Raw genomic sequence first — 1,140,688 nt, forward strand, 5'->3', positions numbered from 1 at the left:
ACATCTCCAGTGAGGAGCTAAAATGAAAAAAAAACAGCTGCTGGTTAAAAATTAACTCAATTACCATCAACTTTTAGCAGCCCAGTAGGCCCCATACTCCTCTTTTTACCCAGCATTCAAAGCGCCTTCGATTTAATATCACCTGTAGGGACATTACCACACACCTGGAAACATCTACCGCCATTAAAAAAAATACAAAATTCAGGCACTTGCTCGGTATTTGCAGTCTTTATTTGTATATATATTTGTATATACATTTGTGTATATACACTTATTTACAGACTTCTGTGAAATTACAAGGAGAGTGACTTGTAAAGCCTTGACAATGCAAAATGTCAATTCATAATAATAAATAAATGGATACTCAAGCACTCAAATTATGAACCTAAAATGTCACGTGTTTAGAGTTGAACGTTTACTTTGACAATAGTGAATGAAAAGTGCATTGTTGTCAAAATTAATCATTGGAATGCAGAAAAAATATATGCAGGTAAATCAGGTGTGCCACAGTATAAACGTACAAAGGATAAAATACATATTATCAGCCTTAAGGAGCAATACAATATTTCCAATTCATACACATTATCAAAAAGATGATACATCCATCCAAATGTCTAATGAGCATTTTTACACTTAAAATATCTATTACTGCACAACATGATGTCAAGTTGTCCATGATGCACTGCACCAACTCTTCACTGTAATATGAATTGTTCACTTCTGCCCAGATTAATCAGAATTGAGCATTTTTCTCTTAAATCATAAGATTTTCCAGATTTTCTACGCAATGTATTGGCCAGTGAGTAACTTCCACATCTGGAGTGACATCAATAAGAGCTCCCCATGAAGCGGAGGACAGCCAAAGCTTTGTTTATGCTCGACAAGATGTTACCTCGTTTAGGTGGATCCTTCAGAGCACAGATATAGACCTTGAGATGCCGAAAGACCGCATCGTCAAACACGGGGTTTTCCGCCAACACGGCTTCGGCCAGTCTGTGCGGGGTGACAAACTCCACCATGAGCTCCTTCACCACCGGCGTGACGACCTTGTCCATGCTGGCCAGGTTTCGGATGTCTTTGATGTGACGGGGGGTGATCTCCTCAAAGGCCCGGTAGAGGAGTCGCTCAATGACGAGGACCAGGGCGTCTATGCGAACGCCCGTCTTCCGCTTGCTCCGCAGCCTCTTGCCCAGCTGGGTGATTAGTGTGTAGACCAGCAGGCGGGTCAACTTTTCTTGCAGCGCCGGGATGTTTTCAAACTCTGGCTCTGACATGGACTCGTCGGTGTGGGTGCGATCGTCCTCGGTGGTGCGAGTGCGCATTTCCGGCGTGGTGCCGGTGCGCAAGTCGCCCGAGGTACCCCTTCGCATTTCCGGCGTAGTGCCCGAGCGTATATCTGGCGTTTTGGTGCGAAGCTCCCCCGTGCGGGTGCGGACGTCCGGCGTGGCGGTGCGCAGCGACAAAGCCGAAGCCTCTGAGGACTGCTCCAAATCCAGTTTGGGGATCATCTGCTCTTCCACGTGAAGCTCCTCGCTAGTGCTGATCTGCGGGGTCATGGCCTTCTCCACCAGCTGATTGATGTCCGTGAGAGCGCCGGACACTTCGTCCGCGTAGGTTTCCTCATTGGCGGGCTCGACCTCCAACCAGAGGAAGAGTTGCTGCAGGAACCTCCACACGGCGTCTTCCGTCATGGCGTACAGAACCTCTGGGGAGAAGATCTGGCCATCCCAATGGATCTTTTCTAGGATTGCAAAATGGTAGGAAATGAATAATTCATTTTAAAATGAGTGGTTTTGTACTGCAAAATGTTGGCAAAACAGAGGGAGTGCCATATTGTAGTATTTTCAATTTTTTAACCTTTAGAACCATTGTTTTCATTGAACTCTTATGTGCATGACATTTCAACTAAAAATAGTTTCCATATTCAAGCATATTAGGCTGATCCCATTTTGCTTGTTGCTAATGCATACAATGAGTTCTTTGGGAAGATATAACATTCTTTAGTGTGTAAGATTTGCACATGACGTCCAATTCGCCTTGACTGAGACTCCCAGGCTAGGATGCATGGCTATTTTTTATCTACTCAAGTATTAGTCATGGATGGCTGAGTCTTTGAGGCTGAGCAACAACAAAAACTATCTGGTATGAGTTTTCAAATGACAGAGGATTCACCCCCCCCCCACCCCCCCCCCCCCACCACCACCTTCATGCAAAAACTATCTGGATTGAGTTTTCAAATGACAGAGTATTTAACCCCCCCCCCCCCCCCCTCCCACACACACACACACACACACACACCTTCATGCAAATATACTATTACTATTGGCAGGCTGGCAAGATACACTGTCCCTTCCAAATGAATTCACCCATAGAAAGATGGCCAAAGCTGGGCCAAAAGCTTACCCCGTCGTCCCCAGAGGACTGTGTCCATCAAAGGAGTCTGTGGACGTCCGGACGGCACCTCGTACACGTCACTCTGGCACGACATGACGTAGGCATACAATTGGGACGTGAGACCCTCTGAGAAACTCCCGATTTTCTCGTCGATATATCGCTTGACTTTGCCGGCTCGGTCCGGGATATCCATCTGGTTGAACTCCGTGTACAGCTTGTCCACGCTCTCCTGGATGGACTCGAAATCGAAGGTCGGGTCCTGCGACTGGCGGACGCACAGCGTGCTGGTGCGATAGGCGGGCCGCAGGTCGGGCGCCCGGCTGCCTTCGCTGGCCGCCCGCGAGGGGCTGGCACCGCCCCCGCCACCGCCGCCGTCCTCGGAGCGCGATCGACGGTCCGGCGTGAGGGACACCAGGCAGGCGTCGCGGTTCTTGAAGGCGCTCTTGAGAGAGCCCAGCATCCGGGCGAACTGCATGCGGGCGAAGCGAAAGAAGCGAGAGCGCCGGCTCCTCTTGGAACCCAGGCCACTCTGCCTCTCGACGGACTTGAAGAAGTTCTTGACTTTCTTCAAGATCAGCTTCCAGTTGAGGTTGAACCGCGTGATGCGGGCCTCACCGCGCACGCCCGCGTCCCCTGAGCCACCGTACGAGTCCTGGGTGATGGTCTTGGTGATGTCGAGCGCTGCCAGCTGCGCGTCCTCCAACGTCACCGGGTCGATCACTTCGGCGCTCTTAGACTCCTTGGGGTTGGACCACTTGAGGAGGATCCGGCGCACCGAGTCGGTCATCTCGTTCACCTTCATATCGGAGCTGCCACACAGCAGCTGGCGTGGGGTTCGAGCCCGCGAGAAAACGTGCCTGAAGTACTCCAGGGCCTTGCGGAAGATGGAGGCCAGATTGGCTACGCTCGACATGGTACCCCGGATGAGGAGCGTGGGCTCCGAGGGCCACTCGGTGGTGCTCTTGGCCACCGACAATGCCGAGTTCACCCGGTGCTTGACCTCGGACTCCATGAGCGAGGTGAGCTCCATGACGCCCTCGCATTTCTGCGGGGGGCTGTCCAGGGCCGCCGAGAAAGTCTCGGTGATGCACTCGCTCAGTCTCGGGCTGCACAGGTCGATGGCCATGTTGACCTGCGCCTGGGACGCGTGCCCCCGCAGGTGCTCGATGAAGACCGGCTGCAGGTGCTTGACCACGTCGGAGGTGATCTTTTGGATCACTTCGGTGATGGTGTCCACCAGGATGGCCTTGGTCTCCGAGTCCGGGGTGCCCGCCACCAGCAGGGCTCTCTGGGTGGCGGAGATCTGGCTGACGCGCGCCTTGACCGCTTCTACGATGGCTTCCGGTTTGATGAGGTCCATGGTTGCTTTGGCTGGCTGGCTTGGCTGACTTGGCTCTCTGCCCCCCCTTACCCCTACATCCGTCCGAACCAAAAAGAAAAAGGGGCGGTGCAGGCGGTTCCGATTCGCCCTGAAGCCATCCGCGCAAATTCCGAATCCAAACAAACCCGGACCTCAGGGACTTCTTTTAGACACGTCCTTTCCACCTGGCCAAACATGATCTTTCATCTCCTTTTTGACAAAGCCCCGGGCGGCGTAGTGGCAAAAGGCTACGTCAACCTCGAGTGCGCGACGTCATCGCGCGGACCTCTTCGCGATGACGTCATCCGGGTCGACGTAACCGTGAGACGCTCTTTCCACGGGCCGCGCACTTGCGGACCTTGACGTCAGGCTACCGTTTTACCTCCCCAGAGAACTACTTCACTACTTCAGTGCAAGACGTAACGTGGAAAAAAACGACTTTCTAAAGTGAAACTGAGTGATAGATAGGTTCCGTTTTGATTAAACCTTGTTTTTTTATAAACCATACGTTCTTCAACCATAGGGGGGTTTTATTATAAGCCACTATGAAATGAGGTACCATTTGAACATATACCCTGACTCTTGGATATAGGAAAATACAAAGATAAGTGAAAAATGAGCCTAAATGCATATTTGAAAACAAACCATTTTGATGGGGTCCATGAAAATGAATGAATGAATGCACAAGCACGTTTGGAATGTAACAGTCAATCATCCATTTGTTTACATTTTGACATAAATACAAACAATTTGTCAAAAATATTCCTTGTGGGAATTAGCGTAATATTATTTCCTCAATAGTTTTCACATAGAGGCACGTGAAGTCATCATAATGCATATAGAGCCACCCTATGATATCCTGTATATCATTTATTATGACAAATAGAACAAAATATGTGAGGCCAAACATATAAAAAGTTGTTTTAAGTATGAGTAAATGAACATAAATTTATCCACAAACAACTATGTTTCACTTTGAGTGGCCTGGTGGTTGAGTGGTTAGTCTGTTGGCCTCACAATGGGGGGGCTGGGTTCAAGTCCAAGTCACTCCAACTATGTGGAGGTTGCATTTTCTCCCTGGGCCTGTGTAGAATTTCTCCAGATACTCCAGTTTTCTTCCACATTCCAGAGACAGGCATGATAGGCTGATTGCACACAGGTCTGAGTATGAACGTGATCCGTTGTTTCTCCCCTTATACCCTGCAATTAGCTGGCCAGAAAAATATATAATAAGTAAATGATTCCAAGGATCAAATTTTAACATTAATGTCAATTGCATGTGTATCAAGCAGGGCTTTCCAAATAAAAGGTATTAGCCTATTTTAGGACAAAATATACAACCCTGTACTCGGGGGTGGGCAAACTATTCCAACCTCTAAAGAGGAATCCTTTCCACAACTCTGGAATTTTTGAAATGCAATCAGTGGATTGCGGACAGGTGCTGCTTGTTTCAGCACAACCCCCGATGGTCAAACTGCTGGAACGACTGGAACAAAAACCTACACCCACAGCAGCTCTCAACCGGTAAACCCACCCCCGACTTAACACATTTGACTTACAAGACTAGTGTATGAAATGAAAGTAAAAAAAACAAGGCCATGTTTCCCTCAAATGATTGTTTAGTCCCCATTAAAATCAGTATTTAAATATGACAACTATTTTTACAACTAGGTCAAAGTCATCTAATCTTTTAAATAACTTCTACAAGTCAGATTAGTCCAAAACAAGTTGCTTATCGTCTTCTTTTAATATGCAAGACTTGTCACTGATAAATCACACCCCCTGCCCCTCTAAAAAATAGCTTACAAGGGCAATTACAAAAATCACAAGACCCGCAAGAACATAATAGACGTCAATATGCAGAGTAGAACAATAATTGCCTGCACGCTGTAGATAACCCACTACCCCCACACCCCTTTTCATTTATAATAAATCCTCGGGTATAATGCTAGCACTGCACATCCATAAAAGTGAATGTAGCAATATTCCAACTTTGTCATTTCTTTATGTACATATATTTGGAAAGTGTAAATTGAAAGGACCTGTTGTTTTGTCCGCGTATGCTTTCTGGCCATGAAAAACGACTGTGCTCCATTCCCTTAGGCCAGCTGCAGGCTTGTGACAAAGAAGAGAAGAAAATCTTTTTACAGAATGTGTGTTGACACAATCCGTAGGTAGCCTGCCCACACGCAAACTATAAACATATACAGAACATTGACTTACTGCATTCACGGGTAGTCTTGAAGGGAAAAACTTTTATCTGTATTTTTTTGTATTTTGTACACTGCGATAGTTTGTTCAAATAGTTTGTTCTACCGTGTATTCTTACTAAAGCTATCGGTTATATAGCTTTATCAAATTTTCATAGAAAAAATTTATTGCATCTTTGTACTCTTTAACTATGTGATAGTAGAAAAGTACTGCATTCTTGTTATTCTACTCTATTTCAATGATACTTTTTCTTGCAGACACATACACATGCTTGCAATTATATTTTGATACATATTATGATTTTTTAAGAAATCCTTCATAGATGCTGTATTTAAAATTAATTCATTTTATGTACTGCCTTAAGGGTGGCAAGGGTGCCGGAGCACACCCAGCGAACTGTTGACCCTGAGTTAGTTGCTTGTCAATCGCAAGGCACCGGGAGACGACCCCACGTTCACACTCAGACTTATTTAACAATCTTGCACAAATACTTATTTAATCATATTTTTTCTTTCACACCAACTTGTTTTAAGTCTCCCTTGACACATGACCAATTTAAATATTAGTTGTCATGCCAACACATAGTACAATGTGCTTTTAATTGTTTATGATGTTGCAGAAAGTCATTGTTCTCTGTAGGTAATTGCATCCCGATGCCATTTGAAACTGTAACAAGTCATATTAAACCCCTGGTAGTTATTTATGATTTTTTTTCATTATTGTTGCTCATTCAACATCCAGTCGCACAAATGATGAAAAATGCTGCATTGCTTTAAGCTTAGAGCTGAGCTCAATGAGTTGAGCAGATGTCTGATTTTACGTGGAGAGAATGAAGGCGATGCCGGGGGAGGAAGTGTTGAATGGGCGTCGCGTCCCGTACACCCATGAAGCTTTCTTGCGGCTGACGTTGGCCCTGAGGCAAGCGTTCAAAGCCCACTGCCAATGATGAAAATGAGACGTGAAGGCTGTGCAGTTACGTGAACAACTGTAGCCATCGCACAGTCAAGTCGCATCCCAGTCTTGTGTGCTCACGTTGATCATCAATTGCAACATAATCAAAAGCTTAGGCTTTTACAGAGATGAATCATGGAGTATTACATAAACACATTTGTGGAAATGAGTTTATTAGTGTTCAGGGACTATTTGGAGGTAATACAACTGGATGAAGAGGCAAACTCATTGTTTTATATTGCTTATTTTCATTGACCCTCTCGATAAATGGATGTGTGGCTTTTCTTGCTTACACCTGAGGGCATTATAATACTGTAATGTTTTTTTTTATAGTATACTCCGAGCTAAGGCATAACTCAAATTTGAATTTTGATTCCTATCTTTAGAGTAGTAGGAGTAAATCACTTAAGGCTTTTTGTGGCTGGGGTCGGGCAGTATTATTTGTAAATAAGACTTGTTAAACCTCATTTCAAGGAGTGTTTACTATGACTAACTGTGCACTGTAGTGTGTATTATTCTTTTTTTTTTAAAGGAGAAATGCAACACAGTGATGAACTGATAAACAGTTTGAGTTCAACTGTTGTTTTCAATAAATTACACCGCAGAGTGGTTCCACACGCCTCCTTCTTACTTTTGCATATTTTAGCTCTACTTAAAATCTCATTAAGAAAGAAATATGCAAAACACATACAATCTTTTTTCCAACTAGTTTTAAGATTTTGATCAGATCTGTCCATCATTTGAGAAAAGATTGTTCATTAGAAGTAAGGAACTTTATTTTAATTTGCCTTGAGCACAAAAAATATGAAACCACATCCATCCCAAAAGAACTTGGGTGTTGAGTATCTACAATTGTATCATTTTCTGTGCACATATTTAGAACATTTGAGCAACCTTCTTTCATATAAAGTTGTTGTTTTTCTTTTTTAAATCAGCTCATATGGAGAAAAAAACTTGAACATTGTTCACCAAACCAGTAGTTTTGTCCACATCTTAATTTGGAATGTCAACAGAATGAGTAGACTCTTATTTTGAAAGTAGGCGGAGAGAAAGAACGTCAACACATGCACGTGTACGCTTCTCGCTTGCCGTACTCATTTCCGCCACCTTTGACACTCCTGGAATTTCTATACCATGTCCCTTGTTTGTTTGAAATCAAAATCAAGATCATCTTAAAAATGAAACTGTTCAATGTTCGAATGTATAATCCAGAAGAGTTGTCGAGGAGCAGATAGCATCGAAGAAGGAGCCATCGCCGCAAGGTTTGCATACTTTTATCGTTTGGCATCATTGGTGCTAACTATTAGCTTTGCCCTTACACTGCTAAAGAAGTATTTTTTATTTTAATATTTCTTTATAAGATCCAGAGATCTATAAGATTTATAATATTTCTAATTATCGTGCTGCTGTTTAGATTTTCACATTATTCATTACTAGTTTTAATAACACCCGATTAGTGAGTGTACAATAAACGAATCCATTATTACAGGCAATTGATTATGACAAAAATAAATGTTTTTATGATCTACCTATAATGTGATGTTTACTTGCTGAAGTTATGGATTGTCCGAAAAAATGCATTGTTAATGATCTTTAGGGTTTTAATAAATCAGCGTATTTTGGCCACACCAAAATAAAGAAATAAATAAATTTTATTTAGTCCATGGTATAATATATAAATAACATGGATATGCAATTGAAAATATTGAAAATAAATATTAACAGATGTGCACTATACAAAAACGGGAAACTAAGGTTAAATAAAAGATCACAACTGTTGAATATTCTGTTGGTGATAAATTATTTTATTCCTTGCTTTGAGCATTATTTGTGCTACTTGGTATTTTATAATGACAGAAAACGAGAGCAATTGGGCTTTTAGAAATGAATAAATTATAAATAAAATAAATAAATAATAAACACTTTGTTTGATACTTTATATAACACCAATTTTGTCAATCAGAAGCATTGAATTGTGGTCTTGGTAGTGGCACTTATTTGATAGTATTTTTTTGTTTTCAGCGGTCAATATTGACTTTTGTTTGTGCAAAGAGAAACCCGCCTGTTGCCAAATGTTAATCCCTTCAATGTCTGACTTCCCCTGAGCCCTCATTTGCTGAGCGCCTTTTCACCCTTTATTCATTCAAGCACAATTGTGCACAGCCACGATTCCCACAATGTGATCTAAATTCGAGTCAGGCTACCGCGGCAATCACTTATTAGCCAGTAGATTGAAGCGTTCTTTCCAATTTGTTTTTAATAGGGGGATATTTGTCATCTGCAGGTTTTCCAAGAATGTGGCAGTTTAATATTTTAGATCACGGTCTGGACACTATTGTAATGTCAGATTATTATTAAGGTGTGCTGTCTAGTGATCCAGTCCTCTACACACCTTTCCTGTCGCAATTTTCATTGCAGGTAAGTCGTTCTTTAATTACTTGAAATTACCTGGGAAGAATGGCTATGAATGTTCTGGTTTCAGCACCACAGACAGCGCCAACCGTGCAATTTATTTTAACTGGGAGTGGGGTGGGGGGACTTTTATTTGGCCTCCTTCCAGTCAAAATGAATTGAACGTTCCTTTTAAGGCAACACTTTCTCTGTCAAAAGCCTCTTATGCCTGTGCCAACTCCATCTGGATGTCGAACAGCTTGGAAAAGACTTTGTATCATTTATGCCAGCCAAAAGTCAACATGATGACTCCAATGACTGTTAGCATTTCTTTGCATCTTTTTTTTCTGGTTCAATCCAGGTGACTCAACTTTGATGCTTGAGGCGTTTAGCTAAACTTGGTTTATTTTTTCCATTTGCTTGAAACCATATATAGAATATTTGCTTTGTTTATAACCCTCTTTTTTTACACCCCCTCTGCCTGTGAGATGCGACATATGCAATGTTTTATGGAGCCCTCGGGGGATTTTCCAGGGGGGGGGGGATGCTGGATAAGCAAAGGCAGGTGTCTTGTTGATGGTGGTTTCCAAGTCATGCAGTTTGTGCAAACGAAAAGCAAACAACAGTTAAGCCATTGTATTTGACATGTTGTCTATTTTACAAATTGTAGTTTAACCATCTTATTTCAGCGGACTCCTGATGCAGAACATTTGCATTTTATCCTTTCTCATTTCTGACAAGATATCATTTTGCAGGAATTGGCTCAAAACACCTCCAAAACAGTAAAATAATTGAATTCATTAGAGTTGTGTTGTTGAAAGCTATATCTTGACACTCCATCATGTATTTGAATTGCGATAGATGTCATCAAACGTATGCATTACAATACCATTATTTTAGGTTTATTATTTATGTCATGGCGTGACTGCTTCAAAAGCACGTTTTCACGATGAAAGTGTCACTTTACACTTTTTGTCTGCTGTATTTTCTTCACCTAAAATCGGTGTTGCGTCTGAGTGTCTGGCACTTGTCGCTGATAGTTACCCTTGTTCACCACCGTGTTAAAGGTTAAAACTTTTAGTGGTTTTGATTAAAACACTTCTTTCCTCGCGCCTTCTCTTTTCGCTACTTAACTCTGCCACAGCCACGCAAGCAAAATAATTTTTTTGCCATCTTGAAGTCTGCAAGAGGGAAGCGTCAATTTTATAAGTGGGAGGGGACAGTAAAAGTTATTCTGACGTACCAAGCGTTTTGTTATGTTTTTTTGATCTTTTACTTATAACTACAACAAATTAAAATTTGATCAATGTCCATGATTTAATTGAAGAGTGCTGGATTTCTATGCTAAATGTTAAGTCCTTACATTTTCAGGGACAGACAAATGCAGCAAAAGAAAGTTAAGGGTGCTTTTAGATCTGTTTTGTTTCTTTTTAGGGGCTTAATTCAGACAGTCTGCTTTTCAATTTTTTTCCTATACATTCCTTTGCATGGCAATTTTCTGGGCATAGTTAAATTGTAAACACAGGCCATGCATGACCCAATTAAAAAAATAATAATAATAATTACGCAGCCCAGTAATTTAGAGAACCCCACTTACATTGAAAAGTATGTGAATCTGAGACCCTAAAACAGATTTGAGGTGAGTGTGTATTTATATGTCGCCATCCAAGATCACCATGTGATCTGCATTTCCTTTGTCTGCCTCTAAGAATACAGCAACTGTGGGGATTTTATCAGTACTATTCTATTTGGCAACTGAATTCTTAAGGCTTTACTTCAGTTTTGTTGCATTCAACTTTTTATCAAATAGATCATTGCATCGTAGTCGTTCACTGCTCGTCTCCCCAAGGTGCGCCTCTTTTGAATGAGATCTGACTTTCAGCAGGTAACCAACCACCTGTTTCCTCACACTGTGATTTCTTTAATGAAATTCTTCTAAACAATAGCGCTTTACGAGCAAGTGCACAACTGAAACACCTTCCAAGCACCCCCCACTTCATCCCGCCTCCACCCACCGGCTTAATCTATCCTCAGTGGAGTCACTCTGACTTTTTTTTTGATGAAAGATAGATTCTGATTTGCTGCCAATGCGTTTGAAAAGACTCCAAGCTCTAAAATCAGGATGGCTGCAGTGGGTGAGACATCTGGATGAATGTGTGAAAGGATTTGACTGCTTTTCCTGCCTCAAAGGAAATGCTGGAATCAGATGAAGCACTGTGAAAACTTGAATCCATCTGCCAGGACCAAAAACATGCTTCTTATGGTTATGTCCAATATTTTTCATAATACATGAGAATATTAACAGCATACAATTATAAAAGCATCATGTCTGGTTGATTCCTAATTAAAGTCAAAGCACCAACATTGAATGTTTTACCAACACATTCCTAAACATTATACTTGTGTATCATTGCATATCAGTCTAGGGTCAACTAGGTGCAACATAAATTAATACCTTACAAGTAGTTGAATCACAAAAAAATATATGACTGATTAAAATATACCACACATGTCAAAGTGGCGGCCCGGGGGCAAATTCTGGTCCGCCGCATCATTTTGTGTGGCCCGGGAAAGTCAATCATGAGTGCCGACTTTCTGTTTTAGGATCAAATTAAAATTAAGAGTATAGATGTATATTAAATTTCCTGATTTTCCCCCTTTTAAATCAATAATTGTAAATTTTTCTCTGTTTGCAGTTCAAAAATCATTTTGTGAAATCTAAAAATATATAAAAGAAGCTAAAATAAACATTGTTTTAGATCTATAAAAAACTGAATATTCAGGGCTTTAAATACAGTTCTTTTAATCCATTTATAAAAAAATCTAAATATTATATCTAAAATGGTCCGGCCCACATAAAATCGAGTTGGCCCTTGAAATAGACAATGTAAAAAAACTCGATAAGCAGATAAACAAAGACCAATCTAATTGATATCCAACTAACTAATCCCCTATCACCAATGAAATGCAACCATGCACTAATCTACCTCCTTAACCTTAAAGAAAACATTTAAGGGTACCATGACCTTTGTAAAAGACATGGTAAAAGCATCATGTCAAGTTGAGATCTTTTGCCTTTTTACAAACACAAATGGTCAACATAGGTCATCATCTTTTGTGGTGTGGCATGAATGAAAGGATCTGAATTTCATCTGGCCTGACCTTGTGATCAATACTTCTTTTTAGTGCCTCTGTCCTAAAGAGAGCTGTGCTCCTTTGCCAAACTAATAAAGACAACACCAAAGCTGCAATGGCACTGGGCTGTCAATACGTTTAACACCCCCATCGATTCTCATTACGGTTAATGGTTTCTTTGTTGAAAGTTTCAGGGGAAGGTGGATGTTGTGGTGCTTGGAAATTTTTCAGAAACGTGGACAGTCATCTGTATTTTGACCTGGATCGGGTGAATGATGATGTTAGACAAAAAAAACGGAAGAATGAGTTGAAATTACGAGGATCGTTTGCCAATAAACTTTAGGATTTAGAGAGAATACCATGTATTTTTATTTAAAAATATATTATCAAGATTATTTATCTTTTCAATCTTTTTTGATGACTTTTGATTTGGTTTTTGTGCTTTTCAAAAATTTTACTTGGTCAGATTCTCATTAATGTGTGGATAATACGGTTGACTGAAGCAAATTTAACTATATACAATTCAATGTTTTTTAAATGCTTCACTCTGATCGGCCATTGACAAAGTATTGGTGGGAAAGTGTGTGATATAACAACCGTGTAAATTGACCATTTAATGTGGCTTGTTGGAAGTGTTACGGCCCCTGTTTGGCAACCTTTATTGCCCAACAAGACATTTGGATCCTTTTCCCACTTAAAAAAAGGACACCACTGTTAGGGACTAAATATTTTTATACGTAAAATTAAACAGCCGTGCTGTTTACAACCGTGTTTTATTTTGTCCTTAATGTTGACGTTTAATATCCGCAATTAATCAAACAAGAAAAATTGTCTTCATAAAACCCATGAATAAAACAAATTAAACTTTTTCACCTAAACAAAAAAGAAATTAACATTATCTGAATGTATAAACTTTTATTCAAATCTACCCCAACTGAAAAGCAGATTTGGATATGCGATAAAATATCAAAGATGGAGACACGCAGGAGATCCTGTTGAAGCAAATAGGTGGACTGATAATTATATATATTTATCACTACTTGGCATACAAAATGGATCGATGGTTACCACATTTTGTCAATATCGTCATAATTTATTACATTTGGCCTTGTCACTTTAGATATTTATTCATTTTCCCCACCATTCTTCACAAAGGTTTTGAGGGTGCTGGATCTTAGCCAACTATAGGCAGTAAGTGCAGGAGTATGAGAGCCAACCCTTGAATTGCTTTTAAATATTCATATTTCCGCTGAACTTAATGATGCTCTGTCACTCTTCTGCCGTACATAAGCTTTTAATTGTATGTTGCCTTCGACTTGCTGGTACCTTATGGAGCTTCATTTATTCTTTCTAATTAGTGATCACTCCCCGGAAGCCCTGTCTCTTTGGGGTTATAGGATTCTCTTTGCACTCGTCTTAAGATTGTCTCTACGGACCGCTGTTCTCTGCTGCCTCTGCGTCTTTTTCTGCTCTGGGATTACAGCAATACAATCTGCTCATCATTCCAGCGTATAGAAGCAGTATTTAGAGGCCTTCACCGGCAATAGCGAGATGGAAAAACAACTCCGAATTCTGATGACATTTTTTAACGTTTATTCTCACCAATGTGGTGGGAGTGCGAGTCTATCCGAGTTGCCTATGACTAGGAAGCGGCAAAACACATTGAACTTGCCAAGATGAAAATACAAGAATGTGTCTCTGGGGATTTAATTACGCCATCAGTATTCATACTTCATCTCCATGCTCGAAAAGATGCTTGGACTCATTTAATATGTAACAACGTTTTGAGGTTCCCATACTTTTTTTTTTTTTTTAGAAGGACAAAGTTATGATGTGTACGTAAAGAAAGCTTTCTGAGTGCAGGGACCTTTTGTAGTTCCTATAATCGTTTTGGGGTTTATCATGGTTTTTTTTACATGTTTGAATGGATAGGAACTAGCCACTACGGTCCTTTGCAGTTCATTAACCTGTAAAAATCTGCAAATAAGCCGCACTGGACTATAAACTGTACTACCGTAGGGGTCAAAGTGGGGGAAAAGTAGTGATTTATAGTCTAAAAATTGTATTTTATTGGTTTGGCTTGGGTGTCCAAGTGTCGTTGGCTAGCTGGGTTTTGCTTTTCGCTTCGGATCCAGAGAGGTATTGTTGATTTTCTGAAACCTTATCCATATTTGTTTGTACATCAACAACGTTGCAGTGACATTATTGACACTTGACATTTTAAAATACAGCATTCCACTGTTATCTATTGATCACTAATGATTGATAACAACCTCACCTACCAAAGTGTGCAATCCGTGACGTTCTGTTGTTTTTGCTTGTGTTACTTGATATGCGCCTGACCTTATCAGGGAAATTCAAAGTTGTTGGTAGATTGCAGTAGCTTGGTTTTCACATGATTTTATGATACTAATTCATGAAAGAATCTAACAAGTTTGATCTTTGTACTTCAATGTTTACTTAGCTGTATCCAAAAATGTACAAGGGGGAATTAAGCAAACGAGATATATTGTCAGAGGAAAAAAGGACCTATTGCCATTTCGGAAGGTTATTTCGTGGGAGTGCAATTAGTAGGGTGAGTGTTCATATTTCTAATGACTACCCACACAGTTGCCTTGCTATGCAGTAACGGCTGGATTGCGTTGCGTACACAAAAAGCCCAAAGTGGATCAAGTCAAAACTGTCCTTTACTAGAGTGAAGGACATGGAGGGAAACAAACAGTTTAAGTTGGATATACTGAACCTGTTCACAGAAGTTATGCTGCTTCCCTCTCAGGCTGTTGTGGGATTCAGGAGCCATGGTGTGGCTTTAATTGCCTGTTCTCTACAAAATAACTAAAGGGGGAGGCAGATGTGAGCTGCATACCCAATCGATACCTCCAACTGCACCATGTGCCTTCATCTATTTGTGAGCTCAGATTGGTGGATCCCTCCTAAATTTAAATACGCTGCTGTTGTATTTGGCTCTACCCTTATATTTTGCAATCTTGAAAAAAAAAATGAAGATAAGAGAAAGCTAAATCCAATGTCCTTATCAGACCATTCGATCTGAAACCGGGCTTGATTACTTTCAAACGATTCTAATCAGGTTAGAAAGATCGGAATGCCTTAAAAAAACTCTGCTGTTGATATTTTAAAAGGTTTTTTTGCACTCAAGTTGAGGGTCACTGAAGAACTAACCACACTCAACAATGTATGTGCATTGAAATACAAAACACACTTTGCATCGTGTAAAAAAAAATCATAGAAAACGCATAGAAAACATTCACAGGGAAGAACATTGACAACTTTGGCAAAAATTCATCTTTGGCATACAAGCTATGTGTACATGTGAATTTGTGTTCTTTTTTTACATCATGTCCCGTTTAGGACCCACTTGAATCCCACCTTTTAGGTCTGAGCGCGGCTTTTACCGTACAAGAGAGCTCTCTGTAGCCAATCACTTGAGCAGCAATAGGAATCGAGCAGAATGTTCATCAAGGTTGCTGGGTATTATCGGAAAAGCTTTTTGACAACTCAAAGTGTGCCATCTACTTGGAAAGAGGAGGATGTCTTTTTTTCCCACTTGTGAAGACGTTTTTTATTTTAGAACAAATTGCTGTCCATTTGGAATTCACCGTCCTAATGGAGGCATTTTTTGTCAAGTGCTATGTGCATCACTCAGCCACTATTTCTACTTCCCTGTTGGCATTTCACAGCCTTTCTACTTGAATACTGTACAAGGTAATGGACGCTTACCCATTATTTGCAGAGGGAATAATAGGTTATGTTTATTGATTTGTGCCCTATATGGTGAAATATCTTGTGGAGTTTTCAGAGGTTAGTAACCGCCCTTAATCTTTTTCAACAACCTTGTTGACTGCTCTTGACCTCTGTTGGGGGATTGGAACTAAAAGCAAATAGTTTTTTTTGTGTTTTTTGACAAGGCAGGATGTGTTTTTGGGTTTGAAATAGTGGTGTAGGTCAGCCTTTTAATATTGCTTTGTCAGTATTAGAATAAATGCTTGCCCAATTTACCTTTTGGAATCATTGAAGGCATTTAATCAAACCATGTCTTAAAACTAACTTAATGACTGACAGGTTAGCTGAAAAAGCTACAGTGGAACATTCCTACATCCATTGCAAACACAATTTGAAGCCGGACAAGATGATAACTTTGAGGTTATACATTTTCTGTTAATTGTGTCCACACCAAGCCAATCCACACTGACATTTTCCAAGTTAACCAGAACAGATTCCAAATTAAACTCAGGCCAACACTTTCAGAACATGAGCAGAAGTGCTCAGCTTTTGAGACATTTGAAGAAAAGATTACGCCGAAAGTATCTGATACCACGACTTCAAATGCAAACAACGAAAATGTCTCCGTTTGACTTTTTTCCTTTTTCTGGGTCCTTTCTTTGGTTTTGGTAGCTAATTACAATACCTTGAACTTTATCTCTCACTCAAGCCTCTTGTACTTTCAAAAGAAATACTGATGAGAAGATAGTGGCTTGGCTTAGAGCACCTGCCTTCACTTTAGCACTTTATCCAATGCCAAGACACATTTTAGATACCTACAGGTTTGTTACTAACCACATTTTATTACTTTTCTTTAGTGAGCGTATGATGAAATCCAAACAAATGAGAGATCTTTCTCTTTTAATCAATCCTCTTCGCCCCACAAATGCTTAATTTCCTGATGTTGTTTGTCATAGTCTGCCTTCACTTCTGAAATACGGCTCCACATTGTATTACCTGGACCCAAAAGCCAATCCTTTTGCTTTATTTCAACCCTCGCTCCATATAACATAATAGCCGTGCCAAAGTGTGGAATCTCCTTTTATGTTGTTTTCCACTCAGTCTACTTATATTGCTTGTTCCCTAAAGTTCAAGCACTATAACAGATGTGCTTACAATGAAAATCAATGATACGTAAACAATTATTCATCAATTGTTCAAATTAATGAATGCTGTCTTACTTGACACATGATCCTTACAGAAGAATGTCATCTAAATTACGCATATTTGATTGGTTAAAACACTCCCGTCATCTTAATTTTGTCTACTGCCTTTTATTGACATTTTTCTCCACTATTATGCAGCAGGGGAAAAAAAGTTCTATTATTTTTCCAATTCACGAAAAAGATTATTTCTGATGAGATGCGCTAAATAAAAGATATTTACTATTGAATACAGCGAATAAGATCAAATACAGTTTATGCTTTAGTACTTGATTTGGTGCAATGTGTTTTCATGTGAATAAAACACATTGCACTTCATAACCATCTTCAGTGTGTGTTGAAATCGTAAAACGACATCATATTAATGTATTACGAATTTCATTTTCATTTGAAATCATCTTTAATAATAACTGCCTTTTCTTAGGCCACTCCCTCGTCCTGCCAGTACTGCATTGCAGTATTCAGTCTGGTTTGTTATTGCACTTTGCACTTTCTTCACTTGCACTTCAAGTCAACGTTAATTTTACATGTTAGCTGTCCACACTGCAAATGTTTGATGTCGAACCGTTGGAGCCCGTCATTCGTCTTCTCCCCTGAGAGACTCTAGAAAATAACTTGTTGTCTTCCCTTTGGGAACGTCCAATCGCTGTCTTTCTCCTAGCTCTGGGGGACTCTACTACTTCTGGGCAGGCCCTATATTAATTATTGTCCTGGATATAAATAGGATGACAGTCTGGCAGCCTTGGTGGTCTAATGGGGCTGTCTGTTTGGTGTCCTGTCTTCTGCATGGAGAGTTGCTGTGGCAGCAATTTGCGCCTTACATTAACATTACACTCAGAAAATGGGCACGTGACCTGGTAACATGCAGCTTGCATATTAATACGATGGTGGCATTGTTTTGTCAAATCTCTTAATCCTTGAAACCATCGATGACAAGTCCTGCACTCATATGCATTTATCTTTTAATTCTTGTTTGCTTTGCAACTAATCTCACCAACTAAATTCACGTCACAAGGATGTCTGTTCTTTTTGTGCATGTTTTGATCATTACATGAACAATAGCCTTGGACAAAGAAATTCGTTCTCCAATAAATGTAGAAGGAAAATATTTTTACCTGTCAGGTTTATGCAAACATTTCTTGTAGAAAAAAAGAAGCCCCTGGAAATTATGAGTAGAGGCTTGAGATTTTTATCTGTGTTGGCAGGCCTAGGCACCATCACCATGCTAAAGAGGCCGAGGCGCAGTGTAGATAAGACCCCCCGAGACAAAGAAGCACCACACCTCGACCACTGCTCACAACAATGTGCATATGACTAATATTACTTGGCAGTTCAACCCAGTTTGATGTTACCTTTTGCCCCAGACTTTGTGTAGTCTGTGCTAATGTCAAGGCTATGAATCATGGCAAGTCAAGACATTTCTCAAGACTAATTTATGGGGAAAATTTAGGCTTGCAAATGTTTTGTATCCTCCGATGCATTCGCATATTCTAAGTTTTTCCCCCACTAAAATATTGTAAAGTGAATACATTTGTTCATAATTAAAATCATCAACATCATTATTAAATGCACAATAGTTTTATTACACTTAAAGTTACTGTTAACAAAATATTTTAAAAAGCATATATACTGACTAATATTTGCAGTCCCCTTCCCTTAAAAAGAATCACTGTTTTATAGATAAGATAGGATGATCTGATTCATGTTTGACATTCATGAGGTTTGCTGATTAACCTTTGAAAGTCAACCATTTCAAGAAATAAGATGGCGATAAAATCGGTGATAATGTGAGGTAAATCTGATGTCTTATCAGGCCTTATCATTAACCCTGCTTACTTTGCGGTTGCTACCTTCACGTATTGCTGCTGAGAAGCAACATCCAAACAAAGTAGCCCTATAATCTGTTCATCAATAATTCTGCTCCATAGTTACAATTTCATATGTACACCAACTTCAATTGTTTGACTTTCAAATAATGCTTAATACAGTTGCAAGATAGTGTATATCCACATTCTGGAGACTTCCCACACAATGTGAGAAGATGAATCATCCATTTTGTCGCCTAGCATATAAAGTTAAGATTTATTCATTTAATCTCAGGTAGCATCAGTAATAATGTATATTTAACTCAGGAGGGGACCAGAGTGAAAGTTGAGAGGTGCCCTTTTTTGTAGCAAATAATGATTTATAGAGCCGAATGCTTATCTGTCCAAATGGACTGAGCTCAGCCATCTTCAGTAGTTCTTACTTTCTGAATAGCTCAATAGATCACGAGTGCATAGGCATTTAAGAACAGACCATTTGCGGCCAGTGACAAATAGTGTTGTCGAAAAATAAGACACCAAAGAAACAAAAACACTGAACTATTTATTTTTTGGCCTTTCCTTTTTTTGTTGTTGTATTTGTGCTTGTCTTGTTAGAAATTAACTTTGTCACAGTGGCCTCAGATAATAGCAAAAGGGAATTGCTAAGCCTGATGCTGTACAGTGGGAACAGTACAAGTCATTTCGCTTCAGCACACCACTTAATAGCTTTGGCTGATGCAGGGCGAGTTTGAAAATCCATGCGTCAATTGTGGTAGAAGTACAGGAGTCTTTTTAGTGACTGCAGGACAAGGAAGCTAATAGAGTGTCAGATCAATTGTCAAAGCCTTTTAAAGCTAGTTAAGTTTGGACGTTTGGCCATAATTGTCTAAATAATTCTATCATACACATTTTGAACACTCCACTGTCATCGTGCTGAGCCAATCACTTGACTTAAGTGCATCCATTTTTGAGGGATCATCTTTCTCTTACACTGGAACAAAAAATGTCGTAGTAAAATGTCTATTATTACCATTGCTTTTACTTAAAGTGTTGAAAATATTGCTGTGAATAATTTATTTTTGGCTGCCGTGATATGGTATATGATAAAATGATCCCAAAAGAAAAACTTTGGGGTTGACTGCATTAGGGTAAGCGGTTTATAATATGGATAAATAGATATATAAATATACATCTTTTCACTTTACTTCACTGGCAGATAGTTTTTCCTTCTAAGCAGCTCGTTATACTTATCAGGGTTGGAAGAGAAATGAGATAATCAGCTGGAGTTTGAGGATTCTGCTTTGAAGAGGCGTGTATTTAAGCACAGGGCTTGCACTCTGGTTGGGTCTTGGCAAGGTCACGCTGGATTACCGGAATTATACCAGATCATAACATAAGAGTGTTACATTTGATGGCAATCAAATTTCAGCCTTCCAATTTAGTTTGCACACTATTGCAAATGAGAAGTAGCACTTCCTCAGCATGTTCTTTCTATGTTGCTGTGTTCTTCTCATGCTTTTCCACTTGATTTAAGTACTTGTGACAGCGCTAAATGAGCTTAATCTACAATGTTTATTTGGATTTTACCCTATAATCAAACAATTGCCCCTAATTTAGACGGGTATTCATGGTAATTAATAGATAGAATAAGCTTGACTTTTACTGGAACAGAGGAGGTTGATCGTAATTATGATCGCCTTTCAGAATCAAACCTCTTTGTCTTACTTTGCCTCATGAGCATTATCCACATTAATGGAATAGACCTAATTCATTCTCTAATAACATTATGATCACCTACCTTGTTGATGCAGTTAGTTACACCAGAGTCAAACTTAAAGAATGATACTTGTTCTCTCTGTCCATATGTGAAAAATAAGGAGAAGATATTCCCCACAGTACGTTGTGGAGGGTGTGAACTTGAACGCATTTGTATTGGGTGTGATAGTGAAAGCTCAGCTCTAGCACTTATATTGCAGTACAGTGTTGTTTTGTTTTTAGCCTGGCGTGACACGTGTGAGCGAGGTGTAGCAACGATATACATGTACGTATTTTACGGCTGTAAGACATGTCGGTTTTATCAAGAGAAGACCAGGAGTAACGTTTGTTGATGGAATAGCGTCAAAGAAAATACAGCTGAATAGTTACTGTGCAGTGGAAACGCAACAATAGTGTTTATTATATTCTTGACAAATGGGTAGCAACATGTGTAATGCCTGCATTGGTTATTATAGAAACTTTTCACTTTTGTAATCCATTACCATTGCATTACTCACTGTAGACTTTCTGAAAATATTTTTTCTTTATATAATAGTATTTTTTTTCCCAAGATAAAAAAATGGTACTCCATTTGTCCTCTAGCTATGTAAAATTGTTTTTGTGCTCAGCATTTTTCCAGCTTTGCTTATACCGTGGAGGGAGCACTATTTGGCCCACTCAGCCCCTCTGGCCTTTGTGTCCTTAATATGATATATTTTGAGTAACATCCTTTGTGACATGTAGCTTTCCAGTTGCTGATTTACAAAATCTTCCACTCTCAAATTGAGTAAAACAAACTGTGAAAATGTTAGTATTTGGTCAGAGAATGTGTCTGTATTTGCAACAAATACTTCTTTATAAGCTTTTGTTGGAAGTGGACATTCATGACAAGAAATCATTTGACCAAATATCGGTCATTCACCTAGCAAGCACTTCACTGTTACTCTTTTTAACTTTGGTTTTATGTACTATTACATAAGTAAGTAGTCTCCTGTTTCGTTTGATAGTACTTACCTGATACTTTCCACACGACTCAAGTGAATTTAAAATAAAAATGATCGAAGTGCATTAATTTTAAGGCTGCACAGATATTTTTTTTCTTTTGCTAGTCAGCATTTTATGTATGCTTGTAGTATGTGGGTCTTACTCCCTTTGGCATAAGATTTCAGCATGCTTTAATGAATTAGGCCAGTGAAGAATGTGTTGGCCTTCAATAAGTAACTGAGCGCAGTGGGAAAGCAACTTCTTCAAAGGCAAAGCGATAGACTTTTCTTCAATAACCTCGTTAGTGGCCCGATCTCAACACACAAAAAGCTTTTTTATGCCAACATTTTGTGAAACATATTGTACATTTACGTTATAACGTGAATAACATTTTAGCAATTTAATTTTAAATCAATTAATATATATGAGGGAAAACCAACGATCACACTGAACAAATACTTGAACTTCAATGCACTTTTCAGACTGCCCACAGGTACCGTATTTTGCCGTTTAAAATACCCAGGTATATTGAATGATTATTGTGACTATTATATTGTTATTGATTACTATATTGTGACACCCATGTGGCCTTGGAGGACTGCAGATCAAGTACACTGCAATGCAAAGTTGTAATGTGCAAGAATGTGTCTGAACAAATGGTAGCTCATCATAAGTATGAATTTTTTGTTTTGTTTTGTTTTTGTTTTTTCAGGAACAGGTTAACGAGGCTGAAAACGAAAACTTCTCCTGAGACCGAAAGTCTGGTGCTTCAATCCCAGACTGTGACCGTCCAATGTTGAAGTAGGCAATTCTCTGAACCCTAATACGACCCCACTTAAAATGTCCACTCCTCCATTATTCAAGGCGGGTGCTAATGAATCATTCCTTGAATAAACTAGAGATGTATAATTATTGATCCTCAATGTCAGGGTTGATTAAATAAATTACCGGTTACTTTATTCAGTATTATCATTTGTACTCCGTTTAAAAAGACTGTTCAGAAGGGAATTAGATTTTCATATTCTGGGAATGTATATGTGTCAATCCAAATACCTCAAGCGTGCCTTTGTTAACCCCTGCGTGGGTGATAAGGCATTTTATCACTGAGTGAGGGAGCACTACTTTAAAGAAAAGGTATACAAGAGCTGCCTCTTAAGTCACGACGACATCTTGTGAAGTTGCTATTATTAATCCAATACTGGACTGTTTCTAAAGTTCTGCGGTTCCCATTGCAGACAGAATGATGAACTTGCCGACTGGAGCTTTTTTTTTGCTGGGCTATCGTACTATTCCATCACTATAGGAGCTGCCGACTATGACAACTCTCTTCAGAGGGAGGGCTTCTCTAATCACAGCAAGACATAAGCGTCTGGCTGCATTCCATTCATCAAGATGAGTAATATGCTCAAATATTTGGGCAAATAGACATACATGCAAAACTAAAATAGGCTCGTATTGCTGTGCAAGAAATATTACATCTCCAGACGGTAAAATTTACATCTATTGCTTGATTGATTTACCGGTGAAACTTCAACCGCCATCTATAATAACCATGCACGCACAAGTACAAAACAGAAGAAACATTCATAATAAATCATTTTGTCAAGCTTGGTCACTTTTGTTCCTCCTACAAATCCTGCATATTTCTTAATGGGGATTAAAATGTCCCCAAATTGTCAGTGTCGATGCACCTTCATTTCTCTGAAATGATGTCTGCTTGATGTACTTAGACAGTTGTGAATAAATTGCAGTCAAGTAATGCTCATTTTTTTTCCTTTAAGATGCAATTATTCTATAACACACAATTGATTAATGAAATGAAGATGCGTTTTTGCAAAAAAAAAAAGTATTTTCTTGTAACTTTTCAAAAGTGCAAAGCTCCCACTCATGGTGGCACCAGCTGTGGGACGACTGAGATGATAGTGGGGTGAGATTTAAGGATCAGTGTGACCTTCTTAGTAGGCTGAGAGCTTTGTTGGCATGGTATGTCTCAATCAGATTTATCATTGCTAGAGAGAGCCAATTACTGCGGTCATCATGTCGTCCTTCAGGAGTCCTCTTGATGAAATGAAATGCATTACAGTATTCTTTTGCCAGTGTTTTTGTATTTTCCCTTTGCTGATCCCCCCAGCTGGAGTGCTAATAGTCATGTCAATAGTAATTTTAGAGCATAGTGCTTCACAGAGTAGCTGAGGAATTACATCTCTTTGTCTTCTGAGCTATTCGAGACAAAGTCCTTTTATTGTGACACCCGTGTGGCCTTGGATGACTGCAGATCAACTACACTGCAATGCAGAGTTGTAATGTGCGAGAATGTGTCTGAAAAAATGGTGGCTCATCATCAGTATGATTTTTTTGTTTTGCTTTTGTTTTTTCAGGAACAGATTAATGAGGCTGAAAACAAACAAGATAATTCAGGTCCAGCCATGTACAAAGACTCCAGAGCAAGCAGAGTCACAAGTAAGAAGCCATGGTGCGTGTTTTTTTTCCTTCTTCTGAATGGTTCTGCATGTAAACCTCAGCTTTTTTTTATGAGTAATAGAGATAGGGGTTGTTTTATGTAAGTACCCAGTTAGGACTCCTTGTACCATGCTGACCACAGTTCACTTTTCACTAAATGTTGTGGCTTTTCCGGGCGCTCTCAAGACTATTTTTCAAAAGAATGTTATGGGGGAAAAATCTGGAAAAAATCTGGTGTCTATTTGGAATCTCCCTCCCGGAAAGGAGATGGGCAAGGCTCACAGTATTTTTTGTTTAACCGAGAAACTTCATTTATGTAGTAGTTTAAGTTTCACTTGACTTGGGTGCAAACGATGTTTGATATAATATATTATTATTGTAGTCCTTTGTAGAAAGTACTACATTACACACTTTCGTGTTTTGTGGGAGAAAAAGAAAGAAAATTGGTCTGAGACTGAGACAGATTGAAACAATGAGTATGAAGACTTTAAAGGCGCCCTTTCGTTGTTCGTTGCTAGATGACTGTGTCCTCTCCCATTACTCTTACGCAACACAATATGGTGGCGGTAATGAGTGCTCTGTCGGATTCGTGGCCTTTCCTCTTTCTCTTGCTCCTCTGCTAGTCTGCTGGACTGGCTCTCTTGTACCTCCTTGCTTTCTTCGCACTTTTATGCCATTTGCGTTCGCCGGGTCAGGTTTAATTAGCCGCCTGTCTGTTTGCACTGCTGCTAGGGAAAGGTAAGGATTTTATATTCATTTCAGGCGAGTCTACTTAATGCTGTTGAGAGTCCGTCTTGGTCGAATGTTTCTAGAATTCAGACAGTTGTTTGCACAACTAACACATTTTAGAAGGATTAAGTGTGTCATTAGTGGAAGTGCATAGGCTGACCATTTTTAATGGGATGAGACAAATTTATGTTTGTCTAACATTGACATTGACTTATGAAAGGATCCTGCATTTTATATCTCAATTGATTTAATTGTCTATCTCAATAACTATACCGGTACTATATCCCTCCTGATCCTGCTGGTCTTTTTTCTTAATGAGAATAAACTAGTTTCTTCATGTTGTTTAGCAACGACTTCCCATTCCAAAAATGACTTATTTGATGGTATCATCGCAATTTAAAACTAAATTCACATGCAGGTAGGCCTCATTTCCCCAAAACTCTAAATGGGTTATGCAGTGTAGAAAATAAATAAATGGTTAGAGCAGCTTTAAAATGTGGGCAGTTTGAGTCAGAAATAGGTTATTGCTGTTTCCATTTAGTTTTTCTGATGTGAAAATATTCCAAATATGAACACCCAACAGCCTCCTGCTATGGACTGGCACAAGTGATTTTTGCACGGCCAAATTACACAGCTGCATTTTGTTTGTGTCATAACATTTGAACAGCTTGGTTATACTGCTGCAGGAAGGTTATCCACAAAGCAATAACGCTGTCGCACATTTCTTGGGCTATGGGTTATCAGCTGTTGCGCAGTCTTCTCTGAGATCCATTTGCATCAATATTCATGCTTGGGGACAACTTCCCCAGGAAGGGCTGTCCTCCTTTTAGGATTTCGCCTAATCCTGCTTCCAGAACAGATGCTGTTGTCATCGTAGAGCTGGAGCACGTCCCTGGTCTCTTTCACCGCAAAAAGGGGGGCAAACACCGTGCCGCAGCTCAGCCTTTATGGCGCCTCGTTACTGCGCCACAAGTCATTAAATTGCACCCGGGTCGGGGCAGTGTGCCGGACACTAGGAAACCTGTTTAATGAGATGTGACTTAAACCGAGAAGTCACCTCAACCTTTTCCTCGTCTGGATGGTCTTCTCTTCGCCATCCGTCAATGTGCGGGGGACTTGAAGAGGAAAGAGTAGGCAATTAGATAAGGAAGGATTTAGGATGATAGAGGTCAAAAGGAAACAGATGTGCATTTGGCCACGGATCCTATCAGGGCAATCTCATTTTTCACAGCAACAAACACAACAGTCATCCATCTGAAAATCGGGCTACAACAAAATACCACTGCAGTTGGTTTGAAATGTGTAGAACCTTTCTCAAGGCCCACCCCCTCTTGCTCACGTAGAGTGCTTTGGCCAGCGTAACTACATATAGTATGTTTCTTCTGCTGTATTCTGTAAAGTATAGTGAGTCAGCCCTGCCATCTGTTTGTGTACTTCCATTTTCGAGCAAGCTACTTATTTATAAAACTCAAGAGTAAAACAACTCCAATCACTATTTGATGATTCAATGCAGAGGTGGAGCATATGGAGGAAGTGGAAAGGAAGGCTTTCTGAAAACAATCCATCTCATGCGTCAAGATTTCTTAACCCTTTGAAAAGTGTAAATTGCAGTACAACAAAAAGAATCCTTGGAATTAAGTCTCAAGGGTCCTGTACATTACACTCTTCAACACTCTACACTTTTCAACTCGCGGTAAGATGCATGACAAAGCAGTAACGGCGGAGGTAAGGCTGCCCAAATTTGGCAGGAGTTGCTAAGCAACCGGACAGAAATTAAACTGGCACCTTTACCTGGTTTGGAGGTGAAGTTCACTGACTTTGATTACAATGAGCTAGGAGTGAAGAAATTGTCTTTTATTTTTTCCAACATAGCTTTTCCTATTGTTAAAATGTTAAAACCTAACATCTCTAACCGGCGTGGTATATTCCAAGTATCATCTGAAACACGCTGTGCCCTCTTCACTGTCATGGTAAAGGATTTATACATTAGCGCTGCACACCAAATGCCTTTCTGTTGTCACACTGACATCACTGTGCTACTGTCTCTTCTATTAGAGTTGTTGTTAGAGAACTCAAGTCAAGCGCATCTATCGCAGCAGTAGACACTTCATCCGCGCCAAACTCCATCGTGTCACCCCACTTCTTGGCATACACAATAAATAGGTTGGCCAATGGTTAACTGGGCTGCATTAAGAGCAATGGAAAAGGAATTTGTCAAAAACTAATTGGCGGAAGGAATACTACTTTTTGTCTTGAATTTGCCATCTTGCAATGTACATTTTTTTGGCATATAGGTTCATATGTTTCTGGTATTGCACAATATCCCAGTACCAAGATCTTTGATGTTAAAAAGCATGAAGCAGCCTTTTTTTAGTGCCGTCTAAAAAAAAATTGCGACAGCTCTGTGTCATAATGAGTCATACACTCAAAAGTGACTTAACTAACATGGAGCTTATCTGCTGACAAGGGAGAAATGCTTTTTTTCAGTGAATGTGTGCAGCTGTGCCTCTCACGGAGAAGCAAAATATGCAGAATATGATGGAAAAACAACATAAAAAACACTACTAATGGCTCGTTAGAATACAACTAGGATGCTGTAAATGGCAAAGCATCTCGCTGACCAACATTCACGGTTATGTTACCAATTAAAAGAATGACAGGTTGGGTCACATTTCAAACACTTCCCTTCTAGTGGCAGTTAAATGTGAGTTTATTATTATTTTTTTTTTTTAATTATTAGCTATTTTGCCTCTAAAAGATAGTTGACAAGGTATTTGTGGCAGTGTAAAGCACAAAACAGCCTCCAGCAAGACTATATTGCATCATTAGCAATAAAATACCGACATTGGCTTGACATAATGGCACAAATGTAGTTTTTACATCATAAGAATTCAAATTGAAACAAGTAGAAGAATACAGTGGAATGCTTTCGTATTATATGCGTATGTATTATTCAGACATTCCTGTGAGTGAACGGTAATATTTGTATAGTTTTATCATTTTCTTCTGAAGGACGTCATAATATTTTCAACTCATAACAATAAAACGCAATTGACAGTTGATTTTTATACTTTTATTTGGCAGTATTTTGTCTATTTGTTTGCCATCTCTCTCTGAATTCGCTCATTCTGACTTAAACCGGGTGGCACCAACAACCTCTGATGAACCTTAAAAGGAAGCGTTTATATTCTGAGTTAAATTAGCAGCCTGTTGGACTGTTTTTGCTACATTTAACAGGCCACACAGAAGGGGCGTTTTCCCCCAAAAAATCCAGACCTCACTTCCAAAGTGCCACTAGAATTGTATGCAATGTGTTTTTGGTTCCGTGTTTGCTTTCTTCCCCTCGAGTTAATCCTTTTAAAAGTGCACGTCATACGAAAAATACACCCGCGTCCATTGAATATATTTCAAAAGCAAAGGCTGTCTCCAAATTTTGTCAACTGCGTCCTCACGTTACGTTGTGATGTCTCTGAAGTCTTTCCAGGCACTCTCTCTGTAACAGCATGAGATGAGCCTTACATTTGCTTTGATTCAGTATCCTAGGGTTGTGTAAATAAATAAAAAAACATAATAATTCCATTCATATGACATATTTGTAATCTGTAAAATGTCTAGGGCGCCAAGACGGTTAAAGATGGAGGAAGTAGGCAGTAGAATATGACAAAACAATGCTTACTCATTTAAGTAAACTTTAGTTTACATGAGTATATAATTTTTACAATTTTTTAAAATTTTATTTAACACCCTTATTCCTTCCGGTTACTTACTAAAGCCAAGCAACGGATTAATTAAATTCCCATTATTTCTTATTACGGCTGAGTGAAGTAATTGGGAAAGAAAATGGGAAGTGGACTGTTGCCAATGCTTGACTGAATGAATTCAACAGTGGGAAAGAATACTTGAGAAGGGAACTAACCACATAGTAAATAGTGAGCCAAAGCTGAAATCTGTTACTTCCTTGGGAATCATTTCTAAACCACAGATCAGCACATTTTGAGTTTTTAGACTGATCACTTTTACTAATCAATTTTACTAAATTGTACATTGCATAAATTGTTACATTAGACACGACTGACCAGTCTATTCACGGTCTTTCCCTTTTTTTTGTTGGGCAATTACCAATCATGAATGAAAATAGGTACTTTGGCATCCGCATGCTGCAGATCCCCCAGCTGGCAGCTCGAGGTACGACACGCCATTGACAGCCTGTCAAAAGTTTTTAAACACTATCGTGCGTTTGATCAACACAGACAATGGTGGAAGTTTGTATTCCTTCCAATTTTGTCCAAACAATAACAGATTTCTGTTTCCATTTGACGCAGTGAAAGACCACATCCTGGTCTTTCTCTCACACATCGGATCTAAAGAATCCAAAGAGTTCAGTTATAGGGGGAAGGGCGAGCGTCTGTGCATCCTTCCCCTCCAGTCGCGTTAAGAGCCTTGGTCGTCACTCGCCTGACTCCCCCCTCTCTCTCTCTCTCTCTCTCTCTTGTCTCTCTCTTCTCTCTCTCCCGGTGGATGAGCACGGACTGAAACCGAAGCACGTCGTAGTCGTGAGGGCGGGACGAGCGTTTAAAACCGAGAGAGAGAGAGGAGGGGAGTAAGGGGAGGAAAAAAAGAGTCCCTTTCTGTTTGCGGTGTGGCTGCTGTGCTGTCATTGCAGCCCAGCCTGCCGAGCAGCGTGGACGGGAGCGACGGGGAGACGACGACCCTACGTCTCCATCCCGGGATTTATTGGCTGCAAGAGGACGGACACTCACAAAAAAAAAAGGGGTGGAAAACAAACCGCATCTCGGAGACACTTTGGACAATGTTTCTTTTGCAGTACACAGGTACACATTGACAACTTTTCAATGGTTTTGTTCTGGCGTGTCCCCTGGGTGATGTATGCGGGGCTGTAGCCGCTCTTGACTGCACCACTTCAGGGTGCGTTGATCGCTCTCATCCGAGATAGCCATTTGGTTCATCTGGCAACCTGTCTTTATTTATTAGTGTTTTTCCTTTTTCCGTGTCGCAGATGCGTTATGTTCTGATGATCCATTTTGTTAGCGCACTACACTGTGATCCTGATTGACACTGCAGCCTTCTTTTAATGCATCAAGTCTTGGATTCTTGGTAGATTTTTTCCACACCGTCCGTGTATCAGGTGTTGGTTGTCTGGTTGCAATGTGGTGCTCGCATATTGGACTCATTATTTACTATGCATGAATTGCCCCGATTATTGTTTGGTCTCACTGGATCTCATTAGCAGTGGTACTGTTTTGAAGTGCTCCCATTAACCTGCTCTACTGTGTTCGACTTCCTGTGTTAAGACTTTAGTAGACATCCCAAAGCGATTTTGGCAGGCAAACGCTTAAGGAAAAAGTGCTTCCCATCTGTCGTTGCTTCAGTAACTCTTGAATCAAGATTTCTCTTGGTGTTTGGAGCGAACTTCTCATTATCATTGGATCACAAAACATCTGTCGTTGTTTCAGTAAGTCTTGAATCAAGATTTCTCTTGGTGTTTTGGAGTCAACCTCCCATTATCATTGGATCGCAAAACATTGTTGGGCAATTACCTTTTAAGCAGAAAATAACCTCCATGTCAGTCTCGGCAATTAAGTGACCGGATTGGCAATTTAGACTTTTGGGGAATTTTAAGATGAACATTACTGCAGGATTCTTGGCATATTTCATTTGGCCTTGGTGGATTTGCTTTGCTCTACCTCTGAGACAGACATTTTTTTTTGTTTTCATTGTAGGCCACTTTAATAATACTCATAGAAATGTCCTAAAAGAGATTCCAGCTGGGGTATTCCTTTTTCTTATTATTTTTTAATCTAACCCTAATCTACTCAAGACATCCCACAGCGTTTTGGCCTCTAGGCTTTTTGGAAAAGTTGAGTGCTGCTTTTTAATTGGTGGATGAGAGACAAACGGATCCATTAGTTATCTTTTGAATAAATATTTCAAATGCGTTAATACATTTGGATTTTATCATCACCTCTGTCATCCAATAGCATTTGAGCTCAAATAATGGGAGCTCTTGTTGAATTGTTTTACTGTCATTCACAACAATGTTTTTAACCCACATCTTTTGGAGTGAAGTGATTCAACTGTCTCCTTTGCTACCTTGAATGAACCTTTTTGTCCAAGTTTTTACAGTTACTACTTTTTATGACCTTCTGACTCTTTTCTTGGCCTGGTCTATTAGTGTGAATCTTTGCATTGCAAGTAATGATAAACTTACATAAATGTATGTTGCTTACAGGAGTAATAGCTTGAAAAGTGGTTCTTGTGTTTACAATTTTGGGGTTAATGTACACCATATGCCCCACTATCTTTTCGGTGAGGAAGGTTGTCATGCTCTGTGTTGTTTCACGGTTCTTTAACAGAACCTGGTTAGAAATGGATGGTGAAATTTCAATCACTTGGCTCAGTGTTCCTTTCCTCTTTTCAATGTAATCAAAGTGCACATTTTGACTTTATTGCTCTTACTTGTGGGAATGTCTTTGAATGTGTTCTCCTGCAATCTCGTGCAATTATACAACTGATGCTTGTCTAAGCAACCACTTGCGTGACAACACTGTGTTGTCATGTCATAGTTAATAAGAGCGGGCAAGGTACTATTTCATTAATTTTATTTTGAAACTCAAACAGATATTTTACTCTGTAGTTGCTTACAAGTTCTGATGCGCCTTATTCTGAGCACGGATTGGTGTCTTTTTGCTGCGGCGTCCGTCATAAATTGAAGCCTCACGTCCATGATTCAAAACGGAGCCACACGACAAACGCATTGAGTAGAATATGTACATTGATTCTAACATTTGAGTATTTCTCCAATCCTTAAGAGGGAATATACAGAAGCCACATTGTATATTTGACGCAACTTGCCTTGCTTTTCAATGCAATCAAAGCTCACAGTTATGTTTATTGCAGTTGCTTGCAGGAATATTTCTTTTCATCGCTACCGCTTGAATGAATAAATTCTCTGAGCGCCTTTGTGCACACAAGAGGAAGAGAAAAAGGCCCATTTTACCATCCATACTCTCTGATCCATCAGCATGCAATCAGCCGGCCTTTAATGGTACAAGGAAGAAAGTGGAGGGGGTTGTTGCTTTTTTTTTTTTTTTAAAGATGCAATGTGCTTGCTTGAGAGGGAGTGCTTAAATATTTATCTCTGGCAGAGGATGATAGTGCCGCAGAACAAATGAGGGCTGAATGCAGAGCAGACCACTTGCTCTAGCACGCTACGTCAGGAGACGTGAAAGCTTTGGGAATGTTGACAATTCTTTATTATTATTTGTTTTTTACTTGTGTTTTATGAATTGAATTGCGTCATTTACGTACGGTTATTGCCAAAACACAGTTATCCTGTTTATCAGAAATAATCTATTTTAATTCATGAAAAAAAACATGCACAATTTGATTTTTTTTCAGATGTCTAATTTTGGAGTAAATATGCTAATTAATATACACAAATATTTCCAAGAAGTCATTTTTTTCGTGCTTAAAAATTATTTTCTCCATTTCCAAAGGGATAAGACATTTTCAATTTGTGTTCTGAAGTACTAGCAACTATGTTATATGAATGCCAAGGAAAAAAATGTATAGAGAAGAGTATAACAGTAAAAGTTTGAAAGGTCCATTTTCTGTTCCACTTACCCTCCTCAGGGTCACATAGACGTGGACCGGTCACCAGCCAGTAGTAACATGCTGTCTGACTTTATGTAGTGTTAAAACACACATTCCCTATTTTATTCTTTTGGCATCGCTGTAAGAGTCATGGTGAAGCTGTTTATAGGTTGAACTGAAAAAGGAAAAAAAAACAACCCTTACCCCCTAGTGGAAATTTTAGCCATGATGTTAAATATTTACAATTGACTTGACAAAGTTGTTGAATCACATTGACTATTTGATTTGGATAAAATTATGATATATTGACAATGGGCCTTTTCGAGTGCATCACTTTTTTTGTAACCCAATTTATTGAGTTTTTAGGTCTTCATGCTTCTCGGTTTCTTTCATTAACTTCTGGTGAAAATTAATCTGGGTATTTTGAAGGACACGAGATACTGAATGGAGATAATAAATATAACTTGTTTAACTAGGCTTGTTTTTCAGAGGTTTAGAAAACTGCAGAGAACTGTTAAAATTAAATAGTTTGGTCTAATATGAGCAAATGGTCAACAGTTCAATTTAGAGTCATTCAGGAGACGCTGTTTATCCCAAAACTCTGAAGCATAAATACGACATATTCCGTGGACATGACTCACCAAGTCTCAGACTCAGTTGAGTCTCTGTGGCTACAATTAATCCAACTTAGGTATTCATAACATCCTGCACTTAAAAAAGGAATTTTATGTACTGGGATGACACCACTGCTGCACATCCTTCAGGTTGCAAGAGCGCTATAAACTCTATTTCCCTTCACACGCCAGTAGTCAAAGGCTGTTTGAGGTAATAATGTGATTGTTTTGTTTTTGCATCGCCACTCTTGAATCTCCTTAGCATGCTAATCAAAAGTAATGATTGTTTGTTCATTCCTGTGCCTATTGCTCACTCGCATATGCCCCTCAGCAAGCCTGCTTTACAATTGTTTAGCTAATGAATTGGAAGTGCTGTGCTGAAGTCTTGCAAACATCAAATGGTTGACAAAGAAGTTTAAAGTCAGAGTCGGACTCAGTGCATTCATTTGTGACAGCCGGCCGGTCCGATCTGGTTCTACCTGCTGTTGGAATCGGAATCGTTAAAAGAGCTCAGCAGCCGAATGACAAGAACTGATATTGACGATACAACTCAAGCTCGTTCATGCTTTAATCGTTTTCCTGATAAGGAACCACGCAGGGTACCTTGAAATTGGAGTTAAGAGCCCCGCATTTTTAGGGGCTTCGCAAGAGACGTAGTCAGCTGTCATCCTGATTCCCTGAAGAACTCAGGCGGGATGGCGACTGACTGCTTTCCTGGCTTGCTGAAGTAAACCTTTCTGACAGTCCTTTTGAGCGGAACACATTCGCAGCGTTCTGAAAACCCTAGCTTGTAACATTTCTGTTAAAAATTTCCTATATTTGAATGGATGCAATTGAATGGACAACAAAACTAAAGGAGGAGTTGGACTTCAGATGAGGACTGGTATACAAGTAGTTTGAATTCAAACTCAAATTTCAAATGTCTTAGAACTTTAGTCAAAAAGAAACATGTTCTTCGTTTTTAGATTAAAGGATTTGTAACTAGCTTTTGTGTGACTAGTGTAGTTAATTTGATTTAATCAATTTCTCATTCTCGACAAACCATGGCTAGATTACATAAAATCTTACATTAGTGTTAATGGTTATACAATTGCAAGAATTTTGCCTGATATTGCTCATTAATACAATTAATCTTGCTGGGAACATTTTCCTTGTAAATCAAATTTATTTTTGCTTGGAATATTGCCAAATTGAGCCGTAACAGACTGCAATCTATTTTCCTGCATCAGCTAACAACGTTTGCAAAAGATAATCAAGCAACAACTGTGGTTTATTGCTCTTGTTGTATGATATGGATTTAAAGGCAGTTCTCTTGGATCATTTGACATTTAATAGACTTGGATTGAGCGTAATTCCATAACCATATTTCATAGTAATCATGGTAATCTTTTTTGGGCGGGGGAGAAAATGAACACTGTAGTTTGTATTTAAAAACATCCTCGCATATGAACGCTTATAATTGGCATTTTTGCCATATTAGACATTTTCATGTTCTGTACAAAGATAGGTGTTCAGTGTGCAAAGGATAGAAAACAGATGGTGTTCCCCCTGTTTGACAACACTAATAAATCTTCTTGCCACTCACTTGAGGGTGGCGATCAACTTTTACAGGCTTTAAACTGACAACACCCTTCAAAACATTGAATGATGTGTCAGGTATGTCATGGATGGGGATCGTTTATTTATTTACACAGTTTGTTTTTTAAATGAAACACAAACACTTGCCTGTATAGTTTATATGTATTTTTCAGAAGTTTCTTTACCTGTCAATCATACTTCCAACATAACAACCTTCTCAGAAAAAGAGCAGCATTCTGCCTAACAAGTTATTTTAGTGTCTTTTTTATGTCACTTTGTCTTTAGGCTACTTTTTTACGTGCTGTAATCTAACGTGCAGAAACACATTTGTAGCTGCCTGTGTCCCACTTCGCTTGTAAAATTGTGCCACCTACTCGGCAGGGCGCCATTCGGGGAGATTGTTTTCCTATCCTATAGAAGTAAATATGATGGATCACTACATGAATTCAGGATTTCGCTGATGTACATTGCAAAAGAAACCAATGCATGTCACTGCTTCAAGTAATTCTTTAATGCCTTATGTCAGGTGATGAATGGACCCACTGAATTTTATTCACTGTTGGCCCCATTTTTTCACTATGAATGTAACTATAGCAATTGTTCATACTGTGGTTTTGGATAACATTAATCAATACAGCTGCCTTCTCCATAAAGGGGTATTAAAACACCCATGTTTCTGGTGTTCACAGCACCCCACCCGTGAAATACAGCAGACCTGGCTCTGGTTTTTATAACTGGCTCACTCTTTTAACTTCCTAATGAGGTGTCTAGTAGTGTACTTGGACTAGCCAATCTGGGCTGCGCTTCAGCCCACTTGACACCTAACGTCCGGTATGTTTGGCTAGTGTTCGTGTGTGGAAGAGTGCTCAAGGTAAGCATACTCCCCTTCTGTCAGGCCTGGTACATACCTATGTGCAATATAGCGGTGCTATAAAATGATTGTCATGATTTGTTTGTTACAATTCATGAAAAATTACCACCACGTTGCAAATCATGACTAAGAACTTTAAATGGAAATGCACTGTCATGACGAAGATAATCTTGCACATAGGACATCATCATACCCAGTAAATAAAGTCCACAGCAGGCTAGGCCAGTGTGCATGGGTAGTCTGGTCGTATAATGATTTCCTTCCCATTCATTTAGTCTGTTACATGCTCAGTTACAACATTTGCAACTTGGTTCTGGTGCATGGATTTGAAGCTTTTCAATCTTGTATGTTCCTTTGTATTGTGTAAATGGAAATCCGTCTGTAAAACACTGAAGACATCCTGTGGAACATGCCTCTGATACCTTGGGAAATGCTTGTCATAATATACAATTCTGAAGGACTTGCTCATTCTGGCTTCAAATCCAAGTTTCCCCCCCAAAGAGTAATAGACATTCAACATTTCTTCCATGGAGATAATTGCAATAGCAGACGCTGCGGTTCTGCGGGCTGGACCTGTAAACTTGGGGAGTCTCGAGATTTAGCTTGTTTGGAGGCCAGCCATCACTCTGCCCTAATTGAGACAGAGGGTTCCGATTTATGTAGTGCTAATTAAATGTTTCGGGTGGAAAACGATACATGGTACGGAAACAATTGACAGCGCATGTACAAAGAATGCAGTTTAACCGATGGTGCTAGTTACGTATGCAGTAAAAGGGGGGGAGGGGGGGTTGCGTTTTGTAGCAATTTTCTGTTTGTGTACTCCTAAGGGCCATACACACAGGCTCTCTGTATATCGATACTCGACTAGTTGCGACAACATCGGCTAATCAAAATAATCAAAAGTGGCCTTAAAATTAGGTATTTATACCTTAGACATGGACATTTGTTACCATGAGAAGGTTTTTGAGTTTCACTATGCAACAGAGTGAATGCTCTTTTGAGATGTACTACATGGCTCGGAGCTTGAGGTAGCCCAGCCCTGCCTAAATACATAACATTTTGCTTATTCAATGTGTCACTCCCCTCATATTTATAACCATCTGTTAGGGCCTCTGTAGAACAGATACTGGGAGATAATCCAGTATTTGAATGACACATTTGAGTAGCGATTTTGATTCTTTGTAAAGTTTACCAACAAAACTCATAACATGAGATTGTCTTTGTGAAGAAACCTGCATAACTGTAGACTAAATAAACAATCTGGAAATTTCAGGCTCAAAGGAGGCTCTGTGCAGGCATGTATGTTTACAGCACGGAGGTTTTTCACGTAACGCTCAGCACATCTTACAGTTGGCTGCTGTTAGTTTCCCCTCCCAATGCCACTCTCTCAGAAATAGCAGGTCAGCACTTAGGAGAAGATCATCCAGCGCCGGTTTGGAATGAGCCATAATTTTGTGTTCCTTTTAAATTGGAGATACAATTCAGAGCTCTGAGACGTTGCCTGAAGTCAACCTTTTTGTCAATTTATAATACCAACACATGTCTACCCTGCTTGCCTTGATGTAATGATGGAAAAAAAACATCTGTAATGGTCCTGTATTTGTTGTTCTTAGTCATCTCGTATACATTTTTACAATGTGGTGTAGTTGGTTGTTTTGCCTGATTTCTGTGCAGGCAGCGTGGGTTTGATTTCTACTCGGTGGCGGTGTAAATGTGAATACAGATGGTGGTCTGTCTCTTTTTCACTAAGACCAGTTTAGAACATAGTCTGCTTTTTGACCAAAGTTAGCTGGGTTAAGCTACAGCACCCCGCTACCTTGTCAAGGGTGAGCAGTGTTGAGAATGAATGCTAGTGTAGAGCTTTGAGCTGATACACAAAGCTTGCCACCACAGGAACAACTTACAAATTCCACAACAAAAGGACCAAGTGCCCCAGATTCATAGTTTCTTGTCATGCAAACTGCCACAGTGTTGCCCCAGTTTAAATAGCGAAACTGTGTCTGTGCCTTTCTGGGATGCTATTTTTCATTTTGACTCTATAAAGTATTTTTCCTCATTTTATTTGGTTTCAAAAAATCTTTAAATTGTGCCCAAAAGAACAAAAAATACAATCGAAATACGTGTTTTTCTTGCCAGAAATAATTTCCCCCTAGCTCAATTCCCCGCCTCACATTTCAGCATTTGATCTTTCACAGTTACACACCATTTCCACTTCTTTCTGGCAATTGTTCACATAACTGGAGGTCTTTCAATGATCCGCCTTATATGCTAAATGTCAGTCATCAGCGAGCCTGTGGCCTGAAGGACAGCAACAGCTGAATTAAGATCATGACAGTGAACACACCCATTACAGATAGCATGGTAATTGGATTTACAAACCTGTTATGCTTCGGGTTTGCAATGGCCCTGCACTGTATAGGTTATATTTCAAACACTTGCCCGCAATTCGTCACAGGAGGCTTTTGGTGATAATGAGAAAGTGCTGCAAAGCGAGTATCTCCTCTTGACTATTCTCAGCGTCAGATGACATGATATTTGCAACAGTGTTCCAGACACTAACGACTGGTCCCACGTATAAAATGACAGTCCTAATGCTACAACAACGAAAAACAAGCTTGGAACACCTCGACAAACAATTGATTACCCTCCCATTTTTTGTCCATGGACAGTTTGAGAGTTCAGTGCACCTGTAATGCATTCATCGAAATGTCAGCGGACGGTACACTACTCGGGGAAATCCAATGCAAACATGCAATGTAAATGCACTCTTGTTGGGGGAAGCAGAACCTCCATCCTGAGACAGATGTGCTACCACAATTGCCTCTGGCTCTTTTCATCAAGTAATGATAGAATGTTTCATGCGAGGCAGTAAGAATTACTATTCTTGGTTACATCACCTCAGATCATGGTCTCAAAGCTTACCATGTATGTAATATGGGCTCTATTGTGTTTGAATGTATTTCCGAACCACAGGGGTATTTATTGTATGGGCTTTAGAACAATCATTTGACTCAATTGGACTTGCACTTTTTATTCCGTTAGTACCCCATTAAATCTCAAAGCTCTTTACTTTTCGTCTATTGTATAAGGTGCCTGGACATAAGTGTAGGAAAGATGGATCAACCCTTTGCACCAACTTAATCAGTGAAATGTGAAGGAAAGGACAGGTTCTTAGTCTTGCTCCATGAGCCTGTCTCAGGAGAAGCCAGCCAGCTAGATCGATATAAAGATTAATAATTGTGCCCAGCTTGAGGGCTTTGCCACTTCAGTTACATTTTCTATCAGGTGTCCTGCAAATGTTCTTCCTCTTCCTGATGAACGTGGAACTTGTGGGCTTATTGGTGCATTCCTTGGACCAAAGCTGGTCTGTGAGGAAACTATCGGAGTTGCAGAGGCAACATGCTGAGACGTAGCGCTTAAGCAACTGGGCTCACTGTCACTTACCAATGGTCACATGCGCTCCAATTCAAGGTATTAAGTTAAGTGCTCTTAAAGGCATCAGTACAACTTCCCTCTGTATAAACAATTTCTTCGTAATGCGTGTCGTATGTGTCATAGGTGCATTTACCCGTAATTGCTCAAAGGACAGTTGATTCATTTAACCAGGCTTTTCACTGAATGATACTGGCATTTCATTTCCAATGTATTGTGTCACCATGTCCTCATTCAGTACATTCCTCAATGAAAGCCACTACCAAATAGACAAACACATTCCTTATTTCTTTCCTTAAGATTTAACTTATATGGACAATCTTTTTAGACTCTTTGTGATTTTTGTGAAATACCACTGAAAACTAAGTTGGTTAACTTTCAGGTTGTTCAGATTTTAAGGCCCTCAATATGTCTAAAATATATAAAAACAACTAAAAATGCAGTAGATTGTTACACTTGTGCTTTGTATTAAGTAGCATCTTATAAATGTAGTCCTCCATCAGTGGTGCGCTTTATACCTTGGGGCACTACAATTTTGTGCATATTATCGTCTAACAAAATCACCGTTTTGTATATGTTGTTGATGTTTGTTGTGTTATGTAATCAGGTGCTTACGCTCAATGCCCTTCCTGAATTAATCAAGATAAATGAAAGTGTGAACTGAAGCTAATGAGTGCAAAATGGAAAAGTGAACACAGCTTTTTAGCCTATCCAATATTTCGCTCTATCAGTCTTAAATTAATTTGTATGACTATGGCTTTATTTTACTTATGTCTGAATTTTGGAAGCAGATTTTACACTGGTTTTTGCTTGACCTTACGACATAAGACTATTATTTTTCATTGACTTTATTGTGTATGGATGAGCAAGGAGACAGCATGCGTTAATTTATTTGAATTTTCTTTTCATTTGGCTGAAGACATTTCACCAAATAATGCAAAAAGAATAGAGCTGACGAAGTTCTGGCTTTAGGATAGATGGCAAGTCAATTTAATAAACAAAATAATCATGTTTGGAGATAGCCTGCATCTTGAATAGGAGCTAAGGGTTTAGGTTTTGTTTGAGCACTATTAGTATTTAAAAAGGAGAGGCTCACCCAATGGATTTTCTTTGGCACGGTCCCCATCCCCCTAACTAATCCTCACAGACTGCCTAATTAATGGGGAAATGACAAGTTGGCTCGCTGTCCTAATCCTTCTAAAAATGATTTTTCTTGTTTACTTAGTTCAGCTCTTGTTTCCCTATTTCATGTCTATTATTTCTTGGTCTGAATTTTATTATGACCAGGTCACTTTGCGGTTTGTTAGTCATGTGTCAGATGTCTAATGGCACTGCGTCAGACCTGAGATGTTATTAATACCTCATTCTACTCTTGTCTCTGAATTATCCTTAAGAAAGCAGACTTATTATTAGTGCAGAATGTTCTGTCATTAGTCATGCACATCCTATCCTATTGCAGACCACCAAGTACCTAAAAATAAAACTTAGTTTTTATAGTATGGTCTGTCAAATTAGTTTCAAGTACACTTATACTAACTGAAAAATACATTCCCTTCCTGCTCACAAAATTTGCGATGGAAAAATGTGAATATATTCCCACCTAAGAAAAATGAAACGTTTTCATGCAAAATATTAGCACTTTTGATAGGTGGGCCTTGGGAGTGCAAATCATTTCATATTGATTAAACAGTATTTGCTTATTTTCCCTTATCGCTCGTTGTAGCCAATGAATATTTGTACCAAACTCTTGAAAAATGATCAATTTCCTTGGCACATTATGTGGGAATAGTTTTTTACCTCGAGTGAGACAAATGGACGAGTTTTTACAGTGCATCCTAGCATTGTAGAGTTAAGAAAACATTTGTTGTGAGTAATTGTCATCAAGGGAGGAATACACATTTGCTCATTCAGCAAGTATTTACGACAACCGTGCATTTTAATCATTACTTTGCAAGCCGTTGTGCCTGACCATGCAAACAATGCCTTTGCTAAGTACACCGTGCATTCCTTTGTATTGGCCGGCTGGATATCACATACATTATTTGGCTGTCCCATCGTGAATAAAGCAGCGGGGAAATAACAGCCTACCCCATGGCAAAGGTAAAGGTGTTACTGTGAGCAGCTAGCTCACCATATCTCTCCCGGAGCAATATTTTGACAAAGGCTTTTTGAAGCGCTTGTGCTGTCAGCCCTCTGACCAGACACTCATTAGCCAGCACCGCCTCCAAAAGAACAGGCTGGAATGAGAGACGATGCCCTTCTCGCTTTTGGGGAAAACTGTTTGTCCAGGGAGAGAAAACCAAATATTCTTTGTATTTCACATTTCCTCATTGGACCCCCGAGAGATAAATGCCCTTAACTCTTCCCATCTGAAAAACAAAAGCCATAATGACACCGTAGAGTTAAAGTTTAGACATACAAAATGAGCAAACACATCTTAGTGGATTACCAAACATTGGCTAGAAACTGTTGTAAATGGAGTGACAAACGTGTTCATGTGAGGTAATTGGTTCAAAATATCATGGATGAATGGTTAAAGGTGACTGTCAGGCACTTGGAAGACCGCTGGTTTATGCCCCTCATCCCTAACACGGAATGTGACTTAGCACTGTGGGATAGAAGTGGAATATTTTTCTGTCTCCAAAAGTAGCCGTTAGTGTCTGTAAAGTACTAGGGCAGGACAAAAAGGACTAGCGACGTTGCTCATGAGTAGTTTATAAATAGAGCCTCTTATATGATTTATACTTCTTGTCTTCCTCGGAATTCACTGTGACCCCATCGGTGCACATCTGAGAGACGAATTGGAGACCAGCTTGCCTCAGCATGACTCCTCTAATTTCAGGAGCTTTTTCTGTTTTGCCAGACTTTATGTCACAACACATTTTACCTGATATCCATAAGCCTTTAGGATGTTTTTTCATCTTTCTTGTACTATAAGTCGAAATTCTTTGATGGGCAGAGGTCACATTTAACAGTTATATAGTCTTACTACTAAATGTGCAAGCTACAAAAGGAGTCATAACAATATGTTTCTGAATTTGTGATAACTATTTATTGTTTTGGAATTACAGTGGTACCTCTACTTATGAATCGTTCCTTAATATGAAATATTTAGGTTAAAAAAAGCCTCCATGACAATCATTTTTTGAAATGTCTAATGTGTTTGTATCACTTTCAAACTTTACTTTCATACTGACAACTTTAAATACTACTTGGAAATGTTTCTTCCCCATGTCGAACAAATTCAGATGTTTCTTAAAGAGGGTTCCTGGAATAGTGTGCTTGTTGACAGCACTGTTAGAAGAGGGTGGTATTGATTGAGAAAGAAATTGAAATTGATTGGAATGGAGAGTGAAATTGGTGAATTACAGCCGTGAAAATGATGTTCCTGCGGAGCAATTGTATAGATAATGAATTCTGAGAGCTAATATCCTTTCATGGTAACATGGGGAGGTGTTTTTTTTCCCCTCGCCTTGCTAGATGTAATAGTTCGAGTAACTGCTGATGTGTGTGCCATGTACTTGAAAACAAGAACCACAGTAGATGGCGTGTCAGGAAGCTTCTTGGCATAAACTTGAATACACACATTGTGAAAGCACCACACGTCAGTTGAGTTGAGATAACGAAGGTTAATGATGCTTTCCTACATAATATATGTTTTATACAACACTGTGAATCCGCCTACACCTTTGGTATGAATCCATACTTTCATTCATAAAGAAGACCATTTTCATGCCATCTGGGTTCTGCTTTTTGTTTCGCAACAGTTCAATTGAGCTCAGTGTTTAAGTCAATAGTAACAACGTCTGTAGGTTATTCAAGTTAGACAAACAGTTTTTTGGATTGTTTCAATGCAGTGGTACCTGAAGCCTGAAGCTCTAAATTTCACGGTTTTATGGTAGTTCAATGAAAAAAACATTTTCTTTAATACTCCTATCAATGGATGTTAAGACCTTTTTTCATAGAATTGGTTTCTGCGAACAGCCACCTTCTCCATGGCCTTGATGTTTGAATTGCTTTAATTTCCTCAGTCCAGATCACTTTCATGGCTGGCCATTTACTCTGGAAAGGTCATTTCCTCTCTGTGGTACTCCCAAAGTACCCAAGAGTTCAATTCACAGCCACAGCTGAGAGTCTCCACACTCAATATAAGCATTTTTCCTCAATTTTAGCATTAACTTTTGACTGAATATGGAAAACTGTGCTCTGCCATCCTTTGGGACTTAGTCTGGAATGTGCAAACAGCTGGGAATGCACAAGTGATTTTAGACATTGACTCTATCATTCAGTGAAAATATAAAAATGTTTGCCCAGTATAAGATCCCACAAACTTAGTGCCTCTAATGTTTTCATATTTACAGTAGTTTGAATTTCAATTATGAGCAAAATTATAATACCCCCGCTGAGTCAGAGAAACAGCAATCACTACAATAACTCTGACTTGAAAAATGTAATTACTATATTTTCTCCACTATGAACTGTTTTATTTTTATAGAGTTTTTCAATATAGTAACTCTCCTATACTAAAAACACTTCTCATTCTGTTACTACTTGTCAGGAGTCGCTGGATCGCCTCTCCTGACATGACGTCATGATAGTTATCACCTGTGGCTAATTACGTGATTAGATTATTTTTGGTATTTAAGCATTGTGATTTTCTGTGGACGCGGTGGGATCGCCTGGTTTCGTCCTGGTGTAGTACTGGTTAGTTCTGGTTTCGTTTCCTGTTAATCCTCGTAGTCATTGCTGTTTCCATGACGCCCCGCCGCATGTTGTTTTCGTTTGTAATGAGTGGTCAAGCTAAGTTGTTGAAGTTATGTTACCCCGTTCAATAAATCAACCTACAAGAGCTACAGATCTGCCTCACCTCTCCATTCCTTCGGCGACTCTGCATCTGGGTTCAACTTCCCCTCCGATCGCCTCGCACTACGCGGCGGCGATCGTAACACTACTTCTTCAGCAGCATTTTTAACAGGCGACAATCTTCGGAAGGACGACCATTGGACTAAATCTCCAACAATTCAAATTACACGGAATCTATCAAGGCCCTTTTTAATAGGTGTCGGTGCAGCAGTATTAAAAAAAGCAATTTCATTCAAATGTCTCATCCCAAAATGAAAGGCAGATTTGTAGCCTTTTAAACTACGTTACCACAATAAAAACTTAATTTAAACTCTTCAAGCAGTTTGATAACCTTTTCGGAGAACAGCCCCAATGATACACATTCCAAGCGCAATCCATGATGGCTGAGTATTCGTGCCCCTTTTTCCACATGCTAACATGTGGAGCTACACTCACAAAAGACAATCTTTAGTCATACATGAGTGAGCTAATGAAGCCTGTGGCGCAAAATGTCAACTCGCATTGTTTGATGTCGCTTGTTGTTTTGTCACAGCAAAATGGAGCGAAGGTGTTTGTGGCAAAGAGGATTCACAAGTGCCAGAAGGCATTATTCAGTCAAGCAACGCCACGCTACGCCGTGACGAGGAGGGAAAGTCTGTGGGATTCTATTCCGTGAACTGCCATGTTGAAATGCTTGGCATGAATAAGGCGAATCCCAACCGGGGCGGGGAAGCACAGCACAACATCTTTGTTTGACTTCAGGGAGGCTGGCGAGTGTATGGGTCACAATAGGTTATGCTCAGTCAAGTAAATACCCACTTAGGAGCAAAATGATTTCTGTGATTTATTCAAGAAAGCCCAGGCTTTTTCACCGATGCATTCTAAAGTGCACCATTGGATCATGTAACCGAAGAGAGGGCAGAGCTAAAAGGGTAAAGTCAATCATGGCTTTAAAGTGACCTTTGGTGCTGCCTTTTCTTCCCAAAAAGGACATTAGAGAACGAATAATAGTGTTCAAATTTACATACTGTACATGAGTACATTTGACAAAGCAGAGGATGGTAACGTAATATTTATGAAGTGGCCTGCCGTGTTTCCATGCGACTCTTAAATATGTTGCCTTTTTAACCTTATGCTTCTTTCAGATTTGCAGAGAATATGCTCCAATGAATTGAAACTATTACAAGATATGCATATATCCATACAATTCACAAGGATGCAACATATGAACGAAAAAGACGAACTTGGCGTGTAAAAGATTAAGAATTGGTTAATATTGTGTTCTGCTTTGATTGACTTTTATAGTAGCAGCTTCCTTTCAAAAGACCTTATCTTAAATACAAAAAAAATGATTGATTTCTGGAAATAATTATCACCTACTAAGTAGTTAATACTGGAAATACATTTGACAGCTCGTAGCTGATGGCTTTCACTCCTTACCCTGCTGTTTAAATCAGCGGCAGCATCTCACTTAACTTCCTGCCAGACACATTTGCATGCTAAATGATGGCCGTTGGCAGACTTAAATTGTGGGAATAAAATCAAAAAATCTTGTGCATAAATGACAACCATTTTTGTTTTCCGAAGTTTGAAGCACAATGTGGCCAGTTTGAAATTTAAACCAACTACTCGTGAGTGATAATGTACTAAAACGTTTAGCCAAAGGCTTGATAGTCATCGTACAGTCTTAATATGCAATTGCTGATTTTTACATCTACCAAGGCTCGTGAGCAATAGTTTTAAATAATTGCTTTTAAAGCCTTCATCATGGAAAATGGAGTCGCATCACGTTATGCTAATGCAGCGTGTGTGGCATTGATCACATCACGTCATTACACTTCAAAGCTTCCCAAAACACAATTCAGACCTCAACCTCGTGTTTAATGACAAATAGCCATCTGTTCATTATTTCCTCCAGACCTGTGCGGGAAAATACATCCCAAAAATAGCATCAAAAGACCCGAGCTAGTCTTTGAAAGTGGGCATCTGGAGAGCTCACTCGTATCGTCACTCGGGGTTTCAGTTTGGAGAAAAATTCAGTTCCATTTCATTTCAAGGTGTGCAAAGGTGTGCGGGCGGGTTCCCCCTTTTTTTTTTAACGTGTCAGCCTATATACTCCATTCAAATCATTGGTTTTTAATATGACTTTATATCGCGCATTGATCGAATTATTTTTCAAAGGCACCCAAAGCAGAAGAGCACAGCTGGTGAGTCCCGAGACAGGGTTAGTGCAGACTCAATTGCCTCCCCTGTGTTGTTTTGAAGAATTTATAGGTCCAACTATGTCAATGAGCACAACCTCATAAGCCAACATGACCTTATCAAACCATGTGCCATCTCATTAACAGGTATCCATTTACACAGCAAATTGCAGTAACGGCATATGCCCCTGGCAGCTAAAAGTCGTTTAGGCTGCCACCACAAATATTCTAAATGAGTTTAGAGGACTAGAGATCATTGCAAATGATATATAAATGAATTAACCTTCAGTGCAGTTTCTAGGAGAATGACAAAGGTAGTTCGAATGGCATGTACTTGGGCTGGTATACATGTACATGGTGCCTACACTTCCACTTCCCTTTCTTTTTCTCAAAGATAAGTCCAAAGGTCCCCAATATGACATCATGGAGTGAAGAAAAGTCCATGTAACCATATTGTATGCAAGTGGTTAATTTGCTTAGACATTTGATTAGACACTGGCTCTCATGTTTCCTGCATACAGGCAGTGTATTGCATTGGCGGACAAAGTTGGATGTGCATGTGTTGTAACTTGATCAAAAACAAGATCAGACTAGCTGTCATATGACAGTCAAAGGTTAAATGCCTGGGATGGATGATAGGCTAAACAGGCTCTGACATTCGCCCTTCAGCTATGCTGATACAGTTAGCTGAAGGTTTTTTTTCCTGATGGCCAAATGGGAACTCTGTACTGTATGTGAGTTTCAAAAACTGTCACAATGTTTTATAGCGGGATGGGTATTATTTGAAGTAATATATGTTGTTGTCTACCCACTCTCATTGAAATCTTTCAGATCCTTTCAGCCATGATTTTTTTTCTTTTCGAATCGGTAATCTTTCAGGTGATTGGAGGCTAATTTTAGTCCTGCCAGCTGTCATACAGCTCGGCCTGTAACTGTCACCGTACTGTGATCCATGGGAGCCGGTCTTGTTATCAGAAGAAAGCATGTGGCCCACATTAGTAATGTATTTCAAATAGTTTGGCTTTTGTAGAAGATATCATAAGACTCAGATTCCATGCTGACCACATGTAATTGAGTCAGAGCATAAATTGAACCTGGATTGCCAGTATATCCCAATCCACTTTGTAACATTTTGTTGAAAGTATTGACATACAATGACTTTAAAAAGTCTACAATCTTCTGTTTTTTTATTAGCGTTGCGGGGAAAATCGAGCAGAAGTTCAAAATTCAGGGTTAAAGGTGCGTAGTTATATAAAAAAAATCAATTAAAATAATACTCCCCTTTATAAAGCAAACAAACCCAACTACTTTCCAGCCCTACATCGACGCACGCTGTTGTTAAATGTGTTTATAGGCTTTATTTGTCACAGTGGATCTGTGACCCTTACTTCTGTGCCGTTGATACATTTTCTGTAGTGTTGAAGCCTTGTTGGTGAATTGACAGCAGAAATGAAAAATACTGTAGATTTTTTTCAAGACTTATTTGCTTCCTGCAGTTATTTATGTTGTTGAACAATCAAGGTCAAATTCTGTCTAAGCGCCGCTAAACCATCTTGAATGAGTGGAAGCAATGCATGAAAGGGTTGTTTGTCCACTACATCATTTTCTGCTTAACAACATGAGTAAAAGTATTTTACAAAGGGTTAGTGCAGTTTTTTTTTTTTTTAAACTGTCTCGCATTTAACTTTTCCCAACCTCGCTATTTTTGGGTGGGGTGGTATTTTGATCTTTTGCTTTCATTCCATAACGTTGTGTTATTTATTTGTTTAATCTATGAAGAGTGTGTGTGTGTGTGTGAATCTTGAAATTAGAGAATGTAAGAAAATGTTGACGCCAGCTTGAGAGGGGTTTAACAGTCGTACAACAAAAATTCTTGTACAAAAATTAATTTGACTACTAGTACTATAGTACGTTCAATGTGCACTGCAAATTTTAATTCTGAAGTGACCTGGAAAGCAGTGAAGAGTTGGCTTTGTTAAAATTGATATGCAACCTCCAAAATGATCCTGATCAAATTGCAAACGACTCCAAGAGGTCTTTGTCAGTGTTTGGTTAATACTAATTGATAATATGCAAAGAGCAAAAACAAAAAAAATGTAAACGTGAAAGATATGGCCATGAATTTTTCATGAACCGGCTTCTGCAGGACTTGACTGTGAATTATGAATGCCTGCATTGAACTCAAAAGTGCTGATATATGGAAACATCCAAAACAAATCAAGTAAGATTCATTAGTGAGCCCCTTGTGAATTTCTTCACTCATTACTTATGGAGGCCTTCTTATTTATTACCTGCGGATGGATTTTGTCCGTGTTAAAATTAAATGGGAAATATAGAAAAGCTTCAGCTCTCAAATTGGTGGTGTCAAGGGTAGGTTTAAAAAAAAAATCTACAGGGTGGCACTCAGGGAATTTAGGATTTTCAGGACATCCATAGTTGTCTAAATAGCTTAGGTTAAAGGTCACATAGTTTACTTAAAAAAGGGTTAAAATGGTTTTCATCATCTTAAGTCACTATCTGCAAAAACCCATTATCCAGCGTCCTTAAACTTTTTCAAAATAGTATTTCAAATAGTACTCATTGAGGAATTTCACTCATTAGGGTGTGGAAAATATTATTTTTGATACAAGTGAGTACCCTAATAAAATATCTAAGTTCTGCTGTATATTAAGAGCAGTCAGTATGCTGCAAAAGAAAGTGAAGCATCATGGAGCTAGGCTCCTCTTATTAAACATAAAGAGCACATAAAGTCCATAATGTCCCTGCAGTCTTCGGCTGCATGTTATGAAATAGGAGCTTGTCAGCATAAATAGCGTCTGACAGGTCAGTTCAGTAAATGTAAACGCAGTTCAAGTAATTCGGAGATGACAGATGCACTAACTTGACTCGCCAGGATAAATCGTGACTTTCCATGCGTGTTTTCGGTCTGGCAGTCTTTCTCTTAAAGTTCTGAACTCTGTCATATTAATCTGCCAGGAAGGGTCAATGTAGGCTATAGCTGCTGTTGGCTTTCTTTAGCAGTAAATTGAGTGAATTACCAACTTTGTAGGTTGAAACAAAGTAGTGGCCTTAATCATCTCAAGCGCAAATGAATTTTAGTAAGGGGACAAATGGTACTTTTGAATAAAAATGGCCATTACATTGGGAAAGTGGATTAATGAGGCGATTAGAATTTAACATCTGCTGCAAATCTGAAACACCTGCCTTGAGTGGACTAATTTTGGCTAATAAATTCATCAAGAATCAGTCTTAGCAGGTTTTCACAATCAATTAGTAGACTAATCCTGGATTTTTCAATGTGGCACAGCATCTTGGGAAGAAAAGTTAGACTATTTTCCTTCTCAAATGGTGGCATGTACCCACCACTTGTTTACCATAACAGTGAACATGGAAGTATCAATATTTGAGTAATCTGTCCATATGTGTGATATTTCTATGTTGACTTGATGTTCAATGACTAATGCGTTTCCCCTCTATATTTGACTCTCGCAGGACTCAATGCTCTGCCCTTTGATCCGGCCGCCAACAACGACCCACTGCACTTCAACAGCTCCAGCGGATCGCTCTTGACCGAGTGTCCACCTTTGGAAAACGCATCCGAAAACGGCAAGAAGAGGAAACGAACTAGCCAGCCTCCAGGTACTGACTCAACTGTGGCGCGCTTTTGCGTCAAATGTTGCCAACCTCGTCAAATTATTCATGTGATTCGCCGTGGTTTCTGTTTCACCCTTCCCATCGTATTTCCTCTTTCGTGAAGCGAATTCACCCGAAAAAGGAATTGTTATCAAATCCGATTATTTGGCGTCACAATAACGGAAAAGAGCAGCTTAGTCTGTTTCTTGCTAGGTCTGTCCTCCGGCTCAGCTTGTCTGTCCATCTCTGAGCGCTCCGTTGAGAATGTGTCTGACTGACTGACTGACTGTCTGTTGCCATGGCAACACCAACTGCCAATCAACATGGCAGTAAACGTTTTTTTGCTCTCCTCACGCTAAGTAACCTTGCATTGAGCTTGTGTGTGGACTCACATGGCTACTTGTTTGGTATTTTGGATAGCCAAAGGTCGCTTTGCTTTTGTGCGTTAAAAGAACGAGTCCTTGAGACTGGGAACTGCCATTCTTTTTGCTTTCTGTTCCTAGCTTTGTAATGTTAATTCCTTTTCCATGTTCAGTGATAATTGGATAACGGATGATGGGTCAGAAAGACTCTAATCACCGTAATTATTCAAATATTTAAGTGGCAGAGTGCAACAATAAGACAATGTCTTCAAAGCTATGTTGTTTTTGGGATTTCCAATGGATATACATATTAATTATGGGTTCTACTCCATCGGTTGTCTGACGTTCCTGTCTTCAGTTTTCCATTTTCACCAATGTGACACTTTTAATTGGAAAAAGAAAGTTGAATTATATTACTTGAAGCATGCAGGGTGATGTTTCTACTCTTAAATAATGCAGAATGGCCCAAAAGCTTTTAGGTATAATGCAATGGATCCTTGAGTAGTTTATGTCATCCTGTCACATTATGTTCTGGTCCTGGCTTCGGTATATAGTCACTGTTTACTGTCCCTATGGAGAGTAATGAAGAGCGACATGTCGTTTTTTATATAACAGGATTTGTCTCACAGGAGACGACATAGCCCGAAGTGGTTTTATGTGAGCCTTTTTCCCCCTCTGGAATATAAGAAGGTCGGTCTTTATGTTTTATACAGGATTCCTCTTCTCCTTTACCACTATGCAAAACCTCAGTGTGAAAAGGCTAACCAATCACATTGGGTTTTTCTGCATACTTTCTTTTCATTGGATCTCTCATGCATGACACACTCAAACTGGGTGGTGTCAGGTACCAGTTGCTCTCATTAGCATCCATACTGATTTACTCTATTTTTGGGAACACGAATAGATTTTCTTTATTTTGCGCTCCATCGTGTGTTTCTGAAAACATCCTCAACAACATGCAATCTGAAATAACATGGCTCAGCTGCAATTTCATTTCATTAAACTAGGGGTAAATTTAAGAGCGTGGCAAAACAAACGACTTGTCTGGTTCAGCCCTGGAAGAATTTGACTAATTTCAGACTTAATGCTTCCCTGCTGATAGATTATTTACAACACTTCAGCTAGCCAGCCAAGAAGACACAAACACAGATGTGGGAGCAGTTTAGACTTTGACATGCAGTGTCGAACATCTTAATTAAATCTCATAAAATTCATTTTTCAAGTAGTGCCTGATGTCGGTGCAAGTCACTTGACCTCATTTTACTCCAAAAGTTTTCCCACGAAAAAGAGGGGTAGTCACAAAAGAAGCAAGTAAGCAAAAAATAAATACTTTGGTCTTCAACAAATCTGATACACACGTTCTGTTTAACCAGTTTTGAAAAATAATATACGCACAATAACTCTGTTGTGTACAGCATATTACATACAGACTGATACCGTAACCAATAACCCAGAATCACACCTGGACCAGATAACCTTCTTTCTAGCAAGATTAAACTGTGAGAGGCAAAGTGGTACCACAGAGAATTTTGCAGAAGAGTTTGACCTTGTTTCGGTATGGCGTTCATTTGTACTTCCTACGTTTATGCATTAGCAATGTCATCGTTGTTTTAAATATTTTAAATAGTGCTTTTACCCACCAAGGCTTTTTCAATGATCATACCGAGTATTGCAACGAATAATTGAGCCTTAAACTTAGCTTGTGACAGATCTGCCAGACACATTACGGCAAATACGGACATAAAGACATGTTGCAGCAAAGGCTCAACCTGTTCTAGGTGAGTAGGTTATGTGCTTCGTCGTGAATCATTAATGTACAACTGAAAGCCTTTAAAATAGCTCATTATTAGCATGAATAAATGTCAAGATGTCGACATGATCCGCTAAATGCCTTGCCTTATGCTTTGATTATGAAGTACCACAGCGACACACAATATTTTCCTTTTCTACTCTCCACATTGTTTTCCGTACACATTACCATCATCAAATAGCATGTTCAAATAAATGGTAAGTGGTTACATACTTTTCATTGCGGTAACAAGATGGAGTGGGTGGAAAAGTAGGTAAAATAGCCAACCGGCTTGAAACGGAAAAAAATGTGTGAATTGCATCTGGAGGGCCTCGTCAAGGTCTAACATTGTTTTCATAATATTGAAGACACAAATGAAAAGCCTATAGTTCATTACTATTTTTTTTTTAACATTATAGCTATCAATTTTTTTGTAGGAGTAAATGTTTCGCCATTTATAGAGGTTATTATTCTTTTTTTTTTTTTGTTAATTCTAAATGCACACTCGTACAAATCTGAGAGTCCAGATAATAAGCAATACATGGGGGGCCAACAGCCGCCAGGCAAAAGACCCTCCGCTTCAGATTTGATCACTCTCACTACAGAGCCGGAGATGCTCATTTTCCCCTGAGCCCTGCTGAGCATCAGCTTCAGGTGGCGAGCCAGAGCTGATTTTGAGATGCATAGCATACTACAAGATTGAACTCAGTATCAGTTGTATCGGTGTCAGTTTGCTAGAGTACTTTTAATGTTCGTAAAGAAGTTATCATTTATTATACAGACGTAGGTGGACAGAATGGTTATAAACAACGATTACAATTATTCGAGCCAGTCAGTGAATCTCTGGTAAATGCTCATCTGGAAATACGTGCCATTTTGGTGTAATGTCCCGTCTGACAAACATCTTTTGATTTTACGGTGAACCATTAGATCTTCTCAACATGGACCCCCAATGCGATATCGCATCACTTTTTCTGAAGCCTTATTGCCAAAGAACCTTTTTTTGGAATAGCAAAGGGGAAACAAATCAATAAATAATTAACTTATGTTGTTGACATCTTCCCTTATAATATTGCTATATTTTTTTTAAATCCGCAATTACTGCAATAGCCATAGGTGTCGTGCTAGTGATGTTCACGAAATGAGGGAGCCTGGCACAGCGGTGCCGGGTTCAACAGTTCACATGCAGAGGAAAAAAAAATGTGCAATGGTAAACAAAAGCCACTTTTCCCCATGTCATTGAAGGCTAAAATAAATCTTGATCCACAAAATAGGTTTGAAACATTTAAACCAGCATTATTTGGGGGTTTTAATTGAACCTCGCTGCACGTTGGTATTCTCCAGATTGTTATTGCTCAATAAAAAGCATGTGGGAACGTTTAAAAATAAATAAACAGAAAATTCTAGCTAGCACAAAGCACACATGGTTTGCACATCTCACAGTGACACTGACAGACACGCTCGGCAACAGCCAATAAGCAAAAAGTATACATCTAAACATTCAATATTAACATTCTATCCAGTCAGACCTCTATTAATAAGAATCTGGCTTTTTGCAGAGGCAAGCAAAAAAAGGATGAAGTAAAATAGTTTGTAAAATGTTCTCTTTCAGTCTGCTTTTTGGACCCATGACAATAGGATGTGTTTTGTATTTCTTTTTTTCTTCATTTGTTTAAATTCTGTACTGTAAATGTGGGCCACATCATAAATATGAATAGCAATAGAATGGGCAACTCACCATTACCATTGAAATGAGACATTTTCCTATGAATGTATTTCTCTGATTTTATTGTTTTTGTCTGATTGTCCAAACAAACAAAGCTGATTGTCCTTTCGCTAGGAGGCAAATGTTGCTCTTAAATCCGTGGAGCGAAATGTCAAATCAATATCTTTATTTGCATCACCAACAAAGGGACATTTATAATAATCCTACACCATTATGCTAATGCAGTTGCACCTGGGAAGCCGGTTGTGAATCTCAACTCGGGGTTGAAGTTTTGCTTCTGACTTTCTTGCAATTAAATATGCAGTTTATGAGGAAAGGCCGCCGGCATCTTGAGTGCCGTCTTAGCGGTGATGAAGAAGTGCAAGAGTGATTTGAAATGCGTAGCAGCCGGCATATAGGAGGACCCTGCCTCTCGCCGTCTTACTCACTTGGGGATTTGTGAGTGTGTGTGTGTGTGTGTGTGTTTGCGTTTGTGTGCCATGACACGAAAGTTAACTCCACTTCTGCACTGGCGGCGATAAAGACAGAAGTGCATTGACTGACTCTCCAATGCGCACTCTCTGCCCTCTACAACATTTAAGTACTTTCCTTCGTTTGGACATGTTCTTGTACAACACCCGATGTTCATTGTTAAACATGCATTTTTTTTCTTTAGTGTGAGGTCTATTCTTAAATGCAAGATGAAGCAATGGTGGCACAATGTCACATATTATGCATTGGGATTTTTACATTTTCCATGTAAAATGATGTTAAATGTACAAGAATACAGTACATTCAAATGATGTAGTTACACATTGTGTCTCCTATAGCGATGCCATAATTTCTACTATTGGTGAGAACAATTATTTTGTCAAAATAATATACATGGACAATTTTTATAAGAACTTTTTTCATGAAAGTTGCTATAAGCATGCCAAAAAAAAATGGAGCATACACAGAAACTAATCATTTACTTAAAACAAAGTGGTGGTCTGAAAAACGACAAAAGATACGACAAATATTTGTGATTTTTTTCATTAAGAGCTGTGGTCTAGCACAGCCCAAAAAATGTCCCCTCCTTGCATCAGCCGGATAAAATATAGCAACCGAACATCATAAGCGACAATGCCGTAAATGTGTCTTTTTTTTCTTTCTCTTGCTTTGTCGCTCCTGTGTGCACCGCGGCGGTCAAAGATTTATGGCCACTTCACCCCATCTTGCAGAGCCTACAAACATGTGAGAGCTAAATAATGAATGGTGCCAGAAGGCACTCGGCAGACCTTCACTGAGGCTAATGGCAAAGCCTGCAGACAGACTCCAGCTCGGTATGCTGTAACGGTCCAAAAGTGCTTTTTGCCTCAAGTTGTTTGATCACAGCCAACCCTGGATAATGTTGTCGCGCTTTGTACCTATACTACTACCTTGACTGCTACAGTGTGGAGGAGATTAGATGAGTAGAAAAATAAGACCTTGAATTATTTTTCAATTTTCCTCGCTCTGCCCTTGAGACATGACAAAGTACATATGAAAATACATTCTTCAGTTTTGTAAAATTTTGTAGTTGTCACTTGAGATTAACCACGGAAGAGCTTTTTTATAAATTGGAGTTATCGTCCCATTGTCTAGAAACAAGGACAACGTTTAGTTAGTTGTTTCAGGTCATCAGGCTGTTTGTCGGGCTACTTAACCAAATGACACTTATTTTTCTTGTGCAATTTATGACACGGATAATATTATGTTCATATCATATTATTTTTTCAAAGTCAAGAGTCGACATTTCCTTTCATTGAGGGTATGTATGAACAAAAACATCAAGATACACTGAGGCTCAGTAGGTTCAATGATAGATGAAAGAAAGTTAAAAGCTCGAGAGATGGATGATCTAATATCTGCATTTGTTAAAACACTGTTAATACAAAGAAATTTCTCATTTCAACAATTAGATTCTAACTGTATTTTCATGTCAAACTTGAACAAATCATGTCAATGATATTGACTATTACAATAACGGAAGTTTGAACTGAATTGGCTGCCAATGAAACCGATAAACATCAAATTAATTTCATCCTTGAGGGCTTTCATTAGTGAAAAATGTAGAAAAAACAGAGACCTAAAATTACAAACCTGTTGATTGGATAGGCTTACAGTGAAATATCGCATCAGTGAAGCCTGAATCATTCACAGCCATGTAAGTGAAGTTTGGTGAATAAGATAGTCCTAAGTCAGCAGAAGGATTTTTAGGCAGCCCTAACTAGCCAAAACATATGTAAAGTAATTTTAATAAAGCCTGTTTTACTTTCATGTCTGTTGTTTGCAGGGCTGCATTGCATAATCCTAATATGCCTTCTCATGGTTGGTGTTTTCATTTAGTGTATGTGTGCGTGTGTCCCTTGCAATGAACTGTCAGAGTTAAAAAAAAAAATCCATATTGTAACACATGCCAAGTCTTTCTTTTTCTCCATGCGAAATACCTGCAGCCTTTTCTTGACAGAACATTGCTCTGCAGCAGCTTTTAGTGTGACAGTAGAAAGCGGCGGGTTCCAATAAAGAACCCCGGCAAGTTCACTGAGCTGTTGACATTTCTTCACAGCAACTGCCCCGCTTCTAATTGGCTTGTGCAGATAAGACACCCATGTTGTAATTGGCAGCCGTTGATAAGATGCTGTCAGCAGCGTGGCGAGCTGACGGCGGCTCTGGCAACGGTAGGCAGAAGGGGCGGAATCCAGTGACTAGACCTCGTTTGACACCGACGCCCTGGCAAGGTTTCTCCAGTCCAATCTGTCTTGCATATTAAAGCCAAAACTGTTTTTTTCCCCCTGAATGCTCAGGAGTGGCAAACATGCGTATAGTGGGTGAGCAAGTGTATTTGATCTAGTCCGCCATGCAAATCCGCCAAGTACATACTCTATATGTTTTCTCATCTGGCACAGTTGTCGAAACATTTTGCTTCTGTATTAATCTATTGAGTTGAATTAACAAAAGGAGTATCATTGGTTTCTTTATAATTCCAGTGGACCGGTTTTGGCTTCGTGTTTTCGCTGAACTTGCTAGAACTCTTTTCTTTCTCAACAAAAAATCTCTAGATGCAGGTTGTCAAGTTGCAGGCCGTACTTAATTTAACCAATGTTTCTCAGCGGTCAATCATCTACTTGAGTCTCTTTGTGTTGTTATTTGGAACTACTGCCGGGACTTCTAGAGAAGTTGCTCTTGGCTCACCTCTCTGTCAATGAAACCCTTAATACTTTCTTATTTCGTTTTTCAATCAGATTTGAAATTCAAGGACAGGCTGTTTTGTATACTCTGTTCGACTTTTTATATACGAATTACAGCTAAACTCTAGTGGTCAATTATTTGCCCTTACTGGAAATACTTGGTCAAAATGTCCATGCTTTAGTCAAACATTTTAAAGTGTTTCCTAGTTGTCGGGAAAAATATCTATTCACTGCCAAGAAGGGTTGCACTTTCCAACGTCTCTATGTTAAGATGTATCCAAGCATTTCGGTAGAATTTATTATCATCTGAGTCGAATGTAAACTAGAGCCTATCCCAACCGACCTTGTCAGGGCTCCCAGTACTAAAAATATCCATTAATTGACACCCTTCCTTTTGAACTCATCCTTATCACAGTCCTAATATGTGCAATTTATTTTTCTACTCTGCTTTTCCTGTGTGAATTTGCATGTTCAATCTGAGGTTTTTTTTTCCTCGGGTACTCTGCCTTCATTCCGATTGGCAGAAAAGGCTTGTTAGGTTTTTTGAAGATTCTAAATTGTGCAAATGTGTGAATTTGGATGTTTTTGTACTCTACATTTGGGTAGCAGCCAGTCCAAAGGGTACCTAGCCTTTTGCTGAGTGAGATTGGATAAGATCCAGCTCGCACAACACTAATATCTACACACCATATAGAAACAAATAGATGGAGTTACTATCTTAGAAAGAGCTGAAGTAAATTCACACAGTTTTCACTGTGGAAAAAAAGTGGACTCCACTATAATCAAAACATTCTTCTCTCCTAGTTTTCACATGCTAAAGTAATAGTAGTCATTAGGATATTAAATCAATTAGGGCTGTCCACTTACATAGTGTTTTAAGTGATTGAGTCATGGTGTACCGTGTTGTTCCTTTCACAGCCTTAATTGATTAACTGTTCGCCTCAGGACATTTCCAGCTGTGGCCGTCGAAGACTCAATACGGTATAAGCTTGTCGTCAATCGGCTGTGCATACAAAAGAAAAAGTGAACAGTTTTTCCTTGTTTCATCATTTGGGGAGCTCAAAAGATAGAATGCAGGTTTTTTGGAGGATGTCAAGCTGGGCATCAATTGATGGATTAAATTGCCGTGACTGGAGTACAAAGTGGTGACAACTTGTTAAACAGCACCCCATACAAGAATGAAGAATGGCCACAAGATGCTAAAGTTTGAAAACACTAACTTGCGCTTTTCAGTAGCTGGAAGCTGAAAGTGTTCTCTTTATATAGTTTTTCATTCTTGAGACTTTTCTTACCCTTGTCATAACTTCCTATACATGGATTCAAAAGCAATAAATGAATGTTTTTTGCTTTCATATCCTCTTGCGTGGAGGGAAAATGAAGGACGTTATTACTGACAGCAGCCAGGAAGAAATTAATCAGACGCTTAGAATACTTCATACTTGGCCCCTCCAGGGAGAGGGAGAGGCAGGGAGGGGAGGTTTTTCGCCTTTAGATGACATTTTCTTCCAGGCTCTTTTTCACAAGAGTTATAAAAGAAGTTTCAGAATTATAACTCCTTTTTAAGCAACCCAGCATATGGTGTGATGTATAAAATGGTTGTGGGACAGCCAAAAATTTGTATTCCCGGCCACTAACTTTTGCCCAAATCCGTAATTTAGAGGGAACAATAGAGGACAAGTTTCCTTTATCTGACTTCTTGCTATACATTTTGACAGAGATTATTTTTACGGTCCTGCCCTCCTTAGTGTTGTTCACCAAACTGGGGAAATTGACACGTTGCCTTAAATTGCCTTGCCAATTTTAGTACTTACCACAGAGAGCAGGGCAAGTGTGGTGTTAAACTTCAGAAATCCTGTTCTGGCTTTTCAGTGTTTCTTCTTGTACGAGTCCACTAACTTCAAAAGCTGGAAAGTGGCGGGTCAGCCGAGGGTTTTTTCTTTCGCACAGAAGAGTAACGCGCAAAAAGGGTGTGGGGGAATCTATGGTCTTAAACCCCCGTTGCAGTGTTCCACAATGACCTTTCATCCAGGCAAGATCCCATCTTTTTAGACTTAGGATACTACGTATTTCCAAAGCTGGGAAAATCACCGTTACTCTGTTGCAACATTTCACAAAGAATAGCAACATAATATCTGCAAAAGAGTGTAAAACTTGACACGCCAAATATGTGAACCATCGCCTTTAATATGCTGTTCACATTTTGTCCTTGGGAGATCCAGATGACACACTATGATTTATAAATGGTACATTGTCTATGTGAAGTTTCAAATTGTATTTCTACTAGGATAATTGGGCTGAGCTTCAAATTTCATCATCAGGTTGCTCTTATGTTGAAACATATTTAAAAGTAGCCAGATATTGCAATCATCCCCGCCAGTGTAGTCGGACGACGGCCGTGGCGACGGAGTACTGGTACAAATTGCTCATGATAAGTCAAGTTGCAGACTGATGCATAATTGATGAGTCCGAGTTGATTAATATAGCATGTGCGCACACGTCTCGTTTCATTAAGATTCATGTTTATCTAAATTCACTGCCGTGTCAAGCCTGCTTCAGCATTGAGTTTTGAAGTCTCTCCAGATATGAAAGTTTTAACGTTCCTGACGATTTTCCTTTTTCCATTACTGCTAATACCGGATGTCTTCCTCAAAATGACTGCTACGGTGGGAGCGCTCAGCGCTCCGAGGAAACTTAGCAATTACTTTTTTTAACACTCGCTTCCATTCCCAATCTTATTAGTCATGCTAATACAGTACAAACAGCAGTAGGACATATGCAAATACTGACCGAAAAGGGATGAGTTCTCACCTCTGAGACGTTAATATGCACTGATTATTTAGTAACTATTATAAAGACCGCACTAGTCTACCAAATTTTGAAATATTTGCTTCAGAGATCAAAATAACTACATTCTACTTACTGTTAACCGGGATTGAACAATAGTTGGCTGGGTATTTAATGTTAAAATTTGATTTTTCATTTGATTTTGCCAGTTACTGTTATCTCCAAACTTTACTTTGTAGTGCATTTAGTGGAATATGTTGAATGTGATTGGCAAAATTTCATTTGAATTGGGGTTGTACATTTCTATAAGTGTGTTGTCATGTATTTTGCAAATAACTCGTTTTTGCAAATGAATTTCACAACTCTGACTTGTAACGATGCAATTACCTCATTAGTACACATCTCCTGTGCGGAATGCTTACCTCTACGGGAACTTTTCGCTCTCGCATCTTCACATCTGCCCGCCGTGTGTTGTGTGTGTCAGTCGGTTTGCGTCTATGGGTGAGAGCGAATAGTCCCACCGCTCTTATTTACTAATGGCATCATCATCATATTTCAAAATCCCAGTCATGCCTATTGCACTTTTACCCACTCAACTAGAGTGGAATAAATTATTTACACATACACAAAAAGGAGGTATTTCTACTTCTCTCTCTAAATGAAATCAGTGGGTTCAGTCGTTGTTTTAGAAATGTAAAATTCACTCCCGGTGGTGGCTTTTATTGGTTCATTTAATCTAATTTAAAGGAAAAAGTAATTGTTTGATATTTTCGTTTTGCTCTTCTCTCTGGGGTTGCTTTAATTGTCGAATATTTCATCATAAAGCCCAGCTAACAGCGTTGAAGTGGAGTTCATATCCAAAAATATTCGCTATCACGCGGTTGGTTCCAGAGGATTAACTTCTGAATGGTGGTACTGAGAAGTCTATTAGACTCAGAATGTCTGGGAGGTGACATATTTAGATGCAACGTGTTGTGTTTGACAGCATGCAAATCCCAAATGTTGCTGCCATTTACCCTGTGATGCTAACCCAACCTTAATCCTCAAAGGGGAAATTCTTGGCATTCTACAAATCACCTTTATTTTTGTTTCTATGATTATAGAGTGTATATAGAAATGACCTGTCACTCTCTGTTGAATATTTTTTTCAAATATATTGAAGAAAAGCTGATTTTAGTGCAGCTTTCTTTATACTGTATTAGTTAATTTTATTATTTGTAGTGGAAAACTCCCCTTAGGAGACAATACAAAAGTCTCGTAGTAGTAATTTTATTATTATTTACCTTAAACCATACTCCGCATGAAAAAAGGACATATATTTTCTCACATTTTTCTCTCACCTTTCGCCGAAACCTCATCAACTATAGCTTTATTGCATTTAATCATACTGTTGACAAAGTTTTTCTCAGACACGACATATTTGTCCTTTATCGCAACTTCATCACATTGTTTGCAATCCTTTCTTATTATCTAAAGGGTTAGGTCAAAGCTCTGCTTAACTTCATTTTCACACTCATTCTTATCCGCTGTTTTCCTTTCTGCACTCCACCTCCCTCTATCACAGTGTCACTTCCTGTCTAGCGCCTCTCGAACCTGATAAGAAACCAAAGAATCACGCTCTTGTCTGGCCATGGGTGTTCCACTGTGACAACACTGGCACCAATACAAGTGCCTCTTTTCCTAGGCTTGATAAGGCAAAAGAAAACACACATTTTCACACAGACTACACATATTATTGCATGATTTTTAATGTTGTTTTTGCTCCCCTCTTCTTTTAATAGTGCCAAATATATGCCGAGCCTTTTTTTTAGGTTTAAAGGGATACAAAAAAAAAAAACACGCATTGATCTTGTACTTTCCTGCGGAAAGAATCTCGTTTGAAACGAGAATGTCATTTTTCCGACATGCTCTATTGAAGAAAAAATAAAATAAAATCAGATGTACCTCCAGAATTAAAGCAGAATTTTAAAGATGGCAGTACTATTTTAGCAAGTCATGTGTCACACAAGCTTTAATGGATACTTTGTGCACATTTCTGTTACATGAATTCCATGTATAGTTGGTGTTGACAATTGCCTTAAAACAAGCAAATCTAAAATCTCGAAACTGGCAACTAAATGTATATTATCCCAGCAGATTTAGCACTTCCTATTATGCGAGTGACATTTCTTTTCCGTTCCATACACACACTCATGCATTTATAAGTAGATCCAGGTCAAAGGAGCCTGGTCTTTTCCCAGAGTACTGGCTTTTTAGCTTTTAACAAAAGAATGTATAAAAAATAAATAAAAAGGAGCCTGCATTGTATTGCGAACAATGACTCTGAGTGCAGCCTGCTGCAATTATAGTTTTTATTCCAGTTTTCCATTGTACACTCGCCTGTCTTCTTGGCTGCATTGTGTTCAACGGAGGCACTACATTGCGCGCTAATTAGAGATTTTTCTCGCGTCTACTTAACGATAATGACTGTCATCAAGTCCTCTCGCAAGTATCGCTTTGAAATCCAATGTGAGGTGCTTTCATGCACTCTCAATGATTGTGTTTTGTGTCTATTAACCTAGTCGTCATCCTTGGCTCTCTGTCCCCTCATCTTATAATTGACCTCCCCGGGTGTGTGGGTAAACCAGTAGTTTGCTGTTTAAACTACATGAATATTGCATTAATGGGCCTTGGCGGCCATCTGCCTACTGTTGGCGCTCGTGGCCAACGGGCCTGAAAATGACTTAATTTCCCCAACAGCCTGCCCGGGGAGCTTTCAGCCCACAACCCCAGAGACTTCATCCAAACGCTCTTAATTGTCGCGGCGAGATTGCACACTAATACGTATCAGGGCGCTGCCGAGGCAAAGGCTCGGACGGTGGGAGGTGGTGGTAATCGGCGTTAATCCGCATCCTTTACTGGAGAGATTTCATCATTTACTTTTGATGCTGGAATCGATTCCCTCCCACCAGGTTCTTTTACAGGTTTTCTGAGAGAGGTTACAAGATTCCTCTGAGTTTTGAGCCGCGCGTTTCCCATTCAGGCAGACATTGCTTCTCAGTTCAATATATTGATGACACTTATGCTGCTTAGTTCCACTGCTCTCCAGTAAAGCTCAGACTCCTCACGCTCAACCCGAGAGCCCCGACTGAACGACACACTAAGCACTCACTTTGTTCGTTTCCTCAGGTCAATCGTCTCATCTACAACCATCACTATATCCTTTAAATTTTATAAGTGATCTCTATATGAAAATCCTAAACACACTTCAGCACAGCTCAGTAGCACCAGGGTGCCCGAAAGTAGGGGCAGTCAAATTTATTAGTTTGGGATTTAGTGCAAAAACAGCTGAGGGGGGAACAAGCTATGAGGAAAGAACATACATTTAGAATGTTCATAAAATGTTTAAAGGTCTCACAGAAGTAAATATGAACATTTAGTGGCTGCCTGTCATTATATGTGCTCTGTTATAAATGTGGTGACCATTTAGGAGGATATAGTCTTTCTTTTTAGCCTTAATTCTGATGAGATGACCCCGAACAAGATAATTGGGAATAGAAAATGGATAGTTGTGACAGGAAAGCAGTGTTTCGTAGATGAGCATGTGTGTCTTTGAATTCATTGAAGCATTTATTCTTTGATGGACAATTGTGATACAGTGTGCTCTTTTTGTGTGGGCTCATGGCGTTACTAGAATTGGATAATAGTCCTCAGGCATGTGCTCTCTTTAAGGTGCACTAGAGTTAACTTATTTATTGCGTGTATGATGTTTTTTTCTCTAATAACTTCTCATTGGGAGTTTTTATCCCAGAAAAAAACTTCAATTAATAATTGTCTGTTGTGAATGCATCTAGTGTCCATCCTATTTTCCCATTTTTTCAGGGTTATATTGTACACAGCAGCTGAGCTCCTTCACCCAAGAAAAACAGAACTCCTCGCACAATGTTAGAGATCTTCAACTTATGTGTTTCAGAATCAATCACAATGAAGACCAGAATTATAGAAAATGGATGGATAGATAAAAGATCATGGGGGTTATAAATGCTATGACCATTAACCGCACTAAATTACAGTCAATAATTTTAGTCTCAAATCTGGTAAAAGCTCATAAGCAGCCCTGGGAGAGTTTTTTTCCCCCGTAAAACTCATTGTTTGCAGTACATCCTGCCTGTGTTGAACACACAGCTTTGGCAGTGCAGGATGAACAGCCGTGTGTGGTCACCTGGCGACGAGGGGGCAGTTTGGCTCTTGCGGCAATTTGCTGCTCCATCACACGGACAGAGGTCGAGCAAAGGAGAGAGTGAAAGATGCTTTAGAGGAGTGAAATGGACCGCGGCCACCAGCCGAGCACACGTGATGCGTCCGCTGTGACGTGTCTGCAGGTTTTCTATTACTATCGGACCCTATTTGTACAAGCCTTTGATTTCCTCCAGTTTTAGCTGCAAAGTGTCAGCTCTGCCCAGCACTGCCGTAATCCTATTTTGTCACTGGGTGGAGGTTGACTGTCGACATTATCGCTACATGTGTGGAACGCTGCTCATTCCCAGGTTTGGGGAACACAACACACTGAGACTGCACTGAGCTGGATCATTTGTTGAGTGTGTTCTGAGTGAGGCTGCAGGGTCACGCCAGGGCACTCAGCGCTCTTCTAAAAGAGAATATGATTGGTGACGCCATGACAACTGCCTGGCTCTGGTGTTGCAGACTGTTCTCCGGGGAAATTTGATAATTTTGACAAAAATGCCATGAAAAGTGACAACAGTCTGACATACGAAAGTAATGTGACCTGTGTAAGGTCATGCTTTGAGACATTGCCAGGATTTACAGCTAGTTTTGCTGCAAATGCATTGCGTCTTTGAATATTTCTTTTTAAATGTCTATCATCGTGCGTTTTCCCCATTTTTTTTGCATTGACCTATATTTTATTTGTCTCTTTTCAGAGGGAATCCACAACATGACCATGGAGTCCAACTCCATATCTATGCCCATGTCAGACCCCAACGCCTGGGCCACTGCTATGAATAACCTTGGAATGCCTCCAATGGGAATCACAGCACAACCTCTTTTGCCAGGTACCACAATAATACAACAATTACAATGCAAACGTCTGTTCTAGATTGCAAGATTCAGTTCCATTATTCGGGTATTGATTGGAAATGAAATAACCTTGTTCCTTTTTTTCAAATGGTCAAAGCAATGTTAAACGTAAGAAGGTGACGAGAGAGGCTTTGTTCTCCATTGTCAAAGTTGTAATGATTTTTTTCCCCCCATAGATTTGTCCTTACGTTATTTTTTATTGTGGATGAATCAATGAAGAGCCTTTTAAAATGGATTAGCATTAACATTTAGCCAAAAAAAAAAATGAATCAGATTGCCTGTCCTATTTTGTTGTTTGTTCGTGAATGTCTACTTTTGAGCAGTTTGGTAAAAGTGGGAGTTCTTTGTTGAGTTGCTCTTGAGGTCAGGCAGCTTTTATTTTCCTTTTATGGGGGGGAGAAGTGAATTCATTTCCTGTGTGGTTGCAATGGGCATGGTATGAATGTTAAACTAATGGCTAAGTCAGCTAAAATGCTGTCATTATTCTACAGTAAAACCAGTCAGCAGCTGCAGTATTTGCCTTTAACTTTTACTGTTGTCATATGTTTCAGATTTGTATTGTTTTCGTTAGTTTATTTAAACACAGCATGTTAGACACTACTTTTTAATCACAAATGGCGACCATTTGTATCGTTATTCCTCCCCGGAAGAAAAATAACAAGGAGTAGTGCTTGGCGATTCATTAATATTTCAACTATTTAATTTTTTGTTGTTGTCAGAGTTAGGGTTTAATCTTTTTATTCTTGCAATTTTAAAGTAAAGGAGACTGCTAGAAAGCAATTATAAAGTCAGCACGAGTGACCCTGCCGATAAAGTACCCGGTCATACGCTGTAAAAGAAGTAATTTATCGACGTGTTGGAAACTTTTGACCTGAGGCATGTGCTTCCAACCGACAAACGTTTTGCTGAGGTTGCCTACCTCACAAAAAAGACAATGAAAAAACTAACAGGGTGTGGAATTTATTCATTTTGTTATGTAAATTGGTCATGTTTTAAAATGTTAATTTATTAAAAGTGGAAATTTGGGGGGAGATAAACTATTTTGGTGACTTGCATTAGCAGTGCCCATGTTTTGCAATTTATGTTGCTAAATCTATTGTGTTGTTTTTATACCACAAGCTTTTTGAGTGTAAAAAAACAAAATATGAGCATGTAGGATGACATAAAAAAATATCCCCCAAAAATGTAGGATTTTATTTTTAAAAGGGTCTAAGGGTCAAATTGCTGAACTTGCTTGGAGACAAAAGCAAGAGGTAGTGCATACATATCAAAATAAATGAAGCGCAGTGGGACTTGACGTCAACCTTATAGTCAGAAGGTGTGTTGACTTCCCTTTCCCATCAACTTAAAGGGTTTTATTGTGTACTAGAAATCCTTGTAAGAGTTAATGGCCGTCCAAACAAGTGTCACTAATTGCATTAGCGATGACTCCAAAGTACATCATTAAACCGTGTCACTGCAGGAGCATGTAACGGCACGGCACACCTGAATGCATTGTAACAGTTAGCATAGTAAATGCCGACAGCTGTTTGTTTGGTCTTTTTTTGTATGTTTGCTTGTTTTGGTTTTCCAATCAAATATGGCCTCCAAATATCCAACTTGGAGCCTTAGCCACCCACCATTGTGATGGGTTGGTGACTAATTGAGGGTTGCTGGGATAAGCTCCAGTACACCGCGTGATCCTTGTGAGGATAAGCGGAATGGAAAATGAAGGAATTTTCCGGGCCTTACATGTTCAGTGTACACAAATGCAGTATTTGTTTGTGTATATAAAAACATGTAATACATATAGTAGTGTTTTACATCTAGTATGATATAAACAGAATATAATTTTGTTGGTTGTTCATACTAAGTGCAAAACAGGATATGGACAGGATTTATAAAGATGAGTAATGAAGAATCGGTTATTGTGTTTGGTTGTGAATCCAACTTGTTTTGAAATCCAGTCACAAGTCAGAAAGGGATAATTATGCTAGAGTGGAGCGTGCCGCACAAGCACATTGTGTTCACACCCACGCAATCTCAACAAGACTGCTAATCAGGCAAAATTAACAATCCTATTTTAAGTATGACATGCATTCACACACTGTCATGCCTCAAGTTGAGAACACTTCAATTGAAAGATGAAATGGGAACAAAGACTGATTTGCTCACCTGCTAAACATGTGTCACGCTTTTAAAAATAAATTATTGTGAGCTCTTAAAAATATCTCCATTCACCATGATGTTTTGAATAGAAAATACGCATCCAAATAATAAATACCCCAGAAAATTTTAGCCACTCAGGAAATAGTCACATTTTTTGGTAGGGCACAGTAAAGCACGGAAATGCACTTTGTACACAGGGTTCTTGACTATTTTAAGAATCAACAGTTGCAAGCATTACTGTATTGTGCATTTTTTAATGCAATGATGGTTACATAATGTGCAGGCATCATTTTGCTGGCATCCTCACGTTCTACTGTGATAAGTGTTGTTTTGAGTCTGTTTGCCTTTAATAGATGGGGTCTGGTCTCTGAGTTATGTGCTCCTCAGAAAAGGAGAGTGTAACTAGTAATCTACTTGTTGAGTGACTCAACATGAATTGTGGCCTTCAACAGCCAATGCATGGACGTCCTTCTGAGTTGTTTGTCAATATAGCGATTGAAAGTGCACCTGCAGCGGTGTCTAACCTTGACTATATGCAAGGTCGTTACTTTACTTTCCAACTAGCGATGTAAGGCGATGACAGAATACTTAACATCTCTATAAATTACACAGTGTCGGCAATTGGCATGTTTTCTCATCTGTGCTGCTGCTGCTCCTCTGCATTGAGAGGAGAAAGTTAATTAGGATGCCTTAGGTGAAGTGTTCTGGGCACATCCTACTGGGAGGAGGCTTTGGGGTTGGCCCAGGACTCACCGGAGAAACTATGTCTCCCGTCTGGCCACTCAAAAAGTTCACTTTATTTAAGAAAAATACATCTTGTACCAAAATCTCTTCTGGTACTTCTAAAGTCCCCAGTGAATTTAAAACGTGCCTTCAAATAGCTCAAATGGATGCCTGGAAAATCATAAATTGCAATCAATATTTATTCATTTACATTTGCCAATTTCAGGGTGGTCGATCATAGGGCATCATTTACCGCAGCATGTTGATGTTGCTCGTATCGATCCCTCCTTTAAGATGAAAATGTAATCGAGAAAACATACAATATATCCGTGCCGGTTCCATGTTTGCACACTAGTTTGCACGGGCATTGCCAACACATTTTCCCAGCAACATCTCACAGACACACACACGCGCACAGTCCCGAGCCACTGCTGTGACTTTGAACTAATCCAGGTGGATTAGCTATTGATTCTCCATGACTGAACATCATCTTTTCTTTTCACCTCTAAACACCCGTGAGACAATTCGCTGTCCTTTTCCATTTGCTCTCTTTAAAGTGCCTCATGTTTGTTTACGGCTTTCCTCGACGTATATACCTTTTAACTTCCTCTTCTCATTCGTCGTAAGAGGACTAGCCCCTTATATTATACATTTACCTTCCATTTCATCCACTATTAGTTTTTTTTTCTTTCTGTTTCTCCTTGTTCTTCTATGACGGCGTCTCTGGCCAAGCGCATGTGTCCAGTCAGACAGCTGAATAAACGGTCCATCGAGGGCAAAGCCTCCAATTCACTTCAGCATTTTATAAAGCAGGCAATGATGACAGTTTTATTCCTGCGGATGGGGCTGCCAGCGTTTGTGTCTGTTAGGAGGTTTGGAGCACATGTTTTCATGAGTGAAAGGTTTGGATAGAGGAGGAGACTGGAGCCAGGCCAGAGGCAGCAATGGATTAGGTTTAAACTCCATAATGTTGTTATATCTTGTCGGGATTAGATCAGATGTGTGAAGTTGTTTTGCAGTTTTATTACCAATAAGTAGGGGTGTTTTGCATTTAAAAAGAATTATAAAAAGGGGGTTGTGAATGTTTTTAAACTGCAACGGTTCTGAAAAGAAGAACTAAGCATTCAATTACAACGAAGCAGAAGCGTGGTTAAGACTGGGAAACTGGATAACAAGAAACTAGAAAAGGTTATAGAAATATAAAATCAATGCAAACTCTGGCTGTTGCGTCAATGGAACTAAATGGATGAGGACCCTGTGTGCAAAAAAGCCCACCTTTGCCTATATCACTTCTAGTGACTGGCTTCCTGGCGAACAGCAAAATGGGATTAAGATTTTTTTTTGCTTTTTGGTTTATTATACAAAGAAAACGACGACGGGTTGTGGCTCAGTGAAGTCCAATCTTTTTAATTCAGGCAACAGTGGGACTTTAATTAAAGGTAGCAATTTATTTTAATACGGAGTTGAAATAATTGTGACCTCATTTGGCTTTCATGCTTCTTTAATACGTTTTGAATGGAATCAATTTATATGAAGCAGAAGTACAGCACATGTTTAAAGAATTTCTCTGGCTGTAAATGAAAATACTCACATTATGTTAAATAGTTATTCGTTACAAAGTGGGAATTTTATCAGGTGAAGATAAACCTTTAAACGGGGTGACAAGGTTTAAATAGAATGTGAAACTCTATCAACAAAAGATATGGCAGAAGCTTTGTGACTTTTATATTTTTTTTTAAGTACAGTGGAATACAACTGGCGAGGTCAAAATGAAAAATGCGAGCAATGTTTGTGTCCTATTGTGTCCAGTTGAATGCAATGGCTGAGAAACGGTATTGATTGTATCCCTTACCTTCATATTTATTGCAGCTCCAATCGTCTGGCAGGGGAATATTTTCCCCTTTTCTTGTAAGAATCTCTTTGAACGGATTGGTTTTATTTGACAGGCAGTGTCTAGATACAGCACAGTACCATGATTGATCTCCATTTAAGGCATATTTTCGTATCTGAAACAAGTCAGGGTTGTTATTTCACATTTAATGCCATGTTTTTTCTTTGTTGTAGATCCAAAATTATTTGCTAACTGCTTAGCAACCCAGTTATTTTGTGACTTTCAAGAATATCACTGACACCTGTGTTTAAAATGAAGTTATCTGTTAATGCTTTGCATACAAATCTATATGTCCTAACTCGTGCAGTCAAAGCAACTGCTCTCAAAGATATTTGTTGGCATGGCAACCAGCATCTGACCCCTGCCTATGGAAGCTTGTTACGTATTGTCAAGCTTAGAAGACAGGTAAGTTAACAGGTGACCTTGTGAGTGAATGTTAATTGGAACCCAATATAATAAACTTGATGTATAATCATAGTGCAATTAATAGGCTCTTGCTTAAGGAAATATGGTAATGCAATTTCTATTACAAGTCATCCATCCCTAAAGATCAACACGAAATGTGTGAAATATCCTCGGGAATTTGAAAGTACTGCAACTCTTTGTTATGCATTACTGGCAAAAATGAGCAGCAAGACCAAACATCTGGTTCCAACATCTATGACATCTGACATTTTAAAAAAAATCCTCTTCCAGGAGCTATACACATGATTCACCCATCCATCCTTCATCTTATGTTCACCAAAGCACATCCAAACTTTAAGTGAAGCCAGATGGTGATCTTTGCTATAGATTTTAGTCTACAGTTTCGCAGGCATTGTAACCGAGGGTCATTTTCGGATCCCTATGCTTGCGAAATCTAAGCCCGCTGCCATTAGCTCTGTCAGCTTCAAAGCATACTTTGGACAACCAACCACCTTTCTCCAATGTACTTGAGGTATGGAACACCATTATTGGAGAAAATAGTGCTATTCATCCCATGTGATGTAAATTGCAGAGGTTGGAGAAACCCATTTATTTTACAATATCCTTTTTTTTAAAGGGGGCTGAGATCAAAGTACCTCAAAATGGAGACTTTGGAGCACAGTACCTTAAAATCCAGACGTAACGTACATCATCAAAGCGACGTAATGTCAGCATATGTGGTCGGAAATATCATGCCAAACTCTTTCCACAGTTTACTGTTAAAAATGTATTTGATCAAAGTCCCCCATATGAGTTTATGTTAGACTCCTGAGCTCACGTTATTTATGTGAGTTGCGGACAAGGGCAGCATGAAAACCCTGAACAAGAAGGGTACTATGACAGAGCCCTTTGGAACTCCACAAGTGACTGCTATTTGGTCTGACCAACATATCCTTACTCCAACTTAGTTCTCCTCAAGATAAGGCCTTAACGTAATTGATGCAGAACCAGCAATGCTTAGCCAGTCCTCTTAACATCAATCTAAAGTATAAATAATTTGCCGTTTTAAAATGTCTTGCATTCTCCATAGAAAGCGCCCTGATTGCTTTGAGCAACATGAGGTGTCCAATTTACCAGAAATGATGCGTTTGACATTTTCCGATGTGCAGTCTTAACAAAGTCATCCTGCACACACAAATTCTCTTTCCCTGTAGCTGAAGTTTTTTCATATTTACACAAATACATTTGCAAATTTATCAGGCTTCATTTAGATGCACATACTTATGCTCAAATGCACTGCGGAGACGAGATAAGCAGGCTCCAGGGATAAACGATTGTTCCTTGAATAAACAACTACTCCTTTGTCTGCTGCTTCCTACTCGTCCTCATCCCATCGCTAGCGTTCGGGCATACACACACACACGCAAAAGACAAACAAACAAGCACGCTCATACGTATACTGTAGTGGAATATATGTCAAATCTCACAAGACGTTATTTGACTTCCATTCCTGAAAATGAATGTGAAGCACAATGTGAGGCTTTTGTCGCTCACCTGGATTAACATCACACATTATCTGGGAGGTCATTGTATTGCCGTAAGCGTATTTCCCATCTTTGGATGGACTGCAGTGTCTCTTTCTGCTGAATGCCTGGGAGCAGCGTTGGGAAGGTGCCAAGAGGTTTAGGCAGAGTGTGGAGGCGGACAGAGTAGAGAGGCAAAGACTTTGTGAATCTCCTTGTATTTGCTGCTATATCAAAAATAGAGCATTGGGTGTAGCGATGCTAAAAATGGACTTTATGACAGCCTTTTCTTTTTGTGGATTGTGTGTTGAAGTTATTGGCATTAAGTGATGCACTTCTATCCACTTAGCTTTGTGTGTACTCTTCTTTGCGTGTTTATTGTCAAACCCAACGAGGGGCCAAAAGATTTCTTTCTGACTCATTTTTCTTGTGAGGAGCAGCTGGGAATTGTCCAGTGCTAAACCAAGTTTTAAACAAGTTAATTTGTTCCCAAGCTCAAACTGTAATATAAATCCTGTTTTGTTTTTTGATCCTATTATTCTCAGTCTCCTGGAGCCACATTAGGGGCTACACAAAAAAAAGTTAATTATCAGTCAAGGGACCTGAGCATTTCTGTCTTAAATGCAAATTGGGAAGAAAAAAAAGCTGCCTGAAAAGAAGAGTTTAACATGAGTAGCACATCCATAGCCAGAAAGCCACAAACCTATTTTTAATGGGATTGGTATTGGATCTAAAAGGCAGGTCTTCACCTGGGAAATAATTTTCTTCAGCATCTCAACCTCAAAAATAAATCAGACGAACTCACATAAATTTAATGTGCAAGTGAATCAAAACTTAGTTTGGACTTAAAGCTGGGCTTTTTTTAATATCATGATTTAAAGTAATTGTTAGTTTTAATTGTTGGTTTTGACTACATGATAAATGCTATCATAGCATGCCCTGTGTTCAAAATTGTACCCAAACCTTCTGCACTCACCGAATTGTGATAGGGGGTGGGTTTGCAATTCGTCCCTCAGGATTTACTCCTTGAGACACTCTGTCAGTGGAAGTCTCAAAATATGTGACTTTTTACAGTATCTTCACCAAATCATGGAGGCAACAAAAAAATGTCCCTCGTGGGAATTTGCCAAGAGTCTGTCAGCCTACTTTGGAAACATACTGTAAACCAGATCAGGACTTGAAGTGTCCCAGAGCGTACAATATCATACCCGAACTCTATCTTTGATGGAAAGATTTTATTTCTTAGCGAGATGGTAAAGCTGTTAGATCAGAAGGTAAAAAAAAGGTCAAGTGGGGATCCCTTTTAAATTAGATAACGACATTAAATAACTTTCTTTAGCGTATCTGTGCTGCTGATTGTGGCCAGGAGGAGAGATAATGAAGGCGAGTGTCTTCATATAGAAATTCAATGATGGTGTCACAGATTGAGGGAAGCATTATTAACAACTCTGCTGGTGGTCCAGGTGGCAGGGCCTTCTCGCCTCATTAAAGAATATTATATCGACCCGCCCATGTCATCCCCTGATTGCCACCTGTTCTGACGAGGGTTAAATCCAGAAATGCACAAGGAGAAACGAGTGGGAGGAGAGAGGAACGGTTTAACTGTGAGCCTCACACGTATCTTTTCATATTTCACATGTGATGGATGGGCTGTTCCGAGTCGTGTTATGTTGAACAAACCTCCAGAATGTAGAAGAACGGACGGTCAAAAGATGCGCATTGTCGGGCGTTTGATGAAACGTGGTCGCTCATGAGTGAGGGATATGTTGTTGGCTGGAAACAAGAGAATCCACAGTCTGAAGCGCAAAGATAAGCCAAGTAAAAAGGATCAGTCATGTATGTTGGGTTGTGGGTATATCATCAGTTTTAGTCTTCAATTTCATGTGCTTCCATCCCTGTGGACTTTCCACTATTGCAAAGATAACAAGCTTCTCTTTAGTGATTGCTTACATGCTTACAGCCTATTATGAATTGAGGAAATCCATCATACACACCAACGTGTTGGCAGGAGTCCATGTTTTGAGGGTAGGAGGACAACAAGTTTAATTGAAAATAAATGTATACCAAAGCCATGTTTCGATGAGGTTGTGACAATATTTCAATATTGTGATATATCATGATACCTTGTATTAACGATCGTATTAAGATCGTTTTAAACTGGTGTCAATGTTAAAAAAAGAAGCTAGTATTTGAGAAAGCATGTTAGTATTTTTTTTTTAAATTGCTATTTTATATTTTTTGCCACTGGAAGTTATCGATCTGGCTATGATATGCTAAAACTTTTCATCTACATATTTTTATAATTTTTTCTATACATTCTGTACGCGCATTCTTGATATCAGAGGGAATATCAACGTATTGCTTTACATATTATTGCATGAAAAATGAATAATTCAAGGTGATTATGACTTAAAATTGAGCAAATTACAACCTGCTACGACATCCAAAAGAAGAAACCCAGTGTGATGTATACATCTTAGCATACTGCATGTTCCAATAAGTCAGGAGGGAAAGACGATAATAGTACCGGTATACCGGTCGGTGTAAAGCATATGCCAGCTTTTTCATCACACAAATGTAAATGAGCAAGGCTCGTTGGGACGCATCACCTTAATTGTCCTAGATGGACGGCAGCATATGTTACGTACAGATGCTACACATCTTCCTCAAGGTGCTGTAACGTATTGGTCTGCTGGACATGTTTTTTTTTAAGTCTATACATATATTTTGTTGTATTCCTTTCATGTTCCCAGGGTCTCTTTCAATTCAATTCCAAAAGATTTATTGGCAAAGCGCCGTTGCCTGATACCATTTGCGCACCACCCTATTTCTCTCCACTCATTATTGCAGCTTGTTTTATAACTTGCGTATTTATTACATCCTCTCTGGCTCCAGGGATCTATTCCAAGTCTGCATCTTTAATGTGCTAATGCTTCTATTCTCCTACTCCCTTCATTTATATGGAATTATAGGATCTATTCCTATTTAGTGCGGTGTATGTTACTTGGCCTGTGTGAGATTTACTGCACATCCAAATGAGTCTGCTTGGAAATAGAAGGTATATATATTTGGCATTGTTATGGTACAAATACTAAATGTTGAGGCCTTGAGTATTTCTGTCACAGTAGTAGAATTAAAATACAGCATGGCAGAGAGGTTCTTTTTTTTTGTAAATGGGAATGCATTTTATTGGATTATTTATTCCTTTTAAATATTTGAAAATAGAAAAAACACCAAGCTATTTTAAGGTTGTTTCTTCCATTGGGTTTTTTTTATCTTGTATTTTAAGGATGAACAATATATTCCATTTTAGAACGAGACCATAAATGAGCAAAATGTGGAAAAGTAAAAATGCTGTGAATATGTTCCATAGTTGTTTTCTATGCTGGTGGAACGGATACTCCCAACAGTCAAAAGAGGGCAAGGTCTCACTCAAGGGATTCACCAAGCTAACTTTTTAATAATGGATTTTGTTTACGCCATTATTTAATCATGAATGAGAATAACCACACAATCAATTCTCAATGAATTTTTTAACTGTGTGGAAGGATATGATCAATATATGATGAACTGTCAGTGTGCGAGAAATTGGCACAGGAGCTCATCCCCTTGCTTTTTTTCCTCCTCCGTCGCAGATTTTGACCCCAACCTAGGGATGATGACCAGGATCACCCCCATCAACCCCTTGATGCCGGGCCTCGGCATGGTTCCCGCATCCCTGTCGCATGATGTGCCTGTCGTCAAGGAGATCATCCACTGCAAGACCTGCACCCTCTTCCCCCCTAACCCAAGTAAGTCTTGTTGGACCATGGCTGCGTATTTCAGTCATGGTTGCTACCACTTCATTATTTGAAGGTTAAAGCAATTGCCAGCGTGTTAAACGTTTCAAATAAGTATCCTTTTCATTCCCTTCTGCATTTATATATATATACTAGTTGTTCTTTCAGCATCACGTCATCCTTAATGAGGGTTCACAAAAGAAAGTACCTGATATTTTCAGGTCACATTTGTTTATTCACACTACAAGAGTGAAGCGCTATTGATCTCCTTGCCACTTTCCCAATTATTGCAAATAGCAACTGTGACACTGTAGATGGTAGAACCTTGGCTTTGTCATCAGAAAAAAGTTTTCTGTTTGGGACTTTGCTATTATAGTCTTCAAGGAGAGAAAAAAGCTTTTGAGAATGTTACATTTAAGCGTTCAAGCTAAATAAGGACACACATTGGCTTAATGGTGATTTGCCTGCTCGCAGCAGAGATGTTATTATGAACTTGGTATTTTTGCTCAAAGCACTTTAAAATCTCACTAAATCAGTTTTTGCCATAAGATGTCGTCTATTATTCACTCACCTGTGCTTGTATTTATTGCTCTTATTATGAGTATTTTTTCGATCCCGTTTTCTTATTTGGCCTCGGCTTTCCTTCTCTGCTCGCAACTCGCTTAGAACGTCGCAATATGTCATTTAAAGCACTTAATCTACCGGCAAGCCGACATCTGAGAAAACAGATGATAGGGTTGGTTTCTGTCTGGATAGCCAAGTTCTGCTATCAATTTAACTCATAAGCCAGCACGGATGTTTTGTATTTTCCATATGAGGCATGACTGATTTAGTTATTTTCTTTTTTTGGACCAGCAAAAAATTATGTTCTGTGTTGCTATCAATACTCTCTAATGTACAGTATTATATTCATGTGAGTCTAATTCAGCATTCAACCAATTCAGACGGTCTTGGGTTATATAGAGATGAAATCCTCTGTAACGATTGACAAATACAATCAGATGTGCTTTCTTCATAATGCTATTCAGTGCAAATTTAATTTCCAAGAAACTACAGTATATCACAGTCTTTCAATCTCTCAGCATTTATACATAATTTGCCTTTTGTCCATCTTTCATGTTTCCCCTTCCTCTTCACCAATGTGAAACTGGAAGGAATTCATCCAACATAAAAGCAGCCCTCCAAGTAGTACTAAAATGAGAGGGTCGCAGGGTGGTCTGCAAATATCACAAAGCGTTAAAGTAGATGATCCACGGTCACCTTGGCAAACAGCACAAACCCTCTTCTCCAGATTACTCGTTTTTTTTCTTCCTCTCTTCAAGGTGGGATTTTCAGCGTTCCGTTCTCCTTGAATATCAATGAGTAAAGTCTTGTGAATATGCAAACACGCCACACAAATCAGCAGTGGTAGTATATTGACGATAATAAAGTGTTACAGTCTTGATATATGACCTGTGGTTGAATTGTTGGGATAGATCCGTGCTTTAAATGCATACTGCGGCGTCTAGAGGTTCAATTGGATCTCCAGACCTTTTGTTGTAAGTCAATCCCATTTTCTCATTGCTCTGTTCTCAGAGCTCATGATTGAAGGTCAAGGCCAGAGTCCCAGAGTTCATTTGAGGACATTTCAAGCGCAAATGGCAGTTTCTTAACATTTGGATGAGCCGGTCGTGATATATCTCTCGAAATGCTGACCACATTCCTCCTGGAAATCCTGGATGGGTTTAGCGTTGGACCCCAGATTGAAAAGCAGGAATTCTGAGGAGGTGTCAGGGGAGTGTGACCTCTAATAGACATTGATAGACACAAACACACACATTCCAGGCTGACCCAAGGACACCTTTACATGCATGCTGGTTATAAATAATGGACAACGTATCCATTTATTTATAGAATTATAATGACTACTGCTGCTAACTAACCAGAGCACTATTTTCCTCTCCATCAACTTTACCGTTGTGTTGAAGAAAATTAGATTAACAATTTTTGGGAGTTTAGTTGAAACGTTTTTACATGTCTGACATTTCGAATTTACTGGTGAGCACTTGAAGCAAAGGAGTCTGACAGCTCTTGCTCTAAATGAAGTGTTAGATTTGAGGATTTAATAAGCAACAGTAACATTGTTGGAGGAGCTGTGTAATTATACCCCACGTGTGTCGTCAAGGGGGTTGTGTGTGAGCACAAATTTAAGCAAGCAAAATCAAATGTGAACATAAAATGAGCACACGCTACTCTCACTGCAATAGTGGGCTGAAATTTTAATTTGAAAGGTGAAGGATTATTATTGTGAAATTACTCTGCTCCCACAAATTTGCTCTGTTTAGTAAAGCTTTAGGTCTTTAGTATGCTTACAATAGTGCATATGGTTTAAATCAGAGCCCCCCTCTTAACACCACGAACAGCGTCCCCTCTGACTGACCTTTAGCTGAGTGAAAAAAACCTTCAACCCTTTCTCCTTCCTCTCCGACTCCCGTTGAAGATTTCATTTTCCCCCTCCATCTCCTTGCTGTGAATAACCTAACTGTCGGTGTGCATTACCTCTTTTCTTTTGACTTCCATCTCACCTTTGCTCAAAATACCCCACCCCCCATCCCACTTATATGCAGACCCTTTTGCCTCCTCCAGATTGGCCCGATTCCAACATGCTAGCGTGTGAGTTGATGGGTTGGTCCAGTTCAACAAGGGAAATTTCAACTGTTCAACCCAGAAATGCATTGAAACAATCAAACAGCGGCCTGGCTTGATAATGTATACGAATGGCTGAGTTTTTCCAGATACAAGCTTCAATTTATTCATTCATTTTCCGTACTGATTATCCTCACAAGAGTCGCGAGGAATTCTGGAACCAGAAAACTATGTGCTACAGACGGAGAAAACCCTAAATTGGTTGAGAACCAATCCCAGGGCACATTCAAGATCGGTCCCATACCAAGTGGAAATTTAGAGAGTTCAAGCAACATCCCTGGCATGTTTGTAATGGGTTTTTAATCTCAAACCTTAGTTTATTTTGTTCTTGTTCGCAAGCTTCCAGGAATCGAACTCTGTTTGAATGTGTACCTAATATGCTATGCAATAATGGGTACGTTTAGAGATCAACTTACCATCAAGCCTGTAAAGTAGCATATTTAAATGCCTTTCAAAGCATAGTGTCTCCTTAAGGGACTCTTTCTTGACTGCAACTGTGAATCAAGAGTTGCAGTTCTTGTCAAAAATGTTCAAATAGTAAAATCAGACTGTCTAAAACCTCGCCAAGCTTCTTCAAGAGTACAAGAAGCATCCTTGACGTGGCTTTGATGATCCCATTCTGCTGTCATCAATTTCTCCAATCATACGTATCTTCCATGGCTGATTTGTTGGAGATGAGATCAGTCAACACTCCTCTCCTTTGGATAAGTGATTGCTGTGATGGAAAGAAACCTTATACTTGGTTCATTTTCATGCACGGAATGCTTTACTAGTCGCATTAATCTTACAAATACAATCAAAAAGCTATCTCTCCCAAGACATAACCATTCATGTGCTTGCTTTTGATAACGATATGTGTTTGCTCAGGCGACACACATGAGAACCAGATAATTTAGATTACTTTCTTTCCTTTTTATTGTTCCCTCTTTGGAAATTTTGCTTGAACAACTTAATGGATTTGTATGATTCTTCACCATAACAGTCAGCTATCTCTTTTTTTCTTCCCCTTTCAGTCTGATGTATTATAGCAGTTAATCGTCTTCTTTTATTGAGCCCGACAGAACCGACATTATTCAGATGTAGGGGTTACAAGCACATATTAAATTATTTAGTATTTTTCAATTGTCGCTACTGCTCCCTCCTCTGCTTTAATAACAAAATACTGTTGTGACTTGGGCTTTATTATCTGCCAAGAAGTTGCCTCAACAATTTAATTGTCACAGAATGTTCTTGCTTTGGCTAAATATTTAATTGTTTTTTTTGTTGACGCGTTTGAATTGAAAGAATAGCATGTTGGCTTATACACCTAATTTCTTTTTTTACCAACAGATCTTCCGCCTCCGGCAACCAGAGAGCGCCCCCCAGGTTGTAAGACGGTGTTTGTCGGCGGCCTGCCCGAGAACGCCAACGAACAGCTTATCATGGAAGTCTTCGGGCAGTGTGGCGATATCACGGCTATTCGCAAAAGCAAGAAGAACTTCTGTCATATTCGATTTGCCGAAGAGTTCACGGTAGACAAGGCTCTCTTCCTGTCAGGTAAGGAACATTCTTGTTTTAATACTCTCTTATATGGGGCTGTTATTCCTTCACCCATTGACGCAAACTTGGCCCAACTTTTTGAAAATTGGTAGTGACACCTAGATAGTGGACACTTAAACCCAGAACATCCTGGGAAGGAGGGAGACAGGGAAATTGAATAAAACATGGTTTCATGGCACTTGAGTCTAGTTAGGGTGTTTTTTTCTCATTTTACAAACATGCATGGTTGTTCACTCAATTGCCCTTGGGTTGAACGTGTGTGTGATTATCATTTGTCTAATGTGATCTGCAATTGGCTGGCAACCAATCTACGGTGTCCCTCTCCAGACCACAGTCAGGAAGTTTAGTCTCCAGCTCATTCTTTAATAATAAGCACCATAGAAAATAGGCCTTATTCATGGCTTAATCCAAATAATTTTTCAACGTCAATGAACTCTTTGATAATTGAAAACTCACAATAGTTTTAGCTTGTGGGTCAATGTGAACGACAACAATGCCCTGCATTATTAACTGTGACTAAGATAATGATTTAGCAGCTGGGTCATAAACAGCCTATTTGCCGCAATGCTGAGTCACACCTGGCTTTGCACAGCGAACGGTAATCGAGTATTGTTGTAGCCCGTGCCATCTGTCTTGCAAAACTATTGGGTGGGATTCGTGGAGCATTAACTTTAGGGAGCTGAAATTATTAAAAATGGATCACCCAAGGGAGTTTTATTTAATTTTTTAGACAAACCAAGTAAAGCTCCTAATTGGATAGCTGGAATGGCGAAAAAATGCAATTGGGAATTACCAAAATAGACCGTTCAAATTCTTAACAAATCACACACTTTGAGCTTGAAACGCTATATAATATTATTGTTTCATATATACATCTTTCAGCATTACCCATAACACGACACCAGTCACTATTTTCTTGTTAGCTTGGATTTTGGCACGTTCTTGTGTCACGTATCTCAAACAGATGCCGTTTTAGATGCACAATGTGTAATTTTCTTTGTTGTATTTTCATCTTGACTGTAAATTGGCATGGAATTAAACAGTCATTTAATCATAAACACGGGCGCTGTCTTATGTGCAATGCCAATCGCCATGTTTAATGCGCCAAAACAGAGCCTCCCTATATATGCATTAATTACATTTCCCATTTGGTGTTTGTGAAGTTAAAGGAAGGTGTTTATTTTTCTAGTCGGGTTCAATACAGTTCGACTCAAGTGAGCAGGAGATCTGTAGCATGGTTGAGGGTGTGGTTATGTAACGAACTGACTGAGGGTTTGTAGTGTTGTTGTGGATCTGCAGATCATGTATTAGCCAGTAGTTTGGAAACACGTACACACATATTCCATAGACCCTAGCCTTCACACTCTGAGATTTCACCACATGAAATATTGAAGTGGTGCTCGATTGCACGTCAGAACCGACTTGGAGCCCTCGGACTCGGGCTCATTTCTTTTCCTGTTTGCACAATCCCCATGCCCATTACAAACCTCTCTCACCACCACCTCTACCGTCACTTGTGATGAGTGAGTAAAGAGTGAGTCACACACACTGGACACCGCCGCACTGTTGAGTTGTAGGGTAGCTCGACAAAAATACACTCTGTGTCATTTTGTAAAGGAGTCATTCACAAAATGAACCTTTAAATCTACTTGTTAGTTTCCATGAAAAGGAAAATGACTGTAAATGAGTAGTTCATTTAGAGTAGTTGGACCACAAACATGCACCTTTTTGGGAGAGTCCTCTATAAACAAATGCCCAATGTCAAGTGCAATATAACTAGCGTTGAGTATAACTCTCCTTACTCCTCCTGCACTCCAGTATGTAGTGATACCTTTTTATATCGTTTTAACCCATTTGTATCCCCCTTCTACAGACTCAATTTACCAAAAAACACTCTTGATACTCCATACTCCTATACAACCACTGCGTACCTGCTTACAAGGTCTACTCTGTACACCATATAGAAACAAAAGAAGCCATCAAGCAGAAAGGATGGCGACTAATGGAATTAATCAATAGTATCATATGTCCCAAACACAATTAGGGAAGATGATCTGAGGTGTATTGCATGTGGAGGAAGGTACGAGAGATGGCGAGTAAGTCTCTTAAGGCCTCTTTCATGTCTCCTTTTCCATCTTACGACTTTGTGGAATGATATTGCCGCAATGAGGAGCTGTCCGGTTCAAGATTCATATATTTGTGAATTATATGTAGGATGCAAGTCTGAATGCATGGCACTCGCTGTCCAAACCGAGGCTTCTGTCACTATCGATGTAACAATGACAGTGTCATTTTCTATCCAATTCGATTTTAGACACCCCCGCTCAACGCCGGTACTTTTCCTGCTCACAATCTTTGAGCAAATTTCCATTGTGTTCTGTAGATTACCTTGTGGTCTTTTCTGCTGTCTTTTCAAGGCTATCGTATCCGTTTGGGATCCAGCACGGATAAAAAAGACACTGGCCGCCTGCACGTGGACTTCGCCCAGGCCCGGGACGACCTCTACGAGTGGGAGTGTCGCCAGCGCATGATGGCCAGAGAGGAGCGACACCGGCGCAAGATGGAGGAGGATCGCTTCCGACCGCCCTCACCTCCTCCCATCGTGCACTTCTCAGAACATGAGTGCAGCCAGCTGGGCGATAAGATTAAAGGTTAAGTATCATATAAAATAAAAGAAAATTCCACAAACGTCGTTTTATCAAAACAAAATTCAAAAGCTATTTGAGAGGGAACGCTATATAAGTCTGCACACCCTCTACTGACCAAGCTCTGGCCGTGTTCAGACTCAAATAAACACATTCCCTTGAAAAAAAACTCCAAATTGTAATAGATTTTTTTAAATGATCCCCTCTGGAAGATCCTATCCTGAAAGGTGAAATCCATCAAGTTGGATCACGGACTAAGAGAATCCCTTTCAAGCCTGTCTCCTCCTCTTTGCACTCTCTTGAAGTGTCCTCTCTGTGTTTCAGGCTGAACAAACTTGTTTCACAAATGAGGGCCGACACGTTCAGCTCTCTTTCAGTACTAGGATACCTGATAACACAACACCCTTTTACTTGAAAGGTGCTCTCCATCATCGTGTCTTTCTTGGCTCTCAACTCTCGACCCAGGGCAAGGATTTATTTTTAATCGCTTGGCACCGGCTCTTGAAATGAAGCGTTCCCCGAGTTAGGCGGGCGAGCGCTCGCCAGGGGAATCCCTTTTTTCCCTCTTCTCCCAAAGAACAATCCCCGCTATTGATAGCAACAGGCTCACAAAGGCACTTTACAACTTGACAGTCTATAGATGAGCTCACCCCATCCTTTTTCGCTGTTTGTCTGTGTAAGGTCATTTGTCATGCGTGTGTTTTTGCTTTCATCCCCTTGGCTAGATTTCCACTCTCTTACCTTTTGGTTTTGGTTTAATTCTTCATCTTTTTCCTCCAGCCTTCCCCTCGCTCTTGTTGTCGCCGACAGCTGCAGAATTTCATCAAACTTGTTGGCCTGTATCAGAGCCAAGAACTCAGTTGATTGATTTTCTTTTTTAAGCGCAATAACTTTGACATAGGGAAGGTCGCCCGGCAGGTTTGTTTCATATTTCCTGTCGGTGCTCTTCAAACCCGCAGGGGTGTTTTGTTTCGTATTCAAGTAAGAACTGTATTGACTTTAAAGGTCAGCTTCCCCAGTAGGGCCCTTGTTAATTTCATTTTTTTATTTGTTTTTGTTTTAATGTTCTGTCTAATGGAGGTTTGGCAAGAAAAATGCTTCTCAGGTGAGCAGTGAAGACTTTTGTCATCTAATTACACCCGATTGCCTTGTCTATTACCAGATGATAGTAAGTTTGCCGAGGCGGTGCGGGTGCTGCTGACGTGGCTGGAGCGAGGCGAGGTCAACCGCCGCAACGCCAACAACTTTTACTCCATGATCCAGTCGTCCAACAGCCACATCCGCCGCCTGATGACAGAGAAGAGTCAACATGAAAAAGAAATGGAGGAAGCCAAGGACAAATTCAAGACGGCGCTGTCCGGCATATTGGCTCAGTGTGAGTGACAAACCCTTTTTGAATGATAGAAATTATTATATGTACTGCATACGGAAAAGGATTGACTAAGTTCAGTCTCTTTCTTGGTTTCCAATTTGATGTATGCGTTTGGGACAAGAGAGGCTTACATAAGGGAAGGGCATATTGGTTTAAATTTTTTTAAAAGCTTACTTGATTAAGAGGCATTTCTATCTGAAGCGCTGGATGCTGGAATAGAAGTAAGTCATTTTATTTGTGTCATTACTTGTTGTTGGGAGACGGTGACTCGACGACGGTAAGTTTGACCATCAGCAGGTAACAGCGAGCATTCTTTACAAGGATCCCAAATGCTTTTCATTTTTGGTTGACTTTAGTTTTCGCTGCATCACTTTTGAATTGACACTTTTGCCTTTAAAAGGCCTTTCCCCAAGTAGTTTCATAGCTTCTATTTTACTCCGTACAGTCTGTTTTTTTTATCTTTAGAGCTTGTTGTTTCCCGGTGTTTCCCGTGGTAACATAAATATTTTCCCCGACCGTGCTGTTGTAATGTTGTGCACTTAAACATTTACTAGATGGCCCAAAGTGTCCAGTGGTTTTGTATTACCTATATACTGTCTTTTTCTGAAGGATTGTAAAAGCCCTCCCGTAGATTCAGTTTTTTATTCAATATGTTCAGAGATACTATGGACTGGAAAACCAAATTAGCAATACTTACCAGAAAAAATAATTTCCGATTCCCATCCAGTATTAATAAGTCACATATGACATTCAGAGGACTCATTCCACCATGTTTTGATTTTTACCTTCCTTTTTTTTCTTGTATTTCTAACACATTCCCCCACACAATTATTAAAATTTTTTTTACTCAGTTTTAAACTTGACTTTCGCTTAGTACAAATTTAAATGCTAATTTAGTTTCATAGCATTCCAAAAACACATTTGTCCAAATAAAGATTGTAAGGGCGTACAAAACTCCATCTGCTCTAAATTTTTTTAATTACTTCACACAGAGCTGGTATTTGCAGCAGGGCACTAGAGCTCGTTGTTATTGTAGGTTATACAATTTGTGGTAATGAACAAGCTATGAAATGACAATTAAAAAGTCTCCAAAGCAACGTGTGTTTCCTAGAAGATAAATAGTCCTAATCAGCACGAGCTGAAAGAGTCTAACGGCCTTTCACTGGACTTGCATGAGAGGGTGAGCACACACCCACTCCTTCCGCCTTCAATATCGATCACTTCCATCAAACTCCAGAGTGCACGGGACGATGTAATTGATTTCTCTCTCGCTACTCGACGTGCACACGGGCTTCTGATCTGGTGGTCTTTTTGACTTCCCTATTGTATGCATCAGGATCTGTGGGATCCCTAGACCACCCGACGTGACAGCAAATTGTGTCGGGTTTTTTTTGTCATCTTCTCTGGTGTAGTGTAATTTAAAATCTTAGACCTGAAAGTTTCAATCTTGAATAATTCCATCATCCGATGCTATTTTAGCCACACATTTTTGATGTTCAGATTGGGGTTGTGGCTTAAAACACACATACTTATTGGACTCATTGATGTTTCCCAATTGTCCTCAAGTTCATTTGGATTTTCTAGTTAAACCAGATCCATCTACCGTAATTTACTGAGAATTACGGTAACCATCCAAATATAAAGTTAGGGGAAATTATTGATTGTCCCGATCCAGTTACCCATGTAGAATGTATCAAAATGTGCACAACAACCACAGGTGAGAAGACCAAATGCTTATACACACACTAACACATACACTCAGTCAGTTTTTAAGACCCCTATAGTTGACTCCACTCTCTCGCTCCTCTGCTCCCTCCCACCTTTCTCTCTGTCTCTCTCTCTCTGATCTCTGGATGGTCTCCGCTATCCTATCCCCCCCCCCCCCAACCCTCCTCTGCATCCCACCGCAGTTGAGCAGATTGTGTCTGTATTCCAAGCCGCTTCCAAACAAAAGGCATGGGACCATTTCTCCAAAGCGCAGCGCAAGAACCTGGACGTGTGGCGCAAGCAAGCCGAGGTTGGTGCCACATATATCATTTTATTTTTATGTATTTTTTTTTTACCGAACTGATGCAATTACTCTTCCTCATGTGCCGGAAAGATGTTTATTTTTTTTCTTGAATTGATTGTTAAATCAAGCATGACTGAAATCAGACAGGTGAGCTTTAAAGACTCCATTTGACAGTAAGTACTGGAAAAAGGCCGAGATGTCCTAGAACACTTGAGGTTTCATCACTTGCCTCCCTCCCCTATGAAGTGAACAAGTGACTAGCTGTACTCCAAAAGTGAGGTAATAAAACTTTTATTTGTTAAACTTTTTTTTTTCAGCGAATCATTTGTAGCATGACTGGATGCGGTTGCCAAATAGATAGACTAAGATCATTTCTAGCTCATTTTTTAATGGTAGTATCCGGATTTTGGTGCAGCCTGGACCTTGTAAGTTCAAATCGGTTTGGTAAGTCTTTACCTCATACATTTATTTATTGATTTAAAAATTCTCCAATTAGGGTTGTTTGGGATATATGATATGCGCTTGGGAAAAAAAAGGGCCTCAGTCACTTTTAAATATTTATTGAGAAGGGTGAATAGTTAAATACAAACAAGAACAGATGCGAGAAGCAGCTGTAGGCCTCGACTCACATCCAGCTGTTCACACGCAGACTTAATCCAACGGAATCAGATAATCGGTGTTTTAACAAAACGCCCTTTAAAGACAGACAGTCCAACCATTTTATGTCCAGATCATGTTTTTGTTTTTAATACAGATCTATTTTAATGGAGGGGGATAGATTAAATTTTACTGGCTTTCCATGGAGACTTGATTTGTTTTGTTTTGTTTTTGAAAGGAAATTATTCACAAGTACAAATGGTTTCACTGAAGCCAGATGCGGTTCCACCAGTGTTGCTTGTCACTTTTGCAGCCGACATTCCGTCACATATAAAATAAAAGGCGAGAAAATGACAGGCCACTTCCTGCTAAACGATGCAAGTTGGCGTTGTGGAAGCGTTTTGCGGGCGCTCCACAGCCAAATACTCACAAAGGGACAGACGGACTTGGCGTTTGACTGGTTTAATACATTCCGTGTCGAGAACACAGCGGCAAGGCAAGGTGAGTCAGCTGATCGTCACGCAAGTGGCCATTTTGTGGCCTTGAAAGCTGCGCTCCGTCCTCTCGGGCACAGTCAAGACTACAACTTGCCTTCCTCAGCTAGCTTTTTTTGCGGGTATGCGTGTACACAGCAGATGGTTGTGTGTGTCTGCAGGTGTTTGTGCGTGACCTCTGCCATCAGGCTCCGTCTGAAAAATGTCAGCTCACAGATGGCTCCAAGTTTATTTACTCTCAGGCACTTTGTTTTTAAGCCTCATCTGGCACTTTGGGAGAAGAGTTTTTTTCCAGTCTGTTGATTTTACGATGATGACTGCATTTGCTTTTATTATTAACCCTTGATAGAGGTTTGCTTGAGCTATACCGTAGATTGATACGCATAGCTAGGCCATGACCAATCATCCATTTCCCTGAGGCCACACCTCATCTGACTTTATGACAGCGGTATTAAAACTTAAAGCATCCTCTTGTTGCTCTCTTTTGAACAGAAAGAAGAGCAAGTGAATTGTACAAATGTGTACATTTGTGTCTGATTGTTGAGGGCATAGGATCAGTTCCCTCGCCTGTGTTGAAGATAGCTCCTTAACGGAGGGCCGTTTATCGCCACAGTTCACTGCCATTGCTCGTCATGTCACGACCCTCTAATAGCACCTTTAAGCTAGTGGGACAGGGATCGTGTCACCTTGTGTTTTGTTATTGTTTTTCAGTCATAGATGCACGTTCCCCACCGAGCAGAAGTGGAGAGCCAATGGTCCCAACATTTTAATCCAATTGCCTTGCGATTCTGTGAACAGAAATTTAATACTGTGGTGCTTAAACACAGCAAGTTGATTGCTATTGCTGCCATTGACTGGTTTTTGAATAAAACTGGTGCTGCTGACATGATAGGATAGAGACATTGAATTTTCTGACTATGCATAAAATAATATCAGTGATCCAAAATGAGCATGGTCCCTGGCAGTTTTCTGCAGAGCGGAAATAGAGTCAGCCTTTGCCATCATCACTTCTTTCCCCTGTAATGGCAGCGCTGCCAAAGCGAGACTTGACGCCGCCGTTTTTTTTGTTTTCCAGGAGATTCGAAACATGCACAACGAGCAGCTGATGGACATCCGGCGCGAGGAGGAAATGGAGATGTCCGACGACGACATGGAGGAGTCGCCAGAAAGCAAAGATTCAGAGGATTCAGGTGAACCTTTCACTGAACTCATGTGAACATTGGTCTGGATGAGTTCCATTTTTAAACTACGTTGCTAGCCAAAGCAGCAGCACCTGAGAAACCGTGTCTCTTCACTTGATTGGATTTCAGAATAGAACGAGGAGACTGTTTCTAAAGTCACTAAAATGGAACTGTGCCGCCAAACCTACCGGCCAAACCACAGTTTTCACTTCCTTCTGGCCTCATCGTTGTCCTGATTTTTCCATTTTGTGATCGTGTTGCTAGGCTAATTAACATGGTGGTTGCTACACTGTTTCATCCATTATGCAACACTTTTTTTCCTACTCCCCCCACAAACATGCTTCCTTTAACCCAAATTTGTCTCCTATCGCAGCTTTCCGGGCAACAAACTAGTTAGGCTTGCAAAATGTGTTACCAGTTTCATTTAATTATTTAATACTGTGGTTTCTTTACAAACCATTTCCAAGTTTTTCATTGCTTGCCATTAACAACGTTCACCGTCCAATCCTTTTTCACTGAGGGAGGCTATCGATCGCTGCCGGCCTCTCCCAGTCAAAATGGATTGCCTAGCCGCACCTCTTGGTCCCACTTGTTTACACCTGCGTTCACTTTCAGGCATGAAAAAAAATGTGGGCTTTCTATATGGTATGTCCTCTGCAACTCCTTCCTGCAACGTAATGGTCATTAGTTCTTTTGCCTACTGATTTGACAGCACTTGTCAGTCTGGCTAGAATCCGTGAGCTCACTAGTCAACTTTCCACCCTTGACCTTTAAACAAGCCTTCTCGTTAGGCCTCGATCAATGATGCGTCAGACCCGAGAATAAAAAAAAAAAAAAAAGAGAAAGATTGTGCCGTCTGTGCGTGTAGCGTGATTTCCCTCCATCACGGATGCCTGCGAATCCGTAAGGCCCAGCGGTTAAATATCAAACGGGCCAAATCCTATCACGTGTTTGACACCTCCGATCAATACTCCTCACCTCCAAACCTGCCAGAACACAACAGTCGTCCTCAGTGAATGTTTGTTAACAGTGCGCTAAGCAAAATTCATAAATACGCACGGCAAAGCTTGCACTTTTACTCTCACGGTGGCTCTTATCTCCCCTCAGCATGTTGCACTACTTTACCCAAAGAGCTTTGCGCCCCTTCTTCCAGTTGACTTCCCCAGAGATGGGCGCACAATAACAAGTCTTTTGGCTCTGTGCAATAGGTCAGGTCATATGTCCAGGGGAGATCTGGCGGACAAAACGCTCTGGGATTATCCCGTCTTTTCAGAAGGCGCTGATCTGCTGTTGATCATGGGTTGTGAGGGATATTGAATTAATGGTGTCTGGGATAGACTCTAGCTCACTGTGTCTTCTTTAAAAGCAAAGAAATGTACACTAGAAAGATGGTTTTTGCATAACTGTTATGAAAACATTGTGCAGATGTTCACAAAAGGGAACTTAATTGTTTCCTAATAGTTGTCTGGCGACCAGGCATTCTTAGGTATACAGCAATCCTTTGAATATTGCGATTAATGTAGACCATACATGGCCACGATAATCGAAAAATCGCAAAGTAGGATCACTTCTATTAGAACTTTTTTTTCTGTATATAAAAATGACAATGTTGAGCTTGACCACATTTTGAATACTTTGAAATTTGACCGTTTGTATTTTTCGTATTTTTCCGTTCACAGGTGTGCTGCAAGCCGAGGCCTTGAAGGAGGAGAACGACTCGCTGCGCTGTCAGCTGGACGCCTACCGTAACGAGGTGGAGCTACTCAAGCAGGAGCAGGGCAAGAATCAACCAATCAGGAGCGAGGAAGACAGCACGCACACTCAACAGCTCAGCTTCTTGCAGCAGGCGCTGCAAGGCATGCAGAAGGTAAAACCCACGCACGTTATGAAGATGTTAAGGTGTCAGGCAGGTTACGCTATGCACCGCTTTCCATAAAAACTAACGTATAGGAAGAGGTCTATGACGACAGACATCTGAAATGTCATTTGAAAGCTTTGTATCGTTCTGAACATATACAGTATATATCGTCATAATGTAAAGCACTGGGTCAGTTTGTCAGCTCTAATTGGCTCCAATTCACACATTTGCAAACCTATTTTGTGGTGGTGTTAAAAATGAGAGAAGAAAAGGCAAAAAGGCACATTATTTCATTGACGCGTCTTTTTGACTATTCAATTTAGACTCCTAATATGCTTCTTTTGAAACGATGCCAAAATGGACACAAGGAAGCGCAGCCCAGGCAAGATAATTACTACTTAATGGGGGCGATATTGAATTAATTTGAAACCACATTGTTATGGCATTGAAAGAATACCCTCAAAAGAACATCACAGGGAATATTCTAAAGCACTAGACCTTCTTATTTCTTCATCAATTGCATCTCCCATCACTGGTTTCTTAGTCTCACTGTGTTATGCCTTAAAAGCAGACACTCCATTCATGTCCTGCTGCTCATGTCCGCTCGCAGTGTAGGCAATTACCTTTTACATTGTGCAGGTGAATGGATTAATAAATGAATTAGAAGGCTGCAAAATGGTCTCCCTCGCCAGGGTGTCCACGTGCCGACTAGACTCATCTCGCTCACGTTCCTCCTGGTGAATTAGCGAGCGTACAAGAGTCTAACAAAGACCCCCCACCACATTAAACTGTTTTCAGAAACGTCTGCTCACCACAGGGGGGCCCTTTATTCTTCCGATTAGAATATTTGTTCACGATCAGGGAGGAGAAATCACTTTTTGTTTTCAATTTTCCCATGTTGCTGTAACATACTCTCAGGTTGCTCTTCAAACACATTTTGCTTCACTTTGGTTTCAAATGGAAAATATTTGTTTTGCAAATTTCCACATTGTTTCTCTTATTGTTCTCATCGCAGCAACTCCTGAAGATGCGTGATGAGTTGAAGCAACGGGAGTGCGAGTTGGAGAAAAGTCTGGAGGAGCGGCAGGCGCTCAAAAATCAAGTCCACACACTGAAAGAAGGACTGCAAAACCTACAGAAGACACAGGTAACACAAACACAGTCCAAAACTATATTTCCCTTTTGTATTCCCAACTACATGTAGAATGCGTTTGTAATAATCACCTTTAAAACATAATGTACCTGTTTCATTTGAATGAACTCACACTGACAGCATCATTTGTTGTTAAAATTAAAAAAGAAAAATCTTTTGTGTGCTGCACGACTGAAGCAAGCCCAGCAAGAGTGGCCATTTGCCGCTTGAGTCTTCTAATGTTCTTGTTTCCCTCCCAACGAGCTTGACTTGGACTTTTTTTTCTTCTTTTTCTTTTCAAAGACGCTCTATAATGGGACGTCATTTTCCCGCACTTTGCTACCAAATGAGCCGATTCATTTGGCCACATCGCATCGAGCACGTAGCTCACGTAACCAAGCGACTGTGCCATATTGAAATCCTTGTGGCCTTTTTCAACTGCTTTATTTATCCTTTTGAGCTGTTTCCTCTCCCAAAAATGCACTAAATTGAATGTCCGAATTTAGAGACCAAGGACATTTTCTGTCTACTTTCATGTATTTCATTATAGCTACATTCGGAAATGTTACACCAAAACGTGAGAGGCTTAAATGTTCTTTTCACCCATTTTGGGGCATTCTGGAATGTATCACTCAAACAAAAGGGGCTGTTGTCTGTCAAAGTTAAGATGAAATGCAAAGTAATCTTAAATTCTATCATCAGGCTGATCGTTATGTCACAAGACTTGTGCTGTTTAAACTTTCCATCTTTCACGTCATGATTATTCATCTGGAGCTCGCCATTGTTACTGGAGCGCCCGTCCTTCGGACGTGTTTATCATCCAAAGGGCTTGATATCGATCAGCCAGGGCCCGCATCGTCAGTAGAGGATGAAGCTCAATATTTTGTCCATCGATTTCAGGTGCTGCCGGCTCATATTCCCAATGTTGCCCGCTCGCTAATGCGGGCAAGAGGAATGGACTTTGTTAAAAGCGAGCCCAAGGACTGATATTATTACAGTCCATGTTTGGAAGCATACATCCACTTAGAGATGGATTTGAGCAAGTCTCCTTCTTCCAATCCTGCCTAGTGACAGACATGTCAATAGTGCATTAACGTCAATGGCTTTTATAATAAATGCAGCGCAGAGGGAGAAATATGCTAATTAAATTCCAGCGTGGAGGCAAACATGAATTGTCAGAGGCACCCTCATTAATGGGAGACAGAAAAATCCATTTCTGGGTGTGCGTCTCCCTCAAGATTAGCCACACTCATCGGGTGATTTGTCACGTTGACGAGATCTCTTCCAGCAATCGACTGACCGACTCCCACTCGCTTGCTATTCCCGCCAGTAATCATGGCGTAAGCATGCGTTAGCGCTTTCATATCATACTGCCGACCCGCTTCCATTGGGTTAACCGAGACTATTTGACCTCCAAGCGTAGGTATTCAACACCAAGAGGTTGGATACAGTCAGACTGAATAGGAAAAGCTATATTTTTTGCCATTTTATATGATAGTTTGTCTTTTTTTCATCTTTTATGTCCTACCTGCTATGCATGTACATGTGCAAACACTAGAGTACCCAGGGAATAACCACACAGACACACGGAGAACCTTAAAATTCAACACAAGAAAGGCCATAATTGAACACTTGATCTTCAAACCCGTGAGGTACAGTGCTAAGCAGCGATGTGCCGTGCAACAGATAATAACAAAATAACCATCCTTTATTTGTCCAATCCTGCCTGTCACGCTGAAAGAAATCCACAATCAACCAACGACCTATCTTATCTATATTTAGAACATTAGGTGGAAAGCTTTCTCATCAAAAGAGAAGCACTCTACCCTCCAATAAGCTCTCACGTTTTCCTCCAAGCCTATTATGGATCCCTGGAAATACTCAGGCACTCTGAACAGTCCTCATCACTATTTCCTGTTTCTTGTGTTACAGTCGGAACGAGCCATAGTCGACGACAGAGGCAGTGAGGAGGCAGCTAATCTAACCAATGTAGGTGGCAGCCTTACTTCCTTCATTCCCCTTGTGTGACATTGACACATCATTCCTACTAGCTCAACATTAGCCACAAAAATCTTACTCGTGTGTGTGTGTGTGTGTGTGTGTGTGTGTGTGTGTGTGTGTGTGTGTGTGTGTGTGTGTGTGTGTGTGTGTGTGGGTGGGTGGGTGGGTGGGCTGGTGGGTGGGTGCCTGACTGTGTGTGGTAGCGAAGGGAGGGGAGTCGAGACGACGCGATATTACGTAGGACGCTAAACAATATTTTAGAATTTACCTTGCCAGGATGTGACGTTTTATATTTTTTATATTGCTTATTTATGTTTTTTCTTACTGGGAAAACACACTTTGTGGAGTTGCACCACCAATTTCGTTATACGCAGCTTTGTATAATGGCAATCAAGGCTTTTTGATTAGATTTTTGATTTGACATAAACATTATTCCACCTGTCACTGCACCCGAACAAACGGTTTGATCATTCTTTCAAAGTATAGTACTTTGCCTGTGTGTCGCTCCGGGCAAAGTACTGCCTCATCCCCCTGGTTGATATCTCCATGTATGATGTTTTTTTTTGTTTTGCCTCCATTTATCATGCTGATTGGCTCTTTTTGTTTTGCTCTAATCCTCTTGGCTTATTTATCTCATAAGAAAATAGTATCCGAAATGCAGCATACTTTATTTCATTTAAAGCAGTTCCCCGGCGTCTCAATAACATCTTCCCGATCTGGTCAAGTCTAAATACCGCAAAGGTCAGTCCTGAAATGTGACTTTCGTTGTCAAGACGACCAGGGGAGGAGCCTAAGGCGCTGTGCCTCCGCAGGCACAATTGCATAATTTTACATAATATGGTGTATTTCAAATGTGGGTTTTTGTGCTGGTGTGTATACAGGAAAGTACGACAGCGTCTTGCAATCAGGAGAGGGAAGGTCCACCACAGAGAAGGTCACACAGTCCCGTCCACTCAGAGAGAGAAGCTCTGCTCGTGGGTAAGAACCAAGAGTCAATCTTATAATTGGGTTGTCTGACGTGACCCCAGTGTCAGAGTTTAACTAAAAGTATTGTGTTTAGCATTTTATAGTGAAAAATGCAATGATACATTTAAAATACTTTTAAAAATATATCTATTACATGCGGCCTTTAAAATAACAATTTTTGCTCATTAAGAGAAGAAAATATAACCCATGAAGACCTGTCATTCTGATATATGCACATCACATTTGGTCATTCATTCATTTACCCTCACGAGGGTGCAAGGGTGCTGGAGCCTATGCCGGCTAACTTTGAAACACCCCTAAAAGGTACCAAAACAAGTATGATAAATGGATTTAACATTATATTTTCCCTTTTTTAAAAGATATATATCATTGGAGTGCTTGAAGTTGACCTTGGAGTAGACTTGAAAAGCAGGTTTTTAGCTGTAAATCATACCGTCATTCATTCATTTTCCTTTGAAAGCCCAGTTGAATGCGCCGAGATCGTCTGAGTAACATCAATGTCTGTGTTCCCACTTGTTTGCTGGTCACAGCACATTGCTCCTGCTCAGCTATTGGCTCCAAGGGACGCTAAGTGTTTTCCTCGAGAGAGAGCGAAAAAGCCTCAAGCAATGACGGCAGCCTTGGTAGCCACCATCAGGGTCGATCTCTGGGTGCTGTGCAGGTGCTTGGTATAAGCAGAACGGGTGTATCATAGCCCTCCGGGGGCCAGTATGTGAGCAGAAAGCAGATGGTTACTTTCACTTGGGGGAGAGGTTGTCTTTGACGAGGCCTTGACTAAAAAGAAGTTAAAAAGAAACATTGTTAATACTCGCTCTAAACGGAACTTCAACTGGAGATGAAGTGGTGCCGCCTTATTACATACAACATACTGTATGAGGCCTTTTATCATTCGTATTAATGCACAATCTTTCGTGTCTTCCCTTTAGGGATCATCTCCACTTTCCTGCATGTGCATCCCTTTGGAGCTAGCATCGAGTACATCTGTTCCTACCTGCAGCGCCTCGATGCCAAGGTACCGTTTCATCTCGTCGCTTTAACACTTTAGACGTTCACAAACTGAGCGCAAAAAGGCAAGAAAACCTCAGCTAAAATTGTGTTGGATGACTGCTTTAAAAACATTTTTTACAAAATAAAAACAAGGGATTGAAAAGCCTAGATACCACAAGACAATACCCCCAAAATTGTTAACCTTCAAACGTAGGTTAGTTGACAAAAACACATGATCAGAGACGAGGTACACCTTTATGTTGTGATGGTGCTGAATTGAAGTCGAATTGACTAAGTCACAAAGCCAAAAGGCTTATTGATCTCCTTAAGAAAGCATATGCCCGATGCTGCTTACCTCTTCAGTGAACTGCTCATTAGGAAACGTCTTATAATTGCTTGTGTAAAACACTCAATGTTTCCAACGTGGTCGCTCTCTCTGAATAGATATTTATAGGAAGAACTTAAAAGGGTAACTTTTTTGGGCACTTGGTTTCTGTTTCCTAGGCGGAAATGTCATGACGTGCATATCTCGCTCTTTCTGCCCGGTCGGTCCATATTTCCCGATGCCAGAACATATTAAAAACATATCCTTCGCCGGCCAAGGCGCCGCAAGCCGAACAGCCGCATCAATCAAATGTCTGCGTCTGGTCGACTAGTTTTATTTCCGTCTGCATGTGACGTTTTAAGACATGTTATTACTCTTGCACTTACACAGGCTGGTTTTCCAAATTCTCGCCTTCTGGATTCATGGATATGGTAGTACCCCTACTTAATGATGGCGTTTTTCTTTCATAATGCCTATAATTCAATTCACTTCTTTTTAAAATCCATATTAACCATTTAAAGTCCATTGAAATGATCAATATATCTAAGACGCGAATGGCAAGAAACATTGACGTTCAATTGATGAGTTCACATCAGTCCTTCCCTGCAACAGATTTTAAATTGTTTTTTAAAATGAAATCACTATTTGGATTGTTAGTCCAAAATAGGCCACATATGATAAAAAATATTGACCCAGTCGCTCCAAGAAATGTCCTTGTAGTCTACACCATTGTTACAAACGTCAAAGAAAGAGGAAAGATGTCACGACTTGTCGTGTTCGTCGCGACGCTGGCGCCCACGTATTTTCTGGTGCACAACACTCATTAGGGTAGCATGCACCCACATTTGTCAATATGCCAGGGCTGAACAACTCCTGCAAGGACCAATAGTAGAAGGTGGACAAAAAAAACAGAAGCTAGGTCCACACTGCTTATCTTGTGACACCAGACGCCATTATCGCATGTCACACCACAGCGAGTCGACACGCAACATTGGACGAGCAATCTCATTATCCAAATGATAGTATTGCGTTGTTTTATTTTGAAACACCGCTGTGTTTTGGTAGATCAACCCTACCGAGGTGGAGGCTCTCCTTTCCCGGTTGCCCTGTACCTTCAGGCAGGAGTTGACGGGCGTGGGGGCCAGTCTGGAGAAACGTTGGAACTTCTGCGGATTCCAAGGCATTAGGAGCACGTAAGGGCGGGCGCGGAGGGAACGCCCATCCCTCCACGGCTACCAAGACGCCGTCTCCACAGTTAGAGGAATGTTTACTTGACACGGCCGCGGCTCTCCGCGAGTCGAGGAAGACCATTCACTGGATTCGTATGTGAGCGACTCACGTCGGTCAGGCCTCAAAGCTTTCTGAGCCTTTGGGGTGGGAGGGAGCAGGACCTCACGGGGGGGCTATCATTTGCGGCGTCATCAGGGTTGAACTCTCAAAAACCTCTGAAATCCTGCGGCCTCCATCCCGCCCACCTCTTCTTTTCATTTGGTTTTACGTTGTCCTTCCGTGTTTGAACACAGATTCTAAAATGATGAAAAAAGATATCATATATTTCCTCATTTGATGTAAAGCCTGTGAAGAATCGCATAGAATTGTTGTTATACGCTGTACATGCTTGAATTGTATTTTTGATTATAAAAAGGGAATTTGAATAAGCCTCTGTTTTGGTGGTTTTTCACATTCAGTTTGATGGGTTTTCACTTTGTTTTAATTTTTTCCAGGAAGAATTACCATATTTTTCCGGCCCCAACTCTCACCTGAGTATAAGTCGCACCAGACGAAGCATGCCCGATAAAAGGGAACAAAAACATGTAGCCAGCCTAACTACAAAAAAAGTATCACCTACTTATTATAGGTCATATAACTCATCGATGAATATCATATAAAACTCCATTCTAATGAACTGCCTTATTACATTTGCGTAAAAGTTGCTGCTCCTATATACGTATAATACAAAAATACAAATTTGCCGAAACAGCTTTTGATTTCTGTCTTTTTTCTTCTGGCAGGCGTTACCCACAGTGAGTCACTCGAATGAGAGGTTTGACGCTATTTGTGTATTGTATTCATTACAAAGCATCACCAGTCGTGTGCGGGGCCCTAACGAGAGGCCGCGCGCCTTGCATCACCACCGCCGTCTCCCTGGCATAAACAAGCCCACTAATGGTGTCTTCTCGTTTGGGTTGACAGCCTACGAGCCAATTTAAAGCTTTTTTTTTTTAATGCCTATCGGTGTACACCAAAGCTCCGCATTCTATGGGAATGCAGCAAATAGACTAATTAAAATTCCCTGGAACGCTGCTCTCTTCTCAGGCCATTGATGTTTGTTCATTTAGAGCCATTAAAAAGGTGTCAAGCCGCAGACAGTGCATTCCAATGTCACCATGAAGGGCACCCGTGCACTTATTTCCCTTTTCCAAATGCACACTCTCTGTGCTGAAGATGACTTTAATTGGATGCACGGGGTTCCTTTGGGTGATTGTGTGATGCGGGAGATAGCCTTAATTACCTCCCCATCTCGTGCTGTGTCTCAACGCCATTCTCATCTACTTCATTATGACCGCCTTCCTTTGGCGGCCGAATAACCGGATGGCTTGTGACACCTAAAATTCCAACAACAACAACCATCACCACAGCGCAAATGACAAGGCAGGGCTAGAAATCCTGCAAAGCTGGCAAATGTACCCAGCTGTTCAAATAAAAACAGAACCCAACCACCCATGAAAAATAGCAAAAATGCTGATTGTAAAGCATACAGCGTAGGGGGGCGCATAGAATATTTGAAATTAGTAACCAAAAATTGTATTGAATTAGTTTAAAGAAGAAAGAAAAACATTCCAAACTTGTTATGCTTATTTTCCTGTGTGTCCTGTCTGAGTGATTGATTGCCCATTGTGTTCACCTTTCGTTTCTCCGTCCCTGGTGCATCCCCTGCTTACTTTCTCTTGTTACCCGGGTGTTTCTAATTGTAATCATCTGTCTGTCTATTCAAACCCCGTGTGCTTGTGAGTCCATGTCGGATGGTCTGCATTTTTTTTAATTTTTTTTTTGCATCATCCCAAGTTACCATGCCATGTTCCTCGTTTCCCTATGTCTTCCCGTCAGGTTTGTTTTTGTTATTCGAATGTAAGTCCTTATATTATTTTCTTGATACCCTTGCCACATTTTATTAGTTTTGTTAGCACACCCCTTATTCTTAATTGCTTCCCTACATTTGAATCCAACTACGTTTCCACAACCGAGCTAGTTGTAACACATTGGCTCTAATATCCATAAGAAAAAAATGCATTATGGTAAATGAAAAATTGGCAGAAGGAGACTAGTCATTAAAAAATTACTGCAATCAAGTGGAAACAGAAAACGTAAAATTTTCCCTCCTGTCATTCAAATATTACTTAGTGAAGAAATAGCACTTAGATAGCTACAATGTCTCTTCTTTTCTTAATGTTCTTTTCAAACTACTGATTGCAACTGTGAAAAAAGGACATGCTACTGAACAACCCCCAAAAAATGATGTGACACATTTTAATTGATTAAAGGGCAAACGGCAGCAATATAGAGGTTGTATAAGCTCAAGAGGGATGACACACAGGCAGGGTAAGTATGCATTATTCCAATGTATCAACTGCAAGCAAAAGTGGATTTAATTTGATTGTAAAGTAGAAAAGTCTGACATAGTAGACAGTACACTTGTATCCCATTTTTGCCAAAAGAACAAGGATGCTAAATGACAGGGTGGTGGGTCAACAGCTCCTCCTATTGCGTTTGACTTGAAACGCACATTATTTCGACCCTTTTCTTCTATCCTCAAAAATCCATATTTTATATTTCCATATTAATCTGTAATACATACTGAACAGAAAGGCCACATCTTTCTGCAATCATCCTTTATGGGAAAAATTCCATGAATACTCACACGATCCTGTCTCATATCTCAAAAACAGTATTGTATGATGATTTATGGATTTATTTATAATTTCTCTGACAGTAAAATGGGAAAAATATTCTTACTATCTAATCAAGGTAAAAAAAAGCCCTTCTAAAGACTGCATTTTTTTCATACTTTGTACTCTAGTGGTGATTATCACTTTGATTGTATGTGAATATTATGATTATAATTTAACGATGCACTGTTTTTAATATTTGATGGCGCCACATAAACAAGCTTGACGTACTATTGGTTAAATTATTGATAGTGTCATCACAAGAGATATCATTTTGAAATTCTCATTCACACAGCTGCTGCTATGGGATGCTGCATTCTTTCAGCTTCTAAGAAATTTTGAAAGGAGAAACATTCATCTTCCAGGAAAAAAGACGTAGTACCTGAAAACGTGGATATCACACAGACTAGTACTAATGGTGAGAGAGAAAAAAAACATCAGTGTTGCCATGGTGACGCTCGATTAAGGTGGAGTGATTCACATTGTTTGCTATTGTTACAGAAACCTGAATGTTCTTACAAAATCAGTCATTTATTCATCTTTTGTGCACTTATGCTCACGAGTGCCACATGTTTTAGGTACACAGAGGTCCACGATGGGCTGGAGAATTCCTGTCTTACCCGCTCTGCAGGTTCCATACCACACTTTGACACCTATGGTGAGAGTACTTCAATACTGCCATAGTAGTAGACACACAATTGGTGTGAGGGCTTTGGCTCTCCTGAGTTTGTAGAAAAAGTTAAGGTGCATCTCAGCGTTCGTGGCCATCAAATTGGTATTTTTGACTTCTGCCCCAGAACTTTGGCGCTCCTCGGCCTTTCCGCAGAGGCATGTACTTTCTCTTGTGTATCTACCGATCTGGACTACCAATAAGAGTGTAGCCAGCGGCATAGACAGTGTTGAGATTCCTCAATATGCAATGAGGCCAGGCAGGGAGAGAATTTTTTGAGGGAGCAGTTGGCTTGCTTGAAGCCACATGGAGGGAAAGCAACTCTCATGCTAATTAGGAACCCTCTGGCCATACTCTAATCACCCAGTTGGATCACTTTCACACTTGAACTGAATACTAGCATTACCATCACAGTTAATTGGTGGAATTGGTCAAAGTGGAGGCTTTGTATGACTCTGTGTTGTGTAAACATAGGTCCATGCTGGTATTTTTCTCCATTCTGTTGTTGCTAGAATTGCGGGCTATTTGGTGGAAACTAGGAAGATGACTATTTATTACCTCAGCAGGTAGAATAAACGGCAATTGACGGACATGAACTATACTGGGGATGAACAATACTTTTTGAAAATATAGACCCTACCATCATCACCACCTATGTTATCTACCCCAAGAAATAAGGTTTTCCTCATATAGTTTCAACTTTTGCATTGTCCTAAAATCTGAATCATTAGTTTTTATCATATATCAACATAACATATTGGAGATCTTGCATCCCCAAAAATTCAGGGGTGGGCAGATTGTCATTCCAACCTATAAAAAGAGGACAACATTTCATCAATCTGGTGTCCCACAAATGCAATCAATGTCAATAGAGATGACATGTTGGGTCATGTTGGTTATTATGTGTAGACTTTAATAGTATGGCTTACATGAGGGAAAAAATGTGATGTCCACATTTAGGGAAAGCAGGTTTCTATTTTTAATAAATGACCCAAAATAGTGATGTGTTTAATGCACAAAACAAATCCCCATGTTTCTAATGATATTTAGTCATGTTAAACTTCATCACTGAATATTTATACTGACCAATTTTGCTGTGAGTGAGCCAGTGGGAAGCCAATGGGATTGCAGAATGCTACTCATGATTACGTGCCCCTCCCCTTGTCGCGACCCCGCCCCCTCTGTCTACGGCGTCCACTTCCTCATTAGCGTGACGTCGAAGAGCCGTCAGCAATTGGCTGCAACTCTGTGACGTCGGCGTGATGTAGGGAATTCCTCTCCCCGCGGAGCTCCATGAGTCGGTGAAGCGCAGCTTTGGAATGAAGCAGCACGTACTCTAGCCACGTGAGCGGGGGAGGACAAGTTGACAATGTTTTCCGGGCCGCACTTCCATCCTCTGGTCGACGCCGCATCCGCAGCAGCCACCTTCTCTGACGCTACTACCTTCATCGAGCCGGGAGATGAGTTGCAGTGTGCTCCCTTGACGTCCCTCAGCCAAAAGCTAGTAAAACAGCAAACATGGTCATCTTCATCCGCATCTGCTGTCTGTAAATAATACATCTGAGAAGTCCGAGCGAGCATCCCGACATACACGTAAGTGTATAATGTTGTGTTGACATTTTCACTCCCATTCTCTAGGATCTTTCAAATGGAAAAAAAACACGCTTGTAAGGGTTAGCTCCTTCAATGTGGGACAAGGTCGAAGTGCTTTTTTTCTCAACTAACATCTTTCATTTCCACCAAAGTGAAAGAGGAAATGCATTTAAAAAAATCAAAAACAGGTTTCATCATAAAACGACTGAAGGCAAAGTTCTATCTGACCTTTTTGTACTCTTTGGCAATAGCCTACTAAATAATACATCATTCAGTGTCCAAACCGCTTATCACCACAGGGTCGGAGGGGGTGCCGGAGCCCATCCCAGCAAACTACAGGGGTCACCCTGCATCGGTAATACATATTTCCCCACAAAATGCCACTTAAGTCCTTAGTATCATCTATCCTTTTCCATATTGCTTTTCCTATTTGCCCAGCTAAATTGATGATGATGTTTGTGGGTGAAATCATAGTACATATATAAAAATACATACTGTTGAGATTAATAGGTACATTTAGAATGTCCTGTACCTTAACAGTGTTACCACACTGTCCAATTTATTTGTTTTGATGACCATATCATGAACTTTTCTTGTTATGGCGTAAACCTATCTGCATTTTCTGACTTGGTTTTGACACAGCAAAAAAACTGCCGCGTGAGCTGTGGGGCCCTCTCAATATCTTCAGATAACATTCTTGGATTTTAAAAATAGATTTTGAGAAAATGGTTCCCAAATGGCCAGCATTCACATGATAAAGAAAACACAAAGTGTTTATTTGTGAACTTCAGTCTCCCGTATGTATTAAAGTAGTTTTTTTTCTGTGTTTGTAATTGGTATTAAGATTTTCCACCTTCTAGTGTTATTAGAACATGGTAGGTAACTAATTTGCAGACTTGTGGGTTAGGTTGAACTCCTGAGAGTATGTGATGTGACCAAAAGACACTTTTGATTACAAAAAAAATGTAAGCATCAGTTGATTTAGAGCAGGGGTCGGGAACCTTTTTAAAAGAAAGAGCCATAAACAATTCATATTTTTTTAATTATCATCTTCATTATTTACTTGCAACAATATCCCCTAATTAAGGATTTCTGTTTTTCTTGACAGATGGTAATGAAATAATTTTAAAAAACTGTTTCTTTAGCCCAAAAATAAACATTTATACTTGTAATAGTACTTTTCCACATTACATTGGGATTTAAATTGTTCCGTCATTTAAGGTAAAAGCACACCATCTCTTATACAAGGAGCTCAGTTGTCTTCTATGATCTAATGTACCGTTCTCAGGACACCTTTAAATAGATAATGGCTTAAGTTTTGTGCCAAAGAGCCTTTGTGACCCTTGTGCAAGGTGATTCCTTAAAGTCTCCAGCCTGACTCAGCACAACATTACTCAAGGCTTACAAGGAAACGCTTTTTCTATTTCCTGCCGCTAAAAAATAAGTACGTGAACAAAAAAAAGACCAAACCTCCAACAAACAATTTATTTCACACTTCTCAAAGCTTTCATTACCGTTAAAAATAATGAGCTCTTTTAATTTGGAGGCAATCGGAATCAAGAGTTTTGACTGCCCTATAATTAGTTGCGTAATGATGCAAACCAATGCCAGAAAGTCACAACTTGAATCACACAAAATATAATCAGAAAGTCACAACAGGGTAATTTAGGGCTTCTCAAAAGGAACAAGACATTCTTTTAGAAAGTGACATGGAGATGTTTTGACTTTGCCTGTCACAACTTTCCTCTCTTTTCTTAGAATCAACCATGTTTCCCGATGCCCTGGAAGCGGCTGGGCGGATGGAGGGCCTGCCCATGGCCTCCCTCCAGCCATCGTCCGAGCTGGAGGAGGAGGAAGAAGAAGCTGAGGTGTTTGTGGAGAGGGGGCCAAAGAAACGAGGCCGCTATCGGCAAAGCATACAACTACTGAAGCCCTTTAGAATAACACACAAGTAAGTGGCATCATTACATCATATATCTGTCCTTATCCCATGTACTGTTTTGTTTTTACTTACTTAACTCATTTATTCAATAGAAATCAAATGCATTGAACATCTTTTTTTGCCAATGTCAGTGAATGCATTTTAATTGTAATGCTTTTACAAAAAGAAGTTAACCATAATGAATAATTAAGGTTAAGTGTATTCATACAGTCCTTAATCTTAAATGAGTGCAAAAGGCTCCACAGGCACACTGTCACAAAAATCAATGCTATAACCAAGTATTGAGCCCCTTTCCGCAGGAAAAAGACACTTTAAGGAACACAGATGGTGTCACAAATTGGACTTTCTACTTCAATTTAACTGTTATTTTAATGCAAACAGTTCGTAATTGAACAGGAATAACATTTTGATAGTCTCATGGGATGCACCTTTTTGGCACATTTAATCACATTTCAACTCACACCAACAATCTATTCTGGCTATCTATTCTGGCTAATTGCATATTGCAAGAAGCCACAGTAGCAAATAAAATCTTATCCCCAAGTCGCAGATAACATTCCATCTGAACGTTCTGTATATTTAACTAATCTCACCCTGAGTGGCTCTTTTGTGAGAGGAGCCTGCAAACCACTGCTCAATCTTTGCCTCAAACTCAAATGCTTTCTTCAAATGCCAATATAGGTCAAAACCCCCCCCCCCCCCCCCCCCCACACACATACACACACAGTGTTCCACGTGTTCATTTAAGTGTTTGACCCAGCGCCATTGGTTTTTTTTTTCTCCCAGACACCAGCACCCAGTGGACAATGCGGGTCTCTTCTCTTTTATGACCCTGCATTGGCTCTCGCCGCTGGCCCTAAGAGCCTATAAGACTTCCAACTTGTCCATAGACGACGTGTGGGGGCTGTCCTGCCATGAAGCGTCTGAAGTCAACTGCCAAAGGTGAGCACTGGCACGGAATATGAAATACTGACACAAGGGTGCGAAGCGAGAAATGCTCTGCAGGTAAACTCAAAGAGGGCTCACTGAAGAAAAGTTACACAATGACATAATCCTACAATTATATGTACGGTCCAAAGGAAAAAAACCCTGGTTAGCACGTTGGCTTTAAAGTTAGAAGGTTCTCGGTTTGAATCTAGGCCTTTCCAGTTAAAGTGGGTGTCTTGGTCTATGGATCCATTTTCGATGGGTCCAAAATTATGAGTGATTGATGGACAGCTAAAAGCTAAAGTTCACTATTAATAATAAGTATTATTATAATTGGACATAGGCTTTGTCATCATCATTGATTCGACAAAAGCTTAGTTGGCATCACACTGAGCTGCATAAGACAAAATTGGTATAAAACATCCAATATATGGAACATCACTCCATTCTTAACACCAGTTTTGACCTAGTTGCACATTGCTGGAGAAAAATATTTGCTCACTAAAGTTCATTCGCCTTTACAGTATACCAATGGACGTAAACAGATTGAAGTTGCATGTCAGTTTTTTTTATTGGGTTAGGTTTCCGCTTTAATTTTGATGGCAGCCAATTTAGGTGTGATTTCTAACTGTATCATTATGTACAGGCTGTAATTGAAGTTATTAGTGACTGCCAAGTCAAATTATATCACTAAATATTCAATGTGAATGGCAATTTTGGGATAACTGTTTATGAGTAACAATGCCCTTGTCTGAAATGGAAAATTTGAAAAGGCCAAACTGACAGTTGTTGATTTTGGTGTTCAGTACATTTGCAATTTGTATTCTTTTTAAACTGATGTGTCATGCTGAGATCATGTGCTAGAAAATCACGAGGGTCCGGATTGCAAAAATGCCGACATTACACAATCCAGGGCTTTATTTCAAGAATAGATGGTATTGTTCAAGAATGGATAAAAGCTGCTTTACGTGAGCACCAGATTGAAGCACGAATTGGCATGGCGGGTTACAATTTAGTTGTAGAATTTACTTCCAAAATGAATACAGAAAACTGATGAGAAAAGGATTTAGTTTCCATTCCCAGTGTATCACATTTTAGGATGAAGCACCTATCCGCACCAAGATTCTCACCTCACGCCGTCAGCTCTGCAGGATTGATATTTATGTTCGTTTTTTTTTCCATTTTCAACAAATATTGAAAGATAGGGCACTGTGCGCTCTCCCAGTCGAGAGATGAAGGCGCTTGCTTGTGCTGGTCAAATATTGACAGTAGCGAGAGAGAGAGAGAGAGTGACATGGATAGCTGTAGGCTAAAAAAAAAAAAAGAACAGGTGCAAGTGGGACTTTGCAGTGGAAAGATTTCCACTCTTTGCTTCCACGCATGGCTTTGCACTCTGTGTGCTCAGTTTGACACCACCACTTTTAATCGACGGACATCCAGTCCCACTGTAGCACTTGCCTAGAGATGCCGGGCAGCTAAGAATAACAGCGATTAGAGATTAGCGCCAGAGTTAGAGGCTGACTTTGGCAGTTATGTCATTAACTACTCAGTCGACTATGCGTTGCGCCCCCAAATCAAATCCGTACGTGTTCGGCTTGCATTTTACACGTGAATCTCCGATGACTTACGACATTCCCGTGTGGAATTTGCTTGTTCTCCCCGTGCCTGTGTGGGTTTTCTTCGGATGCTCAGGCTTCCTTCAGCCATCCGTCACCCATGAGCGGAAATCGGTGGATCGTAAAATGAAGGAATTTTAAATGATGAGTCAACATAAAGTTGTAAAGTAATCACATTCCAGTTGAAGTCAATCAAAACAGTCTATAAAAGTCAGAATTTTGGAATTAGTCGCTCTAACGTGTGAGTTTAATAGAAAGGGGCTTAGAGATCTCGGGTGGTCAGGGTTGGGTGATGATGGCATGCGGGAGTGCTGGAGCATGGAAGGATTTAGTTTGTGTTGCCATAGCAGGAACAGTTATGCAACCCAGATGCTCAGCAGAGACGATGGCGAGGTGGGGGAGAAGGGGAAAAAACTCACCCTGGGAGAGTTGACACTTGCTGGTGCCCAGCGAGGTGTGAATCTTCAATGTCGCGTTCCAGCCAAAACGCCTCTCAAAACATCAGCTCAACTGGCTTTGGCCTGCCCAGAACATTTCTGTCCAATCATTCCTGTGTGGAGCCCAGCATGTCGTTGCCCCAGCGCTCTTTGGCATTCAGATTATTGTAATCTTGACTCTGATATCGTACATTTTACGTGATGATGGTAGATCAGATACATGTGATTGGGCAAACGCAGTACGTAAATCTTATGCAAATTTATTTCTCCATTTTAAGGTACATGTTGGTCCAGAAAATGTTTTATGCTTTCACTCTATTTTGACATTTTCTAAAATAATCCTATATAAATATGTAATGTGTCAATCAGCAAACATGACCGCAACACCGTTTTTGTCCTTTTGAGCCGTTTGACGTCAAGTAGTAATTATCTGTCTGCACAAGAGTCGGCTTGGTTTAATGTTCTTTATCTTTGATTGGTTTTTAATAACGTCGTTAGGGCGTAAATTACGCTCTGTGGCGGCCCAGTTGCTGCTGCCTGAGTGAGTCATTAGTAACCTGGCCAACATGATATTCCACACTTTTACAGAGCATTACACGCCAATAAAAGTGCATTAGACACGTCTTTAATATTTTACCGTGTAGCTTTCAAAGTCTAATTACATGCTTCATCACTCACAGAAGTCAGATTTTAAAGTACGGGTCAACTTTATGTTAATTTCTAGATAATTACTGTCATTTCTCTTGTGTGTGTTTTGCTTTGTGTGATTGCCTTATAACCTTAGCAAGTCCCCTATTACTTCCTCTTTTGGGAATGTTGATGATTTTAACCATCTTAACTTGTTTTACAGAAATTAAAAGGCAGACAATTAAATTGGTGGATGAACTATTAGGGTTGTGGGGCTAGTAGTAGTACAACCTACCACATTATTTCATCATCTCGACATGGAACACTGAAGACAAATACTTTAAACTATTAATATAATTATTTTGGTAATACTCATAGTCCATAATATAAAAAAGGAGCCAGATCAGCCAATATTTTCACTATCTCATGTTTTGTACTTCATCATTAACGTAAATTAGGATCAATAACTTTGTTGCTTCAGCCTCGATAGTCATTTATTGGTTCGGATGGATGGCATTTTGAGTGCTTCTATTGTCTTTTCCAGACTGGAATCCCTGTGGCACGACGAATTGAAACGATGTGGGCGTGAGGGAGCATCCCTGACAAGAGTGTTTATGCGCTTCTGCCAAACCCGAATGCTGGTGGCCATTTTTGCCCTCCTCCTCACAATGGTGGCAGGCTTTGTTGGGCCCGTAAGTACCGCTCAAATCTTCCAATCCCCCGATACTTCCCTTGATCCGGCCAGCAGGCTTTAGCGCGTTTTTTGGCTTTTGCAATTTCCCAAGTTGTTGTGTTTTCCCCCCAATTATCATTTCCTTTGCCGCCAACAGACAGCAGCACACTAGCAGGTGATCAAGCCTTTAGAAAATGAAACCACCATTTGTCATTCTTTATGGCTAATACACTTCAGGCATTTAATATGTCTATATTAGCTCCTGTATACAATGACCTTAATAGCTTATGTAGCAGGGTACCGTTATTTTCTTGGTGCTTGAAAAATGTGACCCTGAAAAGGAAAACAAGGTACTTGAACACATCAATCTTATACTGCTGTCTGTAATCGTACCATATATCAGTGTATCACAGAGTTGATCATTTTCTTTGTACTGTGCACAGAACATCCAACAGTTTTTTTCATCACAGTACATCATGTGCAAACTTGCTCCTTTTTGCTGCCGTTAACAGCTTTGTAGTTCTAAGATAAGGACTAAATTGTCTAGCTTCAAGATTGGACTAAATATGTTTGCCGTCGATTGTCAGATATTATCTTTCAATGAGAATAATATTACAAAACGGACAGTTTTCATGCCGTCATATCAGATTTTTTCCCCCCGATATCCTTGACTATGTTATCTTTGTTATTTGCACCAGGACTATCATTTGGATTTTGTATTTCCTTTTCCCAGGCGATCCTGGTTCGAGCCCTACTGGAATATTCCCAGAGTTCCGAGCGCTGCATCAAGTATGGCCTCAGTTTGGTTGGCGGGATCTTTGCCATGGAGCTGATACGTTCCTGGTCTTTGGCGCTCATGTGGGCCGTCAACTATCGCACTGCGACTCGCCTCCGCGGGGCGGCTCTCACGTTCGCCTTTAACAGGATCCTCCGCCTTCGCAGTACCAAAGACATCAGTCCCGGCGAGGTAAGGCAGAATCACCGCATTTTCTCTCTCTCTTAGTAGAGCACCAAAGGAAGATGACTGAGGCGGATTTAATTTCTTCTCATATTAGGTTCGGTCGCTAGGGAGGACGGAGGCCGTCTAAGCTTTAGATGAGTCCTCATATAACATTGACATTTGGGAATATGAATAAACCATTCTTTTTTGGGGGGAATATTACTTTGCACCGTGACCACAGCTGCTGTCATCGGCATGAATAGAACTTGAAGTGCGGAGGCCTGAATAAAAACTTTAATGAGGCAACGGTTGAATTAACATTTTACGCCATCGTTATTTCTGCTTTAAATGAGTCAATTTTCAGAGGATATTCTTCTTTACTCTTGGTCTTTCTATTCCTAGAGAATTTGCTATAGGGCTTAGCACAGTGCTTGCTCAAGTAAAGCGCACCGTGGCCTTACGTGGTGCATTATTGCAGTTGACTGTCGTAGATGCAATTCTTCACTTGAATGTCATTCCTAACCAGAATATCAAATGTTCAACTGTGTTTTTCTTCTCCAGCTGATTAACATCTGTTCCAGCGATGGCCAGCGTCTGTATGAGGCTGTTTCAGTGGGCTGCCTACTCGCTGGGGGGCCCCTGGTGGGCATCCTGGGCTTGACCTACACCACTTACTTCCTGGGTCCTACTGCTTTATTGGGATCGGCCATTTTCATCATCTTTTATCCTACCATGGTACGGCAAAGTTATCACCCCATTTCTAAATGGTCTGGTTTAACAACTCTATCTCATTTCATCCTACATACTCAACTTCAAAATAGAAAACATTAACTTTTGATGCAATAACTTCTCCACCCAATGTAGCTATGTTTGCATTTGTACTCAGACTGAGACATCACAGATATCGATGTAAAATTCACTTATCCGACTCTAGGCCCTGCAGAAGAACCTGCAGTGCAGCTTAATGTGATTGTGTCTGCTTTCATTTCCTCTCTCGCTTCTTATTTTGCTTGTCATCACCGCCTCCTCTCTTAACTCTATCCTCTTTTCTTCCCGTCTGGACAGATGCTTGCGTCAAGACTGACGGCGTATTTCCGCAAGAAGTGCGTGGCGGTGACTGACCACCGCGTGAGACTGATGAACGAAATCCTGGGCTGCATAAAGTTCATCAAGATGTATTGTTGGGAAGATGCCTTTGCGCAGAACATTCACAGTGAGTTTCCTGTCATCGTATCACAATGATTTCCTGCCCTGGCAAATGCGTGCTGTCACTTGCTAATTAAGCTTTCAAATAATTTCAGTTGCTATCCTCCAAGGTCGCAAGTAATGTTAATTTATCACCTGGAAAAGAAAGTCATACCCTCTTAAGTGAAGCGGCAAGATAATCCCAACCATAAATCCATTTTCATTAGCCCGTTTAAATCGTCCGCTATCGGAAAGGCCAGTTTGAATCCCTTGGCCTCAAGGTTAATTTGCATGGGGTTTGGAGCCTTATGATACAGCCAATGAATGTCGACGATGCCCAGCTTGCGCGTGAATTAGCGACAGCCTTTTTCCATCACGGCCTTTGCTGTAGTAGGTTATTGATAAGGATCGTTTGCCCCTTTTAAATGCTATTCTAAATTAGTTGCCGGGGCTCAGTTTAGCACTTTTTACCAGCTGGACTAATGACTCATCACCATGTGGCCTAGAAGCCACCTAACTCCACTGGGGTTCAGTGTCATGAAGTATGATAACCTTTTGCTTTTTCAATGTTTGCATAGACATTTGGAGGATTGCAGCACAGAAACAAGAAATCTTTTTCACCACCCATTTAGTGTGAAATTAAGCAACCATGGAAGATATGCCTATTACTTACCCAACTTGCCAGGCTGTTTTGAAATTTGAAAAACTAACTGTTTGAAGCTAAGCTGTGCATTAAGGGATATTACAGTTTCCCGATTAATCCGTCACATGTGCAGTTCTTTGCATGAATTAAAATCGTCCTGCTAAGGTCATAACTCCACTAGGGAAAATAATAATAATGTAACTTGTAGGCATAGCCTTATGGCTAATTCCACACTGCATTGGTAGGCAGAGAGATAGGCACTAGACAGGACTTGGAGTTAGTGTAGAAAATGAATATACTAGACTTAAACTTTACTGTGTCCTGTCAACAGAGGTGAGGTTAGAGGAGAGAGGAATACTGGAAAGAGCAGGTCTCATCCAGAGCCTCACAGTGGGCGTGGCGCCCATCGTCGTGGTGATAGCCAGTGTCTGCACATTCACCTTGCACATGACCTTGGGCTATGACCTAACTGCAGCAGAGGTATTTGCTCCAAAAGACCTTTCAAACCATTATGTTCTACTTTGCATACACCTTTACTCTCCAATGCAAGCTAACGCAAGAGTTATGGTGACAGAGTTAGAAATGACCTCGCCACTGGAGAAAATCAAGAGAATTATTTCTTTTTATTCTTTTTTCCCCCCCCACACAGGCGTTCACTGTTGTTGCCGTTTTCAACTCCATGACTTTTGCACTGAAGGTCACACCATTGGCTGTGAGGTCTCTGTCAGAAGGTGCTGTGGCAGTCAAAAGATTCCAGGTGAGAAATATACAGCTTCTTCTTCACCTGGGCAGGAGGTTCCTGATAAAAAGCAATCCACCTCTCGGCCCGTATTACAAATATTTGGAAAAAATCGCATGTTAGTGGCACATATTTTCATCCAGCCAGCAATGGTTAAGTAAGCAAACGCACTAGAAGGACATTCTATTTATCTGCAGTTTTATGATGAAGACACAATGTACCTGGAGAAAATGGACAGCAAGTTAGTCAGTTAGTTAGTTAGTGTTTCAGCTGGAGAGCTTTTACCCTTCACAAATCCAGTATAGTAGTGTTTACCGAAACTGCCTCACTGATCTGGCGCTCAGGATTCGAATCTCCTCTTACCATTTAGAATAAGCATTTTTCTCATTTTCTGGTGTTGGGTTTCTCATTGTGCTTTCTCTCATATATGAAAAATAATACATGTTGCTGTTACTGAAAAAAAAACATAATAGACGGCTTAGAATCCCATTTCTGTGGCTTCTCGTTTTCCTCCCACATCCCAAAACCTGCATAACAGCCTGCTTGAAGACCTTAGATTGACTGGTAATCGGTTCTGATTGTAGTGCTAGCTGGCATAGCCTCCAGCACCTTTTGAGAAGCGGGACAGACTGAATGAATTTAGTAATGAATGTTTCAAATATTGACCGAGATGTGTCATTTACCAAGAGCCTGGCAATTTTGCGTTTGCTTCTATCTGAATAAACAAGGTTCGCTACTCTCGTATTTCTTATTTGTATATCATCTCTACCAGTTAAAATAAAATGGAAAAAAAATGGAAAAGAACCCAGATAAGGCGATATGAAAAAAATCTTGATGCAAGAATGTGCCTGCTCTGTTCGATCTTTATAATTCAGGTCAGCAATGACATCAGCTCCGCCTCTCCCTACAGATACTTCTATTTTTACCCGGCTGATAGATGTATATTTCTTTACAAATGGATCATTTAACTCTGTTGTTTCCACAGAGGCTGTTCACAATGGATGCCCGAGAAACGGTGTTAATCAAAATGCAAGACACTCGCAACGCAGTAGAATTCCAGGACGCCACGCTGGTATGGGAGAAGGCACGACTCCCAGCCAGCAAGTCAAAGCCGCCCCTTAAAAAGCAGGGAGGGGGGATGAAACGTGTGCTACGCCGGGAGAAGCTGAATCTTCTCATCTCCACCGTGGAAAGCAAGGAATGCAAAGATGGCCCTAATGCTCAGAGTCTTCTCACTAACATGGAGCAGGAGAGCCCACAGAGTACTATCTCCTCCACCAAAAGCATTCGGCCTCCGCTGCACAAGACGCTACACCGTATCGACCTGCGTGTAAAGAGGGTATGATTACCACATCCAATTAGCTGTCTTGATTTAGTCTGGTGGTAATCTTATTTTTGCCATCAACTGCTTAGGTTTAAGTTCCTCAGTTGTACACGTGAGATGGGGCAGTCAGGAACAAAAGCAAAACCATATTAATAATAGCAGTTTAAAAAAAATATATATATATATTCATATATATATATATATATATTCTGTTGTCCTTCAATACTCTAAGACAGAAGATTATCTGCACTGTCTTCGTTAGTGACCACATTTTGCTTAGAGAATATTTATTGGAGTTATACCTTTGCGAAACATCATAATCAGCACGTCATGTTATATAATGACATTTAATTATTTTTGCATAATTGCTCCTAAGCTGAATGTATAAGGAATATTTGTGACGAGTTTTTAGGGATGCAAAAAAGGCCACAATGGGAATAATCTGGCCTTTTTTTTTGGCAAATTGAGATTTGAGTCCCGAATGTATTTCTTTTTGGCCGTGTAGGGTTCGCTGGTTGGGATCTGCGGTGGAGTAGGAAGTGGCAAGAGTTCTCTTCTCACGGCACTACTGGGACAAGTAAGAGCTTAATGCTGAAATGGTTTGATTCATAAATAGTTATTCAATGGTTTAACACCGTGACCTCCAACGTGTCTCAAAGATGACCCTCTTGGAAGGCAACGTGGCAGCCAGTGGGGGGTTTGCTTACGTGTCCCAACAAGCTTGGATCCTCAATGATTCCCTCAAGGAGAACATTCTATTTGGGAAGGAGTTTCATCAAGAAAAGTAAATTTGGAGGGCAGGCATAAAATTCAAGAGGCAGTTCAAGTGATTACAAATGGAATATCTTTGATTCATTTTCAGATACGATGCCATCTTGGAAGCCTGCTGTCTCCTACCAGATCTGACGGAGCTGCCGTATGGAGACATGACAGAGGTATTTGCCGGCTTTTCTTGTTGTGCCGCCAAATGAAATTCTCCGCTTGAGTCAGCAGTTGGAGTTCCCATTTGAAATGGAGTGCCAATGCCAGGAGAGGATTGAATTTTCTTTTACTGCAGATTGGCGAAAGAGGAGCGAATCTCAGCGGAGGCCAGCGTCAGAGAGTGAGCCTGGCTCGGGCGCTCTACAGCGAGCGCCCCATACTCCTCCTTGATGACCCTCTCAGCGCCGTCGACGCCTGCGTGGGCTCTCACATCTTCAAAAAGGCAATACAGGCGGCTACAAAAGGCAAGACGGTGCTGTTTGTGACCCACCAGCTGCAGGTGAGGAAGAAGCAACCCTGGATGGGAACCATTCCAAATTCAATTGCATTCCCGGACAGACCGGTGGCATATGGCACTTTGTTCTCCTTTTGCCTCAGGGATGATTTTAATCATCGAAATGAATGCTAAATTTACATTCTGCCTTTTTTTCAGTACCTTCCAGAATGTGATGATATTATCCTCATGAAGGACGGGCAGATAGCTGAGCATGGCACTCATGATCAACTCATGGCGAAAGAACGGGAATACGCAGCTTTGTTCAGAAGCATGCAACAAGAGGTAACACAAACCAGGAACTTTTTTTTTTGTTTTAGCACAAGTAAGACATATCCAATAGCTAGGACTCTGGCTTTCTCCTATTTAGAGCTCCATTGATTTACTAGAAGGGCTGCTAAAGATCCTGTCACTGATCTAAACCAGCAAAAGAATGTTTTTGTCACACCTGCCTTGTACACTTGTCACACGCCTCATTTCTTCCTCTGTTCTCATTCCCGTAGAATCTAGTGAGAGAGAATTTAAAAAACACACAGCACAAGGTAACAACTGTGCAAGTTTGCCATGTTGAGGAAATCGCCAAAATAACACCAAAGCCACCGAGTAAAAAAGGTGAGACACTTGGGAGACTTGAGGGCTACTGAATTAAGTTCACTCGCTCGTCGCTTCAAGTATTTGTAATTTTGTCTAGAACAACTGATGAAAGCCGAAGAAAAGGGGTCCGGTGCTGTTGCCTGTGCCGTATACGCCGCCTACATTAGGGCAGCGGGAGGTCCGGTGATTTTCGTCCTCAACACGTTCTTCTTTCTCAGCACCACGGGCACCATCGCCTTTAACAACTGGTGGCTGAGTCACTGGATACAGCAGGGCAGCGGGGTAAGTGGGGGAATAATTTACTTGGCAATGATTAACTTGACAAATTTTGCATGTAATCACAGTCATTTTCACTCCATGCCAATTCCATTTTTTTAGTTCTTTGTCATTTTTAATGCATGGTTCTAATATAAACTAAAGCTAATTATGGCCACACACGGCCCACCACCACATTTCTTCCCCTAACTTTAAAAAAATATTCATTAGTTCATTTATCATGTTAAATATTTGCAATATACAATTTAAGAGTTTTAGTCAGAAATGGTAAAAAAATGAGTTACTGTTCTCTATTTTTTTACCTTGCCACAACATTTAAAAAAAAAAGCTGCATAGAATTTGAAATATGCAAAAGAAATCCAAACTGATGCATTAAACTGATGCAACTAAATTGAACTTTAATCCGAATGCTTAAGCAGTGGCTCTGCAGTAAAAGAAGTGATAAGGCAGTGGGACCTGTTGGGCATTTGACCATTTAACTTATGGTCTTAATTTAACTTAAGGTGAACTTTAGCTTTAAAGATTTTGCATTCAATTGAAAATATTACAGAGATGTAGCTCCAATTGACACTAAAATGTTTGAAGGGCACGAATTGAATTCCCAAATTTTCCTCACCCAATGCGCTCACAATCGTAGCAACATTTGAGAATCTTTGAGGACTTATTGCATCAGTCTGATCCTAGAGTGTTAAAACATTCCAACCCAGAGATTATTAAAGCATTAACTTCTTTTCAGCATTAGTGAAAGGGAATTTGGAACGTCTGCACATGTGCAAAAAAGGGCTTTGGCATCAATTCCGCAAAAAAAGGAAACACACTTGTTGACAAATAGGCATTCATATGACATTATGAGACAAATTCATCTGCTCAACACTAAAGAAGCAATTTTAGGTATGTTAGTCATAAAAAAATCCAAAATGTCCACACCGTCATCTATTTAGCAGGATAAATATAAGAATGATGTTGGCTCAGTTAGCCAATGGAGCTTCTATAAGCTTTAACATGAACATGGGCGGGGGGGTTCAATACAATAACTGCAATTAAAAACATGTGGCAAGCAAGCAGATGGCGGCTTTTGAGAAATGCGCCCACAAATGAAAACAATGCAACGCTGAGTGATTGTAATGGGATTTTTTGACAGAACTGTGCTTTCCTCCATTAATTAAGGAGAAAATTAACATCACTGGATGAAAAAGGGATTACTTTTTCGTTTTTAATTTACTCACCCTTGTTAATTTCTTGCTCCATGTGACTTCTCTTCCACAGAATTCTTCATTAATTTCCCAGAATGAAACAATGGCCGAGGACAGCATGAGCCTCAACCCTCACATTCAGTTTTATTCAACTGTTTACGTCATCTCCATGGGTGCCGCCTTGTTCCTCAAAACCATACGAGGCCTGGTGTTTGTTAAGGTAAGACAAACCTGTGCTGCTTTTCCCAAATATTTCAGTCTGATTTAAAAAAAAAACACACAGAAAGCTCGAGATGGATGAGAAAGTGGGCTAAAAGGGCAAAAAACATTCTATATTTGCTTACTAGTTGTTCAAGCTTGACTGCACATAAGATATTAATTCATACGATTGTCATTTATAACAACTATGCATTTATATATTAAAGGCCAGGGATGGTGAAGCTATCAGCGGGAGAATAATAGAGTAGAGTGGCACTGTAGGTTTGTTCTAGCCTTGGGCTGTTTTTAATTAATAGCATCTAAAACCCAGAACAGGATATATTCTGCCTTTTTGTCTGAAATCTACTGGGATGGGCTCCAGGACCCCCGCAACTTTTAACTGGTGTGTCATAAATGGATGGATACTGCAGAGGGTGGAATCACTAAAGTAGATAGAATTCAAATTACCTGTTTATTAGAATTTACTAGCATTTTGAATTGGAGGCCCATTTTGATGCTTTTGCAAAAATGTCAATTTCTGCCCAGCAAGTGTCATTTTCTCCAAAAAAAAAAAACATTAATTTTGTCCCTGTGGAAAAAGGAATAATGCCTGTGGGCTAAATCAATTTTTCTGTCCAAAACCATGTTTCACAGCTTTTTAATAGCTGCCATTGATGTGTCAGTTTATGCACCTTTGTGCTTTTCGTCCCTTTTTTATCAGCTAACCCATCCTGACACTATTGCAAGAGGTTAAATTGCCATGTTAATCTATGCCACTTCAAATAACTCATTTTCTAAAAGCAAATTCATGTACCCGGACCTAGGGTGACTTTTTTTAGTCGTATTCCTTACTCTATTTTAAAAAAAGAATCATTTTCCACTGCCACATTCTGCTGAGATGCTGCAATGTCCCCTGATTCAAAAGTCACCAACTTTATGTCAGCATCACCTCTAGTCATTGTGGAAGAGGATTTGACAGCAATACAAATAAAATACACACACTCGCCTAACAATGACTATTTGAGGCACCCAGTAAGTCTTTACACACCAGCGCTGTGTGTGATGAATGTGATAAACAGAGTGTCAACCCAAGCCCACCGGGTTCATATGTTTCTTTAAGCTAGGCACTTTCACGCCTCGCCTTTCATGGCCACGGTGTTTGTGTTGACAGTGCACGGTGAAGGCGGCCTCTGCGCTCCACGACAAGCTGTTCATCCAACTCCTCCGCAGTCCCATGCGCTTTTTTGACACCACGCCGCTCGGACGCATCCTGACCCGTTTCTCCAGGGACATGGATGAGGGTAAGACTGGCTAGATAACTGTCCATGATTGGCTATTCACTTTAAATTTCATACGATTAAATATTTTAAAAATCTTTAGTGTTATTGAGGTTTTTCAGATAACTTTAACATTTCTTGTTTGCTTGGTTTGTTCCATTTGGTAAAGTTCAACATTGAAATACCCAATGCACTGCTTTCAAATAGGAATCTTGACTCTACCAATATGGCCACCACGGCGTAGGCTTTGTTGACCTCTGAGAAAGGGCATCATACACAGTCATGACTGAGGATGTCACTTTGAATTTAACTGTCCGCGATTGGCTATTCACTTTGAATTTCATACAATTAAATATTCTTAAAGATAATTAGGGTGTTATTGAGGTTTTTCAGGTAACTTTAGCACAAAAAACAACATAATGTGGGGGTCAGAGAGAAAAAATGACATCGCAGGTCCAGCCAAACTATGAAAAAAGTGCAATTTATAGTGTGGAAAATGCAATATTTCTCCTTTTCAATCACATCCATTTGTCTCTCCACCCATAAAGTTTTACAGGTTAGAGCTGACTTTTTTTTTTGGCTTCTGTATGCCTTACACCTCTGATGTTTTCTCTTAAAAGTGGATGTGCGCTTGACCATGCAAGCTGAAATGCTGCTGCAGAACCTCACCCTGGTGCTGTTTTGTCTGGCAATGGTCGGTATCGTCTTCCCCTGGTTTCTCATTTCCATCTTGCCCCTGGGAGCCTTCCTTTGCCTTGTCAATCGTGTCTCCAGGTCAGTCAGCCTCTCATTCTCACCTCTCTTGCTCTTACAATCTTTCAGTTTGACAATGTTAAAACCTTGTAAATCCAGCCGGCCCAAGAGTATGCGCTCATGATTATGGATTAGATAATACACATTGCTTGTACAAGCCACTTCCCTTGAGGAAGTGAAATGTGCTGTAAAGGCGTCGTTATCTGTATTTGCGAACACGCAGACTTCTGTCAGAAACTGGTTTCTGTTTTCCAAGCTTCCCCTATGTTGTAAATGATTTAAAGCATGCGGACGCTTCTCTATTTCTGCATAATTGTGTAGTTCAGGTTCATCAACAGCTTAGTGATATCTCTGGAAAGATGGAAGGGTTTGTAAAACTGATGTATGGCTGGAAATCAAAGAACATAAGAAAAGTGCCCACTATTTTTCTTTACTGTCCGTCCATAATATTTTTTTCTTCCCTACCTGGCCTGCAGTAATAAATTGACCACAGCCCAAAATAGCAGACTTATCAATTATGTAGTGAAAGGTCAAAATGTCTTTGAACTAGATGATGTCTGTATCTGATGTCATTTTTTAAAAGGTTTTGACCTGTTTTGGGCGCTTTATAATGCCATTTAAAGAGCAAATGGAAAAATTATAATCTAAAAGGGTCCAGTTTAAGATCAGCAAAAAAACTCAGAGATATTAAAGTGATGAAAAGAATAGAGGAGATAAAGGAAAATTACATTTTAACCTTGGCTGTTGGATTTGGTGTTATGGACACATTTAAGGATTTCAATCCATCCATTATTTTGCTCATTTAGACAATGTGACCATGAGATTATAATAGGTCATTAGATGCGTCAAGTCAGCCTTGTAAACAACATAAAGAAAACATTATGGTGTTACAATTTATTTATGACGCTACATGGTTGAATCTTGAAGCAGAAAATATGTATATTTAATGTAAAACAGCAATCATGTATTTTTAAGCAAAATAATCACTAAGCATGCAGTTGCTACACACTTTCTGAGTCCTTAAATAAGGCCCCTAAATAAAAGATCATCTCTAACAATTATTTTGACTAATCCAAATTGCATATTTATATTTGGTGAGGATGTGTTTAAAATGAAAATACTGCTCTGCCCCTTCTCCTAAACTTTCCTCATCAATTTGACTTAAACAGGCTGTAAAAATGTGCAACATTATTGATATTGATTCATCACTACCATCCACTGCCCTTTCTGAGTCAAAACATTATGACTCATAAGCTTATTTCTCTCTTTGTGAAACTGGAATGCTGGCCATTTGTACTAATCTACAAATGATCAATTTAATTTGTTTCTTCGGGCAATCTATGGTGATTTCCTCCCAACGCGATAGGGCAGATGTGTATTGCCTGAAATGACCGATTGCGACAGAAGGTCCCATAGGAACAAGTTTATTTTTTTTTCATTGATTGTGCCTGGCACACACAGTGATTGTAGAAAAGGCCAGTCGCGTCTCGGGTCTACAAACGAGTATGCATGCATTCATTCCTTCAAATTTACAACGTGACCTTTCATGGCACCTTGTTTTGCATCAGCAGATAAGCATCGGGCGATAAATGCCATCTTATAAGTCGACGCCGAGTTTGAATCCATGAGCTCCCAATCACTCTGCAAGCCTTTGAATAACTTGTCAAAAACCACATTTACCCCCCACGTAGGCCTGATAGAGTCATCCTTACTTCAATTAAAAATTGACGCGACGGACTGATTTCTATTTCAAGTGTGCTGCACTCAAGAGAAATCGCAACTTGTAAATAAGTAATGATTACCCTTGGCGATTTTGAAAGTGATCTTCTTCCCGGGATGAGTGGCCACGTAACATCAAACTCCCGTTGAAATTACCCACTTTTAAAGCTGCGTTTTTATGAAATTTTGAAATGAAAGTGCCCAGAGCATAAACATGTTTGTCAGGATCAACGCTTACGAGAGGCAAAGTGTCAAGTTTGTTGCTTCTCTTTTCACGGCTTTTGATGAGTAAAAGCAAATGATTCATATGTGAATTCCCATTCACACCGTCCCCTCTGGCCGCCCTCAAAAAAGTAGACAGACGCCTCCCATTTTATTCTCCAAACTATATTCATGTAATGTTCTTTTCCCTCTGGACGTCAAGAACTCAGCCATCTGGGTGTATTGATTCATCAAATAATACATGATAGTGGAAACGAACCAGCAAAACATCGAACAATACAAAAACTCCACTGCCATCACTTTAAGTTCAATTCTTTCAGTTGCCATTGGTGTGCCGACAATAAGTCTTTATTACTTTTGAGACCTGGCTAGGCAATCAGAGATTTTCCACCAGAAAGGCGTGATGTAGAGATCTTAAATATTGGTGCCATTCTGTCTTAGAAATGTAGTAATTTGAGGTTTTGACGATATATGAGAATGGAGGTGTACTTCAATATGCTGTATTTTCCGGCCAATAAGTCACACTTTTTATTTTTTTTTCATGGTTCAGCAGACTACGTTCTGACAATTTCCATCCAATTTTCTCCAATGCAACACATCTGATTTCATTCATATCCAACCTGGACTCATGTGGAGAAAAAGCGGTCACCCCAGTGCTTTTGTAGCATAAGCGCAGATACATCGGAATGTCATTAAGAAGTGAAATACTGTTCAGCAAAACAAACAACAGATGTGAACGGGCAATGGCAGACGAAAAAGCAGAAAATATCTTTATTTTTTTTCCTTTCTGAGACGGCACCTGAAGCGATCAAGTTAAAAAAAATGTTGTCTGGTAGCATGAAATCTTCAAACGAGCGTGACGATTGAGAACCCCCACAGGGACCTTGTTTACTTTCGTAAACACTGCATTGTCTTGCAGTGCGAAAACTTGCGGGTATATTACTTTCAGACTGCAATTAGCATATATGGAATGGCTACACAAAAAAAAGTGATTTATTTCAAAGTGGTTATTGCGACAAAGGCACTCTAGGCTGAAAAATGTATGGATTTTATAGTGAATCGTGTGAATGGGATTGAGAATTTGGTAAAATAGTTAACATGGTGTTGTTTAGGCTTTGTTAGTTGCAATTGGTAGCATGTTCACATTTGCCTATTTAGCCTGTTTCGCATTTGAAGGTTTTACGATATGATTATTATGGTTTCTGGCTGGGTCGTCTTATATTCAGGTGCGATTTGTAATCCGAAAACTATGTTCACACCCATTGCACATGTTATTCTTTGGTCTTATGTCACATTAGTCCAATGGTTAGGAAAGAGCATCTTAATGCCAATTCATTTAAAGTAAATGCTATCTAAATGATGTATTACTGACGGGTATGTTTTTTTTTTCTAATTAGGGTTTTGATTCGTGAGCTGAAACGACTTGAAAACATCAGCCAGTCGCCATTCACCTCCCACATCACCAGCAGCCTTCAGGGCCTCTCCACCATCCACGCCTATGGAAGAAAGCGCGACTTCCTCCAAAGGTGATCTTATTTCATAATGTCTGCCAAGCCGACACACGCTTACTTCCCTTTATCCACATCTTCCCCCAATGGAGATCATTAAAATGTTCCTTTTTATCTCAGCTGGTAGTATTTTTCTAAGGTTAGTAAAGGAACCAAATGAAAGGAGGGAGCTCCCCAAACGTGCTGATAAAAGGGGATTGGCCCACGGCGTGCAAGGATTAAAGGAGTTGTTTCTCTTGTTTGGCAGATATCAGGAATTGCTGGACAATAACCAGGCCTCCAACTACCTCTTTAGTTGCGCCATGCGTTGGCTGGCCGTGCGCCTCGACCTCATCAGCATCTCGCTCATCACCGCAGTCGCTCTCCTCATTGTCTTCATGCACCAGCAGATTCCTCCTGCCTATGCCGGCCTGGCCATATCATACGCAGTGCAGGTTTGTAAGCCCTTTTCAGAGATTGTCCATCTACAGTCAACTCAGCCATTGTACTGTGCTCCCCGATTAATTGATGGGTAGCTGGAGTGTCTTTAATTAATAATTAAATCCGCAACGAGGCAGTCGTTAACTTCCCTGCCCTCTCTTTTCTCCCTACCTCATCTCACCTACAGCTTACTGGCTTGTTTCAATTCACTGTAAGGCTCCTCACTGAAACAGAAGCTCGCTTCACGTCAGTAGAGAGGATTAATCACTATATAAAGGTAAGCGACATATGTGCTTCTATTGGATTGTTTCTATATAAAGTAGCTGAAAAGTTTTTGTAGTAATTGTATTTTTTTGTATTATAATATCTATAATAATAATGACATATAATATTTTTAGTATTTTTTGTATTTTTTTTTGTATTTAGTATTTTTAGGTTTTTTTGTATTGTTGTTTTGTTGTTGTTGTATTTTAGTATTTTAATAATTACATGATTACACACTTAATTTACATGCATTGGTCATTAAAAGATTAGTCCAAATTCTGCCCAGTGTTCAGGTAGTCACAAAAGCGGTCAGGTTTTTTTTTTACGCATTCAAGTGGGAATACGACGTCATTTAGGGTTGACCTTGACATGATGTTGGTGGGAGAATCAGGTATAATATCAATGGATGTAAAAATCCAATGGGACCGTAAATGAGTAAAACGGTATATATCATTCACAGAGTTTATTATTTTGATTGTAAACACACATGGCTATTTTTTTGCCAGTCTCTAGAAAGCGAAGCACCATGCAAAATCCAGTCCAATGCGCCTGCTCTTTCCTGGCCCGAGGAAGGAAAAATCACCTTTCACAACGCGGACATGCGTTACCGTGACGGCCTGCCGTTGGTGCTGAAGGATCTGTCTTTCACAATCCACCCCGAGGAGACCATCGGCATTGTGGGTCGCACCGGATCAGGTTGTTAACCCGCGGCTTTGGCTTTTTTTCAGTCCATCACTGCCATTGTATTGACATCTTCTCACCCACAGGGAAGTCTTCTCTGGCTCTGGCGCTGTTCAGACTAGTAGAACTGGCAAGAGGCTCCGTGACCATCGATGGAGTCGATATCGCCCGAATCGGCCTGGACGACCTGCGGAGAAAACTGGCAATCATCCCTCAAGAGCCTGTGCTCTTCATCGGGACTGTCAGGTGAGGTTCTCCCTGATATCTGCTCTTTTCTCTGTGATGAAAATAGACTCAAAGCAAGTATATTTTTGTTCATCTGAATGTTGACAGGACCAATTTAGACCCATGGGATCAGTACTCAGACTCCCAAATTTGGGAAGCCCTAGAGAAGACGCATATCAAAGAGATGGTAGGTGATGACATGGCATGCAAATGTGAGAAAAGCTCATACTGATGCCGTGTGATCTTAACTCTACTCAGGTGAGCCAGCTCCCTCACTCCCTCCATTCCGAGGTGACGGAAAACGGCGAGAACTTCTCAGTGGGCGAGCGGCAACTTCTTTGCGTGGCCAGAGCGCTGCTGCGCAATAGCAAGGTGCTGATTGTTCACTTATATTCCATTTTCCATTGCTCCACCATGGCTTGGTACAAGTAGTCAGGGAGGCTTTTTATTTTAGTGAGTCATGATTAAAAATAAATAAGTAATACTCACACACTGAGTCAGCGACAAGGCTAGAACAACATTGGCTCCTAGTGGCTGGCAATGTAGCTGCAGCTTTTCCCAATTTAAGATAGTATTTAGTCCAATTACACAACACTTCAGTCACTCTGAGGTCCAGGTTGAATCGTTTTATTGCCTCTAAAGATTGAGCATCTTCCCACAGATCCTCGTTCTGGACGAGGCGACGGCATCCATCGATACTGAGACTGACATCCTCATTCAGGAGACCATTCGCTCCGAATTCAGCAGATGCACGCGCCTCATCATCGCCCATCGTCTCAACACCGTGATGAACTGTAGCAAGGTCATGGTCATGGAGAACGGACAGGTGCGGTATTTTTTTAGAAAGCCATTAGTTTGTTAAAACAAGCCTGATGGGAATGGACGCTTCACATCTCCGTTTGGATCCTAAAATTTTGCGGATTGAGTTCAAAAGTTCATCAGAGGTTTTATGCTGCAGTGATTATATTTTGGGAAAACAAATCTCAGTCATGTTTGAGCCTTCAGCTCAGTGAACGGCTAAAAAAAATGGAGTAGATGCAGTGCTGTATAATTTTTAAAAAAGGATTACCCTATTTGGACATGCTGTACAATGTTTATGCCAGACAGTGATGAAATATTATTTAACTTAACATGAGGTCAATTGTTAAAATTGGAACATCTCCAAATTCAACTGTTGCTCAAAATTGGTTAAACTACTTCAGACAGTGAATCAATCGAATTGCTTTGTCTTTGCATGCTGCTTATAATGTTTTTTTTCTCCAAATGTTCTGTTTTATTTCCTAGATTTTGGAGTTCGACCAGCCCAGCACCTTGCTTTTAAATGAAAACTCCAGATTCAGAGCCATGATCGAGGCTTCTCAAAACCAAAGTAAATAAAAAAACTGGACAACACACCATGCTGTTACAAAGACAATGACAATAACTGAAACAAACAATAAGTAAGTAGGCCATTAGAATAGCCTTGCTTTCGTCAAAAACCAAAGATCTTGCACCCGTGTTTCTCTGGACACCATCTCATGGCCCAAAGGACGATCTCCACGACAACTGCAAGCCAAATAATTCACTGCAATTGAAACAGAGCGAATGCTCCGTCTACGGCACTTTATGAAATTCACGTCAACACGTTTCTTTTCGTGAGGACCGCTACTTATTTCTTGTCACTGTGTAGGAACCTTCCTTAAAAGGTCATGTCAATATTGATTGTTTTATTTAGAGTGGTCATATATTTAGGAACTATCATTTTATGGCATTTTTAAGATATTCAACTGTTTTATTTTTATTTTTTTAGCTGTTTTAATATGTGCCTAGAGTTGTGCAAATGTACATGAGGCAATTAGCCGTGTCATTACAACACTGCATGTGGGTACTGTACACTGAAATTCTTCCTCTTATGTAATCTAGATGCTGGAAATTGAATTATGCACCTATTTGTTTGTAAGGCAACCGGTCGGTACGTTGCCGTTTTTCTGTAGCTGAGTCAATGTGTCTTCACGAAAGCCGAGGATTGTTGTCGTATGCCTTATAATGTATGATTGCGCTTAACAATCACGGCGCGTGCAATATGTTTTGAATTACATTGCTGCATTTTCCAAGTTGCCTTTTGTACATGGAGAGTTTAAACTTCCCTTGTGTACTTTTTGTAAATTGTTGAATTTATTAAGATGACTTGTTTTGTTTGAAAATAAAAATTATAATAAGTACTTTAATGTATGTCAATATAATTGTAAGAAGGAGCTCGCTTATACCATTTACATGTAACTATATTCAACTTCTGTGGAGATGGTCATCTGTATTTAGTCAGGAGATACAAGAATCTGGAGAATGTACAGTGAGTTGAATAATCAACTTCAGGAGAATGCCTTTTATGGTTCTATCATCAATCTGTAGTGATAACAAAGCACCAGTAGGCTTTTTGCTGGCACAGAAAGTATTTATTTAACCTTTTTTTTTTACATCGCTGATTCTAATTTTGTACATTTTTCTAAACATGTATTTGGGTGGGTTGGATTATTCATGGGTTTAGGGTCAACCAGTGGAGGTCTTTGTTGTGTTTATATGTCTCAAGGCCAATGCCATTTAGGGAGTGAAGTGGGTTCTCGTAGTTCATTTTGAACTTGTTATTTATTCACTGATTCATTGATGGTGAGAAGGGAGTGGGGGGTTCTTGGGGGGTGATTCATCGTCGATGTCCCTGATCGCTGCCACGCCCACCCAGTGCAAATGGTTACGTGACGTTATTTTGTTAGTACCGCGATAACTCCTCTCTTACTTTGAAACGCCACAAGATCGCCGGAAGTATTGATCCCTCTCAGTACTGAGTTCCGACGGCACGGAAGAGGCAAGCAAAGCACTGGCTGTGATGCCGCTGGATGATGGCTGCCTTCGGAATCCTCAGTTACGAACACCGGCCGCTTAAGCGGCCCCGGCTCGGGCCTCCGGACGTCTATCCACAAGATCCCAAGCAAAAGGAGGTCAGATCGTTAACCGGGGCCTTTGCTTTGGACATACTTAGTGGTAGAAGCGGCTGTGTTAGCCGCTAGGCTAAGCCTAGTTAGCGGTGGTTAGCCCGTTCCAGCTAGCCCCTCCGTAGACGACTCGGGCCTGGGCAATAACAATGAACAACACCGCAGGAGAGTTGTCACTTCCCGATCTGGATCGCAGACATCAACGACGTGATTGTTAAAACAACACCCTTTCACTAGATCGCAATAAAAACTGCATTTTGTGGGAGAATGACGTTATTGTTTGGCAAATGAAATGCGTTGCGTTTACCGAGGGGGTTTAAAAGTTAAACATCGGCTTGTTAGTTGTCTAACTGTGCGCAGCCAAGCGTGCTGTTTAACTCTCATTTACTTTGACCGCCTCCTCGGCCTAGCTTTCAGGACTTGCATAATAGCTCCTGATCTATTATTACCCTTAGGTTATCCGTTGATGCGAAAGGAAAACACGATTGGATGTTAAGATGACGGCCGCGTTGCAACATATCAACAGATATGATTAAGATAATTAACAACTCCAACATCTCTTTGGATGCCTTTGACCAATGCATCTGGGCCGGGAGACAGCCCCTCCCTGCACAGTAATCACTTTTTTTAAATGTAGATTTTCTAACTACCACCGCACATAGCATTCGCATACCGTACATATACTTGGGCTGGCTGTGTATGAATTAAAGCAGTGGTCCTCAACCACCGGTCCGTGGACCGGTACCAGTCCGCGGGCCACTTGGTGCCGGTCCATCAGAGTAAAAAATATTAATGTTTTCAATCCCGCCCTCCCACTTGAAATGAGAAAAGATGTTATGAAAATAATAATAATACATATTTGCTATTATGCTTGGGACTTGTTTTTTTTTTTGTCGTCGTTGTTGTTGTCTGTGCACCGGCCCCACCCCCACCCAATTTTGTCTTCCCATTAGCTGGTGTGTGAGAAAATAGAAAGTGCTTTACCGGTCCGCGGTGAGAACAATATTGGGGACCGCTGAGTTAAAGGAAACATCCATTGATTTTCCACACCGCATTGCAATCGAGGCAGGGAAACCGTGGACTGGTCCTGCCCCACTGTTATAAAACAGTGTTCTTGAGTTGCTCAATAACCTCTCAATGACTCGTTGGATAATGATAATAATGTGCTTGTTTACAAGTAATCTCTCGGTGTGTGCACATTTTGTTTTGTTTGGTTGTACGTGCACTGGTAACTGTTGATCTGTAACCACTTGGAAGGACAATACCAGATGTTCTAACTGGAAATAAACATTAACCATTTACAGAGTAGAGTGGACATTGGAAATATTGTTAATATTTCCTCTTTGTGTTTCTCATAGGATGAGCTGACTGCATTGAATGTGAAACAAGGATTTAATAACCAGCCGGCCGTGTCAGGTGACGAACATGGCAGTGCCAAAAATGTCAACTTCAACCCTTCTAAGGTATGCTTTTTAAATTTTAACTCCTTAAATGCAGTCATTTAATAAATGTTCAGATTCAATGGAGCAAAAAATAATCCAACTAACATTGCTCACTTTTAAAACATAATAATATCTGGGGTTAATCATAAATCTAGCCACACACAGACAAATACTGGCTGCTCTCACTCAAGAAATAATTTTAGTAAGGCCTACCTGACAATGTGACGGTAACTAGAAGATTGACAAAAGTTGGGCATCAGGCTGAGATTTCAAGAAATTCGGGAATAGATTATAAAGTAACTGATCTCAATCAGTGTAAAAAGGTTAAAAAGCAATTTGCAAAACTTTGCGATTCAAGCGAATCACCAAAATTAAAAATTATAGTAATAATCAGAAAGACACCATCAATTTTATTCCTTACCAACGTGTATTACGCTTTTATTTTACAGATCAGTTCAAACTTCAGCAGCATCATCGCCGAGAAACTGCGCTATAACACCTTTCCCGACACGGGCAAGCGCAAGCCGCAGGTCAACCAGAAGGATAATTTCTGGTTGGTCACAGCCAGGTCACAAAGCTCTGTTAATAACTGGTTCACCGATTTGGCTGGCACAAAACCACTAACACAGTTGGCCAAAAAGGTAGGTTGACACTTAATTGGAGATCTCTGGAATACTCATTTAAGGGATCATTTTAAGAGGCACCAAACTCAGACTAAAATGTTTTGCTACTTTATCAATTGCGTCTGGTGTTCTGTAAATTTCCCTCAATTGTTCCTGATTCAGCAGGAGTAACATCTGGGTAATAAAGTACATAAATGCTTTGGCGTATAAGAGCCAATTTTCTTGTATAATGACTCATTGCATTCATTTTTGTCAACAGCAGATGAGGATGCCTTTGGTTAGGAAGATAAATGTGTGTAATAATCTTTAAGATGCTATGAAATGGTGACTATGTAAAAATGAAAATGACTGCAGGAGTTTTATTTTACATGAAGAAAAAAATGCATTTGGGAACGCCCATTCTTTCAGAAAATTCTAGTTGTGACATCACAACCAGAATTGATAGCACAAGTTGTCAGAATGATAGAATAGTCACATAGCAATCACAGATTAGAATGTCTAAGAATCACATCCTAGCAGACTGCAAAATTCTGCAGCTCATTCTGAGTGTGACATCTTGGCATTTTGTGGGTGGGCAGCTGAGAAAGAAAGACTCATTAACATCTAATTTCATTATTAAGCCTTTTCTGGATGGACGAGTCTTACCTTGAAAATATCCAATCTGTTACAGAGATCATTCAGTATTCCCTTCAACACAGCCTTGTGTGTTTTCTTTTTTTTCATATTGCTTGTTGTTTTCACAGGTGCCAATTTTCAGCAAGAAGGAGGAGGTTTTCGGGTACTTGGCCAAGTACTTGGTCCCAGTTATGCGCTCCGCGTGGATGATCAAGATGACGTGCGCTTATCATGCAGCCATCACAGAAACTAAAGTCAAAAAGAGACACGTGATCGATCCTTGTATAGGTAAGAAATGTGCTTCTTTTCTAGTGCTTTGCTTTCTCATGACATGACTATTTCTTTGACATTGGATAGAATGGACCCAGATCATTACAAAATATCTGTGGGAGCAGCTGCAGAAAGTGGCTGAGTTCTACAGACAGTTCCCCAGTCAAGGCTGTAGCTCGCCTCTCCCGGCCACCCCTGCTGATGTGGAAATGGCCATCAAGCAGTGGGAGTACAACGAAAAGTTGGCCATGTTCATGTTTCAGGTCAGTGCATTTTACTTTAATGGGATTTTTTGCTGGCTAAAAACTCTGAATTGAGATTGATTCCATTTCAAAGAGGTGAAGGCTGTTGGATTATATTTACCCTCCCCTACTTGAAAGACCACCCACAGCAAATTTTCACTTTCATGTAGTTATCTTTAGGGCCGCATGGAGGTTCAAGAGTTAGAATGTCTCCTGCAAAGTTCTGTGGTTCAGCTTTCGAATAATAGATCCAGGCTTCCTTCCAAAAACAGATGTGTGTGTGTCACTTTAGTTAGTTTAAATTGTTCTGTATTTCTGAATGCATGGCTTTGGTAAGACAAAACCACTACAAGGGAAAACTTGGTGGTGTACACTGCATCATTTCCCAACTCGATTGGGTTCCATTCTTTATAAAATTGATATTGGACAGCAGGTGGGAACTCAAAATAATGCTTCAATTTCTTAATTTCAACGAAGGACGGAATGCTGGACCGACACGAGTTTCTCACATGGGTTTTGGAGTGTTTCGAGAAGGTCCGACCTGGGGAGGATGAGCTCCTGAGACTCCTCCTGCCCCTTTTACTGCAGGTAGGCCTTTCGCACCTTCCTCTAACCGCCCAATTACACGCCCCACCCCGAGCCTTGCATCATTCTCCGTGCTGCCGCCATACACAAACACACAATGGTACACACCAATGCGGCGACCTCACAGCCTCTCACAACTTTGTCACGAAGCAGCTGTGTGTGCCTTCATCCATTGAGCCTTTCATTTTGTTTCTTTCAACTCTGTATTTCACAAGCGTATCGGGAGGTGTTTGTGTTTGACGCTCTGCATCGCTTCCTCTCTCCCACAGTACTCGGGGGAATTTGTACAGTCGGCCTACTTGTCACGCAGGCTGGCTTACTTCTGCACTCGCCGCCTCAACCTGTTGCTAAGCGACGGCAGCCCGGGCCCTGGCGCCGGCGGCGGCCACCAGGCGCATGGCATTTTGACACCGCAAGGCAACACCCTGCCCCCGACGCCAACCTCCCAGCCGGCAGGAGGGAATCAGCCCCAGACGCCGTTCACAGACTTCTACATTTGTCCCCAGCACCGTCCTTTGGTTTTTGGCCTCAGCTGCATGTTGCAGGTACATTGCTCAATCACCAGGCACAGTCATCATTTTGGATGAGTATTGAAACAATCATGATCAGAATAAGGAATCATTTTAATTTGATTTCTGTCATGTTCTTACTCCCGAAATGTGCTTTTGTCCTCAGAGCATAGTTTTGTGTTGCCCCAGTGCACTGGTCTGGCATTACTCTCTAACAGACAGCAGAAACAAAACTGGTTCTCCTTTGGACCTCTTGCCCATTGCCCCATCCAGTTTACCAATGCCAGGGGGAAACGCCGCTTTTACACAGCAGGTACCTACAGTTGTCCTCCAAAAATAAACCATGCCAACGCGCAATCTGACCAGATCTCATTTTCTGTTTTTGGAATGCTAGGTCCGTGTAAAACTGCGAGAGATCGAGGAGCAAGTGAAGGAGCGAGGCCAAGCTGTGGAGTTCCGCTGGTCCTTTGACAAGTGCCAGGAGACCACAGCAGGTTTGGGAAAAACTGCCAATCACTCTCTGTGTAGCATCTGTTTACAAGATGAGATTTGTTTTTGGAGACCTGGACTGTTGTCTTTGCTGTGTGGTCAGGATTCACTATTGGGAGAGTGCTGCACACCTTGGAGGTTTTGGACAACCACAGCTTCGAGAAGTCCGACTTTAATAATTCGCTGGATTCTTTGTACAACCGAATATTTGGCTCAGGCCAGAGCAAGGATGGACATGAGGTACGTAACTTTTTGGAATGTCTGAAGCATGCAATATGTGTGTATATTTTCAATTTGATGGCAAATCTGAAAATGTTCTATTTATTATATTGATTACAAAGTGCGCTTTGGTGCAGATGTCGCCAGATGACGACGCAGTGGTGACTCTGCTTTGTGAATGGGCTGTGTGCTGTAAGCGGTCAGGTAGACACAGGGCAATGGTGGTGGCCAAGCTACTGGAGAAGCGGCAGGCTGAAATCGAAGCAGAGGTAAGCAGCACCTTGGTTCCCTGTTCATGGATCAGCTTCCACCCGCGCTCGGATTCTTGAAGTCATTTAAGTATGGAGATGTTGTCACGTTTACATTTTAATGTGATACTGTGTGAGTCTTCACAAAACTTGGATTAAATTAGAGTTGTCGCCATTCTCACTTACAGTCGTACCTCTACTTACGATATTAATTGGTTCCAGTTTTTTTTTATAAGTTGAAAATGTCATAAGTAGAGTAGTACTTGATATGTAAATACTGTAATTTGTTCCACAGTCCCTACAAAACTACCAACACCATAGACCCTTAAAAACTAATCTATTTGTGTTGAAGTGCATGCACACAAGTGTGCAAAGCTAACATTAGGCAAGCATAACAGACAATGGCACTCAAAGAAACATGGAGGGTTGTTGTGAGACAGCCAATGAGAGCACAGTAGAATGTAGGGATTTTTTCAAGCAATAAGCAGTGCATCTGTGAAAATTTCAAAATAAAATAACGGATATTAGAAATGTAATGACGTTTTCATAACTTGGATCTTTTTTTCATATCTTGAGGCACTGGTTTGCATCTCAAATGGTTTTGTAACCTGAAAATGTCGTACCTAGAGGCTTTTGTAAGTTGAGGTATGACTTTGTTTGACTTGAAAGAGGTTAAGTTGTATATAAGGGAGCAATGATCATCCTGGTTTCTATTTTAAAGTGCCCGTTTACTTTAGCATTCAAAGGCTTCTTTCTGTACGTGTGTGTGTGTGTGGCAGCGCTGCGGCGAATCTGAGGTGGTGGATGAGAAGGGCTCGGTGTCATCGGGCTCCCTTTCCGCAGCCACGCTTCCCGTCTTTCAAGATGTTCTGCTTCAGTTCTTAGATACTCAGGCCCCAACACTTAGTGAGTCTCTGCCGCTTACTTCCTCGGCCAAAGTACATGTATCAAAGCGGATTAGGCACAGAGAGAAGCTAGTACTAAATTATTCAGAACCAATTTTTCTCCCATCTTTAGCCGAGCCCGGCAACGAGAATGAGCGAGTGGAATTCTCCAACCTGGTGCTCCTCTTCTGCGAGCTCATCCGCCACGACGTTTTCTCGCACAACATCTACATGTGCACGCTCATCTCCCGCGGCGACCTGTCGTCCGACGGTCACATGCCACGCCCACGCTCCCCCAGCGACGAAACCTTGGACGAGTCGGATCGCAAAGACCAGGATGCGGGCAGCGGGATCAAAATGGAGGACACCGGCCTGTCGGAGTCGATGGAAATCGACCACAACTCCAGTGCCAATTTTGACGAGGTGTGCTATTTGGAAATATGGCTTGGATGTCCATTGTGTTAATAGACCGTGTTATTAGATCATTGTCGGCAAAATTGACCTCCACAAAGGTCATTGTCATTTGCTCCCACTATAAGAAATTTGGAAAATTGAGTACAAAATCCCAAATCTTGTCCACAACAGTTGTCCACTGTCCACCTTGCAGATGTTCTCTCCTCCGATGCACTGCGAGTCCAAGGGCAGCCCCTCCCCTGAAAAATCTGTATCTGAGCAGGACTGCAAGAATACCTGCAAAGACAAGAACACGGACCCCGCGTTCCCCCAGCTCTACGAGCAGCCTCGGCATATTCAATATGCCACCCACTTTCCTATTCCTCAGGTGAGAAGAAAAGCACTCTAGGTTACAATTCAAAGAAAACAATCCTACATATCTGAATAAAATCCATTAGGTTTAGATTTCTTATCCCGGCACGATTCAAAAGTATTTTCAGTCTTTGGCAAACACTGCGAATGCTTCCTAGTTTTTTCCCCCCTTTCCCGTCAAGATAAATATTTTTTACACTCTATGCGGCCGCGTTTATTTACTCAGTATGAGCTTCCCCGCCCCAGGCCCGAAATATCAGATGTAGCCATAGTCGGAAAGAAATAGATTAAATTTGATGGCTGTTTGCCTCGGCTCGGTTTATCGTGGCCATCTCTTTCTCGATAAATTATTTGCCTTGCTTCAGGAGGAGAATGCCAGCCACGAGTGCAACCAGCGACTCGTGGTCCTATACGGCGTGGGCAAATTACGGGACGAGGCCCGACATACCATCAAGAAGATAACCAAAGATATCTTGAAGGTGCTCAACCGCAAAAGCACTGCAGAAACGGGTACGTGACTTAGTTGTATGACACAATATATTTTTAGACTGTGATGTACCAGGCTTATTATGCCTTTTTAGTTCATATGTTAATGACGACCAAGTTTTTTATTTATTATTAAATATGATGAACTAGGAAACATAACGATATGATGTTTAATTGAAATAGGCTTATTGTAAGGCAGTCTTTTCTCTGTCAAAGTCATGGGTATTTTTTGTTTGATTCAGTTATTGGTAGCAATATAACTATTATTCTCAGTGTTGGATAGTATAAGTGTGGTTAAGAAACAGTTAACAGACATTAACAATCACATTTTCATGCATTTTTCTCTTTTGAAAATTAAAATGTCATCAGTTTGATTGATTTGCCCTGCATGAACTTCCATCTCGTCACACATTGCTTCCTTTTTTTTTTTTTTTTAACAGGGGGCGAGGAGGGACAAAAGCGGAAGAGAAGTAAGCCAGAGGCCTTTCCCACTGCTGAAGATATCTTCTCCAAGTTCCAGCACCTTTCCCATTTTGACCAGCATCAGGTCACTTCGCTGGTTAGGCTCCTTCACACTTTGACATTTTTTGTAGAGTTAACATTTCACTGTAATTTAGGCAAGTCATTCAAAAAGAGTAGGATGTTAGAATGAGTTTTCGAAAGCCCGCGGCTATAGTTTGTAACCAGGTGGAGTGAATTTAGTTTATTTTTACCGGATAGTTAGTGATCGATTTTCTTATTTTGGTTGAAGGTGTCCCGAAATGTTTTGGAACAGATTACCAGCTTTGCCTTAGGGATGTCCTATCACTTGCCTCTAGTCCAGCACATTCAGTTCATCTTTGACCTCATGGAGTACTCCCTCAACATTAGTGGCCTCATTGACTTTGCTATTCAGGTGAATATGCAATGTGATGATGAAGACATTTTTACATTTGAGCATCAATGAACCATTTGTTTTTTAACCTAGCTTTTAAACGAGCTCAGCGTGGTGGAAGCCGAGCTTCTACTCAAGTCGTCTAGCCTGGTGGGAAGCTACACCACCAGTCTGTGTTTGTGCATTGTTGCTGTGCTCAGGAGGTACCACTCGTGCCTCATACTGAACCCCGAGCAGACTGCACAGGTTTTTGATTGGTAAGCGCCTTTTAAAGTTTTCCCTCTGCATTAAAAGCTCCCCTTGAAATCATTCAATTAGACTATGACAGCTCAAAGCACTTTTGTCAAAAGAGATCATCGAATGTGCAGTAGTAAAATAGCCTATTTAAATGATGTTTTTTTTTCTAGCCTCCTTAATTGACATTGTTGTTTGATATTCTAGGTTGCGCATTGTTGTCAAGTCAGGTGTAAACCCAGCCGACTGTTGTTCAGCCGAGCGCTGCATCTTGGCCTACTTGTACGACCTCTACATCTCTTGCAGTCATCTGAAAATCAAATTTGGGGAGATTTTCAGGTACTGAATGGACTTACTCATCTTTCAAAATATTCAACTAGAATATGCAGTTGACTGTTTTTGCAGTTCCAGGACATTTTACGTCTCAGTCGTCAATTTTTTAAATATTCCACAATGCATGAACACGTGTATTTTCTTTGTAGTGAGTTTTGCTCTAAAGTGAAGAACTCCATCTACTGCAACATTGACCCTTCGGACTCCAACATGCTGTGGGACCCTGTGTTCATGATGGAGGCCATAGCCAACCCTTCCGCGCACAACTTCAACCACTCTATGGTGGGCAAAATCCTCAACGATAGCCCGGCCAACCGCTACAGCTTTGTATGCAACGTGCTCATGGACGTGTGTGTCGACCACAGGGACCCTGAGAGGTACATTTTTAGGGATTGTGTATAAAAGCATTGAACCTGGGTTGACACAATAAAAGACAGGGATGATGACGTTCCCATAGAAAAGGATTTTAAATGCGCCTTAATATTTGGTTGAGATAAGGTGGATGTTTCTCTTTTGAAGGGTGAACGATATTGGCATCCTGTGCGCCGAACTGACGGCGTACTGTCGGTCCCTGAGTGCCGAGTGGCTTGGCATTCTCAAGGCGCTGTGCTGCTCCTCCAACAATGGCAACTGCGGCTTCAACGACCTGCTCTGCAATGTTGATGTAAGTTCACATTCAAGTCAAAATTCATTGGCAAAGTTGAATTTCAATCGGTTTTGAAGGGGTAAGTGAAGTCATAATAAAGCCTTACCCAGACTTTGATGCCCCATTTCTGGTTCAGTGTCTGTACTTCTATCTGACCAAAAAAAAAGAAAAGGAAAGCAAAACACACTATACAACAATGATTTTTCCTCACATGTAGTGCTTTAACAGACGTTGCCCCTCTCTCTTTTTTTCAAGTATTGCCCTTGTGTTCCTCAGGTTAGCGATCTGTCCTTTCATGACTCCTTGGCGACTTTTGTGGCCATTCTCATAGCGAGACAGTGTCTTCTCCTGGAGGACCTCGTTCGCTGTGTGGCCATTCCATCCCTACTCAATGCAGGTACTCTCCATAACTGTATTTCCTAAATATGGTGGCCACCTTGAAAAATGACAGACTCTAACTTGGTTCCTGAGTAGTTCTATTTAACTCTTAAATTATTCAAAGCTATGTCAAATCAATGTTCAATAGGAAAAAAATGATCCATGGTTTTAAAATTAAATGGCTGGAATTTGGAGAGGTTAATCTTGTGTTTCTGACTTCAATGATCTGATTTTGTTCATCTTTTTAGCCTGCAGTGAGCAAGACTCCGAGCCAGGAGCTCGACTCACCTGCAGGATTTTGCTGCACCTTTTTAAGACGCCACAGCGCAACCCTGTCCCCCAAGACGGCCTCAAGTCGGGTAATCACAAACACGGTAGAACTATTTTCATGTGTGATGAAAAGAAAAACAGAATCCTGCCGTCTTGTGCTCTGTAGATAAATCTTCCGTCGGTATCCGGTCGTCGTGTGACCGCCATCTCCTGGCGGCCTCGCAGAACAGTATCGTCGTGGGAGCCGTTTTCGCCGTGCTCAAAGCCGTCTTCATGTTAGGTAATGAAAACGGGAAAATGCGTTGTCAGCTCGGTTGTGCCCGTTTTACACGACTTGCCATGTCGTTGCAGGTGATGCTGAGCTAAGGGGTTCGGGACTGTCCCACTCGGCTGGCCTTGATGACTTATCGGATGGACGCAATGTCTCCATAGAAACGGCCAGCTTGGATGTGTATGCCAAGTATGTTCTGAAGACCATCTGCCAGCAGGTGAGCATATGATTCTTAAGTCTTTGAAAGACATCAAACACATGACTGTAATTGCATCTCACTTTTATTTAGCAACAAATAGGGGCCAATATATGAAGAAACACTGATTTGTTTATCCATTAATTGCTATTTGCTTGGCTGAGATAATCAATTTAGTATAAATGGAGTTATCAGAGTAGCCATAATCACTAATAAATACATAGTACTAATTGTAGTCATATGGAAACATTAGGAACAAATACAAGATCAGCGTTGAGCGGTAAATAAAAAGAAGCTAATTCAAGTGACAAGGGGGAGAGAAAAAATATATGATTGGATTGGATTGGATGTTTGCCAACCTCTTTGCAGGAATGGGTGGGAGAACGCTGCCTCAAGTCTCTGTCTGAAGACAGCAGTGCCCTCCAGGACCCAGTACTGGTAAACATTCAGGCCCAGAGGCTCCTGCAGCTCATTTGCTACCCTCACAGACAGCTGGACAGCGACGATGGAGACAACCCTCAGAGGCAGCGCATTAAACGCATCCTACAGGTTGACCTTTATTAATATATAAATGATCCTATTTATTTGAATGGAACAGCAGTGACTACATTGGTTTTCCTACAACTCTGTCCTGGTAGAATATGGACCAGTGGACGATGAGGCAGTCATCTCTGGAGCTCCAGCTGATGATCAAACAGAGCACAAACAATGCAAGTGATCCTTTAAGGGATAGTGAACCAATGTGAATTATTACAACCATCTTTGGACAGAATGTTGAAATCAAAGTGTTGGGATATCTCCTTTCAGGAGCTGTATTCTCTGTTAGAGAACATTGCCAAGGCAACGATCGAGGTGTTTCAGAAATCAGCTGAGATGAACTCCAATAACCCCTCAGGGAATGGCACAGCCCTCCAAAGCGGCTCTGCATCAAACAGCAGCAGCACTAGCAGCAAAATGAAACCCATTTTAAGGTAAGTGCAGTACTGCCACGCTCTGACATAAACAAAACACAAAAGAAACATGAAGCTTTTCTGCCCCAATCTTGTGCTTTTCGCAATGCTTAAAATTATCAATTATTTATGGTACTCTATTCCCTCGTTTTCATTATTTCCAAAGCCATTTTCCTACAATTTGTTCATTTTTCTCACCTCTTAAACTCACAAAGGACCCACTCCAAATAATCATTTTTTCAGATGACCTCCTACAAGGACCCTAAATAGCACTAGTAAAAAGTTGCAAATTTGGTAATAGTTACAGTAAACTTGCCCCTTTATGTTTACAGCTCTATTTATACATATTGATACGTGTAAGTGAAAAGGTACAAGCAGGACAATGATGTACTTTTATTGTTCTTATTTTTGTATGACGGTGACATTTGTGCATTCTTTTTTTAGTTCTTCTGAGAGGTCAGGTGTGTGGCTGGTGGCTCCATTGATAGCCAAGCTTCCCACTTCAGTTCAGGGTCACGTCCTGAAAGCAGCTGGGGAGGAGCTGGAGAAAGGACAGCACCTTGGGTCTTCATCACGAAAGGAGAGAGATCGCCAGAAGCAGAAAAGGTAATGACTATTTTTTTTCCTTTTTTTTTTCGCTTGAAGTTTGAATCATCCTTGACTACCATTTTTTTTAATCCATTTAAGTATGTCACTGCTGAGCCAGCAACCATTCCTCTCTTTGGTGCTGACCTGCCTGAAAGGTCAGGATGAGCAGCGTGAGGGTCTTCTCACCTCGCTCTACAGCCAAGTTCAGCAGATCGTCACCAACTGGCGAGACGACCAGTACCAGGATGACTGCAAAGCCAAGCAAATGATGCACGAGGCTCTGAAGCTGCGACTCAATCTTGTAAGAGAACAATTTGATCAATTCCCACCAGCCATTTTGTCACTGTTGCATGACGACCAACTGTATCTTTCCAATTTGCTCCCAAGGTGGGAGGCATGTTCGACACGGTGCAGCGCAGCACCCAGCAGACCACCGAGTGGGCCGTCCTCCTGCTCGACATCATCAGCAGCGGAACCGTGGACATGCAGTCCAACAAGTAAGCCGAGCCTCTTTCTCGGCAGTGTGAACTCGCTCTCAATGTCACCTGCTCAACAGCGAACTCTTCACTACCGTACTGGACATGCTGAGCGTGCTGATTAATGGCACGCTGGCCGCTGACATGTCCAGCATCTCTCAGGGCAGCATGGAGGAGAATAAGAGAGCCTACATGAATCTAGTCAAGAAGCTCAGGGTAAGAACAACACCCTTTGTAGTTATTTTATTTTTTGGAATTTGTCAAAAACAATACTTATTTGTGGTGTCTGCAGGGTGCACACACATTGATTAGAGGTATATGAGGTTGGGAAGGGAAGGTGACTGTCAAAAGCTTAGACAAGATAAAGAACAGTACAATAATTGACCGAGAGGGAACTATTTTTACAAGCTAGTTCTTAGAGCCATAAAAATCGTGCCCAATGGGACCTTTCCTAACATTTATATTGACATCTTTAGAAAGAGCTCGGGGATCGGCAGCTGGAGAGCTTGGAGAAGGTTCGGCAGCTGCTGCCACTACCCAAGCAAACGCGTGATGTCATCACATGCGAACCTCAGGGCTCCCTCATCGACACCAAGGGGAACAAGATAGCTGGTTTTGAAAAAGAGGTAAGATCCCAAACAATGAATAATTGGTTTCAAAATGGTTGGAAACGCTGACTGTGACTCAATATATTCTCAATTAGGGGCTTCAAGTTTCGACCAAGCAGAAGATCTCCCCCTGGGATGTTTTTGAGGGACTCAAACATTCGGCGCCTCTCTCGTGGGGCTGGTTTGGTACGGTACGCATGGACCGTAAAGTGACCAAATTTGAGGAACAGCAGCGCTTCCTGCTCTACCACACACATCTGAAGCCCAAGCCTCGTAGCTACTACCTGGAGCCACTCCCACTGCCACCCGAAGAAGAGGAGCCGTTGACACCCATCTCGCAGGAGCCCGAGAAGAAGATGATGGAAGCGGTGAAGCCGGAGAAAAACGTGCCCACCATGCCCGCAGATTCAAACAAAAAGAAGCCCAACAAGAAGAAGAAAACTCCTTCGGCCAAGACTGAGGTTTGAAAAAGCACATTCTGTTTTTAAGGATCAAGTGGTTTAAAAAAAAACGATTGAGTTATGGAGCTTTTTTTCACTTCTACTCTTCTCAAGGATTATGGGAATCGCACTTCTGGCGTGAGCTACGGGACCAACATGCCACCGGAGCTCATGCAGAATCCTTACAGTAGGATTCCCTATGGCCAGCAGGGCATGGGCATGTACACACAGAACCAGCCTCTACCTCCCGGTCAGTATTTAATACCAGCATATTAATACTAGCAGCCATCATTCGTTGTCAAAATGGATTGGATGTGTAACGCCCTCAATGGTAGCGGATAACTTAATATGATGGCTGCTTCATTATCCCGCGGCACACATTTACGTGGGTTCTCCTCCTGCAGGAGGGCCCGGTTTAGATCCCCCCTACAGGCCTACTCGCAACCCCCCAATGAACAAGATGATGAGCACGCCACGGCCCAACTATCCGGGCATGATGCCCACCATGCAGGGGAATATGCCCGGGATGATGGGTCTGGAAAAGCAGTACCAAATGGTCTACAAGCCTCAGCCTAACATGCAGCAGAACCAGATGTTGCGCCACCAGCTGCAGGTCAGACTGGTGAGTCAGGCCCCACTGACAGGTCAAACTGCTCCCCACCAGGTAGAGTTCTTTCAATGCTCTAGTAAGTTAGATCGTGTAGAAGTAGGAAATTCCCCAAAACGCTTGGATACGCTCCCTTTGTGTATTTTTTTTTTTTACACAGTGGTATACTGTGTATGTGTAATTGGTTTGATACAACATTTTTTCCCCCTCAAAATTAAAATGACCCCTTGTTTGTTTAAGAATCCCATAAGTCTAAACCGCTTTTTTTACATTGTTTAGGACTACAGACTGAAACTATTAGTGTTATGTTATTTCAGAATCACAGCATGATGGGGCAGCAGATTCGACAGATGGCACCCAACCAACCGTACACTTCAATGCAGCCATCTCAAGTTAGTTTTTTCTTTTCTGACAAACTAAATAAATCATATTATGACACTGCATTTCCTTAAATAGTGTTTTGTCCCTCTAATCCTTCGTATAACCCCAGCTATCCTCAATTTTGAACTGAAGAAAAATTAAAATCTATTCTATCCATATCACAGTATCAGCCAGAAAAATCACATCTTTCTAATATTATTTGGCCCGGTGTGTGTATTTAAGTTTGAGGCTAAACTTTGTTGAGAGATAAGCTGTATAATATACCTGTATCAGGTAAAAGCAAAGTTTTGTTGAGTCAAAATTTATGGCCACATGTGAATCCATCTTCATAAATGATTTTGTCTGTTCCATTGTCGTCTTAAAATTTTTTTTTCTCCTCACCAGAACTTATCTCAGGGCTACACATCATACGGCTCACATATGGGGATGCAGCCACACCCGTCCCAAGCTGGTGCCATCGTGCCCTCCGCCTATGGGACCCAGAACTTTCAGGGCTCCCACCCAGGGGCAAACCCGGCCGTGGTGGATCCTCTGAGGCAAATGCAGCAGAGGCCCAGCGGTTATGTTCACCAGCAGGCGCCGGGATATGCACATAATATGCAGAATGCACAGAGGTCATGCCGCTTCCATCGTAAAGTGCCTCCATTTTGAAGCGTGTTCACGCAAGTCATTTTTTCTGTGCTGTTCAACCTCAGGTTTACCCACCAGCCTATCCAGCAGAATCCCATCATGCACGGTCTTGGTCACATGGGTGCCCAGGGCGCCCATCCAGGCATGAGGCCCAATCAGTTGCTGACAGAACAACAACAGCAGCAACAACAGCAACAGCAGCAACAGCAGCAGCAGCAACAACAACAACAGCAACAAGCAGCGGCAGCACAACAGCAACAACAACAGCAGCAGTACCTCAGACAAGCAATCAGAGTATGTAACTTGCGGAATCCTATCTATTTCCATAATACAGTAAAACCTTGTTTATTGCGGCTAATAGGTCGCAAGATCTTCCGCAATAAGTAAATAAGCGCAATGTGTGGACTTGGTTTCCATGGTGTTTATTTAATATTGTTTGGACTTTCTGAAGATAGAGGCTGTCCTTCAGTAGCCAGTGAAATGCTCTCTAATTAATGTTTTTAAAAAATCCAAGTATAGGTAGTAAGTATGTGCAACTGTGTCCAAGCAGCAACAGCAGCAAGCCCAACAAGTACAACAACAACAGCAGCAGCAACAACAACAACAGGTCCAGGCCCAGCAGGTCCCTCCTCAGCAGCAGGTTCCTCAGCAACAACAACAACAACAGCAGCAACAACAACAGCAGCAGCAACAACAGCAACAGCAGCAGCAACAACAACAACAACAGCCGCAGCAGCAAGTGTCAGGTGTGCCTCCACCAGGGCAGCAACAGAACCAGGGCTTAGGCATGCAGCCGTTACCACCACAGCAACCCATGGTACGACCCAACACAGTAAGACTCGACACAAATGTGTTTTTTTTCCCTTCTTATTCTGTCAATGTTTATATTTTGCTTTTCTCCTCAAGTTCATCTTAGATTTATTCTTCTTACCTATTTTTGCCTATCTTTATTTTAGGACAATTACAATTGTTTGTTAACTTGTTATTATACTCATTTAAGAGTTGTCCAGAGTAGATAATATTACCAGTTCTCATCCCTTTATTAAAAAAAATGAAAAATTTGAAATTAATTCCAAGCAAAAAAAAATTGGGGGGAAAAAAGGAAATGCATAGATATTTGCTAAATATATTCAGATTGTATATCTAGATTTTCCCCCTTTTTAATCTCAAATGAAGTGAAAATGTTCTATTTTTAAATTAGGGGTGTATTAGAATGTGTACTGGGAATTTGCTATTTTCATTGCCAAACTTTTGGCTATTTATATGATTTGGAGCAATTGTATTAATTCAAAGTGGTATCTAGTACTTATGCAGTCAACTAAAGAGTTTGAATGTTTTTGCTCACCCATTAGTTCCCACGTCAAGGCATGCAGCAGACACAACAACAGCAGCAGACGGCCGCTCTGGTCAGACAACTCCAACAACAACTCTCAAGTAAGTCCCATTCCCCTTCACCTATCCTCCCATCTGCCTCTCACACTTAGTAGTCTTAAGCAACTTTTTGTTTGGATACAGATACACAACCCGGGCAGAGCACCAATTCATATTTCTGACCACTAATTTGCTGTTAACAAGTATGTGAAGAGGCACAAACTTGGCAGGAGGTCCGAAGCTGGCGGCGCTAAAAAATGTCTTTGCATCACTTTTTGCACTGTTGGAATAATGGAGGGCAAGATAGCTATTAAAAAGGCTGGTTAAAAATAAAAATGAATAAAAAAAAATCCTAAAAGGAGAACAATAATAACCCCTCAATCCCCAGTATTTTATTTCACTTTGTACAATTTATTTTGGGGGTTTTCTTTATTTCTCATTAAATCATGTCAAGTTCTTATGTCTTGTAATGTCTTGTTTGCTACCTGTATTCTGTATTTAAAAAAAAAAAAAGAAAAAAGACATGTGAAATGAAAACTTTTATAAAAATCCATAGAGGAAAAAAAATGCTTTCTTGTCTTAAATAGCCACATTTTTTCTACTTCTCTCATGGGTGAAGACTTTCAAAAAGCGACACGTGAGTATTTACATTACATTATTTTAATTGCACATTAGAAACTCTTCTTTTGTACAGCAATATTTTTTTCCTCCCACGTTTCAGAAGGAATGCCTGGACTAATTCATCTTCACAACTTAAAAGTTCAGAAAGGCTCAAAAGAAAACACAAGTATGTAATATTTATCATTTTGCCTTATCTATACATCATGAGATGTTTGTCAACGTACTGTAAATGTTTTCAACTGTTTTGTTTTCATGTGCTTTTTCATTAGATTTGTCTTTTCCTTGTCTCCACTAGGACTTTCCAGACGTTTGAAAAGCACCCCTGTATCTGGTCCTAGACTTCTCCCTTGGAAGGGGCATTCTTTCCCCCTGTAGCTGGGCAGAAAGTCCAGGTCGCTCCAATTCCGCTCGTCATCTCGCACGCCGAGCCTAGACAGCAGCTTGTCGGCGAGTCTCGGCACAGCAGGCTGGAGGAGGATCCCGTAAATCCTCATACATTCCAGGGAGACGTGGACGATCGCTTCCAGCCAGCGGCGGTCCCCGTCATCCGTCCTGTTCAATTTCCAAGGTGTGTGCCGTTGAACGAAACCGTTGGTTTGTCTCACGCAGGACGCGATGGCCTCCAGGGCTTTGTAGACGTTCAACTTCTCATAGTGACGCGCCACCGACGGCGGGAGGTTTTGCACGGCATCCAACATGCGGTAGTCTTCCGGCACGGTTCTCCCGCCACGCTCACTGGGAAAAGACAACGGGCAGAACTCTGGGTATGTCTGTTTGGGATTAAGCGCCGGAGCGGTGCAGCGGTTCAGTAAACCGCCCAAGGAGTCGGCTAGCTCCGCGTTGAGGAGTTTGAGGACTTTGTGGTCCGTGTAGTCGCAGTCGGAATCAGGTACGCCTTGACGCAGGAGAAAGTACCTCAAGCCGTCGGTAGTGAACGCCTGCGAACACTCGTTGGGATCGACCACGTTGCCTAGACTTTTAGACATCTTGGTCCCATTGACTGTCCAGTGTGAGTGCACGAGTATGGACCGAGGGGGTGACAATCCCGCTCCCAGGAGGAAAGATGGCCAGTAGATGGTGTGGAATTTCAAGATGTCCTTGCCAACGATATGACGAGCCGCGCTCCACCAAGAACTGTGGCCGTCGGGGTAACCGACCACCGTGAGGTAGTTGACCAAAGCATCCAGCCACACGTAGATTGTATGATGGGGATCGCCTGGGACGGGAATCCCCCACCGGAGACGGCTTCTTTGGCGCGACACGGAAAGGTCTGGAAGTTCTTCCTGGAGCCACTGGAGGACATCCTGACGGAAGCGCTCTGGTTGGATTGCGCTGGGGTTTTTGTGGAGCCAGTCCTGCAGTTGTGTCCGAAACACCGACAAACGGAACATGTAGTTTTCCTCCTTCACCCACTCCACCTGGAAAATCATTGCATAAGGTTATAAGTTATTCAGTGGAACATGGATTGTTTACCTCTATCATAAAAAAAAAATGTTTTCTTAGATCTTTGTGGACCCACCTTGTGTCCACTCTCCAGCGAAACGGTGATAGCCTGACCCGTCCCGTCAATGGCGTCAGCTACTTGCGTCGAAGTCAAGAAGCTCTCGTCAGGTGTGGAGTACCATCCCTCGTAGATGCCCTTATAGATGAGCCCTTTATCTCGTAGAGTGCACCAAAAGTGCTCCACTGCCTTCCGATGTCTTTCCTCAGTGGTCCTGATGTAGTCCGTGAAGGACACGTCGCAGCTGCCGAAGACGGACCGGAATCGCTGGGAGACGCCCGTGCAGAAGGTCAGGGGGTCTTCTCCTGCTGTGTCGGCCGCCTGTTGGATTTTTAAACCATGCTCGTCTGTGCCTGAAACACACACCACCCAACATTTAAAGGCTAAGCCCAGGTAAGCCTTATGGTTGAGTAGCAGCCTTGCAGTAATAGATTTGTTTAGAATGGGTGGGCAAACCTGTCCTCGAGGGCTACTGTCGGTGCATGTTTTTGTTCCAACTGGTCCAGCACAGATACTTTGCATAATGAGATTTCTAGAAAACAAGGAGCACCTGACTGCAATCCACTGATTGCACTGGAAGTGCACCAGATTGAAGTGTCCTCTTTATGAATTGGAATGAAAATAAGCACCTACTCCAGCCCTTTGTGGAATAGTTTGCCCAGAATGATGAAGTACCTGTTGCAAATCTTGACTTGAATCCCTGCAGAAGCTTGTACCTGTGCATGCAGTCAGCTAAAACTGCGGAATACAAGTGGCCCAGATGAGGTGAGGCGTTGACATAGAAGATCGGCGTGGTTATGTAGTAGCTTCTTTCCTCTTTGCAAGCATCGCTGCTTGTAAGATTGGCCCGGGAATTACTTGATAACCGTGATAAATATGCGATTTGTTGCCAACAGCCAACAGTTTGACACCTCCTGGTGATGAAGCTAAAAGGGGCCCTCATGTTCGATGGGGATCGCACTGGGTAAGTGCTTTGCTAAATGCTAAATGTTCTTTTATACATTGTAAACGTAATCGTTAATTGAAAATGTTGAAGAAAATTACCCACGATCTCGATCTTGTCGAAGTAAATGCCACATGAAGGTTGTGTTTTTTTTCCGGTTGTCACGTTGCATCAGTCCAATCAAATCAATAGGCGATTTCTCTCGTGACCATAAACGAACCAATCATCATTTTGTTTGTTAAACTGCGACGTATTCAAGGCCCACAGATGAATCGTAATTTTAAGACACACGAAGTCATGTTTTCTTAAAGTGGAACTTCTCCGTTTTTGTAAGTAGTAGTATTATATTTCTCGCAGTATCCCCATTTTACAGAAACAGTTGGCACAATAGATTGCAAGGTTATTCATAATAATGTTATTAGTAATAAACAGTCTTATAACGCTAGTTACCCCAGCTGTCACGAGTCACATAAACACCCACTAGTAGCGCACCGTGGTTGTGTTAAGTCACTTGCTACTTGACGTAGACGAATACGGATGGAGACGACGTGACAACCGAGGTAATAAATACTTTCATTTTGCTTCGTAAAAGTATTAACTTTTGACTTAAATCAAGTACAATCATGACGTTCTAGTCGCCATCCTAAAGGTAGTTTGAGTTGATTCGACTTGCCGGAGGAGGCTGGTTGTCATGTGATGTGGAAACACAGCTTTTGTGTTTGTCGAAGTGGAGGAAGGGAGTGTTTTCTGCTTAAACCGTTGTTTTAAACTGGTGCGTGACCGTTACTTTAACACCGCGCGATATCGACTTTTGTTTCAGATGGAAGCAGGTCGTGTAGACTTCTACATTGGGCTCTCTCTGGCCGTATCTTCCAGTCTTTTTATCGGCACCAGCTTCATTCTCAAGAAGAAAGGCCTCCTGCGATTGGCCAGCAAGGGATCCACCAGGGCAGGTAATCAAAAACTCCAGAAAATTTACATTAAAACCGAAATATGTTTAACACCTTGTAGGATAAGTGACAATTCATATACGTATATATGATAAACCTTGGGTTATGCAGACCACAATATTGTTACTTAATGCCCATCATTGACAATTATAGACGCCCAATTCGTTTAAAATAGATGGGCTGGCTCTATTTGCTCATCATCCTGTCCTCTCAAATCATCACTACCACGCCCCCTTTTCAAAATGGGTTGGACACATCTATATGATAAATTGATTCAAATTGAAAAACCTTACTTTATTCGGATGATTGCATTTTTTTTATTAAATCCCAAATAAAGTTTCTTATCCAGTTATATGAAAATAATGCCTCAGGGAAAAAAAAACAGAAAATAAGTAAAAGCCTGTGGTACAAGGGTCCATGATTACAGTTTTTTCCAAGTTATTGTTCATTGCAATTGCATAACTCACCAGCTTTTGTGCCCAGGTCAAGGTGGCTATGCTTATCTCAAAGAATGGCTCTGGTGGGCGGGACTTGTTTCAAGTAAGTCACAATGTTTAAGGTTTTATGCTTGCTAGTTTTTGCAGGAAGCTGTAAATGTAGCCATCATGACATATTAATGCAAAGTGATGATGTTTCAGTGGGAGTAGGAGAGGCGGCCAACTTTGCCGCCTACGCCTTTGCTCCGGCCACCCTCGTCACCCCACTGGGAGCTTTGAGTGTGCTCGTAAGGTACGCCAGGAGTATTTCTAAGTGCTATTTCTAAGCCAGGAGTGTTGAACAAGCCAGGTCCATGCCATCTATACCTCAGTGCTAAGCCTATGTGTGTCGATAGTGCCGTGTTGTCATCTTATTTCCTCAACGAACGCCTGAATGTTCACGGCAAGACGGGCTGCCTGCTGTGCGTGTTGGGCTCCACTGTCATGGTGGTGCATGCCCCCCAGGAGGAGGAAGTGGTGTCCCTCAGCGCCATGGCGGAAAAACTCAAAGACCCCGGTATGCCACACTTTAACCTCAGAGGGGTTTACATAGTATAAATAGTAAGAAGTAACAGCATAAAAAATTGTGTTACCATTCTAAAGTAGTTTTCAACTCAATAATTTCTTCACCGTATGAATGTTGGGCCACCCCACTGAAATGTTTTCCTCACCTGTGCCAAACATGACCAGTTTTTGTTTAATGATATCCCCTAGGTTTCATTGCGTTTGCTGTATGCATCGTGGGGAGCAGCCTGGTGCTTATCTTTGTGGCGGGGCCGCGTTTTGGCCAGAAGAACGTGCTGGTCTACATCATGATTTGCTCCGCCATTGGCTCCCTGTCCGTGTCTTGCGTCAAGGGCCTAGGCATTGGCATCAAGGAACTCGTGGCTGGGACTGCTGTACTGAAGGAGCCTCTTTTCTGGAGTTTGTTGGTCTGCCTGGCCTTGTGTGTCAGCATTCAGATCAGCTACCTCAACAAGGCCCTCGACATCTTCAACACCTCTATCGTCACGCCCATCTACTATGTGTTTTTCACCACGTCCGTCATTGCGTGTTCCGCTATCCTCTTCAAAGAATGGCTGCGTATGAGTGCCGGCGCCATCGTGGGAACCATCAGTGGCTTCCTCACCATCGTGCTGGGAATCTTCCTTCTGCATGCCTTCAAGGACATTACTTTCAGTTGGGACTCCATGCCCCTCTACCTCAGGAAGGGACCCTGAAGCCTACACTGGGGGTACTTATGCCACTGAAAGAATTGTCCCAATGAGCAAGAAAGGTAAAACCGCCATCGCCTTTCATAGGTAGATTGTTCTCGTGCAAATTGTCAGTTATAACTGATCATTTTGTGCAGCTGTTCTCCACAGTAGCTCTAAAAGTGGAGTAAGTGCCTAAACATGGTTATTTGGCACATTCTAAGAAGAACTTTTAACCTTGTACTTGCTTATATCAGCACTAATAGTTAATAGTAATGCATCATAAGACCAAAGAAATTTCTCCTATTGACAGTCTCTTTGAAAATAAAGCATCAGACCAAATCATTATACAGTAATTTATGTACAAGTCATTTTACAGTTAAGCACACATCCTCTCTCCAAATGTCTTAATAGGAAACTAACTTGCAGTGTTTGCAGGTGGTGGGCACTAATTTGTGCATCTTTACTTCCCCTGAATTGTTCTTGCAAAATCAGTTGACAGCCATGTGGTCTGAAAACTGATTTTTTTTTAAGCCAGCCAGCTACATCAGTCTCACAAGTCAGGGGGGTGGGGGTGGACATAATACCATTTATGAGGCACTTTTAACAAAACACTTATGTTTACAGGTCATATTCACATGTGGCTTAGTCAGTGTCCTTCAGTGGCAATGCTAGTCTCCCATGCTGTCCGAGAAAGGCCCTCGACTCTTCTGCGTCTGTTCCAATCTGTTAAGTATGAACTGGCTGGTGTCGATGAATCTTTCCACACAATTGACGAAACATACATCTGTCCTTGCGTCCAGTTTGGGCCCTGGTTTATCCATGCACTTCTCCTGGTAGGGAAAACAACACACATCATAGGTGTAAGTAAGGCAGTTACAGTAATATTTAAATGATAGTAATGGTGGCATCCATTCTGAACCCCTTCCAATGATTAGACTGCATGATACATGGGTAAAGGTTGATAAAACAAACGCCATTAAATCACAAGTTGAAGTCTCATCCTTGTTTGGGATGTATGTTAAAAGGGGATGGTAATTCCGCCGCGTAAACAGGTACTTGAACACACCATCATGAAAGCAGTCATCACTAGCAATAGTATTTAAAATTCATTTGATTGGGCGACTGATCACGGAGCTCAAATGCCTAGTTGAGTATATTTATTATTTGGAAAATGAACTGACTATCGTTGATTTGCCTAGATCTGTCAACTCTAAGCTGGGGAGGACACACTTACCCAGCACACTTCCGTCATTTGGTGCACCAGCTGTTGAAACTTTTGCTTTTGAGACTCAATCTCGATGAACTGCTGGAGCTGGGGGTCCGTGCTCGCGTTCTTTCCGTCCATATTTGATTAAACGCCAACGGTAGTCCGAGAAACCCCACGGTAAGGAGCGCCTTGTGATACAAATACTGACCTTCACGTGGATGTAGTATAGGCGCTAAAATAGATATCATCTCTATAAAAGCCAACTTTGCTCCGCGCTAGGAGCCAACGGACACGAGCGTGCTCTCTTGGTGGCCATTTTGCGTCGGAGCCTTTACTGAAATACGGGATAACACTTGTGTCTATGGAGCTTTGGAATATCAATACATTGTTCAACTTACACCCGCTTTTTGCGAGATTTGTTTTTTTATGTATTATTTCAAAATCACTTGCATTACTGCCGTTTTTCAATCCAAGATGGCCGCTAATTACCTAGGCTGCCGACTTCGTCTCTTGACATCTATCATGTATGGGATATCTATGGGCGTAAACCAGAAGTAAATGGGCAAATCACACGGCGCGTTTAAATGACATCACAGATACCCTGTCTCGCATGTGAATATGCAATTCAGAAAATAATAGGATTTTACATCCACTTTTCCCAGTTGATTGACAATGACAATTTATTTGGGTAATTTACATTCATACATCACACTCCCATATTTTAGTATAACAAATGCTACTGGATACCACATAAAAGCCAAATGATCAATTTCTAACTGGTGACATTCAATGGAATATTGAAACTTTTTGGAATGTGTGGGTTCTTTCTAAAGCCTGTTGCTACTGTGTATAATCTACTGAAGTTCATATAGCAAATCCTGAACAGTGAAGGCCAGCTCCTGGAAGGTGGGTCTCTCATCAGCCTTCTAAAATGAAGAGAAATAGCAAACATCAAAGAAAAAATAGTCATATGTTATTTATACTGTAAATTAACAAACCAACAAATGAATGCTTCAATTACTAGAATATAAAGTCTAGATTTTCCCATCCAGTATCGGCTGGACACACACTTTCATGCTCACATCCACACCAATGGACTGTTTAATAATCTTGATATGCATTTGTATACTCACGTCCAGCCAACAAGACGCCATAATGCCATAGACCTTCTCACAAGCCATCTGAGGACGATACAGTCGCAAACCCCGGGACACCTGAGACACGATGTCATTGTTGTTCAACCGCTCGTATGGGAGCTTCCCTAGTGTGTAAACCTCCCACATCAGCACCCCTGGAAATAAGGTCAGTGTTGGTATAGACTCATTTCTCAGCCAGCAGTTCTTAAAAACCATCATCTCTACACGACCACACACACACCGTAAGCCCAGATGTCTGACTTGCTGCTGAATCTGCAGTAGAGGAGAACTTCGGGTGGCGACCAACGGACAGGGAACTTGGAACCCGCCGAACTTGTATACTCATCGTCGAGGACGTATCTAAGAAAATGTAAGGTTAGTTTCACATTTTTTGATTATTATCCATTGCAGGCTCTGCATTTTGCAGTGGAATAACAGTAACCTGCCTCTTACTATGGCTATAAAATGATTATTATGGTTAATACATTTAAATGTAAATTTGAATGATAAGCACCTGACAATTAATTCACAATAGGAGATTATGGTGTAAATATTGGTTTGGGGTTTTAATGGTGTGAGCCCCCCACTGATTTTTTTTGTGAGGTTAATACCTTGAAAGGCCAAAGTCTGCCACTTTGACAGTACCATTGCCATCAACCAAGCAGTTCCTAGCAGCCTGCGAAGGAGAAAAAAAACACATTGTATTCAAAATGTCCAGTGAAAGAAGTCACCGGATGCAATTTGTGCCCTCTCACCAGATCTCGGTGAATGTACTGTTTGGATTCCAAATAAGCCATGCCCTCTGAGACGTCCTTGCACATTTCCAGGAGCTGCACGGAGGTGGGGTGCTGCCTGAGACCCTCCCTGAGGTAGGTGAGTAGGCAGCCGTTGGACAGAAACTCGGTGACAATGTAGATGCTGCTCGTTTTGGTACACACGCCGTACAGCTGCACCAGGTTTTCATGGTGGAGCATCCTAGTTTGAAAAAAGGACAGCTCATTATCCAGAGTACTTTACAATCCACCATAAGGAAACACAGCTAATGTACGCCAAACGGGGCATATTTTTTCCAAACTGACTGACGGCACTTACATCATAACCTTGGCTTCTTCTATGAAGTCATCCTCTGACATGGCTCCGGGTTTGATCATCTTTATAGCCACGTCATGCTGACCCTTCCATTTCCCATGCTGCACCACTCCAAACTGACCCGTTCCCAGGACTCGGATGAACGTGAGGCAGGAGGGATCGATCTCCCACATGCCTTAAGAACAAATAACACGATGGGTACGTACATTTCTTATTAATATGATCCATTAACATAGGTGGCTCAATGTCCTTACCATAGCCCAGCCCTGCTGTGGATGGAGGCCGTGCCCGATTGGACACTATATATTTAAGCCGGCTAAACATGCCTAAAAATAGAGAATCAAGATCATGAGTGACCAATGCTGGTCGGAATAATTGGGGGCAATCATAAAATTACTGCTACTTGATATTCATAGTTTTTAGGATGTAGTAGTAACCTGCAGAATTGTGCTGATGGTAATTGATGAGCTCTGGGATGGTGTTGAAGTTGTGCTTTTCTGCCAAGTAGAATTTCCCTTGTGGCGTAGTGCAAATGTTGTAATGTTTGCAGCTGCCACCGGAATCCCTGTGCAGATGGCAAAGGGACGGCAGGAAAAGGTTGTATGGATTTTAACTATCAACAGATAGGCAAATGAGAGTGTTTTGCATAGACAAATGACACACATGACACAGTCACGGTTTCTGCTTTAATGTACTTCTTGCTGGTCAGCAGATACAGCAGATATTGGATTTAATTGTGTTGTGTTACACCGAATGAAACTCACCCGCCTCCTTTACTGAACAGAGACACTGTGTACTTCCCAGGCTTGCTCGAGTCTCGGACCATGAAGCCTCCATCTTTGTTCTTTAGATGTAAAGTCAAAGTGGTTAGTTAGCATGTCTGCCCCACAGTCAAAAGGGGCACTTTACAATCAAAGCTCAGGCCATTCTCCAGTGTCAGGAGACTTTTTGACGATATTTACCTCAGTCTTAAGTAACTTCTCAGCCTGACTGCGGTTTGTGTTCTTGCAGTACCAACTTTGAAAAGAGACAAACAGTTGTCAAGAAAATTTCTTTTTTTTTCTTATACCATAGAAAAGGGCCATTGATACTCACTCATGTCTATCCAAGCCATTTCCAACTTTCACCACATAATTACTGGGTATGTAACCCTCATTTCTGGAATAGACAACATATTTACATGCAGTTTTAAGACATTTAAACTCATGGAGTTAGTGTCACCAACCCGTATTTGTCTCTGGCTTTCCACCAGTTAGGGTTGGATGTATCCAGGACGGTGTACTCTTCGTCCTTCTTCAGCTCCAGGTCATGGGACATCATGGCCGGGTGGTTGTACTGAGCTATGACTTTTGTGCCCGAGGGGTGTTTGTCGGACTCGGGAAGCTGGGGTGGGGACCACCGACTGGGCTTCTCCTTTAAAAAAATCAGCCAAACATAAAAAAGACTTTTCTCATTGATGTTTGTTTGTTCATCAGTAAATTTCATTTCATTTTCCATTCAGTATGGGTGTTTACCTCCAAAGGAGTTGGGGGCAATGGTTTGTATGATCCCCTTCCATACGCAAATCCTGTTCAAGACACGGAAATATTGTTACGTCTTGCAAAGTACTGCAACTTTTAGTCATTTTCTGCATTTTTAAAAAAAAAACATCACCCCACACACCAAACAAAAGGTGAACTCATAATAGTTCCTTTATAATAAATACTGAAATACAGATGACATTCTCTAAACAAACTCACCAATTTGCATACTCGCTGCACAAAATGGTTCATTGAGCCATCAGTCATTTAGTCAAAATTAAAAAAAATAAAGTTATTGAAGTGCTCACCGTTCTGTTTATTGAGAACCTTACATCCCATCGCCTGCTTAGCTTCCTGCTGGCAACATAACCACGTGCCGTCAATCCAGAAGCACGGGTGATACTTTTGCATCAAATCCTTGTTAGTCTGCACCACTGCAAAAACAGCACATTTGCATGAACACACATTTCCTGCACAAAGTGACGAGAATGGTGATGATATCAGTCTGCGTTGCCTTCTCACGTTCTTTTAGCTTCTTTATCCATTGAGCTCGAACTTCCTCTGTTTTCGCAAAGATGTACAGCGGCCCTTCGTCATAAATGACCTAATGGGGTAAAAAAAAAAATACCATTTGGTTTTGTAATTTCAGCTAATGCCTCATCTCTTGCTTTCCTTTGTGGTAAAACTGGAGAATTCCAATTTACACTGGCAACCACAAAAAAAGTACGCACATCTGGCCTGCTGCTTTCACTTCTTGCACTTACTAAACTACAATCAACTAAACTACAAATCGCAAACTTTGTGAAATACCTGGAATGCATACATGCGCTCCCGTGGGCAGTTGGCTTCCGTCTGGACCGTCTCCACACATTTAATCCTCTCCAAGTCCACCGAGCCCCTCAGCCCTTTACGTTTCTGTCCAACAGACGGATAAAAGGAGAACAGTATTGTCCTCACATACCTGCTAACTTAAACGTTTTACCCGTTTTTGATCATTCCAAATTGTGTACGCCATGTAACAACTTTTGCATTGGGCTCTTTAAGTAAGTTTTTTTTTGTAAAGAATCTTAAATTTAGTGCATGCTTATTTGGCAATACTATCACCTATCACACACTGTCCAATTTGGAGAAAAATAATACTTTTATTATTTAATTATTATTAAATTATTTCATTTTCAGATATGATATGATTTTTACCATGACTACATTTTTACCCAGTACCCGATTTTTTTGCATGATTCGTCTCTGCCTATGTTGAAGTTTTCACACACTTGCAGCTCACCCCTTTATCAGCATCGTAGTCATAGTAACAGAGTTTGTCCCGCGTGAGGATGAACCATCTCTCCTTGTAGTTCAAAGGTGAGGTTTTCCTCCTCTGCTGCGAGCGCTTTATAAAGATGTCTTCCAAAATACTATCACACATGCTTGATGAGGTTAACCTGAAAGGAATGGTCAACATATGACTGGCTAGATTGTAGGAGGCTATTGACTGTGGTGTATGAATGGCTAGGCTTTTTATCACGCAGCTCATCTGAGCACTTCCTTGTATCGCTCATGTGTGCCGTCAGTCTACCACAATCTTTCATGCAAACACAAAGAGCACCACTCTTCCTTCTATTGATTGTCAGGAAAGATTAGCTTCACTTGTATTGCCATTAAGGTGATTATTGTATTTTGCTATCTTTACCATTTCTTTATGTACTAGATTAAGTAAGGGATGCCTAGTTCAAAGTGTTAAGCTCTCAAACAAAACATATCAAGGATAAGCACAAATAAATTGTTCCTAGATTTTTTAGTTTTTTGTTTTCTTCTCATGCTTTTGACATTTTTTTCATATTTTTTTTGAAAAGAAGATGATTCAAAATGACTCCAAAGTGCTGACTGCGATGGGGAAGTTGCATCACGATTACAGGGCAGCGATATTGTTTGCCGCTCCACTTGAGTTCACACAGATCTAATCTGTCTTGAAATGTGACCGTGTCACATCGCATTAAATTCATGACATCTTTAATACTCGTGCACTCTTGTTGCACCCCTTTTTGCTTCATCAAGCATTTGTACCTTTTTAATATTTGTGTTGCCATGTTGTCGCGACAAAAAAAAAAAGATGCAGTCAGTGTATAATAGCAAGAATATGATACTTGTATACCTGGAGATCAATGCAGATATTATAGGTAGATAGTGTATATTTATAGCGGCAGTTATAGTATGTTTGACAATTCATTGTCAAACTTTTCTTATGATGCTTATTAAGGAAGCATTCATTTTTGTGTTGCATTTTCTTATAACTCTGACAAAACATAAACATCGTACACCAGACCATTTTCTTTCCTGTTGCTTTCTACCAGATAAGTGTGTGTTTGAGTGAGCAAATGTGTGTGTGTGTGTGTGTGTGTGTGTGTGTGTGTGAGAGAGTATCCTTATTGGCTGTCCTGTATTGTGTATGTTTGCAATATGATAGACATTAAACAACAATACAATTTAGTAAAAGCAGAAAATGTCAATTCCTCAACTCATCAAGTTTACTTTAATGAAGTATATCATTAAAACAAATAACCATTTATCCACCTATCCATACAAACATATTGTACATTAATCTACATACTGTCCATAACAAATATGTTTTGGGGAAAAAATAAATCGAGCTTATTGACTAGACAAATAAATTGAAAGTGGGCGACTTACCAAGGCGTCTGATGACCAACTGCTGGTGTCGTGGCTTAAAGCTTTATAGCATTCTATAGAAAACACGTATCTTTTGTGATGTGAGGAGCAAGAAGAAGAAGAAGAAAAAAATGGGCCTCACAGAGGAACTCACACTTACTTCCCCATTTCTTCTCTCTCTCGCTGCTCATTTTCATATCAGCCCCGTGGACAGTTTTGTCTGACAAATAAAGGCTAAACATTAACAGATTATTGCATTCCTGTCCGGATTGTGCGTTTAAGTTGTTTATTTGAAGAAAATAGCTGCTTGTGTAATTCTTTAGGGAATTAGTATTTTTTGTATTTATGTTTAATTAATTGTCTTTTGAAAATTAGGTCATATGTTAAATATTATTTAGAGGTTGAGTTTTCTGTATTATATTTGTATTTTTCAAATATATATTCATAAAAACACGCCACCACACATTTTAGTCCTTTTCAAGTAGTAATTAATGTAAAGACCGCTGTACTAATGTAACACGCTAGAGGGCACTGTAGTTACTAGGTACAATGTTTCCAATAAACTAGTGCTTCCGGTTCTGGGCTTCCTCTTTGGCTCTGCTTGAGACGCAAACATGGTACGAAAATAATACTCAGATACACTGCAAAGAATCTACGTTAATCTTATACTTAAATAAACCATCGATGCATTTTGGTTATTCACATAATGGTACCATGTTTCCATATTTGTAACGGCGCCACTTTTTTGACACGTATGTTGAGATTATGGCTAAAAAAACTGCCTTTTTCCTACCCTACTGAATTGGCTAGTCGCGCTGAACCGGCCTCTTCAGTGGAAAATATTCCCATTTCGCGTCATCGAAAAATTATAAATCGAATGAGAACAAATCAACATGTGAATTTGCTACTATTTCGCGTATGCCGATTTGTTTTGGTTATCGTGCGCTAAATGGATTGGGGCTACTTTTTCAAGCTTGCTGAACTGCTTCGTAGTAGGCCAGTGATTTGACATGCCAGTGACATAACATAATAGTAATACTCTTGTACATGATAAATATGATCGTGTCGGATTGTTGACGTTGTTTTGTCGCGATGTCTTCAGGTGAACGTCCCAAAGACCCGCAGGACTTATTGCAAGAAGTGCAAGAAGCACCAATCCCACAAAGTTACCCAGTATAAGAAGGGAAAGGATTCCCTTTACGCTCAGGGTAAGTTCCTTTATAGACATTATTTATTCTCGGATGGTTAAAAAGTATGTATAAGATTCATTTTGATACCTAGTGTAAATGGTTAACAGTGAGCTAGAATAAGATCCAGCACCCTCATGAATATAAGGTGAATGGGAAAAAAAATAAAAATATTGGGATGCCACATTGTGACATAAATTGATTTGTTCACGTCAATCACATAGGTAAGAGGAGATACGACAGGAAGCAGAGCGGTTACGGAGGTCAGACCAAGCCCATCTTCCGTAAAAAGGTAAGTTGAACACTGGTTCGAAGCGCAATGCCGCACTTCTGGGAAGTTTGGGCATTAAAATGAACTCCTTTCAAGGCTAAGACAACAAAGAAGATTGTGCTGAGGCTGGAGTGCATGGAGGCAAATTGCAGGTCCAAGAGAATGCTGGCAATCAAGCGATGCAAGCACTTTGAGTTGGGCGGAGACAAGAAGAGAAAGGTAAGATGAATGAGACTCTCGGATTGCTCATTGTGATTTAGATCGTGTAATAACACTAGCAAAAGTAAAACAAAATGCTGATTAACAGAGACAACAAGAAAAAGTGGGATTGAAAGTTTAATGACTCCCGGTTTTATAAAATTACATTATTTGTCATGCTTTAATGACGAAGACTTTGGTACTTTTGAATGTTATTCTTAAAACCATGTCTGTTTTCTTTTCCAAACAGGGCCAGGTCATCCAGTTCTAAGATGTGGTTCACTCTTCTGGGTCGAGTTGTCACAGTCACAATTTTCAATAAATGTCTTCAAATTTACCACATCTTCTCCCCAATACTCTTATTGTGGTGCTCACTATTAGTTATCCCAAAATGAGATCCCAAACAATTAGCTGAGATTTTAAAATTTATGTATCTATAGATATGTCAGTTTTTCCGACTGTAGAATCCTATAGTATCTTTTTCCACGACTACCGATGGGCTCGATGACGAGCAGGGCGGTGCCTGACGGGTTAACGGAGACCCCGTACCCCCTCTGAACACCCACTTCTTCATATTGGGGCAGGATTTGAGTGATGTTGCAAAACGGAGTGCACAACTTCCAGCCGGGAGCTTTTTCCAAGGAAAACTTCCGTATGCTTCCAATCTCCAGCGTGTTGAGTATTGCAATTGCAAGCCTGCCGTTGGACAATGGCCTCTCCCACACATCAAAATGATCCACCTGTGGAACAAATCGTTTAATGGAAACGATTATTTCCGACGTGCACTTATGGACCCACCGTGGCTGTGCGGTAGCCTTGCTTGCCCAGCTCGTCCTGGTTAATGGCAATGATTTGGCGGTTCTGAAGCAGCTCCTTGGAGCGCCCGCAGATGGACCTCAGGTCATTAGACATGAGCAGCGGGGCCGCCAAAATGGCCCACAGTGCCATCTGGGACTCCTGCTGATCCCCACTGAGTCCAAAGTTCCCGATCACTAGCTAAAGTTGATGTGAGTACAAGCCTAAAGAGGTCGCCGGGCTTAAACCGATGGCGGTCCTACCATATCTGGGTCGTTCCAACCCCCGGGACCGGCGGAGGGGACAACAATGTCCTGATGAGCCGCGGTCCAGTCCAGGATGGACTTGACACTGTTCCACGAGTCGTAGATGTCTGCAAAGTTGCGCCACTGGTTGCACGTTTGGGAAATGGCCTTGTAGTTGGGCTAGGGGTGTTGCAACATAATTTAGAACTTGAAAATACCAGTAATGGTGACATTAATAATCAGGTTGGTGTTACCGTTTGGGAGGCCCACTTGTACAAAGGCCATTCACAGGAATATAGAATGGGCCTTCCGGTTCTGTTCAGGGCTCTAGACATATTTACATAGCCTGAACAAAATAAACATGATCATTGGGGCCAACATAGTTATTATTTTGTCTTCATTGGTATCTGTTTAAACAATTGCAAGGAAAAGTGGTAGTTGGAATTTGCCTTGCAGTTATTTTTGGAAGAAAATCGGTTTGAGCACACTTTCCTTGCTCGAGCAAAGCCACATCCATGGAGCAGCCATCAAACTTGAGCAGGTCCACGTCCCACTCTGCAATTGTTTGGGCGTCTACATCGTAGTGACCCAGACTACCGGGGTATCCGGCACAAGTGCTTTGGCCCACATCTGCGTAAATGCCCAATTTCAGCCCTTTGGAATGCACCTGCAACAAACACCGTTTCCACGAGAGGACAGTGTCGCGATGACAAATTTCCATTAGTGTATGTCTTTTAAATTATATACTATGTGAACTTATTAGTGGCGAAGGAGTTGAAGTAATAACTTTTTTTAAAGCTGTCCACTGTGAGAGTTAATAGTCAAATACAACTGAACTGTATGTAACAGTTACTTTAATTTGTTACCTTTAGGAAGAGCTTATTCTCCAATAGAACATGTATTGCATAGGGAGTTAACATGTGCTGTATGACATTCACCTCACTACTCTTTTGTTTACACGTCACTCACATATTTGGCCAGTTTCTTGATGCCCCCAGGAAACCTGTGAGGGTCGGCCTGCAGGCGACCCCCAGCATCCCATTTCGGAGCCATCCAGCAGTCGTCGATGCAGATGAACTGGTATCCGGCCTCTCTCCAGCCCTCGGCAGCCATCCGATCCGCCATTTCCATGTAAAGACGCTCACTATAGAACAATAAGCAGATGTTAGATGCATTTTTTATACAATATTTCACAGTAACACTATAAAGTAAAAGCATTTTTTGGACTGTGAAGATGGTCATAATGACCATTTCCAACAGCACCACCATCAGTTTCCGTAGTGTAGTGGTTATCACGTTCGCCTCACACGCGAAAGGTCCCCGGTTCGAAACCGGGCGGAAACACTTATTTTTGGGGGTTTGTTTGGACAATTATGGGCCGATTGATATTGATTGTTATTTTTCACTTTATCGTCCCTTTCAGGCCTTAATTTTCATACCTAATGCAGTTCTGCGGATCCCCTTCGCAGTCGGTGTTACACATGAACCTCTCCCATGATAACCAACCCATCGTTGGGGTCCTGGCCAGGCCATTGTCAAGAGCCCCGGCTTGGCTCCACAAAACAACGACGACCACCACCCACGCAGCAGGATTTGGTGACATTTACGTTTAATTTATCACGCACACAAATGCCGAGGAACTGCTTTGCTTTGCTCCATTTCCTGGTGGCAGGTTTATCCAGCCTTTCCTCGTTGATTGACGTGCAGTCTACTCAATGACATTAGAGTTTGTTTTGAAATAGCCAGTCGCATTTCAGCCTAAAAAAAAACATTATACAAGGTCTTTTTCCCTAGAAAAAAGGTTTAGCCATACACGGTCTTTAAAAGTTAGTTTATTCTGTTTTTAATACGCGTTTTTATGAAACAATGTATATTTTGTGTTTCTGTTTTTAGTGCGCATGACCGAGGTCAGAGTTTAAATGCTCGCCTCCATCCTTCAAAATGGCCGATGAACCAAACGCCAGTGCTGCAGTGGACCGCGGAGCAGCTCAGAAGTGACGATTTACCGAAGAAAGACCTGTTAAAGTTCATGCAGGACAATGCAACGCATGTGGTATGTTGTCATTTGGCGATTTCGAAGCCCCAAGTCTCATTTTACGCGTGCTTTTTGACGGGAGCATGCTTCTTTGTCGTGGTGCAGCCCGAAATGTTTGTAAACAAACTGGCTACATTGCGCTACCTATAGCTCTTTATGTTTAAAAACAAATGATTTCATTGTGTTTCAGTTCTTCAACGAGCGCAGAATCCTGGGAAACATCAAGAATGTGTCCTAACTGGCCAACAAGGAGCAAGTTGTAGGGAAAGTGAGTCATTTTTTTTAAAATACGGAGTTTCTATTTTCTCTTTCCGTGTAATAATTAAATGCCAGCGTTCAGTATTCAATGATTTTTTTTCTTCAATTGGCTCTTTATTGATTATGATACGTTCAAATGTTGAATGATAACACTTATTAGTCTGATGATTTTTAACAGCGAAGATCTTTGGATAACCCACAAATGACATTAGTGGATAAACGGTAACATTTATAGAATATGCACATTTACCCTTGGCTTATTTTCCCTTCACTTTCTGAAAGGAATACCTTGGACCTTCTCATTTTTAGTTTAAAATGATTTTTAATAGCGAGGATCTGTGGATAACCCACACAAGTGGCATTAGTGGATAAACCGTACACTTATAGAATATTTACATTTACCCTTGGCTTGTTTTCCCTTTACTTTCTTAAATGAAGACCTCAGGGCTTGGACCTTTTAATTTTTAGTTTTAACGTGGGTTTGACAAAATCCAAGTGAGACATTCAACAATAGTGCAGGGATCATTTTTGATCCAAGTTTAAACATGGTAAAATATATTTATAAAGAGAAACGCAAAGCAATGAGGACTTTTTGAAATAAAAAAAAAAGGGTTTTGAAATGATTGACTAAAAAACACATCCAGGATGAACTAACATGGGAAATGAATGTGGGTCATTTGTGCACCCAAATGGTTAAATAATCATGCTGTTGTTCTTTTGTAGAGGTTTAAAGCCACGAAGATGGTGCAAGAGGTGAAAGCTGCCAAAATTGACCAGAACACCAAAAAGTCAAGGCAGAAGTTGTGGATGAGGTAAGATCCAAGTGTTTCACATTATTTTATTTTTTCCACCAAATACTAAACCTACTCATTTTGTGACTTGCTTCTTTTCAGTGTCCACCCAAGCTTACCAAATCAACGCTAGAAAAGGTGCCACGGTGAGCTGCAGCTATATGGAGACATTGAAGGACTGCAGTTTTTGACACTAACATCCCCTCAGGTACATGTCATTCTAGAGCCGGTCTCCAACTCTGGTCCTCAGGGTCCCTATCCAGTATGCTTTCCATCTCTCACCACATCTGAATCATATGATCTTGATTTAAGTGTGATGGAGGACATGGAAAATAAACTGAACAGGAGCCCTCAAGTACTACAGTTGGAGATTCCTGTTATAAAGTAAACTGGTATTTCTATTTTGTTTCCCCCCTGGAGCTTTAATATTGCTTGTGTTCTTTTGCAGGAGGATGAAAACCTTCTGACTGAGGAGAGTTGGTACCATGGCAAGAAATGCTGTTCTGATGTTGGTAAAACCTAACTTGTTTTTTTTTGTCCCCATTATATTGTGCATTGATCCTTTTTATTTTTTTCCAGAATGACAAGAACATATTCTTCATCTATGGAAGAAGTCATCAACTCATCTTTAATTGCAAAACTTCTTTTGTGGAAAAATAAAGACCTTGAAATGTATAATTGTATTTTGACATTTTTTTTATTGAGCGAAAACATTTGCACACTGAAACTTTTTTTAGCTTGTTTACTTTCCTTCATCAGTAGACAAAACAGCACTTAAAATTATTTTTAGGAAATTCTACCCTAAACACTTAGTCTTTTTTTTTTTAATATTCATCACTTATTTTAATTTTGAAAAATTCACATTTTTCAAATTCATTTTTTTTAACAAAACACTTAGATAAAAATTTCCAAAAAAGCTCATTAAACACTTAGTCATTTTTTTCCTTAAAAATACTTATAAAAAAAAATTCAACCAGAAATACTTAGTAAATTTTTTATTTTGAAACATAGAAAAAAAGACATGGTATATAAACACCAAAAAAAAAAGGAAAAAAAAGACCATTGAGGGTCTTGGGGTCTTTTTTCTCCAAGTGTTTTTACAAAGATAAATGACACTCAAATCTCTTTTATTAAAATGACTGGATGAAGAAAAAAGATGAAATCCTCCTCACCTTAGGGATTGGACTTGACCTAAAAAAAAAATAAGAGGGGAATTAGTAAATTGCAACTTTGGTCCATAAAAAAAAAAATCAGATGAATACTCTACAATAAACTAACCTAAGAAGACTGCCAGCATTCTCAAAAGTGCAGAGATAAGATATGCAGCCTGCGAGGAAGATCACCTGGTCCTCCAAAGTCTGAACATTAACCTGTGTGCAAAAAAAAGAAGCAAACATTAGCATGCATAGACACAGGAGATTAAACAGATAGGCTTACATGTTTAAGACTGCCAGTATCCTCCAAAGTGCAGAGTTAAGAGATGCCACATTTTCAAGTGGGCACCCTGCGAGGAAGATCACCTGGTCCTCCAGAGTCTGGACATAGACCTGATGTGTGCAAAAAATAAAAGAAAGTTAGCATATAGATATGAAATTCAACAGATAGGCATACTTGTTTAAGGCTACCAATATTCTTCAAAGTGCAGAATTTAGAGATGCCACAATGCAAGAGAGACATCTTCAAGTGGGCAACCTGCGATGAAGATCACCTGGTCCTCCAGAGTCTGGATGTTGACCTGATGTGTGCAAAAAAAAAAAGAAGCAAACGTTAGCATGTATAGACAGGAGATTCAACAGATAGGCTTACGTGTTTAAGAGATGCCACATTGTGCAAGAGAGACCTCATCTTCATGTGGGCAACTTGCAAGGAAGATCACCTGCTCCTCCAGTCTGGACATGGACCTAATGTATGCAAAAAATAAAAGCAAAAGTTAGCATATAGACACATGACATTCAAAAGACGGGCTTGCTTTTTTGTTGATGTTAAATCTAGTTTTATCTTGAGAAAACAAAAGATGATGCTAAAAAGGGAAAACTTCATTTAAAAAAAAGCTATTTGAGAGTTGCCAAACAACTAATAAGGGATGACAAATCTTAAAATAAATTTAATAAACGATCAAAATAAAGAATGTGAATAAGTTAGAGTCCTATGTGTTATTTTCCCTTTTTCAATCTAGGCGATTAAATATAGACTGATGTTAACAGCTAGGAGAAAGTATTCTTAAACCGTTTTTTTGTTTAAATGATTTTAGTGTGAAAGCAGAATATTTAAAATGTGGAAACGGGTGTTCGCAGTGAAAACTATTAGTACATTCAACAAACCCGGAACTAAGTCGTGCCTCTGGATGTCATTTTTGAGTGAGCCTTTACCCAATAAACTGTCCGTTAATGTCTTAACTTTGTTTGATTAAATAAAAAGTCTTCCTAGACGACTCGTCAATGGAGAAAACGGACTCGATCTCTTAGTATTGCCTCAAGACGACGCTTGAAGTAGTCAAATGGAAAGCATTGTCGTGACGCTAATGCTAAGATAGCTTGTCATATGATGCATACAGTCGGTGGTTTAAATCGTCGACGGTGTGTTCAACCTAGCATTAAACTAACAGATTTGTTGGCGTTTTAGCTCAATTGATTCCTAAGAAATCTGCCGGTAGCGTGATAAAAATGCACTTACGCCGGGCCTTACCTCGTTGACATGCTATACTTACGTCTGCATAGAAAGGGCTGCTGGAGAAGACGAGGCACTTCCCATGTGCATAATTTAACCAGCTGTGTTGATTATAGGCCACGCCCACATTGACCGCCATATTGAAAGTGGCAAAAAATGGTGGCTTGCTTGTCGTACTCCAAGAGGTGATTTGTATTCCCATCAAAATACCTATGTTTTGAAGACGTATTATGACGTATTATGTTCGTTACTTTTTGGTCTTGATCCCTTAAAACAGTATCTGTCTCATATCATTTTCTGTAAAGCCTTACTATACATGGTCTTTTTAATAAAAACCTTACTTTGCGTGGTTATTCTTTTTTAAATAAAGCCTTACTATACTACATTTAAAAAATAAACCTTATCATACATGATCATTTAAAAATAAAAAAGCCTTAGTATACATACATTGTCATTTTTTACAAAAAGTCTTACTATACATGTTCTTTTTTAAATAATAAAAAGCGACGACAGGTTTGGCGATGGATCCGTTTAATCAATGAACTTAAGTCCACGGCTCAGGATGATTAAAACTTTAAAAAAAGAACATAAAATGTGACATTTCAGTTAAATGTCGCCCAATCAAAGGCCTCCACTAGGGACGGGCTCGATGTAAACAATTTGTCATTTGCCACAGTTCATGTGAGATCCAGCGAGTGAAGACATGCGGGCTCTAAATGTCACATTGTAATTTGATATATTGGCGTCTGCGTGATGCATGGCTGGACTTCACCACGTGTGGTTGTGCACTTGTAAAACAAACAAACAAACAGAGCAGACGTGTAGCTGTTTTTCAGCACTTTTCATTTTAAGAGGGGGGGGGGGGGGGGGGTTAATTGACACACGTTTGACTTCAGGACCATGGACAGCGCTCCATCGCCTTCCCTTTCTTGAGCTCCAACCCATAATGGAAGAGAAAGTCATGGGTAGCTTGTGTAGTCAAATTTGAGATCTATTTTCACAGACAAACCGTAGCACATTCATCCTAGCATTTTCAACCTTTTTTTTTCCATAGACAATTTCACAATTGGATGGAAAAAAGAATCAAAATAATATAAAATATAATATCAATAGCAAATAATGTATCGTGTAAGCAACCGATGGAGCTTATATATTTTTTAAAAGGCTTAAATACATGCACCAATGTGCACCAACTCAGTCTTTTTTCTTTTCTTTTAAAAGATGTGGGATTTTATGACCAGTGTCACTATGGTAACAAGATCCCATGACAACATTACTATGATGCTCTACACATACACCCCACTGTTTACAGACCTGAGGGTCTTTGCTCATTACTACATGTTACACTTGAAGGCAGTGGCAGAGGAATAATTAGTTTGAACCCATTAAAAGAAGAGCATTCAATCCGGAATTTAGTGCAGACCTATTTCTTTTTCTAGCATCAAAAGTAAAAATACTGGATGTCAAACATTTTGTGCACAACTGCCACGAAGTTCATTAATTACTTGTAGTCAAGGGGGTTTTTATTCTAATCATGACACATTGTTTGGCATTAAATCTGACAAATGTGTCCTTGAGGAATTTTAATTGCTAGAATTTTTACTTTTGTCTAAGAGACTATTTTTCAAATTCATGGTCATATCCACTTTTAATTAAACAATTGCTTTTTTTGTGCAATGTCAAGTCTAAAAAGTCAGCAAATACAACTCATTTATAAAAGAAAACTATCTAATGAAGAGCACTAAAAAAATTAAGCCAGAAGTGGCTTCATCTAAAACACACTCGCATACTAAACAGTAATAAAAATAATGCCTAAATATATATATAAAAAAAACATTTTTCAGCCTGTTATTCCCAGAAGAGGCAAAAGTTTTCACATAAGAAAACTAAACTAAAAACTAAAGTTACAAACTAACCTAAAAACCAAACTTAAACCCTAAAGAACACAACCTGATAAAGGCTAATTCCCAGTTTTAAGAGGCTATACACACTTATGCATCAACATTACCTCATATTTATCCCGCTGTTTATTTTCAATTGATTTGTAGAACTTTTTGAGAAGATCTGTTTTGGTCTTCTTCTTCTTTTTTTTGAATCAATTCTCTCAGCATGGCATTTGAAGATTGAAGAGTAGACTTTTTATTTCAGCCTTATTATTATTCCAGATATGCTAGCAGATGCCGTTCACTAAAACTCAACTCCACGGTCAGAAACAAAGGCACTTCAGGGACAACCGGCAAGTATCTTCAAAAAAATCTTGTCATGCCTGATCTAACTCTCCTTGGACATCCTAAGAATCGATTCAGAAATCTTTGGACTTTTCTGTAGATTTTGCCGTTGAAACTTTTGCCAACTCAGTTGGGAAAAGACGAGAAACCCAAAGTGCAAAAAAAAAAAAACATCAGCTCGGTAAACTCTGCAGGAGGTTGTTCTTGCAGTTTTTAGAAGGAATTAATCATTGTTCAACATCCGGTAAGATGTGTACGTGCTGGCATGGTCTCCTGGGAGAAGACCGTAATACCTGCTCGGCTCGTCTCCACCGGTTGAGTCGAAGCGTCGAGGCGGGATGGCGGCTCTCGGGGGCATTAGGCTCACTACGACTCACATGCGTGATGGACAGCTGACAGGCAGGAGGAGAAAAAGCCTGTGTTTACCAAAATAGCAGCAGGAATGGATGCCGAGAATGGTGTAGAGAAGGATAAGAAGGAAGCAGAAAATTGTATGCCATATTAGAACTCATTATCAGGACTTCTGGTGCAGGCTGTTTAATTGTTTGAGTAGGCATAAAAAGGAACGTTGTGTAATGGACAACGAAAACAGCACGTGGAGATCATTACCGAGATGAGACGGCATAACATTATGCTTTTTTTTTCTAGGGTTCTGCCTCTAATTTGGTCTCAACCGAATAGTTGTGTACTGGACAAGACTTGACCCTAAACAAGTGCCATCCTTCTAAATGAGCACTTTTAAATCCAATTTGAATGGAGAAAAATTGTACCTCCTATTTACTATTAGACTTAATAAGGAAACATGAGCTTTTCCACCTTTTTGATTGGATAAGGAAGCTAAGAATGACTATCCAAATGAACCAAGTGGCCTTTCATATTCATAAAGGGTCCGACATAGAGATTTGGAAGCTTCTAACTCCTTCTTACTCTTGTCGTGTCGAGCCAAAAAGATGGACTGCAACCTCTCAAGCTGTGTTGGGAATCTCTTATGAATATAAAAATAACATGTTGTAGCGCAGCAAGGGATTGGTGGAAAGAAATCTATGTATGGATGGCTTTCTCAATCAGTTTGCGCAAGGATGCCTTTTTCAGTGATGCTTGAAATGTGGAATTTCATCTTGAAAGCTTCCAACTTTTCTTCTTTCTTCCCCACTTTGCATGTATGAACATGTCTCAAAAGGGGTGTCCAGACTTTTGTTCTACGTTGGTTGCGTTCACAAAAATAAAAGGATGCGAGGAATGAAATCAATTAAAAAAAGAAAAGACTTATTGGTTGCCATTGAGGCTGCAAAAAAAGTTCAATCCGGTTGGCGTTTTCCAACAAAGGATGACTCAGATATGCTTTTACGCCACTGAAACAAACTTTGCAGAACAAAGAAAAAATGTCCAGCAGCAGCAAAAAAATACAAGAAAATCACAATTTACCATAAACACCCACACATAAAATTGCACTTAAAAGCATGAGCTGCTAAAAATATGTGCTGATGTGCAACTAAGTGTAAGCGTTATTGATCGGCAGGTTTTAAAGGCAGATATGGACTCTGCAGGTTGTGGGACATAGAGTGGGGGGCTAGGGTGAGGGTCTGCATTGTCTTTTGATTACCCCCTAGGGACAGGATAAGGACAAAGTCTGCACACTTAGGCAAATCCAATCTGGTGACTCTGAAGTGAAGGTACGGTTCCCTTTAACATTTTGGCCCTTCCTTTTCTAAAATTTTAATTATAAACTTCCCTAAAATATACATTTTAGAACCATTCTATACACATATATATTTAAATAGTTCATCAAATGCATCAAAGCACCTCACAGGCTATAAATATTAGACCCAAGTGATGTATATTGACCATCTTCGATGTGAAAGACTTGTCATACTTGTCATTTTAATACTGGAATCCATAGCAATACGTATTTAGAGTTCTCTGCTTCCATTGGGAAATCATGGATAAGAACATATGTATTTAAGTCATCACTTTCCAAGAGGATAGTTGTGTGTCATTTAGCAAGTGGTCTCGCCTTATTGGAATCCATCAATCATCAGGCGATACATAAGATCTGACAGCTTACGCTGATTTCCAGTAAAGGCGATGGGTCGGAAATGGAGGGGCCTGCCAAAGCGGTTACGGTTGGAGGATTTAAAATAAAAAAAAATAAAAAAGCCTCTTATGTTGTCACCAATGCACCCTTGTGGTTATCATGATTGAAGGTCAACCATCTTTTGACTTTGTCGAATGGTAGGTACAGCTCCAGCTCATTCCTTAACCAATTTAAAGATAATATGAAAATAATAATCATAATGTACTGCATTGGAATGCACAATTAAATGAAACAAGATGACTTTATTGGCAGAATTTTCGATGCTGGTGGCGATTAAGTCAGCCCTTTTCAATCGGGCATTATCTTTTAATTTAGACTCTTTAGGCTTCATTAAAGATAAGAGGATCAATAGTGTTTTCCTTTGCTGGGTGTTGATTACAAGCCCCCAGGCAGCGGTCCATCAGGCAACTCTTCAAGGGTCTGACTTTTCCAAGTTGCTATTTAAAGTTCAACTGTTAAAGGATTTTACACACTATGTGATAGAATCTTGTCAAAAATAAATGATGACACTGTTCCAGATCAATACATATTGAACAATAAAAATAATTCATGTACCAGTTTGCCTTTGCATAGTAGAAACTAATGGCGTAATTGAAAGTAAGGTGAAATGCTTTGATCAAAACAACATACTTACCGACAGGTCCAATTTCTTCTATGTGCTCAATTGACTCAGCTCTTTAAAATACACAAAGTGGTCCAAATGATTTGTTGAAGAGACTATCTCATCTTTAAGGTCCTCCATGTTTTTTTTGGGGGGGTCTGCAGCTGGCAAAGAAATTAATTATAATTACAACAATCAGAAAAAGAAGAATACATCCATGTTCGGTTTTAGTGCTTTTTTTTTGCATTTATTTGCACTAGCAAGAAAGCAAACTGTGAAGAGACAGTTTGACCATAATCCCAATTTCGGATCTAAGAAGATAAATGACAGTGAACCCCTTCTTTTGGAATAAGGAAATGAGCCCTCCAAAAATGAGCAATTGCCTGCAAGTAGTTCTTTAGAATTGCCCATAAATGCCACCAGATGGCTACAAATTCCTTGGTATTAAGATGCCATGTGACGGCAAATAATTTCAGTCCAAATAAAGCCCTTCAATGCATATTGTTCTGTACCAATATTTCACAAAAAATAACATACCTTAGTTTTATTTCTCTTTGGCCGAGCACCAAAAAAATCAAACCAAAAAAAGGGAAAAAAACCACAATCGTGATTAAAAAAATGCCCTAATTTGTTTTTAACCATTACAATGTAGTTAAAATTTTCCCATGTTTCAGATATGGACCATTTAATCAAAATGAATCAAATCAGCATTTTTTTCTTGTGTATGTATATATAAAACAACAAAATTTTAAAATTAAAATAAAAACTATTTGTGCTTTGTGTAGTTTTGTCAATGGATTTTTTTTGCTGATACAATGTGTACACTGTCATGTATAATCTCATTACAAGTAGCTAAAGTCAACACTTACTGAATATTTGTAAATATCAAAGAACTTTTCTAAGTGTAGAAAAAGCCACCATTGAAGCATTCGAATTTTGTAACACATTCATCGACGCAAAGTGTTGAAATTCAAGTCTCATTAGTCCTCATTTCAGGACATAAACCATCAAGGATCCATTTTGGCAATCCAACTGGGAGCAATAGCTGCATCCTGAATCTACTCTGATAAACTTTAGATTTTTTAAAATTCTGGGCTTCGAACACTCTCGAGAACCCAGCGATGCTCCCGAGCTCAGCGAGTTTTTATCCCCAATTCCAAGGGAAACCATCTTCTCGCTACACTGGAGGCAAATCCTGGCAAAATCCCCATAGAATACTGGACTCACTGCCCTTCACAAATTGGCATGGATGTCCTCGTGTCGCAGGACTTTGTAGGTGACCCAGTAAAAGATGTTGAAGATGAGAAAGCTCAGCGGAAAGACCGCTCTGGAGATAGTGTCGATTCGCTTGGCCCGGTCCACGAAACGCTTGTGGAAGAACTCGCCGTCGTGCACCTTCACGGGAGGCCCGTAGACCGTGGGGGCCTCCACGGGTGTGCCATCTTTGGATTGAAAGCCGTGGCCCATTCCGTAGCCTCGGAAATAAAATCCGCGGCTTTCCCGCAACATCTCTTCGTCCTGCAGAGTCGAGAAGAAGGTTTACAAAAAATAAATGAGACAATATTGCTTTTTTCTGCCAAAATCATCTCATTTTTTGGGGGGTGTAAAAGGAATAGACACATAATTCTTTTGGTAATCAAGCCTTGGTTGATACTCAAATCTTTTAAATGCTCTTAAATAATGAGAAATAAGGCCTATCCACGATAACTAATTTGACGTATAACCCGATTCCCTGATGCAGCTATGTTGAACTGTCTTAAATTAGTTTAGACAATAAAATCTATAGCTTAATTGACTGATTAATTTTAGCAGGTAATTGGAATAAAGCCCACAGAGACTTGAATGTCTTTAGGATACAGATGCACAAAAAACGTTTGCTTTTCTGTCGAATGAATGACAAATAAAATCTTCTTATATTGTGGGCATTCTATATGGACGTAAAAAGAAAGTTAAGATTTAGAAAGAGGTCTACATAGTTTAATAGGTGTAATTCTCTTAAAAAAAGTGGTTTACATATCGTTGGAGAGATGGCAATCCTCACAAACAGGCAACACAATTGGATCGATCATAGGGGAAAAGCACACATTTATCAGGTTAGAAAAATAAGCATTAGGTTGAGAAAAGTCAGATTAAGAGAAAATTGCGCTCTTGCCACAATCTTTCTCCTCACAAAGTCAATGAGTCTGTTAGTGAGGGCTGAAAGTTCCACACGGGGTTGACATTTTACCCGAATACAGGCGTTGCAGTGATCAGTCACATTCCTGCAGGTGGTATCATTAGCGGGAGTCACGTTCACGTTCCGCAATGACTCGCCGTTCTCGTTCGGACAGGCGCGATCCTCCAAGACACACAGTTGGAATTATTATTTGGGAATATTTTCATCTTTCTTTTTAAGAGGAATAAAAGTAAGACCGTACTGAGTGGTGTCACAATCTGGTAAATGCGTAGTAGATCAGTTAAATTGCTCTGGAATAGTTTCCCTCTTAAATTGAGACATGACACAAATAAAACGTGCAAGGAATGTCACCTTATCATCAAAGGAATTGGAGAAAAAAAACATTACAATTAGAGTGTCACCTGCGAGACCTGCAGAGGGACACTTTGGCATACTTTAACAAGATTTATGACTCAGTGCAGCGCACATTGCTTTAGGGGAGAAAATAAATAAGTTGATTATACGCACCTCACGTGCACAGCTTCAGAGTTCAGCATGACAGGGATCAGTTTGTATTAATAGTCACTCGGGTTTGGAATGTGTTTGCCAGCAAAGTCAATAAAACGTGATCAAAACTCGCAGTCGGAAATAAATGAGGTTTTCTTTTGATGCTGAAACTGTTGGAATAATAATAGTTTGTGTTCTTTTGCAAACAGAACATACATTTCTAAGTCAAAACAGTACTGAATAAGGTTGTACGGAATCTATGTTTCATCACTACCATAAATATTCCTATCTAGAGAGGCCTTCATTTTGTAGTTATGCGCCATGTGCATGTTTCAGGGGGTCTTGGTTGAAAAGCAAATTTATTTATTGAGGGAAAACCTGCTGACTGCTTTTCTATCCTAAATCGAGTCCACATTGTGCTTTTGTGTTGTTTCTAGCCATTATGAAAAGTGACCCTAAACCATATAAAGCTAGCTGGACAATTCCCAGGTTTCGTTGTTATTAGTGTTGACTTGAGATATTTTCTCCGAGCAGGCATTGCAGAATCACTAGGATGCATTAAGTTCAATTTCTTGTTTTATAGTGAATTTTGTGGTATCGATTCAAGGGTCATCTGGGTTAGCTGCCGCTCCTTCTAAAATGAAAATGAAGGAAAAAAATCCCTTTACATGTCACTAGTCACCATGGCAACAAAGCACTCTAAAAGAGCAAATCCTCTTCACGTGTTATGAAGGCCCCATTGAAGGTAATTAATGTTGTCACTTTCTGGATATATATATCCCACTGCTCACCGTCAGAGTCGGCATAAGTTATGGAGCGTGTACTTTTTCAAGCTGTCTGAAGTTTGCATTGTTTTCCTCCTCCTACGGAAGTTTTAAAAGGGCGCTTCATTTACACTCACAATTCTTTGCTGCCGTTGCTTTTTTCTCAGCCTGATGAACTCTTTGTGCTGCCTGGAGACAAAGTTGACCGCCGCATACTCCAGCAGTGCAGCGAACACAAACAGAAGGCACACCGCCATCCAGATGTCAATGGCCTTCACGTAGGACACCTGTGGAACACATACATAGTCAAACGGGTGGTTGTAAGACCACAAGCTTTCCCTATAGGCAATCAGGGAGTTTGTTCAAGCATCATGTGCAAATTGACACACTTCTCCATCTTGGCCTAGAATGGTAATGAGTCAGTGGGATTCTAGGGCAGTTGACACATAGCCATGAGGTCGCGGTTGAATCTCGAGGAGAACCCCCGGATGAGTTGCTCACGACTGGAAGTGTCACGGCTTATCAACAACGGCCGCCGAGCACGCGAGTGAATAGATTTCATCGGATGGAGCCGCCATTTGCTGACTATTACAGACACAAAAAGGCATACTGTCATGGTTGAGATAATTGAAAACATCATTTTTTTGGTAGTTGAAGTAGTAAGAGTTGCATCAAGTTGCCATTTTGGTTCAATTTGATGCCTGTGTGGAGTATGCATGTTCTAAGAAACACAAATGAAATGAAACTCTAAATTGTGTATGGCTGCAAATGTGATGCTATTAAAACATTATCCAAATAATTTACAAAATTTATTCTACCATTGGAATTGTCTTTCAAACACAGATCCTTGCAATATTACCAGTTCAGTGTCCATCTCTCTGCTCTTACATCAATTCAATATTTCCTTTTCTGCTCTTTGTCATCACATTTAAATGTTACTGGTACTCTTATGATGACCTGACAAGAAAAAAAATATACTGTGTATCATGCAGGATGATATTTGACTTCAAAGAGGCTAAAAAGTATAAAATAAACCTCCATTCCAGCATCAATGTTTCAAGGAGTCCATAAATACATATCCACTTCTTTATTATGGTCACATTTTTATTCATGAAATTATTCAAATGTTTTTGTTTCCAAAGCGCCTTCAGAAAAACACTTTGCTTCACTGCATAATTAAGTTTGAGGCTAAATAATCTATAAACCTTTTTGAAAATCTAGCTGTAAACTGTTTTTTCATTCTCATCCTTGAGGACAAGCTTGCAGTTGTTTTTTGGAGTACAACAAATGCAAAAAAATATGTGAGTATAAAAGTGCCAGGGCAGACTTCCAGCAGCGATTAATTGTAATGGATGTAGTCATTGCATATTGAACGAAACAGGTGTCTCCATCGTGTTTGTGGTCACTAACCCTGATTACAGCCAATGGCGTGGAAGAAATGTTTTCTCCTGCCATCTGTGAGGATGTTCGACACTAGTTGAAATTTCGGTACTGTGAAGCAGGTGGCAATTAGTATTGATTTGTATTTCCTGATCCCTCAACAACACCAAATGTGCGTGAATAAAATAATGGATTATCCATTTAATTCAAACACATCGTAACACAAACTGTATTATCTGAAAGACTTACTCCACAAAATAATTTGGAGAAATATACCAAAAAAAATTGAGAGTTCAGACAAACATTGGGTAAAAAAAATATAAAATAGTGGTGGTTTGGAATTTGGTCATTTTTTTTGTTGACTCCACAAAATAATTTGGAAAAATATACCTCAAAAGTTGAGCGTTCAGACAAAAGTTTGGTTAAAAAATGTAAGATAGTGGTGGTTTGGTATTTGGTAATTTTTTTGTCGACTTACCTTTGGTAAGGAGGCCCGTGAACCAGAGCTCTGAGTGGTCATGGTCAGCACAGTGGTAATACCCAGACCAACCCTGGCAGGTGCCGCATCCATGTTGATCCAGAAGGACACCCATGAGAGGATAACAATGAGCAGCGAAGGGATGTACATCTGGATCAAATAGTAGCCCATCTGACGCTCCAGGTGGAACTTTACCTCGATACAGGTGAATTTACCTGGATTGCATAAAGGCGCAATCAGATTGTGATGCTTGAATTCATCAAAGAAATCCTTACCTGTGTTGTAATACTTAGTGCAGTATCCCAAATCCATCTCATCTTTGAGCACAAACTGGGGCAGGGTGAGGTCATCGGCTACTTGGACGGGATTCTCCGAGAGCCACTCAAAGATCAGGTCATTCATGGTGTAGCCAACTTTGGGAAGAGAAGGAAGGCGGGAAAAGACAATGATTCTAAGGAACATATACGTAACAGCAACGTATGGATGGTACGAGTCAAGATGCCTCACACTAAGTGAACCAAATGCCTAGTATATTTCATTGCGTTTCATTGTCGTGTTGGCATCAAACACTTGCCCGGGCGACATTTTGTCTCATTAGAAGCAGGGACAAATGGGAAGTGAAGAGTGTCATGTTGGCCTTCTGATGACATGACCTCCGCCAAGGCGCTTGTTACAGTTAATGTCACATGGTACAGTGACAAGAGTACTGCCGACAAACACTAATGAACAGTGAGGTGCAACAAGAGAAGCAGATCGCCTTGTGTATAAATGTAAAGGAAAATGTGCTTGGAGCAATTGAACAAAAACATGAACACTTCTACGTCTACTTTGCCTTATTATACAGTAAATGTATTAAAAATGCATGCCACATGCAACAACAATGCAGAACTCTGACCACATTTGAATAATACTGATGTCGGCGTGTACCCATAAGGCCTGACATCAATTATTCAAGTAGTTCTAGCCTCGCCAGTAGCAACTGGCTGGAAAAACAACTCGGCTAAAATCCAATATATCTTGTTCATGAAAGGACTTCTCCATCATTCCACTCCTGAGAGAAGCGATGGGAATGGCAACCAGCCTGAGATAATCAATGATTTTTTCATCCTCTCTCTCTCACTCCGTCCTCCAACTGAGAGGACGTAATTGACGTAGCGTTCAAGGTGTAATAAAAACGCTACCGGAGAGTGGCTAGAATACAGAAATAAGATATGATGACGCATTTTGTCAGAGCAGCTGTTTTTTGTTGTTGTTGTAAAAACACCTTTAGATTAAAAACCTGTGTCCACCACAAAGAGGGGATTAGTAAGGGGTTCACATACTAAGCGGCAGGTTTCTTGAATATACTGTACATGATTTGTCTTTTCCCACCTCCAAGGAATAACATCGTTTTTACACACCCAAAGGTAACGACTCTTATTACAACGGTGACCGTTTTTTTCCCCATCACTCGCTTCCATGTTGCCATGGTGACGGTAGGAGCAGTGAAGCCTCTCACGTCCTCTTGATGTCCAACCCGAGCCAAGGTGATGAATCCCTTTTGTCTAGGGAATACTACAACTAATCTCAGCAAAGTTTTGAACATTATAGGTGAATCAATTGAATTATGGTCGGCTAAATATCGAAATAAAGGAAACAGACTATTACTCTAACCCAGGGGTCGGGAACCTTATTGAGAGAGAGAGAGAGGGCCATAAACAATTAATATTTTCTTATGTTATTTCTTGAGAGCCATTCTCGGAATTGAAAAGTAAAAATACATGAAAATGTGTGATTTTCACCACTTTTAAAATACAAAATATCTGAATACTGAATACAACATTATGCTGTTGCTAATGAATCAGTATCAATGATATCATACATGCAGAAGAGTAATAAAGAACAAAATTATGATTAAAATTGTGGTACAGGTAGTGTCAATGCTCTATCACCAGTGATTTCCATATTATACCTCACAGGTTAGTATGCACCCATGAAAAGAGCCCCATCTGGCTCCCGAGCCATAGGTTCCCTACCCCTGCTCTAACCTATTGCTTTAAATATGCATCCATTGCCCTATTCCTACTGAATAATTAAGCGTCTTTCTAATTTCCAATTTTGTACAAAATATACTACCATAGATTTAAATTTTTATGATGTGTCTAAAATAAATCATGTTGTTTCCAGCATGGAAGGCACGTAACTAGCTGGGAGCAAAACAATACCTTTTGCTTGCGTAATATCAGATAAGCACTGACAGTCTGAGATAACTGCGTCCAGATTGAATTGTTTCTTTATGTGAGCGTGTGAATGCATGGGTGTGTGTTGGGGTGTGTGAGTGTGTGGCCACAGGGGAGAACAAACACCATTTGTCCTTACGACAAATGGACGGGTCACTGCCAGGCACCGATAGGGTCATGTTTCATAACAGCCAGCAAAAAATTCAATTCTCATTGTGCCAATTATTATCTATGTAGTGGAAATTGGCTCCATGGGGCAGATTATATCTGCTCCTTATATTTCTTCAGTTGGATTTATCATCAGAGCAGAAAATAGGGTTTTAAAGTAGTTAACCGACTTAATGTAAAGAGAATTCTGACTTTTTTTGCAAGTAGAAAAATTCAGACATAGCCAAAACACAGGGGAAGCAATTAAGGAAAGATCAACGACATCACTTTAAATGAATATAAGATCAATAACAAAATACATGTACTCTCCTGTGGCAATGCAGACTATCCCCAAACTCTGCTAATTGGACATATTACGGTGTATGTGAAGCAAAAAGAGGGAAAACAGAGGAAAATGACACAAAAAAAAGGGAGAGGAGAGGAGGGAGGCAAGAAGATGAAAACTCACAGCTCTCAAGCTGCATGGTGCATGTCTGAATGTCCATGGGGAAATTCTTCAAGTCCATGGGGCACGACAGGATGAGAGTCAGCCTAAGATGGAGAAGCAGATTGAAAAGCAGGAGATAGAAATGCGACAGGGGACAGTAGAAGGCAATAAGGAAGTCAGAGGAATCAGAAGGAAAACTGGGAAACCAGCCATTGGCTTACTTAAGGGCACCTTTTCATCATGCTTGTAAACAAATCGCTGGAAACAATAAAAATGTTGTATTTTGGGGTGCGATGCCAGCAAGAGCCCTTAATCGGTTTCCTTTTCTTATTTTTAAGTTTCCATTAAAATAGTCCGAATTCATAATGTACCATACCAAAGGATTTGAACCACCTGAGGATCATATCTAATTTTAATCACAGGAAACAAAAGAGCAAATATCCAAGGCTTATTGCACTGTGCATCTCCACTTAATCGTTGTGGCTTCCAAATGCCGAGGTGAGGGAGCAATTTGGGAGCGTGCCCTGACCTATGTAATTACGTGTCGAGGTACGCTGACCAAAGGTGAAACTACTGGTGACATTGGTGACGCATTTCGGGGCAGCAATTTGACAGAATGTCTCGGTCTCTGTGATAAATGTTTCCACCTCGTCATTTGTTGTTTGCTTATCTATTTGCGAAAGGTAAACATGGAACTACATGTTAAAGCAATTTTCAATCTGCTCCTTGACACATATCCATTACCTGATGCTGTAGAGAACGCTGCCATCTTGGAAAATCCTCAGCAGCTTGTTGTCGGTGGTGACCTCGTGGAAATTGGCACCCTTTTCATTGGCAAAAAATAAATCGGGCTTCCAGATGGAGTCCAGCATGGATGGATCTAGATCCAACGAGTCGTCCGGGTACTCGCTGTACGCAAGACGGGGGTCATTCCATTTCTGGCGCAGGAACACATTAAGCCTATAGTCCTAGAGGTAGGGACAGTGGTCATCATATAATTGGCATCACCATGTCACAGTAGGAATTATTATGATATTCATTTTGCAATTATGGCCAGATCGTTCAACCTTCATTTCATATCGAACTATATAAGTCTTCCAAAAAAAAACCCATCACGTTAACCATCTCAATCCAATCCCACTTTGCTTGACCATGGAAAATGGATGCTTGGGTTATTCAAAACACAGAAATAGAATAGAAAATATTCTGGCATGGTCTGCAATGGTGCCATTAGAATTGTTGTTGTCTCTTGACAGGAAATCCAAGGGTCAAGGCTCCTTGTCATACCCGTTCAAACAGTTCCCTACTCTCTTATGCTGAACTAGCAGCTAAATCACTGTGGATGCAACGCCCGAGGGCAGCCCGTTTACCATGTAGCCCTTTGCCCTGCTCCACATTCATTTTCTCAGTGTTTCATTTTAATTGCACAGTGGACACTTCATTATCCACAAACTAGTCATTCACTGGTCCTGGAACGATGTACGGCTATGCTCCAAGAAGCACAAAAATTAGGCAACTGGCTTCAAATGTTAGAAAGAAAGCAAGCAAGCATTTTTTTGCTTGATATTTAAAGATGCGACCAAAAGCGATAGTAGTCCGCAATCCTAAATGAAGTCCAGTAGAATTTAATGAGACGGCATTGACTTTCCGTTTTGAAACAAAGCATATTCTTACCATGGTGGTTTCTGTGATGGAGCCAAAGCTGTTGATAAAAATATTGCAGGTGACATTCACAGGTGGGCCTGAAAGGGGAAATGCACCGTTTTAAAAGTAGAGTTTGCACTTGAATCCTAGATAGACATGTCAAGATCTACTGTCTGTAACTTTCAACTGGAAGCATGTTGTCGATATTTAGATTAATTGCAGACATTCAGTCAATACTTGTGAGCAAAAGTAATTGAGCTATTGGCTGTAATAGCTCATACATTACCCTAACAAGTATTATGGAAATAGATGGAGGCAATATGGCCGATTAGTGCGGCTTTGTGTTGCCTCGTTAATGTTGAAATCCTTGTCTCAGCCTTCAAAGAGCGCATGTTTGAGTGTGATCCACTTTGTTTCCTCATGTCTTGGAAATGGACATGTTTTTTTTCTTTTTTTTTCGTGGTGGTTTCTTGCCATGTCTGCATTTGGCTCAAATGCTTACCTTTGAAGTTTGGTCTGATGCGGGCATCGTATCCCGATGTTCTTCCCATGAGCTTGTCTAGGAAGTCGGAAGGCGACAGCTGTGGTGCCCTACCGGGGGGCTTTATCTCCTCCTTACAGGAGCTCAGTCTGACAGGTGAATGGAACAAAGACAGAGAGAAGGAGATGGGTTGTTAATTGAGATGATGTAAATTGGCTCTACCAAGGCTTTCACATTCTGGTTCAACTGGAACGTGTTTTCTAGAGCCGGGTTCTTGCACAATGGGTTCATCCACGGGACAGTGAAAAATAAGTCCGGCTGCTCACATAGTTAAAATTAAACTTGTTGGTCAATAGGCACAGTGTTTCATTCGTAAATTTTAGAAGAAGACATGATTAGAAAGAGTCTGACGCAACTATAAAGTATATCCACTTTTGGTCTGGAGTCCAGTTTTTCTCTTCAGTTTGACGCTCAACAAATAATACCTTGACTTCCACATCACAGAGAGGGTCAATTTTCTGCCACAGACCAACAATTGACTTGTGAGCTTTATTTACACCTCCAAACACAGCACATTTTATGGCTACGTCGTAATGTTTCATGATTTTTTCTTTAATGATTGGCACAGCCTCTCTCTTCACGCTGTTGCCGAATGTAATGACCTATTAGCTTCTGCAGCCTTGTCTCTGATCAATAAGCTCAACGTGGAAAGGGCTTTGAAATACGATGTAATTTAGCACCCTCATTTGTCTTGACTGACAATCCCCGCTGAAGGCAGCTCTGTTTCTTTCGACAACAAGGCCTCTGTGTTTCTTGACAACTACAAAACTATTCACTATTGAGGCCCAAATTTTGAAAGTAAATTCACATAAAACAACTCAAAATTTATTTTCGCCAGCCTGGTTTTAATTCACAGTGCTAATTGTTTGCCATACGTCCCTTCTGAGTGACAGGCAATCAGATAATGCATTTAGCCAAGTAAGGGCTCTCTCTAGAAATGATGGATTATAGGTATATGATACGTCTTCAATTTTGGTTTTGAAGTTTATTGCTCTAGTTCATGAAGTGGAAAGTCTATCTCTGAATAGAGTGAGGCATGACCTCTGGACAAATAGGGGATGCTGGCAGTGATTTAGACATCTGGAACCTGTCAACGGATATGACAGGGGGAAAAATGGTAGCGATTTAAGTCAAAAGAATAGAATAGAAGAAATATTGCGAGGATTTTAGTAGTGACTCGATGGAAAAAAGGGTTGTTCATGTGGTTGGCTCTATCTATTCCAACAGAGAATCATTTCTGTCCTCCTTATGAATTTGGATCTTTTTATTTTTCTGCAGAAAACTAATTAGTTCGGGTTGAGCCAACAGAAAGCGATGCAATATAAATATATTATCTTGTCAAAATTCATTATTGTAGCTCTACTTTGGAAAGCGCAGGTAACTCACAGTAAATTGCAATTCTGTGTCAGGTATAATATTACAAGTGGGAAGCATATGTGTCAGTCTCACCAGAGCTTGATATCAACCCTGCACAAGAGACGTTTCCGAGTTCTATAACCGGAAAGACGCAATGCCAGCCAAGCCCAATGACCGATTTATGGTGACAATGGCTTGTTTCTTACTCTAAGTGCCAACTCACACCTCAGGCTTTTCTCTGCTCAACCCCAACTGATCATGGTCACCTTTTTTCAGCCTGGCAACTCCATGGATGTATTTGTGTGGATGTTTTGGTGATTTATCTTCTGGGGCAGCCAACACTGCATAATTAGAAAAGATCTCAACCCGACAACAACATGAGTCCATGACTTCTAATTTCTATGGAGTGATATCAAGAGGGAATGCCTGGAATGGAATGATAGCTTGTAGCTAAGATTCCAGAATGACTGAAGGCACTGTGGTTTATGACTACACTATGAGTGCCCCAAATGTAGGGCAGTCAAGCACATGCGTCTACATACTTGAGTAGGCTCTGTCACCTTTAAAATGCATTATGGATTGAATTATGAGTTTAAAAAAAGCACACAAACTCTTTAATGGGTGAATGGCCATATATGGACGAAGGTCAATAGTCAGGTTATTGCTTTTCATGAAATTGCTGTCACATGGACCCACCGATACTCTTAATTTTCTGTACACACCATCAAATAACTATTAAAACTAAAGATAGGAAGAGAAATATCTGTACATGGTGGATTAGCGTTCACCCGTAGGCCATCTTTACGATACCTCCGGAGCCAGGTCAACAGGAGATGAATCGTTCTCAGACAAAATGATCCTCCAGATGTCTCAACAAGCCTCTCTGTATTCAGACCACATTTCATCCAGGCCTAACATCTGATATCAGTGCACACCACCTCCTGTCAGCCTGAACCACACAAAGATTGTAAGATTTCTAAAAACAGAAACAGGAACTTGGCTGACAGTGAAGGACAGCTCTCATGTGGCGGCGGAGGTATTGAGACCAACAAGTGCTTTAGTATTCTCAATAATTCCTTATTATAACAAGTCTTAAAATAATATTTTTTTTGTCCTTGGGCCACATTCTAAAACCTAACTATACAGTACAGGAAAATCAATGTCAGTTGACACAAATTGACAGATTTTTGAAGCTTATTGGACTTTCAAATTTTTACTGCATGGAAACATCCTTGAATTTACCTCACCACCCATATTAAAAATATAATAAATCAAGTCTAAAAAAATCATAGCCGGCAAATATCAGCAATGCAATCACCCCTGTGGATGTAATAATGTAAGTTGAGAAGTGGCGGATGGTGATTAAATTTAGTCTGCATCCAAATGAGATTCTGCTTCAGAATTTTCTGGACACCAAAAGACAGAAATGGGCGACCGGGATCCACGTGTTCTGGTGTATGTCCACATATAACACATCTATGTCCACTTCCATGATGGTCTCAGTGTGAATCAAAACCTCTGAAAGCAGGTATGATCTTTTCCCATTCACACACACCAATTTTCAGCAGCCACAATTTTGTATGTTGATTGGCCACGTGTTAACTTTAAGCTAACTATGGGATAGTGTCTTCACTTTTTAATATATTATCCTTTGCCTGTTCATCCGCTGCACTGCTCTTCCATTAAATGCTAGGCATTGCCACTTACACTATAGAGGGAATAAGGTTAAAGATGGCATTCTCATTCTGTATGTGAGGAGTCTTCCAATGTGGTAGGACTATGCATTTGTATGATCAACATACTTTATCCTGCAACAGTTACAAAGCATTGATTAACATTGAACTGTCTTTTCATGTTTTGCTCTAACTTTTGGTTCCCTAGCGCTGACTTCAGTGTCTGCATCATCTGCATCAGTTATTTGAACCTGACCTAAACCCGTCAAGTGTGACCAAAGTCTAAGACTGCCCGTGGGTGTGAATGACCGTCTACATGTCATTCCTGTGATTGACCGGTGACTGTTTATCGGTCGTAGATGTTAAGCTGTATGGGAAATGGATGGATAGATAGAGGATTTCTGCTCAGAGGGCAAGGAGTCACACAGACACAAGCTTATGCATTGTGTATGATTCACTTTTTAACCTTGACTCTGAAGTTGTAACCAAGATTCTAGCTGGGTATGACATTGTCATCACAACAGGCTTTCTGAATCTGGCCTATGAAACAGCAGTCAAACAATGGAGAACCAAACCATCATTGGATCAGGTTTGTCTGTCAATATTCTGCTAAATTCATTGAGGTGATCAGCATTTCAATGGACATTGATTGAACGGCTGTATAGTTTGACGTGGAAACGAATTGTTCAATTTTCTGAGCAACCAGTCTTGTTTTGTCAAAAGATATTATTGTTGAAGACAAACAAGACAGGCAAACAAAAGCAACTGACCCAAGTGAAAACAAAAACTCCCATGCGAAAAGCATAATTGATTAAATGGTCCTAAACAGAGGAATGTACTTGACTATTTCAGGTATTCTGAGTAGTGATCAAGTACCAAATGTATGATTTTGGTAAGTGCTTGCAGGTGTTCACCTTGGTCCCTCACAACATAACCACCAGCATACAAATGAATAATAATATCAAGCTAAATAAACCACAACTTAATACAAACAACTGAGACTGTATGTTGACTAAATAGAAACAGATGTTCCAATATTTAATCCTCTTCGTTCCTGATAATAATTTATTCCGAGGCAATTAGCATCCAACTCACTCTATACTGGTAAATCGCCCGCAGTAGAGTCAAGTCAACGCAGATGTATTAAGCCCTCCCACCATATATTAACGTAACTAGACTACACTAGTATGGTAGATGTCAGCGTTATGATATAAAACTGTCAAAACAAATGAAGGGGAAAGACATTCTCCCCCCCCACTATGGAAAACGATGGCAAAAGAAGCCTTAACAAGAAAACGATGGACAAAACACTTTACCAACCACTTTACATATTGTTGTAAGGCTAAAACCGTCACTTGTGCTGTCATAGATCTAAACGCCGCAGTTGCGACATCTGTGGGCTTTTCACTGAGGGAAATTCATGTGACAAGTCCTGAAACAGCTCAATTTGCTTTGTGCTCTTCTTTCCCCCTGGGGTGATGTCTTTCTCGAGAGCCTCCCGGGGGGCGGAACACGCATTGCATGTCTTGCAGTTTTTCAGGAAAACAAAAGGCCGATGGCTTCATAAATCCTTGAGCTTGTTCAGGGGAGGGGAAAAAAGGCAAGACAAGCAGGCTTTAAACCACAATCTTGTTTGACATACAGTGTTGCATTTTCTGTCGGTCTCCTTGTGAGGTAGATTCAATTACACTGGAGTGATTTGATTCCAGCTTCTAGTTTGAATTGGAACCTGTTTGGATATCAAATGTTTCTCCAATATTGGATCTAAATCATATTTTCTACAAATATTCCAAGGCAACAAATACCAAACCGAGATAAGGACTAAGATATCTTTGCACCTGGAAACAGCACTTTGAAACTCCAAAGTCAAAACAAAAGACCTGTTTGTCCACTGCTTTTTTCCATTTTTATATAATTACACTTTAATACTCTGCCTGTCAAGGACAACCAGTCATCTCACTAATGTGGAGAGAAAAGACTGCCAGCAAACTGGAGGTCGGAAACAAGGTATTTACGGAAGTATATATGATCTTCAGCGTTTAATCCTTGAAATAACTTTGTACTGTGTACATAAAAGCTGTCACCAAAATACCTAGAATAAACATTACAAGCCCTAATGCAACATCCAGAAAAGGTTAAAAGACTTAACTTGTTAAGTCATTTGAAAATAATCTGGCGGGATAGCTACCTGTTGGAGTACTATGAAAAATTTCAAGTTTTTATGATCCATTCTGTGTGGAGGGGGTTGCATTTTAGCAGCTTTTAAGATTATGACTTCAGGCACATGTTTTGCTTAACAATTGCTGAGGGAGAAACCAAAACAACGATAAAAGTGGTCTTTTTCTCGGGAGGATAATGAACATGCTAACACTGAATATAAAGTATTTGGACAACAATCAACAAATGGCAGATCTGTCATTGTAGACATATTTTGCAAAGACTAACGTTTTTACCACAATTGCTGCTTTGTTATTGTTAAGATATTCCATTTTGATGGTGTGTCTGGAATAAAAAACTTGTCTTGGGATATCATTTCTTTCAAGGACACACGATAAATAACTTGTGTCCCAATATATGAAACTTTGACAATTTAGTCCTTGTTTTTAATTACTAAAGTTATTCATGTAAACCAATAATTCCCGACAAATCAACTTATGAACTTGTATTTCATTATTCAAGAAAAATTGTATCCAACGGTTCATTTACTTCATGAGCCCAATAAGGACAACAAGGATGGTTTACATCATAATGAGTTGAATTTTATTTGAGAAAAATGTGTCATACGTCCCACTTAAATGAAATTATTTTTGGGTGTCTTGATCTCCCCCATACATTACCAGTTCAGTGATAGAGAGTCAAGATGTTTCTCTCACTCTAAATGAAGTTTAATTGGCTCGAACTGCTTGGTCAGACTTAATAACATGATGTTCCATCATGCGTCCCCTCTTCATTGTCCTAATCGAAGCGAGCGCAAAAAGCACGACAGCATAAAGCCTTCCAGCCAAAGTATGCTTCTCATCGATAAGTACAAATTGCAAATTGAGATCTTTGCAAATTGCAATGCATTACCATATTTTGGCATTTTCCTTTTCTTTGCATTTGTGCTGAAAAGCCTGGACGCTTTATTGTATCAACACAAAGTCACCTTGGACGCCAGGAGACACCCTGACGTTCCATTTAGAAAAAGCAAACAAGAAGCTGATCGTTTGCTCTTTTTTTTAAAGGGGGAAAGATGATGATTGGAGTAGACGTCACTGCTTGGTTTCTTGTTAACGCTGGGATATTGCTAATCTATATCAAAGGCTAGCGAGTTTCTGCGCTTCCCATTTCCACTCTCATATACTTTTAGCGAGCGAGCTTCGGCATGTGAAATGTTTATCTTTAAGCTGACGCACATGCGATACACTTCACCATGCATTTATTATTCATGGGCTTGGCTTTTCGTTCTAGCCGGTGGTGGAGGCATGTCACAAGCTCATGGTTTTGTGCATATGGGAACGGGCGCTGGTAAAGAAGGCTATTTCCTTCCCAAGGTTGGCATATTTTGCCTTTCACAGTCAATTTGGCCTTCATTAACAGGGAAAAGACATTTTAATATCTTAGGTCAAAAGGGCGGTTTTCAATCCAGCTGCAATATGAGTCTATATCTTTACTCCATGTTGCTTTATGTCAGACCAAGTGAAATGCATGACAACAGCCCTTTGTTGTGATGGGGCCGATCCAATCAAGTCTCGGGTCCTAATATAAGTTACAGCCAAGCTGTAAAAAACAATTAAGATCCATAAAAAAAAAGTATTCACTGCCTCTCCTGCTTCGTGATCAATAAGAACAAACAAAATACAAAACCTCATCCTACTGGCGCAGGTCTTGTCGCTTGTTATTAAGATACTGGAAGAGTAAAGCTTGAAAAAAAAGCTGGTTTCTTGGTTTCACATGCACACACTATTTATACTTTATTTTCAATAATTGTATTATATTTTTGTGTTGTGTCTGAGGGGACTTTGAACGCACCTGGGTTGTAAAAAGATAGTATCTATATCAGGGTAAGAATGGGAAGCTAAGCCTCACTAGCTCTCTCTCACAATTTCCGATTTGCCACTTTCACAAGTTGTAACACTGCCTTTTTGCCACATAATGTGAAAAGAACAATGCCCTTGTGTCATGTTAAAGCAGCCATGTTCCATGTTATTGTGCTATTGATTTCTGTTAGTCTTTTCCTCTCTGCACGTGAAGCCTTTCCTAACTGTATTTGGCATGAAATGGAGCCCTGCCTGGACATTTTTCAAATAATCCAAGGCCAGAAAAAGAATCAGTCACATTCACATCTATAGACCATTTACAGTCTTGCTCCAGCCCGAAATTTTAATAAATTTATTTTGTTCAATGTACCAGTGATCAATTATGTTCTTAAGGAAGTATGTGTTCATGTTACAATTGCCTTTATTTGCAACCATAACACAACTACCACAGTGATTAATGTCATTTTAATTGGACTGTGCCATTGTGTGGATCCGAGATAGTGTAACATAAAGCAATCAAGTGGAGGCACTCATCCATATGGTTAAATGATGAACTATCTACAGGATGGATTATTTCCTTTGAGTCCAATGACAGGGCGAAGGCAAAATTCAATTTTTTATCTATTTTTTTTTTTTTTTTTAAACCATCAATGAAAAAATTAAACAGGCTTTGCTATGTGCTTTGAGGGTTTATTAACTTGTTCGCTGTGCCGGAAAGTAAGACCTGTCAAATAAATCAATAGGAAGCAAAATGGCAAGATAATAAGACTTATTTCCTGATATTTAGCCACATCTTTGACTACAGGCACAGAATAGCGTTGCTTGTCTCTTTTGACCTTTACGTCAATGCCGTTCACTTTATCACTTTCCCGTTGTCATGTGCCAGATAAACTACATCACATGACCACATGGTGCATATTCCAGATTTGTATACCATAGTTTACGAGCAGAGCCTGTGCATATTAATAGTGTGATGGCTTTGGATGCAAGTTTTTCTTTCTTACTGTGACCACACTTGGAATTTAATGCAATGCAATGCTGAATACATTTTTTTAAACAACTCTCCGCTCTCTCTTTCTTTCTCACATATGCACACTCACAGCCTCAGTCACTGATAGTAACTTCATATCACAACTCTTCATTCCATGCTCTCATTTCCTCTTGTCAGTGACCATCCAGTCCGCATCTTATCAATCAGGCTATACGATCATCCTTTCAATTTCGCTAATCTCTGACACTCTACATTCCTAACATCTCATCTTCTCATTCCTATTTCGACATTTCTCCCCATTGCTTCTAGCCAATCTAAATTACACTCTCCCTCTCCTAGCTGGCATTGGGATATTCCCCATCACAGTGTATCAGATTCTGCCACGTCTCACCCCGGCACGCATTGCCACCTTTAAGCATCTCATTTCTACTGCGACTTGACTGCTTTTGAGGGGTCAGTGTGCCCAAGTCATCCTCCTCCTCCTCGACCCTCCAGCACCCCAACTACTGTTCCTCAGTGGGATTATGTGACTCTTAATTACTCTGCCATTCTCACTTTAGAGGCTTGGCAGGCCATGAAATAGGGCCAACGGTTAAATCCAAATACAAGTTTGGAGACTGGGGATGAGAAAAGGTAAGCCACGAACACAAACATGACATCAGCCAGTGTTGAGGTGGTATTCCTGTGTAATACAAATGAGACACAGCTAAACACACCACTGGGCCAAAGACTCCTTGACACGGCTTGTGCCTTTGCCAACTTTATTGCGCCTACCCCTTGTGCGAGTCTGCTCTGCATTTAAACTTGAGCTCAACCAACACACTCCAACACCTCTAAATTTACCACCACTGAAGTTTCAGGCCAGGAGTTCGCTGACATATGATAATGTTTAGAGCTAGTGCATAAAGATGTAGGCAATTGCTCACATACTTGATTTTCAAAAGGTAGGGGCATTGGAAAACCAAGCCTAGAAAAAGCGGGTAAGTCATTACAACATGTGGCAAAAAGAAACAATCGCCAGAGATCTCTATGCAATTTGCACACGCTTGAAACATCGGACTGGCAAGCCTACAAAGGGGCTGCATGACCCCCCGACATTGGTTCTGTCAGACAAAGCAGGTGCTTTGGCTTGCACCACACAGCACAGGTGTGTAAAGACGGCTTATGGCTTTTGTTACCATGACAGCAGTAAAGTCATCTCGTGGTGAGTGCTTGTTGAGCCCAGATTTGGGAGGAAAAGTCGTGCAAAGTGTGGCAATAAATCTGGCCCTCAAAAAAAGTCTCACAAACTTTTGGAGTTAACACTGCATTTCTGTATTCTGATAAATTTACGTGGATGAAGAGTGCGCCCCTAGCTTTTAATAATGAATGCTACAATGGAATCCAAGCGCAATGTAAAATTCTATGGGCATTTTTAACAGATAATTCCATCCATTATCTATAGAGCTGGAAAAATAGCGGAAGCCATTCTTGCTACTAGGACTCAATACTGAAGAAAATATAATATAATAGGATTGACTCTACTTTGCAATTTTTTGATGATTGTGGTCATGTCTGGTCTACATTAATCACAATATTTGAGGGATTACTGTACTATGATTTTCTCAATGTGAAAATGTGCTAATCATAATTTATCATGATGCCTTAGATGGAACTTTTTAATTGTAATTTGCATTTTGTATTACTGAATGCTGTGTTAATTGCAAGACGTAGATTTGTTCCTACATAGAGATTAAAACTGCCAGAGAATCTAAACAAGTTAAAAAATATAGAGAGCTGATATATAAAATGGCATCAGTAAAAAAAAAAAAAAAAGAAGTTCACACAATAATCAAGCAAACAAAGTAGAACACATGCTCACACTTTACCTGATAAAGCCTCCCTGGAAAAAACAGAATGACAAGACGTAAAGGATCCGGATGACCTGTGGGAGCATCCTCTCAGCACGACCACGCCAAAGAACTTAAGTGGAATAATATCACCAATCAGCAAATCCAGCGAGCGTGGGGCAAGTGTGAGCGAGAATAGCCTGGCATCGTCTTTTTTTCCTACCTCGTCTCAGCGCGTCTGAGAATGAGCGCGCCTTTTGCGGGTTGAGGGGAGAAACTTCATCCTCCTCCCACACACACTCCGGGAGAGAGGGCGGGGGGCCGACCCAAGCCGAGCGCGGCCGGCTGACAGCCGGCTGTCAGTCATTTGGCGTCTCGGTGGTGTGCAGCGGCTTGGTGATGCTAAATATCTGGAAGTAAACGAAGAGAATAATTAACCAACAACCCCTTAGGAACCTCAAAAACATTGCATAATGAGTTTGAAAGAATTAGCCTTAAATAAGAGGTGTGCTTGGAGGTCAGCATGAAAAACGACACTACATACCCAAGGCTAAATATGCCTTGGAAACAGAGAAAAAAATGCAATATAACAAGCATGGAAGCAAAGATCTAGCAGTTTAGACAATTGCAGTGGGTTGGTAATGAACCAAGGAGAGGTGGTGCTGGAAGGTGGGATCCAATGATTTAATTTTCAATGTTATGACACAAATGTTTAATTCCCCTTTAGCGGTTCTGTGGTAATATGGGTTTTAGAGTGACTCAACTTCTAAATGTGAAATGTTTGGTTGTGTACTTGAGGGCAGAACATGAGCTCTGCCTGATAATAAATGAATAGAGGCTTTCAGATTTACCAGACAGGTTATAGATCAATATGTATGTGTTAGGGAAGAACACAGTGTGTAACATCACTCACGGTCAGGCCATTAAATTGCTTCCCTGTCAGTCATCTGTCTTGGGCCAGGTATTTTCTACACAGCATAGAATGGCAGATTCAGTCACTCACCTTTTTCTAGTGATTGAGGCAAGACGCAGAAGATTAACCTTTAGCCCTCAGCCTTTTTCAGACTTCTTCCCATTTTTGGTGTGCCCAGTGGTTTTAAATAGAATTGAGATTGTCTCCTTAATCCAGGTAGTGAGGTCTTCCAAGGATCCCTTGACTCATCACTGAAAGATCCAGCTGAGGCCCAGATTCACCAAACTGCCAACATAAATGGCCAGATAATTAAAAAAGGTGGGCAGGGTATTGTGTTTCTGGCCTGTGGTTGACTTCAAAGGTGGTTTTACCGACTAAAAAACTCCAATTGGAAAGTGAAATTAATATAATATAATGACCCCAAAACAGCAAGATGCATGGTTTTAATTACAATACTTTCCAATGAGTTAATAAATACAAAAATTGGCAAAACCTGGAGTTTGGTTTGGCTTCGGAGACGGATTTCCAGAAAACATCAGTTGAAGTTCAGATTGTTCCGGTCTACTATACTCATAGCCAAATGGAGCCGACATGGTTGAGAAAATTGTAACTTCAGTCCAGGATTTATCGATTTTCCACGGATGACACATTTACTGGCTTCTCTGTTGACCTATAGTATACTACTTATTTATATAGATTTTGTCTACTTGTAAAGATCTTAATACAAAATGGCCTTTTCTCTTTTATCATTCAGGTGATGCGATCATGTTCTGGTAAGGTCACAGCTCCAAATGCTACAGTTGCTATGGTGACAGTTGCAGATTTCCACTCCATCCTACTCCTGGCATGCATGTTTAACAATTGTTTTTCCATGTCGTTTTCATTTTTGCAACACTTTTCCTTTCTTTTCTCACTGGAATGCTGTTGCTAGCCAGACCACACACTCACAGTAACACACAATTGGATTCTAAAGGGTTTACTTTACACTCTTTTTTTGGTTTAATGTTGAATATTTCTGGTCAATGTTCTTAGAGTTTGATTCCTCTTTTCTTTGAGGATCTTTATTATGAATGGATAGATAAAAAGTTTGAGCATAGTTTATCCTGGTCAGCACTATCCTCCCAATTTTCACCTATGAGATTTAACCTGTGTCATCTTCGTCCTTTCCTTACTTACACTCTCTGCTGTCCGAAAATGTGCAAAAAAGGCTTTGCGCAGTAGTCCATGCTGTTTATCATCCTGGCAGATTATCCTTGAAATGTTTAAAACTAAGTATACTGAGAAGAAGTGTGGTGTTGCTGTGTGTGTCCGTTTGATAAATATTCCAGTAAATTCCTTCTCCTCTCCTTTAATCTAAATACCTGTTACATTTTTGTCAACATGTCCTCACAGTTCTTGTGTGGGTTTTCTCCAAATAATCAGATAACACACAAATTGAATTGGACCGATAATCTGCACATTTTACAATACTGAACATCATTGAATATTGCACTCTTTGGAAAAAAACTATTTTGCTTCAAGTAAAACTACGTTATGCCAGAGAAGGGAATTGATATGGATCATGGACGGTCAGAAGGAGAGCTGCAATGATATATTTGGATACAAATCCTTTGGGAGTGGGCACATGCATAAAATGAGGAAGAAAAAAAATCCCAAGCGAGCCAAGCAAGCATCCATCCTCACGCGTAACGTCTATTCAATTTGCGCGGCCGTCCAGGCTGCCAGGAACTCAGCCCGTCCAAAAGAAAAGGTTTTGACAACGAGAGACGTGCTTTGCTGTAAAGCACAAATGATAAGTCAGTCAGGCAAATCATTGGAAGATTACAATGTCACACAAGCGCAATATTGGCTCGCTGTGGTATTCGTCTTAGCGGGAGAGTCACTTGGGAATCCAAAGCACGGACGTCAGTGCCGCCAGGCTCTCGCGCAGAGACGGAGGAATGATAATAACGCCATGTTGTTGTCATTACATCTGTCTGGTTCTGTTTGTCTTGTGGCTTTTTTGTTTTGTTTGTAATGGCTTGCTATTGATTTTCTTTAACTTAGCTGGTGCTCTTACAAGATAACCCTGCAACTATCTGTGGAAAACAGATGAGGCTATGGATTCCAAATTAGGACAAGAAAACAATATAATTTAAAGAAAATTCATTTAAATCTGGTATTTCTGCTCTGAAGCCAGCTCCCGTGCAGGCCAACGTCTAAATCGATGTCTTTTTAATTTATCAATTCTCATATCAACAGTTGGTCAGGATAAATAATTTGCCGGACTGTTTTTGTGAGTTAATATCAAAAACAATTATCATCATCTCATGCTATCAATGGAGGAGTCTATTTGTTTAGCTGAAGTTAGGTAGTAGTGAGAAAAGAATAATTATGGATATAAAAAATATGGTTCATTTTGAAACGAAATTTACTGGACAAATATTTTTTTATGGAACAAGCAGGTAGGGTTGAGTGAAAAAAAAAATCAGGTACTGAAATGTTACCTCCAGTTGCTTTGGAACTAGTACCAAATTGATTCAAATTTTTGGTACCAAGCAATACTTTTGGTAGACATTATCTGCAAACATTTGCAGTCGACAGAGCAACATTTTTTGACCAAACTTTTCCAGTCACGAATAGCTGTCACTGTCTACACAACTTTTTTTCTGCTTGAAAAAGGAGGACGAGAAAAACAACACTAAAACACTAGTGGCTCCATCAACTGGACTAAAAATACATTGACTGCATTGACTTCCTGTCTGTAGATTTGTTGTAGAAAGGTATCAGTAACCCCTGTCAGAGAAAAGAGGTCAGGTCGTGATGCTTTTAAACAACTGCTCGCCACGCTCACCCGTAGCCTTGTATGTGACTTATTTGAAATGCTGGCACAGATACATGCGCAAGTTTACCCTGGCACAAATGTCAAACTTTATTGACAAACATGAATATCATCTAACTGACTTGGGTTAAATGGGCCACTGAGGGAAATGTCATCAGGGACATTGTTTCAAGGTTACTGACAAACTGCTGTGGTGCTCAGGAGTGGCCAGTAATTTTTTGTCGTCTGCCTAGAGAAGCCATTGCTGTTATTTTTTTCTTTTCCAACTATGAGACCATCAAAGTAGGATGGTATAAATCTTACAAAATGAACCTACTGAAAGTCCCCTTGTATAAACTCTTAACAATCCAATCTGTGATTCTGACTGACCTCCAATTTGATGAGAGATCCAAATAATGTTCTCTCTCTCCTTTTTCAAGAGTGCTGCTTCTTCCTCTTCTAGTAGTGGATGAACTGGAGCCCAGCACAGCTGTTCACTTTCAAGTAACATACACCCAAACAACTCCACTTACAATCACACCAATGGACATTTTATAGTATTTAATGAACTTACATGCAAATGGTTTTATGATTATCCGATACCATATTGCTGCTCAGGCTGTTAGTTTTTTTTTTTTTTAATTAGATCATTTTTATATGATTCTCAGCCCACACAATTGTGCAGGAGATATGATGGTGAATTGAAACTGCAACTGTGTGCACTTAAATGCACATTTTTACGGCAATCAGGAGCATTACAACGCCTCCACAGCAATTTGTCAATTCACCTAATTGGCTGTGGAACATTCTTCTCCATTCTATTAGTTTCGATTTGTTTAAATTTTTTTATACACGTACATTGGTTAAAAAATGTTTAAACATTCCCTGCACCATTAATTTTGATTTTATTATGATAATAAAATCTTGTACTTGAAATGACTTTTTCTGAGTAAGTTATTTTTCAAGTTGAACTATAAATCAAACAGTCCCGTAACAGTTTATATTCCCAGATTTTTAAAATTCAAATGAAAATGAAATGAAAAATGCAGTTGCTTCGACATCATCTTCACGGCACATAACTCAAAATCTACTTAAGAAAATGTAATCTTACCTTTAAAGCAAATGTTACTACTAAACTCAAAGTGGCACTACAAATGGCCTGCTGAATTTTTTACCAAGCTCTAAAAAAAAAGGAAAGAGCCGATTTGCATAGAGTTGATTGGGCCCAGAGAGGTTTGGATGCTTGAATCCTAACAGGTTTGTTTGTTTTGCTCGCATATGCTATTGATGCAACAGGGATCCGTTTATCTCTCTGAGCTATTGCTGTTACTTTTCGCAACTGTCAGCTTCACGAAAGAGAAAACCCGAGTCCTGCCATCTGCGCTATGATGCAACCTTGTGTAAAAAGGTACCTTAATATTTCTTCTCTCCCGTAAAAATGATGCTTGTAGGTGCTTGCAAGAAGCACTGCCCATTTATGGTGTTTTTACATTCCTAAGAATGACACCATCTCAGTTATAGACTGCATCAAATAAGTATTGGTAGTTAGTAAGCGGGGGAAATGAGGCCCAAAAAATTGTGGTTGATAAAGGAACATTTTTACCAATTTAAAAAAGTGGTTGCAAAATTGCATGGAAGACAATATGGTCCAATAAAATAATTCAAGTGCTAGGGTATTCAGCTCAGCTGTTAGATTGATACATTAACGTCTCCAATTCCCGTATTTTTCGGACTATAAGTCGCATCGGGCAGAGCTCACACAATGAAGAGGAAAATATATAGCATTTTTTCTTCGATCAGAGACCGAGAAGAAACATATGTTGAAGAAACAATAGTAAAATGGAGAACAACAAGCTAATCTGTTAACAGAGCAGTTATCTATAGCCTAAAAAAACAACATAAAAGGGCTATTGGTAGTCAGAGAGAAAGATAAAATATATATATACATAAGTCGCAGGCCCACCCAAACTATGACACAGGTGTGACATATAGTCTGGCAAATACAACAGAAGAACAATAATACAAGAATCTTTTTTCATTGAGTTCCACAGCTGGGTGTGGATGGTAATTGGTCAGCTGGGATGTTGAGTTATTAGAGGAGTAGGGAGTACAAACTGCTTCTCTTCTCTTTTGTATTCATACGCATCTGAATCTAATTAGAATAATAACTTACCGCATGTGGTAGCCCATGCTTATGTCCATGCCTTAAGAAATGCTTTCATTCAATAGAATGCCTTTTCCCATCAAATGTGTGCTTTGAAATATCGCATCAGTGATTTTGCTAGCTCAAAAAGAGGCCTTTGTATTTTTTTATATCACCAAAATGGAAACAGTCCCCTGGGACTTGTCTTTCTGTCACATGTGATCAAATGTTTACGTTCCGAAATAAAACCGTCCCTTCAATCAGGATATAAAAACACCTGAAACTATTTTCTGACATTCATCTTGCGGACCCTTTTCTCATTCATTCCTCCACACAACTTTCCCACATGCCTTCCGACACTTGGACAAGGCTAAACTCTAACCTTCTCCTCAGCACTCTCACTTCACTTTCCTCAACCATCTTGGTATTCTTTGCCAGGATTCACCAATTTAACCAGTGAGAAGATTTTTCTCCTATCTGGAGCTCGCCATGTTATTTTATCCAAACACTGAACAGCGCATATGGTTTCAGTATATCATCTAAGTTAAGCAAATTACTGTCCGGTTCACTCGAATCCAAAGAAAAATGATAATGTAAAACCCTCTACAAAGCCTGAGTTGTCGGCGTAATGTTGAGGACGTCATAGACATATGTACAACAACATGTGTTATATTGGATGTGTACCCTGTCTACTTTGATGGAGTAAGCGTGGCTAGATAACGACGATAATGCGCACATGGGGGTGGCGATCGATGCTGAGGTAGAGCTCCAAAAACCACTCGCTCTGTGGTTTTAGATGCCCCCAACTCCTTCCCCCCTTCGCTTCCTAATGAGTACAAATTGAAGTGCAAAATAAAATAAAATCGAAAGAGCTCAAATGGAAATTCAATGAAAAGAAATAGATGGGGCTTTTCTATGTGCCCGAGGGATATTGGTCTAATCCTTTAATTGGACATAATGTCCCCACATTTTTCCCCTTCATTTTGTGATGGCTATATCGAGATAGAAGAGAGACCAGTAGAATTCCATTGGAGTCTTATAAAGATTGTGCTATGAAGAAAAACCTTTGAAGTCTTCTGTTATCTTTTCTGCAGGTACGCAGGAATGTGGCACTTGTCCTAATATAAATTTTTTTTAACAAATGGAAATGATACATTATAATGAACTATAAAACATGTCCCTTGTCATTCTTAAAGGAGGCATAACATAGGATTTCAGTCCACTGCTAGACTGAACTGACTAATATTACATTATTCTCCCATTTCCTGATTTGTGGCATCCATTGTAATAAATGAATCACAAACCCTAAATAGAAGTGTTCCTCTTGGAATAAATAGGAAAATAAACTTCTACTATGAAGACTTGCAAGTATCCCAACAGCATGTAGAACTTAGTTGCAGATTGTGTTACATTTGGAAATTTATTCTTACTCGGTGTGAAATAAATTCAGTCAGGATAACATCATCAGAATACGAAAAAAGTATTTTCATAACTGAATAAAAAAAGAAGTCCCTGTGCTGAAAATGGTTGAAATCAATTACCAAATAGCTTTACCTGTAACAAATGTGCCGACCCCACACAGCACTGGACTGAATAAAACAGATTAAAAATGTGTTCATGATTTGTTATTGACCAAATTTTAGTTTGGGCCGAGAATAATGAAGGAATACTAAGGTCTTAAGGGAAGTCAAATTTCAACCATGAATACGTGGAAGCCTGGAGCAGAATGCCAAATGACAGCATGAAGTTTTGTTTTGTCAGAGAGCACTTGCTGCTGGCAACTTTGAAGCCCCTACCAAAAGATTGGCAGTCCGACTCCTGGTCTGGCAACCTCCCGTTACATGGAACTGTGCTTTATTTCAGTTTTGTTGGCCAACAAAACATAACAAAGCCAGCATATGGGGTGGCACAATAAAAAATACTCTACAAAGAGCAAATCCAGAAGGCGTGTGAATAATTTAACTTAAATCAAAAGGAAGAGTCTGTGTGAAGCTACTAGAGATGGGTATTTTCACTAATGAATTTCAGTTGCTCTCCTATAACACATGAGTTATAAGACATTACTCAAAAAATTAAAGATATTATATCACTGGGATAGGCTCCAGTGCTCCCTGTGATCCTTGTGAGGATAAGAAAATGTTTGCATGTATGTAAACTAGTATATTTACATGTAATAGTTACGGGACGAAGGCAATAAAAGCGGCAAAGCAACACTACTGGACTACTGTAGTAGAACACTGGCATCAGTTCCACCAATCATTTTCTATTCTTGTCGCTATAGCAACCATTGGCTTTTGAGCCCCCCGTCACAGCTGCCGGCTCACAAAATCACTGTACCGTATTATAAGGCAATATGACCACATTGGTGTTTTTAAAATATTTTCTCCCAACAGGTCAGCAAGAGCAAATAACACTGAAATGTTCAATCAAAAAATATAACAGAGTTACAAGTTGACCCAGCACCCCCACACAGCAAGCTCCACACGCATGCATGTGAGCACAGCATCTGGCAAGTGGCTCAGAATATCAACAGCAACTAAATGAAGGTAAGTGCAGGTGAAGGGAGGGTGCTGTAATGTAATCACCCTGCGATCAAATCATTTGAATTCAAATGCTGCTCTTCTGGATGTCATGATAGGGCATCCGTTTGGAGAAATGCCCAACAGAGATCCCATTATTTACGGTCATAAAATGAGATAGCTAACAATAAACAAGATGATGTCATCTGTTTACCCCCTGCAGACATCTATACATTGTTTCAGAGTAGGGGTGACCCCTCTCTACCGGCACGAGTGACCTTTATTCTCAAAGTGATGTTTGATTCATTGGCAGTCATAGAGGGAAATAGATGTCCAATTCATTTTGACTGGTAAGTATAGCAGTGATTGCTGGCAAAGGACAAATTGATGCTTGACAAGACTGAAAAGTTAAGAAATCTTTCAGAAGCATTTCTTTAAACTAGCATTCTGTGAGGCCAGTATGCAAAGTTTTTGCATTTTTTTTAGATATATTGCAAACAAATGAGTCAACTGTTTCTGTCAATGTGACTGAGGCTTTATATTATGCTCATTTTTGTTGTTGTGTTCCAGCAATTCCGATTAATAACAACTTTAGAGGGTAATAAAATAGAGAAATCACACAAGTGAAACGTTTTTTCTTTTCTCCTTTACAAAAAAAAAAAATAGATGCTGTGACTAAATTGTGCTGCCTTGCAGGATATGATGCAGTGTGCCAAGGAAACAACACAGTGAATAAAACTTTTTAATTGGAGTTTGTGGCACAACAATTCAGCCTGGGACCAAGCTTGTGTTGCCAACGAAAACCCCAGTGGGTAACTAATAATGCTTTTTTTTGCTTTTTTATTTGAATTAGTGCCTCATCAACAAGTAAACAAAATGTACACAAACTACATTATATCTTATGTTTGCCTTCCATCCATTGGGGTAATGATGTCAAAACACCTCAACTGGCACTATCTTTAAAAAAATGACTGCATTTCAAAGCAATTCCCCGAGCGACATAAAAACTATACTTTAACCTTGTCACTAACTCTAGACTCACTAAATGTTTCCAGCACCTCTGACTCACGCTGCAGCATTAAACAAGTTAATTGCATCCCTGGGCAGTATGCAGTGGTGAATAAATATCCCCCTAATTGAGTAATTCCCTTAATTCCAGCTCATTTGGAATGGCATAGGTTCCAAATCGCTCTCGGTGACATCCAGCCGAGTTGATGACAAAATTATATTTGACCAGAGGACTCCAAGCCACCGAGCGCACCAACGACACAGGGAGACAAAGTTGGAAACCTTCACGTGGTGTCTCCTGAGAGGCCGCTCGCTGCGGCCTGCGAATTCCAACAAATACCACTCAGAGCTGCCAACAAGGACCGTGGCACCCTACGTTTTTCATCCAGCCGGAGACATTTGACTGCCCCTCACCTCCGACTACCCCCCGGATGAAATAATCCGCGTTCCAGTGGCAGCTCTAGCGCTATCTGAGGGCAATCCTCAGGCGCTTGTAGTGCAAAAACAAAACAAACAAACAAACCAACGACACAGGGCTGCAATGAAATGGAGTCGTAATATCCACAAGCCCACGCAACACGTGCGAGAAATAAATGACTGAGAACATTCTACTGGACACTTGAGAAGCAAAGTGCAGAGGATGTACTGTAACCTTGAATGATTCTTTGTTGCTTCATTTCAACCTTTGGAGAGCCTACTTCAAATTGCTATTGGGCAATTAGTGTGCTATCTGTGTTTATGGTTGTTGAGTGCCAAGTGTTTGCATCCCTATATTGAATCAAGGCGAATATTTTTGGAGTAATCGGAAATTGCAAAAATGATGATCATGCTTTAGTTTGCTCACTGTTTTACTTACTTACTTACTTAAAAGTTGAACACTGAGATATTTCGCACAAATGCAGCATGTTATTGATACCTACTGGCATTGTTCTTGGTGTAAAAATAAATTGAGTGAAGTGATCCACAATTCATATAATCAAATCATATTAGTTAATCAAATCCAATATTTACAATAGCAATAATCTAGGTTAGAATCAGTTTTCTCAATTCAATCTATTTTATATCGCAACCCACAATGCAACATAACATAGAATTTGGAAGATTTATTTCTGAATTGGCAGTCGGATCAAGAGGATCTCTAGTTTATTTGTACTTTATGGTCAGTAGCTTTGCCAAATGACTGACGGAATCGCAGTCCCAAAAAAGAAGTTCCCGGGGGACGTGGGGTGAGGCAGTGATGGATGGGGGTGTCGCGAGGCGTCAGATTATTGTTAAGCATACGCCGCAACTCTCTCTTTTCCCGCTGCCCTTTAAGGAGTATCAGCACGTGCGCCATAACTCAGATACAGGGAGAGAGAAAGGTGAGGGAGGGGGGCACTGGGCATTGGTCAGTCTTGATAAAGGACTTTGTCCTTGAGAAGCGATTAAAGAGTAAACAGCCCGCTGTGATTCTCACCTTTTGTCAAGTGACAGACTTTAAGCTTGCTGGTGTGTGTTCCTCTGTGGCCTGTATTACACCTGGTGGCAACCAAAGATAGCCATTTTCTGTGGACCAAAAGAAGAGACAAAATTATATTCATGGTCATTTTCAGATTATATTAACTGGTGACAATTTGAAATTCACACTTGGGAATCCAATAAGATCCATCACAAATAATGATAAAGCAAGAGGAGAGTAATGGGATTAGTCAGTTACAAATTCATTCTTAATAAAAATCATAGTTTGAAGTCTGATCTATCAAATTGACGAAAGTACCCCCTGAGGTTTACTGTAAAATATGGACAGTTTTGTTTCAAGGAGTAATGACTTTTTTGAAGTTGTTTGAGGTTTTGCTGTTACACTTGTTTAATGCTTTTATGAATCTACACAGGGTAACCCAAATATGACTATTCATTATTTCTCCCATTGCAGATGTGGTGCATGGTTGGGCAGTGAGTCAAGAAATCATGAGAGTCTCCGTCCAAGAGGGGGACACTGGGGACTTGTTTTGGGTACGGCCAGCTGTCCTGGATAATATGGTACTGGGCCAGAATCAGCTGAAAGTCCAGCTGCCTCGCCTGCAGTTCTAAACTGCTCAAGTTGACTCCTTTTAGAAAGCAAATTAAATAAGGACCATTGAGTAAACTAAATCACCATAAAATTGTATTGATATTAATTGGAGGCGGAGAAACAACAATTCAAGTCTCATTTTTCATCAAAAAACCGGTTTCTTGCCCAACATCATGTTGGCATGTGATCTTCATTAGTGACCTTCACTGTCACACCATGATCACTTTAACTGGTCCCTCAGGTATGTCCTCTTGTACATATTTGTAGACAAATACATTATCTTTGCATGGAAATCCAAACAAAGGGAGAAATAGTGGAGAGTGCTTTAAATTGGAACACTCCCAATGTTTTGGTTCTAGGGACTGACTTTCACATTAAAAGTTTCCCTTTCAAAGCCTTTGTGAATTGCCGCAGCACCTCGGTTCAGGATTCCCAATTAACAAGTTCTCTTTCTACTCTCTGCCCTCGTGGGGGCTACTCAAAGGGGGAAGGCATTAGTCCTTTATAAAGAAAAAGGAACTTTTGACCTGGCTGATCTGTACATGTGAGAGAATAATGCTGCCTATTGTCTCCAGGGACGGAGAAAGGGTCACAGTAAGCACCTTTCTGACCAGCATCACCTTCACCGATACCTTTTCCCTGCTCTATTGCTCCTCATTCTAAGAGTGGAGAAGCACCACATCACTTTGTTAATTTGAACCTGTCACATTTGACAGCATGCATATACTGTTTTAAAAAATGTGTTTTAAATGGGAATTTAATCAGTTTTACTTTGAGAAAAAAAAATCATTTAGGAACAAAATCAATAGGATAGGAAAGTTTGGCTAGTGCGCGTGTGCGTGTGTTATGTGTTTTTCAATGTGAATTATTATTATTATTATTCACTGACATTTTTGGATGACTATGGCAATGCTTTTTTGACCAAATGCTGGGAGAAATGTCCGAATTCTACTTTAATCCTCTCCCGATAGTGTTTTAAGGAGCCATGAAAAGTCTGGAATTATGAGTTAATATGTTTCAGTACCATAAATTTACCATTTAGGGATGGTGGAAAGATTAAAATTTAACAAATTGATTAAGCGTCATTGTCTGTCAACCATTATGGATTGTGCCAGGCATCAATTTGCATTAACAATTCCAGTTGCACTTCACATTAAGTTTTCTTTCTTGAAAATTAATCAGCACAGGCGCTATGTTACAGATGAGATGCGAAAAGAGAACCGTTCCATTGTGTTCAGCTTGGAATGAGAAGAAAATCAATATGTTTGGAGTGTCTCAACTCAGATGTTGATCACAGAGTCAATTGTTCAATTAATTAAGCAAGCAGCCTCCCTGAAGGTAGAGGCAGATTTTTACACCGTACTCCCTCACCCACCTACTTTACTCACTGTGGTGTCAGCAGTCTGACAAGGGGATAACTATCTCTAAATGAAGCTGAAATCAGGGGTTGCCACTGGGAAGCTGACAGGCTGAGGTGAATTCCTCAAAGCGCTCCCATTTTGAACCTTTGTTAGGATTTCTTTCTGCATGGAGCCTGTATTTGTGAATAACTTGACAAAAAGAAGTACAATATCATTTTTCCTACATACACTTTTTTACATCTGTTGAAATGTTAATGTACCTTCAGGTACAGCAACCCAGTTTGGGGAAAAGAGTACCTAATGGTGGTCATAGGAAGTACAACCCTACAATCACCTTGACCTCATGTAACCAAGACAAATAAAAGGGAGATACTAAGTTTTTTTTTGCATCCACACTGTGTTACTATTGTAAGAAAATGAGTTCCTCACGGACCCTCGATGGGGGGTTTCAGCAGCAAAAGCAAACTGACAAATATCCCGAGTGGGAGATGGAAGGGTGATTATGGGCAGAGAGAGTAGTGAAATCTTTTAATGTTCTTTGACCGAAAGCCAAGTCACGCTTGTGTGGGGGTGTCAGAGAGGGTGTGCTAACAAGCCTGGCCGAGTGTCATTTCAGCCTTATTGGGCTGTCACTCATACTCGAAGCATGTTTGAGTGTGTTCATGTATGACCAAACTCCATTTGGCTTTTCCACCATTAAGGCGTTTAAGAGGGGTTTCCATGACAGTGGCTCTCAGGACTTCTCATATTCGCTTTCCAGTCTAGAAGAATGTCCAAGGAGCACAGCGCCTTTGAGGAAAATATTTCTGGAGGAAATGAGGAGAGACAAACAAATGTTGTCTTTATATAGAATCCCTGACATTCCAGTTATGGTAACACAAAAGTGGAGCCAAATACTCTGATTGATCAAGATGCCGTGCTAAAGTTGTTTTTCCCTCTAATGATTTATGAGCATAAAATCCTGTCAAAGATTGACACTTTGGATTCTGGTGGAGTTCCAGCATATTTCAGCAAGAAAAAATAAACACTGATCGGCAAAGGCGAAACAGGACAAAAAAAATGAAATAATTGCTCATGCAAAAGTAATTGCTGTCACACAAAAATGAAAGATACATGTAATTTAGTCAGATAAACATTTTCACCCCATTTCCCAAGATTCTCTTAGATCATCCAATAATCCTAAAGTACCTTTCCAACGTGAAAGTGACAGTTGATGATGTGAAGCGAAAAAATATCAACCTGCGCAGCATACCAATAGACAGTTAATTCATGTCTGCAAGTCATAGTGCCATCTTTGTTCACTAAAAACAAACCATACTTATTTCTATGACGGGCTACACAGAAAAAAAAGGGAAAAACACTGCAAATAAAATAGCCCTGCATATGTTTTGGATAATGTACACAAATCTAGCAAAGCCACCTGAAATAGTTGCACATTCACTATGATACAACATCACACAAAACACTGGAATTGTTGTTGTGCAGTACAGACCTTCATTTTTATTCAGGTGATCTCTTCTGAACACATTCAAATTTATTTGCCCGATTGTTAATTTCTGGTCATTTTATTAATTAAGGTCCTCCCCAGTGGCCCACTCCTCAATTGTTGTCAGAGGGTGGCAATTTCTAAGAGAGCAAATGTTTTTTTTTCTGGGTGTCAAAATATGCAGGTGGTCTTATGAATAAATAAGATGGGAGGTTGAAGGAGAAGGCAGGCACACTGGAGGACTAACCTCAGTGAACATTTCAACCTTAATGTTAATCTCTTTCATGAATTTTTCAAGACTTCATTAAGGTTTTGGCTGTTAAAAGTGCATTTCTTTCAACTCTGCCCCATCAAACCGGCGACTGATGCCTCATTCAAAGCGTTGCTTTATGTGTCTGTACACCTCATTTGCATAGTCTGATGCACCGTTTGATAAACTTAGCCACGGGTAAAACTTGGAATCATTTGTTGCCTGAATCCCCGCAAGTAGAATATAAAGTAGAGCCATCGTCATGTTGTTTTCTATAGTGTAAAAGGCTTTTCTAGAAAAAGCAAAACACAAAAGTGCGTAACAGATTTTCTTTTTGTCCTTCACTCTGCCTGCTGTTGTGATATAAATGAGATCGGTGGAGCTCCAGTGAAGAGGAAAGGTAAATATTTGCATGATGCTGGCAAACCATTGCTACATTGCATCCTTCCATTAGCCTGTGTCATCATGCACAACATACCTCCCCACCAGCTGTAATTGGCTCACAGCTCATTGCATGTCAAAGCCGCACTACCATTAGTCTTTTACCAGTCAATCTGTTCTTGTCATTCCACTGTGATTCATCATTGTGGCTTTGTATATGACCACCGGTTCCGAGTGTGTCCATCAAAAATTCTGTGGGTCGATCGCATGTAATAAATGAGCTTCTATTGATTTGATTTTACCCTGCAGAGCTGAGCGCGTACACCACCTTCCATTTCTTGGTTTGTTTTCAGGTTGGATGATTAGTATGTCTCAGTAAAATGTTGCCATATTCAGTGGAAGAATTGACAACAGTGTGTGACATTTAGCCAAATGACAGCGTGGAACAGGAATGATAACAATTGAACTGAACATCTGTTGTAAGGGGCCACCTTATATATTCATCTAGGAGATACAAATTAGACAGCAGTAAAAATGGGTTTCCCATTTTCCTTCTGGTTCTCATTCTGTATTGGTAGCTCCAACAAACAAGAATGTTTCCATTCTTAGACCATCGGGAATCTCACGACATTTAAGCAATGTGCACAGAGAGTGAAAATGACCTCTCACAAATTGGTACTTGTTAACCTATATTTTTTGAAGCATTACATATTGTCTGAAATAAATGATTCACAAGGAGTATACTGTGTGCCTGCAAAAGATACAGTTTAATTGTTGGTTTTTGAGGTGCAGCTGTAGCATTTGAGCCATTTCAGCTGTGTAGCACTGCCAAATGTTGTTGGATGTGAAATAAGAAAAACAGGCCAAAACAGTCCATTTTGTCATCCAGATTTAATCTAAGAGAGCTTTACTTAACTAAACACAAGTGAATCTGATTACATAAGGATGCTTTGCATTTCTATATACAAGAAATTCTCAAACGTCCACTTATTTCTCAATATGACTGACCTAAGGAACTTCTAATGTTATATGAAAACAAAACAAAACAAAAAAAAAACAAAAAAAAAAACAAAGCCGAAACCAAGTGAGAAGTCTCAGCTGGGATTCGAGCTGAGAAACATCTTCTATAAAATATCTCACATCGTGCAGCGAGTGTGCATTGGAAAGAGTAGTTTGAACCAACTGAAACAGCCATCATCCCTCATTTCCACACTGCTGAGCAAAGCACATTGAAGGAGCAGTTAGGTAGGAGGTCTCTATATTTTCCCTCTCCCGGCTCTATCTCTAGACATATTTGTCTTTATGTCACATGAAAAATAATTTAATATGAGCTTGAATTATGGCGATAGACATTTGCTGGCCGTCGCTACATTTTTAAAGGGATTTGTCCTATGACAGTTACGCATTAAAGATCAAAATACTAGTGGCATATCACCTAGTCCCCAAAGACCAAAAAAGGCTTGTCCACGTTTATATGGTGGACAGTCTCGGTCTATAATCTCTGATTTAACCAGTGGATGTTTCCCCACCAGAAAAAGTCAAATCAAGATTTTTCTTTATCTCTACTTGAAAAAAAAATCTACTGAAAACTTAAAATTGATTTTTCACTTGCCTGTTTTTTTGCAGCAAGATGCATCGATGGATTCCAGCTGACCTGTGACACAAAGGTGAATGGCAGAAAATATAGGTAAGTATAAACAGGAATTGGAAGAAGTGAATGTTTTAGTTCGGATCTCACTTATGGCATAATATAGCACATCTAGGACATGCCTGTTGCATGGACATCCCCTGCCAGATATTTGTTTACTATATTACCACAGGGTAAGGAGATTATCCCAGCACATTTCCATTGTGGCATTAATTGCCAAGTACTTAATTAAAATGCATGGTGATTAGAGAGCATGCACTCCCTCAGGGCATATGGTTGCTGATGTTATGAATGTTTGATTGCAAAGCCAGCATATTAAGCGCCACTATGTCTCATAGCTGTACACAGTAATACTTCTTATCCTCGTCAACTTCGAGTACTTTTGCATTTTGTCACATTTGAGAATTGGATGCTTATGATGCGCTGCTAACTAATAACAATGAGGTTACCAATCTATTTAATAAACACGAGAAGACTGGGCAGTGTTTAATATGGCAAAGTGTCATTACTATCATGTTTTATTGCTAAGGCAATAAGGTTAAATGGGCAGAATTGATGGATGGATTTAAAATGTACTGTTAAATTAAACATAAGATAGCTGCCTTAATAGTTCATTTCATCTGATCATTGTCACAACACAGATGGACATTACAATACATAGGCAAAGTCTTGATAAAAGTGACCTTGCGGAATTTATGTCATACAGCGACATCATTTTAATTAGGATAAACACATTCTTCGCATTTTACCTAAATCGTTTCTATGCTATATGTGTATATATAAAATTACATGAAGATGCTGAACAGCAGATGGTGTGGCCCTTATGAAAGCACTTTTTCTACTTTAAGTCTACTGGCAGCGTTTTTTCCCCCACCGTGGGCAAAATCAGCACATTGGTGTCCATAGCAGAACAACAGAGAATGTAAAGGGCAAATGAATAGAATGACAGCAAAATTTAAAAAAAAGAATAAAAATAAAATATGATCATACACTGACAAGGGGTTTAAATAGAAATAGGTTTACGAGACAATGAGAAACAGGTGGCTGATATGAAAGGCAGGAGATTGGCTGAGACACAAGATCACATCGGGTCAACTCAATAAAAAAATATAGTAATCAATAACCTCAAATAACCCCACCAAAAAAAAAACCCAAACCTCATAAATGTGGACTAAATTTACTAATTCCTACATCCTTTAAATACAGCAGGCATCTATTTATTGGAGCTGTGTGGTTTATTTATTCTAATGGACTAAAGTACAGCCTACTAAGCATGTTTCTGCCTTTACAAATGAATGCACAATATCTACAGTTTTACAGTGTACACTATTTGAAAGTCTACACGAATACTGTAAATGCAGAGTTGCAAACTTGGGGCAGCGTCAATGATCAAGAAAGTGTAGATAATTTGGCAAATATGATACCCTTAAAAGCTGTGTGTTGCAGAAGCAGTGCATGCGGCAAGGCTTTCTTTGAATCACAATCTTTTCCATATTGATGATGCAACCCTCTGGCTCTCCAGAGTGCTCCTCCAAACTGGATGAGACAAACTTGTGTTTTAAGCATAGCAGCAGCCAGCATGCTGCTTTAATGGTTGATTCAATGTTGCACTAATAGCTGGTGTTCTTTGTCACCCTCCTCAGGGATTTAACAAATGGACCATTCGCTGTATTGGAAAGAGATTTTCCCTTCTAATCCTATCGTGTCTATCGTAATTTGGTAGCATACTTTATTGATCTTCTGCTGTCTGCTTGTAAAAAAAATAAATGAAATGTAATACTGTAATCATGACACACTTCTAGTGGTTTATGTCGTCTTGAGTTTGTTGACTCTTCCTCCCAAACATTATTTTTTTTCCAAAAACAAACCACCTTTGAATGTATTAAAGACTAGTAGTCTAGGTTAACTTTAAAAACATCAGCTCAGCATCTTTTTTTGTTTATTTTTTAAACCTTGGAGCATCCCCTGTGGCAAAAGGCATTCTCATTAAATAACTTCCAAATCAAAAGTGAAGCAAAGAGCGCTTCATTAGCAATCTTCACTTGACCCTGGGGATCCGGTGGTTCTAAAGTCAAGTTTTGGTTATTTATTGCAGTGTTTCCCAACTATTTTTGAGCTGCATCAAGGTTTTATTAACAGGATTTAAGTAATGCCCCCCAAATGATTCCAAACACTGATGTATTGGATAAGTAAGGGAATTGAACATGTATTCTAGCTAAAATATTGCTCCAGAAACATGTTTGAGAAGTAAAAAAGGCATGAGATTAAAAATAGGGAGAGAAAAATGTAAAAAAATACTTCTTTTTGAGCTCTCTCAGTTTATGCCCAGAGGGTATTTGAGATTATTTGAATGAAAGAAGGTCAGAGGTTTTGTCACTCGGATCCTCCTCCAAATGGGCCAATTCCCATTTCTCTCTCCCTTTCTTTATACAGAAGTATATACACTATATCTGCCTGTTATGTGGACCTCTGCCCTTCATACAATTTTCTTCCCACACTTTCCCTTCCATTCATTTTGGCTCCCTTGACCTTACTTCTTTATATATATTTTTTTAATCCAAACTAAACTGCAATGTTTCCGAATAACATTTTAGGTGGATACAAACAGCCAACTTGTTTTCCTTCATTTATCAACACAGCTCAATTCAGAAATGCACGAGTTTCCCTGAAGTGCTCATTTGACCTCTATTTTTGTTTTTACAAGAATTGCCCATTTTGATTTACTGACTGCCAAGTTTAAAGTTTTAAAGTCAGAATTTGGAGAATGAGTGGTGAGCACGTCCGCCTCATAGGTCTGAGATTGAGGGTTCAATCCCAGGTGGGTTATGACATTTCTGTGTCCAGTTTGAATGTTGTCCCCGGGCTTGTGTGGGTTTTCTACGGGTACTCTAGTTTCCTCCCACATTCTAAAAAAAACACATGGTCGCCTGGTTGAACACTCTAAGTTGCACATGGGTATAAGTGTGACCATGATTGGCTGGCCACCCATTCAGGGTGTCCCCTACCTGGCGCCCATTGTTGGCTAGGATAGACTCCAGCACCCCCTGTCACCCTTGTGAAGATAAACAATGTTTCTAACATCAATAAATATTCCATCTTTGCTTCATAATTTTTTTTAAGACCTCACTTGAACATAAAATATATGATTTCAAATAGCTTTTGAAAATGCTATGCAAGTGAGTGATGAGCATAATGCTGGGTGCTCTGGAATTTTGGTCCAGGTTTATTCTGCTCTCTAGTGGCTCTAATGAAATAACACATTTCCCCCCGAAATTATGTCTATATTTTTTGTGCCTGTGTGAGGGAATTTTTATCAACAAAGTTGTTTGTATTTTACATGTGAAAGGCAATGTTCCAAAGTTTCAGGCTAGTTAGTGTACTCTTAACTAAAATCACATGGCACTGTTATGTGGAAAGACATTAATTTACATACATATTGACAATTTAGGGACATTTTGAATACTTATGAAATCATATATTTGAAAATATAATATCGGGCGAAGATGGAGTAATGATTTTAAATATTCCATGTGTGAGGACAAAACTGCGGAAGCCTGCTTTTCAATTTTATGCCCCATGAAAATGAAATAATAATCCCAATCAAATGAAACTAGATCCCCTTACACCTTTAAATAGTTTAAGGAGCGTGTTGTCATCCATTCTGTATAAATATAATTGTGAGGCATATTGTATAGTAAACATCTAGATTAAACCAATGGAGGAATGGTTGAGGTTTACCACATGATGGCATTGCGGTACAACAAATAAACAGTTCAGTATTATGGCATGCATGACCTTCAGTTTTACACTCACACTTTCACACTTAAGAATGATTTTTTTAAAGGAACCATTGGTGCACAGAGAGCAGATGAAGCAGTAACTTTTTTCTTGGGAAAAAAAAAATATATATATATATTTTAACAAGACCTCTGAAACATCACTTAACCTTCTCTGAGCCAGACAGCTTTTGACAAATTCTAAACAAACTATAAGGGGGCAAAAAAATAAACATGGCTGCATAGCTGAGCTCAAGCAGTAATGTTGCCCTGTGCACAACAGCTAGAATATTCAAGGGTACCGTCTGTGTAGGCCAATAATGTTGCAAGACAAATGCTTAGAGCCAAAGTAATTATGGTTGTGATATCATTCAGAATCTAAAAGGAACCTTAACTTTCAAACCTTTTGAGTTTATCCAACATTTTTTGGGTATTCGAAAGGCCATAAATAAATTGAATAGCTGTAGTTTTTATGATATTCTCAAAACATGAAAAGGAAATATTTCATACGTAGAAAAATTCATAAGCAAAAGTACAACTAACTGTAGAAGGCAGTGTATTTTGAGTTTTTTTTTTTTGTTCATTTGTTTTGATCCATGAGTGAGTCATGGAGGTAGGTGGAGGTAGGCATAAATATGTTACCTTCACAGTGTGCCAAACAAGCTATCACCATTACTATTAAGCACCTTGGCTGCTAACTAATAAAAAGAAAAAAAATTAAAAAAAGAAATAAAAAAACGTCAACTTTTAATATATTACAGTGATTCAAGTGCCAATTGGTCGACACAACCCAGCAAGGTGAAGAGAGAGTACGCCTATTTTCAGGGACAAACTCAGAAGGCGACTTCTATTAAAAATTGGAATTAACTGCCAGCGTCATTGTGTTTCACCCCTTGTCAGCCAAAGTGGAAATAATCAAGAGTGAGCTGAAGTACTGGCAGGTGGATTTGAATGGATTATGTTACTCAGTGTGTACATGTGCCATCATCCCTTCTGAGCCAATTGCAAGAATCACACTGTGATTAAGTTGTCATCTTCAGAAAAATGAAAACATGTCATCTCATAATGAGAATTTTCATCAAAAAAGATGGTGGGGCTTAATAAACTGTTGCAAAGTGCTTCAAGACTGAAGTGCATGAAAATAGAGATTCTTACTGATCACCCAACATGGATTTTTTAGGGGTAATTTCTGATTAAAAAAATAGATGAAACCATTCTCTTTTGATCAAGCTTTTTCCAAAGCCTGGATCAAATTAATAGTTTGGCATTTTAATGTGCATATATGCACATTTTTTTTCTATTTTACTTCATTTATTTTTCAAATGTTGTACTGCTCTGCTGTTATTTGCTAAGGAATTCACCCATTTGGCTTAACACCACATCATACAACAAAATACATAAATAAATAAGATGTACTTGCTATATAAATTGGACATATTTTTGCCCATCGGCTACCTGCTGTTTTGGATGTGTAATGAGCTTTTCAAGGACCCATTTGATTTTGTTGTTTTTTTTTCCACCCTTGTTTTTCTCTGATTGCCTTCTCTGAAAGAATTCTGTGGAGGGAGGTATTGATGCCCTTCAATTTGAGCTTTAATGGAAGCTTTCCCCTGCTGCTCGAAAGCTGTTCCTTCACATCACAATTGCGAGTAACAAGAGAAAGCATAATGAACCCCCCCCTCTGTGAACTCACCACTCCCCCCAAAAAATGACACCTGTCTCTTTCCTCACTGAGGTGGCATTTAGGTGCCTTTGGTGGTGATTTGAAAAGGCTTTAGAGTTGAAGCTATTTCTTCCAGCTTGGTTCAATGTTCTGACTCGACAAACCTGACCATTGTCATTTCCCCCTGACTGGTTTTGAAGGAAAACCAGGGAGTGTGGTTAACAACCGTCAAGGTAAAATGGTGTGATTGCACAACCATTTCACAATGAGGACCCCTACTTCGTTTCCAAAATCAGTGCAAGTACGATTCAGTAAAATTACCTACTAGGTATGAAGTGGTGATGGCTGCAGTGTCGCACAAAAATCCGGAAGGGCCCCCTGTCGTCACAAGTACACAATTGTTGATGCCCTTCCATGAAGACTTATTTCTAAAAAGGAAAAATGGAAGGAAGCAAGGTTCCCACTATTATTCTTAAAATTTTATATCTACAGTAATCCAACTCACTCCAATCCTTCAATACAAACCCTATTCGTTAGAGTAGATGCATAACAATGACTTTGTATTATATGGACAAAGCATCAAGGATGGAATGTTTAGTTTAGTTTGTATAGTAATTATTTGAAATATGGCTTCAGGAATATTATTGTGAATGAGTTCCTTTTCGTACTATTTCTTTGATTATTTTGTCTTATGGTGAAGAACGATGAAGAGAAGTGTTACAGTCACGTGATAGCCCGGTCATCAACTGGTGACACAGAACATAACCTGATGCGTTCCGACAAAGTGCAAGTAGGGAATGTTCCGGACTTGTGACTAGGACACGATTAAATTTATGGGAAACGTTCAAGTCAACTGAGCCGGCACATTGCATTCTAACATAAGTGCGACCCGGTTAAAGACTTTCACCACATGTCGGGAAGTGGTGTAGTCTTTTCATAACTGATGAAAAGGTGAAGAAGAGCATGACTGTCATGGTAGTGACTTGTAATTAAAGTTCATTGTTGATTAAGGAAATGAGCGGAAGATTTTAGACACGCAAATATGGCTTGATGACTGAGATTTTGTATGCTTATGCAAATGTAGTGCGATATAGCTAATAGGTCAAAATCCTCAACAACACATGAAAATACATTGTGGAGTTCTGAGGTGAATAGTATTTTTTTTGGTGCAAAGCCAAACTGGCTTCCAAGGTCAAACCTATCACCACCGGACATGTCCTCTGGGGTCAGCACTGTCTGACCACAGTGTTCCCGTTCCACCATAAGAACAAATAGAGTAACAAGCAGCAGTTTAAATGGTCCGTACTGATAAGCTGACAAAAATGTACTGTATGCTTGCAGGAAATAAGGTGAATGATGGGAGAGGGCTGGTAGTAGTGATATGAAAAGATCATTGCAAGGTAACACAATGGACGCTTTCTAAAGTTACAAAAGAAATATATAAATAAAATATGTGAGAAAGAGAAAAAAGAGAATACAATTGAACCTACCTGGTGAGGATAACCGGTACAGAAAATGATTGAATTAAATCAGAATAAAGACATTAAAAAGTTCAAAATACTATAACCATATTGCATTTTTCTCCTTTCTTTCCATCTTTTGATGTATTCAGTGACAATGCCAAAATGATTTACAGAAGGTAAAGCAATAATGGCCTTAAAACATATATAATAAGGTTATGGTTGTGTCTGCTCCTTGCTGCTGTTGTTTTTATAAATGTGGCTTGTTTTTATTGATCCTTAGATCCCAGAACAACCAATTCAGCGGGTCATCTATCTCCAGGATGAGGACGGAGGACATGGACAATATTAAAGCACAACAGTGCATCTGTGCAATACGCGTGTTTTAAGTTAAACTTCTGAAATCAAACCACATTATCCATCAAATTCCACTTTCACAATGGCTGAGTGTGTAGAATTGGAAGTTAGTATGGTAGAACAATATTATTAGTAAAAATATGTACATCCTAATGACTTTTAAGTATTCAAAAACATTTAGTTATCATATTTTGTATTTCGCATGGCTTGCGTGACAAATGAGAGTTCATGTAGTTCTCTTAGCAGTGACTAACTTAAACAATTCAGGATATTAGGGGATTCTGCCTAACTTTGGCTTACTGAAATGCATTGGATTCTGAGCAATTTCTTCCTACCGTATATAGTGCTATTAAATTTTATTGTGTTTGGATAAAAATAAAGGGAAAAAAGCCCAACTCTTCTATTGTGCAGTCATTGGTGGGCATATCAGATGAAATGAAATGTACATTAAAATTGAGAATCTTTCAAATGTATTACTACTAATTTTGAATCTAATATACTTTTTTAACTGGTTTTCTGCTGGTTTATAGTTACAATTCATGTTCCTTGAATTATATAACACCCAGCCCGGTGGATTGAGTTATGACGTCGGCCACACACCTGTGGGGTCCTGGGTTCAAATCCGGTCCATCTGTGTGGAGTTTCCATGTTCTCACTGGGCCTGCATGGGTTTTCTGTGGGTATGGATTCCTCCTACATTCCAAAGACATGCATGGTAGGCTGATTGGACACTCTGCCCCTAGGTAGAAGAGTGAGAGTAAATAGTTGTCCATGTCCTCGTGCCCTGCGATTGGCTGGCCACCAATTCAGGGTATACCCCGCCTCTCTGGCCTGAAGTCAGCTGGCATAGGCTCCAGCACCCCCTCGACTATAATGAGGATACAACATTTTCCGAAAATGAATGAATGAGTAAATGAATAAATGAATGATGTATGTTATGCTGCTAAGATACTTGTCTGAGTTTGATTTAGGGTAAACATATTAATGAACATATATAGATTATAGTCGAACATACATCACTGATATTGCTCAGAATTGTGAAAAAGCACCAAACAGGTCTTTTAAAACAGCAAACGCCTCAGCAGTCGATAAATCAGTACTTACTCTTGAAAGACACGTTGCACAATCATGACGCAATACAAGCACGTGTGCGGGGGAAGGGGGTGTGCGTGGACAAAAAAACACATTGCTATCAGGTGTTTCGTGGTCACGGATTCCCACGTTACTTCTAGTGTGATGTCACTCATCTCGCACAATTCCCTACAATTATAGATGCATTTTTTCCTTCAATGGGAGGGATCCACTCCCTGTGAAATCAGATTTGACTACATCGTCTACACGTTGAACGCCACACTAACATTCTAACGGACAGTAAACCCAGACAAATAGCTGCCATGTATTCCTGCTCTTAGCCCTGCCCACCAACCAATAGAGAGCAGGCAGGCGGGGCATAGTGTGGGCTTGACCATCAAGCTTGATTGCCACGCTACCTACCAGGATGGCATAATGTGAGTTTTACGGGAAACAATACTATATTTATATTTTTCATATTGTGATTATTGTTTGGATCTATCATGTCTACTCGTTTGTACTATAAGTGATGAACTATTTGACGATCTATAGCGAGGAAGTCCCATCTACGCTAACGTGGCTATATGCACAGATTTCAAAGTATTCTACAGAGAACAACGGTGATTTTATACTATTGTTACTATTGATATCGATCCATTCGGACAGATTGAATCTTAGTGTCTAACAGCCGCGATCGTAAACGCTGAAAACTACGACTAAACTATTGTTACCCGTGAATTTTTTTAATAAATGATACTGTCCGTTACTATATGTTTTCACTAACTATTATTAATATTTGAATTGGATTCGGAAATACTATGATGATCGCGGTACAATACTTGATATTAGTTGGCTTGCAGTGAATTTTGTTTCGCGGAATTTGGGTTTACTTTGATTAATAGCCAGGGAATTTAAGAAAACTCGTTTTACAGCAATCGTGTCTGAAGGAAACATTTTTGACATTTTACTAAAACAATGAAGATCATGTGTTTTTGTTGCTTTAGATTGCCACGGGAAAAAATCACTGCTGAACAGACACCACACCCCTTTTGAGGGACAGCTCATCAGCTGGATACTACTTTTCTCCACTCTTCTACTTCCATGTATATTTTTAATCTTATACTTTTTAAATCAAATGGATACTGACATCAAGAAGTGACCTGGATGGTGTTGCTGAGCGATGTGTTGACGAGAGCTGGGGAGTGAAGTTTGCCAACTTTTTTGTTGTTGTTGTTGTAGTGGCTGAGTTCTTGTCAAGTCATCCGAGAAGGGAACTTACGACCACTTTGCAGGCAAAATGGATCAAGCCAGCGGCGGGGATGATCCCAATAAATCTTCTAAAAAGAGATCCAGCGAGGATGAAGGCAGAAACAAAAAGCTGGTAGGTGTTCATTAGAAAATATTGCATGAAAAAAAAGTAACACCTCCAACTCCACACCTAACATTGGCTTCTCACAGTCATGAAAACAACCAAGAAAGATGAACTATTATGTAACAGGGTTTTTAATGCATTTACAGAAGTTATCGATGTGCTAGATTTAAGTGCAGCTAATAGATTTCGGGATTGCACTAAGGAGGTAGTGTTTTATCTTATGCTGTGCTTTGCACTTAGTGCATCAAGTGATCGTCATACTGTCAACTGGTTCCCTCTAAAAGTACTGCTGACAGCCTCCTTGTTTTGATAGTTGGCCGTCGGCGTTTTTACGGCTTATGTTGAAAATAGTTGCTTAACTGTTTGTTGACTCATTGCTTTTGTGGCGTGGCTCTCCCTACCTGTGAAGAACACAGTACATGTGTTGAATCACACTCCCTCAATGGCATTTTAATTTGCTCAAAATGGTTTAGGCACTTCTGTACTTGACTGCAGAGTACCAAGTATATGTCTAATAAGGTGACTTCAAATAATTCAAATCTTCTAATTTGCAGAGAGAGTTGAAAGTAATTGCATTCAATTGACAAACAACTTACATGAGACTTCTCAACTATGTCATATATTAATTTTGACCTGTCCTCTGCATGAAATAGTCAGGAAAAATTGGAATTCCATGATAGATCCCCTTTATTATTGGTTTTATAATTTAAAAAAAATGAATAACTTTGGCAGGGCAAATTAATCAGGCTCAACAGGATGCCTCTTACTGAAAGGTCACATGGCTGCACACTGATTTCTGGTTATTTTGTAAACCTTGTTTGTTATGACTAATGACACCCAAAACTTTCAGTAAGGTGAGGTTATTTGGAGTCTCTTGCTGTACCTTTCACGTGGAGAAATATAAAACTACCAATGCATTTTTAGTGTCTGAGCAGCCATGTGCAACACCACCACTGCACACATTAACAGCAAGTTGATGAACTTTGTGGCTTTCAAAAAAATGCTGCCATAGTGGAAAAAAGGGGGAATTTTCACTTGCTAACTAGTTTTTGACCTTCTCACCAAATTGAATTGTTTAGTGGTCAACATTGTCTTTCCGACCAAAGATTATCCACATTTTTTCTGTGAATGTAATAACCCGCAGTTGATACCATGGACTTGTTTCTATGGTATTAACTTTTCCCATAACCAAAGCCAAATACTGTGTTGCAAAGGCTTTGTAACCACTGGTTGTGTTCCAGCAACTTTTTAAAGGGAACGTGCCACCACAGTGAATGAAAGACAGGAAATCACAGTGGGAAGTGACATACCATGCACTCCTACAAACAATACTGACATTACTGTGCAACTCTGGATTATCATGACTCCAGATTTTTCACTGTGCAACTCTGAAGTATCTTGACTCTGAATAACCTCACCCTGCAAATGTTTCTGATTCCATAGAAGGGTCTCGATAGTTAAATAGCCCCATCCTTTCCCCACGTCCAAGCCTCCGAAGAATTAGTCCTAAACATGTTCACGAGTCATTGCTGAAATCTCAGAGGAAGTAATCATTCACCTCTGGGTGGGTGGGTCGATGAGCTGTCATGTTATGTTTATCCCAAACATTTTTTGCCAGCCCAAAATACACTTCCAATTCAAATATTTTAATTATCTGAAGCATTAGATGTAGATGAGGAACGCTGCCTATTTACGATTCAGAAAGGAGAGTTACATCACGTATACACCATTTCGCTCTGGAGACTGGGTGTAGATATTTAACCTAGCCAAGGACACTAGAATAACACTTCTAAAGTTAATGTTAGATTCAAGGGCCTTTCTGTTGATGTTATAGGGAAAAAAAAATTGAGAGAACGAAAGGACCTTTAAAGAGGAATTCAGGAGACCAGGTTAGACGGAATAAAAAGCTGTTTTCTTTTCACATACCACAGTGAAAGATTCCACACCAAGCTGTATGAGGGAAAAGCCATTCCCATTGGATCTGTATGAATATAGGACTTATTCCTCCCATTTTAAATTTAGACATGATCATAGCATGTGCTCTAACTAGAATTAAGTAGAACATTTATTGTATATAAAGTTAAATGGGTTCAAATCCAGGTCAGTACACCTGTGTGGAGATTACTTGTTCTCCCTTGGCCTGTGTGGGTTTTATTTGGGTATTCTGGTTTCCTCCCACATTCCAAAGACGTTCATGGTAGGCTGATTGGAGGCTCTAAATTGGTATGAGTGTGAGTGCGAATGGTTGTTTGTCTCCTAATATTATGCAATTGGCTGGTTACAAATTCAGGGTGTCCCTTGCCTCTGGCCCGAAGTCAGTTGGGATAGGCTCCAGTACCCCCCTTCCTTCCTGGTAACCCTAGTGAGGATAAAGCGGTTCAGAAAATTAGATGGGAGATGGGATAAAGTTAACAATATTGCATAATCTTCTACGAGAGTCACTTTGCTTTGTGATTAAAATGATATATTTTGAGATGTGCAGGATGAATAAACTTTAATCTAATCTAATCAAAATAAAATATTTTCAAGATTTGAACATTTCCCCCCCACCCATCAAATTAATTGAAATCATTTTTTTTTCAAGTATGCCCTATAATAAATGCTCAAATATTGCATTCCCTTTCATTCTGCCACATAAGGCTTAATAATCTGACTTGGAAATGTTAAAAACGGTCCAGTGTTAAGCATGTGAGACAGGAAATGCATCACGTGGGAGTGTGCTCATAGCATTCAGGAAGTTGGCGAGAGAGGAAGCTGTAAAGAATGCTTTTGTGACACAACGGAAGAAACCCCCTTTATATCTGATTCTCAGGCTCATTCATATTCTCATGCAGGACATCACTAAGTTGTCTCCATTCCAAAAAAATGGACTTTGCTAGGGTATATTTTGGTAAATTAATCAGTCTCTAAAGGCAAAACCCTAAAACTATGTGTCCAATACAGTATTTCTGGGCCTGACTATCACAAATTTATGCAATTGCACTCACTAAATATTATTAGTTGACAATCTCCATTCATTATAACTGAGTGACATGCAAGTATTAAGGATACATGCACAAGAGATTTACAGGACATAGACAGATATGACCCTAGGGGCTGGCTGTGCAGTCACATGGTCACAATGCCCAGTGAAAAGCCATTCAAATGTTGGCCCAGGCTGCCTTTTGTGTGCTTCCAAATGATTGCTGTTTTAGGACACTACCAACAGGACCCATGCCTGCCTGGAATAATAGAATAGCTTCCATCACTCATGCCCATTTAAAGGCATTGCATAAAAAGACAGAACATGTTTATTATTTTAAAGCAATTACTGGGCTGTATGTTTATAAAAAATATCTACATCACTCTTCGTTTTTTCCATGCAAATCGGCTGAGAACAAGTTTGCCTGTAGTTTTTTTGAAATTTTTTATTTTAATCTTGGCCTTTGCATGTTAGCTTGCAACATTCATGTGCCAAGTTGTTTACTCTGGCCTACACGCATAGTATACTCTGTGTACTCCACTAATCCGAAGGCTTCATCTTAGATTGCAGTCTGTGTTTATACACTTTTTTTTATTAAGAGACTGTTCCAAAATATTTTTGCCCCTCGGTATGAGTGAGTGAGTGAGTGAATAGTTGTTTGTCTTTTGTGCCCTGCAATTGACTGGCCACCAATTCAGGGTTTCTCCCTCCCTGGCCCAGAGTCAGCTGGGATAGGCTCCAGCACCCCCACGGGCCTAGTGAGGATGATGCGGTTCAGAAAAAAAATGCACAAATTGCAAGCAAACTCTAAATTAGGTTTCCTTGATCGAATCATTTTTCATGCTTTCAATATAGCTTTTTCTCATGTATACACCTTCTTCATGAACCTTAGACTACAGTATGAAAAATATGTGACTTGATTTCTTCAGACAGTGTGTAATTGGGTAATTCCATTGGTATTTGCAGCATTCTCATGCCAGAAACCCAAAGTGTACACTACTTTGGCATCTGTATATTCTGCCTGAGTCCACACGGACAATTATGTTAGATGGTTTTGATGGGGAATCTTGAGTCTTTGGCAATTCATTTACAGAGAGTACCATCATACATAGTTTGAGTATATACATAGTTTTTCACAGATGCAAGCTAAAAGCAGGCTGTTATTATTAGAGGACATTAAAGTCGATGTTACTTTGTTTCTAAAATCCAATCAAAGAAGCACTGTGGCCACTGACTTTATCGTTATTGTTACGATGTGTGACTTAAAATGACATCATACAGATGGCCCAGTTAAATTGGTTGGGAATAACAGTTATTGCTATCACTAAACATTAGTTGTTTCTTTTTTACGTGTAAATGTTTTCCTTTTACCACAAGGAACCAAAATAAAATGATACAATGTGATTTACTAATGCATTAATTCTATCATTACAAATTTAAACTTTTTTTTAAATAACATTTACTATATAAATTATCCTAAGTCTCTTCCAATGGACTTTCAATATGATTCAAACAAACTTTGTGTTAGATCTATGATTATGCACAAAGAACTGAGGAACATCCTTGAAATATATTATTCCATAATTTTCGATTGGAGTTAAATGAATAAAGCTTTTTAAAGATGAAGTTGAATTTTTTATTTTAACTGCAAGGTATATAGTGTGACAAAAAATCAAGCTATTTCACAATGTGTATTGAATTACACTATTAAAAAAAATCAGTGAACTGTAGCTAATGGGAACACATTGGTAGACTTATTTCCTATAATAAATACTTATTATGCATGGTGTTAAACCTATATCGGTGCATTCAACATGTATGTGGGATTCAGTTCACCTCTTGTCATTGTGTGTTGTTGTCCTGTCATTTACACTTTGCCCTCCCTCCCTTTCAACAGAACATACACATTAAAACATTGGCTGATGATATGGTAAGGTGTTGGGTTTTACTTTGGCATGTTCATTTTTTGGGTTGCTTTACTCTGACTCATCTGGCTGCATGTGATGTGACTGAATTAAACAGATGGATCAAACAAGTAATCGGTGGCAAACAGAGAAATTCAGTTTTTTTCTAATAGTTTTTGGTAAAATCATTCATTAGCACTCTGACTGTGTGACAGCTGCTTGTTTGATCCATTAAAAAATTCAGAAGGAATACATCATGCATGTGATTATCATGTTTTTTGGTTTGTTTTTATACTTACATTTATTGGATTGTTTCATTTACATGAAAATGAAATTCATGCATTACCAGTCAGTTCATTAGGACAAAGTCAAACAATGTTGTTTTGAGATTTTGATCATGGGTAGCTCTATGTTAGAAGATGCATAAATTCTAATCCCCTGCCGTGTTAGTATTCATTTTTTTTAGCTTTCCCATGAAAAAGAACATCTTTAAAATGACCAATTGTCAGCCTTAAATTGTTCTTCTGTATTGGTAGCCAAAGTCTTCTTTTCACAAGCCAGCGTGCACCTGTAAATAACTCACCTTCCAAGCATGCCTCGGGAATTTGCTAGAAATTGAAGCTAAGAGAATGTTCGACAATGCACTCACAAAGCACTGCTACATCTCAGTGTTGTCCCATAAAAAATAAAAAATAAAAAAAACATTCGCACGATGAGGTAAATACTAATCCAAAGCGGCAACGCCATCATGACCTCCTCCAGGTTGCCTGTAGACTGAAAAAGATGGTACTTTTTAGGCCAATAAACTAGAAATAGTAAAGTACTGTAAAATGGATCCAAAATAAGATGAAGGCAAGTGGTGTTTTTGTGCCAAATGTGCCAAACCATACGTTTGCTCTGCCAATCTACTGACTGGTTCAAATGAAATCATTTAAATGAAACAACACATTAAAAAGATGAGGATGGATTCACTGTTTTTAAAACCACTGTGCATGTCCTTTTTAATCTAGCACATTCACTCCATTCCATTCTATCCCATTCCATACTAATCCTCACAATTAGTTACATGTGTGTGTGTGTGTGTGTTGGGGGTCCTATTTTTTCTTGGTCCATACTATATGTAGAAGATAATGTTAATGCCAGTCACTATGTGAAGAAAATTGTGCTTCATTACTGTATAACTATTGGGTAGGGTGGTAAGTGACATTTTATGAGGTTTATACACTATTTACTTCTTCTGCATTTTTGTCCTTTGGTCACATTTGTATTAATTGGCATGCATACTTAGGTTGACGTATAGCACAACTCTATTAAATATTTTGTCAGAGTGAATTGGTATTTAAGACTGTTCATTCAGAAAGTTAATATGACATATTGTTTTCTTCTAGCGTGATCGCATCACCAGTTTCAGAAAGACGGGAATGAAGAAGGAAAAGCCCCTCATTCAGCATCCAATGGACCCTTTCTCCAACCAGACCGAATTGCCCATTCCTCAGCTGTTTTTCGACGACCGCTCCAAGAACCTTTCGGAAAAGGAGACCATTGACCTCTTTGAGAAGATGATGGTAAGTTTGCCAATCATCTTACTCTTCATCGTCTGTAGTTATTCAGCAAATGAAATTTAACGTTTAATTACATTTGAAATACGATAAGTCATTTGTCATGTAACGGCTATCACAACACTTGGGGCCAAAATTTGATTTGCAGAATAATCTTGAAGCATTTCTAATAAATGGCTGAAATAATTGCAACCTAGAAGACTGCCTTAATCTTACTTTTACCTTCTACCCGCTCTAATTTTATTAAGCGTGATATCATTGTTAACTTGTAGTGATTCATGTTTTTGATCACAGAACAGAATTTTCTTTTGTTAAAAAATAACAATGATTTAACATTGCTTTTATCCCAATCTGCAAAAATGGTGTTGTTGTCAAAGTTTTAGGACACCACTAATTCAGTCATAATTATTTTAAGACACACTAGCTTCACACAATACAAATTCTTGACCCCAAATAGACTTCATTCGTATTGGGATTAGGATTATGTTACAGAAGTAAGCCCCCCCACACACATCTAATTTCAGAACCAGCACATTGTCAAACTCCCCAGTTGCCTCAAAGCATTGTCAGTGTACTACTGACAAAGGCACATTTAGCTATAGCTTCATTGTATTGGTTGTGTTATGAATAAAACCTCTGTCTGCCATTTTCCTCCCTTTTTACACAATGCCCATTTTTACCAGGCACTACTTGAATATGATTGCTACTCCTATTTTTTAATCAGGTTCGGGCTTGAGAATTTTCCTTGCCTGGTTGCCCATCCTTGTCACTCAGTTCATTTCTTAGTGACAATGTTTGTGCTCGCAGTAGCGTGACATTAAACCCGAACTGAAATTTGCCTGCTGACAGACAAGACAGAAGGTAGGTTTTCTCGTAGGAGTTGACATTTGACAGACTCCTGAGCAGAAACATGGCATAGCAATAATTAATTTCAATCCAAAAGGGTTATTCATTTCAAGTCCTCTCTGCTCTTAGAGTAAGAAAAAAACATCTCGTATTTGCTCGTTAATATGCTCCTAAATTTCACAAAATATTCTGCTCATCATGATAGATTGAAGCCTAATTTAAGTAGCTGTTTTACACATTTATCAATTTTCACAGTGTAGCTAAAATGGAGTTAACATTTTGTTTGTCAAAAGTTGCACATTAGGAACATTTATACACTTTCATATCTTTTATGGTCATGCATACAACTCATTTTGTTGGCTTTTCTTTGAAAGCCCTTTTTGTTATTGTTTGTTTCGACATACTGCAGCCATAGCTTCCCAGCAGGACTCAAAGGGGAGTACATATTAGTTAGGACCCCTACTGTGCACTAATGACCTGGTGAAAATGAAAATGTATTTTCTTTTTGGGGAAGTGCTTTTCCTCTCACATCGTGTCTTTGTAAAGCCTCAAGAGCCTACAGTTAAAGTCAGAAGTTACAATTGACAGGACATGAAGAAATAGACAAAATTAGTGGAGTCATTAACAAAAAAAAACAGTTAAGAGTTACTACTACAGAGCGATGATGGGATATATTTAAAGACTAGTACATTGTTGCTTTCAAAAAATTGTCTCGTTTGTCTAAACTCACTTTTTTTCCCCGGATGAACCCAATGGGAAGCCAGTGCTGCTCATCAAAATGAAATACATTAAATCCACTGAACTGCTCATAAAAAGGCATCTGAAAAGGTTTCGGATTGTAATCAAAAAAGTTGGTCAATTTTCAGGATGAATCTGCCACAAAAGTCATACACTTCAAATCCCGCGAGATATCAGCTTCCTAAATCATTGAAATGAGCTGATACAATATATTTATTTACCCGTACAAAATGGATGACCCCAATTACAATTGTCACTGATATCATGGTAGAGCAATCACAAGTCAAACTGTAAGAATCAGTTTTTTTATATTGCACATTTCACCTAAAAAATACACACTTTGTAGCTATTGCACGTATATTTTATTCACTGTGTAATATTTTCCTCAATCTTAAATGAAAGGGGAACATTTCAAGCAAATTTAGTGATTTTGAATCATGCATTGAATCAAATAAGGTTAAACAAAAATGACAATAGTACTACATTCTTCTTGTGCCAATAGAGGGCAGCAAGGCTCTGGAAATAGCTGGTGAAATTTCAATGTTTTTTCATTCTCTGCTGAAACCAAGACATTTATTTATGACAGTGAGAGTGCTTTTTATAAACATTCACTTCCATTCTAATCACCATGTCATTGTGTAGCTATTAGTCCTCTGCTGAGCCTCTGCTCCATCCAGTTCCTCTTGAAATTTAAGGCACATTTTTTACAGTGTTGTGTATGAAAATAGCACAAACATACTCCATAGTGTGCATAGGCTTGCCGATCAAGGCTTTAAAACAATAATTTGATTGGTTTGTCCTCTCCGGCCAAATTTTCCAAATTCGGGATAGCCGTGTAACATTTATTTATTCAAGGAAAGATGAATTTAATAATCGCCTCATCTTGGTTTACCTTGGAAGTCCTGTCGAAATGAATTGCTGTAAAATGATCTGATCTAATTCCAAGGCTGGGAAATGAAATGAAAATATTCCTGTCACATGAGAAAACTAATCACACTTAATATGTGGTTTGACATTAATATTGATATTTTAGCATTTTTAACATTCAGAATGATATTGCTAAGGTACTTGTAGACATGATATTTTAACAATTAACTGGCATGTACAGTAAGTTTAAGGCTATGGATTTTTCTTTTTAAACTAACTTGTCCATTAATTTATCATTGCGAGCCTCTTTTACTGCAAGATGTCATACAATTGTAGTACCACAGTTGCAATGTAATATCACACACACTTTTACTACATTGTGGCGTCATATTTGAGTGTCATATAATTATATGAGAGGCACAATGTACACTACTTTCCACAAGACACCTAATTTAAATGATTGTGTTGTTCTGTTCAGCTTCATAGAACTACTTGTGGTTGCAATCAGATAAATAGCATCCATCTCATCCACAGCCTTAATGAGGATAACCTGTGCAAAAGATGTATTTGATCACACTGACTGTCAGTAATTCATTATTTACCTATATTGTGTTACAAAGCTTAGTTAATATGTAAAGAAATCATATTTTTCTTACAGTCTTTGAACATTCTGTCTTTTCCATTCTGTTAAATGTCACTCACTGCTTTCCTCATTTCATTGGCTGTCTAGGAGGACATGAATCTGAATGAAGAACGAAAAGCGCCTCTTCGCGGGAAGGATTTGAGCACCAAAAGGGAAATGGTTGTCCAATACATCTCAGCCACTGCAAAATCTGTGAGTCAGTCTTTTTTTTTTTCCTTAAAAAGAAAGCGTGGTTACCCATTGACTTTAGTTGGTCTGTTCAAGTTCCGTGATGACTCTTATTGTGAATATCCAGATTGAGTTCAAACCCTGATTCTCGTGCTTCTGCAGTATAGCTTGCTTGCACTTCCTGTCATCGCTGCACTTTTCATGCTTCACACCTCTGAATATTCTGATTGCTGTCTGATTTATTCCTCTGCCCCCCCTCATTGTTTTATTCCCATCATTCTACCATCACCACCATCACTGGGTAAACATAGGTGCTCACTTACTCACTCAATGCTCGGTGGATGGTCAGTGCTTTTCTAGTTATTTACTTGCATGCTTAATTTTTGGGTTTTTGGGTCGCTGTGTACTTGCACGGACATTTCTCGACAAATTTATTTATATTTTGCGGAAAGGACGTGCAAGGGATTGTTGGTTGAACAGCAGTCTTGCACTAAACATAAACTTAAAAAGTCATGGCAATTTTTGCATGCAAGTAAACCATAACTGAACACACATGCCTGTGTTTTTAAGACAACATTTTTGTAGATTTAATTGTTTCATTCATATTTTATATATAGTTTTAGGCTAACCATCTATTTCCGGTCAAGCTATGACTAGGAGCTGATCAGTGGGGATTTAAAGTGTTCATTTAGTGTTAATTTTACCATTTGTTGCTCACTGCATTTTTTGCATAAAAGTATGTTATATTTATTTTTTTTAAAACAGTCATACCCGTGCTGAATTGTAATTTACCGTTAATATTATTGAACATTTTTCTCAGCGCTGCCACATTTGCAGTTGCGGAAACAAACCTTGTTTTTCATTATTCATACCACCAAAACATAATCTTAGTGGCTCATCAGCCATCATCTTGGATAGAGTGATTATTTAGATTCTGCTTTCCAAACCTGTGAAGCATCATCATTTATTTGACTCCTCATTGTTATGGTAATTAAACGGTATTATTAATAATGATGATTTTTTTTCCCGAAATGATTGAACTCCTCACAGGGCCCATTATGCTTTTGTGAACAATATTTTATTCAAATGACTGACATAATGTGAGGAGTCAAAAGAGGAGAACAAAACATGTCTCACAGCACCCCGCCATTACGACGTGATGTTGAAGAGGGGGTGTTTGAATGCCACTGTTGACATATCATTGGGTGCCAAAAGTGGGGTACCCTCTGGCAATGAAAAATCTTGCCTTTATTCATGTGGATTCTCTTTAGTCGGCATTTAGAACAACTTTAGTTTAGTTTTGGTAAATTTCGTTTATTTGATCTCAGTTTATGACATGACAACGGGAGCACTTTTTTTTCGCAAAATACATTTGGCCTGATATGAATTTTCTGAAACTCAGTTAGTTTGAATAAAATACAAGTTATCCCCCCCCAGATTAAAAATTCCCTTTAATGCAATTAATTCAATTATGAACACATACCATCAATAATATGAGGCAGTTAGTGCATTTCAAGAAAGATGGATTATTTCAATGAATAATATTTTATTTGTCCAAATGTGACAGCTACTGACGTTAAAAGAAGGGTATTGAACAGATTAGAATTGGAAAATGAGCCAATAGTGGCTTCTTAAAAAAGCATTAATGCAAGAATGTTGCTGCGTTGGTTTGCTTTGCTTTGGTGCTTGGTGATTGATTGTATGTCCAGTTTGGCTTTGGTTTTTCCTTTTTGCATTTTCTTCTCAGTTGTTGATGGCTTTTCAACGTCCTGAAAGAATCTTATCATTTTTAATTGCTGTAAGATGCAGTACAAATGATCATTAAAAATATGATAAGGGGGGGGGGGGGGGGGGCTTACTGCTATATTCTGACAAACAAATACTATGCAACTTAAAAAAAAAAAAGCCCAAAGAACACTACATTTTACATATGAACTATGAATATTTTGCTTACTCTTGTAATACGTCTTTCAAAATAAATGTTTTATTTATTCCTTTCTCCATCCCCTCATGGGTGGTTATCTCAGTATCGACCGGGAGAATTCAAAACATTCCTAACTGTCTTGCGAAAAGCACCTACCAACATAAAAAAAAAATGCTTTTCCCAAAACAAAATTTGCACATACCGACTTAAAATATTCGCTCTGCTTAAAAAAACTTGGGGACACTGTTGACCATCAGCTTTGCATGAACATATCTTTCCCATGCTTTCACTATTTCCTGCAGTTTTAATGTTCTCCAACCTAAAAAAAAACCCTACCACTTTTAATGTAACCCTGTTAATTCTTTTCACTGAGATTATGCTTGTTTGGTGATTACTTGTTTGATTTTAAACTCGGCTGTACCTTAAGCTTAAGGTGTGTGTTGTGAGTGGCTTGTAAAGACAATGTATCCAACACTCCTATTGCACTCCCATGCAGATGATATTATATTGATTTCTTGGATATCTCAAGAAATTTCTTTTATTTATCTTATATACTCCCTATCACGTCATAAGGATGTATTATTTTCACTGTAATACTTAGCCATCCTTCCATCTTAAATAATGTTGCTCATAATTTTAACTTCAAGCTCCTCCCTTGGTGTGTGCATCTCAAAGGATGTATGCTTCTATAATATGCGTCTAGTATTTGTACATTTCTGGTGGCATCAACTGTGGAAAAGAGCTAAGCTACCTACAAGTAAGCCTAGTCAGCACAATAGAATATTGCTGGTCTGACGAGTGTCATGTGGGAAAGCGGCATACAAAGACCGATTGATAACAGCTATGTCACACAGCAGGTACTGAAAATTGGACTTAATGGCACCTGCGACAGGAACAATCTTTGTGAGACATGGGAAATAAGATTAGAAGAGAGTACGCTAGAGAGTAAGGCGCTATGAGAAGGAGACAAAGAAGGAGATAAAATGCTAAAGGTGCAATGTGTTACATGATTATATATAATCAATAGGCATTTCCTCCGATGCAATAAAGAGAAACTTCATTTTAATACAATTATCTGGTGGAAAGGCACACTTTCAGGCCTTCAACTGTCATTGTAAAGATGGATTGTACGTCTATCTGCATGTTTTCCTCTTGAGAAATACCATATGAAAAATATTCTCATCTCATTTATTTATTGCAAATTTTGAGTCCTATGTTAATTAGGCTCAGTCCAATATTTTTCACTATCTTGACTCAAGAAATGCACGGATGGGAACATTTAACATCAGCGAAAAAGAGGATTTTTTTCCTTTTCCACAGTTGTTGCCATGTAATTGATAGACATTTGAAGGAATACATCAAGAATGGTGCAACTAGTAATAGTTCCTTTGTAATAGCTTGACTGACACTTTCCCCTCCCCATGCTTCTATTAACAACTGAAACATCTGGAATTATTTAGCTATAAAAGAAAACATTTTGCTTTGTATGTGCTTCTATTCGTAAACATTTCCTCTTGTCCAATATTATATTTAAAGAATTCTTAGCTGTATTGTGTAAGATGGACAATTTGTAATATCACCCAAGTTAACGCTCATGCCTCAACGTGTTATTGTCTGGCCTACTTATGACTTTGCTGTTTGTGTCTTTTTGCACATTAACCTTCTCCGCTGACTGCTGCATGCAGATAACTGGGAGCAAAGTTGCGGTAAGTAGTCCATCATTTCTATTTGGCTTCTGTTTTTTTAAATAATGTGGAATCTACACTATTTGCAAAACACAATGTATAATTTGATGATACTTTATTGAGGGTTAAATTATACACAAATATTCACTCATGCAAATATCTACACAGTATTTACCTTGGTATCACTATGAAATGTTGGCGTGCAGCCCTGTTAAATAACTTTTCCCGGCAGTCAAATATATTCTAAGATTGTATCTTGAATTGTTTAATTCTAGTGTACAGACACCTTAAAAACTAGTTAAATGTGGTTATTTTTCTGGTATATATTTATGCATATTTTCCAGTTCTGTGTAGATTCTGTTTTTGCTATTGGTTATTGATTATTGGTTTTTCAACTTACCATCTGTCTTGTAGATAGTTCATGCACTTTGGTGCCATTTTGGCACAAGCATAATGTTATTTTGAGACAGTTTTGGTTTCAATGCTTTTATAAACTACATATTTGTTATGGTTTAAATCATCCTATGCCTAATATGACTGTGATTAAGGTAAAACAGTTCATGGCAACCAGGCTCTGCTTAAATCCTTGTCAAAGTTAGTATTTGAACTCAATGATATTGCAGATGAAAAATATTTGGGCCTTGTTGAATACACCATGGGTTTTCTTTCTATAATAGGGCCATGAGAGTCGAAGGAAGCTGAAAGTGTTTAGCCTGGTTAGCTGGTGGTTGGTCACAGTTAACTCCCTGCTTTGCTGGCAGATTCCCATTTTCACGCTGTCAGCGTGTGTCATTGGGATAGAGCGCTCTCACTTATGCTGGAGGGAGAGAGCTGGCTATGATTGTCTGTTGGGAATGAGTAACTGTAACTCCTCTGTCTCAGGCATGAAATTTCTCTGACATTCCTTGCTCTCCCGCTAGAGCACGAGCTAGGAATAGAGAATGTTGTGAATTGGATTTAATCCAGTTTGACCAGCGTGCAAATGTGCAACATTTCTAAGTCTCAAATGCTCTTTCCACCTCAAGATTGAGTGATGGATGAACAGAATACACAGAACCTACCTCTCTCTCTCTCTCTCTCTCTCTCTCTCTCTCTCTCTCTCTCTCTCTCTCTCTCTCTCTCTCTCTCTCTCTCCCTCTCTCTACATAGTATATAGAAAAACAGGATTTCTAGGAGATGAATTTCTGAAAAATTAATTCTAAGTACATGCTTGTTCTCAGTCCGAATGAGTTTTCAAAGTACCTTTAGAAAATGAGAAATACGGCAACTCAAAAGGTTTCTTCCTTTTGGTTCAAGCAAGCTATTTAACAGGGTGTTGAGGGTTGATCAGATTTAATGTTGCTCATGTCCTTGGTCCTTTCAAAGCGCTTCAATGAAAAATTAATCATTTGTGTGGTTCTACAAGGCCTGCGCCAGTGTGCTGCATAGATTCTATTTTAAATCAGGATCAAGGAAACCTGTTTTGGAAGGGTACAAAATGTTTTCGCTGAATGAAAGTAAAATTCATAGACTGAAAAAGTTTGTGGCATTCTTTAGGCCAGATATTGTTGAAATGTAGGGATTGAAAAACTGGACAAAATAATTGCTAGTTTCCTTCTGCAGTCATGTTCGGGACTTTCATTGCAGTCAAAAGTAATAGTACAAAAGATTAAAAAACAAATCAAAACTCAGTCACTTTATAATCATTTGTTGCAAATACTTTGCAGTGAATGATAGCCGGAGGTGCCAATCCCATATGCTGGGTTTCATCACTAGTAATACAGTGTGAGACCTTTGCTTCAACTCTATTATGAGAATATTTGGCAGAATGGGAGCAGCTCACGTTAACACTTTACCATTTACTCTAATATTTTTGGAAGTACTCGCATGATCAAAATAAACATTTCCCGTAGTAGTCATACATGCACAAGCCATAAACAGCTGAGCAGCCAATTGTCTCATTGCTTTTAGTAATACCGCCCAAATTAGTTGTTTAATTGTCTATTAACAACATCTGTACTGCTAAACATTTTGGGATTTTCTTATCTACAATGTCAAAAGTTTAGATTGACTTGTATAATATATTTTGCTATGCGAGGAACATCTTCAAGGACACAACACCACCACACTGCAAGGCTCAGCGTGACATAGTCCTGTTTGCCAAACTGGCAAATAAAAAAGACAGCATAAAAATCAGATAATGCCAGTAATCAAACACTACTGCAGGTGCGCCTTCCACCGAAATAGAACCCTGTATATTTTTAGTTGGGGACTTTTTGTAGCTGATCAGCTGTTATTAGAACTTCAACCCCTGGTGACAGGGGCAACGTTTATATGATAAAAATAATTTAATCCGATTTGCGCTCGGATTAAAATTACGATCTTTTAATAGCGACATGTATGTCTTGGATAGCTGTGAATAGGACCGATGCTGTTGTTTTTTCCAAACTTGTTTCTGATTAAGATTACCTGTAGGTGTTCATTGGAATTTTTTGGAGTTTCCATTTTTATCCCTAATATTTTTCTCTCTATCTCTCTGCGATATATCTTTTCAAATGTACTATACGCAATTGCTGCTCTTCCATCAGTTGAACTGCTTCTCTTGATGTTGAGGGGATCATAAAAAGCCAAAGTGGTCACCGCACACCAATACTGGATTGAACGAGGTCTCTCTCAATGCTTTAGATTCTGTTTATGCTTGTGTCAGTGTGTGTGCACAATCTAATGACGGGGTGTGTTGGGGTGTTTGTGAGCGACCCATTTGTTTTTCCTCCGTGCAGGTCCAACAGATGTGCCTATTACATCTTGGCTTCAGCTATTGCAGGCAGAGTGTTTGATAGGGTGGCCAATAAAAAGGGAGGGATATGAAAAATGTGAATCCGAGCACAGCCTACTGTATATCTGTATTTGATACATTTTCGGCACATCACGGATGGAAGCTGTGAATGCTCTCCGTTGTACATCTCTCCCCCACGGTTCTGTTACACACTGAGCGTCACTGTCGACATGCTTGGCCCAGCAGGAGTCTGCTGCAGGGCCGCATTAGGCGCCATAAAGTTTATTGCATATTTTTACAGCCCACCTCTCTGTATGCATCCACCATCACATCCCGTCGCATCTGCTTTAACTGTTCACACAGCTGTGAATTTCTGTGTATCCCCATGGTTTATGTATAACGGCTCCTCTGAAATTCTTTATTTGCCTCTGTTACTTTTTGATATCGCTCGCAGTATCGGCATATATTTAATCTGGATCACGTTTCTATCTTACACTCGGAGTGTTGCCGACTAAACGTGTCCGAGTGGGTTTACACGGACAATGCTGGCTGGTAGTGGGTGGTCTTGATAGAGCTGTCTGTAGTATTTCCAAACGCTTGCTACATTATGTGAAAATGGAACCCACATCACATGGGGTCGGATTGAGCCACTGCTTGTTATTTAAATCTTGCTGTTATTTGTGAATCTTGACCCACACAATGCAGGATTTGGTAGATAAACACAAGAAAAGTATTTACAGGAAGTGTAAGTGTGTGTTTTCAGGCTTATTGAGTCTTGAGGGCAAATAAGGTATTATCTCTTCCTGCCAATGGAGACAAATAAAGTCCAGTAAGTAATCAACACACATTCATTTCCTTCCTTCAAAAATCCTTCTCTTGTCACAATTGGAAACATGATTGATATGTTTCCACAAAATTTGTCAGAATAATCACCAGTCACACTCTTTGGCAAAAACTCCTTAAACACTGCATCTATCAATCTGCAAACATACTCAAAACGAACCATCTAGATTTGTTTTGCCTGAATAGCCACTGGCTTAATGCGTTATTCAACCAATTGGAAGGATTTACAGATTTTCTATTCACTTTGGCCCACTTGTTTTTACTAACCACAAGAGCTCACGTTCATAATATTTGCTTACAGAGTGGTTTGTTTTTTTCTCGGGAGATTTTTGTCTCGCCACCACGTTGTTCTCCAACTGGTAATGTAGTAATGGATGCTGGCACTTGGTGGCAGTAGGTGCTCACCCAGTTGACGGCTTTGCCTCGAAAAGTGGTGAATGCCAGGTGTTGCTATGAACTGAACGAATGCGCCCCCACACCTAACACATGACCGTTATGTGTTGCTCAGTCTTCACATTATTTCAATCCATTCAAGGGGAGAATAACTGCAAAATGGATCAAAGGCATTCATTCGGATTGTCCGACCCATTCTTTCACTAGAATAAGGAGCTTTAAGAGGAGAAGAATCCTTTCCTATTTTCTCAACATTGCTCAACAGACAACCTCACCTGGGTCCACTTGATATTTTCCTTGAGATATTTCCCTTCCTCCATCACGGCTAGTAAGCAAGCACTTGTTTGCCCTACCTGCTATTGACACAAGCACTCTTATTGACCAATTCTTTATGCAATCATGCTTGAATTATTTATTAGACTGACCTACAAAAACAAATAAATGTAATCCCTTGCCACCAGTACATTTGTTATGCTCATATAACAAAGGCTTAGGCACATTTATCTCATTTTGTTACTTTATGCTGATTTCCCTTGCAACTTTGCATTATTCACGATTAGAATCTCCAACATACATATACCATGGAAAAGTCCTACAATTAGGAATATGTCATAAAATTTCCGAAATGACAATTCATATTCACTAGATTGAGGTAGAAAGAAAAGAGTCACCCTTAAAGACAATACCAAATCTTTCAAAACTTGGACCTATCTTGCAGTTCTTTAGCAAAGCTGTCAAAACTTTTTTTTTTTGGTTGTAAGCTTCAGCCCAGCGGGCAGCTAAAGGATTACCATATCATTCTTTGTATTTTTTTTGGTGCGTAGTTTCGGGATGCCGCCACGCTAGGGGGTACCAGTAATTGCTGAAAAAGAATACTATCCACACAACCGTAAATGTTTTTTTGCTTCATAGTTCATTGGTCTTCACCATGGCTGCTAAGTACAACATAGCTGAAACGATTATGAGGTGACAATAATGAAAGACCAATGAAATACACACCGCAAAGTCAGTTGTGTTCAGTGTATCAAGAGACTTACTCTAAACAGGAGTCATTTTGTTCTCCTTTTTTCTCACTTTATTGTACTATATTGGTTGACTTAATTTAATACTTGTATGGCAGGAAAGAATGTTACAGTGGTGTCAAATTTAACACGGTCCATGACCATGTTTTTGGATTAAAAAACCCAATTTGTTGCTTTTGTCTTAGAGTTGTTTTTGGCAATTAGAGCACATTGCAGATGCTGGATTGATGAGCAATCTATAGTGTTCCAAAGAGTGATGCCCTTGAGGGTCGCCAGAGATGTAGGATGCCAGGTGATATCTAATCGTGTTGACGTGGCCGGTCCGTGTCTTTATGTTCTGAGTGGTCTTAAGAGCTTATGTTGTTTTTGCTGATTGGATGACCAGACACACACACACACACACACACACACACACACATGCATATTTTAACCTTGTAGCAAACACAGTTGGCCAATGACTGAGGTCAAATGCAAAAAATAATAATATTTCAGACACAGGCATTCATTAAACTCTTTGCAGATTGTTTTTAATGATTGCACCTTAAAGTATTTACAATGATCCCTCAATTTCCGTGGTTAATTGCGACCATTGATAAACTGCAAAGTAGGATTTTGGGCGCTAGGGGTGTGGGATCAATCCCAACTCAGTTGCAGTGTGATTGACGACGAGGATGGTTGTCTGTCTCCGTGCTCACTAATTTGAGTCTTTATAGTTATATGCTGTAATATTGTCACGAACCAAAATATTGATTTAACCTTTATCCCACACATTCAAACTCCACACAAGAAAAGCTGAGGAGCATAATTTGAGAATCTCTTCACTATTAGACAGTCATTAACCATACGCACCACTGTGCCTTCCATGGTATCATTTAATTTACTATTTGAAGATTAGAAATAAAAGAGAAGATAAAAGAAAATCTGCTTAATGAAGATGAGTGGATACAGCTTTATATCCATGTCATTCATAGGGCTACACTGATTGGACATTCTGAAAGGATTTTCATCCTGTGTGTTCGCCCCATTATATGTTACTAATGCTTTTTGTTGGACCACACACTGCTCTTTGTTCGTTGTAATTATATTTTCCCATAATGGCCAAAAACCCTATTATAAAGTTTTCTTTTACTTCACTCTTCATTATTTACTTTTTCTAAGCACAAAACTAATTGGATCCTGTTTCTTGGCTCATTCAGTGTTTTGAGGAGGAACTTTATTTTATTTATTACAATTCTGTGAAAATAGACACTTATTGTCTGTAAATTTTGCCCAACCTGCATTGAGCATTACACTCAAAAAACAGTTTATGAATTAAAATAATGAGGATATGTAATATAAAAGTAAATGATTTTAGGTATGCCATTTAGTCCCAAAAATATGCTGTATGATACCATTTATAAAATATTCAACAATGTTGTATTTTAGTGTCCAAATCTTTGATTTCTTTGTCATATTTCATTATTTAACATTACATAATGTTCTCTAATTAGCTTCTATTGCCCAACAGCTGTCTGCTATTAGGGTTCTTTGTTCCAGATGTTATCTCATTAGAATTGCATTGATCATTTTAATGACGCCGAGAAAGATTATTGGTCCAGTTTAATGTGATCCCATAGCTCCATTCCAACCCTGAGGTCAAACCTCTGTACTTTTTACCCATCCATCTGTTCAAGTTGTTGAAAGCTTTGATAGGTTATTTTTATTTTTACTTGTTGGTAGTAATTTTTTAGTGTGGGCAAGCAGTTTGCTGAATAAGTTAGCCAAAAGTGAGCTTATGTTCAGTGTCAGCAAACCCAATTCTTTATCGATGCCTATACCTTGGATAAATCCTACCGTGGACTCTCAAATCGTGCTGTTTTGTATTTTGGGTCTTAAAAGTCAGATGGTGAATTCAAATCTCATTTATCATTAGAGTATTTTTCTCCAAGGTTTCACAAAAGTTGTAATGGAAAATTGGTTACATTGTGTGCTTAAGACTGTATTGGTGACTTTCTTGTGTTATTTTTGTATGAATGCTATGATCAGCAGAATCTTGTAGGGATTTTTTCAACAATAGTGTTTTCTGTGCATGAAACATACACATGAATCGTTCTTGTGAAAAATGTACTATTGCAGAAGATTTTTAAAAATGAGAAGGAAGGAAAGGTCACTCTTTAGCCTGGCTAGTACTTTCACTAATTGTGTACACTGTAGTATACTACTGTTTGCCTTGCTTCTTGTTAATAATCACATTCTTCTCTCAATTCTTTTCTTAAGATTTTTGGGGCTTGGCCAGATAATGAAAACACAGAGGCATACTCTCATTAAAATATATGGGTCTCTTATCAGGGAGAGGTTGTTTTTATTTGGAACCATAATGAATTTCTCATCAGTCTGTTATTAACGCTGCACTTCACGAGGCTCAGTTGGGAGAAGTCAGCCAATTATGTGGCTTTGTTCTCCCTTAGTAGATGTAATGTCATGTCTATCTTATCTCGCTGTCTGTCTGTCTGTTTATTTAATTTTTTTTCGTTTTAATTTTGTTGCATTTAATTATTGCTCTGTGCCTATAACAGTTTCATGGTTACGTACCGCATATACTCATAAGGGTCGCGTGGGTTGCTGGAGCCTATCTCAGCTGATTTTGGGTGAAAGGCAGACTATACCCTAGACTGGTCCCCAATAGAACGCAGAAACAAATGACCATTTGGACTCACAATCATATCACCACCAGCGGGAAATCCAGCACTAGCCTTAAATATTATCAAAAAAAGTACTTGCGACATAAAATCAATTGAGCTCCCTATGATGTGCCTTTCAAATTTGCCAAACTATAATTTCACAAAATGCCTCCAGGTCTTGTTTGCAATTTTTTAGTATACTTTAAACCTGTGTGTGCTTTACCATATTTGTTGAAGCAGTAGATATTGTAAACATTATCAGTCACTTTGCGACGAGGGGTTTTTGTTTTACTCCATTATAACTATATCAGGAGTAAAACATCTGTTGATGGCATTGTAATTTGCTTTCACCAAGTATAGTAATTTTCAGCAAGATTCACACTCCAAAGCTAAATAATGACATTTGCCAAGAGCTTTCAAATTATTACTGAGAAGTGAGGCAGGGCGGCAGGAGGATCTGACGGCTGACGGAAGCTCATCGGGGAGTACAGCCATTTTCTCCATTGAACAATCTGCTTTCCCTTAGGTCCTTACGAAACTCAACCTGAGAATGCTGACTGTGTTAGTGCTAATTAACTCAGCCAAGATGAGATTTCTGCCGCTCTTGTCTCTGACACTACTCAGGTGTGCACGCACGCAGCACTGGTGAGATGCCAATTTGGATTGGAACAATGTTACACACTAAATCAAACACATCTCGGAATAAAAGAGTGGGTAATGTGCCGCTCCTGAAAATGGCCCTAATTCTTGCCATCTACTCATAACCAAAACAGTCGGGAGAGGGAAATTGTTGTGTTAAAATGTCTCATCGACAATATGCTATACTAATACCACTCTCTCCCTCGTGGTGAAGCGGGATTTAGCAATGCATTACTTCTAGTAACTGCTCAGCTGGTGTTTGACAGATGCAGAGTTGTGGGAACAAGACACTCACTTATAAAATATTATTCTAATGTCTGTTCAAGCGGACTTACATTTTACAGTTTGTCCTTGTTTGCACATAAATGGGGGATCAAGTTAGTATCCGTTCATTCATTTTCTGAACTACATATTCTCAAGATGGCATTGTAACAAAGCATACTGTAGAGCAGGGGTCGGGAACCTTTTTGACGGAAAGAGCCATAAACAATTCATATTTTAAAATATAAATTCTTAAGAGTCATACTCGGAAGTATAAATATATGAAAATGTGTGCATTTTTTAGTCACTTCACCACTTTTAAAGTGAGAAAAAGTATCTGAATTATTTTGACAAAAAATCGCGCTGTCAACGCCACTTCCCTATTTTACCTCACAGGTTAGCGGATAGCCAGATGCACCAATTAAGAGCTGCATGTGGTTTCCTACCCTTTCTTTAGAGCATCTCTGTGTCCAAATAACTTAGTTTCGGTATTATACCAGTGGCCTTTCATACTGTCAAGATGATTGCCTTTGTAATGACATAAGAATCTTTGATTTAACCACAAAGTCGGCAGACAGAAAACGTAATTACTTGGGAGTGGATTTTTTTTCTTCCCAAGAGAACAAGACGATAGAAACATCATCAATAAAGACAAATTTTCCTCAACCCTTTCACCACACACTCAGTAATGAAGACCTGTGCTATTGGCTTAGATGGATGAGGGCGGCTCTCTGAGACCGAATGAGAGAGAAAGGTAGATGTTTGTTTAAGACGCTATACGGCTAGATATATTGGAATGGGAATGAGTCTGTCGGATAGAGACGCATTAGGACCTGGTGATTAAAGAACAGAGTTGATGGAAAACAGCTTCATTGACAAGGCTTTGTCGTTGCCCATAGCCTTTCTTAGTGCCCACGCTGGCATTCTGTCTATTTCCTTTCAGATAAAGTTTGGATTCACACAATTTAAAAGGGCATCTATTTTCTCTGTCAAGTTTTAATTACCTGTAGTCCACACCTGGGAAACAAGTTCCAAATGAACTGCGACCACCCGACTCCCTCTACTGGCTAAGTCGGAACCCACAGACATAAGTCCCCAATTAATTGATCCGCCATGAGACAAAAACACAAGAAGAATAGCACTTTCCCACCCAACTTTTGTTCTTATTTTTCCAGAGTAGATATTTGAACTTGGAACTTAATTCATTATTTAATCAGTCTCAAGACTGAAGATTTGGTTATCATTAATGTCCATGAATTTGAAAAGGAAAATATACTTGCTTCTCATCCTAATTTGATTTCAAATATCTTTGAGGTTTTAAGATATTGAACACCTCTCCATTTTTCACACAATGAAGACAACTATTAAAACTGCCCTATTTTTGTATTAAACAAATAAGCAAACCCATTGCTCACACAAGCACCAACATTCTCCGTCCTCCCATTCCATGGTTTCTTTACGGAATACAGAATCACCGTTCGAGACCTGAAAGCCTGTGAGCTGCCTCAGATGTGACATCAGCTCTCTGCTCTTTCTTGCTCTTGCCCTCCTTCCCATAACTCCCTTTCCTCTTTCCTTGTCTCTTTTATCAGTTCAACCTATCTTCTGACACTTCAGAAGGTGTTCCTCATACATTTTCGTCATCTCCCCCCTTCCCCTACTCACCCTCATCACTGCTCTCGATCAAGAGCACGCCCACTGTCTGAAACTCATGTACTTTGTAGACTTAACACTCTGCCGTTTATATCACCTTGAAGTTGGTAAGTGGTACTAAATGGAGAGACTGTTAAAAGAGGCAAGAGCATTGAAAGACTGTTTGGGAGGCATTGAACTGAAGCGAAGGGAAGGAGTAGTAGCTTTACCTTTGTCCCTGCACTTTCCCACCACTTTGAAAAAGAGGCTGTGAATAAACCAAAGACGAGGGTGTTCTGTTTTTCAGCTTCACAGACACTGCATACAGTTTGTGTATAAAGCACAGTAAAATAAAAATACAATTAGGGTCATTTGGAAGCAGATCATGCCATATGAGATCACACAATATCTAATAGGATAAGGTCACTCTGTCCATTCTTGGTTCTGTAACCCTTTAAATAGGCATTCAGGGCTCCTTTATCCAACTATGCAATTAGTTGGGTTAGGTTTTCATTCTATTATCCTCTCTTGGTGTTTAACCACAACTTCCACTCAGTGAATTTGACTATACTGCTTCAGTGTGAAACGCATATGCTAATAAATCAGATTGCTGCTATGATTGGTAAAATATCCATGAAGACAGTCAGGATTCTATGGGAAAACAAAGCAACGTTACTATGCTTTATTATCCATAACAGATGTATAATATGTGCATGTTTATTTTTCTTCGAAATTACATTTTTCTAATTGCTTTTTGTTTTGTACATCGATGAATCCCCTGAATGATGCTATTAATCGTTGGCATCAAGCCTGACGAGAGCTGTATGAATACTATTTATTGCAAAACATTTATCTCATTTCTAGAATGTCCAAGGAATATTGATAGTCGATGACTCACATTGTATTTTACATAAAGAAAATGGAGCTTAATAGAGAAAATTATCTTGGTCTTTCCAATAATATGTTTGACGTTTTTCTTATTGATTGAGGAAGAGGAAATAATTATTTGAATGCTGCAGATCAATTTTTTTAAGATGAACCATTTTTGCTTTTGCCTGTTGCTACATGTCTTTTAAATTTCCCAATTTGAAAAGTACTGATTGTTGAACATTGGCTATGGCAGGCAGTGCGTTAAAGACGCCTTACCATTTTTTCTACAACTGTGTTGTATAGTCGACAAACCTAACTTTTGATCACTCTCAATTAGATTAGGCTGTAGTAAATTCATTCAGTCAAATTTAGATCATTTGCACTGTGTATTCTCTTGATGTTTGTTTCATTCTTCCCAAAATGGAGCACATAAACATCCTGTTTTATATGGAGAACACAGGGTTTTAATGGCATTTTCACCAAATTAAAACCACCCCAGGCCATGGGTAGGATTAATTAGATCATAAGGATTTTTTTGTCTTATAAAGATGGCTCCAAGACTAAATGCTTTCCTTTGCTTCTAGCCATGTATAAAATGGGAATCACTGTGGCAGAAAAATCTACTCATTACCTGAAGAGTTTATTTGCTTTAGCATAATTCTCAATCTGGCAGCATGGTGGGTGAATGGTTACCATGTCCGCCTCACAGAGAACCGTGGTTCAATTCTGGGTTCTGGCTTTTACTGGTCTTCCCCATGCCTGTGTGGTTTTTTTTTTCTAGATACTGCGGTAAAAGTACCAATGGAGTATTTCACACCATACACTTGAGTTGATATCCTCAAATTAGCTGATTGTGGGATGATGCGGTACTCTGGGAAATAATAAATATGGCTTGTTTTGCTCTCATCTGGCAATTCGATTGGATCTCTGTGTAATGACGCCATTTATTTACCTACAAATGAGTCAGCACATTAATTATGCTACAATAGCTGTACCTGTCTTACCCAGATATTCATTACAGAGCAAGTCCTGTTAGAAATAAGTGGCCAATATGGAAAATATTTTCCAAAGCTGATATACAGAAGGCAAGAAAGTAATCTTCGAGTGTTATGTATCAATCAGTTTGAAATGAATCCTCTTACATATATCAACATACTGTAGGTAGACAAGATTCCTTTGGGGAAAGCTGATTAACTGATACTTCACTGTCTGCTTCAATAACATCATTTCAATTACACATTGAGCTCCCCCAGGAAAGGAAAAAATGAAAATCTTGCTACTTCCTTATCATAATTCTTTTTTAATGCGCTGCAGTTTCCTCTGTGGATCTTTTAGCAGCACAGCTGCTTGTTTATTGTAAGTGTAATCCTTTCAAATTTAACGTTTTCTTCTCATCTTTATCGCCTACATCGCTTTCTCCTTTTCTGTCACCTCACTCATTTCCCGTTCACTTTCCTGGTGACAAGGAGACATCTGCATACTAGTGGAGGTCTTGTTCAAAGATTTTTATCTGCCAATTGTAAAATACTCTCTGGTTGCATCACAATTTTTGTAGAGATAGGCATTGTCACATGTTGTTCAAATCATCCATTGTGTTTACTTCGGTGAGTTGCCTGGAATTCCACAACTTTCTAATTTATAGGGCAAACGATTGAGCCATTTTATTGCTAGTCAATATCATGTTCATGATTATGGATAGGAAGTTAGTTAAGCTTGCTGTGAGATTTCTACCAATAGTGGAAGGTTTTGTATTGCTAGTCTTTGTTTCATTAGTAACCGCTCAAACCGAGAGTGCATGCTTTTGTTTGAAAAATGATTAGATTATTTAATCTTAACCTTGCAACAAAGATCAAATGCTTAATATTTGATAGTTGATTTAAGGGCTCATTATTTTTTTCTCCTGGAAATTAGGCACACCTTGCAAGTCAGTGTGCTGCAGACTAAGCGCAGTTTTTAATTTTTTTCTTGTAAAATGGCAGATTATATCATCTCGGAAATATATTGCAAATATAATTAGTGGCTTAGCCCTATTTCAGCCTGTGTCTGTTTGTTTCTGGTTTTAATCTGAAAAAAAAGATAGGAGAAACTCCAAAATAAAGTTCCTGTTGTGCAATTATAGTTCTTTTTTTAAATAACTGTTTGATATTTTTAATCATTCCAAATACAAAAATAAAAATAGAAAATGCATATGTCGATTCCCATAATGAGTAGATGAAAACTTTTGGGGACAACTGATTGCATAATATGCCAAGATGATTGTTAAAGACTCCCTCTGAGAGTGTCATTAGTTAAGATGCTTTTTTTGCCCTACATATTAAATATAATCTCTTGGACTGCTTAATGAAATGAAGCCATATCAAAGGCTTTATAAAAAGAAGCAGACTGAGTGGCACATTTGATGGTGTCTTGGAGTGACTCACTTCAGGAGCTTTGTAATTTAGTACAATTTAATGACCAAAGACTACAACATAAGTTAATTAAATTGAGTATGATTTGACGCATAATACCATTGATATTTTACCGTCATCAACAAGAATGTCAATCCGTTCAAAACCGTTTGAGGTCATTTTTCAATTTCAGGATCTTATTGACCACAATAACTTTCTATGGTGGTAGTTAAACCCACATTTGACATAACATTGAACATTTTAGACAGCAAACTGAGAAAGCTTGGATAAGAAACGCGTGTGATGGTTTCAAGCAAGTAGTCCCCATCCTTCTCAAGACACGATTAATCAACACTTTCACGCTACCGAGAGGACACTTAACAGATAAACCAAACATTATCCTTATCACTTCTCTTTCGTCTATGAATAACTGAAATCCTTCCCCCACTTTTCTGTTGTTGTACCCTTAAATAGAAAATCCCTCACAAGTTTTTCCACCCAGTTATGAATGTTTCAGCAGGTGAAAATGAAATAATTGCAAAAATGTTACATTTGCTTGCTTACTCTTACCATCTCCTCTGAGGGGCATTTAAATACACAATAAGCTTTTAGATTGAAGCGCAAGTGCTGGCTGTTGAATTAGATTGCAGCGTCGTGCGATTCGTCTGCGCTGGGAGGAACGCTGTGAGCCGGAGCTCTTAGTTTCTTAAAATTAAGCAAAGCATATTGCTACATTGGTTTATGGTAATCTCACCGGTATGTCTCGGAGGCATTGCAGACAAATTTCACCACTTGCAGGGGGAATATTAAGTAGCTGTGGTGTTTGTTATTAACTGGATTACTTTGTTGTGTGATGGAGCTGAGTAGGTGTGGGTTATTTGGGTGCTAAAGTTATTATTTTTTTTTTTTTACAAACCACCTCACAGAGAGCTTAACAACGATATCAAAGAGCTTGGCGCTGAGCTCTGTACTGGCATGTCACAATCTTGACAAATCACCCAGGATACATTTGTCAGGTTTTTTTTTCTTTTACTTTGTGATGTCTCTGCATCATTAACTACAGTGAAAATGACAATTGCAACGGTTAAAAAAGAAAAAAAAGATGGTTGACTTTTCATAAAGATTGGAAGTAGTCACACATCCACTATGACACTCCCTTAAGACACATGGCAGATTCATTTAGATCATCTAAAATATTATAAATAGACACTGAAGTCAGGACAAAAATATATTTGTTTGATGTTTACAGCTTAATCAGTTGTAATACAAGTGTAGAAATCATTAATACATCAACAAACAATGAAGGACATAATGGATATGATCTTAAATGAGAATTATGGGACATTTACACATCAATTATTCATTAAATGGCCTGAATATTTCAATAGATATTGAAGAAGCATGTTTTTCAGAGATTCTTCTACCGTGGTAAACCAGGATTTTTTCCATTTTTAAAGACGATTTACCACGTGTAAAGTTTTTGTTTTTATTTGGCATGAAGACAGGATTTTTCTGACGATTTACCGGAAGGGAATTAGCGTTCCAAATATGCACAGCTGGAATGAAACTTACTATTTGCCAGAATGGTGCATTGTGAGTTTAGAAACATTTCATTTCTTTCTTCAATTGAAGTCAATTCCCCAATGATACAGTTGGGATTAAGTAAAACAATAAAAGTTGACTTCCAGGTTGCATCTATTGTGATTTAGAATGAGCAATCAGAGCAATCTTTGTTACTTTTAATGTGAAAATAATGCAATGCTTTATCAGCAGGCAAATGTGTTGTTGTAATCAGGCTTCTCATTTCTTCTTACCTTGGGGTATGTAAAAATGAAGCCTTTAATTGATTTAATGGTTGTTGACTCCCACATGCTTGAACAGATGTACCATCAAGTGCTCCAAGAAGTGAGGGCACTGGGAAGACGCAGGTAATAAACTAAGGGGAAAAAAAGGTAATTGTATAGTGTATCCATGTCTTCCCTACTCAGGAGGATGGTTTGCGCATAAGAGTAGGATAGGGTTAGTGCCGATTTGAACAGCGGGCGCCATGCAGCCAACTTGAGATTTATTCACATTCAGAAGACCATTATTGTTGACCTTGCCTTGCCACGGAAAGCCAGAGTAAACAGTGGTCTAATAAATCAACTTTAACAAGCCTCGAAGTCCCGGCTGCTGAAGCGGACGTCCAGCCCTGACACTCGGCTGGATTAATCCACACTTCCTCTCCTCTTCAATAGCATTCCTGGAGTCTGGCTGATTGTTTGGCTGCTATGCAGACACACACTAGGACATTTAATTGCTCCACTGGATGCATCCTTCTAGCCCAGAACTTGGCTTGTGTTGGCGTGACAGCCAGGCTAGCGTGACCAATATATGTTGACTTGGACTGTGTACTTGATTCCATTTCATAGTACCGGTGCCTCATCAATGATGTTTTATACAGCAACTGACATACTACATACACATAAAGACACCGACACCCAACACTCACATTCTTTGCCTCGGGGGGATAAAATAGAGCCGCCACGATCCATTGCTTGGTATTGATGCATCAGGAAGCAGAAAACTGCGTAGTGCATATGTTTGCAGAATGAAGAGTGCATTTCACACCTGTTCAGAATTCTAACAATTTGTTGAAGGGTGCCAATGAAAGCATTTTCTGTTTCTTCACCACCATGTGTTATGTATATCGACATCAGAGTGCATACGGTAGATATATTGCTTTTTTACAATGATCAACTTCTGATTGGTTCACACTAACATTTTACTACAGTGAATAAAATTGATTTTTACTGGATTTTAAGTCGGGTGGTCCGGTTATCGAGTGGTTGATATGTCCGTTACGCAGTTCTGAGATCCAGGGTTCAATCCCTGGTGACGTTCCTGTGTGGAGTTTGCATGTTTTCCTGTGGTTGTGTTGATTTTCTCCGGGTACTCTGGTTCCCTACCACAGTCTCACAACAAGTGGATGGTAGGCTCATCAACACTTGAAATTGCCCCTCACACATTGCTTTAAATATTTTTCCTGAACATTTGAGTGGAATTGCAAATTCTCTGACTTTAAGTGTATTCACTTAAGATATTCCATCCCAATCTGGCTATGCAACAGATGTCTAAAGGTAGATCCTGCCAAATTGCATATAAATTAGGCAAAATCATCATGTACTTGAAGAAATGTCACACACCCACTTTGTTGCAGGTGTTTCTTATGAATATTTGCTTCTGTGTCCACAGATATACGACTTGGCACATTAGTACACATCTGTGCAAGTGTTCGTCCAAATTATTTATATTATAAAATTTTTATTCCCCTGGACTGACGGATTGTGTGTCTGTGTGCGTGTGGCACGGCGAAAGTAGCAAGAGTTTTTCTTCCAGTGTCATATTTTTGGCCTGGTTGTGTTGTGTCCCAATCTGCTGCACAGTTGGTGAATATCAATGCAGTGTGGCATAGTGACAGGGACTGGAGCTGACATGTTGTCACACAGAGATGAAAAGCACTCTTAGATGATGTGGCAGGAATGTTCCTCCTGTCTGCCGAGAGATGGCAAGCGGGCCCTGCTGTTTATTTATTTATTTATATACCTTTTAGTGTGTGGTTTGTTCTCTTGTGCTTTCATGCCGGTGAGTGAAAGAACATGTTAGTTATATATACTTGAGCACAGATTATTTAAGCCCTACTTGCTCAATGAATGCAAATTACTTAGCTTTGATTAGTTATGACGGAGGTTGTTTTTTTTGTCACGCAATTCAATACTGTAGATCTGACTACAAATTTGTATTTTAGCATGATGCCATTGTAGGCACGTAGATGTTGTGTATCTCATTTACCATCTGAAATGTAAAGATGTCTTGTAACTTGTAGTTAATTGTGGAACGGTGACTGTCAGTGCTGCAGCCAGTTGAACATTACATATTTTAATGGATCACTTTTTCCATGCTTATCACCTGATTGTGGTGGTGGTGTGAACTTAAATTAGTTTACATGATGATTCTGGGTCATCTTAATCGCCATTGAGTCTTTTAGTCAATACATAGACAAGTATGAATTACTAACAACAATAAATGAACTGCACTGGTAGTGAATGGGATTTATCTTTATCTGGTGGTTTTAAGGTGCAGATGCAGTGACAGATGTTCTTGTTTGTGTTTGGGAGTTCTACCACCAGTGCCGTTCCCTCAAAGTGGTTCTGCTGTTTTACTTCATGAGCATTCCATCACATCGGAGTAAACTTGAGCAGCGTCGGTGCCTCGACCACACCTGGAGAGCCTACACGAAGGGATGGGTAGTCACTGTTCCTGGACTTGTGTCCGCAGACCCAGCAAGATTTCGGATTAGTGTTTTTAGGGGGAAACGGTTGAACCGCACTTTGGCAGTTGCTGTTAAAAGATTGACTTAATGCAATGGACTTACATAGATGGATAAGAGGCAAAGCTAACCTGGCCGCCACCCGGAGTCTGTCGATTGAATTATTGAACAGAAGCTCTCCAAGGCAGCGAGTGTGCCAACATAAAAGTGCCTTTGTCACTTGCTGTTTTCGCCTTTAGCGCCGTATAGCAACAGCAATGTTTCCCAGAGGAAAACCAACATGCAAATGAGCCTCAAAGGGCAGAAGGAGCAGGGATGATATCAAAACAAAATACAGTTGTCTGATCCTTTTCTATCCGTCCATATGTTCCTGAGTTTATGAACTACTAGGGAAAGTCATAACTCATTGTTTGGGGGTTTCATATACGGAAAGGACCGACCTAGAGGATTGAAGAGAATCAGACAAAAAGTAACTCTGCTTATTAAATTTGCTAGTGTGTCTCTGAACTTTAGTGGAGAGGAAAGTTAGCAAAGTGAGCAGGATTTATCTTTTTTGTTGGTAGTGTGTTGTGTGCTTATATAAGTCTGCGTATTTGTGAAAGTCTGCTGATGGACACACTGGCGTTATTATTGTCTCCCAGCATGTTTATGATGCGTTATGGACACCCAACATTCTCTGCTAGCTGTGTGTTTGTGAATTGTCCGCTACCATCAACCAGGAAGCTGCCCACTGTCCTAATTGCATCCCCAACCCTGCATGTTTGTTAGCTCTGCTCTCATTCACAAAATATTCATTTCCACACTATCTCCCTTAGCACCCCCTGCCTTTTTTTTCTTTATACAATAGTCTCATTGAAGTGCTCATTTCCAGATGTTCTCTCCGTAGATACAGTAAATCTCCTATTCAGATCTCTATAATTGATTGTAATATGCACAATTCATGCCTGGGTTATAAAGAGAATTACTTTATTCTTGAAATTCAAAACAACAAGGCACCACACAGAACTTTTATTTTTTCATCCCCTGCCCAAGCTCCTGCATTCACATGCACGACAGTGGGGACTATTTGCATATTCTCCCACCGATTCCCAGGAAAACAACTTGAACACTTTTACGTACTTGATTAGGGATGATGATCAAACAGCCTTTTCGCAAAGTTCGCTTCCTGCCTTGCACCCTGCTGCCATTTCAAGCAAGGCAAGTGCCGAATTGCCATTTGCACATAAAAATTGTAATGGGCGCTAAATTTAATGCACTGCGGTGATTAATTATGGGGTGTGTAGGGGAGCACTTGTTGACAAATTCAGTCAGATAGCAAAGAGTCACACGGACGGACCTCATGCTGAGGCACGTAGCGACATGGCAGCAGTCATCGAATTATACATTGCAGAGCCATGATTGAGTAGGAATTTTCCATTGGAGTAGCGGTTTAATCATTAACACTGTAGAATGATTGCTGAAGGAACACAAACACTTGTTCTAGTCCTCCTCTCAGCAATGCTTCCAATTGTTAAGACACAGATTACCATAGACTATTTCATCAAGAGCTCGGCATGCTAATAGATGCCCCGTTCCTCATTAATTGCCAGGTGCTTTGTTCACACAAATAAGCCATGCAACTCAAGTAGACCCAGACAGGCAGAATCATTGATACCCACCATATATTCGAATATTTCTTCTATATATTCTATTAAGATTTTTAGGGATTTAAAATAATTCATTATTGTGGAGGGAATATAAAAAATGCTAAATAATTCACAGGAAAATGCCCATATGCAAAAATAGCCATTCTTATCCTTGATAAATACTCACTGCAGATGAGGTAATGAAGCCACAGTATTAACTACTATATTATTGTTTATGCATTTAGAATCTGCACATTAGTTTGCCAAATTTTTAATGTCTTATTTCCTCAAAACTCGTTTCTCAGTGTTATTTCAAAAATATTTTTTACATATTCGTGAAAGTCAGGGAGAGGATTACATTCATTATTTATTTACTAAACATATACTACTTAAGCAACACGGTGTACGAGTAACCATCATGTCTACTTACGAGTAACCAGCATGTCCACTACACAGTTCTGAGATCGAGTTCCTCCGGTGTGGTGTTTGCATGTTTTCCCTGGGCTTGCGTGGGTGGTCTCCATGTACTCCCACATCCCAAAAAACATGCACGGTAGACTGATAGAACACTTTAAAATGCCCCTAGGTATGAGTTTGAGCGTGAATGGTTGTTCATCTCTGTGTGCCCTGCCATTGGCTAGCAACCAATTCAGGGTGTCATCCGCCTACTGGCTACAGGTGGCTGAGATAGGCTTCAGCGCCCCTGCGACCTTTTTGGAATAAGCGGTACATAAAATGAATAAATGAATGAATAGACTCTTCATTAAAGCACATTTCTTTTCTCAGTATTTGTCGTATTGGAAACTTTTTAATGAAGTCAGCAGTTAGAAAACAAAACACCACATCTTTTTTTTTGCTCGTCAGGGGGAAATATATTAAAAAAAAACACTCCTGAGGCTGTACAGTGTGACTGTTTCATTAACTTTTACGGATGATCACTGAAACCAAATTTGTCAGAGCTCCTTGTTTTTTTAGCGTTTTCCTCCAAAGTCATATGTATATTTAATGTTTATTTTCATGCTATGACTTCACAATTCTATGTAAATGTGGCTCCAATTTTGCATGTTTAATGTCATGTACAATCTAAACATTCCCTTTTTTTCATTCAAGAGAATGACGATATCACAATTTCACCAAATAGAACTAGCCATTGCCATTATAACTTTGACTTGAATCACATTTTACATGCTGCCCCGTTACGCTGAAATTTTCAGCAGTATACGTTCTAGCTGTCCATCTCAGAGGGGGGTCTGCAAACTACTTTCTCGTAGCTTGCCAGAGGAAAGTCTTTGGCCTGTAACTCCTCTAATTGGGTTTCCAGGGTCGAGATTGGACACACAGTGACTGTTATTTGTATCTCACTCGGTGCACTCTCAAATTACAAGCTAACAATGACGTTTGGACACACAGTCACGGACCGCACATCCCTCATTTCACACTTTTCACCCATTATATCCCCACTAAACGATGCACCCCACGGGTATTTTGAATGTTAAATGTTGCAAACTGCTCCCCTGAGAGTTTAGTAGCAAATGATAGGTCCCTCATATCACAAATTGCATTACATTCTAACTGTATATGATGACCTTATTTGCAAGAAATTATCAAGTTTATCAGGTGGAACATTACATATATTGTTTTTGCAGTCTTTAATTAATAACAGTTAAAAACAATTTGCAAATTATTGTATTCTGTTTAGATTTTTTTGCCCCCCAAAACAGTTTCTTTTCATGACCAATGGCAGTACAGCTGTTAAACCTTTCATGTTGACTTTGCTGATATTATTCCCGCAAGTATTTTCAGTTAGTGTTCTTTTTTTATTGCTTGTTGCATAAAACCGGCTGTCAGAAGATTGAAACAACAAAAGTACAAAGAAGGTGCATGTTACACTTTCAGGTGGTCAAATCGTAGAAAATGTGCTGTTCTTTACACTTTTCTTTTGATTACTTCATCTCACATTGGAGAGGTGCCATGTTCAAATCTTGGCTTCCGTGTGTTTTCTACACGTACTCCGGCTTCTTCCCACATGAATGAAAAATACAGTCTAGGCTCAGGAGTAAATACTTGCATGTTGCATCACAGCACCACATTTAGATAAATCCCTAAAAATTGTCAACTTGTAAAGGCAGTCTAATTATGGGGTGTACAGCATAATCAATCCGTGTTAGCGGGAAATGCACTTCATAGCCTTATTCATTAACCTAAGACACTTTCAGGACTTTTTGGGAAGGCCCATTATTGTTCCTAGTTCTTATAGCATTTCTGCAAAAGGAACACATTGGTGTGATAGCATTTGAAATGATAAATTAGAGCGGAAATTGGAATAGGCCCAACCGATGTTTATTTTTTTTAAGAGTCCAATCCAACAAACATTTCCACACACACACACACACACAATTCTAAAGAAAGTCTATTACAGCAAAATGGCAACCAGGCCCTTATTTTCTTGTTTGTATTTTTTTTTTGGTTAGGGGTGTTGGGCTATTTTCACTGTTTGTTTTATAGAAGAAAACTCCTACTAGGCAAGACTTCTCTATAGTAACATTGATCATTTTGACTCCCATTTTATAATTATCACATTGCACAGTCATAACTTGTGTTGTATTTTTTAGTCCCACACTATTGGTTAGAGCAGCTCAGCTGCACTTTTATTTATTTTCTTATAGCTATGCTGGTCCCTGACACTGTTCAGAAAGCAGAGGATGTTGGCAAGCTTCGGGCTCGCCTACAAGCTTGTCCATCATTCCTTGTGTGCACAGCCAGTCACTCTTCAGGTTCACTGCTCAGGTCCCATTTCAAGTCTGTCAGTGGATGCAGTTTTCCTTTCACCGATGGCTGCACACACCCGCAGAGGAAATATAATACCTGCATGACTCGCCGTTTAGTAATATAGCTATTGAGGCGATTGAGTACATTGAGCTTTTAGAGGAGTTTCTCGCATTGTGGTGACATTTAGTTTCTGAGGCTAAGTTGAATTCACACTAGGTACACATACTGAGAAATGTCTATTGTAGAATACTGTCAATACAATTGTACTCAAACAATTCCATTCGTGAACAAAAATATCATTCATAGTTAAGACAGTCATGGTTAAGACTTTGGATCTGTAAGTTGTTTTGTCTGTGGTACTCTGATATAGATGCCACTGAATTAGACATCTTATTTCAGTCTTGTCCCCATTGTTGAAAACACACCTTGTATGTACATACTGACCATGTATGATATATTTTTCTATCACACACTCTCTTTCTTCCTCCCCAATCCGCCTGAGCTCTCCGTTGCTCTGAGGCAACTTTCCGACGTGAGACGAAGTGGCCAGCTCTGTTCTTTCCTTTGATAGAGGTGTGAGGTCTAATGAAAGCTCAGGCGCCATGGCTGGCCTAGAAGCATTGGGACTGTGTAAGCTGTAGGGGTCCGGGTCTTGGAATTGGATAGTTAGAATGTTGCCACAGTGCATTAGTGCAAGGAACGCAGAATGAGAACGTCAGAATAGCTTTTCCCCCCCCACTCCCCTGCCAGTGATTTGGTCCCCTGTCACCAAGCCTGCTGGTTTAAGTGATGCCTGATTAATTGAATGAGCCACATGGACAGGACTGATAAAGACTTCTTGGTAGGCGCTGTGGCTGCGTGTGCACCCAACACTGCTGGTTCTGTAGGTCCACTTTGATGATCCCCATAGTTTTTGCTATCGGACAAAGTTATGAGGTACTTTTGTTAACATTTACTGCAGAACAAACTAGACGGTGTACATTTTTCTCAAAAGACACTCAATACTTGGAAGCAATAAAGGAACACAAATATAGTACCGGTTCCTCTGCTAGTATTGACATTCCTTGCGACATGGTACTATTTCTAATTCCTAGACAGCTTGGTTTTGAGGCTTGAAAAAGCTAATCCCACTGTGTTGATATTTCACGGTTAGTCAAGCAGAAGTCTCACACTGATATCTGCGCATGCACAGCTACAAGTGAAATAACCCCAAACGCTAGCGTTCAGTGTTCTACCTGTGCTCGGTTTCATTGCGGTCCACATATCCAGACTAGAGAAGAAACAAAGGCCCTGAGCTCATTTATTCAGTTTCTACACCGCTTACTCGTGTCAGGATCACGGGGTGCCGGAGCCTACACCAGCTGACTTCGGGTGAAAGGCGGACTACGACCTAGTCTGGTCGCCAGTCTGTTGAAACGGCTCAGATCTGTAAATTAAATATAAACATTTGCATGTATATGCTTGTAGCTTATAGATGTCATGATGTATGCAATAAGGTGTAGTTTCCTGCTTTATTATTTTCGGGTGTATAACTGTTAGATTAGACCGTGAGTCATTTAAAGTTGAAGAGTGCAACATATCCGTGCAATGAAATGGCATGACAGAGCAAAATGTAGGTCGGATGTAGTACATGTGAGAGATTAACCAGGTCTTGTAATGAATTAAAAAAAAAATGAGAGGCATGACATCAAATAGGGCTTTTTCACTTTCTAAGCACATCTCAGCTCCATCCATTCATTACACATGCAATGCTGTTGAAATGGCCAGGCACAGCCCAGAGTCGTGATGTACGGAAAGGATCGATTCCTTCTTGATGCTGCCAAACGCCATTCTCTACGCCTTAGCGCCGATGCATTAGAAGATTAAATGTAGTGTCTGGATATGGCTGTTGCTTCCTAATTGATCCTAAGCTTCCCTCACGCTGCGCAGTATCTCCGCTGCCCTCCCTGTCAACTGATGAGGTGCTGCAACATATCGATCCTTAATGCCAATGTCTTGATTGCAAATTCAAATTTGTCGAAAGTGACCTAATGCCATCATCATACACGTACTTCAAAATGTAGTCCCTGAATGGAAGCATTGATGGAAGGCTATAATGGAGACGTGAGTTTCTTTTTCTCATCTTTGGTGGGAAGTGAAGATATAAGAATGAGCTGTGTGTGATTGCATCTGGAAAGAAATATGTGGACTGCCAATGGAAGGGAATCTTCCGCGGTTGCTGTTTTCATGATTAATTATTTCAAATTCCAACACTTAAAAAAAGTGTTTCTGAGTTTGGAAAACAATTTCGAAATTGGACTGAGTAGGAACCCTAAAAAAAGGTCAAATATCAGCTCACGCATGATCAAACTATTTGTAAATATTAATTGTATTAGAGTAGGACACTCAACTTGTGTTTTCACTTTGGGTTACCTCCTTTTGTGAATTATCGGCTAACTCAAAGACTAATTGATGACTCTGGCTCATAGTTATTCATAAGAAGCTGATTGGACTCTGCCATTTCAGGGCACGGACTTTGGAAACTTGAGTCGAGGTCAGCGTTAGAAGCTGACAGGGTGAAAGATGTTGTTTCCCTCCATTGACACCATCTACTGGCCCTACTATCTAATTAGCTTGATAAAACGGAAGGTGGACCGCCGACGCTTGCTCGAGCTCATTTTTAATAAGCTGATTCTTTCTTCTACCAGAACAGAGAGAGCCATAGCATCTAGCTGACCTTACATATTACAAATGTTAAGGGCCAAGGCAACCGCAAAATGGTGTGCTTGTAGAATATAGTAGTGCACACTTGCAAATGGTTAAGTTGCACTTCCCTTACCATCTTCACTCCAAAACAAATTTCCTTCCAGTTTTCATCGGGCAGGAAAATTGCAATGCAGTTCCACACAAAGGGTCACAACATATTTCCCCTTTTAGATGGAGTCCTCAAGTATTTATCGTTCCCCGCCTCACTTCTCTCAGCGCTGTGAATAATGCTAATAATTTCACCATGTATGCCATGACAAGAAACAGACTGTTTTCTTTCAAGAGCTCATTCAAAGGACTCGTGCAGTCGCAGGCTTTTTTCTTTCTTGATATGCAGCGGCAGGAAAGGCACTTCACCTGCTATTGTTTAACCTATTGGGAATAGAGAAATATGTGTCTCACTCCCTTCCATCTTCGGCGTGATAGAAACGTTCGCGTTGTGCGCGTACCGTTTCTGCAATGCTGTCAATAAGCTGAGTTCCTTGTTCGTCAACAATTTCATTTTGTGCTCACGACTTCCATTCGTGCAGTTTTGCAACAAATAGAGCAATTCAGTCAATTGCTTGGGCTGAAAGACATGCAATTTTAGTTTTGCCAGTGCCAAACAATAGCTGGCTATGAATTTGTAGTATTCCTCGCAATGATGACCTCAGTCACACGGCAGCCGCCACTTCAAAATTGATATAATTATTGTTAGGATTTAGCATCCTTCCAGTTTGACTGATTTGTTATTGGAACACATATTTGAAAATGAGATATAATGCATAGGGTTCATGAATCACTTTTCAAGGCTCCATCACAACAACAAAAATCCATTCTAGTTAATATTATATGAAACACATTTTGTTGGATCTCCAGTACACTCACTTAACATTTATTTCTGGAGTAAGACAATGGGGGTAATCATAATGGTTTATTCATAGCTATTTTGCAAGTAACTTTGTGTGTAAGGCAGGCAAGCAGTGATCAAATTCAAGTAGAATAAAATTTTCTCAGATCCTTTCTTGTTTACTTCAACTGCAAGAGGATCCATATCACACATTGTTTACAGTAGAACTAAATTTGCAATGTCTTTTCCTTAAAATGTATTATTACTATATGTTTCAATTCACTTTGTGATCCTGGACCAATCACAGGGCACACCTAAGCAAAAACACCTTCACACTCACATTCATAGCAATGACAAATCTTGTATTTTTCTTTTCTTGAGACTCCAATTTCTGTTCTCAATGTAGTTCTCCTCTAGAGGGCAGTCACTGACTAGATGAAGAAGCACTCATCAAACCATTTTCATATTATGGCTGTGCCTATACAACATCTTAAATGCTTATTTTTTTCATATATGAATATAAGCAATGCAGCCTACAATACACCACAAGTATACTTTGTTTCCAATCGTTAAATCATCTTCTCTGGCATTTGTCAGCACCAATGCTCAGTGTCACATGCATTGAACCGTGAGTGTTACGGTCATATGTTGCTTTGTGTGTCCTCTCAACCTTTATTTGCACTCCCAAACTCGATTTTTGGTACCCGCATACCTGTGCCTCCCGCGCATCTCATATATTATGATGGAGACGCGTGAATAATAAATGTGAGCAGCAGCTGAAGAGGTGGGAAAACATTGATTTATACCTACGGGCTTCTTGGGATGTATTTTTTTTTAATATATAGGATTGGCTAAATGTCATTACGCTGCAGGTGGTGAGGTGATGAAGTGTAATAAACTTTGATGTGGATGGGTGTGTGTCGCCTGTCATGAGCTCATAAACTGGAACACCGTGACAAGTCTCAAAAGATCTACTACACTGCAGCCACCTGTCTTCTTTTCCAATCCATGTAGCTCATAATGGTTTTGGGGTTTTCTTAAATTGGAATCTGTGCACAAATTGAGTATCCATCGAGCAGCAAGATGGGAGCTTACACTGTGTAGTGCCAATTAAAATCGCAGATCATATTCCATAGTTTAGTGAATCTGGAAGGAAGCATTGCTTTTATTCCCCTGCAGCCCTTCAGCTCGATTTAGGCCATAACTGAGCATGTATTGCGAAAATATCGAAGTTTTCAAGTGGCTGGCAATTTTGAGGCTTGCATTGGAGCTCTATATCGACATTTAGATCAATAGCTTGTCAAATGACTGATTCAGCCAGTGACAAAAGTTAATCGAGATGCATAGCAACATGAATTAAAAAGGCTTCCATTTTTCTATTTATTGACTTGATCAATATTCCATCCAAAGTCTCTAAAATATGAGTCGACGTACTTATGATTCACAACACATTTGACCCCCTAATATTTGTCTTGATTTGTCTAGAATGCATAATATAAGTAAAATAAATAGTTGACTCCAGAGTATGAAAAGACTTTGTTTTGTAAGTATTTTGTTCAGCCGACATTATACCATTAATTTGAACCTTTTAATCGTTTTTCATGGCCATTATTCAACAAGAGCACCACAATGTGATCCAATATTAAAAAGCCATTAATTCATACCCCAACCCTCTCATCACAAATCCATCGCACTTCTCCGTCAACAAACAATGGCGTGGTTGTGAAGGTCAAGTCCTGTTCTGTTGCTAAGTGTGACATTAATATTCATGCACTTGTTTATTTGCCATTGTAATTCCCCCCCGTTCTGTGTAAAAAAAGGAACTCTGCATAAGATTAACAGTTGCTATTGTGGGTGTTGCCACTGAGAAGTTTAGGTGGTTTGCACTTGGGAACACTTGACTCCGGTTGGGAAAATACAGAAAAGCTCCCAAATGTCAGAAATTCCTCAAAGTCTTCATTATAATTTCCAATTGTTGTTCATCAGTTTTAAAAAAAAGGTCAGGAGAGGATGATGGGATGCTTGACTTTAATTGGACAGTGTTTGGTGTTGAGTGTACGGCCTTACATTGTTTGTATTTTACCAAACACGAGCAATTGTGTGTGCATTTACAATGCTATCAAACACATTATGTCTGCCCAATAAAGAGGCGAGCATTGTCTGGAATGTTTGATGAGGCTTATATGGGTCTATGTTACCTACCACAGGACTTGCTTCTATTGTTGGCTTATGAATATGATGTTTGTTTTTGGCTTACTGAGGTAATGGTATTCCCTATTCTGAATGTGGATGCACTTTTCTTTAAAGTTTTGATTATACACCCCGTAGATGCCACTTGTGCTATTAGTTTTATAAGACAAATAGAGATTTTAAAAATAAATAACAATTAACAAAACAAATAACAAATAAGCATAAATCAACCTATGACCTCTGAACTGTAAGGCCGTTGTGCTAACCAGTCTTAAACTGCAGCATTAGAATTGTTTTTAAACTAATGAAATTAATATTAAAAAACACCCTGCAAACTCCACTAAAAGTCTTTTTGAGAGAGAAATGCATAAAATACTGTTAGTATCTTTTATAGTCAAGAAATGTCAAGCAGTGTAGCAGAACTAACTGTTGATAACAATAAAAGTTTCATTTTCTATTGTTCTGCAGATTTAAGTGTGAATTTAGCACGCAGACAGAGTTAACGGAATGTGAATGTTGCTGATAAATGATGTGAAAATACAAACTTGTTATAATAATAGAAAAATCTGTAGCATTTGGTTTTAAGCCTATTCTTTTATGCACACTAACAGCCAAGAAACAAGCAGAAAATCAATCGGATCGGAGTGTAATATTAATATTTGATAATTACTTGCCCCCGATTTGCAATAAAAGAACATATCATTGCGTCACTGACATCTTTTCACCATTTGTAGAATTAGATTTGATAATCTTCTGTCCCATTTCATATCAGTACTGACAGCTTAGCCCGTATTCCTGTTTATCTGCTTCGTCCTCCACTTCTACCACTATCCCTCCAAACAAAAATTCCATTATTGTGACAACTCTCTGAGGTATTTGTAGATGCAGCGACAGGCAAGTCATACTCGCTCGGCGCATTTGTTTGAAACCTCATCTCCGGCGCGGCCGCGTTCGCCGGCTGATGGGCAGATAGTGGCGAGGAAGGCTGCTGTCACCAGCTCCATTTGGAGCGTGTCTCCTCTCATTAATATTGACTTTGAGCTTGGCTTGTGTAGTGTGCTGCTCGTGACCCGTGAAAGATGAATTCAAAGCAGGGCGGTGGTGCTCAGTAGCCTCTGATTACATCTGGCTTGCCATTGCTTCGCCAGCTAAAGCTACAGCCGTTCTAAGTGGCATTGCTCTTTACGAAGTTACTCCCACTGGCTTGAGAGCTACTCTGTTGATTGTAACTGTTGTGATGTGTTTTCCTTTCACATTTTCCACACTATCATTTAGAGCACCACCTGACAATGTATGAGTTCAGAGCAGTAAAGTCTTTGATTGAGGACATTTTATGGCAAAATCCTTCTTTTCACTTCTATTCATTTTCAGGCAGAACAGAAAGTTTTCTCTCCCCCAAAAATCATTACTTGCCGTCACCACACAATTTGCAGAAGTAGTCATTTTCCGATCAAATTATCCATCTTCATTCATGGCCAGCTGCTAAAAGTTCATTTTGAAGATACATTTGGAAGATGTTAACCTTTTTTCGTGCTTCTTGTAGAAACCAGTTATCGCAACAATTTTTTTTCCTGACTTTCCCGATTAAATCAAACAATTTTAGGCCTTATTTTGTAGCATTACATAACCTAACAAAAGTAGGATCTTATGCAGTGTCAGAACTTTAGCATGACATTTAATGCTTACTCACTTCTTACACAACCCTTTTGTCAGAATACGAACTAAAACGTCTTCACAAAACTATATATAAATATTGCCTCAAGCCCCACACTTACTATTCCCCAATGTCATCTTTATTTTCGAGGTATCTTGGGATTGTTATGACAGGGTGTGATTAAGGCTGTTCCATATTATACCGCTAGAAATGGCAGTTTCTTTGTTCTCTTAGTTTTCCTTGCTTTTTGACAATAAAATGTAGACACTAACGTTTAAGTTTAAAATAAAAAGCTCTTAATCGGAGCAGAAATGACATTCACATTTTACAGCATTTTTATTCGGTTATCCAAGATATCATAATTGCAAATTTTATTAAAACATTTTGCTTGCGATACATTCATTTGTGTGTAATAATGCAATGGAAAGTATAGTTGGTTTCATCTTTAATTATGTATTGTCAAAACAAAACAACCTTTCTGCTTTGAGGTATCTACATCAGAACTGCATATATGCTACTAAACCCTGTTTTCAAATGAAATTTTACCCCCACTCCAAGATCTCCAGCCCTTGGGCATAACTACAGTGCTGCATGGGCTCACAACAAAGCACAAACACAATCTGCATGCCTGATGCAATGCTCAGTCATCTAAACAAGCAGATGTATTTGACACATGAAAAGCAACGTGCTTTGTTGATTCTAATTACTCATTGCACCTTTGATTTCTTCTTTTAGCTTATTCACGTAGACGAGAAAGGATGGTTGTACCGTTCTGACCGGTCATTGTTAAATGATTGCCTTATTTTCAACACATTACTTTTTGTATTCAAACTCCAGATAACAGAGGCTCGAGCAGTTCTGAGGCCATCTAAAACAGGGAAGGATGAGGATCTGACACATAGATTTGAGTAGATACATGTTGGAATTAAGGGAGGCATTGTCCTCAAGATCCACCTGAAGCCTTTGTGTTGCGGAAGTGACGTGATGTGTTTTTTGAAGTTAAGACCTAGTTATGCCCCCCTTTCCAATCTAAGCTACAGTATCATATTGGCTTCAGCATTTATACCAGCCAGGTCAAATAATGTCACAATTGGTCTAGACGCCACACCTCTACCTAACGCATAGGTATTTCTGTTTTCAGTGGTTTCTTTAGATCTTTCAAATGTATAAGAAAGTTGGCAGTGCTCGCCATGACACTATCTTTACACTGCGTTTGTGAGGCGCCAACATCTCTACTTTCCCAGGTTTGCCATATTACAATTTCTTCCAATTCTAGTGGCTGTCGCAGAATATGTGACCTTTAATCTATTGATATTTCCGTTAGCAGCCTCCTTCTAGTATTGTGCCTTCCTATCGTTGGCTCAGGTGTAATCTGAATAAGTGAAAAAATTCCAGTTTCACTTTGTTCTGCAATGTTTCAACATGAGTACACACTGATCGGCATTGCCCAACTTGAGCATCCCTGGGTAACCCAGAAAGATCAACAGAGAAGAGTAGTGGGATGGAGCCGAAGATGTGCAGGAAGATATGTCATTACCAAGCCATACCCCTGGGTGTAGCAGTTCACTGAATAGGTTAACTGGTCCGGCTGCTTTGTGGCTGGTTGGCATGGCGACTGTTTCCCAGGGTATTTTTCTGTCCCCATTCTGCTATTCTCACAGGTCTCTTTGTAATTGTCGTCCAAGAGATGGCCAATGTAAGCAAAGCTTGTATTCAACAGTTGAGCTTGTGATATCACCGTCCTAACATGAAAGCTCTAAAGTATACCAATGGTTGTAAAATGGTTAGAAACTCTTTCTGAAAAGGTGTAGGATAATTAAATTTTTACAGCGGTAATATTATAACTCTCAATCCCTCTTTTATTACACTCCAATAAGTGAGTTGTTTCTGCATCGTCATCCTGAATGGAGTCTGGAAGGGAAGTCAGCACACAAAGTATCCAAGCAAAAGGGCCCTTCTCGTGTCTTTGATGAATGGGTCTATCTTAAGGCATTAGGTGCTCTATTTTTCATAGCGGGCCTTTGGGCCATGCTGAAGAAAGCCTAACTGTGTGCACCCGTGCACGGTGCCACAATCCTCAGAGATTGTGACAAATCCAGGCCTAGCGTATGGTGACGTTAGTGGTCGCCACCAGCATTGCCAAAAGGTCATACCTGTCAAATATTGTGTAGGGGACAGTCAGGGAAGGCATCACTACCATGGCATCTCCACTCTCCCACCCAAAAAAAACAGGTTTCTGAGATCCTTTATTTCCCCGAAATATCCTATAAATAGTTTCCTCAAAATATAAGATGAATTAATTACAAAAGCAGTTGTTGCTTGAGCCCTATTTTCAAATAGATACCATGTCCAACAAGGCTGCCTGTCTCTTGATGGTGAATTGTTATTGTATCATGTTTTTTTTTTTTTTAACCTAAACGGGAATCTGCTGAAAAGTGTTTACCCCTGTGACCCTGATCTATCCGAGTTTCTGTCTAATCTCTCGGTATGGCTTTTTCAAGAGAATAGATTTATTCGATAATATTTTTTCTCTCCCGACTGTCTAGCGTCAGACAATAGGAGCCCCTATTTATTGCACCGGCAGCCAAGAAGAGAGGAAACGTGTCTATTGTTATAGGTGGTGATAAAAGTTCGGACATTAGAAGCATACGGCGACTGACCACTGAAAAGTTAATGGCCACATCAGATGATGGAATTCCTCCTTTCAATGTAGGCTTTCATGTACATATTAATATGTGGGCACATTTATTCATTTAGTTTCATTCTTGTTTACTTCCTCTCATTCGCAATACAAATTGTGGATTCGATCTTCACTCACAAGCACCCGCACAAAGCCATTATGCTCCTGGCAAGGCTTACCAGAATTCTTCAAGGACCAAACTTGTCGTAATCGTGCTTCACCGCATCATTCAAATTTCATAAAACGATCGACGGCATTGGTTGAACATCATTAACATCATTGCCTGTTTACCTGAGCCTCCTTTTTGTCCTCAGTCACCCTGCATCTTATTCCTTCTCTTTTTATTTATTGCACAATTTTGGCAGCCTTTTCTCCAATTACTGATGGTGAACACGAAACGACTGTTCGCCGGTACCCCCGGTGTCATTATTTCTTTGAATGCAAGCCCTCCTCTTTCTCCGACTTTATGTTGTCATGTCTGCTCCTGTAGTGGAGCGACGTTGGTGCTGGGAATATTTTCAAGCAGTTCTTCTACTGCAAACTGTGTTTTTGCGAGGAAAAAAAATGATTCGATCCTTGTCAGTTGTCATTGGACCGATCTGAATTTGTACTCAACTGTGAGTAAATATAACATGCATAATATTTAGTACAGAAAATGAAATCATTTTTATTTAATTACATGAAAAATCTTAGAAGATAATTGTTGAAATCCTACAAATACTATGAACAATTTAGCACTAGTTTGATTGGTTAAAGCTACAAGATGTGTTTTTTTTTTTTTTTTTTTCCTGGTTTTGGGATTCTGGTCCTGTAGGAAAAAAGTACCATGAGTGGCTATTAAGCACAAATGCTAGTTAATAATTCAATTTATTTATCTTTTAATTGCAAAGCTCATTTACCAGGCACTACAATAACAGTGACTATTGATAGTTACGTCTGGAGAATGATATTAAGTGATGGTCTCTTAAAGAAGCAATCTTCTGAAGATGGAATTTGAGAGATTAAACCCTGGACCTTTGGCCATGATAAAAAAAAGTTGCATTGCAGTATCTTGTAAGATTTCAGTGCTGAATGAAAAGGGCAGAGGAAGGGCAAAAAGATATCTTCTAATAAATTTGAAGCCAGTACACATCCTCATTAAACCTCGGCTTAAGCATTGTTTTTCCCTGTACTTCATCGTGCCTCTCCAAACTTCCTGTGTGTAGTTATAGCTTTTAGATTTCATACCCAGGTTCCCAGAGCTAGAGGCGAGAGTTCATTAAGCCTTCACATTGCAATCAATGTAGCTCAGACCAAAGTGAAAACCTAAATGAGATCCTGTGTGACTTAACCTGCTTAGTTCTTCTTGTATTCATATCCCTGGATCCAAAGCGCTTGAAGGATGTTGGGGAGAGGTGAGGTGGCTCTGCTTTGACTTGAAATTCAGGAAACAATTGAACATTCTATTGCGTCAAAAGGTAAAAATATTTTGGTGTATCTTTCAGGATAGCAGTCATCTGTCAATGGAAAGTGCTGTTTCCTATTACTTGCAGTTAAGAATTGACTTGTAGCTTGAAGCTGCGGACGAACAATCCTATGTCAAATAAAGAAGCTGTTCATGTGGGGGATGTAAACATTCAAAATCTCCTGTCAGAATGGGGGAAAGTGAAAGATGATTGCAAAAAAAATCTACCATTTTTTTCATTGATGGGTTTCCAAAAACCGACACAGACTATTGTTTGCCCACAGCTTTGGCACCCCTCCCACCCTTGTAAGATTAAACGACTGGGAAGATGAATGCCTGAATCGACCAATTATAATGATGGCACACAAACTAAACTTTGAAGAAAGTAAAATCATTGCTGCTGGAAAAATGAAAAGGCAGTTCAAGTGTGAACATGCCTTTTTCTTATCTGCTGCACAAAAGATTCATACATGTTTTTTTTGCCATTCAACTGTCCGTCGTCAATCTTGACTTGGGACTTGAGGGCCGAGACTTGAGATTTAGTTTTGATTTGTAAAACTGTGACTTCCTTCCAGCACTGGATGATGCCTGTTTTTTTGCTGTCGGATGAGACCCACAGTAGCTGTGTTCTTGGGATCAAACAAACTTAAAGAAGCAACTAAAGTTAAACGTCATTCTTTGAGACGTTATAATATGAAAAATCATTCATCATATTTTTTTCATATACTGGCCCGATTGGGGATGTTGTATGTTTTATTGCCTTGCCTGTGGCGTTGTTTTACTTGCCACAGGCAATTGTCTCTTTCAGAGGAAGTTTGACAGAACAAAGAGAAAAGCCTTCATTGTCTTGGTACTTTGTTTTTTTTACGAATGGCAAACCCCTTTTTTATCCCTTCATTTTCTTTTTCTCTTTTTACTTAAACAAACACACGTAAATGTCTAGATAGGGCACAGGAAGCATAACGTTAAAATCCCTTCAGTCATATACATACTGTTGAGTTTAACCCAGATAATTCCGATATGTATTGAACAATTGGTAAAGCAATTTGGTAGCTCACCAGGGATTATATTTTCTCCTTTGTCTTTTTGTATAGATTTTGTTGACACAACAGTAGTGCTTGACATCCAAAGTGGAAAAACCACAATCATGTACTGAATTGTAGCAGACTTCAGAGACTCCACTATGTGTCATATTGTTGTGTCATTTTCACATTAAAATATTTCCTTTTCCTCATCTCTAGTCAGTCGGCCCAAGTATTTCATTTTGTCACACTGCTACAAATAAACACATTTCTCCGCAGGAAGTGCGCTCTCAATTTTATTTACACTTCTTCCCCCTGCACTCTCTTACTTGACAGTGAGTTGCTTCTATCTTTTATAGGGAGTCATTGAAATTCAGCAGTGAGAGTAAGTACTCCAGAAGTGCTTCCTCATACACCCCCTCATATGTATGTCCACAAAAACATCATAATGTGTTATAGTGGCTCTTCCATTGTCTCATGTTGGACATTCACTTCATAGTATTAGGCGCTAATGTCCCTTGTTTATTAAATGTCATATAGACACACCTATATTTTTTTTACTAACACATTTTTTTGTAGTATCTTATGAGAGCCTCACTACAAATATTACGAGCGCTCCACTGGTCTTTCATTGAATTTCTTGACTCAATCATGATGGAAAACAATGCGGCAGAACGAGATAAATCTAATCTTATATTATTTCTGTCAAAACTCGACACCAGCTCTACCCACAATGCATCAGTTGTCTCTGTGCTCATTAATTCCTTTCAGTCAACAGTCCCGGGTTACAGCCCCACACAGCCTTTACATTGTGTTATCTCCACAATATACACAAAATGCAATCATTTTTTTAATGTGCTTTCACACCTTGTCATATTCTTATAACATATCCTATATATACATTATAACATGCAGTAATAGAAACAAAGCAAAACAGTATACACACTTCAGGGCAAATATAAAACATGGGAAAAATGTACTTTAACTTTGACAAAATGTATCCTCTGGTGTGTAGTCTTAATCCATTGAAGTCACATCACTTGATCTAATCATTTTTAAAGTGTCCAATCAGCCTACCATGCATGTGTTTGGGATGTGGGAGGAAACCGGAGTACCCGGAGGAAACCCACACAGGTCTGGGGATAACATGGAAACTCCACACTGGTGGACGTGACCTGAATTTGAACCCACGGCCCCGGAGGTGTGAGGCCGGCACGCTAACCACTCGCTTCACCGGGCCGCCCTTGTCTATATGTATATATTTTTCAATTATTTTCTTTTGGTCTTGGCACTGGTCTAATATGTGTGAAAATCCGAAATAATATCATATTCAAAGCCTTTATGCTATAATTAACGTAAATTCCACTGGATTTAATACCTTGTTTAGTGTTCGGCAATGTCAATCATTATCTATGTTTTTCATACTATAAAACATATAATGGGATTCAACTTTACTAAAACATTTTTGAGTCAGCTTCAAATGGTGGTGCTGCTGCTGCATTGAAGGTCAACCACAAGCGGGATTAATGCCAGAGAAGCGTGCTGACAAGGTCTATTGGTATGGCCTCTCCTTGGCCTCCTCATCTGGGTCGCAGCCAGTCGGGTTGGACATGTTTGTTGTCCTTTTTTCTTGTGTGTGTCTTTTGCCAGAAGCTTGAACTGTCTCGTGTGGGTCAGGGGAAGTGGAATTGCGTACGGGAATTTCCCTTTGAGAGGGAACAGTTATTTAATCTATTTAAGATTTGACCTTGCAGCAGTGAATTATTCATAATCTTATGCGTTATTGCAAATCATCAAACGTCTCGACTATTTAGCATCACTCGTTTCTTTTATTAATGGTTTCAATGTGGCTGCAATACCATAAATAATCCCTACAAAGAAACTGAATATTCTCAAAGATACTTATGACTTTATGTTTGGATTTTAAAAATGATACTATGCTGTACAATTCATCATGTTTATCTAAGCTAATAATAGCAAGAGCTTTATATTAAAGTCTATGATTGTTTCGTTGACAAATTGTTACCGTGAAGTGGAGATGGTTCAAAAGTACAATTTTCATCAAAATAGAGCTTTCTATTTATAATGCCGTCTTTTACAAAGATAAATTGTCTTTTGTTTGGCTTTCAGGTTGTGGTTTTGTGTGCTGAAAGGATACAGTTAAATGAAATTGCTTCAAAGTAGCCTTTTTTAAGCTGCCAAGTAAATTGGGGACAAACACTTCGCGTCTCACATCAACAAAACATAAATTCAACATTCAGGTTTACACTTTGGAGATAGTAGGATTGGCATATAACAAATATAGAAGATGTATGCACCTGCCCATCTGGGATTGGTCTTTACGAGCAATAGCACTTTTCCTCTTGAAATAAATTGTGACAGACATATCTAATATCTTTGTGATTGTTGACACTTCTACAATCCCACAATAAACACATTAAAAAGGACAAACACTTGCTTATAAAGTCTTCCGGGCATTGTTTCATTGTTTTCAATTGAGTCCCCCCCTTCACACTCAGTTGGCTGGTGGTGTCATGTAACACTACCAACCTGATTTTTTTTCTAAATGTGGGTGACCTTAATTGCATTGGCATTATCAGTGGGCCTCCTTTAACACAGCAAAACACTGTCATTTATTTCAGTCTGCAAAACACTGAAGAAAAATGAAATAAGAACAAAGAAGTGCTGGTACATTTAGATAGACTACTGTCACCCGGGGTTCAAAAAACACCTCACTGTGGACATAGTCAGAAACTGTCTGCCAGATATGACAGGGTCTTGGAGGGAAGAAAAAAAACATGCAATGATTGGTGAAAGAAGGGCTTGGGTGCATGGTCTGTTGGGAAATCCCCCCACTGAGCTGGGAGCCATGTGCATTGGTGGCGAGATGAAATGTCTTATCTTCTGGTGGCAGGTCTCTGTCCTTTAAAGTAGGAAAGCTAGGGAAAAGTCATTGTCCAGCCAGCCACCATCTTTACTGATCCGTGTTCCCGCTGACCTTTTCTCACTGCTGCCACAAATGCCCAGCCAATTTAAGATGGGGCTAAATGTAAACATTGCTTTTATTTATTTAACATGGACAGGCTAAGGCTACAATAATGGGAGGGAGCAATAGCTAAAATGGGATTATTGTAAGTATTAGAAATAGACTTTGTTAATAATTTTATCATGATTTTATCCTATGTGTCACACTCAATGGCATCTTGCCATAAATGAGATCTCCAACCGAGTGAGTCAGATCCTGCAATTGGAAGGTGGCAAATGAAATGAGAGCATTCTCATCCCCATTAAAGGATGCTCAATGGGATTAAACACCTTAAAATACTCTGTTGTTCTATTCATTTATTTTATTTGGATGGATGAGTCAATACATGTTTTTGTACTGTGCATGAACCTGGAAATCCACCAGTATACTCGACTCAAATATGGATATGGAGTGGAGTGGCTACATAAGGGCAAGCATCATTGTCAGTTTTTAATATTCTTGTTGTGAACACAGGGAATACTCCAATTATATACTATGCACATAAAGCAGTTAAAGTTTTGTGCTTTACACCTTGCAGGTATCATTTAAAATAAACAAGTCACCTCGCCCCCACTCACATTCACAATTCTAAAATCCTCGCATCGGATTCAAGACCATAACATTTCATTACTGAATAATAACTAAACGCATTGTGAGTAAATCACTGTTGTCGACAAATGGTGCAAGTGCATATTTTTCAAAGCGAGAAAATGTTAAGAATAGAAGAGGCAAAAAACCCGCTGTAGCAGCTTCCAGACGAGACACATTGTCACCATCTGTTTTTTTTTCCCCCCAGCAAGCTGACAGAGATGCTGAATAATGCATCGATCAGTCTGCCCAAATGTGCCGAGCACTGGGCACCGAGTGCGTCGCCAGCTTGTTATGGCCTCATTACAGGTGAAGATGACATGTTGAGGTGCAGTCCCTTTGGCGTTGTCTCTCTGCCCTGCCCTCCAGAGATAGCACTGCTCTCTGTCACGCCCTGTGCCATACACAAGGGAGACCTTTATGTGGGAGGATAGAATGTGCCTCAATCTTGCCCTAACCCAGCAAAATGAAATTGACAGGCTCCCTAAAGTAATTGCCCCCCCCCACACTATTTTCTTTGGCAGGAAATACTGTTATCGACAAATAGGGGATTCAATAAGCGACAGGAGATGAGGCGCTCGGCTCTGGTCAAAAGGCAGGGCGAGATTGTGTATGTGCCCATTAGTTTAGAACTCAGACTCTCATAATGCTTTGTATATTGGTCCACATTGCATACTCTATTTGTGAGCCTCCATCTGACGGATCTCACGTTATCTTTCTCTCATAGGTGTCTTTTGTTTAAAGCTGTGGCTGACCGTTTTTCGTGAGCCTTCAGGGCACAACTCGCTTTCTCCCAGTGGCTAGCATCCTTCCTCTACGGTTGTATTTCTGCCGCCCGAGTGTCAGTGCTGATGTGGTCCCAGGACTCTTTTGTGGGACAGGGTCATGGTTTACTGTCTGTAGTTTGTTTCTGGAGGTCAGGGAGACCGTGTGGTGAAGCAGATGAAAATATAGGTACTGAAAAAGTGATGGGAATTGTTTCCTTTTCAGTATCTTACGTCTTACTGCAAAAGTAGGCATATAATTCAATTGGGTGTTGAGGCAATATTTACACATTTTCTCTTTATGGCTGTAGTAAAAAAGAAAAGCATATTATTCTTAGCCTATTTAATGAAGAGCTCAGCTGCCCTATATTGGATTTTTTGCAGGTCGAAAGTTAGCCTTTTTTTGTTTATTTATTTTTTGCTTGGAGTGTTTTAAAGTTAATTTGGTTAAACTGGACACGAAGGTGCCATCATGTAGTTTTGTAGAATTTGCTGCATCACAGAAGAAGAATTGCTTTTTAGGGCCAAATTGCGCTTTGGTATTAACTGAGAGAAACAGTAAAGACAACACATTATTGAACACCATACTTTTTGTGATGGAAACACACCTTCACACCAACTAATCTTTGATATGATATAAAAAAAGAAAAACAATCTAATCAAAAATGATCAATACCTGTTGCACACATGTATTATTAGTATTGCTAGTATGATTCATCTTGCTTCAGTTAAAGCATTTTTGCTTTATCACTCGATAATAAAGAAACATCAAAACAAATAATGATAAAATAGCTGTCTTATTCATGTGGTAGTCGGCTACCTGTCATCTTTAATTATTTTGAGGCAGCCAACGATAATTGCACTACACTTAATTAATTTTCTATAATTTTACATTCTGTGGATAAAGTGCCTTGGACAACCATGGTCATTCCATTAACTATTACATTTTTATTTGATTTATTTTCTTTAGTGTTTCTGTCCCGCTTTGTACCTATCAAGTCTGCCTCAATTCTTGAATTTAGTTTTTGTTTCTGAATAATATTCCTTACATTATTATTTTTTATTAAAACATTGTGTGCATTTCTTTGTGGTATTCCTGCTATAAATATTTTTGAGCCATTTATTTTTTTTTTTTTAACAAATAAAAGAAATGGAGAGTCCCAAGGTGGAAAATAAGTGCTCTGACCTTTCCTTGCAGGGAGCTACCCTGCTGCACGTTTAGGTTCCTTTTTATTGATTTGGACCCCATAATGACTGCACCTACTTTTTCTTCCTCTGCTTGGGTGACAACCAAGCCAGAAAACCTATTTGTCAGATAGTGCACCAGATATTTGGGGCTGTCTCTGACACTGAGTTAATTTACTGTGAATAGATGATGAAGTTGTCTTTTAAGGGCTGTATTTGACACATTGTATTCTGATCACATGCGGTGAGTTACGGATATTGGCAGTAAGATTGTGTTTGTAGTTTTGGAAACAAAACAAATCAAAGAGCTGCAGGGATATATCTTAAGCCCAAATAAATGAGCTATATCACCACTTGTAAGTGCCGATTAGCACAGTTGCCTTTGTGGGGCAGTTTGGGGTTCAACAGAGTGCACATGATTTGCAAAGCAGACTTGTTCCAAGCATATCTAATGGGATTGTTTCTTTGTCTATGATACCTTGACTCAACTGCCTCCTTCCTGAATGTTACTTAAAATAGTCACTTAGTAGTGAAAACATTTTATTCGTGCAGCTTGTCTGAAGAAGTATTGTTCAAAATTTCATTCTGAAAAACGAGGATGTGTGTAGTAGTGTTTAAGATTAATAAATGCCGGGTAGCATTGTGTTTGATTTGAGTTGTATGGTTTGTTTTAAAGCATCATCATGTGTATTTTTTTGTTTTGCTTCTAGGGAGGACTGAGGAACAGCAAGCATGAATCTACTCTCTCATCCCAGGAATTTGTTCATGAGCTTCGTTCTGGAATCACAGAAGAAAAGCTTCTCAATTGCCTAGAGTCACTACGGGTTTCTCTCACAAGTAACCCTGTCAGGTTAGTCCATCATGCATGCTAATAATGTTTTGTCCCATTATTTGCAATGATTCTGGACAACCCTTATAACTAAATATATCGAATGGGTCTCATGCTCAAAATTCCCAACCTTACTTTCAATATATACCATTCTACTGTGATAACCTAATTAACCCCAACAAATGTCGGCAGCACAGTGAAGTGAAAACTCCAAGGCCTCTTGGAGTATTTAAGTTATTGTTCCCACTCGGAGAGGCTGGCTGCTGCTGAGTTGATACACTATATGTAAGAGTGAACTTTTCCTCTGGGTGTTTTCTAATGACCCGTGAGCGTGTAAGGGCATTGTGCTTATAAAGGGCTCACCTCTTGTGGATAGCTCGGGCTGCGGAGTTCTTGAGGGACTCTGAAAGATTGGTTCTGATAAGACTATCCCCACAGTGTATTTGGTACTTGATACAACTATTTGAGATAGTGACAATTAAATTGATATATATATATATATATATATATATATATATATATATATATATATATATATATATATATATATATATATATATATATATATATATATATATTTACACATTTACATTTATACATTTACATATATAAATATACACAAAGACTCAGTATGGCTGCCAGAAAAATGCCGTAGCAGTCGGCACGCCTGCCTCAGAGTCATTAGGCGTGAATCTTGGCAGTCCCTGTATGGATTTTTTTTATGTTCTCCATGTGTTCGCGTGGGTTTTCTGAATACTCAGTCTTCCTCCCACATTCCAAAATCAACCGCAATATAGGTTAATCATGGTAGAGTCTGAATTGTACATAGATGCAAATGTTTTTAGTTTTTTGGGGGTTGTACACATACATCGCTGCTCCTAACATATAAGTGGAAACCTGCTTCTTGAACATACTATTATAGATTTGAATAAGGCGGTCAGTCTTTTTATCGTAATATTTTAGTGACTGATTGTTCTATTGATTATTTTGTCAGATTTTTTAATATGAAGTGTCCAACTATCCACATCATAATATTTCGTCTAGTAGTACACTGTAATCGAGTGCATTTCATTCTAAGATAAAACTTAGTAACATTCAAACAATTTCAAATTAATGCTGTCCACATGCAAACCTATTTCTTTAATCCTGGTTGAAATGAGGTCAGTTGAAAAGTATTGACTAATCACATGGCGTCCAAATTTTGAGTCAAGTGCGAATTGGAGACATTTTAAGGCTTTGGAATTTCAAAGTATAACTGGGTTTTAACATGGTTAAAAACTTTTTCTTTTTTTCTTTTGGACAGCTTACTGCGACTTTTTCTTCTTGTTCCTTTGTGTTTGGGCAGCCTGCTAATTTGCTCCCACAGGCTTGTGTTTGTCTAATAGTTTAACTGGTGAGGCTGCACACCTGCTTAGTCGTGCAGGTGGCCGTGAGGCCATTTTGCTGAGGGCTTTATCTCGCAGGCTGTCCTGCACAGGTGTATGGCATGTGGAAAACACACAGCCTCCCACAGATGAAATCGCCTGGAGCGTCAGCTACCCACTGTTTTTAGTTTCTTCTCTTCTGCTGCCATGTTTGTCACTTGGTTTTCTCTTGACAATTAGCAAGCCTGTTATTCCATTCTCCCTTTTCATTTACCATAGCCAATGTGATACTTGCTCTAAGTTCACATCAGACTACCTTTTTGTCTAATTGCACTAATTGCAAGGTACCCGTTGGCTGAAGATGACTGGAAAAGCGTGGCAAACAAACACGCTCGTTAAAAATGAAAAATTATGTTTTGAAAAAAAAGAAACTTTAACCTCAATAATATGTATTACAGCTGGTTTCCACACCAAAGCATTAGCAAGCGTCTTCTTTCCTACCCTAACTATGTGAATTATTTAATGAAACCTGTTTGAATGTGAGAAAAAAATCTTGACATAATCTGGATTGTTACAGTCTTGCTACATTAATCTAGTATTAATTGTTTAAACAATGATTAAATCAGAATCAAATGAACAGAGTGGGAATGTTGTGTCTGTGATTTGGAGATCAGGGTAAAATGACTAATTTTACACCTTTTTTCTACTACTTATCTAATACTAAAAGTGCCGCAGCATTGTCTCTATGGATTTACTGTTACTCCAACCATATTCTTAGTCACGATATAATATAGCAATGTTTGACATGCTAAATTGCTAAAGCAGACAGTGATGGTGCTTGGTTTCAAGCTACATCTCACAGTGCCATTTGCTGTTAAAACCCTCTGGAACCTAACAAGTCCGTATTCCCGAAAAAGGACAATTGAAGGACTTGAATTGTAACATAATACAAAATAAATAGAAGCTTCCCATATGAAGACTCCACTCCTACTTCTGATAAAACCACACTTAATAGGAAATATGGATCCATTAAATGAATCTAACCAAACTACTGGCGCTTATTGTTTGTTCCTTTGACACACTATTATGTATAATATATGTATATTTATATTCCATTGTAACTTTCAGATTTGTGTGGGAGTGCGAGTGTTACAGCCTGTGCTAATTTAGTCACAAACCAAAATAATACCTTCACTTAACCAATCGCCTCTGGGAAGATCTCCCTCTTAATCGCAGGGATCTCGGGACTTGGCCAGTCAATACAAACGGCTTAAATACTACAGCCGTTAGTATTCAGAATGTATGTCAAAAATATGGGATAAACTATTGACTCGTACTTCTTTACATCGGGAAATTGCGCCACAAATTCTGTCTTTATCCACTGTCCGTGGTCCTGAAACAAGCAATACTAATGGCATCATCTAGGTGTGACCACGCAGCCGACTTCCCCCACCTCTACCACTACAAGTACTCCCCCCGCTTGCCTCCTTGTACAAACAGGCTCATCTGCACTGAATCATTTACCGTCTCCTGATATTTTGCGGTTTATAGGCAATTACCTCTCACAACCCAGTATCGATTACATAGTTTTCTTTCTTGCATTGCTCAATTTTGGACACATGAACATGGTGGCTCTCAAGGCATGGCTGGATACAAACAGCTAGGTGATGGGAAGTCTAGTGAAGATGGATGCATGATCATTTGCTCCTAAATGGGTTTAGTTTAAACTCAAACTTTATTCAGTGTCAGAGAGACCACGGCTCGGTTTTGAGGCTGGGGTTGTGCGGGGAATTAAAACCCACTTCACAAATCCATTTATCAAAGTGTGTTGAACCCATGACATGAGATTGAATGACTGCTTGTCTTTAGGGTTGAACCATTATTGTATGTTTGATCCACTCTGCCTATTAAAATGGCATAAATTGTGCCAATAATATTGAGTTGATCTTTTCTGGTGTTATTTTCTCTGCAGTTGGGTTAATAACTTTGGTCATGAGGGTCTTGGTCTTCTTCTGGATGCCCTGGAGAAGCTTTTGGATAAGAAACAGTGAGTATACTCCTTTGAAATGTATCATATTTGTTGACAAGAATACTTCTAATAGTTTCTCTGTTTTCTTTCCCAGGCAGGAAAACATTGATAAACGGAATCAGCATAAACTTATACAATGCTTGAAGGCATTCATGAACAACAAGGTTTGTATGTTTCAGATTAGTGAAACTTCCTAAACATGTTTCACAGCCATTTGAAACTATTTTATATAATTTCTGTAATAGGGCTGGTCTTATATTATGGGGACCCTTCATATAAGTATCCACTTGTCCATTTACTAGCTCCATAGGGTTGACCAAAGTAGGATCTTACATTAAACAGAGTGTCTGTGAACTGGCAGGCTGGCCGCTGTATGAATAATGATCTCGGATTAAGAGGAATTTTACAGCCATCCTTGTGCTTTCCGTACAATATTGTGTGCTTCTTTTTTTAGGTAGTCTATAATTATGCTAAATATCAGTTGAAAAAAAGTAAATCAAACAAAAAGGTGGGCTTCCATTTCAACCACAATACTATTGAAATATATATTTTATTCGGTGGCCTGAATTTCTTTGGAGGACGGGGCTGTGTCTGAGATAAGGGGTTATTATAGAAAAGCTAATTTTACCATTTTTTTTTTTCCCCGAAGCTCTCGTATCAATTAATTATCCATTTTGGCAAGGCATTGCTCATTTCTCATGTAGAGACACACATTTCAAGGCTCGCTGACCAATTGACATGCCTGTTCCTAATTCCCACCGGTGGTCACTCGACCCTTAAGTGTTGAAAGGATTAAAAAGGTTAAAGAAAAGAGTGTGTCCCGAGAGTTCGCTCATTAATTGAGTCCATTTATCACCCACCATATTTTTTCCTAATGATGAAGTTTATGTAGGTTATTCTATTACTTCTTTTATCCAAGTAGAAATTGTGCCCTAAATGAATTATAAATACTATTGTTCACATCCGTACATCAAGATTGACTAGTCCCTGTCATAATTTAGTAATTTCAAAATGTACTAGGTCTCGTTTGTACAAATTTAATGATTTAGAATTAACATTGACAGACCAGTCCACATTTTTTGAATGAAATTATATGTCTATAGTATGTTAAAATGGCTTGTTATAACTATATGTAGTAATATACCTTCAGTGACGTGAGACAAGTTGTGCAGACCGAAAGTTGTTCTAACTTTTGCATGATGCTGTACTTCAGGATTTTGTCCAGTTCTAGTTGACATCTTTGAAAGCTCGACTTAAATTGCACCACTGGAAATTTCTCACCCCCCTTATCCACCTCGTTGTTTTCACTCTCTTGACAGTATGGGCTGCAAAGGATCCTGGGAGATGAGCGCAGTCTGTTGTTACTGGCACGATCTGTCGACCCCAAACAGACGGGGATGATGACCGAGACTGTCAAGATCCTGTCGGCTTTCTGTATCATTGGTGAAGAAAACATGTAAGACCTGATGGCTCGTCCCATCTCACTTGATCATTAATGAATTATTTCCCAAGATCATGTGACGTGGAACTTAGAAGTCAACGCCTCAGAATATTTTCTAGGTCAATGGTGCCTCCATGAAAGGGTTATATAACCTAATGAGACTCCTAGGAAACTCACATCCAAATAAAATATCTACTTTAACAAGCTTTTTCTTCTAGAAACAACACTCTGTAGTCTGACATTGCCATGAACTTTTACGTTTATACTACGCCATGCTGTTCATGGAAGAGAACAGGTTTTCTTTAGATTGGGCTCTTCTCTATTTGCATATTATGTCCTCTAAAATTATATCATGGCTCACAAGAGTGAATCAACTCCAAAAATAACAAAGGGAAGAATTTATTTTGCCTGATTTCAAAACAAGAAAGCATATCGTTGTGCCGTCAGTTAACCTACACATTTGTAACTTCACCATCTGGTTCTTTAAAGACATACATACACAACATTTTCAAAACGTTTAACCTTTAAGAAAACAATATACTATTCTCTCCTTCTTATTAGTGTGGCATTTAAATATATTAAGACTTTAGACCTTCAGATAAAAATGAAATGAATGTTTTTGCACAGCTTATGCCTGTCTACAAACAAAAAAAAAAACAATACAATTCATAAACAAATGATCAAATACAATCATAATGTTTCTGGGAAACCTCTTCCAAAATTTACTATGGCCCAATGGACCAATTCATTTTTTTTTTGGGGGGGGGGGGGGGGGTTGTTTCTCTGAGCAGAATCCTGAGCAAATGCCATTAAGAGCTGTTTTTCATCCATGTTTGTTTACACTGTAAGTTGTTGCTTTCCCAAGGGTTTGCTGTTGCTTTTAGTTGGTTTAATACAGTCATGTAGTCAGTGATCTCTCAGTCATTAAATGTGCTGAAACCAGCTGTGTAATGTTCAAGATTTTGTTCTAAATTGGAAATGATAATGAAAGTTGTTTGGTGCACCCCCGCTTGACACGTTAGTGTAAAACATGCTTCTGTCAGTACTGCCACAGCAGCAGAAGGTTTCAAAATCATTATATTTGACAAACAAATATGAAAAAGATGCGGTCCATCTTTGCTATGTTTACATGCTCTTGAGTGTTCCTGCAGCAATAAATTGGAAGCGGGATTTGGGATAAACAGCAAAATATCTGCCAATGCCTCCCAAGGTCTCCCACAGAGTTCCAAATTCTTGTAGAAAACTGGGGATGCTTTTTGTTCACCCAACTGTCTTGTAGACACTGGTAGGCTGTCTCACCATCTAAGGGAGGCGGCTGCTTCATTTTGGACAAATGATGCAGTAGGCTTCCTTCTCTTTGTTTATCTTGTCGTGTGTCTCTGACATACCATGCCTTTTAAATGGCGTTTAGAATAACTTTTTGTATTATACTCACAGTATTTTGGATGTTGCAAGATTGGTTTAGAAAAGGACATAACAGTGTTAAGGTGTTGCATGTAATTAAAAAAAAGGGATTCCACTTAAATGGAGAGTCTTTGACATTAAAGTTGTCAGCAAATGTTTGCTTTATTGAGATGATCAAAGTGCTTTTTTTTGACAGCCTTTTCCTGGTCATATGTTTTCTTCCAGCCTGGATAAGATTCTGGCAGCCATGACAATTGCAGCAGAGCGGAATAATAAAGAGAGATTTGCCCCAATTGTGGAAGGACTGGAGAATCATGAGGCTCAGCAACTTCAGGTTCGCATTCCCATAAATACTGTATACTAAGGCCATACAACAGCTGCCTAATACACTTTCCCATCTGCAGTATTTCAAACTAAATTAACTCCAGTTACAAACAGTCATCTTGTCCAATCCTAGCTCCAAAAAGGACAACATTTTCACAAAGATGCCAAAGCAAAACAGCCTTGGTGCAATGCTAACCAGAAAATACATTTTGTGAGGATCTACAAACAAGATAAACTTTCACAATATTTTACAGAATATGTCATAATTGTAATCATTATTTAAAACTGCATATACATGGTTAGACACAAAAATATAAGACTTGATGTAATTCTGACAAAATTAGAATCCCTTGCTCTTTATGAACATTCATTTTTGAATGTTCCTTTTTTTAAGTATGTGAAATAATTGGCACGTTATGAGTATAGCACAGCGTACTCTCTCCATTATATGATTTTTCTGACATTTAAATGGCTGCAGGAACCTTGCACCATATTGATTCAGCAAATCAAGTTTGATTTTGTCATTAGGACACTGTTAAGGGGACGAATGAAAATGACAGCAGTGATGTCTTCAGTCCACTTGTCTAGCTAGCACACGATGCCTTGAGCACATGATGAGATAGATATGATTGCTGGGTAATATTAAAGATGATGCCGAGGGCTTCATCGGCAATGCTTCTTTAATTAGGACCACATACTTCCTTGAGCCTTCCTTCCTTTTATATTCTATGGCACACCCCATTTTTTAAATTCCTTTCTCCTTCTTCTTCCTTACTTTATGAGTTTCTCTCACATCTTACGACTATTTCCGTTATTTTCCACTTTGTTCCTCACTCAAGGTCTCAGAGGACCTTTGTTTGAAACCATAACAAAAGATAGAACTCCTGTCATGTGTGTTACAAGTGTACACAAACAGAAGTAAAGAGGATGAACAGCACTAAAAAAACAACAAGAAAATAACAGACCCACTCAATATATATTTCTTTATTTCCAAAGTGGGTAATTAATTATGGAATGACTCCATTTTAAAATGGAAATTGCACAGTTGGAGAGATGTAATAGCAAATTGCTGACACCGCTACAAATGCAAAACTCTGAATTTCGGGTCATTTTCCACCATCATTTTTAATCTTATTAATATTATTTTAATTAATCATTGGTTTCAGTTTTGAGCCTCACTTTTGTCATATTCAATTTCAAGCAAATTCTACCAATTACACTTTTAAAATATACACAAAAAAACATTAAATCAAGGTATCTTTATCTCCCTTTTAGTCCCAAATCTCCAAATTAGATATGTTATTGCTGTTGTCGTCTTTTGGATATCTTTAACAATGACTGTTAAAAAAACAACAACATTTATTGTATTTCAAATTGGGGTTGTAGATACTCATTGTTTGGTGCATATATCCTAAATCACTAGAAACTAGGTCCATATGCAGATCTGTTTAATTGCAGTGATATAAAAGTACTTGTCATCTACATATATATTTCTCATCAAAAGTAGTTTTACTCTCAAACCATTTAAACTTTACTGTACTACTTATGGGCAATGGATATTTGAGCCTGGATCTGTATGCCAGAGCAAGAAACAGAATATTTTATGAGCTCGCTTTCTTCGCTCACATGAACTCTGTGATGGTTTTATGGTTGAGGCTTTTTTATGTACGCATTCTCTGGTGTATTGGAGTAAGTGTAAAATTCCTGCACGCAAAGAGTAAGTAGTTTATTTGATCTTATTTATGGTGGTGCATTTTGCTGCAATCTGTATCCAAATGGGCTCATCCAAAAGGAATCTATTGCTTTCATTTGCATTCATGCATGTCACCTGGGTGAAAAAATACAGTGTTTCATATATTTAAACAAGATAAATGTGAATTTATGTAACTATTTCTAAAGGCTGCAATGTACTGGCTGTCCAAATAGTTGACCAATGGTGATCAAATGCACATCTTCTTCTTCTACTACTACTAATTAGCTGGACTGACCTTTAATGGTGATATATGGTACAGCTGCGTGCTCACAACAGCCACAACAAACATTTCCTGCAGAGCTAACACAGCATCTATAAAGCTAAAGTTAATGGGTCTACTACAAGAATTAAAGATCCAAAGCTGGTAAATACTTCCATTTTGCTATAAACAATTATGTGAGGATTAAATCTTTGGAGTGTATTTTTTTCATGGTTAGCATTTAATAATATGGTATGCCACATAAGGGATATTTTTTTTTCCTTCTGAAGTGTTAAAGTAAAAGTTACACAGCAAAGTGGACTGAGGTTGTTTGAAACGTATCATTTTCTTTTAAAATGCCAATTTCTGACATTGACTGGCAGATTATGGCATTTAGATGGCCCATCTCATCAGCTAAGTGTATGCATTAGTTTGGACTATTTAACAGCATATCTAAGTCAATGGTTCAGGTCAAGGTTTTCCAAAGAATGCTTTCAGCATCCATGGGAATTCTTCAGCCAACTATTGATTGGCTGTCTAAGGAAAACTGTCTTATCCGTGGTATTTTCCCTTAAAACACCTTACTGCTCATTAGAATTGATCAGTGAATTCCAAGTAACCCCTGCATACCAATACACACACTTTCTCTCCCAATAAATCCATTAATAATGCACATCCAAGCTGGAGACTTTTCACCTTTCCATCTTCTCCTCGTTTCACTCTCCATCCACTCTAGGTTTTGTTTTTCTCACCGGCATTGATCATATTAAGAGAGCAGAAACACAACACAACAAATGTGGAACACTAATCTTACACCGTGACAATCGCTAGAAGAAACTCATGTTCTTTGTTTTGTTGAAATCTGGTTTTTGTGTACCCCCCAGGTTGCTTGCATGCAACTCATCAATGCGCTGGTTACCTCCCCGGATGACCTGGACTTCCGAATACACCTGCGAAATGAGTTCTTAAGATGTGGCCTCAAAAAGATACTGCCTGTGAGTTTTCAAAATGCCACGTTTGCAGCTTTGCTATAGATGTTTTTTTTTTACTTTATAATTCAAGATGGAGTTTTTGATTTGTAAGGAATCCTCATGATTTTTCATGACTGCAGCACATCTGCTAGATGGATTAGTTTAGTTGCAGACTAACAATGCATCAGTAAACTTTTGCTTGTTTACTCCTCAATAATTTAGTTCCAATTCCATTTATATCATGCTGCTCTGCTTTAGTCCATGTTGTCATTTGCAGAATATAACATTTAAAAAATAGCACAGAGCTTGACGTAAAAGTTGGAAAAGTTAACTTTCGTGCGAATATCAAAGTTATATCATGCTTTTATCTAATACACCATTTCAGTGGCCAAATATATACAGTATCAGTTTTCCACTGTGCCATCATTACATAACAACAACATGAATTTAGAAAAAAAAACAGTACATTGGTTATATACAGTAATGAGTTGATTTAAAAAAAATCATATGTTTCAAGTAATGGCTCAAAAGTATAAGATAAAAAGGGCATTGCTTATTCACTATATCTCCTTAAGCCATCAAGCCCTCGCCCTGTGAACCAGCTCGGCTTCAGACAGATGGGCTTTAAAAATATGATGCCGGCTGGTGTACACCTGCAGAAATTAGGATACATTTGGCACTGTGTCTTGTTTTCAGCTCAGTCGCTGACATTTCAAACGAGAACTCCCACAATCCACTTTGAATGGAACAGGTGTTAAAGATTTTGCAGTATTCACTTGGTCAAAGGGTCGGTTATCTTACGCATGGCCATTTTCACAATCTGAAGGTTTTTTTTTTTTTCCGCATACTGTACATTTTTCAAACCTGCCATTTCTTAACGTTACCTATACATATGTTTCTCAATCTTTGCACATTTTCAAAACATCATCAAACATATTATATGGATTTAGGGGAAAAACTGTCAAAATTCACATGCATGTTATTTAAAATTCAAATTTCCAATGTTGAATTGCAGTAAGATATTTGAAATCAAAGATAATTACACAGCCATCTTTCATAAAATGGCTTAATTATGTAATCTGATGAATCTGTTTGAAAACATGAACATAAGGTTTTGTTAAGTCTCTTCAGCATTTTATGAAAAAAAAAAACTAATGTGATGGTCATGGACATGCATTTACTAGTTCACCTGACTCATTTTAGGAGCTGAAAGAGACAGAGGAGCTAGATATTCAGCTCAAGGTTTTCAATGAGAATAAAGAAGAGGACTCAATTGAACTCTCTCATCGCTTGGATGACATCCGGGCCGAGATGGAATATCCTTTTTTTTTATCCTCCCAAACTGTCTTTTTGTCCCTGTGTGTGAATTACCTGAATGGCCGTTAATGTTAATGTGGCAGCAAGCGATGACTCAACGTGATGACATTGATTGACTGAATTTCCTCTGTGATTGCTTCATTAGACAGGGATTTGAGGCTCTAACAATATTAATCTCCCTCTTTGCAGCTGGGTAGGGTGGGCTATTGCTCCTCACTATCTACCCCCTCACATTCTTTTTTAAATTCTTTATGTTTGTTTTATTCTTATGGGTGACTCATGATTCTTCCTGACAGCTAGTCTCAAATCATAGACACACGGTCCAAATTTAAAGTTCATCCCAGGCATTAAACTGGTTTAATGTATTTACAATGGTGGTCAAGAGCAAGCACTTAGTTGCACTATTGCAAGATTTTAAAACACTAAATTATGTAGCTCTGTATTTACACATTTTAAGCAGGAAAGGCAGATTATAGTAGCAGTGAAAAGGTTATACTTCTGTAATTCTAGCAGTAGTTTAATCTCATAGCTACAATTGCACCCAAAATGGCTTTGCAATATCATTTAGTTCAGCTAAGCAGGGAGAATTTTGAAAACACCCTTTCCAGTGTTCTAAGATTTTCCACTCAATATTATTAAGGTTTCTTCTGTTCTATTGCCCTCCTACATTCCTGCACAGGTATCTACCAGGAAGTTAATAAGAAGGCAATAATTCAATCTAGGCGCAGAAACTTTTTGCCCAAAACCCTTTAATAATTCACTAATCTTCTCTGGGGCTATGTATGAATGAGTGGCACTGGGAGGCGTCATTCCAGACACCTGACATTGTTATGCAGATGTCCACAGCCTTTTTTTCTCTCCTTGAAGCAAATCCCACACTTGTCCTGCTGACACAAAGCACCGCGGTGAGTGACACTTTGTGTTGACACACTCAGGTGAAACGTGTGTGTGTGTGTGTGTGTGTGTCTGTGTGTTAAAAAAAAAAAGGGCGGCAGCTCTTGGATTAATGATGTGCTTGAACGGGTTCACAAATGAGATGGCCCAATGTTTGTTTCCCAGGACAATGTAGTGTATTGATCGCAGAGCTTCAGGGTATCATTCTAAATGCCTCGCCAGCCCCTTTTGCCTACACAATAAAACCAGCCCGGCGGTTCTTCTTACCTGAGCATGCCTCTTGTTTTTCCATGAATATTGACCCGCACAAACCTCACTCGTCCCTGCCTGACTCTGGTGCCGGTGCCAGGAGGTGACTGTGAAACATTCATAAATATTAATCAGCTGCGGAATGGTGATTGATTGACCCTACCACTGACTGGCCTACATCCCACTGCCACTAATGTTTATTCATGATTTGGCGGTAGAGAAGAGGGGTCATTGAATGGATTGGCATTCTACGTTGTGTCTATGTCTGCAGCTTAGTGATAGATAGAGCTGCTTGGATTCTTTCCAAGTCTTGCGCTCCTTCTTGTGTCCTCTCTAATGTTGCACTAGTGAGGCCATAATTGAATTTCACAGGGCTGCTAATTCTCCCTAGTGTCATGCTCTGATAATACAAGGTAGGGAGCATATACATTACTTGAGAGAATTCTCTATTCCCGAGATTGATTAAAAAAATATTAATCAAAGACACATTGGAAAATACATTGGAAAAAATGGGTCATTTAAATGAGCCAACACAACTCGTGTAACTTGTATATAATACTTACTGTATGGACATCAAGTGAAAGGTTGGATAACGTAGAGGACAGTTTTTATGGGCTGTAGTGATGCCAAAAGAACTGAATAAGCCAAGGCACTACCACCTATTACCATTAAGGAGCAATACAGGGCCATACTACCCCCTAAAAAGGCTTTGGCACACTTTTCTTTGTGGTTCTTTGGCTTCTAAAAGGTTCCCCTTTGTCGAGTATTCCTTATATTTAGGTTAAAGAGAGTGAACAAGCATAATATGGGGTCTTTAAACTTTCAACAATAGTCATATTACATGGCCCGGAGCAGTTGTTACATCATAAAATGTCTCTTTTTTTTCCTCTTCCAAAGCCATTTTCCTACTCTTAAAACAGATGTGCGAATATTATGTGCCACTACATTTACTGTCAGGTCATTTCATCACTTTGTTCCTTGTAAATATTTTAGTTACGGTGGAGGATTTCCATCATGTTGTCAGTGTGCACATTTATAACTTGATTGAAAAGCTGATTGTACTTTTTTCACCCCCACAAAATAGAATGACACCCCGTAGGCATAAACAACTACTTTACATAGGCTTCACATCATATTCAACATTACTGTTTAACTTGTTAAACCCTATTATAAGTTTGATAAGAACAAATTAAATCTTTACAGCCCTTTTACATCTACTTAGTAACCTTGTCAATGGGTCAATATGCAAAAGTCCCATACAGAAAGTGATTGAGACATGACTGATCTGTTTAAGCTTTCCGAGCCAACACTGCTCCCTCCAGGGGTGAGCCGACAGAAGACACATAATCAATACCTTTTGCAAATTTTATAACCTGAGTTTTGTATATTTTCTTTTCTTGGCTGAAGAGTGTCACTTTCAATGACAAAAGCAACTCTTAGCATAATTGTTGTTCTGCAAAGGTTTCGCTTCTCCTTCCGTCATTTTCGCCTTAAATGTTGAATGCCTTTTTTTTTTGTCTAATTAATTGTTTCTACTTTGAAAACAGAGTGACAGGTAAACCAGAGGGAGTTGTTTTATTCTGTTTTCTATACTTCCATCTCTCCTTTATGTTCGCTGTTATCAGGCTTTTCGGGTCTCTGGAGAGAACTGATAAGAGGAATCACATCTGTGTTTGCTTTCACTCCATGATGCCTGTCAGGAAGCGGAGGTGTGAAGACAAAACGGGAATGCTTCAAACTGCTTCCATTTACTCCGCTGCTGAGCGTTTGAATGGTGTTTAAAACACGGTGTTATAAATATATTAATTGAGCTCATTGTACTCCTTGGTTTGTTTCCCTTAACTTTGCCCCCTCTACTGATTTGAATGAGGTGTATCATCTCTTATCCAACATGGTGAAAGACACAGGCTCAGAGTCCTACTTCCTGTCCATCCTTCAGCACCTGCTGCTCATCAGGAACGACTACTACATCCGGTAAGTTGCCTGATTTGGCGCCAAAACCTAAAACCTCAACAGACACTCTTACATCAACATTATTCTTATGACTCAACCCAATAAAGACATTTGTGTGACCTATGTCAAGATACAGACAATTTTTCATACTTCCTAATTTGATGTCCACCAAAGTAATACAGCAGCCTCATTTCCTCACTTCATTTTTCAATGACCCCTGTTGATATTCTATGGACGTAAATCTTCCTTTGAATAGACTCTTTGCTGCAATAAATTGCCTACTTCACTGTCCACTTCAGTGCCATTATGTAAATGGCTCTTCTCAAAGCGACACCTGTCATTTTGACGTGCCTTGCTCAAATATTCTACCTCTTCAAATAGTGACCTTCACACTCGTGGACACCACACATTAATGAATAGACAGTGTTGGCGCAAATTCAGGTAAACACATTTTAAAAATTGACAACTGATTTTTTTAGGTAACTCTGCCTTGATATCACATTTTAATGGTGGAACTGCCTTGTCCCAATTACTAGATAGCAGCAACTAAAATACAATAAAAAACAAAACAAAACCTTTGTACTCAAATAGGCCCTTTTTATGACCTGCTAAGATATTGGATCATCTGAAATAGTGGATTTCACTCAAAAATACTTCACATCTTAGTCAATTGCCTTCTTCTCTCTCTGCTAAAATTTAAGAAAAAACAACTTCTTTTTTCGCGACAAAAAAACCCTAATAAATTCCATGCTGCTCAAAATTGCCTAGTTTATTGCCCAATTTAATAAGTAAAACTGCTTGGTGATAGACACCTGCTTATTCCCTACTCAAATAGATGACCTACATAAAGATCACATTTTTTTTCACCCACTTATTTTTAATAAACATCATCATTGACGTAATTATCACACATCAATACATCTCACAGAAACACATGCAATTGCAAACTATTGCATTCTGTTACAGTGATCTTTATGAGTTTTAGTTTCACACATTCTCCACCTTCAGAAGTTCCCACTTTCTCTAGTGCAATTAAAAAAAAAAAAAATTGGTTTTATATTGCCACATGTTGCCAGTGCCGAACATGTAAAACCTAGTTATGGATACTAAAAAAGAAGTGCAAGGAAGGGTGTGTTGCAAAATGAAAATTTTAAATGCCGCTAAAACGTTTGAAGAGAAAACGTGTCAATCATCGGGCCCAATCGAGTGACATTGATGAATTCACTGCTGCGTCAGGCCTTTTTCGCAGACAGCAGACTTATAAAAAGAATGTCGGGGTGTGAGCAGATGATGAGAGGAGGGAGATGAATTTATCATAGACAAGTTGCTCTATAAATAATGCATCGCTCATCTATGAGAAGGAAGCGAGGAAAATGGATTCATATTAAAAAGCTACAGCCACTATTACCTTGCCGTTAGTGGCCGTATACCTTTCCCCAAGCAAGCAATAAGTCATTTGCAACAGTGATCTCTGAAAGAAATAATATGCTATAGCAAAGCTGTCATTTGGGTCTTGGTTTAGTTGGCTGAATGTTATATATTTTTTTTAAGTCAGAATATCATATTCAAATTCATTTTGATCTTACTCTCTACTTTTGATTCTTATTTTCATCCTTGCATTGAATAAATGTCTACTGGAATGCTTACAACAGCACTTTTTTTCCCTACACTTTATAGTCGACAGTAAATGTCGGGCCTTACAGGTGCCATATTGGTTTTGCTGTAGGATAAGCATGTTTTGGTTTTAATGGTCTATTGTAGAGGTCTCCAGGGCCGCTGTCGGTCCTGGTTTTTGTTCCAACTGATTCAGCACAAACAGTTTAACCAATGTGGTGTCTAGTAAAACAAGCAACACCTGTTTACAATCAACAAATTACACCAGATTTGTGAAAAAAAGTGTCATTTTTTTTGGTTGGAATGAAATTCTGCAGTCACTGTGGAATACATTGAAACTCACTAATAGTCCCTTGTGATAAACAGTGGTGCAATCTACTGTAGGTTTTTATTGTTCTCATTTATTTTATTATAGTTGTAACATTAAACATATTAATTGGGGTCAGGATGTCATTTAGACTTCATTATGTGAGCCAGTGCAGCAAGTTAGTAACTATGTGACAGATTGATTCTTAACTGAGGTATTGTATATGTGTTTGGCGACACTGTCTAAATTGGGCCAAAAGCATTGAAGTGTCGCGTCGACTGTCATTGATGTGAGCTGTTGCGCTTCCCTTGCGGCCTTGGTTTATTTTTGATAATTAATCTCACAGAGCAAGCCTAATGAATGGGAGCACATCAAACCCGCCCTGTAAATATAGAGCAGATGTTCTCTTTTGGAGCCCGACGATATGGGGATTATAGTGGATATGTGGAGCATTGCTGGATCAAGTGGCTGGGATGGCGCACGGAAGGCAATTGGAAGAAGTGAAGGTGCCAGAGTCAAAATAAAGAAATAAAGAAATAAAGGAGGTGGGCAATGATGCAGTGGGACTTATATATACACGCTTTCTTGGAACCCGCCGCTGCCCACCGGACGGGGGGCCTGACAGTTCTGGGTCACTCGCGCCGCTGCTGCGTCCGCTCGACGGTGGCAGAGGATGGAGGACGGCTGGAAAATAGGGCGACATATTGAGATAATACTGTGCAGTACATGGGTGACAGTCGTAAGCCGAGCGGCACCGCACTTAAGCCAAGCTAGGCGACGCTGGCAAGCTTCATCCAATCACGAGTGGGCGAAGCTGCCAGCTCAAGCATTAATGTCAGACATTCCATTGCCTCTTTCATTTTGTATTTTCTTTTTTAGAAGATCACCTTTCTGTTTATTTTCTTTTCTCGTGGCTTTGGCTCAGACTGTTGTGCTCTCGCATGTATAATCACCCAAGTTAATTCTGCCTGTCTGTCTCACTATTGTATTCACTTTCAATTCTTTATCAGGAAACTTTTAGCATGAGGTACTTCAAAATGGACTCCCGGGTCAAAGTCGAGCTTAGAAAATCATTATTTCTCAGTTAGGATCTCGTCTTAAATGGCAATCTATTTGCTAAATGTCACAAGCAATTAAAGTTGATAGTCTCGCCACCAAAAAGGTCACGTTTGCTGGCCCGTTCCTGCGTACGGACTCAAATACGCAGCTGGATAGCCGTACTAACCACCATCTAGCTGACATGTTTTCTCGGTCATTGTGCTTTCAATTACACACGTTACACTGATTAGATTTACATATCTTTTTTAATGGTTGTTCTAATTGGCAAAGATGATTGCAAATTACGGGAAAGGGCTGACTGTCACCTTGAAATGGTCACACAAACACACCCTCAACCTCAGCGCACCCATTATCTACTCATTTCATGACGGGAGTGAAGCAAGTGATCAAATTTAACAAGCCACTTTTTTTTTCTCTGCCTTTTTTTCCTCAACTTGGCATTTTGTGACCTCTAAATCGGATGGGGGACACATTCCTGCTCAATTAGTCTTGTCGATGTGGTGTCTATCATACATTGCTTATGATTGTTCTTCTTTATGCTCAGGCCTCAGTACTACAAGGTGATTGAAGAATGCATCTCCCAGGTGGTCCTCCATCGAAACGGGATGGACCCCGACTTTGGCTATAGTCGACGATTAGATGTGGACTTGACCCATCTTATTGGTATTTTTTCCTCTTCATTAATGGACCTTGCATGTTTTCCATTTTTAGAGAGCATTTATTTAGCATTATTAAGCTGGAGATACACCGGGAAACCTGTTTAAAGCAGATATAAATAAGGCAATGAGTTATTTGAGAAAGAATGGTACCAGATAAGTAATAATGATATACACTTAAAAAAAAGGGTTTGAGGCATTCATTGGGCTGGTGTGTGCATTTCCTATTTGCAGATCTGTGTGTGGACAAATCCAAAGTAGAAGAGAGTGAACAGAAAGCTGCCGAGTACTCCAAAAAGGTAAGGCATTAATCACTTCAACAGGGCCCTCGCTTGGCCAAGTGCTATCAGGAAAGTCTTTTTGTTCCACACTGCTCCCAGACAAGCTATAGATTTTCCATGCTTTAATCAATACCTGGCTGCGACGCTACATGATCCGTATCAGCATTACAAGAATCAATGGCGGGGCTCTGATTTGTGCACAGTACTAAGCCGCACTTACATTTTGTGCAGGTGTTTTGATGCGTCTTTGCTCCGAGAGACGCCTCCTTAATGCACATTTCATTACTAGTAAAGTAGAAATCGACGACGATAAGTTTTGTTACATTGGACAACTTCCAATTTGTTTTACAGCTCCAATGAAGTTGGACCTGTTAAAGAATGAATAAATCATTCAAAACAGAATACAATTATTTGTAATTTAGACTTCTATATTTAATAGAATATACCCCCAAAAAACCCACAGGTTTTAATCTTCAACTTGATGAACCATATGCATTTTAGCTGATAATAATTAACTTTAAAGGTGACAAAAGAGACAGTAAAATAATGCTCATCAAATACTAATATCGCCAATTTTGAACTATTGTTTGCACCTGAGTACAAGTTGGACCGTCCAAAGAATACACAATGAAGAGGGCAATAAACATTATTGTCACTGTAATGTAATATTTTTGGGAGGGCAGACTGTGACTTATACTTCTATGAAACTTTGGCCCATATTGTAAGACAATTTCAAACTGATATAATGTGAGGTCACAAGTTAAGCATATTCTTAAATTAGTTTTTGGGGAGGGTAATTCTCTTTGACAATGCATTGTAAGAGCCCAGTTCTTGGCACCCTGCTGGGCTGGTGAAGTCATTACACTGACATGTCTTGGTATTATGCAAAGGTTAAATCCATCAACATGTATGAAAGCAAAGTCTGAAACAAAGATAAAGGACAACAGGACTCCCGGGTGATGAAGGCCATGAATAGAATGCCTTGGATTTTGGTGTCTGTTGATATGCCCCGAGGCCGCTCTCCAGAGACGCCCCACCGTTCGCCATCCTTCGCCTCCTTGTTTTCATCAGTGTGCGCACGTTGACATGTTTGTGTCCTCTTTCTTGCAGTTTGACGAAGAGTTCAGTGCACGACAGGAGGCTCAAGCTGAGTCTCAAAAGAAAGAGGAGAGAATCAAAGAGTTGGAGGGGAGGATCCACACCTTAGAGTCTCAGGTAAATCCTACACAAAAAGACAACTCACAAGCCGCGTGGAGCTTTTGGAAACTCTTACACATGCTCTCTAAGTGGATGTGGGAGCATTTCATTTAATAATAGGCCAATCTTCTTAAGTCGAAGCTCTTAATGTGGCTGAATGCTGCTATTGAAGCTTTTCCTCTGTAATTCTATCATCTTGGAGGTGGATAGCATTTCTTTTTAAGCAACTTTGAAAACATTTCTTCCTAAGCCAAACCTTTCGTTCTGTGCGCAAAAAAAACTGTGTTCTCATTTTAACCCAATTGAAAACGTTTTAAGAGTGTCTTTAGAGAACAAAAGAAAAAGTAATGGAATGTAATGTAAATCAATATTGAAGGATGAGAGCATGACACCCATCGTGCCAAATTGCTGAAGCACTCTCACATCATGATTACTGCCTTTCACCTTTTTCATTGTGATGATGTTATTACAATCTAAAGTTTCTCCATTTAACAAACAAATGGTTTATAAAAGTCTTATTATCCATTCTCACTTTTTTTCACAATGAAGTGTCTTTTAGTTTAAAAACGAGAATATTTAAACAAAAGTGGTTTAACTTTTTGGAGCACGCATACATTTATTTCTAATGCCCATAGAAAACCTACACAAGCTTGGAAAATAAGATATTGGAACCATGAATTTAATGGCGAACAAATTCCACTTCAATGCACAATTTTATATATAAAAATATAGTTTTATTGTGCAAATTACCATCTCCATCCATACAAATGAGGGAATCAAAAGAAAATAATGTCTCTTCAAAGGTCCATAAATATCCATGTTCATTTGGAAGTTAGTTTAATTATGCAATAGCAGTAACAGCCAACCAAGTGCCGTTTTTGATCTTCTGTGGGTTAGGATTTAATCCTATCTCAAGCGGTGAACACAACAGCACCCTCTCTGATGATTGCAAGCGTGTTCTGCCGCCTCATCCGCTGCCGACACGGCGCGGTAAAAGCCATCGACGTTGCAAGCGTGCAGCATTTAAATCATACATTTGCCTCTTTCTATCAAAGCCAGCCCACCATCACAGGCAGTTTTATTTTTCATTATATATTTATTTTTCAGCAATAAAGTGCAATCTACACTAACGCTAACCTTTCATCCTAAGAGGGCTCCTGTCAGATATTAAAACACATGCATGTACAGGTCTACCTGTTTGCCACAACCAGACACATTTAATGAGCATCGGTACACCAGGAACTTTGGCATTGTAACAAGTAGCCTGTTTGATGTGCCTTTTTGATTATCCCTCAATTGAGTGGAGAAGTGCCCGTGCTTGTAAACATCAACAAAGGGACACAGGAAACACAACAAGTGGGGGAAAGGTGCGTCCTTCGCCGAGCCGTTTGCTCTTAGGAGAAGGAAGCTTTTCACTGCAATTGGGTTGGAGAAGGAATGAATAATGTAGTAGTGCAGTGGTACGCGGCGGAATTCTGCACCATCCCATTAATAGCTTTTAACAAGCTGACAGACTCGGAGTTGACCTCAATCGGCCCCCGGGAGGAGCTGGCGGTCCACAGCGGTTAAGCCCCCCCCCCATCACCCCTTACATTTCTACAAATCTGTATGGTGCATGATCTTAAAAAAAAATCTCTCTCTAAATGAATCTCTTTTGTTCATCAATTGGTCATTTCCAGACAGAATACGCTTGCAAAATCAACATTTTGAATTGGTTTTAAGTGGTCCAACTATAAATTAAGTTCCTCAAATGACTTCGGTAGAAACCATACTTGAAATAAATGACCTGCATCTTTGTTACTTAGGTGTCAACCCCCGAGCTCCCTTTTTTGCCTATTAAAGGCAGGATTTAGCTGTCTTTATAAGAATGACTCATGATTTTCTTCGTCTCCTTTAAGTGATCAAATATAGAATGGCTTTCTGTGTGCTTTGATTTGGCATTGAAGCTTATCCTTTGCATGACTATCTGTTGCTAAAGGCTGCTTGTCTTGCGGTGTCGTCCCTGGAAATGAAAGTAAAACCGGAGGAGGTTCATTTAGATACATTTTTGCAATGTGTATTTAAACAATACAACTTGGATAACATCCTTTGGGTGACACAAGACATGTCGCAGAGACTGTTTCTCAAATAGCCTAGGAAAGCCTACAGGTTCCCCTGGAAGTGCTGGATCAAGTGGCTGGGGACAGGTTAGCCTAGGTTTTCCCACTGAATCTCTTAAATCTGCTGCCATGCCACCCAACTCTGCATAAGAGGAGGCTAGTTGTTGGATCCCTCGGCATTACTGTTTATGGCGTACACCTTCAAACAAAGTAATTTACATTAATTGAATACATGTATTTCAGTCTCCTACGAACATGGACATTTTCCAAAGTTAAAAAAAAAAAAAAACTGAAGAAAATAATAAACGGGAGATGTGTTTTGAAGGTGGATGCCTGCATCTTCGGGGTGATTTTCCTTTGAGGTACTATAGATGACATGATGTATTGCATCTTGTTTTGAAGCCTGAGGACACACTGCCTCTTGCACATCAAACACCCTCATTGAGGCAAAATTGGCATGTGATACACGGGTATTGTTTAAGACCCAATACTCTTTGGCTCTGCTCGCTTTGTCTGCTCTGTGTGCTGTCCTATACATGTCCCTCCTATGAAGCGTACTAGTCATTCTTTGTGTCTCTAACCCTCCTTTCCAATTGTGTCTCTTTGCTTCCCTATGTTTGTGGTGTACCTATTGCCTATGTGTTTCTTTGTGTGTGTGTGTGTGTGTGTGTGTGTTGGGCGTCAACAGTTAACTATAGAAAGTGACAAGCTCAAAGAGGCTCAGAGACTCATCAGGGAATCTGAAGCCAAGGTGGGTGTCCTCGTTGTATATGTGACTTTTAAACATCTGAGAAATGGCCAACCTTTTATTTCTTATTTGCACACATGCATTGGAGAAAATGTGCCGTGGTTGAGATTGCACAAATACAGGATTAGGAAATCCAGGATCAACACAAAGATGCGTCTCAATCTGATTAGCAATTTCTTGGATTAATTGGTCACACATTTTTCGAGCCAGAATGGAAAGGTGTGGTGTAATCAAGCCAGGTGTGGAGGTTTGGGATTAGTAAAAGTGCATGACGTTCTCAAGAAGTCTATGTAGTTGTTCACATAACGAGTGTTGTGACAATAAAAACCTTCAATAGCTATTTGACAAAAACATCTTTATTAGTACTGCAACATAACACTAGGCTCGAAAGTAATAAGACCAAATGAATGGATATAAAGATTATTGAAGTTAATAAGAAAGGTTATTGTGTGAAGTGGTAATGTTTAAATATTTGTTGTTGTTGTTGTAGTTTACTCTGGATTTCTATTTTATTTTATTCCTTCTGCCATGATGGTGTGCCACAGGTGGCTTCTCGAGAGAATGGCTCTTCCTCAAGTCATGATTCTGTGCTCTCCCAGCATTGCCCACAGGGAACCACTCATGACTATCTTGTTCTTTTGTATCGGCAACAAGCTTCAGTCGCCACACTCTTGCTTGATAATATCCCCAGTGTGTTTGAAGTCCAATGGCCCGATTAGCTTTGCAGGAACTCAAAAAGAAAAGACACGCTGTAACAAACAATGGTTATGAACTCTGTCTGTGTGGTTTATGGGGGGTTTCAGTCCTAAAATCAAATAGTCCTATCAGTTGACAAATGAAAAAGGTTTCATGCACAGGAAAAGAAACCTTTTCTATCCCCTCTTTTTTTATAAATAGTGCTGTCAATAAACTTGCATTAAATGGCAGACTTAACACGCTGTACTGCTTTTGTCTTTCCTGCTTGTTGAGTGCGCTTTTCAGAAGTAATCACTTCTCTTTCGAATTGAATATCAGTGATGAGATTGGAACATAGGATTTAATCACATAGTATTCAGAGTTCATTAGTTGCCACAGTGACCTCTTCATTGAATCTACAGTGTCCAGAACACTTTGATATGAGCTCGCCATCAATATGGATATCAGGCGCACTCTTAATTTGCCAGTTAATTTCCTTCCATTTGCCTATATTAGCACTGAAAGGGGAAATGGGCCACAGAGGATTTGAGATTGACAGACACATAATTGTCAAATCTGTATTGACAACGAAAGGAGCTCTTTTAGCTCTGGTAAACAATCAGTCGTGGTGTAATAAATCACACTCTTTAAAAAAGACGCCAATCACATTCTAAGCAATTGGAATCGGGTGACTTAGTGATGCGGTCAGGAGGGCGAATTGATCTGGGCAATGCACTCGTCTAATAAGCTGAGAAGCTCACACTACGGCCATGTTTGGGTGCCTATAATTGCCATATTTGCATTTTCTTTTCATTTCCTAGAGGTATTTTGCCTCAGACTAGCTGTGTTTATGTGATGAAAGTGACAGTGGAGGTATGCTTAGGGACTGTTAGCTCTTCTCTGTCACAGCTGCAGTAGTGATGTCCTGTAATTGTATATTTTAAGGGGACATAGGCAGAGATAAAGGCTTCTTTTGGCAAAGCAAACAAAGATCTAAGTCTTTAAATCTTTTTGGCAACGCAATAATATATCAGAGCATGTAACGGGAACATTTTTGGCAACTTGAAAAAAGGAAATATATAAATAAATCAAGGACACCAATGTTTTCTTACAGATTGCAGCAGGGCCAGGTGCGCCCGGAGCGCCATCTCCAACACAACCTAAGGGCGCCCTGGCACCCCCTCCTCCGCCACCCCCTCCGCCACCGCCCCCACCGGGCGGCTGTCCTCCGCCACCTCCACCACCTCTACCTGGCCAGGCCGCTGGTCCCCCGCCTCCTCCGCCACCCCCTCCTCCACCAGGAGGGGGGCCTCCACCTCCGCCACCCCCGCCAGGTTGTGGACCACCACCACCTCCGCCATTTTTTGGAGGCCGAGGTGGGCCTCCGCCACCTCCCTCGATCCCGGTCCTCAAGCTGCCATATGGGCTTGAGCCCAAGAAGGTTTACAAGCCTGAAACAGTGATGAAGAGAGTTAACTGGAATAAGGTATGTTAAGCCTATCATCAAGATTTAACAAAAAATAACTATGCAACTTGGTAGTAAGATGGTGGTCAACTTTAAAAGAAAAAAAAAACTATTATTATACAAGGATTCTTGAGGGTGTGGATGAGTTAAATTCCAGCACATATCCCATTTATGTCAAAATACTTCCTAATAAAAGACAAAAATATATCGAAAATAATAAAAAGAAGCTAAACTTACCATTACTGCTTAGAGGTGGTTTGGTAAGAAGCAGAGGACGCTGTGATAGCCTTGTGCAACGACTTTAGCGAACATAAAACTCCCTTTGGTGTAAAATTGGGAGATTGAAGCAACATTACAAGAAAAAAAGTCACAAGTTCCATTTTTTTTGACGATACCCTGCCATTGTTAACTTCCTCTGGCATTACTTCCATATTTTCTACTTTAGGCCAGTATCACGCTGTATATGACACTCATTTTTCCGACTATGTTACATTCCGTTGACCTTTTTAAAAAAATATGTATGCAAATATATGTCACTTGCTTATAAATACAGTACACTAACAAGAGGATAGTTATTTATGGGCACAGAGAAATAGACCAATAGCAAATGTTTATCCTCAAGTATAAAGTTCCAATAATACATGACCATGTCACTATGATTACTCTATGTTCAGAAATAGTGTGCATTTAAACATACTAGATTTATATTGTTGGTAGAGTAGTTTTCTTCACATGCACAGCATTAGTAGATACAGTAGTAAAAGTAACAAAGCAACTGACATCATACTAAACTCATAACATTTGTGATTTACGTGTATTTTTGTAGTAAAGGAACTACCTTTTCGGCACTTTTTGTTTTTCCCACTAGCCTCTATTTTCATCAATATTGTAACACCATATTTTCAAGAGCAGTTTCGTCGTGATATGACCCTTTGGGCAAATAGTATCAGCGCACCTATGCTGGAAAAAAACATAAACATTAGCAAGATAAAATACCTTGATATAAAAGGACTGTGACTTTTTTTGTCAGGGTATGATATTTCTCTTGTTTTTGCACTGCTTAATGAATACATTTTAACACAGACATTCTTTTAAGACAAACTGTGTTTGTTATCAGAAAGAAATACGTTATTTTTAGATATTGGTGAATTTCATAAGGTAAGATAAAAGCTTCTTATACAGATTTTTGACAAGGGTAAATATATTAAGATAATTGTCCAAATATAATTCATCATTTTATTTTTCATCCCTACTCGTGTCGTAAAAATGGATTATCAACCCAAGACATCAGTTCTCAATATATATGCAATATTTGCATAAATGTGTGTGGTAAATTGAATTTGCATTAATGCAACAACATCACTTATCAATGGATTTTTGCTACTGAAAATCCAGATCATAAAGCAAGAGAATTTGTGACTATGTGTGACTACACAGACGAGTCATGCAATATCCAGCCAAATCTTTTTGAGTGACACTTCTTGTGCCCTCTGATTGGCTTGATAATGAAATCCTTGTGTTCCTTTAGATAGTGCCCCAGGAAATGGCAGAGAATTGCATCTGGATCAAAGTAAAAGAGGAGAAGTTTGAAAATCTCGACATGTTTGCTCAGCTCTCCCACTGTTTCTCTTCACAAAGTAAAGGTAAGAAAAGATTTACCATCTCGCCTACAGTCCCCAACACACAACACACCCCTTTCTCAATGTATTTCCCTCTTTAACTGTTCAGCCTAAACATTACAAAACTCTCTCATGTCACGACACTTTCTTCTCCTGAAAAATCAATTTCAGCAGTCTCTGATTTCACTGCTTTCTTACCTTTGTGCCAGCTAATTGTCGCAATGCACCCGCGACAGGGTGTTAATGTAATGAGCACATTGTATTTGCTCTTTCTTTGTAGCTGAAACTCGCCTAGTTTTTCTGATCAGAGTTTTGTGTGGGTGTACAAGAAGGAAAAGTTTGACCCCTTGAGTTGCTATGCTTGGTTTGTTTCTTCCCTTTTCCAGTCCGCCAAACCATTCCTCCATTGGATTAGTGATTTTTTTTTCTTTTTCTTGGATTTTTCTTGTCCAGTTTGTTTCAGCAAGGCTTCCTAACTGTCTGATGAATAACTCACAAACTCTACAGAGAAGCTTTATGTATGGAATTGTGTATCTGGAAAGAGTTTACCCTCATTGCAATGTTGTGTGTGATTCCTCCTTTGACTGTGTTCACTGGAGTGTGGTTGTGCTTGTGTGTGTATGCAGTTCATTCCACTAATTTTAACACCAGTGGAGAGAGAAGTTCAAGCCCTGTCAAATTCTGAGCAGTCAAATGTGAGCTTTGTCAGACTATGCGAACATAACCAGACCCAATCCTTTATTTAGCCTTGGCAATACACCAAAAGACACTAAAGGCGTTCTTGCAGCCTCCAGGTTTTCAAACCAAGCCAATCTGTCTTTCCCTGTACATTTGTGAAATATATAGACATTTTGCCTCAATGCCCCCAGGGTAATTTCCTGACATAATACAGATGAAAAGTGAAAAGAGTGGATCAGGGCTTAATAGAATGTCAGGGACAAGACCACCGGTCATACCTCACTTGAGATCAAAAACAACAAAAAAAGGTCTTTTCAATTAACTCTTGACTCTTCATATGTTGATATGTTTTTTTCCATTTCATTTCAGGGTCCTTTTAAGGTTTTGACAGAACCTTAAACAAAACAAAAAAAATAGATAAATACAAACTGACACTAACCCAATAAGTTTTTCAATTTCTGACTGCAACACAGAAATGAGTACTATAGTCACATTAATGTAATTCAACATTAATTTACCTTTTAAATTCTTCATCAACACCCAAAACTCTCCTTGGCACTTTAAAATAAATAAATAAATAAATAGCAGTACTATACATAGGCCATATTCCGGCATTTACAATCCATCCTTTCCCCAGGATGTTTTGCTGGGTACTTTACTGCATCCCTATCAATTACACCTGCACCAAGCTCTCATGCCTGGATATATATATATTCTTTAAAACAACCTGATTTTCTCATGAATGAAGAATGCAGTTTTAATGTTTGATATTCAAGCCAGGGTAGCTTGGTGTGTGAAAGGCCTAAGAAATGGTCATCATTCAATAGAATGAAAATCAAGTTGAAAACAACCCCCCAAAAATGAGTGAAAAGTTATTGGATCCTAAAATTGATTGCATTATTGCCCAATCATCCTGCACTTATGTGTATTGCAAAGGATGAGGCAAGCAGGTGGAAATGCATTCCCTTCAGAGCTGCCCCCAGTTAATGGTGTAAAAAAAACATCTGTTGAAGCCGCATTTCGAAGGGTTACAACACAATAGAATCAGAAGAGCACAACAACCTTCCTTTCTTGTGAAATAGTAGTCTGTAAACTGACAAAGATAAAACTAATGTCATTTTTGTCTTTTACTTTTAATGAGCGGAAGTGATCCGGTTTGTTCATCTAAACCATCAAAATCTATCGTTTTCCGATCACACCGCCAAACTTTGTAAGGATGGATTGTTCCAATTCGTTTAGACATTAAAGTCCATGACAGTAGATGTGGGCATTATTTATGTGTTCTTTTTCTTTCAAGTCGTTACACAATTTAATGTGGTTTCATCACTAAGGATGCTGCATTTACAACATTTTTGCATTCTGTTTTTTTTACTCGTATCTCAATAGACTAACTCGTGTGGTACTCGTGTTTGTAAGCATGGGAAATCCAATGTCTATTTTTGTAACTTTTGACATTATTCAGTGCTCAAGATCCACAATCTTACCACACCTTATCACAGCCACTCATCTATTTTGGTCCTCATCTTTTCAAAATGAATACAATACACAATGTTCTTTTAGAGCATGCAGGCCGTGTCTTATTGAAGTCGTACTACTCAGTCACTACTTGCTTTCATTATTCTTTTCTTCTTCCAAACCACTATTGCTTTTCTTCTTAACACCCTTCTTCGTCATTGACCCCCCCAATCCCCCTCACACCCCTCTCTGGTTTGGCTTGGCTTTATCAATCAGTGGATTTTGCCTTTGTGCGCCTCTCGGGATCAAATCAGATTCACTCCAGGATTGAACGCATGTTGCCATGGCCCACTGCATTTGAAAGGCAATCCATTCAGCTGGAACTTTTGCTCTTCAATTTAGAATCAGATGGATGCTGGTAAACTTTCCAGACCCCCGAAAACGTTTCTTCCGTTCGGTGGTCTCACAATCAACTATTGATGGAAAAATATCCCTTATACACTAGTCTGAATCTATTGAATTGAAATGCCTCTTGTATTCATTATACCTATTTGGCAATAATGCATATTGATTACATACAAGCTTTTAAGGATGTCGGTAAGGTTGTAGCCATAAATACCTTCCATCAGACTTAAAGCCTTCATTATGGAGCTCGTTGATGTTGCGAGGCACATTTTATCCTCTCCTCCCTTCACCTAAAATGTTGCATAATTCATATAGGAGACCAGACTGTCCTTGTGAGATCACTTGTCATCTGCTTGAATACTAGCTTTGGTGTGCTGGTCTTGCAGAAGGTCCGTCATGAAATGTGGTCATGTAAACAAGCACATTTTTAGACACTGTCACAAGTTGGTTCATCAGAGGTTACCAAATCTTAGTTGTCGCTCCTGTCTTTCCCGGGGTTGGGTATTTCTTCTTATCCTCAAGCTCTACCCACACAGTGCCACCGCCAGACTGTTTATGTTCTTCCATTCTTCTTGCAAACATCATTAATCTGCTCCCACATAGCTGTAAATTCTCCAGACACTAAACAGCTGTGTTCTCACACAGCCTCATGTAGTTCATTCATTGTTGAGTTTGGGAACTGGCACATTTATCGCTCTTTAGTTTACAGCCCACATTCTGACAATTACCCTCTTACAGCCATTAGGGCTGGCGATGATAAATCTAATCATTTTGGATCGTTAAAAACAAATGTGATCAAACATTCTCTATGAATAAGGTTATGCTGGTGTAGTGGCTGAATCTTGATCGCAGTGATGGATTGCACAAATTGGCCGTCTTATAGTGAGCTCAATTAATTAAGGTGTGACTAGGTTGCTGTCTAAATAGGCTGCCATTAGAATGGAAACAGGAAGTGATCATGTTCATTTCTTCCTAAATCACAAAAAAGTCTATTCATGAAAATTGCAAATAAAGCACTGGCGAATAATGGTTACATATTCCCTACTTTTTTCACTGTTTGTAGCCTAAATCTTAACAAAGCATTGTATATATGGATTTAAACTCATATTTTTTCTCATTAAAAGAAAACAAAAATACGACTTTCAGTCCGGATATTACAGTAATCTTTTTATACCCTGATTTGTAACTGTCCAAATCTTGCATCACAGGTGTGTTTTAACACTCACCATTGATGTGAGCACCGCCCTAGGTATGAGTTTATTTTCACAGTGGCACCCCCTGACAAAAAAAAGAAAATAAATACTTACTGAACCTCAAAAGTGGCACCAGCAAATCCTCAATCTGTTCTAGCACCGCTGTAATGACCCTGCCAGAATGGCAGTCACGATGAAATGGTTTTCGGGGGGTTGGTAAAATTGATCTCGGACCCGGCCTAATAAGCCTCCTAATAACTCTGTTAACATCAAGGCCAATCGTGCCACCAGATCAAACACACTCAAGCGTGGTATGAACCCCACACATGATGCTCAGTAACCTGACATTGGGTTGTCGAATGAGAAACAGCCCACCAGTCAGTTGACAAATGCTTTTCCTCACAAAAAGCAGTGGTAATAGTCACTTGTACAAATTCATCCTGTCAAACCTTTATTTAGTAATAATAATAATAATAATAATAATATATATATATATATATATATATATATATATATATATATATATATATATATATATATATATATATATATATATATATATATATATATATATATATATATATATATATATATATATATATATATATATATATATATATATATATATATATATATATATATATATATATATATATATATATATATATATATATATATATATATATATATATATATATATATATATATTTATATTTATATTTATATTTATCTATATCCTATCACAAATGAATGGGGCCTAGGCTGTTATATATTAATGACAAGTAATTGCTTCAGATACCTTGTGTGTACGTGCGGTTGTGTTAGGGAGGGAGAGAGATTTGTTCTAATTCCAGCTTCATATTGCCTTGCTGTGATGTCCCACTGATTTTAATCTTTTCCTCTCAGATGAGAGCCATTCTGCCTTTCACGGTGCACTTTAACTTCAGCCCTCTGAATATTAGCTGCCTTTGATACCTGCTGCCGACACCCTTCCATGTCTGCAACCCCAGTGTGTCTATACCGCTGTTCATTCACCCTAATTCAGTCATCAGAATATGTTGCTATAAAAATAAGCATCCCCTGTGCGTTGTGCTTTTTTCCCTTCCTTTGTGATCCTTTTGACGCAGTTTAACAAACTGGTTTGGATGTGTCATCTTTTTATAGTGTTGTTTTAAGCTGCTCATGCCGCACTGGTGGCTTGACAAATGTAATTTAAAATGAGGACAACAGGAAAGTGCATTGTTTGGAGTATAGGACTCCAGGCCTAGCAAGACCGTTGACTGTAATGCAATGGTTATTAAATGACTTTGATGCAAAATGGCCGACAAGTGATGATAAAATCCCTATTAGTATACGTGTGATATCTGCAACTTTTGTTGGCATTGTTAATCGGTCCAGGCGGCTTGCCTCGTGAACACAAACGCCACAAAAAAAGGAGACAACTGTATCGATTTAACCAATAAATAAGAAAATAAATAAAACAAATGGAACACAGGTGTGAAAGGAGCCAATAATTCAGCAGTTACTGCATGCACTCTATTGTTATATACATGCACCAGACCTCATTACCAAATGGTAATTTCGCAATGCCTTTTTATTATTGTTTTAACACTAGTATCTCTAAACCTTCTAGTTTTTAAATCTAAAAGGACTACATTTGTCCACTCTTGATCGTATGATCTCATTAATTCTCTTTGATAGGACAAATGTAAATGTAGCATTTATCTGTCTTGAACTTTTTTTTTTATAAAGTCACAAAAACACATCTTGACCAATTTCCCTTTCCATTACCCTCGCATGACATTTATAATAAAGTCAGTATACTGTATGTATTCTACCATAAAATAAGGGAAGATATCCAGAAGCTGTCATGTTTTATTCAAAAGTGATATTTACATGAAAATGATACATTCACAACGTGTTTCCACATACTTCTTCTAGTGCGACTGATATTTGCACTTTGGTGTGGCCTACTTTTACATTTGATGCCTATTAACTATGAGTCGTGCCTGTTAAAAAAAGAACAATGTCACGGGTGCTTCACATATTGAAAAGCCCAAGTCCTTCTTCATAAACTCCCATCCCTACCATAGTTCCAGATAGAAGACTATGGAGTGCATATGTAATGCAGCTCTGAACATTGGCACCTTTTGCATAGGAAATTCTTGATGGATGCCTTGTTGTGACTGATTGACCGTTTTTATGTGATGCATGGACGGGAGAAACACGTTTTGCAGAGTAGTTGTCGGCGGAGTTGCCAAGTCATTGCTCAGTTGCAAGTCAAATGGACTTTTTGCAGGCAAAAACAAAAAAAGCCACAGACCACTGTTTAAAAAAACAGTCATTTGCATTGCATGATGTCTTGTGACTTCCAGACCTTTCAGCAGCTGCACCCAAACCCTCCTCCTCCTAACATCTTCCCAGGTAGACTGAGAAACCAAGTTGTCTCCTAGGTTTGCTACAGGATATTACATTTGATTTGTCGTGGCAGCTCTTTGCGAGAATTGGTTTGCGCCGAGAGTAATAGAATCAAGGATAAACAGAGGATTGCTCGGGGAAGAGAACAACTGTGACGTCACCTACCGGTTGGGTAAACAATCAAGTCTCAAGTGTCTTCAGGATGAGGTCTCCTTGAATTTGAACAATCATGACTTTTCCAACCAGGGCAGGGTAAGACCAAAAAAATAGAAGGCAAGTGAGCTTGACATCCAAATGTGATTGCAAATTGTGACTCTGGCTGCCTAAAAGTGAGATAGACAAAAAGCAGTTTGACTGAGGAAATCGTAAACACTGGGATCACGATATGTTCCAGTATGTCGGATAATCCGAATTCATTTTATAGGCTTATGGATTTCAAATGTGTCAGTGCATATGTGCACGTATGTGATTGTTGCCATGAAACCTGTAGATCCACTTGAATTCGTTTAGGTAGTGTGTGGGAGGTACTGTCGGTATATTTATTTATTCACACACGATTTGCATATTCTGTCTATTTTACTCGGGATATATTTATATAGTGTGGTCCTAGTGCAGTTGCATAGGAAATTTCCATTTTGGTGTGAGCCACACAGTCTCCAGCATAGGGTTCACTTGTGGGCTGATATCAGCCGGCCTATTCACATATTGAATAATAAAAAGTAGATGATTGAGGAGGGAGGGTGGGGCCTGACTCTTCCTGAAGGCATCATGGTGCACTCAAGAGGCAAAGTCCAGGCGGTCCTGCTTCTAATTCTTCATTTGTGGTTTAATGTATTTAGTGTAGATTACAATATAATAGCTGTGAAAAGAAAAAGTCAACTCCGGATCTCTAGTTGATTTGTCGTTGCTCAATATTTTGCAGAAATGTTACACCATTTGTAGGGTCCTGTACCCAAAATGAAGCTAAGGTAGCGATATGGTAATATGCTGTTGTTATTGCTTTGAATGATGCATTATAGGGTGCACCAACTTTGAGTTGCAGGACTTTTTGCTTCTACAAAGCTTGTTTCGCGAAATGAGGTGTATATACTTCTGTTATTCAATAGAGCTATTTTCAAAGAGAATTGTATCTGGTGATAACCAATGGTATTTTATAAACAGATAAAAAATACTTACATAAACTATGTAAATAGATTTAAGTGGCGAGAAGACAGTCTAATAACTTGTCACCATCTTATTTTTTTATATCCACTATAAACAAACTTTCATTCCCATTGGAACAACGCTGCAAGTTGCTAGCTTTGTTTTCTTTGTTTCTTTCTTTATGACTGTCTGTATGTCTTTTTTTACCTATATTTTATTTCTGCAAGCTGCTTGTCTTTATCCCTGATTACTGTCGTCTTTCTGCGGACCCCATGCATCTGTATTTGGTGGTCTAAAAGAGTGATGTGATTGTTGTCTTTTCTTTTTAGTATCAGTTATAAAGTAAAATTCACTTAGGATTTTTATTTTTCCTTTTCCTCAAGTGCCTGCGTCACTTCTTCCTTCTGGATTTCACTACTTTGTTCTGGTCCTTTTCTTAAAAATGGTACTTTATTTCCCCACACTTGGGCAATCAGATTTATTTGGCAGGTATTTTAGGCAAGCCTGGTGTTAAAGGTGGAACAATAGCTCTTAGCTTTCTGCTGTGATGTGTTGTCTACTCTGCGTCTACTCTCCGTCTGCTCTTTGGCCCATAAACAAACACAGACTATAGAAAATTGAAGTCTGTAGAGAAACAATAGACATTTATAACCTGTCCAAGCAAGTAAACTTGCAACGTCTGTTGGTTTTTTTGTGAGTACACTTAACCTGGCCACTGACCTACGGTTTCCAGTCGTTGTCATAATTTACACTGAAATATGAGCCTAGATCATTGTACAAGTGCTGACTGAGTCGATGACCATGAATAAATGATTTGCTACGTAGAATGTAGCAATCCAACCATGGCCGACAATTGTTAAGTAGAGGAACTGGTACTTTTAAAGACTAGACAAATCATACTTGGTATGCACAGATTTGCATTAAAGTGTTCTCACTCTCCTTGACCTTTATTTTCACCTTTTCCGACTCTCCACCAATCATTCTCTTGCTGTGGCAAAACCCACTAATTAAAGTTTGCTCAGGCCACAGGCATATTCTGGATTGGGAAGTCTCTACAAATGTACTGTGGAAGACCAATTAACCTGAGTGGATTGATACGCTTTGATTTTCATTTCAATCACACCAAGTAGCAAAACTTACTGACTTTTTACTATGTCAAGTTATTCTGAAATTGACACTTGGAAAAGTGTCTCTGTTTGGAGTTAAGCAGTGAGTGAGGCCAGTGCTTTAAGAAGCCAACCATTTAAATACCAATTTTCCCTCCTCTCCACTGTATAATACCCACTCATCATCGTGCAGAGAATTAACTGACTATGCCTTCCCACTGACAAACTAGACATGCTTCTCATACCTGCTTTACAATACTAATTCTTCCTCGTTGCTCATTTGTGTAACTTGCAACATCACTAGGTACTGTGCATTTTAGATGTAGTCATCACTAGAAATTTACAAAAACTTGCATGCTCTGCATAAAATTGCAGAAGCCCAAGCCTAATAGATAATTGACTTGCTGTCATTCTTCTCCAAGGCATATTTTGTTGGGTTTTGGTCTCTTAAGTCTTAGACAAACTAAATCTGTAAAAGCCATTATTATATATAGTAGTATATTAATCAGTTTGTACTGTACACATGTTTATTATAATTGTGTTAGTTATACCATAGCTCATAGTTAGTGGCTGACAGTTTTGGCCTGATGACTTATTCCAGATAAACAAGTCGACCCAGATTTTACCTCTTAAAAGTCCAACCCACATTGGTGCTGATGTTATTTTTTTTTGCCGTGAAGACGGAATCATCCAAATCACAATGATCAAACCCAACAAGTTGATGCGAAGACAGTCTTACAAAAGCTGCTGTTCCCTCTGGATTTGCAGCCTCCTCATTCGCCGGCTTGTATTCTATGGCTTCCTTGTTCTCGACCACCACCCCCACACAACCTGGTCCACCAAAGATAAACACTTCCTGAGTAGATTATTAGAGACGTATTGAGGGCCCCACAACAGAGCAGCCAGGGCCGCTTTGTGCTCCACTGGTGGCAGCGGAAGGAACACTGTACGATCCATTGCGGGCGCCCCCTGGGGGGTTGTGATACATGCTTAGACACAGGTGGGCGCTGATACCAGCATGTGAGCGACAGTGAGTTGTAATTGTCAAAGCAGAGCTCTGTCACATTGATTTCACTAATGACGTGGTGGAGTTTTTTTTTTTCTTCACTCCCACGTTTTTCAAAAAACTGGCAGGTACAAAGAAATTGCACCAAATCGGCAGTGGAAGCTATATCCATTCTTCCTCGTGTGTGTTGGTGTATATATAATTTATATTTGTATAAACAGTGGAATAATAGGTAAATAGGTAAGAGCAGCTCATCTTACGAGATTTTTTACAGTGCGTTAGAGTGTCTTGGTGGCATCCCCAGTTGTCTAGGCGCCCCGCTTAGATGCTTACGAGCGTCCCGCATCAACAGAATCCCCCATCTGCTCACCCGCTGCTCCTCCTCATTGTCTCTGATGATTGACTTTTGTATCAAAGTGCTTTCAAATTATTCAAATTTGCAAGTGAGCATTAACATTGCCCCCCAGTTTACCCTCATCTAAAAATATATTTTGTTCATGCTATCCTCTTGTTTCCTCATAAGTGCTTTTATACAATTGACATTGTGTTAATATTTAATTTTTCTAGAGTACTTGACCATAAAAATATATTTTATGTTATTAAATACACTATAAATTCATATTTATGCTAGCAGTGGACATCCTATGGGCTCCCTTTAAACTTTTTATACATATAATGCCATTTAACACTCATTAATCAGAAAAGAATGCAGCTTTGTTAGGTTTGCTATTGTTAAAAAAAACACTGGATTTACTTCAATTACTGGAGAAATGTATAGATTAAAACTGAATTAGTTTTGGGGTGGAAATGGTGTTTTTCTATTCATACTTATGAATACTCCCAAAAAGTATAAACAAAGCATTCACTTTGCTTGTTGAACATTGATAAAACAGAAGAGGCATTTAAGAATGGTTAGGTTGTAGAATTTATATAGGGTGGGAAAAAAAGCACAATCACTCGTTGTGTAATTATTATTTTCATCAACTGTCAATCATCATTTTTTCCCTGTCTACTCTTACATCTTAGCTTATTAGTATGAAAAATAAATAAAGTATTCTGTCCTGGTTTCAATTGTGCCAGGAGGGGGCACTGCACTAAAGGCCGGAGATTGCATGTGGTTTTAGTGTAGGGGAGGTGCCGTGCTGACATACTCAGTGGGATTGTGTTAGTCATAGAACTGAGAACTGACTGGGATGTGTCCTGGGGTTGAGATTCTGTTCAAGGAATTCAACTGAGTCTATGTGATTATTTTACTCTTTTTTTCCCCTTGTGTTCATTATAAAATATAAAACATGGCAGCTTTACTGTAAATGTTGTGGCTTAAAAAAGTAAATATTGAACATCCCGTATTGTTTGTTAATTTTTGTTTGATTCTACCAATAAAACAGGCCACAGGATTAATGATGTATATCTAAATATAATCGTTTAATTATAGGAACAAGTTCAACCGAGGTGCATTCCGTAATTAGCATCACAGGTGTTTTCAAACTTCTAATCACTCAATTGACTTATTTGAAGCGTGACAAATCGTCTTTATGCTATTTGGTAAAATGTAGTTTGACACACTGGAATGTGGAATGGTTTGTTTTTATCACAATTACACTCAATTAGTGTTGTTATACTTGACTCTAATACAATACAATATACCAAATTGCTGATTAATTAAAATATCATTAAAATGAAAAACAATTCAATTATAACTGATGTCCAAAGTCATGTTTTTGATTCATTATCTTGGAATGTTGCAATTTTTGATCTGTGTAGAACATTTTATAACATGGTCACCAAGTCCTTTGCTGGCTTTTCCAATTAAGATAGCATTATGTGTCTGTTTGGACTACTAATAAACATAACAAAGCGGCTAGAGGGGACCCCCTGGAATTTATATCATACCTCAAAATTATTGTCAAGCCTCTCTATCTGATGCATTGCCAATACCTGCTTACGTTCCCAATTAAAAGCCTCAGGCAGGTTGCTCTTCTTTTAATAAGGAATTTATTTCGTTTGCTGCCATTATCCGGCATAATGAGTGGACACCAGCTTAGGGTGTGGGGATGGAAACGCTTCAGTTATTTCTGGGATTCATTTTATCTGAAATCAATGTGTGTTCATTGGGAGATATGTCAGCCCAGTTGATCAGTGTGTGCGCCGTGCATTCCCCTTATTTATTTTTGTAATAATTAGGACATGCACATGGCCAATCGGATGCAGTGGCCATCAGTGTGTGTGGCATTGTTGACCTTCTTTTCATGGTAAAGGCAATTACATTGGCAAGCACGAGACAGGCAGAAAAATGCCAAAAATTGGAGTCAAACCTTTGTTCCATTTATGGTAGTGGCTTTAACCGGGTTACCTTCATTAGATGTGTCCACCAAGATGGCTAGCTTTTGGAAACATCAACAGATTTTTGTCTGAATGAACATTTGGACTTTTTTGGAATAACTGTTAATGACTGCTGTTTTGTGAAAATTTGAAAAGAGATGTCATAAAATTCTTAGCATCAGATGACCACCAACATTGGTTTGACATGACAGAAAAGCCAATGTGGGGTTAGTGGGTGTTGCAAGGTAATTATCTTTGTTGTCTACCCTGCGGGTTTGATGTGGCCACTGACATTGACAAGCACTATACACGCAATAGAAATAACACCCTGTTGCTATATTTTAACGCCACATCACTTACACAACAAGGCATGACATTCAAGCCTGTTACCTTTGTGAGGGCTTTTTCATCATCTGAACAGTCTTCCAATTCACTCGCTGTTGGAATCGCCCATGTGGTCATTCGCTTTGGATCCTTCCATTAGTTGGGCGAACACCATGCCTTGTCCCTTAACACACAGCAAATCAATGCAATGCGTTTCACCTACTGAGGGGGAATCATCGCTGCCAGTGGGGCTCTCTATGAGATGTGCTTGTCCACCAAGGTTCAAAATGGTAGAGCGTCGCAGGGAAAATCATTTCACTGTGGGGACTAAAGTGATTTAACACCCACACAGGGCTCTGTTGTTGTACCTGGTGTAAATCAAGACCAGCATCAGTCTGTTTGAAGCCAAAGGACATTTTAGGGAATTTGTTTGCTATTTCTTGGATGGGGCATGAACCTGTGCTTTGGAAAGATTATGATGTGGAGAAGGGAGTGAACACGGCAGACTCTTGCTCAACAAAAAGTCAACGTCTGTATATTCTCCTTAACTGCAACACATTTGTTGGCACCTGGAAAGAGGAGATATCAGTTTGCTATGTGTAAGATTTAAGGAAAGGAAAACTAACGGGCAGATCAAACCTTTTTGATCAGGGAAATCTCCTCAAGGAGTTGGTCAGAATTTCTTAAAAATCACCCTTTTTATGGCCACATAAAACATTTTATACACATTTACAAGTACCATAAGATTTTGGCAAAAATTGGATATTCATTCCAATTGTGTCTTGCAATGACTAATGTTACATATTTATACAGTATGGATTAACATTTTGTCTCTTCAACATAAGTAAGGACACACTGGGTGCAATGGGGGTGGGCGTGTGTGTTTGTGTTGATATCTGCAAATTCCATCATAATGGATTGTGGCTTGATGTTCAACAACGGTGATCAATCTGCTCCCAAATGGATGTGGTCTTTTGCCCATATCAATAACTAAAAATATCAGTCTTTAAGTATGTTTATCAAAATACACTTGTCAACTTCAGCCTCTCCAAACCATTGACCTGTAAGTAATCTACCATAGCTTTCAAATCTCCATAATCATCCCATAAAATAGCTTTTATAAAATATCGCTCAAGTTCTTGCTTCTTATTTTGTAGAATATATATATATGTTTTTAAATGATTATTATTCATCAGCAATGTTAATCATTTTGTGAACAAAGGTACATTTTGTATTCATAGTCCAATTCTACAATTTAAACTTTTCCATGCATACTGCCTTTGTAGTGACGTCCATCAGGAAAGTCACAGTTTTCTCACTTCTTACTTCTCCTAATATAAAATAAAAAATAAGCTATCCGACCTCTACGCTAGAGACGTTTTCTGCTAGATACACAAGTTCCTTGACTGAAACTAGTGAAAATTAAAGTGGGATTGTGTAGGATCCCTCATTGGATGATTAAATATAACCTTTGGAGATATAGGGAAGCTGTTTGCCATGCCCTTTTTTCACGGAAAATGCCATCTTGGAACTCTTGGCCTAATGATGCTACAATAGTTGTGAGGCAATTACACCAGCTCTAAATTGATCCCAAAGCTGTGGACTTGTGAGCAGGAGATGTGGCTGAGTTGAATGCTGATTCAACAAGCAAGACAAAACAAATAGCTCTCTGTGACTTAAAGTCGTACATTTTGTGGTGACTATTAAACGCTTCTCTTAGAATTATTATTATTATCATTATTTTTTGGAAGGCCTGAAAGTTCTAGTTTTCTTCCATGTATCATTGAACATAATCTGAAAAATAGATGAATAGAAATAAAAAGGCCATACACTTAAATATGTTGAAAATCTATGTGTGAAATTTAATTTATATTTTTAGCACAGGCGCACACACACACCAACACACAGACACACACACAAATAAATACTATATTCACCTTTTTGAGTAACTGCCCCTTGCCTTCAGGAAATCAATGGTCTTCTAACCACAATCTAGCATGAGTAGGCAGATGGCCTGGAGTTCCACTGTGACCTAAGCCGCCATGTGTTTACCATCAATGCATTCAGTAGAATGGCTCCAGCATGTTTTTTTTTTTTTTCAGGGACAAAAAAAAAATGAAATAAGAAATATCACCTTGCTACTTCCTTTAAAATTGAGGCTCAAGCACTGATGGATGTTTTGTCCTCTTGGCACAACATCCTTAAATCTTCAATTCTGTCTTACATGCGAGGTTTGAAAGACGCCTAGACAGCATAGCAGGTGTACGGTTGGAATCAGTGTAGCGGAAAGCAATGGGATTCCAGGGACATGGCCCGACACTTTCAGTGTGCTGCTCTCCTCTTGACTCCCCTACCAGTTTCCGGTCGTTGCCATCTGCTTGGGTGACACCACATACTGGAGACCCATGCCATCACATATTAGACATCGAATGTACAGCACTGCAAAAAAATATGAAAGTCATAGGAGAAGACTGAAGTGGAAATTCCTGGAAATCCTAACATTGAACTTGCATATACAACATGAAAAAAATACATGTTTTGTAATTATCCCGGGGCAGGGTCACCAACTCCAGTTTGTGGACGGCACCAATCCGGTCTTTTTTCAAGGACTCAACTCACCTAAATCAAATAATGAACACTTCAGCAATCTCTCCAGAAGCCCGGCAATGACCCTGGTTATTTAATTTAGGGGTGTTGGAGAAGGGACATATGGAAAACAGACTGGATATGTGGCCTCCAGGACCGGAGTTGGTGACCCCTGGCCAAGGGTAATAATCTATTAATACACTGGTCTAGTCAACATGCTCCACATATATAATGTACAAGCAAAATCTTACTACACTTCATTCCACCATCACAGATGTACTGGTCTTAAGCAGACAAATAACATTTAAATCTGTGTTTTTAGAATTTGCAAATTCTCGTCCGCCTCTTAATCTGCTAGCTTTTTACTGCATTCTTATCCCGGTGAGCCATCTAACCTTCTACTTGCACACACAGAGGCAAAATTCACATCCACACTTGACCACTTTTTGTTTTTGTTCCTTCCCCCCCACAAGTTCAATCATGTAGGAAAATATTTATTCATGGTCTATTGTCATTACTTGCCACGGACGAGTTGATGAGGTTGCTTTTTTATCTTACTTTGTCAAATCAAGGTGAAAAGCAGTTTAAAGAATGGGGGGAGATTAAAAAGATGGGCCTCGTTGTTCAAAGGAGACAATATAGACACATTTCCATTGCTTTGCTTTTATTCCAGAATCATCATGTTTAGTTTAGAGATGAATCATAGTGTTTTTTCTGTCCTACTGAATTATTCCAGACTGATACAGTAATTATTACACTATAACATTACCAATGCCTGAATATAATAATTTACCACATAACAAAATGTAATGCTCAACTGGGGCCTCACACAACATTTTGTGGATGGTTGAAACGTGCGACCTTGTTCAATTTAGGAAGCACAATTGTGGATAAAGTTTTGGATTCTTTTGGAATGACAACTTTTGTTACTCCCATAGTCCTGCTCAAATATTGGTTAGAAAAAATGGAATGCCCCATTTGAGAATCAAACAGAAACTTTTATACCTATCCTCTTCATTGTGTCATGACCTTTTTTTTACCTGCAATGACATTGACTTTTTCTTCTCCAATTGATAGTATAATGCTTATATCTTTTCATTCTCATGATTTCTTCTCGTATGCAATTGTGTTCACCTTGCATAACATGGATAAATCTATCCTCAGGTTGATCCAACATTCCAGGAGCTTGCTACTCTAACCTCTTTCTCATGAACCACATATTTCAAATTGTAGGTTTCACCCACGCACGCACACACACGCACCGCTCAGCCAGCACCGTTCGTACGGCTGGTGACAAGAGTTGCGGAATTAAGGCGCCACGTCTTGCCGTTTTAATCCCATGAATGAGGATGCAGAGAGCGGTGCAGTCACGCTCACAGAGCAGCATTTTAAAGAGATCAGCCCTGCCGAGCACCATGATCAGCTTCACATTGTGCATATCTGACACGTCCTTAAAGTGCTCCTAGGCATTGTGATCGGACTTATTTCCTTGAGTGACTTCTCCTCTTCCAAATCGTCTTATTCTGGTAACACGCTTAGTGTTGCTTGCCCACAGGAATAGCGTCTGAAACAAGTTCTCTGACACATTCCTAAGTCTGTTCAGCCGTTTGGAATGACATTTTTATTTAAAAAGCGAACACACTGTACCAGAACCACTTGAAATATATTGGGAACATTATAAATAACTCTATTTATTTCTTTTTTTTTAAAAAATCTCTTTTTTATGTGCTAGTGGGAGGATGTTGTAATTTTTAGGTCACACTTTAGTATTCAACCTTTCCTGTGTGTCTCTGAAGGGTTGTTTCTATTGACACTTTTTATGCAGCACAATTTACTTACAATTTAGAAACAGTTTAATGTGTATGCCACCTCTTACTCAAAGTCAGATGGGATGGGTTCTAGATTAACTCTAATTGGGAGAAAATGATGATTGATGGATCTTTTAGAGGCTAGGAGGAGTTATTTGAATCAAACCCTTGTTTTCCCACTGTGGTATGGCTTAATGACTTGGAATAAAGTTAAATGACCAAAATACACATTACTTTAGGCAAAAGATCGATTCAAATTCAATCCAATTATTTCTTAATGTAATGATGTAAAGCTTAAACTTATTAACAAATAGTGAGATTTTTTTCTTTTAATTTAAACAATATGTAGCTCTATTTTTTATATTAAACATGATTCGAATGTGTCAAACCTTTACCGTGTGACTCCACAATGAAACCTCTTACCAATCAATAACTAAGTCACATGTGTTGATCGGATATGAATAATGGTTTGTTTACACCTTCATTTTGGATGACATCCATCATTGTCACCAAAAATGAGTCCAGAAAATATTCAATTAAGACCTGAGGGTGCCATTCCTCATTTGTTATTCCGAGGTTAATTTTTGACTGTAGATTTGTCTTTTGTCGCTATAGGGCTAATAATTTACTTTTGTTCTATAGTCCAGTGACCACCATATAACAAAGTCAACTTTTGAATTCATAGGTTCATGTGAGTGACTCTAAATTGTCATTAGGATTTATTGTGGCTGCACTTGATTGTATGTGGTCTAGTGCCAACTCTGACACAACTTGGTTTTCTTTGAACTGGCTGTAGACAATGGATAAACTGAAAAGAGTTTGTCTGGCACTAGATGATAATGTAATGTTTCTACATTACCATTTGCATTGTGTTTAGCAATCAGTCTATTCATTTGATTTTAAATGAAAAACAGCTCGATTTAAATACTATAATTATTGTACGGTTTTTGTACTCTTATTTTAAGCACGGGTGGCCAAAGTTGACAAAGTAGTTGAGTTAGTAAATTTCACCCTGGCACAGTTTTCTATGGAGGAAAAAAAATGTGACTGCAGTCGTCTCTTGTGCCTCAGGCAACCGTGTCAGCCGGTCCAGCTCACGGATTGATTTTTCATCAAGTGGGAGGGGGTTTGACTGAAGAAAGGGTGAATGCCGCGCTGAGTGGCAAGCGGAGGAAGCAGTGGGAGATCCATTGGCCGACACAGTGAAAGTTTAACACTGGCCTGTGGTCTTGTTTCGCAGCTGGAGTCAGATTGTTGCTTTGGGCCATTGGCCTGTGTATTGACCAAGCTGGTCCCTCTCACCTGCCAATTCCTACCTGCCTTACATTTTTATTTTTTTGGGGTCTCGTTAAGGCTTAGAAGATGCTCGGCTGGTATTGATTTAAGCGCTCGCTGTATAGCAAGTGCACCCCTGTCTTGTCCTGCTTAAATTTAGCATTTAGTGTTCCTAAGCGGCAGACAATTTCAAGTGTCTGTCTGTCATGCTGTACCAAAGGGAACCCCAGTGCCAATGATTGTCAGTCTGTGATCAGTCCTGCATGGATCTGCTCCAATCCTATGTCCAGTCTGGAAGAAAAGGTCAGCCCAAATTGAACTGCTAACCGCAGTCTCCGACCATCTGCCTGTATGTCATTCTCATAGGCTAAAGTCAAATCATTACCCGCTGCACAGCCTGGCATTCATGTGGATGAGTTGTACATTATGTTCAATAATAACAGACATTCCGTCAGATGAAATACCTTGGCAAGTTAATTACTATTTTACACCTTCTGATGTTTGTATTTATGCGTGGATATTTGAATACATATCCAGTGAGAAGTGTTGTGAGTTTGACACAGACAGTAGAAGAGGCTTCTGGTATAGCTGAATTGCAATTATTTTCCTAATATATTGCAATTATTGTTTTGATGATTGCGACTGTGATTGAGTCTCTGGTTCCATATGTAAAATGCTTAGTGCAAATGGCAATGATGGAAAGGATGCTACCATTTCTGACAACTTTCATTTGGATAGTGTCCACTGACTTCATGAATTTTCTCCCAAAATGCTCTTGTTGCTTTAAGAGGTAAAATGGCAAGGTGTATTGTTGTTGCCTTGTTTGTTTGCATTTCATAATCGGGACCAATTAAAACCAAACATAAAGAGCAACCTTTTTGCCATTAATATTTGTAGTGTTTAGAGTTTGTGTCAGAGGGTCTGGTTTAATGTGTTGGCCTTTCCGTGACCTATGTTTACTTGTCCATTGTATGTTAACACAATTCATTTGCCCGCAGGCTTGACCAAAAAAAAAAAAAAAAAAATCTTTACCGAAACATCCATCAGTGCAAACTTGTGGCTAAATGTGAAGTGTGACTTGGGGGCTATAGTGTTCACAATAGCACCCATTTATAGGCACTGCATTCACATCAGAGGATTTGTCACGACCTCCACAAGGTCACCAAGATGCATCTTGGCAATTGTGTCACACTGAGGGATTTCCGTGTAGTAAAAGAACAGAATTGGAGGCAGGATTGCAGAGTGAGCTGTGGATTTATGTGACGCTAACAGAGGCATTTATGAGAAGATTGCCACCCCTCTTTTTCCTCCTGGCAGCAGAGTTGCTTGTTTGCTTTAGGATTCCATGTGCAAATATTAGTCGTTCTCGTGCACCTGCTGCATTGTGCCACCAAACACCCCCTTCCATTCTGGTCTCCCACCCTTTATGTCGATAGACTTCATTTGTCACACATACAAAGGGGGACAGAAACACAATAGACGCACATTTTAGTGGTGCCTCGCTCTTCATTGGTGTCTGACAAGGAGTAAACAAGGGTGACATGACTTCCAAGGCTGCTGCTTGTTGTTTTTTAATCCAGGCTAAGTGCAGGCTGCAAACTGAAGGATTGCTAAATTATAGCACTCCACATCATTCCTATCAACTTGGGCCACATTTGATGGACTCATCTGTGTGCATTTGTCATGACTTTTCTAATATATTACGAAATGTTTTTGTTTGTGGGACGTTTAGTGGCAGATTGTTGTTGTTTGCTGCAAAAACTTAAGAGATAATGCTGCCACATTCACTTTTCCCTTCTGTCTGCAGGATAGATCTCATATTCTAGCATATTTTTACATGTATTACTTTACCCATGATACAACCAAACCTAATGTTCATCGAGAAATATAAATACAAATAAATATATGCATAAATAAATACTATATTACCATTTATAGAGTATCTGTTTATACTTATATTGTGTGTGTTATTAACACAGCATAAAAAAAACATAACTAATGCCTGTAGCGGCGGGTTTTTGTGTGTGTGTGTTTTGCTAGAACATATAATTGGTATCTTAGAAAATAAATGTGGTCCTTGAATATTTTAATTAACTACTGTATAAAATACATTTAAATAAATGAATGAGAATCTTGAGTTTGAGAAGGCCTCTTTTGAGAGCAGTGACATCTGCCAAGGCTACCGAGAGGAGGTAATATTTCCCTTGTGAGGTGTGCCATATTCATGTGTATTTTTTACAATGATAGCCGAGTTTTCAAATATCACCGCAAATGTTATTTCCTTCCTTGACCTGAGTGATTTTAATTGCTAACTCTCAAATAGTTCTGGTGAAAATGGTGTAATTCCAGCAAGGTTCGATAGCATGCCAATTAATTTGCCATAGATGTGCCGTTATTATTAACCTGTTAATCGCAGTGTGAATAGTTTTGTTTCTAATGTAATATAAACTTTAATTAATAAAGGTGGTGATGAAGTGGAGACTTATCAAACTAGCTCGTGTCCATTAGAGGGCCCAAACCGTCATAAGGCAGCCTTATTAAAGCCCATTTCCAAAGTGTTTATGAGCCCGCTGTGAAAACAGCCAAAAAAAAAACCGTGCAGAAATGCCGATACATGAGGAAAAACAAATTAGTTTGTGTAATTAGTTCAAATTAAGAGATTGTAATCCATGAGGAATGGCGATGGGAAGATGTGCTATCGGAAGAGAGTTAGTTAGATAGCTATTGGGCTGGTGAGATCGGTGGGAGGGAATCCTTCGCCTCCTTTTGTTTGCCCCCGAAGTAATGAACAAAGACCCCGAGGCACTCAACTAATAAAGATACCCGTAATAAAAATATGGCCGGTAATCTTTCGGCGAAATTTAGGAAGTGAAGGCCACCTACATTGAAGATATTTCTGCTCTAAGGGGAAAAAAAACTGCAGTTTCGCATATTAATAATACATATTCTGCTTGGGTAAATGCAAATGCATGATCAATTGCAGTATTACATCCATTGACCTCTGTTTTGTGAAAAACATACGCTTAGTTTTTGTTAGAATGTTTTTTCTGCAAAGCCGTTAGTATTTTACTCAGCTAATGATCATTAAATTATGTTATAACTTCAATAGAAACAAAGATTTCTAAGGCTAACCTCATTGGCAGCATGACTCAGGGCTGCAACAAACAAACCAAAGTGTTATTTTACCTCCTTCTATCATCTTCATCTTTCAAGAACCTTGACATTTTCCAACACGTGAAGTATTTATTTAGTCCTATTGGGCTTTGGTAAAAAAAATGCTCAACCTATTGGTTAACCTTCCGTCGAGGAGAAGGAACAGGTACTATGTCAATGCAGTAAACTAAGTAAAAACATAAATACAAGCATCAATATAGTAATCCACATCTGTTATAAAATGCACTTTTTGTAATACAATGCACAATGCCATAATTTAGGATATCAGCATTTTATGCAGTACACATTTAGGCATGATGGTCTAACAGGTTAAAGCAATTGAAATCATTTTCCATGTAGATTTGTCCAATTATTCATAATATGTAGCTACTATAATGTCACAGCAATTCCAACAAATATGAACACTAATTTTGATTGTGTCTCTCGCACTGATCATCCTATTTAAATCTCCACTAATAGACAGTACAGCAAATTGGAAATCAGGTGGGCTCTTTCCCACAGCTAGAAATAAAGTTTCTGGGGTTGAGAGTTGAGTGTTTTCTGTTATCTGTAAAATAAATATAATATGACATAAAAAAGGACAAAATTTCACTCTTTCAGATGAAACAGCATTTTTTTATTTTCTTTTTTTGTCATCAAGTCTAAAGGTCATGTTTGACATTCTAAAAAAAGTTATTCTTCCAGCATTTTTTTTACGCCAGAATGTGTGTGAGATGAGCTGTATCCCTTAAAGTGATAGATACAATCAGACAGGCAATCAAAAAATAGATGTCTGACCTCATAATGGCATGTCGTCTGTTTTATCATCAACAAAAATATAGTCTATTGATGTGTATATACAGTAGCATGCTTGTTTCTCTTAGAAACACTGTGGCATAATCAGGGAAGTTGTTCTAGTCCTTGTCAACACAAATTATTCTAAAGTCCTCTAAAGTTTCCGTTGGTACGAGTGTTAGCGAGAATTTGTCTTCTTTTGCCCATAGTTTGCTGGGATACTCTCCAGCACCCCCATGACCTTGTCAGGACAGGTGAAAATGAATGAATGAAAATGACCTTGAAGACGCCATCTTATTTTGACACCTTGAACCTCCCCTCAACTCAAATACTTTTTTTTAGACTGTATTCTCTAATAAGGATCATGGGAACATGTGTAATCTAGCCATCTGTCCAAGGAATAGCCCTAAGGTTAAATCTGTCTTTGTCATCCCATCCTGACGGTGCACCAATATTATCGGCTGAATGCTTAAAAGCATGGTGGGGTCATGACAGACACCAGCAGCAGCCTTCAGGGCCAGTGAGTGAAATTCTTTCCCAGAAGCGCTCAAGAGCACTGCGGTTACTGAGAGATGCCTTGGCACAAGTGAAGTGTGTTTCCCTCCGAATGATTGGCTGCAGGGATCAATCCATTTGCTGCTCCGGGAGCAGGTTCAATTTGAGAGGCAGAGTCAGAGCCTTCCCACACTCCCTTGCCTCTGACTGACAGCATGCAAGCGGCATGTTGAGATGCAGGGCAGACTAAAATACACTTGTTAAAAGCTCCAGGTCATAGACAATGTGGAGGATTATTGATTCAATAGATTGTTTTGTCTCCCTGACATTCTTTTGGATTTTTACCTCAACAATTGTTTCTTCACTTTTGGAATTATTGTGCTTTCTCTGTGTCAAGTCACATTTTGTTAGCTTGAGAATACATCAGAAACATGTTTACGGTAAATCAAATATATTGCAGACTCATTGAATTTGTACTACCATATTTCCTCTCCTTCCTCGAATTAGGATCTATCCAACAGGTTCCAGTAGTATAATTGTATATATTCACTCATTTTCCCATGCCATGTCACTCATAATTACAACACTTGTTCTTTTGCTACATGATTTGACAGACTCAAACGACATTAAGTTTCCCTGAGCTTTTGATTATTTGACATACCGTAATTTGCTTTTTGTTATTTCAAGTATCTTCATGATCAAATATCATGCAATCATCTTTGTGCAAATCCCAACAGTATAGTCGTGGACTTTGATGCTGTGATTTGGGTAAAATCACCTTTTTGTCGTGTTTAAGCAAGCTGTCCAGGGTAATGTGAGGTTTGCCAAGCCTTATTCAGACCAGATGTCTAAGGGTTCACCATGTTAGAAATACACCCTTGGGATCCTTTCTTTAGACACTTGATTGACTCGAGGCCGGTAACACAATCCTCACTCCCTCGCAATTAGTCTGAAGCCAAAAAAAAAGAATGACTAAGACCCGAGCTATGACCGTTTTGCTGCACTGGCTACTAGTGATAGACACTGGAATGTAATTTTGAAGACCTGATTAGCTCAGGCATGCAGTGGTTTGCTTCTAGCCAGTTGAGATAAGTTATTTTCCTCGCCCGTTTTTGTGGTATCCATGGGCATCCGGAAGTGAACATGTGGTACTGTTTAGCTTAGTAATGCACAGTGTTTTAATGAACGTCTTTTGGGAAATGGACGGCAACCAGGATGCTGAGTGTTGGCCAGCAGAACGTGCTGAACGTTCAAGTGCTGGATAACTCGTTTTATCACACATACTCCAGAGGGAAAATCGCAGTCCAAGACCCACAAGGCGTAACACGGTTGCCAATTGATCCTGAATAAGCCAAATGTGTTTTTGCTCTCACGTTCATTTATTTCCTCTATGTAATCCTTGTTAATTCAGTGATTGTTTTGGCATGGGGGAAAGTGTTTACCTCCCACCAGTTAATAGGATGTGTTTCAGGTTTTAGACACTCATGAGGGAATTCTCCTTGTGTGCTTTTTATGTGAGGGTTATTTTGAATTATTCATACCACTTGCATTTTACGTGAATATTTTTGAAAAACATGGCAATCAATGAATAACCAGGACATTACCATAATTGTTTTTTTTAATTTTTTTAAAATTTATCCAATGTGCATGGTCATTCAGAACACAAACAGAGCCAACGAAAAGTTAGGTATGACCTCCTTAGTGGAATTTTCAACTGCATGTTGTGCTGTTCGAAATGTATATTTTGATGGGACTCAACTAGTTGTACTCGCAGTATTAATGTTTTAGTGTGTGAGTCAATAAAATATTGTCCACTTCACAAATCACCCTTGGTGAGTGACCGCTGTATGGATTTGTAACAGGGATTATTTGTGCAAATAGACATCGGAACAAGCAGAATGGTTTTGTTGTCACAGTATTATGCTTTAGCCATTGGCAACTTGTTGAACACGTTTAAATATTGGCAATGACATTAGTCAGATGTCGCTGGCCATCTCTGTTGGAAATCTCATTGGTCATTTATATTTGGGAGGATAATCCAAAAGTTTTGTGTGAAAGTCCGGAAGTTTATTTGTGTCTTTGGACAGTGTGAGATCCATTACTTTGGCCGATTGTGGTAAAAAAAAATATTGCTGCAATATAACTTCTGCATGTGTAACAAAATTTGAGTGTTTCGAATCGAATCGATTGATGTTTTTGAGAAGGATGAAAAGCAGAGTACCTATTAAAGTGCCACTATTCTTAGCCACCATATTAACAGCACATTTTGTATTCCTCTCGTGTTGTGTCTATTGACATCAGAATTTACAGTTCAATAGAAAAACCATCAACCAGGTGGACTTGCATAGCCACTCAAACCAAAGTCCCTACCAAACAACACATTACATGTTTCTCCAACAAATATTAAACATGTATTTTGTATCGTATACTTTATCTTTTCCAAAACATTTCGATGATGAACGTAAACTTGGGCCAATAATAATGGATAGCAATCCGATTCAGAAGCTGCATACAATATGCTTTAGTAGCATACACAAAATTACACACATATTAGTACATTCCTCGGAACACAGCTGATTTGTATAAATGCTAATATCCCTCACATGACGTGTTGACAGTGAGGCGTTGGAGCGAGGCAGGTGCCTTCGGCGCCTCTTCATCTAGCTGCCCGCGAGATACTGCCTCTTTGATTGTTTCTTCAAACACAAGATGGTGGCGCTCGGGGAACAAGTTGTTTGTTCTAGAATTCTTGGGAGACTTCTCCTAGGAGACCCCTACTCTTCCTTCTGAGCAGTTAAGATTATCAACAAAATCTGCTGCCACTACCAGAAGCAGAATAGGCCTCTTTCGGGACTATAAAATGTCACGTATTGCTCTGAAATGCAAAAGTTACTTCTTCAAAAGTGCACTCACTTCCTAACAATGTTGGGCGAATATTTTCCAAAAGGAAACTAGTATTAATAGGTTACTCTTTCTTTAATTTCATTTCCTTTCCTTTCAATGTACACCTTAAATGCTTATAATTACAAGAACAATTTCCTATGAAACAAACAAAGAAGTATTGTCTGTATACAAACATACTATAATTATTTTTCTTCTTCCCCACTAGTGAGGAAAGATACTAAGGAGGAAACTGACGACCGAATGACACAGTTTAAGAAGAAGGCAAAGGAGCTTCGCATTTTGGATGCAAAGACTGCACAGAATCTATGTAAGTAGTTCACATATGCATATTTTCAAACATAACCTTTCCTGCTGTCTTTTCTATCAAATCCTGGGGAAGACCATTGGTGTTTTTTTTCCTGTTGTCCAATGGAAACTTGTTCCTTGGCAGATGTTAATAGTCACCCCAATGCTAGTTGTGTATTAGGGCTTTTTAACATTTAAAAAATATATACATATTTTAAGATAACTGAGGCTCCATGTTTGCCATTTAAATCTCTTTTTTTCATGACTGTGGTATTTCGTCTACATTCCTCTTCTGTCATTATGCAAAAAGAAACAATTTTGCAGATGTAGAGCCAGTATAAATATATATTTATAATGTATATATATATATTTAGTATTGAAGTATATTTTGTCCCACCAGCCAACAGTTGGCATATTACCAAAGTCTGATTAAGACACAGAACCTTGACATATGTTCCGAACATATGGACAACACAGGTGTCATGCATTCCCAGCTGCGACAATGTTCTATTTTACCAATGCCATCACTTATTGTGAAGCAACATGATGCTTGATCCTTCCAGTGACATTTGACATTTAAGGCCTGGATTGTGAAATTAAATGCAAAATTCCCTATTACAGCATTCTGAAACTGCTCGGTATTTTTTGTTATTTCTTTTAAGGAAACAATGTTCAAGTTGTTCCATTTTTTTCAAGCAATATTATCGGGCAAAAATGTAAATTGCACTTTTATTTTGTCATTCTCCTTATTCGACAGCTATTTTCTTGGGTTCGTTCCGGCTTCCTTATGAGGAGATCCGAGACATCGTACTTCAGGTGGATGAGGAACTACTGAGCGAGTCACTCATTCAGGTAAGGGATATTAAAGTGTGCACCTTCCCATGTACAAAGCCCCTCATTTATACCATAAAGAGCAAAATATGATGGAAACTTGACTTCTCAATGTTGCAAATCGCTGTTCAGTTTAAATTCCATCACATCATGCATGTTTTGTTAACATCCAGGATAATTGTGTAATTTGGCTTTTTATGCATCTATTGCAATACTCGTCTGGTCGCACAATGCACGTCCCCGGAAATGCAACCTATCAGAGTGAAAATAAATGGTGACTGGCCTCCACGAGATGACCGACTCTATTTAAAATGTGCTATGATCTGCGTTTGGCACAAGCTGGTCACCTCATTGTCCGTTGGACCGTGGAGACCCCACATTTATCGCCTGATAATAGATGATGAAGGACAGGGCTTGGCAAAAGCTCCACAACTGCAGCCTCTTTTCCGCTAGGCTTTTGTCTTAAAGCATGATTGATGAGATCACTGAAGGCTACTTCAGTTTGCTCTCTTTTTTCTCTTTTTGGCGTTTGCCAAACTGAAAACAGATGGGCCCATTTGAGGTAAAATATGTGTATCATCTCAGACTTGCAATTGTCTATAGGCGTAATTTATGTTCATCCACAGACGATACCTACTGGGTCTTCGTGTTGAATTCTGATAACCTTTTAATATGCCCGGTAATTGGGTGGAAAATAAGGATTTGTTCTATGTTAAACAGCCACCATCCACTGTGTTATTTTCATTCAAAATATAATTATTCAATGTTCTTCAGAATTCAATGTGTTGAATCCTTGAACATTTTTCTTCTAATATACCAGGCGCATTAGTGCATCAATGTACTTACTGCATTTGTCATTCAAACTTTCTCTTTGATTTTGTCATTTTTGTTTCATTTCTTAATGGGTTTTTTTATTTGTCTTAATTAATGGGTTTGACAAATGATTGTGCGTCTTAGGCACTTCACCAGAACAATATATTATAACTGTTATTCCAACAAAATATGTTCAAGGTTATGGAACACAAACTGAATTTGTACATAATGCACACTGTTCATTTGGGGGAAAAATAAGTCATTTCAAGTGTGCCTTCTAGTCTGAAAAATTATGAATAATTTTCCTTCCAAGGGTGGTAGGGATGCTGAAGCCTACCCAAAATAACTATGGGAATGAGCAGGGACACACCCTGAACTGGTTGCCAGGCAACCCATACCTTATGATATCATTCATCATACAAAGTTCGAATAGCTCAAAACATTTGATTTCTATGACTAAAATTCAATCAAGGAAAAAAAAAAAGTATAGGGTACATACACAAGTAAATGTAAATATTCCCCACCTAATCATCTGACAAAAGAGATGATTACCCTTCTGAATTCATTTGAGAACTCTTGCTTGTTGTAAAATTGCAACGAGAGTAGCTGCTATCAGCTCTTAGACAAGCAAGCCGGGCACCTGATTAATGGAAGGAATAGCCAAAATGGAAGGAATCAAGGAAGCAAGGAGTGTTCATAATGCATCTAAAACTCTGTAACTCAATCTTATTATCCTCCTTCTCTGGCGACATGTCTAATGTAATGATTTGTCAGCAGAATGTGGCAGTGCATTGGCCTTGAAGTACCCCCACAATGTGTCACTATGGCAGAATGGATAGATAGAAGTTGATTGGCTCTCCTTATTCTGCATTAGGGCCCATCATTGCTTCCCGAGATGATGTACCCGTGTCTGAATGCTGCCAGACAGACTCTCAGGCCCTCGCCATTCATCCAAACGCCATTTGAATCTTTGCAATTCCACATATGCAACTCCCGCCCCTCGTCACCCTCCTCCCCCATCCATCCGGCGTACAAACATATTTACACTACATGCAAATAGAACGAATGTGTCAATTATGCCCTACGCCTCTGGTCCCCATTGCCAAATTGTGTCATTTATCATCCGAGTGATAAATATGCGTAAGGCTCGTCGTGCACATGAGCAACCAGCAGGCATTTGTGTTAAATCCTGCACACCCCTCACATCTCGTTTTTGGACAAGATGCACATCAAAGCGGACAGGGTCACCTTTACGCATCAGGTCAGCAATAACATTGCTTGCATACATAGCATCGTAACTGACTGTCATTTCAAAGTTGGAAAATGTGGGCTCATTCGGATTGTCTGACGCTATATATGTAACAATCCTAACCGTCTTGATGTTTCAGGGACCTGTTTGCTTTGCATGGTCTCCCTCTCCAATTATGGCCCTAACAGATGCATGACCATGCTTTCATTTACATTTTTTCTTCAATGTTTCTGCATTTGTTGCCATTTTTGTGGAAATTGTGCAGCATGGCTTTGTACTATTGCCCACTCAAACCTTAAAAGTTAGATGCGTGGTTGTGTGTGTGTGTGTGTGTAGCAGCTCCTAACTATGCCTATTAAATATTGATTATATTGACTTATCATCGCCACTTTCAGCATTAGGGATCTTTTATTATTGTTTTGTTTTTCATAAGGGTGCCTATCTTATCCCATCATGTGTGTGTGACAATTGGTTTAGAGTTGATAATTGGACAAGTGCAAGGGGAAATGTGTGCCACTTTAAATTAAACTCATCCTCGTCTCCAAGGAAACATTCCAGTAAAATCCATTGACAACAGCTGGCTCACAATGCTGCCTACAAAATATTTAGTTGACATTGACATGAATTACATATAAGACGTGAAAACAATCCACTCAGGCCAGATGGAGATTAAAAATAAAATTTGTGAGAGCATTTGCCATTTTACTTCCTTAGCGAGCACCATTCAACTGACAGAATCCTCTTAGTATTATGTATTAACACGACATTTTTTTTACCCCTTGTCATAAATCTCATATTAAGTTGCAAAAGAATACCCTTCTGCTGATCACAGTTTGTCTTCCAACGATCCCTCCCACTTTACTAATCCCTGCTTGTCTGAGTTAATTCAGTCTTTAGTTATTCAGATTAAGCCGTACGTTTCTCCAAAAAAGAAAAATAGAATTCACATATAAGATAAGGAGAGGACATAGCACACTGACTGTACAGTCCTAACACACTGCTTGTCTGCCAAGTAAAGTCAGCATAGGCTTGTCATATTACGTCCTCACCTTTCCTCCCTTCACCTTCACCATGGCAACCACCTTTCCTGCCGGGTCTCGCGGGAGCCTGTTGCACCAGTCTCGTGTGTTGTTATTGTTTATCTCTCTTGTCAATCATTGAGACGTCGCTCATCCATATGCATACCCCCTGTGGCTCTGTCACCCTCCCCTCTAGTGGTCTTCCATCATTAAATATAGATGGCCAGTCAGTGCCTTGCAGGCTTGTGGTCAAGGCCAGTGCCAGACTTTGTTCTCATTTGTAACAACAGGTGATTGCACCAGCTTGGCATGTCGCTGGGCATCATTTGCATGATATACAAGTCCACATGTGGGCCATGGCGATAAGTCTGGCTGTGCATTGGGCCTGTTGGATTAGTGCTGAAGAAGGAGACATCCACTTTGCCTTTGGTATAATTGGGGTTTATTTTAGGACGCCGTGCACAAGTCTCTCACTCCAAATGCTAATTTTTTTCAACACAACATTAAATAAATACATTATTTTTCTATGGGAAGGAAAGGAGACAAAGGGAAGTATATTAAAAAAAAAAATACACACGCACACACATGTCACATCTAATGTATTTTAAAGCTCGTGGCTATGACTCAAAGTCCCTTATGTACATTTGAGTGATCACACATGAAAAACGGAATGCTTCTAATTGCTTAACAAATCATAATGACAATATGACCTGAGGTTTATGACAATTCTCTACACTAGTGTTGTGTGTATATGTATTTATCCTATGGTTGTCTTAATTCTCAGTCACGGCTCCCCAAGAAGCGAATTTCTATTTTCAAGAGACGTATTTGATGTCACTCTACGTCTGAAAAGTGTTTTTAGGCCCAGTTGAACAATTGATCCCCTTCTGAAAAAACATACAAAAAATGAGTGTACATCACATGAAGAAGACTACTTTGATGCCAGATCCTTTTGTCTCTAGTTTATCCAAGGAGACTTAATAAAGAATGTTTTGCTTTGGAAAATGGCCTATCGATTAAATAGGTGTCTGAAATGCATGTCAAGGATCCTTGGCCATTCTCATCTTTTCCTTATTTCTTCTGGGAATGTTGTAATTAAGTTTGACAAGGAAGTGAATATCCTATAGATTTTCATAACACTCTTGACCCCTCATTGTTGAAACTTTTTTTACATTTTCATTTCTGTTTTTGTTTTTCTTACTGTTCAGTCACAGCTCTCTTATTTCATATTATTTTTTCCCTCAATGTCATGCTAGTTATTAAATAAATAGAGACAATTTATCAGGCATAACACAACAATAAGTCCCCTGCACTTTTTCAAAAGGCACTATTAGTCCACCCTGCACATGGTCATGCTTTCACACTTTTTTTTCTTCTCTTTTCACAATCAAGTTTCTTGCAAGAAGGCTTGTATTTCCCATGTGGAATTGTTTCCACTTCAATCACACGCATTCATCTGGATGCTTTGTTTTGGTATATTTTTTTTTCCTGTAGAAAATATCTTGTAAACTGTGCTGTTTACCGTTTGCTTCTTTGATGGCTTTGCTCACCGTATTTGTGGACGGTTTCTGCCAAGGCCCCTCAGCGAATATTTGTTGCACTTGCCGTCGTCTTTCCTGCTGCCGTGTATGGATGTGTGTACATGTTTGTGTGTCTAGAGGCCTGTGGTGAGCAGTCTGGCCCATCACGGTCGCCTGGTTCCCCCACTTTGTGTCACATATGGCGCTGCCTTTGTGTCAGCAGTGCTCTACGGGGTTCCTTATAATTACCAAGATAACAGACAAATGGATTGAGGAGCTCACATAGGATTTGATTATTCGCTACTCCGTCTTTCTGTGTTCGTTCTTCACATGCACTCAGCTGAAGCAGTCTGACTTTTCTTTTTTTTAATTAATTGGTCCTTCTTCACTTTTCATAACTGATAACCATAGTTTTGAATGTGTGTGTGTGTGTGCATGTCTATGTTACACCTTTAATTGAAATGAAAATAGTAAGAAACAAAAGGCCTCTTCGCAGAACTTTGAGGAGCTTTGTTAGAATTTTTGGGTAGTGTATATGATAGTTTGCTATGTATTTATTAGTGTGTTGGTTTGTCGTATTATTTAATTTACATAAATACTTTTGAGCCTGAATGAAAACCTCACATGGTTATTATATATTTTTAATTAGATAATGTGTTGTATTTTTTCAATCAATAATTACCATCTAATTTTTCTTGAATGCTATCTAAACTGTTTTTTAAATAATAGATAGTGCCTTGTTAAAAAGTACAAATATAATGCATGCTATTATAATGTCATCTGATAGTAAATCTAATTATGTTGTAATTAAATTGGTTACTAACTTTACAAACAGAAAGAAGGCTGTTTCAATCTTAATTTTATTAAAACTTGTGTTTTTCCAAGTTCACCAAAAAGTTCTGTCCTTCAATAATACATATGATAGGTCTGAAAATACAACTTCAGGAGCCGGTTAAGAACGAGTGAGATCAATTTAAATAGGAAATAGGTTTATTACCAGACTGCAGGATGGTTGGAGAATGCTCCGACAGCTGTGAACCTCTCACAGCCTGCCTTCCTCGCAATTCTCTCTGAATGAACAGAGTTCAGTCTTTTTATAGGAACTATAGGGTAATATTTCTAAGACCGTGATGTAGGACAGAGCTTATGTAAACAAAACTTTGGGCTAATATGCTTAGACATTAGCAGGTTTAAGTTGTATGCAAACACGATATTTTTATAGCTCACACAAACTGCCGCAGCCTATCTTATATTGCACGTTTTGAACAAACAGTTTCAAAGTGAGCTGGCTATATTCCACAATACAAGGAAACAATTGCAAGGCCAGCTAGTTAGCTATCTTACAATTTGTGGTGTGAACAAAAAATTGCAAGGCCAGCTAGTTGGCCTATCTTACATTCCACTGTCCTAACAAGCAATTGTAAAACCAGTTTGGCCACATTGGCTCGACATGAACAAACAATTATTAAACCAGTTGGCAGGTCTACCCCAATAACATACATTAAATGTAAATCAAAAACAACATTTACGTTACACATACTGTTAATTTTTTTCTCTCCACCCCCTTTAAAACAGACAAAAAAAAGGTTTAAAAAAAATCGTTGAAAGATGTAATTTGTGCGCGCATTTTTCCCTAGAGTTGGCTACGTATTGGCTCCATTGCACGCATAATGAGGTTTTTCTATTTCCGTCAATATTAAACCCATTGGATTTCATGTGTGTTCATCAGGTGGTGTATATGGAATGCACACTCTGTTTGAGTTATTATCATATATTAGCTCTATGTTTTATCCATTGTATGAATTACTCTCAACCCTAGAGGGGACAAGACAAAACGTGCAGGCTGTTATCATATAATTACATTGTAGTTTCAAATCAATTGTAAATCAATTTCATACAGGTATTTTCCCCCTTAAATGGGAATTGGATCTGCTTCTCGAGATATGATCTTTCGTCTCATTATCTAGGCGCTAATTGGGGCGTCAGCAAACACATTTGCAATGATGACTTACCCCACAATGAACATGTCCATAGCCTTGCTTTATTGCTTTCTTTTTCTCTCTCTCTCTTCCGTCCCCCAAGGGAAGAACAGAAATGTCATCATTAGTGGCCTAAGATATCAATGTGGTTCTACCTAGAACAGCAGCTCAACATTCTTAGCATTTGTCCTTTCTTTCTTCAGGCAATCTTTTATTTTTTCTGTGACATCACTCCAAACACTAATACATTGTATGAGTGTGTATTTATGTGTCATAATTTGAAGTTATAAATACTATTTCACGATGACATCAAGCTAGATCACAAGTTGATAGCCTATGAGAAAATCACTAGGGTGTGAAATCTAGCAGTATGAAGGAGCAAATACAACTTGTTTTAATGGGTTAGTCTTACTCAACTGATTGTCTTTCAGATGACATGGACTGAAAATGAGATTTGCATTTTGACTGACTTTAGATTCAAATATTCTACATTTGTCTACTTCTCTATGCAGAACCTGATAAAAAACTTGCCAGAGCAGAACGAGCTGACGTCGCTAGCGGAACTTAAAAGTGACTATGACGAGCTGGTGGAGTCTGAGCAGTTTGGAGTTGTGGTGAGTCCAATTAATCAAGAGTAATGAGTAAACAATTTGTACAATTACACACAAAATAGACAAACATGGTTGCTCTTAACGATGTTGAAATGGGAATATTTAGGTGTTTATGTTTGTGAAACTTTCCAAGCCCATTGTCACATTATGAACTTTGTATTATCATCCCCTTAATTCTCTCCTAACTCAATGAAAGTTGTTGGCCAAGTGTAATGAAGCGGTGGGGATGTCAAGTTTCCCAAATGATCATCTTGCCTGTCTGGTGATGATCATATACCTTGATGCTGATGAAGGAGCTTCACAGCTATTTGGTTCTCCAGGGAAATAAGAGACGTTAAACTCTATTGTATGAGAAACCGTTCAAGTGTGGGAGTGCATGTGTGTGTGTGTGTGTGTGTGTTTGATAAACATTTAATCCAGACACATCTGCGTTTCTTAATGAAACAACCTTAGTTGGATGAGGAAAGTTGCCGTCAAGTAATCAACTTAATTTTGTTTACACAGTAATTGCTTTATGGGGTTTCTGAATGATCTTTGAAATAGAAACAACATTGTGCATTGCGACAAGACCTTTTTAGTTGCTCTGGACATAATATATTCCTCAATATCTGATGCATGTCCTTAGATGAGTTCAGTCAAGCTCCTGCGCCCGCGTCTCAACGGCATCCTGTTCAAACTGACGTTTGAAGAGCAGGTTAACAACATTCGGCCCGACATCATGAACGTGACATTTGCCTGTGAGGAGGTAAAGAAGAGCGAAGGCTTCAGGAAGCTGCTTGAATTGGTGCTGCTGGTCGGCAACTACATGAACGCCGGCTCTAGGAATGCACAGACGTTTGGTTTCAACATAAACTTCCTCTCCAAGGTAAGTCAAATTTGAGAAGTGCCACCATCACTGGATACAACTTGTGCAATAATTAATTTGTGTGTTTGTTCTAATTACTGGCAATGTCTTACAATCAATAGTATATTTAACATCACATATTTTGCACACCAGAAAACAATTTCATCTCAAGTATTTAACGTGACACATTATTTTAACATGTAAAAAGACAGTTTGATATTGTTTATCAGATACATTTAATGGACAAAAGTAAAAAAAGAAGAGCAGATGAATCAGCTTCTACTTTGATCAAACAGTTTAGGTGCCATCTGATTCATTGTAGAGCCTGGTTAAAGCCCCGGGGGGCTGATTGGCCAATTATTGATGAACAAGCTGTGCAAAAAAAAAAAAAATCTCCCTCACTTTAGTCAATCAGAGGAATTGACCCCTGGGTGGCACTTCTAGGGTACCTAATGGGCTCATCAGAGAGGAGGAGGCTGATGACGGGAATGAGATTTATGCAAGTGCGCGCACACACACACACACACACACATGCACACCCCTTTCACAAGGACATATCTCAGGAACGAGATTGATCACCTATAACATTGTTGAACGCCCCCACACTCCTCATCAGTGGAGACAGTACAATGAAATGTGGCTTTATTATCTCTACATTATAGTGTGTAAAATAGTAGTATCAATATGATTTGATTGTTGGCAAACAATGTCAGACTTTCCTGGTGAAATACAGACATCTATTAGATCTCTAAAAAGGCCTTCCGACGTGAACAGAGACTGCGCAGTATTCATGCAACATATTGGCTGAATGGATGAAAACATCTGCTCGATTACTGAAAAACATCCCGGGTGCACTGAGGGAATAACAAGCAGCATTAAATAACAATTTGCCAGCATCGCTTAATAATTAAAGACGTGGAACAGATTTGTGTTCAATTCAAGTTGAATCAGAACAGATTTTAAGCCAACCATCAGTCAGTGTCTCGTCTGTTCAAAATTGTTTTTTTTTTCATCAGGAAAGTTCAAACTTTTTTTTAAATATACTTAAAAAACAAAAACTTTTAAAATTTTAGCTGAAAACAAACTCAAATAACCTGACACCTGGACTACACACATTTTTAAGTATCTGCCCTTCACAAGTGAAGAAAGAACGGAACGAGAGATGGACGGTCTTGTCACTGCTTTGTCTGCAGTGATGTGAACACAATATGGATCTGTATCTTTCCCATCGGGCCTAGGGAAACTTTAGGACCTGCCTGGGGGAGCTGGATGACGTTTGCTAGGGTGGTGGAAGCCCATGCCCCCCGCGGAAAAGCGGAAGATGATGAATAGATGGATGCTTTGAAAACAGCTGGCGGTAAATGAGTTAAAGAAGCCTCCTTGATGATAGGGAATATGTCTTTGTTTTTGCATTTTAGTTGGTAACTGTGTTATGAGATCGATACTATGAATTTAATGATATATGAACTGATTCAGTTGTTTCCCATCTTACATATACACTTGACAGAAGCATTTATTCTAATGCATTGTTATGGGATTGTCATCCCTTTGTTTCATCCTCCTATTTAAGCAATGTGGAAAGAGCATCATGCATTCATTAATTATATGGAAATGAGTTCAATAAATAAAGTAGTTTAGTGTGATAATGGAAGTTTGGAGTATGACACTAAACACATTGGAAATTCTAAGCCTGTGAAATGAGCATATGATTGATTCTCACTTAATCAAGGTGTGTATTTCCATGTTGATGTGTGAGGATGTTTTGCTGATGACATGTAATTGGCTCAATTTTGTGCGTGCGTGGGTTGTTGCTGTTGTTTTGGTTGTTTTGTGTTGTGCGCATGGCCAGGTGCGTGTGGGCAAATCCAACTCTAGTTGCCTGGAACATGCATACTTTCAGTGTGAGAACAAAGTGATGTGTGGTGCTAATTAGCTTCCCACAGCATGCCATTGGAGGAGCTTGGCAATCACTGCGGGGATTGATTACGGCGTAACTTTTTTTTTTTTTTTCAGACTTCTCCTTGTTTGTGCAGACAGATTTTCCAATGACAAAATACAATTTTAGGCTGAAATGCTGAAATAATAGTCTAAAAATGCAGATTTCCATAAAAATAGCGATGTAATGACTATATGAAATGGCATGGATATTTTTAAAATGATTTTGATCATTATTATTGTTTTGTAAATTACAATAAAGTAACCAAAGTGCCTAGAATTGCAATGAAAAAAAACTGTTCAAATTGACGTCTTGATTGCATGTAATACTTTGTTAATTGGCCATTTTCTTTGTTTATTCAATTTTGATTTCTTCTTTTATAGCTGCGAGACACCAAATCTCTCTCCCAGAACACAACGCTGCTTCATTTCCTGGCTGAGAAATGTGACGAGACGTATCCAGAGATTTTGAGGTTTCCAGAGGAACTGGAGCATGTAGAGAATGCCAGCAAAGGTACATTGCCATTGTTTCTAATGGAAAGCAAAGCTTTTATTGCTCATTGACATACAGCATTAAATAATATGGGCTAACACCATTTTTATTGACTGAAAGCTTGTCACGGCACCGTTCAAGTAGCTGTCTTTAATTTACACTTGGTCATTTAGATCATGATCATGTGATGGTGAGCTGAGGAGTGCCTATTTTTGTATGAATACCCCATCTTAATATCACCTTGATCTCAGAAAGTGTAATTGGTCAATATGACTATTTAATGTCACACCATAATGAATATGTTTATGAATGTGAATCCCAAGAATCCAAATGCAGAAGTGTGCATTGTGTATCACAGTGACAAGGCCAAAAAATAGAGGAATTATGACATAAAAACGGTCACAAATATATTTATTATAAGGCAGAGCCAAGGGCAAACTACTTTAGTGCTTTAGGAAGAGAGAAAATGTAGTTTGTGTGTGTGTGTGTGTGTGTGTGTGTGTGTAGAGGGGGCTTTGAGGATATTAATACTGCTGTGAACATATCTATTATCCACATTCATTTCAAGGCAATGTAGCATAATAAAGCATTGCCCGTTTTCTATTTAAACCCATCGATGTACTTGGCTCTGTATTACTCAGACAAAATGCCTTTCTGGATGAGCAGGAAAGCGGAGGAGATCATTTGTCTTTCTGTTTCAATGAACTTGGGTTGAGATGATTTCCTCTTGTGTTGAAGCTGAAAGGCTATTGAACACACGGCCGTGTGCAGAAGGCTTCATTTGGGATAAAATATCACCGATAGTGAGCCAACTGTAATCTTGAAACTTTTAATTGAAGAAAAATCATTTGAAAAACCGTAGACAGGAACTACATTGTCACATTTTTTTCTATTATCTTCAATGTTATTATGTATTATAGGACTCACAATTTGGGCTTGCTCACATTTGATGAACCAAACTTAAGTATGTACAATTTAATTTTGACCATAGAATAAACATCCAATCTAATTTGTTGAGCTAAAATATATACAAAATACTGCACATGTATTTTTCTGGTTATAACCCTAAAAAAATGAACTTTAAACCCTCATAGAATTGAAGGTAGGATACTTTGCTTAAAATTTTTCTATCATTTAAGCGTCAAATCTATCTGACCATTACTCATTGTAGCCTTAGAGCCATGGTTGGAAATGGAAACAATTTCCTCACTGGCTGTCTGAGGGATACTCGTCCCTGCACCCTGGAAGTCGTAATAGAGAAGGATCTGGGAGGTCAGCAATGGAAAAGGACAGTCTGTCATGAGGAATATTAGGAAACCCAGCTGTCGAGTTTCCACCAGCTCGGGTTGAGTGATGATTTCCACATCCCCTTTCGTGTCTTCATAGTAGATCAGTGTATATATATATAGTTATATATACATCGGGAACAACATCATTTTCCTGTTTGTTTCTGCTCTTCATAATTTCATTACATTTCTACTTAAATATATTTGATTTTTTTTAAACTAAGCATCACTCTAGGCTAATACACAATTATGACATTTTCTACATAGCGGAAACATTTAACATTGTAAATATTTACATAGTCTCCCCCCAAATTGTCATGATTAACTAATGTCATGACCACTTTGAGTAAGAGTCGGCAGTTCATCATCATTAACTAGCAAGGTTCATTGCTGAGACTTTACCCTGACACTGTTGAGCCACGACTTGTACACGGCGTTCCACCTATTTAATCAAATCTGCTGTTGCCAAGTGCAGTAGAACCCTGTCCTACATTGGGAACATGCTCAGGGAAGATAAGTGGTGCCTCACTTCTCTGCCGCCTGGACATTTACAACACCTGCCTTGCCTGAAAAGCAACATGCTGCAGAGTGATCCCTCTTCCCATTCCTCAAATAGCACACTATGTTCTCCGCCATATTAACGATCAGATCACAAATAAGTGATTAACTGTACCAGTAGAGGAATCTGTCAATGAGACTGTTGGGAAACGTTGCTCCTTAAACGCCAAATATAATGACTCCTCTACAAAATGGTAAAATGTATTTAAGTATTATCGTAAGGACCAAGTGACTATTGACATTTTGCATAATGCCTAAGAATGTGATTTTAAATCTAATCAGATTTCCCCTTGCTGTGTCAAGGGTTTATTCTTCTTTGCTTATTTTGCAGAACTACAACTGCACTGATTTGCATTCAGAACAACACATTCATCATATTTAGACAAAACAGATGCCATACAGATTTAGATATTACATTTTTAAACATAGTAATCACTTGAATGACTTTTTGTCAGTGACTGATTATGAATTACTTTCCTAGAAAAACATCACGGTAATTCAGAATAAGAATTAAGGTAATGATGAGAAATGGTTTTAAAAATAAGGAAATCAAGTTGTTGTAAGGGAGATCCATGACGACTTTTGATAAGATTGTGTCAAAAGTTAACAACAATACTTAGGAGGTTTTCTCATATTATTATTACTATTTTTATAGATGTACAATGTGTCAGGAATCATCAATAATTGACTGATTACCCTTCCGTTGAGCACTTTTGATTCATTTCCAAATTCCCAGATGTGGAAATGTCACTTTTATTTCATTAGTCAAGGATGACTGACTGGAATGGCTTTGTCTGTGCTAATTACATTTTTTTGAAAGTAAAGTAAAAAAAGAAATACTTCTCTTGAAATGATCTTTACTTTTGTGCCGCCATTGACAACATCTAAATCCATTTGAATTGGTAGAAGGTTGCAAATACTCAGTAGTGGCATTCTAAATTTATTTTTTTGAGGAAGCAGTGACATTTTTGCCTTTGGTATTGTGTACATCACAACTCCCGTATTTTGTTTTTGTCAGTTATGGAATAGTTTGGAGACCTTTGGTCCAAACTTTTATAATCAATGTTTGTTTCAAGCAACCAGAGTGATAAATGTTTTTGAAAGGCTTATCATCACAAAATGCCACACATGTCATTCCAAACATGTTATTTAGCCATAAAGGCAGAAGTGCTGCTGTTTCCAAACCCTTTCCTTCACTGGCTCACTGCTGCTATTGACCACACTTTGCCGCAAAACGTGTCTGCGGCTTAAATGTTGTCATAAAGTGGGTGTCTTTTGCCAAGCCTTCCATATGAACGCAGGTGGGAATTGACTTTGGATAGTAAATTGGGTCATTTTTTATCATAGGTTGTCATCAATACATAATTTAAAATCACAGCCTGGAGGCAGCTCCTCATCTGGATTTCTTTTTTTTTTTTTAACCACTCCCTCTGGAATTGGCTACACAGCACCCTTGGGAGGCATTGCATGCCATTACATTCACCATCATTCACTATCTTAAGATTTATAGGCACTCATTGGCTGTATTGCAACATTTACCATTGCTGTCACATTTTTTTACACCACTTAAGACCACCTATGTGAATAATGAACTATTGTACATATAGTACCCATTCAATGAAGGCTTATTTTTCATTCATAGTTTAGCTTTTAGTTTTTAAAATCACCTTTCAATGTGATTATTCTAATGTACATCAGTGGTTATAGGATTCACATTTGTAGGCTATATTATATGTTGGTTAGCTTCTATGCATTATAAGCATGTGGCATATTGATGGTATGTGTGGGTGCTCTTTTGGCCGTGGGGAGTTCACAACTTTTGTTTAGAATCACCTGTGGATCATGTCGGCTTTGGCCACAAAAGGCAAACTTTGACGTGCATTTTCAACTGCATATACTGGTTATAGGCCTAACATATATATTTTTTATAGGGGAAAACTACCTCATGTAGAGTACAATTCTAGCATCAGATTTTGCAATTGTTTTCTAAATGAACATACATTCACACACTGTTTTAAAGTTAACAGAAACAGTCTTGTGGCTTGCCTTGACATTGCATTGCAGCTGAGACCAGTACGTTCACTGTTGTCTTTTTTTATACCTGCAAGTTAACCAGGTGCAAGGAGGAATTGATTGTTGTTGGCTTCCAGGAGATAAAGCCTCTGACACTGTCTGTTGTGCTCATCATCAGGTGGCCTTTTCTGTGTGTGCAATGTTGCCATGTTGATGGCTTAAGTCATAATAGCGGTTAGGGCATTCTCAAGCGGGCTTGTCAATACAAATGGAGGCAGAGAGTATGATGTTTCATGTCAAGGCTATTACTGTTTTCAACCTTTGCTCCTCACTTGGAGGGCCTCACTTTTAATGAGTTATATACAATGCTGAGAGCTTTTTTTTGTTGCATTTCACTATATACAATAATTAGTGCTTTCAGAACATATTTAAATTAGTACAACACTAATGTTCTTCCTGTCTATGCATAAGATATGCAAGATGTATATATGCATATATACGGAATTATTATTGCGATGATTATTCCACCATATTCTTTTGAGTTACTCCACTTCCTCTCATCTCATTAACTTACTGTACGCTTGAAAAAATCCAAGATTTCTACCAACAGTTATATATCACATATCCCAAAGAAGCACTGCAATGTAGCCATTGTTAACCTCATGTGGAAGAACTGGCTCAACATCCACTTACTTTTTTTCTGATAATATTTTGGCCTCAGGATATATTACATATTGCAAACATCCTGTATTGCTGCTACTTCCAAGGTGCAGATATGATTTTCTTTGGCGACCTACATTTAGAGAATAGTATTATGCCCAGAGCTGTTGAATCTTACAATTGGCTGCAAGCAAAAAGACCCCCTACGTACAGCTCCTTTGGGCTACATGATTACTGTATAAATACCCTTGTGCTGTTTGTCTTTTACTGCTCTTTTTTTACTACCCAGTACATCCTACAAATTGACTAATTGTCCCCTTATCTCTATATGCTATGCTTCATTTGCCTGCATTTGTAAAGATGCATTTTTGAATACAGTATGACCAAAATACAGTATTCCTGGTTGGTATTATAAGGTGCATAACATTTATCAAATGTTGGTGTTTATCTCAGTAATTGTTGTATCACTGAGATTATACACCTAAACAATAATTGATGATAATTTGATGATTGTGGCACATATATTTATTTGGATAAGCAAAAAAAAAATACTTTGGGTGATGACACATTCCTGACTGCATCTTTTTTTCCAAACTGAATAACATTATTGGTCAATATCAATAATTCAACAGATGTTTCAGAGTTTTTTTCTCGAAAATAAATAATAAATAACTTTATTTTTTATTGTACTTCGTCTTCCAGTCAAATGTGAATATCAGAGAAAAAACATTGTGTTAATTATCTCCTGACTGGGTTCTTATTAATAGATGTGCGTTTTGTCTATATAGTCTGAGAACATATTATTTTTTGTCTGATGAAGTCTGGTTGTTAAATGGAGATTAATATGTTTACTGCAATCATTGATCTGACCGCATACCGCTATGGATCTCTGAATATCTATGTTATTTATTTCAATTTTTGGGGGGTACAATTAGCTGAGATTTTGGCACATAGGTAAATATAAATTGAGGCATAACAATCTAAGCATAAACCGAGAAATTCATTTTGAACAACTAACCAACTACAGGTGTAACATCAACATATGAGTGGCATGTTCCATCCCCAAGCCAAAAAAAAAACTCTAAAAAGTGGCAATCACACATCACTCACCATAGATTGCTAGTATTTCAAGGTTAAATATGGGACTGTATATTTACACTTAATGTTGTGAGGTTGCTTGAGCTGTAATTCATCTGACAGTTTGACACGGATGGCCCCGTCGCTGCGCCACGCTGAACGCACCACAGGATAGATGATGGCATAACATACCTTTGCAACATTTAGATTGAAGACTCCCCTTCGACTGAATTATTTATATTGCATTCTGGCTGCCGTTTGCCAAATGCCTTGTTGGCCATTTTGCTTTTTCCACCCAGTGAGCTCATTGAATAGTGCCTTCCTTTCCCACTCATGCCTTTTGGGGGAACATTCATTTTATCGACTTGTTACGTGGTAATGGTCTTTAATAGAGGCGTGTGCTCAGTGCAAAGCTAATCAAGAGACAATTGCATGGTTGTGAACATATGTACAATTTCCTTCTATAATCCATAAATATGGAGAAAGAACACTGATTGGTGGTATAAATCAAATAGAGAATAATGGAAGGATGACCTTTGTTACTGTCGGAATACTAGAGTGTGGTGTGGCAAGGTCACATAGCGGGTGGGGGTAATGATGTGTGAGATGGTTTTCCAGCACAACAATGTTGACTTAAGTATAAGGTTGCCACAAAATGTGTTGGAACAAGAAATTTCATGTGAATGTATTAGTCACTGTAGTCTCTGGGAATTACTCTGGACAAAAGTTAAATATGCCTCCAGTTTGATATGAAAAATAGTATACATACAAATGGTAAATATTATTATAAGGGTAGATTCTTAATCCAAAGGTAAATGGTCAAAAACACCATTTATCTTTCTGTCTTTTTGTTTGCTTGTTATTAGACCATTTCCTTTACCAGAGTTCGAAACAAACCTGGGTGGGGCTTAATTGCAAATAATGAATTATCTGAAATCTCTGTGTTCCATTCTCCTCTGTAGAATTTTTATTTTCTGGTTCATATAGTCATACCGAATGTTCAAAACAAAATATTTATATATAAATACAACATATTTCAATCACAGTTTTTTTTCATTTTAAATTCACTTTAAATCTGTGAATAATTTTCTTCGTTCAAACGATTTTTATGCGTTCAAAACCACCATAAACCTGCAACCACTTTCACACTTACTATCCTCAATTCATGTTCATCAGTGTTGTCTTCTCCCGCCTTCTATTTTGCGACCGTGTCCTCAACACTGTTCTCATCTCCCACATAGCCTTTTCGTCATATTGCCTTTTCACCCTAACATCTTAATTTGCATAGTTTCCTGCAATGGCTTTAAGCCATTTACATTGGCTTATGCCATTTTCCTTTCTGTATTCTTCCTTGTCTTTTATTTAGCTTTATCCGAATTTACATGATTCACGTTAACACAATTTGATGCTGTCTTTGTCTACACTGTCCTCATCCAAGTTGTCTTAATAAGAATACCTACTCTTCTTCATTCTTTGAGCCACCTGAATGTGAATCAAAGACAATGTGGGAGTCAGACGGCAGGAGAGCGGAGCACACAGACAAAAGGATAAACACAAGTCATTGTGTTTCCCTTTCAGCGGGAATCAAAGGCGCCCGTCTGCAGGAGTGAAATTGATAGTGTTGCTGTGACAAGGCAGCCACATTTTTCCTCTGATTACTTGGTATTATGAGACGTTATAAACGGCTGACATGAAGGTGGCAAATGAGGAGGTTTGAGGTGCAGTACAATCAGAACACGACCACTGCAGCCTCATAATATATTTTTGGCATTAATAACTCCTGAGGTTGTTGTCACACAAAGGCCATTTTGCAGTGACAAATCTGATTATGGGGAATAAAATAGTACACTGACAAATAGAACATACAATCGCTCAATGGAAGAACATAGACAATTATTATTGTTCATTTTGAGGATTGTTTCACGTGGACGTTATCCACACCATGTGGAAAATAATCCTGAATTCATATAATTTCTTACTTGTCACTGTTTTAATTACATTGGCAGTCCGTTTTAGTTTTGCTCTATTTCATCTTTTAATGTGCATTTACCTTAATCATTTATGGAAAAAAATGGTTAAAATAATGAAAGTAGCCCCCCAGTGTGAAAACAGCCGATTCTAACTGCTTTTGTTAAGCTGCATTAATTAAATAACAACAGATATTTTTATTACATAAGTGACCATATGCAATTACTTTTAAAAAGAAATAATCTAATGTATACCTAACAATAAATATGATTATTGTCCTTACATTGAGAAAAAACAAGCTTGATTTAAAAAAAAAGACAAATCATAGAGCAAAAATTTAACCACTAACCACTAAGAAGAAAAAAATAACTTTTACCTCACAGCTGTACAATGGAGGTCATGTCCCCCAGACATTATTGGTTTTGGCAGCCACCATAGCTCGAAGCCCACTGGCAGATCTCTGGAGGAATTACAAATGGAGTCAATTACAATATATTTGGATGTATGGGAAAGTTTAGACGTTGACCTGTAGGTGATGATGACTATTCCCAGGGAAGTATTTGCCCTCTGCAGTGAAAAACGCAAGGAACTCGCAAGTTTATTGGCCCCTGAGAAAACTTCGTCAAACACTGACAATAACCTTCTACCTTTTAAGGACACCTTTGTGAAGGTTAAGAAACACTTTTATAGAACACAAAATTGTACTGGCAAGCGGATTGGTACAACCATCGAAAGTGGGGGAATTGACTTGATGAAAAAATAGTGTTCACATATGTTCAGTGGTGCCATATACATACTCAAACTACTCAGAAGTATTGACCGGTTGGTTGTTCTTCTACATGGTTGCAAGTTGAATAGATGAATGAATGTCATGATGACCCTCAGCTCACACTGCAGCCTTTGTGGGAGATGAAGTTGGCTTGTACAGAAAAGCATCAATGTAAAACTATTTATGTGAATAAAACACACTCAGCCTCTGACATCTATAAAAAGCAATGTCAGCAGAGCTTGATGTCAAGTAGAGGTGGGTCATTGTTGCACATTGTAACCTGTCTATGGCTATGGAAATGACACTTAAACATGTTAAGGGGGCTTACCTGTCACATAAAGAAAGTGATATGGACATTTTATTATATGAATGGGTGTACATCCATTTCATGGTATAAAAATACTAATTAATAATAGCAGACAATTGAAAAGGGGAGCAGCTTTTGTATGAATGTTTTAGGCTCATCTTTGGAAAGCCAAAGAGATTCTCATGAAGAAAAAAAAAACAATCCCTGGTAGGTCTCTCTGACAGCAGTCATTATAACCATTTTACCCATCTCAGAAATCCCCTTCTACCTGGAAAGACAGGGTGTACAGCCCCTTATTCCCCTCTGTTCCGCCTCTGATCTCCTTGAAGTGTGCATTCAGAAGATAACAGTGTGGTCATGTTTGTCCCCTGAAAATAGCTTTGTTATTTTGGTGATCATTTTTACTAATGGAATCCCAAATGAATCTGCACTTCCACATTCTGCAGACAGAGGATTAATCTAGCACTAAAGGATGAACGGATGATTGGCATATTTTTGAAAAGTATTTACCGACGTTAAATTAATTCAAACGCTAGGTTTTGATTGTCAGAACGATTATATTCAAATGTATGTCTATGCGACACTAATGGGGATAAAGTGGTTTAGAAAATGAGATCAGATGAGAGATATGTCTATACGTCTGGGACTCAAACACATTCTCGAGTATGTTTGTACTCATTATTTTCGAGTTCAGGGATCATTACTGTATACCAATTTCTAATCACTAACTTTATTAAGGTAGTAGCCCTTGTAAAAAAAAAAAAACCTTGTATTTTTCTGTAAATGAGTAAAACTCTTGTGTCAATAATGCGTACTGTTCAATGAGTTATGTTTCTTAACCTAGCCGGCCCCCATGCATCTGCAAGGTTAGCCCAGCCACTTCACTGTAATTGAAGTGGGAGAGGAGAAATAAGACGGGCTGACAAGCAGAGTGGCCTCAGTCACACGAGGGTCAACCACATCCTGCTGTACATCAATTCCGGAGCTTGGATTCACTCTTGTTCTCATCTTCCCACAATAAAATTGAATGGCAGCATTGTGGCTGGTGTGCACACCAGCCCGCCGCTCCACTAACTGAAGTGGACGGTCTTTCCAACACACACATAACACGCAGGCAGGCACACTTGCTGAACACTGTAACAGTCAACACTGTGATGGCTTTAGTGGCAGTATAGAAATACAATAAAGCAAAAGGGTTAAGGTCACTTGTATTATAAGACTTTGCAGCTGGTTGGCTGACTGCAGCTATGTATGCACTAATATTACAGTTATAACATATTGTCATGTATACTCTGGTGGCATTTGCAATTAGAAAAAATGTGTAAAAAAACACAGTACAACTATTTTGATGGTCATTATTTTTAATTGAGGACTATACATTTAATTCATGTTAATCGAGACATTCAACCATGCTTTTATTTTCTGTTTCTGAAATTTGATATTGTCAGGTGAGCTATAATGTGGTCGGTAATTATCTGAATATGACATTGATTATTGCCACAATATAGTAATAGTACTGCATGCTGCAAATGTCAATTTACTAAGTGTACTTCCTTTAATGACGGGTTGCTTAATATCCGGAAGTGTGTACCTGGACACGTGTCGATGAGCTTAAACCCTTGAACATCCACCAAAGCAATGTTGTGCATTCATGCTTGTGTTCCATCTGATCCCCTAAGACTTGTTGTTTGAAGTGTCTACTTGAAAAGGAGGCTCTAAATACTTCCACAACTCGGCAAATGCTGATTACAAACAGATTAATGAGCCACAACACACATACACGACACCCCCCTATACTGTATATAATATACTCCTTATGCATTACTTGCAAGGCCAGGAATGGGTAATGCTGATGTCACAACAACCCGTCGATAACAATTGGTTAGTGGAAATACGATTTTCTCCATCATATGTTAATACTATTTTTTATGTTTGTCTTATCAACAGTGTCTGCTGAAATCCTCAAAGGCAGTCTGGTCACCATGGAGCGTCAAATTGTCAGGCTGGAGAACGACATTGAGAACTTCCCCAAAAGTGATGACCCACAAGATAAGTTTGTGGAAAAAATGTCAATATCCTTTTTTTCAGTGGCTTTTACACTGTGTGTCCAAATAGAGATGTATGGGATGTACAATATGAGGTCACTCTATGTACACCGTGGTTGCGTCCTCTCCGGTAAGCACTTCAAGTCACTTGGTGTGAAAGGTGGCCCCCGGGGGACTTTTAGAGAATAGATCAGGCTGCATTGCTCTGAGATGTTGATCAGATCACCTTCCTCGCTTCTTTCCCAGTTCCCTTGAGTGAAATCATGCCTGCAGCTATTTTTACTACAGTCAGCCATGGCTGCCTGTCCCCTGGGGGACTGTTTAATGGTGACTCCAGACCCTCACACCAATTTATCTGTTCCTGACCCAGCCACATGACCGTCTTCTCTTTCAATATATCCAACACAACAGAATAGCAAGCTATGATAACATTGATTGAAGCACGACACAACATTGCCTGCCAAATGCATCTCATAATGACACCAAATTGACAAAATTGGTACTGAAGTAGGACAAATAAACATTTATTTTTGTACTTACACCAGTATACCGGTTTGGATATTTACACCAGGCATTCCAATCTTTTATCATTTACTAATTGCAACACTTACTTAAAGTAATGGGGCGGTCTAAAATTTCTCAACTTTGGCATGTGTCTAGTTTCACTGTGTGATCATATTGTTTTGTTAGAACTGTGTGAATATACGCCCGTTTTGATCTACACGTCTAAAATGCTAAATTCCTTACTGTGCGTGTTAACGTTCATATGTATGTTTACACTGATATGCATAAGCACACTTGGTAATTAAGTCCCCTGGCTCCTCCCTAGTGGTGCTCTGCTATCAGTGCAGCAGTCAGGCAGGAAAGTGTACTTGCACCCTTGATGTTAGTATTGATTTGGCAGCTCTCTTTGGAGAACTGAAGGTTTGATTGAGAGGAACCCGAGAGGTGTAGATATACTGAAGCATGGCTGTCCTTCGGTGTCTGGCATTCTTCCCTTGAGAGCAATGGCGTGTGGGGGGCGTCGTTGTGACCTAAAAGAGTCCAAATACACTTCCTCTTTATTCAGTTGTTCTCAAACCTCTGTATCTTACTTTTCTGCTTTTCTTGCTTCTAGAGTGAAAATGAGATTTTGCTTGCACATATTGGCCCAAATTCAAATGTTTACATCTTCAGAGGCATTCCATTGTAGTTTAATGGTGGTCCTTATTGTGTAATTTTCTTGCACTCTTGACAAATTGGTGCATGTGAGTCGAGTCAAAAGATGAAAGTAGATGCCTGTTTTCTCACTTAGTTCCCCGGAGTGCACCATTTATATATTTTCACCTGTGTGTAATAATGTGGGGAAGTGTGCATTCAATTACCACTTTTGCTGTAATGAAGATCTGTTTGCTTAGATTGGATATTTGCTATGTTGTGTTTGTTTTTTTCCATTTGCTGTTCTCTTTAATGCTGCTGGGGGGAAAAACGGTATTTTCCATTTTTAATTTGTTATTTTTATAGCATGCATGTTGGCACAGGCTCGATTCACGCTGGTGGTGGCATGACTGAGTGCAAATGAATGGTCGTCTGTCTTTTGGGGTGCCCTGCAGCTGACTGGCGAGCAGTCTAGGGTGTATTGTGCCTTTCGTATGAAGTCAGCTGGATTTTCTTTTGAAAGACTGCCCCTTAAGCTAATAACTTGCATTAGACTGGAGACGTGATGCAGTTCTGGCTGTTCTGTGTGATTATGTAAGCGGACAAAGTCAGGTTCTAATCCTAATTGGAATATCAAAGCATATTATTCTGAAGTGAATTATTGTGGAATGTCTTACTTGGCACAGTGTTTTCCCTTACGTGGCATAGACTTGTGATAAATGTTTATGATAGGTTGGTCCAATTTATTTATGTATTTACTTCTTCCAATAATAGTGTAATCAATGCTTGTAGATTTAAACAGTTTTTATGGTGGCAAAAGTTCCACCCTTGAATTTGTTATTTTCTTCTGCATAGCCCTATGTATTCTTTCCAACTTTGATAATATATACACTTCACTTTGTGTCAATGTTACAATTCCCTTATCTACTCTGCAACCATCCTACAGCCACGAGTGTCACATCACTCTCTAGCCACATAAGCATTTCGCTGTGTTCACCAATGAGTGTCTTGTTAGGCTCTGCAATTGGGCCATATGTGACAGCTCCATTAGCCAGGAGAGGAAGCCTGATTATGGGCCCTGCAGCCACTAGCTCCCATGGTAGATGGAGGTATGGCATTGAAGCATGGAAAGTTTACATAAGAGAGGTTAACCCATTTGTGAATCAAGATCTTAGTGGAACCCTCACTATGCCCTTTTAGTCCTATAGGTTTCCTTGTGGATTAATGTGGCCCTGTTCGTCAATATGTTTGGTCCAGGGAAATACCAGAGGTTAATTTCTAAGATTATGATTTTTTACCTTCACAGTGAAAGCTACAATATCAGGAAATGAAAATGAAGAAGCTTCCATTTTATAGATCTTTGTCATTAGAGTTACAATCTTGCTAGCGCTTTACAAATAAAACAAAAGGTGTCGCCAGTTTGAGGTCTAACATATTTTCAGCAATCAACTGCGTATGTGATTTGCGCCTGTCATAAATACTTAAATAACGGTATATAATCTTCATTGTGTTTTGAGTAACGCAAATGACGAACAGGTTACCTTTACTTGGTAACTAGGAGTGAATCCACTCCTCATCTCGGACTCTGAAGCCAAGGCAACTGATGATTATTTCTGCTCTGGTGGGGCTTAAAAGACCTAGTGGCAGAAGTCAATCAGAAGCCAATGCGTACCTCATTGCTTCCCCAAAGGGCCTGAGCTTATTGGGATAGTAATAGGCAGAAGCCCAGCAACCCTCATTTGTCACAGGCTCCTGGGTTCGATGCAAAGCCCCCCTTGAGCACTTGTTGCTTAAGTCTAATCCCGCAGTAGACCAGGCGCGTCGGTCTGCTCAACCATCCTCACTCTTCGTCGTCATGCCTCATGATTTTGCTCCCATTTGATGCTTAAACAAAATCCCTGAATTGTTAGCTCATTATTCCTTTTGAAGGCTCGTTTGAGAAGAACGTCATGGGTGTTATTTGTAAAGTAAATATGAGGCATTAATGATTTGAGAGTAAAGGGGGGTTCAAGTTAAATAGTGGACAGAAATAGTTGAAAGATTGACACTTGAAAAGATGCACACGGCTGTCCATGCATATTGGAAATAATCCATCTGAGTTATTTTAGATAGCAAGGGAATGATTCTTAAGGGTAGGATAACAATAATTGCCTTAGATTGCCACTCCTATAGTGAACAAAGTGCCTACTGTATGGTGAGAATGTCTAGGGGTAAAACTGCCTGCTAACAAAAAGAAAATAGAAAATATTTAAGCAATAAGCATTGTATTTAAGTCTTAATTTGAATCTTTCTGTGTGTGTAATGCTCCTTTTTACTATCAGGTGTTCTGACAACTGGGTGGTGATTGTGGCTTCTCCCTCTTCCACCCTGCTCTTCCATGTCCATGATAAGGCTATCTTATCGACTGCTCTTGCACAGTTGCAAGCAATTAAGCGCTTCATTATGCAGATTAAGTGTATTAATTGCCTCTCATTGGCTAATTGACTACAAGATACACTTATAAGAACAAAACAAGTTGCCTTTTTCGAACGAAGCAGTTTAGCGTCTCCCATTTATGAACAGATTAATGATAGCCACTAACGCTGGATGTCACTTTGCACTCAACTTGGCGAGTTTGCCAATGTAGCGTGGAGACGCTGGAAATACTACATTGCTAATTAAAATGAATTAGTGACAGTCAGAAAGACTAACAATTACAAACAGCAGTCTGAGTGTAGTCAACGGGGGAGTCTCCATTAATTGACTAAATGAGGACCATCAATCACACAGAGGGCTGGTTCTGAGCACAGGCATGTCAGAGTCACCCACCCAGTTTGAAGAGAGCAACATGATGTGCATCCCAGGAACAGAGAGACTTGTTGAAAAATAAGTTGGTTTTTTTTACGTCTTTCTTCCCTCCCAAACTATTTCACATATTCACTTGGCAAATGCATGCCAGGACGCATTGGCCGTCAACCATTGTTGAGTTTGAAAGATTCAAGGGGTATTGTATGCTGACAACATAAACTTAGAATATCTGAACTCGATTCTGTGTCATTTAATGATATCTACTTGCACTGTGAGTAGTATTAAGGGACCATCCCTTTATTCAAGGACTAACAGCCATATATGCAGCCATGAGTGGCTGAATAGTGCTCTTTATTATCATGCCGTCAAGTGACATGGTTTCAAAGCAAGGTCAGAATGCTTTGAATATTACGACTATTCTTGTTTGTCACACTAGACAGTGAGTGGAACATATTGATAAAGAAAAGTGGCTTAATGAGGTTGTTATACGGAAAGTATAATGCAGTTACAACTACTGGTCTAGCTGTCTAAAAGAACCACATTTTAGATTTTTTTTTAACTCTACTGACTACATCTTGCAATTAAACCTTTAAGTAAAACATATTCTAAATTGAATAAATACTAACATCCTAGATTCAACTAAAAATATAAAGTACTTAAACTCCATTGGACCACTGTCAAATTGATGTAGGTTGTCGTGCTCATCTGTTGTTGTGAAGACTTTTGGTGTACAAGACACTCATATGACCGAAGATTGACAATGTGTCTAGGTGGGTGAAAATCCTAGCGATATACAATATATCTTCCAGAAGCCGACCTTGAATTGACTTTCCATGATGCCTCATGCTTGATCCCTGAGGTTTTTGTCCTGATATCTTGTAGAATTCAATCCTTGTCAAAGAACACTGAAACTACATCGACCATAGAGCTCCTTTTATAATGGACTCCTTTGTTATTGTTGTTGTTGTTTGAACACCCATATTTCTCAGCCATAATGATGTGTATTATTTGTGGGAAGTAATATGAAAATACAGTTTCATTATATTCTTTGGATCTCAGCATGGAGCAAGTCCAAGTGTGCAAATCTACATGATATACATTTTTCAATGTGTGTTATGCAGATTTAAGTTACACTGTCCAACTGTATCCTCACATGAGAAGATATTGGAAAAAAAAACACATTCAAAGATGCCACAAAATGCATTTTGTTTTTGCCACACTCCATTTGTTTTATTGCACAAGCAAATATTAATTTTTAAGTCTTCTTTTGCCAACACAGTGAGATAAAGTTCTGGCACAAGTGGTGGAAAAATGTACGTTTTGTCCCTGCAGTAAAGCCTTCAATTTTTTTTCAAAATTTGGTGTTTTTTTTTTGTTCTGACTGATCACAGGGACTTCTTTTTTCACCTGTCCTGTTTAGCTGCTTAGATAAGGAGAAAGGGAATGTTTAATGTACTCCCATTGTGGTTGTTCATAATGTTTAAGTTATTGGGAGGAAGCAGCAGAAGGCATTTTGCTTTTACTCTCCCCTTTGATGAAATGTGTCTATACTCAGTCAGATGAAATGAGCAGTATAAATACAGGAAATTGGTTGTTCGTTGTGCAGGTTATTGTTTACCTGTCAAGTTTTGACTGATGTGTTGAATGTAGTGCCCCCCCCCCCTTCTCTCTAGAAACTAAAAGCCCTAAATCAGGTTAAGTAGAGTGTATCCATTATCGTGTCTTAGACCACAGCCTCCATATCGCCAAATCCATCAATTTTCCTCAACTGCCGGCGTATGACTTTTCACTACAAGTGTCACTTGTCCCAGTTGAGGTGTGCATGTATTCCAGTTTTTTCTTAGGACTATTTCAACTTTTTTTTCATTGTTTGTAGCCAAGACAAATTGATGTCGACAATAGAGGGGACAAAAAAATAAATAAACCTGCTACATAACGGAAGTGTGCCTGGCGAGACAATGGCCTGGTTATTGTATTTCCAGATATTTATTATTTTATTTACGAGATGGCATTGCGCAAATGTGTGTATGTTAGATAGCTGGCAGGCAGTACATAAAGCGACATTTTCCACAGAAGTGATTAAAATGATTGAGGACAGCTGCAAAGTAATTCATCCCTCAGCAAGGTGACGAGGGACATTTTGTATGTGGGACTCTTGTCGCTTCCATGCATCCATGTGTGTGTATATGAGTGTCTGTTTACACGTGTTTGGGTCTGTTTTATCCCAAATGTAGAACATGAACTAAAGGGAATGCCATTGATGTCTCTTGGCAAATGGTCACTGGACAAAGGGGTAGGAGGCGGTTGTTGTTTTTTCTATTGAAACATACTAAGTAATACAAAGTTTTAAGGCAGAATAAAAAGCATAAAGATGAATAGTGCCCACTTTGTAAACTAGTCCAATTTAATGTCCATATTATAAAAGTGAACCTCACTGATCTTTTTGGCAATGCATAACCATAGGCAAACTGGCGCCTTGTGCATCCAGAGCCAATTAGCATTGGCTGTCTTGTGAAAGTGTCAATTTAAAAGCAAAGACTACTCACTCTCTCAAACCAGCAAATCCTCCTTCCCTCCCCCTGCCTCTCTCATCAAGTGTTCTAATCTGCCGAATGCTATCCAGCCTCCCTGTCCATCCCCTGCCTTCAGGATTGGTTTCACACAGTGATCCCCTCACTGACCAGACAGGCGACTGAACAATTAACCTCCGAGGCTGACCCGAAATATCTCAGACCTTCTCGCTCCAACATTCTTATTGGTCTCTAATAGATTTCCAACAGGAGGCAGAAAAAAAGTGGATTGAGTTTCACCTGGCCAGCCCTTAGGCTCTTTGCAGAAACACTGTTTGGCTTGTTGGCATTCTCCCCTCGCTAAAGAGAAATACAATTGTGACAGCTCTACAGGATGTTGTGTAATGTACGATAGGCTGGCAATTGCCAATGTGTGAATTATACCACTAGAATATGTGGCTTTCGACCAATTGTTTTGCAGATTGTTTTTTAAGTTTTCATCCTGTTAATCCCTTCCATTTCTGTTACTGTATGCTACTAATAGAACAAAATCATTCTGACGGAACCAATTTGACTGAAACTGTGTTGCTCATTAGATTGATTGGTCTCTGTGGTATTTGTTTTCACTTTTAATTCAAATTGCATCTAACCAATTCAAGGCACTCATTAACCCTCCCAGTCACAGCAACACCCATATGAAATCCCGGGTGCCATATTATGCACCCTGGATCTGTTCTTAAGATGTCGCTGTACCTTGTGTGTATTGATAGCTAAGAATGTGTATAGTTTAGCTAGTGAATTAATGACTGAAAAGACATCCAGTGCAACAAATCCCCTAATAGATCCCGGGAAGTTTACCTAATCCCTCAACAATATCTTCTTATCATATTACATGTGAACTATGCGTAAAACAGGCGTTCACTATCCTCAAATAAATACTAAGCCTTATACTGAGCTTTACTTTCTTAGGGTTGATTAAAAACAGATTTGTTTCAGGTTTTGGCCCGCATGAAAGACTGTTGAGGGAAGATCAATCTATTTAACCCTAGTATAGTTCCTAAACCCCCTACGAAAGCACTTATTGCTACCGCAAGTGTCAAATAATCCGATTCATTATAGTCGTCAAATCTTTGATTTTGTCATTCTCGTAGCTAAAAATAATGTCTGATATCTTTTCATTGAGTAGAATAGAAATTAGTCATAATCCCCGTCTCCTCTTTCATGTCCACAGGGGTGATACTACTTTTCAAAAGATGAGGCACCCATATCTCCCTCGCTTCGCACGTTGTCCCTCTGACATCTTTTACTTTGATTTCTTGTTGTCAGTCCCTCATCACAGCTGTCCAGTCTCTTATCTTCCTCCTGCTCCCTCACAATGACTAAGCCCGTTAGACGCACTGTAATTCTTTCCCAGGATCTGAACGGGTGGTGAGATTACTCGCGAGGACATACATACATATGTTCGTGCTTCTCAGATTCAAAGACCTCTAAAATGTCTTTGTTGTTACCCTTTAATTCAAACAATATTCCTATTCAAGTCAAGCCCACACTTGATATAAAAAGATATTCATTGTTGAATAAAGACAGGCTGTTGAAATAGCTACACCCACATTTGAATAACTTATTGATTTTGAATGACAGGCAACTCAATAAGGCATCAGAACTTTACATCTAACGTCATATCTATTCTTTTGCAATACTCCACCAGAATTGAATTGATAGCTTACAAATTTTGGGAACACTATGTGCATATTAATGAAAGCAAGGGTTATAACAACTACTACTATGATGGGTTTGTAAATATGAAGTATGACAGCGTGTAGAGGATGGATCAAAACTAAGATAAGCTTACAATTTAGCAGTAGATTGTTGTTCTTGCTTATTGTTGGTTTGTTGTTGTTGTTGTTGTTGTTGTTGTTGTTACACTACAAGCGCCTGAGGATTGCCCTCAGATAGCGCTAGAGTTGCCACTGGAACGCGGGTTATTTCATCCGGGGGGTAGTCGGAGGTGAGGGGCAGTCAAATGTCTCCGGCTGGATGAAAAACGTAGGGTGCCACGTTCCTTGTTGGCAGCTCTGAGTGGTATTTGTTGGAATTCGCAGGCCGCGGCGAGCGGCCTCTCAGGAGACACCACGTGAAGGTTTCCAACTTTGTCTTTATTTATTTTTTGTAAAACCCTCTTACTAGTTTAGGTATTTACTAGTAAATCTATAATTACTGTCAGTAGACATTACCTTTATGAAGGGATCTTTATTTTGTAGTGGAATCCTTTAAGGGATTGTCTTGTTGTGTTGGATGATAAACTTGATTGATTTAGGATGATGATGATAATATCAATATGTTTCAGCTATAGATAGATAATTTGAGCTATTGCCATATTCATCAATAGAATCACCAGACTGGCAAAATGTATTTTGAACAGGTTTATGATTAGAGAAAAAAATACTCGCTAATTGGTGAATAGGTTATTTTAAGGACAATGATGACATTTGATTAATATACTATGTGAATGTCATTTTGAACAAGTTTGCCTGGATTGCATTCTGTTTAGAATATGAACTATATTCATCCTTAATCCCTGCCCTTTCCTCCTACATAGCAATTTAGCTGAATCCGCTTCAACAAATTTGCAATTGAGATGCAAAGTACACCAACAAAATTGCTAAATGATTATATATACATGGGCAAAGCATTAAAAAGTGAAGAAATGAAAATGCAGTTTAGCTTAGAAAAATGATGTCTTTTATAAAGACCAAAATGTTGTTGTTAAAATGACATTTTAGTCTTTATAAAAAGCCAGGTAAACATTTTGGCATGACAGACACTGACCCATCAAGCGAATAACAATGATTTCCCCACACAGTGCCACATTTTCTGTTCATGGGACAGTAATTGGCAGGAGAATGCCCAGTTTAAATGTGGAATTGCTGTCTTTTTGTTCTATATCACTGACAGTGCTGCTGTCTGGTCCTTATACTGGGAGAAGACAGGTTGGGGGAGATGAGAGAGGTGGGCATCTGGAGAGGCTGTAATTCACGGGTATGTCTGTGTTTTCCCTCCTCTTGTGGAAGGAAAAGGGCTGTAACAAGGCGGCGCTCCGCGGGGCAGTTGTGTTTAGTGCTGGAATTGATTTTATAAAAGGTTGCTCAGTGGGTAGGCCAGGTAGGCCTGTCAACCTGAGCTTGCACTAAACCACAATATGTGGTCAAACTATTTGTCTCTGTGCTCATCCAAAGATCTTAAAAAAGAGAAGCATGGCCGCATTTCCATTTGTGGCTTGATTATTTTTTTGCAGCAGCATCCGTCAAAAAGAGCAATTTTCTTGATTTAAATGCATTTTTTTGGTATTTATTATAATGCCTGCATAGTTGATCCGGTGGCATTGGTTCTGTGTCTCGTGGAATTTAGGTTTTGGAGTCTTTGCAGCAATATTTGCAAAAACAACGATATGAAACATACAATCAACACATCATAACGTATTGCCTTAATCTGAATTGCTCATCTGAATCTTCTTGATATATGTCTTAATACATTACTACTTCATCTTCACATTTAGACTATTGATGGATTTAAATTGCATGCACTAACTGGCACACTATTGTGATAACATGTTGACTTATTGGGCAACACAATCTATGCTGTCATATCCAGAGGTTTAGTTCGTCATAGTAACTCTTCATTGCTCTTTGTTCAAGTGTAGTTTGACGTTGAAGGAGAAACATTCTACTCCGTGCTATTATTGGACTTCCTTCAAAATGGTAGCTCAATCATTTCCAAGTATAATATCTACATTTACATATGCGTTAGTAGTGAGAGTATGTCAGTAAGAAGATGGCTGCCACACACGGATTTTTTTCCCTTCCACATTCTGGTTGCCAGTTTTCTGTCAGTCATTAGGCTCCATCATTGACGAAATGCATTCAGATTCAATTCATTTTATCTCCGACAACTGATTTTGTGACAGTGCCCTCTGTCAAACTGCTGAGACACACCACAGGAAAAAAAAAGGAAAAAACCCCAGGGTGATCGCTTAATCTCACCGCTGATTGCCAGATAATTATCAGTTAATTATTTAGAGCCTTAAATTAATTGGCTAAAAATAGCCTCGGTGTCTGCGTGTTGCCAATGGAGACGGCTCCAATATTCCTTTCCCCACTCGTCTCCACCTCCTGTGCTTAATCTTTGTCTGCTGCCGACATCAGTGTAATCTAATAAAGGAGGAAGGGTATCCCTTCTGTACAATAAGTCTAATTACTTAGCCATCATCACTTATTGTTTGAATTTCCCCACCATGCGTTTCTGTCTTTCTGGCAATTATAAGAAACCATATGAAAGTACATTGGCTTTTTTTCCTGAGACTGCATTTTTTTCTTCTTTTAATAGGCTAGAGTTTTTTCACAAATGTCCACCAGCTCATTTCACGGGCCACTGTGTCGATTGATAATGTTATCAATGTTGCTTAAAAACTGTGTTACATCCAGTCTTAACTTCTCAGTTTACACTTAAGACACATCATGAAATTGGAACAAGAAATGTCCTCCAGATGGTCTCATAATGGGATTCATTAGCTTCAGGATTTCAAATATATTAGCTACATTTTTTTTGTCCACACACCCTAATCCACACTGAAATTCTATCGTATTTACCAGGGAGCACACCCACACTGTAGACTGACCTGCCCAATGATTGCATTCTGAAGAATTGATAAAAACATTGAATAGGGCTACACTGCTGGGCCACTGATCTAACTTTGGAACGTGATCAATACACTTTTGGTAACTTCTGTGACTGTATCAATTTAGATTGCCATCTTTCTCCCATCACCATCTAGCCGTGGCTTTTTGTAAAGAAAAGATTAGTCACTAACGTTGGATAGACTTTAAAAAAAGATGTTAATATTACTCTATGAAGGACTTTGAAAATTGCAAATAGGAAGCCTTGAAATTCAGTTTGAGAAAGAAAGATGTTGTTCTATTGCAGCGGTTCGTGGTCATTATGGTCACCCATTAAAATGTTAACCTTTATTAGAAAAGCGATATGGACCAATGGAGTAGGTGATCTGCCGTTGCCATGGCAACACCACAGGCACCATATCCTCATGACAACGTGTTATACCATCTAAGTGACTTGGCTATTGTGTAGCACCTTTTAAGCTAAAGTCAAATGAACACATTATGCCATTTTTAAACGATCGAATCCTATGCATAATTCTCCTAATTATGAACAAGGCTTCATGTGCATTGAGTTAATTGAGTCAATGCTTTAATGTGTCTATTGTGAATTTTACATTAATCTGATTAGTCTTTATTTCCTAATATGGGATAAAATATTCGGAGGTGGACTTACTAAATGATACAATGGTATGTGAGCACTTTGTTTATAGTTGACATGGATGGCAGAGATTGATATTTATATTATAAATCAGTGTTGGTGGAAGCAAAAGACTTGACCTTTTTAAGATTTGAAAAGGCTCAGATTTGTAAATATACATATTGACACTGTTTTACATGTCGGTATGTTGAGGTGGCACGAGAAAAGACAGAAATAATTTGTGAGATGTCTTGTGATTTGGATGAAACCGTGCATTCAAGTTGAACATTTTATTCTAAATATTTGTATGCTGGTGTGCTTGTGTGTGCCTTTGACTCTCGAGTGTAAGTTCATTATAGCCAAACTTCCTTCGCATTTTCTCCATTTGTGATTCACTACTCAACAGGTCATTCCCATAGCTGTAATCCCTTCATATCTAATGGATGAACTATCTCTCCCTTTATCACATGTAGTCATTATCGAATTGTTCGGGCAGCGACCAGGCATTGTTGTGAGGGGCTTTGAATGTTAAAGCAAAGGCGGCCTTCCTCTCAACCGGTATGAATATTTTAGGCTGCGGAATACATTGACGAGCACACTGTGAAACTTGCTCTCGGTTTTCCGGTTAGAGAAAGAAACAATGGATAGTAAAAGTCGATCAAGGTCATTTGAATTTCGTATGCATGGGTTTGAGATATTGTACTTTCCTATCAAAGTGAAATCATCGATATATGAGGCTACAGTTAAGCCCAAACGTGTTCATACCCTGGATGGATTTTGAGGCACAAAGTGAATTTTAACATGAAATGAAATGCTAGTTTTTGATGCAGTTCCGCCTGAGGTATCGAAGGTCTTAGGCATTTGATGTTTGTTTTCAATCTTTCCACTACATGGAGTAATTTCTTCAGTTTCTCTGAATCTTTGGATGGTATCATGGACCATAGATGATGTAACGCCCAAATTCGTTGAAAATGTATGTGGAGGAACATAGTTCTTAAACTCTTTGGCTATTTTGCTCATGCACCTGTTCAAAATGAGGTCAACGTTGCCTCATAAACCCTGCAGAACAGGGCTTTCAAATACGTAAGATGTACAGGAATTGGATTGGTAATGGTCATTTTGCTTAAAGATTACCTTACAATAGAATGGAATAATCCATTGATCATTGAACTACCCCAATATGTTCTGTTCCAGCTGTGTAGAGATGTTCTTGGCTGTTGTCAAGACTAGATCACTTATATACTGTATGTGAATTGATTGCAAAAAGGAAAAAAACGTTGGGAAATTTTACAATTTCAAATATTTAATGACTTCTTCCACCATCTAGCCAGAAAATACATATTCAAAAGTGTTGCTCATTTTTTACTATTGTATCAATTCATCAATCGAGGGTAATCGGATGAAAAGATTGAGTATTTGAGTGACCAAACCGCAGAGTGCACTGATGCTCTGCATTAATTACAACACATGGAGAGGGTGGCTTCAACTAATCACTACCACCCTGTTGGCACCCTCTCTAATCTAGCACTGTGTGTATTATGTGCAGATGGGTTGGCCAAACGGGAGTATCTCTCTGGTTGGTTGCCATCCAAGTTGCTCTGACGACTTTGGACAAAGTCCAGCAATTTGCAGACTATTGGCCCACTGAGGCATTTGGGTTTTGTACATATTAAATCATGTCTAGCCTAGTACATGCTTCATTTCAATTTTTGTATTATTGTATTCGTAACATAAAACAGAAACGCAGATTACTCACATGTTCATGCTGAAAGTGTTTGCCATTTTTTTAACACAAACTTGGTGAGTAATATATAGTAAGGAGCCTGTTTACTAATTCAGACCAATCAAATCCCATGTTTTTAAACTTGTCTGGTTACATTACATTAAAGCTCATCCTGAGTAAGCGAGGGGTTGTGTAAATAGAACATCATACAGGATGATTTTTTTATTGCTTAAACTGGACTATTTTTCAACCATTTTAGCCTTGAAGCACACTGAAAATATCTTCCTCACCTTTAAAACTATGCCATGGTTTGTAATTAGTAAAATTGTTTTGTGTCAGTTTATTACACAATGTTATTTCATTTCTAATTAATAGCAATGATTATTTGGTGTTAATTTTAACATTTTAATTAAAATAAATCACATATTTTACACCGGAAATCATGTCAAAATGAAATTATAGGTATTAATTAAAAATAACAACAACAACAACAACAAAAATAGATGAACTGTCCCACTTACTGGCAGCTTTTTGAATACAAAACTAGGCTATGCAGCCTATAAAGACAATTTATAGTGCATGCAGCACCTCTTTCCATTCACTCCATGGCTAGGTCACATAGCAAATTCCGGAATGTGGCTGTTTGCCTAATTCCTTGTGACAGCTCCAGCGTCTACGTTGTGCTCCCAACGCTGGACACTGTCAGCTTCTTTCCTGCCTCCCCTACAGACCTCGCTCCCCTTGTATGACCACACACACTCGCACATGGCAAATCCCATCTGCATCAACGTGAGGCTAACAGCATAGTATTAATGAAATGGCTCTCTTTGTTGTCCTTTAGTTTCAATCACCACGTCTTCTTGAGTCACCTGGAATTTCTTCCCGTTCCGTACGTCTCCCTGCATCCCGTCATAAATCTCACATGCTCTTGTGTCACTCGACTGTGCATCGCCAATGGGCAGCCTTGGTGTAATTTGGCCCACAGGGGCTGTTTGGCAGTCGGTGTGAGGCTAAAGGGAGCAGCCATGCTCTAAGCAGGCTTAGTGTGGGGCGATGGATGGAGGGCCCAGTGAGCACACGGGAAAAAAACAAACATTAAATAAACATTAATGGAACTGGGTTGGAGGAGATTTATTTAGGAGGCTTTTGGTCCCCACTGTACAGTTTTTTTCCCCTTAATTATGCTGCATTTTTGATAATTTGCTCATTCGTATAGGTAACACAAGGTTTGTTTCCTCTGTGGTGGTCATTGTAAAAGAAATATATATTTATTTATATGAAAAATAGAACATTTAAATTGGAGTTTTTTTCTCTTTTTGATGCTAAGAACATCATTAATTGCATCATTTTTGGCACATTAACGTTCCAGTTAAAAATAAGGCTTTCAAGTGAGAAATGTGGACATACTGCAATGTTGACACCATTCATTTTCAACACTGCTTATCCTGGCCAGGCTATTAGCTTCCGAAAAGCAGCAAACGAAACAGCTACATGCAATTATAAGAGAATTAATCGCAACATTATCTTTACTCACTGTCCAATGTAGAAAAGAAAAAATAAACAAACAAGGCACAGAAATGAGCTGTTGAGAAAAATAGGTAGTAATTGTATCCTAATGTTATCGTTTCTACAGAATTCCCTGCAGACCTATTATTTTTGCGAGATCATTTGTATTTATTTATTTAACAATGGTTCATCGTCAATACCTTGGTTAGGTTTACTGGACCGAATAGCAGGAATGTATATAAATGTACATATGATATATTGGTAAAATATACATGACATTAATGTGAAGTTATGAAAGAAATGAAGCTCAGTCATGAGTATGTGTATGTGTGTGCGCGTGGGCTTGTTTGTGTGTGTGTGTGTGTCTGTGTGGGTGTGTTTGTGTGTGTCCATGCTCATCACTATGACATATCTTTGGTGTGGAAATACAAGAAGCCGAGGCAGCCTTAGTCCAGTCAAACCCCCGTGGGACGCATACAGCAGTGTTTGTGTGCAAGTATATGTGTGGATATGGCGTGAGGAGAGTGTGTAGTCAACATTCCGAGAAGGAGAAGAAACATAAAGTGCCAGAGGCCACAGGCGGTAAAAACTAACCACTGCCTCAATGTTGTTGCTCCATCTGTGACCTGAACATGGATGGTCAAAGCCATTGGCATTCAATAATGCATGTGCTATACTGAAATAATATCCTCATGGAACACAAATAAATAGTTACAAAGGGAATGGGAGAAGTTAAAAGAAGCTCAGGTAACAATCATTTATTCATTTTTCCACACATTATTTAATTTCTCGACCTGAGAACCTGAGCACCTCTCTGAAAAGTGTTGTTGTTCTTCTTGTGAACACTTTTGACTCGTAATCGTCTGTCATCTGTGAATCGATAGTCTACTGACTTTGTAGCCGGCAAGCATGGGCCAGGATATATCCATCTCATCGCCCAATTTTTTTAAATTATATGTATTGATGCTGATTTTTTTAAATGAAGTAATTGTTGCCGCAAGTCATGAGCTAACCAGTTGAGGGCATGTTCACTATTTGTCTCAGTCTTCATTCTGTAGTGTGCTGCCGCACAATCCTGCTTGCTTTACCATGTGTTTATAGGGCTGCACTTCACTGTCACTTTGCCTGTTCTTAACTTTTCAAGTGAAGGTTAAAGGAGGTCTACCAAGTAAGAAATAAAAGGGGTTTATAGTAGCTGAGACGATAAATCATGTCTGGAAAAGCAGGAGTTCACCTAGAATGTACCATCCTGTGCTAGGGCACTTAACTGATGCTAATCCAGCACACCTGCACTCCCTTTTTTATACATGCACAAACAAAGATAACATACCATTCGGGGCTTACGTTAGATAGAACACAGGCATGCTTGTGAATGATTCATATCTGTCATTTTTTAAAATCCCTTACTCAAACGAACCGTAAATAGGAGTTCAATAGTATTTTTTTTTCAACCCAAAGTCCGACCAAGTAACCAAAATATCCAATGCACTATCTGTACATTTTGTAACTTTATTTACTCCTATTGAAGTTAATCTCAGCCCTACTATCACCAGATGTAGCTGCGGGTGTAGAGGTGACTTATTTTTGTGTCCATAGTGTCTTTTGAGGCAATGATCAGTTGGTGTATTCAATCTCACTATATTGTCTCACCGCTTGCATTGAATTGAGTTTATCATCATATGGATGATCTTCAAGCATTTACTGTATTGTTTGTACCCAAACTCTTTTAGTCTCCTGAGTGTCCGGGCTCTAGTCTAGGCGAGGTCAGGTGGCCGCTGCGATAATGCTTAACTGATGTTGGCTGTCAATAGCCATTCACCGGGAGAAAAGTGGCGCGCCTGTTCAGTAAATTACACAGTGCGGCGTGAGCGACCAGGTTCAAAACAACCTGACCCCTCTGTTGTTGAGAGAAACAATAGAACAATGAGTCCAATCAACTTCTGCTGCAGCCATGTGTGTCGAAGAGCAGCCTTTCCTATGGTGCATGACTGTAGCTATTGGCTCAGTGTCCCATTGAGTACAAAGTGTGATGATGGGGTGATTGTTATGACACACTTTATTTATTTATATATGCCCCCAACTCTGTTGACCCTGACAAAGATGCCACTCTTGATGTTGGCTACACTGTACAATAATACTGTAAAGTTGAAGGTCAAGCAACATTCATTGTAAAACACTTCATTACAATCCGATAAGCATAAGATAGAGATTTTGGGGAGGAAGGTTAACTGCCTTTGCAATATATCGGAATTGTTGTGTCATTTTCCTTTTTTCCTTAACTGTGTCCCCCTTCACGGCTTCTGCAAACATTCACGGGAGCAGTACGAGAAACTGTCCATCATGCACAAGAACATGGAGAAGCTGTACGAGAACACAGGCAGCTACTTTGCCTTTGACCCACAAATCGTCTCCGTGGAGGACTTCTTTGGAGAACTGTCCAACTTCCGCATACTTTTTCTGGTAAGTAAATATTCTCAAAATGTATTTTCTTTGACACATAGTTTCTGTATTCTAATGTAATTTGATGAAAGCAAGTGGGAAAATTCTAACATGATTTTCAAAATATTTCAAGGCATTATTCAATTAATCAAGGAGTCTTAATTTTATATGATTTCCCTTGACTGAAAAGTCGGTGGAACATACTAAATATTTGATTTCCAAAATGGCCTGGGTACCATCTCGAAATTGTCAAAAAGGCAAGCCACGGTTTCCAAAAGGCATTCTGTCTTAACCCCCGATTAAGAACGCCAAGGTCATCTTGTCTGGCTCCTTTTCCTCTCTTTACTCTGATCCCATCTGAGAGCAACTTTTCATTCCCCACCCTTGGACAATCTGCCTTTCTACCTTCAAAGTGTAACTGCACACAACACTCGGCTCCCTCAAGGCTTCCCGTGTTGCACATCTCTAAAAGAGGCATCCACCCAAGAAAATAAATTATTCTCTCAAGCAAATAGCTGCATATGAATATTTCATTACTGATTTAAACTTTCCTGCAATGAATAAGGGGAGGAGATGAGTGAATGGGCCACAGGGTTATGTTGTGGGTCAAACGTGTGTCACTTACTAAGACATGGATTCATGTATTTTGGGAAGATAAATAGTTTGAAATAATTGCTCAGCATCAAATTGTGCAAATCTACAATGTCTTAATATTATTTTAGTCCTAAAATTTGCTTATGATTGACACATATTGTTGCAGTGTTTACACCGCAGTCCTCACCAAAGTGAATTTCAAAGTTAACAGAATCCATTGACGTCATTTCCCTTCTGTTTCATCGTCTTTCTCAACCGCCTCTGTGCAGCCAAAGAAATATTTGATTCTAGCGAGCGCACACAAGTCTGAATTTGTTCATTTAATGCAGCTGCCATATTCAGGAAGCGAGTGAAATGCAGTGGCGGGGTCTGCATGTGTAATCCTGACCAGGAGCATTGGGGGTTGAGGATTTTTCCCATTAATGAGTTATCAAAGCGCAGCAGATGGGCTGGGATGAGCGAACAGTCTTTCTTGTTAATTGAGTGACTTTCTAATAAGTCCAAAAGAACCAGAGTGGGTTTACAAAGTAGCAAGTTTGCGCATCTTGCACAGATTAGAATGATGAGCTTTGTGTTTGATGTATCCACTCCATGCCTCATTCCATGCTGAGACTTCCATTTAAAAGATGGCTAATTCCTTCACGTTATGACACGTTATCATGAGACTACTGATCATGGTCAAGATGAGTCTGTCAAAGCTACATCAACACAGATGGGATTTCAACCTCAAGAGATGGGTTAAATACCCACTCCCATGTGTCAATTTTTCTGCAATGATCACCATTACAAAGGTGCATTTAACCTACTATTGTACTTTAAATTATTTGTGTGATATTCTATATAGAAGGCACAATTCTATATAAAACAGTAAAGGAAAGGCTCTTGTTAATGCAGAGGAGCAGTGGCTAGACTCCGAATCAGCCTGGATGACCACGCTTGAGACCCTGCAGAGTAAATTCATTTGGGCTGCTTGTATTCAGGATCTTGTTCTTACAGCCACAACCTACAACTCGTGACCTATGTGAGGATAGGAACGTACGTGGACCGGTAAATTGACAGCTTCGCCTCTTATCTAGGCTCATTCTTCACCTTGGCAGACTGATAGAGAGTCCACATCACTGCAGACGCTGCACACATCCGCCTATAGATATCGTGCTCCGGTCTTCCCTTCCTGGGGTGAGCCCCATCCCCTGACCAGAACTGGGAACTCCATCTTTTTTTTTTCCATTAAAAGACCTCTAGAGGTGGTTAATTTAATTCCAACTAATTTGCTGCCAGGCACTAAAGTTTTAAATCAGGACTTGACAAAGCTAACAGAACAACATCCGTTATTATTATACTTTTTGTTTAGGTAATATACCATTACGAGCAAAGTTAATTCCATTTTATTAAAGTGACCTGTTATTTTTTAATATTTTATTCTTGCCAACACAAAAACACCCTAAAAATGAGACAAAACCAAAGGAATACGCCCTTCATATTATGTACTACTGTCTTTCATCACTCTGTCATGTTTGAATGCACCTTTTATCAGCATCATATTCATACCAGCCCTCAAACATACAATATACTTGTGATGCCTCCTAGAGCAGGAAACAGATGGCCAATGAACATGAATATGTTCATTTTAAAGATAAGGCACGTTCAAGTGTGTAAATATTTGAATAACCTATAGCAATTCTACTGATAGATCATGTAATCTTTCAAGGATAGGTAGGAAGAAATAGGAATACTTGTAGGAAGAAAATATGCACTTTCTGGTCAGGTAAGCAAATGAATTATGGAAAGAAATGACATTAACAAAGGTCTTTGTTGACAGAACTTTTGGTGCCACAGTACACATTTCTTAACTATGTATGTGTGCGTATATGTAAAACTAGCATCTAATGCTACTTTTACTTACTCCTCCATCTACATTTGTAGGATGTGTGAGCAATTGGGACTGGAGCCCTCTTGCACCTCATTTAGCTTCATTCTATCAGAGGGCTAGGGGCACATAACTTGTCATAAACATGGCCTCTGGGAAATATGAGACCACAAATCACTTTGGCAGCTTTGGGAGGTTATCACAAGGGACACATCTTTTGGCTTTTATACTTAAACAACGTCTGACCTTTTCCTCATTCCCTTATTTACCTATATCATTTTTTAATACAATAAAATGACTACAGGTCGGCTCAGTGAAGTCCAATCTGTCAAATTTTGTAAAGTATCCCCTTAGGGTGGAAGTGTGATTTGAACCTGTGTCACACTATATCAATAAATATTACTTAAGGGATATTTTGGTAAGATGAACAATCAATATGTTGCCTTCATAATCACAGCGTATTTCTCAAGATAAAAAACTAATAAAAAATGTTTTAAAATATGTATAGCAATAATATGTTAAATTAAGATGCAAATTATACTCTTTGATTATTCTGGCAACACATATGTTTAAAAAAGGCACATGATATACAGTATTGACCCTCAAAAGAGTTCATTATCAATATATACACAACCAAAACTATCATTAAGTAAATACGATTTTAAGATAACTATTAACTGACATTTTTGTCTTCATTTTCTTTTTTTTTTTCTTTTTTTCGCAAACGCAGAACTGTAAACTGTTATGGGTGCGGTTTTTGCACTCCAGCAACTGAGGTTCGTGATGAGAAACAAACACGTCTTGTTTGCCTGGAAAGGTCACGCAGTTGCATCTTCCTCCATGTTGGCAGATGAACAAACTGACACATTTGTAAAGGCTGAATTGCTCCTGTTGATTATCTGGCTGCTTCTGACTCCTTCCTGACATTTGGGCCGGTCACGAAGGAGCAGCAGGATGATATCTCCTTCTCACTCCAGAGAGACCACTTGGCTCTCGACAACAGCTGTCTGTCTTACTTTCCTCTTCCACAGACATAGTGCACTGATTATGATACAAAGACCATTATATTTTACTATATTATTAAATTATAGCCGTATACACTTGCTGGCAATGTTTTTAGGAAATAAATACAACAAAATTAACTGGCGCACAGTAAAAAATTCAACAACACCCTAAAAAGTAACATACTGGGGGTTGTATTAGGTGAGGATTATTTGTTTTGCAGATTTCACACTGTTTATTTTTAATCAACAATTTTTATTTTAGAGTTTGTAAGTTGTAAACATTGTGAAACTTGTTATAAAAGTGTGAACTATTCTTTTATATGCAGTATGTGTGTCCCCAACTTTTAGAAGTTAGTTCCTGCCTAACCCAAAAAAACAAGCATTTTGCTGGGTTTATTGATATATCTGGTGACAATTATGTTTATTGTGCATATTTGGTCTACTCTATTGCTCAATATTCGCAGATGCCTTAATACATGATACCCGTGACTTCATACATACAGATGGATCCCCCCCCCCCCCCCCACACACACCCCAAAAAGTGCTCATACACTTGAAATGATTTATTGTTTATTCCAGTAGTTTATCTTCAGCTCTTCTTGGAATACAAATTTTGCGCTGATGGCAAGTTGCTGCTTCTGACAATCACAGTCAAAGAATGGTGGCAGAAGTCGGAATTTATATGTGTGTGTGTGCGTTGCCTCATCAGGAAGCCGTGAAGGAGAACCACAAAAAGAGGGAGATGGAGGAGAAGATCAAGAGAGCCAGGCTGGCGAAGGAAAAAGCCGAGCGCGAGAAGCAGGAACGCCAGCAGAAAAAGAAGAAGCTGATTGACATGAACAAAGGTGCGTCACTTAGCCACAAAGATGCTGGCGGGGCATGCAGGGAGTTTGGAAGCAGAGGGAAGGGGGGGCTTGCTTGTATGGAGTCTTGCTTTAGAAGTGATGTAGGTCATATTGGAAATCATGCATTAAATTTTTTTTTATTCACTTTTGCACATTATATATATTTTACTCCTTAACATGATCCACATCCTCACTCACAGCAGGCGATAAAGTTCACAAAACACTGAGGAATCAACCAAAATATGTACATGTAAACACAACCAGTGATTTTCAGTTTGAACTTAACCAGTAGCAAAACATATTATATTTTGATTTCCGAGTTTTCATTGAGTTTCAATGCAAAAAGAACATTCCGATCCACAGTTTCCCAAGTGTGCTATATTTCACTGGCTTATTTCTATTACTCTTTTTGCCCCTGCCCCACTCCCACATAAGCTTTCCTCTTCCCCTTACCCGAGGCAGTGCCAGTAAACGATGTATTGATCAGTATGTGTTGCTCCAACATTAGAAATAAGAGCAGCAAAGTAAGATGCTTGTGTTGAGCGCTGCCAATGACATTAAGAGGGAATTTCAAGCCCGAAGGCGCTTTGTGAGCACTCAGTCTGCTCTTTTGTCCCTGTTTTGGAGGATTTCTACAATTCACTCGCTACTAAATGTCAACTTCCAACCAGTGACCTCACAGCCATATGGGGAAGTCTGACAAGACAGTCTTCAGTATGCCACAAATCCTCCAAGATAATTGATGCATGCAACACTGTTTCTTTTTTTTTTCTTCTTTCCTAAGATGTGACCTCTTTGAAAGATTCACTTTTAATAATCCAAGGCGAATGTGTGTGAAGGAGTTTGACGAGTGCTCATTTCTTAGTCGGGCTAACCAGATGGAGAAGGCTAGAGAAGCAACTATAATATTAAATATTTCTGCCAGAGCAGATTTTGATCTGACTTTGTGAATGCCATAATATGAGTCGCATGAATAAAACATAAAGATGACATGGACAACATCGCCTGTGGAGATGCGAGGACTGCACCCCCCCCCCCCCCCCCCACACACACACACAAACACACATGAAAAAAATGTTGACGTTTTCGCAGTGTCCTGAACAGTGTGACCTTGCTTCTTAAGCTAGATGCACTAAAAACATTTACAGCATGCAAGGACAGCAGTTTATCTTCTCATTTTTTATGCTGTATTTATTGATTGATTACGACAAAGAATTATCCATTTTAATCCATTTATCACACTTTTGACCACGACTGTATTTTACATTCATTGTTTGCAAAACATGTCAACATATGGTATAAACATATGGCAACTATATAAGAACCTTAAATACAATTTCCATTAGGTTTCTGTGATTTTAAACCTGCTGATTTAAAACCTTTCAATAGAACATCCAATTGTTTTTAATGACATTTGCATCTTTTTTTAATTAATTTATTTATTTTTAGATGGGATAGCTATGCTATTTCACAAATTAATAGCAAATCCTCTTCACTTGCTACTGATTTATGAATTGCACAATTAATGAACAACAGCTTATTTCATTTCGTTTCAACTCAAGCTTTAGGTTGGGGGAAGGGAGTATTTTTTTTTAACTGACCCAAAATTACATCATTTCATTTCACATTAGAAATAACATAATGAGGGATTTTTTTCAACACATGATTGCTAAATGAGACAAGAATACAATTACTACTTTTCCTGCTACTAAATCAGTTCTCTCTGTAAATGACTAATTCCAGTCTTCATTTAGTGAATTGCTTATGGAGCCGTTATACGCTTTCCCCATTTGTTTTAATTCTCACTAAGTGGATTTCCACATTCTCTTGAATTGACCAGATGTTCAACATGCACTTGATGGCTTTACTTGCATGTTAAACACTGCTGAACAAATCCAGAGACACAAAAATGGAAAGAGGCATAGAAAATGCCAAATATTTAGGAATTCATTTTCTTTCCTTTTGGCATTGGTTGTTTTTGTTTTGTTGTTGTATTTTTTTGTGCAGCAACATATGATTGTAAGGAGCATGTGTCAAAAGCCTGTGCTGGGTCAAGCCAGTGGGCCATCTTTTCTCAGGCCCAGGTTCTGAGAAGCAGCAGGCCCTCTAGGCTGCACACTCGGCGAACATGGGCGAGGTCACAGCCCCTGTCTGGGGCAAGTGTCTGCACCCGCATGTCAACTTTGTACCTCAGTCGAAACTACTAAGCTTTGAACAGTGCCGCGGAGCTAGAAACACTTTTGACTGCAATGCAGCTTGGCATAAGGCGTAGAGGAATAAACAAGTAACAAAGGAGGCTCAAAATTTGTTTTTGGAAGCATTTCATAGAGAAACGGCACTCTCCTAGCAACTAAGAAAGTATGATATTTGTAAAAACAATTCAAATGAGCTTTTCAAGAAATTTTAAAGGAGTACTATTGATGGGTGATGTTAAATGGCAAATTCTGCAACCCCTGCCACTTGACTGCGAACGTCACTAGGACGGGTAAATTGAAGTGTTAATAACAAATTGACATAAGCACATTACACTTCCAATTATTCAACTGTGGGCGTGCGAAATATGTGCAACTGACCTTTTAGGTTGAGTGTTGTATTAAATACTGCAAACCAATGTCACACTCTTCATATACAAATATTTATTGTGTTGCTAAGATGCCAGAAGTAGATTTGAGTATGATTTAAACCTTGTGGCCTACAGTATTCTAATTCAATATGATTCAAGCCCAAAATAGATATGAAAACAGCAACAGAAAATAATACAGTAGATCATATTTCTCTTTATGATATCGTGGAGCATTTCATTTTAATAAAATGAAGTTTCGATTCATGACCTTAAATATATTTTCCCCATTCAGTTTGCTTCTTTTTCCCCATCTGTTCTTTTGCCGCTGAAAGATTGTGAGAGGTGCCTTTTTCACTGTATTCCATAGCATATCTATATTTGTTCCACATTCCCAATATTTTCTGCTTGTGTTATGCAAAACCATAATGTGTATGCATCTGACTGACTGTTTGTTGTTGACGATTTTCTGTCAACTGTGACAGAGGTGGAAGGATTTAAGATTGATGGCTGTGTGCTCCTCTGACAACTGTGGGTAGGAACGTAGAATCATGCATGCACCTGTGTCACAGCCTCAAGCATGCTAGTTGATCATAGGCGAACGCTGACAAGCAGGGGTGCAATAGCTAAATTTGCATTGTGTCTGTCCAAATTTGGCTTGTAGAGCTTGTCAATACAAGATCAGGGCCTGATATGATTAAATAAATTGTGTTTGAATTGCTCGGCCCGATGAGGCATCACCTTATCGTGGTGGTAGAGTTTGTGTGCTCTAATGATCCTTGGAACTATGTTGTCTGGAGCCTTGTGGCCCTGGTTGGGTCACCCATGGCTAACTGGTTTGAGGTGAGGGACCACCAATGATGTTAAAAAACCTATAATAAAAATTGTAACTTATGTTGAAAGTCATGAATGAATATCCATCATTTGTGGGTGGTTCAAGTATCTAATCATTTCTCCACCTGTAGACTTTGCCAGTCACTTTTCAGTCAATCAAGCCTAATTACCTTCAACAAAATTCATTGTCAAATTTGTTTAGCTTTCAGAGGCATCACTGTCTTTCGCAGATGCAAACAACACAAGTGGACTTCAGTCAGTCATGTTATCGGAATCTGTATTCCAAAAGCTGGCACTCACTTCCCAAACGTGACATTTATTCCGAATGCTGGCCTGGAGATAACAGCCAGACTTCACAGCTGTTTAATGAGTTCAGACATTGCTTTCATCCAAATTACCAGTGTGGATCAAGTAGTTATCTACCTGTCCTGGTCTGCTCATTTTCCAGTAGCTTGAGCAAACCTCTCCAGTGACACTTTAAAGGGAATACTTTTTTCACATGTCACAGAATTCTTTGAAGGGTCAATGTCTATAAACAGGGACTCTTAACATGACCAGAGGGAGAAAAAAACAATCATAATTGTGATAATAAAAGTTCTGCAAACCTTGCATCAGGGTTTCTAAAATGTTCCAGAAATCAGAATGGCACTCAATAGAGATTTAAGTTTTGCTTTCCTTTCCTGTCCTCAATTCTATCGTACATTGGTTTAATCTTGATTTACAGAAAAAAACACCTGGCAACCGAACATCCACCATTTTACCAAGCAATGTCTTTAAAAGTAATACTAAAAATATAATTGTAAGACTTCTCACTTCTCATTTACTTTAATTATAATGGATTGAAACAGGCTCTAACATTCACTTCTGGAAAATGTGTTGCCCTGGATTCATCTCAGCTGGGCATCATGCCATGTTGACCCCAGAAAGTATGTCAAACGAACATCTGTCAGGGGCCTTCCTATGCCTCGTTGTGGTGTTACTTGGTAGAACTTTCTGAAAGCACATGGAAATTTCGACGGAAATAGCAATACGGACACTCAGGGGAGAAAATGAATTAGTGAAGGCAGGAGAGTGTTTTGGATGCGACATTGCATGCATCCCTGGTCCCCCAATGTTTGCTCCTTTCACCCTCCCTTACAGTTCCCCACTAGGGACCTGGCAACATCCATCCAGATGGAGGGTTTATTTTTGTTTTTGTTTGTTTACTTATTCATGCATCCAGCTATTCGGGGCATCACATGGGCTTTCGTTCCACCACGAAATGCAAATCGCCGCGGCGGCGGCTAATCCACTTTCATCTTTCCCTTGTTGACATGCAACTTTTCTCCGTGGCTTTTCTAGCCTTCATGACAGGTGTTATTTATCACCCTTGGGTGTGCACCAACCCTTCTTGCTCTCGCTACCTGGCGCATGTCAAACAGCGTACGGCATTTCACCTTGCACCCACCTCCCGCAGACCTTCCCGGGCTCCCAACCTCCTTTCTTTCTCCAATACTGGCAAGGCTCACTATTTTGCTGAAATACTAGAAAGTAATGAGCGAGAGGGACAGTGTGCAAAGACTGGGATGACAATAAAGAGAGTAGACAGCAATGTGGTTCTTAGAACGGCCTGGCTACATTTAGCAATCATGGGGGTGGGCAACCAAGCCTGAATGGGGGTTCTTTAGAATGAACATGAGATGAGATTAGAAGAATGCCTCTCCACCTGGCCATAAGGTAGCTCCCCTCCTCCTCCCAGTGAGGCCTTTGTTTCATGGCTAATGGCCTAGGTTAATTGCACAAGTGACTTTCTGTGGCTGAACAGATGGGCATAAATGTGCTTAAAAACATTACACACATACCTAAAAAAATAAATAAAGTGTAAGTAGGGCTTTTCTCTCCTCTTTGCTCAGCCTATGTACTATTTCATCTTCCCCTCCTTGCTCAAAGAGGAGGTTGACTGAGGTGAAGTTAAACTCTCAGCCAGTGGTTTCAATTCATCAAGCACACGGCCTGTAACCCCTCATTAGATCTCATTACAGAGCAAATTAGATGCAGTATGAGGCTATTTAGAGGATAGTGGATTGTCGACATCTCTCCTGTGCACGAGGATACTCATGTCTGACACTTGAAATTCATCAGACAGTCAGATGCAGTGGGATTTTTTTAAATATTTGGATCATTTAGGACCGTTGGAACAGTAATATCATTTGACAGTATGGAAACATGGTTGTGGCAGCCTCTCTGGTGAGTTAATACAAGTCCGATCACTTGTCACAGCTATGTGAAATGCCTTTCAGTATTTGAGAAATATGTAGGTAATCAGTTATTAGTATTGTTTAGTAAAACTCCAGAACAGCAGTTGTAATACACCCTGCCAGAATAACATTGTTTTATTCAAGTTATATTGACGGCGCCATAATTCACCTTACCAAAGGCAGTCAAAAGAGAACGGCTTGTTTGGCAGCAGTACCATGAAAAGTTTTTCTGTCTGCTGAATTTATATACTTTAATTTGAGTCCACATGGGATTTTTTTTTATGAAGTTCATAGTGCGAAACCTAATTTTCTGTAGCCTGCTTGCTTTCAAGTAAGAGCCCAACAGGACCTCGTTAATTGAGCACCATTTGGTGACAAGGGAATATGTTTCCCATTTTAGTCATTTAGTTTATGTGTGTCTGCAGTGCTCTTCCTGAACCCCAGCCTACCAAGGCTCTGAAGTCCTGGCCATTACGAATGATGAATTGTGCTACAGTTAGGCTAGAAGTAGGACAAATTGATCAAAGTGTCAGGTGCTCCTTTGCGATGCCGTGGTCTGGTTGACAAAAAAAAAAGGCTCCAGAGATGGAGCTGTCAAAAAGTTTCCTGTGTCTGGTGGTTATAGATAAATGTTTATCCGTCATCGCCGGACACATGAAGTCTCCTCGCTAGCGTCACATGATAAGCACAGGCTTCTAGAGATCTTGGTCGTTGATTCTGTTGTGTCTTTTCCTTATTGTTCTAAAGCTAAAGACACGTGTTCTCTTTTTGATTCAATAAGCTTGCTATGTGCTTGTAGTGCTGCAATTTGAGATAAGCACTTACTTCGTTTAGACCTTTTTTTTGCCTGATAAAGCTGGTGTAATTAAACTTGATTTAATCGGGATTGCTGTTAAGTACAGCTCACCGATAAACAGATACATTGGTTTGAAAACAGCCCTTGGGAAAAAGGCTTCGAGGTAGACAGAGAACAAAATTGGAAGAAGATTTGCAATTACCGGAATTGCAATAGACATGCAGTATTTTGTTTCCCTTTCTTTTTAAATATATTTAATTTATTGTGTCTCCTGTTTTGCATGAATTATTTCACATTGGACAGTATCTCGCCGTACTTTCTCTCATAAATGTAAAAGAAAGTGACATTCACATGAACAGATTTTCAGTTATTGCTCCGAAATATAACAACTGGGTTGAGTCTTAATTGTAAAAGAATCATCATGAAGCACCTGACTATTCACAATTTTGAAAGAAGAGAACTGATATGACTATCGAGCAGTAGCACTCATATGTATATGTGAATGAATTGAAGTCCCTACCACCACTATAAGTCACCCTAATGATCCTATCCTAAAATAATGCCGGTTCTGGACCAGAATGATGAAAAGGCTGGTCCTCTGACTCATTAGTATTGGGGCGTAAAGATAGATGACCCAGATATAGAGCTAACACTTTTTTTTTAATCTGTTGAGCGCCATGCTGCATGCGACCTAGTGCTCCAAGCGTTCCCTACCTGTCTCTTTAGCTATTGTCAACTTACTAGTTTAATTTATTCCAAGGCTTTGGTGTATTTTTTGAATGTTGGTTTAGGTGTCATTAACTCAACAGTGATAGAGGGCTAGTGCATCAAGTCGCACAGCATTAAGTCTTTGTTAAAGAGCACTTAGCTCCCCAGCTTTAGCCATGAAAAAAAAATAAAAAAGATATGTCAGTGACAATCAGTAGATGCTTTCGTCTCGAGGCTCCGCTGGCTGTATTAGTCGTTAAGCTTTAAATGTGCTTTACTCCTTTTGGTAGTTTTTACTGACAGATGATATGATCACTCAGAGGATTTTTCTTTACTTTCAGGTGTGGCGGTTAATTAAAGCACTTTTCTTTTTAAATTATTAATAGATGAATAGATTGTTCGTTCGGTTTAGATCCCCATATTTATCAGTGATTGAATTTGAATAGGGCTTTAAATTGACTTTTTTCTATGAGGTTTACAGATGTTTATTAATAGGTAGTTGAAAAATATTTTGTGTAGTATGCGAGTATTTCTACTTACTTTTAGTTTTTTTTCCCCCATTCACATTTAATGATGAACTGTATTATACATTTTTTTTTATAGAAGTGAGGATCTATTCACTTGCCAGTCTGTTTGTCATAGGACTCTAACTGTCTTTTTGGCTAGTTGCCATTGGTAACCATTGACCAGGCTTACACCGAAGTCATATCAATTAATATATGTACACAATCAGACTTGTAGTCATGAAATTAATGTCTGTTTATGTTTTGACCAACAGAAGGAGATGAAACTGGTGTGATGGACAGTCTCATGGAAGCTCTGCAGTCAGGAGCAGCCTTCCGTGATCGGCGAAAACGGACGCCACGCAATGGTAGGACACAACATATAAGCAATGTAAAGTTAGTTTATTCACTGACTTCAAAATTGATGTCATAGAATAATTGATGATTTGGATGAGTTGCCGTTGATACTGGGTTAAAGTATTTGTTTTCCTTGTAAACATGGATTGTACAAAGACACATACACAAGTGTCCACATTGCCTCATTACCAGTGGACGTTTCCCTTTGCAGACCATAAAAGTCTCATTAGGGAGCTACCATGCGGCCTGTAGTTACACATAATATAAATGTTAGCCTGTTGCATTTTGAAAAGTTTTTCTCATGGTGGTTTAACTTTCAACTCCCTATCTGTTTAAAACCCTGACTGGTTTTAAGTGCTTTTTTGCAGTTGGGGTTTTTGCGTATTGATTTTAAAAGTGGAATTCCAATCATAAACCACATGAAGGAAGACAAAGAGTTAATGACAATTTAGGGCAAGCCTTTGTATTTGTTTCCTCTTTTTGGAATGCAATATAATTATGAAGTAAAACTAACTGTATATTATCATACAGTGGCCTTTAGGTATATTTATGATTTTCAAAATCTATTACCTGGTATAGTAAAGGCCCCTATATATGTTTAACTTTTTCTTGGACTATTTAGACTCCATCTTTTTTTCTTGCGGTTTTGAATGGATTGGTGTGGCAGTTTATCACTTCCAAGGATTCTTTCATGGCATTTTATTATTGCCGAATATAAATCTCCTCTAATGCTGCTTTCTCTCTCTCTCTCTTTTTAAATTGTATTTATTTTACATAACTCCCGCTATTTCCCTTTTTTACTTTCTCCCTCCACTCCATGTAAAATATTTTTACAGGTGATCAAAGTCCCTCCAGTCCAGGCTCTCGATGGCCGAATGCTAACTATGGTTACAGAACCCTAGGTGTGTGTGGTTTTAAGTCCTTTTTTTACATTCCATCTCCACACAACAGCACCCTGCTTCAATCATAGCTGCACAACTCACTTGCTCAAAACAAGCTTCTCAACATGCTACAGAGTTTTGCTCTTTTAAAATAGTGTAATCAAAATAGTGACGTATACATGTACCTGAACTAAGGGCACTTGGAAAATATTAGGATAACATCACTGACTTAGTTTGCATTGTAGCACAGTTTTTGTCACCTTTGGTAGTTGTCATAATGTTCATAGCATGGACACTTCACCATGACTTATTATTTTGTCCTGCTTGATAGATTACATAATTTAAAACCATTTTTTTTCATACAAATCAACTAGTTATAACATCTGCCGTGACTCATTTTACGAAATTGTATTTGCAACCTTGAAAAAAAATGTACTCTGCATTCCTAATCAAACTAATTGTTTTCATTTTCCGTTTCACTCTGACAACAACCTGGCCAAGCACTCTCTCTATCTTCTGTTTATTTGCATCTTGAGATCATCTGAACAAGTACTTATTTATATGAATATGTTTGCATCTTAAATAGACTTGTTTATTTGGGCTGGATTGCATTCATCGACTCTGAACAAGCATATTCATTTTCTAAGTAATTAGCTGGATTTAGTTCAACTACTTAGTGGTCCTTGGAACACAGCACTTAAAATATTTTGAACCTTTGCCTTGAACATATTTTGCCAGTGTTGAAGTTTTCTCTTTGGATAGTGTTCCATATGGAACTCTATCCAAAAGAAAATTATATACATATATTTTTCTTTCAAAAAAAACTATGTTAAAACCAACTGCAAAGTAATTATTATGCACAATGAGCTTTACTCAACGCTGATTATTGGTGGTTTTGATCGAATTACTAATTTACTGGGAATATTTGAACATTTTTCCAACTAAACAATGTGGTTTTGGTGACACACTAAACTCTTTGATATTCTTTTTAAAGTTCCGACAGCTTCCGAGACAATTAGATCACCATATTCATGAGTGCTACCAGTTTATATGTATCTGGTGATGTTAGCAGTTAGGTTTAAGCTTTATTACTTGTGTATTCACACCAAGTAAAGTCCAGAGTTCACTTTCTGTATTTGCTCCCACTTGTCGCAAATATTATCTTCCAATGCTTTAAACCTTTATTAGCTTATCCTTTTATACAGCCCCTGCAACTAAGTGTCTCTCTCTACTTGCGTCAACGTGAGTTGATTTAAAACCAGCAAGTGTCTTCTCGTCGTCTTTAAGGCTTAACTCCCTTCTAGCTGACTACTCGCAGTGAAGGGATCGGTGCAATTCTTGGCACTGCCAGTCACAATTATGCTCCATTCCGCAAGCATTTCCCTTTTCTTTGTTTCCACTTTGTAAGAGATGGAAAAGCTAACCCTGGAGGCTCCATGCGCGTGTTATGCAATTACCTTAGACAGCCCTAATTTAGCTAAATGAACGATTTGATGGAGTCTTCTCTTCAGGAAAATAATGCATTAAATACATAGTTCATTGAAATGGCTGAGTCGAAGACGTACGGTTTCATGTGTGTAGGTGAAATGCACAATATTTCTCCCACGCTGGGATGAAGTTGGGCTGTTCATTTTCTATTTCCTCCATTCTCCCTGGCGTGAGACAGTTACCTAGGTATCTGGCAGGAGATTGGCAGATTTAAAACACAAGCCTCTCATACATCCTGCTCCATCGATTTTCGGTCAGGGATGAAAGCCACAGACTCAGTGGGTCGTTCATAGTGAGGGGCATCCCAAAAGACACATCTATCAGGTTTCAAAGAGCAGCCAGACAATTTTATATATTTACTGTCTTTTCAACATCATTACATTCCCAAACCAGGCCTCTAGTCCCTATTCCTTATTGTGCTCTTATCCCACTTCACCTTCACAGGCCAGTCCATCATCAAAATGTCCCTCGAATCAGTTCGATATAGTACGTCTCTTAAGGACTTATTTGACATTGAACAGGGGTCAGGAATAACTTGTACTCATACAGAGATGTAGCATACTTACACTTAACTGGGTCTTGGTAATTCACCCCAAGTTTCTGCTCTTTGAATCTCCCTGTGTTCAATTCACATGGATGAGAAATAAAGCTTCACCATTAGATTTTTTTTTTTTTAAGAATGAAGATAACATAACTTGCTTTCTTTCATTCAAATTTGAAGAAGCTATTGTGCCTTAGGGAGCATCTAATGGAAAAGATGGTTTTGACGATTGTTGCAGATTTATTTTACCCAAGCCCATTTTAAAATACATAATACTTTTCTGATGCTGTGTTTATATTCCAAATAACTTCTTCTGCACTGGCCCAATTTTCATTTTTTTTCTTCTTAAAAATATATTCACTTGTCTTGTATTATTGGTCCAATTTTTGGGCAGTTGCAGTTGCCCTACCTGCTCCAATCCAAACACGGCTACATACACACTAGAAATAATATACAGAATATGACTTGTTTTGTGTCAGATCTTAAGAGTTGAGTGCTACGGCCTCCTCTGGGTGTCCACTCCAGGTGTTAATAGATGCTATTCATCGGAGCGACCCTTAAGGCAGTCCTGCAGGAAATGGAGATAACATGATTGCAGATGAAGAGGCCCCCTAGGACTCAGTGCCTCATGCTTTTACTTGGACGGCTTTAGCAGATTTACGATATTAATACGAAAGATGAGAGCGAAACGTTGCTGTTTGAAATCTATCACCTGTTTCCTATAGATAAGGAAAGGTGAGGCAGATATGCACACATTTTTGACTGTGCTTTCAAGAGGTGATGCCCCCTGGCGTAATAAAAAGCCTTCAAATCTTACACTGACCCAAAAATCTTTTTTAAAAGATAGTTTTTTTAAATTAACCACTAATTCAATGGCATTTAAATGTTTTTTCAGGGATAAAAGTGACATCTACTCAATCCACACCCCATAAATTCGAATTCTGATCATTAAGCTTCATGCAAAAAGTAAGAAATATGATGAAAATATGTTACAGCACATCAACCCCAACCGTTTTTCAAAACTATCAGCTACATTAGATTTTTTTTTTTTTGCCTAACAAATAGTCTTTAATGAATGAAAACAATTCTCCTCGGCAGAGGTAATAAAATGATTATTCTTACGGGCCACAAAGTGGATCATTGATGTCAAAGCTAGTGCACCCCAACTGCTTATAGAGTCATTAATGAACTAGCTTCTACTAGCTTTTGATATCCAATAATATTCTGGAGTGCATTCAGTGGGCCTTTTTGCCTTGCGCAGTCTCTTAACAATATTGCTTCTCAAGTGTGGGGGCAGTTATGAAAGGTCACCCAAAGTGTAAATTGTCAATCGTGGATCAATTTCAGAGGGTAAATACACTTTGGAAGTCCCATAATGGAAGGTTTTATCTTATTTTTACCCAGGGCACCTCCACACAATAGAATTGATATGGTTCATTCTGTTATGAATTCCTATTAGAGCTATAAATTTGGAGTGTTTGAAGCCAAGGAAATGCCCAATAAAAGGGCGAGCAGTGAGAGCGTCCCATTTACTGATAAATAGCCCTCATATAATATAATCTAGCCTGAGCTATCATACTTAGCGTTGAAAGATGAACAAGTTGCTTTGGTTGTATTAAAGCTAATGCATTGCTCATTAGGAATACAGTAGGGTCGGGTGCTCATCGACTGGAGAAAAAACTTCACCTCCTTGCTTTCTTTTTGTTTTTTAATGGTCACAAAAACAAAAATGATGAAAGTGATCATCCCCTTACACTCGCCCTCCAGCCTATATTCCTACAATGTAGCCATTTTGAATTAAATTTCCAAAATGATGTTGGTTTCTTTAAATAACAACACAAATGTCAAGGCGCAGGATTTAAAGTTCTAAAATCATCTAACAGAACATTAAAAGATGAGTGACGGCTAGTATTTCTATTGAGATCTCTCATCCAAGAATAAATAATTCAGGTTAGCCATTTGAAATAAGAATTTCGCGATCAAAAATGGCCAAAAAAATGACATGGTACCTAATGCTCTTTGCCTGGAGAAGAATTCACTAAAACCTGTTGACAGGAAAAGGGATTTGATCTTCTCTCAAGCGTTGCAGAAGCTCGGAATAATAGTCTTTTAGATTGAAGTGAAAAATGTATAATTGAATATTGTTTTCCAAATTGAACACTACAATCATGAATACTAAATAACTTAGTTCAGGTTAAAAAAATCACATTAAAATACATGAGCTAGGTAATTTAGTAAAATGACAATACAGATAAATGTTGTATGTCAGAAAGGGAGATTGGAGGTCACAGTTCTAACGCAATTATGAGTTACTGTTGATAGTCTGTCAAGATTTGTGACTCCAATGACAGATGGTAGGGGTATGTTTACTGAAGTTCAATGGAGTTCATTGGTTGGTAAGCAGTTAAGTATTGAATTAAGGGACTTGTATCTCGGAAAAAGAAGGTTCCGCTGGTGAATCGTAGCAAATGCCACATGCATCAGCAAGTATTGATACTGAGGGATAAGCTAAAGAGCAGGAGAAGTAAAAAGTTAAAATTACAACAATACATCTACACAACCCTTTGCACTCCACCCTTTTAGTTGACCAAGACAACAAACAACCGATGCATGTTTACTAAGCTGACTGTCCCGTTTTATTTATTTATCTGTTTATTTGTGCCATTTTAATTATTGATGTTCCTTTAGTATATGAAGGCAAACTCAATTTGCTCAAAATAGAGAAGCCACTGAAAGGGTTGATGTTAGATGGAAAGTCTGTCACCCTTATTTGAGGTAACCACTCTCATTGTAATGGAAAAGTTAAATGGGACATTTTACTAACAGACTATACTGTCTTGCCTCAAATGTATTTTTATATCTATTCACTATCTTTTAGTCTTTCTCCATTTTATTTGATGGTATTTGGCGGCAAATTAAAGCACGCATTCATGTCATAGTTGTCCACTAAATGCGGGTTTCTTACTGCTTGCACTATTTATCCACACTGTCAGTTTATTTGCCTATAATATATGATTTTGGACATATACTTTCATTAATGTTTTACTTTTTTGTGTGAATTTGAATCACATATTTCCACCCTAGTGGTATTGCCAACACATGATGTAATTAGAGGGGGATCGAGTGTAATTGTTGTTTATTCTCCCAGTGACATATTTGCTGTTGTAAGCTACTGAAGAAACAAGCACACCTTAACAGCACCCGTGTGTGCAATTTAAGGTCATTAGCTTTGGAATCCAATATTTCTAGCTAGAGGTCTGCCAGAGGACCTTTGATCCACTCGTACGTTTGTACAAAGTAGGCCAGTTTGGAAACTTTCAAGCATAGTTTTGTTCTTGTTGTTGTTATTGTTGTTTTAACACCGATGAGAAAGTATTGATGTCACATTTCCATTTATTACCCAATCTACTTAATCGGACACGAAACTCACGCTGTTGGTGCTTGTTGGTTTGGTATGCTTAAGTAGCACATAATGGAGTCCACATTAAAGAGTATTGAATCGCTGACAAAGCGGATCACTGACTGACAACGGCCTTTTCGTTAGTTTATTGATTTGTTTAGTGTGGGATCGGGACGTAACGTTGCAGACCAAATCATCGATTGAGTGGCAACAAAGCAATTTACATTGTTCAGAACCGATTTGTAGCCAAGTTCGGGATGAGACATCGACTTAGTCCCGCCTCTTTCGGCACCTAGCCTGCTCATTGGCCAGTCACGGGGATGATTTGGCATATTATTGTCTTTCCGCTCCATCCTTGCCTGTTCTGATCATGGTTACTAGTGGGAGACACTGGTAAGAGGCGGGGCCGCATTGTACATTGTATTTGTCTATTTCTCTGGGGTCAATGTCATGTGAGAGAAAGTTGATGTTTGTATTTTCAGATAATAGTTTGATATTTCATATTTTTTCCCAAGCTACATTTTGTATTGCACTATAACGTGAGGACGTCAACATTCTATATTAAGTTATGTGCCCCTGTCCATGTGATTGTTTTGTACTTACAAATGGTGCAACCATATTTGTAGTGTATGTTAACTGCCCAAGGTTCCCTTCTAACGTCCATTAGGTTTGCTTTATTGCTCATCTCCCCTGAAGGCATTTCCAGCTAAGTTAAGGATGAGGCTACACAGTGCATTACTACCTCAACTATTTTTTTTCTGCCCTCCGCTTCCTCTCCAGGTTACTTCCTTTTGGTTGCTTTTGCTACTCGTGCCTTAGGGTGGATTAAGGCATACTGCAGCCCAGTTGTTCTTTTAGATTTATTTTAATATATTCTTGTCGGAAAGCGCATTTATCTTACTATTTTCATGTGTTGATTTGTTTGCATTTTTTACATTTTGTTGAATTATTTGTGTTTCGGAAAAAAAATGCCTTGTGTTGACAGCGCTGCAGCATTTAAAACAGAAGTTAATCGATAATTAAAGCAAAATATTCACCCGTCCTCAAGCAAAATGACTGATTCAGTGAGTAAAAATGGAAATATGTCAGGGTTAATATTAAAATGTCATACACTATGATTGAAGTGGCTCTTGTTGGACAGGATCCTTTCCTGGCTCCGAAAAACATATTTATTTAATTTGTTTTGTTTACCAAGGCAACAGTGTCTCAGTTATAGATTTTGTGTAAAAAGTTTGATGATTGCAAATATAAGTGAAGAATGATTCCCTTAATGATTTTTTCTGGAGTTTCTGAAAGCTAAATAGATGGGATAGTGCTTATAAAGCAAGAATAATTGAACAAGGGAATAAGTCAATGAGCGACAGAGCGGCTAGATGTCTTGATGGCTTGATGGCCCAGATGACAACTTGTGAAAGCAAGGAAGACTGATTAGACAATATGTCATATTGCCACATTACTGTCTGTACGAACACTGCCTCACATCTTTGTGCCCGCCCTCTCCAACCGTTGACTTGCTAAATATTTTAATCTACTAATGTCCCTGAGAGTTTTACTCAGTGTATACATTCTTGGAATTGTAAATGATCACGTTATGTTAAGTTTCAATTTGCTAGTTACACTTTTTCGTCGACTGCTATCATATTTATTTTTGTTTTTGTTTGGTTTTGTTGCTCAATAGTTTGCCATGTATTACAGTGTCTTCTTTATTTTTTGAGAGAATCACTAGAACTGCCAAGCATGGTAGAAAAGGTTCATTTTGCCTATCCATCTGTTTTAGTTAATGCTACTTCCAGAATATTTACTACTTACTTACTGAGTCTCCTCTTTAATGTCCAATTTTTCCTGAAATATTTTACTTATTCCATCATGTCTCCATCAATTTCAATAACCCCATGTCGCTCAGGCCAGAATTATTACCCCTGGACGGAACATTGGCCCAGTGGCGCCATGCTATGCTCTCTTGTCCGGCATTATCCATTTATGGCGTATCCCCTTTTGTGGCCAGCCATCTTCCTTTAGCCTCGTAATGATAAGAGCCATGGCGACTCTGTGCATTTAGGTTGTAATATAAGACATTGTCATTAGTGCAAGGAAGCTGCTGTCTTTCTTGTCCATTACATTAATTGCTACACATTACTGACTCCCATGCCTGCAGTGTTGTGTTACTTGTACACTGTATTCAATCTCCTTTGACTACTGTGAAACTCAGTTGTTGAGAATTAGTTAGATTTCCACTCGAAGGAGACAATCATGCTGGCTTTTTTACAATTGTTTTAAATGTCTTTGAAGTGGATGTCATTGAATGTTTTGCCATCAGATAAATTTAAGCCAAGAGCCCTTCCGCCAATGCGCAATGGTTGTCTTGTCAGCCATCTCTCCTCATATTAGGGAAGCAGGCTGACATTGTAATTGCTTTGATGGTCCAACCTAAAAAAAATAAAAAATAAAATAAAAAAATCACTTCTGGGCATAAAAGGAGGCCTTGGAAATGGCAGCCAGAGAGAAAAGGTGCGAATGAATTAAAGCACTTAGCGTTCCTCTGGGGCATGTGGCCCAGATTTTCCCTTCAAAGAAATAATGTAAGGAGAGGAGGAAGGAGCGTGAGGGTGGGCTGTGCCTCTTCTCTGCTATAATAAATGGCAGCAAATGCAATAATACACATGCTGCCTCCATTATGCCAAAACTGGAGAGTTTTTCACTGATGACACAATGGCATTGACATAGTTAACTGGCAGTTGGAGAAAGGGGCACTTCGGCAGAAGTAATCTGATTTTGAACGGGCCTTCCATTTATAAGAGAAGCTCTAGTCGGGCCTTTTGTGAGAGAACAAAAAGAAGTGGACTAGTGGACGTAAACCTTTGAATGTACCAGTGGGACTTAGATAAAGGATTATGTGGACGTCCTAGGGCTTACACTGCTTTAGGACTGCAACAGACACACATCACTGGGGTCAGTTTTTGCTCTTCTCTCTTTCATGTTCCTTCACCTCAAAGCCCATAAACATTTAATCCTCTTTCTGACTTTCCTTGCATAGGTATGTACTGTGCCAGATCAGTTTTCAACAGACTGATGGTCAGGTGTTGTTTATAGAGGGCACTTCATTCATAATTCAAGCTATGACTCACTATGTCATTCGCCAAACATTTTTGTTTGAACAATATTTTTAATAAACACCGGCTTTGACTGGCAGGTGGCGCAAAAGCAGCGGAGGTATTTCACTCATCACCTACTACTAATTCACCAAACCTTCAGGGATCACAAGTCTCCACCCCCACCCCAGGAAAAACAAAAACAACAACCAAAAAAGATCTCTGAGGGTGTCTGAAACGGCATCTTTTTTGCAGCCTTTCTGAGACACACCCTCCTGTTAGTTCCACCCTTTTGACTCCCGTCAATGAATTCACAAGACATTTGCATTTCTTTGCATCTTGTTGTCACACCAAATTGTTGACCTTCTTTTGGGGAGGGTATGGCTTTTGTATATAGTTCGTTGAAGGTCAATCCCAATTTCTCCCGCTGCAGGTGTTATTTTAACTAAATGAATCATTGCTTTGTAAAAATGCAGATGACTGAATGCAGCATTAGTAAATGTGGCTCTAGGAGTAGTAAACATTTTAAACGAAGCGAAGCAATACTTTAGCAATACTTTGTCTCTTTGCAGTGCAGACGTGAAATGTCGTTCACATGGTTGTCGTGGTAAGAATCGAGGTCTACCAAATTTGCTTTGTTGACCCAAGTGAGGGGCTAGTGGTTATCGTTTCGGCCTCACAGCTCTGGGGCCTTGGGTTCAAATCCAGGTCACGTCCACCTGTGTGGAGTTTGCATTTGAGAATAAAGCGGTTAAGAAAATGCGAGATCAGAGACCTAAGTGAGTGTAAACATTTAGGAAAGAGTATTCTATGATGTATTCCAAACATATTGCTTTGTGCTGACTTAACATGTTTTGTTCATTTGCACTTTCCCCACAATGATGCGAACAAAGTTGATTAACATCATTACCCTAGAGCTTTAGAGAAAACTTTGCCGTTTCTGTCCTTTCCTTCCATTCATATTTAAACATACTTCATGTATTTTTTAGCGTTGTACCTAACACATTGTCTGGTGATATGACATTACTTTTTTTGCTGGCTAAACAGACGTTTTGTCACTGCTAGTGCACAGCAACGTGTTTGTCCACCTGACACACATTTGAGACGCTAATCCCCAGCTACGAGAGGCAGTAGGTAGTGGAACATCATGCTTTTATTATAGATTAAAACCTTTATTTTTATATTTGAAGAATGGAATGTGGTCCTTGAAGGAGGAAATTGAAAGAAAATAGAATATGAATACATTATAGAGAAAATAATAGCATTATAGTAAGGCAGGAAGGCAAGAGTAAGCAAAAGTATGTCGGCATCTCAATCCCTAAACCGACACACACAATATTATGTCCAGTCCTAGAGGATGTGACATATATTTTTGTTTTTGTTGGTCATATTCATCAGTTTACCCACTTCAATACATTTCTTCGTTACTGAGGCACGTATGATTCAGATGCAAATGGCATAGTTATCAGCAGTGGGAACATTATGAATAATATGATAGACAAAACACAAGGGGCACTGCATGAAGAAATGAAAGACTCTTTTCTGCTGCATTGATTTCATTATAGACACTATTATTCACCTAGAATGTCAACATTTATTATCTCCCATCATTTTTATTCTTGGTGTGGTCAGTCTTTTAGTACTGTCAAACCTCATCAAATGTTGCTGCCCTAAATAGGGAAAGTTGATAGCCTTCAGGCAGCGTTTACATATAGGAACTAAATGCATGTAGTTAAATGGGGGAATTTATGCTGATGTTGTTCTGTGTTATTCAGCTGTCATTCTACATATAATCACATAATTGTTTGAATGTATAGCTAGTTTAAGTAAAATTATTAACATGATCATGTCAAGTCTACTATTGGGATAAAATGAGAAAATTGTGTTGAGTATTTTAGTGCAAAGGATATGGACACTGATGGAGAATAAAGTAGTCTTAAGGACCCATGAATGATTTTAAAAAGAAACTCTTTAGAATTCCACTTTTTGAGTGTGGTGAGCTGAATTGAAAAGATCTTTATTGTGTTACATGTGTGGGGGGCTAATTTTGGCAGTTCTCAACAGGATACCCATTGCATGTCGTCCCATTATGTCATCCACATTTTGTATTATGAGATGTTCTAAATCTAGGCCATTGTCTGGATACCCTCTTGTAAAGTATTGAAATATAAGTGTGTGATGAAATAGTGAGTGTGACAGTCAGTTCTGTAGAAATGACAAGAGGGTAACATTAGCTAATAGAAAATGAGCGCATTACACATCCCGAGAGGTTTAGTTCCAACGTTATCACATTGTCAGCGAGTCCTATTCACAGCCAATCTTGCCACTATTGTGTTCCGGCTGCCCTTTGCCACAGGCTCTTCTCTATTCTTAGATCCTCCTTTCTAAACCGATGACTTTTTCACTTGTTAGTCCTTCAATTACAGACAATTCACGGTCAATTCAGTTTGGCAGGTACCACGTGGCACCTCAATGGACGGGTGTACATACGATGGGATCAAATAACATTACATGGTTTACATTTCGCTGCAATCAACATCTAAAGCAGATTGGCCTTTTGTGGGAAAGATCATCTGATAAAATGTGTTTTATTGGCTACGTTTACAACCCATATTTGTCTTTTGGTTTGTTTGTTTTTATTGAATCACACGTAACCCTGAATTATTAAATCGGACATTTATTTGAACTGATCACTGGTCGGCATTTCCCACCAAACAAAATGTGAATGGCTGCAAAAGCTGCTGGCATCTTGTAGATTATATTTAATTGTCATAAATGATTGTTCTTCTTAAATATTCTCAATATAACACGCTCCACACTTCCCATTTCATTTTCTGCCATTTTGGTGAAGCGTGCCTGTACCCTGTGCATTCCACATATAGCGACAGACAGTCGCACACTCCTTCCTTGTCCTCGTCTGGTCGTGTTTGCAGTCCAAGTGATTGGATGAATAAGTTGTGCCATCCCATATGGTGGGCTGTCCTCCTGGATCTGATCTCACTAGTGAATGAAGGATCCCATGAGTCACCACCGGTTTGTTCTGCAGCACTAGTCACGCTCCTTTGTCGCATGCCTACCCCCACCCCTCTAAGCACACCACCCACCCCAGTCTTCCTCCTCCTTTCCTGGCCTCCATCGTACCAAGCAAACAGATGCTCAGTCTTCTTCATTCTCCTCCATACTGCTTTCCCCTCCACCCCAACATAACACATCCCCTCCTTTTGTCATCCTCATCAGTTGAGGTCAAAGTCTGTGTCAGCAAGTACCAGTATGGTGGTATGTGATTCCACCTCTATGCGGAACAATGCTGTCATTTGTAATCATTCAGCAACTGCTTTTTGCCAAAATAATGAATTAACTCTTTGTATTTCATTTCATTTTCTATCAAAACATATCCCAGTTTGATTTCTGCAATAAGCTGGACCACTTTTTAAAGGTAATTTAAAAAAATATTCTTTAAATTGATGAAACCTATTGAAGATTAGCACTACAATTATCACTAAATCGGCCTATAAATAAACAAAGCCAGAATAATCAAACATTTTCACAAAAGTCATAATTTGGATGGATTTAAATTGCCTTCTCGTTGGACAAATATGACACTTGGTTCTTCAGAAGCATTTCAAATTTGCAATCTATATGCCCCATCCCTTCCTTGTGTATTTTATTATATTTGGATGATTCTTCATATGTTTAATTTTCCTGCCCACAACATCAGACCAATATATCCAACCGACATTTCCCATGTGTGTAAGATTTTCTGCATTTATGGTGTTTATTTGTGTCGCTCTCGTTTTAGGAATTTTTTTTCCCCTTGAATAGCAAAATCAATACACACTCCATCTCTGCCATGAGAAAAGGAAAAAAAAAAAACACCAGTCAATAAGTCTGAAGTGGTGTTTTCACATCCGCACTATTTTGTAAAATGTTTTTATTATTTCGCTGCTGTTTTAGTTTCACAAATCAGTTATATTTTGCTTTTCAAAAACTACTAGTTACCACATGCGTTCTCAAGTCAGAGTAAATATAAGTGTATTCTAATGTAATGTGTAGACATTAGGCCCCAAATAACCTATGTATACAAGTTTTGACTACTCTGCAATTGTTGTAAGTTCATTAATTATCTTAAGTGGTGAAGTAGGCTGTCGAGGCTCAGCTAAGATTTTTTTTTAAGCTGACTTGGTCATTGAGTGTTTTGATTGTGAGATAGATATAACTTCAAGCTGAAGACAAGTGGGAGATGAGATGTGTGTCTCTGCATTCTATTTGTCACTTTCTATTTTGGTGCCGTGGTTAGTTTTAGAGTCGTGTCTTGATTAATAGCCTGGTCTGGGTTTTGTGACTTTTTGGGGGGTTGACACTGGATACAACCTGAAAATGCATTGTGTTCAGTGTGTGTGCGTGTGTGCAAAATACAGACTATAGCACCCCCATTTTGATATGTTTTTCTAATCATAGCAACTTTGATTCACTTACATGATATCCACAGGTACCGTACTGTTATGTACCTAACGTGCCATTAAAATACCTGTACAGTTGAATGTGGCTGTATTGCTTGAAAAAAAAGATGCTTGCCATTTGGGGGCCACTGAGGATGAGCATGTTAACCAGAGGAGCAGCTGGTCCACCAGATGTTTCAATTCCCACTAGGCATGCCACAAGAGGACCTTTATTTCTCTCCCTGCGGTCTGCGCAATCCATCGCACATACTGAAATAGTCTATTCAGAACAAGGCTGGACTTGAAATTTGTCTCCATCGTTCCCAATTTACTGCAGAAAATTGGAACAAATACTTTTTTTCTAAGATTTCCAACTAGGTTTACTCTAAATGAGTCATCTACAAGTCAACACAAATTGTAAAGGAAAACGGGTTGGTCATTTCTTGATGATGGTGTATTGGACTCAGTCTCCTTGTCATCCAGCACGGTTGGGTGCCTTTCATCATTCCATGATCCTAGGTGGTGGATGTGGCCATTTGGAAATGCCATGAGAAAGGTCGAGAACATCATTACGACCCAATTTAACAAGTTGATTTATGGGGTTCTTACGGATGAAATATGTTAAGGGGATGGCAGAACACACAGGTCTCTCTGGGCACCCCAAAGGTCACCTAACTTAATTTCAATTAAGCCTAAGGGATGGCCAGGTAACTATCTGAAGTGAAAAATGCTGCAGAGAAAATGGATTAGCTTGTTAAGATGTTATGTTTATAGGGCGTAAGATAAGGCTAATCAGTGGCGATTTCACCTCAGTATTGATTGAAGTGTTTGGGAAAGAGATGTCTAACTATATAATCATCGAACGGAATTTCGCGCAACGTAGCAAAACCCCCTTGTGCATTTCTTGTTATTTACAGCAGGAGAAAAATGCAAGGCTTCAGTACTTGCAGCACTCCCCATCAATCTGAGTGAATTGTTCACCACCGAATCCCATCAATTATTGCCTCCTGTTGACATATGCAGCAATAATTCCTGATCAGCCAACAATTGCACAGAATAACAGCTTCGCCAGGAACAACAAGGCCGGTTGGTGTTGTAAATGTGGACGTCAAAGTCCCGCACCAAAATCCCATTCGCTTCATCTCAATCTCCCCCGTCTCAACACAGTATGTGTCAACAGAACTTCCCACTCAAAGCGCCTGAAAATGAGTCACAAATTGCTCGATAATGATTTTTCCCCTCTCCGAACGAAGAACAGAATCTCATTTCTGACTGTTGCTCCGCTGGAAGCCTCGTTGATCGCTGTGGCTGCAGCACAAGAGGTGGCTCTGTGGCGTGCAGTGCGTGGGTGTACAATCAAAGTTCGAGCATTACGGCAGCCTGACAAGTTAATGGCATATCTTGCACAACGTAAAAACATCTCGGTTTGAACTTCAATTAGAACATACCGCTTTCTCTCTCTTTCTCACTCGAGTTTATTTGTTTGTCCCTAAGGAAGAGCAAAACATATAAATATTGAAAATATTTCCCAATATGTGTGTCAAAGCAAACTAGAAAATCCAAAGCCTGTATCTGAATACAAGAAAATATATTTATATTGTTTTATGGTTTATTCTTTATTTTAACACTAATGAGATGACATGATAACACTGCTATCTTTAAACAAGGAAAGCCAGGTTGGGTTTTTTTTAGTCGTATAGTCAATCAGAAAAGAGGTTAATCCTAATAATCTGTGAAATATAGTTTGCTATAATCCATAATGTGAGTCTGAAAATCAACTGTACAGTATACAGTATGTGGTCCTTTAGGTGTCTATCCTTTTACGTGGCAGAGACTTACTTCCAAGGTTTATTGTGTGTGCTGGTGCATGTTTTTGTGCCAATATGTCTCTGCTGTGTTGTGTATGGTGGAGGTGATGTGGCATGGAGGTCATTTGTGTCAGATCTAATGTCTCGGGCCATGCTGTGATGTGAAGGGCACTGTCAAGAGACAACCACAAGGCAGCACAGGTACATCTGCCCTCAGTGCTCTTTTACCTCTTTGGCACATGCACACATGGACATGTCCAGATTTTCCATAAAGTGACACACAGGGAAGACAGGAAAGACCCGACCAGTAGAAAAGCCTGAGTGTTGGAGAGTCAATATCAAATAAATAATTTTGCCTACTTCTTGATCGTGTATTGGCATGGAGTGAGCCAGATGTGCAGGATATTCACATACTTCAAACACGTGGCAGTTTTCCCATTGCACTTAAAAAAGTAATAATAATCTTTAAAAAAAACATTATGAAGAAAGCTTAGAAGAAATGTGTAGCTGTATCTGGAATTTCTCAGTCAGACTTCATTGATTTGCTTGTTTAATATTTGTGTTATTAGTATAAAAATACTTATTTATTTTGTGATAAAATACAGCTACTCACTTTTTTATGATACCCCGTGCGTACATTTCCATCTTGTCTACTTCACCCTGTCCTTTGCATCATCCTTCCATACACCAGCCACATTTATTTCCTTCCTCGCTTTATCCATGTATATTTTCCTAGGTCGACCTCTAGCCTTTTCCCTGGCAATTCCATCCTCATTATCATTTTATTATGACTATTATGTTCATATTATGTCCCAATAAATGTCCATGGCATAATGACTACGCTACATTGGACATTTTCTTTACTGAGCCACCCTTCTATGGCACATTGCTGTGACTTTTCACATCTTATCAGGAATTTAATTTCTCATGCATAAGTGCCTTTTTGATCCTCTGTCTGCCATCCCAACTGCTTACTTATATACACTTTTCTTTCACGCCTTTTTTGCTTCCTCTCCAGTTTTTCAGTCCCCCTGCTGTCACGTCTCCAAGTGTTCATTGTTTCCATGCGTGTGAAGAGACACTGTGAAAATTTTATGCTAATTGATCCCAGTGCAGTATTGTGGACACAGGTGTCTTGCCCCAGGTTCTTGCTCTGCTATGGACACCAAGGGATTCTGGGTAACAAAAGGGTTCATAGGGCCATGGTAGGAAATGCCATCGGGCAGGACACTAGCGACCCACTTTTTTTCTAATCAGCACACGTTTTTCAGTGCATAGTTGTTAGCTTGTGTTTGCACCAGTCTGAGGACAAAAAATCGAAGAGGACAGTGCAGCCAAATAGCACCCTGGAGGAATAACCTTTGATTTGTTAAATTTCCAAACCTTATTTGAATCAATATACAACCCCAATTCCTATAAAGTTCAGATGTGTTCAACATAAGGACAAATAGAATACATGTATGTGCAAATCACATTAAGATCATATATTTACACTACCCGATAAACTAATGTTTTTGCAGAGTCAGGTGATTGTTTTTCTCCAAACACAGACGGCCCCATTGGATTAGTTCAAATGGGATATTTACAGATAGTGGGTAAAAATAATGATCGAGATAGATGGCTTTTCACTTTGAATAGCACTCCTTAACTCTATTCCCTTTTATAGTGTGATGAATGACCTCACTTGGGTAGTCTGCATGCAGCACTTAATTTGCAGCTTATTTATTTATATGTGTTGGAATTGTGCTGTTTGCTTGTTTTATTGAAAGGCTTGTAGGCAGAGTAGCAGTGTTGGACTGCCTAGCATGTGACTGTCATGTCTCTAGAGGGCATCCCTTCCTTAAATAAAAAAAACATCCTCCTTTGATGAATAAGTGAAGGCCACAGATTAATTTTTCATTCCAACAGAATCCATTGTCGCCTCATATGTCTGCTCTGCGGCATGGTGTTGTCAAGCTGCAGGGGACTAAAATTAACCTACAAGACTAACCATATTTATATACATTTTTTTCTTTTATTGTCGCTATCCATGGTGCTTTTATCGTCGCTCTCCATGGTGCTACTACGCTTAAGTCCCAAAATGACAAAATCCCTTCGTCAGTGAACATAAATAGTGACTTATTGTCCAGAAATAGTTCATATTAGACAATCAAAACTAGTTACTAATCATTTTTATTTGGGTAGGCAAGATGACAATGCAATGGCACTAGAGAGATGGACTATATACTTTGGCAAATTTGATTGGATAATGGACCCACTTTCAGTGTTCTGTATGAATCATATAGGGGGTTGTTTTATTTGGGTATTGACATGTTAAACATCAGAAGAACATTTAGACAAAAAGTGAATGTGAAAAATGTCAAATCTTAAATTTGGAGGTTACAGGTGTTGTTTTGTCAGCTTCTTGCAATATTGTTTGAACCCTTGTAGACCAGAAGTCGTGTTGACAGTTTTCTAGGCGACACACAAGCAAAAACATGAAGGCAGCAAAGTGTAGCCCATCACTGGATGGGTGTCGTTTTTTATGTACATGTGGGAACATCTCTGGCCATGAATGATTCATATGCAATGAGATGAGAAAATGAAAAAGTCTTTCTGGAGAGCCCCATGGTGCATTGCAAGCCCCTTGCGAACAGAAGGGAGCATCCTCACTTGGCCAAATGGGTCTGATGGTGAGGAGTGCGTCTGTACGCCCGCTATGATTCTCACCACCACTCACAGTGCACCCTGGGAGACATCAAAAAGCAGGATAATAAATAAATGAAAAAAACAACATGTTTTATTAAGACGAGTAAATCTTTGCTGGCAAGTGGTCCAAGAGTATCCTGAGTTGGGATGATTGGAGCTTCAGTAATAGAAATGCATTGTTGTCACAACAGTAAAAAAAAGCACCATGCAGACCAGTTACATCAAAAGGACTAACTGTATTTGATTAGGGAGAATTGGCCAACCAACTTTGTGATTGTGTCATTTGTAATTATTAGCTACATTTGTTCTCTGGTAAGGATTAGTCAAAATCACTTATATTAGTACTGATTTGATTTTGCATTATGTTGCATTAGCGTTCCTAATACAAAAGTTGGTAAACAAGCTTATCATCGCTAGCCATTGACAAATCCCTAAACCGTATATAACGCTTGTATTTTTCTTGGAATTGAATTAATAGAATTTCATACAGCAGTATTTGTTGAGACACATTCTGCTACATTTTGATGCCCCAATTCAATGATTTCTACCTACTTTCCTATTGTTTGTAGTATTTTCACTCTCATAATCATTCACTATCATTTTAACGGTAATTTAATTAGATCAAATAAAGTATATGATCTGTGCAGAGTAGTATGGTTTTCACATGATTTTAGCTCAATTACCAGTCCATGCCTGTTCATTGCTGACTGCTAAAGTGTTGAGAGGTTCCCTCATTAGTTTCTAACACCGCTTTTATCCGTCAGCTGCCTTCCCGACACCTGCGTAATTAATAAATACATGAATTTGCAGGCAATTTTGGGGGGTTTAATCTTCTATTTTTTAGTATTCTGCAAGAAAGTGATGTTTTTAAAAGAAAATACATTTTTTTCTGAAATATTACTTAGGGTATACAGAATTATGATTTGCACATTTTGTTTAATTTGTGTATATGCTTTTCACTTTCATATTGCTTCGCTATTTAAGTACACTCATTTACTGTCACTCAATCTACCATAAAAAAACAACAACTTGTTGCTGTCATGGCTCCAGCTTTTTGCAACCTGAGGAAGAAAAAACAGATGAATAGAAAGGATGGGTGGATAAAAGAGACATGTAGAAAGCCTCTCATGTTTGGCATATGAAGTATTTGCATCTTTTCACAGGATTCGACTTTATTTAGAAACCTCACTTGCTTGTGAAAAATGTCAACGTGTGTGGGACAGGTATACTGATCTTTTTTCCACTGGATTGCCATATGCAGCACAATCTTCAAAAGCAACACGTGTGCTTCCCGATCTTATTTAACCGGCACACACTTTTTGACAGCAATCCAATACTATTTGTAGAGATGTAGGATGCACCATTTTTTTCTTTACTGTGAGCAACTACTTCATGGTCTTAACACATATTCTTGGATGGAATGCAGCATGTTTTTTTTATAGCCAGCTTTTTTTTTATTGGTATTAATACTGTCAACTTGATGCTAAAATTCCATCTGTCGTATATCGGTTTCCCACCCAAACGGATTAGAGTCGGTGTATATGTTTAACGGGGTGTTTTTGTGTAGGTGTGTAAGGGTGTGTGTGTGTGTGTGGTGGGGCATTTTTAAAACGAGCTGGCAGACTTATTTGTGTTGCAGAGGATCAAGTGTATGTTTTGTGTTTGTTTGTCATCCTCCTGCCGGTGAAGGTGTCATTGTGAAGGCGAGGCCCTGTAAGCTGTCAAAAGGGCGCTCTTTTTGAGCCTTTCCTGTCTATTATAAGCACCACCGCACTCATTGGGGGCTTGACAACCACCCCCGCGTATCCTTCAAGCATCCGCCAAGAGAAGCCGTATTTCCGACTAAGGGAGCGGCACCCCATACTCAACAATAACACCTGTAATATCAAATAGTCTTCTCTTTCCTTTTTGTTGAAATAAACAACAGCAGTAATAATGAGGGACCAGATTGTCAGAAAAAATGATTCTAGAATTGCTTTTAAAAACACTCAGTCATTATCCATATATCCGTTTCGACTTAAATATAGATTTTCTCGGAAAATGTCTTAAGTGGTTAAGGCATGTTTTTTCTTAGGTTTGTGTTTTTTTTCCCGGTAAACAAGGTACTGTGAATTTTTTTTTTTCTCAAGACATTGGTTTGTTGTCTGAGAAATAATAATGTGACACATATGTATTTACCATCATTTTAAAAAGTGCATTCTAAGTGAGCACGGAAATATTTTTAAACAGATTACAGCAAATACTACTTCCTTTCTTGGCGGAGCTACAGTAATTGAAAGCAGTAGCTGCAAAGTGTATTAATTTCACAAATTACTTAAAGGCTAGCATTTCTACCTGTGGAAGGAAAAAAAAACAAGGTTGATATTTGCCAATGTTGCTAAACCCAACACAGCTATACTAAGAAAAAAACAATGCAAATTTTGTGGTATCAGTGTTGTGATCGTGACAAAAATTAAGCAAAGAAAAAGTCAGTACAAGATGCTCGTATGATTCCTCACAAGTTGAAGCCCATTGTGTTTCTTGAAGGTGATGAGCTAACAACAACACATCTCCTCGGGGATTGAGATGTGTCACTATCTCACCATCTGCATCACAAACAGATTGCACTGATAGCGACACCATCATATCGCCACTAGGTCAAGCCCAAATAGAAAAGAAAAAAAAATCAATGTATGTTACACCCCCCCTCCGTGTAACATCACAATCCATCTGTGTTTATCAGCCAATCATTTGTTGTCTGCTGGCTTTTTGCTTTGGCTTTTTGCTTTTCTTCAGTTTGTTTTTTTCTTCCTTCCTTCCTCCTCCCGTATTGGCTTGGTGATTCATCAGCCAATTTACCTTATCAACATGCCCAACCAGCCATTTAGACACCCATCTGTCTGTCAAACTATATCTTGTTTTTCATTTGTCGAACAAGCGCTGTCTCTTTGCCCTCACCTGTCAATCATGCGGCTGGCCCGTGTTGCGTTGGGCCACTTGGGGATGAAGTCATCAAGTCCAATTTCGCTTTACCCTTCATTAAATGTTTACCTTGCTGAAAAGACTAAAATACACTTCAATAGGTCCCATCACTCAGTCTGAACAATCAATCTTACCATATTTATCATACTATAAAATGTATTAGATGTATACTACATGTAAAAATGTCCAGGCGGCCCAGTAGCTGAGTGGTTAGCGCTTTGGTCTCACGGTGGGGGACCTGGATTCACATCCAGGTTGGTCCACCTGTGTGGAGTTTGCATGTTATCCCAGGGCATGTGTGGGTTTTCTCTTGGCACCACTGTTTTCTCCCATATTCTAAAGACATGCATGGTAGGCTGATCAGGCACTCTAAATTGCCCCTAGGTGAATGGTTGTTTGTCTCCTTGTGCCCTGCGATTGGCTGGCCACCATCTTAGGGTATTCACCGCCTCTGGCCTGAAGTCAGATGGGATAGGGTAGGTCCCAGCACCCTCTGCGACCCTGGTGAGGATGAAGTGGTTTAGAAAATGAGATGGATGAGATATAAACAGTTCCAGTTGGAACTCACCAAAATGAACATCCAGGGCCCAAGCTGAAAATCCAATTATTCCAGCATTGCCAAATTGCATTTTGGTTATCATCGAGCCAAACAAACAGTTATTTTGAATTGGATCTCAAGAGCATACTTTACTAGTTTACTCTGAGCAGCAGGCTACATGTATTAAGGTTAGGAATCGAAAAAAATGAGTTTTTGTGAAGTTATGAGTTCAGTGTGTGTTATTCCATGTTTCCTTTCACATGCAGAGTGCTATCTTATCAGCAATCTAAATGGCTCCATCTCAATATCCAAACGGAAGCAGGTCACTGCTTTGGCTCTGTGCAGTGCAGTTCAAGCCCCAATGGAGCAAGCCAGACACTGATGTCAATGTAGTCAGGGGCCCTGGCCTCCCACAGAGGCCCAATCAGTCTTAGAGGATCAGTGACTAGCCCCCCCTAGGCACCAGTGTTCCTTGGCCTGATGGATGACTCTCTCTTCCTGGCTCAGGTCAGAAAAAAGCAGGCTCTGGCGCCTCTCTCCATCTGTGTATCTGTCCGTGCCTTATCCGTGCCTTGTGGTCATACGTTGATTCGGGCAGCCGCCAAAGCCTCCCAACAAAGTGGAATCTATAAGATGCTTTAATGTGCACAATTACAGTTTCTTGTTTGAGCTTGTCATTGTACTTGCTAGTCAAGTCAATACTGGAGAGAATCTCTCCAAAGGTCAAGAAAAACAAAAGTGGCTGTGGGGGGTTGGAGGGGGAGTTCCGATTCAGATTATTGAACTCTTTCATGTTTCTTAGTTTGGAGTCGACCTCCTGAAATAACAACATTGAGCGTGATGGTCGGGATGGGAGTTTTGCCTTTGGCACTGATGGATTGCAAAATTGTTTTTATATAATGCTTTCTTGGGCCATGTGTACCTCTGCTCCCTCTCAGAATACCAAGAGGTTCGACTCAGTTAAGTGAAGAGAGTTCAGGGACTTTTTTTCTCTTTCTTCAAACATCAACAGGAGTAATGTTGATGCTTCAAATAGAATCGTTAGCTTCTTTCAGACTGCCCAGAAAACATGTTTTTTTTTGCACAGAAAGTCTTTCATATAGGCATCTGCCCAAGTAACATACATAATATTTTCCTCAATACTAGCAGCATCTATGTGTATTCCTTAGGTCTGGAAAGCTTTAAGGCAAATGCTCTTCATACATCAATCGTGATCTACCAATAGATCACCGACCTATTATGGGTAGATTGCACATCAATAATATTTGATTTACTATGTTGTTTTCTTTGCAAGGCTATTATGAATTTGGCTAGTCTAATTTTAGTATTTTGAGTTTAAAGTTGGTGAAGGAATGAATGAGTCTTGCATCAAAGGCCAGCAATGTACTTTGCAAGTGATAAATGCCCAATCTTTGTAAGTAATTATTGACTAAACACAAAGGCAGTCACCCAGATTGCATGTGTATATCTCTTTAAACAGCTTTAACTGACTCTGACTTGACTGGCTGCTCAGCAAAACTCCCCTGCAATAGTGGAATGTGTGGGATTACGATCTTGTATATTCCAATCCATAACTTTTGAAAAACAAAATACTAAGTCATGTTTTTTTTTCAGCCATTACCATTGCAATATCAGAAACAAAAGCCATTTTTCAAAGTATATGGCTAAATAAATTGAAATACAAAACATACATCCACCTTCCATTCATATTGATGTATGAATAGAAACTTGCAACATTGAAAGATACCACATTTCATTGTAGAATAACAAATGTGCATGTTCATAATTAGCCTGAAATGTACATTTGGACATGATGAAACTATGCATGATTTCTATCTATTCTTCTCTCCTGTCTTTTGTGGTTCTGCTCAAGTATACTCGCACTACACTAACTGCAACACCTCCGTTTGGATTGTGGTTGTTTACTGCCAGTTTTTGTTGCTTATACATATTAAGGGTGTGTACAAATGCCAGAGGACGAGTAAGTGTGGGGGTTGCAATCCTTGAGTGTGATGCGTTGTAGTGGCATGGCAGAGGTAAGACAGGACTGCATAAACATGCTGAGGCAAGATACTGAAATTCACCCACTCTTCTTTCGGCATTTGGTGCCCTGCATTTTGTCCGCTTCCTTTTCTTTCATCCCCACCCCCAATAAGTATTTTTCCTACTCCTAACCTCCCCCTCGGTACTGACATTATCGCCAATGTTTACTCCAAATATGCTGGCCTCCCGTGATTTGAAAAGCCCACACAGTGGGAAGAGAAAGCAATAAAAACCCTAACAACACAAATTTAACTTGAAGTGGACACAAGCACAAAATATCTCAGTATTGAGGCTTGGCATGCATGTTCCCATTTTGACACTGTGTACACACATCTAAGGGGCAAGCAGAGTTTAGCTGACAGCGTGTTGAGATAAACGGTGATAAGCAGCCAGCACGGTGACCATAACACATGCAATCATTTTTGACAGCGCCGGGATGTGGTTAATCTCTTCGTGTCTCTATCACCACTCTATCTCACTTGGTGCCGTTATGTGCTTGCCTGGCAATGCTTTTGACTGACCTAGTTAGTGAACACCACCATTATAACCCCCCCACCCCATATCCGCAACAACGGCATCTCACGGGCGACTCTCTCCTGGATTCCATTTGAGTTCCAAGTTGCTTTTGTCAAAAACTAGGCTGAGAACTGCCACTCAAAAAGTGTCACGTCAGGGCAAATGTTTGCTTCATTTCTTGCGAATGGCCAGACTCAATGTGCAAAAATGCAGCCTACTTCTGCAACGGGGCTGCACAGTACAACACGCTCTCTCAACAGACTTATTGAAAAAAGAGAGCACGCTTTGAAGGTAATTTCAGCTGACTTCTAAGCCTTGTATAGAATCACAACACTTGCTCGCATGCAAATGTTTTTTTTATGACTCTAGTATTAAAAGAAAATTCACCAATGGAGAAGGTTTGATGGGATGAGAGCGCCAACAAAGCTTGAAAAACCATTCATCCGTTTTTACAGATGGCCATTCAAAATGGATCCTAAACCACTCCCTGCAAAATGAACTAATATGTCTAGGCTAGTCAGCAAACGTTACATAATTAAGAACTGGTGCATGTTTAAACTGAAATTCAGTTAAATAGGAAAAAGTCTGTGTGTATGTATTTATTTATATATATTTTTACTACATAACTGAATATATACATTCAGGTTAATATCCTTTATAATGTTGGTAATGCCTTATTTAGAGTTGTGTAGATTGTAACTGTAGTATTTAATTTGGATTAGTATCTATTTAAGACTCAGCTTTTTATTTTGAATTGCAATAGTTTTTTTCTGTATGTGTATACATTTTTAATTACACCATCTCATTGATTTCCTGGGAAGACCTTATTTTAAAAAGATAGTTGGATTCTCATTACCTTTAAAAATATGGATTTTCAATCTTACTAATTTAATGCATTCATTTAATTCCCCATTCACAACCAATTTCTCAGTTTCCCAAAATGTCTTTGTTTGGGAACCTTAAAAAAAATGTGCCATAAAAATTTGATGATTTTAAAAATTCCCCTTATAAATTTATTTTATTTGGAATCACCAAACCAACAGTAACATATGAAATATAGGTATCAGTGTTATTTCCATGTTTCTTATATTCCTGGCTCTATGAATCACAGTAGGACAAAAAATACCAGAGGGAAAAAGACCAATTTTGCAGACCTTTTTTAGCCCAAGTTGAACTATTTCCCATCCCGATACTTGTTGGGAGTGATTACTCTCGCCACCGAATCAGGAGCTGTGTTTGCCGCAACAGTAGCTTTGCGATACCCGGGCCATAACTTTCTCTGGGAAGAAATAGCTCCTCTCCTCCTGCATCCCATGTATACGCCGTATCTTGTCTCCATGTAGGGAGTTCCATTACTCAGAAACTCGGGAAGGGGAGGAGGAAAGGTGCAAGGGAGATGAAAAGTGGCGATAGAAGGTTACGGCTCTTGCTGTTGCTAGAGATGCTCTCTTCTTTTTGACAGCGAGCCAAAACACAGCGTGTCAGGCCTTAGATTTAATCAAATTTATGATGTTTCACCTCATCAGATTGGAAAGAGAAGAGGTAAGAGGGGGGGAAGTCAGAAATAGGAAGAAGTGACAGGGAAATCATGTCCTTAATTTTTTTATCAGAAAGTGCTACATTTATTCTGCAACACCTCCACCCTGCCCTACAATTTATTTTTATTAGGCTTTATTTGGAAAAGGAGCAATCACACACATTTTGCTTTGACTATATTTGTAAATATATACTGTGTATATGCATATTTTACCCCCCACTTCTTAGTATAGTATTGCAGTTTTCTAACCATAGCCCCAAATATGAGTGTGATGCTATAAGTCCAGATGCAAACACTATCCAGATAATATTTAAATAAAAACAGCATCATCCTTTTTCAAAGTCTCCCTGTTTATGCTGACCACTAAAGGGTAATCCCACTAGAGGTATTCCACGCTCAAAGCGTTTAATGGACGAGTGCCAGCTCGTGTTTTACAGATGAAAGTGTTTTATCATGATGTAACTCTTTGCAATTAGCCATAGATGACGGTACCCAAAAAAAAAAAAAAGACAGCGTGATGGAAGGGGGCAGCCCGGCGGGGATTCGATACGGTTCGTCGTAACATGAAATGACGTCTCAAAAGGGGCCTGAGAGCATTGCGGGTTGACTATGCCGTCTTAAGGCCCTTGCCTTGCCTGTTTAGTAATCTCGGCATCCTCCCCTCCTTCTATTACCCCCATCTTATTCAGAGCCTCTCCTTTGTGGCACGGATCATCATGATATACACGCGAGGATACGCTCGTGTGCTCGTAACACAATGTTTGCCGTTTTTTTTTTCAAAGCAATGCACGGAATGTTTGTCTCTTGTGTGCAAAGCCACCCCATTTACACACAGTATCTAAATACACACAATTCCAAATTGTGTGTTGCTTCTATTTACTTTTGTGTTTCAAGTTTAACATATACTGCCAACCTGGTCTTTACATTTGCTGACTACGCTGAGTTACAAAATGTTAAGTGTGGTTTAAACACTGGAGTCAAAAGTTATATTTCAAAACACATTTTCTTCAGAATATTTTGATGATCCGACTATGTTTATTTGAATAGTACGGACCAATTTCATGACACCTTGCTTCACCTCTCAAGAATGTTTTGGTATGCCGGCAGACTTAGAATTGCTGTTTTACACAGGGGTGTTGTAGTTATGTTGGAAGGGTCCCATGGTCTTTCCTATTTACTTGGCCCGCAAGATTTCCAATTCTCCTTCTATTTGTTAGCCAACTCCCTGAAAAAAAAAAAAATAATGCAATTTTTTTTTGTACATTGGGTGATAAGAGTTTAGCTTGAGACCTAAAAAGCCTATTAAAAATGCTTCTATATAGTATGTCCTGTAGTTTTATTATTTCCAAATGAGAATTGATAAATTACCCATAATATCATTACAAATTCTAACCTAATATAGTCCAAGATATACTGAGTACAGAAAACACTTTTCTTTGGTAACTACTACGTGAAAGCAGGTTAAGGACATATCAAAAGGTGTCAGGAAATATCGGAAAACAAGCACCCCAATATATTGTAGTAGTAGCTTGACTTTGAAGAGAGTGCTTTTTTCTCCTTTGTGTAAATATGAATAGCACAGTGTTCTTTGAGTGTCCAATGGAGTATTTGTCTCTGCTATGCAACTTGATGAATACTATTTGATGATAGTCTCATGGAGATATGCTTACCTTTTTTGTTAAGATATTCACAGCAACTTGAACAAACACAAAATGTCTGCTATTGACAGTTTAAACATAGGCTCATAGTCAGACTGGTATGCCTTATTTCGGCCGGCCACATTTTTTCGGTGTGTTTTTTGTGGGTTCCTGACATTTTCTCTAAAATGCATGCCTCATACCATGTCTGCCTTTGGCTCATTCATAAATTTTTACTACCAGATTGAATAAAATATGTGTGCATACACTGTTGGCAATATCATTTTTTTTGTAATATTCAACAGTTAACTTGAGTAGATGGTTAATTGCCTCCACAGAGACTGATACCACCTATTAAGATGCTTCATTTGAACATTTATCTGATGTGAATTTTATTATTTATTCTGATTTGTGTCCAAAGTGAAGCCATCTTAAAAGTTAATAAAATATATATAATTGTGCTAAGAAATATAACCAGTTTTCTGTTTGGAAGGACGAACAGTTTGAATTATTACTTCTTGAACTGGACTACCAAACATTGAAACATGAAAGTCATGTTTACTGTGTGCTACATCCTAATTTAACTGCATTCATACCCAGGAAGGACCTGCAAGTTTATATTGCAGTTTTTCTATATATAGTACTACTCTCATGTCAACGTTGCATTTTATAGTCCCAATTCATCCATATCACTTTTCAACCTTTTTCATTATGCCCACGTTCAATTTCTTCATCAATCCATCTTCATGTCTCCTCAACAACAGAAGTGATGTTTAATTGTGTATGAAATGCAACTGCAAGGCAAAACAATGCTAAAGCTTCTAAATCTTCTAAATATTTAAGCACCAAAGTTTATATATGTAAGCTATTTGAATGGGAATGGCTTTGATTTGCTTCTCTGCCATCACTTTGCATTTGCTTGTGTTTTGGAGTGTTTGAGGAAAAATGGTTATTCCACTTTTTGACAACTTTCACTACTTGATCTGATTCTGATTTGTTGTTTTTCTTCTTCCTCCCGATAGACAACCGGCGTGCAGTTGTCGAACGGTCCCGCTCCCGCCACAACACAAGCCATCAAGCTCGATGATGCTTGCCCGATGAGCGCTAAAGGCGACCGACTGGGAAGACTACACGACCATCCTTTTCATTGTGTTGAACACACACGCATGGAGAATTTAAAAAAAAAAAGGAAAATCATGTCATTCATGCCTGAAATATGTTCAGTTATTCTTACATTTTTACCTCTTTTAAATCATGAGGTTTTTTTATAGGCTGATGAAAACACTTCCACTAAAGGCAGGAGCATCTCCATTTAGGAATGACTGTATTTTGCAGAAAATTGCAGAAATCTGACTGTGCAGCAGTGAAAGAGGCTGGTGAAAGGCAGAGTCAAGATCCTGACCGTCTTTTGAAGGTGTATACCTGAGGTATTATGCAAAGCAAACAGAGAGCTGGCAACTGTCCATATCGATACTTCATTGCTTGTGATTCATCGTTTATGTTTGATGCCATGCATTGTTTTGTTTTTTTATTTGTTACTGTGCTATCTTCACTTTAGGTTGACACATTCCTCTCCACTGTCCTTTTTAGGATCAGTTTTTTTTGTAGTAGTATTTATGTGAGGCTCTTCACTCAAAGCAGTAGTCTGCCCAATGAGGCTGATTGTTTGGAAAAACCTCATTTTCCAATAGACCATACCTGCTTGCTTCTCTCTGGTGCTAGGAAAATGCTCTGATGTCACAAATTTGAATCCCGTCAATCCGTTTACGTACAAGACTCATCTGTGGTAAGTAAAAATGTAAAATACCGACCATTTAAAAGAAGCACTTTTCATTGTTTTTCCTTTCCACACTTACAACTTATTTTTTTCACAATTATTCCTTTTTGATTATTCTGACAACATTTTGGTTTCTCCTAAGAGGGCAAATGAATTCTCCTGTCTTTTATTTTTGCATTTACTATAATGTTCAGACTGAAAACCACTTTTTCAAACCGTTTTGAACTTTACAGCTTTTAGTCCACTGCTTATTATTTAAGGATTTTTTTTTTGTTGATCAGCTAATGAACTGCATGTATTTTTATCTGTTATTGTACTGTAATACAGTATGAAAATATGTGGTTTTTAGTCTGGGATATGTTTGAAAAAAGCAGTTTTTGGCTGGTGGGTGTGGATTTCAGGTTTATAATTATAGGTAATTTTGATGCAATGATGAAGCATTGAGTGGTTTAGGCAATTATGAGTAATATAATGACAAACGGTATTGATAAAGTGGGCTATTGTCTAATTTATTTGGTCAGGTGAGAGAAAAATGCTGATAGTGTTTTTCCTACTCAAATGCTAAAATGATAATGTTGCAAAAGTTACTTGGACTAAATGATAGCACCAAGTACAAAGTTTATTTTGGCCAAAACCAGAATGTCAGATTGTGTCAAACAAGAGTGACTTTGTGGTTTATTTTGAAGGTTTTATTTTGCCTTTTTTTTCTTCTTTTGATGGAATCCTTTCAAACATGATTACAATCCATTCAAACCAGGGTTAAACTGTCACGTAAAAACACTTTGCACATCACCAGCAGTTTTTTGTTCACATGGACATCAGTCAGAGTCAGTGTAAACAAATAACTTCCAGTAAAAATACGTAATGAAATGTCATTAATCTCTTACTATTATGACTTTTCTTTTTGTAATATTATCATTTTAATCTCCTAGTACTACTTCGTACAACTTTTATTTCAAAAAAAATAAATAAACACGGCCATTGCAGTTTTAGACGATTGAGGCCGGAAGGTATAACCGTTATTATTATGTAATATTTTCTTTTGAATCCAATGCCCACTCATTGTGGCCATTGGAACATCAAATTGAAACAAAAACTGGCAGGAATTCAGTCTTTGAATATAATTCATTTTATACCACTGAACAAAATGCACCGTTTTTCGGGGTTAGTGAGCCACAAGTCATATTTTATGGATAAATTAAAAACATGACAAATACATAAAGAATGCAAAATCTACTAAAGAAAAATGCGTCTGTGACAGCAAATCAGTGCTAACCTTCCCTTGTGGGCTCTTGATGGCTGCTGCTTCTCAGTAGCATCTCCCAGCTAATGAAGTTTTAAACATTCAAACAAACACGCGTCTGATGCTTGTTCATGTTCGAATCGGTGGAGAAGTCGCCCGAAGCTTTGTGGTTGCAGTTTGAAAACGGAGCCTCCACTGCTTATTCATATATTCATGCCTCGGGTGGCGCCGTATACTCGTTCGCAGCCCTCAACCGTAAGCAGATGCTGCGAAAAACAAGCAATGACTCCGTGGCCAAAGTCAAGATGCTGTTTGTCTTAGGCAGTGAGCTTTCAAACAACCATGCACTCACTCAGTTAAATCAGCCAACAAAATAGATCAGGTAAACCCGAATAAATGGGTATTTTACATTTAAATTTGGGGGTACATCAAGGTATGACCACACTAGACTAAATGAGTTCATGTACTTTTTCAAGTATTCATTTTAAATATTGGCTTTGAGTATGAACAAGTTAAATCTCAATCATATTTGACCTAAATGAAAAATCTGGATTGTGATGCATTTCCCTGACTTTCCCTGACTTTGTAGGTTGAGATTAGAAATGAACGTCTAAATCAGGGTTCTCCAAACTATTCTACAAGAGGCCATAGTGGATGCAGTATTTCATTCCAACCCAACGAAACAGCGCTTTTTCACCTATCTGGTGAGTACTCAGTTGATTGCAATCAGGTCCTGTTTTTTTTAGCAGAAACTCTATTGGTTAAGATGTCTGTGCTAGATTGGTTGTAAGAAAAACCAGGAGCAACAGGCTGAGGACTGATTCGGGGTTCCCTGATCTAAATGGTTGTTTTGAGTGTTTTGGTAAAGCCATTTTAGATAGTTGCGTAGTTCAAGACACAACAAATCCGCAGTACACTCATTTGAAATGTGTAATACTGTCAACCATGCTTATCCTGGTCAAGGTCATAGTAGGGTGCTGGAGCTTAATCCAGCAAATGACGGACTACACCCTAAATTGGGTGGGGAAAAACAGTGGGGATTTTTGAGCACCAAATTAAAAAAATAAATTAAAAAAACGCTTGTGCAAATGTATTAGGGCCACGCTAAAGAAAATAAATACTATTTGCTCAGGGGATGGCATACAATTAAAAGAGTAAACTTGGAAAATTAAGGAATAATCTATTTGCACAAACACTTTCAACAGCATACTGAGGATGGTGTTCATTTACGTAAACATTGACTATTGCATTGTTTGTTAAACTGATACCAAAGGTAGATGTTTATGCAATGCAATTGTGACTTCTTTTTTTTTCTTGGTAGTTATTTTATTTAATGGGTTATTATTTTTTTGTAAATCTGCATGGTTATTCTCGTGATATTATTTGTGTTTTTTTTCTTCTTTTAAGTATGGCTTTCATATTGCTCTCTTAAAAAATACCCCAGGTATAAAAGGTTTGTTTCATTTCATTTCAACAATGTTGTCTTTAGAATGTGCCAATTAAAATCAGATTCAAAACATCTATGCTATGTCAAAATCCCTCAATCTGTTTATATTTTGAAAGAACAGCACAACTTTTTATGAGTTCCAGTTTAGCAAATAATGCACAGATTTTAACGCCTTTTTCTATTGCGTTAATTGTGTGACGGAAATAGTTGCATACTCAATAATTATTCATTTTAGGGTTGGAAACCGTGTACATAAATGTTCCCTTTCTAATTGTGTTGAGAATAGCAAATGCAAAATTGTCTCAGTGCTTATGTGTGTCATTTTCAAGACCTGACGTCTGTTTATCTTAATAATCTCATGTTTGAAGATAATCAGACACAAGAAGCAAGTATTGAGCATTATTAATAGTATAGTTTTAAGGATAAACCATTGCTTTAACAATGGTTTTTATTTTGTTAAATGTGCCATTTGAGAAAGTCATTTCACAAATGTTGGGTGGCCAGCACTTTAATTAAAAAAAATCAATACAAAAAAAGAAGAATAAGGAGCGGTTTGGCATCACTTAACCTCACAAGTCAATGGCTTCGCTAACTCTAACTTCCTGTTGCCATCGCTAGTGAATTTGCAGAAATGCTCTTATCTGCAAGCACTTCCCAGCTGCCTCCCATCGGTTTGTCACTCAAACCAAATATGGCATATTTTGTTTAGTGGCGACTTAGTCATAAAGCTGCTGCACATGTCACTTGGCCTGCCTACCTTTGTCGTCTGTGACTTTGTTGATTTGATTGTCTGTACAAGCCTTCCATTTGTATCCTTCACAACATGGACGGGACTAAGTAGAGTAAAACAGAAGGATGTTGTGGACCCTTTCTTTCCGCTGACTATGTAGTGGAATATGATACTAAATAATAACCACTTTGTTTTATAAATTGATTCATGAAAGTCATGTTTTGTCTCTGCGTTGTTGTGTTCCATGGCCTTCATTCAATGGACAGTTTATTAGGAATATCTGGCTCGTGAGGTTTGTTATGGCGGTTTGAACCTTAATGGTGAAAGAATTGTGTTTTCTGGGACTTACTTCCCCTGTCAATTTTCTATATTGACTTGTTGCAACAGAATCATGACTAATAAAGTCAATTTTATGCAGCATCAATTTAGGTTTGATAGTGTAGAAAGTATTCAAAGGCTGTAGATGACAAAGACTAAACTTCAAAGACCCCCTATTCCATGAATGTGTATGATAAGCTTACCAATGACCAAAAAAGCACACTAACAAAATCCCTCCCAACCAAAATTGAGCATCAATATATTTACTACCAGGAGAATTTATAATGCATCTCTTCCCATTGAATAAAATGACTGTGCCTCCATTCAACCAAACACATGGTGCTTCATCTCCCCATAAAAGGCCATCCAGCACCCTAATTTTTGTTTGTTGGTCTTCAGAGGTTAATTAGTACTTGGCTGAGAGTAAACACAACGAAGGAGGCCAACCTACTTCCTTACAAGGCACCTGCTTTGTAACTATAAAGAACTTATTCTAGGTTTTCTTGACTTGCCATGTGATTCAGTGCTATTAAAAAAATTTAAAAAAGATGCATTCGCAGGGTCAGGCCATTGCTGTGCTTTGCAATGATCTGGTTGAGCAATTGCAAAGACGCTCTTGTCTAATGAGCTTAGGGATGCACTCGTGCGTGTATATAGCACACATTTGTTTTATTCTGTTTCCACCGGTGCGAGCTCACTCTACATGTAAGTGGCCCTGCCACAAGGCTGACAGATAAGCCAGGCCCACACATAACCTCCGCTTCTTTTCACCCACTGTGTGACTCTAATGCAGCCTTTGACAGATGAGTCACACCACACAATTATGCTTATTTCATTTTTTTTGGTCTATATTAATATATGTAGATAGATATATATACAGATGAGTTTAGGGTGTCTGTGTCGCTATGTGCTCAAAGAACATGCATACTCTATGTGTGAGTGTGTCTATGCTATAAATGGCTCTGTGTTGTTGTTGTCTGCATCAAAGTGTGTCAAATAATGGGAATATTCGCATAGAGACGCTGCACTTCCAAGATAAGACGCCGGCATTTAGTCAAGCTCCCTTTTGGTATTTTCCTGCATGCCACATATTTTCTTTATGATGTTTAGAAGCCAGAACACGAGTGTGATACAGTGTATATGTCACCAAATGAATTGGCCGTTAACATTTTGCCACTGCACTCTTAAAGTGACATATAACCAAAAGCCCCCATGGGATAATTTGGGGGTTTATGGTTGGATCTTTTTAGTGCAATTTATTCGCACATAAAGACCAACCAGAACCACCAACATTGGTTTAAGGTTTTATGTATTCCATATTCAATGATTCACTGTCAATCAATGCAATTTCAGGACAATAAGACTCACAAAATTTGAAAAGAAAACTGAAAATGTTACTTTACAAAGCGCACTGGACCATAGGTTTCAAATAATCAAGTGCGACTTATTTTTGTGTTTTTATTTTTTTTTTATCTTTCCCACTGATCACAGACAGTCTGTATTGGGTTTTTTTTGTACTGTTTTTTTTTCTGTTGCCAGATTGAAATATTTTCTGTCTCCACAAAGTAAAGTAACACAATTTCAGTACTACTGAGCTAGCTAGTCTTTGAGGATGCACCCAACTTGGATGCGGATGCTTTTCTCGTTCCACAGACTTTGCTCCCAACTGGGAGATGGTCCACTCCAAGGAGACTTCAACCTGTCAAACCCACACAAAAACCGAGGGGAAAAAAAGCATCTTGCCCTTCAAGCCTCTGTTAACCGCTGTGCTCATTCCCTGGCACCCATCAGTCTTCTCCCTCTCACTTCTTCTCTTTTTTGACGTTTGAAGCAGATCACTGAGAAAGCCTTCCTTTCTGAAGTGTGAGGCCTCATTTGAACAAGATAGAGAAAGTATAAATCCTAACAATGATGTTTTTTTTCATTTATTTATTATAAACTTGGAGCTAAAATGTCAAACGAAGAGTGGAGGAAGGATTTCTTCTACCAAAACTTTATGGTTTTCCTGGTGGTTTAGTGACTAAACGACTATTTTTCTATCTCCTAAAATAGTATCAATGTCCAAAAGTGGAAGCATAAGTCAGATTAATGATCATTGGCTTTTAACATTTCTGTTCTGTTAACAGGGCCAGAAAATAGACAGCTGATTCATGGCTCCATTATACTAAGTTCCTAGTCTTTGCCCAAAGCACAACATGAACAAAAAAAATAAGTAAAAGAAACGGTGGCTTAGAGAGTAAGTGCTCTTCTTTTTTTGAAATTTCTGAATGAAAGCATCTTTTTATTCAAGAAAGCACTTCATAGGATGGTTTTAGCACCAAAGTACTTAAAAGCTTCTTCGGAGTTTCTCTGCTCTCTACCAAAAATGTCCCCGTGGAAGAAAACAAGGGGAAAGCACTCAAATGCTCTTTCCTGACAGACAAGTATAAGGGTTTTGACCACACAAACTCACATACACCCCGCTACACGTATAAACACAACAAGCACGCAGAAATATTCATGAAAAATTGAAGCGTTGAACTCTACCAGCTATTTGCTTATCGGCTGTGTGTCTTAATGTGCATGGTTGACGTGCTGGGGGCAAAAATACAACACAGGCTCGCAAGAAGAAGAAGAAGAGAAAGTAATGGCCATCAAAGTTAATGGCGAGAGTGAAAAGTGCGATTTCTCACATGAGGGACCTTTCTCGGTCAGCCGTGCAGTCTTTTTTTTTCTTTCTCATTGTATTAGTCGACTGACTGGAGGCTGTAGCAAATTGGACATGAAACTGATGTGAGGCAGCAAACTGCAGCAAAAGTTCAATTTATTAAACCATTTAAAAATTGGTAAAACACCTGTGAATCACATATTTGCGTAAATATTCTTAAGAAAAAATCATCCTTAGTTTACACCTTTAGGGTCTTGAGAAGAAGTTGCAGGTTAACAAACAACATACAACATTCAGTAGTACTTCTTTAGCACTCTGTTGTATTCCAATCTTTTATTATTTAAGAAACGTTTTTTATGAATTGTGTTGTTAAGACCAAAACCTTGACAGCAGACACAACTAGTGTGGAATCATATTCATGTTTTCTCTCAGTAGTTTTTGGACTGTTAGTATTTTGCATGTTGACTAAATCATTTTCTCAACTATGACTCATAGCACCACGGACAGCGACACATGAGTCAGATTGCACACAGGCCCCCGCTTGGTTCCTTGTAATGAATAAATATACTATCTTTTATCGATCTTCCCCCGTCCTTCTGGGCCATCAGGAGGTTATTGTTGGTATTAAGACGTTGCATTTCCCATGCTAGGATGCCTCTCTCATTGGTGCTTCACGCAAAGCTTCATCCATTTGTCACGATTCATGAACATCCTTATTATTCACTGGCGGGGAGTCATTTTGTTCTGCCGCTCGTATTTTGTGAGCTCCAATGAGAAGCAAAGCGAGAGATGACATGCTGGATTCTCTCAAAAAGCCATTTTGGTTGTCTTTGGAGAACATGGACGTGTTTATTTCGAGAGCAGGTGGTCAAGTGCCACTCGACTTCTTTCCTCTCTGCAGCCTTCAAGTCAACCTCCCTTCTGTGCATCCTTGGGGTGATCATCTGTGAATCCTACCCAGTGACTGCGGCTCCATGATGGGGTCGCCGGATAGTCAGCGGGCCATCTGGAGCTTCTCAAACAGAGTCGTCAAAAAGAGCGACCCGTACAATACCCGGAGGAAAGCAATGCATTGCCAAGCTTGAATGCTACAGAGCTTTCAGTGTCACATGCGTCATTGCTTGTCTCTGATTGGCTGCAAATATAAAGGGAACTGGCATATTTTCTAAACCAAACTATGCAGAGTTGGAAAGTTTTGCAGTAAATACATGTTTTTAACCTTTACTTTATAACTTTTTTTTCAAGTATCGACCCTGAATTGACAACATTTTAAAAAATGGGATTGTCAATGGAAAATTCCACTATTTTTTATGTAGAAATGACAATGATAAAAAGCCCGACAACTGGTAAAATAAATAAATAAAATAATTTCAGGGTGGTTTTTCGTCTATTGCATTAATGCTTCCTTTTGTACTCTAGCAGTGGGAGGTTGCTTGCAGGAATAATCACAAGAGCATCAGAGAGGTTTCATTTGTGATTTTTGGTTCAGGGGCATGCACTTAAAAGCCAGTGTAGCAGTGAGGGTATTCTGCCAAGCAGGTGGCTGTGCTGTGCCGCTTTGTAAAGCACATAAAACAATATGCGTGTGGCAGCTGCCCAGCCATAAAACACATGAACACAATGATGTCTGTGCCTATCCTCTTGCTTTGAGGCACACAACCAGCATTTGGATGATAAAGTTCAACAAAAAATAAAAAAATAATATAATTATGTATATATATATATATATATATATATATATATATATATATATATATATATATATATATATATATATATATATATATATATATATATATATATATATATATATATATATATATATATATATATATATATATATATATATATATATATATATATATATATATATATATATATATATATATATATATATATATATATATATATATATATATATATATATATATATATATATATATATATATATATATATATATATATATATATATATATATATATATATATATATATATATGTGTGTGTGTGTGTGTATATATGTATATATACACATACACATACATATACACACACAAATATCTGATTTCAAGTTTTTACATGACAGGAGCACTCTTTATAGTGACTTTTCTTTGACCCTGCCTTTTATTAAACAAATGTTTCTTTGTTCTTGGTGTTTGGACGGGGGAATGACTCTTTCTTCTGGGGTAACGTTCGTTGTCCCAGTCGTGGTGCATGCACTGGAGCGTAAAGTGGCACAGGGCGATCTGTTAATGGAGTCTGGCTGGAGTGGCTGACCTGTGGACAGCCAGCTGCAAGGTGAACATTCCACCGCTCTTAAATCCAAAACAGCCCCTTTCCCAATCCCAATGCACCTGACTCTACATGTCGCCTCCTCCACTTCGTCACGCCTTTCAGTCACCACTTCCCGTCCGGGCCACGATGCCTATGCCATTGCTAACAGAGTGTCAAGTCAAGCTCTGTCCCCGAGGGCTGACAAAGTGGTCAAAGGCCGCGGATGTTGCAGGTTAAGGTTGTTATTTTCAATGTTCCCAGCCTCCTCGCAGCTCAAAGTGACAAATAACGAATATGTTATGGTTAGATTTATGACCTACAAGAGGCAGTTGACTAATGATTGAGTCCATTGGGAAGCTTCCAACCTTTTGGCACTAAGAGATTTTAAACTCTTAAGCCTTTTCAGTTTATCCCTGTTTTAATTCATCCACTTTATGTGCTAGTTTTTTTTTCCGTGTTGATCTTTAAAATTTAACAGATTGCTTGTTTTTAAAGTGAATGTTTGACTACATTGAACATGCTTTTTTCCCCCTATTATGTATTGGTCTCTTCTTTGACAGGTCATTCCGATACATCATGAGGATCATTCCCTGCACTTGTTTTCAGCAATCTCTCGAAATGTGCTTTCAATAATGCATGAACGAGCTTGCACACTTTGCATGCAGTGTCAGGAAGAAGACATGATCCCTGACTTCTGGAGCTTGGTAAGGCCCATAGTGAATGGTTTCTCCCTACATTTGATGAATTATTAAATTGAAATTGTTTTTATTTAAACCAAACATATTTGTTAACACAATTGAATCTGCAGCAAATGAGCGGGATTTATCCATATTTAATTTTCAACAAAACCACTAATTATAGCCAGAGGCTCATATCTGCTCAATAATTTTATAAGTGACACAGGCAAATGAGTGAAGGTTTTCTTCCTAAAATGTGAAATTCTGGCAGTAAACAAAATAGAGATGTAAGTAAATGTGTGCTCCTTATTTTTTTAGTTTTGATTGACTTGGATTACATCGGTTGACAATGAAGAAATAAAACAATTAGGAACACAATTCAGTACAATTTTACACAATTAATGTGGAAAAACATGACCATTTTGATCAACATAGTCAGGAAAACATATTTCACCAACATAATACAAGCATTCTGGAAATGTAGACTTATTTCAATAAGGTCACCAGATCACAATAACACTGCCAATGTCAGAATGCACCTACTTGGCTATTCTACTTCTAATTGGGCTGCTCTATATTGGATTTGCTGTACCTGCATGCACCCAGTGCACCCATCCACAGCCAGAGTGCGCAACTTAGCACTGAATACCAAGCAGATGATTGCTTCTGCCACTGGGAAATCTCGGCCCGCCAGATGTGCTTGTCCACTGAATTTGTCCCCTGGGTTGAGCCGTGTTTGTAGGCTCGGACAGACGGTCCAGACCAGAGGGAGGATGCTGCAAAGCGCCGAACCGTCATACGCTAGGGACCTGCCACTCATACTGTCGTTTTCCCTTCTCGTCACTGTCAACAAAGTGCTGATGTGGGCGTCTGATGACTGCCGCTGCTCCTATATTGTACCATCTCTCCTGCCGTGCGTTCTGTTCTAAATAAAACTCCTTGCCCGCGTAATGTCAAGGTCTTAAATGTTTTGTCAGCACATCGCAAAAGACCACACTTAATCCACATCACACCAACGCCCGTGACAAAGACCTGGATCGCATAAAACAATGGCCTAAGATTACTATAAAATAACATGTGCTGTGATAGATATTGAGGATGAACCACTTCACTGTGATAATAAATGCTTGTTTGTTTATAAGTTCCCTGTGATTGGCTCGAGGTCTGAAAAACGCAATGGGCATTCCATCATGTTGTGCATTTGCTACTCCATGGATGCTTTTGTTCGTTCAGAGCAGCAGTCTCCAAGGCCATGTCCACATGTAGCAGGGTATTTTGAAAAATAAAAACTTTTTTTCTAAATCATTTGTAAGATAACTTGCTTCTGATTGAATGCAAGAACGAAAACAACTGTGTTTACTTGCTGTATCCAATCCTCTGCAATAAACTGTCAACATTGTTTTGAAATAAAAACTATTCCATCCACAGTGGGACTCGAACCCAAGCGGGAAAACGTACACGCAAACCAACAATTAGACTATTTTGTGATGTGTTGTGAGGGACTCAGGTTATATAAAAAGTCAGGAAACAGGAAATGTCTGGCACTTTAGTGAAATAGGCACAAAAATGCACCTAAGCTTTTGGGTGTGGTTGTGTACATATAGCTTTTTTCCCTTTAAAAATAATTGCTTGGTGTCCAAACTATTTCAAGTTTTTTGTTCCAACAGATCCAGCATAGACAGTTTGACCAAATAGATTTCTTCTGCAACAAGCAGCACCTGTCTGCAATCAACTGAGTACACTTTAATCAGTTGGAATTGAAACCTGCACCCGCTGCAGCTCTCGAGGACCATTTTGGGTACATTCTCTGTCTTTTTAAGAACAATGAATACAAATTCCACCATCATATATTGCTATTCCTTTTAGATTTAGGAGATATCATTTGAGTATTCATTGTTCACACCACTCAAGAGTGCTGGTACATTTTGCTTTGCAGGATAAAGTCAATTTGGGAAATGCACCTTTTTGGAAGAATTTTGGTCCGGATATATTTGTGCATTGTTTATGGCAATGTGTTTTGAGGACCGCTAGTGGAACTGCTGGAACATCTGCGCGCAATGGCACAGACCCTCTGCCTTTCCACAGTGCTTCACGGCCTAGCAGGGCGTGACCCGCTACAGGCTCCTGGGGATGGCTTCCTCTTAAAAGCCAGCTGTGCCTTGTAGTCACTGCCCGCCAAGTACTCCACAGTCCAGCTGTTCACCTGAACACCCCCCCCACTCCCCCACCCAATCACCACAGACACAATCAACGTAACCCCCTCAAGCATCAACACGTGGGTTTTCAACATGGTGAGTTACTTTTATTTGTGTTGCTTTATACTTTATATGGTATTCATTCATTTATGTCTTTGTCATTTTATACATAAGGTGACTTTAGATTCAAATTTGACATTGCCCTAAATATATATTTGTTAGTGTGTTAAAACTATTGTAAGAAGTATTTGAACAAAGCACAGTGTTTGCAGATGTGCTTGAATAGGCTAAACATATCAGCCAGTGTTGCCAGATAGGGTGGATTCCCGCCCACTCAGGCCTTAGGAAATACTTTGGGTCGTGTTGACAAATTTTTAAGTTTTGAAGGATGGTATTAATCAAATGTAACTGTTAAACTTATATTATCTCCAGCTCAAATGTCACCTGTGTTGCTTGCTTTCAGCAACATATTCACGCTAGTGATTAATACTTGAGACTTAATTTAAAAAATATATTTTGAACCAACTCTTACATGCGAAATATACTTTCTTGTAAATGGCCGTAAACTAAATCTATAGAGATTTTTCTTCCACATAATGTAATATTGCAAAATTTGCTCTCCAAAGAATGGCTTCACTCTGAGTCACTGATTGAATTTGTGGTTCATGATGAAATGTCATTGTTTTCTTCTCTGACTGTTAAACATGTATTTTTTTAGGACAATTGACTCCACTTTTTATACTAATGTGCTTCATTTTAAGATTTAAATGGGTCATCTCGCCGTACACTCCGTCAAACGGCGACAGTTTCAGAGAGTGACTAAACTGCCTAATGAGCTTTAATGTGTGCTGGGTGACACTTAAATGTGTTTTGTAGTCACACTAACAGATTGCTGCAATATCTAGTGATGATAATGATTGTCGATAACACAAACAGAATACAGTTAAAGAATACTAAGAGATCTTATTTGCAGAAGGTCGCCTTACTCGCCTGTATTGTACTATGGTATCTTGGAGTCTGGATACGGCCAAATAGCCAATTTGTGGGATGAATTTGATTGTCGTGGTTGTTGATTTCAACTGCGGGATGATTGTAGAGTTTGAGGCTATAGTGGACGTCTGCCGGCAACTCATAAATAATCCATCAATAACTCCATGATGCCAGTCTTTTTGATGATGCGGATCAAGGTAGAATATATGAGGCTTTTATTGATTGCATTTATGACTGACAGATTTTGCCGAATGTATTTTTCAGAAATTGAGTCATTATTTTTGTGTGAGTAAACTAACCTGTGCAGCTTCAGGATACTGCACTTGCAATGCATGACTGCCACAGATTGCTTGGAGGCAAATCTGAACAGGTTATATAGTATCAAGCTACGAGGATGACCTACCCAGGTTATAAATGATACAAAAAAATAGCTTTCACATCTTACAGGGAAAGAATAATGATTGTAGTGTTGTTTTGGGAAAATTTATCTGCAGGAAAGGTAAAAAAAAAGTTAGTTTTTATTTTAACAGCTAGTGTTTGTTCTGTTTCTGATAAATTAAGCAAACACCTCCAAAAATGCAACTTACACACCAGTGAGACAATATTTTGGTTTGTTTTCATGTTGCATTATTTGGCTACAGCGACTTATAATAAGAAAAATACTTCAGTAGGCTGAGAATCGGAAAGACTCAGGCTTGCCTTGATTCACTTTAACACTCACACAGTTTGTGAGATGGGAAATGAGAGGTTTAGCTATACAGTGATTGATGACAATGATGTATAGTTCACCCTAGCCCACACCTTCAAACTCTCTGTCATATAATTTATGAGCAAGCTCATTTAATTAGTCTGCACCTTAATTTGTCCGCTTTCGCTCTATGACATATGATCAAGTCGAGCAATTGATGGCGAGGATTGGCTCTGGCAGTTAACTGTCTTTCTATGACATAGATATTGTCATCTGTCCAATCAACATGATCTGACAATCAAGCTAATGAGTATAAATGGGACTTTCCAATGCAGTTTTAAAGGCTGATAAGTGGAGTTGAGATTTAATTCACAGGCTATTGTCAACGGGACAGCAAAGTTGAATGTCCTTGATTTAAAGGTTTGTCACAATTGGCCTGTGTGTGGACATATCTGTGTCTCTGGACGTCTGTCAAAAAATGGTGGATTTTTTTTTTTAAAGATCATTCCAGGTTTTCCAGAATTGCCTTGGAATGTATGAGTCTGTTGTAACATATGGCCGAGGGTATCTGCATAAATGTCACAGTAGCAACAAACTGACCGCAGATGCTGAAATTATATTTGGCTTAATTGAGCGAAATTTAAATCTCCATGATACATGTGCGTGCCGTGGTAAGACCCATAATTGAAAATGTTAGTTGTGTTGGCGCCAGTTAAATTGTGCAAAAATGCTGTCTCTGTTGATGTGGGTATACTGGGTTACACACTGTGTGGCATGTCTTGCCTTAGCCAATTCACAGAGGTGTCAGAACCTCACGAGCAGTGTCACCAGTGATGAACGATCACGTTAATATTCATTTAGTTGCAATTAATCAGACCGCTGTGTTATAATGTCAGGATGTCTTCAAAGTTTTCGCAAGTTGGGCAAAGTCAATGGAAAGGGCTCAGTTAGTCACAGCAAAGTGTCTTTGTGACAGTCAGTACTGCCATATCTAATCAGACAGCTCGACCCACCATTCTATTTATGCTGAGGAACCAAAATGTATTTATGATAGATGAGTATACAGCTGGCGCACAATGACAATACAAGGTGGTGTTAGAAAAATAATTGCATCCTGGGATTTTAGACGTATTTAATGTTCGTGACAAAAACATTTTTAAAAGGCAATGGTAGAGGTATACTGTTTTTACGAGTTTGGTGATTATTAATCCTGTTTAACCAGAGAAAGCAGCCAGACAGAAATGTTTGTGGGGGACAAAAATTTAGCCCAGAATTAGTTGATTCCAGTTTTACATTTAAATTATATACCATGCCCATTGTAAAAATGTAGTAATACTGTGAAAGGTTGGATTATATAATTGTAGCAAAATCACCGAGCCGAGGTGACAAGTGGGAGATCTGCCAGACAATATGGTTTCCTGGACCACCCGAATATTGGGTTACTTGCTCACTAATAGACCTCAGTGGGGCCATCATTTCTATTCCACTCTCGATGAAGACATCCGTTCTTCCTCTACAACACCTCTCCTTTTCTTTCTGTCTTCCTCCTGTGTGTCTTCCAGTTTTCTCCCTTTTCTCCATCTCTCCTTGACTTGATTTCTTTTCCATTGGCTTTTTCAGTTCAGCCTGCGGGCAGCTGAAAGGTCTGTTTGACGAGAAGGTCCCCCCGTCCCTTTGGAAGCCATTAGACAGCCTTTTATGAACATGAAAGACAGCTATTTTCAAGTCTTATTTTTGCAAATCCTACTTGGCATTCTTTTCACATTTCCCAGTGGATTTTGATCCCCGTTACGGTGAAAAAGGGGCGGCCACTGTATATTGTGCAGTTGGAACAGATTAATAACATTGTTATTCATTCCACAATAGAGAAAACTGTTTGGAGTATGTTGAAGGGAAATTGAATCTCATGACGCAATATTTCAAAAATCATTGTGACATTTTTGTATCCATGAATTCTAAGTTTACAAAAGATATTCCTAAATAATTCATTGAGTAATTAAACTCTATGCATTTTCTACGTGTAGAACTAGCTCTGGCAGTCATATGCTTGTCTTTTCAAATGTGTTTCTCCAAACCTAACACTTAGCTTTGTCTTCCTGCCCAGAACCTTCTATTTATTTATTTTCCCTTGAGGATAGAGTAGCCTACAGTGACTTGGGGCAAAAAACAAAAATGTAGTCTCTTTCTAAGTGCTTCTCAATATGAATGTGCTAGAGAAGAGGCGGCGAGCAACAGCGTAAACTTCTCACAGCTTTTCATGCATTCTGTCCCCATGAAATAAATATAGACTACATTTTAAAAGCTTGTACAAAAAAACGGAGCCCTGATCAAATATGCAAGATGCTCTCGGCAGAGGCGGCGGTCAAATACATACTAAGTGCATCACTTTACTTATGGCATTCAAGCCAAAATCAGATTGGCCTCAGTGTAAACCCCTACTAGAAAAGCCTATGGCAGTGTGTGTCTTTGCATCAAGATCCAAGGAAGATCACATTCCTTTGGCTCATCTGCCCCTTGTTGATATGCGGTGAGAAGATTCCACGCGGAGACGCTGTGGAATTCCCGGAGAGTGCACGAGGCCAGGCGGCGGTAGATCCAGCGGTTGGTCTTTGCTTCTTCCTCTGGGTAATTGCGGCAAGGGCACCGGATTGGAGCTGTACCTCCTGCTTCGAGCTGTGTTCCCGTAAGGGTCAGCAGAGAGCGCGGATGCGTGCACATTAATGTTGTGGAAACACAGCTGAGGTCTACAATGACCGCCACCACAAATCGGGTTCACGGCAAAGAGGTGCTTTAGAAGTCTCGCTGGCTCAGGCGATCAATCAAAGCCCATTCTATCATAATTATCGCTAAACAATTGCAGCCACGCTTTGTCCACACACATGCCCTCTTTTTTTTCAAAACACTTTAGCCTGATGTGTTTCCCAAATGTCTCAGTCCAACCATTGTGCATTGTACCTTTTTTATCCAGAATCCTTCCCCCATAATAACCTTATTCAAGCATTAACTGTACTCTCCCCTTTTCAATCTGGTGCCGACTTCACACAAGCTCTTAGAGAAATGCGTGTGCACAGAGCCTCGTATGCTTGCAGATTGTCTAATGGAATGGATGGATTAGACTCTTGTTCTTGTGGTGAGAAAAGGTGTACTGTATAGGGCAGAGTTTGTAGCTCAAACACTAATTTCTCCTGCACTGCTCCTTCGCTAATTAGTACAGACTTCCTTCTGGCACTAAAGGGGCCGTGCCCAGGGAGTCCGTTTATTTGTATTGAAGGATTATCGACAAGGAATTGCTCTTCACTCCCACACATTTAGGAGGCAGTACAGCAGTTACCGGGTTGCATGACCTTGCAATTTCTTATAACGATTGCTATTATAATTACTGTATGTTCCCTACTATAGGGCACACTTAAAAGTCAAAATAATGTGGAGCACCTTACGTGTGCTGTTAATTTGAGAAAAGTACTTTAAATGTCGCTCCGTGACTTCTATTCTTTACGCTGTTAATATAACATTGTCACTTTGTTATTCATGGCCAGATCACGATAAAATATGCTATGTATATTCTAGGGATGCATATGCATTGTTCCACTTAGTCTGATAGTTTTTTTTAAAGCAATGCTTAATTGCATTAGTTAAAAGTAGAATTAAAATTGCTTTTCCATTATTTGTGACTGGATCAAACAATTATGTGGCATGTATGTTCCTTCCACGTACACCTCCCATTTTATATTTCCTCACCTTCGCTTTGCAGAATCACGGCTCCTGCCGCTGTAACCGTCGTATACATTACGAGAGCTGTCAGCACTACCACAATGTTATTGGCCCATTGTCGTTCAGCTAAGACTGCCAGCAATACCCTTTAAAAAGGCCATATGTTTCAGCAAGTGAACATTTGAGTGCTAACCAGTCATATGCTGTAGGCTAAGCTTAAATTTTATTTGGATCATTTTTATATTGCATGTTAAGGAAAAAATATGGATTTTTTTTAAAGGTAAAACCACAGGGGGCTATTTTTCCATTTGTTTGAAAACAACAAGCGCCGTGATGAAGGTATCATTTTGACATGTCACTGTGGGGAGTTTCATTTAGAGTTGTGATTAGAAGTGTATTTACAAAGTAGTTTTATTACGGATAGGGATGTCAAATTCATGCTGGGTTTGTATAAATTGATCTGAGTCTATTTCCGAAAAGACCAGTCAGTCATTTGAGTGTCAACCTCATCTCTAAAAGTCTGAGTAAGTTTTTAACGACTGCAAACGGGAGCTAATAGTTAAAGCCGGCCTAATTTTCAAGATGGTTTAATAATAATAATCAAACTAAACATCGCTCAAGCCGCACTGCAAGTCCCTTGATGTCAAATAGCTTTGAACGTTTTTTGATTCGCAAAAGCAGGCGAAACGGTAGTGAGGATAATCGGAGAGAAGGAGTGCTACTGAGCATGTAGCAAACCCTCTGCAACGCAAGAGCCAAGCTGCAGTGTAGAATCGCCCTTGTGCCACAGGAAATGGATGACACAAGCCTGCTCTAAGAGGCTTTGCCAAAGCTCTGGCTTACCAGTCTCCCAGGTGTTAATGTGTGCTCGGGCTGCCACCCTGGCTGAGAAGATTGGAATCCGCGTTTGCCTCCAGCAGCCAACATCTGCCACCGCGGCAGCGCTATCAGTTCTCACGGCGAGTTTCTGTGGCCTTTACGTTGGGCAGTTTTTACATGACCCTAAGGGCAGGAGGTGCTGGTGGAAATCATAGTGATTTCTTTCTTTTTTTAACCGCTTTTTTTGAAAATGAAAATATCCCATGCTGGGAAAGTGGGAGTGCTTTTATTTGTGTCCATGGTAACAATGGTTTCCTTGGAGATTGCCTCTGAAAGAGCAGCAATCAGCTGGACACAATGACTGTCAGATTGTGGTGTTTGTTCAATCTGAACAATTCAAACATGGTTTGAAATACAGTACTGTTTCACCTCCATTAAAAGTGGCTGGGCTATGTGGATTGCAAAATAAAGTCAGCTAGTCCCTGTAGAACAAAAAAAGCATAGTTTGTCATGACCATTTCGAATCATATGGTGGACTCAATTGAAATGTCCAAATATTCCGCTGCTTGATTTATATATACATTGCACGCAAATACTGAAAACCCAATTAAATGCTTACCCAAAAGCTGTTAATACTCTCAGTGCAGCTTGTGGATAGTGATTTTTAAGTATGTAGGAGAGAAGTCTCTCTTGTACCTTAGTGGAATTGTGGATCGGAGTCGACTGGATCGCAGCTCAATAGAAGCTGTAATTAGTAGTAATTCATGAGGCAACCACTCCCCTGTGAGTCCCGCTGTGCTCAATTCCCCGGCCACTTGGCAGGATCGTGTTTTCCTGCGTGGCGCCTTGCACTCAAGTGAACCGCGGCATGGATGTGACGGCCTGTCCCCCTCTGTTCTGCCCACCTCGTGGAGGTGGCCGGGAGTCGTGTTGTTCTCACCAAGGTGCACTTGTCACTATTTCCATCCATGACCATTAGAGGAAGTACGCCCCAAGACACCATAAACACAATGAAAGGTGCAGTGAATGGATTCACAAAGGTAATGGTGATGCAAAGATGTTAGTGCTCATTGCAAACGACAATGGGCTTTCAAATCTATGGGATGCATTTGCATGCCATTTTCTGTGCTCGTTTGGAATTCAGTCCGGTGCAATTTGAGAACATCAATTTGGAGTCTAATGTTTCTCAAGCAACTAATGGACTCTTCAGCACAATGAAAATGGCTTCCTAATGATCAGAGGAAGTTTGATGGCTGAATTTAAGTTGATTAGTGCGCCAACATGAATATAATACAAGATTAGCCTTTAAGAGTCATGACATTTTACCCCCCAATTATATTGCATCTTAGAAATTGACTGCAAGCTATTGGTTTGTTATTTACAGCATTAGTTGTCCTCTGTATTTTTTTTTATAAAAGTAGTCAGCAAATAATAAAGCTTGCTTCAACTGTTATGATGCAAACAGAATCACAATTTGCTTGATTTAGTTGTTTGTGTATACTTACTGTGGAAAATTGGGATGATGTGGTGAACTGGCAGATAGATGCACATACCCTCTGCCCCACCTTGTACCAGCCCCGCTTTTCTTTGTGCTCGCAACCTTCTCCAGCCACTTACTTCCGTGGAGATGAATAATGAATGCGAGCAGATACAAAGGTCAGAGGTGAGGTATCTGTAAATCTAAGCCCACCGGCCTCTTCCCTGGCATGTGACAGCAGCCTGGGGAGAACAGTGAGCTCAGGGACAGTGGAGCAGGCATAAGAGGGCAGATTATTAGAAAGTTGTCACGGTGGGGGGTTGTCACTCTTCCCTAAATGAAGAATGAGCAACAACAGGCGTGGCTTGATAACACAACTGGCTGTAGTGCAAACTAGAAAGGACGAACTAGCCTCTGGGCATGTTAGTTTTTATAGATGTGTATACAAAACAGGTCATCAAGCTTCAAATGCCACGAACAACACAAATCATTTTCTCAATCTACTTTAAAAAAATGCAGTTCTCACTTTTATCTCAAATGACGTCAAGCTCCTTATCACAGCCCTGGGCGGTCTGCTCCTGATGACAGGCCACCAGCACTGCTCAAAACCAGCCATGGTGCTTACTAAGATGGGCTAAACAGGGATAACCTTAACACTGTAGTGCAGCCTTTACTTCTTGTAAGGTGACTGGCAACCACTTATGTGTACTTCTTCTACTCTATATAGGTTCGAGAACCTTGTGACCCTCGTAATGATAAGCATTTTCATCACCTTCTTCATTCCCACCAAGAGTCATGTCTGCAGAGTTTCTTCATGTTACGCAGTAGCTCCTAATAAGTGCTCCCCAGTGATGAATGAAACCTAACCGTTGGGGAGTTGTCCAATACTTATCAATGCCATTGGGCAGCACTGGGATGTAAATTAATACACATTAAAACACAATGAGGCTAAAGATGTGCAAACATATTGGGAAAAAAGAACATGGCTCACCGTGAGTTGGGAGGAAGAAGATACCCTTTGGCAATGGCTATAATTAATACGCTAAATTGAATTGCAATAATCGACTGGGGGACTGGCCTTGCGCTCTAGAGTTATGATGATTAAACTGTTAGGCTCCAGTGAAGGGTTGATTGGAACCCTGATGGCAGACAGAAGCTTTTATTTTTCATTAATTGGTCTCTGCATAGCGGTGAATGATGGTTCACAATAAAACCTTTTGCACTTTTTTATGGATCACATATGATATGAGCCTTTCATATATTTTGTGGGTTGGCGGGGTCCTTAAAAGGTTAGGCTCTTTTGTCAGCTGTCACAGGAAATCAATGTTAGATAAGTAGCATTCAACAAAAAACAGATTAAATGTCAAGTTTGGGGGGCAAATGAGTGCCATCTGAGCATTGTATCTTTTAATTCACTTGAACCTAAATAATGACCTACGAAAAGAGGATGTCGTTTTGTAAAGTGTTTCAAAATTTCAATTAAGTGTAGTGAGAGGAAATCCAAACTGCAAACGACTGTATGTTCTCTTTAAATTAAGCCTGATTGTGTTTTCTACCCATTTGAAGCCTTTTCTGACACAATTTAAAGCACTCACGGAACGATCGACTTTGGACCCGTTTGAGTCCCTTAAGTGTTTTAAATACATGCAGTACTGAGGATTGCCACTGGATGCTGGCCTTTAAAACAGACTAATTTACATTCAGAGCCATGTAAAAATGTTCTGTTTCCTCATCAATGTTTTAATCTTTTTTTTCCCTGAATTGTTCATCTATGATTCAGAAATCATACCTCTCCTCTCTCCCAGTGAAGGTTGTTATATCTACCGCCACCTCTTTCCCTGAGCTCCTTCTGTGCTCTGACATATACCGCACTTCTCCCGGACCCTGTGCCTCACCTTTTCTCCTCCTTCTAACCCTTGACTGCAGGTATACTGTAGTTAATATAGAATCCTATTTCATATTTCACCACCTGCTTTCTTTGTTTGATTCTGAATCTGTTCCTTAACAACTGAATTATTTGGATGTCTACTCATTGCTACATAATTTAACGTAGACTATGTAGAGTTCAGTCCAGATCTAACGTGCAATGAAATGCATATTGTATTAGTATTACAAGAATACCTGTAAATCAGTTACTTGTTACTGAAAAAAAGCATTTTGTACACATGCTTTAGAACTACTCATTTTCTCGTGTGAAGCACCTGCTTCAGTAGTGCAAATATTTGCTCAAGAGCTGTAGTATTCAGCTCGTTACAATCTGTTGTGGCATAATAATGCCTCTTCATCATCCTCTCAAGAGTAAAACAACCTTTTTGTCAATACTGAGGATCCTTTTAAACAGTGCTCTCAGTCATCCCTTTTGAAATGAATGTGAGATAAACATGAAATATGGCAGACACTATGAGATTCCTTTCTTGCAGTTCCTCTCCTTTGTTTACATGCTGGCCCCTCCCACCAGAAATTCCATCGAGGAGATGAATCTATTGATGGAGGAGCTAGACAGGAGGAGACTCATATGCTTGTAGAAATGAGACTAAATCCCCTCTCAAAGATGTCGTCTTTGCTTGGCATCACTAGTGAGTAATGCATCTGCAGAGGATCAGATGATCCTCCATTTAAGATAGCCCGAGGAAGTTCATCGATGATTGCTCCGTGGTGTGCATTTGAAATGCTCTGGCGGCGAAAAAACAATTTGTGGGTCGCCCTCAATTAAAGGCTGAAGGAGCATTGTTGCTCTTGACATACTTGAGATGAATGAATGAAAACAATGTAGGCAAACTGGTGTATTTTGTCTGACTTTTGAATTGAAATTGACCAATCATTTTACATTCTTCTGACCTGAGTGGTCCCTGATTGGCTTGGCTTGTCCTGCTTCTTGCATATGGGTAGTCTGTTACTTCTAATGTACAAGAAATATATTGGCTAAGTGTATACCTGATCTGTTCATGATCTGATATTGCACATATAAAAAAGAAGGTCCTTAATCACACTAGCAATTGGTCGACTTCCCTGTATTTGATTATTGTTGCTGCTCAGGTTAGTAGTCTTATGAGAAACAGAGAACACAAGTATGAGGAATAAATCCTCTGTTCTTACCTGAAGCTTACATTGTCCACCCTTCCATATCGGTGGGTCTCCTGCATGTACTTTGTATTTTATCCTCTCTGACTTTTTTTCTGCATACATAGCAGCATAGTAAAATGAGTCGGCTCCAGGCTCCTATCATCTCTGCTCCCTGATGAGTGATCAAACACATGGAGCATATCAGAATTCCCAATGAGACCCTGCCAGCAAAGGCAAAGGATATACACTCGCCCAGATTCATTTTCCATCTCCTTGACGGGTTTTCCAACCCATACAGTAGTTGTATCATTTTAGAGATGAGTTTTTAAGGAGTGGCGGTCTTCACATGACTTTACATTAAATGACTATTTTGTTATCGCACAAATAATTAATTTATATGTAGATACCACATGCACAGAGAAAACTATTCCCAAAGAAAAGGGAAGTGAAATTAGGGAGGCTGATTAAAAAAGGATAATCTTACTTTTAGTAGAACATAAATTATGAATAGAAGGACAATTTTTCTCAACCACCCACTGTTAAGTAAATCAATAGAGAACCTGGGCATTTCCTAAGAAATTTAAAAGCAAGATGTTCCTCTAATCAATGGGAAAGTGCTCTTTGGAAACTCAACACCCCTCCATACTGCACACTTCATTTTCTATGGAGGCCATTCAGGCACCTAAATTTAAATAGAATTCATGTTATACTTCATATTGAAATATTTACATTCAGATAAACCAGCCATTACTGAATATATATTTTATAGAGCACTATGGTAAAAAAGTCTATTCCATCAATAAAAATAGAAGTGGCACTGGCTAAAAGGCAATGTTGTCAGTGATGAATAGAAAAAAAATGACACAAATTGAACTTACAAAACCTACAGTTTAAAGTTGCCAGAAAGCTGTTAGCACACAAATGAGGGTCCTCAGACCTGAGGGAAGCATGCTGCACTTAAACCACCGCCGTTTGGACCATCGTGAGACTAAATCTGCTCTGTATGAGGAAAACTGCAGATTATCCCCTTATGCAGAATTGCGTTCCAGTGCAACTCCAAAAGGAGGGCAAATAAGGCTGGCCTAAATCCAGTTGTATGGTCACCCTAGGGATTTATGTAGTATACATTCATTACAAATACATTTTTCCATGTTCATCTATCCAATGCATCGTGAAAGGCAGAACAGGAAGATGCCTTTAGATGAATGTAGTTGAATCAAACCTGTGTTCTCGCTTTTTGCCGTTCACAATACGAGTGAGTCATGTCATCCTGTGAGTATATAGCAGCTTTGTGTTCAATCAAACAGGAGCAGGTGTCACAGTGTGTCGGCCTATTTGTGAGAAAATTGAGACAAGATCGTCATTTCAGTATTTCTGTTTGGTGGCATGTCACAAGATTTCCTCAAGTAATGCTTTGTTCAGTAAAGCATGGAAAACACACGATTAGAGAAACTGCAAAACGGAATGTGTCTCATGAATTCCAGGCCATTCTCTCGCCCTTCCCCGAAATACCCCACCATTGTCATAATTTAAAAATAAAATGAATGAGATCCTGTTGACACCCGGCAATCAGAGCTCGGACTGGGGAGCATTGGGATGGATCCAGTGCCAACTCTCTCTGTCTTCAGGGACAAGTCAGACTTTTTAAAAGACTGGAATTAAGTGTGAAAATGTCTGCTCACTCAGTTATGTTATTACCTGTCCAGGATTAACATCTGTTCACAAGCCATGCCGCCAAGTCCACTTCAACATGTGCCAGCACCTTGGGGCAGTGTGTACCTTTTCTTTTTCCCCTGTCCAAATGTTGTGTAGATTGGCACCAGCTGGAACAACCTTTTACTTTGACATTCTTCACAGAGGAAATTATGTGAGCATCTTTGTTGCTGTCATTTTGGTTATCAATGGTATATAGTTCACCTTCACTTTTTTTGTCCAGTATTCTTCAGACTCCAATTATTTTAACAATACACATGATTGTAGACATTTGGAGCCAGTCACAAAAGAGTACATTATTACCATCATTGGGTTCATGAAGATCTTTTGAAAAGAGGTTTGCTTTTGTGTTGCCATATTTAAGCATTTCCCATTTTCCCCCAAATGCATAGACTTGTCCTGGATACTAACTTTTAACTATTTAATGTATTCAAACCCGATGGAACATGACGAATGATGAAACCAATGACCTACCTATCGTTATACCTTGCACAAATATTACAGGGGAAGGCATTTGTCGGCACATGCCGGTTGGTGTTGCACATGGTATGCAATAACCAAAGGATTATACCTCCATCAGTGTGGAAATGTCAACCAATATGAGCAGAAGATGACCATTTAAATGGCCTTTGATATCCATGGTGATGATGCCCGAGCATGTTAAGCCCTCGGGGAGCAAATTATTTTCAAGGTACACCAAGGGTGAAAATTTGAATCTACGCTTGTTAATCGGGACCTAATTATCTTTACTCTTTACTTATTGGAGCAGAGGGGACTGACTATAATGTCCTCCCTATTAGAGGCTTTCTCTTGAGACTTTTCTGCTATAGAATAATGGACTTCAGAACATAGGAACACAATCAAAGCTCAACCTCTATTAATGAGGCAAAAAGTCATTTCTGAGTTAGCTCTCGTGGGAAGGTTGAGAATGGCAAAAATGACAGTTGTGTTACTTAGTTTTTGCTTCAAATCATTTGCTTGGTTGTTGCCATTCCTTGTGAAACGTGCTAGCCTTTTATTTTTACAATGTGCACAATTAAATAAGCCATCAGTTACTAAAATATTTCCATAGCCTTTAGTTCACAGAATGATTGTTATGGATCAAATTAGCACTGATCAATGTCAACATGTAGCATGAGTTAAATATGTGGCACTGTGGAGGGGATAATTGCATATAGTTAATTAAAATGAATGTGCTATTAGTGATTGATACTGAATGTTTTGACATAACTGTTTAAATGTAATACTCTACCTTTATATATCTGTGTAGAGTATATATATCCCTAAATTGATTTGTATATCCATTCTGCAGCCCGGTAGTTGAGTGGTTAGCGTGTCAGCCTGATAGTTCTAAGATTGAAGCTTTTTGCAGTTTGAATGTTGGACTCTTGTGAGGATAAGCGGTAGAGATAGTGAATGAAGGAATGTATATATGTTCTGTTTATCCTTACAAGGTTTGTGAGGGCTGCCATTTTTCTTCCCACCAGAGACTTGCAGTATGTTTGCGTTACTTCTCCAGTTGGTCCGCAGGTGGCTAAGTACATTTTCCTTCCATTTGTCAGGCTTGCCAACCCCAATATATTAGCCCTCGACCCCATCTGCACGATGGCCCCTGGCATTGTTTTGTAATGGACACACAATCAAAAAGAGCAAAAGGCTTTTGGCTGGCATTTGCCACATCGGCCTAATCCAACTTCTAATAAAAGGCCAGAGAGTTTCCTTTCATTTGTGCATTGATGACACTGTTCCAGGTCTCCACCTGTGTCCTTCGCTTTTCATCTGTGTGTGTATGTGTGCCACACTTGGAAGATAAGCAGCAGGACACCCTGGTTTTCTTTGAATCTTTCTCCACCAATACATGGAGATTATTGGGATTGTGGGGTGTTGGAATCATTATCTATCTTGCTTGATCTGAGATCGATATACATATGTCTTTTTGACTGTGGGATTTAAACATTTAGCCTGCATATTCATAGAGCGGGCAATCAATTTCTTTTAGAAATTCCTGACGGAGTGTTGGAGGTAGACCTCTAGAATTAAACACAGATCAATAAGGATAATGTTTTTGTAACGCTGATGGATTTTAACAAATATATGTCAGCAGGACAATGGCCTGAACTCTGTCTCTGCACATGCTTGATCAACCTTTTATCTGTCTTGTCTCATTCGTTAAAAGTCAAAAACAATAAACAAGACGCTGTCGGTTTCACTATATTTTCACACTCAATGACCTCAAACTGTCTAAATGTCTTTCCTCATTTTTGTCTGTTAAGACCTGTCAGCAGCTCAATTAAACCCTTTCTGGTTATATATAAACCACTGAATATTATGACTATATACTTTCATTTCGAGATGCTTTTTGATCCATATTCTTTTACCTCTCATCCAATCCCAATACCTGAATCAGCGTATCTGGTGATAGTAATAAGATTACAACCCCAGCTATTATTGATTTGTTTTTCTAATTCTAGTCAGGCACTGAAATGCTTGGTGTTATTCAGTTGCACTAGAACCAGTTCCCAACGGTGGTATATATTGTAATTTTAAGACCATAAGGCACTTTTGGCAAAGACAGACATTTTATTAATCTGTGAAAAAACATAAATAAACCGCACTGGACAACAAAACCACCTAGGTAGAAAACCACCTTACGTCTCCTATCTAATCGATTAAATACATAAATATATTATCATCATCTAACAACATTAATTACAATTAAAAATATATATGGATTCATTATTTTTAGGTACCAGATGGGTCGAATAAGCAGATTAAAAGTGTAGTAGATGAACTTGAGATAAATCAACAAATTGGTAGAACCCTGTCTGACAGGCTCTTGGATGGTGAGGTGTACTCAGCAGTGCCTTGTCCAAATGGTTGAAAGGGACAGCTGGGGCCATTGGCTATCACATTTAGCACCTAGAGACAGCTCCTGAGCTAATATGGTGGCAGCTGATTGTGTGGACTTGCTCTATTACCTACTCCACACCATTTGGGGAGGTCTTTTTATGTATCAGAGATGTAGAGATGGTAGAAATTGGCATTATTACTTCTTGACCACCACGATAGATAGAATGGAAAATCACGGAAGTGTTTGCTTTCCAATTCACACAATATTTTCTTAAAAGGGCGTATGTATCGTGGGTTTAAATATGTGGATCGTCCCAAATATTAATATTGGAATGTGCGCTATTAAGGCCCCCTTGATGTGCATCTAATACTCCCCCAAAGACCAACAAGTGCAGATATACCAGAAATACTATCTACTGTGTATACTGTTCATTTAAAGAGGGGTAGAGTTTTGAAAATGTAACTTCAGCCTGCCTCAATGGAATGTCTTACATGTCACACATTCATCAGCTGGTCCTACAATTGATAAGGAGCTGCAAATCACTTATTATTCCTCTATGCATCAAGTCTGTCAAAACACCAGCATCAAGGCAAATTGACAATTCACAATTGAAATAATGTGCGCTATGTACTTGCATTCCAATCAAGTATGTATTGACTTGACTTTTTCATTTAGAGTCAAGGTCAACAAATGACAACAAGAAGGCCATTTAAAACAGTGATGCCCCATGTTTTCTGAAACATTCTACATTGTGCCCTTGGCGCTAGCAAATATTATCGTTCTTGCCGATGAAAGTTGATGTGATACATTTGTTTTTAAAACTGCTCATTTGAAGCATCCACACACCAATCTTGCCACCCGCTGAGTCAATCCATGTCTGCTCACATCAAGCAGGCAAAAGCTCTAGCGAGTGCTCACAACTGGTCTACATTGGGTCAAAATCACTGAAATGATTGGACGGCCACCTAGCTATGCAATAATAATAAAAATAGAGGGTAGATGCAGTTGTGTGAAAAATAATTCATACACTGTATACCTTGAGCATTTCCAAATAAACACAGTCAAGAGAAAGAAAACCATCAAGCTCTGAACTTTTTAAATGGGTCACCATTGAAGTCCCAGGGCATTGTGGAAATTGTTCTTCTTCAGGTTACCTAAAGATAGTCAAAAGGCAAATGACAGCATGCCCCCAATCCTTTATCACTTTCCTTTCCTTCTCTCTGTGGCTGGGCGTTGTTGAGTGACAGGTACAGTCTGTGACAAACAGGGATTGTAACATGCTCTCAATCTGTCATGGATGATTGTGTTGGCCTCATTTGCTGACATGTAAAACGTGGTTGGTGATGAGAATTTAAAATAGGGGCATTTAAATTGCTGTCTTTTTTAGGGGACTGTACATGGACCATATTTAGATACTTATTTAGACTATAGGACTATTTTGTTCACCCGTCAGTCATGTTAGTGATGACTAGATGTAGGATGACCACCATACCATTAAGTATTCTGAAGTTAAGGGGATGCTTCTCTATTTACAGCTTCAATCTAATTAACTATTAAGTATAGTATGAAGACAATATGCATATGTATGTGTTTGTGTATGTGTGTATATGTATGTGTATGTATGTATGTGTATGTATGTATATGTATGTATATGTATGTATATGTATTTGTATGTACGTATGTATGTATGTATGTATGTATGTATGTATGTATGTATGTATGTATGTATGTATGTATGTATGTATGTATATGTATTTTTATGTATGTATATGTATGTGTGTATGTGTATGTATGTATAAGTATGTGTGTATGTGTATGTATGTACATGTATGTGTATGTATGTACATGTATGTGTGTATGTGTATGTATGTACATGTATGTGTATGTATGTACATGTATGTGTGTATGTGTATGTATGTACATGTATGTGTATATATATCACATAAAAATACACGGACAGTTATGTTGTTTGTTTTTTCTTTCTCCACCCTTAGCAAAACTTCAATACTTGAATCCTATTTTTCTTGTGCAGGTTTTTCTAACATGGTTAAATTGATAATGATGAATGAGATTATGAATCTCAAGCAATTTTATTCCACACATTTTAGAGGGAAATGAATAATGCATCGTTGCAGCGACATACAGGGCACCTCCTAACAAACTAATGTGGGGGGGAAAAAGAGGGGCATACATTAAAATGATTAGACATGGCTTGTAATATATTTTGGCCCTTTGGGTTTGTGCAGACTTCTAAAAATGAAGCTGCAAATGACATCTCACGGATCGAGAATTTATCCAGAACCATTTATTTCTCCTCTACTCTCTTTACTCGTTTTCTTCTTTCCTTTTCCAAGATAAGGGTCAGTAATTCCATCTGCTTGTCTATGTACAATGCAAAGGTGAATTAATACTGTTCTTAGTTTTCCTTTTTCCAAGCAACACTCAAATGTCTCACGGCAACATGCATATCATTACAATATATTTTTCTTCCCCATTTCTTTTTTTTCTACTGGCAGAAAAAGTCAAGCATTTGATAGAAAATAAATATCTCTACTGTCAATCGTTCTATAAAATATGTTTGCATTGATTGGTCGACTCCATGATAATAATTGTACAAGAGGAGAAGGATCAGACTGGAATAATAATAATATCATGCATTGGACTTTTACGTCTTTTTGAATGTGATGCTTTTATGACATGCCTCATGCTTATTTAATTATTCTTGGCAGTCTCATCCATCATTTTACAAAGCTGCTATTTGGCTTTTTGGGGATTTGACATCAATTAAAATTATATCCAGTAATCAAATTTTCATCTCGGTGTTTATTGAGTTTATCCGCTCAATTCTTGTCTCCGAACAATAACATTTGAAGAAGTAAATTTCAGGCAGGCAAGCAACGAGGAAACAAATTGCGCCTCGACAGACACCTCATTAGGATCACTTTTTACTTTTAAAGGTGTAGTAAATTTTAAATTAGCATTAAAAGATGCTCTCTCGGCCCAAGAGTAAATAGAACGGGTCCCTCGAATGTCCCTATATCCGAAGACATGCTTCCACCTTCTCAGGCCATTTTGAAACGCAATTCTCTTCACTCCAATCTAATTTTGATGGGGGAAAGAACCTAGACAAAAGCACCATCTTTCTCCAGGTAAACACAGTTTCAATTTTAAGTACTTTATTTACTTGGGTGCCAAAAGGAATTTCTCTAAGCTTATAGGTATAACAGCCCCCCCTTACCCACCAAGGCTCCCTTGGTCTCCATGACTGGCAACATAATGGAGAAGATGCACCCCCGTTTGAGCTATGTCTATCTCTAAGCTTGCAGCTGCCACAACCCTGCAAGCTACAAATAATCCTGCATCCTGGCATGAGCACTATAGCCTCAAATGATGGACAGCGCCATATTTTAGTGAACAACGCATTTCAATTTTAAGGGTAATTTGTCAATAGCCTTGACATTTTTAGTTATTCATAATCATTCCGATATCCGCTAAACATGGCTTCTTAAACATACGGGAGACACGCACCAGACCACACAAAGCACGATATGTGATTGATTAGCACAGTGGCACTTGTACAATACTCGCTCAGAGGGGATGCAATCCTTAAAAAGCAGTTTTGAAGGAAAAGCGAGACTCGCCAAGAATTCTGATCGGCTGCCGGGCATAAAAAAATGTTCTGGGTGTTGTGAAGTGCTTACCAACAACCCGTTTATTCGACACATAAGCTGCTATTTCTGACAACAATGTTGGCAGCATAAACCAGTCTTTTTTAAAGTATGACTGTTTTTTAATACATCTAATGCATAGTTAAATGAATACTGCTAGAAATGCTGAGAATACTTTCTGTATTGAGAAAATATTGTAATTCTAGCATTGGTAAAATAACTAAAGTAGTATATTTTACCTCCATTGCATGGAGTAGCTTCACAGCAATACCATTCTCAGAAAAGAAGGTAAGCAGACCTGTGTGATTTCACACTAAAAAAGAAGAAAAAAAACAGTTTGGACAAGTGGAAAATCGCATCTCTTCTCACGGCCGACTTTCTCCCCGCCTTCCAGTCACCCACCATTAGGTTCGCACAGTAGCAAAACCCGTTGACAGTCCGAGTCTTGCTGTTACCTGCTGAAATGTAAATCTGACAAACCTACTTTATGTGCCACAGGAGTCTGCTTCTCTTTGCACACAATTTACTATAGTCTGTGAACGGATGCTATGTTTTATAAAATACATATGGAATGAAATTTCTATATTGTATAGACAAACCCGAGAAGAAGACATTTGTGTTCGACCCTATAAGCATTCAACCCTAAGCTTTGACGAGACTGCACAGGGCAGTGGCAGCATTTTAGCTCATTTGGTAGCCCACAGAGATTACTTCACGACTTCCTCAATAGATTCTATTTTCTTTTTCGCTCATGGACTTTCTCTTTTTATATATTTCCTTGCCTGCGTGTCACATTATATTTTGAAGGTGAATCACATAAATGCTGAAATTACTTTGGAGGATAAATTGCACCCAAGGGCAACCCCCTACCCTCTTTACCGATTACATTTGAGTCCATGTTGGAAAATCAGTCCATTCCCACACTACTAAGTTGTCTTTGCGACAGAGGACAAAAGAATAGAACTGCTAAATTAGTCAATCAGCATTTTGAATGGAAATGATTTTCAGATTTTTTTTTTCTCCCTACAGCTCCTTTTTCTATCTCTGGCTTCAGATTTATCTGAAAAAAACAGGCCTGAAAAATTAATCACGGTCATGTCCAGAGCCAGTGACATTCCCAGAAGGTGTCTTTAAATAAGTATGAACGTGTTAACCGCAGTTAGTTTCCCAGTCTTCCATTTCACTAAACTTTGTGGTTTTGCCTCAAAGAGCAATCGGAGCTTTTCCTAATGGAAGCAACATGTCAGTGATTGACTTGTGTGATGACTGTGATTTTAAACAAACCAGAGTGTTTTCTTTCCCTATAATTTAAACACTAATTACAGCGTAATATTACACCTCAATCATGCACGGGCACAGGGCCAAAATCTCAATCAGTCACTAAGGCAAACATTTACAGAGGCTGTCCTTTACATGAAGGTCGGGCAGCTTTGTGGATATGCGGCTCACATACCACGGGTGACTGGGTCTGCTGCTTCCATTGCCGCCATGCTCATTTCAAAGATGACATATCGCCAAGCGCCCACACATGACAAGCACATTGTTTTGTGTGGGTGCACTGGAAAGAGTCAGAAGGAAAATATCAAACTACTCCAGCATCCACACGCTAAACAATCCGCTACTTGTATATTTTGTTTTGCCACAGAACTTTGCAGCCTAGCATAAATAAAGATTTGGAAAGCCAAGCATAGTTTTTAGGTGTACCGTAACCGCACCATTTTACAAATCGACTATCACAGATTCACCAAATTGTGGCAAATATAAATGGAAAGTTTTTTTGTTTAAAGTTACAATAATACAAACATGAAATAGGGAGGAAAAAATAAGTCACTATTGGCCTCTAGATGACAGTCTACCTTGGGAAGTTAAATAATAGTACAGAGAAAGTCCAAATATTATGATATGGCCTCCACAAAACCACTGTCCCTCCATCATGGTTATTCACCTACTGTGGCATGCCTTGGAATGTATTGACCGCAATCCACGAGGTATTACTGCATTTATAATAACCTGCTAATAAGTGACACCCAATGCGAAATGATCACTGTGCATCTAGTTGACAACTATGCTGTCTTTCTTCGTAACTGATAACTAGTGTGAGACAAAAGAGGTGAGGAAAGAGCAACGTATAAAAATAGCAACATCATTTTTCTTCTTTATCTTTAATTTCTCAGTATCACATCACAGTAAATTGCACTCATCATCCTTTTAATTAGCTGTCACAATATGGCCAGTAGGAATTCCAGAAAATATGCTTCCCCCGGCGCGGGACTATGATTTCTAGGATATTTCACCAGTGTGTTTCCCACTGTGATATGTTTTAAGAACGTAGTTCCCCTGGGTGGAGCCGTATCTAGACTAAGTGCAAATGGAAGGAGGTGAAGAGCCGAGACTTGAGCAGACACACAATACATCACGTATGACAGATGATTGCTCTTATCTTGCTGCCAATTGTCTCGTGTTCCTTGCCAAATCACACAGGTGGAGAAGACTCGAGCTATGTTGCAAGAAAGTCCGATTTTTAACACTTTTAATTTGCGTGTGCGGATGTGCTGAGAATTTGTAAGCTGGTTCCATCTGTGTCAAAATGTGTTTAGACAATTCGGTACTAAGGCTAATGCTTAGGATATCTTAGACGTTGTAAATTCAATGTCATTTCAATCAAATTAAAAGTAGATGCAACATTCCCAGTCACACGATGCCAGTTTAAGTGTGCTAACATTTTAGTCATACATTCTATAGCATCCACCATCTCCTTGGAGTGCACCTGAGAGTTATTCACTTGCATTTGTTCATTGAAAACTTTAATGGGGAAGTATTTCCCGTAATGAGATCAGCTGAGGTTTCTCGCTTCCAACAGTGTTTGCAATTTAATGTCCCGTGACTTATGTTCCGTGCGGAGCACATAGGTCCAACCACAGTTGTAATAATATTTCATAAGGAAAAAAATACATAAAACATAACTAAAATGGTACACAAGTGAGCTGAACATGCAAAACAAAAACAGTTCAAATCATCCATGTGAGCCCTTACATTTTAGTGTTAAAAGTCCCCGTCCATAGCTCTGAATCTATACCTCCTGTTTAGACATTTATGTTCCGAAATGAAGGACATGATTCTCCTCGACAGGGCAGCCATCTTTCGTCCAAATAACAAGAAGAAGACTTCAGCAAGTCAGTAGGGCCTTGTTACCGCTGAACTGTTGCTTAGCCAAAGAATCGAGAGCCAGAAAGAAGAGTGGCTCGAGTACTCTGTGTCTTCCCTGTGCATCCTTCCCCTTGGATGTGCTCCAGGCTCAGTTAATTTGAAGCTTCCTCAATAAAGTATGAACGCTAGTTCTGCAAGCAGCCTTGCCATTGTGACCCTCGTATGAATGAGGGCTTTAGAAATGCCATGAATGGTTACTGGAAAAATTGTAGGCTTTCTTTCAGACAACATTTGCCCTGAACAGCTACATTATGGGGACTCTGAATCAGGCAGAAACAGTTTTTAAAAGCCCCAAAAAACTGTTATTATAATTTATGTAACTTGAGTAAATGGGACTTGGTTACCTGAGGGAAAGTTGTTGGAATACTGGAGGGTTGGCATTTCAGAGATAAATTATTTTTTTTAAATGATGAAATAGTCATTGTTGTCACTTATAACTGTATAGTTGGCTAAACATAAAAAGTATTGTTCAGACTTTCAGACTTGGGTTATATAGTTCGGTAATATTCTATAAAGCAATTTTTTGTAAACGTCTCCATATTCCAAAATAGACTGTAGTTGTGAAAATATAGAGTAAAACGCCAAATTTAATCTATACTTGGCACTATTAATTGCGTGCTAAGAATAACTTCCTTCCACTATCTTATCTGTATTTTCATACAGGATGCCGTCAATGTAAATTAATCGACACTGTCCTGCAATAGCGTGAATGCAAAATAGATGCTTTCCCATGTAATTGTTTTAGTACTAATCTGCCTTTCCATTGATCTGAACGTGCAGATCAGAGGGAATCAAAATAGCTCTGTCAAGGCTAAAAGGGTTAGCCCTGCTCCTTACATCTGGCAGACAAAAACATGCATGCCGACAGGAATGTGCAGACGCAAACCAGCTGAACAGAGGCAATTCCCAAGGTGTGCTCTTTATTGAGCTAGAGCTGCAGCAGCTGAGCTTTGTTCAAAAAATTACTTAAAATAACCAATTATCCATCTTTGGCAAGTGTACAGAAGCATCCTCAAACCCCAGAGGATGCCTACAGACCTGACACTGACAGAAACAACTCATGTCACACAGTCTAAATATAACTATTTCCTGTTTTTTTATTCTATTTCCTTTCAGTGTTCTTTGTGAATGTCTTAATGTCTGTCTGTCTGAAATTGTCACTCTGTGTTTATGTCTGACAAATGAAAGGCATGCATACATGTTCAATACCAGTACTAGCCAATCTAGTGTACTTCACTCCTTAGCACACTGTAAATATACACACATTTTCAGTGCTACTAAATTATTCATTGATTACTCTTGCTTGAGGAAAAAAAATACAAATGGGTTAATTTTCTCCTGCTCCAAAAGTATAACAGGCATGGCTTTGATGAATGCAATATTTCTTCTTCTAGTCATAGTGGTCAAAGGCATCCATCTTATTTCAGGCTTTGCCAGTCATATGTAGGCAGACACATTATTTTCTATAAATTATTCTGCCATGGTTTTCATCATTCTCAATTATTGTGTGCTTAAAAGTCATATATATATGTATATATGTATGTATATGTCACCTTCACAAAGGTCTTTGCTTTTCTATGGGCATTGCACTGTTAATGGTGCCTGCCGTGGCAAATCTGTCAGAAACTTTGACACCTCATGCCACCACCGATTATTTTTACTCAAGGGTAAAAAAAAAATGAGTTTTGTGAGAGATGGAGGAGTGTTATCAAATCGGACAACATAGATTTGTTGTTTCTCAGGCCGCTATTTGGGAAAAGTAAGATATAGTTTATTTTCCCTATTGATTACTGCAAAGAATATTGGTTGGAGACTAAATCCAAATTACACACTTTTTTTTACCCCACAGAAACAAAACATATGACCTCACTTAACCTTTATGAAATCTGAAACGCTAATCTCGTTGAAAAGCATAAGAAAACAATATCACACTTTCCGCAATACACATCTGGAAGATGGAGGAAATTACTGAATCTAATTATGAAAAAAAACTAACTTGGGTTCAAACAATTTAAATATTATGTTATGTCTTTGTAAAAATATATTTTAAAAAAAGCTTGTGAGCGAGCAAGGAAGAGATAGAAGATACTGCATGTCAACACTTGGTTGACAATTGGAAGCAAAAAGGCCAGGCCTGATTGGACGTGATGGTTAAAATTCCACAGGGTAATCTTCTAATTAGGTCTGTGAGCTTCAGGCTGTACATTGCCACCGGCCGTGTTGATACAGCGTTCTGGCCGGCCTCTAATGAAATGATTGACTGATGTCAAGACAGCAATCATGTCCATATAACACTTGCATTTATTTTGCCCCGGGCTTTCAAATGTGCCATATATAACACTTGTGGGGATATAGGTAATTGATTGCTATCTTGTGCTGTTTTTAGCAGGACATTTTTACCGCTAATGAAAAAAGTGTATTTAAGTATTTAAGTAAATATAGTACAGTGTCTAATTTTTAGTAGGCTGTCTAACATTTTTGTCATATATAGAAATCTCTCATCTCATATTCTGAAATGCTTTATCCTCACTAAGATTGCGGGGGTGCTGGAGCCTATCCCAGCTGACTTCGGGCCAGAGGCAGGGGACACCCTGATTTGGTGGCCAGCCAATCGCGGGGCACAAGGAGACAAACAACCATTAACTCTCTCTTTAATACCTAAAGTGTCCTATCAGGGGGAGGAAATCGAAGTACCCGCAGAAAACCCACACAGGGAGAACATGCAAACTCCAAACAGTTGGACCAACCTAGATTTGAACCCAGGTCCCCCCACTGTGAGCCTGCCGCACCACCCTTATATTATAAGCAAATTTGCTAATCACTGTGTATAAAACATAGAGGTTTGTTGGATGTGGTCGCTCAAAGAGCGATAATGCCCTTTTATTACTGGAAAGAATACAAGAGTACAATGAGAATCTTCTCTTAGATGGCTCCTTAATTGGCCGGCAAGGGAAATCAGCCACCAAGATGGCGTCGCACTCGGTCTCCTACCGTAGTAACCGAGTAGTATGAGCAACTTATCAATGCTAGTGGTCAACATCTTTAGATATGTGCCCATGTTTATGATAGACAATGCTTTATATCAAATGAGATGACCACATTGCTAACATGTTAATATGATAACAAAAGGTCACAATATCATCCATGTACTGAGAAGGAAGCAAAAAATAGTCAACAGCTGCTATTCATTTGATGCTGTAATAATACTAACAGCATGACATACAATAAGACCAGCTCTTAGTCATAAACACAATCTCACAGGCCCACATTTATGTCAATTATGATAAGCGTTCCACTCATAGGTGTGGTAAATGTCAACACTATATTCGTCATAATTACCCAAGTGATTTGAATTCACCGACAGTCAGTTCAGAAGCTTACCCTCATGTAATATTGCCTCATTAATTCAGATTACATTCACACCTCTCACTTTCTTTCACACTTTGTTTTTTTTATTCGTGTGTGTCTAGTCACAGTAACTGCAATCACAAATCCACTGGATAGATTCCATGTGGAAGGATAAATGTGTTGACTATGGTATACGTATCTCCAAAAAACACAACATCAGCTTATTGTTCTCTGCTTGGCAATTGCTTAAAACTAACTGGTTAACATTTTTTTTCTTATTAAGTAAGCGGATATCAGGCATCAGTCTTGTCTCCATTAACATATATTTTTTTATGACAGTGGGTATTTTATTTAAAATGGCTTGAATTATTACATTTAGATAGTTCTTCTTTGCTCTACAGAATTTAAATATCAGTCCATGTGAATTATGGTAAATGACATCTTTACAAATTGTGTAAATTAAAAAAAAAATGCTTTTGGACAATGTTAATCTAGAATTTGACTTTAATAATTGATTGAGCCCATTTATGGTGGTGAATGTGAAATGAGTGAGTAGTCACAAATACAAACATGATGTGAACACAGTCTAGATTTGCTGAATAAAAATGTTGTCTCGTATGCTAATGAATCAAGTAGATGTACAGCAAATTCTAATTATTGCAAATGTAGAACGTACAAACATCACACAGACTACAGGAATGAGTATGTGCAAATCACTGAGCCTTTTTTTGTGGTAATACACAGGATAGTACACCACTGGGAGAACATCCAAAGAGGAAGTCGGAGCCTGGAATTGAACCCTTTATCTCATAGCTGGAAGACATCGTGGTCACCATTCATCCATCATTCAAAATACTGCAGTATCCCCAGGCACAATATATTGAGGTATGTTTAATGCAGTGATGTTGCTTTGCAATGGTATTTTAGATTTTCCATTAATGTTTTAAGTGAGTACTCAGAATTAATTATGTTAATAGAAGTTAACGTCCATTTAAATGACCTGTTAGATTAATAACTACATTTTTAGAGGACCTGTTTTGAAACTACTTGTTCACTAAAACCTAATAAGTAAAAACATATTTGCGATATACTAGCATATGATTGAGTTGAATGGAAGTAAAAAAAAGAGTCATAAAACCCTAAAACACAGATCTTATCTGGCATTGTTGTAAGTTGTCTAACTTTATAGGTTTTGCTCAGTCTACTCTTGTTGTGCAGCTCCTTTTACGGCACACAATATCTTTCACTGTAGTTTTATGTCCATTTTTTTATTACGGCAATGAAGCCACCTGTATGTGTCCCACTTTTTACTGTCCAACAACAATTACGGGCAGCGTCCATTCCTTTGTATTCGATTTGAATATGAACAGTTTCTCTGTCAAATCCACTAATCAGCTCTGGCCGCCTTTTTTAACTTTACTGCCCTTAAAAGTTGGCAAGTGACATTTAACTGGTACGCTGGGGACCTGGCAATGGAAACAAATGGCAACTTCGGTGTTAGAATTATAATGGCCTTCTCATTCTACTTTTAATGAAGCAGTTCACTTCTCAAAGTCACCTCCTCAGGAACAGGTAGACTTCCTCATGCCCTGACGAGTTTTTCATTGGCAAGAAAAGAGCAAGTCGTGTCATTTTAACTGAAGAGGGATTCTCAGTAATTCAAAGGAGCGCAAGAGGCTAAAAGCTCAATCACTTAAACTAAGTCCTCCACATTCTCTTAACTCCGTACCGGCTTCACGAGGGCCCATTTGGATATATTCATGCTTGATTTCATACGGTGGGCCTCACTTTAATCCCCAGGCCCACCTAATGAGAAGGTAATGAAAAGTTAATCCAGATAGCTCAACTCCTCCTAGCCTTTAGCTAATACTGCTTTTAACTCTCTCTCATTAACTTTTAAAAAGCAAATCATTGACAACAGGTTGGTAGACTAGCCCGTGGCTCGGATGTAACCTCCCACTGTGTTGGAATGTTAGAGCTCAATAGTTGGGATGAAATAAATGATTGATATTCATCCACAACTACAAATCTGTATCTTTTAAAACATTATCGTTTGATTGACACAACTGATTCCACTTTAATTGGGAGTGAAGCATATAAATACTTCTGGATCCTATTCCAGCTAAATATGGGCAGTTGGCGGAATGGTTGCCTCGTTTCTACAAAAATGCATCGCATACAAAATACTCACCGGAAATTGAACCATATGTTCTCGGTATTCAGTGCATTTTTATACTCGTTAACACTCCTGACTACAGGAATGTCAAATGTTTCTGCATTCACAGCCTGTGAGATAGTCAACTCATTAAAAAATGTACATTGGACCACTCCCACCAGATTCCAGAGTCCAACATTGGCAGCAAGTGTTAATCCCTGCGACTCTATGGCAACATGCAACCATAAAACATGTCTGACCGACCCCGCGATAAATAATGATTTGATTACAAATGGTTAATGCAAGGGCAAACAAGTGTGTAAATTTTGTATTTCTGGGCCACTCTTGACAGCTCTCAACTGATTACCAATTCATCATTTTTGTGCCGCTGTGACAGATAGCGAGAGAGCACTGTTGCCGTGGAGAATGAGATCGAGGTTAATGAATGTGGATCAGGCTAATTCCTCTGTCCTTGCCATGCCGCAGACCTATAAAGCACCCCGGTGCACGTGCACCTGCGTACGGGGGAATGTTTGTAAGAAAATGGAAGTCCTCCCAGGCGATATCAGGATGGAAAAAAAAGGCTCATGCGACCATCTCCTTTCTGAAGAGATTAGGCTCTGGCATTAATAAAGAGCTGCTCTGTTGGGCCGTGGTCAAAAGTATGCTGCCATATTAATATCTAGGACCATTTTCCTGTACCTCTGGATTTCTTTTATACTCCTCGTTAAAACTTAACGCGCATGGCATTAAACCGGGGCATGCCCTTTTTATATAAGATGTTACGGGATAAAGCATGTGTGCTATGCGGCTGATCTGAACAAGTCGAACAGGCTGAAATCGTATCCCTTTATCTGACAGGGTTTTACGAGGCCCTTTGAAATTCATCCTACTTGGCTTTTGTCACATTTTGTCTGCACAGTTCCACAATACATCTGCAGTTCTAGAAGCCTCTATCTCATATGAACTTCACATTCAGGGCCTAATCAGGTATGCTGATTATGGATGGGGATCTATTAATTACAGTAGAGAGAGAGTCCAGAGAAGCAGCAAGACAAATCACTGATGGGAACTGTGAAATTCCGTTCTTTTCTTCTTGTTCTCCACCCCGAGGGTTGTCAGAGCTATCGGTGCCTACTATTGTATTACAGACAAGTCTGGGATGGGGAGAGATAGTGTTTGACGCGTTCCCACATGATTGAAAACAGATTCCGCCGCTAATTTATGAGCTTACTTTGTAATTGCATGGGCATGCTTGTGCATATGAAATCAAGCAATGCCCAATAGACAATGCTCACTGTCACCCGGCCAGTAGCAGACAGTCAATTTTATACAGCAATAAATCAATCTGTGCTTCTTTACTTCGACACCACAATTCGGAGTCAAGGGGTGAAATTTAACTCAATATATCAAGCTTCTCTAATGAGTGTAAAGTACTATTTTGGGCATCGATGCATTAAGGTTTTGATGTTAATTGGCAGGGCGTTTCAGTTAAACAGTGCAGTAAGCTGTTCATTATAATGATTAATTGGAATGGTGAAATGAGAACATAAATATACACAAAAATGATGTCCAATTTATTTTGCCATAAATGTCAGTGAAAATAAATCAGGTTCATATTTTTCCAGCCATTTTCTGTTCTATTCATCGGAGGTCATGAGCGAGATCAACTCCCAGCTGACTGGGCAGTAGGTAAACTGGCTTCATTACATAAACAACCGAACATTAATGTTTACGCATATTTTTTACATCGGCGGTGTCGACCATTTTGACCCCAAGCATGTACAGGGTCAGCTAAACGTAAGTACATATGATTCCTTTCTTGGGCGTTAGTAAGCTATCACTTGTTCAGAGATATCTGTTCCTAAAAACAAAACAAAAATGCACAATATACATTTGATATGTTCGTCATAAACCCCACACCACACATCCTCCAGTCATATTCACATTGGTTTATGTAATATAATTAAATGTGTAATATAGTGTTTAATATAATTTTATGCACCTTTTTTTCCTGATTTAAGGGTGTTCTAACTATATTGCGTGTCTTCACATAAAATACTCCACCGGCCATTTGGTTGCGAGGGACTTTCCACTCCTTAAACATTGAAATCCCGCTATTTCCCTATTTAAACGGATAGTTTAGCTTCCAATTTTACTTGCATCAATCCATTCTTGTCAATCAATACTTTTCTAACTAAAAAAAAATGTTTTTTAATAAGGAACAACTCTGGCAGCTACAGTGGAAGCACACAATTCAAAAATTGGCAGCACATACGTACATATGTGACGATATTTCAACAGAAAATGGTACTCGAATGTATCATTGCCATTAAGTGAAAATACAGGGAATATAAAATGTATATTCTTACTTCTGATTTCTTAGTAAAATTGAAGTCTCGTCTTTGTGCTCAGATTTCACTTTCCCAATACAATGAATCTAACCTCACATTGAGCCGTTGGCAAGTCCAACAGACCACATGATATATTGGAAAACTTTCTACTGCCCAGATTGAAATGTGTGCATGTGTTTTGTTCATGTGTCTCCCACTGAGGGCACTTTGGCACAGAGAAGATATTCTTCTAACAGCCTAATTTGGGTCATTTTGGTAGCCATCTAAACTGTTCTAACAGGCCTGCTGAGATCGGGAGAGCAGTTTGGGGTTGCACTTTGCTCTAAGTGAATATTAGATGCTAGGTCTGCATACAATGCATAATCACTGTTGCTTTTACAGCTTTTATAACTTGTTCTATGGTGTGACAACAAAGATGGCCACAAAATATATAGTGGAAATTAAGCACCAGCAGGGAGAACAAGTTTTCTCTTTGCATTATGTGTGTGACAGCCACTCTAACAATTGCCCATAGTCTGACTTGTAGAAATACAAATATGACATAACACAAACCAATGTCAACTCTATTGTGCTGAAACACATAAAACTAGATTGCTATGTTGCAGTAGGCGCAAAAACCACTGACGAGGAAGGGAATGAAATATACGTACAACGCCAGACTTACTTTTCACTAATCATTTCAAATGGGAAATGATGACATAAAATAAATGTGTTAAGAATTGAAAAGGCATTTGGCTTTTATCGCTCAGTCTGGCCAGCAGTGTTTCCAAGACCCACTGCATATAAATCTGTATTTTCGATTCTGAAACTGTAAGGTGATTAAAATCTTGAACAGCCCCAGTATAAGCAGAATGCATTTATATTTCAAGTCGTCCGGTCTTGTAATATAGCTTAATAATCCTGTATTTCCCACCACTATCTGAGAGTATTGAAGAGTGATTGACATATGCTTAACTTTGACAGTGCCATCGGTCCATAATAGATTCCAGAATGCCTGTTCTTAGGTTACTGTAAGAGAGTAAAAATGCTGTTCAAGACTGGATAATGTTGTGTTGAGGGCAGGTGGCAGCCATCCCCATCAAAGCCGGCACAATAGTGTGGAACAATGATGGACAGAGTCATTGACCATTTGGGATTGTGATAAAATAGCCAGCGTGCCAATACACAAAGCTGCTGGCCCATTCAGCTATTCATGGCACCTGAATGGGTGATCAGTTTTCGCTCGTCCACAATAGGTAGAAAAAAAATCTAATATATATACAAAAAAAAAGTCATTGATTATTCTCGCTGATATTTTGCAGGCTAGTCAAGAAACAATGTCGCCAATGACATGAGAATTGTTCATGCAAAATACAGAAGGTCATCTTGAGGAAGGTTTTTGTTAGCACATATTAATTTGCCAGTTTCTGCAAAGTTCAATATGGTGAATTAATTAATCAGTGAGTTGTTCCATTATCCTCATTCAAACTGTCTGCCAGTTACTTGTGTTGTGTCAAGGTTTTTCTGTTACTTCATATTCATTGCATTTAATAAAAAAGTTGTCACATTGAATCCATGCAAGAAAGCAAACAGGCAGTATTTAAAACACACACGGATGTTGGTGCCAAGGTTATAAAGTGGTGGTAAAATGGAACAGAACAAAAGCTGTTACATGACTATGTACCAACGGGGGATTTTTTTTCACCAGCAACTACAACAATATTGTTATTGTCTGACCACAAATAAGTATCAAACCAACAACGTTGCATTTTTACATGATTGAAAAATGCTCGAAAACATGATCCGTATGCAGATGTACTTATTTCACTATTTCTTATTTATTCTTTTTGTAAATATTACTTTTTTAGTCTGACTTTTTTTGTGTATGTATTCTTATGGAATAGACTGTAGAGAGCGATGTAGGAAGGAGGCATTCTTCAGGGAAACTGATGTTTTACATCAATGCATCAGTGACTCCAAATTGCAAGTGAATTGGTCATATCCCCTTTGGTTGTATCCATAGAGGGTGAATAAGTCCAAATCGTGCGAGTCATGCTGGCCAAGGGAAGAATTCCTTGTCATAAGTCACAAATCGCATCTGCCCTTTGCAGCTTTAACTATGTGGCCATATTACTGTAAAGTTGTCGTCAGACTATTTTGCTTCCTATTGTTGCCATTGTGCCTTTTGACCTTATTATGATTCAGTGTCATATTTCGCCTGGGACACAGTGTTAAGAGAAGAGAAACTGGAAGAAATAGGATCTTATATTGATATTTTTGGGGAACAGAAGCACTGCAGTGAAAGCTTGTTCTGCTTTTCTTTTGGACCCAGAGTCAAAGAAAGCATGATAGAAACAAACAAAAATATGCAATTATTTTAAAAGGCCAACTTTCCACTGAACTCATGTAGATCTACATATTCAAATTATGGATACTGACGTTAAGGTTAAAAATATGTTGTTCTATTTCCCAAACATCCCAAATTACCCCCAAAAAATGCATACTGAGAAAAATATCTGGTCCAAGTAAAGTTGCCGTGTAAATTGCAGATCAGATGTTGGCAATAGCGGTTTAAATAATTGTGGATTAATGATGGTCATTATGTCATTGTTATAGCACACCAACTTTGTATTTATTTTACAAGAATGTACGAAAATATATTTTACTCTATGATATAATGTTCCCATAAAGTTTTACAGAAGAGGCAATCTAGCCTTGTGCAGACTTTGTTTTACACTTTTGACTTGGTGTAGTCTCCTTTGCAAGCATAAGTGAACTGACTTTTTCTGCTTTGTTTGGAGTTCTTTTTCTGTCTTGAATAATTTATCGCAGCACAAACCTGACATATTGTTAGTTTCTATATTTTATGAACTCATTTCTCATACTCCTTGTGGTCCCTGGCACAACACCCTTTTAAAGTAGATACACTGATCTGCAAGTGGAATGTCAAGTATTCTCATAAAGACCCTGAATGTGGTTTTGTTTTAATAAATCAGTTCACTGCACATTTAAAAAAAAAGTTACACCCATTTCTGTATTCAACAGAAAATGTTCGGATAACATCTGATAGCTAGTTATCCCTCGTTTGTTTACATGAAAGATAGTTAGTAGTATTTGATATACATCAGCACCCCAACGTAAGATGTATTAATGTAACCTATCCCAAATCGTTTAATTAGCATAGTCTTAATAATAGCCATTAGAAAGGAACATTCAACCGAAAACATCCGCCCGTTATTTAATTAGCCTATATTCACCCATTATTTTCTTTCTTTAGAAACAATTGAAAAGCACCCGCCTGACAATATGTTAACAAAAGAAGCTATTGTCAGTGTTGCCAGGTGTTGGCGTAATTGCATTCATTCTAAGAATGGAAATATGACATCCCATTTTTCTGCGACACACCATCGTAATTGCTTTGACTGAGCTTTTAAATGATATCAAAATACAGCGCCAAGCCATGCTCCCCAGCGCACTCCATTCGCCCAAGCATCCTGTCTGTCTACAATGAAGTGCTATTAATGTAATGCTGCTGGTTCAGTCAACCGTGAGCTCTTTTTGGAATTGCGGCACTGCTGTCAGAATGGCGTCACTCGGTGTCAGCTTGGGTTTTCTGCCTTAATTGCGCGATCAAATGAGCCACGCATCGAGGGTGCTTATGGATGCACATCAATTTCATAAATGTGATTTCACGTCTGATTTGCCTCAAAAGAATAGCATACTGTAACTCTACAAATTACAATAATTACAACTTGATGGCAAATTGGTGGATTATCCGAAAAATAAAAAGGAAAAGGGATTTATCATCCAATTTCATCTTTGATAAGTGACCTGCAGAATGACATTTTTTTCCTATTTTCCAAGTAGAGATATAGATGGCTTCAAAAATGCTGCCAGTTGGTCATAACCTATAGCAGGCTTCCCATTGTATCCATATGTGACCTTTTATTCTTATATTTCCCATTGTATAAATATATATCTGGACACTACGAATCTGCATATACCATGACACAATGTCATATACATATGATAAATGAAAGGTAATTACAGCTGCTGATTTCCTCCCTGTGATTAATATGGATGTGTTAAATGATCTGCAAATGAATCAATATTTTTGTAATATTATATAGCGTGTGTGTGTAGTCTGGTTTAAATAAATCACTAATGTCTTCACCTGCAGAAATGGACAGCAGTTTGATATTATTCAAGTAAGGACTTTGAAAACATGGACTCAAACTGTTTATAAATTACCCCCAAAAAGTGCACAGCCACAATTTATCACAGAATAATTAACATTAAACTCATCTTGACACCATTCACCTTTTGAATATCTCTACAGGGAGCCGTCTGCTTTCACTGAAGCCCTGGCAGCAGCAAATGTAATTAGATAGGGAGAATTCCTCCAGGTGGTTAATGGCTGCTCACAAGGTCAGCACAGCCATGTTTAGGGTGCCATTCATGCGTGAAGAAGAGGAGCCGAGCCTGGTTGACTGGTGGCGTGAGGAGCGGCGCCATCCTCTCAGGTGACTGCCATCCACCCACACACACGCCTCTCCACTGCTGTAAAGTTAGACAGCAAATCACTGGAGAGCTCCTGCTGTCTATGAGCATTACAAAACAGCATTCCTGGGAGAGACTGAAGATTTCTCATGTGATACGCAGTGCTTTTTCATAGGATTAAAAATGCATTGTTGGCCACGCAAATGAGCACATTCTGTCTCCTCAGAGCTCAAAGGGCACATAACGAGCGCTGGTCCCGGAACAAATGTTAAAATTTGTCAGAGGAGCTAAAATATCAGTGATGAAATTAAAACGACAAAACCAAATTGAGATGGTTGAAAAATGTGTATCATAACCATAGAGGAAAAACTAATAATAGATAACAACTCATTGATTAAGGCAATGCCGTGACGGACAGCCGACACATAAAACAAACATTAATAATACATAGATCTATATAGCTATTTGCTCTATTCTACCAATCTCCTTTTCACAGTGCTGAAGTTTTATCAAATTGAGACATATTTTTAATGCCATTAGTATACGTGATCAGCAGATATGGTGTATGTGATGGAATCATTTTTCGATGCTAGAGCCTCTCACATATGTCCTCCAGGACTGATGACCACTTCATGGGGGAAAAAAAAGAAGCCAAAGGGAATTCCAAAACGATTGATGTGGTCCTGCTTTCTAGAGGACATTTAGGTGAGGTGTTGCATCTGCATTCACCTTGGCCAGGGTCTGCCAGTTTGGACTGCTTGTCATATTTGAGTAGTAGCTTAGGGACTAGTCCACTGGGGCCCTGTCAGAGACCACAGGGTGCAATAGCCTATCATATATCATGCAAGATGTGCAACATGCGTTACAGAGCCTCCTACTGATGATGGCTACAGATCAAAATCCTATCAACTATATGTCACCATTATAGCACCGCGTATATTTAAGACTTGACTTCAAAATAGCATCGGGAAACCTGCTTTCATGGGAATCCAATGAGATGCCAGTTAAGATGTTACTCCATTTACAATAAATGGTTAAGAAAATTTAAAATGTTTTTGTCAGGGAAAATAAATGTGTTCTCTGGAGCCGTTTGTGGATTACAAAAATGTAAAAGTAGATATATGTACATATTTACAGTATGTAGTTGGAAAACATTTGAGGCTCCGAGTGCATTCCTTTTATTAGGAGGCATTCCCAATTGGCCCTTTGAGTACAAAAGGTTGCTGATGTGCAAGGGGGGGACCAAAGAGAATGTGACCATAATTAAGTCTGAAGGTGCAGGTCAGACTCCATCCATTAAATGAGGAATGAAACAGCATATGACTTTTACATTCACCTGCTATAGACCCAAAAGTCTTCACTGGCACCATCATGAAAAGAGTGAGCTGGGTGGGTTTAACAAGACAATTATAATGGAGCCATGCTTAGGTTGTCCCCACAGAATGCATAATCACGGGGCTACTGGGCTTAATCCATAGTGGTGCACTTAAGCACACCGGATTCATTGCAAATGGAATTCTTCTTGCATTGCGCACTCTTGGCGAGACAACCAAGTCTGATCGGACCAATGGGTCTGCGGGTGGGTTTAAACACAGAGTTCTGCATACACCAGCAGGTTGCTCATAAACAGGGTTTAGTCTGCAACAGGTGATTGTCTTAGAAGGCCCTCAAATTAGCCTCTCGGAGATAAGTTGGCTTTAATGTGGTGCTTACCACACTCAGCATATTATAAACAAGCTGATCCTCTTCAATGAAGTGGTTAGTACTTTAATTCAACAGCACAGCCACACATTTCATTCATGAAGTCTGGTGTTGTACCTTGGATGAGTGCATGATGTCATATTTGTACCATTTCTATAGTGTTTTTAGTGTCGGAAGAATACGGTCATTTAGGAAAATCCCATGGGTGAGGCCCTTGCAGGTGACCTAGTGCCTGCCAGCATAATGCTCGAGGCAACTGTTTTACATAATAAAGACACACTGTTGTGTGGCAGATGCAGGGCGTAGAGCAACCGCACTCTATCACTTGATGAAGTGAATGTCACTAAAGGCCGATTGTTTATTTAATCCAGTCAAACACTTGTGCCTCTATCAAAAGTATTATGGCAGTTGATAGAAATTAATTAAATGTCTTTCATGAGTATGCTCTTGTATACAACGGCTAAGTGGTGTTAGCACATGTTTATACAGTAAAGATCATGGTGGAAGAACACAATGAGTCATCCGATTAAGTTTAATTCAACATACACACACATAACAAGCTTGGCAAATAGGATATTAATAGATTATTTATTTATAGATATTTTTCACATACTGACGATTATATTCACTTGATAAAATATTGCATTATGCCCAAAGTATTCTCAGAGATGCCAAAATAAAACATTGAGCGTAACCATCGTTTCATAAAACTATTTTGTTATTCCACTGTGCTCATATTTCAAATACATATCTCCATGGAGTACATGTTTCATTCCACCCTTGCATTACATCAATGAGTACCTCCACGAGTGTGAATCAGAACAATAAACATCTGCCCACGCTAGACCATTTGGCAGACTTTCTACACAGGAACATCCAGCTGTGATGGACAACTTTCAGCTTGTTACCGCCTGGGACGGATCTTAAATCAACTCCATATGAAAACCTAGATGCGGTTCTATTTCGGGATACTTTTGGTTTGTCAGCTTGCACTCGACAGCCCTCTGATATGATCGCCCCTCCTAAATTCTCCGAAATGGGTCAGAACCCGGCTGGAGATGAGCCCGTAAGGCTTGAAACCAGAGGAAGAATCTGATTGTCCCACAGATATGTAATTACTAATAAAGATCCAAAGCAAGAACTTTAGAGGCTTTTTCTGCGTCCAAAACCAGATGGAATTGAATAAGCTTTTGTGTTTGAATGCAGAACAGCTGTAAGCTATAACTTTATCTGGACATTCCAAAAGTACTTTCCCACCAACACTTTTGTTGGGTGTGTACACATCGCGCGTTGAGCTGCAGATGTTGCACAACTCTTAGAATGTTTGTGTATAGTACCCTGGCTGTGAAAAATAGGGACCAGAGACAGAATCCCACATGCCGAAGCCAGGCACAATGTGTGGTTAAGAATGTGCAATTCCGGTTTGTGTCTGTCATCAATTTCCAATAAATGTCAGCTTGTCGGAACACACTTGGAAGTTAATTTCTATTGCGAGATGTTGAGTCAGATATGATTGTTCTGCATTTCCTATAATGCTCAACTCTGGACTGTGTTTTCAATTTGATGAATGTTTTTGAAAGGAAATATTCTCTCCCTCTCATTGCTGATTGCAAATGGAAGTTTTTGCCAACCGTGTAACTGTTAAAACGTCCAATTACGACAAAGCTTTACTGTGTGATTGAAAAGTGTGCTATAAATGTAATAACAGTAGGGCCAGAACCGTGGTAACTTTAACAAGCAACCTTTCAAGCTCATTCTCACCGGAGAGCAATTTTTAGTTTTCAATTTACCTACGATGCCTGTTTTTCTAGATGTGCACCTGGAGAAAACCCACGCAAGGACAAGATTAAGGATGGCCACAGCCCGGAATCGAACCATTCATTTTACAACTGCTGCCCAAGGTAGGACACCTAGGAATGTAAGGGTTTAATACAGTATTGCATTTTGTCTTTTGATTATGATCCCCTGTCAATATTATTTAACTTTCACATTATTGAACCAATTGGCAACTTTAGAAAACTATTATAATAGTTCATAGTTCACAGATTAACCCTGCCTGGTTAGTCATTTAACTATTAAGGCAAATAACAGTAAGTAAATTTAATGCTAAATCCGATGTTTCTCCACTTGGGTTCTACCAGATGCTAATCACTGTTCATGTCCCTAAGTCAAGCATACAGAATCATTGCTTTCTGATTGTCAAACTAAAGAACACCATCAGATTAGCTATACTAGTACACCCAGTATGACCGGATGGATTTAGAACACATCGCCTGAGACGCTTACCTCAAACACGTCAGTGGGATTGGAGTATGCGGCATGGGGCGGGGGTGGACGCTGGTTATACTATGACCTACATTTCTCTCAAACTGTTTGAATTGAAAGGACTGAGGACTAGGGTGCTGCCTAATAATGTTGCTGCCTCCAGAAATGGATGTGGCGTACATTAAGCACTTTACGGATGCTGCAGCTGGAGAAACCTTCAGTCCGGGTCAACTGTGGAAACAGCTTTAATGTTGGACTCTAGCCTCTATGCGCGAGAACAGCTTGGCAGACAGAGTGGGTATTATGCAAAAAAAAGAAGCTATTATTTACCAAATAGGCAAACTCTGACACATCTATGCTATGTGATGTAGATGCAAAAACACATTCATAGGCTAGGCACTCGTCAATGTAGCCTTGAGCTCTGTCAGCCCCCTAGCTCATAATCTCGATAGACAGAAGACCTGTTATAACACAGCTCCTCTCCTTTGCTGAAAGGAAAAGTAGCAGAAAAAAAATGTAAATACACCCAAACACACACATATTGGCCACATTCTACTCTGTCCATCAAATAATCAAGCAGTTAGTGTTGCCTGGCAACCGCATCATCGGGAACTGGATCTCACTCTTAATGATAAGCTACTGGACTCAGTACAATGTCAAGTGCATAGGTTCATGTTCAAATGATTTCCTCTGTTGCATTCAGTAATTTGATTTGGCTATTTTTTTGCACATTCCTCATAATCCACCTAAAAAGTTAACAATAATCATCAAGTATAGGCCAGGCAGGTTGGTGGCCAGTTGTTTAGCATATGAGCTTAACAGGCTTGGGAATGAGGGTTCGATCCAAGGTCTGTCCTCACTGTGTGTATTGTGCATGTTCTCACTGGGCTCCTGTGGGTTTTCTCAGGGTACTCTGGTTTCCTCCTTCATCCCAAAGACATGCATAGTAGGCTGGTTTAACTCTCTGAATTGCCCCTAGCTATGATTGGTTGTGTGTCTCCTATTACCCTGCGATTTACTGTCCACCAAGTATGGGTTTGCCCACCCTGGTGACCATAGTTAGCTAGGACAAGCTCCAGCACCCTTGTGAGGATAAGCGGTTCAGAAAATGCCATGTGTGTTGCCTATGCAACAGAACTACTAATTTGGATGCACCTTGCTGCCATTGCTAAGGTACATGCGTGTAACAAGGCCCGCTTAAGATTGATTTACACAGTTTGCATTTAATTAGAAGACATGAATCAGCATCAGCGTTTAGCCTCTTGTGGATTAATATTCAAATATTTAAATTCAATTGATTGGCAATCTGCCCGGGCGCAGCATCACCTCTCACCCCAATGTCACCTGGGACATACTCCACCTCCCTGCAGCCTTTTAAAAATATATAGGAAATGTACTCGCATATTTATAGTGTGTTCACTATACCATCAAATAGCTCTATGTAATAATTATAAATCAGTTCCGTAATGGTGTGATGGGAGTATATGGTTGCATCAAGCGTAGCTGCTTTTTGGCGTGCGCTCAAATGCATCGCCTGTCCTTGAAAATCAAGAAAGACCCGCTCACTCTGCAGTTTACCTCACCAAACTGAAGATGACGTCTAATCAACACCTTTGACCCTGTCCTTTGCAGCTTGTCCATAAGAGACTTCAAAGCTGTGCCAATTCCGCATGCCTCTTTCCTAGGCTAGGAAAAGAAATGCAAAAAAAATATATTTCTTATCAAACTCACCCAGAAACCAATGTTATTTTGGCCATTTCAATTGGATTGCAGCTGTCATGCAGCATAAAAATATCCTTTGAATTGTGAATGAGCTTGTTGTTCTAGACTGGGAAGTTTGCAAAACTCAGCTTCATTGTTATTTAGAAATTCTGAACTGGCATTCCCTTGATTTGCCACGTCACATCGCCGCACCCAAGAGATTCACGCACTTAGTGGTATATTGGCGCAAAATGGGAAAATCACTACGGCAAGCCTCCCGCACTAATTCCCTGATTGGCACAAATTTGACAAATAGGACCGTCAATTGACAGACTTACAGCAGTGTTGTTCCATGCTCGTGAGAGCGCAGCATTCCCACGCCCAGAAGTCGAATGTCAGCATGCGTTTCGGTGAGTGAATATGTTATTAATGTCTACCTCCAAAACTGCAGTGTATTTAAGTCCGTGCTTGAGTAGTATGGAGTTTAATTTATCTAACAGTATACAAATTAAGTAGTATTTCAATACATGTGCATTTGCTGTGGTCCTGAAGGAATATTAAAGTTTTTTCAAGATGTTTCTGCAAGAATGAACTCTTTCAAACCCCCCCATAAATCTCATTCCTATTAACCTATAAAATAAAATTCATGCAATACATTTTATGTATATATAGATTAACAGTTTCAAGATATCCACCCCAACTGCAGGTATCCCTGTCATGATATCCTGAAATTATACCCACAACATCTATGAAAGAATATTTCTGCAGACCACTTTTCAAGCCACCATATTGGTTAAAAATGTATGCAAAGAAATGTCTGTTCAGCTTTAAACCATAAATATATTAAAATCTTACTTCTGTGCCAAGGTGAAAACGTCTTCTGGTACTTCGGTACGGAATAAAAAGGACAGATATTAGTAAGACGGCCAGTAGAACATGTTAGTTTTTTGGTCTTTTTTTCCGCAATCATTTATAGAGGCATGGTGTGACCTTGACATGTATTGATCTAGCAGCAGAGTGAGCAGATTGGAATTAGTTAGATTTGACAAAGTGTTTCAGAACAGAATTAAGTGCCAGCAATTTTTTTCCAGTCTTGCAACAAATCAAATATCTTTGTGAAAAGCATCCTTTGCCTCGCCTTAGCTGCCTCTCGGCTTGCTCTCTCTCTCTCTCCCAGTCGTAATTGTCAATGAGAAGCTTTTAGTCTTGCCGCTCCGGCAGCAACAGCATGCAGGTGAATCCATCAATCTGGTTCGTTTTTCTTGAGCATTTCCCTCAGAAATCGGTTTAAGGCTTTTTTTGCATTGAAAGGAATGTTGAAAAGTCCTTCCGGGCCTTTCAGCTTTCTAACCTACTTACCTCACTGTGTCTTTTAAATGAACCTGTTCTCACTAGCTACCATACAAACAATGCAGTGTTGGAGAGAGCATTTTGAGATCTTTCCCTAACTATCTCAAATGGAAAGCATTTTTAAAACCTTAGCCAGTGGCTGGATTTTTTTAAAATGGGTGTCAGTTTGATGAATTTACTTTTAAATAAATCTTCGAAAGGTCTTGCATTATGCTTCTATTGTTGAGGAGTGACATACATAATAGTTTAAAGTTGGCAAAGCGTAGTTACATCAAAATCAACTGTAACAAAAAAAGAAGGGACAAATATTTTTTCCCTGGGACTAAGAGTCCTACTAGACCGGATGTTCTTAAGTTATTGTAAATCGATATCAAAAGATTCTGGGCTGACTGTTCGTATGATACATTGTATAATCAATATAGGGGTAGTATTATACTTGACATCAACATTTTCATGTTAGTAGGACAGGAAAATGTATTGAGATTTGTTGGTGAAAGTCCAGTCAATCATAGAGTGCAGCCAAGAATTTCCACTCATGTTCACACAAGTAGGCAATTAAGTAGGTGTCAGTCATAGGAAAAAAGAGAGAACAAGGCTTAAAATAATACTAATTAGAAAATATCACAAGGCCTAGAAAAGGCAAAATCCTGTTAAAAAAAAAAAAAAAGAAATACCAAATTAGACCCTCTCTATTTGGGATATTCCATTCACCCATCTACAATGGGGGAAGTGACACACCTGGACCTCAATGTTATAACGTTTAATAAAATAGAAAACAACATAAACATGACTCCTATTATGAGTCTCCTTTTCACCCAAAGGCTTTAATTTAAAACAAACCAGCTGCAACTATATTGTTTTTGCCGGTGTTGATTCCATTGAGTCCCGTAAAAAGTGCAGGCCTTTTTTTTCTGCAGAAAGGTGCATTGCTGAACACATGACACCCTCTTGTAATGCCGAACAAATGAAATTGCGAGTGTCTTGCAACAGCCTGCACAGCTCAACTTTTTCTCCCCCCTCCCGACCCCTTTCCCTTTCCCATTTCTCCAATGTTCCCTCTGTGAGCGGCGGGCCCCGTAGTGCTTGCTTTCCTCCTCACTCTCTCCATTAGGCGCCTAACAGAGCGCCGGGCTGCGGCGTCTCTCTCTCCCTCAATGCGTCCGTCTCCCTGTCGCCCTTCAGGTCTCATCGCGCCCGCAATGGAGGATCCATCCAATGATCCCGCGGCACATACTGTCTTCTATTATCCAGCCTCTCAAGGCTCTCTAAATTTGGACCCTACCTAGCTAGCTCTGTTTGCCTGGACAAGCTTGTCTGTTTGTTTTCATATATGAGTATGTATTTCATCACCAGATGGGGAGCCCAGCCTTTACAGGAAGCATGTGCACAAACTTTGTTTGAGCATGAAGCTGGGTTGAGTCCAAATTTGACACAACATGAGGTCACGCAATACAATCGGTAACAGATGTACTGCTGCTTTCAATTGTAACAACACATGGAACACCTGTGCAAAAAAAAAAAGCCTTAATGCCAGAAAATGTTCACCTGTTTATTTATCATTTGGAAATCCAACAGATTGGTGGTGGTTTCGTTTAAAGTCATCTCACAGGGTAATTCACTGAATTCCATGGCTTTGTCTTCACTCAGCCACAAGCTGTAGTCTTTTCCTTTCGAAAATATAATAAAGTGGGCTAAGTGAATTGAGCATATTTGCTAAGAAACTACATAAACATCTAAACTGTTTGCTCATTTAGTGGAGAAAAAACAATTGTGGCTTATAACGTGTGGAACTAAATGTTGTATTTACATTTATAAGAAAACGGAGGTGCCTAAAATGTTTGAGTGAGCAAGAGAGAAACATAACTTAAAAAGGAGATCGTTTATGATTTTTAAGGATGGCAGGTTGGAAAAGGGTGTGGTTTGATAGATTGGTAGCAACCGAGAGTAGTCACACAACCTTGATGAGATGAGTCAGGATGGCAAGGAAAAGACCTCAGCGGGTGGGCAGGCATATTTCATGCAGTATTACAAGCTGCATTTATGAGGTACTCTGATGGCAGCCTGCTAATGATGAAGAGGAAGGGAAATGTGAGCAGGTGTCAAGTACTAGTCTTCTGGTAAGGAGTTGTTTCTGCAAAGCATCCATTTTTCCATTTCAAAGAAACAAAAAAAAAAATAACCTGTAGTTAGGATGGTCTTCGGTAGAGTAACATGGAGAATATACAAAATAGGAATCGGTTTAAATAGTCAATTTTGCAATTCATTCCGGTTTATCTAGTCTTATCTACTCCTCATGTGCATTGCATGACGGCCAGTCATAAAATGAAGTGAAAGTAAGGAATATCGATGGCAATGAGGGAGGCTATTTACTTTTATATTATTCCAAATTCATAACCTACCGCTGCCCCATGCTGTTGTTGCCTCTGGGCTAAAGCCCATTGTCACTCACACTTGCTCATTAACTGCCAATCACCCTCTACTTGCAGCGATAATTTGCGAGCACTTTGTGGCACTGCAGATGTCACTTAATAATCCACACACCCACCCACCCACACATGCCTATACGACCTTTATTATTCTACGGCAGTGGACTTGACATGGTTCACCCTTGACAATGACTCTCGCTTTGTGCACCGCTGGTGAATTGGACGAGTCTCTGCGGTGAATTGGGCGATTCTCTTTTTATTCCCAGCTCACTGCACTCACATGACATTGAATTTATTTTGGCCTGAAACAAAACCAATTCTTCATGTAACTTTTCATCTCTGTCAATCAACCTCTATAGACTTTAAAACAACTTGGAGTGTCATCAAATCTACTAAAAGGCATATAAGAGTGAGATTTTCAACCTAAGTGTAGATCCGTCTGGCTACTAGAATGACGAAAAAGATGATGTTGGCACAGAAGACATTGCTGACAGCCCCTCCAGTCAAAATGGATGGGATGTCTATCATCGTCAATGGTAGAGAAACATGATAACTCAATGTCAGCCTAAACAATTGAAATTGATTTGTTGGCTATGACTGTCAATGGCAGTGAAAGAGTTGGTGTCCAATTGTCAACATAAATATTAAATAAATAATGTTATATGTTCCTTGCAAAATCTCCAAATGAAGACAAACTGGAATGCTGTATTAGTAAATAATAATAATTCTAAATTCTTACAAATGATTGTCATTGAATGTAATGAGGTGGCCCAGCATAGCGGTGATCAAAATTAGGATTGTCAGGTGTCAGCCATCGTGATCCTGACTTTAATTGACAAGTTGTCACAGCACGGGCATTTTTTTTTCAGGCAAAGAAATCATCCAATGTCCAATGGGAAAGGGACATTTCATCTTTGTGTTCAAAGTTTGAACACTCAAACTGCACCGTCTTGTCGGGCAGAAAGTATACTTATGAATGTTGACCAGAAACAGAATTTTATGATAAAATAATTGATTCATAAATGCTTTGTATTTTGCTGTTTTACGATTCAGTAGGATTATAATTTTATATTTCACAAATAATGTTTAGGGGATGTGATGCCAAACTTTATTGAATGTGTAAATATATATAACCTACTAATGTCTTCCAGGGAATCAAGCCTTGCACATTTTTCACCTTGCCTATGGAAGGATGGCAGAAGCACCAGAAGACATGATGATTTGCGAGTGTGAGTATATTTAGATAGATACCCTGGAGTCGTTCCATCAGAACAAAGCTGTATACATTGATGAACAATCTGCCATAAACAGGAGACTAATTAATACTTGACAGACAGGAAAAAAGACAGTATGTTGTACATAATGAGAGGGTGTCATATATATTTTGGTACAAGATAGATGGTAGATCATACATCAAGGGTACCTCATAAACTTTCTAATCTCCTACCTCCTCATCATATATAGAAAAAATATTAATACATGTTCTCATATAGCTTTCCTCCACCTCTATCCCAAAACTGCTCTCAAACCGATTCCACAAGTGGCGAGAGTGACTACAGTAATCCCTCGATTATCGCAACTTCACTTATCACAAACTCACTATTTCACATTTTTTTAGCTATTAATTATTTTAAAAAATATATTTTTAGAGTTCATAAAAACTCTTGTTACTAGGACCTAGCACTGAAGAAAATAGCGGTGACCCTACTTTGCGATTTTTCGATTATCACGGCCATGTCTGGTCTACATTAACTGTGATATTAGAGGGGATTACTGAATATGTTTTCATTCACTTTGTACGAAACTAGATTGGTAAGAAAAGGTGTCCTGTGGTTTGTTTGGAATGAAACCCTTTCACCCATTGCGTCCCTATGTGAAATTGATTTGAGACCCCTGACCTCTATTGCATCCACATCATTACAGGTAGGCCTAAAAAAGTAAAATTGACTCTGCGAGGACAAAAAAAATGAAGATTTCAGTTCGTTACCTTTTCTGCACTAAATAGATCATCTTTTCTTAAGGCGCCAAGTGTCCTGAATCCTGCTGAGTGTTGAATTGGCAGTATTCAGAATGTGCACATACCTCCCTCCACAGGAGGTAAGCTCGTGCCACTTTCCACTTAAGACCACAACTAAAAGTGGGACAAGGAGTGTAGCAAGGATCAATGTTTACCCACCTGGCCAATTAACTGCTAGGTGTAGCCTGCATTCAGTAACGGGTATTTTTTGGCACTCAGCAGTTGCTAGGCAACACTATCTATTATTGAGCAAACTTCTTGTGGGTACAGCTATTATATGTATACATCACTGTAGTAATCTGCTGTTAAGATAAAGCGCCACAATTGTTTGTGTGGAGAGATGGAGGTAAAAATACATCCTTTTGCTTTAGTTTATTCCTGAAAAGCACCCAAAATGGATTAACACACCAGAGACAGATTAAGTTATGTAAATATTTTCAGTTTTAAAAGTGAAGGCAAAGAGGACATGGGGTGTTATAAGCTAGTGCCAATTGATCAGCTGTTTGCTTACTTGTCTTCGTTTGAGGCATCCATCTTGTTTGAAAAATTCGGCATTGTGGTTACCTCAGTGAAAGATGAGCTATGGGCCCCTGTCAGGGGGTGATCTATGCCCCGCTTCTGGGGGATGTCGTGTAAGCTGAAAATACGAGTGAATTGATACTTTGGCATGAACACAGAGATTGTTTATAAATGTATAATTGATTTCATATTTACTACCCGCTTTGTATACATTTGAGTATCAGTGAACAGAAAATACAACAGGATCTGTCACTTATTCTTGAGTACATATTGTTTAATGTACTGTTGCATCTGTAGTGTAAAGATGAAAAGTGTGTTTATGTCTTTCCAACAAGGAAAACAAGGATGTATATGGAAACAAATCAGCAAAAAAAATGACTCAGCAACTTCACTGTAGCTTAATAAAATAATCACATGTATGATATATGCGGGTGCACACAAAAGTTGACTATTTCATTCTAATGCTGCTGACGTTGCACTCATTTATAACCGGCTCTTAAAAAGCTGGATTTATGTTCAGTTTTTATTATTGGCCTCCGACGGTAAGAATGCATTACAGTGAGGGCAACTAGCCAAATTGCCTATTAGAGCATTTTCTCAGATGTGCAGCATATAGGCGCACTCTTCTTAGCCAATGTATGTAAAATAACCACTAAATATCATCCAATCTGGTCTCAATCCCACAGTCTCGAGTGGTTGAAAATAATTTTGGTGTCATGGCCTCAGCTGCGACTCAAACCCGCTCTCCTTTCCTCTTCTGGTAGTCCAACCGTGCCAGTTTGACCTCAGGCTAAGTGATCACAGGAAGAGTAACATTTTTTTAAATCACGGCAGGAGTGAGTTACAAGTGCCTTTCTCTCCGCCTGACTTTGTGCATAGAATTGATATTTTTTTATTGTCGACACACACCGCTATGTTTCAAATGGAATTTTAATGGTTTTCACCGCTAAAACTATATCGCTGTCATTCCCTATTTGTCTCCGGATTTGTCTCCAGCCTGATAATGCTCTTTTGGTACTTTTGGAGTATTTGCTTTGCTAACACATACCAGGTATGCCTGTGGTCTTCTTCTTGTACAATTTACTTTTATTAGCCTCAATAATTGAATAGTTGTCATGCAAATCTGCAAACAGTGGATTCATGCTACACATATAAGATTTTAAAACTAAGAGGGACTTTTCCATTTTTTTTTATCTGATTATAAGTGTGATACCCTGAGAGGAATGTAGCATTTCCTCTGAACTGTAAGCCAAATGAGAGAAGGAGATGATATTACACGCAAATTATTTTGCCAAGTTATCCCCCCAAAATTCTCTGCTATATATTTTTACAGAAAAACTCATTATCTCTGTTTTCAAGGTGTTGGAACAGCAAGATGAACTGTTAGTTTTAAAGTGAAAACATTTCAAATTGGTCAACTTTTGGCTTACCTTTATATTCAAATAAAATAAAATAAAAACTGAGCTAAAATAAAAATCAATTGGAAAGTTGGAAAACTAATTAGACTTCAATTCCGTAATCAATATGTAACCCCTACCCTCAAAACTATTGTGGGGGGTGCTGGAGCTTGTCAAAGCTGACTGTACTTGGCTTGACGTACTGACCAATCATCATAGCTATGTAATGTAGAATGAATAATTTCCAATGAACTGGACATATCCAATCTTCTGCAGTAGTAATTGAATTAAGCATCACTGTTGAAAACATTACCACTAATCATTAGAAAGTGCAGGGAGTTAACCATTCCATTGTACAATGCAAATATCCAGATTATCATTTTACTGCAGACCCGGTTGAGAGGCAATACTAGGAGGAGCTTACCTATTTATATACATGGTTGTTCACATCCAGGATAGGGGCACTGTGGTGAACCTCTTTGGCATTAGCTAGCTGACGGGATTCCGAGGGAACAGAAGATGGATAAAGGGAAGTTAATACCGTCCAAATTCTTGCACATGATGGCCATAATCCTAGGTGAATCTAGCCTCAAGATTCCTCATTTAATTCCCTTTTTAGATGACCTTCACTTTCTTTGTGGGTCACGTCTCCCTTACTCACGGATATGTCAAGCAAGCAGCTCATTCACAAGGTCTGCCTCTGGATACAAGCCTAGATCAAGTTATACATGATAGTCTGGTATAAAGTTTATAACTATGCAGCCATTGTTGGCTATGCAATTTTAAAGAAAGCCAAGCAAATGATCTAATCATAATGTAGATAATGTTTCAATTGTTCACTCAGTGGACCCACAATGTAGGAATCAAAGGATTTATTTGAAAGAAAAGGAAGAAAAAAATAAGCCTAAATTAGTACTCCAAATAAATATAAACTTCAAAATACCAACAAAAAACAACTAAATAAAGCAGGAGGAACTACAGAAAACTTGGCGTAAAAATGACTACCGCTAGTACATGACATAAGCAAATGACAAAAATAATTAAAAATGGACTAATTGACTGAATAAAGCACTTGACAAATGTGCCAAAACATACATTCTCGCTGTGTAAATGTTTTAGAAAGCTAAATGCTTGGACCCAACATCAGTTCAAAGTGTTTGTTGTATCTACTCTTGTACACCATCCAACACCGCCCATCCTTTCCTGGCTTGATTATGGGCCAAAGCTCAGCTCATGAATATGGCCACACAATCAAATCAGGTCAGATAGACGCAGTGATGCCTGGAAGAGTTAGTTTGATAGCCAGATCCAAAATGCCTTTATAATCATTTAATTAGAAATTCAATTAATGGTCCTAAAGCTATCCTACCACTTGATAGTTCCTCGATAAGGTTTCACTCCTGAAAATGGAGTGTCACAGGCCAGTGTCTTATCGGTCCAATCCAAGTAATGGGAGTGTCCTCATTAGGATTAGAAACAGCCTGTTTCCTGATTGTAGCGGACCATCAGGAGACACATCAGAAACATGGACATCCCTGGTGAGATCTGGAGTCTAACACAGCTGGAATGGTTGCCACCCGAGCCATCTATGGTGCATGGTAGATGTATTTGTTTTCCTCATTGATAGCGCCTCCTATTGTTAGTAAACACATGATCGAACAGCCTCCAATTCTTATCAGCCAGTCGAAAACAACTCCGTCCAAACTACTCCACAAAGTTCTAGGTGATGTAATTTATTCCAATTGACTCAATCTGACTAAAACTGGAGCTATTCAGTTTTAAGTAATTTTAAGGAATGAAACATGATTCCAAATCACTAGTGATTGTGCATATTTTCCCATGTGTAAATTATGACAGCTGCTGAGTTTATTGCATTTAGGGGTAAATATGGAGACTGTCAATGTGTGTAAACCCACATGCTGTTCAATTTGAAGCGTTTTGGTCGCAGTCTGTCATCACACCCATTTAATACCATCACCTGCCTTTATTTGAGATTTTATACACATGTTTCCTGCAGAAAACTATCACTTCATAACTATTGTGACATTGTTTGCTTTAAATGGCAATCATTTCTTCAGATTGCCACATGTTTCTTGTTGATTTCAGTCCAGTGAAGGAAAATCTCTAGTTCTAAAATGGCGAGTAGTTATCTTAAAGGTAGTAACACATTGCAGGCTATTTTCAGTTTCCTCTGTAAATGCCCAGGGAGTGCTTCTGCCATTGATCTTGACTGACGGGCAAACTGAGATGCATTACAGTATTTTCATAGGTCAATGAGTGCGCTGACAGATTTCATCTAATTTTGCTCACTCACTCCTAATCCACCATTGCCTGATGTGGGTTACAATTTATTTGCTTATAACTACATATATTTAAGACTTGGTATAAGTATAAGATGCTATATACTGTGTGTTTAAATCCATACATTGTAATGTAATGTATACTACAACATGCAATATTTTTTTCTGTCTAAAAAAGTCCACTCTAAAAATGAGCATAAGGAAATGAAGTCCTTCAATATTGTTAATTTTGGCATTCCCCTTTAGGTCCTGAGAGAGAGAGAGTAACTCCCAGGAATTTAAATATCTCAAATAGGGTGTTGCAGTAACATGAAACGCTAATCGCATCATCTACCAACCAGTTTGCCCGGTTGCCTAAATGCAGGGGGTCTAGCAAAAATATAAACAAAAACATAGTGAGTGTCGTACCAAGGTGACCATCTGTTATGCCATCTTGATTTATTTGTCAGAGTTTGTTCGTTTTGGAAGAAAAATAAACAAACGATAAATAGTCATCGTAAATGTCTATTCCTTCTCTATTAAAGAGGCTATAGCAGAAATATTTGTAACACTTTTTAGTTCTTGTCTACCGTAAAAAGTTTTATAACATTTTTATCTCAGCAGTGCAGAGCAAATCCTTGAATTCAGCAAGCGATTACGGTCCAGTCTTTTAGCCAATCCCTCACGACATTCGTCCCGAGGACTGGTCCAGACAAAGCGGCGCCCATGCAAGTACAGGACATCAGGAGTAACAAGATCACATTCTAGAAATAGGAGCCGGTGGCCAAGTTATTGCAATGGGAATGGTGCAATTGATCACGGCCAAGGAACTACACTTAATGTTTTAGCTCTAATCTGTTTGCTACATTATGACTAATCAATATTAATGTCATTTCCTTTGGCATCTTTTGGTCTTTTCAACTTAGCAGAGTTGAAAAGTGCTTGTAATAAATATGTATTTGCGTCACTATAAAGTAAACAAAACAAACTAGAGACCAGAAAAAGCATAAAAACTGATGCCAACTAAGAGACTCGACTGAACTGAACCGAACACAGGCGCCATATTGTTTGCTATTTTGCACTCTGCCGTTTCAGTGCTCAGACGGCGAGCAATCACTTTGCCGGAGCTCCAGTTGCTTGGGTGATTTGAGATCAACATTTTAATAGCATTTTGGTGTCAATAGTGCTGCCGCCTCCAACGAGCTACAACAAGCACGTGACATGATTGGCTGATCATGCGGAATATTGCATATTTCCAATGCAGTGAGAACATTTTTTGGACTTGTGTTGTGTAGTGGAAACATATTTTCTGCTATCTGTATTTGATAACAGAATTGGACATCCGTGCACGTGCATACTGTACACAGAAGGGAAGAAAAAAAAGGTCAAAAGTAACTTTTAAGTGTCATCTTGGGATGTACTTAAACTGATTTAATTGAACTGGTTTTTTGTTGTGGAAACTGCTATCACTAGAAAACAAAGTTTTGTCACATTTTATTAGTTTTTTTTTTCCCTGTGTGACCTGTCCTTGTGATTCCCCGTTGGGCTCATATGTGAGTTCTTCTTTGAGAGGATTTTTAGTTATTAAAGTTTCATTAGTGCACCCTCACTGGGTCCAAACATTGTCCCCGTACACTCGACCATAACACAATGAATGAAACTAACTAATAACCAGGAAACATGAAGCTTGTTAACCGTAAAAATATCCATAAATAATCCGCTTTGTTATTAAAGCCACAGTGTTGAAAGGGTGATTAGAAAGTTTAGTCTAATGACAAAACACTGACCTACTGTAAAATATAGATGAGGCTTAGTCCTGCTTTCAAACTCTCCGGGTCCATCCTACAAGGGCTCTTAAAAGCAAAACCCCTTTTGAAGGTCATTTATAATGATTTTATTTGTTGTTTTAAAATATTATTGGGAAGATTAATGCCTGAATTGAGAAGAATACATTGTATTCCTTTGGCAATCAGCCAAATTAAAAAATGAGCCCCTCATTAACAACAATTGCAATTGTTGTGTTGGTGATGCAGCTTAATTTATTCTCCTTATTGAATAACATGCAATCATGGATATTTGATTAGGCTGCATTCATTAGGCTAGCGTGATGAGAATCAATGTGTAATTTTTTAGACACCCATCATTTTATAACATTTTTATTGTGGACCTTAAATAAAGCCCCCCCTGCATGAAACCCCCCTCCTTCCATGTCAAAAATATATTATTAAAGATTGCTGTTTGTTTCTTTTCTGTATTCTTAGGCACATGGAACCCTGAATCTTTGCAAATGCATTGTGAAAACAAGCAGTGAGTGCACCATGCATCTTTTGCACTGCATCTCCCAGGATGCTGCACAACTCACCCAGATGTGCCTGTTTGAGCTAATTGACTAATCCACTGCAGGCTGAGAGGAGTACAGACAGCATGAGCCATGTAAGAATGTTTGTTGTTGACATCTAAGAATAAGTATGCAAGCTTTATTTGTAGGATATTGAGTTATATTTATTTTTAATACTTTGCAGCACTTTGAACACTTTATTTAGGGAAAGTGCTTGTTTCTCTGTGTAACAATGAAGAGTGTTTGACCTTGTATAGAAGGTCATCAGGGGCTATTTCCTGCTTAGCTCTAGCTTTAAGGAGGTTGCAGGATACACAAGGATTTTTTAAAGATATTTTAAAGCTATTTTTTTAATGAAATACGGGATTGGAAATCATGGATCTTTCAGTTGGATGGAGCAAACTGGATGAAGTTTGATTTTATCCTTACAGGTAAATTGCAATGAGTTATTTTGCCATGATGTTTACTTCATTTATTGGAGATTAAAACATTTGTAAAAAGACACTTACTTTAATACACCTTTGTAGTTGTTTGCACAAATTGATGCATGCACCAGGCATTTGGAATATCCAAATATTTACATTTAAATGGACGCAACACTGTAACTGTATTGTTTGTTTTCTGTTGTACAAACATTTTGTCAACTGTGATTTGTGATGTGTTTTTTTAAGACACTCTACTGTAATGATTTTTAGATTGAGTCGAAGAAATCGGTAATGTGAAAAGATTGTTTACATTAAATACTAACCTAATTCTAATTGTGGCTTGGAAACTGTAGATTGGGTCATCCACCAAACAGACACATTTCTAATTAAAATTGAAAACAAAACTGAAAGAACTTGCAGATGTGGAATAAAAAGTTAACCCTCTCACGAAAGTATATACAAATTTGCACTATAATAGGAACTTTTAATACAAAACAACAATTCTCATGACTGTAAACATCATTACAATATTACAATTATTTTAATTCTTTATTTTTTTTACAGGTTTTCTCTTAATAGCATGGAAACCGATCAAAGGCAAGCAACATCTGACAAGGTAATTTGAGCCATGTGGCATTTTTTTGAATATAATATTCTAAGTGTTATGTTTTATTAAGCAATTTTGCATCATCAGAATCACATTTTTTCACATTGTCACTCAGTTACATTTTATGATTTGTATCATAAGGGGTGCATATGAAAAAGGCTTGTTTTACATGTGATGTCCATTTGCATATATGTAATATATATATATATATATATATATATATATATATATATATATATATATATATATATATATATATATATATATATATATATATATATATATATATATATATATATATATATATATATATATATATATATATATATATATATATATATATATATATATATATATATATATATATATATATATATATATATATATATATATATATATATATATATATATATATATATATATATATATATATATATATATATATATATATATATATATATATATATATATATATATATATATATATATATATATATATATATATATATATATATATATATATATATATATATATATATATATATATATATATATATATATATATATATATATATATATATATATATATATATATATATATATATATATATATATATATATATATATATATATATATATATATATATATATATATATATATATATATATATATATATATATATATATATATATATATATATATATATATATATATATATATATATATATATATATATATATATATATATATATATATATATATATATATATATATATATATATATATATATATATATATATATATATATATATATATATATATATATATATATATATATATATATATATATATATATGTAATAACTTCAACCTTGCTGCAGAGGTATATGTAGTGCGAAAAGCTCTGTGTCATTGAAATAAGTTGCCAGTCATTTGTCTTTGCTTATTAATGAGTCTTTCAACACTTTAAAGACTGTAGTATTTTCTGTATTCAATCATTTACAGCCATTTTCGTGTGAAATATTATCCAATCATTTTCTGATATCATACGTCACATTCAGGGTCACAAGGAACTGAAACTTGTTTCAGCTAACTTAAAGCAAACTACACTGTATTACATGTTGTCATAGCGATTGTGTTGCCATACAGTCCTAATTACTTCTACTTGTACTTGCCCTGTTCTGAAGCCAGTGTCCAAAGGTAATATTCATTACTGCAGGCTTATAAAACACTTTAGGTTGCCCCTTTGTTATAGCTTGTAATATTTCACTTTATTTCACAAATCAAATCAAGCGCAGGAGTCATGTATTTAGTGCATGCAACAAATCAGGAAACAAGATGACTACAAAAAAAGAGTAATGCTCTGTATTGTCATCTGCTTGCCTTCAAATGAACACATTTCAGCCAACAAAATTTCAATTTATTTTCTTTTACCATGTGATCTCTGCATGGCAGACCTATAATCCCCCCAGTATGTAGTTGCAAAGGCAAAACGTGTTTCATAATTCGATAGATAAAGGAAAAAATGAAAATGTAATGGCTGTCTAATAAGAGTTGCACATTTTAAATCCAATAACTGAGGTGTATTTTAAATAATACAAGCTAGCCCATTTGCTACCATGTTTGCATTATATTTTATTAGAACATGGAAGCCAAAGAGATACTGTATTTCAGTCACAGTTCATTGTTAGCCTTTAAAAAATAAGATTTATTCAGTAAAAAAGCAGTACATATTAGTTGTCACCTTATATCTTTTGACAAAGCACACAAACTGAGTTACAGATAGGAACCGAGTCCTACAAATAACAGGGCATGTGACTTTCAATAGCTTAAAGTGGCTTTTTCATACAAACCCATTTCACATCTACTAGCTGTCGTCACAGGCAGTACAATTGAGTGTCATTATTTTTTTGGCCTTGCCGAGAGGCAGCATAGAAGCTTGAAAACAGATGAGTTTTGTTATTTCCATCTCAGAGGGAAATTGTGGACTATCAATTTATTTCTGCAGTAATGAAGAGTACACAATCAACTCTGATGTCTGCCTGTTGCACAGTTTTAAAAGTGCCTTAGTGTCCTGATTAATCTGGTTTTTAAATTGTTGGACAAATATTTTATTGTGCAGTGTCGTTTAAGATGGGTAAGAAGTATAGGAACTTTATATTTTTTGGATTACGAAAATGTGTTGGAGTGCTAAAACTTTTATTCTAGCTTGTTACAGGTCAGAATGAGATTTAAAGTGTCAGGAGACTCACAATGATTTATACATTTTTTAAAGAGCTAGCTAAGGTGCCAAGAATGCTATAAAAGCCTTAATAGAGAGGTCATTCATTGCATTTTTCCAACCAGGTGTTTGGCAACAAAGCCAGTAATGTTTAGAGCAAGGGTGTCCATGTTTTTTTTCTGTGAGGGCTGAATACATTTTTTACATGATTTCAATTATTTAATACACCAATGAAATTCAACATGATTTCATAGTGTTTTATTATAAAATGCCACAGCAGCTTGCTTGATAATTATACAGTACAGTAAATCAGGGAACTCTACCAATGCCGTTCTGTTTCTATTACGGAGGTTAAGGTAGGTCTTTAAAAACAAAATGAATCAAATGTAAACGTTATGAAAACTTTTGATGTGAAACTACAATTAACTTGCTGATTGATGCATTGTACTTTTCTGGTGCACTGAGAAAATTGCTATGCATTTCCAGTTATTATTCCGCGTCCATTAAAGCTGTTCAGCATTAATACAGTCCTCATGATTCAATTGAACTGTCAACAGTCCTAAAACTAAACAACACTGCTGACAAGACATGCATAATGCATTGGGAAATATGTTTACTTCTCTATAACCACTGCAAACCTAGCTGTTACGTATGTACAAAGGATGGATTGTGATCAGAAAATAGGAATAACATTGGAAGGTAGAAATCATTGTTTCCCTGAAGAACACTGATGTTTTGGAAGAGTTGTGTTGACAGAGCGCTCATCCAGCTCAGAAGCAACCTGACAAGACATTGCAGAATGACAGTCCAATCTGCATTCCTCAGTAGCAAACTACAGAAAATGTCTTCTTCAAAAGCTACAACTTGGAATGATTTCTGACCAACAGATGTATATATCCTCTGTTTGGTTTGTGAAAATCATCTTGAAGAATATCTGATACAATACAAACATCTATCCATCACTCTGTGTATAGTGGATGCATATACATCACAAGTTCAATTAGCTTTTCCATGATATTCTAATATCTACAGAAATGGTCACATGAGCAGACACTTGTACAATTTATGTTTGATAACAGTAGACCTATTTTTTTGGGCTGTGTGCTTTCCACTGGTCCTCAAGTCCTTGTCTGTTCTGAGTTTATAGCATCCATTTTAGTTCAGTGATAAAACAGAAGCTGCTGACTTCCATTTTAATGAGTACATGGATGAGGCTAAACCTGCCTATTGAAAAAGCAGTGGAGGTTGCTATGATGCCAAGCAGGTAGCACCCATTTCTACTTCCTCAGTGCCGTAATGCACAATTAATGAGGCATCCCATACTGTTGGTCGATGCCTTTGAAATGGGCACTGACATTCTGTTTTTTTTTCTTTTCTGTTTTGCATGCTACACTGGCCAGCTTGCGCGCAGTGTTCTGTGTTTATAATTAGTTCATCACAACATCTCCATTGATGTCAGTGATCCAGACTCTTGACTCTTCAGGTGCTGTGTTTCAGTAAATCAGAACAGGTCTTTTCAGGTGGTTAGATAAATTGTTGAATATGAGCAGACACTCTTTAATATCAAAGCTAATGTTGTTGTATATCAATCAAGATCTTACTTAGCTGCTTGTAATAAAGGAAAAATGCCACATTTTCACCCTTAACTTGAATAACGTACAATTGTTTTTATTTATTTTTATTTATTTATTTTTTTACTGGTTACTATGACCCTGGTTTCTACTACCATGGGAGTGAACATATGCCTCTCACTGGTCGGTGTCCATATCTGACTGTCTTCTTGATCAAATGGGCTGATGGTTTTGTCCCTTTTTTAATCTGCAAATCCACAAATACGTCATAAGGTAACCTTGCATATGTTTTGTTCATGGCAGATGATGTATGTATTGCTCACTGCTTAACTGGGTGGAGAAGGGTGGATGGAGCCCATGGAGGAAGGTTGCCTCAGACCAAAGGCATCTGTCTGGGACTGTCCGTAATTGGTTGCAGTGTGGCACTGTCTCATTAATATGGAGCCCAGAGGAAGGAGAGCTCTGACTTCCTTCCTTGGTGTTTGCTTGTTTGACTGTGTCTCCATTGATGCTAAACGTGGGGCTCCCGGGGCTCCCTATGCCTTGCTTGCTTCGTTAAAAGAGACTGAATATTAATGTCATTCAAAAATAATGTTTCAGCAGTCGAAACAAGCCCATCAGTCTAATGGGTGCTTTCGCTGAGTATCTTGTTTTGTGGATGTCATTTGTATATTGAGATGGTTCTAGCATGTCCTTATTTGCATTGAATGCTGCTTCTTTTTCACAATAACTTTTGCATCCGGACTGGAACAATCTGCCAGTTAGTGACCTTTGACATACTTGCATCACGAAGGCATTCATGCCAATATTTATTTATGAAGCGTCTTTAACCAAAGTGACAAAACATTTTAGGCGAGGGCATGTTGACCAGGTCTGTGCATCCAACCTTGATCTCTTGCAAGATTGTAAATTGTGTCTGTAGTCACTGGGGTCATATTTATGACAGCTGCCATAGCCTGCTTTTAATATATTTTAGACCAACCCCATTGGCAAGCAGCTACATCAAATCCATTGGCCTATCAAACATCATAGCTGGTTTTGTCTGTCTGGTCAGTCGCAGTGGCTAGTGAAAACTTTTGGCCTTGATAATTTGCACATCTTGGAAGTAAATTGTGAGCTTACACGTGTATTTGTAAGTGGGAAGTAAGCATTTTTGGTTGTTTTTTTTAATATTTTGAAATGCCCGCTCTATTATTTTTGGCAAGTTGGAGTTTAGTATTGTGCTTGTGTCTCGCCTTTTTAAATAAAAATCAGCAGCCACACTATGTTTAGCATAAGATAGGTCTGTTTTGTCAGCATGCCAACCTGCTCCTCTAAGGCTCAATTTTGCCCTGTTGAGCTGTGCAGTGATGTGCGTCCTGGGTGCACTTAGCAGCAACATCAATGCAGCCAAGACACTTTCCAAAACGTGTTGTCATACAATCACTCACACAGCATCTGAACGAGTCCCTTGATGATGTCTCTCGCACATCTGACATCTCTTTTGTCCTGGGCTACCACAAAGGACCTTATAGTACTAATTAACACAGATGTAAACTAATAAATAGTCAGTGATGAGAGTCCCCACTTACCTGCGGGACATCTGATTTTGAATATGAATCTTCGGCACTAAAAGGAATGCAGACTCCTCGTGGCAACATTCTTATGTTGTACACCATTAACTGTTGTTACTATTAAGGCCTAACCATGTTGTTTCATTCAATGTTCCTTTCATTCTTAGCCTCAAGAAACGCAGACAATGGCAATGCACGTATTGTCCTTGTTCTAAAAGTTTAAAGGGCTTATCAGCAGTTACCAAGGGTGACTGATTTTTGTAAAAGACCACTTGACTTTGTCACCGACGCACATGGTAGTTTTGTAGTCTTTTCCACTCATGACTCTTGATTGTCTTCATTTTCATAGATTTTTATACCGCAGGGCATCATTTCAAAGGTTCTTATACAGTATACTGTCAACACTTCTTTCATTTGTTCAAAAGTAAATCAAAAGAGAAACGCTGCATGTTGAATTAACCTGGCAATTATACTTATATTATTATTTAACAGAGCTAATGATCATTTGCAACTAACACTCAAACACTTGCTGTTGACCCTTATTGACATGCTTTACATTAGAATGCAGCACATCTGCCTGTTAACAAAGAGCAACTCCTGTGGGTGATCACATTAATTAGGATGTATACTTAAAAGCCTGGTGCTCACAGAACGTGTGTTGTTTGTTTAAGTGTTCTTTACCGCCCTACACGCTGATTAGTGTCCAAGTTGTGTACATTTGCGGGTTGGGGAAGGCGAAACACAATTGCAGTCTAATGTTTAACGTTGTACCAAACTAATCAGGCAATGACAGCAAAATATATGATATAAATTAATACTGTAATAAAGTCGGACTACTGAAGCAATTATTGTCGCTAAATGCAAAGTGATATCCAAAAATGTCTTCATGATTGTGGCAATTTATGTCCAGCAATGATGTGGATGACTGATTGCATTGCTTAACATCCAGAAAACTCCTCAGACAACTACATCAACATGGAGAGTGGAAATTGGCCTTACTATGGTCTTGTTGCCTCGAGCTGCCTACTGTCTATTTGGCACGGGGTTGATGAATTATTAATTATAGAATACATAGACTTCTCACCAGGGAGGAAAAATACCCTCAGTGCAGTTAACCGCTGAGGGATGTTCAAGGTCAAACAAAATAGGTTGCGAGGATAAAGACACAGGGAAATTACCTATAATTGCTTAAAAAAAGACTGCTTTCGTGATGGCTCTACGCACTTGCCCCGCGGCTATACTCGCTTCAGTTTCCGGTTGAATTTCACCACCGCTAATAAAACTTCACTTTATCATCGGGGGTCCATCTTTCGCTCATTCAAAGGCTTACCTTTTTAATCTATTTTAAAGCAGTTATCAGCAGAGACAATTTATTCTAATCCCGCCTCAACGGCAAGTGAATGCCACACGGCCAATCGTTTCAGCGGCGCTGCCCTTTCAATGCCTGAAATATTTATTTCTTTAAAGGGATAAACGCATCGTGCTGTGTTCCTCTCTCTTCATTATTCCTTCCGGCTTTTTTTTTTTTGCCTATTTGTAACATTAGAGGACACACATTAAACCTGAGTTTCTGCTGGTGAATGGGATCTGACCCCTGATGGTTAAATTATTTGAAGAAAGAAAGGCGGCCAGCTCTGCTAATTAGTGTGGCCATGCACAGACACAGTGACCGCTGTGAAAAGGGTCCAAGGACCCTCACCAATGCAACAGCAGCCTTGTAGATTCATTGTCATACTTCTCCAGGCACAGTTGAGCTTTTTAATGAGCCCACCTTGGCTGTTCAACATTACGTACCAGTACAACTAGTAATTTTAGTTTTATCTGAAAGTTAAAGGAAGAATTTGGAAAAAAAACATGCTAAATATGCATCTGTTGCCATATGTTTTTCAGATAATTGCAACCATAAAAAAAACATAACATTCTGTCATGGTCAGAAAGAAAAAAAAACATAAATTGGACATGGGTATTAATTGCAGGCCCAGCCAAACTACGAACAAAAGTGAATTATAGTCCAGAAAATATGATGGGCACCTGAAAAAACTCACCTTCAATATTCCTGTTTAAAAAATCCCATCATTATAGAATTGGATATTTATTCAAACTGTTGTGTTTGACAGTTTATTGATTGGCTTTGGCACAATGGATGATTAAAATTATATTTTTCTGGCACATACTTGGCAGATATAATTTGTATGCTTCGTGTAATATTACAGTATTCAAGCAGAATGTTTTTAAAAGTTTTGTTTTCTATTCTAGATAACAGAAGATGTTAAATTATTAATCAGAACATTGTCAACAAGCTCCATGCTCTAATCTGGTATGTTGCTAGACTAAAAAGTCTAATGACTACACTGCATCACATTGGTGTTTTGATATAGTTTTGCAGGAAAAGTTTAGGCCTGAAAATGATGATTGCTCCCACTTGACAGCTGCATGATCTCATCAACAATAAATCATATTAGTGGACACAAAATTGTTATTCTACCTGATCATTTGTCCAGATGAAACGCTCTCCTAGGAGCAATAATCCCAAGTGAGCTGCATACTACATATCTGCGAGCTTCTTGGTGCAGCGATAATAGCATAATTGCATAATTGCTGCAATTATGGGGGATCAAATGATCGCAAATGCCATACAGAGAGCCTAAAATACAATGAGCGGATTGTTGAGGTTCAGTCTCAAGTGAATATTTGTAATATTTTAGAGACCTGTTTCAGTCTCCTTTTTTTCTTCAGTATCCGTCTTTCAAAAAATCCAACCGATCTTGTAAATGACTAATTAAATTATTGATACTATTTCATAAAATAAATGGTTATTGTTCAGGAAATAAATGCATATTAAACTTCTATGCAGGCAGAAACTAGGATGAACAACATTGTAGCCACAAACAATACTTGAGCTGACTCTCAAATTCTCAACTGCTTTGATTGGGTCAAACTCCCAAAATGTTTAGGTACGCCAAAACCGAGGTCGGCTCGTCAAATTAGTCTGTGGTCTCTTTACTCTAACAACCTTTTTCTGCAGTGTAGACACGTCCCTTGCACTTATTCCATACTATGAAAACAACTGTCATGAGGCAAATTTGCTTCTATGCAGGATTCTTTTAATTATCATGGAATTATCCCTTCATTAAATCAGACAGGGCTACATTATCCCTGATGAAACAGATTTCAAATAAGGGCATAAAGACTGGGGCAAAAAGGAGGAGAAAGTAAAGTGAAACATTTCAGTGCATTGCAGGAAATGAAGTCAGCGTGTTTCGTAGAGTTGGTCCCTAGGAGACATTACAGCACGGCACAACATGACAGGGCAAGTTGGGCTCTATAACGAGAAAGACCACCTACCTCTTTTCGCAACTCGGTCCAATTATCCTCCCCAAACCCCAACAGAGGTTGTACATTTTCTCCCCAAATTGCAACAATCATTAATCATGCCAAATACCAGTTTTAATGAATGTCTGCATCAGCGCAGCAGTAGCATCCTGTTACCAGGATGCAGCACTGCAGCGCACCAGTGTGTGAATTCTAGAGTGATAATGATTAAAATCCCCCACAATCCTGTTTCATCGTGGCATGTGTTGTTGCTTGGAAAGCAAATTTGCGCTTTGGAAAAAGAATAAAGTCAAAAAAAAAGTCGCCCATAACAGCAGAACTGCACAAAAAACACATCAACTCTCCCATGTGTCTGCATATAAAGCTGTAGGAACTCTGCTTTCTGTTGTGATCAGATCTTTTATAAGCAAAGTGGGAACGATTCTGTCTTTGGGGTGTTCAAGCAAACTTCCTCTTGCTTTTACATAACCATTTCTCACTGCGTTCAATCTTCTAGTTCCAAGCTTTCTCTGCCCGAGTGGGTTGATAGTACTTCAAGGATAGAACCAAGTTCAATCCACAAAAAGGAGTATTCACTGAGACCTTGCTAGAGAGGCGGTCTCGATTCACTTCCAAGCAGACCGTGATGCAGTTGGTGTTCGATCTGTTTCAGAACTGAAATTGGTTTGCAAATATTGCCATTTGGAAAATGAATTACCCTAAAAAAAAAAAAACTCCCGACTAAAGAAAGCAAAATGGACTTTCCTGGTGTGAATACGCTGTAGAGACCCCAATAAAATCATATTACTCAAAACAAAAAATACTCCACTTTATTTTTCCTCCAGTTCCAAGACATCCTAATCACAACTATAATGATATGCTTTTCTCAAAACAAAAATCAAGCATTTCCCACTTTTTATACATACCTAGTTTTGGTGTCAATCCCGTCTCATGCAAATGAGCCCCCTGCATTCCCCTCAACAGTTGTGCCAGTAAGGCTTATGTTACCATAACAACAAGGGACAGAGCTATTCTTTGAGAACCAAGTCTTAAAAAAAAAGAAACGGCAAACCACATGGAAGCGGAAAGCATGGAGTAAATGCACTGATTTTCACCAAGCTGTCAAATTGATCTGATTAGTCTACGTGTCTTTGAATGAAAAATGTCGCCAAACATAGTGATGGTAGTGAAAACCAACATAAAGCCAGGAATGGTCTTCATAGATTTGGGTCGGAAAGCTTTATATACGAGTCACCCTTGGTTGCCCAGGACAATATGGATAAGTTGAAATGTATTTGTTCTGAACTCTTTCATTGTCATTGATGGTTATAGACTTCCAACCCTTTTTAATTGTAAAGGCTGGCATTGTGTGATGCTGTTTCACTACCATTGGACATATTCCTGTGGTCAAAAGCAGTGAGTTAACTATCAAACTGCAACTTCTTCCACTTGCATGTATTGTTTAACTAAGCTTCCAAAAATATTGAGTTAAAGTTTTCTGCTGAATCTGAAACATTACAATTTAGAAATACTTTATTTCCTATGGGGACACTTGTTTTTTTTTAAGTTATCAACATTATTTTGGTGATAAAACTTGCTGTTCTTGTAATCATCTAGAAAGTTTGTGCGCACCACTTGCGACTAGAGTATTACAATTCTTATTATCTCCTTATCTCCCCTCCTAAGATGAACTTTGACTACTATACATTTGCTTTCTACTCCCCCCACCTTCTCAGTAATGATGTAACCGCCTGCAGTGCTCTTCCTCTTAATTTTTAATCATTAGAATAAATAAATTTCTATGGAATCATTATGCAGTAGTGAAGAAGTTTCTCTCTCCATTGCTCAGCATAATTCACTGAAGTGCAGTTGGGGAAAAAAATGCTCCTATTAGGGTTCATATACAGCTTGGAAGGAATCAGTGTGGGGGAATTTTGATTTGCATCTTTTTTATGTGGCAAATTGTGCCTGAGCTTTTATCGCCTGAATAATTTATTCCTGGCACGCTTTTGGTGTCATACGACAACCAAAAAAAAATATCACATCCAACTCTCATTGTTTGGAGTATTTGTTGCAGACTTTTTTTTTTTTTGGATGGCTGTCAGTGATGTCATGTTGATTGACTTAATGAGGTCTGACAGTTTTTAAGTGGTAATATTTATCTTGGAATCCAATATTCTGTTTCATAATGTCATGAAACAATAGTGCTATGCTATTGTCACACAAGAGCAGAAAATCTGGCAGTTAAAAATGAATCTTAGTTTGTTTTGCATGGACTGGAAAAAATGTTTTAAGAATCTTCAATTTTCATCCTATTTTTTAAGGCCATAGTTATCTAAAACATGCTGTTAACTATTTAACCGGTCGCTCTCTATTTTAGTCTTGTGGCTTGAGCGTTTGTTATTTTTTCAGTAAAGGTTGTACTAAAACTTTTGTCCAGCAGTGTGTCGACTAGGAAGGGCAGGGTGAGACAATGATACATACCATAGTCCTACAATAAAAGAACGAAAAGACCATAACCTTCTCTTTCACGAATTGCAACATGCGGCTTGTGCACCAGTAGAGGGTTATGAAGTACACCATTGAAGCTCGTGCACCACTAAATCCCAAGAGGAACTACTCGTTATGGTGGTATAAAGCTCTATAAATATGCTGCTTGGCTTTGGAAATGTTGCAAGCTGTAGCTTTATTACAGCCATCCTGTTGAATTTCAGAGGCTCCCCAGTGGGTCAGCGAGAGCGAGCTTCACAGCAACTTACATCCTCCCCACCGTCCCTTATTGTTGGTGTCATTACCAATGCTTTCTATTGTTAGAGTTTTCAGGGCCACAACCTCACACCAGGCTACTTATTCTTCATGAGGTCACCACATGTATTCCCCAAGGTCTCTCTTGGGCCTCTCAAAGAAATACTGTGGGGCTGAACTGCAGTGGAAATGGTGAATGAGAATGCAGCTTTACAAAGAAGAACTTTTCTATCATATGTTCAACCCGAACTGCCAATTTGATTTAATTCCTCAACATTTGACCAGTCTTCTTAGGCATCACGCGTCGATCGAGAAAAAGTAGCACATGGTGACGCCGACAAACTTGATCTAAAACATGCCTGCTTTACATCCAAAAATTGAAAATAAATTGCAATACTGCACCATGTCTTGTAAAAAATTACATAAATCCTCGACAAGTGAAAATGTATTTGTAGTGACGTTGCTATAAGCTACGATAGCCAGACTAAAATGGTTCCCTTACAACACAATTCCATGATTCCCCTTTTGTGTCAGGCCAAAAAAAATGTCTAGTACAATTGTGACAACAACAAGCAAGTCCAATTTCTTCCACCAGCTGCATTTGGGGCATACCATAGTCACTCAAGCACCTGTAGGTAAGCAAAGCTTCGGGCCCTTTTTGTTCAGTGATTTAAATAACATAGAGAACAATAAGTTGCGCCTTTAAACACTCACACTGCTCCAGTTTCTGCATGGAATAATCTCTTATTCTTCTGTGCAGAGGAGGTAAACCCATTCAGTCTTCTTCTTATCATAACAACAATGGCAGTTATTTACAGCACTATTGCACAGTTTGTGCATGCAGCATGCATATATTGTACTATTGCATGCAGTATTTTAGCTTGCATCCATCAGGCAAAGACTAGCAATTATAAAAGCAATGTATATAAACTTATACTGCTTTTTTTTTAAAAAAAATATAAATGGGAACTTGGAAAGATCCATATGGAATGTTTTCAATTTCCAAGCAGTCCAAAATGCAGATTTGTTATCATAACATTAACCACTTTTCATTGATTTTAACCACTGTTTGTTCCAAATGTTTATTCAGAAAAGTTTTTTTTATTTTGGTGGTTTAAATATCTTCTATTTCTCAAAGAATAATCTGCAAATTACATAGTAGTTTTGCTGAGATTTTTCTAAGAAAAGGCCATATACACATTAGATGTTTTGTTCACAAAAAGCTCTCATGTTGTGTAACAATAGAACATCACAGGCAAATAATATGACATTGATGACAGCAATGTCATTTTCTACATCTACTCTGCCTTCCTTTAATCTTGCGAATGTCTGTCATTTTGTTCCTCCTTCAGAAGGAAAATACAATTTAGCTATTAACCGTCCCTGTTTTACTTCTGCTTTGAGGCATAAATAAACCAGTATGCAAATCAAAAACCAGAAAACTACTATATTTAGGGTAAAAAAAAACTATGATTAAATGCATATTTTTGGGAGGGGGTTGAATTGATCTGTAGTTAGTTTTTACTCCTCTTCAATGGTTATGTCCCCCATGTTATTTGATTTACAGCATCCGGAACAATGGTACTGAAACACGCAACTACTAGATAATTTGTCGTATTGGGCGCATCACTATCCTTGTGTCCTTGCCCCCCTAACAATGCTTCAACCGTCTCCTTTTTGGGGGGAATTTATAAGGGGCTTTATATGAGGCTGCATTTCAAAATCTGCTTCCACTGTCCTCCCTGTTGACCTCCAGTTACTTGTTGCATTTTCTCTCGTTGGTCAGGGCCTGCCGATGCGAACAAACAATATGCCCTTTCCCTGCCTCCAATTCACTGTTAAGCGCCACGATCGTGGCCTCTGAGAAATTACATTGCCTCCTTTTCGTTTCTCTTGTCACCACAAATCCCCCATTGCATAGGATTGTGGGAACGACTTATTCATTCAGGTGGTGCTTTGCATTTATCGTATTGAATTTGGGCATAAGAAAAGCGAGGGATATGAGATGAATCCACTTTTTTACTTCTTGCAATTTTCTGAGTGGAATCTAACTTTTGACGTTTAGCTTTCCTCATTTTTTGTATGTCGTATGCCACTGTTGAGCTTTGGATTCAGTTTTAGTTCGAATTTTACAACATTTAAAGTTTTGCGAAGTGTTTTCACAATCATCGGAATGTCTACGTCTAGTGAATGTTCTGTTTGAGTGCACATCCACCAGCACTTTTATTTTTTTCCTTCAACAAGCTGCAAAATAAGGGAGACGCGGCCCTGAATGTGTATTCACTGATTTTCTTGGCTGAATAGTCCACTGCACAGTTCTCTCATTGACTCGCGCTGTAAGTAATTCAATTGAACCAGTTGAATAGATAAGGCGATTGCTGATGAGGGCCAGCTACAGCCAACATGTCATTCCTCAGATTTCTAAAAAAATATATAAAAAATGATATATCACTTAGTGCAGGTGTATGAATATCGTATTCTTACAGAAAATAATCTGATACCGAGGAAGTGAGATTTTTCAAATACAATGTTTCTCTGTTCTTCTAAAGCTCGGGGAACAAACAGCCTGTACCTGTATCAGGGTGAAATAAATCAATGGTGGGTCCAATCATCACCCATCCCATAATGTATGCCCATGGGGAGCTGAGGTAAAATCCAGGGCTCCTGTTGACAAAAACCGAGTATTTCAAAGGCCACATTCCTTCATTTTAGGTTGCTATCAGCTCGTTTATCCTCCTGAGAGCGGGGGAGTGTGTATGTGGGTGGAGAGTCATCTGCCCCCTATATCCGGCATCTGATGTCTGAGCAAGGTGGCTGGGGTCAGGCTGACTGCCCGGGGGCTCCCGGTAGGCTCTTCGGACCCCTTTCAGACAAAGCCGCTTTATGGAGCAGTGTTATCAGGGCATCACTAATGGTTATGATATGATCTGTCCAGCATCACTCCTAATTAAAGACTGCTGCGGGATTGTGGCCGCAGAGTCTGCTGCTTCCTCCCCCATTCCAAGCAAGGCCTTGGCAGCCCAGTGTGAATGAAGACTATTGTCTGAGCAACTCATTTCACTGGTGATCAAAGATCCTTTGTGGTCCTCACAAAAGGAAGTGGTCAGTGACCGGGTTGGACAGATATGTGGCGGTGGTTGGGAGATGGAGTGCGTAATCAGTCTCCTTACTGATATCAATGCGCAGACTTTTTTCCTTGTGACAAAGACTAACCTTTTCAATACAAAACAAACCTGTGACAAAAGGCAATTTTGTGGGCAAAGCCTGCTTGTTGGACAGATTATACATTACAGAGGTCTTCATAATGTCACACCATCACCTATTAAATCAATATTATCTCATTCCTATCACGCTGACTGGAGCAATAGTGCAGCAGTGAGCACGTCTTGTCTTCTCTTAGTAGTCCAGAGTCTGTTAAGAGCTTTGCAGTTGTAGAATTGAGGCTCATGCATGGCTAGAATGTTCTCAGGAGCGACTTTGGTTGCTGTTCAGAAGGAATGGTTGTTTTACTTAAAATCATGAAAACTGTGAGACACAAATCTACACCTGCCTTAACCTTATATATAGATTTTTAAAAGCCGAAAGCATTTCATGGTAAATTATGCGATAGTGCATGTTGCTGGTTAAGTGTCTTTAAAATAGTCGAGTACTTTACTTGTGGTTGTTTGATCTTTTGAGCATGCAGGCATACATTTATGCTATAGCACACCAACTGTGGTGCAATATATTGGTACAGAAAATGAATTTATGTTGGAGGGGTTGTTTTTATTTGTTTTGCATGAAATGTGATTTTTTTTACACACTGGAAACAAATGTATGGAGAGATAGCTACTGAAATTTACTTGACGCATGTTGGGAATTGGAATTGAAACAATTTATGTGCAGATACCAATTTCCAGTTGCATTCTACTACATCAAACTAGTATTCAAATATACATAATTGCTATATTTACAGGTAGTGATGAGTGTATGTACGTGTATATGACTCGTCAATGAATTAATCGTGATATCACTTTTTTCTCATATGAAATGGTAAGCTTACATTCGAGGGAGGAGAAAGATAAAGGCTATTCATAAGCCTTTTCATTTTGCAGTAAGATTGGACTGGTATCTCTTTCAAGTCGCCAGTTGAACTGTTTTAGGAGAGGAGGTGTGTTGTTGGCTAATCGTTTAATGTGCAGGGACCAAAGAGTCTTTAAAGAAATGGCTGATGTACTTAAAAGGAAAAGAATCTCTCATCCGCCAAGGATTTATAGCTCACCACTAAATCTTCACTAATTGATACTTTTTACTTTTTTGTGAAATGTTGAGGAGTTTGATGGATTTAGGAGGAGAAATGGTATTAAAAATTAAGGTTGTGCATTGGATAAGTTGTGATTTTCTTTGACCAAGTGTTCCAGTTCAAGACTTTTTTTTTTTTTGTACCCAATAGTTGACCTGTGTCAAACATGCTGGTTTTTAAATCTACAGTGAAGTGCCACCAGCACTCAGAGGGAAAAAAATGATGTTTTGTATGAAGAGGGAGCAGCTGCAAGGTCCTTTTGATAGAATGAGGTCACCAAAGAAGCAAAGATCACTGATTTGACTAAAGGGGTTGCTTGAGATTTTAGTATGGGAGGTCTCACTCAAAAAAAGCCTTCAATCTATTCTGAAGTGAAGGAATGCCAAGCGACAGCATGCTTCACTTGTGCTCGTAAATAAATCACATTAAAGTGTTCTCTGATTTCCTCTCTTAACACGTGATAATTGAAACATTAATAGGACATTAATAGGCTTCGTGTCCCAGTAACCTTTGATATAAATCTCGCCCCTAATGCGGCGAATGCTCTCCATGACCATGGTGAATCGGGAGCGATTAAACGTGGTCCAACAAGCACCGTTCTGTAGAGAATTTACATTAACAGATAGATGAATTGAGCGCATACTTTCACCAAGGTGAAAAAGGTTCTGTGATTAGCGCAATATACACAAAATGGCAAAAGTTAAAGGCCCATTCATATTTCCATGGAAACGCATGTGTTGTCTGTGTTGCTCGACACGTGATTCATTCATTCAAATTGGAACCTCGCGCAGAGTGACGCAGGACTAAGGAAATAAATTCCTTACAGAATTATTGTAAACTCAATTCAAACCAAATCTTCCAAATGAGAGAGCTGACTTACCTAGCTAACCAGTCTGCTGTCCTCTGAGCTGTGTGCTTTTCCCTAAAAGCTGATGACATTTCTGCAATTGAAGTGATTTACCAGTAGTAACCAAAGGGAATTCTGTGCAGGCAAGTCACTTTTTCAGCCGATGATAATGATTTTTTTTAATGCACATTTTGCCCTTTAGCTCTATCATCAGGGTTTATATATTAGTTTTTTTTTTCTGTCTACTCGGAACTCAAAGCCCTCCAGTGGTAATTCATCTGTGTGGCCCGATGCTGCCTGTAACTTAGCTGGGAGAAACAAGATCCTCCTTATGGATTTAATGGCCAAGTCATGGCAAGAGGGCTTTCAGACCAGCTTTCATGTTGGCTCCACCAGAGGGTTTATAGTAGAAACAATGGCAAATTAATTATAGAAAAAAAACGGCCTCTTATCAGAAAGGGCTGCTAACTTTCACTCTAGCCCACTACCTCTGTAATCTTCGCCCATCTAGCCTTCGTAAGCGTTCTCTCATTGTTTGTGCACGAGGGGTGAAACTCGGAGCCTTTATTGAGTGGGAATGTTATAGAAATGGTAGCAAACTCCTCCACCCTTGCACTCAGTCAACATATAAATCAATAGTGTACAAGAGCCATTAACGGCATCGTACTGCTGGCTGAGAAGAAGCCACAAACTGAACATAACACAAGCCTCATCAGGGACTGTCACACTTTTGTTTTTGTCTAACAAATGGCACCTTGTGACTGAATCTTGGGAATAAAAAGAAACTCTTCCCCCTGAGTAACACACACAACCATACCCTCATGTATTGGAACTTTCCCCCAAAAGTACACTCAAGAAACAGCGAGTGATGTGAATGTCGCATCTCGTAATGGAGCATTATGTTGAGAAGAACCTCATTATTGTAAAGAATGTCTGCTCGTGACAAATAAACAAGGCCATTTCTTTTATGCAGTGACTATGGAGCTGTCAAAACTTGAAGTAACGTGTTTACATGAAACTAAATAGCAGGCATACCTTTGTAACAGTGTTAGTAAAATGCTTGAATCACAACAAAGGAACATATGGACACCAAGCATGTGTAGACTTGTGCATGAGTTTTTTTATCACCATGTTGGCTCTTTTAAATAGTTAAGTTCAAATCTTGTACCAGCAACGTTATCAAATTTGACTGCAAGCTTCTTCAACTATTAAACTCCCTTGATAAAAATCAAAGCATGGCTAAGCTGAAATCCTCACTCAGTGGCTTAACGCTCAGTCAGTTGTCTCCTAACGGGCAAATTCACTTTTCAAAAACGTGTGTGTGAAGGAAAGGTCAGACAACAAGGGAGGGCACATTTAATAGTTTAATTATAAGCTGCTGTATACATTCAGTGATTATTCCGATGTTTATTTTGCCAGAAGCCAAGAGTGAGACTAGCAAAACATTCAGTTACAAGATCTAGTTTTTTTTTTTTTGTTGTTGTAAGAAGTCTGTCCACTTTCATTCACATGATCCACATTGTACATAGTTTGCTGCAAAGCAATATAAAGCCACATGTGCCTTTTTGTTTTTGTCATGTTAGGCACAATTCCTCCTTGCCTGCTGCTTTTTTGGAGCCAGGTTGTCGTGTTTATACGACACTCATCAAAAACTTGTCAGATCGACAGTTGAATGGCAAACTCTCAGTGGCCATTTTGAAAATATAAAATATTTTTTTGGGCCCAACAGGACACCAGCTGGAACCTCATTTATCACCTCCCTATTAAGATTATGCAACCTTTTATTTGCATTTATGTTTTTTGGTTTCTTTTTCCATCTCACTCTAATGCTCATTAAACGAACACAGTTATGTTGGTGTTGAAATCGATAATTTTTGTGAAATTTTCAGGGTTTTTTTATGTTTTTTTTTTTCTTTTTTAATACATTTTTGTTGTAGCCCACACATAAACTTGATGGCACACGAACTGACCAATAAAAAACTCTTTACAACAAGGTAGACTGCAAGTCAACAGTTGCCAGGGATAACACAGCTGAAGAAAAATAATAATCCAAGTTCAATTTGGAAGAAAAAATTAAAAAACAGGTTCAATATAAAAGCAAAAGACAAAAATAAACATAAGCAAGTTAATTTCAAATATAACTTACTGATAGAATAACTACACAGCATTAAATATTCTCATTATACATTTTTAAATTATCTATAAAATATATTTTGGCATATATTTTTTTTGTTTTGTGTTTGTGTTACAAACGCTACTGTAGCTTCAGTTACACACCAATCTGTTTATTTGTATTTTTTTTTTAAATCTGTTGAAACCAAACATTAAAGGGATTGTCACATAACAACAGGTTAATAAAAATGATAATATTAAACCCTATACAGAGTTTCACATAGCAAGACAAAAGTGACGATCCCTTCTATCCTAGCCCCATAATCAATAATCAGAAAAAAAAAAAATACAAGACACCACAGAGCACAGAGTCCTAACATGTGCTCCACTGGCTACAATCAAGTTTGGGCATCGCAGATACAATGTTGCACAACCGGTTGTGAACACATGGCTCTTTCTGCCCCGTTTCCATCTTTATTTTTATTTTTTTTACGTGGGGGAAAGGCTCGGGCAAACTGCAACAGTTCATTTAGCTCCATCTGTGACAGAGTATAAATACTGCAACGAGCTCAGTGTGGTGACGCCGGCATGTCCTTACGGATGCAGAGAACGCATTTCTCGTATTAGTGAGGTTAGGTGAAAACCAGACTGATGGGTCACCATAGATATTGTGTGATGTATCCTTCTTTTTGTTTATTACACAGACGGAGTTCACTATACAAAGGGCAGATTTCCACAGCTCGATACAAACTGCGAAAACCATAGAAGGCAAATATTGAATCGTGATACAAAAAGTTGTCAAAAAGGCATAACTGTACTCCGGTCGGTGTTTGTCGGCACCTCGGATGTCCATGTCCTGCTTTGGCGTGAGAGTCGGAGCGCTCTGTTAGCCGTGTCTATGCAGTCAACAGTAACCTGCCTGTCCACTCGCTGCTCAGAGGGGATGGGAATGTAAGAAAAACAGGAAAGCAAACAAAGAAATCACCGTAACTACAACAATGCCACAGACACTACCTTGGCTGAATCAGCACACAGCTAGCTGCAGCACACGCTTAGATATTGCGTACTGCAAACGGGGGTGCCTGCTCCAGTCCCATGGCCGGACTTTTCTTCTGTGTACGCACAGCTATTGCAGGATATATATATTTATATGCGTGAAGTGAGTTTTACGCTGCATGAACGTGGGTGGCGGAAAAACTCGCTAAAGCACAATGTCTTTCAAGCGCTTGCTGCTGGGGGACTCTTTGTCACGGCCATCGTGCAGAAGTGTATTAAACTCCCGCACTGAGGGCTCACTGTCTTTGCCTTCTGGTTGCCGGAGCAGACTATGGTTGGCGATGCGCTCTGCATCGCGACATTTCAGTGTATTGTAGTTGGACAGGGGCGGCTTGGACAGGGGGCTCTTCAGGTGCACCGGGGAAGTAATTGGACTGGCCGCCTCTCGCCCGTTCCCGGCTTCGCGCACGGCGCCGCCGTTGGCCTTCGGGCTGCAAACCTGAGATTCGTGAGTCCGCTTCCCCTTCACGTCGCCCCTCTCCACGTCCTCGGGTCCGTCCTTACCAAAGGTGGCAAAAGTCCTCTTAGTGGTGCCGTCCTCATAGTGGGGTACATCCACTGTGGTGGCCTCGATTGACAAAGCAATGACATTACGGGGGTGCTCGGGTGACTTGACGCGTGCCGCCAGGGGGACGCGAGGCATCCAACAGCGGTCAGAATGTCCGAGGATGCGGCACTCGTCTTGGCAGTGGAAGCCTTCACCGAGATCTCCAGCTGGAAATACACATGAACATTTGATCATTAACGCAGAGAAAACATTGCTGTGAAATTTGAAAGAAATGCTGCACAATATTAAGCTGTAAAATAGTATAATCAAACAGAAATGCAGTATGTTTACACCATGATCCCCCTAGCAACATGGCCATCCCGCTGTTATAAAATCCTGCGTATGATAGTTTATGTATGTCCTTAACTAGTACCAAAACACAACTAATTCAGCAAAGTTCTGCTGGACAGCTCCCAAAATTATTCCAATTATCCATTAGGTTTCCTCAATGTTAAAAAAATAAGAATAGCTAAATTCTTATCATCAAGAACATATGCCAGCGGCTCAGGTTTGGAATCTGACACACCAGATGATTAAATTATGTACTGCTAATTAATGTTCTGTTAGAACCTATTATGACATTATTTTTTTGGGTGGCAACCTAGCTGCTTGAAGAATCCCGATCAGATACCTCGCGTGAACGGTTCTAGTGTTGTCTCCCCATTCCTCCTGTCATTTGGCACCAAGTCATAAATATAAAATCATGTTTTACGCTGTACTGAATATGAGATTTGTATGCAGTCTATATAGATACACTTGCTCCAGCTGTTTATCTTGAAAAAGCGAAGGACTTCCAAAGGAGCTCTTACAACAAAGGTGTCATGCTCTCCTGACGTCTGCAGACTAAATTACCTCATAGGATTGATTACAAAATGTTGGCCACAGTTCGCCTTTTAAAGATGATTGAGCTCCATAATAGATGACAATATGTCCTCTCTAGTGGGCTGTGGTGGGGTGTCCCGCCACATAGATATGCGCTGACACATTTTTTGAGCTCACTTTGCACATTGAGCTCAAGCCAACTCCATTTACAGCTGCCCAAGGTGACAAGAGAGGATCTCATTGGGTTGTTTGCCATCGACCCAAATGCATACAATTATATCTAGCAATCGCAGCCTGACGGATCACCTAATTAAAATTATTAATGATCTGTTTTTCTTCCTTTGTTATTCGCACCTCAGAAGAGGCTCTGGGGATCAATAGTTGAGAATTGGAGATATTGTTGAGACCGTTTGCTTCCGACCATCCTATTAAATAACCTTCCAATCAAAAACAAGACTGGGAAGTATGCCACTTCATCCTCAAAAAAAGACAGCGAGTTTAGAAAATTAAATTTCTTTTGCACAAATTGCGCTCTTATATTTGCATGGATGCTGATTGCTACCGCTCCACTGGTGGCAATCAAGTAGACTGGAGGAACGAAGCTGAGGTTAATAATGGGAGATTCAATCAGAACAAAATAACGCAATCACTGCCAAAAAGTCTTTCTAGTGTTACTTAAACTACAATAGTGGTTGATTCCTAAAAGCTTGATCAGTCGGGGGTTTTAATTGGCTACCTGTCCTAAAAAGGTTGTGCTCCAGTCATGGTTGGTGTTAACTTAGCTTTTGGGCTTTTCAGGTGGGAATGGTATACCGTAGGATGTTTAAATGGGTTATGATTACAGATAAATGTCTTTCAGACTTTGACACAAAGTATATTGAAAATATCGTAGTCTTTTCCTCAAATCTCTGACATCAACTTCACCTTTCTTCTTCTTCATTCTTTAAACACATCAAATGTCTCTATGGAAAGTCTCCTGTAACACGAATGACAAAATAAATCGTGCAGATGATGTATGATTTTCAAGCTTTTTACTGATTAATGCTGCCGAGTATTTCCATTTTTTTTTCTGTCTATAGCCTGAGGCAATTTGAAAAGCGTGAAAAGCCTTTGGGGCACAACGAAACACACTCAAGTTGTAAGCTTAGTTTAGCACGGAATGCGTTTCCTAATGAATCTTTTGTTATTTAACCACCTACCCCGCCACCTCAGTTCCTTTTGGGTCTCGGAGAGAGCAACCCGGGTTGTAAATGGCATTGTTGTGCAAAGCATGTGCCATTGACACACACATCCTGGCTCTGCATAGAGCTACATAAAACATGGAAGTTGGTCTAAAGAGCGGTAACAAATTGAAGAGGCAGGATTTAAATGAAAAATGTGCAACTGACAAAGCACAATCAGTTCCTATTTTCCCTCCCCCAAAAATATCATTGGAGAAAAATAACACGATTCATGCTCAACTTGGCGAGTAGCAATGGCAGTGGAGCCACCTCCTTAGTTTTTTCCCCTTTCACGGTGCATTAAAATATCTTATATAACGCAAGTAAGTTCTAAGAAATCTGCAATTGTCCAAAGAACAGATAAAAAATGACTACTAACTTCATTGTGATCGCCAATGGGTGGAGTGATTCTTTTCTTAGTGCCAATTATTATTAAAATAAGACAAAGCATTTTGTGTAAAAATCAAGGCATTCCGTTTTTAAGTATAATGCAAAGGATTTATACAGCCTTTCCAAATCTGCTTTAGAAGAAAGAGGTCCAGTACAGGGAAGATTAAGACAGAGTGGGAAATATGCCCCCAGTGTTTAATAAAGTCAGACAAATGTACTACGACGCCATCAGTACCACCATAAGAAATGTCTAAATACCAATTGTAACATTAACATTTTTAATGCTGACAAGCAAAACCACAGTCCCAGCTATTTATTTCTCGTAGTTTGTCACCATGCTCATTAAATTCTGAGCTTACCAATGTCTGATGAAGACATCCTAACTTCCTGGCACCAAGAATTAAGGAATCCCTCAACTCGACAAGCTCATCGCTAAATTTGCTGTCGCCTCATGCGCCGCTCATAATGATCCCTTCTTGTCATACAGCTGGGGGGTGATGTTTGTGTGTGGCTAATGGAGGAAACAGGGGGGGTTCTGGGAAAAGAGTAAAAATCCTCCCTGATGGGAAAAACGGGAGAAGTGTTCACTGTCAGGAGGAGCTCATCAAAGAAACTGAGTTTTGGCAAGTGATTTTGTATCTGTTTCAGTTAACATACTCAAAGATCTTCCACAGTAATGTAAGCCTATTCATTCAGAAGGTCTACTTATGAAATTAATTCGTTCCAGAAGGGAGTTCGTAACTTGGATTTTTCGTGAGTAGAAGCCTATTTTACATTGAATTAATAACTTTAATGTTTTACTAGAATCTTCGAAAAAGGCTTTCCCATTTTTTGTAATCTGAATATTTCTTAATAGAGAAGTATTCATATGTAGAGGTAACATTGTAATCCACAAGACAATTGGCTGAAAGAATGATGCCAGTTTAATGTCTGCCATCAAAAAATAATTAATGCAAGGTGAACCTGAAACCACATTCTGGTATGGTAATGGATATTACTGAAATAAAGCTCCCCATTTGGCTTCCCAATTAAATTTCTGTACTGTACACTTTGCACTAGGACTTATGGTGTCAGTGCGATGTGCGTGTCACATGAAAATAGTTTTTCTGACAGGCAGAAATGTTGATGGCATGGTGATGTTGGTACAATAAAAGGGAATAATTAAGAGCAATTTATGTCTGATATATGTGCTGCCAAAGAAGTAAGTGACGCTTAGCTTTGATGTGCCACTTGTTCATTATACTGTTGCAGCCTTTGAAATTAAACACTCAACTAAATGGTTTGACAGATATGTCAAGGTATTTGAAAAGATGGTTTGACTGAGTCGAAAAAAAAAGCTACTTTGTCAACAGGTGTTGTCAAAATCATCGAGCTAACTGGCCTACATTATTCTATTTCTGACTGAAGTCACTTGGTTATCTTATTATTTCTACTTTGTTTTAGAGGGAGTGTCTTGCAGGGCTTGTAGTTGTTATGAGGACAACATGGCAACCACCACTCGCTGCCATGTCTGCATGAAAAGGCTAAAATTTACTGCTCGACAGAATCCACTCTCTGTTCTCATCACGCCGCCGCATTGTATCTTTGACAGTGAAATGGCTGTTTTGTAATTGCACTCCGTATTAATTTTCCATTCTGGCAGCCACGCGCCAAAGATTGATTAAATCCAAATTGCTACTACAGGGCCTTGATGAAGCTGTTGCCACATAACTGGATAAAAAGTACCAGAAGAGCCCCTGTGTTGGCTCCAGCTGTATAGTAGCAGAAGAGCGCTATTTCATTTGGGGAGAAAGTGCGCACTAATCAGTCGCAGTACAGCGGCGGGCGGACGGGTGCTATGACCGGCTGAGTTTCGGACAAGTAGCCTCGGCAACCACTCACCCGGGAACGTGCAAGTCTTGCTGTCATCCCAGCGAGCCAATTCACTGTGTGTGCCATAAATCAGCCCTCAGGCTTGGCTCCGGCGGGAGCGGCAAGATGGAGTGTGATGGTCTTGTTTTTACAAACAGTAGAGGGGCACCCTTACTACGTTGGGCAAGCTATTACTCTCTGCGCAGTACCGAGCCCTATTCTTCCAACCCCCTTCACCCCCACAGTACCTGTTTCATTCATGTGAAGCTTAGTCCATCACCAACACAAGCATAACTCTCTGAATTCATCCCTTGCAGCTTTGCTGCCAAAATCCATCCTTTATATGTCTCCTCCTCCTGTCCTCCCCTTTCATTTTATCAGCGCTCTTGTCTGACGTACATTGCTGTAATTAAATCCGTCTCACATACAAAGTTCTTCTCATTTCTGGCGAGAAAGTCAAATATCAATTGTGAAAGAAATTGGAATCGCTAGGCCGTCTCGTTAGCGCCTTGATTCGTACGACGAAGGCGGGGCTTCACGTGGTTCTCGTTTCGCACATGCTCGCCAGACAATTTATGAAGAACAGATTTAACGTCGAATCCATCAAGCGGACAGATGTCTGACAGCCTGTCACTTGCCACACACATTTCTTTGCCCCTCCCCATGGCTATTTCAATATGTCACTTCAACTTAATTCAAGGATATACATGCATAGCATGCATTCCATAGCTGCTCTTCTCCGATTGACAAAAATGGCTGTGAGGCACTCCAGGTTTTGACCTTGGTCGGCACAATCTATAGCCAGCAGGTTCTTTTGTGAAAAATGAATTCCCTAACCCGTGTTAACAAATAATGCACTCGCATCTAAATTGGTACAACCGGCAGCTGTTTAACAGCTGTGTAACCGGGGGAAGGTGGGTGGAACAAACACCCAACCATGGACATGCTGTTAATAAATCATACTATCATCATTAGGTTCAAAAGGTAGGACCGTTGGCTATTGAACTGTTGTGTTAAGTACAAATCAAATGTTGTTGTGGGTGGTCCATTACTTTACACTATTGTACATGGATGAATGCAATACCACAGGTCTGAAGTAGCTTTTGTCCTTTTTCCCCATGTTTGTAATTTAATAACAATCAAAGCAAATCTATAAAAGTAACCCGAATAGTGTGTTATTGTTATTTGAATATAGAAAATGAGGTTCATCCTGGACTACTTACCAGCCAATCGCACGGCATATATTGGCAAACAATACCTTTAATTGAGAACATTTCTTAGTAAGGAAACTGGGACATGCTAATCAACACACTGCCTTGGTTATTGATAACATTTCTAAAAATATAGCATTTAATTTTATCAAATAAAATTCAAATTAAACATATTGTTAGATTTACTGACTTTGGAATAAAAAGAAATACATGTATGGAATGTAGAATAATTCAGAAGTTGTTTATTTCTCTTAAATTGGAATGATTGCAGTAATAATAAATGCCTAATTTCCTTAATGTATGGACATTGGTCCGGCTTGACATCATCATGTAATATCTTTCTGTAGCTTGTTCTGTAGTGCAATACAGGACACTGCAAATTGTGGTCTCTGCTACAATAGCACAGCACCCTTTTCCAATTGTCAGCGTTTCCATATTGTCTCACTTAACGTAAGCGTCACAATTAACCTATGGTCTCGCTCTGTTAAACCATGCCAAGAAAAACAACACGCCCCCTAAAACTCAGACAGCAGGCTACTGGTACTCCAGCTGTGCACCTGCCAACCCCACAATGACATTGCAGAGCAATCTGTTGTCTATGCATATAAGATAAAATTATTTAACCCATCTTTTACTCGAGGGCATCTTTGAATATGACCAAAAGGAATAACGAGATTCAGTGTTTAAGCCTTGTGGAGTTCACAAGTTAATTTGCTTCTGAACTCCATGTCTGAAAGGAAGTATAAAGGAGCGCTAAAAGCAGATTTTTAAATGACATCGGTGGTCAAAGCATTAGAATGGAGGTAAATCCAAGAAGCAAGCTGCTAGATGGATTTTGATCTCTTGTTAAAATGTATGTTTCATATTCAGATAACGTTGTCATTCTATATAAATGGTAACATGTCGTCTGCAAACAGATTGTTTCTGGCAATGCGGTTCCCAAACATTTACTTGCTTCTGCACCTGCCCAGCCTCAAGAACAGTAAATACAATAAAGATCTCTTCTTTGTTTAGATCGTTGCTTCATTTTGCAACACAAAACTGCAGTGCCACTTTAAACATGTCTGCATTTCAAACCAGAACAGCGCAGCAAAAATCTGAATTCCTTTTCTGTTTCTGTCTCCTTTCCTCTTTCTCTCTGCTTCCAACTTGCCTCAAAAAGTGGTCTTACATAATTAATACAATGTGCCTTCTCATTCAGTCACATTCACTTTGTGTCAGGCAGGACTGCGTGTTTAATATTCCATTTTATCATGTCACCGAGCTCCGGTGAGATACCGGCTCTCTCATTTCCCCCCTCTACCTTCCGCTTCTTCTTTCCTCCCCCGTCTCTTGAAAAGTCTCTTCGAGGTAATTTTAACAACCTCTGGAAGTAGGACATTGTAATACGGTGAGTGGCAGTATGAGGTATGAGGGGCAGCTTGAGCTCAGTGAGCTGAAAGACACATAATGACACGGAGTAGGTCAAATTGGGTTAGCTACCAAAGCTGAGAAAGACAATGTCTCAAGGAACCAGATGCAACCAGTGCATGAACATGTACAGTTGGACCATTTAAAGGCACGACTTGTACAATCCCAATCTTCTGGATTTTTCTGGTCCATGATGTGTCATCATCTGGGATCAATTAGCCACCTACTACCATTACATCTGGAAATATCTGGAATAGACGATGGCATTCAGAAACTTAGACTGATAAACTACTGCAAGTTTAAATAATCCGGTTCAGGCTCAAAAATCTATAGAATTCTTATAAAAGCAATAGCATGATACCATTAACAAATGAGACTGGTCATGGACATCATCAATAACTCAAGACTTGGAGTGTATACACTTCACAGTCTGAATGGAGAACCTTTTTTTGTGCTGCAGTGAGCAGTATTTTTTTCCACAAACAGACTGCTTGTCTGTTTCCAGCTCGACATTATTCACCACGGCGAGAGCCGCTCCATGACACCACTTAATATGAGTCAGAATCAATAGCCTTAGCATTACCACCTGCAAACCCGTACTTCAATCTACAGTGTGTGAGTCTGCGAAGATATCTGCGCATGTGCAAGGGAAGGAAGAGGAATGGCGGGCCGCATGAGACTGGTCCACAGGCAGGAGAACTAATGGGCACATCGTTTTTAATTTAAGTTACATATATAAGGACGATGGCGGGGATCTGACACAGTGGACATAATTGGATTTTCCCGCTTGTGCCCACTCGTAATAACGTGCTGAGCTGTGATGCGCCGACGTCCTTATGCGTGGCGATGTGTGGGCAATGGCGGGGGGGGTTGGTTGGCTTGATGCTAGGTGCAGCAGAGTGGAAGTGGCAGGTGTCAAAGATCCATTTCCCACCATCCACTTTTCTCGGAAGAGGGTGCCTATAAAGCGACCGTCTTCCTGGGCTTAGAGCACGCAGGGTGGATTTTCCAAAATGCAATATGGCTGAACCAATGTCAAGGAATGAAAAGGTAATGCCTGCTTTATTTATTCCCTGATGCAAATGGGAGCAGAGTTGGAGTCCACAACACACAAAAGCCCACCGCTCCCCCCACGGTGCTGATCCTAGACGAAGGGGTAGTGCAGAGAGTGCGCCTCCCTGTCCTCTTCATGCATTTTGGCCTCGTCTTTAACGAGCGCAGCATGAGAAGAGGCACATCATTAAATAGAGCCCCTCTGAGACTTGCCTGTCTGCCATTAAACTTAACAGCCAACCTCTCCCATTACCTTTTATCCTTCCCTTTAAGAGGCAAGGGACAGAAAGGCTTTGAAAAGTCAAATTTGGCCACCATCGATTAAGTCAGTTGCTTAGTTATATGAAAGGAAGGACAATAATAATGTTTTGGGGTTTTTCACCCTCTAGCTCTTAGTCTCATACTGTAAATAACCAGCAACTGATCTGCCTGATATTACATGAATGTGATAATTATGCTAATATTCTGAAAGATTTGCCGCAAGGAAATCTATTTGGTACAAATGGCTTTTGTGAATAATGTTGTTAATGTTGATTAATTCACTTAATTTGCTTATGCTACACCGCTGGCCATCTTGCAGAAGAAACATCAACGCACCGACCGCGATTTGCTGCTGACCTTTTTTCACGCTCAAGTAGGCGGAAAAATACGCAGAAATAGCACATAGGGCATCGCGTTTCAGAGTGACAACTGGTAGAAATGACCAAGTCACTGTTAGAAACATGCAAATGATATAGATCATTTTAAAGTTTAATACATACTTAACATTATTTCTATAATTTTCCATTCATTGGAATTTTCTTTTATTTGTTTGCATTTTATCTTTGGATTGTTAAATCACTTTCATTTATGTGTTCTTGGATGAGTGTAGTGTTGATAATTTAGAAATACACGTCGAATAGATTTTTATTAGTCTTAATTTGAGAGAATTTAACACATTAATTCAAAAGTGAAAAGAAAAAACACATTTTAAATTATTTTGATGTTGCTTGATCTGTCTTTGTGATTGTCCATTTATTTTACCTGTTATTCATTTCTTCATTGTGACATAATTCCTCTGTTTACTTGCTGTTCTGATTGTAGATTATTTTCTTGTGTTTTAGGTTCATTTTTGCCTCATTCCTCGCCCCAAGTTGCTTCCTCCTTACCAGTAAGTCTATTTTCATTTTTTTCTAAGTTTGAATCTTTGATTTTGGGGGTATTTAGTCCATTGAGTAAAAAATAGGATACTTTGTCTGGCGCCTGCTCCCCTACCTTTTATCTGTACGTCCTAAGTCCACTTTCAAGGCCTTGCAAGTAGTCAACATCAAGGTCTACTGAACAGCCCTGACCAAGAAAAAATAAGTTCAAACTCATCAATAGTTGATATCACAAGTCACTTGCTGAGCTGCTTGCTGCTGAGACTGAATGTCGAATTAGAGAGTGGCACACCGAGGTCACCTGAGGGACAGTGAAAGAGCAGCCAGGCTCATTGCTGAATGAAAGACGCTCATGATTCGTATAGCTTCGTATAGCTTGCCTTTAACTTCCCATTTAGGTCTGCAGGTCAACACTTAATTCCTAAATCAATATCAAATGATTATTGAATAATCATGAGATGGCGAAAATTTAAGGGTACCTTCTGTTCATGTTGCAACATATGGTCAGTTGAGATTTGGGAAGGCTAATATGTTATTTGCATATTTAAAATGAATTCTTCGTAAGCATGGTCTAAGATATTTGTATATTTTTATACAAATATTTACTCGTATGGCCGCATGTTGACTGTCAAACGAATTTGGATTATGTCACCAATGGAGGCCTCATTTGGGAATGTTTGTAGTAAAACTAGAGTATTTCTGACTGCCAAAGAAAAATGAAACATTTGTTTCCAACATTTTTTGTATTTTAGCATATTTTTCGGATGGTTTTTGCTATCCTACTTGTGCCAAGATTTGCAAGCAACATTGTTTAACAGAATAAGTATGCCTGTGTGTAGCAAACCATTGATTGCTTAGTGTTCAAACAGTTTTGCCTTGCAGTTTTGCCGTCACCTATGCCTTAACACCATAATTGAATGTGTCATAATCTTCATTTTGTTCCACCACGTCCCTGAGTCTCCTCTCAGCTATGTTTTTTTTTCTCCCCCTCCTGATACTGAGAAGTAAACACGAGACGTGGTTCTCATCCAGTGTTAGCCTGTCTCGACTGAGGCATTTTTTTCCACTCCCTACTGAAACGTTTGCAGTGAAAAACTCGTATTTGCTACACCGTGTTCCACTCAAGCTACGTTGTATCAATGTAATGGACAGATGAGATAGAAAAGGCTGAAATGGATTAATGGAGATAGAGCTATAGTTTTTCCCACGGAAAGGGAAAAGAAGTAAGAGGGGTTAAAAATGCTTCCTCCTTCTCACCCTTCCCTCGTCGGCCCAGCTGCACTGATAAGCGTCTCTTTGTATTCCGGATAGAAAAGTGTGAGCTACAATGTACTTGGCGCTCCTGATTATTCCCACTGATTTAAAGAGTGTTTAATTTAAATTCTTAGGAGATAAAACACCTGCTTTCTCTGGGTTTAAGTGTACATGTGGATGGGCTTCTGGCATGCTAATATCTAATACCGCCTTCTTCATCTCTGCTTCATGACTTCACGATGAGCGCCCCTAAGAGTGAGTCAGTGCTCCAGGTAATGGAGCTGATTATAGCCGACTGGGCCGCTGGCCAGCAGCCTAGAGGGAGCGGAGACCGCCCAGTCAGTGTCTCATATCCTGGGATCCCTGTAATACAAGCCCGGCTTGGCAGTCTCCTGACGGCCATCCTACCACTGGCGGTTTTTCTTCGGTCCATGTGTATATCGTTGGTGTGTGTCTTCATATCAGCTTATTTACTCTGCCAGGAACAATAATGCCAGGAGTCCTTTGTGACTGGTTCCAGCTCAGCACCACCTCAAAAGTGAAACTAACTGCTATTTTTCTGTCCTTGGGGGAAGTGTTTGTTGCAGTCTAGTCCAGACTAGCAGTCCCACCCCATTTTGAGCTGTGGATCCATTTCATATGAGGACTCGCTAATATGTTGAATGTTTTTTTTAAATCATTTGCCATCCGAATATGGGAGACACCCTCGGTGTGTTATTCATTACAGTTTACCCTTTAATTTTGTTTTTGTCTCCTTCATTGTAGATAGTACAGCTTCATGATGGACTTATTTATAATAATTAGAATTACCATATTTATAGGATAGTTTGGCTGCTTCTGTAGTGTGATTTATAAAATGGTACTGTGCTACTTGTACTGTGATTTTCATGTTGGGTCAAAAGAACTTGAGACGAATAGCAAAATAGAAATTAGAGGACCATGACTAGGTTGTCACATTTCTATCATAGTGATCATATCATTTTTAATGTGGCATTTGATTGTGGACAGCATAGTTGGGAGAACAATTTAATGTTGGAGTCACTGTAAATAGTGCGTGAATTAACCACAGTGTCCCTTATAGAAGAGAGGAGTCAAATGGTTTAACTGTATTTTCAGATTAGGCTGGTGTATTTTGTAGCCCGGTCCTGTGACATAAACAAATGGTGAGCTAACACCGGCTCATGACCGGCGTGTGTGCAGATAGCAAGTAAATAAAGCATAGTAGGGCACAACCCGCCATCTTAACTACTACTTATGCTGAAGGTGCATCATGCAGATCATGTAAATTGCCGTGCACTGGCAGTGAACATTGCTCTCCACCAATGACCCGGAGTAATGCAATCGTCTGTGCAGAGGACTCCGTCAGAAGGGGAGGAAGGGGTATCTCTGAATTTTCTTGAAGGTGGAAAAATATACCCAGCATGATTTTTAGATTTATATGATAGCTGTACACTCAATTTTGAATCGATCCGATATGCTTGGGGCTGTTTATTGCTACTTTTCTACTGGGGGGGCAATGAGAAAATATCAAATACATTTCCATTAGGACATACAAAAATGGATGAGTTCGATCATGTGGAGGTTTAAAAAAAAAAGGCATTTAGTTTGTCACGTTGTGAGAAGGCTTTAAAAATACTGCATTTCTCGTTCTACAGTTTGTAGTATTTCGCCATTTCCTCATTTCTATGTGATTAACCTTTGAAAATAGACTATCTGACTCTGTGCAGTGTTTGTGCACGGCCCGTTTTAACATTCTGCTCCTGATCTGATCCGCTTCTGCCCATCAAATTTCAGCCCCTTGCCTGTTTTAATTTACCTCCCTAGCCCCGATCAAGCCTTGTTTCGCCACCTGCCGCTCACCAGGGGCAAACCTCGTTGAGGTGTTTGACAAACAAGTGTGATTCACTCTTTTTATGTGTATATTATTAATACACCTAGCATGCCACGGCATCATGAATAAGCAATGGAGATCCGGTAGCCTATTTTCCCTCTCTCTCTTTCTCTCTCTCTCTCTCTCTCTCTCTCACTCTCACAGCAAACTGAATGTCAGGATTGTGTGGAAAATGAGCTGTCAGCAGAGGGCCCATATAAGACACATCAGACTCATTGTGAGTCGTAGGAAATAATGAACTATTCCCATTTCACTCTGATATGTTCAATACGCTATTCATGACAAGTGCACAGTTTCCTCTTGAGCTGATTAAAACGCACTGGCTGTATTCAGAGGAGATTTGCCAAAATCAGGTGACGCTCTCACCGTGTTACAACGTTCCGTGGTCGAGAGAGTCTAAATTATCAGTTTGTCCCGCAGCAAGAGATGCTTGTACAACTTAAAGCATCATCAAAACGCATCAAGTTTTCTTTAATCTGTTCTCACATCCTTCGACTTATTCCCGCTTGGAATTAAGCAAAGAACGAACAGGAGAAGGAAGGGCGGTGGAGGTTTCTTTTTTTTTTTCTTCTTCTTTTTTTGAAGAATTTGTTGATTTACTTATGCAAGTACAGCAAACAAACACTAGTACCAAGAGACTGCAGCTATATTTAAACATGAAAGCAGCATGCACTCTTGCTTAACATATTTAGATGTGTAAAAACAAAGAATGCAATGGCAGCTTTATTTCCACTGGGTAAAAAATGATGGTCATTTTATTTATTTTTTCCCAGAACCTTATTGTTTTCTGTTACACGGTTTTACTTAGAAAAGTGGAGAAATTTGAATTTTTTAAGTGTAAGCCCTTTTGGTTATCTTAGCGAGGATTCCAAAGTCAAATCAAGTTAGGTATTTTTTTAAATTTTTTAAATAGCTCCAAATGCTAATGACATCATGCAGTGCGGAAGGAAAAATCGGCACTTCTAGATTCATGTAGTGTATGCTCAGCTTAATTCCACTAATTATTCCTCATCGGTTCTTCCAACGATGGAGAAAAAAAGGAAAGTGGAGCACAGATGGACACAGCTTGAAATTCCAATTTATTCCCCTTCAAGTTTAACTCATGCTCTGTGGTGGACTTGGTCTTCCCTAACTCGTATTACACCACCCCACTGCTCTTTGTCACTGTCGGGCATTTCACCTCCAACATTAGATTAAGCAAATCAAAATAGATGGTCCCCGTATGGAGTTTGAATTATGGATGTGATCGTAAAAATATCATCATGCAAGATTTGTTGTTGTTGCTAGGCTTGATTCAATGTTGTAGAACTTTTATTCCCTATGGGAGGGGAAAAAATCACTCTTACCTGTCAGTAATATTGTTTCCTCAGTTTAGTTTTTTTTCATTTCACCCTCACCAGACTGCTTACTTTACACTACGCTCGTCTCTCCATCTCTGTCTTTCTCACACTTCCTGCTCCTCCTCCTCCTCATCTTCCTCTCCCTCCCTTGCTGTCAGCAGAGCCATGCCGCCTCCTATATTCTGACACCTGTCAGCATTTTCTATAGGAGATCACAGAACTGCAAACTAGAAATGTTCCCGTGTTGAATTTAGGGCAAGTTTTGCAGTAGAAACATATGCCTTTTTTTATTTTTTTTACCACCACCACCACCACCACTTCAAATTCAACAGGGATAGAATTGCTCGAGTGGCACAAAGTTTAAGAGAAGACAGAAAATGACATTTTCAATGAGAGTAGGAAGTAGACGCTAGATTCAATTAGGGGCAGTGGGACCCAGTGGATCCTGCTGATGGAAGATGGGAATATAGAGAAAAATCTGAAGCCCACAGAGGGGACTTCCATTCTTGGGTTCCAAGCTTCAGGCAAAAACCCCAACGGGAGATAGTACATTGATGAGAGAAATTCTCCGGAGGTGAGGAATATGTCGAAAATAAGAGGAACGTTCCCGGCGCGATCTAATTGAACATTCTCCGTTTTCCAAGGTGAGGAGAAAAAAAATATTTCTCCACTCCTCACCCCCATTCTCCTACTTTAATAAACTTGAAATAACTGCAAAATCATCCTGTCACACTTGGAAATTTGACAAAACATGGACGTTAATCTCTAAAAAAACAGCGTCTCATCCATATCCTCTAGGAATTAAGAAAAAGAGCTGACAATCAAAGTGAGGGGGGGGGGGAGAAAGATTTAACATGTTAACTGGCTTCTAGCATGACATGGAATTTTCTGCACTGCTAAAGCTCCATTCAGGCAAATCCAATTTTAGCGGGGGGGGGGGGGGGGGGGATAAATTAGTAAAACAGCCCTTGTTCAAAGGTTATGCCATTTCAGGATTTTAACATTTTGGGATTTCTACATATACCAAACCATATCATCAGCCCGAAATGAGCTCCTCTTAAGACTCAATGATCAAGAGAAAATATAATTAGAATTTCTTATGGAAAAGCGGATAAAAGAAATGAACCAAAGTTTAAGTATGGATAAAATAAGAACTGCTCTTTGCACATAAAATGTATAACATTTGTGACAAACAAAGGTAAAGGCTAAAGATGGCTTCACCATTGTCATGGAAAGTGGTGGGGGATTGAATGAGCACAAAGGGGTTCCCTCATAAAAGAACCCCTGCATGTTTATGGGCCGTGGAGGGCCTTTGTCTTGACGTAACTCGTATTCTGGGCAAATAGCACCTTTTGCATGGCACTGGGAATGGTAAAGATTTACATAGTCCGTTAAAGCCCGGGAGTTTAACCCAAGCTCCTTCCTGCTAGCTTTGTTTCTCGGGCCACACCAACACGATAAAACATGACAATAAAAGTGCGTAATGAGGGAACAAATCCTAACCGTTGTCTTTTGTTGGCTGGTGTGCAGTGCCAGTGTCTCCCAATAGTCATCCAGCTGTGTTTAGTGAACAATACGTCTACTTATGATCTCCTTTCTTCTTCAACCAGCATGCAGTAACTGCTACACGCAATCTGTTTTTTTTTTTTAACAAATAAATGCACACGAAGTAAATCCTCGGCCATTTGTTTTCCACGACTAGAATTGTTGTTCTGGCAGTTTGTGGTTAGTTGATATGCCTTTGCGACGATTCCCACTCGCCACTTCCAAGTTATATCATGACTTCCAAAAAAAGAGGCTGAATATTTAGAGTCTTGTTAGGTCTGTTTCATAATCCTATCATCTATAATACTGCTGCACTTTGAAGATAAACTACTTTGTTTGTTGAACACTAACGAGAAATGGAAAGCCTGTTAAAATACTGTAACCTACACTATTATCTCTAATTGTTTTCAACAATTACGTCGCATCAGGGTAGATTCGCGAGTTGTAATGCACCACGATTACATTCATCGTTCATTGTTGATCGAATGTGATGCTGCTGAGAGAAACGTTGACATCCGGCGCGTGTCCCAGCCAAGTTGTTACAAAATATGGGCAATTGGCCAGGGAGGTGGCAGCAGAGTCCATTTGCATGGCTGTCATTAAGTGTGTCCGCTAATGTTATTATTCCCCACTTACACAACACCACTAGCCAATATTGCTCCCAGCTCCATCAACTTTAAGATAGCCTTATTATTCCTTTACATAAAAGCGTATTTTTGTTCTGTCGCACTCATTAAAAATTGATTTTGTATGTGAACAAGGGGGAGAAGAAAAGTGAGGTGCTTATTATGGTTGGGGTTGAAATAACATCACTGAGGGAAGACATACAGTAGCTATTAATAAACCCTTTTTGCTGAGCTTAAAAAGGGAAACGTGGGTCATCCTAAAAAGTTTTCTGCAAGCTTACGCTTCTACACTTATGTCGTTTTTCTAAGAACCTTAAGTAGTTATCAGATGGACGGCAACACCTTTTGCCGAGTACTATAGTACACTCGTTTACTCCATCCTACGTCCTCCTACAGTTTGACTGACAGCCGTTAAGCACCAACACGATCCCTTCCGCTGACTCCTACCAGACAACGGGATATCTTTTTAAACGCTCCGTCAGACATGAAACATCCGCCTTAACTCGCTGGCTAAATGATCCCTCTGAATAATGGATCAAGACTTGTGGATATGTAAAAGTACACCTTTGTGAGTCTAATTGCAACCATGCCAGCTAATGGGGAATTCAGTCTTTATACTCAACATAGCTGCTGTCAATATGAGGTTGCGTCAGTAGGATAGCATCCAGCCTCCCTCTTTTCAGTTGTGATAGGAGATAAAATAACTTGGAGTATGTACTCTAAATAAATATTGGTTCTTTGCCGTAACGTCCAATAGCAATGTTCATTTACATCTATTGAGCAGGAGGTTCACGTAAAGCACGGCAAGGCCAACGATAGTCACAAAATATCAAATGACCATTTTTTTAAATGACTAACACACATTATTGAACACTCAAAGGAACAATATGCCACTATCTCAGCTTCTTCCTGACTTAATTAGTGATATATTAGTGACAAGAATACAAAATGGAACCTTTCATTATCGTGTCTGTCCCCTAGGATGACCTAAAGCAGAGGAGCCCACCCCAGTGAGAATAGACAACAGCCGTTTCTGTTCGGCTCAGTGCCATACAACAAATGTCCAGTCAGGATGTTAGGGACAACTACATATAAACAATATTGCAGGATTGTTACAACAAACTGTCTAATGTGGCCACGAGCCATGTCTTTACTTGAGACAGCTAATACAGTATGTGAGAAACATACTGTGCTCTGTATTCATCTGCTGTGATGTCACATTGTTATGAATCACACTAAAAAAGCAGATTGCATGTATCGAACTGAAAGGGAATACCCGCTTTGGCTAGTTTGTTTGTGTGTAAAGGTACAAACAAGGCCTTACCTTGATCTGGATGTTGGCAAACATTAGGAGGCACAGTCATGTTGAGCATGTCATTGACAGCCGTGTCAACATAGTGTCCTCGCTGGATATCGTGTTCGCTGTCAGTCTGGTCACTCTCTTCGTGGCCGCTGTCCTTTAGACTGTTCCCCTCCAGGTCCTTGAATGTCGACGAACTGCACAAGAGGGGGGCGAGAAGGATGTTGATTAACTGTCACATCACCTTCACTCACATGTTCGCCTTGCCAGTGTCCATATTTTTCTCTGTCAGGCCATTTTTCTCGGTGACCTTCAGCTACCTTTTTTTTTTTCATCAAGGCCACCTCTCTATATTCCAACATAAAGGGCTTTGGACTATTTCTTGGCAAGAATCTCCCCTTGAAATAATCCTGATCTAAAGAGGTTGTATGAATTTCCCCCGGGGGGGAGGACATAGACATTTTGGATGGACGCGACGCCTTCAAGGTCATTGCGAACAAATGGGGAGATGCTCACTTCAATCAGACAAATACTGCAGTAATCAGGAATTCCGGGAAGGAAGATAGATGTCGGAAACGCCAGAGGCATGCAAACGGAGCCTCTGCCTTGTGCTGGGGGCTTGCAGTCAATAAAGGAGGATGGGTGGGTGGGTGAGGGGGGAACAATCAACAGCTGCACAGTAACAGTGTGATTTCCCCTCGTTTGAGTGTCATCTCACTGGAACAAATTCCCATTTATAAACAACACTAAAGAGCAGGGGAATAAATCCACCCGTATATTCTTGGAGGAAGGAGAAAGTATAAAGTCGAAATGAAGGACATTCCAAGGTAGCTGGCCAAACATTCCCCTTTGTGGGGCTGCAGTGGCAGCTAATGCTGACCCTCTGATGTTATCACTGTAATTGCACCTGTCCCTGACTGGGGGGTCTCACCGGGCTCATGGGGGCTTCTTTTGTGAGAATATGCACTTCAGTGCTCTTTGTTTACATAAATGCAGGAAATCTTTGGAGAGGAAATTGTCATAATGGGACTTGAGGGAAGGGGGGGACGCTAAGGACAAACAAAAGAGAGCCAACATTGTCGCAGGCTGCAGGTAACAAAAGGACAATTGTGGAATGAAAAGAGAGCTCTTACAGAATTATTCCAAAGCCAGAGGGAGTTATCTCGACCCCCCCTTGCCAACTTCCTGACCCTCCATTCCCACGTCAATATCCTAATTTTCGACAAACCCGGTGGACTTTTAAGTAGCGTGTGTGCCGCAGAATTCAAAGTTCTCCAGTATCCAAATATGTCCTAAGACTGCAGGTTTCTCTGGGAACTCTGGTTTCCTTCCACATTTATTCATGTTTGACTGGTGAAATGCAGTAGACGCTTTCTTTATTTCTTTTTTTATTATTAGAATCTGAATGGCTGCATGCTGTCATTTACTGGCGACGAGTTCGAGGTATACCCAGCAACTCGGGCAAATTTGAAAAGGCTCCTTCTCACCAGACACGCTCTAAAGAAAATAGATGTGATGCATTTACACTTTCAAATCCTATTTCAGCAGGCACTTTCCTCCCTAGCCAATGTTTATATTCATCATCCTCAAAAATACTCATACTATGAAGGAAGGTAAACCAGGGAAAAATACATATAGGAATTTAGCAGCCTTTTTTCATTGTAGAAAATGAAGACAAAATTCTCAGGAGGAGCAGGTCCTCCTATTTTGCTAGTGGACGATTTTTCTGGAATAAAACCAAATCCAGGATCCATATTTCTGCTCTAATCTTTCACTTTACATCCCATATATCCTTCAGTTCCAGAGCCCCCTAATGAGGACATTCTCCCAATTTTCCTTGTCATTTCGTGGTGTATAAAAAGCCTTATTTCATTCAGGTATGTTTTTGGTGGCCCAAGTTTGTTCACAACTTGGAGGACATTGTTGCCACCAAAGGACTTTTTCTCCATAACAGATCAACCTCCTTGTAATAGCAACAAAGTCAATCTTACAAGGATGAACTGTTTTTTTCTTCAGGATGGCAAAGCACATTCCCATTCCTAAGCTTTTCTTTTGCCCTAAGAGATGACGGATCTTCTGGTCAGTCATGTTTTAAGGCTACTGAAATAAATCCCACAAAAGTATGGCAGGCCTTCTGTCAAGCCTGCGGCCTTTTCAGCCTTTCCTAAGGCAACCATCTCCAATTCAGTGGACAGTCTAAGAAAAAAAGATTTAGAGCTAGCCCTCCGCTGTGTCTCCGGCTGCCATGCTGGATTTTGGAGCCAGCATCTCAGCCAGGTCGAGTAATCCCTCACCTCCTCTGCCACTTTGATTTTACCTCTCAGCGTTGGTCCGGTGCTATTTTCAACCCAGGAACAGTAGGTCCCTGTTCCTTAGGTTTAGAACATTCTTTACCGTTGCTATGAAGTTTGGAGGCATGCCAAAGCTGTCCTATCCCACACCCAGTATACCGTAATTGCCGGTTGGCTGATAGACATCTAATTTCCAGCCCCAAATTAATCTCCACCTCTGACCTTTGGGGGATTTTTATTTGTTTGAAATGCTCTAAACTTCTCCATTGTTGTTGAATAATTTTGCAGTAAGATTTTCAAGTTTGACATATTGATTATTTTAAAGCAGAACTCTGGATGACACAGTCATCATGTGTTGGTCAATTACTATATACTATCATATGCTAATTATGTGGATTATTATATTTCCGTCGTTTTCACCATCTTAATTCTTAATTGAATGATTTTTTTTTCTTTTTGTTTGTTAATTGTTTTATTTGTTTTGAATTATCCAAACCCTATTATTCTTCACTCTGAAACAAACTCATACAAACCGATGCAAGCATTCTTGTGCTCTCATTAGATAAAACAATTACAGATAGCAATGTTATGAAGCAACTTGGAGGTAAAATAATGCTAAACATACCTTTTAATGAGGTGAGCTCTGCTGTTCACGTAACTGGAGTCAATTGAATAATTCTCCGTCTGTAGTACACAGTGAGGATGGGTTGAGGAGGGGGTTGAGTAGGAATTGGTGTTGGGGGGAGAAAGTGGGGAGGGGGGCACAAAGGGAGGTATTTTTAGCAGGAGTAATACACTTGAACAAGAACAGCGTTAATTGGTTTTCAGTAGGAATTTTAAATTAGAAAAAGGAGACCATTTCTGCATTGAAACGTAAGAACCATAGATGAAAACATACCAACATTCTGAACACAAGCTTCATCAAGCCACTCTGAACATTCCACTTGGTGGTCGAGCCGCCATCTTTATAACGACATGTTTAGAGACTAAAATTCTCCGATACTAATATAAGTGTAAGAAGAAATGTTCCCTCTCCCGGCCTAAAATGTTTCCTCCCTCCCTTTCTCGTAACAGCTCACTTTGAGCGCATTTGAGGAGATTACCCATTAATGTGGAAAAAGCTGAAATAAATAACTAAATAACAGCCAGAGAAGGAGATGAAATTAAGAGCATACCGGGGGGAATCTGAACGCTGCAATTGGAGATGAAAAGACTCTTTCTGAATATGCATGCGATAGATCTCTGACCCACATTACAGCATTGGGTTCAAAGACATCACGCACTCCTATTTTGCCCACTGTTTATATTTCTTGAGGATCTATGAACCCTTTCTCCCTTTTCACTGTATCAATCCAACATAGAAAAAAGTCCATGCAATGTTTATATTTCTTGGGGATCTATGAAGCCATTTTTCCCCTTTCACTGTATCAATCCAACATAGAAAAAGTGCACGATTCCCAAAACAAGCCTGGGTAAAAAGCTAAGATTTGACCATTTCTGCAAAGTATGGCGAGAACAAGTTTTTTTTCTGCAGTACAAAAGTAGAAGCTTCATTTCAAATTCTTATGTGGAGATAGGAGTTTGTGATAGAACTGCGGGTCGACCCTTTGACTTCCGTTACAGGGCTATTGTGTGAATACTAAGAAATAAGAAAAGCAAAAAAAAAGGAAATGCATAAATAAAAATCCACCGTGTGATGGGTCAATAAAGTCACTCAAACCCAATGACAACACCTCCAAATATTTTTTAAGCAGAAAATAACCTGCTTTGAATTGCTGTGTTTGCCATGCTTATGTATTATTCATACCCTGCATTTGCTATCTAATTAAACTATAACTCCACTTTGTAGAAGATCCTTCCTCGAAGAAAAAAAATCTATTTTTGATAAATATTGTATCGTTTCAACCCGTTCTTTTTCTCTTTAAACAATACATATTAATACAATAAATTGATGTAATACTTACATATTGCAAGGTTTCAATATTCATTGAGGAATGTTTCGATTCCACTATTAAACATTTTTTGAAGGCAGAACCGAATATTCAAAACATCATACTAAAATATATACAGTATACTTCAATTAAGATTCGCTGTAACTCTGATAAACCCTTAATGACAATTTTAAGATGAAATTTCACGATTGGGGAATTTAGAAAAGTATATATCGAGCCCAGCAGAAATGTCTTAAAAATACACACGTAACCCTTTTAAATAGTTTGTGATGTAGCCGGACATTCCAACAAATTTCATCTAACATCGAAAACCATCGTCGTTTGTTAAAGTTTATTAGGAATTTTGCAGTGGAACTCCGAATAACATTTTTGAAGAAATTATGGCTCAAAGGTCGCACAAACTAAATAATGCCTTACTTTGGCACTTCTCACTCAAATATTATTATTTTTTTAAATTTCATTTGAGGAAAAAATTGACATTTTAACCAACTGAATATAAAATACCCATCAAAAATATTGTAGAGTTAACGCGGCTTAACTTTGACTCGCAATTTTTATCAACAAAATCATATCAGTTAACAAAAAAAAAATACATAAAGCATGGCAAACTTATAAAATATTATTTTAAAGAGCAGTTCAAGCACCTCTCATGGATATTTGCAATGGGACCCAACGTCAACAAATAATTCCTCAAAATTAAATTATATGCATGCAGAATAATGTCATCCATGTGTTAACAGTAAACAAGCGGCTTCTTGTGAATTTGCAACATCACAGATTGAATCATAAGGTTGGACAGGATATGACCAGAGGTTTTTTTTTTTCCGAGGAGCGGCTTTGATGAGTCTCACTCCGAAACACAATGCCTCCTCCCACGTTGGTGAGCGACCTCAAATTGGAGGGCGTATCGATATGTCTTGCTGGGAGGGGTCAAGTTGCAGCCCAGAGCGGCTGAGGAGGAGGCCGCAAATGGCTCCTTAATCAGGTTGGACAATGTGTTGTTGTGATCCGAGCGGCCCCGGTTTGGCGGCCAGAGCCACTCTATTCCCATAATTATTGCTCCATTTCATCTGGAGGACTGCAGGGAGGAATGTGACTGATCGCTGTGTCACGACAAGTAGAGGGGTAGTCGAGGGAGAGGCTTCCAGATGGGAGGAAATGGGCGAGAGCTGACCTGCGGGACACAGTAGCATCATTCCCCCCTAGTCGGCCTTTTTTTTAAGCCTCTGCATCTTTCTCTTCAATTAAAAAAAGGGTCACTGGGAGAATAGATTTGCCTTTTTTTGCCATCTAGAGCTAAAACAATATCCTTTTTAAGATTTGATTTGCTTTCCTCACAGCACTGGACACAGTCAAATCAGAGTATGGGTTCTGTGGGTGGCATTGGGAGGTGAGCCCGGACAATTCTTACGCCAGTAAACACCCGGGTAGCTCAGCAGATTTTGCAAGGAGATAGCACAAACTAAAAAAGATAAAGAACAATGTCACAGCTGCCTCCCTCTGGGTGTTACCGAGACGCTAGTGATAAACTGTAATGCTTCATTCGAGGCTAAAATAAACAGATGGAGCAATAGGCACTAATAAGGTGCTTTAAAAAAAATTAATCAGCATAAGAGGTGTCACAGTCAATCTGTTCAATTTATAGGTAGGGTCTTTTCTTTTGTATTTCCTTTTACATGACAATTAAAAATTAAAATGGCGATACGAGGATACGCTGGGATGCTGCTGATAATTATTTTTCAGAAGAAATGTTCTCGCCGTTAACCAAACAAATATAACATTGAAATTAGAGGTAGTCCATGTTACAATGGATTTGTTAAAAAATATATATATATTGTAATACAGGCGAAGCCAACGCTATTATTTTTGGTTTATTAATTATTCATGAAGCCTGAGGAATTTGGAAGCAGTAATAAAAGAGCATAAATAACCATTTGTGATGGCTTTCGATTTTGTAACCATAACATCTGGAAGATTAACATTGTACTTGTAAGCCTTACAGCTGGAATAGGTTAATATTTACTGAGTGTAAATCATGAAAAGAAACAATAAGACAATTAAAATTATGGAATACTCTGTAATTGCTGCATGAGCAGAAAAGAGCAAAAAAAAAACATCAAGAACTGGCAGACCTCTTGTATAATTCATTGACACGGAACAATATTGCAAATGCAAATGGGAGGTTGTTAAAAATAGGAAGAATCAATTGTTTTGAGAGAAGAAATCAGTCCACCGTTTGCTCCGCATTAACAGAATATTCCACGTCTCCGTTCTAGGACAAAAATAAATACAAAAACACTATTCGGCAAAAGTCTTGGAAAATGAACCGTACGTACATGTCTTTCGATTTGTATGTGCTTTATCGAATATATTACAAATGATTATTATAAATGAGCTTTCACTGTAAGTATGGAATGAGTGGAAATGCTAAATGCTTTGACAAGCACTGAGTCACTGCACTATTTTCATTGAAAAAGCCTGATTTTTTTCCCTAATAAAACTAAACTGAGATCTGTTTTTAGTTCCGTGTATGCCTTTGCGAGTAAGCAGACGACTCCGTTTGTATTCCCCCGGCAATTTTAACAGAGCTTAACATTGACTCGTAATGCTCATTTCTGCACACGCAGACACTTACTTTCCCTTGTTGGGCTTTTCTTGCTCACAAATCCCCCGACTTGGCAGGAACGTGCTTTCATAGAGACGACCGGATCACCTGTAGGTCCGCCCCCCGCCGAGCCACCGAGCCCCAATGTGGCGACGTAAAAGACAAAGAACCCTCCGAGTGGGTAAAGAATGTTTATATTGTGTTTTCTCCAACACCGCTGAGCTACCAAAAAACCCCTACAACCCTTGCCCCGTCCGCCCCAGACACCGACAACGATTCCACCTTCTTCCCGATAACAGACTTTCTCAAAGATCCTCCGCCATCTGCTGGATTATAGATTCTCCTCTTCCTTGAGAGAGGCCAGGGCCCCCTCGGGGAGGATCAGTGGTGGAAAAGCGTGGATGAGAGCTTTAGGGCACAGCCACAGTTGCGGATGAGATTACATTTTCTATTTCTGCTTGCCGCGGGGAGTCGGCCCTGATGAATACGGAGAGTTATTCCCATTTAATATCAACGGGTTCCCCCGCACGCTCAAATTATATTCGATCAATTGTGACAGAGGGGTACACATGTGACAAACAACCTGCCTGCTTCTCTGCATCGTTTCACTCCATCACCCGTTAATTTAGTCCAAAGCCACCATCCCTGTCTGGGAATCAATCACGTTACCAAAGTGAATTATTGTGGCTGAGTGAACGTGTTAAAAGGTATTCCTTTTTCTTTGGCTGGAAGAAGAATTGACATCAACCCTGCGCTCTCCCCCTCCAAAAAAAATACAATAATCAGCAGTTTGTCATTGATAGCACGGTCATGTCGTGCATTGTCTCGGCAAACCCAATAATGGCCTCGCAGAAAAACACAAAGGTGTGAACACACTGCAACTTCCTGCTTGCTTTTCCGTCTCTGTCATTTAGCTTTCCTGGGCAAAGTTTAACAAATACTCCCCCACTTTTGTTTTAAAAGACAATCAATCGTGAATCTTGTAAAATGGACAAAACAACGCTGAAGGAGTAAGCCATTTTTCATCCGGGTTCCAGAGTCGACATTTATTCCTCGGTCTCTGCCAAACAAAACTTGATGAGAGACTCTGTTGTGTCTGTAGTGCAAAAATAACTGCTTCACACCTTTGAAATCTACCTATGTTATTCCTCGTTTAGTAGACCATACCATAACGCCTTATCATATTCTCTTTCCGACAAAAATAACTGCTCTACACAGTCCAGTAATGCACTCTGCCATTTGACCACTGATCAAAATTCCTTTCTACCCAATAACAAGCATTTTTCGGCTCACTTGAGCTATTTGTAAGCAAATCAAACTAATCCTATCCATACTACCAGCGTCGGGAAAGTGCCTATGATGCCTGCTTGTATTTTTTTTAACCATCAGACACAGACAATATTCCAGACTTGTCTCCATGTCACTCAGGCCTAGAGGCTCCATAGACGTCCGACTGGAAAAGATGTGATTAATTATACATACATTGATAGAAATGGCATTCATTATTCATGTGTTTTAGAGCCATTTCCCCCCTTTTCAGAATGATGAAAAGATCTTAAATAATAGGCCCCCCTATGCAGACATCTGCATTCCAACGTAGTTGAGCAGCGCTTAAGCTGCTTAAGTCTGTTGTCTTTCTTTTTGGAGTGGGGGTCGCCGTTCACCTCTGACATTTTTTTTCAAAACTTTGGTGGCCATGTGACTTCCTGCGGTGGTTGTTTTGTGCTGCTTTTGTCTCGACTGACAAGGCTCGTCAGCATCGGTTGAATAGTGATCTGGCTACTGCATCGCTAACCTCCTGAAGCTGAGTAAGGGTTTCGTTGAACACCTGTTCTGCATTCATAACCGCACGTGCCCACAGACTCAATCCATCGCCGAGTATGAAAGAGCAGGAGATAAAGTTCTACGGTTTTGCATAATATTAAGGCTGAAAGGTTGTGAGAGAAAATGTATCTATGTTGCTTCCTATGAGAAAAAAAAAGCTTAAGAACTCCAAGACTTGGGAGATTTAATTTGAATCTCCAACCCAAAAATTGGTAAATTGCCACAAAGGGACAAAGTTTGGATTAAGGAAAAGATGAGCTTTGGAACTTTGATAGAAAAGATTTGTGCTTCTCATCTTACAAGCATTACACACACCAAAAAATTGTGAACAGTCATTTATTTTTGGGTGTGCGAATTACTAGATAGCATTGACTTCTCTTGGTTGTGACCTACATCAGCCACAGTTGTGAGGAGAAGTGAGGCACACTAATTTAGAGCCTGGGATATTCCCAGAGGTTTACACCCCCTCCCTTGGGTAAAGCCTTACAAACACACATTATAAATGAGTGTGTGAATGTTATGTAAATGCTGGCAAGTGAGTAAACAGGGTAATTTTTGGTTAAATTTCGAAACTGAAAATTAAGTAGCCTATATCTAACTCATTTTCTCGTCATGATGGGAACAAATAATTGAAATAGTGCTTTTTAACCTCTCTTGTAACATGTTGAAGCACATTTTTATGGATAACAGTAACTGCAAAAAACTGCTGGCTTCCATTGTGAATATAGTAGTGAACACTTTGAATGATAATGTGAGAGAATGGCTTGTGTATATTGTTGATGTAGCCGCGGCAACAATATTCGGGTACCCTCTGAGCTCTTGAGACGTGGTGAGATCGAATCCTGATAGACTAGACATGCAAACTAAATAGACATGCCTCGGGGTCTGAATATACGGTATATGATAGCCCCTTGACACCAAAATAGAAAAACAATAAGATTTAAATATCTTTCATTTGTTTTTCCTTTCAAGTATGTTTGTTCTTTCGTTCTGACGAATTAAAAAAGTCATTTATGTCTGTTTGGGTCTGAGTAAAATCTATAAATATTTGTTGTAATGATAATAAACACTAATTAACAAAACAGTACCGAGAAGAATTTGAGCTAATAAGCAATACAAATGTTATTCGCCAATGGTTTGTACTGACTGACTGTGTGACCTACTATACATATCATTTGTATTATTGTGGTAAAAGCTTGAATGTATATGTCACTGATTGCATTGACACCATTGATCTTATCTGTCCATTAGTACTGCAATCGCATCCGTAGATGTAAGATTCCTATCTGATTTCACCCACATTTGAAAGTAGCCTGATTTCATGTCACATGCCACTGCATATCCCAAATTGGTTAGACTGTGTAATATAAATGCAGCCTTTTAAAGTGGGTACTGGGTAGCAAACCCATCTTTTCTTGCCCCAATCCTCCATTTGCACTGTGACAGGGCATGTTTCCAGACATTTCAGTCTGATGGAGATTTGCAGCAGCTCATTACAGTCCGCAAAGACACAGCCAGCGGATGCAGTCGCTCAGAGAGGGATTGAATTGGTCTGTTTATTGACATGCTTTAATCTGACACTTGGTAAAGGGAATTAGTCACCGCCTCTAGACATACTCTAGCATCACAAGTCAGTCTGGGAAAAAAAAGGGATACAGTGCCCGGTCTAAGAGTGGAACTTCATCAGCGTTCATTAATCCCATCACCCCGGGGCCAGACTAGTCGAGAAGTTTACTCTTGGGTGAATGGGTGACCTATTTTTTTAAAATGGTATGTGACCCAGGTCCAGTACAAGTTTTTTTTTTTTTTGCTCCTGACCAAAGTACATTTGCAGTGAGTCGCGATGATTAATGGCGATTGGTTGGCAGAATTGAAAACAACCAGTTTGCAAAGGATGTTGTTATAGATTAGTGTTGGAGATGAAAACGGAGGTCATGGTCTATTTCATTGATGTTAGTGACAGGAGGTGCCGTGAGCTGTCTATCGTAGATTCCTTGGACAAAATAAATCTACTTTGTATCACTCTAAAATTGACAAAGGCAAAAACAAAAGGATTAGTTTCTGCAAGTCTAATGCATTCTAAGTCGTTTTTGGAGCACAGAATGGTTTCACTTGGTTATTGTTTTTTTTATTTTTTTATTTTAGTGAAAGTGTGTTTTCAATTCTAGTGTTTTCTTTCATCTTCGTTATGGATAGAGCATTGAACCTTTTGAATCAGTTCTGCCATTAAGTGGAATGGGAACACTTCCGTGCTACTGTGCATATATTTTTGCTGTTGTTGTTGTTGTCTTTTTGATTGTTTGATTCGAGATTTTCCGAGATTTTCCCTCTGGTTTTCATTATTTATCTTACTACTCGATATGTTCAGCATTTTATCAGAGTTTTTTTCTTTGTAAACCATCTCCCTTCAAGTCTCTTGAAGTTGAAGCCTTGTCTTATTTCTATAACAACAAAGTATAATAGATGTTGTGAAGAAAACTAATCTTGCCACTGAGTTTTTTTGATGAAATATAGAAATACTATAAATTACAATAATATGCATTGTGGTAAGCAATGATACAATATGTGGGATTATGTTGCGTATGGCACACATTGCTGATTATTTTGGGAAAAATAACACATTGTGAAACTATGTCTCGGCCCCGTACTGCAGATTGAAAACCACTGTTTTAGATAACACTGCAAGAATCCCATAGCGAACCAGAATCCAGATAAGCAAGTATTCCGTAATGATAGTGATCCTGTTTTCTGGAAAATCAATGCGATGTACATCTGTTTGGTCATCAACGGCAATGGTTTTACGAGGCAGCTGTCAGAGTGACAGCAGAGTATTAGCTCCCTCTGCATCTGTAAATCTGGCTTCTGAACATGATCGGGCGCTCTCCGATGGGAATAACATCCCAGTGCTACGCTTCTGTTTATAATCCATTACCGATTGAGAAAAAAAAACGTATAAAATGAATGCACGCAGACAGATACTCAGTGTGTGAAAGAACAAGTGAGGGGGAATAAACAGGGAGTCTTAAGAGGGGGGGGCACAGGAATCTGTAGTGAAATATGTGTTGACCCAAACACACACACAGAGTCGCAGTGGGAATAAAAATTGGAACAGTCAGGAGGGGAACCTAGCAGAATGTGAGCAGGGGGCCGCTGCATGGGCCAGATGCAGTGGGCTTGACCCACTCGGTTCAAGTGTGTGTGGGGCGTGGGGGTGCTTGAATTTGGGGGGGATTATCTGAGCTGACTTCATTTAATTGAATTTGTATTTAGGCGACTTTGGGGAACAAACAGTTTTTCACCATGGGGGGATGCACGGGGGCCGCAGAAAACAGCAACAGACGGTGAATCTGTGTCTCCTTCCCCCTTTAGTGCATCAACAAGGGAAGGCTGAGGTGCCGTGGTAGTTCCCCACACACATATCGTGTTTCCCTGTAATTACGTCTCCATTATGAAGTCTAATCTAGCCCATTGAAATGCATCTTACACTCCAGCACCCACCTTTCCACCGCTTTGATTCCTTAAAATGAAGTCCTTTGTAATCCTTTTGTTCCGCCACCATGAACAACATGTAGTCATTTTTACTTATCAAAAAGCACTGCTCCGTGCATGCTTGTGTTCGAATGTCAGCGTGTGTGCTAAGCTGTTATCTTGCAAGAACATATCTCTGGGCTGTATGTTTATCTGAGCTGATTGGAAGCGTTCGCCTTGTCCCAGTGCCATAGTGAACAATATTATCTTTTGTTTTTCATCATTCCATTTTCCCAGGCCTCAACAGTTGATAGCTGATGGTCGAGAAAGCCCTTTAGTCACCCTCAGGCGTCTAATGTACTTTTACTTGTAATCTGTGACTTTAATAAATCAAATGGGGGAGGAAACAATCCGTACACAATCAAATGTTTCAACTCCCTTTTGTACTGCAGTGAGGGGGAGGCATGGCTGTCACTATTAGGCGGAGGAAAAACAGCTGCAACGACCAAGTACACAATAAACACAGTACACATTGCTTCCGATGGCTTGATGGAAAATAATGCAGAACTCTGCTATCATGTCCGTTCTAGACCATGATTCATATCTTCTAATGTTTGCAGTATTGTAGTGATTATCAAAAACGAATTGCTTGAAGTATTTCAGGTCACGCCTTATGTGAACTGAGTTGGTTATTTATTTATCAAGTAACAAGAAGTTTTAATGCCTTTAGTAGAGTACAAAATAACAGGGTTGTTTATTCATTTAATGAATAAACTTTGAGCGCAGTATCATGACACTGAATAAATGCAGCCCAAAGTGAACTGTGAGAGGGCCCCACCCTTAGAGGAAGTATTTTTAATCATTCTACTTTGCGGAGGAGAACAGTGTTTAAAAGAATGTTTGCTTCAGTTATCTCAGTCTCAAATGTGCTGTCTTTTTATTTGTTTCAAATATGATCAACAGCAACTGTCAACACATCAAATATTAAAGTAAACACTTGTATGAGGTGTTTGCAATAATTATGATTTATTCAAACGTCGCATGTTTTTTCTTCTTCAATGGCACATCCCATTTACCTTATTTTTCGGATTATATGTCGTACTTTTTTCATAGTTTGGGTCGGTGTATGACTATTTCTCAAAAGTAACTTATATATATATATATATTTTTTCTGACCAAGACAGCCTGTTGCGTTTTTTTCTTGCTATAGTTATCTGGAAAAAAAAGATTCCTATTTAGCCCATTGTTCTCTATTTTACTTTGATGGATGTTTGTTTTCTGACAAACTAAAAATATCGCCCGACCATCTATGGTGTAATTTATAGTCTAAAAAATACAATAAATGTTAAACAAATCTTATTTTGCTTTAATGCAGAGACCAGAACTGCCTATTCAAGACTCTCAGGCGCTCTCTAGTAATCATCTTTCTTTTTTTCCATTCCTTCCCCTGGCTCCTATCAAAAGATATTACTGTGCAAAATGTCAGCGGGAAAGACAGAGAGAGGGGGAAAAAAGAGGCAAGGGAAGTAATCTCCATCTCCTTTTTGATCACAAGTGGAATAATTGGAACCCTCTTAGGCTCATTACAGAAGTTGCCCGCAAGCCAAAAGATAGCTCCAGCTGCCCCTCTCCATTCATGTTGAAGCTTTGAAAACTACTGCTTTCTCCAGTAACAACTCTTTATAAAATGCAATGACAAGAGGCCCTATATTGAAGGGCAATCTTTTTTTTTTCTCTTAACAGGGAGATAAAGCTTTCAACGAGCACAGCCAAACATTAGTCACGAGTGGAGAGAGTAAAAAAAACAAGAGATGAGAAGGCGACTTGTTAACAATGAACCCTGCGACTTATCTGCTCTGAGCTGCGATCAAAACTTTCTTGGTCATGATTATAATTGTAATTACTATTTCTGTGTTACCCAGATTAACCTTAGTGCTGGCATTGAATCACCTGTGCTGATTGTACCCCAATCATGTTGAAGAACAGCGTCAATGTCCCCTCAGATAAATCTACTCTAATTAGCTGTGTGCCTTACAGGGCCGATGTGCTGCTAATAATTAGAGCTGCAGTAGCAAAGGTCATGAAAAACTATTAATGTAGGCTGCTTGGATTATAGTGGGTAGACAGTGACTGGAGGGGAGATAGCGGTCTTCTTTGCCCATTTTTGAGTGACTTTAAAAACAAAATATAATTTTGCAAAACCTGACGTGAGGGAGGATTGCAGTTACATATTTTATGCAGGCCAATGGGACCAAAGGTGGCCCAGTCGGGGGTCCGGTCTGAATCGGAGGTTTGTTCTGCCTGACAGGCACTTTGTTGTAAGACACCATGACAATGAAGTGACGCAAAATTATCACCCTGCCTGCTATTGACAATGATAGATAATTAGTTTAAACCGGCAATTATTGTTTCAGTGTCATTGATGGTGCTAGATTTTAATCCATTTTCACTGGGAGTGGCGAATAAGCAAAGGTAGACGGGAAGTAAGTTAAGTTTCTAGGCCAAAAATAAACTAGTCCAACCCACATGAGAGCTATTTGGTATCATTTAGGCCCGTGAACCAAACTGTATTTGACACCCCTGATCTAGCTGCAATCATGTGTTTGCCCTCACCTCTCTGTCATATTATCCAGTGTAAAAGAGCAAAAATGTTTCTTGCGAGGACATCTTAATGAGCTGAGACAAAATGATGAGGCCGCGGTAAACAGGTCCCTCCGCCGGGTTGCTATATATATATCTATTTTGGTACCAGCTTCACCACCTCCGTGTGCTTTTGGCAGCATCTTAACTCCAAGGCTGCCTCCCGAGATAAGAGCCCAGGGCTTTACAGGCGGGATCCGCAAGGAATTCACAGTCACCTTGTCACCATCACGCCTCCGACAAAATAAGCAACAGCCTCACACTTACTCGTGTATCTCAAGCAACACATATGCTCATGCGTACAGGATGCTTTCTGTTCAACAGTTGCAAATATCACATCTAACTGGGAGGGTAAACAATTTCTACCTGAGTAGTGTATTCAGTCACAGCTTTTTTTTCTAAATTCAATATTTTTTTGTGGCTCTAAGGTCCGCCAAAAAATGAAACGGGATGTTGGGTACATTGCTGATTCTAATAAGAGAATGTTGAAAATGTCGTTTTTTTAATTGAGTATGTGCATCCTACAATTGGCGAGTGACCATTTACATTCAAAATCAGATCATCTGATGTTACAGAGGAATCACTCATGAATAGCAAGTTCATATTTGGTAAACGACCCCTTTGCAATTTGTTTTATCGCACCACGCCACTCAAAATGCCCACTAACTGACTACTTTGTGCGGGTACCATGTACGCCATGAATGGGTTTGTCGACAGCCCACTGCATGTTCCAAAGCATAGTGTGAAAATGTATTTGAACTATCCTGACTCGAGATTTTCTAAATCCAACTCTGAGGCCTTGGGCAATCAATCCTCTTGGTGAATTTTGCTTTACAATAATAGGAAAAGCTGAGATTTTAAACCGCAAATCTTACAAGAGCATATCTAATGACAATCCAGCTCAGTGGGCATTTTAAGGATTAGCTGCACTTTTTTTGTTCTTTAGTGCCCATTTTTCACGTGATTTTCTCGCACTCCTTTATGTGGGGTTACAGTTATCATTACCTTGTCTTGTAAATCACTCGCATGAATTGCGAGGCAATGTGCTAGCTGATAAACCCAGAAAAGTTGATTTCAAACCAAAATGACGAACACAACAAAGGTCCAGTTATGATTTACAAATGGTCAATTCTAATAGACATTAACATTGTTTCTTAAAATTCAGATAAGTAAGCATTTAATAAATCAAATGATGGGGGAACAGATTGGGTTTGGCATGAATAGTGTATCGTACAACAGCAAATCAAATTCACCATTGTGTGAACATTGGTTTTTACTATTGTTAAGTTAAGACTGGAAAAAAACATCTCTACATTTAATGTAGACATCAGAAAAATATTTCCCAAATTTTCCTGTAAATGCCAGTTATCTCCTCACAGCAGCAGCAAATAGAAATCATATAAATCAGATCCATTAGGTCAGTTATGTGTGTCAATCAATGTGTCAACTGTGTACTAATAAACCCAACGTGAACTCCTGCTGTGTGCACTGCTGGGTTCAATGCATTATAGTTCAACTGAGATGAACTTTGAAGTCCGTCTTTTTATGTTGGAGCTCGGTATTATTTTTAACTGACTTGGTGAGATTTACATTGAATTATCTCTATTTTGAAAAATGCAAGATTAACTTAGAACACAGACGAACAGAGCCATGATGATCAATATATTTTATAGGTTTTTATACATTTCTTAAAGTTATGGTGGTGGAATCCGGAGTAGCAGCAAATTCTTAGCATCAAAACATTTATTTGAGAGTAAACAGATTTAAAAAACATGGTAAAGTGATTAAAAGCCACTTGGCAAGCTTAACAGGACATGTATTTTTTTTAGCCTTTTCCAGTATGTTAATGAAATTTCCTGGATGGAGGGGGTGGAGGCATACACCATGTTTTTGTGTCTGCTGGGTTGCGGGGATTGGGTAGAGTGGTTTGAAAATAGCAAATTGTGATTACCATTGATCTCATTTGTCAAATGCCTAATCTCTGACTCATCGACGACACGGCCACGTTGGGTGACGCCAAAACGCTTTTCCCCGCTTTTTTAAATCCCAAACAAGCATTGAGGGAAGCTGAGATAAGCAAGAATTTATCCTTTTAAAGACACTCCCGTAATCCGACCGCAGTGGGTGGAAAAAGGGGGGCTTTCATCCTTTAGAGATTTACTCTGGATTACAGCTAGTCCCTTAAATTAAACCCAAAAAAGTTTCCCCAGTTGCTCATGCTAGTTGGGCGACTGGCTTCCAACCAGTGAAAAAATCAGATGAAAGTCTAGAATTGGAACATAGCTCTTCCTTAGCCATCAAACTCTAATTCTGTTTCTAAATTGACCATCGGTGCTGATGCCCAAAATACTAAATGCTGCATCTACCTGATTTTCTTTGCCAACCGGCTTAGTCTTAAACAAGCTCCCCAAGCCAAACCATCCTTTGCCTGACACAACTTCCCATTGCAAAAACAAGGCCAAATCTGCAGCTTAGAGGCTCAAATAATCATCAGTGAGTAGCGTACAAATCTAAAGACACAACATCACTGCCATGTTGGTCCTCCCCCATTGTGCTAGTTCTCCATTTGCTGTTCTCTGAATGGACGACCACACATGAACCAACTATTTTATGTGTATGTATGATACACATACATATATGTAAAATAGTAGTTTACTAAATCCATGTGTATTGCAACTGGTACCAAAAAAAGTGAAACATTTATTGGATGATTTCAATGTAAGAGAATGACGCAAAGCCATAGAGCGCCCACATAATTAGAGCTCTTTAACATAGTTGCGTGATGACCTCAGCGCTCTGATTGCCAAAGAATAACACAACCAAAGCCAAAGATTGAAAGTAGACTCTTTCTTTAAGAAACACATGTTCCGCCACTCTACCTTTCTAACTGGAACAGAGAGCAGCTTTCAGGTGGAACTAAAGACGTTAGCATGGAAAAAGACAACACTTAGCGAGGCCGAGTGCTTTTCGTTCATTAACTTGGCTGTCTGGGCTGCGCTGTCAAACGTTAGACGTGAGGGGAAAGTTAAAACACAATGGCCCATTGTGCGCCACAGTCTTAATATTATTTTCCAATACAGAAAGCGAGCCTCGGTAGGAGGCGGAGACATGATCAATTCAGAAGCAAGGCAGTTATAAGTATTATCATTAGTGGGGTTTTCATCCTTTGCCCAGAAAGAGGCGATATCGTATATTCCTGGCACGCATCTTTAGCAACTTGACCTGGTATTACTCAAGCAAAGAAATAGATTCTCATCCCTCTTGAAACCGCCACTGGGTGTAAATGATATGCCAAGGCCCTTTTCTGGAAACCTATAATCCCAGAAACAGTAGCCCAGGCATAAACCTGTGTATCTGTGTTTGTGTGTATTTGTGTGAATGCAAAAAAATACAAAGCGCTCTTTAATGGAAAGGTGAGACTTTCAAACAACAAATCCCTGACACCAAACATCAGCAAAATTCCTTCCCACAGCCTTCATTCTGCCATTTAATTCTTAATGTCATCTCGCAGCTCTTGTGCTTTATGCCAGACTCAATCACAACGACTGCTTGGAGATTTGAACACATCATGAATGAGAATAGGAGCTAAACGCACAGAGTGGGGGGCGACAATGACGGTGGGAGAAGCGATAAAAGAAGGGGATAACAGGGGTGACGCCGTCGGGGGGGTGAGAAAGGGACAAATAAAGGCAGTTACACAGAGCGGGGGAATGTGAGGCTTCTACAGTCGGTCATAGTCCATTAGACTGGCTGAATGCAAGAGCTGCAGCTTATTACATGCTCTACATCTGTGTGGATGCAGAACACACAATTACAGCATCCCGCCATTCTGCGGCCACATCGCCCAGTGCCTCTGAGGCACTTGGTTTCTACCACCAATATTATTGAAACCAACCATATATTTGTTTCCCGTCGTAAACAGGTTTTGTCTTGAAAAGAGCAGGGTGGTAATAATCTCAAATGAAATTAAGGGCTCCTGCACCAATAGCCCAAACAAGACAGCAATGGCGTGACCATGCTGACTATTTCAGTGTTGCTTTTTTTGAATCCCTATTGACAATTTTATAATTCAAGCTAATTCCAGATAACATTGCTTTATTGAAGAGTGGTAGCTTGACTAAGAAATACTTCTGTTTTTCAAATTTGATACTTTGTAATTTGTAATATATGTTATATATTTAAAATATGGTGTAATCCACTTCTTAAAACAATGAATAAATAGAGCAATGAAAGCTTTGATATAATCACATGTTGACAAGGAGAGTCGCTCTTTGCAATGTAAGAACTACACATCATATATTCATATTTGTTTAATATATATTTTCCAAGCCGCTTATCCTCACAAGACCAAAAACGGGCAGTAAATTGGGAAATATTTATTTCAGAAATGCGAGAATTCATTGCCTGTTCAAGATACACATAATCTTGAATCACTGTACTTTGAAATGTAGTGGCAGAAGCATTGCAAAGAGTAAAGGCATAGCTGCATTGCAGGTGTCGGCATTCTTCCACCTGTGCAGGCAAACTGTTTGACAAGTCTTCCTACTTACTATTCTACAATAATGCATGCAGAAGTTGACATTTAATCTGATGGGGGAAATGCTAACTAACCTCCTCCCGCTACCTTCTTGTTTTAGGCCTCTGCAAAAGGTCACTCGTCCCCGGTGCCAGAGCTGGCTGCTCAAAGTACCTCCCGTTCTCGGTAAGTTTTTAATAAATAATCCTTTTGCTACTCCATTGTGAAACAAGTCATAAGCCCATTTTACATAAATCAATATTCCAAAAACACAGCTTTAATTCATCAAGTACTAGTTGCCGTTATAACCCCATCTGTCAGCAAGTAGCAAAATAAATAACTGAAATTATTAAAATTGCAGCCCACACAAAAATGGACAATCATGTAGTAATGTAAAATGAAACAATAATGTTTCAGCCTTAATTTAGTATATTTGACTTTTGACAAGGGTGAAATATTTTTAAACTATATACATACTGTTTTCCCCCCACAACTTTCTGGTGATAGGTTGAGACAAGTATATAGAAAACAAATGCACTTAGTTCCAAAAAAACATCCATACAAATGACCAAAACACATTAAGTTCATGCAAAAAATCTGGAAGTTATCAAAAATGTTGACAAAACTTATAATACACCATTGCATCTGTGGTTAAATTCCAATGTTTGTTCAAATCCCCTATGTCCTAGAACAGTTTTTTTTGCCCTATTTTGTGTGTTGTCTGTGTAGAGAGCAATGCCCCCTCCTCCCATTTAGCATAGCAAATCTTTGCTTTTGTGTTTTTAAATATTCAGGCTGACCTTTTCTCCCCTTTTTAAGAATGTAGTCCGTTCTCATTGGCCAAGCCGCCTCCCATTACGGGAATATGAGCTATTTCTTTTTCCATGATATCCACCTACAGTCATAAGTTTCCTTGAAAGCTTAATAAACCTTTGCAGGAAACAATACTGATCGTTACACACTTGATGGTAAACATTTGCATATTCATGTGCTCTGTTGGGACTTGAGATAGTCTGGTGATTTCCAAGAAAGGAAACACATTGTGGCATATTTATGTCTGAGAGTTTAATTTGAGAAATTAAAAGCAGGAGAAGGGTGGGTGAAAAAATGCCACTGGATGCTCATTTAAATGGGTAATTAAGTCTATGCAACATTGCTTGCAGAGCTTAACAAGGTACGTAATGATGTCCTGTTCCCCAGTGATAAACATCATCACCACGTCCATTTTTTTTCTGTATTTAGCCTTTTCCCAAATGTCATTTTAAGCCATCAACTTCAGTCCAAAGTTCTTGTTGCCATTTTGCATTCAAGTGTGCTAAAAGTCTTGAGAGAGAGATTTAGACTACACGCGCTACTCTAGCGGACTCTGATTTTGCATTGAATCTCCTTATTTATGTTTTATGCTAAATATCTCCACAATTTTCTGCCTCTTCAGTGGCTCTGAACAAAGCCGGATGGGGAAATGATAATTGTAGCCTCTTTATGTCTGCTGAGTAAAAATATGTTATCATACCATACACGGACGGTATAAAATCCACTTAAACCACTATCTTCGCTTAATGCCTCCGTCTGTGTAATATTCCGTCTGTATAATACGCTGAAGTAATATTTATCTCCCAAGTACAAAATCAGCTCTAACAATAGAAATGTGACGTTTTCTACTACTATACTACACTGCTTCCCCATTTGAAAGCCAAGTTAAATAAGAGGGGGAAAATGCTGACATATTGTTGCGAAAAGTTACCAAATGTGTTGAACATTTTTACTAAAATGTTACAAAACGTTGAATGACAAAAATTAAAGTTGTCACAAATGTCATGTAAAAACATGTCAAAGCTAGTTATTTTTAAATCAGAAAAACATAAACGTTTTTATCAAAGGTTGCCAAAGGTAGTCGACCGACATCAATGCCCAAGAGCTTTCCATAAAACACACTCGAAAAATAGCAAAGCCTATGCCTTTCAAACAAACACTTCTGTAATTAAAAGGATCATCTGACACTCAATCAGTGTGGCAGTCCAAAACTTGTCTTGGGAGATGAAAAGCTCCCCCACATTTATTTATTATTTTTAAATCGGAACCAACTGCAACCAAAACATCTGATGAAAGCACACATCTCTATTTCGCCAAGCCTTCAAATTTCCATGCAATTTGCATAAGTGCACTTTCTCTTTACTTAGTCGATGACCTGACCGAACAGTTGATACTTTAAAACAACAATCCAGTCACATTCTGCACAATCTTATCATACAAACGGGCGAACAAAGCCACTGCCTATTTTAATATCCAATCCATGAATATTTTCCAAGCATGAAATGCGCCAACATTATGTATAGTAACATAACACGTTAAGCAATTAGATACACCCCTGGTGAAAAGGACAGCATTTGTGGCTAACCGTGTAGTCAACATGACGGCATATTAACTACGATATAATTTATAATGCAGGTTGAGGATGTATGATTACAGAGAATGTTTCTCCATCCTGAGTCAGCCTCTTGGATGTAAATGATAATGTCACACAACTCGTGTTTTAAATAAATGAGACAACCCATAAGAGACGTTCTGTGAGTGGCATTTGAGTGTGTAATTGTGTATTCCTGTATAAAAAGGCCACCTGCAATGATGTGAGTGACAGCAACATGCAGCCTCTCACTCAATATGACAGGTTTGGCTATTACCACACATACCTCAATGATGTTTAGAAGCTCTTAGTTTTAATATGTGAAATTATTCTACCTGGTAAAAAAGTTGAATTATTTATCAATCTTTATTGATTGACTTAAAATGATTACAAATCTCAAGAGTAAGAATTAAGTCGTTGAATGTATCTTAGCCAGTGTAGTGCTCATGTTGTTGGCATAGTATGGGCAGTCCTCTGGTTACAATGATCAGGACCTTGGATGTTTGGATTTAGTTATAGCGTCATAGTTTCTCCTTGGCTAGTGCATAGTGCTTTTTGTGTGTTTGTGCGTCGGGAGTACAAAGGACAAGGGGGACGTAAAGGGTGTTATCTACAGCTTGAATTTTTCACTAGGGAGAATGCAATATGAACAACTGCAGATATGATGCCTTCTGAGAAACCTGTAACTACTCGTTGGCCGTCTTTCGATTGAGTCCAGGATATGTATTTATTCAAAAATCATCCATTGTTCATGCTATTAAAAGCCTTGAACTAGGGTAAATAATTCAACATGAAACAAACTATCCTTATCTTGGCATTTTCTCCAAAGTTGAAGGACAGAGTTCCACCAGTTATGAGACATTTCAATCCCATTTGTTTGTGTTGCAAATGGTGCTGTCATTGTACAGCATTTCTTAATCCAGTTTAATATTTGTGTGCTGCTTGTGACAACAGCAGATGTCACAGCGGGAAGCAGATAAAACAATAGCAAGTGTGCCATGGAAGTAAACATGGATAAAGGTTAACGTGCGGCTTCGTTCAAAACGCCAGACACAGGAGCTGGCTTCCTCAAAGAGAGGCTTGTCGACTTGAGGACAAGTGGGCAGCGATGGAGGCTGCGTGCTAAGCAGGCCGGCCTCCATCAAGCCAATCAAGTGACTCTAAGACAACATTGGCCCAGACACCTGGCACTGGCACTCGCTCACCCGGCCTCACTTCTTTCTCTCGGCTCTGTTTGCCCTCGGAAGACTCCATCGGTGTGGCTAGGAGCTTTGCATTTAAGATTATCGAAATCAATCGAACCTCATTTGTCGAACGCTTTACTTTTTCATTAGCTCAGGCAAATCGAGGTTCAGCTAATCCGCCTGCAAATGTGCTTTTATTGGATAATTAAGACCGGAGAGAAGGATGCTTCAGGAACGCCTGCACAACTCTAGTCAGGTTGATGTGTGTGTTTTGATACGAGCATAAAAGTTTTGCTATGGTAATATGAGCATGCACAAGTATATGTCCTACTTTCCACCCCTTGTAGCCTGTGTCATGTTGCTGTGCCATATTAATAATAATCTCAAGGTAGTGTAACTATCTAACAAATCTAAATAAATGCTTACAGAGCTGACACACATAATCTTTTAATCTGTGTCAGACCTAGTGTTCCAAAAGTCATTGGGGCAACCAATCTCTACTGTAATTGTTTGCAACTGTCGCTTTAGAGGTCACCACGTAGACACTGTCAATTGGCCAACCATCCCTAACATCATTTCTTATTCACGCACTGCCTCAGACCCAATTTCCGAAAGGCCACTAAATCAGAGCACTTCATTGACCTCTCTAGAACCATCGGTGTCTGAATATCTTGGGATCATCAGCTAAATAGATCAATATCCATTTCATGTCTTATTGTAAAACCTCCAGCACCCCACCTTCTTCTCAATGAATGTCAAAGAGATATTGGTATCATCAATTGCAACTCTCTGTGGTGGCATGTGGACGCTAACCCTTTCCTAACACTGCCTTGAGGAGTGCATGTCACACGACTTCCTCTGCAGAAAACGCAATGACGTATTTTTGTAGTCACTCCCTGTTTCTTACCCTCGCAGGACAGAGGAGAAGTGGGTCATGACGGCAGAGAGGTGTGTGGCGCGGGAAATTCGATGAAGCAGTTCATACATTGAAAAATCTATGAAATAAAGATCGGCTGGTCTGCATACACTGTCAACTTAAATAGTTTTTCTCGTCCGACTTTCTCTGCTCTGCTGGAGCCGTGCATGGTGGTACGTCAGGATAATTCAATGGCTGGCTGCACCGGGCATTCGTGCTTTTCGCACTGCACGGCCGCACTGCCAAATGAACGGTGGGCAGGAAATTTAGGCAATGATTATTCTTTCCGCTAGCACCTGAAATTACATTTGATCGAGCTAATTGGTTGGATCAATATGCCATTGTTTGAGGGATTTGTCTTTTTCTGTTGGACCACATATAAAGCATAGAAACTAAAGGCTAGAAGAATGGCAAATTATTCTTTTTATATAGCAAAATCCTTGTAGTCTCTGGTCAAATTCAATATCTCCTTGAATTGCCTTCAACATTTCAGTCAGATGTACTGACATATGGTCACACACACCATTTCAAATAGCTTAACCTTCCATCAGTAACGGGCAGACATTTCCCTGACAGCACCATCTTGGCTGTGATGGAGTGCTAAATATCACCAGCAACTTGAGATGTTTTGAAATGTGTCAAATAGCATCTTGCCATCCCAATGATGCTCTCAAAAGATATCAAGCAGATCTTTCAACCCCTTTGAATGATGAAGCCAGTCTAAAACAACTTAGCTTCTCAAATTCAACTCCAGTCTGCTTTACTTTCTCTCCCCACCGCAACACACTGTCCGAAGCAACTGGTCACAGTTTCTCACCTCTGGCAGTGGCATGCCGTTGATGATGAGGTCTGGCTGCTGGTGGCCCTGCCCAGTGAACGGTTGCTGATAGCCGTGGTTGGGTGCGGTATTGCGTGAGTTCTGGTTTTCCACGTTGAGGAAGGTGCTCTCAGAGCGCCTGCAGCCCAGCGGCAGGCTCTGCTGGTGGTAGTCAAAGTAGTTGAGCGAGGAGGTGAGTGATGAGCAACTCACCACGTTCATCTTGTCCGTTTCCTCGACATCGCGGGGAACCAGGCGGATGTCGTTCTTGTTCAGCTTCTTTTTCTTGCTTGACTTCTTCTGATTACCATAGGAGTACTCAGCCACCCTGCGCAAGTAGAAGAAACTGAACAGACTCAATAAAGCGGTGCTCTGTCTTGGCTTTCCTTCTGAACAGTCAAAGATATACATACACACCACCCTCATGCCAAATAGGATCATGTTTGGGTCTAATGACTTCCAAACAAAACCCATGTCCAATGGTAGGAAGGCCCACTTACCCGATTGGCTGTTCTTGACAGCAACCCATGTCAAATATATTTTGCTCGGTACCTCAATTTTGACATTAAATGGATTGGACCTCTATTGCCGGAGATGTCAGTGAATGGATTTGAGGCACGAGCAACACTGAGATAGCAATGTAGCTTTCTTGTATGTTTGGATTTGCATGCTCAACGGTGGACATGTCACAAACAGGCATTGAATATGCAAACAGGGCAAAATCCACAAATACAAATGACACTGGTTCATCACAGCCCCACTGGGATATACAACCCACTTTTCTCCAAAGCATCCAAACCAAACTTTTTGACTATGAAGCAAGCAGACTAGCAGTATGGAGTATGTTAAGGGGCTGCAGATTCATTTTCATTTTGCTGCTCTCCACATTTTCCACAAACCCGAATATCATTTTGACTCAAATAAGTGCAAATGAGCAGCATACTCGTGCTATATTTGATCAAAGGCTAATCCGAGAGTTGGAAATAGCAAATTCTTCACACAGACTTGTGGATTTCCACAGCAGAACGAACACATGCTGTATCTAAATGTCACTCGACATAATTATTGAATTTGATGTGTCATCTTTTGGTTCTTCGCAATACTTTAAAGGATACTATTTCAATCATCACTCTTTAGAGCATATGGTGTATATGGTTCAAATGTCAGTAAGTTTTCTCTGATGGCGTCTATAATATGTGTGATTGCTGCCCCCACTGGCCTGCCTTTCTTCAAAAAAACAAAGACAAAATGCAGCTGTAATTATCCCAGCACGTCTACATTTGTGCAGGCTACGAAACGGCATTGTTTTTTTCCCTTCCATCTTGAAAAGAGCCGTCATTCCAACCTGAAACCCATGCACCCACCCGTATTTAGTTCTCTTGATTTGATGGTTAAAAAAAGAGGGGAAGTCGTGGAGCAAAGCATTCTCCACCTCATTTCCATTCGTCATTTAGCCTGTCTCCTTCCGCTCTATGTTGTTTCCAAATGCAAATCTGGGAAGGAGTGGTTATTGTTTTGAATCAGCCAGGTTGACTGAGAACCAGCAATCAATTGGAAATAATTTCGTCGAGCTAGAGGATTGACTAGGCACGTGATTAAACCAAGAGCAGATGCTTTGCATTTCAAAAACGAGTTAATTGTTTCAACTTCAAGCAAGATTTAAAAAATGGTGCAAGAGAAAACGCAATTTCACCCTGAAATCCCTTTCTATTAACATTCCGCTACAGTTGTAACCATTTACAGTGAAACAGGCTTCAATTTAAAACACTTAAATATTAACCTCCTCAAATCGTTAGATGCACTCAGCTAAATCAGTGATGTACTTTTATACCACCTAATGAGCACCAGTACGGAATCATAGATAATTGGCAGGCAATTTTGAAATATTTCTCTGCGTTTTTAGCTTTGTCAGGTTTATGTTTAGTTGTATTTAATGTTATGTCTTGTGATTGGAGTAAACAGCGCAATGTACAGAAAAAAAAGTAGATGTGTAATGTTTTAAGGGAGATGATGGCCCACGTGCTAAAAATAAATATATCCACCAAAGTGACGTCCAAACTTGACTTCCAACAATATGTGAAGCCAAATATGATTATGGCTGCAGGTGAAGTCTCAAATCCAATCTATATGTAAATGCATAATGTTAATGTGGCACCGAGGCTGATTGCAGATTGATGAACAAAAACAAAACATTCAATGTGTAGAAAAAAATAATGACTTGCTACTTCCTAAGAAACCTTTTAATATTGCCATTTGTTGTTTATTGAACCCGTCAAAGAGGGAATTGAAGGTGGCCAAAACTTGACCAATCGCTTAATCATAGAAGATTAAAGTTAATAACGACTAATCATCCACGGTTAAATAAGACTGCGACTGCCACCCAAGCAACAGGGCGTTAATTGTCCAGCCACACGCCCACAAATTGAACATGACACTCATACTTATGAGCCAATTGGTCACAAAGGAAAGATTAAATCAGTCAATCACGAGTACTATTGCTCTTCAGATGTTGTAATTCTGTTTCAAATGCAGCCTTAAATGAAAATCTGCAGCCCCAAAAATGCTCCAGAAAAGCATAGCAAAATGCACACAGGAACAAAAGCAGATCAGTACCTGCAGTTGTAGGTCCGGATTTCCTTGTTGTCCCTCTTGCATTTTACCGCCACAAAGATCATGGTGACGAAGAGGATGGCGGCAATTGAGCCCAGAGCGATGATGAAGATGAGGGACAGGTTGACGGGTCCAATGGACTCCTGGGCATTCAGGTCCGGTGACAGGTAGACCACAATGTAGGCTGAAGCAGACAGGGAAGGCTTGCCGTGGTCTCGGGCCACCACCGTTATCTCGTAGGTGGATTTGGCGTTCTCGCTGAACATGCGGGTGGAGTGCACTTCTCCGTTGACTTGATCAATCTCAAAGAAGGCCCTGTCGCCTTCAGAGATGGTGTAGGTGAGACGTCCATTCTCGCCCTCGTCATAGTCGTCCGCCTTCACCTGGGTTACCGTGTAGCCCGCGCCAGCGTTCCTGGGAATGGACACCTCGGCGGTGCCGTTCACCAGGGGCGGATTGGTCATGACGGGTGTGTTGTCGTTGACATCCAGCACCACGATTCTCACGGTGGCGTTGCTCGACAAGGACGGATTGCCATTGTCTCGAGCCAGAACTTTAAAGTCAAAAGTCCTTGTGTATTCGTGATCGAAGGACCTCATGGAGTAAATTCGGCCTGATGGGTTAATGCTCACATATGTGTTAACATCCATGTGCTTAATCTCACCAGGCACGATGGAGTAGGAGACCGTTCCATTCATGCCCAGGTCGGGGTCTTCTGCCGAGACCGCTAGAAGGCAGGATCCGGGTAGGTTGTTCTCCATTACCATCTCCTGATAGTGTGGCTTTAAGAAATGCGGTGGGTTGTCGTTTTCGTCCGTCACTTTGACCACCAGCGATTTGGTGGCACGCAGGGGCGGGATGCCGCTGTCCTCTGCGTGGATTGTCAGGTTGTACGTGTCCTTCTGCTCACGGTCAAGCCGACCGTCCACCAGGATGGTGGAGAAGCTCTCGTACTCCTGTAGCCGAAAGGGGACGTTGCCCTGGAGTCGGCATTGCACCTTGCCGTTGTCCCCCGCGTCTTTGTCAGAAACGCGCACCAGGGCTATGACGTACCCACGCTGCGCGTTTTCGCTCACCTCCACCATCTCTGTGTTGAGGGACAGCAGGCTGATGATAGGCGGGTTGTCGTTGGTGTCCATCACGTTCACTGTGACTTTGCAGTGCGCCGGTATGGAGTTGGGACCCAAATCTTTGGCCTGCACGTCAATTTCAAAAATCTGGGTGCTCTCGTAATCAAGGATGCCATTGACTGTGATGACACCTGTCCGGGCGTCAATTCTGAAGGCGTCCCTGGTCTTTTCGGTGACGTAACTGTTGAACGCGTATACCACCTCTCCGTTGGTGCCCTCGTCGGGATCGGTCGCATTTAAATCTATGACCAGAGTGTTGATGGGCGAGTTCTCCATCACACTGACGGTGTACACTGGCTCGCCAAAAACGGGGTTGTTATCGTTAGAATCGATGACTTTGATGTTTAATTGAACCGCGCCTATTTTTGGTGGGTCTCCTCCGTCCTCCGCGCTAATCTCGTAAGCGTAATGGGACTGGGTCTCTCTGTCTAATGATTTTTGCACCACCAGCTCTGCAATTTTAGAGCCGTCCCCTCGCGTTTTAATCTCCAGTCCGAAAAGCTCGTTGGGGGTGATGGAGTATGACTGCACGCTGTACACCCCCGAGTCGGGATCGCTGGCCCCCTCCAGGGGAAACCTGGTCCCGGGGGATGCGTTCTCCGAGATCTCCAGCTCAATGTGGCTGGTGGGGAACCTGGGCGCGTTGTCGTTCAAATCCTCAATTTCAACTTTAATGACGCAGATCTCCATCGAGTTGGACATCACCTCCAGAGAAATAATGCACTTGGGGTTCTGGCGGCACACTACATCCCGGTCGATCTTCATTTGCGTGGTGAGAATGCCGGCAGGGCTGAGTTCCACCCAGCGCGGCTCGGAATTGGAGATGACCCGCAAAAAAGGCGGCTGCGGAGCGATTTGGAATCCTTGCTTGAGCGCATCCTTTGTCACGTTCCCAATCACCGAGCCGGGCTTCATCTCCTCGTTTATTCCATACTTGAGGTTGATGACCGCCTCGGCGCCCACCCACAACACGAGCAGCAGCACAAATATATGTAATAACTCCATTTTTCTGACCTGTTGAGTTCGTCTGGATACAACAACTTCATCAACACGCACTCTTCCGGATCTCCACCAACATGTCCCGTAAAAGTGTTGAGACCAATGTTCTCGTTGGTATTTTTTTTTTTTGAGGGGGTTGAGGTGCTCCTCAAAACAGTGGTCCTTCCTCCGGTGCACTGCAGCGAGGGCGAAGGGTGACAGGGGAGCTGTACACTGCGCGCAATGTCCGGGCACGCTGCGGTGATGGAAGCGTGCGCGTCTTTATCCCAACGCCGCCGTGCATGTCCTTACCGAGCAAAATTGGCTCACAGGAGCAAAGCGCATCACTGATCCGAAATGAAGGCGCGGACGGGGAAGGAGGAAAGCTGGAGAGGGGGGGTTTACATCCACTGAGTGGCAAGTCCCCTGAAAGATGTAGAAATCTCCCTAGTGGTCAACCTCAAAACTCTTCTCTTGATGTATGCATATAATCTTCTATTTCAATTCAAAGTCCTTGCTCAACATCTCAAGTCCGATTTTCCTTGCCAGCTGCTGGAATGCCTCGTCATTTCAACAAAGTCCTAGATCTGTTTTAATTCCAGCACATTTTTTTGGTCTTCTTACACCACCTCTTTTAAGTCTTGCGGAAAGCACTGTGAAAGACTAGATTTAAAACAAAAAATAGAAAAAAAACTAATATCCACGTTCTTAAATAAATCCGTGAAAGATATATTTACAGCAGCATCATGTGGAATATTCTGAAGCGAGGAATTGCTATGGTTCCAAATGTAAGAACTCCCATTCGGACATGCGTTCTTCTCGCTTGACTGACACACACTGGCAGACGCGCAGTAGTTTCCGAGCCGGGCGCTCAGTGCGAGCGGACCCGCAGTCCCCCCCCCTCACCTCCCATCCATACCTCCCCTTTCCACTAAACCTCCTCAGCCAATCAGGGGTTACATTGCCCGGGTTGAAGTCGCTTGTGGGTGGGGCAATAATGAAAATAAAGAAATAAATATAAGCTGATGGCCAGCAGCAGACACATACCTGCTCATCTCTCCTCTCGTCCGCTCTTTGCAATTACCACATGCAAGCTGTAGTATTGTTTAACATTGCGGATAAGGGAGGAGGGCTGGCTTGGGGGCAAAGCAAAATGGAAATTCACCCTTCATTTTTATCTCTAACCCACATTTTTTTTATTGTAGACATGATTTTTATTGGACAAATTAGGTGAGCCTGCATATGTCTATCCGTGAAGAGAATTTGGTGGGAAAAGAAATGCAAAATATGAACATAATGCTGTATTTAATTTAACGTTCTTATTTGCATTATGCACCACTGCACGGTGGAGTCACAAATGCACGTTAAATCAATATGATTATCTCTATGACTGTCTAAATTGCAGGGATGATAGTACTCACATTGCTAATATATTAGACCCCATTCTGTTGTAAATATAATTCGTAAAATTGCTCTCTTCCACAAAGCTAATGTATTGATGATTTTAACTTGTTTTTTTTTTTGGTTTAGTTTTTTTTTTACTTGTGAAGGGAAAACATACCAATTTTCTGCATGTTTTTGTTTTTTTAATCATTGAATCATTGATGTTTTAATTTTTACAATGACAAAGTTATCTCTTCATAGCATCTCGTGGCCATGAGAGCATTAGCTTTCCACCCAATAGGAAAGTGCAGCGATAGGACCCAGAAATGTTGCATTTGGAAAAACCTCTTTTATCACGAGATTGCTCAAAATTGTGAGATGCGTTAGTTTAGATATACCAAATCCAAATTCAGTGCAAGACTCAAATGCATTCGATAGCAACAATCTCGTCTCCAGTCTGACTTTGAGGAGGTTAATGGCGAGATCCACTTCAGGCCACACACACACACACGCAAACATTCAATGCAGAGGCAGAGAATCTTCAAAGTCACAAGGGTGACACCTAGTGTCCAACCTGGCATGCATTGCTACTTCACCCGATGCAGAAAAAGAGAGAGAGGGGAAAAAAAAAACAGCCTTCCCCAACCAGGAGAACAACAATGGCACAATCAATTTGCCCTTTATACTGAAATAGCATTGGACAGTTGGGTCACAATTCAGGTGCGATCCAAACGGTGATCTAAGACTGAGTCACAGCCAATGATTGTTCTGCAATGGCTGCAGCAAAACGCTTTCAAATTTTCTATTAAATAAAAAGCAGTGAATGCTATCATTAACCTCAGCCCCCACGTGGCCCTTTTAAAGGCAGTTTTAAACTGGACTTAAAAGTAGATTACATGGCCTGTGAATGGTATCTAAAGAAAGAAACATGACTGTGCTGCATACACACCGTTGAAATTCTGCTGCCAAAAATGCAGACGTATATCTAGTCGTTTTTTTCCTTTGTTACACAACCTTAGAAAACAACCAGGTATCAAAAGTAATTTGTTTGCTTCTCCATTACACTTTTGGTGATGTGTCGTATTCACAAAAGAGCGGGTGATGCTCATGAATTCTTAACGTCAGCAAGTTAAACAACTCAAGGCGGTGGCAAGGGACGCTCTTTATTTACATCTATTTTGGGATAGGCAGTGGGGTTTGACTGTAGAAGTCGGTGACACGGTTAACATGACCGTACTCAAGCAATTGCTTGAAGCTAATTCATTTGTGAATTCAGACGACAAAAATGATGGATTTCCAATTACAGTAGTTTTTTCCATTCTTTAGTTATGTGACACTAACCTGTTAGGTCATCCATCCTCTTATCTTTTCCATTGTCCTCAGTAAATTCATATGTAACCTAGAGTCTCTCGTAGATGACTTGTTGGGGTCTGGTTTGAGACCAATATAATTATTAATAGTGGAAAACAACTGCAAAGCCGGAATGCGTGATAAGTGAAGACGCGATAATTGAGGGATTACTGTATTCATATTTTGGGAAAGTATTTTTTTTTAAGTACAAACATGAGAACATCCAAAGACTACAAACAGAATAGTCACCTGTTAATATAAGATATTCAGTTACTATAGCTGTACTAAATAACACCACTACAAAAAAAGTTGTGCCTTATAGTCAGGAAAATATGGCATATATATATTCCTGAACTGTTTTGCATGAACTTTCTTTCGGGGGGGGGGGGGGGGGATGCAGGTGCATTCTAACAAATTTATTGGAGAGTGTCTTCGGGGCCAAGCTGTGGTCTGCAAGTTTCTACCCAATTTGAGCTGCTCCGATTCGTAAGGTGGATCAAAAATGTTGAAGAAACATTCACCCCCACTGTGGAGTGCAATCTGGAAAGAAGGGGGGGCAGTTTGGGGGTTAGATTTAGCCTTCAGCGGGAGACTCAAACATAAACTAGTGCAATAATTTAGCCACAATGCGTTTTCCCTCCTGACAGAATGAGGGGTGGCATATTTCATTTATGAGCTGCAATCTAGCTCTGTATACTTCCTCCTGTTGATGTGCCTTTTGTGGCCTCTATTGATTGGAGCACATTGGAGGTCTTGAAATGTTATGCGGTGAGAGAGTGGTGTCACGCAGAGTCCAACGCTGCATTTGATTTCTAGTCGCCATCACTTCTCATCTTCTGAATCATATCTATAATTTGTTAATAAGTGATCATTTCTATTCCAAGCACAGTGGCCAATGGTTTGCACATCTGACTCAGTTATTTTGTGTGTGTGGAGGTTGCATATCTAGATGTTGCGGTCTTGGTTTTTTATTCATCTTTTTCTTAACTTTTTATCACAGCCATCCATTGTAATTGCAGAATTAAAACAGGCTGAATATGGACTTTTAACCCCAAATTTTCCAATTGTATCTCGTATTTCCAAGATACACATTTCTTTACTTGCTAATCAAATATCAGGACCGTTTAGTACATAAATAATATAAGGATTCAAAGGCTCTGCTGTACATTATTTATACAATGATTTGCAGTGGGGAACATTTGAGATAAATCTCCAATTTTAGCCTCACAATCACATTGAATAATATTTCCACCATTGCTAAACAGTCAGGGAATGGATCCCACAGCAATTAGTGATGAATCTAAATCCACATTATTGTCCACATGTAGACTGGGAATGAGTAAAACATTGACTGACATAACAGGAAGTGAATAATTAATGGCCTTTTCCTGACACACATATTCCGCATGGTGCTGTATTCACTTCAAGGTTTGTTCTTTAACTTGAAGACGACAGGCAGCGCCAGGCTATTGAAGTCCATGGGAATTTCACAAGTTTGCAAGGGGTTTGAAGCTATTTGAAGCACTTGTGTCAGAAAGCTTGAACCGTTGCAGCTGAAAGTACACACAGAATTTTATCTCGTATCGCATATTTCTTTTCGGCTCTCCTGCTGCGGAATGGCACATACGATGGTGTTCTTGTCCCAGAAGCTTACTCCGAATGGAATAGCTGAGCGTGTGTGACAGATGCTGACATTATCACACCTGTGGCCTGCCTGGCGGTCCAACCTGACACCCGTGCAAGAGGTGTCACGTGTGGGTATAACACAGCTCTCATACAAAGGTATCTGAGAGAGGGTCCAAGTTAAACACCCATTGTCCTTACATAGTCATTCCCGTTGTGCTTTTTGTTTTCAAATGTTTCACTTGGTAGTTTAAATTGTGGATTTTGTCCTTGTAAGAATGAAACTGGATTGACCTGTCATGGCATTGGACAGTTGTTAATGTTGAAGGTCTGTTTTATCAGTTTAGATCAGAAATCATTTTTTGTCATTGTAACTTTCAGTAGTCCCTCGTTAAGTTAGTAAGTGAACTGCATTGCATCCTTCCTGATTGGTATCCAACCAAACGGATCACATCTCTTGACGAACATCTATTCATATTCAAGGCCAATTTTGAATCATCAGTGAACACTAAAGGCATGTTTTAGAGGCATGTGTGAGAGGGAGAATAGAATGGTTCTTACCAAAAGCAGTGTTAGTTGGATTAATCACGGCCCTTTAATAAAAATGCATGATTATTTCAAAATGAATCATTCCCTTTGGGAAAATGACACACCGGAACTAAGAGAGTTCAAAACAAAGGTCCAACTGGAGTGTTCGTTTATAGATTGTGAGAACAATTATCTTCTTTTCCATTGAACATCATTGCTGATTGCTTGTGATTGGCACCACAGAATGCCTGAATATGTAGTGCAGTGTCATTTTTGGGACGTTGTTTCCATCTCTGCCCCCTCATACTCCTCTACACTGACCACTTTGGAGTATTTGTATATGTATTTTATACAGTGTTTTACTATTCAAGACCATTGAGTGTGCCCGCATACTTTTTTGTTTTGCTTTCTTCATCAGAACGAAGCCAGCGAATGGAGACATCGTATTCTGGCTCTGTCCTTATATCTGTCTGAGTGGGCACAGCCACCCCTGCAGGCACCCATATGCTTGCTGTGTGATAAATGCAGCAGCATAGGGATGGGGTCTTGAATAGTAGTATAGCTTTTCAGAAGGGCCTTCTGCATACGATGTTGTTGCTCTCTGATGGACTCATTTAAGTTGTTGCGCTTCATCACCTTCTAACAACGAACTCAGCAACATCCCGTTCTAAATGTTTGAACTATCAGGTTGTCAGCACCTAATCTTCATTTTTACGCTCACGTCTACAACAAATCTGCAGGCTGTTTTGTCAGATTGCGTTGGGGGCGAGATAAGAGGTGAGAAGCTTTCTGGTGCCTATTTGTCTACTGTAAGCAACGGCAATCTTTGAGTGTGCGTGCATGTCAGCAGCATGTGTCGGAAGGCAATTCTCCTCCTTGTGAAGATGTGAATCCAAAATAACAGGCATTCAAGCAGAAAAGCAGGGAGGGGAGAGTTTGAGAGGGAGTGAAAAAAAAAATCTCATGCTATGTTATCCCAGCAAAAACCTGACAACCCACCCCCGAGACTGATCTGGCTTAGCATTCGGTGCGGTAAGGGGCTTGTTTGTGCCTCTATGATTGCAGCGGGCTGGATAAGTTGGCGTCATAATAGTCCAAGCACAGAACAGACCCAAAGGGAGCCCGGTTGCCTTGGGATGCCACTGCTGTCCTTCTGTCTGGACACACCAAAGGCAGCCATGCATCTCCTGGCTGGTCACCTCCAATCTTTCCTCCCCTGCAGGATGTGGCTTATTAATTGCGCTTAGGCCGCCCGCACAGACATTGTGAATTCTGCTCGAGTATCCCGGAATGCAATTAGACCTCAGCCATTAGATCGAACGACACGCGTCTACCGCCTCATGGCTGGTCTGGAATTATAGTCACGGGAGGGAGAAAAAAAAAAAAGAAGAAATCTGCATGGAAATTAGTTCTTTTCTAAGCCATTGGCATTGGACGTGGTGTGAGGCACTATGTGGAGGTGGAAGCGCTGTTTCCTGGTGTTTGTAGTAAAAATGTTGAATGGTGCTTGATTTTTATGGGGAGCTTGTGCCACACATGCAGCATGCTAGCATGCATAGAGAATGTTCTATTTTTTTTTCGTTTGCTCGGAATTTGGTTTGCCTTTTATAAGGTCACTTAAATACTTGCTATGTTTTTTTGGGATTACTTTAGAACTTTAGAAGGACCTTCCGTTTTATATTGGAATATAGGGTATTATTGATTTTACATTCAGAAGAAATTCAGATAGCCCTTATCTGAGTTTAGCCATTTTATCTCATATTTACACAGCGACTAAACACTTCCAACCGGCGTGCTCTGTGTGGACAGGTGAAGTTTGGTTGAATCCGTGTAGCTTTACAGCCCAATCAGTGTGGCGCAGACCTTTCCCTTTCCTGAATTCATGAAAGCCCGAAGCTGCCGATGACTGAAGGGCAGCGTTCTCCTTCCTTTTGCCTTTTAAACTTCATTATCTATCAGCTTCAAACTTCAGGCTACTGCCGCTGACTCATTCCTTTCCTGATGCATGTGAGAATACATGCATGTGCCTAGCCATCATCCAGGCTTTGAAGCTAAATATACCGACATATTTAATATGATAATCCTTTTACCTGTTGGCTTCATTATCTCCTGTTGCTTAGCATTCAGTGTGATGGTCGTCCTGGTTTTCTTTTTTTTTTGGAGCCAAAGGCGGCTTGGGCCTCAGGCACTGGGGATTCCTTTGCCCTGTGTGTCAGCTCCTGTTTACCCGGGCCTGGGGAAGGAGGGTGGATCACAGCATTTCATAATCCGCTGGCCATTCAGCAGAGTGAGGGCGGAAAAATAATTCTCTTTGTGTCAACAGTTATTTCGTTCACGGCCGCTGTAGTACAGCGAGCGAGGAAGAGCGATGACCGTACTGGGGAAATACAGCTTCTTGATTGGCTTTCTGTGCTTCTCCTTTATATTGAATCTTGATACTGAATCTACAATACAAAATGTGCAATGAGTTTCATGTCTGACTTCCTCCAAAAAAAAAAAAAAAACTAATCCTAGCACCATCTCTTGAAACTTAACGTTCCGTAACATCTCATGTCTACAATTCGTGTTTTTAGGTTCGAGTATTACATATGACCCTTGTGAGGATAAGCTGTTCAATGAATGAATTTTTTTATATACATTTGAGCATTTTCCAAAAAATTCCTAACATTGCATATTCTTATTAACCTTTTGTATGGTTAACCATATATTTCTACCTATATTCATCTTTCTTTCCTGGAAAATTCCAGCTCCAACATAATACACATTTTTATACCATATTCCAAGTAATCCACAAGACGACACATGCGTTTTTTTTTTTAGCAATTCCCTGTCCAGCATCAACAAGTGCCCATCAATGTGTATTTACAGCGATGTGAATATTGCATGCTGAGTCCACCTGTGCCTCGTCCCTCAGTAATCATCAGCGTGGAATACTGTTGACAGGCGCCTCATTACGGCTCATTGCCTTCAACAGGGAAAACATTCAACGTACACTTTGCTCACCCTGACTAATATCTGCAGGGCACACGTTGCAAAGGCAGGATCGTGCTCAGGTGGATAAAGAACGACTTTGCCAGTCGTAACCCTTGTGGATTAACCGCTGCCTTTTCTTCACTGATAAGGATTCCAACTGCACTTCCTGAAAAGTCTATTGTTGGGCAATGAAACTAAATAGCTGACACTGTGCCCTATTTTGGCAGTGTTCAGTTTGTCAGTTTGCTTCAATAGAAATGTTTTTTGTTTGTTTTGTTTTGTTAAAAGTCCCATAAGGTGTAGGTGTGAAATAACCTATAGCCCAGTCATGGGCAAACTACGGCCCGCGGGCTACATCGGGCCCACTAGACCTTTTAATCTGGCCCGCCGATGTTGTCCAAATAGTTTTTTTCCCCAATATGGAACCGTCACGCGGACGCCAGTGGCTTTAGCTCTGTCAACTCTTATTTGTTTTTTTGTGTTTTACACCCCCTTTCTCTTTTTTTAAATTACATTTTAATATTTCTTAATACATTCCTTTCTACTTGACTTTGTACTTTATACGTTTTACTTTAATAATGAGGGATGAGTATGTTACTACTTTAGTCCTTTTTTTCTGTTTATGTTTCAAATTTACTGTTAACGGATGCACTTTTTTATATGTATCGTATCTTGAGCTGACCCGACCCATCTTTCAAATATTTAAAGTCAATGTAGCCCCCGAATTGAAAAGTTTGCTCACCCCTGCTATAGATGATAACCAATCCTATTGAAGACATAGCCTTAGCAGGGATGTATGTGATTTGTGTGTGCTTGTCGCAGTCACTAGGCATCATATCTACCCCAGAAGTTCCTTGAAGAGAGAGGACAGGGATTCCCACCCAATTGTGTTGGGCTATTTATGTCTGTGTTTTTGTGTGTGCACACGTGACATCACACATCGGGGCGAACGTAATCATTGCGAGCTGCTCTGCATTTCCCCAGACAGAGCAAACGCCCGCCTTGCGCCGCCATCGGCCTAACAGGCCTGGATGTTAGATGAGGTTGTAATGAGATCAAGTTGAGCCTGAGCAACTAATCTGATATTTCACCTCAGCGAGAGATGAGAAAGATATAAAAATGTATCAGGAGTGGGCACTAAGAGGATTAAAGTATGCAAACGGATGTGCGGTATTTTTTAATCCACTCGTGCTTAACCCTATCAAACTGTCCCAAAAAATGCCACAGAGACAACAATAAATATGTAGGGCTAATGCTTTGATGTAGAATTTGCACATAAATGCAATTATGCTTTTCTAGGGGAGGGAAATGGTGGAAAGGGAGTTTAGAATGACATTCTTATTATTTTACAAATAAGGTGTATAATTAGGTCATCAATGAATCAGACATTTTATTTAGGACGAGAGCGGGGAATGCAAATGCTTGGCACAAAAGCAAAAGTTAAGATTAAACCCCTATGGTAAACTACTAGGACAACTTATTGGATTATAAAATCATAAACATTAACAAAACCACCTACCGGCAAAAAAAAAAATGTTAATGTTACTGCCTTCCTTGCATGGCTAGTGAAGCAAATGCACAGTAAGACACCAAGGTGACACGACGCAGGAGTCAATTTTTCACAAAGTAGGTAGTAATTAATAAGGATGTCAAATTCCGATCGCATCCGTGCCTTCATTTTTCTTCTTAATTGGGAGATCATTTGGAATTTGGATTGCTAGCAGATCACATATAATGATGATTGACATCTGTGATTCCTTTGCCTGTCTCCACTTAACATTTTATTAATGGTGCTGCCCTTCTGTAAGGTTACTGACGTCTTCTACACATGAGCTCTGATGCCAAGAAAAAAGGTTAAGATACAACACATGGCCCCCATTGTTAGGCTGGTGGGGAAGCATCCCTTGTGTGTGGGTGTGTATGTGTATATATATATATTTATATTTTGAAATCTCTATATTTTCTGTCATATGCGCGTGAGTACATAGGGCTGAGGTCACTGATCGATGTTTTATGTTAACTTCCACAAAATCTCAGTATTTCGTTTTTTGGCTCCAAATAAGATTGTTATTGATCTCAAACAACATTTGAGCTAAAAAAGAAATCCTAGGCAGATGAGGTTAAAAAGCCAAACACTATAGGCATCTGACACAACACCCAGTCACTCTCTCCTGCTCCTTTTTTTTTGTTTTTTCTACTAACCTTTGTAAAAGTTTTGCCATTTTGTTTTACTTCGAAACAAGAGCAGTATTGATTTTTGACTTGCTGTTTTTCTAAGGTAGCTCAGGTCATTTCTTTTAGTATTCTTTAGATTTTTTTTGTGTGTCTGTGTAGTGATGTGATTAATACAATAATCAGCTATTGCCTTATTCCTGCATGTGATATCATATTATTATTGAATACCTACAATCAAATAATGCATGTCGTGAATGGGTCGCATTACAGATGATGTGATTTGGAAACTCCAACAGCTGCAGAAATACTGTAGCAGCCGAGCTCACCGTTGACTTACTATGATTGGCTGCTCTGCGAAATGGAAATGGACTTTTATTATCAAATTAGTCTTGGCGAATTAAAGTACTGTTGTTCGTCCTGTCCTCTCATCTGTAATTGCGTTCCCTAGCGGCAACCACCTTGTAGATTTTAACTGGCAATTTCACTTTCACAGTCAATCAGGGATGTGTGCCGGTCTAAGAAAATACATCATCTCAAATATCTTTTAACTTGGAATACTGTGAAAATGTTAAAATAGACTGCTTGGCTACTTGCTATCCTTCTCACACCCGAATCACACATACAGTGCAAACTTCTTTGGGGTAACACACCAGATTTTTGCATAAATTGATTATGTGAATGGAGCTTGTGCCCTTGTGGGCATCATAGAGATAGTTTGCACCTTCGCAGATGGCCAGTTCCTCCCCAGCGAGCTGCCATCCCTCACAATTATGTCTGCCAAGTTTGCTGCCTTATATGCTCAACGTACAAATGGAAGATTCTATGTAGACGGAAGGCGTGACATCTTGTTGCATGCCGAATAGCCTGCTTTGCCCTCATGCAACGTGTAATTAAGATCGGTGTGGGTGACACGTTTAAATTACGGTTCCCTAGAAAATACTTGGAGTGAAACCTTCAATAGAATCTTTAAATTTCCATGCATGATGTTGCTTATGTAAATAGTTTCATTTGTCATGTGCATGGCAGGGTAAAGAATCTTGTTTAATGGAATGAAAGGATAACAGGTTTCTGATTTCCTAACTGTAATAGTAGGGAAAAAAAGACTATGTTTGGCAGAAGTAGGTGACATAATTGTTCTCAGACATTTTGGCAAAATTTCAGCCAATCAAAAAAAAATAAATAAATAAGTCAGTTTACAATCATTCCAGCTTTAAACAATTGAAGTCATAACATAAATACTAACCCTGAATTAATGAGATAATCATGCCTAGGTTAAATGTATCTAAATCTATTATGCAACAATACATGACTATGCATGAGTGTAAATGTGATTGTGATGTACATACAGGTCAGTGATATAAATATAGCAATCTACAAATGTAAATTATGCATATATATATGCACTAGTTAAATATGAAATGATACATTTATTGCACATTATATGATGCAGTGGACCAAAGTATTATTTCAAGTCATCATCCTATTGGTTATAAAGATATGGTGTATAAGGGAATTGAACGACTAAAATATTATGGGCCACTTAATACATTATACTATACTAGCCAATTGCACTTTAATATGATAATTGACTTTAAAAATTTTGAACAAAGCCACACTCTTGCCTAATATCTGACAACATCATCTGTTCAAGCCTCAATCCGGTGGACCTTAACTGATTTCATTTTAGAACCTCATGTTCATTGGTACTGCTGGGCCTCCTCTCTGTCGTGTTGCGTCCAAAATTCAAGCTCTCAGCAAAATATCAGACAACATGCAATGAGTAGTACGAGCCCCCAGAGGGGTTTTGGTGAATTTGCACCACAGGCACTTTCATGACGGGGCGGTTGAGCTGCAGGGCCTAGACAATGCTTCATTTAAGTATGATAACAAACCGGTGGCGATGTATCCAGGGCCTTTTTCTATTGACTTAACAAAAACACTAACCGTTAAAGCTAAAAATTCTTTGCCGTCGCTGCGGGCCCCCCAAAAAAAAATCAGGTGCTGTACGTTAAATGCGTCAGTTTCCATGACAACAGGTTTCTGACATTTATACTTGTATTTTATTAGCAAGGGAAATCAGGAATGTTCCAGTCGACAGATTTCTTTGTGTTGTACTCATTGGCAAATGGAACTGCCAGATTATATGGATGGAAGTTTTGTAAAATTATCAGAGAGACCTACTTCTATTTTTTTTTTTGGTGCTGAATTTGTTTAGCTTTTGATAAGAACTGTATACATGGACAGAGGGAATTTCCTGGCCTAAGATCTGGCAATTCGTAAACATCCTCATCTATGGAGAGAAGTGTGGTAGTTGTTCCAATTTCTTTAGTGTTATGTGTGTCCTCATTAGGGTTATGGCGGAAGTCAAACCTATCCCAGTTCTCTTTGGCCACAGGTCGAATTCACCCTAGACTAATTGCCAGTTAAGTGCTGTTGTGCTAAATGCTTTTTTAATTGCTCTCTGTCTCAGAAACTGATTTTATTTTTAGCTTTAATAATATTTGCCCTGGCCCTGAGTTACTAACATGTTTTATTTTTCTTCTGACATAAGCAGAGAACAAGGAAAAAATTGTGTGGGAAGGTAGCTATTTTGGTTGAAGCCATTTTCACATTTGGAAAATGTATTTCTAGGAAAACAGCCGCCTTAAATTACATCTGAGGTCAGTCTGTGCATTAGACAGCAACTGTGAAACACTATGGAAACCACAATTATGCTGTGTTTAGTGAGATTTTTGCATATAATTTGGGAATAATTGATTGTAAAAAAAGGGAATCATTAGCCAACAATGTTCAATGTATAGTTTGTCCTCACTTTAACTTTTAACCCAAATATTTTCAGACAATTCCGCCCTCAGGTAGGCATAACGCGGGCGGGAATGATAAAAGAGGAAGATACATAGACCTCTACATGCAAGCCCAACAAATTCTGTTACTACTCTGAATCCCTTATTAATATTCTCACAATCCCTACAGGGATCTAGTCAAAAAAAAAGTATAAAAATGCTTGAAGCTAATTCTCCTTTCTCGTACTCAGTTTGATATTCTCACCACTTTTTCCCACTGAAAGATCGCATGTTCTGGACAAAAAATGGTACCGCACGTACATTTCTTTCTGGTGCAATATGTCATTAAACACAGCAAAGAAAGTGCAAGTCAGGTTTTTTATCTGTAGCTTTGTGCAAGCCTGCCTGGTGTAGAAAGATGGAGAACACCTTAGCAGCTGTGTGGCTGATAAACACTTGAATGAGGTCGACTGTAGTCACCATGGAGCCTCTCGCAGCCTGACCAGTCTGTGGTGATGAATAATAAATGAGCAGGACAGAGGCAGTTACCGTTTGGAGATGGCTTCCTGATGAATGATTACTAGCTACATTTGGTGTGTATTTGCACAGGAGATGAAAATGTCGGACGGTTGACGCATGGCTGTTGCTGTAGCACAGCCTCCGATACTTTTGTCTGCTGAGCGGGCAAGTCTTCTAATGTTATAATCAACGAGCTTGGCTGCCCATGAGAGACCACACATAAAACTGAATAATCAAAGATGGGTGTTGGTCCAGCCACACGAGAATAGGCTTCAAATAGGATGCGTTCAGTTGTTATGCTAATAAATGACTTGTCGGTCGCAGCAAAAAAATCTAATTTATGTTTGCAGTTTTGTATACTGATGTTTATTTCAAATCACATTCATTATGGAGTGGCGGTTATTAACAAAAGGATGGGAAAAAAATTGAGATGGTGGTCATAAATTATAGGCATCATATTTTAATGGAATTTCATTAATGCATCACATTCCATCTGGTTAAAGAGTACTCAGCTTTTGGCTTATGATGAAGTTACATTCATAAGGTATATTATTTTAAAGGCAACATAAGACATAAAATTAATAAAAAGTAAGACGCTAACCTGGTCATAAATATATTTATCAATATTTTCTTCCCCCCTGGCTAGTGACCAAATAGGTTGAAAACAGGCAGTATTTGGAGAAAATTGGTATTTTTGCCAAGTCAAAACTAATATTGTGAATAACTGTTGGCAAGGTACTGAGTTCTGTCTGTCTGTTCATAGAACTTTCCATGCAGCTCTTCTATTATAAATGCAGCATGTTGATGTTCACCCAATTATTACCGTGCACTAGACCAGTCAATGCCCAGAAAGAAATGTGCCAAATGGAGTTCCTGGTGGATTTTGAAGCAAACATTCCTCCTGGGCTTCTGGGTTTGGCCTCTATTTTTTTAAAAAAATGAGGCATGCTTGTCAGTGTTATAAGTTTTCTCACAACATTTGCACCCCCCTTCTACCCTCATGGACGATATGCCCTAGTCCAATGATCTTATTTCTTCATTTTTTAATTATTTTTTTGAGGTGGCTTAATCTTGTCTCGCCAGACATTGTCTGATCCACTCAGTTCTTCTTTGCTGTGTGATCATCCCACTACACAAGCTAAGATTTTTCAATATTAAAAGAAAATCACAATAAAGGATTTTTTCCCTTAATTTCTCTTTTTGTAAAATGATCTGCACTCTGTTCTCCTGATCAGAAGCATTATTAACTGAGTACAAAATCCTGATGATCCTCCCTTTTAAGGGATGCCATAATCTTTTCTGTGGTGATAAAAACAGACGGAGTTTCTTGAGTTACTCTGCACTTAGAATAGAATAGATGAGGAACAATTCCAAGACTGACAAGACACAAGGCGTCGTCAACATTGGACTCCATTCAATTCCTCCACTGAGGGCACTTGATGAAATGTTATCCTAGCCTCCTTTGCTATTCACTTTTTGGAAGACAAATTAGAAGATGGCCTTCACAGATTGCTATTTGAAAATCTGCCAATTGTTTTAGTCGATTCTGGCTTGATGGATGTGCGTTTTTACCCATCTCGACCCTTCTGCCATTTGCGGCTTGGAGAAACTGGTTCTCATGACGTCTTTGCCAATACTTTCGCCATGAGTGGTTAGAAATGAGAGTTAACACGCAGTTGACAGGTGTGCCTCACGTAGTGGTTGGTGAGTGGTTATATATTAATCTAATAGCACAATGTCTATCAATTAACAACATCCATTGGGTTGTTTTGCATTCACAAAAAGCAACTTAGCTATGGTCTCTTGAGGTTAAATCATTTTCAGGTTTTTTTTCTGGAGTGAAGCTGCATATCAATTATACTGTATCATCTTTGCACTGATATTGACGCTCAAACCAATGATTGAGGCAGGGTGTACGGGTGGAGCAAAGTGGGGTTAGATGTCGGAAGTGCCGTGCTCTTCAGGCTTTCAGGTGCAGGTCAGTGTCAGCATTTCCAAATTGACTGTGAATTCAAACAGAATGAAAAAGCGGGAGTAGAGATTAAACCTCTTATTTATCTGGGCGATACCATATACTCTCTGAACTTAGATTTTATTTTTTTTAATACGATACATCTACTGCTAAACCGAGCAGCACCCCAGGGCCACTGCAGCATGGAGGTATCACCACATAATGTAGGCTTTCTATTTGAATATCAGTCTTCATTTATCTATTTAGTCTTGATTATGCACAAGTGGAATTATTTAAGGGTGTCCTGGATTCTCCAACTCCTGCCTGCCCCACTCTTCATTTGAGATTCATCAAACATGTTTTTCTTGCTCATTGGAAGCTGTCACATGGATGCAGGCAGAAATGTGAAATATCTGGAGAGTAGCTGACGGCCTAAATCATCATCCTGTTGACTTGTAAGATGATGTTGGCCACAGGGCAAATGGCAGCACGGCTCATCTTTTCTTTTTTGGGGGAACTAAATCCGGCCAGAATCCACCACATGGACCAAACTAGGACTCTTTAAAAGGAAGCATTTATTTATTTTCAAAATGTCAGCCATACTGATTCTGATGAAAAAAAATCACGCTCTACTAAGTTGATTTACAACTTACAACCATGGTAACATAGTTTTATCTATTGAAATTAAGTTAATCTCAAACAAATATCCTTATTAAATTCAAATAAGAAATGTTTTTATTGTATTTGCTTAAACAGATTGGCTCACCATCTGTCTAGATGAAAACTTTGTTTTAAAGTTAGATAAATTAATATTGCTTCACCGCTACTTCAGCACTAAACTCTTGATTTTTGAGCCAATTTTATCTGGAGGTTGTGGCCCTAAACTATAAATAGAATTGTCATGAACTGTTGGTGGCAAACACCGAAACACACTGTTCAGGGTATTAGTGTCTTGATCAAGTACACAGCTGTGTGCCTGGAGGGGTCTTCTTGTGTGCTGTGTGTTCAGCTGGCAAGATTTTTCCCCCCAAATTGTATTGCTGGCCAATGGCTTTAACTGTGATCTTAACCTACTGCAGAGAGAAACAGTGTACATTTACTTTTCTTATTGTTAGCTAACTAGAAAATCTGGCTAAATAACGCCAAGCTTAATTTTTTAGGATTTTTTTTTTGAGGTCATATCGATAAGAAAAGATAATACCAAAGAAGCTCAGCAGTTCAATAAGACCGAGGACAAGGCAACAGTTAAAGGGAGAAATGAAGAAAACACTTGTATACTCATGCTCATCACATTACAGATCATAACACATAAAAACCAACACACTGACACTAGTTAGAACAGAAAGTGTTAGCCATGAGCAATGTGCAAATGTTTTGACTCACAGATGGCGCTTATGACATGGCATATGACAGTTTCTGCTTATGTATCCTGCAAAGTAAATTGACCAAACAGTGCCTCTACTGTTTGCCATCATGTGTTGACTCAGATTATGATCCATGTGATAGTTAACCGATATAGAGGTACATTTACCTGTTTTTTTTTTTTTGTTTTTGTTTTTTTTGCGCACTGCTCACTTCAAAATGTTATATATACATATTAGGAATGTCATGGCCAAAACCTCCTAACATGCCGAAATGTATGCAATTTTACCAAACCGATTTATGATTTTTAATGCCAAAGGAAATTGCTTTCTTTAAACCAGAAAGTTCTGTATAAGCAAAAAAGAATAGATTTGTTATTAGGGGGAAGCGAGAACATGTTCCAACTGTTCTGGGGTATACCTTCAGTATCATAAAAGGTGTATTAGAATTATGAACATGGCTTAATTGGCTGACACTCCGCTTGCTCATGATTCTATGATGGGTGTAGTGGGAACGTTAAAAAAAGAAACTTATTGGTATTGAAAGATACAAGGATGCTTTTTTGGATGCTTGCTAGATTCTGCACTAAGGACTAATAAAGCCTATTACTAACTTTATTTGGAAAATGCTTGTGGGTCTGAATTTAAATGAAAACCAATTAAAGTCACAGCTTGAAAAGGAATAGTAGTTGTTTGCATGGATTCAATGCAAGGAGTTGATTGCAGGGAAAATGCCTTGTTTGCATTAAGCATGTTTCTTAAGACATTTCGCTCTTCCTAACACAAAATTTCCCAATTGGCATTCAGATGCACACGTTCATAAATGAAAGGTGACGTTGCAACCTGTCAATTTTTTGATAATAACACGTTCAATGTAAGGAATTGGATCGGCTGGAAATGAGTTTAGGGTGTACACTGCCATGATTCCAAGGCCAGCTGAGGCTACAGCACCCCTGCAAGCGAGGATAATCTCTACAGATAATTAATAGATGGAATAGGATTTCATTTCTGTTTTCAAACTTGTTATACAACAGCCTTAACACTTTTGAATCAGCAACATATTTGCAGTGATCATTTCTGCAGCAGAGCAACCCATTCAGGCAATAAAGTGCTATAGAATGTTTACGATACACAAAAAGTGTGTGTGCGCGGGCATTTAGGGGTTGGGTGGGGGCTTGGTCGGGTGGGTATGAGCGCCTTAGTGTCTTATGAAGCCAACCAGCGACTTATCTCACTTGAACCAGCGCCTCGGGAAACCGACAGTATTTCAAAGTCCACTAAAAGGTGTTTCCAGAGGCGTAGTGAGCGAGGAATTCTTTATGAACCCCAGCTCATTGCTTACCGCACTGGCTTCTCCACTCTACTTAGGATTGGCTGTTGTTGCCCACATTATTCCAACCTCACTAGTGCAGCTTCCATCAGCATTGCTTTACAGTTTTCACAATGTGAGCGCAACACTCCCACGTCAGGAAACTGTACAGGCGACTGTACTTCTTTTGGAAAAGCTGCCATCCCACTTATATATTACTATGTAATATATGTAGCATGGAGCTTTGAAGCTGCTTGACCGCTCAGGACACTGCTGATCACTCCCCATCTACTGCTACTTCATGGAGCTGTCAGTCTAATATGGACTAATGCTAAGTGCTAGACGCCATGCGTTTGGTTCATTACATGCAGCAGCCCACTTCTAATGTGATTCTAGTGAAGCTTTAGGCAAAGTGTAAGCGTGGTGAGGGAAAGACTGCTTTCTTTTGCTCTGGCAAGAGCAATACAGAGTGAAAAAGGGGGCATGTTTTATTTTTGGAAGCCCAAAAGATGAGGCAATGGCCAAGGTAGGAGGAAAATGGAGGAGCTCTACTTTTAGAACTACTGTACTTAAACAGGGACAAAGATAATTACATGAAAGGTTTTGATAGTCGTTTCTATTGTGCAGTTGTAGGACGTTCTCACAGCTGGAATTCAATAGGCTCTTGGGTCTATAGTCATTGTAATTTTTCCCCCTCGCTTCTACATGCTGTTTTCACTGGACGCTTTGAAATGAGCAATTATTTCAAGGTAATGGTTGTTTGATCTAAATTAGCACTATGGTTATAAACAATATTGTTTCCTAATAGAATGAGCTCTATAATTTACTAATGTTAGCATATGTATTCATATTATATTTGGAATGGTCAAACATTGATTATTATTTTCTTTTCATTTTAAACCATGATGTGCAATGGGAACACTAAAATGTTTATGGGTTTGGGTAAATTTAATATAATCTTTTTTCCCCTCTTTCATTGTTACAGTAGACTATGAATACATGAATTACATATTGCATGAAAGCAGGAAAAAATAAACCATAATACCCATCATAAATATGACGTTCAATGAAAAGCATCCGTTAGTTTTGTGAGACTTTTCAAATTTTATTGTTGAATTTTCTTTGTATAAAATTGGCAGTGTGAAGGGTTGTTTGTTGACTTGACCTCAAATGTCTTCTGGTATAGTCTGGCAAATTTAATATGGATTTTGTCGCACAGAAAATAGATAAGTAGTTTCATGGTCCAAATTGTCAGTATTATTAAATACAAAGATGACGTTTTAACTGCATAAGGCAGCTGAACAGAAGCTACAGTCAACTGCATCATCCATAACTATCTTGACGTTGAAACATCTGTTAGCCCTAGACAAATAAATTTGAACCGACTTCTTTCCAAACTTTAACGCTCTACTTTTTTATTGCAAGAAAATAAGGAAACATTTCCCAATTGACATTCTAAGTTCCGATGCGTCGGACATTGAAGCTCGTGACCTTTTGGCCTCCAAGCCAAATCATTCATAAGTGATGGAGTGTCTGCATTGATTGGACCTCCGACCCCATCCACCATAATGACTCGCATCATTGAAAATAACAGCCACTAAGAATTGCAGACTTTTTTTCCGAGACTCAAATGTCCGATACTCACAAATCTATAATGAGAAGGCAAATACAATTGCAGTATTTTACGGCTATTGCGACTTAAATGTTAAATCCAAAAATCACAAATTACCATCTTATATTAAAGTTTGATTTAGTGTGATCGGGGAGCTGAGAATGTCACCTGTGTCGTTATGTGGCCTTAGCTTGTGGCGCTTAATAATTCAGCTTCCGATGTGGAAGCTTTGCATGGAGGCATCTTGTTAAACATTCATGCTCTCAGTTGTGTCCTCGCTCCCTTGAGGACATTTGACCACCAAAGCAATAACTCAAAAAGGAAAAGGCTTCTCACAGACGTTAATATCAATTTGATATCTCTTCTGTTGCCCCATGACCGATCATGTCTCCTTTCGCTTTTATACGCAATGTATGCTTTTATAATTGGTTTATATATGTTGCCAGGGTTTTCCAGTTTTTACAGTAGCACAACTATACGTCTTTTTTCTCTTCTCAATACAAGGTGTTAAAATAAACAGGATTATAAACAATTTCAGATTATAAAAAAAGAAAAAGGAGAGGAGAGTCGTGTTCAAAAATAGACAAATTATAGTCAACAACAAAAACAGCAAAGCAGACGCCGCTCATCTGGAATGCATTCTATTGATTGTGATGTGGCGAGTTGATGATTTGTTATGTTGTGCTGGAGAGCAAAAAGAAAGAAGTCAAAGTCATAATTCTTTTAACCTGTGCTTTTTTTTAACGGTTAAAGAGTTTTTAAAAGGTATTGTTGAACTCTTTCTCCTTTACTGGTGCACAGAGCGCACTCATCAATCACGCTTGCCTTGCGAACAACACAAATTAGTTCTTTTTGTGTGCTAGTGATTTATTAGAGTGACAGCTGGAAAATGCAAGATTACATTTATTTCCATCCACTTTCATATTTCCATGAAGGTCAGTGGTGTTGCCAGCAGATTTTTGTTTAAAAAGAGAAAAATAAGAGTCAAACAAAGCTGACGTTCAGGGTTGTTTTTTTTAAATTTAATGTAGGATAGAATTACAAAAAGTTTTTTTTTTTTTTTTAAAGATTGAACAGATGACATCAGGTGTATAGAATGAAAGGTAAATTCAAAAAAAATGTTCTAGTAATATGAATCTTTTTTAAATTAACATTGACCCACTGGTCAGTTTAATTACTTTCCTATTCAGACACGTTTTTGCTTCCTATGCAATTACTCCAATTGTAATTCTTAATATTGAAATGCCGAATATGATGTACTATTTGATGTGTTGGCTAGATGCATGAATGTACCTAAAATGATTGAATCTGGACCTCATATTTATATTTATGAAAATATGCTACAATTCATATCCCTTCTGTTGCTAGGCAATGCTCATCACAGTTTGTTTTAGCTTCCTGCACTTTTTGTTCTAATCGAATTGCACTAATGGAAATTTCAGCAAGTTCCACGCAATAAACGAGAATGTTAGCTTTATCTATGCTACAGATGTTCACCATGGTAACAGTCAAGGATTTTTGTATTTGTGGATCGGGTGGGGGTCAGCGAGTAGACGTAAACATATGAGACGTCACGGCGAGCAGTGAGCAAGGCGACTGATCCGTCACACGGATGACAAAAAGGATTGTCTTTTAATCTTTTGCGCTGTAGCACACATAAATTAGCCTCGGCCAAAGTAGCATCAGTCAATGATCGCTGGAGGTGGTGATTAGCAGTGGGGCACTAACATTTTGGAGGGGAGGGGGAGATAATCCCTGTCAGTCGTGACAAGACATCTACCTTCACTTCCTCAAGGTGAACGTCCTGACTTCTTCTGACAAGTTTAAATAGTTTTGATTTATGATCTCAGAAATTATAGCATTTATTGCAGAAAACAGCTGTTCTCCATTGAATTGGAAGTAACCCGTTGAAATGTTCTTCAGGGATGATGCTAGGTCCTACCAACTGACATTTTTTAGTAATACTAGTGCAATGGTATCAATAATAATGCAGTAATGTAGTGCTTATATCTGCCAATCTCTATGTATGCATGTTGTGTTTTGTTTTAAACCAAAACATTTCCATTTTGCCTTTGGCCAAATTAAAGCAAAATGCAATTTAAATACAAAGCAGCCCGAATTAGTGTTTTTTGGTCATTTTTCTCTGTTAACGAGGAAGCAAGGGCGGAAAGATTTTCCATGTTTGCTCAGTGTCATGCTTGACATTTGGTGAATGTGGGCAGTGTAAATTTCATGCTTCCAATCTTTCTTAGTTTTGCTTGATCAGATTTGTCGTTAAATGGAGGCTTTTTAAATACCATGGGTCAGTAGTTTTATTTCATCCAACTTTTCAAGTACGGAAACAGACACTGATGGAGATGGTGCAATAGTAATGTCTTCAACGACTCACTTTCATTTATGTTTTTGTTCTAGACTGGATCCCTTGTTGCAACACAACTCATCCAGCGGTGTTTATCTTTTGACGTCTCCCATATCTGTCTTTCGACAGTGACTGATGCAAGGCATGGCAACCTAACCAGGGGAATTCTAAGGTGAGCTGTACATTACTGTGTATTGCATGATGTCCTTCCCTGATTCTTCCATTTTGAGGGCACCCAGTTTAATCCTTGAAAATGAGAGCTCAATGTCTTCCACACAAATTCCAGGGGATTAATGTAATAATACAGTAGAGCTGGACAGGTAGAAGTCTGATCTTTATTTATGTCTCTCGATGAAAGGGGATTAAGGATTGTCTTGTAAAGGTTTTCCAAGTACACTACACATCCACCTGATATTGTGAGGGTGTCATTACGTGAAATAATGGAGGAGTTATTTCAACTGGAGAACTACCTGAAATCTGTCAGGCAATCGAATGACTATTACAATCAGTTTGTTGACTGGTTCACTGAACCCCATTGAAACAAATGCAGGCAGTCTGCAGGTGAGAACTTGTTTATTTGCTTGACTAAAAGAATTGGTCAACCATAAAATCTAGCATGAATCATCAGTGGTTAAAATGCTCTTGAGGAATGAATACAACCATGCACAAGTATATTCTATACATCCAATGTTCGGCGATGCAGCACTGGCATACAAGTGAGTAAGGGATTCATGAGAAACACATGATAACCGTCTCTCTATATACTAACAATAAACACTTGACCGCTTTCCGTCAATAATGAATGGCAGGTGGCATAAGGTTCTTCTCTTATTTACATGAAGTTCAAGGCTGCACTAGTTGAGAAGGAGAGCAGTGGGAGTGCTATAAGGTCTTTACATGTTGACTGCATCATTCTGAATAGAAGAGCCATTGAGTGTGCTTATGCTCATTCAGGTAGACAGCTGTGCTCACCTCCGGACCATGTTTACTTCTTCGTTTCTATGCCAGTTCCATTCATCATCCTCCAATAGGGTTGTTTTAATTGGAGTGGGTCCAGTACAGGGACATCTCTGTCACGGCAGACCATTTGAATTGCCGTGAGCTGATCCCGTTCACTTTTTGGAATGCTTTTTAATGAAGCAGCCTGGCAGTTTGAGACTGGATATGTTGCTAAAATGCTGCCGGGCTCAGAGCGGTATCAATGCACACCTCTCAGAACTAATGTCGGGCACATTAGACATTCCTCCTCTTTTGCTATCTCTTGAAAGTTTCACAAGACCTACTTTCATAACACCGTGTGTTACTTTAGAACAACTTGCCACTTTTTTTGACAAGAAATGCAGATGTTCTTTAGCCGCCGAGCGAAGCCAGAAGACATCTAATGAGCCTTTGCCATTTCCCCGCTAAACCTACCATAAAATACCCTGCATGGGAATATAGAGACCCGACTTCAATTTGTCCGGAACGAAGCTTTCGAGTGTCGGTGTAATAGACAGAGCAAGTCTGATTTTCTCAATTTGCCTTTATTAATAAATAAAGGATTACCTCGTTTGCTCAACGGAAGATTGGCTTTGAAAAGGGCTTGACGTTGTCCCTCAAGCCGTCCATATTTTCTCATATTTCTCTGCTCTGTCATATCCCTGCCTTTGCTCATTAGTGAAGCTGCTGAATTTTAACACAGGACAGACATACAGTCAAATGCAACACGTACACTGAAGTGTCAATGCATGTGAAAAGTATACATGTACATGGGTTCAGGAAGGGTACAGTATTTTTAGCCTTTTAAATATTATCAATATGTATTATTCGAGTATGTCATAGCACTCTTGTTAAACCACACGCATATTTATCGGACAAATTGTACTTTTAGGGTTTCTGTAAAAAGCTCACTCACCGTAGAGACGCCGTTTTTGGGGGATTTTTCGAAACGGTCGGTGTGCCCCATTATTTCAGGTTAGATCTTTGCATTTAATCATGTGTAGTCAGTCATCCTTCATACAAGAAAACAAAATCCTCTCGCTGGATTTTCGGTCATAAAACAATACATCCAGAAAGACGTTTTTTTTTCTATGATGTTTGTACACCAGACATTTTTCTTTAGAGTCTTGCTATATTGTATATTCAGCTTTTCCAGTAAATAACAAGCAAAGTGTCTTGCCTTTGAGAACATCATTTAAGTGCACTCGTGCATGCTGCCGCCGCCATATCCTGTCTACTACCTTTGGAAGTTTGAAATGTCAATTTTTATGTTTTCAAGCCCCATAAACAAGAAGGTGCCTCCTCTCGCATAGACATAAGGCTTGCTGCCAGTGATCTAAACCATAATGAGGCGTCAGTTGCGCAGACAACACAGGATGTTCACTTTGATAGTAAATCATGCAGAACCGTTTAAAGTTTCTCTTGTATTGATGTGCGGTGCCTCCACCGGTACTGAGGCCACAGTCACTGCTTAGAGTGAAGTGAGTGTCTGCACTCAGTCACAGCACAATTCAAGTGTGTACTTGCATGCCATGGATGGCAACAAATGATCTCCATGTTAAGAGGCTCACCGTCAATGTGGCGTTAAAAATCATTCTTCTGGGGCCTGAAGATTATCGTAAAGGGCTGAACATTAAGGGACAATATAGCCAGACAGATATATTATTCTAGTACATAAGGATGGAAGAAATGAGCACAAAGAATCCAACATAAAGTTTGTTGTTTTTCAGGTATATAGCAATTGTTTAGGGTGAGATAAATTTGTCTGGAAGAGCACTATTTTTATTTTTTATTAGCTTTGGTTAGATATGCTTTTAAGCGTTGTGTATGGGAATTATGTTAATGAGCAGATGTTTTGATTGGGCCAACAATGTCAGTGACTGGGGTTGACAAAGGTGTGTGAGGTTGCATCCGCTGGTCTCATTAAAGCTCTGTCCAATTATAGAAGAGTAATTGATCATCTGTTCGTGTACACACAAGTGCAGAAATAGAGCGACACACACACACCCTACTTTGCATGCTTGAAATCTGGTATGTAGGCAGTCCTTTCCATGTTTTATTAGCTTAGTAATAATTAGAAGACAAACACATTTGACGTTTTATCAAAACGGCATATCATTTGTAAGTACTGCATGAAAGATAGTAACTTCAATGTGCTGGTTACGGTAGAGAAAAGAAAAAAACAATCATTGTGAGATTTTGAAACTACACTAACAACTAATACAAGCCGCTACCGCTGTTGTTGTGATGTGTTAACGCCTTTGTATGATACTGTTTTGACATGTGAATCAGCAGCTGAGGTCTCATTCGTCTCCCAGTTAGTGCTCTGTCATTATATTACTTTGGTTTGGCCGCAATTTGTATGGCAACAAAGATGTCTTTCTACTTGGCCCAATATGATGAGACATGGCTTTGTGTGGGCTCATTATCAAATAAGTGCAGAGATGGAGGAGACAGACAACCTTTTTCTGTCTTGTACGAGGAGACGTTTGCCATTAAAGACTGAGCTTTAACAATGGCAAAAAAAACTGCAGTGCAGATAAAAATGAGGGATGGATGGATGGAAGAGGAGCTGTGATTGAGGCGGTATTGTTTCTTAGTGTTTATTGTGTGGCAGTTGTTTGAAACAAGTAGATTATTTAATATATTTTTACATTTTTTATGTTGAAACAAAGGAAGAAATGTGGTTGAAAAACACATCACGAGCGTCTTAAAAGAAATATTTATATGAAGTGGGAATCCTTCCTTTTATCATTGTTATTTGTTACAAGAATTGAAGCTGTGTGTAATTATTGATTTGAATGGAAGTCACTGATGAAGCAGTTTGCTCACGCTTTGCATCTCTGAGTTTTAGAGGTGGGAAGTCACCATTCTGATCCGTTTCATGCCACAGAGAGCCTTGCATCTTTTACAAAATGGGTGTCGTCTAAGGCATTTTGATGCCATCTTTACCCCCCCCCCCCCCCCATCTCACTTCGAACTTTCCTTCAGGCGCTTCTTTTTTGATTGCTTGAAGGTGAAACTTTATCTCCGCAACTATTTGCTTTCATGATATTTCTTTTCATGTTTTTTGGAGACTTTTACTACTATGTTAGTGTTGTCCATTAACAAAAATGTCAATCATAGAAATGAATGCAGGAGAGTGATGTGCCATAGTATCTTGTTATTTTTTAAGACCAAAATCAATTGGTTAGTCTGCCCAGCCTCTCAGGAAAAGATTATTCAAGCAACGTATTTCTGTAGATTTGCATAAAGTCCATAAGAGGCCTAATGTTTTTTTCCCATAGCATGACAGTTTTTACCAGGCAAAACAGTGACCAGAATACAATATCAGAAGCGATACTCCATGCTGCCGTCAGCCACCTTTATCTTTAATGGCCCCCAGAGCCATTGTGACCTCATCCCGTTTTTCAGCCTTACATTTCTTTCAGCTGCAGTTCATCATCAAGCGGGCTGATCATTGGCAGTACTTAATGATTCATGAACACGGAAACTAATGGAGTATTTTACACGTTGTAATGGAGTGAAACCATTAGAAAAAGCTGCTACTTGCTGAGCCTTTGATTAAGAGTGGAACATGGGGAGGAATATGACCATGTGACGTGTTATGTGAAGAGAAATCCACATTTGCATATTCATTTTAAATTGAAACCATACTACCGCACACGTGTTTAAAATCAATGAGATATTTTTCTCAAAAAAGGACCTTTGGAGGTCAATTGAAACTCCCGATAAGACATTTGTACGTTGCGTTTGTTGTATTGTTGTAATAGGTATTTTTCCATATGGTAATACGTATAAATATAATATGAGTAAATATGAGTCGTGCTGAAGTATAAGTCACATTTGCTCATGTTTTGCCACTCCACCCATTATGGCCCCAAATCCTTGCTACTGCCAGGAACCCCCACATATCCATTGACTGTCTTTCTGCACAGCAAACTGCACGCTACTACCTCTTGTGTGAAAAAGCCTTAACTGTCCACCTTGAAGCTTTCCAAGAACATCTGTTAAAATACAAAGGTGCTTTCTGTCAGGCTAAACCCATTACTACTCCACCCTCATCAATAAACAGCTAAGTCACCCCAGGCTGCTGTTCTCCACCATAAATCGTCAACTCCAACACCCCTGAGTTTCATCCAACTTGAGGTCCTTGTTCCTGGATTTCTTGCAGAAAGTTGATGGCATCCACCAACAACTATATAAGTGTGCCTCCCACCACAACCACTTCTGCCCACTGACACTGTTCGGACCAATTTCAGTATTGTCTTTCCTTCTACTATATGTGGATTCTCTCACAATATTGCTCCACGATTAGGTTTTCCACCTGCTCTCGTGATCCTGTGTCTTCTGCATACTGCTATAAATAGTATTATCAACCTCTCTCTTCAATGTGGCACAGATGCCATTCTTAAAAAGCCACCCTCTGATCCAGATAATCTCAACAATTACTGTCAGATTTCCTCAGAATTCTGGAAAAAAGCATTTGCCGTTCAACTCCACCAGCACGTTTTATTATAAGCCCCTTCAATCTGATTTCAGGATCCACCAAAGAACTAAAACTGTCCCTCAAAACCTCTGCAGACCTCAAAATAATAATGTTCTCATGTCAATCCTCTGCCCCCCTTTAACATATTACAGAGATAGTAATTTGAAAACACTCAACATAATCATCAAGCTAAACGATAGTATACTGTGATTGTGCCATTATTTCAAATGTATTCCATTTTATAATGAGTGAATCAGTTGGATTTTTTTTATGTATTCAAATTATTTAATTAGTTTTTGATGTAGCTCATGTTTTTGGAGATCTGGAATGGATATTGCATATTCACATTATTTTATGAAGTCAATTTAGCCATACATGTCCTACAACTCAGTCCAAGTCAGACGATATGTAATGAAATAATCATAACATACAATGGTCATGTGACATTGAAAAGTGAAATGTGGTTGATTTTTATTCTTCATTTCCTTCCCCCTAAACATTATAACGTTGAAGGTACTTGAATCTGCATGGACATGGTTGCCCCTCCTTTATTTCTGCCTTAGCCTAGTAAATTAAAATGCTGCTCCACTTCTTAAGTTTTTCAAAGATTAGAGTGAGCACATGTCCTCATCTGCTGTTTCATCCTCCCAGTTACATATCGGATGAGGGCTTAACTTCCTGAGGGTTTCCATCTTAGCCAGGATCAATAGCTGAGTGGTCGACTGCCAAGGCATCGTGAGTGCCAGGCCCGCACAAGACTGGAATCAGACTTTACAAGCCCCCCACTGGTCACCTTATCTCCATTTCCTCTATGAGACCTTGCACTACTCTTCTGACAGGTCCATTTCATGGTTTAAGTAGGTGACCGGAGTGAACTGATCCAAATGGCCCAAACAGCTCTCAGTTCATTATCAAGGGGCCTAGAATTTGAGATTATAGGTGATTACTCTCATCTAAAAAAAAAATAAAAAGGATAAATCTGTTTAATCCTTCTCTCTGGTGAGGCTGCGGAGGGCGTCCAGGGACGGGTGGCATTCATGGCGGGGCTAAAAGAAGTGTTGAGCATACGAAACGAGGAGGCATTCTGGCCTCCGCTCAAACGGGGAAGGAGGCCAGTTGGCCAGAGAACAAGAAGTGCCGCTCTGACTGGGCTGGTGGAGACTTGGCTTGGCCAAAGATCACAGTCGTCATCCGGGACCTCGACGGCCCGCCAGCTTGTTTAAAAAAGAAAAAGAAAAAAGGAGGGAGGTTGGTAGGCTGATCTAGGACACCTATTGCCCACCTTGCAAACTCTCCCCACAGAGGAAAGATAAGCTGTTATTGTACATGTTCTGTAACATTGGAGCATGATTTGCAAATGGGACGTTTATTCACGTACATGTAGTTATTTAGAGATTTGTTATTCACAAATTGCTGCGGGAAATGCACAGAAAATACCAAAGCCGAGTCTGAGCGCTTTCACAAGTGGTACTTTTCTTTGTTAATAAGTGAGTGCAGTGTTTCCCAAAGAGTGTGTCATGAGCGAGGCTCATGTACCAACTGCTGACCTGCTGACTAGCGAGTGCAAGGGAATGTACAGCCGTCTACTGTTTATTTCCAGTAAAAACACACATGTAAGGATGGATTTAGGCGGATTTTGAATTGATATGAAAATTGTCCAATGTATTGCCGCGGTATATTGTGGCATCCATTTTTTAAACCCCTTAACTCTTCCCACTCTATCCACAGTTTTACTATGACTCCATGACATTTTATCGAAATAATAATCCTATGGGTTTCTGACAGCTTCTCTGATTGGTTAGATGGTAGACACGTGTTTAGTTAGTTGTCACAGAGCACATTAAAAATGAGCTCAGGTAAAGTAGGTGTGTGACAGACACAAACATTTCTGCTTTTAAATCCTGAAGAAGGGGAAAATACACAGAAGTTGACAACAAAGCTTAATCCTGCTTTAATACTGATGCTCTGCCAAGGGATTTTCTTGTCAAAATGTGACACTTTTAAGCACCACCTGTTTCCTTCCAAGATGCACGTCACCCCCTTAAAAAAATGTGCGTATGCTACTTAACATGTTAGGGGTTTTAGTATGAATAATAACATATAAGCATTGAAAAGAATAGAGGAATGGATGCCATTGGTTGCTGAGTTAAAAAGTCACGATGCAGATGCATTTGGTGCTTGTGAGAAAGATTAAAGGAAAAAAAATGTTATGGATCATGGAGATCAGTATGACATCAATTTGATTTGAGAGCACATGTCATATATTTGCACCCTCTAACTGTAAAAGTGATTTCACATGGACTCGTCAGGGCTTCCGAAATACTCCAAAGCATTTTAATGACACTCGCCCTGTCGCCATGCAGCATTAAAGCTGATTAACATGTCGTTTATCCTGGCACGACAAGACGCTATCAAGAAGCACGGCCCACTGACAAAAGTCAGTCTCTGTTCATCTCCACCCGGAAAACAAGGTCCTTCCATCCGTGGCCCCACCTGTCATTGGAGAGAAAGAGAAACATTGCCCACCACCCCTCAGAGAGGAGGAAGAGCCCTCTGACCAAAAAGCTGTCCTCATGATTCATTCATAACATGGTTACCACTTTGCAGCATGTCAACAGCTTGTCTTTGAAGTGATAATCATAACATTGAGGGTGTCCTTGAATTTCATCTGCCCATTAAAATGCTTAATGCTTAATGGGAGATGATTTCTGTAATTCAGCGAGGAGGAGCTCTCCCAGCCTCCTGTTAGCCAATGCATGTCTAATAGATCTGTGGGGAGATACAAAAAAAATCTATTTCAGAGGAGGTAGGATTTTAGAACGTAACATTGGCTGCAATCACCTTACAAATGGAGAAAATCCAATTGAGTCAGCATGAAGACAAATGACAATGATTGTGTTACGGAGTGCAATAACTTGGTTGCACTTGTGAATCCTCACAACCAAATTTGGATCTGCAGTAGTTACAGTAAGGAATAGGTGGTATACTAGACCTACCGATATCAGTTATTTAGTTCCCTGGCCAATTTGTGGTTAGAGAAGGCTCTGGCAATGATTTCTTTTCTCTCACTGATGATTTTTTAAGAAAAATCTGGGCAAAGCCAGAGCATTGAATAAGTTCAGTTTGGTTTTTATTGCATTCCTACTTTTTGTAGATGATTTTGTTGGCATTTTCTAGCAACAAACTGCTCTGAATGGATTTTTAGTCACTCCGATTATTGTAATCAATGCTCGTAATCAAGGCAAATTGGCTGTTCTTGTTTGTTAAAGACATTTCATGTATACAAAAATATATATAGTGAGGCAGAGGCTTCTTTTTATGATGATAGTTTGAAGCCAAAATGTGAAAGCGCCTTCATCTGCATGCAAGTTGTGAAAGGCATTTTGGCAAACAGAGCTTAACCTTGTGAAAGCCTAAAACATCCTCCTTTAGCATTAAATTACTATTTTAGAGCAAAGCGGCTTGAATACCTTTAACTGGCCATATTTTTTTCTTCTATTTATTGCACAGAAAATGTTGCCAAAGCCATAAAAGAATGCTCCAAAGGGGGAGGGCTAAGTATCCCTAATGTCCACTGCGACGATCATCACACAAAGACAAATATAAAAAGAACCATGTAACCAAATATTGTTTGGTGCAGATATACATAAAAAAAGCTTTTAAGCATCAGACTAGAATCGTTTGCATAGTAATATTAATAATAATGGGCTGATAAACTACAGCTTAAAGCCCATCAAGGAAATCTGTTAATACCCGCTTTGCTTTATTTTAAGTCTGATGTAATACACTGTGTTCTTCATTATATGATTAAAAGCACACTGGGGCAGTCCAGAGCTGTGATGATGTTCCCCCCTGAGTCAAAGTAATCCAAGTGCTTGTTGTATAGGGAGACTGGCATATGTTGATGGTTGGGCATCATACTTAGAATTCCCCCCAGTGGGGTGATCATTGCAGGAAAAGCTCTTATTCAATGATAAATAGTGAGTGAACATTTTTATCTCTAGCCGGATGACTGTCTTAAGAACTGGTGCGAAATCCCAATTGCTAAATGGCATTTGACAAGATGAAATGTTCTAATTCTCAATTCCTTAGGTACCATGTCACAGACATGTAATTAGGACACCCGAGAGATCTTTAAACTGTCCTGCAACAATACATAGTCTTTTTTTCTTAAGTCACAACATATGTTTAAGGCACAGTGTCCACACGAGACATGGTGGCAAAATGTGTATTCTCAGGAAGCGTGTATGGGTGCGCCCAACAGCTGTTTGCATGAGACCGGGGGAGGGAGCATGTCAAGTAGGATGCCTTCTGCTGTCACCAGCTCCACAAGGTGTTTATTAAAAAATGTTAATAGCGTCAACCTCACGACGCACACGCATCCAGACTCAGCCCCCGTGAAGAACGCTTGGCAGCAGCCAACTGTTTCTACTTGCCAGAGAGATTTCAAATGGGTTTTAATGCCCAGCAAGATCTATTTGTGGAAAGACAGTCAGGGTCATTCGGGCACTTCTCTTATCACGTGTTGCATGGAAACTGCATCAATAAGCATCAGCACTCAATCGGGTGACTTTGGTTGAAGATTACTTGCAAATAATGCCCTTTTCAATTAACTGGGACACAAGGAATTGTGTGCTCTTCTGATTTTTGAACTAGATGCTGTGGAAATAGGCCCAGTTAAGTAGTATCTCATACTGTATAAAAGAATAGGATTTTTTTCATACCAACCCTTGTGAGCATATCTATTTTTTTTTCAATCTGACACCAGCACCACGAAAACAAAATAACACTGCGGATCATCTGACCTCATGGGATTTATTTCATATCCTCATAAGCCTTGATGAATATGGATTTACATAGTAAATGACTGGAATGTGAAAAATGATATGAATTCCATTTTGATTCTCATGCCTGTTAGAAAAGAATCTGCATACTCCGTTCCCCTGGAAAATTCTGTTTTTTTTTTTGTATACTTCCTACCACAAAGACATTTTCTTGGCCAAGCAGAAGGCTGAGTTTATGGGATTAAGTAGTTATTGTGAGTATTATTGACCCCTTTCCCTTGCGAGGGTTGCATTGCCAGTGCTCTTCTCGAGGAAAGGCGGCACGATCAGGAGCATAACTCTCATATTTTCATTCAGGAGATGAAACGAGAACATCGTTTCATCCTTTCATTTAAATAAGAAAGAATAATATAACTGTTTTGTGGGGGAGTCAAATAGTTGAATATGATAAGTCTGTTTAACACAAGAATGCGTACGGTTACTCCAAGTTACCTTCATCAAATGTTTCTATTCGTCACCTTTTGTGAATCTATAATTTGGTGTCTGAAGGCCAATGACAACAAAATATCAGCTTTAATTTGCATTCCTATTGAAGAGGCTCATCTTGGTGCTTCCATGGCAACCATGGATCAACTTCAGTAGTGGTTTGCAATATTGGTGAGCTACCTCTCGCAGATACAAAACAAACACAGAATTCTAATGTGCCAATCACCTCATACTGGAAGGCTTATCTTCCCTAATGTAAAGGTATTGACAGGTAACTTTTATGTTGGCTTCTCATGCTTTTTCATTGAATTTTGCTTAACTAACTGTAAATCAAGCAGTGTATAAAAATGTCCTGTTGCACCATGTTCAGAGTAAGAAAACCTAACAAATAATCATTTGTTCCTAAAGAACAATATATTGTATTCATATAAAATGCCATATTGCCACAGCAATACTGCATTTGTCGGTTTCTGTGAGATACGATTGGCTTCTGTGAATGATTCAAAGATCATATCATAGTATAACATATCTATCAAAATATATCTTTTTTTTTTTCTTTCAGTCCATTGGGAAATCTCCTGAATCTTCCAAAGGCCTGAAGGGCAGAAACAATAACACTATTATGTCTTTGAAAAGGGAGACAGGTGGACATTATGTCGCAGGTAGCATGGAGGCTTCATTCATTCCCGTGTATCAACTCTAGAGCTCCATTCATCAACCTGCCATTAAATAACGCCTACTGATTGTTAGGAAGGGCTCAGGGGAGGGGTAATGTGAAGGTAATACATTGCCAAAGATGATGGTTTATGTCATTATTTTCTCCTACTATACAAATTAAATTCAGTCCTGACTGTTCGGTCATGTCAGCTGATTGAAGGACAAAAATGGAGTGACTTTTCGGTTAATTGTGAGGATGTTGGCAAGCATAATCAACATCCCTGACATTCTCCCAGTGAATTGGAGATGGGTAAACATGTTGTCCAGTGACGCGTGGGTTTTATGGCAGCACAGTGGCAAGCAGGGAACCTCTTTGGACCGCCTCACTGGAACACAGGCTTTGAGGTTTTGGGTTAAATGGGATCTCTCTCTTTGAATCATTTTTGATGACCCGCTGCAGCTGTGTCTGCAGGTTGTGTTGCCTGCTTTAGAGCGTATTATGAGCCCGAGATTGAGCACAAATCGAGGCTTAGCGTGCATGCACGCGCCTGTGAAGGGCAACACGGCCATATGTGCACATACCAGCACACACAGGGTTAGCGTACCTGGGAGAGTATCATTTGGGGTTCTGTCAGGGGCAGGAAAGTAGTTAACTAAACTAAGGGGTGACAAAAGTTAGCAGTATAGGATTGTTAAGGTAGGGTATAGTTTGTAGGTGTTCTGACATTATAGCTGTGCCTTTGCATTATTTTTGCGTAGTCATTGACATAATTTTATGTACAACTGAAGAACATAATTTGTCAAGTGATAGCATCAAGGCTTCTGCAGTTAGCAGATGCAATAATAGGGTTAAGAAATATGCACAGAAAAAATCATAACCCATCCAGCCATCCATTGAAGAGTGACATTTGCCGCTTTTATTACTGCTCCCTTAAAAAGTGTTTTGAATGTGTCAAGGTTTGATGCTATTAGAAAGTAGACATGCATTTTAGTATTCTGTTTAGGAAATCAACATAAGTCCCTTCAGACATCCAAAAAAAGTTCAGTAATGTACTGGTATTCTACCCGTTTGCTCTAAGTGTAAACGCTATTTGCCGCCTAAGCTGACTTGGACATTAGGCAGTACAAGAACATATTTTTGTTTGTACCCCTGTCATCTAAAAAAAAAATATTTTGACTGTGGTGGCATAATATTTATTTATGTACAGGCAATTTGGGTAGCTATTAGCAATTTTCCTCTCAATCGGTGAGAGCAACTTCCTACTCAATCCTTTGAAATGTCTACTTTTAGCTTTTACGCTCTCCTCCCCATCCCCAACCTTTGGCTGATACTCCAAAACACATCTGCCTACCTTCACTTGAGAATTCCAAAGCAATACACATACAAAGTCGCACATACTGACACATTTCTTCTATACACATTCATATACAGACCAAGAGACCTGTAGCACCTCTATTTTCACTCACTTCCATCTCCCCACGGACCATCCGTCAGCCTTTTTTTGCCCTAGCCGCCTTGGAGTTGAGGGACCTCCGAGAGGTGGTAATGGAGGGCTGACGGAGGCCCGTCACTTTATGCACTTTCACCCCTGAGACTCTGAGTGGGAAAGTAATGGCCGAGCCTGCCAAATGTAGCAGTCACTTTTAATCAAGTGTACGGCTGTCACTCCACCTATATATTGATCCTGGCAAAATCCCCAGACGCTGTGCAATGAGACCAGTTTCTACCTTACAACAACTTTCCCCTTGCTTTTCAAACACCCCTGCGCAGTGGCATCTTGACCAAGGTAATCATAATTCAGCCGTGGCCACATGACGCCAACAGCAACAAAACCAGATGGGGTCGCGGCATCGAGCGACAATTACGTGCATTGGTCACACTCACTTTCCTTGTGATTTTTATGAGTCCAACATTTGCATAATAATTAATGAGTTTGTGCATTTTTGTGTATCCTCGCCCATGCGTGACTCAATGCCTGTTAATTGTACCGGCTAAAACACACACAGCTGCTACTCCAATCTTCTTACAAGTATTTAGATAGGACGTCCTTTCAAGGAAAACAACAACAAGGTAGGTCGATAAAAGGAGAACACCAAAAACATTCAACGTGAGCGTGACCTTCACGGTCACATCTGGTGACAATTGCACTGTTTAATTTGTTGCTGTTTGAACATTAAGAAAGAAAACAAGTTCATTTGAGAGGTGTAACTGAAAGGCACCTATCAAATTGTCATGTCACTTTAATTTGATAAAAGTGTTTCGTCATGATATTATGTTAATTTTGTTGCTACCAGGCCTTGCAATTGGCTGGCAACCGGTTTGGACTATACCCCTAGGCTCCAGCACCCCTTCAATAGAATAAACGGCTCAGAAAATGTATGAATGTGATAAATCAGATAGTGTGTGTTACATTCATCCATACAAAGACAAGAATGTTTTTGCTAATTCACTTTCACTCACAGATTTGTATTTGTTATTGTTTGGTGGGTTTTTATTCACACTTTCTTCAGTCTTCTACAACTTGCTGGGTACCATTCTTAGTGGATTTCCTCATGGGTTTCTTCGTTTTCTTTGCCTCCATTGCATTGTTGGAACAAATGAGTGTTTGATGCATAGAGCAGCAGACACTGACTTGGTGGCCACGTAAATTACAGCACAAAGGCGTGTTGTGATTCAGACTAATGGTAAAATGGAACCAAGGTTAAGTAAGCCATGATAAGTGATGGCTGTCTTTTCATCCCCTCATTCAAGCAGAAGAATGGGGTAAGACTGTGGCACCTGTTTTTCTTCCTGAACTTGTTCATCACAGCTTTTCTTGGAGATTTGCCAAGGACACAGGAGCTAACATTAGTGGGCCATATCTCAACAGGGTGGTGAGAGTTTTATTTTAATGCACTGTAGATCGAGCTCAAATAAGGACAGAGGTCATAGACATGTACTGCTTATTTCGTATTAGCGCACATTTACAATTTAGTATGGAAACATGGAAGGGACATACGCCGGACACTTGTGCAATAGCAGAGATGCTCTCTTGGTTGTTTCTGTATCATTTGTGTGTTTCAATTTACATTCCCCTGACTGACTTAGATGATATCGTGTTTTCTTTTTCAGTGTCATTCTTGAGGGAGATGCAACAATATGCTGGTCACTTTCCATTCCCTGGCTGTTCTTCATTCATCGCCAAAACTCATTTCGTGTGTCAGGGTCGCATCTGGCTGGCGGGAGAAAGGCGGTGAGTAATCTGCTCTGCTATTCAGACGCACGGCTGACACCATGATGTAAACTACACTGACCGACATTAAGTTAAAGCATAAGACAAGTTGTCAGGCCGTGACATGGAGAAAAAAAGGCACAACAACCTCCTTCTCTTCAATCCATCCCCTTTCTGCATTTCAGATTTACTGCTTTTCCACATCATTACAGCACAGTTTGTTTTGCTATTTCATGTACAGTATTACAGACTAAAGGGAACGTCAACCACTTGCTTTTGCATCTGACATTCAAAACTACCATTACATGTACACGTACTGTGTTTGCAAACACCTGTCAAGTCAACTACGTTTTAAACGGTTTTCAATCATACGCTGATGTATTTATGACTTGGTGAAGAATAATTTTTAAAAAATGGATATTCATTGATACATAATTTACATAGTTTATCACTCTTTTCTACTGAGGTTTTAGTTCTAATAAGGTTAGCATATTACATTTGGACTGAAGCCCTTGAATTGGAATTGGAATTCTCTTTTTTGTGGAGCACAAAAAGGCAAGCTCATGAAAAATGCCTGACTGTAATAAATAAATGAAGGGTTTGACTTTGGCTTATTAGTATATGGCAGATACATTGACAAGGTGAAGTGGATGTTCAAGTTCACAGTGCTTTTATTTCTCAACAGGAGAGAATAAAATGCATGAAGGTAGACATAGCAGATGCAAATCTATCTCCACTTCTTATGCATGCAAGACAAGAGTACAAAGAGCAAGTAGGGTAAGTCATCTTTTTAAACTATCCATAAGAAAGCTTACAGGCTGTTTTTTTTTCCGTCATTTTCAGTCTACCAGGGTTTCCCAACCTCATAAAGCCATGGCAAAGTACCCATTTTACATTACAAAAAAATCCCACAGCGCACAAGCAAAAACAAAAGAATGAATACTGATATCATGATGAGCTGGTCTAAATATACTCACAAATAGAGATACTCAGTGTGAAATGTTATGGGGGGCCTCCACGATATTTGCCACCTTTTTTATTAAAAGCAACAAGTGAATATCTGTTATTATGATCTAAAAATATCGAGCTAATGAGGGGCATTCAATTGTTCTACTTGTCAGAGGCGTGGGCAGAGAAACAAAGAGCTTTTTGTATTTAATAATAAAAAAAAGACAAATTAGGAGCATTTGGAGATTTTCCTGCATTACTAAAGGATTGATATTCACACTTTTGGCTTCAAATAGCTGTCAGATTTGTTACTTTCAAATGACACCCATTAGGAGCAAATGAGAACCCCCAAGCTTGGGTGAGCTGCTCGTCACTAACAAGACAGCACTTTGCGAAATATTTCTGCTTTTGTATGAACTTGTCTGCCTTCTCAGTACCTGTCAAGTTTGACACTATTCCTCCTCGAGAGCCCAATCGATGCTGAAAATGTGAAAATACAAACGCGTCACGACCCCACTGAGCTCCAATGTATTAGCAATGCAAAAAAAAAAAGTAATTTCACAATCATTCATGGTTGTACATGTCACTTGCTGTAAGGTGAGCTGTGACTCATGAAACCTCATGCAGTGTCGCTAGATTGGGACCTAAGAATTCCAATGAGAGAAACGATAATAGATACTTTCACTATGTTTGACATAAAAATCATTTTGAACAAAGTATATTTAAGCATAATGGCAAAATCGAACTATATTCAGGACACTTGTACAGAACCTTTTTTTCACAGAGAAACACGCTAAACATAATTTTGATTATAAACCAAAGAGCCTGTGTCCATGTAGTTTGACAATGGCCTGTCAAGTGTGATTTAAATTTTCAACTTTTCTAAGTCTAAGATCATTTTTCGATAGCCATACCACCCATTTAATAGTCGCAATAGTAAAATGTGGTATGCAGAAGCTTTGTGTATAGGTTGCATATGTGATGGCGGTGCACGGTCAACAAGTGATCTGATTTCCAGTGGCAGGGGCTGTAATAAAAACACTTTCATTCCACTGGTAATTATGCTTGCCCCTTGAAACCTTAATCAAATTGATTTGTTTACATGCACCCTTAACGCCATTGTAATGCCGCTATCGCCTCCAATGAAGATTGCATTGTCACGTCATTAAATCGAGCCCCACCCCAGCCGCACTCCCCCAAGGGTGCTGTTACTGTACATATCCGCAGTAAAGTACCACACATGGACTAGGCTGCCTTAATTGGCCTCACAAGGAGAATGAATCTCTGTAACGCAACGTTTGTGTGTGTTGACTACCGAGCTAACAGTGTTGTGACGTAGTTCTCAATATATCAAGGCCGCTTTTATTCTAGCAGTAAAATCCAATTGGTCACAGGACACCGAGCGAATACAACTGTAGTCGTCAACGACTTGTAATGACATAGAATAAATTCCATCAGTCGATACATTGATTAGCAATTAAGTAGAGGCGGCAGGCATGGGCGTAAAACATCTAACGACCTTAACTGACCATGAAACCATATTAGCATGTGAATCATACAGTGTATAGTAATATAAAATGATTAGTTCAGTCCCGTGTTGTGATGAGGTTCACTTATTTCTTCACACACGACTACATCGGACATCAATACAATTGTGATTCTTTAAAGTATTATATTTGTTTTTATAATATCCTGGTGATAAGGTTATTTGTTATTGAAAATGTATGAATTTGTTAGGATTGATAATGTGAAAAATCAATTGAAACCTAACTGCATTTTGATGTAGTACATACTTAATATGACAATAATTCCTAAGAAAAACTCAACATAACCTTGTTCAATTATGGTAAAAATAGGAATTCATCTGTTTCGCTGAAAACAAAAACTCTAACAAAAAGCCTTAAACAAAAGCTCTAAAAAGGAATATATATGGTCAACTGTGGTTTTGTATCACTATTGAGGTTTCTCTATGGGACAAATTCTAAAAGGTACAACCATGGTGGCTTTGTACTTGCATATTTCTATTTGATAATTACATTTCAGTGCATATGCTTTTATAGATAAGCATCTGCATAATGTCTCAGTGGCTCTCCTGACCCTAGACCTATCAGGAGACCTTCCCCTCTCCCCCAACTTTGACTAAACCCCGGTACACGTACACAGATGCAAGACTACAGTGTTTCTTATGAATCATGTATTACACTTAGTCCCAGCTGACAGGGAACTAATGAGTCAATTGCTTGGCGTGCCTGGAGAGAAGAGAACACGGCCTGTGTGATGCTTAGACCGAGACGTCCTACCTCACTTGTACTCTGTGCCAGATGTCTGAGGTGCAAGGAGATGAATCATAGGTTAACCCTCTCTCCTCACCCACTGCAGTATGACCACATTGGCAGGCGAGAGTGTCGCGCCAATGTGACTTTGCACAATGATCTGGTGCATTTAGAAGAGAGGTGGCCAAACTTTTATGCTTGCAAGGACTGATTGTGTACCTTTAGCCTTGATTTCCTCCTGTGAGAGAGGCAGAATAAATCCATTGCCAAGACAACATGTTGGCTGGTAGTCTTCAAAACCTCCATAGTACATTAAAAGAATGTTCATGGATGTGCCAAAGAAATGCATGACAGGGAATTTGTGATCATCTCACTGCATCCTAATGTTTTGTTTTGATGCAGTTTTCCCTCCCTTGACACACCACTTGTGTGCCTTGTGATCAATGTTTCATTAAATATTGCATGAAAGACTGCTGCTTTCAGACACTCTAGTTGTGTGTGAATCCATTGGCCAATGTTACTTACTGAGGTGCATTCAGGCATATACTGTAGTCATGTTGGTGTCTAGGATATTTTACTTTGTATGCCAGATGCTGGCAGTGAAGTACTCATAAATTGTATTTGATTAGTTCAGGTTCAAATCCAGGCTTTGACATTCCTCTGTTGAGTTGGCATGTTTTTCCGCGACTTTATAGGGTTTATTTTCCCTTCTTATTTAAATGACTATATATGACATTCATTGAATGAAAGTAAATCAATCAGAAGTGGATATTTTGTGCATTTTTTAATAATTCACCTCACTCTGGTGCATGACAGTTAAAAAATAAACTCCAAGTTTCTCTTGAAGATTTGAGTAAGTTGCAGAATAGATCAATACATTGTCTTTTCTTAAATCCACAATTATGAAGCTACTGAGCCAACATGATTCCTCTACATTTGCTAAAGATGCATTAACTAAAACAAAACAAAATTGACAGATATACTTTACTCCTCACTGTGGGAAGAGACAGCTTTTAGTCAGTTGATTTGTCCAGCCACCTGTGATTTCATTATGTATGCAACAGCCACTCATACAATCAGCACCTCTTTTTATCTTTCTATTTACTGTGATTTTTTTTGGGGGGAGGGCTAAATGTCGTTCCCGACACTTCACCAACCTTCCAATCTGAGCCCAATCAGTGCGATAACATTCACTGATTTGCACTGAAACTGTAGAAGTTATCACAGAGGTCTCTAATTACTCGGGACTTTACTGAGCACCAAATTCATACCAGCTATTTATTTTATTTTATTAATTACCACTTTCTTTGCCCGGCAGTTTTTAATTAAGAGAAGCAACATCCAAGTCGAATAGTTCATTTTAATGAAGAAGATTCATTAAGAATATTTTTCTGTTTTATTGCAATAGACGTATAATGTATATGCTAGTGTAAGTTTTATACTAACTTATCGTGTTTTATAGTGCGCATGTCATATTTTAGTGTGCCTACATATGTATGGTTAAAAAGTATATAGCTTACAGAGTCCTTCATCATAGACATTTGTTGACATGAGTTTTTGCTGGCTTGCTTTGACCAATGGTGTCCACCATGTGGTTAAAATTGAACATGTGAACATCAGCGGGCTTAGGCAGTAGCGGCGTAGAAAGGCATGTACTCTACTGTAACCCAGCAGACAGTAAATCCTTCTGCTAGCGAGTGACATTTGCAGGACCTCTGTTTTGAACCATTGAAACAAAGACGCTTAGACCGACAAAGGCTTCTGCTGATACCCAGCTCAGAATGGTGCAGAGGAAGGTCATATGCTGCCAGCTCACTAGCCTGGTTTGTCTGGCATCATAATTTAGATAGTGAGGGGTGGTGGAGTTACTGCACATGGACACTTGGCTCATGGCGACAAGGAAGAAAAGCCCCTGGCACGCAGCCTCGCTGACAGAATCTTCTTCATGGGTTCATAAGGGAACAAAGAAAAGTGCTCCGAGCCCTCTCCATTTGGCGCCAGTTCAAATGCTACTGACGCCTCTCTTACAGGGGACTCCGTTAAAATACAAGTGCATATGAGACGCCGCAACCGGCTCTCGCTCTCGACCCCACAGGCCATGACAGCCGAGCTCTGAGGTAGAGCCTGATTGCCACCCAGCATTGGGGCCGAGCAACTGCAACGTGATTGTCTCGCTCCTGGGAGCAAGTCTGGTAATTCGGGGGCCAAGGCAGTGATCAAAGAATTCAAGAGCTGAGAGAAAAGCAGCTGGCTGTTGGGGGTTGTTGGAAGGTCTCATGGTGAGGTGCAGTAGATCTGTCCCTCCCAACCGAATGAATTCAAAAACTCTTGTTATGATACTTTTTTTTCAAGAGTGCTTATTTTATTTGGAACACCGAGTGTATGAGTATATCCATGCTTACTGTAGGCATTCTCGTTTAAGGCCAGCCATACAAGATGGTATGTTTTCTTTTCAATATTTGGATCCCAATGATGAGTTTTGAAAGTGATTTTTAAATTCTGCAAATAGTGAAATCCCCAGTTCTAAAAGGGTTCACAATCCCTCCATTTTTTTAGTGTTGTTTTGTTTGTTGTGTATAAAACCTTTGGTCGTACTGCACTTGCAGTTAATCATTGAGCTCCTTGACTACACTACAGACCTCTGCAGGATTCAAAGGCACTTTTGCTAGAACAATGTTCAAGGGCATTGAGTGCAAAAATGAAAGCCTGGGACTTGAGACTGAATGTCGCTGGGGAATTGACATGTTGTACAGGGTCATAGTGGTCAACTGCAGATAAGACAAAAGATAGAGAATCCCTGCTTTTGAAAAAAAAAAAAGACCAAGATCCCTTCTAAACATCGCCTTAAACTCTAGACTATGCGACTCTGAACTGGTACTTGTGTTAAACTGCTTGACATTGAGTACTGTACCTCTAATTGTGAGCCATATCTAAGTGGAATATTCACTTAAATTATTTAAATGCTCTAAAACAAGAAGTGTTACAAGAGAATGCTATTACTCTAACTAAATAAACCCCATGTATTAATTTGGCCTGCTTCCTTGGAAGGGCTATTAGAACATTATCGCTATAGTGAGGTGTGCAAAAGAATATCAACATAAATGTGCATTCAGGCATACATCAGTGAGTGTTTATTATTGTCTACTTAAATGTACAATGGTTATTCTTAATAATAATTCAGAAGTGAAGAAAATGGGATTTTACTGTAGTGTTGTTTTTGTTTCTTAAAAGATATTTTTTAGAGCTTGGGAGTTCTTGCACAGCAGGTTTCCCATTGCAACTTTGTTCATTTTGGAGTATAGATGCTTGAATGCTCTCCTTACACCAGCCTTGAGATGATAAATGCAAAAGGCTATTAAGAAAAATAAAATAAAAACAACCCAAAAGCAGAAAACTATTTAACACTGCCCCGAGCACCAGTTTGAACAGTTAGAGGATGTGGGAATTGTATAGCAGTGCATGTAACAAAGATAGCAGTAAGCTAACAACTCATGTGTGGGGAAAAATTGAAATTTTAAACAAGTCTATTTGTTGGTTGTTTTGGATGTGTAGTGTTTAATTCCCGTGGGCACATGCAAAGTTGATTTTTCATCAACTGCAGGACTGTCACATTTTATAAGATACAGTGAATAACTATTTAATCAGTGTCAGTAAATGGAAGATTTGATTAGTTTGCACTTTGCCTCACGACAGCACACAAGCTTTTATTCAGCAGTGCTTGGATTTACCAAATGTGGGCACAAACAGTCGGCTGAAGCGTCAAGGACAGACTTCCAGTGAGTAAGAAGATAAAGCATTAAATGGAGCTTCAAACACTCTACAAGGACAACAAAATAGATAATTGCCAGAGTGCAAATATTGAAAAAGAAGTAATGTATACACATGCTGTATTTCAGGTACAAATGCGAAATAATTATGATTCGATTGAGATTTTTAATGCTTCCGTTTCATGGCTGGAAGACATTACATTGTTTCTAATGTCACAGTATGTTTAAGAACATGCTGTCTTCAGGTTATATTGAATGTATCATGTAATTTATTGAAAAAGATGGATATGTATTCAAGATTAAGGGCAAAGTTTTCTTTTTCAATATCCTAATTTATGTATTACCATGTCAGTTGTAGATGACTTAACCACAGACAAGAGCAAATGGTGCCTTTGCCCATGAACTATATCCTCAGAGTTAAAAACTAGAGTTGAATTAAAAAAATATATAAAAAAGAGTCGAGAGGTCGTCACACAAGCTTAGTTCTCGGAGCTGACACCACTTCTTTTAACATCTCTCACCAAAGACTACGTTCCGTTGCCTGGATTTATGACTCGGGAAGACTAGATATTTAAGTACATACATACTATATATTGTTGTAATTGGCTGCCGATCAGTATAGGGTGTACCCTGATTTCTGCCTAAAATCAGGGTTATAGACTCCAGCCCACCACCAAAACACTTGTGATAAGCGGTATGTAAGATTTGGTTTTTAGAAGCGAGCAGTTGTGGAGTCTGACAAGCAGAGGTGACATGTATTGCCTTGCCACTGATTTCTGAAGTTGGCTGCAAGCAAATACCACATTAGAACTCTTTAATATATGCTAAGCTCTTGCTTTATGAGGGCACTGTTAATGGGTGGGGTCGCTGTAACTGCCTTAAACAAGGGATTAGCTTGCCGCTGATGAGTCGCTGCTGTGTGATGGGATTATTTACATTGCTCTAGTGGCAGGGAGCAGGTGTCAGTGCATATACAAATCCTCTAATAAATTTATGAAACGTGTTGTGATGGGGAGTGGGAGTGGGTTGTCAAGTACGAAGAGTATCAGCTGGAACAATGCTTGTGTCGTGTGTGGCCCTGCAGAAAACGATAATCTGGTTACATTGTGAAGTGGAGAAAGTTTGCTCTTAACTTTGTCGGTGCTCTGATTGGCTGAGCAATAACAATGGCTTCTGTAGCAAGGCTGAGGCAGGGTTAGGATTCGGGTTTGGGTTTGGTTTTATCCCATTTGACAATGAGCAGGGCAGAAAGTAAAACCTGAATTGCCAGTTGATAAACATTTCATTTATTGAAATAGTTTAAGGACTGGTCCTACGCAAGGAAGTAAAATAATGTTAGCAATGTTAAAAAATGAGGAACGAATGAGAAATACAGTACATAGATACACATAGTATGCGCCTTATGCATGACAATAAACTAAATTGTTCATGGTGAGCCTTTTAGTAATAATTTACATCCATTTTAAAGTATTTTTTTGTTCCACCATAATATTCCACTGAAATATAAATATTTAGTTCATATTACAAGGGAACAATGATTACATTTTAAGAATGAAAGATGAAAAGAACATGAAGGTTTCCTTAGATGTATTCTTTTACCAAAGATAACCCTCACCAAAACAAGTTTAAGGTCAATAGAATTTCGCAAAAACATTTTTGTGTTTGTGTTGTCGGTGCAAAGAGTTGCCCTTCTGCCTGTTGGTAAAAATAAAAATATCAATACAATCTTGAGGACACTGAGGCTCATTACACAGCATGTGAATGAATGCTTTTGACATTCAAATAGGGAAGACCAGAAAAAAAAATACATAATATTGTTGTCTCAGCTGCTAGTTATGTTGTTTTTCTCCTTCATTCTCAGCCATCAACACGCAAAAAAACTTTCACAATTTCCTTGCGAAGGTGAAAAGGACACTATCAACCAAAAATACGGGGCAATTGGAGCCCGTTTGTCAGTTAATGTCAAACAAAGATAAATTGCTTATTAACCCAATTAGTTTTAGTTTGAGCCGAATGATTTCTACCTGCAAAGAGATTTTTATTACACGCCATAATGTCAGCTATTTCCCCATGTAAATAATGGTTACGGTCTGCATAAATTAGAAGCAGACTAATCAACATTTAAATTGAAATGGTATCACCACTCAACAGATGGTCTAATCTTGGAATGTTTACTTGCCATGTTGCCCCAATACAGATACATAAACAGCTTTTAATCATGTCTCGTGGCCAAAGGGTGCTAAATTTGGGTTCTCTGTCAGCTCTTCAAAAGTATTGGGACACAGGGCTATAGAAGCCAACTTTGGGCGGCACTCTAGAATTTAGATGTACCTGATCCAATTACATGATTACAAAACAAGCCAGATCACATCATTTTCAGAGGAATAGAATTGCATAGACAGTTATTTTTTGTTACTTTTTTAACGTGTTGCCTCCTATTTAAAAAGGTTTTAATTCCATTTTTAAATCTCGATATAACCGATTGGGTTCAACTTTCCGTTTTAAAGAGCTTGTCTCCCTACAAAATCTAAAATCGGTATTTAAATCAATGATTCAATTGTCTGTGAATATCCAGGGTGCCAGATTTGCAAAGTAATTGCAGTCAGTAGCGTAATAATCAACATTCCCACTTTGCATAATGCAGTCAAAATGTTCCTTAAGAATTGCCATACTAACTCTATGGCCATTTGTTGTATTCAGGTTTGTCTCAGTTGCATACAATGCAAATCGTTTTTAATAATTGTACACTTTTTTCACACCTGCTTGAACAATATTCAAAATGTTCAATGATGCATTGTTAAAATGAGTCAGTTTATGTAGCAGATCGATCACCGTCATAGACACGCTGCGATCCATACTGTCTGTGGTCTCCAAAGACACATGACGGTTGTGATAAAACACAGAGTAGAGTGGTATAGGAAAAAGCAGAAGCATGGAGGAGGGAGAGTGATGGCCCCACATTGACCTCGCAACAGCTTTAAGAATGCTTCTCCATCAACACAGTGAAAAGACTCCAAGAGAGGCCTGCCATCATATGGACATCCCGAGGGAGCAACACCAGGCAACACTTAGAGGAAGTTTTAAAAGCTATCTATCCAACAATTTTGCTCTCTTTTTAAGCATCAACTTTGCTTTGCTTTATCTTATAAATATAATTTACTGCATTGTGAAAACTGGACAGTATTGAACGCTGACCAGTAGTCATTGGATAGCAGTCCGGCATATGTCCCAGAGCTCTAGATTTTTCATGTACAGAGCTATGTTCATGGCCTCCTCTGTTCCAGTTCCTGAAGAGGCAGTACTTGAGATGTTAAGAGCAAGCTTCTCTGAGCAATTATTGTTTTAGTTTATGACAAAATAATTGTAGTGTGGCAGTGTACGTATATATGCTGAGGAAAGGTTGTTCTCATTCAAGAAAGGTGCAAATGAGCATGAAAGAAACTTGCAATATATTCTTAAGATTCGGAGAAGAATTATTAACTTGCAATCATAAAAGTTAGCAACATCATAATTGTGCAACAGCAAGGGGAAAACAGTATTTCGACACAGTGGGTTGAGTAAATTCATAAAAGTGGACATGGCTAAATTTAGATTAAGATAATAGTGTGAATAGGTACAGACTGCAGCATTTCCTGCTTGCTGTGAGGACTCCAATTGGAGCCCAAAACATGTTGTTTTATTTATTCCTGTTTGGACTGTGTGACTTCCTGTGGACAGGCACTCTACAGCGAAATTCTGAAAAAATGGGATTGCTTTTGGGACTTGAGTCACCAGATGAAAATTATGACCGGAAACATTGAATGTTGCCTAATCAAAATTGAAAGGGTCAACCTTTATGCTTGCAAACCAATGCAATACCAAAAAGTTGTCAATATTGTGGTCCCTCCCTAGATACATTTGGATGTCACTGGACCCCTTGTCTTGCATTTTCCCAATTTATTGATCTATCACCTTTGTACCCGCGGTGTGGATTTTCTAGCAAGGGCGGGGTTGGCGGGTGGCCTTCCCGCAACGGCCCAGTCTAGGAGTTGTTTGGGGATTCTGGGTCCCTACTGCGTGTCACCTTATGTGTGTAGAGGCTCCGCAACACAGGATATGAATGAATAAATGTCTTAACATTTATTATTGTGGTTTCCAAAAAATTGTAACTGGGGCAAGGGAAACCTTAAGCACAGACACAGACATGTGCTTTACTATAATTTATGTAAAGTGTATTTAAAAAAAAAAAAAGACCATATGCACGCAGGAACAGCGCTGATGAATCTTGAACCTGCTGGCTGAGGGAATTTGATTAGCCTTCTGTCGTTAATCTGCAGTTGTTTTAGAGGTGCTGTCAGATGGCACCGATTCTGGCTTCCTGCTGGATAAAATATGTGAGTGTGCATATAAAATGGTATTATCATCCAAGCCAAGTGAACCTAGCTTGTAGATCAGAGAAAGCAGCTGTGTGAATCAGAGGCGGGAGGGACACTTCTTGTCTCCATATTTTCTTAATATTGGCTAAGATAAGCTGAATGACTCTACTTAAGGTTTGTTCATCTATATTAACCAAAGCCCATGTGTGTCAGTAAGAACGATAAATCGATTTTAAATCCAAATTATAAATAGTTTGGAAGCTAGTGTGGGTAGAATTCATAGATTGGATTTTCAAAATAACTTTATTGACACAGTTTCTTCAGCCATTCATAAAAGACCAGACTGAATGACAATATTAAAGTGGAGCATTACCTTCTACATTCAGACATAGTCTGGCCTCAATGATGTACCAGACTTGTGACTAGGTGGCAAGCTGTTAAAATTCCAGCTAATATCCAAGTCAACCGAACCGGCATATTGCTTTCACACATGAGTGCGTACCAAGTAAATGCCAAAACGTTACCGGACTTCAGGAAATGGCTGAAAGGACTTTAAGAATGATTTTCTCAATGTGGCATGTGAATATAATATACTTGGCCCGTGTGAGAATAGAACACCTATTTCCCACAATATGGTGGCAGAATGCAGTCTATATACCATATAAAACACATATTTGAAATATATGAGCCTTACAATGGAACATTGCAATGATTATATTAGGTTTTGGAACAGTTGTGAAAGAAATAAAATCAAACAGACACTTGGCAATTCCCTCCTGTTAGTTACAAAGTATCTTTTGACTTTTTTTATAAGATTGCACATTTTGAAGTGAGTCTGGTTGATCGCTGCTCTTTTCTGGCCATATTTGTAGAGGAAATATGCAACTTCTGCAATTGACTGAGCAAGGAACAAAAATGGAAAGAATTTAGTCGCTCGGCATAACTATTTTATGCATGGTTGTTTTTGTCTTGCTAGTGTACATATGTAGGCAAGGCTCTGCCTTACCAGACCACCCATCCCTGCTAGGCACATCTTTACGGGCCAATAATTGCATTTTGAGTTCTGGTGCCAGCTATAGCCTCCAGCTTATAGAGATAGGCATATGATTGGAAGGTTATTGGTTTTAACCACTGACACTCCAGCACCCTCCCCCCCTCAAGGCGGAAGGGAACAAGCTGCGTCCCTACCACCATCTCTTGTCAGAGTGCCCCTGAGCAAGACCATTAAAAAGACAAGTACTTTGTACTTCAGCCAGAACCCACCAAGTACCAGGCATGAATTTTAAACGTTGCACAGTAATGAAGCAGTTGGAATATTACAGGTCATGCTAAAACCACAAGCCAACTGTAACCAAGGGGGACAGTAATGTGCTTCTGTAAATCAATATTTGTTTCAATTTTAATTAGTGTTTTCTTTCCCTTCGTCTCCCTTCCCCTTTTAATTGATATTATTTCATTTGAATGATTACAGCTCATTCAAATTCAAAATGTCTCAACCTTCTTCATATTTATACAACTACTCATCTGGTTCCACCAATGTTGTCTTGATACTTCTTCAGCCGGGACCTATGTAGAGAGTTGCAGAGGCAGTAGCAACCGCTAAATGGATCCTAATTGCTCTGATAGTCCTCGTGCCATCGGGCCTCATTTGTGTGCTGAGGTGAAGGATCAATTTTGCCTCATGCTTTGACACAGATCATTTCTCTACACCTCTTCCCTCGTTCCTCACCCTGCTAGCAGAAGACAGCGAGAGAGTAATAGAGCAAACCCATCTGTTCATGTGTCACACCTTTTCTCCTCACAATTCATGGCATGTCTCCTTGCTCAAGTGCCTTCCCTCCAGCCCAGATGCCCCCGAGGGACAGTGCACAAGTGGACAATTCTCCTTCAGCTGACTAAAGGCGAGTTATGGTAGTTTATTTGGAAGCAATTTGTAGTCAGGTGTGTTTTACTCCTTCTTGTGAAAAATAGATGCCTTGACACTAGTGTAGAAAAGTCCTTCAGAAAATGGATATTCTGAAAAATAATTTTGGGTCAATTACCCGGTAATGTCTGGAACATGGCCAGATTCAATTTGCTATATTTAATTCTTGTTTGTGCAGAACCACCAAACAAAATGTTCACCCTGAACTATTTATCAAACAGTTGAGGCCGTTGATCCTAAATGTTACATTTTGTCTCCCGGGTCATAATGAAATGGCAAGGGTAGAATTTGCATCTATGTCGTAGTCGTTTACTTCGGTCTTGCCGGGGACTCTTCATATTATGAGATGTTTTAAGCACTTCTCTTTTTTCCTCTTGTGTGAGATCTCTTCATATGTTTTGAAACAGTTTATAGGTTACAAATAATGCCAGTCAATAAAAAGAGAACGGACAAAAGCAGTATCTCACAGCCCTAGTCAATTGTGAATGTCAACAAAATTCCACCTCTTCACTTATGAAGGGATGCCTATGAGGATTGATCCCGATTTATTGTAAAGAAGAAAGCAAGTGTAAATGTCAGGTGTAAATAAAACACACTGCCCAGAACAATACTGTCCACATTTTACAAATATTTTATGGCAAATCTGCCACGTTTACCTTGGAAAAGTAGCATTGTTACTGAACTGTCTATCCATTTTCAGTGTCTCGTATCCTTGTCACAGGTTACTGGAACCTATTCAGTTGACCTACAGGCAGCACAGGAACCTATAAGTCCGCAATCAATTAATTATCATGGATGAAAAATAAAATAAGAAAACAGGCTCCAAGTATTGATACATACTGTCCCAAGTTGCAAGGTTGTAATATTGTCGGTTCATGGACGGCAGGTGACTTCAAAGTTAGATTTCACAAGAAGAAAAAGAATAACAACAACAACTATTTGAGTGGCAACTTGACAATCCTTTAGCTTGTAAAAAGTGCCATCCAGTGCCTAAATCTGAAAAATCAGTTTTGCTGATATTTTATTGGAAGAGCATTTTTAACAAATGGTTTTATTATAAATGTTTTGTCAATGTGTATGACGTGTTTGGCGTGACTGTCAAAGAGTTGCCTCTACATATTGAATTTTGAATATTAATAATATTGTCTCCGCGTTTATTGTTCCATAGGATCTGTGCAAATGTTCACACATGATCTGCCTGGAGCCCTGATTATTTCTCTCTCATTACCAATGCAGAGTGATAAAATCATGTTCTGCTTAATATGCAGTTTACGTTCTATGTACTGCATATCTGCACGTCAATAGGTAATGTAATAATAGTCCATGAGAATCTCTTAATTGAAACGATAACTCAATTTTCAAACGCTATAATGTGTCAGTACTGGTGCACAACTCGGTGTCATAAAATCTCCGCGTTTTTTTTTCAACTTTGAAAGCACACTGTTCCCACGAGTGCCTGCATAATATGCACATTATTAAATCCGTTGATTTAATGGCTGAACCAGGAAATGACATGTAGTATCTCCTTATCTACTTGTACCACTGTTAAAGGCAATTGCTCATTTGTTTCCATATCGCCGTCATTTAACTCAAGATAATCGTCGCCAAAGACCCCTTATTGGCATTTATCGGTGGATATCAAAATACATATATTATATTTAACGGAGGCATATGTTAAGAAAATGGCAGTTCAGAAGTACCTTGTAGAAATAGCCTCGTTTTTGTGTTTGACATTTACAAAATTGCCACATTTCTGTGCTGGTGCACACAGTGCAAGTCCTCTAAATTAATATTTAGTGTGGGGAATCAGTGAGTGGCTTATATTACAATATTTTTTGACTGTGATAATAATAGAAGCACAATAATATAATTCTACAAAAATGTGTATTGAGGGAAAATAACGATATAACACAAATACACTACAAATAACTTCATCATCAACATGAGAATGAATGTTCACCATAAGTAAAGAGAGATTTTCAGTGTAAAAAAAACAACAAAGTATCGGAGTAGGTGGGCGTTATATTTTGATTGGACTCATATGACAATAATAAATCATTTAATGCCCTTTTGGAGGATTTAAAATAGATGTTGACCAATTTTAGTATAATATTTGATCATGTCAACATGGGAAAGCAAAAACAAATGATCATAAAGCTGCAGTAGGTCCCAACTCTCTTAAGCTTCAGGCAAATTAAATGAAGATTGGTATTTATTTTATGTACGTCATAGTCCACTTTTAATTGCGTCGAGTTGTTTTTGCGTTTTTAATTGGTTAGGCGTTAAATCCTTTTTTTGTTTAACGTCTATAAACAAAAGTAAAGCAAAGCTGAAAGACTATAATTGGTTGCATCCAAATGTAGTCATTTCATTGGGTTTGACGGTCGCATTCATAAAGTCTCCAGCTGCTGCGCCCACCGGCTTAATATTTTTTTTCCCCCGCTACGCCAACCTTAAACCAGCCGAATAATGCATGGTCAAATGAAGGAATCATTTTTACTGGAGACATCAGTCACAGGAAGATAGCAGCTAGGTATATCACTTCCCACCATATGGTCATGGCTGTCAAGCACCAACCAATAAGGAGGCTGCGATTGGTCACAGTAGTCCGAGTTGTGATTAAATAGTTCCAAGGACGACTGTGGTGCACAAGAAGCCTCTTTGACCAGACTGATACTCATCTCTGGATACTGATTGGAAGTTATCTCTTTCTCACGCTCACTGTCTGTCTGGATTTGTTATGTTTTTCATTCCCACCTTCGCCCGCACAGGCTCACTGACATTCTTTTCCTTTTCTTTTTTGTCTCATGAATACAGAAAGATTCAACTTGACTCTCACTCAACTCAGTTCAAAATCCTAAAAAAGTCCCAAAAGAGTTTGAATATAATATTTTAGGGCAGAAATTTCACACAGAACTAGAGTAATGTTTTCATTAAGATATACGGACAAAGAAACTAAAAGTATAAAAATCCACTAATTCGGTATATTTTTCTCATGGTTGTTGGACTGTTAATACCGATGCCGTTGTCACTTTTTACAACAGGTTGTACAGTTTGACACATAGTTTGGTTATAGACATCTGTTGAGGCTAATGATAATCCTATGGCCAGCCCATTAAACATCCTAAATGCACATATAAGTCCAAGATACATATGCTTTGCGTTTAGAATTGCCCCTTTGTGATTATCATCCGGAAACTGAATTTCAATAACACTCATTAATCTGACATCTTAAGCTTTTCAAGGCTAATGCTATTTATCGCAGCGAAAACATTAAGCAAGGTTTTCACAGAGGTTAACACTCCCGACGGAAGCCTCAATCACATCACTGGAGGTTCGCCAAAGGTTATTTATTTCTTATTTATTTCATTGAATAACATTCATCTTCCAAATCATTCAATTCTGTATATTCACTCATATTTCATGTTCCATCATTACTATCATCACTAATCTCACACAATTTTTTGTATTCTTTGTGATGGGATCACATTTTAAAACATTTAAATGGATGCTTTTTAATTGTAAATCCAGATAACATGAAACCAATCCGAATGAATTGCTTTGGGTTATTTATTTATTTTATTTTATTTGCAACAAAACAAACCATTCATACAGAGTATTTTGATGAACAAAATATTTTTTTTCTTTTGTGGCTAATGGCTTCATCACTTTGACATTTCAATCCAAACCTAGTAAATGTTTGAAAGCCAAGCAAAGGGTCATTCTTGATGGTAAAAAAAATAAAAATAAAATGCAATCTTGTTGGTCAGATGTCATCTAAATGGAATAAACATAACACAGTCTCAAGTGCTGGATACCACTTATGCCTGTGTTATGTTTATGCCATTTAGATGCCAAATATTTTACACTCACGGATAAGCAAATAGCAACTAATCATTTGTAGCAGATCATTTCTTACAACCAACAAAAAATGTGTGTCTAAAGGGGTGTTAAATAATGGAATACCTGCAAGTTAAAAGCAAATACCACAGCCTACTTTGCAAAACTACAACCACTACTGTAATCATTGATCTGCCAGACGGTGACACAGCAATGCATATATCAGCCTAAGATCTATATTCTGGTATGCTTCATTAAATGAGGCTTGTAAAACAAAAACCAAAAAAGGATTCACAGTAATATGGTGTTGATATGGTCTTTCCCTCATGGGATGGATAAATTCTTCTATCTTTCAATACATTTTTTTTTCATTTAATGTCAGTGCTCTTTATAATAGTACTTTGTGAACCCAGAGTGCTCTTCATGCATGTACTGTACAGCAAGTCATTCATAATCACCGACTTGCATCTATAGAGTGGAATTAAATCCCCTCCTCTTAGTTTGCCAATATATTATTAAAGCTTTTCTTCTCTTGAGAATGGCCATGCAGTTTCTATGGTTACCATTGCTCCTCCAATAGACCTTTTATGAGTTCACCTCCTAATTACTTTGAGAGACCAAATTCATTTCATTTCTCGTTCGTTAAGACATGCCGCTTTGTACTGTGACTGATCATAAAAGTGGCCCGCGACTACCAACAAAATATAGTATGCCCCACGAGTATGTTTTAAAAGTGAGAGCTGGAATGATGCAACTACAAAATAAAAATAAAAAAAACATCAGGGGATAACGTTGCCCACCTCAAGACCACCTCTCTGGTAGTTTATATTGCATGAAGGATTGCAGCCGTGCTGATGTGGCAACCTTATAAAAGTCTTTGACTGCCCCTCTTTTATTTATAAAAGCTTCTGTTCCCAATAAAAATGGCTTCACTCTACGGAAAATATTACCTTTGCGAGACACACCCATCATGACCCAAAAACGAAAGCAGACGGATGGCCGCGATTGGTTTTCACGTGCACCCGTTTTCCGTTCTTTTGAAGACGTTCACATGCTTAATTGCTAGCACCAGGCGGAATTTGTTATACTCGGAGATGTTTCAAATTACCAGTTGATAATGAATACAAGAATCTGGATATTGGTTGAGGTAGAAAATGTACTCAGTGGTTAGAAGGTGGGTTTCAGAGATATGTTGGGTCTTTGAATCACACTGCTGGAGTTTGTATGTCCTCTTCTTGCTTGATTTGGTTTTCTTCGGTTGTCTATTCTTGGTAAGTGGAAAAATGATGATTGCCTACAGTCAAGTCATTACCATTTGTTGAGCAAATGCAGGGATGTATTTATAAAATGTATTTTCACTGATACAACATTTTTCCCAATCACTAACTGAATGAGTTGACATCTTCATAACACACCAAGAGGAAATTACCTGGTACATTTTATGGAAATTTCAAATTGGGTCTTATCCATGCTACCCCCATGAACCATTTGTAAACAAACAATCTTTACTGGAAGCCACCATACACTGTAGTTAGTTAGTTAGTTCCTTTTTACGTGTCACGGGAAACAGTCCAATTTTGTATGACGTATTTTCTGTAATTGCTCATAGTCTACTTATAAGCTGCCATCCCATTACAGTCGTATGTAGCTCATATTAGTCAAAATAAAACAGGGAAAAGGGTGAAAATGTGTTGCTAAATGGCTGCCCTTGTGGTAAGTAATAAATGTAGTTTAATTATTTTTTTTTTTCTGATGTATGTTTTATCTTGTCGAGAGGGAATTTTGGGCTGTCCTCAGTCCTACAAGGAGGCGCTCCTCAAACCTGCTGGCAGGGCTAAATGTTGTAATGACAATTTTGCCAGGCTCTAGAATGTAAAGGATGTATGTTGGGGTTGCCTCATGGGACAAAGTTACTGATTAGATTCCCTGCACAGAAATTGCCGCTTTGACCCAAAGCCTTCTTTCTTGATACGGTAATGCTTAGCATCATTAAATTCATTCTTAATGACAGTTTTAATGAGGCAACCGTTCTCCCAGTGCTTAGCTAACAATTCTTTTATAAAAACCTTTAGATGTCAAACCATATGACAAGAAAGATAGATGTACCTATTGTAACATTAACTCTTGGAGAATACAATCAAAAGAAAAGAGCTCTGGTGCTGCCTTTTAAACGTTTTGATCAATTGTGACGCAAGCAAGTCTGAGAGACAAGAAAATGACATACACACCAGGAGTAGTGTAATAAACTATATACTAGTATTTCAAGTTTTTTCCTTCAGAGTATTATGCTAACTCAGTTACATTGAACAAACCTTCGTTAAATCTTTGAAGAAATCTTCCAAGATCATCTGCTGCTATTTTGGTGTTTTGCATGTCCTCGAAACCAAAATGAAAACCTGCATGGCAATGTTCTTCTCAGGCAGGAACTGTCGGATGCTCGCAGAATTATAATCATACGGTCTGTAATGGTAATAAGGCGAGTAGTTTTCAGGTCAATCGTCCCACCTCTTCTTGGATACGGAATGTCTTTGTAGACGTATTTCTTGATCAACTGGCTCACTTTCTTACACCAGTACTGAACTTTTCAAACATGTCTTATTTGATGAAAAATGAATACATGAAATATGTAGGATTATAAAATGTTAATATTAATCTACGATCAAAGTTTGGGGCCAAATTTGAAATTGTGTAGCTCTTTATGAATTTATTACGACAATTGTCACTCACAAAGAAAACCCACTTGTTCACATGGCTCTGGAGCAAGAGTGCAAAAGGTACTTATTATCAAAAAAAAAATCAATTCATTCTTGAGTGATCTTTTTTATTCCTTCCTACAGGTTTAGAAAAAAATGAAAAATAGTTTAAACCCCCTTGGAGAATAATAAATACCCAGGGTAGATAAGTTCGACCTGCTACCTGAATTTCTTTTTTTCTGCAGACGGGGTCCATCTGCATGCGCAAGTGGACACTTATAAGTGGCATATAATTACAGAGCAAGGATGTGGCAACCTTGCCTGGGAGTGTGTATGCTGCTATGATGGGAGACTTCTGAAAGTCAAAGAGCTACTTAGAAGTTGAAGGTGCATGCCAACTGACATGAAAAATCTGGTTTGTTGGCCTCAGGGCAGGCAAAAGTGTGGATAGGGGCGGAGGGGAGCCCAAGGCACGCGATTACTCCCTGAAGCGTACGGTGCTCGGCATGATGACGAGTGTACCTCTGCATGACGGGTGACCGCCGCCATGACCTTCCAGACAATGGGTATACATCTCAAACAATTCACCCAAAGTGTGAAGTGATGCATCCAGAAAGACAGCATTTGACCTCATTCGTGTGCATCCAATTAATTACTCTTGTATACAAGAGATTAAATAATGGAAACCATAAAATAAACAGATCTCGCAGGCTACAACTATACATTTGTACTTATGTCATCTGAGCTTTATTTAAAGTATGGTTTCCAAAGATGAACATTGGGAACAAATGCCCAGCAGTTGTAGTCCCGCTGTGGGGAGAAATAGATGAAAATTGTTGAGAACCACCAGGGGTTTGACATCATTTTGCTGTCCCTTGAAGCTTTTTCGCACCAGTATGTGACGTGAAGGGGCAGTAAAGACTCAGGGCTTTGCCCGGCACGTCTTAAGAGGAAAAATGGAGATATGTTTAGCAGGGTACCTAATTAGAAAAGCATGTTCTATTCAAGAGAATATCGTTCTAAAGGGAAAGGAGTGAAGACAATAGACCTTAGTACATCTGTTTTCTTATAGTTCCCAGAGAAATGGGATCCTCAAAAAGAGGCTTGCATTCTTTCCCTCTGCATGTGTGATAGTTCTTCAGGTATTCCAGTTTCTTCCTACATCACAAAAATGGATTATCGGCTACTGTAATTTGTGACTAGGAATGATTGTTCATGATGTTTCCTGAGAGAGGCTCTCCAACAACCCTTGTGTCCCTTTTTTTCCAATTTCTAAAGCAGAAAAACACTTTGAAAAGTTTGTTAATTATCCCAGGCTGCAGAAATGACAACTTCCTTTATGAGTTCAAACTGCAATAGCAATTTCTAATTACTATGTGGCTTTGAATTTTAGAAAAGCTTCTGAAATATTCTTCTCAGTTAAACGGTGGCATTACCAACTGAAATACCAAAATAATCCCACCAACAAACCATATGAGGGAAAACAATTGCCAGAGCTGTTTGATTTGTCTGTCAGCATGCTTTATTTTTCTTCCAAAGAATTTTTTTATCAGTGTTTTTCTTCCATTAAAAACTTAGAAGGAAAGTGATACGAATCAAAAACTGCATTTAATCTCAAGGACAGTCTATTCAAGATATTACTTATTGTTTTGAAACCAGTTTGGTCAGTAAGTAGCAGAAAGTAATACATGTCTAAAATGTGTACAATTATTTGTGGGGTAATTAGGCGGCAAAATGTCATGGTTTTATCACATTTTGTTTACTGATTGACATTACTAGCACTATGTCACTTTACATGACATACTTAATGCCTGTTACTGCACTTCCATCTCTATCCAACACGTGTATGTAGAAACATCTGTGCCTAAAATTTGCTTCTTACTGAGTCCCCCAATGATTGTCTCTGCAGGTGGCTATCAGGGGCATCATCTATGGTTGATGGAGAATGCCAGGAGGCAATTTAACACCGGGGCACTGAAGGTAGCAAACATTAGCGATGCTCTTTCTGCATCTGCTTGGTGGTCTCAAGGTGTCAATGCCTTGGGCCACATGGCCTTCATCTGTGTGACATGCGACCAACTGAAGCATGGGAAGGAGAAGCTCTCAATGGACATCCTGCTGCGACATAAACAGGTACGGTACTTTATTTGATCTCCATCTTGATTTTCGAGCTCCTAGTTAATGTTGAGTTTAAAGATGTTATATTTTTGATTATCTAGCTCCTTTCACTCATATTTTTTTGTTCCCAATTTGCCTATTTCATGATATTATTTGCCTCAACTACCTAAATTATGTTTTATTCCATCTGTAGATTAGCCTGGAAAGCCAGCCTGACTTGCCATAAATATAACTAATAGCAAATCAATCTGTCCGGGGCCGAAGGGAATTTGTCTTTTGCTGAAAGATATTTAAACACTTTTCCTTTTCTCTGAATAATATTCTGTGCAGTTTAACACCAGGCCAAACTGCAACAAAATGAAGATATTGCTAAATTCCTACCTCTCTCTCAGTGTCAGTCATAAGTGACATTAGTAATGTAAGTTGGCATTCGTCTTTAGTGTTGCGTCACCCAAGTCCGCTATTGCTGCAGATTTGCAGTTGCCTGCAGGCCCCGCTGTCTCTGTTTTGCAATAGCAGTATCCCGTGATCAAATAATTGTGAGGCAAGACTTAAATGAAAGTAATACTTGAAATAGTGCAAGAATACCATTTATCATCAGGTTATCAAAATCACTTTGTGCAACTCTATGAACATCTCTAAAATATTATGGCTTTTGTTCAATGTGATAATGTTGACTGGCTTTGCAGAAACTAACAGAAAGAAACTGTTGAAAAGAATCATAGGAATCATACATTTGTAATTAAAAGTTAATTTTGTGAAGTAGATAAATCCTTGGGTTTTCACGAGGGTTTACACAAAAGAGACAATATAAATCCATTCATTTTGTGCTCAATGCATGAGAAATGCTAAAAGATGCCTTATTTTTCCATTGTCACTGTAGTGTTTATCTTGGGAACAGCGGTATCCAACCGGAAAAGGCATGGCGATGTGATATACATCTTTTTTTTTCTAACTGGGAATGGATCAAGCAGTAGGGGAAGCATCCATGTTTTTTTCCTGAAGTAATATCCGTTCTATCGATTTCAGGGCATGTTATGTTACTCATTATTATACAAGCAGCGATGCTAACCATGTGATGCAAAGGCTGTTATACTTCTAAGGAAGTCTTAACTATGTAAGGAAAGTCATTTTTTAGTCGTTTTCTGAGATACTCAGTACATCAGATTAGAAGTCCAATAAAATGCCATCTTGGGGTAGTTGTTTTGTTCCTGCGTCAGATTTAACCTTCAGTTCTATGCAGCTTTATTAACAAAGCCAATATTCTTAACTCATCTCGGGGACTTTTTGTTGACTGTTTTGCCAACCTTGCTTGATTAAATACTCCAGCACAAGCAATACCTGTTTGAGGTGAAACTGCCAGACATATTAAAAGTACACTCACATCTTGTTCTATTTCAGTCAATCCTGTCTGGTTTAAAAAAAAAATAGAAGGGATAAATTGTAACTGTGCCATCTTAAATCGAGTAATGAATCACATCAATGAAATGTGGGTTTGTTGATGATTCCCTGCAGTGGAACCACAAATCCTTTTCATTTTCAAGTCACCTATTAATTCATTAATTTCACCTTCCCACCTTAGCAGATAGATATTCATGCAATATATAGTTTGCCTTCTTGAAATGATTAAGAATGTGTATACAGGAGATTATCAGTAGCGTTTAACTGCCAATTTCTCCCCTTCACTGTCATTGGAAAGCCGCCCTCTGCGACGGATTAAGGTAAACTACACATCGTAATCCAATTAAAGCATGTTGGAATCCTTGCTCTTGCGGAGTGTTTTGTTTAAATGGAATGATAACAGACTGGCAGTAGTTAGCAGCTGCATTGTCTGTGTAATCAGCTTGATACTCAGGATAAAAATGCCATTATCCAGTTACTCATGCGCCACCTCTTTTTTCCAAGCTAACAGTTGTATCGGTTATGGTTCAGTATGGGATGTTTTCACGGGTCATTTATCATTCATTCCAGTGTTTCAGGTAGACGGTTACAAACATGCTTCCATCTGTGCCATTCTGGCTTAAACTTGAAATGAATTCATTTGTCCGAATATCATTCCTCTGGAATTGAATAGATATTCTTGAATTCAATCACTCAAACAGTAGTAGAGCGAGGAAAACACAGTGGCACTACAAAACAATTTACCACTGGAAAAAAATGTGTTCAAATGACCACTAAGTATGTGCATAGCAATCAATGAAATTTGAAGCAGTTGAAGTACTTCAAATTCACTCAATAAATATAGAAAACAATACAAGTGATGTACCCAAATGCCCCAGCTATATTCATGTCTTCAAGCTGCCTGTACTCGTTATGACTTTAATTTGAATACATTTTGAAGTTGGCCCTCCTCGTATGGATCAGATGGTCTCCACCCAAGCAGACTGGGTACGACCGTGCTTGCAGCAAACTTCCATCATTCTGTTCACAGCGCCAGTCAACCAAATCATGCATGAATTTTGGCCAACAGCGTGCCGCTCTCCACCATGTCGCTCACTCCCACGAAACATCTCCCTTCCTTCCCTCCACTGCATCCTCTCAGTGCATTCTAGCCGCTAGCTCCCCTCATAGACCCCTGTCACCATTAAGATGGATGGGAAAACCCATTTTCATGATGCAACAACTGCTAACAGACAGATTGAAATACCAGACAAGACTATAACGAACCGTTTTTTTCTCAACAATCAAGGTGTCAAGGTGGGCACATCTTTAATAGCCTCAAAGAAATGGGATGAGTCAACAAGCTGTGTTGTTTAAACAGGTAGAGAACTTTGTGGCTAATAACTGATTTTTACCTGTCATCTTGAGACCTCTCAATTGTTTGTTTTTTCCAGGGATAGTGGTAATTACTTATCCCACTGATCGAATGTTAGAATTGATTGTCTGATTCAGTGGGATTCATTTATAGGATCACATCAGGGGCTTGGAGCTCAGTGCTTACTTGAGGAGAACCCCACTTTAACTGAATGACCTTAGTCAAGATATTCAGTGAAAATAATGTCACGAAGGAATATGTTCATTGAGTACCAAGAGAAACATATTTGAGGAAATACGATTTAAGAGGGAAAAAAGTGCATTCTTTTTGATTGCCTCTGTTCCAGTTTTGAGTGATTAAAAATGCTCCAAAGCAAGAAGAACAATTTTCCGCTATTGCATTCCAGATCACTTTCAGAGGAATGCCCCTCTTCAAATCCCAAATTGTATTAATTTTTAATCCCATTATAAATTGGTTGGGGAATACAGCTATATAAGTAAATACATCTGTCTCACCAAGCAAGAAATTGAGAAAACTCCCTGGCAAGTGGCAAGGTGAGATGTGAGGAAATGACTGTTTTAAATGTTAGGAATGGAGTGGTGGGGTGTGTGTTGGCATATATATGTATGTGTGTGTGTGTGTAGCATAATCCACAGATCCTATTCATCGACTTGCTTGATGTGTCAGAGTAAAACTCCTGTGAGATTGGCCTTTGTGATTCTTCCCTATCACATATTTGGTTTTCGCCTTGAACATCAGTGATGAAAGGTATAAATCGATGCTACAGTATATTAAAAATGTATCAGCGTTCTCTCAATCAATCATTCTTTCACCTCGACAGTAAGTTGCAACTTGTTACACACTCAACTAAACAATACAGTGGCTCCTACGCTTATTCAGGCTTCAGGATTCAAGTCTTCACTTATTCACAGATATTTATATGAGACTTAACGCATATACATTCTTCTGATTTGAATAAGAGTGCTGAGTACCTAATGTATTTATATTTATGTTGAGCTAACAAAGAGATAAGCCAACAGTATGGACTAAGTTCTCGTATAAAATACAATTCATGAATTAAATTAGGTAGTATGTGTTCTGTGTAATTATTGATAGTCACACTTAGTCTGTGGTTGTTTTTATTTATTTTGTCTCGCATTAATATTGCCTACATACGTCATAACCTAAGACAGCAATTAATTGTAATGTTTAAATTGCTGGGATCAAATTCTGAGCTTGGATTGAAGACACTAGAAACAGCGGATTTAAACAATAGCTTGAAATGACAACTCTTCAGTTTTTCTTTTATTTTTGGAGTGTCTGGGTGACATGTATTTCAAAAGTAGCTTCAGTAAAGCATCCAAATGTTAAAAGAAGAATATTTTATCTCAAATAATAATGTGGATTTGTTCATTTGCTTTTTATGCCAGTGACAGAATTAATGGTGCAAATGCATGCAATTATACCTTTATGTTTGCTTTCGTGGTGACAGTTTTTTGTGTCAGATGATGACTTCAAATAACTCAACAATTTAATCACAACACGGCAAAGGCAAAAAGCCATGGCAAGGGTTTTATTTTAAAATATTGGAATCTTCTCATCAGCGAGTATAAGAACTATCAAGAACCGTATTATGACAAGTTACATTATCACTTGTGGAAATGGCTGGCTAACCTGACCTCAGTGAAAGTCTTGCATTTTTGAAGTGATACTTCATCATCAGCTGTCAGAACTTCGATGGAAGAGCCAAATGTCTAGTGGGAAAAATAACACAATGCAGACTTCTTGCACAGGCCTACATTTCTTTCTTAACCTTCAACGGAGCATAAGGAAAAATGGAGAAGGATGACAGTTGAACAGAGTAAAATCTTCCTAGTCTAGACCTAGATGGTAAAGGTGACTGCCTTTTCAGGTCGAGCCCATTCCATCCCACCTCTGCTTCCTCTTTAATGAAAGCCTGAGGAGGTATAGCTGCGTTGAAGCAGGAAGCGGATGATTAAATCACACAGGATTACTTGTCATATTTGACCTGAATGCACCCAGAGGAGATGGAGCGCAGGTGGGAAACACATGGAACATTCTCAAACACACTCTTGATTGTGTCTGCTTTCTAACTTCGTATGCATCTTTTTACACATACAATTCATTTATTGTTGAGGTTTTTTTTGAGTAATGTCAATTTTCCTTTGTGCTGTGAAGGACTCTTTATAGATGTGCATTTGTGACTGTTCTTTTCTAAGTGAGAGGCAGGAAAGCTGTCTGGAAAAGATATTTTTTCCAGATGTTTTAGTAAGCAGAGTAGATATATCTTGGATTGGGGAGGTGGAATTTGCTTAAAAGAATGATGAGTACGTTTTTGTAAAGACACAGTTGCTCAGTTGACTGCACCTTTGCTGAAGGACTGATTTTCTGAGCAAATTTGTTCTTGTTTAATGGATGGTAAATTTTCATGGGTTTGTTCCAGTATTGTTGGCTTAATTGGACCCTTAAATGAATGCACATTGCACTGTTTTTGTTTTTATTATCAGAAATGAAACTAGAATTGATATGATTGCTTGCCTCAATTTTTAGTTTAACCCACAAAATACTCACATTTTTAAAATATGTTTTATTATTATAAGAGTAATATAATTTGAAGTTATTGAATCACATGCACCACTAGTGATTGATTTCGGAACCTAATTTCATCAAAATGTCCTCGTGTTATAATCGTATTTTGTTGGCAAACTCCATTTGCTGTTTTTCCCTGCTGTGACGTTGGAGTGTTTTGGTGGGCGACATCACCTGCTGGGGTGCTATGCATGTAGGTGCAGGACCCATGCGATGAGTTATTGGCCATGTGTACATGTAGGAAATATTCAAGTCTTTGTACTCAATATACTATACTTTTTTAGAAATTCTCAATCATCCAAGACAATTTCAAAAGACAATGTAATCAGGCAGACAAAACACCATATCCGTCATTCATACTTAAGGACATTAAGTGTTAAATAGTACATTTTAAATTGTTTTGGGGATTGGGATGGAAACCCCAGTCTACTACTGCACATTCGGTTTGTCCCATGAGGGCGACCTGATTTACCAAAGCAGTAATTGTGAAGATTTATATCAATGGGAAAAGAGCTGACAAAGTCCCACCATTATCAGATCTTGACAACCAAGATATGGGCTCAAATGAGGCTTGCTAAAAGAGATTTGCTCCTTGACCATATCTGGCAAGGATGGCACCCCCCTGTGCACAAATGACTGTGCTTTCCTTCCACTCTTCTCGAAATTCAAGAATGAAAAGCACAACCGTTGTAAAATACCACTTTAGATTAAGAGGAATAACCTTGGTGGTCTTTATTTGTGTAGAGGAAGAATCTTCTTTGATGCTGGTCAGAATGTATAATCACCAGGCGTTTTGATTTGTACGTAGAGTAGTTTGACATTTAAATTTAATGTAGTTGAGTTGATTCATCATCCAAAGTCAGCTAAGTCAAGTCCATGACCTACCTTCCTCCTATATCATCAAAGCCACAAGTTATAACAGCTTATGAGCGCCTAAAGTAATCATTCAGATCAACTTTAAAACAAAGAAAAGAAAATTGAGGTGTGTTCACATCCATTGTCGAGTCTCGATGGCATTTTCAAGCCCATATAGTGCATATGAGAGAAATAACTGGGTGTCAGAGCTTGACATTATAAAGCTCGCCAAGAGCTGAATAAAGTTTTAGGGTGGCATTACTTGAAGAGCTTGAATCGTTTGTTTAGTCATCCCCTTCAGGCCCTTAAAATTGGTTCAATACCTATTACGTGTAGGAAGAAAATCATTACCCCGACTGTTCTTAGAACTTTGTTTGTTATAATAAAATAGATACATAAATACAGTCCAATCTCCAGGATAGTGGCCAATCTCCAGGATAGTGGAGGTACTTTTTAGTGGGAACACTACGTAACAAAAGAACCCAAAGAAAAAATAGGACAAAAGGACAAAAATGAAAAAAGTACTTTCTATTGAGCCTGTTATAGAATACCTAACTCTATGGCAAGATGTGACATTTTTGAGAAACTTTGCTATGGAATAACCATAGCTGACAATTTAACAACATTTACAACCATAAAATAAACAACCTTTATTGGTTAGGCATTCTACTTGTGTACCCCGAGAGCCTGCTAGTCGGCTTTAATCTCGATATCAAGGTTATCAAATAAATGCTCAAGCCTCTTGCCAAACCATAGTGTTTTTTGTTGACCACATTGTGAAATTTCTTTCACCCCAGGTCCATTTCCACCTTTGAAAAGATTGCAAGCACGTGGAAGACCGAGAGGAAGACCTCTGCCTTGGCTTTTAATGGCTATCACAAATGTTGCAGTAATTCCACTCCGTCAAAGGAACTTCCCTCCCCTCCCAAATTGAAGCAATGGAATGAAGCTCCGTAGAAGTTTTTTTTTCCCCCAGCCTAGAGCATCAGAACACATTCCTTCTGTGCACTTGCATCATGGAAGCTAGCAGCCAGTCCACCAGTCAACAGGTTCTGTATAATGATGTGAGTATTTTCCTTATTTTCTTTTTTTTCCAAGTGGCGTGCAGTAGGAGTAAATCAATGCATGGGTTAAACCGTTTGTTTGGTTCTAGGAAAAAAAAAAGTTTGATTAAGATTGAAGAAGAAAATGGTATTGCTTTGAAATATTTGCAATGCATTTAAAAACAAAAAGCCTTGAATTAATTGCAAGGTTGGATCTGAAAAAGAAGTGGAACAACGTCTCTCGATAAAGGCCGTTAGTTTTTGTTCGGAATTGGAATTTGTCCATTTCTTTTCAGGGTATACTTTGCTTAGAAACTTTTGTATTCACCTCAGAAATAGCATTTTAACTTTATTAGTGAAAAGGGACGATTTTTGCTCATTAAATTCCTGATGTTTCCAGTGGTTGTAGACTTTCTACACAATAGATTAGTGTTGAAATGATGCTAACATTTTTGCATGTAACAAAAACAATCACAAGTATGATAATTGAGTGATAAGGTGGCTTGATGATCCCCCTAAATGTTACGTAGTGAAAGACTCTGGGTGAGCAGTGGTGTGTTAAAGCGCTTTCTCTGCTTTTCCACTTGTGTTGTTTCCCCAAGCAAGTGCTTGATCTTTGCACTCCAACAGTGGGCGTCTGCAAACGATCTTTTCTTTAAAGCTCCTGTCTTATTCCGATCTCCAAAACTTATGGCAAATTGGATGGTGGGGGGCCTGTGCACTCTCACATCTCTCAGTTGGTCGCCCCTGCTGCCTTTTCTGCATCTTTCCACTTGAGGCCCACCTTCCCTGGTGTCTCCGTTAGGAACACAGTTAAGTTTCCACTCTGCGTTGCCAGAGTTTATGTAAGCTGCCCCAGGAGAGTCGTACACTCCTCAGCAGGCCTGGAGGACACTTTGAAGTGATTCACATTTTATTGTCATTGTCTCGGATGCATCAGGTTCCCAGAATGCATTAAAGGCAAATAGATTAATGATCCTACTGAAATCAGGCAATGTAAGGCATGTACATTAACTGATTTCAGTAGGATCATTCATGTATTTATATTTATTTTATATCCGATGCTCAAGTTCAGATTTTTACTTTTAATTCTAAAGAACTAGGTTTTGATGAGTTGTCAATTAAAAAAATAAAACATTCGTTATTCTGGGAAATTACACTAACAATCATTGATGTATTTCCATCTTTGGATTTGTAAGCAATTTTAATATAGCGGTATATTTTTTACAATCCCCCCCCCCAAATTAAATCCTTTCAAAATGTGAATTAACAACAATGTAAAACAAAACATCTATCCTTCTAAATGGGTTTAAAAAAATGTTGGTTAATTTTTTTAATTACCAACTTTGTGTTTTTAATTCAATAATAATTTTGTGATCCAAAGAAATAATCTGGTGGATAGGGAGTCACAATACAAAGTGTAAATGAGAAGCTTTCATTTCCTTCTTACTGAAGGTCCGCGGGAACAAAAACCCGCCTTTATTAATTTGTGCCGTCTGGCTCATAGAATTGGAGACAGCGGGTGGATTAAAATTAAATTTGAGGGGGGAAAAAATAGGCTCGAATTAATAAATGTAACCTTTCTGCAGAACTTGTTACACTCACCTCATCCCAGTGGTCTATTCAGGGAGGGTGGGAGTTGTCAGGAGTGTTTAACGGTGGATAAATCGAGTTGAAAGCCCAGTCAGAAAGGTCATTTTATCTTTTAATTTATATAATGAGAGGGAAAATGTACCTTCTTTTTGCCCAAAACTTATTTGAAAAGTACTTTTGAATTGTATTCTTTGTTTATTTGTTTGTAAAACTTAGTTATTTTCTAGGCTTTTCAACCTCATTTGCTTTCTGAGGACATACGGAAAAAACATTGCTTTTGATGCTAATATCACAACATGGGATGATATTTTCATACTTTACTTCATAAATTTGCTATTCCCCCAAACTTTCCTATGAGTGTGACAAATTGCTAATTTATGCGTTTTAGCTTTTCCACTTATTTTTTCCTTTTGACTTGAAAAATGAAAGAGCCATATCAATTTTAAATCTCACCATTTGCAGGTGGAGGGGGCTAAAGCGAAGCGAGCAAAGTATCGAATCTACCAGCGCATTGCTTTGATTCTGACGTTTGTCTTCCTCCTTTTGGGCCTCTGCATTTTCAGCCTGTCATATCTATGGAGCCCCTCCCTGGGAAAGGTGAGATGCAACTTTTTTGTTTATGATGTATTTTTTAAATGTGTATTTGTTGCCGACCTCTGTGTATTTGCATTCAAAACAATATGAAAGACTAAATTAGGCCTATTGCTATAACAAATTTTACGAGGTGGTATATTATACAGTATTTCAGAAATACCACTTTTTCTTAAGATTTTCCTTTCAAAGTAACAAATTTGTACTCCTTATTAAAGCCATGAATATGGAGGGGGAATTTGTGAATCAAGCGTTGGCTTATACACAAGAAATTGTAAAATTCGGCCATTTTAAGGGACGGCTTATATGCGAGTAAATACGGTAAGTACTGTGTTGACAATTTTCATGCAATCTTGTGGAGGTTTCACTGGTGCAAATGTAGGCCTGTTGCATTTATCTATTTTTTGATCATACCCCCGACATCCTCTAATGGAACAAGCTGACCAGAGTGCCTGCAGCAAGATGCAGACCCCCTTGGCAATGTAATCGGGATAAACTCTTGTCCTGGCAATTTATCTTCTAAAATCCAATCCAATCACACTTGATGGAGAACGTTTTCACCCGGCTGCTTTCCCACCAATATTCCCAAGGCGCCAAAAAAAAAAAGCTCATTTACCCAAACTAAAGGAAAATAAATCAATGAGCTGACGTCCAAAAAATGTGGGATACATTGTAAGTACAGTCAGTGTAAAAAGTAAGTGAAACTAGATGATGGTTTTGAGCACATTTTAAATGCCTGTTTTGGCAAGACCATACCTCACTGTTGTATTTTTTTCCGAAAGACACGGAAAAATAAGAAGATTTAAAAAAAGTCCTCCCCTAGCTCAAATAAATGAGCTTCATTTTCACTTCCAGCGTTGACAGTGTTGTCCACGTCCTCTCCTTTCAACATATATCTCACCTTTGAGCAATTTCCTTTGTCCTTGTTAAATTTTTTATGCCGCAGGTAGAGTGGACATTATTTCCACTTTAATAAGCTGTGATCATTCTCACAAGGCTCCAAATGTGTGGAAGGCTGAAAACCCCAACTTTTGACTTAATAAGGTCTTTTGGGGTAGGGATCATTCTTTGGCCTCCTCATCAATTGAGCGACATGGAGCCAATTTAAGGAGATGGACAGGTGCTTCTTACATGCAATAAAAGCACAAACCCCTTGCATACCTCTGCGGCGGCTGTACAAAAGGCGAAGCTATGGATTTGAAAGCTGATAGACAGGTTGATTGCTTGATTTTTCTGTGGAACTGTAGTCGTAAACATCACATTTTTGGTATGTTGCATGGATTTAACAGCCAATAGCTCATATTTGGTGCTAAGACTAATTGCAAATACAAACAGTTACCGGACATATAGATGGGAACGCGGTGTTAGGGTTTAATACCTGAATGATCTGATGACTGCAAGTGGATGAACCTGTTGAAAAACAGGAATACATGCATGGAAAAGTTTAAATTAGGCACAGAATAACGTTAGAAGATGAGAGCAAGACCACAGCCATTAGCACTTAAGCACCAGCTCACCAAGGCAGCACGTTTCTTCCGGTATGTACCCTCAGCATTGTACAGCATGTCGAAACACAGGCTGCTAATTTGCTTTGTGCATTGTATCTCAATATGACATGAGAACCACCTGGGATCTTCTTTTAATTACCTGCAAACATATGTTGTTACACAAGCTTTGGGAAGATGCCGCCATCTTCCCTCTGCCGGTGTGCGTTTGTGTTTGTGCACGGCGAGCTCGTGCTCACTCCGTTGCATCAGCGCTCGTGCGCATTCTCTTTTGGCTCACGGCGAATTTTTCTGTTTGCTACGTGCTCATTATTGTTGTGGGCCGCAAGTCTCGCTAGGGGATTGCTCCTCCTTGTAAATTCATACTCGGTTATTACTGCTTTACATCAGCACCCTTTGAAAATGGCATCTCGGGTAGTAAATTACACCTGGGCTGGCAGGAGTTCTCTGCAGGTATATGGGTTTTCTCCAAAAGCTATTTACATCATGGTGGGTTCAATGAAGAGCCCAAATCATCCATAGAGTTGGGAACCGGGTGTGCCATTGAGTTGAAACCAGTTCTGGGTAAAATATGTATAACTTAGTACTCAAATGGAGAGAGTCTGCATGAAAGCATCCAATATTCCTGGATAATGTTTCATTTCAGATTTAAATAAATACCTTGTAAAAGTCCTTAATTTTGAGGCCACACATTGCAAATCAACATTTTCATATTAGATTGAATGTTTTACTATGTTTAATTCATGAACCACTTGGAAAGGGATTATAGTCAGACGGACTGCCATGCGGAGAGTAATTGCCGACCTGCAGATGAATCGCCATTGGCTGACGTGCTGTTGGCTTGTTACACCAACCCCACCCCCAAAAGTACCTCAGGAATAATCGAATATGAGGCAACCCCACCAGTACTCAGATGAATTTTGATTGCATCATTCATCCCGTCCTAAATTGTTAGTTTTTTTCCAGCTGGATGGCCTCCTAAAGGCATCTTTACTGGGATTGCCTTGTGGAAAATGACGATTGCCACTCCACCTCTTAAGCGTTCAGGTATATTTTTTGTCCAGGCCTGGACCCCCGACCTGTTTTGTTTGTATATATAGTATATATTTTTTTTATCCTATACTTACATTACTGGTAGAGCTGTACTGCAGATTGTGTATTGTTTTTAGATATATACATGCTGCTTGTCTGCAGTGATTCTGTTCATGAAAAACAAAAACAAGCCTATTTTGACATGTTTGTTGTCCTAGTGTGAAGGAATTCATAAACATGTATGAGGTGTCCTGTGGATAGAACTGCTTCGGTAAAATTGTGCTGGGTTTGAATTTTAGTTCAGATCATTCTGTGTGGAAATGAGTTCTCTCAGAGTCGATGTTTCTTCCCTTAGCTCCAAAATGCACGTTAGGTTAACGGAAGACTGATTGGTCATTATGCCATTGCTTTAATTTGTTAACTTATTTGATGTACTGTTATCACAAAATATCACTGTCACCCAAAATAAATCACGAAAGCCATTTCATCATATTGTTAATTTAGTGGAACATTGTTAAAAATGAATGGCGAGACATAGTGTACACAAAAGAAGTGCACAACTTCCCCTGGGCCTATTTGAGTGATTGACAGTCATAGAAGATGCTGACTTATTGATACTTTACTGCGAAATATAATTGTCTAATGTAGAACAAAATCAATATTTTATATCCATGTGGTTAAATCGCTATCAGTATCTACTCCAATTTGTTTCAGCCTCTGCTATACATTTTTTTCTGCTGCACAGAAACTAGATTCATTTGAGGAAGGGCTGCTTTCTTAAACATCTGTTTGGCATGGGATTTTAAATATGTTCTTTATATTCTATGTCTGGTGTCTAATCAGATTCAACTCATAAAGCCAATTTACTCATTGGAAGGCGAATGTCCATTAATATTTGATGTCAAGTCGCATTAATTTAAATAACCCTTAATCGTGACAGGGTCTTTCTCAAAGAGCTTCACGGGCTAACGTTTGACACCAAATGACTTCAAAACCTTAACACTATGCCTCCTTCCTTGATAATTAACTTAACCTTTTACACTGGAAAATTCAGATGACTAGGGAAGAAAGCAAGAGTGCAGAACCTTGTTTAATAAAAATAAAACTTGTTTTAAATTGTTGCTAGGCGAATGCTTTAGGTGGCAATGCTTGATTCTCAGGAGCTGAAACAGCAGAGCGTGACAAAACTGCAAAGCCCACGTCAGGGTTTTTTAATTTTTTTTTTTTTTTTATGTGTGCCGCCACACAGCTGGGATGTGGTTTTTTGTCCCCTAACATCCTTGTAAGACTAATTTACGTCTAGAAGATCCAGCATCTTAATTACAAACACTTCATTGCGCCGGCAGCTCAGATTGCAGCATAGTGTATGTGGGTAAACACACCCAATTTATATCTTATTTTGCCCTTCTCGTCTTACCACTGGCACTGCAAAGAAAGACTCCTCTACTCTGTTGCACAATTGTCAATGTGATTGAGCTTTCATGTTCACTTTCACCTGCCCAGTAAGTCAGCAGCAATCGTCTCTGCAGACCGAATAGCAAAATGCCCCCAAACAGCCGCACTGGAAATTGCACCATTTGATCTGGCTACTTGTGGTGGTGATTCTTGTAATGCTCTGAATCCTCTGAGGATCTTTTTTTTGGAAATGATTTAAACTCTATTTTGAAAACGGGCCAATTAGGCACCTCACTCATTATGCGAGGAGCGAATCAGCATCTAAATTATCACCGCAGGTCTCTGTCTAGTACGCAGTCTGATGCATCGTGAAAAACAACCACAGCTCATTAGCCTCTTATGAAGAAAAAAAATGCTGCAGCTCCAAAGACTACAATATAAATTACATGACTATATATTGCTCAGTAACAGGACAGGTTGAAGCAAAAAGGAAATTACTTCTTTTTTTATAAAGAAATTTCAAAACCAAAGAAACTAGGGGTAAGAAGAATACCAAGCAAATGTTTTTATTGAAAGAGATTTCGATTCCGAGCACACTTTGGTCCCAGCCAAGAGGCAAGGGGTGTTTAGTAAGATATATTTACCAGACTTAATGAGAGGGAGGAAAAATCATATCACTTACTTGTACTATATAGCAAGAGAAGACAATGAAAATAGGGAATTCAAGCACAATGCCTGCATATTTATTTGGATTGATAAGTATTGAGCACAACGAAAACGGGATACATACCAAAGTGTCCTTAAAGTCATTAATTGTGGACTTAATGTCTTCACTTGGCTATAGATTGGATTGTTAATGATAGGGTGTAAATAAACCATTTTTTTATGGCTCTACGAACACGAATGCTATTTAGAATTATACGCACATGTTGGCACTGCCTTCAAAAGTGCCAAAGATGAGCTATTGCGGCTTCGGATAAAACAAAAATAATTTATTCATATTGTATTCAGTGTTGGAAAATGAAGACCGCTATTTTTACGTGAGGAGACGAGGTTTCGCAATACCCCTCCACAACTGCACCGGGGGTCTCATACTCCTCCGAGCATGGATCATCTTCTGGGGTTTTGTGTCTCACTAAGATAATTTGGGGCTCATTAACTCCCTGACAGGAACAAACAATAGCCTAGGTGAAATGTTGCAGGGTTTAATTAACAACAACACTGTAATAAAATAGACATTAATATCAAGCCCCTGCTGGCATGCAGCATTCCAAGTAGAAACTTATCATCACTTCAGAGTTTCGATCTCTAAATTATCATCAGCCTAATCAGCAGTTGCTATGGAACCTTTAATCAGAAAGGGTGAAAGTGTAAAGAAGGCTAACTATCACTCTTGTTGAATGAGAAAAGAATCCTTTCCAAGTATGTATTTATAACAGTATAGTCATTTGTTGTCGCTCCTGGTGTGTATTCGACCACATTTTCCCTAAGCGATCCTGGACTGCAACCTCCTGGAGGAAATACTTCAGTAAATTGAATCTAACGGCTGTAATTTGTCTGCACCAGCTGACAGTAGCTTCTATATGTCTTGGGAAACACTACACATCACTTTTGCCATGCTGTGGAATGTAACACTTCCATTGCTAAAAGCAGTTCTCACAAGGTACAACTTCTCACACCTGTGTACCAAGTGTGTTGGGTCGATACCACACGAATAACCGCACTGTTGGTTGAAAACTTCATGATGCATCACAAAAGATAGGACGAAAATTCAACAACTCAAGTAAAATGTGAATTTGTTCAATGTGACAAACGCAGCTCGAGTTCATCTCTTTAGACGAGTTGGAATAAAAGCAACTTTGTAATTCAGGAACCGGCCCGTTTAAAGGACCATCGCCGGCGGCTATTCATCAGACATTTGTGGTCCATGAAATAAGTTGTTGAGAATTCTCGAGTGTTGCCCTCTGCCTTTCCTAAATTGTCTCGCGTGTTCATCCTCTGGATTAAAAGATTACGTTTGTAGTAATGCCTTCAGTCTAAAAAAAAAAATACAATTTAAATTTTCTCCAGTGTGCATCAGACGTGAAGTGTTCTCAGGTTCGCACACTTGAATTTAAGTTGTCATCTTGTTTAAGAAAAAAGCGTAAGCATTGAAGTCTATTAGCCAAATTAAATGTGAAGTCATCCAAAGTGGCAAAATGTGGATGCCTGATGGACTGGGTGTCCAATAGTCTGTAAATACTATACATGGTAAGAATTGGCTTTGCCTCTGATGTGAATTGCCAGAGACATTTTTAATCTGTAAAAACACTGACCCAACTAATTAGTGGCCCAATGGAATGTATTCCCTGAAAGAAATTCAAAGTATCATTAAAATGAACAATAATAAAAAAGGTAGCTGCCTTGACTTTCAGCCCACTCGGGGACTATGAGGGGAAAAACCCAAAAGCTATCCATCAGGACCCAGTCTTCCAGTGTGTGCGTTCAACAATCACTTCCGATTTTATTGTGTCTCCAGGGCAAATGCAGGGTGTGAACCATGTTAAGACGATTATAGGCCAATAGATGTCCTTGCTACACTGTGAAAGTGTATCTACTTTGTCTTAAGTGATCATTTGTCCCATCTCCCTCTATAGTGGCATTTAGAGAGAAGGAAACCTTGTAAGTTTATATTTCATCTTAAATTTACCCTGGTTTTTTAGACCACCTGAAGTGAGGTCTTTAAATATCACTTCCTTTGTTCTTGTTGAGGACATAAAACTCAAATTGCTGGTATTTGTGGACAGATTAGAAACACAAGTTGTAGGCGTATTTTAGACGTGATTTGTATGATATATTTTGCTTCGGAGATCAACTTTAACTTAGATTTGCAGAGGTTGGTTTGCTTTTTGAATTTAGTTTTGGTATGCATGACTCTGACACATACACGTGTAAAAATAAGCAGTGTTAGAATTTGAGATCCCTCCCAGTTTCCCAGGCTGTTCAATAATTACCAAGAACAGAGAATAACAACTCGCACCACTCACTACTTCAGAAAAATAGTGATTTATAAATGAACCCCATAAAGCTTCAAATCATAGCATCTCTACAATAGAATGGATATTTTAAATGCTTTTCACTGTAGAAGTTGATGCCCAAAACTAAACTATGGGCATATTTTCCCCCGTTATTGTTTGATCCAAACTGAACCCAAAAAGTTGGTGTCATAGTTGAATATGTTCTGTTAAAAACATGTTTTTTTTACCTAAAGCCTATTTTGTCAACATGATGCCCTTGTGGAAGAACAAAAAGTGTGTTTTTAAACACAAAAAGTGTCCTATTCCCTCTGGCTGTTTCACAAAGACAATATGATTCTTTGTTGTTTCACTTTGATTTTGGTGAAATCATAACAGCAAACTACGCAGTGGAAAAACAATATCTCAGGCCTTGTGTTAGTGTCACAACAGTGTCCTACCCAACAGCTTGCAAAACGTACCTGTACAATTCTCCCCCATGAGTGTGACTCTATTATTGGTACAGTAGCACGTATGGCGGTGATTTATTGCCACCGAGGGCTCAAGTTGTTTGAAATGACTGCCGTGATTAGTCATATGGGCTTCAGAGCGAGAGAAGAAAGGGGAATGGCGCTCCCGTAAATTAACAGCAGCTACACACTGTCGTCCACCAAAGCGAGATGGTCAAACACTGAGCAACAGAGTCGCTGGGCGACAAGGAGAAAGTGGGTCATTACACCCCTTTCAGGTGGGAGTGGGTTGACCGGGAAGAGAGAGAGAGAGGCTAGTTCAAGATTCAGAGGTTGCAGGATTAATTGATTTTTCCACAGTGGAAAAAAAAAAACTGTAGACGAATGATCGCCTGTAGCCTGTAGCCTCTGCCAGAATCCAACTTGAGTAGCTGCACATATGTGCTCCAAAGATTCCACTGGGCCCAGTACCCAGCCGGATAAGTCCATGATTCATTAGTACAGAGAAACACTGAAGAGCCTTTTGACTCATTAGCTGCTTTTCATTCCAAAATGGAATATTTTCCGTTTAGGTTAATGTATCGCTATAATCTCTTGAATCCCTTTTCATTACCATGGATATAATCGATCTTGCCTCGCGTGCATTGTCAGCAACCAACGAAGAAAAAAAAATAAGATCATTACAAAAAGAATCAAATTTGAACATTCAAAACCTTTATAGACCAACACTAAATGATGACTTCAATTTGGTATTTCATTGTAAATAAAAATATAACACAACTGACTTAGAGTGGGAATGTATTTGCTAATAATACTATCAGTGAATTTGTGCATTGTAAATACACAATGTGTTCACAGAAACACATTTACAAATATATTTCCTTATTAGCATGGACATTTGGAATAACACCACGTCAAAGTACTTTACGTCCACAAAGTCAATACAGAGATGGTTGTGAAAAGATAAGATGTTTTGAGTGCTCAAATTGTCCGGTAACTGTCATCAGTGGGCTGTCTTTTTATCAGCTGTGAAGTATTTTATTCCATCTGGTGGGGGAAAATACTGGGACATATGCTGTCATTTGACAACAACAAGAGCTTCCTTATATACTAAAAGCTGTTATTCTTCTACAAGTTGAACATTAAATTGTCAAGCTCTGAAAACTACCTGTGAGGGGCCAATCACGGGAGAAGCAAGTTGTCTATTTATAGCTGTGTGTGTGTGTATATGTATATACGTATATGTATATGTATATGCGTTTATGTATATGTGTATATGTATGTGTATACATATGTATATATGTATATATGTATTTGTATATCTGTATATGTATATATGTAATTGTATATATGTATGTGTGTATATGTATATGTGTATATATGCATATCTATATATGTATATGTATATATGTATATCTATATATGTATATCTATATGCGTATATGTATATGTATATGTATACATATGTATGTGTATATGTATATATGCATATCTATATATGTATATGTATATATGTATATCTATATATGTATATATGTCTATCTATATATGTTTATGTATATGTGTATATCTATATACGTATATGTATGTATGTATATATTTACATTAATATATTTATATACATGCATGCATGTATGTATGTTAGGTAAGAGAAGAAGAAAGGGAAAGGTCAGCAGTCTCGCAAGGAACAATGTACATAGAGCACGGAAAAAGTATAATGACGACATTGAAGTCATTATTTCTAATTAGCTTTTCTTTAGTGTTTAAATTGTAGTGCAGAAAACATTTCCAGCGGCCTAAAGCCATTGTTCCATAATGAACCGACATGCAGCAGCTGCTCCTCATGTACAGAAAATCATGTGAACAGAAGTAGCTGGTGTTTAGAAAATTTCAGCTGCCGAGGCAACACAACTTTAAATGCATATAGATGGGGAAATAGAAATTCAATTTCCTTTGGATTCAAAGTAGTACATTTCTTCCAACTGACAAAATAGTGATAATTCCTAGGACTTGAATGGCATATATCATACAAGCACCTGCTGGCAAATATTTTTTAAGCAAAGTATTGCGGTAGATATATAATCTAGAATATAATGAACAGCAAACATTCATGGTTGACCTCCCTGGTTCAAAATGGTCATCGGCTAGGTTTAAATTAAAGTTAAAATTGATTCAAGAAATAATAATCTGTTTTAGCAGGTGAAGGAATATGTTAAAATAAGTAAAGATTATGACCCACCGTTAAGTCTTTGAAATAAATGGGTGGCTATGGTTTTATTAGATGAGGAGCATAATAAAAAGTGTTATGATACATTTGAAATGTAAATTTAATGCCCTCAGGAAATGCTTAATAATAATAGGCAAAAATGCAATATCAAATGCTAAAGATCAGCAAGTTTACCCAAATTATGCTCTTTAATGATCATTTGAACGCATGATGACATTTCTTTTTATCATTTTCATACAAAAAAACACTGTTTAAGGGGAAAAAAAGGAAGTATGAATACATAGGAACGAAATTATACCACTGTAGATAAGGTTACATCAGTAAAAATTCAAAGTATATACAAAACATTTAATTAAGAGATGTTTTACGTTATTTGACACAACGGTAGTTTTGTCTTGGCTTTTTAGGGTGAGGATATTCATACTTGGAGCTAGCAATCAATTGTGCTATTTTAATTGATATCCAATACCGGGTTATGAAATCCCTGAAGATTTTGAGATCCTTACTTGGTTTTTTTTAACGTCGAAAAGGAGAAGACCCGTGTGGGGCTCTAAAGCCAGGGATCCAGTGTGCCAATCAAGCTTGTCTGGAGCCTGAGTCCGTTGTCGATTTCTACACTCGTCAGCCGTGTAGCACACAACGTGTACGAGGATTGGCAGCTCCCTGTACAGTGATCTGTTGAATTAAAGTGAAATAGAAGTTTTGTCACCTGTGACAGTCATACTCGCATGGTTGACGCAAGGTTATGACTAGATTTTTCATTTCTGACACTGTGAAGGAATCGAGCTATGGAAGGGTGTTATTGTGAAACCATATGCGTGTCGCAAAATGGAACAGAGTTGAGGCACTTGTTTTTAGACTCATATTCAAACTCTACAATTGGCTGAAACATCGCTGTTGAGTTTGTTACACTCAACAGGACTTAAGTGAATTAGCAATCAACCAAATTTAAGATATGTACTTTTCTATTGTTAGCTTTGCTTAGTCATGCAATGTCAGTTTGGAATTTGAAATGACCATTCCAAAAATGCCATCCATTACAGCCATTCATTTTCTATACTGCTTATGCAGATCAGGGTCACCGTGAGTTTTGGGCAAAAGTTGCAGGACATCTTGGACTGACTGTCAGGTCACTCGTAGAGGACATAAAGTAACACAACCGTTTAAAGTAATGATGGGTATTTGCCGAGGCAACCGTGCCTCAAATGGATGTGTTCAAATATCTCAACCTCATCTTTCGCCAGTGCATATTAGAAAGATCCAACAAGACCTGATAACAATTTCTTCAAGGACAGGAGAGGTGAAGGCTACACAACACAGACTCAACGTTTCCAGTCTGTTACACAAAGGCACTCATCCAGTGTTGCTTGTTGTATTAACGGCACATTTGTGCTGAGATGTCAAGAGTTTACTCTTTGCTAAGACCATGTCCCTTATATTTCATTGTCTATTTAGCATGTGGCTAGATTTGTGTCAGGGGAATTTCACCTTGTTTTGTTCTGGTTGAGATTGTAGAGTGCAGAAAAGTGCGAGAAGGAAAAAGCTTTTGCTCTCTGACTCCTTTGAGACCGACTTTGGAAATCTGACCTTTTTGAGAAGCTTTAAAAGGAGCTACATCTTTCTGTGATTAAACTAACTCTCGAAATCTCTCCATCTTGCCCCCATGCTGGTGTTGCTGATTCATACGATGCAATACTTTCAAAAACAATAACCATAATTTTAACGTCAAAATCAAACCGCATTTGCCGTCCGCTGCCAAAAACAGTTTGTTTTGTAAGATTTTTCCATTAAGCCTGACATCTTGACATAGTTTTCTACTTTATTCTTTGAGAGGCTAATTGAAACATTTCATCTTCAACGGATCTTTGGCATCAACATGATGCTTAGAGTAAGTAATTGCTTGGGTGGATTCCCAAAAGCATTGAACCCACAGCCACCTTTGCTTTTAATGCTACATACACAACATAATCAGCATGCAATTTCTGTGGGGCCTCTAATGTTCAAGTAATGGCACAGGCTTAAACTGTGAAAGCATTTCTAGACATTTAAACTCTACCTGTATTTCCTTTTAAACATAGTAGTTTTGCAACCAATGTCTCCTATACAAAACTGCAGAAGAATGTAACACAAATTATAATGTACTACTGTCACAACACTTCCTAGATTTATATTTAGAGTCAGTTCCTTTATGCCCTTTCATTAGCAAACCAACACAGCATGTTTTCAGGCTTTTTCTAAATATGAGTCCAATCTGTGAGTGTCAACTCTGTGCTGTTTCTATACCATTCATCTTCATTAGGCTTGCTTGTGAGCGTCGGAGCCTATTCCAGCGAGAGACGAGCTAAATCCAGGGCTAGTCGCCAGCCAATTGTAGGGCCTTTATAAACAATACACCATTTGCATTCCCAAAGAAAATTTCAAATTTTAGAACTAGAATTGTACTCCAAAATGGTCTTAGCACAATGTGGACCTAAAATCTCCATGCAGTTCTACCTTAAGCAAGGCATAGATAAAATGTATATATTTCTACATATAAACAACATTCATGTTGACACAAAACCTGAAAAAAACCTGTAAATCAGACCCACTACTATTAGAAAATCTCAACTTTAATCAGGGTTGGTTCAAAGGACTTTAATTGGTTGCAAGGGTATGCAGCGGACTCCCATTAAACATATTTGAATCCTATTGGTGAATTTTGTACACAGCCAAATCCCCAGTAATAGGTGTGCACACGTATATATTTCGATGATTCAATAATTTATTTTGTACTTCTACTTGTAAAAAGATTTCCAATATACTTGCACATGCTACAAGTCTCGTTAATTGGAAAAAGGTTTATTAATTCATCATGGTTTACATTTTTTATATCACAGGTACCTGCCATTGGTATAAGGGTGTGTAACTTTTGGTATCCATTTATGTCAACTGAATGAATGTGTGCTAGGTAGTGAAAGGTTTTCAAAATGTCGTTTTTGTTAAAAAATTTACACACTGTAATTGAGGTTTGTCCTACTATGGGACAGTTATGCTACAGAGTGTGAATATTCGCGAGAGCAGAACATCACAGGATATTTCAAACCTGTAGACGTTGCAAATTAACCGCTATTGTTTAAGCTCTGTAGAATATCTGAAGGTTTATGGAGTTCGTCAAAATAGTATTCTGCTTTTGTGGACCAGTATTTCCAGGATCCACAGTACGAATGAGTTTACAGACTCTAATGTGCTGCTACAAAGACGAAAATACGAATTGGCAGTCAGCGCGTTCTCTTTTTCGCAAATGCTAATGCATCTCTTGGCAGCCCATAAAGTCCTCATCTACAGACACTCAAAGCCTGTTGTAAGTTGGTGGCGTCTATACAATCATGGGCTTTTGACTTGAAACTACTTCAGTCATTTTGTTATTATGGTAAAGCCTAAATGTTTTCCTGATGAAGCTGTTAAGACATTCTTTTTCATCATGCTGTTTTTATGTTATACGAAGCAGTATGGTTCAGTTATGTCCAGAAGAAAAAAAAATGGTTTCCTACTTTTTAGTGGCGAATCTGCCTAACTTCAATCAGGCGTCTGAAGCAGAGCTATCAAAGGAAGAAATCAAAAGAAAACAAAAGGTGCCCTTAAAAATGACAGGAGGATTCAAATTACTGTTCTGTGTCATGCACCACAAGTTTCTTTTAGTTAATTGGCAATTTACACATTTTCTTGCTTCTACAGTATAATGTCACAGTAGGTAATTGATGCAGTGAGTACAGGCAGCTTTTACCTGATCTGAAAAGTACCGCAATGTTTTTTTCTTCTGGTTTTGTCTCATCTTTTTAATCTGGGATAGATTTGATTTAATTATTGCCATAATTGCAAATCAAATTTTAAAAAGAGATATTATAAAGCCTTTGTTTAAATGTGTACAGTGAAAGAAAGAATCGCAAAATACGCCTCACTGTACTCAATGTTGTAGTCTTCCAGGAATTAGTGTCACACACGGCCAACAGTCTCATTTTATCCTGTAGAATCTAAGTTAATGACAAATTAGTGATTGACCAGTGCTCTCCAAATAGAATTTTCTCACTTGGCGTCCATCCAGAGCCAGCTGTTTGTAATCTTCTGGCATTGCCAAAGAGCAGGCTGCACGAGTTAGTTAGCTGCAGAGTTTTTCCACTTCATTTATCTGAATCCTGCAGGCCTTGGGAGTTGACAGGCTTGGTAATTAGTGTCCACAAGCACGATCCCCGTGCTCTCGAGACCCCACACTATCAAATCCAAATCACCTCGTGAAAGAAAGCAGATCCACAAATGTTCTTCCCACACTGGCAGACAGCAACAGATAAAGCATTTCAATGCGTGAAGGCCATGTGCGGCTCGTTCTGTTGTGGAGTGAAAAATCTATATGAGCAGGGAATTATTTTCCTTGCCGGTCCTCATTTTCCCGCGGAATCTTTAGATGAATCCGCTGCTATTTTTGTTGGAGTTTAATGGGTGTTGTCTCCAAGAGCTCCACTACTAGGTTTGTTTTCATTTCCTGTAATTATCCTGTGTTGTTTTGCTGATAAAAACTTCTGTGGAGTCGAGTCTCTTTAATCATCATTATACAAGGGGCTTTGCTTCATTATTTGTGAGGTGAGAGAAATAAAAAACGATATCCTTGCTCATGTTTGTAGAGGTGCAACTCTGCAGTGGTAATTTAGAAAGGATGTAACCAAGATGTTCCATTTTTCAGGCTGTGATACTCCAAGAAACAATTTCAAGGGAAGTGCTCGTGCAAGACGAGTGTAGTTCTCCTATGGGTGCCCATGTGAAGAGACATGAGATCTAAATAAGTGTGCTGGAGGCAACTTGAAAACACAAGTAGAAACAAGGAAAAAGTACCCCAGCTCTGATTTTTATGTCTTTCTAGCCTCTGCTGTTTCAATTTCAAACTGCGTTTAAGTGTGTGGTGAATTTATTGGTTGTAAAACCTAAGATTTGACCATTTGGAGGCCTTTTTGTACTGATTACTTATAGGCAATCAATTAACTATCCTGATGGGGCGTTATTTATCTAGGTATAAGATGAGCTAAGCATTGTTTCTGCAGCCAATCCTAGGGCCAACAAGAAGACTCTTGCCTTTTGTACCGAGGTCAAGTAAGACGCTGTTCCCTCTCGAAACGAATCCAGTTTTGCTGAAAATGCTGACATTTGAACGTAAACATTTTCTCAGTTAGGTTGAAGCCCCATTCTCCAACTCGAATCATGAATCCCCACACACTCCCTAATTAAAAGACCATCAATGTATAGAAAATGGACAGCGTCAGTCGGCGGGCAGATTCAGAACCGCAGGCCAGTGTGGAAAAAGCGAAGAGTAAGAATACGGACTGAAACGAAAAGGAAGCATTGTTCAGTAGTGTGACTGTCGGAGGCGCTGCCCACCTCAATCCATCACGAGGCTGCCTACAGCTCCCCGGAGGCCCCGACGGACCGCGTTGCCCCCACGCCGCCTTTTCCTCCCACAGCCAGCCGTCTTACACCTACCTCCGTTGCCTCCGCCGCTACCCGCCCGCGGTGAGTGACAGGCATCTCGTTCCGCCTGGCCGCATCCTCTATCTCTTTCCCCTCAAGGACGAAGAAGAGGACATATTGTCATCAACTCATTTCTCTCACTCCCACGGCCGCCGCCTTCTCCATCGCTGAACATATGCATGCCGTCTGCCACCGCGCACCCGGCGATTCACTCACCTGTAACAACATGGATACGACCTTTTCCCAACGTCCCCGGGCCGAGCACCGCCACAATCGGTTGGCGCAAACAACCCGCGGGTTTGGCAGCGCCTGCCGCTTTTCATTCAGTGCTTTCAATGTGAGTCGGTGGCGGAAAGCCGCTCGGCGCTGTTTTTTAGAAGGACGTCAGACTGAAACCTTGACTGAATAAACAGGGTATTCAACATGGATGACCTGATATGTTTTCCTTGCCGCTCTTTGTGTCCCCATGCGAAGAGAGGACGTGCCCGGGTATACTAGAAAATAACCTGCAAAAAATGGAAGTCGTATGTCACAAAGAGACACGTGGACATTTAATTTAAGAATTGGTGTTTATTTGAGATTCATTTTTATTTCTCTGAGAAAGAAATGTGCTTTCCTGACAGTTGCTTTCTGCAATTGACACTTGACATCCGTGGTTGTGCGCTGAACCTCAGATTAGAGTCTGTTATGAAAAAGTCACAGTTTATTGAGTTGGAGGACTGTCAAAATCCCTGAAAGTGATGAAATGAGATTTTCCGAGAGCTACAGCGTCCACTGAATGCACATTTCTATTTTTCACCAAGGTTTCCTAGGAAACTGTTTATTCACATTGGTTTATCAAATAGAACGGATCGGGAAGTCTGCTAACACATCGCTCACACATTAGAGTGCATGACCTAATTAATACACTGATGTATACCGTAATTAACAATGGGTCAAACTGCCTCGTGTAATTGGAAAAGGGTCACATGTAAAAATTGAATCCCTGTTAATTATGGTCTACTCTTCATGCTTGCTTTAGCCTATTTTTGCCCTTTTTGGCGATAACTACAACTAGTAGAAGCTGTTTTATCAGTGGGAGGTCCTTGGAAAAAAATAATGTTGTTAATACACTCCTAGAGGAATATACCGTTTTATTTTTGTTATTTTGCCAATTCATCATTCATTTATAGTCATTGAGGTTGGCAATTTTAAGACCACAATGCTCAGTACTTTGTACGATTGTAATTTCTTTTCAAAATATACCCTAAAGTCTGCTTTTAAAGATGTCCATTTAACAGGTCGTGTGACCACAAAGTTTTTTTCTTCATACGGCACTGGGCTAAACCTTGTAGTATTAATGTCATTCTCAAGAATGGATAATTTAAGTCTTTGTTTAACGTGGTGGCCTTTCAGAGTTGTGTTCCAGAAAGTATAACATAATTGGGAATATTGCTGAGCTCTTTTATCTGCTAACACCGTCATGGGTCAAGCTAATTAATTTTTCACAGTCCTTTTTTAAGTATCTTGCAGTCCGGTGACACTTGGTATTTGAAACTTTACTGTATGGTTTCCGTACTTCAATAGAAATAATGAGAACAAGTAATTCGACTGATTTTAACCGATAACATCTTTAACGAGACAAGGCGCTGCATGGTGTTTTTAACACCTTCCACTTATTGTAGCTCATCTCTCTCTCTCTCTCTCACTCTTTTACACACATCCAAAGTGCAAATGTCAAATTTTTTATTCATATTATTTCAAGTGACAATCATCTTACACAGCCACAGCTCTGTTTTGTGAACAAATTGAGGTCAAACGGTGGCAATACTTCATTATCTGCGATCTCCTGCTTTTAAAAAATGACTAATTCACTCATTTTAAAGCAAAGCTTTACTGAATCTATCTGCCCACTTTTATCCTTATTAGCAAGGAATGCAAATGTAGACATTTAATTTTCCACTCAGACTTGCATGATTTCTAAAAGAACCCAACTTCATCCATAACAGCCCAATTGACACTAGAACACCAAACTCATCTTCATTTGGCCACGGCTTGTACTTTGGACTTTTACTTCCCTTTACCAATTCTGTTGCAACCCATTTTAATGGATTATCATTAGACAATGCTGCTTTAATAGTAATCTGCTTTTAAGAATTGTACTCCTATATCACACTTCTCTTCCCTTAGCAGTCTGAACAAAAAAAACGGGTTCTTACGACAACAACTAAGCAGGCTGACAGAAAACAATGAGTGTTTGGGAGAAAATAAAGTGAAAGCCAATTTTGTCTTTCAGTATTGGCGGGACAGATGTGTCTTGTGTACATAAATCCTGAATAATTCATTAATAATGCGTCTCGTTGATGAGCATCTGATTTACCAGGGAGAAAGATGAAGATGGGCTCGGCGATATATTTCTCCTCGCAAACACAACACTCAAATAAATATTAATGGCATATTTTTAGCTGGTGGGCATGAATCGTTTTTCAAATAGGGAAGTTTAACTGCCATCCAAGCGTGTCTGCGCTGCTTGAGGGCTGCACTGAAGAGAACGCTTTAAGTGTGTTTTTTTTTTTTTTAGGATTCTGGAGGAAAACACAGATCAATCTCATTCATCTTTCTTAAAACGAATTTTAACGCTGTCCAAATGTATTGGCATCTTATTTTTGCAAAAATGTGTACTGCGGCCTTGTAGTACTGCTGGGTAATTTTTTGATGATTGTTCTTCTGTACTTTTAGGTCTACGACCACGAGTACAAAGCGATGCTGGATGGCGTCGAGACCCGCAGCGTGATGGAGATCGACCCGATTCGGCAGATTGAAATCTACCGGATAGGAAACGGGAGTAAAGAGGTTCTCGAGGTGCACGACTTCAAACATGTAAGTGAAGGGTTGCTCATGGGGATCTCAGCCAGTATGGGTGGAAAAAAATGAAGAATGGCATGTCGGCATTTTAATACAGTCACTTGCGAACCATATAATGAATGTTTATGAGTGATATCAACACAATATTTAATGAGGTAGAAGATGAAATAGACCATTCAGTGATGCGGAACCAGTTTGAAAGATCATCCAATCCACAAGCCGAAGCCGACTACAATGGAGCATTTTATCTCACCCAATGAAATATTATTTCCATTGCACGAATGAAAGAAAAACATCCATTTTTTTTGCTTTAGTTGGCACCAAAATATAGTAAATCGATATAAATCGCTGGCTAGATAGATGCTAGCGCTCAGCGCATCGTCCGTCAAGACTGGATTGTCGCGACTTTTTTCACTACTATCGGTGACCATGTCGTGCCATCGCTCCGCCCCCTTAGAAAAGGAATTACACGGTAAATAGTTCCAAATTAGAGGGATGATGATGTCACCTAAAACGAGGAAAAATAAGCTATAGCAAACGACCAATCAGGCGATGATTTATTCAGATGTCGTATCTATAGTGATGGGTTACAAAGCAGGACCCTGATGGATGAGCAGACATTTATTTCCCTTTCAATTTATCTTCTTATAATGTCTTTGCCAAATGTAATGTTTTGTTATAAAACCTGTGGATGCCGCAGGCCAAGGCCAAGTTATACAACAAAATGTGCCAAAATGCAGGTCAGGTGTTAAAATAAATATCATTTGTGATTTTCCGTCTGCCCCGGTCAGGGTGTGCCCTTTTCTCCGTCGGGAACGGCTTCAGTGCCACACAAACAAGGATAATTGGTGCAGATAATGAATGAACCAATGACCACAAATTCCCGTAATAACTGCTTAAACACACAGTCATTAGAAGAGCGGATTTACTGTTTAAATGCACTCAGAGTAGCCCCAAAAGGGGTGTTGGTTCTTTTTTTTCTAAAAGACTTGTTCTGTAGTAGCAAGTTGTTAGCAGTACAAACACTATTAGGAAGCCTCTTTCCACACGGCAACTTTTGCAGGAGCAATTTTGTCACTAGCAAAACTCATTAGCTTTCCCTTTCATTTCTTAATTGCGCTAGAGTCCGCTACCCTCCCCATTTCTTTCCTTCTATGTTCTCTCACCTAGCCGACACACTCAAACATATGCACATCATACACACACACACACACACATGGATGCCTGTTGCTTGTTCCACTTGGCGCTGGTGAAGCAAATCCCCTGAGGGGACTTACTACTCTTCCATGAAAGACTAGGTAACAAGCTAGTAAGCACAGTAATTTAAACCTTATTCTGAGCGGAGGAGAAAGGAAGGGAAGGTGTAAAAGACATCGAAAGGAAGCAGTATGTTGATTGTAAAATTGATTTCCAACACCAAGAAAAAGCACATTCACACTTGTTTTCTGTAAGTGTCCTGGCTTAGCCAGTCTTGTAGACAGACACTTTCTCCATCAATGACAAGAGTATTTTAATAGTTTTTTCTTTGGTTCGATGATGATTTTCAGCCATGCATCTTTCTCAACTACATATTCTTGACTCTTTCAGTCTTCCTAAAAGTAAATAATTCATCCTGGAGAGTATGCAGTCACCAGACAGTGCTGAGCAAATAAATGCCAGATTAACAAGGGAAGACAGTCATTGATAGAAGCATTGGTTTTTCAGATCGTCTATAAAAATTTACAATAGGAATATGGACAGAAGTAAAAACTAAGTACTTACCTCTTTACAACTATGAAAAAAACAGTTAAACACCAAATGTAGACTCTCCAAATACATTTCTCCAAGGCAGTAAAACATGTGACCTTTAAGCTATTTAACCTTCAAGTCTACAGTGCAGAGAAGTACGCAAGGAGTGACGTTAGAAGGGCAGTTGACTGCAAGAAACGTGTCCTGGATGGTCTTGGATTGTTTCCCCTGGTCATGGATGGCTTGCCCTTTGGACTGTGCAGCAAACGCCAGATTGATCCTTTGGCTAGGTTGACAATTCGTCATCTGTGTCGCTGCCAGGTTTTGCATTGAAGGGCCGACTCGCATATCAGAAAATGGGGCCATTAAAACGGACAACTCTATGTTACCTACCGCTCATAAAATAGCAGAATGTGCCAGGCTGTCCTAATGGACCATCCAGTGTTCCCAGTTCAGCATCATTTTCAAAGATCAGGTGGCATTGAGCCCACTGACTACTAGTGGACATGGATATAATTGAGCGTGACGATTTTTTGATGAGGAACGAGAGCTGCTGTGTATGCCAGAAGAATGAAAACTGCAAGAAAATGGATGTTACCACGAAAATGTAGGGTTGCAACTTTAAATTTAGGTCACTTTGAGTTATTCACTTCATTAAGGTTGCAGTTGCAATGTATGTTGTTGAGTTTGTTTGGGTTTTTTTTAGAGAAATTGGTCAGTCCAAGGAGTAGTAGCAGCCTATCTTCTCATTGTCTGTCAGCTGTGCTCTTGTAAATAGCCGTTACTTTTACGGATTTGTTATGGGAGAGATCATTGATCTGTTTGCCATCATCCTGGTGAAAACAAGAATGACTTGATAGGTGAATGCATCTTTTTACAAAGATCCAATAGACAGGAGAAAATGAGTTAGAAGTTCAATTCAATTTTCAAAGGTTGTCCGATAAACATTGTCAATGGATGTATCAAAAAGACTGTTGAGTATGGTGTTCTTTGGAAAAAAAAAAAAGAAAGTTCACGTAAATTGAATGGATGTATTAGAAACTAGAGCACCCGGCCTCCCTATTCTATCAAGACTGCATGGACCTCTTTGTTATTGACATAGCCACGTTTGTTATTTTTATCCCAATTTTTTTTTTTTAGAACGGAATGTGTATCTCGGCTGTTCGGATTGGAATTAATTAGCTGAAATGGAGGCTTGCAAAAGAATGGCACGGCCTTGTATTGAATGTTTTTGCTCCTAAATGTTGAATAGCATGTGAATAGAAAAAAAATATGCAAATGGGCACAATACAACTTTTTATTTTTCGTAATGGGGGCTTTGTGCGACTTCCTGACACTGCTTTAGATCTTTATTCCCCATAGCTGAATGATGCATGCAGTTATTCTCTCCGTGCTGTTGAATAGATGCAGGCGAACGTCTCACAGATAGCAAATGGAGACCCTCACCCATCCCTCCCTCTTTTTTTGGTGTCATCTCTCAAAATGACATTGCTTTTCCATTCCTCATCCATGCGTTAATGTGCCTTTCTTCATTTTCTGGTTGACCAAGCCCCGTAATCATTGTATCTCATCACAACATTGCCCTTTGCTTTCCCATCCGCCAATACCCCCCCCCCCCCTCCATACAACGGCGCCAAATTAAACAGAGACTCATCACAATAAAGCCAGGCATAAACACCATGCTTCTGTGCTTGAGACTATTATTGCCCCGTCGTTCTCGACGCGGATAATATTGCAGGCGGTCGATTACAACTGGCTTCACATTGAATCAAGTCATCCCATCTGCTTTTCTGGGTGAAAGCACCTTGCCAAAAAAAAAAAAACAATAACACTGTCGATGTGGCGGCCAAATGGTCAAGTTAGCCGATTGGAAATGTCGGAGGCATCAGAATGTTGCGTTAAATTTACAGAGAATGCCGTTGGTTTTAAAGGCCTGGCGCATATCATTTTCATCTGCCGCCATTCCGAAGCAAATGTAGGTCCTGCTGTCTATTCTAATACAGTGTGATAAATGAGCAGCTCTCTACGGGAAATAAATTGGGTACAATCTGATCTTGTTCGCACGTTTCAGACGCTGTCTCTGCTGAATATGTTAGATTAACATACAATAGTGCAGAGAGAATGAACAGATCTTTGACTCCCCGGTGCCTGCTGAGGCTCAGCGTGACTGAACAGTGCGCCGTTGGAGGATCGGCGCCGAGGCTGAAGAAAGTGGCTGGCACACTTGACTGCACAGATTAAGAAGGCGAGAGCAACCTGTGCCTGGTTAATTCAATGGAGGCACACTGCACAAAACACTTTATTCTCCAAGCATGTCACTCAACTCTCGGACGTATTGGCTATGAAGCGTTCCGTGGGCACGCAGTTTGCTTTCTTGCTAAATTGTTTGATTTTACATCACCAGCTGCCAAAAAAATGTGATGTAAGGTAGGACAGTGACAATCAGGCAGGTATTCAAGTGAAATGGGCTCGTGGCGTGGGATGTGTGGGGGTGGTTATTTATCATAGTAGTTATCAAGATTAATATTTGAGACCATACGCTTGGTTTTGAAGATCTTTAACTCAACCAGAAAATGATCTAACTCCACTTTGTTGGTCTAAAAATATATTTTTTACAGGTAATGTATATTTTGTGATTATTTATTCATGCTAATCAAACTTATAAGCTTAACGGTATTGAATCTTACCAATAGGAGGCACGCCATCTTCAAATATATAGAAAAGAAACAAAGTAAATACAGTAATGACAGTGGGCTGTGTTCATTTATCATTTTATTTATATTTAACACTAAGAGCTATCTTTTATGAATCATAGATATCATTGTATCGTGAGTTTAAGTGTATCTTCTCGTCTCTAGTGTGTCTGCAATTGTTCCAATGTAAACTATGAGCCATGTCTCTTTTCAAATATATTTTCTTAGACAAGCATTATATGTCAACTGTATTGAATAAAATATGTATCATATTTAACCTTTTTTTTCCCTGTACAATTGCTTAGTAGTGGAGAATGGTAAATCAGGGTGTCTTTACAGGCAGTTTGGTGTACTCACATTGTGCTTCCTTATTCTGACGTTGCAATCAGACATAAAATGTTTAGGTTGTTATCAGTCAAATCCAGCCTGGGAATTGTGCAAATTTACTTTGTGTGCTAGCTTCTGAAATCTAGTCTCAAAAAAATCAGGTGAATATTATACAATCATTGCACGTTTTCGACAATTAGCTCCAAACAATCAAGACAAATCTCATAAATGCTGAAAGCTTCTTTGCATAAATAGATTTCCAGAATAGATGAAAAGTACGCACAACTAGGCATATGCATGAAAGTTCCATGGACACCCCAATGCCTTTTCCCATCCATTGCACTTTAATTTTCTCCACTGCTCTGGTGAACACTTCATTACTTGCATAAATCCTCCCCCCTCCCTACCCCGAAAAAGTTTCAAAAGAATTCATTACGTATTTACTTCCCCAAGCTTTGATTATACTCTCCAATCGCCGTCTTTCAATACAACTGTCTGGCTGCCGACGCGCATCGCATTGAGTTAATGAATGAAAGATACATCCGAATTTTTGAGTAACCTTTTCCCCCCCTTTCTTTTCAAAGGGACTCACTGGGATCCGCTTTGCCGAACATCAGAGGTGCTACATCAGGAGTCAAACCAGGACACTGCCCACAGCGGTAAAGGTGGAAGCTGAGGAAGGCAACTTGGAGGTATGCATCCCGCGCAGATTTACAAAAAGTAGGGTTCCTTACGCCAGTGTGGTGCCCGGATTATATCCCTTTGGGTGCCTCGACTTGCTTATCCGCGTCCTGTCGCTCTTACTGGGCCTTATGGTGGCTGCTTATGGAAGCATCAGCTGCCCACCACCCCGCAGACTCTTTGTGGCTCACATCAAATAGTGTTTGCTGTCAATCCTGAGCCAATATTAATTTTTAATCATGTCCTCCAAAGACTCTACTCACATAGCCTAAAGGAGGGTAGGGGGGTCTGACAGAAAAGGGATGACTGTAAGTGTTTCTTTTTTTTCTTCTCTTTCTTTGTGAGGAGAAAATGTCTTTGGCAAGGCTTTTCTCCCAAGTTTATAGGAATGGGTTGGACTTTTCTGGGTGTTAGATAGCTGGATGGTGAACTCTGCATAAAAAAGCAATGGAGGGAATTGAATCAATCCAAAAATCCCCCATTTTTAATGTCACAGTGCAATCCATTGAGTGGGAAGCGTGTTCAAAGCGAAAATCCACACTCTTATGCGCTCATTTCCATTTTTCTTGTAGTTGAGAAGAAGAAGCTGGCAAATATGCTGCAAAGACACTTCATTCTAAAACACAGTAGGCCAAATGTCAGCCCAAGCAAAACGTAGGCTTGAGGTTTTTTCAACTTTAAGAGCGCAAGCTGCTAGCGAACAACCAAACAAGCTTTCGTTTTTGCTCTCATCGTCGTGTCTGATCCGTGTTTCCCCATATTAATTGCTGGGCCGGCACCATATGTCCACACAGTTCCTGTCTAAGGGTTGTAATTGGCTGAAACGGCATTTTCAAAGTGGGAAATCGGCAGGCAACAAAGGGATGGAGATTACATGTTGTATTTTAGTCCAGGTTGAACAAAATTCACTTTTCGCATGGTATTTTTTAGAAATATAATAGGCTGTATAAATGTACTCTCATTCTTATTCCCCTCTACTGTTTTACTTTTTTTTAGTTTACTAAATATGTTTAGTCAAGATACACGACAAATTTCTTTTCAGAGCCAATAGACACACTAATTCAAATTCAAAGTTTTATGTTAATGGTAGTTTAACTCTACTTATTGATTCATTCATATTTTATTCCCTATAATGGATATGCTACATACTCTATGGGTCATGGTAACATTTTACCCATTTTCCAAATTCAATGCAGGTGCAAAAGAATTGTAATGCTATAATATTAAGGACAAAAATGTGAAACTGCAAGTCAAAAAATCTCAACCTTAAGCAAGCTACCTCTTCAACAGAGTCAGAAATAACAAAAGGTAAATTGCCTTTTGAAGAACTTTATCCAGCTCCGCCAACTTCCCTGGCACAGTTGACTGTTGCTGCTGCTGCTGCTTGGGTGCTTTCTTCCATCTTAACCCCTTGCTGCACACAATTGTCATGGGGGCCGTGTTTAGAAAATATACAGCGACCTCGGCCTGACCTCACCAACAATAGACAAAAGCCCGTGAACCGTCCTCTGTGAGAATCCTCCCACGTTTGACCTCCCGAAGCTCCGCACAAGTTCCTTCTCAAGTGGTGGAACACATGAGCTCACGGGGGTGAAAGCCGAGCACCGGCGGCTCCCGGTTCAACCCAGCCGCGGGCTTTCAGAGCAACTGCGGTGGGCTTCGGGACGATAACAACAACAACAAAAAACAAGGCAGAAATGATGGAGAAACTGGGAGCGACTGATAACAAAATCCAGAGCATAGGAACGCACGACCAGGTGACAAACATGAATTGTTTGCCAGTGTTTTCCCAGCCCTCCCATTTCAATTTACTTTTTCCATGGCATGTCTAAGGGAGTAATCCCAGAGCGTGATTTCACTTCTCCCAGACTGACACATAAGTCGCCCAGCGCCTCCCTTGCTGCTTTTATTGTCAACGGATGCTGCCTGCTCCATTTAACAGTCACTTAATATGGATGACCAGTGCTGGCATGGCATTGGAAAACCTCCCACTCACAAGTGAATAGCGAGGCAATACACCAAAGTCTTGTAAGAATAGCGGCTGGCCCTTCTTTAGAATCTGGTAAGAAATCCGAGTAGAGAAAAAAAAAGGTCTGATATGAAGTAGAACTTATCCATTACAACAAGAGCTTGCAGGAAGAAGCATACAGATTTTATATGATGATCACAATGAACACACAAGAACGCAAGGCTGAACTAATATAGAAAAAATATATACTTCAATCAGAATCAGAAACATATCTGCACGTCTTTGCCAAGTATTTTTTATCAAAACAGATACAAGGATTTTTTTTAGTTGCCTTTCTGTGCACTACTGGGAGCAGGCTATACATTATGTCAATATGTTAAGAATATGGTATGTACTTTTTGAAATTGAGTTTGTGTTTGAGAGCATGGCTTTGCAAAGTATGCACCTATCCATCAATTTTCAATAGAGTCAAGTTTGAGGAATACTTTTCTAGTGGGAAGAGATTTTATCTTGTTATTATTTGGCTCCAATCAGAATGAATTGCTTGTAAGTAATTCCGTGATAATTATTAGGGATTTATTTTTTCCATTTATTTTTCTAATTACTAGAAAAAAATCAATATCTGTTGTACTTGATTTAAACTGCGATATTATTGCAGCAAATATGGGTAATTGGCTAAAAGTGCTAAGTGTACAGCATTATGATAAAGTATCTGTTCCCTGGGTTAGCATAGAAGCACCTTAAATAGCTCGTTTATCTTCCTTGTTGTTCTGCCGACTGCAAAGTAACTATAATTCGCTGATATTAATATTGTAAAATGAAATATAAATGTGTGTTTTGGTTTTATTAATGGCTCCATTTAGAGCTTGAATAAGTTGTTTTGGGATACACAATATTGTGGTTAAAGATGATAGCACTATTTAAGAGAGTTTAATTAAAAATATATTATTACTATTCCATTTAACAAATGGAAACAGTTATTATTTTTGAAGATTTTTTTAATTTTTTTTTGGCTTGATAATGAAAAATAATGCAGTCATAGAATTTGGATAAATGACTTTGGAGGTTGTAAATTTTATCACATCCACAGCCAGCATAAATAGGAAAGAAATGGGAAAACAAAAGGATATATAATACAGTATTAAAGTAACCTTAACCATTGAAAGTTAATAAACATCAACTCCCCTAGAACATGATTTACTTTCCATTGATCCTGCCGCTATTGTGATTCCCATTATGGCAAACACGACATGAAAACCTTAACCATCATGAATAGGGCATGCATAATGAGTAACTACACATGGCTTCCTGGCAAAGATATTACCAAGTTGAAATGTCTGTATGACAGTCATAAAGTTTGTATGGCAAAAGTTGCCTGAATAAACATGCCATCGAAAATTAGTGGGCCAACACAGACCATTAAAAAAAACATACTGTAAGTGCACTAAGGCTCTTGGGGGCCATGATAAAACATTTGTTGATCTCTGGCAGAGATAACAACACTTTAAACAATGTGTCGCGGCCAATGTTTCCCAATTGGCCTTCAATGGCAGTAGAGGCTATAAATTCATTAACTGCAGTACAAGTGGTCTATAATTAAGTCAAATGCACTGTCGGCGTAATGTCATGCATACGCAGGGTGTCCACTACCCCCAAATAAATGGTCACAATTCCACAAGTCCAAAAAAAAAAAGTTGCTTTTCTTCTATAATAACACATGATTAGTCAATAGCCAGAAGTATGCAAAAAGTGAGATATGTAATTATACGATGTCCTTGCTGTTGCTGGCATTTACAAATTCCTGCCCCACAATAAAACTCCGCCCCTTAAGCACACCTCCCTCACCCAACTAAATGCAGTCGTTCCTCAGCCGTGAAGACCGAGTCATATCGCGAGCCCCGTCGTGACCTCCATTTACTTTCCACTCAACTCGAACGCTTAAGAGGGCCAATTAGAGTGGGCTGCTTGTGTTGTGACTTTAATTTCCTAGTGTAGAGCAGCCATACACCAGAGTCCGTCGTGTTTGCTCTTCTGAGGCAAGTCAAACATTTCACGTCCCTTGGCCCAAACCATAAACTGACATACATTCCGCATAATCTATTCCCTGTGTAGCGAAGCAATTTGGGTGACACAATAAGTCATGTTACAGTACACCAAAGAGGGTACTTTTCAGTTCTTGTGGTCCACTCCACTTCGATAATAAGACATAGTACATGGATACCACTTTGTTAAAATTTTGTCTCCTGCATATTTGCGGCTATTCTGTCTTTATGGTTACGATATTGACACAAAAAGTGAATTATTTATAGGTTTTGGCACCTTAGAACAAATTGAGGAAGAGGTAGAACAGAAAACTTTTTTCGAAATACAGGGTTGCCCTTTATAATGTGTTTTTACACTTGGGAATTATTGCATACTGGGAAACGCTTATGAATCAAATAGTGTTGGATTATTCTTTTTTTTTTTTTGTATGTTTGCCTTGTTTTTGTAAATGAGCCACTGTGACATATTCAACGTTTTTTTCCTACTAGTTTTAATGGACGCAAATCAACAACCTGGTTTTTATTGACCATTTTGCAAATCATTTTAGAATGTCAACATCCATCACAGTTGAAAGTAGAAAAGAGGGGAGAGTAAAAAGTAGGCGAAAAGAACACCACTTGCCATTACTGTCAAATTTCAAATATGATCCTTATGACCGCCACCATCTACAAACTGATACTCTTAACACTATCGACTCCCCGATATGCCACGTATGGAACAGTTTGGGACTGGGAGATATAACAAGGCTACATTAAAATGGGCACAATGGGGAGGAAGGAGCAGAACGCCATATTAATGATTACTCCTCCAATGATAGCCCCAGGATGCAAGTCTGATAAATGTGCAATTAAGCTTTTAAACTGAGGGAAAATCACCTTGTAAAAACATTTGTCATGAGAATTGTTCTTCTGGCCGGCTAACTAAGGATTGACTAGGATGTCTGCGTATTATTTACATGAAGTAAATAAATACGTATATGACAATTTTAGCACCTTGGCCTGTCATACGTCTCTATTAGACAACACTGACGTATAGTCGTGATCATTAAGCCATAATAGTTTACTTTACAGCTCATGAACTACAATATCAACAAATTAAGCCCACTGATGGTGTTGGGATGCCAAGCGATGCATCTCACGTGGGGAGGAGGAAGAGAAGAAGAGGAGGGGGAGGTAGAGGAGGAGGAGGAAAATGCAAGGCTTTATTGTGTCTGTCACATTAAACGATACTGCCGCCATACGCGCCCTAATGAAGATCACTTGCAAAGTCGTTTGAAAGTCAAATCATCGCTGTCTGTGAATTTCAATGACGCGTGATAAAAAGAGCGTGCCGTGGGCCTGAGGGAAGGAGGAAGAGGAAGGGGGTAGGAGGAAGGTGAGGGCAACGAGAGTCAGGAAGTCAGGTCATGGAGATGACAGGTTTGTGTGTGTGTGTGTATGTGTCTATGCAGGTAGATGACATGGAGACCAAAATGGAGGAGTCCAAAGTGTGGGTTCCTGCTGACGAACCCATCGTCGACCCGGTATTCCTCTTCCAATCCAAGATCTGGGAATTCTGCCAGGAGCTACCCATCCACTGGATCCATCCGTCCCCCTTGAGTGGTGAGGCCTCAGCCTCAGGCGAGAACACAGTGGGGGGTGGCCAAGTTTAAATGTGCACTATTAACTCCTTAACTGGAAAGTGGATTGTCTAAAAATCATGTGTATGACTTTGTTCGGTAACAAAAAAAATCCAGAATGCCTTTTTTTTTTTTACCAACAATGACTATTTAACCAAAGCCCTTTGTAATATAATTTCACACAAGAAATCTAAGAAAGGCTTCATCAATTTCCGAGTAGTTTGAACACTCAAACATTCCCAGAACCTCTCTACTTGTAAAAGTAAACATACAAATGATCCATTTCCAGGGAAAGACAATTCAATTTTGTAATTAGATTTTTATTTTTTTTTCCCCATGAACAAACCTCTTTGGTGGTCATGCCTCTTACAGGCAACCATGCTCCAAAGAGTGTTCCACTCAATGCTTACAATCATATACTTGACAAATTACCACCTTCTCCAATTAACACTCCCTTTTCTACAAAAACATCCAATTACCTTGGATATTATTGCTATTTTGGGCAACAAAGCCACTCCTTCAAATCCCAGAGCAATAGCACCTACCAAAGCACATGAGAGCATCACTAATGAATCCGTGTATTTCCATATTAAAGATGATTTTGTGTTACTTGGAGACAGCGAAATTAGCAGCAATTAGACTGAAACTGCTGTACAATGCCGTGTACTTCAATATTTCTATTTCAAGAGTGAGCCACAATTTGTTCCTCGTCTTGTTTTATCATGAATTTAGTTAAGCAAAGAGCAACCAGCCCAGAATATCCCCCCAAATCGTCAGTACCCGCTAGTGCTGTATTATATGCACTATAAGGTGCACCCAAATGTTTTGTTTTTTTTCCCCCAAGATGGCGCCGTCACACGGAAGCCAGTGGCAGTAGCTCTGTCCACTTTTATTTGTTTTTCATGTTTTACAGCCCGTCTATCTTTTTTTTAAATTACATTTTAATATTTCTTAATACATTCCTTTTTACTTTACTTTGTTATTTATACTTTTATTTTAATGATGAGTGATGAATATCTTAATACTTTAGTCCTTTTTTTTGTTTATGTTTCATATGTACTGTTAACGGATGCACTTTTTTAGATGTATCATATCTTGTGCTGACCTGGCTCATCTGTCAAATTTTTAAAGTCAATGTGCCCCCCAGGCCGTAAAGTTTGCCCACCCCTGGTTTAGCCTTATAATGTAGTGCACCTATAATATGGAAACTTTTTTTTTAAATATGCCATCTATTAAAGGAGCTCTTTATAGAGCAGAAATTATGGTACCCTAAATTAGATAAAAATTAGAAATAGGAAAAATTAACTTACTATTGATTTCCAATTCACTTTTATTGGCTCTGTATGCCAATCTTTCAATGCCATTGCCGGCCAGTAAATTAACTTTCTTGCTCCCCAAAAAATTAAGCCAAGTAAATATTATCCACGTCTTCATGCCGCTTGTTTCTGTCAACATAACCTAATTCAAAACAACCGTGCTACCATTCCGGATTCTAACTTATCTTTCTGATCCAGATTCGGAATTGCAAGAGGATGTGGAGCATTTGGACTCCCCCGACACAGAGGTGAAAGGTCATCGCGCCGCCCGCGACGTTGAGGACCACCCTGCCGTTAACGACTACGTAAGCGCACCGTGACATGCGAGTAACCCGCCGCCAGTTACAGTCGAGTCACTTCAATTAGCCGCAGCTCTGCCTCCGCTTTGTCCGCATATAAATCGCTCACTAATTGATGTTAAAACTGACTTTGTGCACCAGAGGGCACAGCAATTGCACTATATATCTGTTTAAGTAAGGCCAGTTCATTGAAGACTCCCTTAATGTCCCTCCATTAATTGAGAGGAACATCCAGGCTCTCCAAGGCAGCAAATTGTGCCTAAAGCGCCTCTTAGTGCCTTTTCTCACTTTCCACTGCAATACAAACCGTAAGAAGCGCGCTCAAGGTCACTCACTGGCGTGCCGATAACTTGCATTTATTCACCAGGCTTTAATTATCGAAGTGTCCGACTTGAAGGAGGAAAGACAGACGGCAGATTTTTTAAAACGCTCAGCACTGCGGGATTAATTATCCATAACTGCGTGAGGAAAAATATGAGGCAAAAATATGAAGTACAAACTATGATTGCACAATGGTCGCCAAGACAGAGTCGCCGTTTCCTTAGAGCAAGGCGACTGAAATGCGATTTCTGTAAAGGTCACGTTTACCGGAACCTTCCCGGAAACTATTGCCAATACTCTTTTATTTTTATTTATGAGGACAATATGTTCTGTTATGCATTTTATTGAAAAATGTTGAGGCTGAGGCTCATTTTATTACCTGCTCATTGTGGCTTTTAGCTGGACAATATCTTTAGTTATAATCCAAAACAGCTAAATGTTCATAATGGATTTAAAAAAACATTAATTAAAATGTATGGTATATATATATATTTTTTTGCCAGCAAAGTACAACAGGTATTAAATTAATCTTTAGTTCTTTATTAATACTAAAACTCAAGATTTTCAAAAGATTCGATTTTCAGATGCCATATTATTGTGAAAATATCAAGCCATACTAACCTTAAAATCAAAATCCATTTTAAATTTTGCAAAAATTGTCAGCATGATTTGTAAGGGTCAAAGTTTGTCAAGTAACATGATACCCTTTCTCCTTTTTATATACTTGTGTACATTTTTGGATGTCCTAAATTGATATATGCTCTTATTTTACAAAACAGCATATTATTTGTTTATATTTTCCTTAACTATTTCATTAATCACATCGAATCAAAAGCCTTTATTGTCATCATACACAGCTGCGTATAACGATATTGGTGGTGCTACTCCACAAAGTGCATTTTCCCAGTAAAAAAAATTGTAAATAAGTAATATAGAAATACAAAAAGTCAAGCCCTGGCAAGGTAAATTCTAAAATATTGCACAATCTAAGATATTTGCACATATTACGAATGAATTAAGGGTATGAAAGGTAAATAGTTTTCAACGCTCTTATTTGTATCTGGCTTTTAATGTCTGGGTAATTTTCATCTCTTGAGAGTGACACAGTTTAACTAGTTCCAACATTTGACATGAACAGGTCTAGTATTCACCAGTTATTATAATATACGCAAATATAAAAGCCTCTTTCGTGGCATGATGACTGTCAAAAGTCTAGATTCAGATAATGTATAAATTGGGTCCTCATTCTTCTTCTGCATGTCAGATTTTTCTGAGAATGACTCTCTCGGGTAAAAAAAAAAAAAGAGTGCAGCTTCTCTTCCCAGAACACATTTGTAAGGCATGATATCTTCTCAGGTCCCCGAGACAGATTGTCAGATATATGGCGTTGACCTTTAACACAGCCGTGCGTGCATCACACTCTCTGTGGCCCAAATGCAATAACGGCCAGCAGACAAGGTTGGGGGAATGGCACCACTGCCCTTGACCTGTGTTGCAAGAATTGCACACACACACACACACACACAAATTTATTTGTTTCTTGGCTCGTACATTTAAATCGTTTACGAGCCGATCTCGAAACAACACTCGATTTTATAAAGCGTAATGAAAAGGGAAGGAAAAAAAAAGCATAAAGCACTGAAAGTTTATTTATTTACTTTACGGTGTGCGCTCTTTAAAGTAGGCGGCATGCCTACTGTAGCCTTCATCTGAGCTCGTTACATTAGCGAGAGTTTCTTTTCCGCCGTATCGCTAAAAGTTAACTGGAGGCATTAAATCCCATGAGCACAAGACATCTTCGTGCCAATCTTTACAGTGGCGTCAAAGCTGCTTATCACTTGAGCAAAATAGAATGTATAGCTATCTTCCTATCCAATTATACTCGTCTAGGCGGGGTGCGTGTCTGCGATCGGGCGGAGCAACCCGGCGCTTAACCCTTCCACAAAGCAGGGCGATGGCCGTGAATGTTATCACACGCGTATGTTTTTGTTGTGAGAATGAATGCATTTTTTTAAAGGGAAACTATATATACACTGTCGTTTTTTTAGGGAAAAAAAGCCTTACTATACTATGTCATTTTTTTAGGGAAAAAAGCCTTACTATATATACTATGTTGTTGTTTTGGGGTAAAAAGCCTTACTATATATTTACTATGTCGTTTTTTATAGTTTAAAAAGCCTGTTTTTTTGGGGGGGGGAGCCTTACTATATATACTATGTTGTTTTTTAGGAAAAAAGCCTTACTAAACTATGTAGTTTTTTTAGCGAAAAAAGCCTTACTAAACTATGTAGTTTTTTGGGGGAAAAAAAGCCTTACTATATATTTACTATGTCGTTTTTTTATAGTTTAAAAAGCCTTAATATACAAAGTCGTTTTTTTTTAGGAAAAAAAGCCTTACTATATATACTACGTTGTTTTTTTTGGGGGGAGGGGGGCCTTACAATATATACTATGTCGTTTTTTAGGAAAAAAGCCTTACTATACTATGTCGTTTATTTAGGGAAAAAAAGCCTTACTATACTATGTAATTTATCAAAAAGCCCTACTATATATACCATGTCGTTTTTTAGGAGAAAAAAAAGCCTCATGTCATTGAATCCCTTTCCGTCAGTTGTTTTGGTCAAATAATTTGGCACTATGCCTTTAAAATGCATTGGCAAATGTTCGATCGAGGTTTACCAATCGCACGTTAGTTAAATCCTTGAAAGCATTTAGATTATTTTCTTTCAAATTGGGCTTGGTTATTACCTTTTCAAAAACTTTTATCGTCCTGAAGGGTTGACGCCGTTTGGTGACATTTTCTTTTTCATTTTTTGGGAGTGTATGCACGTGCAATAACTATCACAAATAACAAAGGAAGCTAATGCCGCCTACTCTCCATTTAAGCCGCTCGATGGTGAGTGACTGCCTCAGATTTCCCAAGGTGAGCCATTCTTATCACCGGCGCGTTCCCGCTAGAGCAGGCGACTCAAAGCCGTAGTGATTAATATGTGCCCCCCGTTTTAAGAGGCTACCTCTGATTAATTGTCTTTAAGGTACAATGCTGCCTTTTGGCTGTTTGTTTGATTTGTTCCCCGCTGCGCCATCATTTGAATTAAACATTTGCTTTATTTTCCGCCTGAGAACGACAAGAGATCATGGTCGGACCATTGACAGGTTTTTGCTTGTTTCCATAACTGATTGTTGACAGGCAGCTGATGACCCTGAAACCTGACCCAAAAAAAAAATAAATGGCCCTTGCATGTCGTAGTGATAAATCAAACGCGGCTAACAAAGATATCAGCTATTTTTGGCATTTTTATTTGTTCGGTTTGCAGATTTATCAGAGCCCCTAAAACAAAAATACTGTTAATGACTAACAGATTATACTAGTGTATATCTCCTTAAATGTTCAGCCTTAAATTTCGTAGTTATACAGTTAAGGGGACAGATACAATTTTAGGAATAAGCAAGCTTATATCATATTTAGGTGGTCAACTTTATGCCAAAAGAAAATTGGGATGAGAGACTAATATTTGTACAAATTGTTTTTTTTTTTTTTTATATTTAATTCTGTCATTATTCTGGAATTCAGTAAATAGACTACAGTTAAACTGTAAATCCATATTGTCCAAATTCAACCAGTGTCCCATTTTTGTTGTCCTGCAGCAAATTGTGAAAATCTGAGCAAAAATGTCCCACACAAGACGCTTAAATTCAATTAACATTCTTTTGCATTCCTCAGATTTACCAATAGATGGAGCTAGTCCCTTAAACAGTGCCTTTCTTTTTTTTTGGGAAGCCAGCTTTGGGCCCGATTGTCTTAGAGCGACCATTTACTAAAAAGAGATTGAAAAGTGGCGCAACGTGGACCGAGGGCGGTCGTGGAGTTAAGTGGCACTTCTCCGAAGCCCATTAGGCCTTTCTCTTGATCAAAGGAGCGGCCCCCGCCAGTCTTCTGGGGCGTGAAGCAGCTAGCACAATGAGAAAAAAGCCAGGGGCCATTAAATCCACCTAATTTACCTTTCGTTTGGGTTCCAATTGGCCCCACTATAAATTTGGAGGCAGCCAGCGAGAGCAAATGAAAGAATCCTTGTTAGGCCATCATTAGTCTGCTAATTGCTTTAGGAATGTGTTACATACTTAAAGTCAAGGTCAGGGGGAGTTGCTCATTTGAATGCCGCGTTGGGAGGCAGGCCTGTCCACGCGCTGGAGTTATGAGGTCAGAGATGAACCAAATAGTGTAATTACGCTGCTTAAAAGGCACGTCAGAGCGCTTTGATTAAAGACCGACCCGTCAGAGATGACTGTTTTCTGTCCGTCTGCGGCACCCCTACCCCGCCAGAGCCGGTCAAGTAGGGAAGATCAAGGCTATCGCGTCATGTTTTATTCCAACCGAGATTTAATCACGTGTTTTTGCTGACGTGACAGTAGTCGGAGTTCTACGTTCTAGTGAGGGAATCATGCGGTTTTTACCTTACAGAGAGGCCTGGGTCTGGAACTGGACAACCGTCTGGATGAACGCGGGTACTGCTGCCAGTATTGTCACCGTGGCTACCGCTTCTGTCGCCGCTACCACGTGCCCTTGGGGGGATTCAACCCATGGCCGTACTACTACCGAGGTGGGCACGTCGTCTGCCAGGTGGTGATGCCGTGTAACTGGTGGATCGCCCGCATGCTGGGTAGAATCTGAACCACCAAACTGTGGTGGTCTGCCTTGAATGGTCGCTTTTGAAGCATTTTTTTACACCCCTCGAGGGATGAAAGCGGGCCAACGGCTTTTAATTATTTGCAAAACCGAATGGTGGTCCGGAGGCTTGCTCGTCATGCTAAATGGGCCCTGGGGCATTTTGGAGGCTCTTTTAAAGGAGTCCTCGTATATCATTTCCACTGCTTTTTATTTTTTATATCAAATATATTGCATGCTAAGATGTTTGGCCATTGTCAAATATGGCAGAAATGTATTTGTAGGAGGTTTTTACGGATATTTTTCCATTTTTTTTATACAGTCAAGGTTATTCCTTTGTAAAGCATGCTCAAATATTTTAGTTATGAAAATGCAGTTTGTAGCTTTAGATAATTATGAAGCAGAGTTGAAATTATTGGAATATACAGATTACACTCTTTACAGTAGTTCAATTCTTTATTTTTTCTGGACTCTTTGGTTTTTATTGTCTATGTTTATCTAGTAATAAGAAAATATAATCAAATTCAACTCTTTCCTTCCTAACTTGACTTAGTGGTAAAAAAATGATCTGTTTTAGCAGAAGTAGGCTTTTTTTATAACATTTATAACTCAAATATACTATCAGCCAATTCATTTAAATTAAAAGAGACGAACAAAAATGTGAACCTTCGATCCCAGAACCGTTAGGCCGACACACCGACCATTGGGACCACCGTGCATAGTAATATCCCCACCCAAAAAATATATAAATACTATCTCATTTAAACCCGAGTAAAAAAGAAAGGAAAGACATATTAGCTGATGCAAATACGTATAGATCGAGTTCTGTGGCAGCCACCATATTGTTATTTTTAAATCAATAATGTTGATGGCCTGGAGCAACGTGTCGAGTAAAAAGAATAGTGGGACAATTTAACAAATGTAGTAATTGCAAGCATATGTCAACTATACTGACAAGTGAATAGCTGGGAATGAAAACCTAAGGCGCTTTGGGAAAGTTCACGTCATCAATTCATTTCTTTCGATTTCCACCTCATCACAAGCTTTATTCTTCTAGTATTATTCATCTTAATAATAATTGTTTTCATGACTATGAAAGCATGTTTGCACGGAGGCTGCACACACACAACGGGAAGGAGAAGGTGTTATTTTTTTTTGCGAAATGCGCTTGTTTGTTGTCACTTTGTGTGTCCCACAAAGTCTCTCAGGACTCTTTTGTGTTGTTGAGAGAGTCAATTGTCACCGAAGCCTACAGAGTCCTTTTGAATGCTGCATACTAGTAGATACCAGCGCGTATTGAAGATGGCTCAGCGAGCGCTCATCGAGCCTGTTGGGACGCCGCATTCAATACTAACCACAAAATTGGACCTTTAAAAGCTTCTCAATCGAACACAATCCAATTTGTTCGTCATTTCAAACTATTTCCATCCTGGAAAATGGAAATGGCTTGGAAGAGAAAGAGGGGGGAAAAAAGTCTTCGTATTTATTTGTTAAAGACATTTTTCTTATTTTTTTTTGTACATTGTGGCTACTCCGTTAAATTGGGTGAGGGGACAGTGGAGTGAGTTTTTAAGAGTTTTTACTTCAAGAGGTGTGTATTAGACAAAGCCTAAATAATGTAAAATCCCAAAGGATTATACGAGTCCCTCTGATCCGAGTCCTTAACCAGTTGGAAATCATTTGGTCCGAATCTCAAGCCAATTTGAAGTTGTTTCTGTTGTGTTTTAAGAAAAAAAGCCTTATTATACTATATCGTTTTTTAGGGAAAAAATCCTTTCTATACCATGTCCCTTTTTAGTTTAAAAAAGCCTTACTTTACTATGTCGTTTTTTTAGGAAAAACCTTACTATACTATGTAGTTATTTAGGACAAAAAAAGCCTTACTATATTGTCGGTTTTTTTAGGAAAAAAAAGCCTTACTATACTATGTTGTTTTTTAGTGGGAAAAAGCCTTACTATACTATGTCGTTTTTTTTAAAGAAAAAAAGCCTTACTATACTATGTTGTTTTTTAAGGAAAAAAAGCCTTACTATACTATGTCGTTTTTTAAGAAGAAAAAAAAGCCTTACTATACTATGTCGTTTTTTAAGAAGAAAAAAAAGCCTTACTTTACAATGTCGCTTTTTAGGAAAAGCCTTACTATACTATGTAGTTATTTAGGACAAAAAAACCTTACTATACTGTCGTTTTTTTTAGGAAAAAAGCCTTACTATACTATGTTGTTTTTTAGGGGGAAAAAGCCTTACTATACTATGTCGTTTTTTTAAAGAAAAAAAGCCTTACTATACTATGTCGTTTTTTTAAGAAAAAAAAAAGCAAATCCGTAGCGACTCCTGTTTCTAGCCAACAGCAAAATGGGATTAAAATGGTGTTTTGCGCTTTTTTTTTTTTGGTTTATTCTATGGAGAAAAGCACTACGGGTTGTGTCTCAGTGAAGTCCAATCTTTTCAGTAAAGTACCCCCTGAGGTCCTTGCGTCGTCTGACTTTAACTCTAAAGCCACATATCTCTCTTCTTTGAAGGATGAGTCGAATGGTTTAACTCCCAAACCATGTGCTCACACCACTTTCTTCTAGACTTTTCTGGACATGTCACTTTTAAACAAGATTCTCGGGGCCGACACATTTTCTTGGGGCGAAACCTGACTTGTCCAAATGTGCTTTTGCATACCTCAAGCAAGTTTGTTTATGGCATGTGTGTATAAAAAGTTTCATTTTCCCCCAACAGCTTTTTCCATGTGTACAGTGCAATGAATTGTTGACCAATCCACAGTGACACCATCTGCAGCAAGATCATGTAATTCTTTGGCGTTGGTCAGAAGGTTGTCTTGGACCATTTTCATCATCCTTTGCCGCCCCAATATTTTTCTTGGCTGCCCACTTTTGGCTTTAACAAGAATTGCCTTTGTGGTGTTTTATTTCTTTGCTAAGTTCCTCATAGTGGAAACTGACAGCTGAAATCTGCTAAAAAGTTTTTGGTTTTTTTCAGGTAGCACGTTCTCTAAATTTGTAAATATTCTTTTGTGAATTTGGTAGTGAAAGACTCAAAATGAAGACTTGGACAACATTTAATGTCTATGAAATAACAATTGATCATCTGGAAAGATATTAGTCCATAAATTATAGCAGCTAATTGGCATACCATAGGCTGTAAGGGGTCGGACATTTAGAAAATAGATTAATATGTCACAAAGACTATGAAAAAAGTGCAATTTGGTGTGGAAAAGCTAGTATAAATGAAAACAACGTAAATTATCAGGCGTACCCAAACATTTTCATTTTCCCCAAAAAAGCTATACTTCAATAGAATTGGATTCCGTTTTTTGTTTGTCTTCAACTTTCTACGTCAGCTATTTTCTAACCCCCATACAAGGTAAAGGGGCATCTTTGTTGTCGACTGCATCCTGCCAAATCCACAGCAGCACTAGGAAACCAATCACTGACGCTATCGCCAACCATTGAACTTAGCATGCATTGCATCTCAAATGAAGTCCTTCTTCTTGTGCGCCTTGGAAGTATCCCTCCTCTAAGCACTCAGGCGGATGTTTACCATCAAAAGATGAGGGGAGAAAGTGGAATGGATGAGCATCTCTCAGGTGAGCGAGGTTCAAAGAAGCTCGCCTCCTTGGTCCTCCTCCTCCTCCCGCTCCTCCCTCGAGGATGGGCTGCTATCATCAAGTGAGGCTCTCAAGCAATTTAATTCCTTTTGTTACTTATCGAGAAAGTGGACTCCTTATTTTCATTTGGAATAATCCTCTCTCGTTTGCTTTTAGATGGAAGGCTAAAAGAGCGGAGAGCGAGGAGAGGCTCCGTATATGGACGGACTTGTGAATGAATCTTCTTCTAACACTGTGTTGGCAGTGCCATCTTCAGACGAGAATGGAAAATGACATTTTCTAGTTACATCCAGGTATCACACGGATAGGCAAACCGGGCAAATGCTGGGCGCCCCAATCAGCAAGGGGAACCCCCGAGGGATAATAAAATGGAAAGACTCTTCAGAAACGACACGAAAAAAACATCATCTGCAAAGGCAACGTGAATATCAGCCTGGTGAGTCATTTAAATATACTTTTTTTAACAGATGTTTAGCAGTTAGAACAGTAAAATACATCCGAAAAATAAATAGTCGAGAAACTTCGTCATGGCTTTGTTGGAGGATTTTTTAGGAATTGTCGAGTTCTGCCATGTTGCATTTAGTACGGTGGGTTAAACGAAGGGCCCCCCCATCCGTACTCCTTTTTTGGCACATGCTGCAGGCGCCATAATGTCAGTCGCCATCCTTCAAGTGCTCCCACAGCGAGGGCGCAGCAGTAAACACTGGAACTGTCAGTTGCCGCAAGCAAAGCCGAAATAGTTCCCTTACATTTTTTTTTTTTTTTTGCGTGACATCTTCTGTCTTTCATAATCATTAAGTACAAAAAAAAAAATAGTTTCATTTAGATCGGTGTATTCTCATTGGAGGAATTTGCGACCAGATCGATGCAAGTGTGGGTGATGAAATTTAAGGCTCGTTTGTTTCTGAACGGGTTGTTTTTTTTTCAAAGATTTTCAAAGGACAAGGCCAGTCTTAAAGTCCATTTAGGCAGGCTTTACACGGCCAGACTTGTTTATTCATTGACGCCTTAGAATGCGCTTCCGGAAATATTGATCTATTTCTTGGTATGAAGGGCAGTGCCCCAACCTGATAAAGCAAAGGTCCATTTAAAAAATAAATTAATGAAATCTTATTATGTAGTCATTATACATGGTATTTATTTTAAGAAGAAATAAGCCATACTATGTATCAGACGTGGGCAATTAATGGCATGGTCATTTTTAAAGAAATAACACTTTACTCTACATAGTCATTTTTTAAAGATAAAACAACCATGTATAATAGGGCGTTTTTCTTAAAAAAACACCATGTATAGTATGGCGTTTTTCTTAAAAAAAAAACGACCATGTATAGTAAAGCTTTTTTTCTTAAAAAAACAACCATGTATAATAAGGCTTTCTTTCTTCCTTTTTTTACTATATTATGTCTTTTTTTAGGGGAAAAAAAGCCTTACTATACCATGTAGTTTTTAAGAAAAAAAGCCTTATGTCGTTTTTTAGGAAAGAAAGACTTACTATACTATGTCGTTTTTTTTTAGGAAAAAAAGCCTTTCTATACTATAACGGTTTTTTTAGGGGAAAAAAGCCTTATTATATGATGTCGTTTTTTTTAGGAAAAAAAGCCTTACCATACTATGTCATTTTTTTTAGGAAAAAAAGCCTTACTATACTATGTCGTTTTTTTTTAGGAAAAAAAGCCTTACTATACTATGTCGTTTTTTTAGGAAAAAAAGCCTTACTATAATACGCCGTTTTTTTAGGGAAAAAAGCCTTACTATACTATGTCGTTTTTTTAGGAAAAAAAGCCTTACTATACTATGTCGTTTTTTTAGGAAAAAAAGCCTTACTATACTATGTCGTTTTTTTATGAAAAAAAAGCCTTACTATAATATGTCGTTTTTTTTTAGGAAAAAAAGCCTTACTATACTATGTCGTTTTTTTAGGAAAATAAGCCTTACTATACTATGTCGTTTTTTTTAGATAAAAAGCCTTACTATACTATGTCGTTTTTTAGGAAAAAAAGCCTTACTATACTATGTCGTTTTTTTAGGAAAAAAAGCCTTACTATACTATGTGTTTTTTTTAGAAAAAAAGCCTTACTATACTATGTCGTTTTTTTAGGAAAAAAAGCCTTACTATACTATGTCGTTTTTTTTAGGAAAAAAAGCCTTACTATACTATGTCGTTTTTTTAGGGAAAAAAGCCTTACTATACTATGTCGTTTTTTTTAGGAAAAAAAGCCTTACTATACTATGTCGTTTTTTAGGAAAAAAAGCCTTACTATACTATGTCATTTTTTTAGATAAAAAGCCTTACTATACTATGTCGTTTTTTTAGGAAAAAAAGCCTTACTATACTATGTCGTTTTTTTAGATAAAAAGCCTTACTATACTATGTCGTTTTTTTAGGAAAAAAAGCCTTACTATACTATGTCGTTTTTTTAGGGAAAAAAGCCTTACTATACTATGTCGTTTTTTTAGGGAAAAAAGCCTTACTATACTATGTCGTTTTTTAGGGAAAAAAGCCTTACTATACTATGTCGTTTTTTAGGAAAAAAAAAGCCTTACTATACTATGTCGTTTTTTTAAGATAAAAAGCCTTACTATACTATGTCGTTTTTTTAGGGAAAAAAGCCTTACTATACTATGTCGTTTTTTTAGGAAAAAAAGCCTTACTATACTATGTCGTTTTTTTTAGGAAAAAAAGCCTTACTATACTATGTCGTTTTTTAGTTAAAAAGCCTTATTATACTATGTCGTTTTTTTTTAGATAAAAAGCCTTACTATACTATGTCGTTTTTTTAGGAAAAAAAGCCTTACTATACTATGTCATTTTTTAGGAAAAAAAGCCTTACTATACTATGTCGTTTTTTTAGGAAAAAAAGCCTTACTATACTATGTCGTTTTTTTAGAAAAAAAAGCCTTACTATACTATGTTGTTTTTTTAGGAAAAAAAGCCTTACTATACTATGTCGTTTTTTTAGGGAAAAAAGCCTTACTATACTATGTCGTTTTTTTAGGGAAAAAAGCCTTACTATACTATGTCGTTTTTTTAGGGAAAAAAGCCTTACTATACTATGTCGTTTTTTAGGGAAAAAAGCCTTACTATACTATGTCGTTTTTTAGGAAAAAAAAAGCCTTACTATACTATGTCGTTTTTTTAAGATAAAAAGCCTTACTATACTATGTCGTTTTTTTAGGGAAAAAAGCCTTACTATACTATGTCGTTTTTTTAGGAAAAAAAGCCTTACTATACTATGTCGTTTTTTTTAGGAAAAAAAGCCTTACTATACTATGTCGTTTTTTAGTTAAAAAGCCTTATTATACTATGTCGTTTTTTTTTAGATAAAAAGCCTTACTATACTATGTCGTTTTTTTAGGAAAAAAAGCCTTACTATACTATGTCATTTTTTAGGAAAAAAAGCCTTACTATACTATGTCGTTTTTTTAGGAAAAAAAGCCTTACTATACTATGTCGTTTTTTTAGAAAAAAAAGCCTTACTATACTATGTTGTTTTTTTAGGAAAAAAAGCCTTACTATACTATGTCGTTTTTTTAGGGAAAAAAGCCTTACTATACTATGTCGTTTTTTTAGGGAAAAAAGCCTTACTATACTATGTCGTTATTTTAGGAAAAAAAGCCTTACTATACTATGTCGTTTTTTAGGAAAAAAAGCCTTACTATACTATGTCGTTTTTAAGGAAAAAAAGCCTTACTATACTATGTCGTTTTTTAGGAAAAAAAGCCTTACCATACTATGTCGTTTTTTTAGGGAAAAAAGCCTTACTATACTATGTCGTTTTTTTTAGGAAAAAAAGCCTTACTATACTATGTCCTTTTTTTAGGAAAAAAAGCCTTACTATATTATGTCGTTTTTTTAGGAAAAAAGCCTTACTATACTATGTCGTTTTTTTAGGGAAAAAAGCCTTACTATACTATGTCGTTTTTTAGGAAAAAAAGCCTTACTATACTATGTCGTTTTTTTTAGGAAAAAAAAGCCTTACTATACTATGTCGTTTTTTAGGAAAAAAAGCCTTACTATACTATGTCGTTTTTTTAGGAAAAAAAGCCTTACTATACTATGTCGTTTTTTTAGGAAAAAAAGCCTTACTATACTATGTCGTTTTTTTAGGAAAAAAAGCCTTACTATACTATGTCGTTTTTTTAGGAAAAAAAGCCTTACTATACTATGTCGTTTTTTTTAGGGAAAAAAGCCTTACTATACTATGTCGTTTTTTTAGGGAAAAAGCCTTACTATACTATGTCGTTTTTTTTAGGGAAAAAAGCCTTACTATACTATGTCGTTTTTTAGGGAAAAAAGCCTTACTATACTATGTCGTTTTTTTAGGAAAAAAAGCCTTACTATACTATGTCGTTTTTTTAGGAAAAAAGCCTTACTATACTATGTCGTTTTTTTAGGGAAAAAAGCCTTACTATACTATGTCGTTTTTTTAGGAAAAAAAGCCTTACTATACTATGCCGTTTTTTTAGGAAAAAAAGCCTTACTATACTATGTCATTTTTTTAGATAAAAAGCCTTACTATACTATGTCGTTTTTTTAGGAAAAAAAGCCTTACTATACTATGGCGTTTTTTTTAGGAAAAAAAGCCTTACTATACTATGTCGTTTTTTTAGGAAAAAAGCCTTACTATACTATGTCGTTTTTTTAGGGAAAAAAGCCTTACTATACTATGTCGTTTTTTAGGGAAAAAAGCCTTACTATACTATGTCGTTTTTTTTAGGAAAAAAAGCCTTACTATACTATGTCGTTTTTTTAGGAAAAAAAGCCTTACTATACTATGTTGTTTTTTTTAGGGAAAAAAGCCTTACTATACTATGTCGTTTTTTTAGGGAAAAAGCCTTACTATACTATGTCGTTTTTTTAGGGAAAAAAGCCTTACTATACTATGTCGTTTTTTTTAGGAAAAAAAGCCTTACTATACTATGTCGTTTTTTAGGAAAAAAAGCCTTACTATACTATGTCGTTTTTTTTAGATAAAAAGCCTTACTATACTATGTCGTTTTTTTAGGGAAAAAAGCCTTACTATACTATGTCGTTTTTTAGGAAAAAAAGCCTTACTATTCTATGTCGTTTTTTTAGGAAAAAAAGCCTTACTATACTATGTCGTTTTTTAGGAAAAAAAGCCTTACTATACTATGTCGTTTTTTTAGGAAAAAAAGCCTTACTATACTATGTCGTTTTTTTAGGAAAAAAAGCCTTACTATACTATGTCGTTTTTTTAGGAAAAAAGCCTTACTATACTATGTCGTTTTTTTAGGGAAAAAAGCCTTACTATACTATGTCGTTTTTTTAGGAAAAAAAGCCTTACTATACTATGTCGTTTTTTTTAGATAAAAAGCCTTACTATACTATGTCGATTTTTTTAGGAAAAAAAGCCTTACTATACTATGTCATTTTTTTAGGGAAAAAAGCCTTACTATACTATGTCATTTTTTTAGGGAAAAAAGCCTTACTATACTATGTCGTTTTTTAGGGAAAAAAAAGCCTTACTATACTATGTCGTTTTTTAGGAAAAAAAGCCTTACTATACTATGTCGTTTTTTTAGGAAAAAAAGCCTTACTATACTATGTCGTTTTTTAGGAAAAAAAGCCTTACTATACTATGTCGTTTTTTTAGGAAAAAAAGCCTTACTATACTATGTCGTTTTTTTAGGAAAAAAAGCCTTACTATACTATGTCGTTTTTTTAGGAAAAAAGCCTTACTATACTATGTCGTTTTTTTAGGAAAAAAAGCCTTACTATACTATGTCGTTTTTTTAGGAAAAAAAGCCTTACTATACTATGTCGTTTTTTTAGATAAAAAGCCTTACTATACTATGTCGTTTTTTTAGGAAAAAAAGCCTTACTATACTATGTCGTTTTTTTAGGAAAAAAAGCCTTACTATACTATGTCGTTTTTTTAGGAAAAAAGCCTTACTATATTCTGTCGTTTTTTAGGGAAAAAAGCCTTACTATACTATGTCGTTTTTTAGGAAAAAAAGCCTTACTATACTATGTCGTTTTTTTAGGAAAAAAAGCCTTACTATACTATGTCGTTTTTTTAGGGAAAAAAGCCTTACTATACTATGTCGTTTTTTTAGGGAAAAAAGCCTTACTATACTATGTCGTTTTTTTAGGGAAAAAAGCCTTACTATACTATGTCGTTTTTTTAGGAAAAAAAGCCTCACTATACTATGTCGTTTTTTTTAGGGAAAAAAGCCTTACTATACTATGTCGTTTTTTTAAGGAAAAAGCCTTACTATACTATGTCGTTTTTTTAGGGAAAAAAGCCTTACTATACTATGTCGTTTTTTTTTAGGAAAAAAAGCCTTACTATACTATGTCGTTTTTTAGGAAAAAAAGCCTTACTAAACTATGTCGTTTTTTTTAGATAAAAAGCCTTACTATACTATGTCGTTTTTTTAGGAAAAAAAGCCTTACTATACTATGTCGTTTTTTTAGATAAAAAGCCTTACTATACTATGTCGTTTTTTTTAGGAAAAAAAGCCTTACTATACTATGTCGTTTTTTTAGGGAAAAAAGCCTTACTATACTATGTCATTTTTTTTAGGGAAAAAAGCCTTACTATACTATGTCGTTTTTTAGGGAAAAAAGCCTTACTATACTATGTCGTTTTTTAGGAAAAAAAAGCCTTACTATACTATGTCGTTTTTTTTAGATAAAAAGCCTTACTATACTATGTCGTTTTTTTAGGAAAAAAAGCCTTACTATACTATGTCGTTTTTTTTAGGGAAAAAAGCCTTACTATACTATGTCGTTTTTTTAGGGAAAAAGCCTTACTATACTATGTCGTTTTTTTAGGGAAAAAAGCCTTACTATACTATGTCGTTTTTTTTAGGAAAAAAAGCCTTACTATACTATGTCGTTTTTTAGGAAAAAAAAGCCTTACTATACTATGTCGTTTTTTTTAGATAAAAAGCCTTACTATACTATGTCGTTTTTTTAGGAAAAAAAGCCTTACTATACTATGTCGTTTTTTTAGGAAAAAAAGCCTTACTATACTATGTCGTTTTTTTTAGGGAAAAAAGCCTTACTATACTATGTCGTTTTTTTAGATAAAAAGCCTTACTATACTATGTCGTTTTTTTAGGAAAAAAGCCTTACTATACTATGTCATTTTTTTAGGGAAAAAAGCCTTACTATGCTATGTCGTTTTTTAGGGAAAAAAAAGCCTTACTATACTATGTCGTTTTTTAGGAAAAAAAGCCTTACTATACTATGTCGTTTTTTTTAGATAAAAAGCCTTACTATACTATGTCGTTTTTTAGGAAAAAAAGCTTTACTATACTATGTCGTTTTTTAGGAAAAAAAAGCCTTACTATACTCTGTCGTTTTTTAGGAAAAAAAGCCTTACCATACTATGTCGTTTTTTTTAGGAAAAAAAGCCCTACTATACTATGTCGTTTTTTTAGGAAAAAAAGCCTTACTATACTATGTCGTTTTTTTAGGAAAAAAAGCCTTACTATACTATGTCGTTTTTTAGGAAAAAAAGCCTTACTATACTATGTCGTTTTTTTAGGAAAAAAAGCCTTACTATACTATGTCGTTTTTTTTAGGAAAAAAAGCCTTACTATACTATGTCGTTTTTTTAGGAAAAAAAAGCCTTACTATACTATGTCGTTTTTTTAGGAAAAAAAAGCCTTACTATACTATGTCGTTTTTTTTAGGGAAAAAAGCCTTACTATACTATGTCATTTTTTTAGATAAAAAGCCTTACTATACTATGTCGTTTTTTTAGGAAAAAAAGCCTTACTATACTATGGCGTTTTTTTTAGGAAAAAAAGCCTTACTATACTATGTCGTTTTTTTAGGAAAAAAGCCTTACTATACTATGTCGTTTTTTTAGGGAAAAAAGCCTTACTATACTATGTCGTTTTTTAGGGAAAAAAGCCTTACTATACTATGTCGTTTTTTTAGGAAAAAAAGCCTTACTATACTATGTCGTTTTTTTAGGGAAAAAAGCCTTACTATACTATGTCGTTTTTTAGGAAAAAAAGCCTTACTATACTATGTCGTTTTTTTTAGGAAAAAAAGCCTTACTATACTATGTCGTTTTTTTAGGAAAAAAAAGCCTTACTATACTATGTCGTTTTTTTACGAAAAAAAAGCCTTACTATACTATGTCGTTTTTTTTAGATAAAAAGCCTTACTATACTATGTCGTTTTTTTTAGGAAAAAAAGCCTTACTATACTATGTCATTTTTTTAGGGAAAAAAGCCTTACTATACTATGTCATTTTTTTAGGGAAAAAAGCCTTACTATACTATGTCGTTTTTTAGGAAAAAAAGCCTTACTATACTATGTCGTTTTTTAGGGAAAAAAGCCTTACTATACTATGTCGTTTTTTAGGAAAAAAAAAGCCTTACTATACTATGTCGTTTTTTTAAGATAAAAAGCCTTACTATACTATGTCGTTTTTTTAGGAAAAAAAGCCTTACTATACTATGGCGTTTTTTTTAGGAAAAAAAGCCTTACTATACTATGTCGTTTTTTTAGGAAAAAAGCCTTACTATACTATGTCGTTTTTTTAGGGAAAAAAGCCTTACTATACTATGTCGTTTTTTAGGGAAAAAAGCCTTACTATACTATGTCGTTTTTTTAGGAAAAAAAGCCTTACTATACTATGTCGTTTTTTTAGGGAAAAAAGCCTTACTATACTATGTCGTTTTTTAGGAAAAAAAGCCTTACTATACTATGTCGTTTTTTTTAGGAAAAAAAGCCTTACTATACTATGTCGTTTTTTTAGGAAAAAAAAGCCTTACTATACTATGTCGTTTTTTTAGGAAAAAAAAGCCTTACTATACTATGTCGTTTTTTTTAGATAAAAAGCCTTACTATACTATGTCGTTTTTTTTAGGAAAAAAAGCCTTACTATACTATGTCATTTTTTTAGGGAAAAAAGCCTTACTATACTATGTCATTTTTTTAGGGAAAAAAGCCTTACTATACTATGTCGTTTTTTAGGAAAAAAAGCCTTACTATACTATGTCGTTTTTTTAGGAAAAAAAGCCTTACTATACTATGTCGTTTTTTAGGAAAAAAAGCCTTACTATACTATGTCGTTTTTTTAGGAAAAAAAGCCTTACTATACTATGTCGTTTTTTTAGGAAAAAAAGCCTTACTATACTATGTCGTTTTTTTAGGAAAAAAGCCTTACTATACTATGTCGTTTTTTTAGGGAAAAAAGCCTTACTATACTATGTCGTTTTTTTAGGAAAAAAAGCCTTACTATACTATGTCGTTTTTTTAGGAAAAAAAGCCTTACTATACTATGTCGTTTTTTTAGATAAAAAGCCTTACTATACTATGTCGTTTTTTTTAGGAAAAAAAGCCTTACTATACTATGTCATTTTTTTAGGAAAAAAAGCCTTACTATACTATGTCATTTTTTTAGGGAAAAAAGCCTTACTATACTATGTCGTTTTTTAGGAAAAAAAGCCTTACTATACTATGTCGTTTTTTTAGGAAAAAAAGCCTTACTATACTATGTCGTTTTTTAGGGAAAAAAAGCCTTACTATACTATGTCGTTTTTTTAGGGAAAAAAGCCTTACTATAATATGTCGTTTTTTTAGGAAAAAAAGCCTTACTATACTATGTCGTTTTTTTAGGAAAAAAAGCCTTACTATACTATGTCGTTTTTTTAGATAAAAAGCCTTACTATACTATGTCGTTTTTTTTAGGAAAAAAAGCCTTACTATACTATGTCGTTTTTTTAGGAAAAAAAGCCTTACTATACTATGTGTTTTTTTTAGAAAAAAAGCCTTACTATACTATGTCGTTTTTTTAGGAAAAAAAGCCTTACTATACTATGTCGTTTTTTTTAGGAAAAAAAGCCTTACTATACTATGTCGTTTTTTTAGGAAAAAAAAGCCTTACTATACTATGTCGTTTTTTTAGGAAAAAAAAGCCTTACTATACTATGTCGTTTTTTTTAGGGAAAAAAGCCTTACTATACTATGTCATTTTTTTAGATAAAAAGCCTTACTATACTATGTCGTTTTTTTAGGAAAAAAAGCCTTACTATACTATGGCGTTTTTTTTAGGAAAAAAAGCCTTACTATACTATGTCGTTTTTTTAGGAAAAAAGCCTTACTATACTATGTCGTTTTTTTTTAGGAAAAAAAGCCCTACTATACTATGTCGTTTTTTTAGGAAAAAAAGCCTTACTATACTATGTCGTTTTTTTAGGAAAAAAAGCCTTACTATACTATGTCGTTTTTTAGGAAAAAAAGCCTTACTATACTATGTCGTTTTTTTAGGAAAAAAAGCCTTACTATACTATGTCGTTTTTTTTAGGAAAAAAAGCCTTACTATACTATGTCGTTTTTTTAGGAAAAAAAAGCCTTACTATACTATGTCGTTTTTTTAGGAAAAAAAAGCCTTACTATACTATGTCGTTTTTTTTAGATAAAAAGCCTTACTATACTATGTCGTTTTTTTTAGGAAAAAAAGCCTTACTATACTATGTCATTTTTTTAGGGAAAAAAGCCTTACTATACTATGTCATTTTTTTAGGGAAAAAAGCCTTACTATACTATGTCGTTTTTTAGGAAAAAAAGCCTTACTATACTATGTCGTTTTTTTAGGAAAAAAAGCCTTACTATACTATGTCGTTTTTTAGGAAAAAAAGCCTTACTATACTATGTCGTTTTTTTAGGAAAAAAAGCCTTACTATACTATGTCGTTTTTTTAGGAAAAAAAGCCTTACTATACTATGTCGTTTTTTTAGGAAAAAAGCCTTACTATACTATGTCGTTTTTTTAGGGAAAAAAGCCTTACTATACTATGTCGTTTTTTTAGGAAAAAAAGCCTTACTATACTATGTCGTTTTTTTAGGAAAAAAAGCCTTACTATACTATGTCGTTTTTTTAGATAAAAAGCCTTACTATACTATGTCGTTTTTTTTAGGAAAAAAAGCCTTACTATACTATGTCATTTTTTTAGGAAAAAAAGCCTTACTATACTATGTCATTTTTTTAGGGAAAAAAGCCTTACTATACTATGTCGTTTTTTAGGAAAAAAAGCCTTACTATACTATGTCGTTTTTTTAGGAAAAAAAGCCTTACTATACTATGTCGTTTTTTAGGAAAAAAAGCCTTACTATACTATGTCGTTTTTTTAGGAAAAAAAGCCTTACTATACTATGTCGTTTTTTTAGGGAAAAAAGCCTTACTATACTATGTCGTTTTTTTAGGAAAAAAAGCCTTACTATACTATGTCGTTTTTTTAGGAAAAAAAGCCTTACTATACTATGTCGTTTTTTTAGATAAAAAGCCTTATATACTATGTCGTTTTTTTTAGGAAAAAAAGCCTTACTATACTATGTCATTTTTTTAGGAAAAAAGCCTTACTATACTATGTCGTTTTTTAGGAAAAAAAGCCTTACTATACTATGTCGTTTTTTTAGGAAAAAAAGCCTTACTATACTATGTCGTTTTTTAGGAAAAAAAGCCTTACTATACTATGTCGTTTTTTTAGGAAAAAAAGCCTTACTATACTATGTCGTTTTTTAGGGAAAAAAAGCCTTACTATACTATGTCGTTTTTTTAGGGAAAAAAGCCTTACTATAATATGTCGTTTTTTTAGGAAAAAAAGCCTTACTATACTATGTCGTTTTTTTAGGAAAAAAAGCCTTACTATACTATGTCGTTTTTTAGATAAAAAAGCCTTACTATACTATGTCGTTTTTTTTAGGAAAAAAAGCCTTACTATACTATGTCATTTTTTTAGGAAAAAAAGCCTTACTATACTATGTCATTTTTTTAGGGAAAAAAGCCTTACTATACTATGTCGTTTTTTAGGAAAAAAAGCCTTACTATACTATGTCGTTTTTTTAGGAAAAAAGCCTTACTATACTATGTCGTTTTTTAGGAAAAAAAGCCTTACTATACTATGTCGTTTTTTTAGGAAAAAAAGCCTTACTATACTATGTCGTTTTTTTAGGGAAAAAAGCCTTACTATACTATGTCGTTTTTTTAGATAAAAAGCCTTACTATACTATGTCGTTTTTTTTAGGAAAAAAAGCCTTACTATACTATGTCATTTTTTTAGGGAAAAAAGCCTTACTATACTATGTCGTTTTTTAGGAAAAAAAGCCTTACTATACTATGTCGTTTTTTTAGGAAAAAAAGCCTTACTATACTATGTCGTTTTTTAGGAAAAAAAGCCTTACTATACTATGTCGTTTTTTTAGGAAAAAAAGCCTTACTATACTATGTCGTTTTTTAGGGAAAAAAAGCCTTACTATACTATGTCGTTTTTTTTTAGATAAAAAGCCTTACTATACTATGTCGTTTTTTTAGGAAAAAAAGCCTTACTATACTATGTCGTTTTTTTTTAGATAAAAAGCCTTACTATACTATGTCGTTTTTTTAGGAAAAAAAGCCTTACTATACTATGTCGTTTTTTTTAGATAAAAAGCCTTACTATACTATGTCGTTTTTTTTAGGAAAAAAAGCCTTACTATACTATGTCGTTTTTTTTTTAGGAAAAAAAGCCTTACTATACTATGTCGTTTTTTAGGAAAAAAAGCCTTACTATACTATGTCGTTTTTTTAGATAAAAAGCCTTACTATACTATGTCGTTTTTTTAGGAAAAAAAGCCTTACTATACTATGTCGTTTTTTTAGATAAAAAGCCTTACTAAACTATGTCGTTTTTTTAGGAAAAAAAGCCTTACTATACTATGTCGTTTTTTTAGGGAAAAAAGCCTTACTATACTATGTCGTTTTTTAGGGAAAAAAGCCTTACTATACTATGTCGTTTTTTTAGGAAAAAAAGCCTTACTATACTATGTCGTTTTTTTAGGAAAAAAAGCCTTACTATACTATGTCGTTTTTTTTAGGGAAAAAAGCCTTACTATACTATGTCGTTTTTTTAGGGAAAAAGCCTTACTATACTATGTCGTTTTTTTAGGGAAAAAAGCCTTACTATACTATGTCGTTTTTTTTAGGAAAAAAAGCCTTACTATACTATGTCGTTTTTTAGGAAAAAAAGCCTTACTATACTATGTCGTTTTTTTTAGATAAAAAGCCTTACTATACTATGTCGTTTTTTTAGGAAAAAAAGCCTTACTATACTATGTCGTTTTTTTTAGATAAAAAGCCTTACTATACTATGTCGTTTTTTTAGGAAAAAAAGCCTTACTATACTATGTCGTTTTTTTAGGGGAAAAAGCCTTACTATACTATGTCGTTTTTTTAGGGAAAAAAGCCTTACTATACTATGTCGTTTTTTAGGGAAAAAAGCCTTACTATACTATGTCGTTTTTTAGGAAAAAAAAGCCTTACTATACTATGTCGTTTTTTTTAGATAAAAAGCCTTACTATACTATGTCGTTTTTTTAGGAAAAAAAGCCTTACTATACTATGTCGTTTTTTAGGAAAAAAAGCCTTACTATACTATGTCGTTTTTTTAGGAAAAAAAGCCTTACTATACTATGTCGTTTTTTTAGGAAAAAAAGCCTTACTATACTATGTCGTTTTTTTAGGAAAAAAGCCTTACTATACTATGTCGTTTTTTTAGGGAAAAAAGCCTTACTATACTATGTCGTTTTTTAAGGAAAAAAAGCCTTACTATACTATGTCGTTTTTTTAGGAAAAAAAGCCTTACTATACTATGTCGTTTTTTTAGATAAAAAGCCTTACTATACTATGTCGTTTTTTTAGGAAAAAAAGCCTTACTATACTATGTCATTTTTTTAGGGAAAAAAGCCTTACAATACTATGTCATTTTTTTTGGGAAAAAAGCCTTACTATACTATGTCGTTTTTTAGGAAAAAAAGCCTTACTATACTATGTCGTTTTTTTAGGAAAAAAAGCCTTACTATACTATGTCGTTTTTTAGGAAAAAAAGCCTTACTATACTATGTCGTTTTTTAGGAAAAAAAAGCCTTACTATACTCTGTCGTTTTTTAGGAAAAAAAGCCTTACCATACTATGTCGTTTTTTTTTAGGAAAAAAAGCCCTACTATACTATGTCGTTTTTTTAGGAAAAAAAGCCTTACTATACTATGTCGTTTTTTTAGGAAAAAAAGCCTTACTATACTATGTCGTTTTTTAGGAAAAAAAGCCTTACTATACTATGTCGTTTTTTTAGGAAAAAAAGCCTTACTATACTATGTCGTTTTTTTTAGGAAAAAAAGCCTTACTATACTATGTCGTTTTTTTAGGAAAAAAAAGCCTTACTATACTATGTCGTTTTTTTAGGAAAAAAAAGCCTTACTATACTATGTCGTTTTTTTTAGATAAAAAGCCTTACTATACTATGTCGTTTTTTTTAGGAAAAAAAGCCTTACTATACTATGTCATTTTTTTAGGGAAAAAAGCCTTACTATACTATGTCATTTTTTTAGGGAAAAAAGCCTTACTATACTATGTCGTTTTTTAGGAAAAAAAGCCTTACTATACTATGTCGTTTTTTTAGGAAAAAAAGCCTTACTATACTATGTCGTTTTTTAGGAAAAAAAGCCTTACTATACTATGTCGTTTTTTTAGGAAAAAAAGCCTTACTATACTATGTCGTTTTTTAGGAAAAAAAGCCTTACTATACTATGTCGTTTTTTTAGATAAAAAGCCTTACTATACTATGTCGTTTTTTTTAGGAAAAAAAGCCTTACTATACTATGTCATTTTTTTAGGAAAAAAAGCCTTACTATACTATGTCATTTTTTTAGGGAAAAAAGCCTTACTATACTATGTCGTTTTTTAGGAAAAAAAGCCTTACTATACTATGTCGTTTTTTTAGGAAAAAAAGCCTTACTATACTATGTCGTTTTTTAGGAAAAAAAGCCTTACTATACTATGTCGTTTTTTTAGGAAAAAAAGCCTTACTATACTATGTCGTTTTTTAGGGAAAAAAAGCCTTACTATACTATGTCGTTTTTTTTTTAGATAAAAAGCCTTACTATACTATGTCGTTTTTTTAGGAAAAAAAGCCTTACTATACTATGTCGTTTTTTTAGATAAAAAGCCTTACTATACTATGTCGTTTTTTTTAGGAAAAAAAGCCTTACTATACTATGTCATTTTTTTAGGGAAAAAAGCCTTACTATACTATGTCATTTTTTTAGGGAAAAAAGCCTTACTATACTATGTCGTTTTTTAGGAAAAAAAGCCTTACTTTACTATGTCGTTTTTTTAGGAAAAAAAGCCTTACTATACTATGTCGTTTTTTAGGAAAAAAAGCCTTACTATACTATGTCGTTTTTTTAGGAAAAAAAGCCTTACTATACTATGTCGTTTTTTTAGGAAAAAAAGCCTTACTATACTATGTCGTTTTTTTAGGAAAAAAGCCTTACTATACTATGTCGTTTTTTTAGGGAAAAAAGCCTTACTATACTATGTCGTTTTTTTAGGAAAAAAAGCCTTACTATACTATGTCGTTTTTTTAGGAAAAAAAGCCTTACTATACTATGTCGTTTTTTTAGATAAAAAGCCTTACTATACTATGTCGTTTTTTTTAGGAAAAAAAGCCTTACTATACTATGTCATTTTTTTAGGGAAAAAAGCCTTACTATACTATGTCGTTTTTTAGGAAAAAAAGCCTTACTATACTATGTCGTTTTTTTTAGGAAAAAAAGCCTTACTATACTATGTCGTTTTTTAGGAAAAAAAGCCTTACTATACTATGTCGTTTTTTTAGGAAAAAAAGCCTTACTATACTATGTCGTTTTTTAGGGAAAAAAAGCCTTACTATACTATGTCGTTTTTTTTTTTAGATAAAAAGCCTTACTATACTATGTCGTTTTTTTAGGAAAAAAAGCCTTACTATACTATGTCGTTTTTTTTAGATAAAAAGCCTTACTATACTATGTCGTTTTTTTAGGAAAAAAAGCCTTACTATACTATGTCGTTTTTTTTAGATAAAAAGCCTTACTATACTATGTCGTTTTTTTTAGGAAAAAAAGCCTTACTATACTATGTCGTTTTTTTTTTAGGAAAAAAAGCCTTACTATACTATGTCGTTTTTTAGGAAAAAAAGCCTTACTATACTATGTCGTTTTTTTTAGATAAAAAGCCTTACTATACTATGTCGTTTTTTTAGGAAAAAAAGCCTTACTATACTATGTCGTTTTTTTAGATAAAAAGCCTTACTATACTATGTCGTTTTTTTTAGGAAAAAAAGCCTTACTATACTATGTCATTTTTTTAGGGAAAAAAGCCTTACTATACTATGTCATTTTTTTAGGGAAAAAAGCCTTACTATACTATGTCGTTTTTTAGGAAAAAAAGCCTTACTATACTATGTCGTTTTTTTAGGAAAAAAAGCCTTACTATACTATGTCGTTTTTTAGGAAAAAAATCCTTACTATACTATGTCGTTTTTTTAGGAAAAAAAGCCTTACTATACTATGTCGTTTTTTTAGGAAAAAAAGCCTTACTATACTATGTCGTTTTTTTAGGAAAAAAGCCTTACTATACTATGTCGTTTTTTTAGGGAAAAAAGCCTTACTATACTATGTCGTTTTTTTAGGAAAAAAAGCCTTACTATACTATGTCGTTTTTTTAGGAAAAAAAGCCTTACTATACTATGTCGTTTTTTTAGGAAAAAAGCCTTACTATACTATGTCGTTTTTTTAGGGAAAAAAGCCTTACTATACTATGTCGTTTTTTAGGAAAAAAAGCCTTACTATACTATGTCGTTTTTTTTAGGAAAAAAAGCCTTACTATACTATGTCGTTTTTTTAGGAAAAAAAGCCTTACTATACTATGTCGTTTTTTTAGGAAAAAAAGCCTTACTATACTATGTCGTTTTTTTAGGGAAAAAAGCCTTACTATACTATGTCGTTTTTTAGGAAAAAAAGCCTTACTATACTATGTCGTTTTTTTTAGGAAAAAAAGCCTTACTATACTATGTCGTTTTTTTAGGAAAAAAAGCCTTACTATACTATGTCGTTTTTTTAGGAAAAAAAGCCTTACTATACTATGTCGTTTTTTTAGGGAAAAAAGCCTTACTATACTATGTCGTTTTTTTAGGGAAAAAAGCCTTACTATACTATGTCGTTTTTTTAGGAAAAAAAGCCTTACTATACTATGTCGTTTTTTAGTTAAAAAGCCTTACTATACTATGTCGTTTTTTTTTAGATAAAAAGCCTTACTATACTATGTCGTTTTTTTAGGAAAAAAAGCCTTACTATACTATGTCATTTTTTAGGAAAAAAAGCCTTACTATACTATGTCGTTTTTTTAGGAAAAAAAGCCTTACTATACTATGTCGTTTTTTTAGAAAAAAAAGCCTTACTATACTATGTTGTTTTTTTAGGAAAAAAAAGCCTTACTATACTATGTCGTTTTTTTAGGAAAAAAGCCTTACTATACTATGTCGTTTTTTTAGGAAAAAAAGCATTACTATACTATGTCGTTTTTTTAGGAAAAAAAGCCTTACTATACTATGTCGTTTTTTAGGAAAAAAAGCCTTACTATACCATGTCGTTTTTTTAGGAAAAAAAGCCTTACTATACTATGTCATTTTTTCAGGAAAAAAAGCCTTACTATACTATGTCGTTTTTTTAGGAAAAAAAGCCTTACTATACTATGTCGTTTTTAAGGGAAAAAAGCCTTACTATACTATGTCATTTTTTCAGGAAAAAAAGCCTTACTATACGATGTCGTTTTTTTAGGAAAAAAAAGCCTTACTATACTATGTCGTTTTTTGGGGAAAAAAAGCCTTACTATACTATGTCGTTTTTTGGGGGAAAAAAGCCTTACTATACTATGTCGTTTTTTAGGGAAAAAAAGCCTTACTATACTATGTCGTTTTTTAGGAAAAAAAGCCTTACTATACTATGTCGTTTTTTTAGGAAAAAAAGCCTTACTATACTATGTCGTTTTTTAAGGAAAAAAAGCCTTACTATACTATGTCGTTTTTTAGGGAAAAAAGCCTTACTATACTATGTCGTTTTTTTAGGAAAAAAAGCCTTACTATACTATGTCGTTTTTTTAGGAAAAAAAGCCTTACTATACTATGTCGTTTTTTTAGGAAAAAAAGCCTTACTATACTATGTCGTTTTTTTAGGAAAAAAAGCCTTACTATACTATGTCGTTTTTTAGGAAAAAAATCCTTACTATACTATGTCGTTTTTTTAGGAAAAAAAGCCTTACTATACTATGTCGTTTTTTTAGGAAAAAAAGCCTTACTATACTATGTCGTTTTTTTAGGAAAAAAGCCTTACTATACTATGTCGTTTTTTTAGGGAAAAAAGCCTTACTATACTATGTCGTTTTTTTAGGAAAAAAAGCCTTACTATACTATGTCGTTTTTTTAGGAAAAAAAGCCTTACTATACTATGTCGTTTTTTTAGGAAAAAAGCCTTACTATACTATGTCGTTTTTTTAGGGAAAAAAGCCTTACTATACTATGTCGTTTTTTAGGAAAAAAAGCCTTACTATACTATGTCGTTTTTTTTAGGAAAAAAAGCCTTACTATACTATGTCGTTTTTTTAGGAAAAAAAGCCTTACTATACTATGTCGTTTTTTTAGGAAAAAAAGCCTTACTATACTATGTCGTTTTTTTAGGGAAAAAAGCCTTACTATACTATGTCGTTTTTTAGGAAAAAAAGCCTTACTATACTATGTCGTTTTTTTTAGGAAAAAAAGCCTTACTATACTATGTCGTTTTTTTAGGAAAAAAAGCCTTACTATACTATGTCGTTTTTTTAGGAAAAAAAGCCTTACTATACTATGTCGTTTTTTTAGGGAAAAAAGCCTTACTATACTATGTCGTTTTTTTAGGGAAAAAAGCCTTACTATACTATGTCGTTTTTTTAGGAAAAAAAGCCTTACTATACTATGTCGTTTTTTAGTTAAAAAGCCTTACTATACTATGTCGTTTTTTTTTAGATAAAAAGCCTTACTATACTATGTCGTTTTTTTAGGAAAAAAAGCCTTACTATACTATGTCATTTTTTAGGAAAAAAAGCCTTACTATACTATGTCGTTTTTTTAGGAAAAAAAGCCTTACTATACTATGTCGTTTTTTTAGAAAAAAAAGCCTTACTATACTATGTTGTTTTTTTAGGAAAAAAAAGCCTTACTATACTATGTCGTTTTTTTAGGAAAAAAGCCTTACTATACTATGTCGTTTTTTTAGGAAAAAAAGCATTACTATACTATGTCGTTTTTTTAGGAAAAAAAGCCTTACTATACTATGTCGTTTTTTAGGAAAAAAAGCCTTACTATACCATGTCGTTTTTTTAGGAAAAAAAGCCTTACTATACTATGTCATTTTTTCAGGAAAAAAAGCCTTACTATACTATGTCGTTTTTTTAGGAAAAAAAGCCTTACTATACTATGTCGTTTTTAAGGGAAAAAAGCCTTACTATACTATGTCATTTTTTCAGGAAAAAAAGCCTTACTATACGATGTCGTTTTTTTAGGAAAAAAAAGCCTTACTATACTATGTCGTTTTTTGGGGAAAAAAAGCCTTACTATACTATGTCGTTTTTTGGGGGAAAAAAGCCTTACTATACTATGTCGTTTTTTAGGGAAAAAAAGCCTTACTATACTATGTCGTTTTTTAGGAAAAAAAGCCTTACTATACTATGTCGTTTTTTTAGGAAAAAAAGCCTTACTATACTATGTCGTTTTTTAAGGAAAAAAAGCCTTACTATACTATGTCGTTTTTTAGGGAAAAAAGCCTTACTATACTATGTCGTTTTTTTAGGAAAAAAAGCCTTACTATACTATGTCGTTTTTTTAGGAAAAAAAGCCTTACTATACTATGTCGTTTTTTTAGGAAAAAAAGCCTTACTATACTATGTCGTTTTTTTAGGAAAAAAAGCCTTACTATACTATGTCGTTTTTTAGGAAAAAAAGCCTTACTATACTATGTCGTTTTTTTAGGAAAAAAAGCCTTACTAAACTATGTCGTTTTTTTAGGAAAAAATGCCTTACTATACTATGTCGTTTTTTAGGAAAAAAAGCCTTACTATACTTTGTCGTTTTTTTTAGGAAAAAAAGCCTTACTATACTATGTCGTTTTTTTAGGAAAAAAAGCCTTACTATACTATGTCGTTTTTTTAGGAAAAAAAGCCTTACTATACTATGTCATTTTTTCAGGAAAAAAAGCCTTACTATACTATGTCGTTTTTTTAGGAAAAAAAGCCTTACTATACTATGTCGTTTTTTGGGGAAAAAAAGCCTTACTATACTATGTCGTTTTTTTAGGAAAAAAAGCCTTACTATACTATGTCGTTTTTTTAGGAAAAAAAGCCTTACTATACTATGTCGTTTTTTTAGGAAAAAAAGCCTTACTATACTATGTCGTTTTTTAGGAAAAAAAGCCTTACTATACTATGTCGTTTTTTTAGGAAAAAAAGCCTTACTAAACCATGTCGTTTTTTTAGGAAAAAATGCCTTACTATACTATGTCGTTTTTTTAGGAAAAAATGCCTTACTATACTATGTCGTTTTTTTTAGGAAAAAAAGCCTTACTATACTATGTCGTTTTTTTAGGAAAAAAAGCATTACTATACTATGTCGTTTTTTTAGGAAAAAAAGCCTTACTATACTATGTCGTTTTTTAGGAAAAAAAGCCTTACTATACTATGTTGTTTTTTTAGGGAAAAAAGCCTTACTATACTATGTCGTTTTTTTAGGAAAAAAAGCCTTACTATACTATGTCGTTTTTTTAGGAAAAAAAGCCTTACTATACTATGTCGTTTTTTTAGATAAAAAGCCTTACTATACTATGTCGTTTTTTTTAGGAAAAAAAGCCTTACTATACTATGTCGTTTTTTTAGATAAAAAGCCTTACTATACTATGTCGATTTTTTTAGGAAAAAAAGCCTTACTATACTATGTCATTTTTTTAGGGAAAAAAGCCTTACTATACTATGTCATTTTTTTAGGGAAAAAAGCCTTACTATACTATGTCGTTTTTTAGGGAAAAAAAAGCCTTACTATACTATGTCGTTTTTTAGGAAAAAAAGCCTTACTATACTATGTCGTTTTTTTAGGAAAAAAAGCCTTACTATACTATGTCGTTTTTTAGGAAAAAAAGCCTTACTATACTATGTCGTTTTTTTTAGGAAAAAAAGCCTTACTATACTATGTCGTTTTTTAGGAAAAAAAGCCTTACTATACTATGTCGTTTTTTTAGGAAAAAAAGCCTTACTATACTATGTCGTTTTTTAGGAAAAAAAGCCTTACTATACTATGTCGTTTTTTTAGGAAAAAAGCCTTACTATACTATGTCGTTTTTTTAGGGAAAAAAGCCTTACTATACTATGTCGTTTTTTTAGGAAAAAAAGCCTTACTATACTATGTCGTTTTTTTAGATAAAAAGCCTTACTATACTATGTCGATTTTTTTAGGAAAAAAAGCCTTACTATACTATGTCATTTTTTTAGGGAAAAAAAGCCTTACTATACTATGTCGTTTTTTAGGAAAAAAAGCCTTACTATACTATGTCGTCTGTTTTAGATAAAAAGCCTTACTATACCATGTCGTTTTTTTAGGAAAAAAAGCCTTACTATACTATGTCGTTTTTTTAGGGGAAAAAGCCTTACTATACATTGTCGTTTTTTTAGGGAAAAAAGCCTTACTATACATTGTCGTTTTTTAAAGATAAAACGTCTTACTTTACATGGTCACTTTTAAAGATAAAACGCTTTACTATACATGGTCATTTCAAGAAATAATGCTTTACACTATACTTTTTATTTATGTAAGGGTTTCCACTTTTTTCTGCTTTGTAGAGATCTTAGAGTCACAAGAAAAGACACCCAAGAAGCCAAAGAAATTTACTCCATTCAGCATAAAGAAGGCAACTGACAATCAACAGTCACAAACAAAGAACAGTGCTTTAAGGCAAGGCCGGTCTACATTGAAGTTCTACAAATACAGAGCTGGAGGGGAAGTAGCAGCAAAGACAAGATCTGGATTACAAAATGTCTCCAGTGTAAGTCGTGATTGTCATCATCTTGCATATATTTCGACATGATGCATACATTCAGCTTGTCTTTACAGGTCAAAACGAGTCTGCAGTTGGAACACCTCCTGCTCTGCGCCACCAAGTCAGCGTCCACTTTTGGGTAAATTGGGCGTAAGGTATCGCCAACTGAGGTAATGGGGTCGTTGGGATTAATGGGGGGGGGGGGGGGGGGGGTGTCTGTGTTTGACTTGGTGGCGCGAGAGCAGGGAGGAAACTTAAAAATGAAAAGAGCAATGATACAGAAAAGGCATTGAATTATTGTTTTTTTTTTAATATATCCATACTGACTTATTCTTTAGATACTGATTTGTAAGGCTTTAAATGTTTCAGCCTGCGGAGTGGAGGAAAGGTTCTAACACACACTAAGCAGGATATGTACAACAGCACATGGGAACAATAACAAGAGAATTGTCTTCTAAAAAAAAAAGCAGTTTATATAGTCGTGAGGGAAAAAATGGTTTTTTAAATTCCTGATGCTAAAAGTGAATATTTTTTATATGTTCCCTCATGTAAATAGAGTAAAAATGTGCCTTTTTTATACAGAATTTAGAAATTCACAAAATAAATAAAGTTTGGCATGGCCTTAACATTGAATCTCCAGCGTATATATCATTTGTATATATACATAGTGAGATCCATGCCTGTTCCATTTTACCTTAGAGGCATTTGAACTTTCTTCTTCTTTTGTTTTATTAATAAATGCCCTATTCTACTTTGGACAGTCTATTGTGAAAAAGGCAAGCATGTCTTCTGCAAAGCGCGACGCAGGGGACATGTTTGACTTTGTTTTGGCTTCTAAGAAAATAAACTATTCCAGGTTGAAGTCCCAAATCCATTCGATGAGTTCTGTTCACGCACATGGGTTCCTGGCCTAAGATCTTCAGGAATGAATTTCCTCCAAATGTTTTGGATTCTGTGGTCTGAGTTTTGATGGCTACTGAGCCAAGTCTCTTTTATTTATCCAGAATTGACAAGTCTGCTGCGTTACACAAGACAACTGGCACATTTGCCGCCACGGCATCTGACGGCTGTTCTCTTTAAGGAGGGAGTTTGGTGCAAGTGAGTATCTTTCCGAGTCTTAAATGTGAAATGTGACATCTTTGAAAAATCGTAATGATTCCAACTTTATGTTCCTTTAGGCACATTGTCACAGAAAAAAGGGAGTAAACGATTCCATCCTGAGGCTGAACTGGCCAACCTTGATTGAGAGGCACAGGAATGTCTGACGTCGGAGGAGATTGCAACAATATGGATCCAATTAAGAAAATGGGTAAGAAAAAACAACAACCACCAAATAGTCCTCGTGTTGCTTTCTCCTGGAAGCCTGTCAAGCTTCGGCAGGCTCCGTCTTAATTTGGATAAAGTTTGCGGGAATCTGCACGGAGAGGGGGAGTTCCTGCAGACCTTTGATGGCCTGTTGGGGTTGCAGGGACATCTCCCCCCGCACCTCCAGCTCTTCCACTGGGGTGAGGCCTTCGCACGGACTGCCGCTCTGGGAAGAGAATACGTTGAAGGTGGGAACCTGGCCGAAATTGTGACTGGCGTCGATGATCACAGTCCTGTATTGCAGCTCGGCCTCGCCGGCGTCCACTTCGTCCTTGGAGAAGGTGTCGGCCAGAGAGGGGTCGCCATTGACCGTGGAGTGCGGGTAACCCGAGTCTGTCATCTCCTCCTTGACTTGCAGCCCGAACAAGTCAGCCGACTTCAGCACGGTGGCGATGACGGTGCCGGGCTGTTGCGCCACCATGGTTTGTCCGCAGGTGGTGTTGATGGTGAGCAGGTGCGGGAGGCCGGATGCCGGGGTGATGGAACCGGGGCAGCCGGCGGATGGGCTGAGGGTGGCCATCAGCAGCTGTTGGTGGAGAGTGTCCTGGAGGCCGTTGGCTGGCTGGATTGTCAGAACGTCGTTGGCCATGGTCGTGTTGGAGTGGAGGAGCGTGGCGCAGTGACCGGAGTCCCCGTTGGGAAGAACGGTGGTGAGGGGAAGAGAACCCGGGGATGTCAGGACAACCGGCAGCGAAGTGGAGGAGCTCGGCGACCTGGGGCGACAAAGGCAAGAATGCTTGTGTTTAAAAGTCAAGTCTTCACTCGGCACAATTTCAAACAGCATTTGACCTGATATGAATGGCTTAACTAAATGTATCTTGTTTGACTGCCCTTGATGGCAATAGGTTTTAAAAAAAAAAGATCATGTATAGAAAAATACCAACACATACTGTGTAAAATTGTAAAACTAATATATGTGATAATAAATACATGCTGAAGTTTGGCATTTGTATCTTTTCAGGTTAAGAAATGCTGTTCACTTCAACAGAAAAGACATTTTGCGTGTTTGAGTCTGCTTGGACTCAGTCACTGAAGATAGTGCAGCGGGCCATCTTCAAAGAAGGTATCAACTACTAAACAGATTGGGACTTGGCACCACAAATTTCAAGAAAAGTACCTGAAGGTGGGTTTGCACACTTGCACTTCAAACACTTTTCCCTGGACGATGCAGAAGGGCTTCACCAACCCGCCTTACTGTTTCAAAGTGATTGACCTAAGAAATTGGCCTAAACATTTTGGAACACCCTGTTTTTGCAGGCCTAACTCAAGGGAAAATGTGCACTAAACAGGTAAGAGTTTGTTTTTGCTAACATTATAGGTGCTATTCAAAGTATCGGATCTCATGTCCTAGTGGGGCTTGTGGCATAATACACTAAGAACACCTGATCACATCTGCTCTCAGAAGCTAAGTTAGGCCTGGTTAGTACTTGGATGGGAGACTTTAAGCACAGTCTCCCATCCAAGTACTAAACAGACCTGCTTAGCTTCCAAGATCAGACGTAATCAGCGTTCTCAGCGTAGTAGGCTGTAAGCCCCGCTAGGACATGAGATCCAATATTTTGAGTTGCAACTATAATGTTAGCAAAAGGAAACTCTTACCTGTTTTGTGGACATTTTCCCTTGAGTTAGGCCTGCAAAAACAGGGTGTTCCAAAATGTTTGAGCCCATTTCTTAGGCCAATCATTTTGAAACAGTAAGGCAGGTTGGTGAAGTCTATCTGCATCGTCCTGGGTAGAGTGTTAGAAGTGCGGAAGTGTTGAAACCCACCTTCTGGCACTTTTCTTGAAATGTGTGGTGCCAAGTCCTAATCTGTTTAGTAGTTGATACCTTCTTTGCAGAATTTGTGAAGTCAGCACGCTGCACTATCTCCGGTGACTGAGTCCAAGCATACTTGAACACGCAAAATGCCTCTTCTTTTGAAGTGAACAGCATTTCTTAACCTGAAAAGATAGAAATGCCAAACATTACACACAAAAACTTGACACATTTTCACTGCGAACTGTCAACGAACATTGTGAAAATTATTGGCCTTATGAAATGGGGTCAATCATTTTGGAAAACACCCTGTATACGATGAAAATATGTCAATAAAGACTTCTCTCTGAAAGTTGCCTATCATTCAATGAATTTGTTCTTCTCGGTGGCCCTGGAGTGGATAACATGAATAAAGATGTGAGGTGCAGGCGTACATACCTCAAAGAGTCTGCCCCGGGGTTGCCCTGCAGTATTTGCAGGAGTTGGTCCGCTTGTCCTCCTTGCGCTCCTCGCTGCAGGCTTTGCTCCAAGGGCTCTTTCTTCACCTGCTTGAGCTGCTGGTGGGCCCTCCCCCTGGAGCCCCCTCGCGCCACCGACCTGCCGTTGGACGACCTGTGGTGTCCGTAGTCGTTGCGGCCGTCGGGCCCGGCGTCGTCGTCTTCATCTTCGATCACCACCAGATCGTCTGGCATCTCCTTGAACTGATAAACCAAACGCTGCCCCTCCACCTTTGCCAGGATGCCTCGTTGGTAGTAGTACCTTTAATTGAGAACATAATCAACTCAAGTTATCAACTTGTACTGGAAATACAATCTGAAAAAAAATGAGTACAAAAATGCTAATATTAATTTTTGTTTGCCAAATAAAGTTTTTAGAGGCATATTTTCAGTTTACATTGTCCTTAAACTATGGTTTGAATCAATAGAAAGGTTAAAATATTTCTATTTGATATTGGTGACTATATATTTTGCAACCGCAGGCAGGTTTGCAACATTGTTTTTTTTTCTTTCTGGGCACATTGAGTGTTTCTCCCGCCGCCCGCGGTGCAAAATAAGAACACATTTCCACAACAATGCCAATCCCATCCCTTTCTCACCTAAGCGCTCGTCCCATGGTCTCGTAGTTCATGTCGGGCTTGTTCTTGTGTTTGCCCCAAAGCTTGGAGACAGCTTTGGAGTCAACCAGCTTGAAGATGCCTTTTTCCCTCTGTGTCCACTTGATGTATTTGGGACAAGTGTTTTTGTCCTGCAGTAAGGCCAGAAGGAATTCCCACAGGTAGATGGTGTTGCCTGCAAATGAGGAGATGACTTTAGCTTTCCTCTTTGTTATTGAACAACTTTAAAATGCCTGCACTAAAGCCAAAAAAAAGGCAAGTTATAATTGGCTAGTATTTCACTGTCAAAGTCTAAATAATATGAAATAGACATCATAAAAAACATTATCCCTACATTGAAGATATTAAACTATTGCGGCAGATGAACCACGATAAACGAGGTATTACTGTATTAGGATGGGGAACATTACAGAGTCAATTAGCCTAATGTGCAATCGGTTTGGAACAAAGGTGGTTAAAAACAGTAACGCTCCCAGTGGCGGTCCGAATTCCAGCTGCTGTGACAAGGTGATGTATATCCGGGAGACTAAAGCGTGTCACCCTGTGCGAAGGCAACACAGTAGCGTCCATCAGTGGCGCATCATTGTGCCTGCGAGCCTGTCCCGGCAGACCCCCGAGAAACCCATCATTCACACCCTGGCTTTCCCCCCCCCCACAACACAACGTCGCACTCCACAAGAGAGGAGGAGACCTTGATTTTGATTGGCTGGTTACCAAAAGGGAGACTTGTTATCATGGCTTACCTTTGCCCTCTTTGCTCTTCTTCCTCAGTGGAAGGCTGGGGGTGGAGATGGGGGAGCAGGAGCGGACCACCCGAGGCTTCCTCACTAAGACAAATTCAAAAAGGACGGTGAGTTGAAGTCATTAGCACACGCCTTGTGTACGCGTGGTGTCGGAAAAAAAAAATGTCACCTTTACTTTTTTTCTGCGGCTTCAAGGGACACCTGGGGGGGATTTCGTCCATGGATGAGGTGTCCTCGTCCAGCGACACGTCAAGGGCGCCGTTCTCCATGTGGTCGGGCCTCAGGGGGGTGTACGTCAGGTCGGCCTCCAGCAGTACGCCGTAGTTGTGAACTAGAAGGTAAACAAAGAATAAACAATACTGTCAAAAAAACAAGGGCATTTTTATTTTTATGTGTTGGGGGGGGGGGACTATGGGGCACGTGAGATGTGGAAACTGGAATGACAGCTCCGGTTCAAATCCATCCATCATCTTATTTATATATGGAGGTTGCCAAAATAAAAATGTTGAGTAAGATTTTGTGGGAATATAACGGGTTTAAGCCTGCTCTCTTTGTCTTGTTTGACATCAAAAAGTCCGCCAGGGGTGTCCCGCCTGTCACCCAAAATCAGCTCATCCGAGACCCAATGGGTGACAAGCGCTCGGGGAAAAATGGATGGAGGGATAAAATCATAACCTTGCGAACGAGTGAGGAATAATGTTCTAGAGGTGGCGTATTTGTCAACAAGTCATCTTACGCATGCGCTTCTCATCCAGGATGTTGTTTGGAGACTCCATATTGAGCAGGGCTGCCGCCGCCTCGTTTGTTTCCATGCTGTCTTCTGCACCCGAGACCGTTTCTTTAAAAAAAATAAGAAGAAAACAACATATGATTCGCTTTCTATATTTTCTAGTGCCATGTGCAATAAAGGTGCCAATGCGAGTCTCCAAATTTTTGATCGGATTAAAGTGGTTCGGAAATTCAAAAGTCAGTAGAGTAATGATGTTGCCATTGAAATAAACCCAGTCTGTTCAAACAAGTGGGTTTTGAGACCTAACAAAAAGAGACATTTCCACTAAAAGCGCCCTTGAAAATACAGCCATCTGCTATGATTTTATCCTAAAAATAAACCTCACCAAGTACAAACTTGACTTTTTTTTAATTCTGCCACCAAAGCCAATCACTTAATCTCATCAGCCCAAGTTAGTTCTCTGAATTCCCTCATAAACCCCAATAAAAATACCTGAAGAGTGAGAAATGGTTGACCTACATAGTTCTTATTTTTAATTTAACTCAATAGTTTAAAATAGGCCCCAAAAAAAACCCACGACCAAAGAATTCTAATGAAAGAATGTGTGTAATGTTCCAACCTGAGAGGTCCACTCCTCCCACCAAGATGGATGGCGCCTCCACCACGTGCATGGCATTGTCCATCATGATCCCATTGGTCACCTCGTCTGACTCCAGGCCCGAGTACACTTGCAACAGATCAGTGGCGGGCACCTGCTCCACGATCACGGCGGGGAACACAGATGGATCGTCCAGCTGTGACACACACAAACACACACACACACACAATTGAGTGGGAGAAAGTGGCTCGCCATGACGAAAAACGTAGCAAAAACGGTAAATTGATATCACGACCTGATGTGCCGGCTCGTGTTTACAGACGTATAAAAGCAAGCGAGTACCATGTGCAATTTGAGCTAATGTGCAGGGATGGAGGAGAGAGAGAGAGGAGCTTCATTTTTGAAGCCTTGCAGTAGCCCACAACAGGGAGCCATTCTAAGAAGACTTGGATGGGAAAGCTGATAAAACATTGGGAATTTTACATACAATGTGTTTCAGGAAAATATTCTGTGGGAATTGTTTTCAGTGTAAACTTCTTAAATCCTAATGTTTTGTCTCCATGCAAAATCCTACTTGTCATTCCATTGAAAAATGTTAACGTGTGTTTAAAATGGTTTCTTTTGGTTCTCTTACCACATGAAAAGGTTCAAGCACTTTAAAAAAGGCTCTTTCTAGTATGCCGTTTTTTCGAACTGTAAGTATAAGCCGCAAAATAGAGGAAAACGGACAAAATAGGCACTTGTTAATGTATCCTATTAATAAATTTCTGTTGGCAATCAGAGATGAAAAAAAAGAATATCTAAGTCGCATGAGTTTAAGTCCCAGCTAAACTTTGAAAAAAATGTAATGTCAATGTAATTTATAATCCAGAAAATACAGTACTTTCTAAACACCCATAAGTAAACACTCACACGCAAATGTTAAACACTGTCCAACACAAACCAAAACATATATACAGAATATGCTTTTGACTAAATAATGCAGAGCAGTGATACTAAAGAAAATCACTTTGAATTCTAAAAATAGATTATTATTATCAATCTATTGAACTACATTTTTGGTTCACTCAACGCATTTAGTCTTTACCTTCTTGCAGTTTTTTTTTAAATCTAATGCTATCATATAATGCATGTATCGATGCCACTAGATGACAGCAGAGTACATGGCAAGAAAACCAAAGTTGTGGCGCCACATTTCAAAAAAGAAATCATCAGGATGCACAAACCAGTGACAAAATACCTTCTCAAATGCCCAAACAGCCACTCATCTCATTCATTCCCATCCAGTCAATCATAAGGAAAATTCAACTGTGCTTACTTAATTTTTAGCAGAACTTACGACATGTAAATTTTGGATGGTGTGCTAACAGTCGATTCCTTGATTAAAAGTGGGAAAGGGTGGACAGCGAGCAGGAGGCGGATGATGAATAAAGGCTTATCTGTGCCGTCACACAAGTGTCCATTGTTGGCTTCAAACCTCTGGGGCATACCAGGTGTTCCGATCTAATGGGGGAGGAGGTGGATGGGCCCATTTTGGCTACACTTTAACCAGGCCTGCTGAAAGAGCAGCTGGTGATTTGATGCAATTGTTAAAAGAAACTACGGGTTCACACGCGGGCCACATTTGTCCACACGGAAAGCCACAATGAATGACGACAAACATGGCTTGTCATGCGCAAAGAAGAATGTATTTGCTTTGACTACAATAATCGAAAATAGCAATGTTTCTCATGAGCCCGTATCTGATACCGTTGGATGTAGCGAAAACGATGCGGCTCAAGAATGGGCCTGCCTGTCGATGTCCTTGAGAAAAAAAAAAGTCAAGCGCGCATTCGCATGTGCTGACATTTTGACTATTGGTCGAATGAACTCCCCAAACAGCAACTCCTCCTTAGCAGACTAATGGAGCAGTGCTGACTGAGGTTGTTGTCTTAGCACATGTTGTGATGATACACAAACGGAGTGTTTCCTAGCCCATATGAAGCCAAGCAACACACTTCAAATGACAAAAATCCAGCAAACAAGTGCTACGCGGTAAACTCATCATCTATGACGGCAGTGAAAGGAATGCAATGGTTCTGCCTCTCCATGTAGGTGACTAGAATAGACGGGAAATAAGAAAAAATGCATCACTAGAGGTGAATGGATAATATTTTCACACAAGATGAATTAAGAACAAAGAATTATTGTGGGAGTGGCAAAAGTTCAAATGTACAGCTCTACTGGGTTGGCTAAAACAGTCATTTCTATTCTCTCATCTCATTTTCTGAACCGCTTTATCCTCACTAGGGTCGCTGGGGGTGCTGGAGCCTATCCCAGCTGACTTTGGGCCAGAGGCAGTGGAAACCCTAAATTGGTGGGCAGCCAATCACAGGGCACAAGGAGACAAACAACCATCACAGACTCGCACTCATACCAATTTAGAGGACAAGGCATTTCCGGTGTCGTTATCTCCCATTACCATGAAATAAAACTAGTCCATTAACGTGAAACAAACTAAAAATCCCTCCTAAACAAGTCCATTCCACGAAATATTGAGTTATATTCATATTCACTTATTCAGTGGTCTGTCAAAACACTAATATAATTGCAGTATCCTCATGCATACTCTATAAGCACGACATGCCACTACAAGGTTCGGTAATGATTCACTTTAGGGAGTTTTTGACCAAAATCACTCATCGTTTAAAAAATCATTTAAAAAAAAAACTGCTCCTATTTCCCTCACGTCGAAGACTGTGTTGAAATACCGCAGGTGGATTGCAATTACGTGGGTTGAGGGGGTTGGATGAAGTTTGCTCAAACAAGGGTGGGTGCAGCCAGAAACAAAGCCAGGGGAACAATGCGGGACCTTTGGGTAGAATCGTCCCATCCACTCGGAACCGGTCGGTCGGGTTAGGCCTGATTAAATACCCAGTGGGAATCTAGCAACAACCCGTCATTCTGGATCCGTGCGCATGATGCAGTCAGCGGCCCTGGAGGAGCCTGCTCCACTGGATATGGGCGTGGACGAGCAAAAGACGGGTGACTTGAGCGGACCAACCAGAAGATACGTACTACATACATAAGCGCGAGTACGTAAGTTTTGTGCCGTAAACATATTGGCGCTCCACGCCTATTGACTCGCCGCTTTCCCTCCCATGCACCCTAACCCTGGTGCAGGTTTGTCAGACTTTCCACGTCACCGCCTCCTCCTTCTCTAGACTTCGTGACAGCCTCCCAGTGGCCACGCTGTTCTAAGTTGCGCCTACCCTGCCGGGACAAGTCTCGCATGTATCAACAAGCAGCATGTCAGTGCAAACACGGGCCTCCACGTCATCTGAAAAGTGCAGACTCAGAGTCTGCGTTTCTGCGTGATACACATAGCTAAAAAAAGAATTTGAAAATGATGACCATGGAGCCCCTCAAACACTCAAATTCACAAACAAACTTAGATAAAGATTAACCCGAATGACCCTGAACAGGTTCATTGCCTCATATCTGATAATACGATTCATATCACAATTTGATTCCCATAAATCTCGATAGTACGCGACGACAGTTACTATTTTTGTATATCACTTTGGATATTTTTGCACTGATCTGCTTTTTTGCAAACTAACTTTAGTCCAAATATCTTGGAATCTAACCACACCAATTTTTCAACATCTATTGAGTGGCACGTCACAGCCCAAATGTGAAATTAAATGTGCGTCTTTATCCAAAGTTACGGCCAGGCCGCATGCCAGCGCTCATTAAAATAAAACTTTAGTTTAATCCTGCTCAACTGCCTCACCATCAAAAACCGGAGCGACTTCCTCAGAAATTGGAAGCATCAAACCGCAACAGTAAAAAAAAAAAAACATTTCCCAAAGCAAATCAGAAATGGAGGTTGTCAGATTTGTACCTGGTTGATTTCATCCATGCCATTACTGGCAAATTCAAAGACGAGTTCATTGGGCTGCGCCGCGGTGGTCATGGTGGTGACCACGCTGGCTCCTTCTCCGCACAGACGGCGCCCACTTCAGACCTCGGGGGTGAACGATCACGGTAGAAAATGGCCTCCTAGTCCGGCCTTCTTTTGCAGAGTTTCAGAGGATTCGTCCGGTACCGCTCGGGATCCGAGTGGCGCATCTAAACCTGAAAGACCAGAAAAAAATAACAACAAATGAGATCACGAGACAATCCTTTCAGTTTACAAAGTTCATCATTCCACATTTTCAAACAGAACCCAAGCCTTAAATTACCCATTTCTCTCATAATGTGGGAGGCATGCAAAATTCTTTGACATTAAACATCGGCATGTTTACAAACAATAACCGGTCAGATACATTCAAGTAGACTTGTTGTGGTAAATAAACCAACACAAAAAATCCATAAGGAAGCTTGATAGCCATGGTGGTAAACCTGGAATAGGATTTTGGCATATCCAAGTCATCTTATTGTTTATTTTTTATTTTTTTGCAGGACTCCTAGCTTCTACGACCTTTGAAAAAGATTTTGCAAATGACAGTTGTTCCCTTTGATGAGGTATTAAAGGAATTCTGTACAGTTCACCCTTGCTAGACACAAGGTCTTAGAAGTACATCATTAATGCTAGCACTGTTTATCTGTGCAGAATTTTGGGAGGCATTTCTCTTTTGATTTTGGTGTGCAAAGCTAAACGGTAGCAATTATAGTTACAAAATATATATAAATGACACCAACATGCCAGTCTTTCTACATTTCTTTAAAAAAAGAAGGCGTCACTTTGGCCCAACAACTGTTGGACGTACCACTGGTCTGAACACCACGTTTTTCTCCGGATGGACCCCAAAACGCCAATTGTGTGAAAACCCTGGAAATGCAAGTAAGTTCTGCCCCACCCACGGTAATTAATTAGAAAGATAGATTACAACTGAGCATTAGCAAAACACTCCAGTTTCTGATGTTGCAGCCTGACTTGTTCTTACTTAGTGGCAGCAAAACTGTTTTTGTGTGTGACCAATGACTGATTGGCGACCAGGTTAAGGTATCGTCTGCCCGTGTTTTGCTGGAGGTCAGCTGGAATAGGCACCCCGTGACCGTGATAACGAGGATTGGTGTTTAAGGCGGATTTATGTCACCATAGAAAGATGCAAACTGGTTTATTTGGATAAAATATCAGGCAAGCTCAGTAGCCAATGTGTTACTGCAGGATTATTCTAATGTTTTATTGTAATATTTAAATAAAATGGGTTGTTGGACTTTGGGCTGACAGGTTACAGTTTGCTGAAGAATTAATTGCACAGTGGGCTACAGGCACACACTCGCATATAAGCATAACCTTCACAGAGACCAAAGGGAGGTCTCACAAACATACACACACACCCCTTGGTTTTCCCGCTGCTTCGGGGTGGGGAATATTTGCTTTGAACTGTCTTTGTGAACGTTGCAGGTCCAAGGTGGAGTCACAAAAAGGAGGGTGGAGACCTGCAAAGGTCTACAGGAATGGAAAAGCATGCAGACGGAGTTGTAAAATGGCTTTGAGAGGGAGGGGGAGAAGAATAGAAGTAGTGATAACCAAAAGAATTCCTTTTGTTTGCTATTTGTTTTTAAATACAAAAAAAATTTGGGGGGTCTAGCTGGGCTTTGTCAAGACTATTTTGGAGAATCGGTGTTAATTGTCCTCATGTTTAGAAGTCCGAAAATAAAAATGAATACTTAATTTTAAGCATTGCGGCTTTGCGCCTCACCACAATAAAATCGAGTTGTTAGAGTTGTTACTAGTGAGCCAAAATGGATGCTAGTAGTGGTGATAAAAAAAAAGCATACACGACCCTTGAGTGGGGTAAAAGGGAATATAGTGAATGCTAGAAGAGCATTTCACGTGCGTTTTCCAGCTGGTTGGCATGGTGCTAGCTCCAAGCAAGGCGCCCATGAGCGAGAGGCGGGCCGCACATTTTCCGGCGAACATGACAACAGCTGCCTTGTCCTAACAAAGAGGCCAAGCTGCTGCGTCATGAAGAGACGATGACTGAGAAGCCACGGAGGCCGAAGGGAGGAGCTGGACGGGATGGCCGGCCGGCAAGGCGTAATAGCGCCCAAAGTAAACAGAGCGCCGGGTGGGACCCCAGCGCCATTAAAAGCGCCATTGGACATTAGGCAGATGACACATGAGCGTCCGAGCATGACATCTGGAATGTAGCGTTCACATTTACGCCGCTGAAAATCCATAAGTGAACGTGCATATTTATTTGTTTATTTGTACATTAAATCATTATTTTATTTTTAGAGATCTTTACGCCTGGCTTAGTGAGGGCATAAACTAAAATGGCTACTGTGCTATTAGTCATCGGCAGATGAGAATGAAATTTAAACGCTCCTTGGAGGCCAACTTTAATAAAAAATCTCAGCATGTGTTAAATAAATGGGGATTTATTGTTATGATCCAAATGTGCCAGTAGTAGAAGACATGCAAGCTGTTTTGGGTTGCTATTGTCGTCCATCTGGGCAGATGATAGTAATCAGATGAAAGTGGTCGTAGTTCATTTGAATGTGTTTTTTTTTTTTATTATTACTTTTCAAAAACAGGCATCCAATTGCTGTCAAAAAATTATTGAGGGGCCATGGCATATCACATATGGAACGATAAACATTAAAAGCAAATTCCAGGAAGTAGGTCGAGTATTTTCCGCCGTTCTTTTATGAAAATAGCAAAATTTGACAGTGAACTAAAGCACAACATTATTATGTGCAACAACTATCCTCCAATAGTCAAAAAGGTGTGCAGTACAACAGCATAATGGACAATCATTTCCTTTGTAATTGCTGTTGACTGACGGGTTTTCTAGTCAAGATTGGAAACAGCGGCGGTGCTAAAAATAGACTAAAATCTCGTCAGCAGCTGCCATTGCAAACTTCCCATAAGAGATTTGGCGCACAAGACTGATAGCCTCCAGCAAAATTGAATTTAACGGACGCAAACACCAGGAATGACTGAGGAAATTGTTCCATCTCGGGGGTTCGGTTTTTGTCGAGGTTGACTCGATGTTTCCAAGGTCTTTTGGGGAGACGTGATGCAGCGATCGATGCGGAGACGGCGGACGCCGTGAGCGCCGCCGTCCGTCTCGGCGAGTGTTGTTTGCCAGTTGCAATAACAGCCAATTAAAGTCAGGATGCAGTACATGAGTAAATAGAGCGTTCCCAGAAGGCCCTACACGCCCCCCACCACAACTCACATAGCATTTTTCCTCTTTATTCTCTTTCGCTGAGCTCATTGTTGACCATGAAAGGAGGCAAATGAAGACAGCAGAATGACTACGCAATGACTCACTTTACATTTGGCCAGTGCAAACATTGTGAGACGCAAGAGGGAAGGATGGAACTGCGGGACAAATCGCCACTTATCAGCCACTTTCAGCTCTGTATACAACGCAAATCATGCTGATTTTCCGGAAACATTTGGAGGGCCGTGGCCAGATGAAACCGCTTGACAGCAATTACAGGCCAAATAAAGAAATGTGGCCATTTACGCCAACATTCATTCACAGTACCACACTCGTTTACATCTCAGCCTTTAAATTCAACCCTCCACATACAAAAAAATATATTTTTTAAAATACCACACAAGGCTGACACACCCAATAATCATTGTCCGGAAAATACGGAAGATAATATTGGCAACCTTAGACGACGTGAGAAGTTTAACCTTATTTAACTTAACATGCGTTGGCTGTGTTTTTCATTCTAGGTTTTACTTGCAGTACCCCCAACTGCATGCCCCCACCGCCTTTCAAACTTTACACCACAACAGAGAATACAATAAATATTATGGCAGTGAGCCAGATGGGCTCTGATGCAGTCTAACTGCGTTTCTCAAAGCCTAATGGCACCTCGAGAGCGGCAGCAGCCGAGGCTAGTCGTGCTGAGCCAGGGCCGAAAGAGACGAGTGGAATTTAATCTCATCTCCTGTGAACCTAGTACTTTTCCTTCTCCAGCATGAGTAGACGACATTTTGCTTTGGAAAACCCATTGTGGGTGCACAACAAGGAGAAAATGTGGCCTCTATGAGTGAGATACATGTCAAAAAGTTGAATATTTTAGAGAAGCGCAAAAGCTACAAAGTGACCTGCAAATTGGGAACTGGCAGGAAAAGCATTGCACAGCAGCTACTTCCTGTCTGTTAAACCACACTCTGATCTGAGAAACATTGGTCTCTGTGAGGCGGAAACTCCGCAATGGCCCCCCGTTTCCTTTGCGATCAGTTCATGACTCGCATTCTCTAAAGAGCTAAACAGCCAACATTGCATTTTAAAGAATGAACCAATCCTCCACATGAGCATAACTGTAATTTATAGGATTTATTAATATTCTCTACCACCTATGATTCCAATTATCAATAAAGATTTTTTTTAAATTGACAAGGTTGTCACATGTAAATACAAAAGGCCATTTTTAAATTATTTCCCCTGCATCCATTTTCAGAGCTACTTATTTTGATGAGGGTCACAGGGTGCTGGAGCCTATTCCAGTATTGGGTTGGCGATTGCTTTATCCTGTTTATATTTGAAATATTTGATCCTAAAGCTGCCGCTTTTGATTTTATGTGTGTGCAATGTGACGCAAGACCAGACATGGCGAGCGGTATTTCCTTTCTATGACTCAATCCGCATTCTGTCGATCGACTTTTTCGGCGTGCACTTACGATAAAAAGGTGAATGCAAGCGGTGTTGTGTAGCCTGTTAAAAAATGATTTTCAAGTTTATATTTCGAAGTAAACATGTCAGCAGGACATTCTCAATCCACCCTTCAGCTAAAAAAACAAGACCAATTACATTCCTGGCTGTTAACACCATGCCTGCATAGAAATGTTAACTCGTGTGAACTTTGCTGTCTTTTTCTTTGACGTTTTTTTACTTCAGTTGGCATACTAGAGAGGGGAGGAGGGGTACCAGGTTGGTGCATACCAAACAGGTCTGGACACAGGCTGAGGAGTCCACGCAAAATGAGACACGCCCCAACGTGGGGCAAAACAACACCCTAAACTGTTCTAATGTCTTTCATAGTGACATTACGTTTATTTATTCATATTTGTGACCTGATTTTGAAGATCAAGAGTCATAAAATGTACACATGACATCCTTTTTATGCAGACAAAACTCACACATAAGACACTGTTGATCATTTCAGCAAGCAATCATGTGCATGCAGCTCGTGTCGGTTATTAGGAGTTAATCTTTGCATCTAATCGAACACATTGTTGCTTGTAATGGACTACTATCTGATTACTCCGAGCTCATATAAAATCTTGGGAAAACTAGGAGAGGATTATTTTGGAGAAAAAAAAACAATGTTCCACTCCTAAATAGAATACAACTTATTTTCTTGGATGGATAATCTATCTTTGAGTCAATGAGCTCTATATGCAACTGATAAACCAAATCAATGCATTATTGAACATTAATTTTCCACACATTGGCTGGCGACCAATCAAACAAAGTCTTCCCAAAGGCACAATTTAATGAATCCCTGTGCATGTTATTGGAATGGGAAGGAAAGCAGAGTAAACTGATCAAATTCAGCTAGTAATTCTCGGGAGCTACCCAACCAAACTTTTTGTCAGGTCTCCCCCCCCTTCAAACACGGCTTATCTGATTTCACACCATTTGATTTAAGTCAGTATTGTACCGGTCAATGTATTCTATCTAATCTCCTATCTTGTAAAAGCTAGCCATAAAAGTCTGTGTCATGACTTTGCTACATACTGGAAAAGTGGAGTGGAGGCGGAGAAAGTCAAGAACCGTGAAGTAACGCGTCACAAGCTCGAGCTCATCCTTACAACAGTATTCTTTTTGTCTCCCTGCGAACAATTGTCCACACGGATGGCAATTCAATCAGACCATGTCCAGAGAACGGCAGGGGTCAATATTTGCCCAAAGCTTTCTTTCATAAAGTATACGCAGCTTTATGGCAATCAGGTGACAGTGCAAGACAATAAACTTCCCCTTTCTAGACTTGTGTAACAACACATTGGCTTCCAAGGTCATTTTCAGCGGATAGCAATAGAATTATATTTGATACAGATTTGGCCATCCCTTTAAGTCTTTATTATTGACAAGTGGCTAACGTTTGTAAAAAAAGGGAAAATGATGGAGGGTACAAACCTTCATCAAAGAGAGACTGATGGGGCTACAACATAGAAAAGATAAACAAGGAGTGGCTGTTGCCCAGCAACCACTGCAAGAAGAGGCCACATGAGAGAGAGAAAGCAGCCGGGCTTCAGGGCAAATTTTCAATTTTTTTTAAGTATACAATTAGAATGGTTTTGCATTTTAAGATTTTGTGTGTGTTGGGGTCATATCACATCGCCCGATAATAAAGCAACACAAAAATCATATTCACCTAATATAGGGTCATACATGTATAATGTATGTTTTGCTATTTGAGTTTGCAATAGAATTTCAATGTGACTTCAAAAATAGACATTTTAATTCAAGATTACTGACTGCAATCGAAATAGATTTACAGTAATAGTGTGATGGCATTAAATACTATATTATAAGCATCCTCTGTGTGGCATACCTAATGAAGTGACACCATACACACCAAAAAAAAGTATCGCCATGACTTGCGTAATTTAAAATAAATGAAAATAGTTGCGAGTTAACGGCGAACAATTAAAGCTATTCATTAGTCAACATTCTTTGGAAGTGACGTTAAGGCGCCTGGACGAGGACAGCCATGTTGAGAGGGACTTTATGATCACACAATCTTTAGCCCTGACCATCTTGCAACATTGCATAACCACCAGTATGTGTGTTATCAGAGGGTGTGACCTAGATAGAATTTTTTTTTCGCCTACCTCGCTCACTCCATTTTTTTTTTTTTTTGATGTGGGTGTCAAAAGCTATACATCCGTCTTTTTTTGCTGAGAAACCTACAAACCAAACTTGTCACTTTCCTCAGAGCATTTGGTGGCTAATAACTACTTTATGCAGCATTACATGCTCATCATATCTTTCAAATATAAATCTGGGGGGAAAAAATGAGTGTAAATGGAGAAAGGCAGCGAGCCCCAGCATGCTCAGAGTATGAGAAAGTTGCAACATTAGACGGTTGCTCAATTGATTTTTTAAAAATATTTTGCCAGGTTGGGCTGGAAAAATCCACATTCCACATGTGGCCTTGAATGCATCATCTCTTACAGACAGAAATGCCTTGCTCAATGGCACCATGTCTTTTAAAAAGACCTTTCTAATGCAACTAGCACTGTTTACTAGCTACTGGACTTTAAAAGTCTTCCAAAAAATACTCACTATTGATTTTAGGCTCGCCATCTTGTGAAGTTTTCCAGATTTGATTACACCCGCGTGACCTTTTAAAAACACAAAGTCAATGTAAAATAAAAGGAGAGTTTCCCCATATAAATCCATTGAACTTTAGCTTTTTTTGTCTCTTGTTTTTAATACAATATTAATCATAAGAAGAGCTGGACAACAAATCTATGAGTATAATTTGGAGCAGTTTTCAAAGTAACTCATTTGCATGGATTTTGAACAGAAAATACAATGTGTAATTTTCCGCTATACTACACACTGTCTTTAGTCCACACTTGTTGCATAAAAATGTAGTCTAATGGCATGAATTCTGAAATTCCCCAATGTGAAGTCATTGGAATACTACTGCAAAAGTAATTTGGTAACATTGGAAAGTTTTGAATGTCCTCTATAGAGCACAAAAGTTAATGCAATTGGTTGCACTGGGTGGGAAATATTTAGGTTTACAAATGTCCTCCACAGAGGAAAAATTTGAATTACTTAAAACGTATGTATGGCTTTGAAAAAGACACAGAATTTAGCATCTACAAAGTAAATAGCTGATCTTACCTATGTGGGCTTTTATTACTTGGTGGAGAAGCTTTGGAAAGTGCTAGCATTGTGCCGCATTCTTGAGTCTTATTAAATCGATAATCTGGCAACTGAGTCAAATTTTGGGGTGCTGTGGGTTTCACAAGAATGGCACTCTGACTATAACAGCATATTTCCACAAAGCTAGTTTCCGAACAGTTGTGCAACAGAGTATTTTATCTCCACCCTTAGTGTAGACAACGTCATTCAAGTAACAAGGGATATGTAGATTTAAATGATGATACGGCTTTTCAGGGGGAAACTACCGTAATTTTTTGACCCGTATATTTCCACATTGTACAAAGGCATCCATTTGAAAATTTGTTAAAAAGACATACTTCCGAAAACAAAACAAATGTATTTTGTTGTAATGTTGATAAATAATATTTTCGACATAAGTTCCATCATTTTCAAAGCTAGTGGGAGGAAAGTAGTGGCTTATAGTTCGTAAGCTACGACAGTTATTTCTAGATGGCACCAAAAAAGATTGATATTGGCGAAAATATTCAATTTCATTTTTTTGCTCATCCTCACAAGAGTCACGGGAATCCCCAGCCTATCCCAGCCAATTACAACCGCGGGCAACAATTTTGAACCTATTTGCCAAATCATTCCACCACCAAGATAGGAAGTCTTTTAAAGTACATTTCTATGTAATTAAAGTACCATTTTGTATTGCATTTTACCCTATCTAAAAAAACATAGGTCAAAAAATGAACCCCGACGACCACCTTAAAATGACACTAACTGAATCTGAACCTCTTTAAATGGACAAATTTAATACAATAAAAATCCCTCTTGGAATAACAATCCTAACCAGAATTCTCATACGAAATGTACACAGTGTGAGAGCATGCTTCTTTTCCATTTTCTTCTATTACACAGTGCCTAATCGTTTATTGACAGACTTTGTTCGACATGCTGTCATTTGTGTTGAAAGGACACACCAACTGACCACTAACCCCCCCAAAACCTGATTTCAGTGAGCCAGACCTCATTTCCAATTCAAAGTAGAGAGGTGAGAGTCACACAATGAGACCGGCTCAACATGCTAAGTCAGACATATTGTTCACCCAAACCTGAACGTTAGACACAAACTAAAAAGAAGAATTTCACTGTTTCTGGTTGCCGAATCAGGCAAGAAAATAAACCCCAGAACCGTGTTTTGCCAATAGGGGGCTTGTAAAGAATTCAAATCTCACATAAAAACTTGAACCAAGAATTGGTTTCTACTGAAACAGGAAGCGGCATCGTGCAAGCGTGGATCTCGAAAGCTTCTACGCAAAGCTCTAAAAAGCTTCGGGGAGGTAACATGTTGTGCACAAGAGGAACAAGACACTGCGGTTGAAGCTCTGGTGAAGTGAAATCTAGATCATACACCCCCCCCACCCCCCTCCTTTTTGCTCAGCAAACAAGGTGAACAATATTCTGCTGTGATGATCTTTTGATTGGGAATCCATGCACGACTGACTTTTTGTGAAAGAAAAACGTACAAGAAAAGAGTGGAAAACTTGGTAGAATCAATTTTAATCAAACGTGACGTCCAGAAAATGTTTTGCTACTACCCTATGATTTAAAAAAAAAGAAAAAAACGTGGGCTTGGTCGGTTTGGAGGGCTTTACCAACCAAACTGTCAGCTCCCGCCCTTATTTCATCACACCATATAAGGCAATGAGCCAACGCCAAGGTTTAGGCCAAAGAACCTACTTTGTTAGAAACTAGAAGATTTTGACTTTTAAGTTTGAAGTGTGAAAGGATTCCTATTGATATCTGCAGGCAAACCCTTAATATGTTGCGAAAACGACAATCCTTGAAGCGTTCAGGTCCGCGAAAAGGAGGGAAAAACGAGTACTGACCTCAAATAAACGGGATGCAGGTGGCGAGAGCCATCGTCGCGTAGAGCGTCAAAACAAGTGTTTATGTCGTTGGTAGCGAGGAAAAAAAGCAAAAACAAAAAAGGACAAAACAAGGCGGAGGGGGGTGGAGGGATTAATCCAAAGAGAGCCTTTGAGGCAACAAACCAAGGTGTGCACCAACCAACCAGAGGCCCCCTCTGCACCTTTCTCTGGGGCGAAAAAACTGAAAGACGAGTCGAAAAAAGGGTGGGCGGGTAATCAAAAAAAAAAAAAAAAACTGAAAACAAGAAGTCACCACGAATGAGTTGAAGGTAGAAAAATAAAAAAAAGGAGAAGTGTCGCCAAGCGAGCCGTCCTCTCCCTATGAGTCACCAAGCTTCGACGCCATTGGTAGAGAGCGGCTCACGGGCAGGCGGCCCGCACCTGGCCAATCAGATCGCTCATAGGTGCGGGGCCCTGAAGGCAAATCTGCTCAGGTGCATTCTCTGGGATTGGATGAAGGTAGAGAGGCAAAGGGGGGGATGGGAGGATCACAAACGATGGGCCGGGCCGCCAGAAAGACGATAGACGGGTTTCTCATGGAGCGGAGGAGGAGGTGAAGGTAAACACAGGTACGCACCCACGGTAGACTTTGACCAGGACTAGAGGGGGGGGAAAGGAGGACTAAAACGAGGGCTGGCCACGGAAATATGGGTTTATTAGGGTAGTTTAACAATGGACATGTGGGGGAGTTCAGAAGAAGAAGGAAAAACAACTAGTGGCTGTAGGAGGTAGGAATAAAAGAAGCCATTAAGTCAGCCTTAAGCCCAACCCACTCGAAGATGAAGCGATCACGTTCCATCACAAGACGGGTGACATCATCGCAGGGCTCGATTCAGACTCGATTGTCACTGGGAAAACTTTGTCGTAAAGGTCAGGGCGTGTAACATAGGACGGTAGACGGAATAGATTCCAAAATAATAAAGTGGTGAGATGAGGAATTTGTCATAGTGATGAAAAAAATAAAGTCTTAACTGACAAAAGGGAATAATGATTGTGTGAAACAAGAAGGAAAAGGCAGCTGCCGGGGACATGTGACACACCTTTCTTCTAATGCCTTCAAAATGAAAAATGGCCTACTGTTTATTATCATGTGATAACAGAAGCCCCTTATTTCCTCGAAACTGTATTGGCATTTTAAGGAGTCCATTTTAACAACGCTCTGCTATTTTGCCCGCAGTAGAATGACATTGCTTAAGAATCTGAGAGAATCCAGATCATTTCAGTCGACAGTTATGCCAGCGTATCTTGGACTCATAAACACTGATAAGAACGATGAAACAATCCTTGACGATCTAAGGTATGCAGTGGCGTTGGAGGACACTCGGGGATATTTTTACGGCTCGGAGGTCAAGAAATAAAAGGCTGTCTGGACGAGCATAGTCGAAAATGATCGTTTGCTGTTGAGTTGTGCCTCCTTTTAACTTCAAAATTGCGACCAAGTGTTGTATACCAACAATTTACGTATATAGGTCATGTGACCAATTCATTCCAGTGACGACAGAAGGATACAAAGGCTTGTAGAAGAAGCAACTGGTCTCTAACCGGAGCACTACTACTTCAGTACTGTTTCATAAAAGAGGCTAACATTATTGATATTTAGTAGGTAGACTTTTGTAATAAGTAACAAAGGCAAAATAATTGAAGCATTATAGTAATGCTTAGAATATGTTTTATATATAAAGGTACACTAGATTATAAGGTACAGTAGTAGTAGTGGTAGCAGTAGGGGATTGTGTTATACATCCACTAAATGGAGCTGTACTAAGGGGAATTTCATATAATGATTAACCAATATGAATCTATATATAAGGCGCAGTGGCTGGATTTTGTGAAAATTGAAGTCTTTTAGGTGCGCCTTATAGTGTGCAAAATACAGTAGTTTGTGACCGGAATAAAATGTTCCTTTTTTTATTAACTGTGTGGTCACTGTGCTTTTTCAATGCAACAAAAGCAAGCAAAGAGGCAGGAAAAATACAGAAATATGACTCCGAATTATGAGAATTTCCGAGCAGAATCACGACTAGATCTGGTGGAGCAACGCCTGAGTTTCCCTGTGCAAAAATGGCCAGTGGCTACAGCAGAAGGCGCATGCTGAGTGGAACTCATTAAATATAAAAGACATTGCAATCTATATGGTCACACAGAGGTCTTTTCTCTGTCACATAGCAGAGCTCTCTTCCATTAACAAAAAAACAACAACAACAACAGCACTCATTCACTAGTTCCAGTTTACTCCAATGATCAGACCAGTAGGCCTTGGGGTCATTGTTTATTATTACAACACTGAAAGCATATAGCGCAAACACTTATCACTCAGCGGCCAAGCTTATAATAGCCATCTCCTCGTTGCAGTTGAATTATTCAACAAACCTTGAGGATGTGTGCCGCACTGAAATCAGCTCTCCAGACAAAAATCACTGTTCCAATACAACAGAACCGTCAACCCAAGCTGGTCCTTGACAATGACTTCCTTTAGATATTATACATCTCCAAAAAATATATGGTTAAGTCATCACCTGGACAGGTTTATGTGTATTTACAGGTTGTAATATTGAATACTAGCAACTGAGTCGGATTGCCTAACCGACAATTATTTCCAAAAACACAGTGTTCCAGAGTTGTTGACAACTTATACTGAACCATTTTGTGGATTTGGTAGTCAAGAGTGATGTGGGAACTGTTCTCAGACATCAAATCAATCTAGCACTTTTTTTATACTATATGAACTCTGAACCATAAACACAGCAGCTATCACCAGACTTTGGATTTCCTCCCTAGCTAAGCCACGGACTCAACTCTCTTATTTTTGGGTCATTTTCCCTCCCGTGTCATCCTCAATGCGGCTTTCCGTGACATATTCGAAAGGAATGTATGGCACTGAAGGCCCCAGCCAACAAATATGTACCATGTTATGCACTAGACCAAAGTTACTAGAGATAAACTGAAAAAAAAACACTATTATTGAAAGAATTACCCTGGGAAATTGCTGTCCTTAGGGAACGGCTCTTCAAAAAGAAGTATTTTCTTCATAAAAACCTTGACAGGACAATCCACATGTAGTGGATTATATACTTGCCCTTTCAGATACATGCTAAAGACGAATGAGGCAGGCAGGTGAATTCATTTTCCCTTTCCTCTCTCCTCTCGGACATTGACGTCACGCACAGTGGAAGCAGCTTCCAACAGGTCCGACTCTGGCTTTCACTCAAACGCAGTAGTCAACACAAGACAAATGACAGTTGTTGTCAAAAGGAGAAGTTAGATAGTTTTGTTTCTCTATTTTTGCCAGTCAGTTCCTGCCGCCGTCCATAGATATCATCATCATCATAATCCACAAAAGCATCATTAACATTGCCACCTTGTGGTTATAGCTAAGGTGTCGAATAACAGGAGACTAATCAGATGTATAGGGCGATAAATGTTATGAGTCACAGTTGGCACCTGGTGTTAGATAGATCATGTAGCCAATCTCCCTATAAATTATGATTCAGACGATACCACAGGAAAAAAACAAACTAAGGGTAAATTGTATAGCTCACATACCCATCCCTATATACTAAATTCAAGATTCTGTAGATTTTGTTGTATGACGCTGACAGCTACATTGCTTGCTGACGCGCTATACTTGGTATATATTTTATATAGTGGAAAGGTGAATGGGTAAAGGGGGAATAAGCGTGTGAATATCATGCTTAAAGAATGACAATATTAACAATATTTTCGGACCGAGATCGGTTTTACAAAAAAAACTACTTAAAAAAATCCCATAAAAAGTTCTAGACAATTTGAAATGATCAAAAATACCTATAAATTACAGGAAAAACGCAGGAATGAACTCATTCAAGCAAATAACCCATGGAATTCCCACAGAGGATTGTTTAAAAATAGCAAAACAATTTTCAAATTGTTGTACTCGTCTTCCCTGCGTTGTTGAAAGCCTTTTTGAAACGTGAGCAGTAGCTGCTTTCCAAATAAGCTTACGATCCCGGTTCTTTTTTTTTCTAATACGCCGATCAATAAGTCGAGGGCCATTAAGGAGGCTGAGCAGACCTCAGACAGTCAGGACGGGAAAGGCCTGAGGAGCTTTCGTCAATAAAAAAAAGGGCAGAAAGTAGTGGCTTAGAGCTGTATGATCACACTGGAAGGGTGACTTGGCTGACATTCTCTAATCTGCAAATTCACATATAGACGGACGGGTGAGCCTATCAGAAGGCCACAGCGTGGCGGGATGATGTCAAAACAAACAGAACAGGGAGAGCCTTCACTGGATTATATTTGGAAAGTGGCTAGGGATAATTGCTTTCAGTGAATTGAAGTTTCCAATTATGCCTCTGCCACTGATCCCACTATGGGAAAACTGGGAGGGACGGGGGGTTCCCGGAGGGGGGGGGTCGGATTCTTCTTGTCTGTCTTTTCAATCTGCCCCTCCCTTTTCCAAGACAAGCAGGCGACCAATGAGGTTAGCGCACACGCGTCTCATGACACAAACGTCTTTGGCCAAAAATGTAAACATCTGGGAAACATTTTGGACTCCCAGGAGACTTGTATTGATCACACACACATACACACGCAATAGTTTGTTGATTGAAGCTGTGTTGTAAGTAAATAAGAGAGTGTACAGACTTTTTTTTTTATAAACATTCCTTCTAAATCCTCTCAAGGAAAAAGTCAAGCAGAGGGAGTGACATCATATGAAGGCGGTGGACTTTCATAAGCAACTGGGCTTTTATTATGTTATAATGTTTGTTATTATTGTCGCTCTGGTGTAAATGAGGCTGAACTTTAGTGAAATTGACTCTTAACAACTATAAATGTACAAATAGTCGCCATGTAAGATGGCAGCTATGGATAATTTTTCATCTTTACTTGATCTAATATTTTTGGGGGAGAGCAGATATAAACTAAAGTACTAAGAACAAAAAAACATTCTAAAAACATGTTAACACTACTCAGGAATAAAAATTTGAATGCGGACACGATACTGCGAGTCAGACAAGTTAAACACTTGACCAACATGTTGCCAAAGAGAAGGAAACAGGAACTTGTGTGAATATCCTGCTTAGCTAGGTATAATATAACAAAAAATGTTTCAAAAAAACAACAAATAAAACATCATCATGAATGACATCCTCCAAACTGCTTAATTTTAATGCACAGATTTGTTAAATTGCTTCTGCTCTCCATCACGCATCACAAACATAAGAATTAACTTTTTTAGACATGCACGAAACAGTTAAATATTCAGTTGAACTGCTCAATATGTAAACTTCCCCCTGTATCACCACTTCCTTGTTCACCACATATCAGTCACACCAGATGAAAAACTACAAACACTCAATTTGGCTGACACAACTGTCTGTATAATTTTCCACTACTAATCACTTCATATCTATTATTACTCAGATTAAAAACATAACACTGAAAATCACACTGCATAATGGTAAACTAGTATCTACAGTTCGATTTACCAACTAGTTATTTATTATAATTTGCTAAATTTGTTCATGGGAAAACAATGCAAACCAGGCAATTGACATTTGTACACAAAATCACAGAGCTTTACAGTAGTTTTGAGGGTATAAAAGCATATATTTTTCAGGAACCCTTGGATCTAATAATATGCTGCTGTATATTAGATGATCAGATGATATTAGATGGCGATGTATTGTTTTTTTAATGCTGTAAAAAGTTTGAGAAGTGACTTGGCAACCGCAATCAAGGACATGTGCGTTCAATTTGATCAACTCTGTCACTGTCACAAGCATTTCTTGCCATATTAGTATTACTTTATATAGCGATCTATTAGCAGAAAACTGTTTTTATTTCATTATATTAGCAGACGCATCTGTAGTTAAACGATGTAAATAAGGAAATGCGCGTTTAGTAGCAGTATAAGAGCAATATACGGGTAATGGATAAAGTTGAACACTCACCCGTGGGAGGCGATGATCATCGTGATGTTTCTGGAATAAAAAGGGGATTTATTTTCCCGAGGCGAGGAGCGATGAGCCGGCGGTGGTTGAAGCCTCCTGCCTCGGCTTCCTGCCTGGCACAAGGCTGACGTTCTCTCCGATAATGCGTGGGGAATTCCTAGCAGTCACATTTTCCTGGGAAGCGATTGGTTCTCCCACGTCAAAAAAGTTTTTTTCTTTTTTTTTTAAGTCTGGAAAAGTGGGCGAATACTGTTTCTGGGAATATAACGTATGAATGGGGAAAAACATACCTTCATCGTTCATTAATAGATTTTCGCTCGATGAAGACGTGTTGCCAATGTTTTGGACGGTTCATCGTGGTTTCTGGGATGGGAATGGATCTGGTTGGAGTGACAGTGGAGGCAGATCTGAAAGATGAGATCCAGACTGGGAACAGGGCCAAAATAAATATTAGAATTATACATTTATAAAGGTTGTTTATTTGGATGAGCACGAATTGTGACTGTATGTTTGATAGTGATTAGAAGAGAATCACACTACCTGGTGGCAGTTGATGGAAACAGCAACTGACCGTGTGCTTCCGTGATAGTTGTTTTTCCATTGCGTCCTGGTATTCTAAAGGGAATAAAGTATAGAGTTAATTTTAACTATAGGCAAAACTTAACTGGCATGAAAATACATACACAAAACCTGAAAAATATATATATTTAAAAAAACAAACAAGAAATGGTCCCCGGCGAATGACGTAACCAATTCTGGAATGTTTCATTTTTGTGGGGCTTTCTCAGTGAAATGTGGTTGCTTCAAATGTGACGAAACTCTACTTTTTACGATGTCACATTCATAATAAGAAATTAAATCACTTCATGGTTTAATCGTACGATTTTTTACATGTGTTTATATCTGCACGTTTGAATTGAATGCACTGGTACCCCCTTTAAAATATTCGTGGTTGAGCCCTTGGGTTAGCGGTGGAGGCAGCCAAATATTTGTCAAACTAACAATCGGCGTCTAGTTAGCTTAGTGTTGAAACTAATCACATATTTAGTATAGAAACACACTTTCCTCCCGTTTAACTCAATCGTACTTACCACCGATCCGTACGTTTAAGTGTGAGTAGGATGTCAACTCCAGCGAGACGACGTTTAATGAGAGATTTTAAACGGTAAGTAGGGCGAAAACAAGGCAAGGAGCTTCGAGCTTGTGATAGCAACCCGAGGCGGGCCCGTAAGAATAGTTATTTACACATTGTCATCCGATTGTACAGCATTTCAAGGCACCACGTTCACTCTTATTGGTGCTGTTTGGGTCATCGTTTTATGTCAGCGATTTAGATTTTTGACACAGTTCTGCAGTCGATACCAGTGTTAGCATTTGGACTGCGGATACGTTCGGCCGTGGCTCGCCTGACCATTCATAAGTTCCGGTGGTGCGTTTACGTACATTAAGTTAATGTTATTATTCTCGTCAGCCCCAGATAAATACAAAAAAACAATAACAAATAAGTCATTCACAAATTATTGATTCATTTAGAACGCGTTATAGGCAAGTGACTATTTTTGGTCATTTAAAGACTTCCCACATGACTAAATGAGATTTTCACCTAGATGGATGACGAGTCACAATTATAATAATTACTGTAATTATTTTGTTATGAAACATTATTATTCATCGAATTTTACAGTATTAAAAGAGCAAATATTAATCTATTAACTGAATCTGATTCCCAATATTGTTGCATGAACTTGTGCCCTCCATTGGTCAGGCTGCAAGAAGACCCTCCAGCTGGAGTCAGTGGGGCCCCTTCAGAAAACAATATTATGGTATGGAATGCAGTCATTTTTGGGTAAGTTGCTTCTGAACTTTCTAGAAACAGCCTTTGTGACTTAACATGGCCATAACATTCTTGCTGGGGGTTTTTTCTTTTAGACCAGAAGGAACTCCTTTTGAAGATGGTGAGTCATCTATATATAATCTTAATTGTTAAATGTTGTCCATTTTGTATTTGATGTTTTTCTTCCAGGAACATTTAAACTTACTATTGAGTTCACTGAGGAATATCCAAATAAGCCCCCAACAGTGCGGTTTGTCTCTAAAATGTTTCATCCCAACGGTAAGTCAATCAAGTATTGTGCCGATGCTGTTTGATAAACATGGTTTGACCATCAACACTTTTTCCTCTTGTCAGTATATGCCGATGGCAGCATATGCTTAGATATACTTCAGAATCGTTGGAGTCCAACTTATGACGTCTCGTCTATATTAACGTCAATACAGGTAACGCAATTGTGTCTGGGGGTTGCACTGAGTCTGGGGTCAGCTGACGTGGTTTTGTTGTGTTTCAAGTCTTTGCTGGATGAACCCAACCCCAACAGTCCAGCCAATAGCCAGGCGGCCCAGCTGTACCAGGAGAACAAACGGGAATACGAGAAGAGGGTTTCCGCAATCGTCGAACAGAGTTGGCGTGACTGTTGACCCGTGCCGCTGTCATCGACAACTCATTTCACAGTCCATTTTGTTCCCCCTTGCAAAAAAAAAAAACTAAAACAAGGAAAAAAAACTGGAAAAACTGTTGGTTGCCAAGTTTTTATGCTATCGTGTTCGTGGCGTTCACTTCTGCCGAATGCCATCAATGGCCTGAAAGTGTTTTTAAAAAAGCAAAACAAAAAAAAGTTAATGTCTCTTGTTATATCTGGGTTACTCGTCTCTTCAAAGTGGCTGCTAACTTGGCGTGCTTGCTAATAATGTATACTGTTCCTAATTCCACATGGTATTTATGGGTATGTTTTTGTTTTGCTTCTAGTTAGGGTTTGATATGTTTCATGATTGACGCGTTAGATGAAACCTGACATGGACATTGAATCATTCCGCTTACGAGCTGCCTTCTGGATTTCAAATGAAATGTTGGGCTTCTTGGTTTCATTGACAAAGTGCTGAAAAAGGGGGATGTTTCAACAAAGCTTCTTGGCAATGGACTGAAGTTGATTTGTCTTAACAGAATTTGCACTGGTAACCCATGTAACAAACTGTACATTCTTTTGTAAATAAATGGATATGCATTACTGGACTCACCTTAAAAATGGTATTTTCACAACAAAAAAACACAGATTATATAGAAGGATAAGGCATGGCATCCATCCAATAGGTTGTTATTTAGGTATTAATAATTGTGACCCAAAATCTAAAGTCCATCTATGCAAGTTTACTCAAATATAGTCACTCTGGTCTGGTCAAGTCTTTGCTTTTATTCACCCGCATGTTTGGACATATACCGTGAAGAGTACTATCACCATGTCAGGAATTGGTAGATTTTTTTTAAGAAGAGATGCATTGGTGGTGTGTTATCTAACAAGCTATGTATGTTTTACACACAGTGAAACAGTCAGTCTCTAATTTGGGTATAATTTAGGCCATAGTGAGTGAGGATGATGGACACAACCTTAAGCACAAGGAATATTTCAAGATGGATAAAACGAAGAACCTCATTGGAGTCTAAATGAGAAGTGGGGATTAGTTCCCAGGTCCAAAGTGTCTCATGGACCTGCAAATCATTGCGTGGGCTGAGGTTTGATCAATTGGTAGCGACCAGCTTGTCCTTCCTGCAGCAGCTGCCCACGGAGCTGACCCTTCTTGACTTTGCGACTGACCACCAGGTAGCGCTGCGTGCCCTTCCCGAAGGACTTGCTCATCAGTTGGCACTTCCGACACAACTGGTGGATATACATGCGCTCGTCTTTGGTCAGGTCGGCGGTGAAGCGCAGATCGTCCTGCCGCCCCGAGGCGGCGTACTTAAGAATGATGTCTTGGATATCGGCTTTGCTCAGATTCTTTTTGGTGGCGTCCAGACCGAAGCCTGTGCGGGAGAAGCGTATGGCTTCGACCCGAACGGGCTTAGTGATGCCTTCGCCGTGGCGGCCCAAACCCCCTCCCGTCCAGCCCATCTTGCGCAGGATCCGGTTGCCGATGTTGTCCTCCTTGATCTCACAGCTGGTGTCATCCAGGCCGGAGTTCAGGATCTGCTTGCGCGAGATGGCGTCGTCGCCGGGGCTGTCCTTTGGCCGATTGCACTTGACCACGGCTTGCGTCTGTCTGAGAGCGTTCAGGGCCTCCTGCGCCGCCATGTGCTTGACCTGCTTTTTGGGCCCCTCACTGCACCCCTTGCACTGCCCTTCCAAGTACACTTGGCACTTCCAGCTCTTCTGGCTGTCCAGATAGGTGAACTTGTAGTGGATCCTCAACTTGTTGAACATAGCCGTCTCGTTGAGGATGGACACAGCGTTACTGGTATTCTCCAGGATGATCAGATTGCTCAAGCGATCATTTTTCACGCCGGAGGAGTCGGGCGGCTGGGCGTCCCCGGCGGGCAAGGTCGCTTCCCGCCGCTCCGCATGCCTGGCGCGCAGCTTGGCCAGCACCTCGCACGCCCCCGCGTGCTTGGAGGTCTTTTTGCTGCCGGTGGCCTCGGCCACCATCTGGTCCTGGACGTAAACGCGGCACAGCCACAAGCCGTCGGGCAGCTGCTCGAAATCATAGTCCACCTTCATGTGACTGATGGCGGCCGAATTGTTGAGAATGCAGATAGGGTCCTGGGCGTTGTTTGTCACCACCATATCGGTCCAGGGCTTGCGCACGTTGGGCTCCTGGGAGTCCTTGAGAGAGTGTGCCGCGTCATACGGGTTCCAGAGAGCCGGCACCAAGGAGGGCGTGGGGCAGTTGGCCTGGCACACCACCACGTCTTCCACCAAGGTGTCCCGGTACCTGCGGGTGACCACTCGCACCTCCACGGGCTTCGTCAAGAGCTTGACGGCATTCTCCGAGGCCCGGTCCATCGCCCCGTTTTTGCTGCCCGAGTATCCCGTGGCCAGGTACACCCCCTGGCAGCGGAGCTCGCAGGCGTACCCCTCCGTCGGCACTGTGCGGTTTTTAGGGAGATTGTCCGGGGGGATGTCCTTCAGGTCGACGTAGATGTGATGGGGGTTGGTCTTGCACGCCTGAATGCCGTGACTCAACATGACACTGTAATTCGGGACCTCTATGCCCGTGGCGTACTTGGGGTCCCAAAGTGTGGACGACAACACCGATGAAAGGGTGGTGACGAGCCTCTGCTTATTCAATAGCGAGTCCCGGTCCAAAGGGTGGGGCTGCGACGATTCGCCGGCGCCAATGCCGGCATCCCGATACCCTCCGTCGTGAGGGGGGTCCTGCTCGTTGTACCCAAAACCCTGGCGCTCTTCGTCCCAGTCGGTCGAACTCGTCCCATTGCCATCGTGCTCGTACGGCTGGGAGTACGAATTGGCTTGGCGAGAGCTGTGTGCGTTGTACTCGTTTGTGTATTTGTGTTGCAACTTTACCATGGATTGGGACGAGGACTGAGGAGGGGGATTTCTGTCACGCTCTCGATCCCTGCCGAGAGCCCTTGAGTCGTGGGTGGGCTGAAAACAAGGCTCGCTGTAAGGGGGGGCGTCTTCATATTGCTTGTGGTGGCCATTGGAAAAGGCCTTCCTCCTGGGCCCCGTATCGTTTTCCTTCTTGGCGGCACCGATTCCGCTCACGTGTTTGCCGCTCCCGTGCACAGACTCAAGTTGAGATTGTGGAGCGCACTTTGACTTGGGCCTTTTCCTCATGGGCTGTTCTTCTAAAAATAAAATAAATGAGAAGAACTTGGTCAGGACATCGTTTGGTTTCTGACACATGAAATTGCCAAATCCAAAATGACCCATAACCGCCAAACGTCAAAAATCATATCATCATTGATAAAACTTACCTTCATTCGACGGAACGCGTTTTTTTTTTGCTTTCGAAGAAAATTTGGGTTTAGTGGAAGGCATTTTGCCAGCACCTTTGCCACCTGCCATCACCTGAGGCATCCACTCAAAACCAGGCCACACCTGTGGAGTGCATCAAAACATTTTGAAGGGTCACAAAACATCAATTGATTCATACTCCACTAATGCTTATCATTTGATTTTTTTTTACAAATACTACTTACTACAAGCATGCAAGTGTGAGAAAATAAGTGCCAGATTAAATTTCAGAACTTTACCATATGTCAAATGTACATGTTCAACTGTCAGTTACATAATAATGTTGAATTTAGAATGTTGGAAAATTCAAAATGCAATCGATAGACTTATATGTCATTGTGCTGCAAAGATAACCGTAAAGTTAAAGTTATAACGCTTTTCAGGATATATTTCATTGGTGATATTTAGCATGTGGATGTGAGGGAAATGCATATAGGAGAAACTAGCAGGCCGATCGTTAGCATGTGTCACATGATCACTTTGCACTCAGTTTAATTTAATCAATGTTGTTCATATAACGCTTACCTTGATCCACTGGCAACCTGTATCGATTCAGTCAGTGTTTTCAGTCGCTTGTATTGATAATAATGTTAGCTTCAGCCTGTTTTGGCTAACTGACATTCGCGAAAGCAGCTACTAGGCAGAGTGGGGAGTAAAATAATATAATATACAGACTCATCGGCAATGTAAATCGTCTATAAAGATGACAGTGAAGTTTTAGCTGAGAATCGGTTGGGGTTAATGCCTTAAAAAAAGCATTAGTCCGTCCACCAAAGCGCACGTTGATCATCCATTTTCTTTCCGCGTGCACCAGAAGCGATGTGGAGGACCCACAATGCATTGCGGTATTTTCCACTGTAGTACGTACTGAATAATGCCTTAAGCCATAACTTTTTATCACTTGAAATGTATAGTTCCATCATTTAAGTAATTAAAAAATCGCAGCAATAAAAATAAAAAGTTTCAAATTTTCCCTGATCATTTGTTTTTTAAATCACCGATATCACAAATATGAAACTAGATGCGTGTGACCCAATATGGCGTCTTGCTTATATTGGGTTAAAATAAAAATAAACAAATGAAAATTCCCTTTTTCATATTTTTTTTTTTTATTGAAAACGTAGATGAATGGGATTGAATCTAAACAAGATATTGAACGCATGGTCGTTATATGCGAGGATTTCTGACAATACAGACTGATACTAGAAAAAAAGTTATTTTTTCCTGACACCAAAATGTTACTTCATACACAAGTCTTCAATGCACTTTAATACACAAAATATATCCTTATAAATTATATAAATGCATGATTTTTTTCATATTCCTATCTGGTTTGACTTCAGTTCCTTTGTATAGAAATATTTGGCAACATAAGGGAGCAGAAAGCATAAGATTTAACAAATTCAGACTCGTGATTTTCAACAGTAGGAAGAAATAGCAAAAGAGTTATTTAAGGAATTGCAAACAGGTCAAGAAATGTTCCAAATGCATGCAAAATATGGAATATAGCAGTAGGCTGGTGAATATTAAAGCACAATGAGTCAAGAAAGGCCATGGAACGTGACCTCCATGGTATTCAAGTTGCATGTAAACATGGACACCGTTAAAAGAAGTGCTCATAATAGTTCTCTATTGCTTTGGCATCATAACTGTTAAATGTTGTGATTTTTTCTCACTACACAGTGTACACCTGTCCTTTCAAAGGCATGTTTTTAGTTAACAGGTCCTAATCCTCCTTTTTAAATTGATTAAGACAAGTGGATTGAAACACCTCAGCCTGCATTAAAAATCAAATTTGAGAAACATTTTCCATATCCTTCCCATATTAATTATGTGCATTTTTTTTTTGCTAGTTAAAGGTTCGGAATTTGTTCAATTCCAGTTTGTCCAAGTGGTCTCCAGGTCGCCCAAGGTCAGTCTACGGAAAAGGATTAGACCTATTAAAGAATTTTAAAAAAAATGGCCAGAATTCAAAGTCAGTCAATTCTGAGAAAAATGTCCGAATTCTGATTTTTTTTTTTTTAGAATCTTAGCCACCTTTTTCCCCTTTAGTAGCCCTAATCCTGTCCACATCAGTCAGAGATACCATGCGAGAACACGTAAGCCTACATTTGACAATAGGAGATGATAAGATGGGAGGAACGAAAAATATATATATATTAAAAAAAAGGTGGATACAGCGGAGAGGGAAACAGAAGTAAAAAAAAAAGTTCTTAATCGTTGCTGAAGCCGCTGTCACCCTCTTCAGACGGTCAAGACACATTAAAAGAAGCTATAGAGAGAAAGACAAAGAAAGATGTGCGCATTAGACAGCTGGAAATGCATTTGACATTAAAGGAGAAAACTTAGTTAGAGTGGATCATACTTTAAAGTGGCAGAAATGGCAACATTGTGGATTTTCACATGTGAAGCATGCACGTCACCTCGCGGAAAAAATGGCAACGTTAGAGTGCAAGTGGAAGTAAAAGGTGGGAATTAAACGACGGGGATAAAAGAGCACAAGGTATAAAAGACCCAGAAGAAGGTGTCCCGCAAAACTGGTGGCATTTGAAGACGGTTCTTTAGGGTTTTGGACCTACTCAGTGCAGAGCCAGGGAGTACTGCAAAGGAAATATATAAACACATACTAGTAAAGTGAGGAACATAAAAGTATTCACAAGGTACTGGGCCTAACTTATTCGTGAGAACTGCCTTTATTTTCTATTATAACAATTAACTATAAAATACAGTACAAAGATTAGCAATGACTCGCACCATAAAAAACACAGATGGCAAAAATATTAACAATTGCACTGAGAAAATACATCGAAAAATCACATTTGTGTATTGGGAAGGGAAAGTGCAAATGTGACGGCTATTACAAAAATATGCATCTAACACAGATGAATAAGCGGCATTAAGCAAAAATGTTGCGGATTGAAGTGGCGTGTGGAATAAAATATGAAATCATGATTTTGTGTAGTATATGATATAAGATGATTACTATAGTATTTAAAAGGCATGTTTTGCTACCGCTGTTGAGAAAAATGCTAAGAAAGCATAGAAGTCTAAATGGGCTTTTGTACGACAATAATTGCAACAAAAAAGAAGCCTTGGTGTGTTATCATAATTTGCGAGATTATAGAGTAACACTAATAGGAAAAAATAATAGTGGTAATATTGATGACTGAAAAAAAATGTATTCAAACAGCAATAAAAGTTGAAATTCTACAAGATGAGAAACATGAAAATCTGAGATTTTTGGAAAAAGAAAATGAACGAGCTACTAATTACCTTAACCGCATGATATCTTATACGCCAACACCACAAATATTTTTCTTATTTTTAGTCATTTTTTTAGAAGTACGCCATTTTCCATTGTCCAATATTATGGCTATTTTATTCTCAAAAGATGAACCTACTTTTACGATCCACATTTTTTTCCATTTTTATCTTAAGCATCAAAATTTGAGTAGTATCTGTATCAATTGGATACAAAAGCATATTCTTAGTCACTAATTATTAAACTGAAGGTTCAAGGTCTGTTTAGCTTCAGCTTTAGTACATGACTGTGTTGTGTATATGTTAATAAGGAAAGAGAAAACACACTTCACACAGCATGCAAAAGAGTCACTCACTATGTAAGAAAATAAACAAGAGTGGAATGCATTTTGTGTACCCCCCCCAAAAAATAAAAATAATCACAGAGTGGTCTTTTTTTTAAACGGAGTCCAGCCGAGCAACACCCAGGATTGTGGTCATTTCGGGGTAGGGTGCGGTCGGAGGGGGAAATTGGGGGTGGGTTCACGGTAAAGGATGATCATTCACAGCAGCGTGGCCACGAGGCAGCACTTTTCTACAGGAATCCTTCTCTGGAAATAAGAGAGAAGCGCCGTTACTGCTTTGTTGCATACACCCATTCACATCTGTGACATCATCGCTAATGACCACGTGGCCTTCAAAGGATTTGAGACGCAAGATTGATTTTTTGGAGTGATTTTGTGTGCTCTTCTGGACTTGCTCAATGATTTTTCCTGTAGTTGTTGTCCCCCTTGAAAACTGCCAGTTTGAGAGTATTTTTTCAAAACAAAGTTTACCCTATCTTCTGGAACCAAACGGCCCATGAATTGGTACAATGTCCAAGAGCGGTTATCTACAGTAGACAACAGCCTCTCAAAGCTGGAGTAGCTTTAACGCTCTCTCTCTTTGGCCTTTGTGTGTCCAAGAACTGCATCAAGAAAAAATAGTGGGACCCCGAGGCTACTCCCTGTTATAGCACGACTCTTTCAAAAGCATCTTTGTGTAAAAGGATGGCAAAGGATTGCAAATCTGAGGCGGACAGATGGAGCGATGAGATGATAGGACAGACTGCCTTGATTTAGTAGCTGGCATAAACAGTTGACATGAACGTCTGTTGTGGCGAGTTAGTGTTGGAAACGATTGTGGGATGGTGGCTCAGGTCTTACCAGAACACGGTGCTCTCAAGCAGCGTACATCAAGTGTAGGAGGAGTTAACTGAAAAATATTAGGGATGCAACATGGGTGATCCATGCACTCGTACTTTGCCATTCACACAGACAAGTAGCATTGGCTAAGTGTGGCCTGTAGGAAGTGAGGTAACACAAAACAGACCGCATTTTGGGGAAAAACTTGTAAGGTGGAACGCACTCTGTGTCGTGACTTTGAAGCCATATATAGATTTTTTGAGGAGTTTCAATGAAAACTCCAAAGTTAGACATTGGGCGTTCGACGTTCCAAGTTGACAATGTTAGAAATGTTAGAAGAGGGGAAAACTGATATTAAGGAAATAGACATCGGCTTTGAAGCATATCAATATCCCTGCTGTTGCGAAGAAAAAGTGAGTTTAAAAACAGGAAAAATGAATCTTTCTAATGCAAGTATTATTCAATTGCAAAAAAGTCACACCGGTATGATTAGAATGACATTTTTGCGGTGGCTTTTTGTCATGCTCGCAATTTATTTGGACCTTGAAGTTTGTGATGTGAAATTATGGGCAACATTTTTTAGGAACAAAGCATTCAGAAAGAGCAACTTTCAGCGGATATATTTATCCTCTTAATAGGGACGGCATTTGGCTCTGTGAAAAAAAATCCACAGCGTGGATAAAAATAGAACAAATCCCAGTTCTCTTGTTCGTGAGCAGAGAAGAAGAAGGCACACTGTGGACTTGGTGACATAAGAGCTCAAATGAAACGCTATGAGACATGCAGCTACCAAATGACTATATGATATGGACGTATGAAATGAGACGTGAATATTATTAAATGAATGCATTTTCGGCCCTTGAACTCACCAGGAAATTCTCAGACCTCAACCCTACTGAACACATTTGAAAGCTCGTCGGCAGCCACTTACTTTTTCTTCTCTTTGTCCCGTTTGAGCGTGGTGGAGCCCCCCGCCTGCTGGGCTTGATTCTGCAAGAGCTCGGTGGCGGTCTTTTTCTGTTTGAACGTGTTGAGCTCGTCGTCCAGGGACTTTTTCTTGTCCTCGAGTTTCTTCTTCTCATCCTGGTGCAGTTTCTTCAAGCGATCAAACTTTTCGTGCAGCTGCAAAAAAAAGCACCGGGTGAGCCCTGGACATTGCGGGATTCGCGAATGGAGGCGCCTCACCTCTTTTTCTGCTTCCTTTAGCTCCGCCTCCTTCTCTTTGACTCTCTGGACAAACATTTGGCGCATTTCTTCTTCCTTCTTCTGCAGCTCGCCCATGAACTCATTTCTCTTTGCTTCGTAAGTCTCCTGCAGACTGGCGCGGCATAACATAGAAGGACGTTGACCACCAAGGGCTTAGTTCCAGATGAGCCAAGTTGAAAGCAGACTGACCTGAAGGGCTTGCTGTCGGGGTCCGTGTCCTTGAAGCCCATCTCCTCCAACTTGCAGCGGCGGTAGAGCTCGTAATGACGCGTGTGCGTCTGCTCCCGGAGGTCCTCCATGTTGACCCGGATCAGCATTTCTCGCAGTTTGACAAAGTCGCAGTGATTCTCGTTCTCCACTGGGGGAAAAAAAAGGGAGTGTAAAAAAAAGAGGTTTAATGTAGAAGCTGTCAGATTAGGAGATTTTTTTTTTCTCTAAAAAACAATAATAAACGCTATCTTACCTTGTACTGTGCCCCAGGGGTACTGGCGAGCCTTCACCATCTTGTTCCCGATCTTCACCTCCTCTGTGCTGCCCACCACAGCGAAGGGTAAATGGCTCTGCGAAGTAGCATGAAAAAAAAAAAAACAAGGGTTGGTCGAATGCCAAGCTTCTTTTTTGTGAGAGTAGCAAGGAGCCAGAATGGAGCAGACAATATAAACAAGTTAGAATACTAACTCAGAATAAGACAAGTGCTTTGTGGCTATGTTCCATTCTGTGTATTTTGTGTGGGGAAAAACAGTCTGGGTGCCTTACATTCATGCTGGAGTTGATTTCGGCGACAGACTCGTCATCAGTGGGGAACTGGTAAATCTGCACGCCATTGCTGACCAGCTCGCTGGTGATTTTGATCTTGAACTTGGCCAGCTCGCTCTTGGAGATGGCGTCGGATTTGGCCACGATTGGGATGATGTTGACCTAATCGTTGAGAGGAGAGAAAAGACTAGGTCCCGTAAAAAAGACCTCACTGCACTTAATTCGGCGTCTAGGACAGCCGACACATTCACGTGAGAAACAACGACCGCTCACCTTGCTGTCGAGCTTCTTCATGGTCACCAGATCCAGAGATTTGAGCGAGTGTCCCGTGGGGGCGATAAAGTAGAGGCATGCGTGGATGCGGCTATCGTGGTAGCTATGGAGAGTGCGCTTGATCTTCAGTTCCTCTTGAAGGTACGCTTCAAACTGGGCGTCGATGAACTCCACGATGGATTTGTAGCTAGCGCCAAAACACAAGAACATGTTTTTTTTTTTATTTATTTGCCATTTCATTGTATTTCATATTAGCATTTCACTCCATTTGTAGTACTTTGCCACCATTTAAAAATCCGCTAGAAACGCACCTGTCTTCTTTGTTAATCTGGTCTCCAAAGCCCACCGTATTGACGACGGTGAGCTTGAGGCGCACGTTGCTCTCCTGCAATTCATAGGTGTTGGATTTAAGCGTGACCCCGGGCTGGTTGTGCTGGGTGGGCTCGCCCTCAAACTTGGTGTTGAACAGCGTGTCCATCAGTGTGGACTTCCCCAGTCCCGTCTCGCCTGGACAATAACAATGATTTCTTTTACAGGCCTACATACATAATAAAGGCCATAACAGAAACTAATTAAACCCCAATTCACCATTTATTTTGAACAAAAATCAGGGACTGTAAACACAATGCAAAACACAAAAACAGCAAGTGCAATAGCTTGTTTGCCGATGTACTCTGATGTTCATATTTCTCGGGGGCAGTCAGATGACTCAGTTTGCTAGCGCCGTCTATTTTTAATTCTTCACGGTCTGACCTGCCATCTTTCTTGGCCCACTTTTGTGAGATATCTTGCCATTTTCCTCAAAACGAGTCTTTGATTTGTTAAGTAATTAATAGTCATTGGTAGAAAATATGCAAAAAATATGCATTTTTGGGCAGGAAAATAAATGGTGGTTTCTTGTTTTGCCATGCAATAACATTACCCAAATAGTAGGATCTGGGTGGCTAGCTTGTTCCCAGAACATGCAATTAAAGCTTCACTAAAGCATCTAAATGCCCATTCACGTAAAAATGTCATTGAGCCGTGGGATCTTTGCCAAAGGAAAAAAAAAACAGCTGCGATAGGCTTCAGGGCAATGACCCAAATACAGATAAGTGCTGTGCAAAATTGGTCAATAGGTGGACCGAGGTAAAAAAAAATAATAAAAAAAAACAGAAAATATATATAGAAAACAAACAGATTGACTTTGTTCTCCAACGCTCGTAAAAACAGATCTGAAGTGGAAGTGCCTACGATGAGTTCAGGAACTCGCGTGCGGAATTGACACAAAAAAGCCACTGTCGTTTGAGTCTCTGATCACAAAGTCAGCCATTGTTGAATAAAGCGGCGGGACGTTTAACAGAGCTCGACCTCATAACAAATTTGCCATGCAAGTCCAAATGTTTGTGCAACGCCGCTATGACAGTCACGTCCACAATCAAGCTAACAAGTGCAGATCAATTTAGCCGATTTGTCCATCTGCCATCACACTGGGACGTACTTACCGACACAGAGGATGTTGAAACAAAATCCATGATTGACAGATTTGTTGACAAGCTGGTCGGGCATGCTGTCAAAGCCAACATGGCCTGCGAGAGGTACGGCGCGAGCGCCTTCTCCCTAAAAACGAAAAAGATGGTTCAGTCAACCGAGCATCCTTTCTAAAACATTTGATCAATAATTGTACATAGTATCTGTTACATATGCCTTTTGCTGACATCCTATTTCCTGCAGTCTCTACCTGCCACCCACACCAGGAAACCACACCATAAGTGTGTCTTATTGGTTATTCCGCAAATTTCCGCCACAGGTGTCAAAGTGGCGGCCCGGGGGCCAAATATGGCCCGCCAAGTCATTTTGTGCGGTCCGAAAAAGTAAATCACGAGTGCCGACTTTCTGTTTTAGGATCAAATTCAAATGAAGATTATAGATGTATAATCTTTTTAAACAAATATTGCAATTTTTAATTATTTTTTTCCTTTGGTGTTTTCTAGTTCAAAAAGCATTTTGTAAAATCTAAAAATAAATACATATAAAAGTATTTATTTTCCACAATACCGGCACAATCTTGTCTCATTTTCACCGAAAGGCATCGCAATTCAGCTAGTGCAGTCACTATTGTATATTTGTAGTATTCCCCAACGCCACTCAAAAATGGTAAAATAATGAACGTGACGGGATGAGTTGGCTCTCTGGATGAAGTGTAAAAATCACAGTCGAAGCGTGCGTGGGTGTGTGCGTGGGTGTGTGCGTGGGGAACGGTCGCTGTGGTTGAATTCCTTTTCCTACAGCCTAGGATGTCAACATTAGCAAAGAATTTAGATTATAAATCAACGACAGTGGTGGTTGGTCAGCTTTGCGGTCACAGCTCTGAGAGAAAAAAAATATTTTAAGGGAATGGACAATCGGTTAAAAAAATTACAATAAATAAACTACATTTCCAATACTGTGTGAAAATGGAAGACGTATAAAATAAACGTGTTAGCTTCATCAACTGACTCGTTATCATGCATTAATGGCAATAGACGTCTAATCCATTTGGATGTGAAAGGTGACCGTTCCAATGAAAATGGGTTTGATGTCCACTCCTGTCTCTGAATAAGTGAATAGTAAATGATAAATAGCAGGTTTAAAACTCTGGCAGTCAATGTACGTGGGGCCCTATGAGTGAATTTGGAATTGGCTCTATATTATTGCATATGCTGCCGGTTGGAAGTGCAACATTCCTAAAACATTTCCTGCCAAGTTCCACACACCAGTCAGCCACAGAATGGGATGTTAAAGTGAGAAGAACGTGCTATTCTGGGAGCATTGTTTGCTTTTTTTCTTTTAAGACAGGCACTAAAATGTGTGCAGTAAAATTAAACACACTTTTTTCTCTATTTGAGGGGTGCAATAGCATCAATCGGATGCACTTTCGTTTGCACGACAACGCCCGTTTTTAAAGTTGAATTGACTTAGATGAGATAACATAACGGAAATGAGCAATTGTACAGATCTGAAATGGGGGCGTAGAAAATGAATGATTTTTAAAAATATATATATATAGTCATGAGTAGCGTTTCATTGGCAAAATCACTAAACATTTCATGGGTCAATTATACATTTTGTCCAACAAAATGATCACACCTATAGGCAGAGTATTAGATCATTGTGAATAAGAAAATCAAAACAGTGATACAATGAAGCCTCGAGCACGATTTGTATTGTCAATTGCATTTTAGCAGCATCCCAACACGACATTTTGCCAATAAAATGATGATGAAGGGAGGGCTGATAAATGTAGCGCATCCACTGGAATGAAATGGCAACATTTCTACTTGTGCATATTTTTTCCTAAGATCTGGGAGAAAAGGTATGAACATTTGGGGTTAATTAAAATGGGGCTACTCACCGCTTGCCTCGCTATCTCCGTGGACGCCATTAGGAATAGCCGTTAGCCGTGCAAACGAGGGAAGCTGAAGATCTGAGGTTACGCAGTAAACTCGCCCTCTTTTTGGGGATGTGCCACTGTTAAAAGAAATTTTACAAATGTTATTTCAAATATACTACATATGATACCACTATGAAATGTATGTTTTTATTAAAATGACCCTTATATTATTCCAAAATGGGTTTTTAATCCAGTAAACAGAATTTATTTGCCCGAACATTCTCCATGTTACTCCCCTACGATGTGTTTTAATGGATTCGTCCACACCGATTTGCAGTGAACCTCGGTGAATGAACATCACGAGCGAGGAGATCTTTTTTTTACAGTCGATTTAGGCTTTATGGGGAAAAAAATATTTCTACATTTTGCCTGGTGATAAAACACAACATATATATGAATGAGTGTGTATTTTTATGCTTAATTTGTACAACAGTTTGTATTTTTTTTTACAAATGGGAAACAGTTATTCTAAATGTGCTATTATTAATTTAACATTCTTATGTGTAGTTATCTTTAAAATCATGACTATAAATATGTATCATTAATGAAGCCAAAATGTAACTATAATCAGTGGGGGAATGAACAAAATCACTAAGTGTTTTAGGTTCTTTGCAAGAGTCCGCCATAAAACTCCACTGCTTAAAGATGGTCGCCGAAATGTGCTCAAAATAAAACGGAATAGTGTTTGGATGACGCCCACTCACATCCGGGTTATTTAATTTCGACCAATGGCGTGAGAGTAGGCTCATTTAAAAACAAGTCACTTTTGTCATTCCTACCAAAACATCGTACAGTTGTCTGCTGAACAAACCATAGTCTTGAAAACGACTGCAGAATCGTTGGTTTGTCCTCTTTTTACTTATTCTATTGTGTCTTATTGTCCCGATTTTTGAGTGGGTGGATAAAGTATGTTAAACGCTTGCTAACTGAGAGACTTTGACTGTGAATGCTTAAATTGTATTTTCATGTCCAGAAGCAATGGCTCGCCTCGTTACAGAGCGTGAAAATCAAGGTCTGGAATCTCTGGCCTTCAAAACAGGTGGGGAAATATGATTTTGTATTGTGTTTTCGTGTGACTTAATTGCCCTAGTTCTAATAATACATTTTTCCAGATGTGCCTATGAAGACTCCAATGAGAGGCAAAAACATGACAACTCCTCTACGTATTGGTCGGAAGGCTTTCGGGATAGTCAACACGCAACCATCCCCGCTTTTAAATAAGCAAGAAAAGAAAACAAAGGAGATTAAGATTGGCAAAGCACTTGTAAGTTGTCTGTGTGTTTGGTGTCTTTAGGTTTGGAGCATCATCAAAGAGGCAAATAACGCTGACGAATAACATTATTTGGTTATATGAAAGAGTCGTCCAAAGCTAAACTGTCAGAACCCTGATAATGCAGAAAATGTTTAAATGCAAAAAGATGGCAGCTTTTGGGGCAACCATTTTGTGATGCTAGGTATTTATTACATAATGAGGAAGGTTGGGTAATTGGGGACACTCCAATTTGATTGGCTGAAATATACAAAACGTTCTTACTGTGAAAATTTAAACCTACGTTTTTTTTCCCCACTTCACAGGAAGCCAATGTGAAATGTGGAACTCGGGAGGAGGATTGTCCCGAAATTGAGAAGTTAATCCCTTACGATCCATTGGGTAGGTGCAAATATTGTACGATTTTTACAGTTGTTTGGTTTTGAATCTGTTTTTGCTTTCTCATTCCAGAGTTTGAGAAATATGGCGTCCCTGAAGATTTACTTTGTCTCAGTCGTCTTCCGCTGGCTGGTCTAGTTTTCCCAAATCCTCCATTAGAGGAAGACCCACATATTTACATACCACCTCTCCCAACCCCATCGCCGCCACGTCGCCCGAGTAACAAAGGTGATTTAGCAGTCATGCTAAATATTGATTACAAATTCATGTTTTTAACACTTAAAAGGCACTTAACTTATTGCCTGCTACTGAGAGCACTAGACGGCCGATGCATTTTGACTGGAATGGATGGATATCTGTCAAAATGGATTAGACGTCTCGTGCTGACATTGGCTCTGAAGTATAAGCATTCACTGATTAGATGAATTGGACGTCTATCACTTGCAGTAGCATAAAACGGAATCATTAATGTTACTTGGGGCCATGACTTGTATTCCTTGGTTCCATTTTAATTTGATCTTTTTAAAGATAATAGCCATTTGTTATATAAGTTTCCAAAACAATTGGTTTTACTGTAGCAAGCTCTGAAGGGATTTATTAAATATGAAATTGCGCAATCAATAGCTATTGTTGTCCAATGCCATTTGTTTTGTTTCTTGCAGAGTGCTTTGAGTTTGGCGCATTCCTCGAAATGATTGATGAGCTGACGGAGTTTCCTCCCGAGCCCGAAAGTGATGAATTTGTTTTTTAATGTTTTTATTTGAATTGTGTGTTTCTGTAAATTTGTTCAATAAACCTCTTGGAATGGAGAAAAATGCTCGTTTACTTCCTGCTCTTGCAATATGTCAGTTGTCACGTGACACGCTCTCCTGCTTTGAGATTATCGTGAACTTTGATACAGTCAGTATACGGGAAGTGAAAGAAAAGTCATCGTATTAGCTCAAGTTGGGCATTCTGTCTAAATGTTTGAAATTACCACGGCCAGCGGTCTATACGATTCGAAACGTGAGTGGAAACTAAAATGAATGCGGAACAGGTGAGTCACGTCAACGAGCGAGACTATTCGTTTCAGTCCTTTTGAGCTAAACAAAAATAAAGGTGGAAAATCCAAATGGAAGCTTAAAACTATGACGAGAATATATAACGACGCCTTTCAAAGCTAGCACTTTACCATCGACTTTCAATGTAAAAAAACAAAAAACGGAACGCACACGCACTACCATGGATGACAGCGGCTCGTTCAGTCAAAACGTCACCGCTGAACCCCCCAGCGCCCGACAGACCATCAAACAAGACCCCGTTGTGGAGCGACTTTCCCGGTATGGGGCGCCGCCTCTCCCCGGGGCAGCGCTACGGAGGTCGCGGCTGCCGCAGAGGCGTCAAGAAGACGCCCCAGACGGAGACCCTGCCCAAGACGCACCTGCCCAGCGGAAGAAATCCAGTCGAGAGTCGTTCCGAGGCGAGTCGCGGTGGGCTCTCTTCCCCATGGAGCACGCGTGGATGCTGTCGGCCGCGGAGGGCACCAGCGACAACCTCCTGGAGGAGTTCGTGTCCGCCGAGCCGGAGCTGCTCACCAGGCGGGACTTCGTCAGCGGCTACTCGGTGCTTCACTGGCTCGCCAAGAGCGGCCGAGACGACGCGCTTCTCCGGCTACTGCACCTGGCCGAGATAGCCGGTGGGCGTCCGGTGAGCGTGGACGTGCGAGGCAGCGGCGGCCTCACCCCGTTGCACGTCGCCAGCATGCACGGGCATGACGCGGTCGTCAAACTCCTGGTGGGCGCCTTCGGGGCCGACGTGGACGTCATGGACTACGGCGGCAGGCGGCCTTGGCAGTACCTCAGGGCGGACGCCCCGCTGGAGATGAAGGAGCTACTCGGAACGTGGGACGACGAACACGTCCGCGTGGGGGGAATTCAACCCAACTCCAATAAGAACTGGAATAACAGCAGCGGTGCCGGCGGCGGCAAAGGGACGGCGACGCCGGTGGACGAGGACCAGGAATCGGCGGTGACTTTGGCGGACGAGGTGGACTCTTTTGACCGGGGCTGGAGACGCGGAAGCTGGAGGCTCGGCTCTCTGCGAAGATTCTTCTCATTTCGTTCCAATAGACGCTGACATTTTAGACTTCTTTCCAAATGTTTGGAGCTTGGTAGTCGTGTTTTGAGATGGTGACGACTCTTACCCGGAACATCTTTGCTTATTTTTCCGCTTTTAAAGTCCAAGTTAAATTCGGCAGGACTGTGTAAATACTGGATACAAAAACTGTAGTGTGTGGTGTTGGCAGAACTTGTCAAATGGTTGCTATCATATTCCTTGTCAAACACAAAACCTTTTATCGAAAAAGTGACTATTCTCCTGCATAAAATGCAACACTAAAGGAATGGCGTCCATCAAATCACCAGTACTATTGTCCACCTGGACGCCAACTTTTTTTTTTTTAACCCTTAAAGGGCACTCACTTCACTCATTGGCTGCTGCTGCTATTGACATTTTTTTAAACTGTTACTTAGGGAAGTTGCCATTGTATGTTTCAATAAATCCAAATGTTATCAGCTGTTATCATTGCATTTATACTTGAATGAAAATATGTTAATACCCCCCAAAAATGTATCTAACATGTAAGCTTTTTGGATGGTCAATCACTACTCCCGTAAAAAGATAATGTCCTTCCATGTCAACTTTAAAATTAATAGATATTATGCCTTTGAAAACAAAAGACATCCCATTTTTTTTTAAATGCTAGATGTCCATTCCATTTAGGCTGAGGGGCGACTCAACATTCTAAATGGGTTGGGCGTGCAGCCCCGTTAATGGCAGCCGAGGAGTTAAACAAGTGTCCTTTAAGCCCCCCCAGTGCAATTGAGAGCAACCAATGAGGGCCCAGTAAAATCTTTTAGTGCCATTGTCCCGAATAAATGAAATGTAATCAAAATTGGAAAATATAGGTTTGATGACAATTTATTTTCATACTTGAATCTAGAACCAGATTGTGTACAAAAGAGCTGCAGCTCCTCCCAACACAAGCCCCCCACTTCCTGGGAGGTGGTGGTCCTTTGATGGAACGGAGGAGGATGAATTCCATGGGAACGTCATCTTTACAGGCCCAACTTTGTCCTCCTCCAGTGTCTCCTCTTAGAGTTGTACCTACGGAACAAAGACGTCAACAAGTGATTAGTCAGAACTAAATCCCCAAAACATTGATTGAATTAAGACATTTCAGTGAAAGGAACCCTGCAAAAATTCCAGCAGTCACTCAATGCAGAAAATTGAAATTGTGCCAAAATGTCTGATCCATTTTTCCACCTGATAAACCCAGTACATTTTTTAATGGGCACAAGCCACTCCTTGTCTCAGTGGAGAAATCAAGCCTGCTGTGACAGCGCAAAATCCCCCCACGCACATTTCTGGCCGACTGCAACAGCAAGACTAAGCCTTCGGAATGTTAGAATGATTGCAAGTTAAAATCCTTTAATGAGTTTGTTCGGTTCTTTTTAAGGAGTGTAAATGCGACTCCACTTTCACGGTTCTTTCCACGACGACACTGTTCCACCAAAGGAGCATACTCTTCCTCTGATTGCAGCGAGGAAGAGGAGGATGAGCTCTTAGGTGGACATATAATCTCAGCAGGGTTAATGACAGCACTTCACAGTGATAAAGTGCTGCAATTGCAGACCTGCTTTAGGGAATCACGCAGTAAAGCAAACGTATTGAGAACCATAAATCGTTAATCATCACTTAGCATCATACATTTTAATAATACCCATAAAACACTCCCCAAATGCAAGTTCACCAGAAATTATGTTGACATCTCTAACAGTCAATGGCAGCATATAATTTAACAGCTACATGACATTGCAATGGTAATGTTTTTTAAATGAAAATATTGGGGTAGTTTGGTAGAAATTCGGCTGGGGGTGGGGCTTCTGAATGATATTTTTTTTTAATGGAAAAATGTGATCAGGACATTCCTACTGCTATTAATAGCAATTTATCCATTACGTTATCACGTTCGATTTGTAGTTAGTTGTCATGGTGATTAAACGCATGTTGCCATTTAGTTATCACAAACGAAAGCGCTCACCTGATCTTGTTGCCAGTCTTCATCCTGATCCACTGAGGAATCGGCCTGTTTTGCTTTTGCTTCTTAGCCAGAAAGCGCTTGATCCTGAAAGTCTTGTGGGACGACTAAAAAGTGACAAAAACACAAACATTTCACGACACGCCATGTTCCAAAATGCAAGCGTTACATGCGCTACGTTATAGATGCTACATGCTAGTTAGCTTTGGGTTGAACAGCACCTAATGTCTACAACTTCAATTTGTAAACACAATAATGATATGAGGGGAACCGTATATATTTTATCTGTGAGTTATAATGGTTCAACAGACTGAAAAGAGCATAATGAGAAGGATGTTGTAGGATATGTCGAGTTACCATTTCGAATGCAGTCCCTTCCCAACAACGACAAGGATCGAAGAGGAAGAGCAAGGATGACGTCGGCAACTTAGAACACTATTTGCAGTTTTAGTGCCTTTTTACCCACAGCGACACTCTCAGGCAATCTCTTGCTAGTACAGGTTTGGTTTTGCTCTCGAGTACAAACAAGACATCAACCTGTATATTTATTTAATGATGTAGTATATGTATTTATCTTTTCTCATCCATTTGATTATCGTGCAATACTAGCTTTGCACCTCATTTCATAATATAATAAATAATACACAACTGATTAACGTAGGAATGTTTTTTGCTTGATTAGAAGAAATTGCATTAATGGAGATGTCACTAGATGTAAGAGAACTGACCAGCCTGAGTACAAAAGTAGCAAATCACTGAGTTTTTTCCCAACCCAAAAAATACATTAATATGCAAATGTGTACATTACAAATTAATTATTAATGCAATATAAGGTAGTATAGTTGTAGTGGTGGCATAATGTACTTAGAAATGAACAAGCATAAGACTCAAATGGCAAAAACAATGGGTCTGTGTATCAGTTTAATCCAAATCCCTGAACGCCAGTTACAAGCTTGCCAAAGCGGTTTGGATGGAATATTTGTGTGGGCAAAAAAAAATGCAAGTAAAACCTTATTCCAGCAATACAGACAATAAGTAAGGTCACTTGGTGGTTTTTGGTGCCCTGTAGCAAGCTAAACATTTAGCTTTTCTACAGAGTGAAAGTAAAAAGGATCATGTGAGGCACTATCATATTCCGTTGTGAATCACAAATAGGCTTCTAAAAAAAGAGGCGGTCCTTAAGGCGACACGCAGCGCCGAGTCTGGCTGGACTTGCTCTGGTATAGCAAAATAAAAAGACGGATGGAGCAAAAAAAATTGGATCAGTTGTCACCTTTGTCAGTCAGTTTTTTCATTTCGGGGTCCGGCTTCCTGTCCGCGTCGGCTGGACGAATGCGGCTTCTTGCTCCAGGCTGGTACAGCTGGATAGCAGGACGATCCTGGTTAAAAAAAATAAGAATAAATACATTAAAAAAGCATTACCTTGTGTATACAAGTCAATTGTGTATTATTGTTTGTATCAATGATGGAATAATATACAATTAAGGGTACAAAAATAAGTGTAGTAACGGATAAATATCATAACTATGATTTTTTTTTTTAGGTACACCATTTGAAAAAAATGACTTAAGTTAATAGCTTAAAAAATATCAGCAATTTGTATAAGAGGAAAAAAAGCCTTAGAAGAGCTAGGCAAAAAGATGGACTCATTACTCTATTCCGTAGTCGTTCTCTTTTGGCGCTGTCGTCCTTCTTGCTGTCTTTAACCGTCTTCTCCGTCTTGTCAGATTCAGGCAGGTGTTCGATCCGCTTCCTATCCATTGGCCGCTCTTTCTCCTTTTTGGTCGACGCCTCCTCGTCCTCCGGCCACTTCCTAGAATAGTTTTCGGCATCGTGCTTCTCCCTCCTCCTGCGTCGCTCCTGGCGCCGCAGGCGATCTTTCTCCCTCAGTAGACGCTCCTTCTCCAGGTCGCGCTCCCGGTCGCGGTCAGACTCGTGCTCCCGGAACTCCCTGCGGACTTCCTCGTCTCCTCTAGATGGGGAAAAAATATGCGGTCAATGTAAAAACGTGAACTCGAATACCGTATTGTCCGCACAAAAAAAGCGCAACTAAAAGACAGTTTGCCATATATATAAATCAACATTGGTTAATTATTGTATTAAGACTGATTGTTGCACGTTACTAATCAGAAAGGATTTCCATTACGACAAAATAAAGTGTGCGGATACGGCCTACCTCTTTATGCGCTCTTCCTTGTTGTCATTGTTTTGTCGTCTCTTGTGCTCAGAGCTTCTGGTGTCCTCTCTGCTGGGCCTCTCTGCTTTTTTCAACTTCTCCTTCATTTTGTCAGAGTCGCCATCGTCTGCTCTGTGTGGCTTCTTCAGCAGCTACACGATGGAGGGATAAAAACGTCATTCTGCAGGGATTTTAAACATGGACTAATTTTCTATGATACCAATATTATGTGAGTTTTTTACTTTGATTTTTGGCTCGTCCTTGACTTGGTCCCTCTCGCTCTCTGACTTCTTCATCTTCTCGCCTCCTTTGCGTTTGCGGCGTTCCTCCTCACGCCACTTTCGACGCTCCTCGTCGCGGAGGCGCTTTCGCTCCAGCTCCCGTCGCCGTCTCTCCTCTTTCTTCTCTTCCCTGATTCGCTGAAGAGAGAACACGAGTTGCTCTCCCGTCCTCCACTTCAGCTCCCCGCTGTACCTAACTTACCTGTTTATTCTTTAGGAAGTCCAACAGAGGTGTATTTCTTTTAGCTTTAAGTAAAAGTAAAAGTAGGGTTTGGAAGAAATACCACACAAAACATGAGCTTTTGATAAATAAACTAGCCCTACTTGAGCTTTGACTAACCTATCAGCTCCTTCGACCTGGCTTCAATCTCCTCCAGCAAAGTCTCTGGAGTGGACGTCATTTTTTCACTGTCCCCAGTGTAATACTCCAAGAATTTCTTGTAATCAGGATCTAAAATAAAAAAAATAAAAAAATAAAACATATATACATTAGGGCAACATGTGATATATTGTGATACTTTCTTTGGAAATTGAATAAAAAACTCAACACACTGACTGCCATTGATGGCCACAGACACCCAATCCGTTTGTTCACCGCTGCCACCCCACCCACTTCTAACGGATCAGACGTCTACGAGTGATGGGATCCTTGAAAAATGCATTAATTTCTGAAATACAAACCGTCACTTATGGTTCCGCACTTGGCATCCTTCTTCTTGCTTCTTTTCTTGGACGTCTTCTGAAACGGTGCAAACTCCACAATTGCAGTGTACTCCTGTCCTGTTTGCCAACCCAAAAAATGACAGGTTCTTACATCGCCATTGAAATTTCAACATGAGGACGTCTTTCAATACCTTTGCTGTCAATGAATACGTATCCATCGAAGCGATCTCTGAATAAGACGATATCCTCTGGGTTCTTGAAGTTAATGTACGCCCTCGCAAAGAGATGAGGATACAGGCTGAGAGGGGAAAAAATGCCATTTAGGTAGGTTTATGAAATTAATGTGTGTATAGATGCTGCATTCGTAACAAAAGTGAAATAAACAATCACCCGTTCTATGTCATACCTGAAGTGACTTTTGTGGTGTTTATATAGCTCACCTGGTGTCATTGGAGAAGAACTCCAAGTAGTCCACTTCTGGGAGAGGCTGCAGTTGCTCCTCCAGCTCCTCTTTAGTGAGACTTGGTGGCAGCCTCCTAATTACAATCTAAAACAATATAAATGTTATTTAGATCAAATGAAACAATTGTCGCCAATGCCGTTTACCAACTACTTTTGCAGTGCTTGTGAGTTAACAGAGCATAGCTTAGCTTAGCTACGTAGTTTTACCTTTGTCATGCTCTCCTTCTTTTCTTTCGATTTCTCCATTCTCTCGGGATCCTCGCACATTATGTCCACTCTTCTCTCCCTGGGTCGGGTGTTTTCCTTATCTTCCTTCATAGTTTTAAAAAGCTACTTGTCGCTGTTGTGTCGTTCCTCAGACTTGTTTACTTTTTTAAACACGAATTAGACTGAGTGTGAATATAGGACGCATGCGCAGCTACCAACGCCCACAATAACGCAGACAAGGCACATGATTAAAATCCTAATTATGTTATTCAGAATAAATGATGGAATTTCTGAATGTAGTATGCAATTATCTTTTATGAAATATTCGTTGAATGTTTATTTTTAAATATGTTGTTAACGGAATGCAGCTCTATACGCTGCGTGACTCTGACACAAAATGGTCGCAAATTGATGATCGGCTCACAGCGCGCATCTCTCATCTACCGCTTTACATGTGATATCGATGGTGACCAACACTGGGGAGCCATCTTGTTAGCCTTCGTGTCAAAATAACTCAGTACACATTTAAACGTATTTTTCTCTTGGCTATCAAACATGTGGTACGAAATTCTACCCGGCCTCAGCATCATGGCGGTGTGTCTAATGATTCCTGGCATTGCCACCGCAAATATTCATAAATTCACCAATGGTGGCAAGGTGAGGTGCTACGTGCTAATTTAGCTCTGCTAATAACAAAGGTTACTGTCATTTTGTTCTTACCTGTTTTTGTTGGTATTTTCACGTGCACTAGGAGAAAAGAATCGCCCGGTATCCGTGGCAGTGGCACTTGATGGAGAGAGACAAGCGGGTGTCCGGAACGGGACTCTACTATGAATCCAAGGTGAAAGCTCCATTCTGTTAGCCGCAAGCATACTCTGGTTTCTTGACAGTTTCATCGCCATCAGAACGTTTTGGTTGCTCAATTCTTTTTTCTCTTTTGCAGGGACTGGAAAATATCCGATGATCAGAAGAAGGACAAATTAGTTTGTTGTACATTAAAAAGTTCTATCTGAGAATGATGTGTGTTTTCAATAAACATGTTGATCTCCAGCATTTTGAAAGTTTTAGTAAATGAAAACGCTTTACATTAAAGAAATCTTCTCATACATTACCATACCTGTCAAATTGTACGTTTTACACGTATTTTATACGTTTTTTTACCATTTCAAATCATAAGGGCAGTTAAAGGCAGAGGTTGACAGGTATGCATTACTAAAGTTTGTCAAAACAGTAATTCACATTGCTGTTTATATGTTGGCAAATGTAACTATTTTTTTGCTAAAATTATATACATTTCCGTGTAAATTGTTGGAAAAAAGGTTTTAATAACTCATGTTTGCAACACAAAACAAGCAAACAAAAGGCAATAATTGAGCTATCTTACAAAAAAAATCGAGTATTTTACACGAGAACATCCAAAACGTTCTCAAAAGAAAGCAGTTTTTATCATGGTTTGTCCTCTTTTCCTTTGGTCTTCCTGTATACCATCTCTTTGAAACTGGACAAGATCTTGCTCTCCCTCTTCCGCCGTTCCTCCTGATTGAAAGAGGCCAGTGCTCTCTTTTCATCGGCGCTGTAAATTTGGTTTTCCTTTCGCAGACGCACGGCCTCCATGCGTCGATGTCTGCGGACGCGACAAGTTGAGTAAAAAACCCACAAAACGGCCATACATTCTTTTTAAACAGATAAAGATAAGCTATACCTGCTGCCACTCATCACGTAGCCCGATTTCTCAAAGTCAGCAATCTCATTGCTGGTCAAGCCAATTTCTCCTCTTCTCGGAATACGCTTTCCGGCTTTGACGTACTCCGCCATGGCCGCACCCTCACCTGGCAGCAAGGCGTGACCGAAGCTGGGGGGACAAAACAACACCAAGCTCGAGTCGAGTGGGAGACAGAAGAATTTTTTTTTCTTTACTGGGTCAACTTACTCTAATGGTTTGTCGTCCTGGGAAAGGAGGGTGAGCGGTGCTTCGGGTCCCACCAGATCTTCAGCAGAGCCTTTCTCGACCCAGGTGACCTCACCGCCGTCGTCGTCCTCGTCCTCCTCCTCAGACTCTTCGCTGCTGGACTCGCTTGAAGATTGTCGGCTCTTCTTGGCGTTCTTCTTCTTGGACTTCTTGGACCTGAGAGAAAAACGTGGAGTGGCTTGAAAATCTCTGTTAAAGTCAACAACCACTGCTAAAGACTTACTTTTTGCTCTTCTTTTTCTTGCCTTTCTTTACTTTCACTCCTGAAAAACAGATGGGGGTCAAACATGTGTAATGTGCATAACATTAAAAAAAAGTGAATTTTAGTCACTTGCCATCAGCGTCCGACTCCAAGCCGCTGTCTGACTGCTTTTTGTGCTTTTTCTTTTTGATTTTCTTCTTCTTCTTCTTCCTCTTTTCATCTGCCAGTGAGCAAATAGTAATACACATGAAATGACTTGTTGTGTTTTTCTAATGTGTTTGAACGCACCTTCAGAATTGGACGCGGAGCTGACGTATTTTCCATCGTCTTCAACGGGTGTAAATTCATCCGAGCTGGTGGTGACATCCACATGCAATATTTAATTTCCGTGGCCTACTCAAATAAAAACTTTTGACTTACTCTTCTTCTTTCACCCTCGGCGAATATCCCCAAACTTCGGGACATCCTTGCTCGCCGATCCTCTCTCGCTCTTTGAGCCGCCTACGACACACACACACAGACAACACAGTGTTTGACCATCTTAAATCTATCCAAAGACCACCTTTGAATCATAACAATAACCAATATAAATTATATATTTTTTAAAACACACAATTCTAAGAGCATACCTGGCCATGAGTTCTTCTTGTCTCTGCCTGTGAGCATCATCTCTCTGCTGATCATGATAAAAATCATCTCTGGGACCACTGTGCCTCCACGAAGCTTCCCTCTGCTCCGACCAGCGGTTGTGATTTGTCCCGATGACGCTGTACCTTTCACGGGATCGGGATCGTGAACGAGATCGACTGCGACGAGGACTCCCAATTTTGAACCGTTTGAGGGTCTTTGCCTCTCTGAGTCGATGTTCTCGTTCCTGTCTCTCGCGGTCCTTGTCGCGTGGCCTCGGTAGTTTGGGTCCGAAGCTATCCGGAGAAGCGCTCCTCTCTCGGCTACGGGAGCGAGAGCGGTTTCGAAAGTGCCGGGGACTCCGAGAGCCCTGGCGACTCAACTGCGGCATGGCTGAAGGATAAATTTAAAAGTCACTCAAGACTCCACAAGTCGAGGGAAAAAAATATTTTCTACACTGCAAACGTTTATGTAACAGCCGAAAGTCGACTCGTTCTTGTTTGTGAAGAGAATTTCCGTTTCCGTACCTTTACACATCATTTCCGGAAACCAAGACCCGCCTATAATCCAAAAATGCGTCCTTGTGTACGGCAGTTGGCCGCCCTCTTGTATGTGTCTTTTTACACAATAACAATGTAATTATCCATTGGCAATTTTATACTTTTTATCAGATTAATATGCATCTATCTTTTACATTGAAAAGCAACTATTCTTGGCCTGCTAGATGAAACTAACACAAGAAACTCGAATCTCTGAACTTTATATGGACTTAAAATAGTGACATGTCACATGAATTTTTCATGTGATTCGATTTTCAATGGTCCTTTGTATGTTTTGGATCGAACACAACATTTGCACCCATGTTATTCACTGACTCAAAACCATCTTAAAATACAACGTTTTTCACTCACTTATCTTGCGTTTCTTTTTTTATATCATGAAAACCTGTCACTTGGATAGATATACTTGCCCTTATTTAGGAACTAGCACATACAATTGAATGATGAGAACGAATATCAACAAATCGGGGACATATAGTCCATTAAAATAAGCAAACCTATTGTTTTAAAGCTTGAGAATCCTGTAAAGATAACATTATAGTTTATAGCTGGTTTTAAACGTCATTCGTTTTCATTTTGAAGCAAAAGTCAATCCAGGAAACCCGGAAGTGTTTCCTCAACTGCAAGTTTCTTTGTCGAACGACAGTCGTCCTAATGATCTTAGGCCGTTTTCCCCAAAAATGTGAATTTAAAATGCATTTTTGGCTGCCACGCAGTGGCGACTCCTCGTGGCTGTTGTGACAATCACTCGACAACGCAACCCTCGTTTGGCAGGTGAAGCCCCTCCGCTCCGCTTAGCCATTGTGTAGCCAAGCGGCTAACGCAAGTAGCTACACCGCCGCTTTTCTACTTTCTTTACGCAGGAGGAAAACTCACAAAGCGCAGGTAAACTCTTTCGCTTTCGATGCACATCTGGACATCTAGTTACCCTTCCGATCCAAATGTATGAACTGTTTTGCATTTCTGCAAGCGTTTGCATAGACGAGCTGTCATCATAACATAGGCCCGCGCTGTCCTTTTGTTCATAACTCGGCAAAATAAAGCTATTTTGACATGTTATCGTTAACAAAGACACAAATGGAAAGTTCGGGGCATCCACTACGTGCAACATTTTCATCTTTAAAGTCAGTCTTTTGACGTCATCGTGAATGCTACCCCTTGCCGTAGGAATACTAGCGAACGTCACTTCTGATTATTATTCTGATATGGAGGATTCCTTGCATTTAACCCCATTATTTTTGGATCAAAACCAAGGAATCGGAATTTTCAAGCATTATCCGTGAATCTCCAGAATAATGTTTTTCAATGCTCAGTCATTACTATCTAGTAATCAATAAATACAAAATGGATTATGATTTGATTGCACTTAATTGCAAATACTTGTGATGCAACTGGTGTTGACCACACATAAAAGATAACATACTTTTTTTAATTTTAAAGTCAGGGTTTGGATCTTTGGCATTAGGCCGATTCAATACAAATCAAGATTGATGAGGTGATATTTGATACAAAAAAGTAATATTTTGAGTGCCATTAAATACAAAGCATAAGCAAAGTGCATGTATTTTTTTTTACACATTAATGTATATTAAAATATATTCTTACAATGTTTCAAACACACTCATGATTAAGATTACAGTAGTCATAAAATGCACTTAAATGCCAATTCTGAAGCAAATTAACTGTTAGCCTATTTTTTTTTAAATAACACTGGCTTAATATCATGGAGTGATTTTTGGACCACGCGCATGACTGAAATGCTTAAAAAAAGTTAAAGCAAAGTTTAAAATGGAAAATAATTAGCTACCTAACATCCATAATGGAGCTCTTAAATTGCCACTAATCCACAGTTGTGCTTGTTTTCCTCCTTCCGTGAAGACATGCCGAGCCTAAAGCTGATCACCGTGATGGACACTCACTATTCAGCTACGTTGCTGAAGTCACTGAACGAGCAACGCAAGAGTGGATTATTTTGCGACGTCACCATCATCGTGCAAGACAAGAAATTCCGCGCCCACAAAACCATTCTGTCTGCATCTAGCAATTACTTCCAACAGCTCTTTGTGGTCTCCGGGCAAGTCATCGAACTGGACTGCGTCCGAGCCGAGATCTTCGAACACGTCCTCAATTACATCTACAGTTCCAATATTGTCCGTATACGCTCGGACTTGCTGGACGAGTTCATAAGCGCCGGGCAGACCCTCGAGGTCAAGTTCATCGCCGACCTGGCCACCCCGTTGTCCCAAATTAGAGGTATGCCCGATTTATCCAAGGGCGAAGACCCCCAAAACCAGAAGAACATGCCCATCATCTCGGAGTCCTACTCCATATCCACGGAGGAGTTCAACCACTCCAGCAACGAAGCCAACAAGGACCAGGACTCCGACGACGACGTCATGTTCGTCTCAAAGACGGACGGCGGGGCGCGAGCCGTCCAACGGAACGCTTCGGGGGACGTCATTTGCCTGGACGCGACCGATTTAGATAAACCCGAAAAGGTTGAACGCCAAGAATGTCCAAGCCCCAAACTGAGAGAAGCGGTCACGGGAATGCAAAAGATAACGCCCCTCAACGGAAGCCCGTCGCCAAGTCCCCCAATCAGCTCCAGTAACCTCGATTCGCCCACCACGCCGGCGAAGACCAACAGCTTCACCCCCGAGCCAACCGCCGCCGTTCAATCGTTCGGAAACGGCCGAGCGACGGACGCCAACGACATACAGGGAGTCCACAAAAAGCAAATCTTTGCCTTGCCCCAGAAAGGGGAATCCAAAATCCGACTGTTGGACATCTCGGAAAGTCCCAGGAACGTCGCACAAGCTACGACGGCGGCGGCGAAAAAGACGGTTACGCTCCATGCGGCCACAGAAATCGATTCCATTTCATCAGATTGCAAAGTCTACGCCAACATCGGAGAGAACACTTACGACATTGTACCGGCCAAAGACGACCCGGGCGAGGGGGGCTCCAACTCCAGCAAAGAGAAGCGATCGGTATCGGAAATTTCCCAGAACCCCAAGTCGTCGCCCAACAAGAAAAAGTCCAAATCCGAATCCCAGGACCACTACGAGCTGATCATGGACGGCAAGACTTTCTACGTGTGCACCGTGTGCAAGCGTCCTTACGTTTGCCGGACCAGCTTGCGGCGCCACTTCAACACGCACTCGTGGGAAAGAAAGTACCCGTGCCGCTACTGCGATAAAGTCTTCGCCCTGGCCGAGTACAGGACTAAGCACGAAATCCAGCACACGGGCGAGCGGCGCTACCAGTGCCTGATGTGCCACGGCACCTTCCTCAACTACCAGCTGCTCTCCAACCACTGCAAGCAAGTCCACCACGTGGCCCCCAGCGGCAAGAAGGCCAAAGACGGCGAAGACAACATCTACCGCCTGCTGCCTTTCAAGGCCCCGCCCACCAAGCCGTACTCGTGGAGCGCCGACGGCTCGGGGGGGCCCTTTATCGGCCAGGACGGCGCCACCTACCGCGTGCCCCCCGGCCAAGAGGGCGCCCCACCGACCCCCCAGGGCCAGGCCCTGAACTGGGACGATATTTTCGAATCGGAGGACCACGTGCTGATGGGTCGACCGGGGGCGCCCGCCAACGCCGGCCCTCCCGATGTCAAACCGGACTTCAATTTTAACATTCCCGAGACGTACTGAGCCGCGCCGGGCCTCCCCTCGCCTTCACTCGTGCCTTTTTGGAGGCCCCACCCCACCCCCCACCACCTGTCGGAACGAGGGAACGTTCACATGCGCGTTCTTTTAAAATGCGGCCCAAACAAAACCGATCACTCGTGTTGACTTTTTGCTATTTTACGGTTATAATAAAAGTTTTAAATCGCATTTTACTTGTATAATGACAATATAAGCATTCAATTTGATATTGGCTGCCCAAATATGGAATTTTAAGGTGCGTTTCTCCAACTCTTGAGCCAAGGTACGCGTATTATTACGTTCAAGAAACTATACGCCGCACTTCCAAACTAAAAAAGCCACAAATAGATTGAAAAAAAGTCTTAGTCGACTTAATCATGTACTTAGTGAGAAATCTGGCCCAATAGAATTGTACTTGCTTCCACCTACAGCAGTGAAAGAGCATTTATATGATGCATTCAGGTGAAAAATAAAACATAGTACTTTTCAGACAAGGTCAATTTTAGCTCCTCAGTTTTGGTAGGGTTTTTAAATGTAATTTTTAAAAAAAGGAAAATATTATTCCTATCATCACTCCACATTCCTCAGTTAATTTCGCTCATCTTTGCACAAATATGAAGAAAAAAATGTATTTTCAGTCTTACTTTTGCCAGCCAAACATGGAAGGTATTTAAAGTTGACTTGGGCAATTGAATTGAATGGTGTTTTTTTAAAAGAAATTATTTCTTCTGTTACCTAAGGCCAAAATGTATGCGTTACATGCTTTAGAGGGAGCCAAGACTTAGAAAAGTTAGCACTTACCGGTAGTGTTTTCTCATGGGATTCTCTCGTTGCTCTTAGTTTGGACTCTTTGATTGACAATTCACTGTGTCTGAGTGTAGTGGTTCGTAAACCTTGCTAGTGCTGTCAATGGAAACGGAAAAGATTATCACTGTGTGGCGGATGTACAGTATCAATTTTGTGAGTCATGTTCTTTTTTTTTTTTGCTTTACTTTTTTTTTTTAAACTGTCGTTGCCGTGCTGAAAATGTCCTTTCCCGCCGTTATGATTGAAATTTGGATAATAATAAATTATTCTTATACAGTTTTACCTTGCTTGGTTTTCATGATGCTGACCTATTTAAAACACATTTTCAACCACTAGTTATTACATCACTTTTTTATGATTACAATCTAAACTTACTTTTTTTTCTTAAATACAACAATTATACTGCAATTACCATATTTTCTCGCATATTTGTCGCCTAAAAATGATGACTGGGTGTGGCTTATATGTGCACAAAATAGACATAAAATGCATGAAACACAAAACAACGCAGCTAATATGGGCACTTCTTTCAAAATACTGAAAAGGTAAAGAGATGAAATTAATTGTGATGTCTATGAATGAAATTCAAGAATAAATATAAACCATATCTTGTATAAAACCTGAAAGAATGCACTTACTTGTGCCTGCCATTGCTTGCTCCGGGCGCTGCCATCTTGACCTAGAGATGACAAACTAGACCACTACGGATACACATTTGTACTCCCTATTAAAACCATAAATAGGGAGTTCAAAATTGGGAATCAGGGGGCGTCTTACACAGAGAAATTGTAAAATTCAACGATTTTAAAGCTATTTTAAGGGTGCGGCTCATACAGGGGGCTGCTTTTATGCGAGAAAATACGGTATTTCAGCTAATGCGCACATTTTTTTTTAAATACAACACTGACAATGTTGGAAAAAAGAATGATAATCACGCATCTAAGAGTTAAATACGTTTTATATTGTAAATAAAGCATCTGTGCGTCTGTACACATCAAACCATCCAAGTAAGATGTTTGAAATCATAAAAAGTCAGCTCACAGCTAGCAAAAGAATGCTTCTTCCGGATGGGGAAAAAAATAGAAATGGCCAGACGACATTTAAAACATTCTAAAGAAGCAGCAAGACTTTCTGCAATAGCGATCGATCAAATCAATACCAGTTGACTAAGTAGACTGCCTTAGTTACACAATTCAGGTGTGGTCGTTTCCCTTGACTGGCTTATCGAACGGAAGCCAGCGTTGGGGTGCGTTTCACGGGAAACATGGGCGGTGTGGAAGACCATTGGCGTTAAGGCCGAACAATTGTAAACGAGTCTTTCAGGGTTGCCTCCAACCAACGGTGAAGGCCAAGCGTGCAAGCGGTGTTCAGACTACCTTTTTTTTTGCTCCGTTCAACTCTGTAGATGAGCCTCCCTCCCGCGTTTTGAGACCTGGAGATGACCTCAGAGCCCCCGCGCTTAGGGGCTGTACGGTGGGGGCTTGTCATCGGGGTCCTCGTGAGGTGGGGAGTAGCGAGGGGGCACCAGGGTGGGCCACAGGTGACTGGCTCCGGATTGCGAGTCCTCGGACAAGGCGGAGGAGTCGGGGAACATGTAGGAACCCTGAGAATGACGGAAGAAATGGTATGTGGACTCCCCATTGTAAACACAACTACAAACTGATTCATCACTAATTTCATCACCAAACGCTGTCTCAAGACCGGAATAAGGACTTACCCGTGTGTCGTAGGCCGCGTATGGCGGCAGGCGGGGGGCGGAGTTTCGGTAGAAGTCGACGCGCGGTGGCGCGACGGAGTCCGCCGAAGCCGTGATGGCCTCTGGTTCGGACGCGCTGTTGGACGCTTGAGCCGGGGTCTGTCGGGTGGAGAAAGAGCGTTCAATGGCTTCGTCTTTGCGGTGGTCCCCAAGGAAGAAAGTGACCCACCATGTCTTTGAAGCCGCCCAGCACGGCGGCGGTGATGATGCCCAGGAAGAGGGCCACGATGTTGAGGACGGTGGCCGACCAGAGGAGGTGGTAGAGGTGCACCACGTCCTGGCAGCTCTTCACGTCTGTGTACTCGTGGTATCCGCCCATCACGTCCACGCGGCTGACACAGAGCGAGCCGAGAGTCAAAAGCCGTTCAAAGAAAGCACGTGTGTTACTCATCTCGAAACTTACTTCCAAATCATGGATGCTTTCTTGAATTTTTTTAAACCATCTCTATTCTGAAGTCCCATGAGGGGATGCTCTCTAAAAAAATATGTATAAAAGTACAAGGTTATTGATGAAGTCAAGAATCTACCAGAAACCCCAAAATCGCCATCCATACTCACTTGCCGCAGTTGTAGAGTTCGCAGCAGTAGCACGTGTTGCTCCTCACGCGCAGATTGCACGACGTACGAGACGAGGTCTGGCAGTGCACCTGAGGAAGACACCACATGTCACGCCGCACCCTTTTTTGGCAAACGCCGACGCTAGCAACATCTTACTTCTCGCTCGGACGCCGTCTCGCTAGAGAGGTAGTCGCAACGTCCCGCGTACAGAGGCCTCAGATCCTGTGGGATAATCATGTTAGCCATCCATTTCCCAAACTTTCACATTTTTATAAACTTGAAAAGACAACACATAAAACCTAAAAACTTGATGTAGTGATGACGCGAAAGTTGAACCGCGAAATGGCAAGGAATTACTGTACAACAACAACTCACTTTTTGGTGTATTGAAAAACTTTTGTTGTACTTACAATGTGCCTGGCAGCAAAAACTCCGTCGACAATAGCGCAGCAGAATGCAGCCACAACTCCAAAGCTGATGAAGACAATAGAAGCCACAAGCTGGAAAAATAAAACATAAAGCTCAATGCAAAATCAGCTTAATCACTTCTGCAATGCTCCAAAAAAAGCACAAATAGTTTGTTTTAAGAGCATGAACATTTTTATCCATACCATAATTTATTTTTTATCGTGGGCCCCAACAATGTTCAGAATGTTAAGTTGTTTAGTTGTATGTTTTCTTATGTTTTATCAGTTGTCACCCTTCAACAACAATAATATTTAATTTTAAAAAAGTATATGTTGATGTTTTTTAAAGATTTAACTGGCAGTGTTGGGGACATTGGAACAGACTATGGCTATTAAACAGAAAACAGGTCTCTGTTTATTTAAAATCCAAGTTACAAAAAAACAACTGTCACCATTTAATTCTTAAGTAGAGGTACCACTTTAAAAAAAAAGTTGTATGTTGATGCCAGCAATGACAGAAGCCAATAAACACAGAAAAAAACTCTTTGACGTGAATGATCGGCAAGATATCATAAACAAGCATATGACGCGAGCCGTCATGGCGCCCGTCCGAACTCCCCCGCCTTGTTGTCAAAGTTTTCACGGGCCCCCTCGTCATTCCCCGTGTCAACTTGACCAGCCGCTCGCATTCCCGCGTGGACATCTGGCACGCTCCTCTTACACTTTGCGTCTATTTCTGGATGCGACTCATTTGGCCTGGGAACAGCGGCGTAAACCTCTGCTTGGCTCCAATCGGGTGTTTTTGTCATTGCGTTGGCGCAATTAAAAAGGTGGATGTAATGCGAGTGGTCGCCGGAGGACGCCCCCGTCGCCATGCTTACCATCTGCCTCTTGTTCTCGATCAAATGTGAGCCGATGATTCCCAGAAAAGAGCCGAATCCCAGCTGGATGGATGGAGAGAAAATACGAGACTTATTCTTCGCCCACTATTAGCTGGCTTTCCGGGAAACGTTGGCGTCTCGAATCGACAAACAAGTCTCTCGTATTATTTTTTTGCAACTTGCCAACTCACAATGAGACCCGGGTAGTATCCCCCGACCGTGATGTTTTGCGTCCTGGTGGTGGCGGCCAGGCCGAAGATCAGAATAAGCAGCGAGACGATGAGCAGCAACGCCGTGACGATGATCGATTTCCTCTTCCTCCTCTTAAAAGAACCTACGAGACAGCAGATAGATTGTTTTATACAGTGGCAATCAATCTAAATTGTCAGTAGACTATTTAAAAAGTCCCATAGAGCGGTAAAAAAATGATCGAGTTACATGTGATGGAAATCTTCCAATTGAATTAATTGTATCAAATAGTATAATATAATACTATAGTAATTAAATCATTGATATTATTGATAAAATAATGATGTAGTGTATAACATAGTATAGTACAGTACAGTATAGGTTAGAACTTTGTTTGGTTGCAGTAGCAAGACAGACATAAGACACAGAAGACATTGTAGAACTAGGTAAAAAACGAAATACCAAAATGCAATAAAAAAAAAAGAGAAAAAAGCAGCTAAAACACAAAACGAGCAAGAGCGGACAGAGATATAGTAATAGTAAAAGTGTATATAATATAGTGGGAAAAAAATGTATGACAGACAAAAATATGAAAACAATTGTATGTAATATCGTAATTTGACCTGGTTATTCCTGTCAGTATCTCAATTTTTGTGACATTTTTGTTTGTTGGATTGGCGTGCCATGAAATTTCCTAATTGCTAATTATATTTGTTGTATCATTAATGATGGCTAAAGGCTCCATTAGCCTACGTGAGCGAGGCATAAGTGTTATTTGCCGAGCATCCCCAAGAGCGCAGTCAACACTTGTGACAGGAAAAGGGCTGAAATAAGACCCGCGTCACCATCTTGAGTCCGATTTCATTCAAAATCAATACTAAAGCTCATTTGATCTCATTGAGAAATACAGTAATGCTTGAAAGTCATTAGGTTGAGAATAGCTCTGGGCTGAGCACATTTTTTAGATCAGTGCATGGCTTTTCTGGGGGTAAAAATACACGTCGGCAACATACGGGAAAGTTGTGCATGCGGACAATGAGCCTTGAATTTATATATTTAAGACGACTACAAATGAGGTTCAACGAGTTCCTTTTAGACTGATTGTCGTCTGGACTTCAGTGTGCGTGGGTTTATGAGGGTGGCTCAAGAATGACCTCCACATTTTTCCACAACATCGCTTTCAACTGCTGCAATTAGCAAACCACAAAGCAATTAGTCAGATGGAAAATCCCATTAGAAGAAAATGGATTATGTTATGCACAGCTGGCCAATATGGCTTCTTTTGAACCAATCTGTCCAATTATTTTTAAAATAGATCTTATTATATTCTGTAATGAGCCCTGATGAATTTCAGTGTATTATAAAAGAGAGGAAAAAATAAGAGAAACATGAAATGAAGAAAAAAAGCCCCATTCATTCTGTCCGGGAGCCACATGCGGCGGGAGAGCCACAGTTTTGCCATATTGGTGCTAATGAATCAAAACAACAGCACATCAATGCATCAATTGCTAAGTATCGCGATGGTCGATCACCACACCCTTAATCACGATAAAGAAATGTACTACCCACATTATGTATACAATAATAGATAGCGACAGGGACTGCGGAAAATCGCTCATTAACATCGTAAAGGATTTTTGGTCTCCTTTCGAACCTGATGCCACCGCACGTGCTTTTTAGACACGCCTTTGACCTTGCGCACCTTACCGATGCTGATCTCGGACAGCGTCAGTCCGCTGGACTGCAGGCTCGACGCCGGGGGCATTCTGGGACGATGCCGCCGCTTGGGAATGGAAGCCAACTGGACGTCGCTCGCTGGAAATGTCGCAGCCAGATAGATGTCCGTCGTCATGGAATGGACTTTCGCTTTCTGCTCACCTCGAGCTCCGCCCTTCCTCTTCTCACACCGGGCCGAGTCACACAAGCATCCCCGCGTCCGCTCCAGCGTCCGTCCGTCGGTCACCGTCCTCGCCGCGTGTCGGTGGAGGTGTCCGGCCGTTGGTCGTCAAGTTCTCTTGTGCGCATGTCACGCATGTGGAAGGAGGGCTGGTGAGATGATTGACCAGCAACATTGGTTGTTGTTTTGGAAGAAGGAAAAAAAAATACAAACATTTTTGTTATTTGTCATTAACTCTTTCAGGCAAAGTGATTAATGCAAGTGTATTCGTTTTTAATTATGAGTTTGTATAGAAAAATTTGGTCATGGGTTGTAAACTACCATCCTTCATGTACAAAAGCTTTTTCAAAATTAAAAAAATATATATTTTTGGAGTATATAAAGGTAAAGGAACTTTAGATGTTGTTGGCATCTCAATATAAATCTTGATGTCATTTTGACTTTTTCAAAATCGTATGTATTAATATGAACAAGCTTATAATATGTTTATATTTTATGGGAAAAGAGTGCTTATTAATAAACGTGGTGATAGCATAATCTTATTATATAAAGTGGGACTTGTAGCAAATGAATTGGTCTGGCCCCATCTCCTGTCAGGCCTATGCATCTGCATTCTAAGTGATATCTTTTTAAAATTTTCATTCATAATATAACAATTACATTTTTTCAAGCAGATGCAAAGATTATTCACTATACTTTGGCATCCATTAAGTCGTTTTTGAGTAATTTAAATGTCATGGGCAACTTGATTTAGTTATGTTTTCAGGATTAAATGAGTAATCTACACTGTAAAATAAATACATATATTTTGGAGATGTGGGAGGAAGCCGGAGTACCTGGAGAAAACCCACGCGAGCTTGGGAAGAACATGCAAAATCCACACAGGAACCCGGGACCTCACGTGGACATGGTGACCTCTCTTCCAAAATGGCGCCTGCCCCCAGTAGTACTATTTTACAGGAAATATCACATTATTGTCTTCACATTGTTAATCGTATATAGTTGTGAATGTGAGTTTTTGATGCATTATAAGATGGTCTGGTCCCACTTTGCATAAAAAAAAATGTCATTTGACCTCCAAGGCAAATGTAACGAGGTGACTTTTCAGGGTCGTGGTGACACTGAACGAGCGTTTTTGGCGCGCTTTTAGCAAAAGTGCAACATGCTGAGAAAGTCTCTCCATTCAGCCTTAAAACTCCTCCAAAGAAGCACGCGCATGTTCCAAAAGATCCGCTTTTTTTTTTGTTTTCCATGACGCAACTACTCTTTTCATGTAAGAGAAAGCCCCCCTCACAAGTGAGTCCTCCTCTCCAAACTTGCAACCGGGCTAGCTCGGCACTTCTACGTGACCGGAGTGCAAATGCAGGGAGGTAGGGGGGGAGTTTGGGGGTCCTCAAACTTGAAGAGTTTATGTTGAACCCTCTATAAAAAAAAGCCTGATGTACGTGCCAAATTTGGTTAATAATGCGGATTTCCACAGTTGGAAATAGAAGAGAATAAGTCAATAAGAAATGAATCTTAAGGTTTTTTTGTACGGGTACATGATGGAGAGCGGGAAAAATGATCATGGCGTCTTTTGTGTTGTAACAAGCTATAAATATTGCATTCAGCCTTTGCTTTAGCGGACATTGAGCGATGGTGCGCGTGTGTAGAATACAGCACCGGGGCCTGGGGTCTTTGCCAAAATGCGCCTTGAATCCTACCGAAGAAAAAAAAAAGTACTTTAGTATCCCACCCCCCGTGTTTCTCAGCTCCTGACTTCATTCACGATGTTGGACGTTTAGATGCAGGAGGCTCTCCGCACCCCGGCCTCAGACTTTCTAATGAAACTCTTCCAAAACTTTTGACAAACGGCATTTTTTTTAACCTTTGCGCTTTTTTTGGAGTAGCACTTTTTTTCCACCGGAAAAACTTCAGGTAGGTGTATTTTTCGGTAGCATGTTTTTTTTTTTTAATTCGCTTTAGCTTTATGAGTGTATGGAAACATTGTTTATCATGTGAAGGTCCTTACTGAGAAGATGGAGCCGAGTTCCACAGAAGAAGGAGCTGAGCAGGTTCCACTTCCAAGAAGTCCGGTAAGACTATAAAAGGGGGGAATAAAAATGATATTTAGATGTGTTTTAGCCATGTGAAATGTGTGGGAACATTTTTTTTTTACTGTATACTTGCGTGTACTCCTGGGTCCGCGAGTCCAAACATCTGGACATGAGCCGGCGCACGCAAACAGGAGGGTGGGCTCCAAGGGGGGTCTCTCTCCCAATGTCGGGCGGCAAAGGTCACCAGCGGGATTCCGCGGTCCGCCTAAACGAGAAGACGTCGAGACGGGACCACGTCACGAATATGCAAAGGGTTGTCTTACGTGTGGCTCAATTTGTTCCCCCCCTGAAAAGAACAAGGTCACTTTTGATATCGCAGAGGAGGACATGTGGGTTGAACGGCTTTTCTCCCCTTCTCTCCGCCAGCCCGCCAAGGTGATCCTCAAACACGGGCAGGAGCTGGAGGAGGAGCAGGAAGAACTGGCCGAGCACCAGCCCCTGCAGCAGGAGGACCTCAACTTTGAACGCTGGAAGCGCCGACCCTTGCCCAGGAGGACGCTGCACCAGAAGATCAGCGACGTCAAGACCTACCTGTGGAATGCCGAGACCAAGGAGTTCATGGGCCGCTCGGGAAAGAGCTGGAGTGAGTTGACGCCGAGCCCACAGAGGTTTGGCCGTGCTGGCAAACGTTGCGTTTCGGTGGCTGGGGCGGACAAAAGTGCCGTTGTCAAGGAAAGCTCCTTTCTGTATTGCTTGCATCTTGACCTACACTTTGAATCTGTTACATAAGTCAGATTTTAATGCATTTTAATGGCTTCGGCAAAGCAATTTTCTCCAAAGATTTGAATGCACGCAGCACCAAAATAGCCACATTGTTTTCTTGGATAAAGGATGCCGTTTAATACTTTACCAAAAGCCTAATAGGAAAAAAACTAAGGAAAATATATGACTGAGTCGGAAAAACTAAACAGAGATAGGTCCATCATTCATTAAGATTAGCGGTGATTAATCACATTTTACATAATAATAAATCCGAGGCTAGCATTTATTTCAAACATATTGCCTATGTTCATGTCACCCTGATGCATTGTTAAAATAATTAACTCGTTACCAACATCAGACTTCTAATTATGGGCGCTGCAACTTAAATTATTATCACGGGTTGATACATTAGCTCTCAATTTTTCTCAATCCAAAATCTCCCAGGTATTATTTTTTTCTCCAAATATAAAATATTCCATAATTCCAATTCTATGTCTACTATGATTCAGTCTAGGTTATGCCTCGCCCCTGAAAAAAATCCCCTCTCCAGCCAGAGTAGGCTCGCAAGCCTTAGGTTACTCCCCGTGCCTTGAAACGCACACTGGGGAAACTTGAGCGGGTGTGTGCGTGTCACTGATGTTTACATAGGTGCGATTCCCCAGAAAAACAGCCCCTCCTCGGAGACGGTGTCCCAGTGGGAACCCCGCTGGCCAGAAATGACATTCCATTCAGAACTTAACAGGCTCTTCACATCCGCCTTCCCAAAGCCCCTTTACACAAAAGCATCCGCTCATGCACGTACACATCCCTCTCCAATTTTGAAAACGGAGATGAAAGTGTGACCCCAAAGGCTGGGCAAAGCCACGTTGGGGGGCCGCGTATCCTGGAGAATAAGAATAAGTGTGTAAGAGTGTCCCCACAATACCAGAGCGTCTCGATTGGTGCTCCTTGGAGTCGCCCGGGCCTCCGCGGCTGCAAAAAAAAGCTTCGCCGCGATGTCAACCGGAGGTTCACTGTGTTCCTGAGAGAAAAGACAGCTGGAAGAATTCTCACTGCGCTCAAACAGAAAGGCCTTTGTGGATCCAGGGGACGTTGGCCCCCCAAATCTGGGCCATTTAAACAGCCTATCGTCAAAAAAAAAAATCACGTGACTTTCCATGATCTTTCCAATTTGAATCTTAGTAATGAAAGGTTTTCAGTTGCCACAATTCTGCATTCGCAATTCTCGTTGGTTGAAGACGAGATATTCCAATTCCTTTTTTTTTCTGACTTTTTAGGCCTCATCCTTCTCTTCTACGCTGCACTTTATACCTTCCTGGCAGCCATGTTTGGCGGCTGTATATTTTGCCTCATGTGGTCTATTAGCCCCTACCATCCCACCTACAACGACAGGGTGATGCCACCAGGTAAACAGAATCCCAGCCACGCATTGCACACTGCATTGGAACTCACTTCATTTGTTTGAAACAATTGCTATTGAATATAAATCAGGCCTCGTTTTTTCCTATGGGCAATTTGGGCGACCGCCAAGGGTGCAATCGAAAAGGGGGTAACTGAGATCCAAAAAATTATATTACTAGTTGTCTGGACTTATATCCTCTATTTCCGCGTCAACTTAGTGGCGTAGACCATCTGGCAATAATGAATGCAATTTTTGTTAAACATTTCTTGATTTTGTGAGTTAATTATTTTGCATGCTAAAGGCCCTTAAAGTCAAATTATATGTTGAATCCAATTATCTGGAACACAATGTATTGCTAAATGTAAAAAGAAGCAAATAGTTTGAGCCCTAAATTCAGATGATGTCATGTCATAAAGGCATTGTACTCTATATTTGTGGTTCAGGGTTTTGGGAATTTACAATGGTGTTTATGTTTGCACTTTTCTACTGCAACCAAGTACTTTTTTTTCCCAGTTAGTACCTGGTAGTAGAAGTTAGGCATTATTCCTAAGCGAGCCATTACCCAGGGTTCCCACCCTCCTTCTGCCCGTGGACATTCACCGGTGTCTCGTCACAGTTGACTGTCTGTGGGTCTCCACTGGCAGGTATGACTATGGCGCCACATCTGGAAGGCCAAGACATCTCCTTCAACGCCTCCGAGCGCAAATCGTGGAAGCGCTACGCCCGCTCCATGGACGAACATCTACGACGTGAGTTTGTGGGGGACATGGGGGAGGGCTTACTCGGACCGGTTAACCCGAGTTCGCCTAGCCTCATCAGTACCTTTGTCCCGTATTCTCTTTTTGCTCCTGCAATGCACACTGGGAAGGGAAGCCTCTTTGTGAGTATGTGTGTTTCCCCCCCACCTCCCCTTTGATTCATTCACACTGCCTTAATCAGAGACCTTGGCAAGGAAGAGAGCCATTGGACAGATTTATTCATGCCCCCCCTCCCCCCTATGCCCTCTGCCTCCCTCAGCCTACAACGATGGTGCACAGGAGAGGAAGAACATCCGCTGCACACAAGACAGGTACTTCATGCAAGACGATTTGGAGGAGGAAGCCGAGAGGAAAGCCTGCCAATTCAAGAGGTCCTGGCTCGGGGAGTGCTCGGGTCTGCAAGACCCCCATTACGGCTACTCGCAGGGAAGGCCGTGCGTACTCCTCCGAATGAATAGGGTGAGATGGAAAAGTGCCCATCGCCTGTTATTTACTGCTCTGGGGAAGCCGTGACATGTTTGGCTTTGGCACCAAGTGGTTGACCAAACTACGGCCCGCACAAGAAGCTTAAGTTCTGTTGAACTTCCAAGAGCCATTTAAATGGATGTTTTTTTTTGGTCAAAACCTGACAAGACTGAAAATTTCAGGTTGGCTTTTTGGCTAAGTGTCAGTGTTGCTAAAATGTCGTATTTTCTTCTCTAGATTCTTGGATACCTGCCAGGCCATGGGAAACCAGTCAATGTGACTTGTGGAGTTAAGGTAGAACAACTGTACAATCTGGGAAAATATTTAGAATATCGAGTTAGTCCAAAATGATCAAGACATTTAACACAAGCAGGCCTCATTTACTAAAAGCAACCAAAATGGCAATCACCTTTTGTCAATGGAAATCCCCAAAATATCCGAATCACGATGGGATCCAATTGTGCTGACTAATTGTGACCTTGTGAATTTTCTAAATAAATCTCAAATTTAAACTCTTTCAGAAAGGACCAGCAGACGCTTTGGGTGAAGTCCAATTTTTCCCCAAGAGTATTTTCGACCTGAAGTACTACCCATACTATGGCAAGCTTCGACACGTGAGTGCCACTCTCTGACAAAAGACAAAAAAAAAACGCTTCAAAGTGCGAGTTAGTCCTAAAGCGACGTAAATGCGCCCGCCACCAGGTGAATTACTCGTCTCCAGTGGTGGCCGTTCGCTTCTCAGGGGTGCAATACGACACTCACGTCCAGGTGCAGTGCAAGCTGAACGGAGAGGGCATCATCAACGACTCCCCTACTGACCGCAACTTGGGCAGCGTCAGCTTCTACTTGCAAGTCGGAGCGTAGAAATGAATGAACAAATACTTGTGATTCAAAAATGACCCTTATCCTTACACACACATAAGCGCAATGACATCCATTTCCTCATAGAATAATGTGTCAGATTTAATCCAACTAAACCGTGCCGTTTTTTTCCCCCTACGTTATGCAAATCCAATTAAAAAGTAAAGCAGTAGAAAGGCTGTTATTGATTGGGTGTAAGCTTTAGAGAAGACGTGCTGATTTTTTGGTTAGTTTTCTTCAGATGGTACTAATTGTCGGTGCATGTATTTTATTTTGAAACATGTATATTTGAAGGAATATTGTGCAATGATAAGAAGCCTTGCACTGTACTCACACAATAAAAGAACGTGGAAAAAATAGTCGCACAGCTGTATGAAATTTTAAATAAATACCGTCGCCTTCTTACGATTTTCATGCAATGATTCCGATTTTTTTTCCTTATTTTAACCCTTACAGGGGAGTTGTCTAATTATGTTGCCTTCAATGGCACAAAATGTATAAAATCCAATAATTAATCAAGGATTATAGTTGCACATCCAAGATGAAGGAAAAAAAAATTTTTTTGTCAATAATGCTTCATTATGAAAAAGTAATCTAGTGGTTTGTATGGTGTGACAACAAATGTTTTGGGCTACCTTCCGACTTTATTAATAATAGCTTTCAAAAGTGTGGAATGTACAGACGTAATTCCACAACAAAATGCGTTGTAAATTAATTCAAGCTAAAAGACTATTTTACAATTGAAGTTTAAAACACATTAAAGCAAAAAGAATAAACCCAGTGCGCCTCATATTCATAACAGAGAACATCTGAAACATACAACTGAAATACATTATTAAAAATTCAGTTTTTTGTTTGTGTATTGGCAAATGTAGTAAAATTGAATGCACGTCGCTGGCAAAAAAAAAACACGGTTGTAAACTATGGAATAGAAAACCAAATTGAACTTTGACCACCATCCCCCCCAAAAAACATGATCATGAAACCCCTTAAAATATCGGCTCAAGAATACTCACAAGACAGTCAGTGGGTTGCCAGGTTTTGACAAAATGTCAGTCAGGGCAGGGACTGGACGATGATGATTTTCTCGTTGATGCAGAAACGGTGCAGGACGGCGAGCAGGTTCTCCCCGCAACGCGACACTTGCCTCTCCATGGCCAATCGGAAATCCTCCTTCACTCCTTTGGTAATCCCTCGGGTCACCGTGTGGTGTCTGCGCGGGAGAAAAAAAGATAAATAGACCGGCGTGGCGTTTAGGGAAGCGAATGTGAACGCCACACGGGGCTATTGGAAAAACGCAGAGAACACGTCCATCGACAGAACACGTGAAAAAGAAGCACAAATGAAATGCTGTGAAAAGGCCAAAAGAAAATTCCATTCCACAACATCCAGAACCACCTGGGAACGGACGGTAATGACGACGACAGAAAGACGAGCGATGGCTCAAATCAACCAAAACGGCGACAATATATATATGTTTTTTTAGGTGATGGGCCAAAAAATATTTGAAAAATGAAATCAAATCGGGGATGTGGGGGGGGTGACAGGCCTCGGACTCGGGAATGAATGGCAACTGGTGTCAGGGGGACCGTGGTGAGAGGGGCCCGGGGTACCTGTCCATCATCTGGACCCCTTGTAGCAGAAGGGTGTTTAACTCCACCCCCAGGGCGGGCCTAGGGTTCCTGAGGGACAGTAACATTCAAACACTCAGTAAGTGAAGATGCATTCAAAGTGCTCTTAAGCCTGCAACTTCCACCAACAGGTCATTTGATAGATTTAACATACCGTATTGTCCGGACCATAAGTCACACATTAGTCATAGTTTGACTAATACTTAATAAAAAAATACAAATAAAAAAAATTGGTTAATAGATGCCTATTTAGCCTGTTTAATAGTGTTACTTTTGTCTTGGTTTCTGATCTTCTTTTTTTTTTTAAATGCTCAAAAATGCCATTTCAAAATCTTTTTTTTTTTCTCCTGCATAGTGGATATCTTTGGCTGGTGCGACCTATAGTCCAGAAGATATGGTACAGTATCTCCCTAAAGTGAGGACACCCAACATAGGATACGTTTAGTAATTTAAAATGATGGGAAAAGGATGGAAGGGGCAGGGGGGGATGGCGCAAGTCCCAAAAATGCTCCTGTGGGTGGGCATGCGGGGTGTTAAATTAGGAAACCTGTGCATATAAGCAAAAAAAAAAAAGAAATGAAGTACATCATTTTGTGCTCGAGTTGAATTTCTTCAGTGTTGTCCCATCAACACCGGATTGGATGGGGTGTACTCACTTTTGTGAGATACTGCATAAGCCTTCTCTTTTACGAAAGCCTGCTTTTGTTTAGGGGGAGTCAGGCAATATCCACAGAGTACATTTGAGAGTAGATATTTATATTCAAACTACAGAAACAATTGTGCGGAAAAAAAGAGAAAATGCCCCAGATAGTTCAATTCATCACATTGGATTGTTTTCATGTCTGCGTGAAGCAAAATACTGAAAGTCTTAATGGAAATGCACTGTTTAAGTCATTAGCTCCATCTATCTCTATTCAAGCTTCTTGTGCGGGCTATTTTCAATGCAATTTTCAGAGTAACAACAAGTCGATCATCAAGTGAATTTGCAAGGATGACGACGTGCTTACTTAATCAAAATCCCCTGGTTGGGAAGCAGCTCCAACTGGATCCTTCCTCCGTCGGGGGTCCGCAGGTAGGCAAACTCCTCCAGCATGTCGATGTCTGGACGTGAGCTCAAGGACATTAACAGAAAAATTCGAAAAAAGTCATCCAAAAATACCCCAAAATGAGTTTGCGTGGGTAACTAAAGGGTTTTGTCAGGATACTGGTGACGTAGTTGAAGAAATTCTCGTATTGGAAAGCCCCTTGCTGGCAAATCTTATCCACGGCTTTTAGAAAGAGCGTCTCGCCCTGCGGCCAATCGTACTGCAGGAGCACCACCACGTGACCCAGCGAAAGATCGTCTCGGGTGTCCGCGAAGGCTCGCGGCTATCGAGCGGTTGACAAATTGGCCGTTAGCCCACCTGCGGAAAGTCTACAGTGGTAGCTCGGTACCTTAAAGCAGGCCAACATTAGCTGGAGGCAAAATGGCAGGACGGCATTGCTGGTGCAGGGAAGCAATCTCAGGTCGTGGCCTATAGTGGACAAATAGATCATGGTTTATTCAAAAGGCCATTTTTCTTTATTGATTATTTTTATTTCTATTTTTTTTTCTTCAACTGCGCACTTTTCTTCATTTTGGTTTTTGGTCTGGTCTGATCTTCTAATGTTTTTGTTGATTCATGGGTGGGTGGTACCAGTCCACTGACAACGTCCAGAAGCTTCTCGCAGGCAATCTGAAAAACATTTAAATTTACAACAGTCCATTTTTTTTTGTGGGGGGAATAGGAATAAACTGATTTAGTTGTTTGATATAAAAGAGAAGTAAAAAGAGTACCCTGTATTCTCCCAGTGCGTAGTGGCAAGAGGCTTGCTGTATGAGGGCCCTGTGGTGCTCCAGACTGGTCTGGCCCGAGGGGCTCTGCTGGCCCAACTGGGGCTGCTGCACGGCAGCCATCTGGTGCAAACTGGACAGGGCCTTCCGGTACTGGCCCTGGACAAAACCACAAGAACCATTAATTAGACAATGTTGTTTATGGCCATCACTGCCTGGAAAGGACTTTGGTGATTTTTCATCGTCAATGCAAACTAGGCATTGTTTACAACATTTGATATAATAATAAATCTGAGGCTAGCATTTATTTCAGACCTATTGCCATGTTAATGACAGCAGTCCAATTAGTGTGGACGAGTAGACAATAGTATATTCAGAATAAAATACAAATACATTCATTATAAAAATGTTCGATATCCAATCTATTATTGCAATGGCTCTACATCACTGCAATCTGCTCAGTGTTGTTCCTGATAATGTACTTTTCTTTCTTGCCTGGTATATGATCATGTCAGTGAGGAAGATTCGGAACCACAGCCAATTTTCTGTCTTCCATGAGGCGCACATTTTGTTGAATTCTGTAAAAACACAAATCCAGACACTTAGAATCAATGGCCTCTCGCTAGCACGGGTCAAGACGATTCAGACATGACCAGTTTCCAGGGCGTCGTGGGAGTGAAGAAGATCCCAGCTTTCCCTGGCCGTGTAAAATCCCTCCAGAGTCTCCGACCAGTTGGGCATTTCCGTCTTGTTGGCCAGGATGTGCCGGCCACGCACTTTCCCCAAAGCGTCCTCGTCGTCCGAACTCTGAAAGAAACATTTGTAAACCACTTGCCTGATGGTCAGCTCACGTGATCCTCACCACGGTTTTCTCTCTGCCGTCGGCCATTTTGCGCTTCTTGTGTGTGTGCTTGACGGTTGGCCTCTCCACCTCCACATCGTTGTATGCCGAGCTAAAATCTTCCACGAGAATCCATGGCGCCAAGTTCAAAGCATTCACGCCTGATGGATCAAAGTGACAGGTCCTTATTTTAAGTCAGTGTGCCTCTGCTGGCGCCGTGGCCAATACTGACCCTGGAAGAGTGCCGGCTGAACGGCCGAGACGTAGAGGAAGGCGTTGCGGAAAAGAACCAAGGCGGTACAGATGACCACCTGATTGCAGCAGCGGGTTCTGGTGTCTCCCTCCAAACCCGGTAAGTAGCGACATAGCTCTTTTACTCTCTGAAGCAATTCCACATAAGTCCTGTACAATACAAAAGAAACAAACCCACCTTTGTGAATGGCGCTCACTGGCTTCATCCATTAAATCCAGTCATTCTTTTAGGGTTTAGGTCATATTCAATTTTGCCATTTGATAATCCATTGAATTAAAATGGCATCATAATGGTTTGTTTTGAAAGTTTTTTTTTCATCTGCCTGCTAGTGCAAATACGCACTATTGTCTATTATGTATAACTATTATACACAACCTCGCTTGGGCGACAAAGCCTCTCCACTTTTGATCCAAAATTGAGAGATTTTATTGATTTTTTTTTAGCTCTGCCTAATAATGCGACTCAAGATTTGAAAAATCATTTTTTTGAAAAACGGGCTCAAAATTTAAAAAAAAACAAGCGCAGTAACATCCTAGAGCCGTACATTTGTAATTTTTCGTTCAAAACCGCATTCAAATCGGATGTGCAGTGTTGTCACCATTTTGTCCAATGTTAACTGAAAAACACACATACACACACATTCTCAGAAATAGTAGTATGTATAGATGACCTAAATGACCTAATTGGGTGGTAGCTGCAGCCCTGGTATAAAATGGCACGGAATGCAAGGATATTTGCTCTTTTTCTTTTTTTTTCATTTTCTTTTTTACATGAATTGCATACCTCTGTCCTTTATCACCCTGCCACTCGCATCTTGCCCCGACGACCGCGAGGAGGTCCAGCAGCCTCTCCCAAGGCTCGGCGACCGCCGAAGACTTCTCCGACAAGCCGTCAATAACGCAGCGTTGGGAGCCGCGGGAAACTCCAGTGGACTTGAGCGCACCACCGTCTTGTGTGACTGTCAGAAATGGTAAAATGACGTCGTCGTAATGAGCGAAAAACAAACGTGCCTCACCATTGATCTGTCCGTCGGGCGAAGGTCCTCGAGTGACGTAACCGATGTAAAATTCTGCAGCTTTCAAAATGTATTTCTGCAGCAGGCTGGCTGGCAGGCGCATGTCCGTGTTGTTTATAACCAAAGGAAGGACGTCACATACTGTAAAACGAGCATACAAATACTTTTAGCTGAAATTTCTTTCTTTTTATCACACTATGTTACTGACCAAAAAGTTTTCGGAAGCAGTTAACGGGCGATTCCACTTTCTCAGTCGTCTCAGCCTCCAACAACGTCTCCCCTAAGCTGACCTGTGAATAAAATAGAGATGTAAAATATTTTCTCCCGGTGTGACAGAGGAAAAAGTACAATACCCCGTGCTGGACGACAGACTCCGGAAAGCGTTTTAGTAGGAGTAACAGCATTTCTGCCTTTTCCAAAGTGTTGAAACACTGCTCTGTGGCCTTTAGTAGCATCTCGCACTGAATCCCTCCAGGTAGTGTTTCAAAAAGCCCTGATGTGGACAGAGAAACAAAGTTAAGCTTGAAGGTCTCAGGAGAGTTTTATGGAAAAGGATCACTTTTTTTCACCTCGAAGGAACTGTGAATGTTTGTCCTGAGCCTCGCTTCGCAGGGCCGCGGTGATGACACTGATCTCACGCCACACGACGGGCTGATCTGGGAAATTTAGGAACCTAAAGCATAGAGAAATATATTCTTAAAAGTGACTACTCTAGCATGACTGGGAAAACTTACATGTCATACAGCAATCCTCCTGCACATGAAGTCCTTTCAGCATTGCGTTCAATGGTGTACATTTCATACTGTGGGCGATTATAGTATTATTAAATACAAAATACCACTTTTTCTAGATCTCTTTAAATTCTACAACTGTCCCAATTTTAAAAAGTACCTGTATGTTGAAATCGGCTGGGTAAAGGGTTCTGGCCGTTATGAGCCAAGCTTTAGCAGCACAAGGGTCATCTGGAACCAGCTCCCGAGCTCTTTTGACCAAAAATTCGCAGTCTTTTTGCGCAGACATTTGTGTTGAGCTTCGTGTATGTCAAACCGACAATAAATCCTACTTTGGCCGCAATCCAACTCTGACATCAAGATTTTTTTTGGACTTGATTTGCCCAGTTTGCATCGGGTGCACACTACATGACAAGATTACTGACGGTCCATAGGAAAAAGCTAAAAGATGATCGAAATTATCTTCGCAAGGTAGTTGGAATTATGTAGCGTTACAGTTTTTTTGTAATCCAGAAAACATCTAACCGGTTTGTATTCGCATGTTATTGTACACGCATGAGGATGCAAACAAACAAATTTAGAGTAGATTTATGCTGGCTCTCTCGCGCATCTGTCGCCTTGTTGATGACGTCATTTGATAGTCGTAAATTGTCTATTTTTTTACGACAGCTGCGGCCATATCACAATAATAACAATAACAAGTCAGGAGGAACATTAGCAAACGTAACAAAGCAATCATATTAATTTCATTTTGCGTCTCATGTTGGATCGTCATTCGCCTGAGTGATGGCGTGATTAAAAATATATATTATAAACATATGGCATAAGAAACGACTCTCAAATGTCACATCAAGTGTGGAAATTATTATAATACAAGTTGCCAAACAAACCCATTCGTTCTAATGATGGAAAAATAGTAAATATAAAGAAAAACACAATGCATTGACGGGAAATGTAAAGACTGTGTTCACGTGTACTCGCCAAAAAATCGTTTGTCATTTCAAAATGAAAATACTTTGAAAATAGCTGCATGTTGTCGTTTTGCCTGATTAAAAAAATATTTAGCATCAGGAGGAGTTTGGTATATTTTTCTTTGCTGGATGGCGCTGTTACGATAATTTATTTAGTGCTAGAGCGGAAATGGGAATAGAAGAAGAGAGACCTGTTGGTGGAGCTGCAGACGCGACCTGGGGGTCGAGTTAGTGGCCTTTTCCTGGGTAAGGAAGGTGGCACTCCACCTGTCGGGGGACAGGCCTGCAACCATTGGTCCACACGACAGGTAAACAATCGTTTTCAGGCTGCGATCATGTAAACGCCTACGTTTTCACTTGGTCTCCTGACGTCCAACGTCCACAAGCTGGACCCAAGCATTGCTTTATCCATTTTCAGTCGGGCAGGTTAGCAACGTAGCATGCTAAACTGACACGCCGTGATTGTGGCTTGCATTATAAGCTTCCGGTGCAAAGTCTTTCTATGAATGGTATTTTTGGATTGGCATGACAAGAGACACTCGTTGGCTGCTCATTTTTGCAAGACGAGGCGCGATAGCAGGTAGGCGAACGTGTGGTGACAGTTGATGACCTTTAACCTCCTAGGGTTGCTTATCTTTCGAAATCCTATTTTTGACGGTTTCATTTTGACGACTTGTTCTTTATGGCGAAGCTATTCTGGGTTATTTTTCTATAATTGCAAAGGCACGCCTCGAATTGCTATCTAGTAGCAAGGGCGTGTTTTTACTGTATTTAATCGAAGATGTTATGGTGAAGGTAGAAACTCATTTGTTTACAAGGTTGTTGTTACATTAGAGTAATATATATTTGCAGAAATGTTGCACTATTCTTACAGGAGAACAGTCTGATTGTCCATAATTATTTTTTTTACATTTAGAATTAGCTTCTTTTTTTCTATTATCTATATATATTACCTGACCAACGCACAACAAGAAGTACTGATATGGTGTATAGATTTCTCTAAATTCAAAATGAATAATAAATGTAAGAATAGCATTCAAGCAATATGGAAAAAAATGTATATATATATTGAGTGGTCGTAAACATTGGCACTGTCACGCCGCCATTCATTAACTCACCCATTCCTTGCTTTCCGTCAGGTGTTTTTCGAGGAGAGCAGTGCTGACGTGATGGAGCATTGAGTGCCCCCAGTCACCATGGACTCGCCGTCATCCCGGACGCCCTCGCCGCCTTCCCCCTTGACCAAAGGAGGCCCCCCCTTGCTTTCCAACGGGCCCCTCAGCACCATACTGGGGCCCCAAGGAAAGCACTACGTGTGCGGCTCCATGGCGGCCTTCACCAACATCATGGTGACCTTCCCCATCCAGAAGGTCCTGTTCCGACAGCAGCTGCACGGCGTGCTGGCGGCGGAGGCGGTCCGACAGCTCCAGAGGGACGGCCTGAGGAACCTCTACCGGGGGATCCTCCCCCCGCTGCTCCAGAAGACCACCACCGTGGCCATCATGTTCGGCCTGTACCAGGACTTCTCCCGCGTACTCCTGGAGCGGGCCGAGGGGAGCGGCGTGCCGGAGCTGGTCACCCGCAGCTTCGCCGCCGCGCTGGCCGGGACCACCGAGGCCATCCTGGCGCCTTTCGAGCGCGTGCAGACGCTCCTCCAGGACCACCGGCACCACGGGCGCTTCAACAACACGGCGCACACCTTCAGGACGCTTCTGTCGCAGTACGGCGTCCGGGAGTGCTACCGCGGCCTGGTGCCCATCCTGCTGCGCAACGGTCCCAGCAACGTGCTCTTCTTTGGGTTGCGAGGACCCATAAAGGAAGCGCTCCCCGAGGCCGACACCCGGGCAGGTCACCTGGTTAATGATTTTGTGTGCGGGGGCGTCCTGGGAGCGGGCCTGGGTATCATGTTCTATCCGTTAAATGTCATCAAGTCTCGGGCGCAGTCGCGGGTGGGCGGGGCTTTCCAGCCCTGCGGCCAGGTGCTGCTGACCGTGTGGCGGGAGCGAGGCAGGAGCCTGGCCATGCTTTTTCGGGGGGCTCACCTCAACTACCACCGCTCGCTCCTCTCCTGGGGGATCATCAACGCCACCTACGAGCTGCTGCTGAAGCTGGTGTGAAAGTGAGACTGCCACAAAATGCAAACGAACAAAGTGAGTGGTCCTCGGGGGGGTCACATTTTTTTGCAGTTTGTATGCCAAGGGTCCAAACGAGGGGAGAAAAGTCTCGTTTTTCCAGCCCAGCATCTTTTTTTGTTTACAGTATCATGAGTTTTGTGTGTGCTGTGTTTTGCGTCCTTTGTCGCCAAAAACAATCAAAGTGAACATTTTGGGTTCTTTAATTTATTACTTAAGATGAGATACGTTCAACTTGAATGGGAGTGTCAGAACTGCTATGTGAAAAAGGGGGAGTTGGCTAATAATAAAACAATCAAATAGGCATTATGACTGGGTGTATGTATATGATCCGTGTTGGGGGCAATGGGCGTCTAGTTTGGGACTGGGAAGGTTGGCAGCCTCTCTACCAAAATGTATTGGACATCTATTACTATTAATAGGCGATTTCTATCAATTTTACTAAGTGACACAGAACATATCCTGAATACCAAACAGTAAATATGCATGTGAATCAGTTAAAGGTCTGTAAAATCATAACTTGGAAGCAATTTCCCAAAAAAATCACCAAATTTTAAAATGAGTGACTTACCTCCGTTCAAAATAAGAGGCACAAGATGGCTTTCTTGTTCCCAGATCCTAGTTTTCCAGGAGCTACTTTCCATTCATAATGACTGGTAAGACACATTTATGAACAAAAATAATAGCCAACTTCCCTTTTGTTGTGAGTACTATTAATTAGCATTTTTAAAGCCGTGCACAAATACACTATCAGGATGCTGATGCTGTATTTATTATGGGAGATATATTTTTTTTCTTTTCCCAACTCATTTCCTCTTTAGAGGTTAGCAAAGTGACTCTCAACTTCCCACCGCCGCCACGCTTGCCCTCCTCGGCTGTCCCTAACGTCTGTTGACATAATGGGCTCACATTTCACAGTTGAGTAGCCGCAGCCAGTCAGCGAGCAGCCCCGGAGAAGCGTACGGAGCCCGAATGGCGGCAGAGGGAAATGTTCAGTGGCACAAAAAGCTCAAGCTGCCATGTAAATGGACCACTTGGCCTATTTCTTGCCTGCTTTTTCATTTGCAACAGTCCACTAAGTGTTGCCTTTTATAACGTTGGGCTTCCACCAACTTGGATTCTTTTCCCTCCAACAAAAAAAATAATAAAAATGGTCCAACAATGCCAAATAAAATGTTGAAAAGCCAAATGAAATCTGCAGTTTATGTCATTTTTCCCCCAAATCCAATGCCAGATTAAAACAAATTTAAATTTGCCCCCTCCTCCCTTATCTTTACCCACCAACATTTGTCATTGTAGACTTTCTAGATTACTGAATGCAAAAGTCAGACAGATCAAGATCAGATTAAAGGCAATCTGGGCAGCTGTGCTCAAGTCTTTCTCATTTAGGGGACGAAATTAAAAGCCCCCAGGCTTTAAAAAAAAGGGAATTTGTAAGCGTTCTCAATCTGCAAGCCGATAAAAGCGGACACGACAACTCACAGACGTCAGTATGGAGTCTTTATATGGACAAATTCCAATGCCATGCAACTTTGCAAAAGTCCAAACGCGGTTAAATGTGTCCAAAAAAAATGGACCCACCGCCGCGTGCTCAAACGTTTCTCGCAAAGAAAGCACCCGTTATTTTCAGACAAACATAATGCGGGTGTGTTTTCCACTCTTGGCACGACAAGACAGAAAAGTATGGAGAGATGAGGAGTTTGCATAGTCAGAAATTAAAGTAAGACAGAGATAAAAAACATTAAATTTGGACCTCAGTGTACAGAATTAGTACGTGTTTTTTTTTTTACGATTGGATCGTTGCTACATCAAAAACTGCGTCAACAGTCACTTTTCCAACCTGCCAAAATATTTAGAATACTGCATTGTATGTATTTTTGTTGCATTTTAGGGAATGTCCAAAATGGTTATGTGTGTTCTATGGAGGAAAAAAAATTGTAATCTGGAATAAGTACTCACCCTGATCTGGAATTGTCCACTGCAAATTGAAGGTAAAAAAAGCTGGAAAAAAAAGAATTGTTGAAAAAGTGCAACTTAGTTCGTTTTGAAGTGAAATGTCATGGAATGACCAAAAAAAAATGAACAATATACAGCCTTAAGTAGTGTGTCAAAGTCAATCTAATACTGTTTTAAATGTAGGGCCAATTTAGAAAAAAAAAAAAATCAGTGACATCCATATTTTCATATTTTTAACCGCCACAGACCACGGTGCAAATACTGTAAAAAATAAATACATAAATACATAAATGGGCAATTCATTCTTACATACATACACAGGTTGTAATAAAATAAGAGAAATATAAGAGTTATAAAACTCCAATGTACAAATGCATAGTCCACTAAGAGGCCCAAAAAGGTCCTTCATTTTCTGAACCGCCCATCCTCACGAGGGTGGGTGGCGGCCAGAAAACTTGGCGCTCTTAATTTCATCTTTTGTGGGCATGGTGGTCGCGTGCGGTGTGCGTGTGCATGGCACTTACTGTCCCAGAACAAACCTCCCAATGTGGCGCTTTAACGGTCCGGAGGTTAAAAGTTGAGGGCGAGACCGCCGGGAGTGTCCGAAGAGGAGACCGACGCGGGGGTCCGGAAGAGTTGCGTCAGCGCAAAGACGGAAGAGATGAGGACGGTGCAGCGTTTGGCCAGCAGCCTCACGCCGTCGCCTTCTCCTTGGCTCCGTTGAGAGCCGTCCAGGCCGTTGCCCCCGGTCCCGGCACTCTCCACGGCCCCCACGAAATCGCGGTACAGGGCCACGATCTCCTTCAACTTGTCCACGGGTTCCCGGCCCTCGTCGTCCGAGGGGGCGTGGCGCCAGTCCCCGCAACCGGGGCACGGTCCGCTCGGCACGCAGGCCGCCGACAGCTGGACTAACGCCGAGAAGCCGTTGGTCAACGACCTGAGGGCCTCGTCCGGAGCCCAGCCCACCCGCGTGGCGCGTTGACAGCCAGATGCCAGTCGGCGAGCTTCCGTCTGGAGGAGGGTCCGCTCCGCCTCCGTCAGGCCGTTGGGGCTGATTCCCGCACAACACGTGCTGGGCGTGGCGTCGTCTTGGCTTCCGTTGTGGTTGGCGTCGGGCTTGGAAACGGCGTCGGCTCGCAACGCTTCCGCTTGCGTGCTCTCCAAAACCAGTAAAAGCTGATCGATATCTTGTCGCAGGGAGATGAAACCTCCCTTCAGGCCGCCGCCGTAGTTCTTGTTGGTCAGCGAATGGAGGGGACCCCTGAAGGACGTGGACGGAGACACCGGACGGGAGACTAAGGGACTGAGTTCTGAGGAGGCGCTGGACAGGGTGGATAGTGGGCGGGGGTTGTCTCTCAGGAGGGACAGGATATTGGGATTTGGCGGGGGAGCAGTGGGCGAGGGGAGCTGAGGGGCGGGCGAGGGGAGCTGAGGGGCGGGCGAAGGGAGCGGCACAGCCCGCGCCGCTTTGGGCCGCGTGCGGCGAGAGAACTCGTACACCGTCAGCTCCTCGTCAAAGCTGACGCCGTCCTCGTTGTCGCCGCTGAAACAGTTGGCGTAGACGGTACGGCAGCCGCAGGGCTCCCGCTGCTGAGGGGGGGTGCCCTCTCCCATGGAGGACGTCGGCGAGTCGCCTCCAATCTGCATGGCGGACACGCCTCCCGTTCCCACCGCCGAGAGGCTCCGGGACTGAGGCTGCTCCGAGGAAACGTTGTGCACGAGATTGCTGGCAAAATTGAGGTTGGGGTGCGACCCGTTGGTTCCGTGGATCTTTCTCAGGTAGGAAGTCACTTCCCCCGCCTCCTTTATGGTTGCCACGACAACCTCTGCGCCGTCGTCCAAAATATTGCCCCTCCCGCCTGGTTTCGATGTTGCCTTCACGGGGGTCTTGTTGGAATCGGACGAGCCGCTGGCTACGGATAAACCCGAGCCGAAACCGGAGGTGTCCCCGTTGATGGAGCTGGTGGAGGGGTAGTCCAGGGTCCCTAAGATTTCTTGGGAGCGGGTCATGTACCAGGGGAGCGCCTGGATCTTCCCTCTGAGAGCAGATGCGGAGAGCCGGCCTCCAAGACTGGAAGAACTGCATCTGAGATCCGAGCCGGATCCGGATCTTCGCTCTTCTCGACTCCGCTGGCCAATCGTGGCTTCGGAGCCGTCGGAGCCCAGAGGAGAGGCGCTCGACCGCTCTGCGTTTTCCGGCGACAGGCTCTCGTGGCTGGCCGAGACCCTCCTGGGTCCCGGGGGGATGCCGCCGTTGCGGCTGCTCCAGGGGTGGAGGCCGTTTGGCGGACTCGTACCGTCTTTGGAGGCGACTTTGTTGGGATCTGTCGAGCTAGCCGCTAACGACAAATGGATTTTAGGAGAGGTGGGTTTTGGTGGGACTGGAGGGGGGGCCGATAACTTGGTACCCGAATTTGAGCGAGGGATGAGGGGCGCATTTGGCGTCCTGTTACTTTTAATGTCCTCATGAGCCTCCTTTTTGTCAGGATTGTAGGTTTTGTCTTTGGGACCGTTAGGCTCCTCCTCCCTGGTTTGTAGCGCCGTGACGGGTAACGTTTGTTTGTGACGCCGCACCGCCGTGATGAGTGGCGTGGAACGTGGCAAGCCTCCAGTGTGGGTGACCGCCTTGAACTCCATGGTGTCCGGCTCCATTTCCAGGAGGTCCGAAGACGGGTGTCCGCGGGCGTCGCCATTGCAGTGGGCGTACGATTTCCCATGTTTTGGGGACTTGGGGGGAATATTCTGAGGTTTGGGAGGCAACTGGGGTTTGGGTCCGAAAGATGCTTTGACCTTGGCTACATTTTTCTCTGCGCTTGTTGCTTTACTTCCAATGTTATTTGCTGTATTGGTGGGGCGATGAGGCTCCTCTAATTCTTTCTTGATCTTAGAAGCTTTTGCTTTATTGTGAAGGGGCGACGATGGTTCGTTTTCCAAAAGAGCTCCAAGGGAATTCCACGTTCCACTCAGCCGATTTGCATTGCGGCGATCCGCCAGCTCCACGTCTGCAAGAAAGAAGCCATTTTTACTTGAAGTGAATAATCATTTGATATACAGTCATACCTCTACTTACGAATGCCTCTAGGTACAAATGTTTCAGGTTACAATTTTTTTTCAAATATGCAGATGAGTGAAGGTCCAAGTTACAAAATCCCCCCAAAAGTAAATGCATTAATGCGATTAAAGTATCATATTTTTGTGTTTCCTCACATCTTTCATACAAAATTGGGATACTTTGAACCATTTTAAAAGGTTTAGTTGGTAGTTGTGTGAGGACCAATGAGAAGAATTGACATGTAAAGTACACCTCCACTTACGAAATGTACCAAAAGTCTTGGAACCAAATCATTTCCTAAATAGAGGTACGACTGTATTTGTTTTTCAATTAAGGCTTGTGAAATGCCCTAAAAAAACAAAATACACGTTTTCGTGACATTAGAACAAACCTGAAAGATCTGGAACAGGTGGAGTGAATCTTTCTTGTGCATCAAAAAACTCCTCTTCAGACTCGGACACGTTGTCCTTTGCCAAAAGAGCTGCTTTGGGCTTGGAAGAGGGGCTTTGGGAAACGGAATCTTGATCTTTGGAGAGACGCTGCTCCGATTGGTCGGCTTTGTGGCCCGGAATGGAACTGGTTCGGACGGGCACTTTGGGAGGCGTCTTCTTCTTTCTCTTAATGGGCGCCCTTTCAAAGGGAGTGTTGTCGATCATTCTTAAATCTCTGGAACTGGGGATCTTCGAAATGCGCCTGAGCTGTAGCCTCTCTTCCTCTTCGTCCTCCTCCTCTTCGTCATCACTCGTCGCTCCCGACGGGCTGGAGAGAAAGTCGCTTTTGGAGAGCTGGGTGAAACAAAGGCAAGCGCCGTCGCCTCGGTGGTTGAGATTGGTCGGTCGGGACGGGTCTTTCGGGCCCTCGGCTTCCGGAACTCGACGGGCGTCCGAGTTTTGGCCGTTCTCTGGACGAGAGAGGGATTTGAGCCCGGGGCTGCCGTCCTCCAAGGCGGCACTCAAAGAGCTGCTGGACAAGCTGGAAAAACTGCTGGTCACGCGAAGATCCGTGTGGTACCAAGTGTTCTCCGGATGGGCCCGTTCTCCGGATGTTCCTCCTTCCCTTTCACTCTCGTATTCTTCACCTTCGGTGGTCACTACTATCTTGACTTCTTGTTGGCTTTTGTGCTCCTCCCTCTCTTGTCTCTCTTCCGCTTTCCTCTTCTCTTCTTCCGTCCTCCGTCTTTCTTCCCAGTCCTGGCTGGCCGGGTCGTGGGCTTTGTAGTTCTGGGAGTCCATCGGGTCGTCCTCGTCCGTCGATTGGTCCGAGTCGCTACAGCAGCGAGACACGTAACCTGGCGGGAGGAAGACCACGTCAGCACAATGTCTTCCTTTCCCTGTTTTCAATAACCGCGTCGTTCCAGAATTGAAAAATATTGAATGAATGAACGCTGTCATTTGATTTGTCCAGATCAACCATTAAGTAAGTTAGTACTTTTTTTTTTAAAGATACTGTACAATATTGTATTTGCTGCATTTAGCGATATATTGAGAAATAAACTCAGGAACTTGAAAAACACACTATAATTGATTAAATTCAGTGTGTCTTTACTTTGTTCAAAATTGCAACTAAAAAACCTTGAACCACACATAGATTTCAACAATTCTTATTCTTATTTTTCAACCATTTTTAACTAGTTCTACAGTGTCTTCTGTGTCTTATGTCAAACAAGACATTTCCTGAATACAGGATGAACTAAAGTTTTAACCTAATTCCAGGAATCAGATATTCACAGAACCATACAAAAAATGACTATGGTGAACTTGCCTTCTTCAGCAGCAATCCGGTGCACCCGCACTTTAGGGCGCCCCATTCGGAAGACATTGAGCGTGGGGTCCACCTGGAGTTTGCAATAGCCCCCCAGCAGACACGCTAGATCTTTGGCGGCCAGAGAGTCCATCAGTAAGGCAAAGGGCTGGTCGTTGGAAGGCATTGTTAAGCCAGAGGGAGAGAAAGGGTCACAATTGAGTCAAGTCCATTCATTTAATGGCACAAAAAAAACACAATCCTTTAGGCTACTTGGGTGTCACTGGAGGAAAGCTTGACCTATATTTAGCCGAGCTTTCATTTTCTAATCCGTGTCAGCGTCCAAGTGCTTTTCATTTGAATGGAAAATGGAGCCGGGGGGGCCGGCATACCTTCATGTCGTGCAGCGAGACGCGCAGCAGACTGGCTTTCTCCGACTCGGAGAGCAACTCCACCCGGCTGATGCTGCCGAACTCCACCAATGTGGAGATGACGTTCAGCTTGTGGTTGATGACTTGACTCATGCCGTATTTGGCGCCCACCAATAGGCTGACCAGGACTTCCCGTTCTTGAAGCTGGAGAAAAAAAAAGCACATAAACACTGAAAAAAAATCCTATTTCGTAAAGATAATGTTCAGATGTCGTGACCCTTTTTCTGAGTGGCATTTACCAGCAAAGCGTACAAAAATGAAGCTAGTTTTATAATGTTTTTGAAATATTTTCCTTTTTTCCAATAGTAACTTAACTTACCATCATTGTCGCCGAGTAGGATCGTCCCCCGTAAGAAACGAGCTCTCCTAACTGAGTGAGGTAGGCTAGTCGAGCCTGGGAAGCAGATATCACCTGAAACAAAATATGTGTAAAGGAATGGGAAAACGTGGAATAATGGTGGTCCAAAAAATACATCTGAACTGCAGATAAAGTCATTCAGATAAACTGAATACAGTAATCCATTGAATATCGCAGTAATCAATGAATCCTGAAGTAGGGTCAAAAAATATTTATTTTTTAATTCAGTACTGAGTCTTAGTAGCAATAATTTCAGTGTGGATTTTCACACATCATGAACTTTCAAATGTATTTATCTTTTTTAAATGTGAAAATCCAAAAAATGAAGCCACTCTTGCTACTAGGATTCAGTAAAAAGAAAAAATGTAATTAATAGCGGAAACAAATTGTAGTGAATTCGCGATAATCGAGGGATCACTGTATATCCCATAAAGTGGGTTTCCGACTCAATATGTCAATCCCTAGATCATTTTAAAACCACGGAAGGATTATATGTGAGCCAAAACTGCAACCGTACATCTATAAGTCATCATTTTTTTAAATCATGTGACTCCTGTGTCAACATACCTTCTGGCGAGGTTCCAATAGAGCCTGTATTTTTTTGAGGTGGTAGCCGATTGCTTTCCTCAGGTCCTTCTCCCTCATGTTGCTCAGCAGCGTTGGGGAAATGAAGCTGTCGAGGCCAAACTCCTTCCTTTCAGTAGACAGACAAATACATATTAAGCACACCCAACTGCTAAAACACTTAATTATTCTTTAAAATGTGCAATATTTTGAGAAGCTTTTCTTGCCCGGACATGACTCATTAATGTTTTTGAACCCACACTTTGTGGAGTAGAGCCACTCATTTCGTTATAAGCAGTTGTTGTATAATGACAATAAAGGCTTTTGACTCAAAAATATCTTACGGACAATCAACAGTGCGGCTTTGTAAAAAGATTACTTGCGTCTCTTCAACTGGATTTGAACCCGTTGGTTTACTGTTTTTTTGGTTAACCCCTACAAGGCACTCATTTAATCCAATCTATTGTCATTTCCGACTAGCCGTCCAATTCTCTTAGACATATAATTTTTTATTCAATCCCCCCAAAAAATTGCACAAAATGTTTTTTTTAAAATGATATTTCCCATCCGATTGGCAACAGGCAATCACACTTTTTATAAACTCATAGTGTGACAGCTCTTTTTTTCATTTTGGGAGACTAATGCAATTGTTCCAATACAGATGCACTCACGTAATGGCTTTGATGGAAGTCCTGGTCTGTCCGCAGCTATCCAGTCTCTCGTGCATGTGCAGGGCAGCGAGGCGGAGTGCGGTGTTACACTTCATCTCCACAGCAAAACGCTCTTGGAGTACGTCGCCAACACTCTGAGTGCACAAAAGGTGACAAATGTCATCATTAAAGAGCACCCCTTGTTATGTATGTTGTAAAACTAGCTCATTCTTGTGCCTTTTTGTCAAACCCAGCATTCCTTTTTTTTAATTATTATTTTTTTCTTGTTAAGTGATACATTGATCGTGGACACTTCAAACATGTGCCAAAATGCTTCAATTTGGCATCTTTTGGTGGCCATGGGAAGCTTTACCTGTAAAAATAGGTACTCAAAGGCAAAGGGGTCCTCTTGCTGCAGGTCTGTCGGATCTCTGGGAATGAAGCACACTCGGAATAGGCATCGGTAGTCATGGGAGTCTTTTTTCTGCACCACCTGATCCAGACACCGGTGGAAATGTTACAAAAACACGTTCAGCCAGTGAAGGCAAGACACTTATTTATTTTCCTTACCTTTTGTATAAGTTCATCTTCGTGCAGCAGCAGTAGTTTGGTGATGCTGTACTGTTGCTCCAGGACCAGTGCAAAATATTCGATAGCCCGGATGGATAGTTTATCCTTAAGAGTCAGAACAATATCCTGGTAGGAAGGGGAGAGAGAGTTCAGACTCCTTTTAAAGAGACATATTTATCCCCTCGTCTGCAGGTGCTCGTTTTAAATTGCCACAAGTTATGAAACTCACAAGCTACTCAACGAAAATTCCTGTTTTTATAGTTCTAACGGCTAAATGGGTTACATCACTCTGGTATTTTGTTGCATATGATAGACAGTACTTCAACTCCAGTAATCCTAGTCATAAATGTGTATGTTTAAAGAGACTGTTATAATATTTTCCTATATGGTGTATATACCTTGACCGTGGTGGTATGGTCAAACTTGAAGGCCTTGGTTTGTCCATTTTCTAAATAAACTTTTAGAACGTTGGGAAGGAAGAGAAGAGAGTTTCCCTGATGAAGGAAAAAAAATTTAGACTGAAATTTGTATGCAAAATTATTAATCATTTATTTCCATTTGGAATTGTTACATAAATAGTTGCAGATTGAAATGGCCCCACCTGAGTGTGCCCGTTGACCAAGACTTCTTCTGCAAAGCGCACTTTGACGGGATTACTCCTCAAACGGGCTCTCTTCTCTGCTGACATGATGGATGATTTCGGATTCTGCACAACACACATAAATAAAACGGGGCCATTGTTTTGTCAAACACACACTGGCTGAACTCGTGCCATTCATCCCAAAACATGTAGTTGGACTCCAAAAAAAAGCTGTGCTGCTACATGTATGTTTAGCTGATGAAATTTGGAGTAGAGGGTCATCATGCTTGAAATACAACGTTGGTTGAATGATTCTTTGCAAAGGCGTGCCGAGGAAAGTTCATCAATGTCTCCTTTTGTACTCACAGTCATGTGCCGGAGGACGGTCACGGTGATGCAGTCCTCCAAGTTCCTTCGTGGAAAAACACAAACACGACTCACTCACACACCCGTCATTTTCCTGTTTCAGCTGTCAAAGTAGAAGCATTTTCCCCGACACCTTTGCCCCAAAGCAGTTAAGCTGTATTTGCACATACACACCCACCCTTTAAGCATCAATTCCAGCTAAATCCACCTGCACATTATCAGACTCGTCAGGCGCACGTGTCTACACGAGTAAATGGAGGATATCTTGATGCAACTTATTTCAGATTTAAAAAATTAACTAATGTAAAAAAATATATCTAAAACAACAGAGAAGGCAAAGACATTAAATGGTTTTACGAGGTGTACCCTAATCTCCGTACAAAAACACAGGGTTTAACACACAGACAGGAGCTGATGACAATCACAAACACCTTGTTTGGATATATAGTAAGCCGCACTGGCTTATTATATGTTGCGTTTTTGAAAGGTTTTTTTTCTATTGAATCAGAAACCCAGAACAAATATGCATTAAAGTAACAGTAGCAGAATTGAGGTTAAATAGCCAGCTGTTAACATTTTTTGTATCTTGGAACAAAAAGTTTCCCATCAAATGTAGATGCATTTGCAAGTAGAGGCACCACTGTATTATTTACCAGGAATTACAGTATCATATTGTGAAGGCCTGTTTAGGCTAATAATTTATACTACACAATAAAGCCTGCTTGTATTCAACCTGGTGTGAGTGATGTACAATTCTATGTTATACGGCCTACCTATACCACCATAAGTCACATTTTTCTCAAATTTGGCCAGCCTTGCGCCTAATACAAGTGTAAGTTGTGTTTTTTTTTCTCTCTGACCACTCACAACCTGTTATATATATTTTTTTAGGCTGTAGCTATGTGTAAAAACTGTAAAAAGATGCCTTTTTAGCCAGTTGTCCTCCATTTCATTATTCCTACTTTAACATATATGTTCTTGCTTTCTGCTTTTTAAAGATGTGACTTATACAGCAGTGCGAATGATGCATATTTTTCTTTTTATTGTGTATTCTTTGGCTAGTGCAACTCCTCTCCAAATGCAAACATGACTTCCTGAATATAAGTGCTTTTGCAGTTCTAACCTTAATATGTTTTCCACCTGATCAGCGTTCAAATCTTCCAACTCTGCGTCATTGATCTGCAAAACTTGGTCTCCAGGGTAGAGTATCCCATCTGCAGGACTCCCTACACACACACATCACACATGTCAACACATTCAAAATCCAAACCGCATGCGCCTCAAAGAATTTGGCTTGCATACGTCCACTGTTATCTAATCTGACTGCAGTTTGAAGGAGATCTATTGGCATACACCCACATGACACACATGCTACTTCAACATGGCTGACTCAACAGCTCTCTAGCTCGCCTCCCTCTCCTTTTATTTATACTCATTTGTCTTGGGGCAAGCGAGCGCGCGACTGTGGCGCCGAGATTTAGTCTCACCGACGCCAAATTTGCGACAGAAATACACACAGAGAGCACGTATGCATGACGGCAAACAAGCACCCAAACAAGTGCTCCTTTGGCACGGCCCGTGTGCCCGAGAGACGCATGGCGTTTTTGTCCACGCACGCATGTTGGCACAGATTCAGGCTCAGCGAGGGCGCCCCTCCCCCGTCGGGCTTACGTGTCACTTCTGCTAATATCCTGATCTTTGCAGTTTTTTTTTTGAAGAGCCCTCCCTTCCTCTTTGTTTTGCCCTGCGTCAAACTAATCCACAAATGTCCCCAAAAAGTCGTGAGCCCAAGCCCCACCCACGTCAATATCGCACAATTTCAAGCCTTTCCTTTACGCATTGTCCAAAAATTCCGTCTGGTGGCGTCCGGGGCCGTTGTTTTTAACCCATTTTTTGCAAACGTTGGTTGCCGGGCCGTCAGAAATGTTGACCTACATTCCCATAATTTGAATATTTCTCCAATTTTCTTATTTTTACACTATCTGTTTTCAATTGTCTCTTAGCTTCTTAGTGTTATCTCAGGCAGGACAATTTTGGTTTTCTTTTTTTTGTCCAATCAGATACCAGGTCAGATGTTGCATGATATGGGATAAAAACAGTGCACCCAGAAAAAATGTGGGACCGGCGTGGCATCGAACCCTCGACCCCAGAAATGTGAAGCGGCCGCACTAACCACTTAACCACCGGACCAGATTTTTTTTTCTATTGACTGTCTGACTCAGAAGTGATTGAATTTTAAAAGGGTGAGCAGGTGCCATTGTTGTTGAGCAAGGACCTCTGGCACTGAGCCCAGAAACTTGAATGCCAATAGTCAACGTGGTGAGTGAGAATTTAAGAGAGATAGTGAAACGCTACACAAAGCAGGTGTCCACTTAGACACATGTGGATAATGCAAACACTCCACAGTCTACATACCGGTAACCACATCCCTGACCAGCAGGGGCGTGTTGACGGTGAGGGTGAATCCGTGACCGGTACTTCGGTCCAGCACGGGATCCCTGGTGATTTGCAGTGACAGTTTGGCTTGGTAGTTCTGATTGGACAGGCTGTTGGAGCGTTGCGACCTCCCATCGCCTAGCAACCGCTCCCTGAGGGTGTCAAAGAGGGGGGGGGGGGTGTTAGATGTGGGGAAACTGTAAAAATATAACATGGAGGCTTTTCGAGGGGGAAAAAGGACAGTTTTTTTTGTCATTTCATATACCACAGGTGTGGAATTCAGATTTTAAAAGTGAACAAATACAAGGCGAGAGAAACATTCATAACATTTCTACTTTTTTGGTTCAAATGATTTAAAGTGACTCGAAACACAAAGCATAGGAATTGCCAATTATTTTGAGACTTTTTTTTTCCCGACCTTGAATTGAGGCAAAGATATGAAACTAACTTTTGACCCCTCTTTAGTAACATATCTATGTAGCATTCAAAAAAAAATACATATATCCTTATATTCCAGAAAGATTTTGGTTTTATAACCAAGAGAAAAACAAGTTCAATAGGAGTATGAGTGAATTTCGAAGTTTTTTTGATTCCTCAAATGAAAAGATTTGTACCTGCTCAGTGATTCCCGGGTACGACGTATGATGGTTCCCACCACCTGCTGGACCCGGCTCGCCCTGCGAGCCGGAGACCTGCTCCGACACCGCTCCTTCTCCTCCATTTACCTGAAAAACACAGAAAAGCCTTTCAAAAGAGGGGCAAATTGAAAAAAACAATTGCCGTTAAAGATCTAGCCAGATCAGAACATCCAATAGCCTGATTATTTAGTCAACTGTGATTACAGTAGTACCACCTTAATGTGTAATAACTAATCAGAACTGCAAAGTCACAAGTGCAAAACTGACTCGGTGCCTTGGCGCTGCTTCAAAAGCTTCAGCTTGAAAAAGTCTTTCAATCTCCATGTTTACAGCAAGTCTGCAGTCATGCGACAGCTGTTTTTTAAGCGGCACGTCAAGACATAATGAAGCACAAAAGCTTCCAGTGAACCCGAGAGAATGCAAAACAGGACAGTGCTTTAATGTTCATCCGTCAAGGAGTTCCCACAGTTTACTTACGGGTTCTCCAGTCTCAAAATATGCTCCAATTTATATGTATGTATCTTGTTGAATTAGATGTGCAGTAATTTTAAACCTCTTTGTGGTTTATTTTGTAATTTTTGGAACATCTGAAACCCTTATCATTGAAGTGCCTTCCTTTGTTTACAGTGCAATTTTTGCATTAAGTGTTATTTTTTTCTGGAAAGTACTATTTTGCTTTTTGTTCTATCCTGGTTAACATACTGAGAACAGATAAGTTGAAATATTTGAGATCGCCAAGATAAGAAGACTGGAAGAATAACTGCAGGGAATGTTATGTTTGGCATATTTTAGCTGTTTTTAAAAAAAATATATTATCATAGATTAAGAGACGTACTATGTGCTAGTCTATTTTATGCTATATCTAAATGATGCTCACTTTTACCACATAAATATTGGTAAACATGATCAGTATGTTTTCACTCTGTCGGGTGGAATTAATGCCAGAAGCAGACAAGCTTTGCATGTGCATGCTTGGTCCCAAGCACTATAGTAAATTGCTTGTGGGAAAAAAAAAACAGGATCATTGCTATAAATCACAATAGTATTTTTCTCAAATCATTTTTGGAGGATGGACAAAGTTTCCAAAACAATTCTAGACTCGTCACCATCTGGATTGCCGCTAGCCATGACCATCTTCATTGGTTTAACAATTACAATATTCAATTAACACCTCGTTAACGATTGCATACTAAAGATGTCATAACTGGTTTGACTGGATGGATACAGGTATTTGATGCCTATGACTTGACCAGCGCGGGAGATCTTCCTCATATCAGTAAAGTTGGATTGAGGAAGCAACAACGAATCCCTAACGTAATTATTCCTCCCTGCGTAAATGAAGTGTATAACACATGGCGCATAGGTTTGACCTTTAAGAGGATTACAGGCCTTCGATCTGCAGAGGCCGACGCCGGACGAGTGTCACATTAGCGCCTCCTGCTGATCCGTATACGAGCTGATTGGTTGAGGATGAAAAGGGATGAGCCAAGCTATGGTCGCTAACAGCTGGAGATGAGCGCGAAGGCTGGGGACCCAAGACGTGTTATCAAGAAAAAGCGCCATTTTTATATCCATCCAAAAGACTGGGTCCAGTGGTTTTAGCATTGTTCTACCACAACCCAGAACGCGCTAACGGGAGAAGAACGGAGGCAGACGTATTATTGCGTCCTGATCAAAAGCAGATGGACCTTTCCAGGCTCCAAAAGACATGGCCGTGAGGAACGGGGAGATGGCGTGACTCACCGCGATGAAGCTTGCCTCTTTAGGACTCGGCGAGACGGGCGGCCTCTGGGGGTCTGAGACATGGGCTCTGCGGCTCCTCCACGATTGGCTGAAAGGAGGTGAAAGGGGAACCTGGTGATCATGGGTGCTGCTCCCAGTCCGCCGTAGCCACCTGCGACCAACACATTCGATCAGGACAACTGGACTCAGGTCCACGATTACGATGGAGTGTCGAGAAACGCCGTGACGGAAAAGCCTCTTGTAAAACGAGGATATTTTAGTATGGGAAGTGATATTTTCAGGGTGAATCTTGAAAGTGTGTCAAGTGAAGCAGATGTGAACCGAAAGCAGCTATGTGGATGTGGTTTTCCAAGAGGCTCCTCCTCTGGTCCCTGAGGCTTGCTCTACTTTTCTCTCTCTCTCTCTCTCTCTCTCTCTCTCTCTCTCTCTCTCTCTCTCTTTCTCTTTCTCTCACTCTCACTCAACGACAGTCTACCAAGCACGTGGCGATGGACAAACAAAGCTCTCCATCCTCATCTGGATGGCGAAATTAAAATTTCATTGCGCCAGAGTTCGCTCAACGGTCCCGATATTTGGCCCGCAAGCCCTAAACGGCACGCTACGGGGTTATGTTTTACCTGACGGGCCCTTTATATCTTATTTAAACTGCATGTACAGAAGGAAAAGCTTTTATTTTGGGGAAAAGCTAAATTTGTCAATGGCAGCCAATGAGTAAAGAAACCAAGAGTGAGTAACCCGCAAATGCCAGCAAAACCAGCAGAAAGCGACCAATGAATGGAAAGCAGACTGGAAATTCCCTCCAGAAAAAATAGGTTCTGATCCGAAATTTACAAGAAGTGACTTGTAAGTATATGAAATGACAGAAAATTAACTTGAGAATGATAAATGCACAATTCACTTAAAGTGTGGATGCTCACTTTTCATTAAGTTACCATTTTTGGCTAAAAATAAATTGGCCCACATGATGAGATGTGGTTATAGCATGAATGTGGCGCCATACAATTTATATAATACGACACTACCGCTACGTTCACATCTCTAAATATGTTTTTTTTTCATTATTCTTTGGACTCTCCTGCTTTATCCTGAGAAATGAGCCAATATGGGATTACATCCAACTCCCATGTGGCACATTAAAACTTTCAGTCTAAAAAGGACACATTCACATTGTGTCCAAAAAGCTTGTCCAGGTTACAAACATTAAAAAAAACTAAAAAAAACAAAAAGAATGTACCAACCAGACCCAAAACTTGGCCGGTAATAAAAGAGCTTTCATGGAGGACATGGTGGCCGGCCGGATTTGGCCGAAACCGAAAGCCAACTCGGGGAGAAAATAAACCCGCTTTGTCGTCGGTTGCGGCGTTAAGTGAGACGGCGCATGACCGCGCATCAAAACCGCCCCGAATTACACTTAGCGTCGAACTGCTTGACGCTGTGGGCAAAAAAAAAAAAATGGAACGCCCACTCTGCGTCGTCTGAAGTCGGCAGAAGACCAAGATGGACTGCGGGGCGCCTGAATAATGCATGGGGCTAATGCAGCCGACGCGGCCCCTGACCGCCTTCTTCTGGAACGCCGAAAGTAGGCGGGGTGGGGTGGTGGTGGAGGAGGGGGGGGGGGCACTCGAGAGACGGATGGGGGTGGTGGAGGTGAACGCGGGACGGGAGGGGGCTGAGAAAGGGGGACGGGATTGTGGGAGAGTGGCTCCAAGGAAAGAAAAGAAAGAAAGGACAGGATATTGGCGGGGGTGCGCGAGCAGGGGGGGGGGGGGCTTTGAAAGAGGCCGAAGATGGCAAAAAAAAAAGAAAGAACAAAAGTAACTACAGTTCTTTGCGAGGGAGGTTCTACATAAGGAGGAGTGGAGAATGTTGATGAAGGCAGCATTCCTGAGGGCCAACACGGAGGGCCAGATGGCATGGAAATCATGGATTGTGCACTGCTTGAAGAAATCAGAAAAAAATGAAAAAAGATATACTTGTTTTTTGTAGTATAAAAGTTATGGTCCGCTACCATTCACAGGGAAGAATGCCACAACTGAAGTATTAAGAGACTAAAAGTGACCTGGAAATGTCCCAAATGAGAAGTCATTGGTTGTAGATGTCCAATCTGTTTGACATGGGAGGGATGGCAGCAAATATGGCATTCATTTGCTACCAAAGCGATAAAAGTGCTAGGTTGATTGCTCAGAAATGAGGGTGTGTGCATGCCCTGTGATTGGTGGGTGCTTGTTGATTGATGGGATATGCTGCAGCACCCCCAACCTTTAATAAGGATAAGCGTCTTTAGTTTAAATGTGAATAAAAGGGCCAATTGAACTGGGAGAAATGGTCGAGATCATTGACAGAGTTTGACGTTGGAGAGCAGACAAGTGGGGATTCCAGACAAGCAGGAAGTTTGGAGGAAATTGATGTATTAACCCAAGCCAATGGAAATTGCCCTTTGTGTAAACCAGGAGAATCCATTAATCCATTTTTCTTTTTTTTTTTAATTGGTTATGCTAACTATGGATCTTGGCTGGGGCTCAGACTGGCTAGCAGCCAATTGCAGGGACATTCTTAATGTCTTAATGACAAATCCTTCAACAAAAAAAACACTCCATAAAGCAAATCTGTAAAGAATTTTCTATTTTTTCCCAGTAGTTATGGGGTCAAACAGCTATTTATCTCACAATTCCTCAATTAAAATCAAAGACAAGCTTCCAGCATTCATGTGAATTGTCCTTAACTCACCCCAAGCCCGACTTCCCCCATCATCTCCAATGCAGCGTATAAAACCGTACAATTTAGTGTCGTCGGGTTGAGGCGGAGGTTTGCACGCGAGCGCTTTTATTGGTCGGCTGCCTTCCTCGCTATAAAAGCAGACACATTCCCTATTGGCTTATCGCACGTTTTACTTCAGACGACGGACTTTGGGAGGCTGCTGGCTCTTCTTCTCGGACCTCCTAGACAACCTTCTCGTCGCCCATTTCCCTGCACAATGACGTCTGTCTCTGCCTCTGACAAAACAGTCTGTTGTCCAGTCCACACACACACACACACACACACACACACACACACACACACAGGATGGTCTGCTCGTGAATAACAAATTTGAATGATTGAGTCCACCGGCCTTGCGTGCAGAATACTGACGTGTTTTCATATGATGGCTCACAGGCTAAACTGCAGCTTTATTTTGGAATGGTTAATTTATTTATTATTATTATTATTATTGACAGCCAGTTCCAAATCTTTCCTCGGGCTGAATGGGACCAAAATAGTGTTTGTTTTTTTTTTGTTTTTTTTTGCAGCAATGGCAAAATCACATTCATTCCATCAAATCAAAAATATGAAACTGGAATGAATGAAATAAATAAAATAAAAAATTACATTCTATTGGCGTCAGTGGCAGATAAGAAGTTATATGTTATGATATTATGAGCTATGTGAGGACTCAAAATTTAAAAAAAAGAATACATTTCCTGAATCAATAGTTGAATGTCTATTATTATTTAATTTGATTTAAAATGATAACATATATTTAATACCCATCACTTTTAATGAGCTTTTCTTTTTAAAAATGACAATAAATAATAAATAAATAAATAAATAATTGAATTATTTCCTAAAACGTCATTGTTCAATTATTTAAATGTTATATTTTTACACTAGCACCGGATTTCAAAATGTTGCAGTTTGATAAAAATAATATATTTAAGACATGAATGACAGGGTTATTAAAAAAAACACATATGTACACATTTCAAATGAAGACTAAATTGCAAATGAACGTTGGTGAGTAAAATGTGTCTGTCTGTATTCTCTTGCAAAAGTGACAGTGAATTTATCTCATCTAAAATTGTGTAATTCTTACTTCTGAAGAAGGTGAATTGCAGACGCTTTCCTTAGTTATCTGGATTCATATTTCCACATAAACCAATGAAAATGTATCCACCTTTTCTTGCGACCATTTGAAGGCGCTCTATGACATTTGCATGATCTCGTGTCCCTTTTACAATGAGTTCCACTATTACATCATTCTTCAATTTTGTCCACTGTCATAAATAAGGAAAGTCTTGGGATCTTAGATCAATTTGACGGAGAAGTCATTTACAAAAAAAAGGAAAAATGAACCACGTACAGGATTTCCTCCTTCAAGTACTACGGTGGGTCTCTTTCAAATGACAAATGTTGCTTTTTAGTTGAATTGGCTTGAAAAGAAGTCAGCTAAGAATTCCTGAGCTAAAGTCAGCAAGGGTAGTGAACAGATGTGGACCACAGAAACACATGAGGGGAGATTTCCACATTTTCAAATGACTCAGCTCGTATTTTAGTTTTTCTCATGTGGCGTAAATCGGATATGCGTCATGGCAAAAAAAATAAAATAAAATAAAAAAATATATATAGCTATCAAATATATATACATAGCATACCTGTCAACTTGTACATATTTCCTGTATTTTATACACAAGTATGTTTTTTTGGAAAACTATCTCTTCTTAGCCATTTTGGCTCAATTCCGGATCATCTCGGTCCCTGATTGCAGACGAAAACATCATCGCCAGCCGCTAATTTTGTCATGCTTTAAGCATATATAAATACATATATATCCAATTTTGATAGCTATGTTATAGATTCAAGTTAGATCACTTTTTGTAGTGTAGTCTATGTTCCTAAATAGAGTTGTCCTCCATTATGGCAAGACTCGCCGCAAGTCAACCGTGCCACCACCATGTACAACGCTGTCACATCAATGAGGTCACGTCTCTATTCCCCCCCTGCAACACTGTCTACAGTCTGTTTTGATTTGGTTTTTCTCCACCTTTCTTCCTAGGTATCCATCAGCATTAGGGGCGGAAGCAGGATTCGAACCCACGCTGTTCGCATCAAAGTCAGGCCATTAAAACATGACACCATCAAAGGAAAATTGTAAAAAAAACGCTGTGCTTTTTATTACTTTAAAATCAAATGGTTCTTAATAGTCAATCATTTTTTATATTTCTAACCCTCATAAAGGTCGTGGGGGTGCCGCAGCCTACCCCAGCTCACGACGGGTGTCACCCTGAGTTGGTGGCCAGCCAATCACAGGGCACAATGAGACAAATAACCAATATTTCATTTCTGGGAGCGATTTAGAGTGTTCAACCAGACTAGCTTGCATGTTTTGGGAATGTGGGAGGGCACAGAAAGGTCCGGACCTGGGTTCGAACTCTCGATCTTGTCGATTTTTCACACTACTCGTGCGAAAGCGACACCTGTTTGCAATCATACTTCTTTCAGTGATCAGGAAACAGTATTATACTTTCTTTTTTTTAAAACATGCCGTGCATGAAATCAACCCCCCAGAAAACCAAAAGGCATTGTTCCGGTCCAGTTGTGTTGCCTGACGTAGCGAAAAAAAATAAAATGAGGCTGTCGCTTCTGGCCATTGCACATGAAGACGAGGGATGGAATATTATATTAATTTAAAAAATCAAATAAAATGAAAAAAAGATGACGATCCCAGAGCACGAGCAGCCGCCTACACCCATTCATAATATGAGATTGACCCTCTTAAATCCTGCTGAATCTTAGCCCTCCATTGAGCTTTCACTGGTCTTCCCTGCTAACACAATGCTAAAAATGTATTTGAAAATCATCCTTCCATGGTCGCAGATCGCCCCCCAAATGCCTCCAGAAGACCCCCCACCCTATTGCGGTTCCTCGCACAGTCAATAGAAAGACGAAACAAAGGGGGAAAAACAAAGATCAGCCTTTTGTTGCTTCCATATCTAATCTTAATCGGATTGAAATATCCACGTCGCACATGGCCGTCAATGGATGACAATCTGCATCGGGGAAGAATGGAACGCAAGGTGCGGGGAAGGCGGGGAAGGCGTGGAAGAAGGGGATCGAGGGGGGAGAGAAGGCAAAAGGGTCTCGCGTGGATGTGCATTTACTCACCCCGATTTTTAAGGAGGCGATTGTCGAGTTTCCTACGAAATATACCAGGCGTCCTCGCCACACGCCGGATGGGATGATGATGATGATGATGATGATGATGATGAGGATGAGGTGGGGTGATACGTATCTATGTGCTGGATGCTGTCATCATTCCGGGACCGCTGCTCTATTTAATCCCCGACCTAGAACAGACAATACTAGAATAGACCCACCCACCCTACCAACCCAACCCCCTTACTTGTCTGTCGTCCCCCAACAGCCAACCCCCCTTGCAAGGTCAGAAAGTCATCATCAATTGGGGATATGCACGTCAAATATTTAACTCTTGGGACGGCGCTAGACGTCCAATTCGATGAGATCGGACGCCCACCGTCAACCGTAGTGGAAGTCATGGCAACGAAGTATGTTAGAGGGAGGTGGTCAATAAAAATATACGGGGCTGTTTAATAAATATAACACAACATGTGCTATGAATTGCTCATATTCAAACAGGTTTAAATGGCCTGTTTTTTGCTCAAAATTGGAAAAAATAGTAGATTCCTTTAAAACTATGACAAATTGAGAAAAAAATTGACATGCGGACAGAATTAAATCTACGTTGATATGGTTTATTATAACTTTTTTATCTGCCAAGAATTTAGAAAATTAAAATGATTAATCACGCACTGTACATCTGCTACATTACAGCTCTTTGTGGAAGTCTACTGACCCAACATGATGATATCTATTGACTACAACTGTTTTTTTATTGCCTATTATTGCGTTTTTATGTGTAATTGTTATATAATATGAAGTGTTTTCCCTAACTCCATGCTCTTGTTGAGTGTTTGTTTATATTTTGTAAATCATAATCAGTTCAATTTGTCCCTCCGGAAACGCCGATATGATTTCAATTACTTCCGGTAAGCATTTCCGCGTCAGCGTGCTTCGTCCATGCCGAAAAACTCAAATCAGACTAAAGGACAACGTCGTTTTTACCCTCACCGATCATGTTTAAATTGGAAGGACTCGGGCCTAAAATGGACCCAGAAGAAATGAAGAAGAAAATGCGACAAGATGTCGTCTCGTCTTTACGAAACTTTCTGATTTACGTTGCTCTCCTGAGAGCCAGTGAGTACATAACAATGACATTGGGATGCTGCTAAACACTGGAAAAACCTAATTCAATTTTAAGTTGCTAATTTGACAAAAATGTTTAATTTTCAGCTCCATATGTATTAAAGCAACTGGACAGTATATGAGAGGTGGCTCCCCTTTCCATCCTGATGATCTCTGACCTACGTCAAAGGTGCTCCATGCAACATGACGGACGAGTGGAGGACATCCAGCGTCCGCTTCATCATCGCCTGCTTGACATTTTCAAATGTGTTTTTTTGTGACTTGGATATTCCGTTCAAAAGCTGTGCCCTTTTCAACGTGTCGTCGTATGAATTTCCATTGGTATTAAGTGATGTTGGATTAAACTGATGTTTAAACACATCTGGCTTTCTATATCTTCAGTGTTTTAGGTCAACTTTTTGAAGCCGTCTGAAACAGTTAATTATTAGCTTTCTTATAAACAACAGTGAACGTTAAACTAGACTGGTTTATTTAGACGGATTTAAATCAATGGGAAGCAGTATGAAAAGTCCCCTCGCCGCGCGTGTGCGTCCCAATAAAGATTCCGGTCCGAAAATGCCCCTGGATATCACATACACAGTATAAAACCAGAATCTGCAGGCAGCAAAAGTACGCAACTGGCGGCCATCTTGCGTCAGAGCAATTGTTGGCGGCTTTACGAACCCTGCGATGTTACTATTTTGTAGTGTCTGGTGCCTTTCCACTAAGAACATCTTTTTCATCCTCGGATGCAGACAATGAACCTTCACGTAAGAAGTAACCGAGAGGTCGGTTTGGATTTACTCGGATGCAATAAGATAGGATATTAAATATCGTTCTCATTGTTATGATAACGTAAAGAGCATCCTCGGAGATGCTAGCATAAGTGTTTCCCTACCAGACACATGAAAAACATTGCATTCTTAGCCACGGATCTCTTACATCATTGTAGTTGTGACGATAATATTACATTTATTTGAAGTCTGACACTAATAAGATCATTAAACGTTGTCAATTAAATGTTTCCTTACACAGACCACACTTCCAGCAGGAAATGATGGGACCTCCAATTTAATGAAGGACCTATTCCGCCTTTTCTTCCTGCTTTAAATGAAGGTCCACATCATCTAATTGACGTGAGGAGCTACCGTGTAAAATGGACTTTCCGGCTCACTTCCAGGACATTTTCCAGCAGCTCAACCTGCAGCGTCTCCACGCGCAAATGTGTGACTGCGTGGTGGAGGTCGGGGGTCGCGAGTTCCACGCTCACCGCTCTATCTTGGCGGCATGTAGCTCCCATTTCAAGGCTCTCCTCGGCTCTGACGACATCACTGATTGCGCCGCTCGAGCAGGAAAAGTCGGGCTGGTGCTAGACCCGGAGGTGGTGACCCCAGAGGCCTTCTCCACGCTGCTGGACATGATCTACACATCCACACTGTCGCTCGGGACCTCCAACGCGATGGACGTGCTGCTGGCTGCTTCGCACCTCCACCTCAATTCAGTGGTCAAAGCCTGCAAGGGCTACTTGTCCCGAAAAAACTTCCCCGCCACAGCGCCCGAAGGCTGGAGGTCAGCGCAGAAGCCTCAGTCTTCTCCGCCCCAGTCTGTGTCGGCGGAGCTACTCCGGGAGTATGGCTCGGAGGCGAACCAACTGGGGTACGATTCCTCTCAACTCGAGGAGGAAACAGCAGCGGCTCATGTCACAGCGATCTTGGAGGAGAAATACGACGCCAGCACGACCGAGTCGGATGAGATCCGGTTGGAAACTTTAGTCAAAGACGAAGAAGACCCTAAACCGGAGACAGTGACCATAAAAAAGGAAACTGCGACGTCCCCCAAGTCTTGTCCGTGGTTTTCCTCCGAGGACAAAGTAAACGCTGAAAAACCAAGCTGTTTGGGTGGCGAAGTCAGCATTCACCCGGCCCCCCTCGCCACTTTCCCATCCCAGATCGAGGATGGAGATGTGCGCCCGGACGAAAGTACAGACGTCGCCAATCCAAGAGAAGAAGAGAATCTAGAAATGGACACGGAGCCGACGTGTCAAGACTTCAGCGGCGCTTCCTCGGCTCAAGGGTCCGATTCCGCTCTGGTTTTCCCAGTAAGCTCGATCCCCTCGCAACAACTGGTCCCTGCCCAAACCCCCACTTTAAGCGACACGCTCCTCTTTCAGCCCAGCTGGCATGCCTTGGGCGGGCTGCGGCCTAACGGGCCGGCCTTCCGCCGCATTGCGCCCAAAACCACGCCGGGGTTCGAGGAGACCCCGGCGAGGAGCGAGGCGGTGCCGCTGACCAGAGCTCCCAAGCACGTGTTGTCCAAGTGCAGGAAAGCGGCGGCTGCGGTCAACGTGCTCCTGGTGGAGGGGGACAAAAAATACGCCTGTGAAATCTGCGAAAAGACATTCGCCAACTTGACGGACTGTAAAAAGCACATCCGCGTGCACACGGGAGAAAAACCCTATTCTTGCCTCAAGTGTGGCAAATGCTTCAGTCAGTCTTCCCACATGTATAAGCACGCCAAAAACTACACATGCTTTAACTGGAAGAGAACTGCTCCAAAGACTCTGGATTGACTCCACAGCAGTTTTTGCCCTGAAAAGTTTGGTGCTGAACCCACAGAAATGTTGTGAAAATACAATTTTACCACTGACAAGTGTATTTTAACAGCCAGTCTTTTTCAAATTACTAAATATTCATTTTGTATGAAAACTAAATCACATTTTTCAGCGAATAATATGGAAAAAAAAATAAATTGAGACAGTGTTTGTTTGTTTTTTTCTGTTGTAATTTATATTAAAATTAAAAAATGGTGAGTTTTCATTTTTTGCCTTCCCATTTTAAGTTACTGCGACGATTCATTTGGAAATGTCAGTTTCTAAACTAGTTTTGCATTTTGCGTAATTTTGACAGTAGCGCGCTCCCTTTTTAATGTGTACATTTTTATCAGTTGTTTCAATTAGCTAAAACCAAAACGTGACTATTTAGTTGGTTTGTGTTTTTATTTCTTTGCAAGAATAAACTATTGAAAAAGTAAACTAATTTAGAAAATCGTTTAATATTGAACTTCATTAATGTCAAAAGAAAATTAAGCCACTACAAAATGTGACTCATTTTATGTTAGGTTAACAGCTGCAAATTTAGATTAATGTTTTTTTTTTTTTTATGTGCCGATCACCATGGAAGAATTTCATAAAGTTAGTTCTTTGGGCATTGGTGTGCCCTGTAACCCGGCTAGCAGGTTTTGGGCTGCCAAGGAAGCCATGATGCCTCTTGTGGAGTAGGTGGCGCTGCCCAGGTGCGGCAAAACCACTGCGGGAAAAAGCCCACGGGACCATAAGAATAATTGATCCAAAGAGGAAGCGCGTCTGTCTCTAAGTCCTATTTTAACACTCACCACAGTTTTTGAGGGTCAAGAGTGGGTGGTCTGTCGGAAGTGGCTCAGGTGTTGTTACATCCAGGCCAGCTGCGGCAATTTGTCCGCTGCTCAGAGCCTCGTACAAATCCTCCTGGTTCACTACGGCGCCCCTGAAGAAACAAATGGCAAACGTCTATAAAACATAATGAACAAGCTTTAATAATGACCACAAATCTCTTAAAATCCACTTAAGGCATTCAAACAAAAAACAAAAAATAAAAAAATAAAATATATATATACATAAATACACATATACACACATATACATATGTATATATATGTATATATATACATATGTGTATATATATATATATATATATATATATATATATATATATATATATATATATATATATATATATATATATATATATATATATGTATTTGTATATGTATATGTATATGTATATGTATATGTATATATATATATATATATATATGTATATATATATATATATATATATATATATATATATATATATATATATATATATATATATATATATATATATATATATATATATATATATATATATATATATATATTATATATACATACATATATATATATACATATATACATACATATATATATATATACATATATACATACATATATATGGTGTCAAACATAAGGCCCGTGGGCCATTACTGGTCTTAAAAGATCTACCTGCTTGAGTTGATGAAGATAGCAGTGTTCTTCATCTTGGTGAAAAAGTTCTTATCACAAAGGCCTTGGGTCTCTGGGGTGAGAGCGCAGGTCACTACAACAAAGTCACTCTCTGCTGCTAGCGTGTCCAGAGGAACTGTCAAGGAACAAAACGCAAATAAGCGTCTTTATTATCCACCCGCTATCGCCTATTCAGCTTGTGCCTCGTTTCCTTACCCAGCTCTCCATTGAACTCCTTAGCATCGGCTTTGACGGTTCTCCCAGAATAGAGCACCCGCTCGACTCCAAAGGGCATGAGGCGGCGAGTGATGGCCGTCCCTGAAAGTAAACAATGGTGTCGTTATCCATCTAAGCATCTCTCCTGATAAAAACATGGATGGCTTCCCATCCTGCAATTCAGAAGATAAGCCATGGAAAGCAAACGAGACTTTACCAATGCGTCCCAGTCCGATGACTCCCACTGTGCTTCCCGAAAGACCATATCCACACATCCAGAGTGGTCTCCAAGATTTCCAGCCCCCGCTGAGACAAAGTTTTGAGATTGACATTCACATCAGAAAACAAAGGACTTAAACTAAAACTCCCATGAGCCTTTTTGGGCATTTATCCCAAACGGAGAGGAACTATTTTCACTCTGAGTACAGTATTCTAAGTATTTAAATATTTGATATTTAATAAATATACACTTTTTGGTAATTGGATTTGTAAACTTGTATTTTTGTACAGGCGCGAAATTGTATATTGTGGTAATAATAATGGGGGTGATGCTATTTTGTGTTTTTTGTTTTGTTTATCGTGGCCATGTCTGGTCTACATTAACCGCTATATTAGAGGGATTACCGTATAACCGTACTTTTTGACTTCGTCCACCGCCTCGGGGAGTCGGCGAGCGGTAGCCAGGAGAAGAGCAACGGTCAGTTCAGCCGTAGCGTCGGTTAAAACATCAGGAGTGTAGCCCACTCGTATGCCGCTATTGATAATGAGCACAATAGAAGATTAGGCTTCCTCTCGAAAGTCAACAGGCAACACTTTTAGTCTTTGTTTCTGACCGTTTCTTGATTTCATCAATAGCCAAGTGGTCGTATCCCACGGAAAAGGTGCTGATCACTTTCAAGTTGGGACCTGTGATCAGATGTTTGGGATCCATTTTAATATAGGATTTATTCCAAGTTTTATCAAAGTGCAAAGTAGTACCTGCAGCATCTAGAACCTCAGCATCGATTTTTTCTGACAGCAGACACAGGAGACCGTGGGCCCCCTGGAGACCCTTCAGAAACTCCGACCGAGGTCCCTCAGTGTCCCACAGACAAACTTCGCACCTTTGAATTAAAAACAACAACAACAAAACAATAATGTTGCATCCATCCATTTTTGAAATTGAGGTAATCAGAAAAGTCCTCTTTTTTGGCTCAAATTCAGTTATCCCGCTATTGGGTACATGCCCTGCACAAAGTAGCTCTGAAATATGGTATATAATATATTTATGCATTAAAAAGTGGTTAAAAAGCATGCATACACTTCAGAAGCTGTCAGAATCTTCATCCCCTCAGGTGGGAGTTGTTTCGTCACCAAAACCTTCATAAGTGTCTTAACAGCTTTCATCCTACACAAAGAAAATATAATTAAATGCTTTTGAGGACAAAAAGATGCTACGAGTTCTGTATTTAGTGCTATCTTGTCTAGTTAATGACTAACCTTCCACTGCAACGCCTCCCAGACAGGCAAGTGTGCAAACTGCTACCCGGAAGTAAAAATCACGTGAGTAAAATATTAAAAATCATTAATTAATGGATTAAAATTTACTTCAAGCACTCTCATAGCGGGACTATGTTTCAAAAGAAAGTTATTTAATATTTTTGAACTGTGAATGTGAGCATTAAATGATGTACATATTTTTACTGCTGCGTCGATTCTTACGTAAATTATGGGGATTCTCTATTGTAGTTTATGTGGGAGATTTGACGCAAAACTGCACCGCTGGCGTAGCGAGAGCGAATGCTGACAGCGTTCGGGTCCGTCTTCGAGGCTGTCACTTTTTAGACTACACGCTGACGGAATAAGCTGCCCGGATCCATTCCCATAAATGTAAGATGTGTGCATTTTCCATTATGCTTTTTGATTCCTATCACTTCCTCGATTGACAAAGCTGCACATTTGAACTGGGAGTTAGCTGCAACAGGCTAACATAAGCAAAGATTGCACTGTCTGGAACCAGTAAATCGGGAAAAAAAAAACAAATAAATGTTGCTTCTCATTCTTTTAAAATATGCATAGATCTATAGATATATACATGAAAAATAATTATTGGTGATGACTTAGAGATGTCATGTGTCAAAAATGTATAAAAGGATGTTAAGTGCATTATTTATTATTAAAATATATATATTAATAAGAAATTTTGATGGGATTATAGTAATGACGAATGTATGAGCTATTTCTAGGACAGCTATTTAATTTTATTCTTTTCAAATGTAATTTTGGTTTTATTCATGAATTTTATTATGCATCAAATTGTATATATTTTTATAACTTAGGGCTTTTTTAAAAGTTGCAATAGTTTAAACATATTTTTGTTCATTACTATTTAAACGATTTTTCCTAAAATTGTATTCATTCTTTTTATTTAAAGAATTATATAGATATTAAATTCTTCATTTTTTACCCAAAATGTAGGGGGAACTTTAATATGTACTACAATTAGGGGTCATAAAATAACGTGCCGTGGACCCTAATTGGGGAAATAAAAAAAAAATACTATGATTTATACTGAGGTGCGGTTTCTAGTCCAACAATATGCCTCGAGCATTAAAGTTTTATTGAAAGGATACATGGGTATCTGTCGCTTTCCATAGAAAAGATTGTTCCGGTGGCCGAGGAACCTGCAGAACTTGTCTGAACTTGCCAGCCAGCAGCGGCATTTCCACGGGAAATCGAGTGTGGAGACACTTGCAGTGTGCAAATGGCCCTGTTGACTCTCCACAGGATCCCCTCCATTAGTGTCGCAGTGAGTCCCCCGCCAGTCTGCAAACAATGCAATGATCACACTTTATTCTCATAGCGTTGAATAGGTTTCAAATATTACACTAATATTTATGCGAAATCCCGAGTTTTTCCAGAATTGGAGGACATTTGACTTGGCACCGTTCCGATTTGATGTTAATATCCTGAGATGAAAACAATGTTTGTGTTGGAATGAGGAAATCTTATATAAAACCGTTTTAATGAGTTTTAATTTTTTTGTAATATTTTTTTCATGTTTTCTGTAACTGTGGGAACATTTATTTTAATAAACCAAATTTCAAATGGGAATTCACATCATGAAATGTCATCTAATTTTTAGAATATTTTTATGAAATAGTTAGCCTTAATTCAATGTCTCATTTTACCTCATGAAATCCCATAACTCATATCAGACAAAGATAATGTATATATGCGTTCATTTTTAATCTTTTTAATTTTTTTATTTGCACTCCATTAATGCGATTAAGCATTAAGTATTGTAAATCTTCAATCAATCCTTTGCTAGTTTATTCCATTTTAAATCCAATAAGCCAAGTCCCATTGTTCAAGACTAAAAATTAGAGCCCAAATGTCCTCCCGGTCCGGAATGAGCCTCATCGCCAGCTTATCATATTCACGACTGCAGGAATGGTGCAATAGTGTCACTTCCCGTCTGTCTAAATGTCATACAACGCCATCAGCTTTCGTTTGAGTCGAGCTTATCCATTGACTTCCATTCTTTGTGAAACGATCTGCAAATGTATGACTACATATTTCCTCAACAATGCTAATCATGCTGCTTTTTAACTTGCTGTTCTCTTCTCTTTCTTTTTCCTTCTCCAAGCATTCATCACTGTAGTTCCATTTTTTTTCTTCTCCTTGATTCTGTCTGGACTTGTCAGTTGTGTAACAGGTAATGTGGCAGTGCCACGTTGTCTTTTAGTCCCTTTCAATAGGTTTAGTTTGACATTCTTCTCGTTTTTGAGCTTTTTTTTGGTGGTTATGCTAAACTTTTGATCCATCCTTCGCTACTTGGACGCTATCTCAGTCTGTCTCCTCATTTCAAGCTGTCATCAGCACAGTTATCAGTGTTGCACCACATTTTGCTCCAAAAATAAAAAGATAGGACACTGTTTTTCCCAGATATTCATAACAGTCTATAAAAATGGTCTTTTCATATCACTTTCATATCATATTGGGGTTTTTTCTCCAAGTTTGGAGCAGAAATTATAGTTTATCTTGGGGAAAAAATATATATTAGCATTGAACGATCATGGAAAAAACTGACTGATTATTGAGTGTTTGGGATATAAGGTGATTAATGTTGTGATGTTAAAAATTGGAAGTTTTTTTGGGGCAAACTATGACATATTGAATTCAGATTAGGAGAAATTGTAAAGATAAGATCTTAATGTTGTTATATGCTTATTTTTATGTTACCTGGATTAGATGTTGTAGGTCCGTGGAATTCAACGTCTCTGGGGAGAAATAGAAAACATTTTTAAACATTTATTTTAGTACACTTATGACTTTGTTCAGGGCTATTAAATATTACAAAATATACACAGTTGTGGACTAGCTTTAACACATTTTCATGTGATTTATTTGATGTGTTAAGGATGAGACTACCCAAAGACGAGGGAGATTTCAAAAAAGGTATCTTGAAATCATTTGTCATTGTCACAATTTGAACTCGTACCACGTTCTGAACAATCTTGGTGGTCCTCAGGGAGAGCTTTGCCCTGGTGAAGGGGGCTGTGCTTCTTCTGGAAGAGGCCCAAAAAGAGGAGCAGGATGAGGAAACGTCTCCTTCGAAAGTGGAAGAAGGCGCCCTGGACAAGCGCCACAAACACATTCACGCCATGGTTGAGCTACTTCGACCAGAAGATAGCATCAAGTTGGTGAGGGCACCCGTTCAAACCCGGATTATTGAAAAATTCCTTAGAAATGTTGCTTTTGTCAACAAAGCCGCCCGCCTTCACAATAGAACGATTGTCCTGTCAAGGGCGCGACGCTGAAGTCACTCCAACACGTGCTCACATTCAGAAAGTAATATCATTTGGTCACAAGGTTTGTCGAGATAACTATTGGTCCTCTTTCCACGCAGGCAGTGCAGTTGGAGTCGGTCAGCACAGTCCGAGTCCGCTACCTCATCGTGGTCTCCACCCTGGCTAACAAAGACGAGACCATCCTGCTCGGCATGGATTTCCCCCAACAGGACAGGTGTGCGTACTCCACAATCAGCAAACACTCCGGCTCCTAGATGCCGGCCGGGGTGGATGGTCATGGCCGACGAAAGCAAAGCATTGGCCTTTGACAACCCTGCTTGTTTCCAGTGATGAGTGCACCATTGGCTTGGTTCTGCCCGTTTGGAGCGACACACAAGTCTACCTGGATGGAGATGGGTACGAAAGAACCCACGTTTTGCTATCTGTTTTGGGGGCTGGCATTTGCAAATGGGTCAATCTTAAAATCATAAACAAAAATTGTTCTCACAATTTCAAAATGTGTCTTTCTCAGAGGATTCAGCGTCACGTCGGCAGAGGAAACCAGAATTTTCAAGCCGGTTTCTATGCAGACCATGTGGTGAGTGCTCGGGTGGAAAAATTCCAGTTCCTAGATCGGATTGGATGGCCATCTTTCAACTTTGTTTTTCTAAAGGTCCGTACTTCAGTCTTTGCACGGCTGCTGCGAGCGGGCCGTCCGAGGCGCCGTCATCCCCGGCTGCGGACTGGACTGGGCCCAGCACTACCATTGCCACATCCAGTCAGACCGCTTCTGCCTCAACGAGTGGGAGGCCATGGACGACTTGGAGTCGGTCAGGAAGGACACTGACAGTCAAAAGTACCTGCCCGTCCATTGTCTATTTTTCTTTTTTCTCGTCATGTCTTCAAACACTTCCATTTTTTTTGGCAGCACGGCAGAAAGAATCTCCCGAGAGAGGCTGATCAAGGAGCACCTTAGGGATATCATGAGGACCGAAGACCTGGATAACCTGACATCCAAGATGGTGGGCCAGAACAAAGAGAGAGCGGTCCGAACAATGGCGAGGCGTGACCATAAACCCTTGTGCTAGGTCCACGTGGCCCTGAAGAGCCGAATCGGCTTCGACGCCAGACCCTACAAGGAGTACGTGGATAACGAGATCCTGGTCACCATGGCTCAGATGGATAAACCCTCCAAGATTTTTGACTATCTTTACTTGGTGAGAACGCCGTCGCTTTTGAAAGGCATCGAGTTGGAAACTGGATTTACGTCGGGGGGTCTGCTTTCAGGGATCCGAGTGGAACGCGGCCAACTTGGAGGAGCTGCAGAAGAACAAGTCAGTTCAAGAGCCGCTGTCCGCCCTTTGGCCTCCTCACTGAGGGGAGGCGTTTGTCTTCTTTTTAGCGTGGGCTACATCCTCAACGTGACCAGGGAGATCGACAACTTTTTCCCGGAATCCTTCACCTACATGAACATCCGGGTGTACGACGTGGAGTCCACCGACCTGCTCCCCTACTGGACTGACACGTACAAGTTCATCAACGCCGCCAGGTCAGCGCCGGGCCACACCACGCCGCTAACGTGTTGGCTTCCCGTCTAAGAGCATCGTCGCCTGTGTGTTTTCTTGAAATTGACAGGAAGAGTGGGCAAGCGGTCTTGGTGCATTGTAAAATGGGCGTGTCCCGCTCTTCCTCTACCGTGATCGCCTACGCCATGAAGCAGCAGCGCTGGCCGTTGGACGTGGCGTGGTCGTACGTGCGGGATCGGCGCGCCGTTGTCAAACCCAATGACAGTTTTGCCAGGCAGCTGCAGACCTACGACGGAATACTCAACGCCAGGTTGGTCTTGTTCCAAAATAGGCATGCGCTTTTGAAAAAAATGAAAAAAAATGAAAATCAGACATAGGCATTGTCGTCATCATTGACTTGACAAAAAGCCTAGTAGTCATCATACCCTCAGCAGCGTATGACGAAAATTTTTAATTGGTGTGCGCAAGAATCTGCTTTTTTTTGCACTTTGAATATCTATTCCACTATATTTTGAATTATTTTCTATTTTGATAAAGTGATAGTGTTGACGGCACGAGTGAGGTGAAGAATAGACACCTTTTAAAAACTTGTGAATGTTTTAAATTGGAAAAATTGAAATAAGTGAAAAAATTGTCTTTTAAATTGCCAAACCGAAAAAGATTTTTTTTTCCTCTCACCAGCCGGCAACGTCACAGTTTACTCTGGAGGCGAAAGTCCAGAGACCAAAGGCAGAAATCTGAGTGCAAAGGTGACGGAGAAAGGCCAGGTGAAGAGGAGGAGGAAGATGAAGAAGAGGATGAGGAGGAAGAGGAGGACGAAGGCCTCGACGAGGAAGATGGCAGCGTAGAGAGCGACGAGGATGAAGAAGAAGAAGAAGAAGAAGAAGAGTTTCCGGAAGAGGTAAAATAATTTTGCACTACCTTGACTCAATGACGCTGGCACGAATGACTTCCGATCAGTCCAACCGATCAAGAATTCAAAAGCCAAGTCAACTTTGTGTCGTGATTTCCAAGTCCCCCTTTTTGCGTCCGTGCAAAGGATGCCGTCTCTCCTCAGGTGTTTTCACCAGTCAATCCCAAGCAGCGAGCCGAGGATGACGCACCACCCGTCCTCATCTCTGTAAGCCGAAATAACACACACACACACACTCAAATTTCTATCCTGAAACTCATAATTTGACGTGATGCTTTTTTTTCTCATCAAAAGCCACCAAGTGTCTGTCGCAGTGGACGGATGAACCTGTTCTCCCTCATGCAGTCCATTAGTGAACTAGATGATGTGGACAAAGGTCAGGTAGGTCAAATAAGTGGATTTGTTCACCTGATTGGTGTACAATTCTTCATTATTTTTCAAATTGGACTTGAGTACAATTTTTGGCCTGCAATAGAATTCTTGTTAGTAAATAAAACATTTCCATCCTTTTCACAGCTTCCCGGCAGTCCACGCCGATCGCCGCGACAACGGAGGCGGAGCCACGGCCGGAAGGGTTTGACTCACCAGAGCGCTTGTGTGGACGTGTCCCCCGAACCGAGGAGTCTGCAAGACGTTGCGGGCCACCTAGAAGACGAATGAGCTTATTTTTGGGGAGAAAAAAACAACAACCTGAAAGAATGAGACTTCAAGGATGAGTTAATTTCTTACAATATTTGCATCCTCATGTTGTGCCATTTGAACTGATGAGTCTCTTATTGTGAAAAAGTGACATTTCTACACTCCACTGTGTCAACTATGCAATTTTTGCCAATTTGATGGCAATTTCACATGACAACTTTTTAACTTGTACTTTCCAAAGTCGGGACATTTTATGGCGCAAAGTCTGTATTCCAATTTGCCAATGCATAGAAATGATTGAAAATCAACTTGGTTTCGTATATTTTACGGTAATACAGCTGTGCCTTCTTAGCAGAGAATATTGTGGTCCTGAAAAATGTAAATTTAAAAATGCTCAGAATGTTATGGCATGGATCAAGAACTGCTGTAAGAAATCATCAATCAGGTATTCGCGCATATATTTCTTGACTTTATTATTCCAAATGTCTTTGTGTCCAATGAGCTTTGTTTTTAAACCCAAACACACCTTATTTATCAAACGCAGCACGAGCCAACTTTATGCTGTATTACGATCAATTTTGTTGTAAACACTGTCTGCTTCTGCTGTTTTTACTCCGCTGTGTGACTCACTTGAAAATAAATGAAGAAACGCACAATTTGGCTTGGAGTCTTCTGTTGCCCTTGATGGTGATGGACGCCTAAAATGGGTTTGTTTCAAGTCAGATTTTGCTATCAGTCAAAAATCCTTCCCTTGAAACCACTTAGTTTATAATGTAGGAACAAAAATACAACTGGGGAGTATTTCAATGGCCACTAGAGAGCAGTGTATATCTTTTGGGAGTTAAAAAAAAATAGTACAGGTGGGGTTTAAAAAGTCAAAATACAGTAATCCATCGAATATAGCCGTTAATGTAGACTAGATATATAAACAAATAATAATAATCATTATTAGAAGGGAAAAATTGCAAAGTACTGAATTTGCAATAATCAAGGGGTTACTGTAATATTAATTAGACGCCATAAAAAAAACTATCCCTACCTTTGGCAGCAGTTGTTGGAACCTATGAACCGCAATAAAGGAGATATTACCATATTCATTTAGTAATAGTTTATTCGCAGTCTGTTTTGAGAATGCGATTTTTTTTTCAACGTGACAATGGAGGACTGAGGCAGAATATCAAGGTCTATCAATGTATTTCCTTCTGGGTTCACTGAGGATGATTCCGCCATCTTTCATTGCCGTTCGGAAAGACTGAACCTTGAACGATACAAACGTTGCCATATGTCAATAGATTGGTGATGGAAATTTGGCCGGCCGCTAACCTCGGCACACTTACGCCGTCCGAGCGATAGGTCCAGGGAATCTCCCTGTAAACCATCCTGGTGATGCCGGCACGCTTGCATCGCTCCGCCAAGACGGCGCCGACGGCCTGGCACGCCGCCACGCAATTGGTGGAGGGCAGCTGTTTCTTTAGCGCCCACTCTTTGGTGGAGCATGAGAGCACCGGGTCGACCGTGGAGGTGCATGAGAACACCTCGGCCGTCACGTGTTGTTGACTGCGGGAAAACATCAACCTGGACGCCGGAAAACAAAAAAAAAGCTGTTTATTTGGCCCAACCAAGCAATTGGGAAATGAGCTTTGCACAACAAACCTGTGGTAGAACTGGCGGTGTGGCCACGTCGTCTTCCAGCCACGGTCCTTTATAGCCAGGGCCATCCGTTCCAGGTTCCGTGGGTTTCGGTTCTTAAAGGTCGGGTTGACAGACTCGTTTTCGACCGTCGGGGATTCCGTTGCGGGAGACGACTGAGTCGCATGACGAGCTGCTTTCCCCCCAAAAAGGGAACTAAGTGGAATCACTATTGCATGCTAATAATATCAGTCAATATAAATCAAAGAGGTTTAACTCATTGACAACCATAGACGTCAAATTAATATTAAGTGGGTACACTTGCTACAAAGGTTCATTTTTCAGGGTCACTGACAGGGCTAGACGTCATACTTATTTTAATGTGGGAGAGTTAGCGGCGACAGACGTCCAGTGCCGTCAGTGACAGCCAAACTTGACTCGTTTTATATTCGACGTGAAAACTAGAAAAAGATTGTTTACCTGGTTGGTTGGTGGACACAACATGTGGTCTAATTTGACCGAAAAGCAGACGAACGCCGCCTCTTATGTGGTTCAACGCCATTTGCCCCGGAAATTCACTTAAAACAACTACGGCTCACCATCAATCAAATAATATACAATTCTCAAAGGCTATATAAAAACACATTACATGACAAAACATTATTTTCTACTGTTTGTTGCCCCTACGACTCCATCTTTGACATTCAACCAAAAGACGCAATTTGTGAACGTCACTTTAAAACGGAACGAAAAGAAACAAACTCGGCATACAAAGGTTCCGCTTTAAATTCTTAACATTTTTTTCGATTCATTGTACTTATATTAGTTTCTAACCTTAATCTAGTTTTTTAAAAATGTATACACATACTGTAAATTTGCTAAGGTGAAACCCTGTCTGTATTTCTTGTCAATAGTTCCCATAAAACCCCACTTTGATATGTTTTTGGATTGGAATATAGTTTGTATTTTATTTCTTGTCAAGTGTTATTTCCAGTTCTAAATGCAGAATTTGAAATTAAGTAAATATAACATGTATACACATAATAGTAGCCAATGAATGCCCTTTATTTTTAAGACATACCTGCACTTTTAATTTTAAGGTACAGCAGTTTTTTGAGTACTCAAGTAAAACAAACAAGATCAGAAGAAAACTATATTTAATTTCAGTCAAAATCACTCTTACAGTGCAAAAAAAGGAATCAAAACAATTCCAAAAGTGGTTCACAATACTGTATCAACATGGTAATGTGGTCCCAAAAACGTAATAGTTGAAATTATGTTAAGGCACTAGGCAGAACGGTCGCTAACATGTATAATGTTTCAAATTGTTTTGATACGCCAGTGACTTGGCCATGAAAAATTTGAAGAAAAAAAGTATTAAGGAGAAAATACATCATTGTGGGCAATATTGAGTCAATTTAACAGGCCAGTCTGAATACCATTCAATACAGTACACCCTTCCTAAAACCCCTTTTAAATGTTATGCTCGAAAATGTCACAGTGAAAATGATACATATTTACGCTTTAATAACAATTTTTAGAATTCATTAATATGACACTGTGAATAAAAAGGAAATAGCACTTTTTTTTATAGAACCCACCTGTTTTTGGATATCATTCTAAGGGTGCCATAACAGTCGTGTTCATTGTGCAATTAAACCATTACATAGCCAGGCTCCCCGGAAAACAGAGTGTTATTTTACTGCAGTGCACGAACTCAATTAAAGATTAAGCAATTTCAGTCAATTATTTTCCCTGTTTGATGATCATATGGCTGTCGATGCATTAATAAGAGATGTGAAAGAGAAAGGGTGCAGCTTGTAGCCTGAACCACTGTAGAACTTGTTCTGGAACTCCACCCTAGATTGAAAAAATAACAATAATAATTGTAAATATGAAATGATTTTCTTACTCCTTGAGAAAATGATTTACCAGTGGAGACGGAGTGCGTGCAAGAAAGCTGAGAGTCCCTCCATAACCAGCAGGATGGAGACGGTCAACCCGGCGAAGAAGGCGAAGACGGCAAAGAGAACAGCGGAGCCCACATAGCCCTGCCACCGCAGGGCCACGCGGATCACCATGACCCACAACACCTCCGACAGCTCTGTGGAAAAAAACAGCCTCAGTCGTCTCCATACAAAAGGCACGATAGAACGAAAGGGAGCCGTTTTTTTTTTTTTTTTCAGAAAAAGTCGGCACACTACTAACGTGCGTGCGCCAGACTGAGAGCCCAAAGTCGGAGGTAGGAGGCAGTGTTGGAGATGCAGCCCAGGCAGTATTCGATGGTGTGGATGGCCTGATGCATGAAGACGTCAGCGGCGTCAAACTCCTGCACGTGCGAAGACAAAGAATGTTTTGCTAACTGTTGACAATATCTCAAAAAGGAAGACAACAATACATTGGCCGTCAATAACTAAAAAGAGTGGCTCCAAAACAAATAAATAAAAGTTCCATTCCCTGTATTTGGGACATAGGACTCACCTCCGGCTCAGCCGAGTCTCGGTCCATCTCCCGGGTGTTGATGGAGCCTTCGTCGGCCACCAGCGGTCGCCTGTCTTCTTGGAGATGCTGTGGCAAAATGGCATATCTCTCGCTAAAATGGACCGGGCTAGAAGAGTCGGAGGTGTCCGAGCAGACGCGCTCACCAGCTGCCGCCTTTTCCCCTTGTGTGTGATATACTCAAAGGTGGGTTTTCCAAGCAGGAGGACGGGAACGGAGCATAGCGCCAGCACCACCAGCACTTTCTGTACAATACCCTGCACAAATCAGGAAGGATATCTTCAAGGACGAGTAACTTGCCGCATTTTGATGCCATTTTAGACAGCAAAAAAAAAAAAAATTCCAGCAGACCGCCATGACAAGCAGTACAATTTTAGAAACATTTGTATAATTTAGTAGAAATCAAGCTTGTTAAGTTGCCCACATACCTGTCCCGTATAGAGAGGTGGGTTGTCGGGATTTTCTGTGAAGAGGAACATGTCGATAAAATGGATGAGTATACTGGGAGCCATTTGGGACTGGGCGGGAGTGTAGGCGATCCACTTGAAGACCACCATAAACACCAGGTATCCGAACAGGCCCAACATGAAGAAGAGCTCCGGGATCAGCACGAGGAACACGCTGCTCAACTTGCCCGAGTGCCTAAGGGGAGGAGTCAATCTGTGAGTTGATGCAAATTCAGGCCAAGACAACCCGGAAGGCAACAGGACGATGACTTACACGTAGTTGAAGAATGACAAACATACTCCAAAAGTCATGTGGATGATGCCAATGATAACTGACATCTTCATCTTGTATGAGTTGAGGAAGGTCAGCTTGTTATTGGACAACCCCCAAATCTGAGCGGGACACAATGGAAAAAGACCAATGAGAGTCTGGAGGGAAAAAAATGGCTGGAATGGAGACAAAGTACCGGGTCGATGCCAAACGGGTATGGAGTGGTGAAGACGCCGGGCACGACCGGATCCAAAGACAAAAACTTGTTCCCCGCCAGGACCGACGAGCTGCGGAAGAATGAGTCAAAAAGTTAATTATGCCAAGACAAAAAAAATGACAAGCTCGAATGAATAAGGACTCACTTCCAAATATTTTTTTCAAACATTGGGCCGACGCGCCACCCTGAGCTGAACGGGCTGAGGCCGCGGCTGAAGCACTCGTTGTAGATGGCTCCCGTGTAGATGGAGAAGAGGCCCATCAACAGGATCAGATAGCGACCGCCAAACATCATCTTCCAGATCTGAAACAGAAAACAAGTAGGGCCGGTTTTTGCGGTGGGCAATGTGGCCTATACTATGATCTCTCATTTCCACGTCAAAAAAGTGTTGGCCTTAGCCTCCTTGCTAACATGTGCCACTTGTCTATATAAAATGAATCTTGATCTGTGGCTTAGTTTACATTTTTACATTTCTTTCATTTTGGTTCACAGCATAAAAATATCAAGCCAGTCTTCAAAGCTCTACCTCATTATTGTTGCTTCTCAGTTTGGGGTCCTTCTCCTCAAGAACCATCCAGAGGCCAGCCAGGGCCATCAAGATACCGTGACCCACGTCCCCAAACATGACCGCAAACAGGAAGGGGAATGTGATGATGGTGTACAAGGCTGTGGCGACATGAGAGAGATGAAATTTTCAGAAGAACTTTTGAAATTGACTCGTGGCCACGTACCCGGATTGACCTCCCGGTAACTGGCCACCCCGTAGGCGTCGACGATGTTCTGGAAACCGGCGGTGAAAGAGTTGAGCGGGAACAGGGTAGGCGGCGTAGTCGATGACGGCAAGCGGTTGTAGAAGGAGTCCACGCCACTGCCACTTTTTCTCTGAGGACCAGAGCGAGGGATCTCGTTGAGATGGGACGAGGCTGAGGACTCTGCGCTTTGGGCAGGCAGGCGTCTCACCCCTCCTTCTCTCAGGGCGCTCTGCAGCTCGGGCAGCTTGGCGACGGGACACCACGCTTCGGCGATCAGGCACTTGTCCGTGACGGAGGGACTGCAGAGGTTCAGGACCATTTGGACCGCCTTGCATTTCTGGACACGGACTTTCCATTGGGGCAGCACGGCCACCGCCCGCATGAGCAGCTGCTGCAAGAAGGCCTCCGTCTGAGACAAAACCTTCAAAAAGAGAGACAGTTTATTTGCCAAAAAAAACAAGACTATGTGTGGTGGCTCAATAAAGTCCAATCTATCACATTCGGGAAAGTACTGGACTTTGAGATGGATTGAAAAGTCCCCACACGTACTGATTTGATGTCTTCAATTCTGCCTTGAAGTCCCTGAAGAATCTCCTCTCTTTCGGCCGTGTTTTCAGGATACACAAACGTCTGTGTTCGAAAACTGCCGCATGGAGAAACTTAAAAGTTAGCAAAAGGCCACGCGCAGTAAGAGACAAAGATAAAAGCGATCAAAATATACCCACCAGTCACAAATCTTCTTGACTTTCTGTCCAATCTGATCGCCCCAGTACGAAATAAGGAAAACCGTCCACTGGACCATTTCTCCCTGCAGACAAAAGCCATTGACTCAATGGGTTCCGCATGACTCCATTTCCCTTGCTGGCAGTTCCTACCGTGTCCGGGTGCTCCAAACGATCCTCCATTTCTCTAAAATCCACAATAATATAACCACGGCATGCTCGCCAAAGCAGCCGCTCGAATGAGGGAGCCTTCCAAGGGTGGACCACTCCTGCCACAAAACTGAATGCAAACACCTTTAGTTTATTTTCCATCATCAATACTGGAATAAAATGTATTTATGTTTGAATACGCATATATGCTTCTTGTAATTAGCGCTTCAAACTTTCTGAGAAAAAAAAACGTCTTTTGTGTAGAGCCCACAGCCTTACCTAACACAAAAATAGCTCTAAAAGCTGCTCATTAAGTGACACATTAATCTGGGACACATCAAATATGTGCCACATTTATATGCATCTTTGGTATAGATGTCTCCGCTCCTCCCCATTTAGGAATGCCTGCATTGTCCAAATTAAGATAAGCTTACCTTAGATGGACATCATGGTGGTTGTCAAACAGACCTTGGCTTTCCAGGATCGGTGGTGGCGCCTGGGAGGAATCCGAAAAGAAATGACTATTACTTAGTGTCACCTGACCTGAAATTTGTTAAAAGGTGAAATTTTCCTCACCGGCGAGGCTGTCAGAGAGTGCGTTCTAGTCAGCACGCCCCTGTACTGGCACAGCTGGGTCAGCTGAGCACGAAGACTGTCTCTGTTCCTGGACACCTGGTCAGAACCATGAAAAATATGTTTTTTCCCCCATTGGCGTCAATGTAAAAAGTTTAGCACGTACCTCTCGGAGCTCTCTGGCCAGTCTTTCGCTCTCCTCCTCAATGGAGAGGAGCTCGCGTGGTTGAGGGGCCGAAGGTGTCGGGCAGGGAGGGGGAAGAGGGCCATTCAAAGGAGGGGACAGGGAGCGGTTGATCTCCTGCTCTAGGAATGCTGGATGGCAAAATATAAATGACCTTCATGATGGTCTAAGATGGTCCATTAAATGATTTAAGTATGCAAATTGCTCATTTCACAGACTATTGATATTCTAGTATTCAATACTTGTCATAGGAGAGACCTGAACCAGGAACTACTTACAAAAGGTCTTCTCAAGTTCCTCGCATCGTCTCACCTCCCCAACAAATTTCCTCTGGAAGGCGTTTACATTCGGATTTAGCTAAAATGGAATAAGAAGAAGTTACTCATTTGATCACAAGGGAAGAAGAAAATAACGTCCATGACTAAAAGACACCATCCGGGATTTTACACAGTGGACTGTATAGCAAATAGATTGTGTTCTCTAGAATGACTTGTCACGGACTGAATTTCAAATGAATGCAAGAGACAGACATAGAAACAGCTTGCATAGTTTTAGACTGAAATTAACCGAGAGATCTGTGACTGGTGGAAGGAAAATTGAATGAAATCATTACAGTGCGCGAGAGTTCACGAGGCTAGCTCCAAGACTTTTGGTGTCTTTCCAATGTAGTATTTAGTCTTAGTCTTACATCTCTGAACTCTACCAGGCCGAGCTCCCCCAATTCGCTGACACAGTTGTACGCCGACCCGGATTGCAGAAAGAGCTGTACCAGGCAAACCTCCTCGCTGCGGAACATGGCGCCCATGGCTGCCTGCGTCACACCAAAAAAATACAGTCACATATTCCGTTTGCGTCCAAAAAAGTGAGGGTACTGGAAAGTTTTGAGGTACACATTGATTGCATGTTATTTGAGCAGTAGCAGGCAGTCACCAAGTACAACAAATACTTTATTATTGTACAAAGTCTTTGACTGCTATTGCCATTTTTAACAACCTACCACACAATGCATACCCTGTTAATACTGTATATGGGCTAGCAGTACCGAAAAAGTAAAAAGTACTACTAGTCTGTTTAAATAAGTCTTTTACAGAGTACAAAGTGGAAGTTGTCTTCTGACATGTTTTTTTTTTAAATATAATTTGCAAATGAAAAGCATCTCAGGGAGAACTAGGATAATTCATGGGGAAGTATGCACTTCCTCTGAGTGTAATGAATAAAGGATTCCATTCATCCAAAAAGTCTGAAATATTACTAGCAAAAATTCGATTTTGTGCATATGAATTATTACATGGAAATCCAAGCAAGATGGTCCTTTAGGTTGTTTTATAACAATTGTAAGATTTTTCTTCATAGATAGTTACTTTTAGGGATCAGCAATTTCAACTAACCTTATTACCAATTTTGTGTTAGTTGTAGTTTTTGCATGGATTTCAGTCAATATTAGTAGTCAATATTGTTGAGAACAAAGTTCAAAAATCACAGGCAAAGTTGAAGTTGTGGCAATGGTGGATCACTGCTTTATTCGTGGGTGCAGTGATTTTCAGATTTTTGTTCGCCAGCGTTCAAAACATGAGTAAAATAACCTTTAACAGAAACTATGAAGAAAATAAATGTTCATTATGAACGGAAATAAGTCTGGAGTCCCCCGACATGACTCATAACGCAACTGATTCGGTTTTTTTTTCTGTCACATTGAACCAATTAAAAGTAAAATGTTACTTTATAAAACAATCAATGAACAGAACATTCACGCATGATTAGAATAAAAAAATTCTATTTGATCAGATTTTACGTGAATGATGTTGACGTTCTTTGCCACATGTATACATAGACGAAGCAAAGTACTTCCTGTTTGTTCTTCATAAAATAATAACATACATAAAATAAAAAAACAGCTCACCGATTTCTTCTCTCTCAATTGCGAATCACTTTTGTCATAAATGTCAGCAGCCCCACCGGCAAACACGGACCGGGTTGAAGTAGACGTCGTACGGGATTTGAACTTGGGTAATTTAGACTCCCACTTCCCGTTTGGAAAAGTCACGTTACTGCGGTCTCACGTGATGTCGAGCTAGTCGCCACGACATGCCGGTGAGCAATACGATGTAAGACCGGTGGCAAAATATGGTACTGCAACATCAGAGAAAACTGCGCCGCGTTCAGGTTGCGCTTTAGAGTTCAGACACATCGATAAAGGTCAACTACTAATTTTTCAACATGAATTCACTAAAACTGACTAAAACCATTTGAAATGACTTGTAAACGTTGTTCAGGTATCAAGTGAATAAAGTGGAGAGAATGTGGAGTCCTAATTATTAAAGCACCCATGTTTCCTGAAGGCAACACCATTTGGGCACGTTTTGCTCGGCTGTCAATCACAGACACGCCTCTCTGGCGAGACCACGCCCTCTTGCTATGGTTCGAATGTGGAAAAAGTTATTTGATGTTTTTAAAATAATCAAGAACAAACCTTAACGCTTTGGTAAAGTTATTTTGACGATTTTATATCAAATACGTGAAAATAAGAAACAGATTCGTTTTTCCACATCCAACATGGCGAAGATTGACGCACGGATCAGCCTCTGGAATTCAGCCTCTACGTATGCATCACACGAGAATGACATCCTATCCGGAGGCTACAATACCGTTTATCTATCTGCCAATAAATTACCAGAAAAGACAGCGACGTCTGTGAACTTTATGCATAAAGTGAGGTAATTTTCCATTCTAACCGTTATCAGTGAAATGTCTGCATGTTTGTGCAACACTTTCATCATAGAATGAATGAGAATGCTAGGCTAGTGATCGCTACAGATTAAACTTCAGAAAACCAATGTTTTTACTCGACCTGACGGTCTTATGAACGTTCTTTTTTTCAACCCATGATACGGCGACCCGTCACTGACTGGTTAACGGTTTCCCTGCAAACAGAGCAAGAATGTGTTTGGTCTTGTCAGTAGTACATGCGCACACTTGACATATTTTCTGACATTGTTCTGCAATAATTTCAATACATGGTAAACGTTTTCACACAACGTTTTAACCGGTTACTATTCGTTTTTCAAAAAAGCTGCGACTTTTTCGTGGATCTCTAACCACAGGCAGTGCAGATTGTTGGTGCGCGTCTGTTTGCTTACTTACGGTAAGTGCATTCAATTCAATGCAGAACAAAGGTCACCACACACAGAAGGCATGACCTTTTGTGTCAGGTGAGGTGAAAAGTATGCGATCATATTCTCGCTATAGATTTCGAATGATGTGATCACACTACCCGACCTTATTTTAAACTTGGTTCTATACAAATATTCATTTTGAAATGACAATTGAACACACAATTGAAACACGTATTCCAACAAAAATGGCGATCCATGTATTTCAAAGTATTTTTCTTCTCTATCAGATGCCTGATGCTGGCCCATGGGTGTGAGTCGACTGGATGTATTTTACAGAAGGCTCCTCCTCAGCAAACTCTTCATTGGGGGTTGGGGAAAGCCTGAAGATCTCAAGAGGTAGTGAAGGCAACCTTGCCAATGGTTGTTGTTGTTGGTCACTATTGATTTTTATGATCGCAACTGATATTTAAAACGTGGCCAATGACTTTCAACTTTTGGGTTTGTCCTTTGTAGAATCTTTGAATTCCGTAAGATTATTGCAGACCGGGAGAAGTGCAGGTCTCTGGTGCCCAAGGACTATCCAGTGTATATAAACAAGGTACGCCAGTATGTATTAAGGTTTTTAGCAGATATCGATCCTCTGAAAAATGACCTGATTGAGCCCCTTTTCCCATGGTTGATTTTAATGTATCCATGTATTTTTCTGCATTTGCACATAGACAGAGACCCATGCAGATTGTTACATCCATGACGGGGTCTTCATTTCCCCTCTGGAGCACTTTGTTCCCGGAATTCTGCCAACTGAATCTGTGAAAGCAAGGCATAACTAAACCCGATTTCTATTCATTGATCTTCTTTTAAGGCTCGGTTTGAATACAAACGGCATTGACTCTGTAACACGTTGACGTTGACTCTCCCTTGCGTTTGACAGGTTTCAGTTTATAGTTCCTAAAAGGTGGCAAGGCAACAGACCAGTATGTATCCACTTGGCTGGGACTGGAGACCATGTAAGTGCGTTTATACTTCAAACTACCTCGTGTCAATGTGCCAATACTAGATTTGATTTTAACCGGGATGTGCCCATTGCAGTTTTTCTGGCGGCGAAGGACCCTGATGGCCAGGCCAATGGTCAAAGAAGCAGGAATGGCTTCCCTACTTTTGGAAAACCCCTATTATATCCTTCCATTGTTCTTGCACACTGCGTGCATTTTCTTTTATGTTTACGTAGTGTCTAAATTAGTATTTTGTTGAAATGTTCTTTCTGCCATCCAATTAGTTTTGCTTTTCCAAAAATGTATTTTCCTTGACTTTGCTTTTTTTTTATTTACATGGTTATCGTAAACCCAAAGACCAGTTGTAAGTAGTAAACTTTTAATCACTGAAACTAGCCCACACATTTTAAACCTAACAACCATTGTGTACCACGGAAAGGTTGCCAGATCCAATCCCTGCCAATCAGTGGGGCTTTTCTCATTCCCTTCAAAATCTGTTTTTCTTTTTAGGAGGTCCTGTCTCAAAAATGTTTCAGACCTGTTTGTGATGGGTGGAGCTCTGATCTTGGAGTCCTCAGTGCTTCTCCATTGGCTGGAGAGCGAGGGCTACTCACCCATTGGGATGACCGGGATCTCCATGGGAGGATATGTAAGCGATAGTGTTATTCCACATGCTTTCACTGGCCTCCAGAATTGTAATAATTGTAAAAAAAATAATAATAATAATCGTTTGTTTGTCTATATAGATGTCGTCCTTAGCCGTGACTAATTGGCCAAAACCCATCCCCCTGATTCCTTGTCTGTCATGGTCCACTGCCTCCAGTGTCTTCACCACGGTAATCTTCAACCTCAAGTGAAGGTTTAGATTCCTTTGTTTACTCAGGTTGGCATCTATGTTGTTAATAGTTTTATTGCAATTGAAAAAATATATAGGGCGTCCTAAGTAAAGCAGTGAATTGGTCAGAGCTGGAGAAGCAATATGCCATCAACTCAGTGTATGAAGAAGAGATCATTGAGATGTTGGAGTATTGTGGGGTTTGTTTTCCACCAGATCACCCACTCATTTTTGAGGGATCAATATTTTGACCGGTCAACTCATCCAATTTGTCTCCATTTGTTAGACGGACTCCTTCAAGATGGCTCAAGAGATTGTAAAGCACTCATCGGGTGGACTGAATTCTTTGGAGCATCTGCTCGACCAGCCTAGTGAAGTGTCAGTGGGGTGTTATACCAGGAAAGCAGAAATTAGGCCCGGCCTGTGGATTGGAGAAGACGTGGCTGGATCCCAACTGAACAAAATATTAGAAGTTGACAGCACCAAGACTTTTAAGGCAGTACCAAGGTTGGGATTGGCATTCTAGCAAAAGTACAGTGATGATATGTATGCTGAATTGTATTGATTTTTCCTCAAGGGGCTTCCAAGCAAAGAAGTCAGTGAAGGCAGATCCGGACAAAATGGGCCGGCCAACATTACACAGCGAGTCCATAAGCTTCATGAAGGGAGTTATGGACGAGTGTACACACATGGCCAACTTTTCTGGTGTGTGTGTGTCAAAGTGCTTATGGAATGTAATGTGAATTCCGCTGTGGTAACTGGAAGCATTTGTATTTTTGTTCCCCCCAGTTCCCGTTGATACCAGTCTTATCATCGTGGTGCAGGCCAAAGAGGACGCTTATGTTCCTCGTACGGGGGTTCTTAGTCTGCAGGAGATCTGGCCAGGATGTGAAGTCCGCTATTTGAAAGGAGGACACATCAGTGCTTATCTGTTTAAACAGAACGTCTTCAGGTATGACTTTTTTTGTCATTTTCAATGCCATATTTGGTGTATGTGACAGTTACTAGTTGCTTATGGGGGTGTTTGTATTTTAATGGCTTTTATGTTTTGTTTTTCCTAGGCAGGCCATCTATGACGCATTCAACAGATTCTGCCTGAAGTATCCCCATCTTCTGTAGCTCTGATGTGTTTGTGTGTGTGTGTTTTTTTTCTTACACTTTCGTACAATACGTCCACTTGCAATTTATCCGTCAGCCTTTCCAGGCAAATGTCAAAGTGCAGCTTTTAGTTTTTCTTTCCAATTATGATTACTGATGTGACTTTCTTAAAACACACATTTACTAATTTGCCACCAATTTGCCTGCATAGCTGTTTTAATCATTTTATTGTGAATACATCATATAAAATCAAAGGTTTGTTGTTTCCAGGTACCAAGTCCATAAAGTTTTCAACACACCTCCCATGCATTATACATATAGATCGACATATATTTATATATCTATCTTCAGTGCCTTTCGTGTGGCAATGGTCTTTACGGTAAATAAAGAACTCCCTTTTGTTTAGCTTTATTAAAAACAAATGATGAGAAAGGTGATTTGATTTGTCAAATTTATACTATTTATTACTGGTGGGACGAGTAGTAACCCACCTGATAATAAATCATTTCAATTAAATTGGCAAATTTTGTGAACAAAGTGGCATTTTTAAACCTGATTACCTTATAATTGATGAAGAAATTTTCAAGCATTGCTTCGGTACTTGGACAGAGAAAATAGAGAGATGTGTTTTGCACTTTTATCTCCACAATTTCACTTCCCAAAACAGTTTACAGACTTGAGAAACTGTTTTGTTGTTGTTATAATAAATATTAAAGATACGCATATCTTGTCAACTCTGTATGTACAACATAATATGGGCTAATTGTTATCTTTTTCACTGGAAGCTCTTAGAAAATAAAAGTTCTCGGATAAAATAGTCCCTAGTTGTGTTTTATTTTGGAACGTCTCCACGCGATGGTTTCAAGGGAAATGACGTCAGCTTCCAACGTCAGCTGATCGAAGCAATTGCGTATGTGCACTTATTGAATTTGTTTCGCGATGAAAATATCTGTGATTTAAACCTCGGCGCCGTCCTGCCTTCCAGTCTGTTGACGGGATCGGACGCCTTGCAACCGACACGTGACTAGATCGCTGTTTTATTGCGCTTATTACATCACCAGGGCCTGAAAAAGCACCTGGGATGCTAAGCTAATGGGCTAGTTGTTGACAGTGGGCAGACTCGGTGCTAGCCAGGAATTAACGCCTCCGCCCCCTCCTGCCCAAGACCGAACATGAAGGTGCCTGACTAAAAAAAAAAAACACGACGACTCCTTTTCTTTGGGGAAAATAGCACAATAATCCACGGGAGAAGGTTGGTGGAATCCCATGTCTGGAAGTCGAGGCAAGCTGACCGAAGAATTCTCTCGCAAGCTGCCTGCGCTTCGTCGTCCAGCTGTACGATGTGGCTCAAGATGTTCTTTTTGCTCTTGTATTTCATCGTTTTGTTTATGCTGGCTCGGATATTCGAAGCGGTGGTCTGGTACGAGACCGGGGTGTTTGCCACCCAGCTGGTGGACCCTGTTTCTCTAAGTTATAAGAAGCTGAAGACCATCCTGGAGTGTCGGGGCCTGGGCTACGCTGGGCTGGCTGAGAAGAAGGAGGTCAGCCAACTGGTGGAGAAATCAGGTAAAGCTTCAAATGAACACTAGTGATGGAGACATTTGTGAGTGCTGGACCTGAGACCCTTTGGAGGATCTGCTATAACTTTGGCTGTCTGTGTACTATTGAGAAGAAGAAAAAAATCCCATAGATGTCTGGCTAAAAAAAAAAAATCATGACTCACTTTAACAACTTTGTGTAAACATCAAAATTTTTCCATTCCCCAAAAAGATGCAAAAAATAACTGAGCGACTGCAATGAAATGGCGTTATTTTCAACATTGCCGCAGCACAGAGCAATCTGCTACTTTCCATTGCGTAAGCAGTATTTGCTCTCCAGGAGAGCTGACGCACGGCGAGTTATACTCGGCCATCAAGAAGGAGAATGAGCAAACGGAGGCGGGCGATGCCAGCAGCACACATTTCAGCGGAGAGATGCACTTCTATGAATTAGTGGAGGATACCAAAGATGGCATCTGGTTGGTTCAGGTAAATGACTTCACCTTAGCGTCCAACAAGACGCATGGATTTACATTTTTGTGTGTTTGTTTATAGGTGATCGCTCAGGACCGAGAAGCTCTGCTCAGTAAGTCCAACTGGGGGAAAATGGTGCAGAAAGTCTCCCAGTTTGGAATCCGAACTGGGACGTTCAACTGCTCTCATGACCACAGGTAGGAAGGAACAATTTTTCAATTAAAGGGAAATACAAAGATATCCGCTAGCTGCCGCTACATAGACGTTGCTCTGTCTTCAAGGTCGTGCCTGAGACGCGGCTGGCAGCGTTCCACCCTCATCATGTCAGTCCCGCAGACGTCGGCCTCCAAGGGCAAAGTGGCGTTGAAAGAGTACGGCGGGCGTCGCGTGGAGCCCGAGCACATCTTCCGTTGGATGACTTGGCACATGTCCCAGCACATCAAGACGCTGTGGCGCTCAGAGAAATTGCTGGAAGAGTGGCACCCCGACCCGGGTCACCCGCTCAAGATGTTTCTCTTCGCCCCGCTGCCTCAGCCACCCGTCTTCTTCTCCTCGCTATCCGTCAAGTTCACCGGCAGGATTGACTTTGTCTTCGTGGATGTCAGTCGCTGGGACAACCGCAGCAGCCTGTTGGACATTGGCGTGAGGCAAAGCCCCGCCTACATCCTGAAGATGCCAGAGGGCGTCTATCACTATGGCAACAGGTGACCATTCCAGCTGATTTAGGTCGTTGACCGGCGTCAGACTAAAGATCTGTGCGTCTCTCTCGCAGCACGGGGGAGTTTTTGTCCGTGGCCGCCATGGACACCTTCTTGCGGTCGCTTCAGCCAGAGGTCAACGACCTCTTTATCCTCAGTCTGGTCCTCATCAATCTGTTGGCGTGGATGGATCTTTTCATTACACAGGTGGTTACATTTCATTAGCAGCTGTAGCAAGTTCACTATTTTTTGGATCTGCGTGTGTGCCTAGGGGGCGACGGTGAAACGTTTTGTCGTGCTCATCCGGACACTCGGGACCTACAACTCCATCCTCTTGGTGTCCTGGCTTCCATTTCTGGTAGGAAAATGTTGTATATCATTCTGAAAATGAGTTCTCATACTGCATTCATAGCCAACGAGCCGTAAAGAAAAGAGAAATACATACAACTGGAAAATAAGTTGCATTTTTGGGAGGGAATTTTTTTTAAATTAAAAAATCATCCTGTTTACAAAGATAATTAGAGCCTAAAAAGAACATTGTCTTTGACTTCTCAATTTAAACTAAATTGTACCCTAACTACCTACACAAAGGACTAAAAATGCAAATAAGACCTCAGCTACAATCTTCCTTAATTAAATATACATGCACATTAATATAGATTAAATGAATCTGAATATGTGCTGACCCTTATTAAATAAATCAAACTCTTTCCACCAAGGCTCTCCTGCAACTGTCCTACCTGGAGGCAGTTTATGGTTACAGTCTGAAGATACTCCGCTACGCCGACACCACCACACTGGCCAGCGTGGTGAGAGCCGATTGGACCTTCTATTCTTCCCACCCGGCTCTCTTCCTGTCCACCTACTTGGCCCACGGCCTGCTGGTGGACTATTTTGAGAAGAAACGCCGCTGCGGAAACGGAAGCCAGGAGGACAGCAGCACCAACCTGGAGTGGTTGGCCAGTTTGTGGGACTGGTACACATCCTATCTGCTCCACCCCATCGCCTCGCTGCAACAGGCGCCTTCCGACTGGGACGACGACCCCAGCGTCATCGTCGAGCGATTGGCCTTCCCCGATCTTTGGCTCCGCCCCCTGTTCAGCACGGACTACATTAACTCTCTACCGGCGTGGAAATTCCGAAGTGGGGCCGAGGAGACGGATAGCTCGGACGGCGGGGAATCTGGCGAGCGCTCCTCACAAAGCGACAGCGCGGCGTCGTACCCCGCGGACGACGACGACCCCGGGTGGCCCCACGGGATTCTGCGCTGCTCGGAGTGCGTGGTTTGCCTGGAGAACTTTGGGAACCGAGAACTACTGATGGGTCTCCCCTGTGGCCACGCCTTCCACCGCCATTGCATCGTGCTGTGGCTGGACGCGGGGCGCCATTGCTGCCCCGTGTGTCGTTGGCCCAGCTACAAGAAGAAGCTGCGGCCTGACTAAAGCGCCCCATGCCAATGGAAACCAGCCTTGCGTTGATGAGTTGGGGTGTAGAAATTTGGGGTCAACTATTCAATTGTGTAAATGTGGTAGCTTGAATGGGGCAATGTCGTTGTAGACTGACTTGCAAAGGGAGCACGTGGAAATCTTGTCAAGGAGCAGAACTTTTGTAAAATATTCTTTCTTTCAATAAAGTGTTCTAGCCGACGTCTGCTGACTCAAACTCAATGAAAAGGAATTCAATAATTATAACTCATGGGGTAGCCTTCAAACTTCAGAGACATTTTCAGTGAAATTAGCAGTATTTACCGAGAGATAATTCGATTTTGCATGTCAGCCCTGGGCTCCTGGGTTCAAATCTAGGCCGATCCACCTGTGTGGAATTTGCATGTTATTCCTGGGCCTGTGTGGGTTTTCTTTGAGTACTATGGTTTCTTCCCACATTCCAAAAAGCATTGGTGCTAGGCTTATTGGATACTGTAAATTGCCCATCTCTTCGTGCCTTGCGATTGCCTGGCCACCAATTCAGCTGGGATAGGCTCCAGCACCCCCGCGACCTTAGTGAGGATAAAGCAGTTCAGACAATGAAAGAATCATTAGATTTTGCATCTGCAAGTGTTTTTTGTAATATATATTTTTAAATATTTTTGGCTAATAGTACAACTTGCCATTCTCATAAAATTGCCATTTTCCATATTATTACAACATATAACATCTGTTAAAATAGATTTTCCTCATTCCAATATGAACTGCATTTCTACCAATTTGATCAATAATAGCATCATTCTTTGAATTTGAAGTCTCACAATAACACAATTTTCCCATTTGCTTGACCCTGTTACTCTGTTGTGGGGGGGATTGTGGGAGGGTGAGAGGGAGGAGAGAGAAATCGAGAGAGAGAAAGAGAGAGAGAAAGCTGCAGCCAGTCAGACGCCAGGCAGGCATCCTCAGGTTCAATGTTTGCTTCCATGAACACTACGCACGCCGCTGTTCTCCCTGGGATTTAACGGCAAGGAGCATTTCACGGACCCGTTGCCTGGAAGCACGAGGGGGGTCGCCACGGACCAAGAACGCTGGATGTGACGGCTCTCCTGAGCTACTCTCCCACCTACACTTCATCTCAAAACACTTTGTGACATCTTGTAATATTGACCATTAATATTAACCATTAATAGCATTAACATTTCCTCAACTCTCTCAAAGTATTTCTGCATTGTTTTTTTCTATTTGCACCAGCAGCTGTGGCTTGACACAGCTCCTGTGTGTGTGTGTGAGTGTGTGTGTGTGGGTTATTCACAGTGCTGCTATGCAGACTGGCTGGAGCCACACTCAGACAGTCACAGCTTCACTGTAGTTCAACACTGTGTGTGTGTAAGAGTGTGTAAGAGTGTGTGTTTGCACGCACGCGCTCGCTGGGACTGAAACAAAAAGAACGCCGGCCAGCCGCACGCTCCCAGGAGAAAGCCGTCTCTCTTCGCCGGCGACTCGTGCGGAATCGCACACGTTCCGCAGCTTGGCCAACCGGCGTTGGAGATGCCGCTATGCAGACAGAGCGGAGCCGACCCAAACCTGCTGCTAAAGTTCAAGTAACGCACATGACAGCGCGCCGGCTGTCGGCTCCACGCCGCGTGCGGTCGCTCTCGGGAGGAATTGCGTTCGAAGCCAAGATGTTCGCCGGCCTTTGACCAGACCACCAGATTATTTTCTTTAGGAGTACTTTGCACCCTGTTTGCCATTGGATTTGGGATTTGAAAGAAATGAAGGACCCCCATCCAATGACCAATAACTGGATTCCGTCGCCCGGGATGGAGCCGGCCATTGTCGCCACGCAGAGTCCGCACAAGAAGTTCAAGAGAAAGTCTCGCGAGCCCAAAAAACTCTACAGCGGGTTTGAACCCGACGGGACCAAAGGGTACACGGCCGACACGCCGGAGGGGGATTTGCCCGAGGAGCCCGATTCGGCTCCCATCCACAGGTTGGCACGGCGCCATCTATCGGGAGTGGCGCCGCCGCAGAGCGGCGCCCTGGACATGAGGATCGGCAGCGCCGTCGCTCCCCAGGGATCTCCCTTCGCCAATCGGGAAATCGTCCACTGGCCCGCCGCCATCTCTCAGCCGCTCTCCAACCGATTAAAGGCGGGCCCTCGCTCCATCTTTCCCGTCGCGGCACCCTCGGACCACCTACGCGGCCTTTCACCCGAGCGCCAGGCCTTTCCGATGGACCCGTCCATGTCGGGCCACATCGCGGCCCGGTCCCTCTCTCAGACCTCCGAAATGCAAGACCACGTAGAGCGACGTGGCCATTCGCCAAAGGTAGAGCCAATCGATCTCGGCCAAATACCGGTTGTGACCAGATGGCTAACTCTTAGACGCCACCTGTTTGCTAGGAGTCCCCTCGAAAGCGAGTAGGCTCGAGCGCCGACGGAAGCGGACGCATTCCGGAGGTCAAAGCCATCCAACTGACCAGACGGCTCCTGGCGAACGCCCGTGAGAGGACCCGCGTCCACACCATCAGTGCTGCTTTTGAGGCCCTCAGAAAACAGGTGAGACTGACAGAAACACACGGCCAGCCTCCATTAAAACTCCCAAGTAGGGCCATTGACAGAGTCCCAATCAGTCAGAGTATTGAAAGGATTGAGACTATGTCATGTTTTGGTTTGGAGAAGTTAGCAACAAACCAGTTTAGCTCCACTTTTACTGATAGCATCATGTGGTCGATTGGCATTATCGCAATTGCACATGTGAATCAAGTACAAAGGCACAATTAGCTGAAGGCTACTCTGGCAATTTGACATCAAAAATGAACAATGACATTGATTATTTCCTCAGCAACAGCCAGCTGTTTTCCTAACATTTTCAGGACCCACAGATTATCGTGTCTATGATTATGTACGAACACAATCTACCCAATAAAAGAACAAATAATAATAGTCACAACAGGAAGCAAAAGTCTACCCTATTGTATTTCTGATAGGCAGTCAGAATCATCTCATCTCGTTTTCTGGTATGCTTTATCCTCACTAGGGTTCGCGGGGGGTGCTGGAGCCTATCTCAGCTGACTTTGGGCTAGATGCGGGGGACACCCTGAATTGGTGGGCAGCCAATCACAGGGTACAAGGAGACAAACAACCATTCACCTAAAGGGCAACTTAGAGTGTCCAATTAGCCTACCATGCATGTCTTTGGAATGTGGGGAGAATACCCATAAAAAACCCACACAGGCCTGGAGAGAACATGCAAACTCCACACAGGAGGAGCCATTTGGGTCACTTAACAAGCGAGTTTAATTGAAACGATTGATTACAGGTGCCCTGCTATTCCTACGGGCAGAAGTTGTCCAAGTTGGCCATATTACGGATAGCCTGCAACTACATCCTCTCCCTGGCTCAGTTGGCCGAGGTTGACGCCACTCCGAGCCACGCCAGACAGAGCTTCTCTCAATGTGTGGAACAGTGCACTAGGACCCTCCAAGCCGAGGGGAGGAGCAAGAAGAGGAAGGTGAGGATTCACTCACACAATTTTACATCCTGAAAAACAAGGTGAATTTTTCCCCTTCTTTTCAGCGTCTGCAGATAACATGAGTCATGCGCTATAGATCATAATGGCAAAATGAGAACTAAAAAACAGACGTTTGCAATTGAAATTCGGCAACTAGTCGCCATTTAGAGACAAAGTGCGACCATTCCGTTACTGGATGGCCACTACACTGACAGAGATCCAGATGGGATCATGTTTCAGAATAAAAAAATAGTGATCAATTGGGAGAAGGACAGAAAGTTTGACTCAATGGCCCCAATGTTTGTTCAATTGCGCTCACGCCTGTTGGCTTCCTGTCCACGTTCCCGCATTCCAAAATTCCAAATAACATGCTGACACGCTCTTCCTTGATTACCACGTGTACTTCTTGGATCAGCAAGTTGTTAACTCCAGTCGAGTGTTTTTTTAAATACGGCACTAATCGTAATTTGAACGAATTAGGAGGGCTTTGTCACCATCACTTTCTCACTTGGTCTACAGTCTGGATGGTCTTATTATCATTTCTTAGAGTCAGTATTTATTCCTCAGAGTAGGAAGGAAAAATGTCTATTGCCATAAATGATTGTTGTTACAGCCAAAATGGCGAAATGCCTGTGAAGTAGATAACAGGACTGGTACGAAACGTCTGATAGGCGCTGACAACATTTGAGCGAGGAGGCTGGCTTATCCTTCGCAAAATGCATTCCGCAGTTTCTCGCTTGATTGTCCTTGGCAAAGCATCAACTTTTGACAGATTTGGGTTCATTTCAGGACCTTTTTTTCTGTAGCTATCATTTATCCAAATTATAGAAGGTTATTTCACTTCATAGGGACTGGTTGTTGTTGTTGTTTGTATTTGCAAACTAGCAGTAGTTGTCAACTAAGCTCCAGCACCCCTCGCGAGTACAGAAAATCAATAAATTAACAATGTTCACTGCCAAAGTGAAGTTCTCTCATTAAAAATGTATGGCTTCTTGTACTTTAGCATTTTTCAAATGCAAAAAAAGGCAAAACAAATGTTGTGAAGGAGCGCAATGATTTAGCGACAACACCTGGTTGAATTCAGCTCAGGCAGTCATACATTTTCTTGATATTTGGGTTCAAATCCTTATTTTGGAGGTTTTCCTAGTGAGAATCCATCATAGCTGCTTGATATAAAATACATTTTTGACCTGAATTATTCCTGGATCACCGTCAATTTGCTCATTAAATGGCTTCAACTGATGAAATAATACAACTGGAGCATCAAACCTTCAGATGAAAATTCTCTCGAGGGCTTTCCCCCTACTTGCAGGATGTCTCTGCCAGTGTGTGTGTGTGTGTGTGTGTGTGTGTGTGTGTGTGTTTGTGTGTATATGTGTGTGTGTGTGTGCCTGTGCCTTCTCCAAGTCCCAGACACCAGATGTTTAGAGTAGAAGGGAAGTGGAGCTGGCGCCACGAAGGGCAGAGGGCAGTGAAAAGGCACGCGAACTGAAACCACACACATACACACAAAGGCGTGCACATACACACACACACACACACACACACACACACATACATGCGCGCGCACACACACACACACACTCACACATACACACTTGGCACATTCCCCGGCAGCCTTTCCAACACATTCCCCCACTCTGCCTCTCCAAGCCATCTGCTCCAGCATACTTTGAAACAAGGAGAGGAAAAACACAGTCATCATCGGTTTGTCAGACAGCAGCAGCTGGTGGAAAGACAGCGAGAGACCGACCAGAGGGGGTGAGAGGAGGAAGAGGGGGGTGTGGGTGTGTGTGTGGGTGGGTGGCTGTGTATGTTTGTGTGTATGTGTGTGTGTGTGTGTGTGTGTGTGTGTGTGTGTGTGTGTGTGTGTGTGTGTGTGTGTGTGTGTGTGTGTGTGTGTGTGTGTGTGTGTGTGTGTGAGTGCGTGTGTGTGATAGCGAGTTGAGTGAATGTCTGGCAAGAATTAAATGTTTTTTTTCCCCCAGCAGAGACGCTAAGTCTGCGTACACAGCTAGCAGCAAAAACACGTTTTTGTTACTTTTTTTGGTTTCATTCCATCATTGGCTAGAGAATGGGTGTCAAACTCGGGATGCGATAATGTCATCTTTATTTCATGTGGGCCAGACGGACCTTTTTAGATATAATATATAGTTGTTGTTTTTTTTTTTAAATCGGATTATAAGGACTGGATCAAAATTCCTAAATATTCTGTTCTTTTTAATAGTTCTAAAACAATGTTTATTTTACCTTTTTTTTCTTGGGCAAAGGAAAATGTCTTTTTTTTAAATGTAGTTTCAATATTAAAGTGCAAACCATAAAATATTTATATATTTATTTTTCAATTTTAAAAAATGCTTTTTGAACCAAAAACACAAAAAAGAAAAAAAAATGATTAAAAAAGTACAATTATTGATTTAAAAACCAAATATAATATACATCTATAATCTTCATTTCAATTTGATCCCAAACAGAAGGTGATTTACTTTCTCAGGCCACACAAAATGATGATTTAATCCATGTGAAAGGAATTGTGGGATTAAAAAAAATATATATATGTTTTTTCTGTTCTCAACAGGTGGGCCGGATGTCAGAGGATGTTTGAAGACGAGATATCGTTAGCTAAATGAAGACTGTAAACTTTTATCAGATTATAAACTGGCAGTTTTAATCATGTACTCGGGTAACATAAAGCTATGAGCTGAATATTATAAGGCGTTGGTTATTTAAGTTTTTAAAAAAACGCTATAAATGTAAGAGATAAAATACTTAATGAGTAATATTTTGTTGTCTTTACAATTTTATGATTACCTGTATAGTGCATTAATCGGTGTTGACAAATTCATGCTTTGTTTTGGGTGGAAATTTGAACTAATTTGCATTACTTAAACTAGCAAGTGTCAAAATTATGTATATATATATAATGTTTACGTCAAAATATATCTTACCCAATGTTCATTTTCCATTCATGATGCCAACTCGGAATAAATGTGAATTTTGGAATGGTAATCTATGCTCACAACAAACTGTAATATTTTGAAATAACAACTTTAAAGAAAAAAAATAAAACTTGAGAACCAAATGTTGCACTTGGTTTTGTCTACATTGAGCCAGTGCCATGTAACAGTGATGTATAGTTGTTAATTTGGCAGCAAACCTTCACAAGGAAGGGAAAAACACTCCTACCTGTCTGCTTTGAGTCAGCCAATCATATGACAGTCTGAAGCAGAAATAGGAGGAGAGGGTGGGGGGATGGGCACTAGCATATCCAATTCACCAAGGACTCAAATAAATACTTATATAAAGATATAAAGACACTCTGGGTAGAATTGCTAACAGAAATGGTTACCTCGATTGTTTTCATTGTGATGAATGAAGAAAAAAAGTCCTGCAGTGAACATTTTTCCCCTCAAAAAAGTCAAAAAGGCAGGTGCTACAGCACCACTTGGCATTTGCGTGCTCGTACCATAAATCTGACAACGCAAGTCACATGTAACGTCGCATTACACGAACCAAACACCTTTTGTAAATGATCCGACTCCCCCCATTTACCATGTTATTACTCCTTTTTCACCATACTGAGAGATCGAAATAAGGAAATATATGTTAAGGCTAGCTGTTTAGCCATCATCTGAGGCAATGTCATGATGGAGACGTAAATGTGTGTGTGTCAATGTACACCACAAACATCCAGTATGCAGAATTTGGCTCGACAGGTGGGGCAGGGGACTCGACTGGACAACCAGGTCTCGGGTCTTTGCTGGTCTTGTCGGCTGGCAAACCATCGACCCAGACAGGACAAACACCACATGGGTCGACAGAAACACTGCTCGCACTCGGGCTCAATGTCAGCTCCTGTATAACACATAAGTATATCAACTTTAGAATGGATGCCAGTTTCTACTATGCAGAGGCAAAACAGGGCAAAAAAAATATTTGATTGCAATTCAATGGTTATGCACGCGATTTTTATGTATGCCATGACGGATGCACTTACCATCAACATGACAGAGTCTCACAAGCTTGGTGTTTGCTGGCATTTGCATACAGCCAATACATGGCTCCACCTCCTGTGGATGCAAAGCGATTGAGAGAAATGCCTTGCTTACATTTCCGAAACATAACACAACCTCAGATTCTACCTGTCCACTGGGCAATGAGTAGGATTGGTTGAGATTCACGTGAGCTTGGAAGGTTTCTAGAAAGAGTTCGCTAATGGTTTGGCGGATCACCACATTAGCAGAGTTTCGGATGGGAACGTGGAGCTTTTCCCTCAGCTCGGCGTACTCTGTCGAGTTCAAGCTAAGGATAGAGGAGGGGAAAAAAAGTAAGTTGCAGGTGGTGTCTTTCCATTGGAAGGACAACCGGTACCTGATGTCAAACGATCTAATGGCGGGGTTGATGGTGTGTACTCTGAGGGTGAGCAGCTGTATGGGAGAAGCCGAGTCGGGATTTAGCTGGTGCTGCCTGGATTCGGTCACCGTCACGTGAGAGTCCCTCTGTGCGGCCATGTGAACGTAGTAAGTGGTCACCTGGTCAAAGCAAAAGTAAAAATCATTGGAAAAAGATTTAAAAAAATGTCTAGGCCCTATCATAAAATTCTAACCGCCCTTGATTTAATTATCCTCAAATTCAATCAGCTCTTTCCTTTCATATGACTTGCATATCTTGCACGGTGGATAACAATCCTGCATTTACTTTAGAAATATCTTGAACATAAACAGACCTTTAACACCCAGCTGTCCGTGACAATGACCCTGGCTCCAGGTGCCCCGGTTGCAAATTTGTCGATGCGTCTGAACTCTGTGTTGATGCTGCTGGCCACTGAGTGCCAATTGGAATAAGGAGGCTGGACATGAGCTTGTAGAGCTCTGCTGATAGGATGGTTGTGCCAATGTCGGCGGGACCAGTAGATGAGAAGTATACAGCTGGTCGATAGGAGGCACAGAGAGAGGATGACAAAAACCCTCCAAGAGTCACTCATCTGGTGGGAGACAGTAACACAATACCACAGATATAGGCAGTTCTTCAAACAGTTTGTACAAATTAAAAAGTTGTCAGTTTTTGGTCAATTCGTAATGAACACGAAAGCCATGTTTGATTCAAAATATTCAGAAGAGAGCCTGACCTGGCGAACGTATTTCAGATGTTTTTCTGGAGCAGCAACACACATCCCCAAGTAGTAACCTGCAAAGAATAGGCTATTTTTTAAAAGGAACACAAACAATGCAAAACAATATATATATTTTTTTTTGCATTTGATCCCCATCTGCTCAGTGTCAGTCAGTTTTAAAAAAAAAGCTGGATCAAATTACAAATTTAACTCAATCCATTCCAAATTTGCAAAAGTGATTTATCAAGATAAAAACCAATTTGACAATTGTTCTTGGGGGAACTTCAAATATTGCTGATTAACCTATAGTGCTTAGGTTAAGCACTTAAATATCGCTTAGAACGATTTATCATTACACCCCTAATATGCATACGTATATGACATGTTAATGTTGACATGGTGCAACTCTCCAAGTGTATTTACGCCCCCTTGACTTTTCAAACTTCCTTGAACTGTCATTCAAGTTGCAATTCATTTCTGCAAAACTTTTCGGGCTATAATATAATCACTTTTAATACTTTGGCTTTCCGGGTTTACTACCCTTGTCCGGCACCACCTATCTGATAGAATTCGTGTCGTTTAATGGGATTATTTTCGAAAACTACTTCCTCGATTTCTTTCTCAAACCACTGATTGTTGCAAAAGCAAATTAAAAAAAAGGATTTGGCATAAAAAAAAGCACAAATGTGTTATGTGTACCGAGTGGTAGTGCGCAGTGGACCAGTAGGGTCGTGCTACTCCTCTTGATGTGGTACTGTATGAAATCCATATCTTCACTGCCCAACCATGAGGAAAACAGGTTTTGGATGGTCAACCCAGCCGAACGAAACTCATTAGGCGTAAATACAAAACAGAGGGAGAAAACTGTGTAGGCTAAAGTGAACGTTAACTCGGGACTTTCCATATTTGGGTCAATTTCAAGATAACACCGTGGACGGATTTCAGATCCTGGTGCTGTTAATTCCTGGTGATATCCTTCTTCGTTGCTTGAAAGAAAGTAGAAGCAAGGTAGACGATGAGAGCCTACTGCCCTCGAAAGACTTGCAAATGTTTGCTGAGCGCCTCATTTCTGCCATCTACTGAATTCAATGTCTCATTTCATTTTCTGAGCTGCTTTAGCCTCACTAGGATTGCAGGGGGTGCTGCAGCCTATACCAGCTGATTTCAGGGCAGAGGCAGGGGAGATAAACAACCATTCACTTACACTCATCAATTTAGAGTGTCCGATCAGCCTACCATGCATGTCTTTGCAATGTGGGAGGAAACTGGAGTACCCAAAGAAAACCCATTATTACTGCATAACAGTGACTGGTAACAGTATAACAAAATACAGGTTGAAACCCAAACATATTTATTAGACAACTACAGTTATCTATCTGTTGGCATTGAAAAGAACAATATAAGTAATTTACCTGTTATGTGAATAATTTAGCGTTCTAAAAGACAAGTTTCTTTGTACACATTTTTTACTCTACTCATATTATGCTTCTTTTATAGTAGTTGGTGTTACATACTGTATAAAATTTTCTTTTATAGACAGACCATTATTGAATCTAATTATCCTAATTACAAAAACACAGTTATTAAACCCATTGTGTGTAAATGTGTGAAATGTGCCCACATCTTTGGCTTATGGTGACATGACTCCCATAGAAAATAACACAAAGGAGGCACTTTGGGTACTTCAGGTCAGGAAAAAAGATGCAGTTCAAGTCTTAACTCATCAGGAAGCTGAAAGGGATAGAAAAAAAAAGCATTTTTTTAGCACACCGTACGTACTGAATCAAATACATTTGCATAATTCTCACAGAAGGTAGAATGATCCAAAATTTACCTGTATGGGTATCCATGATACTTTGCCCTGAAAATGGACAACAGCCAACTGAAGAAGAGCATCACCAGAGCGATACCTGCAACACTCATAACTGACACAAGCATACATAATATCTTTGAGCATTTTACAACAGTACAGTGAAAAGCAATAGATACGTCTTCCTAAGTAGTAATGAGAAATGTTCCCTTACTTTTCCTTTTTCCAATGTCTGTATCAGAATTGGCAGCTTCGCACAAAAGTACGATTCCTAAAGTAACCGCGGCATCTGATTGATGGAGGTCAAGGTTTCGTCTATGCATCAACATGTGGACAAAAGCACAGCACATTTGAAAATAAGACTTTCACTTCATTTTGTGATCCGGTACCGGGTTCCGAAACAGCAAATGTGCATAGGTGAAGGATACTGAAGAGTAGGACAATGTGTGTCTCAGCCACAAACTGCGCCTGACTGCTGCCATGGATGTAGCTCTAAGAAAAGAATGGAGTAATACTGAAATGGTTAAGACTGAAAATAATTCAAAATCATTACAAGTCTGTGTGCCTCTTACGATTTGGCCCGAATTGGGATTTTTGTGTGCGTATGGGGGCCCTCTGATGTGGTTCCACATCTGTCCAGATGTCATGATCAGGACAAAGCACTGAAATCAAAAGGGATTAGAATTGTCATTGCATCTTTTTTTCCTTCCCAATTTTACCACAGATTACTGCTGCAAAGCGCTTTTTGCATGTGAGCCAGGGCATTGTATGTTTTATGTATATACATTGTGTTCATATTAGAGAAACTCCAGTCATATTTACTAGTGCAGAGAAGGCCCAGACATTGTTGTTAAAGAGAAACTCCAAATTGTTCCTTCGTAGATATGCCAGTCCGCCAATGACAGCGAGAAGAAAGCCAAGAAGGAGAGGCCCGGCATAGTTAGGAGGACGAATGACTCGAATCTAAAAACAAACATTGAAATAATAATAGTTACAAAGTGAGAAATGTACGACAACAGCAAATATAGTGTACGAAATATATCCGCATTTATACGGAGGGGCTTTCATATTTACTTGGGAGTTGGTTCACATTATACTGGTATGAAAATAATTGTAAGATCCATGCATCTTTTTTCTTACGGGAATCAAACATTTAATGAGCTTAGAGTCTATTATTGTCCATTTCAAGTGGTTTCACGTACCTGTACATTAGTCCGGTCCGCCACCCACCTGGCCAGCTGCTCAGCTGCAAAGCCTTTGACTTGGAGCTCATAGTTATCAGCCGGACGGGGCTTCCCTTTGGCAGGGAAGTTGATAAACGTTGGCGCCGAGTTCATATTAAGCTGCAAAAGAAGCACACATCTAAATGAAAGATCAATCCCAATAATTTCGCCACCAACTCAGACCAAAAACGATCACTCTCAACCCACCATTTGAAAGACATCCGATCCTTCGTCAAAATCTACAGATGCAAAGAAGACCTTGTTTGTGAAGGCAGAGGAATAACGCCAGGAGTTGGCCAGCACTTGAAACTCTTCATCTGCTTGTCTGAAATGAAACATGCATTTGAACATCATCCATCTTTTTTATCGTTGCATTTCAAAGTCAACACTTTTTATTCCCTTCCGTTATATCCTTGTTGGAAGATGGACTAATGATGAATTGTATTGATGACAGAACCCTGAAAGGAGGGGGGAAAAAGTCACCAAATGTTGTGTACTCCATACCTACAGACTCCACACTGTCTCTGCGGCTGCAAAGCCGTAAACATGATGACAACCGAGTAGTTTCTGGGAGGTGCCTTCACAAAGCGGCGAAATTTGTCACCATTCATTCGGATGACGGAACGTTTGGAGGTCCAGTCCATCATTTGGCTCACTTTTTCAGACAACAGAGTCTATGAGAAATACAGGCAAAACTAGACATTAACGAACAGTTGTCAACAAAATAAAAACTGGTTGGCTTTTCATTCCCAGTAAAATAGCATAGCACGTCCAAGAGTTCTCTGCATTGAGGTATAAATTCACTGTATTACAACAGGATGAACGGATCGGATGCTATTGTTTTTAAGGGGACACTTAACGAAGTGATAGTCGCATATGAAGAACGAGTCATAATGTTAGCTTAACATCTCAATACAGGAAGATGGCCAAAGGAGTTAGAAATCGCACGAAAGTGTCCGATACATTTCTATAGATTTCACACTCATCGATGACAGACAATTACCTCTTTTTTCTTCTGTGCTTCACTTGATCCATTATAGAATATAAAAAGGAAGACTAGCGATATGAGAAGTTTCATAGACATTTTTGCAGCACTATAACCGATAGGCCAACAGCCTCCTGTCAACTTCCCATTGGTTGTTCCACGTATTCTTCTTCTTCTTTGCAGTACCGGCACTCTCGACGCTGGTGTGGCGTATTGCTGCCATCCTCGGGCGATGTTTGACTTTTTCCTCCCCTTCTTTATTTAATGAAGACGCTTTCCCGTTGTGGGTAACACTTCGTCACTATCACAATATGAATACCAATATACGTGATAAAAATAACAGTAGAGATCAAGCTGTTTGTAAATTGCATAAAACTGAGGAATTATCAATATTTCACAGTAAACGCACGATTGAAAATTATCTTGCAATTTACCCCTACACAATATGAACATGTATTTTTTTATTTTGTAATGAGATTTTTGTTTTTTTTCTTCGTACTTTTTTATTTGATGATGTTTTGTTTATAGAATTGTTTACAAAATTGTGCATAGTATTTTGCGTCAAGTAGGGAGTTGGACGCGAAGGGGCGGAGCGTGAAAGCTTCCTCTTTCTTGCGTTCCAGGAAATGCCAAGCGTCGCCGTCCACAGTCGCATGGGAAGAAGCTGTGCTTACGCTCGGCTGCTGATACGAGCATCTCCGATATGCTGAGGCGATGACCGAAGAGCAATTCCATCGTGGAATGGATACACATCCAATAGGTTTGTCCTCCAAATAATGCAGACGTGACACCGTGAATCCTGCCTTTTACTCGGGTGAGCAATTTTAGCAGTGGGCATGCTAACTAGTAAGCTAGCTTTGACAAAGACAGGTTGAATTGTATACATAACATGAATTAAGATGACAGTAGTTAAAAACGAGATCTTTCTGCGTTTTATTTTCTAAACATGTTGGCCTTGTTAAAATTGTTTTTTTTTAGTTTTGTCCTTTGTCGTTTCAGCTGGCGATTACAAGCAAGACTTTTGACGTTTCAAGCATACTTTAGTTATGCTTGAGCATGTTGACGTTTCACTTTACGCGTTTTAACATCGTTATTGGAAACAAGTTGTTTTTTTTCTTTCGTTATTTGCAGTTTTCTTGCATGTGCATACAAGATAACGTGGCATTTTCTTACAATTACAGTACGCTCACTGATGCAAAATGTGACATTCCTGCTCCAGTGTTTGTTTTTCCCCCTAAAGGCCTAAACAGAACAACATACAACAATGTAGTAACGTACTAGTTAACGTGGTCCTAAATTAGTGGCGTATAAAATGTATTGTTTTCCACTTGTAAGAATTCCAGCAATGATCTCCTGGTTTTGTTGTTTGTGTCTTGCTGTTTAAGAAATTAATACATGCTGTTATATAAAACGAACGCAAGATTGGCACAATAACAAGCAACCAATTCCAAGTGGTTTGTCTTGAAAGACTAGTGTTAAGATCACATAATGATGGTCTTGATCTTGTTTTGGTCTAGACCCCAACATTTTTCTAATGTCCTAGTCAAAAATCTGAAAATCATTATACCATTGGATACTTTAATAAATCCAGTCTGAAAAGGATCAAACACTATTATACATGTATATGTGCAGTAATTAATACATAAGGGGTATACTGTTAATTGCTGACAAGCAAAAAATACTGTTCTACTTTTATAGCTGAAAATAACTAACAGCCAGGAAGAATTATTTATTTATGTATCTTTTATTTATATATTTTATTTTTATTTACGTAATTTTATCTCTGTGTCACTTTTAGCCATTGAAATTTCTTGTTCTGTGCTTTGGTAGTCAGAATTTGGAGTGATGCCTGAGACGTAATTTCCAAGCAGTGAAAGAGTGGAAATTAAATGCTTTTGAGATTTACCACTACCAGCAACATTGAAGCAATGGGTCCAAGGAGGAAGACATCTAAACTCCAGCCTGTGGGGGCTCACTGTGGAGGGGAAATATCCCTGAAACCTCTTGAACCAAAGGACTACATCAATGAACTATCGCATGAAGTTTTATGCCATATATTCAGGTAGGGTCTTTTTAATTTGATTGTCATATGTTATGTATACATATATATTTCAGACGGCTGAATTACGTAGTTGATCCACCTTATAGTTCATTATGAGCAGGTTTTGTTATTTATTCCGATATTTGTCATTGTTGTTGATTTTTCTGCCATTGTTTTGAAAGTGGTGTGTAAATAAAGTTGAGCTGTTCAATTTAACGCACATTTTTTTTTTAGGTACCTTCCTATGAAGGACATCATGTGCACGGAGTGTCTGTCGAAAAAGCTACGAGAAGCTGTCACCCTTTACTTGCGTGTGATCAAAGTAGTGGATCTATGTGCTGGTCATTGGTGGGAATATATGCCCTCAGGTAAGCCTTTTGCAATCAAGTCATTTTCTTATTTATTGGCAGCATGCTTGGGAAAAGATTCACATTATTTGATATTGTGCTCTCTGCTTCAGGTTTTACAGATAGCAGTTTCTTACTGCTTTTGAAGAAGATGCCTGACCTGGAGCAGCTGTATGGTCTGCACCCCCGATATCTGGAGAAGAGACGAGTCCGAGGCTATGAGACACTCAGTATACCGGGTGTGGTGGAGGCACTCCAAGCGTGTCCCAGTCTCTTGGTTAGTATACAGCAGGGGTAGGGAACCTCCTTTTTTTTCCATTAGATTCTTCTGCATATATACTCATTGATTAGCAATAGCATAAGTGAACTGTCAACAGAATTCAGAGACTTTTTCTTACTTTTAAAGTGGTGAAATTACAAAAAAAAATGCACACTTTCATATATTTATACTTTAAAAGTATGGCTCTGAAGGAATAATATTTGAAAATATCAGTTGTTTATGGTTCTTTTGTCAAAAGGTTTTTTGGTATACAGTATTTCGTGGGTTGAAACATAAATGAAAGACTATTGTTTTTGCTCCTTTTTTAATGGAATGACCTCAAAGATCAAAAACATTTCCACAAAATAACCATTTCTTTAAATACTGTAAAAAAAAAAAATCAAGGGGATACCATCTAAAAATCTTTCAATTTAAAACTATGTTGCCTATATTAACATGCAGTTATGAATCTAATAGTGTCATGTATAATTATTTTTCAGGGTGTTGAGACGTCCCACCTTGAGTTGGTAGAAGCCATTTGGAACCATTTGCCACAAGTTCATATACTTGGAAAGTTCCGCAATCGTAACGGATCGTTCCCAATTCCTGCTGAGAATAAACTGATTATCCCCATTACTGCAAAAATCCAGACACTTCACCTTGTTGGTTAGTTTGGTTTTCTGTGATAGTGTCCTAGTAACAACATAAAGACAATTTCTCCATTTATAAGGTTAAAAAAAAATCTGCAGGTGCATTTGTATATTTATTTTCCCTATTTTTTTTTTGGCGATAGGTGTAAATGTCCCAGAGATCCCCTGTGTTTCCATGCTGCGCCACCTTTACTTGAAGTGGGTCCGTCTCACCAAACCTCAGCCATTTAAAGAGTTCCTCTGCGTGAGCCTGAGATCATTTGTCATGCGGAACTGCGCGGGTCCAACCAATTCCCTCAAATACGTTCCCCTGGTTACTGGTTTAGCCTCAGCCCGAAATCTCGAGCAACTGGAATTGGTGAGGGTACCCTTTCTTGGAGGGCTCATCCAACATGTGGTGGAGGACAGCTGGAGATCAGGTCAGGAAAATGGTCATTTCAGCAGCCTAAAAAACAAAAGGTCTACTCGTTAAAGAGACTCATCTCTTCAATGTTGATGATGATATAACAGTATTTCATTGCAGGTGGATTTCGAAACCTTCACACCATTGTGTTTGGAGCCTGTAAAAATGCCCTCGAGGTGGACTTGGGTTACCTTGTCATCACTGCTGCTCGCAGGTTCTTGGTCTCATACTTAAAAAAAACAAAAACATATATTTCATTCAATACAGTACAATGGTGTCTTGAGATAAGAGTTGAAATAATTGCTTGCACACTATTGTAACTCAAAACACAATTTGAAATACATCGAAATGAATCAATTTTGCAGGTGACATTTGTGGTCAGGCACCACTAATCCTAGCTTATCTGCCCATCACTGTGTTTTAATAGACTGCACGAGCTACGTATCCAGCCATCACTGACCAAGGATGGTGTGTTCTCAGCTCTGAAGATGGCTGAACTAGAGTTTCCTCAGTTTGATACTCTTCATCTAGGATACGTGGATGAGTTCCTGCTCCAATGTTAGTTCATAAAATTATGAAACTAGATGTAAATATGATTGCAGTTCATTGTTTGGGCAGATTGTTTTTTTTCTTCTGTTTTTCTCCATTATTTTCTGTTAGGCCCATTAGTTCCCCAGCACTCGTTTTCGGCACTATAGATGCTATCATTTTTCAATACTATTGTTATATTTGACAGTGATGTGTAAATAGAGTGACTTGTATAGTGCTTTTCCTACTATTTCAGCTATTTGAAGGCTATCAAAACTACAATTAATAAGCTTGTATCTTCCCTATATAGGTAAAATTAGTCATTCAGAGCTGGTAAAGTATGGCCTAGCAGACGTGGTGGAGAACCCAGGCATCATAACTGATATTGGCATTCAAGTGGTGAATGAAGTATTCACTAATTTAAAGTACCTGCTCATCTACAATTGTCCTCACCTTCATAACCCTCATCATTGGATTACAGGTAAATAAAAAAAAACATGTTTTTTTTGAGAATGTTCCCCTTTATACGTACAGACGTGTCTGACCCAAGCAAACCACTCTGTGCTACTTTTTTGCGCCCTTAGATCAATCCAGATGGAGCCGACTTGTTGATATCACTCTGGTACGCTGTCATGCTATCAAACTGGAATCCTTCTCCCAGTTCATCGAAGCACTGCCCAGTTTAGAGTTTATATGTCTCGACCAAATGTTTCGAGAACCACCAAAGGTAATCAACTATATTTTGAACAACACTTAATCATCCAGCATTGCACTGAATTGTAAAACTGTACAAAAAGTAGAAAAAAGGAGGCACATAGTTTTTTTTTTAGATAACTTACATGTCAAAGATATAGCTTACCAAAACAAAAATTCATCAGTTGGAAATTTCAATGCCTCATCTTGTCTCATTTTCTGAACCGCTTTATCCTCACTAGGGTCGCGGGGGTGCTGGAGCCTATCCCAGCTGACTTCGAGCCAGTGGCAGGGGTGACACCCTGAATTGGTGGTCAGCCAATCGCCACTCAGCTGCCCAGTTTTCAATGTCTTTGCAGTGTAATTAAACATAGGTTAAAAATGATATGCAAATCATTGTATTCGGCTTCAATGGCAACGGCTTTGCGCTTTGTGGCATGCTCATCGTTTGCGGCGTTTGTCAGGGCTGTGCCAGAGTCGGCCTGAGCGCAGGAACTGGTATCGGCGTGTCATCAGCTCTCGTCAGTAACCAGAACTCCAACAATGACAACAACAATAACAACAACCACCGACATCATAACAACAACAACGAGGCCAACTTGCCTCCTCCCCCTCCACCTCCTCCACACCCACCCCCACCTCCACCACCACCGCCACCGCTGCCACCCCCACCGGTTTACAACACTCAAAGACAAGAGCAACAGCACAATGGTAAGTTCAGTCACCCTTACCAGTAAGTGGCATTGAGAGTATAGTGCGCATGAAAAGTTAAGTTCTTACCAAGATCCCAAGATATGACTTGGAGTCATTTGTTCTCACAGGACCGGTGGAGGTCAACGGGATACAGGTTGAGGAGGAGAACATGCAGGCAGTGCCAGAACTTGAAGTGAATGGAGCTGCAAAGTTGGCAGCAGATGGCGAGGAGCTTGCTGGGCCCAGTCATCCTGCTGCTTCACCACAGCCAACTGATGGTGATGAAGAACAAGCAGGTTTGAATCCACTTTGGCCATGTATACTCCTTATATAGCCAGGTTCAATTTTTATATGTAGACCTTGTTTGGTCCCTTTTTTAATTTTATTGCTGTATTGTATGTTATGCATCCAGTTCAGTATGTGGGTAAAAAAATGTGGCTACTTAGGTCAGGAAAGGAATTTCACTATAACTTGCATACTGATTGATTAATTGTACAATTATTTAGGTAACTGCAAATTGGTATGCCCTTTTCTAGGTCCCAGTGGTTTAGTGCAGAAAGGTAGACCACCTGGTGTTGCCGAACCGAAGCCCCCACTGGCCCTCTCGGATTCAGACAGTGAGGAGGAGGAAGGCCTCGTTTCAAGACTAACTCCAGCAACTTCTTGTTCGCAGTGGCCCATTTCTAGCACGGAAGGTGCGAGCACAAAGATTTTTCATTGGCCGTTGCAGTTTATGTGCCAGTGGGGGTTATTATCAGGGGTGCACAGAGACTAGTTTTAAGTTAAACTAATGCTAATGCGGCCGTGTGCTTCCAGGTAAAGGGAAAGCTCCTCTACGGCGGACAAATAACGGGACCGCTTCGGGGGCGGCGACTCCGTTAAAGCCTCGCGAGTTAGAGGGCAGCTGCGAGAAGAGCTGTCAGGTGACCAGCGAGCAGATCAAAGCGGACATGAAGGCCGCGTCCGAGAACAGCCGAAGATCTAGCGGTAAAAGTGTCGACGCAGAACTAGGGGGTGCCTCGGCCAGGGCCGCCGTCGTCAGCGGCGCCGCGGAACGGCCGCCGACCGAACGTCCCGGCACGATCGAACCTAGGACGCCATTAGTACGTGAGAGGGTGGATAATGCAAGTGTGAGAGCTCATGCCAGGACAGAAAACCAGTCTAGGAGCACGACTAGCGACAGGGCTGGCAGGCTAGCCGGGAGGAGGCTGACACCCAGTGCCCCACCTGTGGAACAGTTGCAATTCGGAAATTCGCCGGAAAGCCTGACCTCGGGGCAGGCGGCTGGGCAGAGACACAGACGAAATCCTGACGCACAGCGTTCAAGTTGTAAGCGAACCTTGGATAGTGCAGAGAACTCCTCAACACCAAGACGACCCTTGACCCGGTCCTGCACTCGTATGGCTTCTGCATCCCTAATCCCTGAGACAGGTAGGCACTAAATAACATTTCTGCGTAATATATTCTGCATACGCGTTGACGAAATTGTTGCCTCCCTTCTGCTGAAAGTGAGTGAGGACATGCATATTAGACATTTTTATTTAGATTAGTGTAGATTATTGGATGTCATTTTTTGTCAACTTTGGGGCATTGTTTTAATGAAGGGCATGGAAAATTCCACTCTTACCTTTTTAAGATAGACTTGCAACAATGGTGTCCACTTTGGCTCAAACGACAATGTCCACCAATGGTCGCGGATCTTATGATAGTGTTCTGACGTCACTTTAATTTTCTCTCCATTCTCCACAGAAATCCAATTTTCTACCGTTGCTCGGTTGAATGTGGTATGCAACACTTTAATTAGGTTGATTGACTCATTATGCTTGAATGCACCTGGTACCAATTAAATGAAACCCCCGATCTTGACCTTCTCTTTTCAAGTTGAAACAGGTTTTTGTGAATCCCTGTTTTGTAAAGAAAAAAAATTACTTCATAAACATTTTTTAATCATTTTGAATAAGGTTCCCATTCGAACAATATTGACTCATTGGGTCCATTGAAAGCGATAGAGGTTCAAATCATTTCATTGTGCACTGAATGAACAGATGTTCATTTGAGAAACCTTCCAATTCAAATAGTTTGAACATCTAATACTGACAAACAAATTTAAATTCACAGCAGAAGGATAAAATAGCCACATATGTCAACGTCTATATTCGTCAATAGCACTGAAAGAGTTGAAAGGTTGGGTTGAAGTGTATTTTCCAAAAAGACATTGTTTTTGAACAAAATTCAAAAGCAATATATGGTTTCCATTTTTTGTGTGTGTGTTTATTTGTAAATATAGAACTTCCAAGATCCAGGCCTCGAGTAACTCGGAGAAAAAGAACAGCTGACAAGTCAACCAGTACTTCAGACCCAGTGACAGAGGATGACCATGTACAGGTCAACACACACAAACAAACACACACACGCACGCACACAACTATGACGCTATTAGTTTGTTTTGTTTTGAGATGACAAATGAAGTATTGTAACGTACCGCTAGGTGTCGCATTTGACAATTTGGTCTTGAGCTGAAGGGCATGGGCCAGTTGACTAAAAATGATGACAATTTACTTTTTGAACTTGATTTTCTTATCACGCCTCTTTCAGGTGTTGTCTCTGAAAAGTAAGAACCTGGTGGGCATCACCCTAACCAACTGCGGAATCACCGACCTGGTCCTCAAAGAGTGTCCCAAAATGATGTTTATTCACGGTACTGTTACACAAACTTTGGTAACTGGGTTGTATTGGACAAAAACACAAGCAAAACTTTGACTATAAAGCCCACTTAAGATTCCTCTTACTACATTTTACAATCCAGTAATATGAATGCTATTCATCATATTTGGCTTTTTTCTTCCTCCTGCCCACATCTCCATTTGACCATTCAACCAAACTTGTACTTTGTACTTTTGTCCCCTCAGCTACCAGATGTCGAGTGTTGAAGCAGCTGCGAGTGGAAAGCGCTCCTATTGTGAATAGGTTTGATTTTGCGCAATGTAAGAAGCTGAACATGGAACAGGTCCTGGATCAGATTCTGAGAATGCCTCCAGAGCGCAATCGCATCATCTACATGCGGCCTATGCACCAGGTCGGAGATTTTGAGGGCACTATTCACTCATCCAACATTACATTACTGTTCTTTTAATTGCTTTGTCTGACTTTGGCTTTTACCGACGTAAGGTCTGTGTGACCACTAAACTGCATTTAGGGACGAACCAGCCATTTTTGTGCCACGCTTTGGTAGCTTTTGACATTCCAACTTGGTTGTAAAGTTAATAATAACAATATATCCCAACATTTAACTTTTTTTTTTTCTTTGACCTAATTTGAATTGTCTCTCTGTTTCATTGGATGTGTATTCCTTTCAGATAAACTTTGTGGCATTGGAACGTCAACTCTTCCAAGGTCCCTATCCTTATCACATCGCCATAGTTCACGAGTTCAGCGATCCTCCAAATATCCGCAACAAGGTCCGCATTCGCAGCTGGATGGACACCATAGCCAACATCAGCCAGTGAGTACTATCCCTGATTTATTCCAATATGGTGTTATGGGCCGTATTTACACAGTCTTTCCCCGCACATCCTCATTTGCAAAAGTAGAGCAAACAAACACATCCCCATAAACGCCTGTTTAAACGTCCATCTAAACCAGACATGTCCAAACTTGGCCAGGATTGGTTTATTCGCATTTTTTTTTCTGATTAATGTATTAATAAAAAAAGTGCAAGAAAGTTGAAATGCTCTTTCCCCACATTGTTTTTTTATTCATACTCCACTATTCTATGTTTTCCAGGGAGTTAATCAAATATGAGTTCTTCCCAGAGGCGACCAGGACAGAGGAGGATGTGAAGAAGTATCCCAAATACCCCTGGGGCCGAGAAATTTATAGACTTGAGGGTAAAACTCACTGAAACATGCTTTGATGTGAGAAACTTAAGCGCAATACGATTCACTTGAGATCATCTTTACACTGTAAAAAATATCAAATTTTATTCATATGGGACTCAAGCTGGGAAACTGCGTCTAAGCACGATTATTCCAAGTCGGGTCCTGACTCCTTTCTACTAGTGGACACGAGTGGAAGTGCAGCCACCTTTTGTCAATTATCCCCCAAAAATATGTATAAAGTTTGATTCTGAGAATCGTCCGATGTACATCACTGATTAATGGTGATAAGCTTTTCTTCTATTGTGTTTGATGAAATCTCTTATGTGTTGCTCAGGGCTGCTGGACGGCGCCCCCTACAACATGATAACCGACTTCCCCTGGCTGAGGACCCTGAGAGCGGCCGAGCCCAACAACTACGCCCGCCACGACTTCGAGGACGACGAGAGCAGTGAGTACGCCGTCCCCCGTCGGCTCCGAGGAGAGACGCTTTTAACCGTAAGCGCGCCGTTTCGCCCGCCAGCCACCATCTACGCCCCGAGGCGTAAGGGTCAGCTGTCGGCCGACATCTGCATGGAGACCATCGGGGAGGAGATCTCCGAGCGGCGACAGAGCAAAAGAGGAGTGTTCCAGAGAGTGGTGGTCCTCTTCCTTCATCACTGCGATACGCCGGGCGAACCCATCGACGACGATTATATCTAACCCTTTCCTGACCTTTTCCCTCTTTTATTTTATTTTTTGCATTTAGAAAATGAAAGCCCCGACTGGAAAGCAACTGCGGGGCGGTGCCAAAGATAAATAGCCGGCAAAATGGGCCACTTGTAAACACGACTCCAAATAAGGAAACCTTTAGTGCTATCGCTCTCATTCCTTCGAAAAAAGGCCTCCACGCCGCATCTCCTTTTCTTTTATGCCGTATTCCATTACATCTAAAAAGTTTTCTAATGCATACATCCAAGATGTGCATGTTTGTTTTTTATTTGGTGTTTCAAAACTCATTGGACAATTGGACTCTTAAGTGTAGACAATTCTCGCCATTTAGGCCTCCACAGATATATTTCCACTGGAACAATATAGTTATTGTTTTTAATAACATGCGCACAAAAAAGTGGTGGACTCCTGCATGTTAGCTCATGGCATCCATATGGCCAACAAAGTTTGAATGTACAAACGTTTGAACTTTGGTGCCTGAATGTGTTCAAACCCAAATCTGTGCCTGTTGGAAAGAGTATTGGATCCGGTTTTAATTTAATGTATGGAAGATCTTGAATTTCCTCACCATAATTCAGACTTGTGTGATGAAGGTGAACAAATCAAACAAAGTGGGAAGAGTTCAAAAACGTTGTTTTTGTTAACAAATGTACAGACCTTGTGAATAGTCACATTCTTCCATGATGTTTATATGTTTATAAGAAAAGGTTATTTCACATGAAAAATAAAACTGCGCAAAAAATGACCTTTTCACCTGGTTTTTGACCTTCCCTTTTGCAATTCCTCATCTAAAACCAAAAGGTTGGTGGTGATTAAAAAAAATAATGACGTCATAACCACAACTGTATTGATGCAATGTAAAATAATTGAAATGTATTGCTACTATTGCAGAGACTAATGGAATGCAGAGGAAGGCGGAAATTTGACTCCCTACGGACGAGTAACAGAACAAAGACGATGGCAGCTGGAGATTGAACACCTCCTGTACACGTTGTTCCAATGTAGAAGCCACTAATCGTGGCTCTTCCTGCTTTGACACTTGGGAAGGACGAGACCAGACGCAAGAGCAGTCGGCCAAGCGGACTAGACCGCCTGCGGCTGTCCGGGAACATAAACACGGTGAGTCTGCCCACGGCGCTTGCTTGTCATTGAACTTCCGTTGACACTGAACAGCTACCTTCTCTCTACGCACTTTGGCCATCACCTACTTGGAAATATCTTGCACAGTTGGAGGACATTTGCCCTTAAATCCATCACAATTGACCATGTACCACATAAAAAAAATACCAGAGTTTGTGGGTCAATTGGCATTTTCTAAAAAAAAGAATGACCCAAGTCCAAAATCATTTGAATCTTAAAGACTGGCTGTGAATGCTTATGTTTTAGTGCCACTGCCACAGCAATGGACGTCCAATCCATTTTGACTCGTTCGACCCTTTGTCATAATGGTCTCTAATCCTGTGACTATTTTTGGGTCATTAAAAAAACTGAAATATCCATTATTATATGTATTTTAAAAAATATTCATCACAATTGCATCTTTTATATCATTTTTTAACATTATTACATTAGAATAAGTAAAACAGCTATTTAAAAATAAATCAAAATTGTATCTTTTATATATTTTTTTCAATATTACATTAGAATACGTAAAACAGCTATTTAAAAAAAAACACTAATGTATTTTTGGAATAGTATTACATTAGAATATGTATAACATCTATTTAAAAAAATCACAATTGTATTTTTTTATATTATTCTTATAATATTAATACATTAAAATAAGTAAAACAGCAATACATGTCGGCATCATTTTAACAAGGAGGTCTGGTCAAATAAATTGTTCATTCACCACTCATCAAGCTTTATTATTAATATATTGATGACTATGAAGAAAAGTGATCACTTTTTTGAAGCCAAAAAGTCCTCCAACATCTGGATTTACCCCAAATTATTTTAAATAATATGTATTTGTTGAAAAAAAATACCCCAAAATAGAAATATAGTCTAGACAAGATGTCTCAGTATCAGAATTCACCCTACACCCAGCTAGTGATGCCTGAGTGAGTGAGGGTCTTGAACTTTGGCTATTCCAACCCAAAAAAAAACTATTTATGGAAGTAACTCAAAACGTTTTACGTTGATGGCCTACCAGTACTCTGTTTCACAAGCTTTTTACAGACAATTACTTGTTCTTAAATTTCAGTCCATATGAGGGATTAGACCACATTCTGTGTTAGCGCATTGGGGTGTGCGTGGGTGTAAGTGTGCTTTTGTGTGTGTGTGTGTCCATGGTTGGTTGCCATCTCTAATGGCTCTCTTTGGTAAGCTGCTGTAAACAGTGAACCGTGTCCAAACATTACCTTATGAGGACACAAAAAAAGACAGAGAGAAGAATCCCTTTGACTTCTTCATGTTAGACTCAGTATAGGTGAACAAAGAAGAAGTTTGCAGGAGAAACATTCACTGCACAGTCATCGGTCGGGAAGATCTTTTAGTCGTCTGATTCAATGGCATTTGCGCAATTTTTATCTGATTCCTGACCATAGATCACACACAATATAGTACCTCATTAGTACTTTTTTGATTACGGTATTTTACTGTCTTCAAGTCGCTCCAGCCTTCATTTAATTTTGTTTTTACTGATAGCTGGTTGTGTATTATATTATTTGAATTATGAGTTGCACTTTTTTTCATCTGACACTTTTATTTTTGGCTCGCCAACAACTTATCTTTTGTAGGCTAACGTTATCAAAAAAAATGTTAATATGTTACATGAATAGATGCCTAATTTTCTGTTCTGTATTTTACTATTACTTTGTTATATCCACTTGGTTTCTGATGAATTTGCATCACAAAACCACAACATTTTCCCCCATTTTATGATACTCAAGTCCAACTTGTAGTTGGAAATACACACTTGTCTATTCATAGGTTTGCATCTTTATTGAGTATTGTATTAGTCATATACAAGCCTATATGTATTAGCTTGTATCCTTTTACCTAAAACACCCAACAATGGAAAGCCCGTGAAAAGTTGGTGAATATTCCTACATCATGGATCTGAAAATATATATATATATATATATATATATATATATATATATATATATATATATATATATATATTTTCATTTTAACTTGTTATACTGGTTAAATTATTGCAGGCTCAAATGCATTTGTGCGTTTGGATGGCCCAAATAATGACCTTCTTCCTTCTCTCGCTCTAATCAGTCGCACATGCTCGTTGAATGCGTGGTCCGGTCGGGCTGGTCAAGCAGAAGAAGACCAAATTTAGAAGAAATCTGCAAAATGTCAAACTCTTTTCCCATTGCCTGAATATAATGTATACGCTCACTCCTCCTCCTCCTTTTCTTCTTTTCCAACTCTTACAATTCTCTTACCAGTCCTCCTCCTCCTCCTCCTCAACCCTAACTGGCCGACCACCTCTCCGTCCTCGCCTTTTCCCAGACAGAATCGGCGGGTCACCGGTTGAAGGCTCTGGGGTCTTCTGACATCAGCACCATCAGTCATGTGCGGAGGGGCCGGCGCCGTCGCCGGACCCGCCCTGCCGTGACCGTACAAGGCAATGGAGGAATGCGCAGCTCGGAGGTCCTGGCGCTTCATAAAGACAACGGGCAGAGCCCACAGGGGTCCGTCCGGCACCGATGCTGATCTTTTTTTTCCCTTTTTTTTTCTTTCTAGAGAAGCGTTTGTAAGCCAGAACTTCTGTCACCGAGACTTTCTCCTCCAACGACATCTACCAAAATAGGTATGAAAAGGGAACCTCGTTTTTTTCCTTTTTTTTCTGCAATGATTTGGAATTTACTTCACTTGGATTATAAGCATCACTTTCAGAATTTGTGTTCTCATCTCCAAAATTGTATAGAAATTGATGACTTTCTAAAATGTATATAGTCCATCTGGAGTGTATGTTTTTAGGAGGTGGACTTTTCATTTTAGCAGGAAACAAGAACAAAAGTGAGAATAATAAAATGGAGAATAACTGGCTAAATAGGCATCTGCCAACATATAAAAATGTCAAATAAGTATAGCTTAAAAAAACAGAACAAGCAGTCGGTGGTCAGAGAGGGGGGAAAAAAAGACATAAATCACAGACCCAGGCAAAATATGTAGTGTAGTCTTATTATCTGGAAAATGGCCTGTTCAACTTAGAATAAATTCTTACATCTGAGCACTTATTTTTATTTTTTTAAAAAGCTCCTTCTTGTATTGGACATTTATCACATTTTAAACGTTTAATGACATAAAATGAACATTTCAAACTCGGTTGGTACTGAAGCTCACAAGGAAGGAAAGATGATTTCCAATATGGCTTGCTGATGATGTCATGAAATTGATTTAATTCTGACCTAAATGACAGTGTCTAGTTTTGCAATCCAACTGCCCCTGCAATGAAAGTCCATTCCTACCAACACTAAACTAATACTAAATCCTTCCATTTTCTATGATTTTTATGTTCCATGGGGTGTCAGAGCTTAATGTATAGTCACAAAGTCAAGCAGAAAGGTGCCTGTTAAATAGACAAATCAAATGTGTGTACTTATTTTAAATGAAACATACATTTTTTTGATTGGAAACATTCTTATTTTAAAAAAAAAATGACGTAATAGTATGACAAAACTGCAAGCTAAAATCCAAATATTGAAAGAAATCTAAATTTCAGGCCTAAAGATTTGGACTTGTGTTTTTCTCGGAACAACCATATTCTCTCTCATTAATACCTTGCTGATTATTATTTTATTTTATTCCCTCAGAACAATGCTTGGGCTTTTTTTTCGCTCCCAGACGAAGGATTGCCGGAGAACGTTCCCCGAGAGGTGAGACACATGCTAGTTGTCACATTAACCATTAAAACAGGCGACTATTTTGGCCATTAAAAAATAATCAACTTAAGCCCATGTGGACCACTTTGACTGCAATATTAACCTTTGCAATACAAGTGTGGCCTATTTAAACCTACAAAGTGAAAATATATCCTCGTATATGGATAATAGGTTTCAATTATTATTATAATCTTTTTATTGTTCATTATCATTGCAGTTTCTATCTATTTATTTTTGAATGAATAAACAAGGATAGGCCACATGACCCAAAATGTCGGTATATGTAGACAATAGGTCCCAATTATTATTGTCATTACATATTAGTTTAATTAATGGAATAGAATTTTGTATTAATTTAATTATACTATGTTTATATAGATATACTACTATAATGGACAAAAACATAAATACACACAGTTATGCCCCCAACAACACTGCATTATTACTATTTTTTAATTTGACAGGATTCAATTCATAGGCTGTTATTGACAATGATAGACATTCATTTTTTTTATATTGAGGAAGCAGGCTTATGAATGCTATTTTTCTCCTGTGCCATTGACAGCGCAAGACGTTCAATCTAATCTCACATTAATGTGTAGCCCCAACAATGGCAGTGAATGTGTTAAATTCACTGTACAATCTAATATGGACGAGTTTGTGAAGACGTCCACTACAGCAACAGCGATGGAATGTTCTTGAAGGGAGCAGGAAATGCTCTATTTAGTTAGTTTGTAGTGCGATGAAACATCTTTGGGGGGGTGAGGGGGGGCTCTGGACTTTCACATGACCCCCAATCCCACCCTTCCCTCACATCAGCTCCCCCTCAGGGACTATTAGAACATCATTCCCAGGGTCAATTTCACATGAGAGGAAGTCACGGCGACTATTTGGGCAGATTTTGGCGGCTTGATTGTTAAAGACAAATGAGTCCACGCTACATTTGTAAAACAATGCACACCATATTTTAATTAAACTCAATTTCTGGGTTAGGCTCATTCTTGATTACGGTAAAACGTAGTGTCATATATGGTTCTTTTTTGGGGGGGCTTATTTTCTACATTTCTACCTTTTTTACTGTACATGGGTGCCGATGACAAAGTGTGACAGGCAGATGAAGTCGAATGGAGTGGGTTTCCTGTGTGTGATTTACAGAAGCGGGAGGGGGGAAATACGACCATATAAGGAAATGTTTGGCTTTGCAGAAGAGATGGCGCTCTGGCTCTTATCGTGGCCTGTATAAACACACTCAAACGTTCACTCTTGCGCATACACACATTTGGGTCTGTACTTACACAAAAGACATTTGGGTTAACTCTAAAATAGAACGTTTGACTGATTCATCCATTTTTGACTGGCAGGCAAATCAGTACCACAGTACTGTGACAGGTATATATACTATTTTAGAGGGACTTGCTAAAGAATGCTCAATGAAAGGGAAAAAATATATAAAAGTCGCACTGTAGTATAACTTGCATTTTTTAGGGGGATTTTTTTTAATCTATCAGAAACCGAGTGCAAACATTATATTTTAAAGTAATAGTAAAATAGGGAGCATCAGACAAAATTGGCACCTCTTAATGTAACGCATTATTATTTTTTTTAAACAATTGCCTAAAAACACAACAAAACAACCTGTTGGCGGTCAGGGCGAAAAAAAAAATACAAGTCGCACTTGAGTATGGCCCAACCAAACTATACGGAAGTGCGACTTATAGTCCGTAATATACAGTATGTGATTTTGATAGCCAGACGTTTTTTTAAGTCCGCCCTGCATCCTTGTGAAAATGCATTTCTACACATTGGGAGGCTGAGAAAGGGCAGGCATGTTTATTGCTAGTGTTTACGTACACACACATACACACACACACACACACACACACACACACACACACACACACACACACACATACACACATACAGTAGATCCCACTTCCTGAGAAGAGACTTGGCTTAACACGAGAAGCCTTTCTTCTTAATATGGACTTGTTGAGCCCAGCTAGACGGAGATGAAGCCCCCTCCCTCTGGTGCCCCTCCCGTGACTAGAAAAGGGAATGTATGTAGCCAGCTGGAAAAAAAAGGGGTGGGGGGTCCCGAAGCGGGGAGGGGTGACAATCTATCTGTGGGAGCAATCGCAGTCTGAAAGAGGGAATGTTTATCCAGTGCAGTGATCCCATTTTCCATGATCCCAAAAATAAAGAGGGCAACTACCACCTTATATGGGGCGACCGAGTCTTTCCAGTCCAACACGGTCCATCCCAGCGTTCCGCCAAAACGTCGGCTTTACTCCGTCTGTCCTACTGGCCCATTTATTAAGAAGGTCGTAAAGCGGGTTGGATTTCCAATGCTAGTTTCTGGGTTCGGGGGTTGAGATGTTGTCGGCCAATGAGGGTCATCTGGCAGTGCTTCGTTCTAATTCAGGTGAGCGTCGCGACTCGGAGACCTTACTCAAGCTCTATTTAGGAATGCCTTTGAAACAGGGGTGACGGGTCACAGTCGGTTGTGGCTCAATTCCTCGCCCTGGCCTCTGTGTATTCTTTTATTTATGGGATGTATGTCTATCAACGGGTAAAAACATTTTTTACTACACCACCAAATATATTGCGCCCTGTGCAGTCACCCACATTGCCCATAGCAAAAACCGGCCATGCCATGTGAATATTTTTGAGGAATTGTGTTCAATGAAAATGTTGCATTGAAAGCCAGTCCCTGCCTTTTATCAACTAATCAAGACTCCAACATCTGGCCCTCATGTATGTAGTGTGATTTGTCTCTCTGCTTTATATTTTACAGCTCCAGCATTGGCGTGTAGCGTGACCATGTCAGCATGTGCCTTCTCATGTGTCCACTAACGTTCATCAGCTGTCTGACTTGAAGCACAATGTACACGCGCCATTATGGCTTTCCCATTCATGCTCTGGTACTGTTTCACATCTTACATTTAGCCTTATATAGGGCATTCATTTAACTTAACATAGCTCATTAAAATTTCAGTATTTACGTTCACAACCAGAGTTATTTCAGCATAGACAACCCCGCCTCCTCCTGCTCTCTCTTTTTTTTTTCTTTTTTTTTTTACAAGATGGGGCTATTTCAGTTTGAAGCATGAGAAGGAAGAGTACAGGAAGTTTGAATGCTGCTGGTCCTTTGAGGGTTAAAGTCATTTCCTGTTCAACACTCTCTTGTCCAAGTGTTTTTGCAGCACTCCTGCCGCCCCTCCCTGTGGCCCGTGGTGCAGTGCTGCATCTCTGGTCAGTTGCTAGTCTGAGATGAAGCACTGTAGCTCAGGACGGAGGACCACTGCGTCCTGGGACCACCTCCAGCGAGAGCGGGACATGAAAAAGGCCCAACCGGGGATGCTTTTCAACACTACTGTAAAAACAAAAAAGTATACAAGACTGAAGGAATAGAAAATAAATGGGAATTTAATTATAAATATTTTCCAAGACAGCCAACACTGCTTTTGTAATGTAATTCAGTTTAAAAATATATTTTTCATATTGTCCGTGATATATATAAAATGTGTTTAATTGTACATGTCGTTAATGTATTGTTATATATAAATTACATTTACTGATAATTCATGGGTGGAGGCAGGATGACCTGAAATTTCCCATGTTCCAAATTTTCCTCTCTCCTGGGGTCCAGTTTTCCCAGGAATCCCTTCACCTGTCCAAAAGGGGGATTCCTGGAAATACTGTTCTTAGGGGCGAGGCCGAGCGACACTGGGGTCAGAGATGCTTTTCAAAAACAAAATTCAGGTAGGTTCTTGTGTCTTGATCAATAATATGCAAATATGTCCTGGCAAAATTGATGGAATAACCTGAAAAATGAATAAAATGTATGAAAAGGCATCAGTTTGTTTTGTTGCATGTTTATTTTTTTATTTAGGTCTTCCAAATGGCTGAAGAATGTATAACACTACTGTTGCTGTTGATATTTGCCTTTTGGTCAATAGGACAATGATTTATGTAAATAAAATACATAGTAGTAAATAGTAATGTTGATAATACATAATTATTTTCAACCCTCACCCTGTGGTTAAAAAAATGGTGTCATAAATTAGCAATACCGCTAGACGGCGCCACTGGAATTATTTAACACCGGCCAATATATTCATTGTGCGCATGCGCGCATGCCTCGGTCTATAATAGACAAAACAATACATATTATTTTACTTTAAACTTTGATAGGCAACTCATTTAAATACTGTTATATTTCTAATCAATTTCACAGTGTTATTTGGAAGTTTAACTAGTGTTTTTCTTTTGTATTGACTTAAATGTTATTTTATTTTAAATTCTTATGATGAAATATAAAAATTGCCAACCATTGAAGCAAAAAGACATATTTACAAAATTAGTATTCATCCATTTTGTACATTTTAAAATACCTGCATCTTTGAAATGCTATTTCCATATTGTATGTGAGGAAAAAAAACTCTCAGATGACGATTTAATTGTTACTCACTGACAAATTGTAAATCACAAATAATATGGAACAAATTTGCTCCGTAAAACATTCTAAATCACAAATAATCCGAAATAATGTTGACTAATAAATCCCACGGAAAGGCACTGTGGGGAGGAAAAACCATGATTTCCGACGGTCCTTGAACAGCTCATGCGCTATCAAACTCTCGCAACCAGCAACCAGCAAAGAGAAAGGGCAGAGAAGACAAGATGGCGGACTGAGTGGGTTGCACTGTGCTCAAGCGGTTGCGACCCTTTCAACTTAGCCGGGTAGCTTTTGAGGACTGAAATGTCCAGATAGAGAAAGGTTATCGTCCGCGACCGTAACTGTATTGGCTTGTCAATCTTCGGTCGGTGTCGACCTTGTCTTTTATTTTTCTTTCCAGCGACGGTCCTCGCGAATGTGCTAGCGTTTAGCCACCTAGGTTTCTTGACTGGCTCTTCGTACAAGGCCGTGCGATATTTCGGAGTTCCATCGACTTCTACGTTTTTACTAGCACGTCACACAGTGTTCTTAAAGGAATTCGTATTGTAACGAAGATCTTTTGTGGATGCTGGCATATATTTTTGGCCCTATACCCCGATTTGCGCATTACGTTGGCCACTTCTCCCTGTTTAGCTCCCATTAGTCCATTTTGAGCCAACACCAACGGGAAAAGGATTACATTTATGTTTCGTGGACCATTTGATTAGAACCTAAACACGAATTTCCTGAAGCAAATCGTCTTCTGGTGGACATTATGGCGAGCAGCAGTGGCTCTAAAGCCGAATTTATTGTCGGTGGGAAGTACAAGCTTGTGCGGAAAATTGGATCGGGGTCTTTCGGCGACATTTACTTGGCCATCAACGTCACGAATGGAGAGGTAATGATTCGTAAATTTTCAGTAGGAACTACTAACGTAGCCTTTAAGTTTGTCAACGTCAAATTATTTGCTCAATCATCGGTGGTGACTCGGTTCTAGAAAGCACCACCTATTTGCTTAAGGATTCAAGTACGGAAATGGATGTGTTAAATTAAACTAAGATACAAAGATTTACTGTCACCTGTCTTAATTTTAGGAGGTAGCGGTGAAATTGGAATCACAAAAAGCCCGACACCCACAGTTGTTATACGAAAGTAAGCTGTACAAGATTCTACAAGGTGGTATCGGAATCCCACACATACGGTAAGGAGACTTTTCTTTTTAGATAAATATTTGCTCTTGTATATGCTAAGTCAAGAAACAAGGAAACAAGGTTGTTGCTCCAAGACCTGTCGTCTACCAAACGTTAATTACGCTATTGTGCTCCATTAGATATGAGTTGAATTGAATGATTTTATAAGTGACAAAGGTGGTTGTCAGTAAAATGTTTGTTTAATCGTGAAGAACAGCTGTTCGGTGCGAGGAAAAGCTGATAAGTGTGGAAATGGCCGCTCCTCTTTTGTTGTGCTCGCTCTCAACAAAATGGCGGCGGAACTCAGCAGGGAAAACAACAGCCAGAGCGGATTGCGAAGTGCATTTATTCAGTGTTAAGAGACGGGTTAACGTCGTCAATCACACGTTGTTTTTTTATATTTGATTGCAATGGTCTTCGAGCGTGACTCAAAAAAGCCGCTCGACACTTCCTGGCTATTTGCTTCGGGGCATTCTAAGTTGCCTCAGCAAATGTAAGTAAGAGCCATCCATTTTATCTCTCTTACCTGCCTGAGTTGAAGCCTATTCACTAAATAAAAGTTACTTGTTTACCTGAAATGATCATTCTGGGTATGGGTATGTGAGTGTTCTGAATTCACATGTGGAACACCTGTTTCTTAATATATTACTTTGTAAGTACTAGAATTGAGTTAGACATGTTTGTTGTTGCTATGAAATGTCTCTCAATTTAATAATTTTACAAATTGATTATTGTTTTTAATTAAGACAAGGTGTCCATATATGGGGATGTCATATTTTAAAATTAACTTTTGGCACATGGTACAACCTACGTGATGTCCACATAATAGGATGGTCTTGGGTTCTCACTAATTTTCTTGTTCTTAGTAATGAGGATGCCTATTAAAATAGCTACACCTGTCAATCCAGGATAGATTAGAATTAAACCGGTTGCTTTATAATAAGTATGTTCATGTGTCCACCCACAAAGCCAGTTTTTTATAATTTTGTCATAGTACTCTGTATGCAATGATTATTTTTTTTAGAGTACAATTGTGCAATTCATTGTTTTCAAGTCTGATACAGAGTGATGGATATGCAAACATAAGGGAAATAATGAGAAAATCTGACTATAGTGGTGGCATCACTTAACTCCATCACTTGCGCATTTAGAGCTGTATCATTTCTGGAGTAGAATCTCCTGTAGTAGAGTAGTAGTAGCTACTACTGCTAGTAGTAATTAGCTCAACTTAACTGGAGCTATTAATTGGTGGTGCCATTGCAAGTGTTTGTCACTTGGTTTATAAATTCCAATTTTCTTTCAAACCCATTTCTGACGTGTGGCCATAGTCTATAACTAGTGCGACTAGTTTATAACTTGTGGCCTAGTGTATTGGGAAATCATTATCAGATCGGTTAATGTGGTAAGTTTGTTTTTCAGCACGTACCGATTTCTGGTAATTGATCCCCAATCACACTTTGTACTAATTTGTATTTGTTTGTACTAAATGTTATTTGACAAACTAAATACTTGTAAAGCCTGTAAAACTGGGTTACTATAGCCTCCCTTCTGTAATGATTTGAATTGTCCCATCTGTAATAGAAGTGAAAAAAATAAAATAGTCATTTTCATTTGATGTCCTGGAGAAATTAGGCATTTGTCTGGAATTCTGATAGTATACTGCTTTTCACTTACCAAAAACGCTGAAAAGTCACGTTGCCACCAACCAGGGGCACGGAGAAAGAAATGTAGAATGACATAATTACACACTGTCGGCCTAGAAATCTCTATGGAAACCTGGCACTCTGAACAAACATCAACTGTGAGAATGCCTTTCACACACACACACGCACACACCAGAATGACTGCGCTCGCTCAAACTTTCATTAGGCAGGGCATTTGATGCGGAAGGGAGTTTTTGATCAGTCAAATCGCCTCTGTCAGCCATGGTTAGTTGGCAAATTTTCTTGGGGAGCAGAGTCTCAATTAGCTAATTGGCAAGAATGCCAGTGGACAGCATCAACTTTAGCATTTGAATTCTTACTGTCATTAAGCAAAAATCTTGGCGCCAATGCAGTTTCACACTTGGACTTGGTTGAAAATAAAATCAAGCCAACCTAACAAATCTTATCCCCATTAGGTGGTATGGCCAAGAAAAAGACTACAATGTCCTAGTCATGGACCTGCTTGGCCCCAGCCTTGAGGACTTGTTCAACTTCTGCTCTCGACGCTTCACCATGAAGACAGTCCTTATGCTTGCAGACCAGGTAGCTAATGCTCACGTCATTCATACGTGCCTCCCAAAATCTAAGTCTTAAGTGTTGAGCTAGAATTTGCTAAATTCAATGACATTTTATGCATAAAAGACAACTTGTTCTAAAGTTGCAGCCATTTTAAAGCATTTGTCTCCACGAGGCTCACGAACTATTGTTGTATGATCAAAGGTGACTCCATGTTCAAGATGCAGGTTTTGTTATACTCGTGAGTGTATAGATTTGGCATGAGCTATTAACCGTTGTGCGTACCAGAGTATTAAACTAAGAGTAGACCATTAAGTTAAGTAGTCAAAATCTATCAATTATTGAAGGAAGTGTAATGATTCCATCCATACCCTTTGTGATTGTTTTGGTTCCTGTTTTAGATGATCAGCAGAATTGAATTTGTACAATCAAAGAACTTCATCCACAGAGATATCAAACCAGACAACTTTCTCATGGGCATCGGCCGACATTGTAATAAGGTAAGACCTGCGAGTCCGTTCCTTGCTAAGACAAAAGTGGTGAAACTGCACGAGAGTTTTGCAGTTCAAAATGCAACATATTTAAGCATGACTTGAGAACTATGCATTAATTGGCTTCTGGCTATTTTGTCATGATTAAGAAAAATAAAAACTACATTTTCCACATACGCAAATATTTTTTTCATATGCATATAAATTCACATGAATTCACACCAACACTTTTGGCCCCCGTTTTTTTTTTGTTGTTGTCACAATTAATGCTATGCATAGTCCTGCTATCTTAAGCGGGACAAAATTGGTTCTTTTTGTCTTCAAGCAAATGAAAATCGGGGATGCAGGATAATTCAGGTGATGTGATTGTTAATATAAACAATATTTGTGGGTGTATTGTAACCTGTGATGATGCTTCATCAGCCAGTGATTAGCTACATTGAAGGTATGAAAGGAGTACACCTAGAACCCTTTTTTTATACAACACATTTATGCTGCTCTTGATTTTTATTGGTGTTTGCCAATTTTTTATGCAATATTCAAATGGATTGAGATCCGTAATGCTCATTCCGACAAAAAAATTGAAGACGGCCATCTACCACCCTCATGAAGGCATATATTGGAGTAAGTAAATGTTAAGATTCAATCATCAAAGCTTTTTGCCAATAGTAATTAGCAAGGCTTTGTGGTTTGTTTCTCTGTAATTCCACACAACCTTCTTTCACTATTAACATGCTTTCTTCACTACAGACTACACAGCCTAGTTTACTGTGCATTCACTATGGATGCCACAATTCAATAATTCTGTCTATTAAAGAGTCCATTGGTTCATCTTGTGAAAATGTATTTTTTTGCTTTAATTTTTGTTACAAATCCCTTTGGGCTTTGATGTTCAACAGATGAATCCCTAAGCAAGCGCTTGAGGAAAAGAGTAATCAACAACCTTTTTGAAACTAAATTGTTTCTTTGGTCTGATTAAAGGCTGCTGTATTAATTTAAGCTTATGAGGCTGCCTTGGGTTCAACTGCATGTGATAGGTTACCAGTATTACTTTTATGTGTACATTATCCATTTTTTTAAAAAGGCAATTCATCTTGCAGATGACAGCACATTCAATGTTGCTGTGATATGATAGAAATTCTATTCAAAGGCTACAAATAATGACTTCCATAACTTCTACAAGTCTTTGTGTCCAGAAGGTTTTTGATTTTGTTTTTCTAAATGTAGCTACATTTATATGCATGTTTGTTTTCTTTTTAAACAGCCGTCTTTCTCTCTGCAAACAACCTTGTTGCCACAGCAACAGCATTTGGAGAAATCTCAAAAACATGTTTTAGTACGATGGAGGACCGACTTTGTAGTCTTTGGTTTGCTTAGAATTACTTTATTTTTACTGCTTGTGAAAAACTTTTGATAATGCAGCTACGCCTCTTGTTGCTCACATGCTGCTTGTTTATTTTCAAATACTATTGTTATATTTTTGAAAAATCCTTTTTAGTTATATCTGAGGAGCATTTTTTTTAAGACGGTCACATAGTATAAAGTGTCCTGCAGATCCTTAAAGAATGAAAAAAGTCAATTCTTAAATGTTATGGACATTGAATCCAGTTTTCAAAAGTTGCAATCACAATAAGTAGAGTAGGTTATTGAATCTAGCAATATTTACACTGTTAAATATATTTTTTTTTAACTCCTCCCCTTTTAGCTGGAAGCAATATGTTGTCTAACCTGGTTTTTGTCAGCTTTTTAACTAAACAGTCGTGTTGACAAAAGGAGCAATATCAGCAAGACTGATGACTGACTTTGCAGCTCTTTTTCCAAGAAATGTTTTTTTCCCTTTTTCTCTTCATTGTTGTAAGAAGAAAGCTGGTCAAACAAAGTGATGTCACTTCCTAATTCTATATTTCAAACCTGGTCCTCTTCTGGACATGTCATGTGGCTGGGCGTGACATTGAGCAATGGTTGGACCGCACTTTCTTGAGACTCCTTGGCGGACCTTCCTCTTTATGAAATGCTAGGTCTTCTCTGAACGAGACAATGTCCGGATGTGAACCCGAATATGCCATTTTGTTTTGACAGTTCCTTTCCAGAAGTTTTAAGCTGCCCATGCCAGACTCGTACCTGAACCGGTGCAGGCATCTCAATTGAGTGCTTGCGACAACTTGGGTTTTCTTCGTCCTCTTTAGTTCGGATGGCAATGGGGCCTCCAGTTTTGTACTTGGCCATACTCAATTTTAAATGACCCCCAAGCCCAGAGGAAATGCCTGTGCTTCCGAGTCCTGTTTAGAAATGGCTTCTTTCCACTGTAGTGTGGAGCATGCAACAGCGTATGGAATCGTAGATTGTGTTCACCAGGAATGGTTGCTGGAAGTATTTCTTAGCCCATTCTGATTTTATCTACAGAAACTTTGTGGTGCCGTTCTTTTTGAGGAACTTAACATCATGGGCATCCAGTTAAGTTTTTCAATAGTAATTGGTCTTTCAGCCGTTTTCATATATCCAATTGACCCTTCCGGCCGACATCTTATTGCTACCTCTCCCGATCTTTATTTGTATTTATTTTTTTAGATTTGTTTACACCGCAAAATTTGAATTCAACATGTTCCCCTTAATATGCTACATGTTCTCAGTTTAAACTGTTGATCTCTCCTTTGCTCCGTTTTTAATAGAATATTGTGATTTGGCGCACCCCCCCCCCCCCCCCCCCCCCCCATTGCATTCGGTTTATTTTATTTTTTACAGAATTCGTTTACGAGCGCTGACTTTGGAGAGTGGTTTGACACTGACTAAAAGCTAAAGCTAAAGGCACACGAATGCAGTAAAGTCTTGCTTCGCTCTGTTCCGTAACCTTCCACTTGCTTTCACGCGTGATTTTAGTGATTTGTTGCGGCCCATAATTCCCGTAATCAAATGTCACCCTGTTTTGCATCTGTTCTGGCCTTTTTTTTTCTACACGGTTGATCTTTCCATGGTTGTCGTGACAGAAGAAAATCACACAAGTGAGTCTTCTTGACTGATGACCAGATTGATCATTTACATACCGAGAATACACCCAAAAAGGAGCCCATGTTTGCGCGGGGCAACCTTTAATTGTACAATAGGTGCTCCCTTTGTTGTACAGTACCAAACGGTATTAAATGAAGTGGTGGGTACAACAAGAAGTGCCTGTTGTACTCTTGCTAACTGTGACTGAAGATGGTTAGAGGCTGTGTAATTTTTGACCCATGCCCCTCTACTGTCTGCCCTAGTGTTTAGACTCGTCAGTGGGGAAGAGGAAAAGAAGCTTGGCGGTTAGCTCTTCTCAGGACCCATCTTTCTCAGGATTAAACCAGGTGTGACCTTTATTGCAACACCAGCTGCCTCACAACAGCAGTTGTCGCTTCGCAATTAGAATCAACTATGCAGGCACAGTGAATCACCATTAGTGTTCATCTTGCACCAATTATACTTGACTGCCCAGCGTGCACTTTTCCATCAGAAGAGGAGGATAAACCTTTCGGCATAATCATCCAGCTATTGATTGTCTCGGCCCACTCTCTTCTCTTAAATATAAAGGCAACTCCTGTTTGTTTGGCCCCAGAGTCAATCAAGTATTATACAATGACGTCAAACTGGGATGGTTGAAGAGTTAGGTAAAATGCAAGCATGATTTTCTTCAAGAAATGATCTGGTGAGATTTAACAACCTTGAAAAAAGAATTTGAAAATTGCCAAATTAATAGGAAAGGCCAAGCTTCAAAGTTTTAGTTAAATTGTCTTGTCTTGTGGTGGTTGAACACAATTGTTGAATTGCAGCCAACGTAATGGACTGCAGCAGCAAATGTTCACCGAATCTAACAATTTTCCCGAATACTTGAGTTCAACTCAAGTCACACTTGGAAAGTATGGACATGTTCATACCTCCGTCTGTATCTTGTAATCGGGGTTTTAATCTTTAACGAAACTCGCATGTGAGTGAGTCCTGGGCTTTGGCCTGATTAGCGAGCGGCACACATCCAGAATTGCGACACCATTCTGGCAGAAGTTCCAAACTCCTATTGTCATCCAGTCAGAGTGGATTTGGTAGAAAACAAGGGTTTGTTCCTATGTTTTTGGGTTGTGGAGCAAAAAGATGTTTTAGAGTAGAACACAGTAAATTCAGCATGATCTGTCTCAACTGTCAAACTTTACTTTCCAATTATAAGCGAAAAAAAAAACCTGTGCCAGCAAACATCGACAATTTGCTGGTCCGTCAGGTACAATAGCCCATTGTTGTTTCAGATCATGACAAGCCTAGAATAGCTCAGTGTAGAATAGTTGTCTCCAATACAAAGGTTGTGGGTTTGATCCCTTGCTGTGATGACTGTCAAAGTCCCTTGGAACAAGATACTGTAGCCCATATTGCTCCTGATGTTGTGTCATCACATAGGGCACCCAAGTGACAGTGTCCAAGCACTTTAAGTGCATTCAAGTGAAACTCACTCACCATTTTTGTGGTTGTGTGTGGATCCAAAGAAGTGTCAAAATCAGCAAGACCTTTTCAAGATGACTTGCTTTTATTGCGGTCTTTCTTTTTGGTAATATTTTCTATACAATACTATTACTTTGGTTAATAGGTTTGATCTGAATTTGCCTTTACAATAAGCTATACTTCATTTGGGACATTCAATGTGGACGTTATTTCAGTGACGTCCACTCCGATATCAACGTAAAATCCATTACATTATTTTAGCGGCCATATTGCAGCAAACGGTTGCTTTCTTGGTTAGCAACTTTCACTCTAATCAAAATTTTGGGGCTTTCATATTTGAGGAGGTATTCCAGTGCATGTCATTAAAAGCTCATTAGAGACTTAATATACACCATGTTTCTTTTTAAATGGTGATCCCAGTTTTTGGAAACACGCTATCGTTACAAGGTTACAGGCAAAACCCCTTTTCATTTCCAACATTTTTCCAACACCTGGTTTTATGGTTTAGCGTACCTTTTTTTTTTTTTTTTTTCTGCATGACTTTTCTAATATACAATGTGCTGTGCTAAATCACGATCCGTAACCTCTCAGAAAAATAGGTACGACCAACAATGCATTAAAATCTGGCAGCGATTTTCCCAAAAGACTTGCTGAACTAGATTTCTTGAAAGGGCCATGAATTACATGATCAAAACTGAACTCCAGGAATTATACAAACTATACTTCAGGTAACTTGGTTTTTAGTGTAATTCTACCTTTATACTTTGACAAATGCATTCTAACAACCCCACACATTTTAGGAGTTTGATGTAATATAGGATGAGAGTGGATCATGATGAATCCAAGTGCATCTTGGAACTTACAAGGCAAGCTTTCGAGGATTTTTTTATACACCAACAGCGAAAAATGCAGTTTGATGTTAAAATACATGTGGACCTAATGCTGTGCATTGTCAGTTTTTCTGATTAGTTCCTGGGATTTCAATATCAATACCAATCACTCTCTGTTTTTTCTTTATTTTTCTGCCTCCACATAGTTGTTCCTTATTGACTTTGGATTGGCGAAGAAGTACAGAGACAACCGAACACGACAGCACATCCCCTACAGAGAAGACAAGAACCTGACTGGCACGGCACGTTATGCCTCCATCAATGCTCACCTGGGCATTGAACAAAGGTTTGTTTAAATGGCAGCTCTTTGACACTAGTTTTACATGTTGGATTAAAGCAATGTACTTGTCTTCAAGACAATGCTTCTGTTATACTAAAGTAAAATTGTTGTTTCCAGTCGCCGTGATGACATGGAGTCACTAGGTTATGTGCTGATGTACTTCAACAGAACCAGCCTGCCCTGGCAAGGACTGAAGGTATGAAACTGTAACTGGACTACCCCCAAACACATGTAATAATGTTGGTCTGTTTCCTAAAGGGGCACCGTAGTTTGATTATTGAGTACTCTAAACTATTGTGTAGTGAAAACTTGGCCTTGATTAAAATGCTTGACTAAGGTCAAATCTATTTACAACTCAATGATGTGGCTGGTTGCCTTAACACAAAAGACCCTAAATCCATAGCAGAACAAAAAGAAATACAGTTTTAAAGTAGTTGTTATTCAGAATTAGTATGCGTGACATACTTTATCACTCTAAACTTTGCTTACCAGGCAGCCACCAAAAAGCAGAAGTATGAGAAAATCTCAGAGAAGAAAATGTCTACCCCAGTGGAAATCCTCTGTAAGGTAAGAGTATATTAAAGGTACAACCGCCAAACAATATTGGAACCATCTTATTTTCTCGACTATTAAGTCACTCCGTTTTCATAGTTTTGTTTGTCGTGGAAAAGAGACCGAAAAAGATAGACTGACAAATGAGCTGGAGTGCCATTATGATGCTTTAGGTAGCCAAGCTAAAGGAAGCAACTGTATAACTATGTGCAACACAGCTGACCGAGACAATGCTTTCGACACAGTTTTGCAACAATATGAATCTTTTGAACTCTTTTTTTTTTTTTAATTTTTTTTTTTTTTTTTTTTCGCGCGAGTCATACTAGTGACTACTACTTACCAAAGACACTCGGCGGATGACGTACATTTTTTCCCCGAAAAGTGGCCAGTAGTCCCGTTAAACCTAAGAGTGACTTAGAATCCAGAAAAAAAAGATCTGATATCTTGTTTTAACATCAGGATAACTTGGAGTATTTATTTGTTTGCAGGGTTTTCCAGCAGAATTTTCCATGTATCTGAACTATTGCCGTGGCCTACGCTTTGAGGAGGCTCCAGACTACATGTATCTGCGCCAACTCTTCCGCATTCTCTTTAGGTATTTGACTTGAATATTTCAAGGCGTTGTCTATGGCGGATATTTTTTGTTCTTCTCGCTCGACCGATAAACTTCAATGGAATTTTGAACTTGAACTTTCATGGTATGTTTTAGGACTTTGAACCACCAGTATGACTACACATTCGACTGGACCATGCTGAAACAGAAAGCAGCGCAGCAGGGCGCTGCCGCCGGGGGCCAAGGCCAACAGGCACAAACCCCCACAGGCAAGCAAACTGACAAACCCAAGCCTAACATGAAAGGTTAGTAGCAAACAGCCAAGCGACGTTTTTTTCCTAGACACCAATTGCTCCTTGTCTCAGTATTGTATGGAGGCCTCCACTATTTGCATCCTACAAGCCATACACTACAAGCCCAGTGCTCCTCGAATCTCTAAATTGGGAATGTGGCAAAGCTCAAATACTCCTTTTGGGGGAGGCACTTTTCAAACAGAGCCACAAGTCAAAGGAATGAGATGGTGATACAATTGGTCTGTCTTTCCATAGCAAAGACGTCGTTGGGGAATTTGACTACTAACTGCCGCCTTGATATGATGTTCCTCTGTTGGGGCTGAACAATGGGCACCCCCATTCGCTCTTTCTCTCTTTTACTGTTGCCTAACTCATTCTGATGACTTGACTCTTGACTATATTCTTTAGTTTTACAATCATTTTCTTATTTGTCATGATTAACACAATGTAAAAATGAGGAGAAGGGTGTGTCGGATTTGCTACTCTGGAATTGGTCTTAAAAGTAGATGAATGCTGTCACTGACCACTAATGACATTTGAATAGAGCGCTATACCATGGTGTGTGCTTTGTACTCATTTGAAGAGAAACAATAGCAAAACAGCTTGCTTTCTGTCTCCTGTTTGTTTTCCAGTGCAGGAAATTTGTACAGGAAAATGACTAACACCGACCGACCTTTTCTTTTTTGGCAAAGCGCCACTGATGTCTTTCTTTGAATGTAGCGTGTGTGTATTTGACCAGGAGTTTTGTCCTTGTCCACAGGTTTCTGAGTCGTCTCTCCAAAGGGAAGATGCGCAGAAATGTTGGCGAGCGGGACGAACGGGGCTGGCTTTTCCGGATAAGCGACAAAGAAAGTCTGTGTCCCCCTTCCATCTGTCTATGTCATGGAAATATATAGATTGGCACACGTCTGATGTGTTCTCTATATATTTATGTGTATATAATGAAACTCCAATCTGAAAGAAAGGAAAGGATGGGAGTCAAAGGTTCTTTGGATGTGGAGGTTGTAGTTCCTTGCCCTAGCCCGACGTACCTTCTCATCTCTCTCGCTCTTTCTCCCTGTGTGTCTTCCTTCACGCTTCCTTTTTTTTTAAGGTTTTGTTTGGAAACAGAATTTAAAACTTTAGTCAGTTCTTGCTTTTTTTTTTTTTTTTTTCTCCTCACTGCAGGAACGTCTAAAAATCATCTCTTCCCTATCTCGCGACTTAATCATGTCACTTTCGGCTCGTTTAATAACGTAAACCCGAGAACCGCTCCCTTTTTTGTTTCCGACGAGATACATGAAAAAACCTTGAACCCTTATTTACTGAAAGGTGGCTGGTTGGATTTTTATTAATTTTTTTCTCTCCTTCTGGTGGTTAGGAGATTGCCTGAATTTATAAGCAAGCTGAAGGCAACGGTCTGTTGTAGATTGATACTCTGGCTCGCTCCCTCTGTTTAGAGCTATGACTTATGATTAAATCTGTTGTAAAACCCATGGTCTTCTCCAGAAATACCAATAAAAATGTTAAACAACACTGACTTTTTTGTCGTTTTAGGTTTACATGCAAAGGAAAATTTGTGCTTGGGATCACAGGTGAGATCTTTTTTTTTTTTTTTTTTTAAGTCGGGGTGTGGCAGTTCCAATTCCCTGGCATGTTCCATCATGACTGGGTGCTAAGAAGAATTTTTTTTGTAAAATTCAAATGTCAATGTTAAAACTTGTTGGATTGAACCTGCGGGGACAACGTAAGTACATTGATATCAATTGTGTAATTGAAGTCTGCATCGTAGTGTGTGTGAAAAGAATGAAAAAATGTTTGAGGCTTTAGTGACTACCTGCTCAACCAGTAAGACTTGCACGATTAGATTGCAAGGGTGGGGAACTTGAATTGGAAACATGATTGTTGCAAGTAATATACCTGTTCTGTAGTTTTAACAATGTTTGAGTGCACACTACTTTGGTGCAAAATCAAACTTGCTTTTGTTGGAAAGAAGAAAAAGCCCAGCTTTTTCATTTTGAGTCTTGCCATCAATGAAAATCCAAAAGATTAAAGGCAAATGTGGTAAATGGAGATGGGTTTTAATCATGACGCAACGTTCTGAAGGTTTGTTCTAATCTGTTTTGGTACTTTTTTTTTTTTTTAGCTCAGTCTTGGTTTGTAAGACCAAAATCGAGAACACATTCCCAAACTGCTGACTGTAATTTCCAAGAATGTTGAGGATCAACTTAAGATGGGTGTGGCAAGGGCAAAACATGGAACTTTTTGTTCCAAATCTTTAATATTTAAGAATGGAAAACAAAACAAGGGCCTCACATCCAATTCTGAATGAATGTTGCTCGCACACTTCTTGCCAAGAAACCAGTATAATAAGATGTGGAGTGAGTCAGCGAAATTGCTCTTGACACACCCTCAAGGTGTCAATGTACATGTTTCAACATGGACACGCATGCACGGAAACCGGATTTATGGGCCACTCCTTACGGGTCTGCGTAGCCTTGGGACTCAGCTACACACTCTTCTTGCCACATAATGCTACCCACACCCACACGCACACAAGTACTACTCTGAGGCACAATGCCGAGCTGAAAATCATCTTAACTTTTCATATAACATTTTCATTTTGATTGGGCTAGCGAGCCCTTGTGGGGATAATTAGAATGAAAAATGAATGAGTACACGTCTGTGAGGGGAGTATGTGTCATGTGATCTTTTTCTCCTGATCAGAAACAGCTAAAACGAGATGAAATGCTTTTTTTCATTGGCTGCCATTGATGCTGGTAGATGTTCACGATAGGCACAGAGGATTCCCAAGAATTGGCTCTGTGTTTGTCCTTTTCCTGGTCGAATCTACTAACTGACAATGAGATATCATTTTTTTATATGTGATTTACCACCTCCTATTTGGGTGTGTATGAAAGCAGTTAAGATACCTGGCATTTTTCTTTGTGTGCTTGTCAAGACAAAAAAGCTGAGTCAGCAGATAAACAAGGCCGCGAGAATCCGTCCAAATGCGACCCCTTGTGGATAAAAGTAAAAGTTATTTTTTGCAAGTCAACCCTTTTTACTGGGACACAACTTGAGTTGATAAAAACTGGCATCCACATAGGTGAACGTAACATTTTGGCTCAAATTCCAGGTTACAAAAAACAAAGCAGCAAACTAGTCAGAACCTGAAAAGACAGTAATCTAAGTTGTTGCTCTGTTCCAGGGACACAATTCCAGTGTCCTTGTGCATCAAGCCAACCAATCAGGAACAACGCTATACTATTTAGGTTTTACGGATGGGAACTTGCACACCTGTTACTCATCCGAGACCAAAGGAAGGTGTACAATGAAGCTCACCGTGTTGCTCGCTTTTCTGCTGGTCCTTTCGGGTGAGTTAACACCTGTGATTACGCTATCTTTTTAATACAATGTTTTTGCCCAATGACTTTCTTCCCATCTGCCTGTGTAGTCCCAAGCCTGAAAATTGGGGTTCAGACCGCAGATTCTAAGCCACACGGTCTAAATGGACTGGTAAGTGTCCCCTCCCCCAAAATGAAATGATCACATTCTAAAAGCACTCAAAACTTCCATTGCTGGTGTTCGTACGGCTTGGCCCGACATAAACAAACCCCGCTCATCAAGCGATACGTTGATCTTAGACTCTTCAAATGCGTGCCATTAATGATATGCTTTAATCCGACGCCCTTTAGGGTTAACGGCACGCCATTTGCGGCACCTTGACGCCTAGCGAATTGGAGTATTTTAAAAGTGCTTAGCCACGATTTATCCGTTACGACAGTGTTCTAACACAAATGACACGCTGTACAAATAAAGTTGAACTGTAGATATGAAGTTATGCAACATACATCAACTAAAGTTTGAAGAATAAAGGAATTCATGGGTAGATTTTTTTGACTTGTTATCGGTATTTGTACAAAATTTGCAATAAATATATCTTGAAGTTTAATAAGATACCTGCATATTACACTTTTGTTTCTAGTCGCCCTGCCTAATCTATGCCAGTGGATTTTGCACCAAGCAATTCAATCCAGTGTGTGGCAGTGATGGACGTACATACTCCAATCTGTGTGTTCTTTGCACGGAAAATAGGCATGTAGTATCCGCTCTCAATTCCGTGTTTTTTTTTTTTTTTTTATCGTGTTGATTGTTGTTGTTTTTTGGTACCAACAGAGCCAAAGAGAAGAAGGTGAAGGTGGCAAGCAGGGGTCCCTGCAAGGCCTAACGGAATCTGGTTTCTTATCCATGGAGGCCACCTTTCCTCAAGTTTCTCCGTGTAAACACAGCGGAGGAGTGTGTTAGAACAACACATGCTAGTCTAGGGTAAAATAAAGGCAATGATCTCAAAGATGAATTGAAACTTGTTGTTATTTTTGTTTTTATTTTACTTTTGAATTTTTGCAAATATTTTCTTCTTCATAGTTATATGGTTACAAGCAAATGAAAAATAATGACTTTCTTGCCTCAACTTTTAAAAATGACTATATTTTTTGGAAAATAAATGACAAGGGAAGAAAGCAGTGGAGGTCAAAGGTCATTAGGTCATATGGACTGGTGTAACAGAAGAGTGGTGAATTTTTGGGTATTCTGCTGTAGTTGATGTATTTTTTAAATTATTTTAAAGTCGCCTTTTTTAAACTGTCTTATAGATGGTGGCCTGGTGGGTGAGTGGTTACCGTTAGAGCATTGGCTTCAGAGTTCTGCGTTCAAATCCAGGTCAGTTCACTTGTGTGGAGTTTACATGTTCTTTCCGGGCCTGTGTGGGGTTTTTTTGGGTTTTGTTTCACATTCCAAAAACATGCATGGTAGGCTGATTGGACACTGAGATAGGCCCCAACACCCCCCGCGAACCTAGTCAGGATAAAGTGGTTCAGAAAAGGAATGAATGACACTTTGAAAAGCTTTTTTCTCCAGTCATTTGCAAATATTTCCTCTTCTGCGCACCTGAGAAATGTACATATTGTTTGTTACCTGTAATTATTAGCTTTTAACAGCATCCAGTGAATAATTCTTACTTGTTTTTTTTTCCACTGTGAGTTTTTTTGGAGCGGAAACTTACAGTCAGGATTATTTTGACCTACCTTACCTCGCCGTCTTGTTGAGAGATAAAGTGCTTGGGGATAAGATTTAATTTTTAAAAAAATGTACAAAGACAAGTTAGTGGATCCGGTTAGAGCACAATAATTAAGTATACATACTTTTTAAAATTAACTCTAGCATGCGAAAACCTACACGACAACATACAAAGTCCGTACTTTAAGGACCCACCTTGGATCGAAGAACCCTTTACCCCAGAACTGCGAGGCAGACATGTTAACACTTCCCTCACCGCGCCGCCCCATGTACATGTTTTTCCTTCAATGTGTATTTTTCGGCGTCCTGTCCGGGTGGCGCCGACTTGAGTTGATTGGACCATTTGCGTCATTTGCAAAGACAAGTTGAGATAAAGTCAAAAGATATTTTTATGTGCCGGATCTGAACAAAGCTCAACTGTCTCCACCCCAAGGTCAACGTGGAGATATTGTCCGAGGTCTTTTTCTTACATAGCCTTGTCACTTATTTATTAGACCTTGATTTTTTTGTCCTCACGCAGTGTTAAATAACTACATGGTCCCTGCCTAGGATAAGAATACAGGTGATGAAATGGCCACCGCGCAGTCCAGGTGGCTTCATAAAAAAGAATGTGTGAGTTAGAAACCCGTCTTAGATAAGAATTGGACAGCATTCCTATAGTTTTACTTGAAGTACTTGTTTCCATAGATGAAGTTATGCCGATTTTGGGGGAAATTATGAGCCCAAAGAGTTGGAAATAAAGATATCTTGGTTTTAAATAGGATTTTTGGGTTTAAAATAATGAGCCTGGTAGCTGAGATTTATACTGCATAAAGTAATAATAGACTTTGATACTTCCAAATCAATGTTTTTATTTTTTAGTCACAATTTGTAAAGAGTGGAATCTGGTTGATACTTTCACTGATGCATTATTTTGGTAGAAATAGCAATGAAATGTTTTTTTTTTTTAAGTGTCCATTCTGTTTTGTGCATTTAAAATGAGATTTGTGCTGTTATTCTTTTTTCTTTCTTTCCACTGGTCACCATTTCTTAGGAAACTTTCCAAAAAATGTTAGAATAGCCTGAAAAGCAAGTTATTCCACGTGCTGGATGATGAGACTAAATTATTCCCATTTTTAAAAAACTATTTTCAAATTACCTAGAAAAATAGTAACAAGCAAAGAAACTAATAATTCATTCATAAAATGATACAAGAAAATCACTCCATTGATTTGCATTGAACTTTTCCCTTTTTTTTATTCCAGAAAAGTGAATGGAGACATCTGAATGACCTCCACCACCACCCCGCCGTTTTTTTTCTTCTTTTTTGTTTTTGCTTTTTTTTTTTTTTAAATTGCCTTCTGGCCTTGGACATCTAACCAATCAGAGACGGTGGTGGCCTATTTAAGGGTCAGAGGTGGTCAGTCAGCCACCCGTTTCTCTTCAGACACGAGTTGAAGGCAAACTTGTGCGAGAAGAAATGGCACTGGCAGCGATGCTCTGTCTTCTTCTGGTGTTTACTGGTAAGTTCTTCCGTTTTGAAATATAATACAACATTAATGATACTTCACGTTTTGAGACATTTGAGGAAATGTATTGCTTTTGTCTTTGCAGTCCAAGTGGGGGCTATGCAACCACCTTGGCCCATGGAGGTAAGGAATTTTATTCCTCTTTTCATCCTTATATAGTCATATGTGGAATATAACTTGTGTGGCAATATATACATATATATATATATATATATATATATATATATATATATATATATATATATATATATATATATATATATATATATATATATATATATATATATATATATATATATATATATATATATATATATATATATATATATATATATATATATATATATATATATATATATATATATATATATATATATATATATATATATATATATATATATATATATATATATATATATATATATATATATATATATATATATATATATATATATATATATATATATATATATATATATATATATATATATATATATATATATATATATATATATATATATATATATATATATATATATATATATATATATATATATATATATATATATATATATATATATATATATATATATATATATATATATATATATATATATATATATATATATATATATATATATATATATATATATATATAGATGCAGGCAAATAAGACAGCAGAAAAAAACAAGGGCAGATTAAGGGTTGAATGAAATGAGTTGAAGGTTTTGTAGGCAATTCATCTTCATTAAAAGCATTTTTTATTATTTTAAGGCATTTTAGTGGATGAATGAATTAAGTAGTATCAAGGGGAAGAAAGCAGTCAATTGAATTTGAGTTTAAATCAGTGTGTGGTGGATTTAAAAGATCTGTGGTGCAATTGTAGTTTGTTTTTAAAAAAATATTCAATATTGACTAACTTTTGTCTCCAGAAAACCTGCCGGTCGATTACAAAATATTGCCCGCCGGTGTATGACCCAATTTGCGCCAGTGACGGTCAAACGTACCCCAGCGAATGTGTTTTCTGCCAAAAACACGGGTACGTATCATTGTCACTTGGCAAAAAGCCACACAAAGCCACCCTCATCATCATCTATGTCATCAACTGAATGTGTGGATCTTGATTTTTTCTAACCAACAGAGTTAATCCCAAAGTGAAGGTGTTACGCAAGGGTGAATGCACATCCTGCAATCGTTTTGGCCCATTTTGCCCAGAGATATACGACCCGGTCTGCGGCAGCGATGGCCGCACGTACTCCAGCGAATGTCATTTCTGCCAGAAGAATCGGTACGTCTCATTCTCACTTTCTTCTTCTATGTACACAAAAAGACAAAATGAATTGATGGATTTTTTGTTTTATTTTTCTCCCCAACAGACGTAATCCTAATGCAATGGTGTCACACAAGGGCGAGTGCAATAAATGCCATGAGTATGGACTATTTTGCCCCAAGTTATACGACCCAGTTTGCGGCAGCGATTGGAAAACATATGACAACGAGTGCTTTCTCTGCCTGGAAAATAAGTATGTATAGTTTTTGTTTTAGGGCTTATGGCTCATTTCTTCTTAGATTGCCATCATTTTTTTGTCCCAAGTGGGCCAATAGAGTCAAAAATACTAATTAATGTGATTTTTTTTTCACCAACAGAGTCCATAACAAGAAACTGACAGTGGAACGCAAGGGTGAATGTGACGTCTGCAGTTCGTATGGACAAATTTGCCAGACAAAATATGAACCGGTCTGCGGCAGCGATGGACTTACATACGACAGCGAGTGCTTTCTCTGCTTGGAAAATAGGCATGTATCGCTTTAAATTAAATCTAAAAAAAATTGGGGTTAAAAGAACACTAATATTGGAAAAAACAAACTTGGAATTTGAAGAATAAGGGAAGTTATGAACACACCTTTTTTTGTCTTAAGTGGGGCAACAGTGTCAATAACACAAATGTGTTTTTTTCTTTTTGCTCACCAACAGAGTCAATCACAAGAAACTGACGGTGAAACACACAGGTGAATGCGACGCCTGCAGTTCATATGGACAATTTTGCCAGAAGACATACGACCCAGTCTGTGGCAGCGATGGACTTACATACGACAACGAGTGCTTTCTCTGCTTGGAAAATAGGCATGTATCACTTTTTATTTTGTCTCTCCACATAAGAAATCCAAGTTAAATCCAAAAACAATTGGGATTGAACAAAAACGAATAGATACTGGAAAAAACAAACTTGGAATTGGAACAAAAAGGGCAGTTATGAACACACCTTTGTAAAAAAATGCATTTTTAACCCTGGTTTGAAGGCTTGGCAATCATGTCTTTCCTTTTTTGTGTCAATCACACTAATTAATGTGATTTTTTTCGTTCACCAACAGAGTCCATAACAAGAAACTGACAGTGGAACACAAGGGTGAGTGCGAGCCTGATGCTTGCAAGGCGTATGGAAATTTTTGCATGAAGAAATACGAGCCGGTCTGTGGCAGCGATGGAGTTACATACGACAACGAGTGCTTTCTCTGCAAAGAAAATAGGCACGTATCATTTTTTATTTTGTCTCTACATGTTGACAAAAAAGAAATACAAAAACAATTGGGATTAAAATTACACTAATAATTACTGAAAAAAGTGGAATTGGAACAATAAGAGCAGTTATGAACGCACCTTCGTTAAAAAATGGCGTTTTTAACCCTGATTTATAGGCATAGGAGTCATGGCTTCCTTTTTTGTCTTCATTGGGGCAATAGTGTCAATAACATTAATTAATGTGATTTTTTTTCTCCTCACCAACAGTATCCATAACAAGAAACTGACGGTGGAACACACGGGTGAATGCGAGATTGAAAACTGCAAGGCGTATGGAAATATTTGCCTGAAGAAATACGAGCCGGTCTGTGGCAGCGATGGAGTTACATACGACAATGAGTGCTTTCTCTGCAAAGAAAATAGGCACGTATAATTTTTTATTTTGTCTCTATATGTTAACACAAGAAATACAAAAACAATTGGGATTAAAATGACACTAATAAGCACTGAAAAAAAGTGGAATTGGAACAATAAAAGCAGTTATGAACGCACCTTAGTAAAAAAAATGGCGTTTTTAACCCTGATTTAAAGGCGTAGGAGTCATTGCTTCCTTTTTTTGTCGTAGGTGGGGCAATAGTGTCAATAACATTAATTAATGTGATTTTTTTCCCTCACCAACAGTATCCATAACAAGAAACTGACAGTGGAACACAAGGGTGAATGTGACGTCTGCGATTCGTATAGTGGACCATTTTGCAATAGGATATACAGGCCAGTCTGCGGCAGTGATGGAGTTACATACGACAACGAGTGCTTTCTCTGCTTGGAAAATAGGCATGTATCGCTTTTTTGTCTCTACATCTTTACACATAAGAAATACAAAAACAATTTGGATGAAAATAACTAATAAATACCGGAAAAAAAAACAAACTTGGAATTGGAACAATAAGGGCAGTTATGAACACACCTTCATAATACATAGTGTTTTTAACCCTCATTTAAATGTCTACCCTTTTTGTCTTAAGTGGGGCAATAGTGCCAATAACACTAATGTATTGGTTTTGCTCACCAACAGAGTCAATAACAAGAAACTGACGGTGGAACACAAGGGTGAGTGCAAGCCTGATGCCTGCAAGGCGTATGGACAATTTTGCCCGGAGAACTACAGCCCGGTCTGCGGCAGCGATGGAGTTACATACGACAACGAGTGCTTTCTCTGCTTGCAAAATCGGCATGTATAGCTTTTTTTGTCTCTACGTGTTGACGCATAAGAAATACAAGTTATATACGAAAAACAATTGGGATTAAAAGAACACTAATACTGGGGAAAAAACAAACCTGGAATTGAAACAATAAGGGCAGCTATAAACACACCTTACTAGAAAATAGCATTTTTAACCCTTATTTAGAGGCGTAGCAATGTCTTTCCTTTTTTTGCGTCAATAACACTAATTAATGTGATTCTTTTTTGCTCATCAACAGAGTTCATAACAAGAAATTGACGGTGGAACACAAGGGTGAGTGCGAGATTGATGCCTGCAAGGCATATGGACCATTTTGCTTGAAGAAATACGAGCCGGTCTGCGGCAGCGATGGAGTTACATACGACAACGAATGCTTTCTCTGCCAAGAAAATAGGCACGTATCATTTTTTGTCTCTATGTGTTGGCGCATAATAAATCCAAGTTAAATCCAAAAACAAATGGGATTAAAATAAAAGTTCATAAATACTGAAGAAGAAAAAAACTGGAATTGGAAAAATAAGGGCAGTTATAAACACACCTTACTAGAAAATAACATTTTTAACCCTGATTTAAAGGCAAAGCAATCATGTCTTCAATTTTTGTGTCAATCGCACTAATTAATGTAATTTTTGTTTGCTCACCAACAGAGTCAATAACAAGAAACTGATGGTGGAACACAAGGGTGAGTGCGAGGCTGATGCCTGCAAGGCGTATGGACAATTTTGCCAGACAAAATACGAACCGGTCTGCGGCAGCGATGGACTTACATATGACAACGAGTGCTTTCTCTGCAAGGAAAATAGGCACGTATCATTTTTTTGTCTCTATGTGTTGGCACATAATAAATCCAAGTTAAATTCAAAAACAAATGGGATTAAAATAAAAGTTAATAAAAACTGGAAAAAAAACCATTGGAACAATAAGGGGAGCTACAAACACACCTTAGTAGAGAATAGCCCCTTTAAACCTTATTTAAAGGTGTAGCAATAATGTCTTCAATATTTGTGTCAATTGCACTAATTAATGTGATTTTTTTTTTGCTCACCAACAGAGTCCATAACAAGAAACTGATGGTGGAACACAAGGGTGAGTGCGAGGCTGATGCCTGCAAGGCGTATGGACAATTTTGCCTGAAGAAATACGAGCCGGTCTGCGGCAGCGATGGAGTTACATACGACAATGAGTGCTTTCTCTGCCGGGAAAATAGGCACGTATCATTTTTTATTTTGTCTCTACATGTTGACACATAAGAAATACAAAAACAATTGGGATTAAAATAACACTAATAAATACTGGGAAAAAAACAAACCTGGAATTGGAACAATAAGGGCAGCTACAAACACACCTTAGTAGAGAATAGCCCCTTTAACCTTATTTAAAGGCGTAGCAATAATGTCTTCAATATTTGTGTCAATTGCACTAATTAATGTGATATTTTTTTGCTCAACAACAGAGTCCATAACAAGAAACTGATGGTGGAACACAAGGGTGAGTGCGAGGCTGATGCCTGCAAGGCATATGGGAATTTTTGCTTGAAGAAATACGAGCCGGTCTGCGCCAGTGATGGAGTTACATACGACAACGAGTGTTTTCTCTGCAAGGAAAATAGGCATGTATCATTTTTTATTTTGTCTCTACATGTTGACACATAAGAAATACATGTTAAGTCCAAAAACAATTGAGATCGGAAGAAAACTCTGGAATTGGAACAAAAAACACAATTATGAAATGATGACCTTAAGTGGATAGGGGTCATTTCTTCAGGGTCATTTCTTCCTTTATTGACAGAATTTAGGAGGCAATAGTGTCAATTAATGTTGTTTTTCTTTGCTCACCAACAGAGTCCATAACAAGAAACTGGTGGTGGAACACAAGGGTGAGTGCGATGTATTGATTTGCACCATGGAATATGATCCAGTCTGTGGCACCGATGGACGTACGTACCCCAATGACTGCAATCTCCGCAAGCAAAATAGGCACGTATGCTCTCGAAATTTGCCTTTTTGTTTTTACATACATCTGTAAATAAATATCCTTTTTTTTCATTTCAAAAACAGGGGCAATGGGAGCGTGAAGGTGGCATACAAGGGAGAGTGTGTCAAAGATGAGTGTGAGAGCTTTGGAAAATTTTGCAAAAGGGAATGGGCTCCAGTCTGCGGCGGTGATGGGCGTACATACCCCAACAAGTGCATTCTCTGCAAGGAAAATAGGTATGTATTACTTACTTGAAATATCACTTTTTGGTCAGAGAAGTACACGCTCGGATCTCAAAGCCTGATTTTTGTTGTCTTTTTTTTCTCTGTTCACCAATAGAAGGCATCAGAAGAAGGTGAAGGTGGCACACAAGGGTTGGTGTTGATTGCGGCATATCCATTGCTGGCGTGTTCCCTCACGAGTGTCATTTAATGTGAAAATTGGGCTGATATTCACATGTAGATCACAATAAATGCATTGTTCCAAATTATGAATGGAGAATTTTGAGTTGTCTTTTTTTGCAAACATTAACTTTTTGCCCACTTTCTACTACCAGTTATAAACAGGTTTAGTTTTTAAGTTTCCAAGACAATGAAAAACATTAAGGAATTAAACTCACTGACAGCTTCTGTTTGTTTTGTGGAGTTTATAGAAATAAATAAACCACATATATAATTGATTATTCATATTTTGTCATACATGAAATTAAAAAAAGGACAAATACATACTTAAATACTTGAGAAACTATCGTTTATAGTAATGTCATCTATACAAGCACTTTATATCATCCTATTAGTATATTAAAAAAATTTAGTTTGTAGAATTAACAGTGTAATGATTTCCTGAAATTATGGGTTTAAAATAAAAAAGAAGAGTCATATTTTGGGGAAAAAACATGGTGTTTATTAGGTATTGTATTTAAGTACCATGGCTAGTTCCATACGTCCCTATCCAATTCATCGCTGTTACTGTCTTACTTTGAAAATTCGACCGACGGTAAAGTGGTCATTCCTGTCAACATCCTCTTGACGCAACCTTCTCGCAATGCCTGTCCGTACCTGGCTGAGGCGGGTCCGCACCTTCCCCGTGTGCTCGTCCACCCACGCTTTTGAGCATCGCGCGGAATCGAACCCTTCACGCGGAGAAGCCTCATCACCTGCGCTGTGAATGCTGCCGAAAAGGTACCGGCGTCCAACCGGACTTGATGCTGCCTGGCGACGAGAAGAGAGGGCGGGGGAGTCGCCGCCGTCGCCGCATCTGTTGCCTGGGTGAAATCATGATACGCTAGCATCAGGCTAGCTGTATTCCAAAGGGACGACCATGTTATTTTTTTTCCAAAACACGAATGACATCTCTTTATTTTACCGGACGGTGTTGCGTGTCAGTCTCGTGTTAATATTCCCCTTGGTAGATCGTAGCAAAAACCCGTCGGGAGACGTGAATGTGTAAGAAGGGGAGGGAACGGGGGTTAGCTTGCTTGCTAGCTAGCTGGATGCTACTAATGGACTTGTGGTTGCGGTTGCTGCTGGCTAATATGGACTTGGTCGAGAAGAGGGTAAATGCAATGCGATCGCCGAATCGGGTAGCCAGCTAGGCGACCATGGAGTCTTTCCTGCAGATCGCACCCCACTCTCTGGCCATCGTGCTGTCCAGGGTCGGGGCTGGGGAGGCGGCGGCCGGGACAACCGGGGTGACCGGTGCGCCCGGTACAAGCGGGACGCCCGGGGTGTCGGAGAGCGACCAGTTGCCGAGACATCACACCGGCTATGAGATATTTGCCGATTTCAAAGCGGAAAACGCTCAGCATCACGTATGGAATCAACGGATTACCGAGGCCGTGTCTGATACCTTCTTCCTCGGATGGATAGACGAGCATGTGCTGCTTATCCAGGGGAAGGAGGATCACCTGGAGGTCCTGAGGGAGGGATGGATGCGGAGGTCGCTCAACCCACCCAGAGGATTCACCATCAAATACCTGGGTAAGTCCTCTCATGCCACATTACCAGAAAAAAATGTCACTCTCACATTGCTTTTGGGATTGCCAATTGGACTCCCATGATTAGAGCATCCCCATTTATTTTGTGTACCTTAATTCACGTTGCTGTTTTCATTCTATCGCTGAAAATGAACAATTTTGCTGAACAAGACTTGTGCACCTGTCAACAGGTCATTTGCTCCATTGGTGAATTGTTCTGGCTCCTTCTACATACTGGTATGTTCAATAGGATTTGGGTCAGAGTTTTTACAAGGTGACTTTTGGAATACTGTAGTTGTTCTTAGCTGTTCTTGAGTGTTAGGTCAATGTTTCCCAATTTAGTCCTCATAGTTTCCTATAGCCAAACTAATAAAAAAAATAAAACTGTGGCTGATACTATTTTTTTCACTCGTATGAGCCACAGTTTTCCCCTCAAACAATTTTTACGTTATGTAGCACTGTGAGTTGATAAGATTGTATCTTGATTAATACCTTATCATGTTTTGCCAGCCATGAAAGTACAAATTGAAAATATCTATACAGTATTTAATTTGATTAGCTATCAAACTATTTTTCCTAATTGTACAATCCAGACCCCAATGAAATATGCCCCCCATCCATAGTCTCTTGCGATTGGCTTCATCCCAACCGCAACCTTATCAAGCTTCATAAAAAATGGATGGATGGAATGGACAAGACCGTCATCTGAGCTTGCTACTCGGAAGACAAATTTTAGTGCTGACATTAAGCATCTCGGGTTCAGCTTCCTTAAAAAAAACTAAGACTTTTACTGCCCTCTGCAGGTAATGCTAATGTTTTGCTACTTTGTCACACAAGGCCACGATACATTTATCTGGTCATTACTCCATATTCGTCACCCACCCATCCATCCATCCATTCCTTCTGTTCTGCATCATTCAACCAACATTCCTCTATTTTATTTTTTTATCAGTCCCTTACGTTTAGCGTAAAACCGTGACCGATTGACCGAAATATGTCTGCCGTCATCACGTAAAAGCCAAAACAGTCTGGCCCCACGCAGCATTATGACAAGGGGCAAAACCAGCCTATTGCCTGTGTTGCTGTGTGGGTTGCAGCATTTGGTCAATGTGCGGGTAACTCAAAGTCACACCAAGAGCCTTGAGCTGATTGGCTGGCTCGCTCCCGGAACTATGGTTCCCACCCAATAAGACTCCAGACACGCTGACTCGCATGTTCGGACTCATCAATTCAGCCTTCGCGCGTGTGTGCGTTTTCTATGAATGGCCAGCAGCTCCCAGTTTGTGCAATGGGGAAAATAAAGGGGGTGGGCTCACCACAATACAACCCCCCCCTCGCTGCCCCTCCTCTCCCGCAACACCGAACACAAGCAGAAGAGAGAGCAAGCGGAAGAAAACTGAAGCGCGAGGTGAAGGGAAGAAGACAAAGAGAAGTGGAGACAGTTTTCACCCTGTTGGCGATTTAACCCCGTCATTACATTTTCACATTATGCTAGGGATTTTTTTGCCTTGTTGTTTACAAGACGTCCGCCAGCCTACGTTCAAGATGTCACGTACGAGAGCATTCTTCACCCGATTCGTCGATGATGGATTCTTGGAGCGACGTGGATGGATCGCTGTTGAAGAGAGGAGCGTATTATTTTTCCCGTGGATGTTTTTTGGGGTTTGCCATCCTCCCTCCACTTGCTTTCTTTTGTATTAACGCGCCCTCCCGCCTTTCCTTCTTCGGGCAGGGTGTTTTTGTGATATACAACAGCTCTCCTTACCATAGGATTGGATTTGACCCACTCCAACGTTGCTCCTAGACTTCCCCTTACAGTTTTGGACCAGATTGCCTAAATCTAAAGCGGATTCTCCTCCCCTCTGCACTATTTTTATCCAGGAGGAAAAAAATGGCTATCTTAATAAACCTGCTTTGAGGGCTTACATTTTTTTATTCTGACCTGGGAAAAAGCATCAAAACTGGGAATGTTACTGCATTCCTTTCATCATCAAATCTGATGATTCCTTTGGGCGACATGACCATGAATGTATTTTGTTGTTGTTTTTTTGGGTGCTAGTTTGATTTTCATTAAATGACTTGAAGTAAGAGTTTCTCCAGAATGGAATTCACGTGATAACCCGCAGAGGGGTAGCTTCGAGTCTTATAACTGGCCCCAAGATCCATCTGGGTTGCTTTGACTCCACCTGTTCCACCCGTTTTTTTCTGGGTGCTGAAGATGAAGAAGAGCCAAAGCAGCACATTGAGGCGGGCATGGCCCAGCTCGGAAATGTCCGAACGCTTTCTGTCCACGGCGACCTGCGCCGAGCCTCACAGGAGTCGACGCTCTCACAGCGAGAAGGACTACAGAATCCGCAAACACAGAAAGAAGAACCACTATCCTGCACACTATTTGTGTCAGAGTCCACCTGCTTACATTCACGCAGGTACTGTGCACAGGTTACCACTAAGTTAGAGCTGTCAAAACTGGGAAAATTCAAGAAAAAAAACAAGCAATGTTTTCAGTTTTCAGCCATTTTCGTGAAAAAATAAATTTTGCTTTTGGCTCACCATTTTCACACACCTTGACGATTCATTTTGAACCCTTTGCTACTACGTTCACAAAACCAGAAAGTTAGGCATAGTTGGTTTGATGATATTATTAAAAATTGTTTTTGCCCCTTATGAAATAAGATTTTTGACGTTTGGCAGCTTTGGAGAGTCTGATTTGGCTTGACAGAATTTCTAGAGAGTTATGGACGCTCATTATTCCTGATTAGCTCTTAAGTTGCTATTCAAAATGAATCATCACTCAGATACCAGGAACTTTAGGAGAACACTTTAGCCCTCCATCCCTGATGGTAATTGTTACCATGGATACAATCCAGCTCCTCTGATGCGTTACACTGATGTGGTTGCTTCCATTTGCCGAATGTCGTGATCACAAATGACGTGATTACCTGCTCAACGAAGGCTCTTTTTAGTTGTTGTTTCTACAGTTTTAAGAATCAAACCACTGTTCACATTTTAGATATGTCTGGTAATCTTATCAATGTTTTACGTTTGACATGTGGTGTTTAAATAAGTAAGAACAATAGCCGTATCTTCATTTGGGTCAACTAATAATGCAATTTTGGTAGGTTGGAGCGACGGGGCGGCCATTGTGTTTCAGTCTGGAATGCACTATTATCATTTGAATGTATTCACAAGCATTCATAAGCATGCTCACAGAGCCTTTATTAGTCTCATAGTTACCCATGAATGGCTGAATTGTTAAGACTTTGAATGAAGACTAGCAGCGCACTGCAGGGGAACTCCGATTGTTAGCTTTAAGTCCCTCCAAATTTACATACATTCACTCCATCAAATCCCATATTGGAACAGTTTCTGACTAATCTGCAGACTTGTCCTATTTTATATGAGAGTCCACAACTTGATGATAACTGCTAATAGTTCAATAACATTGACTCCACAATCTAACGGCATCACACTTTAGCTTGGTTATCTGGATTGTGAGTAGTAAACAGCTGAATGGTGCACGTATGCTCAGTCTTAAGCATGTAACAATAGCATGTATTGTCCAGTGACAAACAAGGGCAGATAAGCTCCATAGTGTGCTCTGACTTTTCCTTCCGTTTACCCACACATTTCCAAATAACACCATTCTTTTCACAATAGCTTTGTTGCAACTGAGATACCATCATCATGCTTCACAAATGAGTACAATGAATACTTTTTTTTAAATGTGTACTTGTATTCCTCACAGTAAATGGAAAACATTTATAAGCAAGTTTTCAAAGTATTTGGACAGAAATACCACTGTCAGATATTAGAAAAATGCCTGAACTGGGAAAATACTGTTAAATATGCAGATGCCACCTTAGTTTACACAAAATCTTCCAACACTATGCTTTGTATCCAAAAGATTCCAACACATTAACACAGGCTGGCTCTAGAGGTGACTGTGTAGTTCCCGTCAAAGTGTTAAATTTAGCCAAAGCACCTTCTTTCTTAACACCTGGAACTCAATACCATTGATTTCTACCTAAAATCCCGTCTGTGAACCTCTTGGCCAATCATCTCCAAGCCAAAAATAAATTTAAACTCCATGTTGGGTTTATTCTGTATTGTATGAACTGTATGAACCTAACACTCCAACTCAAATGTATTCCAGAACTAAGCTTTGGGAAATAATGTGGGGCTAATTTATATAGTTTTTACAGTGTGCAACTGGAAGTGTATTGCTAACACATCAGTGTATACGTACGACACAAATATGGAGATTTTACTTCTAAATAGTTTGTTTTGCTTGTTTTTGGGACCTTTTTTTTTTACATGGTATGGAATCAAGTTTATGGAGGAAAAATACAATCTTAAGTGACACCTAAAGTAAATAACACCTCACTTAATACACGATAGTCAACTACGTACCATTAAAACCAAAACCAACCTCACACCAAACAAGAAACTAAATATCAAAACAAGTGTGGCTGTTTGCATTAATCTAATTCAAAATAATAGGAATTCTTATCTGTAATGCACTTTAAAAAAAATCTGCAATCAGCATTTTTTCACTACTTACACCAAATAACAGAGCAGCCTTGAGAGCGAGAAGCCACATTATTAATATTTATAAATGAACTATTTATTATGCAACTGTTTCCAAGCCCCACCAAAATTTGGTGTACGTATTTGTATGTAGGACACCGACATCCAGTAGGCATAGTGCTTCAAATTGGGTCACACCAGAACCCAGCTGCAGTACTGCAACACTGGCTTTTACCCAGCTTTTGCTCGCTCCACATCGCTTTTGCGAGCTCTAAAAACGGAAAATACTTCATATGCGTGTGTGCCTGCCTGCCTGCTTGCGTGTGTGAACGTATGAGCGATGGATGGCAAGAAAGAGCAACTTGGGATGCATTGTCATGGCAACCTTCTCAGCAGCCCGCCCACTAGCTTGTATGTCAGTGAGCATTACACATTGAAAGGGGGGTGGGGGGGTTGCAGACTGAGGCAGTGTGTGATTGGTCACACCCCCTTGTCTTTGTGTGGCGCGGTGGATTGTGGGTAGCACTTGACTGAGTGCTCATTTATGTGTGTGGGAAAATAGGGGAGGGTACCAGTGAGAACAGTGGAGGATGTAACAAGCCTGTGTTTGCTAGGGGCGGGGGAGTAGCGGTGTGTATTTGCCCGTGTGACAGGGGCATGAGGCACTGTGTGTTTGTGTATGTGTGTGTGTGTGTGTGTGTGAGTGAGTGTGTGTGAGGACTGTAGTACCATCAGAGGTAACTGATTTTAAAGCGTCGGGTGGATAGCGATTAACCGAGGTATGTGGCCGTCTCCTGGTTTCATGGCAATGTGTGCTTTTTTTGGGGGTATCTTTTTTTAGCCAGCATCTTAGCATCGGCGAGTTGGCCTGGGGAACATAGCTTAGCATCACAGCCGTGCACAGCGAGTAAGACGGAGTGAGGAAAATAGGAAGGATAGACGGCCCCGACAGACGCCAGTTACATGTTGGCGGAAAAAGTAGGACAAATTGCAAGATGGGGAATGATATAAATGAATGGAGAGAGGTGGAGGGAGGGAGAGCATGACAAAAGGAGGGGGTGTGGTTTAGTGCTGTGGACAAAGGAGGCCGGCTGATTGTTTACTACCACTGCAGTGAGAGAGACATGGACGATCAATGCGCCCCCATCCTGCTTTTAGCGTTCTTTATCCTCACTACTTTGACTCACAGAATTGCCCTGGTTTTCACTAGACAGCATCGCTCTTATTACAACTCCCCCCCGTATGTCTTCTTTTCTCTAATAACCTCCATTTTCCGACAAGCGGGTTCTCTCGCTCGGTCTCAGACACATTTTTTTGGGGAGGGGGGGCATTGTAGTAAAAATGGAGAACGCAGGGCTGCCAGCTAACGGCCACTACGCCGAAAAAAGCCTCTTCTTTATCTGCAGTGGATTTGAAGTCATTCACTGCCACTCGTTGTGATTGAAGTCCAATCCTTTGGGACGAGGTACGTTGGCGGCAAACGTCCGCTGCCATCCTATCCCTATGGCTATATTAACTAACTATTTAGAGGGATTATTCTTTACACTTGTCATGTTGTGTTTAGGTGCTTTGTTGTATGGTCAAATGTTACTACTTTCTTGTTGGTGGAGTAACGTACAAAAGTCTTCCGGGGTCTTGGGTCAGTGGTCATGCTTGATTGAATTGTCTTACCTCAGTTCAGACTGGTAACAAAGTGTTGTGATTTTTTTTCTCTCCTCATTTCACTGCTGAGTCATGGCCTTGTTCTAAACAGGCAAACATTTGGACTTGTGGTCATCAAGAGTCTGGCCACGACATCAAAATTGTTTCCGTGGTGGAGCTGTGATTGCAGAAAGTAGCTTGTGTCATTGCCAAAAGAAAAGAAAAAAAGGGAAGACGGAAGGTCACGTCACAGAAAATTTACACGCCGAAACATTGAGATAGGTCACATAGGCATTTTTTTCCAGTTCAAATACACTAAAATTGCTAAGACGAAGGGTCGCCGAGATATGTACATTTAGAATTTGTCAAAAGTTCAAGCCGTCATATTACTCGACCAATTATGCTGATATTTAACATTTAAGCTCAATCGCAAGCATCAATTCTGCAGATTTCATCCAAACTGGAGATGCCGGCCGGGCTTGGGTCAACTGACACAGAAGGACGCTTTTAATTTTTTGAAGAAAAAGAAGACCTTGTGCACCATTTAATGACTAAATATAGGTTATGATTCATGCCACTCTCAGGACATTTAATGATGGAGCATGGCAGCTGTCACCGTATGGCAGCTGTGGGGTGTTGGTCAGTAGCAGTAGCCTCTTTAACTATGCCGGCTTAAAATGTCTGACCACGTCTCAATTTACAGCCTATGAGCATTTCATAATGGTCTTTTTGCTTATGTGAGGAGGCCATTTCAACATGGTCATTTGAATTTGTTTGTTTCTAGTCAGCTAGCCAGTTTCCCCGATACATCAATGGTTAACTTGGACTTAATCATCAACCAGTCCTTGTGTATATAGACACTTTAGTACTAGTAATGGCGTATATTCATTATAATGGCTTCTCTCTTCACAGGTGATGTGTCTCCCATCAGTATGTCCCCTATCAGCCAATCCCAGTTCATCCCTCTGGGAGAAGTATTGGTATTGGCTATCTCTGCTATGAACTCTGCACATAAGCCTGTCACCCACGAGGCTCTAACGGAACACCTCCAAACATGTTTTCCAGGTAGGAAAATGATGACGATCCAATATCTCGATAATTAATAAGGAATGTCAATTTGTTTTTTGTTTTCCAAAGTGGTAAGTTACATTTGACAACACATTGCAGTTTCTGTTTCCATTTCAAGCTGTCAGTTTCACTCTGTTTACATTGCAGCTTTATTGTGGAAAGCAACAATGGCTTAAATATTGTTTGCTGTTAATCCGAATCAGAAATAGAATATTCTCCAAAATATCATCATTTTAAAGTCAAATTCTTGAAGTATACCTTCAAAGTCGTACTTAAACTATCCCCCTTTAAAAAAAAAATGAAAAAAAGTACTGAATCAATACATATGTTTATGTAATTGATTGAATTGATCGTATTCGTTGAATCTTGAAAGCTAAATCGAGCCGAAGCAACCATTTTCCGCAATTCTCGGCACTGTACACAGTGACAAATATGCCCACAGACTGAAACAATAGCACAGACACATGTTCATGCGCGTCAGTTGGCGCCGGGTTTCCCTCCTTAGTGAACTTGCATCATGTTGCCAAAGCAACTGTATTTGGATGACGTAATGAAAGGCAACACAAAAAGGCACACAGACACACGGCTGTCTGGCAAATGTCATTTGATCCTATTTAATTGTTGTTTAGACCAGTGATTCTCAAATAGTGTGACGGGCCCCCTTGGGTGGATAGCGCTAGCGTGCCCCGCGTTAGTTTGTTCAGGCTCATGGAGAAGTGTACTTGGAATTGTATTTAAAATAATGGTATACTTGGCAAAATGTTTCAATTTCTTGGGCGAGGGTGTGCAACAGAAAATAATTGATTTTGATATTTTTAAATCAGAGGGATTTTACCATTTCAAAACATGATATTTAGCATTTATAGGATATTTAAAGGCAAGCTCCAAGAATCATCTACGATATGTGGTTTGTGATTTGATTCCAATTGCTCATTTTTTGTTAATCAAATGCGTTTGGGAAATGAGCAAATTTGTAATCGGTGACAATGTGACGTTCCACTGAGCTTTATTATGTAAGTATCTACCCACTTCATGTTTCCTCCATGCTTGCCTACTCATCTCAGGGACATTGAGGAGGAAAGGCATCCAATCACTGGATTTATGGCATGCAGAGCTGAATGCAGTCAGACAAAGAGAGACCACTTCTTAGATTAGATTAGATTACTTTATTCATCCCATATTCGGGAAATTTCACTGTCACAGTAAGTAGTAAGCGGGTGAGAATACAGACACAGGAAAATACATTTTAGACATAACCAAAGTGGTAATAAATAAGTTAATAAATAAATAAGTGTGTTGCTGAAATATATATATATATATATATATATATATATATATATATATATATATATATATATATATATATACACACACATATATACACATATATATACACACATATATACATATATAGGAATATACATATACATACATATACATATATATATATATATATATATATATATATATATATATATATATATATATATATATATATATATATATATATATATATATAATTAAATATAAATATACATACATACACATATATGCACATGTATACATACAGTTGGTCTTAACATTCAGTCATTTCTTTTGTTAAAGATAATAAATAATATATAAAATTCCAAATATATCTAAAAAAGTTATAATAATGAATAAAGCCTTACTTGGCATTCGTCTCAAATTAAATTTTCAATTGACTTGAAAATTTGAAAGCATCATTAAAATGAGTTATTCAAACGAACAAATGTTAAAAATGAATCCGACTTTTCAGCATTTAGCAGTGATGCAAAATGCCAGAATCCCACAATTCATCAAAGCTTTCAACATATGTCGGTTAAGCGGCCGATTGCAAGTGCCTTGTGTTTTGTTGTGTTTAGGTTAAATAGGAGCCATCACGCAGCCACTTGCATACCACTTGCATATTAGATTATCTATGTGCATCAAGTTGCATCACCCTGCTTGGGCCAAGAAGCCGCTGTGATGTAAGTGCCAGTAATACCAGACTGATTTAGCGAGATGGAGCAAGAGACAAAGAAGTAGAATAGAGGAGGTTTTAGGACTTGACCCCTACTGTAGGGACAGCATGGGCTATCATCTATTGGTGCATGACTTATTCTTATTTTTTTTAGTTGCCATAGATTTTGAGTAAAAGCTTAAAACAAGTTTAATTTGCATGCAACCACCCTTTTTTAAATGATATGTTTCAAAGTTCAAATCAATATAAATCAACTTGTTTTCAGTTTTGTTGGGGACCTTCCATTTTGGAAATGTCAAGGTTTTTCTTCCAAATTTTTAAGGAAAATAATACTTCCGTTTTGCCATTTTAGACCATAGCTCAGAGACAACTACACGAGATGGCTGTGACATGCACTCAATAGCCAGTCGTTGCCAGAAAATTCCTGCAGCTCATTCAGTGTTGCTGTGGGCCTCTTGGCGGCCCCCCAGACCACTTTTCTCATCCGAGCCTTTCATCAACTTTGGAAGGACATACTGTGTTAATTAATGTCACAATTGTGCTCTATTTTCTGCTCTCAATGAAGAACGTATGCCCTGTTTCCCCGTTTCACCCTTGATTGGCGGCACAACTGAGTCTGGTTCCCAACTGTTTTTCAGGTGTTCCCACACCCACAGAGGAGGTCCTGCACCACACCTTAAACATGCTAGTCCGTGAACGCAAGATATTCCCAACACCCGACGGATATTTTATCGTTACTCCTCAAACCTACTTCATCACTCCGAGCCTAATCCGAACGGGCTCCAAGTGGTACCACTTGGACGAGCGAGCCGCTGACCGCCACCAACATCAGAATCAGCAGACGCAGTGCACCTCTCCTCTCTCCGGCACCATCACGCCATCCACTTCTGGCGGGGTGAGAGATCGAAGTCACCCCAAATCCAACCAGAACCACAGCGTGGGTGGCGGAGGCGTGGATTCCTTTTTTAATAACACCTACCGTGGAGACGACCCCCCCAGTCACCACACTACCCTGCAGCTCCGATCCCCCAAAGACCACCGGGAGGCCTATTCGTCCCCGCACTCGCCGCACTCGCCTCCCCAGCCGGCGGCCGCCACCACCGAAAAGAGCCGCAGCACCCTCGGGTTCCCCTTCAAGACGGACACGCTCACAAAACATCGTGGCGGCGGAGGAGGAGGAAGTGGCGAGCTGGAAAAGCAAGCTGGAAGCGGGACGGCGGGCCGCAAGTTTGGCTTGAAGCTGTTTCGTCTCAGCTTTAAGAAAGACAAGACCAAGCAGCTGGCCACCTTCTCGGCACAGTTCCCCCCCGAGGAGTGGCCTCTTCGTGACGAGGAGGCGCCCAGCCAGCTCCCGCGCCACGTAGAGATGGAGATCATTCGCAGGATTAACCCCGATCTGACGGTGGAGAACCTTGCCCGGCACACGGCGGTCATGAAGCGCCTGGAAGAGGAGCGGGCGCAAAGGAGCAAAGCCTCGTCGGCCAACCACAGCTCCAGGAGTAGGAGAAGCGGGGGCAGGCACAGGAAGCCCTCTCAGGCCAAGCTCAGCCGCTCGCACAGTAAGACGAGGGCGTCCCGGGGCGAACATGGCGAGAGTTCCCATTTGGAAGTGGCCGACAGGGACTACCGAGCGTACTCCTCGTCGCTGGCTCGATCGCCGAGGGAACACGCCCTGGCCATGGAGCGCCAACGGACGCGCCTCCACCTGGCACACAGCAACCCCAACATCCTGGACTCGTCCCATCTCCCGGTCACCCCGGAATGGGACGTGTCCGGAGAGTTGGCCAAACGACGGACAGAAATGCCTTTCCCCGAGCCGTGTCACGGCCCGTCGTCGCACCACTCCAAAGTCCACCGTTCCCACTCGCACACGCAGGAGAGGAAGTCTAGGAATGAACGCAGCGACAAAGCCAAGGAGCGTTCCAGATCCATGGAAAACTCCAAAGGACCTCTGGGAGCCGGCTTGATAGGACCGCCCAGTTACTACGACGAGCGAAGTCGCTACTACACCGACGACGGCACGTTACGAGCCAACCAGGGCTCTTGCCACTACCCGCACGTCACTCCCCCATTGGCTAAGATGCCCGGGGAATCGCTGGTGTTGGACGGGGGCAGGAGCCTAGAGAAATGCAAGAGCCGGGACAGCCTGCCGGCCTACTCGCCCAAACCACAGCACAACTCTGTCCCCCCCGACGGCTACTTCCAGTGCTCCGGTTCTTCCGAGGCCATCTTGGCGGCCCCGAGCCCACTGGGAACTCTTGGCAGAAGTAGCCAAGATGGGTTGAAATTGGGCTGCGCCGACAGGCAAGCAGAAAGACAAACGCCACATCCTCAAGAGTTGAAGGAGGACTTTTCAAAAGTGGGACCTAAAGGGGGCAGCCTGCCTCCAATACCTCTCTCCATGCCAGATGCCCCCGTTTCCAATGCGCGTGCCCCCTGCGCTCAAGAAAAACGCAAGGAGATCTTTAGTAAAGATACCCTTTTCAAACCACCTCCTAGCCTTCCTTTGCCGGGATACAGTTCTCTGAGGAAAACCCCAGTGCTGGCCTCCTCCGCCCTGTCTTCATCCTGCGACGCACTTGATTCCCAGGAGGCCTTTGACGCTCCCAAACCTCTGGTCGCCGCTCCCTCCGCTCTCATGCAGGGGATGGAACCCACCACCACCGGCGCCGCCGAGGCTTCCTTTGACTATTACAACGTTTCGGACGACGACGAACTCGAGGAGGGAGGGACCAAGAGTACGGGGGAGGACGGCAAAAGTGGAGGCGGCGTCGTCGGGATGGGAGGAGGCGGAGCAGGCACCATGCAGTGGCTGTTGGAGAGAGAGAAGGAACGGGATCTGCAGAGGAGGTTTGAAAGAACCCTCACTTTCCCGGGATCGAAAGAGAACCTTCCAGAACCCGGTCAGATTCAGCAGTCGGCGCATTCTGCAAGACTCGACAGTATGGACTCCAGCTCCGTCACTGTTGATAGTGGTTTCAACTCACCCAGGTAAAAGGCCGGCCGGCGTTTGACAGGTGGCCATATCTGTTTAAACGAGTCCAAAGGGTTTTTGATTGGTGCACACTTTCTGAGACTTTTTCTGTTTGCAGAACAAGAGAGAGCCTGGCGTCCAACACCTCGTCCATCGTGGAGAGTAATCGTCGGCAGAATTTAGCCCTGAGTCCCGGCCACTTGGGTATTGCCAATAGCAACGGTCCCCCCTTCTCATTCCGCGCCATCCCAGAACCAGCTGGCAGCCAACCGGAGAAACTCCAAAAGCCTAACACCTGCCTTGCATCAATCACCAGCGTCTAGAGGCCCAGCGATGAAGGACCAGAGGAGGTCCGTCCGTCCGACCCAATGGACTGTTAAACGCGCCGACTGTCACATTGACTGAACCGGTCGGTCGGTGGTGCCGCCACGTGACCACTGTGGAACCATAGCCGAGAATACGTACAAACAAAAGGAATTTAGACTACCATGAAGACTACTCTTTCATAGCCACCCACCCAAACCCCCACACACAAACGGGCATGCACCATTTCGCCGGGCAGACTAACCATGTCTTTTCATCGCCTTGTGTTTACACACCGCTGTTGTGTTCTTTCACTTGCGTGGGTTCGACTTTGCGTGAGCGCATGTATTCGCTTTGCGTGACTTGCTGGGTGCGTGACGTGCGGGACATGGTTGTGTATCAGTAATATTGAATCTCAGGTCATAGAAATCCTACTCCCATTCCAGCTCCTCCACTGGGGGTCTCGGTCCCATGGTGTAATTTCACACCCAACGGTCTGAGGTTCTACTAACTATACTCGCTTTTTTTTCTCATCACTTTGCTTGAATATAGCCAACATGGATCAAAAAGGGGGGTTTGGGAGATTGGGATTACTTACAGTATAGAACGTGTACACCGTGCTTTTAATTCAAGTATGCAGATTGTAACGTTAAGCTTGAAATTGGTTCAATACCCTCAATGGAAGTCTGTGAAATGGGATCAGTATGGAGTGTTTTCACAGTTGGTTGGATTCTTCAATGGTCAATGCCAGGGCACTTTTATAACATTCGAAAGCAGATGTTGAAATTTCTTGAATCTCCATTTGGGGTTTTGAAATGGACTGAACGATCTTGCCATGTCTTTGCTTGATTTTTGGAATCAAACTAGAATTATTCATCATGTCCACTGCCCCTAAAGTCTCCCTAAAGTGTGCAACTTTCTTTTGGTACAAGCACCCAAAAAATATGATGGTCATTTTAGAGGCCTGGAAATTCAAGTACTAGTAATATCGGTACACCAAGGACAAATGTTCTCTGTTGTTTGTAAGGCAAACATGATCTATACTTATTTTTTGCTTTCGTTTTCCTGAGCTTAACTTCCAAAAATAACATTCCAACACACGTTTGGCTTTTTCCCCCTAAATATTTATAAATCGGTCTAAATCTGTTTGTAAGAATCTCCTTTGTGGTGATGATCCATCCTACCTCACAAGTATCTCATATCAAGATGCTGATTGCACACACTCTTAGTGCTATCTAATGTGTGCCCTCAGGTGACCGCGATAAAAGGTCACTTTTAAGTGAAAAGTTTTATCCCACCGAAAACAATCAAATATAGAAATGATTTGAGGAAGCATATCTCCAGAATGCCTAGGAATAGAATGTTCCTTTCTTTAGCCAAAGCCATCTTCTAAGGCTTTTTCAGACATTCAACTTGGCCTGGCAACCACATCTGCCCACAACTTCCATTGGCAGGCAGCATGTTCACCTTCAAAATCAATGGAGATCAGCCACCCAGACAACTGCTGCAACAATCACTTTGCACAACCAAAGAATTTCACAAGAATTTCTCAGGAAAGCTCATCGACATGCCCCACGCCCTCGTTTGGGGTCTCCAACTTACTGATCCAATACCCCATCCAAGGGGTTTGGATTGTTAGCAGCAAACACAATTAGCATTTTACCCATTGCACAGACATACCTTGATACGATTCTAAGGCCCTTTCTTCTGTCATTTGTCCACAGCCATCACCTCATGTCTCAGTGTAATAACAAATCGCCAGTTTTTGGCATGGCCATGTCACCCATTGAAGACTTTTGTGATGATCTGGATTGGCGTACAAAGGATTGAAAAACAATTCTTGCTGGCCAAATTGGTCCATTTGAGAGGAGTAGCACAACATTCCATAGAACGCCATCACTAACATGATTAAATCTACGTGAAGTAGATGTGTTTTAAGGCAAACCCCTGCAATAAAAACTGCAAAAAGGCACATCTGTAGGACCATGGCTGCATGTGAAATGTCCGATGGATCATCTCGAAAAAGGAATAATGCTCACTAACAGATTAGGACTTATTTGGGAACAGTATTTGATGGAAATGACCTAGCGCTAATTATTCCACAAAAACATTTGATTGGCCTGTCACCAAAAGATCAACACAAAACAACCTTGTATGTTGAGCTTTGACACCAGCTCATAAAAAAGGGAGCAAAAACAAGTGTTTTGTTTGGATTTGTAATTCTTCATTTGTATTGGCCTAAAAATGCAAAGCGCCAAATTAACTAAGAAAATGAAGCTGTCAGCACACTTGTAATGATTGTGGAGGCATTCAGTGGACATGACCAGTAATTCTGTCTTTTGTGAACATAACTTGCTCCAAGTTGCAAGTTCATGACATGGCATGAGAGTATGAACAAATCACAGTTCTGGGTTTGAATGCAAAAATGAGCAGTTGTGCTGGTATTTTGAATGTCCGTTTGCATTTTGGGGTCGGCTGGCCAAAACGAATCCATTCAAGTGTCGCTCACGTAGCAGGTTTGCCAATTTCATTCTTCTTCATTTCAGTATTTTTTCATAGCCAATGAAACATTCCTAAATATCAACTTGAAGAAGTTTTAAACCCGTCCATTCCTAGGACAAGCTCACCCGTGCTTTGAAGGCATTTTGGTCATATTTCTAATCCGACAGGGTTCAAATCTAGTACTCAGCCTCTTTGTGACAAACTCACGTCCATCCCAAGGCCGACCACACGGCGTATCCCATCGAAGAAGTTTAACACAAGGCCGAGCGGGAGGACACGTCGACTTGTTTGCGTGGCAGTCGAGTTACACTTTTAAAGGCTGGGCTGAAACCAATCGGAAGGCAAAATCCGGCGGTGCTACGGGGTCTGTCCCCGGTCGGAGATCCCTCCCTTATGCAGCCATCTCGACGTGGTCGTCCCCCGAGCTCCTTTCAACTACCTCCACAACGGCAAAAACGCAGCCCATCCTTTCCACGATCGCGCCGTCATCAGCCTCTGGCCTGTGAATGTCTGCACATACAGTACACACGCTACGGTACATACTACACACTCGTACACATCCAAGTGCTGGACTCCCTGACCTTTTATTTACCTTGGTTGAATATCCGTCCGTGCGTAGCTGCTAATAAGCGCGTGAGCCCAGTGCAAAGAGGCACGGGGAAATATCTCTCAGATTGGGGATATGCACATTGTAAAGTTCCACTTAAAGCTCTCTAGAACACCAAACCCCAATATATATATATTAACATATATATATTGAAATGAACTTATGGTGTACTACAGCTTTATTATCTTCTCTGTACCAGAGTACTGACATTTGTCTTTTTTTTTCATACGTTTTTGCTCTCAATGACATACTACTCTATGAAAGAAGTTGAAATTCGGTCAGATATTTTCATTGACGACTACTATACGCTATTCTAACTGGTTTTATGACTCGTCAAGCTGAGGATCAAGGTTGTACGCCTGTACGTGACGGGACAAACTGATATCTACTGCTTGGCGGAGATGTAGTAGGCCAAAACTCAAGATCGGTCCGACTTGGATGTGGGTTCCCCTCATTGGAGCACGGCAATATGTTTTGGTTGGAAACTTGTGTATTCAGTATTCAAGCATATGCTATCGTCATGTACTCTTAAAGCTGTCTCTTCTTCAGCCCAAAATGCTAGCCAGGGGTGTCGAAGCTGCGGAAACAGATTGGACGTTGGTCATTAAGTCAGCTTTTTAGGCACAAAAATGAAAATTGCCTGATCTAGTTCATTTGAACGTGGCTCACCAACCAAACAATTTTGACACCCCTGCACTAGATCAATCATTCTTCCGGCCTAATTGCCATCGGACTCCAGTTCCGAGTCTACCTCTCCAGAAAAAACACGTATCAGCCGTACACCTAACAAATGTTTGGGTCCCAACTCTTTCAATTTGACACAGTCACGGTCTAGTTTCCATTCTAAAATACCGATCGAGTGTTCTAAGATGCCCTCTCTAGAAAACTAAAATCCGCCTTTATTATACCACTAATCTAGGATTGACCACTGAGTTACGGATTGGGGGCCTTCCCAGACCACTTGTGAGCTCTGACTTGTAGTCCCTAGTACGGATTTCTCCTTCTTCTACTCTATCAGTCATATCCAATTCAACCTTCCATTGCTTTTCTACACTGACAGTCTATGAAATGTCTTCCCTTAACATCGGCAGTGGGTTCTGAAACTTGAGGTTCAACAATAACATTGCTTCAAATGGTGACATACCTGTAAATGATGTTTATCTGTCATGCCTAGTCAACTAATTTAAACAATAAAAAGAGGGATTTAAAAAAATATCAAATGTCTATAATATCTGAAAGTCCCTTTGGTGTTAGTATACTGGTGTTACCATTGTTGTAGTGTACGTGATACCCTATGGGAATTGTGTTACTTTTTAAGATAATAAAAATAATGATGTTTGGTTACTTTGTGTGGCGTTTTGGCTTCAAAATTAGTGAGCTGTGACACTCATTGTCTGTCAATGGTGGCGCTAGACCAACAGTTTTCAGACTAGAATTTTTTTTAATTACTTATTTATGTTAAACAAACTACTAGTATGTACTACTAAAATTCTAGACATGTTATGTGGTTATGTTTGTTATTTTATGTTGTATTATATTACATTACTTTATAATATATATCATATTAGATTAGATTAAAACTGTATTTATATATAGAACACAGATTATTAAAAAAATTGCAAATGAAAATTGTTGGTTGTAGTACAAATCGTGAAGTGCCTGCCAATTTTTATTGTGGTAAGCGATGCTTTTCACCGTTACTTCCGGTACTCCTCCCCTTTCACGCTCCACGCTGCACCGCTTGTCACATCAAGCGTGCGCACTACCAAAAGTAGCAGAAGAGGACCGGAGCGCTCATGGCGTCCTCCACCTGTGTCTTGGTGTCTCTTTTGCTGCTCGTGGCCGCGGGGCAGCCAAGCCTGGCGAGCCGTCCGTTACTCGTCTTTCTCATCGATGGCTTCCGACACGACTACATGGGCGACCTCAACTCACTACCCGGCTTTAAAGAGTTTGTGTCCAGAGGGGTCAAAGTGGACTACATGACGCCGGACTTCCCTAGTTTGTCTTACCCGAACTACTACTCGTTAATGACAGGTATAATTCACTCCATATTCTAAGTTCTAATTCCAATTAGGAATGTCCGATTCACCTATTTTTTAAGTATTCGCCAATACCGAATCGCAGTACGATAACCAACAAGTAAAATGTATTCAATAGTATTTTTTCCCTTTTAAGAAATACATATTTAGAATCCATCACTATATTACTTGACATTTCTTAGTCCACTAGATAACAAACTTGAATGCCAGGCTCAATTTAAATTGTAATGGTTCACATTTTAAAACCAAATCTAGAATAGCCGGCTTTCCTTATTCATAATCTGTTTTCAAATGTCAATAAGACAAAATTGTCTCACAGAACCTTCTATCATTCAATGTCACTATACAATATTGTTGTTTTCTTTCTACACCGAAACTTTATTGTGAAAATTACTTGGCATTCTTTTTCCTTCTTCATTTTTTTCTTTGTTTTTAAACGGGACAATAATACTTTGGAAGGCTTTCATTAGTACAAATGTGCTGCCTATGCATTTTGCATATATGCTTTTTGTGTGAAAGGGCTGCTGTTTAAAAGCAGGTGGGATGCCTATATAACTCCTAGCCCACCTCCTTTGTATGCCTTTAGAATAGAGTCATGCCGATCCCATTTCTTTTGCACCTGAGTTCACAAATAAAATTTTTGTGACATCAGATAAGAACAAGGCCTTTCCAGGATTAAGATTGACCATTTGTTTATTGGGCGCACTACCAAACGTTACTCGATGATGGGCTTCAGGACGCTGTCATTAAACATCAAAGTTAAACATTTTACAGTTCCAATTTACTGCTCTTCACACTCATTGAACCAGACTTGGATCATTTTCAACCCGGCAGTGGTTAATCATAAACATGAGTTTAAGGATGAAACATTTCCATCACTCTTGGGAAGATAAACTCATTTGCAAGGATTTCTTTTTTTTACAGGCCGTCACTGTGACGCTCATCAGATGACCGGAAACTACATGTGGGATGAGTCTTCTGGAAAGGAGTTCCTCATTGGGACCAATCCTGATAGCAGATTGCCTCTCTGGTGGGATGGATCCGAGCCTTTATGGGTCACTTTGCAGAAACTTGGGAAAAAAGTCTTTATGTACTTCTGGCCAGGTGATGACGCTAAAACTACAGTACAGTAAAACCTCATTTATTGCGGCTAGTACGTTCCAAGACCTGCCGCAATAGGTGAAAAACTGCTATGTGACACTGTGTTAATAGGCTGTGAAGTGGAGATTTTGGGAATTGTCCCAACCTTCTGTCAAGAATATGTCTACAATCCGACAATGCAAAACCTTACTGATTCAATTGAACACTCCCTCAATTTACTTGGGTAAGTAGCTCAGGTGAAAAAGTTGGAAAACACAAACAGCTATTATTTTGTGTAAAAGGTGACCTCAAGTGGACAAGCAAAGTAACTACACCCTTAAGTGGACGAACAAAGTAACTGCACCCTAATTGCAAAATCATTTTTGACTGCATTGAATGAGAGGTTGTTTATAGGTGGTTACACTTTGTAACTGTTGTGTTGAATTGTTTTTCACTTTATTATATTTAAAACTTTGCTTGTTTGATCCTTTTTAGGTCAGGGGAGGGAAGCATGGCAGCAATATATTATGAAAATATAGATGTAGAGGGACACCATTTTGGTCCAGATTCCCCTCAGATTAAAACAGCAGTTCAACAACTAGATAAAGCAATGCAGATGCTCAACAGGAAAATAAAAGTAAGCTGGACATTTATTACAACGAGTGATTTAAAAATTTCTCTCCATATAATTGCCTTTTTTTCATTAATATTTGACTCTGAAATGTTTACCTTTTTTTGCAGGAAAAGGGCATGGAAAATAAGGTCAACATTGTGCTATTCTCAGACCACGGAATGACAAAAATTCAGTGGATGGAAAAGGTGATCGAGTTGGACAAGTATATCAACATGGCAGACGTTATCAAGAAGATGGACAAAGGACCAGTTGTCAGTTTGTGGGTGAAAGCAGAGAAGTACCAACAAGTAAGACCAACATTGCATTTGCCACTCTTTGGATTTGAAAAGATTTCATTTAATAATAGCCATCATTTATTTGGATGTGTCCACAGAGCCAATATATGTGTCTTTTTTTTCTTTTCCAGGTACAAACAGCTTTGTCCAAGGTCCCCAACATGCAGGCTTATGCCAGAGAAGATATTCCTGAACGCTTCCATTATAAAGGAGGACAGTTTGTGGCCCCTCTGACGCTTGTGGCCGAACCAGGCTGGTTCATCACTGAGGTAAATTAGGAATAATTCCGTAAAAATAGACAGTGTCCACCCAAATGCTATCGAAAATAGGAATACGGCGAGATTGAGGTGGTTACATGAGGAGAATCAAATCATATATTGTGATGTTGCAAAATTAAAATGGTAATATGAAGAGAGAGCAATGTCAGATTAGGATGTAGAAATTATATTTTGTGTTTATTTGATTCTTGTTGATAAAACTTGCATGAGAATTATTAATATAGGCCAAGTTTTATATTTTAAGGGGTTCTTTCAATGGAAAAATGTTCTTTAGCTCAAAAAGGGTTGGGAAACGCCATTTATGTTTTATAGGTTTTTTAAAAAAAAAAATTATCCAATGATTGTTAATGTGTTCTGTCCAGAATAAAACTAAACTTCCATACTGGAAAAATGACTCCAGTGGACCAGCCTCGGCATGGCAAAACGGTTGGCATGGTTACGACAATGAATTTCGAGACATGGCCGGATTTTTCTTGGCAGCGGGACCTGGTAATTTCATATTTATTTTTGCTTCCAATTACCTAAAACATGCCTAAAAGAAATTAATTTATCATGGTTTGATACGGAAATATTGCTATTAATACATTCTCAAGCTAAGAACAAAAAGTGGCAATTCTCCAATTAATCCATGGGGTAAATTATTGTTTGTTGCAGCTCTATCCATGGCACTGTCATTTCAATCATATTTTTGATATAAAATATTTTTCCCATTCATTTAGACTTCAAGAAAAACTACCATGCTGCCCCTATTCGATCTGTGGACGTCTATAACGTGATGTGTCGGACCCTCGGAGTGGAACCCTTGCCAAATAATGGATCCTGGTCCCGTGTTGAGAAACTCCTCAACTCCTCGCCTACCCTCCACTTACCCACAATGCACTGGGCCTTCTGCATGGCTTTAATATGGGCAGTCCTAACACTTTGCTAATAAAAGACAGTTGAATTGTGTTTATATCGAAAGCAGGGGTGTCTACTTTTGGCCCAAAAAGTTAACTTACTGGTCGTCATTGATGTTGCCAGAAGTTTAAAATAATTTGACGTCTAGCCATGTCATTGGCACTGTAATTTGAACATCCACTGCCAGTTTTTTGGTTAATTGAATGTCTAATGTTGTCAATAGTAGGCAATGAGTTAATTTTGTATCACTTCATGCAAATTTTGGATTTTTTTTTCCTGTTGTTTTTTTGGGTGGATTTACAGGCTGCTTTCTGTTGTTTGGTCACTTTCTGGTGATGACAATGTAATCAAATTTTTATATTTTCAGATGTAAAGTAGCTATTTTTTAATTGGAAATTGCAATATGCACTGGTGTCTATATGTTGGCACAACAAAATAAATGATATAATACGAAAGCAGACCTTAATTTCTATTTAAGGGTATGATAATCATAAAAAGCAGGGGGGTGGGGGCTTGGGGGGCTGTCAACCCAGGCCTCAAACTTAGTTAGGACCGCCTCTGAATGTCAAACACGCACACACACATTTTACAAGAGTCAACTGTAACTTAGCCCACCCAGCCACAAACATTGTACGATTTTGTTCAGGGATCCTGAAGACTTGTACTTTTACATAATTGGCATCTCCGTTCACTTGAATTGGTTTTCTGTCTCCTGCCTTTTACCCGATGGCGTAAGGATAAACTTTTTGGGAAAAAGCAAAACTTGATTGGAAACAATCACCACATGTGTGGACGAAATGCAACAGCTGACGACTTGGCGATTATAACGCTCTTTCTCATCGCCCGCGCTGTTAAAAGTTGGTCACAGAAGTGACTTTCACACGGTTTTACCGAAAGTTTTAAATAGTTGGAAGCTGCTTTTGGTCACTAATTTGGTCCTGCGAGATGGACAGCGAGGATGAAAACGTGGAAGAAAGCGTAGAAGGTAAGTGGCGTGGTTGAATGAGACGTTTGCCCCTTTTGGAGTGCTTAAATAAGTGAAATAAGTCGCGATTCTGTACGCATGGGCTGGCTAGTGGGCCCCCAGTGCGAGACGACGCGCCGCGGTCTCGATTTGAGCAAGCAGGCTGCCTGACAGGCGTGAAACTACGGCCTGGTTGCTCTCGTAGTGCCGCTGGATAAGTGTCCGTCATCCGGAAGTAGCGTCGGCAAGAAATATGTTTGCACAATTTAGTTAAGTGAGAGTTTGTTGTTTAGATTGCTTTTGCCTTGTGAAAAAAAGTACTAACTTTGCTATATATGAACGTGAACTAGAGCACGTGTCCAACTAATTTGAACTTTGTTCTGAAACTAATGGGATGCGTTTATTCAAGTGATTGAATTCCTGAATGAATTTGATAGAACGCACCTATCTAAAGTAGGGCGCGCGGGCCAAATGGGGCCCGCCTCCCCTTTTATAAGCCTGCAGCAAAGTACAAAATAATGAACATGGCAACGCACAACAAAGTTATAACTTTCTGTACTGCTTGTTTTTAGCACTAGGTGGAGATAATTTCTTAAAACAGTGGATCAGAAGATCAGGAGTCAAAATCTGACATGTTGAAATCAAAGTAGTAATGAAATCATATTTTGTAGTGATTCGGCAAATGAAACCATGGACCGTACTCTGTTTAGGTCTGCTGGACGAAGACGACCAACCTCACGGACAGTGCACGGTGACTTACTCGTCCAGCGATCGCTTTGAAGGACATTTTACCCACGGAGAGAAAAATGGGAAAGGCAAATTCTTCTTCTTTGACGGAAGGTACTATACGTTCAACCACAATCAGCCAATATAGATTTTAAAAAATGACCGGTGCCTTTTCTCCTCTTGGTCTCCGCTCAGCACTTTGGAGGGCTTCTACGTGGATGATGTTCTTCAGGGTCAAGGGCTGTATTCGTACGAAGATGGGGGCATCATGTACGGCACGTACGTGGATGGCGAACTCAACGGGCCGGCGCAGGAGTTGGATCGAGAGGGTCGTCTGGTCTTCAAGGGCCAGTACAAAGACAACATCCGTTGTGGAGAATGCTGGGCATACTACCCCGTAGGTTATTACAACTTATAGTTCATACAATAGCGATTAAAAACAAAAAACAAAGTCCAGTATGTTTGTCACATTCTCAACATCAGGTGACTCGGTGATGACATCACTATATTTATTTTTCTGTGCATTCCACCTAGGATGGAGGCTGCGTGTTTGGGGAGGTGAATGAAGAAGGCGAGATGACCGGTGATTCCTTGGCATACGTCTACCCCGACAAACGGACGGCTCTCCGTGGAAGTTTCGTGGAGGGAGAACTCATCCAAGCTCGACTCGCCACGCTTTCAGTGGCCGAGAACGGAAGGCCGTATTTTCAAGTCGCACAACATGGTAAGCGGCCACGCAATGTTTTACTTCAAGTGGACATTTAAAAAAAAAAAAAAACCCTCACGCAACACTTCCATTTCTAGGTACTGTTTATACTTATGATAAGTCTACGTCCACTTGTATTGCGACCCACGCACTGCTGCCCGACCCTTACGAGAGCCAAAGGTACTACAGGTCGACTTTGAACCAAATATTGAGAACCATTCCTCTGTATTCTTTCTAATATTCCGCTGTTCAGGGTCTTTGTGGCAGACTCTTTGATTAAAGGAGCTGGACAAGGTCTTTTTGCCAAGGTCGATGCAGAAAGAGACACCGTGGTGGCCTTTTATAACGGATTACGAATCACACACTCAGAGGTTTGACACTTGGCGATATCATTGTGTGTATCACGCATCCCCGCAGTGTCAAATTCCGTTTATTTATATCTATTTCTGGTTTTGTTTTGAATCATCTTTAGGTCGACAACCGAGACTGGGCCTTGAACGGCAACACAATCTCACTGGACGAGGACACCGTGATCGATGTCCCGCAGCCGTCGGACCAGATAGAGCGATATTGCGCCTCTCTAGGTCACAAAGCAAACCACTCCTTCACCCCAAACTGCAAATATGACGCGTGAGTACAAAGTCGCTCGCCTTGGAAACATTTACAACGATTGGTTCCAAATGTCGTTTCCCACCCCCTTGCCTTCCCCAGGTTTGTTCACCCGCGTTTTGGCTCTATCAAGTCCATTCGAACACTACGGGATGTGCAGAAGGATGAGGAGCTGACCGTCGCCTATGGTTACGATCATGGGGCGACTGGGAAGAATGGTCCAGAGGCTCCTGACTGGTATAAACAGGAGCTTCATGTGCACCAACATAGACAAGCAGATCCCACAGCCTATTGAGGCCAGTGATAAACTTTTGGACAATACCTGCCGCCAATGATTTACCCTTGACTTGCTGTAAAGACAGCATAAAAGGTCACTATGCAGAATATATAAGGTAAAGTCCTTTTTTTTAAAAAATCTACCAGGTCTTTTAGTTTGAGGAAATGATCTATGCAATATTTAAAAAGAGTGGAATCATACTACTTCTCATTTATTTAACAAAAAATTTCAAGTGGCTTCACAAAACTTTCAGTGGTTTTGGAAGTAACTGATCAAAGTCGTTGCTAAAAAAATGATCCAGGCATCAAAACAGAGTACAATTGGATGCTATCTCTTTATGCTCTGTTATGTATGTTTGTTTTGGGTTTTTATGCCTAGAGTAGAGATCCATTTAGCTCAATCTTTCTGTTAAGGCCACCACAATTGCATACACAAAAATAAAAAAAATAAAAACAATGCAATCCTGCGCCATGTTCCTAATTGGTCAAATCAAAATGACCTTAGACAGTGCTTTCATTCATTGCCCTTATTTATCTGCATAAGGCTTGGGGGTGCTGGAGGCTCCAGGAGGGGTACACCTTGAATCGGCAGCCAGCCAATCGCAGGGCACAAGGAGACAAAGGACAACCAATCATAGCTAGGAGCATTTTAGAGTGTTCAACCAGTCTACTCCGCATGTTTTTGAGATGTGGGAGGAAAATGGAGAACTCAGAGAAAACCCACACAGTGAGGGCTGACTTGGAATCAAGCCCATGACCCTAAAACTGTGAGGCCGACGTGCTAACCACTTGCCCAGGTTTATACTAAAAAATGATTGAGTAATCAGAAAGTTTTTTTTAAAACATATTAACCAATGCATTTTTATGGAGGAAATTTCAACCGAAATAATATAGGAGAGGATTAGCCTTGGAATTTTATCAGGAGAGGAAAGTTCCTTTTTATAATGCCCATGACGTCCTGACCCGGGGCAGGTGAATGATTAACTTCCCCTCCCCTGTACAGGCTAAAAAAACTTTACAATTTGACCGCTCCTGGTGGGACGTCACTATTTTTAAGAGACACTACTAACTCCTTTTACCGATAGCGGAAGCAGAGAATGTAAAAATAGGTTGTTGTTGTTTTTTTGGCTGGCCCCGAGTGAATAAATGGACCGCTACCGGTACTTCATTTTCAAGCAAAAACGTGTACTTTTCCTGGGTGTGCTTCAAGTGGCGTGCGCGGCTCTGTGTGTGATTTGCGGCTTCATGGACACCGTTTTCCGCAAGAAAACCCCCCTGAGTGCCACTAAGACGCCGATATGGGGCGGAATGGTGAGACCCTCAAACTTTTGGTGCACTTGATATTTTGGTAGTGTGCTAGAAATCATTAATTAGAAAAGAGCTTTTGAAACAGTTATTTCATGTGTAAATATGATAAATGTACTTTAAAATGTGATATATTGGAAAATATAGATATTTAGTATACAAAATAAATTTATATAGTACTTTCTTTTCAGATCATGGCATTTCCTGGCATTTTGGCTCTGTTTGCTTCTCAAAGGAAAAACGCCATATTGGTAAGTTTTACATTGTTTACAATTGTTTAGTTAATAGTAATCACTTTCCTTAACTTAGTGTTTTGTTACATTTTGAACATTTCTCTTTGCTGGAACTACCCCACAATTTTCTGAAACTATTATGTTATGAGCCTAATAATCTGTCACCTAGCCGTATTTACATCATTAAATACTAAACATTATTTTTAAATGATTACAATGACAACAATGTAACTCTTCCATAATATGACATTTTGTCTTTCAAGGAGATTTTCCAGTCATTTTGATGATTATTTTTGGACGTACATCAACTATGTTCTATGAAGATGCTGTAAACAACTTTTATTAAAACGTTGATTTGCTTTGGTATTTGTTATAACATGTAAATTCCCTCAAATTCTTCCAGGTGAGCGTGATGGTGGCGGCGGCCTGTCTCTCTTGTGTGGCTTCTGCCATTGTGATGGGCTACAATTGTCTTACGCTCAGTTACGGAGAGGAAGATGAGGAGGTCTTTCACCACCATGACAAACCTGAAGTGGTAATCCCTTTGGCAAAAATCTCCCCAATAAATAAATAAACAGGCCATTTATTTCCAATACACTTACGCACAGCAATTCTACTTTGTTGTCAGACATTCGTGCTTCATCGGACGGTGAAAGCCGCCAACGCCACCATACTGCTGAGCTGCGTCATCTGCGCCATCCTGTCCGCTCTCATCGCCTACGTGGGGTGCCGTAGTTTACCCCGGTGTGGCTGCTACGACGCCCGAACTGGACTGGTGGGAGCAAATACAGTTTGCATTCATTACAGTACAATGACTAAAAACATGGTCAGCACTTGTCTTCACCGAGGGCAAGTGCTCCAAATTTTAATATATTTTAAATATAATTCATCAGCACCACAAATGGATGGAAAGAGAGAAACTAGTTTTCAGCTAAATCACTAAATATAATAAAACCATGATCACATCCAGAGCCGTTTTTTCCCTATGGGCAATGTGAGCGATTTGCCTGGGGCGCAATCTATCTGGGGGTGCACAAAAACCTTTAAAAAAAAAAAATCAACAATATTACTATTTGTCTAAACCTATTAGATTAGATAAACGTATTCAAGAAATTTCCTTTTATTGCTTTAGTTTGACTGCCCTGTAATAAAATTGCACATTTTTATTCTTATTGCAGGAGACCTTAGTTCCACAGTGTGACCAAGAGGATGCTGAGATGGTCTGTACGTGGCAAGGTAAAGGCTCTTAATGAGTTTTTATGTTGTTAATATTTGCTCATTTCATTTTGCTGTGGGCCTCACGAGTCTGTCTTTTTTCCTGGCAGCCGCAAATGACGACAGGCTCTTCAACTCTCCAGTTCAGTCTACAGAGTGTGGCATCACAGAGCCGCAGAACTCCTCCAAACAACCTCCTTACAGCAGACTGACCTAAAACTCCATGTTGAAATGTTCTTGACTGAACAGATGGCAAGTATTGTTGACTCTAATAGCATCTTTCTCTCTGTACATAGTTGTTCATTTACTCTTTACTGTACCTAAGACTGAACTATATTTGATTTTTTGTAAGATTATTTTGAATGGTTTTGAATTTGAAAAGCATTTAATACATTTCAAATGAATTTATTTTGTTAACTGGCAATCTAAGTAGTCGAAACCACAGCCAGTGTGTTTCAAATAGTTTAATTCATGAGTCAGTGGCACAGTATTTTCATGACGGAGATGGGTGTTTTGATAAATAATTGATGTATTTATATATTTTTTTAAAAAGGGATAGACATGAACAATCTTTGCTCAATGATTTTCCTCTCAAAACAGTCTTTTCCCAAACAAATGTCATGAAAAGTGCAATACTGAATTGTTTGTTAGAATACTCTTCACAGAATTCATTGGTGAATTGCAGATGACATTTTTAGTGTTAATATTGCCATTCTGTCTACTTAATGACGTAGATGTTTAACTTTTTATTGTGAACATGGATAAATTTACACAAGGATTGAGTACATGTATAAATTGCATTTTCAAGATGACGCATCTGTTCTTAGTTTTGGATTTATATATATATATATATATATATTTTATTTTTTTCCCCCTTCATTATACTTTTTTGGCTAGTGCATCATATACTCGGGTGCATTTTTTCTTAATTTCATCCGAAATCAAGAACAAACGTGCATTAAAGTAACAACAGTAAAATTGAGAATGACAAGCTAAAAAGCCATAACAGTTAATCAGATAACTATTGCCTAAAAAAAACATAGACTATTGTGGTCTGAGAGAGAGAGGAACATAAAAAAAGCCACAGGCCCAGCCAAACTATGAAAAAAATGTGATTTATAGTCCAGAAAATACGGTACTCAGACGATACCATTCATTGTCAGTCAATCCTGTTTTCATCCCAACAGAAAGAGACACCCGCGATCCAACCAACATTTGACGCTCAATAACGAACGCAAGCGCAAACACAAAGTGCAACTTTTCTTATCACGGCGGCATGAATCAGTCTTGTCGTCGTCATCCCTTTTTAAAGGGCCGGCGTCCCTCCGACAATCAGCAGCTGTTGCAGCCCCATCCCCTCGGCCCATCGGGACCATCCTGTCCGCCGACGCCGCCCAAGTTGATGTTCACGGCTGATCCGTTGGCAGGTTGGCTCAATGCCAGAGGCTTCTGCGACTTGAGCTTGTGAGCCACCGTCATGAAGATGGCCTCCACGTGGTCGCTATTGCCGGCGTGCTCGCCACTGTTGGGGTTCTTGGCCGAGGTCTCGAACAAAGGCAGGGAGTGGGAGTCTGCAAACTGTTGCGCCACATCCGTGGCTACTTGGATGGAATCTTGGAGGTCGCACTTGTTTCCCACAAGGATCCTGGGCACCTCACTGCCCAGGGCGTGCTGCTTACACTCCTCGATCCACGCCGGGAGGCTGCGGAAGCTGGCGGCGTTGGTCACGTCGTAGACGAAAACTACGGCGTGCACGTTGCGGTAGTAGTGTTGCACCATAGACTTGCGGAAGCGCTCTTGGCCCGCTGTGTCCCACAACTGGATCTGGAGAAGCAATGACATTTGGAATGGCAATCAGGCAGTGAAGAGATTTTCCACATTTGTTAAATAGTTACCCTTGATTGAATTTTTCATTCTCCCACAGGTAACCACATTATTATAATTCATTAGATGTTTATTTTTACTCTTATTTCTCTTTCCTCTCCTTTAAAAAGTTAACTACGAATTTGCAACTCAGTTACAAATCATGTCATAACATAATTACCATTTGATTTACGAATTAGCCAAGCCTGCGAAAGCGAATTCTTATTTTCTGAAGAATTTTGAAACGCATCCCTCCGAAATAAATCCCACTTTTTCTTTTACACAGCTCCAACGTGACTTTTGATGACCTTCTCGGATCGCGGTTCCCCGTCAAATGCCCACCTTGATCTTCTCGCCGTCAATCTCGACCAGCCTCTCCCTGAAGTCCACCCCGATGGTGGCCTCGGTCTTCTCGGGGAACTTCCCGGCGCAGAAGCGGTAGGTCAGACACGTCTTCCCGACCCCCGAGTCTCCGATAACGATGATTTTGAAAATACGAGTCCTCGGCGGAGGCAGCTTGGTGGAGTTCGTCAAAGAAGAGGAGAACTCGCCTGACGAAAGGTTCTCCGCCATAGCCGATGACGAGCTCTGCTATGAGTAATATGGAATGATAAACGCCCCTCTCGTTGTTGACAAGCAAGAAACCAATTTGGACAAGCAGCCACTGTCTCTTGAAATTAATGTCTTACTGATCATGTGCAACATTACATTAGAGATACATAAAAATATGTCCTTTGTCAAAGTGTTCGCCGTCCTTTTCACCCTCATTTGCCATAGTTTTAGGCGATTCAGCCACAAGCCACGTTACAGACTGGAGAGATATCATATATGTAAGGTTAGACATCTGTTGGGGCTGTGAATGAGTGGCGACGGACGTTGTGATACTGTAGCGGGCATTTTGGGTCGGAGGATCCCATCCCACCGGTAACCCTCCGAGCAGCAATGTAACTATTTTAGTTGGGATTAGTTTCAACACCCAATTTGACTCTTGTGAGGATAACTGGATCAGAAAATGAGTGGATTTAGCGAGTAAAGAGAAAGACACTCATACACTACGTTTGTTACCCAGAAGTCATCCGACCCAATATGGCCGACAATCACTTATGTCCCCAACTCTACATCAAATACATCGCACCTTATGTATGTGATATCTGTGACCGACTCTGACTTCTCGCGACATTATCGGGAGGCGGAAACGGGAAAATTCACGCTGAGATACAAACTGCGCTCATTAAAACTACAAAAACTACCAAATATAAAAACGCATACATTTCCAGCATAGTTGAACAAATTACACACGTATGGGTAGATATCACATTTTTAAATTTCATTCTGCATCCCTGATGTAATTACATGAAACCATTGATGGTACCGTTACATCATGACCTTCACATTCCCACAAACGTAGGTGCCCGTTTGTAATCGCGATGATAAAAGACACAAACATTACATACAATATCATCATGGTTACATCAATTGGATTCATAAAATATTATGTATCTAGGAAGTACAGCATTGTTTTGTTATTTGTTCAGAAAATGTGTTATTTTTCCCCTAAATGTTAGAATTGTATTCAGGCATTTTAGTTTGACCCCGTTTAAGGGTCCTTCCGGTTAGCATGGTGTAACATGTGTTGGATAATTCCAGAAGGTACGTCGCAGTTCTTTAGCTTCTCCTCTCCGGACTCAACCCGCCGGGACAGTTTTCTTTAACCTTCCCGAACATCCGAACGCGGCGATTTCTCCCAAACTTAAGGCAGAAAGATCCGACTAGTCTTTGACATTTTCAACGTTTGTTCCTCTTTGGATTAGTTTGAGTTAGCCGAGCTGTCAAAATGTTGAGCGTCGCCAGAAACGTTTCAAGGACTCTGTCTACAAGGAATGGCGCACGAAATCTGTCTTCGTTGCTGACAAAGGTGAGTTTTTGACACGCGTGGATCATCAGAAGACAAACGACATCCATCTTCTCCGACGATCGCATCTCTTTGGGATGGTACCGGGAAATCGAATGTGCTAGCACGATGCTCACTAGCTTATTCGCCTGACTTTTCCAACGCCATTTGTCATTTAGTTATCACATGAAATATAGGAATCTTCTTTAAAATAGCTGTTTTTGTACTAATCGTAGTCATCAATAATAGTTTTTTCGCCTTATCGAAATTTGTTTATATGAATGACAGTTCTAAAGGCCATTCGGCGTTTGCGTAAATGTTTAATAATTTAATTTGCAATCGTATTTATTGTCGTAAGATGCTTGTTGTGTTAGTAGTTAAAGTTCGAGCACGTGTGTTATGTTTCATCACAAGCGGATGTGTGACCTTCACATCGATGTCCTCCAACCTATCTTGGGGGTCCTCAAACCTTGTAGCTCCAGATACTAGAACCTGTTTCGTAGTTGTTCTTTTTAAATGATCAAGGCTTGGAATCTACCAAAATTCAAGTTAATCATTATAGTATTTATCAATTGGCCCTGTATCTGATGACAGCTGAAGCTGTAACTGGGTGTCAGCATCCAGGGATTTCTCTTGTTTTCATTCCCAAGCATATCAGGGTCTATTTTTCTTAATGCAATTGCCTTGTGCTCTTTCCACAGGCTCACTGGAGTGCCCTCCAATCAGATACTCTCAGATCTCTATCCAGAAGAGACTATGCGTAAGTCTGTTTCAATTCATTTGTCTAAATCATTATTTTAAAAATGATTTTCTTTTGTAGATCGGAAGCCATCAAGGGGGCAGTCATTGGAATTGATCTAGGAACCACCAACTCCTGTGTTGCAGTCATGGAGGGTAAACAAGCAAAGGTAACATATTGCATCCATTATAAAATGTAATGGCGCCTATTAACGTACACATTTCAGCTTTATGTAACTGTGTAAAAAATGGCGAGGACCGTTGTTGTAGACTGAAAAGTTGAATGAAAAGTGCCTCACGTCAATCTGAACTCAATTTCCATTTATTGTCGTTGCGCACAGGTGTTGGAGAACTCCGAGGGGGCGAGGACCACCCCTTCAGTCATCGCCTTCACGGCCGAGGGCGAGCGTCTGATCGGCATGCCCGCTAAACGCCAGGCCGTCACCAATCCTCAGAATACGCTGTATGCCACCAAGCGACTCATTGGCCGCCGCTTTGACGACGCCGAAGTCCAGAAAGACCTGTGAGTTGACGCGTTCGTGGCAACGCCAGATGGTGAATAGATCATTTGAACTCATCACGGTTGTGCTCTCCTTTTTTAATAGGAAGAACGTGTCATACAAAATCGTGCGAGCTTCCAACGGCGACGCTTGGTTGGAGGCTCACGGGAAAATGTATTCGCCTAGCCAGGCTGGGGCCTTTGTCCTGATGAAGATGAAGGAGACGGCTGGTAAAGACTCTTTCTCTCATATTCCGGTGTATCCAAATGGCCAATGGTAACATTTTAACACGGTGTGGTTTTGCTTCCAGAGAACTACATGGGAACGAAAGTGAAGAACGCAGTGATCACAGTACCGGCTTATTTCAACGACTCTCAGAGACAGGTATGCGCTCGGCTCACTTACGTTGTTACCGTGGAACATCTAAAAGTGCGTCCTGTACAGGAAGATGTTTTCCTTTACAAATACAGTGTTCCCTCGCTACTTCGCGCTTCAGCTATTGCGGACTCAGAGCTTCGCAGATTTTTTTCAGGAAAAAATATATATAAAAAATGTCAAGATATTAAGTTAAAATTATAAATTACATCATCTTACAAGAGGTGGAAACAAAATATTCAATAAGAATTAGTAATTCCATCAACGAAATAGTCAATAAGATGGTGAGAGTTCAGGAATGGCATTGATGACGTCATGGCGCATCTTCACCGCCCCAAAAAACTGTTCACAACTCCCAATAACGATGTTTCTTACGTGCAAAAAAACAGCAGAAGATCCTCCATACGGACTACTATGATGTTTTTGCTTGGTGGTGCTTTTGTGCACGTGTTACACGTTTCTTTAAGCATTTTTGAAGGGGCCCGCCGCCTACTTCGCAGAAATGCACTTATTGCGGGGGGTCCCGGTCCCCATTAACCGCGATAAGCGAGGGAACACTGTACTGTTGAAATGGGTCCAAGCGCACAATAAGTAAGCTCGATGTCAGAAAAAGACTGTGAAAGCAAAGAAGCCTTAGAATAAAGCTGTATTTAGTTCCCTTTTTTGACCAATGCTATTTGTTGCAGGCGACCAAAGACGCCGGTCAGATTGCCGGCTTGAACGTGTTGCGCGTGATCAACGAACCCACGGCGGCGGCCCTGGCTTACGGCTTGGACAAAACCCAGGACAAGATGTGAGTAGAAATGCTGCTTGCCAAAGTCCAACACAAAATGAAAATATTCCTTATGGTATGGAGAAGAGATGGGTGATATGGCTATATATACTGGTGTTCATCTCGCAACAGCGCCCCTGTTTTTTGTGGTGATCGGGCGGTGTAATTGCAACTTTAAATCATCCATTTTTGTTTTATTGAACGTTTTGCATATAGTTGTTGAAAAAAAGTTATTTTATGATAATTATCCTTTTATCGCCAAGCTCTACTTCTAATTGTAAGATTGGTTCTGAGCCAGCCGGTCACGACGCCATGTTTGTTTTCCAGCATTGCCGTGTATGATCTCGGCGGTGGTACTTTTGATATCTCCATCTTGGAGATCCAGAAGGGAGTTTTTGAGGTGAAGTCCACCAACGGCGACACCATCCTCGGAGGGGAGGACTTTGACCTGCCCCTTCTTAAACACATTGTCAAGGAATTTAAGAGAGAGGTGAATCATCATAGACCTGTTCGTTTAAGCACCCCTGGCGGACTGCAACGTTAAAGTTTCATGTTTTCTTGCCGTTTTAGTCCGGTGTGGATCTGACCAAAGACACCATGGCCCTCCAAAGAGTCCGAGAGGCGGCTGAGAAAGCCAAGTGTGAGCTGTCGTCCTCCCTGCAGGTATGCCAACATTTTCTTTGTGTTCTGACTGACCAAAATAAACTAAGCATATTCACGGGTATGTTAATTTTACTCTATCGACGAATTGGTCCAGCATAGATGATACTTTGGAAAAAAGATTTGTCATTTTTAGTCATCGTCAAGTCGCAGTTTGATTTGGTCAAGCCTCGTTCTGGGGCATCTTTACTTATCCCAACGCCGTGACCTCCTAATCATCTCCACTCTCCTCCTTGTAGACTGACATCAATCTTCCCTACCTGACCATGGACGCATCGGGTCCCAAACATCTCAACATGAAGATAAGCCGTGCTCAGTTTGAAGGCCTGGTAGCCGACTTGATCCGTCGCACGGTGGCTCCCTGTCAGAAGGCCATGCAAGATGCCGAGGTGTCAAAAGGTGACATAGGCGAGGTGCTTCTGGTTGGAGGAATGTCTCGCATGCCAAAGGTACGTGCCCATGCCTTTTCTAGACTTTAGGCTCGCCAGCTCTGTGTGGACGCCCGGCCGCAATGACCGTGTCACCCTCTTGTAGGTCCAGCAAACGGTTCAGGACCTGTTTGGCCGCGCCCCCAGCAAGTCCGTCAACCCGGACGAAGCCGTCGCCATCGGGGCGGCCATCCAGGGCGGCGTCCTCGCCGGAGATGTTACGGACGTGCTGCTTTTGGACGTGACGCCGCTGTCGCTGGGAATCGAGACTCTGGGCGGAGTCTTCACCAAACTTATCAACAGAAATACGACTATTCCCACTAAGAAGGGCCAGGTGCGGACCTATCCCAGTGGCTCATTGTCCACATTTAGCCCGTTAAAGCTCATGCGTTTTTTAATTTGTTTTTTTTCCACACCCAGGTTTTCTCCACGGCGGCAGATGGACAGACTCAAGTCGAGATCAAAGTGTGTCAGGGCGAGAGGGAGATGGCCACGGACAACAAGGTGCTGGGTCAGTTTACTTTGGTGGGCATCCCCCCCGCCCCACGAGGCGTTCCACAAATCGAGGTGACCTTTGACATCGACGCCAACGGCATCGTGCACGTGTCGGCCAAGGACAAAGGAACCGGCCGGGAACAGCAAAGTGAGTTTGAAGGGGCCTAATCAATTGAAAAAATCAATTCAGTTCAGTTATTTACCACATTTTCGTTCCATTTTCATGTCAAATTGACGTTTTAAGAGCTTTTAGAAATGATGTTGTTAGATGCGCGGTTTAACTTGAATGCCAAACCAAATAGTCTAAGGATAAAATTAGGCATTTAAGTTCCTTTTGTTCTTTTCTTTTTTTTTTTAAATGTTATCTTGGTGGTTTTATCTGCAGTCGTTATCCAGTCATCAGGAGGACTCAGCAAAGATGACATTGAAAACATGGTCAAGAATGCTGAGAAGTATGCAGAGGAAGACAGAAGGAGAAAGGTGGGTTGGAGCCTTATTTCTAATCTGTATTTTAAACAAATGCTCCCTGTTTTTGTTTGATGCGCAACTGTAAAAAAATGGAATAACCCAGATTGTCACTTTAAAAAACAATCAATGCGCATTGTAATCATAAATTGGTTTAGTTTTCACTGTTACTTCAAAGCAGATTGATAATGATGGTATTGATTGGGTATTTCTTTTTAGGCACACCACATTTTGAAACTTGAAATTATAGTCATGTAAGAAAAAAGTTATCTATGTTTGACTGAATCTCATATTTGCCCCCATTTCATGTCTTCTAGGAGCGTGTGGAGGCTGTAAATATGGCAGAAGGCATTGTTCACGACACAGAGACCAAGATGGAGGAATTCAAGGACCAGCTTCCAGCAGATGAGGTCAATTGCAATTTTATTTGCCGTTACTTTTCTCCTCATTTCACTGCTAAAGTATGCAGTCGTCACTACTCTTGGGAAAGGCAGAATTAGATCACCTCATCTTCCTTTCCCTCCCCGCAGTGCGCCAAGCTGAAGGAAGAGATCACCAAGGTCCGAGATCTTCTCACCAACAAGGACTCGGAAACGGGGGAGAACATCAAGCAGGCGGCCAGCAACCTTCAGCAGTCGTCTCTCAAACTTTTCGAAATGGCCTACAAAAAGGTGAGTGCACACAAAATACTACTTGAGCAAAACATTTGGAGTGGGAATGTTTGCTCGATACAAACTGGTACGTGGTTTGACGTGTGGTGCCCTTGTGCCCTTCCCTCCCGCAGATGGCGTCCGAGCGCGAAAACAGCAGCTCCGACAACTCCAGTTCTAGCTCGGAGGGCGAGAAGAAGGAAGGCCAGCAGTAGACTTTGGACTTTGAAGTGCGCAATTGCTGTTGTCGACTTTGACAACAGGACTGATATGGTATGGGTGTGCTGTTGTGAATGTTGGCAATCAAGATTATCTATGTTTGGATGGATGAATGGATGGATGGTGTATGTTAATGTGGATGTATGCAGGGAAGGCCATTGAAATTGGGAAAGGTGGGACACTGTTATCATGTTCTTTTGTAATAAAAACTAAATAGAAGGCTTAAAACTGCTTGAAGTGAGTGTGCTTTGTCAAAAGCTTCAACACTTAACCTGTGACCAATTGAAAATGAGGTAGTAATGAGAAAACTTATTCTTTCTGGCCCGCAGATGGAGACATTTATCAGCACCTGAAAAGAGAACAGTCATGATCTGTATGCAGCATTTGTCCTTATTCAAGGGTGGCCAACTGCCGTCCTCGAGAGACGCTCGTTATCTGGTCTGTTTTCCATATCTCCCTCTTCTACCACACTTGAATCAAATAACCTGCTGTCCAGAAACTTGTTATCAATCCAGATTATTTGATTCCGGTGTGTTGTTGTTGGGTGATATGGTAAAAAAGATTGGATAGTGGGTCTTGGGAACTGAAGTTGACCACCCTTGATGTATAGTAAGACTATTTGTTCCAAAAATACCATGTATAGGTAGGCTTTCTTTTAAAATGTATATTAAGGCTTAGTGTCATAAATAATATCTTAATTGAAATCCTGTTGAAAATGCAATCATATTCCTATTTTGCTTGGTCCCTTCGTGGCCCAGAGGTTAACTCACTTGTCTCCTGTCTGGGTGGCGTGGGTTCAATTCCCGGTTGGGACACTTTTTCCACTTAGTTGTTTCTGTGGACTTGGTAGTCAAGAAACTCAAATGATGACAAAGGAAAGTGCAATCACTTGGTGGCGCAGAGGTTAGTGCACTGGACTCCCACCTGGGAGACCTGGGTTCGCTTCCCGCTGTCGCACTTTGGCTGATCACTACACCATGTGGTCTGGAAAATGGAACAAGAAGGGGGAAAAAAAAAAAAAACTTTTTAATCTATATTAAACACTTAGTCATATTTTTCAGCAAAAGGTTATATTCCGAACTGCCTTCGGCAGTTCGGAAGACAGTTGAAGGACCTGTCCGTGCGAAAGGCGTTCTCGGGTCGGCCTTCGGCCGACCCTCGACCGCTTGCTTGGTCAGTCAACCGCCGACACCGGGAAGCGAACTCACGTTCTCCCCGTGCAAAGGCGAGTGTGCAACCCACTACACCAACTTGTGCCCCACTTATACATAGGTGTTGAAACGTTTTATCCAAGGAAACTGGGTGAAACACTTAGTCATTTTTTTCACAAAATGCTTCATCCACCACTGAAGACCTATACACTTAAACACTTAGGTATTAGAATTTATTCTTTTAATTGAATAATATTTGGAAAATCTTTGCCTGCACTGGGATTTGAACCCAGGACCTCATAGGCGACAGACTGATGACTTAGCCACTGGGCCACCACCCAGTGAGAGAAAGTGGTAGTACTTATAGTTTTACCTCTTTTATTTACCTGAAACACTTAGTCATTTTTTGGACAAAATGCTTCATCCACTACTGATTCAGTTAAACACTTAGGCATTAGAACTTATTATTTTAACTGAATAATAATATTGGGAAAATCTTTGCAGGCACTTGGATTCGAACCATGGACCACAGATGTGGGAGACTGATGACTTAACCACTGGGCCACCACCCTGTGAGAGAAAGCAGTAGTACTTGTACTTTATCTTTTCCATTTACCTGAAAATATTGGGAAAATCTTTGCATGCACTTGGATTCGAACTTGGGTCCACAGATAGGGGAGACTGTTGACTTATCCACTGGGCCACCACCTTATGAGAGAAAGCAGTAGTACTTGTACTTTATCTTTTCCATTTACCTGAAAATATTGGGAAAATGTTTGCATGCACTTGGATTTGAACTTGGGTCCACAGATATGGGAGACTGATGACTTATCCACTGGGCCACCAGAGACCAGTTTTGTCTCTTTTCACTCCCAGATCATACTTGGTACTTTACAGTATTTTCACTCACTGGACCACAGGCTCCCAGAAGTAAGCAGTAGTATTTATTCTTTTGTCTGTTACAACTATTAGTATAGAAATGCATTTTTTTTTCATAAAAGACGACGTCGTTTTGTGAGGCTTTTTGTTGTTGTAAAAAAACGACATAGTATAGTAGCTTTTTTCCCCCAAAAAAACGACATAGTATAGTAAGGCTTTTTTTCCTTAAAAAACGACATAGTATAGTAAGGCTTTTTTTCCTAAAAAAACGACATAGCATAGTAAGGCTTTTTTTCCTAAAAAAACGACATAGTATAGTAAGGCTTTTTTTCCTAAAAAAACGACATAGTATAGTAAGGCTTTTTTTCCTAAAAAAACGACATAGTAAAGTAAGGCTTTTTTTCCTAAAAAACGACATAGTATAGTAAGGCTTTTTTTCCTAAAAAAACGACATAGTATAGTAAGGCTTTTTTTCCTAAAAAACGACATAGTATAGTAAGGCTTTTTCCCCCAAAAAACGACATAGTATAGTAAGGCTTTTTCCCCCCAAAAAACGACATAGTATAGTAAGGCTTTTTTTTCTAAAAAAACGACATAGTATAGTAAGGCTTTTTTTCCTAAAAAAACGACATAGTATAGTAAGGCTTTTTTCCCTAAAAAAACAACATAGTATAGTAAGGCTTTTTTTCCTAAAAAACGACATAGTATATTAAGGCTTTTTTCCCCCAAAAAACGACATAGTATAGTAAGGCTTTTTTTCCTAAAAAACGACATAGTATAGTAAGGCTTTTTTCCTCAAAAAACGACATAGTATAGTAAGGCTTTTTTTCCTCAAAAAACGACATAGTATAGTAAGGCTTTTTTTCCTCAAAAAACGACATAGTATATATAGTAAGGCTTTTTTTCCTCAAAAAACGACATAGTATAGTAAGGCTTTTTTTCCTAAAAAAACGACATAGTATAGTAAGGCTTTTTCACCCCAAAAAACGACATAGTATAGTAAGGCTTTTTTTTCTAAAAAAACGACATAGTATAGTAAGGCTTTTTTTCCTAAAAAACGACATAGTATAGTAAGGCTTTTTTTCCTAAAAAAACGACATAGTATAGTGAGGCTTTTTTTCCCAAAAAAACGACATAGTATAGTAAGGCTTTTTTTCCTAAGAAAAACGACATAGTATAGTAAGGCTTTTTTTCCTAAAAAACGACATAGTATAGTAAGGCTTTTTTTCCTAAAAAAACGACATAATATAGTAAGGCTTTTTTCCCCAAAAAACGACATAGTATAGTAAGGCTTTTATCCCCCAAAAAACGACATAGTATAGTAAGGCTTTTTTTCCTAAAAAACGACATAGTATAGTAAGGCTTTTTTTCCTAAAAAAACGACATAGTATAGTAAGGCTTTTTTTCCTAAAAAACGACATAGTATAGTAAGGCTTTTTTTCCTAAAAAAACGACATAGTATAGTAAGGCTTTTTTCCCTAAAAAAACAACATAGTATAGTAAGGCTTTTTTTCCTAAAAAACGACATAGTATATTAAGGCTTTTTTCCCCCAAAAAACGACATAGTATAGTAAGGCTTTTTTCCCCAAAAAACGACAGTATAGTAAGGCTTTTTTCCCCCAAAAAATGACATAGTATAGTAAGGCTTTTTTTCCTAAAAAAACGACATAGTATAGTAAGGCTTTTTTTCCTAAAAAAACGACATAGTATAGTAAGGCTTTTTTTCCTAAAAAAACGACATAGTATAGTAAGGCTTTTTTTCCTAAAAAACGACATAGTATAGTAAGGCTTTTTTTTCCTAAAAAAACGACATAGTATAGTAAGGTTTTTTTTCCTAAAAAAACGACATAGTATAGTAAGGCTTTTTTTCCCAAAAAACGACATAGTATATTAAGACTTTTTTTCCTAAAAAAACGACATAGTATAGTAAGGCTTTTTTTCCTAAAAAAACGACATAGTATAGTAAGGCTTTTTTCCCCCAAAAAACGACATAGTATAGTAAGGCTTTTTTTCCCCAAAAAACGACATAGTATAGTAAGGCTTTTTTTCCTAAAAAAACGACATAGTATAGTAAGGCTTTTTTTCCTAAAAAAAAAGACATAGTATAGTAAGGCTTTTTTTCCTAAAAAAACGACATAGTATAGTAAGGCTTTTTTTCCTAAAAAAACGACATAGTATAGTAAGGCTTTTTTCCCCCAAAAAACGACATAGTATATTAAGGCTTTTTTCCCCCAAAAAACGACATAGTATAGTAAGGCTTTTTTTCCTAAAAAAACGACATAGTATAGTAAGGCTTTTTTTCCTAAAAAACGACATAGTATAGTAAGGCTTTTTTTCCTAAAAAAACGACATAGTATAGTGAGGCTTTTTTTCCTAAAAAAACGACATAGTATAGTAAGGCTTTTTTTCCTAAAAAAACGACATTGTATAGTAAGGCTTTTTTTCCTAAAAAAAAAGACATAGTATAGTAAGGCTTTTTTTCCTAAAAAAACGACATAGTATAGTAAGGCTTTTTTTCCTAAGAAACGACATAGTATAGTAAGGCTTTTTTTCCTAAAAAAAACGACATAGTATAGTAAGGCTTTTTTTCCTAAAAAAACGACATAGTATAGTAAGGCTTTTTTACCCCAAAAAACGACATAGTATAGTAAGGCTTTTTTTCCCAAAAAAACGACATAGTATAGTAAGGCTTTTTTTCCTAAAAAACGACATAGTATAGTAAGGCTTTTTTTCCCCAAAAAACGACATAGTATAGTAAGGCTTTTTTCCCCCAAAAAACGACATAGTATAGTAAGGCTTTTTTTCCTAAAAAAACGACATAGTATAGTAAGGCTTTTTTTCCTAAAAAACGACATAGTATAGTAAGGCTTTTTTCCACCAAAAAACGACATAGTATAGTAAGGCTTTTTTTCCTAAAAAAACGACATAGTATAGTAAGGCTTTTTTTCCCCAAAAAACGACATAGTATAGTAAGGCTTTTTTTCCTAAAAAACGACATAGTATAGTAAGGCTTTTTTTCCTAAAAAACGACATAGTATAGTAAGGCTTTTTTTCCTAAAAAAACGACATAGTATAGTAAGGCTTTTTTTCCTAAAAAAACGACATTGTATAGTAAGGCTTTTTTTCCTAAGAAAAACGACATAGTATAGTAAGGCTTTTTTTCCTAAAAAACGACATAGTATAGTAAGGCTTTTTTTCCTAAAAAACGACATAGTATAGTAAGGCTTTTTTTCCTAAAAAAACGACATAGTATAGTAAGGCTTTTTTTCCTAAAAAAACGACATAGTATAGTAAGGCTTTTTTTCCTAAAAAAACGACATAGTAAAGTAGGGCTTTTTTTTCCTAAAAAACGACATAGTATGGTAAGGCTTTTTTTCCTAAAAAAACGACATAGTATAGTAAGGCTTTTTTTTTCTAAAAAACGACATAGTATAGTAAGGCTTTTTCCCCCAAAAAACGACATAGTATAGTAAGGCTTTTTCCCCCCAAAAAACGACATAGTATAGTAAGGCTTTTTTTTCTAAAAAAACGACATAGTATAGTAAGGCTTTTTTTCCTAAAAAAACGACATAGTATAGTAAGGCTTTTTTTCCTAAAAAACGACATAGTATATTAAGGCTTTTTTCCCCCAAAAAACGACATAGTATAGTAAGGCTTTTTTTCCTAAAAAACGACATAGTATAGTAAGGCTTTTTTCCCCCAAAAAACGACATAGTATATTAAGGCTTTTTTCCCCCAAAAAACGACATAGTATAGTAAGGCTTTTTTTCCTAAAAAAACGACATAGTATAGTAAGGCTTTTTTTCCTAAAAAAACGACATAGTATAGTAAGGCTTTTTTTCCTAAAAAACGACATAGTATAGTAAGGCTTTTTTTCCTAAAAAAACGACATAGTATAGTAAGGCTTTTTTTCCTAAAAAAACGGCATAGTATAGTAAGGCTTTTTCCCCCAAAAAAACGACATAGTATAGTAAGGCTTTTTTTCCTAAAAAACGACATAGTATAGTAAGGCTTTTTTTCCTAAAAAAACGACATAGTATAGTAAGGCTTTTTTTCCTAAAAAAACGACATAGTATAGTAAGGCTTTTTTTCCTAAAAAACGACATAGTATAGTAAGGCTTTTTTTCCTAAAAAAACGACATAGTATAGTAAGGCTTTTTTTCCTAAAAAAACGACATAGTATAGTAAGGCTTTTTTTCCTAAAAAAACGACATAGTAAAGTAAGGCTTTTTTTCCTAAAAAACGACATAGTATAGTAAGGCTTTTTTTTCCTAAAAAAACGACATAGTATAGTAAGGCTTTTTTTCCTAAAAAACGACATAGTATAGTAAGGCTTTTTTTCCTAAAAAAACGACATAGTATAGTAAGGCTTTTTTTCCTAAAAAAACGACATAGTATAGTAAGGTTTTTTTTCCTAAAAAACGACATAGTATAGTAAGGCTTTTTTTCCTAAAAAAACGACATAGTATAGTAAGGCTTTTTTCCCCAAAAAAACGACATAGTATAGTAAGGCTTTTTTTTTCCTAAAAATTGACATAGTATAGTAAGGCTTTTTCCCCCAAAAAACGACATAGTATAGTAAGGCTTTTTTCCCCCAAAAAACGACATAGTATAGTAAGGCTTTTTCCCCCCAAAAAACGACATAGTATAGTAAGGCTTTTTCACCCCAAAAAACGACATAGTATAGTAAGGCTTTTTTTTCTAAAAAAACGACATAGTATAGTAAGGCTTTTTTTCCTAAAAAACGACATAGTATAGTAAGGCTTTTTTTCCTAAAAAAACGACATAGTATAGTGAGGCTTTTTTTCCTAAAAAAACGACATAGTATAGTAAGGCTTTTTTTCCTAAAAAAACGACATTGTATAGTAAGGCTTTTTTTCCTAAGAAAAACGACATAGTATAGTAAGGCTTTTTTTCCTAAAAAACGACATAGTATAGTAAGGCTTTTTTTCCTAAAAAAACGACATAATATAGTAAGGCTTTTTTCCCCAAAAAACGACATAGTATAGTAAGGCTTTTATCCCCCAAAAAACGACATAGTATAGTAAGGCTTTTTTTCCTAAAAAACGACATAGTATAGTAAGGCTTTTTTTCCTAAAAAAACGACATAGTATAGTAAGGCTTTTTTTCCTAAAAAACGACATAGTATAGTAAGGCTTTTTTTCCTAAAAAAACGACATAGTATAGTAAGGCTTTTTTCCCTAAAAAAACAACATAGTATAGTAAGGCTTTTTTTCCTAAAAAACGACATAGTATATTAAGGCTTTTTTCCCCCAAAAAACGACATAGTATAGTAAGGCTTTTTTCCCCAAAAAACGACAGTATAGTAAGGCTTTTTTCCCCCAAAAAATGACATAGTATAGTAAGGCTTTTTTTCCTAAAAAAACGACATAGTATAGTAAGGCTTTTTTTCCTAAAAAAACGACATAGTATAGTAAGGTTTTTTTTCCCTAAAAAACGACATAGTATAGTAAGGCTTTTTTTCCTAAAAAAACGACATAGTATAGTAAGGCTTTTTTTCCTAAAAAACGACATAGTATAGTAAGGCTTTTTTTCCTAAAAAAACGACATAGTATAGTAAGGTTTTTTTTCCTAAAAAAACGACATAGTATAGTAAGGCTTTTTTTCCCAAAAAACGACATAGTATATTAAGGCTTTTTTTCCTAAAAAAACGACATAGTATAGTAAGGCTTTTTTTCCTAAAAAAACGACATAGTATAGTAAGGCTTTTTTCCCCCAAAAAACGACATAGTATAGTAAGGCTTTTTTTCCCCAAAAAACGACATAGTATAGTAAGGCTTTTTTTCCTAAAAAAACGACATAGTATAGTAAGGCTTTTTTTCCTAAGAAACGACATAGTATAGTAAGGCTTTTTTTCCTAAAAAAAACGACATAGTATAGTAAGACTTTTTTTCCTAAAAAAACGACATAGTATAGTAAGGCTTTTTTACCCCAAAAAACGACATAGTATAGTAAGGCTTTTTTTCCCAAAAAAACGACATAGTATAGTAAGGCTTTTTTTCCTAAAAAACGACATAGTATAGTAAGGCTTTTTTTCCCCAAAAAACGACATAGTATAGTAAGGCTTTTTTCCCCCAAAAAACGACATAGTATAGTAAGGCTTTTTTTCCTAAAAAAACGACATAGTATAGTAAGGCTTTTTTTCCTAAAAAACGACATAGTATAGTAAGGCTTTTTTCCACCAAAAAACGACATAGTATAGTAAGGCTTTTTTTCCTAAAAAAACGACATAGTATAGTAAGGCTTTTTTTCCCCAAAAAACGACATAGTATAGTAAGGCTTTTTTTCCTAAAAAACGACATAGTATAGTAAGGCTTTTTTTCCTAAAAAACGACATAGTATAGTAAGGCTTTTTTTCCTAAAAAAACGACATAGTATAGTAAGGCTTTTTTTCCTAAAAAAACGACATTGTATAGTAAGGCTTTTTTTCCTAAGAAAAACGACATAGTATAGTAAGGCTTTTTTTCCTAAAAAACGACATAGTATAGTAAGGCTTTTTTTCCTAAAAAACGACATAGTATAGTAAGGCTTTTTTTCCTAAAAAAACGACATAGTATAGTAAGGCTTTTTTTCCTAAAAAAACGACATAGTATAGTCAGGCTTTTTTTCCTAAAAAAACGACATAGTAAAGTAAGGCTTTTTTTCCTAAAAAACGACATAGTATAGTAAGGCTTTTTTTCCTAAAAAAACGACATAGTATAGTAAGGCTTTTTTTCCTAAAAAACGACATAGTATAGTAAGGCTTTTTCCCCCAAAAAACGACATAGTATAGTAAGGCTTTTTTTCCTAAAAAAACGACAAAGTATAGTAAGGCTTTTTTTCCTAAAAAAACGACATAGTATAGTAAGGCTTTTTTTCCTAAAAAAACGACATAGTATAGTAAGGCTTTTTCCCCCAAAAAACGACATAGTATAGTAAGGCTTTTTTTCCTAAAAAAGGACATAGTATAGTAAGGCTTTTTTTCCTAAAAAAACGACATAGTATAGTAAGGCTTTTTCTCCTAAAAAAACGACATAGTATAGTAAGGCTTTTTTTCCTAAAAAAACGACATAGTATAGTCAGGCTTTTTTCCCTAAGAAACGACATAGTATAGTAAGGCTTTTTTTCCTAAAAAAAACGACATAGTATAGTAAGGTTTTTTTCCCTAAAAAACGACATAGTATAGTAAGGCTTTTTTTCCTAAAAAAACGACATATTATAGTAAGGCTTTTTTCCCCCAAAAAACGACATAGTATAGTAAGGCTTTTTTTCCTAAAAATTGACATAGTATAGTAAGGCTTTTTTCCCCAAAAAACGACAGTATAGTAAGGCTTTTTTCCCCCAAAAAACAACATAGTATAGTAAGGCTTTTTTTCCTAAAAAAACGACATAGTATAGTGAGGCTTTTTTTCCTAAAAAAACGACATAGTATAGTAAGGTTTTTTTTCCTAAAAAACGACATAGTATAGTAAGGCTTTTTTTCCGAAAAAAACGACATAGTATAGTAAGGCTTTTTTTCCTACAAAACGACATAGTATAGTAAGGCCTTTTCTTCCTAAAAAAACGACATAGTATAGTAAGGTTTTTTTTCCTAAAAAAACGTCATAGTATAGTAAGGCTTTTTTTCCCAAAAAACGACATAGTATAGTAAGGCTTTTTTTCCCCAAAAAAACGACATAGTATAGTAAGGCTTTTTTCCCCAAAAAAACGACATAGTATAGTAAGGCTTTTTTTCCTACAAAACGACATAGTATAGTAAGGTTTTTTTTCCTAAAAAAACGACATAGTATAGTAAGGCTTTTTTTCCGAAAAAAACGACATAGTATAGTAAGGCTTTTTTTCCTACAAAACGACATAGTATAGTAAGGCCTTTTTTTCCTAAAAAAACGACATAGTATAGTAAGGTTTTTTTTCCTAAAAAAACGTCATAGTATAGTAAGGCTTTTTTTCCCAAAAAACGACATAGTATAGTAAGGCTTTTTTTCCCTAAAAAACGACATAGTATAGTAAGGCTTTTTTTCCCCAAAAAACGACATAGTATAGTAAGGCTTTTTTCCCCAAAAAAACGACATAGTATAGTAAGGCTTTTTTTCCTAAAAAAACGACATAGTATAGTAAGGCTTTTTTTCCTAAAAAACGACATAGTATAGTAAGGCTTTTTTTTCTAAAAAAACGACATAGTATAGTAAGGCTTTTTTTCCTAAAAAAACGACATAGTATAGTAAGGCTTTTTTTCCTAAAAAACGACATAGTATAGTAGGGCTTTTTTTCCCCAAAAAACGACATAGTATAGTAAGGCTTTTTTCCCACCAAAAACGACATAGTATAGTAAGGCTTTTTTTCCTAAAAAAACGACATAGTATAGTAAGGCTTTTTTTCCTAAAAAAACGACATAGTATAGTAAGGCTTTTTCCCCCCAAAAAACGACATAGTATAGTAAGGCTTTTTTTTCTAAAAAAACGACATAGTATAGTAAGGCTTTTTTTCCTAAAAAAACGACATAGTATAGTAAGGCTTTTTTTCCTAAAAAACGACATAGTATAGTAGGGCTTTTTTTCCCCAAAAAACGACATAGTATAGTAAGGCTTTTTTCCCACCAAAAACGACATAGTATAGTAAGGCTTTTTTTCCTAAAAAAACGACATAGTATAGTAAGGCTTTTTTTCCTAAAAAAACGACATAGTATAGTAAGGCTTTTTCCCCCCAAAAAACGACATAGTATAGTAAGGCTTTTTTTCCTAAAAAAACGACATAGTATAGTAAGGCTTTTTTTCCTAAAAAAACGACATAGTATAGTAAGGCTTTTTTTTCCTAAAAAACGACATAGTATAGTAAGGCTTTTTTTCCTAAAAAAACGACATAGTATAGTAAGGCTTTTTTTCCTAAAAAAACGACATCGTATAGTAAGGCTTTTTTTCCTAAAAAACGACATAGTATAGTAAGGCTTTTTTTCCTAAAAAAACGACATAGTATAGTAAGGCTTTTTTTCCTAAAAAAACGACATAGTATAGTAAGGTTTTTTTTCCTAAAAAACGACATAGTATAGTAAGGCTTTTTTTCCTAAAAAAACGACATAGTATAGTAAGGCTTTTTTTCCTACAAAACGACATAGTATAGTAAGGCTTTTTTTTCCTAAAAAAAACGACATAGTATAGTAAGGTTTTTTTTCCTAAAAAAACGTCATAGTATAGTAAGGCTTTTTTCCCCAAAAAAACGACGTAGTATAGTAAGGCTTTTTTTCCTAAAAAACGACATAGTATAGTAAGGCTTTTTTTCCCCAAAAAACGACATAGTATAGTAAGGCTTTTTTTCCTAAAAAAACGACATAGTATAGTAAGGCTTTTTTTCCTAAAAAACGACATAGTATAGTAAGGCTTTTTTTCCTAAAAAAACGACATAGTATAGTAAGGCTTTTTTTCCTAAAAAACGACATAGTATAGTAAGGCTTTTTTCCCTAAAAAAACGACATAGTATAGTAAGGCTTTTTTTCCCCAAAAAACGACATAGTATAGTAAGGCTTTTTTCCCCCCAAAAACGACATAGTATAGTAAGGCTTTTTTTCCTAAAAAAACGACATAGTATAGTAAGGCTTTTTTTTCCTAAAAAAACGACATAGTATAGTAAGGCTTTTTCCCCCCAAAAAACGACATAGTATAGTAAGGCTTTTTTTCCTAAAAAAACGACATAGTATAGTAAGGCTTTTTTTCCTAAAAAAACGACATAGTATAGTAAGGCTTTTTCCCCCAAAAAACGACATAGTATAGTAAGGCTTTTTTTCCTAAAAAAGGACATAGTATAGTAAGGCTTTTTTTCCTAAAAAAACGACATAGTATAGTAAGGCTTTTTCTCCTAAAAAAACGACATAGTATAGTAAGGCTTTTTTTCCTAAAAAAACGACATAGTATAGTCAGGCTTTTTTCCCTAAGAAACGACATAGTATAGTAAGGCTTTTTTTCCTAAAAAAACGACATAGTATAGTAAGGTTTTTTTCCCTAAAAAACGACATAGTATAGTAAGGCTTTTTTTCCTAAAAAAACGACATATTATAGTAAGGCTTTTTTCCCCCAAAAAACGACATAGTATAGTAAGGCTTTTTTTCCTAAAAATTGACATAGTATAGTAAGGCTTTTTTCCCCAAAAAACGACAGTATAGTAAGGCTTTTTTCCCCCAAAAAACAACATAGTATAGTAAGGCTTTTTTTCCTAAAAAAACGACATAGTATAGTGAGGCTTTTTTTCCTAAAAAAACGACATAGTATAGTAAGGTTTTTTTTCCTAAAAAACGACATAGTATAGTAAGGCTTTTTTTCCGAAAAAAACGACATAGTATAGTAAGGCTTTTTTTCCTACAAAACGACATAGTATAGTAAGGCCTTTTCTTCCTAAAAAAACGACATAGTATAGTAAGGTTTTTTTTCCTAAAAAAACGTCATAGTATAGTAAGGCTTTTTTTCCCAAAAAACGACATAGTATAGTAAGGCTTTTTTTCCTAAAAAAACGACATAGTATAGTAAGGCTTTTTTTCCTAAAAAACGACATAGTATAGTAAGGCTTTTTTCCCTAAAAAAACGACATAGTATAGTAAGGCTTTTTTTCCCCAAAAAACGACATAGTATAGTAAGGCTTTTTTCCCCCCAAAAACGACATAGTATAGTAAGGCTTTTTTTCCTAAAAAAACGACATAGTATAGTAAGGCTTTTTTTTCCTAAAAAAACGACATAGTATAGTAAGGCTTTTTCCCCCCAAAAAACGACATAGTATAGTAAGGCTTTTTTTCCTAAAAAAACGACATAGTATAGTAAGGCTTTTTTTCCTAAAAAAACGACATAGTATAGTAAGGCTTTTTCCCCCAAAAAACGACATAGTATAGTAAGGCTTTTTTTCCTAAAAAAGGACATAGTATAGTAAGGCTTTTTTTCCCCAAAAAAACGACATAGTATAGTAAGGCTTTTTTCCCCAAAAAAACGACATAGTATAGTAAGGCTTTTTTTCCTACAAAACGACATAGTATAGTAAGGTTTTTTTTCCTAAAAAAACGACATAGTATAGTAAGGCTTTTTTTCCGAAAAAAACGACATAGTATAGTAAGGCTTTTTTTCCTACAAAACGACATAGTATAGTAAGGCCTTTTTTTCCTAAAAAAACGACATAGTATAGTAAGGTTTTTTTTCCTAAAAAAACGTCATAGTATAGTAAGGCTTTTTTTCCCAAAAAACGACATAGTATAGTAAGGCTTTTTTTCCCTAAAAAACGACATAGTATAGTAAGGCTTTTTTTCCCCAAAAAACGACATAGTATAGTAAGGCTTTTTTCCCCAAAAAAACGACATAGTATAGTAAGGCTTTTTTTCCTAAAAAAACGACATAGTATAGTAAGGCTTTTTTTCCTAAAAAACGACATAGTATAGTAAGGCTTTTTTTTCTAAAAAAACGACATAGTATAGTAAGGCTTTTTTTCCTAAAAAAACGACATAGTATAGTAAGGCTTTTTTTCCTAAAAAACGACATAGTATAGTAGGGCTTTTTTTCCCCAAAAAACGACATAGTATAGTAAGGCTTTTTTCCCACCAAAAACGACATAGTATAGTAAGGCTTTTTTTCCTAAAAAAACGACATAGTATAGTAAGGCTTTTTTTCCTAAAAAAACGACATAGTATAGTAAGGCTTTTTCCCCCCAAAAAACGACATAGTATAGTAAGGCTTTTTTTTCTAAAAAAACGACATAGTATAGTAAGGCTTTTTTTCCTAAAAAAACGACATAGTATAGTAAGGCTTTTTTTCCTAAAAAACGACATAGTATAGTAGGGCTTTTTTTCCCCAAAAAACGACATAGTATAGTAAGGCTTTTTTCCCACCAAAAACGACATAGTATAGTAAGGCTTTTTTTCCTAAAAAAACGACATAGTATAGTAAGGCTTTTTTTCCTAAAAAAACGACATAGTATAGTAAGGCTTTTTCCCCCCAAAAAACGACATAGTATAGTAAGGCTTTTTTTCCTAAAAAAACGACATAGTATAGTAAGGCTTTTTTTCCTAAAAAAACGACATAGTATAGTAAGGCTTTTTTTTCCTAAAAAACGACATAGTATAGTAAGGCTTTTTTTCCTAAAAAAACGACATAGTATAGTAAGGCTTTTTTTCCTAAAAAAACGACATCGTATAGTAAGGCTTTTTTTCCTAAAAAACGACATAGTATAGTAAGGCTTTTTTTCCTAAAAAAACGACATAGTATAGTAAGGCTTTTTTTCCTAAAAAAACGACATAGTATAGTAAGGTTTTTTTTCCTAAAAAACGACATAGTATAGTAAGGCTTTTTTTCCTAAAAAAACGACATAGTATAGTAAGGCTTTTTTTCCTACAAAACGACATAGTATAGTAAGGCTTTTTTTTCCTAAAAAAAACGACATAGTATAGTAAGGTTTTTTTTCCTAAAAAAACGTCATAGTATAGTAAGGCTTTTTTCCCCAAAAAAACGACGTAGTATAGTAAGGCTTTTTTTCCTAAAAAACGACATAGTATAGTAAGGCTTTTTTTCCCCAAAAAACGACATAGTATAGTAAGGCTTTTTTTCCTAAAAAAACGACATAGTATAGTAAGGCTTTTTTTCCTAAAAAACGACATAGTATAGTAAGGCTTTTTTTCCTAAAAAAACGACATAGTATAGTAAGGCTTTTTTTCCTAAAAAACGACATAGTATAGTAAGGCTTTTTTCCCTAAAAAAACGACATAGTATAGTAAGGCTTTTTTTCCCCAAAAAACGACATAGTATAGTAAGGCTTTTTTCCCCCCAAAAACGACATAGTATAGTAAGGCTTTTTTTCCTAAAAAAACGACATAGTATAGTAAGGCTTTTTTTTCCTAAAAAAACGACATAGTATAGTAAGGCTTTTTCCCCCCAAAAAACGACATAGTATAGTAAGGCTTTTTTTCCTAAAAAAACGACATAGTATAGTAAGGCTTTTTTTCCTAAAAAAACGACATAGTATAGTAAGGCTTTTTTTCCTAAAAAAACAACATAGTATAGTAAGGCTTTTTTTCCTAAGAAACGACATAGTATAGTAAGGCTTTTTTTCCTAAAAAAACGACATAGTATAGTAAGGTTTTTTTTTCCTAAAAAAACGTCATAGTATAGTAAGGCTTTTTTTCCCAAAAAAACGACATAGTATAGTAAGGCTTTTTTTCCTAAAAAACGACATAGTATAGTAAGGCTTTTTTTCCCCAAAAAACGACATAGTATAGTAAGGCTTTTTTTCCCCAAAAAACGACATAGTATAGTAAGGCTTTTTTTCCTAAAAAAACGACATAGTATAGTAAGGCTTTTTTTCCTAAAAAAACAACATAGTATAGTAAGGCTTTTTTTCCTAAGAAACGACATAGTATAGTAAGGCTTTTTTTCCTAAAAAAACGACATAGTATAGTAAGGCTTTTTTTCCTAAAAAAACGACATAGTATAGTAAGGCTTTTTCCCCCAAAAAACGACATAGTATAGTAAGGCTTTTTTTCCTAAAAAAGGACATAGTATAGTAAGGCTTTTTTTCCTAAAAAAACGACATAGTATAGTAAGGCTTTTTCTCCTAAAAAAACGACATAGTATAGTAAGGCTTTTTTTCCTAAAAAAACGACATAGTATAGTCAGGCTTTTTTTCCTAAAAAAACGACATATTATAGTAAGGCTTTTTTCCCCCAAAAAACGACATAGTATAGTAAGGCTTTTTTTCCTAAAAATTGACATAGTATAGTAAGGCTTTTTTCCCCAAAAAACGACAGTATAGTAAGGCTTTTTTCCCCCAAAAAACAACATAGTATAGTAAGGCTTTTTTTCCTAAAAAAACGACATAGTATAGTGAGGCTTTTTTTCCTAAAAAAACGACATAGTATAGTAAGGTTTTTTTTCCTAAAAAACGACATAGTATAGTAAGGCTTTTTTTCCGAAAAAAACGACATAGTATAGTAAGGCTTTTTTTCCTACAAAACGACATAGTATAGTAAGGCCTTTTCTTCCTAAAAAAACGACATAGTATAGTAAGGTTTTTTTTCCTAAAAAAACGTCATAGTATAGTAAGGCTTTTTTTCCCAAAAAACGACATAGTATAGTAAGGCTTTTTTTCCCTAAAAAACGACATAGTATAGTAAGGCTTTTTTTCCCCAAAAAAACGACATAGTATAGTAAGGCTTTTTTCCCCAAAAAAACGACATAGTATAGTAAGGCTTTTTTTCCTACAAAACGACATAGTATAGTAAGGTTTTTTTTCCTAAAAAAACGACATAGTATAGTAAGGCTTTTTTTCCGAAAAAAACGACATAGTATAGTAAGGCTTTTTTTCCTACAAAACGACATAGTATAGTAAGGCCTTTTTTTCCTAAAAAAACGACATAGTATAGTAAGGTTTTTTTTCCTAAAAAAACGTCATAGTATAGTAAGGCTTTTTTTCCCAAAAAACGACATAGTATAGTAAGGCTTTTTTTCCCTAAAAAACGACATAGTATAGTAAGGCTTTTTTTCCCCAAAAAACGACATAGTATAGTAAGGCTTTTTTCCCCAAAAAAACGACATAGTATAGTAAGGCTTTTTTTCCTAAAAAAACGACATAGTATAGTAAGGCTTTTTTTCCTAAAAAACGACATAGTATAGTAAGGCTTTTTTTTCCTAAAAAAACGACATAGTATAGTAAGGCTTTTTTTCTTCTTAAAAAACGACATAGTATAGTAAGGCTTTTTTTTCTTAAAAATGACATAGTATAGTTAGCCTAAAAAACGACACAGTATAAGAAGGCAGTTAAGCAGAGCAAACCAGGATTTGAACCGAGGTCCACCGAGGTGGGAGGCCAATGACTTTTCCACTGGACCACAGGCTCCAAAAAGTAAGCTGTAGTATTTATTGTTTTGTCTGTTACAATTATTAGTATAGTAAGGCTTTTTCTTTCTTAAAAACGACATAGTATAGCAAGGCTTAAAAAACAACATAGTATAATAAGGCTTAAAAACGACAGTATAATTAGGCTTTTTTTCTTAAAACACGCCATATAATATGGCTTTTTTCTTAAAAAATGACATGGTATAGTAAGGCTTTTTTTTCAGAAGAATCCTGATGCTCGCATTTGAACCCACAACCTCTGAACTGCAAGGCAGATGTGCTAACCCGTCTCCAACGCGCTCAGGAATCATCTTCTCGTGGTCTTTTTGAAAATGTTTTTTTTAACGTTTTTCATTGTCTTTCATGTTTGCAAAATGTTGCATCAATGTCTTTCGGTGCCATCCAAGCTGATTAATCCCTGGGAGATGGAAACGGGGGAAGGGGTGATCTATTTATATTGCCGATGTCTAACTTTGATGTGCGATGTTGGAAACTTTGATCCCTCGTTTCATTTGTCGACGAGAAACTTCCCGTGTATTTTGAGCGCGGTTGTTCTCTCATGAGCTGAACTCGTCTTGGAAGGCCGCAGGCAAACTTCAACCTGATTTTTGGTCAGGATTCTCATTGTCAGTATCAAAGCAAATGTTTTCACTTTTTTCCACAAGTTCTTGTCAATCAAATTTGACATGCAAATCCACTTTTTCACATATTTTGCCTATTGTATTTGATTAAACGTGACGTCTTTTTATTGTTTTTCTTATTGGGTTGATGGTAACATTTACATTTAATTGCAGCACTGACTTACTATAAATGATCGTTTTAAAAAAATAAAAGCCTTACTATACATGGTTGTTTTTTATTTAAAAAAAGGTCTTACTATACATGGTCATTTTTTAAATTATTTTTTTTTTTAAAAGGCCTTACTATATATAAATGGTCATTTTTTAAAGATAAAACGCCTTACTATACATGGTGGTTTAAAAAAATCGCCTTACTATACATGCGCTTTTTTCCAAAATAAAAGGCTCACTATACATGGTCTTTTTTTCCAAAATAAAAGCCTTTCTATAAATGGTCATTTATTATTATAATTATTATTATTTTTTGTTTAGCCCTAGTTACACCAAACTCATACATATAGCCTGCTTATTGTGCAAATTCAAATATATTTCTCTATGGATGCTTACATTTTAGGTTAGGAGGCAGTCAAGATCACATTACTATTGACTCTGTATTTTTTTTCTATCATATAGCATCAGTATGTACTGTTCCGAAATCCAAACCAAAACGCCCCAAAAATAAATAAATCTGAAAACCGACAACTTCCCACCTTGTCTCCCTCAGTCATGCCGTAACGGTCATAAATTTAACTCACCGTGTCATTTTGAAGGATGTCTCCATCGCAAAATTGCACCTTGAGGAGAGCGCAAGGAGAGAGGATGACTTCCTAGTGACAATGACACACCAACACTAGAACACAAGCACATTTGTTGGTCGGCAGCAAAAAGAGGTGTAGTAGAAAAAAAAAGGACCGATGCTGACCTTAGTGTTGAAGATAAAAAACCAAGGTAGGCGACATCCATCCAAATAAAGGGGCCATAAAATAGGCCGCTGCATCTGCATCCATAAACGGCAGCTTGCTTACTTTATTTTCAAATGGGATACTAGGGTAGCCTGAAAAAGAAACAGGAAGGACATTGTGAACAAAATACTTTGCTATTACTCAGAACACACACATAAAACCACAAAAAAAACAGGGGAATACTGTGAAAAACATTTCCACAGTAGTCTCTCATTTTTCGCGGGGTATAAAAAAAAAACGCCATATGTGAAAAACAGGGGAATACTGTAAATATATGTGCACGTACATACACTAAAATGATTTGAAGTATTTTAAAAACCACATAATTTCATTTTTTTGCTGTTTAAGAGGAGAAAAATGTCAATCAAGGCTAATATTTTCCAAAATGTCAGCCACGAAGAGTAAGTTATTACATACTTACATTATCTTAATGATTCTACTGCTAAAATTAGTGTGAAACTTAAATGTCAAGTTCAAAATATTTTTCAGACTCACTCATTTATTTTTGCAAAGTTCCATCACTTTATGAAAATCCTTTTAACGTGGTCTACCGGAATTTGCCTTTGGTAAACAGTCAAGTGGTAAAAGTAAGTAAAAAAGCTAGCAAATGCTGTGAATAAATCTTTTAAAAAATACAAATAAAAAAAAGATCGACATTGTCTCCCATCCCGACAAAATAAAGTTTTAAGGCTTACCCATAAAGCAACAGCAGAGTTTTACTCTGAAATGGCCATAATGGAAAACCATTAAATAGCCATCTACATAAATAATGGGGATGAGGCACTAACTATTTCAGCAAGATCCAAGTAAATAATGAGCTAATCCACAATCCTGACATTATTGTCAACCATTTCAATAGATTTATTTTTATGGTCTCAGTTGAGGAACTAAGCAAGCACTTTAAAGGCTCACATATTTGTGGCTATTGTGTGGACGTGACGAGAAGAAATATCAGGCAGGGCCTATATCAGTAGTAGAAAGTATTGCATTTCTCAACAACATCATTTAACCTTTACTAGTGACTTTTTAACAGATTCCCTCCAACACAGAACTTGGAAATCCAGTCTTACGTCAAGCAACAAGTACCATCACAAGTTACTGCTGACAAAATGTGACCGTGTTGTGTTTTTTTTAGGCTATAGTTATCAAAGTTATCAAAAAATGGTTCATATGTTACATTAATAGGTGCCTATTTTGTCTGCACTATTAAGTTAATGCAATGTTTATTTTTGGTTTCGGATCAGTTAAAAAGTCTTATTCTATATACACCTGGTCATATAAAAATGAAAATAAAAAAGCCTTACTATACATGGTCATTGAATTTCTAAAGCTTTACTATTCATGGTCATTTTTTCCTAAAACCTTACTATTCATTGTCATATTTGGAAAAAAAGCCTTACTATATATGGTCTTTTTTTTATCTATGTTTTTTTTATATAAAAGCCTTACCATACATCAGGGGTCGGTGACCTTTTTGACAGAGCGAGCCATAAACAATTCATATTTTCTAACATTATTTCTGGAGAGCCATTCTCAGAAATTTTAAAGTAAAAATATATATAAATGTACGTTTTTTTTTTTGGTAATTTCACCACTTTTAAAGTACAAAAACTCCACAAATTATTTTAACAAAATTGTTATGCTGTTGCTAATCAATCAGTATCAATGTGATTATGCAAAAACAAAATTATGATTAAAGTTGTACTAGAGTTAAAATCTGCCCAAGCCCCAAAATGCAACTTCTACTAATTCTTTCGAACCCTTTCATTGTGCATTCTTTGGCGAGTGTGACTCATACCCAGATGCGACTTATACTCCAAAAAATACGAAAAACATGCGCCAATATTTGATGTAAAACTGTTCCGTAGATTCAAATTGAACATGGCAACAACTAGCACTCCTAAACACACATTCCCAGACTAAATTCTCAAGTAGGCGCCATCCAAGTGTTTGCAGAGCGACCTAAAGTATACCACTAACCATTATTTTTATAGGCTAACAATCAAGGTGACAAAGGAAGACGCAGCACTTGCAGCGATAAACCGACGGAGGAGAGCTTTACATTGATTTCCAACTACGACTTTTATTGTTTTGATCTATTCTCACACCTCTTAGCGGCCTGCTTCTTGGCTCTATAAAAGTTAATGCCTAGCTGATTAATTTTAAACTTACATTTGGGTACGGAGGCAAACGCATTAAGATGTTATACTGAAATGGATGGTGTTGCCCAAGCGGGAAAACCAATGCCGGCTAAATGAAATAAAATTAAAAAATATACATATTAGAAATCCTTGTCGAGAGATGATTTATTGTAGTTTGACGTGCTCATGATGAATAAATGCAGCATTTATATAGGTAAAAGCAAAGATGGAACATTTGTCAATAAATCCATCATTAAATCAGCTTGCCGTTTGAGTGTCCGTCACCACTGATGACAAATTGTCATCTTCTTATTCCAAATCGACACCAAGTAATCATTTATTTTGTATAATGTACGTCGCTACGACAGCATCACGTGTAAGAAATACATCATAAAAAAGTTAGCGTATGCACGACATCAATCTGACCAACATTCACCTGACTTATGATAAAACAATCAATCATAAAGTGCTTAACGAAAGGTCAAGCAGCTTTCTCACTGGACATTTTGACTTTACGTGGCTATATTTATTACGCAGACCGCCGCCTTGTCAGATCCATCCATCCAGAGCCAGTTATAAAAAAAACAAAAACATTTATTCACTTAGTAGTGATTGGATGGCCAGAACAAATATGGATGCAGCTACAGGAAACAGAAAAATCACACATTCTGCTTACCTTTTCTGTCATTAAGCTTCTCATTAAGCTCATCTTTTGAGGTTCCAGGTTTCGGACAGGGGAAGCCAACACCTAAAATGAAAACAAAAGACATTGTCAACCATGAAAAACTTAGAAGATGTTTTGATTAAATGTATACATGCCAATATTAACCATCATCATGCCCGTACTTAAAAAAAAAACATCCACCATCGCTTACATTTGAAGCTTTTGAGGCAAAGTGTGAAGAGCAAAGGATTCAATTATGGTATTCTCTGCACTATAAGGCGTAACTAAGAGACTACAAATGTTCTCAAAAGCCGGCAGTGCGCAATAAAATAATACAAGGATCAATATTAATTAATTGTTGTATGGAATTCTCTTGAGCACAGCTCCATCTAGTGGATACATAACACAACTCCTAATCACTACTACCACAGCGCCAACTAGTGGATGTATAACACAGTCCTCTACCACTACCACTACCATTAACTATCGCCACCTTGACGACTACTGCGTCTTATAATCCAGTGCGCCTTATGTGCAGAAAATCCGGTACCAAATACGAATGTCAATGAGTGACAGTAAATTGTCCATGTGCAAGCGCTGGACCCCCAGGACAAAACCCAGTAGGAGAACATTCAGGGACGTGTACTATTAATATATTGCAAGTGAAGATTGAAGGGATGAATTCATATTTAAAGGTCAGTTGATAATCGGAAGCAAGTCTTGCGGTAGGTTGATTGGGTAAGTACACATAATGGTGGGGAAAGGTCAATATTGGAAAAGTGAAATGACGTCAATTAAGCTATAATGAGGCAAAAAGTTTGACCAGGATAGAAGATAATCTTTAGAACTTCTGCTTTATCGTATTTAGTTACACCAATACGACGATGATTGATTATAGTTTACAGTACATCATGCTAAAATATTATTGTATTCATCTTTATTCCATGAAGTACAGACTCTGGTATGAAGGAATACTCCTAAAAAAGGCAAATGACTCTTTATGCACCAATGTTGAAACCTCATACATATTTACATTCATTCATTATTTACATTTAGATTAAACGGGATTGTGATTTCAATGTTGGTTATCAAGCGAAAATCATGCATTGCATTCATATAAATATTTATTATTCCTTACTAAGCAATACAATTTAACCTGACTGTACTGGCTGAGATTGAAATATTTATAAACATTCCCCCATCCAACCTGGCACTTCTGGAAATGCGGATAAAGTTAGAATATTTTTGTCCTTTACACGCTGAATCCCTAACAATGAAACGGCAATGGACATTAAGATGAAGAGAGTTTTGTTCTGTACTTTACAATAGCGTTCTGCAAACAACTCCTAACGTGGCAACACATTTAGCATGAAATGGTCGATCCTTGACATGTTCTGACTTTCTCTGGCTTTCCGTAGCTCTTATTTTTAGGCAGAATAGAAATGTGACTCGACACCCTTTCCATCATGACTGCACGCAACGGGGATTGAAGCCATCACTGGCATTCCCTATCACGTCTTCGATCCTTTATGGTTATTTGCTCTGACAGAATGGCTGCAGCATCCCAGTCACTCACTCACTCACTAACTCACTCACTTGCCTCAAAGTCCCTCAGCATTTACCCATTTATTCAGAGACTCCATTTAACCAATGACTTACAGTCTGAGTCACTAATGAACTCACTCACTGAATTCTCCAAGCCGTCCATTGGCTGACTTGATGTGGCCACTCCCTGAATCATGCAACGATTGCATTTTCACACTGTCTGGCTGGCTCACCCACCCACTGGCTCGCCCGATTGCTCCCTCATCCATCATTGTTTGGTGCTACATACAGTATATGGATGTCAACAAATGGCCTTGTCAGTACTCAAATGGAGCAAATATAGTAGATTCCTAAATTCAAACTACTGCATTTTCTGGACTATAAGTTGCACCTTTATCTATATATATATATATATATATATATATATATTCTATCTTCGGCTGGTACGACGTATACCGAGGTTTTCCGACTCAATTACAGTTACCGGATATTTGCCACACATCTAATTCTTCCGTCTTCCTGCTGGACAGGTAACGTTGACTGTCAGGTCAAAATTTTCAGCCACTTTCCTCCTCTACTGTGTTTGACCTTTGTTCCTGACAAGTATCTCTGCTGGATTGCCTTGCCTGCGGGAGCACAAGCGTGTGGTGCGCTTGCACACTATCCTACTGCGTGGCAGCACTGACAATAATTGCACCTGAATGGTAGCTTCACTACCTGCTGGAAAGTTTTTCACTGCTTGAGCAGAGTTATGGAGACCATCATGGTGACGTTGATGCTTCCAAATGAACGGCTTGCCACCCGAGTTACAAAGTAGAACTCATGAAACCCACTCTATAATGTAAATGTTTGTAACTACTACTACTACAGTGACTCAACATGCCAATCATGATGTCTTTTTAGATGTGTTTAACCCTCTGAAGTTGCCATTCTTCTCAAAATTTTCAAATCAGTTTCACGTCACCCTTGGTTCTCCGAACTATTCTATCGAAAGTTTATTTCTAGCTGTGTTCAATGACACAAATCCAATTGCGCTTTTCTATTGCAACTGAAATGAAACAAAAGGTCCAAATTCCAGCAGGTTACTCTAATGGGAAGCAATAGTCTTGGCCAAAGTGACGTCATTGTTATTAATGGACATGGACAGAATCAGCAGCTGTCCCTTTTCATATATTCGCCTTCTTTACTGCTTTCGGGATTCATTATAATGACCTTTTTGCTCATGAGTGAGACAGCTAAAAGCTCTCTCTTGTATTTGCATCTGCTTGGTTAAGTGAGCTGTTGGCTTGATTCCATGTCTTACGACTAGAACATTAGCACACAACTACGATCCGAACAAGATTTGTACCTCATACAGCCACAATATGAGCAGGTGTGAATTAAATCAAGTTTACCAATTTTAAAATACAACCTCCTCAACCCCTACCAGATATAGTAATGGGACAATTTTGGTGTCAAGCTGAAACAGAAAGGTATTTTATTATAAAGTAATTAATAGTCTCATCCTCATGCTTTTGCCATCCTTGATTTAGCCAATAATTTCATATATTCAGAACCACAAGGAGGCAGTGTCACATTAGACAAAGTTTAATGTGTGTGTGTGTGTGGGTGTGTGGGTGGGTGGAGGGCAATTCAATTCATTGAAGTAAGCATGACCTCCTGTAAAATCAGCTGTAATGTATGGTCATTTAATTTCACCTTCATGCATGGAATAAAGATGTTATCCAATACGACAAATGTAAGCAAAACTAAAACAATAGAGACAGAAATCAAGTCAAGCCAAGCCGAGCTTATTTCCGAAGCCATAAATCATCCAAAAGATACCAAAGGGCTTCATAGCTTGACAGTTGACATTGAAATATTACATTAAATACAGAAAGGTCCATATTTAACATGGTAGACCTCTTAAAAGTATGACAAAATAGGGATATGCTGTATTTTTCCATTTGTGAGCAAGGAGAATTAAAACAAAAAAAAAAAACAGTTTCATCATATGAAGCAAGAAATGTCTGGGAGAACCTCTAAATTAGTTTCTCTATAAATCTAATCTCGCTTTGTTCTCATAAGGCCCCCACTCAGTCCACCATTTTTTTCCCCACTGCAGACTTTGTGAGCTACTGATCTTAGTTCAAGGGAGGATGGTTAGTCATGCACGGCTGTAAATGCCACTGCCAGTACTGCCAGTTTTTCCTTTTTTTTTTTAGATTTATATGCATCTCTAAAGCAATTCCAAAAAGCCATCTATCCTTTTATTGCAACAACTCAAGCTGCAGTGATCATGAGGGGAAATGGAGCCAATCCAGGTTAAATGGTGAGCACGGAGAGTCCCGGCGGGTCAAACGCAACGCAGGCAGGCCCAAATGCCGCATTTACACGTCATAGATCAAGTTATAGAATGATCCGACACGAGTTCCCCTATCCAACTCATTTGATCAACATCCAGCTGTGACACGTGTCACATGGCAACTATTTGAGTCAAGTCTTCTGACCCTTCCAACACTTCTAAACCCAGAATTCAAGATACTCTATTTCCGAATTCCGACTAGGAAACTGTAAATAAGTGACATTCCCAATATGTCGTTTTATTATCAGAGTGGCAGTCTGAACCATCCTCACAGCCGTTATCAGCACCCTGCTCACGCATTTTATTGAACTTTATCAGTTCATGTGTGATTTATTTGCCTGCAGAGATTTGTTGCTATTTTCTTTTCAGAAGACATTTGGCAAGAGTTGGCAAGCAGGCCACGAACGCCACAGCTAACACGCTTGATCCAGTCCAAAAATCCATCACTGAGACCTACACAGTAGGCTAGATCTGCTACAATATTGGAAGGACAACAAATAAACATCCATTCCTTTTTAAAAGTGCCCTAAAATCTTAGCTACTAACTATTCTAGTCTTTTCCATGCCTTGAAATTGTCTGCGATGCCTTGAAAAGTTGATAATTTGGCGGACAATATTTTTTCCTTCTGTCTAGATGCTTTTAGTTTTTTTTTTTAAATGATCATACTGGTCGTGCAAGCCTTCGATGGCATCTAAATTTGAACAGGAAACGTGTATTCATTAAAGTTGTGATCTCTATTATATGTCAGGAAGCGGGTTTCCTTGATGGATGATGTCACTGTTCACAGTAGAAGTAAAGAGAGTGTAGACATCTACCAAGGTCCATTCAATATTTCCTGAGACTTTAATGAAAATGTCTTGATCTGACACTGGATTTATGACCTTAGCCTTTGATTCATCTTCCACTGCTTAACTTTCAATAGAGTAGACCTTGTATTGTGACGTGGAAAAGAGTTTGCCGCCTTCTCAAATCTTTACTTTCTCCATAGTTGCTTTGCTTTAACTTCAAGATCAAAAAGGACATACAAACTTACCTTTTCACAAATTGTTGACGTCCAATCCCTTGGAGGTCCTGATGAAGGAAAGCGTCAGTGACCCCTGTAAGCATAAAAAGTAAGGACAATTAATGAACAATAAAAAGCCTTTTTTTTCTCTCCTGAATTTATACTCTTGTGTTATGATTCCCAGAAAATAAAAAGTTTCCAATATATTTTAGTTTCTTAATTTTTCTAGGATTAATTAGAGGCCATTTTATTGTCGATAACAAACAGCAGATGAAAAACAGAAGGGACAGAACATGGCTCTCGAGTGCAAAACAGAATATGGACAGCAAATTGCCAATTTGTCAGGTGAAATTAATGTGGTGTAATAAAGATAGACAATAAATTCTGCCTTCACGAGGATTATAATGATGAGCTCATTATTGCCTGGCTCTGAGTGAGGTGGTTATTTTAATGATCATATTAGAGGCTTTAAATTATGGCGCTATCCACCTGTGAGGGGTTACGGGTTAGAGATGTTCCAACCGCAAGACGCCGGCACGCAAATTGCTCCTTATGACCTTTCCATCAGTAGTCTACAAATTAGTTAAGGAAAATAACCAAATTATTTGATTTTATCGTACCATAATTGCAGCACATTTAGTGGAAATGAATCCTTGTGCTGATTTTTAAATATTTTATACATACATTTTAAAGCAAATTGCCAGTTTTAGCATGGGATTCTTTTGAAAGTTTACCATATTAGGAGAGAGTCAATCTTTGAGCTTTTCATAGTATCACATTCTTCTGATTGCTTTTCTGACATTGCAAAAAGCCACAACGGTACAATGGCAAGAGGGCACTTGACTTGTTAATATTCCAGAAGAGAAAGGGCTTTCATAATGAGATGTGTAGTTGTGAGATTACTCTTTGAAAGGCTTTTGAGGTTAAATACATATTTGTACCTTATGTTATAGCACTCGTCTTTCTATTCACTTAATGTGTGTCATGGTAATGGGGAGATGCTGAAGCCAGATGATTTTGCAAAGGACAACCTTGACCTTCAACCTGACTGAGATAATGAGCGCGCTGGGAATGCTCCAAGGAACAAGGAAGTCTGGCCTGATCCCAACGGCAAGCTGGGTAAGGATCAGTCTTCAAGATGCTCACTCCAAAAATACAAAAAAAACACTGCATATTAAGCTCAGAAATAATTATTCCTCCTCCGCATGATTTTATTGCTCCCTGGAGCTAGTAATTAGTTATCGTACAAGTTACTGCTTTTTAAATTTTATTGAAACATTATTTAAATCGGTTGAAACTAGACTAATATTTAGAAAAAAATCATTTCTGTTGATGTTTTATTGCTAACTTGCATTGTAATTTATTTTTGTGTCCTCTAGGATTTTTACATCAACATTACCGTGAATAAGGTTTGCACTTTAGTCGATTTATCTAACTTGAACGAAGGTATATCTATCATTTAAACTAGAAGAGAATACTTTGGAGCTTGTGGTCAATACAAGCCGGGGCCTTGACACAAACTTCTTTCTAGTATGTCTACTCGTGAGACCAAAACAGATACCATACCGTACAACGAAAATCGCAAAGGTTGTGTTTCTGGGATAGACTCCAGTTCCCCCTGTGGGCTTAGTTCGGATAAGTGCTACTTGGGATGGATGGATGATTTAAATCATGCCGATACCTCCCAGCCTTTTTGCGCAAACTATCATAATTATACAACGCATATATATATATTTTTTTATGTTTCCCCTTCATCACCTAGACATTGCTTGCCCAACAGCATGAGCAAAACCACCGGAGAATTCATTCCACTTGTCATGGCGAGCTTGCGGCAAAAGAACGGCTACTGCATGAGTGACAACACTTAAAATGAAGCGTACCCACACAAAAGACTTCTTAAACTAACACAAAAGTTCTTGGCAGGATAAAACACTGGAGCCTTGAAACCCTATAAACTGGAGACAAGGGGATGCCTTGAGCGAAGGAGAAACATATTGCGCACTGGTTAAAATGTCCTCAGGATGGGCTGAAAGAATAAACACATTGTCAGCCAGGAAAGCTCCGCTTTGATTTGTTTGTACCCACTTCAAACGAGACAGCATCCAGAGAAATCCGCCGGGACAAAAGTGCATTTCTGACGGTTCCTCTCGCAGGATCCTTGAAAGCTGATGTGATAGGAGTCACATATTGGAAGCCATTTACCCACGTTGGGGCTGCCATAATACTCCCGCCCGAGGATCCCCGAGTCGCAGCTCCCCACTTCAAGAAGTTTAGTCTTTGTTTGAATTGCCAATACTACACGTTTGCAAAAGGACTAAAGCGTTTACTCCCAGAAACACGGATTTACCAATTCATGTAAATCTCAAAGAATAGGAACGTTTGTCTTATTCGATTTAAAATAAATGCGGTAATACCTCGCCACTTTGCGGATCGGCTATTACGGATTGAACACACGCCGGCTTGGATCTGGCAAATATGGAAAATGTATAGTATAGGAACAATCATATAAAAATCAAAATGTAAAACAAAAATGTCTAATTTTGGTATTCCAAATCCTACTAGTGAGAAGGAGGTAAATGTAAGGTAGGGGAAGCTTGTAGTAAACTAATCGACCATTCGTTTTATTAACAAGGACGAGGCTATCATTGGGAAAATGTCTTCCATCACTTTTGCCAAGACCGCAAAGACTGCCATAAGACCATAAGACTGTCCAATGTAAACTGTGTTGGCTTGCCATGTTGATTGCCGAAAGAAGAAGGTAACCATCGATACTAATGTCGTCGCAACAAAGTACAGATACATCTTCGTTTTTTCAGTCTCTTTACAATTGTTTCTGTAGATGCAGGAATAGTGAAGTAATGGTAATGGTTGAGTTAAATAATAGTACAGAGACAGTTTAAAGTTAGAATTATAATATTAAATAGATGTCATAAAAACACCATCCCTACATCGTGGGTCTTCAAATAATGCGTCAGGTCCTTAAAGATATCTACCGCCATAAACGACTTTAAAGTTAGTACAACCTGTGTAACTCTCAAATTAAACGATGACTCTCCATCTTTTTTAAGCGTTAATTGTCAAGCTTGATGACGACTGGAAGTTACTGGACCACATGATCAGCTGGTTGACAATTTTCTCCAGGGGTAGTCGTGCACTCGTCAGGTTTCGACTGCAAATATCATACATGCGTTATTCATAACGCAGTCTAAAAAATGTATGAAATAATGGTTTGATGAATTCTACGTCGCTGTGCGCACATCACTGAACGCCTTGTCTCAAAGTACTCGCATGATTTGGTGTTCTGGCAACTGCAGCCATGTCAAGTAAGTGCTGTCACTCCTCTTCTGGACAATGTGTGTGCACCAGTTGCGGAATGTCTGGGGACTGTGTTCTCCCATAAATGCAGAAAATTGGGATTTAGCTTTGGCTTGTGGCAAATCTTTGGATTCACCATCGCACCATGTCCTTTCCTCTTGAATTCATCGCTTCGGGGTCATGCATTCAAAGCCTCACCTACTGCTGCGAAGTGTGAAAGCTCTCTGGATTTTAACAATGCCCACAGGAGACAACCCGGATCCCTATTAAGCCCCTGTCAGTTTCTACTTGTGACTTCCAAACCAAATAGGGTTCATTGCCTCATTATGGGAGAGAATACCACCACTCGCATGTTGAAGGGAAATTGACTCACAAAATGAAACGTGCAGGGTTAGAATTGAGGATAAAAAGATTTTTAAAAAAATGTAGAAGCTGTTACTGTGGGGGTGGGGGGGTAGAATCACAAAAACAACTACTACTGCTCTTAGCCACGCAACAATTCATTTCGGTTCTACAAACAGACAAGAACACTATTTAACGCATTTCTGTGGTGCTTTACTGGAGTGTCACACTTCAGGAATTATTTAAGAACATTTACTAAACCTTCTCTGCAACATACAAAAACAGTTTGGCCAGCACAACCCTTCAGACGAGAAAAAAAAGGTAATGTACCCTATGACCCGTTGTCTTTTGGGTCCTGTCAAACCCAGTTAAACGTGCGTGCCACACATGCACACCTCATTGTCTACTGTCGTTTCCAATTGAATTCCCAGTATCTCCAAAGTAGGCTTTTGTAACTCCCCCATCTGGGTCCAGCTTACGTCCTCCAGCTTGCATGTAAACCTGGACAATAGAGGCTCAGACAGGAAATGTCGCTAGGGAGTGCGACATTTTGTGGAAACATAAAAATACAAATGACAGGTGGTCACGCCGGGTCAAAATCTCGCCTCTGCATCACAGCGATATCACTGATTTGATTCTGAATAACAAAACGACCATGTTTATTTTGTCTGATGCTGTAAAGTGGGAACATGTTGAACAATGCGAAACCATAAATCGGACTGAGAAATGTGTAGCTCTGTCTTTCCAAGGGCAGCGACATGTCTAACATTCCAACACCAAAATCAATATCATTAATATAATCACTCCCACGCAGTGCATATCAAGCATGTCAATTCTGTAAATATTTGTCCTATTCGGAGCAGACAGAAAATATGTAGTGCACAAGAAATGCCTTTTGCAGTTTAATAACAACACCTTTCATCTTTACTAGATCTACGTTTTTCTGCGTCTGTATAAAAACAATAAAGACTTCAATTTTTCTTTGAATTATTCCAGCCTTCCCCATGAGAACTAATTGCAATCTATCAAGAGAATCATATGCGATGTCCAAAATCCAATTTCACAGGTCACTAAAAAAAAAAGAAATTGGCGAAAAAGGTGCAGGCTTTGCCAATACAAACATTGTGCCGCAAGTCTCAGATGTGAGGCAATTGCTCCATCCTGGACTAAACTAGATCACACTTGGAGGTGGGGGGAGAAGAAGGGCTAGTGGAAAACTGGTGACTGAAAAATTACGCAAGTCTAAGACCATTTCATATGTGGATAGATGAATGGGTGAAGCGCATCGGCCGCTGCTGGATAAGAGGACTGATGAAAAAGGCTGTCTGCATTCCACATTGAGAAGAATTTCTCATATTTCCTCTTCTACACAACGTGGATTGTTTGTATAATCAACTGAAATATGAGAGATTTACAATAACAGCTCGAAATGGATTGAGCAGTGTTGCTTGAATGAGGGCAAGCTGAATGCATTGTTCTTTTCTGCTGATCCCCACGTGGATCGTGAGGGTGCTGGAGCCCATCCCAGCTAATTATGAGATGTAGGCATGGTACATGTGGAATTGGTTGCCAGCCAATCGCAGGGCACAAGGTGATAAAAAACCAATCATGCACACATTTATACCTAGGGACAATTTTAAAGGTTTTCAAGCGTGTTTTTTGGGGCGTGGAAAGAAACTGGAGCAAGAGAAAACCCACACGAGAACGGGGAGAACATGAAAACTCCACATGGGTTCCTGCACATCAATTTAATTTTCCACAGGAGTAGCGCAAACACGTTAAAGTGGGTACACACATATGACAGGTGTCATCACTATGTAAATTCTGGTTTGCTGTATATTTTCTTGCAATATTTTAGTATGGTTGATAAATAATCTCTTTCCTAATTTATTTTTGGTCGAAATGAAAGACATGGATTAGTAGAAGTCTATTCATTTTGTGATTGTGTTCATTTTTCTATTTATATCCCTGAATAAAAGTTCAAGACCTGTAATGTTCAGCCTCCCAATGCCCTTTAAAAGGCTTATTAATCTGGGTGTAGATAATTGATTTGTCGAGCCCTTTTCTGATACACTCATCTAATTCATTTCCCCAGTTTGACCAAAGTTTGTATTTTTGAAAAATCTCTATTATTGGAGTAATTTAGTGATCTAAGATCTGTGAGCCACAGCCTGAATAATGAACATTTTCCTCCAACAGATCCGTCTACAATGAAAAGCTCAGATTTGGTTTCATCAGGCGTCCTTATCTCGTTATCCGTAATGAAGCTAATTTTGTGTTCTGATCCTCTTATCTTCACTCTCTTGCTGTATTGATTCTGCCTGATTACTTGAGAATGTCGTAAAATGAACATGTTGAATGATATTGGCAACATCCAACTCTAGTTAACCTCTCTATTTCAATTCGGCCGCCCGCAACGCCATTTAATCATGGATAATAAATGAACAAATATGTAAAAGTGGGTCCATCTCACACGATCAAAAGATTTTTCTACATTAATCTTTAAAAATCAGACTTTTTTTCTCCATCATATCAAGCTTTGTTTTTCTTGCAGTATATTGCCCGAGCCTGCGGAAATCTGGTCTATCATTCATTTATAGTACAGTTCCAAGCATAAAAGACTCAAACCTTTAGGAAACAAAGTACACAAAACTTTTTGGACGCTGAGGGCAAAATTGTTCTTTCAAAAAAAGCCGTGTTTTATGCGCATATGGCATTTGGATCCATGCAAGAATGAACCTTGTCTTGCCATTTTTGTATTATTCAGTAAGCTAGTCTCACTCATTGCAACGCCCTCATCTCCTGACACCGGCTTTTCCGTGAAAAAAGGGCATTTTTATTTTGTCAGATAGAAATTGCCCTTTTGGGTTATTATGTACTCTTCTTCCACCTAAAAATTCCCGCTACTTTTTTAACGTCGATCAATCTGCCATTTGGTTTTCTTTCCTTTCTTTCCTATTCTGACCTTTCTGCTGGCTCCGAATCTTTCCTCAAATGGTTCATACAGTATGTTCATATTTTCCCAAATTAGTAATGGATTCTTTTTCCTTAGCCCTCTTTGCCCCGGAGCTACGTTACCACACAACTGTCAAATTGATTTTCTTACAGCACTTGAAATCAACCTCAAATAGAGAAAACATGAATATGTGCCTGGAGATGTAAAGTGGCAGAATCTTGAAAAAAAATATCTCTGACTGTGAGCTCCATCAGCAAAATATAAACATGTTGGCGGAAAAATAACTACTTTCTTTTTCCATGTGTATTGGACGTTTACGGTTTAGTTTAAGATTTCTGGCCAAAACTGGTACTGCAACAAGATCGGCATATTTATAAGCACAACCATTCAGCTAATGGATAAATGCTTCTCAATGGAGGATATATAGTACAGTGTTCCCTCGCTACTTCGCAGTTCAGCTACCGCGGACTCAGAGCTTCGCGGATTTTTTTTGGAAAAAAAAAAATACAAATATTACATTAAAAGAACATATTTTACACTTTTTTTGTTATATTGAATTCCACTCTTTCTACCCGTATTCTATATGGTGTACCGTATACAGGGGGGGGGGGGGGGGTAAAAAAAAGAAATTATAATTATTTTTTTTGAATTAAATTCAAATTAAGCATTTTTGAAGGGGAATCCCTACTTCACAGAAATTCACTTATCGCGGGTGGTCCCGGTCCCCATTAACCGCAATAACTGAGGGGACACTGTACTTTAATTTATTAATTTCCCATACCGCTTATCCTGACAAGGATCACAGGGGTGCTGGAGCCTATAGCTACCAACTTTAGTCAGTAGGCAGGGGAAAGTGAATGGTTTGCCACCCAATCACAGTAATTGGTGTTTTTTAATACCACTGTTGCATTTCAATTAAAAATAAACTAGTTTACAAACTACACACTAAACTAAACACTAAAGTGGACATATGGTATATAAAACGGATGACTAGATATTTCATAGACTAAGACAATCCATCACATTAAGTGTGATATGAAGTAAATGAGTCAAACTTTATTTAATAATGAGGCAACCCAGTTTCTTTGATGACCTTTTTTTCCCAGGCAAAATATACCCATTTTTTTTTTGCTTTCACTAAAATCCTCAAAGAGCACCCAATCCACACACCGGCAATTGATCATTTGACATCTGTCCGCGGGTACCAACAGGACCATCCATCTTTTTGAGTGAGTTAAATGAACCCATTTTCCCTCTTGGATGATTTACCTCATGTTGGTGTTGACAAAGTAAGGAAATAGAGTACCTTTTGGGTTGAAGTTTTTGAAAAAAAATAATAACCCATTGAATTTTTATAATTTTACATTGTAGCGGCAAGGTTTTAAAATTGGATGAGATTAAAAAAAATGTTAACGCTCCTCTAAAGCCATTTAGTTGCCATAAATAAAGACAAATAAGAAATAAAATGTAATGCTATTTCAGCTACTTCGCATCCTAATTTTTATTAAGTCCCAAGAATGTAATTTTCCCAACTATATTTTAGTTCACATTTTTAACACATCTGTACAAAACAGATGATTTTAGTTTCTCTCAACGCATTTGCACATTTCGGCCAAAATAAAACATCAAGTGAATGGTAGGAATAATCAATTCCCGCGAGAAAACACCATCCTCATCAACTTTTTAAATTGGATCTTCCTCTGTCTCGCATTAGTGTTTTTATGGCACTATTTCAATTAGACAAACATAGCCAGAAATAAACGATGCTCAGCGCTCCGAGGGATTACAGCTCTTCATGTGTGCTCTGATACAAAGCATCAAAGCACTGTGGAAGCGTAGCACCCCCCCCCCCCCCTTCCCGGAAGCTAATCAATTTTTGTTTATAGCTGGCAAAAGCACAGCCATGTATAGTTTTCGCACTAACATATAAGACCACAAATTGTCAGGTGGTCTAAAGCCACAAGCACATTACAGTGCACTACTTTCTATAATAAGCAAAAAGGAAAGATTCAAAGGATGGCTTGCATATGAACTGATGAATGTGTCAAATTAATGGCTTGGTTTCTAAAGGAGGAATAGAAGTACCTTGGTTTTATTTTTGTAAAGGTTCAGGATGACGTGATTAGAGAGGCTGTATAATAAAATGGTTGCCAAGGTTATGATTTTAAGGGAGTGACTTTTCTTTTCTTTTGTGCTTGTTTTAATAAAAATAGACATTAAAAGGGTCTCTATCTGATTGATTGGACGTTGGCTAGATAGACATTTAAAAATACATGTTGTCAAGGACATTAGAAGAACACAACACTGCCATTATAAGCATCTTATTTTTTTTTCAAATCCACTGTAGTCCTTTTCTGGCTTTTGAGATTGTCTTATTTTAGCAGAGTGGTGCACTCACTATATTTTGTATTTTATTTCTGTGTAACTCTCTGGTTGGCCATTTGTCCAAGATATGGCTGCCCGTATCACTGTGTAGAAATTTTATTTATAATATGAAATTTGAATCAGTGGTCTCATCACGGTTAAAAAAAAGTCAGAGGGTAGACGTAAACGACTTAAGTGCACACTCACGGTAACAAAGTTCTGAAGAACTTGGAAGTGCGGCTCACTCATATATCATGGGCAGTTGGCTTTAATTAAAGGCCAATTCCTTTAGACAGGAGGAGATGCCACTTGAATATTAATGTGTAGAGCGTATGCTAATGTATTTTGATGTCTTTATGATAGTGTTAATGATAATAATGCCAAATTATAATCATTCTTTTTCAAAAGGCAAAAGATATTCTTCTCATTTTGAATTTTACAGGATCCATTTGATTCAATTTAAAAACCGCCTTTCCTCACAAGGGTCACGTGGGGTGCTGGAGCCTACCCCAGTTGGGAGACACCCCAAATCAACCTGGCCAGCCAATAGCAGGTGACAAGAAGACAAAAAACAACCAATCATTGTTAGGGGCTGTATGTTTATGGGATGTGGGAGGAAACGGGGGCACCTGGAGAAAACCCATGCATGCAAAAAGGGAGGTAAAATAAAAACTGTGAGGGTAAACATGTGTTTATAGTCCTGCTAGATGGTATGAAATTGCATTGAAGTAAAGGAAGGGCAAAGTGAAAAAAATACTTGCCTTAAGATAATCGTGACTTCTAGGTAGGCAGGGTAGTAGTAATTGGCGTGTATTGAATTTATTCATGTGAAGTCTGGCGTAGGCTAAGGAATAAAATTATGGCAGGAGCAGTTTTATTTAAGTCTATGCACATCCTTATTAACAAGGATAATCCAAGCACGGGCAGAAAAGAGTAGCAAATGTGTCGAATAGTTTGGTTGGGTGGTCATCAAAAGTGCTGCAGTTTTTCCACAATGACTTCCTTTTTCCACATTTGAATTGCAAATGTGGTGGACCCTCAGATCACGTTTAATCTGCAATGTATTTGCAAAAGTCTTTAGGTTTTACAATGATTAATGAACGTTTATGCGAGTGTCAAGTTAGAATGAATTATCTCATGCATAAAGTATAAAATGTGGGCTTAAAAAACAAAACCGGTTCACAAGACAGAATTATAATTCAGCTATTATCATCTAATTAAAAAATGTAAATAATGTTTTTCCCCAAAAAATATTTGTCTTGACAAAAAACGACTTAGAAATTGAATGAATCCCATTTGTTGATGACACTTTGCCTAGCGAGATGAAAAATGAATGGCTTCTTGCCATTAAAAAAACTTTTTAGCATCAAAATTAGGACAGTATTTTTTTAACAAGAGCTTTAGTGCAGTTATTGCTGACAGTGGACGTTTTTCCTCTGTGTTTTTAATCTTTTTGCTCGATCTTGGGTGTTTATTCATGTAGGTTGTCCTCCGGGATCCTATTAACAATGACTAAAACACGCAAACGCGCACACACGCAATGAGGACCCAATTAAAAATGATTAACATACACCAAGTAAGCACATGGACACAGCTTGGTACACAAAATAGGGAGCAGTTTTGACTGTTTGGTATAATTATCTACCATGCACAAAATGTACTGTAACATACAAATGCATTAAACTACGCACAATGTTCGTGTTTGTTGAATCTGGTGCCTTTTTTATTTAAAATAAAAATCAATTTAATAGAATCCAATTCAAAATGTGTGTCTTTAAAAAAATCGGAAGTCTGATACTTTTGCAGTTTGAAAGGGAGATAAATAAAATTTAAGTTAGGTTAGTACTTTGTATCCTCCCTCCCCTATTTGGGAAATTTCTTGTTTGTAGTAGCAAGACAGACACAGAAGACATTGTAGACCTAGGTAAAAAACTGGAGCCACACACAGAAAATCCACAAGGTGGTGATGATGGTGATAATCACTGTTTTTTTGTGTTAATGTAAGAGTAGTATCAAAAAGAAAAATCGGACTATCGTTCCTGCACTTAATATTACTAGTACTGAATAATATTTATTCTATACTTTGATTTATTTATATCACAGTATATATCAAGGCTGAGGTGACAAGTGAATTTTCAGCCACGGGCGATGAATATAAAGGACTACTATTGGATACTAAACTTGACTGGCAGCACTAAAGAAGAAACACGAACCAAAAGGTTCAAAACGTGCCACACTGGTTTTGATTTCCTACAAATTAAACAGAGCTGGATGTGATAAAATATTAAAGTAGTCATTCCTGTTTCCGGTGATTCAGAAAACATGATTTTGATACATTCACACCTCCAATAATGTTTTCCTTATTCGTAGAAAGGTGCAAAAATACGGCGATTGGGTACATTTCGTTGGGAATTCCATTTGGATTGATATTGCTTTGAGAAGCAGCAATCATCTTTCAATTTATGACCATTGCACGGAACGATGCAAAAGAGACATGAAATACATTAACACGAGGTGCAGTTTTGTGGAAGCAAAATAAATTATTTCCCCCAAAAAAAAAAAAACGCGGGGAGAAGATCCACTCTCGGGTATGAGTAATATTACCAGGCATGAATATGGAAGAGCAGATGAAAGCTGTGGCATGAACCGGGATGAGTGATTATTCTTAGGCACAAACAGGTTATAAGAGTAGTTGTATGGGAATGATTGGAAAAAGTATTTCGATATTGCGGAAAATCCGCAGCAATTTAAAAGGTGAAAGAGGGAGTTAAATTTAAAAAGAATGGATCGTGCGGGGGAATAACCTACAGGGAGGGAAATAATGCAAGCTAGTGAAATAAAGTCAAATGAAAATCATTGTTTATGGGCAGCTCACACATCACTAATGGGTGTTCTAATCATGTGTTGCAGAGCGTGTTAAAACAACTATTTAATTTGATATTTGGTGCTAGAGTGGTTAGCTCGTGTGCCAGACAGTTGATATTAAAAGGTTGGGCCTTTCTGTGTGGAGATTGCATGTTTTTCCTATGCCTCAACTTTCTTATTTATTATTTTCAGTTTGACTGATTTGGATGGGTGTAAAAGTCAGTAAAGTTGATTTTACGTAAACTATGTGTGTGCGCTCTGCTAATAGTGGGCAACTAGTTCAGGGTCCGGTTCCAGGTGAGGAAAATCAGGAAAGATAATGTATCAATAAAAGCATTCCACATCTGAATTAAGGTGTAAATAGGAATATGCTGTCAACATGATCATTCTAATGCTTTCCATGGCAGAGGCTCCACCGAATGAACCCCTGAGACCAACTCACTGAACCCCAAGGGTTCCATCGAACCCAGGTTAAGAACCACTGATCTAGATGTTGGGTGGTGTGTACGCTAATAGTTACAGGCCTGCTGCAGATTGCATTATCATGTTGCCCCGGTCTTTGGCTTCTCGAGGAATCCCTAAAGAATCCATCGCAATGTTGCAGATCCATTAATCAGTCAGCCATGTAAAGCCAGTGAAGGCAGAACATTCTGTTACTGTGAGCCATGCAAACACAAAAACTCAATTTGTCATCAAAACATTCAGTCAATCATCTCGAAAAAAAAGAAGCCTAAAGTCCCAAGATAAACAAGTAAAGTCAGGCAAGGCTTCAAATGTGACAAATGTACATTTCAAAATCGGGTGCCAGGCACTAGACAAAACCCTAAGGATGTTTTTACTACCCTTTTTGGACTATTACAACTTGCAAGCTAGACAGTATTTTAGCACTTGAGTCAAGGCCAGAAAAACATTTTCCTGTTTAGTGGAATGCTGACCTGTCCAAGCAATCTTTTTAACACGACAACAAAAATATTACAAGTAAATTTTGCACAGCATGCGTGCGGAGCGGTTAACCCTCGCTGGTTAGAGGGTAACCCCAAGCATTTCCTCTGACTGTATGACTTACGTACATGAGACAATGGGTTCACTTATAAAAAAGTATCACCAGTAAAATCATAATGGCCTTTATTGTCATTGTAAGAGAAGATAAAAGATTGTGCCATCTCCAATGAAGTCCAATGATGAAGTATAAAATAAAGGATATAGTGACGTTTCCATCCAATGCGCAGTATCGGTCGGTGCCTAATACGACTATTTTTTATCACAAAATCAGATCCGATTTAACAATTGCGTGTTTTCAGTGCCATTGTGGCATTTGGCAAAAAATGCAGACAATAATTATTATGATGAGAAGACTAGACATTTATGTTTTAAGGAATTTTCAGGAGCGATAATGAAATTGTACAGTACATTTCACCTAGAATTTTTGATTATGAATTATTCGCATTCAATTATTGATCATCTGTGCTGCTTATGTAAGGGTTAATGGGGGAGCTGGAGCCTTCTACGAGCTGACTATGGGTTGGCGCCAAACCCGGAGCACAGATGGCATGTGATTATAATCCTATCACCCTTACAACATTCCAATCCTCATAGACCCTGTGATTATTGCAAAGATAACACATGGCAATTTAGTATAAGCTTCTTTAATTTAAGATTTGGAAAAACGATAACTACCGAGGCATATAGAAAAGGCTTCCCATCTGATATCGAGCCATTATAGCTCGCATGAAGGCAAAACTCTTATCTGTCTCATTATTAAGTTGAATCATACAATTAACACACTATTTTATGCGTTACTCAGTATGTGTGACAGTAATTAGATTTTTTTTAAGATGAACATTTTTGCATTATTCATTCATGTAAAATTATAAAATGTAGTCAGTGTAATATGATGGAACATTTTTATATTTTTGACAACCATCTATAAATACGTAAATAGTTTTAACGACGTTTTCTGTTCTTACATAATTTCCAATTACATTGTAATTAGCAAATATTTAATATATACATCTAATGCCTTTTGTTTAGAGTATTATGAAAAAAAAGATCATATCCTAAAAAATAGATGCTATTAGACTACAATTTAAAATGTATACTCCGACAAGCCCATATAAGGACAGTAAAACTGTTATGACCTACAGCAAAACACCCTAATCCATTCAAAATATTCAAATATACTTTGTATTCAGAGTGTGAAGCGATCTTGGTTGTTTGATAAATGTCGCCAAAGTAGTGAACAAACCGTAACGGTCGATGCGCTTTGAGAAATGGCCATCAATCTTTCAGCTACTACCTTAATGGCATTGAGTTTCCTTCAAAGAGACATTGTTTAACAGTGTGTCTTTGTGTTCATGTGTTCATAGTGATGAAGACATATGCTACAACGCAGACTGCAGATCTAAGTTTTGTTTTGTTTTAAACCCACCGGGATTGAACACTCGACCTCAGAACTGTGAGCCACACATGATAACCACTTGGCGATATGGATAATTTCTATTTTCATCAATTTGACCTGCAATTTTTCAGTAATCTTCACTTCATCTATCTCATCTTGACTTCTTTGTTCTTCTTGTCCTTTCTTTCTATTGGTATAGCCTATTTTTATTTGGTTCTTTTTCTTTTCTGGTTTTCTTCCCCCACAATCACATCTAAAGTCAAGACTCTGAGACAAGAGCTTTGTGCTTGGAGAGAGAAGTCTTGTCATTGGCAATTTGGAGCACAAAGCTCTTGTCTTCCTACTACCACACCTTTTGTGGTTCAATTGTTTTTTTGTTCACCTTTTATCACCCACTCCAGGCATGTTCAGAGACATTTCAAGGCAGGTACTCAAGGCCAAAATATCTTTTCTTTGGAGTTATTTGTTTCATCGTTGTCTCTTGAAATTGGAAATTTAAATGAACAAAAAATTAAGTTAAAAAATGCACTGGAAAAAAAAATGAAACAGTTATAAAGCCAATTTAACCTGTCAAATTCTTCAATGTTGTACAATGTGTGTGGCTTGAGGCGAGAGAAGACTGATCATGTAATAAACATGACCGAAAAAAAGTGCAAAATGTTGGATTGTTAAATAGGGCTGCTTAGGAAGCACTTAACATATATTGCTATTAAAAAAATATCAGTTGATACAAAAAGCACGTGCCTTTGCGGTTATAGATTTACTGTGTATACTCTCTAAGAGAAGTAATGGAATCCTTCTGCCTCTAAAAAGGTGGCCATATAAAGAACTGGCTGTTTATGGAAAATATCTGCAAGGATGTTGGAAAGAATATCAGAACAAGATGGAAGTCGAGCTAAATTCATGTCATGTGAGGGGAAATTAAGTGGTAAAACATGGTCAGCCCTGCTGAAAACACAATGATATTTTTTCCTCAATATGTTCTAAATTAGCCACAAGATGAAACCTAATTAAACAGGTCTAGGACAAAAGGAAGATAATGACCACAAGAGGAATGTGTTCCAGACACACTCAGTTTTAGTTGAGGTGCTGGAGAATTTAAGTAAACAGTCAAAAAATGCCTTAATTGATTTTAGTATTGGTATCGTACACTTTCCATCCTCACCATAATAATCTCATCAATTTTAATCTTCTTTGAAGGAGATCGTCTATCACCCGACTGCCTGATTTTACATGAAGATCACTGGCAATTTTTGTGTGTGTAATTTAATTAATTGATGATAAAGGATGTTGGCCAAGTTAATCAAATGAGATGATGTGACAGAAAAGGACCAGCAAATTTACACTGCCTCTAATTTCTATATCACTTCAAGCCTCAAGTGATATTTCGCCGACAAATGTTCAGCACCGTTATGGATGGATGGAAAGTGTCGTTAGCCAGTGTAGTGTGACCAAGACTTTCTTAACCCCCCGTCTGCGTTTACGAGTAAACCGTCGTTATGACACTAAGCAACAAGCAATGATCGGAAGAGTTGTCGTCAGCTATATAACGGAGATTTCTGCGACAGTAAAGTAGAGTTGCATCTGTGTGATTTTTTCCCCCCCTTCAAGGTTATGGAGTTCAGCGATAGAATTCAATTAAAGTAAGTACTAGGTCTTGGGTTGAATCTGTAATGTACATGTTTTGCTGGTGTAGCTCATTTCATAATGACTTAGTGTAACAATGGGGTTCGAGGGTCATAATAATTGTGACCGTACCGATGAATGGTGGTTTACATTATTAATAAATAGAGCATCTACTTTGCACGTATAGATATTATTTGTGGAGCTATAAGTGTATACATCATGTGCGGAATAGAAGTTATTTACATTTTAAGTTGTTTAGAATATTGAAGCGGATGTGAAAATAAGGGGAAAATGATTGAATTCCACAGCAGAGCATGAAACATAAATGTGTTTGATTTGGATTCTGCATGCATCATTGATTATCCTCATTCCAGCCTTCATTTTAACACACACACACACACACTGAAAGTATCTCTCGATTGTAACACATGGTTGAACAGGCAGAAAGTACATTTTCTCTTTGGAGAATATGCTGCCGGCTGTGACAACTAAATCAAGTCAAGGTTTACCACTTTTATGAACGCAGTTTGACAACAAATACGTGTACACAGTCCATTTCGCCCATCAAGGTCAAATTTCAACCACGGAATTTAGTTAAACACGCTGCTAGTTACAAAGGTATTTTTTAGAAGCCAAAAGCAAGAATTGGACCACAGGAATACAATGGTGTCTGTACCTCTACTTACAAACGTCTCTACATTTGAAATATCCAGGTTACGAAACACATCGATTGGAAAAGTTTGTTTCTTTATACAGAAAAAAAAGTTAAGGTTTCTAATATTTCAACTCCTGAAACAAAAATACACTTGAAGCATTCTGTCATCTTTATTCTATCAGTGACCAGCAGCGAAAAGTGACCAAATTTTGTGCAAGTAGATGGCTGTCAAGCCAGGCTATGAACAATAAATAAAAGATGTCACTGACAATAAGCATATTCACGCAAATATTTTATGCAATACACCAATGGCACGATTGAAACTTCAACCCCCAGGTTACCATAGAAACGTCTTTGCCGCAAAATTCCCACGAGTTGTATTAGTCACTGTCACCTTTTCATTTTTGAAGATTAAAACAACTTTGGGGGGTACCTGAAGCGACAAGGAATTCTAATTTTACCCATTTTTCAATCAAATCACTTTTTCCCCAGACATGTTGATCGTTTCTCTGTATAGAATGTGAGCAGCGATGACAAACAGCGGCATACACACGTTTCTCACATCAAATTATTTCATGTGGCAGTATCACAATAGCAAACTGCCAATGGGAAACCCCTTATTAGTCCTCATGTGCTCACTTCGCTTTATGTCTCATACAAGTATGATACATCCGCGGAAACACAGAATGCCACATGTGTGTCTATATAAGCACATGGGAATGGGAGAGTTGACCATAGGCCGTGTTTGGATGGTCGCCTTTTTGTGGTTGCGTCATGGGACCTGCAGCCAAGACCACGTTTTAGACATTCGGGTAATGAGAGACGCAGAGCTGTCATCTGACTCACACCTGAGAGTGTGTTAACTTGGATGGCAAGGGCCCTGGCAGCCCTGCATATGTTATCATCTTCTACAAGGAACCCCGGTCCCCTGTCAGAAAGAGTTTCAACTCAACCCTCCAGCAGAACTTTGCCTACATCCTGAGGGGAGGCTGGGGACATTGAAGAGCCATATTATCAGGGCTCCAGCTTGGTTTCCTTGAGGCCATCTTTGATTCGGGGTGTTAGGAGTCTTGGGCCTCCTCCCCCCCTGGTCCTTTTCTTGCTATTCCCTTTTGTTTGCTGCTCTCTCTCTCTGTGCCTGCAGGCAAACCTGCAGACCATCCCCATCTGCAGTATTGGGAGTTGGTCCAGTGCTCTATACTTTGCCAGATTGCCCCTTAAACATAATTGGCTATGCCTTACCTTAGCGAATCAAACTATACAAAACTATTGCTGTCCTGCTCATAATCCTCATATTTTGTTTTGTTCAGAAGAACTCTGTCCAGCCATGGCAACCACTATGACCACCTTGAACCACAACTTCTCTATTTATGTCCCAGATTTTTTGTTCATCTAATACATAGACCTAAAGCGGTATGGTAAAAATGGCTAGCATGTCCGCCTCACAGTTCTTAGATCAAGGGTTCAGTCCCCAGTTTGTTCCAACCATTCTGTGTTAAGTTTGAAAGCATTGGCAAGCATTGCATCCAGACAGCCAGCATGACTCTCTGCGGGAATTGACAAAAATGTCCACACTACACTTTGACTGTCCAGTGTAAATAGACAATTAGGATTGATTTATCAATGCCGTTTAAATGTGAGTAACCAGTGACAATTCCTACAGCACACGGGCGAACAGGCCCAATCACTGGTGACAAACCAAATGAATCAGATTAACCCTTTCCAAGTATAACAAGAGGAATTTGTGAGAGAATGTGGGTTCCTCAAAATGTGCATTCTCTGCTATTGATATTTCCCCAAAGGAAACTGCCAGTTCATCAAAAGTGTCCCACATTTTAGCGAGCTAGGAACACTGCGTTAGATTAATCTTTGATGACAATTGCTCGATTTTCAACATTCCACAGCCATTCTGAATAAGAATAAAACACAATTCATATGTATCCTCCCTGTGATTTCTGGGCTAGATGTGCTTTGAAAAAAATGGTGGTGCCAAGGCTTCATAGGGATTATAATGGGGAATATTAGTTATGCAATGGTGAAGTCATTGCAAAGTTTTTTCTTTGATTGCCTTCTAACGATGTGCTTATCTTTTAATTTTGTAATATTCCAAAAGGGATTTTAAATGATGTCTTTTGACAGTAATTACAGTCTGTCGTTGCATATGTGATTGAGAATCCAGTGATTCTCTACTTAAGAGTTGTTTCTAGGCAACAGTTTGAATGTGTCTTTACAATGACTATACAGTATTTTTTCTCCCTTCAAAGTGGCTGTCAGACTGATCCCAATTAGCAGTTGCCACGCCAATGCCATCTGTATTTTCTATAATATTAATTGACATATTTGAAACCAATTAATGCTCATCAATTAATGCCATAGTGTTTAGTCCTTCTGCAGAGTGGACATTTAAAAAGCTGGCATTAAATATCATCCAAATGGACAGAATCCACATATCCTATGGAACACAAGTACCCGCAATATACTCACAGCCGAGAAGGAAAGTAACTGTGTCAAAATATAGGCTTTAAATCTTCAAATTTATTATGCAATGTTACCTGCCATGTTCAATTAATAATGAGTTCAATAATCAATTCCCTGCAGTGAACCAGACTACTTTAACTTTGTTTTGTTTGTGTTAGAAAAATCATTTAACTTGCAATGTGAATGCATTGCACGTGAAACTTAGACTGTATTTTCTGGACTAAAAGTTGCACTGTTGTCATAGTTTGGCCGGACCTACAACCTATATTCAAGTTCGACTTATTATTTTCACTCTGACCACAACCGACATGTTTTTTTTTTTTTTTTTTTTGCTATAGTGATATTGGGGGGAAGAAATATACTGGCCTTTAGTTTACGGCAACATTGTTTTCTGACAGTAACGACCTGACACACAGAACACGCACAAAGAAATATCCTTGCGTGGGTGAAGAGTTTTCAACATGTTGGCTGATAGTTGCATTGGGTTGCATCAATTCTACACTCAACTTTGACCATGGCAGCGTTGCATGATGTAAAAAATGAAATCAACTAAAATAAACAAATAATGGGACCATAAAATTTAAAAGGTATGATGACACAAAGCTCACGGACCGTACTAACTTGCCGAGAAACCAAAGTGTGTTTCAGGATTAAAATTGGCCATTACTTGTCCTTTCTACTATGCCTGCAACATATGAAAGAAATAATGAGCAGGCCCGTCTAGATTGTGGTGAAGTTTGCTCCCGTTCTGTATCCTTTGAGGGTTGTAGGTCAGCCATTTCTTATGGTCTATGGGCTCTTTTTACCACACAACTAACACTTGGATTAACAATAACAGTGAAGATAAGGCTAAAAACTATTTTAACAGGTGATTAGTCTTAACAGTGGCCTCCCTGATGCACATCATTAGCACTAGTTGCGCACTAATCCTAGCCTCTCATATCCATTTTTTTTTTGTCTTCCCCTTTTGTGTCCTATCGGTTATAAAGTATAATTTGACACCCATGTTACATGATAAACTTACAAAAATTGAATGTTCATTTTTCCCTTAAAAGGACAGAAGAAAGTGGGTTTTATCTTTATATATAGAAGTTGTTAGGCATGTCTGTTTGAATATCTGGTACTGAGTTATTGTGAAAAACAGCTTGTTGCGCAAGCTTTCCCATTGGATGCAATTAAATCTCTGCAGTAGATGAACTCACAATGAGCTGATGAAAAGTGTAATCCCACCACTTGTGCAATAGAGAGAAATGCAAATTATAGGCTATTGTGTAAGGCCTGTGTGATGTAATTGCAATTAGGCCCGACAACTTCTGAGCGTAATGAACATAAACATTCTCATACTTCCTGGCTACTGAAACTTGATGACAAATCGAAATACAAACATGGCTCCATTTCTCTCATTATCTATCTTTCTCCGTACTTCAAGAATGACCTGTTTTAACGTCATAAATTTGGACTAGGGAATATAACCACAGAAACATACATGAATAAATAATCACAATTTAATCCCCCAGATTTAAATAAGGAGTTTTTTATTCGAGACCGTCGTCACGAGGCTGCAGAATTAGCCGGCATGTTATGGCAGATGCCTAATACAATTTCTTTTCATACGGTTGTTTACTAACAGTGCACCGATGTGTTGACTCTGTAATTTATGTAGGTGGAGTCGCATTCCTTAGGGACCATTAAGTTTCTTGGATGACACACTTTAATATAGCGCACTCGAACTGACAGGATAAACCTTCAAGAGAGCAGCTTTTAAGATTTCATGCGCAGTATAAATGCACATGGACAGATTGGATTTCTTCACCAAGCAGCATTGTCAAATTCATTTATACAGGAAGGTTAAGGAACCATTTGAAGTAATGTATTCAAAGGAGCCCACCATTAAAATTTTAAGACAAATTATTTTAAGGGTCAAAATAAAAAAAAATACTACCCAGAGAAACACGCGAGTCCGACAAAAATCGGAACCCACCAGGGATCGAACCCTCTGTATCCGAACTGTGAAGTGGAAGTGCTAACCACTCTTCCACCGTCACCCCCTTAACCCTGGAATGACCTCTATTTGACTGTTGCCTTGGACTTAATAGGTAGCATTTTTTTAAAAGTTGGTGGTTCTTTGCGTCTGGTTGGTTTGACGAGGACCAATTGTGACAGGGTGGCTGGAGGACCTGAGGATAGAGTCGGGACTCATATGGGTAGAAGGATGTGTCTGCCAAATCGCTCTCTCTCTCTCTCTCTAACTGTCTATGTTCTTCAAAATGTTAAGGTCTTTTTTACACTAGGGTCCCGCAGCAAAGCCCAAGACGAAGACAGGCAAGGAAGTGAAGAGTGTCGACACGAGCAAGCCTGTTTACTATTCCTGAGCACGAATGCATTTATTTTTCATTGTTGCTTAGAAAAGCATGTCTCATCGGTGATAAGCGTTTTACCAGTTTCCGTGATAACACGGATCATTTAAACTGCACTTCCAAACAAAAGCACATTGAAATCATTCAGCCTAGCAGGAAGAGCTGTGACACCCACTTCTGAGTGTCCCAAAGCTCCCCAAAATAAAACAACTTCAAGGCTATGCCATACCTTGTGTGTATCTGTCCACCTATAGCAGACGAGACCGATGTCACGCACAATGCGTTGTATATTCTGATCCGGTATGAAAAGATACTTCGTTATCTACGACGTCTTGAAAGTACGAATACAGTGTACAAGTGGACATGGTTTATTAAATTTGCATTGTGTTGTTTAATCCCATGCCATGTGTTCTGTAGAGGAATTTAGGCAGCTGTTGTGATAGTGTTTCCTGATTTCCAATTTCCTTTGAGTTTACAAGTCAGTCTATATTGGTTTAATAAACATATGTGCATCCCTTTCTTTACATTCAATTCGTGACTCCAAACACTTCATCTTTTTCTGCCATCTCTTCAGAATATTGTACAATCAATCAGTGCGGCTCCCTCCCTTGTCAGTTGTTTGCCATGCCACTCCCAGCTTTTAGTTCATCTCCGACCAAGTCGATCCATCATCGGCTACGTTGTCTTCCAATCTTTCCCTTGCTGGCTCCAATCCTTTTCACTCAGGCTAATGTAATATCAATCATGTTCTCTCGGGCTCCCCTCGTTCCACCTCCACCTCCTTTTCCCACTCGTCTGTTATTGATCAATCAATCAATTAGACTACAGTTGGCCTCTTGGCCACCCAACAGATGGGCAAACACTCGGTACGCCTTTGTTTCTTAATGAGCTAAATTTTGCGCAAATATACACGCTCCATTTATCAGTCCTCTCATGTCAGAATGTAATCAGAAAAGTATTTTCATCAAGTACTTTCTATTATCTAGTTTGACAGTAATTAATATGATTGATATACTGTTAAGAAGCAAAATGAACACTGTCAAAGAGCCGAATAAACACGTATTGGGAATTTAAAAAATAAATGGTATCAGCAATTGTCAATTTTGAGTACATTGTTGCTCATAGTGAAGGTGAAATCAAATATTCATCAAGTAAACCATAAAAAAAAACTCCAACTGAACTGACCTTAAGGACTAATAAGATGTGGCTAAGCTATGGAAAAAATGTCCAATTCAAATATATTTGACGCCAAACAATATGTTAAATTACTGTTCATCCAAATGAATAAGAACAAGTGACATAATTTTCAATTGCAATCCTGGCACGACTTCCCCTGTTCCTACATTTCGAAATCTGACCTGTACCATAGCTTGCCCCTAGCCATGCATTAACATGTCTGTTTTTACAACTATTCATATTATCAGTGGTGTAGGTGGATAGTATATTCTTAATGTGAAATCAAACTGCAAAAACCCAGAAGAACATTCCAGACAGCTCTATTTAGTGATTAATAGGTTTTGTGACAGCCATAGCCAGTTGTCTCATCTCAGTATGAGTGACCCTTAAGGCTCCATTTTCTGGCGTTTTCATTGTCGCAGGTTAATTGGAGGCTATATATTGCCCATCGGTATGAATGTAAAGGTTGACCCTGCCTCTTGTCCGAATTCAGCTGGCATAGAAAAATGCTTTTATGACCTTTACAGATAGAATTATTAATAGTGTGTAAGTAGACATGCAGAATATAGATTGAGATTGCTGTTGGCAATTCTTTCCAATTCCAGAAAATATGCATATTCAAAGTTTCAATAGCGAGACACTCCATTTGGAGTCAAATAAAGTATTGCAATACTATTGCAGCATGGTGGCAAGATTGAAAAATTATTCATTTTCAAATTCTAATATCATCTGTCAGCAGATGGAACAATACATGGTTGTGCATGAGGGATGATGACTACAGTTGTGTGTAACCTCTTTGGTAAATGAATCATTCTGACAATTATGTCATCATATGGAGACAGGAATGATGCATAGTTCAGTTTTTTTTGGATCTAGGATACAAGTCAGGTGAAAAAGTGATCAGCTATGGAAAGAATTCGTAAATGGGAAGACAACTGCTTGACATTCAACATTTCGCCTCGCTTGGATGTACAGCATTATGCTTGGAAGCAACATTATAATAATGGATTTCTTGCTCATTACCTTTCAATGATGGTATACGATGCATGCTTTTATATCCATTATACGACAATCAATACCTTCACTTCAACCCGAATCATTAAAAACTGAAAATTTCCAAACAATCAGGAGTGCTAAATAGTCTCATTACAGATATATTTAATCCCCTTTCCCCAAAACTGTACCAAGTATGGATCTGGTATTGGTATTTATATCACAGAGAAGCAAATCTCACCCGAGTGTGATCTTGCATAATGATCAAGCTCAAAATGTGCTCACTCAAAATGCTATTGCGTCGCCATAAAAAGTAAATAGCGGCAAAAGGTATTCTCGGAGAGGCTTTTAAGGCAGTTAAAGTTTTGCAGAGAATGAGAGATTGTCACTATAAATCTCTTTGGGTGACAATAGGGCCAATGTCCTCTGCCACAACCTTACTAATTACCAGATGGTGCTCCATAATTATTGTGTGAAACCTCTCATCACTGCAACACAATCACTTAGTCTCTGTGTCTTTCACTGTCCTTGTTATGTGTGTACGTACATCTTGGCTATTTTTCTCTTGATCAACGTCTTTTTTTTATGTTGTGCCGTGACTCTTTCAACACTGGTGATCATTTCCCTGATGAACAAGTGTCTGTTTGTTCTCAGCGATCCGGGTCATGCCAAGTCGCCAAAAGCAATCGGATCTTTAGTAGGTCGTCCGCCATGGCCGTCTGACTGGTAGAATATAATAATAGAGTAGATTTGAACACTGCCATTACAATCGATACGTCAACGACAAAGTTCTCCACCCAGTCACCTGCCGTTATTTCGTATTTTGATGACCTGACATTGAAATGTGAATACCTGATGGTCATGTGACTATACCCCAACCAATCACAATGCTTTTGGTGTTAACATTCAACATGTATGCCCTCAGGAGTCCGGATTTCAGTCAAATTTTTTTGTATAGTTACATTAGCAAATATACAATGCATGAAAGATGTCGCTTTTTGGATAAACCACTCATTTCCGTAGCTTTGCTTCCTGCCCTCATGTCACCATGTTTGTTGATAGGCTCTACCTATTTCCCATCCCCAGTGTATAATTAGTCTGTCTATCGTTTTTTTTCTTCAAATTGTATCCTGAAGTATTTTGGGGGTTTTGTTTTGCTACATGTGCGTCTGACAGTTGTTTTTACGAAGGAAAATAGTTTTGCTCTATTTTTCCCAGTGATTGTAAATAATTACTTTTATCGTAATGTATTTCCATCCCAGGATCAATTAGTCCTCTTAATGAGGAATAAGGTGACCTTTTTGTGAATGTTGACCTACGAGCCCCAAAACAAGTTGATGATAATAATCTCAATTTCTTTTCCTTTCTGTCCCATCTGTTTACCTCATTAGCAGCACATAATTATGCTGCCCCAAATTAGCAGACTAGTTAGTTATTCAATAAAGGAAACCATTTATAAATGGCTTTACAGCTTAAGCAACTTCTCTAGATGTCCCCAGTGTTTTTTCTTTTTTGTCAGTGTTAAATTGTATGAGCGCATCCAACAACGTCTGGGTAATTTCAACGGCGTGCAATTACAAGTAGAATGGCTGGTTTAAAAGTAACTTTAATCTAGCGTGAAGAGGGTTTTCAAATAAGGTGTAATGGGATTCATCAGATGAGAAATTAGTGTCTCTTCTCCCTTTTTAGGAAGCCTGAGCTTAATTTATTCTTAATTAATTAGTACTTGTTTTTTCCTTTGTTTTGACCTTTCCTGTTGACTTGCTTAGAAACAGAGTGACCATTTAAGTACTTTTATAGACTGAAGTCTTAATCTGAAAGTTTGGGTGCTTTCCCATTGTGGGTATTCATATTGCTTGACTTATTAGGAGAACACAGTGGACCAGAGAGTTAAAAAAAAAACCCCAAAAAACCCTCAATTGTTGATTATTTGACATCCTACTCTAACACCAATCCTAGTACCAACAATTGAGTTTATCTGAATGTCCCTTGTTGGTCATCATTGAACCTAATCAGAGGTGTTTTGGTCATGCAGTGAAGAAAACTGGTGTGAGACTGAGCCTACCTGTTTTCACGGAGAGGACAAAGGAGCCAATCAGGCGGACGAGGGTGGGAAAGGCAGGAGCGAGGGATTTCCAGGAACCCCTCATCTAAAAAAGAAATCAATAACAATGCATAAAAACAGGTCCTCTGAGTCATTTGGCCATCTTACATTTCAGGAATATTCATGGATTTGAACCCTAACCCACTCTGAACAGGTTAGTAATTGTGAACCTGAGTGAAAATTGAAAATCAACGAAACAAAGTCATTTTACAGATATGCTAGAGATCATTTGTGATTTTTAGAAAAGAAAAAATATAATACAAACAAGATTGATTTATTGGAACAGGGCAAACTGATAGACAAGAAAGAAGGTTAGACATTTTAAGGGCTGTAAATAATGACCCTAAAAACAAGTTAATCACACGGGAAAAAGACCTCTGAAGAGAAGGCGTGAAGGTCATGAACATGAATTAAAGTACATCTGTTACTTGACTTCCTCTATAAATTCACTCCAGTCCAGCAAAGGCAGGCTGGAATTTGACCAAAAAAAGTCGATGTGTCTTAAAAATCATTAGTCCATCCGTTTTAGGGAAATTATCAGTCTATAAAGCTCTCTCCCAGAATTTCTTTTATGGACTGGTGACATATATTAACCTTTACTACGGCGCTAAAGCCCTTTTCCATGTCTCGGTTGAGTAACGGAAACTAAAATGAATCCCTTGAAAATAAAGTCTCCAACCGCTCAATTATTAGTATTGGTGTCAAATTCCAATGACTTCAATCTACAGCAAAAATAAAAAGGAAAGAAGGTATGTGACAAAAATGACATTGGAAAAAAAACAAAGCAGCAACACTGACATGGATTCATTCCGACAATCCCATGATTAAATGATCAGTGGGTCAGGGTACTTTTAAAATCTGTCTTTCCTCTCTGATATTCCACATGACATTGCACATGATCCCAGTGCAACAGAGAATCCACGTTAGCAGGTTGACGCATAATCAATACGACAAGCACTCTTCAAATAGGGCTTTAACTTTTAGAGCTTACTAACAAATGTGCTGCTTGACTGAGTTATACTAAAACACATTGCCTTTGAGATGCTAGCCTCATGTTTGTTTGAAAGTGATTGGAAACAAAACAAGAGTTTGTCTTCGTAAACCTGCAGGAAAACAACAACACTTTTTCATCCATTTAAATAGTCATTATGCTTTGACAGTGATAAGTCATAAACATCATCAGTCAACATCATCTGCTTCTATATATATGTATGTGTATGTATATATATATATATATATATATATATATATATATATATATATATATATATATATATATATATATATATATATATATATATATATATATATATATATATATATATATATATATATATATATATATATATATATATATATATATATATATATATATATATATATATATATATATATATATATATATATATATATATCTCAGCAACATAGTTACCTATTTATATATTTATTCATGTATTTATTTATTAACTTACTATTAAGTACCTATTTGTGTATAATGCCTTTCCTATTCCTGCATCCTCACCCTCTTCCTATTGCAACAAAGAAATTTCCCGATTACGGGATGAATAAAGTTATCCAATCCAATCATCGGTGAATTTTAAAGCCATCACAGACAGATAAGGAGGGAGAAAAAAAGTGTAAGACCGTATGCTTTTCTTAAGCCACCACAAAGTTTACCTTAGATTTCCCCACTAGCTAACCATCCGTTTGTTGCATGTGTATAAATCAATTAGAAATGTACATGTCATGGCAGCCCCCCTGTGTGAAACATAACTACAGTGTTACTCATGACAAAAATGAGTTTGACATCCCTCACAAACATTATATAGTCATCTTTGTGAGTGACTCTGAAGGTAGTGTCACTCCAAATAACAATCATTTCAGGCCAGCGCAGTGCTTCCAGAAGTATTTTGATAATGAAAGCCCGCCTTTCAAAGCTTCCATCAACAACAAGCTTGTGATATTTTTAGTGGAGCCAGGAGCTCAGTCCCACAATGACTTCACCAAATCCCCTCCTAAACTTAAGTAAATCACAGCAAACATGTCAGTGGCAGTCAAAGCGTGATTACCAAGGATCATTTTAAAACGACAAGATAATGACATGTGCCGTTGGATTAGACTTTGACAGCGATGGCTTTCTCTAACGGAGGGGATTTGAACATAAGTTATCATTTTGCAAGTTAACATTAAATCAAAATTCTGGTAAATTTGTCATTTTTTATATTAATTGTAACATTTCAGTATTCATTCTGGATGATTCAAAAAGCTCTTTCGACAACGATACCGTAAATAATTCCTAAACCTACATTTAATATTAAAGATATTAAAGTAATTATATTATTAATCTGTTACATTAACAGGTGAAGTATTTTATATGAATAAACCTTGTTTTTGGTTGTTGTCAAATGAAAAAACTGCTCTGCAAAAATACAACTTATAGACCAGTGCATCTTAGTATATATCCACCCTCCTCCTTTTTGGCCAAAAGAAAAAAAAAATAAAAGTAACTCCATCCAATAGGCAACAGAATTGTCCAGACAGCTATTCATGTAATTTTCTGAAAATATATTACGGAGAAAGCACACATTTAAATCCAGTTCCAGAGTCCCATATACATTTTGACCCCTGTACTACTTTTTAAAATGTATTTTTTGTTCTTCTTTTTTACATTAGTTAAAACTGAGGTGACCATGTTTATTGTACTTACAAGAAAGCCATTTGGAATTCTAGACCGGGTTACCAGAGGTGTCAGCTCCTTAAGTAGTAGTACAAGTACACTCACTTAGAAGTAATACACTCACTTAATGAGACAGAATGACATGTGGACATAAGGACTTTTTAATAATGAACACTAAAGTGAAATGTCTTATTCTAGCCACCTGCCTGCATATCCCAAGTTGAGAAGACAAATAAAATTGGGAAAGCGATGAGAAGCCAGACAGGAGATAAGTTACTTTTTAATATGACATCCTCTGAAAAAATATCATCTGATACTGTCAGTGTATCCATAAATCTGATGTGGAAATATAACAACTGTATGTACATCATCTTATTTTATCGGATTAGTTCTATCAGAATTTGAATAACGGAAAGAAATGAAGAGCAAGAAAAAATTGTTTTTAGACGATCACAAAGAAGCAATGGCGTCAAAACAGTATGCCCTTGAGCAAAAATGTTTTTGACAGAAGTTGACATTGTCAAATCAAGGCCAGAAAGATGAATAAATGGCCTTTTAAATGACTGGAAGAAAATCATCACTGTGCAATGTGCCATTTTGGCAAAATGAGGTCAGTGGCAATTTAAAAACATCCCAATTTGGGGTTTACAGCAGTCACAACACATTTGAGTGCGGACATTAAAATACATCATACCAAAAGATAGAAAACAGCATTTAAAATCGAAACTTTTTGATCTATTCATACAACTATTTACCAATAGCACATATAGTCACAACCACCGAGGAGGAATCGAACCCACGGCAGCCCGTGCCAAAGTGCCAGTAAAGTTGCTGCCATACAGATAATGCATATCTTTCTCTGTATTTCTTTCTTTCTATATCAGTATTTGAGCTATAAGAATAACAATTCCAAAAATGGAAACAAATCCATCTTTCAATATCTGATTTACTACTCTTATCCCGGGATGCCTGCGCTTAAAACGAGCGATATAGGAATTCCAACCGCTTCCACACTTGACATTTTAATGCATTTCAAATGGGTACATCTCTGTTCTATGATCAGGGAACCTCAGCTGTACGCAGGAAACCAAAGAAATGCGTGTGTCCTACTTGAAGAATGTGGTCGCTCAAAAATGAAGAATGACCATGTACAACCATCTTATTCATGGGCCAAAGGCAGTCCCTACAATATGCAGCCAATGTTGTGCAAAATTGCTTACAAGCAATCCCCAATAAAATACAATTAAAAATGGTGCTTTCTATCGCGTCTTTGACTTTGTCAACACTCATATTCATGAAAGGAATTTGCATCCCTTAGGTAGAAATATTTCTGGTATTAGTGCCAATGAAAGCAAAAACATGGTGCAACCTTTTTTTTCAGGACCCAGGAGCTGTCCAAGGTGCTGAACAAATGGTAGCATTTGTTCACCTCGAACCCATTAACTGTGCCACGTTGTTTGTTTTGTCGGTTGCTTAAGGTATTTTATGGAACTTAGCATTAGTTCTATCTTTGTGGTTGGTGAGATTCTGTTGGTTTAGTCACGCATAGCATGCTTTTGTGTGTTTGCAAGCGCTGCATTTACGATGCTGTGTAAGAGCACGTTGCCTTGAATGATGAACCATTCGAGGGCACGTGGTGGTGCCTCCTCTCACTTCAGAATGATGGCCTGTGTTTCCTGGAAATAGCCAGCACTTGGAAGAGGGCTTACTCCAATGAGCAAATATACTTAGCATTATGTATGGCTGCGGTTTACAAATCAAATCAACCAATCCAAGTGAATCTTGTTTTAGACGGTAACCATATACAACTTAGACAGCCAGAACAAACAATGTAAAGTATTGCTGCTTCAAAATATACTCAAAAAAATTACGACAATAAATTAGATATCATAATAACAGTCTTAGCCATTATTCGAAAGACAAAGTGCGCCGGAGATAAAAACTATCAGTTCCATTTTTTTCTTTGTAACAGCCATCTTACTGGCCGTAATTATTTCAGTATTTTAGTTATTAAATCGTCAAAAATTAATAGATATGTGTTTATATATATATATATATATATATATATATATATATATATATATATATATATATATATATATATATATATATATATATATATATATATACACACATACATACATACATACATACATATATATATACATACATACATACATATATATATACATACACATACATATGCATAAATATATATAAAATTATATGTGTTGTTTTGTATAATATTATGTGTGTGCGTGTTATTTCTATGTGCACAGCGGGAACCAAAACAACTAACTGTTGGATAGCAAGACAGAGTAGGACACTGTTGCCATGACTACATAGTTAATCAATCAAAAATGTCTTCTCGTTCCTTCAACAGAAGCAGATGCTTTTTCACCGCATTCCAGCATTTGTCCTCTGTGACACATCTCCTCCCTCTGTTTGTCTTTTGTTGTTGTGTTTTCCTGCTTATTTTGTGGAGCTTTTTTTTCATGCCCCCAGGTTTCTTCATTTTCTTGCTAAGGAGTGAGAAATATGTTCGCCACAAACCCATTCGTTCCGTTTCTACACTATTGCGTTGCTATTTTTAAAAATTTTAACTCATTTTTTGCCATTGTTGGGAGGATTTTAATTGATCTTACAAGTCCCAAGAAAACTCTGGGTCATGAATATTCTACCAAAAGAAAGAGTAGTTATTCTTTCATCATTTCTGGGCTTTTATTGTATTTTGTTTTTTTAGTTATATCAGTGGAATTTGCATCAATTTTATTAAGATCTCATTCTCAGAGTAAAAATAAGCTTGTATAGAGCCAGTTATGGCTTTATGTCAGCTTTTGTGTCAGCTAGTGTTTAATTTGCGGCTAGTTTTTAAGCACATATGCCCCGGGTGAAAAGATTGGAGCCACTTTCTCTTCTGAATGAATGGTGAAAAGATTTGACTGAGAAATTACAGTAAAAGTGACTCTGTACTTTTGTATTGTATGATTCCCGTTACCCAGCTGAGGTCTGAGCTAACGTAATGAAACATTCATTTTTTTGCAGCGCTATAGTCCAGAGAGAGGAGAGTGTGTTTGCCGAGAACAAATGAGCTGTGTTTGGCCTTCAATGAAAGCTTCTCATGAGTCAAAATATACAAAGCTATTTTTGATTTCATTGTTATATCATACACATTGAAAAATTTACATTAATTTCAATATTCTCAGGTTGGAATGCCTAGTTTCGATGAATACATATTTAAATATTTGGTACGTCAAGCTTTCAAAAAGGTACACATAGGAAACAGTGCCTCCGGAAAAAGATATTGACTTTCAGGAAGTGTTGAAAGACCACCGCTAGCAGTAGAAACATTATCATCTGAGATTTGAATATTTTAACAGTTGACGAACTTTGACATGCTCATATGAGGTCTGAAAGATGCTGTATTTTCCGCACTATAAGGCACCCTTCCAATATTAGGCACACGAGACGTAGTAGTAGTAGTTGAGGGTTTGCATTATCCCTTCACTCGATGGCGCTGAGCTAAAGGGAATGTTATGCTATGATAAACCAATATTGATCCGGATATAAACTACATCGGATTACAAGTCTTTTGGGTGCGCCTTATAGTGCGGAAATACGGTCATTCAGCAACAACCACAACTGCCATTGAAAATACCAAGAAGTGGTAATTAATTATTTTAAAAGTGACTCATAATGTTAAAAATATTTGTCCATTATAAAACTGTTTGAATCAATGACTGTGCCTTATGATAATAAAAAACATATTAAACTTAACACCAATGTAGTACACTACATTCTTATACAATAAGAACAAAATAATTGTTGTACAACTAAAAAGCCACACAATATAGTACATATGTACACATTGAGTGAGTGATAATTTAGTATATAAATAGCATGTAGCAACAGCTGAATTTTTATTTTATTTTATGCAAAGCGTTCTTTCTCTTATGGCTGATATCCATCTTCTCCTTCACCGCATCCTGATTCCCCCCTGAATGCTGATTTTCTTGACTATGTCCTCTTACTTATTCATAATTTGCAATGGGGCATGCTCTAGCCATATTTTTTTTATTATTAGAGTAGTCTCTGGATTTGTATGCCTGCAAGTTATGGTTTGTCCCCGTTTGAGGAAAAAACCCTCTGAAACATTTATTTAACATGGAACTTTAATGAGAGGGTGGGGGCAGTCATGGTGTCCACTGAGGGATCATGTGAGTGTGTAAGAGTGGTGTGGAGAGCGCTTCTCGCTGCAGAGATGAACGGTCATGTAAAATTCATGGCCGGGGTAAAATGTTACACTGCTATCGAGGGACAGGAAGGTGAGGAAGGAAGAGAGGGCCCGGCGACTAATGTGGATTGAAGAGGTTGCCGGAGAGGAGCGGGTGAGGGAAAATGGCGTGTCGACTGCATGCTAATTGCAAGACGCAAAAGACCCATTTACTGTTTGTCCAGGTGTTTTGCCTCAAAATGGGTCTTCCAGACAATTCCAATGAAATAGAATGATTGGATTCACAGGGAGAAAAATGTATACAAACAAAACCAATGTAGCTTTTCATTCATCCATTTCTAACACTGGTCCTCCAGTCAGTCATAGAGACAGACGACCATTCGCAAATACAATCACAGCACCACCAAGTGGGAGTCGACCCATGCAGCTGACGCAAGAGTCAAGCGAATTAACCACTACACTATGAGGTCAAGAGAAAAGCAACAAAACTTTGCAAGCACGGCATTTAGAAGTAAAACATGTGACGGCCCATCTTTATCTATCTGATACGTTCGTGTGTAATCTTTAAAAAAAAAAACTACGTCAGGAACCATGATGAGCTTTCTAATAAAAAAGGAAGTCACCAAGTAGAAGCAATTCCTGACCATACACAGCTTTCACACTTAGCTTTCTGAAGACTTTAAATGGCTTACCCGAAAAAGCTACGGTCACCGTTCTCATCACTAACGTGATTGTCGGCCTGGCACCGAAACTATCTGATCCAGGTGAGGACGTACTCGGCCTCGCCTCCCGTAATTTTCCACACACGGCATATTGATCAGCCTTCATATAAAAGCCATGCAGTTTGAATTGTTTCATTAAATGGTAAGCTTCACCTCCTCTGCCTGCAGTTTGTTTTTTACTCTTTGCATGCAGCTCAATCGATCTCTCCTCGGATGGGAAATTCAGCCAAACTCTGCTATGCTTTGCCTTGGGCATAATGATCTTTTCACCTCGAGAGAGGTTGCCGGAGCAGCTGACAAAGCGCCATTTTTATTCCAGATAATCAAGCACAGACAGCTTAACCAATGAGCTGTCAACTGAAACAAGCACACCTGCCTGCCATCAGGTGATTACAATTGTAAGGCACCGGATTGGTAAAAAAAACGTGACCCGTCGATTGATTGGAATGACAAGTGACGTCCAATTGTTTGGTTGGGCGCCCACTAACTAATTTCGCCTCAATGACCAGGGAAAATGATGACGACTTTTCACCAGCGAGAAATCTAAAGATATCTACTTTGCACGTAAAGGACATATACAGGGTTATAGTCTAAGCATTTCCCAGTGGATTTTGAGGACAATCCAAGTTGGAACTCATAGAAAACAGGACCAAGTAAACACGTTTTTATCTTTCTAATGTTAAATAAGGATTTTAAGAGGCGCTGCATAGTCTTTGCTTTGTCTCGTTTGGTTTGTGTTGAGCTAAATGGGGGCAAACAAGTCATCTGACTATAAATCTACAGCTTCATCTATTTGCCAAGCGCACACTCTGAAAACAAGGTTAATGTGTTGCTGCTATGCAAGTTTCCTGACATAATGAGCCTCGGGGTTTGGATGATGCATAACTGCTTAATGCTATATCCTAATCTAACCTCAGTTACAATTTGGCCACAGCATCTCAACTAAGGGCGGCCCGTTTAGAAGGAATTTGCTTTGTGCAACAACAAAAACAAGTCACAGCAACCTTTGGAATAAGTACGACTACAACAACAACAAAATCCTTTAAAATACAAGATAGTGACAGAAATTTGCCATATTGCCAAGTTCTAAAAAGTTTCTCATTTTAGCACACTGAGTTGTGTTTCGGTTTCAATGCAAAAATAAAAGAGTTGTAATCAATAAGTAGTACAATTCCCACACATTCAAAAGTAAATAGGGTTTGAGCTTTGCAATCAACACAAAAGTTGCAGACCTTTGAGTGGTGCCAATTCAAATGAAACACATTTAAATTGGCTTGATGTTTTTCAAAGTCAAAATAAAACATTTGTATTGGTTTCATGATTGCCCAAATGCAAATCAAAAACACTTGTATTGAGTTCATAGATGTCAGAGTGAAATTATTTTTTCCAATTACTCCCAAAAACATGAAAAAAACATGTCCATGCTATCAGTGGTCAAAACTAAAGCAGGCAAAAACACAAAGCAAAATAATCACACAATTTTCCCAAAATGCAATTAAATTGAAACCTGAGGTGGGTCAGGCCATTAAATACACAACCGCACAACTTTGTGGAAGACATTGGCTTTTGGACATGTCTAAATCTATGCATAGTATAAAAAGAGAACATTTCTGTATTGCTCATTATTCAGCATTATATGTATTTTTCCCCATTGGGTTCTTACAGCTACAGTTAAGGACAAATATAGCATTGCTAAGGCTGAGATGGAAAAGTGGCTGCTGTAAATCTAACATCTGGTATGAGGACACTGATGAATATGAATGCATACCCATTTTCGGGTTGAAGAAACTAGGCTAGGTTGGTTAAGTTCTGGGGTGCAGGATTTCCCCAAACCCATGAACCTGAAAGTATAGTTTTCGTGATTCGTTATTGAGCAATGGTGGACCTGTGGGGACGTAAAAAAAAAATACTATAAATGAAAGAATACTTTACACATTGTTCTCACTGGCGTCATTGCATAAGCTTACTTTGTCACTACATCACTACACTGGTTATACCTTTTTACCTAAAGTGTGAATATTCTTCTCAGCTACCGCCCGCATTATTTTAGAATTCACATTTCTAAGGAGTAAACACTGGCAATTGATCAAGACAAATGAACTCAGCTACTGCTCACTTCGATCTCGTCGCATCTGTTGAGTGAGAAGGATCATTTCTTGTCTTCTCAAATACAGGTCCACGACTGCCACTAGTGAATAACACTTCCTGGCATAATGTGAGTGCACTATCATCTACTTTGCTACAAAATGCCAAATACCTATTCAAATATTAGCCTTCAAAACCAAAATAGCTTATCACAATTCCCACTCGACTTCTATTTAAAGGTAAGTGTTTGAAATATGTCAGGTAGTATTTCTGCCGGTGCTTTAATTGGCGATATCCTGCAAATCTAGACGCCAGCCAGCCAGATCTTTAGCCAGCCGTTTTGGAAGTGTTGTGATCATGCATTCATGTGAGGCTTGCTACATCTGACTTATAGCGGGATTACTATTTCATTATTATTATATTAATTGGCCATTTTTTCAAAACAGTATATACTCTTACGCCTGTCATTTAACATTTAATCGTAATCCTTGCTTTTACTTTTAGTTGCCTTACTAGAGTATTTTGAAAATGATTATGAATGTTGAACTAAAAATATTTTGAAAACATATTGCAAATGTTAATACTGAGTTGTTTGATAATTGTACAATTGCTGAAAGAAATGTGTGTCAGTGAATGCCATTTAACAAACAGTACATAAAAAATGACAATAATTACTAACACCTCAATAGTCATATGTTAATTGGCACAAAAAATTTGAACTCCATGTAATTTATGGAAAATTATTAAAAATGATGAGATCAGGTGTCTGCTTGATACAGTATATGGAATTTTACAAAGTGATTACTCATGTCATACTGGTTGCAGTTGTGAAATCTATCTTATAATCTTTACTACACACACACACACACACATTCTTTCACACATCCATTGTACAATATCTAGAAGATAAATGAATAATTTATGAGCACAGTAAAACATGCACTGTTTCTATCGTATAGGGAGGCACGAACGTGCACGCACTATTGAGTAGACCGGATGGAATTAATTGTGTTTGATAGATTAAACGGATGTGGATTAATTAGTAGCAGAGCAAGGTTTTAATTTATCCAAAGAATATGAAGTTCTGGATTTTTTTTTTTGGGGGGTTGAGTAAAAGTCCAGAATAATTTTAGATCCCATTGATTAGAAAGGGGATGATAACTGAACAGTCATAGTATACTTCCTCATCTGAAAACATTATGGGACTTGGACCCAAAACCAAAAAGGTCACAGAGATATAAAACTTTTATGCATAAGTTCAGTCATCATGAAATGCAATTTGTGATGCCCACTAATCCATTCCAATACAAAAATAGGAAGCAATCATTTTAGAATGCGTGAGAAACACTCACAAACCAAACCGCATGGTATTGTAATTAATTTGATTTTGTGCTATTATCATGCTCTTTTTGATTTTTTTAATTCTCGTGGCATGTAACTGATTTTTTTCAATCATCTTCTATTTGGAGCTGATTATTGCTGTTTCCTAAAAAAATTGACATTTTTTTGGGTGAATTATTGCGTGTGCGTAAATAGACTAAATTGCTGTACATTTTGGAATGCTAATGGCCTTGAATATAAATATGGAATCATGCATAACTCCTCACATTATTCTAAAAAACACCATCATGCGGACATTCCTCAGAACTCATTTTATGGGAACCAGCACACATATTTTGAGTTTATAAACGCATGCCGCCCACTCGATTTGGTGACTTGACTGGTTAACGAGAAATAAATGCCATCAAATGTCAAGGATAATCCAAGAATGACACATGGTTTCAGCTTGGATTCCCCTTCATAAATGGTTGACCGGGCTGTGTGAAGGAAGAACCAGAGCCCTGGGGATGGAATGTGTTGGAATGTTTTACTTCAGTCATTCTTCACTAGATATAGGGAATATAAACTATAGATTTCTATAACTATTATTTTGTTTTTCTAACTAAAAGAAAGAAAACACCAACCTATACAATACCAATTTTTCTAAAACAGGAACAAATGTAGTGTATGGCTATGCCCAAATTAAGAAGAACCTACTTGTAAATAAATGAGATAATACAGAATGGAAGGATGGAATACAAGGGCTCGCTATGTAATTTTGGCACCCGGGTACGTTTGGTCTATATTTGGCAGAGCACTGTGAACTATCTTCATGTCAATCATTCTATCTTTGTTGCCGTGTAAGTGGATGTGGGCGGCAAGGCTGGTGCCGTTAGCGTGGGCACGCACAACGAATTAGGCAGTCGTCAGTCATTTCAAAGTCAAATGCCACTCTTCTGGGAATATTTTTCTTTCCTACCAAACTGCAAAGGTGACACCATCAACCTGGACAAAGGTGTTTGCTTAAACAAGACACCCGACAGAGAAGCAACCATTTACACGATCGAAAAGCCATACTGCAAACATTGAATGCTGACACCGTTGTCCAAGAATCTCAGCCTTCTCTACTCAAGTAGTTTCAATAGAGAAATTCAACCTGCCACAAAAGTCCAAATGGACTCCTTGATACAGCTGCTGCCAACAACAAGTTTGCGGATACCCACCACGACAAGCACCATTCAACTTAGATTTAGTCGGCTGCCTTAGCAACAGAGGTGTTGAACTTGGTCTACTGGGACTAAATGTCCCTCTTTCTGACATGGGCAAAATTCTGCTGAAGGTGAGAGTTAAAGCTCTTTATGACAGAATTATTATGCCAGACAACCCCATAAAATGTTTGCTTTTTCCAGCTCACACCGGAATCTTCGACCACCATCGGGGCGGCAATTAGTGGAGAGCAATTTTTCCTTTTTTCCCCCTACTAATAGTCTTGTTAATCTTTTAAATGAATAACATTGATCAAAAGCCTCATTGTTTAGTCCATCAGATTCATTTCCGAGCCCGATTTGGACTGACTCTCATTTAAAAACAGTTGTAGCTGCCTGAATATCTTTCTGGCGAAAGACGGTGATGGTAAAAATGTTGGAATTATGTTTGTAGTCTATAAAATGGTAGATAAAGACATGCCCCACTTACTCTAGACTACTATTCAGGCTGCACTGATCATACCAGTCAGCAGTTGCAGTAGCAAAAGGTCCTCCAGTGCCTTAAGACATCCTCGTACTTGGCTCAGAAAGACCAAGGAGGGGGGTTTTGAGAGAACTCCATCACCTAGCAGTGCTGTTTTTTTGGGGAACATTTATTTAATAAGTGCTTATTGCAGGTTTTATATGTCATGGAGTAATAATGAATGAAAATGTGTATTTACTGGGCGAGATTGTATAGATTGTGCAACCCTACATTTTCTACTTCGGCCAGTACCTCTAAACATTATGTTGATGTACTAAGAAAGGGAAATAGGCAACATGGATGCAATGTGACTTTGCAATATTTCACAATGCCTCAACATCTTTGACAAATCAGTTAATATGCAAAATAGTCTAGTTTACTTCAGTGACAAATCACCACCACAAGCCTATAGAATAAACTCATAAAATGCAATGAGCCAAGAACCCGGCACATACAAGCACACTCATTTAAAAACACAGTGGCATGCACGTAAAATATAATTCTTTCAGTTTTTTAAATTCTATAGTGTTTCCCACGCGTTCTACATTTCAACATTGAATAGCAACATGGCTGTATGACAACATTTTGCATCTAAAAGTACACCGTCATTAATTCTTTGCAAAAAGAAATACTATTTCATCTTTATCATTGAGATCATTTGTCAAAAAAAGAGACCCCTGTAGATAAATTACAACATTTTTTACTGCCATGCACACTAACAATATGAATTTCTCCGTGCTCACAATTGCCTGTGGGCACCTGAGCTGCTGAGCACCCACATAATATGTGCCTGTGCATTAATATATTTCTAAAAATTACCTACTCAGGGCTGCTGTGTAATTCATCTCTTTCCTTCTTGGCATGAAATACATCCCCCCCTATCACCACCATCGTCAGAAGCCACTGAGGTGAGCAAAAGAAGCGGGGAACAGCTTTATTTAGCCTCACATTTGGATTGGATTGCAACTACTATAAATAAAGTCGACAAAGCTTGTCAGTATTGTAGTTGCCAAAAGGATTTGAATGTTTTATATGCTACTCAATGATTCATATCTCAAGGTAACTATCAATATGAACACTGCTCTTTCAACAACCTTTTAGAGAAAAGCAGTGTATTGCCATGAAGCCTCAGTTTAGTAATTAGCACAGCAAACCTAATTGTATACTTTTTCTTACTACATTTTTTTAGGCTACCTCGGAAATTAAAGACAATAATAAGTCTGCAAATAGTGTCGTTGATCAGCCCTTAACTAAAACAACAAAACAAGGCTCAAAGATCTATGTGTAAATATCCCTAGAATAAAGCAAGCAAATTTTACTCAAAACCATTCATTGGTATTTGAGAAGAATCAAATTAAGTTGGCGTCCTCACCAAGAACAAGAACAAAGTGATAGAAACCTCTCTCTGGGCAGCCCAAATAATTATTGGTAGGCAGAGGAAAGAGAGAAGAAAGGAAGTGAACTATATTATCATTTAAGCCATCCTTTGGCAGTGATAAACTATTTCATTGTTTTGTTCTCTCAACAGTTGTTAGCTAGACAACGCAGTCGCCAGATATTTTTTTTTGTATTTGGCCAGTAAAAATGATTCTGAGTTAATATCCTCTGCATCTTTATATCCAAAGAAGTGTTTCTACTCAAGTATTAAATTAGACGAGGTCCAACATATTTCAGCAAACAGATGGTACTCACTCACATGGAGGTGAATATAAACTTTGAACTAAAGTTTCCATTCTCTTTGGTAAGCTTGATTTGCAATTATGCTCAAGTAAAAGGGCTTCGACTTTGGTTCGAGAGCTCACGCTGAGTTGGTTAATTATTTCATGCTTATTAAATAGCTTGATTAGGTTGAAAAAAACATTTGATACAAGGTTGTTATTAAGTACAACAAAGATGTATCGCTGTGAACTCAGTTTAAATACTTCTTCACTTTGGACATAATTATGAACCCTCAGTGAGACTTGACACAGGATCCTTGCATATTAGATATTAGAGTACCATGCCATTAGTTTCATTGTTATTCCACAATTGAATATCATCTGAGCGGAAACTTGACCTGTTGGATGGCTCTGGGAAAATGTGATTCTAATTTCATCTTTGAACGTGATATGGAAGAAAATATATCCATATAAAACAATTTCATACAGAGAAATCTCCCTCTGTTGTCAAGACCAACACCATATTGACAAAAATACAAAATCACGATGGATAATTCTGTCCAAACAAAACAATCCCTTGCCTAACCTAAATGGTTGATTTGTAGCAAGAAAATGAAGTTAAATACAAGAAATTGTATTTTTTGCAGTGACTCGATAATACCAAAAACTCAACACGTGAATCAACAACACTGGTTGAAAGACCGGAATAGGCAAATCAAGGGCAGTTAGGCAGAGCAACACACCTCTCAATCCTATTCATTTTTTTGGTTATGACCAATTGTGCTAAATGTTAAATGAAATGCCAAAAAAAAAAACACGTCGTTTGAAGCCCACACTTCACATTCCAAATGCGTCATGACAGGGTGTGTCTCATCACTCCCAGACCAACAGCAGCATTCCTTGCAATAAACCACCATTATTAAATGTCAGACCGCCAATGAACTTGTTTAATTTTCCAACCCGACAGCAGTCCACGAGGTAGAGCAATTGCCCGGAAAATACAAGATACAATCTTCGGCTTCCTGAAGTAGATGTATAACTGTGTCCCTGAACTGGACCGCTTGCTGCCCTTGAGCAGGTTAATGCTTTGCATCTCTGCCATCGTCGTGCAAATGTAATCCACCTTGGATAAAAGGCCCGGCATAAATACATCATTGACTATAATTAGGATTCGGTCATTGTGCATTTATCTACAAGTACAAAATCAAGGCTAGGATAGCCACATCAATCAAACAATATAGCTTTAATTTCAAACGTTAAAAAAATAGAATAAAAATATCGATCATCTAAACAATGTCCTTGAGGACAGTTTTGGACATCTACGAATTAAATACTATTGCTCTGAACTTAAGAACAGAATTTCAGTTTATCTAATGCTAGCTAAAAATACAGACTAGGCTTCACTTTTGTAATGCTCAGTGAAACTGGGAGACCTGCTTATCGACCGTGGGGGGAGCTGAAGTGTTCTGAATAAAGCACAAGTACGATATTTTCCAAAAGAATTGAATAACACGCACTCCAGCATGAACATAGATGTTGTAAAGAACTTGATCTCCAAATGTTTTAAATCCATGAAAACAGCAACACTTGAAAGATATGAACGTAGTTTCGCATTAAAAGAGCAAGGTAGATCAAGTGCACAGTGATTTTTAAATTGAACCCATGGCCCTATTACGGTGAGTACCCACCCGCCTTGTCGCGTAACTCCTGCGCTGGAGCCTACGTGAGGGATACATTCATTTGAGTTATGACTGGGACGGGAGTTATATATACATATGGCTGGAGCTGCTATAACTACCATTCGACAAAGGTCAGATGAAAACAAGGGTAAAATGTTGACTTTCTTTAATAAAAGCACTGTTTCGTTAGGTAACAGTAAAGAAGTTGGGTCTATTCATGCTTGAAAGGGTTTTTTTCCCCCACAATTGAATGTAAATTAATTTCTGTCCTATTTGTTTTATGACGGGTAGTAAATCAGTGTACAAAAGTAGCTTTATTCATAACCATATTTGAAGATCAATGCGAGTCTTGAACTTCAATATCAATCTTGCTCCTGTAACTCCTTTCTCATTCCCCACTTCTCATTAGTAAGATTACTCTTCATCATTGCTCTCACTATCTCCAACAGTCTTTCATCAGTGCCTTCATTACACCCTTACTGTGTCATTTACAAGCCATATTTTGTTCTCTTTTCATTACATTTTGAGGCCTTGCTTCAGTGCTCAATGGATTCTTGCCTTTACTGTGTAGGAGAGTCAGAAACCAAGTCTAATTGAAATGAATTTTATGGCGAATTGGGGACAACAGATCATAAATCACATGCTCTTGAATAGAAACGGATATCATAAACATCAAGGTGATTGGAGAGATACATGTTTAGCTTTCAATGCACCCAAAACTAAAAGAAAAGTAAAGGTATTTGGCAAGAAAATGGCAAGTGTGTAGTTGTTGGAATGAACAAAATGAAGATCCACAAAAAATATCCAGATTGGCAAAGAATTGAAATTTTAAAAGTACAACGATGTAAATTGATTTTGCACACTAAATGCCAAATGCACTCCTTCTTTGTATTTAACCGAGCGGCAAAGTCAGATAATGAATAATTCATTACTGTTAATTTCTAATTTCAAGGTTAGGAGACCATACAATGTTGTATTATTTAAAAAGAGATGTAGGACCAAATTAATGGCTGTGGGAATACCTGCCTCAATTTACCACATGTTCCTTTAACAGGGGATGAAGTCTGCAAATTACATTTGCTCTTCCTCATGTCACACCAATTTGCAACAGTTAAATCAAATTATTTTCAGTGCAAAAAGCTGAAAAGGTCTAGAGCATTAGATAATAGAACTTTGTGAACATTTTACCAACAAACAAAGAGGTTAAATTGAAAGCAATTGATTGCTTTAAAAAAAAAACAATTTACAAAGTTTTCAGGCTAATTTCGATGGTGAAAATACGGCCGGCGTTCATATATTGATCCACTTCTCGAGAGCAAAATAAATCAAAACTAGACCAACGTGAGTCTGCACTATGCGAATGGCTGTTTTATTCCAGGCTTTGGTCATTTTGTGTCTATGCCTGGTTAGAAAGTCCCTGTCACACTTCTGAGATCAAGGGCTCAATCCCCAGTGGGTTCTAACCTTCCTATATGGAGTTTACATGTTCTCCGGGTACTCTGGTTCCCTCCCACATCCCAAAAACCATGCATTCTAGGCTGGTTGAACCCTCTAAATAGCTCCTAGGTATAAGAGATCGGTTGTTTGTCTCATTGTGCCCTGTGATAGGCTGGCAAGCAATTCAAGGTACCCCCTACCTGGTGCCCATAGTTGGCTGGGATATTGCAAGTGGGAGAGCAAAAGAATGGTCTGGCAGATGGGGAATCATAAATCATATATATGAAATGACTAAATTGTGATTTTTTTTGGGAGAGCTATAACAACAAGCCATTTAGAGAATGACAATGTGCCAGGAAGGTTTACTCTGTTCACCTGACAAGCGTCAAGTGCCAGGTTAGTTGAAGTCGAATGCTGCAAATAGGGGAGGCCCAAATCTAAATCACCATGCACACAGTAGTAGCATGAAGTACTTGTTAAAACTTAAATTTTCTAAATCATTTAGGCACAGTTCACATTTTTAGGCAGCAGCCTTGCTACTTTGTTATGCCTTGAGGGGCCTGATGACAGAGGCAATTACATTAAGCATGACCTGAAAACTGTGTGAAACCAAAAAATGTCTCGTGGTTTTTAGCACTTATCTTTGGCTATGCGTCAAAATCTCGCTTGGCATGATATGCTCTAACACGGAAATTTGTTTTTTTTCGCATGAAAAAGCTTGTTTGGAACATCTATGATGAAGTTGTATATGAAGAGTAAATTTGGTTTTTGTATCCTAAGGCGTCTTCTCACCTGCCCTTTTTGGTCTGGACCAAGTCGGTGGTGCGCAACGTTTAGGCTGTTGTGAATGCAAACCGGCGGAATATAAATAGACAAAAACCCTGGGTCGCTTGCAACATTTTTTCAGGGGACTAAAAAAGCTTACAGAAAATGTATTTCGGTCCAAAGAAGACCAAGGAAATTAAACTACGGACAAGTATGAGCAGAACATGACAGATGTTGAATCAGTTTTCAGTACACCTGTCATTTCATATAGCATCAATCACTACTCATACACGACTGTTACTAAATATGGCATCTGAACATCACCAGTTCAAAAGATTATTGTTGCCATGTTAGCTGTCTAGCCTCTGGCTTTAACTGTAGCTCTCGGCACCTAGCGTGGCACAAATGAATCACGGAATGTAAAACATCTTTGATTGTTCACAAAAGCACATCATAAATCCAATGCATTATTAGCTTGCCAAGTGATTTTACACTGTCGGACAACTGTGTCCATCACTGGCACAGCTATTATTGCACAGCCGCTTCGACACTTCCATGGATAATTGCTTCTCTATACTTCTGTCTCACATCCTCAATGTACTTTTCAACTAATGGCTTGTTTGTTTTAATATCTGAGTGGCTTAGCATACCAGTGACATATTCTATGTGTGTTTCTAAAATACTTGACGGTAAAGATGATTCTGATTTCGCTCCACTTCTTTATAACAACCATTGCATCTCTGATGTAAGGACATTCTCATTTCAGCAACAGTGATTGCAAGTGTTTTGCGGTAAAGGCTCTCGAGCAAAGCCAAATGTCTCATTACTTGAATGGTGCGCCCCAGTGTTGGCCTCCCATTCTCAGTAGAGCATCTGTAAAGTGTCAGTGCCAGCTGTAGCCATCACTCATCATCTGTCCTCTCTCGCCCTCTTAGCTCCAATTCATGCACTTTTGTACCCCCCTCAATGATTGCTTCATCCTATCTTCTCTAAACTTGTGCCATCACATTTTTTGGGGGGCAATATTTTTCTTTCAGTTGCCTTGGCAGCAGTTAGCACAAAGTAAGCCTATAGAGACCAGTAAATTGGGTAAAGGTGAAGAGAGAAAAATGAGACGGTTTGGGTATAGTCTCACTAATTGGCTCATGCAGCAGTTTCTCAGCACACTCGGTTCAACTGCAAAACCTGTGGTGTGCGTATGCGTGGTGGTGTGTATGTGTGTGTGTGCATGTGTAAGAGTGTGGACCTGCTGGTAACGGTTCAGCCGCTGCTGAAATACTACGGATGTCCTATCATATTTTTTGCATGTGACTCTGAGTTAACTGATTGTGAGAGTCTGCCAATACTGATTCAGCACCAAACTAAGGTTGCAAACAAATAGTTTTAACAATGTATTTTATATGTCAGTAAACATAAAAGTATTATAAAATATGTTATATAGTATGGATATATTGTTCATTATACTTATGGATCATTTTGTGACTTATCTTAACTCACTAACTGCTAAGGTAATATTTCTCTGCCATTGAATTAATACTTGAAAATGTAAACCGATACATTTAAAAAGCTGATCTTTGTTACCCGATTTCTAATTGACAACAGCCTTATGAAATACCTGTATGTATATTTTGTTTGGCTGCTAAAAGTTAGTTTTATTTGTCATTTGTAATTGCAGATATGCATTTATTCAGCCAGAATGTGTTTGGATGGAGGCAAACTGGAGATGCATGACAACAACAGTAAATCTACTGTCCAGCAAGGCAGTTTAACAAGATGGGAAAAAATACATAGTGACATCCTAATTATTGGATGGGTGGAACGGATGGCAAAGTAAAAGGCTGAGAGCTACTAAATGTAATTGGCAAATTTAGGCAGCAACACAAATTGGGTTGGACTTGTGTTATTGGTCCATTTGTTTTCTCGTTTTATGTTATGCGGTCTTTGTAGTAGAACTGTAGAAGTATTTTTCTATCGTTTATTTGTATTTTTTGTTTTTGTATTTTATTTATCATGGACAGTTTCGACTTGGGGTGTTTTAAGTGCTAAAGTTGGCGTGGCATTGTGTTTTATGTTAAGATATTAATTTAATACAAAAGTGTCCGTACTTCCAAGAAAAGACAGATGTCATTATTTTGGGGCCAAATTGAATGAGATTGAACTCACACAGAGCCACACTGATATAATCAAAATGCAAATATCCACTAACAATCAATTGAAGCTGTTAAACTAAATGGGGTTTGGGAATACCAGACAGAAGATGATGGAAATGGGAAAAACCGACAGTAAAATAGCAGATCTAGATATAAACTGGTTTTCATGTTGGTTGTGATTCTCTTGGGTGTGTAATATTCTACACGATGGTGCTGTGGTGCAAAATACGAAATGCTAAATATTGACCTTTAGATGGCATAGAGTAAATTAATCATTAGAAAATGTCAGCATATGTACTGACACAGTTAGCTTGAAGTGTTGATGCTTCATATGAACATCACTATTGACTAGCAGGGGTATTGAACATGATAAATGCAAATCAAACACACAGGCTCAAGTCATGCAATTAAGTGAAGAAGCCAGAAAGGGTAAACATGTTTTTAAAAAAAGTACTAACCTCTTTCACATATATAAAAAAATATAAAAAATGCCACCGAACTTTCTATAACGTTTACCATTTCATAATTATTCCATCACCAATTCTGGTTGTGACATCACAACCAGAATTACTAATCATGCTGAGCTTTCTAGTGCTAAATAAGATCTGTATTTAAATTGTTCTCTTGAATACTGTAAATGCCCATGTGGCTTATCAAGTGTGCGAAAAATCCTTCGCCTGACTTTAGAAGAATCACACTTATCTAGCTGGCATTTACATTTTGTGGGGCTTTTCAGCTTCATTAAACAGCTACGCTCACTCCCTGCACAGATGATTTGCATCACGCCATCCCTCCCACACTGCTTTTGTGACTTTTACTTGTATTAGCATTTTTTGATCGTCTTCTGAAACTTGGCCCTTCAGTGACTGCTTTTTAACAAGAAAGTGCATTGTTCTAATGCTTGAATAACTTTAACTATGATATGGAATTCTTTACTCGTATCTTGACAGCAGGTGTTGATTTACTTAGATATCACACAGTCTTCCCATGAGGTGTTGGTACTTTAATAAAACAATATGAAGTAAAATCAGTATTATACTTATCTTCTTGAAGTCGAATGACTCATTTTAACAATTGAGTGTTATGCCACTCAGTTTTTTTGTGTGTTTGTTTTTATTTATAAAGTATCGTTTGTTGTTGAAATGCAACGGAAGCGAAATGAGACCATCTCACGTTCTGACGAGGCCCCAGATTTTGCTCGTTTCTAGTTTCATGTTTCTCCATATAATTGTTAGTTATGACTGGATTCGTGTCCAATTCCCATTTCTCTTTGACACGCCTCGTATATTGTAGTGCTTTATCGATTTCATTCATTCATTTTCCGTCCCACTTTTAAGGCTTTATAGATTTTTTAAAAATATATCAGCTGAACTCTTTTATGTCATTAAACACAACTTTAAATTGTCAGGTTTTTTTTCCCCCATCTAAGCTTATCTAAGATCCTATATAATAATCACTAGTCAGTGTATGGTGCCCAGCACACTACATCTCTATCTTTTGATTGCAACTGTCTTCTGCCGGCAGGAAACTAAGGTACGCAATAAAGTAAAAACCTGGGAACACAACCTCGCCTCCAAACATCTCTGTGATAACATAATGAGGTCGGCAGCTGTTGATCTCAAGCTCTGGACATCATGAAAGAAAAATGGAAAATACAGAAAAAAGCCCCCTGATGCCTCGAGCCAGAACAGATCAAATGTCTGGCACAGAGATTACATTCTGCAGTGTATCTATTAATGAGGCTGGCTGAATAATTGAACTGAGCCTGAAAAAAAAAAAAGTAAGAAACAACAAAACATTAAAGACAAAAAAAAACTGATGAAATATGTAGGCGTCGTCATCTGGATGTTGTTTTTTGAGGAGAAACTCTGTTATCGTCCACAATCACAATGTCACTTTGTTCCCTATGTTGTGAAGAATTTTTGAATAGACTCACCGTCCCTCAGACACCGGGTTAAAACAACTAAGCACCCACAAAGAAGGCATGAATTCCTTTCTTTTTGCTTTGTATATAATATGTCTGCTTTTGGTGTGTTCTTATACTTTGCTGCCTGTTCTTTTCTTTGTTCTTTTTATATATTGTTTCATCATAACTAATGTAGTTTTTCCACTTTTTTTGTCCCACTACCGTCTTCTTTTGTCTTAATTTTGAACACTTTTCTCTGGTTTGCATGTTTGTATTGAATTATTAATTGAAAAGTAACTACCTGTTTCTTTTATTTCTGTTAACACTGTTGAAACGCAATGATTAAACACAGTGGTCCGTCTATTAAACAAATAGATAACATTTGGCCTATACTTAGTATACTAGTCACACAGTGTCTATGTTAGCCAACAATTATAAATTCAATTCACAATGAAGCGGAACTCGGATAACAAAAAGTACACAGTTTTGTCTTCTGTTTCCCATCTAGTACCTTCTCTATTCAGTTATTTTCTTGTTGAGTCAGTCACTGGTAAATTTATCCATATATTTTCAATGTTGTGCTTTTTCATTTGGGTCATGGGGGAGCTGGATCTTATCACATCTGTCATTGTCAGAGGGAGGATCTATTTTGGTTAGACAAACAACCATTACGTGGACCTAGGTGAACTCCAATGGACAATTCATAGTCTTCAATAAACATAATATGCTTGTTTTCAGATGGTAGGGGGAAACTAAAGTATGCAGATAAAACCAAAGAATGCATGAGAAGAACATGTACGAAATGCACAAGCCAAGAGTTAATCATGGAATACCTGGACTCGGGTACCAAGAGATTTTCATCTGTGACATATAATGCATGGCTAGAGTTCAAAACTATGATCACACAAATAACTACACCGTGAGTTGTGTTCAGTCAGCCTACTCTAGGTTGTCATTATCATTTAATGATTTCTCCACAACCGCAGAAAGGTCCAATTTTCCTTTGCTTCAACCTTTGTGGATTACCATGGCCAGCTCTAAGAGATATATGTTGTTTTCAGCTGAAGGAAAGACTTTGTAAAGTATTTTTCTAATTATACATGGATTATTCTTAAGCCTTAAAGCTGTCAATTGTTTTTTGTTTTTTTTATCAACTGCTGCATTGACCAAATTTATCTTTGTCTTATGCTATCATTATATTACCGGAGTGTCATGAGTCACAAAAATGTATTTATCGAGCCCTAAATCAACAAAAGATCCCGAAAGGCTCTTCAGCCACACCAATCGCGCTCTATGCATGACTCTCAAGTTAACAAGCTCATTGATTTTAATAATCTACGGTGGAGAAGGGTCCCCAGACACTGTGCATAGGAGGCATGGAGCCTGAACAAAACACATTTTAATATGTGGAATAAGGAGACGCAGTGAGTCAAGGATTGAGAGGATGTGATCTATTTCATGTCACATTGTAACAATTTTTTCTTTCTCCTTTGTTTATGACGCTCACCTGCATTTCCTAGGAGTGATTTGAATGCTTCCGAGTAGTTTTATCCAAAAAAAAACCAACCAAAAAGTGCCAGCCGATTACTAGGGTTTTGATGTATTTTGACCATTTTACAGATTGCCAAATGATAATGTGTATTCCAACTGATTTTAAAGGCCAACAGAATATTCCATCAGGAAAAAATAAGGTTCTATCTTATTTGGAACATTAGTCATCGCTATTTGAAAATAGTTGAATCAAGAAAAATCAGGGGATCTGAAACTAACTGTTGTGAAAAGGTATTTGTTATTCCGTCGTTCTGAACTCCTGCCAGGCTAATTTTTAATTAGTGATCTTATTTAAAAACAATTTGTCAACAACAATGTAAAAAATGTTTTGTTATTTCCTTCAAAACAGTCTTTGAAACAATCATATTTATAAAAGATGATGCCAGCAAATTCCAGGAACCTTAAGGGTCCTCGGTTTATGATGGAATTTTACTCTCCTATAAAAGTTTTTACATGAGCCTTTCATCTATCACTAACCCTAAATAATGCAATAGTAAAGTCATAATTTCAGTATGTACAATATGGGTGTGAAAAACTATGAATATAAAGCAATGACATGAAAAATAGAAAGTCTCATGTCGGTGGCGTCATAAACCAAGGACACTCTGCGAGTTTTTACAACCTATTCACAACAACCGGCAATGAATCTATGACCTATGCTTGTTTGGACATTCACTAGTAAAGAATCAATGAGCTATCACACTATTTTTAATTGATGAAACATTCGGGATTATCATAAATTACATTAATTACATTGCTTTGATCACTGCTCTGAAATGCACTTCTTTAAAGCTGGATGCTCATCTGCTGCATAGGTTAGTTCGCAAATTCATTAGTTTGATATTATTTATGACATATAAAAAAAAAGAAACCCGAACATTTAAATTCAGGCCTTACTACAGCTACTCCCTGAGAACTCCAGCTTCACCAAGACTGAAAATTGCCCATTTTATGTTCCTTTTCAGATGTTGAAAATGTGGAGGATTACTGCATTAAGTGTATTAATTAAGGCCCGAGCAGTGACTGTGGTGGGGTACCTATTGTAGCACTAAGAATTATTACAAAGGGGTGGAAAAACATGTTTACAGCTTCTACATTACATGCTCCTTTATTTTTCAGAACAATGGAGTGACCAATTTGGCCTATAAGGATTGGATAGGCAGATCCGTGACTACATCTGTAAAAGACATGCTAACTTATGCCAATTTACAGTCCAACAAAATGAGTTTTTGAACTCATGTTGGCAGGCACTTTAAAAATTTTCCATCCATTCAGACACCTTTCCTTTCATGAGCACACTGCATCCATATTGTGCTAAGAGCCTCCTGTGAATATTTATATTGTGACCATAAAAAATCTGATCATTTCGGTTTGGTCTTTACTGCTGCATTGTGCTATTGCGGCAGCCATTTTTGGCAGACAATGTCATCACAGACTATGGAATTCATGGATTCATTGAATCCATTCATGCTCACAATCATACTTACGGACAATTTAGTTTTCAACAAGCCCAGCATGCATATTTTTGGGATGTGGGAGAAAAGCAGAGCACCCGGACAAAACCCACAAAAGTAGACTATACAAACTCCACACCTAAAGCTCGGGACACACCAGAGATTGAGCCCTCGATCTCAGACCTGTCAGTCGGACATGCTAGCCAATCCCCACTGCACTGCCTTCTCATTAACTTGAGAAAAATATTTTAAGACAGTGAATTTTTTTTTATTGCTATGCAAATTACAACCCGAATTAAAAAGGTTTCTTGAATATAGAACAAAATCCAACATCTTCCAGCACTGCAACCTTTTGGCATTAATTCGGGAACTGCCCCAGGTGGCAAAATAAATGCCTAATCACCATGCAGCAGATCATTCTGCCAATTAGTTCAACACAAAGTGACTTTCACGACCCAATGCGTACAGTAGAAGCCAGATAAGGGGAATCACTTAACCTGCTTGTAGCTCTCTTCCGTAGCAAAATTGTTGGCAGGCATGCCGCTAGATTGGCAGTTCCACAAATCCGTAAACATACATAGATATGAAAAAAGAAGGCCACACACCCTCTTGAAAATATGAAAACATTCCATGCCCAAAGGGACCATTGTTAAATGGAATGTTTTTTCCCTTCTTTGGCATGCAGGAATCATCTATTCAGCAAGCATATATTAGAGATGCACTAGAGAAGGAGGTGGCTTTGCAGTGCCCGAGGAGCAATTCAGGTTGTTTTCTGCATTGTGTCAGGATATCTGCGTGTAGGTAAAATGAGGGGAAGCAGCGTGTTGCGGTTTCACATCTGTCCTTTGGTCAAAGCCCCAGTCTTAGCTGCTCAGCCATGACATCACCGTTATTGCTACTATCGCCCTTTTTATTGTAACAACGCATTAAAAGTGCAATACCATAACATAAAAAATAATGTAGCATGAGTTTGATGAGCTTCTAGCGCTACCATTTCGTGGAATGTATAATACTGATTATAACATTTATCAGATCTCATTCATACTTGGATAAGGACTCTATTTTTAATTAAATTATTTGTTAATTGGGACATTTTTTTAAAATGTCAACATTGTAACTGGGTGACATGTACAAAATTATACTATTTTATTTCCCGTAGTATAAGTCGCATTTTTTTATTCAAGTGCGAATTATATACAAGTATTTTTTTTCTCTCTAATCACTGACAACCTGTTGTTTTTTGGGGGGGCTATAGTTAAGAAGTTAAGAGAAAAAAAAACAAAGGGATGAAGTGGTTTAGAGAAAATAGTATTAGTCCTGCCGAGTTATTTAAAATGTATTTCATTTTCTTGGAACATCCCGTAAATCTCTGCTTTTGCTGTAACACAGTTCCGACTTATTTTAATACTTTTTTTTTTTTGCTCCATTTTGACTCCATAAATCTTTGGATTATCATGCTATGTGCGTCATGGAATTATTCCACTAAGACCCACATAGTTAAAGTGCTCTGAAAGCAGTGACACACAAATCTGAATATGTAAAAACTTAATAGCTAATGTTTACAGGTCCTTGGAAATCCCCAGGTCAGGTGAGACCAATCCATTCAATTCACAGTCAAGTTAGTCGCATACTCATCTACTTTGAAAGTTACGTGAAATGCAGTCAGATTGCTTCGAAAAAAACATATCAGAAGAAAATATAAACCACAGGTTATCAAATATACTGAAATTGACTGACAAGGACTACCAATCGGACTACCAAATGTATACATAGCCGAAATGAAATTTTAATTCAGAGAGCAACACTTTGATTTTAGAGGGGAAGAAATGTGCCAGTGCTGTGATGGGTTTGCATTCCCATCAAGTAGGCGTATATGCTGTTAAAATACCATATAGTTTGCAATGAGCCAAAGTTGGATGTGCCAAATGCTGCTCACTAATATGAGATCCGCATCAAGTCTTTGAACCATCTGCTCTGAGCCCAGACTATCGAAATGCCAGGCCAACGCTGCAAAATATTGGCTGCAGGCTATTTTTTCCTAGTTTCTCTCAATTTTTTTTTACCTCTCCCTATTTCTCTCCTGTCTTACTAAAAACACGAGGCAGTTTATGTCCTTGTTAGCATGGCTGAGATTACTAAAAGCGTGGATACATGTGTTGTGATTCAGGACACACGTTGTTGCCATTTCACCCTCATTATCCTCATGATATTAACTACATATTTAGAAGGGAAGAAAGAACCACATTGTTCGTTAAAATAATCATAATGAAACGGGACTGTGAACTGGGACGCCGGCAAAAGCAAACAAAGAAAAAAGTCAACACTAGAAAGAAGTCTTTATCATCAGACAAATTTACATACTAATCCCTTGGCTAACACACTAAAAAGGTGAATGTATTTCAGACCCCTATAGAAGAATGTAAAGCAGTGTTAATAAATCGCAGAGGGAGCAGGGTGGCTTACATTCATCAAGCAGCTTTTCTCATTAAGTATTAAAGGCAGGCGGCTTGTGGCTGAGGGACAGATCGATCTACTGAGCCAGGGATCTTTAACCTAGATTGTTAGCTGCTGGTTCAATTGGGGAGATTAAAAAAAACATTGAACCCACTCATTTAGGAGTATGGACAAATAAATGTCTACTGTTATCTACCAATAACAAGGTCTTTTCGATTAAGACACCGAGCTGGTAAGGTTCGATGATGCCAATAAAATGAATCACTGAGAACAGTTTTCATATGACTAAAGCTAAAGCAGCTGTTTGTAGATTAAATCGAAGAGTCAGCATACGGCCAGGACGACAAAAAAGAATGTAAAGGGCTCAAAGAGGAAGATTTTTTAACATAAAAGGCCCTCAACCCTCAGTAGAATAGCAAAATGGTTGTTGAATAATCAATTAGTACTCAGTAAAGGTGTGAATGGGTACGATTGATTGTCTGTCTACAAATACAGTTGTCTCTAATGGCAATTAAAACCTAGTGTCTAGTGCTGTTTTGTAAATACATTTGTTCAAACAATCAATCCAGTTGCAATCTAATGAAAGTTTGTTTAATTTTTCGGTATATTCTGTAATTTGAAGTGAATTTAAAACATCAGCAAAACAATTGTACTTGTCTTTACTTCTCACAATGGATATCGAGCGCCGGGTCTGGCTTAGTTTATATTGACACAGCAATTTCACCATTAAAATAAATATGCTTAAAGCCTCGTACAAACAAAAAAATTTTCACATCTTCGCTGCCGGGTTTGGCAAAAGTACACAGACAATCCATCGCAAGTGACAGGACAGCAACTGATACTTAAAGTATCAAAAGAACCAAGTTGTTGTATCAAAAAATACAAAAGACCTTTACCACCCTGTGGTTGTTATGGCAACCAGACACTGTATTCATTATTTCAAATACGCAGTATGAAGATGTTATAAAGCATCTAAATTAGCAGTCAGTATGGTGCGGCAAAGTTTGCAAATTATTTATCAACATTAAAAATTCATCCGAACGTACTTAAATTGCTCCGGCCAATTGCTTTTTCCAAAACTGACAAATACCAATAGAACATATGTAAAGGAAAAGCCCAGAATACAACTGGTTTGTGTGAAAGCAGTAGCAGCAGGATCATTTTCCTTTGTATTAGACTATTTTTTGATGAAATAGGCTTTAAGGAACTTAAACATGCTGCTAGTTTGAAAATTGAATATTACCCACACTCTACATCATTGATACAACTTATCGATGAGATTTTTTATTTTATTTCCTATTGATTGTCTTTTATTGAGGTCATAAAAAAGCCTTACATGATGTATGTTATTATTGATGTCGTTATTCAAGCGGCAGTTCTTCTGTCATATAAAAGACTCAACACCTCCTTTCCTCACATTTGAGTTTGAATTCTTTTCTTCTCCTCCTTACCACAGTTTCCATTTACTCTGGAATGCTGACCTCAAGTCTTTCAAGTTCTCCACCTTCACTTTTTCTATTCCCTGTAGGTTCAATGTTTCCGGCAGTATGTTCACCTGTTTTTCTTGGAGATGTGGTAAGAAGGTGAAGAAAAGGATCCTATAGCTAACTGGAGGAAGTTGTCAAATACTTTATGTGAGCCTGCTCGAATGAAAAACAAAGACAAGATAGGAGAGAACGCCACTGAAAGAAGACAGAAATACTAGCTAGAGTTGGCAGAAATGATGCTATCCGGTTTGGTTTCATAACAACACCAAACGCCATGCAGTTACCAGTTGCTCAACGCTATTTGTATACTATTTTGATGGGAGAAATTTTGACAAAAGATATTTACATTACAGTTCAAATTGTGTGTTTTGTTTTTCCACAGAATCCTGCTCTCAATTGTGTACATTTGCAGCAGTTCATATTACTTGTAATTTGTTCATTCCCTGATACCCCTGTCTGCTTTCGCTTCTTCATTTCCACCTTTTATCTTTACCATTACCAATGCTGTATTCTTCAGGGTGCCTGTTTTCTACCTTATTCTTTCTTTTTTTCTTTCTCTTAGAAAGAATGTATTTCTTGTCTGATTTATTCAGATGCTGAGATTGGCACCTAGAGATGGTGCATTCGCTCAAGTATGAGGGATTTTTCCTTAGCACTCATTTAGCGCCTGTTTGGACAAAGGACCACACATAATCAGATTATATTCTGTGACATTGCCTCAATTCAACAATGTAGTTTCCTCCTCATTAAAGTAGGAATTCAATGTGTCTGGATCTTTTAGAGTTGGAATTATATACGCAAATACTGATGGTTCATCACATAAACATAGAAACTACATACCTAATTCGTCAACACACATTTTACCAAACATCAAGTGAATGCTGTAGTGATCATGCTGCAGTGGCTTTGCAACATAGTCATTAATCTCATACTATGCTCAAACTGTGTAAAATAATTCCATTTATTTTTCATGTTCATGTTTCATGCATCAGTGATTGGAAATGCCTTGTCGGGTTTGCATGTTCTTGCTTACATCCAGTAAGTCCATCCTCTCAAATTGCCCCCCAAAAATGTTTCTGGGGTTAATTGCAGACTTTAAACTGTAATTAAGTGCAATTATGAGTATAAATGGCTGGCACCAGCTCCCTTACTCCTCCAGTGAGGATAAGCGTTATCGAAACTGGATGGATGGATGGTTGGTTGTGTTTATCTCTTTCAAAATGTATAACAGTTGTTGTCATGACATGTCCTTCCCCTCCAATCCATGTTTTCATTGATAGTAGTAGACTACTGAATGGAATCTTTTGTGGACAAACATTCATTTCACTCATACCACAGACACCCTTCTGATTAATTCAATTCTCCTCTCTCAGACCAATACCAGGTATCATTTCCATCATAGAAGTAGTATACAGCATAGGACTGGAGAGCGAAGAGTGCGGCCAAAAATGAATAATCCCACCCACTGCAGTGTTTCTGTGGAGCCATATGTGTTCTAACAGCGTGTGGCAAAACATGGGGGCTAGAGATCCTAAAATAGGCTTGGCCTGATCTGATAACAAAAGCCAGAAACTAAACACAGATTACACCAGAGAGAAAGATTCCATTTATATCCTTCCAGCACTGCCTGATTTGTGTCTCAGACATATTGGTACACTGGTCTTTTCACATGAAAGAAAAGAAGCATTAACTAGATCACCATTTGGAATATATACATATATATAAGAAAAAAATCCCATCCCATTGGATCAATACAGGAAACGATACATTATATTGCACCTATTGTACGGTTAGAATTGTGGTTAGAACATCCTCTTTTGTTCTCAGGTTCCAGCAATACCCGCAACCCATATGAGGATGCGCGGTATGGAAGATGAATTAATGAAATAACCATCACGAAAAAATAACAATAACACAAACAACATGAAAGGCAGCAGTCTCGGATTTGGCTCCAAGCCACTGGGTGTTGAGTACCATTGAGATGCTATTAACAAGCCCTTACTACTAGATGCAAAGTCTGGAACCCAATCAGACCCACCTCCAGCTTCGGTGCAAGCTGGTATGCTCATATGAACAGACTTCTAACAAATGGCTTGCCCATAGCAAAGCTAAGCCATTCATCTGAGGCTCATGACACAGCCAGTATTTTCACTTCACTGATCAAAGTGCCGTGGAGACCTCCAAGATTGCAGACGCAGGGGTGCTTAAACAGCAGGAGGTTACAGACACACATTATATAGTAGAACTGAAACACAATAAAAAATAGCCAGCCACGTTGGTAGCGCCCCGTACACTCTAGATATTACACAGGTAGCTGTTTTCAACAAGCAATCAGGGGATTTTTAATATAATGCTGACATTATTGCTGACAAATTCTGTCTGATGCCTCTTGCCACACAGGAGAGTAGCTTGAGACTAGTCGGGTGGAATGGACAGAGTTCTACAATTAAGCTGTTAAACTAAGGCTAAAACTAACATCTGTTAGTTTGAGTTATCAGGGCTTGTTTGTTGCAAGCTAATAAGTCAACATAAAGTGAATTTCTCGTTGAATTTTAGTACCTTGTTATTGAAGTTAAGTACATTTGTGGTTTGCAGACTGCTTTATAAAACCAAGTGGGACTTTTAGCACTATTTGGCTGCCCTTATAGGCACCTGCACATAGAAGATGGCCACAGCTCAGCAGGTGATTGATTGAAGGATATTTTTTTGACCTCTTAAATGTTCCCGTGAAACAAATTTCTATGTAAACGTGTCATATTAAAACCTATGGCTTATAGGCAGATGTCGAAATTCATCAAAATTGGGGTCATACGTCTTATAGTCAGGTGTGGAATTTATGGTACATAAAATGCCAGCGCAAAATGAATGCTGTTGCAGTTTTCGAAATATAGCAGCACTGCAAAATTCATGCTTCTTTTCAAATGTCAATCTCAGATGAAGCTGTGATTAAAACCTACAAGTAAATGTGAGCAGGTGTGAGATGGTACTTTCCTAGCTTGTTTCCAATACTTCTCAAAGTCTTCAAATGTGAAGGTAGCAAAAGAACAGATATATCACATTATCACTTTTTGCCCCTGGAGAGACGGTCTGTTGAATTATGGTCCCAATCTGAGAAAAAATCTTTCCTAAGTGTCATGAGATACAGCGCAGTGCATTATACATGAGACACAAATATGCATGTCACTAGAGACTATGACTCAATTTAATCAGTTGCTTTATGAATGTTTAAAAGGTGTCGTTTTCATTCAGGATCCTGCAAGAAACATCCTGTCCAAATCCTTGTGTAACACAGAACATGACTCCTGCATTCAGATAAGGACATGCTTGTGTCATGTTCCTGAGTTTGCTGAACAATCTGCCTCCAAGTAAATGTCACATAATCTCCCTCAAACCTGTGTGTGTCTTGCCTTGCTAACCGAACTCAGCTGTCACATAGATGTGGCCTTAGATTGCCGGCTTCACGGCTCAGTGGTGCACTAACGATTCCTCTGATTGAATTCAATCACTCAACTCAACTCCGGCGCCTGATTACTGACAATGTTTAAGGGTGAATGAACAGAATGGAGAGGGTGTATAGGGAGGTCGTTGAAGACTAAACAAGAGATTACATGTAAAACATGTTTTTCCCAAGTGGTAGAAGACTCTACAAGTCTGGGAAGTTTCAATGATTGATTCATTTAAATAATGACAATGAGAAACATCAGAAATGCAAGTAAAGCAATTGGAGATATTTACAGAAAACCCCATGAGACAATATTTCACTGTTTTATGAGTCAAAAGTGGAAAGAGGACATTTCTCTGAAAACAATCAACAGTCAGGGTACCATTTCTTATTGTCTGAATGCCAGAAGAAGAAAGTGCTCCAGCCTCACGAATTTTCTGGAGATTAGTTGCCTTAGTTATTTGCTTTGCTGATCTCAGCAATAAGACTTTACCCACCCCAAGTCTTTAAATTGTATTCTACTCATGTAGTTACTTTGAAAGCACTTTACAGTTTCAGTTGAATTACGGTTTCATGTATCAAAATGTTTACTTAAGAGGGGCCGAGAATAAAATGAAGACATAAAGTCCCTTATTGATTGCAATTCACGTCCAGTCGTACATTGATGAAAATTTCTAAGTTGCAAACAGTTCCTTCTTCAGAGTCTCACCCATATAAATTCATAATTTTCCTCACTTTTACATACCATAACCCAATGTAATTGCGTTATCATTATTGTGCTCATCCCTGACGATGCTCCCCGGGATAGGCATCAAATGGTTATGATTTCACGTTACAACAAAAAATACTATAAATGCTTAAATGTATAACAAATGTATTACTGTACTAAGCATAACCTCATGGGAAAGTCAGACATTTTTCCCCCTGTTCACTATGGTGAATGTTGGCAACATTAGCAAAAGTCAAATAGGCAGCTCAACCATTGCTTAACCCCCCCAAACATCAAACATTAAAATATGTATAGCTATTTTATATATTGCCTGCTGCAAAAATGATGCACACCACTAAAAGCTAGGTGAAGGAAGAGTAAAATGTGCGAGAGGGGAATTGGTAAGGTCAAGCCAAACATCCCCAGAGTGATTACCTGCAATCCAATTGCTTTGTAATGTTGAGAAATCATGTCATGCAGCACACAGCTTCAAGGTAAATACTGGAGGGCTGGCGTACAGTCTTCTTTCATCCGTCAATGTTACAGTGCTGAAAAATTATATTGATCTACTCCTGGAAGTCACTCATCCTTGCATCTGAAAATACAATGTGTGCATTTGAGTGAGTGTTAGCCTGTGCCATTTTCCTTGAATCGTACAGTTAATGAATGCACTTCAGCTCTTAACATGCTGTCTGGAAATGTGACCTGTTGTACAATTCCTGGTGCATTATGACATGTGAAACAGCCAGATGAAAAAAATATTGCATGATATAACCAAACAGATCAGTAAACAAGGCATTTTGTGTACAGATAGACACCCGCAGCAGCTTTAAAATTGACTCTACTAACCTCAGGGAAACTGACTCCCTTTTTGTCTACTCTATTCACCCTGTTTAAAACATTGACTAAAGATCCTAATAAAAAGTTGCTGTGCATGCTCTTCGAGTGTTTATTACTTCCAACGTAACCACATTTATCATTGTAAAAGAAGTCTGCCTGACTCAATTTATTCTGTTGGACATCATTCATTATTCACACAATTTACTGAATAAAGCATTCAGCCAAGTTCGGGTGACTCCTATGGCCTACCCGTCAATACATTAACTGAATAAGTAAATACTTTAATGAAACCCGTACACATGTATAATGAAATAGTGTGTGTTTAAAACACATTAACAGAGCTTAATAAGACAAGACTTCCAAATCATATTAAATGTGATTGCAACACAGGGTTGGTAATATTGTGAAATTAAATGTAATTGAATTTTATATTCATCTATTCATTCATTTTCCACAGAGGGTGATGGAGTCTATCCCAGTCAACTACAGGCATTAGGCAGGGGACACCCTGAATCGGTGGAGAAAGTGACTTGAATGTCTTTTACACAGATGACATCAGACCAAGAAGAAAAAAGAAGAAATATAATCACTTTCCAATTACAATTGACGCTAATCTCACTGGAAAAGTTGTTATTTTATACCCTCTATACATCGGGGTAACGCTCTCTGAGTATTGGTTCTCCAACCATATTTTAGGGGTGGGTCCCCAAATAGGTATGGTATGGGTTTGCCAACATTCCTTCTACTTGCAATTTTGGGAAGAGAAAAAGCACCTTCACAAATATTCTATCTGGTGCAAAGTCCGCCAATTTTAGCAGCATGAACATCCCCGCATGCCCCATCAGTATCTGCCCCCATTTCATCAATTAAGCTGTATTTCACGGAGTGGGTCATCATTGATTCATCCTTCAATTGGCATACGAGTTCTCCCAAGAGAGTTCCTTCTGTGACGTTTAACGTCGTGTCTGACACTTCAAAGTCAGGACTTGGTCCTCCACTGCAAGCTGTCTCGGCACTAATGGGAGGTGAAGTGTAGGTGAAGATGTTCACTTGTTCTTTTTTTCATCTAGGGTAGCGCAAAGTGTTTCACCTGTCCAGAGAGCAAAATTTGCTTCAGAGGTATTAGACAAAGTTGTGGAATCAATAAGCTGAAGAGTTTCAAAAGGCGCTGCATTCAATGTTGTGGCACTGTGTTCACCATCTTGTAAAAGAGGGTATTTTACTTTAAATATTTCTATTTTGCACTAGATTCCCTTTACCTGGGGACCTCTGCTGACTTGAAATGAAATCTGTAAAAAGTCTGTAAAAAAATCCGTCACCCTAATTTGTCAAAGACAGACGTCCTGTGACAATAAATAATATAATCATAAATGTGTTGCTTTATTATTTTGGCTTCCTCAGTAATGCAAATTTTAAGAGGAAAAATGGACAGACTTTGTTTACCCCATGTAACTGCGCTGTGAGTAGCACAAAGGTTTAGAGGCTTATTGGCAGATTACCAGAGGTCCACTGGTAATATTAATCTTGTCCATGTAGTCATTTTTTGCTGTTTTTTTTATAACCAGCTCAGAAAATGTAATCGACAAATCAGCACACAGCGTGGAAAAAATGGTTTCTTGCTTTTGTTCAAAACTGCGCATTAACTATGCATTGACTTTTCTTGCATTCTGATTGTTGTTTACATATCAAGTGAGAATAATAATGATGAAATTCTGTTTTTTTTTCTACTGAAGCTGAAAGGCTAGAGTAGTCATCCGAGCATGTGATCCAAACAAAGAGCAAGATTATCATCTTCATTTTCTGTGATGAGACAGAAGTTCCCTTTATAATAACATTTAACAAAGCCACAGAGTTGGATGCACCACGCTTCTTTGTGATCAGATTCTCAAGTGTAGAACGTGATCAGAGTTTCTATTATTCTCATCGGAAAGAGATTAAAAAGGCATATTTTTTCTCTTGCAGATTTTCGGGGCTTTTAATAGTTAAACAAGGCGTATCATGCAATGTTAAAACTGAAAACTGAGTTTGCTTTCAGTTAAAAAGCTTTAGGACCTCAACCACAATGTATTGCGTGTCAATATTCATCAGTTAAATTACTTTTATGAATACTTTTATGAAAATCTGTACTAGTGTTGTTTGGCTAAGTTGTTCGTTTCTAAAGAGTAAAGAGAGAGATCATATGAATTTCAATTTTTTTCTCTTCCATTAAATACACAGCGACACAAAAAAAGAAGCATTTTAACAATCAATAAAGGCTAGAGGGATGGAAGAAATATATTTCTTTCGGAGTAAAAGAAACGTTTAAAGCATGCCCTTTAAGAACCACTGATGGATATGTCAGTCATTGAAAATGACATTCTCCAGGTGGCGTCTTGTGATACAAATGCATTCTTCGAATTGGATATTGAGATTTTTGTTGCAACATCTCAGCTGGGTTACTGTCAATTTTATCCAGAATTCACCATGGTTACTAAAATGGTCGACTGTTTACTTGCTCAAGGTCGCTGTCTTGCAGGTCTACCACTTGCAGTACGCACTTTAAAAAATAATGTTTCTTTTTGTTCATTCTGTATAAATCTGAATAAACTGTGTTCTGCAAAACTAATTAGGCCCAAAATAAGAATATTTCCCTCTGTTCATTTGTGTTGACTTCCTGGATGGTTTAACCATTAGGAAAATCCTCCTTGTAGTTTTCTTATCATGCAACTACTGTATTCTGCAAATCTGCCAAAAGTTGCCAAGTTTAGAAATGACTTGAGCCACTTTTTTGGTTCACAAATTTTAGAATGTGGATTTTAGTATTTTCAGGTGTATTTCATGAAGAGCGACTTTGAACAAAGCAATCACACATACAATGGAAAAATAAAAGCGATTGTTCTTGGGACATTTCTCATTTTCCCTACCTAATCATAGTAGGGAGGAACACCCTGAATTGGTTGCCAGCAAATCGCAGGGTACACTGAGACAACCAATCACTCATGCTCGCACTCAGACCTAGGAACAATTTAGAGTGCTAAATTAGCCTGATGTGCATGCAAATTTTAGAATGAGGAATCTGTGGAAAAAAATCCCTCAATTTGCTGTATTTGAAATACTTCAACCAAGTGGCAATGAACCATACATCTAGTTTTAAATCATGTTTCCCATGGGACATGCCTATTGGAGAAGCAGCGGTTATACAATGCAATTTAATTATCCTGCACTCAAACCCAAGTCATTTTTCTGAATCATTGCTGTCAGTGGCAGACATTCCAGCAGCATTGATTAACCGACAGTGTTGTTGGTGCTTGGTCACAGTGTAAATTAAAGGGAAATACACGGGCATGCTGTACCCAATCAGAATGAAGTCATCCTCACAGCCATTGCCCCGGAAATGACCTGTAGTACACTAAGTATATAAGATATTTTTCCATTCTAAGCTTCTCCATGACCTCAACGTCTTTTTCAATTGCATCACATCACAGTAGCTCTCACTGTTATGGTCGCCACAATGCATCTAGCTGTACATCAACTTGACATGATGCCTAACAGTCAGGAGATGAAATAGACTCTAGGCCAGATACCCTTCCAGTGGCAACACGCACACACAAACAGACTTATTATTATTGCAAGAATTTTATGTTGACTATTTTTCTTGGGGCTAACATTAACAACATTAACACATGGCACTGGCTGCAATACATATCATCTGAAGTCTAAGTAAAGCTGTAGCTTTAAAAATGGTTTACGGCATTATTTAGGGATAAGACGCAATGGAGGTCTGCAAAATTCTGAGCGATATCCATCACATAATTAAATGGTTTTCTGCTTTAAGGAAGAACTGTTTATTGGCAGTTTTTACATGTTGGTGCCATGCTGGACCATTTTTCAAATCTTGCTAACACAGGATTTTTTTATGGGGTTAGTCTTGCCTCATGCAAGTGAGCTAGTAACTTGCTTCAGATGCTGTTGGCTGGCCCAATTGGGAGCAGGGATTTGCTTGCGATGATGACAAATGACTGAACTAGGAGCCCTGAGTCGATAAAACAAAACAAAAACAAATGCAAACTGTGAAGTGCACGCCAGCCTAACAAAGATGCTGTACGCATTGTATTTTTTCCCCTGTTGAGTCAGCACTACACATGTAGTGGACACATCACAACTTTTGTCTTATTTCCCGCAATGAGGTCCCCACAGCGAGTCACTAGCTTGATTTGTCCGGAGCATTTTACGCCTAATCCCCTTCCTGACATATCCACCCTAATTTTACCCAGGCTTTGGACCGAACAAAAGTATCCTCCGACAGCATTTTTGACCTACCTATGCCTTTTAAAAATCACAAACTTCCCACGAGTTTCTCCCCTACACCCAAAGATTTGGAGTTAGATTTTCTGTACCGAAGATAAATTTAACGACAACATGCATATGCCACTTATTCAAGGGAGACACAGTAAGGAAATTCCATTAAGGACATTTTGAAATGAAGGTCTTTTATCAGACAGACTGGTAATGGTCCAACATTGAACAAACAAGCCAGAGCCAACACCTGTGAAAAGGCTGCGTTAAGCAATTGTCTAAATGTGCTTTGTGTGCACGTTTTAGTCCTGGCAAGCTCAAACAATGCCGTGGAAAGCATCCAAAAAAGAGATGTGCTAATTTGGTTCCCTATCCACTTGTTTTAGAACAATAGTTCACTTTACATATACTAATGGAGATTGTAATGCCATTGTCACAAGGGCAACCTGGACCTGCTTTAAGAAACAGAAGGCTGTCACAAATGAGTTCCATCCGTTTTAGCCTCATGAACAGCCAACTCACTAGTGGGATTTTGCAGACTTTGTTTGCATGTTCACATGCTATAAATTCAAACCTAACCAATTACTGCTATGCAATGTGGAGGAGGTGTTGATAGCTTGCCATTAAGGAAATCTTTCTCCTCCTCCACATAGCAATCTGAAATCCATAATGTCATATATCAGAGATGTAGTATCATTTTACAGCATGTGACATTGATAACAAAACCAGTTATTAATGATTGATGATGTAATGTTGGTCTGTAGGCTTTTACATGCTACTAATACAACCTGTAGATCTGATGATTTAAAGCATTGGGGTAACAAATGAGATCAAGACACGAGGGCCCGACTGCACTGCAATTTCAATTTAGATATGGAATTATCCCATTATGATTGCTTGTTTTCCAGAAAGGTTAAACATTATATACAGTGTAAAAAACTGATCTTAAAAGTTAACATTAAACATTAACTATCATTAAACTATTTTTCTTGTGAAAGTAAAGTTATTGAAGATAATTTCTACTAGTGCCATCACTGGGACCATTGATCATATTTTCTTCAAAGAACAAAAAGGCAATAACGGTGAATTATTAAGGAGTTAAAAAATATATATATTTTCAGAGCTACAGCTTAATGTTTACTAACTGTTTCATTACCAAGATGTGTCATATTTTATCATGAATTATATTCATTGCAGTTTTAGTGCTGGAAGAATGTTGTAAGAACAAAAATAAATGTATTACATGGATAAATTCTACTTTTCCTTTCTTCCTCATTACTCTTGCCACATTTTCTTATTACTTCCATCGATGTTCCCACTTTAATCTGAAATATAGTTCGGTAATGGTACATGCCGTTCAGAGTCATAATGAATGTGATACTTTATAAAACACGTTACTGAAATGTAAAAACCAAAAAAGTAATGGTTTAAAGTTGTAAGTGCATTTTACGATTGTGTTAACTGTTTCATTATTTTTTGTCATTGCATTGGTTTCTTCAGTTCCCACTTTTCTATGACATTTTAGCGATTTGCATAGAATCATTCAAAGCTCTCATTTATGAAAGATGACTAAAATTATGCCTTAAAGGACACTCGGTTAAGGATTGTACAATATTAATGTATTCACAATGTATTGCTTGTAAAATTGCTAACAGCGATACTTAGTTAATCACTAATCCTGAGTCAATTTTAGTGATTAAGCTCTATTGAAAAAACACATAGTTCTATTATTACTATGACAAATCCAGCCTCGGGACCCCCATCCCTCTTCTGCAAACCCTTTCAAGCCTTTTAGAAAAAGAAGAAAATGAATCATCATCCCTGACGATGACTTCCTTCGTAATTAAATCTTTAGAAGTGTACGAATAATAAACCAGCCAAGACTTTTAAACATGTTTCATACCATGATCAACCAATATTGATCCATATGTAAGGGACATCGGATTATGAGATGCACTTCTGTTTTTTGAGAAAACTGAAGTATTTTTTTTCGCCTTATAGAGTGGAAAAGACAGTAGTAATTGAATAAAATGCAAAAGCCAGCCATCAGAGGAATGTAATCAGATGCAGTGAATCTCTTAGATATCTAGATACAGGACAGTTCCAATTGATTTAGCACACCAGATCACTAGTCAACAACTGGCACATTAGCCATCATTCAGACTTCAAGCCACAAATCAGTATTGCATCATATCTAGCTATAATGACATAATGTTTCAGTAAACGGTGAAGGCATTTATGCTCTTTTCTTTATAGCATTGCCAGCACTTACTATAATTCCGTTGCTGTCATAATCGTCGAGACCCCCTCACTGACGGGTCAAGTCGAAAGCGCTGACAACAAGTCCATTAAGCGCACAGCAATGAACTGAGCAAAACACTATATTTGCAAGCTATGTGTACATTGTGACACATATGAGTGACAGCCAGTCATATGCGAAGGCAATTTAGTATTTTTAGGTCATCAACAAAACAATCTTTGGTCCATGGGTTTTGGAACATGAATTTCTTTTGTATCTTGGAACAAAAGTTTCACTTTCAGGCTTTTTAGTACTTGAATATTTTGTAAGTAGAGTTATATATATGTTATATATTATATATATATATATATATATATATATATATATATATATATGTGTGTATCGTAAGATTCTGAAGGCCTTGGCAAGACTTTGGCACTTTCTACTCACAAACACATTGCAAATGCGTGAAAATGGAGGAAGGTGGGATGCAATGGTGGTAGTGAGTCGATGAGTGTTGAACCGAGTCTGATCGATGCTGTCCTCCTTTTTTCAGGCCTATTCCACCTCCGTCCCTGCCTCCACTTTCCCTCTCTCAGCTGTACGTTGCAACATCTTTTTTTCTCTCCCACTCTGTAATTGATTCTTCTCTCTGTTCAGTCTCCTGTTACAGGATGTGTCTAGTGGTCAAGCTCTTTCATCACTGAGGCAAACCGAAAATTGGAGGCAGAGGGAAACCTGATCTAGGCAGTTGCATGCAAGCAGGGCTTAATTTGTCCCAATACCTCTCGACAGATGCCCGTTGTGTTTTGCGTTTTTTTTTTGTTGGCGCGTGTTAATGAAGCCAGTGAAACAAACATTGCGACACTTTCCCTTCTGTGCGGTCTCGACAGCGCTTTACGATACTATGCTGTTATACTCTATACGGTGTTGTTGTCTGAGTAAGCTTTCGTTCACTTGCAAAAAGAGAGTCAAGACGCTCATTGCATTCTCTAAATGAGAAATCCTGCACACAAGTATGCGTCCCATGTGCCAAATACTGTTGTTTTTGTTGTTTAAAAGAACTCACAATCAAGCTTAAACTTAGACTTGAAAAGTCCTGTAAGTGGAGCTTTTGCAAAAAGATTTTTGGAGGAAGAATTCAGAAAGAGAATAGAGTAGCAAAACATATAAGAACAATAGAAGATTTTAGAGATTTTGTGTATACGGTATATAGCAAATCGCTATCATATATTGCACCGAACTATTTTATATTTAGCATGGGTACTTGTTAGTATGACAGCTTGAGGCACTGAGTGTTTTTTGCAAATGGAATGTATCCAATGTTGAATCAGAAATGACTACAGGTTTCCTGTCCCTACCTAATAGAGTAGATTGATAGGGAAAAGAACCTTGAAACCCAGTGAGTGTGTCTCCCGTTGAAAGCTTTTAATCTATGAAATGTCTGCATAGTTATTGAATCGCTGGCATGCTGACATGGTTTTATTGTACGGTTCAACAACTTACATTTCATGATAAATGATCCATCGACTGCTTTGGTTATATGATGAGAAAGGGGAATGAACAGTTCACAGTCTTATCGTCATGTGCTACAGTAGGATTCCTTTATATATATGTAAGGTACCTTAAACAAAACTACAGGTAATATATCTTCTCCCACAATTAAGGCCACTGTATATCTTCTACCCCGTTGCTTAGATATTTATTTTTTTAGAACAGAAGCAGACACCTTCACTTTCCATGACACATTTTAAAAAGGCAAAGCACTAGCTAATACAAATGTATACATTTTTTATATAGTTTTAGAATACGACAGTCGTTAAGTTTTGAAAATTCTGTGAAAATGCCCTACGTAAGCGGTTCAAATGGGGGTTGGTGGTTGGCTGTTCAAGAATAAGTGAATTCACATGCCACAGTAGGTTGTCCATGTTTACAGTCTGGCTCCCTTGGAGTATTGATAACACATTTGTGATCCTCCCAGCACATTATCGGAATGAGAGTGTGGCTTCTTTGTCAACTGTGTAGACTAGTGTGTATTTTGTCACTGTCCTTTGCAATTGTAAAAATGTCATTCTTTCAGGAATCTGTTTTTCCCTGCTAAATGAAGAACATGGAGTGCACACAGAGAAAGGATGTGACCGTCAGGCAATCTGCGCTCAGTGAGTTCACTGTTTGTGTTATGAATTAAAAATGATTGGTTGCCCAAAAGCTTATCTGAATCTGACCGAGACTGTGCCAGCTTTACTAATTCATGCAGTGTAATCAGGTAAACAGAGTGATAACAAAATGATGTGGCAAATGTTTAGTCTGTGTTCAATTGGATCACGAAAAACTTTGGTGATCTTTGACTTTAAAGGTTCTGTTAGGCCATTTGGATTATTTTCTTCTAAATAAGTGAGATATGTTTGAAAATAATTGCATTCTGCTGGTTTCCAATTCAGGGTGTCCCCCACCTGGTGCATCAAGTCGGATGGGATAGGCTCCAGCACCCCCTTGCAACCCTTGTGAGGATAAGCGGTTCAGAAAATGAATGCATGAAGGAATGAATGACAAATAAAAGTGAGTGCTGGATTTCTGAGTTATAGGCAGATATGCTTTTGGCCTGATTTTTGAAGTTTTTGTTATGAGAAAAAAGTGCTTGGGTCTTGCATGAATATCATATATCAATGTATAGTTTTAAACACACAAAATTTTATAGTAACAGATAAAAGTCCCAGACTGCTTCATACTAAAACTCCTCTGTGGGAAATTAAATGTAACCTAGCATTAAAAGGCAGTTAAAAGTTAAAAATTTGGGGGTATGTCCTGAACAGATTGCAAATAAATAATTAACATAAAACAACTTTTCATACTAATAAAAAAATAAACAAATAAAAAGGCAAAGAGCCAGTTTTGGAACAGCTCTTTAGAGTGAACATATCCCAAAGATCCTGTATCCTTCTTAAGAGTCATAAATCCCACCTTTAATAGCCTGTTTAAACTCTTACTGTTGCACTTGCCTGCAGACAAACGATTAATGCAGCACCACCATAAAAAAGAAAATAATTAAAAGTCACCTTGCATAGAATTCCTATTTTGCATAAAATCAGGTCGGAATGAGTGTATCATCTGGTTCCAAACAATTAGATTGAAATCTTAATATTAAACGTTTCAGCCTGTGAGCCATATATTGACAATCTGACAATTTCCATCCCTTTTGAATGTCATGAACTCCTACATTGTTCACCCACACTTTTTATGTGTATAAAAACATCATTTAATGTTTGCTGTAATCAAAAATAGATAAATAAACTAGATTCTATTTCTAACATAGCTAGAGGCATACTTAATGTAAAAAGTGATAACTATGCAGAGACACACTGGTCTCTCCTGAGAGGAAAATGAATGGGGGCAGTCAGTTACCAAAAATGATTAAAATTGTAGGTGATAAAATCACCTTTCACACACACAATTACGCCCAGGAAGAAAGATGGCAACATACGGTCACATCCACAGAAAAGAACGTGAAAATGGCCTCTGTAAATCAACGTAAAGCAACATCCCCCATGCTTCATGACAGAAGCCCTTATGTTTCAAAGTCATCTCTAAATCGCTTAGCCACAAAATGAGCCACTCAACAAGCATACCAATTTAAGTTCTCCATCACACGGCACCGAGAGCGAGAGAAATGAGAGCGAAGGAAAGCATACTAGAGACAACATTCCTATTCATCCACTTTAATCAGACCTGAGAGCACTGCAATGATACCGCCAGTCACCCAAGCGCAGTTTGGATATATGAACACATCCTCACCCGCTCAATCCCACATTCATTCACTCATACGGTGGAGTCCTAGGCTTCAAGATAAGAGAAGGGAGTGTTCTGCCGGAAAAAAAGCCTCCTCATTGGTGTGCAATGCTGCACCTTGCTAAGCCTCCCATATATCCCCAGTTTGTGTGTGTCTGTGTGTGTGTGTGTGTGTGTGTGTGTGTGTGTGTCTGTGTGTGTGTGTGTGTGTGCATGCATGTGTGTCTTAAAGAGAGAGGGGATTTTTTTTTCTCCCCACTGCCACTAAAAAGACACAGAGGAGCAATTGTGCCCAAGGAAGGAAAATCACTCTGTTTTCAGAGAAGAGGAATGAACGACACGATTTCCTCCCTCTCTCTCTCTCCTTTTTCCTAACCTCTCTCCTTCAGCCTTCCTGCTCTCTCTTTCTTCGCCTTCCCATTCACTAAGCAGCTGAAATGGCAATGCTTGTTAAAAAAAGAGGAGGAAGGAAAAAAAGGGAAAAAAAAAAAGAGGACCACATGACAGCATTCACAGCTTTCCCTGCCGCAGCATCTCTTCTGCTCCCGTAGCAGAAACCGCAAATGAAAGCAATTCTGCATAAAAAGTTAAACACTGGCGGGCCACAAGTGAGAGCGGAGATGTTCAAAAGAATAGAGTGTGGAGGTAGGGAAAAGTGTCTGGGTTCAGAAGAAAATAAAATATGGCATGAGGCAGCGAGATTAATCTCAGCATTAGAGGAGATTGCTTTTTCAGCTAGAACAACAATGTTGAGCAAAACTCTGCTTACAAAGAGAAACTGTGATACCTTGCTGGTTTATTGAAGCAACCCATTAATCATTGCCTACTATTGGGGATTTATTACTCTTTGCCAGATAAAAGTCGGGAATTGCTTGAAATTTATGACATATGTAGGGTACAGAGAGCTTTTTGTCATTTTATTTATCCTATTCCATCCAGGTCACCTGAATTTTGCAAAGCACTTAAATTGATGACGTTACACGATGGAAACTGCATTGAAAATGCCGTATTTCCTGCACTATAACGCACACTTTTTTCCCCATTGTTTGGCTGGGCTTGCGACCAATACTAAAGTGAAACTTCCTCCCGAAAATGTGACTTGTTCTTCAGTGCGACTCGTGTGTATTTTATTTTAGTCTTTGGCTGCGACTAAAACTCAGCTTGCTTTAAAAATTAAACGGTTTTATCCATTTTATGGACATTCTCGAGATCAGCTTAGTACTTTTGCCCAAAACACCTGTAAAGTCTTAAATTAAAGCATGTCATATAATTATGCTACTATTGAAATATCTGTTTCCATAATAATCAGTTCACAACACAAACTGCAATCTGCATCGACTCTTTAAAACCGTCAAAAGTAAACACACTGTCCAACAGTAGAAAATGAAGATAGGTGGAGTCTAAAAATAGGAATTCTAGCCTGTATTCCAAAAATAACTAAATGTTTTAGTACACCAACAGTACAGCAAGTTAGGTCACCACCAATTCATCTGTTTGGAATACTATTTCATCATATAACAACAACAAAAAGACTTAATCTCAGTGTATCAATTTGGTGACGTGCAATACATTCTCTCGCACATTTCTCTTAAGGTTATAGGCAGAGCTACAATATTCACCGAATATTTGCGTGACAGACTTGCGTAAGACCCAAATCGTGACATCGTTTTGCTACTCGGTTCTCTAAGAAATGAACGCTTATTTGCCCGATGAGCAAAAAGTCAGAATTTGGCTCCGGCGCCAGATTATGTGCAATAGACAGCGACGACCCAGAAATGAAGACGAGGACAAAACGCGGGAAATGTTGGAGGGTGAGCTTGTGTGGAAAACATCAGGGGTGGGATTAGATTTGAAGGCCATTGACAGTGTAAGAAGAGCGCGTGCAGGGAAATGGTTAATCCGTGTCACATTAGATGACAGCAGTCTTAAAATTAATCACAAGGGGATGATTTTCACAAAGTAATATTTGAACACCCTCATGTGGAGAAAGCATTCTATAACAGATTCCAAAGTGAGACATCTTTGTGCTGCATTCTTCTCTGTACTTAAAGCCCTGCCATTAATTTACTTCTCAACCTGGGGGGAAAAAAAAACAGTATTCCCAAGTAAAATTGCATAAATTGGATTTTTACACTTTAGTAACTATTTCTCTTATCAAATATATTCTGTCTTTGACATAGGATAGACTTAGTTCCCCAAAACATAAAGTGTGGCTTCAAAAAGGGGGAAATTCATTGAACTAAGAAGAAAGTGTGATTTAATTTCACTGGAGAGAAGCATGTGCTCCAAGCGAGCTCTATTTTCACTTTCTCTCCCGCCCACCACACTCACGCATACAAACATCTTCCCAAACACCCTCATTAATGCTAGTCACAACACGTGACGCATATACAAAAATAATCATGCACAGTCCAAACAAAATGCACCTCAAGCTCAGGATCTGTACAAAGTGCGCCAGTGAAAATTTAATGTCACAACTGTACTGCTTTGTATTGCTCCCTCATAGCATACAATGTTTGTTGAAAGGTTGTACATTGCCAAAGATCGAAAAGGAAATCAATCAAACTTCATATGTCAAAAGTTAGAGATGTCACACCCATTTTCAAGTACATTTCTCTTCACTTTTTTGTTTTCGACTGACAAATATATCTTTGCGTGAAATTTACATAAAGATCGGACTCGATAAAATACATTTTCCAGATAAAATCCATCTGTAGAGAGCATTGATAACAAAACCAGTGAGTGCAAAGGCACTTCATGGAGTAAATGCAGTGAGATTAGGCTCAATACATTTCAAGAGGTTATTTTTGATGACTTTCTCCACTCACCATTTACATATGCATTCTATGTATATACAGGAATGTCATTCTGTTGCTTTCTTTTTCCCACCCAGTCTGCAAAGGCCCATTTTTATCTCGTCTCGTTATCTCATGAAAAATAAAATTCCGTTTTATAAAATAAACACAGAAGGCTATATTTCTACACAGTCTTTTCATCATCGGAGTCTTGGAGGACTTTCTTTTGGGAAAGACTTGAAATAATTGATACTTTCTTGGGGAAAAAAATAAACCTGCCTTATAATATACTTTTTTTTATATATATATATAGTTCTTTATACATATTCAAAAGAAAATACAACACTCTAAAGGTTTGCTTTCCATTGCTCATCTGAGCTTTACCTCAGAGATAAGATGTAGTGGCTATTATTGTTACTTATTTATTATCGTGTAATCATGATGAACGTTGCAAAGGACCTTGGGAGCAAAGACGGGTCAGAAGTGGAATAATTCATCATTATCTTACAGCTGGCTCATGGCAGTCTGTTTTTCCAGAACTTCCAAATAGTCCGGTTCTGTTTTTAGCTTGCCGTGGAGAAGAAATTGGTGCTCGCCATTCTTGGGCTCCACCCCTAAACATTTCCTGGGGGTTCCGTACAGCGCGGTTTTGTTCAACCTGTCCTGGTGGGCGACTTGTCGCGGGGCCGTGGCGGCCTCGTACGGGGGTACGATGCAAGGTCTCTTGGGTAAAGTGCAAAAATTGTAACTGAAAGGAGAGGTGCCGGCAGCTGTGGGAAGCTCCTTGTTTAGCCTCTCCCCTACATTTTGATATAACATCTCAGGAGGCGATGTTGGCGATTTATCCATTAAATCCACCGCGCTGATGGTATAAGCTCCCGGGCTACGTGCGAGAATATCATCCTTCTTTGCATTCAGCGGCCCCAAGCTTAACTCCTTGAGGTTTCGGTAATATGCCACCTGCTCGCCACCTTTCTGCATGTAAATGGGATTCTGGCACATGGAACCCACAGGCGGGGGGATGTAATTGTATACATGACTCTCAGAATGCTTGTCTTGCGTCGGCTCGGGATTGTAGGAGCCGTACTGCACTTGGAAGGAGTTCAGGTTGATGTTGTTGGAGCCTGTCGGGACATGTTCCACCCCCTTGCGTCGCTTGAGGACAAAAACAAAGAGGCCCGCTCCGAAGCAGACGGACAGAATAAAAACAACGAGAAGTCCGAGAATCAGGACCGAGAGCGGGACCTCCGGAGGCGACTCCGGGGTTTCCATTCGCAATTCGGTGGGGCTGGCTGAGGTGAACCAAGCGGAGAGCGAGGGTGTCGGTGTCTCAGTGCTGGGACTCACCAACGTAGGGGCTCTGGTAGGGGGGGCGTATTGAGGAGGGGGCCCTTCACTCGGCTCAGGACAGATGGCCTCATTGCGCAGTGAGCGCAGCAGGCGACCAGCGTGCTTGGAGGGTGAGTCACAAGTGATTTCATTAACCACTACGCTGGTGCTGGACAGTTCCATCCAATTTTTGAGTGCTACAATGTGACAGGTGCAGTCCCAGGGGTTTTCCTGGAGGTCGATCTGAATGAATGCAGATAACTGGTCAAGCACGCCCTTAACCGGGAGATAGGAAAAGTGATTATTCCGCAAATTGAGTCTCGTTAGCGTGGTGCCGGCGAAAACATTGTCAGGCAGTGACCTCAGCAGGTTATTGTTGAGGAATAGCAGCTGGAGGTTGTGCAGAGCGTTGAATGTCTGCGGTAAAATGTCTTTGATGACGTTATATTCCAAATAGAGGTACTGGAGTGACTGCAGGCCAGAAAAAAGCGATTGTGAAAGTGACTGGATGTAATTCCCATTCAGGTAGAGACGTCTTAGATTGGTCAGGTTTTCAAAGGCGCCTTCCTGAATGACGGCAATCCTGTTATTTCCTAAATGAAGCAGCTCCAGAAGACTGTACTCCGTTAGATCGGTTCTGTATATCACTTGAAGGTAGTTACCAGTCAGGTGCAGTTTCTTTGGATAGGTGGGCTTAGGGTTCAACTCACTTATGTTCTGCAACTTCCGTTCCTGACAGTTGATGTTGAGTCCACTGTCCGGATTTTGCGAGGTGCACACGCACACGCCGGGACATAAAATGGGCACAGGGGAGCGCGTCTGGTAAACCATGATAGGTCCAAAGACATGCTTGTCCTTCCCGATGCGAGCAGTGGGCCTGTATCGCATTTTAGGAGGCCGTGAAGCTTTAGGCATACGGGTGGGGGATATTATGCCGGGAAGGTAGGTGGCGGCGGGCATTGCCCCTTGAAAGTGAGAGTCGGGAGCAGGGTGGGCACGCTCGCCAGCGTTTCGTCGCGGGCACAGGTCCTGTTTTATCAGCTGGCCAATATCTTTCCCGTGTAGCCTGAATGGCGTCTCGCATACAATGTCCCCGACAAAGACGGAAATGGTGTCCAGCCAGGATTTGAGCGGGATCAGATCACAAGTGCAATTCCATGGGTTTTCCTCCAGCTGGATCTCCATGATTCCACCAATGTGTTCCAGCACCCCAGCAAAGGGCAAGGTCTTGAGCCTGTTACCGCGTAAATCCAAATGGGTGAGCAGCACAAAGCGGAAAATGTTGGGAGGCAACGATAAGAGGAGGTTGTCATTGAGGATCAACACTTTAAGCTTGTTCAGCTTACTGAAAGCAGCAGGTTCAATGGTGCTGATATAATTATAATCTGCCTGTAAATACTCCATACTCTCAAGTCCCGCAAATGTGTCCTCCTTTATCCCCTCCAGGTTGTTGTTGTTCAAGTGCAGCCGTTTCAAGGCGCGGAGCCCCAGAAAAGCGTTCTTTTTGATCTCCTGTAATCCGTTATTCCCCAGATGCAGAGATGTGACATTGGCGTAATTGACAAACTCATTTGCACTGATACGAGACAGGAAGTTCCCATTTAGAAAAAGATGGGAGATTTTATTCGGGGGCGCCTGGTACTGGCTGACAGTAGTAAATCCTTTATTCTCACAGTTAATATTCAAAAGGTTCTCTCTCTCCTCGCAAGCACAGCCGATCCCGCAGATATCTTTGGAGGCTGAAGTTTTGCGGCTCTCCGTCTCAGATGGCGACAGGCTGGTGACCGTGAGGACGCTCAAAAAGAGGACACCGCTCAGCATTTTTACTGCCAAAAGTGGATCTAGGATCCCATGCGGATCCAGCATTTAAGTAGGCTTTGTGAGCTTTGGTTTGAATGAGAAAAGTCGAGGAGAGAGTTGACACATTAAGGGAAAAAAAAAAGAAAAATCACTCACGCACGAGAGACGTCAAGCACGACGGTGCAAAGCAGCCAGCCAAATCAACGATTCGAATTGAATGATGAGGGCATCATGGCAAAATAGATGTTGACTGACCTCCACTTGGGAAGTGAAAACAATTCCAAAATTCCTCAGTCCCCCCAAAAAAAAAGAGACAATCCTTCACATGAAATGAATCCTGCCTGGAAGACAGATGTCGGGTACGGCCAAAAGCAGAATCATCCTAAGGAATCCCAATTCACTGCCTCTCTTTTTTTTTTTGCTCAAAAGCACCACATATTCAGAGGCTTCTTGACCAGCAGCATCTGCAGCAAATATTCAGCGAGTGACACGAGTGGCTGTCCGCTCCCCCCCTCTCTCTCTCTCTCCTCGTGTCAAATCCCCCCCAAAAAAAGAAAAAAAAGGCTCGTCATTTCAGTCAATAAAAGCCATCTTTAAAAGTCCCAGGGGGGAAAATACTGCAGTTATTGAAGAGTGACGCAAGACTAGATTTCCTTGTCTAGAAAAACGAAGGAGGGGAATAAAAATGAACTCTTGGGGAGGGAAGCAGCAAGCAGCGTTACATGAGAGGGAGAAAGAGTCGGGAGAGAGAAAGAGAGAGATGGGAGAGCTATCTTCCCTGAGATAAAACATAACTGGAGCCTATGCTCTTGCTACTCCTGCTGCGTTCACACAATGAGAGCGGTACTGAGTGTCTGCTACTGCTGATTGTATGTGGGCATGCGTGCTTTTCTGTGTTCGTGCGTGAAGAGGAGAGAGAAAGAGCGAAAGAGAGAAAGAGAGAGAGTGCAAGTGAGAGTGAGAGCCAGGAAGGCAAACCCACGGGTTATCACGTCAGTGAGTCTGACACATTCTATAGATTCTCTCTCATCCACCAGCACACACCAGGTAGCAAATATAACAGTGTCAAAAAGAATTTACAATGTACACTGCTGCGGGAGCCCATCCCAGCTGACTCTAGGTGGACAACACCCTAGACTGGTCGCCAGTAAGTCGTAGGGCACACATAGCGACAGACAAGCATCCGTAGTCAGTGGGAAGCGATTGATATCACGCTGCACGCATCCAACTCAGGCCAAAGAACCGTTGCACCATCAGGTGGCACAATGTACAAATGATCACACAAAATATTTGAATAGAGATATTCATTCATTCATTTTTCGTGCAGCTTTTCCTCACAAGGGCCACGAAACTGGTTACCAGCCAATCACAGGGGCACAAAGAGAGAAACAACCATTTAAAGCTCACGGCTAGAGACAATATGGCATAAATTTAGCCTAAGATACGTTTTAGAAAAAAAAACACTCAGTTTTATTTTCCATTTGTGTACGTCTCTCTTGCAGCTCAGGATGATGCAGACATGGAAATTTTAATGATAAAACATGCTCCACTTCAACAGCTGTTAGGTGGCCTTCTCGGCAATATGCAATTTCTAGTAAGTGGTGTTGAGAAAATGTTCCTTTATAGATGAATCCACAGGATAAAAACTGACTCATCGAACAAGAAATGGCTCAATAATGAAAACTGTCGAGTTCTTCTCACACGGAAACTCACAAAGCGTGCTGCCCTCCTCCCAGCCAGGCTGCCTTACATATATCCCCAAATGCGTCATGTTTTGTCTAAAAATGTGTCTCACTCAAGACTTCTCAACTCCAATAATGGATCACGTGGTACAAAAACAGTTGATGGCCAAAGAAAGGGATCTACCAGAATGTTCCCAAATGCATTTTGGATTATTCAGCATTAGCATCAATCTGTCATTTATCTCTGCAAAACATATTAATGCGTCAATTGTGTTTCCTCAAAATAAATGTGTCCCGCCTTGGATATTTGGGATTGTGTAGTTGCATAAATGACAGGTGGATTATTCCTAATCACAAAAAGTAAAAAATAAAATATTGGGCAAATTGCAGGCAGAAGAATTTGACAATTTCAGGGACAGTGGTCAATAAAGGACAACTTTGCAAAAGTAGAACAGTCCTTTATGCAATTTGAACAACCCTTCGTCTGATCTAATGATTCACTGGGTCAGAGGGGTCAAAAGAATTGGATTGGATTGGACAACTTTATTCATCCCATATTCGGGAAATTACATTGTGGCAGTAGCAAGAGCGTGATTAGACAGAACTGCAAAGCAAGAGCCCAAAGTACAAAGCAAATCAAAGTAATGGAATAATCAAATCATTAAAACATAAAAGCAGCAAAAACTAAAAACGAACAAGAGTGGACGGAGCTACCGTGGCCCAAGAAAAGACAATTACGATACGTAAGAAGAGCCTCATGTAAGAAGAACCTTGCAAATGTATATATGTAACCAAGCTCAAAAATAAATCTTAAGCAACTCAGATATCTTGTGTCTCCTCATCGCTCCATATCGAACTTCAACTCGTGTTAGCCGACGTACTGATGACCAAACAATGCCTATGGTTACAGAAACCAGTTACAATCAAACAGGTGTGGGATTTAAACCCTGGGAATCTAATCTCAAACATCTATTCGCTGAGCCAAACCTAATTTTCCTTCAACCTCAATATGCAAAATTGGCCAAATACATTTATGATACAGCTGCAATACAGACACAACCCTGTCACAGGGAAAAGTGAAGGATTTGTGCTGTGAAGGGTGGTGCCACCTCAAGTTATAAATATGTAATTTTGTTACTCCCTAAAACTGTCTTGTTGTCAAGCGCATCAAGCAATTCTAAATTTCTAATCAGGTTAAAACACATTTGGCAAAGGGAAGAAATAAATAACTTGAAGCAGTCAACTCAGAATTCTGTTGCAAGTGATGTCCAGCCCTGACATTTTTACATCCAGATATTCAATGCAATTACATACATATATATAACAACCAATATGAAATACTTGTACTTCAATTATTCATCAAATGATCCTAATATTTTAATACTTGTTAAAGAAATGTTTTTGTTAATAGATCTAAAATGGTTGACAATGGTTTAGCTGAGCTGTTCTTATTTTCAAGGTTGATTTTCAACCCTGAAAAGTTATTGTTTTGATTCTGCGTTCACAACGAATGTCTGGTATTCCACCATTACCATTTGTATCTTACAATTGGTTAGAAAATTTGCTTTAATTTAAATTGTCTAAATTGCAGTGTATAGCTGATTGTTCTACGACGAAACACCCAAATGTTTCCAATGATGTCAAATTCTCTATGGAGCACAATTTCCTGCAGGTGTCTTGAGCTTGGGAATTCAGACCCCCCGACAAAGACAAGCTTGGCAGGATGAGTAAAAGCAGAGAAATAAATCTGTCCCATCCGTCAATTATTGATTTCATAGCCACCGTTACAGGGAGTACTAAATTATAAGAAGGATGCCACATTGGTCGGTGCATTTCAGTGTCAAACTTTCTTTTTGTCTTTAGTACACATTGTGAGAAGGGCTTGTATGTAAAACTAAACAATACATGATTTTAAATGAAATTATGATACATACACTATAATTGTAGTTTTTGATGGCTTTTAAACTTAGTATACAAACTGCCATGGACCAAACATAATCAAACAAGTGAAAGCATTTTCTCCGAAAACTTAGACTTCTGAACCTTACTAGAGAAAGACTAATAACCTTAAAAAAACGAGTTTTTTAATCTTTCTTTACTAAATGCCTACCGTATTTTCTGAACAAAATGTTCCACTTTTTTATATGCTTAAACTACTCTCGCGCTGGTACTTTTTTTTTTTTTTTAACTCACCACTCTTAATTGAAAACTACTGCAGTAGTGGTTCCTCTACATCTCTATTTGGCACGTCCAGTGCAATCAGCCTTTGGTATTATTCTAACATTTTCTCATTGAAGCAAATACCACCAGACAATAGATCAACCTTTAAATGTTTCCCCAGTGGCACCCAGCTAAAGTTTGTTAATTGCTATTGAGGACTTAATCGTAGGGAATGACTCAGTCTTAGCTATTCAATGATGTGAAAAGCTCTCTGTTTACCAAAGTTTGAAACATGGCCTACATAGAAATTTCTGTGAGTTTTGTCACATTATTGACCCTAACCCTAACCCTAACCCTGTAATCGCAAATTTTCTGCTAATTTTCTTTTCCTCTTTTAAATGTTTTGTATTACAATGAAAAAAATAATAACACAAAAATTATAGTTTCATTAAATCTCCTATTTTTTGTTCAGCCTTTCAGATGACAGTGATGCATATGAAAAAATATCTTTGATGAATACGTCTTTACAGGCAAATGGAAGGAAATTGGATAATTTCTTAAAAGGTCCACTCGAGTTATGAAAACCACTAAGCCAGAGAGTCAAGAAACTGAACTACTATTTACACTGCAAAACCAAACAGCATAATCAAGGTTTCCTAAATTTCCTGTATATTGCCTCTGTTGCACAGAGGCACCTGACTTGAAATTTACTGCCAATGTGTGTCCCACCATACTGGACAGACTCATAAAAGCTTAATGCTTTAAAGACGGTGGTTCAATGACACGGCTCTCAAAGGATAAAACAACCTGCCGCCTCTGTAACCTCAGCTGGGCCTTTCATCACGTTCACACTTGAGCCCCTCCTAAGCTGTTTCACTCTAATAACTCCCACATCCCCTCGCAATCTGTGTGGAAGGTGCTTGGCAGCAGTGTGTGACCGAGAGATTTGATGTAAACATTGCAGGTAATGTATTTGGCTTGCTTATGAGTGACTTAAAACGAATACAGTAATCCCACGCAATTTCAACTTTTGTAGCTTCATTACATGGCAGATTTGTTTCTGGGGAATTTTTTTTCTAAACTGTTTTATTTTTTGAATCATTATCACGGCCATGTCTGGTCCACATTAACCGCGATATACGAGGGATTACTGTAATCTTTCCTCAGAAATAAATTCAATTACAGTGTTACCTCTGAATTGGCTCCTTACAACTGTATGTTGATGCATTCAATGAGCACACCCATATTGAGCCGCACACACACCGCATGGACACAGTTCTAAGCACGCTACTGTTCCGTAATACACTGGCCACTAGAGATGATAGATTGTGAATCAACAGAGCAGCCAAGATGGTGTGCGTGTGTGGCTATGTGCGTCTGAGCTCTATAACTTGTGGGGTTGTCAGGGTATTCCTAGAGTGAGGTGATGTACTGTCCACGGGTTACCAATCTGAAAAGTGCTGAGGTTCACAACATGGTGGCGAGTTAGAGAAAGCCATATACCACAACGAGAAGATGGCAACATGAATGGTAGGAATAAATCCTTACTTAAATCAATCTCTCTCTCTGGAAACATAAAAAGGTTTGCCAACTGTGAAGCGACGCAATAACCGTCGCCTGAGAATTGTTCCCTTCCTGACCTCACTTCTGTTCCTGACCTCACTTCTGCTTTCAATTGTTAACATGAGGTGGAACTTGAGTTGTAGAAATAGAATTTCACATTCATGGACTTTCTATAACCGCCTGCCACCATTTAGTTTATTCATGTCTCTTTAGACTTCTGTGTCCAGGCTGCGCTACAGATAACAAAGGTCAGAGCTCAAAACCAAAACATTCTGTGTGTCGGCGGTTAGCTAGCCTCATTTTGGGATTTCGGATCTAATTCCAGCTTTCTTTTAAACTCAATACTACAGATAAAGGTTGCTTGAATAAAATCCCTCTATGGTTTTAAACCGATTTCCCCGGTGAGCAACATATTATCATCTGAGGTAAGGATTTGCACAATTGGTTGCTGAAGTCCCTTCAGACCTGCTGTTCTGCGCAGCAATTAAATCACAACGGCTGTACAAGCATTTACATGAAACTATTCCACGAAGGGCCGCCGTCATTTCATTCCAACCAAATAAGACGAAACATTGTAATCAATAGCAATGTTTTGTAACTGTAGTCAGTTGAGTGCAATCACATGCTGCTTATTTAACAAAAACCTGATTGGTTAAAATCAGGGATTTGGATCAGTTGAAACAAAAACCCCAACTCACAGCAGACCTAGTTGGAGACCCCTAATTATCATGATAATCCTGCCTTTTAAAACTTTTATGACTGTGTTTGATGATCAAACGGAAACACGTGATATAAACGATTGTCAAATACTCAGGAGAAAATCCTATGTAATCGACTTTCATCGTTACTCCTGTTATTGTGAGCAGAAACGGAGACCCCAAATTGTCTTCCAAATGAAAAAGTTAGCCCCAAGTGACTTACATAATTTAACAACTTGCTCAAAGTTTCAAAAATATGTTTACCGTGTCTCTGCGGGCACAATGGATGGAGATGATGGTACAAGCAAATGTTTTCAAGCCATGCAAGAGCTCTTCAGGATATTGCACCTCTCTTTCGGGACCATCTCTAAGTACTTTTCCATACTTCACAACTCAGACATGACATTTGTGTTTTCTGGGAGTTTCCCTCTTGGATAACATATCTCTGATGTCAACAGAATAACGGGTTGATAACTTTCTATTTGAGATCTACATTGACATTGAAGGAAGGGCTGTCACTAAATTGGGCTACGAAATCAAGAAGGTAGTTTGTTGGTTCCGGTGCTGTTTAAATCCTTTAGTATTCCTGACATTTTACAGAAATTTGCTTCCTAAAAAATGATTAGTAATGTTTTTCATGCACTTGATCAGGAAAAAAAAAAAACCATGAATGAGTTTTACAAACGATTTTGTCATTTTCTCACTAACAACAACAAGACCACTTCTAATTTGTACTGACAATTTTTTCATGGAAATGTGTTTTTTATTTTAATTACTACTAATTGAAATGATCTAACCCTAATCGGCCAATCTTTAATTATAAAATATTGCACAGCAGATGTGCAGAGGTGAATAAAATATATTCCATATATTGGAAAATTACTTTACCCTTAAAATTATTTTCACTCAAGCTTACTTTTTTTACAGAGGCAAACAAATCATTGGTATGAATTTGTACTCACATACAAATAACACAATATCTCACCTTATCTGAAAACAAATTTAAAAACAGTTTTCTTTGTTGTTAGATTTAACTTAGCCCATGGCAAAATGGGTGGGTAGACTATTTTCATGAAAGTTTGAACAGCTCAACCCAAGAGAATGAAAGAAAACTTTAACAACTATTTTTTGAGCCTTCAGGTGGGATTAAAATACAAATATATATTCCTACACTGCTACATTTAAAAGGCTTAAATTGATAAATGTTAAGTTCAGTAGCTTCAAAAGAAGAACACACACTAACGACACAAACTTAAAATAGACATAAATGGATAGTTATAAGTATGTACAGTTGAAATCCTTGAATTAATTTACTGTCTTTGTGGGCATGCATATACGTCAGGTTCAGCATTTTTACAATGATTAATCAAGAACAAAAAGGCTGGGAGGCTTAGGGGGAGTCAAATTCTAATGTCTTGGTGTCTTGCTGTGTCGTTGAGTGGATTAGACAAAAGTCAGTGAGCTGGAAAAGTTCTGACAATAAACAACCCTCCGTGATGGGAACATCCCACAATTGGTATCCTGGGACCCATTTGAAGAATGTCCTGAAAACAGTCAGTGTGTCTTTTCTCCGTTGATCTTGAAAATTGTTCCTATCCTTGCTAATGAATTGGGGTTTCTATGTTCTTGGTCTTTTCCCTGACTTCTCACATCAAATGGCTTGAATAGATTCCACAGAGATTCATTAACATTTGAATATTTCCTTTGCGAAATTCTTTGGATTTGAATCTCAGTGAAATTTTGGTCACACAAGGGTTGTCAATCAAAAGGACTTTTCTACCACATCCCAAAAACATAGCAGGGGTGCTGAAGCCAATCCCAACCAGCTATGGACTGTAGGCAGTGTACACCTAAGGAGAATATTAAAACTCTACACAGGAAGGTCTGAAACAACTCGGAATTCCTCGATTCAGAAGTGGGAGGCTGACCTGCTAATATATATTTCTATCAGTTATTCTTCCTACGATGGATTTTTTTTAAATTTTCTGTCCAAATTGAATTTTCAAATGTGATCCATCATAATTATGTAGTTAAAAATAGCTAATTAATGTCATTACATGTATTTATTGAATCTCAACCCTAAAATACTGAAAATACGTTGAGGTCATTGGCCCGTGTTGGATGTTTTCACTTTGAAAATAAACATGGAAAACATGTGTGCCCTTTTAATTGATCGAAGGACAATCATACACGACTAACGTGGATGACAAAGCTGAGGAACGATGACCTTTTTAGCCTTCATTTTTCAATCGATCCTTTGAAGATGGGGGAATAAGGGGCTTATTTTTATTGTCTTTGAGCGGAAGCGGCACCACGAGCAGTGTCTCAATTCAAGACTGCAAATTGCTTTGGGAATAATGAAAGATCTGTTTGGAACAGGTCTTTGGAGAGTAGCTTTAAAATGGTTAGATTGAGCCAAGAAAAAAAAAGGGAATATAAAGCATCAGTTACTGTTTTTGTTCTTGCTTAATTCATTATAATATGGATCATTTTAAATTGAACTTGAACATGGGTGAATATAAAAAACAGAAGAAACCAGAAAATGGCTGTATTTTAAATAGGAAATAATAATGCCAGAGCAGAGTGTTTGCCCCCAACTATTTTTTAGTGCATTTGTCACACACATTTCAAAATGGCCTTGAAAAAAATTGGAAATGCAAATTGGGAAGGCATTTGAATTTTCAACCAGGCCTCGCTCCTAGTAAGAATAAACGGTACAGAAAATGAACGTAAGACTCCACCTGTCAGGTAAACAAAAGACTACGAGAGTGGAATCTTGCACTTGAGTGTATTTGTCACTTGTGACAAGAATTTCTGTATTGGTGCGCATAGTCAAAAGCCTGAGAATATGTGCTTGACACAGATGAATGCCTTCATGTTTACAAAGGTTGACCGACTCAGCCAATTGCAGCGGACCCCAAAGAAACACTGCGGGTTATTATCTTTTTCTGAAGAGGAACATAAACAGACTGTACTGTATAAACTCACAGAGTATTACAGCCTTGAAATTTCTACAAGATGTTCATCCAATTTTGCCTGAAGCCACTTGTAGTGTAGTGTTGAATTTACATGGGCGTCTATGGGATTTTTTCTAAGCCAGTATTTATACGATAATGAATACATTCATACCCCCATCCTCAAATCCTATTAAAAACACCAGGCATTCCCTGGACACCACAACCTTGCAATTAACCACGGCTTTTCAATGGATCTCATAGGAATAGAATCAAAGCCATCTTCTTTTAGCCTTTTTTTGCTTCCATTGAACTCACCTTAATTTCTATTTGAAGGAATCAATATTTAAAACATTGCCCTTTGCAAACGTTATTACTATATTTTCTGAAATCGCACTTTTCCTAGTTTGGCTGGCCATGTCTTTTATTATTTGTACTCATTTACTATTTTAATATCCAATGTGTGTTCTTTGTTTCTGATGAATGCAAAAATGCCACTTATACTCCAGTGCAAATTATGTATATATATTTTCTCTTTCATTGTTCATTCTTTAGCTAATGTGGCTTTACTCAGGTACAACTCTAAATAAAAATATGTTGATTTAAAAAGGGACACCACAGCCATTTGAGTTTTGTCCGTTTTTCTGCAACTGAACTACTAAAATGAGCACCGTCATGTAAATACATTCCTTGCATATATGAAAATGAAATGGCTTTTAACATCATAAACCTCAGAAGAAATGGTTCCCAATTGTCAGGCTGTTGCCATCATGGCTCCTGGCGTGCCATGTTTCACTCTTTGATCACTTGTTTCAAGTCTTTCCTCTTTTCCTTCCTCCCAGATGTGAAGCATGAAATCAGGTAATTCAGCAACACTAGAGACTTTGAAATGTAAATTGTGCAATTGTGAGGGGGAGAATGTTAAAATCTTTGGATTGGAAGTCAGTGAGTGAAGGAATTAAAGGTTGTTTTTGTTATTGATTGTATTAGTTTAAGAAGGAAAAGCATTAAACACAATTATAATGAATACATTTGATCTGATCAGTATGTAAGTAAATACTATACTACAACCAAAACCACCAATTCAACTATTTCTTTTATGTCAGAAATCTTCCTCTTTTGAATATCACAATGAAATGACCAGTGCCTCTAATCAAAAATCCACTTAGATTTCACTCACTCACATGCCAGACTGACCATCAACTGAGGAGTTCCCATTATTGAAGATGACCCATACCCTTTAAGACCATTAAGTTGAAGGTGTCTGACCAGATGGGGAAGCCAAAGAGGGCGTACCATTAATATCTGAGAATGTATTCCCATTTTGGGCCATTTTCCTCAAGCTATTCAAAAAGATTAAGCCGAGAAAGAAGGACAATGCCAAAAAAGTGTGATGGATGAGGCCACCCTAAGTGATGATGAAGGCAGGGACACAACTTGGCAGCACCATAATCCGTACGCCAAAGATGAGAGAAAGAAATGTGAACAAGAAAAAGATGATAAAGAATTACATTCGGTTCTTCCTAAGAGGCAAAAAAGGTAGAAGTCATAATTGTGAACCAATGTGAGAGCGAGAGACTGTTTTTCCAGCAGTAGCTACTTATAGGCAAGCTGCAGGAATCTTGTTTTGAAATAATCCTTTCATGAAATGACAGTAGTCGGAAAAGGTGGAAAAATAGATGAAGACTCAACAAAGCAATCCATGTATGACTTAAGAGGTTAAACAAAAGCCTCAATAACTTTAAAGAAGGCAAAAAAAACAGTTATCTGACAAACTCTGACAGTAAATACTAACACATTTAAATAAATAAGACCAATCGATGACTTCTTGTGCAAGTCATATTCAATGATATTTATTGAAAAATTGGTCCGAGGGCAAAGCATAGTTTGGACACCCCTTGTTTGGTATTGGTTTAGAAGTCGAACGAGCATTGGCCTGAAGATGTTTTCCATGACTTCATCCTGCAAGTTGCCATCGGTCATGCATGTGGCAGCATTGTCTTCACAAAAAGTCATCCAGTGCCGTCACCTCCCAACAGGCGTAGATGGGCATTAAGAGAAAGTGAAATGTGATCTTCCACATAGAGTGGAGCTAAGAGGGGGAGTGAGGGAAAGCTTTTGCCTCGAGCCAGAGAGAAAGGGATTATTGAAGTGACACATACAAAAATGTTACCCCATAGCAAAAAGAAAGAGGGCAGTGATTTGAAGAAAGAAAGCAACCGTGAGACACCGAAAGGCAAAGTTGTTCCGACCCCGAAGGTCGAAGCTCCGAGAAGGCCACGCGGGGCCAGAAAGACTTCATCAATCACAGCAGACAGCTAGTTTGAGATGACAGGAGGATTGCATGGTTCTGACCTGGGGCACTCCAATCACTTATGTAAAACAAAAGTCTTGTTTCCATGTTATGAAGCACAAGGCCAAGATTTTAAAAACAGAGACTTATTATAGGACTTAAATGGGTAAAATATCGACACACTTGGGGCAAACCATCATTCAGCTTGATATTGACTGCCTAAACTTTCACTACACACTTCAAGCAACTTGTCAGCAGGTGTCCAATGGCGCTAATCACCAAGGAACTTCTGGAAGTCCGACTGGGCGACCTTTGCAAACAACAAACAAGCACCGTGCAATATCATCAAGGATCCAGACAACCTGGACTCAAAGACATCTGCAATGGCAACAAAAAAACAACTTTCCACCAAAAAACAAACAAGTTCAAACAGACAGGTGACAAATGCTTTTAGATGTTGAGGTTTGCCTTTGGCAAAGCTTTCTTATTTTCATTATTTTCTACATTTTAGTTTAGTTCAGGGATTTGTGAGGCAGATTAAAAGTCTCAAAGTACCAACAGATAATAAAGCATGGGGCAGGAGAAGGGCCCCCCCACTGTGACACCATTGCAACATGGGTAACAGCCTGAAAATGGCAAAGAATGGACCAAAACAAAAACACATTAAACAAACATAAACCATTGCAGAATACCATTTAATAAAATGCCAGTGCTCCTGATAGCGTTTAGGGCAGTAGAAAAGACCCTCAGGGCCATGACTTTATCCCCCTGTATTGTATAGATGTGATATGGATGGAATTGCTGAAGGTGGTGCGAGTCAGCAGTCTGTGAGTGCTGATTTACTTTCTCTTTGATTTCTTTGTTTTCTTTGCTGCATTATATGCCTCCAGTTACTACTTACTATTTGTTTTCTTTCTTGTAGCCCAAGATGTAGCGATAGTTAGAGAATATGGTTGCTATCAGACTTGTCTCTCGTTTATTTACGATGCATCACCCACAACCACGAGGAGCCTATTATGCCCTGCCTCTAAAATTGAAAAAGAAGGTGCCTGTGTAGAGTTATGGAGAGGGACAAGAGCCTTTTTTTCGCAAGTTTTCAGCTGCCAACACAAACAGATGTTTTGGGGATGCAGGACGAAACTGGAGTACTCCGAAAAAACACACACAGTCACATGCAAAACACGCAAACTCCATATAGGAAGACCAGAGCATTCCCAATGCATTAACTATATCCGAGAATAATTTAGCAGACTTTTATTTTTTGTAGATGGTACGCATTGTGTTTGAAGTGTGTCACTGTAATGCATTATGGGAAATTTGAACAATAGTTGTGTAAGATAGCTAATCTTAGACACTCGAAAGGAGGTCAAGAGAGTCAAAGGCAGAAGCAAATGCGCCCATCACGAAGAAACCATTCAAAGCATGATAGATTATGTGAAAGAATCCAATAATTACAATGCTTCCATCTAACATCATTTAATGTTGCCATTTCTTAAACGACTCATGTGAATCAGAACCTAAATGCAGTTCACAAATTTCACGTTTTCAGGTGCTAAAATTCACGAGTATCGTTGCTTTATAATTACAGCAAATATGCAGTTTTAAGTCTACATAAAAAAATACGAAAAAAACTTTCACACCACCATGATAATCTCTTTCCAAATCTGTTAATGAATGCTCAGCAGTCTTTATAATGAAAATTGTTCGCACACTAATCTCTTAGGCGTCTACATCCCTAGTCTTCCGATGAACTGTATTGGTCTCTCATCGATCCCTGACTGATCTCCAAGTCATCGTTACCTCCGGATTGCAAAAACATGCGGTTGATTGAAGGACTGCTGAGATGAATGGTAAATGAATTATTAGTCTATCCAGTCTAGAGTCGGACACATATATTACTCAAATTTTCAGGAAATTATTCTTGGAGTACTTATTTCCTTCACTTAAATTTTAATTCCCACTGACACTCAAAGCTGTCTTCTCTACGATGTGAAGACTTGATGATTCATATTTTGCTTTACGGTGACACTTTTGACTTTTGCAAGCTCCTGATCTTCCCTTTTTGACAACTTTGTGTCATAAGTTTACTTTTTATTTATTTCAAAGCAGTATGGATTATTTTTGAAATAAACAGATAAAGAGAACTCTTTAGGCATCAAAAAATAAATACCCTAAGTCAAAAATAATCCTCATCAATTATAGGATATGGTTACAACATACAAAAGTTGAACTTTTTTTGCACCAGTTTGAAAATTGCAATGACGTGATGAACACATTTAATGGCCCATCTCTCTTTCTATGATAATCTAATCTTGGTTATCACATCTGCTTTGGTATAATCAAATGTAATTGTCCAAATCTATCGGTTTTACAAATCCTAACCCATATATTTTCTAATTTTATTCACATTAAGGTCATTTCTTCCATCAAAGCTGGCAGTGAAAGTACAGGAAAGTTTTTGTCTAGTTCATATCACTGTGGACTGGATTTATTTCCAAAACGTAGTTATAAAAGGCTCTAATGAGGAAGAGAAATCAAAGTGTAAGTTGAGGGGAAATGAGGGACAGAACACATGAAAGTGAATTGAGGCATAAATGAAGAAACTTTGGGTTATCGCCTTCTCCTTGTGAAGTTGACTTGTCCTCTAAGAATCGAATATTGAGGTGTAGAGGAAGAATAAAGTCCTGAAGTTCAGACAGAAATGATTGTAACCAAAATGGGACGGCATTTACAGTGAAGAAAGAAGATAGAAGTAACTTATTCCTATATTTTTATCACTATTCTAGTTGCTTCTCAGAACATTTAACAATGGTAATTAAGTCTGAGCCACTCTCACTAATTCTAACTTTTCTCATGAACTAGTCTGACTTTGACATTTGAATTACCGCCTGGAAACACTCTGCACATCTTATTACAATTTTAGCCCTGGAAAGGGTATTGTTTAAGCATCCATGGATTAATGGGTAATGCATAAGGTTCCTAAACCTGGCGCTGTGGTTTTGAAACCTGCCACTGTCTGGTGCTTGGCTCGGCGACTAATTCAGGTTGTCCCTCTCCTACTGCCCACACTACATTAGATCGATTCCCACTCGATTGTGAGCTTGAATGACAGTCTGTCTCTCTGTCTAGGGTGTATGCTGCCTGAAAGCACCTAGAAAAGGCTCCAGTAACCCCTGCGACTCTTGTGAGGATGCACGGTACGGATGATGGATGAATGAAAGACGGCAACATGCTTAGGTGACACACACACATGGTGTGCAAGAAACAGAGATGGTACAGTAAAGTAGTAGTAAAGATGAAGTGCTATGATTAGACAATAAAAAGACAAGTATATTTTCACCAGTGAGAAATTCACTTGGATTTATAGTTGTTCGTGTGGCCTTTGGCAACATATTGTGGTTTCAAGAGATAATGACAATATCATCCAAGAGGGTACACCATTGGGCAGAAAGAGTCTGAAGATTTCACAGCATGGAAGATTGTTACTCCGAAACAAGTAGAGGTCTGATCAGCCCCCGGCTGAGTCACTCGGGGCAAGGCTGTCTGATGTTTGTGACCCCAAATATGAAACCATCCCGGGTTACATCACTGATGATGTGTGTGAGTAGATAACAGGATGTGTCAAATAATCTTTGCATCACTCAAGAAGCCAACTTAGCCATTTGGAAAATGAGCTTTCCCCAACATTGTTCTATGTGCTGTGCTTTTGGATTTTGCCTTTTGCATCATCTGATGCCTTCCATTAAAGCTTAGAAGAGTCGGTTTAAATATACTCCCACTTTCCCTTGACAGCAGAGCAGCTCTGTCAATTCACAGTAGATCTGTGGCACACTCCCTCCACGTTTCCACTCTGATGTCGAGCAGTGTTGTCGACCTTCATTAACTCCACATTTGATCACATTATTCTTTTTATTTTTGCTGAAAGAACGGATGCACGCTAATAACACGTTGACCCGTAAGATAATATTTGTTCTCGGAATTATTTATTCCTTGATTTCCAACAAAAATGTTTTAAAAAAATAATTTCCTGAGTTAATGGTTGAACACCATTGCTATATCACATTTGTGAAAAAAGCAACAAAAAATGGATTAATTGCTGCATGAATAAATACATTTATTCATTTAGTTGTTCATTACGTTTTCAGGTTGTTGTTTTTTTTGCTTAATTGACTGCATTTTCTTACTTTGTTGGGTCTCTTGTACTACAAAATAGTGCCAGTGTTTTCCTGAAGCAATTTGTCAATAATATAGAAATTACTGATAATAATTCCTTGCCAATTGCTATATCCTGCCATACGGATAACTGGACACATAATTCACTTGGATTAAATATACATGTGGGGTCTTGAATACACAAATACCACTGAGTAATCACTCATGTCTCCAGAGTAGAGTCACAGAAAGGCTAGAGAGTGAGTAGAGAAATGTGATGTAAAATTCTAAACACACATCTTCCCTTTGGCCTGGAACTACGGACATCCATTTCAAGTATTGTCTAACCTTGAAAGGAAGCTAAATGTATCACTGTAAGGTTTGGGGAATTTTTCATAAAGGCAAAAACATAAACAGGCAAAAGTTAAAGAGTCTAATAAAACATTTTAAATTCTATTTCTTTGGTTTGCCTGTACAAACCCAACTCTACATTTCTTATGCCATCTTATCAACCGACCATACACTTTTAAAACTTTGAATTGGATATCACCCTACTTTACTATTTTTTATTATTCTATATTTGCACTTTGTAAATTATTTCACAGTGATATGGGCCTAGTTTGCAACACAGTATACGTTAGACCAGTGTTTCCCAACCACTGTGCCGCGGCACACTGGTGTGCCGTGAGCAATGGTCAGGTGTGCCGTGGGAAATTGCAAGAAGTCATACAATGTGATATTGAGAGAGAAAAATTAATATGAATATAAGGAGATTAAAATGGAACAAGGTTCAAATCAAAATATGATGGACGTTAAATTGTAGATTATACTATTATTTGATTCAAGTTGTGAAACAGTAATTTTGTTGCTTATTTTTCTCTAAGTCGAAACGGAAGTTGTCTGGTTTCTAGGGCATCAACTTTTGCCGACGTAAAGTCTGTGAGCACAATTTTTTTTGGGGAATATTAGGAGATTTAAGTAATATTTAGAGAAAAATCATAAAATGATGCGATCAATAACTTTACTTGTTTATTTGCATCACTCAAACCGGAAGTTGTTCAGGGTCCACAGGCCAAATTTCCGTGACATTAGGTCATTGTGAAAAATTTGATTTTGGAATAACTTTGGATGCGATTTCTGCTGATAAAACTTCGATGAGAATAACTATTATAAACATAGGCGACAAAGATTTTCAGATGGTGGTGTCCCTTGAGATTTTTTTCAATGCAAAAAGTGTGCCTCGGCTCAAAAAAGGTTGGGATACACTGCGTTAGACTACTCATAATGACCATCAGCTAAAAAGTGAAACTTTTGGACGTAATAAAAGAGACTTTTCTGACAAACGTTTACTGTGTGAACGATTTAAGCTATTAAATATTGTACTGTACAGAATATGCAAAGTATATGGCATGAAACAATATAAAGTTTTAAATAGGTTTTTAAAAAGAGAAAAGAAAAAAAGCTTCAATTAAAATATTCATTAGGAATAGCCCATTTAACCATTCATCTGTGACTTCAAACGCTGTCACACCGAAGTTTGCTAGAACTCCGTGTGCATCGGATACTTTGAGCCTGTCATTAATTTTAGGTGACGGCACTCTTGCTTGTCTTTGTAAAACTGGAAGTATTTGTTTATAAGCGGTCTTAGAAAATACGCAAACATTTATTGCTTGAGTTGTGTAAAATGTGAAAGAAAAATGAAATACGAAACTGGGAGCATATCAGCAGAGTTAGAATCTGTGATGCGTGACATTCCTAGATCAAGGAGTATGCCAAAGATGTGGACAGCAGGAACAAAAGGTACTCGTTCACAAAGTCATGCTGGCATGATAGATAAATTGTGTAAACACAGGAAACAAGCTAGTCGTCGATAGATACGCATTTTGTTAGTTGACTGACAGACCGTTGGCACTTGAGCGCAGCATTTTAGCTGTTTATTCATTCAAATTTGTCATTCATGTTAACAACATTCTTTCATTGGGCCTAATCAAATGATTTATTAATGCAGATTTCTGCCGCACGGTCCCTTTCAGTTGAGAAGGACTGTGAAGAAAAAAATGCCAAAAACAACGGGCTATTAAAAATGATGCACAAAGATTGAACTGTGCTAAGAATCAAATTATTTTACACAATTGTCAATGTAAATTACTGCAGGAAAACGCACAGGGGATAAGATGGAAACTATCAAGCACCAAGCAAATGGCAGCTGTTTTTGGAATAAAATTTTGCGATGGACGACTGGTTAGCGCGTTGGCCTCACAGTTCTGAGATCGAGGGTTTGGCAAAACTATATCCAATCTGTCACATTTCCCATTTTTTTAGCTTGAGAAACATTTTTCATGGTAATCCCAAGGGACCGTAGAGGCGGGCAAAGGCTAGCGTCACATGGATGCGTGCACAGCTCAGGCAGGCATTGGAGGCTGCTCTTGGTTGCCTCAAAGCACCATTCAAGTATGACTTCATTAGGTTGTTGGTCAAGCTGTAGGCAGAATCGGTCAATCGGAGCATGTATGTTGATCCCCTGGACATTCTTGGTGACTGGAGGGGAAAACTGCCATTTTGAAGTTTACGGCACAGATGGGAACGCTCAAAATTGTGTGTGTCATGCCAATTTCCAGACTAGTGGTCCACACCAGGGGTCTCCAACCATGGTCAGCCAGCCACTTGGTGCTGATCTGCCAAATATTAGCATTTTAACCCTTACAGGTTCCGCACAATAATGCACTATTCCAGATACAAGGTGAATCAAGGTGCTTAATGAAGGCATAGAATCCAAATTTGAATTTTGGTGTCACGACAGCACTACAAAGGAGCATGACAAGAACTAATCATTATATCAAGGCATCAGCTCAGGCAAGATGTCAGTCGTAAGTTATTCATCTTTTTTTTTCTCTCAGAAATTAGGGAAAGCAACACACGGTGACAAGCTCTCAGTGGGAAAGCCAGATGCTGCTGCAAGGGTTGACAAGCACATTTCAACCCCTGAGATACTTTTATATTCATACAAACAAACACGTACTTTAACAGAGACAGTTGGTTGGACAGAAATTGCCAGAGAAGAATCGCATAGAGACTATGGAAAAGAATGAAGGCTTTGAAACAGAAAGTTGACAGCTGTCAAATGCACAGTTGGGTCCTACCCATCCCAAAGGAAAGTACAATTTATGCACCATTTCCCAAACCTCCCGAAGGAAATGTGTCATTTTACACTACTTAATAAATTGGAGTCAAAGGAGAAAGCAGTAAGACCACAAAAGGTCAATCACTGTGGAATGCTCATTATTTACATTTGCTGTGAGTAGTGTGCAAGGCATTTGTTTTCACATAGGTGGGATAATGGACTTTTTTTCTCCATAGCATTGGAAGTTCAAATGTTGGTCAGGTTTGTATTTTCCTGAAATTTCAGTAACACCTAGTAGCTTCAAACCAATTACAAAAATCATCCAGGTTGCCCTCATGTTTACTGAACAGTTAGCAGCATCACCCTGAGGTACAAAAAAAAGCACAACAACCACACAAATAGAACTAAAGTTAATACGGAAACTATTGGACGGACTAAATGCAATTGAAGGAATCCCTATTTATTTTTTAGGTTTATTAGTTAAGCAAATATGAACCGAATGAAATGACTACAGCGCAAATTCCTGGCTAAATATCACCAACAAGGCTAGAAAGGAAAATGACCTCGGACAGTGTCTAGACGGTGACCTTGGGGAGACTATTGAGCTTTGTTCAGTCTCAGCACATATTTTTACTTGTCTCAGCGAATGACGCAAGTGATAAAGCAAAGGAATAGTCTACACCACCCAAAACGGACAGCATGAGATGGTCATCACAACACCGCCTGGCAGGGACATGAAAAGAGGGCCTGAAATAATCATGAAGGCTTTTATTATTTTGTGCACCACACCGTATGGCAGGGGTCAGCAACTATGGTCCTGGAGGGCACCAACCCAATCTGCTATCGGTCACCCTCAAACTCTCTTGAATCAAATGATCAACCAGTCACCAGATGTCCAGAAGCCTGATAACCCACCATGCTTATTATATTTAGGGGTGACGGAGAAGTTAAATATGGAAAACAAACTGGATAGGTGCCCTCGGGGACCAGAGTTGGGGGGAGCCCTGCCGTGGGGCATCTGAGATGCCACACCTTTGTAGTACAGACATTTTAGACTGGTTAAGGGATACTTCCTGACTCTTGTTTATACTACTTTTGTGCAGGTCGCCTCCGTTTTTACTCTGCTGGAAAGTCTTAAAATATAGGGAAATTATATTAAAAAAAATCTCCTTCGGGTCAACAACTATTTTGCCTTTTCACAAAAAACAAGGTTTACTATGTCATGCTGTGACAACATGCATAATGGTGATGATCATGCAATTTACTGACCCTGAGGAAGAGTCTTAAATATTTCTAGAAAGCTATTTGGCAGCAGATAAAGCACTAATTGCCAACAAGGAATACATTAAATAAAGAAAGTAGGGCAGGAAAACATTGCACTAATCAGCTGGCAGTGTATTTTTCACAAGCTATGGACTAAAATTTAAACATTGAATAGAAGTCATGTGGAAATGTATTCCCGCTGGCTTAAATTCCTTGGCAAAATAAGAGCATGAGCTGGATCTCAAATGAAGCATTATCTAACAACTAAAGTGAATGTGACAAATTTAACCTAATTCAAATAATAAAATAAATCAAGTAGATCTTCACATTTTTAGATTTAACAAAGTTTTAAAAATATATTATTTTTAACTTTACACTGCTTTTTATACTGAAACACTAGTCTACCTTATTTTACATTGATATGTAATGAAACTCACCTAACCGAAGCTAATTAGCTGAAATGTTCCTCCCCTTTCCTTAAATGGGAACCACAAACTGCTCCAAACAATAGCAGTAGTGGGAGAGAATGTGTCATCAGGTAGAAGTAAATTTATAGATAAATGGACATTGTGGGACCGAAACTACTCAGCCAATTTACCAAAACAGCTACAGGTAACAGAACACAAACTAACAACATCAAAATGCTATAGATGGGAAGGCACCAGTCAGTTCTGTCTAGAATCCTCTTGAAGAAAAGCCAAGCATGGCCAAGGCGATGACAAAAGTGAACTGCAAACTGCCTTAAAACACTGGAAACCTTTTTTGAAAACAGATTTGCGCTACTCTCTGAAAATACTCTTTCCTGAGAATACGATTGAGCCAGCTCCAGAGAAAGGAACAAAGTTAATTCAAGTGCTAAAAGGCTCCACAGAGAGCCATCAACTGGCTGTTGCACTCTGATACTGAGCGACGTCACCGTGAAAGGGGATAAAAGACTTTTACAGCAAAAACACCAAAGTAATCTATTTTATAAATGCTTTGCTGTCGGAAATATCAGCCAAGATCATGAACATTGCTGCAGAGCATCTGACAGCTGAAGCCCTGTTCAGACTCACAGGAAGCTTTCATGTTGTGAAGCAAAAATCTAAGCTGATAAAGCAAGACTTCACTAAGCTGATCGAGTCCAAAGTTTAAGTATTGAGGTATTTTTCAGAGAATCTATACCTGTGGGATAACACGTGTTACTCAATCATTGAACTTCATTGGAAAAGTTCTCTTTTTCTGGACACAGGCTCCTATTGAGTATTGATGCAATCCATATTCTATTAACTCTTAACATCTTGGTAACCAACTACACTGTTCTTTCTTGTGTGTTGATGTGTCTTTCTGTTACCTGCCTAGGGAGTACGGATGGTAATTAGCATTTTTTTCTATAATCCAGCAAATTTGCATCTCGTGCATGTGTCTGAATAGAATTTCAACAATATGCACTGTCCCTATGAAATCGACAAATACATTAAAAACATTCAAAAACTCACATTGTGACCTAAACCAGACACGAATAGATAAACATCCCTGAAATAGGGTGAGAGCTAACCCCCAAAAATGCATTTTAGTAATGTCCATCCCTAAAAGGAAAACTAAAAAAATATGAAAAGGAAAGAAAAGCCATGCATTGACTATCACATCACAAGTAACAGGCAATGATGAGACATTCAGCGCTAAAATTTACTCCAGAGTCCTCCTGAGGCTTTGGACCTAAATAAGGATATATGCAGTGTGCAACCTCAAAATACAAGAAAAAAAACTCAACTAATTACCTTTGACAGAAAGCTTTGATATAGCAGATTAAGAAAAAAAATGACTTCATCTCAGCTAATCAACAGTGACATGAGCATGCCTTCGTGTAGGCGAGAAATTTGGACGTCCCTGATCAAGTATATCATTGCCATCTTGCAAATATTGTCTGACTATTTCAGGGTCCAAAGTTTTCGCATTTAAATTCATGTGTTGTTTCTGGCCGCAACCCCAAGTTGGAACAGTCATATTTTTCACAGAGTGCCTGCTGGTGAGTAAAGATGTGGGAAGTAATATATATTCACGTGACATATAATGTTCACTGGTGCCAAGAGCTCTTGGTATACATATTTTACTTGGAGATGTGTTTAGTGCTTCAATCCTGCAAAAGCTAATGGGATTTTACAGTCTGACAAATCCATTTCAAACTCTTGAAACTCATTTGAAATTATAATCCATCACGCTGGCAGACAGACATCCTTCATTTCTTTCTTATGCATTACAGATTTAAAGTTTACTATTAAGAAAGAAAAATAAAAGGAGCATCATTTTCCATCAACAAGTTGCTTTACTATGCCACCCAGAAAATTCGAGTTGAACCATACATCCCAAAGTGCACAATTTTCATTCGGAACGAAATGAATTGGTTCCAGAAATGGTTTTGTGACTTACATTTTCCATAAGTAGAGACATATTTTACATTAAATAAACATAATTCCTTCAATGATCTTTAATATGACCCACAAACCATTAAAAAACTATACAACTATACCAATTTTGAATGAAATCTCTACGTAAATGTATGCATAGTACATAAGAAAACAACAATTAACAAACAATTAATGCTGGCAATAATTATTGTGTTACGGTTTTGTGAATTGAATTTAGTACTTTTAAGCCTCATTTCCCTTTTAATGTATTGGCCTTTAGATGCCACATTGCCTTGTGAATTAAATTGCTCTTTAAATTTGATTGATCTTGCATGTTTTTGACCTTTTAATCTCTTATTGGATTCCCACCCTGACTGACGTATGAAATTGCCCATGTTTTGTAATGAATGATTTCTAATTTAAAATGTCTTATTGGTATTTGCACAACAGAAAAATCCAGGAGTTTAATTATTTGCAGATTCCCAATATAAAGCTCAAAAATAGAAGCTGCCAATGGCAATGTGACATTTAGACAGGGGTGATCATCAATGGCCACAAACAAGGCTGAGTGAGAAAAGGCAGTATCTTGGAAACAATGCTAGTCAATGCGGGATGAAACTGGTGTACCTGGAGAAAACCCACACAGGCACGGAAAGAACTGCCAACTCTACACAGAACCCAACGGGTATTGAACCCTGTCTCTCACAATTCTGAGGCGGATGTACTAACCACTCAGTCACTGAGCACAAATAAATATTTCTACTACTTCAATATGGTTATAGATTTAATTACATATGGATGGAGCAAAAGAAATGCGCTAAACCAAAGCCTTTTTGGTACCTAAAACTTCTTAAAAGTAAAATAAAACCTAGTGAAATGTCTCTCTCTTGTGCTGTAACATTTTTCTAAAGCATTCAGAACCTGAATGTGTATTTGCACGATCCCTAATGAATGAGTATTTAACGGCTAATTTAGAATTGGATGGTTTCAGATGGTAGGGCACTGTTTGACTTCCTGATTCATGATCTGTCACATTTACTTTTCCTTTCTCCACCTCTTGGTGTAATTGGAGCTCGAGCGGCAAAACATTGTAAAAAATACACCATCAGATTTAAAGAGAATTTGCAGTAAACCTCTTTTGTTACGATACGGATTGGCGATCAGGATTTAAATAGATGTGTTGGTGGGCAGAGACTGGTTTTTATCTGAAACATTACTGAAGCGCTTTTGTGGAAGTTGTTTCTCGAAGATGCATTATTCGTTATTGCAGCACATGCACACGTAAAAGCACTCAATGCCCAGCTGCAGGCATATTACAATTAAATACGTAAATAACCTGGTTAAATGGCTTAATAGTTAAAAGGCAACTTAATATTCTATTTACCCTTGCTCTGCTTTTCCAGCGCGCAACATTAATGCTGTGTAGATAATATCAATTATTGACATCAGTTAGAACAATGCAATGAATTTTTAATTATTGTCTGCTGCTCTCTTCAAAGCACTTTAAACTTAGCAACTTGTTTGTCATAAAGACTTTCTTTTAATGGAATGAATGCAATAACGGTATAATATCTGAATTACGGCAATGTGGATGATTTTTCTAATAAGTATTGGGCACTTTCTGAACCACGTTTGAGGACAGTTGGGCTATTAGGAAACTCACTCAGCATGATGCACCTGGCTGAAAGTGTTCTTACAAATGATATCAAATGGTATCGTGATATCATTAAGTAATACAATCCTCCGGAAATTACAGTGCCAAAATCAATAAATCCTCAAAGTGCTTCACTTTGAATCTTTCCCATCTCAAAATTAAAATTGGCTTAATGGACTTGTGAATAGTTTGATTGGAGCCAAAGGAGGGTTAGGGTGGAGGAGGACTTAGAAACTTAAAAGGGTTTCATGTGACTTCACTGCACTAGAGGTGAATTCACGTCTTATGGCCCAGTAGTCATATGAACTGTATCTGTACACACTGCAATACACACTTTTGAACACTTCACATGGCCTCTAATTGGTCTACATATCAGTCTGTTGTGGACTGTGTTGGGTGCAACATATACATACAATAATGCCTAGCTATACAATGTCAGACTGGCTCTGAAAAATAATCTAAAATCAAAGAGATGGATGGACTTACCATGAGAAGAAGTAGGGAACACACAAACTGGAATCCAAAATAGGAGGCAATTCTCCACCAACATCTGATGATGGTTCATTAGGGCACATCAAGGCCTTGCCCATCAAGCTCACAGATTCTGTAAGGGAAAAAGTACACCCACTCGTCAGTTGAATATTAAAAAAATAATAATGATTTCATTTTGACCTGACTAGAATGACGTAATGAGTGTTAGATTGACCGAGTAGTACATACAGAATGCACTTGGTTAAAAAGTGTTCACCTTAAAAACGTGAAATTCATTCATTTTCCATGCCGCTCATTTTATAACAAATCCCAGCCTTTCATGCACACTCTCATTTGGACAATTTAAGGCATTTAAATAGCCAAGGCTAGAATGTTTTGAGATGTGGGGGGAAAACACAGTACTCAGAGAAACAACCAAACTCCAAAGAGAAGGAATGGAGCCTTGGCTCATACCCATTATCTCAGAATTAGTAGGCGGACAGGCTAACTACTCCTCCTCTGTTTCACCGCATGAAGTTATTTAGTCGCAATGACCAAAATTCCAAACATATTTGACTTTAATAAAACAGCAAACCAAGATCTTGTTTTGTGTGTTGACTCATAAGCACACATTTTGTACAAAGGGCAGGGTTACAACAAGGAAAGTGTGGATTTGTGAACAGTGGAAAATTGAACCAGCCAGACAGAAACACAGGGACCGACCGGTCTAATCAATAGTACAGCGAACTGTATCCATTCTGTGTCACTCTTCTATCCCATCGAGAATCATTGCTGTTTTGGAACAATAAAAAATAAAAACAAGAAATGGTACGGGCCATCTAAGACAGTCACTATCTTTCAATGAAATTCTTTCTTGAAATGACAGAAGGGTACTTTTAGCAAGCTTGTAATGAACGTTTCATTTCATTATTTGAACAGAAATGCTATTAAACCGGCACCTTAAAATCGATGTTTATAATTTTGGGGGAGGGCAGAGCCATTAATGCATATCTTTACCAAGATAGACGGTGATGATGGAAAAACTGACCTTTTCTGTAAGCACTCTGGTGGAATTAATTACTTACAAGTTACAGTCATAAAATAAAGGACGTTTTTTGTACATATCACTACACTCGCAGATCATTACATCTCAAAGTTGAATTAATCCTGGCCCTAATAAATCTCATCTCATTTTCGGAACCGCTTTATCCTCAGTAGGGGGGTACTGGACCCTATCCAAGCTGACTTCGGGCCAGAGACGAGGACGCCCTGAATTTGTGGCCAGCCAATCGCAGGGCACAAGGAGACAAACAACCACTCACACTCATACCTAGGGGCAATTTTAGAGTGTCCAATCAGCATACCATGCATGTCTTCAAGTCAGTAGTCAGCCAAAGTTTTGCGTGCCATCGAAAAAGGCTGGAAATGCATTTTGAGGTTGCTCCATCTATTTGAACCGTACAAGTCGTGCACATCATACAAAAAGTCCACATCAGGGAAGTTGAAACCCGGTCATCCGTGTGACAGGTAGAGATACTGTCCATTCCACTAACGAGGAAGTTGTGCCACAACTTGGCGAGAGGCAGGAAGACGCCAGAGCAAGGTCAAAATGTGGCCGCATGCCAGGCCCTCATAGGCACAGGGCAGGCTTAATTGGCAATAGCTGTATGAGTATAGAGTGAGTGAGTCGCTCAGTACGTAGCCTTTCAACTGCAAGGTGGTCTCGAGGCAACTCTGGGTGTACTTTGCCAGAAGTATGCATTTGAGTTTTGCATCACCCAGGAAATGGGTTTTCGGTGTTGGATTGCCTGTGAAAGTGTTATAAAATCTCCCCGCCGAGGAACCGAACCCAGTCATCCGCGTGATAGGCGGAGAAACTGTCCTCAATACTAATGAGGAAGGTGTCTTTCTGTGGTTCATGATGGGCCTACTTTGAAAAAACTTTGTTCTTTGTTAACTTAAAGGTCTCAATAGTTTGAATTTGAAATGATTATTTGTGAGACCGATAGCTTCATTTGAGGATGCCTTTGTGTATCATTATAGTTTTATGTGCAGTCTGGCCTACTCACATTTTAATGTTTTTCTGTTAATGAATAGGAAAGGAGAAAAATTGGCCAGCAGTGCTGGGATTCTGGGGAGAAAGTAAAGAACACTTGCATTATCTTTACCCATTTAACATTCTAACGGATTGTACGCTAGAACAATCTATAGTATGTGCATCTCCTTTTGTCCAGATTCGCCCAAAGATTTCCTATGGCTTCACTGGCCCTCTGAGAGTTAGTTTTTTTACCATTACATGAATACTAAGGAGTGCTTGACGGACCAAGGAACGTGCATGAATTTTAGCTGCTTTCCCTCTTGATGTGACAGTAATTATCCCATAGGCCACTCATGTTGTTATTTCGGCATTCACACACAGGACTTGCGTCATGCTTGGTAGACTCAGCTCCGTTCCCGACTAGTCTCTCAGCATTTGAATTAATTTCCCACTCATCATTGGGGGGGATAAAGGGAGCAGGCCTGGGAGAACTAACTGACGCATACTCAGAAATTAATACTCTACCTACTGTGGCATAGGTTCGGTTATATTCTGGGGTTGCTTTGCTGCAACTGGGACAAGGTATTTGGAGTCTGCACAATGTATTTTCAAGGAATTCTGGAGAGAAATGTACGGCTTGGTATCAGAAAGGTTAGTCTCAGTTGCAGGTCAAGGGTCTTGCAATAGAATAATGAAGGATTCAGGTAAAAGTGAGTCAAAATATTCTAATTCTCAAGTGTTTTGTTCCTGATATTCAAAGATTAAAAGTCGGTACGAATTGAATTTGTAAAAAGACTCCAGTTCTTTTTGTTAGTTAATCTTCAACTAAATATGATTGCTTACTTATGTCTTTAATATTATTGTGCTCTTGGTATTTAAAAAAAAGGCTGAGGGAAAAGAAACCATTGATCTGTTAATTCTAACGGCCAGGTTAGAGCGGTGGAAATTAAATTTAAAGGTTTGTGATTTTTAATTTTACTGCTTGGTTACTTACATGTTCTTGCATTTTATTTGTATTCTATGAAACAATTATGTACTTTCAGTGCAGTAATGACTATAAAAAGAGGAGTAAAATATTTGTGCAATTTGGTGTCCTGGGACATTTACCTGTTGGAAAAAAAAAACAAAAAACATTTGCCCTAATTCAGAAATATAACATTTTCCTCAGTGGTTACACTCAAGGGTTTTTATTTTGGGCATAATAATTATCCTGCCTTTGTAAATAGTTTTTCACAGGGGATAGATGAAGTTGGGTTACAAAGAAGTTTCCACAGTTAGTTGGTAAGAAATTGAATAAGCTTGCTTACTCCAGGGGATTCTGAAATATTGTGATATTTAGTTCTGCAAGGTATAGTTGAACCTTCTATATCTAAAACTAAAATGAAATAATGATGAAGAAAATGATAATCGCATGCATGGAATAATTGCGTGTTCGCCCCCAGTGCCTCTACAGAACCTCAATTTTTTTTCTTTGAAATTAGCACTCGAGTAGTGTGGTCAATAACAGGATGTTGATTTGCTAGAGCATGTTTAGCGTCTCACTCAAGTGGTGTCTAAATTTCTCCACTATTTTTCTCCCCTCTGGGTTTGCAGATTTCCCGAGCCTTCCTCCTTGAAAAACTAATTAATTGCACATTACCTGTTAGGAAATGCCTTAAGAATGTCATTTTTTTTTAATATCAACAGCTTCCTTATGATTGATGTCTCCTGGTACAGTTCATAGATTTTTTATTTTTTATTGCTTTGGTTCCATGTGGGATGGAACTATATTGCTTTGTATCCCTATATCATATTGAATGGTATCACTTCCAAGCAGTATCAAATCTTGACATAATCGAAATTTTACGCCAATAAAGATAGTATTTAAACTGAATAACAACCTATGAATAGAGATCAATATTGTATCTATTCGGCCAAAAAATGGCTGGATCCTTACTCATTTATGTAAAGTTGTTTAGTAAATAGTGAAAACATATCATTTTAAAAGGCAAACATCATTATCTTTGTTTTAAACTGGAGTTTGCTAAACATTTTAAATAATTTTGCACTCTAACAGAATGAATATGATAGAAAATGACATTTTCAAACCAGTTATTCCATAGATAAGTTTGAATATATAGCAAATATCTGTTATTGAAAGGCCAACAGTGAAAGGCTTTCTCCCAATACTATAAATATTCCATCCAACGTAACCCATTGAGGTATAACATATAGATAGCGAAATTGCAACTCATGTTCCCTGCAAGCATGTGTCAGTCCAAGTAACCCTGAAACAACATGACAGCTGACAACATCCAGTATTTTTTCGAAATGATGGGGACATTCATGAGGATTCCACTTCTTACGGTTGAATTAAAGGATTCCTGAACGGACATGAGGCAGAATAAAAGTGGGTAATTAAAGGATGGCAAAAAAAAAAAGTCCTTTAATTCCAAGTCACAACGGAACGAGTGAAATGTAATTGACTGTAATATATTTTCCCCACACAATAGAAAATGTCACATGGAGGATTGTGATCTTAAAGACCTTTGGCTCTTGCCAAATATACAGCATTTCTTCAATGATTTCCGTGGAATACCATCCCAGTGGACCCTCTGAACTTTTCTCTATTATTCAGCGCTTGAATGCTGGACGGATCAGCGGGAAATGCCTCATCAAATGTGACCTAGTTAGCTGCTGGAAAGCCACCAAAGGACCACCATGGCAATTATTTAAACGTCTGCTTTATTATTCATAATTAGCGCGCAAAGAACGGAGTTTGTCTGTGTGGTGACGATACATTTCCTCAATAACGCAGCACCTCAATGCCAGGAGAATAGATGACAAAATATGTATTATTAATGCTATTGCGCCATGTTTATATGTACATATAGTAGCGTCTGCAAGCGTCTGTATGGATGCACTTGTGTGCAGAATGAGCCTCTGTACACTTGTTGTTACTGCAGTGCAGCAAGAGAAGCCAAGCCTCTGTGGAGTTAGCATTCAAAATTCATTTTACCAAGGTTGCTTTTGTTGTCTCTCAAGCCGGCAATTAGTGCCTGCTTTAATGAGACTAATATCACAACTGCGCTCACGGTATACCTCTCTAAATGATAGAAGGTTGATAAGTGTATGCGTGAGGGGGGGGGGGGGGGGGGGGGAGTGTTATATAATGAGAAATAAGTGCCTGTATATAAGTCTAATGGTGAGTGTGTGCCAAAGCCATGAGAGGGTCTTGTATGCATTTCTCAATCATAAATAAGCATTTTGTATGGTGTGATTGATGAAAAAAGGAGTTTGTAAGAGGAAATTAATATGAGAGAAGACCCCCCACGAGACAATGTGTAGCTGTGCCACTGTGCACAATTGGGTTTTATATGCTGACCATATCAAATAACACAACATTTTGACCTTTTAATATACCCATCTCATAGATTCATACTGCCCATAGGACATCATCGAAATGAATAAACCCACACAGGACATGTCTGCCTTGGACACTTTGATGCTGTTGAACATTATTGCCCATTTAGAGGACAGTGTCTATAAAAATTTGGCTGTCTGTGTCTATATATAATCCATTCCTAGAGGGGAATAAGGATAAGCCAATGTAAAATGAAGGAAAAATACAAAGGGTTTTAGCAAGATAGCATCTGGAAGCAAAAATTGGCCAAACAAGTAACGGCCACAGAATTACATGGACAGAATTACATCCTCAACAACAACAACAATCTCAAACAATCAGTGGCATCTGAACTACAAGCTATAGGTGGAAATCTTGGTACTATTACTTGAAAGCAAAGGAAAGATGGTTATTTAAATGTCAGAGAAAAGACACAGGCAGAATGTAGTACTTAAAGAAGTGACTTGAAAGGTTGCAACTAAACATACTGATGGATATAATGTGCATTTACATTTCCAGGTGAAAAGCTAGCAACTAGTGGCAGGGTTCAAATTGCTTTACTATGGTTCAGGTGAGAAATTATATTGAGCCTGGTTTATCAGCGGAAGACTCCTGTGTTGAGTTTGCAAGTTTGTACCATACTTGTGTGGGTTTTCTCAGTGTACTCTGGTTTACTGCCACATCCCCCAAAAAATGCAAGCTCATTTAGCCCTCCCAAAAACGTGTCTTAGACTCCAGCGTGACTCATATTTCTCCTTTTTCAATGTGTATTCATTAGCTTTTTTTGTTTGTTTCTGCTTTCTCTTTTTATCCCTTCAAATCTGACCTTCAATCTGGTGTTTTTACCTTTTACCCCAACCCACACTTCTTTAAAATTTCCTTAGAAAAAAAGTCTTTGTTCTTTGACATTTCCACACCTAGGCATTATGTTCCATTTTGTTACTGTTGTCGTTTTTTTTTAATTTTTTTATCCAACACCAGTGTGTCATCTAAATTCTTGGAGATAACGCATTACCGAAGCAGGTTCAAAAATATATACTTAAGGGGGGGGAAAAAAAGATGCGGCGCACATCAGTTTCCCTTGATGATCCCTCTAAATCCCCCAGCATGGCAGCAGCAAGCAGGCATGCTTTAGAATTTTGGGAGGTCAGGATTAGAAAATGGGTTTAAAAAAAAAAAAGAATTGAGGTTAGGGGGAGGGGGAGGGGGGGCAAGGTGGAAATTCGACATGCGCTGAGGTGGTATCGTTGGAAGATAAAAAAAAAATTAAAATAAAAAAACTGGGTACTGGAATTGAAGGCCAAAAGTGACTATGGCATCTGGGTTGTTTAAGCTTTAGCATTTAGTCTAAACATGCAAGCAAAACATCATTCTGAAATCACATTATATACACATTCCACAACCACACTAGCAGGCTTTTGAATCTATCAGCAGGTGGTGAGGCTTCAAAGACATGAAATAAATGCATGTAAAAATGGGCTGCTAACATTTGAATGTGATATCTTCATCTTGTCGCTCACGCGTTCTTGAAAATATCCATTTGGAATTTGTATTGACATTTTTTTACGCGTTAAGGAATGTCATGTAGCGAAGATGGATACACACTGAGAAGCTTTTTAAGCTGAACTGTGAAGCAGAAGGGAACAATTGTCATGGCTAGCAATAGAGTAATTGGGCGATAAAGAATAGGACATATTGTTATGCCGTGACACATTTTCAAAATTGATTCTTCCTTTTCATCCACAGGATTCGACAGAGTTGTGTGAATATATGACCTGGGTGGTTCGATTTGCACATTTTAGTCTTCCTGAGGGAGGGCCTTCAGTGTCAAAAATGTCTTGGCGAGTTCTAGAAGTGCAAATGGTGTCCGGCCCTTGTGGGGAAATGCCAAAAAGAATGGATGGAATAAATTTGAAGCATGAATTCAAGGCTAGAAGCTGTGAATAGCTCAAAATGTGTCTTGTAAGAGCGCCAAACTTGGCAATGAGCAGCCTCCTGAATGATGATGGACCAACGAGAGCTCCAATAAGAGTGGCTTTATCCTGTGATCTGATTGGTTGAAGACAATTCATAACAGTCTTGCTAAGGGAAACAACAGATGGGATCAACTCTTATGGTCGTCTACCAGTAGTACATTGGTGATTGACTGTTATATGTATTGAGAAAGATATAATAACCAATAAAAGGCACTTAAAGTATGAATGCATCAGTAGAAATTGAAAATAAAATGAGTGAATGATAAGAACCAGACATATTGCTCAGAGTTGACCGAATCCCACAAAGTCTTTTGCCTAATCTTAAACTGATGGTAAATAGTCGTCACAGATGCTCAATGTTTTCAGAAAGCTTCATCCCAAACTGGATGACATGGTTATTTCCAAAGTGTATCGACACGCAAGCACGTGTTTTCTATGTTTCCCTTTCTCCACATGGTGTGCTCACCGTGAAACACAGTCACGGCTACTGAACCTTACTAACGACACGCGGCCATAACAGAAAGAAAGCAAAACGAGGAAAAACAACAAACAGCTCTCAATCCGAATCATTGCTCTCTTCAAAAAGCCAGCTCAAAGAATCCGATCGCTTAAGACCGACACATGACTCGCTCACTCCGCACTGGGCTTGTGCAATGCAACATGACGGATGGTTGCTAAGCGACTGAACAAAAAGTGTTTTTCCAGGCTACTGCCCTTTTACCGCTAGCTTTGAGCTTTCCCACCTCAGCAATATGTATTTGACACCAATTCAATGGGAACCTCTGTCTTTTTTTGTGTAAATAATGACAAGCAGTCACTGGTAAAGTGCACGTATAGGTGCATCGGGCATGAAAGCCGTGCAAGGATCTATGAGAATTTAAGCTCTTCAACTACAGCTCCATGAAAAATGTTTTGATGCATACTTTGGGCTGAGCAGGGAGCAGTTCAACATTAAGTTTGCTGTATCATATTTTATTTTCAGGTAACAGATTTATCCTTGAATGTGCTGACATTTCATTATACTTTTGTTGCATGTCCCATAGGATAGGACACTGGGAACTTTCATAATAACAATTCTCAATCCCATGTTCTTACCTGAGAATTAATTCACCACCAAATCTACTATTGGATATGTGAGATATCATGACAGAAGTGTCTGCTCCAATTAAAACATTTGATACGGTAAAAAAATATTTTTACTGGCTGAAATAGAGGGCAATAGTCTAGATAACTAGTAATACAACTTACAAAAATATTTAGGACCCCCCCCTAAGGAATGCACCCTGGGGCATCGCCCACATTGCCCATAGCAAAAACTGGCCCTGCTCTGGCAAACAACTTACTGCGACTCACTGTATTTAAATTAGGAAAGAAAACCAAAGAGCTCACTGGCAGAAATGCTGTCGTAAGCAAGAACAATTAGCGACAGTATGCAGCCATTAAGCTCTCTCAGGTGACTCTGCTTGAACTTGTATGCTTTTTAAATGCAAAACACCCGGTGAAAGGCGTCCTTCCTTTATTTCTCTAGATTGTACATCTTGATGTTCAGCACAAGGTTTGCAGATGGCATAAACATCACAAGGACAAGGCTCCATTCTGACAAGTAACGGCGAAGCTATCATCTTACGGCACTTGTAAAAGCTTGAAGCCTGACAACAGTACAATAAACAACTGTGTTCTTTCATCTATCACATCTGGTAGAATGCGGCAATGGTGAAGGACTGCACCGTAGATGCTTTAAAGCACTTATTTTGGGAGGACTATGAGACTTCAAGATATCTCCAGCATTCCTGAAACATGCATCTTTGTATTTGTATACAATGAGTCGATATCAATAGAAAATACGGAGGTGTCACCAAGCACAATTACGTCTCTATTTATTCTCACACTTGAACGCATCCTTCATGTAAATAGGTTGTAATTGACGGGAGTGAATGAATGTAATAATTACATCTTACAGAGCTCAGCTGAGGGAAAGTACTTATATTTTCCTGTAACTATAATTTTCAGTGATCAAGGGCACGTTAATAGCAGCTGAGATCCAGTAGTTTTTTTAAATCTACATTTGTATGCTGATAAAAGTTAGGGTGGCTTTTAGATGGCTGGGATAGGCTCCAGCACCCCCATGACATTTGTGAGGATAAACAGCATGGAAAATGAATGAATGTTTGGTTTAGAAGCTTTGAAAAAATATTATTTTATGTAAAAGAAAAAGGAAATATTTCATTTGTATGTGAACAAAGTTGTATTGGATATGAATATTCCAGTCTTTATAATTGTGAGATCCTGTGACTGCCATATTATTGAATTTTATGGGAGATTAAAAGAGTTTTTTTTACCTTTATTTTAGCCACCATCAGAGCCATGATTTGCTTGGTCTTCTGACATGCTGCTGAAATCCCACCAGCAATCTTTTCTTGGTAGGACCTTGTGCTTGATGACCTCCTTTACCCCTCCAGTCATCGATGGGCTCTATGGTAGTCATAGCAACAGGCACAGTTTAAAACACATATCTCAACAATCGACATATGGAACAACATATTCCCGAATCAATATGTACCAAAAATCATCCATCAGAATGTTGTTGATTTATGGGATTTACATCCTCCCTCAACAGCTGTTGGATGCTGCCATTGTGGAACATTTAGAAACATCTCGAGCCTTTCAAGAGGATAAATTCCTCGGAGTAGCCAATCGGTACATTAGCACCAATCTGTTCATAACAATATTAGAATATAGGTTAAAAAAAACATTATTCATTCATCTATGATTACAATAAAGTATAAAAAAATATTTGATTTTATGCTGTAGAATTCTGGTCCATTGATTGTCACCCCCGCGAACTTTACAAGGATAAGCGATGTTAAAAATGAATAAGTTAAACCCTGTTCATATAATAATGATGACGTCAGAAAATGTCAAACAGACGCTAAAATTAAGCAGTCAAACATTTTTGATTGATGGATCAGTATCGATCACTTAATTGATTTACACCGTCTACATAAACAAATGCAAATGTGTTGAGTAAACATTAGCAAACAGGAAACTGAAGAAAATGCATGACATTAGCACGATGGGATATAAAAATCAAGCAAAGTACCTGGGAAATCAACACATAAAAACCCAATGGGACCCTATATATTTTATTAAACAAAGCTTTTCCGCTTTTTTATCTTTGCACAAGAGCACTGAATGAAGCAGGAGTGCCTTTATTTATTCATTGGGTTGCCGGTTGATGAGGCTTTTTAGCAGATGGGATTACAGCGTGACAGGAGTTCTTTAAATGGAATCAAGGGTAGCGTGTGCCTGCGTCTACACGTGTTGACAGCATGCAGCATAATTCTATTGCATTTCCATACATCTGTTCATACTTCTTACACTCGTTGCACAGAGAGGAGCAATCAAACGTATCGCTCGACAATAACTGATCATATACAACTTACCTTTCTTTTTTTCTTGTATGATAACAATTTGTTCTCTTCTAATTTGTGGAGTATGTGTATGATGGAAACTTGGGTCAAACTGTCTTGTTTCCTTGTTGCAGGTGTCAGTGCGCTTTCTTCTTGGCCCCCAGCGCCACTTAGTGGTGTGGAAAGAAATAACATAAACTACAAAGCTAAATCACAAGCCATTTATTTGAGCGAATTCATCTTTAGTCTTGCTCATTTTCTCAATGTATTACAACTGGTTTAATTGATCTTTTAAGTTTACATTTTTAAATTAATTTGATATGCATTAGAATTATATTTTTATATGTCATGTCTTTTTTTTAATTGGCTTTAAATTGTTTTGAATCCATTTAAAGTGTATAATACTTTATAGAAGCATTTTTCATAATTAAAAAAAACTATCAGTAGTATTGTATTTTATAATGATCAATTAATTTAACGATCATAAAACTGAAATGTATGCAATTTAAATATATATTTTTAAATGGATATAACCTTCACTAACCCTCTAAAGTAGATTTTTCTCCCATTACTTGTCAATTGTAAGCTTTGAATGCATTTATTGTCATTAAACAATAACCATGAGATTGAACGCTATAATGCTATAAATAATACTTAACCTGAACCTTGTTTTTGTACCAAAGGTGGCATAAAAAGTGAAAAGCTGTATTCAATATTTTGATTTTAATTCTCCAATCAAGCTGGTCTGCACTCCAAGTCAAGTACAACATGATGCACATGGGGTGCATAAGACTTCACACGCTCAATATGTCGGATATTTGTTTTCCACCATGTAGCTGTGCGTTCCCTCAAAAGGTAAGCAACGCGGCCTGCGGCACTGTCAGCCCAGGCCTGGAACGCCTTCCAATCAGCTTGTCTATGGGTTACGCCCGAGTCCACATCATCCACCTCATGCGAGCCAATTGTGTTCGGTGATGTAACATTTTGATGAATGTGTATAAAACCGCCAGTTGTCTTATTCAGCAGGCGGCAGGCGACCGGCCAGCCATCCTCGGAACTCGGAATTAAGCCGAGGTTCACCCGGTCGGCAATGTCCAACAGCAGTAGCTGACAAAAAGAAAAAAGAAATTTGCACATTTTCTCTTTGGCTTGTATTGATTCATTTCTTTTTGCGGTATATATTGACTTTTTTTCAGTTAAACACTCTTCCACAATGCTACCTCTTTGTTTTGTATTAAATGTAGGTTGAATTAAAAAAAAACATGATTAGAAAATAAGTGTCTTCTGATTTCAATTATATTAAAAACAACATCTCAACTTCACTGGAATATGGTGTGTATTTTCAGTGCATATTGAAGCTGAAGCTAACATATGAAATACTTGTACTTACTTGTCGATTGTCTCCAGGGTGAATTGTGCATCGGTCCTGAACTCTGTTGGTGACTAGATTTTTACGAAGAGCCTCGATCGCATTAGGATTCCACTCGCAGGCGTGGACATGTGCTGCACCCGCATGGACCAGATACGGAAGTGTAAAATATCCTATACCTGTCACAAACAAGTACAATTTAACATGAAATATTGATGTGTTAATATCATTTGTCAGTCAAATATTGGATGCAATGAACGCAATGCTTCTCCAAGCCAGAAAATTCAATAAAAATGTCAACTGTGACTTGGCCACGAATGAAAAACTGGATAAGTCAACTTGACCAACCGTAAACTTACCGGCATATAAATCAACTACAGTCTCACCCCTGCAATCAAATCCAGCAATCCGTAACTTCTCTGTAACATTTCCAGCTGAAAACATACATTTGGTGACATCAAATTCATACCTGCAGCAAAACAGAATTATATTAAGCAGGCATGATGAATAATACTAATAAAATCTCATTAAAATATGCACAATGCATGCATTAGATTGTACGGGAGTGCAAACAGAAATTAGCTGGTTCATATTTGGAAAGAGACTCACGTAATGCCATTGTCCACATGTTTGACCCAGCTATGATCTCCCAACAAAATGGTCACTTGTGGGGCTCGGAAGCCATTATTGGATATCCGACTCATTCTCGCCAATCGTTTGGCTCCCAGGCTTTTGGCAACTGTCTGCCACAGTCCATCTAAAATAAACAGAATAAAACATTTAAATAAATAAATAAAAACATGTGATACTTGATACTAATTTTGCAGCAAGATTACCAATTGTGTTCCATAAAGGCAGGGAGAAAGAGTTTTTCCCCAGCAGGACAAGATCTCCATGCCTCTGGAAGTTGCGAGGAAGATCTTCTCTTAATTCTTTTGTCCAAATTTCTCCATGAGATTCCACTAACTCCTGTAAGACATCTTGCAGCTTGTCACTTCTCCTGTTGATTGTCTTCTTGGACAGCACAGATGTCTGGAGATGGTGGAAAACAGTCGTTTTGATGAATTTAGATGAATTTTCATGATCATTTGCATGCAATGCCCCCAAATTTGCAGAAAGTGACAAGGAAATAACAAAAAATGAACTAATTACCTCGCACCATACTGTTGTCACATCTTCCAGAAACGTCAGCTCAATTTGTGGCAAACAAGAAGATAAAATGGGAAGAAGGACAGTCCCAGAAGGCTCTTTCACCATGCATAAACTCCGATCCAGGAAATTTCGTGACTGGAGATCTTCCCTGTGTATTAATGTATAGAAAATCATCATCCGATCAACTTAATGACAACCTTGACTATAGCTTCTTTTTGCCAGCTAGGCTAACATTAAGAATACTTTTGCTGTAGTGAAGTTTACCTGATTCGCTGCGCATGGCAAAGCGACACGCGTAGACAAGGCACACGATCCATTTATGAATAAAAATGGCTAAATATGATTTCTAAATGAAAGGCAGTAGGAACCTTATCAAATGTAAACACAATTTACACGGAACGTTAAACGAAAACGTGCTTGTTTCCCATCGGATGACAAATGATGATTTCGTAATTATATGTAGTTGCGAATAGTTGCCACTGGAGGGTGCAAACAACTCACTAAGAGGATGCCGTTGCCTGAATATTGGCGCACGTCATACTGTAATCGTACTATATTATTATTTACCTAAGAAACATGAAAATCCATATATAGTTAAAATAAAAAGAGCAAGTCAAAAAGATACATGTATTTGTAAACGTGCAATTTAAAGCCAAATGCCCCAAAGATTTACTGTAGTTTTGCAGGTGTAGTCTATAATATTGTATTCATATAGACAATATTTGTGTCAGGGATCTCAATAAATCAAATTAGATATACATATACTTTACATTGCCACTAAGAGGGGATGTGAATTGTGATCTGTGTGTGTTTGTGCCCTACGATTGACTTGCGTCGAGTTTGGGGTGGAGCGTCAAGTTGGCACGTTCTCCCTGTGCGTGGGTTTTCTCCGGGTACGCTGCACCTTGTGTATGCTGCTTGTTCTGCCCCTTTAAGCATAGACGGCTGAATCTAGGCGTGTTTCCTGCTGCCATTGACTCAAACAGTGATTCTGGCATCCTGCGGGTGGAGAGAAAGAGAACGAAGCAGCTTTCAATTTCACAACGCTTCCACATAGCAACATTTTTAGTCTTGAATGCTATATTTTTAAAAGGTAAAAAGGTGATCGCCCATTTCTGATTGAAGCTGTATGTGTTGTTGTTTTTTTTAAATATTTTTATTTATTTATTTATCAATGGGAAGGCGTTGCCTGCTCAAGCGTGGATTTGTCTACCAGGCGGTTCAAGGTTCGCTCCTCCACGGTTGGATTTATTATTTTTCTTATTATTTACTGGGGGGCATTTGCAGTGAGGGGTCGTCAATGAACGTCTAATTCCATCCAAAAAAGGGCGTGAGGGAGGCTCGCTTGTTCTTCCTGTCGTCGTGGGAATGAACTGCCGCAGAAAAGGAGCGCAAAGTGGAAATCCACACCACCGATGACAATGTGACTGCGATCCACTACGTTCCTTCTTTCTTTTTTTCCATGCGAAAAGATGCAGAAATGTGTCACGTTGCTCACTGAGTAACCTCCAAGAGGATCGCTTTATTTTTTTGAACGTCGCTCAAGGCTCGATCGTCAACAAGGCGTCATGTCGGCGGTGATGATAAGCAAGAAGGTGCGGAAATGGGAGAAGCTGCCGGGCAAGAATACTTTCTGTTGCGATGGCCGAGTGATGATGGCCAGGCAGAAGGGAGTCTTTTACCTGACTCTCTTCCTCATCATTGGGACCTGCGCCCTCTTCTTTGCCTTTGAGTAAGTCATTTTCATTTTTCTTAAGCACCCCTGATCCCTCATTGTCTGCATAATTTCCCAACATTAGCCAGCATAGGGGTGGGGACCTTCCAATGCCAGCTATTACGATGTAAGGCCACGATAACGATTATTTAACAATGTGATAATACAATGATTTTATACACGGGACATAAAATCAATCTATGATATTCTATGATAAAACTATTAAGAGTTTTTTTTTTTATTGGGTTTGAATGTGTTCCATTCATGTTTAAGGGGATTGGGCAAATGAATATTAAGATGATGAGTTACCATTGATAGTGTCAAATTTTAAAAAATAAATCAAAGTGTCAAATTTTGGACGAATGGAAAATCCGGTGTGACATCTTTTTATATGATAAATTGATTCTTAGAGGGAGCATATTGATACTTATTGGGATATATCACTATAAAACATCATTGTTATTCTGATTGGGGGGAAGGAAGTGAATGAACAAGTGTTGCCATATTGTCAGATGATGTGAGCCTTGTATTTTTTGCCAATTGTATCCTATCATATTGAAAGGTACCCAGAGATGCCCAAGCCTAATAGTACTGCTGAATGTTTACGTTTTTCTAATCCAGCAACACCAGTAGTTAATGTCATTTTCTGGACATCTGGAATTTTTGGGGGTCATATCTCTTTAAAGACCAAATCTATTTACTCTCTCACTCAAACAAGCAAATGTTTTTTATATTTACATTTATATTTAGCCTGTCTGAAAACAAAAAAATCAACAATTGGGTGAAATCCAATACATTTATTTCTGTCTTATCAAAATAAACTATTTAAAATGTTCTCTTCAAGTAGTTTTTTGAGATGATGATAATGCTGCCCATTCAAGACTCTGCAAAGGCTAAAAATGGCCGGCGAGTTCTTTGCCTGCTGTGTTCATATTTCAGCCCAGCATAATTATATCTGATTGAGGATTAGATATTAAGGCTGAGACCGGGGTGGGTCTCATTTTAGAAGTTTTCATCATAACAGTGCTTGCATAGACCTTTTATTGAAGCCACTTGAGGTCTCTCGTGTTGGTTTTTGTATTGTTCTTTGTGAAAAAAAAGGTGATGAACTCCCAGACAATTCATTCTGGCAAAATAAAATCAGCATGTTGTGTTGCAAAGTCGAGCTGGGCCAAGGACAGTGGAACAGAGCAGACAGTGTCCTCCTGACTGGCTTCGGTCCAAACTCAGGGGAGCCGAAGACTGGCTTTTGTTAGCAGCTGTGGGACCCCACTTCCAAAAAGGGAATCTCGCTTTAGTTAGTGTTAAATTGTGGAAACGCTCCAAGTACACAAGTAGGATTGGGCTATTTGCAATGGATAAACAAAGCCTAAAAAGGTGTGTCCATGTTGTTTGTTTGCTTACTTGCTGGCTTGAATTGATTTTCTTGCAAATCTACCAGGCTTAAAATGTTGCTTTTATAGCCTCTGGCATTATGTTTGTTATTTTCGGGAGAGGATTTCTGCTCTCACATTCCAGGAACCGGAAGACCTACGACTGAGGTAAAATGGAGTTCATAGTTGAAATCTTGCAAAATCAATTGACCCCAACTCTGTCATTTTAATGAAAAATTGTACCCAAAAAAGACATACCATCAATTTTGGACTATTAGCCACACCCTTTTTTCCCCCCTCAGCATTTACAGTCTATAGTAGGATTACCAAAAGTAGGATAAGGTATTGATGCTAAAATGTTGATTTATAGTGGATAGCAAAAGCATCAGTACTTTGTTATTTATTTGTTTGTGCATGACCATAAATGTGTTGTCATGCTGTAAATTCGAATTGATTGAAAGCTGATCATGACTCTTGATAGTAATGGAGGATATTTTTTGCATTCTCCTTGTAAATTCATTGGCACTGCATTGATGATGCGAGACGACCAATCTATTTGACATGGCGGCAGTTTGGCAGCAAATGAATGAACGCTCATTGGCTGCAGTCCCGGTTCAAATGAGTTGAGCAGAGATAACATCTTTCAAAGTCTTAATTTAGTTTGACGAATAACATTATTGGACGTGAAAGAATAACATATAATGATAACTTTTGATTTTTCATTCATGGGGTATTAAAAAATGCCATGGTGTATCTATTTTTTTTAAAGATACTTTGGCGCATATTCAAGGATGTGCACAGGGCGTGTTTTGTTGTGCAAAGAAGACGAAGAAGAGGAGGCTGCAGATCTCCTAAGAAATGAGACACCAGAGCCTCCCTTAGCTAGCAGCCCCACCCTGTCTGCCGGCTGGTCAATAAGAAAGCAGCTAATTCATCGATAACATGATTTATTCCCTCCATTGCTCCGTTTAGTTTACACGCATCTACGTCATTTGTCGCAAATCTCCTCCTTCCTTCCTCAGCTATCATTTATATTCTTTTCGTCAGATTTTTTTCATTGTTTTTTCCCCACCAATCATTTCATACTGTATGAATGTGGATCAAATACATATTGAAATATCCACACTAAATGGCTCACTTAATCAACACCCACCAAAAAACTGTACTTCTTTATACATATAAATATGGTTTATAGTCTGAAAATACCAGGTTTGTAGTGAAAAAAAATACAAAAGGGGGTGGGTGACACTATAGTCCACAATTCCTGTAATTTACTATTATTCTTCATTTACTTTGTGTTGTGGACACTTTGTATTATGTAACCACTGTAATCCTAGATTTAATCCTAGAAAAACCCCCATCATCCTGGTTTGCTTTTTTTTTATGGCTCTGAGATAGTATTTAAATGTTGCATAATGCAACAAGAAGGATTTAAACATGGGGAGCAGATTGTATCTTCCCTAGCTTCCGAATTCAAGCTTTCATATATACTTTAGATGAGATTTTCAAAGACTTTTGAAGGATACTCACACGAGAAATGAGCTTCCATTTCCAAGTTGACGTCATCAGCTTGTCGCTACTTTAACACCTGAGCCCACACAAAGTCTTGGCAGTATCTGAAGAAAAACATTATTATCTTTCCATTGGTCTAACACACAATGCAGGTATTGTTTTTCTGCATTTTTTAAATAGTTTCAAAAAGATACATTATTTTGGTTCCTTTCGTTTCCAGTAATATCATTTTAAAACAATACATTATTTTTTGGGGCGGAGTATATCAATAACCTATTGGGATACAAATACATATTAACACCTTTATAGCTTGTTGTATTTATTATATTTTTTAATTAACATTATTAGAAGTTAGTGAAGAACAGACAAAGGTTGTCAGAAGTCTCAGATGATGCGAGTTTAAAAAAAAAAAACTATTTTTTTGAGATACTATTTGCCAAGATGCATGTTTTTTTTCTTCTTTATTTGAGGCAATGCCCTAGAAAAGAAGCATGTATTGTAGTCAAAAGGTACAAATGTTGTTGTTTTTTACACTAGTGAAGTATTAATAAAGGTTGATGAGTCACTTTCGTATGAAAATGGCTTTTAAATCAAAGTCACATCTATCTTGCCTTGGGAAGTAACTTTTTTTTGTTCGCAAAGAGAAGAACTATGTGGATAAAAGTGCTTAGTAGACACGCCCGAGCCAGAATCAGATAAGAATACGTCAGTATAGAACACGTGCGTCACGTATCTGTTATGGCTTTTAATGACAGCAATATGTACAGTTGTGTCCATTTAGTACCAAAAAGGGCAGTGTCACCTTCATTTCTTAGACTATAACATGCAACTTTTTTCTTCCACTAATGGCCCAGTGCATCTTATATATGGATTTTTAAAGTCTTAGGAGTGGTCTGGCATCACAAAATTAATTGAATTCAACCTTGCACGTGGAAATATCTCACGGCAGGAGATATCAGGTATTGATTTGGCGCCAAAGACGTGGACTATCGCTCGAAATGTGCCTTAATAAATTGGTAAGGTGCATCTCAAGTTTCACAAGAGGCCATAGCAAAATGAGGGAGGAAAAGGGGGGGCGCACTTGTGATCCGATCAATAAGCCTTAGCGATGAAATCACGCTCCCTCAAGTATCGAGCGGGCGATGAAGTTTGGGTTTTTTCCACTCATTTGTGAGTGATGATCTCACAGCGCCACTGTAGTGGCATCATCGAGTGATTCTGGGCTGCCCAGGAAGCGCACTCACGTCCAGGCAGGAAGCCTGATGGGAATCGATGATAGTGCCTGACTCCAATGGTGAACGGGTCCACTCCCAAGATTAGACTTCATCAACGGCATTTGGACGCTCGGCCTGGAGAAAATGACTTGCAATGTGTTTGAATTCTGCTCCCCCTTTCCCATTGTGGCAAAATAGTGATGATCAGACCAGTTTTACAGGTCATTTTGGTCACTTGGATTTTGCTGACACCTTTTTACTTAAACCCTTTTTGTTGTTTACTGTTTACTTCTATTAATGGAGATATATTGCAGGACTGATTGCATTAATAGTTGTCTATTTTAACACTGAAAGTTAGTTTTAAAAAAAAAACCTGCATTCAAGGCAAAAGTGATAAGCAGCCCTGGAACATTGTGTTGATTCATTGATGTTTCACAACACAATTTGTCCGGTCTTAGCCAGTTGATTTATGCTGATGTGTCTCTAGTCCACCAGATTGTGAGGGCAGCGTCTCATGATGTTATTTATTCCCGGGCCAGACTTTATGCTGTGCAGTTTACGACCTCGTGTTCGAAACATCGGTTGGCGATATGCACGGTTCTGTGATATCACACATTTTTACAAGCCATATTTATGAATGAAAAGGTCTAACGTACCATTGATAATCTTTTCTTCCGTAGATGTCCGTACCTGGCTGTCCACTTATCCGCCACCATTCCAGTTTTCGCCGCCGTGCTCTTCATATTCGTCATTGCCATGCTACTGAGGACTAGCTTCAGCGACCCGGGGGTCCTTCCTCGAGCGCTCCCTGAGGAGGCCCGCTTTATCGAGATGGAGATTGGTGAGTCTTGTTCAATTGTTAATGTTTGAAAAAACTGAAAAAAATATTAAAAAATTAAAAGGTTTGATTTAAAAAAGGGGAAAATCAGGAAATTTAATATACATCTATACTCTTCATTTTAATTTGATCCTAAAACAGAAAATCGGCACTCATGATTTACTTTCCCGGGCCACACAAAATGATCCGGCGGGCCAGATTTGGCCCCCGGACCGCCACTTTGACACCTGTGCTGTAAACTGAAATGGATTAATGGCATTTTCTTTCCACCTTTTGCATGCCAATGCTGTAAATATTTATCACTTCTCCATATTTGTCGACGTGGGTACAATCCCATTACATCTACTCGTTTCATTATTCAAAACAATAACGACAAATGGCCCTTAAATAAACTCTCATCTCCATCTCTCTCAGCAATTCCATATTTCTCGCTCCCTGGGCTTTCTTTTGTAGATCCGATTTTTGTTTTTTATGATGGGATAAATAGAGCAGGGTGCAGTATTCTGCAGTAGACCTGATTGGATTCCCCCCCACCCTCGCACGTATGTGAGGCTGCTCAGTCTTTGTCTGTGTAAAAGATTCACGGCGGCCTTGGGCGGCCATCTCGCTCGGCAAAAGCGCTCCCGGGTGGAGACTCGTGACGGAGGATGGCCGTTAAAGGCACGGCTGAGCCACTTGCTCCCGTGAAGCGGGACAGCTGGCAGCCAACGCTTCCTTCCCATCAACACCGTGACTCATTGGGCTCACCGCATGACCGACCTAAAGAGAAAAAGAACAACAAGACGGTGTCATTATTTTCCTAAGCCAGCCTGCGTTTCAGCCATTTTAAATAATGAGTAGGACATTATTATGATGGCAGCAGAGTAGCAATTTAAGTAAATCAACCCTGTCTTATATAATATTCACCAAATTACCAATAATATCCAACATTTTCAATAATGGGAACTAGAAATACAGCTACATTTAATAAATGGAAATGTTCCCAATGTAAAATTGCTATAATAATTTATTAACAGTCATCAATTGCTGCCAATTAATTAATAAGGAAAATGCTAAGGTCTCTTCTATTACAATCAAGGACTGAAAAATGAAATGTACCCCCACCAGTGGCTGTGGGGGGGGGGGGGGGAACTAATTATCAATGCTTTAGCAATCCAATATCATATCTGAATACATTCCAGTTTATAATTAATACAACCATACTCCACTAAAGCCATGTCCAAACTGTGGTGCAGGTTTTTTTCCCCTAGTGGGCCACGTCTGGCCCTCAGGCCACACTTTTGACAACACCGGATGACACTTTTAAAAAAACCTGCACCCATTGTGAACCTTGATGAGGTGATCAGGCCGTAAAAATCTAAATATAAGACACGCTAGACTAGTATATATTATGCAGGAGGTTTCAAATAGAGGGCAAAAAGTAGCACCTTATAGTCTGAAAATCGGTATGTTTTTTTTTTATTATAGTAAAAAATCTAATAGACCATTAATATAAAGGGGCAGCACTCTATCTGTGTAAAATCCCTAATGGAACGTCTAATTAATGTCATGCTTTCTTACTATTTATACTCCTACCTATTCAAAATATCAGTTGCAGACAGGATGATTAATTTGTCTAATAGTCCGCCAATGCAAATGACAGGAAGATGGCTCTTCAGTCACCTAAGACCTTTAGTTGACAGACCATATTACCGCATATTTCTTCACTTCCCCTGCACATTACTCTCAGTAATATAAAATATCCTTCACACATTGAAATTGGACATTGTAAAGACCAAATCAGGAATTCATAGTTGCTTGTAGCCATGCTGTTAGAGCTGCTGGTAAATCTGCAGCCCCGGTGCTTTATCCGCATGATAGCGCACGGCCCCCCAAGGGGGAAGGCAAAATATAGGGTGTAGGAGTAGGATGCTGTCGGAATATGCAATGCAGCTTGCACATTTTAACCGTATTGCCTGGCCTCAAGGGAGTGGCACATCGCCTATTGAATCACTTAACGTATTCTCTACTGGATTGTCCTCAGTGTTAATACTATTACGAGTGCATCCTATGTACTTGTATACTACAACACGGTTTCATAATCAAGATTAATTGTGAGAGTAAAAAGGCTCTTGACGGGGAGGTTGCCAGAGATGAACAATATAGGACAAATAATACCTATAGGCAACAATATTGGAGTAATACTCTGATTCTAATTGTTTAAATGAACACAAATGGAAAGATAATATACAATAAAACATTAAAAAGAAGCTTATAGCTATGGATCCTGCTCATTTTTGTTTTGTTTCTGCTGTATTTAACTTTGAAGTAATAAGTAGCAATTTAGGGCTACTATATTATTGTTTTAAATGCAAGTCGGGCTGTTATTAAAGAACTAAATGTATATCAAGATGATATGAATGTTGATCACTCATCTGTCTGATTTGAGCATGCTGAATAATCCATCCGCTTCTACAGAGGCCGCCAATGGCAACGTTCCTAGCGGGCAGCGACCGCCGCCGCGAATCCGCAACGTGGAGATCAACAACCAGATTGTCAAGCTCAAGTACTGCTACACGTGCAAGATCTTCCGGCCGCCGCGGGCCTCCCACTGCAGCATCTGCGACAACTGCGTTGGTGAGCATTAGCTGATTTAATTCATTTTTTCAAATCACGACTTGCAAGTCAACGTTTTTGATTAAACTATGGCGAAAAATAGCCAGCGTTGATTTCAGCACCCCCGCTACTTTCATAACGACGACTTCAATTTCTACCTACATAACCTTAACATTTATTTAAAACAACATTGCGCCTTAGTTTATTTTTGTCTAAAAACCATCATAGTCATCATAACATGACACCTGTCATGAATGTATTAAGTTATATAAATTCTGTTTTACTTGGCATGCAGCTCTTTTAACGACAGAAGAGTGAAAAGGAAATGGACCCTAAATTTAGAATGCCGGTTTACAGGAAGCAATTCACAAGGCCATCTTTGAAAGAATCCCCGGTTTGGGTGTATTTTTAACCATAGTATTCTTTTGATTGCCTAAAAACAAACCCCCTTTTGATACTGCATTATTTTAACCAAAGTTTTGATGTGTCTCCCCTCCTTTAGACCGTTTTGATCACCACTGCCCCTGGGTGGGCAACTGCGTGGGTAAAAGGAACTACCGCTACTTCTACATGTTCACCCTCTCCCTCTCGCTGCTCACCATCTACATCTTCACGTTTGACATCGTCCACGTGGTCATGCGTGAGTATCTCGGAGAAGGAGGAGTAAGAGTGAAAAGGAATGTGACGAGACGGGAAGGGCCCGTTTTAACAGACAAAAACATGAGGCTGTGACCTAAATAAGGCAGGCCCCCAGGCATGACACGGTCTGCATGGGACAGATTTTTTGCACTTACTACATCCTTAACTATGTCTGGATATAGTAAATGCTAGATGAGTGCAATTTTTGCTTGGAATTTCTGCAGTTTCTGTTGGGTTAAGCGTTCATTTCTTTCTAATGCAATCAATGTATAATTTGTGCATTGCGTTATGTTTGCAGGTTCAGTGGATGATGGATTTTTGAGCACTTTGAAGGAAACGCCTGGAACATATCCTTTGGGAAACACAAATTTCAACTATATTAGCCACAAAATGGCTATAGGATTATTGTTACGCAATAGTAAATTTTGGCCGAGATTTTGTCAGTATGTTTTTGTCGATGTGACAATGTGATCAGAAATTGGGCCCATTTTTTTTATCGTTGAGGAGTCAATGATCAATTTTGAATTGATTTCAACTTAATATGTTGATTTTAATAGTTGCATTTACATAAAAGTTGAGCTAGACTTAAAGTCTTTTTGTCCTTGGAGCTAATTCTTTTTGTAGTTTCCTTGACTCTTAAGTTTTCACTGTGCTGGAGGTGCTGGTGTGTTTCTTCACGCTGTGGTCGGTGGTCGGCCTGACCGGCTTCCATACTTACCTGATCTCGCTCAACCAGACCACCAATGAGGATGTAAGTTTCAAAAACCACTGGCCAACCGTTTTTGCCTGTCAGCAGTCCAATCCAGTCAAACCAGCCTTGACTACACATTTGCAGTGACAATGAACTTTACTCCTTTGTTTGCATATCACACTCCTCAAACACACACACACACACACACACACACACACACACACATGTCCTTATTTTTTCATAACTTCATCTGTTTAATGCCAATTTTGTGTGCAGTTTGAAATTTATGTTGCAATCTAGTTGACAGAGCCAATGAATTTGTTCTTTCTTTTTTGTGCCTTTGTTTAAAATTAGGTTTAAAGCCTAGATACAGTGTGTGTTTATGTGTGTGTGTGTGTGTGTGTGTGTGTGTGTGTGTGTGTGTGTGTGTGTGTTTGACTGGAAGCATAAACAGCGACAGGGCATAAACGGCCATTTTTAAAGAAGCACTGGGCTAGTTGCTATGACAACCCTCACAAGTGTAGCATAAAGGTTTGGCCAGGAGAAGCTTGTTAAACATTAATCAGAAAAAATATTACAAATAATAAAGTATATGTTAACATCCATTTTTATCTACATTAAATAGCCTACTTTGTTTAGCAAACTCATTTTGGGAGAGTTGAAATAGTCAATCTCCCTTCCTCGTAATTGTTAATAAAGCAATAAAGTGAGCTTTTAACAAGTGTTTTTTTCGAAGATGTTTTAAGGGTCATTTGCGCCAGCTAAGCATGGAGACCATGAATGTCTTTACGAGAGAGATGATAGCAACGGCGTGGCCGGCTCGTGTGATCAATCGGCCGAAAAAAGCACTTGGAAATCTAAAAACAGCCTTGAACAAGAGGCCAGACGTGATTTGACAATATAAACATCAGTGATAAAAGCCACTTTGCGTCTTCTCGAAGCACAACTACGCTCAGAGGACAACCGAACACAGTCGTCTGCCGGACAGCATTAAGCAAAAGCATACGAGGTGAAAATTCGGGCCTGTATCGATTGATTGAGAGAGCCTGAGACCAACAATCAATACGGGAAAGCGTCTTATCTGTGTTTATATATTATTGATACGCTGCAGTATGCAAGAAAATATTGGAATATTATGGATTCCTGAGTTGCTGCTCTTCCAATAAAGTAAGAAAAAATAGTAGTATACATATTTACTTTAGGATATTTAGCAATATGTATGTGTTTTGTTTCTTGGCGATTATATTTGATATTATTAGAAAACATTTACTGTAATTTTGCATTATAAGGGGCCACCAAACTATAAAATGGACACATTTTAGAATACAGTATTTTTTCCATAGATAATCTGCACTGGAATATATGTTATACATCCCCCCTAGTCTCTGGTTTAATGATTAATTTATACTTTTCCACTTTTCCTTACTGGCGCCGGCTTTCCATTTTTAATCAGTAACAATGTCAAGTCATTTGCAAGGTGTTGTAAAAATGACTGCCAACCTATTATCCATATTTTCTGGGTATGGGACATCTGCCAAAATATTACTGTGGTGCTTGTGGATTAGTAAGACAATGTAACACTGCGTATGTAAAGATATACGTAGATTTTTGGACTATAAGACGCACCTGAGAATTGGCAGCATCCAAATTCATGCCTAAAAATGACCCAAAATTACTCCATACTATTTGATGGAGTACATGAAAAGCGTTGTGGCATTAATGCAGGAGTCATTAAATCCTTGACAGGATCCTTTTTAGTAGGTCAAAGCCAAGCCTCTGGAAAAAAAAAAACATCTAAAAATAGAGCTCCGCTTTTGAATAAGGTATAAGCCCGGGGCAAATGTTTTGGGGAGGGGGCGGGGGTCTAACTTGAGGAGTCAGTCACAGAGTGAATGCTTATGGTTGAAAAATTGCATATTTTACACTTAAATACGCTTGAGATGTGGTGTGTAAATTGACTGTCTGCTTAAAATAACTCCACACACAGCGAGTAATGTCTAAATGACTGAAATAAAAGAGAACATTATATTTGATTTTTGTTTTTTGTGCATTCTGACAGATTAAAGGATCTTGGTCGGGAAAGAACCGAGTGCAGAATCCTTACAGTCACAAGAACATCTTTAAAAATTGCTGTGAGGTTCTCTGTGGGCCCACCTACCCAAGGTAAGGCCACTTAACCCTACCCGCTAGTCACAGAATATTTTTTGGAGAAAGGTTTTCACTGCACCTTTCTTTTTTTATAACAGCAAAAGATAATTTTCTCGTCATGTTATGAAGATACCTGTGTTGTTTTCCAGTGTTTTGGACAGAAGAGGCCTGATGAATGATGATTTGAGCATTTTGTCATCGTCTGCTGCACAGTCCGCCGCCTCTTTATCCTTCAACAACAGCAAGTCAGCTCAAGCAATCACTGTGAGGAGAACACACCACCCACCTTATATCAGATCTAAATTATCTGCGAATAATGAAAATACTATTAAATTTAGTCCGCATTAGACTCTTAAATTTAGCCTACATGTTATTACACTTCTCATCTTTAACACTGCTGAGATATAAAGTGTTTCCAAATGCAACTGTTTTTGGAAAATACTCAATCGGCCAATTGACTAATCCCTTTGAATGAACTTAGTGTTGATTTGGAAAATGTTGCTCCCTCAGAAAACCACGGCGCCGTTGATCCCCAACGAGCAAGCAGCTGCCGACGCCAAGCCAAGCGTCGGCGCCTCGACAGAGAACACCCTCTCCCCGCCCGACGACCAGCGTCCTCCGTCTTCCTCCACCCCGCCGTTGGCTTCCCCGGAGACTGACGCCGAGTCTTCCGTCGCCAAGGACAGGAAGCGCTGACCGCGTGACCCCCCCGACCCCCTTTGCCAGTCCCGTCCACTCAGGAACACTCACAATAACTGGCTCCCGGGTGACCGGGTTCTCTCCCTCCCTTCCCCGATTGACTAGTTCTTCTTCGGGGATAGGTGTGAACCCACGTAACGTCAGCGTCTTCCCGTCTCCCCGATACTCAGCTCGACACATCTGGCCCTGAGAAGATAAAATGCATGACGAACCAACGGGAGGCAATGGCCCTATTAGACGTCTATTCCGAATCTTGTGTTAAATTTCAATGTGAGCGGCCAATATACTCGGCAAAGACATTGTTGCTTGTCTATACACGTGTAAAGCCTCAATCCGCGCTTTCTCCCCCCTTTTACCGTCGCGCACACATTACATGCTCTATGCAAATCAACAATATCGGAGGAGTGTTTTTTTTCTGTATAGTTGGCGTAATCGAACGGCGGGCAAGTTGAACGTTTATCTTGGATTTTGTCAACTGCTGCATTTAGTGTTGCTACTAGTAGTGTTGCACCGATACCATTTTTTAACCCCCCGATACTTTAGCGTTTTTTTGTGTGTGCAAGAATTGACGTTATTATCTCTTCATACTAAATTACAACATACTTGGATGAATGTAAAGTAATTGCTTTCAACTCATTGGCTGCCATTGACATTCATTTAATTTGGGAGGTTGGTAGCGAACCAATGTTAATGGTTTCGCCCACTTTTCTTTTGTAGTACTTGTTAGTATCTGTGCAACACTAGTTACTAGCAATGAAAAGGCCTGTCTTTTTTTTCCTTCCCTTTTTATATAGTACGTAGTTGTTCAAGGGGTGTATAGTATTCCGTGACACTCGCTTCACACACATGAAATAACTTCACCATTTGTGTGTCTGAGTGAGTTTTAATATTCTTCGACCCTCGTAGCAACTGTGCCTTAAAAATGGACGCAACCGTTGTTGTTTGCAAATAGAGACGCCCCAGACAGTGTTAAAATAAAATAAATAGAGGAACAAAAAACATCTTCCCCATTCAAAAGGTTTAGGAAAGTGTTTTAAATGACTTTATTTACTCTGTTGCCATGAATAATATTGAAATATAGATTGAAAAACCAATGCAGAGTAGTTAAATGAAGTCATCAGTTTAGCCTTCAGTGTTTACAACAGGGATGTGACAATTGGTCATCCATATGATTAAGCCAATAATTTCAAAAATATGCTGTAAAAATGATGTCACTTTGTAATGAAGGAAGCAAAACAAAATGTAACAATTGCCAATCATTTGGACAGGTAGCAAAGTTGCAATATAGCTTTAAAAGAAAGTTTTATCATAGAGTATCGCAGATTGATTTCCTGACCTGTGTTTCAATATTTGTCGCCATATGATAAAAATATTGTGAGGCTTGTATCGCAAATTGTATCTGGAGGTATCCCGAGGTTCCCACCCTTACTGTACAGTTCCATTGTCAAAGTTAACAGAAAGAAAGCTAAATAATAGCGGCATTCTCTCAAGCTGGTATAAAAAATGGTAATATTCCAACCCGAGTCCCAACTGAACGTTACTTAGAAGTAAAAAACAATAGCAAGCAAAGCCATTGTTGATTTGTACATACAGTATAGTATTTACAAGTGGATTTACCTGAAAGAGGCTAAAGCTTTTTGAATTCAATTATTATTATTTTTTGCTTAAAAACAAAGTACCACACTAAAACCCGTCCAATCTACAGCTACACTCTAAAAAAATAAGGTGACTCAGATTTCTACCTTTTCATATGCATCTTCAAGTGGAGTTTGTCCTCACCATCTTTACTGCAGGAGGAAAAAAAAGGCGATGGTTAAAAGAAATATGTTGCAAAAGTCATTTTTGGTGTTTTAAAATGCCCGTAGCCAGTTTGTGATTGTGCACTGTCGTGTTGTATGCGAGAAAGAACAAGTGTTTATTAACTATAGATGCGTAGAAGCGATGGCTATCAGATGCTGCCATATATGCGGTCAAAGGTGACTAGTATTGATGTAGTATTACTATTAGAATGATTCATTTTGAAATGACTAATTGGCAAAGGAATTCATCATTTGGGAAATTTGTTCATCACATAAGAAAGAGGACTGATATTGTAAACTTTGGTTCAACCCTAAATATTTGTTTTTGCCATATAATGGAAAGGAACAGTTTTGGAAATGGGTGAATGTACAGTATGACACTGATATTTATAACAGTATCCAATCAGATTATTTCCTTCCAAGGGAGGAGGGGATTTTTTTTTTGAATCAGATCCGAATGCTCTGATATACAATATACGTGTAGTACATCATGTATAGAAATACAGTACTCTTTATGTTCACTTTGTTTGGTCTTAGCACTGTGATTTCATGTATTTTATTCAAGTTACTCCACTTTTTTCATGATCAACGTCTGGTAAATAAACCATATTGTCTTATTATTCTATTTCTTACATTTTTATCTGAAACTCCAAGAAACCAAAATCTGTCATTTGCATTAGCAATGGAAAAAAAAAAAAGGCAGAGCGTTGTCACGGTGGAAAGAATATAACGTAATAAACAGTAGGCTTTAGGTGTAAATATCCCTGCGGCTTATATGTTAGGAATAAATACTGTTGAGAGATTTGGTGGGTGTGGCTTATATTGTGCAGTGCTTTAGGTCCAACAATTACAGTACATAATTGATTCTCAACTCAAGTTTCTTGCACACTCAGTTCTTGAAGCTGTTGTTGGACGCTCTCCAAATTCTTCTCCTCTTGTTTTGTCTCCTTGCCAGTCTCTAGACTCTTATGGTCAAGATCCTCATTTGTTTGAACCTGGTCAGACCTTCTATCCGGGTGCTCTGAACTGTCAAAACAGCCCGAGTCCCTCGGCACCTTCTCTTCATCCTCCTCCTGCAGATTTGATTCAGCCTCAGCTGCAAATGTATGTAAACAATTGCCAAGTGAAAATAAATAATTGTCCACATAGAAAGGGTAACATTAACATTTACAGGATTTATTCTAACAGTATTGTACTGTGGTACAACTATAGTACTGAACTGAACTCTAGTTAGTACAAAGACATGAAGAAGAATGATAAAACTTACAGTCTCGGAGCAAATCGGCAGCACTCAAGATCTTGGCGCGCTGATCTGGGTCAGTGATGTTCAGTTCATTAAGGTGAGATTCCCTTAAACCTGTGAATTCTTCCAGATTCTGGAATCCATGCATGGACAGCAACGAAGTCAATTCCTGGATTGGGTGCAAGAAGAAATTATAAGTATTTAAATGTTCATCTATAAAGTATACTTGCAATCCTGTACACACTGTATACAAAAAAAAAGCAATCAAAGAAGTCAACCTATAGTTAGGAACAGCTACCTCAAGCTTAATATGTAATGATTATCTAGCATAGATTGTAGCAAAGCCAGAATAAAAAGTCATCGAACCGGCAGACCGATGACGTCCAGCAGGTCCTCCAGGGTGGCAACTTTGGACTTGCTTCTGTTGGTCTTGCTGTCACAACGTGTGCGCCTGACCGGTGGGCTCTCGTCGGGTAGGAGGTTGACGTAGATGAACTTAAAGGAGCCCACCTTGTTGTTGAGCTTCCCCGTCCATGTTCCCACGGGAGGCTTCTCGATGATTTGGATGATATCTCCTTTCTAGGAGAGGGAGGTTACATCCTCTCTAAGCAACTCATTATCCCTCAAACGTAGACCAATCCTAACCTTAGCCTGAATCTAAACCAACCCACTCACCTGGAGTTTCAGAGACTCAATATCGTAAGGACTGGGTATGAAGTCAGTGTGCACTACAGCTCGGCCGCAGAAAGGCCCAGTAAACGCCACCGCGTTCTCGTCAAACCTCCCGCTGTCCCGCTGACAGCACCCGCTGTCCAGGCTCTGTCTATCGCAGTCTAAAGAGGAAACACACCCATTTAGACAATGTTGTGTGCGGTCCAGGAGAGGGAATGATGGCAAAGTCTTACTGGCAGAAAATGGGCCAGTGACAGGACTACACGCAGCCTCTTCGGAACTTGTGGAGCATGTTGATGTTCTCTCACGTCCCCATTTGGGGCACCCGGAGAAGGAGAACATGTCTTCACTGTATTCCCCCTGAAGCATCTGATAAAGTCTGATATCAGCTTTATATACAGTTTCATCTCTAATGTTTTTCTATAGTGGAATTGATATGCGCTAAACATCCAATTCATTTTGACTGGGAGGCGAATGAACGTTCCAAATGAATGGAACACCATCAATGCCAGCCAAAGACCAAACACTATACTACAGTAATCCCTCGAATATCGCGGATAATGTAGAGCGCGATAATCGAAAAACCACAAAATAGAATCACGCCTAATATTACTATAGAAGATAGTACCAAGTATCACACTATTCTAGTGGAAAGTTTTGCTGGCGACCTTTTGGTTTACTAAAGAGTGACATCCTTTTAAAATAATTGATTCATTTGTGGGAGGGCATATGCACAATCTATTGGGAGACAAAAGTATCACAATATATCTCCATTCCAAGATATTGTCACATTTCTAGAGAGTGGGAAATAAGTTACCTGATCCTCTGCCAGAGCATTCTGCACCATCTTGGAGGTCTTGCGGGTCATTGTGTGGGAGATGACATTGCGCCATTTTTTGCCCAGTTTGCTGCTGCTTTTCTTGTCGTCCTTAACACCTTCAAACTGAGTAGACAAACATCAAATTGATTCGATTTTAAAATAGCTTCTGCAGGAGTAATTAAGGTGAACAAAACAACAACCAAATAATGTTCAATATTCTAAACGTCGTTCTCCATTGCTCAGTGACTTATTTGAAGCTGCAGCAAATGTTACGGTACATGATTTTTATCAAGAAAAGACAAGTGAAACGTCTGCGGGGTACTTATCACACATTGTCACGGCTCTTTGCTTGACTGCCTCGCGCCATGCAAAGAACATCCTGTTTGCATTTGATGCTCAAAAGCGCTTTAGTGCAAGCACAGCGGTAAAGAAACCTCATTGTAATTTTGGAGGTGTTTGGAACCAGGAAGTTTTGCACATCTGCAATAATCATAATTGATCTTGGCTTGTGATGAAACTTCACTGGAGGGGGCACCCGCAAAAGTACTCTTTGTCGAATGGAAATAATTAAAATACTAAATAATTAATAAATAAATATATATTTGTTTATTTTTAACCTCTTCAGGGCACTCAAGAAAATATTGAAGTGGCATTAATGACAGTAAATGTCCACTTAGTTTCAGGCAATGAAAAATTCCAATCAAAGTGAATTGGAGGACTAATGTCGTCATTGGCATCAAATGAGTTGACGAAACAAAACAAAACAAAAAATAAACTACTTCAAAACAGACTTTTGATTGACAGACGCCCGACTCACTGTGAAGTCCAGGACAAACTCCTTGTCCGGTGAGACGGGTGAAGATACTTTGGCCTTCATGAAGTCCTTAAAGCTGCTTGATCGCTGTAAAGTAAGCTAAAAATACTACATAAATGTACATTTTTTTAGACTGATTTCCTCAATTGTGAATTGAACATTTTTCTGTTGCCATATTGTGAGCCTTCTATCACAAATCATATTATAACAAACATAAATCCCTACCATTAGTCTGTATGTATTTATAATATTCTGTGTCAAACTGTCAGATTCTTAATGTAAGTGGCAAATAAGAGCAACTGCTTGAATTTACAGTCATCACAACAAAGAGTTACCACATATGATTCTATGAAATACATGAATTTACATGTGTATATGTAAAACATTGTTGTTTTGCAGAAGCCGCATACGGCCCGCAACATGTTTCCTCTCCCCTGACGAGAATAGAGGAACTGCATTTAGTTTCTCATAAGTTAACACATTTAAGGTTTAAGACCGTGCGGGGGTGTGCACGCTCTGGTTAGAGGAGTTTAGCAAAAAGTTTCTATATATTAAAAATATATCTTTTTTTTAATTAAAATTTGGCACTAGATGTGTAATCCATTTTGACTTATTTATAAATTTCACATATAAAAACAATCATTTTTAAAAAACGATAAGTTCATCATTGTTAATATTTAAGTTATATTTATTCACTAAAAAGAGTGAAATGTTAAAGGTCTTAATGATCAACCTGTCAAAGGATTATACCTGTGCATTGTAATGGATTTGTCAATCAAGAAATAAAAAGCAAAGAAAATCATTTGAAATCTTTGCTCACCTTCTTCTTCTGCACCTGCTCCTTCTCCTTCTCCGAGGCATTGGAAGGCTTACGCCTTAACATTTTGTCTTTGCTGTTTTGCAAGCGACTTGGAAGAAAGCAATAAAAGTTGCTTCAAAGTTTCCTGTCTTGGTCTGCGGGTCGAGATGCAAAAAGTGATGAGACAAGAGACAAGAGCAGTGCACTCTGCTGCTGCTGAAACAAGAGCAAAAAAAAAAAAAAAACTGTGAGAGGAAATCACATGACCACACGGCAAACCAACTTGAGCGGACGACACAGCGAAAAAAAAACCTAGTTGTTATTTTTTTTTCTAACACTTATATACAAACCTTTCATTTTCTGACCTTTCATTTCAATAATTCTTCCACAGAGTGGACATCATGAGGCTTATTCTTACCACATATTTTCCATCAGCGGAATATGAATCACTCAAGTTTTTTTCAGCTGTTGCTCATGTGTACTCTTTGCTTTTTTTTTCTAAAGCTTTTTTTTTAAATTCTTTCTCAGCACATTTTTTGACAAAAAAACTAATCTGGATGAGAACTCTACAGTCCTGCTGTGGTAGAACAATATGTCTGAATTTACTATTGGACTAATGAGGGTTCTTTCCCCTTAATTCTATAAATAAAGTGTTTATCCTTTAAATCAGAGTTGGTAGTAAAAGCTAAGAGGGAAGTTGAACACAGTCAGGTGTAGCTTGTTATTTTTGTATACTAGCCAACCACAAGAAATGAATGAGGATGCCCTATTTTGCTTTCCTCTCACACAATGGCAATTTGCTACCACAAAAAATAACATCTAGATATTCATGTTGTATTTAAAAAAAAAATGTACGCAACATATGAAGATGGGCATAAATTTACTTCCCACACGACTACAAATCAAATACGTCTACTTACAGAAAAGGTTAACTGACAAATAGCATCACAACTATACAAATGATTATGTTAACCCTGGGAAAAAGATGTCACTGATATCCATTCTGTGCTGGACAGTAATGTTTAGAGTGCAAAACTGTACAGCGTAACAAAAATGGCAAGTGTGAGAGAAGAAGGGCTGACAGATGAAGAGGATCTGGAGTCCACGAAAGGTTCCGTGTGTTTTAGCATCCAAATCTTCTCCTCTTGGAGACCCTGACGGTCCAGCTCGGGACCCATCAACTTCCGAATGGTCTCATAGTATTTATTCAACCACTGGAGCTGGGAAAAAAGAGAATAAATTGTTCTCTAAACCTCAAGCTGGCTAAAAATCAAATGTGGCATTCCACAAGGATGCTTACTAGAACCACTTTAATGATGGAAATAATCAGACATTTTTGGGAATGTTGCGAAATCCGGATGATGAGAATCAGTTAAATCCATAATTATGATACCTGGACTGGGCTGAGAAGAGAGGTGTCAATCAACTTTCTGTCGTAGGGAACCATGGACACAGTGTCAAATGTCAAGTAGTTATGGCCATACTGTAGGAGGAGGACAGAATCAATAACCACATTCTGCTTTTCAATAATAAATGACTGACCAATCCATAATGCTCGGGTTGTCTCTACCTTTGTTTGGGAGGGCACAACCACTGCAATGTCTTCAATGCGGATCCCAAAGTCGCTTTCTTTGTAATAACCAGGTTCTGATGACAAAATATGGTTTTTATCTCATGTCCATTTTTCTTTTCAGACTATACCGTCAGTTTATAGTCCAGTGTTTCTTATATGAAGATTTTTTTTGCAAGCCAGTGCACTATATGACCCCAATTGGGTTGTTAAAAGTATTAAAGTATCAGTATGTGTAGATGGATAAGATATTGGATGGCCAAGACTGTTGTTGCTTATGGCCACAGACCACCAGAAATGAGTTTCGGTGGGGTAAATTTGATACTAATAGAGGATATTTATGACATTTTCTAATGAACTCATTGTCTGGCATTGGTGGATTTCGACCTGAAGTGTTAAATGTTCTAAAAGGTCTCACCTATTGAGGTAAACATGCCTTCTCGAAAGGGAATGTTGTTGCTCTGAAACCCAACAGGCCCTGGACAAAAAAAAAATGTTTTGTATTTTTTAATGAATGAGCTCCATAAACACTACGGAAAATGAATTAATGATTGAAAAGCAAGAATATAATCTAAGTTGTTACTTTGAATGAAAAAAATGGATGAGTACTATTCTAAAGTACTAAAAGTGAGGGTAGGGAAAAAGAGTCAGCGTACACTCGTGAACTCCGAAATAATTCCCGACCCCGTGTCCAGTGCCGTGGCCGTAGTTAAGACCCACTTCCCACAATGCCCTACGTCCCAGCATCTCCATGTTGACACCTGGGGGGGGATGGAGCAGCACATTATAAAGTCAAAACCGGCTGCTGCAAAGACGGCACGGCAGTCCAACATCACCACCTGCTGGTTTTCCTCCACCGTTTTGGAGTTCTCAATCAACATTCCTCACCTTTGGTCCCCGAAGGAAAGATTGTTCGAGATATTTCAATATTTCCAATGAGCACTCTGGTGAAGGCCTCCTGTTTAAGGACACAGAAAAGGTGGTGTTAATGAATGGTGGCTTGACAGAATTTCAATTCCTGCATCTCATTGACTGCTTGATGTAAATGTTACCTTTTGCAAAGCGGTGGGGGTCCCCCAGTGGACGGTCCTTGTGATGTCCGTGGTTCCATCTCTGACAAGTGATGGCCACAATGAGTGATGTGTGTACACGTGTGTGTGTGTGTGCACGTATTTGTTACTCACAGATACTGACCACCAGAATCCACCAAATACATCTCATCAACTGTCAGCTTCCTGTTGGTTTCTGCTGTTGGGCTAAAAAAAACATGAAAAATGCAGTAACGTGATAAATCAACAACTAATCAGCCCATATAACACAATGTAATTTCCCAAGTACAGAATGAATAAAGTAATCTAATTGTGACCCCTTTCCCTTTAGGAACGTAATCTCCAATTTTCTTGCAAGATAAAACTATTAAAGAGAAGGACTTGGACAATATTTCAATGCAAAATTTCTATAGATAAATACAGCAATAGTATTTTAGGTGGCTTGGAAATTAAATGAATGAATGAAAGAGCGTCTTTTGTTTATCATTGGCTCCCATTGACTATAACAGACATCCAAATTGAACGAATAACACAACACAAGTTATACATGAAAAAATTCTGAAAATCAAGTGCACAAAAGGTTGATTGTCTAGAGTCGTAAATGACGGTAAATGAGTAAAGATAGACACTATTTAAGTTCAAAATGATGTTGGCGATCTGTATCGATTCTTGGTGGAATTATATGGATAATCTATCGTGATACAAAGTATCACAGCATACCACCACGATGTACGTATTATCCCACGACTAACCTGTAATGTGCCAGGGCAGCATTTGGTCCACTTGCAGATATGGTCTCGAAACTTGGTCCCTTGTTGTCATTCTGTTTGCTGAAAGGAAATATCTTCTTAGAATTTATACTTAATGCAAGTTTTTTGCAAGTTTTCTGAATATATATATGTATACCTACGACAATGATTGACATATGCCGAGGCGCTCAACTCGGTCTCATTCCCTTCCGGTACCACCTTTTCCAACCACATGAGAAGTTGGATGACAGCAACGGCGTCTCTCACCTGGAACAAAGACATAATGGCATTGTGCATATCTTGTTACCATATTTTTTTTTACAAAACGTTAATAAGCATGACATACGTGAGCGTCTCTTAAAATGCGCTGCTCCGTGTCATCTTTCACCGCTTTGGTGGTCATCACAGGGGAATACGAGCTGGTTGTGAATTTATCCTGCAGGTTTCATGCGTGAAGTTATATGTGTTTATATGAAGAAAACATTTGTAGTGATACTTTAAAAAAAACGTTTTTGGTTGTACTGAAGAGTGTTAGGTCAGGAATTCTCATTTCCAATGTCAATTAAATTTAAACAATTAACAAATGAACAATTATAATATATAATAATTAACAATGAATAAACAGTTAACAAGACATTGATACCAAAATGCCCCCAAATGAATTGGAAAATCTACCAAAAGTGGGATAGAAAATGCAATTCAAACCACATACCTCAGATTTTATGACTTCAAAAAGAGCGTAGTTAGTGTACTCAATGCCGATCCACACTTTGATTCCCGGCCGGTTGTTCACGTACTCCTTTAGCTCATCCAACATAACATTGTAGCTTTTTAACTGCACGCAGAAAGGCCCGGCACATGACGCATTCAGGTACATCTCCAGCTCCTCTGTCACTCTCTCTTTGTGCAAAAAGAGCCTGATGGACAAAATTTGGATTAGAAAGAAGAATATAGTATAGTGGGAGTAGTATCTTCTCCCCTCTCCCATTGAAAATGTATAAAAATGGCACTAAACTATGACATTCTTTCAATTTGATATGGTCAATCCATGAAAAAATGTACCAGATCTCATCCATGGTCAGCAAAGTGTACGAGTAGAAGAATGGGTTGAAGGGGATGTCGTTGCCACGCATATTAAACAGCCCTTGAAAAGAAACACGTTGCAAAGGAATACAATTATAGTTTGAATGAGTCATGCAATGAACATTCTGTCAATTATGAAGTGACTCACATGCCGTTTCATCAAGCGCCGACAGTAGGAGAGCGGTGGGTTGGTACGGATTGTCCTTCATCTGATTCCGGATTTCATTCACTTTCACCTGCCAGGACCTTTCTGTGTTGACAATGTTATCCAACCATCAATTTCATATAGCATATTCACACCTAAACACTACTGTTGGCATTGTACTCAAATGTGCGATTTAAGATTGAAAATCAGGAAAAAATAATAATAATGCAAAGAACTCACTAGCATATTCAAAACGACACATTATTAAAAAAAATGTCATTTTCATGCTGACAGATATTCATTTATGTGGCTCTTAAAAACTAATAGTGAACTCCAATACTCTCAAAATTATTTAACATGTATATAGCCTTCCCATTTTCCATTTCAATTAAGAACCACAATATAAACCTTTTTATGGGAGTGTCATTTGTAGATAGGATAAACAACTACACATAATAATCAAAGAAAACCAAACAGTGCCTTCAAAATATTAACTAAGGTTATCAATTTGAGTAAACCTGTCTTCCAGCACATGATTATTCTCTGCTATAATCAGTAAATTTACACAAGCATCAAATCTGGATAGTGTTTTTACCCCGACGTGCTGTCAAACCCAGGCGCTACCATTAGATTTATGGTTCCCTCCATTAGTTTGATTTTCCAACTGCATGATTTGAAGTCTAAATTGCCAGATGGATGCTGCAATAACTCCCTTCCACCTCCATTCCCCCAAAGTTGCCATTAATCTTTCAGCCATACAAACATCCTTGTGCCCTTTATGGCGACGCGCATCACTGCGGGTTTATTTATCAGCCCCAGATAAAGGAAGGTAAACGTACGTATGACCCTGTCCGGCAGGCGGATGAGACTTTCAGGCGAGATGGCGGGTCTGTCCTTCCAAACTCGGTCCACCAGGTTGCCAGGCATTGACTTGAGGCTGCGATTGCTGGACTCCAGACTCATTTTGTAGTCCTCCTGCGTTTCTAAGGGAGAAAACGCCAAAGAATGAAGCACTCTGAAGGCAACGGGTCTGTCAGGGAGTTAATTAGGGCGAGCGAGACTCACTGAGGGAGAAGAGGAACGGGTCAAAGCCGATCTGGCCTCCCTGCGGTACCTCGGAGATGAGCCACTCCGCTATGCTGCTTATGTACACTGTGAAGAATTTCCAACAGGGAAACAATGATTCAGGTCTTGTGAATTTCCAATGGGGAAACGTGACGTTATTTTCAGGCCTACCGTCCTTTTGGAGATCCCAGTTGCAGTCCATCTGTCTCTCCGCTTGAACCCAGTAGCGACTGTCCGTCCACAGCGCCGCTTTACTTGGCGTGACCACGGCAGTGCCTGCGGACGCGGGGCAACGTTCAATCGACTAATCTTGGGTAATGTATGCGAGAAGGAAGGAGGGAAAGGGTTGTAGGAATCGAACCGCCAAAGGCCCTTTGCCGCCTTTTATCTGGCTATTCCACAGGGAAGGGATAAAGTGAGTTTTTTCAGTAGCGGTGGGACGGTTAATCCCGAGTAAGTCATCATTTCTGCTTTAGTGAGGGGGAGGCTATTAAGAGGAGGGGGAAAAGCGGTGGTGAGTCGTTGGAAGGACGGAGAAAAAAGGGGAGGAGGACGCTACCTGCGGAGCCTGTGAAGCCCGTCATGAAAGCCAACCTTGCGTCACGTGGTGAAATGTACTCGCTCTGGTACACACACACATGACGTTAAGGAAGGCGCAAATGAACGCTAATTGCATTTGGTTACCATCATACCAAGTGGGCATCTGTTCCCGGGATGATGTAGGCTGAGAGATTGGAGGAGAGCATTTGTTCTCGTAACTCTTTCAGCTGGAGACTGCTGTTCACGGCAGTGCTGGGGAGATACTAACACACACAAACACACACACACAAGTAGTGACAGTAAAAGTCACAGTGAAATGCTGATTCATCCTTTCTCCTATCTATCACTGGCGATCATTAACTGTGGAACACAACTGAAGCTATTGTGAGAAAATAACATCACAGCATTTCAAAAGCAAAAATGGGAATTAACAGTTGAATCAACAATTAAAACCACTGTGATTTTCTACAATACAAGTATTAAAGAGAAGACTGATGGGCTTGAGTGCTATTGATGGTGCAAGATTCCCAATTTATTTGGACAGGGAGGGGAAAAATAACCCAGTCCAAGTAGTGTGTGGATAGAAAACAAAGAAAAGTAATGTGTTGAAAATATTTCAATGACTGCATTATATGATGATATTCAAAATAAATAATAAAACCAAAGAATATTAAAAATGATGCCCAAAAATGTATAATTGCTAAATGTATAATTGTATATATTTTTGGAATTGACTCAATGCATATCTAAACATCCCAAAAGAAAGATTAAAAAAATCCTACATTTTTTTCCCAATAATAAACAATCACCAATGCATCTCCTATTATTGATCAATTCAACTGTCTTTTTCTACAAAAACATTGAATTTTTGTTATGCAGAGCTCACCGGTGGGGAAAGAGAACAATTCCTCTCGGTGGCATCCAACAAATCCACACTGTGGACGTTAACTGAAATGAGAAGAGACATTAAAAAACAGATTGTCACTACTTTTTATTTTTAGGACTTAAACATGAACATTCACAGAACCTTTTAGACAATCAACAGCATATAAATCACAATGTCTCATTCAATAGTGTGCTGCCATGGCGCATTTTATGCACCAACATGCATTATACAGGAGGCAAATTTTACTGTCAAGCGTGACCTTTCGGTAACCCTTTCAGGTGAAGTAGTCACTATTCAACAGTTCAGCCACTTTTAACCCTTTGTAGAGCATTTGGCTATTTTTGCAGGGTGCAAAATATAATATAATAGAGGAGTACACGCTGTTTAAGGGTACAGTTAACTTTTTCACCCCTTAGAATTTAATTTTTTGGACGATATTGATGTCGATAGACGTCCAATCCATTTTATACTGTGAGTTGAAAATGGATTGGACGTTCAAGTTCATCAATGGCAGCCCATAAGTCAAAAAAAATCATACTGGGTGTATGAAAGGGTTTACAAAGCTTCATTTGACCACATGCAATTCAACGTTTTGATGGTACATTATGTAGACATTTCAGGGTTTAACAACATTCATTTGAAATGTAAGCCAACACAAGTGGAATCACACCAATAAGGAGAAAAGAATATTTGGGAACATCTCCGAAATATACCTGTTAGGGCGACCAGAAGCAAGGCCAACAAAGAACTCATCTCGCCTCAAGCCGACTCGGGCCTGACTGGAGCAGGTGCAACTTGAAGGACTTCTTTCAATATGTGCTGAGAACCAACTTAAGTGTGCGTACTGACAACGTCCGTCTATGTCACTTCCCACTTACTCTCTCTCTCTCTCTCTCTCTCTCTCTCTCTCTCTCTCTCTCTCTCTCTCTCTCTCTCTCTCTCCTCTTTTCTCACTCAATTCCCTCCTCTTCCTCCCCCGTCTCATCTCAGTTGTCCCCTGATTATATGAACTTTGTGCCTTCTTTTCTTTTGATGATCAGATGCATGAACAGTTGGTGCCAAGATTTTATTTAAAAATCAATGAAAGCTTAACTTTGGAAATATATTATACTTTCCAATGACTGCATGATGTCAATGAGCCATTTCATACACAAATTATAGCTTAAAAAAAAACCCTTACAGGACACTCGCTTAACTCATTGACTGCCTATGACGACACTAGACATCCAATTTTGACTCATCATTTAAAAACTACTATTAAAACTACTATTATTATTAACTATTAAAACTACTACTATTATTAACTATTAAAACTACTACTATTATTAACTATTAAAACTACTACTATTAGATTGTTACTTGGGGCCGTAACCAGTGTGGATTTCATTCATTTAGTTTGTATTAATTCATAAATACATTTACATTTTTTTTAAAAATAAGGTAAACTAATGCTTGTGAATACATTTCTTTAAATGGCCAAAAATAGTCACTCGCACATGAAAGGGTTAAAGAGGCAACTTCGGAAAAGCTGTGCCCGAAAGGATGATTTTTTGGAACAAATGTGCACTCCATCTTTTTTTTTTTGCTCGAGCGGTGAGCCAGAAACAGCTGCGCTCACTTCCTGTAATGATTTAGAGTGTGTGTTCAGACTTGTCAAATGGCGCCCCGGGCATCCACAAACGTCAACAAGTGTGACATATTCCTCGTATTGATGGCAGAAAGAGTCGTAAGAGGGTATGTGTTCCTCCGATTGGACACCTGTCCTACAGCACCGCAGCTGCACTTTCAATGAAGTGACGTTCACTTTTTTCATATGTGAATCCATCTTTTCCAAATCCATTTTGGAATATAACTATCAGAAAGAATGTCATAATTCTTATGTGTTGATTTCATAATGTTAGCGAATGACAAAAGGCTCCATATAAGAAAGCTATCATCAATAATTCAGGAATTCTACCCTTAAAATGAGATGGAGGGTTCAATTCTGGTGGGTTCGGACTTTCGTGTTTGCCATTTGCAACTCTTGTTGGCTGAGATAGACTCCAGCACCCTCGTGAGGATAAGCTGCTTGTAAAATGAATAAATGAAAAGTTGAAAACAGCAGTAAACATGACCCTAACTGAGCTATTTTGGAATGTGTTGCAGCCATAAAATTCCAAGTTAATGATTATTTGCTATAAACAATAAAGTTTATCAGATTGAAAATGAAATATCTTCTCGTTGTAGTTTGTGTCATTAAATATATACAGTTGAACATGATTCTCAAGTAATTGTATTTTGATGTTAAGGTTCCAACATCATTAGAATTTGGGGAGAAAACTGACTTCCAAAATAGCACATGGATCTTAAAATACCTTTTTGAATACCAAATTTCTTTATACATGATATATGTGTATCGATTGACATCATTATTGCCAATGGTATACAATTTTAAAAAGGACAAATTCTAAATAAATTAAAGCCAAAAAAGGATATTTTAAATATGAGAAACTAGTAGTAATAATAGATACAATTGCATTTATAGTCAAAATTATTTGACAGTCCCTCATAATAAATGAGCTAAAACAAGATAGTATTTTCAATTTTGGGATCCTTTTTTAGTTGAGGCTAAATGATGTGTATGCCCAAAACCAACACGAGGGTTCACTGTTGCCAAAGTAATTCAACCTCCAACAGCCACTGAAAACACGTGCTCCCAAAAATAAGCCACACAAGCAACCAGCTGGACTATGAGCTTTGTGTGTGTGTGTGTGTGTCTGAGAGAAACACACACACACACACACACACTCCCAACAGCGTGATGAGGCACAAAGTCAAAGATCAATATTAATAAACAGTAGCCATGGCAACAGGGTAGAAGAGTGCAGGAGTCATAGCTCAGTCAGAGGGGACGTTAAGCCTCAGAAAAGAAAAATACATGGTCATTTGAAGAAGAAAAAGGAGAGAGATAAGAAAAGTTTGGTTGTATTATTGGAATCTGACCCCAACAAAGGTCATCAATGTGAAAGAAGGTTTAAATAATAGCAGATGGGCACTCATATCAAGGCTTTGGTGACCCTTTAGATAACGGAAGGCTGAGTAAACACGAGTGAGGGGTCGCTCACCCGCAAACATCAATGTCATCTTGTGAAAAGTTTCAGAGTTAACAGTGGTGTTGAGAACCTTTGGGGAAATCCCGATAAAGTAGCATTTCCGATTCTAGGCTCCCGATAAGGATTGTCTCACAACAAGGCAATACAACAAAATAATAAGAAAAATAATATCTCGAAAGTGCCATTGATGGTGCTCGATAATTCATTCGCCCAATGAAAAGGAATTGTTAGGCAATGAGTTAACATAGACACAATTCTAGAAGAAAACAATTGCTCTAATGGAACATTTTGGTGGGATTCAATTCATGCCAGGAGCATACCGATATTCTATTAGCTCATAGGCTCATAAGTATTGATAATATCACCATATTAATACTCTATTCCGCTACCCTAAGGCCAAAATTTAAGAATATCGACTTGACTTGAGTGAATGGAGGCCCTAAAAATCCAATCTCAGAATAACTACTCATTGCATTAGTGAAGTTTTGGAGTCATATTTGACTGGGAGAGATAAATCATGATCGACTTGAAAGTGGGAATGCGGCCAACATGATTGCGGCCGGTACTCGATGATGGAATCATGAGTGAGGACGGAAGGTGGGGAGGGACTGTGATGTTTTGCTTTGATGCGTGTGGCAGGTCACCAGTGTGCATGCGCGTGTTGGATGATAGCGATAAAAAAATGAGATTAGCACTGCCGTCGGAGGAGATGGATGGAAGACTTCAAGCTCGCAATTCACTTAACACAGTCCGCAGTTGGGGAAAGCTTTTTGACGCCTTGTCTTAGCGATACACAAAGCAGACATGCAAGCTCACTTTCTCTGAGTTCAGAGAGTTCTTACAGAGGTCTATACACAAGTATATTTGCATTAACCTGACTTAACGTTATAGTAGGCCAGTCATTTACTGTTTGAAAACAGTGTTGCCAGTTTGGAAATATTTTCCAGCCAAATGGATTATATTCAAAGACTGGTTGCGGGAGGGTAATGCATTGTGGGGTTGATCAAATTTGGGCTACTCTTGTCAAATCTTAACCCCTCTAAAAAAAAAAATACAAGCACTACAAAATAGTCAATGTCGGTCCTTTACCTCTGCTGTCGCCATGGCAACTTAGGGCAAAGGGATCACTCCTAACGCATCCCCGATAAAGACACAGAGGCCTGGCAGGAGCAAAATGTGTGATCGTACCATGAGAAAAATTGACAAAACGAAACTAATCTACTCATGTATTGGATGTAAAAGAATTGAACATTTTGACTATGACGGTTTGCCGTCATCACCCTGGCTGGCCACTGTTGTACAGCCAATGCGCAATAAAACAGATGTGTGCGCAAACTGCATCAGCATGCGTTCACACACTCGGTCTCCAACGCAATATGCTTACTGGGCTGAGGTCCAATCACCAGGATTAATGCAGCTGTATCACATTTTACTGTAGAACACCGGTCCCGGGGCCCCCTGGGAAACAAACGAATCTGAGTCTGCAATCCCTCAAAGCCTGCCTCCCATAATGGAATCAACTTTTCAGGCTGTGGGTTGAGAAATGTGCAAAACCCGCTTACAAGCGTTATGTTCCTCGTGACAAACAGCGAGCGAATGCAATTTGAAAATGCAAAACAAAAACAAAAAGATTCTCTGAACAAACTGTTGGGTATTATGCGGTATATGTGGCTCACGAGTCTGATGTAGAAATACGTGAAAAGCACCGGAGTTAAAACCGCTTCAAACGGTCTTGAAACCACAGAAATGCCCTCAGTGATTAAACGCTAGATGGGGTCCAGAGAAAATATTTGAGGATAGTTCAGAGGTTGACCGCATCATCAGACCATTGCTTTGTGAAATATGAAGAGTCATTGCCTTCATTTTGTTTTTACGCTCCCTAATTGGAAGAATAAACAACTTGTTTGCAAAATCCTTTTGACTGTGTTGACCCATGTATCAGTTATATCGCCATATTGTGAGATTATCTTTACCGTGAGCCTTGTTTTTCACATCAAATCGGAACGTTCCCAACCTATAGCGAGCCAAAGTCTAAGATTACAGACCCTAACATAGGTGGTGTAGTGTCAGGGTCTCAAATGAATAGCAAAGGAAATGAATTGTTTGTGTACCTTTTGGTTGGATATACTTCAACGGAGTCCAAAAATAGGCAAATGAGCTCAGCCTGGAAACAATGCATTGTACAGAGCCTTCATCTCACTTCCTGTCTTGTCCGGAGAGGATCGGCGTGGCTCGGAGGAAGTTGTTGACAGGACGGACCTAAAGAAAACACCCAAATAAAGAGGTCAGTAAACAGGAAAGACACCTGGCTGGGGAGCACGTTGCCTTCAGGAGCACGTTGCCTTCAGGGACACGCGCCGCTGAGCTCATGCTGTGTTGTTTCCTGGCCATTGACGAGGTTTCCTCATCATCATCCACGGATATGCGTGCGTGCGTGCTCGTACGGCGAATCTCCGTTTAAGATTGTTTATATATAGCGATAATAAAAACCTTAATTGCATTGAGGAGTTTTCTCCATTAGAAGTAGGAAGCAGGCATGTGGGTAGGAATGCTTTGTCTTCACTGACCTTCACATTGGTTGCGCCTAAAAAGGCACACACCATACACACTCCTTGCGCCTCCAAAGATATGACATGGCTACGTTCCAATGCCTTGATTAGACCAAGAAATATGACTATTTCTCAACTTGCAAAAATCTTTTTTTTTTTTGGTGGAGCAAGATGAGGTGAAGAAAAAAGGAGTTGTGCAAAAATCCCCAGAAAAATCTGATGTCTGCCAAATCTATCATTAGTTGCCCTGCTTAAAGAAGTATTCATATGTTCTGCATTTATCTTTAAAGAGTTCACTATAAGTATACTTGAATTTACCATACAAATATATTTTACTATAAAGATATGTACAGTTTGTGGTGTAGTCATTTTTTTTGCTGATTAAACTATGAATTCTGCAGAGACAAGTTAAAATAAAACAAATAGAAAGATGAATACTACTTTTCCACAAATAGTGTTCATTGCTCTAACAAAATCCATTACCGGAGTGCCTTCACTTACAAGTTTATTTCAATTTTTAACTTAAATCCTATCCCTCTATTAAAATAAATAAATATGCTATGAACCGATTTCAGCCCCGACATACAAACAAAAATAGCTTTTTAATCAAGAACTCTAAAGTTCATGCATTAAAAAAAATGGACCAAACTGCCTGGTTCTCAATCAACTTTTTATTATTATTATTTTTTAAATTAACTCCTGTGCATTGATTTTGGACATATGCTATATGATTATGACCTTCGACTATGACGCAACGTGTCAGTGTTAGCGTCGAGAGGGTGAATGTTTTTTTTAAGTAGAAATAAGAAGTAACTAAGCATTTTAGAATCAGAACCTACTTAACAAGGATGCGACCCAAAAATGACCAAAAAAAATGGAAGGCAAGTAAACCCAAGCATCCCCACGTTATTGCATTTAGTTTTTGGATTTGTACCCAATGACATGGTCAGTCCGTAAATCCTTTTCTTGTGATCATTGCAATGCAATTTTGAATTCTTAGGAGGACAGTTTTGCATCATCAGCCTTACTACATTGTTTTTGGTCTACACACAAGACATATTTTAAGACCCATTCAACTTTCCTCTAGTGGAACTTCCGTTCCTATCAAGACAAGAGGACACAGGCCTCTCGAGCCACAGTTCAAGCCCTCCTCAAACGAACTGTGGCCAGCTACTTGTGAATGTTTGGTTGAATGGGCACAGTCAAAAAGTGGAGGAAAAAAACAGAAGAAAAAAAACAACTATACAAGGATTTTTTTTCATGTGGTCTAGATGTAAGGGCTTTGGTTCAAGTTAGGATGGCAAATGTTGCAAAGACATTCAGGAGTTCATAAGGAGCTTGAGAGGGGGATTAGTGCCTAACTTGACCCCGTGACCTCCTAAAACAAGCCAGTACTATTGCTCACATGGGGGAGGAAAAAAAGCCAGGCACCTCCGACTCGCGGAAGCAAATTCTTCTTTCCCTCTGACACTTGTAAAGCGCTCAACTCATGACAAAAGGAGCAGCGCATGTCACAGGCGACCAGTCAAATCGGGCCATTACAACGCACCGGTCGGAGGGAGGTTAAGCCAAAAGCCGGGAAATAGTGAAACGGAGACCCCAGTGCTTGTCAAAGGGAATGTTGAATCCACCAGCAACTTTAATGACAGATGCGAGTCCCTGGTTGAAAACATTATTGATTTTCTTCTCTTTTTTCTGGACTAAAATTAATGGAGGGACACTTTCTTTTGACTGTTGATATTTTGGGAGGATATTAAAGTGTCAGTGTACCCTTATCTAGTATTAAAAATGATTGAAGCAACTCACATCTGCCCAGCGTTGACAGGCCAAGCATAATATTATATGTTATGCAAAATGCTTTCTCTCATAGTATATTGAAACGATACTGGGCCAGCATTTAAATGTGTTTGTAATTAAACTTGATTGATATATTGGCTGGAAATAAAATGTTTTTTTTTTAGAGGTTATCCATATGGATATTTAAGTCACGGTAAAACCCTTTCAGAACTTTCGTGCAAAATTGAAAATTAAAGTTTGTAGTCTGAAAATGACGTCAAATAGATTAGATTGTACAAGTCTATGTAGTCATAAATTATGTTGCATGCATTGCTCTTACTTGCAGGCCAAAGAAAAAGTGTTTGTCATAAATCCAGCAGTCCATACATATGGCATAGGTTCTTTCGAGTAGTGGAAGAAAAAGGCAAAAGCGTGACAAAGTGGGAAATGGCAAGAAAGTGACAAGACGCTGAGCTGCGACAGACCATCACGGGGAATTTCCGGCTTGTTTAAGTAACCTTTGTTCAACTAGCTAATGTTATGACAACATGAGCTCAAATGTGATGGATAGACAAGTTTTACCCAAGCAACACAAAGACTTACACTTAAACTATAGATTCCGCTTTCATAAATGGGAATGGAGAATTTTTTAATAGAAGGGCTCGAGAGTCATAAAGGTTGTGGGAGATCTAATCCTTGCAGGAAAATTGTATCAGATTTTCGGCGGAGACAATTGATGTTTTAAAAAGTAGAAATGGCTTGTAAATACCTGATTTTTTCCACTTGAGGCTTTCATTCCTCACAGTCAAAATGGATTGGATGTCCATTTCCGTCAATTCCAGTCAATGAATTAATACCTAAAGGAAAAAGAATACACAAATAAATACCAACTTGCAAAAAAAAATGCAGGTTAACCTCTTAGTATTTCAGAAAGAAATCCATGTAAAAAAATGTCATGGCCAGTGTCAAAGGGGATTACAAAAATAAAAAGCCCCCAAAATTACGCGGCAAAAGCCAAATGACGACCCATTGGCATTTCTCCATAACACAAACAAAGCAAACAAAATATATGAACTCTCCAGGTGCTCAATAGGAGCCAAGGGACGGTTGGAAGACTAAAAAACAACAACCCAAAAACACAATAGTCGCATTCTTGGCCACCTCGATGGATGTAGACACGCCGCTCAAGTTCTCGGCCGTTTCCTCGACGCACACTGGGCGGCCTCCAAGGCATCCGACATCAACAGTTCACCCATAGAGATTCCGACATTTTTTTTTAGGCAGCAGGTGTGAGGTATGGGCGGCAACGTACTTTCCAAGGATGTAAAGTCAACGGAACACAAACAAAAGGCCTTTCCCTATCACGGCTGCAAACAAAAGCAATGGAATGCGGGAAGATGACTCGATTCTACAGATGGAACAAATATGTTTGAGTAGGATCCTGATTAAATTCAAAGCTCCCAAAACCACTTAACATTATATAGCGACTTCAATCTCATACTTTTTCACTGAAACACATGATATTACATGAAGGAACGTCATATCAAAGGAATTTTCTTGGTTGGGTTTTTCCAATGGACAATGAAGTCAAGCAACACCTCAATTATAAATTAGTGAAAAAGGGCATCTGGGAAAGGATGTGTTTATGTCGAAATAACTTCAAGCTCCAGAGAAAATAGACTGGTTATCACCAAAAAGGAAAGACATTACTCAATGGGTAGAGAGGCAGGAAGTGCTAAGCACATTTTAAATATCGCCATGGTGATTGAGGGAAAATTGGTGAGAGCTGAAATTGCAGGTAATTGCCTTGTCTCGGCCTCAGTGACAACCAGGCTTCTATAAAAAATGGGCAAAAAAAATCATTTGAACAGGTAAAAAGTACTGGCGATATACGAGTTCAAGGTTTTGCTCATTGGCCATTTTTTTTGTTCCTCGGATAAGCGTGACAACAAGGCTTCTTACGGGAAATGTGTTTATCGTCCCGGCTGTCAACTTCATCTCCGCGACGAAGTCGCTTATCATCATCAGGAAGTCCCTTTGCAGAAGATAGGCCAATTTTGTTTGTTTGCTTGTTTGTGTTGAAACGTTTCATTTCCTCCCAGTCACAAAGCGTGGCATTGTCGCGTGCAGCTGGAAGGTGGTGATGCAGCATGTGGCGCTTTACAGTAATGGACTCATCCATCAACAATTAAGACACTTTGACAGGTCGCTGCTGTGGTCAGTGTGACCAGACAGCAGTTTTTTTTTTGTTCTCAAGTCCACAAATAAGAGCTTTCCAAACATTGGTGTGACTTCTTCAAATGCCAGGTTTTTTAATTTTTACTTTTTGGCATCTACCAATTTTCCTGAACATTTTACGACACTCAGCGATCCTCAGTCCAATTTTTGCAATTTTCAAAATTTAATAAAAAGAATGCCAAAAGTGACTGGTGCACTTTTGGGTCATATTTGGTCCGTGCCAATATTCCTGATAGCAATTGAAAACGTTGCTAAAAAGATGTGATTTTAATATCCTTGTAACCCTTTGTAGCAATGATTATGTTGTTGTTTACAGTCATTTCTAGAGGGAAGCCACTAATCTTCATTCAAACACAAATGAATCTGTCAGACTCCAAGAAAAGGAAATGCACATTTGCTCCAAATCCTCTTAAATTTCACAGGCGTGGGACGTGTCACGTCTATGTTCTGTTCCGCGCTGATGTGAGTACGTTTCAGGGCAAGACTAAAAAAACGTGAGAAACCAAGCCTCTCTAATGCCAAGTAAAGCTCACTGATCCACCAGGCACCTGTTTTTTTGCTAACCACGGGAGACCACCCCCAAAAAACACCGGTAAAAGACAGCCATACAAGAAATCTCCGCGGATTGAGATCCCTTTTGTGACAAATCCACGGATCCTGGATTATTCCCACCCGGCGTGGGGGCCGGCGACACAGATGGGAGTCCACACGGGCCCGTGATAGCTTCCATATGTCACCTGTCCCTGGAGAGGGTGCGCACTTTTTCTAATGTTTTTCTATCAATCTCTCATCTCTTGCTCTGTTTAGCTCTTTAAACAGCTTCGAGTTGGATGGGAGGGGGGGGGTTGTAGACCCTGAACACTGGCGAGGTTGGCGCGGGTCAAATGTGATAACGATTAATTGCAGAAAACATTTCAGTCTCAGCCTGATGCATGAATGATTCGTAGGGGGTTAAAGACAGGACGTGTTTTGCAGCCAAAAAGTTGACAGGACATCATTTGTGCGTGTCGGAGTGTTGAATGGAGTCTTGAAATTGCCATACTGCTAATTGCTTTTCTAATTTGACCCTTTCGAGCTTGAGGGTATATTTACATTTTTTTTTTTTCAAACGACTGTGTAAAATGGGCAAAAAAAAATGGCAGTAATGAGCGCACATGGGATTTCCTGCAGGCGTAGGTAGTGAATAATGTGGGCTATTGGCGGTTTAAAAAAAATAAATAGCACTTTATGGCCATCTTAATATATTAAGGTAATGCATTATGTCTAGGTTTTCATTTCTAGTGAGTATAGCAATTGTCAGGTTGAAAGTGTGGCACTCTGTGGCCAGAAGCAGTCAGTCAGAAGCTTTGGAACAACAAGACCGGGGAGGTTTGCCCTCGTGGAAGTCTTGAGTGACACACGAGAGCTCTAATATTCCCCGTCTGATTATAATCCCTGCGGTGGAGCTCATTAGCCAGGCATTCCCGTTGAACCCTGGCTGAGTCGAGTCGAGGAACTCAGCTGTCACTCAACACCTTCTTTCTTCAAACAATAAGGGCATCGGGGAGAAATAATCCTGCGCTCTCGTTTTCGGAATTTTACGAGTAGTGTGGATTTTTTGGTTTTTATGATATGGGCTAAAAAAATGACTGTGTCTAAGCCTTGATTAATATCATGAAATGTTGTAGAGGAAAGAAATCCAAATCTCATCCAAATTTGTTATGACATTTTTGCCATAACTAACCTGAGAGTACATTTCTCTCATGGTATGCACAAGTAGATGCTGGTAGTTTTACACTTCTATCTTCTCTATCTTATTTACAACATTAGGGTTGTACCTGCAATGGAGCTCTACATTTGGATATTGTTCAATATCACATTGGTCCGTGTGTAAATCTTGTTTTGAATCTTGTTTTGATATTCTTGGAACATTTTGCTGCACTCTCAAAAGTCTGTCTTGGTAGAGAAAAAAAAACACATCTTCAGTGTTCTAGCCGTGCTGCCATCTTGGTCTTGGTTGTTCTTATGGACGTCCTCAAAGAAACAGCAGTAGAAACAAAGAAGTTGTTTGAAAGCAAACATCGCCATTGAGGTTTACCTCCTGAAAGAATGCAACCAACAACGCCACCACTCTCCATACTTAAACGTATTAACTGAATCCCAACAGGTTCAGCTACTGGACAAAGATTGAACCGAGTTTCTCCTTGTTGTCTTTTGATCCGCGTGCTCGATTCCCCGAGTTTGAGCCCCTGCATTCGATGCTTCGTGGTTTTCAGAGGGTTTACGGTGCAGGGTGCAAAAAATAAAAGGGGCCTATAAAATGACACTGGGCGCTTGGAAGCACACAGCTGCCAAGGTGATTTACTGCACGCCGGCTTTTCCTGAGGGTGACAGCGGAGACGGCGAGGAAGAGTGATTCCTCCCCTTTTGTGGGGTCCTCTCATAAAAAGGTTGAGTGATGAGACCCCACTGATCTTATAACATTCCTTTGTTGTTTGGCTAACAAAGACAAACAGAAAACGATACACCACTCGCGCTAACTGGCCGGTGTCGCCGAAACAGTGACATCGCTCTCTGGTTTGGTCAGTTTGAGCAACTTTTTCACAGTAATTTCGTTTTTAACTTGAACCAGGAACTAGTTTAGCAGTCCACATTATAGGTGAGAACCTCTTGGTACGTCGCAAGGTCAAAAGTAACAAGCGAAACTGACATTTGGTAACAAAACGTTTGGTATGGCCATGCAAATTCCAATCAATCTTTTCTTTCTGAATGACATACATGCATCAAAGTTGTTTCCAAATTGCAACCCGCCACAAGATTGAAGGACGCTCCGCCTGGGAAACAGATGGCGGCCACTAACACCGTCACCCACCCTGAACACTGAGATCCCAGATCAGACCTCCGGCAAGCTCTACGCTTGTTCGCAGCGCCTCTCAAATCTCCAACAACTGATCCTTGCCAGAGCCATCAGAAGATTAGGGGACACACATGAGTGAAACTGACTGGACAGCTGAGCCTCATTATCCGTCCTCTCTGACTGCCGGTCCATTTGGGTTCAGTGGATGTTTTGGGTTCGGGACAATGGGACAGATGATTGCCCCCATGAGGGAGAGCCCTTCAGGAGCTACCTAGACTGAAGGGAGGCCCACTTATTCACTGTCTGGATTTAAACAATTAGGCAATTAACCTGTTAAGAGGGATCAATTGGCTGTTGGATTAAGGCCAATTGGAAATTCTGATTTACTTTAGATTAGATCAAGATTACGAGGTGGAGATCATGTTCTCCAACTGATTGCAGTCTAACAAAATTATTGAATGACGGTGGTCATTTTTAATGAATATGGAGTAAGTATTTTTCAGATATTGGTCCCTCCAAGTCAAAATGAATTGGATGAAGGAGAACATTCATCCAATAATATAAAACTGCTGTATTTATGTACATAAACATTGCAGTGAAAAAAAACAATTTGCTAATCCTCATAGAAATTGATTTCATGTCCAACAGAGGGTGCAAAAAATATACAATTTTTCCCATAAAACTGTATTCGAGTTCTGCATGGGACAGGGTCACGGGTGTTCCCACTTTAGCAGTTATATTCAGAAAATGTAAGTGCATGTAGTATGTATGGCTGGCTATGGAGTGGGTTTTGTGCTCTACGAGGCTCCATCCAGATCAACAAGGACTGAAATGAGGCATGTCATCACACTTCTGCGACAGCAGCAGACAGACGGTCTCTACTACTTCCCGTGCACGGATTTTAATATTTCCCATCTTGCAAACCATCAGCACTTTTTATCGGATGGGCAGGAAGTCACGTGGCACACTCTAAAGCATCTGAAAATCTAATAGATTTTTGGACCTTTAGAGACTATCCTGAACCCGGCGAGCCTCCACTAAAACTCCAGGAGAATTACTACTGTTGCTTGGGTTAATCCTGCGTATTACAAGCGGTAATTATGAGGGGAAACAATCACTTTGACAATTGGACCGGTCATACAAAAAAGCCTCAGTTAAATCAGATTATGAAAACCGGTTTATTAGGACGCAGGATTGTTAATCCTCGCTTATACCGGAAATCCTGGGCAATGGAAATAGCCCATTACGTTAATTGGCTGTTTGGATGATGCCTTAAAATTCCCCAGTTAATAGCATGGATGTCCCTGATCCAATCACGTGATCACAAATCGGACCCAATCACTAAATTGACAATAGATTGGAATTGGGTACACAAAAAGATGTCTTTTTAACCCAAAATCATCTGATCATGTTTCTGTTCTTCATGGTCATAAGTCAATTTTTCTTAAATTCAAATACATAGTAGTACTCAATGTTAAGAGGTGCTAATCCTAGAAATCAGATGCCGTCGGGATAAGTAAAAAGAAGAAAACTAGAAGGATGCTGGAAGAGAACATTGCTACGCTGTGGCCAGTAAAGTATAAAAGAACGAAAACCATGTCAAAATGTAGTCTTCACTGGCTGCATTTGATTCTCACGCTGCCAAAATAAGCTTTGTTTTTAGTCTTCAGAGGGACAGCGAGTTGGAGATACGAGCATGAAAATCTATCAATTGCTTTAGCAAGTCTTGCATCTCAACCAAGAAAGCCCCCAGACAGTGCTTCAAATTAATAGTACTACCACAGGCATTTCTGAAGCAATTTGACGGATCTTTGATCGTCTGGGACCTCAAATATACGATGACTGGCATGAGCAGAAGGACGTTATTCAAAATTCAATGAAAATAGGCCTCCCTTGGGTTATTTTAAAATTAAACAGTACTCTAGGTCTGTTAGAAAAAAGTACCCTAATCCAGCAACTTGTTTTCTCTCAAAATAGCAGATTCTCCGTTTCCTGAATTTTATGATGTCAATGTCATTGATAGCCGCAATATCTGTGTTCTAAGATGTTTTTATCACTGAAGCAAAACAATAAACTGTTAGAAACATATGACATCTAATTTGAGATCCTTCAAAAGTGGTTATTGGGTCATAGCAAAGCTCCACATTCTGAAACCTTTTATTGGGCACACTGGTTGGTATCCATCGTGACCTCCAATTTAGCTTGAGGTAAACACCAGTTTCAAGCCCTCATCAGCAATCTGCATACATCTTACATGTATATGTTAACCTAAGTCATTCATATTCATAGCTGCCACTTCCACTTCTCTCTTGACACTTGAACCTTCTCAGACTTGCCTGTTGCGGTGCAAATGTCACCAATGCCCCGAATGGCATTTCACTTTCCTCTGGACCTTGACTTGGAGTCCCTGTAGTGTCTAATGACTCTACGTGTTAACTGTCACGCCACCCTTGAGCACCGCCTCACCTCCAAACCATCAGCAGACCACCAAAGGTGACCTTGGAAACTACAAGGAACAGCCATGAAAGTTCTACAGCAGTAAACTAATTTCCATGCATTGATCATTGATATATCAACATACTGTGAGATTACAACAGGAGGTATTAAGAGTTTCCCACTGTTAGTCTTTGTATTATTACAAGCAGTGACCTAAATTTTAAGATTTAACTCTTCAAATCAGATCTGTTGTAAGCATGTCTAAGTCCGAACAGAAAGCCAAGGTAACAAATTCAAGTGCATCCTTCTGAAAAAGACGCCATCGTTGAGTGAAGTTGATCAAAACACGTGATCATCACGATGCAAGCTCTCAGTCTGAAGCCAAAATGTTGCAACGCGTGTTCTATTTTACAACACATCCATCTACAAGGAACAAACTTTACACGCACTTAGCAGCCAAGACAAAAAGATAAATAGATCCGTCGTCACAATGAAAAGAATGGCGTCCAAACGTATCCTTCACAGCCACTATAAAGCACTCCGCTGCCACAAAAACTAAACTTGTCAAGAAGATGCATGCGCTGCAAGATGACAAACGACTCATCAAAGTGTCAGCACATCTGTTGAGAGTCAACAACTCAAACGTAGTGAAATATTTTGCCTGTTAATGGAGGGAACAGGCAAAATCTGCTCTAAACACTCTGAGATAGCTGCTTTATTTATTTTTTTTATTACTCAGGGAAATAAAGGAGTACAGTAAGTTTTGTACTACTACTTTTACATCTTTCGTAGCGTTGTTAAAAGCATACAAAAGTATTGAAATATTACTACTGAAATCTTATATTGTTGTACTGGATATTATTATGATTGGAAATTGTTGTCAGCTAATCGTAAGACACAATGAGACAACCAACCAATTTTGTAGTAGACAGCCAGAAATATAAATCAAATCAAATAAAAACAGATTTTATGGAGACTCTAATTCAATAACTAAAGAACAGCGTGGAAAACTAAATGCGAATAATAAAATTGATCTTGTTAATAACCATAAAACATCTGTACTTTTATTGAAGACTCTCAACGGCACAAAAAAAGAAGGCAAACGCGCCAGTTCTTTCTTGTATTATATGCTGTTTCTCATCTTCATCAAAGGGCTGACTTTGAACTTTCTTTGCTCGCCTGGTCATGTCTGCAATGGACATTTTTCAATTGTAAGAGAACCCAGCGAATTAATGAAAACTGGGACTAGCTTTGAAATTCAAAGTGCATTCAAACAAAGGCATTCAAAAAGAAAAAAGTTATGCTTCATCTTGTAATACAATATATTGCTATAGGTATTCAAATGTCCAGACTTTTTGGACACACCAGTTCAATCGGTCAACTTGGAATCATACAAGAACATCCAATCTCTTTTCAACACTGTCTTTTTGTCCCGAAAACATGAGTTCTCCAGCAGGGGCAATCATTCCCATTGACTTTTGGAGGATTCAAGTGATGAACAAAGCAGCTGTCCCGTAACCCCGCCTCCCCCCGTCAGTATGGAAGTGGACGTGCCCCTGGCCTCCCTTTGCAATCTCCCGCTTGTTTAACGTGTGCGCTGGCGAGGAACACAGTCATCTCGCGCCAACGTCACATGGCGGCACTTTGCGGCCCCCCGAGGGCTCTCCAGCTCCCTTTTTCGAAAATAAAAAAACATTTGCTGTCAAAACAGCGGACGTAAGGATATAAGTTATGGAAGCCAGCATTCTGCGTTTCGGGGAAAAAAGATGGCCGCTTGTTCTGTTACAAAAAGCAGCTGTGCTTGAATTATTAAACAACAAATTATCCATTCACTCATTTTCGCAACCGCTTTATCCTCACTAGGGTCATGGGGGTGCTGGAGCCGATCTCAGCTGACTTCGGGGCGGAGGACGACCTGAATTGGTGGCCAGCCAATCACAGGGAACGAAGAGACAAACAACCATTCACGGTGACACTCATACCTAGGGGCAATTTAGGGTGTCCAATCAGAGTGCTATGCATGTTTTTGGAGTGTGGGAGGAAACTGGAGTACCCAGAGAAACCCCACGCAAGAACGTGCAAACTCCACACAGGTGGACCGACATGGATTTGAACCCGGGACCCCAGAACAACAAATTATAAAATTTCTAATTTGATAATTTTATCATACTTTGGTCAGACACTATAATAAATTGGCTGCCATTGACAACCAATCCATTTGAAGTGGAAAGGTTGACAGTGAATGAACGGATATTAAGGTTAACTGCCACTCTCCCACTCCTAAGGGATTGGACGTTCACTATAGGAAAAGTCATTGGGCAAAGGAAGACTATTCAGAAACATTTATAATTGAGTAAGATTCTTTGTGTCAAGGGTAAACTATAATTAAAAAAAAAATATCCCATGTCATTCTGTCTAGCAACAAGAGGCCCAATCAGAGGTGTTCTTTACTTGCTGTAAACTGTAAAGGATTGAATGATGAGTTTATCCTCAGTCATGCTTATTTATAGATTTAGTGATATTAAGCATTCTACTGAGAATTTTTATTTGCCAATTCAACATTTAGACTCAAGTCACCCTAAAAATAAAAAAAGAAGAAAATCTCTCTTCATTCCAATCTCATCCTTCTCCCTTTCGCAGTTTTCATCCATCTAATTTTCCGCTTAGAGTTTGACACCAGCAGACTGGGCAGTAATTGGTGGCTTAGCAGTGAAGGCTCCAAAAAGATGCTTTCGGGTAGGCATCCTATCGAAATTCAGCCAATGCGCAGCCATCATAAGGATCTTTCCACTGTCGTGAAGCGTACTTATGGATAGCGCTACGGCATCCACTTAAATGCTAAGCAGCTCTCTCCACTTTCGGGTGGATATCATCCAGTCTGCTGGCCTTGTTCCTTTCCCACAGCGCTGCCTTGTTGTGAAAAGTGGGTCAAGGTTGTGTTTTTAGTCAATGCAATGTCTTTTCCCAGTCTATCAGCGGGTGACAAGTAAAGAAAATTGCACAAAAGAGGACAATATTATTCCTGCTGTTCCCTCTTTCACTTCTTTGAAGAGTGAAGGTCTATCATTTCATCAAAATAGATTTTTTTCTACTGCTGGGCTGCATTATGTCAAATCAAATTTCTGCATATATGTTGGTCAAAATTTGGCATGGGAACCTTTGGATACTTCACCAAATGATTTGGAATTAAAGACTCAGTATAACTAACAACAATGATCGATACATGATTTGAAATTAATAATTACCAGGTGCTGAAAGACAGCGACATTTGAGTGACAAATAATTTTTCTATATGTATAAAAAAATACATTGGTGCAGCCATTTTCATTTTTGGGCATGTCCACTATTTCTTAGGACATTTTACGACTTCAACAATAGTAATTGACTTGAAAATGAATGTGTGAAAGTCCTTGAAGATGCTAATTATTTTCTTTTTTTTTGCCATAAACAGATGTCAGATTTTACTGTAAGGCAAATGGCAGCCTCAATGAGAAAAAAAATGGTTTTCATTTTAACAGTGTTTGGAAGAATTCAAGCATTATCTTAGATTTTTGGTGCCAGGCAGTCACTTTTCCAGGGTTATCCAGTGAGAGACCTAGAGAGCTTTTCACAGCTGGATCCAAAATTGAAATGTGAGACTGCATAATTGCAGATTTGATTGCTTCAAATGTGCGCCGGGTGCAATTTTCCCCAAAGCAAATCTTTTAATTTACAAACTGCTAACCACTGGCGGTAAAAAAATAAAAAAATAAAAAGTGAGAGCGTAGCCACCCTTGGCTTTTACTCAAGATTTGCCAGCGTGAATGAACACCCTATTTTATGTGCAGGCGTCACATTTTTTATAGAAAGATGTAAACTTGGGCAAGTGCCAGGGATGACTTCCTGGAAATAACGGCAGATGAATGGAAAAATGCAATTGAATTTCAATGAGGCAATTTTACCGAATGCATCCATTTGTAATGGTGAACGCTCCGATATGAACTATTTCATGCTTCAGCTAGAAGAGGTTGTGATGCCAATTGTGACTTCAAAACTTATAACAGTGGTATCCAAACTATGCGACGTGGGCCAACAGTGGCCCACTCCCTATATCTTACTAGGCTGCAGCAACACACTTATTTATTTATATATTTATTAATGTCTAAATCTATTTATGTTTAAAATAGCTTTCCTATTTCTGCATCCTCACCCTCTTGCTACTGTGACAACGAAACTTCCCGAATACGGGATGGAATAAAGTTATCCAATCCAAACCAATATGGTTAAGAAATTAAAGCTTAAATCGTCCTACATTCTCTTGCACTTCACAGTTCAAAAACTCGAGGACACAGGACACAAATTTGGGGTGGGCCATCTGTGCGCTATTTAGTCCAGTTCTAGCCACCCTGTCTGCTTAATTCCAAAAGTCCCATTATGTCTTGACCATTGAAAAGCTTCAGATTTCATTAAGGAACAGGAAGAGCCACATTACCCTCTGGATTAATGTCAAGTTTGGCGTTTCGGGGCTGGCGGATTGAATGGCGTTTACATGACTTTTTTGACCTGCCTGTTGAAATGCACCCTAAATCATGAAATGAAGCTCATGGAAGAGCAGGTTGAGCACATAAATAGCTCATGAATTATGGACATTTTTTCATCAAGGCGCATATCTGTTACCCAAAATCTCCTCAAGTTGACGAGCGATTCCATCATTGGGATTGTGAACCACCACTATGTTGGCTCTTCAAAAGGCAGTAATGCATCATCACAGTCTGTTTCATAGCAACGTGTGCGCCATTCTTCTGATGGGATGTGGGCTGCTTGTGTTTCAATTTGCCGGGAACGCTTCTTTCAAGAAAGTTGACAGGCGACTTCACTTATGTCATACAGAGATGTTGGAAAACAAGACAGCACAAGTACAAAACATGGCCATGGGATTTACGCTTTGCTCTCACTCCCTATTCATTTTGAAATCATTTCTGTTTACTTCATTTTTGACTCCTCAACATTCCAGGTGAAATATTTTAGAGCCCATAGATGGCTGGGATAGGCTCCAGCACCCCTGCAACCTTTGTGAAATGAAGGAAAATGAATGTATGAATAATTTTAGAGGACTTACTGGTCACTTTCTGTTCAGTCTGAGTCCCTTTCTGCACATTATAAGAAATTCCGGGGTCACTTTTTGTCTATTTTGGACAATTTCTTGTTGATTTTGGTGACCTGTGGTAGGGCAAAAATAAATACACACCTGAGTTGTTGACTGATATTAGAATACAACATTTCAAGATGGATACTTTACGATGCATTGAAGAACCCTACTAAAGACATATAGTTTGTTGGCCTGTAAAAATAAACAGATAAGTCGCACTGAGCTAATTCAAAGCGGAGGGCAAACGTAGCGGTTTACAATCCGAAAATTGGGGTGCCCCGAAGCCTTAGAATCAAAGTAAAAGGAACTGGAATGACTTAAAACAGTTCTTGGACTTTGCTTTAACAGATGCCTCAGCATGTGCATCTTTCTTTGCCAGTAAAGCAACAGTCCATGTTAAAGATTTTAATCCCCGGAAATCTTTTAGGGATTGAAAGACTGCAACATCCGTCTTAATGCATGTAACATATATACAATATTCTCCATTTAATTCACCAAAGTGTTATTCTTATTTGAATGACAACTGCTATACTATGATTGAAAAGCATGAAAAAAATGAACACTTAATTTGAAAAGATATTGCAAGTGACTTTTTCTGAAGTTGCTCTTTTTAATGTCTATTTGATAGGGTTATGTGTCTTTTGAATGGACATGATCTCATTAAATTGAGGGCATAAAAGTCAGTGTGAATTTAAAAAATGCATAGAAATGCAATTCTAAAGAGGAAGCGCTGGTTGCTGGGTTTGCAAGAAGGTCAAACTGAGGAGACGTGAGCGCTTCACAGTCGTCCATTCATCAAGCAGCGAGTCAAGTACAAAGAACGCCATATCTTCTGCAGCCTTTTGTTTATCCCGCCCCTTTTCTTTTGCGCCTCAATTAAAACTCTTCACTACGATTTTCTCTCAATACCAAACCAAATAAAGAAATAACACATTTCCCTAATTTAATACACCAGCATAAAAATATCCAGCACTTTTTAAAAACATGTATATAGTGTATTACTTGGACTATAAGCTGCACAGACCAAATCCGACCCCTAACCTATTGACTTCTTTTTTTTTTAGAATAGGTGGTTTAGAAAATGATGGATGGATGTTTATAAAACTAGATCTTTGGAAGTATTACCTCCAAAGAGCCCGTCCACAAAAAAAAAAAAAGAATAACACACGCACAAATTTCATGGATAAAGTACTAAATGTCAACAGCGGACAAGGGTCGCGCAAGCATATGTAGAACTGGGAAAGGAAATGCCTGTATATTCTTGAAATAATAAGTAATCATGAAGAATCACCAAACAAAAGCTGCAAAGGCAAAAGCAATTCTGACATTAAAAGGGTTTAAGAGTTCAGCTTCGGGTGTTTTAAATGGAAACACAAAAAGACTCTTTGTCTTGCTACTGATGGCGGAAGGCTTAAGAAGATGGCGTGAAAGCTTCCATTTTTCCACAAAACCTCTTTCCAAGACACATCACGTCTGTCTCTTTTCAGAGGCTGCCGTCCGTCCCCCGCCTGCCCCCCCCAACTTGGCCTACCAAACATTTAGTTATCTCTCATCTGTCACGTTACATCTCACCGTCCCTCCCGTGTGAGTGGGCTCGGCCAGGCCCCGGCACGCTCGGTCCCCGGCCCCCAGCCTCACAGCCTCCCAGACTGCATCCACAAGGAGCAAATCAAGCGTTTCTCAACGGATGGCCAGTCTGATAAGAAGGACAATATTGGCCAGCGAGTCAGAGAACGGCGTTGGAGACAACGCCCCCCTTGCTCCTAGCTTGTTTTGACTGCGTTTGATGCCGCTTTCCACTGGCAAAAACAAGGCCGGATCGTCGGCCTATCTGCTGAGAAACAATGACGCCAGTGCTAAGGGAAGCCGCTGTTTTTATTCCAGCCTTTGTGGAACAGTGCCTGGAGTTGGCGCGCTGCCATCATCGCGGCGCGCATACCGACGCACGCGGGCGAGGTCAAAGGTTGAGCTCGAGATGCTTGTTGACAAGTGAAGAGGCAATCGACGGTATCAGAGGAACGGGAGGGCGCTGCTATCACCTGGCACCTGAACACACAGCTTGGCGAGATTCTGTCGTGTGATTAGGCTGATTCAGTGGCCATTTGTTGTTCTGTAATATCTTTGACATGTTCAGGGGGGTCTGCAACGGGTTCTGCTGGTTTCCTCAAATGGGAAATGTGCTTACCGTAGGCAGATTTTAGGGCTGAGTGCACATTTGTGACAATACATTCGAAAATATTGTTCAACTATAAATATAAATAAATTCTTAGGCCAAAATATCCTATTGAAAAAGTGTCACTGTTAAAAAAAGATTTTTCCGTGGCAGAAATGTTGACAATTTGTATGCCGATTCATTCATTTAAACAAAAATAATTGAAAATGAAGACAATATTTTTACAATACAATACAATACTATACATATACAATACTTCATATTGTATATCCATTTTATATTATTTTTACTTATAATGTGTGCACTTTAGGCTGAAATCTCATTGTACTTGTAAAATAACACTAAAGTCATTCAATTCAATACTTTCATTTGAAGCCTTTTCTGTCAATGTTGTCAGAAATATGGTATGCTCAGTTGATGTAGTATTTCATTAAACATCCAATGCAGGGCATACAAACGCAGGTGGAAGTTTTTTCCCACTTTAACTCAACAAAAACCTCAACATCCGTCATCCATTGAACAATAACAATACCAACAAACATCCCGACACATCATCTGAATCCTCTGCTTTACATATAGGAACTGAAAAAATCTATTTGAATAGAGTCACGAGAGGATGGACTTAATTTAGCGCACAGCTGAATGGCGAGACCACCTGCTGCGGACATTGACATCAGAAAAATATGCCATTTGCATCATGCATGACAGCATGACTTTTCTGAAGAATGTCTGCCTGTTATTAAGAAGTCAGGAATCAGGAAGAGTCATCAAACGCAGACATTCCTTCAAGCGCGCTTCCTGTAAACAGCCAAGTGTTTCCTGCGTTGAGGCAGATGTTTGGCCCTATTGCCGCCTTCCGACCTCGGCCCGTGTCCTGTTGACCCCAAAATCCCCCCCACACGACGTGGAGTCGTCCCCCCCGGTTTAGGGTTGGCCCGGTGGCAAACGTCCTCCGACAAACGTGGAACAAACGCCATCTGCTGCGGTTTCATTACAAGGCTTTGCGCCGAGCTAAGACAATTAAAGCTAATAGAGTGCAAATGTCTGAGCTGGTACTGCCAACTTTACAATGTCGCCTGTATTTCCATCCACATCCATATGCCGTTTTAATGGCTGCTAAAACCACAGTTATAAATTATCAAGAAAGCAGGGGCTGGGGAATGGGAGCTACAATTTAACCGATTGTCACAAATGAGTTACATTCCGAAATCAAAGCAGCCCAAAGGCTTTTTAAATCGAAAGTTGTATTTCATTATTTCAGTTTTAAATGGATTATTGTATTTTATCATTGTCATCGACTGTGTTTTAAGACTATAAGAAACAATATATTAAAAATAAACCAATTCTGGGTCCATGGATTGGACGTCTAGCATCGTCTGACACAGCCAATCAGTTTTTTTCCTCTTTTAATTGCCGTGGAGGGTTTAATAGCCCACTCAAACGAATTACTCTTCACTTTAAAATATCTCCTGGCTTTGAAATCCTTCCCGAATGCCGGATTAAATTGAATTTGGAATTACTCCTTAATACTAAATGGGACGATAATGGCGGCGTGATCCCCGCATCTATCTGCCATTAGCAACGATTGGGAAGGATTTCTGTCAGTGATCATTGAGCACATTTGAGAAGACGTGCCGGTGATGAACAAATTCTCCTAAAAGCAAAAAAACTAATTATCTCCCGGCTAAAAAAAGGAGTCCGGATAAGCATCTTTAGCCCCCCGGGGCTAAAAGGAGCTTTCCACGTGAACAGGAGAGGCCTTCAAGTGCCTTGTAAAAATGGAAGGTCCTCCTCTATGTTGGATCTCAAGTGGGTGGCGTGGACCCTCCCACGGCGGGGACAATGGCCAGGCTATGGTGACACGGGCGTTGGTGAGTTGAAGGTCGCGGGACCCCTCTACTCAGGTCCACGCCACAAAGTGGAAGTCTTTAGTGACAACACAGAGAAGAAGCCTGGCCGGGGAGATGGATTTGGGTCTGCAGGGTGGGACCTCAAGGCTATCCATCAATCATATGTCAATGCCTGCCTTTAGGGACCATGAGCCTAAATGCCAAAAGTGAAGCGACTCATCAATCTTGGAAAAAAATAAAGGATGCAATGGCTGGGACTAGTTAAAACTTTGATGAAAATTAGAAAGGTTCATTTTAAGAGTTTTAGAGTTCATTGGGCAAGCGAATGACTACCCTAGTCGATATAATTGTTTAAAAGTCAGTTTTTGACTATGCCGCTATTATTTAAATATAATCCAGTACGTTGTATAGATTTACATGCCTTTAGATTTGTAGCAGTGATCCCATATTTTGGCTCCCGATACGGATTAATTGTCAAATGTATTGGACATCTATGAGTGATAAACTAATTGGTGGGAGGGGCTTGTACCAGAGGCAAAATCTTTTTATTTTTAATCTCATTATGTGCCATTGATGGCACTAAACGTCCGATTAATTTAAAGGGGGAAGGCTATCAGCGTCAAAAAGAGACTTTTAATCTAGTTTAGACTTCTTACATTGTAAATCACATTGAAACAGTTCATAAACAATACAATTCCATTCTGTTTTTTCAGGATACAATAGAGCTGTATTTCTGTCAAAAGTGTGACGATAACTGGGTTTTATCGGATTGCATAAGTTCATAAGTTTTGCCGCATTATGACGTAAACAAATGGTCAGATTCCGTGATGTAACCAAAGACGGCTGATGTTTGAAATGTTCCTTAATATTTTGCTAAGTTTCACAATATAAAGAAACTCCCAAAAGAACGTCGCCTTGATGTCGCGACATGTTTGGGTGCGATAAGAAAACGCCACCATTCTCACAATTCATCCCAATAAAAATCAGCCTTTCCTGTTTATTGTGTGGTAAACAAATGAAAATGAAGATAAGTTGCACTCTTATCGGCCTTTGTTAGTGAAAAGAATATATTGGATGCCAGAAAATGGCCAGTTTAAGAAGGAGGGGGTCAATAATTGATACGTTTTTTCCTGCGTTAACTCCCAAAGTGTCACAAAGGCCGACTTCAAACGGCACGTGGTGATTTAGGCCCCCCATAGATATTTAGCCCGAGGCGCACCGTTGAAAGAATGGCGTGAGGGTTAGAGACACAAATGCAGGAAGCTCATCTCGCACCTTCCCTTCTTTCATCCGCTGGAGGCGCTTATTTGGACACCCCCAGATTCTTGGCGTGTTTCCCTGCATTGCAATTTTTCAACATGAGCATCTGTCCGGTGATTAGTGACATCCCGGTCAAATAGTTTTGCATGCGAGTCAGTCACTTGATTTTGCGAATCTGCTAATCCAATTTGATGATGGAAATGGGGAAAAAAAATCCTCCAATTTGAACTAAATGACTTAATGCCACAAAAAGGGTTATTCATATTCCTAAAAAAATGAAAAAAATCCCAAATCCTTTTCATTTTTTTCCAAATCAGTGGTGCTCACCAGTAAAAAAAAATAGGTTATAGTTTTTTTTCCAGTTTAACACTTTTCTACATAACAACACTTGGCATGGCCCTATATTTTTCAATATCTGGACTATTTTGTTCAGTTCATTGACATCTCCCAGTCAAAATGTATTTGACATTTAATAAAATTTAAAATAACGTGATACACTTGAAAATCCTAATGTAATTTTCCCAATTCCATTCCTCTTAAAATAATTATCGCAGACCTATTATGATAAAACTGCAGGCATCACCCTTCACCTCCGTGCTCCGTCTTCTCCTTCTTCACACCCCTCCCATCCTCTCTGCCTCCCTCCCTCCCTCCATTCCTTCCCTCCCTCCCTCCCTCTTTGCCAACTCCCATCTCATGCACACTAACTGACTTGGGGGGTGGCTTCTCTGTGACCAAGTGGCTCTGAGATACATAAGCCACACGAGCAGGCAGCCTCCTTATCCCGAGCGAGCCACCAGCGGTACTTGGAGGAGGAGAGCCAGAGAAACTCACAGCTTCCCTGAACTTGGCTGCTCATCTGACACGCAACTCCGCGGGGGTCTCGGATCTAAACGCGCCCCCGGTCTTGGGAGCGCTGCCGTCGCATCCAGGCAGATACGCAAATATACGCATTTAGACAACAGTCTATTCTAACAGGCACACACCGAGAGCAGAGCAAACAGTCTCTGGCATTCTCCCTCACTTGCTCTTTCTCTCGCTCTCTCTCACTCTCCTCCCTCCCATCCCCACACACACAAACACACACACGCACACACACACACACACACTCACACATACACACACACGGCACTACCGTATATCAGCGAGCGACTAGCGGCGAGCCAGAGGGGAGTGCAGAAATGAATGTGAAGATTCTGACGCTGGTGATTGTGCTCCTGGTGTCTCTGCTGTGTTCCGCCAGTGCTGGTGAGTAGAAGCGAGGCAGCCCTCGTGCACCTTCATTCCTTCCTTCCTTCCTTCCTTCCTTCCTTCCACTTGCTTTTATCTCTTCACCTCTTCTTCTATTTCTGTCCTGCGTGCGTCGGTGCGGGCTGATCTGTGTTTGTGCGCGTGGTTGATCAGTTACCCAGCTTGTGTGGGCTCTCGGCAGGAACATGGGAGCACCTGGTCGGCCACAGTACTGCACTGCGGTGCTTCAAAAGGCTTCCACTCGAATGATTTCCCCCGGCTTAGGTGCATCGTTACCGTCCCCTGGCCCACGGCTCCGTCCCACCTGGACGCGGAGCCGAGCCGCAGACAGAATACCGTGACGGATGAGGCGGCGGGCGGACTGTTGTTATGAAATGCACGCCATGCGTGGCACATGTTCCATCTGACCTGCGTTGCATGATGATTATTCCACTTTGATGGTGCGGCGGAGCAACACGCTGCCTATAGAAGCCCCCCACAGTGATGATAATGAGGACTATAATGGTGGCACGGGTCGGTGTGGAGAAGGCTCAAATCCCAGATGCGTGGTCTCTCTCTCTCTCTTTCTCTCTCGCCCTCTCTTGGGATTCGGCGTTGACGCCTCGTCACGCTAAATTTCTGCAAAGCTGTCGTTGGACTGAGTATGTGGCACACGATGGCCTGGGGAAGGCTTGAGGGGGGCTTCTTCGAGGGGCAGCGACGGGCCTAACCTGCAGATGTGATGCAGGTAACACCACGGTGCGAAAAAACAACACTTAGGCCTTGTGTAAATGTCTGGGCCATTCTCGGGAATTATCACCTCCTTCCCAACTACAGTTGCCGACAAGACCCTCGCGGGCTGGAAGGTTGCGCCAGGTGCGATCGAGTCCAGATTGTTGGCGGCGATGATGCTACATGTCAGGATTTAGAAACTTGGCAGGAAAAGGAGAATGCCATCGAACCACCAGAGCGCCAGCATCCACTTCCTATGCTTGGCCGCACGCTTGTAGTACAGCGGCATACTCTATTTTTGTCCGACTACATGGGAAGCAATTATATCTAGCATCCTGGCCAGTGTCGGTTTTCGCACCCCTGCGAACGCCGAGCGCGTCGGGCGACCGGCGTAGCCCCGGCGGGGGAAAAACAAGCTTTTCACTACAGCTTATCTCTCTTAGTGTTTGTTCCAGTCACGCTGCTTAGATGGCTCCCTATGCTACTCCTCCTACCCCTGGGTCGCGGGTCGCTACTGCTGTTGTAGCAGAGCTCCATTGATGGGGAGGAAGGGAGGAAAGGAGCTCTGGTGGAGATGAAGGGATGCAAGAGTGTTGCGGTGGCGATGGGTGTGGGGAAGGATGCTTGCTAGCTGGAGTCTGTCTGCTAGGCAAAAGCAGCAAGCGCCGTCGCGGGAAGGTGTCGGTAGAAGATTTGCGTGTAGGCAGTGGGTGTGAAGGCTTTTATCCTCAGATAAATGCGCCTCCCATTTATTGGGCACCTGTCTAAGTGGCGTTTGTGTCTGGGTAACAAGGCAAACATGCACAAGAAAGCATGAGCGCTCGTAAGGATGTGCAGCCGGAGTTGAGGCCGCCGGATTTATGGCGTCGTGCAGTTTAAGAGGCTACTGGAAACCTGAAACTTCTCATGGTGTTGTTGTTGAAAAGTTGGACTGATGGAAAGCCCGGATGACAAATAGCGATAACATTGTAATTCACATGCCACGCCAGGAGTTGGCGATGTCACTCGCTTCCACAAATATTGGGACAGTATATCGATATGGGGAGACTTTATATCACTATGCTTGGTAACGGAATAGGTTATCGATACAATCCCACTAAGAATATTGAAATATTTTCCTAGTCTTTGAGAAAGAAAAATGTTTTTGATTTATCAGTGATGGTACAAATATTAAACATTGTTTAGAATTGTGTTTTCTTATGGAATATTGTAGATGGATTTCCTGACCCATAGATAATTGTCCGATTGTAAAAAATGTTACAGAAACTAGTCTTGAGGAAGCATTATAAGTAAAATGCGACAAAAGCACTACAGATCTTATTCCTGTTGTCAAAAACATCCACTTAGGCCACCTTTTACATTCCAGCACTGTTGCCATGCAAACTACAAGACACCTGAGGGAAAAAAAAGAAAAAAAGGAAGGGAAAAAAAACACCAATTCTCTGCTGAATATGGTTAAAAGTGGAAATGAGAACCTTGTAAAATCCCAAATCATCTGACAAAAAAGAACAGCGGCCCTCTCTGTATAATACCGCCATCCTCTAGCTGCGCACTTCAATTACCCATCCTTGAAAAGCACTCTGGCTCAAGAGTGGGCTCCAGCTTTAGACATGTGGTATCCATAATTCATCCCCGAGGCCGATCGCTCTTTCTCGCTCTGACTCTCAAGACGTAAACAGTCCTTCCTAGCGTCGGTGGCCCGAGCGGCCATCTATTTCTTTGCACCCTACGGCAAAATGCACAACGGCAGCTCGCGCACCCACCCGTACCAGTTGTCATCGTCCTACCGAGATTAAAAAAAAAAAGGTGAGGTCGTCGGGCTGCTTTTATCTGAACGAGAAATCGAGTGCCTGGAAAGCGGGCGATATCATCCCAGCTGTCATCGCCGCTATTATGTCGTATGAAACTTTGATGTATTGTTGGGACTGGCTGCACGCAAAGAGCAAGGAACGCACCGCACTGCAGAGAGCTCTTAGATGCCCAACTCGGTGCTAGGGGTCAAAGTACAGCCCAAAGAAAAAATGCACTAGACGAAGTAACTAAGGCATCTCGGAAGGGGGCCGGAAAACAGAGCCTGCTCGGGTCTGATTGGCAAGTGTAAATCATTACTCGGGGTGCCCTAATGCAAAGAAGGTGTTTGTGTCTTTGGATGTGATTACGGTGGCTGAGGAGAGAACAAACGCTGGTAAACCTTTCCAGATGGCCAGGAATGTTTTTCCCTAAATGTTGTATGGAAGGAAGGTGGTGTTCTGGGAGAATGGATTATTGGGAGAAATGACCAACACGTGCACAAATTATTATGTGGCTAAAAACACAGCGGGTCAGTTCGGGTTCGCCCTGGAAGAATTAGGGGTGTGATATGGTGATCTATTACCATACTTTGAGTCTTGATAGGTTATCGATATGCTCAAGCCAAGAAATGATATACTTTGTTTTAAAAATTTGGCAGGGTTTAAAAAAATAAACCAACTGGTTGCTCGCAATGTTTTCTAATGGAACAAAATGTTGCAATTGAACAGTGTTTATGTATGTTAACTCATTGGCTCCCTGCCATCGATGCCTCTAGACGTCCAAATTATTTTGTCTGGCCAATAAGTTAACATACAGATAGACTGAAAATGTTCTTTATTAGAATATTTTTGCGGGCAACCTGTTGATTTCTTTATTAAACAGTTTTCATTGGATAGTGAGCAACTGTTATCGTTTTGCAACAACAGTAACAAAAGTGTATAATTTGGTGCCTGAAACTAGGAGGGGTGAAAAGGTCACAGCTCCATGAAAATTTGAGACCAGGACATAGTTTTCCCCATTTTTCCCTGGTGGGATACAATTCATATAAATATTTTTGCATTTGTAAATGTTAGATTGATTACCAGCTCTTTGCATTGGATTATAGTGGATTCAGGATCAGATGTGCTTGATATTGTGGCCTAGTGTTTGAAGCAAAAAAATGGCGTGGCGGCGACCGTTCCCGCGGGGATATAGTTGGCTCCAATGAGCGCATTTTTATAAGTCTATATAATGTTGACTGACGTGAGCTTAGTGATTGGCACCCACGACTTGAACTGGGAATTAAGGAAGCGATTTAAAGAAAAATCTTAAGCCATTTGGTCGGTATATAAGGCTAACCTTTGGGGCGACGCGCCCTGGAGAACGCTGAAGACTTTGGCATATGTGAGCGCTCGGCTGCTGTAATGCAGTTCAGAAGCCTTTGAATGAATAAATCGACTGACTTAGATCTTCCCTGGAGAGCAAATGCAACGCAGGGATGGGGCGGAACCAAAGAGCAAAGGCAGGTAAAGGACTGAGGGACTCTCAAATAATGGGATGCACTGGGACCAAGGCTATATAGAAGAAGGCTCTCATCAAAGTTCTAGAACACATATGGTTTTATGGATACGATACTTATTGGCTATGATGTGCAGTTAAGGCCTGAAAAGAAATGTGTACTACTAAATGCAACAGGTCGAAAACCTGCCAAATGAAGAAACTAGTACTACTTGTTATGGATGTCTCGATCCCATATTTTGCACGAGTTACCCGCTTATGAGGATCTGCCTTTACTTCAGAAATGCATTATAGTCATAATGAGTTGGCCATCCAATGTGTTAAAATTATCTATTTACCGCCATATTGCCAGCAATTGCTCTGGACATAAGCCATACATAATATTTTACAAGGAGGCTCACAAATTCAGCAATGCACAGTTGCGAGTTGTTCCTAGTCCACCCTGGGACTACAACAAAGATGCTTTACAAATTTGAAGACTTTCCCCCGTGAGGATATGGTGTAAAGGTGTGCTTTGGGCAATATGTTTTCATCACTAAGCTATTGTGTTGCCTCTCAAGTGGTTTCCAACTGTCGTGTTCGATGTGTTCTCACTCTCAACGAAAGCCTTGAAAATTACAATATAACCCCCTACTCCCACCCCCCATTTCCTACACAAATGGAGACTCACCAGAGAGTGAAAGCATACATTATTCATCAGGCTGGTTTGCGTCGTCAAAATGCACGCGTTGTTGTTCGAAGGCTGACTATTTCACACGTTTGTCAGTCAAATGACCTGCCACCGAATAATAGCAGAGGGCTAGCCTTCACGCAGGTGGCTCCACTGGATCAGTAACGGGCCCCTCGCCAGTGTTAGGGAGAATGGAAACAGATGTTTATAAAATTAGCAAAACCATTTATAAACATTTATCCGTAAAATGGAAACAGTTTATTCTAAGGGAGACCTTATGGTTCATCTGCAACACTGGTAGCTGGTCATCTTATGCTTTAAGCTTTTTGTCCTTGTATTCCAATCTGTGAGTTCTAGACAACTTAGGACTTTCAGAGGTGATTGCGTTCAGAATAATCAAAGCTACTTTCATCTTAAACTGCAGGTCGTCTTGCACATATCGAGCCGTTATTCCTTGGTAACAGTCTGACGCAACATAGCTGCTATTTCCCGTCATCGTATGTGTATATGTAGTGTGCTGTGGGGAGCGCTGAGGCTCCTGCATGGTGACATTTCCCTCCTGTTTCACTTCCTCCAGTGTGTCATATAGAATAAGGCAAGTTAACAACCCAGGGGAAGGTGATGATGATGATGATGATACAGAAGAGAGGGAAGGGGCAGAGCTGTATTTTCCTTGCCCTTGACATGCCATCTTTAAGGATGCTAACCTCTCCGACACGGTCGGAAAAAGGGGATGTAGTGGGAGATGTCCAATTCATTTAAACGAGGATGACTGACTTGAGATGCTTATGTTTGAGTGCCAGTGATGGCGCTAGATGTCTAATTCATTATTTCTGGGAGGGACAAATGAACAAACATAACCTGTCAAAATACATAGGACATCTAGTGCCATCAATAGTACGGAAAACAAGCATTCACAGTTTAAAATGCTCCATCCTTGTCAATGAGTTCATTTTGGGTCATTTGTTATATTTCAGGAACTGATTTTGAGAGAATTCTGGGGGTTTACATCCATTGGAAATAAATGAGGATGTCTTGTCAAATTTTGGTGGAACCATTTGTTTTGGGCCAAATCCAGAACAACTTTTGTGATATTGATAACCTATAGGGATATCATCCAAATCATGTTATCAGTTTGAATCTATTGTCCCATCCCTATTATGCATACTTGTAAGTTATTTAGTCCGGCGGCTGGAGCACAGATGCCCCCAACTCGCAGTAACCTTGTAGCCAGAATTTCACCCCTTCAACTAGGAGTGTGACTGTATAAAACGGCAGGCAGGCAGTCAAGTAGTGAGGGGAGTCAGTGGAGAGCTTCATTAGCCGACTCACTGCTGCTGCCGGCGGCCCTTTGAACTGCCAGTGCTCTGATCATCGGCGAGTATGCCGTCTCACACCTCATCATTTCATACGCTCTCTAATTCGGGCGCGAGGCAGTCAGGCTGACTCAAAGGGACATCTGCACAAAGTAGTGGGCCACTTGTTTTTCATCTAAACTTCCTCTGAACCTTCACTTGGAGGGTGTGGCACAGGGTGTATTGGTAACAGCAATCTGGAGACATTTTGCATGCACATTGCTTTCCTATTGGACAAAAATGACTTTAGCCTCAGTGGCGTTTACGCAGTGCAACAACGCAAATTTAGGTACAACGCCGTTGGTCATTTTATCAAACAAAACGATAAACAATTGCAATGTGGCACCATATGGGCACATCGTAACCCTCCCAAGGCTCAGGATGAACGTGTGCGGTGAGAGCTAGAAAAAAATCCATCGATGTTATGCTGTGACAGCGTGAAGGCTTATTAAAGGCTATTAAAGAGAATGTTTGGATGGTACTAGCACAATTAACACTTCATCCTAGCTAAATAATCCTGATCCTCTAATGTGCTTACACCGTGGCGAGCATCTCAGCTCCTTCTGTCTGCGCGTCTTTGGATTCAGCAGCTTTTAGTGAATGAAAATGGGGATGGAGGGGGGGGGGCATCCACGGAAGAGACAGCGGGTCTGCTCCTCCAACGTCACACGATAACCATGGCTACACCCTCTAGGGAACTCATTCTTTCTTTCCACAGCGAAGGCAAATGATGTTTGCTTACCCGTGTTGTCAATATCTCGAGTTGGAACCACAGAGCATGTTATTCTCCCTTTTATCGACCATTAACTTGAAATGTCAAGAACATCTTGTAATTGTGCCTATGCAGAAAGACAATCGTTGACACTCTATTCTATTGTGTGACCAAAATAGTCTCCCTTTTTACGGCACGTTTTTATTCTTTTGCCCGAGGGATTTAAATTCAAATAACAAAATGTGCGCCCCATTTGGGAGTGCTTGAAAAGTCAATAAACACGAGCAAAACAACGAATATTCATTTGCTTTATATTCAACCCTCCCACTTCAAATGGATTGGACGTCTATGTGGATTTTTAGCAGGAGCATATTGACAACCTATTACGATATATCACCATAGCGATACATTGTCACACCCCTAATGGTAACTTTCCACCCAATAGTTGCCTATTTACAAGAGCATCTGTCCAATCAGAGCCGCATGTCGCTTAGGCGTCAGATAAACGATGTGAGCAGAGCAAAGCCAACACGGCCGGCCGGAGAGATTAAACGCTTGAGGTGCTCATCCGGCCGTGAGATTTGATCAATGAGATGGCGACGCTGCCTGCAAGGCGGCTAAACAGACAACCGTTAAGATCCGGCAGCCGATCCATCGTGGAATATTGAACGCGGATTAAATGTCGGTGGCCCGGGTTGAGACGAACTCTGAACACTGCGCCACCGTGTGCACTTGCAATCTCGTGAGAGGTAATCGTTGCTGCTCAAATGACTGAAAAATGTGTGTTGTCGCTCCATTTACAAGCACAGACATTTGTTATGTGATTGTTTTGGCAGCGTTGAGGCACAAATCAGCTTTACGACTATTCATAAGCAGCTCGCTCCGGCCCATTGGCAGCACCGCAATGTGCAGTTTGTTCTCGCCTGCCATGAGGGCAGCTGATGAACTTGGCTGGAAACCACAGGATAGCAATTTTTTCTCCCCTGGAAGATATAAAGTATATCCCTACGGGCTACTGCACCGATGATGGCCTGTTGCAGTTATTCATACAGAATCCCAATCGGAAACCGAATGTGCATTTCTAGACTCAATCTCAAACGCTAGACCTGAATTCCAAATAGTTGGCATTGTGAGACCTAATTTTGTAAAAAAATAACATTTTTGGTGAAGTTTTGGATGGCAACATCTCACTCCAGCAAACCAAACACCTTAATTCTTCCCTGGCAACTATTCCACGTCCTATTAGAACTAAATTTGCATCCCGCCATGGCAGCCGACATCCATCAATGCGAAAATAGGATCCAGGCATTCTTCAAATTCCCCATATATTAAACTTTAATTTTGGCATTAGCCACAGGGAAATAAGACTTCAGATTTGGTGCGAAGGGGGAAAAAGGGGGTCCAAGGTCATCAGAGAAGAGCGCTAAGAGCTTATTGTTTTCCGACATATGTTATCCCTGCTCCTTGTGTGCCTTGGAGGCGCAGCAGAAACACGGGTATCCCTCTTGGGAAAAGATTAAAGACAATGATGCAGGGACTGGTTCCAATTTCTGGGCAATAAGATGGTTAGGATATCCATGTTTATTGAAATAAAACATGAATTAGACCTACATATCATATAGGTGATATATCACAACACTGCTACGTAATCCAATAATATGGATTTTGGATTATTTTTAGAAAATATCACGGAACCAACAGTTTTCCACTTGAATGGAGCATAGTTGGACGTCAAGCACCATTAATGGCAGCCAATGAGTTGAAAAAGACATTCGGGCAAAAATATAGCATTTCTGTATATAGTATTTACAGAAATGTTGCATTGAAATATTCTCATAGTCTGTGAGGATTATAAATGTTTCTGACAGATTGTCATTCTCTTATACCATGACGCTTGTATCGTAAATTTTATCATATCGGAAAGTAGCCACAGGTTCCTGCTATAAATTTCTTATTTGCACAACATATGCCAAGTCAACAACCAAAAGTTCTGTATTTCCGAAAGCCAAGATGTTGTTGCCTGTCACATATTGTGTGTCGCCCTGCAATTTTTTCCCGACTGTCTGAAAGAGTTCATCTATCCTGCCAGTGTTATCGCTGCCTCCCGGGATATTTTAGCAGCTTTCATTCCATTTTTGACAGCACGGATTGATTGAGATTGGCCAAGCCGTCCCCCCGGTGTAAAGCAGTTTCTGACAGGCTGCCGTGTCCGGTGGACATCTAAATTGTCTCATTATGGCACTGGGTTGTGACAGGCCAAACAACTGGGACTGCAGATGGGTTATGGCGCTTTGATTTTGTTGGATGTGCAGTTATTTCACAGTATGCAGGTATAAGTATTTCTGCAATACTAGTTATTTTACTGGATTGTTTTATACAGAGCGATTCATTGGCGTGAAATCAAAAACTAAATATTTAAACGTAGTAATTGTTAGGGATCCTCCTCTTGGGTTGGACCGAAAGGAGAATTTCTTAAGACTGTGTGAACCTCCCTTTTTTAATCTGCATCGACGAACAATAACCAAAGGATCATGTGCAGAATTAAAGAGCCTTGCGCCAATGATGGGCTTTAGATGCGGAAATATGCAGCGGAGATTTTTCTGATCCCGGTCCATGAATTAGGCTAGTGTTCTGCTACAAATATAGCATGTAATGTGCTCTCTAAAAGGGGATTAGTGTGGAAATGGAACTCGAGATGTCTGGCATTACAGGGATAACACATTCAAAACAGCCAATGAACTTGCTCACTGACACCGTACACAAATGCCATTCAAGCGTTATCACTTGTTCATTTGACATTTTCGTCAGTACGGTGCAGCTGAAATCATCCAAATCAAAAGGTTTGAAAACCTTCTAAACACTCATCAATTCAACCTTGAGGAACTCGGAGAAAAGCGTTTTGAGTGCTACGTGGAGGTTATAATCACATTACATACCAACTACAGCAAGTACTTTCTCTGACACTAAAAATCAATCTGTATAATATTGCTATATAGAATTTCCTGTGAATTAAAGAATGCTAACTGCTTTAAAATGTTACCAAATGTATCTGAACATGTGATCTTTTTCATTATATCTGAATCAGGCCAGACATACATTCATTCATTGACCACTAACTTTGTACTATGAAATCTAGTCTGATAAGAAATTGGGCTTTACAAAAAGGCAACTGAATTTCCAAATTGAACAAATCGGAACAAAACCTTCAATCATCTGTGAATTCAAATAGAAGAATGAAATACATTAAATTAATAAGCGCATTGACACAGGACTACATCCTAAGCACCAACACCATCAGTCGTGAAGTACTATGTCTTGTATTATTTTCATTTTACTGTTAATATCCACTTACAGGTGAGGGTGCTCGGTATCCCTCAGTTTATGAAAGATTGACCACTCCAAGACAAACCCGGGCTAGACCCATGCATTTGGTCCCCTCGGCATTTCCATTTCAACAATAACCAGCTAACTGAGAACATCTGGAATCACTCTCACACACGCCGGTGTTCACGCACACACACACACACACTTTAAACATTCACATACAATCTGAGACACAGACTCATCTCTAATCTTGGGACCAAACAAAGTGATAGGACGCATGAACATGGGTATGGTTCTGTCACTACGAGGTGTTTATTAGAATCTACAGGCGGAGTGAGCCAGACATGTAACACGAGGCACGAACTTTTTGTTTTACTTCGTCTAAGTAAATCTGCTCTGCATTAGCTACCGCCACACACACTTGATGGACAACGATGCTGGGTGGGCCCCAAATAGCCCACACGCACATATCTATACATGTCTTGTAGTGCCTCATCCATTATCTCCTTGTCTTCCTACACATTCTCATAACTAGAGGTAGACCGACCGGTATGATGTATTCGAAAGTAGATGTTGATATCGATTTAAAAAAAAAAGAAAATCAGCCGATTGCTGCAGTTACTATCCGATATTCTTTTTATTTTAAAGCATGTTATGAAAGGAATTATTAACTCTACTACTACTTCCTTTTGGAACACAGGCCACCAGGTGGTGAAACTATTGCACAAAGCATTGAACATAAATAATCCAATTATCAACAATGTCAATATTCCATTTCGAGCTAGGATTTTCATTTTAATCGTTCGATCGTGGAATATTCTATATATTTTTTCCCGATCCGTGTATTGATAATTTCTGTATTGCTATGTTGTGCGATCATCAATATCGTGAGCGTTCTTTGGGACAAACCCAGAGGTTGCCACCCCTAAATGGAACATTGAAATGTGTTGTTCAAATAGACTGATTGCGATTTAAAGGGCTACTCTTTTTTTTCTGGAATATTGCAGGTCCGATGGCCTCCACGGAACACGGCAAAGAGCTGGAGGAAGCGACTCCAGTGAGAAAACTGGTTCAACAAAGTCCCTCGAGGGCCGGTCAAGGCCACAGACCAGCCGGCTGGAAGAGGAGACGCCCTCGGCCCCGTCTTTCCCACAAGGGGCCAATGCCATTCTAGAGCAAGGTGAGGTTCAAATAAACTTGTCAACTTTCGCCCAATGGCAGGTCATTTTCAATGTTAAAGCCTCCAAATGTTCACAGGCGTCCATGAAAGTTTGTATTCAGACCCGGAATGCTATTGTTGACTTTAAAAGAAAGGCCACGTCGCAACAGATTAATGAACGTGCGGGCCTTTGTTGTCTGATAGGGTGAGGTCCTACAGCAAGGTCGTTCATTCATTTAAACATATGGGACATGGTTATTGTTTGAAAGTAGTGCTGCACCAGAATTACATCGTCGGTATCGAGGATTAATAAGAAATAACTTGACGATTCTTTGCAATGTACTGTTCGGGATCAAGTTACCCACTGCTGGTTGGCCGTCACGAGATAGCGGCCGGTTAGGTATACTGCCATTATTAAAGGAACATAATTTAATACCACGAGAAAAAAGTAATTGTATACTTTGAAAGAAAAAATAAAGTACCATCGACATCGGCTGATGCATCCCAGCTGGGAGTCAGTATCGGTCGGTATCAGAAACTGAAAAAATACTATTACTGCAACACTATTTGATGGGACTGTGCTGCTGGAATATATTATATACAATATTTGTTCATAATATTTCATCCGTCCATCTGATTAAGTCAATTAAAACTATTAAGAAAAAAAAAACACTTTCTCGAGTCGGGTTTCTCAAGTTCAACTCTGTCACTTAAAAGATTGTTTAACTTGCTGTCAAGTCAAACAATCCATTGTGTGAAAAATCTTTCATCCAAAATCTGAGACAATATTTTACTTCTCACCTATTCACAGTTTGATTTTCTGCACTGAACCTAAGCAAACTCGATGTATTTCGAAAGAAAACAGACAAAGAAGGCGTTACTGCGAAACTAAAACAGGCTATGGTGACGTGATCAAATGTATAGTATATATACACACGGTGGGCCTACATGCCCTCCAATGTTTGCACATCTCTGAATGGAAAGCAACAGCGACACATTAAAGTTTGCATTGGGAAACATGGGATCCATTTTTCCCAAAAGTGTTTAGAGACAGGGTGCCCTCGCAGACACAATATCCCCCCAGGAAGTGGCAGCCGGACAACACTGACCCGCAAAGAGCCCCCATAAATTCAAGCCCGGGTGAGACGAGGCTGCAACCCGTGAGTGTTAATCAGTTCAAAGGGAAAAGCCACACAATGTAGAGTTGTAGACCATGCGCCAACAAGAAATATGATGTCCATTGTGTTTTTTTCTAATTTGGAGCTATAGCCACTTTTAAGTTTATTATCATGCCTTCCATTGAAGCATCTAAAGGCCACTGAACAATGGAAAACAATGAGAAACATTAAGACGTAACATACGTTTGACATAACATTGGTTACCCAGTGTTCTTGGTCAGACAATAAAAAAGAGAACAAGTTTAAGTGCAGTGTTTGCGGCACAATAAGGAAGTGGTTCTAAAGATGGAATGGTTCAATAAATCACCATGCTAACTAACATCATTTAACATTATGAGTGGGAATAGCTCTGAAAACCAATTTTTGATACAAGGCTTATGTTCACAAATGAATGCATGGATAAGCAAGGGTGCTGGGGCTGATTCCAGCTGACCTCAGACGGACAAAAGATGGACTACATATTCCCTAAAGTAATGGCACAAATAGAGAACCATCCACAGTGCTAATCGATCGTACAATCATCGGATAGATTTTCTTTTCCCTGAGACGCTACGGGCACTGTGGATGGCTCATCTTGACACCGTCCAGATGTGAGATGAAAGACATCATGCTCACCGGTCCTCACATTATGCCGATTCGATAAAAGCCAGAGATGACAGGATATTACACATTTTGAAGCCACGGGTGATTTATGAAAACTCCCTGAGCGCCTACGTGGGAAAACTCACAGAGACCCAGTCATCCAAAGATTTTTCCCTCAAAAAAGTCCAGATTATTCCCCTACTACTCCTTTGGTTTACGTAGTAAAAACTCAAGCGACCAAAGTGAGATCACCCTCGGTACCCGGCAAACAAAACTGATCTAAAGCTCAGTGGAGATCAGATACATACTTATACGCCAATTCATTGGGCATTACATGACTGCGGAAATATGCCGACCTGAAAAAAGAATAGGCCTTTATCAGTGGGGGCGCCTTGTTTTCATGCGACGTAGCTGAAAAGCACGGGAATCTGGGGAAATGATCACAGACGGTAGATAATACGCTAAAGGAAGATCAAAGATATCCTTTTGGACAAATGCTAATCCTGTGCCCAGGGCATTGAATAATGCTGGGTTTGTGTCACACATGGGATACATACACAATTGTTTTTCGACCATTAAATCTTGTTGAGACATGTCTGGATAAAGCTTTACTTCACTCTTTCTTCCAGCAAAAGATAACATGTGGCGGCACACACACACACAAAGCTCTGTTCGATGTGGCCCGAGGGGCGTTTTTACCCGACAGGAAATTGAAATGTCTGCATGAATCCTGAACAAAAAAAACGGGAAAAAAGGGGGACACGTGCTGATGATATACTTCTGTGTTTTTCTGTTGTGTAGGCACTGCTTTAAGCGCCCTCCCCCAGGTTCTGATTTCTATGCTCTTCCTTTGCCTCGGGGGGCCTTGCTGCGAAGGGCCTATGCTTGCCCAGCCTGAAGAGTGATGTCCATAGCACCTGCTGGTTCTTCAAGCAACTCTGTCCACAAGAAAAAAAATCAGGACACGCCGCTCAACTCTCAGCGCTAAGGAGGATCGGGGGAGGGCGACGGTGGGTGGTTGGGTGGGGAGTTATTAAGCCCGAGCTATCTGATTCTATTCCTCTGTCACCTTAAAACTTGATCTGTCTTCTCCCAAATGTTGTTTTTCTATTTCGACCATTAGATGCAAATCCTAGCGGTCGGTCTCCTGGAGAGTATCACACTTTGCATGACACCAAGCCAAGAGGGATTCCAGTTCGAACTCTCTCTGTCTCTCTCTCTCTCTCTCTCTCTCTCTCTCTCTCTCTCTCTCTCTCTCTCTCTCTCTCTCTCTATTACAGAAACTTAGAGTATCTGTCACGTTTCCATAGCGTGCTTTTCTCGTCAGTGAGGTTTAAGGATATGGCAACACCCGATTTGCTCACTCTGTAGCATCGTAATGGCTTTGCTGATCGTACAGTGGTTAATTGGTCAAGGGTTCTTATTTTCATTTGATAGTCAGGATGTCAACTGTTACAAAAGAGGTTTGATTTTGAAATGCCATCCACACGCACCATCGATTTCCACCCTTAAAATGATCAAGCTAAGTGACGGAAAAGCCTTTAATATTGAGGAGGTTCTGTAATCTGAAACTAATGGGGTCCAGAAGTACGCTCCAGGTCTCGGTCGCGACACGATGAGTCAAAAATCCCATGGCCAACCCCCACTCCCAAAGCCTACCATCTTTCTCCCACACGACTGTTAACTGGCAGCGGCGGTCTGCGCCACTGATAGGCCGGCCTTGCCTTTTAATAAAGTGCCAAAAAACATACCCTCTAAAAATGCTGCCAGGATGAGAAGAAGTTACCTCGGTTTTCAAATCTTGAAAAAGCGACACGCATTTGAAGTAAGGGGTGAATCAGCAGTGGCCCAGATAAGTTGAATTGGACAAAAATAACTACAATGGCGCCACCATCCAGTCCAAACTCTCCAGCTGGGCGCAGCGGAATTGTCATCCATCAAAGATAGTGCTCCCCTCTAAGTCTGGATTTGTTCTCCTCTATTCTTCATTGAAAAAGTGTCCAAAAATTTGAAACCTAGCGGGATCGGCACCCTCGGCTCGCAAGCCCAAACCCCAACGAGTCCATAACTAACGCTCTTGCTGTTTTACCCTACAGTTGCTTTAAACCTTTGACCAAACGATATATGCCTTTCCATCATACTGGAATACATCACTGTTTATCTATTATCTCTGTGTTTAAATCTTTATTTCTCTCAGGGTGCTAGCATAGAGGCTTGTACTAGAGCAGTCTATCATATTAAAACAATCACGGAGTTTGCAACATTTAAAGCTTATAGCAACATATTTTCGTAAAAAGCATTACTCTCATTGCGTGTAGTACAATATAACCATGTATCCATGTCGCGGCCCATTCCAGTGGTGATCTTTTGCCTACTTTGAGTTGGGTACAGTTGCCTTGCCAGTCCGCCAGTTCTTCCACGGCACAGGTGGTCGAGGCTTTGATCCTTACCCTCATTAAACCTCAGAGTTAATCTTTCTCAGATGGATCTCACCCCCCACCCCCACCCTCAAGGCTGACCGGGGCAACGTAGTCTGAGCTTTTTGGTTAAATTGGCTTAGACTGGGACCCTTGCCTCTCCCACCGAACCCTCGACGCACTTCGTAGGCAGGCTGGTTAGATGTGTCAGCATGTCAAATACTAAGACCTTATGTCATTTGTTAGATTTGCGAAATTAGATCTAAGATAATAAGTTAACAAATTCAAATCCTAAGTCTCTCTTTCCCTGTGGCCGTCTTTCATGCAAATATTTTGGATCAGCTGTAGAGGCTTGCAAGTCTTTACTATGACAGCATGCAAAAATATCTAAGATGTAGTCAAGACAAGGAGTGAGAACATCTGGGTGATACAATTTACATAATATAAATGATTGGATGTTGATGATGGCCATTGATGTAACCAAACACTGAAATATTTTGGTCTAAATTCCAATAGCAACTTGTTGCTTCCTTTATTAAAGCGTGCTATCTTTCTAAAATGATATATCGATTCTTGGCAGGAGCATATAAGTAAACAATAATAGTATATCACCGTATTGATATATTGTCACATCCCTAGTCAAGGCTGCACAGACTACGTTTTGTTTAAAAATGTATTTGATTTTTCGTGATCTCTCAAATGGAGACAAAAATTTCATCAAGGCTTGTGAGGTTGTCTAACGATAGCTGGGGTGGATATAAAGTAAATAATCAAGTCGATTGGATCACGATGATTGGTGAAAAACCATTAATGCGCTCCACCCATCTGAGTAGTTACTATAAACAGGGCTGAAAGTCTGTATCTAGCACAGTTCTTCATGAATGTATCCACGCCATCTGCAGCTTCAAGAGACCAGAGTGAACCAACATCGGCCCTATTTGGAATCGGGCCCATCCGAAACCAAAATTCAACGTGCTGGGTTTTAAAGTCATCTGAACAAATACGTGCGGCTTTGCTTCGAGGCATCTCTGCATGGGTTTGACGGGCTGCATTTTTGCAATGACATTATGCTGCTGGCAAAATACACCCTGAAAACAAGCATCTCTTGATATGGAATCGTTTTCTAGTAGTGTAGCGTAAGCATTTTCTCTTGTCTAGCTGCTTGTCCAAAGCATCCTTTTTTTGACTATAGTCTGAAACGTATCTTTTGTGGACGTGACAAAATAGAAAAGTAGTCTACAGCACAATATGTCGCGGACATGGGGAAAGCTTTCAGACGTCCCCCCTTTTGTTTGTAGAGCGTAGCCCAGAGCACATCAGGTTAATGGGCCTTGTGGTGTGGAAGGACAAGCGCGTTCAGGCTCGGGCTGAAACGCTAAACCATAATACATTATGCTAGGGGAGCTAAACCATTTGCCCTAATGGTCTTTTCCAACAAGAACCAAACCATCCCTCACCTCCCAATGTCTCCTCTACATTCTTTTCTTCTCCGTGACCGTCATAAGGCCCGAGTAACGTTCCTATGCACACGTGAACATGTTTTTTTCAGCCGCAACCTTTTTCTGCACCACATACATTTGACAGAAAAGCAAGATTTACCGGTGACCACACGCGCCTTTCAAATATTTTCATCCGTTCCACTGTCTTTTTCTACTTGGACTTAAGAAAGGATGCGAAATCAGAGACAGAATTTAAAGACATTCCATGATTTTTTCCCCCAAACATATCATCTCAGCCTTCATTCCGGGCGACATTCAACCCTGCCTATTCCCTTTGTCTAGGACACCCAAAGGATAACAAGGTTTTATCTCCCGCGGGAAAGACTGTGACGTGACGTTATCTCGGCGCCTGGCAAATGAAACTGCCGACACCTAGAATAGCACACGAGCCCCCCTCCTGCCCCGATTGTGACACATTCTCCATCCGTGTGAAAAGCGTCGTGCCCGCCACACGAGGGGGAGACTTGCGGGCTGGCGAAACAGTGTTACTAGGTCTCGAGCAGAAAGACAATGTATTACTCCGACAGTATGTTCTGTTTTAAGGTGTGTGCTCAATATTACTCACCTGGCCAAATGTACAGTCCCCCTGTCTCTGTTTTGATGTTGAACTGGGCAAACATAAACTACATGAATAAATAAAATGAAATAAAACAAGTGTATCAGAAATGGTTGAAATACTGTGTACATATTTGAACTTTTGGTTTCTAATTTATAAAGATAAGCTTTAGCTCTTGGAGTACTTATTTTTTTTCCTTTCATGCGTAGCTTTGTGTTTTTATTTTCTATTTCTGTAAAGTGTGTAAATATATCTTTATGATAATAAGTAATATTAAAAATCTTATTTTAAGAAAACACAGTGTCCAGTCATTTTTGGCCAAAAGAAACCCAAACAAAATTATATCAATGTTTAGCGTCTCGCTAACCTACCACGATTACCATCTAGAGTTGGCATATTAACCATTTCAGGAGTGGACAGCTCCGCTTTAATCCTTAAGTCCTTTATAGGTCAAGCCACTATTTTTGGGTCATTTAAACAACATTAAATATTCGCAATTGTTAACAATTAAAATAAATGGATATACTAATTATTGTTGATTTTTTTATCTACTTATAAATGGTTTTATACAGTAAAGCAATGTTATTTAAAGGTTAAGTAACAAGCCAAAGTGGATTTTTATATAGTACACTATACTATACTACATACATAATATTTAAGTCATTGGATGGCAAGTTATGTTCATTCACCCTGATGATGGCGGTTAATGATTTAAATGGACCCTATAAGGGTATAAAATAAAATTATACTACAAATCAACTGTGTAGAATCATTAATATAGGTATATTGCAAAGATAGACAAACTTGAACTGCAGCGGCGTTATCGTGTTGCCAAAGGATAGATAAAAGTTAAGTAAGCCCTATAAAATTTCCATTGAGTTAAACTGCACATGGCAGAGGTTTATGTGCAAAGCTAAAAACGGGCCTGCGCATCTCCAGCTAGGAGCTTGGCTATTAAATTTCACTTCCCTTTTCTAAATGTACATCAACTGATGGAGTCGTATAAAAACAGGTAGCCTGAACATCACCTAAAGAGATGTTCAGCTCTGTGTTCTAATAAAAAGCAGCTGCTGAGCTGGTATTGTTTTCCATGCCGAATTTAATGGAGGTGGACCCCTCTGGGTACATCCTGAAACTGAACAATAACTTAGACGATTATTTTAAGAATGCTACCAAGGAGCCTTTACAAGTGTACAAACTAAGAACTGTGTGTATGGCAAGTTAATTGCAAGTATATCAAGCTTTTCAAGGATATTCAAAAATACCTTTATATATTAACCCCCCCCCCCCCCCCCCCCCCCAAAAAAAAAAACTACAAATTAGTCCAAATGCAAGTTTGGTGGTATAAAATATCATGTATTGTAAATATGCACGATAGTCTCTGTTGAATAACTACTTTGTTGCTCTGAAAGGGTCCTAGCGAGAACAAATGAAGCAGACCTCTCACTGGAGCCACTATTCCAGCCCCGTAACCCCAATGGGACCACTCGGGGAAGTGCCTGGTTAACGCACATGCAGGGCCGACACGTCATGATAGACAAGAGGTGGACCCACTTGATCCACAGCAGCCCCCAAAAGACGCCCAAGGTTATACCATCTAGCCCGGGTCAGTCGTATAATTGAGCCCGGGGTCAGTGTGAGGATATGGAGCGTGACAAACTATAGGGTTACAGTTTGCGGTCAGGGGAAGAAGGGGAGGCGGGTGTAGAGAGAAAGAGAGAAAGAGAGAGAGAGAGAAGGGGATTGGGGGGCATTGCTGCCAGGCCAGACGTCCCTTGAAAGAGTTCAAGGTCCATCTGGCATTGTGACACGGGTCCTGTTCACTGTCACTGCTGGAATGTGACTCGTTGCCTGTCAGCCACAAGACTTATGCTGAGAAGAGGGAGGACATGGTTGACCAAGCGCTATGTTTGGCTGACTGACTGGCTGCAAGTCCAAAATAAAACAGCCAATGACTTCTCAACAGTGGAGATAACAAGACACAGATGGAAGGTACACTTGCCTTGGAATGATTGACAAGACATTACGAGGTATTTCATTACATTAAAATCAGAGGTTGGAATCAAGTCTACCAAAAAAAAGGGTTTATTAATTTGTAAATATTCACTCATTGGCTGTCATTGATGGCGGTAGATGTCTTTATTTATTCATAAAATTTTGTACTTAACCAACCACGGATATATGTATATTTGACTTACTTATGCACATATTTTCCATATAGGCCATATAGAGGAATTTTTGTCTCTCCGTTGTTTTATATACAAAAAAAAGAGTGCCTCTAAATATCTGCGTGCATTCTCGCAGCTGAAACAGATGCACAAAGAAACATCTGGGTGGCTCTTGTCTTGGCGAAGACTGCCGGAATCAACTTCTGCCACATCGTAAAAACTTTTAATGTTGTTGGCTCTGCAGCCGTACCACCAACAAAACATGCCGAATCTCTCAACGGCAGGCGTCATTACGCAGCAAAGTGGGCACCTGCACGCCCAACGTTCACAAGTCCAGCCAAGATCAAACCCACGTGCGACTTAATGGCCAGCAGGTGTTACTGTACGTGCAACTGGCTCATTGTTTCTATTCTATTCATGTCACTTTAAAGCTGATAGAGGAGAGAGTGAGTGTAGCAAGATATTGGGTGACACCTAAATTTATCGAGACCACAGGTGTTGCACCCCTTGTAAATATAAATACGCCTGCACTGACCAGTAATAATCAGAATGCTTGTAAATAACACACATCAAAATGAAAAGAACTATAAAATGTCCTTGATGTCTGCGGTGCTACAAATCAAACATCAAACACAAGTGGCCGTCATAATCCGTTGAGTAAATTAGACTGCAGCCTGCTGCCCAGTTTTTCTTTTAAATCATAAATATAATATCATGGAAAATGGCTGGCATAAGACGATTCCATACAGATGACGTTCTGTTGCACTTCTCAGCTTGAGCAATGAATGGAACTAATATTTTAAACAGGGCTTTTATATCTTCTGAAAAGTGTGTATGTTGAAATCAATATAGAAAAGTGTCATTTCATTAGTAGAAAATGTACTGTATAGATTATACATATATTTGCGCTATCCTTTTAACCGGATTGTTTTGCTGTTTGTGGCCCTTTGCTCATTGACTACCATTGACAAATATTGACATCAATTTCATTTTAACTGGAAAGCCTGGCATTGAGCGGCCATGCATCAATGCCATTCATGGCTAAAATGGATTGAACGTCAATAGTAGCCAAAGAGTAAATACTCCAAAATATATAAATCTCGTTTTTCAAAATGTATCTGATACTATGTTTAACACAAAAGTGGAAGAACTTCAATGTATCCCTTTTTTTTTAATTGGCCTTGGGAGAGAAACATTTGGACACACCTGTTGTAAATGCACATCTGAGGTAAAAATCCAGATAAAATGTTAAGGTAATATAATGCATCTCAGCTGTGTGGACACCAGCAGCAGCGCCAGTGGCAAAGTGTCACCTGACTAGCCGTAAAAAAGGTGGGACTACAAAAACAACACAGGAAAGTGACGGTAAAAGTCCGCTCCAAGGAAAATGCTCGACTTGGGAAGGTCGGAAAGCTAACTCAATCGCTCTCGTAACTTTGTCATGGTGACATTATTACACCCTGTTGACAGGTTGACCATCGGATACGTAAAGCTCCGCACGTCCCTCTAGGCTCAAGTAAAGTGTCCTCTCATTGGGAACTTCCTCTCAAAAGCAGAAACATTAGCTGTCGACTATGGTTACACGAGTCTCTGAGGAGAAGCATAGAAGCGGTAACACGAGTCGTTTTGCCTACAAATTTGAAGGAAATAGGTAAATCTCCAAGGATTTCAACACAGAAAGGCAAGAACTTTCAGCAACGTTGAGGAACAAAACTTGGCTTCACTTGATGGTGGCACGCTTTGGATAAAACCTTTATGTCGCTTTTAGTTGATGTGGCACGTGCAGATAACGTATCAGCTGCTCGCATAGTTTTCCTTCTATTTCTCCATTCCAGCGGAAAAGGCAAAAAGGACCATTCACTGTCGACCAATCAGAGGGAAGCAGGACCTCAAGTAAATATACCGTAACTGTAATGGAAAGTAATGACGCAAGCTTTTGTTTTTGGCCTCTGAAGTGTGAGGGATCCACGGTGGGGTTTTCTTGCTGTTATGACATCAACGCACGTCATTTTCGGCGTGGCGGGTGGCCGGGGTTCGATGCTCGCTTTTCGGCGTTTTGGCTGATGAGTGTCTGCGAGGGTCAAGGTGGCCAGGTGTGAGTTGACAGCTGTGCAATTTTACCAACCGGGTCGCTTTGAACTGCGTCACCAGAAGACGAGGAACGGAATGTCAACACATGAAGTTTCATCTCAACATTGAACATAACTGATGAAAATGTAACATTGGCAAGATAATTTTGTTGACTGAAGCCTATCTGAAAGTTGCACTTATGAGTATAAAAGAGAATTCTGTTGAGGGCCCAAAGAGAAACATGGAATTGGAGGACAGCGGATGACCGCGGTTGACCTTTAATTGCACCAAGCCAGTGATTGGCTGTCTCTCAGAGAGCCCAGTGGTCCTAAAGGGGGGGGAAAGGGCCATCGTGCAATTGCATGGGATCAGCAAATGGCTGTCAGATGTCCATCTCAAATCAAAATTATGCTCCAATCAGCATCAGAAGTTTTAGAGAAAGAAATACAAAATGAAGGATGAATTGAAAAATGGTAGAAATGCATCAAGGTGCTTAAAACTGAAATAGAACTACAACAGATGGATGTCATTTTTCACAATAACAATTGTTAAATTGCCTCATTATATGATCCAATTTGCCTTACAAGGCTTACAACTTTACCTCATAAACTGCCAATGAGGGCGCAAAACGTAAAATCTATTTGGACTGTTAGATCTAGCAGAAATCGTTTTGATCGCTGCCAACTCTTTAATAGTTGTATCCTTAAAAGAACAACGATCAGGTTCTGAAGAAGTATCACAACCATTGCCCAGATTTGAGGGAGAAAAATGAAAATAACCCCATTTTACGACATAGTAAATACTTTGAAACAAACTGTCAAGGAACAAAAGATTCAATTATCATGAGTGATGTACCGTCCGTTTTCAAGGGAAAATTGGGTTTGGTGAATGTCTCTAATGGTCAAGGGAATCGAACACAGGCTTATTTTTGTAAAAAAAGACAAAGATTTGTGCGGTGAAAGTTAACTGGAAAGCATTTGGTCGGCGTCCAGCTACGAGTGAATATTGTGCCAGCTCAGATTAGGCCAACTCTATTTAAACATAATAGCAGATTTCCTTGAAATGCCTGGCCAAAGTCCACTGTTGAATGGGCATCTGAGGATGTTGTGCAAAAGTGTTGCTATTAGCCATCAGGCAGTTTGGAAGTCTTTAATGCGGGTCAAGCTTGGGGACCCGCAGCTGCTCGGAGAAAGGCAGATGGAATAAAAGCACGAATCAGCAGCTCTGCCTCTGACGGCTTCCCTTATCTGCTCGCGCAGATGAGAAATAGGAAATATGAAATGCACACGGGCCAGCTTGCGGCAGCGCAATTACTCACAGTGGACAAAAGAAGCTACGGGTATTGGAGCTCACTGAAAAAAGTTGATTGGAAATACAAAATCAATTTTACAGCCGAGCTTACAGTTACGTTAATTATCTTTTTGCTGTTGTGATGGTGGTGGTTTTATTCTGGTTACTAAAATCTATGTTGACTTCTAACTTTGCACATTACCTTCATTTTTATGAACGATAAGAATCTTTGGCCAGTGTCTTTACATACTGTTTAACTTGACATGGCGACCAATCCAAAGTAAATGTAGGAACCTAGGCAATGGCAGCCAGTTAACATGAACTGTATTTGTTGGAAAATCTTGGTCTAGTGGAAAAAATGGCTTTGAAATGAGTAAACTGCCCACTAAATAAAGAAGAATAGAATGGGAAAAAAAGTTTTGTCCGGGTTCATGCTGCAAATATACACAAGAGTGCAAACAAGAGCCATATGCAAATATAGGAGAATCGTCCTTGGCTGCACATTCCCGCCGGAGTGCAACGACACCTTCCCATTTCTCCTTCAGGATGCTAATTGATTAAAAATTCCACATTATGCTAATCAGAGTGAGAATGCGCTCTCGGGCGATGGTCCCCGCAGTAAATCAAAGTGGCGCCTTATCAGCTAATTAACTTCCCCGAGTTGTTTTTCCAACAATAATGGGCGATTTCCTCCTCCTCGGAAACCGTTTTCACGGACCACCATTTGCAACAAGTAAATATTAATTCTCCGCATGCAAACTTAGTTTAGAAAGTATGATTCCGTGCACTGAGCACATTTTTTTGCAAATAAACAGCGGAGACAATATGGAGATGGAACAACACCAAGGCTAAAGGCTAACTAACCTTCATCCATCCAACCTGGCCGATAAGACCCCAACACATAAATATTGATGGCAAAATGACAAAACGTTAAAAACGATCACCGGTAAGCACCAGAGGTGAAGCGGACTCTAGTTAGATCAACAAAAATCTTCTAACTGCTCCAGGCAGTTGACTTTGGAAAACCAGACAACTTGGTAAATCCCCAAATATGTCCTTGCTACACACACGGGGCTCCACGGAGATATACAGAGAAATTCAGTGGCACATTCTTTAACTTAAGTTAGGAAATAAATCATGCTTGTGTGTGTTCGGCTGGAAGCCAACTCCATGTGTTCCCGTCATCACAGGTTCAAAAGTAGCACGTGACCTTTGTTAAATAGACGTTTTCCTTACTTCCCATACTTTCAAAGGCGCCCTATCTCGCCATCCAGAGGCTTCCCTAATGCGAAATAACGTTGCGTGTTTCTAAATATGCACTCACGTAGGACGTCACTGTTGCTATACAAAGATGTCACTTACTGATAAAAGTCAGGTTCCATTCAAGTTTTGTCACTGGTTTAAAAACAGTAAACTCCTGCCTTCTGTGCAACTGTTTTTTGTGTCTGAAAAATAAATATTTTATTGTTCAGACTATAAAACACAACTTTTTTTCCTCTATTTGTCACCTGTGGTTTTTATAAAGAAGTGGCTTAGGGGGATGCATCCTCTAAATTCTTTATCCTGTTACAGAAGGACAGTTTCAGGCGTGTTATTTGTATTTTTTATAAACTTTTATTTGATTTTAAAAGGACTGACATCTAGTGTGCTACAAAAAAAGCTGCTATGTTATAGCCCCAGGGGTAAATATATAAGATGCTGTGGCGAGGATTTTTTTTTGTTCACTTCGAGCATAGACGGCAATTTATGTGGATTGATTATATTTTGACCTTATTTTAAACGTAGTGACCCGTTTTGTATTTATATAAGTGAAGTTTACTTTTTTTAAGCTTCAGAGAGCACAATTTGGCTCCCCTACTGTGTGACAGCTTCTAAAATTTGGTTAAATTTGTGCCATATGGATAATATTGAGGTTCTTTTAATAAATGACGGGAATAATATATCTCCTAACGATTCCTTTATGCAGGTTTTCCCACATAATTGACAAGACTCGAGTGCACACGTGTGTTGTACTGTACATAACAAATGGCAGTCACGTATCATTTGAGACATGTTTGTGCAGTCGCCATGGCAACAGGGAACAGCAGAGGTGTTTCTCTCTATGGGGACTCGCCACGAGACTGGGTCAAGTGCTTGGAGATCGTCCTGTCATGAGTGGGAATAAGGAGAGTTTGTTTTTTATATAATGTACTGTAAATGATAGACTCCATTTGTTTTTACGTGAATTGCCAGTTATTGAAGCTGGAGGATAAATCTTCCCAAGAACAGAAGAGCATCGAGTAGAAAACAAATAAAGTCATATCTGTCTTTGGAGGTTTGCTGAGTTGATGTCTTTTATTTCCTTCTGGGTTAAACAAACACACTCTGCCTATAAAATCTATTTCTCATAAAAGCACCGGCAAATAACCGCTTCCTTTGCCGTTAACCGGGGGTACAGAGATCCACGGCAATCCAACTGGGCTTTGTGTGGGCCTATTAAATAGGGCCTGAGGTTTAACCATCAATTAATTAGCTTGTTATTCCCTCTTAAAAGCACACACGTGGTGCTTAAGAAAATGTGTTTTTATTCCGTGGATGCCAAAATATGTCCAGGTTTATAGCCAGTTTTACGCTTCAAAAGAAAACAATTACACTCTAGTAAATTGGATGCCTGTGTATTTCTGGTTTTTCCTCATTTTCATACATTCATATTTTTCTGCACATCTTATTCTCCTAATAGTATCGCAATAAGTTACTACATAGTGTGGAAAATAATGTTAGCATATTACTTGGGGTCATAACCAGTGTGTATTTCTGTTTTCATTCATTTCAATTCCCCTAAGTTTATTATTACAACTGTAGTCTTTTAGGAAATAATTAATATATCAAATGCTATATTTTTTTAATCACTCCCAAAACAATGCTATCGAAATAATTCATTATTTTCAATAACCTAAAATCGTCCCATTCCCTGTTAAGGTGTAATGAATGACTATTGTATAAGGTCTTAAGTGCCATCTTTTCAAGAGCCGTCCATTGCAGTGACCACTGCTCCCTGAAAGGGTTAAATAATGTTTTGACTGGGACTTGGCCGTATTGTAAACTTCCTGTGCGCTTTCAGAGTTGGCGCGGCCTGGCGCGAACAACATTATTATCCCAACAAATTAGGTCTCCGGTTCAGGCAAGCCCCCCACCCAACTCCAGACCCTCATTTTTCACCCCGTGTGGACAATTTGAAGGCCAGGATCCCTCCTCCGCCGACCACCGGCATCCCATCTGAGCAGATCCTAACCCCTGTGAATATTAACTAGGCTGCAGGAATGCTTCGACCGAAATTGGCAGCAGATGTTGCCGCTGAGGTGTTTTGTCTGCAGAATGAGCTGTAAAACATCGGCCGGGCTGACAGCTCCTCTGGCCGGGCGACGCGAAGTAGCCGGCCGTGTGTGTCGTTCTACTCAGACGCAAACCTTCCGGAACGCTCCATTTTTTCTTTCAAGCTCACTTAGAGAAGGTTTCCTTAGACGCGCTGCCGTGTTGACGTCATTTGAAGAGTCGGGGGTCAATGAGTATTTCTTAGCAACACGCAAAAAGCTTCAAATATTCATTTAACGCCGTTGAAAAGATGAGACAAATCGAGACACGTCACTTTGAGGGAAAGCAGGCGCGAGTTGCTGAGGCGGCTGGGAAAATTGATGAATGACTGACTACTGATGAGAAATGATTTGGTCATTTGCTGTAATTTTATGAGTGCTGACATAAACTGTGACATATGTGATTTTTTCTCATATACTTATGTCTCAAATTATGAGGGCTCAGAACTCCTAGCCAACTTTTAGCATGCGTAGAGGAAGAAGAATGGGACGGCAAGCTCAAATAGGTCAATAGATGCAAATAGGAGCTTTCAAATGCAAAAGGAAGCATTAATGAAGGCAGTGCATGACCTCTTTCAGTACCATTTCTGGATTTAAAGCTGCTACTTTTTACGGCAGCCACTACCTATATATGGATTTTTACTGGCCCACGTGGGTCTGTGCGAGTATCGAGTTTTCGGAGCTATTTTTTGAGTCCTCAGATCGGATCCCATCCAGTATTCACGTTTACATCAAGCACCAGGTAAACATGTTCACTTAGAAACTAGTGGTAGTCACTTTTCTTGAAAACGGGTCACTTTAATGCAAATAATAAGATTTCTCATTTAATGGTGGCATTATTTTTGTATTATAGTTATTGGTTGTAGAATACGAGTACTCAATCAGCATGGAATTGGTATCAGATTGGTAATGGTAAAATGTCATGTCTGTAAATGTATATTTTAAAAGCAAAAAAAGCATCTGGATACAAATTGGAATGTAAAAGTATCGATATGTTCAGTTATGAATTTGCTTTTGCATGAAGACAGCTCATCAGAAATGTGCTGTCTGGGGTAAAATTTGATTTTGCGCTTTTTTTCGCTGCCACCCTCCTACATCAAAGGGATTGGACATTTATTAATGATAAAGTCATTGTTGGGAGGCCACATTCTAATTCCTTCTTTTGGCAGCAGTGCTGTTTTCAAGCATCTGATTGTACTTTGGATTTAACTGGAATAAATCAAATGCTCCTGCGTGTGATTTCTTTGATGGATTTGAGACTCATACTTGAGAGCCGCTGAGCTTAAGGCTTTACCCTGGCTATAAAACTATGCGGAGCGCGGTGATTAACGTCAAGTGAGCCGTCTCTCATTTATCTTCGTGAGATTTGAACATTTCCCGGCCGTTAATGATCTCCGAGGCTTGTTAGCGCGCCTGTAGAGATGACAGTAATATGGTATTAGCTCACGGTTAGTCAAACTTGTGCTTTTGCATAATAACTTGAAGGTTTTCTACAGTATTGGCAGCTGTTTGGTTTGTACAATTGCACTGACGTGAAACATGGCTCACTTGAGACAAAGTCTGAAGTCTGTTTGCTCCATGTGGAAATGCTAACTCACATTCGGAATCGTGGGATTCATGCCAAGCATTTTGACCCCCCAAAAAATATCCCAATTCATTTTCGGTGGCCAAAACATTTCAAAAGTATCTGTTGGATGTCCGTTTGAAAATTTCAAAGTGCCGAGTGCAGTGACCCCTACACTGAGTTATTCCGTGCCCCCATCGCAAGTTCCCTGACAAGTGAAAAAAAAAAACACGTTAACCCTTGGAAAGTACTCAATGACACCAAGCGGCCCGAGGCTCCCGCACCTTGAAGTCGTACGACTTGATTTTCAACACGCACCCTTTCAAAAAAGCCAGTTACGGATCAGCGCCTCCGCCACGGCGTGGCCTTTTCATGCCTTTAGTTATCCTTGACGGTTCCCGTGGAAGAGTGTGGTGAAAGCTGGGGGGGAGGGTTAGAAAACCCCTGACAAACAGCAACAAACAAGAGAAATGGCCAGGGTCCCTTTAGAAAACATTGGACTCAAACTCCGCTTTTTGGACTTGACTTCACTTGACGATTTGCTTGTGCAAAAGGGAGAGCGTTTCAAACAAGGTGTGCGGTGGACATAACATGCCATTAATATGTGACGGCGCGGGAATGCCTTCTCGCCAGTTCGCGTCTATCAATTATGACACCGGAGACGCTTGTATCAGTCCCAACATCTTTAGCATAGGATTGAAGGCCCGGGGTAACGCGAAGCAAGGTCAGCCGTGGTATCGCCAAAATAATCGTGTGCCTTCGGGTTCACTACGCAAATAAACACTCGTTCTAGCTGAGCACTGAGGTCATTTTTTCTTACATTTTTCTTATTTAATAAACGTTTCCCTGTGACGGGCCATCCGCTGTTAAAGAAAGCAAATAAATATGAAAGGACAAGGGGGTGGAATCGAGGAAGAAAATAAGACGAGTCAAAATATACGAAAGACAAGATCTCTTTATAAACTCTTGGTGCATTTTCAGATCCCTTTATAATTCATTGGCTGTCCAGTTTTAACAAAATATGGGCATCACTTAAGAAGGATGAAAATTGGAGGAAAAACAATAGTGAAGAATATTGGTGAAGAATCCCTGTCAGCATTCCCACAAATGGATTGAATAGTGCCCAGTTCATGAGACATAAAATTGCAGTCACAGAACCTCTAAAGCGCCTCTAACATGTCATCACTGTAGCTGTTTCTCCCCCTTTTGAGCGAGCCCACCCTCCTCATATCTACAGTCCCTCTTGGCCGCTAGAATCGAGAGGCTGCTGACAGCCGTGACCTCACGTTTACCCCCCACCCCACGTTACAGTCCCAGAACAGGTGCCAGAACAGAACCAACTGACGTCAGATGCCCATTTAGCATCCCTGGCCTTGACTTCATGTAAAAATTCAACCAAATAAACAATTCAGATAAAGTGCTAGACAAAGAAAAGCCTACTCCAAACATCTGAACTTTATTTGCAGCCAATCCAACGCAATGGTGCTGACTTACATTTAACACAACTTTAAATGTGTCAAATTATGACCAATATAAAGATTTATATTAATACTTTGTCGTAGCTACTAGCCAAGGCTTGGTTTACGTATGTAATATTCAGTTTACTTAACTATATATACTTAACTATATATATATATATATATATATATATATATATATATATATATATATATATATATATATATATATATATATATATATATATATATATATATATATATATATATATATATATATATATATATATATATATATATATATATATATATATATATATATATATATATATATATATATATATATATATATATATATATATATATATATATATATATATATATATATATATATATATATATATATGCATATCCATTACATAAAGACTAAAATTGCATAAAGCTCAGACTTCTCACAATACTACTTAAAGTTGCATAGTATTACGACATTAATCTTGTAAAATTAAGACTTATTTTCCTCATTTACTTTCTCCTCTTAACATTTTATTGCGGTAGTATTCCACATATGACTTTAATCTTAATGGTGTTTTTGTATGTGTCTGGCCCTAATACTTTAGATATATGATGTTTTAAAATGATGAAAAGGAACTAAAGAGCAATTTTGTAATGAGGGAATTCGACCCTTTCAATTTGCATTTGATCATTTCACCCATTGCAAATTCATTGGGCTGGCTTTTAAATTGTACCGCACTTCATTCCAGTTTGAGTACTGCCCAAACGAGCTACTTGTTACTCTTCTATATCCAACGTAATGATTTTCACTGCTGTTTGCCAATGTAACATTGCTCACATTAGCAGTAAACGGAAGCTGGCGGGCTGGCCGATGCTTTCACGGCCGATAAGGCCTCCAGTCATGGCACCTCGGGGGTCATAAAGGTCTGCTGTGCAGACACCAGGAGCATAAACAAGCACTCGGTCCACTTTGTATCCAACATTTTAATTACGGATGACAAAACTGCCAACAAATAGAGAAAAGGGCTGGTGGAAATAAAAGAGACTTGGCACCATCTTGGGATTTTTTTGCCACTTGACTTTTGGGCATTGAGGGGGGGTTTTAAGGTGTGGTGAAGCTACAAGTGTGGCTAAAGGATTTGTGCCAGTTGAGACTTTAAGAGACGAGCTTAGAAAAGGGCTGGCAAAGACTTATTCGAGATCTTTCTTGTTACGAGGTTGACAATAATGATTATCTTACAAAATTATCAATTTACACAAGTCCGGATAAGAGCGGATATTGTATGCCACCAGGAAAACAAACTATTTCTTAAGTGAAAAAGACAACAACAACAAAAAGGCCTTGCCATGCACACTGAAAATTTCAGTGTAAAATTTCTCTTAATAAACACAGCAATACTATGTTAACAAATGAGGTCATAAATATAAAGTACTATATAGTATAACCATCATTAGTTGAAGGCACCTATCCGACCGTGTCCATCAAACTTCAAGTCAAGACTAGAAGAGTCGGTCACATGGAAAGAATGTGTAAAAATAAACACAAAAGTGAAGTTAATTTAAATCCAATGAAATCTTGCCACAATCTTTACATTGCTTATAATTCCTGTGGACACTTTTAAACAAAGCTAAACCCTCCATGGCGTGCCATAAGGGAGTGTCTGTTTTCATTTCATCTGAGATGGGGATCGTCTTTTTTTTTCATGGTGTCCAACTGGTTTTAACCCTTTCGAGGTCAGTGGTCGATACAGCGAACTTCTATTCAAAAGTCCTGAAAACTCAAACATCAGTGCCATTGACATGGCAAAAAGAGTCCTCAAGAAAGGGTTAATTTTGAACTGGAAACAAAAGTAGTTGAGGTCACAATGTTAGCGCTATTAATCACAGAGGACAAACGCTTCAGTGAAGTGGCCTGCCGTGATGTTTATGTTGAAATGGAAAACCTCCAGACATGGTGATGAGCGTCCATCTCCACTTCATCCCCCAACAATTGGACCACAGTGTCCTAATGTATTCTCTTCTAATTGTACCAAGATGTACATGACATTATCAATTAAGCTTGCGCTTGAGGTCGACAAGGGGTTTTTTTTTAGCACCTGAGCCCCTCAAGAGGAAGATGGTAATGAAACACATTGTGTGGACAGAGCCTGTAGATAAACACTATATAATAGGAGCAAATTAATAAACTTTAACCTAAATTCGTCATGCTGCTTCACCCAGAGTTAAGATTTTAAAAAAAAAATATTTTTTTTTTAAAAGACTAAAAGTCTGTTTGTCCACAAACTGCAAAATATAAACTTCTGTACTTCTACGATTTGGTGTACAGCCATTACATGAGTTCATTGTTAAACTAGCATCCTCATGGGACGATTTGAATCTGCATAATGCCAACTAAATAGATAGAATTGCAAAGAAAATAGGTGTATCACAACTCCTAGGATTATGGCAAAACGCAGTTTTCTGACAATTAATGCGCACAGTACATGAAAAAAGGGTTTTTCTTCCTACTTGTACACAAATGCAGTGTCATGCTCCTCCCCGCAGTCCCCATGCATTTTGCGTTTGAGAAAGTGAGTAATTAGAGCAATCTCACAAGTTGAGCAATTAGCTGTGGCGGCCAGATGGGGATCACGCAGCTGTGCAGGTCGTCTTTCACTGAGATCATGTGAGGCGAGGAAGACTCTGGGATCCTCCTCGCTGCCTGACGACAGCCTACCAACCTGGCCACCCCATTTCCTCACACACAAACACTCTTCCATTTCTCTCTGCAAGACGGGTGGCAACCGAATGTTGTTGTGTGTATACACACACAAGTACACAAGCCATTATTCCCTTCTTTATGAAATACGCTTGAGCACCACAATGCTGATTCCACTGCAGTGTTTATTTAGAAATACGGACGGACATCTAGAGTTGATAGCTAGCTGGGCTTTCTGACCAATGAATGAATGCATGAGAGGCAAGGCGCCTTGTTAGCAAACCACGGCTTGATGAACGTAGAGGTCGGTTACTCCTTTCAAAGTGGGCTTAGTTCCCTGGCCTATTCCCCCCACATAAGTGCCTATTTCCTTTCTTCTATTAGAAGAGGAAGTCTTCCGTCACTGTAAAAATCCCAAAAGTCCTTCACGACTCCCGCTGAAACAGCGAGCAGAGTCAACACGCCAACCAGCAGGAAGTCAAACGCCGTTAACACTCTACTGTCACTCAACATTCGTCCAATCCCTCACAGCAATGCGGCAAAATTATTTGTGTAGGGATACTTTGCAAAGCTCCCCACGAATAATATTTGTATTCTTTCACCGTTCACCTTTTGGGCATGACGTACGCTTGGACTGATTCACACCGTTCTAACTTCCCAAAAAAAAATGATGTAGGCTGTCTCACTTTTGCCCCAAAACAATGTTTTTAACCAAAAAACAATAATAATAAACTATTTCCAATGGCAAAAACACTTTGAAAGACATTTTCAAAATAGATTTTCACATAAATTACATATACATCTTGTTTGGCCATTGTTACTGAGAAATGAGTAAAATGCTGTATATACAGACACATCTGTTTCCATTTAATGAGTATTCATAATCCTAATATTAACATCCGTAATCTACGTGTTACTGTGTTGTCGGCGTCGGCGCCGTTTCGGCCAGCTGCCGCGTTAAAAGACCCTGTTAGCCGTGTATTGGAGAGACGGTAGCGCCGGTAGTCGGCATATTCCGATGTCTCTTTAGTGGAAATCAGAGCTTCTCTAAACTTGGCCCTTGCACGCGCTGATTGGTAAAGCTCTCCTTCTGCACACCACATTCTTGATTGGATGGAGAGAAGAAAAGTCAGAGCGGAGTGGCTGGAGGGTGTGCAGGTGTTTGCGGATGAGAGAGATGGAGAGAGAGAGAAAGAGAGAGAGAGAGTCTTTGGCTGGCAATCAGCATTACCATTCAGAGCCAATAGCAATCATTTTGCAATGGAGACAAGTAGGTCTCGTAAAGCAGAGCGGGCACAGAATGGGCGGGGCTCGAAGAGACAGCGAGGAGGGAGCAAGAGAACAAGTGGCTTCCCGTAAACGGAAAATTCTTCTTAGCGTTCGCATGGTGTTCGCGCAGCCACTTGTTGCTAGGCAGAATTCCTGGAGGATGACAGAGGCCCAGGAGGAAGTGTTGATGTTGCACTTATGTGTTTCATTTGAAATGCCATTAACCCTCTCGTGCAGGAAGTCTGTTTGTATTTTTGGGGGCTTTTTATTGCAAATGAATGATGCTTTTCGGGCTTTTCAAGGTACTTCTCATTGTGATCAGGTCAATTTTTCTCTATTGGAAAGGAATCAAGCCATTGGAAATAAATGAGATTCACGTATTGGATATCTTGCGCCGTCAATGGCGTGCAATTATAGTTAAAAACTTGAATTTAAAAAAAAAATGGAATGCTACTTAGTGCCGTAACCAGTGTGCATTGATTTTAAATTAATTTAGCATTGTGTTAATTCATGAGTATTTATAGACATATCGAATACAATGTATTTTTCAATGAATAGTAGTTTCTAACATTCAAAGCAAAAACAGTCACTTTCTCTATAAAGAGGTCTTAAGTGTCAACTTTTGAGTAACTGTCCACTGCCGTGATTACTGTCCTTAAAAGGATTAAATCCCTTCCTGAAAAAGCACATCACGTGGCGAGGCACAGGCACACTGAAAGGGTTGCTAAGGATAAAATGATGGTAGAAAGAGATGTTGCACATAAGTAATGCTGAGGTGCCTGGGAAGGCGGCCAGCAGTCTGACTGCTGCTCTGACCTTTGAACTGGGCAGACACCCTCTCCCCATTTGAGGTCAGAACCACTGGAGCTGTGGACTGACCCCAGAACAGCACCAGCACCCCCGCAATACACATTAAGCCACGCACACGCACACACACACGGGTACACAAAGAGCGACTGTCTGGGTCTATTATCGTTACTGCCGGATCTAAATCATTTCGTGTCGTCTTAAGAGGGGAAGTAAAACACAAGAGATTTAAGTGAAAACTGAGATTTACATCCACAACCAACTCAGCAGAGACGATGGCTTTCAAAATGGAGAGGGGTCAAGTGGCCAGTGGAAGAGGAAGACGATGGCAAAGGTCACATGTGATGTCACCCCTGTAATGGCTCCTTCTCTTAGCCAAAGCGTAAATTCAATCATATGAAGTGAAAATACTTTATCTTTTACAGGCAATCACTTTTACCACTCTCTAAAAGACGGTAGCGTGCTTGTTGTCATGGTAACTACACTCAAACGCAACTGACATATGAGAACAGCACTCCCACAGAGGGTTTCGGGCATTGCAATGGCCGCTAAGGATTACTACGAGTTTATCACAGACCAAAACAAAATTCCAGGAGATGAATTGTGAAGCGTTGCTAGACAACCAATTCATTTTGACTGGGTGGGTTTCAAAATGACATTCTGGTGAATAATTCCGGTCTAATGGGAACATTTTGGAAACGTTCCTTTACTGAACATTCTTTCAAACCAATACATCGATTCTCGGCAAGAAACTATTGGGATACAAAGTATCGCTATACATCCCTGAATCAATATACAGCCACAAACCCTTACTTTGGGAAGGATTTGTTCTATTTACAATGAGGAAAAAACTTCAAATCTAACAAAATTGAAGGTTGACTACCTTCCCGGAATGGATTTTATTCCATCGAGTTATAAATATGAATCAGACTGTGTGATAAATGGCAATGTGCAGCACATGTAAGAGGAATGATGGCTTAATCTCTCACACAATGGCCAGCTTTTAAGTACAAAATCATGGAGAATGTAATGGACTATGACCTGAAACATTCTTTATGTCAGCCAAGGAGCTGCGCCAATATGTGCTTTAAATGTCACGAGGTATACATGCGCTCTCGCTTAAAAGTGGCCTAGATGTACTTCATTACTTTCCAACCTTGAACAAACAGGAGTCCAATGAACATTTGCATTCACCCGTGCATATATACAGTAAAGGACTTTTCAGCTTGGAACCAGTCTATGTAAGCTATTTCCATGACAAGTAAAATGGCCTGTTAAAGAGCCTCATTGGCCGCCTGTAGATTTCTCTCCCTTTTTTTTATATAATGACATGGCTCCTCATCCATCAGGGGAATATGGCCTATGAAGAAGTGATGATAATAACACTTAATAAAATAAAGGGGAATTTCTGTTTTTCTTTGCTATTCTGGAGGGCGAATGATAGAGCGTGCTCCCAAAGGGAGTGTGTTAAATGAAAATGCAGCATTATGGCGTCTACTTTACACAGCAGAGCATGCGACATTGTAATTATTAATAGCACCCTGACTTTTGAATGAATTTTTTTACAAAATGTAGGTAAAAAAAAAGTGTCAATTTTACAAAACATTATGAGGTGTATATACAAAGATAGACGCTATGTTTTGACTTTTTTTTACGCTTTAAGGACCTATGGAACATCTTAGACAGACATCCTACTTTGATATATTCATATTTTCCTTAAGGTTCAGTTTTGTAAAGCACTACGAATGAGAATATTGTTGTTACAGGTATGAGTCTGACAATAAATTTTAACTTGACTATCAACTACTATAGAGATGTAAAATGGAGTGTACATATTTGGAACACTCAATAACATATATATGTATTGTTCTTTTTCTATACTACACTGTATTATTGTAAAACAAAAAGTGGATCAGTAAATTTGGCTGCAGGCAGCTCAATTTCTCTTTGTACGCTATATATTGCTCATGAAAGCTATGATGGATTTTAGCATTTTGGCCTCAGGGAAAAAACAAATAAAATTGCTAACACAAACCCAAGACCCGTTGTACTAGATGGTATTGCTAGATGGCAGTTAGTGATGTGCTGCTTAATCACAATATAGTATCGACATTGATCCAAGACTTACCTTTTACCCACAATGCAGTGTTTTTTGGGGGACCGAAGCGTTGTCTTACCTTATGCTTTTGCTGTATGTTGTCTCTAGGTTTTGGACTTGGGCCGGTGGGGCCAGTGGGCCGCTGGGGCCGTTGGGGCCACCGTGTCAGTGCAGCTGCTCATTGCAGATTGTCGTTTGCCTGCACTGGTGCCAAACACCACCATTACACTTGGCTTCACTTCCTGCGCAAAAAGAAACATGTATAAAGGAATGTATGGATGGCTTTGGTTTTAAATAAATCATCTTAACCCTCGTCGGATGAGGGAGGTATTGGGCAACAAACCATCTTTCAGGTCTAACATCATTGCTCCATGATGGACAATTGGCCTAAATCCAATATCCCCGACCTTTTATGTTTGTTTGTTTTGCACCAGTAACTGGTTTGAAGTAAGAAAATGTTTGTGCAGGCCGGTTCAAAGCACAGGTGTTTAAAGTAAAGGAGCATGTGTCAGTTTAAACAATTTAATCTGAGCAAAAACAAACAAACTTTGTACTATGATGTTAACTTACTATAATGTAGAGTCATTTGGCTTGTTTTCCTGTTACTTGCTGCTGTGGTGTTGCTTAATAAGATGAACAAACATTATAAATCGCAGTGCGCATCTTCTTGGAGGCTATTTATTGCATAATAACGAGGAAAAAAGTGCTTTGTTGTCATCCACGTGCGTAGCACGATTGAATCATATCTCATCTCTAACGGTGCATTAATGTAGTCGGATATTTCATCAATTTGTAAGAGAAATTGGGGGTTCTTTGCATCGTGATTTAGCTGTACGCCCTAAAGAACTCATGGCGACTGTGGGTCGCGTGTGTCACCTGTTGCGATGAATCGGTCACTAATATTAGTCGTTGGAGTGATTTTTTTCGATTAGATGGAAGCTATTTTTGCTAGTATTCGAAGACTCTTCCTTGATGGCGTTTCCTTGCGGTAGAAAAAACTCTTGATTTGTTTTTAACTGATTTTTTTCCGCGTGTGCCGGGTGAAAAGCAGGCATCTAATGACATTGCACAGCAGTCAAGTGCGCCCGGAAAAGGCACGCGGAAAAAGTCATTTTTCAAAATAAGATCCGACAATTATAAGAATAAAAAAAGACGGATATAATCTTTACGATAATATATTTTGTCTTCGGATGGATATCAAATGGTCCGCGGACTGAGGCTTGGTGGACACTGAGGTAGTAAAACACATACGAGCTGCGCATTAGACTGGTTTCTCTTCTCCATCTTGATTTCTCGCCAAAAATCGAGCATCTTCCAATTCGCAACTCTCTTTCTTACCCCAATGACGCCCACTGACGTCCTTAGACGTCCAATTCATATTTAATGGAAGTGTTCATTCACCCCTGGCTGGGGAAATGATTTGGACGCCTAGCGCTGTCAATGGCAGCCAGCCAGCCTAGTATACATGTCTTTGGTGGAATAGGAGAGGAAACCAGACTACCCAGAGAAAACCCACACAGGCCCAGGGAGATCCTTCTCGTATTAAACCCAATCTAGATTTGCCCTCAACTGAAACAATACATTTATCATACATACGCAAAACTAAATAAAATAACTGTTAAAACCCAAGTATTATCAGTATTGTATGCACAAATACAAATGCCTAGTCATGCATCTGTTTTTTGACAGTGATATTAAAATATAGATGCTGGAGCTAGGAAGCACTGCCATCTAAAGGTAAAACTGTATTATTGCATGAAAATGTAATTTGAAAATGAAAAAAAAAGCAAAATTTACATGGATTTTTATTTTTGTTAAATAAATTAAAAAGTACCAAAGAATCTAAACAGATAAACACAAAGTGTTGTTATGAGTACCTTCATTAAGGAGTGTGACCACATATCCACACAATAAATTCCCATAAATATACATAACACACTGGCATATGACAACACTTGACTCTTAGGTGTTGATTACAGGACAGATGATGAACGTTGGATTTGGAATCCAGGAATATAGACTATTAAAATGGTAGTGGAATATGTTTTTTCCCAAAGTAGAATAAAGCAATCCTACATGCATGATTGTCAGCGGTTACATCATATGCTCACATTTCAAGTGTCACATGGCAAAGCATAACGAATGGAATAACCTCTACACTTGCCACTTACGCACTGTTTCTAACTGATCTGATTGGTCGATTCCTACAAAATGTAGACGTTACATAATGAAACAATGAATCTAAACTCCTAAGCTGCGCCCTAATATGATGTGTCATTTATGCCACATTGTGTTGCTGCGAGGAGAAACCAGTTCAAGACACTAAGAATCGAGGGCAGAAAACAATGGTTAAATAAACTAACACACACACACACATCGTACCATTCATACGATAGCAAAGGACAGACGTCACACCAAAAGGTAAACAGTTGCTATTTACAATCTAGGAGATAGTATGGAGTACTATTCTCTTTAAGCAGGAAGTTGACACAATTAAAAAACTTGCCTGTAACTTTGGACAAACAGGACAAACTTGATATAAAGCTCCCGGGATTCTGCAAAGATCACAGCAAAAATTTGCAACGAAATGTTATCATATGTTGTGTACGTTTCTATTTTCAAACTTCAAATATTTCAATAAGTTGTAAAATGAATGTTTTTTTTTTTAAGTGAGGTCATCACAATAAGCACTACACTCGAGACGTGATCTTCAGCTTTTAGATGATATTTACAGTTTGAATCTGTTAAGAAGTGCTCGTAAATCCACATTGCGGCCATTGAGGTGAGCTCAAATTGTTCACTGTCCAATGCAGGTTTCTCCAAAAAGACATCTAGGAACTCTAATGTGAGATTTTGTCATTTTTGTAACAGTTGAAAAATGAAATGGTCACTTGTTTGGCTCCCTGGGAGACACTGTCAAAGTTACTCTTCATCTCCGGCCATGAGGAAACCCAAGACAAAGTCAATAGCTTTTTGTCGGTCGTGGGACGTCTGTCGGCTCGCCGTGCTAGGAGGAGGTCGGATGATCAGGCTGGCAAAGAGGGTGGCTGACAAGAGAGTGAGAATTGCTCGTAATCATAGAACTATTTGCAGTATGCCATAAAATTTGGTATTTTGATCATCCCCAAATTTAAAATGGTCTTTCTTACCAATGAGGTTGGCCGTGAGGTTGTTGTTTTGCGCGTGCTTGAGCAGTTCCTTCAGAAATCCCATCAAGTAACGGAATACATTACGGTGGGATCGAGGCAGCTGGGATACCAACTGTCATTCAGAAAAAATGCATTGGCACATTTTTAGGAACATTGAAAGAGAGCAAACAAAAAACAAGAAAAAGGACATCCAATGTTGATCTGGTCACCTGTTTACAGAGGCGGCTGTCGTGGGCACAGTCCAGGCACCTTTGGTAAAGTTCGTAGCACACCACTGGTTCCGGCAAGGCCTCTAGGAAGATCAACAGAGCCTCGGCCACAGAGTGATTGCAACCAGCTTAAAGGAAGATGTTAAGGATAAATACTGTGTCTTGGTCTGTACGTTTTGATGGATAATAAACAGTGATGGAAAAACATCTAACCAACAAATGCTTCAATTAAACTACTAGTCTTAATAAAATACAATTTAAGCATTTCCAATGGGTTAATTTGAATAAATGCCCTAAACCGCTACGTTTTTCCTCCACTTTGATGTGGTTGACCTTCAATGTGCTTCTATTGTACTTGGGATTATTTTTAATTCAAACATGTCAGACCTGTCAATCTGCTATTTGGTCAGGTTTATAAGTAGCGTCATGAAGGAGGATACGGATGTTGTCTGGAATGCTGGTATCAAGACTGTCAATGATGCTCTGAAGCTCCTCCTTTAAACCAGGTGTTTGGAAAAGGTCCTCCTAAGAAACCAGTGCATTAGACAGAATGCAAAATTCTGTGCTTTTGTTTTCAACTCAATTGTCTTCTTGTAATTTTTCCATCTTGACATATCTTACCTGATCACAGGCCTTGGTGAAAAGGTGGTTGACCAGAATCCACACCTCTTTGGGAATCTTTAGAGGTTTGTCTTCTGTGCTTGCACCATCCATTAAAAGGAAGTTCACCTTGGACTTCTCCTGGGGTGACAAAAAAAAAAAAAGACGATTAGACATAGTGCATTGTCAAAGGCATTCCAAAAAAGCACTACACTGCAAAAGAAATAGTTTTTTCCATTTTTCCTGATTAGATGTTTACTTATTTTTTTTAGTGATAGCTTGTTTTACTTGAATAATAATGTAGGATGTTTTGCTATATCGTAAGCTAAACATTATGGCCACTCCTATTCCACGGGGAGCTTCCCACCATTCCTCTCCTTTTATTTCATGACTTCTTACATAATATGCTCGTGCTTATTCAAATGAAGGCTCAAATGTTATGTGCTGCAATTCTAAAATTAGTAGTCAGAATATTTTACCTTCTCAGTGAAGGTGTCCTCTCCCTGAGAAAGAAGTCAGCCCACAGCCAGAGTGCAGAGTTGGAAAGTAATGATCAAGGCAAGAAGAGGCGGTAAAAGCAAGCAGAATTAAAAAGAGGATGGCACTGAGCATCAGAAACAGGGGAAAAAATGATTGATGATGTCCAGAATAAATCATTGCATCCACATAAATGCAGGAAAATGTAAATAGGTGGTGATCATAGACAGGAAAATGAAACATATCACCTCAGTTAGCTTTCTGATTCCTTTCCTGTGTCATTGCTACTTCCTTTTTCACATAAATAAATGCAGAGGCATTTCAGAGTGCTCAAAAATAGACTCATTGTGTGACCAAGTTTACCCAGAGCTGGTGAGCAATCCCTTACGTGCTCACTTGTAAGACTGGCCATCAAAACTAAGTTTGTTATATACACCTCCAGTCTACTGAGGGACTGTACGAATCAGCTTGAAAGAGTGATTCTGCCTATTTAACCTCAGTCTGCATTAGGTGCCCACCTTGTGGATTTCCTCGGTGTGGCTCCAGTTTTTTTTACCTAGGTCTACAATGTCTTCTGTGTCTGTCTTGCTATTGCAACCAATGAAATTTCCCAAATATGGGATGAAATACAGTTCTAATCTAATCCAGACATTCAACTAATAAAGACACTTTTGGGAAAGACAAATCTTGCATTTGTGTTTCTTTTAAAGCCCTTCTTACCAAGTCAATGAGTTTGGTGATAGGGATCTCCCGGATGGGCTTTTTCATTCGGCATAAGGTCTCCAACGACGTGCCGAAGCAGCTGGGCAAGTAGTTGCCGGAGATGGTGATGAAATAGTCCTTTCCTCGGTCCAGGTGAAGCACCAGGATGTCCTCGATGGCATCCCCGCCGGAGTTGAGGAGCGTGACAGAGTCTTTACTGACGTAGACTTCCAAGTAGATCTCCAGGGTTTCACCTGCTCAAATGAGATGTTTCCCTAATAAACAATAGCCTCATCATAATAAATCATTGTTAACGTATTTGGTGTTTAATAGTAGTAGCAACCACCAATAGCCCTAATAGAGTTACTATTGAAAGAAAATAATTTTTAAAAATATTATGGACCAAATTCTGGTCTTCTTAAAATGAAATCATCTGGCTTGATTTCTGATAAAAAATTACAGAATAAGAAGGCAAGGAATAATTTAAAAAGACTTGCTTGGTTCCAAGAATCCCTCACTGGGCTCGGCACGCAGCCATGACTTGCAATACAGCGTGTCATTGAGTTTGGGGATGAAGGCAAAGTGACAAGGGACCTGCCCGTCATTCTTGATAAGCAAACGCTCCCTCTCGAGCTGCCGGAATTTCACATTCTCAAATGCAAACTGCGAGTGGAAAAAGAGGTCAATGGAAATATTTCGCTCTTATTGACGATAGCAACGTTCTTACCTCTCTCTGGCTCAGAGAGACAGAAGGAAGGAAATCGTTCTCCATTCTGTCCATGGCGCGAACAATCTCCTCAAAGACTTTTTTGTGGCGTTGCTCATTGACCACCTTCACCTTTAGAAGAAAAATCAAGTCTTGAGAAAACTTAAGTGAAGTTATATCAATAAAATAAGCTATTTATATCACGGGACCATGTCCACTGTGATCTACATAAGGAGATGATTTATACTTTATGCCTTTGTGTGCATTATAACATCATATTCATCATGGTGCATACATTTTGTACTTTTTTTGTTACTGGGGAATCTCCCGTTAGTCTCAGACTCGGACTGAATTATTTGAGGAAACAATAGTCATGTAAAAAAATGTCTTGAAATTGGTCCAATCCTTACCCCTATCCTGAAGATGGAGCTGACAGGTTTATGGTCACTTGTTTTCAGTTCCATGTGACTGCGATATTTGAGCTGCTTGACATTGTTGCCCCGCCACAGGATCCTGTCACACCACGCGGGAACGCGGCACTTCCCGCTAGCGGAAAAGAAAGAAAGACGTTCAGGGATAAGCTGACTCGGCACTGTTCACTAAAAGCGGAGGCAAAACGCCGCTGCTTCAGGCTGGACAAGTTCAATCTGGACAGAAAATTGATGTGTACTTTACCAAAATAGAGTTTTACCTTGAATCCCATCGGTCTGTTTTAGAATCGTATTTGTAAGTAGGCATGAAGTTGATTTCTCCTTCCATAAAGTCAGTAAAGGCTCGTCTAGTCTGCCGCTGAATGTTTAACTGTGTGCGAAAGAAAGGCTTTTCAAAGGCTGTTTTCTCTAATACTTTGAACCATATACTGTCTATTAGAAAGATAGTTTTTATCTTTAATAAATGTAGAATATCACAAATTCATTTCCTAACAAGTGTATTGGAAAATATTGCTTAGCCGTGGTTAATCTTTATTGTGAGCCTTCACAAATCGTATTGTATCAAAAAGTAACCACAGGTTACTGTATATTGATGATTGATGGATATTTAACCTGATCAAATTCTTGAAGCTTCTTCAGCTCGTTCAGGGAAATTAAATGCTTGACCTCCGAGGCGTCATACATGAAGAGACGATAGTTTAAATCCCCCAACCAGATGACCACACTGTAACACACAAAAATAAACCAAATCAGCCTACTAGATTTGGGGTGAGGAAATCAAGAGTGAAATATATCTGCAAATCTTTTAATGCTTATGCTTGTTAGGATGGCTAAATTGTCAAATATGTGAGAATAACAGAAGCCAACTACTGTGAAATAAGAGCCACCTGCACTGTGGGTACTCACTCATGCTTGTGGATACTAATAGGGGGGTAGTCCAGTAGGTGGAAGGCCATGCGGGCGCAAATGTCTTTGTAGTCCTGGTTGCGCCGTTCAAAGTCCTCCACGTGTGCAGCGAGGTGAGAGTTGACGATGCAGAAGCTGGTGTTGTGGAACACAAACCTCACCGCCACACCACCTTTGTTTCCCTATTGGGGATAAATGCAAAATGCTTCTTTGAGTGAGACGGTAAGAAAAATCCTGCTATTTCCAAGTTGGTCCGAACATACCATTTTGCCCATTATTCCGGTGCCGACATGTTCTGCAGCCACTTCTTTAATGTGACTCTTGTGTATCTTATTGACGAAAACCACCAGCATCATCCCAACCAGTCGAATGATGCGAACCTGAAGAAAATATAGACCTTAAAGCATGTGCCCCTTGCTATCTTTAACTCCTTGATGCCAGAATTCACAAATATACCACCAAAGATATTACATAAATACATGAAAATAACAATATATCCAGCTACAAATTGGAAAATCTACATGAATATAAATCCTAAATATGAATAGAATAAAAAAATATTAACATTAAATAAATCCCGCAAAAAAATTGAAATCCTACATGAATAAAAATCCTAAATATTAATAGATAAATAGAAGAAAAAATATATAGAAAATTACAAACACAATTGAATCCTTTTTTAAAAAATTCAAGGAGATATAAAGATAGAAATGAATTCTATAATCAATTATTTATTGATTTTAGATATTTTTTAATTGAATTTCAATATATACTTTTATTTCTTATCAGTTAAAACATTTTTTAGGATTTTGTTATTATGGTTGTATTTTTTGAAATGGAATTTTGTTATTTAGCATTTGCAGTATTTTAATGAACGTATATGTATTCCTCTCCTGCCTCTTGCACTCACCCTCTTGTATTGTGCTTTAGGATGTAAGCCCCTTTCAACTGCTTCCACCCACAGTTGCTCCTTGGATGAGTCCATGTAGAAGAAGGCTTCAGTGCTCAGATCCAATTCTTGAAAACTAAAACCAAACACATAGAATTTTTACTGCACAACAGAATGAAGTTGACACATTACATTTATGAAGAATCCTGACTGACCCCACGGCATAAATATCAGGAGGTTCTGCATCACAAGAGAGCCACGACTCAAGGCTGCTGTCTGGAGACTGTCCATTGACGTTCCACGTACCGCTAAAGAACCTACAGAGGCATTGGAGCGTCTTTATTTCGGGTCAGGCCGGGTTTTTTTGGCCCTGAGAATAAGGTGAAAACAAAGTAGTCGTACCTAAAGTTCTGGATGTCCACATATTCATTTTCTTTCTTTCCCAATCGGTGTTTGATGAGGTATTCTCTCTGTCCGGCCTGAGTGGAGAACATAGCTTGTCTCATGGTATTTGTGGTAGGACTCTCGCACCATGACGGAGACCTGTCCACCCGATCGAAGCTGGACTTGAAATTCCTGCAGGGTTAAATGTATGATATTAACAAAAAGGCATTAGAATACTTGATCTTAGTCATTTTTAATGCTCTACAAATGGAGCAGGAATCTCACTCTGGTTTGGTGACCCCAGCGGAGTAATCTTTAGCCTGAGAGCTTGCTCGCTCTTTGGGGACGGGCGTAGGAGGCAGCTGATAAGATGGCGTAAAGGAGGCTTTTCGGGGAGGAAGAGGAGGAACTGGAGGAGGATCCCTCGAAGCCACTATCCGGTTTTGGTGGTTCTTCTTTTCCTCTACTTGTAAAGTGTGATTGAAGTTGTCCTCGAACCCAAAGTCTGAGGCCAGGGAGTGAACTGAAAAACAGTCAAAAGTGTTATTGATCATCGCAATAAAGTGTAGTTTTGAGCATATATTACCTGCATTAGTTTTATGTGTGGTTGCGCTGCTGTTGAAGGCGGAAGGCAGCGTGCTTGTCAAAGTGGACACGTTCCCCCCAGAGTCCACACAGTTGGCAGTTTTATTATGTCCTCTCTGTGGTGGGATGGGAACTCGAACCCGACTTTGAGCTACTTGTGCAGGGGGATCCATTTCGGCGGGCTTGGTGGGATTCAATTGAACTACGAAATGAGAAAGAAAATTAAAATTAATATGAATATCCTTGAGAATCAGGCGTCATATATTTGTTTTGAGTAGCTAGAAAACGGAACATTTAACTTCTCATATGGAATGGGGTGATTTTCGCCATTAAAAATGAATGGGGATGTTTTTGTCAAAATGTTATAACATTTAAAGCGGATGGAAATCAATTTCATGATGATCCAGTCCAGTTGTGAAGCAGAGTGCGATTACAAAGCCACATAGTACAAAAAAAAAAATGAACGGATGCAGGTCACTCCTCCCATCAATGCTGATTCATGGATTTGAGGAAATACAGTTTGAGTCATCACATCTTCCTGCATGCTGGTACAACATATTTTCCTACTACTAACGATAGTAATCTGAACGCACAATGGGTGCAATATATTCACTTGACCTCGCCACATAAAAAACTCAGGCATATTCAAATTGCGGTAATGACTATGACCTCTTGGTAAGTATTAAGTACAGTTAATATTGTAAAAGATTAACAATGTTAACCCATCAACAGTGCTCGCTCTCTGACTGGAGCCTATTTGTGACTATCAAGAGTACTGCAAAATGAAATTTACTCCATGACACCATAATAATTATGTATTGGTACCTTTGCCATACAATATCATACCTAGAAACAGCATTACAGTATTAATACCCTTTGATAATGTTGACAACCTTACTGAAGGCATTTAGGTCACGATCTGATAAAATTTAGATATAATCTGCACTAGACTATAGACAGCAGGGTTCCAACCAGAGTAAAAAAAAATTGTGTTTTACAGTGAGAAAATGATGTTAATTTGAAAGATACATCACCCCACTAATTTTAGACATGCAGACATACCTTGTTGTTGAGCACTCATCACCTGGGTGAGGAACGTCTGAGTGCGTTCATCATTCTGAAGTTCTAACAAGAGTTCTGGGGCTTTTTCTCCTTTTATTCGTATCTTGATTCCGGCTATAGGCAAATCGACAACACATATGCAAAAAGCACACAAACACACAACTTTAGAATTACAGAGTGTACTTTTTTTTTTTTTAAAGCATAGTGTTTACACAGTCAGTCCATTCAAAATTCTTTCAACTATCCCAGGAAACCAGTGACCGCTACCAAATAAAGATGTAAACACCAGCAAAAAAAAATGAAATTTAGGTGAACTCCAAAACTTTCCAATGAAGTTCCCCCAGTTTGGTTTTGCAATAAAAAGACAGTTTGAGGGTTTTGAGCCACAAAAGGTACTCACAGTACAATACTCACAGACTAAGGAGAAGTCAATGAGATGAGTTTCCTCAGATTCTGCAAGAAAAAGGAAAATTTAGCTTCTCTAGTTTAGAAATGTCTCAAATGTCATTTGCATGCAAATTTGGCCTCTTACCTTTGACAATTTCAAATTTTCCATTAATAGGTATGGAAAGCTGGGGCACTGGACGGGCCACCACGGCGTCGGGGGTTGCGAGCACACCAAGTCTGCATAGCAACAGCACACATTCCTTCTTGATAACAGCTTCCTTATTTCTTAGCATGATTTATTAACATTCATAACGGTATTATTAAACATAAGTTGAAAAATAATGCAGACATGCATGTTGAAATGTCTTGTGGTCCATTTTTTTTAAATCATGAAGTATACTAGTATATATATTAGTATACTGGTATTAGGGGTCATCGGCTACTTAAAATTCAATCCGATTAGTCTAAATTTTCTAATTACATCACGTCTAAAATTGTAACTGAAACTTCAGAAGCACTTATCCACCCTCTTGTCAAAGAATTGAGGTCCTGACTAGTCCGTTTTTTTTCTCCCTGCCGCAAGTTCTTCCATGCTGAGCACTCAACTTGTGTTCCCATGTGAATTTCATTATGGACTTAAGGAATTCCAGATAATGAGTGAAGGTAGTTGGCATGCTTTGTGCTTGACGCTGCAACGTGACACAACCTGCTTGCTACCTCGAATACATCCATATGTGCACATACACAAGGTGAGTGGGAGCAATGGTGCAATTATTTCACGTGGAAAGCTCAACACAGCAGGTCATCGTGACAAGTTACTTGGAAGCACAGACCCAAAAATGCATGAAACAGAAGATAAAGTAATGTTATATTGTTATATTAGGACGATAAGGCACATCCACCAAATTTGAGAAGAGAATAGTATTTAATAATACAGAAGGCACCAGTATAAAAAAATACATTTAAGTATTTTAACCAAACAATTAAATTGGTTGTCCAATTAGATAAGGTTTTTTGTTGCTTGTTGTTTTACTGTCAAAGAAGGCTGGCATTCTTTATGTTTCACTGCCATTGACGTCAATGGGCGTCTAATCATCTTTGACAGGGGCGGGTCTATATGTAGTAGCAATCAATAGTTAGAGTTCAAACTTAAAATCCATTTTCATGATCCCATCTTTAATTATCCAATTAGAATCTTCTGAATTTGACCTGATTTGCGCCCACTTCCCATCTTTTGATTGAATCGGCTCCATCCCTAATTTACAGTATAAGGTACTTACATAAAGTGTCCACCACGTTCAATTAGTGAGAGCAGCCTGGGCTCCTTCTGGCCAGACCTCACCTCCAGACCCCTTACAGTGTGAGCAGCATAATCAAGGAATTATTGTGTCTCAATATGAAAATTAAAAAATCAACATCTTACATCTAACTGTAAATAGATTGAGTATAGCATTTTTCTTGGGAATTTGAAAAGACTTAGGTTGGGATTGTAGTGCCACTGTGATGATTGGTCAGAAATGATTGAATTATACAGATAAAAAACAGACATGGTTAGAACATAGATAAGCCAAATGAATAAATTGGTCATATGTGAAAAGTTCAGGCATGAAAAATATGAATGAAAAATAACTTTCTTTACATTGGGAATTTCATTCAAAACTAGGTCAGATATTAAAACTTACTTTGTCCCAGATAACTATTTAGGTTGAAAATCAGTTTATGATTAAATGAACAACGAGCGCCTACAAATCGCGTGATAATATCATTGTTTTGGTTGAAATCCCTCTAGTGGAAGAAATGGGTAATTGCACATTTTGAATTAGTTGCTTTATACTAGATGGACTCGTACAGTCCAGGTATTTAAATGATGACTTTAAACGACTAGCGGAAAAATCACTAGGTAGTCCTAAAATACATGCTCGCTGCCAGACTAACAGATCACTTTAAAATAAAATGAATTTTCTTTCCCCAAAGGATATTGCCAAGCACTCCTCGCTTCCAATCCCTGAGGAGGAATCCATCCTTACCTTTACCGAAAAGAGGGGAGTTTTCACGGCGTAGCTGCACGGTGCCTACGCCTTGGATCCGTCCATACGATCGGGGAGAAGTTAAATCCCCGCACGGCGGCCTTCCGGGTGCCGGGATCTCGCTGCTTGGTCCGGGGAATGACTGCGGACATTCAACAGCGCTGACAATTCAAAGTCCCCTGCCTCATTGGCACCATTCTGGCCATGAAGATAAAACTCCCGGCTTGTCGTCTCTATTAAACGGTTTCATTTGACAGCAAAGATCGTATTTAAAGCCAGATCTAAAATCATTTTGGCTTTTTAGAACAGAGTTCGGAAAGGACTCGGTTTCTCTTGCTGCTGTGTCTTCTTCTCTCTTCTACTATTCGACTTCATATCATACAAAACTTGCATTTTGCGCCCCTATTGTCCCGGACTGCGCATAACAGCTATTATTTTTATAATAGCTAACTATTATTTCACATTATAATATATATACTACAGGTGGCTTGGTGGCCCGGAGTCAGCTGTGATAGGCTCCAGCACCCCATGTGACCCTCATGAGGATGGAGCAGTTCAGAAAATGAGAGATGATAATATAATACATTCATTCATTCAATCATTTTTCAAACTACATGGGGGTGCTGGAGCCAATCCCAGCCAACTTCGGGCACCAGGCAGGGGACACCCTGAATTGGTGGACAGCATAAATGTACCTATGAATCAGACAAATGTACATGTGAAGGAAAATACATAGATATTTGAGTTTTGATCCCTTAATGCAGGAGTGGCAAACACGTGGCTCTCGACCCGTATACTTTTTATCATGTTTGGTATACATATATGCTGCGGCTCTTTGTCTCATTTCACGTTTCTTTTATTTTTTATTCTCTCTTCTCTCCTCTCCTCAAATTCATCAACAAATAAATTATATATTTAAAAAAAAATTAGCAGTGCGACCGAGCGAGGGGACAAAACGACGAGGCCTCAGAGAGTTCATCGTCGTCACACAGATCCCCGTGCTTTCTGCGGGATGCTTTCAGCTCATCTTGGAGATCCGACAACATCTCCTTCACATCCATTACTGGAGTGTACTTGGTGATAAGTGGACAGGGGTTGTCACCAAAATTCAGGGCCAAAGACAGGACTGCTCATCCTGGCACTCTGACAGCTTTTTCTGCATCACAGTGAAAACCTAAGCACAAAATACAATCATTGTCACCTTGAAGGCGACAAGCGAGGAACACTCTGCGTCTTTTCCAACACTTTTTGATTTGTTTTCTGTCCAGGACATGAATAACGATGAGGAACATGGCGTCTAAAAAAGACTGATAGGACGGCCACCAATGTCCTGACAGGGCACTTGATGGTAAGCGCTTCCCCTTCGCATCATTGAGCCTTGTGGTTCTTTAGAAGATTGTGGAGATACACTACGGAAGGAAGAAAGCGAGATACTAGGTGACATCATTGGAACAGAATGTTTGGGTTCACGTCACAAAAATAGGAAAGACTGAGGTTTCATTAGGAAAGGTTGTTTCAATGATGACTTATGGCTTTATGCACTTACTCATGACTTTAAAAAAAACAACATCCTAATAAATCCCAATGGCCAAATGGGTGGTGGTGTTTTAGTCGTTGGGCGTAGCTCTTGAGTCTTATTTAGACGATGACCACATGCAAACATGACATTGGACAAATGTTTGTGCGTATGCGTATGTGTCAGATTTTTTGTGTGTCTTTACCTTTGTTTTTTTGTGTTTTTTTTCAATGTTAAAGATAAAAACAGGTCCCCACTTAATCAATGTTCAATGGTGGTTCCTAAAAGCTGTTACTGTATAAAAGTATGTGTTAGGGTGTGCATGAACGTGCGCCTCACTTATTCTGGGTGGTGCCCAAGCACTAAGTCACAATGAACTATTATTAGGTTTCCCAGAGATGAAAAGACATAGACATAAACGTTCCACTAATAGATATTGCACAAATGTTTGCAAAACATGCTGAATCAAAGTGAATTAACAATTGAACATATAAAGGAGGGTATTGTTTTTTCTAAGAGCAGAGATTACAATTTCTATTTTTCTGACTCTCCTCACATTTGAATTAGAGATTAAATATTTAGCAAGTAGGTGTGTTAGTTAGTGTGTTACATGAAGTGGGTACATGTGCCTGTGAAACATTAACTGGACTCAAAAGATGGTATTTGTCAACTATGCTAAGAATGAGTGTGAGTTAATAGAATTTGAATTTATAAACTAATGGAAGTCAAACTATTAAAAAATTCTACTTTTTTATAGTACTTGATTAGTACCATATACGGTATTCAGTTTCATACTTTTTTTTCTAGCACAGTGTTTGAATGTTGAAATTATTTGTTTATTTTTAAAAACGTTTTCTTATTCTCACACACGCTCACAATTTTTTTTTATGTTTTATATTTAAAGTAATAGACCATAAGAGTATACCTAGAAGAGAAATAAGGGGCCGAATGGGCAGTGTTGATCCCCAGTACCCAAAAAACCAAGGAACCAGTTAAATCTCGGTCATTGTTGCACCTGTTTTGTTGTTCTGTATTGTCTTCTTGTTGTGTTGTCGCCACGGGGATTAGTGATTAAGTAATTGTTTTTGCTATACAGCCACTTTTAACGGATCATTTGGCGTGATATATATACATATACACAAATGGTTGTCAGTCTCCTTGATGGCCACTGATTCAGGGTGTCCCCCAAAGTCAGCCGAAATAGGCTCCAACACCCCCACATGATCCTAAGTGATTCAGAAAATGTTTTATCAGCCATTGCTATAGTGCTGGTTTTATTTGCCCAACTCTTTCGTTTTATCTTGGTTGTAGGATTTATTTATTGTTTTCCTGGTGTGTTTCACAGTAAAAAAAATCCAGTGACTCGTTGTCAACATAGAAAGTGCTGCTTGCCAAGATAAAGCCCCCCCCCCCTTCCAGGATGTTACTTCCAGTTACTATGTGTGTGCAAGAGAGAGATATGTGTGTGCCTCTTAAGCAAGAGACCACCATCCAATTGGGTTTGTCTATGAGAGAGTGAAAGTGGTGGGGAGGCAGAGGTGAAAGGTCAAAAGCGACTTCCCGTATTTCCTCCTTCCAGGAAGACTCTGAAAATTCCGACTAGAGAAAAATATCCATCCGACAATGCCAAAATCAGCATATAATATCACCTACATTAAAGGGGGTTCTTTAGAACTGGCATTATTTCCAGTTGGCTATTTGTTTTTGCTATTCTTCCTGAAGCCTGCCGTTGTCACGGTGACCAAACACCGGACACGTAATCCATTTCCCTAACTGAATGCTGAAGGCAATCATTTGTCACGCAAGCTTAAATAAATACTCCCCCCAGGGCAGCATAACGAAGGCTTATCATTTCATTCAATATTTGCGGCGCTCCCTGGCTATTGAGCAAGTCAATTTCACTCAAGAAGGGTCAAATCCCAAATGTCTTGGAATACCATGATCGTAATAATCCAGATAGCTGGAAACCTCCCTTCGCTTAGAGTTCCGGCGAAGGATTGTTAATTTGTAGCTTTTCTTGGGAAATTCACGGTGATATGCTCATATTCGTCACGCTTCCCAAATGTGAGAAAAACTCCTCAAATCATTAGTAAGGTAGATAAGGAGAATTTATTTTGGCACATTGTGTTATTTTGGGGATGCTTTGCTAAACAGAGATTAGAGCGTAACGACGCCCCCGGAAAAATCTGCTCATTGATTTTAAATGGTAGTCACATTAAAAAGCTCCAATTTTTACATTTAAACTGTGCTACTTCATCGTTTTTTTTTTGTTGATTCACATTATTTATACATTAATAGAATCTGTAAATGGAGCAGCATATTTTTGCCCCACTTATTTAAATTGGGCTCATTCATTCATAGTAGAGAACAAAGTGGGTTACTTTATATCAATGTATATCAATAGGAGTGACTGGAAAAGTCCAAAAATCTACAGAAAGTGACTTATAAGTAACCTAAAATGGAAAAAGTCATCCAAGCCATTCTTTAATATTCAAATGTCAATTGTTATATCAAAATAACCGTGACTTGTTCAACACATTTCTCTGCTTTGACACTAAAAAGTATGAAACCAGCTTCTTCTTTTTAAATCAAACCTTTCCCTTTTTGTTTTGATAAATATTTTTGAGGTGTGTGTGGTATTACATGATGTCATCGAAACTCCAAATGTCCAATTATACGATTTGGATGCAATCATCCGGCACTTGACATGTTTCAGGTTATTGGAATGCGGGAATGATTGCTTAAAAATGAACAAATATGTACTTCTTAACTCGTCATGCCTTTTTAAGCTTCTCCGTATTACCATATGAGTCCCAAAGTCTATTTTAAGCCACCCTGAAAGACTTTATAAGAGTGCCTGCCCCACCCCCTTTTTTGAAGGACCTCCCTAATTTGGGGAACGCTCTGGAGGTGATATATCCCCCCACCCCTAATATGCAGCGTGCAGCCTTGAGGTTTCCCACTCGCTCCTGACATAACACATCTTGCTCCTCTTCACTCTTTTGACTTTTACTTTACTTTGTTGTATTTGAACACTGTTTTGACTCAGAAGTGAATATTCACTTGGACTTTTTGGGGAAAGCATGGCACTGCGACAACATTCTGAAAAGGAGCCCATCATCGAGTTATTTGTTAAGGTCAGTATACTTTCGCTTTTGGGTTGACAAAATGACGGCAATAGACGTCTAATTTATTCTGACTGGCCTGTAAGGATATTGCATTTTTTATATAAAATTACATATATTTTTTTAAAATATAAAATATTTTTACAGGTTCATGAGCTGTATATATTTTGGGGTAAATATACAAAAGTCCAGTAAGATTAATGACCATGTATACATAATTGGGCAGGTGGAGTTCATTCATCAATTTAGTTTAGTTTGGCGCACTTCAGTGTCATAAAATTATCTCATTTTCTGAACCGCTTTATCCTCACTAGGCTCGCGGGGGGTGCTGGAGCCTTTCCCAGCCGACTCCGGGCTAGAGGCTGAGAACACCCTGAATTGATGGGCAGCTCACACTCATACCTAGGAGCAATTTTAGAGTGTCCAATCATCCTATCATGCATGTTTTTGGAATGTGGGGGGAAACCAGAGTACCCGGAAGAAACCCACACATGCCCAAGGAGAACGTGCAAACTCCACACAGGATGTAGGTGACCTGGATTTGAACCTGATTTGCCCAAAAGGGAAATATTTGTTGAATGGTGTTCAAATTGAGGGTAAAAAAAAATCAAAAATTTCCTCCCTCAATTCATCAAATCGGTTTTGGCACACTCAAAAAAATGTACATACCTCCTCACCTTTTGATTGGCTTGTATGCACTATTGACATTTCAATGTTTATCACCGTCAGCTGAGCGCTGGCTGTTTTTATCAGAACACAGGCACAGCCTTATCACGGCCTACGTGAGCAGAGAACATGCAGTTTGATGACTGCCCCCCCCCCCCCCCAGTACCCCACCCACTATGCCTCACACCAGACACACCCACCCATGCACATGAGGTCAACAAAAAAGGCTCTTGTTTCCCAACCAACCATTTTCTATAGCGCTTACTCTATACAGGATCACAGCACAGCTGAGTTTGGGTGGGATCAACCTGTAGAAGCAAATTCCCCAAAAAGGCCCCACATGTAAAATACACACACGTATTGTGAAATATACTTTCTTGGCTGTGTGAGTGGGATAGGAGGGACTGATATCGTTTCGTTTTATTTGGAGTCAAGTTGAATTATGGCCATTCTTGAGATTCTCAGCTGTTTCAAAGCATGACACAGACATACACACTATTTATATACAGACAGTAAAATGGAATAACAATTTACATGAAGAGTGTATAGGGTTTGTAGATTGATATTTACATTGCAAAAGTAGTGATAAAGTACTTTTTTATAGCAGTGACAGATAGCTCTAATGTGGCTAAGGCCAATCCATCACAAATCTGATTGATTGTCATAAATTCAGAGCAGAAGTCAAAAATATGAGTCATCTTGAAATGTACTTGATCTGTAAGATATTTCCAGATCGAATTGTCTTCCATAATTTTTGCACTCAACAGAGTTTTTCAGCTGCTTTTTCCGCTTTGAAGTCAGATGACCACTTCCACGACAGCACAATGCATGTGTCCAGCCCCCCTTGTATCCCACCCTAGAAAGTTAACAAGCAGGAAGGAAATGGATGTATTTTCTGTCAATGTGCACAGGCCGGCCATGACGGCGAGAACGTGGGCAACTGTCCTTTCTGCCAGAGGCTTTTCATGGTACTGTGGCTGAAAGGAGTCAAGTTCACTGTGACCACTGTTGACATGAGGAAGTAAGCACGCCTCCTTTTCCTGTCATATTCTCAAAGACCCTCTATTACAAGAGAGGAACTGCAATGTTGTTGTTTTATTTTCCCCTGCAAAAAATCCAAAACATGTCACGCCACCAACATGTTCAAAATTACTTTTCAACCAGATCACACAGTATGTTTTATAGTAGTTCATAAAAGATGGTAATCTTAATGTATTGATACATCTTAAGGGATTTAAGTGTCATGAGATATATTTTACAAGACATTCTAGGTTACTACTATAATACTCAAATGCCATACAAGATGGTGGGTTTTCTCTCAAATATGAGTCATTCTCCAGGAAATTAGATCATTGTCGTTTTGATGTCTTGGCTTCAGGAAGCCCGAGGAGCTGAAAGACCTGGCCCCCGGCACCAACCCGCCTTTTCTGCTCTATAACGGCACCCTCAAAACCGATTTCATCAAAATCGAGGAGTTTCTGGAGCAAACACTGGCTCCTCCCAGGTATTGTGTACATACATACTCATATTACGGTACTCTGTATCCCAAAAAGTCATCAATATGAATGAATATGTGGGCTGATAACCCGTATTTAATCTTGCCATTTCAAAAACAGTTCACCGAGATAAATAAGACTTCATTTTATCCAACATTTTAATTGGCCACTTTAATTTTCTACCTAAACAAAGTGCAAACATGTGTTTCTTTTGCAGTTACCCTCACCTCAGCCCACTAAACAAAGAGTCTTTTGACGTTGGTGCTGACATTTTTGCCAAGTTCTCCGCCTTCATTAAGAACAGCCCAAATAATGCCTGTGAGTCAGCTTCAATTTAGCCATCATTAAAAGTCTTTTGGAGACGATCCATAACAATGCTGTGCCTGATTTGCCAGTTCAGCAGAAAAACATGCTGCGGGAGTTCCAGCGTCTGGACAATTATCTGAATTCTCCCCTGGCCGAGGAGATTGACCACAACTCTAGAGAGGTGGCGGGCATCTCCAAGAGGAAATTTCTCGATGGGGACCGCCTCACTTTAGCGGACTGCAACCTTCTCCCCAAACTGCACGTCATCCGGGTAAGACACTCGACCTCAGACACCATTTTTGGGCAGTTTTAGTGGCAGTTTCCCGGGCCACACAAAATGATGCAGCGGGCCAGATTTGACCCCTGGGCCGCCACTTTGACACGTGACTTAGAGGGTGCATGTTGGCCATAGGAAGAACTTTTTTTTTAGCTCATTGACTGGCATTACGGTACTAGACATCCATTTGGTTAAACCATAACACGCAAATCTTCGATTCTGGCGCTTGTATTGGCATTCGTTTTCAAAGAACTGCATTTCTCTGACAGGTGGCCTCCAAGAAGTACTGTGACTTTGAGATCCCAGCCCAGTTCACGGGCGTCTGGCGATACCTGCACAATGCGTACGAGCGAGATGAGTTCAAACAGACGTGTCCTGCAGAAATCGAGATCGAGAAGGCTTACTTCGGAGTTTCTAATAAAAGGAAATAAAATGTTGACTCCACGTCTGGCGAGGGGGCTGCTGTGCCAAAGACTTCACTGCAATTTTAATCACCTTAAAGATGCTATGAAATGGTGACCATGTCAAAAAATGGAAATGACTTCACCAATGTAGATTTATACATAGAAAACTAATTTGGCACTTACGTTGTACTTTTTGTTTTTACCATTGTATAGTTATTCCGCTTGTCACAACACATCAGAGAGCGTCCCCTTTATACAATTTGACAGTACTACAGTCGCATGGCAACAAGAAAATGGAAATTTTAAATATATATGTATTTTACTTGGTGGGTCCAAGGAAGCTTAGAAAAGAAGATAAATTAGGATCTAATTACCTTTTTTCTCTTAATTTTTATTGATTGGTGTCCATAATATGGCTTGTTATTATTTTAAAGCCACTTGCTGTAGTATTTCAATGCACATTTAAGACCAGGATAGAGAGTATTTTAAGTATTTTTTTAACTCCATTTTTTTGGATTTTTATAAATGCAGTATTCCAACTGCTGCCTTAAGAACTCAAGTATCAGAACACACTTTAAAAGATTGCTTTTGACAGGTTTAGTCAGCAATGAGGCCATTGACTGTTCATTTAATTGAGCAGATTTGTATTTATAATGTACATACATACAGTATATTTTCTATGTTTGTTGATGAATAGCAGCAGAACCCTTCAATATACTGTTCTTTTTTATGCAGAAAAAAAACTACTTCTTGTGTACCTTTTTCCATACTAACATAGTTGGAAATGTGCTACTTTAATACTAACAAAAGGTTCAAAACATCAACTGTGTCTTTTGTCTTGAATCATAAAATTGTTTCTGTTGTGAAGCATCAATGTCTTTTACCATTTTTTTCCTCAAGGACATTTTTAAACAGTTTTAGAAATAGAGCATGCATATTTTGTTGTTTAAAATGGAAAAATAATTTGTAAACTTTTAATCAGTCAGCAATTATTGTTAGAGGAATAAATATTCCATTGTTGCAATTTGGAAGAAATTTCACATATAAGACACATTAATTGTCTAGTGGTTTATTGAGTCAGAAAAAAAGGACAATTTTACAACTTTAAAAAATAGATTTTCTATTCATCTTCATTCAGGGGTGAAGGAGTCTCATGTCTACGCTGGCATCTAATTGGTCACGCAGTATTTCCAGAAGCATGCTGTGAATGCCATACAGAATTACAATCCATGAGATATTTTTTTCCATAAAATATAATATTTTTGTTGTAATTCTGTGAATGTAGTGTGGTTTTCAGTGTAGTAAAGGTGCGGAGTTTGCTCACCTCTTTTGTTGGTTTTGGGCAAGCCCTGCCCTGACCTGACGGCAATTAGAGTGTGAAGTCTGTCAGCTGCGGCCAACTTCAAAACGGCCGCCTTTAGACCTTCGATCTTTACACAAAAATCACAATACCAATCCCATGTAAAGGAATAGGTTCGATATTTACACACATTACTTACCATGTTTGCATAGTTATTGTGCGGCACTAAAACAGAAGAGTTCACATTGTTACGTTTGCCTCATTTTGCAATTCGAGTGGCGTAGATGAATAAAAATTTGACCGCACCTTTCGTCAAGATTTCTCTTTGCCCATCATGCTGTACCAGTAGAGGATACAGATTATTCACCTCACTCTGTTCTCCTTCTGTATTGTAAGAGGCCTCTTCTGAAACTAATTTTTGGAGGTAATCTGCAGGGGAAAACATACATAATCCATATTATTATATTTTGGGATTATCAATATGCCCATATCATGAATCAAGTTATTGTTTAAAAAAAATATACAACCATAACACTCCACACAAAAAACACTTGGCCAAAAAAGTTAAAGGTCATTAGCGTCACCTTAGCGTCAGCCTTTAAAAATTATTCTATTTTTTAAACTTGAAAGCGGTCAGAAAAGACATGTTTTTAGGTTCTTACCTGGTTGCATCTGTAGGTTGGAGTCAGGATAGAGAGGTAGTGAATGCGTCCATCTTGCAGCAAGAAGGTAAAGCACAGCCAGAGACAACATGGCGACTTGCACCCAAAATTGCAAGTGGCTTGGCAAAGAACTTGACATATATACCCGCACAGCCTCCATCCATCACAAGTGATCAATACATTATCATCCGAGCCAGTGTTTCTCCTTAATGGATTGGGCGTCATAGATGCCATTTAGGGGAAACCTGTCAAGTCACTAGCGCCTATCTGTGCTTGTACAGAGAGGCCTGACAAATGTTTACCCGTCCTCACTAATAACGTGCGGCTGTCTGGCTAAGCCACGGTGCTTTATGCGGCACGACGCCTTGACGGGTGTCTTCCAGGACATCATTGTTCACTCACGACATCCCCAAAAGACGTCATTGCGAGATCTCACATCATTTTGTTCATCACTGCCACGTCCAACAAAG

At 39.5% G+C, this 1,140,688-nt stretch overlaps 59 protein-coding genes, 12 long non-coding RNA genes and 2 other non-coding genes across 152 annotated transcripts; 38 read left to right on the forward strand and 35 right to left on the reverse strand.

Moving 5' to 3' along the window:
• Positions 1-209: 209 nt before the first annotated feature.
• Positions 210-4,084, reverse strand: LOC144207869 (uncharacterized). Its single transcript, XM_077733535.1, has 2 exons — positions 2,404-4,084; positions 210-1,741 (listed from the first exon to the last, which is right to left on the reverse strand). Exons 1-2 carry the CDS (start codon positions 3,752-3,754, stop codon positions 828-830), a joined length of 2,265 nt encoding a protein of 754 aa, XP_077589661.1. The 5' UTR covers positions 3,755-4,084; the 3' UTR covers positions 210-827.
• Positions 4,085-7,987: 3,903 nt separating this feature from the next.
• Positions 7,988-96,773, forward strand: enox2 (ecto-NOX disulfide-thiol exchanger 2). 5 transcript variants are annotated; one of them, XM_077733225.1, is made up of 18 exons: positions 7,988-8,178; positions 9,201-9,334; positions 22,642-22,793; positions 24,308-24,402; positions 49,763-49,909; positions 64,675-64,806; positions 75,157-75,312; positions 79,315-79,521; positions 81,942-82,175; positions 83,332-83,544; positions 85,452-85,558; positions 87,719-87,833; positions 89,504-89,691; positions 90,698-90,829; positions 92,747-92,803; positions 93,697-93,793; positions 94,729-94,814; positions 96,180-96,773. In XM_077733225.1, the coding sequence occupies exons 4-18, from the start codon at positions 24,318-24,320 to the stop codon at positions 96,309-96,311; spliced, it is 2,088 nt and encodes a 695-aa protein (XP_077589351.1). In that variant the 5' UTR covers positions 7,988-8,178; positions 9,201-9,334; positions 22,642-22,793; positions 24,308-24,317; the 3' UTR covers positions 96,312-96,773. The 5 variants fall into 5 exon arrangements, with proteins under 5 accessions (XP_077589351.1, XP_077589349.1, XP_077589350.1 ...); XM_077733223.1 differs by having other exon boundaries at positions 24,308-24,389; XM_077733224.1 differs by having other exon boundaries at positions 22,642-22,730.
• Positions 96,774-100,982: 4,209 nt separating this feature from the next.
• LOC144207431 (ATP-binding cassette sub-family C member 5) lies at positions 100,983-125,169 on the forward strand. Its single transcript, XM_077732906.1, has 29 exons — positions 100,983-101,324; positions 103,083-103,275; positions 104,053-104,208; positions 107,418-107,565; positions 108,280-108,513; positions 109,048-109,221; positions 109,552-109,699; positions 110,646-110,794; positions 110,964-111,071; positions 112,039-112,392; positions 112,883-112,954; positions 113,037-113,161; positions 113,240-113,312; positions 113,435-113,638; positions 113,792-113,917; positions 114,136-114,244; positions 114,324-114,508; positions 115,769-115,915; positions 117,065-117,194; positions 117,791-117,944; positions 121,262-121,390; positions 121,620-121,806; positions 121,980-122,069; positions 122,563-122,752; positions 122,824-122,983; positions 123,071-123,149; positions 123,221-123,334; positions 123,624-123,788; positions 124,247-125,169. Exons 2-29 carry the CDS (start codon positions 103,091-103,093, stop codon positions 124,337-124,339), a joined length of 4,188 nt encoding a protein of 1,395 aa, XP_077589032.1. The 5' UTR covers positions 100,983-101,324; positions 103,083-103,090; the 3' UTR covers positions 124,340-125,169.
• A 597-nt stretch (positions 125,170-125,766) lies between these two features.
• med12 (mediator complex subunit 12) lies at positions 125,767-143,018 on the forward strand. Of its 7 annotated transcripts, none has more exons than XM_077733262.1 (42): positions 125,767-125,934; positions 127,287-127,391; positions 127,820-128,011; positions 128,737-128,896; positions 128,966-129,141; positions 129,598-129,708; positions 129,975-130,250; positions 130,381-130,527; positions 130,609-130,708; positions 130,807-130,943; positions 131,060-131,191; positions 131,950-132,076; positions 132,188-132,477; positions 132,662-132,835; positions 133,185-133,329; positions 133,746-133,864; positions 134,057-134,200; positions 134,273-134,436; positions 134,621-134,752; positions 134,896-135,123; positions 135,266-135,410; positions 135,669-135,789; positions 136,019-136,129; positions 136,207-136,320; positions 136,392-136,528; positions 136,877-137,056; positions 137,146-137,217; positions 137,315-137,478; positions 137,902-138,063; positions 138,145-138,346; positions 138,433-138,542; positions 138,602-138,737; positions 138,998-139,147; positions 139,225-139,590; positions 139,684-139,819; positions 139,974-140,233; positions 140,494-140,568; positions 140,942-141,171; positions 141,253-141,481; positions 141,738-142,019; positions 142,540-142,621; positions 142,703-143,018. In XM_077733262.1, the coding sequence occupies exons 1-42, from the start codon at positions 125,833-125,835 to the stop codon at positions 142,738-142,740; spliced, it is 6,663 nt and encodes a 2,220-aa protein (XP_077589388.1). In that variant the 5' UTR covers positions 125,767-125,832; the 3' UTR covers positions 142,741-143,018. The 7 variants fall into 7 exon arrangements, with proteins under 7 accessions (XP_077589388.1, XP_077589390.1, XP_077589393.1 ...); XM_077733264.1 differs by having other exon boundaries at positions 141,738-142,004; XM_077733267.1 differs by having other exon boundaries at positions 139,974-140,191.
• Positions 143,019-143,200: 182 nt separating this feature from the next.
• On the reverse strand, positions 143,201-145,927 carry mars2 (methionyl-tRNA synthetase 2, mitochondrial). Of its 3 annotated transcripts, none has more exons than XM_077733271.1 (4): positions 145,729-145,927; positions 145,356-145,418; positions 144,699-145,033; positions 143,201-144,597 (listed from the first exon to the last, which is right to left on the reverse strand). In XM_077733271.1, the coding sequence occupies exons 1-4, from the start codon at positions 145,793-145,795 to the stop codon at positions 143,395-143,397; spliced, it is 1,668 nt and encodes a 555-aa protein (XP_077589397.1). In that variant the 5' UTR covers positions 145,796-145,927; the 3' UTR covers positions 143,201-143,394. The 3 variants fall into 3 exon arrangements, with proteins under 3 accessions (XP_077589397.1, XP_077589398.1, XP_077589396.1); XM_077733272.1 differs by having other exon boundaries at positions 145,725-145,926; XM_077733270.1 differs by having other exon boundaries at positions 145,356-145,927.
• LOC144207651 (magnesium transporter NIPA2) lies at positions 145,259-148,590 on the forward strand. 4 transcript variants are annotated; one of them, XM_077733274.1, is made up of 7 exons: positions 145,259-145,445; positions 145,577-145,644; positions 146,444-146,576; positions 147,057-147,113; positions 147,212-147,302; positions 147,406-147,566; positions 147,764-148,590. In XM_077733274.1, the coding sequence occupies exons 3-7, from the start codon at positions 146,444-146,446 to the stop codon at positions 148,267-148,269; spliced, it is 948 nt and encodes a 315-aa protein (XP_077589400.1). In that variant the 5' UTR covers positions 145,259-145,445; positions 145,577-145,644; the 3' UTR covers positions 148,270-148,590. The 4 variants fall into 4 exon arrangements, with proteins under 4 accessions (XP_077589400.1, XP_077589402.1, XP_077589403.1 ...); XM_077733276.1 differs by lacking the exon at positions 145,259-145,445 and having other exon boundaries at positions 145,490-145,644; XM_077733277.1 differs by lacking the exons at positions 145,259-145,445; positions 145,577-145,644 and adding an exon at positions 145,874-145,952.
• timm8a (translocase of inner mitochondrial membrane 8 homolog A (yeast)) lies at positions 148,585-149,948 on the reverse strand. Its single transcript, XM_077733279.1, has 2 exons — positions 149,480-149,948; positions 148,585-149,075 (listed from the first exon to the last, which is right to left on the reverse strand). The coding sequence occupies exons 1-2, from the start codon at positions 149,588-149,590 to the stop codon at positions 148,914-148,916; spliced, it is 273 nt and encodes a 90-aa protein (XP_077589405.1). The 5' UTR covers positions 149,591-149,948; the 3' UTR covers positions 148,585-148,913.
• On the forward strand, positions 149,168-154,311 carry LOC144207656 (uncharacterized). 4 transcript variants are annotated; one of them, XR_013328752.1, is made up of 7 exons: positions 149,168-150,140; positions 150,316-150,358; positions 150,592-150,754; positions 150,868-150,963; positions 151,347-151,461; positions 151,748-151,875; positions 153,847-154,311. It is a non-coding gene; the product is annotated as an uncharacterized LOC144207656 (long non-coding RNA). The 4 variants fall into 4 exon arrangements; XR_013328751.1 differs by lacking the exon at positions 149,168-150,140 and having other exon boundaries at positions 150,165-150,358; positions 150,841-150,963; XR_013328749.1 differs by lacking the exon at positions 149,168-150,140 and having other exon boundaries at positions 150,165-150,358.
• On the reverse strand, positions 150,115-156,027 carry btk (Bruton agammaglobulinemia tyrosine kinase). The gene is made up of 18 exons (XM_077733269.1): positions 155,883-156,027; positions 154,480-154,636; positions 154,008-154,112; positions 153,720-153,801; positions 153,506-153,631; positions 153,192-153,244; positions 152,903-153,090; positions 152,773-152,835; positions 152,640-152,694; positions 152,442-152,521; positions 152,115-152,242; positions 151,932-152,003; positions 151,681-151,852; positions 151,344-151,563; positions 151,200-151,264; positions 150,830-150,948; positions 150,586-150,743; positions 150,115-150,378 (listed from the first exon to the last, which is right to left on the reverse strand). Exons 2-18 carry the CDS (start codon positions 154,618-154,620, stop codon positions 150,307-150,309), a joined length of 1,899 nt encoding a protein of 632 aa, XP_077589395.1. The 5' UTR covers positions 154,621-154,636; positions 155,883-156,027; the 3' UTR covers positions 150,115-150,306.
• A 366-nt stretch (positions 156,028-156,393) lies between these two features.
• Positions 156,394-157,854, forward strand: rpl36a (ribosomal protein L36A). Its single transcript, XM_077733278.1, has 5 exons — positions 156,394-156,478; positions 156,964-157,069; positions 157,273-157,340; positions 157,416-157,538; positions 157,768-157,854. The coding sequence occupies exons 1-5, from the start codon at positions 156,476-156,478 to the stop codon at positions 157,786-157,788; spliced, it is 321 nt and encodes a 106-aa protein (XP_077589404.1). The 5' UTR covers positions 156,394-156,475; the 3' UTR covers positions 157,789-157,854.
• Positions 157,638-160,250, reverse strand: gla (galactosidase, alpha). The gene is made up of 7 exons (XM_077733273.1): positions 159,997-160,250; positions 159,527-159,701; positions 159,049-159,224; positions 158,812-158,902; positions 158,576-158,737; positions 158,316-158,513; positions 157,638-158,257 (listed from the first exon to the last, which is right to left on the reverse strand). Exons 1-7 carry the CDS (start codon positions 160,158-160,160, stop codon positions 157,952-157,954), a joined length of 1,272 nt encoding a protein of 423 aa, XP_077589399.1. The 5' UTR covers positions 160,161-160,250; the 3' UTR covers positions 157,638-157,951.
• Positions 159,829-159,901, forward strand: trnav-cac (transfer RNA valine (anticodon CAC)). The gene has a single exon. It is a non-coding gene; the product is annotated as a tRNA-Val (tRNA).
• Positions 160,127-162,319, forward strand: LOC144207655 (uncharacterized). Of its 2 annotated transcripts, none has more exons than XR_013328747.1 (6): positions 160,127-160,610; positions 160,783-160,860; positions 161,574-161,662; positions 161,744-161,849; positions 162,090-162,153; positions 162,221-162,319. It is a non-coding gene; the product is annotated as an uncharacterized LOC144207655 (long non-coding RNA). The 2 variants fall into 2 exon arrangements; XR_013328748.1 differs by having other exon boundaries at positions 160,128-160,610; positions 162,090-162,149.
• A 206-nt stretch (positions 162,320-162,525) lies between these two features.
• LOC144207513 (uncharacterized) lies at positions 162,526-164,394 on the reverse strand. 2 transcript variants are annotated; one of them, XR_013328695.1, is made up of 5 exons: positions 164,349-164,383; positions 163,448-163,542; positions 163,079-163,376; positions 162,920-163,011; positions 162,526-162,832 (listed from the first exon to the last, which is right to left on the reverse strand). It is a non-coding gene; the product is annotated as an uncharacterized LOC144207513 (long non-coding RNA). The 2 variants fall into 2 exon arrangements; XR_013328694.1 differs by having other exon boundaries at positions 162,527-162,832; positions 164,327-164,394.
• A 5,058-nt stretch (positions 164,395-169,452) lies between these two features.
• Positions 169,453-200,315, reverse strand: glra4a (glycine receptor, alpha 4a). 5 transcript variants are annotated; one of them, XM_077732897.1, is made up of 13 exons: positions 200,223-200,315; positions 190,425-190,581; positions 190,297-190,351; positions 189,423-189,793; positions 179,477-179,604; positions 179,005-179,072; positions 178,075-178,298; positions 177,352-177,434; positions 174,792-174,929; positions 174,517-174,731; positions 172,796-172,945; positions 171,460-171,570; positions 169,453-170,750 (listed from the first exon to the last, which is right to left on the reverse strand). In XM_077732897.1, exons 4-13 carry the CDS (start codon positions 189,488-189,490, stop codon positions 170,466-170,468), a joined length of 1,470 nt encoding a protein of 489 aa, XP_077589023.1. In that variant the 5' UTR covers positions 189,491-189,793; positions 190,297-190,351; positions 190,425-190,581; positions 200,223-200,315; the 3' UTR covers positions 169,453-170,465. The 5 variants fall into 5 exon arrangements, with proteins under 5 accessions (XP_077589023.1, XP_077589024.1, XP_077589026.1 ...); XM_077732898.1 differs by lacking the exon at positions 190,297-190,351 and having other exon boundaries at positions 189,423-189,516; positions 189,607-189,793; positions 190,387-190,581; XM_077732900.1 differs by lacking the exon at positions 190,297-190,351 and having other exon boundaries at positions 189,607-189,793; positions 190,387-190,581.
• A 5,594-nt stretch (positions 200,316-205,909) lies between these two features.
• LOC144207428 (uncharacterized) lies at positions 205,910-214,541 on the reverse strand. The gene is made up of 4 exons (XR_013328653.1): positions 214,303-214,541; positions 213,799-213,937; positions 211,707-211,809; positions 205,910-205,948 (listed from the first exon to the last, which is right to left on the reverse strand). It is a non-coding gene; the product is annotated as an uncharacterized LOC144207428 (long non-coding RNA).
• On the forward strand, positions 214,457-405,700 carry diaph2 (diaphanous-related formin 2). The gene is made up of 32 exons (XM_077732903.1): positions 214,457-214,706; positions 215,274-215,372; positions 215,509-215,650; positions 220,501-220,533; positions 221,896-222,072; positions 225,248-225,352; positions 228,938-228,958; positions 269,939-270,078; positions 273,394-273,468; positions 273,545-273,614; positions 274,770-274,906; positions 276,521-276,629; positions 279,456-279,566; positions 280,746-280,858; positions 283,860-283,976; positions 287,480-287,598; positions 287,826-287,890; positions 288,983-289,087; positions 291,857-291,919; positions 293,706-294,077; positions 295,585-295,699; positions 320,947-321,048; positions 321,784-321,878; positions 328,950-329,051; positions 329,674-329,913; positions 332,212-332,341; positions 342,906-343,030; positions 360,272-360,436; positions 364,590-364,725; positions 372,639-372,731; positions 373,557-373,622; positions 401,309-405,700. The coding sequence occupies exons 3-32, from the start codon at positions 215,567-215,569 to the stop codon at positions 401,371-401,373; spliced, it is 3,450 nt and encodes a 1,149-aa protein (XP_077589029.1). The 5' UTR covers positions 214,457-214,706; positions 215,274-215,372; positions 215,509-215,566; the 3' UTR covers positions 401,374-405,700.
• Positions 281,137-282,806, reverse strand: LOC144207429 (uncharacterized). The gene is made up of 3 exons (XR_013328654.1): positions 282,566-282,806; positions 282,021-282,109; positions 281,137-281,743 (listed from the first exon to the last, which is right to left on the reverse strand). It is a non-coding gene; the product is annotated as an uncharacterized LOC144207429 (long non-coding RNA).
• On the forward strand, positions 403,895-590,498 carry LOC144207425 (uncharacterized). The gene is made up of 16 exons (XM_077732902.1): positions 403,895-404,010; positions 411,283-411,426; positions 413,067-413,197; positions 413,336-413,690; positions 439,874-440,014; positions 447,957-448,140; positions 451,630-451,719; positions 458,712-458,789; positions 466,034-466,541; positions 467,100-467,151; positions 496,449-496,495; positions 523,858-523,922; positions 555,755-555,873; positions 570,208-570,328; positions 570,993-571,084; positions 590,353-590,498. Exons 9-16 carry the CDS (start codon positions 466,517-466,519, stop codon positions 590,387-590,389), a joined length of 558 nt encoding a protein of 185 aa, XP_077589028.1. The 5' UTR covers positions 403,895-404,010; positions 411,283-411,426; positions 413,067-413,197; positions 413,336-413,690; positions 439,874-440,014; positions 447,957-448,140; positions 451,630-451,719; positions 458,712-458,789; positions 466,034-466,516; the 3' UTR covers positions 590,390-590,498.
• pcdh19 (protocadherin 19) lies at positions 485,025-534,647 on the reverse strand. 4 transcript variants are annotated; one of them, XM_077732894.1, is made up of 5 exons: positions 531,671-534,647; positions 529,271-529,403; positions 507,357-507,415; positions 504,465-504,637; positions 485,025-487,555 (listed from the first exon to the last, which is right to left on the reverse strand). In XM_077732894.1, the coding sequence occupies exons 1-5, from the start codon at positions 533,800-533,802 to the stop codon at positions 486,987-486,989; spliced, it is 3,066 nt and encodes a 1,021-aa protein (XP_077589020.1). In that variant the 5' UTR covers positions 533,803-534,647; the 3' UTR covers positions 485,025-486,986. The 4 variants fall into 4 exon arrangements, with proteins under 4 accessions (XP_077589020.1, XP_077589021.1, XP_077589018.1 ...); XM_077732895.1 differs by having other exon boundaries at positions 529,271-529,385; positions 531,671-534,646; XM_077732892.1 differs by having other exon boundaries at positions 529,058-529,385; positions 531,671-534,646.
• Positions 590,499-592,074: 1,576 nt separating the features above from the next.
• On the forward strand, positions 592,075-637,731 carry tnmd (tenomodulin). The gene is made up of 8 exons (XM_077732901.1): positions 592,075-592,240; positions 599,243-599,509; positions 601,544-601,678; positions 619,506-619,646; positions 624,964-625,071; positions 630,523-630,673; positions 632,205-632,311; positions 637,089-637,731. Exons 2-8 carry the CDS (start codon positions 599,462-599,464, stop codon positions 637,296-637,298), a joined length of 900 nt encoding a protein of 299 aa, XP_077589027.1. The 5' UTR covers positions 592,075-592,240; positions 599,243-599,461; the 3' UTR covers positions 637,299-637,731.
• Positions 637,732-639,405: 1,674 nt separating this feature from the next.
• LOC144207013 (uncharacterized) lies at positions 639,406-662,971 on the forward strand. The gene is made up of 4 exons (XR_013328545.1): positions 639,406-640,968; positions 641,064-641,343; positions 662,608-662,810; positions 662,879-662,971. It is a non-coding gene; the product is annotated as an uncharacterized LOC144207013 (long non-coding RNA).
• On the reverse strand, positions 662,640-689,461 carry elf1 (E74-like ETS transcription factor 1). 8 transcript variants are annotated; one of them, XM_077732176.1, is made up of 11 exons: positions 689,327-689,461; positions 689,077-689,212; positions 688,787-688,960; positions 672,996-673,228; positions 669,131-669,305; positions 668,518-668,619; positions 667,951-668,112; positions 667,782-667,865; positions 667,021-667,213; positions 666,363-666,683; positions 662,640-664,882 (listed from the first exon to the last, which is right to left on the reverse strand). In XM_077732176.1, exons 4-11 carry the CDS (start codon positions 673,065-673,067, stop codon positions 664,171-664,173), a joined length of 1,821 nt encoding a protein of 606 aa, XP_077588302.1. In that variant the 5' UTR covers positions 673,068-673,228; positions 688,787-688,960; positions 689,077-689,212; positions 689,327-689,461; the 3' UTR covers positions 662,640-664,170. The 8 variants fall into 8 exon arrangements, with proteins under 8 accessions (XP_077588302.1, XP_077588301.1, XP_077588308.1 ...); XM_077732175.1 differs by having other exon boundaries at positions 688,787-689,016; XM_077732182.1 differs by having other exon boundaries at positions 667,957-668,112; positions 688,787-689,212.
• LOC144207012 (ubiquitin-conjugating enzyme E2 A) lies at positions 673,707-691,853 on the forward strand. 2 transcript variants are annotated; one of them, XM_077732185.1, is made up of 6 exons: positions 673,707-673,937; positions 690,552-690,632; positions 690,716-690,741; positions 690,810-690,899; positions 690,975-691,063; positions 691,133-691,853. In XM_077732185.1, exons 2-6 carry the CDS (start codon positions 690,607-690,609, stop codon positions 691,259-691,261), a joined length of 360 nt encoding a protein of 119 aa, XP_077588311.1. In that variant the 5' UTR covers positions 673,707-673,937; positions 690,552-690,606; the 3' UTR covers positions 691,262-691,853. The 2 variants fall into 2 exon arrangements, with proteins under 2 accessions (XP_077588311.1, XP_077588310.1); XM_077732184.1 differs by lacking the exon at positions 673,707-673,937 and adding an exon at positions 689,726-689,951.
• Positions 691,846-695,436, reverse strand: nkrf (NFKB repressing factor). The gene is made up of 3 exons (XM_077732174.1): positions 695,116-695,436; positions 694,551-694,674; positions 691,846-694,421 (listed from the first exon to the last, which is right to left on the reverse strand). Exons 2-3 carry the CDS (start codon positions 694,651-694,653, stop codon positions 692,335-692,337), a joined length of 2,190 nt encoding a protein of 729 aa, XP_077588300.1. The 5' UTR covers positions 694,654-694,674; positions 695,116-695,436; the 3' UTR covers positions 691,846-692,334.
• Positions 695,437-695,680: 244 nt separating this feature from the next.
• On the reverse strand, positions 695,681-708,041 carry septin6 (septin 6). 5 transcript variants are annotated; one of them, XM_077732617.1, is made up of 12 exons: positions 707,730-708,035; positions 704,623-704,738; positions 702,734-702,848; positions 701,561-701,756; positions 701,250-701,436; positions 700,977-701,138; positions 700,684-700,780; positions 700,410-700,578; positions 700,200-700,332; positions 699,946-700,136; positions 699,036-699,084; positions 695,681-696,862 (listed from the first exon to the last, which is right to left on the reverse strand). In XM_077732617.1, the coding sequence occupies exons 2-11, from the start codon at positions 704,650-704,652 to the stop codon at positions 699,081-699,083; spliced, it is 1,284 nt and encodes a 427-aa protein (XP_077588743.1). In that variant the 5' UTR covers positions 704,653-704,738; positions 707,730-708,035; the 3' UTR covers positions 695,681-696,862; positions 699,036-699,080. The 5 variants fall into 5 exon arrangements, with proteins under 5 accessions (XP_077588743.1, XP_077588740.1, XP_077588738.1 ...); XM_077732616.1 differs by lacking the exon at positions 695,681-696,862 and adding an exon at positions 697,265-698,441 and having other exon boundaries at positions 707,730-708,034; XM_077732614.1 differs by lacking the exon at positions 699,036-699,084 and having other exon boundaries at positions 707,730-708,022.
• pttg1 (PTTG1 regulator of sister chromatid separation, securin) lies at positions 705,354-707,124 on the forward strand. 2 transcript variants are annotated; one of them, XM_077732619.1, is made up of 6 exons: positions 705,354-705,503; positions 705,635-705,700; positions 705,774-705,925; positions 706,237-706,312; positions 706,382-706,537; positions 706,972-707,124. In XM_077732619.1, the coding sequence occupies exons 2-6, from the start codon at positions 705,640-705,642 to the stop codon at positions 707,058-707,060; spliced, it is 534 nt and encodes a 177-aa protein (XP_077588745.1). In that variant the 5' UTR covers positions 705,354-705,503; positions 705,635-705,639; the 3' UTR covers positions 707,061-707,124. The 2 variants fall into 2 exon arrangements, with proteins under 2 accessions (XP_077588745.1, XP_077588746.1); XM_077732620.1 differs by having other exon boundaries at positions 705,411-705,503; positions 705,638-705,700.
• Positions 707,167-708,868, forward strand: sowahd (sosondowah ankyrin repeat domain family d). Its single transcript, XM_077732618.1, has one exon. It carries the CDS (start codon positions 707,531-707,533, stop codon positions 708,422-708,424), a length of 894 nt encoding a protein of 297 aa, XP_077588744.1. The 5' UTR covers positions 707,167-707,530; the 3' UTR covers positions 708,425-708,868.
• Positions 708,869-709,251: 383 nt separating this feature from the next.
• On the reverse strand, positions 709,252-710,911 carry rpl39 (ribosomal protein L39). Its single transcript, XM_077732528.1, has 3 exons — positions 710,745-710,911; positions 710,391-710,494; positions 709,252-709,453 (listed from the first exon to the last, which is right to left on the reverse strand). Exons 1-3 carry the CDS (start codon positions 710,745-710,747, stop codon positions 709,405-709,407), a joined length of 156 nt encoding a protein of 51 aa, XP_077588654.1. The 5' UTR covers positions 710,748-710,911; the 3' UTR covers positions 709,252-709,404.
• Positions 709,849-709,989, reverse strand: LOC144207978 (small nucleolar RNA SNORA69). The gene has a single exon (XR_013328817.1). It is a non-coding gene; the product is annotated as a small nucleolar RNA SNORA69 (small nucleolar RNA).
• Positions 710,912-711,279: 368 nt separating the features above from the next.
• upf3b (UPF3B regulator of nonsense mediated mRNA decay) lies at positions 711,280-714,599 on the reverse strand. The gene is made up of 10 exons (XM_077732524.1): positions 714,177-714,599; positions 713,948-714,054; positions 713,699-713,805; positions 713,526-713,624; positions 713,185-713,295; positions 713,047-713,090; positions 712,806-712,982; positions 712,564-712,715; positions 712,041-712,359; positions 711,280-711,766 (listed from the first exon to the last, which is right to left on the reverse strand). Exons 1-10 carry the CDS (start codon positions 714,285-714,287, stop codon positions 711,650-711,652), a joined length of 1,344 nt encoding a protein of 447 aa, XP_077588650.1. The 5' UTR covers positions 714,288-714,599; the 3' UTR covers positions 711,280-711,649.
• ndufa1 (NADH:ubiquinone oxidoreductase subunit A1) lies at positions 714,570-715,229 on the forward strand. The gene is made up of 3 exons (XM_077732527.1): positions 714,570-714,833; positions 714,928-715,017; positions 715,120-715,229. Exons 1-3 carry the CDS (start codon positions 714,732-714,734, stop codon positions 715,138-715,140), a joined length of 213 nt encoding a protein of 70 aa, XP_077588653.1. The 5' UTR covers positions 714,570-714,731; the 3' UTR covers positions 715,141-715,229.
• Positions 715,230-715,477: 248 nt separating this feature from the next.
• Positions 715,478-718,605, reverse strand: nkap (NFKB activating protein). Of its 2 annotated transcripts, XM_077732525.1 has the most exons (10): positions 718,411-718,605; positions 717,502-717,590; positions 716,977-717,367; positions 716,768-716,848; positions 716,636-716,700; positions 716,481-716,567; positions 716,369-716,408; positions 716,107-716,301; positions 715,879-716,028; positions 715,478-715,800 (listed from the first exon to the last, which is right to left on the reverse strand). In XM_077732525.1, the coding sequence occupies exons 1-10, from the start codon at positions 718,452-718,454 to the stop codon at positions 715,623-715,625; spliced, it is 1,320 nt and encodes a 439-aa protein (XP_077588651.1). In that variant the 5' UTR covers positions 718,455-718,605; the 3' UTR covers positions 715,478-715,622. The 2 variants fall into 2 exon arrangements, with proteins under 2 accessions (XP_077588651.1, XP_077588652.1); XM_077732526.1 differs by lacking the exon at positions 717,502-717,590 and having other exon boundaries at positions 718,411-718,580.
• Positions 718,097-722,273, forward strand: zbtb33 (zinc finger and BTB domain containing 33). Its single transcript, XM_077732523.1, has 2 exons — positions 718,097-718,419; positions 719,413-722,273. Exon 2 carries the CDS (start codon positions 719,415-719,417, stop codon positions 721,188-721,190), a length of 1,776 nt encoding a protein of 591 aa, XP_077588649.1. The 5' UTR covers positions 718,097-718,419; positions 719,413-719,414; the 3' UTR covers positions 721,191-722,273.
• Positions 722,274-723,041: 768 nt separating this feature from the next.
• Positions 723,042-728,640, reverse strand: tmem255a (transmembrane protein 255A). Of its 2 annotated transcripts, XM_077732883.1 has the most exons (12): positions 728,516-728,640; positions 727,661-727,828; positions 727,490-727,597; positions 725,785-725,927; positions 725,594-725,656; positions 724,716-724,805; positions 724,462-724,527; positions 724,306-724,394; positions 724,151-724,222; positions 723,917-724,079; positions 723,709-723,846; positions 723,042-723,594 (listed from the first exon to the last, which is right to left on the reverse strand). In XM_077732883.1, the coding sequence occupies exons 3-12, from the start codon at positions 727,545-727,547 to the stop codon at positions 723,451-723,453; spliced, it is 1,026 nt and encodes a 341-aa protein (XP_077589009.1). In that variant the 5' UTR covers positions 727,548-727,597; positions 727,661-727,828; positions 728,516-728,640; the 3' UTR covers positions 723,042-723,450. The 2 variants fall into 2 exon arrangements, with proteins under 2 accessions (XP_077589009.1, XP_077589008.1); XM_077732882.1 differs by having other exon boundaries at positions 727,490-727,828; positions 728,516-728,639.
• Positions 728,641-729,420: 780 nt separating this feature from the next.
• atp1b4 (ATPase Na+/K+ transporting subunit beta 4) lies at positions 729,421-734,371 on the forward strand. Its single transcript, XM_077733646.1, has 9 exons — positions 729,421-729,596; positions 729,683-729,754; positions 730,142-730,358; positions 731,755-731,883; positions 732,524-732,628; positions 732,897-733,096; positions 733,340-733,396; positions 733,624-733,716; positions 733,805-734,371. Exons 2-9 carry the CDS (start codon positions 729,698-729,700, stop codon positions 733,964-733,966), a joined length of 1,020 nt encoding a protein of 339 aa, XP_077589772.1. The 5' UTR covers positions 729,421-729,596; positions 729,683-729,697; the 3' UTR covers positions 733,967-734,371.
• Positions 734,372-734,558: 187 nt separating this feature from the next.
• ints10 (integrator complex subunit 10) lies at positions 734,559-741,159 on the reverse strand. 4 transcript variants are annotated; one of them, XM_077733643.1, is made up of 18 exons: positions 740,408-741,148; positions 740,251-740,318; positions 740,086-740,189; positions 739,870-740,009; positions 739,725-739,806; positions 739,517-739,657; positions 739,285-739,459; positions 738,481-738,650; positions 738,270-738,409; positions 738,061-738,214; positions 737,903-737,985; positions 737,411-737,566; positions 737,201-737,309; positions 737,029-737,108; positions 736,800-736,962; positions 736,602-736,695; positions 735,577-735,645; positions 734,559-735,176 (listed from the first exon to the last, which is right to left on the reverse strand). In XM_077733643.1, the coding sequence occupies exons 1-18, from the start codon at positions 740,534-740,536 to the stop codon at positions 735,020-735,022; spliced, it is 2,214 nt and encodes a 737-aa protein (XP_077589769.1). In that variant the 5' UTR covers positions 740,537-741,148; the 3' UTR covers positions 734,559-735,019. The 4 variants fall into 4 exon arrangements, with proteins under 4 accessions (XP_077589769.1, XP_077589770.1, XP_077589768.1 ...); XM_077733644.1 differs by having other exon boundaries at positions 738,273-738,409; positions 740,408-741,147; XM_077733642.1 differs by having other exon boundaries at positions 739,285-739,657; positions 740,408-741,159.
• Positions 741,134-743,662, forward strand: LOC144207955 (mitochondrial nicotinamide adenine dinucleotide transporter SLC25A51-like). 2 transcript variants are annotated; one of them, XM_077733647.1, is made up of 2 exons: positions 741,134-741,526; positions 742,358-743,662. In XM_077733647.1, the coding sequence occupies exon 2, from the start codon at positions 742,415-742,417 to the stop codon at positions 743,333-743,335; it is 921 nt and encodes a 306-aa protein (XP_077589773.1). In that variant the 5' UTR covers positions 741,134-741,526; positions 742,358-742,414; the 3' UTR covers positions 743,336-743,662. The 2 variants fall into 2 exon arrangements, with proteins under 2 accessions (XP_077589773.1, XP_077589774.1); XM_077733648.1 differs by lacking the exon at positions 741,134-741,526 and adding an exon at positions 741,564-741,798.
• A 1,171-nt stretch (positions 743,663-744,833) lies between these two features.
• frmpd1b (FERM and PDZ domain containing 1b) lies at positions 744,834-764,470 on the reverse strand. Its single transcript, XM_077733641.1, has 17 exons — positions 764,354-764,470; positions 758,435-758,585; positions 756,668-756,778; positions 756,033-756,205; positions 754,741-754,843; positions 753,618-753,663; positions 753,273-753,377; positions 753,070-753,165; positions 752,672-752,797; positions 752,475-752,594; positions 752,123-752,256; positions 751,455-751,581; positions 750,849-750,941; positions 750,491-750,673; positions 750,120-750,267; positions 748,750-749,646; positions 744,834-748,308 (listed from the first exon to the last, which is right to left on the reverse strand). Exons 3-17 carry the CDS (start codon positions 756,772-756,774, stop codon positions 745,877-745,879), a joined length of 4,890 nt encoding a protein of 1,629 aa, XP_077589767.1. The 5' UTR covers positions 756,775-756,778; positions 758,435-758,585; positions 764,354-764,470; the 3' UTR covers positions 744,834-745,876.
• A 768-nt stretch (positions 764,471-765,238) lies between these two features.
• On the forward strand, positions 765,239-765,832 carry tomm5 (translocase of outer mitochondrial membrane 5 homolog (yeast)). Its single transcript, XM_077733649.1, has 2 exons — positions 765,239-765,463; positions 765,560-765,832. Exons 1-2 carry the CDS (start codon positions 765,343-765,345, stop codon positions 765,592-765,594), a joined length of 156 nt encoding a protein of 51 aa, XP_077589775.1. The 5' UTR covers positions 765,239-765,342; the 3' UTR covers positions 765,595-765,832.
• Positions 765,833-766,548: 716 nt separating this feature from the next.
• On the forward strand, positions 766,549-768,222 carry LOC144207452 (zinc finger and BTB domain-containing protein 5-like). Its single transcript, XM_077732937.1, has one exon. It carries the CDS (start codon positions 766,608-766,610, stop codon positions 768,018-768,020), a length of 1,413 nt encoding a protein of 470 aa, XP_077589063.1. The 5' UTR covers positions 766,549-766,607; the 3' UTR covers positions 768,021-768,222.
• Positions 768,223-768,575: 353 nt separating this feature from the next.
• On the reverse strand, positions 768,576-771,529 carry grhpra (glyoxylate reductase/hydroxypyruvate reductase a). Its single transcript, XM_077732652.1, has 10 exons — positions 771,228-771,529; positions 771,049-771,135; positions 770,727-770,851; positions 770,582-770,654; positions 770,386-770,502; positions 769,966-770,054; positions 769,749-769,850; positions 769,533-769,668; positions 768,842-768,972; positions 768,576-768,756 (listed from the first exon to the last, which is right to left on the reverse strand). Exons 2-10 carry the CDS (start codon positions 771,132-771,134, stop codon positions 768,635-768,637), a joined length of 981 nt encoding a protein of 326 aa, XP_077588778.1. The 5' UTR covers position 771,135; positions 771,228-771,529; the 3' UTR covers positions 768,576-768,634.
• Positions 771,465-778,254, forward strand: LOC144207271 (protein phosphatase Slingshot homolog 3). Of its 3 annotated transcripts, none has more exons than XM_077732649.1 (17): positions 771,465-771,617; positions 772,385-772,536; positions 774,151-774,188; positions 774,262-774,433; positions 774,640-774,755; positions 774,869-774,937; positions 775,053-775,118; positions 775,194-775,376; positions 775,449-775,542; positions 775,609-775,737; positions 775,808-775,854; positions 775,923-776,069; positions 776,156-776,356; positions 776,728-776,947; positions 777,086-777,166; positions 777,254-777,340; positions 777,476-778,254. In XM_077732649.1, exons 2-17 carry the CDS (start codon positions 772,492-772,494, stop codon positions 777,617-777,619), a joined length of 1,839 nt encoding a protein of 612 aa, XP_077588775.1. In that variant the 5' UTR covers positions 771,465-771,617; positions 772,385-772,491; the 3' UTR covers positions 777,620-778,254. The 3 variants fall into 3 exon arrangements, with proteins under 3 accessions (XP_077588775.1, XP_077588777.1, XP_077588776.1); XM_077732651.1 differs by having other exon boundaries at positions 777,104-777,166; XM_077732650.1 differs by having other exon boundaries at positions 771,479-771,617; positions 772,390-772,536.
• A 437-nt stretch (positions 778,255-778,691) lies between these two features.
• mrpl18 (mitochondrial ribosomal protein L18) lies at positions 778,692-779,974 on the reverse strand. Of its 2 annotated transcripts, none has more exons than XM_077732653.1 (4): positions 779,708-779,974; positions 779,252-779,423; positions 778,936-779,173; positions 778,692-778,856 (listed from the first exon to the last, which is right to left on the reverse strand). In XM_077732653.1, the coding sequence occupies exons 1-4, from the start codon at positions 779,787-779,789 to the stop codon at positions 778,776-778,778; spliced, it is 573 nt and encodes a 190-aa protein (XP_077588779.1). In that variant the 5' UTR covers positions 779,790-779,974; the 3' UTR covers positions 778,692-778,775. The 2 variants fall into 2 exon arrangements, with proteins under 2 accessions (XP_077588779.1, XP_077588782.1); XM_077732656.1 differs by having other exon boundaries at positions 779,252-779,420; positions 779,708-779,970.
• A 393-nt stretch (positions 779,975-780,367) lies between these two features.
• LOC144207496 (V-type proton ATPase 116 kDa subunit a 3-like) lies at positions 780,368-787,134 on the reverse strand. Of its 2 annotated transcripts, none has more exons than XM_077732990.1 (21): positions 786,942-787,134; positions 785,730-785,848; positions 785,320-785,398; positions 785,024-785,172; positions 784,861-784,956; positions 784,719-784,780; positions 784,288-784,414; positions 784,138-784,220; positions 783,962-784,055; positions 783,621-783,833; positions 783,392-783,542; positions 783,187-783,326; positions 782,806-782,963; positions 782,640-782,730; positions 782,447-782,565; positions 782,155-782,368; positions 781,873-781,983; positions 781,709-781,795; positions 781,436-781,556; positions 781,160-781,331; positions 780,368-781,087 (listed from the first exon to the last, which is right to left on the reverse strand). In XM_077732990.1, the coding sequence occupies exons 2-21, from the start codon at positions 785,844-785,846 to the stop codon at positions 780,994-780,996; spliced, it is 2,478 nt and encodes an 825-aa protein (XP_077589116.1). In that variant the 5' UTR covers positions 785,847-785,848; positions 786,942-787,134; the 3' UTR covers positions 780,368-780,993. The 2 variants fall into 2 exon arrangements, with proteins under 2 accessions (XP_077589116.1, XP_077589115.1); XM_077732989.1 differs by having other exon boundaries at positions 785,730-785,852.
• A 456-nt stretch (positions 787,135-787,590) lies between these two features.
• On the forward strand, positions 787,591-791,899 carry abhd18 (abhydrolase domain containing 18). Of its 3 annotated transcripts, none has more exons than XM_077732393.1 (14): positions 787,591-787,750; positions 788,442-788,550; positions 788,668-788,752; positions 788,874-788,974; positions 789,086-789,161; positions 789,244-789,328; positions 789,483-789,510; positions 789,657-789,795; positions 789,893-789,982; positions 790,080-790,181; positions 790,268-790,488; positions 790,559-790,686; positions 790,771-790,933; positions 791,043-791,899. In XM_077732393.1, the coding sequence occupies exons 2-14, from the start codon at positions 788,459-788,461 to the stop codon at positions 791,098-791,100; spliced, it is 1,368 nt and encodes a 455-aa protein (XP_077588519.1). In that variant the 5' UTR covers positions 787,591-787,750; positions 788,442-788,458; the 3' UTR covers positions 791,101-791,899. The 3 variants fall into 3 exon arrangements, with proteins under 3 accessions (XP_077588519.1, XP_077588518.1, XP_077588520.1); XM_077732392.1 differs by having other exon boundaries at positions 787,593-787,755; XM_077732394.1 differs by lacking the exon at positions 787,591-787,750 and adding an exon at positions 787,802-788,183.
• Positions 791,900-791,934: 35 nt separating this feature from the next.
• Positions 791,935-795,435, forward strand: rnf103 (ring finger protein 103). Of its 2 annotated transcripts, XM_077732391.1 has the most exons (8): positions 791,935-792,331; positions 792,490-792,645; positions 792,958-793,106; positions 793,173-793,288; positions 793,373-793,795; positions 793,864-793,996; positions 794,061-794,147; positions 794,509-795,435. In XM_077732391.1, the coding sequence occupies exons 3-8, from the start codon at positions 793,053-793,055 to the stop codon at positions 795,229-795,231; spliced, it is 1,536 nt and encodes a 511-aa protein (XP_077588517.1). In that variant the 5' UTR covers positions 791,935-792,331; positions 792,490-792,645; positions 792,958-793,052; the 3' UTR covers positions 795,232-795,435. The 2 variants fall into 2 exon arrangements, with proteins under 2 accessions (XP_077588517.1, XP_077588516.1); XM_077732390.1 differs by having other exon boundaries at positions 791,936-792,645.
• Positions 795,436-796,613: 1,178 nt separating this feature from the next.
• Positions 796,614-801,734, forward strand: atoh8 (atonal bHLH transcription factor 8). Its single transcript, XM_077732396.1, has 4 exons — positions 796,614-797,540; positions 797,615-797,770; positions 798,534-798,725; positions 801,304-801,734. Exons 1-4 carry the CDS (start codon positions 796,986-796,988, stop codon positions 801,328-801,330), a joined length of 930 nt encoding a protein of 309 aa, XP_077588522.1. The 5' UTR covers positions 796,614-796,985; the 3' UTR covers positions 801,331-801,734.
• On the reverse strand, positions 801,046-804,869 carry tmem129 (transmembrane protein 129, E3 ubiquitin protein ligase). Its single transcript, XM_077732395.1, has 7 exons — positions 804,538-804,869; positions 803,854-803,912; positions 803,452-803,709; positions 803,097-803,257; positions 802,868-803,027; positions 802,723-802,795; positions 801,046-802,580 (listed from the first exon to the last, which is right to left on the reverse strand). Exons 1-7 carry the CDS (start codon positions 804,740-804,742, stop codon positions 802,396-802,398), a joined length of 1,101 nt encoding a protein of 366 aa, XP_077588521.1. The 5' UTR covers positions 804,743-804,869; the 3' UTR covers positions 801,046-802,395.
• A 303-nt stretch (positions 804,870-805,172) lies between these two features.
• magt1 (magnesium transporter 1) lies at positions 805,173-808,063 on the reverse strand. The gene is made up of 10 exons (XM_077732815.1): positions 807,875-808,063; positions 807,376-807,545; positions 807,079-807,196; positions 806,851-806,991; positions 806,471-806,611; positions 806,221-806,310; positions 806,077-806,140; positions 805,863-805,937; positions 805,673-805,763; positions 805,173-805,569 (listed from the first exon to the last, which is right to left on the reverse strand). Exons 1-10 carry the CDS (start codon positions 807,953-807,955, stop codon positions 805,554-805,556), a joined length of 987 nt encoding a protein of 328 aa, XP_077588941.1. The 5' UTR covers positions 807,956-808,063; the 3' UTR covers positions 805,173-805,553.
• A 402-nt stretch (positions 808,064-808,465) lies between these two features.
• fbxo38 (F-box protein 38) lies at positions 808,466-818,801 on the forward strand. 5 transcript variants are annotated; one of them, XM_077733228.1, is made up of 21 exons: positions 808,466-808,670; positions 809,687-809,918; positions 810,132-810,265; positions 810,358-810,521; positions 811,004-811,169; positions 811,297-811,572; positions 811,677-811,770; positions 811,984-812,114; positions 812,395-812,565; positions 812,669-812,811; positions 813,242-813,488; positions 813,599-813,766; positions 814,007-814,165; positions 814,287-814,901; positions 815,758-815,855; positions 816,066-816,168; positions 816,380-816,546; positions 816,827-816,972; positions 817,254-817,357; positions 817,683-817,796; positions 817,869-818,801. In XM_077733228.1, exons 2-21 carry the CDS (start codon positions 809,746-809,748, stop codon positions 818,045-818,047), a joined length of 3,552 nt encoding a protein of 1,183 aa, XP_077589354.1. In that variant the 5' UTR covers positions 808,466-808,670; positions 809,687-809,745; the 3' UTR covers positions 818,048-818,801. The 5 variants fall into 5 exon arrangements, with proteins under 5 accessions (XP_077589354.1, XP_077589358.1, XP_077589355.1 ...); XM_077733232.1 differs by having other exon boundaries at positions 815,758-815,849; XM_077733229.1 differs by having other exon boundaries at positions 809,691-809,918.
• Positions 810,812-815,173, reverse strand: LOC144207622 (uncharacterized). 3 transcript variants are annotated; one of them, XR_013328733.1, is made up of 5 exons: positions 815,098-815,173; positions 814,741-814,892; positions 813,558-813,742; positions 811,748-811,785; positions 810,812-811,598 (listed from the first exon to the last, which is right to left on the reverse strand). It is a non-coding gene; the product is annotated as an uncharacterized LOC144207622 (long non-coding RNA). The 3 variants fall into 3 exon arrangements; XR_013328734.1 differs by having other exon boundaries at positions 814,741-814,972; XR_013328735.1 differs by lacking the exon at positions 814,741-814,892.
• Positions 818,802-821,504: 2,703 nt separating the features above from the next.
• LOC144207275 (uncharacterized) lies at positions 821,505-826,758 on the forward strand. Of its 2 annotated transcripts, XR_013328614.1 has the most exons (4): positions 821,505-821,668; positions 821,762-821,828; positions 822,835-822,897; positions 825,698-826,758. It is a non-coding gene; the product is annotated as an uncharacterized LOC144207275 (long non-coding RNA). The 2 variants fall into 2 exon arrangements; XR_013328613.1 differs by lacking the exon at positions 821,505-821,668 and having other exon boundaries at positions 821,699-821,828.
• A 785-nt stretch (positions 826,759-827,543) lies between these two features.
• On the forward strand, positions 827,544-839,773 carry csnk1a1 (casein kinase 1, alpha 1). Of its 4 annotated transcripts, XM_077732581.1 has the most exons (11): positions 827,545-828,239; positions 828,436-828,542; positions 830,651-830,777; positions 831,152-831,250; positions 834,490-834,573; positions 836,727-836,866; positions 836,978-837,056; positions 837,353-837,427; positions 837,901-838,007; positions 838,122-838,270; positions 839,019-839,773. In XM_077732581.1, the coding sequence occupies exons 1-11, from the start codon at positions 828,117-828,119 to the stop codon at positions 839,024-839,026; spliced, it is 1,098 nt and encodes a 365-aa protein (XP_077588707.1). In that variant the 5' UTR covers positions 827,545-828,116; the 3' UTR covers positions 839,027-839,773. The 4 variants fall into 4 exon arrangements, with proteins under 4 accessions (XP_077588708.1, XP_077588707.1, XP_077588709.1 ...); XM_077732582.1 differs by lacking the exon at positions 839,019-839,773 and having other exon boundaries at positions 827,544-828,239; positions 838,122-838,275; XM_077732583.1 differs by lacking the exon at positions 834,490-834,573.
• A 4,915-nt stretch (positions 839,774-844,688) lies between these two features.
• LOC144207776 (uncharacterized) lies at positions 844,689-849,495 on the forward strand (the record flags this gene model as incomplete). The annotated part of the gene is made up of 13 exons (XM_077733415.1): positions 844,689-844,818; positions 844,910-844,947; positions 845,757-845,863; positions 845,966-846,112; positions 846,201-846,347; positions 846,472-846,621; positions 846,800-846,949; positions 847,198-847,353; positions 847,613-847,768; positions 848,027-848,179; positions 848,421-848,576; positions 848,828-848,983; positions 849,237-849,495. Coding segments are annotated over exons 1-13 (1,818 nt in total), but the record flags the coding sequence as incomplete, so codon positions are not given.
• A 1,121-nt stretch (positions 849,496-850,616) lies between these two features.
• On the forward strand, positions 850,617-851,057 carry LOC144207575 (uncharacterized). The gene is made up of 2 exons (XR_013328710.1): positions 850,617-850,799; positions 850,903-851,057. It is a non-coding gene; the product is annotated as an uncharacterized LOC144207575 (long non-coding RNA).
• A 539-nt stretch (positions 851,058-851,596) lies between these two features.
• Positions 851,597-867,248, forward strand: LOC144207313 (storkhead-box protein 2-like). 5 transcript variants are annotated; one of them, XM_077732716.1, is made up of 5 exons: positions 852,454-852,542; positions 852,730-852,775; positions 859,619-859,771; positions 862,394-864,746; positions 864,848-867,248. In XM_077732716.1, exons 3-5 carry the CDS (start codon positions 859,639-859,641, stop codon positions 865,050-865,052), a joined length of 2,691 nt encoding a protein of 896 aa, XP_077588842.1. In that variant the 5' UTR covers positions 852,454-852,542; positions 852,730-852,775; positions 859,619-859,638; the 3' UTR covers positions 865,053-867,248. The 5 variants fall into 5 exon arrangements, with proteins under 5 accessions (XP_077588837.1, XP_077588842.1, XP_077588839.1 ...); XM_077732711.1 differs by lacking the exon at positions 852,730-852,775 and having other exon boundaries at positions 851,597-852,542; XM_077732713.1 differs by lacking the exons at positions 852,454-852,542; positions 852,730-852,775 and adding an exon at positions 852,835-854,964.
• A 2,613-nt stretch (positions 867,249-869,861) lies between these two features.
• enpp6 (ectonucleotide pyrophosphatase/phosphodiesterase 6) lies at positions 869,862-873,799 on the forward strand. The gene is made up of 8 exons (XM_077732910.1): positions 869,862-870,175; positions 871,105-871,284; positions 871,393-871,504; positions 871,756-871,897; positions 872,002-872,181; positions 872,301-872,438; positions 872,810-872,936; positions 873,167-873,799. The coding sequence occupies exons 1-8, from the start codon at positions 869,938-869,940 to the stop codon at positions 873,373-873,375; spliced, it is 1,326 nt and encodes a 441-aa protein (XP_077589036.1). The 5' UTR covers positions 869,862-869,937; the 3' UTR covers positions 873,376-873,799.
• A 100-nt stretch (positions 873,800-873,899) lies between these two features.
• Positions 873,900-877,087, forward strand: setd7 (SET domain containing 7, histone lysine methyltransferase). The gene is made up of 8 exons (XM_077732239.1): positions 873,900-874,329; positions 875,019-875,148; positions 875,230-875,431; positions 875,569-875,758; positions 875,839-875,920; positions 875,994-876,111; positions 876,213-876,370; positions 876,452-877,087. Exons 1-8 carry the CDS (start codon positions 874,290-874,292, stop codon positions 876,642-876,644), a joined length of 1,113 nt encoding a protein of 370 aa, XP_077588365.1. The 5' UTR covers positions 873,900-874,289; the 3' UTR covers positions 876,645-877,087.
• A 154-nt stretch (positions 877,088-877,241) lies between these two features.
• On the forward strand, positions 877,242-880,204 carry LOC144207043 (uncharacterized). The gene is made up of 6 exons (XM_077732241.1): positions 877,242-877,936; positions 878,122-878,181; positions 878,567-878,698; positions 878,792-878,938; positions 879,342-879,399; positions 879,489-880,204. The coding sequence occupies exons 1-6, from the start codon at positions 877,772-877,774 to the stop codon at positions 879,593-879,595; spliced, it is 669 nt and encodes a 222-aa protein (XP_077588367.1). The 5' UTR covers positions 877,242-877,771; the 3' UTR covers positions 879,596-880,204.
• Positions 880,205-880,245: 41 nt separating this feature from the next.
• rab33ba (RAB33B, member RAS oncogene family a) lies at positions 880,246-882,085 on the reverse strand. The gene is made up of 2 exons (XM_077732240.1): positions 881,584-882,085; positions 880,246-881,202 (listed from the first exon to the last, which is right to left on the reverse strand). Exons 1-2 carry the CDS (start codon positions 881,812-881,814, stop codon positions 880,711-880,713), a joined length of 723 nt encoding a protein of 240 aa, XP_077588366.1. The 5' UTR covers positions 881,815-882,085; the 3' UTR covers positions 880,246-880,710.
• A 769-nt stretch (positions 882,086-882,854) lies between these two features.
• Positions 882,855-888,662, forward strand: hspa9 (heat shock protein 9). Its single transcript, XM_077732238.1, has 15 exons — positions 882,855-883,156; positions 883,834-884,040; positions 884,212-884,393; positions 884,476-884,600; positions 884,681-884,754; positions 885,432-885,538; positions 885,845-886,007; positions 886,088-886,180; positions 886,417-886,626; positions 886,712-886,939; positions 887,026-887,248; positions 887,486-887,580; positions 887,883-887,975; positions 888,096-888,236; positions 888,350-888,662. The coding sequence occupies exons 2-15, from the start codon at positions 883,936-883,938 to the stop codon at positions 888,428-888,430; spliced, it is 1,920 nt and encodes a 639-aa protein (XP_077588364.1). The 5' UTR covers positions 882,855-883,156; positions 883,834-883,935; the 3' UTR covers positions 888,431-888,662.
• Positions 887,962-909,789, reverse strand: LOC144207044 (uncharacterized). The gene is made up of 5 exons (XR_013328550.1): positions 909,716-909,789; positions 906,859-906,990; positions 906,692-906,786; positions 889,205-889,418; positions 887,962-888,783 (listed from the first exon to the last, which is right to left on the reverse strand). It is a non-coding gene; the product is annotated as an uncharacterized LOC144207044 (long non-coding RNA).
• Positions 909,790-940,185: 30,396 nt separating this feature from the next.
• LOC144207000 (uncharacterized) lies at positions 940,186-1,026,110 on the reverse strand. 3 transcript variants are annotated; one of them, XR_013328539.1, is made up of 6 exons: positions 1,025,985-1,026,110; positions 1,025,102-1,025,254; positions 1,024,881-1,025,013; positions 1,015,161-1,015,278; positions 974,119-974,278; positions 940,186-940,271 (listed from the first exon to the last, which is right to left on the reverse strand). It is a non-coding gene; the product is annotated as an uncharacterized LOC144207000 (long non-coding RNA). The 3 variants fall into 3 exon arrangements; XR_013328540.1 differs by lacking the exon at positions 1,025,102-1,025,254 and having other exon boundaries at positions 1,025,985-1,026,083; XR_013328538.1 differs by lacking the exons at positions 1,015,161-1,015,278; positions 1,024,881-1,025,013; positions 1,025,102-1,025,254; positions 1,025,985-1,026,110 and adding an exon at positions 990,904-991,594.
• On the reverse strand, positions 987,257-990,907 carry slitrk2 (SLIT and NTRK-like family, member 2). The gene has a single exon (XM_077732153.1). The coding sequence runs from the start codon at positions 990,811-990,813 to the stop codon at positions 988,123-988,125; it is 2,691 nt and encodes an 896-aa protein (XP_077588279.1). The 5' UTR covers positions 990,814-990,907; the 3' UTR covers positions 987,257-988,122.
• Positions 1,026,111-1,026,659: 549 nt separating the features above from the next.
• On the reverse strand, positions 1,026,660-1,029,086 carry tyw2 (tRNA wybutosine-synthesizing protein 2). The gene is made up of 7 exons (XM_077732158.1): positions 1,028,737-1,029,086; positions 1,028,473-1,028,620; positions 1,028,157-1,028,352; positions 1,027,930-1,028,077; positions 1,027,680-1,027,789; positions 1,027,342-1,027,499; positions 1,026,660-1,027,058 (listed from the first exon to the last, which is right to left on the reverse strand). Exons 1-7 carry the CDS (start codon positions 1,028,787-1,028,789, stop codon positions 1,026,687-1,026,689), a joined length of 1,185 nt encoding a protein of 394 aa, XP_077588284.1. The 5' UTR covers positions 1,028,790-1,029,086; the 3' UTR covers positions 1,026,660-1,026,686.
• A 281-nt stretch (positions 1,029,087-1,029,367) lies between these two features.
• On the forward strand, positions 1,029,368-1,044,319 carry zdhhc9 (zDHHC palmitoyltransferase 9). Of its 2 annotated transcripts, XM_077732160.1 has the most exons (10): positions 1,029,368-1,029,565; positions 1,029,655-1,030,204; positions 1,034,966-1,035,126; positions 1,037,581-1,037,739; positions 1,038,221-1,038,358; positions 1,038,656-1,038,702; positions 1,039,004-1,039,108; positions 1,041,108-1,041,211; positions 1,041,346-1,041,460; positions 1,041,707-1,044,319. In XM_077732160.1, exons 2-10 carry the CDS (start codon positions 1,030,041-1,030,043, stop codon positions 1,041,890-1,041,892), a joined length of 1,179 nt encoding a protein of 392 aa, XP_077588286.1. In that variant the 5' UTR covers positions 1,029,368-1,029,565; positions 1,029,655-1,030,040; the 3' UTR covers positions 1,041,893-1,044,319. The 2 variants fall into 2 exon arrangements, with proteins under 2 accessions (XP_077588286.1, XP_077588285.1); XM_077732159.1 differs by having other exon boundaries at positions 1,029,368-1,030,204.
• Positions 1,042,915-1,048,298, reverse strand: sash3 (SAM and SH3 domain containing 3). 2 transcript variants are annotated; one of them, XM_077732162.1, is made up of 8 exons: positions 1,048,064-1,048,298; positions 1,047,247-1,047,330; positions 1,046,427-1,046,552; positions 1,045,843-1,045,978; positions 1,045,613-1,045,770; positions 1,045,304-1,045,516; positions 1,044,962-1,045,106; positions 1,042,915-1,044,790 (listed from the first exon to the last, which is right to left on the reverse strand). In XM_077732162.1, the coding sequence occupies exons 1-8, from the start codon at positions 1,048,124-1,048,126 to the stop codon at positions 1,044,567-1,044,569; spliced, it is 1,149 nt and encodes a 382-aa protein (XP_077588288.1). In that variant the 5' UTR covers positions 1,048,127-1,048,298; the 3' UTR covers positions 1,042,915-1,044,566. The 2 variants fall into 2 exon arrangements, with proteins under 2 accessions (XP_077588288.1, XP_077588287.1); XM_077732161.1 differs by having other exon boundaries at positions 1,047,247-1,047,342; positions 1,048,064-1,048,287.
• Positions 1,048,299-1,048,690: 392 nt separating this feature from the next.
• On the reverse strand, positions 1,048,691-1,119,002 carry xpnpep2 (X-prolyl aminopeptidase (aminopeptidase P) 2, membrane-bound). 5 transcript variants are annotated; one of them, XM_077732156.1, is made up of 25 exons: positions 1,118,523-1,119,002; positions 1,118,032-1,118,194; positions 1,075,155-1,075,255; positions 1,063,316-1,063,403; positions 1,060,333-1,060,480; positions 1,055,130-1,055,191; positions 1,054,396-1,054,506; positions 1,054,263-1,054,326; positions 1,053,875-1,053,979; positions 1,053,704-1,053,790; positions 1,053,478-1,053,621; positions 1,052,642-1,052,743; positions 1,052,473-1,052,554; positions 1,052,123-1,052,327; positions 1,051,757-1,051,846; positions 1,051,568-1,051,677; positions 1,051,414-1,051,491; positions 1,050,797-1,050,868; positions 1,050,665-1,050,725; positions 1,050,501-1,050,570; positions 1,050,269-1,050,373; positions 1,050,031-1,050,090; positions 1,049,613-1,049,689; positions 1,049,436-1,049,525; positions 1,048,691-1,049,262 (listed from the first exon to the last, which is right to left on the reverse strand). In XM_077732156.1, exons 7-25 carry the CDS (start codon positions 1,054,447-1,054,449, stop codon positions 1,049,065-1,049,067), a joined length of 1,854 nt encoding a protein of 617 aa, XP_077588282.1. In that variant the 5' UTR covers positions 1,054,450-1,054,506; positions 1,055,130-1,055,191; positions 1,060,333-1,060,480; positions 1,063,316-1,063,403; positions 1,075,155-1,075,255; positions 1,118,032-1,118,194; positions 1,118,523-1,119,002; the 3' UTR covers positions 1,048,691-1,049,064. The 5 variants fall into 5 exon arrangements, 4 of the variants coding, with proteins under 4 accessions (XP_077588282.1, XP_077588283.1, XP_077588280.1 ...); XM_077732157.1 differs by lacking the exons at positions 1,118,032-1,118,194; positions 1,118,523-1,119,002 and having other exon boundaries at positions 1,075,155-1,075,425; XM_077732154.1 differs by lacking the exons at positions 1,060,333-1,060,480; positions 1,063,316-1,063,403; positions 1,075,155-1,075,255; positions 1,118,032-1,118,194; positions 1,118,523-1,119,002 and adding an exon at positions 1,055,843-1,055,971.
• apln (apelin) lies at positions 1,081,202-1,095,794 on the forward strand. Its single transcript, XM_077732972.1, has 3 exons — positions 1,081,202-1,081,715; positions 1,092,786-1,092,958; positions 1,095,499-1,095,794. The coding sequence occupies exons 1-2, from the start codon at positions 1,081,649-1,081,651 to the stop codon at positions 1,092,950-1,092,952; spliced, it is 234 nt and encodes a 77-aa protein (XP_077589098.1). The 5' UTR covers positions 1,081,202-1,081,648; the 3' UTR covers positions 1,092,953-1,092,958; positions 1,095,499-1,095,794.
• Positions 1,119,003-1,119,739: 737 nt separating the features above from the next.
• Positions 1,119,740-1,130,818, reverse strand: ocrl (OCRL inositol polyphosphate-5-phosphatase). Of its 5 annotated transcripts, none has more exons than XM_077732952.1 (24): positions 1,130,467-1,130,818; positions 1,129,720-1,129,791; positions 1,128,585-1,128,676; positions 1,128,467-1,128,505; positions 1,128,053-1,128,166; positions 1,126,992-1,127,192; positions 1,126,691-1,126,928; positions 1,126,424-1,126,597; positions 1,126,237-1,126,338; positions 1,126,043-1,126,157; positions 1,125,396-1,125,512; positions 1,125,133-1,125,314; positions 1,124,839-1,124,950; positions 1,124,487-1,124,596; positions 1,124,206-1,124,341; positions 1,123,817-1,123,927; positions 1,123,587-1,123,752; positions 1,123,108-1,123,343; positions 1,122,390-1,122,413; positions 1,121,932-1,122,051; positions 1,121,751-1,121,835; positions 1,121,311-1,121,438; positions 1,121,102-1,121,213; positions 1,119,740-1,120,999 (listed from the first exon to the last, which is right to left on the reverse strand). In XM_077732952.1, exons 5-24 carry the CDS (start codon positions 1,128,069-1,128,071, stop codon positions 1,120,875-1,120,877), a joined length of 2,613 nt encoding a protein of 870 aa, XP_077589078.1. In that variant the 5' UTR covers positions 1,128,072-1,128,166; positions 1,128,467-1,128,505; positions 1,128,585-1,128,676; positions 1,129,720-1,129,791; positions 1,130,467-1,130,818; the 3' UTR covers positions 1,119,740-1,120,874. The 5 variants fall into 5 exon arrangements, with proteins under 5 accessions (XP_077589078.1, XP_077589075.1, XP_077589077.1 ...); XM_077732949.1 differs by having other exon boundaries at positions 1,129,720-1,129,798; positions 1,130,418-1,130,818; XM_077732951.1 differs by lacking the exon at positions 1,129,720-1,129,791.
• Positions 1,130,819-1,134,901: 4,083 nt separating this feature from the next.
• Positions 1,134,902-1,139,130, forward strand: clic2 (chloride intracellular channel 2). Its single transcript, XM_077733448.1, has 6 exons — positions 1,134,902-1,135,119; positions 1,136,685-1,136,794; positions 1,137,152-1,137,277; positions 1,137,487-1,137,587; positions 1,137,665-1,137,846; positions 1,138,122-1,139,130. The coding sequence occupies exons 1-6, from the start codon at positions 1,135,066-1,135,068 to the stop codon at positions 1,138,281-1,138,283; spliced, it is 735 nt and encodes a 244-aa protein (XP_077589574.1). The 5' UTR covers positions 1,134,902-1,135,065; the 3' UTR covers positions 1,138,284-1,139,130.
• A 185-nt stretch (positions 1,139,131-1,139,315) lies between these two features.
• LOC144207812 (uncharacterized) lies at positions 1,139,316-1,139,783 on the reverse strand. The gene is made up of 3 exons (XR_013328796.1): positions 1,139,756-1,139,783; positions 1,139,581-1,139,686; positions 1,139,316-1,139,457 (listed from the first exon to the last, which is right to left on the reverse strand). It is a non-coding gene; the product is annotated as an uncharacterized LOC144207812 (long non-coding RNA).
• Between the last annotated feature and the right edge of the window lie 905 nt (positions 1,139,784-1,140,688).

The sequence above is a fragment of the Stigmatopora nigra genome, chromosome 14, assembly GCF_051989575.1.
Source record: "Stigmatopora nigra isolate UIUO_SnigA chromosome 14, RoL_Snig_1.1, whole genome shotgun sequence".
Taxonomy (NCBI): Eukaryota; Metazoa; Chordata; class Actinopteri; order Syngnathiformes; family Syngnathidae; genus Stigmatopora; species Stigmatopora nigra.

Bases quoted from the DNA above. Each gene is read 5' to 3' on its own strand.
- LOC144207869 (XM_077733535.1), bottom strand. From the start codon at position 3,754: ATGGACCTCATCAAACCGGAAGCCATCGTAGAAGCGGTCAAGGCGCGC. The intron at 1,742-2,403 runs GTAAGCTTTTGG...TTGCAATCCTAG, and splicing joins AGTCCTCTGGGGACGACGGG to AAAAGATCCATTGGGATGGC.
- enox2 (XM_077733223.1), top strand. From the start codon at position 22,770: ATGTCCACTCCTCCATTATTCAAG. The intron at 82,176-83,331 runs GTTAAGTATCAT...GTCTATTACCAG, and splicing joins GCTGGGCGATAAGATTAAAG to ATGATAGTAAGTTTGCCGAG. The intron at 92,804-93,696 runs GTAGGTGGCAGC...GTGTGTATACAG, and splicing joins AGGCAGCTAATCTAACCAAT to GAAAGTACGACAGCGTCTTG.
- LOC144207431 (XM_077732906.1), top strand. From the start codon at position 103,091: ATGTTTCCCGATGCCCTGGAAGCGGCTGGGCGGATGGAGGGCCTGCCC. The intron at 108,514-109,047 runs GTAAGGCAGAAT...TTTCTTCTCCAG, and splicing joins AAGACATCAGTCCCGGCGAG to CTGATTAACATCTGTTCCAG. The intron at 117,945-121,261 runs GTCAGTCAGCCT...TTTTCTAATTAG, and splicing joins CTTGTCAATCGTGTCTCCAG to GGTTTTGATTCGTGAGCTGA.
- med12 (XM_077733262.1), top strand. From the start codon at position 125,833: ATGATGGCTGCCTTCGGAATCCTCAGTTACGAACACCGGCCGCTTAAG. The intron at 137,057-137,145 runs GTTGACCTTTAT...CTGTCCTGGTAG, and splicing joins GCATTAAACGCATCCTACAG to AATATGGACCAGTGGACGAT. The intron at 138,064-138,144 runs GTAATGACTATT...AATCCATTTAAG, and splicing joins GATCGCCAGAAGCAGAAAAG to TATGTCACTGCTGAGCCAGC.
- mars2 (XM_077733270.1), bottom strand. From the start codon at position 145,623: ATGAGGGCCCCTTTTAGCTTCATCACCAGGAGGTGTCAAACTGTTGGC. The intron at 145,034-145,355 runs GTACTTCATCAT...TGTGTGTTTCAG, and splicing joins CAAGTCAAGATTTGCAACAG to GCACAGACGAGCATGGTTTA. The intron at 144,598-144,698 runs GTGGGTCCACAA...ATGATTTTCCAG, and splicing joins CGCTGGAGAGTGGACACAAG to GTGGAGTGGGTGAAGGAGGA.
- LOC144207651 (XM_077733274.1), top strand. From the start codon at position 146,444: ATGGAAGCAGGTCGTGTAGACTTCTACATTGGGCTCTCTCTGGCCGTA. The intron at 147,114-147,211 runs GTAAGTCACAAT...ATGATGTTTCAG, and splicing joins GTGGGCGGGACTTGTTTCAA to TGGGAGTAGGAGAGGCGGCC. The intron at 147,567-147,763 runs GTATGCCACACT...GATATCCCCTAG, and splicing joins GGAAAAACTCAAAGACCCCG to GTTTCATTGCGTTTGCTGTA.
- timm8a (XM_077733279.1), bottom strand. From the start codon at position 149,590: ATGGACGGAAAGAACGCGAGCACGGACCCCCAGCTCCAGCAGTTCATC. The intron at 149,076-149,479 runs GTAAGTGTGTCC...TTTCCCTACCAG, and splicing joins AAATGACGGAAGTGTGCTGG to GAGAAGTGCATGGATAAACC.
- btk (XM_077733269.1), bottom strand. From the start codon at position 154,620: ATGTGTGATAGTATTTTGGAAGACATCTTTATAAAGCGCTCGCAGCAG. The intron at 153,632-153,719 runs GTGAGAAGGCAA...CTGTTTTTGCAG, and splicing joins GATAAAGAAGCTAAAAGAAC to TGGTGCAGACTAACAAGGAT. The intron at 150,949-151,199 runs GTATTAACCTCA...ACATTTTCTTAG, and splicing joins GCAGACTTTGGCCTTTCAAG to ATACGTCCTCGACGATGAGT.
- rpl36a (XM_077733278.1), top strand. The intron at 157,341-157,415 runs GTAAGTTGAACA...ACTCCTTTCAAG, and splicing joins AGCCCATCTTCCGTAAAAAG to GCTAAGACAACAAAGAAGAT. The intron at 157,539-157,767 runs GTAAGATGAATG...TTTTCCAAACAG, and splicing joins GCGGAGACAAGAAGAGAAAG to GGCCAGGTCATCCAGTTCTA.
- gla (XM_077733273.1), bottom strand. From the start codon at position 160,160: ATGTCACCAAATCCTGCTGCGTGGGTGGTGGTCGTCGTTGTTTTGTGG. The intron at 158,903-159,048 runs AAAGTGTGCTCA...ATTTTGTTCAGG, and splicing joins GTGGCTTTGCTCGAGCAAGG to CTATGTAAATATGTCTAGAG. The intron at 158,738-158,811 runs GTAACACCAACC...CAACACCCCTAG, and splicing joins ACAAGTGGGCCTCCCAAACG to CCCAACTACAAGGCCATTTC.
- glra4a (XM_077732897.1), bottom strand. From the start codon at position 189,490: ATGCTCCCACAGGTCATCCGGATCCTTTACGTCTTGTCATTCTGTTTT. The intron at 172,946-174,516 runs GTAAGTCGACAA...TGTGTTCCACAG, and splicing joins CACGGGCCTCCTTACCAAAG to GTGTCCTACGTGAAGGCCAT. The intron at 171,571-172,795 runs GTGAGTGTAAAT...TGTGTCTTGGAG, and splicing joins AGCAACGGCAGCAAAGAATT to GATCGCGCCTGTCCGAACGA.
- diaph2 (XM_077732903.1), top strand. From the start codon at position 215,567: ATGGATCAAGCCAGCGGCGGGGATGATCCCAATAAATCTTCTAAAAAG. The intron at 222,073-225,247 runs GTAAGTTTGCCA...TTGGCTGTCTAG, and splicing joins ACCTCTTTGAGAAGATGATG to GAGGACATGAATCTGAATGA. The intron at 295,700-320,946 runs GTAAGAAAAGAT...CTTCCCCACTAG, and splicing joins TTTCTCTTCACAAAGTAAAG to TGAGGAAAGATACTAAGGAG.
- LOC144207425 (XM_077732902.1), top strand. From the start codon at position 466,517: ATGAAGTTTGATTTTATCCTTACAG. The intron at 467,152-496,448 runs GTAATTTGAGCC...CTTGTGTTTTAG, and splicing joins GGCAAGCAACATCTGACAAG to GTTCATTTTTGCCTCATTCC. The intron at 555,874-570,207 runs GTGAGCTGTACA...TTTCTTTTTCAG, and splicing joins CTAACCAGGGGAATTCTAAG to TGTCATTCTTGAGGGAGATG.
- pcdh19 (XM_077732891.1), bottom strand. From the start codon at position 533,802: ATGGAGTTATTACATATATTTGTGCTGCTGCTCGTGTTGTGGGTGGGC. The intron at 529,404-531,670 runs GTACTGATCTGC...GAGTCTGTTCAG, and splicing joins ATCCGGACCTACAACTGCAG to TTTCTTCTACTTGCGCAGGG. The intron at 504,638-507,356 runs GTATGTTTAGCA...CCTCTTGTGCAG, and splicing joins AGAGCTCACCTCATTAAAAG to TTCGTCGACATTCAAGGACC.
- tnmd (XM_077732901.1), top strand. From the start codon at position 599,462: ATGGAAGCTAGCAGCCAGTCCACCAGTCAACAGGTTCTGTATAATGAT. The intron at 619,647-624,963 runs GTAAGTGAAGGG...TTCTTTTCAAAG, and splicing joins AGGTGCACGACTTCAAACAT to GGACTCACTGGGATCCGCTT. The intron at 632,312-637,088 runs GTAAGCGCACCG...TTTACCTTACAG, and splicing joins ACCCTGCCGTTAACGACTAC to AGAGGCCTGGGTCTGGAACT.
- elf1 (XM_077732176.1), bottom strand. From the start codon at position 673,067: ATGACCACCGCGGCGCAGCCCAATGAACTCGTCTTTGAATTTGCCAGT. The intron at 668,113-668,517 runs GTAAGATGACTT...TTTACCTTCTAG, and splicing joins CCTGGATGAGAAGCGCATGC to TTCACAACTACGGCGTACTG. The intron at 667,214-667,781 runs GTAAGCCATGAT...CCTCATTTGCAG, and splicing joins GAAGAGCAAAGAGGGCAAAG to GCAACACCATCTACCTGTGG.
- LOC144207012 (XM_077732184.1), top strand. From the start codon at position 689,908: ATGTCAACTCCAGCGAGACGACGTTTAATGAGAGATTTTAAACG. The intron at 689,952-690,551 runs GTAAGTAGGGCG...TCCATTGGTCAG, and splicing joins TTAATGAGAGATTTTAAACG to GCTGCAAGAAGACCCTCCAG. The intron at 691,064-691,132 runs GTAACGCAATTG...TTGTGTTTCAAG, and splicing joins CTATATTAACGTCAATACAG to TCTTTGCTGGATGAACCCAA.
- nkrf (XM_077732174.1), bottom strand. From the start codon at position 694,653: ATGCCTCAGGTGATGGCAGGTGGCAAAGGTGCTGGCAAAATGCCTTCC. The intron at 694,422-694,550 runs GTAAGTTTTATC...TTTTATTTTTAG, and splicing joins ACGCGTTCCGTCGAATGAAG to AAGAACAGCCCATGAGGAAA.
- septin6 (XM_077732612.1), bottom strand. From the start codon at position 704,652: ATGGCGTCCACGGAGATAGCGAGGCAAGCG. The intron at 700,781-700,976 runs GTAAGGCACCCA...GCTACTTCGCAG, and splicing joins AAATCAACTCCAGCATGAAT to AGCCATTTACCCTTCGCTGT. The intron at 697,191-699,945 runs GTAAGTGGCTGC...TTTCCTTTGCAG, and splicing joins CGGGACAAAGAGAAGAAAAA to TACTCCCTGGCTCTGCACTG.
- pttg1 (XM_077732619.1), top strand. From the start codon at position 705,640: ATGGCTCGCCTCGTTACAGAGCGTGAAAATCAAGGTCTGGAATCTCTG. The intron at 705,701-705,773 runs GTGGGGAAATAT...ACATTTTTCCAG, and splicing joins ATCTCTGGCCTTCAAAACAG to ATGTGCCTATGAAGACTCCA. The intron at 705,926-706,236 runs GTAAGTTGTCTG...CCCACTTCACAG, and splicing joins TTAAGATTGGCAAAGCACTT to GAAGCCAATGTGAAATGTGG.
- sowahd (XM_077732618.1), top strand. From the start codon at position 707,531: ATGGATGACAGCGGCTCGTTCAGTCAAAACGTCACCGCTGAACCCCCC.
- rpl39 (XM_077732528.1), bottom strand. The intron at 709,454-710,390 runs GTGAGCGCTTTC...TTTGTTCCGTAG, and splicing joins AAGACTGGCAACAAGATCAG to GTACAACTCTAAGAGGAGAC.
- upf3b (XM_077732524.1), bottom strand. From the start codon at position 714,287: ATGAAGGAAGATAAGGAAAACACCCGACCCAGGGAGAGAAGAGTGGAC. The intron at 712,360-712,563 runs GTAGGCCGTATC...TTCCCCATCTAG, and splicing joins AAGGAAGAGCGCATAAAGAG to AGGAGACGAGGAAGTCCGCA. The intron at 711,767-712,040 runs GTAATGAGTCCA...TTTTTTAACCAG, and splicing joins GAGAACGACTACGGAATAGA to GATCGTCCTGCTATCCAGCT.
- ndufa1 (XM_077732527.1), top strand. From the start codon at position 714,732: ATGTGGTACGAAATTCTACCCGGCCTCAGCATCATGGCGGTGTGTCTA. The intron at 714,834-714,927 runs GTGAGGTGCTAC...CACGTGCACTAG, and splicing joins AATTCACCAATGGTGGCAAG to GAGAAAAGAATCGCCCGGTA. The intron at 715,018-715,119 runs GTGAAAGCTCCA...TCTCTTTTGCAG, and splicing joins GACTCTACTATGAATCCAAG to GGACTGGAAAATATCCGATG.
- nkap (XM_077732525.1), bottom strand. From the start codon at position 718,454: ATGTCCAGATGTGCATCGAAAGCGAAAGAGTTTACCTGCGCTTT. The intron at 717,591-718,410 runs GTGAGTTTTCCT...TTGTGTAAAAAG, and splicing joins AAAGAGTTTACCTGCGCTTT to ACACATACAAGAGGGCGGCC. The intron at 716,568-716,635 runs GTGCGTTCAAAC...GCTCACTGGCAG, and splicing joins CTCCGCGTCCAATTCTGAAG to ATGAAAAGAGGAAGAAGAAG.
- zbtb33 (XM_077732523.1), top strand. From the start codon at position 719,415: ATGCCGAGCCTAAAGCTGATCACCGTGATGGACACTCACTATTCAGCT.
- tmem255a (XM_077732882.1), bottom strand. From the start codon at position 727,634: ATGACGACGGACATCTATCTGGCTGCGACATTTCCAGCGAGCGACGTC. The intron at 725,928-727,489 runs GTAAGGTGCGCA...GCTGTCTCGTAG, and splicing joins GCTGTCCGAGATCAGCATCG to GTTCTTTTAAGAGGAGGAAG. The intron at 723,847-723,916 runs GTGGGTCACTTT...TCCACCCGACAG, and splicing joins TGGGCGGCTTCAAAGACATG to ACCCCGGCTCAAGCGTCCAA.
- atp1b4 (XM_077733646.1), top strand. From the start codon at position 729,698: ATGGAGCCGAGTTCCACAGAAGAAGGAGCTGAGCAGGTTCCACTTCCA. The intron at 730,359-731,754 runs GTGAGTTGACGC...CTGACTTTTTAG, and splicing joins CCGCTCGGGAAAGAGCTGGA to GCCTCATCCTTCTCTTCTAC. The intron at 731,884-732,523 runs GTAAACAGAATC...CTCCACTGGCAG, and splicing joins CGACAGGGTGATGCCACCAG to GTATGACTATGGCGCCACAT.
- ints10 (XM_077733642.1), bottom strand. From the start codon at position 740,536: ATGTCTGCGCAAAAAGACTGCGAATTTTTGGTCAAAAGAGCTCGGGAG. The intron at 738,651-739,284 runs GTATGCAATTCA...TGTATTGTACAG, and splicing joins CAGGGTGATAAAGGACAGAG to GACTTATGTGGAATTGCTTC. The intron at 737,986-738,060 runs GTCATGTCTGAA...GTGTTTTTACAG, and splicing joins CCACGACGCCCTGGAAACTG to AATTCAACAAAATGTGCGCC.
- LOC144207955 (XM_077733647.1), top strand. From the start codon at position 742,415: ATGGACTCGCCGTCATCCCGGACGCCCTCGCCGCCTTCCCCCTTGACC.
- frmpd1b (XM_077733641.1), bottom strand. From the start codon at position 756,774: ATGGAGGAGAAGGAGCGGTGTCGGAGCAGGTCTCCGGCTCGCAGGGCG. The intron at 750,674-750,848 runs GTAAGTTAAGTT...TTTTTTCTCCAG, and splicing joins CCTACTCGGCGACAATGATG to CTTCAAGAACGGGAAGTCCT. The intron at 748,309-748,749 runs GTTTGTTCTAAT...TCTTTCTTGCAG, and splicing joins ACCTGTTCCAGATCTTTCAG to ACGTGGAGCTGGCGGATCGC.
- tomm5 (XM_077733649.1), top strand. From the start codon at position 765,343: ATGTTTAAATTGGAAGGACTCGGGCCTAAAATGGACCCAGAAGAAATG. The intron at 765,464-765,559 runs GTGAGTACATAA...TTTAATTTTCAG, and splicing joins CGTTGCTCTCCTGAGAGCCA to CTCCATATGTATTAAAGCAA.
- LOC144207452 (XM_077732937.1), top strand. From the start codon at position 766,608: ATGGACTTTCCGGCTCACTTCCAGGACATTTTCCAGCAGCTCAACCTG.
- grhpra (XM_077732652.1), bottom strand. From the start codon at position 771,134: ATGAAAGCTGTTAAGACACTTATGAAGGTTTTGGTGACGAAACAACTC. The intron at 768,973-769,532 runs GTAGATCTTTTA...TTGTTTCTTCAG, and splicing joins ATCTTCATCAACTCAAGCAG to GGGCGCCGTAGTGAACCAGG. The intron at 768,757-768,841 runs GTGAGTGTTAAA...TTTTTCCCGCAG, and splicing joins CTTGACCCTCAAAAACTGTG to TGGTTTTGCCGCACCTGGGC.
- LOC144207271 (XM_077732649.1), top strand. From the start codon at position 772,492: ATGGCCCTGTTGACTCTCCACAGGATCCCCTCCATTAGTGTCGCA. The intron at 776,948-777,085 runs GTAAAATAATTT...GTCCGTGCAAAG, and splicing joins AAGAAGAGTTTCCGGAAGAG to GATGCCGTCTCTCCTCAGGT. The intron at 777,167-777,253 runs GTAAGCCGAAAT...TCTCATCAAAAG, and splicing joins CACCACCCGTCCTCATCTCT to CCACCAAGTGTCTGTCGCAG.
- mrpl18 (XM_077732653.1), bottom strand. From the start codon at position 779,789: ATGGCGTTGAACCACATAAGAGGCGGCGTTCGTCTGCTTTTCGGTCAA. The intron at 779,424-779,707 runs GTAAACAATCTT...TTGGGGGGAAAG, and splicing joins TGTGTCCACCAACCAACCAG to CAGCTCGTCATGCGACTCAG. The intron at 779,174-779,251 runs GTTTGTTGTGCA...TCCGGCGTCCAG, and splicing joins CACCGCCAGTTCTACCACAG to GTTGATGTTTTCCCGCAGTC.
- LOC144207496 (XM_077732990.1), bottom strand. From the start codon at position 785,846: ATGGGCGCCATGTTCCGCAGCGAGGAGGTTTGCCTGGTACAGCTCTTT. The intron at 784,221-784,287 runs GTAGGAACTGCC...TTTTGTCTGCAG, and splicing joins GTTTGGAGCACCCGGACACG to GGAGAAATGGTCCAGTGGAC. The intron at 783,327-783,391 runs GTACGTGGCCAC...ATGTCGCCACAG, and splicing joins TTACCGGGAGGTCAATCCGG to CCTTGTACACCATCATCACA.
- abhd18 (XM_077732393.1), top strand. From the start codon at position 788,459: ATGGGTGTGAGTCGACTGGATGTATTTTACAGAAGGCTCCTCCTCAGC. The intron at 788,753-788,873 runs GTACGCCAGTAT...ATTTGCACATAG, and splicing joins ATCCAGTGTATATAAACAAG to ACAGAGACCCATGCAGATTG. The intron at 789,329-789,482 runs ATATCCTTCCAT...TTTTTTATTTAC, and splicing joins ACTTTTGGAAAACCCCTATT to ATGGTTATCGTAAACCCAAA.
- rnf103 (XM_077732390.1), top strand. From the start codon at position 792,420: ATGTGGCTCAAGATGTTCTTTTTGCTCTTGTATTTCATCGTTTTGTTT. The intron at 793,107-793,172 runs GTAAATGACTTC...GTTTGTTTATAG, and splicing joins ATGGCATCTGGTTGGTTCAG to GTGATCGCTCAGGACCGAGA. The intron at 793,289-793,372 runs GTAGGAAGGAAC...TCTGTCTTCAAG, and splicing joins AACTGCTCTCATGACCACAG to GTCGTGCCTGAGACGCGGCT.
- atoh8 (XM_077732396.1), top strand. From the start codon at position 796,986: ATGAAGGACCCCCATCCAATGACCAATAACTGGATTCCGTCGCCCGGG. The intron at 797,771-798,533 runs GTGAGACTGACA...GATTGATTACAG, and splicing joins TTGAGGCCCTCAGAAAACAG to GTGCCCTGCTATTCCTACGG. The intron at 798,726-801,303 runs GTGAGGATTCAC...TGTTCTCAACAG, and splicing joins GGAGGAGCAAGAAGAGGAAG to GTGGGCCGGATGTCAGAGGA.
- tmem129 (XM_077732395.1), bottom strand. From the start codon at position 804,742: ATGGAAAGTCCCGAGTTAACGTTCACTTTAGCCTACACAGTTTTCTCC. The intron at 803,028-803,096 runs GTACCGGTTGTC...CTCTATCCTTAG, and splicing joins ATTAGATCGTTTGACATCAG to CTTGAACTCGACAGAGTACG. The intron at 802,796-802,867 runs GTAGAATCTGAG...TTGCATCCACAG, and splicing joins ACTCATTGCCCAGTGGACAG to GAGGTGGAGCCATGTATTGG.
- magt1 (XM_077732815.1), bottom strand. From the start codon at position 807,955: ATGTCTATGAAACTTCTCATATCGCTAGTCTTCCTTTTTATATTCTAT. The intron at 806,992-807,078 runs GTGGGTTGAGAG...CTTCTTTTGCAG, and splicing joins GATCGGATGTCTTTCAAATG to CTTAATATGAACTCGGCGCC. The intron at 806,311-806,470 runs GTAAATATGACT...TTTTGATTTCAG, and splicing joins TCTGGGCCTTCTCTGCACTA to TGCTTTGTCCTGATCATGAC.
- fbxo38 (XM_077733228.1), top strand. From the start codon at position 809,746: ATGCTTTTGAGATTTACCACTACCAGCAACATTGAAGCAATGGGTCCA. The intron at 811,573-811,676 runs GTCAGGAAAATG...ATTTCATTGCAG, and splicing joins GGAGGACAGCTGGAGATCAG to GTGGATTTCGAAACCTTCAC. The intron at 813,767-814,006 runs GTTTGAATCCAC...GCCCTTTTCTAG, and splicing joins TGGTGATGAAGAACAAGCAG to GTCCCAGTGGTTTAGTGCAG.
- csnk1a1 (XM_077732581.1), top strand. From the start codon at position 828,117: ATGGCGAGCAGCAGTGGCTCTAAAGCCGAATTTATTGTCGGTGGGAAG. The intron at 831,251-834,489 runs GTAAGACCTGCG...TGTCTGCCCTAG, and splicing joins TCGGCCGACATTGTAATAAG to TGTTTAGACTCGTCAGTGGG. The intron at 834,574-836,726 runs GTGTGACCTTTA...GCCTCCACATAG, and splicing joins CTTTCTCAGGATTAAACCAG to TTGTTCCTTATTGACTTTGG.
- LOC144207313 (XM_077732711.1), top strand. From the start codon at position 852,164: ATGGAGTCTTTCCTGCAGATCGCACCCCACTCTCTGGCCATCGTGCTG. The intron at 852,543-859,618 runs GTAAGTCCTCTC...CTCTCTTCACAG, and splicing joins ATTCACCATCAAATACCTGG to GTGATGTGTCTCCCATCAGT. The intron at 859,772-862,393 runs GTAGGAAAATGA...ACTGTTTTTCAG, and splicing joins CCTCCAAACATGTTTTCCAG to GTGTTCCCACACCCACAGAG.
- enpp6 (XM_077732910.1), top strand. From the start codon at position 869,938: ATGGCGTCCTCCACCTGTGTCTTGGTGTCTCTTTTGCTGCTCGTGGCC. The intron at 871,285-871,392 runs GTGATGACGCTA...CTGTGTTAATAG, and splicing joins CTTTATGTACTTCTGGCCAG to GCTGTGAAGTGGAGATTTTG. The intron at 872,182-872,300 runs GTAAGACCAACA...TTTCTTTTCCAG, and splicing joins AAGCAGAGAAGTACCAACAA to GTACAAACAGCTTTGTCCAA.
- setd7 (XM_077732239.1), top strand. From the start codon at position 874,290: ATGGACAGCGAGGATGAAAACGTGGAAGAAAGCGTAGAAG. The intron at 874,330-875,018 runs GTAAGTGGCGTG...TACTCTGTTTAG, and splicing joins CGTGGAAGAAAGCGTAGAAG to GTCTGCTGGACGAAGACGAC. The intron at 875,432-875,568 runs GTAGGTTATTAC...CATTCCACCTAG, and splicing joins AATGCTGGGCATACTACCCC to GATGGAGGCTGCGTGTTTGG.
- LOC144207043 (XM_077732241.1), top strand. From the start codon at position 877,772: ATGGACCGCTACCGGTACTTCATTTTCAAGCAAAAACGTGTACTTTTC. The intron at 877,937-878,121 runs GTGAGACCCTCA...CTTTCTTTTCAG, and splicing joins CGCCGATATGGGGCGGAATG to ATCATGGCATTTCCTGGCAT. The intron at 878,699-878,791 runs GTAATCCCTTTG...CTTTGTTGTCAG, and splicing joins ACCATGACAAACCTGAAGTG to ACATTCGTGCTTCATCGGAC.
- rab33ba (XM_077732240.1), bottom strand. From the start codon at position 881,814: ATGGCGGAGAACCTTTCGTCAGGCGAGTTCTCCTCTTCTTTGACGAAC. The intron at 881,203-881,583 runs GTGGGCATTTGA...TTGCTTCTCCAG, and splicing joins TTGACGGCGAGAAGATCAAG to ATCCAGTTGTGGGACACAGC.
- hspa9 (XM_077732238.1), top strand. From the start codon at position 883,936: ATGATTTTCTTTTGTAGATCGGAAGCCATCAAGGGGGCAGTCATTGGA. The intron at 886,008-886,087 runs GTGAATCATCAT...TTGCCGTTTTAG, and splicing joins TCAAGGAATTTAAGAGAGAG to TCCGGTGTGGATCTGACCAA. The intron at 886,181-886,416 runs GTATGCCAACAT...TCCTCCTTGTAG, and splicing joins AGCTGTCGTCCTCCCTGCAG to ACTGACATCAATCTTCCCTA.
- slitrk2 (XM_077732153.1), bottom strand. From the start codon at position 990,813: ATGCTGGATCCGCATGGGATCCTAGATCCACTTTTGGCAGTAAAAATG.
- tyw2 (XM_077732158.1), bottom strand. From the start codon at position 1,028,789: ATGGATCGTGTGCCTTGTCTACGCGTGTCGCTTTGCCATGCGCAGCGA. The intron at 1,028,621-1,028,736 runs GTAAACTTCACT...ATTAATACACAG, and splicing joins TGCCATGCGCAGCGAATCAG to GGAAGATCTCCAGTCACGAA. The intron at 1,028,353-1,028,472 runs GTAATTAGTTCA...CACCATCTCCAG, and splicing joins TGACAACAGTATGGTGCGAG to ACATCTGTGCTGTCCAAGAA.
- zdhhc9 (XM_077732159.1), top strand. From the start codon at position 1,030,041: ATGTCGGCGGTGATGATAAGCAAGAAGGTGCGGAAATGGGAGAAGCTG. The intron at 1,037,740-1,038,220 runs GTGAGCATTAGC...CCCCTCCTTTAG, and splicing joins CATCTGCGACAACTGCGTTG to ACCGTTTTGATCACCACTGC. The intron at 1,038,703-1,039,003 runs ACATATCCTTTG...TCTTAAGTTTTC, and splicing joins CTTTGAAGGAAACGCCTGGA to ACTGTGCTGGAGGTGCTGGT.
- sash3 (XM_077732161.1), bottom strand. From the start codon at position 1,048,126: ATGTTAAGGCGTAAGCCTTCCAATGCCTCGGAGAAGGAGAAGGAGCAG. The intron at 1,045,979-1,046,426 runs GTAACTTATTTC...AGACTTTATCAG, and splicing joins ATGCTCTGGCAGAGGATCAG to ATGCTTCAGGGGGAATACAG. The intron at 1,045,107-1,045,303 runs GTTCGATGACTT...CACCCAATCCAG, and splicing joins TGGACGTCATCGGTCTGCCG to GAATTGACTTCGTTGCTGTC.
- xpnpep2 (XM_077732154.1), bottom strand. From the start codon at position 1,055,882: ATGAGTTCTTTGTTGGCCTTGCTTCTGGTCGCCCTAACAG. The intron at 1,052,328-1,052,472 runs GTACATTTTTTC...TTTGTCCATCAG, and splicing joins CTGACCATGGATGAGATCTG to GCTCTTTTTGCACAAAGAGA. The intron at 1,049,526-1,049,612 runs GTAGAGACAACC...CTCCTCCTACAG, and splicing joins TTGTGCCCTCCCAAACAAAG to TATGGCCATAACTACTTGAC.
- apln (XM_077732972.1), top strand. From the start codon at position 1,081,649: ATGAATGTGAAGATTCTGACGCTGGTGATTGTGCTCCTGGTGTCTCTG. The intron at 1,081,716-1,092,785 runs GTGAGTAGAAGC...GGAATATTGCAG, and splicing joins GCTGTGTTCCGCCAGTGCTG to GTCCGATGGCCTCCACGGAA.
- ocrl (XM_077732949.1), bottom strand. From the start codon at position 1,130,460: ATGGATTCCTCCTCAGGGATTGGAAGCGAGGAGTGCTTGGCAA. The intron at 1,128,167-1,128,466 runs GTGAGTATTGTA...ATTTGCCTATAG, and splicing joins CATTGACTTCTCCTTAGTCT to CCGGAATCAAGATACGAATA. The intron at 1,126,158-1,126,236 runs GTCAGTCAGGAT...GTTTGGTTTTAG, and splicing joins CCTGATATTTATGCCGTGGG to TTTTCAAGAATTGGATCTGA.
- clic2 (XM_077733448.1), top strand. From the start codon at position 1,135,066: ATGGCACTGCGACAACATTCTGAAAAGGAGCCCATCATCGAGTTATTT. The intron at 1,136,795-1,137,151 runs GTAAGCACGCCT...TCTTGGCTTCAG, and splicing joins ACCACTGTTGACATGAGGAA to GAAGCCCGAGGAGCTGAAAG. The intron at 1,137,588-1,137,664 runs GTGAGTCAGCTT...CTGATTTGCCAG, and splicing joins GAACAGCCCAAATAATGCCT to TTCAGCAGAAAAACATGCTG.